The sequence below is a fragment of the Rhodnius prolixus genome, unplaced genomic scaffold (assembly GCF_049639745.1).
Source record: "Rhodnius prolixus isolate KJV_2025 unplaced genomic scaffold, Rpr scaffold_1, whole genome shotgun sequence".
Lineage (NCBI taxonomy): Eukaryota > Metazoa > Arthropoda > Insecta > Hemiptera > Reduviidae > Rhodnius > Rhodnius prolixus.
Window position 1 is genome coordinate 37237811 of NW_027411581.1, and position 1153433 is coordinate 38391243.

The window sequence follows — 1153433 nt, forward strand, 5'->3', positions numbered from 1 at the left end:
TTAAATACTTCCTAGAAATATGACATTTATGCTGGCAACTTGAATTTATATACTCTTTAGGAAGAAGTACATAATCTTCTTGTCCAATAATACATTTTAAACAAGCTGTTTTATTATACAAGGTATGTAAGCGTTCTAGACTGAGATTATTTAATAATAGATATTTTTGTTCAGTACTTATTCTCGTTTTGTCGGTTAGGTTTAACCAAGCAATACATACTAAACCTTGTATAGGATAAACCGTATTTATGTTTGAATCGTTTAGAAATTTATCTTCTCCATTCAACAATACAATCAATAATTTGTCTAACTGTTCTTTTTTCTTTGATGCATAATGTTTTCTTGTGGTGGTAATATAGAAGTCTATCCAACCTTTTTCTATAAATTTAAAATTCATATCATCTGGAAAATGACCAGCACTTAATTGATGAAAACAACCTATAAAATTAGCCACCAACTTAACAGAACACCAAGTCTTCCTTTCTGTATATATTGCACAATGAATGGATCTAGACACATTTTCCACATGAACCAACCAAGAAATCTGGACCTGCTTAAAGCAATCTTCAGGATCTATTAATAACTTATTTCTTTTTATAATTTTCCATGTCAAAAGAAATAGCAACGATAAGAAATAAGAAATAATTAATTTAAGTAATGTTACTGCTGAAATTACTTCTTCAATGTTCAAATATTTAATTATAGGCAATACACTTAATTCACACATAACTAAATAATAGGAAAAGTTGACAGATGCTTCAAAAGTCATGTGTTAAATAAACGCATTTTTCCTTAAATTTCATTAATTTATTTGATGTAACGTTCTTAGCAGCCCTCTTAGGCTGGAAACATAGTGGAGCGGCGGGCAAAGCGGCGATGATAGCGAAGAGCAAAGCGGCAAAAACAAAAACTAGAAATAGATAGAGTTGCTCTATCTTCGCTTTGCTCGGCACTATGCGCGGTCCCATATGTTTACTTGTGTTTGATTTCGCCGCTTCGCTCTTCGCTATCAGCGCCGCTTTGCTCGCCGCTCCACTATGTTTCCAGCCTTAGGCTCTTTTTTTTAAAAAAAATTAAAGCGTACCCACAACTGAAGTCGTAGAAGCTCGGAATTTTTCAGTGCACATCCGGCATTCGGAAATGGTTCTCTCCTACACTATCCATTTTCGGACATTAAACGGTGCGTGTTTCTATTCTTCTGACCCCTTCCATTTATTTTATTTATATTCATTGAAGTTACAGGATTATGGATTTAAAAAATATTTCTGTAATGTCGAACAATTGTAATGCAGTTTATTACCATAGTCAAACAATAAACATTGCCCACTTGTGAACTTCGTACATCTAAAAAAGCAAAACTCAATGTAGTTTATTTAACTATTTCCTGCAGATTTCAATATGGTGCTGCACCCTACTAACTAATTTGGGAACTAATTTCTTTTGCTTCTTATAATTATTAAGTAATTATAATAATCTAAAGATAAGATTTTAATCTTCACTTAATTTTTTTATGTTTTCCAGTACTACTCAGAGAAAGTATATTTTGTCTATTGTGGACAAATTCCTAATCCCCGTCTGAAATTTATCCTATCCGACTAGTATGGAGAATGAGTTTACAAAAGACAATGTTGGAGAATTTTAATATTTACTAAACAACAATCTAATAATTTTAGTGTGAGATGTAATATTTTTGTTATGCAAGATTATAAATGTGGGAGAAAAAGTAGAGGAGACTTGGGTTTATTTCCTGCGAAGCAGTGCATAAAACTCCTATTTAAAATCATTGCTCTCTTCGCTGGTTTATGTACTAACTATAGAGTACAATTATTTTTCATTCCACTTTATGAAGAGAAGAACCATTCGAATGTATTATTTGATAGAAATCTTAAATTTTCAGGGAAAAAGTAAATCATGATAACATCGAAAATCACTTCAGTAAAAATACCAAACCGTAAAAAAAAAAAAAAAAATACTAAACATTTCAATAACGCAGTCTACAATTTTATTTATTTATTCATCCAAAAAATTCGTGAAGGTGTTTTTAAGCACAAAAATGAAAATTGAAATTCAATTGCCCGGCTTGAGTCTATGTTTGAAGTAGGTTATAACCTGAACAATTCTGGTTCTGTAGTTTGATGGTTTGAGATTGGTGAATTTTACAGTGTAATAGCCATATAAAATTATGCTTACAACTCAGATTTATGCAAGATAATCCTCCAAACATCGTCTCATCGTTTTGTAAGTTTGAATGAATTATTTAACTTATTTCATCATTTACATATTTACATAATGAACTCTCTTTGTCATCAGTAATCATATTATTCACTTTATTGACGAATTTGTTACTGCTTTAATATTTATATATGAAAAACATTTCGGCATTTGCTGTGTTTACGAACAAAATTTTCTTTGTTTACTGCACTACAGCAGCTGTTTCAGTATGTCAGAAGGCCTCTTCTTTAATGTGATATTTCTTATTATGTTCAATGAAGAATGTATTTGAAGATCTAAAGAATGGCCAATGCGAGATATGCAGCTATGAATGAAGTAATTGGAGAACCAGAGCATGATGCTAATTCTGCTCTTACCGAATTAGATAAAGGTAAAGTTGATAGTTTTCAATCCAATTCGAAAATCTTGACAATGTCGTTATGTTTTATTTGTCTAGTATAAAAGTTACTCTGTAAATTTTTTTGTCTTTTGCAGGCTTACGATCTGGGAGAGTAGGCGAACAGTGTGAAGCAATTGTGAAGTTCCCAAGATTGTTTGAAAAATATCCTTTTCCCATTCTTATTAACTCATCTTTCTTGAAATTAGCTGATGTATTTCGAGTTGGGTACTGTCCTTTATTTGTTTTTGTTTCTGATTTACTTCACAGGAATTTGTATGTTATTAACAAGGGGAATTAGTAAAAACTAACAATTAGATTTTAAACCTTACAAACCTTATAAAGGTACTTTAATTATTTGATAGTGTTCGTTATTTCAGAAAGTTTCAAACTGAGATATTAAAAGCACAAAACATGTCTATTGATTTTATTGTGGTCTCTTTTTACAAGGAATTAATTACCTGTTTGATGATGTGATCGTAATGAGAATTCATTTTGAGTTTCAGCAATAATATATTTATTTCCCAGATAATGAGTTGAAATATTTTCCAAACCATTTCTAAAAGCTTCATAAATTTCCAGTTTATGTTGGAGAAAATATAATGTTTCCCAAAAAGTCACTTTTTCAGAGATCTTGTATATGCAGAACAACTCTTGTTTTGAATCCCCAACACTCGCACAACAAACGTAGGATCGGCGAAGGCAGTTGTTTGACAGCTACTTCCTAGGTTTAGCTCACCCGGGGCTCTTTATCACGCACACATATAGTTCTTTGTTCGCAAATACCTTGCATTGCAATATTACTTATTTCAAACTCTTATAAGCTAAGAACAAACACTGATACCTAAGATAGCCATGATAAATCTTTTAAATCGAAGGGATTTTATTTCCATCCACTGCATGTACAAATAGATCTAATATAATGCTGAAATTTGTTCAAGTCAGTTTCTACAAAAAATGTGAACGAAGAGTTTAATTCATGTATTACATTTACTAAGTTAGCCCATACAATAATTATTGCTTGGTAATTGATAAATGAAACTTTACATTAACTCTTCCTCTTTTGACTCGGCTGGGCTTCCAAAATATATACTACTATTAAAATATTTTTAATACGCAAATTTAATATTCAATTTTAGGAATAACTTCTTAAGACTGTGGGTATTAAGGGTATGCCAGCAAAGTGAAAAACATCTAGATAAGATTTTAAACGTCGAAGAATTTGTTAGAAGAATATTTAGCGTCTCACATTCCAATGATCCTGTAAGTTTTTTTTGGTTATTTATATTTTCAATGCATTTAGAGTACATTTATCTGCAGATTTTTTGAGAAAATTTACAGGTTAATTTGGTTAATAATATAAGTGATACTTCATGATACAAAAAAAGATTAAATTATTGTAAAACAAAAAATTCTATCGCAAAATTTAATAAATAATTATCTTCTTAAAAAAAAAAATTGCAAAATGGATATGTGAATGGCATTTTTAAATTTCAGGTGGCCAGAGCACTAACTCTCCAAACTTTAGGAAGTTTAGCGGGAGTTATACCAGAACGCCAACAAGTACATCATAGTATTAGAAGAAGTCTTGACTCTCATGACAGTGTTGAAGTTGAGGCTGCGATTTACGCAGCAATGCAATTTGCTGCGCAATCCAAGTAATTTGCCTTTTAAAATGTTTTGTTTTTACTTTTTAGTTGGTTATTCCTTGTATTATTTCTTTAGTAGTATTCGGGAAGAATTGCGAAAAGAGTAAAATAACTTTCTTTGAGTCCTTAATTCTCAATCGAGGCCGACTTTTGACTAATTTTTCATTCCTGTTAATAAAGTTGTGCAGATTTCTTCTTATTTAGTTAGTAATAATTTCTTAGATATTGTTCATTTTGGATTTAGATCAATTTATTGTTCTTAGAATACTACAGTTAGACAAAAAAGGCTCTATGCGCAGGGAGCTAACGTACTGTTATGTGAAGTTTCTAAATTTTTGAAACAATGCAATTCGATGGATCTACATTATTATCTTTCTAATCAAATTCGTTTAGCGATTCCTTCAGATACATTTTCACCATTACTTCCCGGGTACCCAACAGTAATCTGGGGTGCCTAAGATTCCTTTTTTTTTTATCTCGATAAAAAAATAAGAGAATTGAAAAAAAAGAAGCACTTTCTCGCCAAATTTTTACTTTCTCTTCCCTTTTTAATTATTGGAATTAATGTTTTTTTTTGTTTTGTTTTTTAAGGTCTTTTGCTTTGGGCATGTGTGACAAGATTTCAGATATGATCCGTGGTATAGCTACGCCAGCGCACATGAAGTTACTTTTGATACCTATTTTACAGCACATGCATCATGATACTTCAACTGCTGCAATGGTAAGCCTAAGCAGTCTTCTTGATCTAGCGAGAAGTTGTCCGTTTTCTTATCTTTTATAATATTAATTAAAATTATAATTTGTGTTTCTTAACACGTTCCATTTGATATTTTGACTAAAGGTTGATATATTATCATACAATCTTTCATTACATCATCAATCGATAAGTAGTCCTATTGTTTAGATCAGCTATCACATCGTGTACCACTTGCGGTATGTAAATAACTTGAAGATGTAAATAATTACTCGTCTTCAGAACCTGCGACAAACTCTAGAAGACGCCACGAAATTAAAAAGAAAGAGGGCAAAGCGAGATCAGCAAGACAACGTTGCATTTCTTGCTACAAACAAAATGGAAAAAAATTCGGTACTGTAGTAGCAAGAGAAAAACTATAAGAGTAACGACGTTTTGCAGCGATTGCCCTAAAAAGCCGACTTTATGCCTCCTTTGCTGAAACAAAAATTCATTATTATGTAATTATGAATTATTGTATATAAAACAATTAAATAAACTTATGTGTTTTGTTCTATACTCCATTTTGTATAATGCCCCATTTTTTTGGCAGAAATATATTTAACGCAACTACAGTTGTCATAAAATATATGTTTTCTGCTCACAAAATAAATATGACTGTGTGTACCACCGGTGGCACGGAACGTGTTAAACTTTATGAGAAATTGATGTATTACCTCCATCAACGGAAATATTATTCTCAATCAGAGAGAATTATGTATATAATATTAATGGTATATTAATTTTTACCTTCACTATTGTAGGTTAGAAAAGTTTGTACAGATTTACTTCCTAAGTATCCTGCGAAAGACTTTGTTGTTACTACACTCAATACACTGACGAAATTGGCAGCGGCAACCTTAGTTGATATTCCCAATCAGGTAATGTTTTTATCAGACAATTGTTGTAGAAATATCTATTTCATTAAAAAAATAGACTTATTGCCAAGGAAAAATTTGTTTATTGTTGAGCAATTAAGGCTAATAAATAAATACAGTGTAATCATTATAAAAAATAAAATATGTATTTTTATGCCTTAAAAATTATTTCACAACAACTATTAGATTGTGTTTGTTTGAACTGTTCGATTGAACTGATTGTTTAAGGTTGAATTGCTGTTACACTATTTAGTTAAAGATAAACGTTGGTCGGTGAAGAAAGCATCATTGATGGGTTTACATCAGCTTGCGAAAGTTGGCCCTCACCTATGGCCAATTAAGTGTGTGCACGAAACAATCAGAGTGGCTAGGTCGTCAAGAAATCAAGGAGTCATTAGTTTGGCCTTGGACGTTTTCATTGTTCTTACAAATTCTCCTATAATTTGTAAAGAATATGTTGAACCAGGTTAATTTTTTTTTTTTTTTTTTTTATGTTATACTTAAAATTTTGAATTGATATTATTAATTTTTATTTTTTTCAGATTCTGAATTAATGCAACTCTGCCAAGAAACTTGTTATTCTAGCAATTCAATGGTATCCGCGAAATCTGTAAAAATAATTACCCATATGGTTAATTTTTGGTATGTACAAAAACAATATTTCTTTTAATAATTATAATTGTTTTCCCATTTTCACATCCATACATATGTAATATTTGATACCAGTCATGAAATCTGGAATTTGAATATTCTATAAGTCAAAGCCGGATATCAAAGATCTAGCTTATTTAAAAAAATCTTTTTTCATAGTATTAATTATATTTTTAATTAATGAAAAATTGTCTACCAAATGAAAGAACTATGAGATAATCTTCTGGCGCTGAGAAATTTCGTGCTCAAAAAATTAATATATCTTTTAGTTTAGCGTGTCCTTTGATAAGTGAAAGTATTTTTGTCTGTATTAACATTCCCATCTTCTTGAAACCTTCCAATTACTAGTGTAAAAAGAACAGTAAGGTGCAAAGCCTGTAAAAAATGGAAGGTGTACGGCGCAGTTATTGCTCGGAAATCTCGTTTCTGCTGCAGAAAACTCTGTATCACTGGTACTCGTAATCGCATTAAATTCGAGCACAGTCCAATCCGTGAAATGTCTTTTACCTTTATTTCATTGTTTCATACATTATGCAGAGAGTAGGTAGAGAGTAAACAATTACGTGATACAAAAACTGCTCGGTACAGCCGATGCAGGGTTAGAATTGTCTACGGAAGAAGATCACGAGGGCAATGTCGTTTTAGGTGTCACGGTGAATTATCAAGATGGATTATAGACAGAAAAGTTCGAGCTGTTGAATTGGGATGGTAGCAGAAGGTTCTGCATTGTGCAAATTGAGAAATCATGAGTGAATAGATTCGGTGGCAAAGGGGATATTTAGATCTTTGTGAGATTAGAGTCGTAATAGGGAGCAATAATACAGTGGAGGACTTTGTTGAAAGGATTGGAGGGTTTAGTTGGGCCCTAAAGCTCTGATCCGTTTGTCCAGATGGATTTAACTAAGGTTTTATTGTTGGCACTTAGTGTAGATTTAGGTCCAATCATGAGTCTTACTTTTGATTAGTTGTTGTGTCTTAACTTTCGTTTGTGGGTTCCATTTATCTACAAATAGAAACCCAGGTAAAGTACTACGTTCGAGTTAGGGTGAGGATTGTTAAGTAAAAACACCTTTGGGCTCGTTTAACTCCGAGCGTGAAAGTTAAGTGGACACTTTTGTTTTCATTAATTTTTATGCACCAATGGTTTCACTAGTTTTCAATTAGAATGAGGTTCTCTTGAAGAGATTTGGAGGTTTCGGATGGTTCTGAGTGGGTAGAGAGAATAACGGTGTCGACAGCATAGATAGTGGTTAAGGAGTTTAGGTGTGTAGAAATATCAGCAGTATATTCGGTGTAAAGGATGACACCAAGGATGCTGCCTTTTGGAATTCTGGAGATAGGTTTAACTGGGAATATTCGAAGGATATTCGTACTTTAAATAGGAGACTTAGTTGCCAGTTATCTTATCAAAGACCTGTAAGATCTCCAGAAAAACCCCCGAACAGTTTTTTATTCTCTAAAACTGAGAAGATAATATCGACGAATCTGAAGCATTGAAATTAGTGGAAATACTAATTGTGTTGGTGTGGAATACTAATTGGTGTTTGGGAATAATATTATTGGAGTCAGGGATGGGCAGAATTCTTTTGAGAAGCAATTTTTTAAAGATTTTTGAAAGAATGTAAGTTAGGTTATAGGTTTGTGGGACACGGTCATTGGGAGACTTGTTGGGTTTAGGAATCATGGTTATGATGTAAAATTTCCATTTGATGGGGAAATGTATAGCCCAAAGAATTGAACTGAATGATAATGTAACGTACATTCTGAAGTAGGTGACGAAGTATGTTGCCGTTTACGAGGTCTAGCCTGGACTTTTTTGAAAGAGGAATGTTGGATAAGATATTTGACTCATATTTTCCCCCAATGCTGGTTGCTGATGAACCCTTAGATTTGAACCCTGACTTATCGCCCCAATGAGAATATGATCCTAGGTTAGATAATGTGTAACAGCGAACTTTTGTAATTTGTCTATAAACATATTTAAGAAAAATATATCATACCAAGAAAATAAAAGTTTTATTTAGGTTTAAAGAAAGGTTTTCATAGTTTGCTTGCCATTTTATGAAATTACGCGGTTTTTTTTTCATAACTTCCTAAATTCAGAAACATCAACATAGGATAAGAAAAATAAATTTTTCTGATAGTAAAGTAACAAAATTATTTCGCCCACCAAAGCAAGAATAACAATTGGAAATTCCTGTTACTATGTGCATTGCAGTTTTGAAGAAGGACTTCCTATATCTGATGTTGAAGAACATATATGTACGGTTGAATCATTACTTTTACTTCTCGTTAGTTGTAAAAGCGGAGAAGTTGGTGATTATGTGCTAAAAATATGTTTGCAATGTGCAATAACCTTATGCAAAGTGCATAAACCTTTATCAAATAGATTTGTTGATCTAATTGCAACTCAGTTAGCAAACGCTTCAGGTAAGTAATATTTTTTTCTTGTCTTTCAATTAATTCATCATAGAATTGATTCTGATTGATATTTATACTTTTTCTTGAATTTGGTAATACTACGCTATTTTTAATAAGTATATTTGTGAAAATGTTTCAGATAATTGTAGTTTAATTCTTTGCGAAGCGCTTGGAGGTATTGGTGGTTTGGAACCACACTGTTTAGACCCTTATATTCCTGAAATAATTGATAAATTAAACAAAATTGCCACATCATCATCATCGTACGATAAGAAAACTAAAGTAAATTTTGCTTTCAAATTATCTTTGTTTTATTCTCCTTAGAAAATGTAAGGTAGCCACTTTTCAGACATGTATACTTCACAAACGGCTACATCTGAACAAACACCTCGCATTTAAGAATACTCCTAAATCTTTTAGGGCTTCCAAGATTTGGCCTTACCTATATTCGTTATGCAAATGAATAACGAATAATAATTTAATAAGTCATTCTACATGCTTCTATTAGTTTAATTTAATTTTAAATAGTTCTATTAATTTAAACGTTAATTTCGCTTGTCCCTGCAATTTTTACTTAACATTTTAGTTGCTTGTCAACTCAGAGAAACTACCTTTTATCGTTTTTACTTCAGAGATAATAGCAGCTTTTAATCTTGATTTATAAAAAAAGAGATCTATTTTTATTTACTTTCAAATATTTATTTTATGTTTAGGTGATGTTATGTACACTTATTTTCCAAACAGTACAACCATCGGATTGGGATGATAATTTTCAGTTAGCCGTTGATTCAGTTATCAATAACTCAGATTTATGGGGAAATTACAAAATTGCAAGATCTGCGGCTAGGTAAGTAATGGTTTATTAAGGCACATCGTTTTCGTGATATTTGAGGATATTGTTGCCCAGAGCTTTTTTCAATGTACTGACGGTCTCTGGACTGTGTTGCGGTCAACACTGTCCGCTACCGGAAAGAAGCTCTAAGAGTGGGACTGGAGCCCGGCCCAGGATTGCCGCGTGGGAATCAAGTATGCTCAGAACTTAGCTTACCCCTTCTTTTGGTTAGTATTATTTTTCTAGTCCCAGGTGGTAAACACTAAAAAAAAATTTCAGTGACCAAAAGACGAGGAGATATGCAATTATTCGTACTACAGTGGTTGATAACCCACTGATAACTAATTATACATCTTTCATAGATTAGTACCTTATGTTAAATTTACGGCAGTACTTATTCCAGAAGGTACTTATTTCAGAAGGGCTTTGTGTTCTAACAGATCAAACTAGTGAATGGAGGCAGATAGCTAACTTAACCATAAATTTGTTTTGTATTAATTAATAATATTTAAGACCAAGACCGTGAATCGAAACTGTACATAATGCATCTTAGGTTTGAGGTCCGCGCACTAATTGCTCGACATTCATGGCGCCTTGAACAACTTCACAATATTTTTATATTTACTTTAATACAATGGTCGGCAGACAATCTAATCTAATGTTTTGATAAAATTATAAGTTAAAGGTCTTTTGACCATTTTTTTAAACTGTGTATAATGATGTTCTTGTAGACAAAGCTACAAAAGTGCTACGTGAAAGGTGTCTAGGAATAAAATGGCCCTTCAAAAAAAAAAAAAAAAAGGATCATTGTAAGTCTATTTAAAACTCATAATTATCAAATTTTCAGGTACGGACATTACAAAGTTTGTTCGTATATTATGGCAGAGTTGAAAGGTAAAGTTTCATCCGAACATTTACATTTTTGGCTTGTTGCCCTTGAACAGATTGGCAAAGCTGAAGCATCTCTCACTAGTGACCAGTCTCTTATAGATCGCATTGGAGCGGCAATCACATATTACAACACAGCCATTTCATCGTTAAAGGTATATATACAAATTTGTCCATAAATACTTGTTTTAACTTGGTTGTGATTTAGAAATCCATTTTATCTTTTTTAGGCTGGCAGTAACCCTGGAAGCAGTCTATCTTTTCAATGTGAATATTCATCCCTACGATGTGAACTGTTACAGTGTTTTTCACAACTTATTGCTAGTTGTAACAGTCTTTGTTCTTCTCCTCCTCCAGCCATAGCAACCACTATTATGAGTTCCACGAGGGATGACTTACAGAGATGTGGTCACATTACCGGCCAGGTTATTTGTGATTTTTACTACTACTCTATTTTAAGAAAACTGTGTCTCGTGATTTTAAATACTTGGTTTAGAAGTACTGATATAGCTAAGTTAGGATAAATCAAATGTCGCTCTGATTAGTAACTTTGAGTCAATTAAATTAAGTCAATAAATGTATTTAATTACCTAATTAAACGTATTGTACAAATAAAGTAAAGAGCAGAATACGCTCAAAAGAGGAATAAATTTAATACCTACCTTTGCAAATAGTGTATATTAATTTTAATTTCCACGTTTTCAGTTAAGAAAATGTGCCAAAGAGTTTAGAGCCTGTGGAGAGCTATATTGGAAATTGTATCAGTCTGCTTTTGACGCAGATCCAGTGTCTTTGACGAATATTCAAATGTATCCTTAATGATTTTAATACAAATTAATATGGTATATCTATTAATTAATTATGAATATGTGTATATAATTAAGCAAATTCTAATATATTTTGAATTACTAAAGCACAAAATAATTATCAAAAACTTGGCGGAGATCGCTTAGGATACGCTTAAATTATTATGTATAGTCACCAGCATTGTATCCAGGTGGCTGCTCTTACAGACAAACCCTCTTTCTGCTGTTCTAGGAGCCCTCCTCCAAAAATTGACGATAAGCTAATTTTTTCAAAAGTAACTTGACATTGTCTCATCAGTTGGATTAACGAAGTCACTATTTGGAATGTTTAAATCCATATTTAAAAGAATTAAGTTATTGACACCCAGAGCTTTTTTCAGTACACTGCCAGCCTCTGATGTTTAAGTGCCTTAAATTTTAAAAAACGTTTTTTATTTCAGTGCATTAATTAAAATTTCAATGATTGAAAATTTTTAATTAATTGATTTTTAAGATCTCGCTTCAAATGATTCACTAACCACACTAAATTCAATATCTGATCAATTAAACCTTCCTATTAATACCGTAGACTTCAGCATATGTGTATGCTTATGGCACACAGTATTGAGTCGGTTGCTCTTTTAAATTATCAAGGAGATGAACCTGCCCTAGGTTTCTCGTAAGTGTTCTGTGGAATAGTATAGTCATTATTCCCTGAAAACTGTTTGAATGTTAATGAATGTTTCTTTTTCATAGCTTACAAGATCATAGTTTAGAAACCCAAGAAATGCTGCAGTCGTGTAAAACAGCAGTAGAAATTATGAAGAAAATGGATCTTCGTAAGTGGACATTAAGAGCGATTACTCATCAACATGTACAGTGTCTCTTGGAACAGGTAGAAGTACTTGTAACTGGTCCTTTTTGCCTTCCTCGATATTTTTTCCAAATCTTACAGTCGACTAGTGTCAAAGTAAGTTAAAATTTTTAATACTTCTAAAGGTATTAAATAAGCTAATTTTAATGAGCTAAATTTGATTTGCAGACAGTTGAAAGTCACGTTAGAGTTTCAAACCAAATTTTAACTTTTAAGGAAGATTTTTTGACTAAATAAAGTTAATTATAAATATTTAACCAAAAAGTAGATACATCTTTGAGTATTTTTTCATCCAATAAAAACATACATTTCGACATATAGCATCTTTTTAACCAAATTGCTTTTTTCTATGATTTTTGCTAGCAAAAACGAAATGAAATTAACACAAATTTTTCCAATCAACCTGTTCTAAATAAGTTGACATATTTCTTCTTTTAAGTTGGCTGTATCTCCTCAACCTCGAGTGAATGGTGAATGGATAACGGTTATATCTGGCGCACAACTTGCTGTAAAGGTAGAGGGGGTTATACAGCATGGTTCAAGACCTGGACTCTTCAGATCAGTTGAAAAAGTTACAGTATCACTTGTCACACAACCAACTCCACGAGCAAATACAAATGAAAAGGTATTAAGTTTAAAATTGCTCTAAAATAAATTAGAATATAATTTCAAGATATAATAATGTCTACATTTTTTTCAGGTTGCATCAGATGTTTCTTTGAGCCTAACACAAACTGTAATTCCTGTTAGAGATTTTTTTTCTGCTCAGTTTCTTGTTTCATTAGGTTCTGGTAGTGCTCAAGCTACAGCTGTAGTAGAAGCAGCTGTTATTGACCAAACCGGTGCAACCTGGCAAACCGGACCTAAGATTACATTAACTCTAAAACAACATGACGACCCAACAAGGAGTCACTAATGTTTGTTTTTTAAGAGGTCGTCCTACCCATTCGGTATCAAAACTTTAGATGTTGGTGTAAAGTTTATTCTCAGAAGTGTAGAGAAAGAATGTGATAAAAGATAGACCCAAAATATGTATAATTTGTGAAAAATATTCTTTTTTATCGTAAACAGGTCAGGCGATTTTTATGGTTTATTGTTGTAATACGGTTTCCATGTAATATAGTTGATAAATATTCCTTAAACATAAATAAAATGTATTTTTCTTAAAACGTCTATACATGGAGAGAATTGTGGACACTAAAGTAACCTCTCCGAAGCCAAAAAGGCCTAAAATTGAATTTATCAAAAATTAATTGTAATCGTGATTAAAATGAAAAAAATTTAATTGCTCAAAAACAGTTGATTAAATATACTTTTAATTTATTGGATTTTAATCAATTAAAATTTTTAATATTTAAAAAATGTCAGTGTATTAATTTAATATCTTTTTCCTAGATAATAACTGCATGTTATTTTATTTTAGAGTTTCAAGTATGTATAAATAAACCAAATGTTTATTGAAATTATTAAAAATGATGTGAAACATCGCGGCACCTTTGAATTTAATATGCACTACTCCGTTTCGCTAAATGTTTCAACTCAATCAGTGGAGTTAAGTCAGTAAATATGAATGAATGGATAGAAGAATTGGAACAATACAAAAAACTGTCAAAGAAAAATAAAGTTTTAAAGTATATTTTTCTGGTGGAACTTAGCTAACTGCAAAACAGGTGTCGTTAAGGAATAGGATTGCTAAATTATATTTAACTCTAGATTTCTAATAATAACACATTAAATAAAATCCAAGGTCTAGAACGGAAATCAAATCATTATCTGAATGTATCTAAGATTTACGGTCCTCACTTCTAATGTGACGTTTAAATCTGTTTTCAAAAACCATAATGGAAAAGTAAGACAATAAAATAATAAAACAGCAAAAACTTTTGTTTCATGAAATTTACAAAAACAAAAGTAATAATTATGTATATAGTAATATCAAGATTAGTTCACTTAGCCAGTTGGTTGTAAGAAGGGTAAGGTATTCAGACGTGCTTGATCTGCCATGCAACAGTAACTCTGCAATAAGACTCACTAAGGTACAGGTAGGTGACAATGAGCTCAAATTTTCCAAGAGCTCTTGGCATAGGGGAATTAGGACCAAGACCCAATCTATTCTAGTAGCATCAAGGCAAGAGTAGCGCATTCCTTCACGTAGTTGCAGTATAAAAAACTTTTCTTTTTTTTTCGCAAGAGGTGCGAATTTAAGTTGGACGGTTGCATGAAGATAGTGACTCTTAGAAGACTCATCTTAGCCCTCTTCTGAAATATGATCTTATCAGTAATATATTATTTATTATAAGCGCATCAGGTGTTTTTCCAACCAGAAATTAACTTGAGGAGCTTTGCTGTCACCTTATGGAAGCCTAAACCGTAAAAAAAAATTCGCTCATAAAGATTAGCTTGCCCCTTCCTAAAAGAGAAAGTATTATTTAATTACGGTGACTATCTACTTTCCAAATTATTTTGTAATTGTTCTCATCTTTCCTCTCCCACTGAATCATTTGCAATTTAAGATGATGTAAGGAAAACTTAAGCCTCCAACTCTTTATACCATCTGAGCGGGGCAAACTTTTTTCCCCTACTGTTAACATTCTTTGTACCTGTTAATCGATAAATTACAGCAGGGTCTCCTGTGCTTCCTAGCAGGGTTAAGCAATCAAGATCGAGTTAACAGATAAAAACTGGAATAGCTTTTATTCACATATCAAATTTATAACAGAAAGATAAAACTAAAATATCAATGTGTGGTAATGTACAATCTTCTAGCTAAATTAAATACCCCAACCAAAACAAAAATTACTTACAGTAATAACTAATATTGCAAAGAAAAACAAAATATATGTCCTCTACTTATGCTTTCTACAATACTAAAAGTTCGTGAGTACATTACTTTTCATTTAATTAATTTTCTGCTGTTTGCGGTGGAAGATTAACTAACACGATCGATTAAAATTTTTCTACATTTTGAAACCCTGGCAACAATACAATCCATCACCCCAATCACCACTAGCCATTCAGCAAGTCCATTTCTTCTTCCTTTGTGCACTGCACCTTTTCTTTTAGCCACCGCACTCTGTTTTCTTTCAAAGCTGGTTGTTCTTCCAAATCGAGAAAGTTATACGAACTTTGGAAATTACATTAAGTGCAGACCTCTCTAGGTCTATATTGTAGGCTCTATATTTAAGCTCTAATGATTGGCATCTGGTGCCAGATTTGGAAAGTAACAGAAGTCATGGTTGTGCTAGCTTCAACTGAACATAGCAGAAGTTCACTTTATCCAATTTAACTCCGAATATAGTTCTCACTGAGTACATATACATCTAACTCTCACTTAATTGGTGTGGTGTATATGTATAATGATAGAATTGAAGCTCAAACACTTGGTTAGTTTAATATAAAAATTAGAGATTCAATCTTTATCACAATCAGATGCTTAACCAAGTAAGTTTTTTGTCAAAAAATAAAAAAGAAAATGTTACTTCTCATCAGATGTATCTAAATCATAAATTCCTTTATATCCACCACTTTTTTTAATCAATAAAATATTCTTAATAACCATTTTATGGGAAACTGATTTACACATATCATATACAGTCAATGCAGCTATACTAACCCCAGTGAGAGCTTCTATTTCTACACCCGTTTTACCTTTACACCGAACCGTGCAAGTAATAAAAATAGAGTGTTTTTCATTATCTAATTTTAAATTTATGTCTACATGATTCAGGATTATATTATGACATAATGGAATTAGTTCTGAAGCTTTTTTTGCACCCATAATTCCAGCTAATTGAGCTACAGTTAAAACATCTCCTTTCTTCATTAAATTATTCTCAATAAGTTTAAAAATTTCAGGACCAACAAGAATTTCTCCACTTGCAGTGGCACTTCGATCAGTTTCAATCTTATATCCAACGTCTACCATAGATGCTTTTCCTTCTCTATCAATATGAGTTAAACCTGAGGAACACATGCAACGTATTGTTTGATTCATTTCTAAGAATTTCCAATGAAGTGTGTTTAATGAAGTGATTGATCCTGGCTTTTTTGGCATGTACAAAGTATTGAAAATGCTGTTGGTAAAGGATCGGCCACTAACTCTCTCAGTAAATGTTCTATCACCTGAAAAGAAATTTATTTTTAATTCATTACAATTTACTGATAATTAATAATTAAATAATTCATGTAGACAAATGCCTAACAAACAAAATAATGATGAAGGAGATGACTGTTACGCTGCCGATCGCAATTCGCTCGAAAGAATTGTGGGTTCCTAACAACCCCAAAACAAAAATAAATCTGATGTGGGGGTTCACTTTAAACACCTACTTTGTGCTGCATTAGCGAACCGAAGGACAATAACATAAAATTCTCTGAATTTTTCTAAAGAATTTACGTTTATACTTAATGTCGTAGTTACCTTGCTGGTAACGCTCCTTACATATTTAACAATACTATGGTTCTATGATGTAAATAATTAATTTTGTAAATCATATTTTTGGAGCATAGACTAATAGCCTAGGCATAATATTTTTTATTTTTCCTTAAAACCGCAATTCTTTTGGTTGGTAGGTCGGATTTGAAGCTATCAGATTACAAACGAATTTTCTTAATGGAACTTTTAGGCGGTAATTTAAGCAAATTAATCCTAAAATCTCCATCATCTAAAATGGTTCTAGCTCAGCAGTGGGTTTCGCTTCAGGGAAGTTGAGTAGCTTAACTACGCACATACACAAACAAGCAAACCCAAACAGTCATACAAATACCTCATCTCTGCCATTCCAGGGAGCGTAAGCATCTACACCATCTCACCGTAGACATAAGTCAATTTTCACTATATTCTTTACTTAATTTCAACTGTATTTACTCGCATATTTTTCACCATGTCATAACTCGCACAATTTTTGTGAGCTATCTTTCTACCATTTTTATACCGTCCCTTCATCTTCACATGTTTCTTCCAGCGCTAACACTTCAATTAACATAAAAAAAAACATGCACAATTATACATTTATTTAATTTCCACAACCACTACCGTAATTAATAACAGTAATAAGGCTAATGCAATGTATATGTAAGTATCCCTGTGAACCCATCTAATCAAAAAAACTTCCAAATTGAAAATCCGCGATTCAAGAGCACATATACAAAACCAAATACTGGATCCTCATTAGATAACAAATGGACATGATAATCTTTCTTCCCACACTCTTAGGTGCTCAACTTGAAAACTGAAATGTTTAGTTGTCTAAATAGCTGATTACCTATTTCTTTTAATGATTAAATAATTTATCAACATCGACATAATGCGACAAGCTGTTAATTCAAAGCTCCGAGACGTATATATTTAAGTACACTTTCTTTTTAAACTTAATTAAAAGTCAAAGAAAATTGTTTGAAAATTATTTTGCAGAATTTTAAGGGTATTTAAAAGTAGTTCAATACAGATACAAAATAACTAGGGAAATATAAGTCTTTTTTCTTGTTATTTACCAAAGAATAATGAGAAACAGCTTACGTAAGTTAAAAAAGGAAGTGCTCAGAAAGAATATTAAAAACCTTAACAATGTTATAAACCATAAGTAAAAACATTTAACTTCTTTACGCACTTGTGTGTCATCCACCAATCAGTATCATTGGACGGTTAGGCATTTGCGCCAAATTCAGCATGCCTGTAATAAAGAGATAACTTTATGGAACGGTCGTTAGTGTAGATTCAAAGATATAATTAGTGCCATCGGAAAGAATGACATAACTCTGGGTTTTCTGATGAGAGAGGTAGCCTACTTATTTTCATTTCAAAATTAGTAACGTGCCAGACTGGTAAGATAGAGCCCTTTCTAGAGGGTCGTGTCTAGGATGCCCTGAGATTTTTTCATTTCAAAATGGTCTGCAGGCGCATTACCTTATGATCAAAAAATGTTGCCATTAACGGGAAAACATGACCGGTCTCCTCGAAGGATCCCGTGTTACAAGTTAGATTAGTGGTTGTGCCTTACAGTGCCAAAAAAAGAAGGAATTATCCTTCAATAAGTGAATAAAATGGGTAAAACATAAATTACCATAGTTTTCACGAACAGAAAATGTTTAGAGATTAAATAAAATTAGATGACACGTTCATGTTTAACCAATATTCAACTTTAGTGTAGCCAGTCTTTTAAACAGAAATGAATTATATGTTATTAATCTATAATATTAAAGGATATTTATCACATTTAATGTGAGTCTTCACCAACTTTTAATTGACCAAGCAAGATTATGATACAGTTATAAAAAAAAACAGTTGCTAGGGACATGAAATTGTGGGGGAGCCTAAAAAACTAATTAGTTAGACTCGTGAAGATGACATGGATGGATACAAGTTGTCAGGTATAGATTAGAAACATTCTATGAGAGAAATTCTCAGAAAATGGTGGACGATATAGGGAGAACCATTGTCACCCATCTTATTTAACTTAGTCTCCGAAATGGCGGCAAATGCTGTCTTGAATATAAATAGTAGTAAAACGGAATATAAGAAGATCTTGAGAACTCAAGGAAGTAGGGAAAATACAAGGCTGATTGACGGGCACAATTTCCAACGCTGCAAGAGTTTCTTGTACCTACGAGCTTTAGTGACGGAGGTGAATGATGTGAAAGCCGAAATTAAAGCAAGAATAATGATTGGCAGCAGACGCCTGTTTGCAATGAATAAAGTCTTGAGCTTCAGATAACTTTAGCGGGTAGCGAAAAATCATACGTTTATAAAACTATTTTAGACCCATCATCACGTGTGGTAGTGAGAGCTGGTGTTAACAAAAAAAGCGAGATGCTTCTTGCTGTTTAGAAAGGTATGTTCTGAGGAAGGTTTTTAGCCCGGTCAATGAAAATGGAAGATGGAGGATCTGCAGTATCAGATAAAAATCCGAGTTATTCGGTGAACCAATCCTAGAGACCAACGTTAAAAAAAAAGAAGATTGCGATGGCTTGGCCACCTGCAAAGAATGCCAGGTACCAAGCTGCCTAAAAGAATGATGCTAGATAAGCCAGAGGAAAAAAGATGAAGAGGAAGTTCGAGGTGAAGATGGTTGGAAAATGTTAAGGCCAATCTCAGGAAGAGCAGGTTAAGAGAATGAAGAAGAAAAGCTGAGAACAGACAGGAATAACAATTCATTCTGGAGGAGACCCAGGCTAAACTAGGGCTGTTGCGTAATTTAGTACAATAATATTAGTAAGGTAGTATAATAATAATAATAATAATAATATAAATAATAAGGGAAGGGATTAGCTATGAGGTTAGCATACTGGACTCCCACGCGGAGGTCCCGGGTTCGAATCCAGCAGCTGACCCTTAGATTTTCTCTTCCTAGGAGCTTCTTACAGCTCACTGTCCGGTGATGGACAGTGTTGTCTGTAACGAGAGAACACTGTCCGGAGGCCGGCAGTGCACTGGAAAAAGCTCCGGGCGCTAATGACCTCAGCTGTTGATGCGCCAAAAAAAAAAAAAAATTAAAAAAAAAAAATAAATAAATAAATAATATCAATAATAATAGTAATAGATAATTATAGTAGTGTTTACCAGCATGTTGTTTCTTCTTTCTCTGTACAGCAGCACCAATCATGCATAACAAATCATCTTCACTGCATCCACTTCGCAACGCATCTCTGTACAGGAGAATTATGTTAATAAAAAAAGTAGCTAATTATAAGCCAATTGGATTATCTTCATCTATTACTTATTTCTTATTTTTGGATGGTTTTTATTGTTAATTGGAGCTTATCTAAAATGAGAAGGCTACAGTATTCAAAAAAATTAGTAAAACATTACGACCTTAGGCAAGCATTATATTTTTAATCAATTACACTATGAGCAAACCGTCAGTTTAATTTTTCGCTTAATACCGATTCTCCAAAGATCGATTATCCCGGGAAGACGCCCCAGACAATTTTAGTCAATTGCAAAGAGTTATTCTTATGGAGCCTATCTTTGCGGCGTTTCTGAGCCTACTATCATATTATACGTATGTATAGTATGCGAGTATGGATTTCACTAACAACTAATAAGATGAAAAAACATTTATTACTACATTTACTAGACTAATAAAAATAAATAAAAACTCAGTGAAACATAAAAAATTGAAAAATATTTATGAAATTAACTTTACTTTATTCTAAGGCAAATCGTAAATTACGCAAAAAAAAGGACATTCTCAACTGGTGTATACGAGTATTTTAACTTCTCCCTTGTAAAACAAAATTTCAAGGAAATCTGTTCAAATTAAAACGTTTGAAATAATTCTAATGCAAGCAAAATACTTTATTCACTTGAAGAGTCTACAGAAACTTTAAGAATCAGCTCTGCGATATTTTAAATAACATCAAATGAAAAACTAAGAGAACAGTGAAAAATCTTAGAAAGGTTTCAAAATTCTCTCTGTGCATAAAAAATAAAATCATTGGCTAATCGTACATAAAGACGTTTCGAAACCAACATTATTGATCAGATACCTTTTGTAACCAATCAAATAGGATAAATGAAATTCTGAAGAAGAGAAAAGTTTCCTGTTTGCAAATGAAAAATCAATTACGACAAAAGTAGTTAATGAAAAGAGGTTGAATACGGGAATCTAAGATTTTCTACGTGAGAGGTCCCAGTTAGTTACAAAGTGGTACTTGGGAGTACCTCCTAATTACTTTTAAATAATTAATTTCTAAAAATTTTATTTTTCTTCTTTCCCAACAACATTGAAGTATTTTAAACCAAGGTTTGCAAATAATAATGTGAATGAGCGGTACCGGCTACATTTACCATGACGCATAATAGTGAATGTAAACTCATAATATGTATAAAGGAATTACATATTCCTTATAATTTAAATTAACACTATAATTAATAACAACTGTAATGGGCCAAACGATTTTATGGTTTTTAACTTTATTTTCGATCAGGCAATAATGTACTTTACTACTTATTAAATCAGTACTTAAATACATGCCTCTTTTTCCTAAACAAGAACGTATTTTTGAGGGAGAAGCTGCCACATGATTTTGAAATAAATTTTTTGGTTCATATCTAAGCTTTTCCAACGCACGGTAATCATTACATTTAAGTCTGGTCAGTTCTCATTATCTGCGGAAATTGTGGAAAATATTATTTTATGAAAGCTTTTTATTTTATTTTATTTTTTAACCTCTTTCTTAGAGTACATTCTAATTATCTGAGAACAACAGTGGAAGGTGCCTTGTAGTTGTAGAGAAGATTCTTAAAGTTTAATTTGACCTTATCAGCAACTGATAAACAACTACAAATTAAAAGCCATACTCTGTGAAACATCAAATGCTGCTTTTTTGCTTGAGAAGCTTTAACATTATTTGAGTTTCTAAAAAAGATCCTTCTCTAAACTGGCTATTACAATGTTAATTTTAACTTATGGACTGAAATGTGGAAGTATTATGCATCCTTCTTCTCCCAAAACTTACATAACGCACACAAGAGGCTGTGGAAGTTGATATTGCAAATATTTTGCTTTAACGACCCCACAGCAATCTAGGTTATCACCAAGAGACAAGACTTCTTCGATTCAACTCTCTTTCATTGGGCTCTCTATGAAAATATTATACCACGGAAAGATCTATTTTTTGAGATTTTAACTATTGACAGTTGTACTTTTTTACATTACAGAAAAAAAAACTTTTTCTTACAAGAGAAAATAGGGACCACAATCCACATGTCTAAAATCCCTTATGACTCTACAGTCTATGAATTCAACTTTGGAGATCTGCAACATTCAATAATAGACCAGATCTCGGCAAGGATATCTCAATGTATAGTTGGATTTCGTTTTGCTGGAAAAAAAATAATTTAAGATCTCAATCTCCTCATGTTATTTCTCATTTCCTTCTAAACCCATTCAAGTACAGCGCTTCTCCTCCCTCTAATAACTGACGCGTTTAGGACTTCTACAATTATTACCACTTTCTATCTTGTTCATTTCCTTCAGCAGATCTTTTAGACTAATCATAGTCTCTATTTAATCAGACGATTCTTCATTATAAGGAATACCCTGTAAAACATCAACTTTTCTTTCGTACATTACCATTTCGAACTTTTATATACTCCACTGTACACAAATATTTAATCGTTCCTCATTTCCGGCCTGCCAGTTCCTGACTTTCCCTCTCAGTTAGTACAAGGTCTAAACTTTCTCCATTTTCAGTTCTCCATTACCTCGATATTTCTATTAAATAAACTTTTAATGTTCCCAATTTCGATTTTAAGGTGTAGTCCTTCAGATCTATCCTATTTTTCTTTTTCTTGGCTTCTTTTTGTTTCTATTTTTACGTGGTTGGATGTGGCATTTGAGGCCTGTCTGTTCCTTATCCCCAAGAAGAGCACTATCTTAAAAGTGACATGACGGTGTTAACCCACCAATTTTTTTTTCTCTTATTTTTTCAACATCTACAATAGAAAAGTAATTGCCTATTTCTTCAGTCAGGGTTTATTAATGTCCAACTACCAATTAGATGTCGTGAAAGGTTCGGAAGCACATATTTACTGTTGGCCTATTGGAAACTGATTGGACAATTGAGAATTGTTCCGCCACTAATTTACTTTTTAGAAATTATCGCGTTAACAATTAAAGGTCCTTGACAAACCGCCTTTTGCGCTTGAACTCCCAAGATTCTGAGCAACACCATTAAGGGATTCTTCCAAGCGTTTCTATCATTTTTAAAATTTTATTAGTACTGATATTACTTTTTAAAAACAAAGTTTTATGAAAGCATTGTATTTGCATGAATATTATTTCAATCTTCTATGCTATTAAATTTCATCTTCCACCTACTAATCAATAAAACTGATGTATTTGATACGAATTGTTCGAATTGAAACAAATAACATCCAAACAAGTATTAACACAATTCTTATGCAAAACGAGCAATGAATTTCATATAAATTTGCAGTGTGCTAAAGACAGGACTGCTCTCCTTAGAATGAATGAGAAGCGTTTAGATATGAAGAAAACAAAAAGTCATTACATGGCAAATCAGAGCACCATTAGAACATTTACATAAGATAGTAAATAGTAGCGATATATTTTAGAACACAATCCAAAATGTCGATAATTATCAAGAGTACTGTCGTTAACGTTGAAAATAAATGTTGAAGTTAACTAAATTAATTTTATTCTTACCTAAGTGAAATCTCAGTGTTTCCAAAAAGGCAAACTTTTAAACTTCCATCTGCCATTAATCGTAACCTGTTACAACTGCCACAGAAATGCTCACTCATGGATGTAATAAAACCAATTTGCCCCTTGAAACTTGGTACCTTATACGCCTACCACAGTTGGGCAAATGATTAAACTTTTTTTTACAATGAACTTATATTTAGCATGATAATAGAACAGCATACCTTAGATGTATCATTTGGCGAATTTGGTAGCGTTACCAAATCTGGATATTTACATTTTATTATTTCTTTCATTTCTTTAAACGATACCATCTTTCCAGTTTCCCACTTATTTCCAGTAAATGGCATATATTCGATAAATCTAATATCAATCTTTCTATCTTTAGTGAAATTAACAAAATCCACAATTTCATCATCATTAACACCGCGCATGGTTACAACATTAACCTAAAGTAAATGAAAAACTTATTCTTTATTTGTTAAATTTACTTTTAAACAATATCTAGGCAATCATAATATACCTTAACTGGATCATAACCCAGTTGAATAGCTAAATCTATTCCAGCAATAACTCTGTGCCAACCTCTTCTCCTGGTGATCTTTTCAAATTTTTCTGGTTTTAATGTGTCTAAACTGATGTTGATAACATCTAATCCAGCTTTTTGCATACTTACTAGCTGCCTTAACAAAGTAAGTCCATTAGTTGTGATTCCAAGTGTCTCAAGACCGGGTATGCTTTTTAAAGTCTCTAAACATGATTTAAATTTTAAATAGATTTGAAATAAAAAATAGCGAATAAATAATCCTGAATTCGCCCACCAATTATTTTGATGATATCTTTATGAACGGTTGGTTCTCCACCTGTCAATCTTATCTTATTGACTCCTTGCTTAACGAATAGTTCGGCGAGTTTAATTATTTCATCTGCTGTAAGTAATTCTGTTTTTTTAGTTAAATTAACTCCTTCTTCAGGCATGCAATACTGACCTGTAACAAAAGTTTATAAAATTATTAATTTCATTTGTTGTAGCACGTATGTTTGTATTCCTGATCAGTTTCGGATTTTCATCCAACCTAAGAGATTGATTCATCGGTTTGGTCAGAAAATTTTAATTCCACCTTTAATCTTTCTTGATACATTATACAGATTGCCTGGTGTCTGCCTTTGAACGGAAACGTTATGAGACTTCTAACTCGCTTCATAATGGCTTCGACTTCGCACTTCGTATTAGCAGCATTAGAACTGGTTCAAATTGGATGTTATTTCCTTACTAAACTCTAAGTGTTAAGCTAGGTCTACCTGAGCTTCTTCGATTTGGCTAACTTGAATTCAATTTGCTGATAATACCGTCGACGAAAGCATTCAGAGCAAATTCCTCCAATAAATCACAGTCACGCTAGAGAATGTCGGTGTGGCTCAGCGGGTCATACAGGCACTAAATTATTGAAGCGTTTTACCTTCTAACAGTGTCCTAAACACTGTCCTGTACTTATCTCTGCCCATTCTCTCTCGATATCCGCTCTACATGCAAATTCTCTTGGTTATTTTCTGGGTCTCTGGAAAATGTACAGCCCTTCTTCCCAAAGTGATTGGTGATATCGCTTTTTCCATTTCGGTTAAACCATTTGGAAAGTGACAGCACCATCTGCCTCAAATAATTTACCCACGAAAATAAATTGTCCGTCATAGGCTAGTATCTTGACTTGTAATATGGCTCCGGGTGCCATTCTTAGCATTCATTTCCCGATGTCAGAGCCATTATTATCTCCGGCAAGCCAGCCTCTACACCTTCTAAGCTATAACTTTAGTATCAGAAGCGACTACAAAAACAGACGGCTGAAGATGCCGTCCATGGGAGTTCGGGTGGATATTTATTTCCCAGATTAGTTTCGATTCGCTGCAAGCCTTTGGGTTGCTATTACTTGTGGCATTGCCTTTAAAAAAGTATGAAAAAACTCTGCAATGGGAACAAGAGTAAGGGGATAACCAGTGCTGAAGGAAGTACTTGCAAATTTTTTGAAGATGTACTATCTCTTTCTCTATAATTGGTAACAAATAAATAAGTATTCAAGTGTTCTGGTCTGTTCTCTTAAGTTAAGTTAAAAGAAAATTGTAATATACTAAAAATCACGGTTTAATTTTTTGGGCACTACCTACCCTTTTGGAAATGGAATGTCTGGAATTCAAAATGCAAGTAGGCTTTCATTTACCGATCGACAGAAAAGTTAGTATGAGAGCTAATCAGCCAAAAGCATTCCAACATTTACCGACTCCAAACACTACAGTCACAAATTATACGCCGAATAACAAATGCTTCATTCTACAGAGGCATTTTCTCCGATCTAAAAATAGTTTACTTCAAGAAGTAAACTTTACCAGATACAAGAAGCTTCCCTCTCGGCTTCTCGCACATCCCAATCATCTAAGTGACGAGCTTTCATCTTTGACTCTTCCTGACAATCCCAACCGTCGATTGATATAGCGTTGTACTCGCGATTTATTTCAAGGTGACTCATTGGGGAGCGATCGATACTCCTCTCCTGTCATATGTCCAATCGTCTGTTGCAGAGGCAATTTCTCCTGCACTAATAAATTTCAATAAAGCTATTTAAAAAAGACGCTAGAAGTCCAAGAGGGAGAGAAAATTTAATGTCGTTGATTTTATCCGTCAAAGAACGCAGATTTATTGTATCACACTATATTTAATGTGATTAAAATATTTATTAAGCAAATAATTGCATAACATTTGTGAATTTTGGAAAATGCACTATGATTAAAAAGTCTTGGAAAAAAATTGTCCAGTACTTAATAAAGTATTTTATTTAATTACAGAAGTGCTCCTACAATTTTCTCTTCCAACTGAGATTATTAGAATGCAGATTCACGAATTTTCTAACCTTTAAAATGTAAGATTTTGAACTGGGATCATTATCAGATAAGCTAGAGCTTGAACTGGTGCAACATTCAAACGTAAATCGAACTCTTCAATTCCTCATAACTCCTCAAAATAAAGCTTTCAATAATAAAATTGTTCCAAATAAAAATTATGGATTGAAGATATGTTTATGTATAAGTAGCAGTACAGTTATGTAGAAAGTTACATTCAGAAATATTTTATTGTAAAAATCAACTATTTTATTCATATTATGTTCTATTAATTCTGAAAATGGGTCCTAATATGTGAAATATTTTTCATATGACATACATTGTTCTAATTGGTAATCTCGAGGAATACTGCTCATTTGAACTAGATTAATAATTGAAAACAGTAGTATTATCTTTGAAGTAATCAATCGGAGCTCGCCTGTTCCCCAGACCTGTTTCGGACTTATATCCATCATGAGAGGTATTAATTAGTTAATTATTAATCAGTTAGACGAAGAGATTTCTAATATAATAATAAAGTAATATAATAAACAAAGTAGTGTGATGGGGAAACATGTAAAGTCGAAATTGGTCAGGGATACATTATATGAGTGCTAAGACAGATAAAATCAAAGATATTATACAGCACTGCGAACCTTAATCGTATTTTCAATTGTAGGATATTTGTTTTATAGCAAGTACAAAAAAAGGAACACTAAATAAAATGTACTAGTAAGTGCACAATCGTACCTTTGTTTCCCTCTTTGTGTCATGTGGAGGTAATTCAAAGAATGAGGGCATTTTCAAATGGCAAATACTCTGTTCAAGTGCTGACACAAGAATATAAGCAAAATTTATAAGAGTCAGAGTCCAATTAAGAGATTCAATCAGAATAGTCAATTTCACTATCTTTGAAACTGATTCATTCAGAAGATGATCTTGAATCTTCAAAATGTTATTTCTGAAACGGCTTAAAGAAATTCTCAAAGGTCATTCCGTTTCGTGTGTGTTCAAGAATACTTTTATCACAACGAACAGTTTCGTTGTTTTCTAGTAAAGATATAGTTTATCAAAATCCAAGGGAACATTACGATGCCTTTCATATAGGAACAAAAATTAGTTCACTCAAATCCTAGAAAACATGATAAAAGGAGCGTTAATTTTGAAGAAATAATTGGTTTTAAATTTAAAGCAATCTTTTCTTCTTCGCTGTTAGTAACTTATTTCCAAAAAACGAAAATTTTAGTATACATACATCTTAAATTGCACCTTTCTGTAAGTGAAATGCGCAAATAATTGTGTTTCCGGCCGTATGTATCAGTCAAATAAGGTACCTCGTTCTGTTCCAACTTTTGATTAATTAATTTACTACTTTTCACCTGAACAAAATATAAAATAATGAAAACGTAACTTTGTTTTCAAAAACAATTGAATATATGCACACATTCACATTAGGTAAATCTAAACCTTTCACTCACGTTATAACTTGCTGAGCTTGTTTGCAACAGGTGAAGTTTGCTCATGAAATTAGATGAATTTCTCAGCATCTTTAGCTTACAACTCATAATTAAAACAGTACTTAACTAGAATCGTCGATACCTTACGAAGTAACAACTAACAGGTTATTGTCTTGTTTTTATTGTCTATTATCGGTAATCACAATCTAAGGTTTTGTTGTTGGAAAGTATCCTTGCCCTTGCTGTAACCTCCCTGCTCACTCTTCTACCATCCACCCCCCTACTGGCAATCTACACTGCCGCGCTGCTCTGCGTATTGGGTTGTGCTATTGGAGTTTTGTAATGGTAACAGTAGATTTGCCTTATCAGGATAAGTATCGATACATCGAATTGCATTATTTGCAAGTTTCCAGTTTCTACACCAGTCGGGGTATGTGGCTCAGAGTGAACAAGAGAATTTCGTATTATACTTACTCCTAGTGTCCTTACTCTAGATAATTGTGTACTAATTTATTATGATTTTTTTTATTTTGGAAGGGGGCATTTGATGAACAGTTTTCATATACCAGTTCCAAAATTACCTCTCTCCACCTTTTTCTAGTGTTCAAATTTCCCTCCTCCAATCCATGCCTTTCTCGCACGCCCTCTTCTTCTCTGTTCTTCCGGCTTGCAGTCCATTATTTGACTAAGCCACCTATTTGTTTCCATCTTCATAAGGTGGACTAACCATTGGAGGCTCCTTACCTCGATGTGTGGAGCAGATTGATTTCAGAGCCAACTTGTCGCCGAATTTCGACGTTAGTAACCCTCAGCAACCTAGACACCCCACAGCTCCGTCTTCAGAATTTCTTTACTGCTGCAAGCAATCTTTGCTTCAGTTCCAGAATTCAGAATGCTAATCATTCTTTTTCCTTGATTTATTTTCACGAAGACTTCTCTCTCAGTTGTTCCATTTTCTGAAAAACCACACTCGGAGGTATTTTATTTCTTCTCTTCTTAACAGGTTCCAATCATTTACATCGTGTGGGTTTACATGTGAATTTATCGCCAAGTATTCTGTCTTCTTCCTTTAACAACCAGGTTGCCTTCGAAATATGCTTCAAGGATACAAACTATAGTCTGAGTATATGTTTAATTCTATTATGTTTATATTTCACGTTAATATCATGTCTGGCTGTAAAGAGTTATGTCACTGTCTTGCAGTTTAGTAAAAAATGTGTGTGTGCTATTTCTAACTATGTCCTTGATGTAAAAAGAGTCGGTATTTTTGTGAAGCGTCTCGATATCAAGTGTACCTGGGTGAGTCGGTGGCTAGTCTTAAGAATTTGTTCTTTATGATTTGGAGCTTTTTTAACTTGGTTTTACAGATTAGGTTCCATGCAGGGCAGGCATATAGCAACATTGGTCTTACAATTACACGGTTAACTAATGAGCCGGCCCAGATACTTAAATTCAAGCTTAAATTTTGAGTTACCATTGTAAAATTAATGAAAAAATAAGGAATTCTCGTCTAGTTTCACCAAAAATATTGGGATTTCTGCTTTAGTATGTCAATAATTAAGCCAAAGGTGCAATGTATACACAGGGTAGACGAACATATGATTACATCTGAAAACTGAATGGAAAAATAAGAAGTCCTCTTCCAGAGAACAATGAAAGAGAAAGATTGCAAAAGAATGAAGAAAGAAATCTCAATCTTTCCAGTCAAACTAGACCAGAACTATTTATTTTTTCATTAATTTTGCAATCGTAACTTCAAATTCGGTCTACTCAGGGTGAATAATCCACAGTTGGATTAATTATTAATTCACAGAAGTTATAATCTAAGTCTTACCAATCAAACTAGAAGATAATTACCAATTTTGTCATTAATTTTGCAATCGTAATTTCAAATTCGGGCTACCCTGTGTGTACATTCCATCTCTGACTTAAAAATTAAATTTATAAAGCTGAAATCTCAATCTTCCCAGTAAAACTAGGCAAGAATCCCTTATTTTTTTCCATTAATTTTGCAATTGTAACTTCAAATTCTGGGCTATCCAGTGTGTAACCACCTCCGGCTTAGTATTTTTTATATTGCAGAAATCTTAATTGTGGCTGTCAAACTAGACGAGAATTCCTTATTTTTCCGTTAATTTTGCACTCATAACTTCAAATTCGGTCTAACCTATGTGTATAATCCGCCATTGGCTTAGTTTTTAATGCACTGTAGCAGAAATCTCAATCTTTCCAGTCAAACTATGGGAGAATTCCTTATTTTGTAATTTGTCTTGCGCTCTTAACTTCAAATTTGGGCTACCCTGTGTGAACAATCCACCTTTGGTTTACTTCTCGAAGCAGAAAGCTCAATTTTTGCAGTAAAACTAATCCATAATTCCTCATTTTCCATTCATTTTGCAATCATAACTTCAAATTAGTGCTACCCTAATTAGGGCTATGTGTACATTCCACCTATGGCTTAGTATATAATGTATAAAGCAGAAATCTCAATCTTTCAAGTAAAACAAGATGAAAATTTAATAATACTTTCGATACTTTTGCAATCGTAACTTCAAATTCGGACTACACTGTGTGTAAAACCATTAGCTTTGCTATTATCCACTGAAGCAGAAATATCTATCTTTGCAGTAAAAATAGAAAAGGTTTCAGTGTACTAATAATTAGACCAGTGGTGGAGGGTATACACAGCAGGCCCAACGTCAGCAGCACCGGCATACCCCGAGCAAGTTCCGGGGCCCACATCCCTTCTGGGAACCCCTCTAGAGTGGAAGACCCAGAAGGAGTGATTAAAGCGAATCAAGAAGGTGAATAACAAGGAACACTGTTTTAAACAGAATGACTGCCAAAGAAGACGACGGCTATTTTTCAGAATATCGACTGGGGGTGTGGGCTATTTATTAAGATCGTTTTATTTACCGAATAATTTTTAATCTTGTTACAGATTTTCTACACAAAGGGGCCAGCTGAGGCTCTGTCGCCCAAGGGTCCGCAAAAACCTGGAGCCGGCCCTGTTCTGAAATAATGGTACGTACCGCAAAGGGGCTTGTTTTCATCGAATAATTCTATTGAATACATTCTATAAACTGCCTTAAAATAAATTAAATTTTTATTTAGAATTTTGTGTTTAAAGATTGAAGTGAAGAGAAAAGGGACAAAATACAATTTTGGGGGGAAAATAATCAATAGTATTTTCCAACTAAATTAAAAGGTGAATTTTAACCTTAAACTTTGTATTAACCCTCCCCTTGGAAAATGCTGTAATTTGAAATAATGATTCAATTACATTAAAACTAAATGAATTGGTTCAATTGTAAAATTAGTTTAGAAAAATAGTAGTAATAAGTAATGTTGAAAGAAGTTGATGTTTTTGATCTGACTTATTTAGAAATTAAATTACATATTTAACAAAAGTTAAATACGTCTTCATTAGACAATATTGTATTAAAAAATCACAACAATTTGACTTGAACTTTTAACTTAAAAAGGTATAAAATCTGTGGGAAATATTGTTTTTGTCTTTCCCTTGATAAATTGATTGATGCTGCTATCGATGTGATGTTGGGCTATTAAGTAAATGAAATTCCTTACAAGAATAGTGTAAGAGGTTGTGGTTATTGAACTTTGGGTTGTTGATATTAACTGAATTGGAAGATGCAATGCTCCAGTTTCTCTTTTAATTTTATAAAAACTGATTATTGTGTTTAAAGATGTGCTCTTTAAAATTTTCATTTGCTTTGCACCAAATGTATTTGTGCTAAAAATTTAGTTACTGCTTTTCAGAAGGTAATGTTTCTTAGTCCCCCCTGATAATTTGTTTTTATGTCGTTTTGACTAAAATTAAACTTTCTGTTATTGTTTTGAATCTCTTTAAATGTGAACTATTTAAAATTATATCTGTGAAAAGGTAACCGTGCTTATGTGAAGTGTGATCATTTTTATTACGGCCTCAGATTTGATAGAAGTGCCTTTCGTAATTTTATTGTTTTTTATATTAATTTACATGCAATTTGAAGATACAGTTTTTGTAATTTTTTGTTTTAGAAAAGTAAGCTTGTGAAAGCTATGATTGCGAATTATGTATGGTCTTTCGGATTACGAAGTGAAGCCGGCGATGGAGACAGAATCAATGAAGTCAGCTTTAAGCGAGCATAGCTCCAGATCTAAACGTTCTCGAACTCATAGTCACAGAAATTCCACAAGGAATCAAACAAAAAATTTAAGGCAAGACTTTAGGAATAAATTGTAATTGTTTTAATGATAATTCGTGGTTTTTAACTAAGTGTAATTTATAACAGGAGTCATAGTCGTGACGAAGATAATATGGCTCCATTTCAAACTGCTGTGACTGTAGACGAATCTCGTAATGGGCAAGAAGTTATTGAAGTTCAAATTTTACCCCAGGTGACAAAACTTTACTTAAAGGTTTCAGCATCATTTAAGATTGTGTAGTATTTTGTACACTAATAGACCCTATGATATTATTTTTCTCAAACTGGATCAATTTTAAGAATTCATTTACAACAGAAAGAAACGCCTCCTACGCTTAGAAGCTAATAATACATTATAAAGGCCAATTAGCGAACTGGTTAACAAAAAAATAGTTTTTTAGTAATTGTTATTAATGCATTTTTTTTGTTACAAAATATAATCTAAAAAAGTTGATATTATCAGCATGAACTTTTAAAGCGTGGTAAGGTTCGCGCAGTGTTGGATAATTTTGCTGATTTTATCCATCGAAGCACGCATGTTTTTTGTTGCCCTAAATGTTTCGGATTATGTCAGCAAGTGTAATGTGATTCGGAAAAACTTGAAAATCAAGTTGGAGTTGATTAAACAACCTCTCTTGATGGATCAAAATCCAAAATCGGTCTGGAATATAAAAAAGATGCATGTTGCGACGATTAAAATCAGCGATAGCATGACTTGTTCTCATGAAAAAATTCTTTGTTTTAAAATGTGTAACCTAAGTAAAGTTAAGGCACAATAAGTGCCGTGGGGGCATAGGTCCGGTCCCTTTTCTAGTATAAAGTTGAGCTTGCAGCCAAATAATTTCGTTTTCTAATAATATAATTTCTATTTCTTCAGACCTTAATGTATTTTTCATTATAGAGAACATAGTTTGCAGATATGTAAATGTGTTTTATAAGTTATATTTCAATCTTTTTGTGTGTAGCGTTCAGATGATTTATATCTCCCTTTTTGATTTTTTTCCAAATAAACGAGACCATACATTCGAAACAGGGTATACTAAACATTAATGACCGAAATTGCAAAGAGGTAGTAATGTACATTTTGCCTTTTATCCTTTAGATAATTATCCTATTTCTTGATTTGACGTTTTCTTATTTACTGTTCACACGTATTTATTTTTTATTTTTCGTATGTTTCAATGTAAAATGGTGGATTCAGAAAAAAATTTCGCATCACTGAAGGTCTATCGCCCGAAACCAAAGAAGGAAACTGCCCGAGAGACAGTTCAGCAAGAAGTATTTTTGTTTACCTTGTCCAGCTATGTTCAATTGACAATCCAATCACATTATAAAATGTTACTACCATCGAGATTATTGATTAGCAACTACTTTTTGCTCCATGCTTAAGAGAAACAATGGAAACATCTACCACCTTTCATTTGTACTTCCTGTTTTACGTCAAGAATAGCAAAGGGTTTGCTGTTTTCTGTAAAGCCGAATCGTAGTTACCTTATCGTTAATACCACGATTTCACATGGAAGGATAATAGGCTAGTTTCTATTTACCGTGCCTTCTTTCTGTCGAATCTTCTCTGTTAACGATGGCAGCGATGTGATACATGTAAGTACTCAGTCTGCAAGAGTCAGAGGTGGTTTAGTGTTATCATTATGACAGTAGATTTGAAAATAGATGCAGAATGCTGAATCCAGATCTTACAGCTGAAAGAGGTCCATTGAGAGATCAATACATATCTATTGTCGTCAGTTTGTTTTTGCAAGTAGGAGTATTGTATCTAGGTTGGACATAATCACCTGAACAAAACTTTGCAATAGATTGTCTTGATTTGTCCTATTTGACTTGTATCATTACTGAAAGTAAAATAAAAGTTAGTAATTGCCTGTTTTTTCAGGCAAAGTTTAAGGTCTAGACCTGTAACCTATCAATATGGATGTCACGTTTTAATTTTTTTCCAGCTGATTAAAAATAGGTACATGTGGGACTCCACCTAGTACTCTCACTTACTGTCTGCTTTGCCAGTAACAATAACTAATACCCCAAAGCTGTCCCTATGTATCATAACTGTGTTGAATGAAACAGTAAGAGTTGTTTTTTTGACCAGTGTCATTGTTACCTGCAATTTTCAATAAAATATTAATAGTTTTAGAAGTAAGCAATTAGTAGAATCTGCTTATATGTTCATTCATTATTTCTTGAACAATTATGAACACATGCCACCTCGACGGTTATAAAATTATATTTTAGCTGACCATAGTAAAAACTTATTAGCAGACTTCAGTCTGTAGTGGTCTGTATAAAAAGTTCACAATATGAAAGAAGGAATCAGAGAGTTTTTGGAATATTTATTATAATCATTTTGGGTGCAATTTCTAAACAGTTTTCTACACTTTAAAAAGTTATTTCTGCTCAAGAGGGTTGGTACCAACCTTAGCTTTTCCAGCTTTCATTTCTGTTCAGAGGGTTTATAAATGAAGTTGATAAGAAAAAAAAATAACCATCATAATGTTCAGGGTGCTTGTGAGTCCACTAATATATACTTTTATTTTGTACATTTTAATTAACTCACTGCCAGTTCTCCCACCACTCCAAATTCAGACTACAAATGTATTTTAAACATCAAGCAATATTAATGCGAGAATAATCAAGACTACCAAAATAAAGCGAAATGTTGATATAATAAGGGTAATTACAGGAAAAATTCTGAAACCCTCTCTCGATGTATGTTTGCTCCCATTCTCCAAATTTTGACAAGATGTAGACAGACCGAACGTTTGGATCATCTTCCGTCCCTTCCTTTTAAGTTATATGTACTGTAAATCGAATTTTCATGAAAAATGTTTTAAGGAGCGATTTGCGCGGAAATTTCAAAATGCTGAAAAATTGTGATGACACTTCCGGTTCCCACTTTTTTTTAACTTTAAAAACTTAATGGGTTACTTCCGGTTGGCCGATTTTGAGAAAACCTTATTGTGGTGTACTCTGTTGGCATCTAGGCGAAATATCCAATTCTGCGAGTTTTCGTTTTTTGGTAACGAGGGTATACACACATACCAATTCGTAAAAACCATTTTTTCGGACTCAGACATCCTAAAAAAGGGTATTTCATTTTCAGTGAAAAGTCTAAATTGAAAATCTGTACGTTTACAATAGGTTTTACTTAAAAGAGTAAGAGAAAGTAAAAAGGAGAGGTATTTTGCTCTGGAAAGGCTGAATGGCTTACGCTCTGGATTACTTCCCCGAGATACTGGATTCGATTCTTGACGAAAGAACTGCCTTTAAGGCGGCAGTAGTGCACTGAACTAGGCTCCGGGCGCCAGTACCCGCAGATGTAGTCTCGCCTTAAAAAAAAAAAAGATTTTAATAATATGTAGTCATTATTAATAAACATAGTGATGAAAACATTACATGACAGTTTTCAATTGAAGTATTTAAATGACCGTTTATTTGTAAAGTGGCCCAAGTTTTTTTTTCTAATCTTTTATTGAAAATTACTAGTGTAACAAGCAAATGTGTTGCATGATAATAAAAATATCAGGGAATACGAGTGGAGAAGGCACCCTGTAGTGCCACTCCAACATCATGGCATATATTAGTCTGCTCTTATGATGAAAGTAGTTCGCGAGGCTATCTTCTCTTCAATGTTCTTAAAGGATCACCTGGTATTGCAGAAGAAGGCTGGTGAGCGATTAGAGGGTTGGGATGAGCTGCTGTAGAAGAATGAAATTTTAAGAAACGAGTATTCGCACGATCTATAATGAAAGAGATTTTGAGGTCATTATGAATGGTGAGGTTTGAAATATAGAATGGAGCGTTAAGTAGTTTTCGTAGTATTCTTGACTGTAACGTCTGGATGCGTAGAGAGTTGGATCGTTTAATCGATCTCCATACCTTCGATGTCGTATGACCAAATTGGTCGCTGTAACAGAAGAGCCTCTTGTTATGTAGGTTAAGTTTCGATCGTTTGTCAAGTAGTCTAGCGAGAAGTTTGGAGCGTTGGTTAGTTTCTTGTCTTTCCAGTCTAATATGGGGATCGTTTTAATAAATTTAAAAATATTGGTGACTGATAGCATAGTATAATGTTTTTGGGTTTCTAAGAGTTTACATCAATTAGCATAATTTTATGGTAACGGAATCGCGAGACATTAATGTCTGGATTTTAACTAGCTGCGCTTTATAAGTAAAGTTGTTTTTTCTAAAACAAATATATTCAATTACTCGTGTAGTATATTTTATTCGTACATTGCAAACACTAACAGGGAGGTGCTTTGAAGGTGCGCCATTGCTATAATTATATTAAAATTATATATTTAAAGAAGTCAAACATAAAGCTGTGATCTCGTAATAGACCACATCCGTAATAGACGAGCGGTTAAGAGGCGAGACCTGCAAAGCTAATATGTATTATGGTACTGGGTTCGATTCCCGGTCTGTAGGCCTTGGATTTTATTTAAAGGTTAATAAAAGAAATGTATAGTAAAGTATGTTTGCTAGTCGTCTCCGTTCACGACACCATATTGGAGGTTGGACGTAAAGCGCGTCTGAAAAAAATAGGCAATTACTTTACATTACTTTTTACTGTGATCTCATATTATTGTATTGCTTAATATTCGCCCTATACATTTGAAACTCTCAAAATGGGAGGGACTTAAGTCACTTTCAAAATAAACATTATTAATCATTTCATTAACCAGCAAAGTTTCGTTTTACAATATCTTAGTGATTCTAAATATATATTAACTACAATTTGCTTCATAATGAAAAGATGAGATCGAAATATAAACATTGAAACAGCGAGCTTTTTTTTCCGCTCAAATAAAACTAAGCAAAGCGAAAAATATTATTTTTTATTTATTTATCTTTACCATGCTATAACTAAAATTACAGGATGATAACTGGGGTGAGAATACCACAGCAGTCACTGGCAACACGTCTGATCAATCTGGTTCAGTAGAAGAGGTGAGCCTATGGCCAAGTGAGCCCGATACAGGTCTTTCATTTACTTGTACTCGTTATGTGGCCACAGTTATAGTGGGTCTGCTGTCAGCAGTAGCATTTATCAGCCCTATATTAATGCTTATACTACCGAAAATAGGTTTGTTGTTTTTAAATGTATTAGTTTTAGATTAGTATTAAAATAAATTAATACAGATTGAAATTTTAAACTAAAACTTTATTTTTAAATATAAACTTTCAAATTAAAAATGAAAGTATTATCATGGAAAGTGAATTATGAACAACTTTCTTGAAAAGTCTAAGAAATATTATATGTTGAGTTTAACCATGATGAAGTTTTCTTATACGAAATTTGTTGTTTGTTGTTGGCAGACGACAAGCATATATCCAAAACTACCTCTAAAGAGTATTCAAGCTCACCATCGCTAATGGTGATTTAATAATGTCATGATATTGAGTAGTTTTAGTTTTGGGTAGCTCGTATATATTTAAATAAAGAAATATTGAAATATATTTAAATATTGCTATTGTGAAATTAATATTAAATATTTGTGAATGAATCTTATGGAACAATAATCTTACAAGCTTACATTACAATAAGCTTACAAGTGAACCGTTATAGTATAGTTGATAGTAGCAGAATCCTTAATGCTTGCATGGATGTTGAGAGCGTTTTATTTTAACTAGGTTCATCTGCCAGCTTCATCAGTCGGATGCATGTGTTTTTTTATGATATTTTATTAGTAAATTAATGATAAATTGATCAACTAGAATATTAAATTTCAATAATTCTATAATATTTCAATAATTATTATATTATAACTATTTCAATAATTAATATATTATAACTATTTCAATAATTATTATATTATATTATAACTATTTCAATAATATTATTATCCGAAGGTAAATCATTAAAAAGTAGACCAGTTTTTAGGAGAGATCCAATAAAAAAAAATAAAAAAATAAAATTTAAAACCTATCGTTGTTGAGTCACAACAAGTACAAATTCCACAAGTATAAGTTTTTTAATTTTTTTTTTTTACAATAATTATTTTTGCATTTTATAGCAACTTATTAGATTAATATTTAAGAAGTTAATCTGCTGCCAATGACCTTAATCACATTTTATTCATTAAGATTATTTCCATTTTATGTAGACATTCAGTCCTTTTAAAATGTTTTTTTATTATTGGTAGTTGTAATATTTAATGTTATTTCATAATGAGAAAGAAGCTATATTTTTAAGAATAATCTAAATAAACTTTGAATTGCAGTTGCATAGTTGGTATATATTTTGAATAGGTAGTAGGTTCACTTCATAAATGAAATGATTTGAGATATTCATTTAAGTCTACTTCTTGTACTTGTTTCAGACATACTTCTGATTTTGACCGACCGGGTAGAAATACTCGTATTTCTGTACTATTTTAACTTCTCATCGAAAATTCTCGAATTGACTTGAAGAGAGAATTTACCCACAATTAATCCCGTTGGGAGGAAAAAAAGCACTAAAGGTGTCTTGGCGCCTCTGTGGGTATCTCTGCTTAACAACCCTTAACACTGTCTCATTTAACATTCATACACGAAATATAGGACCTACAGAGTAGTTGATAGTTACTTGGCTTTAGCGCTTCTATGGAAAACTTATTATCATCACACTCAGACACATAAATATACAATTACAATTCGTACTCTACAGACGTCTACATTCTAGAAAATACATTGACTCAAGGGAAATACATAGGTTTTTTTTAGGTTACTCTGTGTATTATGTTTTGCAGCCACAATCTTTCTGCCAATTAAACTATTTCTCTATTTGTAACCAAAATTGTTTAAGTAAAAAAAAAAAAATCTGAATTTGCTGAGTGCGTTAGAAGAACCTTTGTTGCTATTGGATCTCACAAAGTACCGAAAATTTGTGCTTATTTGACATTTGTTGTGAGCATGTTATTATCGATAAATTATCTTATGATTTTATAAGCAATGCTAATTAAACGGTATTATTTGTTCAAATTTGTTTTTCAGGTTTTTTCCCAAAATTGGGAGCAAGTTTAAGCGCGGTTGAAAGAGAACAGCTTCTGTCTTGTGGAGCTGAATGCAAAGGGCTATTGGTTTCCCTTTGTTTCAAACTATTTTTATTGGTAGCTGGAGGTTGGGCAGTGTTCATCAGGAAATCTCGAGCTACACTACCGTCTGTGTTTATGTTCAGAGCTGCAGTATTAATTCTAATATTTATTTGTTGCTTTACCTACTGGCTCTTTTATGTCATTCAGATTACTGAAGGTTCGTTGAATTTACATTATTATTATTAATAATTCTAACAAAATTCGTTATGAGTAATGTTTATCTTCAAAATAACTGTTGAAAATACAATTTTTTAGTCATTTTAATTATGAATTACGGTTTAATATATGAAAAAATTGTCAAGTAAATTATTTATTTTAGGGGCTCAGCAGTCCGCCACGGGTGAAGAGTTTTTGGAATACAGAGCATTGGTTGCATATGCTTCAAGTTTAACTGATACATTACTATTTATTCATTACTTGACAGTTATCTTAATTGAAATCAGACATTTACAACCTGTATACTATATAAAGGTATTTTTGTGTAGATTAGATTTGTGCATTTATTGTAGTTTAATTAGAACGAAATTTAAACCCACATTAACCGTTTTAGGTAGTTCGAAGCCCAGACGGTGAAAGTAAATCTTATGCTATTGGACAGCTTAGTATACAGAGAGCTGCTGTTTGGGTATTGGATAAATATTATACTGAATTTCCAATTTACAATCCATATCTAGAAAGAATTCCTGTATCAAAATCTCGAAAGCCAGCGTCAAGTTTTAAATATTACGAAGTTGATGGTATCAATAATTCAACTTTACAGGTACTTAAACTAATCAATCACATCTTTTTCCGTAATATTTAGCTACTATTTTTTTCGTGAAAGCTTTGAATTATATTTTTGCAAGAATTATGGAACATGATTTCATTATTTATTCACCAGAGTCAGACACGAGGGATTATGAATTCGCATTCAACAAGAAGAAGAGATTCAAGTCATAATGAACGATTTTATGAGGAACATGATTACGAACGAAGAGTTAAAAAGCGAAGAGCCAGATTGATAACAGCCACGGAAGAAGCTTTTACTCATATTAAGAGACTTCATTGTGAACCAGGTATCTACTACTTTTTGTAGGCATAAATATTAATTTCAATTTTAAAATTTTGTCTAAAAGAATTTGAATGAAATTAATTGAAAATCTTGTCTATTTAAATACTTCCTCCAATTTTGGGCACAAATTATTTAAAATGTTATTTTATTGTTATATTCTTTTACGACTTTGGTGCAGTGGTCGTGCGAATGGATTTAGCAAGTAGGTCTTTAGAGCGAGAACTGCGTACATAAATTTATTAGAAGGCATATGCTTTCACCCCTGTTCATTAAACCTACTTAATGCGGCGAGCCTCCTACTCACTTTTTCTTTGTGTGTGTGTGTGTGTGTGTGTGTGTGTGTGTGTGTGTGTGTGTGTGTGTGTGTGTGTGTGTGTGTGTGTGTGTGTGTGTGTGTTATCCAAAGAAGAAATACCAATATATTTGCATAGAGATATTTCTTTAGAATATAGTTTTTTTTCACATTACTAATAAATACCTTAAAATGCTTTTTTAATGGTTTTAAAACGAAATGCTACGTGTTGAAAACCAGTTTACTGCTATCTTGAGACTTCCTCCACGAATAACTATGCTTGAACACCTAATGTTTGGTTCATTATTGAAATACAATTATTTTCTCCAGCAATGTCTCACTTGATATGCAGGTGCCGATGTAACTTTCATTTGAATGCCGGCACACACATCTGATTACCTCAGGGTAGCCCCCCAAGATCTTAATCTCCTGTTAGCTGGGCGATTCATACTGTCAAAGATTTAATACCACTACCTTGTTATGTGCTGACTGCTCGACTCAACAGCGCTTATATCGCGTAGGTGAGTGTTAAAAAAGAGAGGCTAAAAGCCAGTTCTTACGACCTGCATCATCTATGATGTATACTTCCTGTTTTTAGTACTTCCATCAAATAAAAAAAAACAAATTTTAATAAGAAGAGATGTAGATATTCGATGGTACACTTAGGAAAAATATAATGGAAAATATCTGTCATTTAATATTGTATTATTTTTAATTTTTCAAATTTAATTCTGTACTCTAAAATATTTCCATTTATCACTAATTGTAGATGTCAAAACCAAACAAGGAGGATTGCCGATGGACTCTCATGAAGCTGCTCAAGCTGTATTTCCATCTCTTGCTAGAGCTTTGCAAAAGTACTTACGAGTAACCAGACAACAACCTAGACATAGTGTAGATTCCATTTTGCAACATTTAGCTCAATGCCTTGGTCATGATCTGTCACCTAGAGCTTTTCTTGAAAGATTTCTTCAACCGGCCCCAGTTCTGCAGGTATGTAATATTTTATTTAAAGGAGGACTTTTAAAGTTGTTTTGAAAGAGAAAACTGTTGACCACTATCTGTACTCTTGCTGGTCTCGCCCCTTAATAAAAGAGCCCCCTTTATAAAGAAAGCTGTATTTAGCGGTAAGAAGTTGTCAGGCTTTACACCAAGATATTTCAATAGACTTGAAAGATGAGGTTGTTCAGGAAAATACTTCATTGGAATTCTTGTTGTTGTACATGTTATTGTTTTGTTTGTAGTTTTATTTGTTAAGGAAGGAATAAAATAGCGGGGCGGGACGTGTGCCCCGTGGCGACGCAGCCAAAAGAGGTTTATTGTGCCCCCTTTGGATCTAGTAGACGTAACCTCCCCTTCTAAAGAGGTCTTTCCCTACTAGTTCTTTTTACGCTACTACTCCTTTGGTCTCAAAGATCCAAAGGTTTCATAGCGCAATCGGAACAACAAGTAAGAGGCCGTTTCCTCCTCTTGCTGACACAAACTGCACAATGGATCCGAGCTAATAAGCCCCATCTTAAACGCATGCTTCCTACCATGCCCTGTGAACAAGCCTATGACCAGAGTAATCTGATTTCTACCCAAGCACAGAGTCACACTTTGGCTCCTCTTTGTTTACGCAGCCAAGGCATCAAATTTTTGCTGTGTTGGACCCTTGTACATTTCACCAAGTTCTTTTCATATTCTCTCCAGATCCAGTCTTTGGGGGACACACGAATTGCACCCTTGGTGATTCCCAGGTACTAGGGGTCTTTAGCAGTCTAAAGACCCTCAAAATCAACAGACAGGCCAGTCTCTGCACTCTGGTAGAGCCTTGATGGCCACCTGTTGTTCAGTCTTCCGCCACCATACTACCTCACCGTAGGTGATAATAGGAATGACTAATCGTGTATAGAGCCAGTGAGGCGCCACGGTAGGCGAGCGGTTAGAGACGAGATCTGTAAAGCTAATATGTATAGCTTTTGATTTTATTTAATGGTTAATAAAAGAAATTCACAGTTAAGTTTGCTAGTCGCCTCCGTCTACGACACCTAATTGGTAGTTGAACATAAAGCCCGTCAGAAAAAATAGGCTATTATTTACTTTTATAGAGCAAGTGGCAATAACCAATTTTCTATGATCTGGAGTGCTTTCTGCATGAACTCAGCAACGATTATCTCGTGCCTGCCCTTGACCACAGAAATATCATGTGCGTATCCCAGGGCCGAGAACCCACGAAAGTCAAGCATCTAAAGATAGTCGTCTGCGAGCATGCGCCTCACGAGCGGAGATAGGAGGACCGCCCTGAGAGCATCCCCTGGCAGTCGTTTTTCCCATCGTGAGGGGGGATCAACGGTCAGTGGCAGACACAGGAAGGCTACATTACAATGGGGGGCGCCCGGTGCCCCAAGGTGATCTTTACCGCACTTACATTTTACTACCCTGAACGCATTCAGCCTCTGCACGAGTCCCCATCCCTGATTCCCTGATTCCGAGGGGGAATCAGGAAAGGATAGACAGGATCAAAAGAAGGATAGAAGCAAGGATTAGCAGTGAGGGTATACCACAACTGTGCCCTATATGTATTGGGGTGTTTCAGTGTAATGTTACTCATGTTAAAGTTGTTAGGCTGGGATACCCACAAGGACGCCAAGGATAATCCACTTCCCCCTACAGGGAGTTTTATATGTTAATTTCCTTTATATTTTAATTTACTTTTGCTCATTTAAATTGATATAATGAAGTGCATTTAAATTAACCACACGTGTACTATTTATAATGAAGCGTGTGGAAAATACACTCTCGTTAAGTAGAGGTATTATGAGGTGGAATGGACATATCTACAGATCATCTCGTAAAAGTCACTTGTATGGAGTCTCAGGGGACCCAAGCGGATATTTCCGATAAAAATCCAAAAATTTGATACCATCTCATTACTTCTTACCTAATATAACAATGCAATTGGATTTTTTTCGAAAATGCTCAAATAACTTTCATATAACTGGGCTAATCATAAAAATCACATTTTGGCTAGACGTATTTCTTGAAATTCTAAAGGTTTAAGGTATGATTGAATAATTGAAACCATATTTCTGACTTTAAAGGAGGCGCTGTTAACAATGTTGTGTTCACACTTTATTATCAAACTTTGTTAATTTATGGCAAGTCTTCTCCCTCTAGGTTAAAGGTCATTAAAACATTTTAGTTATTGCTATAAGTGGATTTCAAGGTTTTCAATCAGATTTTATTCAGTCGTTGATTTTATCCATGGATGTAGGCATATTTTCTTCAATTTTACCGTTTTGGATTAATTCTTTAGTTTGGAGTGGAGAACTTGATGTCCAATATCAAAGCCTTTGCCAACACTACACTTTTTGGCTCCCACATTTTTGTTATCATGTCCTAAAAGTGATGTTCATCCTAATCTACTTTATCACTTATTAAAAAATTAAAATGTTATTAAAAAAAAAAAATTGGTTAAACATATTTGGTGGTTTAATCCAAATGCTATATCGTGTATTTTTCGAACAATCTTTGATCGATAAGGTTAAATATCAATGTCATTGATATTTAAGGCTAAAATTTTGGACATAGTTAAATTTTATGAATTGTTTTCACTAGACTATTGTATGAAGTTGTTAAATTTACTGAGGCCTAAAGCTGATTAAAATAGATGTCTGTCTTGTTTAACATAATTGCAAAAAAAGAAAATTAAGAAAGTTCAAATTTGTGATTAATTAACATTTGTAATCGAAAGTTTCAGTTGATTAAACAGACTTATATTATTTTTGTGAGATTTTCTTAAAAACTAGCAAACTTTTTTTTTAATTTGTTAAAACTCACTTGCTTATTAAATAATAATAGTTCTTTATTTTTATTTATTCATTTTAATGTTAGTTATTTCAAATAATTCTAATGCAGAACGAAAAGGAGCAAAAAGAAGTGCAATCTTGGTCATTGATATGCGAAGATTTACTCTCTCGTCCATTAAGAACAGGTACAGTATTTCAATTACGTCAAAACGATGTGTCTTTATTGTGCACCATATATTCATTACCACATCTCAACGTTACCGAGGAAATTATCGATCAAAGCACCAATAGGTTTGTACTTCGCTTGAATTCAGAGACCTCAGTTTGACCCAACGATTTAACCAACTGTCATACAAGATTTATATGACAACCAATTTAATTTGTGTGATAAATCCCAATTCATTATATGTTACTTTATAATACTCATTAATTACCCAAATTAGTTTTTTTTTTTAAATACATAAAACTAAAATCTACTACCCTAAGTATTCGTAGTAATTGCCGATTAAAAGAAGTTTTTGCCCATTTTTTCTTAGGTCTGTCATAACCCTGTCCATTGATTTTAAAAATGGGATTTTAATGAGATGCTACTAAAATTTTAAAAGTTTTTTTTTTTAATTCCATACGTTAAATGAAAAAAATCAGTTGAAATAAAATTAATTACAACTTTTTGTGGAAAAATCCTACATTTTACTGAGATTTGATGCAGTTTCTTCTGCTCATAATATCGAAGGATTCAATATTAGTGATTTTTTATAAAAAAAAAACAAAAAAAAAACTAATTATCGTGTTAAACGAAGACTAGCTCTTTAATGGGGAAATTATACTTCCACATATTCTGTGACAACTGAATATGGAAGTTAGGGTTTTCTATCGGGTAAGTTAGAGACCCACCTCGTAGCTTGGCCCTTCCTATCTTAGGGCACTTGTCTCAAATATTAAATTATATTAACTTTGTTTTAATAATGGTTGTACCTTTATACATTTAAGAAAACTTTGTTGTAACAGAAAGGGTTTTGGCGATAGTTCATAGGAGAACTTGTTGTTTTTATTAAAGTTTCATCACTGGCTGTAGCAAATAACAGAAACATGCCTGTTTTTCAGGCATTGTTAAGAGTGGGATTTTGATTTGCCACTCCTTCAATATTTTTTTATCCTTATTACAAAGTAAACAAAATTATTGAGTAAGGTGTCAGATATTGAACATTAATTCAAATTTATTTTAATTGTAAAACCCTTTTATAATTTTAAATCTTTTTAGTAATTCTTAGCATGGCTAATAAAACAGATTTTTATGAAAGTAATTGCGAATACTAATACGGTTAATTTTATAAATAAAATTTTATTTTAAAAGTCCATGTATGGGACAGTCCCATTTATGTTTATGATAAATCTAATGGTATGTTTACGGACGTTTATATAAATATCTGTATTTTTGAACAGCTTTTGCATACTTTATTTTTATAATAAATTTTTTTAAAAAAATTGAATAATTCATTTTAAGTAATAGTTAAAACCAATCTAGATCAATTCAATTGTAGAAGAGTTTATTTGAAAAATTGATTAATAAATTTATTTATTTTTACACTCAATTATACATTATTAAAGTCACTTAGTAAAGAATTACTATTTTTTTTAAAGAGAAATTTATGTTCTAAATTCAGAAAAAAGCTGATTTCGAATACTAAATATTATCTTCTAGCAGCTTTTAATACTGGTTTAACAATGGTTGTTGTTCAGTCTATATTTATTTAAACTATATGATTCAGAAAACTCTCATCAATTATGAAAAATAAATAATATATTCGACATTAACAATAAATAAATAAGGGAAACAATACAAAATATAAAAGATAACAAATATTTTAAACTTGTGCCTGGGTTTGTAAATAATTCAATGTATATAGAGGTATTATATCTTGATTGCTATCGTTCGTGTTTTTTCTTGATCAAATAAAATTTTAAATAATGTGTGAAACTACGAATTTGTTTGTAAATATGTCTTTAAAAAAAATAAATAATTGCCTTGATTCATGTCAAACTAGGTTATTTATATAATTAAACATCAATCAAATAATCTTGATTTGGATAAAGTATATATAATAATTAAAATATGTTTGATAAAGGAGGGAAGTGTACAAAATTTATAGCATATCATCCAAAAGTGTAACTTAATGGATTTCACTTTATAATAAAAACTAGTTCTTTATGACTTTTAATACATTAAGAACATTCATTAAAAGCTCTAATATTAATCAATGACAATTATTGTTTTTTAAAACAAATCCCTTGAGATACTTTACTAATGAACATTTCTATTTTTTATAAGTATAGTTGTAAAATTTTAATTTTTGTTTCGAGATTTATTATACTTAATTGGGGCAATAGAGAAACTCTTGTAAGTTTCTTTTGTAGAATATTTCCAATATTATTATTATTACAGTTGAACACATGCTGTAACCAAAATGCTGGATAACCAATGATTTCATCCTTCATAAAATGTCGGCTTTTATAATTCTTACAAATTTCATCCTTTCAAAAATGATCATTCAATCTCTTAAAATGGATGAAAATCCCGAACAGATCAGAATTATAAAAACATACAAGCTATGTTGGATTAAATTAAATTACTGACGATTAGAGTCCATTATCGTCAAAATAATAGTATTACAATGAACTAATCTAAATCAATAAATGATTTCTAAGAGAAAACAAAAATCCAACGCTGTTCCTATGGTTTTTGTCCTAAAATGGAACTTATATACACCACAAAATTTAGATTTTGATTAGATTTTTTGAAAATTTACAAAATACACCAATTTTGGTTCAATAAAAAGTCCTAATCTTTGAAAATCTTACTTATACAAATTTTTATAAATAAATTGAAATGCTTATATAACAATTTATTTATTCATACTTATAATACACATGATTGCTGCATATATATACTCGATTTTCAGATTGTATCTTTCTTACACTTAAATCATATTTATTCTTAGATTAATGCATTAATATCTGCATCAGTTTTATATAGCATAAGCGTATCGACACAGCTCATTTTTATTCTTATGCAAAGACATATGGTCATCTCTAAAGCTACGCTTGGCCACTTACGATTCATGTCTAGAATTTCGAAACTTATTACTTTAATTACCGTCTAATTCCTCGATTGATCATAACTATGTTGCTACAAATCAAGGCCCTTTCTTGTTATTAGCCCATTTTTTTGTATCAGCTCATATCGTTAGACACGAAATTTATGTTAATTACGATGAGTTCTGAGGGTCCTTAAAATGGAAGACTAACCGAATTATAAATGCTTCTCCACCTTTCTTCTTCCACAGTTCCTTATTTTTTATTAAAAATATTCATTTCCAAACTCACCTGTCTATTGGTAATGTGTTTCTTCCGTCTCAGATATTAGTGCAGAAATTGGTCTATGAATAGATGCCACTGCACTTACTGTTAGTTATTAAAAGTGCCAACTTCAATGAACGGTAGAGAATCCTTAAGTACTGTTCCAAAGATAGTTTGCGATCTGTTTTTAACCACTTATCTTACCTTAGTTTTCAATTAATTGCTCATTTGAACCTCGCTGATGAGTGTTATCCTGAGAATTAACCTCTGTTGCTTAGCTTTTTTTTAAATTTAATTTAATTTTATTTTCTTCCTTAAATTTTATTTTAAATAATTATTATCAAAGTCCTGTTAGGAATCGCCTAGATCTTGCAATAAATATCATCAACATATCATATGTACCGAATTAAAAACAATGTTCTTAACATATTTCCGTGGCTGATCAAGGAAAGTTCGTGAATGCATTTCATGTGAAACTTCTTTGTAAACACTTAAGAGTATACAAAAAGATTCTTGCATTGTTCTTTTAAGGTAGAATTTAAGCCAACTAGGTCGTATCGTAGCCAAGCTATCTAGTGTTTCATATCAGACTGACAACACAAATAGAAAGTGCTTGTACTTGTGGCAGAACTGACCTTACCTAGAAGAAAAATGAGTCAAAAAATCTTTGGGTATCAAGTTTGTACCTTAGGAACAACTGAAATCGGGGCGGGTATTGCTGTAATGGTCATAAGCGTGGCTTCGTTAGTGGGAGATCCCCAGTTCGAATCCGCGTATGGCTAGTTTTTATCTGATAGACAAAATTATTTACAGTAAAACTTTCGCCCCCGTCTAAGACACCTAATTGGTAGTTGGACGTTAAACCCCGTCTGAAAAAATAGGCCATTACTTTACTTTTTTACAACTGAAATCTACTTACCAAAATTCTTAGAAAAAATAAACATTAAAAAATTGCACCTTCTTCTCTAGAACGCGTAGGGAAGGGGGCTGTCCACCCTCTAAAAATCTACTCTCTAGACGTATATCATTAAAAAATGCCAATGCATAAGCGAGAGAAAACTTTGGGATCACCTTACATTCCAAACCTTAGATTTTCTATGAGCACTCGCTCGTATTTCTCAAGTAGGTGAAACAGAATTTTGCCAATTGGCTATATTTCTCCAGTTATCCGTAGCTGATCTCATCTTTTGAAGGTGTTTCCTCAGGAGAGCAATCTGTTGCTTTTCTTTTCTTCTCCGAATGATAAATTGTTCGAATCTATACAGGAATCTCCAAGTGCTATTCTAATTTAGAGATTTCTTAGATGAGTAATTTTCCAATATTCTTCAAGAGTTTTGGGTAAAAAAATAAACAAAGGATTTGAACCAGATCTGTCCTTAAGATTCCTCTTAGCAATCGTTGACCTTTTTGTTATTTAGAATGCCTCTAGGTGCCCTGGTTAGCATCCATATTAACCATAGGATTTTATGGTTTGCTGGGAACAAAATCTCTTCTTGGCGAACCATAAATTCTACGCTTTAATTAATGTTCAACGTGAAAGAATGCTAAATAAAGCAGTTTGTAAAAATTACATAAAAATTCTATAAATGTTCATTAAAGTAAAGAAGTTTGTCTTTATTAAAAAAAAAGGTAAAAAAAAGGTATAATGGATTTTAAAATAGAAAAATAAAAATTTAATTTAATTGTTTATTGGCTAAAAGCAATTCTTATTTTTTTAAGTGTAAGTTACTTTTAATACGTGTAACAAGATCTTCAACTGATATTAAAGATAATTTTATACGCCATTTCTTAAATATTTATGACAGAACATTCCATTAAAAGACTTCATATTAAAGTGGTGCCATCAAGAAAAAGAAAAATGGCTCCCTATTTTTATTTATTATAATTTTTAGTTTTTATAATATTTTTATATAATTTTATAAGTTTTGTATTTTTTTATATATGTCTTTTCCTTCCTAATTTTAAATTAATACATGATATTATAAGTTATTCATCTCTATGTTCTAAAAGTTTACGCAATTATTATTGTACCTGATTCTACAGAAAATCTGAATGGATATTAATTTGTTAACTTGCATTCTAAAGATACTTTGTTTTCATAGAATTTTTTGTCTCATCGACTAAAATGTCATAAAATAAAAATTAAATAAATCAAAGACAATATGTCATAATTATTACAAATTCTGTTAATAATTTAAGTAATAGCTATAAAAAAAAACAATTAAACGGATAAGTTAATAACAAAATTGAATCAATTAGAGGAAATTTGGTTTTTACGATTCGGTGCCAAATAAAAGAAAAATATTACAACAATGTGCAATTAAAAATTAAAATTAAGCCAAAGAATTCAGAATGGGAGGAAGTTTGTTTTAAATTTCTTTTATATTATTATTTTGGTATATGTAAGAATAATTAAATAATTTTATTCAAAGAAATCAATACCTTGAGTAGTATTGCTAAACATCCCACCCACATATTTTCTGCAATTTTATGTATTGTTTGGAAGTCATTATTATGGGAATACTTATTTTAATGTAATTACATATTTGTGTGATTATTATTTTTACGTATTTAATTATAAGTTGTACTATTGATGTTTGCTGTTCGGTGTTCCTATTAATTTGTATATGTTTTCATTCATCTGATTTTAAAGACAAACAACAGAAATTTATATTAAGTGCCACAACATTTGTTATTTAAAATATTTAAACTGAATGCTGATCCTTTTGGATAAAGTATTAATATGGTTAGCACATATAATTTTGATGAGTTAGAATAAACTTCATCGTTTTTAAAGCAGCTGATAGAAGAATTAATCGTTAATAAGGTTTCATTCTCAACACAAATGTAATCGTGTGTAATTCGATAAAATTGTGTGAATAGAAAAGTGAAGTCTAAATCAGGAAGCCTTCTTATCTGCTAATTTTTTTATTGCTGAATAATTGCACAAATAAGCTAAAACAAAAAATAATTGTCTGAACTTCGATATTCCTCAGCCTAAGTATGCCTAGCAGATTACCTTCATTTCATCAGGCCCTTATGCATCATTTTACTTCATGATATGATACATTCCATCTAAGCTTAAACGGTTGGTGACTCTGTATCCGCAGTCAAAAGGGGGATGATCCACAATCAAAACAGATAGGAAAGTGAAACTTTGCAACCCGTAAGTTCCCTTCAAGGTTTACAATTCCAAATAAAAGGGGAATTTGAGACTAATTCTTGCAAAGCTGGGTGTACTCTAACATAAGTTATAAATGATCAACTAACATTAAATAATTTGTTAATAATGTAACTAGTCAGTTGATCTTCGACTAGGTTTGACATTCAATCTCTTTATTGGTTTGAGAATAATTTTGACAGATCATCTAACAATTCAAAATCAAACTAACATATTATTTGTTGATAAAATAATCTGTTATGTTTTTGTAGTATGCAGTCTTCTGTTGATGAGCAAATAGAAATTGAAAAGTTTATTTACAATTTAAAAACAGTTGTACAAATATATATATACGAAAGTAGGTTTCAGGCTGCAGCCCCCACGGGATAGCTGATTGGTTTAAAACTGTGGCCACTCAGCGATGTACATTTATGAGCAAATTGAAAAGCATTCGTAATGAACTTGAATTTGCTAAACCAAAAAGCTGTCAAAAAGCAACTAATAGAGTTGCTAGGGATTCGCATGCTCAGATGCAAAAACAGTTCGGGTCCTGGCCTCATTCCATTTGCAACTCGTCAGATGTGAAGTGAGCACCTTCGTGTGCATCAATGCATATTTTTGGTACATTGACAGACAAAGATGTATTTTACTTCCTCTTACTTTATTGATTACGAAATAAATCTTTTAAAATACTTCAAAATTTGTGTTTAAAAATTGTTTCATTCTTTTTTTTTTTTTTTTTTTCTAAGAAGTAACTAAAAGGTGGATATTTTAGAAGTAAAGAAAATTGACGTACCAAATTAAAAATATTAATTTTTGTAAAAAAGTTAGAACATTGAATTTATTTTTAAATACTAAGTACAAAGAACAATAATCAAACAAAAGAAGCTTAAAATAATTTTAACGTCTGATTAAAAAAAAGAAAAGAAGTTATTTGGAATCAAAAGTAGTTTAATGAAAGAACTAATAAACTAAAATTTCCTCCAAATAATGAAAATTATTTCATTTTATGTGCTATGATAGTTTATAAAATTGCAAATTGAATGAATAAAGCTTTGTAATTTCAATATTTTGCATAATTCTTTTCTATGGTTATTAGAGCTAGATTAGAGTCTGTTGTGCTATGTTAGTTGGAAGGTACATATAATGTTATTTACCTTAAACTGAGGATTTTTTCCGGCTGAAACGGGAATGATAAAAATATAAAGCGTAACGATTAAAACTAAAAAGTAAGTAGTGCAGTCTAAATCGAACCCGAAGGCCCTGGTGCATTGCATTTTACCCATTAAAACTCGGTACCTACGCCATGGCGTTAATCTTTGAGTGAGTGTAGATCCTGATAGTATATACTACTACTGTGTACTACTTCACTCTATTGAAGATGTTGATGTATTTGTTGGTTGATAGCCTTGCCCCATATGGGGTTGGGAGCTGATAATCTCCTTGTTTGCCAACGCTGAATGTGAGCGAACTCTCGAAATCACCTGTGTTTGTTACAAAATAAAGCATCTATGATGAAAATAAAATGACAGATGATTTTAGTACGGGATCTATCAGTCTATTAAATTATAGTAACAGAAAAACAAATAGTTAATAAATTATCAAATGATTCCATAGTAACTATCCATAGATATTCAAATAAACTATATCATATCCAAAGATAAAACGGCAAGAAAAAACTAATACTAGTATTTCTGAATCTGTCGGAGGCTAGTTAGTATGTATTTGGAAAATCAATGTTACAAAAGAAGCTTTTAATTTGGTGAAAAATTATGTAAGTTAAAAGTATTAAAAATACTTTATATATACATATATTTTTATATTCTGAAATATTCCTTTATATTATTTCTAAACTTTAAATAAATTTGCTTCACCGAATTTTAAATTTGCCGAATTCAAATCAGTTAAGGAATAGTAACATATCTTAGTCCTTTAGCCGGAAAAGCTTTCTCACGACCAAGTATATTCATAAAACTTTGACTTCTAAAAAAAAATATAAAGGTTTTTGTGAAAGAGTGTTACTGATATACGGAGATCGAAGTAAATGATCCTGTAAATTCGACGTTAGTTTAATATTTATTAATTGCATGCATTGCTAAACACAATAAGTTTTTCTCTACAAAATCAGCTTAAGAATTTTGTAAAGTAATTTACAGTTTCATTAAACCTTTATAATAAAAAAGACAGAACATTTGCGCTGAAATGGTTATTTAAAAAATTACTAAAATTGAAACCAAGCTTTCTTGCATACAACAAAATTTTTTGTCTATAACAAGTCTGAGACTGATATTATTAAGATTTACGCTTTTACTGCGCTATTGATGGTTTAAGATATATTTTTATTTTGGATTGAAATTCTTAATAGTCTCATAATTCATATAGTCATCTTCTAATATGACAAACCAATCACTCATCATTCTTCTTTCTGTTGAATATGTTGTAATATGAAATTTCTAACAGTTAATTGTAATCAAAAGATGAATGAAAAATTATTTACTTTAATTTTCTTTTTTGTAAGCGGTATTAAATTTAGGGTTTATCGAATGTTGTGGTACTGACAGTATAATAGGTTTTACTTCTTTTTTTAGCATTAGTAATTTCTGACTAATTCAACAAAATAAAATATGTACAGAAACTGTAATATAACATATACCCTTTATTTATTGTATATATATAAATATATATCATTAAAATTTCGTATCTTCTACAAACATAAAATTTAAATATCTAGGGGAAATAAAAATCTATTGTTTGTAAAGACCAGTTTGCTGTTCAATATTGGGTCTATATTTTTGCCATTAGCAATGTTGCTATTTAAAAATAAAGCTAAGAATCATTTTTAAATATTTAAAGACCAATTATGAGCTTATTTGCTCTACATACATACTTTTTTATTTTTACTACACATCACTTTGGTTTTTATGACTTAATTGTAATAGTTTGAAGTTCGTTGTATCCTGAACTATTTGTGTGATCGTGAACATGGACCTTTCTTTTAATTATCTTAGGTTTCCTGCTAAAATATGCCACTACGTGGTTGTGTGGTGCTGCTTTTTAGCGGTCAATAATTTGAAATAATCTCAAAAATCAAATAATGATATAACAAGATTCAATTATATAGTGTTCTATAAAGTTTATTTCTAGAAAATGATCATATTAGATACCATTTAATGTAACAATTAATAATAGGATCTTTATTTCAAATTGAAATAATATTCTATCTTGCCGTTTGAAGTGTATTTTTAAATTAATAAATAAATTAGTTTTCATAAGTAGACTGTAATTTTGTAAGTCTTCCAAGAAATTTTTATGTTTTCTTACATATAAACGAACAGTTGCGATTGGGCCAAATTTTCGAAATTCCATTTTTAACATAAGGTACTTTTTTGGAGTCCTTTATCTAAGGAAAAAGTCAGGTATGGCATTCAACCAGTTAAGCGTGTTTGACGTGTATATACGTCAAACCAAATCTCTATTACGGTGCTCGACGTGTATACTTGAAAAATATAAAACTGCCATTAACAATAAAAACTCGAAATTTTAAAAAATACAATAATAATATTATTTGGTGGGATGTTTCCTTAATCTTACCAATAGAACTGCTAAGTATGTTATTTTATACGGAGGGAGGTGGTGGGAGTCAGCCAAATGATAAGTGATTGGTACATGTTTGGTCTCCGCATTAGAGATTGGGAATTACACACACAAATAAAAGCTCTCAATTCTTGTGCAATGCCGTTTTTACCTTAGATAGAGGTTCAGACCTCAGTAAGAGCATGATTTCATTTTGCACAGAATTCAAAGCTCTTTTCTTCCTTGTAAAAGCTCTTGCGTCTCTAGTTAACTAGCCAATGCATATGTGAAGCAGTGCAAGATTTTGAAATGCACAGAATGCTCTGTAATCTCAAGCCCTGGGGCTCTGGAGATTGCAGAAAAAGTGCTTGCAGGGACTATTACGACGTTGTAAACTTTTGGTAGTTTTGCCCTGCGTTCGACGTGTATACACGTCATTGTCTGATTTTAATTCCGCACACTGTGGGGGGTTTTTTAAACTAAATTCCATGCTTAACTGGTTAAACGACTTTTTCCCAAGTAGACTTAGCTTATAACTTTTACATTCATTTCCAACTTTCATTTTCAGCAAAATTTATGCACTCATGTAACATTTTTTTACTTTTTATCCAAACATTGCACTGAAGGCGCAAATAAAAGTCGGTGTGCAACCCCCAAAAAATTCACTGAAATAACAGTTTAGAGAAGGCCTGTGCAACCTGTGGTGCGATATTGAATTACAAATCTAATAACGTACCAGAGTACTAACAATTTATTTTAACTTATAATCTTCTTTTAACTGAGTAATTCCTTTATAAATAAAAACAAATGTGTATTACAGCTTTAAGATAAATATTTTACTTATATCTATCATTACTTAAAACAGTATTAAACAATTTAAAAAATCTTATCCATTCGCATTATTGTATAATATCGGTAATATTCTGATATTTCCCATATTGTAAGCGACTGAAAATTGTTGCGTCGTGTCTCCGCTTTAGAGACAATACAGTATAGTGGACATTAAGCTTTTAAATTTTCAATTTAATCTCCTCTTAGGTAGGGATGCGCAATTCCTATAGAAGTATTGATACATAGCTACTGCAAGAAACAAAAATTATGTCAATACTAGCCACGAAAGTAATTATAGGAAGCAACAATGGAAGCACATATAATAATAATAAAAAAATACATAATACGCATGCGCATATATATATATATATGCCTTATACACAGGGTGATCCATTTAAAACGCACCAATCGCTAATAAATTTTTGGGAAAGCGGAAATCTGGAAAAACCTACGAAGTAAACTATGTTTTTTTGTCTAGTTTTCAAATTTTCCACCCCCGATGCTCCTCAATTCAGTTTGAGAGAAATTATACCTCTATTTACAAGACGTTTCCTCAAACATTGGGGGTCACCTGTCAGCGGAATTGTTGATTAACTGGAAATAATTTAACATCTATATGGAAAGTGATGATCTTTCACTGTCCTGTCCTCTTTTCGAATTCGTTGGCTCTCATCTGTATTAGTTGTTCATATTCCATGATTTAATCCGTGATGATATGCTCTGTATGAGCTGCATTTTATCTTCACACTTATTTTTAACATAATCATAACTTTCAGATTCATCTTAAAGAAGTGTAACCAGCAATTCAACTCAGTTGAGCAGCCGCGCCACGCTTTGATGACTATATTGGTACACGTCAACATCACACTTATCAAAAAATACCCAAGGAGCCTTTTCATTTCATTCAATAATCTTCAGTCAGTTCCCCAGCAATGTTCTCTCCTTACAGAGACTTGCCAATTCTTGTATTTTAGAGAGGAATAAAATTAAATCTGCCCTCTAAATTGAACCAGTTTTGAACACTAAAAAACGAATGATAAGGTTTTTCGGCCCAAATTAATTATAGATTATTCACTACTGTTAGAATTTAGTTTCTGCCAAAATTGTTTCGGTCGAATGTATGGATTTGCAATTCCAAAATTTGCAAGAGAAGTATCATTATTGATATTGCAACGATAATATTGGAACAAACCTACAGATATCATCAAAAAAATTACTGAACCATCACATGAGAAAACGCCATGTTCCTTTTTCTTAAAACTGATAGAAAATAGTGCGACTCATCTGTTGCTTCCAGAAATTTTTCTCCACAATGACGCGAAAGCTGCCTAACCACCACTCCTCTCCACAATTAGTGCCCTTAACTAAATGGAAAAATCTTAGGAGTATAAGTTGGGCATACGAGCGTTGCGTTTAGTAGATAAAACCGTTCTGAGCAATATGAAATTTAAAGAAAAAAAAAAAAGTCCTCTAGTCCTTTTGAAGTATTATTTCCGATTGAGATTTTCAACTCTTACGGTTTTCATTTCCAGTTCCGTGGTGGTAAACAACCGGTAAAAATGTCTGTGCCTTCTACGATTTTTTATTTTATTTTGTTCATACAAACACAGACATTTGCAAAAACTACTTCATTGCCATGATAGCAACACTATCCTTACCTTAATTAAATTGACCCCCCAAAAATTAATTAATTAAAAAATTAATTTTTTCCCCTATACCAGGGGTCGGCAACCTATTTCAAGTAGAGAGCCATTTCTCCTTAAATAATTTTAGTAAATCTTACCAAGAGCCGCAAGGATGATAGTGTAAAAATCTCTGTAGATCATTTGTGTTCACAAATTATAATTTGATATATTCAATTATTTGATGATATTCAATAACATTTAAATGTTTTATGTATTTATTTTCACATATTACAAAGTAAATAAACAAATAAATAATAACTAAACCTGTATTTGAATGAAAATGGCGGCACTCCTATATATTACGTACTGTATTTTAATATAATTCTATTCAATTTCAAACCTATCTCATTTAAAATTATTTTTGAAAAAATATCTTTACTTTAATAAATGAAATTTTCATTTGTTTCAATAAAATTGAAATATACAATTTATTTTGGACAGGCTGAAGAGCCACAAAATTTGGATGAAAGAGCCGCATGCGGCTCGCGAGCCGCGGGTTGCCGACCCCTGCCCTATACTATACAGGGTGTTTATTTTAAGACGGCTCAAATGCATTTCATGCTTAAACGGTTAATCTGAGCAAAAAATGGTAGAGGAAAAATTTGTTGCCCGTCACCTCTAGTTTCAGAATATGTGACTTAATTTTAGATTCCTGCTCGCGTACGCGGCTGACGCGCGACCAAAAGTGAGGGTAGGCAGTTGACCCCCATTTTCATATACACAGTTTTAAAGAGTATAAAAAGTAGTGAAAGAAACCGGAAACCGCAATTCGATATCTTCAAAATTACAGGTGCTAGGCCATTTCAAAATCTGTTATTTATTAATCATATTTCAATTTTTTAACTTGTTATCAAAGAGAAAGAAGATAGGTCATTTTTATGTATTTTTTCATCCCCTTTCTACTAAAAATATTGCCAAGGCGGTAATGCCAGTATTTTTCTTAATATCGGGAAATTAGTCGTTTTCCGAGTGATTTTTCTAGAAAAAATCAAATGTTAAGAGCTTTAGATGTTCTCAAGCATACATAAAATGGCTAAAAATTAATATTACATCTGTTACAAACAAGAAGGTTTAATAATTTTTTGGTAATTTTGGGAGAGTTGCGTTTAATTACCAAAAAAATTGGAAACCTCCTGCCACATATTTAAGTGATCTTTCAATATCTTTCATGTAAAGGATCAAACTTATTCCTTAATTTATCAAATAATGCACTTTACTCAACTTTTGAAGCATGTACTGTGTCTTAAAAGATGCCTCCTCTGGCTCGCAAGCCAGGTTAGCCAGGAGGTTATTATCTGAGGAGGCACCTTTGAAGGCCCATTAGATGCTTCACAAGAAAAATCACTCGGAAAACGACTAATTTCCCGATATTAAGAAAAATAATGGCATTACCGCCTTGGCAATATTTTTAGTAGAAAGGGGATGAAAAAATACATAAAAATGACCTATCTTCTTTCTCTTTGATAACAAGTTAAAAAATTGAAATATGATTAATAAATAACAGATTTTGAAATGGCCTAGCACCTTTAATTTTGAAGATATCGAATTGCGGTTTCCGGTTTCTTTCACTACTTTTAATACTCTTTAAAACTGTGTATTAAAACTATCCGGTAGGACAGTTGTATAAGGGTTGACCATCAAAAACTGCACGAAAAAGTGTAACGTTGAAAAACACCCAACTTTGACAATTTTTTTTCTATTTTTCTATAAAAGATAAAATTCCCAAACTTTCTTTAAATCTTACTCCGAACCCTCCTTTATAACTGTAATTTTTTTGCAACCACCCAGATCTAATAGGTTTCGAGAGAAAAGTTGCCGAAAATGAGCAAAAACGGCTTTTTCAAAAAATGTTCTTGTTCTTGTTCTTCTTGTTGTTGTTGTTGTTCTTGTTCTTGTTACCTTTTTTGTAAACAACGTAGCGCCTAAACGCGTGAACCGATTTTCATGAATGAGGTGTCATTCGATTGGGAATTTTATGTAGATGTGCCTTTTGGGGGTCTCGGCCCTGTACATCGAATGGGAGAGGAGTTAGCCCCCTTTATGTAAGGCCCCCTCCAAAATTATTATTACTGATTACTCTGTAAATCTTGGCCCGATTTTGATAAAATTTGGTAGGATGATAGGGTTAGGGCTCCCCTACCTAACAATAAAGCGACGATCTGCTCTTACACTTGTTAAGGGGAAGTATAGCAATCGTTTCAAATTATCGACACGTGAACCGATTTTCATGAATGAAGTGTCATTCGAATCGAAATTTTGTACAGATTTGTACTTTAAAAGTCTCGACGCTATGCCTCATAAGGAGGGGAGTTCGCCCCACCCAAATAAGGCCCTTTCTAAAACTATTATTACCAATATTTCTACAAAGCTTAACCCGATTTTGATAAAATTTAGCACGAAGAAGTGATTAAAGCTCCTCTACGTGGCTGTGAAGTGCCATCATGCTCTTACACCTACTAAGAGGAAGTACTGCAATCGTTAAAATTATCAATGAGTGAACCGATTTACATCAATGAATTGTCGTTCGATTCAAAATCTTTGCCTTTTAGGGAGAAGTACTGTAATCGCAGTTTATTTTTCTTGCTCCTCTTAAAAGGAAGTACTAAATCGCAGTTTAATTTTGCTATTTACGTACAAATACCTTCCTATTTTATTCAAAACGCTTTCTCAAAAAAATGGTTATTGAGGATGGTTTGGGGACCGCAACTATAACCATTCTTTAAAAAGATCTCTCCAGTGGTAGTTACGGTTCCGATTTAACACCTTATCAGGTTATAATGATAGAATAGCTTATTCCAAATTTTAAAAAAATCTGTAAAGCAGACGTAACTTAGCTAATAGACAAAAAGGAAAATCTATCCAAAAGGTACAAAAATCTCCTTAACAAAAACTTACAGTTTAAAAAGTTAAGTATAAGGGTTGATTAAACGCCAAAAGGTACACAAATCAGCAAGTACCCAACATTTCATTAATACTTCATTGATATTATTTAAGTAATTTTACCGCATTAATTTTCATTAATATTTTTTAAGAATTTATTAGATGTCACAGACCCTTATGCTGGCCAGTTCATTCATAATAGTTATAATTGTGATAAAATGTATATTATATCTTCGTATAAATAGGTACTTTATTTTAACTCTATTCCAAATTATTCTTCTGATTTCTCTTTAATGTGCCCTTTATTCTGAAGTTGTCACATATACATGCATGTTAAATTAGAAAAAGACAAATTTAGAGTCGGCTACTGTTTCAATTTGAATCACGGAGGATTTAAAACAATATTTCAGTCTTGAATTCGTCTTACCGAAATATTCGTGAGGACAAATAACACACAGTTAATAACAAGTAGATTATTCAACATTATTTATTCATTTCTCAATTGTAATTTAATTTAGTTCCCCTAATTTTACTTATAGTAAAATACTGGAATAATTAGCTGTCCTAAAAATATGCATATCTTATTTACTTTATATTACATATATACAACATTGTGGGAAGAACATCTAGATTGAGAATGTAATTGAAGAAAACTATATTATTTGCGATAAAGCCAGATAATTATTACCTATTATTATAAACGTTTGACTACTACATAAAATAACAATTACTTTAATAGAAGAATGAACTTAAACCGACGATTTTTATTTAAAAATAAAAATAAATAAATAAAATCATTGATGTATGTTGGTGTAAGCAATTTTTAAAAAAATTTATGAATTTTTTAGCCTCATATTTTTTTATTTATTATAACGTATTCTTTTTCACCTGTAATCAATAGTTTGATTATTATAGATAAATAGATATTTCAGTCAATCTAAGTTAAATGGTGTGCTACTTGAACAAATATTTTGTAGATGAAAATGGCCAGCATAAGGGTCTGTGACATCTAATAAATTCTTAAAAAATATTAATGAAAATTAATGCGGTAAAATTACTTAAATAATATCAATGAAGTATTAATGAAATGTTGGGTACTTGCTGATTTGTGTACCTTTTGGCGTTTAATCAACCCTTATACTTAACTTTTTAAACTGTAAGTTTTTGTTAAGGAGTATGAAAATGGGGGTCAACTGCGAACCCTCACTTTTGGTCGCGCGTCAGCCGCGTATGCGCGCTGGAATCTGAAATCAAGTCCCATATTCTGAAACTAGAGGTGACGGACAACAAATTTTTCCTCTACCATTTTTTGCTCAGATCAAACGTTTAAGCATGAAATGCATTTGAGCCGTCTTAAAATGAACAGTACGATATATGTATATAAAATATGATTGACTCTTGATCTTTCAAGTAAAACCTAAGATCATTTTGAACCATAAAAATAACGCACAAATCCGACAGGTCTTTAAAGGTCTAATAAGGTGGTAGTAGAAAAAAAAAAAAAAATTACACAAGAGATCATTTATGGTTTTCCTTCAAATTCAGAATTTCAGCTAAGATTTTATCACCAATTTTATACAGTGGTAAAATTATTGTTTACCACAGTCACCATTTCCAAGACCACAATAACAATAAATAAATAAATAGTCACCATTTGGTGATTGTGAAACTTCACTAACATAAAACAGGTACGATGATGAAAAGATTAGGCAGGATACTGGGTCAGGCTGGAAAAATTAAATAATGTGAGAACAATCGTGTTACTAGTGTTTTTTTACGACACTCTCTCTCACCCCAAAACGTAGGAAGTATGCGATCGTATATAATTTTTGATTTGAATCCCAGAAATACACGTTTTGAGTCCCTAAAGTCCAAAAGAATGGTATTTAAAACTACGGGTGTGAATGTGAACACCAGCTCAGGATAAAAAGTGCAAAAACTCCAATTTTATAATGCTAATGCGAATATCCTTGGTAAACTAAGATAGCGATGAAAATCCCTCAACCCAACATACCATTTACGGAATGAATATTTCTTAACATTCTTGAATTCGGCTCCAGGGAGAACGCACAATAAGTCTGAAACTTTTTTTTTTTTTTTTTAAAAAAAAAAACATTTCCAGGAAAATTTGATTGAGTGCCTTTTATGACTTCTAAAGAGTCTTATTATTTTATTTTTAGTGATTATGTTATCCTGTCGTTACTGACATAACCAGGTGTAAATGAATTGCTAAAATTCCACGTTTCGAGGAATTTGGTTTGATTCGAAGAATTTGTCGATTGTTTTAAAATTTTGTTTTCCCTGTTTTCCTTAAAAACCAATCGAGCTGATCTCTTTAAACTTTGTGATTAGAAAAATATTTTTAGAAAATACTTTTCTTGCAGTTGAATTTAGAACCCTTCGAAATTGGCGTCCAGTGCAGCCGCCCCCTTCCCATGGCTCTATTTTAAGTAAATATTAAATTTCAGTGATTGAACCACACATCTGAACAAAGAACTTGATTTAAGCGTTTTTCAATGATGTGAAAAACATTTTTAAAAACCTGCAGTCAACTAAACAAAGTTCAAAATACATTGCGTATAGTACGTTGGTCAATCTTTTAACACCTTCGCGAATATCTCTAAAAAATTATAAACACCTCTCAGGGGACATCACGTTTAACACACTTTTTGATCGTAATATCGAACCTCACCAAATCAAACTAAAAATAAAAAGAATTTATTTTTTTTAACATTAATAATGAATCCGCGCAGGATATTATCATAATTGTCGCTGGTAATGGTAGAGAATATGGAGAGTTAGTAAAGAATGTTCTATAAAAACTAAATTATCCATTTTTTATTGTTTTAGTCCTCCACGTATGTGGTGTACTGTGACAAATTATCGAAATCATGTTTTCATGAGAAATACATGTTTGCAAATGATACTTATCGCAAGATGCGATTGTTTCCTTTTGTATGATTCAAGGTGTGTAAATCTATATGTGGACCCGATTCCTAAAAATCGAAAAGGAGAGAAACTTAAATTAATTACTCCGTTTAATACTAATATTGCAGTTGGTACCAGGACGAAATCCCTCAACTGATTTTAGATGTACTAGTTTCTGGGAGTAAGGAGTGGAAAATCAATGAATATGGTTCTTTGATTAAGAGTGAGAAAGGTGAGAAGAAGCCTGCCATCTAACCCAATCATAAATATTAGCAATAAATTTTGAACTGTAATCCCCATTCTAGTGTGATATTCCTACCATTGTTTACACAATTAATTGCTGATTTACTTGTTGCTTACTTCTGGTCTTAATTTTATTAAAACCTGTATTTTAGAACTGCAGTAGGAGACAGGTTTTTTTAAGCGTTCCCAACCAGATTTTTTCTTAATTCTGAATAGTTAAGTTTGTAAGTACTATTGACAGTTTTTTTTTAAATATAGAATTTGAGGACTAGAACTATTATGTGATTAATTTTTAATCCAAATAAGTGCACAAATAAATTTACTTCTTATTTGTTACTATAGTAAGATTTCGATAATTTTAATTTAAAAGGGATGTTTACCTACCTACATAATACCTGTATGTGCTGTAACCACTAGGTAGGTTTTTGAAAGGAATTCTTTTCAGTTCAAGTAATTATCGCAAGATGCGATTGTTTCCTTTTGTATATTTTTCAAGTGATTTTTCATTATTTAAAAAACTAGAAAAACGTTAATTACTTAATTTTTGCGTGGGAAAAACAAATTCCGTAGAACGTCGATCTCAAACATTGTGGTAATTTTGTTTTTGTTTTATTTATCGATATTGTAATTTTGGCATCGATAAGTATTACAAGGCTATATCTCTACCTGCATCTAATGGTTCTTTACCCTGTGTCTACAATATCTGAACCCTAACCAGTTCGAAGTCCCTGTCCCTTCCTCCTCCTGCATCGGTGTGATTCTATTAGTATTCTAAATTACCATTGTAGGCTAAGTTGCTTACATTGGGCGTAGTAAATTTAGTGTTCACAAGTTCAGCCAGTAATTTCTTTAAACATCACATCATTTGAACATTTAGAGCTTATAATAATTTATAACTTAATTCATCTGATTACTCATTCAGATGACAATGGTTTCTACTACAGAAATATAGTGAGTCCATATTCGTAAAAGCTTTGATCTTAAATGGTTATGATTTGATATTGAGATTTTAACAGTTGCAGTAAAATATTTTTTTAACTTACATATTGCATAGGCAAAATTAAATGCTTTTTTTAAATTAATAAATTACTCAAACTTTCAATTAAAACATACACAAAAATGCCTGCTGAATAAGTTCATTTTTTGATTGTTAATCATTTGTATAATTTTGTTGACGTCGATGTCATAAAATTTTTTGGAAATTATGTAAGGCTTAATTAAACAGGTAGACTGAAGCTGAAGATTTTGCTGAGAGTGTCATGCCACGTACCAAGCGACGACTTGCTGCAGAAATGGGACCTGAGGATGATGATAGGCATTTCAGCAAGCGATTAAGGAATATTGCTTCGAGGTATGTTATTTAATTCTTGAGGAGTCTCGCCCTATAAAAGGAAGAAGTATTCATTATGGTTTTTAAAAGAAACAATCTGTAAATAAATTAGCTTAAATTTAGTTTGAATGTAAGACAGAAGCTAATTTTAAAAAAGTTTGCAGCAGTTTTTGGTTTACAGTTTGTATTATTACTTAAGTTGAATGCTCTATAAATATATATAGAGATTTTTTTCTTTTTTGTTTCAATTCTTGTGTGAATGTTGATATAATTTCAATTTGGATAAAAGTTACTTTAAATGTCTTGTAACCTAAACCGCTGCTTTATTTAGGCATATTTAGCTTGGTTGCAGCACATTTGTTCAATAGGAAATCTAATTTTTTTCTTTTTAATGTTCAGTCATTTTCAAAAATTTCAAATCTATTGAGTAGGTTGTTTTATAACGTTTTTCACAGATTGACGTAATTGATTGTAAAACTTACAAGTAAATATTACAGTTACTTAAGTATCTACAAGCTATTGAAGAGTTATCAATTCTCCCATGCTTTATGCAGAAGTAATATAATTTCAATCGAAAAACATGGAAATTCATGTTTCCTAAGAACTTAAGTGTATGTAGTGTGTGTTCCATTCTAATCTTGAGTCCGAGGATAAGTACTTCCTATCTACAAAATCATTGGGCCTTTTACTGTACGTAGTGTGTCGTAAAAAAAGGAGGAAAATGAATGACTTACATAAATTTATTGAAAAGTATGTTTTTTTTATATTAAAGGAAAATGTGAGATAGTTCTAGTTTCTCCACTGGATGATTGCTCTTACATGACTTTACAGATGAACTGAGCCAGTAAGATCAAATTTACTTGTTAAAACATTTGTGGTAGTTGTACATGTTACTACAATAATTAGGCGAAAAAAAAGAAGATTTTGTTATTCAATAGTTGCAACATCTGAGTAATTCTGCTTTAACAGATTCTTCAGGATGAATCCGAGTTTTTTTTAAGTTTTTTTTTTTTAATTAAGAAAATACATTCATTATTCAACAAGGCATTATATCTACAAAGATGTATTTCAAAATTCCTGATGAAATCTGAAAGATGGATTACTTCCGAATTAAAAAAGAATAATAAATACAATTTGAAGAAGTTTTTTATGACATAGGAGAGTTAATAAAGCAGAACTGGGCGGTTGGAGCTTTAAAATAAACTGAAATTACTAGTTACATAATTTGGCAAGCCATTTCTATTGTGAACAGATTCATATAGGCAAAATATAAAAAAAAATATTAAAATTAAAATGAACGTTTTAGGATTTGCGTAGTAAAGAAGGATACATATGTATCTACATGTCGCTGCGTTTGTCATACCTGAAAGTACCGTGCTTTCCTTGAACCGAACTCTGTAAAAGAAGAAGGATCTTCTGTGAAATTTAATTCTCCATTACGAAAACTGAATCACACTGATAAATACTAGTTTTGACGATTATTTTTTACAAGAGATACACCGCAAAGGTCGTTTGTAACCTTTTCCCAGCTATGGTTCTCTCTTTTCGATTTATCTATCTTCCTAATTACCATACTTTCTTCCCAAACCTCATCAATTCGCCTGAACCTTTGGTTTAGTGATCAGGTTTCTCTGCTAAAAATAACGTCAGGTCTCAGAGCAGTCTGTACATACGGATCTGAAAGCCTGATCGCTATACACTTCATAATTTTGTTTTATTCCCCCAAAACTGTCATTTTCTTCACTTTCACTTGTTTGCCTTCAACATCAACTGATAGAAAGCTTGGAGAAATTAGGAACCAAAACTATGAAAGTTGGAAACTGCATCAAATCTATAGCTTCCTAATCAAGGGTGGAAGCGCCAAACGTTTTCTTCAGAGCAATATTGTGTTAGTCTTATTTTTATTAACTCGAAGTCATTACCTCTCGCTTTAATATTCAATTTTTTTTTTTTTTTTAGCAATCAGCCATCTTCCTATGAAGTTTATATATTTTCTTCATACGCCATGATGTGGAATAGTTTCTAACTTCAACTTACAAATTTTTACATAGCAGACAAACAAAGCGGTTACATGCACCCGTTATCAGAATCAAAAGATATAATCCAATTGCAATTACGATCCCTTAGGAAGCTGCAATGCTTTTCTGTAAAGTTTGACTAGCTTTAGTGGGTATACATTTCTTTTATAGTCCTGGCCTAGAAATCGTACCTAAGGAGGTCTTAAAATATTAATCGTTAAATAGTACTTTCTCATTTTTCTTGCGTCTACCGGAAATAAATCTGTTACGGACTCTTAACTGAAATCTCCTAGATTTCTTTCTAAGTTGGGAGACTGACCATTCTACCGAACTTTTTAAGCAAACTCTTGCCTCTGTTTTAAAGGCTGATATGTAGCGCTTACTCATCAGCTTTCTGACATAACTTCTTCTGTCAGCACTTCTTTTATAGAGACATTCTCGCAATCCATGAATAATTCTGCTGGAATACCATCTAACTTTGTTCCAAACGTAAAATTTGCTGTGAATGATAAAACCAGTGTTATTATCTGAACCTAACCAGATGTTTAACCAAGTATTATTTTTATTAAATCTAAAGTCTTTAACTCTCGCTCTTTTTTCAGCAATCAACCATCTTCCTATGAAGTTTATATATTTTCCTCAGATGCCATGATGTGAAAGCTATTTAACAGTAACCAATTTTTCTAGTTACATATTGACTATAAAATAACAAAAGTAAACTATTTCACCACTGCTACACCACATCACTTATGATGATAATTTTAAGCTGCCTCCTCACCACCCGAAATCTCTGTTCGCGAGCAGTAGGACTTATAGGAAATTTTAGCAACAGACCACAGGATTTTATGCAAATTTTGGTTGTAAATTTTTCTTTACCTTTTTTCAACCAAATAACTGAAAATAATAATCGTATATTCATCAGCATTACATGAATATGTAGATTCGTTTTTCACAACTAATAATTTTGCTTACAATAGAATTTCACCTGTTTTTAGAATACTTTCGGAAATACTCAGAACACTTTCTTATAAATCGATTTATTTTCTTAAATTCTAAGCAAGACAGGCCGTCAATAACATTTACAAGTCACAACGGTACCGGCTCCTCTTTGAATCTGAAACTTAATTTGCCTAAAAAAAATTCAGGTGTTTAAAAAATAATACAAAATTTAAAAAATACGATTTTTTCAATAACTAATTACTCTAGCTATAATTTTTCACAGGTTTTCCTTGAGGAGTAGTTTAGAGTTTAATTACTTCCTTTTAGCATTATTTTTTTTCTTGGTGACTTTTTTTTCAACTTGCTCTTTAATTTTCGGTGATTTGGCTTCTTTTATATTTTAGAAAATTTTCACTGTTCTATTCTCTTGAAACTTTCATCATGTTTCTGCTTTCAATACCGAAAAGAATTAAATTTGCACATGAGTGTGTTAGAACGTCATGGAAAACAAATATTAAAAATAAGATGAAATTTGTGATTGTTGTTGAATTTATGAATAGAGTGAGAATTCAGAATGATGAGTGTGCGTTATAAGTTTAGTCCACATTTGTCCTTTTTTTCTTTTTTTTAAATGAGTTTAAACTTTTATTATAAAATTGACATACTATAGTTAGAAAACATAATGATGAAATGTAACAGTAAAGAAAAGTAACCTTGCTTAACCAAAGCCCACATAAACCCCAGTGAAGGAAATTCACTCAACAGTAATCATCTTGGTGATGACGAATCTCGCGAATATTATTGCAGAGTGGTAACGGTCCTATGAGATGCTACTCGTGATTTTTCCTACTCAAGTAGGGAGATGCCTCCTAATCTGTTGAATTGGTTTTTTTAAATTGATAATCCCTAATTCAGGAGGCTGAATACATATTCGTCAAATGCCTCTCAAGAGTAGTGGATTGGAGCCGGAGAATAAGACTAGAGATTATGTCAGGCAGCAGAGTTTATATCTTTTTAGAGAAAGAGTGCATATCTGAAGGAGCTCTTAGGGAAAAGTGATGTATACGTGATTAAGAAGGGACAACCTCAGTTTAGCCTTTTGCATAGAATAGAAAGGCAGCTTGAACAAAAAAAAAAAAAGAAAAAAGGCGTGCTAAGGTACCCTATTAGGAGGAGCTATCAAGATTTTGAAAACGGCAGTGCTCCGTACTCCCAAAACCTTAAGACATTGAAGAGCCTTTAATTTAAAAAAAGGAAATGACCAATAGTTCCCACGCGGAGATTTCAATTTAGCGTTCAATAGCCTGTCTTTAAATTTTCCAGAGCCTCTTATATCTCATTGAACGACGATAGATATTTATACTGGAAGAACACTGCCCAGAGGGACACAGTTCATGAAAAAAGTTAAATGTGCAAGAAATAAGGGAAATTTGTATAGCTTTCTTGAATGGGAAGATCGTTGGAGCTTTCTAAGGCCGAGCAATCGGATTGGTATTCTCAAGTAGACGAATTGGATGAAGAGTTTATGTTAGGATTACGATGATTTTTCATGGAGGAGGAGGTGGACTTAAGTGCACTGAGGAAGTTCGGTCTCAAGAATTTATTTCGAGCAGTCTAAAGTTTTTTTTTCAGGAAGGAACTATTGTCCTCCAGATTCTTATGATATTATATGAATATATAATTATATTATAATTATCGGTTTAATTCGTAGTCCATTTAAAGAAAATTTTTTAATGATTTAAAATATTGTATTTAATACATTAAAACTGTCCGGTAGGACAGTTGTATAAGGATTGATCGTCAAAAAGTGCACGAAAAAGCGTAACGTTAAAAAACACCCAACTTTGACAATTTTTTTCTCTTTTTCTATAAAAGATAAAATTCCCAAATTTTCTTTAAAATATAGGGCAAACCCTCCTTTATAACTGAAATTTTTTTGCAACCCCCCAGACCTAATAGATTTCGAGAAAAAAGTTGCCGAAAATGAGCAAAAACGGCATTTTCAGAAATTGTTGTTGTTGTTGTTGTTGTTGTTGTTGTTGTTGTTGTTGTTGTTGTTGTTGTTGTTGTTGTTCTTCTTCTTCTTCTTCTTGTTGTTGTTACCTTTTTTGTAAACTACGTAGCGCCTAAACGCGAGAACCGATTTTCATGAATGAGGTGACATTCGATTCGGAATTTTATGTAGATGTGCCTTTTGGGGGTCTCGACGCTGTACACCGAATTAGAGAGGAGTTAGCCCCCTTTATGTAAGGCCCCCTTCAAAATTATTATTACTAATTACTCTGTAAATCTTAGCCCGATTTTGATAAAATTTGGTAGGATGATAGAGTTAGGGCTCCCCTACGTAAAATTAAAGCGGCGATCTGCTCTTACACTAGTTAAGGGGAAGTATAGCAATCGTTTCAAATTATCGACAAGTTAACTGATTTTCATGAATGAAGTGTCATTCGAATCGAAATTTTGTACAGATTTGCACTTTAAAAGTCTCGTCGCTACGCCTCATATGGAGGGGAGTTTGCCCCACCCAAGTAAGGCCGTTTCTAAAACTATTATTACCAATATTTCTATAACGCTTTGTCCGATTTTGATAAAATTTAGCACGAAGAAGTGATTAAAGCTCCTCTACATGGCTGTGAAGTGCCATCATGCTCTTACACCTACTAAGAGGAAGTACTGAAATCGTTAAAATTATCAATGGGTGAACCTATTTACATTAATGAATTGTCGTTCGATTCAAAATCTTTGCCTCTTTGCCTTTTAGGGAGAAGTACTGTAATCGCCCGTTTATTTTTCTTACTCCTCTTAAAAGGAAGGTCTGAAATCGCAGTTTAAATTTGCTTTTTACGTACAAATACCTTCCTATTTTATATAAAAAGGCTTTCTCAAAAAAATTGTTATTGAGGATGGCTTGGGGACCGCAACTATAATCATTCTTTAAAAAGATCTCTCCAGTGGTAGTTACGGTTCCTACTTAACACCTTATCAGGTTATAATGTTAGAATTGCTTATTCCAAATTTAAAAAAAACAGTAAAGCAGATATGTAACTTAGCAAAATAGACAAAAATGAAAATCTATCCAAAAGGTACAAAAATCTCCTTAACAAAAACTTACAGTTTAAAAAGTTAAGTATAAGGGTTGATTAAACGCCAAAAGGTACACAAATCAGCAAGTACCCAACATTTCATTCAAGCTTAGTTGATATAATTTAAGTAATTTTGCTGCATTAACTTTTCCTTCACATTTTTTAGAATTTATTAGATATCACAGAACCTTATGCTGGCCATTTTCATCTACAAAAAATTTGTTCAAGTAGCACTGTAGATTGACTGTAATATCTATTAATCTATAATAATCAAACTATTAATTACAGGTTAAAAAGAAAACGTTATAAAAAATAAAAAAAATTACGAGGCTACAAAATTTAAAAACTTTTTTAAAAAAATGCTTACACCAACATACATCAATGATTTCGATTATTTTATTTTTAATAAAAATCGTCTGTTTAAGTTCATTCTTCGATTAAAGTAATTGTTACTTTATGTAGTAGTCAAACGTTTATAATAATAGGTAATAATTATCTGGCTTTATAGAAAATAATATAGTTTTCTTCAATCACACTCTCAATGTAGCTGTTCTTCTCACAATGTTATATATATGTTATGTATTATAAAATAAATAAGTATTGCATACTTTTAGGACAGCTAATTATTCCAGTATTTTACTGTAAGTAAAATTAAATTACAATTGAGAAATGAATAATTGTTGTTGAATAATCTACTTGTTATTAACTGTGTGTTATTTGTGCTCACGAATATTTCGGTTAGACGAATTCAAGTCTGAAATATTGTTTTAAATCCTCCGTGATTCAAATTTAAACAGTAGCCGACTCTAACTTTGTCTTTTTCTACTTTAACATGCATGTATAAGATGTGACAACTTCAGAATAAAGGGCATATTAAAGAGAAATCAGAAGAATAATAATTATTTGGAATAGAGTTAAAATAAAGTACCTATTTAAAAACGAAGATATAATATACATTTTATCATAAGTATAACCAAATAATATTATGAACGAACAGGCCAGCATAAGGGTCTGTGACATCTAATAAATTCTAAAAAATGTGAAGGAAAAGTTAATGCAGCAAAATTACTTAAATTATATCAACTAAGCTTGAATGAAATGTTGGGTACTTGCTGATTTGTGTACCTTTTGGCGTTTAATCAACCCTTATACTTAACTTTTTAAACTGTAAGTTTTTGTTAAGGAGATTTAAATATATGTTTTTTTTTTTCGTTTTACAGCAATACTTACTCTCCAATGTTGTCAATTAGCTCTAAATTTTATAAATTGTCCTTGATGTTTTTAATGCAACTTCAAGGTATTGATGATTTAGGATTGTAGGAACGCTGTTATTAATCTACATCTAATTTTTTTTCTCTTTCTCTCTTTATTGCATTGATAAATAAATCATGGTCTGCGTTTCTGAGTAACATGACGTATTATTTTAAAGATTTTGCAGAAGAAACTTAGTAGATCAGAAAGGGAAGTTGTAGGTTTGCAGGATTTGGTAGTTGAAACTTTACATCTAAAGGAAAGGGCTCAGAGACAGATTTCTCTTTAAAAAAAAAACATTTTTTTCAGCAGGTAATAAGTAATTTAACCGTCCGTCTCTTGTGTGAATGAGTTCAGTGCTGAGCTTTACTTTTGTTTAAAATAAACAACCCTGATGTTAGATTTATCGGGGTCCAAAAAGATGGTAATGAATTTTTTACATCCATGTTGTAATAAGAACTATTAAAATTAATTTTCAAAAAATAAAATATTGAGAGGGTATTCGAATTAGAGTGAGGTGTAGTAAATTTAAAGTGAAGCTTGTTATTGTATTGTTGTTTTCCTCTCCATATATCTTAAAAACTGCCTTAAGGGGGAAAAAATTGAGAATTTACGAACGTGACTTTTTATTTAGTAAATATTAATAGTTTGCTGTCAAAAAGCTCGGTAAATATTATGCTCTTTGTTGATGTATTAAGTAAAGTAAAGTAATCGCCTATTTTTTCAGGCGGGGCTTAACGTCCAACTACCATTTACTTGGTGTCGTGGACGGAGGCGACTAGCAAAAGTACTTTACTATTTCTCATTTAACCATTAAATAAAATCCAAGGCCTAAAGACTGGGAATCGAACCCAGTACCACAATTCATATTAGCTTTGCAGGTCTCGCCTCTTAACCCGCTCGGCTACCGTGGCGCCTCTTGTTGACGTATTATTATTATTATTATGTTGTAAGTTTTTTTTTTTAATACATACATTTCAAGTAGCACCGCTGCAATACTGAAGAGGCTAGGTAATATAGCAATTTAGTTTAATTAATTAATAGATGGAAGGGATTATCTGTGATAGATCAGCTGAGTGCAGGGACCCAGTATTTAGGGCCGTCGGGTTTGATTCGAATGGGTGCTTCTGAAATATGCTTTTCTCAGGGGCTTTTTCGAGCTTTTTGTCCAAAGGCCGACAGCGCATTGACTAGGTGATGCTTTAGTTATGAAAAAAAAAAATGGAAAAGTCAAGTCCAGTTCCGGTGCTCCCGAGATAACAGTGTGTACGTTACTACCAGCTTAAATGTTAACAAATTTTTATTTATTTGCTCCTGTAATACTTTATTCATTTATGTTTTTTAAAATAATTAATGTTACACACCCTAATATTCTTTCTTTTCTGAATACCATTTTTTTTTTATTAGAATTTATTGCCCTGGCATAGGCTGCAAAATAAGTTGGCATGTAAAACATTGCTCTAAAAATAAACATAAAATTAGGACAAGCTGCACTTAGTCTATGTTAATACGTGATGTGTTATTCAAAAATTCTATTCAAATTTTTATTTTGAATGAGTGAAATAAGGTGTTGTGTATTTAATGTTTTTTAAGAATATCATTATTATGTAGAAATTACTAGATGTGTGTACTTATTTCAAGTGAAATATTTTGTTCCCTACTTTTCAGTGGCCGTAGGTTTTCTAAAACAGAAGATATATCATCTTTTAGTCAGAAACGATGTATAGCTTGGTTCAGGGAATATACATCACCAGATGATCCAGAATTGTTAGGTAAACTTGTGTTAATTTTTAAATAGTTTAAATTTATAATTTTTAAAGTTAAATAATAATAAATTTAATTTGAAAAAGGCTGACTTTTTTTTCTAAATAAAAATGTTTCATTTTTGAACAGTAATATAGAATGTTTCTGTTTTTTAATTATGGAGTTAATGTTGCATTTCTCAATGAAAGTGATTTGAGTTTTACTAAATTTTTTGAAAATTAATATTTGATTTTTTTTTATTGGTTTACTCAGTATTTTCAGAATTTACCAAAAGATTTTACTTTGACCTTAATGTTACAATTTTGAAAGCTTCCTCATTTAGCTCTTAATGTGCCAATAAAATTTCTTAAGTGAAGTAACGGGAAGAAGGTGATGTATATGTCTATTAAGAGAGTTGGACATTTTATTTATAAAGTTTACTTCTTAAGCTCCCAACTCATTTATCGCAAATAAAGTGACAGGCAACAATGGATCCATTTGTTCTTGAGATTTGCCAGTATGTGTTTGAGACAAAATAAACTACGGATTTGACTGCATTTTTTTAGGCAGCTTCACTTCTTATTAGAAAATATTATTAGGAGAAAACGTACTTGAGATACATATAACATAACGGCGACAAAAGTGGTACCCGACTTCGGTTTTCTTATTTCTTGCCAGTAATGTTTTAAACCCACCAATGAGCTTTGGTTCTATAAGGATAAGCTCTAGAGAATTTAAATAGCTACAGGTATCTAGGGATTTGGCTAATTTCTCGTCTATCGCTGTAATCACATTTCTAAATAGAATTTCTTCAGCTAAGGCAAGCATTATACAGTTTAGCTTTGTTGCTCCAAATGAAGTTCCTCGTGGCGGTAAATTTCACTTTTTCTATGCTGTTTCTCGTGCTATTATGTCTTACATGGGGGATAAGAATTTGAAGTGCTCAAAAAGTTTCAAAAGTCCCTTTGCAGTACCTCCTTCTACTCCTAATTATTTTCTTCACATTAGATTAGATTAGATTAAATTTGGGTGGCCTCAGGGCCTACGCCACTGCGACCCCTTTGGGTCTATTGTGGCTCCCCTAACTTTAAAGCTCACCCTCCAGACCTGTCCTTTTAATTAGACTCTTAATGCTGGAGAGCGACTCTTGGGTAAAGCTCACAGGCCTTGGTTTTTCCTCCCCGAGAAGTAACATCCTTAGCCAAACAAGCCCCTCACACTGGCACAACACGTGCAGTGCTGTTTCCTCCTCTTCCTGACAGAACCTACAAAGGCTATCATCTGCCAGGCCCATGCGATGCATGTGTTTTCTGAGTCTGCAGTGGCCAGTTAATAGACCTACAATCATCCTGATAGCCCCTCGGCCTTGGCGGATTAATTCTGCAGTCAGCCTCGGCGAATAGCCTTTAATAAACTCCTTCGCCTGTCTCTGTCCAGTGGTGGCAGACCACCACTCCTGAGACCTACTCTGCACCCATAAGTTAATGGTCGCAGTCTTAATACACTTCGGAACCCCAAAACAGGGCTCCGGGCCAACGAAGTATCTCGCAGAGCCTTCCCGGGCCAATAAATCTGCCGCTTCGTTACCCTTATGTCCTGAATGACCAGGTACCCAGACCAGAAAGACCTTATTTTGGTCACTAATTTCCTTCAGGGCACCCAGACAGTCCCAAACCAGTTTTGAGTTAACCTGATAGGAACTAATTGCCCGTAGAGCAGCCTGACTATCCGAGAAAATTACGACTTTAGAATTAATAATTCCCCGCCCTTCAATCTCGGTAGCACAGAACCTAATTGCAGCCAGCTCAGCCTGAAAAACTGTATCTAGCTTCCCTAGGCTAACCGAAAAGCTACATTTCGGCTTCACCTCGTACACTCCCGCTCCCACTCCCTCCTCCATCTTGGAGCCATCAGTGTACCACATTGAATCTCCCACCACTGGGGGTCCACGTCTCCAAGCCTCCCGGTCTCCAATACAGACTTTGAACGGCTTGTCGAAGTTATATTTGGGAGTCAAAGAATCCGAAGGCAAGCCCAAAATAGAATCGGCCTCCAGCTCCTCATATAACTCTTGATATGCTCCTCCATGCCTGACGGTAATAGGAGCTTGTCCTTCCATAAGCCTAACGACAACGGCCCTTGCAACGCCTTGAATGTATATGTGCAGTGGGGGCAGATTTAACAAAACCTCCAAGGCCGCAGTAGGGGAGGTCCTCATGGCACCGGTGACACTCAGGCAAGCTAGCCTTTGAATACCACTGAGCGCCCGGACTCCACCCACCTGCAAGGTTTTTGCCCACCAAGCCACCGCCCCATTTTTTTTTTTTTTTTTTTTTTTTTTTTTTTTTTTTTCTTCACATAGAATCTGGGATTAATCCTGTGATTTTATTTACTTACACCTCTGTATTAAATACTATGTCCTAAAAATCCTCAAACAGCCAGCTTTCTGTTTTTTTACCATTTCAGCTCTTGAAACTATTGGGAGGAGCGCAGCAAATTTCGGACATTGATACAATTATTTGATACATCTTTTGCTGACCTGAATTTGTAGCCGTCACAGTTGACTACATTGGTGGATGAATTGCGAAATGTCTATCGGAAAGAGTTTATGAGAAGAGCCAGAAATAATGAGCATTTCCTTCTTTATAATTCGTGGAAGACAAAGTTGATCGTAGATCCCGTTACGGTCATTTTGTAAACACAAAATTAAATTTGAGAAACCTTAGTTGGTTCTTTAGAATTCGAGCGGAATTGTTAAGTTTAAATAGTGTCCCTTAGTTAGAGAGGCAAGGCAATGAAGGTTTGTGTTCCTGTGGACCCTTTTTTCCTTGCAATCTGTCAGACTTTAAGTGAACTCCAACTTCGGATCATGGTTTCCTTGTCTAGTCTTTCTGGCCATTTCATTGAAAATGTATTATCAACCTCAGATTATCTTTCGTTGATTGATTTCACTATGAACGCCTAGAATTTAAGATATGAAATTACTAACAGCAAGCTTAAAGCTTGAATTTATTTTTATTTTCTTTGTTTTCTCAATTTATTTTGTTGTTTTGTTAAAATTTTAAATGTTTTAATTGACACGTTTTCAAGTATTTACATTATAAATAGTTTTTTTTTTTATTATTATTAAGTAAAATTAGCTTTATTTATTTTTATTGATTATTCTATATAAATGTTTTTAATTTATATAGTCTTATGTAATTTTACATGTTTACTATTTGCATGATTCGTGTATACTTTGCAGGCCCTGAAGGAATGGAGAAATTTTGCGAAGATATTGGTGTGGAGCCCGAAAATGTAGTAATGTTAGTTCTTGCCTGGAAAATGAATGCCAGGCAAATGGGATTCTTCACTATGCAGGAATGGTTGAGGGGTTTATCAGAGATACAGTAAGCTTTTTCTTTATGTTAAACATTTGTTCTGTTTCAGAAATACAGGCATTAATTTTTTAAGTAAATATAAGTATCACACACTAGACGAACTCTTCAATTAATACAATTTTTTGGGCGCATCAATTGCTATGGTTATTAGCCCCGCAAACTGGACTGATCTTAACCTGTTTGGCTTCCACAACAATGCTTTGCTTAACATAGGAGCCCTAGGTTATGGAAATTCTATCTTCACAACCCCTATTTTTTTATCGTCCTGGTCGAGTTTGGAGTATATGCTGCCCCTTATTTTAAATAGCAATTTATCAAAGTATTGCGAGTTAATAAATATATAAAAATCTTGTTAAATAAGGTTACCTACTCAAAAAAGCAGGCTGTTTACTACACGAACTACTTGGGTGAGCAGTCCTTGAAAAACATTCCTGCATATTCTGCGATGGACTAAATCTAATGGGATTGAATACTTTTATAAACTTACTTTCAACTTCGAGATAAAAGTAAAAATCTTAGTCATCATACTAACATACACACGCAGAAATTCATGCGAATAAAGCCATTAGCTGTAATGAAATTTAAAATTTGATATAATAATAGTACTTTTTTCAATTTTAACCACAAAAAGTGATTTTTAAATCAATTCAATTAAAAATGAATTTAATTGTGTTACTTGATTCTCAGCTCTTAGATTATTGACAAATTTTGTTTGGTTTTTAACTCTATTTTTACAAAATGTACTTTTCGACTCCCATTACGTTAATTTTGGGCTGTTCATTGTAATTCATAACGATTTTTGCTTAAAATAATATGACTTTCCTTGCACAGCTTAGTTTATATTTAGATCAGAATTATTTTAATAGCAAGACAAAAACAAAATCCCTGCTTTTTTTTTTTTAAGTATAACATACAGTTGTAGCTCACGAAAGAAGAAAACGCTAGTTACAGTTTGATTTTATTATTTTTATTTAAAAATTATTATTGGGGTCTTATTATAAACTTTCATTTGTTTTGTAGGTGCGATACGATTGTAAAAATTCAAAGTAAACTAGAATACCTCAGGTCATTACTTAATGATCAGACTTCTTTTAAAAGTATATACCGATACGCTTATGATTTTGCCAGAGTAAGTAAATTTATATGTATTTAAATAATAATATCTGTTGAGTGAAAATAATAGCTTGAATCAGTAATGTTTATACTTTTACAAACCTCTAATTTGGCTGAAGCTTTAACTTTCTCTTTATTTTTTCCCCATGGCCTGTCAATGCTCATTTTATTTCTCGGACCCTTTTCTTGAAAATTGTTGGAGGTTCCACACCATCTTAAGTTTTGTTAGGAAGTTCATAGCTGCCTCTTTTGGACTAGTATTTTATTTTAGATTTTTTTTTCTTATTTCAATGTTATTCTTTTTGCTAATATTGGACTACTTTTTTTGCTTATTATCTCTATAATGTTGAAAATAACTCTTCACTCCAGAAATATTTAAACTGTTTGTTCGTCGGAGGGCAGATTCTAGTGCAAATTAAAATATTAAAAAATAAATAAGAGCTTGAAATTCTCTACAGCTCACATCAGGTTTCCTTGTATAATAAATTTTCTGTGTCTGCTTTGTATCAGTTTTGCCGAAATTTTTCCTAATTTGTATGCTCAGATTCTAATTTGGTCTTATGTCTTTGTAATTTCGAATGTGCTCAGAACAGTGTAAGTCTATTCCCGTGGCCAGTGCACAATTTGAGGTATTTCACTTAATTCTTAGATTCTGGAGTTGATCATAACTAAATCAGTGTTTATAGTTTCTTCTCTGTATGAGATAAAAGTAGGTTAGTAGGTTAGATAAAGACCAGATCTGTTTCTAAAGAATTTCCATGAATGCAGTTATACAAAACAAAATCACTTAAAAAAAACTTCTGTTGCTTAATCAGATGAAGTAATAATCATCATACACTTGGTATTCCAGCTTTTCCAATCGGCATCTTTCTTATCTGTACCAACTGAACGTTTGTCATCCTCACGCACTCTTAGAGTTCCGTTCATGTGATAATTATTTATTTTGCCATCTCTAAGAAGTACCTTACCTTTTCTATTTTAAGAAGACTCACTTCATTCATTGACAGTAATAGCCTATTATCATCCTGCCAGTTTGGTTTCCGTCCAAGGCATTCGACTACTGCCCAGTTAGCCAGAGTAACAGACTTGGTAGAGCACAACTTTAATCTGAACAAGCATACGGGGATGGCTTTGATTGATGTGGAAAAAGCCTTTGATTGTGTTTGGCACAATGGCCTTATCTATAAATTAATTGAGAATGGCTTTCCAAGATATTTAATTTACTTTGTTCAAAGCTATTTAACTAAAAGAAAATTCAGCGTTGCACTCGGTACCACAGTTTCAGGTGTGAGGTTAATTAAAGCTGGTGTTCCCCAAGGCTCAGTCCTGGGGCCTACACTTTTCAACATTTTTATTAATGACGTCACCAAGCTGAAACTCAAATCCAGTTGCTCCCTGTTTGCTGATGATACTGCCTTCTTTATTTCTTCCTTCAGAGTTGACACAATAGCCAGACAATTATCGATAGCCCTTGAAAAATGTTTCAAATACTTTGCAAAATGGAAAATAAGGCCAAACCATGCCAAGACACAAATTATTTTGTTTACACGCCGCCGACCGGCTGTGAATAGATTTGTCCAAATTAACGGCGACTCCCTTCCGTGGAGCAAGGAAGTTAAATACCTCGGGTTGGTGTTAGACTCCAAATTAACTTTCACCAAACACATAAACTCACTGTGCGATAAAGCGGTAGGAATTATGTGCAGTCTCTTTCCTCTTTTGAACCGCAACTCTAACTTAGATTTTCTTAATAAAAAACTTATCTACTATCTCTATATCCGCTCCGTACTACTATATGCAGCCCCTGTGTGGTCCAATACTTGTTGCACCAATTACGGGAAGTTACAAAGAGTCCAAAACAAATGCTTAAGGTTAGTTGGGTCATATCCCCGGTGGACACCCATAGATTACATGCATGCAGCACTTGATGTTGCCAGCGTATCCACATTTATCTACAACGCTACGGAAAACTTTGTAACTTCCTGTACACATAGTCCCTACCCGCATATTAAAAGTATTATGGACTATAACTTAAGCTCTCTTAATTATAGAAAATACAAACACAGAAGGCTAAAGCATATCTTGCTTTAATTAATCTTATGTAGTAAGGTTTTTTTTTTAATTTTTCGCCTTAGCATTAAGTTGGACTTGTACCCAATGTAAATGTTGATATGTTGTGGAGAGGATATAGGCATAAAGCCTGAAACCTCCTTTTATATATATTTGTATAAAAAAATTTAAATTGTAAATAAACATTTTCAAATTCAAAAAAAAAAACCTTTTCTAAACAGATTTTACGTTTCTTTGCACAAAAAAAAAATAAATGAATAAAATTATGTATTAATTTTTGTTAATTAGTTGTTTTTATTTTATAGAAATGCGATTTTATGTCTGGGTTCTAGGATAAAGACCAGAGAAGTATGGACATGGAAACGGCAAAAGCTATGTTGCAATTACTCCTCGGAAAACATTGGAGTCTATTTAGTCAGTTTAGTTCGTTCCTCGACCACTCAAAGTACAAAGTTATCAACAAAGATCAGTGGTGTAATATTCTTGAATTCTCTCGTACTATTAATGTCGATCTGACCAACTACGATGTGGACGGTGCATGTAAGTTTATTGACTTATTTAAATGTCTTATGGAGATAAAACTACTGCAGCAATTCAGTATGTATATGTACACTACCACAACTTTTCTTTAACCATTCTTCAAAAGTAGATTTATCAATAAAGAAATATTTAGCTTCAACTGTTTCTTTGATTCTTTGTAACAAAGAGACTTATTGAAGGAAGTGAGACATCCCTCTTCTTAAAATCAGTTGAATTCCCAACAAAAGGGATAAAAGGGATTCTTGATATTAGAAGACTTTAATCCATTTAAGTTCTTTTGGAAAAGCAGGTAGATTGATTTCTTAATGTTTTTGTCTCATGTGTAATGTTTAGGATTATTAAACGTGTGGCTAAAATTGGGTTTGAAGAAAACCTCAACGGGAAGATCTTTTCAATAAATAGATTATTTACTTTCTCGAAAGTAGGACTGTTAACCTTGTACTTATTACATTACATAACTTTTTTATATTTATAACTTTTTTTAAATTAATTTTAGGGCAATTCTAGAGGAGGGGTTGGGGTAGGTCATGTAAGGTTTACATTTCACTGTAATATACGGTTTTGCAAATTTAATGTGACTCCATTGTTAGGAGTTAGAACGTTGGAAATAGTAGCAAAAGAAAGAAAATCGTCGTTTACACCCGATATTTGCTGTTTAATTAGTTGCTGTTATCAAAAAAATCATAGTAGTTTTATCTCAATAAGCGTTAATAACTGTAATTGTAAAACATAATAGTAAAAATCTTTGTTATTGTACTCACAAGTATTGGGAACGTAGAAAAGGCTATCTTTGAATGCTGTTATATAACAGATTTACTTAAATACATCGCGATAGGTTCTCGTTCCTTAATGGTTTTGCATTAATATTTTTATTTGTACAAAAACAAAATGTTTTATTCAATGGAAATTTATATTTTGAATTATTGTTTAATTTCTCAAATATGACTGCCTAACGTGACAGGATTTTCATTTTAGGGCCAGTAATGCTGGACGAATTTGTTGAGTGGCTTAAAATGACCAAAGCAGGTGATCAAATTAGAAGCTGAGGTTAATACAAAGTGACAGTTGGTCACTCAACTACTAAAATCTTCAGTCTCAGCTTCCCTTCCGTTTAATTGTGTTTGGGATGTCAGTGAATACATACTTAACAAAATAAGCCATTTAAAAAAAATCAACTTTTTGTTCATTTATTTTATTTTATTTTTTGTTATTGTAAACTTCCAATAATTTTTAAAACAAAGTTTTCATTATTTTTCAATGTTTATATTTATGGTGCAATATTAATAAGACGACCGTATTTTACCAAGTTCCCGATCTTGCAGTTGCGATTAAATTGTTTATGTGTAGCATCAGACGGTTTGAACAGAAGGTGGTTTTCTTTTGATGCTTTTAGATTCATGAGATAAACTTATCTAGAGAACCAATATTTTGCGATGCTACATAAAAATAATTTCTAGATATTAATAATAGCTTGGGTTGATATTACTGAGCCAATAAGTCCTGACTGGAATAACGATTATATATAATAGTAGTTAAATATATAACCTATTGTACCAGTACTTATACAAGAACTGCGCAAAACAACTTGATTTAATGTATGTTTACTGCTGGTTACGAAAATGCTCACTCAAAGTAAAAATATAATTAAAAAATTAAGAAATCAACATCAAAATGATAGATGATGTATGCGAAGTAAAGTATGAAAAATGAAATTTCCACCAATATTTTTTTTTTCCTAAGTCAGTTTCAATTTTCGATTATTTTTATTTTGTCAGGAAATAAGAATTTAAATAAGCTGTATTTGCCTAGCTCTACTTTGTAAAGTTTGATCATTTCAAGAAAATAGGAGCTGTGGTCTGGTAAACGTAGATACGAGGTGTGTTCAAAAAGTAACGGGAATTCACGAACAAGCAATAAAGTGTGAGCAGGTGCATTATCGTGGTGCAAAATCCATGAATTGTTTTGCCACAAATCCGGGCGTTTTTTTCGTTTTTTGAAAAAAATATTTATTTATTCATCTACATTAATATTGTCGCCTTCAAAGTAGTCCCCTTCGCATACAATACACTTGTGCCAGCGCTTTTTCCAATCCTCGAAACACTTCTGAAACTCGATCTTTGTGATAGCTTTCAGCTCTTTCAGCGATTCGCTTTTAATGTCATCTATGCTTGTAAAACGACGGCCTTTTAATGTTCTCTTTATGTTTGGAAATAGAAAAAAGTCACATGGAGCCATGTCTGGCGAATATGGAGGCTGGGGCATCGTTAAAGTTTTGTTTTTGGCCAAAAATTCACGAACAAGCAATGAAGTGTGAGCAGGTGCATTATCGTGGTGCAAAATCCATGAATTGTTTTGCCACAAATCCGGGCGTTTTTTTCGGATTGCTTCACGCAAACGGCGTTGAACTTGTAGGTAGTACTCCTTATTGATTGTTTGACCTTGTGGCAAGAATTCATGATGCACTATGCCATTAAAATCGAAGAACACAGTGAGCATAACCTTCACATTCGACCGCACTTGTCGAGCCTTTTTCGGTCTTGGCGATCCAGAATGCCTCCACTGGGACGATTGAGCCTTAGTTTCGACATCATATCCGTAAACCCATGATTCGTCACCTGTTATAACACGTTTCAGTAGATCCGCATCGTTGTCGACTTCATTGAGTGACTCTTGAGCAACTTCCATTCTCCGCTGTTTTTGTTCGAAATTCAACAATTTTGGAACAAATTTTGCTGCCACACTTTTCATACCCAAAACATCCGAAAAAATTTCATGGCATGAGCCAATTGATATGGCAACATCATCAGCGACTTCTCTGATTGTGATTCGGCGATCGTTCATAACCATTTCTTTCACTTTTTTCACGTTTTCGCGGCCATCTTGGAAACGCTTATACCACTCGTAAATCCTTGTTTTACTCATAGCAGACTCACCATATGCCTTTATTAACATTTCACACACTTTATTTCATTTTTTACGCAAAATTTAATACAAATTCTTTGATCCATTTTTTTTAACAAACAAAAATCGCCAAGCTCGAAAAACACGTCTAACCTTAACGGCTGCCACTTAAGAAGTAAACAATGAATATTACTGAAAATTTTATCGTACTTCAGGGGCATGTGTACCAACATAATAAAAAAAAAAAATTTACAATCAGACTCTCCAAACCCGCGAAATTTAAAAATTCCCGTTACTTTTTGAACACACCTCGTACACCAGATGCAGGTAGGTGCGTTCAGGCACATTCACCTGAACGTGAAGGGTGCCATAAGGATGACCTTGAGTTTCTTCTGCTACCTCTCCACATTTATCCAAGGAATATCCTAAACCAAGAATCTCTGCTAACTGAAGAGCCCAACCCCTATTTGCTTTAGAAAAGTGGCGTAAATCATGGGCTATGGGAGGTGATAGACGCGGTTTTGGATCTACTCTTCGAAAGAATGGCTTCTAAATAGAGAATCGGATGCAAGCAAAATTTTCAAAGTTATATTCTAGTCAGAGTACCTTGATAGCCTGATCCGCCATTTTCAGACAACTATATGGTTCACGGAAGGCGCACGTGGCTAATCCAAGTTTCCATATTTTTGTAAGCCTAAAAAAGCTGACCACAGCCTTTTAGTTACCATAATTATGTATGTGATGAAGGGTGGACAAGACGGGGTATAACTAATTTCAGAGTCATTTCGGACTCTCAGGATGTAAAGTTGAACAAGTCAGTTCAAGGCTAGTGTGTGGGTAGCTGAAACAAGAACTGGTAAGGTAAGAAATGGTTCAGTATTTTCGTTTGGATGTTGGTCATTCAAGTCATAGGAATGATGGCTTTCAGCCTGCTACTCTGCCCGGGAGAAGCCCTAATGGCCCTGAATCTCTTTGTAACTTGGCACGTATGTCACTCAGGCATTGAAAATGGGCACACAAGTCATAAGAATGGTGGGCAGAAACCCGTGGTCGTCTAAAGCAGACAGAAACATTCAGCATATCGCTATTACTCCAACAAAGTAGAGCGGGCATTTAGAGCCTGACTGGTCTAGTTGAATGTGGACTAAAGAATCGCTAGGGCTGGAGAAGAATAGCCTGCACAAATTCCGTCAGGGAAAAGAGAGATCGCCAGTTGCAAGTATTGTGCTATATAAAAAATTTATGTGGCAGAGAATTCGACCTTTCGGAGCAGCAAAATTCACGCCTTTAAGCTTTATCTAGGAGCCCCTCTCCGGATTGCTAATTCAAATCGAGCAATCTGGAGACAGATGATGGCTTTAACTATGGTGGCACGATAAACTCTATGTGGCCAGCTTTAAGAATGGTGATGCTTGAAGAATGTACTTATTACATTTATTTGGAATTATCTTAAATACAACGTTACGACAGACTACTAAGAAGTAACTGAAAGATAATGATGTATTCCTACTTTTATAAGCAAGAGTACTGATATTCGAGATATACAGAAATATTTTAGCTAATTCTGATAAATTAATTTAACTAATTCTGTTTAAACGCATCTACATCTGAGCTTATTGGCATCCGCAGCCTTTTTCAATGCATTGCTGGTGTCCGGGCAGCAACATTTCTATAGTCAATATTGTCCAACGCCGAACAGTAAGTTGGAAGAAACTCGTAAGAAAAAAAAAATTTGAGCAAGCGCAGGATTCGAACCCGGATCTTCGCGTGGGGATAGTATTTATTTTAGCTATTTCATTCGTAACGACCTAAACTAGCCACTAATTAATGCAGAATACTTCGAATGTAGGCACATACAATATATTCAGTTAGATTCATTTATGAGACATTTTGGTAATTAATTGTTAAGCCCTCAAGAAAAAAATAAGTGTACTTTACTAATTACTTACTTTTAAGTGTAGTTACTTATTTTTCAGTGTAATACTGTTCAGTTAATGAAATAAGAGAAGAGTCCCGGTATCCGATGTACTATCCCGTTCCCGTAAGGATCTATTTATTGTAACTACCTTGAGTAAGTGAATTTAGCAACTCTAAGCTTATAAGCAAGCCCTAAACATTCTTACGAGTACCTACTTAAGTCAATATTAGATGAATCTCCTACTGAAGGATACAACAAGATTTGTATTAAAAAATCAACTCAATATTTATCAGAATGTTAAGAGTATTAAGTGTAAACACCTTTAAGACATTACTTTTTTACCCCATGATCCTCTTTTAGGATGGAGGTATGTGGGCAAGCTTACTTTGATTCAAGTCTTATCTTTCAGAATATGTGGGCCAAATTTTGTCGTAATCGGGGTCCAGTGTAGGGGAGAATAAAGGAAACAAATATACTTAGATTCACTGTTAATATATACATTTATATATATTACAAAAATAGCAATTTTTGTTTTTACAGTTTTGCAAACTGAAATATAATTTACAAATAATAATGCGCAAATGAATTGTACAGTAAATCCAAATAATTAGAATCTAAGAAAATTAATTGGATGAAATATAATAAAGGCTAAAAATAATTACAATTGTTAAGTAAATTACGTGCCAAAACTGAATTTATGCACAATATTTTTGCTGTTAACTTTTGTTACACCAATACATTAAGATTAATCAATGAACTAACCACCCTATTATCGATAGATTATTTTAAGGTTTATGAGCGCTATGTGACACCTAGATTTTAGGGCGTAATATTTGTTTTAAGTTATTTACTGAAATTAACAAATAAAGTATTCTTAAATTGCTAATTCAACATTCAACTGACTTAACTTAATAAAAAAATAAATGCAAAATTAAGTGATTCATTTGTGCAATGTAGGTAAAATTATATTGGTTAGAACCATTGTTTACCGTCTCTATGCGGCGCTCGTAATTCTGTTCCTTAATTTCTCTCTTTATTAACCAGTTTTTTTCTCGATGTATAATGCGGAATAAGATTTATTTGCGAAAATCGATGCTGCTTCTCACCTATGCTGACGTTAATGATAGGGATAGCAAGGGCTAATGCACTTAAATATTATCAGTTTAAAATTAATGCGGTTGTACAATATATAAGTACAATATACATACTTAAATATGTATAAGGAAATGCTATCAGGCCTTAAATTGGCAATAATTTTGGGACGTGTAACGAACCTGTTGAGGCAGTAATGTCTCCAATGCAGTTCACGTTTGAGTGAGTTAAAAAGTTTATCTACATTGGTTTATTTTAGAGTTGAAAAGGTCTCCATGTGACTGCAGCTCTTGAACAGTCAATGAGAACATGTGGGACCAACCTAAGAATATAACAACTTGTTGCTAGTCCCATCTAGCTAGATTGGTTCGAAACTAAGACAGAAATTAAGACGAAAAATAAGGTTTCTGCTGTGTTGAATAAATAATATTATTAGTTAACATTGACCAGAAACTCTAAATGATAACAAAAAAACGCTTATTATAGCCGGGGAAATAGTTTAGTTAGGGATGGTACTTAGTGCGGATGGCTGAGAATAAACACCTTACAAGCCGCCATACTAACGCAATCTGATTGAAAGAGCAGGCAAAGAAGGCATGAGTTAGACAAATCGCGTTAATTAGGGATACTGAACAGATAGTTCCTGCACAAACTGGAAAAATAATGTACTATGGTAAATATTACCGGAGAGAGCCTTTCTCACTGGAGAAGCGATTAGAAAGAAAGTCAAATTACATTGAAATTATTTCATTAACAAAAAAAAATATAATTCTCCTGTTTCTTTATTTTCGACAACAACAATCTTTCCACTTAATTCCGGAAAGGATATTTTTTTATCCATCTTGGCTGCTTCACCCAATAAAATAAATATTACTTGCACAATGTTAAAGCTAAGCAAGTATAAACAAATTTGAAAGATATTTGTTACATACATGGCAAATATACATTAATACTAAAGTGAAAATTTGATAACTCAAATATAATTTTGAGCCAAAACTGATATCTAAACTAATATAATTTAAATTGAAAACATGAGCTAAACAACGTTAATATAAGAAATTTTCAAACGAAAATATATATTTTCTGAAAAATTACTTTAATTAGAGGAAAGTAGGGGTTTTGTGATTATGATTTAATTTCGCTTACTACAGTATTTTACAAAATCGAATTTGAAACTACTAACTACTAAGAATCTAGCGAATGTCTAACCAAGTTTCACTAAGTTAACATCACCAGTTTCTATGCTCATTTTTTTTTCTCTAGTTTTTCTTAGTATCTACCACACCTCAACTGCTGCGGATTTCTTTTTAATTGTTCCGTTTACTTTTTACTATTAAAACATATATACTATACTCCACTTCCCTAATTATTACTTTTGTTTTTGTAGTAAGCTTTTTGGTAGGTTGGGATCCCATATGGTTTGATTAGGAAATGAAACTCACGAGAGCAATAAAGCCCGCAGCTGGCATTATCCAAAACTGAGCGTGTTACAAGATGAAGTTGTAATTTCCTTTAATTAGATCAGGAATCAATTTAACTCGCCCACAGAAATAAATTAAAATTATTATTTCTTCAGATGATAAGAGATTCTTAAGTAAGTCATTAAAAACAATTTTTTAAGCGAAAAAAAGCAAACTGAAAACACTATCTATATGTATTTCTTAAAAAAGATCATGGCCCTCACTAAGAACATAGATGATTGAAAAAGGCATTGGCTTTCAATGAAGAGGAGGTAGTGCTGTCAAATAAGGAAAATTTGTAAATCTATGAAACGGTAATTTTTTTCACTATCCGATTAATTTTGTCCTGTATCGGATGAAGATTTTTGGTTTGGATCATTTGTTTTCTTAATGTGCTGAAAAGTGCATATTGGATAAAAGTGAATGAATACTGAAGAATTCCCATTAAGTGAAATGCAGGAGTCAATAGCTGAAGCTGATATTCATCCTACAATTCAAAATTGTGCAAATTTATAACTGGGACAAATATACAGCACTCTCCAATACAAAAATTTTAATATCAACTCTAAAGAAGGAACAATTAGAAGCAGTAGAATAGCGAAAAAATGAAGAAGGGACCAAGTGCAGATCAAAAATAAAAAATAACTTTTGCGTTGATCTTAAAAAAAATCATAAAAAGAAAATTGTCCAAAGCAGCTTAGACGAATTTGTAGAAAATTGCAACTGTAAGATGACATTGAAAAAATAACTAATGTTCGAAAGGAGAGAAGAAAAAATTTATCTTTTACAAGGGATTCGGGAAAAACAAGGTTTTTCCGACATTACTCCTCACAGTGGATACAATTGTAATTCTAGGCATTTTTTGTTTTAAATTAATTAAAAAAATATATATGTATATTATTTTAAAAATCTGCAGTAATCTAGAACGTTAAATTTCGTCAAGTTTTAACGATTTTTTTTTAAGCGAATGAAGCTTGTTTATTTGCTCCGGTAAAGCAATTAACCCTACTTTCCCATAATGAAGCCTTTATTTTAATATAAGTGATGAAAACCTTAAAAGCCTTATTGGCAATAATTTGGTTCAATGTATAATCCTATTTAATCAGACTTAGACTTGTCTTTTTCCAATATATACAAGCAGTATTACAAAATTTACAAAGGAATGGTATGGTTTCGGTTGTCAAAAGCAACTGAGGAGAATAATAAATAGGTAATTACAATAAAAACACTTATAAATCACTACCGCTAAATGCATCGTACAAATTTGCGCCTAACGAATTAATATTGTCCATTATTAAAAACTGGTGAATCCAAGTTGAAAATTCATCGGTCTCTTCGCTCGGTTCTTTGTAAAGCCCGTGTATTACTGGTACGATTCTTGCAAATGGTATGGAGATTTTTGTAATGTTCTTAAAATTAGTATCTTCAAGGCTAGAAGATTTTCCAAAATAAGTTGAATTTACAGTCATTGAAGGCACAGTATAATATGATGAAGCTATCTTATCAACAACGTTTGAATACGCTCTTTTTATACATGAATCTGCAATTGATTTAACTTCTTCGCTATCTAAGATTTCAAAGGTTTCATCTACAATTAGCTTCATCTTTTCTGAATCAACTCCTCTATAACCTGCATTATTAAAAAGTGGTGGCAACAAATACTTAGGTAAATTTTTTAAAGGATCGCATGGATCATTACTTAAACTTGATTGGATAGCCCAAAATATATGTTCAACATCCTGCAATGATAACTTTTGTTTCAGCGAAATGTTTTCTACTACCAAGCGTGCATGAGTTTCCATGAGAGTGCAGATATCTCTAATTCCTTTGTTAAGAAAATAATGGCATAAAGATAGATAATATTCTTGAAATGTTGATGAAAATACATCATATGTTTGAGAGTCAATTTTTTCCTTGAACATATATCCCCCTATTACGTTCAATTGGATTCTCAGAACAACCACCAACATTAATCCTGAGTATAAAAGCGAAGAAAGTTGAGCGAAAACTTGTACTTTTAGGTCCTCCCAAAGGAGAACTTTATTTCCGTCACCATTACGTATTTGGATAAGTAAGTCATCTGTGTTTATTATTTTCCTAACAGTGTCTCTAAGAGTTTCGGCTAAAGAACAAATAGTTTGATTACACGTTCTTTTGGTGCTTTGATAGTGCTGTTCTTTTCTAGTTTTCATTAGAAACTCTTTTGCCTCTTTCTCCTGCCACTCTATTAGTTTTCTTTGAGTGTATTTTGAGGCCAAAATTGCCCCACTTATTAGCATTCCGCCGACCAGAACTTTCTTTTTATGGCGATTAACAAAATTTTTTATACCAGACCACATAGTCAGGTCACTACAAAATTAAAATAAGTTATTCTTGCTACTTACTCACATGCAAATCATAAAAATGTAAATGCCGTTCTTTGTAACAACTTATTTTTTGCTTTTTACACAAATGACAAGGCATTAGAATCACGTTGAGAATCAAATACAAAATGTATGAATAAATTTAAATGACAATTAACTGAAACCCTACTTACAAAACACTTCACATTTAACCGACTAAACAAACAAGTCACTGTTCTGCTGTTCCTATTCTCATATCAATATCAGTGACTGTAGACCTGTGGACCATGTTATCGATATTTGTAATTTCGATAGTAAATTATTCAAAGTGATAGTTTAATAATTCGTTTTTTTGCCTTTAATGTAATGATTTTATGTAGAAACAATTCTTTAATCAAATGTTTTTTGCGCCAAAGAACTGAGGGATAATTTACTTTCTTAGTTCAGTCAAACAAATAGGCAGACTGAGCATGCCAGTATCAGAGATACGTAGTTGTAACATTAAATGTAACTTCCAAGTACAACTTACCGGGAAGTCTCGCAACTTATGTGAACTGGCTAACTAAAATGCATGGCAGCCAGTGTTATTTAAGATAGGTGTATGCCGAAGCTTAAGCTAGTGTTAACTATCTATCTAGTGATTAAATGCCTGTTACATAGTAAACATTTGGAAAAAATGAAGAGATTTAAGTCTGACACAAAAGAGTTAGCCACACTGGAAAGAAGTAGAACAAAGGCTGAGCGTGATGAACTTATAGAATCTACTCGCAAAATATCTAGGGCAAAGAAAAAGACAGTAACGTATTGCGCTTTATTGTTTGGCTCAATATTGTATATTTTGACCTGTGACTTATGGCATGATGTATTAACTTGCGTTATAATTCAATGTGGAGGGCTGTTTTATTGTGTTTATTTGGTGTTTTATATTATTCTACACGTGTTTACTATTTTTAAACATGAAAGGATAATATGGAGGCAAAATATGGGTATAATGAGCAGGTTAAAACAAACCGTTTCACCTGAAAGTCCGAAAATATTTGGAGATCTTGTAACGTACGTGAAACGTGATATTATAAAGCAGGAACCATCCCCTAACTCTTCACAATCCAGGGATAAATATTGCTCTCCCAGAACGTCGAAGAAAACTCTTCTTAGTGTTGCTGATTTAGACAAATATTTGCACGATTACCATCAGGCTAAAAGAGATGATCTGGTTAAGGCAAGTGTTGATGAAAATTTCTTTTTTTCTAATAGATTTCTGGACGGATGTGAGGGATTAAATGTGATTGAAGTGCCTCCAGTTTTCAGAAGGACATTGTATCAGTCTTGTTGTACTAATGAAAGCCGTACTAATGATGGAAGAGGTAACTCTCCCAATCAGCAATTAATTAGGGAACTCTGGAGACGATATAATGTTGATTCAGTGTACTTTGTAGACGGTATTTCTAAATTACGTATGTGGATTTCTAAAACAATTCTGGAGCCAATTGTAAATGAAATTGATGAAGTCGATCATAAACTTAAATCTCAAGGTCAGGTGGGATGTACTATTGGGTCGATTTGTTTAGATACTCTCATCAGTACTGCCCAGAACCCTTATGTAGTACAACATATTCCTAATTTACCTTCATTGGTTCCATTCTTACAAATTTCACCACACCAGCAGTACGTCGTGCAGCGAATTAGAGAACTCGCAGTCGGAAATACAATGTCAGAGTTCAAGTGGAAGTCCGGCGGGAAGCATAACGACAAGCCTTGGGAACAAAACTTGCCTACAGATGCGGATTTGGTAATGCACTTGATTTGTACGTATCTGGATTCACAGTTACCTATGCTTTCCTGTCAGCCAGAATCCAGGCCGTTTACCTCTAGGTATTTCAGCAAAGCTCCGGATTTACCCTTGCAAGAAAATATAGGAATTTATGAAGAATCGTTGTATCCTCCTCATTATCAAATAGTAATAAATGGAGAATTACAAGATATCCCTTCTGGACACAACAATTTATTTTATGCTTTATTGCTTTTTCTACACTACATTAAACGACATGAGCATGGTATGCTAGGAACGATTAGTTTAGGGAGATCAGGTATCAATATTCTTTGGACCATCGAGAATAATGTTTAGAATCATTTGTGTTTTTGTAAAGGACTTAAAAAATAAATTTGGTTTTCTTGAATACTAAATGCGTAAAATAACTTTCTTGCTTCCTGCCAGAATCTTTTTCCGTCGATACTTCCTCTTTATTTTTGTTAAAGCTTCACTGCAAAACAGACTCAAATATTCGCTGGCATTGTTGCTCACACTATTTAAAATTCAGTCAACATTTAAGAACGCTGAACGCAGATAGCTTGACGGCAAGCGATAAACGGTGAACTGATCAGTTACTTTCCGTTTTCTTCTGCTTTACTTATTTGCGCTCTCTGAGCTGCTCTTTGCTACCGAAGATGTGTGATCATTTTAAGAAGCAAGACGTTGTTAACGTCTGACGCTGTAATGTCGGCACTCTGGAAAATCTGATTGTGCTCAGCTCATTTCTAAGAAATGTCCCATTGAATTTTTAAAACAGAGACTCATTTTTAAACACATTTTTTTTTTCTCGAGCAACCCTGCTTGTTTCTTCATTCCTTAGTTGAAAATTTAATGCCCTCGTCGATGCAGAAACTAAGTAAAGTAAATGATTTTATTTGTAATTTAATTTCAGTCAATTCTAGATTTTCATACAACACTTGCGTTATGACCACTTTGACAAGAGTATTTTTCTTGCATTATACGAAGTTTGTGAAATCCAAACATCGTCTACTTTGCAAATACAATGGATTTTTTTTCACCTGCTCTAGAAAAGCTTCATAATATTGACATTTATGAAGTAACAGAGATGCATTAAGTGTAATCCGCTACAGTTACTAACCTAAATACTCGAGTTCCATCGATCCAAACTATTTATTTTAATAGACATTGGAATTCAATTTTTAAAGTTTTACAGAACTCTTAGTAATGTACACTTTTGAAAATTTGGTGCTCATTAGATGACATTGGTTCTGTAATTTCTTTTACCTCTTTTACAATGTGCCATAACATTTCCAAATTAGACATTATTCTTCAAATCCTCAAGAAATACAAGGAACTAGTAATTTGCGAACAAATATTTGCTTGTCAACATCTAAGGTCTTGGCGCCTTGCTTTTTTCAGTGCACTTCCGAATTCGGGACAGTAGTATCTCGTTAAGGACAACACTGCCCATCACTGTAAGCTGTAAGAACCTCCTAGGAAGGGAACATCTAAGGGCCAGCAGCTGGATTCGAACATGGGATACCCGAGACCTGCGCGTAACAAAGATATTTTTTTTTTTTAAAAAAAATGATAATATTTAAATAAGATCTTCTTTTACCATTCACGACACCTAATTTGGTAGTTGGAAGTAAAAAGGCAATGACTTGAATTTCCTTTTAGTAATAAATTACTGAAGAAAGCTCAATGGTTAGAGCTCTGGACTCCCAAACAGAAATGCTGGGTTCTCATACGCTGCCTACCCTTAGAGTTTCTCTTTCTATAGACCTCTTATACTCAATACACGACAAGGGCAAGGGACTCTATAATGACAGAACAATGCCTAGAGGATGGGAACTAAACTCGTAAATAAATTGTGGTTACAGAGTACATTGGGATGTCTTCTCCGCAAACTGCCTCTCACTATTACGCTTTTATTTCTTTAATAAACTGATAAATAATTTTATTAACTAAAAAAATACAATTTTATTTTAACACTTTTTTGAGGGTTTACTGTTAAATGAAGAAAAAAAAATTGTGTTACATAAATAATTTAAAATTCCATTTATGAAATACATTACTGAATTAGAAGTAATGGCTTATTATTCTCTGAATGAAGAAAGTAGGAGAAATCTAACAACATGGCATCACACTGAAAAAAAAAGAAGTTCTTATTAGATTTCATATTCGTATAATAAATTAACCTAGTATTTAAACTAGTCTAACGTACAGACCAACCTGTCAAAATGTATAAACTTTCATGAAATTAGGTTTTATGTTTTGAGATGTTACGGTAATTGCAATGCATAATTTATAAACCGTGTTTTCCCACTCTAATTTTTATGGCGATTGTAACGTATAATTTGTAAATTTATAAACTGTGTTTATCCCACGTAAAATCTTCAATTCATTGGCGAAGAAAGGTAATCCTTATACCCAATTTTGCAAAATACGGTAATGTTATATAGCAAATAATATTGGCTTTTTATAACTCAAGCAATTTGTTCACTATTTTTGTTCTTTCAATGATCAAGAAATCTCAAAGAATATTTGAAAAGTAATTATTTTACTACCTACTAAAGGAGTCATCCTTTCATTTCATTTTTATTTTTTTTTTTAAGTTGTCAATAAGTTTTTTTGTTTTATTGTTCATTAACAATTTTTTTTTCTGATAATTTGATTAGAAGTGTTTCACAGTAAGTACCTTGGGAAGTCATTTTTTCGCTTAGCAAACATGTTTCTGACTAAATACGTAGCAAGGACTTCGGCAACTGCGTCTGGAATGTCCTCGTGTATAGCATGGCCACATCGTCCTCTACTTTGTTCAAATGCATGTATTTCAAACTTACCTAGAACAAACCTGTAATTACTATGGAAAACAAAAAGTAGAAGGATCAACTATTTCAATTTTTCAATGATGTTGCAAGCGCGGAGGAGATAAGGAAGTGTTTCAAGGATATCGGAGAATAGCTGGAGTCCTTAGGGAACATAAACCCCTTAAGCCAAAGAGGCGTACCGGGTAAGGATAGAGGCTGAGCGAATGTGAAAGAGATGCGGAAACGGAAGTGCGATATGGGCTGATCCAATCACGATCAGGATGAATGGCAGCCACTGGCGCGGAGGGAGGTTATCTCTACCTCCGGCAGTATGGGTCAGGTCTTCCAGAAGCGTAGGGCAATTGGAAGCCCACTTCTGCAGGTAAAAACCGCCCGCCATGAGAAGCCGATGGAGCTGCAGCGCAGTTCTTGCATGCAATCCACTGAAGGAACATCGGTGAGGAGGTCATCCAAATACACCACAAGAAGAAGGGCGCTCTTTGCTGGTGAGAACTTGTCCCCTTCATCAGAAGCGAGTTTTAGGATGGTATGAAGCGTGAGAAAAGACACAGAAGAGACTCCGTAGGTGACGGTGTTTAAGCGGAAGGACCGCAGGGGTTCCTGAATAATTAAATAAAAAAAACTGACTGTTATTAGACCTTAAAACGAATCCCACTCTAAGAGCCAGATTAGTCTGACGTAAAACCTGCGTGAAAAAGTAGCCGTTTGTTTGCTAAAAAAGTTCGCTGGTTACTTCCTGTTATGAAGACAGTAAAAAATAGAAACACAAATAAGTCGTAATTTACATTTTTTCCCAATTCAGCAAAAGAACAATTTTTTTTAGGTTCATAAACTTATATATCCTTAACAAAAACTTACAGTTTAAAATGTTAAGTATAAGGGTTGATTAAACGCCAAAAGGTACACAAATCAGCTAGTACCCAACATTTCATTCATGCTTAGTTGATATATTTAAGTAATTTTGCTGCATTAACTTTTCCTTCACATTTTTTAGAATTTATTAGATGTCACAGACCCTTGTGCTGGCCATTTTCATCTACAAAATATTTGTTCAAATATTACTGTAGATTGACTTTAATATCTAATAATAATAATGATACTTACAGGTGAAAAAGAAAACGTTATAAAAAAAATATATGAAGCTAAAAAAATCATAAACTTTTTTTAAAAAATGCTTACATCAACATACATCAATGATTTTGTTTATTTTATTTATTTTTAATTTTATAAAAATCGTCTGTTTATGTTCATTCTTCGATTAATGTAATTGTTATTTTATGTTGTAGTCAAACGTTTATAATAATAGGTAATAATTATCTGGCTTTATCGCAAATAATATAGTTTTCTTCATTTACACTCTCAATGTAGCTGTTCTTCTCACAACGTTGTAAATATGTAATATAAAATAAATAAGATATGCATACTTTTAGGAAAGCTAATTATTCCAGTATTTTACTATAAGCAAAATTAGGGGGCTTAATTAAATTACTATTGAGAAATGAATAATTGTTGTTGAATAATGTACTTGTTATTAACTGTGTTATTTGTGCTCACGAATATTTCGGTAAGACGAATTCAAGACTGAAATATTCTTTTAAATCCTTGATTCAAATTTAAACAGTAGCCGACTCTGACTTGGTCTTTTTCTACTTTAACATGCATGTATATATGACTACTCAGAATAAAGGGTATATTAAAGATAAATCCGAAGAATAATTTTGAATAGATTTAAAACAAAGTACCTATTTACAAACGAAGATATAACATACATTTTATCATAATTATAACAAAATAATACTATGAATGAACTGGCCAGCATAAGGGTCTGTGACATCTAATAAATTCTAAAAAATGTAAAGGAAAAGTTAATGCAGCAAAATTACTTAAATTATATCAACTAAGCATGAATGAAATGTTGGGTACTAGCTGATTTGTGTACCTTTTGGCGTTTAATCAACCCTTATACTTAACATTTTAAACTGTAAGTTTTTGTTAAGGAGATTTTTGTACTTTTTGGATAGATTTTCCTTTTTGTCTATTTTGCAATGTTACATATCTGCTTTACAGATGTTTTTTAAATTTGGAATAAGCAATTCTATCATTATAACCTGATAAGGTGTTAAGTTGAACCGTAACTACCACTGGAGAGATCTTTTTAAAGAATGATTATAGTTGCCATCCTCAATAACAATTTTTTTTGAGAAAGCGTTTCGAATAAAATAGGAAGTTATTTGTACGAAAAAGCAAAATTAACTGCGATTTTAGTACTTCCTTTTAAGAGAAGTAAGAAAAATAAACTGCGATTACAGTACTTCTCCCTAAAAGGCAAAGAAGCAAAGATTTTGAATCGAACGACAATTCATTAATAGGTACACCCATTGATAATTTTAACGATTGCAGTACTTCCTCTTTTAAGTGTAAGAGCTTGATGGCACTTCCCAGCCAAGTAGAGGAGCTTTAATCACTTCTTCATGCTAAATTTTATCAAAATCGGACTAAGCGTTAGAAATATTGGGTATAATAGTTTTAGAAAGGGCCTTACTTGGGTGGGGCAAACTCCCCTCCTTGTGAGGAGAGTTTTGCAGAAAGTGCAAATCTGTACAAAATTCCGAATCGAATGACACCTTATTCATGAAAATCGGTTTACGCGTTTAGGCGCTACGTAGTTTACAAAAAAGGTAACAACAACAACAATTTCTGAAAATGCCGTTTTTGCTCATTTTCGGCAACTTTTTTCTCGAAATCTATTAGATCTGGGTGGTTGCAAAAAAATTAGTTATAAAGGAGGATTTGCCCTGTTTTTTTTAAAGAAAATTTGGGAATTTTATCTTTTATAGAAAAAGAGAAAAAAATTGTCAAAGTTGGGTGTTTTTCAACGTTACGCTTTTTCAACGTTAGTTTTTGACGATCAACCCTTATACAACTGTCCAACCGGACAGTTTTAATTTATAGAATAAATACCTAGTTAGGTACTTAATCTGAAATAATAATATTTCATTGTTAATAACAATGTTATAATTTTTAGTTTGCTTATTTCTTTGTTTATCTTTAAATAAAACCACTTAGATGTCTTTAAAAAATTAAATCATTAATATAAAAACTTCAAATAGTGATTTAAAATTATTTACTAATCAATTACTCAAAAATGAAAACTACCTTGCATTTGGGCGACAGTAAGATCTGTATCTAGCCTGTCAAGACTAGCAAGAAGTAGCAACTTTTGTGCTTCACAGGAAACAAAAAGTTTTGATAAACCTTGAAACCATGCTGGCCAAAATATTTCAGTTGCTCGGAGATCAATCCTCCAACCATATTTGCCACGTACAGTACTCTGACGGTAACATATTAAAAATAAAGTTATTTCCTTCCAAAATACAAATTTAGTATTTAACTAATAAAATTTTGAATTAAAATTATTCAAGCTTTAATTAAAGTAACATACAGGTACTTTGAACTGCGCTTCTTCCTCCTCTGATATGCTTTCTACACCCACTAAGGGCACTCTAACCTTCGGTGCTTCCATTTCTTCAGATGTATCCACCATTATCTCCTCAGTAGCCAACTTATTAGTATTTACACTGAAAATTTTTCTATCACTTAAAGTTTATCTACAAAAAATATAAATTAAATGAGAAAAATATTACTTTTTTATCTGTCCTGGCATGGAGACTCTTGCAGAATCTATGTTCTTCAGCTGACCACTTTGAACACTAGAATACAAAACGAAAAAAAAGTAATATATATTTTTGTTATTACTTTCACTTGCTTTTTTCTCCCTTCCATGTTTAAAGAATTCATGAATAAAGGAAGAGGTATTTAGAAGAAAAAAATCTTAGCTAACTTCTAAATAATGCTACTCTAAAGTGTATAAAAAAAAAAGAAGAGAAAACTGAAATTTTATACCAAATTTAAATTATAGCTAACAAATAAAAAAAAATAAAAGAGGGGAAAAATACAAAAATAATGCAAACTTAAATGAAGGTTATATAGATGAAAAAGATTATAAATTTTATACATGAAAGAAACTCTGAATATTTAACCATATATTTCTTTATAATTTCCAAAAGCCAAGTATAGCATACCAAAAACTATTGTACAATTAGTATTATTCTGCGTGTTATACTAGTGTAATAAATAATATACTCATTTTAAAGAAAGACTGCGCTTCTTTCATGGTAGCTGGAAGGACGGGAACGAAGCAGGCGATCTTTAGAAGCTCATAAAAGTAAGTAATAGTTAATAAAAACCAGGCGTGAATACTTATACGATTTTCTTTTACCGCAATGTACCTAGTATACTTTTCTTGGGATTTAAACTTGAACTCAGAAGTCAGTTGTCTACATTATCTTTAGGAGTTATTAAAAAGGAAAACAACTGTAAAAACCGATTCGATGATGTAGCACTTAGTCAACAAATTTTCTCAAAATTTGAACATTTTGTTCTTATTAAAATTTTGCAAATATAATTCGTCCTTAAATTACCCTGAAATGGCATTTTAGAGGGATGCCCTCTTGACCAGAAGTGCCTTTAATCGAATTTTCACAGAAAATTCTATTCAATATGATTTGGATATTGTGTAGACTTTTATCATTCCATGTAACTTCTTGTTGGAATTATTTGAAGTGAGGTGTTTTCTTGAATAAAATAAAATAGTAAACGAAAATTCTTTAGTTTATAGTACAATTAAGGCACAATAAGCCTTTTTTGGTTGCAGAGCTGTAGGGCATAGGTCTCGTCCCGCTTTCTAACCTTATAGTACAATTTAAAATAAAGAACTTGAACTTGTCGGTACGATTAATTAGTAAATGTGTTTGGCTGAATAGAAAAGGTTTATGCAAGAATTTCTTATTTATATTGTTATTTGTGAGAAGGTTGAAGCTGGACAAAATTAAAGCAGCGCTCTCTAGTAATGACAAGAACGATTAGAAAGTTACGGAAATAAATTCTTGAAAAAGGAAAATTTGAATTCTATAATGAAATTTTTTTTATCGTTCAAATTAAGTTCTTCAGCGATATTTGTTTCACATAAAAAGTACCAGGAGGACCAATCATTCGTGGAACTTTTACTCAAATTAAAGGGTAGACAGAAAAATGTAAGTTTATTTAAAAGGACTCTATAATGAGAAATGCAATAATATTCGGCATTAAAGAACGAAGATTAAAAGAACGAAAAAAAATATTTTAAAAACGCATTAGAAAAAAAAAATGGCGTACAGATGGAAGCAACAGATACTAGATTGAGAATTATGAATGAGGACAACTAAGTGGTAATTAATGCTGTGAAGGCATCTTTGGAGGAAGATAAGACAAACTAAAAAAAAAAAGAATTACTAAGTTAGGAGAAGGAGCTGCCGCTGGAAGGACTGCCCCAAGAATGCAATAAACTATGGAGTTTTATAAAGCGTATAGATGGTGTGGAGGGCTTCATCAAATTGAAAAATGCAGGATGTGGTAAGAAAAATCATTTCCAAAGTGCTTACAAAAGTAAAACTATTAATAACAACTTTAGATCGGAAGTGCTTAAATGAAGCAATAAAACAAGAAAGGTCACAGAGCTCCAGCCAGACGATATCAAATACAGGTAAATTTATTTACATAGTTCTAGAAAAGAGAGATGAGATCAAGTACAGATGCATGGAGTATCATCATCAGTATTTAGCACGTTTTAAAAGGAGCCACAAGTTTAACCGTATGCCATTTAGAATATGTTCAACTCCAGAAGTCTTCCAGAAAAAGAGTTCTCTAGCATTTGAGAATAATGGAGATGCAACACTGTATTTTAACAGATAATAACAGCAAACAGCGAAAAGGTACACGAGATAGTATCCTGAATAGTTATTAAGAGAGCTTTGAAATATGGTATTCGATTTAATCCAGGGAAATTACAATACTCACAAAAGTAAATCATATTTGTGGGTATAGTATTTTCGGACAATGAGCCTCACCTGACCCAAGCAATAATAAACAAGCCAGAACATTCCAAAATTAGCAACGTTTTAGGACTAAAAAGTTATCGCCTCAGTTATGAGGTATCACCTCAATACCAGCCACATGCTAAAGAAGATTTTAAACTCAATAAAATGCTGCTCACTATGAATCATTAATTTAAGCATCGAAAATTGGGAAGTTAAATAGTTTTTTTTTAAAAAATAAAGAAACTACTTTATAACAGAGATTTCTATCTTAGTTTTACAGCTCCGCTTAAAATGCATGAACAAGTTTTTAAAGCTCTTGGAAAAAAGTAATGTAGTGTAATCACAGATGATTTCAGGTAGACTCATCTACTACCTGAAACTACTACTACTACCAATTTAGAGGGGCGGAAACCGACACTTTTGTCATTTTTGCAATCAATGAAGTAATCGAAGGCACGACTAAAACGACTTATTATGAATTAGTTGTCGTAGACGAGGTGTTAGCAAATACTTTACTATTAACTTTTTCTAACAAATAAAATGTAGCGGCACGCGGGATTCAAATTAAGGATCTCCCACTTGAAGTCCCAACTCCCTTAAATTTAGTTATTCGTGGGTTTCAAAGAGAGAACCTTCCACTTGATAGTCGACGTATACATCAACTAGGTTATACCAAGGTAAGTATTTGAATAGCCTATCTGTCCATAATGTGGCTCTTATTAATTTAAAGTGTGAATATTTACTTTCATTAAACTCACCTCCACCTAATTGCTTCTTCAACAGAATCAAAACTTTGAGGTCTTCCTCGGAGAATGCTTTGCATTGAGGAGAGAGCACTAAGAGCTGTTCCCTCAACAACGTCTATCACCACAAGGCCTATTAATGATTTAAGGTTGGGATGATGGCCTGCATGTACCGCAATACTTCCTCCTAAACTGTGCCCAACCAAGATAATTGGCGTACAGTCGTCATAAACTGCATTGATTACTTCTACCACATCACTATAACAAGAATATCAACATAATCAACCGAAGTATTGATGCAAAAATAAATTCTGTTTGTGAAAATCTCATCAACTCTAACAGATTTTTTTTGTTTTGTTTTTTTAATCGGCGCATGCATGAAGTTACATATATCGCATTTAATAGATAATAACTTCACATTCATTTCTACGAATAAAGCAAACATACTTTGCAAGAGTTTCAATGGACAAATCATCTTCACTTGTGGTGTAAGTGTTACCATGTCCTCTTAGATCTAGGGCTAAAAGTTGACATTCAACTAATTCCCATAATTTTGCCTGGAAAGAGAAAAAATCTTAAATTATGTTAAAAAATAAATAATTTGCGCGTAATCAATACTCTCTCTAGCTTAGCAGAGAAAAAGTATAAGTAGCATGAAAAGTATTTCTTTAGATTAGTAAAAAATAAGTATGACTTTTACGAAGCATGTTAGAAATACTGTTTTATTATTGAATTAAAGTCAACTAGTAAATATAAATTTTCATGGGAATACGTTTCAAATGGAAGTGGTGGGCACGTTGAAGATATATCATCGCTCATTTTGAGAAATCAGAATGAAATATAAAACTTTAATTTTGCAAGCTGGGACGCTATCCACGATTTATTTATATAGTTTTTAAAAAATGTTCATTTATTACATATACTAACTGCTTGCAAAGAATAGTATTAAAATATTAAAAGGCCATCGGTAACAATGTGAAAAAAATAGTAGATATTTCAACCGAATTATTAGAAAACGATTTACAAGTCAATTTAAAAGCGATAGCTATTTTCCGAAAAGTAAACGCTGTTTATAGTGTAATGAAAAAATTTCGTCGTAAAAAACCGAAATATATTTCTTATAAGAAAAACAATACTTGCTGGCAAGTCAAAAGAATGAAAGATTAATAATCTTCACATTCGTAAAACGGTAAACCTAAATATTAATAAATAAGTACACAATAGGCAGTTGAATCACAATGATATTCTCAACAAGGGCAAATGCAATGCTGCAGAAAATAAAGAAACGTTGATCTTTGTCACATTGCAAACTGTTCTAAATGGTAAAATAAGTTCCAAATTTTACACTAATAAAAAATGAACTCACATTTTTTAACTTTAAAAGCAAAATCTCTTGAAAATTAACGACTTTTATTAGTTGTAGTTAGTTGTACATGAAGCAAATTTTTAGACTGCCTGATAATTTTTTTTTTTATTATTAAAAGATAAAATTTAGAAATCTTTGACCCTCTAAAATTCAGGATATTATGGTAAAGTATTCGATTTCAAATGAACCACAACAAGATATTCGATACAAACTATGTTTCACTTTAAGGCTAATATGTGTTAAAACGGTATAAAAATTTACCAATTATTTGGCAATCATTTATGTCCATCCCTAAAGCCTCAAGTCTAATTGCGGGAATCGAAGAAGTACCTAATAGTATTATCATTTTTCATTCGAGAATAAGCCTAATTAAACCAATTAAAGTTTTTGTCAGTTTTTTTAAAACCTAAAAATGTTTGCTTTGTAGTATGATTTTTTTACGCTTAACTTATGGGTTGTCTAGAAGCCTTTTTTAGTCTTGTACTTCACTATAATTTATCTTAACTATCTTACTGATAAAAGTGACCAAGTTAGTGCAGAGTAACCTCCTCCATGTAACAATACTATGGCAGGTCCACTATCGCCGAGAGTGTAGATTCTAAAAGAAGATCCGTTAATTGAAACATCATTTTTTCCTGTGAAATATTTGTCCCAGGTTATAGGAGTGAATTCAGGTTTATGGCGCATATCTCTTCGTCGAGTACTGAAAGAACACACAGTATCAAATTAATGGTTGAATAAAAATTAAATTTAATAAATTGGTTAATAGCAAATACCTTTGCGCTTCGCCACTGGAATTTAAACCTGTTTTGGGGGGAAGTTTGGAGGTAAATAAATACTTTTGCATAGACATCTTTTCCGAACATCAGCCGCCTTCAATTCATGGTTGTCAAACAACCTGTCTTATTGCAACCTCTGACAGATTTGATGAAGTATAGTGATATTCAAACTAAACTTGTGTCTTACAGTTGAAAACATTACATTTGATAATTTCATTGACTAATTCAATTTTTAAAAAACAAAATTCTTTTCTAATTTGTTTTCTTATAGTGATTTAAATATAAGTTTTTTACTTAAGTCAGTAGCTTTTAAAATTCTGAACCGAAGTTAGAGGTTTTGATGATGCAGGTTCAGGTGCAAATTACTTTAATCACAACTTCAATAATGAGTAAATATTTTTAGCAAGAAATATGATATCTAGTTGGAAATTAGTACACAATATACGAAGTAGTATATTAAGAGGTACAATTCGGAATGCTTCTTTAAACTTCGTTAGTTTCGAGGAAACTACAACCGCAAGTTCCAAGAATGTTATGTCTAGCACTGAACAGTCTGTTAACAAGAAGAGAAGGAAGAAAAATACAGGGAATCAACTTGTTAAAAGACCTGATGTAATTATTATTAAATTTTCTAATATAGAACTTTTAAGTTTTGCTTGCTAGTGCAGCTCATTAATTCAACAAACAAATAATTATGAACCAAAGTTTTGTGTTCACAGCTTATTTGTGATATTTAATCTATTTTTATTATCTACCTTAAAAAAATATGTTAAACGGACATCTTGATTACATTTTTTTTAAACTTGGGTAAAAGATGCAAAAATTACAGTTGGGAAATAAATTTATATTGATTCCTCCTAAAGTGTAGTAAAGTGAAATCGTGCAATTATCACTTCTCAAACAAAAATCGTGGAACAAGTGGTTGTTAAGATCACCATGTGGGAAAAGTTATATGGTTTATAATTTTTTATTTGATAACAATATGCAGAATGCACAGTTTTTGTTTGATTAGTCTCGGTTTTTAATGATGAATTGGGGTATCCATTTATTTTGTAGTTGCGTCTTTAATTTAATAAAAGAGAAAAAAAGTGAACTCAAATAATTTTAATTTTTAGCACTGGAGAGTAGTGGCGTTCGCGACTGCGGAAGAATATGATTTATGTGGTCTTAAGGATGCCCTAATGTCCCAAGATTTGTACATCCCTAGTGAGCTTACAAGCAATGAAGTACTACATTCAAGTAAGTGTTAATTTTATTTTTTATTAATTTAAAACTTCTTTAAAGCGATTAATTCCCGAAAAAGAAAAAACATATCTATCTTCCTTGTATATCTCGATAATTGTAATTTTTGTAAACATAGTAATCATATATGTATGTGATTTGTAAATTACCAAGACTTTTAACTTGTTTATAATCTTTCTTTGTCGATTCATTATTGATTACGCATTTTTTATTTACTTGAAATGTCGAATAGAGAAAAATAATGAACTTTAATGAGATAGTCATCAAATCGAGTTTTTAAAATGGTATATTCAAATATTCTGTAGTTTTAGTTTAGAGAATATATATATATATATATATTTAACAAGTATGTATTACTTTTTTGTTTGAAGTTTCCAGGAGCGCAACTGTTTTTGAGAAATTTCTATATATATATATATAGTATTTTTTAAGATAATTTTTTTTCAAATAGTAGTTTTTGCACCTGCATTTCTTTTTTTTTTATTTGTCGTCGACTGAATTCGGGCCTTAGCCCTTTACACTGTTGTGAACATTAAGAGGTGTTCCTTACTGCTACATGAATAAACATTTGTGTCTTAGTTTATTTAGAACGACCAAAATAAACACTCTTTTCATTTACTCGACTACTACACAAACTTTAATTATTTGCATGCAAAATACAACTAAGAATTTGATCGTGTATGAAAAAGTGTTGATTTTATTTTGTCTTTATTCTTACCTATTTCTGTTTTTGCAACTTCAGAGTTTAATTCAGCTCAGTAGGTGAATGCTTTAAATCAGTATTTAAAGCATTTCCATTTCATTAAAAATGTCTGCTGGCTCAAGCTGCATTAAACATTATTCGTATCTTTTGCTACTTTCAGTTCTGAATTCTGGTTTTCTTGGTTTTGGCCTTGAAAATTCGTTTTTCTTTTCAAACATTTAAGCCTGAATGTGTTTCTTCATTAGGGCTGATAAGATTTTGAGGTGCGCTTTGTGGGAGGAGTATGTGTGGAAGTTGTACTTTATTGTGGTTACTATCAGCTAAATAAAAGGCTAAGCAATACTCGTCTAAATATACTGCTATTTAAATTAAGGCAAGGTGCATAGACTCACGCATGACGCTATTTATCGAAGCTCGCTTCTTTTTTTTTTGTGATCAAACTAATGAAACGTTCCTAATTACATTATCACGACACTGCACAGAGCGTCATGTAAGAAGACTAGGCAGACTGACTCTGCCAATTGGTGGATTTGTTTACTTTTTTGTTTGGGAATTCCGATGTAAGATGGCTTATTTATTTATTTACAATTAGTGCTATAATGTTATGGCTTTTTGTTGCGCATGGTATCTGGCAAAATACTATTTGTTGGAATAAGCACTAAAAGTAGAGCAAGTGCTTCCTCCCCCGCCCATGACACCCACTTTGATAAATTGGATTTCAGGCTCCGCCTGAAAAAGTTAGCGATTAATTCGATTTTACTTACCAAATTTTCTGTAAATCCATCATTTGTGGCTTGTTACTATTTCAGCCTCCTCCTTATGAACTCAATCAAAACTAATGTGCATTGAACTAAATCGGCTAACATCGTTAGTCAGATGATCGGCCTCTATCCGTAGCTCCTGAACTGCCATACATAGGAATATCATAAAAAAAGTAGTAACATGCAAAAACCTTGTTTTAGGCCTTTGGTAAGATGGTAGCATTAAACTGGTTCTCTGATTTCTTAGAACATTTTCCATACTATATCGAATATCTTCCTCTTTGAGGATTTTTCACTCTGATTCCCTGAAACATTATCTGGTTTTCTGTAAACCCAAGAAAAAGTCAAGTGTAATTCTTTTTTCTTTCTCTAAATTTTTCTACTTGTCTTAATATGAATAAATTATCCACTCAGGACTTCCCACAGTGAATCCATTCTGCTCGTAGCGTAATTATCCTCCAGCTTGACACTCTAAAATCCTATCCAGTATTTTTGAAGTAGAAGTTCGATTATAGTTTTATAATTTTCAACTGGTTTTTGTTTTCTTTTATGAAAATTGACGATATATTGCCCTGCCTGAGTGAATTAGCAAGATTCTTCAGTTTTTGATAGGAGGGGCGCTATATCCCCCTTTATGCTAAAACTGTTGGTACAATCAGCGACATGCTCCCCATTGAGAAGCTAAAGAAGGTGGAGGAAACTTAGCTAAGCTTTGGAGCTACTCTCCAGATCCTGACCTGGAGTAGATTTGCCTAGGCTTAATTACTGAAAACAACGTGAGGCTTGCTTGTCTCAGTATGAGTAAAAATATTCAGCATACGAGTATGTACGCAGGTTTCCTTGATGGGCTTGGCCTTTGGTAGGCACCTAAAAAAACTGGTTTTGGAACGACAATAGATTCTATGCGGGGATTTAGGAGACTCTAATTTATATCGTGGCGAACTGTTATTCAGAAAGAAATTTAGCTTCTACAGTAGTTTCAATGTACTGGAGAGGGATATCTGACTTGCCTGTCGTATAACCCAACTGTGACTTTCCTGGGGCAAACAAACTATTTGCATCAGAAATAACAGGGGTTACGAGGCATGTGTTAATAAAGTGCTAATATCTATAAAATCAATAAATCATACATCCAATGAAAAGTTACTAAATACAACAAAAAAAAGTATTAACAATGTCTACAAAAATAAACCTTTTAAGAAATAGTAAAATATATATAAAAAATAAAATGTCGCAAGAGTGAAGGGGTTCGTTGAATGGCAATACTAAGCTCCCACCTGTGCCCTTACATTTTTTTTCCTAGGAGCCTCTTTCATCTTATTGTTTAATGTTGGTCAATGTTATTTATAAAAAAAAAAAAAACTATCTGGAGGCGATAGTTCATTAAATAAGGAACATGTTTGATTTGACAAGCAAATTTAAAAAAATCAACAAGAGCAACAACCCTGCCCGCCCCTTGAATAAGTGCTTTTAATGTTTAAAAGATGGTGTCTCGCCACTGTTGCCAATCCATCATATGATATAGAAGTAAATCTCACCAACCCTCTAAAGTATGTGCCTACCCAAAACTTGGATAGATTGTTAACCATCCAACTACATTTTCCCTGTTATTTCTGTAAGTGTTTCATTTGCACTCTACGAAAGTAACAAAAAGAAGATAAGAAGATAGTCATTCTTCCAATTCTGTTTAATATTTTACTGCTCTACCCTAGTAGGTATTTCATAAATTATCCTCCAACAGTGTTTAATTTTGTAAACTTGTAACCATGCATAACTGAATAAGCACGATAAACTTTGAATAAAATTCACTTTAGAATATTTTTGAAAATAAAATTCAAAGCTGATTGTTTGTTTTTGAAAGGAATATTCTTACTTTATCTAAGGTAATTTTCATAAAATCAATAAAAATAACTGCAATAAAGAATTTGATTTTTTTTTATAGTATATCCAGAAATTGGGTTGGTATTAATGTGGTGGTTTAAGAGTGGATTTGTAAGTGGGAGATCCTCAGTTCGAATTGTGCGTTAGCTAATTTGTTGAAAATTTGTTTAAAATAAGATACATATTACTTCCTCCACGACACCTAATTTGGTAGTTGGATTTTCAGCCTTTTGTAAAATGGCGATTGTTTTTTTCTTTTCTTACATTCAGAACCAAAAATTGAGTTTTGTGCCACCACCTATTTGTGTATTTGTGTTCCCTAATCGTTACATTAACGGTTCCTTCCTATTTACAATTTATTCATTTTAAACATATTGGAGCAATGGGATCTCTATCTTTAGTTAGAAAATTGGGATTTGTTAGTTTGTTTTTGTTTCATCTTTTATTCATCATATTCATATTAATTTTATCATTTATTTTAAATCATAGAAAGTAGTAGAATATACTTTTATTTGCAGGAGTATTTTTGTCTTTTAGTAGATTAAAAGAACTTTTTTTTAAAAAAAATATGTCAACTTTAATTATGGACTTATTTTTCCTAAACTTCCTGACCGACCACCTTCTTCCGAATATGTTTAATTTTTGCTCGACTTTGCACTGAAAATAAACTTTTAAAAGTGGTATTTAAACGTTTGTGTGCGCGTATGAACAAAATATTTCAAAATATAAAAAATCGACGGAAGAAGAAACTATATTTCAATTTGTCTCTCCAAAATATCTGACTATATAAATTTTCACTTAGTTAAGCAAGTGGATTTTTCCTAATTCTGGGATTTATCGAAAATGGCTCTCTTTCGATTTTTTTTTTTTTCAAAACTTTGTATTTTCTTTGTATGTATTCATATATGAAGATCTATAAATTATATTTCAATATATTCCTAGGAAAATTCATTTATCGCATGTAGGTTAAAAGAGTCATTTCAGTGTAATAAGTGATTTTAATACCTGAAAAACGTTAGTAAGAATTTCATAGGTTTAAAAATTCAAAATTTAAATAAAATATAAAAGAACCTTAATGGAAAGTCTTTCCAGCGTTCAATCCACATTTTCAGGAATGAATTCAACTATTCATGAAAATTCATATTTGCTAGTTCTGTCAATATAAGAATGCATCTATTTTTACTATCTTCTTAGAAGTTATACCGAATTACTAGATTTATTTATTTTTACAGTAATTGCTTGTAGAAGGTTTTTAGTTATCTTTTATCTGGACTCGAATCTTAATATTTTCAGCGTTATATTTATAACCTTCAGCCATATACAATTAAAGGGATTTGGATCTATCCTTGATTATCCAATAATATGCAGTTAAATCCACCTCTATACCGTTATTGTTTCAGGTGTAAGTGGTGCTGTCCATGCTGTTGCTAAATACCAAGTGACACCTGAAAATCGTCATCTGTACTTTTTTTTAGAGGGTGCAGTGGTAATGTGGAACTGCACACAGATTGAATGCCGTTCTATTTTAGATTTAATCCGACCTTTTGAAATTCGTAGTTATGACTCTTGCATTGCTCTTGCAGAAATGGAAAAAATGTCTTATACTTATGTCTCAAGCAAGTAAATAGTTTGTCTATTCCTTTAATTGTTTGAATTATTAAAAATGCATAGCTTCTTTTTATTTTTTTTTATATATATTATTTCTGCAGTAAGCGCAGTTACATTGATGATGGGGTCATGTATATATCTAACCTTGATAAGAGCTCAGAAGATATATCATCTGATAGATATACTCTCTCGAATGCCATGGCCCTTACTGTGAAATTAGGAGTTTTAGAAGCAATCCTTGAATGTTATATTGATGATTTGGAATACATTACGGAGGTAAGAAGAATTAATCTTATATCAGCATGTTCTCTTTTCCGCTGATGTTTTGTTTTCTTGCCTTAACTGTTGTGGTTAAAGTTAACTGATATGGTTGTGTGGTCCATCTTGATGATCTTAGGATTTGAATTAGGCACATTAGAGCCAAACATTTAAGTTTTTATTGTTCAAACAGAGTAAAAATAATAATTATAAAATAAATAATAAGGGGTCGTGTACTCGTTTTAAAAGGAGAACATCGTGTCTGACAGTTCATTTTAAATAAGTAATTCAGATGTTCGTTTAAGTTAGTATTTTGTAAGGACAGTAACATAGCTTTTTGAACAAATTTAAAAAATTAGAAGAAAAACTGTCAAAGGATTGAATCATACACAATGACATCTCCTTGGTGGTCGAAAAAGACTAGTTGAGTATAGCTAACAGTAGCCCACTTCCTGGAAAAATGTCAGGCAATACAACTCTAAAATTGTTTTAAAGAGCAGGCCTGCCTCGTGACAAGTGCATTGTTGTTCAAGAGGGCTCTCAAGTTAACAATTATTAAATTACACATTATTTGTATTTATTTGTTTATATTATTATTATTTTGTGAATGAAATTATCGTTGCTTTTTATATTAATTCAACTCTCTTAAATAGAGTGTTGATGTGCTTTGTTTTTACTTCATTACTAAAAGATTTTATTATTTTCCTGATGAACCTCGAGTGTTTCAGCGTTCAGGTATTACACTGGTAAACTTGGTATTTAAGTAATCTTAATGGCTGTACCTAACACTTGTTGACTTTTCTTTGGTTTTTGATACATGATGACATGAAGTACGTTAGGTAAAGAGTTTTATTCCAGGGGTTCGGAAGATTTCGTGTCTTATCAGTACCATTTGTGTACAACTTTGGCCATTGTATTAAAACAGTTTTTCAAGGCCTAGAAAACGGAGTACTAAATAGTTAAGGCTTTCCGTTTACTATTCAAGGTTTGGCATGATATGCCTTGAAAGTAATGAAAATTTTTGTTCATTGTGGTTGATCTAACAATAACCTGTCTCAGAACTTGGTATCCTGTTCTTCCTGACTATAAGAATGCTCTATTCAAAGTTGAGCTTACCATTTTATTTTACTGTAAAAGAGATAAAAATTTGTTCATTATGCAGAATAATTTCTTCGAATGATTAATGTTTTATTTATTATTATTTGTTTTATTATTTTTTTTATTAATTAATTAATTTTTTATTTTTTGAGAGAAGTATGTTTTGGGACTGGTGACCGTTGATTCGGTCAGAATTGAGTTAAGACAGGCATTGTATTCATTACCAAATGCCTAAAATTCGAATTAAGTAATTAAAAAATTAGTAAACAATAATCTGTAGTTGAACGTGCTAATACTGCAATAAAAGGATGCTGCTTATAGGGAACGAGATCTACGAATGAAATATTATATACAGTGTTATTATGTTAACAGTGTCTAGAATTTTATTTAATTTAAAATATTAATTATTTTGAGCTTGAGGAAATTGAGATCAATCCTTCTTTTACGAATACATTCTAGTGTAACGAATTATATTACTAGGTTATTGTAAAGGAAAATATGGAAGGTAATAAGCTTTAATAATTTTTTTTTTTTCTTCTTAGGATTTAAAAGCAGGAAAACCTTTAAGAATAAGTCAGCGTGGAGTTTTAAAAAAGTCTGGGGAATTATTCGCATTAAGACATTCTATCAATCTTTCTACTGATCTTTTGGATGTCCCAGACTTCTATTGGGATCGCGAAAAATTAGAAGTGCTTTATCAAACATCTTGTACATATTTTAGCATTGCTAAAAGAACAAAGGTAGTATTCGTTTTTGTAAATAATTATTTACTTAGGTTTTATACTAAGAGCAAATGACATTTAGAAATTAAAAAACGTAAAAATTTGACAATAACATATGTAAAATTAAGCAGTTCTTCAGATTGAGTTTTCTTTAACCCCTAAGATTAGTAAAAAAATTGAAGTTTTACTCAAACTATGGCCATAGAAACCATTGCTGAGAGGAACTCCTGAATAAATGGATGAATGTCTACAAAGATGGATTTGTCATCTCATTTAATCACAAATGCACAATTGGGTGGGTGACCTTATGACAGAATTTCAGCTGCTTGAACCCATAGGAATGTACGATTCTTTGACTAGCACTAGGTGATTTATTAAGGAGAGAGTTGAGATTGACTACTCATAATCATTAGTACATATCTGTTGAACAAACTACACGTCACACAATCCAAAAAAAAACCCAAATTACCTTTATGGGAGAGACGGCCTTGGGCTATAATTCTAATTTTTGTTATCAATAGATTTGATTTTAGATATGTCTGTCCAATACCCCCGACACCATACTTCTATAGATATTGCTGTAATGAGTATTTAATACATTTTCAACTGCAACAATGGTTTGACCATTTCTTAGATAAATCTTTGCAAATATTTTGTGCTAGCTGAGAGTTACTAGAATTCCACAACTCTTCAGAGCTCTTAGAACGCAGCAGGTTTTTAATTTGTATCGCCAAATTGTAATTATCAAGGCCACACTCACTAAACTTGTCAAAACAATTATGAGGATCCTATTCGGACTAATTAGCAAAAACTTGATCCATCAAGAAAGGATACTTTTAAAAATAGTCACTTTAAGAGGTTTACATCCCCAGTTTCAACTTAAGCTGCTTAAGTTGGTGAACATTTGGTGAGGGCTCAGTGAATAGTGTAATCGCTTCATTTCAGCACTTCATCTGAAACCTATTTCTCTGCCTATAGTTTTTTTATTTGGAATTTCATATCTACTTTTGTGTCTGTTGAGAGTGTGGCAGATATTGTTTCATTATACATTATAGTTTTATAAGCCACGAGTGGTCAATGTACTTTCAAAGATTTGTTTTGCTATTATTATTAATAAAAAATAAAAGTATACTAATCGCCTATTTTTTCAGGCGGGGCTTAACGTCCAACTACCAATTAGATATCATGGACGAAAAAAAATGCTATCATTAATAATATTAATAATGCAAATAAATTAATTAATCAAAAAGAAATTTTACAGTAAACATGAATGTTTTAGGTGTTAAATGAGAAACTGAGTCATTGCTTTGCGCTGGTAGATTTAGTGTCATCACATTTAAGTGACCGACATCATACAAGATTAGAATGGATGATAATAATTCTTATTATGGTTGAAGTCATGTTTGAAATTTTGCATGCCTTCAGAGATTATTATGCTCTCTCGGAATTCAGTGTGGAAGAAAAACAGTAGAAACTTCTTTTATTTTCTTATTTTATATTTTGTTACTTTTGTTCACTGAATAAAAACTTAATTCCTTTTTGATATTAATTTTTAATTTAACTTTTTCCTTCGTCATTTATTTTGTGGCTTTGCTATTGCCCGGCATTTGTCCAACCGAATCGCTGTAAGAATAATGGAATAAATATTATTTCGAATTTTTAATTATTTTTTTCTTTGTTTTTAACAAATTTTATGTAATTTAAGGTAAACCCGCTGCAAGACAACATGGAGATTTACTTGTGAATATTCTTTCACTCATCTGGTCTTTTTTCATCCATCTAGTAGAGAGAGAGGGTAGAATTTTTTTGATATTACTTTCTGCGTTCTATTTTATTTTGAAAATTATTGTAAATTATCATAATCCATGGCAAATACGAACGTTAGCATTTAATAAAACTAAACATTTTTTTATCAGCTACGCATACCCGATTTTATTATTTTGGCTTTCATTTATTCAGACCAGAATATTAAATAAAAAAGAGAAATATCCAGAACATAACAACTAACAACTGTTTGTGATAGTAACAAGGAGGAAATTACAATCATTCTATAAACAGGAACTTCATTCTTAAATGAAAAGACAATATTTGAAAAATATTTGTTATTTTTACTTCATTTAAGTTCTTTGTATGACCTAGTAAACATATAACAGTTCTTTTTCGTTTTATTTTTTATTTTTTACCATGCTTGGTTTATTTGATATTTTTTTTTATAAATTAATCTTTACAAAATTCGCAGCCTTAGAGTAGGAACCCATTTCAAAATAGCAAGGCCAAGGACGGTGAGTTGGTGGACATCTTTAGCGACTAACCTCTGGCGAGTTGTTGCCCTCTGACTAGATTTACTTTCATTAATGACCATGGCAACTCGTTATACTCCTACTACCTTTCGCTTTAAAATTTGCAAAAGCTTAAATAAACAGTTTTTAACTTCCTTTTTTCTTGTTACCATAACCTGTACAATAACAGCCTCCCCATCATCAACTTATAGGCTGGATAATTTTTTTTTTTTTGAAGTCTAATTCTTAGGCCTCTCATCTGAAATTTTTGCACTAACCTCCTTTAGTTGATACCTTTACATTTTCAAAAACTAAAATAAGCCTCTTAAGTATACAGTATTCAGTGAAGCGTTTTTGGTGTTAAATTTTTCTTTTACAAATTAAGAAAGCTTTGATGTTTTCACTTGCGCGGATAAACTCCAACCACTGCATGTTTTCGAGAATTCTTATCTCAAGGCATGCATCAAGTGCTAATTAGATTGATGGTCAGGAAGTATATATCCTCCGCCCCCCAAAAAATTCTTTTCATAATTTATTTAATTCGTAGAAACGCAAAAGTTATTAAAATTTCTAAAAATAAATTTCTTCAATTCTTAATTATAAATTTAATTTAATTATTTTTTAATTAAATCTAAAGAAAAGTAAAAGTTTTAATTTCTATCTCGATGAGACTTTAAGATGCTTTCTTGGCTCTAAATAATTAGGATTTTTTTTATGAAGTTGTATTCTTAGAGGTGTATTTTTCAGATATTTCCTTTTCTTCAAAAATCTTTATTATTATCCTCTGCAAGTTTTATAAATAAACTTACAGAAGTTACGTTCCTTACCAATATCTACTTTCTCACTTAAAAAAAGAAGAAGCATTTGAAAAAGAGCTGTTACTTAGTTCGTGACTTTGCACCTTCCCTAAGAGTTTATATGACATTTTCAAGCCTTTAATTTACGCTTATTATTTTAGGTGCGTTTTACAGGTGACGTGGACTAGACCAGGAAGTGAACTGGCACTACAATACATCTTATTGTTAACTAAAGAGGCTTAATGGCCGGCGCATCCTCTCCTTTTTACTTCCCACCATTTTTACTTTCTCTTACTATGTTAGAAAAAAGAAATGTTGCGATCGTATTTTTTTTTTTTGTATTAATAATAAATATTTCTCAACTAAAGGAACGACATTTCTGAATAGATTTTAGGTCAGTTGCGGTAGTGGTTTTTCTAAGCCCTATCAGATTGGTGCTTCTTCGGAAGTTCCTCAAAGTTATGTAAAATTTTAGCTTCCCAGGATTTTATTAAGTGCTCATACATTTACGTACACACTTCATATTATATTTGCGGTATTGGTTACGGCTAAGAAAATTTTTTGCGTTATTAGGATAACTAGAAATAACATCAAAATATCCCTCTTTTTCGAATATTTTGAATATTCCCACAGAAAAACCAGACTATTATAATATGGTTATCTCAGTCAGTTGTACCACAAATTGTAAAAGACCTATTAATGTGAATGAAATGTTTATAACCCCTTTCAATACTATCGCTCTTAAAGTTTATAACCCTGTATTATTCTATTCAAAACCAGAGGCCCTAAAAGGGTAATTAAGGATGGGAAAGATAAGTTCATTGTTCTAAAATAAATCAAATATCGTTGATAACGTCGAAATTGAAGTAAGACATTATATTCATAGTGCCATTGTTTTAACACCTAATCACAGGAAGTGCCAAATATTAATATTCGCAAATAAATTTCATTTTCTTGGTCGCACTTCTTCACCTTACTCTATTCTCCCAGTGCTTTCATTTTTTACTTTTCCTTTGGCAAGACAAGTGACATTAAGATGCCCTTCCGCATTGTTTGAAACAATACTTTGAAATCAGCATAACCTTTTGATCTGAGGTGTAAGTTTTATGACAGAGAGGTTCATAGTTGATTTATTATTAGCACTCAGGGATTGTTACCCAATTCCCTGGATAAATTTCATCTCTTCCTTTGCTTATGTGCAAGTTGCTCACGCTGTAAATCTGCAGACTGCCATCATTAATAGTGTTCTACTCAGGAGCTAGAGTATCACTTTCAAAAATGGCTACAAGTTAGACTCGAACCTTTCTCAGATTTTAACTATTTACTCCTTCGCCCCATACTACCAGACATTTATCGGTGTTGTACCCAGTCTCAGTTTTAGACTACAGTCATATTAAAGCTCCTAGGTTGATAAGGCTCGCGGTTGAGCCATGATGTCCTTAAGTTTACTTCTTCTACCGAACACCACCATAGAAGATTTCTGTTTTATGTTTAATACAGCTTATAACATCTAAAAATATCGCGGTGTTCTTCAGATTTGAAAGGTACAGCTAATTCCTCGCTCTTCTTACTTAATAAAACACAAAAACTAGCATCAAAATAATTTCCTAAAAGATATCCTGGATTAATGTTTATTATTCTACCAAAGATATACTTCATACCATTCCAGATTTGGAGAGAATAGATCCTCCTAAGGAATTGATAAATAAAATTTCATTAGGATATTTAAATAGTTTTTTCATATCGTTATTAATCGCTAGCAAAGACCGTTGGTGTCGTGGTATCGTAGGCTGACATGCAACCCTCACTGAATCTAATTTAATAAAAACAGACGTATTTACACTTTTTCAACATTGAGAGACAACAGAGTAAAGAAAAAGAAAAGTGATGCCTATTTTTCAGAGCTTTGTCTCCAACAAGCAAATTAGGTATTGCAGACAGGGGTGACCTGCAAACATACTCAACTATAATTATTTTTTATTAAAAGCCAAGGCCTTGTTCGGAAAATGGAACCCAGTGCCTCACTAGGACCAGTGCCATACTAGCTTTGCGGGCGTCGCCTCTAACCGCTCGACTACCGTTCTTCCAATGAGGCGATGGAGTAAGTTCAATGGAAAAACATGCCAGCTAAATGGCCACACGAGGTTATATTTGACCCACAATTCAAGATACGTCAAATGTACAGGTTTGCATCCGTCTTCAAAGCCCAAGAAACCTCGAGAAACACTTCATTTAGGGGCTCTTTTTTTAACGAAGTACCTCAAAGTATCAGGAGAAGAAACAAAGTTGTTCAAAATGGAAACCGGCTAAAACACTATCAACCTAATGACTTATCTTATTAAACCACAGCAACTTCAAAAATCTCTGAATTCCCTGCCTTTTAAGAATCAACACGCCCAGGAACTCCGCCAAGTACCAGTAATGGACGCAGCTAAGCAAAAGTTACGAGACTTTCTGCGGTTCATCTGGTTCACTACTATATTCATGATCTCCCCCTACTTATTAATTTCTGAATACAAGTTTCTCATTACTCCTTTCGCGCTGTTGACTTCCCTAGTTTCAGAATCATTCCAAAATTATCCCAATGAATTTTAACTCTCCGCAATCACCCTTTGGAATGCCAACGGTTTGAACTAAACAGAGACCAGCTAGATATACTCTTTAAATCACCCTTGAATACGTTTATGCCAGTAGGAATCCATTCGGAAGACTTTGTTCTAGACCAGTGATAGGCAAAATTTTTTAGGAGCGGGCCAAAAACCAAAAGGAAAAATTTTGACGGACCATAATAATTTTTTTAATATTTTATATTAAATATTTGTTTTGTTAATATTTAAAAATTTACAGTAAGTGAGTAAGATACTTTTAAGTGTATCAAAATTAAACTAATGCGATGTACGTATGTAGCTGCAAGTGTTTTGATGATAGTTCGTCATAATTTGGTTCAAATTGCGACGTAGTTATTCTTAAAAGTGAACTGAGGGTTCTTCGCCAATCTATTTCTCACTCAGCTTTTACTAAGTTTCATTATTAAAAAAAGCTGCTAACAATATGAAGTGTAATTGTTATTTTTAATTATTATTGTAGGGAACGGATTAGCTATGAGGTTAGCGTACTGGACTCCCACGCGGAGGACCCAGGTTCGAATCCAGCTGCTGACCCTTAGATTTTCTCTTCCTAGGAGCTTCTTACAGCTCACTGTCCGGTGATGGACAGTGTTGTCTGTAACGGGAGAACACTGTCTGGAGGCCGGCAGTACACTGAAAAAAGCTCAAGCGCCAATAACCTTAGATGTTGACGCGCCTTAAATAATTAAAAAAAAAATTATTGTTAAATATGGACGGGCCGGATTGAACCTTCACTGGGCCAGAGTTAGCCCGCGGGCCGCAGTTTGCCCATCACTGCTATAGACTACCAACTATTTGGGTTCAGCATGAGTTTAGTACCTCAGTTAATAATCTATTCAGCAATGGGTTTCCAATTTCTTCATTCAGTTTCATTCTTCGAGACTATAGGATCTAATTTTCTTGCGAGAAAAGATTTGAATGCTTGGTATCCTCAGAGGGGATGTCGTACACCCATTCACTCAGAGGGACGAACAATGTTAGATGTTATTAATCAGTACAATATCCTCTCACCAGATCGGCCTAATATACACTGACAATAGTACAATAAAATTTACCTGACGTAGAGGACACTTTCAAGACTCCTATTCATTTAATGTCATATCCTCTGACATTACATTGTCCTTTAGATTGCGAATGGATAATAAATTGTATTCGACATATCCTATTTACCCTCAGTTTCTCTCAACATTTCATCATCTAACTCATCTGTTTATCTGTTTCCAATTCATTGAAACAATTGCAAGAAAAATGTAATATTGAACACTTGAGAGTAGACCTTACATTCCACATCCAATTGCCAGCCAACTCGCATACGCTTGTGTGGGCTTAACTGAACTCTTTGAGTGAAAATAAACTCACCATTTGATTATTAAATATCAATTTTTATAGTAGCTAAACCTTTTGTGGTCACCATACCCTTGGTTGAGGATGGAAGAAGGAAAAACAGAGGTTTCAGAACCTTGAAATTATCTGCACTCCAATAATCAGTAATTATATAAAAAAGGAAAAGGCACCAAAAAAATTATCTACGAAATTTTGTAACGTAAAGTATTACGTAGGAAAATATTGCTATTACGTTCTATTTCTTTTATTGGATTAGAAGCTTACGTTGGGAATGTCAAAGATTATTTGTAAATTTTTTTTATTGTTCGTTTGGATGATGAAAAGTCATTAGTAACTAGGACGGACAAAAGACACTTCATTCAAAAATAAACATATATACAGCTTTTCTTCTGGAGTTTAGTTTACACTATAACCTTCTAACAAGACTAGAAGAGGAAAAAAATTTCCAATTTAAGGAAAATATGTACATTTTTCTACTTTGTTCATTTTACAGATTCATGCGTCTTAAATCTTCTTATTCGGTGGCAAGTTCGTTTCCATGCAAAAACTTGCAGCCAGTTTAGACTCTGCAGAGTAGCGGGAATAGGGCTCGAAACGCTATGTTGCCTTTGTTAATACGATACTTTAAGGGAGGAATAAGTTTTCGGTTGAAAGTGACATCTTATCGGGCAGAACTTGACCATGTCATTGACTGTCCTCGGAATTTTACTTCTTTCCAAAGCATGGGTCCACGTTTGGAAAATAATATGGCTACATTTTTTTTTAAAATGATTTAAAGCGCGTCAACATCTGATTGGCGCCCGGAGCTTTTTTTTCAGTGCACTAACGGCCTCCGGACAGTGTTCTCTCGTTACAGACAACACTGTCCAACACCGGACAGTGAGCTGTAAGAAGTTCCTATGAAGAGAAATCTAAAGGCCAGCAGCTGAATTCAGACTCGAAATCTACGCGTGGAAATCCAATACGCTAACCATATATGTAGCTAAACCCCTCCCTCTCAAAACAGTTAGTTAATACTGGAAAAATGAGCGGCTGAACTTAAACATGGCCTTCCAAGAGAATTTTTAATAGATAAATAGAACATTTAAATACTTTTAATATATTTACTTTCAAGTACGTACGCACACACACACACCTACACAAATTGAAATAGAATACAGAATAGAGTCAACAACAATTTCACGAGTAATATTTACAGGAATAAACATCTTGCAATGACTGGTTTACTCAGGGAAGTAGAGACAGAATATTTATTGAAGTAGAAGGGTCAAAGCTAGTTCCTGAAAATATTTTTGCTTTAACTTTTAAAGATTTTATAAATGGCTTTAAGTAAGGATGCTGATATAAGTTTTACAATGGTGATGCACTTGGACTTAGAATAAAAGGAAGATTCAGAAAAAGATTCTGAAACGAAAACTTTATGCGCAGGGAACAACAACAGCAACAATAATAATAATAAAAAGATGATCATTATAGACGATGCCCCTAAAAAATTAAAGAAAAACTTCTAATTAGAAGTCTTAGTTGGGTAGAATAAGTGGCTAGGACATAGGAAGAAATGGATAGAAGAGACTTGATGAAGATTGCTACGCTGCATGAAGCAATTTTTTTTTGTGGAGTTCTTTGAGAACAGCAATTCTAAGCATTCTTTTCCAATATCTGTTCAGTGGTAGCTACAGTTCGGCCGCTACACAATATCAAGTTATAATTAAAGTATTTCGAACTGTATTAAAAGTGTTAAGAAAATCTGTAAACCAGATATTGAATTTTACAGAATAGACTTTTAAAGGTTGGAATTTTCTGGACAAAGGCATAATCGATTATGTTTAAGTTAGAATGATAATTAAAGAAATATTTATCAATTACTTTCATATTGAAGTATACAAAATGATTATTGGATTTATGATTCTGGGTAAATCCAAGAAAATGATGTAAATGTATGCGTAGGCGTCTTTACATATCAAGGAATATACGAGGGTCGTTTGAAAAGTCCGTGCAAAAATAAAAACTACTTAATTTTTTGGGGTAAACCTTTTTTATTTTTCTACATAGTCTCCTTTTAGGCTTATACACTTCGTCCAACGCTGCTCTAGTTTGTTGATCCCTTCCGAATAATAGGATTTGTCCAAGTCTGAAAAATAGCCATTCGTTTCTGCAATCACCTCCTCGTTTGAATAAAATCTTTTTCCCGCCAGCCATTTCTTCATATTGGGGAACAAATAGTAGTCCGAGGGAGCCAAGTCTGGAGAATAGGGGGGATGTGAAACGAGTTGGAACCCTATTTCCATTAATTTTGCGGCCACAACTGCTGAGGTGTGAGCTGGTGCGTTGTCGTGATGGAAAAGGACTTTTTTGTGAGCCAATCGTGGGCGTTTTTCTTGCAGCTCGGTTTTCAAACCGTCCAATAACGCTGAATAATATGCACCTGTAATAGTTTTACACTTTTCCAGATAGTCGATGAGGATTATTCCTTGCGAATCCCAAAAGACAGTCGCCATAATCTTTCCGGCCGAAGGAACGGTCTTCGCCTTTTTTGGCGCAGATTCCCCCTTGGTAACACATTGTTTAGATTGTTCTTTGGTCTCAGGAGTGTAGTGATGTATCCATGTTTCATCCACAGTGACGAAACGACGCTTAAAGTCCTGCGGATTCTTCTGGAACAGCTGCAAACCGTCCTTGCAACACTTCACACGATTTCGTTTTTGGTCAAGCGTGAGCAATCGCGGCACCCATCTTGCGGATAGCTTTGTCATGTCCAAATGTTGATGCAAAATATTATGTACCCGTTCATTCGAGATGCCCACAGCACTAGCAATCTCACGCACCTTCACTCTTCTGTCATCCATCACCATATCATGGATTTTATCAATGATTTCTGGAGTAGTAACCTCAACAGGGCGTCCAGAACGTTCAGCGTCACTTGTGTCCATATGGCCACTCCGAAAATTTTGAAACCACTTATAAACTGTTCTAATCGAAGGTGCACCATAATGTTTATCAAGCTTCTCTTTAGTCTCCTGAGGCGTTTTGCCTTTCATAAAGTAGTGTTTAATCAACACAGGAAATTCATTTTCGTCCATTTTTTGAAAATCACTCGACTTCCTCGATTCAAACGAATGCCAAACACAAAGAAATAGACCGATCTGACTGAAACTTGGTGTGTGTTCTTCCAAGAGATGCTACTAACTAAACATAACCTCGATACGCGCCAGTGGTGCTATCTCTCTGACTTTGCACGGACTTTTCAAACGACCCTCGTATACCCAGAATAAATCAGCCTAATTATTCCCGATATCGGAATACTTAGTTATCATCATAAAATTAGTTCAAATCACGGAACAAAAATAAAAATGTATCTAAATGATACACAAATAACCAAATTCCCAATATTTCATTCATCAGGTCGTAATTCCAGCCGTTTAAAGTCGTTCGAAAAAGGTTTTTATACAATTATTATAACAATTATGTCATTTAAGTAATTTGACTGCATTAAATTTTCAATAATATTGTTTAGAATTTTTTAGAAATCAACCCTATGTTGGCCATTTATAAAAAAAAAACAAAAAACAAAACACAAATAGAAAATTCATGGAGCTAAATAATTTAAAACACTTTTTACAAAAGTGCATATATCAACACACAGTAACGAAATTATTATAACAATTATTTTTTGACAGTGTTTAAAAATGCCCTTTGTGAGGTGGCTCGAATTTAATTTTTAAGTGTAAGTAAATAAAATTTTGAAATCCAATTTAAATGCAAGTTGAGTACAGCAGAAAATGAACATCGTCTATTTATGTTCATTCTCCGGTTAAATTGATCGGAACTTCACTTTAGTTAAAAACTTAGCTTCACTAATTGCAGAAATGTACTACAGTTGTGAAAATAAATAAAGTTAAAAAAAGAAAAGAAAAGTGAATTATTATTGCAACTAGTTATTGAGTTATTTTTAACTGTGTATAATGTGTGCTCTCAAATTCTTCTTTGATACTGAAATTTTGTTTTAACTCCGTGATTCAAATTATGACAAATTTTGTCTATTATTTGATATTAATAGACCAACTCTTTCTTTTTTCAATTTTAATTTGCGTATGATGTGATGATTATTCATAATAATGATAAATAAATAAAATTAATTTGAAGTAGAGTTGAAATATAGCGCCTATTAATTACTATTTGTAAAGATTTAATCAAAATTATTTTAACAAAAAGTTTATTAAATGGAAGTGGTCAGCATAAAGGGTCTGTGAATTTTAATAAATTCTAAACATATTTTTGAAAATTCATTTTTCAAAATGATATCAGTAGTTATCAAATTTGAATAAAACACATAAGCTTTTTCGAAAGTTTCTGATTGGCTGATAATACGAGTTGATGAATGAAATGTTGGGTACTTGGTAATTTGTGTACCTTTTGACGTTTGATCAACTCTTAAACTTAACTTTTTAAACTGTAAGTTTTTGTTAAGGAGATAAGCATAAGATTTCAAAGACTGTCACGATTATCCCACTACTTTTAAGCAAAACTCCTTCATTAAATGATGTTTATATCTTCAAATAATTAATTATTGCATCAATTATTAATAAATAAGAAAAAACATGATTGAGCCTCGTAGATGAGAGATTGAATTAAAAGTTAGTTTATTACTTATTGCTGAGCTTCAGCGGTGGCAGGTATAACATTGAATGTGACGTTCTTAAAGAGTGTATAAATATACTTGTAGAGCTAACTGAAACATTAGTTTGTTTTTTTTTCGTCGACTGGAAACATACCCATTTAATAGGTGAGTGTCATTGTAATACTATTGTTAAGTTCGCTTTATTTTTGAATGCGTTATCAACTTTTATGTTGCCTTTCGCTAGGTAAATGAATTTCTTATCAATATTATTTTTATAAATATTTCTTCTAAATACTAAAACTTATTATTATATCTAAGTAATGAAGAGAAAAAACAAAAATCAATTGATCAATCTTTACTTTCTCAACCATTTAGGCTGCAGTTAATAAATTAAATCATTTACTGAATTCCTGTACACTGAAATGACAAAATTAGCTTAAAACTAATTTTTATCTTGCATTCTTGTAGAATAGAATTTCATATTTTATTTTTGCAAAGGCATCCTTTCATGTCTACATCAATAAAATTATTGCTCGATCAAAATTTTCTCTATTTTATTAACAACAACAAAAATCGTACCTGTAACAACCCAAAGGCTTTCCGTGTTTATTATAAAGAAAAATAAATCCGGTGATCACTATAAAGTTACTTTTATCTTCATTAATATAGATAAAACAAAATAAAAGAAATTTAATGCCTATTTTTATTCAGGCGGGCTTTACGTCTAACTACCAATATTAGGTGTCTCGGACGGAGGCGACTAGCAAACCTACTTTTCTATAAATTTCTCATATTAAGCATTAAATAAAATCCATGGCCTAGACCAAGAATCGAACTCTGTACTAAGGTACATCTTAGCTTTGCTTATAAAATGATTCTATAGCTCCTCAGAATCTCTCTCTGGAATCATTGCCCTCTGACCAAAAATCTAAACAGCTCAGACTGGATGCTTCTTGGGGCTCTTATGCTTTCTAAGGGAACTTGGCTACAGTTTCGTATTTAAAAACTCAAAAATTGATATGGTAATTTTCCGTAGTTCCGCTCAATGGAAAAGAAGTTACTTTTACAGTAATGGGTGCGATAATGTAAACTTTTTGGTATCTGGTTTCAACCGGAACCTGTTTGAGACCTTTTTAATCTTTCACAGAAATCTTTCAACATTTAGATAGACCTTGTGTGATCATTCTGAGCTCAAAATAGAATAATTGCTGAAAGATAAGATTTAACATTTCATTTGAGTACTTTAATTGGATAACAGAATTTTAGGGAATGAAATCGCTTAACCCAAAGTACCGCATTACTAAATACATTTTTTACTTTTTTGAGATCTTATCTAAAAGGACTAAAAAGCTTTTTTTCACACAATGCACTCGCAGTCCTTATGTCAGTTTTAAAATAGTTTAACAGGAAAATTGGATTAGGAGCTTTAATAGTCGGGGTAGACTGCTTTTATAGGGATACAAAAATTCTTATTTTAAAGAAAATGGCTTTACCAAAAGTGCGATTTCCAAAAAGGTTTTTACAGTTTTCTTAGATTTTTCACTAAACCAGATTAACTGAACTCTAAACTGAAAATAATAAACTCATGTCTGGTGACTCGTTAGTCGAGCTGTTAGAGTCGATGATCGCAAAGGAAAGAAGTACTAAGGTAATGGGTTCGGTTCCCGGTCTAGGCCATGGATTTAACTTAAGGTGGAAGTCCATGACATCTGATCAGTTCTAGGAAGTAAAGCCCGCCTGCAATAATAGACATTAATAAACTCACGTAAGTAATTATCAGTTTTACTTACAAATTTTTATTTGGACAATTGATTTTAGAAGAGGTATCTGGGCTTTCCTGTAAAGTGATTTGCGTTTTCACTGGTCACTTATTTTACTATGTGTTAAAATTGTAGTTGTTAAAATACGCAGAAAATTGTCACTTAAACTGTGAGAATTTGAATAAAAGAAATTTTTTGAGCGTTTTAATCCAATTGTTTGAAGTAGTCGTAGAGATGTCAACAACACATTCAATCATGTTTGTACTAGTTAGCTAAACAAAACACCGGGCAAGCAAAGTTTCTTCTGACCTTAGTTTTACAGAGGTCATCTCATCGAATACTTCCGAATACAAACATCCAATGTCAGATTGTTGGTCTTTATGCATGGCAAAGCTTTAAATTCAGTGCAGTGTCAAGGACAGTTTTATATATATATATATATAGAAATAAAGGACAAACTCAATCTCTGTCCATACTAGTCTTGTAGTCGTTTTAAATAGGTATTTAACAATACTTCTCGTCAACTAGTAAACTGGCTTTGAAAAAGTAAAAATAATTGCTATTCAAAAATCCGTCAAAACATTTAACATAAGATGTGTGATAAAAAAGAAGAAACTAATTTATAACTTTCATAAATTATCATATTAGTTAAATAATTATTTTTAGTTTTCATTTAGTTTGTTTTTTAAACAATTACTAGCAAACTATGGCCGAAACTTTTATAATTTTACTTTCTATTACTCCTGGTAAAAAAAAGAAAGTATTTTAATCAAATATATTTTGAGTTTTTTGAGTGAAGGATTTGCAGTACTCGTTCAGATTTTATATTTTGCATTTTCTCCGGTAATATCCATTTAAGAATTACTGAGTTCTAAAAAGTCGTTTTTCCAAATTGACTTCTCTACCTGTATGGTTTAATATTAACTATCTTTTTGTTCGAAATGTAGGTTTCAAGTTTTGACTTGAATAAATTGGGGAAAGAGTAATCGTATGAGTGTTCAAACCAGATTTTTTAAAAATCTGGGCTGTACCAAAAAGAATTCCTTCATTTTGAAAATAAAAAAAACGAAAGATAAAATATGTATGTAGTTATGGTTTTATTGATGTAGTGTGGAAGATACTGATTATTTCTTGCAAATTTACTTATTTTATTGTTTTTTACTATTTTATTTCTTGTTGAGTTTTGTATAGCTGGACCTTGTTTTTTATTTAATTTATTAATAAATTTATCTATTCAATTTATTTTCTTCCATTGCTTGCTTATTTTTGAAGTTTTATGAATGTGTAAATTAAGTTTACACCTCAATCTGTATTTTATTGCGTCTTAATACTATTTTGATTTTTGACGTATTTTTAATGTTATGAACAATTTTCTTTTGTAAATACCGTATACATCGACCATATTTTATTACGTCAATTTCTCTGTTCTCTTATTTCTTTGATTTTTATTGTTTGTGCAATTCGTAAGAGTAACTTACATACTATGTAAGTTCTGAGGTAACTCGAATTTGTTTTAATTTGATTTATTTATTTTCTTCCATCTTATTTCTTTGCTTTTGATATGTTATGTATTTTTTTAAGTACTGTAATATCTCAATATGATTATTGTTTTTTTTTTACCTTATCTCCTTGTTACGTGCATTTTGTACCTTTGTACTCATAATTATTAAATGCTTAAATGCTATAATTACCTCCAGATAAGAACTTTTCATGAAATCTTTTCTTTCGTTTGCCTGTCTTTAGAAATAGAAGTAATAATATGGAAATAAATGGATTTTATCAGGAGGTTGAAAAAGGGTTATATTCTGTTTTTAGTAAATGCTTATTTCTACTTATTGGTGACTTTTTTTCACTTATTAATGGTAACTGCATGGAAAGAATAAAAAAAAAAAAAAATCAAGCATGCCTTGACAGACATAATTACTGAATTGCTTGGAACCAAATCAAGAACTTTGTATTCAAGCAATGTTCAGCAGAGTACATCAATAAAATGACTGATCTTTGACTTTAGATTGTTTTCAAATGCTTATGTTTGATTTTCAAGCCAAACGTTTTTCAATTAATTTTATTGTAAATGAGTGGCTATTCCTTTCCTCTAAGTTGCAAAAACAGAAATTTTGAATTTGAGTATTGCTAAATATGTCTTCCATGTAGTTATTTTCAGAACTTTAACTCCTTATAATCTGGTGTTTGCTGCTCAATTCCTCAAATTTATGTTTTATTTGGGGCAGTTAGGCAATTAGATTATATTCCAGGTTTGAATTTATCCGTTTACAATTATTGTTATGAATTACTGAATGAATTTGTTTATGATATTTCAACGATGCCTTAGAGATTACCAAACAAAAGGGAAACAAATAATCAATTTCTTAATTATAGATTCTAAATAGGCAGGTAGAGTATTTTATAGAAATAAATATCGAAAGGAACCTACCTACTGTTCTAATTTTAAAATGATTAGTTATGTAGATTCCAAAAATGATTCTATGATTCTATTCATTACAAGCTGCAATGGATGGCACAGGCCAAAAAGTAATTTTGTTTAGTGATATTTTGTATGTCTATGTCTTTAACAAAACAATTCATCATGACCTTAAACATTCTTTCTATTCATCAGAGATTTATTACAAAATTTCATTCGCTCTTTCCTGACCATTAATTTACCAGTTCTCATCTATTACACTCCCTGGCGACTTGAGGTGGCAATGGCCGCTAGAATTTCGTGGAAACTGTGGGAATCAATAATTAAATATTATTACTTTCGGAGTCATCATTACGTGATTCCTCCATCCATGTTTCTATTGTCTGATCATTTATTTGTTGATCTGTAGTTGTAAATTTTCAATACAAAAATTAAACTTCACATTGTCGAAAGTTACGTACTTCATGCAAGAGTTCTTGAAAATGGTATTAGCCGTTTAAAACGCAATCAACCTGATAATGACAGTGGCGCTAACGTGAACAAACTAGAGGGGGGGCTTAAAGTATCATATTAAGTTTAGAACCTAAAACTAAATAGTAACCAAACAGTAAAAATAGCAACTGCGCAATATGCTTAAGCTACAGCACAGCACTACATCAGCACTCAAACTTCTGCATCACAGAATCTAAGATGCCCAGAAGTAGAGGATGATAAGTCAAAATTAATATTGGTAGTTTTTGTTACTAAAAACTTCTTTTTTTTTTTTATTTGTTTCTTTCACCTCTAAAATAATTACAAGTATTTTTTACCAGAGTGCTTTACAGCTTCAGGTACCCTAAGTTGCATTAAAAGGAAAAATCCGAATTGATTAAATTAATCCAAACACTATATGTGTTAGAGGAAATAAAAAAATACCTTAGCAATAATCCTCTCGTTGAAACAGAAGAAAAAAACAGAAAAGAGTAATTCCAGAAGAAATGCTGCAAAAAGACACATAAATAAAGAAGGGCTAAGCAGTAAAAGAATAAATCAGTTAGAAAGAAAACAAAGAGAGGTCCATTTCAACAATAGCGAAGAGTTGTGTTTAATAATTGTTAATTTAATTTAATTGCAATAATTTATTACCCAATTATTTTTTTTATTGCCCATTGATTTTGGTGACAGATTCATTAATCCAGAGGGAAGAAAGAAAAATGCCAATTTCAGTCATTAATTAATTCAGTCATTTAGTAATTCAGTAATGACTGAAATTGGCTTTTTTCTTTCTTCCTTCTGGATTATTTTTTTAGTCTGTGCTTTAACAAAAAATAATTATTTGCCACAGGACAGGGCCCGCAAAGGTATGATGTATTTGGTACTTGGTTCGATTCTCGTTTTGCCTAGGATTTTATTTACTGGTTAATAAAACGAATTTATTGAAAAGTATTTTTGCTAATCGCCTCCGTCCACGACACGTAATTTGGTAATTGGACGTAAAGTCCCCCTGAAGAGATAGGCAGTATTTTACTTTTACAAATTAATATTACAACAAAAGAAAAACGTTAAATTGTAGAATATGTTTGCGAGGATTCGGTCGATAAAACTACTTTTAATTTTTCGTCGTTTCGAAAAATTTCTTGTCTTCCACAGGCTATTGTGTGAGCTGGTTGTGACTTTCAATACTATGATAATTCAAGTATTAATTATGTAAATTAAAACTACTGCAAAAATGTTAATGTTAAAATGTTCTCCGATGGCCTACTTCAAGAATTATTGTAACCATTATCACAATTTATATTTCCTTCAATTAAAGAAGAAGAAAAAAAGATTTATTTTTTTTTACTACGAAAATCAAATTAAAATATCAAAATTCAGATTAGCATCATTTAGAAGAAATTTTATTGTTTTAAAGTATTGTTTGTACTTGGAATTATGAATTAGTTTTTTTATGATCAGTACAAAAAATATTTCAAACATCTTCATAATTCCTCTTTTATGTCTTTCAAATATCTCTCCTTGATTCTGGCAAACTATTTAATTAATTAAGAATTATAAATAAGCAATAAAAGAATGTATCTTAATTTATCTCGTTTGTGCGTTGTTATGGTTTAACACTGTTTGATTAAAACTAAAAAAGGACAAACCTGATTTAATTAATTTTTGCTTTTGTTATTATTGCATTCTCGGTTCGTTTAATTAGGAAAACAAACCAATTTATTTATTTTTTGTAGTAGAAGAAGGAAGCATTGCTGAAAACTCAGGTTTGAAATTTTCTCTTCCTAGAAGCTTCTTGCAGCTATTGAAGTGTTTTCTGTAGCGAGAGTATACTGTCTGGAGGCCGGCAGTAAAGGTCCCTCAGTTGTTGATACGCCTTATTATAAAAAAATCTGGTTGAACAATCACTCGATTTACCTTTTTACTGTTCTCATAGTTCTAATTCATTAAAATTCTTAATATTCGAAACTTAATATTATTATTTGACCCTTTTTTATTCTCACCAACATTATAGTTTGTAAAAGCGTACATTAATATTTAAAATGTAACTTAACTGAGTATCCAACTTCAGCCACGAAGTTTTAAAGAATAATTTAAAAACTATTTTCAAGGAAGTAAACTATAGGGGACTCAAAATAAAAAAATCTGCCCAGTTACAGTACCTTCTTTTACTACACTAGAGTCAGTGAAAGTAATAACTGAGTTCAAGAAGTATTCAAAAACATACAAAATAATGCCAAACTTACAAGTACTTTTGTGCAAAAATTGTTAAGTGTTCAGAGCTTGAAGAGGAAGTAAAATTTTCTCTATTTTGAAACGTGTTATGAGCTCTTTAACCAGGTTGGATACTGAAGAAGAATCAGAACTATGCTATAATAATGATAGGGGCTAATGTCCAGTGCAGTCCAAGCACCCGCCACTAATAATGAGCGTTTATTTTAAAGAAATTCCCAAACAGAAAAACATGTACTCTTTCCAATTGCTACAGTCTGCTGCATAATGGACAATCAGCGTTTCAAACATGAAATAATCACATTCTATAAGAACACCCTAAGATCGTATAATAATAAATAAGTAAAAAAAAAGGTATAATAATGGTACAAATAATAATAAGGAAAAATAAAATCTAAATAATAACTTAATTGCTAAAACTTATTAAACTTAAACGCAAAAAGAGGAAAAATTAAATAAAAAGATAAATAAATTCCTCTCGAAAGTCATTATTCATAATTGGATGCAATCAATAGAAACTACAGGCGTTTTTCTTCCAGATGATAACAATAATTTTTAATTTTTTTCTGTATAAAAAAAATCAATCAAATCTAAAGAGAAAGGGTTTTCCCGGCTGTAAGAATTATTATTGCAGAATTATTAATTCTTTTAATGGCTGTAGAATGGGGCATCTCCTTTGTAATGTTTGTAATGGTGTTCAATATCTTCTATCTAATTTAGAATACATGAGCACACAGTCTAGTCTACAGTTTTGGCGCGCAGAACGCTGAAGTTCAAATTTAGCAGTGACCCAGTGCTATTGAAACATAACTAAATAAATAAGTAATAAATGCATTACTTTTTCATTTTAAAGCTATTCTTTCATTTAGGATGTAACACAATCACTTTATATGAATATTTCCAGGAATACATTTATGTTATGTAAAATAATTTTGGCAACGTAATCTTATTGAGCTATAAAATAGTAATCGACTGTCATAGATAATTAATAATTACTTTGAGCTGAAGCTGTAGGAAAGTGGCAAATAAGGTTTATGAAGTTAATCTAAGGAACAGAAAACTGGGTACAGTTTTTTAAAAAGATCTAGTAGCAATTATTTGTGCTGAGATTATTAGAACATAGATAATCAATTTCAGTGTCGCAACTTTCTCAGACTTTCAGGCAGCTTTTTTGTCTATCAAGACTCGTTTTTCTCTCGCCGTCCATCTCTTCCTAACAAACTTTCGACTACAATTGACTGTAAGGTTTCACGTCTCACAATATTTATGTTTATCATTACATTCAAGCTTTTGGAGGTCATAGTACATTAGCACTACATCATCTACATGCATAAGACATGTGTATTTGTTTATTAATTTAAGGCGCAACAACGTCTGAGGTCATTGGCGCCCAGAGCTTTTATTTAGTACACTGCCAGCATCACAGACAATACTAACTATCACCGGGCAGTGGAGAGGCCCCTAGAAAGAGAAAATCTAAGCAACAGGAGCCGGGTTAAATCCGGGACCTCCACGTGGGAAATCAATACTCTAACTACTCAGCTAATTTCTCCCAGTTAGTGTAGAGAAATTTATTTTAAGTAAGATTCCGTTTCACAATTTATTTATCTTTTTTATAAGTTGTGCAATAAATAAATACATGAAGGACTAATGAACAATACATTGTAACCTCTTCGTTATAATAGTACGGGGGAAAGCTTAAGATGTGAAGGATACAGAATGCAGCGAAAAGGAAGGAAAAACCTGCAGCTGGTTTAGAAAGTGAGAGAAGGATGTGTTTTATTCTTTTGTGTCTTATGTATGTGTTTTGTGGGAATAGAAGGATCGTAGGAGGCTATGTCGCGGCAGAGTGGATTTGAATGACAGTCTAGAATGTAAAGGAGTTTCAGATTTAGGATTACGGAGTGTGCAGGGATTATGGACGCAGTCTCGTGCAGTGTGTCAATTTTAGTGCGTCGAGGAAAGTCTGCGAAATTTGTCCTGTGTTGTCTGGAGTTTCTTGATGTTACTACAACAAATCAGGCTCCACCCGGAGCAGGTGTAGAGTAACATCACGTTAATCATTTGTAGAGGAGGAGTTTGTTGGGCACAGTCATTTTCGAGTCACGTGAGCCATTTCACGCTAAATTTGTTGACTTTTACGGTTAATCCAACTAGTTATTCAACTTATGATGATGGATGAAAGTCCGAAACCAGTCAGTTATACAAAAAAGAAGGTGATAAGGCGAGATTATTATTGAATTTCGTTATAAATATTGCGAACTTTTTGAATCGTAAATAAGGGTTCCTAATTTTAATCATCATTCATACAAAATATTTTAAATAAACCAAATTGAGGATGACGCGAGATGTTTGATGTTTGGGCTCTCGAATTTATCATTGGATGTGATATTTTGTAATAATAGATAATTCTTTGATAGTGATTCTCCTTCAACTTTGCCCAAATCCAATTCTGGGGGATAAACAAAATCAAAAAGCAGTCCTCACTACTTAATCCTCAAATAATTATTGCAATCTTAAGTGGAAATTTGTCTTCTAACATGATAAATTTTCTTCGTCGAAGCATGCTTGTTTTTCTTCTGCCTGACCGGTTTTGCAGTTTCATTTACTTTTAGAAATTAGTGCTTTAGGTTTGACAGAAATTCCACTTATAAACTTGCCTAATGGGTAGGTATGTAGATGCAATGTAACTAGATGGTGTTGCCAGATTTGGCGATACATGACAGTTGCTGGTAGTCGGGAAAGATCTGAAATCTGCTAGAATGGGGAGAAAACGTACCAAGGGGTGAAATCTTTTATTTTGTTCAGCACTGCGCGTCCAAACATGTACTCAGTGTTGTTTTACTGAACTACTGATCGGTAGGTCACAGCATTATATTCAGTTATTGTAATTTTACTTACTACTTTTTACTTACTAATATTTAAAATACAGGCCAAACTAATAGGGCCTCTAACTTCATATGTTTTTACTCCTAGGGGACAATAGTCCCAGAATTATAAATTTATTTTCTATTTCTATTTCTACTTTTTAATTCATGAAGTACTAACTGAATCTAACTACATGTAGAGCAGCGCTTTCTGTTGATATAATCCTCTTTTTAATATGAGTAGGTACGAGGTATCATTTTTCGAGATTTCATACTTAAAAATTACATTAGCAATATTTGGTTTGTAAATATTGGATTGGGATATTTAAATTAATTGCAATTTTTCGTTTTTAAAATATTAAATTTTAATAGTTCATCTTAAACAATTGAATTTAGGGTGCTTAAAGAAAGAACGTTTAGTTAAGATCAAGAACGAAAATTGCACAAGATCGCAAAAAATGGCTTTTTGTTACTTACTTACCATTTAATCTTCTTAATTAACTAACATTAATTTTTTATTTATAAATGTTGGTGAAATAACAATGAATTAGAAATTCCAAAGTTCAAGTACTTTGAATTAAACTGGAATTTAATTCATTTCATTCTTGAAGGACATTGCTTACACTTGAACTAAAACTTTTGGAGGTCATTTGTTATTAAATAGTATGTAAAAAATCTATAGTGAAGACTCACACGACTTTCTCTTACTGTGTTTTGATGGAAACCCAACAATCGGAACTACCAATTTGTTGAGTGGATTATTCACTTTTTTTGGTGATAATTTCAATGATAGCTCAGATGATTTACTGTAAACGTTTTTTCATCATTGCAACAGTGTTGATTTACACAAATTTCCTACTAAGTACTATTTCAGTGTTATGTACGTCTGTGTGTATTATACAATATATTATAAAGAGGGTTAAATGTTTTGATAAAATTATGAATTTGTTGAAAATTCCTAAAGTACCGCATATGCAACATTAATGAATTGATTTTTCAATTAATTTCTGAGACTTTTTCAAAAGTGCATTCTTCAATTTCTATAACTTTGTGTGTAGAAAAAAAATTTTTATTAGTATAATTTTTTTGGGGGAAAATTTTTGGTGCATTTTAAGGTGTTTAAACTGTTCCTTTAAGTAACAACTCGAAAACTAATGAGGGTTCACACCAGATTTTTTGGTTAAAAATGATAAAAATAAAATCAATGACATCATTCAAATTATTTTGCTTTAATTAATTCTCATTTAGAATTTATTAGCTTTCACATTCAGATCGTTTTTATTTACAATATATTTTTTGATAAAATATATTAATATGTTTATTTCAGTTTGAATACTTTATTCAAAATTGTTCTTCTTATTTATCTTTATCATACTTTTTATTTAATCATTCACCTCTAACCGCTAGGCTACTTTTATTGATGAGCTCAAGCCTATAAACTCTATCATGCCTTGTCTTTTTATATAACCAGCTAATTTTTTATTTATCGAACTTTACCTGGAACTAAATTATATTGCGAGTGCTATTCTTTATTGAAGAAAAATATTTTATGAAATTTAACGGTCATAGGGTTTTTTGACATTTAATCAATCCTAAATATTATTATTGAATAAGTAATGAAATAAAAATATGTTAATGACATTACTTTTAATTATTCCAAAAGTGCAATCGATTTTTTATTTAATGTTTCTATACCTTCTGGAAAGAAAAGTACTTAGAAAGACCCAGAAGCGGTGAAAGAGACCAATTCTCTTCAGAAAGTACTTCTAATTGCCCTCTGATACCCAACTTTTTTTTCCTGCAAGTTTTAATTAAATAGACCGTATGGTTGGACTCTTCAAGCTATGATATCAAGGTTTTTCTTTTTCGATTCATGGTATCACTTTAATGTCCAGATGAACAATAAGGAAATTAGGAACAGTTCTTTTTGGATTGCTACCTTGGCTGGGTCAGAGTGGCTACCCTTCCACTAGCAAAAGATATGTGACATCTTTATTCATGACCAGTTATTCTTCCTCATCTTAGAATACTAATTATTGCCCTCGATCTTCTTCATTGACCTTACTGATACCATATACTGGGAGGTCAGAATACAGATTTTTTTTTTATGAATGGATTTCCTATTGTTTTATTATCAGGTATATGTTCTTATTATCACTTCAGTACCAGTCAAAAAAGCCTCGTATCAGTACTAACCTATAAAGAGATTGAGAATTGAGAGATGATCAATGATGAGAACTAAAATAGATGATTCAATATGCTTGCATGTCATAACGCTCTTAATTGCTGTTAAATTGATGCATCTATCATAGCATTTATGCAAATACTATTATCAAATGTATTTAGTTGTATACGTGTAACATTATAAGAATGAAAGTGACATACTAATTTCACTTGCTGTGTTTCACATCCTCTAATTTATAAATGTTATTCATACTTGTATTAATGGTCCGATGGTGGAACTCAGACCTAATATCAAATTTAAACTTTCTACGATTATTTTTTTTTAGTTATGCTCACGAACTTACAAACACACACAAACCAAGTTGTATAGAAATTTCAGTTTTGGACTCATGGGACCCCAAAGCAAATATTTCCAGTGAAATCTCGAAATAAAATTGTAACCTGATAGCAATAATTCCTCCTACCTAACATTTATAGACGTAATAAAAAGCATTCTATTTATATATAAGTTCAGTTTAAATTTTAAAAATAATGGTTACATAAAATATTAGATATTATTATTTCATACACAAAATATTGTTTTTCTCTTTACTGTTTTCATTAAAATGTGTCAGTATTAATATTTATCCTTGGCGTTGAAATAAAAAAAAAACCTTCATTTTGTTTTAATTTTTTTATTGTATTTGATGCTTTTAGAATTCCATTAATTACTTTTAAAATTCCATTTTTCTCGACTATTACCCAAGTACTGATCTTGGTGTACGAGTATATGAAAACAATTTTGGAATAATTAATTATAATATAGTAATGTTTTTACAATAATGACTCGTGAAAAAAATGAGTAGGTAAAGTCTATCTACTTATGCAGGCGTTGAGTGGATCAACAAACTTTTAAGACGGAATCTAGCTGCCACGGGGAAACGCTCATAACAATTTTATTGTTTGGTTTAAGGTGACTCACGATACAAAACCACCATTATTGTCATTCCTCTTGCAATACCTGATTTTGAATACTACTATTACTGAATTGAAATCAAATTAATTGATCGGCACTTGAATATTGCGAACCAAACAATGAGCTAAGTACTAAGGATTATTTGGGAAAAGAAAGGTCCATGCGTTAATTTCGAGTAAGACGTAAGATGACCCATCATCCCCATAAAATAAAAAAATACTTATTTTTAAACTACTGAGGTGCTTCATCATTGCACTCAATAAGACTCAACTAAAAAAAAAAGTTAGGACCCTTTTTAGAGCATTACCGGCTCCTGAGAAGTGTTCCTTTTTAACAGCGTACTCTTGTACATTATCAAAATATTTAAGTACATATATTTAAAAAAAAAACTCAAAAAAAAGAAAAAAAATCAGTTGAAAGAATAAAAAATGAATCAGCATTCTGATTTGAAGCAATTCATTAACAACAAGGGAAAGGAGGAGGCCAAGACCCACATCATTGAGTTGTAGAGCCAGGAAAGAAGATGAAGAAGAAGACATTAACAACATAATTTAAAGTCATTGTCCAGATTCTTAACTGAGTATTAAAACTGTCCGGTAGGACAGTTGTATAAGGGTTGACCATCAAAAACTGCACGAAAAAGCGTAACGTTGAAAAACACCCAACTTTGACAATTTTTTTCTCTTTTTCTATAAAAGATAAAATTCCCAAATTTTCTTTAAATCTTACTCCAAACCCTCCTTTATAACTGTAATTTTTTTGCAACCACCCAGATCTAATAGGTTTCGAGAAAAAAGTTGCCGAAAATGAGCAAAAACGGCTTTTTCAAAAAATGTTCTTGTTCTTCTTGTTCTTCTTGTTGTTACCTTTTTTGTAAACAACGTAGCGCCTAAACGCGTGAACCGATTTTCATGAATGAGGTGTCATTCGATTCAATATTTTATGTAGATGTGCCTTTTGGGGGTCCCGACGCTGTACATCGAATGGGAGAGGAGTTAACCCCCTTTATGTAAGGCCCCCTCCAAAATTATTATTACTAATTACTCTGTAAATCTTGGCCCGATTTTGATAAAATTTGGTAGGATGATAGGGTTAGGGCTCCCCTACGTAACATTAAAGCGGCGATCAGCTCTTACACTTGTTAAGGGGATGTATAGCAATCGTTTCAAATTATCGACACGTGAACCGATTTTTAAAAATGAAGTGTCATTCGAATCGAAATTTTATACAGATCTGCACTTTAAAAGTCTCGACGGTATGCCTCATAAGGAGGGGAGTTTGCCCCACCCAAATAAGGCCCTTTCTAAAACTATTATTACCAATATTTCTATAACGCTTAGTCCGATTTTGATAAAATTTAGCACGAAGAAGTGATTAAAGCTCCTCTACGTGGCTGTGAAGTGCCATCATGCTCTTACACCTACTAAGAGGAAGTACTGCAATCGTTAAAATTATCAATGAGTGAACCGATTTACATCAATGAATTGTCGTTCGATTCAAAATCTTTGCCTTTTAGGGAGAATCACTGTAATCGCAGTTTATTTTTCTTGTTCCAATTAAAAGGAAGTACTGAAATCGCAGTTTAATTTTGCTATTTACATACAAATACCTTCCTATTTTATTCAAAACGCTTTCTAAAAAAAATTTGTTATTGAGGATGGTTTGGGGACCGCAACTATAATCATTCTTTAAAAAGATCTCTCCAGTGGTAGTTTCGGTTCCGACTTAACACCTTATCAGGTTATAATAATAGAATTTCTTATTCTAAATTTTAAAAAAATCTGTAAAGCAGATATGTAACTTTGTAAAATAGACAAAAAGGAAAATCTATCCAAAAGGTACAAAAATCTCCTTAACAAAAACTTACAGTTTAAAATGTTAAGTATAAGGGTTGATTAAACGCCAAAAGGTACACAAATCAGCAAGTACCCAACATTTCATGAATACTTCATTGATATTATTTAAGTAATTTTACTGCATTAATTTTCATTAATATTTCTTAGAATTTATTAGATGTCACAGACCCTTATGCTGGCCAGTTCATTCATAATATTTTTTTGTTATAATTATGATTAAATGTATATTATATCTTCGTTATTTAATAGGTACTTTATTTTAACTCTATTCCAAATTATTCTTCTGATTTATCTTTAATATGCCCTTTTTTCTGAGTAGTCATATATGCATGCATGTTGAAGTGGAAAAAGACAAAGTTAGAGTCGACTATTGTTTAAATTTGAATCACGGAGGATATAAAACAATGTTTCAGTCTTGAATTCGTCTTACCAAAATATTCGTGAGCACAAATAACACACAGTTAATAACAAGTAGAGTATTCAACAATAATTATTCATTTCTCAATAATTTAATTTAGTCCCCCTAATTTTACTTATAGTAAAATACTGGAATAATTAGCTGTCCTAAAAAATATGTATATTTTATTTATTTTATATTACATATATACAACATTGTGGGAAGAACTCCTAGATTGAGAATGTAATTGAAGAAAACTATATTATTTGCGATAAAGCCAGATTATTTATTACTTATTTTTACAAACGTTTGACTACTACATAAAATAACAATTACTTTAATCGAAGAATGAACTTAAACCGACGATTTTTATTTAAAAATAAATAAATAAAATAAAATCATTGATGAATGTTGGTTTAAGCAATTTTTAAAAAAGTTTTTGAATTTTTTAGCCTCATAATTTTTTTAATTTTTTTTTATAACGTTTTTCTTTTTAACCTTTAATTAATACTTTGATTATTATAGATAAATAGATATTATAGTCAATCTACAGTGCTACTTGAACAAATATTTGTAGATGAAAGTGGCCAGCATAAGGGTCTGTGACATCTAATAAATTCTAAGAAATATTAATGAAAATTAATGCAGTAAAATTACTTAAATAATATCAATGAAGTATTCATGAAATGTTGGGTACTGCTGATTTGTGTACCTTTTGGCGTTTAATCAACCCTTATACTTAACATTTTAAACTGTAAGTTTTTGTTAAGGATTTAATAAGCTACAATGAAAACTTTTAAAAATTTTACATTTTAATTCAGTATCAGTACAGAGTATACTCGTAGAGTATTCAATATCAGGTACTGCAAGAGGAATAACAATGGTGGTGTTGCATCGGGAGTATTACCCTGCACATTACGCGCATCATCAACAAAAAAATGTTTGCAACATCACATTGAGGAAACACCTCATTCCCTTTCTTTTGATCTACAGAAAATAGTGCGGCATATTTGTTGAATGCGAACATTTATCTCCAAAATGAAGCAATAGGTATAAAGGTGGCTCAATGGCGAAATAAATGGTAATCCATGTACGAGATATTTCCGGGAAAAATAACTCTTAGTTTCCGTGAAAATCCAATTTAGAGAAACTAAATTATTATTTTTGCAAAATGGAGGGGGAGTTTCGGAGTACTGTGGCGGACAGCCAGCATTTCAAAAAAATTTGCAAATTATTCTTCGGATTAAAAAGTGACAGTGCATAGAATTTGCAAAGTTTAAAGGGAAACAATTTTAACGAGAATTTATATCTTATATTTATTGGGTGAAATTTCAATATTTATTTAGATGCTTTGTTGGAAGAAATTTGTCAATTTTAACTGGAGAATATTTTCAATAAAAGAATTTATGTTGAATATTATGTCCGAAAAGTATTGAAAAAAACAAATGTTGAGATTTTTTGACTTTTGGTTTTCAACCAATCTTATAACAACAAGTGAGTTATTGTTTGTTTTTTAACCATAACTAACTTATGAGTAAATCGATTGCATAATATCACACTATTTTAACTTAAAAATTTAAACTATCTATCCAGGGGGAGTTTTGGCATTGAAAGTGTTCATGATAACAATAATGATAATGTTAAACATGTTTCCTTTACATTCTTATATTCTTTCAGTGTTATTTTGTCGTTAAATATTTTCAATTCTGGATATTCTATCGTTTGTGTTAAATCCAAGTAACGTACATTACTGGTTTTGAGCAATAATTTTATAAATTTTGTTTGATATTATCGGGAGTGCAAAAGGTATGGACAAAATATTTAGGGGTTTTCCTTTAATAATAATCTATGTTTTACTTATTTCAACATTTAAGAAATTATTTCGCCAGGTATTAATTACTAATAATAATAATAATAATAATGAGGGGAGGGATTAGCTATGAGGTTAGCATACTGGACTCCCACGCGGAGGTCCCGGGTTCGAATCCAGCAGCTGACCCGTAGATTTTCTCTTCCTAGGAGCTTCTTACAGCTCACTGTCCGGTGATGGACAGTGTTGTCTGTAACGAGAGAACACTGTCCGGAGGCCGGCAGTGCACTGAAAAAAGCTCCGGGCGCTAATGACCTCAGCTGTTGATGCGCCAAAAAAAAAAAAAAAAAAAAAAAATAATGTTTTATTTGAACAAAGAAAACAAAATGTACTTACATACTCTTTCTATAAACATCAATGACATGGTACATTACCGTCTGATAGAGTCTCATTTAAACAAAAATTATAAACTTTATAAAGTTTTTATTAAATATTTATTATAATAAATATTTAATGAATATGAAAGTGATAAAAAAATAAAACTATATTTATATAAGATTTCTAGTTTTTCGTGTAACTGTAGAAATTTGGTAATAATAATTAAAGTAGGAGAACAAAATATATAAAATTAATAGTTTAATTCGTTAACTAAATACCACCTATTACGCAGAGCATTTTTAACAAAATTAATTAGAGCTTTCCAACCACTACCATTTAATAAGCATTGAACTTCCTCTTTACGTGCTTTTTACCGTATCGAATCCTGAACTCTCTCATAATGAGGCATTCAGCGAAGAAATGAAAAGTACTTTCTATTGACCTGAGGTTGCACATTGAAAACAAATAATTAGGAGTGGTCCATGGATTATAATTTCCGTTTGCACTTTAAATATTATTTGCTTAGAAGGATGATCAATATTCAGTTCCATGTAATTTAGAGGCGTTTATAAAGTTCATGGAAATTGGCATTTCTAACGAGAAATTAAAATTCAGACCTCTCAGCTGATTTTATCTTATATAATGGTTATCATTTGCTGTTCCCAGTTAGGATTACGTATATGCTCGGTCTAGTACATGAAACCATGTAACTCAGACAAATGTAACCAATCTTGAAACCAGAAGCATTGCTTTTTAACGACCTGCTTCGCCAGCATGTGAGTTAATCTACTGTCTGGGGGTTCAGCAAAAATCTTAAGAATACATGAGAAGTGTGTTTTCATTGTGAAAGTAAAAGGAAGCAAGGTTACCTAAGCAGTTGGGACAGAAGACACACCAACCTTTAATGTTAAAAATTAAAAAATATTTATAAATGTTACATAAGCATAACCTCTGAAGTTAACTTAGCCCCTAGATCTAAAGCATGGCAAAAAATTAAGACTGAAATTGCCAATAATCTTTCTTCCTTCAAAAAATAATGATTGTTATATTATCATCAGAGATTAGTTTTGTTCACATAAATTTTCGAGTGGGTTACAAAAATTAAAATATTAAAAGTGTAATTACTGAATTATCTAACTCATTAATTTACAGAGTTTGTCAAAAGTGATTTATATCGAAATGAGTTTTATTTTTATTTAACTAGGTAGTAGCTACATTGTGCCTAGCCAAACCTTGTAGCACTAATAGTTTTATTTTATTAAAGTGAGTATTGGGCTAAGAAAAGATTCACAATTAAAGAAAAATTACAAAGACGACTTGATTATTTGGGTGTTCTCTTCTCGAAGTCGGGCCTCTTTATTGGGGCAGCAAGGCAGGCAATCTCAAAGGCTCGTATGGCGGCGGGTTCGGTTTTGAACATTTGTTTGAAATCTAGGCTCTCCTCCTGGGCCTCTAAGAAGAGACTTAATGAAGCTTTAATCTCTAGCGTGCTGCTTTATGGAGTTCAAATATGGGGTCTCCGATATATTAATGAATTAGAAAAAGAATCGCTATATTTGTACAAGCGGCATTTTCAACTTACAAAAAGTACCCCGAATTATATGATTCGTTCGGAAACGGGACAACTACATATAACTTACAGAATCTTGAAGCTAAGTCTAAATTGGTTGTTGAATATTTTGGAAATGAGCGATCAAAGATTACCCAGAATATGTTACCGGAAGTTATTGAGTATTTCGTTGTTTAGCTCAGACTCGCGATTCAACTGGGCAGCGCAGTTAAAAGATCTCCTGCAACCAATTAACCGATCTGGTATAGTATACATTGAAGATGCCTTTAATTTAAAAAAGAAAATCCCAGAAATTTTAAAGTTGTACCGAGAGTATTTAACTAATTTGGATAATACAAGTATTCAACAGTCAAGGTATAATAGCTACTATGTAAATGTTTTTAACCCCTCAAGTGAAACACAGTTGTACCTAACTTACAAAATGCCGTTTAATTATAGCAAATTATTATTCCAACTTAGGACAAGTGGAAAATACTCGATAAAGTTAACCCATGATAGATTAATAAGCAAAATAGATCCTCAGTTGGATTGTGGGTTATGTGGGTTACAAAAGAAAGAGGACCTGGTGCATATTCTTGTTGAATGCCCATTTTACAAACCTATTAGAGAGTATTATTACCATTCTGATAACGTAGGGGAACATATTGAAAAATTGTTGAACCCAGACACTGTTGATTCAGCTCAGGTTTTGTATAAATATGTGACATCCATTTTGAAATTAAGGCATTTTCTTTCAATATAAATATGAATGGTTGTATAAAAACTTATATGTAACTTTGGCCTGCATAGGATAATTCATTTATTAATTCTGTAATTATTAATTCTGTATTTGTAATTTTTGATTTTTGGTCTGTTTATAATTGTCTGCGATTAATCTGTATCTTAACACCACCATGCTCCTTTGTATGGGGACTACCCCAATAACAAATAAAAATTGAATTGAATTGAATTGATTAGTTTTGTTCACATAAATTTTCGAGTGGGTTACAAAAATTAAAATATTAAAAGTGTAATTACTGAATTATCTAACTCATTAATTTACAGAGTTTGTCAAAAGTGATTTATATCGAAATGAGTTTTATTTTTATTTAACTAGGTAGTAGCTACATTGTGCCTAGCCAAACCTTGTAGCACTAATAGTTTTATTTTATTAAAGTGAGTATTGGGCTAAGAAAAGATTCACAATTAAAGAAAAATTACAAAGACGACTCTTATAAAGCTGTAGACACTGTTAAATACTAAGTCAATCTGTAGATCTGTAAGTAATTTGATTTGTGGCTTTAATCGGCTTTCATCATACAGTTTGCAAAATACTAAAATGACTGGAGGGTTTAAATAAAATCGTTGGAACCATTTTTAAGAAAGGTACAAAAAATGAAAAATCCGTTCAGTTAATTTAATCCTTACTAATATTATATAAGCGATTAGATTCTTTTACTGAAGCATCATCTATGTATATTTATGTGATTAAAATGCGATATTTTCCAGTTCTTACCCTTTAAAAATTGGATCTCCCCTTTTTTAATAAATCTTTACTTACTATTTAATCCAGAATTCCTGCAGATTGGGACATTCTTTTATTGAATAATGAATTACGTCTTCTATCTTCCTCCTGTTACATAACGAACACAGATCTCTGGGCAGGAAAAAAATAAAGGACCAAATGGTCACTGAACATAAGAGTAAATATAGATCTCATAAAATTAAGGTTATAACAGTCCTTCGAGTATTGATTTGTTTCTAAATTCCTCTTCAGATCTTTATACAAGCAGTGAAAGTAAGAATTTCGGCCCATATTATTTGCAGTTTCCATATAATTAAATTCTAAGAGTTTTTAAATCTTTTCCTTGTTATTCTCTGATAAACCCCCACGACTGTGCACATAACAAAATAATTGAACTCATTACTTCATTAAACACCTCAAACTTTCAAGAAATTCGTCTCTATTGTTCTTTAAAAAAATTATTAGAAGGTGGAACTAAGTCAAATTTAGCGAAGCTTATTTAATGACTATCATAAACTTAAACTAACTGGTAAACATTCCGCATGTAGATCCTTCCTACAACAAGGTCTTGCAGGTCGTTTAGAAAAATAGTAAAAAAATGAAGTGAGGGTAAACATCCTAAGATCGACTTAAGTCTGGAAAGATGTGGTCAAGCCATTACTAATCCACACTGCAAACTGGATACAATATTATAAACCCTTGAGTACCTCAATAATCTAAGTAATAATAACGATTATGAGATGGTCGAATGATATTTAATTAGTGAAATATTTGTTTCTCAACTCTTTCACCCATCTCTTGCAAGTAGAGCTCAATGTACGTATTTGTACAACGAAATTGATGTTGCAGGTTTTCGTCCGTTAAGTTCGAGCATGATTTATGTTTGGTAAATTTCATTTTCGAAAAAACGAGTCGAAGGTGAAATTAGATCTAAATGCGTTCATAACTTTTTGTGCCAGATTTCTCAAATTAGGAAATTTTTCTTTTGCGACATAGGTGTTATAAAAAACTATTTTAGATTCGAATGTTTCAAAAATGTGTTCATTAATACATTGTAAGCCTATCAGTTCCTTTTGAGGATTATTTGCAAAATTAGGATGAATATCGTGGGGCATAGAATTATTCAAGGTGGGCCATCCCTAGTTTACAACAATAGACTATAATTGTCCCGATTTTCGGAGATATTTTACCAATAGGACAGAAGATACAGCAATTACTTGTTACTTGATCAACTTAGGCATTCAAGATGCCAATTCTACTTTAATTGGAACCATTGAGATGTGTACGTGTATACATAAAAGTTAAGTAAAGTAATCGCCTATTTTTTTCAGACAGGGCTTAACGTCCATCTACCAATTACTTATTATAACAATTTTTTTTTTTTATCATTAAAATTAACTAAATTGATTTTGTCTTTGTTAGATCTTTGAAAGAATCGGTTATTGTTACGTTGCTTTAATAACATTTAAAGCCCATTTCCATGTAATCGTCACCAATTTATATTGTGAAAGAAAGGGAACTCTAATCACTGGGGTTAGTCTTCTACAATCGCCTGTCCTTCAATAAACAGGCAGGAAGAAGACTATCTTCTAGTCAAATAACTAAACACTTGAATATTACCTTATCCATTTCATTATTTAAACATTTTTAATACTTTGAACAATTCTGTCACAGTTACAATAAGTATTCGATGTTTAAATAATAACTAATTGCTAATGCTACTATCCATCGCTTAAAGGCACATATTATGTATTACGTTTTATTTACATTATATAAATATAATCTATTCGAAACGTAATAACAAATATTTAAGACATTTTAAGCAATATTTCGGTACTTAATTTTAATTAATTGCGCTCTTTTTTGACCTAGTTGTTCTTATATATAATTTTAACTTCATATATATAATTTAATTTTTGATTAAAATGAATTGATAGTGAAACATTGCAGAAATAAATTTGACCCTAAGAAATAGATTTACTAAAAGAAAGAATGAGAAATTTTAGAAAAAATTTTCTTACATTTTTCTTTAAATAAATAATATGGATAAAGCCCTAATTTAAGTGCTGTGTGTTGAATTTTATTAACGATCCAAATTTTAAAATATTAATATCAATAAAATAATAATCAGAAATATGAACGAAAACATTATTTGAAATGTTATGCATTTAAACTGCGTGGGAAGGCGACAGATTATACAGTTGATCTCCAGTGCTCTAGGTACTCACAGCTCTCTTTAATACTGTCTTGGATATTGTTTCGCCAAATATTAATATAAATGAATATAATGTTCAGGATCTTGGCATATCAAGTTTCTAAATACTTTTATTTGTTTATTTGTTTATATTAAAATATTGAATTTGTTAAATTATAATGAGTACATCTGTATTTAAGTGGTTTTTAATAGTGTTTTTTATTTTATTATTTTTTTTTTTAGATTTTTCAACATTTTAAGAAAAAGTTAGAAATAAACAATGGATACTGACATAGTACTGAAAGAAATTGGTCATTTTGGAAAATATCAGATTTCTATATTTTTATTACTGTTACTAGGTGGAATATATACAACATTTCCTTCAATCAGTTATGTGTTCACAGGTGGAGACCTTGATTACCGGTAAACATTGTTTAAATATCTTAATATATCCTTTAATCAATTTAAATACTACAAAAACTTATTATTATAGGTGTTACATAGAACAATGTGATGGAAATAATACCTCACTTGAAAATAAAACTTGGCTTGAATATGCGGTTCCGTTTAGCAACCAAAAACCAAGTAAATGTTATAGATATCTTCCAATTAATATTACTGTAGCCAATGAATACGATTTAGAAACATGCCGAGAGGATATGTTTTTAAAAAATATGACTGAAAGATGTAACCATTTTGTTTATAGTACAGCGGAAAGAACAATACTTTCTGATGTAAGTGCAATAAATACATAAGTACTGAGTCTTTTCTTCATTATTAATAAAAAAAATTATTTTAGTTTAATTTGCAATGTAAAGAAAATGATTGGAAAAGAGCTGCAGTTGGTACGGCTAATAACATTGGTCAGTTTATTGGAATGCCATTAACAGGTCTCTACTCAGACAGGTAATGAAATTATTTGTAATTAATACAAGTATAAGCTTTGATGTTGATTGTTTAGTTATTTAAATCAACATGGCCGGACATCCTCCCCTCTCCTTTGTAACTTGCTACTTCTTTTAGTGATTGGTCCTGATTCATGGTCAGGGATCTTTTTGCTCTTTACTGGACAAGTCAGCTCCCTTATAAAATTAATTTAATACATTTTATTTAGAAAAGATTTTGTTTATGCACACTTTGCAATGCACGTAATTGTATGAGGGACATGATTTATCCATGAATTCGGACAAGAATATTACTGATGGGTCCACTACTAGATAGATGAAAACAGAAACTGCTTAGAAGGCCTTCCTCTTTGGAAAGGATTTGAGCTTATATAAAGAGGACAAATAACTAGGCTTTTTATCAATAATTATGTTATTGGTTGCATGGAATGCAAAAATCTTATCTTTATCTTTTTATCTTATCTTTTTTTTACTTGGGGTATGTTTGCGCGAAGTAACCTTCCTAGACTTATTGTGCCATCCTTACTGTTTCTAGGTAAGACTCCTACTACAACCTCTTCTAGAATCTGAATTTTTGGAGAGCTCTCAAAATCTGGGAATTGGTGGGATATATATGCCATCTTCTCAGACATCTAAATCTTCATTGAGTGATAGCATTATAGTCATTTAGAAGGTTTATTGGAATTTCTTTTAACTCCAGACAGAATTTCTCTTCCTTTCTAAGCCCATTCTGGAAAATTCTGATTCTATTAATTGGGTTCAGCACAGTCGGTCATCTTATTTTCTTCCTCGCGAACATGCCCTGCCACACAAAATAAGAGATTAATTTCTCTGCCTAGGTATTCCCAGATCCTTTTCGATCTAACATCATTAATGGTGGGTATCTTCCAAAATATCTTCTAATTGCAATATTTCCAATCATGTTCCAAATGAAGGAACTTTCCCATTGCTTTCATTTCATTCTAGAAGTGGAAATTGTTTCTTGACCTAACTATTCCAGCCCCTCTACCAATCCGGGCTTCATGCGACCACATGTTCTTTAATTCAACAAGAGCGGATTCGTCTCCCCTATTCCTTTTTCCTTTCTCCGAAGAAAAGTTTTTGATGAAGCTGTATGTTCTGAACATTTCATCTCTAAGAGATTCTGAAGCTAGAATATAAGAATAACCTTTCTCTGAAGCCATTGCTAGTCCGGACTGTCCTAAAAGAATAGAATGTGAAGTCGTTATATCCTGGGTGAATGCAGCTAAGAAAAGGGCGAAGCTTACTTTTGATCTTACCGCACCGTTCTTTAGTTATATGTCTTGATTACTCATCTTTCTCCACCCATGGCTCGTGCTCCAATCGTGCTGCACATCTATTAGAATATCCACTCGACATGTAGAGAAAGACGAGTTTAAGACCTACTTTCAATAAACAATACTCAAAACACAATTTTCTATCTAGTACAACAAATCATTGTACAATTCTTTTCAAAAAAAAATTTTTTAAAAATCTTATTACCTAATACTTGAATGGGTTTAAAATAAAACAAAATTAAGAAATGCAAAATTTTTCTTTTTAGATTTGGAAGGAAGAATATGTTTACTGTCTCAATTCTACTTTCAACATTTATGGGAATATTCAGGTCTTACACGACTTCCTACGAAACTTTTATAATATTTGAGGTTCTTGATGCTCTAGTTACCAGTGGAAGTTACTGCGCTTGTTTTATTTTAGGTAAGTTCATTTTTTATGTAAGCGAGCATATTTCAGTTGCAAAAACTGGCCTATTTGAAAAAAAACAATACTTTGTTAAAGTTAAGAAGACGCTGATTTAATTACAAGAAAAGTTTTAATACCACACATAGAGCCTTTAAAGCTGGGCCTGCCAATACATGAAAAAGATTCTAGACGCTAATATAATTGCTGTATTGCTTTCACTTTCATGAGGTGTGTGTGGTGATGGGAGCATCTGTTGCGTTCTAAGCGTTTCGAATTATTTTGACGATTTATTTCTAAAGTCACATGTGCACCTATACAGAAAATGATGCATGATAATTATAGCGAGATTGAGAGCGATTCCTTGAATTGATCTAATTCATGCAATAATAACAGCTGTATGAACTCAGCTGCTTGTAGCTCAAAGAGGGATAATTTCTTTAGGTCATTAGTCATAGCAATAGGAAAAGAAGAGAAAAAAAAGTAAAATATTGCAAAAAGAGAGGGATTTTTAAAAAATTTTACTTACCCACTACGTTTATCGAGCTTTTCACTAAAATGTAATATGGAGTTCTTTTATAATTGATTAATGTTTACTTTTTTTTAGGAGTAGAAATTCTTGCACCAAATCGAAGAGTTTTAGGAAGTGTAGTTATTGCTAGTTTTTACACATATGGAGAAGTTATTCTTGGATTGGTTGCTTGGGCCTTGCAGGACTGGAGGCTTTATTTAAGGGCCCTTTATGCACCTGGGATTATATTTATTTTCTATATTTGGTAAAAAACTTTATTAATCTGTCTGTAATATAATTACAATTAGATGAACCCTTCTGAGATGTTCAGAGAAAGTGTGAAAACGGTAAAGAGAAATAGGGAACAAAAGGTTTACCAATAAGGTCTAAATCTTTATTGAAAGGCAAATTTAATTCTGATTGTCAGATGAGAATGTAAAGTTATGCCTACTTTTTCAGGCGGCTGTACGTTTTATTAAAGATAAGATTTTTTGGACGGAGGTGGATAGCTAATGTACATTACAGTAAAGTCTCTACAAATTAAATATAATTAGGCGCTAATGACTGAGGCAGTCAATGCGCAAAAAATAAATAAATAAATACATAAAATAAAACAACAGGTTATTGAACCCATAAATGCAGTCAAAATTAGTTTCAAGAAAAAACGCATAATTTCGATTGTTTTTTACATTCATTTTGCCATTTCCACCGAAAAATAATAATTATAAAATATATATTACCAAGAGCTTTTTAGCATACAGATTGTTTACTGAAATTTGGTCTCCTGCCGTAGTCAAAATCCATTCATTTGTTTTGGAAGGCCGCCTTCTGAGATGAAATAAATAAATAGAAGAATTGTTTACTGAAGTACTTTGGCTATCAGTCTTCATCAACTAACTTGGGCAAAAGTTAAATGGTCTAAATACAAGATTTAAAAATATATATATATATTGAATTAAAGGCCTCAGCCTGGATCAATGGCCCTTTCTCTAAAAAACATTCTGGATTGAACTTTTTAATGGCTAGAAGCCTACTCTGAAGTGTGCTACTAGCGTCTCAGAAATAAAGTTACAGAAGTGGGTTCAAGCTTACTCAAAGGATAATTAAATAATCCTGCCAGCTCCAAAAGGTTAAATGAGGGTTCATAATCTTAACGCAGAATAATGCAATATAAATATTTTCATTTTCGAAAAAAGGGAAATAGTAAGAAAGGTTTGTTCAAAAATGATTTTGCAAAACTTATTCATTCCTCATCTTGTCACTCTGCCCTTTCATAAAATAAATTTTGAGAGGAACAAACATCTTAGCGTTAAAACTCATGAATTCGACGATATTCTTGGATGTTTCTGAAGTTTTTTAATTTCACAAGGTATGTATTTTTTTTCATTATTATTATTAAAGAACCATTTGGATCTCACAATTATTTCGTTTCGTTTAGATTATCTTTTATTATTTATTATATTTTTACTTTTTCTTACTCTTAAGTTTAACGATTGTGTAGATTTAGAAATTGAGTTTTGAATTGAATTGTTGAGAAATGCATGTTTTGAGGTCTTTGATTTCCTCAACTTCATTATCCTTTACTAAGAAGTAAAGCACCAGAGACACGCTTTATAATGCGCATCACCACTTACACGATAGAGAATTTGTTTCGAGCGAGGCTTTTTCTCAGCAGTCTCAGTTTGTGAACGGTCATATTTCACGCGTCTCTAGATCTTTATCGTTAATCAAATCCACACTCTCCTTTGCCCTCAATGAAGATATCAAGCACGATCTAGCATCTCGCCTGTTCAAGAAAAGGTTTTTAGTCATAGTTACTCGAAGCTAGTTGGTTGTCTATCTATTAGTAGGTTACTTCTATATCCGGATACCTTGCCTGGAAAATGTGGAATATCGCAGGAATTCTCTATAGCAGAAATTTTGGATTTCTGAATTTGCTTAATATATATCTTAGTAGGTACGCATGTTAGATTCGTTCCAAAGAGCTCACAAAGAGGTGCATGGCAACGAAATACTAGTTCCCACCAATCAGGTAGAAAACAGCACCACTTTCTATAAAATCAGTAGTAATTGTTGTGCTATTGATACCCACCTGTTCCTTGCCCTTCCACCGGCGCATCGCATATTATCAAATCCACTTGTGGCATCCGAAGCATACTCCAATCGGCGGCATTGATCTAAAAGCTTATAACATAAAGGAAAATCCGTAATTTATATTCTACGACCTGATACACTATCTTGGTGAAGTGATATAGTAAAAATGTTGCCTCTCTGGGGAACATTAAAGCTACTTCCCAGGGATCGTTCATTCGCCTGAGCTGGCTTTGGTATTTTCACGATCTCCTTGAGGCAAGGATTACCACCGTACTATTGTCGTCATTTGCAGTTTCCTTCTTTAAACTACTGAATTATCATAAAACATTTGGTTATGATTTCATGTAAAAAGAAAAACGAATAATAACGACAAATTATTGAAATTATAAGTTGATAAATGATTGTTTATTCAAGGTTAATTCCTGAGTCAATTCGATGGTTAATAACAAATAAGAAATATTTGGAAGCCAAGAAAATAATTGAAAGAATAGCGGTTATAAATAATATATCTCTATCCCAAGAATTGAAAAAACAACTTGATAATTTAGAAAGCAAAGATGATAAGGTAAGTTAAGAATAAAACTAATTTTTTAGCAACTCATACATTATTGCAAATAATAATAGTATAGGACACTTTACATATAATAGCAAATGGTGAAGAGGTAATGGCTAAATAAAAGTCTTTTATTAGAACTGTGAATTATATCTTTTACAGAAATCCAAAAGTGCTCAAAGGCGGCCCAGTTTAGTTGAAAAGCATAAAGGAGTGTTTAAAGAGATTATCACCTCTAAAATAATGATCCTAAGAATTGCTAACTGCTCATTTTCTTGGTCAGTAAAACTTATTTAATATGCTTGTAACAATATTTTGAATTATTTTCATGTTTAGTGACATATAAAAACAAGATTGAAAATAATTACTTCCATCCTTAGAAAACTATTTTTTTTTTTTTTTTTTATTTTGGCCTCGAGCTAGCAAATCAGCCATTTACCTTCTTCTTTCGAAGCTTCTTTAGTACCTATATTGAATGTTTACAGAGTTAACTTGTTGTAGTATAAGGTTATCTTTAATTTTATCCGTCGTAGCAAGCATGTTTATTGTATCCCTGATCGGTTTCTGACTTTCATCCATTTTCAGAGAAAGTTTCATCAGTTTGGTGTAGAGCAAATGTAGTGCGAGACAGAAACATAAGTCGAAATCTCTCTCCAAATTTATCGGTTTTCCTTTGATGATGGTTGGTAGTCTGGAACAGGTCAGAGATAAAATAAATCTACGAGCTCTGACGGATAAAATTAAAGATATTATCCAGCATTGCGGGTCAAACCACATTTTCAACAATGACTAGATTAGTTTAAAACTGGATTATCTTTCAATTTTTTATCCTTTTATTGAAATTTACACCTGTACCTACAGGGACAATAAGTAAATGAGATAAATGTATATAAATAACGTGACAGACGTGAATGACGGTCATCCAGTGATGGCCGCCATTAGTCACCTAGTTGGTCACGGAGCCAACGGCGCTTCAGCAGTCTTCGAGGATTGGAGGGTAGCGTAGTTGAAGACAAGTTTGCAGCTAAAGGGTTGGGATGAAATGAGAGTTTTTGATGAAAATTTTTATATCGGATTTTGGCAAGTTCGGAGATGAGTGGAATTTGGAGATCTGTATATTTGTGTGGTTGCTAACATAGAATGGAGGGTCTACTATGCGGCGGAGTATTTTGGATTGGAGTGTTTGCAGTCTATTGATGTTTGATTTTTTAGCTGTACCGTAAAGTTCGAGTCCGTAAGTCCATATTGGTGTGAGAAGAGCTGTATAGAGTCGTCGTTTGTTCTGTAGTGAGAGTTTTGAGTCTGGATTATCTAGTCACTTTATCATATTATCATGTGTACATCATTGGTACATAGGCTAAAATAAAATTTTAACTTTCTAAACATGAAAGAATATCTAATAACTAACAATAAAACAGTCCAGTTATTGTTAAATAACCGTTAACTATAACAGCTGTTATAGTTAAAACAGTGAGAATCATTTGAGTAACAGAATTTTTCTGAAATCTATTTTTTAAAAGTGGCTTGACCCTTTCATTTGAAAGAAAGTCAATCAGTTTCTTTTTTTGCACAAAAACAAAAATCGCCAGAGATATGGCTATTAAAGTCCTCAGGATCAAAAGTCTATTTTGGTTCTAAAATGTGTCATGTACATAGCAGCACAATGCCCGTAATATTCGTAAATAAATATATTTAAAAATACTTGGGAGATTTCGAAATTGTCGATTATTACATAAATTAACCTAACATTTTGTTATCTAGATTGTTTCCATACAGATAGCTCAACAGCCTCTAATTTATTCATCTCTTCCATTCGATGCAATACTAGATACTTAGTTGTTAGTTCCTTGTTTACGCCAACAACGATATCTGAGGCTATTTGGCTTCTTTTTAGGACGTACATATTGTATCCATTAATTGAATACTGCTGAAGGTTTTCAGCGCAAGCATGTCAACGATACCGAACACATCAGATGGATACTTTCTCATAATGTTTTTATTCACAGCAAATTTTGCCGCTGAGAGTCCGCCAGCGTTCCAAAAAGTTATAATTATTCTAGTCATTTTTAATCCTTATATGGGCTGTTTGCTATTATTCTTGATATTAATAGGCTAGGCTGTGGCGTGCTTTGCAGATCGTTTAGCCGTGGAATATCTCATAAGTAGGTAATAATTCCACGTACCAGGGGGCACTACGTGGAAGCGATCTGACATCACCCCTTATTTATATTTTATTATTTTTTAATGAGAACTATTTTTTTTTTTTCATCAACCTCATTTTACTATTATTAGATAATCAACTTCAAGGAAGTATTTTAAATGACAGAAGCGTTAGAAGTGTAAATCAAATTCTTTACACCAAGCGAATTGATCAATCTCTGATGATGGCTTAAAATTCGACATCCTAACGAGCATAGAATGTTCCTTGGAAAAAGAGTTTATTAGCAGAAAATGTGCATTGTTTTTGACATTTTTCAGCCTGATGGTATTTTTAGGGGAAATTGATAGTAATAATAAATGTCTAATTTTGGTAATTAAAAAAAAAAAAATGGTTGGAATAAAGTTTCTCCAGCAGATTCGTTCCAATGAAAACATGCCCAAACTGGTTTGTGTACATTCAACCTGCACTGCAATAAAAGATGATGTCGAGAGAATTGGTCCTCAATCCTCGTTTAGTTAGTTAATAAGTGCGAACGCACTTATTTTACATTGTTCTCTTAATAAAACTTATCAGATCAATTAGTTATTACTTTCCTTTTTCATTTGCCATTTTTAGATTTTGTTTCAATAGGGTGGAAGTGTCCGGTTTTACGCTGTGCCACCTATTGTTTTTGTCGTAAGCAACACTTTTCGGAATAAGTTTAAATTTTTAGGAAGTTCTCGCGCATTCCCCGTGCAAAACATAGGCACCTTCCTAAAAGTTTGAAAAGCTCTGGGCCTTTATTATAAAATAATATTAAACAGGTAATAGTTGTTTTTTGTACATGTCAATTTTCATTGAAGAATCCAGGTTTTTCCCTAGGCAACTGGACGAGGGAGTGAAAACAATTCCCTTCGTATGTTCAATATTTAATTCTGCAATCGTTTCAATAACTCAGAAGATAAACTCTACGTTTGGTCGAAAAGCCTACCCGCTGATCACAATACAGAATATTGAACTAACGCGAGGTTTAGAAAAATGTTAACATTAAAAAATACATTGTTATGTTTTAATTTTATAAAAAACATTAATTCTTAATAGGGTTTCTTTTCGAGCAAGAAATTAGAATTTCTTTGACCAAATTTGATGAAATGACGGGCATATTATTTAGCGATTCCAGAACTAATATATTAATTTGTTTGCTTATTCTAGGATGACAAATGCATTCGTGTTCTACGGTTTGGCATTAAGTTCAGTTAGTGTAGCTGGTAACAAATATATCAATTTCATTTTGGTGAGTTTGGCTGAACTTCCTGGATATGCTATGACTTGGATTATTCTGGATAGATTCGGCAGAAGACTATCTTTATTCTTAACCCTTACCATCAGTGGAGTGTCATGTATTGCGTTTTACTTCATCCCACAAGGTTTAAAATTACATTTTCTATTTTAATTAAAATGAAGAAGCTATTAATTATATTAATAATAACATATTACAAATATAAAATTATATTGTTTTTCAGAAATGATAATGTTAAGATTATTTTTGTTTTTAATTGGAAAGTGTGCGATTACGGTGTCATTCTCAGTGTTATATGTATTCAGTTCAGAAATATTTCCAACAAGTGCAAGACATTCATTGATGGGTACTTGTTCTATGTTTGGTCGAGTTGGATCAATGATGGCACCACTAACTCCTCTAGTGGTAACATGAAATCTCATTACTTATTTATATATCATTGTTCTGCAAAATATTCTTAAAAAACTAAAACATGAACTAAAGAACTAGTACTACTTTAATTGATCAGTCTTTCAAAAATTCACTTTAGGATTAAAATAGCTTTAACACCAGTGACCTTAAATTTGGTTGACAAGTCTTTACATTTGTGTAAGAATCTTATTTGGTCTCGATTTAAGATTGTACTCGGTGTAACAAGTATCCTATTATCAAAATTTTCTTTAGAGGTATCCGTTTTTCTTTTTAGTAAAAAGCTGGTTTGCTTATGTGATGAAAAATAAAGTTATATTTCACCAAGAATAACGCAAGGCTGTACTCGTTCACAAAATCACATGTTTATTCAGAACATAAAAAAGTCCTTTTTTATTACACACTTTTTTTTTTAAAGTAAAATGTGAAATTAATTTTAGGCATTCTACGTCGAACCTTCTCTGATATTTGGGGCAGCAGCTTTGACTGCCGGAATTTTAGGACTCCATTTTCCAGAAACATTACATCAATCACTTCCTGATACAGTAGCAGAAGCTGAAAACATAGGTAATTTACATTTAATGTGTGTACTAATCAAGTTTGATATTAATCTCTTTCATATTAGCTAATAGAATTAATAAGAACCAATAATATTCAATTATAGGAATGAAAAAGAACTCAAAAGAAAACACTGCTTAGCCTGATATTTAACAAGATGTGCAACTAATTTATTAGGAAGGTTTTTTCAAAAAAAACTTCTAAAGGAAACAAGTAAGGTAACAGAAGTAAATAAAACATTTTTTTATATCTAGATTGTATAAATTTTTCTTGCAATTTGTAAAAAAATTACATGTAAAGCTTCATTAATGAATGAATTAACAAAAAACAACTTTTACATTATTAACATAAATGTTCTTCTAAAGAAGCATATTCTCTAGATCATATTGTTTTAGACTATAACATATTGAAGACAGAGAAAATATTTATCTATTAAGAAAATTAAAGATTCAGTCTTTTTTTTTTTTGGTAGGTTTAAATTATGGTTAGGGAAAACAAAATGATAATAATAGTTACTCAAATAACAATTACTATTTTAGGTTTAATTTACACGAAGATACTTTCTTGAAGGCATAAACTAACTTCTCAATACTGTAAAATACTAGGAGAAACATTCCACATTATACCACCAATCACAAACTAGAAAGTCCTGATTGAATAAAGTTCCATTTGGACATAACATTGGCTCACCCACACCATAGTCAACGCAGATGTAGAAGATCTACAAGAAAATGTACATATTAAAAACAAATGTTCTGGGTAATTATTAGAACAATGAAAAGTCATAAATGTTAGTAAATATTAAAATTATATTTGTTTAATGTATTTTAAAGATTACTCAAAGAGTTATTTAATATTATAATAAAATGAATGTAGACTGAATAAACAGCAAAATTCCTAAATAAGTATAAGGTATACTGTAATTATTAACAGTCAATAGGATACCATTAACTTAGGTGATCGCTAAGGGAGAATTAACAATGAAATGTATAAATAAAATAGAAGGTTGCCAAAAACAAAAAAACGTTAACAAAAGACTGTGAAATAAAGTGTATAGTGTTTAGAAGATAGGATAATTGTGAGTTATAAATGTCAAAGATACTGTCCTCTTCATTGAGTAAAAATAGCTTATTTTTCGGACATTGAAGCAAATAAATGTTATCGGATGCTCAAAGAATTATCGCAATTAGGTGTGGAAAATGTGAAGTGCAAGGAAAAATGGTTTATTACTGCCTAGAAGTAGCAAAAAGGGATCTATGAATATATACGTTCCATTGTAAATAGATGCCAAAAAAGAAAAAAAAGATGAGTAACCTTGGGTGTGTGTTTACACGGTTGTACAAAAAACAAAATGTATTTTCTATCAAATTAATTATCCATTTCATAATGATGTTTTTCTTAAGCTAAGTTTACTATTACTGATATTATTTTAAAACAAAATAACTAGCAGAATCTCTCTCCTTATTTTCAAATTCCTATACACAGATTTTTAGTTTTTTTTCCTGCTTTCAAAAATTTATTTACTAGGTTAATATTTAGAAAATTTGTTGCATTCGGAATATTCTGTTTTGTCAATATTCTATTTTCTGGGAACCATAACAATCATTTATGATTAGAAAATTTAATATTTATGCTCTAACTGAGAGTTTCTTCCCAATCTTTTTGAACATTCAGGAGTTTTTAAAATGCCTATTTTTAGGCATGCACCATTATTTATTAGTGTAATTGTATAGCTAAAATAATTTTTCACAAAAGTAATTTCTAAAGATATTTATTTAAAAAGTAAAAGTAAAACATGTAAAAAGTAATTATTTATTTTATTGCCTAGAATAAGTTTTAAGCCAAATAATACTAGCAAATAAAAACACAGTTGATTTTAATTGAATTATTTTTCCACTTTATTTCCATTTAAGAAGGAATTTTTCATCAAAAGAAGGAATAAAAAGAATTAAAATTTACAGAAATTATTCAATTTCACCACTCGTCTACAAACTACAATTCTTCTCAAACGCGTCCCACGGGTCGACAATAGTTATTTATTTAACAAGTGTGGAAAGTAGTACTTTTCCTCACGCGAGGCAGGGTTTGCACGCACGAGCGAGCGAAGCGAGGAGAGTGCAGGTGCAAATTGCCGAGTGTGAGGAAAATACTTGACACTCGAGTTAAATATGATATTTTTTCTGCAACCATTAGATTTATTAACTAAAAAAATTAAAAATTTCATTCTTACAGTCTACAAAAAGTAATTTATTTATTATAAACATTTATTGTTATATTACAATTATTTACATTACTTACGTATTTACATTACTTATTACATTTTCTGCTGTTTCTTTTATTGATGGAGGAGTGTTTTCTAAACAGGAATCACTAGAATCCATTTTAAATTTCTATAAGGTAACACTATAACCTTTTTAACTGTTATCATTAAAAATATCTAATTATTTATTAAAGTATTATTTTTATTTCAATATTCCTTTCAATTTTTATTTTATTTTTTAATATTCGTTTTTTAATTATTTAGTTACGTTAAATAAGCTTATTAAAGTTTTACAGAAAATATTTATGTTAATAACAAAACTTCTTATATCAAGGAAGCACAATAAAGTTTTTCCACACACTAGTGAGGAAAGTGACACTAATGGGAATTTTCCCCCTCTAGTGTGGGAAGTTGGGCATTACACAGCTGATTTTAATTGAGTAATGAGAACTTCCCTACATGGTTGCAGAAAAAATAACTTTAATTTTAATTATTATTTCACTATTTCTTAAATAATGTATTGCACAGTTATAATTGTATCACTCTGGGCGAACACTTTCTATCGAATCTTATCTAACGAATCACAAGTAGCTGTTGAGGGAGGTAATAGGGCCAAACATGCAAGGAAAACTCGGAACTTGATTCCATCACTCGATAGCTTTTGACAAGCAGCGTTCACGTTTGCACGAATTAATTTAATTATTTCATAAAATGTGAAAATAAAATGTAACTAAGGAAAAATTTCCAACTAAAAACCAGATTTACAATTTAGAGCTTAAAATATTATAATTTAGCGATCTAATTTAAATAGAAATTAAATAAAAAAGAAACTTTACTTAAAGAAAGTAGAATAAATATGATACGCTGAATGGTTGAATGAGTTATGTAAATTACTTAATGAATTTCACGATTTAATTTCAATCACTTTCAAGTCAAGAAAGGTGAAAAGACGAGAAAAAAATATTTAAAAATAAAATTCATACCAAAGAAAGAACAAAGTGTACATTTTAAAGCTGAAAATAACTGTGAATACCTGGCAGCCAGATGAAGTATCAGCAACATAACCCATCTTATCTTTGCAAATTTTATGAGAATTTCTAATCAGCGGATAGCTTTGAGTAATTGGTTCTTCTGAAAAATGAAATTAAAAAATGTTTCAATTACCTTATATATGTATATTATTTTTTAAATTTTGGTATAAAACAAAAAAATCACTATTTACAAATCAACTCTCTAAATAAATCCAAACCCAAGTTCATGTTCCTTTTTACTTTCTGTTATGCCTAGTACGAGGTGTCATTATGTCAAATTTTTGGTATCGAATTTTCGCCAGTAATACAAATTTTAAGGCCTTCGAGTCAGAAAGTTCTTGATTTGTGTTTCTAAAAAAAAAAAAAATGTCTTCTGTGTGTAAAGTAAAGTAATCGCCTATTTTTTCAGGCGGGGTTTAACGTCCATCTACCGATTACGCGTGTCGTGAACGGTGCAAAAGCATTTACTGTTATTTTATTTTTGTCTAACAAATAAAGAACAGCCATACACGCGATTCGAACTGAGTATCTCCCACTTACAAATCCGCGTTCGTGACCATTACACTAACACCCGTCCCTTTCTGTTATGTATATGTGTTGGTATGAGTATACTAAGTTCACTGAAGACCAGAAGTGAAAAATCTCAGCAAGCATAATATTATATTTTGTGTAGGATACCACCATGGCAAGCGACCCCTAAGCATTAGAACCCAACGAATAATGAAACAAGATTTCATTTAGAGTTTTATTCCTTCTGAAAAAGCAGATTAGCCAATCATGAAATATGAATGAATTTAATTATAAAATATATATATTTTCTTTATCATATCAAAATTTATAGATAAATAGTAAGTGATTATTTAATTTACCGAAACTGAAGTTATTATTTTGATAAAATACAAAAAATTAATAACTAATTGTAGGGGAGCGTGAAAATGAAAAGTAATATCTGTTATTTTCCTTCAAACACTAACGTTTCAATCGCACAACTGAAATGTGTTTTAACTGGATATCTAATTTTTAATTCCTCTAGCTGCTGGTCAGAAATTTAGTGAATGTGTAAAATTTTCATTATTGCGCTACCAAAAATAAAAATTTTGATACACATTCTTCTAGATCAAAAAAAGTGATTTGTTGAAAATAGTTTTTAGAGCAAGTGTAAGAATGATAATGAGCTCAAAGTCGAAAAAAGGCAGCTCACATTAACATTTCGTCTGGTACCGAACAGATCAAAGGTAAACTTATCGTACTTACTATAATTAAAAAATAACCTTCACAAATAAATAGACAATATATAACTCTTAAATAAATAAATAAAATGAATCTTGCTGAGTTTAGTAAAAGGAAGAGAGTACGAAGATCAGAAGAGGTTAGTCATTATTGAGAGTATTTTCTTAATAACTGAGTATACGAAACAACTACATGAAAATACGGGAGATTAATTTAAAATTTATTTTTTGGAAAAGGAAATTTTCAAGCTTCCACCTATATTAAAACCAAATATTGACTCACCAGACACTGGTTCATTTTTATAGTTTCTCCAATAATCACCAGTTTCAGCAGTGGCTAAGTTAGAAATTAAAGAAATCTGATTATACGGAAAATTCTTTTCAGCAATCGCATTTGAATTTTCTACAATATGGAAATGCTTTAACATTTCTATTCCTTTTTCAGAAGTTGTTACTTTCATACCCATAGAGGCTACATCATTGGCTAGTAGATTAAAGTTGTTATCGCTTTCATTTGAAAAATCTTGCTTTGGTGTAATAGTTGATGTGAAGTCATTATCCTGTACATCTGAAATAACACTTACACTCGCGTTCACTATGTTATTTTCTGTTGTAGTATTGAAATATTGATCACTATAATTTAATGAATTGGTTAATGGTTTTATCACTGGAAGAATACTCATAGTCAATTCAATATTTTCAGTTGAAGTAGGCAATGCTGAGATATTAGAATAATAGCTTTCAGTAGTATACGCTTCAGAACTGGTCTGCCAATGAATGTTTCGAACAGAACTGTCATCATTAGTGTCTTCGTAAGGCGGAAGAAGGAACGCGGCTGGAGGTACAATATAATGAGAAAACATATTTATGCCATCACTAGATTTTACATCACCCTTTCTTTTTGTTGTAATGTTCCTAGATACAAGTACTTTTTTCCTTAAATTTTGTTGAATTTGATTTTTATTTGGATACATGATTTTAGGATATGTTTCAAAAGGTGGGAGTAAAATTGTAGCCGGTCTCATAGCTTGAACTCTAGTGCTGTGACGATGTCTTTCTCTTTTATAATTCCTTGATCTGCCTGCATATTGTCTTCCAATCTTATGCCTTTTCGGAAGTCTTGACGATGATTCAGATAAACGATCTTGAATATGATGTTTCCCTAATTTAGTTTCATTAGTGACATGAACTATGAATATTGCTTTGTTAGTTTGATTTGAAGAAAGTGTGGATGAGCTACTATCACTATAAGTTAACACGATCACATTTGAAATCATCACTTCCAAAACGAAGCAACAAAAAAGTGGCACACTTGGATTATTCATTTTTTTTTTTAAATCACTATTTTGAACTAATAAACACTACACCTTCTCTTTGGACACCACCTTAGAATACTAAAACATTGCGGCCGATTTCTTAAAAAAATTTACACATAATAATGGCTACAGAGATGAAGCAAGACTGACGTACAATAAAGTACTCTCTACAAAAGAAACATCTGATGATGAGATAGTATGGAATGTGGGTTAAGGCTGATACTAAATGAAGAAACAAATTCCTATAAAATTTTTACTGAAAAAGAGGAAGCAAGTAATTAGGCATTAAACCGAAAGGGTTTGAAGAGTTTGTTCTTTTTAAATCGTTGAATTAATGAATTACTTATTTAATATTAATAATTAAATAAAGCGAAAGAGTAGGATGAGTGACCGATGATCAATTGGCTAAAGAGGGAGTGTGGGAGAACTGCAGCCTGTAGGATGTCAAGCATGAAGCCCATCCATTGTTTAAGTTAGTTTCACAACGTAAGAACAAACAGTACTAGGTTACTATAATCTGCTGCTTACACAAATTTCATAGATTAAAAAAAAACTATCAAAAAATGAATAATTAAAAAAATAAGGTATTATCTTATTATGTAGTAGAAATTCTTTTAATATTTGGACTTGGAAACTATTATATTAATTAAAAAATTAAAAGATTTAGCCTTTAATAATTTAAAAACAGGAAAAAAAAACATTTCGAGAAGTTAGCAGTTACACATTTGAGTGTACCAATTCAAAATTCTTCGTCAATAAAATGAAAAAAATCTGATAAAAATTTCACAAGACCTTCTCGTACATCAATCATTGATGTTCTTGCATTTTTATTTACTTCAAACTTCTTTTCTTTTCTTTTTTAATTAGTTGGCTTCAATGTAGATTTACTAACAAAAATATTTTTGAGGGAAACGCGATATCCTAGCTGCATGTACCCAATCGACTTTCTAAATATTACCACAATTTTCTTCAAATTTAGAATTCAACTAAACGACTTTTTATGAATCAGGTCTAGTAAATGTTGTTGACTTCAACATTTTTCATGTTCGCAGCAAAATCATGAAATTGTTGAATTGATCCATAACGGAAATACCATCTTAAAAACCCATTTAAATCAATATTCTCGTAGAAAAAAAGCACAGTGATAGACAGACTTAACAAAAACTTTAGTTTAAATAAAACTGTTTTTTTTGGGGGGGGGGGGTCTACAAAAATTACAGACAAGCCGTTTTTTTTTTTTTAATTGTTGTTTCGGTACAGTCGCACTAATTATATTCTAAAAACTTGAAATTTTGGTTAGACGTTTCGTACGCATAACTGTATGCCCATTTGAATAGAGCATCGCCCCTTTCTAAGAATCCCGCTTATAAAATAAAGTCTTCACGAGAAATAACCCACATAAACGTAGTAGACCTACATGTATAAGGTGTGCACATAATTTTCAGAAAATCGTTGCGAGCCTATTCGAAAACAAATTGCTAAATGCTGCAGAACCTATTCTGTAAAGGGGCGCTTCTGATCCATTTTTTTTTTTTTTTAATTTAGAATTTCACTTACACATTCAATTATTTTTAATACTATAAATGAGAGGAAGAGGAATACCTGACCCTTTAGAGGAAAGCCTGCCATAAATTTTCTCCCTTATATAAATATTGCGGCGAAAATGTTTAAGTCAAAATTAAAGAAGTACAAAGGAGCCATTATATTCCAAGCTGTAGAGTAAGCAGGATGTAGATCGGCAGCAACATAGTTGATAATATATTAGCACTCACAAATGATGTCAAGGGTTTCGAAAGAATGTTTCTGTCGATTATAAAGCAGTATTTCACTCAGTTGCCACACCCTTCAAAATTTATCAGGGGAGAAGCGAATTGCATAGAGGTATTAAAATATCGCTGTGGGAAGTGCGAAACCTTTTTTGGAGATAGTGGAAAGGTATAAAGAATTTGTTCAAAAATGTTCTCAATAACTTGTTATTAGACGCAAAATTAACATATTAGCTTTCGCCAATACAGCCAGCATTGTCTAGGTGCTTATCACTAGAATATCACTCACTCTCCATTCTTACTTATAAATACATTCGCTTCTCACATTCATCCCTCTACTATATACAACTATTTACATAAACTACAGCTAATGGATGGATCAGTACTCTATATTCCTGCCATCCTTATAGCTTAACCGAAATTAAAATCACGTAATCCTTCTCTAATCATTTTCTTCCATTCATTCTAATCGGCTATAACTTTTAAATACATTCATATTTCTATGCTAGCTCTGCTGTAGATTTAAGCACATAGATGTTGGTGGAGAATATTTTGTCTTCGTAGCGAAATGGTGCATCTAAATACCTGTATATGTCGTCAAACATTCGTTTCCTTTCTACTACATCACGGGGACATATCATTATTATATGTTTGAAATCCTCCTCCTCATGGCAATCTACGCAAAGAGGAGACGACCTCTATATTACTTAATTTGCCAAAAACCTGTTAAAACTATGTATCAGGTTTTTTTTTTCTCCACCAAGAAATATGGAATTCCCAACTGAACTTTCTATGACAGCAGATGGTATGGTTTGAATGCCCTCATGCTCTACAAGTTACTGCCACCAAACCACCATCGCAAACATTAATCAAAATTTTATAAACGAACGAGGAAATTCATAACATCATCTTGGATGACATTCCTAAGTTTTACTTATTATTCTATGGCACCTCCAAAAAGATATTAATACCTTGAACACGTTCTGAGATTTGTCATTTGAATTCGCAGTCAAGAACTACTTCTAGCACCATCACGATTAGCTTAAATGTACAGAAATTCCATTACCCTAGGAAGCGTTAATCCGCCGATTATCTTCTTGTGAGTAAATAACATCACCAGAGAGTCTAGGGTTAACTGAAAGTCCTTAACTCAATAACCAACTTTTCTTAAGATGAAAGCAGTGCATTAAATTTAAAATAGATTCAGTCAGAACCCCATCTCTAACATATGATCATCAACGTACAACCTTTCACGTGAAATATCGATGTATTAATCCTTCCAAATACACTTAACTCAGTTCATCCAACATAACACATAAAAGCTTCCGGGCCAAGGTTTACCCTTGTCGGTTGTTCAACTACAGTAATTGTGTAGAGTTCTCGATGCTGGAGAATAAACTGACAAGCTGGTCATTTCTTTGTCAAACTTCTATTTTATAGAACTTGTGTGAAGCTGATACGAGTGTGGGCTTATAACTAGCGTGACGGTATCAACCACACAAGTACAGAATAGTGTGGAGGACCTAAAGTGTGCATTGTGAAGAGGATGAGAACACTCCACTTCGGTATTCCCCTACGATGGGAAGGATAGCTACAAACTTAGCTTAAAGTACCTTTCAGAGAGAAAGGCTACAGAAGAAGATAGTATGTAGAAACTTTTTTAATTAGATCAATAATTTAGGTTACCAAATGATCCTTATTTACATACAAAATTGCCCCCACATAGTATCTCCAGTACTTATGTAAGAACAAGAACTACTCGGTGTTATATTGTTGTGATGTCCCTTGAAGTCAAATAGTCGTTCTCGATAATACCAAATCTGCAAATATGGGGAACGCTGAAGTAACAGATTTTCGAGTACTTTTCCTAGAATCGGCATTAAGAGATTGGTCCATAGGAAAAAGGAAAATGAGCAGATTTATTATGTTTTGGGATCATTTTGACCAAAGTATACTTTCATGACAACGGAAAGTAGGTAATAAGAATGTCAGAGCTTATACATAAGTAAGGGAAGTGATATATGTAAGAGAAGTAGCAGAATTTCGGAAATGATGAGATCATCCGGAGACGTTTTGGAAGGAAGTTTCTTAATTATGTTGGATGTCTGAATATAAACAAACTTTTGGTGGTAGTGAGAAAGAAAAATGAAGGCCTAGTTTAGAGTTCAACTTCTTTAACGTAGGTCGTCTGTCCATATCTACGTGAGAGAATGGAAAAATGTGCCTCGTGTTGAGCAGAGTGTAACTTCGCTCTCGTCTGATTTTGCCCAAGTGCATTTCGTATTAATTGCATTGCTGCACATAAGGTTTAAGACTTGTAACTCCAAAAATTCTTCCTTATATTTTTTTTTAAAGTCAACTCAAAAATATAATTGATAATAAAGAAAACTAAAGTAAAAAACTATAAAACTGTGAAATTTACAATAAATAAAGAAAATAAATTGACAAACAAGAGCACCTATTCAACTAAGTCGACCTGTAAACCTCGAAACTGAGAGATGAGATTGATGTAGATAATGGCATCAGAATAATTACATTTAAATATATATATATTTAAAAGTAATCTACGTTCACCTTTTTACGCAAATATCAAAACTTGAGGGGGGCAATCTAGAATATAGCGGAATCTATTGCGATCTAAAAATTCTATTTGGTAAGGCTTAAGTTCATAATAACATAATTCACTCAAAACGAATGCACTAGTAGGATGTTAGTTCACCTGGTATTTGATCATGTTTAGGGGAGTTATTATAAAATTTCATTTTAAATAAATTACAGAAAAATAACTATTAAAAAAGTCATTATGTTGGAAAGATGCCTAAATAGATAAATAATCATCCTTTTTTTATTGCACAATATGACGATACTTTGAGTATTCCTGTGACGAGAATTTCGATAAGAACTTTTTTACTTCAACTTCTCTAACTAAAGTGTTCGTTTTTTAAAATCTTCAAACATAAGGCACTAAGTTCAGATATCCTAAAAACAGATGAATAAAATACAAATTTTACCTGAAATTATGTTCGTTTGACTGCATGAGCAGCGAAACAAACAGTCTTTTGAGGAATCCAGCACCAAACATTTCTGAACGGAATGTAGAGCATTCCATTAATTTGTAAGACCTTACAACCTGCTACAAAAAGAAAAAATTGTCTCTCACTAGAATAGCTAAAGAAACTGTTACTTTTATAAATAACTGTACATACTAGTTTTGAGATAATTTTTAAGTTCATCAGGAGTAATTAATTTAGTCCATTCATGAGTTCCTCTTGGCACGATATTTAATATGTTCTCCACACAAAAAATTGCTGTGAACCATGCCAAGTTCGTTCTATTTAGTGTTGTTATAAACACCGAACCTCCTGGCTGAAAAAGTTTAAAATACTGATGTTTATTTTAATGGGCCACAAATGCCTAGAAAGTATGTGCTAATTTAAACTAAATAACCTTCAAAGTATCAATGCAGTGCTGTAAAAATAGTTCTTTTAATGAAATATGTTCGATAACTTCAGATAAAATAAGAACATCGTATGTTTCTTTATGTGTTGCGGAATGTTCTTCTATGGTTGTGTTGACAAATTTCAGCTTAATGTCAGGTTTAAAGTTTGTAGTGAGATGATTATTGGCTATTTCTATCAACTCTGAGCTAGCATCAAGACCAATAACATCACCTCCCAATCTTGCCAAAGGCTAAAAAAGTTAACAAATTATAAATTAAAATTTATGGAGACAAACTCAATGCTTTAATGCTACAAATGTAAACTACTTTCAGTAACTTGTTGAAATATTCTGAGCTCTTACAAAAAATAGTCAGTTTAAGATTCTTACAACTGATAATATTCCACCTCCGCACCCTACATCCAATATTTTAAAATCCTTTAAGTAGTTTGCTTTTTCACAGTCTGTTTCGGATATCTTATTCACATTCATTAAGCCAGTACGTATGAACTGTATCCTGTAAATACTTCTATTAAGCCAAATGTACTTTTTGCAACAGGAGAAGAAATATTTGTAAAACTTACCTTAGATCATTCATTGCATGTAATGCTTTCATTGGACCGTTCTTTTTATCCCACCATTCTTTGGCGAACTGATTGTGATGTTTTATTTCTCCAGCATCTACTGTACTACTAGAATATCTGACAGCTATAGCATTCATGCACCTATAACAAAACCATTATTGAAATGCTTAATTGTATATACACTCACGCTATAAAACTCTGTTGAAATTGAAGATTTGACGCCGAGGAAAATTCATTCCAAATGGTTACCTTAAATAAAATTTATGTGATTTCGAAAACATATCAATGGTTTTCAATTTATATAGTGAATTTATACGTTCCTGTTTACTACCAAGACCACCAATGATGACAATTTGTTACCATCACTAAATGTAAACAAACATGGCTTCTTGTTTCTGGACAATAATTCCCTACTCCAAACTAATGTATTACTCATATCGAATACATACATATCGATAGGTTGATACTTTTTATCCAAGTAATCTGTTTGATTAGTGAAATCGATTGTTTGGCCGTTATATTTACCATAAAAATCTGCGGATTGGTGAAGGTTCAAAAAAGGGAAAAATAAGTCATTATTCAATCTGATGATTAGGACTCCTTTTATTTAGCCATGACTGTAGTAATTCATTCTATTTTATTTAATACTCTGATGGCAATTAATATCAGCCAGCATCCATTACAAGCTAAGTTCTATCCCAGTTGGCATTATTAAAGAAATATACGAGTAGGTATACTGGTTATTAAATATATGTACATATGTATAAAGTTTCTCAAGAATGCTGAGCAATTTACTGCAACCACTTAAAAACATTCCTCACACTTCGATATCTTAATAAAAACTATTCCACTATTTTGTTCATAAAAGAAACTATTCCACTGTTCTGTTCATAAAAAAAAACTATTAAACTGTTCTGTTCTGATGTATATTCATTTTAATATATCTTGTCAGATAACCACTAATACATGTGAATACTATATACATACATACGAGAACAAAGAATGTTCACTCAAGTAAAGAACAATTCATTACTTTATACGTTCTGTGGTTGAAACGTATATTTGCGGAGAACTTAAGGTTATCACTTATTTCGTTATGAATAGAAATGTTTTTTCTAATTTCTGTTTCCTTCCCTGCTAGCTTCAAACAATTTTAATCGACCTCTGGCTTGAAAGTAAGCGTATTCTTTAACACTCAGTCAAAAAATACTTGTACTCTTGAAAATGTGGTTAGGTCCGCAGTGAAGGATAATATCTTAGATTTTATCCCTCGTGGCATGCGTCTATTATATCGCAATCCGGTTTCGGAAATTCATCCATCATCAGAGATAGATTATTAGTTAGGTTGCCTCAGCAAGTGCAGTGTACAACGGAAACCTGAGTGAAGTCGAAGTCACCAAACCAATTTGATTAATCTACATCTGATAATGGATGGAAGTCTGAAACCATCCAGGGTAAATCTGAAACCATTAGGAATACGTAAATCTATTTTAGTCTCAGTGACAAGCTCCTCTTGATTTAAGACCTCACGTCTTAAGTGGAATCATTCCAGAAAACTTTTGCTCCAACTTTAGTGAGGAAATTAGTGAAGCGTAGATTCAGTTGGTATCTATCATCTAATTTTATTCCACAATAACCCACTGATAATTGAGAATACTTTTTACAAAATGCAGCTGGATAATTCTGTGACTAGGGGTATACGCAAGACAAGACTTGTATACGCACTTTATTGGGATAGTTCGGAAATATTTCATCCATGATTATTCTCGTCTCATTTTTGACGTTCTAATCGCTCTTCATCATTTGCAATTTATATCCAGGGTTTTGTTAAAGCTCTGTCGGCCGCCGAGCAGAGTTCATTTGTCTGGCGCTGAAAAAACCCTCAAGTCAAATTCACTATGTAAATACTGACTAAAATACACTGATTTCTGAAGATGATTTAACCAAAATTAAAGAAAACAAATTCGCTTTTAGGGATAAACATAAACTTATAGATATTAAATAATTTCTACTTCCAAAAAATATTTTATTTCCTGTATAATAATTTATAAATGTATAATAATTTATTTGTGTAAACATAAGTTTCTATTTTCTGTATAAGTCAAATTTACACATTAATTTTAAATTTTTAAAATCAACTTAATGATATCTTGAACGGCCTGACTATTAGAAAGTTTCTTTCCTCTTGATACTCTTATCTACCTTCTCACATCAGATTTACTTATTGTATGCAGATTTAAAAATCCTTTAAAAAATTATTCAAGATGTTCTTTTTTGTGGGTCCTTATGATTTACATTCGCTAATTTTGTCTACAATACTACGGTATGCTTTCCACAATAATTTATCTTCTAAGCACATGGTTCCTCCCCCTCTTTTTTCTTGATGCAACTGCGCACACAAAAGTCACTTTATATTTTTTACAGAATTTAACGAAAGAACATAATCATTCAATAATTTATTAAGAACTTACGGCTCTGTTTATATCTCCAATACAAACCCACGGTTTAGAAATGGATTTTGAAACAGCCCATTTTGAATGATCTTTGCTGGACGAAAACTGAAAAGGTTGTTCGTCAAATTTTATTGATTCTACATTCAGCACCCTGCAATCAGGAAGTTGTTTAAAATAATTTATCTGAAAAATTTAATTTAATTTGATATGTAAATCGTCATAAATCTCCTTAATCTACTATCTCTTGGGGTGGGTGATGGCGAAGTGGTCACGAACGTGGATTTTCAAGTGGGAGATCTCCAAATCAACTTGTATGAACATCACGATTTTTTTCTTACTTATGTTCTCGAGATTCTAGGGCTCTAACCACCAATTCAAATAGCTAGCATACTAACGGAAATTGGCTGGGCCAACTGCTATTTCAGGAGTGAGCATATAAAAAGTGGCGGGTGTTGGTCTAGTGGTCAAGAGCGTGACTTTGTAAGTGGGAGATCTCCAGTTTGAATCCCGCGTATGACCAATTTTTATTAGAAAAAATTGTTTATATATAAAATATGAGCATCCGCCCCCGTCCACGACACCTAATTGGTAATTGGAAGTTAAGCCCCGCCTGAAAAAATAGGCGATTACTTTACTTATAAAAAATTACATCCAAGTGACTCTAGACTTATTAAAAACTATTAAGGATACGAAACTATTAGAAATAAAGACCATCTCTATTCCGTTAACTAGCGCGGCGAGAAACCGTTGATGAAAGCAAATAACTAAAGTTTTACTCATTTTCTTAGTGGCGTTCGAATCACACCAGAATATCTATTTTTTTTTCACGCTCCAATTCTTTAGAATTTTCAAAATGCAACAATGCCTTATGAGGTATCAGCGACCACAACAATTTATGCTCATTTGCTCATTATAAATGTCAACAGAAATTATTTTATTTCTTAATAGAAATTTAGAAAAAAATACAAAATAGAAAATACGAGTTCAGAATAATCAAAAGTAGATGAGGACACGATTATTTGTGAAATAAATGAATCTTAGTGGCTAGCAGCCTAAAAGAATGGCTTCCTAAACTTTAGTCATAAATCTGTCCAACTAAAAATAATAAAAAAATAATAGTCTTTACGTAGTTGCTTTAAAACAGTGATCTAACTAGGATCTTTTTAATTCACCTGCTCACATATCTGAACGGCACCTTATGTCTAATATGAATAATACATTATTCATGGTGTTTCCAAATTAAATATTGGTAAAATGTCGTCAGTTAGTTTATTAATATCTGGATATAGATTAGTAAGCAATAAGAGTCACTTTTGAGATTTTTGGTCCCCGAGTTTTAAATCTGCTATGAAGCGGGTGATTATTTCAAAGCTTTATAGAATCCCATCCAACTGCAATCGGAATATCTAAGAATGTAAGCAACATTTCTAGTTAAGCAACATTTCCATTGCTGTAATTGTAACTATTCTAGCGATGTACCTGAATAATTATTTAATTTTCTTTCTTGTTTTAATACTTTTTGTTTTTAAAACAGATTTTTGATCATATTGTTTTTATGTATTATGGAAAAGATGTGTAAAGTCAGATAGGAGAAAAATTGAACTCATATAGTACAGAAGTTATGAAGTCCTGAAGATGATCTTAGTATCGAAAGGTTGGAGATAAACTTAAATACTTAAATAAAAACAAATATATAAAAATTGAACTAGTAAAAATAAAACAAAAGACTCTTATATCTACTGTTACTGCGACCTATTTGGTCATACGGCATTGAAGTATGGGAATCGACTAAGCGTTCCAACTCACTACGCCTCCAGGCATTACAGTCAAAAATATTTCGAAAACTTCTTAAATCTCCGTTCTACGAGTATGTATCTAACCTCACTAACCATAATGATCTCAAAATCCCTTTCATTACAGATCTTGCTAACACTCGTTTTCTCAAATTTCATTCCTCTACATCAGCTCAAGCTAACCCTCTCATAGAACACCTATCTTCCTCCACATTACACCAGGAAATCCTCTAAGGAGATTGAAAAGAAGATGGCCTCGTGATCTACTCTTATCGTGAGAGCAGTATAGCAAAGCCCGTTACTGGAGTGACACCACTGGGTGCCTTCTCCTCTCGTGATTTTCACGTATTTTCTTTTATTTTTCCATCAGGTACCATATTTGCTTATTGCAACAACCGTTGCAGTAGTAAATTCCAATAAAAGATTAAAAAAACAAAAAATTAAGTTTTAAATAAATTGTACTAATTTTTGTAGTAGAAAATGAATAAAATTTGTTCACTCCAGAATATTTAGTTTCAATTATTAATAATACTTACTCATAAATATTACACGTTGATGGAAGAGGATGCAGTTCATTTAACCAAGTTTCTGTAAGTATGCTTGTTTGGAATTGTTCTGCCACCCACTGATATAAATCTTAAAATCATTATATAGAATTCAGAGAAAATTACTTAACTTTATTAATTTTAAACTACAATAAGCTACAATTGCATCTAGTGCAATCTGTGATGAAATACCTTTATTAAATTTTCTTGCCTTTGCAAAATTACTAAAACTTCTTCCTCCTGCACTCTTTATAGAAGTAAACATTTGCCAAGGAGCTTTCTTTATTACCGCCCCTTCAGCAGCTGCAACCAACTGGGGATATACAGATCTTAGGTCTGCACTTATTCTCTTTCCCTTGATTAGTGGTTTATAGTACGTAAGTATCTGTCCTGACAGTAAAAAAAACTCAATTAATAATAATAATAATTAAAAAAAGTGAATATTAAACAAAAAATACATTTTAATTTGTGAAAATGGAGGATGTCGTATTTGAACTAGTGTCAACCTCTGGAGGGTAAAACGTTTTTATCCGCAATGACAATCCAAAGTACTTCTTTTGAAGGTTGGACATTTTGTAGATGCCCACTCTTTTCTATCACGTTCAAGATGGCAGACAGATTACAATAATAGTGATAAAGGTAGATTCTATAAAACTATGGCAGATCAGTTACCTAGACAACCATGGTTTAAGGGAACTGTCACTAATAAATGGGTTGTTACGACAATAAGCAGGCTGAGAGCGAACCACGCGGTGTGCGGATCGTATCTACACAGGATCAACAAAAGGTCCTCTCCTCTTTGCGTAGATTGCAATGAGGAGGAGGATTTCAAACATGTAATAATGATATGTCCACGTTATGTGGTAGAAAGGAAACGAATGTTTGACGATATATACAGGTATTTAGATGCACCATTTCGCTACGAAGACATTATATTCTCCACCAACATTTATGTGCTTAAGTCGATAGCAGAGCTAGCAATGAAATATGAATGTATTTAAAAGCTATAGCCGAATTAGAATGAATGGAAGAAAATGCTTAGAGAAGGATTACGTGATTTTAATTTTGGTTAAGCTATAAGGATGGCAGGAGCACAGAGTGCTGCTCCATCCATTAGCAGTAGTTTAGGTAAATAGTTGTATATAGTAGAATGATGAATGTGTGAAGCGAATGTATTTGTAGGTAAGAATGGAGAGTGAGTGATATTCTAGTGATAAGCACCTAGACGATGCTGGCTGTATGGCGGAAGCCAATGCCAAAAAAAAAGAAGATTGTTTTTCCTCGAACCAAATTTTAGGATCCAAGGCCAATGCCGCTTTACTTTCACCATCAAATGTTACTATGCGTCCGCATATCTAATCGAGCAATTTGTGCCACAGTACATACATCTTCTCAAAGCGAGTAAATCCTTTTTCCCTGAATTATGGACCTCTTAAAGTTACGGTGCCGGCTGGTTACAAGCAGCATGTTGCCGAAGCAGCTTCCAAGCACATTATTTGGGTTTTTTTCACTCGGTCGCATATACGTACTGTAAAGAGCCTCAAATCACTTCGAAAAGGTGGGTAATTGATGCTAAGTTTTACCGCGTTGATCATTTTTGTTATCGGTTAAAAAGAAAATAATAATAGTCTGGTGGGAGAGATGGAGGCAGTAAAGTTTGAACAAGCAAAACAAAAAACAAAAATTAAATAATAATAATTAAAAATTAAATAAAAATATTAATAATGATATTTATATTTTTTTTTTGGTTGAGGGGGTCAGTCATTTTTAAGGCACCTCTTAATGAAGTGAATGTAATTTTGTCTATTTAAAAAAAAGTAGGCTTAGCAGTATTGGGAAAAACATTTACACCCCTCTGTTCAGGGTAGAGTTTTATTAAAAACAAAAATATCTATATAGTCTTGAAGCTCAATAAATGCGCAACTTTTGTTGTAATTGGGTGACTCCTTGATTCATTAATCACTGAAAAAATACAGTTAAAAAGTTTATCCAAAATCATCGAGAAAGAATTTTTTAGGCATTAAAGTAAAACTTTCATGGTTAATAAGAAACGTTTTGAGGCTCTGAATTAAGCAGATTTATAGGAAATTTAACGCAATTTCGTTTGGAATAAGCATATTTGTTGTAGGATAAAGAATAGAAAAGTTAAGGCCCTTTTGTATGGTGGAAAACGCGAATATCGACGGAAAAGTTAAAAATGCAAATATCTTGGACACTATTGAGAATCGGGCCACAGTGAATAGAATATTTTTTGTTGCATTTGAACTGTTGAAACAACTCCCGAAGTTTCACTCCTCCGTATATACCCTGTATATGTATATTTTATTATTATTTTAACAAAAAAAAATACTCCAAATTAAAATACCTAACGTTAGAAACATCTAATAAATTTTAACAAATATTAAGAAAATACAGTAAAATTAATTAAATTAAATGATATCAATCGTTATAGTTTCCAAAAGTACTATGGATTTGTTTGAATATTTTGTATTGATAGATGAAAAAAAATGTGATCCTACCACTTTATTCCTGCGAAATTTTATCAGAATTAGGCTGAGATCTATGAAGTCATTGCTATTAATAGTATTCGAGCGGGCCTTACATACGTGGGACTAACTTCTTTCAAGTACATGTCGAGACCCTCAGAAAGCACATCTACTCTAAATTTCTAATCGAATCAATCTCATTCATGAAAGTCGGTGTTTTGTTTAGGCTCTAATTTGTTTACAATAAAAGTAACAATAAGAACCAAGACCAATTTCTGAAAACTCCTTGTTTGACGTCTTTTCGAAACCTACATGATCTTTATTGCTGTGAAATAAAATACCCTTTTAATGAGAATATTTACCTATGTAACCGAAAAATAGTCGTAGGTGGCAGGAGCTGCTGCATAATGTAAATTTGCCCTTGGACTGCCAGACCATGTGCTATTTACAGCCAAGATTCCAAAAAAAATAATAAGAGATTCATTCTCTAGAGTAGCCAGTGCCTACTTATGTTATCTATCGTCTATCGTCTGTGATTTTTATATTTTTATTATTATTTTGTATCTAGTATAAGTTTTCCTTTTTGTATGAATTTTTCCTTAAATAAAGGTATTTTGTCGTTTGGTTCATTAAGCACAAGAAAGAATTTTATTTTACTCCCTACCGCCCCGGGTGATTGTCTCCAGGACCCTCCCTCCTCTCACCAGTGAGCTATCCCGCCAGAGGCACCCTTAAGGGTATTTTTTCTATTTGAGGCTGGTTAGGGATCTCGTATCTGATAGCTTCGGCTATCTGGCGCCCGTAAGGATACCGCCCCTGACCGGTCACATCTAATTAAAAAAAATACTAAAGAGGGCATGATTTTCACTTAACTTACCTAAAATGTCGAGTTGATCTTTCAGAATCGAGATACAGAGCATACTTTGACCATTTCTCAGTCCAGTTTTTGGATAGGAATATTCATTTTCAACTGGTGGAAAGTGAGGTACACTATGAACCAACCAAAATCCACCATCTTTATTAGCGGCGACTACTCCTTTTGCGTGACCAAAACTTCCAAAACTTCCATCTAGGATATTCGTACCTTGATCATTATAAACCAACCATAACTCCTGCACATTAAGAATTAATGAAATTAGTTTCATACATAAACAAAAAAAAAATGCAATATTAAGTTTTTTTTCCCTCCATGGCCTTCTGTACTGATGTAGCAATATTAAGTAATAAATAGTTTTTTTAATTTATAACGTTTATCACGATCCCTTCCCTGCAAGTCTATATTCGAACGGGCCAATGCTTACTAACTGTTCCCAACTGATAAGCGATACATCCAGCTCCGAAAATTGGCCTAAAAATGCACTAAAAAAAAAGTATGTCATTTGTTAAACCCAATTACTGATCAGGTATCGTAAAAGGAAGAAGTTAATCTAAATTTATCATACAAACATATTGAATAAAACCAAGGCATTGACCAAGAAGAACCCAGTCCTATAAACCTATAATGCATCTTACCCTTACGGTTCTTCCCTCTTACGGCTAGGCTACCGTGGCACTAGCAAAATAGTTCATATGTATATTTGGCGTGTCTTAAAAAATGTCCTAATGGGTACCAAATCCAAATGCTTCAAAAGAAAAACTAAGTTTCGTTGTAAAATAAAGATATAAGAAACCCATTTATCCAGAATTTCGCAAAAAAAAAGAAATTTATTTCACAATCGGCTATGTTTCCAAACAATCCCGTCGATCAAATATATTCCTTGAACTCATTCTTTTTTTGTTATCCGAAAGAGGGCACACCGAACTACCTACAGGCCCACGAAATCCTTGAGGTATAACGGCATTTATCACTGGAATATACCAACGCTAAATTATTATATCATTGATTAATTTTCTCTTTGTATATTTTATATTATTTCTTTATTTATTAGTATAAAAAATATGCATCAAGTAAAGCTAATAATTTCAATGTAAAAATAGAGGAGAGTTGTCCATACACAACCCTCCAAGATATTTTGAAATAGTTGAGGATAAATGATGGTAAAAGTGATAAATTTCTTGAAAAGGCAGAAAAGAGAACAATTACTGTAGTATAACTTAGATGTATAAAAGTAAAGTACTCTAAAAGGTAAAAAATTACCTTATCCTGGTTTCTGTACAGAGGTTTCAGTGTTTTAGCTACAAGTGATTGTTGACTATGTATTGATTGATTTGACATAATCCATCCTTTTTTCAGAGTCTCAGAAGTAATATAGAGGTAAGAACTTCCTTCACTTTCTGAATAAGATTTATGTGCATTATTGGGTAATTTATAAACTACATACCTGAAACAGAAATCGAATGCAAAATTTCTATTACTGAACTTTCAATTTTATTTGGCTAATCAATTTAAACTCCACATGTTTTCTTTAATTTTATTGTCTTTAAGCTATAAAGTAATAAGGTCACTATCAAATGGCCTTTGGTAGCAAAATTTAATTCCACGTGCAAATTAATCAAAAAATAATTAAAACGTTTTGTATACAAATCGTATTTAATTCATTGTGTTTACTTGTATTGAGGCAAATATATTGAGTTTGGTGCCTTTCAACTCGCAAGTTTAATTTCTAATTTCACAAAAAGGGCCAAATGTAAATCTTTCTTAACCAGATTCAACAAATGATTAGCAAGTTCAGGAGTTGAAAAAAGTGATTTAAATTTACATAAAGGTAAAATTAGAGACAAAAAAATATTTGTAGGAGCAGTCTGAAGATGCGCAAACAGCAATAGAGTTAACCGACCTTAAAAATATGCAGAAATTTGATAAGTGGAACATGAGAAATAACTACATACATACGTAGTTTACAGGGCCAGGCCATTAAGTGCTCATAACTCAAAGAGTTCATTGCTCAAAATTTTAGCAGCAATTACGAGTTTTCTAGAGAATTAAAACAAGAAATCAGTTCATTGGTTGTTTCAAGATCTAATTTGACGTCATAAAAGAAATATAGCAACCTAGGAGGATTACTGAAGGGTGAGGCTACCTTCCATCAAGAAAGTAAAGGTTACAGTTAAGAACTATCCACTAATTGGGAAACATTAAGAGGACGAATTTACATCAGAAGAAAAATTATATCAACAATTTTAAGGTAATCTAATAGATAAGGCAACACCAAGCAAGTCGAAAACTCTTTTCTTTTCGGCACATATGAGACTCCTAAAATCCTTAAAATTTCCTATAGAACAATGGTATATTCTACAGTTTTAATTTTACAGGATGACTAGACTTTACACCAAAGAGAATATGGGGAAAAGAGTGCTCAAGAAATCATGTACTTGTTTAAATCAGTTTTTCATTTATACAGTGCAGAATAGATGTATTAGAAGAATGCAAGGGTCAAAATTAAATGGTAATTAAAAAAGTAATTTAATGCCAATTTTACTGTCGGACTTCACTTCGAACTACCCATCAATTATAGCTAACAACACATTCTTTAGTTAAATTTCTCATATTATCACATACACAACAAGAGTGCAAATACTATAAACCTAAATCACCATTCCATGCTAGAAACTCAGTGAGGTTAAAGTCTAAATGATAATTTGAAGGCTTCCTTTTAAAAGTAACGTAAGCTGCTTTATTTTAGAAAGTCCCATGCAATTAATTTTTTTCAGTTGGCTAAAAAACTCTCAGTAAAGAGTAGAATGCTGCAGGAATCTCGTTACAGACAACGCTGTCCATCACCAGACATTGAGCTGTGAGAAGTCCTAAGAAGAAAATGTGTATTAACTGTATTCCAAATTATTCTTCTTATTTATCTTTATTACGCTCATTATTCTGAATATTCATCACACACTCGCACATTAGAATAAAAAAAGAGAGAGTTAGAGTTGGTCTACTACTGACGTAATTTGAATCAAAGAGTTAAAACGAAATTTCAGTCTTAAATTCGTGATGGAGCAGATTAAGAGAGACAAAATTATACTTATATAATGAAAATATACAACTACTTGAAGTACTAATTCATTTCTAAATTATATTTTAATGCTATTTCTTCAAATGAGTACTTATAAAGAATTTCGATAATTAATTAATTATTAGTAAAGAACTTCAGTAATAATTGCCAGTTAAGTATGCATATTTTTATCTTTATCTATTTTAATAATAATAAAGTCTTTAGAAAAAAAGCAATAAATACAAAAGTAATTTCATTCTTGATCATAATAAATAAAAGACATACACTGGGTCCAAAAGACCATCCGTGGAATTGTTGCCTACAATAATATAGTTAAACATCACAAAAATTGCTTTAAACTTTGATTATAATTTAAAATCAAAAAAATATTACAGAATATATTGCATTGTACCATTATTTATTTTCTGATTGAATCCTTATCTATTTTATATTATACTATACATATATACAACATTGTGGGGAGAAGATTTAGAATAAATAATTTAAAAATATATAAAATTGCTGCATATATTTTTTATAGAGTTATTACACAGCAATTATAATAGATTATATATAATACATAATTAATTATTGCAATACATTATTAGATTCGTTATAAAATTTCCAAAAATACAATGGATTTTTATTTATTTTTAATATCTTTTATAAGAATTCACGAAAACATTGTTCATTGCCGTTCACAAAGTACTTAGAAAACCCCAATAGTATTAAGAAAAGCAGTTTAGGAAAGTAGGGAAAATATTAGTATCAAATTTAAATAAAACACATTAGCTGAAATTAAGAAAAGTCTATACTTCTTGGGTAGTTGCTGATTTGAGTGTCTTTTGTTGTTTAACCAACCCTTATACTTTACTTTTAAAACTTAAATTTTTGGCTAAGGAGTTTATTTTGACAAGAGAAGCCTAGAGTGGCAGAGAGATCTTCATTAAGCAAAAGGTACAGTTTAATCACAATAATCAGTCTGGGTCGAACTTGTTATAATGCTCTCTTTGAAGCAGTAGGAAATATAAGTCAGCTTAGACTAGCCTCTGAGAGGTGTATAACCGGGCAAGATTTATAATTAACCCTGAAGACATCTTAAATTGTGCAAATATACTTGAAATTCATGCCTTCATATTCGTAGACTGAGAAACTCTCAAAGATAAATACTTCACTATTATCTCTCCACAAAAAAGAAAAAGAAAAAACCACTTCTTAACAAATAAAATTCACTTATGTCAATCTAAAATTTTATTTCCGTGTAAATAATTGATTTTTTTCTTACAGTTTTTCTTGATTTGTATAAGTTTACTTTGTTTGCGAAATATGTAGCCTTCAGATCCTTATGACTATCGTGCAGTGATAACTGAAATGGATTACTACTCAAGTGCAAAAGGCTGCTAAAAGTGCCGTCTTTGGTATGTAATTCGAACATTCAGGCTTTTTATTTGTTGAGCACCTAATTCACAATTATTTTGTTATCAAAGCTGAATTTGTGAGGACATTAAATATTAGAAGAAGAAAATAAATTTATTATTTTGGGACTGTTGTCCCAAAATAATAAATACGTGTACAGTTGGAGGCCCGATTAGTTTGGCCTGTATAAATAAAAATAAATATTTACAAAAATTAAAATAAAAATTAGTGAAATAAAAGAATACAATTATCATTTCGGAGAAAGCTGGTTAGAAAGAAGATAATTGAACTGAAGGGATTTAAAGATGGAAAGGGCAGGAGCATGACGGGCAGATGAAGGTAAGGAGTTCCAGAAAGAGGTAGCTCGTACTAGGAAAGATTTTTCGAAGGATGAAGTACGGTGCGAGGGAATATTGAGATCGGAGGAACGAGATCTAGTATTACGGGAATGGATCGAGGATTTGAACTTGAGGAGTTAGAAAATATAAGATGGCCTTTGAGATTGGATGACTTGGAAAAGGAATGAAGCCAAAAAATACTGGCGGCGTTAGGCAGGAAAAAGCCACTTCAACTCATCGTAGTAGTGCGAAATGCGAGAATCTCTGGAAATGCTGAAAATAAATCTTATGAAGCAGTTCATGAGACGCTTGAGCTTATTTTCAATATCACCAGTAAGACCGCCATACAATTAGAAACCACAGTCGAAATGGGTGAAAATAAGAGAGGAAACTAGGAGTTGCCGGGTCTTAATCGGAAAAAGGTGACGGGAACTATTAAACTGCTTTAGGATGTGGATGGAGCGGCGAGAGACTTGGGAAACATGATTTTTCCAGGATAGGTTTTGGTCAAAAGTGATACTGAGGTTCTTCTTCACTGAGGAGCAATATTACATTGGGATATTATAGAGGAAAAGATTAGGAAGAGGAACCAATGTTTTAAGGAGTGAGTTGGAGCCAATAACAATTGCTTTGGTCTTTTCTACATTCAGGGTAAGCTTACTGTTCGTGGCCCAAGCTGAGATATTATTGAGGTTTTCTTGAAGTTTAAACACAGCTTCAAACAGATCCGAAGGGGAAAGGATAGGTAAATCTGAAAATAATCAGCATAGAGGTAGTACTGGGAATGGGAAATGGAAAGAAGAAGGTCATTGATGTAAATGGAGAAGAGGGTGGATAGAGAAGAACCCTGAGGTACACCGAGTGACAAAGGAAGGAGTGAAGAAGAATTACTATCGGGAGTGGCAACGAATTGGGAACGATTAGACAGAAAGGTTTGGAACCGCAGAGGGTGCTTTTGGAGAAAGAGAAGGATTGCAGTTTAGATAGCAGGATATGGTGGTGAACAGTCTCAAAGGCTTTGGAGAAGTCTAGGAGTATAAGGATTGTAAGTTTTTGGTCGTCAATAGCCGTCTGCAAGTCATGAGTAATTTTCAAGAGTGCAGATTGAATGGAATAAGATAGACGATAGCCAGATTGAAGTGGTTTAAGGAAATCGTTCTGTTCAAGGTAATTGGAGAGCTGGAATTGCACTAAGCGTCCGAAGGATTTAGAGAAATTCGATAAGATAGAAATAGGACGAAAATCAATAGGAGAGGTGGGATTTTATTTAGAGGACGGACTAGGGCTGTTTTCCAGCAGGATGGGAAAATAGAATTCTGAAGGGAGAAATTATAAATATGGTAAAGGACTGGCAATATCGCTGGGAGGCAGGCTTTAATTATTTTGACAGGAATGTTGTCAGGGCCATAGTCATTTGTACGGGATTTCAGAACTGAGGTTAGGAGATCTTCAGGAGTAATATGATGGAAAAAGAAATTGTTAGGATCAAAGGAGGGTAAAATGAGAGCAGGAACATTAGAAGAGGCATTGGTTAAGAAGGAAGTGAAGTGGATGTTCAGGTCCTCAGGAGATATTGAAATCATTGCAGGTTTAATGGGAGCGTGGGAGTCTAAGATATTAAAGAGGTTGATGTGTAAGGATTTCAACCTTGGTATCAATGGAATTCAATAGAAAATATAGTTAATTATAATAAAAGGCTATTAAAACTAGCGGTTATTTTTCGGGAGGAGAAACATTCTGTGTAGGCTCAGTGATGTAGCTCAAAGGGAACTACCACTGACTGGTTAAACTTTCATGCAGGATTAACACAAGACCCGCTGTTTTAAATAACTGATTTTCGAATTTTTGTTTATTAAAAATAAATGTTAATGTGTACCAAATAATAAAGTGCAAAAATTTTTTTTTTAATAAATTCTAGCTTGATGGTAAAATAATAATCTGCAAAGTGCTAAAATAGCAACTAAGAAGTCCTAAATTAGTGAAAAAAATAAAAAAAAATCATACCAGTCCACGGGTTTGCCACTCTCATCCAAACACTGCACTGAAGATCTAATAGCTCTAATATTCAATAAAATAACTACAAAGAATGCTATTAAAGTGATGTAGTTAGCCATGTTACTGGCTTCTGATTGACTACGTCCAGTAGATTGTTGACACTTATCTAACAAGATAAATAGTATTCTGGCGGTGACGTAACAGAGCTTATCATTTGCGCGAGGATACTTCAATTTGTCACAATGGTAAATTTCATTTATCTCATCATCTTAATGTAGCTTTTAAGTACCACTCGGGCCGAAGAAGTGGTTTTTATAAAATTTATATATCGTTTTATGTTATCTTTTTTATTTTATTATTATTATTATTTATTTTTTTTAAATAAAATGATAAGGTATTCTATAATTATGAATTCATTAAAATTACATAAGAGGATTTAGTAACAAAATTGCAACCTGACACACTGCTTCCTCACTTCACATGACCAAATATCCCTTTTAATTCTAACCACAATTTAATTTCCTGTTCTGGTTTTCCTTTGTGCATCCACATCCCTTCCGTCTTTAGTAGAATTAATTTCACAGATTCTTTTAACCCACTTCCTGAAGTATTCTCTTTCCGTTCTATCCATCGCTTCTACCTTAATTCGTCACCTTAATATCAGATACACTGCTCAGAGTTATAATTAAACATTCAGAAATTATGTCAAATTCTTAAATAGCTAATAATATTTTTTTTTATAATTTGTTTATTTATTTTGCATGTGCGCCAAGAGGCGTGAGTGGAGTGAACGACGACCATCCAGTGATGGAAGCCGTTAGTTCGCCAGATTGGCAAGCTTACACAGCAACCATCCTAGGAGATCGGCGTTGTGTTGAGATGATCGCGTGGCCACCACCGCTTTAGCCTGCGCTGTGGATTTGAAGGAAGTGTTCTGGTGGACATGTTGTGGATAAGAGGGTTGTAATGACTGTGTAGATTTGAGTCGAGTTTTGTGTAACGAGATTGGCCTATTTCAGGGACGAGAGGAATATTTAGATCAGAGTGTACGTATTGTGTGATTGGAGACGTAGAAAGGAGCGTTAACTATTGTTCTTAGAATTTTTGATCGTAAGGTTTGAAGTCTATTGATGTTCGATTTTTTGGCGCTTCCGTAGAGCTGTATTCCTTACGTCCATATTGGGGCAAGTAGAGCGGTGTATAGTGTTTAATAATTATAGGAATCAAAGTATATTAATAAAATTCCGAATTGGACGAAAATCGGTTGAGCGGAATCATTTATTTATTGAATTAATACGTATTCTGATTCCTCCCTAAATTTCCATACGAATTCAAAGTTTAAAGATAATTAAATTGCGTAAAAAGCGGTAAGAGAAAATAGTGTTTCCACTTGTTTGATCTTTGCAAACAAACGCGGTAAGTGGACTGTATAGAATAGGGTGTAGTTCTTAATGCGGGCAATCAAATGAAATTATACAAATAAAATGAAATAACAAAGCTTACCTTCCAAGATGTGGACACTGGCGTGACAAAGCTCTAAGGAAATGGAAACCCCAAAGGGAAAAGAGAGTCGACTCCCTTACCCCCTGGCCCCAGATACCTTTATGAGCGTAGATTATGTCCTCTTGACTAAAGGCGAGCTGATTGAAGGCCAAATAGGCGTTAATATTCTTTATAGCGGTGACCATGCGGTATAGCGAGAATAGCGGAAAACTGCGTACCCGTGAACATGCGGTGTAACGAATAGAAGTGAACACGGGATAACACTTGAAATTGCGGTGTAACAGAAGGAGTAGAAAACTGGACACTCGTACAGTTGCGGTGAACGTGCGGTGTAGCGAGAATAGCGGAAAACGGAAAACACTTCCGTACGAGTGCCAGAGAACAAACGTTACGAACAGACTGGCGGTAAACGACGAAGAGAGACTCCGAGAGGGGACTGCAGAGCAATGAGCAGTCGGAAGTTGTCGTAAGCACGACAACTGTCGAGGTCGATGCGTGCGATGCGGTTAGCATACATTGAGGGACAGAAAGGAGTTAGATTGAGCCGAAACACCACTAGTTTTTTAAAATTTGTTTTCAATGTGTGAGAGTGAGTAATCCCCGAATTGTTAACATATACTACTTATGTTACAGTGATGCCAGTGAGTCAGTCAAGTGTTGGTGATGTAAATATTTTCCTTTAAATAATTTCATAATCTAAGGTTACATCATCAATAAATTTGTAACAGACATATTTTTTTTTTGTCTGATCGCCTTACTTCCTTATGTAACCAAAATTGATATGTTTTTCTGAGATTTTATTACTGGTCACTACTAAGGTGGTACTGATTAGAAAACTTGAACTTTATTTTGGCGTCAAAAAAACTTAAAAACGTAAATTTTCGATGCAATCATTTTAATAACTTACAACAGTTACCTAGATAGTCCAAAATTTTAATAAAGGGACGAATGAATGAATATCAAACTTACGCTCATGAATTTAGAAAAGTAATGTTTTAGTCCGCGAAGTTGTAATAAATATAAATTTTTGAACAAATTGAATTGAATAATAATTGAGAAATATCGCCTAATATGTTGTACTATGAATGTGTGAGTGTAAATGAAGTTTTACGCAACATTCACTTTTCATGATTTGTTGTTATTTGTTTTTGTATAAGACTTGTATTAGCGTTAAGGTTTAAGGAAAATATAGTTTAGAAGTTGGCGCATTATATTACTGTTATAAAGTAAAATTTTCAATAAATTAATTTGATGACTTGAGATAATGCTGCGGAGAATCTCATTCCTAACAATTTAAAAAACTTAAAAAAATCATGTCCGTAATTACTTTTTTTTGACGATATTTTTAATAAAATTAGATAATTATCGAAGGAAGAGAACGCAAGCCTTAAAAAATATTATATGAACGCTCACAAGTTGTTTTTTAACGCAATTTACGTCATACAATTTTTCTATAAATAGAATGTATACTGTACCTCGGAGGGAAAAGGCACCATGTCAGAAAAAGTAAATTTTACAGGGGAGCCAAATGAAGATATTTTTCCAAATTCATTTTTTGTTCCACTTTTCCGGTTATACTCTTTCCTGTACTTCTCACCGTAATTATTATAGTTGGTATGGCCACTTTAACTCCCATATTTTAAAATATTTTATTTTGATCTCCATTGTGAAAAAAATTTATGCCCATGTAGTGCCTTTTACCCTTAAGCAATGAAGTATCATAGCGCTTTTTAAAAATACATAAATCGCTTAATAGTAAACATAGGAAATAGTGCTTTACACCTGTAGAAAGAGCAACAAAAAATTTGTAAAATGATGCCAAAATCTGAAAATCGAAAAAAATGGACATGGTGCCTTTTCCCTCCGAGGTACAGAATATATATATATACAAGTTCTTTTTATTAGAACTATTTGAGCAAAATCATTAAAAATAGAATTATCACGAAAACCGTCGAATCAATTCGATAAAGTGGCCTTGCTGATCAGGGGATTTTCACCGAAGTTGGGATTTTAGAAAGTATTCGATCTTTAGCAATTTTGAATAAATGAGAAGTTTTTACATTATTCTGAAGTGGACATTAGGGAGATGCCGACCACAAGCTTTACCCAGTGATGACCATAACAGGATTTTTTCTCGGAATGTTTCCATGTTTCATTACCATTTGTGCACAATACATATTCAAAGATAATCGTGGGTTTGACGTCGCCTAGTTGGGTCGTAAGTGAAATATTAAATTTGAGTTTTCAATGATATGATGTCGTTAATCAATGCCTCCGATGTCGTACGCTACCTTGTGGGCTGTTCATCGATAAAATACTAACTTGAAACCCCTCACACTCTACTTAAACGTCAAGAAATAAACACTCGATTCAGACAGTTCAAAAGACTTAATAAACAACAGATCAAGACTATCTATCACTAGTCTTAAACTTATTATTGTGCTCATAAATATATCTGATTTTATCAAGCGATTTTTATCGTGCGTTGGAAGTGCCATGTTTTACAGAGACTTAAATGTTATTGAGAAGCAGAAGTAATGTCCATATTGAAGAAATAAAAGCCAACAATCATATTCGATAGTAGCCTATTTTGTAGGCCCTCAACCGTCTGTGGATTTATCAGTACAGTTAGACAACTACTGTTTCTTAATCAGACAGCTTTACGGAACTATTGAAGCGTGATAGAAGAAGTTGCACGCTATTCACAAGAATTATAGGGCAGACACTGTAGAAAGCTAAATTTCTCTCGCGATACTAATTAATTTCAAAAGGGCTCTGGAGGAATAGGCTGCTGTTGTTGCTGTCGAGTATCTGCTGAAGAAATACGATGAGGATGGTTCTCCTGAATGAATTCTCTTTCTTAGCCTAAGTATTTGTATGTGAATAACGTCTCCTCAAATCTTCTAAAAAACAAGGTCTTCCACAAGGGTCTACGCCATCTCTTATTTTGTTCTACGTAATTACGAATGATCTGATTCAGATGCTTGAAATTTTACCCGATATATGCCTTGACATACAATTGAGCCGTTTACTACACAAATCGATTAACTCCACTTTTTGAAATATCTTATCAAGTGTAAAAGCACTAGGTTCAGTCATAGCTTCTTACATTTGTAATAAATTTCCCAAATAATAAAGATTAACATCATTAAACAACTTTTTTTGGCCTTTAAATGATAAATAATTTATTTCAGAAGCCATTTTGATTAACTCAGTGTTCTAATATAAATCGTTGCAATAATTCAACTCAAATTCAGTAGCAACTGCTAAATGGTAACGGTAAATTTATTTGAATTTATATCATAAACAGAATTTGAAAAAAACAATTAACATTATTTCATCGCATTTCTACACTTTTTGTTTTATGGAGTAAATCGATTTGTGCAATAAACGATTAACAATGATTGTTAATAAATATTTGGGACAACCTGTAGCAACGCTAGCGCTCTAGTGAGGTACTTATTTGAATTCCTCAAAAACTTACAGACTGATTGATTAAAAGAAATTGATTATGAGACAGACTCTCTAAAACAGAATTCCCTATCTGTGAACCCTATCTTCAAATCAGCATGAATAAAATTTCTTTTCAGTTCTAAGAGAAACGTGACATCTCATAACTCGCAAGGCAACCATCTTTTCCTTTATAAGTTCCCACAAAATTTAATTACGTTTAAATGCTGTGAACGTTCACTTCAGACTTTTCTTCAGACCAAAATAATAATTGTTTATAACGCTAGAGGGCATTTCTAGACTTTAATTTTACTGTATCACAGATCTGAATATTTCTGACATTGGTGACAACATATAATCTTCATCTTTATAAAAGTTGCATGATAGTAATTTCATTATATTTTTGGAATTTTTCTAAAACAACCAAGAGCCTTTACTCCAAAGCAATTTAATAGTCACAAAATTATGGTTATCAAACCAACCGTTATAATTTATATAATGATAAAATTTAAAGCTTTAGGGTAAAGCCAGGAAATGAATTATTTAGTAGGATAAAAGGGAATTGTGAAGAAGAGATCCGTTAGATGTATAACCCCGGGGGGCCCGTATAGTAGAAAAACAAAGAAACGTAATGACACATGTAAAATAGCTAACAAGATGTACAGACTCTGTTATTAGTGCTGTGCATGACTTTAACTTAAAACTTTCATGTTTTTAATTAAGTATAAGACTACCTGTTACCTCATCTGAGGGTGTATGAGCAACCAGTTCTCATTTAAAAATGGTTCTTCCACACCGTTCACTTCTTCTTCTATCCAATCAAGAAGAATTTTGTTCCTCATTATTGCTACAGCTGGAATTTTAATTACAACTTCTAACGACTTTCCAAATGTTAACGAAATAAGTATTCTAGAGTTTATGAAGATTTTGACAGTAAACCACAAGCACCTAGAGCGGTGAAGTGCTAGATGTTTAACCGACCAAATTTAAGCTCTGGTTCTCGTTTGCGAGCGTGGGTTCGGACCCCACATCTGACACCAGTTGTAACCGAACAAGCTAGCGGTTACGGAGCCGAGGGCTTTCAACTAAACAGTTCTTATATAACAGTTAGTTTATTTACAATATTTACAAATAATACCTTAACTTACAAGTTAATCAGTTACACACACACTGCCCTAACCGACAAACCGACAAACAGACACACATCCACAACCACGGCCGTAACTAACCTACGTACTTTTTACTTAACTAATATACTTAACTTGTATACTAACTAATAGATTTAATAACTAATACAGCTAATAGATTTAATTACATAACATAAATTTAATGCTAACTGAAAACCAATCTCTTAAAATATAACAATAACGAATACTAGAGCTGTACAGAAACACGCGAAAAGTCCAAGTCTTTCCCGCCAATCCTCCACCTCCACACAGAACTCACCCACCGCGGCCGATAACGCCTCCTCAAGTCGGATACCAGTGCGGGACTTCCTCTTAATCTCGCAACCTTTTTATTTTTTTATAGCGTCTAGAGACACATGGACATGTACCCGACTCTCTGGCCTAGGCCTTTCTGACCAGCACCTCGCTGTGCCCACTCTCTCGCCAAATGCATGTGCCCCCACTACTCCTCTATTCGCTACACCTAACCATTACAGATGAACGAAAATTTCGTCCTTCTAAGTTGGCCAGATATAATTTTATTCTATTTTGTTTAAAATTTATATAGTAGTAACTGAGACGCTATTTAGCCAAGCGATAAGATGCGAGGACCGCAAAACTAAGATAATTCTAGGTTCGATTCCCAATGTGGCTCCTAGTTTTTATTTAATCTGTAAATGTGAGAAATTTTATTGTTAACTTTCCGCCTCCGTCGACGACATCTGATCAGAGCAGTTAGAGTAAAGCGCGCCTGAAGGTTTTGCTTTCCTTGCTATACATTAACAATTGAATTCCTACACAAATAAATGCCATATTTTCAATTGGGTTTTTCGTTAAAATAATTTAGTAGTCAATAAAGGGAGTTCTGTTTGTAAAAATATGAAGTTGTAACCGATCCCACCGAATCAACCAAAAGTACATAAATATGGATGATACCTTTAGGGGAGAGTTTTGAGCAAGAAGATGGTAATTAGATTTCCTTGTAACCTAGAATTAAAATGGAAATTGGTTTCAATGTTATTCGCGTTCACTGTAAAAAGGCTATTGAAGGAACCCCTTTCATAAACCCTCATTGGAACCAATATTCCCTAAGAAATTTTAAACCAATAGGGCCCGTATTAAGCTGAAAAACATTATTGTCGTCTGATGGTCACTTTAAATATTTAATTGGAACTTTCTATGATTGTCCATGTTTAAGTTGCGCTGAGCATGTAATTATCTGTAATTTTTAAAAAACACCTTCACCCTCAGTGGAAAAACTCTTGTGTCTGACTACATCTATTTTAACAAAGTAACCTTTACACCCAAAATTTTAACTTAGGGGCTTTTCATTTGGAGTGTAGACGTATAATGGAAGAAAGTGTGCTGGTAAGGAATCCCTGGTTCTGTTAAGTAGGTAGTATAGGAAGCCGAGTAAGGTGATAAGATGGTAGAAAAGAAGTTGGTCCTTTTCCTTGGCAGGACGTTTTAACCAGATGTATCAGAAGAAGAACGCAGTAGAAGTAGTGGCGCTGCTACGGCACAGAGCTGGTGGCCAGGCCTCGCATAGCTCATGCAATATGCATGCACCGTCCTCCCCAGCCCTCTCGTCCAGCTCACGTGCCCTCTGCTACTCTATATGTTTATTATGAATTCAAAACGAATGGGACTTATTTTCGCTGTGTTATTCCATTTCCATTGCGAATAATTATTCACGGTCCAAAAGAACAGAGGATAACGCTCGACTAGCTTTGCCAAGATGTCTGCCGACAGAAAGGAATGTGAGAATAAAAGAAGAGCGAACTTCATTTGCTTACCCTTCACCCAAAGGTAAGAGTTAAAGAAAAACAAAAATCTACGTGACTAGATAGATAATAATAAATAATATAAATATTTCTCACTTTGATCAACGAAAATATCCCTATTTTCTAGATTTTTTGTTTCAACTATATCCGCAAATGCCAAGGTATGGGATGAATTGTAATTAATTGTGTATGTGACTTTAGATGTTAATAACTTCATTTAATGTATTTTCTTGGTATGAATTTGTAAAGACTGTCACAAACTTCTGGAATCTTTGACTAATAATTGTGTACGGCTTAGTTGGATTTCGCTGAAAAAAAAAAAAATTATTCATAGCAAAGATTTTCCCGTCAGATTTCCCACGTAAGATCTTCTTTGCTTATAAATTATTTTTTCAGTAGGAACTCGAAGGTAACAATGTAGCACATCTGGAGGAAGCACAAAGACATTCTGATACAACATATTTCTTGAAGGTATTGTTTAGAACAATCCCGCACTTCTGTGTGTTAATTAAGTAAGATTTTGGTTGTTTGTATAGAGAACGTTTTTGAATAAAATTTGTTTGTTTGTAAAGAGATGACTCTGTCCAGAGGCAGGCACTGCGCTGGAAAAATCTCCGGCTGGAAATCAACGTGTAAAATATATTAATAAATAAAAACTGAAATTAAATATCTTTTTAAAGTGAATTCTAAAATCGAGAAAATTAAATTATGTAACTGTGGTAAGAAAAAGTTGTTTAAACAATAGTTATTTATTTAACAAGTGTGGAAAGTAGTACTTTTCCTCACGCGAGGCAGGGTTTGCACGCACGAGCGAGCGAAGCGATGCGAGTGCAAGTGCAAATTGCCGAGTGTGAGGAAAATACTTTACACTAGAGTTAAATATTATATTTTTTCTGCAACCATTTATTAACTAAAAAAATTAAAAATTTCATTTTTACAGTCTACAAAAAGTAATTTATTTATTATAAACATTTATTGTTATATTACAATTATTTACATTACTTATTACATTTTCTGCTGTTTCTTTTATTGATGGAGGAGTGTTTTCTAAACAGGAATCACTAGAATCCATTTTAAATTTCTATAAGGTAACACTATAACCTTTTTAACTGTTTTAATTAAAAATATCTAATTATTTATTAAAGTATTATTTTTATTTCTATATTCCTTTCAATTTTTTTTTTTTAATATTCGTTTTTTAATTATTTAGTTACGTTAAATAAGCTTATTAAAGTTTTACAGAAAATATTTATGTTAATAACAAAACTTCTTATATCAAGGAAGCACAATAAAGTTTTTCCACACACTAGTGCGGAAAGTGACACTAATGGGAATTTCCCCCCACTAGTGTGGGAAGTTGGGCATTACACAGCTGATTTTAATTGAGTAATGAGAACTTCCCTACATGGTTGCAGAAAATAGATATTACTTTAACTTATAATGTTATTTCTGGTAAAAAAGAATAAGGTTTAGTATGTTCACATATTCTAAACAAAAACATTATGTTGTTAGATATACAGGGTGATCCATTTAAAACGCACCAATCGCAAATAACTTTTTAGGAAAGCGGAATTTCGAAAAAACCCACAAAGTAAACTATATGTTTTTATTGGTCTAGTTTTCAAAGTTTTCTCCCACGATGCTGTATCTTCATTTTTCACGGAGCTACGGCCAAAAACCCGATTGGGCTATCATAATGACCACTGATTTTGACAATAATTATGAAATCTGCATAAAAGACTGTGAAAAATGACGTTAACCCCCCGTTTCGATATCCCTAATATTTGTCAAGATATTTATGATCAAAGTTACGATTTTTTTTCTATTCGTGAACGGTTTTCAATATTAAATTTCCACCAGAAATACACGTTTTGCGAGGTCCTCTGACTGCAAAAAATGTTACTTGCGACGCAAAGAACAAAAATAATAATAATTGAAGATTTAAAAAAATGTAGTGTAATGTAATGGTTACGGGTGAGTCAGGATAAATTCGTTTTATCATCAAATAAAAGCAATCATCACATCATTTTAACGTACGCCTTATGCAAGACTTCTTGACCTAACATTACGGTAAGAATATCTTGCCAGAGTGTAGGTCTAGTGGTCAAGAGCGTGGCTTTGTAAGTGGGAGGTCCCTAGTTCGAATCCCGCGTACGACTGCACTTTATTTAAAAAAGTATTATGATTTTTTAAGCAATAAGAATGACTGCAAACGCGGGATTCGAACTGGGGATCTCCCACTTACAAAGCCACGCTCTTGACCACTAGATCAACACCCGTCCATCCTTGGTAACATATTCTTACCGTAATCATAGGTCAAGAAGTTTTGCATATTGGGTACATTATCAAGATGTGATGATTGCTTTTATTTGATGATAAAACAAATTTATCCTGATTCACCCATAACCATTACATTACACTACTACATGTTTTAAAATCTTCAATTACTATTATTTTTTTACTTTGCGTCACCATTAACATTTTTTGCAGTCAGAGGACCTCCCAAAACGTGTATTTCTGGTGGAAAATTATTATTGAAAACCGTTCACGAATAGATAAAATGGTAACTTTGATCTTAAATATCACAACCAATATTAAGGTATCAAAACGGGGTTAACGTCATTTTTCACAGTTTTTTATGTAGTTTTCATAATCATTGTCAAAACTAGTGGTCCTAATGTAACCCTTATGGGTTTTTAGCTGTAACTCCGCCAAAAATGAAGATACGGCATCGGGGTTGAAAAATTTGAAAACTAGACCGAAAAAACATATAGTTTACTTCGTGGGTTTTTTCGAAATTCCGCTTTCCTAAAAAGTTATTTGCGATTGGTGCGTTTTAAATGCATCGCCCTGTATATTATTTTTATTTATTAATTTTTTTAAAGATATGATTGTTATCTAATGAATGACTCTCTCAGTCATAAATAACCATCCACTTCATGAAATATTCACCGGATGAAATGTAATCAATTAAAAATGGATGACAATGAAAAAAGTTTTACTTTAATAATTTGCTCATGGTTTTAAAATAATGTAAACATGTCAAGGAATATTGATTTGAATGCTTGTATAGCCTTTATTATCACAAACTTATTAAATGTCTCTTTTGTGTTTCTAACTTTTCACATGTTCGGCAAAAACATTCTATTCCCACTAATTTTATGTTCAAAGCAGATTTCTTTCAAATTATTTTGGTTTTTGGCGTTCACGTGCATGTAGCTAGTTGGGTACAGTGTTAATGGCCTTGTTTAACAAAGATAATTTATTTATTGTTTTTTGTTTGAATTAAACCCTCGAAAATTCTATTTTAATAATTTTAATTAGATTTTTACGTTGAAGGCCATTATAAGTTGAAAAAGTAAAGCACTTAGGGTAGCAATACATTTCTTTCTTTTAAAAAAATTCAGCCTTCCTCTTATGGGCTATTGTTTTCAGCAAGCAATTGGTTTCACAATGCTAATAGAGGTTTGTAATGCATGCATTTAGGACTGTCTGATAGAAGAATAGAAGATCTGTAGTGACTGAAAGAGGTGAGTTGAAGGAAGCAAATATAAAGAAAAAAAAAGCCAGACTGTGTAGTTTTAAGTAGTCAATAAGAACTAGGTTCACTTGCAATATTTAATAGCGCTGGAGTCTGGTTATGCACTCAGAGAGAAAAGATTCCTTCTCCTCTTTTTTGGCCCAATGTCTCACCCGTATTCCCTTCATCTTACTCTCTTGGTACATTATGTAAAAGGAAGACCTGCTACCTTTTCAAATGGCCTCCATGGCAAGAATAAAACTTTTCTCTCTTCAATATCTAGTATCTAAGTACTAGAGAGAAGATAATTTTTTTTTAGTTTCACTGACTATATACACCTTGTAATCAATTTAACAGATTTTGCATCAGTTAAAATGTAATATTAAAACAATTTTTACAATTCTTCCCATGAATCTAGCGAGAATTTACCTATTTTTTTTGGCGCATCGACTGCCACAGCCATGAGCGCCGAGAAGAGCGCTATTTCGTCATCTTTCTTGCATTGATGATTATATCAGAGAGGTCGATAAATTACGCGGCCTCCTACAGGTTATGAAATTAGAAAGAATCTCTTAGAAAGCTGAAGAAGTCTCTCAGAAGCCTATTGGAATATAGGTCTTATGGATAACTATTTTTATAGGAGATAGTGATTCTACTGGTGTACCCTAAATTGAATTTCCTTGTTAGAAGACCAGATAAGTCAGAGATATAGACAGAGATATGGATACAGTGTATCGCTTTTCATGAATTTATACATAAAGTTAGTCTTGTATCACATCTACAGCACTTGTATTATGAATAGAAAGAGAAAACCTCATTTTAGTGAAATTTGTGATCCTGCCATTTAATATATATCACGGTTCGCCTAGAACAATTTTAATTGAAAAGTTCACCAACATGAAAAATTTTTCTTTCTCCTTATTATTTGGGTCAAAACTAACCAAAATCCACTGAAAACCAAATCGGTTTACGTTGCGGATTTTTTATTTTAATTTTTCAGGTAAAAAGCGGCTTTTTTTGCATTGTTAAGCCAAATAAATGGAAAAACAATACAGTTTTTTGCAAAACCAATGCATGCATTTTGAAGCTGAGGGAATTTCCGACAGATTGATGTATTTTATAAATGATAAAAATGAAATTTCGACATTCAAAATCAATAAAAAAGACATTTTTGAGCAAAATAAGGCAAAAACAAGGGTTTCTCGCATTTCAAAGCTTACTTAAGAAATAAATCATCGTTTTTTTGTGGAAGAGAATGGGACTTTTCAAAAATGAGAAAAATTCCTGCAAAATACAATATTTATACACTGGGAAAAGGGAAATTTTCCAAGTCAAATTCATTTAATGAAACTTTTTGGATTAAAAGAGCCCAAATAATTTTTTATCGCATTGCAGGGCTTAGTAATCCAAAAAGTTTCATTAAATGAATTTGACTTTGAAAATTTCACTATTTCCAGTGTATAAATATTATATTTTGCAGGAATTTTTCTCATTTTTGAAAAGTCCTATTCCCTTCCACAAAAAAAGTTGATTTATTTCTTAAGTAAGCTTTGAAATGCGAGAAACCCTTGATTTTGCCTTATTTTGCTCAAAAATGTCCCATTAAAAATAAAAGGGTCAAGTATCAATAAAAGTATATCAAGGCATAAAAAAGTATCTCGGGTTAATTTTCAAGCATCTGAAAAAAAAGATGTGAGCTGAGTTAACAGAATGAGTAGCAGACAGAACAAAATAAATTTTGCAATCTTTACTAATATTTGAGACCATTATATTATTATGTAATCTTTTTAAAACTGGCCGTGATACCACTTTATCACATGTTAACATTTTGCATTTGAAAATGTTAACTATGCATTTGATTTCAAATTAAATTGCAACTTATTCAAAAGTAATTAAGATATTTAAACATTTTGTAAGAATATTTGTTTTATTAAGATTATTTGTCTGTCTTAGGTTCGCACTATTTTGGTGGTGTTGATTTAATCATGAACTATGAGTATTAAATAAAGGGAATTTAATAATTTCGAAGAAAAGCATGGACATGAGCAATTTACATTTAAATATTTACTTGCCTTTGACACTTTAAGTTTTAAAGTCAAATAAAAATAAATGGAGCTAGTTAATGAGAGATTATGTCCGCAGGTAACTTTTAAATGTTTCACAAGTTTCCATACCTTAATTCTGTTTTTGGTTTACTTAAATCCATAATTACTATTATTGCTTCAATAGAATAATTAAATGTGAAATAACAAGATTATAATTAAAATTGAGAAGAATTTAATATATTGTAACGAAGTTGACCTGGGCGGAGAAGAAAGGCCTAGATTGTTCTAGAGGTTGAACGATCAAAGTCAGTAACAGGCCGCCACTGCATAAACAAAAGGGCGGTATCTACCTGTGGCAGAGAAGAAAGGCCTAGATTGTTCTAGGGGTTAAGCGACCAAAGTCGGTATCAGGCCACCACTGTGTAGACAAAAGGGCGGTATCTACCTGTGGAAGAGAAGAAAGGCCTAGATTGTTCTAGGGGTTAAGCGACCAAAGTCGGTATCAGGCCACCACTGTGTAGACAAAAGGGCCGGTCTCTATCTGAACTAGAAAGGAAAGGGCTAGATTGTTCAAGGAGTTAGTGACCTGTGTAAAAGCCAGCTAAGAGAAAGGCCTCAGTTGAGGTGGTGGCGTATGTGTTTTCCCAGCCAGTGATTGACAGGTAGGAGCGAGACAGAGAGTAGGAGGGCGGCCCCAGCTGAGGTGGTGGCAGTATGTTTTCTCCAGCCAATGAACATCAGGAGGGCGTGGAAACTTATGCTCGGAGTTGGAGGAGGGCAGTCCCAGTTGTAGGGAGGCACGCAGTTAAAAGGAGGCAGACACAGCTGGAGAAGTGAGTTCGCAATCAAGTTGTTAATGAGTTTTTAATCGAGTTCTAAGAGTTTTACAGTCTTGTAGTTGTACAGTCAGTGAGTTTTGGAGTTAGTCTTGGAGAGTCAGTGTTGAGACATAGTTAGAGAGAGTCAGTGTTGTGGAGTGCTTCAGTGGTAGCTAGTTGGGCAATTAGTCAGTTGATGAGTAGAGCTGTGTTAGTGCAGCTGAGACTAGTGCAATTCGGTGCAGTGCGGACCAGGGGTCAGTCGGGGAACAGTTTTGTGGCGTTACGTAGTGAGTAAGTAACAGTAAACTGTTGTGACTGTTGTAAATGGTGACTGTAATGAATAGCGTTAGTTGCTAGTAAATGTTAATGTGAGTAAAGGTAATGTGTTAATAAATCAGGTTTTTACTTACAACTTTAGCGAGTTTTATTATTTAATCAAACCCACATATTTAACGTAACTAGTGGCAGGCACTAGTTGTGTAAGTAAAGTTCTTTCTTAGTAAAAGGACAATAAAAACTTTACAATATTGATTAAATAGATGGAAGGATCAGAACAGCAACTCCCAAAAACATTTTGTAAATATACTAATTCATCGGAAATAGTTTTGATATATTATTATTGACACATTTTATTTTGATAACAAAACATGTGTAGCGATATAATATTTTGCGGGTGGTTCCTTGCAATATGAAAATAATGTAATCAAATGGTTACTGAAGAGACCTCTTCGAACGGATTTCGATAGATTTGTATACTTTTTTTTTGAATTGATGTGAAATAAATTAAAACAGCATATCTAAGATCAAATAAACATGAAATTAAAAATGAAAAATTATATACCTACAATCTAAAATTATAATTATTTTTGTCAATTAACAATTTTATCTATATTACATGAGGACATATTTTTTTATAAAACTCATACTTTCGTAGCTTATGGTTAAGTTCTTGGTGAGACTGAAGAACATATCACGAACTTAGAAACAACATTAAAGAAATTATAGTAAATTTTCTGACACAAATGTAAAAAGCATATTCAAAAATATACCTGGGTACTCGGAGCATTTTTTAGTGCACTACCAGCCTTCTGAAAGTGTTTTCTCGTTACAGACAATATTGTCCATCATCGGACAGTGTGTTTCTAGGAACAGAAAATTTTATACAAAGTAATTATTTCATTTTATAAGTTATAACCAAATATTAAAAAAAAATGCTTTTTAAAATTGTGTCAGAAAATTGATTATATTTTTTAAAATTTGGGGCAAAATAATGGAACAATTTGATTGTGGTCACATTCCTTGGGCTTTCTCCAGTTAAAGTTCCTATGTTCAACAATAAAGTAGCCCTCAATTAAGGGCTAGCCTTTCTATGGAGAGGAGATAAAGCTATGGAAGAGGAGTAAGCTGTTAGTTAAGTAAATGTTTGGATGTTATATCTAAGATATGCTCTTCGGACTGACCAAGAACCCAACCTTAAGCTACGAAAATATTTGGCTTTTGAGGAAATATGACCTAAAATGGAGAGAAAATTTTTAATTGATAAAAATAATTTATAATTCAAATTGTATAAAATTTTTCATTTTTAATTTCGTGTTTATATGTTCTCAGCTGCGCTCTATTTATTTTTTCGCTTCTCTCCAATAAAATGGAACTCAGACATCTGTATTACCTAAAAAAATTGATATACTTATTATTAAATCCAACGAGTGTTCATCTAGACATTTCAATTTATAAATTAATTTATTTATATTTATTTTGTTCATTATTTAATTTTATGTTTTATGTTATGAATATTAGGAAATATTTCGCTGTATTTTTTTTTACATAACCTTTTTTTTATTGTAGGCTTTTTGTTGTAGCTCTTAGGGAAGACAAATAAACGCTGTATTTATATTTCGAGAATGTACATTATTGAAGCAGATTCTGCATGAATAATTTATAGTCTGTTGACACTTAACCTATTTTTTGTGGCAGGTCACGTACTTTACAAGAAACAAGAAATATGGGCCCAATCACGGTCTGGACATTTAGCCAACTGGTTGCTGCTTGTTAAACTCCATATTTATCTGTCTGAGTACATAAAAAACATTTGTTATTTTGTAAGAAGTAGAAAATAATAATAAGTAAAATGGAAGAGGTCCTTACTTACCAATATAAGCCTCAATCTGAGCCCGAGTGTATCAGATACTGATTGTACGGCGACCGGACGGTGCTCACTGATAGAATAGTCTAATTCAAATTGACCTTACTTTCTGCTGTTGCTTAATAAGGATGGAAGTGTGGTAATGATAGTGGGAATTGCTGAAAAACAACCTTGTTCAAGTAGCAGAAGTAGAAAAACAAGTTGGCGGAGCTAGGGTTGGAAATAAAGATGCTGGTGGTAGGTAGGGACTGTCCGAGTAGGGCCTGAGTAACCACCGTCAGCTTCAGAGGAACTACCCACCAGTATTGCAGCCCTGGGATTGGATCGAAATATTCACTTAACATCCAACAGCAAAAAGCGAAATCCTGAATGCACCTACATGCCGCACTATCTGCAAATTTCTAGGTGACCAATAACAATATGCTTGGCTGGTAACCCGTACAAGGTTAACACACACCAGGACGTTTGAGATTAGAAAATAAATATTAATAAATATTAACAGCAATGTGTCTGGATTCCCAATCAGAACTCCCGGGTTCAAATCCAGTTGCTGGCTCTTAGATTTTTTTTTTTCCTCGAAGCTTCTTACAGTTCATTATAACGAGAGAACACTGATCGAAGACCGACTAACTGAAGTACAGTAGGACCATATGAACACATTTGAAGATTAATTGAACTACTACATACCTCCATATACTGCTAAAAGATAATCCTTTATAGAATTATCACACAAGTATTGAAGCAGTTTATCTGTACCATATAAAATTCTCTTCATTTCGTAAGATTGATGTTGAACAAATATTTGAATATTGATGACGCAAACATGATATGGAATTTAATTGTGTATTTGTTTTGGGAAAATTGTATAAGAACTTTAAACAGGACTTTTTCTTATTACAAGTTTCGAAGTTTTAACTTACATATTCTTTTTCTGCAACCATGTAGAAATGTTCTCATTACTCAATTAAAATCAGCTGTGTTATGCCCAACTTTACCTCACTAGTGGGGAAAAATTCCCATTAGTGTCACTTTCCTCACTAGTGAGTGAAAAAACTTTATTGTGCTTCCTTGATATAAGAGGTTTTGTTACTAAATATTTTCTGTAAAACTTTAATAAGCTTATTTAACGTAACTAAATAATTAAAAAACGAATATTAAAAAAATAAAATAAAAATTGAAAGAAATATAGAAATAAAAATAATATTTTAATAAATAATTAGATATTTTTAATTATAACAGTTAAAAAGGTTATAGTGTTACCTCATAGAAATTTAAAATGGATTCTAGTGATTCCTGTTTAGTTTTTTTTTTTTTTTTAGTTAATAACCCTAATGGTTGCAGAAAAAAATATAATATTTAACTCGAGTGTAAAGTATTTTCCTCACACTCGGCAATTTGCACTTGCACTCGCCTCGCTTCGCTCGCTCGTGCGTGCAAACCCTGCTACTTTCCACACTTGTTAAATAAATAACTATTTCAAACTCCGTACTTTAAGAGATACAAAATTTTATTTATGGAAATTTAAATCCGTCCTCGGATGCCATAAAACAAAAACAAACGAAAAACATCTCCTGAAAGAGTAAAATGTGGTTTGTTCCGCCTGCAGTGCTGGGTAATATCATTTTATTTGTCATAGCAGGATCGTTTAATTGTATTCCTGATCGGTTTCGGATTTTAATCCATTATCAGAGATAGATTAGGATTACGTAGTAGTGACGGTAACGGAAGTGAATTTGAAATTTCTACACCAATTGATTAATATACTAAAGATGGTGAATGAGAGTGCAAAACCGATCAGGAATACAATAAACATGCTGCTGCGACGGATAAAACCAAAGATAAAGGTGGTAGTTTTGGATTTTTACATACTAGGGAACTTTAGCCTCCAAGGATGGGTATATACCTGTATAATATGTAACACACAAGAACCTACACTGCACTTAAATGGAATTTAAGAGGAAATCTAATCAACCGTTATCGGCTTTTACCAAAAGCACTCTCTACAGAAATCGATGTTGATGATCTTCAGACCCCAAGTATTGCATTCTTTAAAGCCATTTCCAGAACATTTCAAAAAAGGAAAAAAAGAACAATCATAAATTGGATTGTGGAAATACCTTTTAGACTCAGCGTTTAAAGTACTCATTTAATTGTTTTTTGTAAGAGAGAAAATGTATCAAATTGCTGTTCTAGAGAACAATGCGTATTTGAAAGAACGGTGGAAACCCTTATTTCTTTGAGGATTGTTCAAGGATTTGAACATTTTGTAATCCTGCTTGCAGTGAAAAGATAAAACATTTAAATGTTTTTTAAAGAGAATTAAACGATATCTCGTCTGATATAATGAGCCTAGGTTTCAGGTGGCTCATTTCGGAGTTTTCTCTGTCTTTACAGATGATTCGAAGTAAGTTAGAAAAATTTTATTGCAACAAGGAATATTTCAGGATTCAAAGTGACTAGTTTTAGGGGCACTATTCTTCTGGATTAAAGGTGAAGACAATGCTTATTTTAGTTGCATTCTAAAACTGCGCTTGTTTTTTAGAAAATTCAGAATAAATTCTAACAGAATAATTTTAGATTCCACTGATTCATATGCTGTCTTAGCATCGAACTTAAATACATGAAATAATGGTGATGGTGAAAATGTAAAAGGTGAGGGAAGAGCAGGAGGAGAGAAACTATCCAGCGGTAGCACTTTCCACAAGAAATCGATGTCGAGGATGAGCTTCAGACTTCTAGGAAGTATCGGGGCCAGTGGAGATTCTGTTTGCAAGTGGATTGTTAGGAATAATAGTAGAGGCGAGAGACAATACGAAAAATTTAGAGCAATTATAAGGAGCTGTATGGGACTTGTGATACTTTATCTTGGCGAGTTGTCTGATTGGGATGTTGAAGCCGTTATGAAGTGTAAGGTTAGTCACGTAGAAAGGGCCGTCAACTATCTGCGTCGAAGAAGTTCTGATTGAAATGTCTGTATAGCCCATTTGTTAGTAAGTTTTGATGAACCGCACTGCTGTATACCGTAATTCCACTTTGGTTTGAGGATAGTATTATATATCAATCGTTTTAATTCTACGGGCAATTTGTAGAGTCGTCCAAGTGGTCTGTACAGGAGTTACGCACGTTTTGTTTGCTTAAATCTTGTGTATGTGTTTCAAGTAGAGGCATTGGTCTATGAAGGGCCCAATATAGCTTACCAAGCCTGTTTTACAAAATGAAGAAGAACAAGATTCCCAACCTTACTGTTAGAATTAAAATACAACAATAAAAGAGCACAAGTCATCTTTCGAAATTGATTTCACCATATATTTCCAAAAGTTGCAATTCTTTTATTTTGCAGAATGAAAAATACCCATGTTGCACAAACTGATGTTTAACTCAACAGGGAAAAAATAGGATGACAATTTAAAACAGATGAGTTATTTCCGCTAAAGAAAATGAGCCACCGGAAACGTAGCTCATTATATTAGACGAGTAGTCATTTAACTCTCCTTGCAAACAAGCTCAATATATTTCACCTGTAAACCAGAGGAAGGACAATTAAGTTTCTTTCTGTACATTCTTCTAACAAAACGGATAGTTGCGCTATAAAGTCATTAGTGAGAAAGAAGTCATGGCGCAACTAACTATTCTTTAACAGTTTGGAAGAAGAGACAAACAATGCACATTTTGTCAACCACAATCTCTTCTCACAGATTAAACAATACTATTTTATTCAACGCCAACGATCTTTCAAATTAGTTGTGCTGTGAATTAGGATCTCTTTATCTGTTGTAGAACTCCGATTACCAAAAGATATATTATATATCGTGTACCTTTGTATATAATATATAAATTATTTATTAAGAAAAAGAACTTACATTAAGAAAGAATAGAAAGCCAATCAACAATGTATAATAATAATAATAATAATAATAAGCGGTTTCTTTACATATTTACATACATACTCGTATTAACTGATTTATAAAATTTAACATAATTTATTTATTCTTTTTTCCAACAAAAAACAGAAAATACTTTTTACATAAAATAAAATAAAACATAATTCTTTCGATTATTTTGAAACCAGGCCCAATCATTGAGCATAGGCCTCTCCCATCTCGGTCCATTCGTCTCTATTTTGAACTCTTTTATACCACTTGTGTCCGGCTACCTTTACTATGTCATCCTGCCATCTCATTTTCTGCCTTCCTTTCTTCCTGCTGCCATAAAAGGGCGTCCATAAAGTTGCATGCCTAGACCATCTTCCATCATTACATCGCACAACATGGCCAGCCCACTTCCATTTCAGGGTCTTCACAGTCTTTTCTATATCTTTAACTTCCGTTTCTTGCCTAATTATTGAGCTTCTGATTCTGTCTTTTCTTTTTACACCTTTCATACTTCTTTCCATTGCCCTTTGCGTCACTTTTAACTTATTAATTAACTTCTTTGTTAAAGTCCATGTTTGACACCCATATGTTAAGCAAGGCATTACACAGCAATCTAATATTTTTCCTTTTTTCTTTATTGGCACTTTGCGGTTCTTCATTAGATGCTTCAGCGACCAATATTTTCTCCACGCTAATGCAATTCTTCTTTCTACTTCTCTTTCATTCCTATTTTCAAATCCTATTAACTGTTCCAGATATGCAGTGCTAACTACATAGTTCAATGTTTTGCCCGACAACTTTATATCTTCGTTTAACCCGTTTGTTATAATCATGGTCTTCTTTTCATTAATTTTTAGTCCGGCTATTCGGCCTTCAATATCCAATTCATTTAACATTTTTTCCATGATTTTTGCACTTTGGGCGAACAGTACCAGATCGTCGGCAAACCTAAGATGAGTCAACTTTCTCATATTGACATCAATTCCGTATTTGTTGATATCATTCCATTTTAACTTCTTAAACACCTCTTCGAGCACGCAGTTGAACAGTATAGGCGACAATGGATCCCCTTGTTTCACTCCTCTGCAGTTGTAAAAATACGGTCCATTTCTGTCCAACACTATTCTGGATTTACTATTGGAATACATCTGTTGTATTAGATTAATATATTTTGAGTGAACATCCTGTGCTTCCAATGCTTTATACAAAAACTGGTGTGATATGGAGTCAAACGCCTTCTCGTAGTCGATGAATGCTATATAGACAGTTTGTCGGAATTCGGCTGATTTCTCAATAATTTGGTTGAGCACATGCATATGATCGATCGTAGAAAAGCCAGAACGAAATCCACCTTGTCCAACTGGCTGATGCTTCTCCAGTACGGGCTTTAATTTTTCTGAAATGATCTTCATAAACAATCTGCTAACAGTAGAAGTAATATTCAAAGGCCTGTAATTAGCTATATCATTCCTGTCACCTTTTTTGTGCAACAATATTATATCTGAGACTGTCCAGGATGATGGTACTTCTTCAGTATTCAAGATCTTATTAAACAATTCCATCCATAACCCCTTAAGTTGCGGGAACGTTAACTTCAGCATTTCATTTGTGATCTTATCACTCCCTGGCATTTTTTCTTTTTTCAGCTTCGAAACCGCTTGCTCAATTTCAGACATAGTTATCTCGGAAATCGCCTGGGTGCTTCTTTCAAAGGGCACTTCTCGCAATTTAGTACAATCTGTTGCTAAGTAAATTGTGTTTAAAAAATTGTGTTGCTATATTTACAATGTTATCCCTTCTCGTATTCTTTTTTCCATACCTATCTGTAAGATCAGTTATCCATGATGTTCCAGTTGCCAAATATTTTCTAAGTTTTCTAGTACAATTAGAGTTTTCTATTGTCCATTCTATTAATTTATTAACTTTGTCATTTAGATCTTTTCTTATACTATATCTGACAGCTTTACAAATAATGTTGAATTCCACCCTATCCTCTTTGTATAACTAAACAAAATGACAGTAGGGTACATGGTCAAACAAGACAGCCAGCTTTGCGATTAGTACGTCTACGTAACTTTTTGGGCGGCTAACAATTTCGACCTACGCCCGCCTACATCAGATCTTCGGGCGTTAAACAGTAGTGATCCAAAAATTATTTAACGATGCAATTAATGATTACATCCAAATTAAAACAAAAACAATCTAATTCAGATAATTGTAATACTTACACATTGTAAACAATTTTACCATTTAGGTTAGGTACTGGGTAGTGGCTTGGCCTAACCTAAAAAAAATAGACTAGCGACTACATTTTCTTTCTGAGGCATAATAACCATCTAAGGTTTCTAACCTAATAAAATTTATAAAAGTAAATCTGATTAGAAAACATAAAACGCTGGAGCTGCTTGCAATGGAGGCGATTAGTATCAACCCATCCCTTTTATGATCTATTTATGAAGTTTCAGCTTTATAATCACCTGCATCAGTTTCGCTTCTTTTTTTTGTTTTGTTTCTACCTGTCTGTACAGTTCGTGTGTTTGTAGGTTTAGCTGTACCACACAACTGTAGTCAGTAAGTTCACTTAGGTTTGGGGATAGAATTCTATATCGTTTGACTTCTATAAGCAATTTGGAGCGTCTTCTAAGTAGTCTGTATGGAAGTTTCGCACGTTTTGTCATAACTTGTCTATTAAGTCTTGTGTGTGGTTCCAAGCGAGACGTTTGACACTTATAACATCAAAGCACAATTCTCAAGATTAGTACAAGTATTCCCAAGAGAACTGACTTATTGTTTGTTCTTAGTGTAATTATGGTTGTGATGCAATTTCAAAATCTACAATTTCTTTCTTGTATTGATCGAATACCAAATTGAAGGAATCTATGAATGAGTGTAAATGCATATCGAAATAACAACTAACTGAATAATGAAAAATATCTGAAATTGCAACGGTTATAGATACGGTGACCATTATTTTTGAATCAAAAAACAGGACAAGGAGCAAAAAAAATATTAATACGTTTAACACGAGATCGGTTATTACAAAACAATGGCCATATAATAGTAAAGGTTAGTTTAGTTATTAGTTTTTACATGACGTTTAGCGATCGATGTTTACACTAGTCGACTAGTCTACTCTATCGGTAAAAACAGGTTGTGTTTTACGCTAAAGGTTCGTCTTAAGTTAATGTACACAGAAATTTTTTTTTCTAAACGATTATTTGCGAACTTAATTATTATACATTATACATTTATACTATACTACCTGTACCCGTTCACACGTTGCTGTGTTTGAACAAAAAGGCAGTTTTGATACCTCAAACATAATTTTTATTAATGACCAAATGTATACAATACATCGAAATGAAAATTAACAATAAAATTACCCCTACTTCAGAGTACAGTAGTGTCCTTGCAAAGGTATCATTTCTACATAATGTGAAAAATTCAGTTAATGTTGTTGGCGGTGGTGACATTGCTCTTGCACGTATATTTTCTGATGTAAAATACACACGCTGTCCATTTTCAAGATGTACAGCTAAATGAACAACCGTTGAATATCGTTCATGAATGGAAAATGATATACAGGTAATACGCCATACAGCCTCATTGCTACTTATGAAGCGTCCCAGTTGATATTGGGTGACTTCATCGTTAGATGCAGTTGTATTTTCCACTCCAAACACTGCCATATCGCTTCCTTTGTTCACTTATTTGCAAATATATTTTCTAGCTTTCACTGAATTGCAGTACCCAACATTTATGTGTGCGTTATACGTTTTTAGTAGTAATGGAGAATATGGTACTACCCAACGATTATCAACATCAATAGTATTGTTGAGTACTTTTAGTTTAATGGATTTTCCACCATCTTCGGTATAATTTATTCTCGTATTAATAATTGCAAAAAACTGTTTTTCATGGTTTTCATGGTTACACTTTCAACAAATATTACTAATTAAATGTTATTTTGATATTTTTGGGATATTTGTTCGGGTGCACCTAGAACCCCAACTCTGATTTAAAAAAAAAATTCCAAAAACCTTCCCGGGGATATACCTAATAATTTCCCAAATTTTCACGGCGATTGGATGTGTGGTTTTTGAATCTATCGAGTACAAACAAACAGACACACATTCATTTTTATATATATAGATTTTTACATTAAAAAATTAAATTTGAGTATAATTTAAATTTCATTGAAAAACAGAACAAATAAATAAAAAACAGGACATTTATACTTAAAAAAAAGAAAAAAGGACAGCGTCTTAAAAAACAGTACTGTCCTGCTAAAAACAGTACGAATGGTCACCGTAGTTATAGAGCAATCTTGTCGCATGAATATTAGCATGTACCTACACTATGCATTAAATTGCTATATTTTTAACTCTTCTCAATAGTTTAAAAATGAGGTTATTGTAACCGTAAGAAGTGACTAAATTTAGCGAAGCATTGCCCAAGAAAAAAAGTTGTACTTAATTGATCCCTTCTAAAGAAAAGAAACTTCAAAAAGGAGAAAAAAGGAAAATAATTTTAAAGACAGTCTGTTATACAAATTAATTATTGTGACTAAATATTCTTGTCAAATCAAACTGATAAATATACAAATTTTAATTATATTATTTTTTATAATGTGTTGTACATGGAAAAAGGCAGACTAGCATTATTGCAATTTACTGGTCATTAAGGTTAGAAATTAGCATACTTTGCTCTGAGAATAAATTCCTAGAATGTGCGCAATGTAATTAACGCATAAATAACTAGAAAGTGTAATAATGCTTGTTTGCTGCATTGCCGGGGAGTTGTTTTACCACTGCTAACTATAACTCAGAGATCCCGATATTTCATTCGCAAATTATTATGGCCTCCTTAATGAAATGAGATGAAAAATAAAAAAACAGCTCGTGTTACACATTGTTATTTCTACAAATATATGGTTGAGAACGAGCCGAAGTCCTTTTTTAATTGGACTCTGTTTTCTGTTTTCTTGAAATTTTCTATTTCAAGTCGTTATTGGTATTTTTTTAATCAACTGGATTTCTATGCCATGATCTGATACTAATGATTTCTGTTGTAGCACTTTATTGGGAGAGAATATTTTGTGTGTATCAACTCTTGTTAATGAAAACAGTCTTCCAATTGGACAGCGAGCTATAAGAAGCTCCTAGGAAGTGAAAATTTAACGGGCAGCCGGATGAATTTGAACTCTGAACTCCTCTAGCCCCCTTGCCACGACTAAAAGTACTTAATATATTTATTCAAGGTCAGATAATTTACTTAACACTAAACCTACCGACATTTATGCATAACTATTCCTACCATGACCGGGCAAATGACCGCACTTTAAAATCACTTAAATTTCTTATTTTAGAATGAAGATAATAATTATTTAACAATGAAAAAGCAGGGCGCCACGGTAGCCGAGCGGTTAGAGGCGAGACCTGCAAAGCTAATATGTATTGTGGTACTGGGTTCGATTCCCGGTCTTTAGGCCTTGGATTTTATTTAATGGTTAATAAAAGAAATTTACAGTAAAGTATGTTTGCTAGTCGCCTCCGTCCACGACACCTAATTGGTAGATGGACGTTAAGCCTCGCCTGAAAAACTAGGCGATTACTTTACAATGAAAAAGCATAGTTTCTTTTGTTTAAAAATAAATCTCGTAGATTTTACTCTTTTTTGCATCATTTTTTATAATTGCAGGCTTCTCAATTGCAAATTTCCCGCATACTTACTTTTTACATTTTAGACAGCATTTTTTAGTCTTATTGCCTTTGCAGTATCTTATTTGGCTATTTTCCGACCATTTGTTCTTGTACTAGTATTTGTCATGCTTTTGCAATGGTAACACAAATTTTGCCTTGAAATTTCACTTCCGGTAGTTTTTGATACAAAATCCATGCATTTATCCCGGGGCTAAGTCTAGGATAATGAAAACTATTTGTTGAGGCCATCTCCGAGATTTTCCACGGTTATATTTCTTCCACGAGTTGTATACATTTCTCCTAATTTCAGAGCGTCCAACTCCCCAAGCGGAACTATAGGTTCTCTCGGCTTTCACGTTTTCCCAAAAATGGAAAGCCTTTTATTGCATCGAACGCTAGCCAAGATTTGATACCAAATTTATCCGGTTTATTTGGCATGTACCGAGTAAATCTGCATCTTGACTTTGTTGGGAACAAACGTCCTTGGAAGAGATATATGCTCTTTGTTGGAACAGTTTTGACTGTTCTCAACGAATTTGTTCCAAAATTTAGAAATCAAAGCCAATTTATCGGTTTGTAGACATATTTCTTTGATCCACTCGAATAAGCCTCGAAAATTTCCGTCTATACATTTCTGCTCATAGTGTTTGAGAAGAATGCTCGTCCCCATTTTTGTTCCAGTGAAAAGGGCAATATCGTACATTTTTCGCCTCATATACGAGTACACCACATGCAAACAATAATCCGATAAATGCATTATCAAATTGAGTTTTTGAGAGAATTCTGTTACAAAAATAAGTAAATAAATAAAATAAAATATTAAATAGAAAGTGAATAAAATGAAAATATTCAGCCGGTCAAATGACCGGTCGCGGTAGTTAAGAGGGACTACAAATTTTTCTCAAAAATCAAATATTAGGAAAAGAAGTGAATATTAAAAAAACAATTGTATACACATTTTAGGAAAAGTCGTGAAGTTTAATGGCGGTATGATGACGCTGTAATTAGAAAATTTAAATCAAATTTAAAAAACAGTCAATTGACCGGTCGTGGTAGGTTTAGTGTTAATCACAATATATCATGAAAAGAAATCGATTCAAGAAATCAGAATTTGAAAGTTAAATGCCAATAAAACTAAATTTAAATTCATTAAAAAACAAAAATTAGAAATTAATTTAATAAAAATGATGCAGTTGGGAAATAATTTATAACAATTATTTCACTTTGCACGTTGCAAATGTTGAATAAAATTAGACTAACGATTAAAACAGTTAACTATGTATTTGTTTTAGATTGTAATTCATATTTATCCTTCACTTCCTTAATTATACTATATTTCTTTTCTTTATATCTAATCCATTATTTTATTATACAGTTTAGTGCATCCATATTTTAATTTTATCTAATCTGCTTGTGCCTTCTCTACTTAGCTTCTATAAGTAGCCATTTCAACTCATTATCAGTTAGACTATAATACTCCAGAATTTATCTAACTTGATTCCTTTTTATGAGTGGTTATGACCTCTTTACTTTTATATTATCTCAAATTGGTGTTTATTAAAGAGTAGAACCACCTTATTCTTTATATAAAACCACCTTGAGACACCAAAATGAGTAATTAGATAATAGTCCTCAAATTTCAAACAACTTAGTGCCTCATTTTCAATAGTAAATACCACTTTAATTACAATCTATAATTTAGGTTAAGAGTTAACAGGCGATTTAGTGAGACAGAAAATGGGTCAAAACGGTGTGAAAGTAAGCTGGTTTTATACGAAGGCAAAGTGCAGGGCCGGATTTAGATGAAAAGAGGCCCTAGGCTATTCCACTTATGAGGAGGCCCTTCTACCTCCCATTTTTAAGTTTGTAAATTACATACATGAGAGATAAAAATACTATTGAGAAAAACTTCACTATTGTGATGTATATCAATATGTTAAATGAAACATGTTGTTATTGGTACTGCTTTTGGAATAGTGTAGTTTTAATTTTGCTAACAATTTGAATGTAGGCACCTCTTGATCTTGAGGCCCTAGGCTGAAGCCTAGTTAGCCTAGCCTATAGAATAGTGTTTTATATCATCGCTCAAAATGTGATCATCTCAAGTTGGTTAATTGTGTGAGCAAATAATTAATTTGGTATTTGAAAACGTTCTTAATGAGTTGCTTTATGTTGTTTATATAAATATAGTTTGGAGAACTTCAAAATCGTTGCTCAGTATTTTTGATTAATTTAAATTAATCATAGAATCCAAACTGAAAATTAATAGTTAAGGAATGTTTCAAGCAAGATAAAAGCAGTCCCAACTGCTCATAATTAATTCATTAATTCATGTTTAATTCCATTCAACTTTTTGATCTTAATTGTCTTCAGGATTATAATCTTAATGTAACTTCGTAAGTTAATAGTAATTTCAAAATTGTATTTAAAACAACTCAACTCGGAGGACCAAGGCTGTGAAAAGTCATTTCGGTGTGAAAGAACCGTTTATAATTTCAAATTATACTAAAAGTCGTTTGTTTAATTAATTATGAGAATATTTTTTATTTGTCAAAATAATCAAATATTAATGTCAAGTTACATTCTAAATTCTCAGACAGTCATGTGAAAACATAAATAATTTTAACACCATTAGTTAGCAAAGCAAGATTATTGGATAAGGTAATTGATTAAAGTTCTCAATTTTCATTACTTGTGAATGTGATAAGAGTTACAATGGAACATAATCGAGTACCAAAATATAAAAACAGCAATTACTATGATTGTTTTCAGAATTCAAACTAATAACTTCTAAATGAATTTACACCAAACATCTTTAAGTGTGGGTACTGTTAACGCTTAATTAGTCCATTGTTCTTTTCTTTATACCTTTTATATTATTTTTTTTAACATATGTATATAATATCTGAAATATACTTTATTTTTATCTAAACTGTACGTGCCTTTGCTTACTTGGCTATTCTGTACATAGACATTACAACTCATAATAAAAAATTAGTGCACATTTCTTTTACATTTAACCACCTTTGAACCTTTTTTTTTGAGTAATTATGATCATTTTTCTATAATACACAAGTGACTCAGGTCCTCATAATGAGTTACTAATTAGATCAACATTGCATTTAAATACGAGCTTGTAACTTGGTACCTCATTTTGAATAATAAAGGCCACTTTTCTGTTTCATATTACAAAATTTGTTCCCATTTATGTGGTTTATGAGTCAATAGATAATGCAGTTAAGACATAAAATAGTTAAAAATTGGTCTATTAAGGAACTAAATGGATATCTTGTTAGTGTGAAGTGGTTTAACATTGATCGTAAAGTGATCCTACTTCAATATTGACCAAATATTTAATTTGAATTTTTATCAAATATTGGGAAATAAAAATTAATTAATAATTTTAGCAAATAAAAGATTTTGTTTGTATTTCTTGATAAATTTCTTAGGTTGAGACATTACATTTTTATAAGTTTGGTTTGTTATCGCACACTCTAATAATATTATTCCCTGAAGGCTTACCTCCACTTCCAGAATTACTTTTAAAGTTAGAACAATCGTTTCTAAATAGGATACTCTTTCGGTAACAGCCTCATTAACATTAATATGTTTTTAATTAGCTTTAATAAGAAATCGTTTTAATTCCACGCATATATGCTTTAATACATACAAGACTTTCCATAGAATTTTAGTTATATTTAAGAGCGCTAATTTCAGTTCCTTTTTAAGTTCAGTTTTTAAATTTCAATTATCTTTAAAAATAATGTTTCTCTCCTACTTTGTCCAGCATAAATTGCTTCAAGTCTTGCAATTATTAATAACCTGTTTTGAAGAGAAGATACATAAAATTAATTTCATAGAAATTTAGATGCATCTCATTAAAAATAACAATAAGAACAAACAATAAGTCAGTTCTCTTCGGAATATGTTCTAATCTTGAGCATTGTGCATTTGATGTTGTAAGTGTCAAACCTCTCGCCTGGAACCACGCACAAGACTTAATAGACAAGTTATGACAAAACGTGCTAAACTTCCATAAAGACTACTTAGAAGACGCTTCAAATTGCCTTCAGAAGTCAAACAATATAGAATTCTATCCCCGAAGCTATGTGGGCTTACTGACTGCAGTTGTGTGGTACAGCCAAACCTACAAACACACGGACTGTACAGACAGGTAGAAACAAAATAAAAAAAGCGAAACAGATGAAGGCGATTATAAAGCTGAGACTTCATACATAGAGACGGTGACCATTCGTACTGTTTTTGGCAGGACAGTACTGTTTTTTAAGACGCTGTCCTTTTTTCTTTTTTTTAAGCATAAATGTCCTGTTTTTTTATTTATTTGTACTGTTTTTCAATGAAATTTAAATTATACTCAAATTTAATTTTTGAATGTAAAAATATAGTATAAATTTATAATAATTAAGTTCGCAAATAATCGTTTAGAAAAAAAAATTTTTGTGTACATTAACTTTGGACGAACCTTTAGCGTAAAACACAACCTGTTTTACCGATAGAGTAGACTAGTCGACTAGTGTAAACATCGATCGCTAAACGTCATGTAAAAACTAATAACTAAACTAACCTATACTATTATATGGCCATTGTTTTGTAATAACCGATCTCGTTTTAATAAACGTATTAATATTTTTTTTTGCTCCTTGTCCTGTTTTTTGATACAAAAATAATGGTCACCGTATACATAGATCATAGAAGATCATAGATCACCAAATAGATCATAAAAGGGATGGCGTTGATACTAATCGCCTCCATTGCAAGCAGCTCGAGCGTTACACGAATTAAGTTAAATTTTGCATATCAAATTTAAAAAGAATTAAAATCTGTGGTAATTCTTTTTTTTTACATATTGTAATTGTTATATTATGTTATTATTAAGGAATTGGGGTATTCACTGAGAAGGGTAAAGGTGTGTACACAATCAACTTTGTTTATTAACTGACTTACATTCGTAGTTAGAGTGGGGATTATATTAGTTCTAAATACAAACTATAAACAAAACTGTAATGAGATTAACTTTCAAAATTTTGTTAGATTAGAAGCGGATTAGATAGTTATTATGCCTCAGAACGAAATTGCGGTTTCCAGTCTATTTTCTTTAGAGTTGGCAAGGTATATAACCAGCATATAACCTACAATGGAGGTAAAATTATTAAACTCTCTTTCTCTCTCGCGCGCGCGTTTAGAGGTTATCGAATGTTGGAGATCCCGGGTTCGAATTCAGCTGCTGGCCCCTAGGTTTTCTTTTCCTACGCCTCCGGACAATGTCCTATCGTTAAAGACATCAAAAACCACCACATAGTGAGCAGTAAGTGGTTCCTCAAAAATGAAAAGTCAAGGATAAGTATTTGGACGATTTCGGCATCTCCGCGAGCGAATCAAAAGGTTCCAAACTACTTTTTAAATATTTTTGTTTCATTAACATTGGTGGGGGGGAAAAAAAACAAAGCAATAATTACACCTGTCTAAGTTTAAACGTTGTCTGCTTTTATGAATAGCAAGCAAGCTTTAATATTGGTTAGAAGGTTCCCTCTTTTTATGTAAATGGGTGTAATTTATGTTTGCAACGGTGATAAAGACCGGTTACAGTGGCGTTTGCTGGAGGTTGCATCCCTATATATAAATTGATGGTTTCATTTAAAAGCTATTAGAGAAGCTGCGCCTGGAAAAGAGTGGTTAACGAGTTCCTTGGACTAACCGTAAATATTAATCAGAAATACGTTAACGAGACAACAAGATTTCCTTCGCCAAATATCTATCAGTTGCATTTATAAACCATTTAACTTTTTTCTGCTTAATATCCACCCTACAAATTCCCTATTCCTTATAGTAAATGTCTTCGTCCCCGTAGGGCTGTTATCCCTTTTCTAAATATTGCTTACCCCTTCTTTACCCTTAAAAAGGCCGGCGTAATTATGTTACCCTTTCAATATCCATTCTCTACTTCACTTAGACTAATAGCTGGCCAAATTCTAAAGTATAAAGGGGTTTAAAAACTTCTTGCTTAGTTTTTTAATCAAATTTTTCTTGCATTACTTTTTTATAAATAAGTTATGCATTCTTTGACTAAATGCTTAATACATATTTCAATTAAAAGCACCGTAAAATGATAAAACTATTTAAATAAAAATGCAAAAATAATTCATGTCTAATTTCTCCCGAACAAAAATTACAGTTAAAAAATTTAAGTATAAGGGTTGACTAAACGATAATAGAACACAAATCAGCAAGTACCCATTATTTCATTCAAACTTCATTGATATCATTTAAATAATTTTACTGCTTAACTTTTCATTAATATTTTTTAAAATTTCTACAGAACACTTTCATCTACAAAATATTTGTCCAGTAAAAAAATATAGCAAATATTAAATGATTATTTTTATTGGATATACACATTTGTTCCAACCAAGGAACAAAAAGAAAAATCTGTCCAAAAGGTACAAAAATCTTCTTAACAAAAACTTATAGTTTAAAAAGTTAAGTATAAGGGTTGATTAAACGCCAAAAGGTACACAAATCAGCAAGTATACCCAACATTCAGTTATACTTTTAGAATCATATTTTTTAGGATTTATTAGATGTCACAGACATCTTGTGCTGGCCTTTTAACAACCATAAATATTTTTCTGTTAGAGTAATAAAAGATGTATCTCATCATCATAGTTAGCATTAAAAAGTCATTTTATTTTAACTCTATTCCAAATTATTCTTGTGATTTATCTTTATTCTAAATAATCATCACATTCACTCGCATATTAAAAAGAAAAATGGAAAGTCGGAGTTGGTCTTTTACTGTTGTAATTTGAGATAAGGAGTTAAAACGAAAGTGTTGAAATTTCACTTGATATATATTTTATTCGAAACATGTTTTTAGAAAAATACTTTTCTGAATAATTAACGGGGAGTGGATAAGGGAGTCTTTCGCCTTTTGTTAGTTAGGTGTAAGTTAGGTTAGGTTTGGTTTGGTTTGGTTTGGTTAGGTAAGGTTAGGTTTGGTTTGGTTAGGTAAGGTTAGGTTAGGTTAGATTAGGTTAAGTTAGGTTAGTAATTATACACATATGTAAACGATAAAGTAGTGTGAGTGTTCACATACGATGTTTTATTTTCTTCGTAATGTTATTAAATTAACAGATTAGTTAGAGGAAAAATAAATAACTGAAGTGTGTTGTCTAAAATCACTAGTAGATCAAAATGCATCAAGTTACAGTACGGAAAGTACTTGACTTACATTAAGTCAAGAGTACTCGACTGTTTGTTTATTGTTGTGAAATTGGATGACTCATTCAAGTGTTCCTTGAAACAACTTTAAGGATGTTTACACTTTTATTAAATGAAGAGTCTCAGGTGAAAGTGACAAACAAGCAACTGAGGATGACAGAATATGATATAAGTTTTAAAATTCATATAGATTAGTTTATTGCTTCTGTTATTGACAGTAAAATATTGATGAATAATCTTTCTCGATATTGGGGAGCGGTCATAAATAAAAACAATATGAGAAATTGAAAGTTGTTCTTATCAACATTTTAGTAAGTTTATTGCTTTCTTCAGGGTCGTAATGAAGGTATTAATAAACTTTTCTTAATGCGCAATGCGTAGATATACAGATAAATAAATATATTTAAAGAAGAGAAATCTTTTTTGATTATAGAAACCATGACATAAGGAAGTTTTGATTTACAAAATTGGTTTCTTCAGTGTTGACTTTTGAACTTCAACATCGTAGAATTTCTGGACTATAGGGTTAAATATACAGAACAATCTAAGGCAGAACTATAGGTTTGGAAAAACCAAAGGTATATTTAGAGTAACATAATTTAGTTCTGCTTCAAGAATGTTATTGACCTTTAAGAATTGACTTTAATAACGTTAACCATTGTATCAAACCTGCTCCTCTCTAGGTCTTAGTAAGGTAAAGAAAATCATTTTTTTTCACATTATATACATATATTTTTTTAGCATAGTTAATAGAAGTGTAGTGTATTTGACGGCCCTCTTCATTTCTTTCAGAACAGTAAATCGGGAGTTTAATAGTTAATGCGTGGCAGAAAGGGTGTGACGATGTGGGTTGATTAAGGAAGTAAGGGTGCAAACTAACGGCTACCTCCTGCTGTGATAGGAAATGGCCAAGTGTTGAATCGGACATAATAATTATAGGCGCTGTCAAAGACAGACGGTGTTTGTATGATTGAATTTGTTCACTGCTGCTTTTTTTTTAAAAAAAAGAAACCATTGTTTACCTTTCTCATCAAAAGATTGCTTATACGAATTACGATTGCTCGTAATTTTGGCTGGACCAATCAATTATGCCTCTTCTTATTTTATTTACCCGTTTTGTTCGTACTACTTTTAAATATGTGTTGCGTCAGGATTAAATGATTTGATGTCGTCCATGTTATCTAATTAATTATTCGTTCTGCTAGACACTTATTAGCCAAAAGCCATAAGCTAGAAAAGATTAACTTAAAGCTCAAAATGGCTGCCATTAAGATTAAATCTCTTCCCCAATACGAGGGTTGCCATTGATTTTTACAATTTAGAAAATTTAACTATTTTCAATTGGAATGTGATGATTATTCAGAATAAAGATAAATCACAAGAATAATTTGGAATAGAGTTAAAATGAAATGCCTTTTTAATACTAACTATGATGATGAGATACATCTTTTATTATTCTAACAGTAAAATATTTATGGGTGATAAAAGGCCAGCACAAGGGTCTGTGATATGTAATACATTCTAAAAAATATGATACTAACATAGAAGTATGAATGAAATGTTGGGTTTTGTCAAGGAGATATCAAATAGTTTTTACTGGTTCAATACGTCCGTAATTCTTGAGGAGTCTACCGCTTGCTGTGCTCCCCACACAAATTCTGAAAAGAGCTCCCTAAGAATTCTAGGTAGTATGGCCTAGTTACCAGTGATGGCGAACCTATGGACCCGCGCAAGCTTTTTTACTGACCCACAATTGCTAGGCAACCATTTGTTTGTTTACGCGGGTTGATTTAGATTTTCTAATTGTGTGGATAATTTATACACTCAAACCTGTTTTTGTGCGGTAGATAGGGACCGCATAAAAAAAATCTCACTTATAACATAACTCATAACCTTAACTAGCAATTGATTTTTTAAACGAAATCAAGACACGGGGCTTGGCAGCTACTTCGAACTTCGCAAAACCTTTTAGAGCCTGATTTAGAAAAAACACTGTCAGTTCAATAATTAAATTATGAGATCGCACAAAAGAAAACGCACAAATAAAAAATCGCATAAAAAAGGACCGCATAAAAACAGGTTTGAGTGTAATTCTATCTGTATTTTTTTTTCAATCACCCATTGACACAAAAGCAATTTTAAATGCTATCTATAACCTTTAGTTTGTTTATTACAGTTCTAAAACGCAAATGACGACAAATGCTTTTGTAGTATTTGAAATAAAGCAAAAGTGTTTACAAAATATCAAATAAAATGTATAATTTTACTTCTTATTTTGTTTGTTAAAAAAATGGACAACCCAAAGCAAATAACCATATTTAGATTTTTCTTCAGATAAAACACTTTTGTAAGGTTTTGTTCAGTTATGTTTGTAAAAATAAACTTCCACAGCACTTGTTTCGTCCTCTTTTACCCGTTAAGCCTACTGAATTTTAAAGGTGTTTAGTTTAGAAAATATTCAGTTTAAAATTTTTAAACTTAACTCTTGTGCAAATGGGCATTAGTGACCCAAGAAAAATGAATACTGAAAAATACTTAAATAAAAAAAATTTGACCCACATGTCAAAAAGGTTCGCCATCCGTGACTAGTAAATTCCAGGTGGTGAGTATGCCCCCACTTTGCTCTACAGTGTACAGAGAACTGTCAAGTTTGAATGAATGGTTGGTAGAAAAAAATTTCCAAAAACTTTTATTGAAAATATTTTTCCGGGAAAATCTATTTTTAGTTATGTTCAGGATGAGAATGAGAGATTACATCCCGGAAATGTAAAAAAAAATCAAAACAAAAACAACAAATAAAAATGGATATCAACTCTGAGAATTAAATTGAGTAGTTAATGTTGAGAATCCAATGTGTTTCTTAAAATTAAATATTGAAGGGTATTTCTGGCCGGAAATGAAATTAAGCGAGCAAACATATCTTATTATCGTGAGATCCATTAACACTAAGTCATGTTTCCGCCCCACTCCTCAAACACCTAGCCTAACTGAAAAAGTAGGTTTACTATAATGTTTACCACGAGATTTTACTTTAAAGAATTTTGCCAGATTAAAACTTTATGACATAAAAACTAGATAATATAAAATGCCGAGAAGTATTCTCGTGAATTTGAAACTTCCTTTGATTATTTGTTCCGTAGAAAGAAACTTTTCTTATACGAGGTGTGTTCAAAAAGTAACGGGAATTTTCGTTTTTTGAAAAAAATATTTATTTATTCATCTACATTAATATTGTCGCCTTCAAAGTAGTCCCCTTCGCATACAATACACTTGTGCCAGCGCTTTTTCCAATCCTCGAAACACTTCTGAAACTCGATCTTTGTGATAGCTTTCAGTTCTTTCAGCGATTCGCTTTTAATGTCATCTATGCTTGTAAAACGACGGCCTTTTAATGTTCTCTTTATGTTTGGAAATAGAAAAAAGTCACATGGAGCCATGTCTGGCGAATATGGAGGCTGGGGCATCGTTAAAGTTTTGTTTTTGGCCAAAAATTCACGAACAAGCAATGAAGTGTGAGCAGGTGCATTATCGTGGTGCAAAATCCATGAATTGTTTTGCCACAAATCCGGGCGTTTTTTTCGGATTGCTTCACGCAAACGGCGTTGAACTTGTAGGTAGTACTCCTTATTGATTGTTTGACCTTGTGGCAAGAATTCATGATGCACTATGCCATTAAAATCGAAGAACACAGTGAGCATAACCTTCACATTCGACCGCACTTGTCGAGCCTTTTTCGGTCTTGGCGATCCAGAATGCCTCCACTGGGACGATTGAGCCTTAGTTTCGACATCATATCCGTAAACCCATGTTTCGTCACCTGTTATAACACGTTTCAGTAGATCCGCATCGTTGTCGACTTCATTGAGTGACTCTTGAGCAACTTCCATTCTCCGCTGTTTTTGTTCGAAATTCAACAATTTTGGAACAAATTTTGCTGCCACACGTTTCATACCCAAAACATCCGAAAAAATTTCATGGCATGAGCCAATTGATATGGCAACATCATCAGCGACTTCTCTGATTGTGATTCGGCGATCGTTCATAACCATTTCTTTCACTTTTTTCACGTTTTCATCGGTTGTTGATGTGCTTGGACGTCCAGGTCGTTCGTCATCTTCAACGTTTTCGCGGCCATCTTGGAAACGCTTATACCACTCGTAAATCCTTGTTTTACTCATAGCAGACTCACCATATGCCTTTATTAACATTTCACACACTTTATTACACTTTATTTCATTTTTTACGCAAAATTTAATACAAATTCTTTGATCCATTTTTTTTAACAAACAAAAATCGCCAAGCTCGAAAAACACGTCTAACCTTAACGGCTGCCACTTAAGAAGTAAACAATGAATATTACTGAAAATTTTATCGTACTTCAGGGGCATGTGTACCAACATAATAAAAAAAAAATTTTACAATCAGACTCTCCAAACCCGCGAAATTTAAAAATTCCCGTTACTTTTTGAACACACCTCGTACATTTATTGTAAATATAAGTTATTTATCCACACTTTTGTGTGTACTTATGTTTCTTTTTCTATTCTTTCTGCTTATTTGTTTCAGTGAGTTTATGTACAGGACAAAAATGAAACTCTGTTGATTGCTAGAACTTACTGAAACCTTACTGAAAAAAAAAAAAAAAAAAATTAACTCTGAAATATTTGACAAAATGGAAAATATTTTAAACAAAAATTCATATAGTTGTATTTATTTACTCCAAATTACAATTTCACAATAAACATAAACTAAAAATAAACTTCATAATAATATACATTTTTTTTTTTTTTTTTTTTTTTTTTTTTTAAAGTGCGATTAGTAACCTTAGACTACCTTATTTTAAGACAATCTACTTTAAAAATTGACTACAGCTCCATCCACAAGAGTTTAATGAATTAAACAACACAATACAATATCACTGCTATATGCTCGTGAACACGTTTTCTTGCAAAACAAACGCAATTTCTCATACGAAGATAAAAGGAATCCTGGAAAATGATATACCGTTTGAAAGCCCATTAAACAAGGAAACTTTTACAAAAAGTGCCAGCACCTAGTTCGGATAATTATCACGTAAGAGCCGAATGAGTTTTCTTAAAAATTTCGATTACTTTTATTTTCCCAGTTTCCGGAGGAAGATTGAGGCTGTTTGGAGTATAGCTTATGCTTTGAAATGGTATCAATTTTTAGAAAATTTATCTGTCTTTCTAACCGTGTCATCAGAATCGAATTCGGACTAAAACTTTCTGAGTAATAACATTTTTATTGGAAAAAAGTAATGATTTTAGAAAAAAACTTTAAAGTGACGTCACTCAAGAACAGAGGAAAATATGAAGTTGGCCAATACGTCATTGAACTCCACTTTAGGTGTACTACACACAGTAGGCCTATGGACAATACTTACTGGTTCACCCTGTATACGATTAAATTTTTGTGAACTACTCGTATGTATCTTCTCATTCAACGAAAAGAAACTAAATAATACCTGAAAGAGTTCCAAATTATCTCCCAAGGAATCAATGTTATATTGTTATTTACTATCAAAGTTTGACGTCATAGCGAACAGAAGTGATAATGATTACTAGTTAAGCGTACAAAAAAATGAAAACTTCAAATCCTCAAATCAATGTTTCGCCTTGAACGGGAAACTATAAATACCCATTGTCTCGGGTTTGGATTTAGGTAGGTAAAACATCTCTCGCTTTATTAAAATTATTTCGACTGATTTAAATCGCAAAATCGGAATTTACCAAGAGAGCTAACTTGGAAAAATTTAGTTGAAAACAAAGTTTTTTGATAATGTCCACGTTATGTAGTAGAAAGGAAACGAATGTTTGGCGACTTATACAGGTATTTAGATGCACCATTTCGCTACGAAGACATTATATTCTCCACCAACATCTATGTGCTTAAGTCGATAGCAGAGCTAGCAAAGAAATATGAATGTACTTATTTAAAAGATATAGCCGATTAGAATGAATGGAAGAAAAGGATTAGAGAAGGATTACGTGATTTTAATTTAGGTTAAGGTATAAAGGATGGCAGGAATATAGAGTACTGATCCATCCATTAATTGTAAGTTTATATGTAAATAGTAGTATATAGTAGAGGGATGAATGTGTGAAGCGAATGTATTTATAAGTTAGAATGGAGAGTGAGTGATATTCTACTGATAAGCACCTAGACCAGGGGTGAGCAACCTTTTTAATCAATGGGCCAATTTAAATTTTAATTTTTTTTTTGCGGGCCGCACATAGATTAACTCTTACTAATAATTTACGAAACGTCCGTATTGCATGTTTGAACAAGTCACCGACAAGTGTGTATCTCGTCACAAAAAAATCGCGCAGACGCGGCGCGTTTGTATTGCATGTTTAAAAACGTCGTCGACAAGTAACTCGCCATAAAAAAATATTTCGGTTTAGTACGTACTACCATTTTATTATAATTAATTTTATAACAATATATTGATGGGAGAAAGTCGATAAAATAAATTCAATTTTAGAAATGCTTGGCGGGCCGCGTGTTGCTCATCCCTGACCTAGACAATGATGGCTGTATACTTAGACGATGCTGGCTGTAAGGCGAAAACCAATGCCAGAAAAGTTTTTTGATTTAATATATGTATATATACCTTCAAATTCATGATTAAAAGAAGCAATTAATACTAATAATTTAATGACATTTAATTCACAAATTCAAACCTCAGTTTACTGAGTTAACGGTGTTATTACGAGTGGACATCGTCACATCATTTCATACATCGCTAAATCCGGTTTCATTAACATTCCAAGATCTTCATGTTCAACATTGCAACTACTCTACTCATTACTTTCTCCTCTCACTTCTGTAGAGTTGAGGGTGGTTCTGGACGAGGTTAAAATAAAAACAGAAGGCTTTGGTTTGGATCGGATGCCTTATGGATTTTATAAGCATGCTTCTGACGACTTTTTGAGACAAAATTACCTATTCTGGTTAATAGCCTGTTTGTGTCAAGCCCGTTTTACTTTGGCGTATCGTTGCTTTTCGTGGCTTCTGATTTTTCGCCTTGAGTCTTTAGATGTCTTCTGAGTATGTCCGTCCGGTTTTCAAAGCCCGCTTGACAAAATAGCATTACTTTACTTTACTTTTTTTTTAGATATGAAAGTAGCTTTTTATTATCGCATTTGAATCTATTTCATCTAGGTGAAACTTCAAAAATTATTAATGCATTTATTCTTAACTTCGCAGACATAATAGGAAAATCGGCGTGTTTTTCTGGGTTAAAAACGCTCTTCGTCAGGGTTTTCTTTCAAGCCTTATCCTATTCTCGATAATTTGGACGATTCACTAAGTTGATGATTGGGTTTCTCAACAAAAGAACCGTTCTTATATTCAGCAAGAGTGGAAGGTTTGCTTCCAATGAATAGATTCTACTAAGGAATCCCTATAAAAAAAAAGTTGACACTCTCAGCTTCATTTATCTTCATCTTGTCATTTATCAGACAGAATATCTGTTGACAACAATGGAATGAATATGTTATACTCCGATTTAGTGAGAAATAGTAATTTCCGCTATCTATTAAGTATAACCTGTTTAACGCCATTGTTTTTTTTGTAGCACTGTTGAAATGAGGGGATATCAACAGGAAGATCAGTTTAAGAAGTTTCAGAAAAGCCGTTATTCAGTGAGCAGTAAGAAGCTCCTAGAAAGAGAAAATCTAAGGGCCAGCAGCAGGATTCGAACCCAAGAACTCCGCGTGAGAGTCCAGTGCACTAACCAATGTGCGTGCTATGGTCTTCTCTGGTTATTATTAATTTAAAGCGCTTCAACATCTGAATTCATTGGTGCTCGAAGCCTTCTCAGTGCACTGCCATTCTCTGAACAGTTTTCTCGAGTTACACATAACACTGATCAATGAGCGAATATCTTTATTATTATTATCTTTGATATGTATAATTTTTTCTGCAAATAATTTTCAAGGAGAAAATTGTTTTATGGCTGGCACTTTCCAGCTGGAAGGGCTGGAATATGGTTTCCAGAAGAGTTCTATTCCCCAGTAACGGTTTATCAAACTATTATGTTAGTAGGATTGAATATAATTAAATTTTAGCAGATAGGTGGGCATGTATGAGTTAAAACATTAAGAATAGTGTTGAGAGCAAATCTTTCGGTAGTCAGCTTTTTCTATAAAATTAAAATTTGCCTCGCTATATTTAAGAAACAGATGTTATGCTTCGCCCAGAATATAAAAGTTTTGAGAATATGATTTAATATTTAAATTAAATGAATAATCCATTTTATATTATTAAAGGAAATAAAATATTAATTCCAAATTTCTTGAGAATAACAATTGTTAAATACTTTCTCTCTCTAATAATTCAATTTGTTTAAATAAACTTTAATGTTATTTTTGCAACATCTTGTAAAAGTGAATTAGCAGATTCTATACTATAAAGAGTAAAAAGAAATTAAATATTTATGTGAACCTTAACAAAAACTTACAGTTTAAAATGTTAAGTATAAGGGTTGATTAAACGCCAAAAGGTACACAAATCAGCAAGTACCCAACATTTCATTAATACTTCATTAATATTTAAGTAATTCTACTGCATTAATTTTCATTAATAAGTTATTTTTTAGAATTTATTAGATGTCACAGACCCTTATGCTGGCCACTTCATTTGTATTATTTTTTTGTTATAATTATGATAAATCACATATACGTTCATGCATGTTAAAGTAGAAAAAGACAAAGTTAGAGTAGGCTACTGTCTTGAATTCGTCTTACCGAAATATTCGTGAGCACAAATAACACACAGTTAATAACAAGTAGATTATTCAACAACAATTATTCATTTCTCAATTGTAATTTAATTTAGTCCCCCTAATTTTACTTATAGTAAAATACTGGAATAATTAGCTGTCCTAAATATATGCATAACTTATTTACTTTATATTACATATATACAACATTGTGGGAAGAACACCTAGATGGAGAATGTAATTGAAGAAATCTATATTATACTTAACATTTTAAACTGTAAGTTTTTGTTAAGGAGATTTTTGTACCTTTTGGATAGATTTTCCTTTTTGTCTATTTTGCAAAGTTACATATCTGCTTTACAGATTTTTTTTAAAATTTGGAATAAGCAATTCTATCATTATAACCTGATAAGATGTTAACTACCACTGGAGAGATCTTTTTAAAGAATGATTGTAGTTGCGGCTCCCAAACCATCCTCAATAACAATTTTTTTGAGAAAGCGTTTTGAATAACATAGGAAGGTATTTGTACGTAAATAGCAAAATTAAACTGCGATTTCAGTACTTCCTTTTAAGAGGAGTAAGAAAAATAAACTAGGATTGTAGTACTTCTCCCTAAAATGCAAAGAGGCAAAGATTTTTTAATCGAACAATTCATTGATTTAAATCGGTTCACTCATTGATAATTTAAACGATTGCAGTACTTCCTCTTAGTAGGAGCAAGAGAATCAGCAACGTAGAGGAGCTTTAACCACTTATTCGAGCTGAATTTTATCAAAATCGGACTAAGCGTTATAGTAATATTGGTAATAATAGTTTTAGAAAGGGCCTTATTTGGGTGGGGCAAACTCCCCTCCTTATGAGGCACGGTGCCGAGACTTTTAAAGTGCAAATCTGTATAAAATTTCGATTCGAATGACACTTCATTCATAAAAATCGGTTCACGTGTCGATAATTTGAAACGATTGCTATACTTCCCCTTAACAAGTGTAAGAGCTGATCGCCGCTTTAATGTTACGTAGGGGAGCCCTAACCCTATCATCCTACCAAATTTTATCAAAATCGGGCCAAGATTTACAGAGTAATTAGTAATAATAATTTTGGAGGGGCCTTACATAAAGGGGGCTAACTCCTCTCCCATTCGATGTACAGCGTCGGGACCCCCAAAAGGCACATCTACATAAAATATTGAATCGAATGACACCTCATTCATGAAAATCGGTTCACGCGTTTAGGCGCTACGTTGTTTACAAAAAAGGTAACAACAAGAACAAGAAGAAGAACATTTTTTGAAAAAGCCGTTTTTGCTCATTTTCGGCAACTTTTTTCTCGAAACCTATTAGATCTGGGTGGTTGCAAAAAAATTACAGTTATAAAGGAGGATTTGCCCTGTATTTTAAAGAAAATTTGGGAATTTTATCTTTTATAGAAAAAGAGAAAAAAATTGTCAAAGTTGGGTGTTTTTCAACGTTATGCTTTTTCGTGCAGTTTTTGATGGTCAACCCTTATACAACTGTCCTGCCGGACAGTTTTAATTTCATTTCAAAACTGACTTTTCATTTGCATATAAAGTTCCATCTTTCCCTTTCTTCTTTACAAAAATACTTTAATTAGAAGACTACACACTTTATTAAATATTACTTAATCTTTAAAAAATAGGCATATTTATTTTCTCTTAAATCATAAGAAAATTAATGGTCTTAGTACATACTGTTGAGAAATTACACCATGTATTTAAATAATGTAATAAATTTATTATTGCAATATTATTTGAACTTTATGCGATGGACTTATTCTCACTTATTTCATTGATCACTTATTTTCACCTTATTTGTAATTATAAATACTGTTTAATCTAATTACCTTTCTCTGATCTAAAGTAAAGTATTACCTGATTATCAGGCGGGCTTTACGTTCAGCTACCGGTCAGGTATCGCGGACGGAGGCGGATAGCAAATATACTTTACTATTAAATTTCTCATATTAACTATTAAATAAAATCCAAGGCCTAAGACTGGGAATCGAACCCAGTACCACAATACATTTTAGCTTTGCGGGTCTAGTATTCTAACCGTTCGGCTACCGTGAAGCCTGTATTTATTTTTATTATCACCACTAGAAAGATAATGGAGTGATAGAGAAAGAGAGGGAAAAATGAAATTATTACTTCAAATGATTTAAAAGTTAATAAAACCCGGCAACTAAGGCTCTCTATTACGCACTTGTAATTCTCTATTCATTTGTCTCCTCCACCTCCCATACTTCAATATTATTCTTTTACTATTTATTGTAATAATTAATTTTTTTTAAACCTTATTGCATTGATAAAGTAATTAATTTAATGAAATTTGCACCTAAAAATTTAGTAACTTCTCCAACTTAATAAGACCAAAAAAACCACAAGGATGTTCGCCTACTGAAAGATAATAATTGAATTTTTGGATAAATGTTTCAGTCTAGCATTTTTTGAGTAGTAGTTCAGTCTTATTCAGCATGACGGCATAATGAAAGTTGACTAACATTTTCTTAAATTTAAGTTGTGACCGGCTAGGGGGCGAGAGAGGGGACGGTATCCTTACGGGCGCCAGATAGCCGAAGCTACCAGATACGAGATCCCTAACCAGCCCCAATCAGAAAAATACCCTTAAGGGCGCCACTGGCGGGATAGCTCACTGGTGAGAGGAGGGAGGGTCCTGCAGACAATCTCCTGGGGCGATAGGGAGCAAAATAAAATTCTCTCTTGTGCTGTACTTGAACAAACTAAAGAATACCTTTATTTAAGGAAATATTGTTACAAAGAAAGATTGAGAGATTTATTACAGAACAATTGTAGGTATGTTCTAAACTAAAGCAAGGTATAACAAAAAGTATGCAAAAAAAGAATAATTATGCCAAATACAACATAATAATAAGGACGCTGGCCAGGCCGAGCGTACGAGAAGGAATGAATTTCTTATTTTTAAAAATGTTAGTGGTAAACAGTATATCGCTCTTGCAGTCCAAGGGTCACTCCAAATTCATATTAATGCGGCAGCTACTGCCATCTATGACCATTTTTCGGTTACTAAGTTCTTGCAAATGCAACGATTCTATGATATTCACGATTTTAGGCAAAATATTGTTTCTTAATATTTATTAATTTTTTTTTTTCATTTATAAATCATCATTCAGCCATAATATTTACTGCGTAATCGTTGGAATTGACCAATTAAATACATCCAGAAACTTAACCTACTCAATATAAATGCACGCAAGCCAATAAAAAACACAAACAAAAATTGAAAGAAAACCTAAAGCGATTTATTAATTTCGAACTATCATACCAACATTGAGTCTGTCAGGGCGGAGTACTCGATATCCCTCGCACCGCTGCATGCTTAATGTAGTGTAAGGAGAAGCAGAGATTAATTTCCTGGAATTTATAAACTGGTGTTATGAAGAAGGTTTAGAAAAGGACTGAAAAAGACCCGCGACATTATCTCACTCAAATGGTTTTAAAAGAAGGGACTTTCTACATAACAGAAATTCTAGTTCGCTTTGAACGACATTTTTTAAAGAGTTGAGCACGGGTAGTTGTACCATTTTGCCATTCTCTTAATCTTGGACTGCATTAATTAGTTTTCTAGATCAGTTATTGCAATTATCCCTAGTTTTAATGTAGTGTTAATGGCTGCAATGAGCTATAAAACAATTCAAATCTATCGTTATTCCTATGAGCCCTCTCTATGAGTGCATTACTCAAAGATAATAAGATATTTCATGGAGTCTGCCATCTACCCGTTACACTCCAAGCAAGCAAACCATTGTTTCACACTTACCTAATACAAAAACCTAAGAGAGACACCTATGTATTTATGAATATTCACAAAGCTATATTTAACCCTCAAACCACAAGATGGGGGTCGGATCCGACTCGAGGCGAAAACATATTTCCATTGTTCCCTCCACAATTAACTCTTAGCGATTAAACTCGGTATATACCCTTTCTGTGAGTCCTTAGGAAGAGACCACACTGTTTCCGCCGATTCAGTAAGTGTCTCTCCGCTCTCTAGGTTTTAATTTGTTTCAATAAGTCAGATACTAGGTCGGATCCGACCCGACCTTGGTATTAACGTTATACGTTTTGGCCTGTTCAAGTGGAACAAAAATGAAGAAAGTTACTCTGGAGATGCACGTTCGACGTTTCTCAAGAACCTTGCGTTTTCCTTGACGCATCCTCTTGCAGAAAAAAGACTGAAAAACGAGCGTTTTCCAAAGGAATTACTCCTTACGATTGGAAAATATGTCCTACTTGTTCCCACTGATAATGGCGAACAATCAAATGATTTTTTTTCCATAACGATGCGATAATTTTGTTACCACACAACTATTTTACTTTAATTTTCATTCAAGCTTTTTGTAAACTGTTTTATTTTATTGGGACAAGGTTCCTTTTTCAAGTTCATTTCTTCATGTATTAGTCTATTCTAAGTTAATTGTGCCATAAAATTATACAATTTATTAAAAAAATTATACATTTTATATAGAAATAAATGTGTTATTTTGAGTTATATTTGAGGTTTTCACTGTAAGCAAGAAAATATAGTATCGGGTCGGATCCGACCCTAACTTAGTGTTCGTGTCAGGAAAATTCATTTTGTGGTTTGAGGGTTAAAAGGTGTGATGGAGTACTCGATATACCACCTTAACCTAAGGTACTTTTAACCTAACTCATTTACTCACCATTATTGCGCATTAACATTCACTGCAAACGCAATCAAGTTCTACCTGCTTGGTCAACATAGGCGTCGTTTAAAAAAACATGTCTTTATAAAGGATAGGAGGCTCCACGTAGAATGCACTGAAAAATATGGCTTCTTTAGCAATGCATTTCCGAAATTCTATTACTATATGACTCAAGTATTTTTTTGCTTACACTCGATGCAATTTGGGGTTTCTCTAGAATTAATTTTATATACACAAGCACGTCCCATAGACGAATAATATGATCTCATATTTTTTTAAAAATAAATATTTACTGCTATTCAAAAACTATTCGTAAATGAACATTATTTATTTCTTGCTATTTTTAAGTAGCTGTTTTGACTCTTACTATCTCTTCCACACTTTGAGTTTCGTTTAAAATTAGGAATGAGCCTTAAATTGATTTATATCTTCCTTTTTTCCCCTTGAATAATACGCTTATCGAAGGAGAATTTATTGTTTTAATATTGAAGGAGTCATTGAGTTGGTTGCAGAAATTCTTCAAATGAACAACACTCGATATCCTAGAGTCTGTTTCTAGAGACTCTTGTAACTTTAACTTCTTTAAATTTAGGTATCACGAATTTAAACTTTCTGAAAGCATCAATTATGATACTGTTTTAAATATTAATGACCTTAAATCATTTTTAGTAGAATCAAAATATATCTATAACGGATTATGATTATGTGGAACCAATTATCTTGAAGATCTTTACAGAGTAAAGGAGAAGAAACTGGGTGAATCTGTATGACCTATTTTTGAGAGAAACTTTTGTCAAGTGATTCCTAGATATTTTTATTGGGATAATAAATTAAATCTGCCAAATGCAAATGCTATGCAAATACTTTTGAAAGTAAGACAAGTGATTTTTAATAATGAATGTAGTTAATGCTATGGCAGATTTAATTTATTATCCCAATAAAAATATGTAGGAATCACTTGACAAAATTTTCGCTCAAAAATAGTACAAACAGATTCACTCAGTTTGATTCTTTTTTACTCTGTAAAGATCTTTAAGATAATTGGTTCCACATAATCATAATCCGTTGCTGCATCTTGCATTCATTAGATAGCTTTTGTTCCAGAATTGAACCATGTATCAATAGTTAAATTAATTATCGAGCTCCATTACTTACCAAATTATAAAACCGCATTAGGTAAATCTTTACAATAGCCCACGGAGGTGTGGCCTAATATCGAAGTGATTCTGATTCGCTGTTACCATATAACCCGCCAAATTCAAATGTAAATATAAAAATATTTCTTTATTTTATATTTACATTTAAATCTGGCGGGTTATATGGTAACGCGAATCAGAATCACTTCGAATTATTAATTCAAGATTGAAAATTTTATTTAAAAAATTTTATTTTACTAATCCACACACAAATCTAATTTGTAATTCAGACGCATGAAAAACAAAAGAAAAGAAGCCTACCTTATTCAATGCAATCCCTATCCTTCTGTTAATACAATTTATTTACTCCCTTAAATAATGCTCTCATTTGATCGCCCATGGAAGAATGACTCCTTTTCATACTTAACACACTTCGGACCTACATATCTATTACTAATGAAACCAACACCCATTCAAAATTTTGAAACTTTCATCTCTCCATCTTCACTCAGACTACATGCTTTAAATAAAAGAAAAACTGTAGATTTTAAACGTTCATTGGAAAGGAAGCAGTTACTAAGTGTGAGTGTACTGCGCATGCTCACTAAAAATAAATAGGTAAGAAATTCAAAAAAATTATATACAGCACATTAGCGGGAAGTTGAGAAATTTAAAAAGAATATATTGAACATTGGCGGGAAGTAGTTTAAAAAGTCAACGGTAAGTGTGCTGTACTGCGCATGCGCTTAAAATAAATAGGCCACACCTCCGTGGGCTATTGTAAAGATCAACCCCGCATTAATTTATATTAATGTCTCTTTTGTGTTTTTCATAAGTGATTACCTGAAAGAAATACCGATCGATTATTAGTTATCAATAATACAATTTTATTGTTATTTTTATTAATTGTAATTTAGATAATAACTAATTTAGCTAGAATAAATAGTTAAGTAATAAAAATAATAATGATTATGTTCTATAAATATGTATATACAAGTTTATTTCTATTACTTTGCCAAAAAATCCAGTGTTTATATTTTGGTGGTATACATATACATATGTATCCTGTTGTAACCACCAATATTTTTGATTAAGAAGGTGTAGCACAATTATTAAAGATTTCCAGAGTAGCCAAAAACAGAAATGTCTATTTAAAAGCACAAAAATACATTAATTTTATAAAAACACAAAATAAGTCCAGAACGTTCGGTGCTCAAGCGGGAAAAACTGTACAGTAACTCAGAAGGTTGATGTATGGTTATAAACCTGTAGCGTTGCCGCCGCAATATCATTCTCTAAAGTTCTGTAATTACGTATTAACATGAAAGTTTTTAGTTTTGTTTTATGTTTACTTCTTGTTTAAATCTAAAAAAATATTTTTTACGGTTGAAGCCTTACTGGATGCTTTTGATCGATTTGAGAAAATTGAAATACATATTAATAAATAAAACCATCTTGAATATGTTAAAATGTCGAATATCTTCATTCAAATGATTATTTTTTTTATCCAATAGGATTGATTGTATACAATTATTAATTATAATATATATATTAATAAAGTGAGATGTAAACCAGAAAAGATTTTTTTGTTGAGTGAGGGCCTTGTATAAAATTGTCAGTTTAGTGAAGCGTACAATGTTCTGTGATATTAACGCCCCATACCTTGCCTACCGCTTGACAAAAGCTAACCAAATTATTCCACTATCTTTAGCGTTATCTCAGCTATATCTAGGAGCTTCTATTCTCCAATTTTCCTGTCACACATATAATTTAAACAAATTGAAGTAAATTTTACCAGCATTTTGCTTAGAAATGCTGCTAATAAACAATTTATTGTTTAGATGAGTTTTTTTTCATATTATCTTAAGAAAAAATGAGTCAAAAAAGGCAGAGAACTTAACTTCTCTTACTGGTAAACTCAATTTACTGTTGAATAATGTTTTGCAAATTAAATAATTACTCTTCATAGATCTAATTGCACTCATTATGAGATATCGTTGAGATTAAATGTTAAGTTATGTAGGAATTAATTAATTCAGAGACTATTGTTATCCGTGTAGACGTAAGTGTTACTGAAATTCAAAATATTTCCCCCCGAACGTCAATTTTGAAGTGAATCTCATTCTCTTATCGACAAGTCGCTAGTCACTTAAGATAAAATTGTTATCGTTTGATGCTTACAAGTGAGGAAGTGGAGTGTATAACATTTTTCAATCAATCAAAGTTTTTATTGGAGGGGCGGATTCGAATAATGGCCAAACGTTTCTGACTAGTAAGTGGGAGAGTTCTCAGTTTGAGTCCAGCATGGAACTCATTTTTATTTGTTCGAAACATAGGGTATTAATAGCGCAGTATGAGGTGCCGTTCTCCGGCCACGATCTAATTTGATAATTCAAAAAATATAAAAAAAATAGGCGATTACTTTATTTTACAGTCCTTGGAACTGATTGTTCGAACTTTATTCGTTTGCTCTCAATGTTTCACCGTTCGCTGAAATGCTTTGAACAGCTATCCATCACAGCTTTAGTTATACAGTATTTTCTTCGAATTTTCATTACTGTTTTCGCCTTAGTTTCATGTACATTAATTTTCCTTTTAACATAAACTTAAGAAAAACTTCACCCACCTTCATATCTCTTTCTTTTTCATGCAATTCGTAATGAATTATGGTTAATTAAGTATCCAGCACAGTTCCAAGTCATATAGATCTTAGTTTCAGAAGTTGGAAGTCATTAGTTAGTTGTTAAAAGAAGTTTGTTTTTTACAGTTCCGTGTGCCACAAAGTTTCATGAGCATATACCTAAGGAAATGGCTGCCACACTCAGCATGCTACGGTAAATTAGGTCGACTCACTTATTAAGATGTACAAAAAGTTGTCGACTTGGAAGTAATTTACATAGAGAGCAACCAGGTCAGGACTGGAGCACGCGACAGATAATTGCCAGCAACATTTTTCTCCTCTTTCCCCGCCGCCTCCTAAATCTCTCTCTTCCCCTACCAGATTTCTTCCATTTTATAAAACCAAGTATTCTCTCTAATTATCTAGATTTTTACTTCATTTTTCCTCTTACTCCGTTCACTATAACTATAATTTTCTTTCCCTTCACAAACCAAGTTATTGTTCTTATTTTATGACGTTACTATTAAGGAGCAGCGATAAAAATGGAAGAGTCAAAGTTAACTTTATTTCTTCATATTATTAAGCGAATGCTTATATTTTATAATTTCTAGTCACCAAAAAGAGCAACGGTTTCTTCCATATCCGCGTAAAGGTATACCTTTCTCACATTTCATTCGGTACACTTTGACGAGCTTCAGGCTGTTCTATTCAACCTGTTCAATCTTCTTATTCACTAAAGCACTTGTCTAATGGACTAGCTATTGAAGGAATTGTATACTAGTCGGACCTGATCTATTTTTTTCGGATTCCTTACTGAAGCAAGTAAGGAATGTATCTAAGCAAGTGTTATCTATGTATTTAACTAATAATTGAACCATTTTCTCAGAATTCTCTGACACTGTTTCAGAAAATGATCGAACATATGGTCTAAAACAATGTTAGCCTGAATATTGTTAACAGAGAAAAGTGGTTGCAAAATCTTTTGTTGACAATTCCATAAGAAATACTACTTTTCTAAATAAGATTCTGAAATCTGAGTTTTGATGGTATTTGGACAGTATTATAGGCTTGGCTATAGTTACTGGAATGGAAGTAAACGGAAAGATAGTAGTACATCAGGAGAGCCCAAGGTGAGAGTTCTAATGTAATATTTTGGGGGGATGGTCTCTGACAGTGCCACAAGTAAAGAATGGAAAACAACTTCCTCAGAACTGTTCCGAGGCCGATATGTTTAGAGAAAATTTGCGCTTCTTTTTGCTGGATTTTTACTGAAACTCTCAGAACTTAACTTTTAGCTACCCAAACCAGTTTGCACAATAAAATGAACTTCAAAACATTTCTACAGGAAAGTTGTTTTGAAAATGTGACTCAATCAGGATACTTTCCATGCAGCAGGGTAAAAGTAAACATTAGACTTCTATCTCTATTAGGATAGAATGATAAACATTTTCCCTGAATTTTCTTTTTTTCAAGGGATTCTTTAGAGACATGTTTCTCTAAAATTGAATGCAATACTTCCAGGTTTTACTTTCAGGAACCTCAACGCTAACATGTGTTGAGGTTCTTTGTTGATACCTTAATGTTGTATAATATGTAATCTTAGTGATATCCAATTTTTAAAATATTTTCATTTTTTTTCTTTCTTACAATGATATCACCATCGAAGCCTGGTTGTTCACATTCTGCAATGAATTTTTTTGGAAACATCTTGATTATTGTTTGTAATGTAACAATAAAAAAAATTTGTCCTTATATGAAAAACATTTTTGCAACCCACTCACTACTTTATGCACGTGTTGAAAACTTTTTTAAAGTTATGAAATTAGTTAACATTAAAGAATACTTCATACTAGAAATCTCTCTTTCTCTCTGTCTCGCTTATTAACACAACAAACGCGCGCAGATACAGCAACACATCTGGTGACGTAATAAAAAGGAAATGGTTCGTGGGGTTTTCTTTGAAGTCTGATTATTCTTAATTAGGTTGTCACTGCAAATAAGGATGAGTAAGGAAATTGGATTTTAAACAAAGGCAGCTCGTTTTGTATATATATATATAGTCATTATAGAGGCAAACTTTGTTCAGCTTTAATAACATCGTTAATTATGTTAAATTTAAAAAATTAAGTAAATGCAAAAATTGACAAAAAATGCAAAAAACAAAATTCTAAAAATCATATTTAATTTTTGACGCCCTTTTACATTATATAAATTTTATATATTTATAATGTTATAATTAAAATAATGTTATTTTTTTAAATTATTACATTTTAAGCAGTAAAATGATACGTGTTAGAATGATTTGGAAAATATCAAAAACTTTTAGATAATTAAATTTTCTTTTGTTATATGTAATTAATTTGTTTTATCGCTTGCGTCAAATCGATGAAAAATGTTCTAAGGTGCCTAAGGGAAAGGAGCTACATTGTCTTCATTCAGTGACAGCGCTTTAGTAAAGTTAGGAGAGTGTTAAGTACAAATATTTAGCGGTGACAATGACAGTCAGGTTAGAAGTAAAGCTAAAAGACAAATTCAAAGCCAAGGCAAACGTTTAACGATAAAATAAAAGTCAAGAAAAAGAAGGCGTTGAACGAAAGAATAAATCCAGAGAAGAAATTAAGACAAAAATAATGTGAAATAGAGTAGAGATAACAAAGATGTAGCAATAAAGGAGAACAAGTAGAAAGGATTTTTCAAAGTAGATAGCATTTCTAATTTCAAAGAAGGTAACAAAAATGATGTAAACAAAGGTGCTAAAGTTTAAAAATTAGAAAAGGATGAAATTTAAGTCTATTGAGAATCTAAGGAGAATGTAGCAAAGACTAATAAATGGATGAAGTAGACGAAGGTAATGTCGAAACTAATTGGCAACTGAAAGTACAACGAGTTAAGTGGATAAATTTGGTTTAGAGCAGCGGTTCTCAACCTGTGGGTTGCAACCCCGGCGGGGTTCGAACGACCAAAACACAGGGGTCGCCTAAAGCCATCGGAAAATACATATTTCCGATGGCTTTAGCCGCTGAGAAGCCTCGCTACCGTCTGCAGCAGCGCTATTCAGCTGGAACGCACGCTGTTATGGCCGTTAATTTTTTTTACTGGAATTAGTAATAAATATTTCTCCATATACAGGGCGTCCCAAGCTATATGGATAACGACTTTTTCTCGGAAACTAAGATAGCTAGAAAAAAACTAAAAAATACGTGTTCCCTTAGTTTTTTGTTAGAAATTCAAATTTAATTTGTAAATTTTTTTCGGTGCTTCCAGAAGCAAGATACAGGCACCAACTTCATTTTTTCAAATAGGAAGATGGGGTTTTTATTTCAGAAATAGATTCCTCTATTTTTTTTTAAAGAAAAATTTACTTGAACGGTTTTTTTCTGTGAGCGATATTTTACAAGTTATGAATGAAAACATGATTCTTATAAGAAATGTCAAAATGATATTATAACGGTTTTTTGATTGAATAAGGAGAAAACTACTATTTTATTATAAATTTTGCTCCTCATTAATATTACAGATCATGCTCGAAATGGCCTTCACCATTAGAGATGCATTGACATGCTCTTTCCTGCCAATTGCCCCTTACTGCCAAAGAAATAGATTCGGCTTTAACCGACTAACAGGTATCTATTATTCTCTGCTTTAGTTCATCTACAGATGCAATTCCGGCTTGATTCTGATACACCTAGATTTAGAAATGCTTTTAGGTAAGCAGAAATAAGGAAAGAAAGAAAAAAGTTATGAATAATCACCTTGTTTTTCAGGTATCCCCAAAGGAAATAGTCCATAGGTGTCAAATCCGGTGAGAGGGGTGTCACTGAATCGCCCCCTGTGTCGATATAACACGTCCATCAAATTGCCTATCGAGAAATCTCTTTACATGCCTGATGGTGTTATATCGACACGGGGGGCTATTCAATGACCATCTCGTTTACCGGATTTGATCACCTATGGACTATTTCCTTTGGGGATACCTGAAAAACAAGGTGATTATTCATAACTTTTTTCTTTCTTTCCTTATTTCTGCTTACCTAAAAGCATTTATAAATCTAATGGTGAAGGCCATTTCGAGCATGATCTGTAATATTAATGAGGAGTAAAATTTATAATAAAATAGTACTTTTCTTCTTATTCTATAAAAAAACCGTTATAATATTATCATTTTGACATTTCTTATAAGAATCATGTTTTCATTCATAACTTGTAAAATATCGCTCACAGAAAAAAACCGTTCAAGTAAATTTTTCTTTAAATTCCTCTATTTCTGAAATAAAATCCGCACCTTCTTATTTGAAAAAATGAAGTTGGTGCCTGTATCTTGCTTCTGGAAGCACCGAAAAAAATTTACAAATTAAATTTGAATTTCTAACAAAAAACTAAGGGAACACGTATTTTTTAGTTTTTTTCTAGCTATCTTAGTTTCCGAGAAAAAGTTGTTATCCATATAGCTTGGGACACCCTGTATAATTTAAATATTGTTTTTGAGATTAATCTCTATGTTTAAATTATGTTTGATTTGTAGCAATGAGAATACATAATGCATATCAGGAATCTACATTCCGAATCATAATTGTAGCAAAATTACAGTTATGAAGTAGCCACCAAAATTATTTTTTGGTTTGGGGTCACCGCAACATGAGGAACTGTATTGCGGGGTCGCGACATTAGAAAGGTTGAGAACCACTGGTTTAGAGTATGGATAAAGATGGTACCATCTATGTCCACCTTCAAAGATGGGGCCAGAACCTTTGGGCCCGCGAGAAGATCTTTTGCTCTGGTGGAGTCCTAAGAACATAATGTTAGTTCATTATACTTAGTTCACATTGTTTGAAATTTTCTGAGCAGCAATTGATATTCCATGGTACATTTTAAAATGTTTTTGTTTTTGTACTTTTTTTTTTTTTTTAATTATCCTTTTAATGTAATTTACACCTGTACCCACAGGGTACAATAGGTAAATGCGATGAGTGTATAAACAATTAACGTGTCAAACGTGAATGACGGCTATCCAGTGATGGCCGCCATTAGTCACCCAGTTGGTCACGGGGCCAACGGCGCCTCAGCCGTCTTCGAGGATTGGAGGGTAGCGTAGTTGTAGACAGGTTGGGATGAAATGAGAGATTTTGATGAAAATTTTTATAACTGATTTTGGCAAGTTCAGAGATGAGTGGAATTTGGAGATCTGTATGGATTGTGTGGTTACTAACATAGAATGGAGCGTCTACTATGTGGCGGAGAATTTTAGATTGGAGTGTTTGCAGTCTATTGATGTTTGATTTTTTAGCTGTTCCGTAAAGTTCGAGTCCATAAGTCCATATTGGTGTGAGAAGAGCTGTATAGAGTCGTCGTTTGTTCTGCAGTGAGAGTTTTGAGCGTTTGTCGAGTAGTCTGGCTAGAAGTTTGTATCGTTTGTTTAGTTCGGTGCGTTTAAGTCTCGTATGGGGGTTCCAGGTAAGTCTCTTGTCTAGGTACATTCCAAGGTACCGCACATGGTCGGCTGGTGGGATAGGTGTATGATGTAAGTTTTTGTACTTAATGAAGTAAAAGATGTAGCGCCTAAAAGGAAGTGCTGCAGCTGACTTTGTAATGTCTGGGGTTTTACAGAGAAGTTGATATCCTATGTTAAAATTGTATTTTTAGTTCAGAAGTATTTAAGAGTTTATTTCTTGACAGAAAATAATTTAAGGAAAAAAACAAAAAAACTGGACTGAAGTTAAGCAGGACACAAGTGTTGTTGGGGAAGAAGGATGAAGGAGATGGCGTGAAAGGTAGTTGAAGCACGTGGTCTTGGGCACGAAGGGACAATTGCCCCTTCGTAATTGGAAACTGTGTTTCAGTTTGTTCAACACTTATTGTTCTCGTTTTACGCCAGGACAAGAATCCGTAACCAAGTGAATACAAAACTCATGCCACACAGAAAACGGGGAGGACTTGCAAAACATTTCAACTGTCTGTACACGTGTCTGCATACTAACGTACCCCTTTATTCATTTGGATTGGGCAAATAAACTGAGTACGTCCAAGTAAACAGTTTAAACCCGTTTGGAAAACAAACTGGATACTGGCTTTTACCCAAAACCATACATGCATATGCTTATCACAGCGAACAAGTTTAAAAAGAGTATTGTTAAACGAAAATAAATAAATGAAAATAAAATACCGAGAGCTATTCTATTTGCAATGGTCGTATATAGCTCTGGTAGCAGTTATATTTGTTGAAGGGGTGGTTCAATATTCAACTCTTCAAAATTCTGCTAACGTAGAAAAAATAATACTTTTACAAAGTAACAAACGTACGACTATGAGCTTTTAAAGCCAGAAATAAAAGAGGAATACAATGAAAAGTTCCTCCAAAATGTTATATTTCGTATTTTATATTTCGTATTCTTTTTTCTGGAATCTGTTCAAACTGGGCACAACCAACGGATAGGCAAGCCAAAACTCTGGACTCCCACGCTTTGATTGTAGCAGCACTTATGGTGGCAAAGTCAAAATCTAGGCAGGCTAGAGTTATTCGACGTTCAGGTTGTTTTTTCTACAAACGTTTGGTGTGGCGTTTTAGGAAATCAACTAATCGGCCCCATACTTCTACAGAGAGAACTTAACTGGTGCAAGGTATCTAACTTTTTTTAAGAGACATTTTGCTAGTTTTGCTTGAAGATGTTCATCTACAATGTCGGCTAGATATGTATTTTCAACAAGATGGTTGACCGGCACATAATGCGAGAGTGGTTCGAGGTTACCTGGACAGAAATTTCCATGAAAAGTGCTTATAGGGACTCATTGTTTCATCCAATGGCCACTTCGATCTCCGGACTTAACCCAAATGGACTATTTTTTGTGGGGATACCTACATAAATAAAGTGTAAAGTATCCTTAATCCCGTGGCTTCAGTCGATGATCTGAAACGTCGGATAACTCTAGCCTGCCTAGATTTTGACTTTGCCACCATAAGTGCTGCTACAAGCAAAGCGTGGGAGTCCAGAGTTTTGGCTTGCCTAGCCGTTGGTTGTGCCCAGTTTGAACAGATTCTTTTAAAAAAAATAACGTAATTTTGACAGTAAACTGAAATTTGTTTTTCATATTTTAAATTACCATAACTTTTGAAAGACTTAACCGATTTCAAAAATTTTTTTTTTGTTGTTTTTAGGAGCTCAAATACTACAAAAATATGCAACAAAAAATATAATGTTCCATTTGAAAAACGAAAGTTGGATGCTGTATCTCGAGATACAAGGGTTTAAAAAAATGGGTCAATCACTGAAAATAAACTAGACTAAAAATGATTTTTATTTTTTCGAAATTTCCCGCCGTTAAAAAAAAAGTGGGTGGAGCATATAACTCTGGTCACTCTGAATATCTTTTATATTTTCAGTAAAAATAATATTTTGATAAGTGAATTTCAAGCAAATCCAGCAAAAGATGTTCCATCAAACTATTCTACTACTCAGCTAGAGATGTTTAAATTGTAGTTGAAATCGATTTTGTTCTGCTACACGCCATTACAAAAAACTAAAACCTAATAACTGCTTTCAGTTGTTGTTTTTATATCTCTTTCTTAAAAAAAAACTGAACAATAACTTATTGCAATTGAAGTATCCATAATAATGTTGCATAGAGAGTATTGGACATCAAATTTTGGAAAAATGAAAATCATTTTCTCACAGGAAAAACTAGATTATTTTCCTCATAATAGTGGAAGTGTTGCAAATCGTGCAACATGTCTGTTGAATCCTAATATTTTTCTTCAGAACGAAGCGACAGGTTAGCTCAGTCATGAGCTAAAATGTTAATTTGTCCAGGAAATCTTTTCAGAGAACTATAACCATATACATTTCCTTACAAATATATTTCAGAAAAATTAACAAATAATTATTTGTTAAGGGAGGTTGCCTTGTGGTTATTTGATCCACCAATGGTGCTGCTAGCCAACGTTTTAAAGAATTTGCAAGTTCTTCTTTGGCTTCAAATAGTTGGAACAGGTCCTGTGAACTGGCACGTCTTGCAGTTATAGACCTGTTTAATTTCCTATTTCATAGTGCTTCTGATTGTCGTCTACTAATGAACTATTCTCATCATGCTTACACAATCTACTTTTACTAATTCATTTCTTTGAATATTAATAAAAGTTGCAATTTTGGAATTCAGTCCCCATTTTGATTAGTTACAGTTAAATTATTTTTTTTCATATTTTCAGCTGCACAAGTGAGATCATTCTATTACAAATATTAGTCTCCCTGTATGCGAATTTATACTGCTTTTTTTTTTTTGTTATAAAAATCCTTTGACGCCGACTCTTTTATTAAATCCATAAAGTCCATATAGGGAGACTGTGTAATATTGTTTGTGCGATCCCTTAATTTAGACTGACTAGTTCCATTATTCTAGGAAAATCTAGTTTTTGTGTACTCAATGAAGCGCGGAGCATTAAATTGAATTTCTTAGCACATAAAGATGATCCAAACCTACAAAATTTTTATCCTAACCAAGTTGAAATGTTTTATAAACTTTCTTTTTATCTCTAGATACAAAATCGAATCTAAAGCATTCTAAAAAGATTCCCGCTAACAAACACATTCACGCTAATGTTAAACCTTACGTTGGGCGTTCATTTAGGGGGGGAGTTCTTGATGGACCTTGTAAAGTAGTAACCAATCTAACTGAAGTACTACATTCTCCAATTACCTTCATTGTGCACACAGGTCTATTGTGTACTGTAATCAATACTTGGGTTACATAACATTTTAATTATTTAAGAATACATTTTAGTAGATTTTTTTTTTATATGAATACACCCAATTCTTTTTTTTTACACGGTAGATACGTTCCTTAGAAAACCGTGCAAAAAAATCGTGTAAAAAATACATGCGACTTATGGTAAATTTAGGGATATGTTCCACAAAACTTTAAAAAATCGTGTAAGATGGAAAAATGTTTTCCCAAAAAACCGTGTAAAATAATAATATTAATAATCCATATTACATATTTATAAAACAAAACAATTCATTTTTATTACAAAATAAAAATAAAAATTAGTGTACAGTGGAAAATTCAGTTCATAACTACATATACAAATTAAAATTGAAATTAGGAATAAAAATCAATCTCGCAACTATTCATCGCTACTTGATAACAAGCACGTGCACGTTTATGGCGAACTGGATCAAAAATGCTATGATCAGTAGATATGTCAGTATACGTATGCGATATACTGAACACTTTAACAAAGAATAACGAAATGCTGTATTCAAGTTGAAGTAGAACGAGATAAAGAAAAAAGTGATAATAACGTTCGGGTATTCCTCCATAACCTCCAGAATACAAGTCATGTGATGTCAACAAGTCCAAGTCACTAACACATGTGTGCATAAACCGACCGACTTCTGATCACACAGTCAAATTTACGAGGGTCATTCAATAAGTAACAAGACAAATTACTGCTGCTCAAAAACAGCTAAATTGATCCGTATGAAACTTTCAGGACATAAAGTTGGCGACCTTGCGATGACATCTGATCAGCTGTTCAATTATATTTTGTAAACATAACCTCAAATTTACTCAGTTAACGATGGCGAGTCCGCTCGAGAATTGCACCATGGAAGAACAACTTGCCGTGATCAGATTTTTTGTCGCGGAAGGTGAGAAAGGTAGTAAAATCCACAAAAGAATGTTAAAAGTGTACGGAGACAATTGTTTGAATCGTTCGAACGTTTACAAATGGGTAGAACAGTTTCAAAGTGGCCGTACACAAGTTTCTGACGAGCAACGCAGTGGACGACCGATCGAAGTTGGGACTTCCTCTCTCGAATCTCGGATTGACGCGTTAATTCGGGACAATAGGCGTATCACCGTTGAACTGACAAGTGAAAAAGTAAACGCGAGTGTTGGAACTGTCCATAACATTATTCACAAAAAGCTGCAGAACAAGAAAACCTGTGCGAGATGGGTGCCCAGACAACTCACGGACGCTCACAAAGAAACCAGGCTTCAAATCAGTCAACAGTTGAAAAATCGATATTCGACTGAAGGAGAAGGTTTTTTCAAAAGAATTGTAACGTGTGATGAAACATGGATCCACCACTATGAGCCAGAGACAAAACGACAGAGCCTTGAGTGGAAGCTTACGACTTCTCCCATTCGGAAAAAATTCAGGACCCAGCCATCTGCCGGTAAAGTCATGCTTACAGTATTGTGCGATTTTCAGGGGCCAATTTATTGTGATTTTCTTGAAGGCCAAAGAACAATCAACAGCCAGTACTACAGTGACATGCTGGAAAACAAGATAAGACCTGCAATTCGAACGAAACGCCGTGGGCTCTTGACTGAAGGCGGGATTTTGCTTCATGACAACGCCCGTCCACAAACGGCAAGCTGACGAAAGAAAAACTTCAGAAACTGGGATGGGAGAATTAAATTATTTTTAATTCTCGTAGAATTAAAAATTTTTTTGGGAGGATTCGTGCTAGAACAAGAAATTCGTGTAAAAAAGTGTATTTTTTCTTATTGGTGAACCGTGTTAGTTCAAAATCATGTAAAAAAAGAGTTGGGTGTACATACATTCTTAAATATTCATTTTATTCTTATATCATAAATATATCTTTTAGAAAATTTACAAACATTCGGTTAATCTATGTTCTATTGTTTCTATAAACAGAAACAATGAAAGCGAAGGAATAAAATGTTTGTGAGTAATTTCACGCTATTTTGAAGATCAAGAGAAATTCTTTAAATAGTAACTTGCCGTTGAGTTGGATTGTTCTCTCAACACTGAGTCTCTCTCTCTCTCTCTTGAAGGCGCTCCCTTCTCTGTCAAAGACAAGTTCGCACAAAAGGATCAAATTCTATTAGGCAGGGCGCGTTGCCAATGTTGGACCCCGATAATATCTTCTGGTAGAAATTCTAGCAAGGGTCTCATCCTATCTGTATTGATGTACTAAATTAGCTATAGGCTCCCTCCGTGTCGCTCATCTCTCACTCCCGCTCTAGCAAAGTGTTTTGTATTAACAGCGCGCCTATGCTTTTGCAGGCGTCACTACTCATTTATATATATATATATATATCTACAGGATTTTAACATTGGAAAAGCTTAGCCACAAGAAGAGCTTTCACAACATTTGCCTAACAAAGCTTCCTCCATATCTGCACTAACACGTACACACTTAGGAAACACATGTGTAGTTCTCTCTATCCCATTTGGGCTCTTTGTAAACGCTAACCACTTTCTAGAAATTCATTCCACTGTTTCTCACACATATAAAATTAGTATTGTTATCAAATATCACACATACACGCGGTCTAGTTATATGTAATTTCATATCACCCTTAAAACACTCCTCTTGTCACGTATCATTCACTTAATTTGTCTTGCCTACGTATAAATGTTGCCCTTGATGTCATTTAATAATAAACCATTCATAAATTTGCTTTTTATTGTAATAGGCTCAAAAACTAGCCTCCCTATGTGTTTTATTGTTTTTGATAGTTAAATTCAAAGTTTATGATAACCAATGTAAGAAACATGGGAGACAAGTGGTGTAAACTAGATTAGTGAATCTACGAAGGCAAAGAAGAAAAAAGACAGAGTCAAAGAAATTAAAATGTTAACTTTAAAAGTGGTTAGAACAAAAAAAATAATATATATATCTATCCATATTCACTGGTCCCTCTTTCGCAGCGTCAAAAAGTTACAGACACTAGTTAAGCAATTATAACTCATTTGCATCACTCTCAAGCAATTGTTTTTTGGTGTAATTTTGTGCTGATTGGGTCGTGGATAAAATGGATTTAGTGGTGCTCACAGAGACTGGGATACGACTGATTTTTTTTTTCGAAAATGGCTCTATTTAGTCTAGTTTAAACAAAAAACAAAAATAGTTTTGGGGCAGTTCGGTGGATGAGTCTTAAAAGACTCACTCGGTGTAATTTACGATTTAACAAATTAGATTGAGTTAATAAAAATTAATTGTGTTTTAAGAGTTAAAAATCGGAACAATGAGAATCGTAATAAAATTTTGCTTGGTTATTACCAGATTATTTTGGTTTTGTTTCCATTTTTGTGTATCTGAGAGAGTTAATATTTTGTTAATAATTTGATTGGTTACTTTTCTACCCTTGTACCAGTGTTAGTGATGTTGACGTGGGGAGGATTGGAGTATTTTATGGAGGAGTTTGCTCTTCGCCTTATCCAAACTATAAGTTCTCGTTTTCTGTTTTCTAAGTTCTCTTCTTGGTTTCGATGCCGTTAGTTTAGTTTTAGGCTATAAGAACGGCAAACCTCCAGCATGTAAAAATGCCCATTTTATCAAGGATTTATGTACTTCAAAATAACTTTATCGCCTTTTTCCTAGTTAATTTCTTTTAAAATGAAATAAATAGCTGAACAATATATAAAAATGTCTTTTGACGAAAAATTAAATTTATTTTGGCGAAGAAAAAAAAATAGTACTGTTGAATTAAATTTTTAATGAAGGATATAGAAGGTGTAATAAGAAACATTAAAAGAAAATACTCTGGCTGACGAAAAAGAAAAAGGATACTTAATGTTATTGCAGTTGGAGTCCATCATGGAACAGGTTCTAATTATTCTGAGAGCTATTGATTCTTAAAATAATAAGTAGAGTATTGACAATACCTAATGATTAAACACTAGGAGAGAAGGTAGCTAGCACTTGTATTTCAGAATTTATAAATTACGTAAAGAGTTACGCCTACTTTTTTCGTATACTACACTATAAACTCTGCATGTAACTGTTAAATAAGATCCAAAGCCTAGACCGGAAGTCGATCCCAGTACCACAATAGTTCTTAGCTTTGTGGGCGTCACTTCTATGCTTGGCTGCCGCTATTTTTTACTGAGTTAATAAACAAAAGTAGGTTTACCCTGAAACCTGTTGTAATTAAGGAAGATTTACCGCCTAATTAAGTTTAATTAGAAGATATTTATTAGTGAAAAAAAAATATTTTTGTACTTCTAAACAGATCACGGTAAAAACTCCAAATGGAAAGCTCACTATTACTATAGCAAAGCTTCTTTTATTTAGAAGGAACTATTTTATTAGAGAATAATATACAGTAAAAGTTACAATCAAAACACACGTTAAATAGCTTCACAGATATTGTAGTACACTGTACCCTGTGTTACATATCGCCGACGTTCTGTCAACGTAAGTTGACTCTCACCGTGAGCGGTATAATATCCCGGGGGTTAGTATACTTCATCCACTGCCATCTGAATACGAGAATGCTAACTTAATCTCTTTAACACAGTTTACTGGCACTCCAGAACGAGGTCGTTATCCTGCAACAGAAGACCTGGATCCAGAATTCCCATAATGCAAAGGATATAAGTTTAAAAAATGAATAATAATAATAATAAAAAAAAAATGAATATTAAATTTATTTTGTAATTTACAATCTGTATACATTGTATACAATAAGTAAATAGGAGGTGAATGAGATGAACTGGTGCGGGAGGAGAGTAGGAGGAGAGAAGCTACCCAGCGGTAGTACTCTCTATAGGAGAGAGGAGAGTGTGAGAAGGAGAGATAAGAGAATAATGGCGTTTAGGCCTTCAGACCTCAAGGAAGTCGCGGTGCCACTGGCGATTCAGTTGGCGAGGAGTATTAGGGATGTCAGAAGAAGCGAGAGACAGCACAGAGCTAGTCGAGAGAGTAGTGTGGAATTTTTGGTATTTAGTCTTGGCGAGTTGGTCTATAAAGGCAATGTTGAGATCGTTGTGAAGAGTGAGTTTAGTCACGTAGAAAGGAGCGTCACAGCTATCTGTCGGAGGAGTTTTGAATGAAATGTTTGTACTGTCCGTATGTTTGTAGGTTGGCTGAACCCCACAGTTCTAGTCCGTAAGTCCACATAGGTTTGAGAATAAGTACTGTAATTTAGTACTGCGTTTGAGTTCAATGGGTAATTTAGAGCGTCGTCCAAGAAGTCTGTAACTGCACGTTTCGTCATTGCTTGTCTTTTAAGTCTAGAGTGTGGGTTCCAAGTGAGTCGCTTGTCTATGTAGAGCCCGAGGTAGCGCACCAGATCTGTACAAGGAAGAGGATTGCTGTTGAAGAGGACAGGTGGACAGGAGCCCCGCCGGAGGGGCATGCTAGCATTTCTGTGAGTTCATTTTAATCCGCCACTTCTTGGCCCAGGATTCTATTTTGTGTGTGTCTTTGTATGAAGCTGATGAAGGATGTATACTTGAAGCTAATATGGCTGTGTCGTCTGTATATGTACAGAATAGTGTATATATACAGACGGTTGTACAGGTTGTACATAGAGGGTTGTACAGGTATGTCTGATGTGTATACTGTGTAGAGAACGGGGCCAAGTATACTCCCCTGCGGCACTCCCTCCCCCACTGTCGAGAAAGAAGAGATCGCTGAGCTTGATTCTCAACATGGAATGGCCTTAACTCGAAACAATTGGTGGGAGTTCACGATGCGAATAATAATTATTAAAGATGAAATATAAATAAAATCATCTTGACTTATAAAAAAGGAAAAGAAAAATAGAAATTCTTTAAGAATAAAGAAGCCTACAACAAAAATTACATTTCTGCCTGAAAACTAACATAACCTTGCAGATCTAAAAGTTAAACTGATAAGCAGAACTCACTCTTCCAAATTGTGATAATTTAGCGTCTACCCAGTAAACTATTGGAAACTGTTATCTATCGGATTTATTCTACTATCGGATCTATATTTTAAGGGTTTCCAGTCAGCAGAAATAAAACTTTCATCAATTGTGATAAGGAATAGAAAAACATAAAACTGTAAGGTGGCAAGATTTATTTTTCTAGGGAAGCCAACCACTCTTCTTCTGGAATGGACTCCCCAGGAAGAATTTTCTGTTTTACTTTTTTTTGGTGCTGTGTAAATTGTATTCAATGAGAAGATGTTCTAGGTTCAATCCACTTAAGAATGTGAATATTTTGTATAAAAATAGCGAAAGAAGAGAGAACATATTGCAGAAATCCAAGTGAGTGGCTAAGAGAGCGCCATCCTGGGAGCTTCAGAATCTTCAGCACTGTTTTTTTTCTTCTCTCCTCGTTTGGTTGTTCTTAATATTAGATACAAGAAAGGGAGGTGGAGATGCCACTGGTCCAGTTGAAGTGAGGCTGGATAGTCGCTACTTTCCCCTGAGACTTCTCACTCCTTGTGCGTCCTAAATAAACCATCTCTCCTGCGCAACCTCCCCCACTGGCCTCCACCAAATTATCTTACTTTATTTTCCATTCTTTCTTCTTCTTCTTCTTTTCATTCATTTACTAGATCCTTATTTTATTCATTCACTACCACCAACAATGTGAAAAGATAAAATTTTCATTTTATCTTCTATTGTCAACAGCGAATTAAATCAGTTTTTTTCTTTCGTTAGGATCTTCTTCTCTTTTTTCAGCCCAGTTCTACAGCCGTGAGGTTTGTTTATTTTGCTTGGATAATTTTGATGTTTAACAAACTTATAATTAATTAAAAGAAGATCAATTACTATTAATTAGAGAGAAAGAGAGAGAAGTCAGTTGCGTAAAAGCATTTTAAGGTTAGAATTAATTCTATAGATCGAATTTTATAGAATTCGAGCCGGAGATTTTTTTTATTCTTATGATTTTAAAGTGAAGAGGGAAAATTTAATTTGTGTGATAAAACTGCTAATTATAAAATATCTGTACAAAATTTAGAAAATCAATTGAATACCTGACAGGAGTGAGCAGTGAAAAAGATTAAAATTCAGATCAAATAATGCTTTTAAAATATTTATTGTACAACTGTATAATAACAAAGATTTCAGTCCCAATGTCCAAAATCACTCTTCGAGCAACGTATAAAGTATATGTGTATTCCTTAGTTACTTTTTTCTGTAATTTTTTATAATTTGGAAGATTAAATGGTCTAAACTTAGATCTTAACGCTCCGTTCTACGAGGTAGTTTGAAAAGTGCGTGCAAAAATAAAAACTACTTAATTTTTTGGGGTAAACCTTTTTTATTTTTCAAATAGTCTCCTTTTAGGCTTATAAACTTCGTCCAACGCTGCTCTAGTTTGTTGATCCCTTCCGAATAATAGGATTTGTCCAAGTCTGAAAAATAGCCATTCGTTTCTGCAATCACCTCCTCGTTTGAATAAAATCGTTTTCCCGCCAGCCATTTCTTCATATTGGGGAACAAATAGTAGTCCGATGGAGCCAAGCCTGGAGAATAGTGGGGATGTCAAACGAGTTGGAACCCTATTTCCATTAATTTTGCGACCACAACTGCTGAGGTGTGAGCTGGTGCGTTGTCGTGATGGAAAAGGACTTTTTTTGTGGGCCAATCGTGGGCGTTTTTCTTGCAGCTCGGTTTTCAAACGGTCCAATAACGATGAATAATATGCACCTGTAATAGTTTTACCCTTTTCCAGATAGTCGATGAGGATTATTCCTTGCGAATCCCAAAAGACAGTCGCCATAATCTTTCCGGCCGAAGGAACGGTCTTCGCCTTTTTTGGTGCAGATTCCCCCTTGGTAACCCATTGTTTAGATTGTTCTTTGGTCTCAGGAGTATAGTGATGTATCCATGTTTCATCCACAGTGACGAAACGATGCTTAAAGTTCTGCGGATTCTTCTGGAACAGCTGCAAACCGTCCTTGTAACACTTCACACGATTTCGTTTTTGGTCAAGCGTGAGCAATCGCGGCACCCATCTTGCGGATAGCTTTGTCATGTCCAAATGTTGATGCAAAATATTATGTACCCGTTCATTAGAGATGCCCACAGCACTAGCAATCTCACGCACCTTCACTCTTCTGTCATCCATCACCATATCATGGATTTTATCAATGATTTCTGGAGTAGTAACCTCAACAGGGCGTCCAGAACGTTCAGCGTCACTTGTGCCCATATGGCCACTCCGAAAATTTTGAAACCACTTATAAACTGTTCTAATCGAAGGTGCAGAGTCACCATAATGTTTATCAAGCTTCTCTTTAGTCTCCTGAGGCGTTTTCCCTTTCATAAAGTATTGTTTAATCAACACACGAAATTCTTTTTCGTCCATTTTTTGAAAATCACTCGACTTCCTCGATTCAAACGAATGCCAAACACAAAGAAATAGACCGATCTGGCTGAAACTTGTTGTGTGTTCTTCCAAGAGATGCTACTAACTAAACATAACCTCGATACGCGCCAGTAGTGCTATCTCTCTGACTTTGCACGGACTTTTCAAACGACCCTCACTATCCATAATGACCTCAAAATCCCTTTCATTACAGATCTTGCTAACACTCGTTCTCAAATTTCATTCCTCTACAGCAGCTCATCCGAACCCTCTCATAGAACACCTATCTTCCTCCACATTACACCAGGAAATCCTCTAAGGAGATTGAAAAGAAGATGGCCTCGTGATCTACTCTTATCGTGAGAGCAGTATAGCCAAGCCCGAGTATAGTGACACCACTCCTCTCGTGATTTTCACGTATTTTCTTTTATTTTTCCATCAGGTACCATATTTGCTTGTTGCAACAACCGTTGCAATAGTAAATTCCAATAAAAGATTAAAAAAACAAAAAAATTAAGTTTTAAATAAATTGTACTAATTTTTGTAGTAGAAAATGAATAAAATTTGTTCACTCCAGAATATTTAGTTTCAATTATTAACAATACTTACTCATAAATAAATATTACACGTTGATGGAAGAGGATGCAGTTCATTTAACCAAGTTTCTGTAAGTATGCTTGTTTTAAATTGTTCTGCCACCTAACGGAGAGCAAAGCTACAGGTAACTAGAACTTCTGTGTCTTCTCAGAATAAAAAAATAATAATAAAAAAAAAAAGACTACAACCATCTAGATTCTTCAATTACCGTGTTAACTCGAAAATCGGGTCGACCCCGAACTTAAGTTGTTCCTCCGTTTTAAACTTTGATTTTTTTTTCACTAAATAAAAGTTTCACTTCTATAAAATTTATTTCGAAATCAATTGATTCATAATTACGTAATTTAAACTGAGAGTTGACATCGAAAACCAAGATTATACCCAAATAACATTGCGAACTAACCAATAGAAAACCATAGAATAACTGAATTGAATATAGTAAAACGGGTTCCTCTGTTAAAAATAATTTCTAAATCGCTAGACAATAAGGAAAACATTTTAATACAGCCATTTTTCCTTTTCCAATCCTTTTTAGAAACCATTATTCTATGGAGGTAAAGCAGAATGCAGGGAGTTAAAGAGCTAAAATCCTTGGATGAATCACTAAATCAATGCAGAAAAGAAATTATTCCCAATAATAAATGTTTCAACTATTATTCCAAAAAATGAAAAAAATTAAAACTAAATAAGAAACATGTTTTACGTAAGAGGAAATGATAAAAAAAAGAATCAGTGGTGGATATTACAGCAGATATAAACTGTAAGTCCCCCCCCATTACGAACCTTGAAACATAAATAACTGTAAGTCCGGCTAGGCGATGAACTTTGGTCGCTCAAGAATTAGTGTTTTTAAATAATTTTACTAATCTGAACAAAAAAAATATACTCAAATCTCTGTAGGACAATAAATTTGATGGTTTTATGTGCTTCATAGATATTCAGATATAACAACAATATTTTATTACCTTAATTAAGAATTAGTCTTAGGTGTTCAAAATAATGATGCACAATATGAATAAAGCGTTCGTTCAGTAATACATGAGTTGCTTTAGTATTGTCTGTACCATTAGTGTAGCCCGCGGGAGAGCAGTGAACTCCTTCCACCGCTTTTCACGTAGAAAAATAACCATTTATGAAGTGTGCCAGTTATAAATGAAAAGGGTCGGCTTGGAAAGGGTCTATAAAGGGCTGGTTCTGCAGCATACTCACGCCTGGCCCTAAAGCTTGATTAATTATTGCTAAATTGCCGTAATAGTGACGTCATACAGCTCGCCCATTACAAAGAGAAGCATGCACTACCGCCCCATCCTTAATGCCCCTTACTTCCGGCTTCCCATAAGCCCAACTATATTTTCCATCTTCTTTTAGGCTGTAAAAAAAAAAAAAAAAAATATACGCAAACAATCTCACAAAGCTGAACTTTGTGAGATCATTTCTTACTTCCTAAACTACAAAGCACATCTCAATACATCACCCTGCTCTATAAAACTTACCCTCCTTTTCGACTGTTATTCTTACATTGTCAGTTATCCTTCCGCCGTACATCTATTGTAACAAAACAACTGTGAAGTTTTCAGAGCGGTCAACTGTAGTTCATATTTACGGCATTATACTCTATATCCCATTTATAACTTGGCCGTCCTTCCTGCTTCTTCTACCATCAAGAAAGCGATCAACATTGTTGGAACTTTGTTCGTCGCTCATTCTGTTCATTCTACTGTCATTACTTTAATCGTTTGGATTATATCACCCAGATTTCTATACATCCACAGTCCTTAATTGTACATCTGCACAAATTATTATTATTATTTCTTTCCAAACCAACTTGATAAGTATATTTTTCATTCATTCATTTTAGAAAATGTTCTTTAATTTGGTCATTGAAGATTCTGTATCTTAAAACAGTATCTTTAGACGTCCCAAGTATATCACTTGGGATCTTAAGATGACATTGTTGAAGAACTGGCCTCAACAGTTAGGACCAAAAACCCCAACCTTTAACGCAAGCATGCATAATGTGAAACATATAACAATTGTACATAAGCATTAGTCCTGAAGATGACCAAATCCTTGGCCGAAAGATTACCATTACATCTAAATAAATTAAATATTGTGGTCGAAATTGGCAATAATCTTTCTTCTCCTATTGTGTATAATAGTGCTGATTATTTCATTTATTAGTAAAACCACGCTTATCCTCTTGTTTCATGTTATCGAAGCGGATGTCATCCCTCGATAGTTAGATAGTTGGACGATGTCTGATAATAAGTTCCTGTAAGACTCTACGTTTCAATGATTTTGTCCTTTCAGCGGAAATAATTTGGGCTAACAAGTTAAGCTAACATGTAAACTTCTACTTTACAAACTCAAGTTTGCAAGAGTTCATAAGTAGACAGGACAGAAGATGCACATGAAGAAGAAGAATAACAAGGTGAAGATATTATATTGTCTGTAAGTTCTGAAGATGAGCTAGTCTCTAGGTCGAAAGCTCGGCCAAATAAAAAAATAATGACTGAACTTGGCAATATTCTTTCTTCCTAACAAGATAATACCAAAATATGGAATATTGTACGAATTTCTATTTTTTGTTTATTTATTAATTAAATGTTCTTTATTACAGTTGCAAAATAAATAAACAAATAAAAAAAAAAAGTTCAGTTGCAATAAATGAAAGTTGAGATTATATTAAGATACCAAATTCCTGAGACAAAGTTATAGTACAAATAAAACAGCTGAACAGCGAATCGTGCATTCACCGACGAGCAACATTCATAAGTATAATATTTCTGGATGGCCACCTTGACACCAGTCAAAGGATTACCTAAAGCTTTGTTATTAATTTCCGTTTTCTGGAGAACACTACTCTCACCCTAATTTTAGCCTAAATTAGAATTTTTTTTTTGCCACTAAACCTCTTCTTTCCTACTTAAGTATAGTGAAAAATGATTGCGTATACCATAATAAGATTAGTGGATTTGCATAACAATCGAAGGATAAAAAAAAGAAGGTAATATTTCTAAATCGCTAGGTAAACATTGTTACTATTAATTTTTAATACTAAACTTGTATAATTTAAACCGCACGATGTAGATAGTAAGCCTGGGGTTGTATAAAATAGGCGGTGGAGTAAAGCCGCTGTTATTTAGCGTTAATTCCGATTATTCAAAATCGATTTACTTCATTTGTATGCAGCAGCACGCAATCGTAAATATTTTAATGAAACCTACGAAGTGACTGTCAACTAACTGAAGAACCGGAGGGCTCCGACTTCAGGCAGTGTTGATGCTCTTCTACCTCCCGTCACAGATTTGTTAAATCCTATTTCAGCGGAATTTAATATGAGATAATACGATTTCTATTTCCAAACAAAGAATGATTTAGATGTTGTATGTGATCAAAATTGTTATTGAATAACATGATTGTTGTTTCTGATTTCATTCCCCTTTTAAGAACATTACAACGACCCTTCTAAGAAGGTTTCTTTAATTCTTTACGCCCAGCTTATTTTCTTACAATCGTAAGAGTGATAAATGAAATCGCAAGAGAGAAGGTTAAAGTAGTAGAACATTTTAGCTCATACTTGTTATATTAAGAACTTGACCACATTACACAGATATACTTGAATGTTTTTTAAAAAATTAGAAAAAACATTTCTCTCTAAATTCAATTCATTCGCAAAAAAAAAAGTAAAAGAAGTTCAGTATCTAATAGCGTTATTAGGGATCTGTGTGTTTCCACTGTTTTTGTGCACCGTAAGACGAAAACACAAAAACGGGTCATTTTTGGGTAACATACAGTCCTATCTTTTGAGTGCTGTTTAGGAGAGTTAAATGTGCTGCGAATATTCTGGGTTTGCTTGGCCAACCTCCCAGTACATCGTAGGAATCTGAAGAGTTCGCCTAACTTATCACACGCAATGTTCCATTGAGACAGGAGTCTAGTTCCTGTATGAGCGCATCAATCTTCTACAAAGTATGGTGTTCAGGATACTCATCACAGGCTAGAAATGTCACTGACGGATAAGGCCGAAATTGATTAGATGATATGCCAAAGTAAGGTGCCCACTCAATTACTGGACTAACTGGCAGAGATCCAAGACTTGCTGAAATTGAGTAGAACCTTCTTAGTTTCTCAGGCCAGTGTTAGACCTCCACCTCTTCTGGTGTCCTTTCAAAATCCACTAATCCACCTTCGTTGCTGCAAAGTCGCTAGTATACAGGTATATAAAGGTTGAGGAGTTATCGTAGCTATCGAGGCTTCCTAACGCGATGCGTAATCAGCTTATTAGTTTCACAGAATACAGCCGTGCCTAGGAGACCAAGATTTCGAGACAGTATTCACCGGTTCTAAGGAATTTGAGAGCAGACGGGCAAAAACTGTGGATAAAGTGAGAGTTGGTTCTTACGAAGGAGATCTCAGAGTCAACTAACTAGAACAGAGTATCAGCGTCAATAAATCTCCAACAGCAGCGTACAGTATTGTCATTTGTTTCATTGTTTTAGAATTCTCATTTTTGAGAAGTATTTGGAAATTCAAGTTTAAATTTGTATTTGTTAAGTGGGAGGAATAAAAACTGTGAATGGGAAAGGTTACAAAGCTCGTTCATAGTTTGACCGTCAAGCCAATCATAAATCAAGAAAATTGCAAATTCAATCCAAACCAGTTCCATTTGTGTAAAGTTCACTTTTATGTCAAGTTTCAAGTAAATTTGTTCCTTAGAATTTTAATAATTCTAGTAAGAGAAAATGTTCTGCACCAAATTGCTTAAAGATGAATTAATGATGAAGTTATAAATTTAGAATTTGTAAAATGGGGGTAGTACATGTTAATGTCAAAGTTAGCTTGATGGGAGTGAAACTAAGTTTTTTCCTTCGAACAAAGTAGACATAAAAGGAACGGAAGGTGTTTAAAAGATGTGATGAGTAACAAGTCTTTAAGAACGGGGTTGATGGCTCTCTTTATAAGAGATAGAGGCCAGAGAGGAGCTGTAAAACAAAAAGAACCTTGAAGAAAGATGGAGATCAGAATGAGTGTACAGAGTAGAAAATATAGGATAGTTAAAAAGTGGCCCGAAGCTGTTCTTCTTCGGAGAGCTACAGCAGGAAGGTGCCGAGTGATGGTTGAGAGGGTTCAGTCATTAAAGCCGCCGTACCATGCGCTGGCCTACAAGAAAGAAGTTCACATAAAAACTGTCAATAGCCTCTAGCCAGTTCGACTCAAACCAGCCACTCCCAATACTCTAGAGCTCTTACAGCTTCACCCATCTGAGCGGGAAAAAAGACTAGTCAGAGCTCCTCTACCAGTAACACTTTTAGGCTCCTCTTCATCTTTACTTAGAAGGACTACTCATAAAAACTAAGACGTGAGGAAAATATATATTAAAGCAGAATTTTTATTGCGATTATAATACCAGTGAAATTCGGATAAAGCAATATTATAGAGATTTCTTTATTACAAATGAATTCAGCATCCTTGTTATAGTTTCAACAAAAATACTAAATTCTGAAATATTTTAGTAATGAAACATAATAATGCAAAAGAAGAAGAAAAACAAATTATCGACAGAATATAATGGCTATATAAAGGAAACCTGTGGTTACGGGTTCAAATCCAGGCGCACTATCCTTGAATGTTTGCTTTCTAGGAGCACCCAATTGGTTTGGAGAACAGTGTTGTCTGTAGGAAGGAAGTTACGCTCTGGTAGTTTCGTGGTCGCTAATGGGCTTAGATCCTAACAAAAAATTTTGCATATAAAAATTGTACAACTTGTAGTTTGTCGTACAATCTGTGATTCAATTTATGAATCATTTGTATCAAAAAAACTTCGGTCAGTGAAATACGAGGGTCGTTTGAAAAGTCCGTGCAAAAATAAAAACTACTTAATTTTTTGGGGTAAACCTTTTTTATTTTTCAACATAGTCTCCTTTTAGGCTTATACACTTCGTCCAACGCTGCTCTAGTTTGTTGATCCCTTCCGAATAATAGGATTTGTCCAAGTCTGAAAAATAGCCATTCGTTTCTGCAATCACCTCCTCGTTTGAATAAAATCTTTTTCCCGCCAGCCATTTCTTCATATTGGGGAACAAATAGTAGTCCGAGGGAGCCAAGTCTGGAGAATAGGGGGGATGTGAAACGAGTTGGAACCCTATTTCCATTAATTTTGCGACCACAACTGCTGAGGTGTGAGCTGGTGCGTTGTCGTGATGAAAAAGGACTTTTTTCTGGGCCAATCGTGGGTGTTTTTCTTGCAGCTCGGTTTTCAAACGGTCCAATAACGATGAATAATATGCACCTGTAATAGTTTTACCCTTTTCCAGATAGACGATGAGGATTATTCCTTGCGAATCCCAAAAGACAGTCGCCATAATCTTTCCGGCCAAAGGAACGGTCTTCGTCTTTTTTGGTGCAGATTCCCCCTTGGTAACCCATTGTTTAGATTGTTCTTTGGTCTCAGGAGTGTAGTGATGTTTCATCCACAGTGACGAAACGACGCTAAAAGTCCTGCGGATTCTTCTGGAACAGCTGCAAACCGTCCTTGTAACACTTCACACGATTTCGTTTTTGGTCAAGCGTGAGCAATCGCGGCACCCATCTTGCGGATAGCTTTGTCATGTCCAAATGTTAATGCAAAATATTATGTACCCATTCATTCGAGATGCCCACAACACTAGCAATCTCACGCACCTTCACTCTTCTGTCATCCATCACCATATTATGGATTTTATCAATGATTTCTGGAGTAGTAACCTCAACAGGGCGTCCAGAACGTTCAGCGTCACTTGTGCCCATATGGCCACTCCGAAAATTTTGAAATCACTTATAAACTGTTCTAATCGAAGGTGCAGAGTCACCATAATGTTTATCAAGCTTCTCTTTAGTCTCCTGAGGCGTTTTGCCTTTCATATAATAGTGTTTAATCAACACACGAAATTCTTTTTCGTCCATTTTTTGAAAATCACTCGACTTCCTCGATTCAAACGAATGCCAAACACAAAGAAATAGACCGATCTGGCTGAAACTTGGTGTGTGTTCTTCCAAGAGATGCTACTAACTAAACATAACCTCGATACGCGCCAGTGGTGCTATCTCTCTGACTTTGCACGGACTTTTTAAATGACCCTCTTAACTTAACGAAGAATTCATAAATTTAAAAAAAAAAAAATCACATAAACGCATTTTTTTGGTTATTGTAGTATTACCTCGCAGATTCCTCACAGATGAAAGTGGGTAAAGAAGAGAATGAAGAGCAGATTACTTGTTAATTGCAACACATCCTAAATTTCACCCTCATTCTCTCTGGTACAAAAAATACATTTCCCATAAAGGCCAACTCTTATGTAGCAGTAAGCTCAGTACATAATTCCAATGCAATCTGCAACTAGTTTGTTCCACAAACTAACGCAAACTACAGTTAAAAACGCTCTTCTTTATTATTAATTTCCTTTTTAGCAAGCTTTCCACCAAACCTTTAACAGAAAACTGCCACGATCACTGCACATTGAAAACTTAATACTGTTTAATTCAGGGGTCGCTAAAGTGGTCTATGTAGACCCCCAGGGGTCTATTCAACAAAAGTAGGGGTCGATCTGAGCCAGGGGGTCGAAGGAAAAACAATTTCGAACTCAATATAGCGAACCTTACAAAGAAACACCAGGCACACCCTTCTCGTTGATTAAGAAGCAAAACAGTAGTTATTTTACTTATTATTTTTACTTATTTATAATTTTATTTATTATTTAATAGATATTAAGTTATTTAGATTTCAACATTAAGATATTTTTCATGAAACTATTGTTACACAATGTAAAATTACTTTAATAAATGTTTAAAATCATAAAATAAATGTACAAACACAGTACCTAAAAGATAGTTTTATTTTAATTAACTGAAAATTACTTTTATGGGGGAGTCTTGATGGAGATTTCGAAAAATTATATAGGGGTCCATGATCAAAAAAGTTTGGCGACCCCTGGTTTAATATTAGATTATACGGTCCATAATGCACTTTATTATTCATTCCATCAAATTCTTTATAAGCTGACAAGAATTTTAGCAGTGATAATTTGAAAAGGGTATGTAAGAACTCGTAGATTCATAGACTGAAAATTCTTGTTAAACTAGCTTTATGTTAATCCTTTATTTAAGCACGCAGCTTGCAGCTAGAAATAGTTAATATAGTTAAGATTGCAGACGGACAAATATTCTCTCTCTTAATCATATTATATGTTATCTTTCTACATTTATTTTTTACTAACTCACGAAATGTTGCATTCTGTGGCAACGCTAGATCGGTTCAAACTTATTTAATTCACTTCAGTCCACGAAGTAAGACTAAGTGGAAATCTTATTTGCGGCAAAACCCATTTTTGGAAGAGAGGTCTAAGGTGCTGTCCCATTTTATTCAAATAAGTGCCCGACCTTATTCCCCCAAGGGCTGTCCCTTCACCATTTTATTGTTTCCAATCTGAAGTAAAACGTGTCCTCCTTCTTTGTCTTCCGTCTTCGACATTCGTTCCTTTTCAATTCTACCTCTCTATCTGTTCCACTTGTTCCTTTTGTCCTCTTTACCACTTCAACTTCGTTTTCCCAAACGCTCTTGCGGGGAGTTAGTTATATCTTTTTGTCCAAGACTTAGAGTGGGAGACCCCACGGCCTACGCCGAACAGCCTCTAGGGTCCTCCAAAGTACTAATCATTCTTTATCCTACTTTTCAAAGACAGTAAGTCTTCTGCTGACTCGTAGTTTGTAGGGCACAGCTACTGGAATGTACTGGATTAGTTTGACTCTTTTCAAATGTTTTTACTTCATTGAAGTGATTGACTTTTCTATTTCACCAAGCATTTTTAATACATTTATTATTACATTTTTAGAAAAGGCACGAGCTATTCGTCGTTAAATAAGTAGTTTATTATTATTACTGTTATTATTTTGTTTTTGTTTTTTTTAACCCTATAAATGGAAGGAAAGTTAAACATAAAAAATATTGAAATATGGTTATTACAAATCTATAATTAGATCTATAAAATCAAATTAATTAGTAAAAACAAATGAATAAAACTACGTTGAGAAGTGAAGATAATGGAATTGTAGACAAACAAGACTACAAACAGTAACCAATTTTAAAAACTGATTTTCCAGGCCCACGGGAACAAGAGAGGGATAAAATTTGCATTCTCTTAAGATAGATAATAGTAATTAAGAACCCTAACAAATGCTATTTTTGAAATAAAATGAAAATTGCTAGGTTACATGGAAACAAACTGGCCGGTTGCTGAAAATTACTTTCGAACCAGTTTCCTGTATAATTTCCCAAAGTAGGATTTTGGTTAAACCACATTCAATTCAAACAACAAAGCCAATACTACATAAATCACTATCATGCTACTACCGGTGGCCGCTAGCACCCCTAATTTACAGTAAATTCTGTGCGACTTGAAGCTAGCGCGAACAATGGCTTCCACCTTAATCAATATTTGGCTTCTAGAGCGCTTTTATTTTGATATATCCATAAAAACTGTAGCCTTGTTATTTCTAGAAAGTATTTACAGTTTTATCTTTTTTTTTTATAAATAATGGGAGTGGCTAATGTAAATGCTGATACAGGCAGTTTGAACGACCCGACTAGTGATAGCCAGTGAATACATGCCAACATGAAGGGTTTGTGATGATTCTGTCAAAGCTCCTTTCTATTGTTTAATATATGTTTTTGAATTTCAAACTTTACTTGTAACTATATAATTTACACTTCTTAACAAAAACTTACCAGTTTAAAAAGTTGAGTATAAGGGTAGATTAAACTACAAAAGATTCACAAATCAGCAAGTACCCATTATTTCATTTATACTTAATTAATTTAACTGTTAATTTCAACCAGACTGAAACGTTTGAAAAAAGCTTATATATTTTATTGCACTTAAATTATTTTTAGGACTTTCTAAGTACTTTACCTACCGTTCCCCTTTGAGTGTTTTCATATTTACTTACAGAAGATATTAAAGTACATAAAAACCAATGTACTTTTGGAAAAGTTGTCAAAAGCCTTACAGGTAAACACTAAAACACCATTAAACTAAAAATTTGCACATTGCTAGTAAAAAAATAAAATAAAATAAATAAACAAAATAAAAATTATATCCATTATATAGGGATTTAAATTTCGATTTGGGCAAGCGACACTATTTGCAGAGCAATCACTCACTTTCTGTGAGGTGCGTTGGATTATAAAGTCACGGGCTTCAACATTAATTTTAGGTAAACTCCCTTATTTGCAAAATGGTGACGAAAATAATTATTGCCAACTATGTAATGAAGAAGTGCTAGACGGTAGTTACCATTTCATTGCAGTCTGTTCTAAACTTGCAGAAATTAGAATGAAATATTTTAATTAGCAACAAACTGTCCGGAGAGGAGATGATCGCTTTGTTGAATGGTGAAGCTTGGAGATTATTACAGATGTATTGTAAAGATGCTTACAACTGTATTTGCCCGAAATGATTTCATGTTTTTTGCCCAGCATTATTGTACAATTATTATGTATGTTTATTGTTGTAATTATTATAAATATTTTTATTTCATTTAATTTCATCTATGTTAAGGGAAACTGTTTTTTGAGTTTGTTCTTATTTTGTTTGCTTTATTGTTCAGAGATTTTGTTTTTAATTTTGTTCTAGAATTAATTATTTTCTTTTTTTTATGATTCGATTCCACCGACGGTAGTAACCATGGTGTAGTCTTCAATAAGCGATATTTTGTAGTAAATAAAAAAAATACTAAATTCAAAACAAGATGAAAGTGGAGTTCAAAGAAAAATATCAATACTTATTCAGCTCGGGAGATTGGAAAATTCACTGTTTTGGAGACTTTTTTAGCCACTTTAAACTCAAGACCGGAGTGTAAACCTGTTAGGCCAACACCATAAGCAGTAATAGAAAAGGTATGTAACAAATTAGGTAGGTTGGAGAACGAAAGAATAGCAGTATCTAAAATTACGTGCAGTGAAAGGAGAGACAGCGTTAGTGGCGGTGATAAGGAAGAACGGCGATATTCGATGTGTACCGACTGTGTAGCCTAACGGTCAATAAACGCTTCATAATGACGAGTTCTCTATACCGATATCTTAGGCTCAATGGCAGAGTATTTACGACACTTCTATTAGACAGGTCTAGCTGAATGGATGAAGAGAGTGAACAAATCCAAGCGATAAACACACTAAAAGTTGTGTACAACATAAACCGCTTAATGTTTGGAGATCTATCGTTAGGAGATGGCTACAGTTTGCTTACCTAACTTAACCAGTTTTTTTTTTTTTTTTTACAAATAAGCTTGTGTTAAGTAAGTATGGTTATCTCCCACGATTCAAACCGGCTCAAAAAGTCGTCAGTTTACTGATATTGTGTTGCTAATTGAGTGACTCGATCAGTGAAGGACTTGCCTTCTTAGCCAATCAAAAATGTAGTGTCCTCACTTAAACGTTTAGAGCTAAAAAATTTCATGTTTCAAGGACAGGTCTGGAGGGTGAGCTTTAGAGTGAGGGGAGCCACAATAGATCCAAAGGGGTCGCAGTGGCGTAGGCCTTGAGGCCGCCCTATTTTAATCTATCTACCTATCTAAAGGTCAGAAAATGATAAATATATTAATTATTAATTATCTAATTAAAATAACACCAATTTTTATTAGCTGGTAACAATATGTTATCTCCTCGACGTGAAATGTAAATTAATAGTCGTGTTCCTACAAAGTAAAGCTGGGGCTTGTTTATTTGGTTTCTGTAATAATATTATTAAAGTGTAACAATAAAGGCATTAATAATAATACACTTCCTAATAAATTAAATGGAATTGCGGCAACGTTATTAAATAAACAATTTGAAATTATTTCAATGAAAATAATCAATATTGAATAAATATAATAATTTAATGAAATAAGGAGGAAAATGCAGCTAGATTGTTTTATTTGGGAATGTATTTTTGCTGTGCTTGCTCGTTGGTGTACTTTTATAGAGAGAAGGAGCATAAAATTACCTTCAACATTAAGCTTAAAACTCCCAACTATTTTGCGAGTAAGCCTTTGGCCTGTATAGGTAAGCCTTCTTAGGTAATTCAACCGAAAACTTTTCCCAACGTCAGGAAAAGAGCTTTACAAAGGTTCCGTACTTTAAAGTTTTTAAAATTACCTAGGAATTGGGGATGAGTGTAAAAAAAAGAAAAGTAAAGAATTTAAAGTTTTATAAACCTCATAAGAATATTGGCTAGTAAATGAGGAATGAATTTTTTAATTAATAACATTAATAAAAACTTATTTCCTACAACAATCGTCACAGTATAAAACTGCAATCACTTAGAAAAAGTTGAAATATTCAACAGACTTTGCCATAAAAAGGTAGCACTAAAATTACAGACTACATATTTTGCTTGAGAAGCTCCAAGGAAGCTAACCCAAACTTGGCAATGAAAATCCTTCGTCTGGAAATTGAGGAGCAAAAGTTTTCTCTTTAAATTATTTTTCTGTAACTATAAAAAAATAAATACTGAATTAACAAATTATGTATATTCAACCTTATAAACTTATCTCTTTAAAAACATTATCTCTTGAGTTGATGTTAGTGCTCTCAGAAATTAGGCACTCGAGGCCGCTGCTACCTTTGTCCTTATCTTGATCTTTAACGATGTGTGTGTGTGTGTGTGTGTGGGTTAGGCCAAAATATATCAAACTTTAATCAACAGAAGTAGCTGAAAGTTCTACCTTTAGGTAGTATACCTATCTAGAAGCCGATGGAGAGGATTCAATTAAACTTTTTCTAATTGAAAAAGTGACTGCGCTGTTTGGGCTCTTTAGTATTTCTGGTTTTTTCTCTCTCCAAAAAATAGAAAGAGAGAAAACTCAATTAGAAACGAGGAGCGTTCATTACAGATTTCCTCCCGACCAACTTGCTGTGGACATAGAGCAATGAAACTTGGCATAATTATTAGTCCTTCTCTACATAGGTGCCACCTAGAGACAAACACTTTTCCGTTCTCTTTAAGCAACTGTAAAATCTCCCTTGTAAAGGCACAGGTTGTTCCAAGAGCCACATTTCAGTATCTTACATCATCTGGAAAAAGCTTGCCCTACAAAAATAACTTCAGAGGTGGAAGTCCAATGGTGCGAGATCGGGTGAATTAGGGGAACAGAAGCATGCTTCCGTTCGAGGCAATAGGTAAGTTGTGAATTTGGACATCTTTGGTGAGCATGCCACGACTCTAGGTTTTGACGGCCTCCCTACGCAACTTGTTAGGGGATTCATGACATCTGAAGGCAGGAAAATAGGGTTCCTCATATTGCTCCTGATATGCTCCTACATGCCTAATGATGATAGGAGCTTGTCCCCTCGTAAGCCTAGAGACAACGGCTCTTCCGAGGCCTTGAATGTATATGTGCATTGGGGCAAATTTAACAAAACCTCCAAGGCCGCAATAACGGAAGCCCTCATGGCACCAGTCACACTCAGGCATGCCAGCCTTTGAATGCCACTGAGTGCTCGGACTCCACCTGCCTGCAAGGTTTTCGCCCACCAAGCCACTGCCCCGTGAGACACCATGGATCTAATTACACTTGTATAGATCCAGAGTGTCATCTCAGGACCCAATCCTCATCGAAGGTAACTCCTAGATACTTGGCCTCCAAAGAGAAGGGTATACCTACTCATCCAATTGGCACGATACCTTTAGAGACTTATAACATTACAAATATGCAGTTTCAGCGTCTTGTGATAAGTACGAGCAGGTCAGGGGAAATCTTGTAGAAGCAGGTCAGGGGGAATCTTTAATGGACGCCCCACGTAAGATGTTAGATTTGTTCGGTACTGCAACCTAAATGATTTTAATTTTTGTTTATTATATTTAATTCGTATCAGGAAAAAAATAAATAAAATATTAAATGAGCTATATAAATATTAATTTTTAAAGCTATTACTGTAATAATTCATTTTGATAGTCATTAATAATTTAGGGCTCAATAACGAGCTAAATTTCAAAAGTAAAGTTAAATTTGCTAAGCATTATTGTGGAGCCTCTTTTATTTTAAAGTTAAAGCCCAATCTGACAGTTTTCTGTGAAAGCATTAATACTTACAGCGACAATGAGCAATTAGATGGTGAATCACTGTAGAGCGCATGCTCAATCTGCATCTATTATTATTTTGTTAGTATTATCAACTATTACTATTCTACTCTAAATTATTATTTGATTATTGATGTTAAATGTTATATATCAGCATGTATTATACATTGTATGGAGCATGCAGAAATAAAAGTTTAAAAAGAAACAAAAAAAACTGCATATTATACACGAATTCAGGAGAGCTGGTTTGACTCTTCTGATAGCCGATTGGCTCCTGACTAGAGATCAGAAAAGTTATTTTTATCTCGTTTTACTGCCACGCATTCATTTCAAAACACACTTTACGTTAATTTCAGTTCATCATTATTAAGATTTATTTTTTAAGAGTTGGAGGTCCCTAGATTAACTTGGTAGGGTCCTGATGAGAGTAAACACCCCTTCCTGGTTATTCAGGATATCTAGGATAATACCAGGGGAGCGGGGAACCTGCAGTGAGGTTTAACTCTTCTTGGTGCTAAACACCCATCTCGTCCCTAGGAGAGAGTATAACATCCTTCACTACATATTTTAACTACAAGGTATTCTGGCGAAGTTCATTTAGAAAAGGCTGCTCACTCCGAGGGATGGCCTGGTGCCCTAGAAACTTCGTTCTCTATTCACTCAAAGGCATCAATCATTCGTCACGGGAATAGGCTGAGCTAGAGTTAACATTTGGGTTTCCTTAAACCGAATTTTCTGCACTCACCCACTATCTATGCATTCAGTACCCAATATGAGTAATCGGGGAGTAAGTATTGAGTATACTAAATGTTGTATAATGGAGTATGTAGTGCTGTATGCAGGAAGCTGCTCCAGTAACGCCAGATGAAGTAGAGGATCCATTTTTCCCTGGTGATCCTCTCCTTAAATGCATGCACACTTCTGATCTCCTGTTTACATCCATCATAACTCAATTTGTGAACAAAAAGCATACTCTGTGGCCACAAGAGATAGCATCGTGACGATTATGTTGTACGAGTATACTGGACTCATTGAACAGTAGAAACTTTCTTTCGAAACTCACAGAATACAATAATTATGTTTAGTTATCTAGAGAATAATTAAAGATTCTTAATAACATTGTGAATTCTTTTGGGTTGCCAATGCAGTTTAATGGATTTGACGGATTAAGGAAGATCAACCATATGGAAGTTAGTACTGGACTAGCAGATTAGAATTCAATTATTAGAATTGACTGGAATTAGAACTGATGAACAATGGAACCAAAATATTCCATTTTGTGCTGCGGAACTAGAAGTAATTCCTTGGGCCTAAACATCATCTTTTGCCTCCTATAATGGTCGGGCAAAGCCATCATCATCTTTGATACTTCTTGCATAGTGTATGCTTTACTTGCTTCATGATGGAAATGAGAGAAGAGACCTTCCTGGTATTACTGTATAAAGGGTTGGTCCAGCAAGTTGGCTTGCTTTCTGCCATCACATCAAACAGGGCCATATGAAATAGAGAGATCTATGTTCAAACCAGTGAACTGAAATAACCAGAACAAAACTACACAAATCTGAAATAGAAAATCTATTAAATTAATGAATCAAGAAAAGCGTTGAGCAGAAAACGACCGATTTGAAGAAAACGCTCTTTAGAACGGCTTGATAGCGTCATTGCTCTAAATACCAACCTATTCCTAGACAAATATTAACATATTTTAGTCATATTTAAATAATTCCAAAGCTTGTGATTATATTGTAAAGTTTTTCCTATCTTTTACTAAAAACTTCACAACTATAACTAATGCCTGCCACTAGTTAATTTAATATGTGGGTTTAATTAAATAATAAAACTCGCTAAATTTGTATGTAATAACCTGATTTATTAACAAATTAACATTACTCACATTAACATTTACTAACAACTAACGCTATTCATTGCAGTTTCCATTTACAACAGTCCCAACAGTTTACTGTTACTTACTCACTACGTAACGCCACAAAACTGTTCCACGACTGACCACTGGTCCGCACTGCACCGAATTGCGCTTGACTCAACCGCACTAACAAAGCTCTACTCACTAACTGACTACCTGCCCAACTGGCTAACTCCGAAGCACTCCGCAACACTGACTCTCTCAAAAACCATCACTTCCAAAGTGTCTCTCCAAACTAATTTTCTAAGACTGACTTCCACGACTAACTCAAAACTTCCTCAAAGCTTACTCAACACTTCACTAAAAACTCTAATAACTCTAATAACTCACTTCTCCAGCTGTGTCTGCCTCCTTTTAACTGCGACTGCCTCCACTCCGTCTGTGTCACGCCCACCGGCTGGTCACTGGCTGAGGAAAACACATGCTGCCACCACCCCAACTGGGGCCGCCCTCCTCCAACCTTCTGTCATACTCAAACTCCGTCTGCCTTGCTCCCACCTGCCGCTCATTGGCTGGAAGACACATACTGCCACCACCCCAACTAGGGCCACCTCCTCCAATTCTCTGTCTCTCTCCAACTCCGTCTGTCTCACTCTCAGCTGTCAATCACTGGCTGGGAAAACACATACTGCCACCACCCCAACTGGAGCCTTTCTCTTAGCTGGCTTTTACACAGCAGTGGTCCGTTACAGGCTACGGTCACTAAACTCCTACAACAATCTAGCCCTTTCTCCTCTGGCTCAGGTAGAGACCGGCCTTTTGTTTACACAGTGTCGGCTTGTTACCGACTTTGGTCGCTTATCCCCTAGAACAATCTAGACCTTTCTTTTTCGGCTCAGGTGGAGACCGGCCTTTTGTTCACACAGTGGCGGCATGTTACCGACTTTGGTCGCTCAACCCCTAGAACAATCTACGCCTTTCTTCTCTGCCCAGGTCAACTTCGTTACAATATTTTACAAATTATACTTACTCAAAGTATGATTAAAACTTCAAAAATGTACGTTCTGTTATTGTTTAATACCACAAAAAAATAAAGTAAATAAAGAAAAATAAAAAAGAAAATAAGAAAATAATTTGTAAAATAAATCCAAAATGAACATGATCACCGTTTCAAACAATTGTGAATTCTAAAGTAGTAAAAACTCCAAAACTTACTTAATTAACTCTTTCCAATCCATTACGTTTGCTACTTAAAGCTCGGTTTGATTCATAAACTTTAACTAATACTATCCTTATCTGCAGGACAATTTAATTTTCCAATTAACTTATAAGTTCCGGCTTAGTGGCCTACTTTGCTACTTTCAATTATAAACTTTTTTAAATCATTCAATTTCATTTCTTGTTAAAAAAAAGGTTTTGTTCTGGCGTAATAAATATATTTTATAAGTTTCCAATTATTATCATTTTTTGGTAATTTTATTGACTTTTACAAAGAGTATTTTGATATGTAAAAAATTACAGTATAAACAGTTTCAGTTCAAAGTGTAAATGCTTTTTTCATTCGTGTCAAAGAATGCCTTTTATATGAATTAATTGGCTAAATTAGGATTAAGCTCAAAATTCATTACTGAAGTAATTGTTGAAGGTTTGACTTACAAAATAAACCAATGGAATTGTGCCCCATCTACAACAGACAAGAACCAGCAGCTTTCTCTACCTTGTACGTATTTCCCATCTGATGAATACTCCATTACGGGCTTTTCTATTGCTTTTATCAATTACAATTCTATACACACGTATATTACTTGGATTTTGTCCTCAATGTCCTCATTGTTTTATTATTTTATATAAATGTTAAACTCAAGAAAATTTTTATTAAACCAGTAATTGCATTTTTGTAAGCACTGTTAATAACAACTTTCTATTGCTTTTATAACCAGCGTTTTTTCTTTACTTTTTCTACATGTTTCTGTATTATGTCAGGCGGAACCCTTTTGCATTGCTCTAATAAGAAATAAAGTTATTATTTTTAATGGTAGTCGAAGCGATTAGGATGTTGGCCGTTCGAGTAAAGTAAGTAAAGTAAAGTAATCGCCTATTTTTTCAGGCGGGGCGTAACGTCCAGCTACCAATTAAGTGTCGTGGACGGAGGCGACTAGCAAAGGTACTTTACTGTAAATTTCTTTTATTAACTATTAAATAAAATCCAAGGCCTAAAGACCGGGAATCGAACCCAGTACCACAATGCATATTAGCTTTGCAGGTCTCGCCTCTAACCTCTCGGCTAACGTGGCGCCTGGCTGTTCGAGTATATTTGAACAGTGCGACAATTCATTCAATTATATCGCCACCTTTCTCAGATTCAAGTTCAAATATGGACTTTAAAAAATCTACTTATATAAATCTAGCTTTCTAATTTTACAACAATTTGATGATGCGCGCTTTAATGAATTAAGTATTAGACTTCTCCTGGGGTCCCCAAAGATTTTATTATAGTTAATTTTGTTTCCTTTTTTGTAACAGATTGTAAATATACAGATTAATCGTGAGCAATAATAAAATTAATAAACAATGCTTTTCTTAGCTAGTAAAAGTGAGTAAAAATTTGTCAAGGTGTGTTTGATCAATGGTTACTTTAGGCTAGCACTCCACTTTACAGTGTACCTCCTGTACTTCGCCAAAGTCGTGTGACTGCTCTCCGTCGATACCGGGACCTTGCCCAAGCTTCTTGGCGAGATCGATATGATCGGCTGCCTATTAATATTCAAAAATGCATGCTTACAAATATTTATTAATTAATTGCTTCCAAATCTCAAAATGACAGTAACTCTAGTATTGTTAATACTTCGAATGTATATAATTTGTTCTTTAATCTGATCCCCGTGTTAACCTGGATCTGAGAAACTAATTGTACCTTTCTTTCATCTGTACATACCTGCATATTGTTACATAATACGTCATCAATATATGTGAAGAAAATATAAAAGTAATAATAAAGATTGAAGAATGTATTTAACAATGCTATTTTATTTTCCTAATTCAGTTGATTGTTTTCGAACTTCTCCACAGTCAAAGAAAATGGACGTTGCTTACCGGTGGAAGTAGTGGGTAAAGAGTTGGATACAATATAATCTCTTAGTAGATTAGCCAACCGTAGCATTTAAATTTAAAGAACACTACGGTAAAGAGGAGATATATATAAATATATGGGTGCTCATATATTGTGTATGTCTGCAATATTGAACTTGGATATAGAGTTGGTGAGACAGCTGCCCTAAACGACTGGCCAACCGGTTCGCCATTCGGACCATAAACCTTTCCCTACAGTCAAGTAAAAACGGTATTTCTTTTTTAGGGCTAGCTTAGAAAACTACTTTAGATATAATAATAAATTGTATTAAAAGTTTAGAGACTAACTTCAAAACCGATGGTAGTTAATTCTAAATTTAATTCTAAGAAATAAAACTCTTATTTTACGGTTGAAACATGATGAAGGAGGTTCCTCTTTGAAGCGAAAAGAAGACCGAAGAAACTACCAAAAAGTTCGAGATTTGGCCCTTTTAATAAATTAACAACAGTTTGAATGTACAAAAACTTCCCTTTAAGGTATTTCCTCTCTTAGAAACCACCATCAAAGGCAAGAAAAATGAATAATTTGTTTTTTCTTTTTCCTACGCGCAGTATTGGCAGGGTTATGTAAAATCTTTTATAATTACATTTTCAAAGATAATGCTTGCTGAAAAAAAAGAAAGTCTAAGTTTTTAAGGAATAGATTGCAGAGTTTGAACAAAATCTCAAAAACTTAAAGTCACATAAGGCTCATACATCATAAGTGATATTAGTAATGGCCAAAATCTGCTATCCCGCAGAACGTCTTTACCGATGTAATTTTGACAAAAAAGTTTCGACTACTTTCTCAACTTCAGTCAATTCATATTTACTATCCTGGTTTCTCTTTTTTTGGATTATTATCCTAGAAAATTTGTCTTTGGGAAATGAAACATTTGCATTTGCCTGAATTACCACGGTAGAAACGTATAAATATCCCACCTAGATTATAATGCGCATCGTTCAGTTTGAAAATACCAGACAAGCCATATTCTTTGTTTAAAATAATTAATAATTTAAACTGATAGAGCACAATGCAAGCGACTGATAATATGCCTGGTCTCCGAATGGCCCAGACTGATGCTATAAGGAAGTATCATGTATGTTAAATGTCTACCTTTCAAGAAGTAATCACAGACTCATTGATGCATTGAGATTAACAGTTTTGTACAATGCAGCAGGCTTTCGATTGGATAATTTTTATTCAATTCAATACGATTAGAGTTTAGAAATAAATTGTAACATTCCTCGAAAGCTTTACTTCTTTTCTTTTATTTATGCCCAACTCGGTGCCGGAATATTCCATTCTCGCTTTGACCTGTTTCCTAGATCAGCTTTTTATCCTTAACTATCAATCCAAGGGGTGGACTGAAGCGGCGCTGGAGGTCCATAATTGACAGGATTTACAGGACAGCCACCAAATGGGTATTAACTTTTCGCATCTTACATGCAATCCATCTCATTTACCTATTGCAAGAGCCAATGCCAATTAAACCACACATTTTAATTTCAATAAAGTTAATTAACAAAAATTTTTTTTTGTAATCATTTATTTAGTTACAATCAACGCATTTTGCGTTATAAGCAACAATAATAGCAATAAATAACAGAATAACAGAGTGGAGAAGTTACCCAGCGGTAACACTCCAAAAACATTTTACTTTCTACTGACTCTCTTCATCAGAGAGGAGATCGCGAGGCCACTGTCTTTTTAGACGTCTGGAAGTGTTGTCTGGAAATGTTCTTGAAGATAGATGTTGTACCAGTGGATTGTGATGTGTTTGAATGTTAAGGTGGAAATTTCTGTAACGTGTTTTTGCAACTTGTGTGACGAAAGGAATGTTCAAGTCTGTGTGAATGGTTTGATTGATGACGTAGAAAGAATAGCGAAGAATAGTATACTTACATATATAAGTCTTTTGTTGTCCAGAGTGAGTTTTGATCTGTTGTCGAGTAGTCTTTTCAGTTGTCGGAAGCGTCTGTTGAGTTCTATTCTCTTAAGTCGAGTATGAGGGTTCCATGTGAGTCTTCTGTCAAGGTAAAGCCCAAGGTAGCGGACTGCGTTGACAGCTGGTAAAGGAATAAGATTATAAAAGACAGGAGGAAGAGTGATGCGTCGAAGAGTGATGCGTCGAAGAGTGAAGGTAATATTTTGAGATTTAGTTTCGTACAGTTTGATAGCCCATTTTTTTGAACCAATTTTCTAAGGAGGTGAGTTGAGACTGAAGGTTTCTATGAGCTATTATTGGGTCTTTGTCCGTAGGTAAAATGGCAGTATCGTCAGCATAGGTGAGAAGAGTAGTTTGAGGATGATCAGTAGGTATGTCTGAGGAGTAGATTGTGTACAGAATGGGGCCTAGTATGCTGCCTTGCGGAACTCCAGCGTCAGCATGGCTGAATGGAGAAACAATAGTTCCTACCTACACTCTAAAATGTCTGTCAGTCAAGTAAGATTTCAAAATGAGGAAATAGGTGGCTGGAAGGATGGAACAAAAATCAATAATTTTTTTTTTTAAATTGCCATTATTATTTCCTTTCTGATCTCAGTGAAATGAATTTCATTTTCTCTTTTCATATATTTAGCATTCTTGTGTACTGTTGTATGAGCTGTTCACTGCACAAATCAATTAACTCCACTTTTTGAAATATTTTAAATTTACGCGTCAAAGCACTTGGTTTCAGATATCGCTTTTTATATTTATAATAACTTTCCCAAATAATAAAGATTTACACCATCAAAGGACAAAAATTTTTTTTTGCCATTGAACAATAAATAATATCCAAAGCCATTTCGATTAACTCCGTGCTCTAATGTAAATCGTTGCAATAATTCAACTCAAATTCATGTAGCAGGCGCCGAATGAACATGGCAAATTTATTTGAATTTATATTATGAACGGAATTTTAGAAAACAATGCACATTATTTCATTGCATTTCTCCACTTTTTTGTTTTGTGCAGTTAATCGAGTTGTGCACTAAACGGCTCATATCTCCTTAGATACAGGTTATAAAATAATAATAATAATGCTGAAGGGATTAGCTTAGTGAATGGCATCCTATGTTTCACGCGTAAATCCCGGGATCGAATCCAGCTGCCGACTCTTAGATTTTCTCTTCCAATAAGCTTCTTACAATTCGCTATATCCGGTGATGGACTGTATTGTCTTTAAGTGAGAACTTAACCGAAGGCCGATAGTGCACGCACAAAAATCCCCGGCAACTATAACCTCAGATGTTAACACGTCTTAATTTTAATTAATAATAATGATTATAAAATTGGTTGTTTGAATTTTTTTTTTTTTAATAATCAGTTTGACTAATTAAATTTGTGCTAAAACGAAAGATTATGAATACCGTCTTAAGAAACTAGTTACTTTAGGTGTTGTTCCAATCTTTGGTGAGCAATATTCTCTTGATTGCCCCAATTGAAAGTAGAGGGGCTAAGTGAACGAACAGAAATCTAGGCATTTATATTAATTCAGCTTTATTTTAATTAAAATTTCAATTTGACTTTTACCAAAACTATTATAGCCCCAACCAATGGCAGTACATTTTCCTGCGCAATACTCGTATGACAAGGAAAAAGGTTATAAAACAGAGAATTGTAGCAGAATTTTGTAGATAACAATGGTGCTATTTGGCAAGCAAGGTGAGTGATAGAGACGAAGCAATTCCACCAATTCTGTAATGGAACACGTTGAGTGTGTAACGTCATGGAGGCCACCACCAGAGAGGAGATGAAAATTAAATCTCTGGCGTTATATACACAACTACATCCAACTTCAATCCTGGACACCATTTCATTTGGAGCAATCGGTGTCATTAACTAATTTGTTCTCTGTCTGTATGTACTGGGTGGCTTAGAGTGGCAAGTGTCTTGGTGTTGGCTATGTGCTAGAAATGTGGTATGTACACAGTTGGAGATTCACTGCCACTTCAATTATACTCATGTAGTTGCTTTTATCATTTCATCTCACTCTATATTAACAGGAAAAGTTTCACCTTCAATCGATAAATACATTTAATCACTTTTTTTGTTGTATGTTCCACCATCCATCCGTTTTACCTGGTTCAAAAATTAATTAACATTGAATAATACTCAGGTTCACAATTTTGTTCTTTGGTCGCAATGAAACTTAATAATTCTTGTTAGTATTAGATGGGCTTTTTTAGTTTAGATAAATCAATTACCTTTCGTTGGATTTCAATTTATAATTTTTGTTTTATATATTGTAATTTTTAATCAGATCCGTTTAACCAGTTAAGCGTGTTTGGCGTGTATTCTCATCAAACCAAATCTCTATTTCGGTGCATTTGACGTGTACGCTCGTCGTGAAAAATGTAAAATTGCCATTAAATATAAAAACTCGAAATTTTAATAAAATACAATAAGAATATTATTCGGTGGGATGTTTCCTTTATCTTACCAATAGAACCGCTTAGTATTGTTTACGCAGGGGGTGTGGAGGGAGTCAGCCAAATGATAAGTGGTTGGTACATGTTTGGTCTCCGCATTAGAGATTGGGAATTGCACACACAAATAGAAGCTCTCAACCCTTGTGCTTTGCCATTTTTACCTTAGAGGTTCAGACCTCAGTACGAACACTATTTCATTTTGCACAGAATTCAAAGCTCTTTTCTTCCTTGTAAAAGCTCTTGCGTCTCTAGTTAACTAGGCAATGCATGACGTGAAGCGGTGCAAGATTTTGAATGAGCACAGAATGCTCTGTAATCTCAAGCCCCAGAGATTGCAGAAAAATTGCTTGCAGTGACTATTACGACTATTGTAAACTTTTGGTTGTTTTGCCCTGCGTTCGACGGGTACTCGTATACAAGTCATTGTCTGATTTCAATTCCGAACACTGTGGGGGGTTTTTAAAATTAAATTCCACGCATAACTGGTTAATTCTTAGAAAATTAATCATCTTTTCCTTGACATTTCCAATTTAAAAATCCTGTCCGAAAAAATTACATTTTTTGCAGTAGTTTTTCTTTCTCTCTTTTTTTCACCTAGATTTCCTTTTGACACTCGCTGCCCAGTTTGAGTAGCCTCATTGACATTGTTTCCTGAACATTGACAACATTTACTTGACTAATTGATTACCGTACACGGTAAAAGTGATTTGGATCTAAAAACTGGTTCGTGGTATTGTGAGGTGCAAATATTTGTGCCAGTCAGAAATTTGGGATAGAGAGAAAGAAATTACCGGCTCAACTTTTTATGGATTCTCTAAATAAATTGTTGGCGTTTTTAAAGTCGACTTATTAAGACTGTTGCGTTTCTAAAGTTGACATTTAAATATTAAAGAAGACACCTCTGGGCATGACGCTATACATTTTACTCTCCTTCTCTTATCTGGAAGAGTTGACTATAAAAAAATTTAGATAAGCAAAGACGATAAGATTAATGTTCGAGAACATCTGAAAACAACGCCAACAATTAGACACTGAAATGAGAGCACTTACAAGAATAATTCAATGTGCCGTCAAATCCTCATTATTCCTACGTCACAAACAAATATCTCAATTCAACACTTAACTCACCAAACAAGGATACTGATAACATTAAAGTGAAGTTCTTGTAGACAATGACAAGTGCAACGCTCCTCGTCAAACAGTACTAAATTAAACCACTAACTTCTTTGTTGAAACAGGACTACAAACAACTGGACTATCCCGTAACTATTTAAACTCAATGTCGCCAGTTGTGAAATCACTTTGTCAAGTCACTGAAAATAAATTAAATTATCCTTCTTTTTCAACTACAATTCGCCAGGAAGATGGAAGTTGAGCAAAATCACATAAAGTAGAGCCGAAATGATTGCCTGACATCTGTACAATGATTGCCTCTGAATGAATCAAAAGAGTACTATTTTATAAACGAAATCTCTATGACTTTTGATGTTCCATTAAACTGAGTCGGCCATCTCCTTCTGACAATACGTGAGTTTTCTCTTTTGGTTTCGATCTTGACCAAAATCCTGTGTTTTCTTCCACGGAAATCATTTCTTATATTTTCACTGCAACACTACGAAAGGTTTAGATCCAGTAGACCGGAAATTCACCGAAATCATTCAATTTCTCTAACCCGAAAATTCCAAATATTTACAATCATATTACAGTCTCTTTAATCAGACTCTTAATTCTGGAGAGTGACTCCTGGGTAAAGCTCTCTGGCCTTGGTTTTTGCTCCCCGAGAAGTAACATCCTTAGCCATAAAAGCCCCTCACACTGACACAACACGTGCAGTGCAGTTACCTCTTCTTCCTGGCAGAACCTACAAAGGCTGTCACCATGCGAGGCCCTTGCGATGCATGTGTTTTCTGAGCCTGCAGTGGCCAGTTAATAAGCCTACAATTATCTTTACAGCCCCACGGCCTTGACGGATTAATTCTGCAGTCACCACTCCTGAGACCTACTCTGCACCCACAAATTAATGGCCGCAGTGTTAACACACTAAGTAGCTGAGAAGTTTTGAGATACGCCAAACCTACCACTCTCATCAGAATAGAATCCTTTTATCAAACCAATTCGCCACATTACCTTCGCATCAATTCTACGTTTCAAACTTTAAAGCATACTCTAATCTTAACATAATTAAAGTGGAAAGCATTGTTTAAAAAATAAGATTTTATTATTTCCTTAAACAGAGGTCTATATTATTGTTATAACCGTCCCTCTTTTTGTAAATATGCCAAACACTCCTGTGTTTATATATATATATATATAAAGGAACAGATTGTGCAAACAAAGAGAGTCTAAGCTTCGTCTATACAGGATATTGGACTTGAAACAAACCGAATTATATTGCGGAAGTTTCTCGGTAAATATTGTAAATGTAAACATTTGTTTCAGACGGCCGTTAATAATGTACAAAACTGTAGCAAGCGAAGGAGTAGAGGAAGTCAGAAGAAGAGGGTAGTCTTAAGGGTGTGAGGGTTGGTAGGAAGGCACTTCCTCCACTACGCGTCTTGCTACAATGTTAGCACGAGAACGGAAGGATAGAATCGATTTGCCTTGATTTTAATAAAACCATATAATATGAAACTGGGAGAGTAATTTAGCCCGAGCAATAAGATCTCTTGTTCTTGATTATAAAAGGGTATTAATCTTAGAAAGTACTTATTAAAGAAAAAGGCAAACAATATAGAGAAAAGTGAAAAGATTAGGATAGGCGAGCTGGTAGATTTAATAAAGACGGAATACAACACCGTCTAAGCTCACACAAAGGAAAAACTCAATTCCTTTAGTGTACCTTCTCTGATGGGAACTTGAACTATCGATAACTTTAGGCTCAGTGTCTGCTATAACACGTCACCTCTGCCCCTCATATATTCATGCAAACGAAATTATGTCCATACGAGGTGTGGCTATTAAATAACGAGGCTATTGCTGTAAAACATTTTATTTTAAATTTATACATATTTAGTTATGATCACCTTCAATATGCACCTCTCCCCTATCCCTACAACACTCCATGCGGATTTACCATTGTTCGCAACAGTGCTGGAAGTCTTTTTCTGTGAGCTCCTGCATGACGCGTGCCGCTTTTTCTTTCACAGCTTCAAAGGACTGAAATCGTGTTCCTTTTCATGCAGATTTGACTTTAGGGAACAGAAAAAATGACATATGGGATGGCCTAAAACTAGGATGTAGTACTTGGCTAGAAACGTCTAGTTGTCTTGATGAAGAACCCATGACTTGTTCTTCCACCCCAATCGGGACGTATTTCCTTACTCCTTCACGGAGTTAAGCAAGCACCTCACGGTAGTAATGTTGATTAATTGATATTTTCATCAGTTTTGGACTTGGAAGGGCGGCCCGGGCCGTCATCACCCCGACGTCTTCTCGGCCATCTTGGAAACGCTTGAACCACTCAAAAACTCGCGCACATGATTAAAATTCATCGCCATAAACTTCTTTTAATAAAAGATAAGTTTCAGGAGCGGTTTTACCAAGTATCATGTGAAATTTCACGACAATTCGTTGCTCTACTACATATGTTTTCGGCAAAAAGAAACTAACACCTCTTACACAAACAACAGTTCCGGTTAGACAGATTTCTCTACAAACACGTGAGACGCTGCAATCGAAAGAGAAGGCTTTTCGCTGCCCAGCTGTCGGTCGTAGGATTTGGCGCATGCATAGTTCTTCTGTAGCAGCATCAGTTTCGTTATTTAATAGCCACACCTCGTATATGCACTGAGATACATGAGTTGTTAATTCATAAAGCAGTTTATGATTCATTTTGTATTAATTTTTAACCAACGTGTATTCATATTTATTTAGACTTTTATAAATATTTGAGTTGGTACTTTACTCCTCTAACCAATATCAATCCTGGGAGAAGCTGAACCATCATCAAGGAAGGAATCTCAGTATAACCTTTTGACTCATTCAATTCCTAGAATTTCCTTAGAAAATAAGCGCAGAAGTCTGGAATGTATTTCAATAAATTCTTTTTGCAATAACTTTCATAAGTGCTATCGCTAACTTTTCCGTTTCTACCATTTTTTTTTAATGCCAAAATTTTTTCCGGAAAATTAGTTCGAGAGAACTGAAATCTTGATGTCTAGTTTGGTAAGGTTTGGCATTCCTGTGTTCGAAAAAGGATATCTGTTAGTGATATCCATTTCTATCGAAATTTTTAAGTGCAATTAATAACATTTATGGTGATGAACGCGTTTGTATTCATTAACAATGCCCCTCACGCAAAAGATATTTTTTTATTAATTTTGGAAGGTAATTTTTTATATTTCATTAGATTTTCATATTTTATTTTGCGCCACCCAACCAAGAAGCCCATGCGCAGAGTACACCCTACCCATCCTGCTCTGTTTTTGTACAATATATAACTTTATCGTCTGAAGTTAATTTATTTTGCTTAATAATCCAATTAGGTTCATAGGTCAGAACCCTTATTTGGGTTGATGTTATTAGATTAACAATGTATAACATTCCTAACAACGTATTTATAACAATAAATTATAATAATCAAGTTACATTATATCTCACACTGTATTAAATAACAATATATAAGCATCATTATCAGGCTCAATGGGACTCTTAACTTCATCTTACAACAACCACGCGGCATTGTAACACAAGATTACAGCAAGAGATAGTTTGGATAGCCCATTTCTGCTCCAAACCTTCTGCGTGACAAATGCAGTCCTTGGCAAAGGGACAAAACCACATGGCCACATAATGAGGGAGTTTCCTAAAAAGCCAGCGACAAATGCCACGGCAACGACCATCTTTGGCTGTGGGTTATCTAATGTATTCTGGAAACGAGAACTTCAAGAGGAAACGATTGTACTTCCCCTAGAAAACAGCGGTCTCATTTAAGTTTGCTAGCGATGAATTGGACCGCACTTAAGTTCCGCGTTGTAGGTACCAAACATAGAACAAAGTTTGGTCTCCTAGGCCACAATTCCTGTACAGCGGTTTCGCAGACAGTCCCATAAAAGGATTAGATGAATAAGGTAGCAAATACACAGTTTATTACTTCTTTCCTCATATTTACTCTCGTTCTCCTTGGATGTAGTTTGAGATCAGATACTTCCAGAAACAACTTGGAAAGCCTCATCTTCGCGTTGGCTATTTTTTCATGGCCGCACATTTGTTCGAAATAACGCAAAAAAAAAGATCTAGAGTCTTACGGTAGCTACAATGTCCCCCTCCTTGGCAAACTCGGCTCCTCATCTCTTCTAAACCTTTGTGTCCCGGCACCAACTTAGCCAAATGCTGCTGCGGTTTGCCAGAGCCCACAGTTTTCTGCGGCATTAATTGAAAATTTTCTACCTGAGGCAAAGCTTTTAGGTTAGCCTGACTGTGAGATAAGATGGCCATTCTTCTGTCTAGTCTCTTATCGATAAGATTTTATGCATTAAAATGGCGAAGATTTCAACCTAAAAGACTGACTGACAGCTTTCAACAGAATTGGCTATGCCATCGTCGCACCCTCTCTGAAGTTTTTTTTATTCGCTGCCACCCTTTCTAAAAACTTGGTTTTTCCAAGATACAGTGCCAGCTGACCAAGGCGACGAACCTCACTTAGCTATCGTTTTTTCTGGAAACAGAATAGACTCGGCTGAAATACTTGATGTACCTATACCTCGCATCGCATCCTCCTGTATAGGACATACTCGCTGGACTGCTTTACATGATGCCTAAGTAAACTGTCAGATGAACATTTAATTAGACAAGTTGTAATCATGTTTATTTTCTTACAAAGAAGTAATTACCAAAATAATACCTCCCTTTGATAAAAAAATGAAATAATACATTTTGTGGGAAAAGTAAATGATTCTTGAAATACGATTAAAGATTCTGCGCTCCCGCACTGTTTCCACAAACTTAAATTTTTCCTTTCATAAACTTGAATAAAAGTCGCCCTTAATTCTCTCATTCCTTTCTCTTCAATTTAATCACATTTCAAAACGTAAACATAAAATTTCGTTTCACTAACTCTTTGTCTCGCAAATAATTGTAAAATTGTTCACTGCTATTGTAAATCGTATTTCTCTAAATATCCCCAACCTCATAGTTGGAAACACCGTGGCAAACAAGTTCAGTAATATTTAGAGTAACTTTATGCAGTGCACAGCAATTTGTATTACACTCGACTGGTTGAGACGATCTCCCAAGAAGTACGAACTGTAATATCTCTAGTTAATATGTTCAAGAACAACATGGATGGATAATGATTAAATTTGTGGCTTTTGAAGTAACAATCTTAATTGTATCATTCTATTATTTCATTTCTACTCCTCACAAGATAGTGTTTTATTTTATTTTATTTATTTATTTAAGACACGTCAACATCTGAATTATTGACGCCCGGAGCTTTTTTCAGTGCACTGCCTTTCTCCGAACAGTGTTCTCCCGTTGCTACCACGCCCAATTTCACACAGTGAGCTGTAAGAAGTTCCGAGGAAGAGAATCATTACTTATTTCTTGTAGAAAGAATTGTAATCATCAATTTTGATGGCTGCAATATAATGTTCCATCAGGAGTAGGTAACAAATACTGTCTTTTTCCTTGTCGAAGATAAAATCAGAAAGATCCATATTTTTTTGAATTGCTTCAATCTGCGAGCAAGATCAAAGAATCATTACCGTCAAAGAATCAAACTTCTTTATGGTTGCCAGTTTAATTTTATGATAGACAACAGTTTTGGGCAATCCGCCAACAGCAGGATGACTTCGTAGGTATTGTGGGGCCGCGGTAGTCGAGCAGTTAGAAACCCGTGTGCGGGGAACCAGATCTTGCTGAATATAGTAATGGCTAAGAGACACAATTTGGAGGAAACCATATCCACATGACTTAATGACTAGAATCGCTCTCATATTAATTTTGAATAGAACTCAACAATATACAAGATTTGACTTTTTTAATATTTTAAAATCTTACTGTTTGTTATGAAATTTAAGATAACAAATTTCAAAAAATTCCACCATAAATTAGACAAATTCTGTACCGGTCCGTAAATCATCAAATATGCTGTGGTCAAAGCCGTTGCTATATGGCTGCTAAAAATGTAGGCACCCGTCTGTTCCAGTCAAAACAGAGAACCTTATAGGGTGTAGCGGTCACTCGGGAACCACTCCTCTTTTGAACCTCCTTGATAGTAAGTAAGTAAAGTAATTGCCTATTTTTTCAGGCGGGGCTTTACGTCCTACTACCAATCACCTCCTTGATAGATGTTACTGAAAACCTCTTGAACGCCTTGTAATCAGCAAATAATAGCAGCTTATTTTTTTAACTCAAGAATCATCTTATTTATTAATGTCTCGAAATGTTTGGAATTATTTTAGTTATTCAGGGTTTTCTCGCTTAGTTTTATAATAACTTTATTCTCTGTTTAATTACAATAAACTGCATGGTTTCAATGAGACTGTCCGTTCCCTATTTCTTATCTTAAGCACTTTAGATCCAACGAGATTTCAGAGATATATTGGGGTAACTGAGAGATAAGGTTACATAAGAGCGCCAGAATCGTTAATTGCCGTTTTTCGTAACTTGAATAGGTCTTTAAGAAATAATTTACACTCGTGATAATTTTTCGCAGTCCAATGACTTATTGCATTGTTACTTTAGGGGTTTCCTTAAAATATTAAAATGATTAATTTTCATTCCATAATTATTCACATGCATATTCATATTCATATTTCTCTAAAGGGGTCTCGTATAATCTGCTGTACTTCATTGTAGAGAGGGAAAGTGATTAAAAAAGCATGTTTATTTTTGGTTGCTATTTTTTCAGACGGGCTTTACGTCCAACTACCAATAAGGTGTCGTGGACGGAGGTGACTAACAAACATACTTTACTATAAAGTTCTCATATTAAACATTAAATAAAATCCAAGAACTAGACCGGGTATCGAACCCAGTACCACAACACACATTAGCGTTGCAAGCCTCGCTCACACAAGAACGCTTATATAAGTTAGAATCTGCAGATTGAGCTTTTGGACAGCCCGAAGAATCACATTTCGCAAAGCACTAAACCTAATAATATTTCTCAATTAAAAAAATACGATTTCATTTCGGGCAGCATAACTCTAACGGACTATCGTCGGGCAGCATAGCTCCTCTTCAGTACCTTGTGAATACTCTCTTTAGAAAGTCATACACCTTTTATATTGTTCATAACAATCATTACTCAACCTATCAGGTGCAAAAGAAATTGACCATCTCCTAACGGTCCCCTGATTCTGCATAATCTTCAAAAATTAAAATCGTTAACAAAAACATTTTTTTATATTATATTCAGAAAATGAAATAATTAACTAACGCCCTGGCACTACAGGTCTGTCCGACCCTTGGCCTGCCGAATTAATTCTCTCCATCTATCTCTATCCTGCGTCTCACGCTTCCAATTCCTTATTCCCAACTTCCTGGCGTCCCCATCAATTTCATCCTTCCATCTGCCTCTAGGTCTTCCTCTTCTTCTTTTCCCGCATAACTCCATTTCCAGTGCCCTACTTTACATTCTTTCCCTTTCCATTCGTGCCACATGACCAGCCCATCTCAATCTGCTTGTTTTTACAAAATTAATAATTGTTTCTTTTTTTAATAGGGCATCAATTTCTTCATTTGTTTTGCACTTCCATCGGCCATTCACAAACGTCGCACCACAGATTCTTCTTACTACTTTTCTTTCAAATACAGTCAACTTGCGGCAGTCGTTCTGTGATAAATACCATGTTTCTGCGCCGTACGTGACAACTGGCCTAATAAGGGATTTATAAAGCCTCAATTTTGTTGCCCTAGAGAGCAATTTTGACTTGAGTAGAATGAAATAATTACTTAAAATAAATTCTTACTTCGAACGAATGAACATTTATGCATTAAAGAAACTTGATTTGGACATCTTGGTTGCATTAAAGTCAGAGATTAAAAGAGGACATTAACTGATTTAGGTTTGATTAGTATTTTTTCCTTTTGTTTTAATCATTTTTAACAGTAGTCATGATGTAATATTCTTTTTTATTTTAAGAAATGGGTTTATTTTTTCTTTTTTAAATAATATTAATTTATCTTAATTTTAATTAATATTTAATTTATGTTCTATTCAACAATATGGTTAAAGTATTTGTTTTTGTTGTCTATTTATATTCACTTTTATAGAAGATTATTTTTTTTATCATTATTACTTCTACTTTTTGTGTGTGCAGATGCTGTATTCATTTGTATGGCTTATGCTTCACAAATTATCTAATAAATAAATAAAAGTGTTTTCCTTAGTTTGTTCGCACATTCGTAATTATTCTATATAAAAGAAATATAATTTTAGTACTTACTCATCTCACTTAGTACAAAGTCGTTAAATATTATGATGAACGTTATAAAATTATAATTATAAAAGTTTTAATAAACTTAGTATGAATACAGGAGGAAAAGTGTAGTTGATATTTTAGAATTTTAAACGTATCTTCTCTGAAACGAATCTACTTTTGACACTGGCTGTCCAAACAGAAGTTTTACACTCATCCTTGTCACTGCGAGCCTTTTTGCTCACTTAATTATTCCCTTTCTATTTGTAACGTTAGTAAATAGAACGCTTTGAAAATGAAAATCAGTGCTCATTCAGAGCGTGTGTATGTGTGTGTATGACGGAGGGAGTGTGAGAGAGTCAGGATAAAGAGCTTGTGCATACGTACACACGTAGAAGGATTTCTCGTTGGCAAAGGAAACGCGAGACTGCTCGTAAGGAGAGCGTTAAGTTTAAATGAAATTTCTTAAGATGCGCTCAGGTGCGTACTGGAGACTGGATACTGGTTTAGAGGGAGTGAGAGGGAATTAGCGAAATAGAACGAGTGCTTGGGGCTAAGAAGAGGGAAGTCCCTCTAACCATACTGGAACCTCTTTTCCCATTCCTTCTTTTTTTCACCACTTCCTCCGACTTCTTAAGAAGCTAACAATAACGATGGCACTAATTGGTGACACAGATTCTCTTCCATCTTTCCCTCTACATATCATTTACTATTGTCTTTCTCATTTTATTTGTTAAACATAATTAGTATTTCGTTATCTTGATTACTTATTTCATTTTAGAACATGGTTATGACTCAGTAGAGAATAGTTTTTTATAATTACGGATTTTTGTATAGAACATTTTTTTAAATTTGCCGGTCTGCGATCACTATGGGAAGTGGGAGAATAAGGGGCCAGGGGCGTGATCGCAGGTCTTCTCACATAAACTTAAGCGTAATAACAGGGAGTGTTGAGTTGGCTCCAGGAGAGCTGCTCCTAACTGCCGGTATTCCAGTTATCCCTAACTGAAAGCTCCCATTTCTTCTTCTCGAACTTTCTAAGAATATTAGGGTGAGTTGTTTCCTTACTTGGAGATGCTGTAGGATTCAACAATCTCAAATATCTTGCTAGCTTTCTGCTAACTTCTTATCTACTATTTCTGTAATAAATTAAAATGTTTTTGGTTTGAATATTTAATTAATTTTCATTATTAGTAGGCGCAACGAAATATTACGTTCAATAAAAATATCTATGCCTTACACAAATTCTACCTGAATTTGATATGTACCTGAATATTAAGAACTATACTTTGTTTTGTCTCCTTTTATAATCCCCAGGAAATCTAAAAGATCCGGACCCTGTGCTCAAGAGCAATGGAACATTATGAAATTCTTCAAATTTTCAAGCGATAATATTCTAGCATTACGTTTTTTACAATAGCGCATTCTGCTAGAACCATTTTAATAAGGTCCAACTTGTAGATAGTACTGATTTATTGTACAGCCTCCAACAGGTGTAATACAGATTCGGTACAAGTTTAATCAACCTCTCTTTACATGTTTGCAAATACTAAATTAGTAGTCAGTTACTGTGGAAACACTAGCAACTATAACAAAGCGTTTTTTGAAAATTCAAAAATATTAATAAAAATCTCAAATATGCCTACTAAGTCAGCTAAGAAGGTGGTGAACGTGGCTGGAAAGCGTAAAGGGACGGAGAGTGGATCGGTCCCTACCACTAGAAGCATGTTGCGCCAACCGGATGTGAAGGTAGCTATGAAACTGACTGAGGTAAGCACCAACCAAGAAGCAAACAAGGTAAGTGATGAACAAATTTACACCAAGGCGAACAAAAGTACAAATGGATACACAAATATGGCATATCAAAGTACGGATTTAGAACCCTTTTATGTTATAGTGGAAAGCACTAACAAGGACAAAAAGGGGCTTTCGAGGGTGCACCCAATGTCAGTTGGGAAACTATTATACGAAAAACACATAGACATTGCCAAAAGTATCGACGGAATTAAAAAGCTCGGCGTAAATAGAATGAGAGTTGAGATGAACAATGGGGTAGCGGCCAACAGATTAGTGAGTTCCGCAATTCTAAAGGAAAAGGGGTTCCGAGTATACATACCCAGATATTTATTGCAGAGAAGGGGAGTAATTAGGGATGTAGACACGGATCTGACAGAAGAGGAGATAAAGGAGGTTATGAGGGGCCCATTAGGGGCTGAATACCAGCTAATAGAAATCAGAAGATTAAAGCGAAAAGTGATAGACAGGGATACGAAAGAAACAAAATTCGTTCCCACTCGGTCGGTTTTGTTCTCGGTTAGGGGACAGCAGTTACCACAATACGTGTATATACATTACGTAAGATGCGAAGTGCACAATTACGTTCAAAATGTTATACAATGTAAACAGTGTTTACGATTTGGTCACTTTAAAGACCAATGTAAAGGGAATGTAAGATGTGGGAAATGTGGGGAGAATCATGAAGCATCTCAATGTAAAGATAACACACCTAAGTGTGTGAATTGCGGCAGTGCTAGCCATTTGGCAACTAACGTGAATATGTGTCCCCAATATAAGAAAGAGAAAACTCTAAAGCAATTAATGGGCGAGAAGAATATCTCATACCTGGACGCAAGAAGATTGCTATCCAGTAACTCGTTTGCCGCCTTAGCGGAAAAACAAGCCCCCACTTTAGATAGTCTAAAAGAATTCCCCTTACTAAATAAACTCGTAGGTAACGATAATAGGCCATTCGCGTCTACCATCTCTTATAAGAGGAAAACCAAAAGAAATAGGTTTGAGGTGTCCCCTAATTTCGATAAAAAATTGATTAACGACCTATTAATTCAACCGGGTACGAGTAAAAGTACACCAGGAGGATTAATTCCTCAAAACCCATACCGCCCCTCAGAGGTAATGAAAACTGCGAAATCCCTTCAACAGGATCCCCATTTAGATATATTATATGAAGCGGTATACTCCATTTTAAAGAGTATAAATGGAATAGAATTAAAAATACCTGACGACAAACTGAGATTACTAATCAAAGATAAAGTGATAAGTTTGAACGAGGCAATGTAAATTTCCAATTGGTTCTGTTATTAAGTAACAAATACTTTTTAACTGTACAGTGTATATAATATCTCATAGTTTTACTTAGTATACTTTCATTTACAACACATGAATAAAATAAAAATACTACAATGGAACGCAAGATCAGCCGTTTCCAACAAAGGCAGCTTGGAAATCTGTCTAGGCGATGAAAAAATAAATGTAGCTATATTAAGCGAAACTTGGTTTAAGCCAAAGTCAATTATAAAATTTACACATTTTAATATAGTGAGAAACGACAGAATGGACGGAAAGGGCGGAACAGCGATACTAATTAAAAATGATATCCCTTTTAAAGAAATTACCAATTTGTACAAAATAAATAAGCTGATGACTGTGGGCGTTAAAATTCCATTTTTTTAAGGATGAATTGTCGGTAATTTCGATATACAACAACCCGGAGAATAAAATAACATATCGCGAATGGAATTCACTCTTTCAGAGTATATCCCCTCCCTTTGTGGTTGCTGGTGACTTCAATGTACACAGCCAAGCGTTTGGCTCTAGTTACACTGAGTCTAAGGGTCGCTATCTATTAGAAGCAAAACAAGATAACAATTTAGTTTATTTGAATGACGGAGCGCCCACTTTATTGAATAATTTAAAACAAAAAAATAATTCGGCCTTAGATATTACGATTTGCACCGCACAAATTGCTTCAAAATTTTCCTGGTCCGTAATGGATGATACAATGGGCTCAAATCACTTTCCCATTATTATAGAAACGAATGAAAAATGCTTAGAATGTATTTGTCGACAGAATTTCCGGACATGGAATTTAAAGAAAGCCGATTGGCCGACGTTCCAAAATAGGTTAGATGAGGCTATTTCCAGTGTAGAAGATTATGACAGTTTCATAAATGTTTTAAATATTGTAAATGGAAAAGCTATACCTAAATTAAATCCACGGGTAACCTCGCGTAGTAAATGCTGGTGGGACGAGAAATGTAAAGCCAGTGTAACAAGTAGGAAAGATGCATTTAGAAAATATAAGTTGAATCCTAACTACGACAATTATATAGAATATAAAAAACAAACTGCTAAGACGAAATTAATTATTAAAGAAAGCAAAACGAAACATTGGAGGAATTTTTGTGAAAATTTGAACAAAAATCCTCCAATAAGGCTAATATGGAAAAAAATCAAATCTTTAATGACCCCACCAAATAGTTACATTCCAATAGTTAAAGGTGACTGGTCCAACGATTTTATAAACAAATTAGCTCCCCCTTTTACACAAAATAAAATAGAATTAATGGGCAATAATAATGATAAACATACGCTATTAAAACCGTTTACCATCAATGAGTTTAAAAGAGCTATCAAAAACCACACGAATACGGCCCCAGGAATGGATCAAATACATTACGCAATGATTTTTCACCTTCCCTTAGCGGCTAAATACAGGCTGTTACAATTGTATAACGAAATGTGGAGTAAAGGTGAATACCCACAACAGTGGAAAAATTATTTAATAAGTCCGATATTGAAGAGAAATAAAAATAGGGACCAATGTAAGTCATATCGACCAATTTCGCTGTCTTCTTGCGTCATGAAGACGTTCGAAAGGATGGTGAAAAACAGGTTGGAATGGTGGCTGGAGTCAAAAGGTTTACTTCCGAATAGCCAATGCGGGTTTAGGAAAGGCAGATCGGTACAGGATAGTCAGACTGAGCTCGTTACTGACATTCAGTTGGGTTTCACGACCAATAAAATAACATTAGCATTGTTTTTAGATTTTACCGCTGCTTATGACTCGGTTCAAATACCTATACTAGCAAAAAAGTTAGAAAAATTTAAATTGCCGGGTAAATTTATTAGGAATATTATCGAACTAATATCAAACAGACAGATCTTCTTAAAAATAAACAACCTTCTGGAAGGCCCCCAGCTGACCCAGATAGGCTTACCGCAAGGAAGCATTTTAAGCCCAATCCTGTACTCTATGTATGTAGCGGATATAGAGACAGTGTTGGTCGAAAATGTTAAAATGCTACAATACGCCGACGACGTGTGCATCTACACAACACAAAAAACTTCTGAGGATTGCAAAAAAGCGCTTGAAGAAGTTATGGTAAACCTAAAATCCTGGACACTTCTGAACGGGCTGTCGCTGTCAGAACCAAAATCACTTCTCTGCCCTTTTACTAGAAAGAGGAGATTGGGCCTCTCCGGTGAGATGGTACTGGCGAACTGGAAATTTCCATGCCAAATGTCCGCAAAATTCTTAGGGTTGACAATGGACAAAGTACTTAATTGGAAAAAACACATCGAAACCGTGGAAATAAAAATAGAAAAGTACTTCAACACACTACGAGCCTTTTCCCACAGGAAGTGGGGGGCGGACCCGGAGGTGTCCCTAATGTTCTACAGGGCCACAATAAGAGCGGTACTGGATTACGGGTGTTTTCTGTACGGTCAGGCCTGCAAGTATGTTATGCGACCCCTTCACGTAATACAAAATAAATGTATCAGATTGTGTCTCGGATTCTTGAACAGCACACCTGTGGACGTAATGTACGCAGAGGCTGGCGAATTACCGCTTGCTTATAGAATAGAAGTACTGTCCGATCGATATGTCTTAAAAAAATTAGCCACGAACCGAATAATTTATAACAAAATAAGCCAATTAAATACCGAAGTCCTCACTCACAAATATTGGACAAAAAAGAAAGGCCCCATTTACACAGAAAGTTTTATTAGAATCTCTACCTTTAGAGATAAGGTATATTCGAATAATAAGTTAGATGTGTACAACTTGAAATACGAACATTTATTGAGCGAATTAAGTGTTAACACTTCCTTCGACTTGATAAAGGTACCGGAAAAGATGAGAACTGCGGCCTTCGAAGATTACATTTCTTCCCATTATCCGGGCTCATATCGTTTATTTACAGATGGGTCCAAAATCAATAATAAAGTCGGAAGTGCTGTGTATGATCCGGTTCGGAACTATTTTACGACAATTAAATTAGAAGATGAGGCGTCCATCTATACAGCGGAGCTAATTGCTATTTTAACGGCTTTAAAATATATTTATTCGTTGTCGGAGAAAAAATATACCATTATTAGTGACAGCCAGAGTGCGTTGTGTAAATTATCACATATACACAACCAGTCTGCAGGAATGAATCACATTATCGCAGAGATTGTAGAAACTATTGCCATTTTTAAAGAGAAGGGAGTCTGCATTAATTTTTTGTGGGTAAGAGGTCATTGTGGTATAAAAGAGAATGAAATTGTTGATACACTTGCAAAGGAAGCCACCAATAGTGGGGAAATGGCTAATTATAAATTACCACACACCGATATCAAGCGTATAATTGCAAAAGCAGCACTACAAAAATGGCAGACAGATTACAATAATGGTGATAAAGGTAGATTCTATAAAACTATGGCAGATCAGTTACCTAGACAACCATGGTTTAAGGAAACTGGCACTAATAAATGGGTTGTTACGACAATAAGCAGGCTGAGAGCGAACCACGCGGTGTGCGGATCGTATCTACACAGGATCAACAAAAGGCCCTCTCCTCTTTGCGTAGATTGCAATGAGGAGGAAGATTTCAAACATGTAATAATGATATGTCCACGTTATGTGGTAGAAAGGAAACGAATGTTTGACGATATATACAGGTATTTAGATGCACCATTTCGCTACGAAGACATTATATTCTCCACCAACAGTTATGTGCCTAAGTCGATAGCAGAGCTAGCAATGAAATATGAATGTATTTAGAAGCTATAGCCGAATTAGAATGAATGGAACAAAATGCTTAGAGAAGGATTACATGATTTTAATTTTGGTTAAGCTCGTAGAAGGATGGCAGGAGCACAGAGTGCTGCTCCATCCATTAGCAGTAGTTTATGTAAATAGCGGTATATAGCAGAATAATGAATGTGTGAAGCGAATGTATTTGTAGGTAAGAACGGAGAGTAAGTGATATTCTAGTGATAAGCACCTAGACGATGCTGGCTGTATGGCGGAAGCCAATGCCAAAAAAAAAAAACAAAAAAAAAAAAATTAGTAGTGATTTCTAAATGTATTTACAATGTTAATAAAGGAAAGACTGAATGGTTTTGAGCACTGGATTCGCACGCAGAATTCTCGAGTTCGAATGCAGCCGCCAGATCTTCGGTTTTTTTCTTTCTCGAAACCTCTTACAATTCACTGTTATTTGTCTGTTACAAGTTCACTTCCGGAAGCCGGCAGTGCAGAGAAGGTGCCGGTAACCATTGACCTAAAGTAATGAAGTGCCTTAAATTAAAAAGTTCACTATCTTCCTAATGAAATATAAAAATGGTAATGCTACTACAGTTGTTTCGCAACATCGAACCACCCAAATAAGTACTTAACTATTGTACTTGTATTAACCTCGGTTATTCTTTTAGAGACATTAGAGATTAGATTGTATTAAAGGACGGTCCCACCAAAAAGAGGAAGGAACGCAGGCAATTCAAAACTCCTATTGTTCTCCTGAGAGGCGTTGGCGCTTGAAGGCCAACAAATCCGGCTAAAAATTGCCGGATAACAGTACAATGAACTAATAAAGTAGTGACAGGACACTAGAGATCATGGCACATCAATCGCCCAGTACACTGAATAAACCTAGAGAGTTTGTAAAGATTACCAGGTGCCACAACCTCCGGTAGGGGAACATTTAACCACTCGAAGAAGAGGATCTAGTTTTAGAATAAACGGGTCACTCCTCTACAAAATGCCGCACAGTCTCATTGGACTCACCACAGCCAGCATAGATTGGGGGAGTATTCTTTTAGAGACATACATGCCTAGTAAATCGGAGCTCTCTCGATGCCCATGGCTCCGCTAGCTTAAATTAGAAGAGCGAGTGAGGAAATCCAGATATATTCCAAATAATGAAGACCATGCTCCAACACATTTGATAGAAAAGGCTGTTTTTTCACCAAAATATCGTCGGAGACGATCTTGAACTTCGTTAGTTTCTGAATCTCATGGCTGATATATATTACATTCAGTTGCTCTAAAGCGTTGCCTAATTAATACTTACATCCTTGTGTTATGAATAGAATTTCACTGTTATCTCCCTTCTTACAACCTTAGCTCACTTTTCTTTCTCTGGACAGAGGATATTAACATCAATGTAACTTTCAGAAAACGTGTGAGACATTATTTTCAAGCAAAGGAAGCAATCAATAAAGAGATAAAGGTCAAAGCATTGTTCTGCCCCTTTTGTAGTCACTAAAGGGTCTTGCCCACAAGATGCATGGATTAGACTCCTGGTGGAACTCATTCTAGTACAGACCACGTTCTAGAACTGACCGTTTGATAAACAATGCTTCTTCAGATTGCTACCTTCTTCGACTGACCGTAGTTTAGTAACTATCATTACAAAATTTTAAGCAAATGATGTTCTTACCATCAAGAGGATAAACTTCGCACCCTGTTTAATGATTTCGGATTTTTTTTAATGGCATATGAATGTGAAGCCAAGAATAAGGTGATTGTAAACGTGAAATCATCGGCTCGAGATCTCCCAAACTCGGTGGTAAGGACTGCCGAATGTCTCAGTTAACGGAACCGGAACGGCACCTTAAAAGGCCATCACTTGCCCTCAACGTTCTACTAACCGTGTTCCTGGAGCCTGGACCACAGTTTACTCTTCCATCATGAGAGCTTGGTCTCTTTAGGCCTTAATGTAATACAACTCCCTTGAAAATGTAGCACAGATTTATCTATAGTACGAGATTATGAACACTTTGAAAACAGATAGAGCACACCTAGCAAAGTGGCAGCAATGCCTCTGAAGTGGCGACAGCCAAGTCTATCCAACTCTTTTCGAATTCTGACTAATGGGAGATTTTGGAAAAACTTTTACTGCCAGGAGCATAGAGAAAAATTTTTGACCAGTGTTCTCTTTCATTACATCCTAAAATTTGGTGGTAAACTCGGAATGGTTCTTCACTTAATGAAAATTCTTTTTACTACATTTTACCAAGAAATTTTCTACATTTTTGTGGAAATTTTGTTTTTTTTTTGTGTGGAAATTTATTTTGTAAGCCTGTTTAGGTCTTCACGTCTTCTTTGTTGGCTTTATATTCTTCTTTTAACTTGTTATCTTCAAAAAAGTCTGAAGCCTTATGAATTAATTGGAATCAGGGATGAACAATTTCACTAACAGATTCCAAATTCAAGACTAGAAATGGGTCTCTTTATATTATTAGTTTAGTACAATCTTTACGACGTTAGGCCTGTTATTTATAAAAAAATCGTACTTTGACATCCCTTTAGGAGTGAATTATGTCTTTAATTTAACGAAAATGTTTTACGCCGTGCACCACCATTAGTAGACGGTTCTTTCTTTTTGTGACATCTCCTTTCTCCACCTTAGGCTTGAATTTCGCCATGTAAAACATATGTAAAATTATTTATTTAGTTGATTCTTCACGCTGTGTCAGGTTAGGGAAATTTGCTTCGAATTAAAGATAAATTCATTGATAATAAGTAATCGACTGATTGAGTTTTAAAAAATCGATTTGAAAGAAATCTATTAGCAATATAAGACACTTGCACAATCTGTTACTCTTTTTTTTTATTTATTTTTCTTTCAAATTCGATTACGCCCGCCACTATTAAACCACACAGATAGATTAAACCTACACCAGTGTTACAAAAAGGTAAGAGAACCCCTGTTCTATATACGTACAACATTTTTTGACTCTGCTTAGAGAAACAGTCAGGAAGGGCACGGAACTTTACTCAAGTTTAGCTCTCACTTTTGAATGAAAAGTTATTGCTAGGTTTATTAATCATTCTATTACTAATTATTATAATTTTTTATTACTAATGGTCTACTAATTTTAATTTATCTTGTTTCCAATTTATCGAAGAGATTTTTTGTTCAATATAGTTAGATTCGCAGCGCTAGATAATATCTCCTTAACAAAAACTTACAGTTTAAAATGTTAAGTATAAGGGTTGATTAAACGCCAAAAGGTACACAAATCAGCGAGTAACCAACATTTCATTAATACCTCATTAATATTTAAGTAATTCTACTGCATTAATTTTCATTAATAAGTTATTTTTTAGATTTTATTAGATATCACAGACCCTTATGCTGGCCATTTTCGTCTACAAAATATATGTTCAAGTAGCACTGTAGATTGACTGTAATATCTAGTTATTTATAATAATCAAACTATTAATTACAGGTTAAAAAGAAAAACGTTATAAAAAATAAAATAAAAATATGAGGCTAAAAAATTCAAAACCTTGTTTAAAAAAATGCTTACACCAACAAACATCAATGATTTTGTTTATTTTATTTATTTATTTTTATTTCTTAAATAAAAATCGTCGGTTTAAGTTCATTCTTTGATTAAAGTAATTGTTATTTTATGAAGTAGTCAAACGTTTATAATAATAGGTAATAATTATCTGGCTTTATCGCAAATAATATAGTTTTCTTCAATTACATTCTCCATCTAGGTGTTCTTCCCACAATGTTGTATATATGTAATATAAAGTAAATAAGATATGCATATATTTAGGACAGCTAATTATTCCAGTATTTTACTATAAGTAAAATTAGGGGGACTAAATTAAATTACAATAGAGAAATGAATAATTATTGTTTAATAATCTGCTTGTTATTAACTGTGTGTTAATTGTGCTCACGAATATTTCGGTAAGACGAATTCAAGACAGTAGCCTACTCTAACTTTGTCTTTTTCTACTTTAACATGCATGTACGTATATGTGATTTATCATAATTATAACAAAAAAATAATATAAATGAAGTGGCCAGCATAAGGGTCTGTGATATCTAATAAAATCTAAAAAATAACTTATTAATGAAAATTAATGCAGTAGAATTACTTAAATATTAATGAGGTATTAATGAAATGTTGGTTACTCGCTGATTTGTGTACCTTTTGGCGTTTAATCAACCCTTATACTTAACATTTTAAACTGTAAGTTTTTGTTAAGGAGATTTTTGTACCTTTTGGATAGATTTTCCTTTTTGTCTATTTTACAAAGTTACATATCTGCTTTACAGATTTTTTTAAAATTTGGAATAAGCAATTCTATCATTATAACCTGATAAGGTGTTAACTACCACTGGAGAGATCTTTTTAAAAAATGATTGTAGTTGCGGCTCCCAAACCATCCTCAATAACAATTTTTTTGAGAAAGCGTTTTGAATAACATAGGAAGGTATTTGTACGTAAATAGCAAAATTAAACTGCGATTTCAGTACTTCCTTTTAAGAGGAGTAAGAAAAATAAACTAGGATTGCAGTACTTCTCCCTAAAAGGCAAAGGGGCAAAGATTTTTTAATCGAACAATTCATTGATTTAAATCGGTTCACTTATTGATAATTTAAACGATTGCAGTACTTCCTCTTAGTAGGAGCAAGAGAATCAGCAACGTAGAGGAACTTTAACCACTTATTCGAGCTGAATTTTATCAAAATCGGACTAAGCGTTATAGAAATATTGGTAATAATAGTTTTAAAAAGGGCCTTATTTGGGTGGGGCAAACTCCCCTCCTTATGAGGCTCGGTGCCGAGACTTTTAAAGTGCAAATCTGTAAAAAATTTCGATTCGAATGACACTTCATTCATAAAAATCGGTTCACGTGTCGATAATTTGAAACGATTGCTATACTTCCCCTTAACAAGTGTAAGAGCTGATCGCCGCTTTAATGTTACGTAGGGGAGCCCTAACCCTATCATCCTAACAAATTTTATCAAAATCGGGCTAAGATTTACAGAGTAATTAGTAATAATAATTTTGGAGGGGGCCTTACATAAAGGGGGCTAACTCCTCTCCCATTCGATGTACAGCGTCGGGACCCCCAAAAGGCACATCTACATAAAATATTGAATCGAATGACACCTCATTCATGAAAATCGGTTCACGCGTTTTGGCGGTACGTTGTTTACAAAAAAGGTAACAACAAGAACAACAACAACAAGAACAAGAACATTTTTTGAAAAAGCCGTTTTCGCTCATTTTCGGCAACTTTTTTCTCGAAACCTATTAGATCTGGGTGGTTGCAAAAAAATTACAGTTATAAAGGAGGGTTTGGAGTAAGATTTAAAGAAAATTTGGGAATTTTATCTTTTATAGAAAAAGTGAAAAAAATTGTCAAAGTTGGGTGTTTTTCAACGTTACGCTTTTTCGTGCAGTTTTTGATGGTCAACCCTTATACAACTGTCCTACCGGACAGTTTTAATCACGGATTTTATTCGTCATAGCAATCATGTTTATTGTATTGAGTCAGCAAGTGCAGTGTTGAGACTGAAACATAAGTGAAGCCGAATTCTCTACACCAAACTTATTAATCTACCTGATGAAGGATGAAATTCCAAAGCCGGTCAGGGATATAATAAACATGCGAGTAAAAATGGATAAAATCCGTGAGGTTATTTTCGTTTGAAATACGAGTATTATAACAAGAAATGAAGACAAAATTACATGAAATTAGTTTAATGACGCTTAATTTGTTTTGGATTATAAAAATGTAATGGAAGAGGATACGATTGTCACTTTTCGATAGAAGTTACGTTCCATGTAACATTAGATTTGTTTGTTGTAAGAAGTGAAAAATGTTCTTCAAAGTGGCTAACTGTGTTAATTAATAATAATTCCTTTCTATCAGGGTGAACGTGAAAATGGACGTAATTTGAGAATACATTAAAATATGGAATAGTGAAGCCTTGATTACATGGCAAAATAATATTTATAATACATTTTAGATAGCGCATGGTAATATTGGAGGGGAGCTCGGTTATTCAATCCTTTAAGAGGAGGTGTTTACAAGGCATTAATTACTAGGCAGGGCATGTTCGGAGTATGTCTTGTTTTCTACTGGCCCTGTAATTGTGAGAGATATAAATTAAGGGTAGTAAAGCTTCGATAATACAAGGCTTAATGTTTCAAAAGGCATTCTCCAGTTCTCCTTCAAAGCCTACCAGCCGCTACAAAATTAAGACTTTATTAAAAGTTGTTATAAATATGGAAAAGGGTTCTGTATCCATTATGTTTCTTCTTTAAGTTCATTGTTCGGTAATTTTTTTTAAATATTTAACAACCTTTTTAATTTTCCATGTCTCCATTTAAAGAAAGTTATCCGTTAAAGCAAATAATTTATAGCTGCAGATTCTATTATGACTAAGTTATTGCCCCAATCATTGTAATTTTCTTTTTAATAGCTGAGTTCTTTGGTGAGAGGAGCCTTCGTCGGTGCACTACTGATCTCCGGACAGAGTCTCGTTACAGATTATGTCAGGAAGAGGCAAAAATCGAAACAGGAATCTCTACTTGAAGGCCAGTGCACTAATCACTGAGATAATGTCCCTTCCATAATAACTACTATTATTTGAAATTCATAACTGCAATTAAGATTGTAATTATGAAGGTTTGAGACAATATAAATGTACCTCTTCCCTATTCAGTCACAATTAGGATCAAGGTTAAAAATAGCAAGACGTGGGGCGCATTAAAGGCATGTAATTAGCTGTCGACTTATAAACGAGAAGTAGCTATTAAATAACGAGACTGATGCTGCTACAGAAGAACTATGCATGCGCCAAATCCTAACGACTGACAGCTGTGCAGCGTAAAGCCTTCTCTTTCGATTGCAGCGTCTCACGAGTTTGTAGAGAAATCAGTCTGACCGGAACCGTCGTTTGTGTAAGAGGTGTTAGTTTCGTTTTGCCGAAAACATGATGCTACACATGTAGTAGAGCAACGAATTGTCGTGAAATTTCACATGAAACTGGGTAAGACCGCTACTGAAAGTTATCTTTTATTAAAAGAAGTTTATGGCGATGAATGTTTATCTTGATGAATGTTGGAAGGGTCCAACCTCACCGAAAGTTAAAAAAGCTCGAAAAAGGCTAATCGAAATTTTTTTTTTTCGACATTCGACACAGGCATTGTGTACCTTCACTGGGTTCCTGAAGGTCAAACTATTAATCAACATTACTACCGTGAGGTGCTTGCTCAATTTCGTGAAAGAGTTAGGAACCAGTTAGTTAGGACGACCCGATTTGTGGAAGAACAAGTCATGAGTTCTCCATCAAGGCAACGCGCCGGCTTACACTGCATTGTCTGTCAACATGTTTCTAGCCAAGTACAACATCCCAGTTTTAGGCCATCCGCCTTATTCGCCTGACGTGGCCTTTTCTTCTTCGCTAATTCTATTCTCTGTTTCCAACATAATCTTAATTTATTGCATTCTTGGACTCGTTTATCTATAACAAACTAATTGGTTGGTTTAGTTCTGAAACTAAATTCATGATATGAGTGGCAGTACCAAGACAAAGAGATAAGTTATTTGTTTATGTTGATCTAGACCGAAAAAAATCCAAGCAAAAAATTGTAATTTAACTAATTTTGTAAATCTGTAAATGAGAAGGAATGTGGGAAAGGAATATCCTTACCATTGTTCGCTGTTCGACTCACTACAGCATGATTCCCATTTACAAAATTAGTTGAATCAGGCACAGATAGCCAATGCCAAGAAATTGTTTTATTGCTAAAATAAACTGATTAACATTCAAATTCCAAAAGAATTCAGTCCTTCAATCCAAAACTCCGAAAAATAGCCAAAAAATCCTGGTATTTATTCAATTTAATCCTCCACTTTGTCCTGAATATTTCTTATATCATTAGATTTAGTTCGCACCCGTTACAAAAATTTTAGTATTCATTATCACTCCCACACAAATCCTTTTCTCGGGCAGCTAAACTCCTCTCACATCTCAAGAAATACTAGAAGGCGGCTGAAGCGACATGGCTTCTTCGAGATCTCCTTAAATTAATGATTTGGAAGAGACATCCTTGAATGGCTGGCTGATTGTACTTGAGGTACATGACTATTCATGCAGTTTTTTTCAACATACTCCATTGTATGTTACTTACATCAGTAAATATTAAAGAGAAATAAACTTGTAAAAGAAACAAAAACTCTCAATAAGCCACTTTAAAAAAATAGCTCATTGCACAATATTTTTGTTCCCAGTTTAGGAGGCCAATTGGATAGAAACCAAAGGCGTGGGCCAGGGGTCGGCAACCTAATTTAAGTAGAGAGCCATTTCTCCTTAAATAATTTTAATAAATCTTACCAAGAGCCGCAAGGATGATAGAGTAAAAAAATTCTGTAGATCATTTGTGTTCGCAAATTATTATTTTATGATATTCAATAACATTTAAATGTTTTATATATTTATTTTCACATAATGCAAAGTAAATAAACAAATAAATAAATAAATAATAACGAATGAAAAGGCGGCAGTCTTGCAATATAAATCATATACTTTATTTTGATATTGTATAATTCTATTCATTTGAACCTTTCGCATTTAAAATTATTTTTGAAAAAATACCTTCAATAAACGGAATTTTCATTTGTTTCAATAACTATACAATATATTTTGGGCAGGCTGAAGAGCCACACAATTTGGATAAAAGAGCCGCGGGTTGCCGACCCCTGGCGTGGGCTAATGATTTTCGATATAGAATTTCCTCCCTTAAAAACAATTGTAGTAGATAAACTTCGACATCGTGCCATTCCCTTGTATTATACAACCTCTCTAACACAATAATTGTTTTTTAAACTCTAATATAAATAAACATATAAATTTGAGTAGAGCAGAGGCTGTGCGAGAAAGTTTAATATAATCTCTCCTCCTCTCCCACATCTTGCAGATAAAGCGGGCCGAATTTAGTGAACCGAGTGAACACTAAGTAGAACGTCAATTTCTCTAGAGCAATTAATTTGGGTGAACCACGAGGCGGCGCACTCCATGGAAAGCTTCGGGCAAGAGATATGTTAATGTGCTTTGATAAGGCCTTCTCTGCCTCTTCACTTCTCTTCGCCAGTCTTAACTGGGACAGCGGATTCAACAACACCAGCCAGCTCTGTGTGTTAATTCAGGCAGCGTAAAACCTCCCCTACTTGGAAGCATTGGTTTGAATGTTCAGGAAAGGGTGTTAGAGCCCACTCTCTCAGTGTGTTCACCCATTCTAGCTCCCTCTTCCTAACACTCCTATACTCAAAATGTACTGGCCTCTTTGTATCTTTAGCCTCAACTTCTGAAAGTCAAGGTTTGTTTTTTTTTTTTTAAGGAAAAACGGAGATCTTAGGAGAGAAAGTGATGGTGGTTTTTGGTTGTCGAATAAAGAGCAGGGCGAAGTGAAGTTTGGCCCGGGGATTAGCGGCAGCATGTTACTTACATATCCCACTCACGTACACCACCAACTCGGCATGAATGTAGAGAGATGTCTGGCAAACTCATTCTACACTCTACATCGCTTCAAAACACTTCCATCACCACAGAAAACAGACAAACAAATAAAAATGGCCGTGCCGTTATGGAGATTTGTAAATATTACAACACCCAGTTTTTCTATAATTCTTGTCTACATATTTGCAATAAATGATTCTAGCGATGTAATACGTACTATAAATAAATGTTTGTAGCGAAATCTTCGGCAACATTCTTTTAGAGATCCAAACATGAACGTAATTCTGAGGGAAAAATAGTATTAACAATTGTGCCTTTAATTTTTTAACGTTTCATTGTTTATTTGCTCGAAATTTAGTATAGCTTTTCCCTCTTTTGACCTTTTAAAACACCACTTTAAAGCGACACATTTACTGAAGTTGCACAGCAATAGGTCATTTGTTTACAATGCAACATTTCTATTCAACGAAGAAATTCCCCAAGCTTGTAATAAACTACCCGAAACTAAATTTGGAGTTTCTCTTGACAATCTTTCAAAATTTCTGTGGATTTGTTCACCTAAACTCCTGTCGTAACTTTTTCTGAGACATAGCTACAAGAAACAGAAAGTCATAAATAAAATTCCAATTCTCTTCACTAAAATGTCGAATCAATTTCGGATGATTAAAAAATCCATAGAAAAACAAAACAAAAAACCAGCGTACTCTAGCGGATGTACAATACTAGCCAACTCTAGTTCTGCTGACCAAATTTCACTTTTAACAATATTTTAAATATTTGTAAATGTATTTTATTTCTCTTTGAGTGAATTGTGGAGTGCTCAATATATCTAAATTGGCCATATATCCTATTCACATAAAAAAGAATTACACGGAATTAGGTTTGAATCAAAAAGAGAATTCAAATTACTCCTCTTATTTTTTAGTGATTCCATTTTGTTTATTTATTTTTAATAATAAATTGTCGCGCCCTCCCATTTTTTAAATATACAAGGATAAAATCAGCGTTTTATCCAACCCTGCGGAACTAACCACATTTCAATCAATTATAAATACTATTTTGCATTACAATTAATTTAATGGATCATATTACCATTTTTATATAATTTGTGAGGGGTTTAAATATAGTCTTATTTATTTTAGAGTGTTAGTAAATTCAGGCGTGCTATTTTCTCAGAAAATACAATTTCCCTTATCTCTTGACGCCCCTTGCTTATTTTATAACCTGAATTTAATCTATGTACGTAGTATTTACAATTTACGTTGTAATATTTACAATATTGTGTGTCTGATGAAAGATAGATGCTTCACTTGTCTCCCTTATGGGCGCACCCTACAGTTGTCAAATGATGCTTTACGGCATAGATAAAAGTTTAGCCGGTACTGATTCCTTTTAATATTTTGTACAGGATACGGCATTTAAATACCCTGTGTTTGAAAGTAATCCAATAGATTTAGCAGTTATTTTGCGGACTATAGTAATATATATCTTCCTTAAATATTCTAATTTCCTAGTTTAGGAAATTAATTGCAGAGTTACATTGGCTATCTTCAGCTGTGATCCTACGTGGATGGAAGTAACCCCAACTTTTGGATGTAGAACAGAAGTAAAATCAGAAAATAGACAAAAAGATGTTTTAATTATTTTGTAATACAATGATTTCATTTACATGTAAATTAGTTTATAAAAAAATAAATTTATAAAAGGACAAAAATGTAATTTTTCTGGGTTTAGATTAATTTTATTATTCCTGTAAAAAGCGTAAGCTTCTTACCAAATTAATTTTTCTTTTGTTTCAGATAACAATGGACGTGCAATTAAATTCTCTTATTCTTTGCGACTAACAAAACTTCCACTAGTTACTTAATACAAAATTAATTTTCCAAATGGATTCCTACATTGTTTATTGTTTCATGCTCTTGTAGAATATTATGTTCAGAAAATTAAATGCAGTTTTATGTCACAGTTATTAAATTATTTCCATCAATTCTATCAATATTGGAAGTGGTAATTAACAGGCAGTAGGTAGGAGTTTTTTATTTTTTTTATTGAAGGCGCCTCAGCAACCTTATAATTATGTAGGAACTATTTTTCAGTTCACTGTCATCCTTCAGGATTGTTCTCTCGTCACAGATAATACTATTCATCACGGGACAGTGAAAGAGGGAGAGAAAATCTAAGATTAGGAAGCGGAACTTGAACCTGGCTTACCCGCGGGGAGATTACCTCAAGGGGATTAAGTTCAACCGCCTTACTACAGATGCAGATTAAAAAAAAAGGGACATCATTTTGGGAGAGTGTATTTAAGCTATCGGAAGGTAGTTATGACCAGAAACTGGAAATCTGCAAATGAAATACGCGTATCTGCAATTAGCTAATCATTGTACACGTTAAATAACACATCATTAGAATCTTCTTAGCAAAGTAGAGTTTATACAAGGTTATAAACAAAAAAAAATGTTAAGTCTTTATTTTAAGTAAAAGTAGTGGAAAGAACTGAGAACACCCAAACTGAAACATCTTATAAAATGTAACAGCTTAAACCAGCATCCTTGTTACTGCACGGCAAAACAAAGGTTTTGTTAAGAATTAGAAATTTGAATATAATCCTTTTAAAAGCGATTTAGAAAAGAACACTTACCATTATTTTGGGATTGTGTGCGCTTTGCTTTTGGTTTTTCCTTTACCAAAAATTGTTAATTACAATGTAAACATAAGAAGAAATTCACTTTCTCTTTGCAGATCTAATAAGTTATCCTAGATAATTCAAGTAGAAAGAAAGTAGAAAGTCTATTTTGGTTGACTAATGTGCAACATTGTGTGCAGTTTGAAATGCATTGAAGGATGTTTAAAAAAGACAACCACGAAAATTAACTGCATAATAAATTAGATGGCTCGGGAGCCTGGGATCGAAATAAGATCATTTTAATAAAGTCAGTTGTGTTAAATGAGAAATTACTATATGGTATTGATACTAGATTTCGATGTCTGAATTAACATAGCAGTTTTATTCTAACTTAACTATCTCAGTAAAAATCGAATGAAGAATGTTTAATTACATCGACTATTATTATTATTATATCGATAACTTCCGCAAATTATTTAATCGATAAACTTTGCTTTTCTTGAATTTTATGTTTGAAATGATACGTTTAAAATAAAGTGCCAAGTTTTATAATATCATTGAGCGATTAGAATAATGAAATTACCAACATTCTGATATGATCCGCTCACTGTTAGTATACCCCTTGAATAAGCATCCTCCTTAAGTGCTTCTTTCTCCTTCGATTTTCAGTTATCTTACTCATTTCCTATCTTTTTCTTAAAACTGAAATGCTTTTATCCAAATTAGAGTCTGGAACTTTTCTTGCGTATCAATTGAAAAGATTCTAAAGTTTCCGTTACCCCATCTTATCCACGTAGGCAGATCCTTTGAACCATGAGAATTTGGTAAGGTATCTACTTCTATTCTAATATCCACTTCTGCTTTCCTTATTTTAACGGTTTTTTTTAGAAGAAATAAAGGGGTTCATAGCTGGTTTGAAGGTATACTTTCAACACTATCTAGCACCAATCTTCATGCTGAGTTGTGACTCAGTAAAACTACTTTATTGTTTAGAAGCAATTATTATTTCATTTATGAACTGTCCAGTTGGTATTATTGTTTAAGACGGATGCTCCATTTGTGGGCGTCCTATCTACTCGACAGAAAACCTAAACCTCATCTCACTCACTCGCAGTTAATCTCCTCTCTGGCCACCTTTAAACCTGTCACTCTCGTTACAATATCTTTATACATTTATTTATAATTTTGCCCTTCTGAATAACATTCATTCTACAGATCATTAGACTGCAGTCAATGCAGCGCAGATATTCCCCAGGTTAGTGCTGCATTGACTCTGTAAACTTCTCAGTCTTATTGTTGTCACGTGCCTGGCGAGTTGCCTTCAAGTTGTACAAGTGAAGGACCAAGTCCGGAAGTCAGTCCCTCTAGATTTCTTCTTACTCGATTTAATAATCTCGAGAGAATCCTTAGCTTCTCATTCTGTATAAATCTCCCCCTTCAAGGGCAAAACTGGCTCTCAGTCTACGAAGGGTTAAAAGAAACCTGCAGATCAACTTCTTCTTCGAGTTCTTCACGTCCAGAAAAATCTTTATACTTTCTTTTGAACTAACTCATTGAGAATTGTTTCCGGGTTATTTTTTAGAAAGATAACAATTACAATATATCTGAAAGTAGCAGACAAATTCAGTCCTCCCAGTTTAATTACCACATTTTCCTCAATATTACAGTGATAATGTGATTTAATATGTTGCACGATACCAATTTGGCGTTTTGCAGAAGTCGCAGTTTTGAGGGTTCTTAAACTTGCAGCTCCCCTTCTCTAACCTTTACACCTCTAAAATTAATGTTCATAAGAAGTTTTGTTGAAATAAAGTGAAGGTTCGAAATTTTGTAGTAAACCAAGTTGAAAACCATTTCTTGTTGGTTGTTTTAGCGAAAAGTGGGTGAAAAAAACTATTGTTTTAATTATTAAGTAATAATTTATATATTTTTTTTAACTAATCAGGAACGGACAAAGGATGATTGCTGCGCGTGCCATGATGGTTGCTGAATTCATACCCACCGAGGTTCCAAAACCAGAGAGATTAACTTTTGACTTAATTAACAGCACTGACGAGGAAACATTCTTATAGAAGAAGGAGATTGTCGTACCCGTTAAAGCAAGATGAAAACCCACCAGTTATGAACAGCAACCGGACTGTTTCATTGGCTTTTGCTTTGTGCAAAGTGGTTGGAGTGAATGATTTCAGCGTTCCGAGAATAGCTGACCTCGTTTCTCCTTGCAGTAATTATTCTCCGTCAACTCAAGGAATTATATAAGGTTATTGTCTGTAATCTTAAAGTTGAGTGGCTAGTTGGTTGGATACATTGACGCAGTAAATATGAACAGTTCCTCTATTCACATCCAGTTACTTTCTCTGTTTTGTGCCTGTATCCTTTTTAAAATTGTTTTTTTTTCGCTTCAAGGAACTCGTCAGTCTCGGCTTATGGCATCGAACTGTGGGGTTCTACCAAACGCTTAAATCTGCAAAGGATCCAAGCCTTGCAGTCTAAAATTCTTCGCTCTACAGTTAAATGCTCCTTTCTACATCACCAATCAAACCATTCATACAGACTTGAACATTCCTTTCGTCACACAAGTTGCTAAAACACGTTACAGAAAATTCCATCTTATTCAATCACATCATAATCCACTTGTACAACATCTATCTTCAAGAACATTTCCAGACGTCTTAAAAGACAGTGGCCTCGCGATCTCCTCTCTGATGAAGAGAGTCAGTAGAATGTAGAATGTTATTAGAGTGTTACCGCTGGGTAACTTCTCCACTCTGATATATGTAATATGTTGCTTATTGTTGCTTATAACGCAATGCGTTGAATGTAACTAAATAAATGATTAAAAAAAAAGGACCTCGTTCATACTCACGGTTTGTTACGACTTGTAAGATGATTGGTTAATAACTAGTGTCTACTTTTTCCATTATGTTGAGCTGAAGAGCAAGCGGTTGGTACTGCCATTCTCTCCGTAGCTAAGATTCTGTAGGGTTATGCCAGAAAGTATACCAACTCGCGATCCAGAGGGTCTACCGAGATAGACTCAGTTGATAGAGAACCTCTTCCAGTCTTGTCTATTTAGAATTACGAGTATAGTAGAGGGCTCCTAGGCAAAGTACGAAGTCATAAATTTTGCTCTGTAAAACCGAATTAAGAGCTATACTTGTCCTTTGCATGACACACTACGTGCGCCTAAAAAGTATATTTCATAAAAAATTTACCATTCTATTTCCAGTTCTAGGACCATGCGATGAATAGGTTTCTCAGTCTATAGCGGCTTGTCAAGTGTCCCTCGGCTATCCATTTCACTTGCTGGAGCAATGCTGTCACCAATTTAGGCGAGTAGCCAGTAATAATTTTTTAACTGCTACTGGGCTGGGTCTGCACCCACCAATGCCAGCAACGTATGCATCCATTACTTGATAGGAACATTTAGGATGCCTCGGATTGGATCAAGGTCAAGAAAACCTTGTAGAACATACCTCAGGCTCTCACAGAACAGGCCATTTTATTGCATTTGTACATCGACAGTTCCTATCCACTTAGCAGACTTCAAAAGTCCTGTAAATCCGACTGGATGTGCAAGAAGATGGCAACTTTGAATTGCTTTTCCTAGTCCATTATGACATTTGCATATGAGACTATTTACAAATTACTATTTTTTGAAATAATTCATTTAAATATTTGTAACCAGAAATTTGAGTTAGGACATTGTGGCTACGAATGAGGAAATCTGTTAATATTTTTTAAAATCCTCTGAACCATCATTTAGATAAAATGCTTAATAGTAAAGGGAACTAACTTATTTTTTTAACTCACCAGAACATTGTTTCAGTCGTATCCCATTCTTTATTTATGGCAGACCATGGGTAGTCGTCTGAAGTTCTAAGTTCTTGGGGCACCAAAACACGTAACCACAATTTTCACCCCTTTTTTACAACTTCAAAACGATAATTCACCAATACCATTCAACTGTAATATCACTTAAATGTAATAATATTTCGTTGGCTTGCTGAGCCCACACGTGTGGGTACTTTACTACCCTCCCTCCACACGGCATGCACTGGAAATAGTCCATGGTGACAATGGTGTGTTAGTGTGAACGGGAGGGGGTCACCATGGAAAATGCTTTTTGTGAGTTTGTCAGTGACTTCGAAATTTCATTCCATTAATGATGGGCAGTCAGTCGCCCCAAGCACATTTCTCAATTTACTCCCTACAGTTCCAGATCGATTGGTACGCCGGGACATTACCCTGCTGAACTTTCACTCTGTTGTTTTTTTTTCTTTTTTTGAAATTATAAATTGTTGTTCGGTGTTTTATTCGCACATTACCGAACATTCAAAAACGTGCTTTCAAACTGATCGCCAAATAAGAGACAATTTATACATATTGTTATAGAAATACAGTTATACAATAACATCGCTTGGCTAACTTTGTCCAGTCAACCCTTTATCCAGATTATAATCTGGTTGGGCTTCAAGAGCGATGTTCATCCAGAAATAAATGGAGAGTTGATGATGGTAGCGTTTGTCACAGCATACTCGTACTTACTTCAATATAAATGATGATCGGCCGGGATTGGATGTAACCTCCTTACTGGTACACTGAGGGATATGTTCATATCCTAAATACATAGTTCGATCAATTTGTCAATAACCTAAATCCAACATTAATTGCATATTTCTTATTTATGCTCCATTAATTCAGTACAATGGCATCACTAATAAAGCTAACAATATTATTAATGGAACATTGTTATTAACAATGAAATTAAATTACCATGTATTAGGTTTAAATTTACGATTAATTTGCATATACAATTTAAAATTCAACAACATATAAAATTACAATTTTATACCTAAATAGATTTATAATTTCATTATGAGATTTATAATATTAAATATTGCAGATACAACTTAAAATTAACTTATATATAGAATGATTGACCGTACACTGCACAACTCGATTAACTCCGTAAAACAGAAAGTGGAGAAATGCGATGAAATAATGTGCATTATTTTTATAAATTCCGTTTATAATAAAAATTAAAATAAATTTGCCGTTATCATAGAGCGCCTGCTAGGGGATTTGAGTTGAATTATTGCAACGATTTACATTAGAGCACGGAGTTAATCAAAATGTCTTCTGAAATGAATTACTTATTATTCAATGGATAATTAAATTTCGGTCATTTAATAGTATTAATCTGTATTATTTGGGAAATTTATTGTAAATATAAAAAGCTATGACTAAACCAAGTGCCTTGGCACTTAGATTTAAGATATTTCAAAAAGTGGAATTAAACGTTTTTTTTTGCAGTTAACGGCTGAATTATTATGATTCGTCAGTAAGATCCAAAGCCCCTCTGGACCCCTGCAGCTATCCTAAAGAAAAATAACAGGTACAGATAGCGTCTTCGGTCGAAAGTCCTGTTCCGGACAGGAGCAACTGATGCCGAACAAGTCGAGCCTAAACTATTGCATACTCTCACCGATACTGAATTATGTGCGAAATTCTAGAACTAATTGTCAAGAAACTGTAGCCGCCCATTGCAGCTTAATCTAATTTTGTAAAGTTTCAATTTTGATATAAGTCAGAAGGCGAGTATCAGAAGATTATCTCTAATAATAGAATATATAACAAATAGTATCTCAGTAAAGTAATATTGATACCAGTCTCTAAGGTAATGACATAAAATAATCATTATTTCAGCTTTATCAGAAAAGTGCACTATAATTACGAAGTGCATCATCATTGTGTAGTTTAATGATAATTACATTTTCATCTGATTTTATTCGCTATTGAATACAGACAATTTTGCGATGATAACCTTTTATTTTGTCGCGTAAACATTAAAATAGCGCCGAATATTAATACCATATTTGCAATGTCTATTTGCTTTTTTGTGATTAAACTGGTGATTTGCTGATGGTTGAGTGCAATTATTTTGTATCTCTGACCAGCATTGGACTTTTACCCAACATCAATGATTAATCATATTTTCAATGATTAATAAGTAGCTGCAAGTTTCTGCAGCAGAGAGTCGAAAGATATTGCAAATCAATATGTAATGAATAGCCTAATAATTAAGCAGCAATGCAAATCAAATTTTACAAGTAAGCAAAATCAGTAAATCTAAGTAGATTTTAGATTAGATTTAGATTTTGAAAGGCGGGACGGGACCCATGCCCCACGGCACCGCAGCCACCAGAGGCTTATTGTGCCTTCCCTATAAGTCTAGTAGATGAAACCTCCCCTTCTATGAAGGTTGAGGGCTTTCCCTACCAGTACCTTCTGCGCTATAATCTCCTTTCGTCTCAAGGTACCAAAGATATCGTAGCGCAGTCTAGATCTAAGTAAGAAATTAATGTTTCCTACAATTGAGGGGATACAAGAATTCATGTAATTTGGATTGATTATTAAAAGAAAACGTATATTGCACTGTCTCAATACAGTTTTAAAGGACGAGCAAAATGTCAAATCCCAGACAACTGAAAGATCAGAGGCGGTTAATTTGATTCTTAAAAGAGGAATCTTATTGATAAAATATAGATACTTATTCGTGGCCTTCGATCTCGAACTCAGACTTTCACTTGAATCTTTTACATTGACAGTCGTGTACCTTGAGCTGCCTGCGAGTAATGCTGGTTCTTTGGTAGACACGAAGTAATTAAAGTTAACTAGGTGCCGATTTCAGTGCCCTGAGTGCACATATTAAATATATATTCATAAAGAAGTACTAGAATTATTAATTAAGTGATCAGTGGGATTCAGAAGCTTTCTTGTGATTGTTCTAATTCACTTCATTTCTAAATGAAAGTCTGTTCAAAATGAATACCTAATATTTATTCATTTATGTCGAATTGTGGTGAAACATTATGGTCTGGTTTATAAAATCAAAGAGTAACATTTATAATCCAGAGAATCAGAATGGAAAGGGGTGACATTTAGCTGCAGTTTTCAAGCGTTCTTCCTATCAAATGTTAGAAATGTTTACTTTTCCCCCTCTTTTACAATGGATACCTTCTCGGTTAAGAGTTCCAACATAATGGGAAACTAGAATTACAATGTTCTAGGGTAAGGCAGAACTCGGCAGTGATGATTCCTTTTGCTTTACCTTCCACTACATTAACCTCCAGTAAGTCTGAAGTTACACAGAATGTACGCTTCATTAGTGAACCCACCGCTATTGTGGTTCGTCCCGCCTTGTGTTCATTTCCTTCCTGACATTTCCATTACAAATACTAGACCTGGCATCCCTGCCGTTTTTTACTATTTATTTATTTATTATTTCCGCCTTAACGTTAGCAACTTCCTTAATATCTCCCAAGAACTTACTTATATTAAAATAACCACTTTACTAATACTGATTTCTAAATAATTAAGAATAAATAGCAAAAAGTGTGAGTTTTTGATCTTCTTGAAAGAAATCTCAGGGTCTGTGATCCTCGAGGAGGTTTTTGATGCAGTAAAGAGGATCGCTTTTCATTCCGACGGTTTGAAGTGACTGAATATTTCATTTTGTTTGAGTGAAGGCTGAACACCTCAAACCTGGTCCAAAAGTACTCTTAAGTTAGATAATTATTACATATATTTATTTCCGCAGGTAATTTAGTTCGTCTTCCGAGAAGTCTACAAATATTTGGACATTTATGATCACTGCTTGTTGAGGGCTCTACATCCGTCTAAGAAGGATTCAAAGAACCGTACTAAAACTGCTTCAGAAGTGCACATCATGGACGAATATTGACTCTCGAAACCATCCGAAACTTTAGAAAATTATTGAAAACAAAATTGTTCATGTGACTTTCACGCATAGACGACAAACGTTTAGCCTAAATGTGTTTAGCTTAACAATTTCTATCCTAACGTATAGTGATCTGGGTTTCTTCTTGGGCAGTAGACTCTCATGGAATCCATAATATGAGACTTCCACACACCACTGCACCTTGCATAATAATATTGCAATACTGGAGAATGCAAAGCGCTCTTCCACATTCTAGCCAAACTTTTTGGCTTCTCCTGGGCTCGAATGTCAACCTTCTCTCGCTGTTACTAGTGCATACTGAAGTTTTATTAGCTGCTATCATGAATATCATGAATTGATGCCATTTAGAGATTACCTACCACTAAATTCGGCTCATTAATTAATTTCTTCCTTTTTTTAGCACTCAGAAAGAATGCAAAGGCGTTCAGACTCCGGGCAATTCAATTGAAAGTGAAAATTATCCTTTAAAAAAATTCACTTTATCCTAGTATACACTTTCTCTTAGAATTACTTGTCCTGGATTCGGATTAAGGATGGAAAAAGCGAATATTACCATAGCCTTTATCATGCAATATCTCATTACTTGGTTCTTAAGATCACAATTTAAAATTCTTGAACAAAACTGCACATCAAAGATCCATCAAACTTAATAACGTTTTTACTTCTCTCATGTATGGTGTATTTTTTTTTTAAAAATCTTTTATTGCAATTTACCACTGCAACAGTTGTTGCAACAAGCAAATATGGTGAAAGAAAAAAGAAATAAAAGGAAATCATGAATGGAGAAGGCACCTAGAGGTGCCACTCCAGTAACGTGCTTAAGATAAGAGAAGATCACGAGGCCATCTTCTCTTCAATCTCCTTAGAGGATTACCTGGTAATGTGGAGGAAGATAGGTGTTCCTTGAGAGGGTTAGGATGAGCTGCTGTAGAGGAATGAAATTTGAAGAAATGAGTGTTAGCAAGATCCGTAATGAAAGGAATTTTGAGGTCATTATGGATAGTGAGGTTAGATACATAGAACGGAGCGTTAAGAAGTTTTCGAAGTATTTTTGACTGTAATGCCTGGAGGCGTAGTGAGTTGGAACGCTTAGTCGACCCCCATACTTCGATGCCGTATGACCAAATGGGTCGCAGTAACATTTTAGATATAAGAGTCTTTTGTTATGTAGGTTAAGTTTCGAACGTTTGTCAAGTAGTCTGGCGAGAAGTTTGTAGCGTTGGTTAGTTTCTTGTCTTTTCAGTCTAGTATGGGGATTCCATGTCAACCGTTTGTCCAGGTGCAGTCCAAGGTAGCGTACTTTGTCCGCAATTGGTATAGGAGTTTGGTCCAAGATGACAGGAGGTAGGATTTTCCTTCTGAGAGTAAGTACTATAAACTTAGACTTCATAACGTTGGTTTTGATTCTCCATTTGAAAAGCCAGTCCTGTAAGTGGTTGATGTATGTTTGTAGAGATCGTGTAGCGATAAGAGGATCGGAATGTGAAGATACTAAAGGATAAAGTCTTTTAAGAAGTAGCTTTTCGAGGATTTTGGAAAGAAGTGGTAGTAAGCAGATTGGTCGGTAGGAAGTAATACTAGTGAATATTTGACGCCAAAAAGTAAATTGAATAAGCGAAGGCGCACTCAGAGTTCTCCTGAAGTAGATAAAATCTGTCAAGTAGATTGCAAGATGGGTGAAGCAAGTCTTAATCTGCAAACATCCTGGATGAATGAGATGAAACTAATGTTAAAGAGTATGAGTGAGCAGATGTCACAGCTTGCAACTAAGGATGACCTCATCAAGATTGATGAGAAAATTAATTATGCAATTTCTGGATTTGAAAAGGTTAAAGAAGAGCTGGTTGTGATCAAAGCGGAGAATAAGCAGCTGAAGGAGAAGCTAGCGGACTTAGAAAATAAATCTAGAAGAAATAATCTCATATTCAGGGGTATACCTGAGAGCACAGACTACAGGAAAGTGGTTCATGAATTGTGCGGAAGCTTGCTGGGGCTTACGAGTGAAGTTAATATAGTTCAGGCATTTCCTATAGGCCGTTCAAGAACCGGAAGAAGAGTAGTATTAGTTGAGTTCGCCAGTTACAAGGACGTTCTTCTTATAATGTCCAGTATGCATAAAGCTAAAAATACGGACATTTTGATACAACAAGATTTGTCGTATGTGACACGAATTAGAAGAAACAATCTGCTGTTTTGGAGAAGAAGAATCATGCAAATTATACCTGGAGCCAGGTTGCGATTACGTACAGATGTACTAATATTAACTGTTAACAATCGAACTGTTAAGTTCAAGTGGGATGACGAGGATGGTCTCATAACAGAAGAAAGAGGAAATGGTCTTGCATTGCTGGCTGAGATAACAGGTGTTGACTTTCTTAATCTTCCTAATGAAGCAGGTAGTGGTGGAAGTGTTTCTGGTGTGACAACTGAAGGTACTCCACATTTAAAATGACAGCAACTAGGCGAGGCCCTATTTTATTTTATCTACATCATCACGGTCACGGCGTCGGATGAAATCTGCGTTAAGTATTTAGCCGATTGTAAATAATTTTTTATTAATTAAGATTTTGTCGTATAATAACAAGCAAAATAATACTGATTTTTTTGAGTTTATAACTAGTTTTGATATATTTCTATTAAGTGAAGCTTCTGTTTTGAAAAAGGACATAGCTAAGTTTGAGCACTCATTTAATGGTTTTGTTTTGTATTGGGATGTGGCTATAAAAGAGTGGTAAAGCAGGTAGAGCAATAGGTGGAATTTTAATGGGTGTTAGGAGTGATTTGTCTGAAAAAGTTATGTTTGTGAATATTAAGTTTTATTAAAGGTAAATGTGGGCACTCATCTGTTTTACTCTTCTGCCTGTATATATAAATTGTAGTTTTTGGGAGCAAAATTTTAATGATATTTGTAATTTTTGTATTGAGAATAGAATGCATGATTGTTTACATATTGGGGATTGTAATGCCAGACTGTCTGATTTACAAATATTACCTGATGACATTAAGACTAAAAATACACATGCTGTAAGGGAATCTAAAGACAAGATATTGAATAGAAAAGGAAATAAACTGTTGGGGATGTGTGAAGATAAAGATTTATGCGTATTGAACGGAAGAACAGCTGATGATCGTGAAGGCGAGTATACGTATGTCAGTACACGGGGCAGTTCACTCATAGATTATTGTTGTGTGCCTTATCCACTTCTCAACTATGTTAATAGTTTAATAATAATAAAAAAAAAAATTCTCTCAAATTTACTCAGATCACATGCCTCTTGAATTGTGTTTAAAATTAGATTTTTGTTTTTGTAATCATTAATTCAGAAAGAATTACTATTATAAATAATTATATAACTATTATAAAAATACTATTATTTAATGTTTGTTTTGTAGCGTAACAATTGACATCAAATTTGTTTAGTTTTGTACAATTACTCATTATTTTTCTTTTTGTATTAAGTGGCAACTCGCCTGACGGTCTATGACCAAGGCTATACATTTGGTTAAATTTTCAATGTAAATCAATAAATAAATAAAATAATGTTTAATAATAATAATAATAATAATAATAATAATACTAGTGATGGGTTTCGTCGGTTTGGGTATCATTTTGATGATTGAGAATTTCCACAGAGTAGGAAAGTGCGTCGTTCTGAGGACAGAGTTGTAAAGCAGTGTGAGGAATAGTATGGCTTTTTTTGGAAGTTCGTTTAAGATGGTTGAGGTTATGAGACCGTAGCCAGGTGATTTTTTAGGTAGTCGGTGAATTTCGTCCATTACGTCTGCAGGTGTAAAGGGTTTTGGTGGTAGGCTGAGTTGGAGGGGGACGTCCAGTCTGTTGTTAACGTCTGCGGCATGTCGCTGGTCTAGTATGTCGGTATGTGGCGAGAATATATTTGTAAGGTAGGTTGCAAATAAGTTGGCTTTCTCTTCATCGGACTTGGTCCAAGAGCCATTATCCTGACGAAGTGGAGATGATATTTGCTTATACTTCAATATTCTTCTAGTAACGGTCCATAGAGATTTATTTTCAGTTGTTAGTTGTTCAGTGAAGTCGGCGTACCTGTCATTGTAATATTTCTGTAACTCTAGTTTTAGTTGTCTGGTTAGTCTGTTCAAAGTTCGTTTGTTTGATGGGTACCTTTGATTTTGCCATTGGTTTCTAGCTCGTCTTTTGGCTGTGATTAGCGTGCGGATGTGAAGTGGTAGATTGTGAGTTGGTAGAGTAGTTGTAGAAGGTAGTATGTAGATTGTAGAATTCCAAATGCTCTGCTGTATTGCCACTGAGAAGTAGTTTACTTTGTCGTCCAGTTGTTGTGGTGTCTTCAGTGAAGTATGTTAGTCAAGTTTTTCTTCTAAGTTGGAACGGAAGAGGGCCCAGTCAATTGGTCCGTTAATCAGAGTGGGTCTATGTGGAATGGGTATAGGTCGCACGTCTATAGTAAGTAAGACAGGACCATGGTCAGATGAGAGATCGTTAATTCCTTGTATTTCTGTGTGGATATTTGTGAGTGAAGAACAGAAAAAAAAGTCAAGCAGATCAGGAAGTTTTCTGAGAGATGTTGGCCAGTAAGTCGGTTGGTTGGGTGAAAGAGTACTGAGTCTATTGGAAGATATAGTATTAGAGAGCGTCATACCTCGAGGATTTCTCACTCTGCTTCCCCATTGAGGATGCTTCGCGTTGTAATCGCCGCCAAAAAGAAATCGAGGTCCTAAGGATTGAAAGAATCGGTGGAATAGAGAACTGGAAAGATTACTGGGTAGAGTGGGAGTTGAATGCCTATTTTTGACTTCCTTTGAGATCAGAGTTACTCCAGCATCAATTTGCATTTGAACATTTGTACAAATATGTCAATAAATAGAGATTCCCCTCTGGCCTCTTTGCTCAGCATGTTTACTTTTAATTTTTCAGTTCTTCTCAAACATCTCTAAATAGAAAGAAACTGTTCTTATCGTTAATAGCTGTACCAAGTTCGTTTCTTGTTCAATATATCTTTCCATTGCCTTCCGTTTGCATTTTCCTTGATTAAGGATTTTCTGTGAAGGCGTTTTCAACATTAAAAAAAAATATATATGGGAACACACACGCTTTTCTCTTCCCTTTTCGAGCTTAAGTTAACAACTTTAGAAGTATTTTAACTTACACCTCACACTTTCCAAAACGAATCTACTCAGAAACTTTTAATATAAATATGAAGTTTGATAAAATTTAAAATGTATTTTCGAGAAAAAAAACTCTGAAAAGTACAAAATCCGATGAGTGAATTAGTACTTCAGGTATTATTAGAATTTTCTTTCAACTCGGATATTTTTATAAAATTTCTGCTATTTTCTCAAAAGTCAGTAATTCTTGACATTGCGTGAAAACAAAAAATTTGGAAAATTGATTTTGGATTGTTCTGGAAAAAAGTAACTTGGTAACATCCTTACCGCTTTCTTACTTTCGTTTCCCCGAACGACTCCTTGAAGGTGTTTATTACTTTATAATCTTGAAGGACATATATGGCTTAATCAAAATTCAGTCGGAAATAAATTCATCGTCAGCTTACAAGTCGAGGAAAGAGAAAGTTTGTTATATCTATTCAGAATGAATCCTTTAGAATCATATTTCCAGCGTAGGTTATATTTCAACCACGTTCTTTTTGGCTAATTTAATAACAATAAGTTACATAAATTTTACGTTATTCATAAGATAATTCATTTATAGAATTACTTTAGAAGGAACTTATTGGGTTAATATTTCTTTTAAAGAGATCAGCTGGATGATGAATAAGATTGGAGCAAGAATGGAGGAGAGTATTCGGGTCGTTTTTAGTAATTAAGAGTGGCTGTACTCATTCTCTAAGAGGGTAGCAATGATCCAGCATCCACGTGCTCTGGTCAGCTGACTAACATACGCACACAGAAGATTGGTTAGAAACGGAAAAACCTTTAATCGGATTACTCGGAGTAGGATTACAGAAAAGTCATTAGTAAAAATCCCTTTATCCACACACTTTATAAACTTTTTCCATTTTCACTAGATACTCTAAGGACTCTTCATTGCGTTGTGTGGAAATTTAAATAAAAAATAAAAACTTATTCCTTGATAGATGCTGATTGTAAAGTGAACATTTTCACTGCGTGAAACCCTATTGATTCCCATATTTTCCTTTATAAATGGTTCTCCTATTTGTAAATATAGAAAGTTCTTTTATCTTTCCAAATGGTTCCTTTGAAGATTTTATTTCAAATTTTTCCTCAGAATATTTCAAATTACTTCAGATATTGAGTAGTTTAATAAGACAATCTAGCAACCATTGCAATCCGCGAGGAAAGAGTAAAGATGTTGGAGTGATTATCAAGGAAGTTTTGTATCTTTAAAGACAGAAAAAGATTTCTCCTGCTGTCTAAACTTAACTCCAACTTACTATCACCTTCTTTAAGTTCGTTTGCGGCGCTATGTAGACGATAGCTGTACTTCCACTTCTAGTGTTGAGGACCACTTCTGTTTTTCTTTTAATGGTGTTTGCAAACAGACTGAAGTGAGGGCAGGGATCATTCTTACCCTAGTAAGTTTATATGCAAGATCCTTTTGACAAATAAATTATCTTCATTCACTCTCTTATATTATATCTCTTTAACAAAAACTTACAGTTTAAAAAGTTAAGTATAAGGGTTGATTAAACGCCAAAAGGTACACAAATCAGCAAGTACCCAACATTTCATTAATACTTCATTGATATTATTTAAGTAATTTTACTGCATTAATTTTCATTAATATTTTTTAGAATTCATTAGATGTCACAGACCCTTATGCTGGCCATTTTCACCTACAAAATATATGTTCAAGTAGCACTGTAGATTGATTGTAGTATCTATTTATCTATAATAATCAAACTATTAATCACAGGTTAAAAAAAAAATCATAAAAAATATGAGGCTAAAAATTCAAAAACTGTTTTTAAAAAATGCTTACACCAACATACATCAATGATTTTGCTTATTTTATTTATTTATTTTTATTTTTAAACAAAAATATATAAGTTCATTCTTCGATTAATGTAATTGTTACTTTATGTAGTAGTCAAACGTTTATAATAATAGGTAATAATTAATCTGGCTTTATCCGCAAATAATATAGTTTTCTTCAATTACATTCTCAATCTAGGTGTTCTTCTAGGTATATATGTAATATAAAATAAATAAAATATGCATAAATAAAATTAGGGGGACTAAATTAAATTACAATTGAGAAATGAATAATTATTGTTGCACAATCTACTTGTTATTAACTGTGTGTTATTTGTGCTCACGAATATTTCGGTAAGACGAATTCAATACTAAAATATTGTTTTAAATCCTCCGAGATTCAAATTTAATCAGTAGCCGACTCTAACTTTGTCTTTTTCTACTTTAACATGCATGTACATAATATGTGACAACTTCAGAATAAAGCATATTAAAGATAAATCAGAAGAATAATTTGGAATACAGTTAAAATAAAGTACCTATTTAATAACGAAGTTATAATATACATTTTATCATAATTATAACAAAAAAATATTATGAATGAACTGGCCAGCATAAGGGTCTGTGACATTTAATGAATTCTAAAAAATATTAATGAAAATTAATGCAGTAAAATTACTTAAATAATATCAATGAAGTATTAATGAAATGTTGGGTACTTGCTGATTTGTGTACCTTTTGGCGTTTAATCAACCCTTATACTTAACTTTTTAAACTGTAAGTTTTTGTTAAAGAGATTTTTGTACCTTTTGGATAGATTTTCCTTTTTGTCTATTTTACAAAGTTACTTATCTGCTTCACAGATTTTTTTAAAATTTAGAATAAGCAATTCTATCATTATAACCTGATAAGGTGTTAAGTCGGAACCATAACTACCATTGGAGAGATCTTTTTAAAGAATGATTATAGTTGCCATCCTCAATAACAACTTTTTTGAGAAAGCGTTTTGAATAAAATAGGAAGGTATTTGTACGTAAATAGCAAAATTAAATTGCGATTTAAGTACTTCCTTTTAAGAGGAGTAAGAAAAATAAACTGCGATTACAGTACTTCTCCCTAAAAGGCTGAGAAGCAAAGATTTTGAATCGAACGACAATTCATTGATGTAAATCGGTTCACTCAGTGATAATTTTATCGATTGCAATACTTCCTCTTAGTAGGTGTAAGAGCATAAAGGCACTTCACACCCACGTAGAGGAGCTTTAACCACTTCTTCGTGCTAAATTTTATCAAAATCGGCATAAGCGATATAGAAATATTGGTAATAATAGTTTTAGAATGGGCCTTATTTGGGTGGGGCGAACTCCCCTCCTTATGAGGCACGGCGTCGAGACTTTTAAAGTTCAAATCTGTACAAAATTTCGATTCGATTGACACTTCATTCATGAAAATCGGTTCACTTGTCGATAATTTGAAACGATTGCTATACTTCCCCTTAACAAGTGTAAGAGCAGATCGTCGCTTTAATGTTACGTAGGGGAGCCTTAACCCTGTCATCCTACCAAATTTTATCAAAATCGGGCTAAGATTTACAGAGTAATTAGTAATAATAATTTTGGAGGGGGCTTTACATAAAGGGGGCTAACTCCTCTCCCATTCAATGTACAGCATCGAGACCCCCAAAAGGCACATCTACATAAAATTCCAAATCGAATGACACCTCATTCATGAAAATCGGTTCACGCGTTTAGGCGCTACGCAGTTTACAAAAAAGGTAACAACAACAAGAACAAGAACAAGAACAAGAACAAGAACAACAACAATTTCTGAAAATGCCGTTTTTGCTCATTTTCGGCAACTTTTTTCTCGAAAACTATTAGATCTGGGTTGTTGCAAAAAAATTACAGTGATAAAGGAGGGTTTGCCCTATATTTTAAAGAAAATTTGGGAATTTTATCTTTTATAGAAAAAGAGAAAAAAATTGTCAAAGTTGGGTGTTTTTCAACGTTACGCTTTTTCGTGCAGTTTTTGACGATCAACCCTTATACAACTGTCCTACCGGACAGTTTTAATAATTGCACTTAAAGTAAAGTAATTGCCCATTTTTTCAGGCGGGCTTTACGTTCAACTACCAATTAGGTGTCGTGGGCAGAGGCGACTAGCAAACATATTTACAGTAATTTCTTTTATTAACCATTAAACAAAATCCAAAGCCTAAGACCGGGAATCGAATCCTGTACCATAAAACATATTAGCTATACAGGTCTCGCCTCTAACCGCTCGGCTACCGTGGCGCCTAATATTTGCATTTATTCAAAAGGGACTGGTTAATCGGTTGGTATAGATTTAGATAGTGAATTTTTATATTATTTTAGGTGATGCTTCTTTAATGGCTAATTAAAACGTTTTGTAGGAGGGCAGGCGTTGGTGGAGTGGTTAGGAGGCGTGGCACAGTAAGTGGAAGATTCCCAGTTTAAATATTGTGAGCAGCGACTTTTTATTTGTTAGAAAAAATGTTAATAGTAAAGTATGTGCATCCGACCACGAGAACCTAACTAATTGGTAGTTGGGCGTTAACCCATTTAAATAAAACAACTGAATGATGAAAATTCTCTTGTATAGAGCACCAATGAGCGTTGTCAAATAATGATTTTCATCAGTTACTAGATGGTCAGAGAAGGTTATAACTCTGTTAATAGTTTGGTTGCGAGTAGCGTTAAGAAAACTACAGTGAGAGATTGTTAGTGAAATAGAGTTTTTAAGCAATCGATTGGACCAGGACCCACGGGATGTGCACTTATGTGAATAGAATTAAGGACTATCTTTACAAGGAGGTTGAGTCACTAGAGAATTCGAAACATTCTTACTCCCCTTTTACTAACTTGTACAAACACAAACACTAAATTCGAAGCAATATGCAGATTTCTATTTTATCTGGCGCCGCCCGATTCAATTCTCTCGATCATACTATTTTGAAATTAGATTTGCACATCATTAGATCTAATATAGTTTTATTTTATTTTCAAATTGTGTGTTACCAGTTATATTCTTTATTTTATTTTCAACCATACTCTTATTGAAATCTTTGTGAAAAATATAACTATTATCATGGATGGTCAGACACAGAAATTGTTTCTAGCGGTCAGTTATTGCCTTGCCCATTTGTTCTTTATTAGGAATAAACCGTCAAGAAGTACCATATGGGAACCCTTATGTGCCAGCTGAACTGCTCTATACCAATCTAGCCGTTTTTTGCACGATGTTCCTCAGAATAGTGTTAAAACGATCCAATTTTTCTATTTCTGAATTTTGACTATAATGGACTATATGCAAACTAGACCACAAAAAACAATAAATAAATGAATTTTGACTCATGAAATCTGCATGAAAATAATCGTAACTTTTTAATTCAAACAATATTTGACTAATTATTACCCTCTTGGATTACTGATCGTGCAGATTTACTATTTTTTGAATTTCACGAAATATGGTTTTTCTTCTTTTTACTAAAATTAATTTTGCTGTGGTTTATACGTGAGATTTTGCCATTATGTGACAAAAAAAATTTTTTGATCGGTACGAATAATTTGTTTGGTGAATAGAAAGAAGAATTAACTATTGAAAGAAGAATTTTAGACGGCAACGACTGGATTCTTTAGAGGTTCAAATTGTTTGGTTGAAACCCAAAATTCGATGCCATAGTTCCATATGGACTTTTTAATACACTTTCAAAAAATTAGTCTTTTGTTGACAAGATAGAGTTTTGATCAGTTGTTCAGTAGTCTTGATTTGTTGGAAGCGACTGTTATGTTCTGTACTTTTAAGTTGGGCATGAGAATTTCTAGTTAGTATTTTGTCGAGAGAAAGCCCAAAGTAGCAGACTAAGTTGACTAGCGCTATTGGAATTAGATTGTAAATAACTGGAAGAAGAGTGATGCGTCTCGATCAGTTTTATGGCTCATTTTGTTGAATAGAGATATGTAAGACTACATTTTGATTTGAGCTACTACTGGGTATTGGAAGTTAGCTAATGACCGGCACAGGTAAAAAGAGTACAGAATATGGGAAGCCCAAGGGCCGCTTTGTAGGACTCAAGCGTCAGCAAGACTAAGGCTGGAAACATAGTGGAGCGACGAGCAAAGCGGCGAAAAGAAACACAAATTAACATAAGGGTCCGCGCATAGTGGGGAGCAAAGCGAAGATAGATCAACGCTACCAAGAGAGAGTAGAGCAACGCGTTGTGACACGATTGATTTCTTCGCTCTCATCGTGCTCAATTTCCTAGGTTAAAATGGATATTGCTGCATTTATTTGAGAAGTTTTTTTTTTAAAGAAACCTCTGTGGGACCAAAAGGATCTTCTACATCACAACCGATTTGTGTTTGATAAGAAATGGGACTGGATTAATGAGGGGTAACATTGAAATTCATCCTTTTCTTGATTAACATGCCTTCAACACGGGTTAGTATGTAGTTAAATGTTGAAATAGACATTCGAAAATACGCATGAAACTTGCCAGGATACTCCCGAAGTATCCTGGAATTCACCAAGTTCATGTCTAGTCAGTTTATATCGTGAACACTCCAGCTCCTGGCTTATAGGCTGCTGTAAATACCAAATTTTCAAGGAACAATTTTCGTATAGAAATAATTCCTCCATCATGTCTCGTCGAAAGGAGGAAACGCGACTAAACTCGTCACTATGTGCATGCGACTCTTTGCTCGCATGCTTGTTGGCCTCTTTGAGTTGAAGCAACTATCATCGGCGGTTTGCCCGCCGCTCCACTATGTTTCCAGCCTAAAGGGAGAAAGCATAGATTCGACTCGCATTCGAAAGTATCCGTAGGTATTACTTTGAAATGAGCAAAAAGGCGGCTGACAGGGTTCCCTTTAGCTTCAGGAAACTTCCAGATCACCACATTCAAGCGAAGGCTTGGAGGAAGTAAATGTAAAGTGAAATTCAAAAATAGAAAACAATTTATCAGAATTACAGTAATTGCAAGGAAGTAGAGGTGGTGTAAGAAGTAACGAGAATGTTTAATAAGAATTTTGTGAAGCGGCTTTCAATTAAATATTGTTTCATAAAAAAAATAAACTTTAATAAAAAAAAAATTGTCTTCCTTAAAAAAGAAAATTCATCTCTAAAAAAATTTTCTTTCGCTACCAAAAAAAGAAAAGTTACTAATTTTAACATCCGCTTTATTACTCAGGCAGGTTATAGCTTTGAAAGAAGCCGTTGGATGGGGATGTGGCAGGTGGCTGGAGGACTTGTCTCTAATATCGTTTCATTTTCTTTGGAAACTTTCCAACGGGAAATTATACTGAACAAGTTTTCATATAACCCACCTTGGCTCTTGTATTTGTCTGTGCTAGCGTTTTTTTTTGTGAGTGTGTAAGTAAATGTGTTTGCCAGTATGCGCATGTCTGTATTTTAAAATTTCGGTACAATTGTTCATCTCATTTTGTGCTACACTTAAACTCTTAATTTTATTATAATAACAATAAAACCTCAGTCGAAATTTTCTTTCAATTCCATGCTCCAACGATAAACGATTATTACTTAAACAATAGTTATTTATTTAACAAGTGTGGAAAGTAGTACTTTTCCTCACGCGAGGCAGGGTTTGCACGCACGAGCGAGCGAAGTGAGGCGAGTGCAAGTGCAAATTGCCGAGTGTGAGGAAAATACTTTACACTAGAGTTAAATATTATATTTTTTCTGCAACCATTAGATTTATTAACTAAAAAAATTAAAAATTTCATTTTTACAGTCTACAAAAAGTAATTTATAAACATTTATTGTTATATTACAATTATTTACATTACTTACGTATTTACATTACTTATTACATTTTCTGCTGTTTCTTTTATTGATGGAGGAGTGTTTTCTAAACAGGAATCACTAGAATCCATTTTAAATTTCTATAAGGTAACACTATAACCTTTTTAACTGTTATAATTAAAAATATCTAATTATTTATTAAAGTATTATTTTTATTTCTATATTCCTTTCAATTTTTATTTTATTTTTTAATATTCGTTTTTTAATTATTTAGTTACGTTAAATAAGCTTATTAAAGTTTTACAGAAAATATTTATGTTAATAACAAAACTTCTTATATCAAGGAAGCACAATAAAGTTTTTCCACTCACTTGTGCGGAAAGTGACACTAATGGGAATTTCCCCCCACTAGTGTGGGAAGTTGGGCATTACACAGCTGATTTTAATTGAGTAATGAGAACTTCCCTACATGGTTGCAGAAAAACTTCTTTTTTTATGAAGCAACATTTTGGCAAAATTAAATATACAGTAAGACATTTATTTGATCCAAAATATTAAAAATTAAATGTGTGGAAGCCGATTAAGTTTATGAAGATGTTTTGCCAGCCAGCTACCATATCTTGAAGAGGCAGTCCCTTTGGTGCGTCGGCTGAAAGAATGTAGTGATTTAATACAAGCAGAATTTAAATTTATAACCTCTTTTGATATGTAAACAGATTAAACAATAATTTATAAACTTCGCTGCCCCTGATGAAACCATTTATTAATCAAGTTTGGATAAAAGAACGGATGCAAAAAGGATTCAGAGATTAGAAATTGCCAAATATTTTAAAATAATATAAAATGCGAGTAATAATACGGAAGTTGGTACAGGATTTTTGGATTTTACCGACGACCTTAATGGTTTTTTCAAGGTGACTAAGACAAAGAAGTGTGAAGCAGCGTGTAGACTAGAAGTTCTCCAGTAAACTCTCTTAAGCTCTACAGTAAACTTAATCCTGTGGCTTCAGTCAAAGATCTGGAACGTCGAATAACTCAAGCCTGCCTAGATATTGACTTTGCCACCATAAGTGTTGCTACAAACAGAGCGTGGGAGTCCAGAGCTTTGGCTTGCATATCCGTTGATAGCGCTCAGTTTGAATAAATTCTTTAAAAAAAAATAAGGTAATTTTGACATCAAACTTGTTTCTCATATTTTAAATTATCATAACTTTTACAAAACCTAACCGATTAAAAAAAAAAAAATTCAGGAGCTCAGATACTATAAAAATATGCAAAAAAAATTTATATTACGTTCCACTTTAAAATAAAAAAAGTTGGATACTGTATCTCGGGATATCGGGGTTTAAAAAAAATGGGTCAATCACTGAAAATAAACTAGACTAATCTAGAAATTGCAAAATATTTCAAAATAATATAAAATGTAAGTAATAACACGGAAGTTGGTATAGGATTTTTGGATTTTACCTAAGACCTTATGGTTTTTTTCCTGATTAAATTACGTGTTTTCTATTTTTTCGAAATTTCCCGCCGTTTAAAAAAAAAGTGGGTGGAGCATATTACTCTGGTCACCCTGTATACTGTATATAAAGTCTATATATTCTTTAGTTAACGATTCTATTTCTTGAAATAAACTATCCGCTTAAGCCTGCTAGTTCTAAAATGCATCAAGCAATCATATTGCCACACTAAACTGGTAAATAAAATATCTCATCCTTCAAAAACTTCATTAACAAAAAAGTAATTATTAGAAATTAAATAAATGATAGAAATGTAATGAAATAAAAATGTTTACGGCACTGGGCATCAACAGAGACGTAATAGCTGAAGGTCACTTACGCACAACTTACGGCAAGAAGAGAAAGGCTCTTAAACCACATTACAGATGAATGAACTGTTTGAGAAATCTAGTCACCAGCAGCTAGTTCCTCAGTTTCAACTTGAAAATGGCCTAGTTTCTTTTTTTTGGGAGGAAGGGCGTATATTTGGGGTGGAATAATATTTAAACAAAATATTTTTATAATTTAAAGAAAGGGAGAAAAGAAAGCGGAAGTTTGAAAAGTTAATAATTTATTTAAAAAGGAGAAATGATGACAACGGAAAGGGCTTTTTAAAAATTCAAATGGATTAGTTGTTGCGGTCAATGTAATATTCAAACCTTATGAACAAACTGGCACTGCTGGGTCGCCTGCTGCAGCGCTCTACTTCCACAGCGCCATCTTTGCAATTTAACCTCAAAAGACTACAATTCCCAGTATTGTTACAAACCAAACTAAAATATTTATTTTTTAATAAAAACTAGCTCCTGTGGAAAATAGGAAACAGATAATTACCATCTATAAACAGCTTTAGGATATCATTATTTATTAATTAAATCTCCTTAACAAAAACTTACAGTTTAAAAAGTTAAGTATAAGGGTTGATTAAACGCCAAAAGGTACACAAATCAGCAAGTACCCAACATTTCATTAATACTTCATTGATATTATTTAAGTAATTTTACCGCATTAATTTTCATTAATATTTTTTAAGAATTTATTAGATGTCACATACCCTTATGCTGGCCATTTTCATCTACAAAATATTTGTTCAAGTAGCACACCATTTAACTTAGATTGACTGTAATATCTATTTATCTATAATAATCAAACTATTAATCACTGGTGAAAAAGAAAATGTTATAAAAAATAAAAAAATATGAGGCTAAAAAATTCATAAACTTTTTTAAAAAATGCTCACACCAACATACATCAATGATTTTATTTATTTATTTTTAAATAAAAATCGTCGGTTTAAGTTCATTCTGCGATTAAAGTAATTGTTATTTTATGAAGTAGTCAAACGTTTATAATAATAGGTAATAATTATCTGGCTTTATCGCAAATAATATAGTTTTCTTCAATTACATTCTCCATCTAGGTGTTCTTCCCACAATGTTGTGTATATGTAATATAAAATAAATAAGATATGCATATTTTTAGGGCAGCTAATTATTCCAGTATTTTACCATAAGTAAAATTAGGGGAACTAAATTAAATTACAATTGAGAAATGAATAAATAATGTTGAATAATCTACTTGTTATTAACTGTGTGTTATTTGTCCTCACGAATATTTCGGTAAGACGAATTCAAGACTGAAATATTGCTTTAAATCCTCCGTGATTCAAATTTAAACAGTGGCCGACTCTAAATTTGTCTTTTTCTAATTTAACATGCATGTATATGTGACAACTTCAGAATCAGAAGAATAATTTGGAATAGAGTTAAAATAAAGTACCTATTTATACGAAGATATAATATACATTTTATCACAATTATAACTATTATGAATGAACTGGCCAGCATAAGGGTATGTGACATCTAATAAATTCTTAAAAAATATTAATGAAAATTAATGCGGTAAAATTACTTAAATAATATCAATGAAGTATTAATGAAATGTTGGGTACTTGCTGATTTGTGTACCTTTTGGCGTTTAATCAACCCCTATACTTAACTTTTTAAACTGTAAGTTTTTGTTAAGGAGATTTTTGTACCTTTTGGACAGATTTTCCTTTTTGTCTATTAGCAAAGTTACATATCTGCTTTACAGATTGGATTTTTTTAAAATTTGGAATAAGCTATTCTATCATTATAACCTGATAAGGTGTTAAATCGGAACCGTAACTACCACTGGAGAGATCTTTTTAAAGAATGGTTATAGTTGCGGTTCCCAAACCATCCTCAATAACAATTTTTTTGAGAAAGCCTTTTTATATAAAATAGGAAGGTATTTGTACGTAAATAGCAAAATTAAACTGCGATTTCAGTACTTCCTTTTAAGAGGAGCAAGAAAAATAAACTGCGATTACAGTACTTCTTTCTAAAAGGCAAAGATTTTGAATCGAACGACAATTCATTGATGTAAATCGGTTCACTCATTGATAATTTTAACGATTGCAGTACTTCCTCTTAGTAGGTGTAAGAGCATGATGGCACTTCACAGCCACGTAGAAGAGCTTTAATCACTTCTTCGTGCTAAATTTTATCAAAATCGGGTTAAGCTTTGTAGAAATATTGGTAATAATAGTTTTAGAAAGGGCCTTATTTGGGTGGGGCAAACTCCCCTCCTTATGAGGCATAGCGTCGAGACTTTTAAAGTACAAATCTGTACAAAATTTCGATTCGATTGACACTCCATTCATGAAAATCGGTTCACGTGTCGATAATTTGAAACGATTGCTATACTTCCCCTTAACAAGTGTAAGAGCAGATCGTCGCTTTATTGTTAGGTAGGGGAGCCCTAACCCTATCATCCTACCAAATTTTATCAAAATAGGGCCAAGATTTACAGAGTAATTAGTAATAATAATTTTGGAGGGGGCCTTACATAAAGGGGGCTAACTCCTCTCCCATTCGATGTACAGGGCCGAGACCCCCAAAAGGCACATGTACATAAAGTTCCGAATCGAATGACACCTCATTCATGAAAATCGGTTCACGCGTTTAGGCGCTACGTTGTTTACAAAAAAGGTAACAACAAGAACAACAACAAGAAGAAGAAGAACAAGAACAAGAACATTTTTTGAAAAAGCCGTTTTTGCTCATTTTCGGCAACTTTTTTCTCGAAACCTATTAGATCTGGGTGGTTGCAAAAAAATTATAGTTATAAAGGAGAATTTGGAGTAAGATTTAAAGAAAATTTGGGAATTTTATCTTTTATAGAAAAATAGAAAAAAATTGTCAAAGTTGGGTGTTTTTCAACGTTACACTTTTTCGTGCAGTTTTTGATGGTCAACCCTTATACAACTGTCCTACCGGACAGTTTTAATAATTATTATTACAGTATAATTTCTTATAAAAGTTATAGTCTATTGCAATTGTATTAAAACTGTCCGGTAGGACAGTTGTATAAGGGTTGACCATCAAAAACTGCACGAAAAAGCGTAACGTTGAAAAACACCCAACTTTGACAATTTTTTTCTCTTTTTCTATAAAAGATAAAATTCCCAAATTTTCTTTAAATCTTACTCCAAACCCTCCTTTATAACTGTAATTTTTTTGCAACCACCCAGATCTAATAGGTTTTGAGAAAAAAGTTGCCGAAAATGAGCAAAAACGGCTTTTTCAAAAAATGTTCTTGTTCTTGTTCTTCTTGTTGTTGTTCTTCTTGTTGTTGTTCTTCTTGTTGTTGTTCTTCTTGTTCTTCTTGTTGTTACCTTTTTTGTAAACAACGTAGCGCCTAAACGCGAGAACCGATTTTCATGAATGAGGTGTCATTCGATTCGGAATTTTATGTAGATGTGCCTTTTGGTGGTCTCGGCGCTGTACATCGAATGGGAGAGGAGTTAGCCCCCTTTATGTAAGGCCCCCTCCAAAATTATTATTACTAATTACTCTGTAAATCTTGTCCCGAATTTGATAAAATTTGGTAGGATGATAGGATTAGGGCTCCCCTACGTAACAATAAAGCGACGATCTGCTCTTACACTTGTTAAGGGGAAGTATAGCAATCATTTCAAATTATCGACATGTGAACCGATTTTCATGAATGGTCATTCGAATCGAAATTTTGTACAGATTTTCACTTTAAAAGTCTCGACGCTTTGCCTCATAAGGAGGGGAGTTTGCCCCACCCAAATAAGGCCCTTTCTAAAACTATTATTACCAATATTTCTACAAAGCTTAGTCCGATTTTGATAAAATTTAGCACGAAGAAATGATTAAAGTTCCTCTACGTGGCTGTGAAGTGCCATCATGCTGTTACACCTACTAAGAGGAAGTACTACAATCGTTAAAATTAACAATGAGTGAACCGATTTACATCAATGAATTGTCGTTCGATTCAAAATCTTTGCGTTTTAGGGAGAAGTACTGTTTTTCTTGCTCCTCTTAAAAGGAAGTACTGAAATCGCAGTTTTATTTTGTTACTTAAGTACAAATACCTTCCTATTTTATTCAAAACGCTTTCTCAAAAAAAATTGTTATTGAGGATGGTTTGGGGACCGCAACTATAATCATTATTTAAAAAGATCTCTCCAGTGGTAGTTAGGTTCCGATTTAACACCTTATCAGGTTATAATGATAGAATTGCTTATCCCAAATTTTAAAAAAATCTGTAAAGCAGATATATAACTTTGCAAAATAGACAAAAAGAAAAATCTATCCAAAAGTTACAAAAATCTCCTTAACAAAAACTTACAGTTTAAAAAGTTAAGTATAAGGGTTGATTAAACGCCAAAAGGTACACAAATCAGCGAGTACCCAACATTTCATTAATACTTCATTAATAGTTAAGTAATTCTACTGCATTAATTTTCATTAATAAGTTATTTTTTAGAATTTATTAGATGTCACAGACCCTTATGCTGGCCACTTCATTTATAATATTTTTTTGTTATAATTATGATAAATCACATATATATATATACGTACATGCATGTTAAAGTAGAAAAAGACAAAGTTAGAGTAGGCTACTGCCTTGAATTCGTCTTACCGAAATATTCGTGAGCACAAATAATACACAGATAATAACAAGTAGATTATTCAACAACAATTATTCATTTCTCAATTGTAATTTAATTTAGTCCCCCTAATTTTACTTATAGTAAAATCCTGGAATAATTAGCTGTCCTAAAAATATGCATATCTTATTTACTTTATATTACATATATACAACATTGTGGTATGAATACCTAGATTGAGAATGTAATTGAAGAAAACTATATTATTTGCGATAAAGCCAGATAATTATTACCTATTATTATAAACGTTTGACTACTTCATACAATAACAATTACTTTAATCGAAGAATGAACTTAAACCGACGATTTTTATTTAAAAATAAAAATAAATAAATAAAATAAAATCATTAATGTAAGTTTTTTATAAAAAAAAGTTTTGAATTTTTTAGCCTCATATTTTTTTTTCTTTTTAACCTGTAATTAATAGTTTGATTATTATAAATAACTAGATATTACAGTCAATCTACAGTGCTACTTGAACATATATTTTGTAGACGAAAATGGCCAGCATAAGGGTCTGTGACATCTAATAAATTCTAAAAAATAACTTATTAATGAAAATTAATGCAGTAGAATTACTTAACTATTAATGAAGTATTAATGAAATGTTGGGTACTCGCTGATTTGTGTACCTTTTGGCGTTTAATCAACCCTTATACTTAACTTTTTAAACTGTAAGTTTTTGTTAAGGAGTAAAATTATCGTATTTGAATGTTTTATGAAATGCCTGTTTTAAAATGCGATGAAGATGAGAGATTTATAGCGCATGCTCTGATTGCAGGTGCATTTAGTGTATGATTGCAAGACTAAATAGGTGTGTATGTTTGTATGTGCTATTTATGTGAACAGAATTTGACAAAAAGAAAAGTTGCTGAGAAATCTAACTCCGAAATCGCTTAGGTTCTCGTTCATCCCGAACCTAAGATTTAGGCCGAGAACCTGTATCTGAATACAGGACTGCTGAACTGATTTTTTTTTTTGCGATTTTCTGATGAATGCAATGATTTTCTGATAGATCCAATGATTTTTATGATAGATCCAATGATTTTCTGATAGATCCAATGATTTTCTGATGGATCTAATGATTTTCTGCACTCTTCAGCAACTTGAAGGCCAATTGCTTTTATCTGAAAAAAATATTTTGGGTATAAACATACGTGGCCTTTCTCTAAAGAGTGACTCCCAACATTTTGATTTGAAATTTGATTTCTTCCGTTTTCTAAGAAATTTATGGATGTCGTATGTTTAATTTTTAATGGCGTTAGATGTTAAGCACTTTTTAAGACAATTTACATCGTCATAATTTCTACTCTTATTCGGACCAATTAATTAGTTCTGTAGTGCCAATTGAGCTTTTAAATTCATTACAATAGTAACGTAGGTAGTTAAAAAAATCATGCGCACCACTACTACGTTTAATCTGTATACTTCTACCTACACTGTTTCTCTCGTACAAGAATCCAACCGGCTTAGTTCTAGGATTGAATGAGCAGTTCAAGTTAAAGCAAGCTTAATTTAGCCAGGGAACGCAGAATTATTTGGGACCTAGGTGATTGCCTGCTTTTTATCTTGTCGCGCGATTTGGCTTTCATTTTAAGGACTTAATCGACTTTTGAACTCAAAAATTGTTCCTGAACTATTTTATCCAGCACTGTGGACTCAACTACATTTTCAATGATTATTTTAATTTAGGAAAAATCCGAGTCAAAATTAAAAGAATTTTGGAAAAGTAAGAGACTCGAGAATAGAAGATACTGAACAGATAGATTATGATGATAGGCCTATCAATGCATAGCCATTTTGACGATTACTGTCAGAAGCAATACAAGCTCAATGGTTGTCTGAGGTTTCCAGTGTCTGAAGATACTGTCCACATTCAAGAAAATTTATGATTTTTTTCGCCCCTGCCAGCTAATAAAGTTTGTATTGGAACAAGTATCTGTATTTTTCATCAGTTTGTATATATCCTATAGTGGTTAATTTTTTACAGTATCCATGAAGTATGGAGAAGGAATCGTTGCGGTCAGTCATCAGTCAGTTGAGCCTCCATAAGGATGTAGTGCGGTTGCAGAGGTCTACAGGTTAGCTGCCATCATTGGCGTTCAGGTAAGGTCGGATCCTTGTTGTAAAGTTTTTGTTCATATTAAAAAAAATAAATGCCAAGTTAAACAAGCCTAAAAAATTGTGCAAAATTTTTAAAAGAAAAATTCTTTAAAAGACTACCTTATTCATAATTTTGTATGAATTTTATTACTTTAATATTAACGTTTACAAGCTTATTTTTCTTCTGTTACCCTCTGTTTATTAAAAATAAAAAATATCTTGTTAAAAATTGTTATTTGATTAATAAAAGTGTTGAGATAATTAATGCAATAAACAGAAAAATATTTTTAATTTTACAATGTTGCTTCCATCAAAAATATATTTTTAAATAAAAATTCTATTTTTTCAAACAAATTACAACAAAAATAATTAAAAAAAATATATATTATTGGCTTACCTGGGAACGCATGATCCTCTAAAAAGTGCAAAACATTCGGAGAATCGAAGAAGAATTCTTTTGGAACTGTAAGAGAGGAAATTTCGAATTGCCCAAAATCAAATTTAGGAGCTGATTAGAAGAACAAATCTTCTTGATAGAACATTTACCGCATTAACCACTCTTTACTGCTACAGTTGCAAGTGGGTGTTCTTAACCTGGTCTACTGCAGTAAGGTCACTGATTTCCGGTGACGTTTAACCACACTTGAGATTATAAAAAGGGCACTTCTACTCCCTGTGCTGAACATCGTAAACTATTGATTTATCAAACTTGACTTCCTCTTTTCTTGAATGTAGCGAATTTCACTTGATTCCAAAACAAGAATAGAAATATTTGTGAGTTTCGAACTTGGAGCATGGTAGTAAGAGGTAGTCGTTCTACCACTCGCTGATACTGATATTAGGTTCTTCACGGATAGCCAGGCTGCAATTAAAGCTCTGGCCTCTCCTAGTAAGAACCAAATTTTGGTCAAATTCTTTCCATGCTGCTCTCAATTTTTTTGGAGCTTTGAATACTGTTTCGGTTGCTTGGTCCCCTGGTCATTCCGGGATTCCGGATAACGTACTTGATGATGAAACAGCAAAGGAAGGAGCTGCGTTGACAACAATGACTCCTCAGCCCATTATCTCTGTATCCTATCGACGTTGTAGAACAGAGGTGGAGCAGTGGATTTTGAAAGAACATCGGAAACGGTGGAGATCCCGAACTGACTGCCGCCAGGCTAAGGAAATCCTTGGCCGGTCAAGAACGGCTATAGTTGGTTTTAGCAGGTCCCGTATCCGCCAGTTGGTTCAGGTGTTGAGTGGACATGCGAATTTAGCGTATCATCTTTTCAAATGCGGCCTTACCCAGTCGCCAATTTGCGCTGGCTGTGGTGAATCCAATGAGACTGTGCGGCACTTTCTGGAGGTGTGTCCAGTTTATTCTAAAACAAGATTTCTCGTCTTCGGTAGGGTAAATGTTTCCCTACCGGAGATTGTGGCATCTGGTAATCTTAACGAACTTTCTAGGTTTATTCAGTGCACTGGGCGATTGAGTCGCCATGCTCCCTTGTGTTCTGTTGCTACTTTATCAGTTTATTGTATTGGCATCTGGCAACTTTCAGCCGGATTTGTTTTTAAACCCCGGTATCTCTTATGAGATGAGGGGTGGGCGAGGAACAATGGGCATTTTGGATTGCCTGCGTTCCTTCCCCTTTTTGGTGGAACCGCCCTTTGGTACAATCTACAATCTACAAGAGGAAGTCGTGACAGATTTGTTATTTTAGTGCGTATTAGAGAATTTTTCGGCTAAATAAAACTTGATTTGATTTTTTAATTAAAAAATAAAAATAAAGTTTAATCTTTAGAACGTTCCTCTGTTCAATAGTTACGAAAATAATGTTTACATTTTTAAACAATGTCAGATAGGGAGTGGCCACCAAAATAATCATCAATCAAAAAGGCCATTGATAGAAAAACGTCAAGAAACACTGTCTTAAACAATAAAACAGTTTTTATAGAAATCTATTGAATGACAATTTGAGATGAAGGAAAAGTACTCACAAAACGCCACGGTAGCTGAGCGGGTTAAGAGGCGAGACCTGCAAAGCATTGTGGTACTGGGTTTGATTCCTGGTCTTGGCCTTGGATTTTATTTAATGGTTAAATGAGAAATTGTAAAGTACGTTTGCTAGTCGCCTCCGTCCACGACACCTAGTAAATGGTAGTTGGACGTTAAGCCCCGCCTGAAAAAATAGGCGATTACTTTACTTTACTTTTTACTCACACAACCTTGGGCTACCGGAAAATTATTTTTCCAAAATGTAATACTCCAGCTTTTCCAGATGATCGGTCATTAGCCCAACTCTTTTTAATTTATTGATCAACGATGTGGTTGCTGTCTTAGAGAACACCCCGGGAATCCAGGCCTATGATTTGGTGATTTGGGCCTCTAGCAGCAATATTCATGCCCTTGAAGCGACCCTTAATGATGCCCTGAGTACTTTAAAGAAATGGGCTGAGGATAATGAGATGATGGTTAACCCTGAAAAGTCAGAATTCCAGTTATTTACCCTCTCAACTAAGCAGCACTCTTTGTCACTCAATTATAACGCACATCCACTGCCGAGATCTACCTGTACCACATATTTGGGAGTATTTCTTGATACAAAGCTGTTGTGGACAAAACACATAAACCAGCAAAAAACTAAAGGCGAAAAAAAATTAGGCTTACTCAGGAGATTGGCTGGTACGACTTGGGGTGCTACGCAGGATGTTCTGACACAGGCGTACACATCCTATGTACGACCAGTGAATATGGAGGAGAATTAACTATCACGGCCTCTGAGGCTAGCTTGAAACAAATAGAAAGGACTCAGAATCATGCGTTGAGGCTTATTACCCGTGGACGCCGTTCCACCCCTATAGCGGCAATGCAAATCCAGACTGGCGTGCTCCCGTTGTCTGTGAGAAGAGAGGAAGCTGCCATTGATCTTTATGAGAGAGTGAAACGTTTGGGAATAGTATACTGGGACGATTACAGGCCGGCCTGTCAGAGATTAAAGACACAGAAATGTTTCACCTTCAAAGCAGAGGAATTAATCACCAGGTCCTGTCTGGACTTCAAAGAAAGGCTTCACTTCCCCAAACAAACAACAAACACCTACTCTCTCTATAGAGCCAAGGGATATCTTCACCTCTTACATATGGTGCGCAAGAATGAAACAACAACATTGGAGCTGAAGGCCGCTGCTCTCGAAACGATACATACTCGTTTCCCAACACCACCCTGGAAGCACGTTTATACTGATGGCTCTGCCTTGGATGCACGTGGGAATGCTGGCGCAGGTGTTTTTACTTCTGACTTCCAGATCGCCGAACCGGTGGGATGTTTTTGTTCTAATTTTGACGGAGAAGTAAAAGCTGTTCTATTAGCACTAAGAACGCTCCAAAATGAGGCAGTAAAGAAAGCAGTTTTGTTCGTTGACTCACAAGCAGCCATTCAGGCTTTAACCAGCTTTGTGAGTAGTGAGTCGTACGATGTTTTAGAAGCACAAATGCTTATAGGAGAACTTTTGTCCTTGGGTTGGGAAATATGCCTGCAGTGGATACCCAGCCATTGTGGTATCCAGGGTAACGAAGAAGCAGACCGTCTTGCAAAAACTGGATCGCTAAAAGATCAACCGCTAGCTCCCCTGGATTACGCGACAACGAAAAGACTCCTACGTCATAAATTTAACTCCGAGGCGATAGAGAGTTTTGAAAGGCAGGCAGAAGGGAAAAAGTAGAGGGTTCTGCTTGAACAGGGAGGACGAATTCCCCATAACCTCCCCAGAAACGAATTAGTTGCCTGTTTCAGACTAGCCACTGGACACGATTACCTGCAGGCTCATCTTGCCCGAATTGGAGTCGTGAACAGCCCTACCTGTGTGTTGTGTGGCGTTGGGAGCATGACTGGCTCTCACCTAGATGAGTGCCAAGCTCTTTTAGACATTCAACAACTGCCAATTAGGCAGACTGATAACTATAAGTATCAATCTATTTTATATTGGACTGCTCGAAGTCGAATGGCTGAACGCCAATCATGACTTGACATTGGGAAAAAAAAAAAAAATAAAAAATAAAGCTTTTCCAGATGAAAAGGCATATTCTTGGCGCAATACAGGCAAATCACATTTTAAACATTACTGAAGAAATAGGGACTTGATAGAAAATTTTGATAATCAATAATGAGTAACAAGCAACGTTTAAATTCACTTTAAAGAAAATAGATTACTGAATTTAAACTTGAAAGGAAAATTTAAATTTTCATCTGGGTAATTTCATTAACAAGAATAATTTATTTAGAAGATTGATTTAGTTTAGGAATCTTTAAACTACGAAGCAAGCTAGGGAACATGTAGAAATTTAGTTCGCAGACTTATAGCGGAAATTATGGAAGTTGCAACTGGAGAACAGGTGAACCTCACTGTATTTCCTCACCCAGTCCTGCTTTCTAACATTTTACTCCAACTGTATCATTTCATTCGGTAATGGTTATTCCCAACAGAACTGCTTATATTCCGCCTTATATTCTCATTTGGGAATAATCTAGGACACTTGCTTTTAATCTCACTTTCATTTATCAAATTGCTTTAATTAAATTTGAATTTGTTCCAAGCTTAAGGATCGTATAGCGATGCCAGCTATATAAATAGTAAGTACTTACTAATACGCAGTTCATATTGATGAAGTGGGTCAAATCAGCTCTTTGGTTCATCCAATGTTGATAGAAGATCCATTCTATTGAAAAGACTATAAAATGAAAAGTTAGAATATTAACATTATGGATCCACAATTAGGTATGTGAAAGGCATTAAATATCTGGGGTCTACATTTGATAAGGATGGCCTCTCAGATAAAGATATAGAATACCGAATTCAAAGTGGGCGAAAAGCCATAAGAATGTTGAATTCCGCATTGTGGAATCCACAAATATCAGTTGGGATGAAAAAGCAAATTTATACGTCCATTGTGGAGAGTATATTGCTGTATGGGAGCGAGACCTGGACTCTCACGAAAAAACAAATGCAAAAGCTCAGAGCTGTCGAAATGGACTTCTGGAGAAGGTCGGCGCAATGCTCACGAGTCATGGAAGTGGACAACGACGTAATAGTCCGGATATACCAAAGGGGTTTAACTTGGTATGGTCACATGCAGAGAATGAGAGACGACGGATGGTCCGAAAGATTTTTAAGGTGGCAACCACCCTTTAATAGAACCAAAGGCCTACCGAGGCGGGACTGGCAGCAGTGCATCCAGGAGGTTATGGCCGGGTGGGGACTGCAGGACAGTGATTGTCAGGATAGAGTGGTTTGGAGGGATAAGATCCGTGCAGGCAACCTTCGGGAGACGCCTGAGTTAAGTAAGAGTAGAGTAAGTGGAATATTAAATACTTACAAAAACGCCATTAAAAAGTGTAGAAGTCCAAAAATTAGTGCGGCTATTCAGTTGTGGTACCCTGAGTGAAACCATGCGTCACTTTGTAGAGGATTCTCGCATCTATACTACAACTAGGTCTTAGAAGAGGTTCCCCTTCCGCAGATTGTGACGTCAGGTAAATCGAGCAAATTCTCCAAATCCCCCATTCAAGACCCTCAGAATCTGAGTCATCATGTCCCCTCGTTTCCACTTTTCTAGTTCCACTACTATCCGGATACTTGCGATTGTCCAGCATACTCTAGATGGATGGTTTCTTATCTGACGCTCCTGTACTGCTTTCATGGCGAGGGATGGCCGGTGAATAATAGGCTGTAAATTGCCCATGTTCCTTCCTTAACGAATGCTGTATTTTGGCGTTCAATCAATCAATTACAAAATATTTCTAGATTTGTTTTTTTTTCAGAAATGTTTGAACGATTTTGTTTAAACTTTGAATACTGTACACTTCTTCTTAATGTCAAATCAGCCATAATGCGTGAAAAATGACGGTTAAATTTCTTGATAATGCACCGCTTTGCAGTAATAACTATTTACTTGATGAATGAGAGAATCTAAATATTTTTTTTTTCTAGGAGCTCCTTACAGCTCACTGTCCGGTGATAGACAGTCTTATCTGTAACGAGAGAATACTGTCCGGAGGCCACTGAAAAAAGCTACGGGAGCCAATAACCTCATATGTTGACGCGCCTTTAAGAAAAAAAGAAACGAACTATTTCCTAAACCCTCAATTGCATAATATCACACAATTTCTATCTTTACGGAATACACGTGCAATTCCTTTCATCCTCGCCATATAACTGCAAATAAAAAAAACTTGAGAAAAGTAATACGCGATTCTTCTGCTTACTGCCAGTTACCAGTTAACTACTGCTGGGCTACGTGAATTAATCACGTAAGGCCATGAGCCTTCACCTACAATCATTGGGAAAGGCTAGATTACAGAATGAATGCCTGTCTAATTCACATGATATTAAACAGAACTACCTTCTGACTTTACAGGACAAGTGAACAGCACTTCTACTATCTCCATTTTTCAGTAATATTTTAAAACATCAGTTCTTCTCACCTGTTCATAACTTATTAACAATGACAACTGTAGCGAATAAAATTCGTTTATTTTCGAAATGTCACATTCATTTTTAATGAACTTACAGTGAGTTCCTAAATATGTTACCCTACAAAACGCATTCTAAAAATAATGATGGAATTTTGCGAATTTAGTTTTTTGTATTTCGTAAAAGATTTAATTGTATGATTTAGATCTGATAATGAGGAGTTTAGCAAGTATAAAGTACTTAATGTTGAATAATGTATTGTAAATTTAATTAATAACCTTTATTATATGAGCACAGTATAAGTGACAGTTGATTATTTTTTAAATACTGCATAATAAAACGAAGTACTGTATTTAGATACAGTCAGCTCTTATAGATTACCTTAGTAAATAACTTTTTATATAAAATTCAATCAACCATTGGTGCGCGAAAGTTAAGAATAGAACATTTTCACAGTTTTTGTCCTTCCACTTTTACGCCTCACTTTTATCTAATAATATTGTATGTGACCTAATTTTTAACGTTACATTCTCCTGTAGCTTACCTCTGTTGCTGAAGGATTTTTTTTTTTTTGCCTTGAAATAAAGAACTTGATACATGACCAGGCTGTTAACCAATAATATTAAATTGGTTTTATTATTTTTTTTTAATTTTTCTATGTACACAAATCTAGGAATGTATTAATATTTAGAAATAGTGCTGTCTGCAGTTTACTTTGTGCACTTTTATTAAAACGTAGATTTACTGCATAATTGCATAATACAGGTGTATCATATTACTTTTATAGTTACTGTTTTTTGTATTTATTAATTAATACTTGCAATTTACTATTTTTATTTTCATTTTTAATTAAAAAAATCTTTTAACCATCACGTTTTTATATATTTATAGAGAATTTTTGTAAACTATCATAGTGATCAGAAATATATGTTAGAGTATTCTTTTAATTTATTTGATTTAATGCTAAAGATAATAATTGTTTAAATTGCTTTGGAAACAAATTTGTTTGTTATACTAGTATATACGAATTGGCTAAATTTTAGTACAAATATTACCTTCATTAACAAATATAATAATTAATGTTTCGTAATGAACTATGGAATTAATTAATAGACTTTAATTAACGTTCCAAAGGTCTCGCTTGCAAACAAGTGTTTATAGTTTTACAATTCGAATTTTAATTGGTAATTTCAATAAATATCAATGTAATAACTATATTGTAACGAACTTGACCTGGGCGGAGAAGAAAGGCCTAGATTATTCTAGAGGTTGAACGACCAAAGTCAGTAACAGGCCGCCACTGCATAAACAAAAGGGGCGGTATCTACTTGTGGCAGAAAAGAAAGGCCTAGATTGTTCTAGGGGTTAAGCGACTAAAGCCGGTAACAGGCCACCACTGTGTAGACAAAAGGGCCAGTCTATACCTGAACTAGAAAGGAAAGGGCTAAATTGTTCAAGGAGTTAGTGACCTGTGTAAAAGCCAGCTAAGAGAAAGGCCTCAGTTGGGGTGGTGGCATATGTGTTTCCCAGCCAGTGATTGACAGGTGAGAGTGAGACAGACGGAGTTGGAGAGAGACAGAGAATGGGAGGAGGCGGCTCACAGCTGAGGTGGTGGCGGTATGTGTTTTCCAACCAATGAACGTCAGGAGGGCGTGGAAACTTATGCTCAGAGAGTTGGAGGAGGGCAGTCCCAGTTGGAGGGAGGCACGCAGTTAAAAGGAGGCCGACACAGCTGGAGAAGTCAGTGTTAATCAAGTTTCAAGCAAGTTTTAAGGAGTTATTAGAGTTTATAGTTTTTAATCAAGTTTTTAATCGAGTTTTTAAGAAGAGTTTTGAATCAAGTTTTTAAGCAGTTTTAAGGAGTTCTTAACGAGTGTTAATCAGTTAGTTTTGAGTGAGTCTTTGAGAGACAGTTTTGGGAGACACTTTGGAAGTGATAGTTTTGAGAGAGTCAGTGTTACGGAGTGCTTCAGTGTTAGCCAGTTGGGCAGGTAGTCAGTTCGTGAGTAGAGCTTTGCTAGTGCGGTTGAGTCTAGCGCAATTCGGTGCAGTGTGGACCAGGGGTCAGTCGTGGAACAGTTTTGTGGCGTTACGTAGTGAATAAGTAACAGTAAACTGTTGTGACTGTTGTAAATGGTGACTGTAATGAATAGCGTTAGTTGCTAGTAAATGTTAATGTGAGTAATGTTAACGTGTTAATAAATCAGGTTATTACTTACAACTTTAGCGAGTTTTATTATTTAAACAAACCCACATATTATTAAAATAACTAGTGGCAGGCACTAGTTGTGTAAGTAAAGTTTTTTTAGAAAAACTTTACAATATATATACATAACCAGATTTTAATAGGAGAAATGTTGAACGAATTTCCAAACTTTGCTCGTTCCGAGCACAGACTTTCCTTAAAAGAATAATTTATTGATCAAGGAAAGTTGATTTTCCACGAGAGTACGAGTGGGCGGCAATTGGATGAGTGTGTGCAAACATTTTTATCAACTTGAGTCTAAAAAAATTAACGAAACGCGTCAAAACTGCGAAAGTATAATTTAATTTTTTGCAAATAATTTTTTTTTGTATTGATGTTTATTGTACTATAAGTTTGTATTTTGTTTCTACAAACTGGCACTGATACAATCTTGCAGCTGACTAGTACCTGCAATTGTACTAATTAGGTTTTGAGTAAGTTATATAAGAGGGTCGTTTGAAAAGTCCGTGCAAAAATAAAAACTACTTAATTTTTTGGGGTAAACCTTTTTTATTTTTCAACATAGTCTCCTTTTAGGCTTATACACTTCGTCCAACGCTGCTCTAGTTTGTTGATCCCTTTCGAATAATAGGATTTGTCCAAGTCTGAAAAATAGCCATTCGTTTCTGCAATCACCTCCTCGTTTGAATAAAATCTTTTTCCCGCCAGACATTTCTTCATATTGGGGAACAAATAGTAGTCCGAGGAAGCCAAGTCTGGAGAATAGGGGGGATGTGAAACGAGTTGGAACCCTATTTCCATTAATTTTGCGACCACAACTGCTGAGGTGTGAGCTGGTGCGTTGTCGTGATGGAAAAGGACTTTTTTGTGAGCCAATCGTGGGCGTTTTTCTTGCAGCTCGGTTTTCAAACGGTCCAATAACGATGAATAATATGCACCTGTAATAGTTTTACCCTTTTCCAGATAGTCGATGAGGATTATTCCTTGCGAATCCCAAAAGACAGTCGCCATAATTTTTCCGGCCGAAGGAACGGTCTTCGCCTTTTTTGGCGCAGTTTCCCCCTTGGTAACCCATTGTTCTTTGGTCTCAGGAGTGTAGTGATGTATCCATGTTTCATCCACAGTGACGAAACGACGCTTAAAGTCCTGCGGATTCTTCTGGAACAGCTGCAAACCGTCCTTGCAACACTTCACACGATTTCGTTTTTGGTCAAGCGTGAGCAATCGCGGCACCCATCTTGCGGATAGCTTTGTCATGTCCAAATGTTGATGCAAAATATTATGTACCCGTTCATTCGAGATGCTCACAGCACTAGCAATCTCACGCACCTTCACTCTTCTGTCATCTATCACCATATCATGGATTTTATCAATGATTTCTGGAGTAGTAACCTCAACAGGGCGTCCAGAACGTTCAGCGTCACTTGTGCCCATATGGCCACTCCGAAAATTTTGAAACCACTTATAAACTGTTCTAATCGAAGGTGCAGAGTCACCATAATGTTTATCAAGCTTCTCTTTAGTCTCCTGAGGCGTTTTGCCTTTCATAAAGTAGTGTTTAATCAACACACGAAATTCTTTTTCGTCCATTTTTTGAAAATCACTCGACTTCCTCGATTCAAACGAATGCCGAACACAAAGAAATAGACCGATCTGGCTGGAACTTGGTGTGTATTCTTCTAAGAGATGCTACTAACTAAACATAACCTCGATACGCACCAGTAGTGCTATCTCTCTGACTTTGCACGGACTTTACAAACGACCCTCGTATGAGCTTCAAGCTTGTTTTAAACTATTTAGAGGATTTGAAAAACAAAACCTTTCGGTCATTCTTCGAAAAATTTTTTTGTTCTCTGTTTCTGCCAATTCATTTTAGTTCCACTAATTTTCACGGTCAGTTACGTCCAAAAGATGACGAAAGATGTGCCCATCTTCAGTCATCTAATTAATATTATAATAATTTTTCCGAAATAATGAGTGATTTGCAATTTACTTATGTATTTCTCATCAATTTTTTGTTTTTGTACAAAACTTTTATACACATTTTTTTTCTCAATACATATATGTACTTATTTTTTTGTTAGCCAAAATCTATTGTAATTTTAAGTTAAAGTTTAACAGCATACTTTTCGACAAACCATATAATTCTAGTTGATTGAATTGTTTAACCTTTTACATTTTTGAAGAAGCTACAGTTATTGAGACAAGGCTTTAAATCTTCTTTTTCAATCTGAATCATTTCACCAAAACAATTAAGGAGGAGAAAAATTTGCAGCGACCTTCTGTTAGTTAGCTGAAGGTACTAGAGCACGCTAACTGTTTTGAAAACTATAAGGCAAGTTTTTTACCGCAAAGAAAAAGCGATGGCCGTCAATGAAATTACTTTTCGAGCAGTTTAGTATCAGTACTGTGGTGGCAGACAGTTTTACAAAATATAGATTCTAATTAGAGTACATTTTGCTTTCAACATGCGATAACCGAGGTATTAATTTTTCTCTCTTTTGACAGACAATGACTGGCTTAACAGTAATGTTTGGGGTTTAAAAAATGCGAAATAATAAACACTAATTGAAAATTAAATATAAATTGCCAAAACAAAAGAAGAAATGACATTATTAAAAATGTTGTCAGTGATACAAACTGATAATTCGTACCTTTTAGCATCCAACTCAATGAAAAGGGCTCTTTCATACTATGATCGATTCCTTTCAGAGGCTTGGTGAATGTTCTTTTAACATGAAATCGTCTAGTTAAAACAAATAAAACTACAAAAGCTAGTTAAAGTGGATAACTGTTCTTTTAATATTTCGCGATTCAGTAGTTGATAGAAATTTAATTGCTGGCTGTTATTTTCTAATTACAGTTAATATAATAAAATTATAATGTTATAATTCCTTTATATTAACTTTGTTTTAATTAAAATAATTTAAAATTTAAATTAATTCAAAATTTCAGCAATTATGATTCAATTATTGAAAATTAAAACCTCTTTACCGAAAGTTTTAATAAAATAAGGAAATCCTATCAATTAAACAGCGATACTTCAACAAATCCTCCTTTACATTTAAAAAATACATTAGTCCGAATAACATTTCTATTCATATAGCGTAGTACTTCACTTGCTTTACCAACCATTGTTTTCAAATTATAATTGCCAGTTTTTGCGTACAAATTGGAAAATCAGAAGATAGCACAACTTTTTTCCCCCCATTGGATTGAACTTTAAAATTGGTTTATATTAATGAATTCGATTTCTTTCTCTCACCTCAAAATTATTTACGAACCCACAAAAGTAGGATGATAATCTGAGATTTTTTGGGGGGTTAAAATAAGAGGATTTATTTATTGATTCAAGCGATTTTAATATAAATTTACAAGATTAGTATACTAGTAAATATTTATAATGACACTACCACGTCTTTTTCTGCCCGCAATTCAATCTTCTTGAAAACAATTAGTGCGGTAAAATAGCTAAAAACCACAAAATCTGTTTATGTTAGTGTAGCAATATAATGGGTCTTTAACTGAAAATGTTTTTCCCCCAATCTGAAATTTTAATTAAATTTTAAATGCCTATCGGTAGTGTAACTGCAATGTTCATAATACTTTTAATAAAACGTTAGACTGAAAATTAGCCTTATCATTCTACCAGAGCTGCCTTAAGATGTGTTTTTCTAGAAAAATATTTCAAATAAAAGTGCAAAAAAGTGGAATTAAGCTAACTCGTTGTAGAGAGAAATCACAAAATCTGGAAATCGATTCAATAAAGCGGCTGGTTTCGCCCTAAAGCTTATTCCATGACGTCATGAATCATATATGAGTAACGCACTAATATCTAAAATTTATTGTTTTATAATTTAGGTTATCAGAACAAAATATTTATTTTATTTTATTTATTTATTGCTGAATAGCTATTTGCTTAAGCAATGGAGATGGCAGCCTGTTTACAGAAGTTATATAAGGAATTGAACTGTTCTTTAGAATGTATTGTGAGCAATTGCTCACACCTCGAGTTTGAACAAGAGGCTGGACAATAATATTTAGTGATAAAAAATGATCTAATCGGCGAATAGGTTTGACACTCAAACAAGAAGTGCAGAATGGAATCGCTGCCTAAAGTCTTACAAACTAAACATATATAATTGCTGTCAAAAATGTATGTATGGCCATTAATATAGAGTTTCGCTACTTTTACTCTGCAGAGACGGATCTGAGTTACAATTCTTAATTTAGTTATACTGCAGCCCAGATTTAGATAACATTCAGTATTTCCAAAATTAGAGATTAGTCTGTATAGATCATTGTACTTGCAGTTAATTACATTCTCTACATCTTCGGAAAGAAATTTATTTGTAAGCTTTGTTACTACAGATTTTCTTTCAGTTTTCAGAATATTAGGGTCTTCAGTTAAGAAAATATCAAGGCAATCAATAGAGGCCATTGTTTCTCTTATAAACGATATCCAATCATTAGGATTTTTCTTTTGAACTGATTTACACCTGGACAGAATACTGGTAGTCGCGAAGTGTCCATTTCAAGTAATTATCAGAACAAAATATAATAACAAGTAAAAATATGAAGGGTAAAGCCGTATGTACCCTTCAATGAGCTTTAAATCCAAAATAAAAAAAACATTCTGTACTCCCTCTGAATTTAACTATTCCCTGGGGCACCCTGGCTCTTGGTTAGGACCTTTTATTGCAGTCTTACAGAGTGAATCTTAACAAACAGTATTGTCTTAAGATACAGATAATATGTAATCGTAGGGAAGGGATTAGCTATGAGGTTAGCATACTGGACTCCCACGCGGAGGTCCCGGGTTCGAATCCAGCAGCTGACCCTTAGATTTTCTCTTCCTAGGAGCTTCTTACAGCTCACTGTCCGGTGATGGACAGTGTTGTCTGTAACGAGAGAACACTGTCCGGAGGCCGGCAGTGCACTGGAAAAAGCTCCGGGCGCTAATGACCAGAGCTGTTGATGCACAAAAAAAAAAAAAAAAAAAAAAAATATGTAATCGTCTTTTTGGTTCTTTGGATGCTTTTTTTAACACTACGCTTCCTAATTCTTGGCATAGTGAATGCTGGCTGGAATTCAAAAAGAGAAACAGCAAGCGATTCTTTAATGTATAATAGTAAGTTGAATTAGGAATATTTATTTCTGTAGTTAGTTTAATAATAATTTACTTTAGGATGTATATTACTTTAATTTCTTAAATTTTTTGCAATAATACACAAATGCTTATTTCAATCAGAACATTTTGGAAAAGTCTTTTCTATTTTTAATGTCACAAAAAGCCACATAACTTTGTCCGTGGTTTTATTTTATTTATTAGCGAAAACTAAGTTGGGAAATCAAACCGCTAAACTTTAAACATTTATCCACTTCATTTGCTTCATTTATCTCACAAATCTGTTCTGTTTAATTTGCTTATTTTAAAAGGATTGCCATAACTTAAGATATAAAAAAAATAAAGCTTGTAATCCGTTATATTACGTGCAGTAAAGGTAAATATGTCTTCCTTATTTAAATGAAATTGCTTTAAGGAAAACAAGCTATTATTCTGTTGCTACAAGCAATTTTCGTCTATTGTTTAACTTCCTTTGGAGAGTTAGAGAAACTCAAAGTAAGAATGTTTTAATTGAAGTGAATGAAAGAAGCAGGAGTTTTTCATTGAAGTAACCTGCGCTGGATTTCCTCTTTAACTACCTAAAGGAGCTTTCTCTGCTCTACTAACAACGTCGAATTCTTTTGTCCTAAATGTTTACTTACTTTGTACTTTGGTCTCTCTTTTTTTTTCTCCGTTCTCTGAAGTGAAGGCAAAATATTTTGTTTACTAATTGCCTAATTTCGTTTCAATAAACATTGTTTCAATTAATTTTCTAATCAATAACTTTGTTAAAAGTAAATGCTGTCTTTAAACAAAAAATAAATAAATAAATAAATAAATACAAATCAGTTTAAACATTTTTAATTCCTTGAAATTAAGAAAAGAGAAAAAGATTAATATGAAGTGATATTGAGCGCTGACCATCATCAGCGCTACGTAGTTCTTTCCTACTCCATTTGATGATTTTAAAGAATATATTATATTTTTAACATTCTCTGTTAATCTCTTCGATTGGTCGCAAGAGTTAAGTTTGCACCATCTCATCTCCAATTCTTGTAATTTCCACTTGCTGAACCTGGCAGCCCCAGTAACTGCCGGCAATTGTCTGTGTAATAGATCAAGTTTCCTTACTCAGTATCTGTAACATACTCAAATTCTCTGATTCTCTCAGGCTCTCAAGTCTGACCGGATAATTCTTAATCAGAGTATCACTCACCAAGTCTAATCGAGATAAAAGAACGGGATTTATTTTAATAATTGCTCTCTCTGTATGTTTGCCTGTAAAACGTTTAATCCTCTCACTTTTGCCATTCAGCTTCAAATATGGACTTCGTAACTCCAAAGCAAAGAACTCGCATCTATTTTTCGCTTCGGTAAAGCACCAAAGCATTCTATAATGAGGTTTTGGAGTCCAAAAGGAAGTATCATGTTTTTAAAATCAACTTTCCAGCTTTTAGAATGTTCACAAAAATGGCTCCAACAATTCTCTGTAAATAAAGTGCCACTACAGTTTATTGTTCTCCATCTTTTTTTTTTTTTTTTTAAATTCATTTATTTGCTACCTGTATAAACATAAATATACACCAGGCAAATTGTTAATAGTACAAGTACGGTATAGGATGCGAAAACTGCCCGGCAAAGCCGACGCACACCGCAACCGTAAGGACGCAGGAAGAGAGAAATCAGCCAGTGCTGACACTCTCAGGAATTTTAGTTGTGGAAGTATCATGTTTTTAAAATCAACTTTCCAGCTTTTAGAATGTTCACAAAAATGGCTCCAACAATTCTCTGTAAATAAAGTGCCACTACAGTTTATTGTTCTCCATCTTTTTTTTTTTTTTTAAATTCATTTATTTGCTACCTGTATAAACATAAATATACACCAGGCAAATTGTTAATAGTACAAGTACGGTATAGGATGCGAAAACTGCCCGGCAAAGCCGACGCACACCGCAACCGTAAGGACGCAGGAAGAGAGAAATCAGCCAGTGCTGACACTCTCAGGAATTTTAGTTGTGGAAAGGTCTAGGATAGGAGATCACGAGGCCAACGTCGTTTTAGACGTCGTGGGGGATTATCAGGATGGGATGATGAGGAAAGAGTTTGAGCTGTTGGATTGGGATGGCAGGATAGGCTTTTGTGGAAATTGAGGAATCGTGAATGGATTGTTTTAGTGACAAAAGGAATATTTAGGTCTTTGTGAAGAATGAGGTTAGTGACATAATCAGAAGCATTAACAATACGGCGGAGGACTTTTAATAGGAAGGATTGGATGCGGAAGATATAGCAGGGTTTAGTTGAGCCCCACAGCTCTGATCCGTAAGTCTAGATGGGTTGAAGTAACGTCTTGTAGAGAGTTAGTTTGTTAGGTGTGGTTAGTTTACATAGTCCGTACTTTTGGTTTAGTTGTAATCGTTTGAGTCTCGTGTGTGGATTCCACGTGAGCCTACTGTCCAAGTAGAAACCCAGGTAGCGTACTTCGTTCGAGGTAGGGATGGGATTATTGAGTATGAAGACACTGGGATCCGATGCAGAAAACAGATGTTGATGGGTTTAAGTAGAGTGTTAGAAGTATACAGCATTAATTTACAAAAATATACACTGACAAAATTATCGCCTATTTTTTCAGGCGGGGCTTAACGTCCAACTACCATTTACTAGGTGTCGTGGACGGAGGCGACTAGCAAACATACTTTACTGTAAATTTCTTTTATTAACCATTAAATAAAATCCAAGGTCTAAGACCGGGAATCGAACCCAGTACCACAATACATATTAGCTTCGCAGGTAACCGCTCGGCTACCGTGGCGCCCGACAAAATTAAGTGCTAAGTATCAAATAGGAAAAATGTAAATGTAAAATTTCACTAACTAAAAAATAAATTATTCTTTAAACGGTTCCTATGGTTTTATTAAACATTATAATATAATACATATTATGTTCTTTACAAAAAACTTAAATTAACAACTTTTACTCAAAATGGTTTTCCCCAAAATTCGATTAAATTTGTGAGGTGAATTTTGAGAAAAATAGTAAAAGAAAGTCGTGTGAGTGGTCAGGAAAAATTTATTTATTTTTTAAATTAAACAAAAATCGAGCTTGGGAAAGCTTTAGCTTAATTTGAAAGTTTAGAAAGGCAGAAAAAAAAGCACGGTAGCTCACCTTGCCTAACTATCAGCAGATGGCTTTTATGTCTTTTACATTACCTTTTTTTACATTGTTGTATAAAAAATAATAATTCTGAGACTCGAGGGAAGTTTTTTACAGTCTCGTTCAGTTGCCGACACGCATAAGCACATCTGGACAAAGCCTGGATTCGTGAGTGTAACTGAACTTCCATCTCCTGTTCAGTTAATAACGAAGGATAGACCCAGTAAACCTGGTTAATATCTAACTCTACAACTTGTTATCCTTACATGGTAACGTTCATCCCAGATCGCAAAGTCTTAGAAAAGAAAAGGAGTTACCACAAACTATTAGAGATTCATGGTGACGGATGATTTTCCTGCAATAGTGAAAACCAAATTCCTAGTCGCTTATCTTCTAAAACTTATGATAGTCCGATATAATTGGATTTCATTTACAGCGCCAAACCGTACTGAAGGCTAAAGAGCCGATTGCTCGTACTACCAGCAAGAGAAGAAGAAAGATTTTACCGGAAATGGCATCACACTTCAAATTCTTTACATCTTCCCGTTTAAAAAGAAATTTTGCGCAAGTTTCAAATTTTCTATTCTAAGTTTTTACCAAATTAGTTTCTAGCTTTTCATATTTGATCAAAGTAGCTAATTTTTTTTTTGTTACTAGATCCGTATCTTAGGATCTAGACGCTCAGAGATACGCAACGCACTACCGAACAGTATCGTAGAGAATGAGAAAGAACAAGAATAAAGTTATGTTTTGTGGGTAGTCTTCGCACCGCGAATAATTGCATTTACTGCAGTATTATCTAAGTAAAATTGCAAACAGCAAACCGTGCAGTTTCTTCAAGCTAAAAAAATGTCTCGATCTTAAAATCACTTGAGAAACTAACTAGCCCCATCCTCAAAAAAATCCCTTAATTGAATTTTAAAAAATAAATATATAGTTTGATAGGAAATCTCAAAAACTGAAAAAAAAATTATTTTGTAAAGTGGTATTACCGGATGACTGATTTTGACCAAATCCTTAATGTGACGTCCTCAATAGCGCATAACCGAAATATCAAATTTCATCTTTCTGCAATTTTTCGTATTTGAGTGGCGAACCGACACACTCATAGACCATTTAAAAATACTGTAAAAACTATTTCCTAGGACAGAGGGACCTTGAAGCGGGTAAACTCAAAATAAAAAACCTGACTGTAGCAATCCTTCTTTTAATGAAGTGGGGAACCAAAAACAAATTATAATTGCAAACGGATTCCCACGCGGAGATCCAGGGTTCGAATCCAGCTACTGACTCTTACTGTTTGTCTTCATTTGTTTAATAAACTAGTAGGTATATTATTCATTATTTGTTAGAATAGAAGTTTCTTACAGCTCACTTTCCGGTGATGTATAATGTTGTCTGTAACGAGAGAACACTGCCCGGAGGCCGGCAGTGCACTGAAAAAACCTCCGGGTGCCAGTGACCTCAAATGTTGACGTGCCTTAAATTAATTTAAAAAAAATTGCCAACGTTTTGACAAATGCGATCTTTTCCAATTTAATGAAATGCTTTTTTTTTTTATGAAATATTACAAAGAAACATTTTAATTTTTTCACCTTTTACCAATAACAATAGTGTTCTCTGAAACAACTTCAGTAAGATGTTAACAGCTAAGAAATGAATTTAGAGGTTATGTCACAATTTCATTAAACTAACTGCTTTTTTCAGTGCACTACCAGCCTCCGGATAGAGTTCTCTCATTACAGACAACACGGTCCATCACCGGACAGTGAGCTGTAAGAAGCTCCTAGGAAGAGAATGTCTAAGGAGTCAGCAGCTAGATTCGAACCAGGATCTCAGCGTGATAATCCAATACGCTAAACGCAAAGCTAATCCCTTTCCTGCTACCCTCTATTATTATTTTTTAAAGTTACTTTTTTCGACTTTTGGCTTTATTATTGATTTTTAAGTTACAAAGGAGTTTTAAGAACCAGTTTAAGAAGATTAAGCCCAGTCTTTGATCAATCAAAGTTTAATTTGACAACTGTTGAATTTCCAATCTCAGTTATCAGGATTTTCGATTTCCCGACTCTACAAACTAAAATGAATAATTGAAATCTCATTAGATGATTGATTTTAATAATTTTACGGATAATTCCTCTTTCAGCACGTAACATCTGAGATTATATTATTGTTATTATTTATACTGATAGGATGCAAAGGAATTAGGAATCAGCACTTATGGCGAAAATCGCTGCCTTGGAATTGAATAAAAGGACGAACTTACTTTTAGCATAACGGATCCCACAGCGAACTTTTGGCGTTTATTTCACCATCAAAATTGATAGCTTCTCCTCTGACCAGCATTTTGATCAAATTTTAAGTAGTTTCCCTTCTTGTGACTTAATTAAGTTTTGTATTTCAATATTTAATTACTCAGTTCTAAAACTAAGGTTTTTAATTTATATGTTGTCACTAAATAAACCCTTTGCTGTCACAAAAAGAAATTCTAAAACCCGAAATCTCTGCTTTGGAATCCAGTATTTGCTATCCACTCAGCTATCCCCCTTCTCTTTTAATTATTATATTATTATTCTTCATTTGCTTATTTATTTTGCAACTGAACATAATGTACAATAAGCAAAAAAGATGTAGATGCAGGAAATGGGACTTTAATTATTTGCATTTCTAAAGTGCAATTACTATTAAGTGCAGATTCGTGCTGTATAATGTTTGTTTGTTTTTTTCTCTCTATTTGTGCTACAATCAGTGCTATAAGTAACAATGTTGGTGAACAGAAGGAGTAAAAGAGTTGAAAAATTACCCATTTGAAACAATGATATTAGAAATCAAATTTTAAACTAAATTTCTAACATCAGGAAAATCGGCTGAGTGAAAGTGCCACTTTACCGAAAGTATTTTCCAGTAGTTCCTCAAGATTTCCTTAAGATTTCCTCAAAACAACCGCCTACGATTCCATTTAAACTCCATATTGTGACTAAATTCAACCAACTAATTTAATTACCAATATCTGTTAGTGATAAAGTGGTGCAGACATGCGCAAGTGATTAATTGTAGGAGAATGTTAATTCTAACAAAATGGTAAAGACTCTTAATTGTATACCGACGGTTATTTATGTGAATCGTGTGCTCACAGCTGCACGCAAACAGTCCTTAGTTTACATCGCTTCAGCTTAAATTTTCCTCTATAATTCTTTACCAAGCTAATTACTTTTTAAGACTTGATAGATTAACTTCCTTCATCGATTTTTTTTTTTTTGTTTTTTACTTTTCTAGTTTCTAGTAAGTTTACAAAAAAATACAATTATCATTAAATTATAAACTCTGGATGTGCATTTGAATTAAATTTTAAGGGGAAATCCATAAAAATATGCAAATCTACTGAGTCCGAAGAAGTTTACATTATATTCACAAAGTTTATTTGTTGGTCAAGTTCATATCAACTAAAAATTATGCGTCCGTTAAATAGCTTCCGAGATATGAGTCTCCCAGTTGTAGGGAACCAGGATAACAGTCGCCAGGCATCCGTGATGCCCATCAGTAAGTTACTTTCTTTTTATTTAACATGTATATTCAATGTTTACTATTTTCCTGGGAATATTGAGGAGCAGTCAATAATTATTGAAAAAATAGAAAAATCTAACAACAACGGTCAAATAATAATTCATTTAATGTTCGTAAAATTGTTTGTTGACTTAAGAATCTTTCGTTATTAAGTATCCCAGATTTTAAAGATTAGATTCCAACAGGTTGGGCAGAAAACCTCGCCACCGCGACTCAGAGGGTTGTGGCACAATACTTAGAGCACCTCTTCCTGATCTTTCTGTTGATACACTTAGGAAAGAAGCTTCTATCTAGTGAGGGGCTTCTGGAAAAATGGGGGGATTTGTTCCCCTTGAGAGCAGGACCCTGAACCAAACTAGCACTTCGCATGGACACAATACGGGCAGCCATATTTCACCTTCTTCCTCACAGAACCTACTTAGGTTGTCCTTCACTAGGCCCTTGCGAGGCGTGTGTTTGTTCAATCTACAATGGCCAGTGTCACAGTAAATTTGGGCAAGTAGCTGCTAATAAACTATTTTGCTCGTCTCTCTTTTTGACCTTGAATTCCCCCACTATTTCTGAAATGTTATTCACCATTCTTCGATGGCTGAGGGAACTGAGAAGGCCGTAAAAGGGTTAAGGCCCGATGAAACTGCGCAGGACCCTTCCCGAGCCAAGAGATCCACTACCTCACAGCCACTGAAACCTGCTAGATTATCCAATCGAGAAAGATCTCATTCTGATCCAATTCTCTTCAGGATTTTTCTAAATATCTGTAGAGGAAAATATTTAAGGCAAGGTTTTCTTTGCTGCTAGTATGTTGTAACAGAATAAGTACAGGGTGACTTCACCATGATGTTAGTACAAGTGGAGTGAGCTTTTATAATCAACCTTTTCCTCTTAAATGAGAAATCAATGAGGTGACGTCGACCAAATGAGATGCCATTACGTATTTCAATTTGAATACCGAGGAGGCAAAGAATTTTAATAACTTAGGCCTCCAGAAACACAACACAAAGCAGAGATCAAATTTCACGATTCTTTCCGAAAAGGAAAGAATAAAAAATGAAATTAAATATTTCAGAGTTTTATGAATTCCGCCTACCAATCTATTTACAAAGACCAATATAAATAATATACAGTTACAGTTAACTTCAAAAACAGGTTTGATAAATGATAATGGCAATCGCAATAAAGAGATTCAGCCCTTAATATAGCTTGAAAAGATTATAACAACCTTTTGGCCTTAGGCCAGTGTGCTCAATTTTTCATATTTTCTTTTAATATAATTCTGATTTCCACCTTATAATAATTTGCTTCCTTATTGAGTATTATATTTTTTCTTGTCCCTTGCCTATTTTCTTAAAAAGAAGCTAAAGTTTGGAAAAACGGTTCTTTACGGAATCTTCGCCACTAAGTGAACTATCGTGAAGTTTTATATGAGACAAATAGACAATTCTTTTCGTATCTAAAACGTGTCAACATCTGGGATTGTTTGAGCCCGAAACTTTTTTCAGTACACTTCTGGACTCCGGACAGTTCTCTCGTTACGGACATCAGTTACAGAGCTGTAAGAAGCTCTTAGGAAAAGATCTAAGGATTAGCAGCTGGATTCTTCTTCTTGGATCTTCTGGATCTTCTTTACGCTCGGTGACCTCAGAGTTGGAATCCAGTATTCGCTAATCCCTTCCCTGGTTCCTTATATTATTATTATTACTTATTAAAAAATAAGGCCCAACCATCAGGCAATGTAGTTAATTATTTCAAGTAGATTAAATTGGGATATTAAGGTCATTCTTGACTATTCTAACAGCCTTTTCTGGGTATCTGCAATCCTTGCGAGAGGAAGCCCAATTTCTTCCATCGCCTCCAAGGTAGAATTGGAGACCACAAGTCCGAGGAGACAATAAACGGTACTTTCTTCGCCCGACCAAGGTTGTATAACTGTTTCAGCTCCTCTGCCAGCTCCAGGTACTTCCGAATTTTCTCGGCTCTATTCCTAATTGACTCGGTAAATCTGGCCTATTGTGACTCGCCGTCAGTAATAGTGGGCTCATTCTAATATATCTTCACTCTATCCCCTTCCACCATTTGTGTATAAATTACATAGTAATCTAATTTTAAATAGGTTTTCAAAGTACGGTCGGAAATTGATTAATTTCTGTGCTAAAAGAAAGTTCATATCGCAAAGAATTACTTACCGCTCTCGTAAGTGGTAAAGACTGATTTTCTGCAGATAGCAGGAAAAATAATTATTATAACAGCAATACGTTAGACCAAGTTTGGAATAAATCGCTGACCAGTGTTAAATCTTAGTCAATTTATGAACGATGTTGAAATCTAAAGATGCAAACTGGATGAATAGAAAAGTTCCTTAGCCTGATTAAAGAAGGAGTCTGAGGCTTTCATCTTGATGATACGAGATCAATAAAGTTATGAATCCAGCATTAATTTGTAAGAATGCTCTTATTCAATAAACTTTATTAGCATCTACAATTATGGAAGTCTCTTTGTAGCGTGCTTTGAATATTGAATAGCAATCTCTAAACCTCCTATAGAATTGAGAACAGTAAATAAAACCACATTGTTTAAAAAAAATAAAATAAAATAAATAAATAAAAAATTCATCCGCGATTTGTCCTGCTGTAGAGAATCTAACAACTGATGGTGCACACGCTATGATGGTATTAACAACTGTAAGATTAAACGGGAAATCTGGAAACTAGGAGATTACCTACAGCGAGTAAGCTGCTTTACTATTATAGCCAGAGAAAATTAGTTACTACTGGAAAGAAGGATTCTTCTTTAAATTCCTGTAATCTCTTTGCACAATAGGGTTCCAGTAAACCATATTGTTTCCGGTCCGCTTGTTAGATAAAATTTAACTATTTGTAAATCCTAAAGTGATTATAAAGATATATTTTTGTTTTAATAAAGTATCTTATTTTCTTTTTTTTTTGTCATGAATATTGCTTTCTTTTGCTAAGCGTTGAAAATACTGCGGACATGCCAAATTTTCAATATGGAGACCGGAAAAGTAGTAGCCTCTACAGTGTTAACAAAATATATCAAATACTAACAAATCTCAGGAAGATGAAGCTTTGTATTTCGATTTGGTCTAATCAGAAGAGCTGTCGATAACTTAGAGATCGAACTCTCTCAACTGGAAGAACTAAAAACAAAATCAGGCGCCACAGAAGTCGAGCGGTTTGAGGATAATTTGGTAGTTGGACGCAAAGCCCTACTGAAATAGTAGGCATTATTTTACTTACTTTACAAAATATTTTTTTGTTTCTTTCAGTTTATCACGAAAATGGTTCAGACGTTTTTCTCAAATCTAGATATATTTATTGTACACTGTTAGATTTTACAACCTTGGTTTGGAATATTACCTCAGAAATATTTGATTAAATTCACTCTTATAGAAGAGATTGTAGACTAGCATTTCAATAAAGTGCGGTTTCAGTACATTTTACGCCCTTCTTATATATACTGTAAAGAGCATTAAATTGGGTGCTACAATTCCTATTTCGAATTGGGTTTCCCACTAGTTTTTCCACAGATTTTCCTCAAAATAGTTCTTGTGGATTACTTTGAATTACTTATACTAGTTGCTTACATGTAGAATTACTATTGTTTGGAACAATATTCCAAGAAAATTCTGTTTTAGTGCTGTAATGTGTGGGGACTACGAGGTACTCGTCCCAGTAAAGGGCCGCCTCTTCTTGATGTACGGTCTTATCATTTGTCCTGTTGCGGGTGCTTTGATGAGAAAGCTAATAATAATAATAATAATAATGAGGGAAGGGATTAGCTATGAGGTTAGCATACTGGACTCCCATGCGGAGGTCCCGGGTTCGAATCCAGCAGCTGACCCTTAGATTTTCTCTTCCTAGGAGCTTCTTACAGCTCACTGTCCGGTGATGGACAGTGTTGTCTGTAACGAGAGAACACTGTCCGGAGGCCGGCAGTGCACTGAAAAAAGCTCCGGGCGCTAATAACCTCAGATGTTGATGCGCCAAAAAAAAAAAAAAAAAAAAAAAAAAACTGATAATAATGTCTTTATTAAAAGGTTTTAGATAATTATAAACTTTGTAATACAAATACAAAAGCATAGACAGACATATTCATGGTCCTTAGACCGTCTGAAGAGTCGTCAAACAAAAAAAAATTATAATTAGCAACTCAGGCTTCAAAAAACACTTTATGTAAATAAATAAATAGATAGAAATAGACAGAACAGGGCAGATAGCAATCTGATATAGCAATAAAGTGGAACACAGTTTCTTTGTCTCTCAGATTACAGAGAGAGCACAATTTTTACTTCTTTAGTAAAAGAATAACCATTTAAATACATAAGCTCGCCTCTGGCCTTCACAATCCACCCTATAGACCGCGCATCAAGATCACTGCAAAAAATATTGATATTAGTATTTAAGTGTTTATAGAGGGTATGGTGCTGACTAGTTAACGATTTTAGTCTATAACTGTTAATAATGCTTGTTTTCACCTTATTGAGAATTTCATTTAGTTTAGTTTTGCCATAAAGGTAGTCATCTAGATTAATTTCGTATTCAGTGTTCAATTTACCCCATTCCTTATACCAAAAAAGTTTATTCTCTATAATTCTTTCTGACAGTACAAAGGGATACCTAGAAGCGGGCATGTTAATACACCTTTTTATATGCTTCAAGTGAAGTTTCAGAGTATATACAAAAGTCGGCGATAGATTACATTCTAAATAAATGATGAAATCTGGGGTATTATAGGGCAGACTGAAACACTTTTTAACAAAATATCTAAAGATTATTTCAACATTAGAATACAATTGGTAGCCCCAAATCTGTGCTCCATATGTTACCATTGACCTAGACAGTGCGTTAAAGACTTGAAGCTTGGAAGAGAAGGGGATATTTTTATTTAGTAATAGCTTGCTGACCGCATTTAACGCAAATTTGGCTTTTTCAGCTCTTTCTTTAAAATGCTTCTCTAATGGAAGATTAGAAGATAGTGTCAGACCAAGATATTTGTAGTTATTCACCATTTCAATTTGCTCATTTTTAAAAAAAAACATTTTTCACTTCTAGATGGCCGACCCCCATTTCTAAAAACGAGTACCTTTGATTTATCTAAGTTGATTGCCAAATTCCATTTAACCCAGTAATCTTCCAGAGACCGAATCATTTACTGCAAACGCGATGCTATCTGATGCCAACAAGACGAGATCATCTGCGTATGCTAAAACGTTTATAACAATGCGTCCGATTTGAATACCCCCATCCATACAATTTATGACATCATTTATAAAAAACGAGAATAACAGAGGACTCTATAGGCAGCCCTGTTTGACACCCATCTGCGTTTTAAAGCACTCAGTCTGTCCATTGTAACACCAAATTGAACTGTACGTATCGGAATACAGATTTTTTTTAAGGCCTTAATCATTTTAGTAGATACCCTTAATTCACTGAGTTTGTAAAATAAATCATACCTATCAATACGGTCAAATGCCGCACTTAAATCGACAAAAAAAAGCAAACACTTTACGTCTCTTAGCACTAAGTTTAATTTTTACAAGGCTCATTAGATTGGGGGAAAGCTAATATTCCGAGTGAAAAGAAAATTACTCCATCGAAATTAACAATGAATTTTTTACTCCATTAAATACTTTTCTGCAACTACCATGTGCACCGTTTCACTAAATTTAATACCTAAAATATATCCGGTAAATCCATAATTTGAATAATTTTTTTAGACTAATTCGCTTCAGAGCGGTTCTCAGAGAAGGGTTGAGGTGGGTTTTCCTTTTTCGGGTCTCTTAGAGAAATGTCGTGTTTTTTTTTTTTTTTTATCTTTTTAAACTCCGAGTTGAATTTGTGAGCTAGAACTTTAAGGATATCATTAAGAGAAAATAGTGTGAGGTTTACGCCAGATTTATTTAAAAAAAATCTATTTAAATGGAATATTTGTTCATAAATAATAAATACTTCTATTACTGATACATTATTTAACGTTGTTAAGTTTGTTACGACCTTAGCTTTCCTTCTTTTGGTAAAATTCTGAAGTTGTTTTCCATTTTTCACCAACTTTATGCTTTTTCTAAACGGACTTGTCAAATTTGTTTTGTACTTTGAAACATAAATGAAATTTCCTACCTTAGGTAAGGCTCTTCTTCCTTTCGGCTCAGTATTTTTACTAACATCAACTGAGCAATATGTTTGGACAAGATGGCAGCAAAAGTTTGTGGTAATATGAATGAAGGGGCCGGGGAAACGGTACTGGTTTTTCTCACTACCTTCTGTTCCTTTTTCAGATCTGACTGACTGAAGATCCTCCCTCCACCCTGCAACTACTGCGTTCCATCATCATCTACCACAAAATTATCCGCCACTGTGTGCTGGCTTGAACGGAACACTACTGTAAGCCATTTTTTAGATTGTCTTCCTAAATTTATCATACTCTCTTCATTGCTCACCCTCGACATATAGATTTCTTTTGCAAGGAAGATTTGTATGTTTATCTAACTGGATTAGGTTGAACCCTGCGTAATATTACAAGATGTTTTATCCAAAAATAAACGAACAAAGAGCCGTTTCCATTCAACTCCATTACACTAGATCAGTGTAATAATAAATAATAAATACCATCAGAGCACAGATCGTGCTCCTGTGGCATACAAAAGAGGAACTCTACCGTGGAAGTCCATTTTTTTTTAAATTGCGAACTATTCAGCAATTCACTGTCCAAACATTGTTTCTTTTCAAAAGCGAATTTACTTGAGCTAATTGTACTTATAAAGTATTAACAATGAAATGTGAACGAATGTACGACTGTAAAGTGCATATTACGATACATGCCCTCCTCTATGCATTTTTGTTTCTGGAAAAAATGTAACCTGTGGACTTGGCAATCACCACCATTCTCTGACTTCACAACAAGGCGACTCACTTCTAATTTCACCATCCAACAAACATGCTGAATATTGTGAAAAAGATTCTTCCACAAACCAGTCTCTGATTGTCTCCGGCCGCTTAAAGGCTTGTCTTAAGGCAATAAAATTACATTTAATATTTATTATAATAACAGGCTCCAATTGGTTACAGTTAGCAATATACTTTCCTCTCTAGTACCTCTTCATGTACGGTGTTTCAAACTGTATAACATCATAAAGTGCATTGTAAGTCCAGGTTTAAATAAAATATATAGGTTAGAAGTAGGCATCAGAGTAGCCGAGCGGTTAGAGGCGAGACCTGTAAAGCTAATGTGTACTGGGTTCGATTCCCGGTCTAGGCCTTGGATTTTATTTAATGGTTAATAAAAGAAATTTACAGTAATGTTTGCTAGTAGCCTCCGTCCAAGACACCTTATTGGTAGTTGGACGTAAAGCCCGCCTGAAAAAATAGGCAGTTACTCGTACTTTACTTTATCTTACTTTATAGGTTAGAAGTTTTGGTTAAAACAGTGGATGACAACAAAAATATTTTGGTTTAGTTAAAGAAAAGAAAATGATGATTTTATAAAACATATCCTTAAATTAACAATAGAAAGTGTTAAGGGTGTAGGGTGATCACAAAACTCTGCTGACGTACAATATTAATTATGACCTAGAAAAAAAAAGATGCAATTTGCATTAAAGTGGTACGTGTCTGCTATTATTGGGTGCATCACTTAATTCAAAGGAAGGTCGACAATGTGCGAGAGTAGAGCACGATTTCTGCCCCTGCATCCCCAGAAGGTTTGTAGTTTGCTGGCGAGTATTGTAGGCCGGAGAATGTATGTAAACGCGTAGTTAAAGGGAATAAAGGGTGAGGATGTTATATACAAGGAAGGGCTCTTTGTCCACTGGTAGAACTAAAAGGAGAACCATCTCTACAATTGTCAACTTCCTTTTTTCAAGTGCCGGACAAGAATATAACCTTAATAAAGAGAATTCTTATATTTATTTATTTTTTCTCTCCGTTTACAGTCACTATGAGAAAGGTATCGGGTCAAATCATCTAAATACAGTTTTGAATATAAATAATAAAAAATCTGTTATGAAAATTAACTGGAATTATCCTCCAGAATAGAACACCGAATCTTTTAGTAATATCTATTACCAAATCTCTGCTGCTTTTATCCATACATCACAACAAAATGTGACTTTAAAAAGTAGCGAAATCCAAACTCTCTTCAAATGTTCCATTTAATCTTTCTAGAAAAATAATAAATCTAAAATTATAAATCTACGTGATGAAATATTTACACAAGATATAGAGAAAAGTCAAGGAGCTATTTTGCAAGTGAAGCATCCATTGGGTAAAGAGGCATTTCCTGTAAAGGAATTTTGTTTAAACCGCATTTTAATAACACACCTTTAACAGAAAATGGCACCTTAAAGAGAATCTTCTCAAACCTTTTTTCATGAGTACTACGCTTCAGCCTAAGAGGAGGTTTTGACGAAAGAGTAGGGCGGGATAAGTTGCGGATTATGTAATTATAATAATAGAAAAGTTTGAAGTTGGAATTAGATATAGTCGTATAGGGCAAGGTCAGGAATAAACGGGATTCTTATGGTTTCTCATCAGTGTTGGGTTCAAAAGAGTTTTGAGAGGAGGATTTGGATCCTCTTTAGGTTTGAACTCTTTGCTCTTGTGAACAGTAAAAGTGTGCGTAAGTCCAGAATGGAGCGAGTAGGGCTCAGTAAAGTCTTTTCTTGTTAGTAAGAGTCAGTTTTGAACGTTTCTCGAGTACTTCTGTTGTTCGGTATCTCTAGTTGAGTTCTGAGTCCAGTATGTGGATTCCACGTGTGTCGCTTATCTAAGTAATGCTTTTTTTCTGGATTGACCAATTAAATTTTTGCTATTTTAAGCCACTAAAATGTTTAAAAGTTAAAGAAACGTCCACATCATTACAAGCGATCTTTTGTTGATTTTTTTATAATTGAATAATGTAAATAATTAACCTCTCTTAGTTATTTTTCTTTTCACTTTTAAGAATTATCTCCTTAACAAAAACTTACAGTTTAAAATGTTAAGTATAAGGGTTGATTAAACGCCAAAAGGTATACAAATCAGCAAGCACCCAAAATTTCATTTATTCTTCATTAATATTTAAGTAATTTTACTGCATTAATATTCATTAATATTTTTTAGAATTTATTAGATGTCACAGACCCTTATGCTGGCCATTTTCGTCTACAAAATATATGTTCAAGTAGCACTGTAGATTGACTGTAATATCTAGTTATTTATAATAATCAAACTGTTAATTACAGGTTAAAAAGAAAAACGTTATAAAAAATAAAAAAAAATTATGAGGCTAAAAAATTCAAAACCTTTTTTAAAAAATGCTTACACCAACATACATCAATGATTTTGTTTATTTTATTTATTTATTTTTATTTTTAAATAAAAATGGTCGGTTAAAGTTCATTCTTCGATTAAAGTAATTGTTATTTTATGTAGTAGTCAAACGTTTATAATAATAGGTAATAATTATCTGGCTTTATCGCAAATAATATAGTTTTCTTCAATTATATTCTCAATCTAGGTATTCATCCCAAAATGTTGTATATATGTAATATAAAATAAATAAGATATGCATATTTTTAGGACAGCTTATTATTCCAGTATTTTACTATAAGTAAAATTAGGGGGACTAAATTAAATTACAATTGAGAAACAATAATTGTTGAAAAATCTACTTGTTATAACTGTGTGTTATTTGTGCTCACGAATATTTCGGTAAGACGAATTCAAGACAGTAGCCGACTCTAACTTTGTCTTTTTCTACTTTAACATGCATGTACGTATATGTGATTTATCATAATTATAACAAAAAAATATTATAAATGAACTGGTCAGCATAAGGGTTTGTGACATCTAATAAATTCTAAAAAATATTAATGAATATTAATGCAGTAAAATTACTTAAATATTAATGAAGAATTAATGAAATGTTGGGTGCTTGCTGATTTGTGTACCTTTTGGCGTTTAATCAACCCTTATACTTAACATTTTAAACTGTAAGTTTTTGTTAAGGAGATTTTTGTACCTTTTGGATAGGTTTTCCTTTTTGTCTATTTGCAAAGTTACGTCTGATTTACAGATTTTTTAAAATTTGGAATAAGCTATTCTATCATTATAACCTGATAAGGTGTTAAATCGGAACCGTAACTACCACTGGAGAGATCTTTTTAAAGAATGATTATAGTTGCGGTCCCCAAACCATCCTCAATAACCATTTTTTTGAGAAAGCGTTTTGAATAAAATAGGAAGGTATTTGTACGTAAATAGCAAAATTAAACTGCGATTTCAGTACTTCCTTTTAAGAGGAGCAAGAAAAATAAACTGCGATTACAGTACTTCTCCCTAAAAGGCAAAGATTTTGAATCGAACGACAATTCATTGATGTAAATCGGTTCACTCATTGATAATTTTAACGATTGCAGTACTTCCTCTTAGTAGGTGTAAGAGCATGATGGCACTTCACAGCCACGTAGAGGAGCTTTAACCACTTATTCGAGCTGAATTTTATCAAAATCGGACTAAGCGTTATAGAAATATTGGTAATAATAGTTTTAGAAAGGGCCTTATTTGGGTGGGGCGAACTCCCCTCCTTATAAGGCATAGCATCGAGACTTTTAAAGTACAAATCTGTACAAAATTTCGATTCGAATGACACTTCATTCATGAAAATCGGTTCACGTGTCGATAATTTGAAACGATTGCTATACTTCCCCTTAACAAGTGCAAGAGCAGATCATCGCTTTATTGTTAGGTAGGGGAGCCCTAACCCTATCATCCTACCAAATTTTATCAAAATCGGGCCAAGATTTACAGAGTAATTAGTAATAATAATTTTGAAGAGGGCCTTACATAAAGGGGGCTAACTCCTCTCCCATTCGATGTACAGGGCCGAGACCCCCAAAAGGCACATCTACATAAAATTCCGAATCGAATGACACCTCATTCATGAAAATCGGTTCACGCGTTTAGGCGCTACGTTGTTTACAAAAAAGGTAACAAGAACAACAACAAGAAGAAGAAGAAGAAGAACAAGAACAAGAACATTTTTTGAAAAAGCCGTTTTTGCTCATTTTCGGCAACTTTTTTCTCGAAACCTATTAGATCTGGGTGGTTGCAAAAAAATTACAGTTATAAAGGAGGATTTGCCCTATATTACTTTAACAAAAACTTACAGTTTAAAATGTTAAGTATAAGGGTTGATTAAACGCCAAAAGGTACACAAATCAGCAAGCACCCAACATTTCATTAATTCTTCATTAATATTTAAGTAATTTTACTGCATTAATATTCATTAATATTTTTTAGAATTTATTAGATGTCACAGACCCTTATGCTGGCCATTTTCGTCTACAAAATATTTGTTCAAGTAGCACTGTAGATTGACTGTAATATCTAGTTATTTATAATAATCAAACTATTAATTACAGGTTAAAAAGAAAAACGTTATAAAAAATAAAAAAAAATTATGAGGCTAAAAAATTCAAAACTTTTTTTTATAAAAAAAAATGTAATATGTAATATAAAGTAAATAAGATATGTATATTTTTAGGACAGCTAATTATTCCAGTATTTTACTATAAGTAAAATTAAATTACAATAGAGAAATCAATAATTGTTGTTGAATAATCTACTTGTTATAACTGTGTGTTATTTGTGCTCTCGAATATTTTGGTAAGACGAATTCAAGACAGTAGCCGACTCTAACTTTGTCTTTTTCTACTTTAACATGCATGTACATATGTGTGATTTATCATAATTATAACAAAAAAATATTATAAGTGGCCAGCATAAGGGTCTGTGACATCTAATAAATTCTAAAAAATATTAATGAATATTAATGCAGTAAAATTACTTAAATATTAATGAAGAATTAATGAAATGTTGGGTGCTTGCTGATTTGTGTACCTTTTGGCGTTTAATCAACCCTTATACTTAACATTTTAAACTGTAAGTTTTTGTTAAAGAGATTTTTGTATCTTTTGGATAGATTTTCCTTTTTGTCTATTTTACAAAGTTACATATCTGCTTTACAGATTTTTTTAAATTTGGAATAAGCAATTCTATCATTATAACCTGATAAGATGGTAAGTCGGAACCGTAACTACCACTAGAGAGATCTTTTTAAAGAATGATTATCGTTAAGGTCCCTCAAACCATTCTCAGTAACAACTTTTTTTGAAAAAGCGTTTTGAATAACATAGGAAGGTATTTGTGCGTGAATAACAAAATTAAACTGCGATTTCATTACTTCCTTTTAAGAGGAGTAAAAAAAATAAACTGCGATTGCAGAACTTCTAGGCAAAGAGGCAAAGATTTTTTAATCGAACGACAATTCATTGATTTAAATCGGTTCACTCATTGATAATTTAAACGATTGCAGTACTTCCTCTTAGTAGGTGCAAGAGCATCAGCAATGTAGAGGAGCTTTAACCACTTATTCGAGCTGAATTTTATCAAAATCGGACTAAGCGTTATAGAAATATTGGTAATAATAATTTTAGAAAGGGCCTTATTTGGGTGGGGCAAACTCCCCTCCTTATGAGGCACGGCGTCGAGACTTTTAAAGTACAAATCTGTACAAAATTTCGATTCGAATGACATTTCATTCATGAAAATCGGTTCACGTGTCGATAATTTGAAACGATTCCTATATTTCCCCTTAACAAGTGTAAGAGCTGATAGCCGCTTTAATGTTACGTAGGGGAGCCCTAACCCTATCATCCTACCAAATTTTATCAAAATCGGGCCAAGATTTACAGAGTAATTAGTAATAATAATTTTGAAGGGGGCCTTACATAAAGGGAGCTAACTCCTCTCCCATTCGATGTACAGGGTCGAGACCCCCAAAAGGCACATCTACATAAAATTCCGAATCGAATGACACCTCATTCATGAAAATCGGTTCACGCGTTTAGGCGCTACGTTGTTTACAAAAAAGGTAACAAGAACAACAACAAGAAGAAGAAGAAGAACAAGAACAAGAACATTTTTTGAAAAAGCCGTTTTTGCTCATTTTCGGCAACTTTTTTCTCGAAACCTATTAGATCTGGGTGGTTGCAAAAAAATTACAGTTATAAAGGAGGATTTGCCCTATATTACTTTAACAAAAACTTACAGTTTAAAATGTTAAGTATAAGGGTTGATTAAACGCCAAAAGGTACACAAATCAGCAAGCACCCAACATTTCATTAATTCTTCATTAATATTTAAGTAATTTTACTGCATTAATATTCATTAATATTTTTTAGAATTTATTAGATGTCACAGACCCTTATGCTGGCCATTTTCGTCTACAAAATATTTGTTCAAGTAGCACTGTAGATTGACTGTAATATCTAGTTATTTATAATAATCAAACTATTAATTACAGGTTAAAAAGAAAAACGTTATAAAAAATAAAAAAAAATTATGAGGCTAAAAAATTCAAAACTTTTTTTTATAAAAAAAAATGTAATATGTAATATAAAGTAAATAAGATATGTATATTTTTAGGACAGCTAATTATTCCAGTATTTTACTATAAGTAAAATTAAATTACAATAGAGAAATCAATAATTGTTGTTGAATAATCTACTTGTTATAACTGTGTGTTATTTGTGCTCTCGAATATTTTGGTAAGACGAATTCAAGACAGTAGCCGACTCTAACTTTGTCTTTTTCTACTTTAACATGCATGTACATATGTGTGATTTATCATAATTATAACAAAAAAATATTATAAATGAAGTGGCCAGCATAAGGGTCTGTGACATCTAATAAATTCTAAAAAATATTAATGAATATTAATGCAGTAAAATTATTTAAATATTAATGAAGAATTAATGAAATGTTGGGTGCTTGCTGATTTGTGTACCTTTTGGCGTTTAATCAACCCTTATACTTAACATTTTAAACTGTAAGTTTTTGTTAAAGAGATTTTTGTATCTTTTGGATAGATTTTCCTTTTTGTCTATTTTACAAAGTTACATATCTGCTTTACAGATTTTTTTAAATTTGGAATAAGCAATTCTATCATTATAACCTGATAAGATGGTAAGTCGGAACCGTAACTACCACTAGAGAGATCTTTTTAAAGAATGATTATCGTTAAGGTCCCTCAAACCATTCTCAGTAACAACTTTTTTTGAAAAAGCGTTTTGAATAACATAGGAAGGTATTTGTGCGTGAATAACAAAATTAAACTGCGATTTCATTACTTCCCTTTAAGAGGAGTAAAAAAAATAAACTGCGATTGCAGAACTTCTAGGCAAAGAGGCAAAGATTTTTTAATCGAACGACAATTCATTGATTTAAATCGGTTCACTCATTGATAATTTAAACGATTGCAGTACTTCCTCTTAGTAGGTGCAAGAGCATCAGCAATGTAGAGGAGCTTTAACCACTTATTCGAGCTGAATTTTATCAAAATCGGACTAAGCGTTATAGAAATATTGGTAATAATAATTTTAGAAAGGGCCTTATTTGGGTGGGGCAAACTCCCCTCCTTATGAGGCACGGCGTCGAGACTGTTAAAGTGCAAATCTGTACAAAATTTCGATTCGAATGACATTTCATTCATGAAAATCGGTTCACGTGTCGATAATTTGAAACGATTCCTATATTTCCCCTTAACAAGTGTAAGAGCTGATCGCCGCTTTAATGTTACGTAGGGGAGCCCTAACCCTATCATCCTACCAAATTTTATCAAAATCGGGCCAAGATTTACAGAGTAATTAGTAATAATAATTTTGAAGGGGGCCTTACATAAAGGGGGCTAACTCCTCTCCCATTCGATGTACAGGGTCGAGACCCCCAAAAGGCACATCTACATAAAATTCCGAATCGAATGTCACCTCATTCATGAAAATCGGTTCGCGCGTTTAGGCTGTACGTTGTTTACAAAAAAGGGAACAACAACAACAACAACAACAACAACAACAACAACAAGAACAAGAACAAGAACATTTTTTGAAAAAGCCGTTTTTGCTCATTTTCGGCAACTTTTTTCGAAACCTATTAGATCTGGGTTGTTGCAAAAAAATTACAGCTATAAAGGAGGATTTGCCCTATATTACTTTAACAAAAACTTACAGTTTAAAATGTTAAGTATAAGGGTTGATTAAACGCCAAAAGGTACACAAATCAGCAAGCACCCAACATTTCATTAATTCTTCATTAATATTTAAGTAATTTTACTGCATTAATATTCATTAATATTTTTTAGAATTTATTAGATGTCACAGACCCTTATGCTGGCCATTTTCGTCTACAAAATATTTGTTCAAGTAGCACTGTAGATTGACTGTAATATCTAGTTATTTATAATAATCAAACTATTAATTACAGGTTAAAAAGAAAAACGTTATAAAAAATAAAAAAAAATTATGAGGCTAAAAAATTCAAAACTTTTTTTTATAAAAAAAAATGTAATATGTAATATAAAGTAAATAAGATATGTATATTTTTAGGACAGCTAATTATTCCAGTATTTTACTATAAGTAAAATTAAATTACAATAGAGAAATCAATAATTGTTGTTGAATAATCTACTTGTTATAACTGTGTGTTATTTGTGCTCTCGAATATTTTGGTAAGACGAATTCAAGACAGTAGCCGACTCTAACTTTGTCTTTTTCTACTTTAACATGCATGTACATATGTGTGATTTATCATAATTATAACAAAAAAATATTATAAATGAAGTGGCCAGCATAAGGGTCTGTGACATCTAATAAATTCTAAAAAATATTAATGAATATTAATGCAGTAAAATTATTTAAATATTAATGAAGAATTAATGAAATGTTGGGTGCTTGCTGATTTGTGTACCTTTTGGCGTTTAATCAACCCTTATACTTAACATTTTAAACTGTAAGTTTTTGTTAAAGAGATTTTTGTATCTTTTGGATAGATTTTCCTTTTTGTCTATTTTACAAAGTTACATATCTGCTTTACAGATTTTTTTAAATTTGGAATAAGCAATTCTATCATTATAACCTGATAAGATGGTAAGTCGGAACCGTAACTACCACTAGAGAGATCTTTTTAAAGAATGATTATCGTTAAGGTCCCTCAAACCATTCTCAGTAACAACTTTTTTTGAAAAAGCGTTTTGAATAACATAGGAAGGTATTTGTGCGTGAATAACAAAATTAAACTGCGATTTCATTACTTCCCTTTAAGAGGAGTAAAAAAAATAAACTGCGATTGCAGAACTTCTAGGCAAAGAGGCAAAGATTTTTTAATCGAACGACAATTCATTGATTTAAATCGGTTCACTCATTGATAATTTAAACGATTGCAGTACTTCCTCTTAGTAGGTGCAAGAGCATCAGCAATGTAGAGGAGCTTTAACCACTTATTCGAGCTGAATTTTATCAAAATCGGACTAAGCGTTATAGAAATATTGGTAATAATAATTTTAGAAAGGGCCTTATTTGGGTGGGGCAAACTCCCCTCCTTATGAGGCACGGCGTCGAGACTGTTAAAGTGCAAATCTGTACAAAATTTCGATTCGAATGACATTTCATTCATGAAAATCGGTTCACGTGTCGATAATTTGAAACGATTCCTATATTTCCCCTTAACAAGTGTAAGAGCTGATCGCCGCTTTAATGTTACGTAGGGGAGCCCTAACCCTATCATCCTACCAAATTTTATCAAAATCGGGCCAAGATTTACAGAGTAATTAGTAATAATAATTTTGAAGGGGGCCTTACATAAAGGGGGCTAACTCCTCTCCCATTCGATGTACAGGGTCGAGACCCCCAAAAGGCACATCTACATAAAATTCCGAATCGAATGTCACCTCATTCATGAAAATCGGTTCGCGCGTTTAGGCTGTACGTTGTTTACAAAAAAGGGAACAACAACAACAACAACAACAACAACAACAACAACAAGAACAAGAACAAGAACATTTTTTGAAAAAGCCGTTTTTGCTCATTTTCGGCAACTTTTTTCGAAACCTATTAGATCTGGGTTGTTGCAAAAAAATTACAGCTATAAAGGAGGATTTGCCCTATATTACTTTAACAAAAACTTACAGTTTAAAATGTTAAGTATAAGGGTTGATTAAACGCCAAAAGGTACACAAATCAGCAAGCACCCAACATTTCATTAATTCTTCATTAATATTTAAGTAATTTTACTGCATTAATATTCATTAATATTTTTTAGAATTTATTAGATGTCACAGACCCTTATGCTGGCCATTTTCGTCTACAAAATATTTGTTCAAGTAGCACTGTAGATTGACTGTAATATCTAGTTATTTATAATAATCAAACTATTAATTACAGGTTAAAAAGAAAAACGTTATAAAAAATAAAAAAAAATTATGAGGCTAAAAAATTCAAAACTTTTTTTTATAAAAAAAAATGTAATATGTAATATAAAGTAAATAAGATATGTATATTTTTAGGACAGCTAATTATTCCAGTATTTTACTATAAGTAAAATTAAATTACAATAGAGAAATCAATAATTGTTGTTGAATAATCTACTTGTTATAACTGTGTGTTATTTGTGCTCTCGAATATTTTGGTAAGACGAATTCAAGACAGTAGCCGACTCTAACTTTGTCTTTTTCTACTTTAACATGCATGTACATATGTGTGATTTATCATAATTATAACAAAAAAATATTATAAATGAAGTGGCCAGCATAAGGGTCTGTGACATCTAATAAATTCTAAAAAATATTAATGAATATTAATGCAGTAAAATTATTTAAATATTAATGAAGAATTAATGAAATGTTGGGTGCTTGCTGATTTGTGTACCTTTTGGCGTTTAATCAACCCTTATACTTAACATTTTAAACTGTAAGTTTTTGTTAAAGAGATTTTTGTATCTTTTGGATAGATTTTCCTTTTTGTCTATTTTACAAAGTTACATATCTGCTTTACAGATTTTTTTAAATTTGGAATAAGCAATTCTATCATTATAACCTGATAAGATGGTAAGTCGGAACCGTAACTACCACTAGAGAGATCTTTTTAAAGAATGATTATCGTTAAGGTCCCTCAAACCATTCTCAGTAACAACTTTTTTTGAAAAAGCGTTTTGAATAACATAGGAAGGTATTTGTGCGTGAATAACAAAATTAAACTGCGATTTCATTACTTCCTTTTAAGAGGAGTAAAAAAAATAAACTGCGATTGCAGAACTTCTAGGCAAAGAGGCAAAGATTTTTTAATCGAACGACAATTCATTGATTTAAATCGGTTCACTCATTGATAATTTAAACGATTGCAGTACTTCCTCTTAGTAGGTGCAAGAGCATCAGCAATGTAGAGGAGCTTTAACCACTTATTCGAGCTGAATTTTATCAAAATCGGACTAAGCGTTATAGAAATATTGGTAATAATAATTTTAGAAAGGGCCTTATTTGGGTGGGGCAAACTCCCCTCCTTATGAGGCACGGCGTCGAGACTTTTAAAGTGCAAATCTGTACAAAATTTCGATTCGAATGACATTTCATTCATGAAAATCGGTTCACGTGTCGATAATTTGAAACGATTCCTATATTTCCCCTTAACAAGTGTAAGAGCTGATCGCCGCTTTAATGTTACGTAGGGGAGCCCTAACCCTATCATCCTACCAAATTTTATCAAAATCGGGCCAAGATTTACAGAGTAATTAGTAATAATAATTTTGAAGGGGGCCTTACATAAAGGGGGCTAACTCCTCTCCCATTCGATGTACAGGGTCGAGACCCCCAAAAGGCACATCTACATAAAATTCCGAATCGAATGTCACCTCATTCATGAAAATCGGTTCGCGCGTTTAGGCTGTACGTTGTTTACAAAAAAGGTAACAACAACAACAACAACAACAACAAGAACAAGAACAAGAACAAGAACATTTTTTGAAAAAGCCGTTTTTGCTCATTTTCGGCAACTTTTTTCTCGAAACCTATTAGATCTGGGTTGTTGCAAAAAAATTACAGCTGTAAAGGAGGATTTGCCCCATATTTTAAAGAAAATTTGAGAATTTTATCTTTAGTAGAAAAAGAGAAAAAAATTGTCAAAGTTGGGTGTTTTTCAACGTTACGCTTTTTCGTGCACTTTTTGACGATCAACCCTTATACATAATCTCCTTAACAAAAACTTACAGTTTAAAAAGTTAAGTATAAGGGTTGATTAAACGCCAAAAGGTACACAAATCTGCATGTACCCAACATTTCATTCAAGCTTAGTTGATATAATTTAAGTAATTTTGCTGCATTAACTTTTCCTTCACATTTTTTAGAATTTATTAGATGTCACAGACCCTTATGCTGGCCAGTTCGTTCATAATATTATTTGGTTATAATTATGATAAAGTGTATATTGTATCTTCGTTTTTAAATAGGTACTTTATTTTAACTCTATTCCAAATTATTCTTCTGATTTATCTTTAATATGCCCTTTATTCTGAAGTTGTCACATCTTATACATGCATGTTAAAGTAGAAAAAGACAAAGTTAGAGTCGGCTACTGTTTAAATTTGAATCACGGAGGATTTAAAACAATATTTCAGACTTGAATTCGTCTTACCGAAATATTCGTGAGCACAAATAACACACAGTTAATAACAAGTAGATTATTCAACAACAATTATTCATTTCTCAATTGTAATTTAATTTTACTTATAGTAAAATACTGGAATAATTAGCTGTCCTAAAAGTATGCAATACTTATTTATTTTATATTACATAACATATATATAACATTGTGAGAAGAACAGCTACATTGAGAGTGTGATTGAAGAAAACTATATTATTTGCGATAGAGCCAGATAATTATTACCTATTATTATAAACGTTTGACTACTACATAAAATAACAATTACTTTAATCGAAGAATGAACTTAAACCGACGATTTTTATTAAAAATAAAATAATCGAAATCATTGATGTATGTTGGTGTAAGCATTTTTTTAAAAAAGTTTTTAAATTTTGTAGCCTCGTAATTTTTTTTATTTTTTATAACGTTTTCTTTTTAACCTGTAATTAATAGTTTGATTATTATAGATTAATAGATATTAAAGTCAATCTACAGTGCTACTTGAACAAATATTTTGTAGATGAAAATGGCCAGCATAAGGGTCTGTGACATCTAATAAATTCTAAAAAATGTGAAGGAAAAGTTAATGCAGCAAAATTACTTAAATTATATCAACTAAGCTTGAATGAAATGTTGGGTACATGCTGATTTGTGTACCTTTTGGCGTTTAATCAACCCTTATACTTAACTTTTTAAACTGTAAGTTTTTGTTAAGGAGATTTTTGTACCTTTTGGATAGATTTTCATTTTTGTCTATTTTGCTAAGTTACATATCTGCTTTACTGTTTTTTTTAAATTTGGAATAAGCTATTCTATCATTATAACCTGATAAGGTGTTAAGTAGGAACCGTAACTACCACTGGAGAGATCTTTTTAAAGAATGATTATAGTTGCGGTCCCCAAACCATCCTCAACAACAATTTTTTTGAGAAAGCCTTTTTATATAAAATAGGAAGGTATTTGTACGTAAAAAGCAAATTTAAACTGCGATTTCAGACCTTCCTTTTAAGAGGAGTAAGAAAAATAAACGGGCGATTACAGTACTTCTCCCTAAAAGGCAAAGAGGCAAAGATTTTGAATCGAACGACAATTCATTAATGTAAATAGGTTCACCCATTGATAATTTTAACGATTGCAGTACTTCCTCTTAGTAGGTGTAAGAGCATGATGGCACTTGACAGCCATGTAGAGGAGCTTTAATCACTTCTTCGTGCTAAATTTTATCAAAATCGGACAAAGCGTTATAGAAATATTGGTAATAATAGTTTTAGAAACGGCCTTACTTGGGTGGGGCAAACTCCCCTCCCATAGCATAGCGACGAGACTTTTAAAGTGCAAATCTGTACAAAATTTCGATTCGAATGACACTTCATTCATGAAAATCAGTTCACGTGTCGATAATTTGAAACGATTGCTATACTTCCCCTTAACTAGTGTAAGAGCAGATCGTCGCTTTAATGTTACATAGGGGAGCCCTAACCCTATCATCCTACCAAATTTTATCAAAATCGGGCTAAGATTTACAGAGTAATTAGTAATAATAATTTTGAAGGGGGCCTTACATAAAGGGGGCTAACTCCTCTCCCATTCGGTGTACAGCGTCGAGACCCCCAAAAGGCACATCTACATAAAATTCCGAATCGAATGACACCTCATTCATGAAAATCGGTTCACGCGTTTAGGCGCTACGTAGTTTACAAAAAAGGTAACAACAACAACAACAACAACAACAACAACAACAACAACAACAAGAAGAAGAACAAGAACAACAACAATTTCTGAAAATGCCGTTTTTGCTCATTTTCGGCAACTTTTTTCTCGAAATCTATTAGGTCTGGGTGGTTGCCAAAAAATTTCAGTTATAAAGGAGGGTTTGCTCTATATTTTAAAGAAAATTTGGGAATTTTATCTTTTATAGAAAAAGAGAAAAAAATTGTCAAAGTTGGGTGTTTTTTAATTAACATTACGCTTTTTCGTGCACTTTTTGACGATCAACCCTTATACAACTGTCCTACCGGACAGTTTTAATATATTATCTCTTTAACAAAAACTTTCAGTTTAAAATGTTAAGTATAAGGGTTGATTAAACGCCAAAAGGTACACAAATCAGCAGGTAACCAACATTTCATTAATATTTCATTGATATCATTAACCTAATTTTACTGTATTAACTTTTCATTAATATTTTTTAGAATTTATTACGTGTCCCAGACCCTTATGCTGGCCATTTTATTCATAATAATTTTTGTGCTGCGAGAAGGCTCGCTTCATCTAATTTAGATTGATTTTAAAAGGACGTATCTATCTATTAATGCACAGGTTTTTTAATGAAACGCAATTTAAAAAAAAATTATTAAATTAAATTAAATTATTAAAATACTTTTTAAAAAATGCATTCACCGAAATTATTACATCAGTATGAACCTAAAAATCATTGATTTAAGTTCATCCTTTGATTAAATTAGTTGGATACAATTTGCCAAGTACACTTCTTTAAAAATAACAGATAATTAATACTTAACATGGTTTATTAATATTAAATATTATTATAGTTATCTTTAATTACACTTTTAATTTGTTTACTTATATTTGTATATATATTATACTTATATTATAGATATAGATTTAAATATTGATATACTAGGTGCGGGCGTTGGTCTTGTAGTCAAGAGCGTGACAATGTAAGTGGTAGAACCCCAGTAAGACTACTTTTTATTTGTCAGAAAAAATTGTTTTTAGTAAATTATGAGCTTTCGCCCCTGTCCACGTCACCTAATTGGTAGATGGACGTTAAATACCGCCTGAAAAAATAGGCGATTACATTACTTTTCTTATTATACAGTATATACTAACTAAATAAATACAACGTAATTAAGGATATTTTTAAATTAATTTATCCCTAGATGGATTACTCTGAAGGTTATATACATATATGTAAAACAAAATAAAGATATTTATATTTTTCAGATGGCAATTATTATTTAAATAAATAAATAAATAAAAATTATTATTAAAGTGCTTTACTAATTATTTGATAACAAAACGTCTTTGATAAGTACTCAATTAAAGACTACATTCAATTAAAGTTTGCAAATGAATTATAATTACAAGTATTGTTTATTTGTTATTAACTGCATAATTTGTGCTCATATATTCTGCAGTAAGACTAATTCAAGATTCAATTTATTTTAAATCCGTGATTCAGATTTCAGCAGCAATAGACCAACTCCTACTTTCCCTTTTCCATTTGAATGTGAGAGTGTGATGATTATTCAGAATAAAGCGCCTAAAAAGAAAAATCGCAATAATAATTTAGATTACAGTTAAAGTAAAGTGCCTTTTTATAACTAATGATGATATTACTCACCTTTTATTATTATATCAAAAAAATTATTATGAATAAAATGGCCAGCATAAGGGTCTGGGACACGTAATAAATTCTAAAAAATATTAATGAAAAGTTAATACAGTAAAATTAGGTTAATGATATCAATGAAATATTAATGAAATGTTGGTTACCTGCTGATTTGTGTACCTTTTGGCGTTTAATCAACCCTTATACTTAACATTTTAAACTGAAAGTTTTTGTTAAAGAGATTTTTGTACCTTTTGGATAGATTTATTTATAGTTTTATAGAGGGTTGCAAACAATACCATATTTACACAGCATAAACATTTATGAATATATCCTCCCTCTCCTGGCTCTGCGTATAGTTAGCCTTTACATCCTGAAACATAAGTAACTCCGACGGACCCCTCATCCTTTCTCACCTGGGCTTGGGACCGGCTTGGCGGACTTAGTCCGTCAGTTAGTTTAGTCTCACATTTAAAATAAAAGTACAAAAATATGTAAATAAATAATAATATAATTATTTTTAAACAAATCTTTCACAGTGTGGACAATTTTTTTTATTTAATATAATAAATTGTTTCTTTTGAATTAGTTGTGCAAATCTTACAACTGCATCAAACATAAAATTAAATTCAGTTCATAAATAAAAGTTTCCTTCATAATTTAGAAGAAACAACGATCGTAATATTTAAAAAGTTACAAGAAGTTGAGTGCAATTCAATTCCATTATGTAATTAAATTAACTGCTTATAGGGCTGGAACTGTGAAAGGTTCATTTAAAGATAAGTAAAACATCAAAACCATATAATTAAGAATATTGAATTATTAAGTGATGACCTTTTGGCCATTCGGTATAAGAAAACTAATTCAAATGATATATACAAACTTAAAACATGCAATTAAATAAAATACAGAAATTAACTTATAAATATCGTACGATAAGACATAGAATTTGTTTTATTCGCAAATATAAATGTAAATTACAATTGAATAAATTGCGTCATCTTTTTTTTATATTATTATTGTTTGAAATATATTTGGCCTGATTAAATACAATAAATTACAAAATGGGAAATGACATCGAAAATGAAGCAATAATTTCTTTCAAGGCGAGTGATTGACTTGAGACATGGAACCTAAGGTATAGAATCGTACCATCAACTATTCAAGTTATTAAATAAAAACTAAAAACAAAAAATGAACACAGTTATTAGATCTTAAGTGAAATAGTATAAAAACTTAGGTGGGCATAATAAATTTGTTGTCACTTACTATTGTGATAGTATGTGAGGACCAAACAGAGGTATTCATTGCGAAAAACATATTCTATGTAAACAATTTTTTTACTTCAAAAAACAGAAACATGCACAAATAAATTAATAATATCAAATAGAATATTTTCAGTCAGTCCAAATGTCATCTGCTGGCTCTCCAACGGCTAAAATTCGATATAAAAATATTTTAAGTTTTACTAAAAATATAGATTTTTTTTTAAGCACGTTACGTTATTGATTTTAAAAATAAAATATACGCGTCTTTTAAACCCGGATCAAATTTAAAATTATAATTAATAAAGTCGTCATTTAACAAATTCCACGAATTATTTGGACTTTTTACCGCGCAAACGTAGTGGCCAGAATTAAGGTCCGAACCGTAATGGTAAATCACGGACGAAAGTGTGAAATTAAAACCGTCAATATTAATTTTATTTTCATCGAAAGAGTGGATTTCATTTAAAACACGATTTCCTTGATAACGCTTTAGTATAACTATTAGATAATCCGATACCGAGTATAATTTACTACGAATATAAATTTTATTTTCTCCGCATTCTGAACAAGTTATATCCGATAATTTATAGTCGAATAACGAGTGAAAGGTAACCGGCTCGTTATTTTGGAGAACCCCGAATTCTAAAAAGTACATTAACTCAAGATTAATGGGAACGTCATCCCAATAACTATTGCAATTGAAACACTTTCGAACGAATTTTACTGTACAATCAAATAACCTGCAAGGAATGTTATTTTCTGTTTTTAAAGCGGATATTAGAAATATTAGAAATTCTTGCGCGTCTTGTTGAACATTCGCGTTAAAATTTACGTCACTACCGTGAGCAATTAATTCGCGGAGTCTTTTGGTATTAGGTTTTTTGGCACCTCGAGTTATTCCGGATGTTAAAATATTAAATAATTCGAAAGTTACACTCACTTTTTGGTAGTTATCGCGAGTTTTTGGATCCGGAAAAGTTATGTTTATATTATTGACGAGGTTATTCGTTAGGTTAAATTTAACGGTATGTATATTAATCAAACACTGTGCAACGACATTCGCGTAACATGAAACGCCGTCAGAATTCGGTAAGCCAAATATTTCCGTTTTAGAAAAAAGTTCGCGATTAACATTTGATTGGAGAAGGGATTCTTCTTTTGTTAAATTGATGGTGGGGGAAACGCAAATATTATTATTCGCTGTTTGCAAACATGGTGATCGGATCATTTTATTTAAACGACGGTATTCACTTATCGCGTCCATATCTACTTTTATTTTTGCCGAATCGAAATCAATTAAATACAAACCGTTTAAATTAGTGACCCGCGAGAGAGCTACATAGTGCATGCCCGGTGCAAACACTTCTTTTCCTAAACTTGTGAATAAACAATCCAAGGTTAAGCCTTGAGATTTGTGGATGGTTACCGCGTACGAAAGAGTCACCGGAAATTGTTTCCTATGCACGTAAATATTTTTTAACAACAGAAATCGCGCTTTTACCCTTTCTAAAGAAAAGGGTTTGTTATTCACGATAATGATTAAAGAATCTACGACGTTTCCTTTATAAACAAACCGTTCCACTACACCAATTGTTCCGTTTACAATTCCGTTAGCAATATCGATATTTCGTTTAATCATTATTTTCGCGCCAACAAATAAATTTATTGTTTTAGATAAATTAGCAGTGCGGGAGACGTCTTCCGAAATTTTATTAATTAAAAAGTTCAAATCTTTTATTTTTTTATTCGTGAGTTTAAAATTATAATCAATTTCATCGATACTATCTATTGTGACTATTTCTTTCGCGAATTTATCTGAATAAATTTTATTAAAAGTTGTGCACTGAGCTTTAGTCGCGAAGAGACATAACGGATTTCTACCGCAATCGAGTAATACTTTATAATTTTCAATTACATTATTTAAATCATTATTAGGCAAAACACGTGAGTTTAATAGTGCGATGTCTTCTGCGCAGACATTACCCGACCGAATATTGAGCAAAGTGTTTATAAAACCGCTTTTATCATTTTTCTGTCTTACGTTAATTTTTAATTCGTCGTATTCGAACATCGACCAAAGATCAGCAGAACCGATAGACCCGAGTTTGGATTTGCATTCGATGCGAGTTAACTTTTTAAAAACTTGATTACCTTTAACGGGCTGCAATTGTAACAAATCACCGAAAAGTAAAATATTAAAATTACCGAAAGGTTCATTATTTTTAGCAATTTCCGTCAACCGAAGATGAATATAAGCGAAAACGAGACTCGAAACTAAACTAATTTCATCTATTACCAATAATTTCATATCTTTAAGTACGTGTCTAATCGCCCGACAACTTTCAACGTTTAATTTATTATATTCGGCGGTTTGTTGGTGCTCAACCGGGAGCGATAAAAGCCGGTAAATGGTGACGCCATTAACATTATATGCAGCCAGGCCGGTCGGAGCCGTTATAGCCACTGAAACAGTGTCTTTCTTGGGCGGAAATGTATTGTTAATCCAAACTTTTAACGCTTTTAAGAGATACGATTTACCCGTACCGCCTACACCAGAGACGAATAATTTTATTTGACTATTGCATTTATTATTACTTTGGTCGATAAGAGTTTTAGTTATTTTATTAAAAATCCGGCTTTGATCTTCGTTTAAATTAAATTTACTATCGCGATCGTCAATACTAGTATACATCGCCGCGCAAACTTCCAACATCGCCACGTCTGCATCCTGCACTTCTCGGATAATATTATCCTCTTCTAAATTAATGAAATTCTCTTCTTTGAATTCCGCAATTTTACTCTGAAGTTCTTTGATTCCTTCTTCAATCATAATTAATTTATCATGATAAGTCATGGCCTGTTTTAATTCCGCGGAATAATGGTCAAACGCTTCTTGGTACGTCCGAAAACCTTTTAAAATATCCGATTCATTACGCCACGGTTTAAAAAGAAGTAAAAGGGAGTGATAATACTTATTGCGGTCTTGTTCTGTATTTAACGTTTTGTAAATGGGGTGTTGAATCACGTAAGGTTTGCCGCGCTTTCTTAAAATAACATTATTTTTTAATTTTATTCGGTTTTCGGCTTCTAATTGATCGCGGGAAAGATCGTGATAACGACAGAAATCGTACAAGTTTAAAGTTTCTAGATTGTCGGGTCGATTCGGATAATAGTCGTTCAGCCATGACTTCAAATATATATCCGTGGAATTAGCCGGCATATTTTTTAGTTCATTATAAGGTTTTAGACATAGTTTTCTATTTTCGCGAAACGTGGTGCTGATATATCGCATATCTTCCGATTTACCGTACAAATGATGCCCGAGTAACCGGTCTATTGTTTCGTATAACCCGATCTGCCGATGCGTTAATTTTTTTAATCCTAAACTCCACAACGCTTTTTTATTCGATTCTTTACATATATCAGCCCATAGATCTTCTAATTCCGTTTTTTCATTTTTAGAAATGTAACTGGTTACGTAAATAACTAATCTCAAATCTCCGTCTTTAACAAATTGCACGTCAACGTTAAACCCGCCGGAAGCTAATAGAAGGACAGGGTTGTAGTCGTTAATGCGAACCTCACTTCTCTGTCTGGGCAAGTCATAAACACGTTTCGGACCGAAACCTTTAACTCTAGACGCGATTGTAGAAATAATGTCATTAATTATCAATTCGTCAGTAACTTTACGCGGAAATCCAAACCGACATTTAGTATACATTTTTTGTTTTACGCGATATTTTCGTTGGCAATACGAGTTACACTTATGCATTTGATATTTCCGGACAAACGAGTGCAAGACAGGTGACTCTAAAGGATCCGGTAACCGAGCACAAATATAAGTGTTAATAAAATCGGCAACCTTTCTAAAGCAATCGTTATTAATTTCCGGACTATCCCGAATCCACAATAACATGTGGTAATGCGGCGCCCCCCTTTCTTGATATTCTACGCGCCAAAAATAATGCTCCACGTAACCTAATACCGGATTTATTTTATCGTTTATTAAAAACTTGAACATATTTCGGATGAGGCGGTGATAATATCTACACACGCTAGTCGGATCTAACGCACATAACTCCCCGGCGGACATTTTCTCCACGTTAGGAACATCATTATTAATTTTAACAATATATTGCAATAATTCGGAATGATCATATTCTGCACATGACAAAGTTACAAAAAAAGTCGGCGCCCCAAAATCGCGTGTCATGGCATTGAGTTCTTGGCGACGACGTTGCCAATACTCCTTAGTACCCCGTAACGAACTAAATAGATTGATTAAATGCTGTTCCAACTGTTCATCGTTTACGGTAACTTTAGTTAAAATATCATTCACCGTGTACGGTTTGTACGCGCGAACGTTTAACAAGTGTGCTATGGCCCCGCCAAGGTATTTAAATTCACTGTCATTTAGCAAATGAAATAAATAACAAGGATCACGCCGAAATCGCCCGTCTTTATTTAATATCCGTGTTTTACGATACTCAGCGTCCGACAGAGGAACATTTCTATTTACATCAAATTTTCCGAACCTGCCTTTAGGAAATAGATGCGGGAATGTTAAATAATCTAAATTTTTATCAAAAACCGACACGTACTCTCCCTTCATTTGCTGCATTTGATACGATTCGATTTCGCTCGATTCAACCGCGCTCATATTTATCGGATGAAGGGAGTGAAAAGTATAAAATCCGGTTTTATAAAAAGTTGCACTATCTACTTTTTTTATGGATGCCCCGGATACATCCTTAAAAGTATATTTATTACCTATATTTTCGTTAATATTCGGTAACAATTTTACATTTAGATTAACGTTCGCGTATAACGGGTTAATTTCTTTTAAAGCGGCAATCGCTTTGTAAATTTTATTCGCGCTCACTAAATCTCGCCATATGACTCGGTTTTGTGTAGGTACGCCATTAACCAGTACAACCACTTCATGATTTTGGGGCAGTTCGTTCGGTAGCAAGTCCACGTTTTTCTGCAAAGGGAGGGGTAAATAAGTGACGCGACCCTTTAACCCTTTAAGTTTTTCACTGACCGCAATTTTCCCTTTTTTCGGCTGGAGACGAACTACACATTGGAACGATTTAACTAATTGGGTCAGCATTGTTTCGAAAATATTCAGCTTACCAACTTCTTCTGGCACTAGATCTACCTCTAAACAGTTATATGCGGCGCGTCCGGGAATACAATTTTGATTTAATTTTTGTGCACAGTATGTACAAATTTTAATATTATCCGAATGAACTTTATCATAATTTTTATTAATATAAATAATTATAGTTTGCCACGATTTATTATCTTTATTTTGAAATTTAATAAAATCTTTTAAATCCTCGTCATAAAATAAGATGTTGCAACATGCGCAAAAATTTTCCGGAAAAGAAGTTACTTTACTTTTTAACGAAGACAAGTTTTTCTTATATTTAGTCAAAATGTTTATTTCATTAGTGTCGCAACTAGTGGAAGGTACATATTTTTTAAATTTATTGGTGTCGATTTTAAGTGTTCTGAGAAACTTTTTTAAATCATTAACGGACCGTAAAATAGATTCGACATTATTCGCTTTATTTATACACGATGTTACACGATTTATTTTGAAAGACAGATTACGCATAGTGTAAATCTGTCTTTTTAAGTTCCTAAACGCGGTGTAATGTACCGATAATTCAGAAAGAATTTGCAAAAGTGTACTGCATTTAAATATACTGTTGTGTGAAGCGCAGTGTACGGTGTGTCCTTTTTTATTAAGATGTCTGTACCTACATGTGTTCGCAAGCTTTTTGATTGACATTTCATTCACATTGCTTTTTACTAATTCAACTAATTTATTTAAAATCGTGCTCATACTTTGGTCTGAAAATTTACAAGTGATACCGCAAGGCCATTCCACAATATTATTATCTTTAGTAATGTACTTTTTAAAATTGTGCCTATTCACGAAAACGGTGTGATTATCAGTGAGCAATATATGTCCGGGAGGAACCACGCTGTAGGAACTTTCGTAGAAATAAGGTTCAGAATGTGTCGTGTGTTTTTGTTTACCTCCGAATACTTTTACGATATTTTTAGACGTTAGTGTTTTAATTTTATTTACTTCGAACTTATTAACGGCCTCATCGACAACGGCTTTTAATTTATTATTTAGATACCTAAAGTAGGATCGGGCAATTCCGGTTAAATGTTTAGAATGTTTTATCAGGTAATAAGTCATTGTGCGATTAATTTTATTCCTTACACGGCGGTGTTTATTGAACTGACGATTCCGTTTTAAAGATAAACACAATTTATTTATTAGCGCGCATTCATCTCGAAATGTACAAATCTTTTTTCGAGTTTGAATCCGTTTCTTTAATAAAGATGCGAATGACGCCGAGGGTTTATTTACGTTTTGGCGAGTCAAAAAGTACCGAATATTTCTTTTTAAATTTATTACAGCGCGATTCTTTTCATTATACCTTTCTTGTCTTAAGTCAATTTCGTTTCTTTTTTTTTCATTGTACTTTCTTTGTGTTTCAGTTTTCTTTTCACTGTTTGTTCTGTCTTTTTGTTTCTGCTTCCTTGCTATGCCAACTTTATGGGCAACATTATACACTCTTTGCTGGTTTATTTTTTTATCTATATGCTCTCTATCATATTTCCTCTGTTTCTTCTGTATTTTCTCTCTATTAGTTAAATTATACTCTCTCTGTTTCTTCTGTATTTTCTCTCTATTAGTTAAATTATACTCTCTCTGCTTCTTCTGTATTTTCTCTCTATTAGTTAAATCATACTCTCTCTGCTTCTTCTGTATTTTCTCTCTATTAGTTAAATCATACTCTCTCTGTTTCTTCTGTATTTTCTCTCTATTAGTTAAATTATACTCTCTCTGCTTCTTCTGTATTTTCTCTCTATTAGTTAAATCATACTCTCTCTGCTTCTTCTGTATTTTCTCTCTATTAGTTAAATCATACTCTCTCTGCTTCTTCTGTATTTTCTCTCTATTAGTTAAATCATACTCTCTCTGCTTCTTCTGTATTTTCTCTCTATTAGTTAAATTATACTCTCTCTGCTTCTTCTGTATTTTCTCTCTATTAGTTAAATTATACTCTCTCTGCTTCTTCTGTATTTTCTCTCTATTAGTTAAATCATACTCTCTCTGCTTCTTCTGTATTTTCTCTCTATTAGTTAAATCATACTCTCTCTGCTTCTTCTGTATTTTCTCTCTATTAGTTAAATCATACTCTCTCTGCTTCTTCAGTATTTTCTCTCTATGAGATAAATCATACTCTTTCTGTTTCTTTTTTTTATCTTCTGTATGAACAAAATCATATTTCCTCTGTTTCTTCTGTATTTTCTCTCTATTAGTTAGATCATACTCTCTCTGTTTCCTTGCTATTGTTTCTTTGTGTTCCAAATTGTACACTTCCTGTTTTTCTTTTATTTCTATTTTTTTTCTTAAGTTATATTGTCGCTGTTTAGTTACTATTCCCTCGCGATTTTTAACGTAGTACCGCTGTTGCTTAGTTGCGGCGGGGGTCACAATAGTGTATAAACTACAGTTTTCGAGCTCAGCAGTGCTGTCAATTGTCTGTCTAATACCCGATACTAATTTTTTAATTGTTTGCTTTTTTTTCCGGTGTTTAGAAGGCATATCTATAATATAATTTAAAATCTTTAGTATTTAGAAATAAATAACTAATACTTAATATAAATACTTAACGTAATGTTTCCTTCGACTCTGGAAAAAAAAAATTTAGGTTCGAAAAATGAAGTAAATTTTGTTTTTTGCAATGAAACATAAAACTTTAAAGAGTAATTTTTTTAAATTGGAAATATTTTAATTTGATGTATTAACAAAAAAGAACTTTTAGAACAATAACTGATTATTGAGCAAGGGCGGAAATTTAGTTTATAGTTATCCAAATTCATTAATGTGCTATGGTATTATAAGATAGATTTGCAATTTACCAAAATAAATAAAAAAAAACTAAATAATAAATAAATAAATAAATAAATAAATAAATAAAAATCAATGAAAAACGAAGAAATTCTTCACTAATGCAGCAGAGTAGAGACTTCCGGTTTAGGGATTGTATTGTCTGTGGGCTTTGTCGAACCTGATTGAAATTAGTATCAGTTTAATCACTGATACGAGTATCAGCTTAATACGATTTTCGTTTTGAGATATTTTGACAACACATACAATGCTACATATACAGTATGTGCGCATATATACATTTCCGGTGGAAAGATGAAACGGAAAATTTTTACAAGGGCGCAATACTTGTCTAAGAGGAAGTGAAAAAGTAAAAAAATGTTTTATTTATTTTTTAAACAGGCACTTCCGGTTAAACAATTCTCTTCAAACTAAGAATTTAAGCGGAATATTGAATTCATTTGTTAGGACTTAAGTGGTACCTCCGATCACTAGAATGAAATGATTGTACTTTAGCCTGCCTACCTTCCTTCCTCCACCAGAATCGTTTGAAATTGAATTTTATCGGAAAAATGTTTCAAATAAAAGTAATAGACGTAAATATATGCAAACTATGTGCCGAGAAAATTACAGTAGAAAATTGTTTAGAGAAAATCTTGAAGAAGTGAAAACTGTTCATTAACATGATAATTTGGGTTACAAGTTTATTATCAGACAAAAGTAATGAAGCAAGTTGGTCTTAAAAGCGGGGAGATACGTTCAAAAAATGGATAAAAAAATAAAAATAAATTAGAGTATCTACATCACAACAAGAAGGTTTAAACTTTTAAATTTTTAAACTTTATTTTTCCGATCGAGCAACGAAAGTACTCTAAGCAATATTATTAACTTTTTGATAAAGGAAGTGAATTTTAACAATCAGTCAGAACTAGGATCACTTTTCATCTAGACAGACATCAGCAGTTAAGTACAATTAATCGGACTAAAATCAACCGCCAAATAAGAGTAATTTCTGAATTAAAATGTATTTAACTAAATTATTACAAAAAATGTACTTACCAAATTGAGAAGGATGTATGAAGTCTTCAATAAATAGTTTAATAGCTAATAAAATAGAAAAAATAACAAGCACTTCTTCTACGGATGTCAAAAGACGTTTGAATTAGATTAAATAATTATTTCCACTTTATAGTGCATTCAAAAGATAAAGGAGGGGGAAATCACGCCACTAAGTTAAGTTTAAATAAGTTTAAAGTTTATTAAATTAAAACCATATCATGTTTATTGTTTACTATTCAGGTGGAAAGAGTAAAGTCTAATGGCATTTATATTATCAAGTTAGGGATTAGTCATAGATATTATTTCTGAATGTTTTTATGTAGACATTATTCATAGTTTATTAAATTATAGAAAACATTATTATTATTGACTCTTTCTCATCGCAACAAATACAAATTAATATTACAAACAGTTTTAACTGATGAAGTTCTCTTATCGCAACTTTTGGAACAAGATTTTCTCAGAAATTATAATTTCTATGAACAAAATCTGGTAACAACACTCTCACGACTTCCTCTTAATATTATTCTTTAAATTATACTTACAAATATTCTACAAACTTGGGACGTTTGTTATATTTAATTCTAATAAGTTTAGAAATTTAGGATTAATCGGATTTCCTGTATAAGTTTCCCAAAAATTCCTGACAAACTGAAAAATCTCGTCATTAAAGTGATACTTCCGGTATACCGATTTTGACTAAAACTTTATCTCATCTAAGCTAAGACATTTAACGTTCTGCGATTTCTGGTATTTGATAATCACACACACTGAAACAGAGAGAGATAGAGGGAGAATTTTTTCAGGCCGCTCGTTACACTTTCATTATCTAAGCGAGGCTTAATCTACCGTGCAATAAAATGTCCATGTTTGAAGAAAGTAACACGCGGAAGTCTTTTCTGAGAAAATGTGCTCCCTTCATACACCCACAGCCAGACCATTTGATAATTTGAAACGATTGCAATACTTCCCCTTAATAGGTGTAAGAGCACACCTTCGCTTTACTGTTAAGCAGGGGAGCCCTAACCCCTTCATCCTCCCAAATTTTATCAATATCGGGCTGATTTACAGAGTTATCAGTAACAATAATATTGGAAGGGGCCTTACATACATTGGACGAACTCCCGTCCCAAATATGCGCAGCGTCAAGGCCTCTAAAATGCAAATCTACATAAAATTTTGAATAATATGACACTTCATTCACGAAAATCGGTTATTGCGAAGATGATTTGAAAAGATTGCAAAACTTCCCCTTATTAGGTGTAAGAACAGAACGTCGCTTTAATTTTAGATAGAGGAGCCCTATCCCTTTCACCCTACCAAATTTTATCAAAAACGTGCCAATATTTACAGAGTTATTAGTAAAACTAGTTATAGAGGGGGCCTTACATACATGGGGCTAACTCCTCTCCCATTTGAGGTACAGCATCGAGACCCCCAAAAGGCACATCTACATAAAATTCCGAATCGAATGACACCTCATTCATGAAAATCGGTTTGCGCGTTTAGGCGCTACGTTGTTTACAAAAAAGGTAACAACAACAAGAAGAAGAAGAACAACAACAAGAACAAGAACAACAACAATTTTTGAAAAAGCCGTTTTTGCTCATTTTCAGCAACTTTTTTCTCAAAACCTATTAGATCTGGGTTGTTGCAAAAAATTACAGTCATAAAGGAGGATTTGCCCTTTATTTTAAAGAAAATTTGGGAATTTTATCTTTTATAGAAAAAGAGAAAAAAATTGTCAAAGTTGGGTGTTTTTCAACGTTACGCTTTTTCGTGCAGTTTTTGACCATCAACCCTTATACAACTGTCCTACCGGACAGTTTTAATTATAAAGAAAATTTGGGAATTTTATCTTTTATAGAAAAATAGAAAAAAATTGTCAAAGTTGGGTGTTTTTCAACGTTACACTTTTTCGTGCAGTTTTTGATGGTCAACCCTTATACAACTGTCCTACCGGGCAGTTTTAATTTCTGCATCTTTTTCACTTTCTCTTACAACACTACGAAGAGACAGTAATGCGATCGTAGCCGATTTTTGGTTTCAAGTTTTCACCGTTTCATATTCCTTTTGAGATTCACTGCGTCCAAAAAACTGGTTCTTACAAATTGGTATATCTGTAGAGCGTTTGTCTAGCATTCTCAAAAATGAAAAAAATCGCAGCAAGCTCAAATTCGATATTTGGTTTCGGTGCCACCATCGGAACTGTCTCAATAAAATTTTTGGACAAAAGGTGACGTTATTGAATCGATGTTTAAATTTTTGGAAGTTTCTTGGCCCATACGATTTTCTTTTAACTTGGTGTATTTATTACCATAACCAGTTCTTCAACTTTTAATCATTACGTTTTTATTAGAGGAAATTCCATCAAAGGCACTTCTCTAAAGTGTCAACTCTACTTAACGGATGGATTTGTCATAAATATACTGATATCTAAATTGCCAAATACAAAGAAACTTGTCCAACTGCCGCTTTGGTAAATAAATTTCAAAATAGTAGCTTTAAATTGAATATGTATAATTTTGAAATTAACTTCTTTTTACTTCAAATTGTCGATTTAAACCAAAGTTATTTCTTTCTAAAAGCTGCTATTAAAACTGTCCGGTAGGGCAGTCGAATAAGGATTGATCGTCAAAAGGCGCTCGATAAAGCGTAACGTTGAAAAACACCCAACTTTGTCAAATTTTTCCTCTTGCTAAAATTCTCAAATTATCTCAAGGGCAAATCCTCCTTTATAATATTGGACAAATCTTTCTTTATAATATTGGGCAAATCCTTAGTTATAATATTGGGCAAATCCTTCTTTATAATATTGGGCAAATCCTCCTTTATAATATTGGGCAAATCCTTCTTTATAATATTGGGCAAATCCTCCTTTATAATATTGGGCAAATCTTATTTTTATTTTGAAAGTTTATTATTTATTTCGGGTATTTTAGGGCGTTGATTTTTCTCTTCTATTGTGTTTTTTGTTAAATCTTTTAAATATTAATGCACATTTTTAGAGCAAACACTTAAAACATGGAGAATTACTGCTCTGCACTAAAATATTCTTGCGAAATGAGTAAGACACTAAGAATTCAAGAACAATTTATTTTTCAAATAAAAAAGATAGGCCCTGCGTGCATCGGTACAAAGGTAAAGAAAATCATTGGAAATCTAACAAAAACTGCTTAATAGTTTTTCTTTTGGATGACAGATTCCGGCCGAAAATTTAGTATCAGAAGCGGTCGCAGATCCTTAATAGAGTATCGAGTTCCAGCGCTGCGACTTTTTTTTTGTAATTAATTCCTTTACAAACAAATAACACTTTCAGACCATGCTTTTAAAACAATTTGTATATTCTTTTTTCTTCATTTAGAGAATTTACTTATATTACTGGAGAAACGCATTTAAAAAAATTGGACACGATTGCATTCATTCTTAACTGGAAGTAAGAGAATGTAATAGCTGATCGATAAATAAAAGTAAATCCTGTACACAAACAAATTAACTTTCGGATTCTGTTTAATTACGTAAATCTTTGTACAAGCTTGTTCATCAAAACTCATTATATGTGTCTAAGAAAGTGAACTATTCTGAATACAAATCCAATTACCTTATAACAACAGCGTGCGAGGTATTTTTTCCCTGGTAATCGGATTAACGGTGCAGAATAAATTTTTCTTCTGCTTTAAGCTCCTTTTATTTGAGACCACTAATTTGCTGCTAACTCCTTCCGTGCTAAGTTTAAAGAGCTTGTAAATTGAAGTAGAAAGAATTTTTTTATACCACTTTTAATGGTTTTGCTTATCTGACCAGTGCAAACCTCTGCGATTAATTTTCACATCTCTAAAAGTAAGATAGTGCACGTTTACCATTCCGAATATTGTTAATTCATTGTTTGTAAAAATATATATATAGCGATGTTCATTAAGATGAAAAATTTCTTTTATTTCCTCAAATATGCATAATTTTGGAGTTAGTTTTAGTATTTTTGTAAATTATTGTTTGATGTACTCGAGGTGATACTAAAAAAAGGAACGTTTCTTCCTTTAAAAGATATTTATTTTCTCTTATTTCTGCAGTAGTGCACTTCCAGATTACCAAAGTACTATTTCGACAGGAGATCCTGTTTAAAGTTATTCTGAGGAAAAAAAGGAAAAACAAAAAACCCCATTTCCTGAATTTCCATCTATTTTGCTGATTGTAGATTGTATTCAGTTGCAAAATAAATAAGCAAATGAAGAATAATAATATAATAATTAAAAGAGAAGATTCTAATGAAAATAATTTAACTTATTATTCCATTGATTGAAAAAACGTAAACAAATGGCTCGATTTTATACAGAATATTGACGTTTCAACCAACATTTACATAAACAGTGATGATGTTGATCTATTATCTTCTAACATAACTAACACTCTTTATCTTTCACTAAACGAAGCGGGCATAATCAGGAAAATTCATAAAATAGGCTATGTTGGTAATAGTCCTTGGTTTTCATCTGCTTGTAAAAAATCAAAGGCTAATTTAAACCGTCTTTATAAACTATTTAAGAAAAATCATTCACAGCAATCTCTGTCAAATTATTTGTGTGCTAAGAAGAGCCATCAGACCCTTGTAAAACATTCCAAACAACTATATGAGGCAGAATTAAAAAATACATTTTCTAATGTTACTAATTCAGCTGAATTCTGGAGGGCAGTGAATAGGTATCGCGGTAATAAAAAACCTGTAAATTGCATCTCAGATAGTGAGTGGCATTCGTTTTTCCTTAATATCTACCCAAATAATATTGATTATAATTTTACCTTTTTTGGACACTTTCAGCCGGAATTAGATCAAGATATTAGTTTGGAAGTACTGCAACCAAGCATATATAAGAGCGGAAGTGGTAAGGCTCCTGGCGTTGACCTTATACCAAACGAGGCCTTTAAAATGTTGACCCCGTCCTGGGAACACCTTTTATTACAACTTTTCAATCTGATATTCAAACAGGAGAAGATCCCCCAATCTTGGTTCGCTGTGAAAATGAAAATGGTTCATAAAAAAAATGATCCTAAGGATCCACTCAACTATCGAGGAATCGCTCTTATTAACAACATTGTAAAGCTCTTTACGCAGATTTTATATGACCGCTTAATAACATGGTGTGATCAATTCTCTTTAATTCCGGAAGAACAAAATGGCTTTAGAGCAGGCAGGGGCTGCATTGATGCCACTTTCACTCTTTCTAGTATAATAAATCTTAATCTTAAATTCAACAAAAGACGGATTTACATAATTTTCGTCGACCTTAAACGAGCTTTCGATTCTGTTCCTCATGGATTGTTGCTGACTAAATTATATAAAATGGGAATTAGCTCAAAGATTATTCTCATTATTAAAGCCTTATATGAGCACTCGTATATAACCTTATCGGGTAATTATGATTCTGATGAAAATGTTAATATCACTCAAGGGGTGTTACAAGGGGAGAAGCTAAGCCCTCTGTTTTTCAATCTTTATATTTCTGACATCGTGGAATATTTCAGGGATAATGGAGCAAGGGGAATAAGAATTAATAGCTCTAATGAACTCCTAATGTTGCTATATGCTGACGATCTAGCGATCGCCGCATACTCCCCGAGAGATGTACAATTTAAACTTAATTTGCTTAAATCTTATGCGATGTTAATTTATTAGAAATCAACACGAGTAAAACTGTTATCATGCCTTTCTTTAAGGGTCGGCCACCGAAAAATATTCCAAATTTCTTCTGCAACAATAAACATATTGAAATAGTCCACACCTTTACTTATTTAGGAACCACATTCTCCACTTCCGGTAAATTCTTACAAGCTGCTCAATTTTTTAAAACTAAGAGTATGTTGGCTGTCTCTTCGGTTCTTTCTATTTTAGCCAAAATGAAATGTGACTCTTGGGAAGTTAAAAATTATTTATTTAACTCTCTAGTATCCAGTGTTCTCCTACATTCATCTGAACTGTGGGGATTCAAATATGCCGATATTGCCGAGAGAACACCTCTAAAATTTTTCAAAACTTTGTTAAAATTATTCAGGAATACCCCAGATGCATTTGTCAGGTTGGAGGTTGGCCATACTCATTTAATTTCAAAAAATTTTAAACGTACGGTCTTTTTATGGCAGAAAATCTTAGCCATGCCCGAAAATAGATTGCCTCGTATCTGTTATGCCGCGTTGCTTGACAGCATTGATATCCCTAGCATCCCTTTTAACTGGACCGCTGATTTGCGAAAGCAATTTCAGATTATTGGCTCCGACGATGTCTGGGAAAAACAGTACATACCCGAGGGTAAACTGACAGATATCTTGGCAAGATTCAACAATAATCTAATTAGTAAGGATGTCGAATCTCTGTTAAACGCCAAATTTAACACGTTCCTTAGGAATATTAGCAGTTTTGGTTTAGGTGAACAATACATTCACTTTAAATGTCACATCGATATGATCAGAGTTGCCAGTCAACTAAGATTAATGTCTGAGAAGAAGCCTCAACTGTATATCCTTGGTAGGGTTTATAAATTTAATACTGGTTCCCCCTGCCCGTTATGTGGAAAAGATCAAGATGATCTAATTCATTTCTTGATTATCTGCCCGATTTTGGATGTCCTAAGAGCCAAGTATCTACAGGCGCAACACATTAACTTTTCTCCCAGTATTCAGCCTAAAATTGTGTTGGAGAACCTTTTATCTTTTGACTCAGTAAACAAAGTTAAATATATGTATTTTTTTATAATTAACTCAATAAAAATTAGAAATTTGTTCTCATTAATTTAATGTTTTTTTTTTGTTTTTATTTTCTTTCTCTTTTCACGTATCTTTTGTATTTTATCCATGTAAAGGCACGGGTCAACCCCTTGCTACAATTTATTGTATTATAAGCAAGTAATAATAAAATAAATAAATAAAATTAAAAGAGAAGGGGGATAGCTGAGTGGATAGCGAATACTGGATTCCAAAGCGGGTTTTAGAATTTCTTTTTGTGACAGCAAAGGGTTTATTTAGTGACAACAAATAAATTAAAAACCTGAGTTTTAGAACGGAGTAATTAAATATTGAAATACAAAACTTTATTAAGTCACAAGAAGGGAATCTGCTTAAAATTTGATCAAAATCTTAGAAAAGATTTGCGTCACCCATAGAATGCTGGTCAGAAGAGAAGCTATCAATTTTGATGGTGAAATAAACGCCAAAAGTTGGCTGTGGGAACCGTTATGCCAAAAGTAAGTTCGTCCTTCTATTCTGTTCCAAGGCAGCGATTTTCGCCTTAAGTGCTGATTCCTAATTCCTTTGCATCCTATCAGTATGCATAATAATAATAATATAATCTCAGATGTGACGCGCTGAAAGTGGAATTATCCGTAAAATTATTAAAATCAATGATCTAATGAGATTTAAATTATTGATTTTAGTTTGAAGAGTCGGGAAATCGAAAATCCTGATAACTGAGATTGAAAATTCAACAGTTGTCAAATTAAACATTGAGATTGATCAAAGACTGGGCTTAATCTTCTTATACTGGCTCTTAAAACTTCTTTGTAACTTAAAAATCAATAATAAAGCCAAAATTCTAAAAAAATGACCTAAAAAAACGTTAATAGAGGGTGGCAAGGAAGGTATTAGCTTTGCGGTTAGCGTATTGGATTCCCATGCGGAGGTCCCGGGTTCGAACCCAGCTGCTGGCTCTTAGATTTTCTCTCCCTAGGAGCTTCTTACAGCTTACTGTCCGGTGATGGACAGTGTTGTCTGTAATGAGAGAAAACTGTTCGGAGGCCGGCAGTGTACTGAAACAGCTCTGAGCGCTAATAAATCGCCTTAAATCATTAAAAAATAAAATGAAAAATAGAGGGAAGGGGATCAACTCAGTATTTCTCGCATACTGGATTCCAACTCGGAGATATGGACCCTGAAAAAAAGATTAAGTGAAACTAATGATAATAAAATAATAAATAATAAAATAATTACTTCGTAAAAATAAGAAAAAAAAAATTCTGGAATTAAAAAAGGGATGTTAATTAAATGCGGGAGAGTCTTTTTGAGGGAAAAATCAAAACAATACATTTCACAAGTTGACAGAATGTTCTTGCTAATACCAGTCCGGAGATCGCCGAGCGAACATTCCAAAAATATTTTCTCAAATGCTCGAAGCTGGAATAGAAAGAAGCAACTGAGTGAGCATTCTTCGCAATTGTTCAGTGAGAGGGAAGAATGGTAAATCGGTTAGAACATGCTCGCTTAGTGTAGACACGTTTTTAAAGGAATACGCTTTTAACGCGTGCACATTATTACAATTAGATTGATGGAGAAAGATTTAATTTGTTTAAAACACTCTCTCACTTTTTATAAAAAAGTATCATTATAAATGTGTTATTTTGTGGTATTATAAACGTGGCGATAATACCTAGTTTTATAACCTTGCAGGTTGGTTGCCATGGGCAATGTTAAAGCAGATCCTTTCGTTGCAAATCCTATGTCTCTGTTGGTCTATAAATAAGGTCTGCAATTTTATAAATGCTACTGATGTAAACTACACACACAACGCACGAACACACATGTAAAAGCCAAGCCTGCCTCTCGCCCGTAGTAAATAAATGAAATGAAAAGTGTACCATGCCACCTGTCAGTCGGCCAATCAACACCGTCTCTTTGCCGCACTCCAACTAATGAAACAGTCCTACCTCCAACGTCCCAGATTAAACCAAAAAATAAAAATATATATATCTATATATTTATACACTTTTTATGAATGCCAAACCTCGACCAAGATTAAAACTTTTATTTCTCCTATGTTATTAACCCTCATGCTAACTTCTTTCTAAAGCAACATTCTGTTAGAATTTCTACAGCATCCAATTTCCCAGATCCCTGTTACAGCTACCTCCAGTCCTTTACGCTCTTATTTGGTAACTTGTTTTCTTTCTTTATTTGAAGATAAAAAAGTCCTAGACAAAAATTCTTCAATTATTTCTAGAAGAAAATAAATTGGGCACATAATGTAATTTGTTATGAGTTTATTTTATACATAATATTTACAGAGGAACCTCGCATAACGAGCTCCTCGCTTAACGAGTAATTCGCATAACGAGTAAAACAAATTGATTCTTATAGCGAGCGATGTTTCGCATAACGATAGTTTTCTAAAGACATTTCGCTGACTGTTTTCCTCAGCCAGTAAGCGGCCGGTGGGCGTGACCAGACGGAGTGGGGCAGTCGCAGTTAAAAGGGGCAGACACAGCTGGAGAAGTCAGTTTTTGAAGTCAGTTTTTAGTGAGTTTTTAGTCTTTGAGAGACGGTTTGGAAGTGATAGTTCGCGAGAGAATCAGTGTTACTGAGTGCTTCAGAAAAAACTTTACAAAATTATTGTGTTTATTTTGTTATCCCTCTAACAAAATGGCTTCGAAAAGAATTAAAATAACGTTAGAATTGAAACGTAAAATCATTGAGAAACGAGAAAATGGTGTAAGTGTGGCTGATCTAGCACGCACCTACAATCGATCAACATCAACGATTTGCACTATTCTCAAGAATAAAGACAAAATCAAACAGATAGATGCATCAAAGGGCGTTACAAGAATGTCTACGCAGCGGTTACGTATCCTTGATGATTTGGGAAGATTACTTCTCATTTGGATAAATGAAAAACAATTGCAAGGCGACACTATAACCGAACAAATAATCTGTCAGAAGTCAAAACTAATTTTCACTGATCTCCGTACGAAAACTCCAGGATCGTCAACAGACGAAAAAGAATTTAAAGCAAGCCGTGGGTGGTTTGAAAAATTCAAAAAAAGAACCGGCATTCACAGCGTTATGAGGCACGGTGAAGCAGCAAGTTCCGATAAGAAGGCAGCTGAGAACTACGTCAGCGACTTCAAAAAACTTTTGATTTCCGAGGGTTACTTGCCACAACAAATTTTTAACTGTGACGAGACAGGTCTCTTTTGGAAGAAAATGCCCAAGCGAACCTACATAACAGAAGAAGAAAAAGTATTACCCGGCCACAAGCCCATGAAAGATCGCCTCACGTTGCTGTTTTGTGCTAATGCAAGCGGTGACTTGAAAATTAAACCATTGCTGGTGTATCATTCGGAAACTCCACGAGCCTTTAAGAAATGCAACATCCACAAGAACAAACTAAATGTAATGTGGAAAGCCAATAACAAGGCTTGGGTGACACGTGACATTTTTGTTGAATGGATAAATGAAGTGTTTGGTCCTTCTGTGAAAAAATATTTATTGGAGATGAATCTGCCGCTCCATGCGTTGCTTGTACTGGACAATGCTCCCGCTCATCCTCCAAGTCTACAAAATGATCTTCTTGACGAATTTCAATTTATCAAAATTCAATATCTGCCTCCTAATACTACACCGTTACTTCAGCCTATGGATCAACAAGTAATTTCCAACTTTAAGAAACTGTACACCAAAGGTCTCTTCGAACATTGTTTTGAGGTGACTGAAGAGACAAACCTTACTTTGCGAGAATTTTGGAAATACCACTTCCATATTGTTACTTCCCTCAAGATAATCGACAAGGCGTGGGACGGGGTTACCAAAAAAACTCTAATTTCTGCATGGAAGAAGCTCTGGCCTGAAATCCTCGTCGAATCTGGTTTTGAGGCGATTGAATCCGAACCTGTGGAATCTCTAGATAATGAAATTGTGTCTTTAGCCACGGATATGGGATTGACAGTTGATAAAGATGATATTGATGAGCTTGTAGCAGATCATAGTCAAGAGCTATCCACAGAGGAACTTGTTGAGTTGCAACACATTTCACAACAAGAATTGGTGGAAGAGAATTTATTAGACAAAGAGGAGAAAATATCAGAGGAACAACAATCTTCCAGCGCAATAAGAGAAATGTTGAAAGCATGGGAAACTGTTGCAACACACGTAGAAAACTATCACCCGAATAAGGCTGTGGCTATGCGATCTATAAATTTATTTAATGATAATGCTGTGTCACATTTTGAAGCGACGGCAGAAACAAGGAACATTGGACAAATTTATAATTAAAAAGGATTAATTATGAATGTACATATTTATCTCAATTAATATATGTAATGTATATTATATTACATCATATGTACATATGTATATAATTTTTTCGAAATAAATGTTATAAAAAAAAATTTTATCAATATTTTTTTTGCATGGAACCAATTATCCCCTTTTATTTTAATTTAAATGAAAACAATTGTTTCGCTTAACGAGTATTTCGCTTAACGAGTAGGGTTCTGGAACGAATTATGCTCGTTAAGCGAGGTTCGACTGTATATATATTATATATTGAGATCCGGTCAAAAATTATTATTATTTCTTTTTTTTTGGCCAACATTTCGATAAATGTATTGCCTTCTTCAGGGATTGTTCAAAGTAATTAATACAAATTTAATAATATGCCGATCTAAATTCGCCCATGTATAAAATATTCACACAGTTAATCCAAAGATAAAAATTTGGAATGTGTAAAAATAAAAAAGATTTATAAAAAAAAAAAGTTTCTTCTTACAAATTTAAATTTACAAATAGATTTACAAATATAGTTGACTGTTTATATAAAACATGTACCTAACTGCGAGCGATCTTAGTTGAGTTGTACACAAGTGACTGGGTTTGCAACAACCAGAAGTAATAATGTGAACAGTAATTTCGTTAATATGAAGTATGTTATTGGGAAAATTGAAGTTGTTCGTGTTAGTTCGTAAAATTAATTAATCTTTTTTTTTTATTATTATTTCTTTATGTTTAACATCTCAAGTATGTTCGTTTGTTACTGTTGGTGTCCTCAAACAACAAATGTATCCGTTAGTCCCTAAATCCCTAATAGTTATGATGTAGTTCGACATCTAACCAATAAAGAAACCTATTGTTATTTTTTATTTCATAATATACTTATTTATTAATTGTATCTTTACTTATATAATAGCAAATTTAAATAAGCGTATTATTATTAGATTTGCCCAACAAATATAATAATAATTTGATAATTATTATTATTATTTATAGATTATTATTATTTATAGATTATTATTATTTATAGATTATTATTATTTATAGATTATTATTATTTATAGATTATTATTATTTATAGATTATTTATTATTAGATTCCTTTGTTATTAGATTATTTATTGATTCCTTTGTTAAGATGGCAATAAATTTGCCCAATTGTTGATATCAATAAAAAGATTTTGATGTACGATTGTTCTTCAATATCCTCCCAAAAAAATCAATAAATTCTTAGGGTCGATAACAGATCCATTAATTTTGTTAATTATTTTAAAGAAATTATGGGAAATTCTTTCTCCAAAAAAATCTCCTTAACCAAAACTAATAGTTTAAAAAGTTGAGTGAAAGGATTGATTAAACGACAAAACGTACACAATGATTTATCCACTACCAATCTCTTCAATTTCTTATGAGATATTGACTACCTAACACTTCCGATGCAGAAATGGGAGTAAAATTATTATCACATGTGAAAGAAGTGTATGCAACAAAACTTATCGAATGACGTAATCAAAAATATACATAAAAGAAACTGAAGGCACAAAAAGCAGATAAACAGAAACTATACACAGCAAATAACCTAAGGAATAATCTCATGTTAACTTAAACGGACAAAGACAAATCTACGGTTATTTAACACACTCAGACTATGTTTAAACACTTCAAAAACAAAAACGGACAAATCCAATTTAAGTACGACCCGACAACACGAGTTCAACAGCAAATCAAGACCGCTTTTAATACAGCCACCTTATCGTACCTAAACATGGTGTACTCAAATACTTATCGATGAATCCCAGAGCACCTAACCTGAGAACAGTTTCCTAAGTTTACATATAAAAAAATACACAACACATTATCCACTTATTGAAAAACACAGAACTAACAATCTCATCACGCCTCATTTTCCTTGACATTTCTACCCTGTCAGAGACACTTGAAATATTAATAAACAGAAACTAAAAGACGAAAACACACTTCAGAACATTTACCAACTAATAACTCTAACCGAACCCGAAACTAACTTCAAACAAAATTACTTTAGATTTAAAGAGTAATTTTTATCTTGCTTGTTTATAAATTAGGAATGGGGAACTCCCCCATCGGCAATATTGTCTGAAATATTAATGCAACATGAACGTTTGTTTCACAATTAAAGAAAGTATTCTTATCTTTTCTTTTAATTCGACTACATATAAGTTCAAAATTACCTTTCATATTTTTCCTAAATTGGTTTTTGCAATGGATTTCTAAAACTTTTTGAAGTATTAAACTCGTAAGTAACAAGTCGGGATGTAAATCACTTTAACTTTACAAGAATAAGTAACTACGAGTCCATCACTTCTAACCAAGAAACCAAATTTTATCAGTTCCTCACAAGTGTAATGGTTATTAAAATACAATTATATTGTTAGGAGACTTTTTTCATACAACTACATACTTTATGCACGATATGTTCAGTTACTCGCTTAACTCGATGTTATTGATAAATTCTTTGACCTGAACCCAATTTAGTGAGATAGTATTTTGTTTCGGATTTTTAATCCCAGCCAATTCAAAAATATGAACTTACAAGTAGGATATAAGTTATGCCTTATAACTCATAAATTACATATTTAAATAAAATTAAATAACTTTTAAATAATTATACTTTTTAGTAAGTATTGGTTATATTATCTCAGGTTCTAACTTGACGTAGGTACTCTGGTTGTGGTTTGTTGTTATGACGTTGGAATGTTTCCGCTCTCACTGCTGCAAGAGGTTACGGTTGCAACGTTAGTCTCCTCAGCCGATACTGCTTAAGAATTCGCGAAATTATTTGGGAATTCCTGGCCGTATAATATACTCGTAGTTCCGTTTGTATTATATTCAACAAATATGACTGGTATTTCTTCTCAACCTAAATACCACCATATTGAGCATTATCCCTTATGTTGTGCCCAGATATCACTGTAAGTGAATAATTGTATCTATAACTAAAATGATACATATTTTATTCCGCTAGAAAAACTGGTTTAGAGTTGAGTATAGAAAATGATTAAATATTTTCACTTTTGTAAAGAGGTAAGTAACCAATGATGTGCTAGCAAGGTTTCCAATCCGTTCTTCTGAACTGCCTTAGTAATTCTTTTTTTTTTTTTTTTTTTTTTTTTTTTTTTTTTTTTTTTTTTTTTTTTTTTGTTTGGGCGCATCAACAGCTGAGGTTATTAGCGCCCGGAGCTTTTTCCAGTGCACTGCCGGTCTCCGGACAGTGTTCTCTCGTTACAGACAACACTGTCCATCACCGGACAGTGAGCTGTAAGAAGCTCCTAGGAAGAGAAAATCTAAGGGTCAGCTGCTGGATTCGAACCCGGGACCTCCGCGTGGGAGTCCAGTATGCTAACCTCATAGCTAATCCCTTCCCTAATTCTATTATTATTTATTATTTAAACTAAAAATTATTGTAAAAAAAAAACTGAAAAGGGATTTGGATTTTCATTTATTCGATAAATAATAACAATAAAATTACGAGGTGTGGCTATTAAATAACGAGACTATTGCTGTAAAACATTTTATTTTAAATTTATGCATATTTAGTTATTATCACCTTCAATATAAACCCCTTCCCTATCCCTACAACGCTCCATGCGAATTTACCATTGTTCGAAACAGTGCTGGAAGTCTTTTTCTGTGAGCTCCTGCATGACGCGTGCCGCTTTTTCTTTCACAGCTTCAACGGACTGAAATCGTGTTCCTTTTAATGCAGATTTGACTTTAGGGAACAGATAAAAGTCACATGGGGCCAGGTCAGGCTAATAAGGCGGATGGCCTAAAACTGGGATGTTGTATTTGGCAAGAAACGTCTTGACAGAAAATGGAGAACCTATGACTTGTTCTTCCACAAATCCGGTCGTTACTTACTCTTTCACGGAATTAAGCAAGTACCACTTGGTAGTAATGTTAATTAATTATAATCGATATTTTCATCCGTTTTGGACGTGAAAGGGCGTCCCGGGCGGTTATCATCTCCGATGTCTTCCTCGGCCATCTTGGAAGCGCTTGAACCACTCAAAAACTTGAGCACGTGATAAACGTTCATCGCCATAAACTTCTTTTAATAAAAGATAAGTTTCAGTAGCGGTTTTACTAAGTTTCATGTGAAATTTCACGACAATTCGTTGCTGTACTACGAGTATATGTGTAGTATCATGTTTTCGGCAAATCGAAACTAACAGCTCTTACAGAAACGACGGTTCCGGTCAGACAGATTTCTCTACAGTGAGACGCTGAAATCGAAAGAGAAGGCTTTACGCTGCACAGCTATCAGTCGTTAGGATTTGGCGCATGCATAGTTCTTCTGTACCGGCATCAGTCTCGTTATTTAATAGCCACACTTCGTAAAATAAAATAAAAAAAATACTTACCGGTTTCGTCAGTGAGGTAATGAAGTTTAGTGTGAGACGGAAACGGTGGAATGCGGATACTCCAAACCAGACGGATTAATCATCCTCTGATCGAGGATAAAAGTCTAAAATCGTTCAGAGATACCAAAAAAATTCTGGCTATGACGGATAAAGTCAGCCATATTGTCCAGCATTGTGGGCACAAATATCACTTTCAACCATATGTAAATATTGTAAAGTTTTTGTCCTTTTACTAAAAACTTCACAACTTCAACTAGTGCCTGCCACTAGTTAATTTAAATATGTGGGTTTGATTAAATAATAAAACTCGCTAAATTGGTTAGTAATAACCTGATTTATTAACACATTACCTTTATTAACATTAACATTTACTAGCAACTAACGCTATTCATAACAGTCACCATTTACAACAGTCACAACAGTTTACTGTTACTTACTCACTTCGTAACGCCACAAAACTGTTCCCCGACTGGCCACTGGTCCGCACTGCACCGAACTGCGCTAGACTCAACCGCACTATTAAAGCACTACTCACTAACTAACTACCTGCCCAACTAGCTAACTTTGAAGCACTCCGCAACACTGACTCTCTCAAAAACTGTCACTTCCAAAGAGTCTCTCCAAACTAACTTTCCAAGACTAACTCAAAAACTATCTGCAAAGACTTCACTAAAAACTCAAATAACTAACTTCTCCAGCTGTGTCTGCCTCCTTTTAACTGCGTCTGCCCCACTCCGTCTGTGTCACGCCCACCGGCTGGTCACTGGCTGAGGAAAACACATACCGCCACCACCCCAACTGGGGCCGCCCTCTTCAAACTCTCTGTCTCACTCCAACTCCATCTGTTTCACTCCAACCTGCCGCTCATTGGCTGGAAAACACATACTGCCACCACCTAAGCTGTGGCCACCCTCCTCCAACTCTCTGTCTCTCTCCAACTCCGTCCGTCTCACTCCTACCTGTCAATCACTGGCTGGGAAAACACATATGCCACCATCCCAACTGAGGCCTTTCTCTTAGCTGGCTTTTACACTGCGGTGGACCGTTACAGGCTACGGTCACTAAACTCTTACAACAATCCAGCCCTTTCTCATCTGGCTCAGGTAGAGACCGGCCTTTTGATTACACAGTGTCGGCCTGTTACCGACTTTGGTCGCTTAACCCCTAGAACAATCTAGGCCTTTCTTTTCTGTTCAGGTCAACTTCGTTACAGTATTTTCCTAGTATATTTTAACTTTAATCAAACGTATTCTAGCGATTAATATTAACGATAATTAACGATGGTTTAAGAGGAATGAGGGGTGAGTTACGTTAACGTTTTAGCCACCAGTATGCAGTATTCCAGGCTAATTACTGTATGTTCTAATTATTGAGATATTATTCATTAAAGATTTATTTATTTATATATTTACAAAAAAATATAAGTGCAATGTGTACATTGATCTCCAGAAACGATTACATTGAAATTAGTGATTACATTACGACAATCACTTGAAAACGTTTCATTTTTTTGCCACTCAAGACAGAGAATTTTTTTTTTAAACCCCTGTAAAAAACTAAATGAGGTAGAATTGTTGAGAGCGCAAACTAAGTAAGATTAAACAGCATTATCGAACTGTAACCAACAATGAGAACATTTATTTAGTTAAAATAGAATTTGTGGTTAAAATTAAAAAAAAAAAGAAAAAAAAGTCTACTTCTAAACCTTGTGCTCTATATGTGTCGATTCGAAAATTTGGACTGCTTTCAAAGAAGTAACGCTATGTTCGAAATGATTTATGTTGCTCTTTTAACTTATACATTTATCATAAACTTTTATACAACGTAGATAAATGATCAAGTGCTTAAAAATAGAGAATAGTGCCCTTTATTGAAAGAGAAATAAACATCAATCAGAGAAAAAAAGGAAAAAAAAAAAATTATACTAAAAAATCTCTCATTTTTACAAATTTTGTTAATTCCAAAACTCGTTCTCTCTGGATGAATGTATGAACAATTAAAGATAACTAGAACTGCTTTCTAATAGCGTAGCACCATCATCAAGATTATATTAAAACGATATCTTTGTCTATTAATCTGCAAATGAAGAAAACAAAATAAAAATTAAATTGGTAAAACAAACTAAAAATCTAATTTTGATTAATTTATTTATTTATTAGTGAATTGGAAACTAATTTAAAGGAAGTTTCAGCGAAATAAAGAATCATTTGGTACAAAAAACGATCTTATTAATCATCTGCATCTAATTCAGATCAAATGATAAGTTTCATTATTTTCTAAGTAAGTTTTCACTCCTAAACTAATTGCTTTTAGGCTTTTTTTTTGACGCTTTTAGTAAAAAATTGAAGGAAGTTGGACTTGTTCATGTAAGAGAGAGGAAGAGCGATGGGAAAGTGAGCAGGATCTCAGCAGGATTGCCACCAGCCGCTGCTTGTCACAATATTTACAGGTTTCTTTATTCCGAGAAACATTTTACCATTATTGAAAATACAATGTTTTTTTTTTTTTTTTAGTTGTTTAATATATTTGTCGAAACGTTGGCGAAAAAGACGAGTTCTTGTTTTTATTTGACCGATTCCTCGCCAATTCTAAATCCTTAATTTAGTAATTTACGGTCACGAAACCAATATATTCAAAAAAATAAAAATAAAAAAGTAAAAATAATTGGCCATCTATCCCTACTGTTTGATGGCCATCTGTCCCGAATGCTAGAGAGAGAGAGATGGCCAATATGATAAACATAACTCAACGCGTACCAGGTCAACTCAAGGCTGGTCTGGGACTGTCTGGGTGCCCTGAAGGAAATTAGTGACCAAAATAAGGTCTTTCTGGTTTGGGTACCTGGTCATTCAGGATATAAAGGAAACGAAGTGGCAGATTTATTGGCCCGGGAAGGCTCTGCGGGACACTTCGTTGGCCCGGAGCCCTGTTTTGGGGTTTCGAAGTGTGTCAAGACTGCGGCCATTAATTTGTGGGTGCAGAGTAGGTCTCAGGAGTGGTGGCTCGCCACCACTGGACAGAGACAGGCGAAGGAGTTCATCAGAGGCTATTCGCCGAGGCTGACTGCAGAATTAATCCGTCAAGGCCGGGGGGCTATAAGGATAATTGTAGGCTTATTAACTGGCCACTGCAGACTCAGAAAACACATGCAAACGCATGGGCCTGGCAGATGGCAGCCTTTGTAGGTTCTGCCAGGAAGAAGAGGAAACTGCACTGCACGTGTTGTGTCAGTGTGAGGGGCTTGTATGGCTAAGGATGTTACTTCTCGGGGAGGAAAAACCAAGGCCTGAGAGCTTTACCCAGGAGTCACTCTCCAGAATTAAGAGTCTAATTAAACGGACGGGTCTGGAGGGTGAGCTCTAAAGTCGGGGAGCCACAATAGATCCAAAGGGGTCGCAGTGGCATAGGCCTTGAGGCCGCCCTAATTTAATCTAATATAATCTAACTCAACGCGTACTTTTTGACAGTTTTAGAAGTTAAGATTGATTAATGTATACTGCACTTTCCTAATATGTAAAAAACAACACTAAAATTTCGACACATACATTCGCTGCAGCACGCAATATGCAACTATCACAAAATTTTTTGTTGAGACGATAATGTTTTTATTCTCTGAGTTAATTAATAACGCTTTGAGGCAGACCAAAATAAGCTCACTGTAGTCAGACATGAAGGTTCATCACTGGAGAGGTCACGCAGCGCCGTCGGACGACATTTCGGTTAAATTTCGGCTGTTGGCCATCTCACCCGATTGGCCATCTCACCCGACTTTACCCTATATATATTCAAGTGAATTAAATCATGAATTATTGACCTGAAATGTATTTTTTTTTTTTTAATTATGTATTTCGTTCAGTGTAATTTTAACATCACATTTGCTATTATAATTGTTTTATTATTAATTGTTACATTACATTACTTTAATATTTTTTAAAAATTAATTTCCAATTAATTATTGAAGCAAATTTTATTTTATTTTATAAAGATTTTTACAAAGATATGTGCTGAAAATGATGTAATGAAGTCGAAACGTACGAATTACAACTATTTATGTAAAAAATTCCTGACGGTTCTAAATCTGGTAAAATAATAATTTTCGTAAAAACAAAGGTGTGGAATTAATTGAGCTGATGTAACTTTCATTCCTGATTTTTTTAAACATCTTTTTGGATTTATAAATAATATTTATGAAGTAAGAAACTCGTTAGAAAAGAAATGAAAAATTGTGAATTTGTACACTAGTGAACATTGGTTAGTTTCAGAAATGTGTCTGAAATATTCGAGCAAATGGTGGACACACATAAGGTTGTCCCCGGCCTCTAACTGCTGTCTCCTTCGTTCTCTCCAAATTGATTGATGGATAGTTCATTCTACCTGGAACTGGCATCCACTTGTCCGCAACTAACACCTGCACTTCTGTGTCCCCTGCACCCTCCTAGAAACTACCCTTCTCTCCCTCGTTTTTACATGAGTCTTTCTTGCAACATAACTCCCCTGATCTGACGCTCATACACATATTACACCATACCCCTTCACACAAACGCACAATACCCAGATGTACACATATATAGAAGCAACCCTTACGTCCACCTTATTTATGTGTTTACATCCGTTTTTGTGCTATAAGCTTGAAGTAGTGAGATGTTCCCATACTACCCGGCTACCGCTCACAATGTATTCATGGGCCCCTGTACTCCACTCAACCCTAAACCGTCCTCTAGCATATTTATTGCCAAAATGCGCTTCTCTACTAAACCCTTCCTAGCCACAAACCATCCAACTATTTTTTACTCAAGGTTTATCCCCCTCTTTTACTAATCTACTTTTAGTAAACATGACATTTCTCATGCTGCAGTTTGTAATTATTTATTAAGTCGTACCTTCAATTAAAAATTTATATATTGTAAACGGTTACAGTGCATTCACTACTATACATATGCATATAAACAGACCTGGTATAACCATCCTGATTTGTTCTTATTGCAATAACTAAATAACTAAAGTTCTATCAAATACAAACTGGGAATTCCAAAACATATTTAATACTCATAACGCTTTGTAAATCAATAACTTTGAAACAAGTTCAGTTTGTAAATCGTATATTAGGATGGTTTAACTTCAGAGGGAAATTAGTTTCTGAAAGGTTCCTAGTAACTGATCAACGGATAAGTACATTTATTTGTGGGACTAAAGTAAAGTACGTGCTGATGGTGCTAAATCGATAGTTGGACATTAAGGCCTCTGAAAAATTAATAAAAATATATTGAATTTCCGTGAGAAAAATTTTGTAAACATTTGTAATCATAAAAGCGAAAAGGGGTAAAGTTGTTATTTGTGTTAGTTTAGTAGTAGGAGGAGAGACAGGATGATTTCCTGATTTACGAGGAAGTTAACTACTCATTTTGCTAGGATTATGGCATCTTGTGGAAATCACTGCACCAATAACTATCCTACACTCCCAAAATTCATACTGGACCTGCACATTTGTTATTTATGTGAATCAACCATTTATTAGAGCTATTTGGATTTAATGCAGCCATTGACAAACTCTGGTTCACCACGACCACAAGCTCACATAAACACAATACACAATAATATTGTAGTCTAAACACATATTATGAGTAGTCAATAAGTTCACCATCAGTAGCGGAGTTAGAAAGGGGCTAGGATCTTACCTTAGACGATGAGTAACAAGTGAATGACAAGTCCAGCTTAGAAGTAGAATTTAGAACTTCCTCAGTTGATATTAAGAGCGATCAAATTTTTACTGAGGCCCAAATAATAAAAAAAAAATGATCTAATTATCAGTTTTAAAGTGATTACGAGGTGTGGCTATTAAATAACGAGGCTGATGCTGGTACAGAAGAACTACGAGTATGCATGCGCCAAATTCTAACGACCGACAGCTGTGCAGCGTAAAGCCTTCCCTTTCGATTGCAGCGTCACATGTGTTTGTAGAGAAATCGTCTGACCGGAACCGTCGTTTGTGTTAGAGCTGTTAGTTTCGTTTTGCCGAAAACATGATACTACACTTGTAGTAGAGCAACGAAATTTCGTGAAATTTCACATGAAACTTGGTAAAACAGCTACTGAAACTTATCTTTTATTAAAAGAAGTTTATGGCGATGAATGTTTATCACGTGCGCAAGTTTTTGAGTGGTTCAAGCGTTTCCAAGATGGCCGAGAAGACTTCGGAGATGATGACCGCCCTTCCACGTCCAAAACGGATGAAAATATCGACTACAATTAATCAACATTACTACCGTGAGGTACTTGCTTAACTCCGTAAAAGAGAAAGGAAAAAACGACCCGATTTGTGGAAGACAAGTCATGGGTTCTCCATCAAGACAACGCGCCGGCTCATACTGCATTTTCTGTCAAAACGTTTCTAGCCAAGCACAACATCCCAGTTTTAGGCCATCCGCCATATTCGCCTGACCTGGCCCAATGTGACTATTATCTGTTCCCCAAAGTCAAATCTTCATTAAAAGCAACACGATTTCAGTCCGTTGAAGCTGTGGAAGAAAAAGCGGCACGCGTCATGCAGGAGCTCACAGAAAAAGACTTCCAGCACTGTTTCGAACAACGGTTAATTCGCATGGAGCGTTGTAGGAATAGGGGAGAGGTGCATATTGAAGGTGATAATAACTAAATATGTATAAATTTAAAATAAAATGTTTTACAGCAATAGTCTCGTTATTTAATAGTCACACCTCGTTTTATATATTACATTCTTCGGATTGCGTGGAGAAGTGAGAAGTCTCGAGCTACAGTTTTGGAGAACACCTCTTTAACTGAATATTTGCTACAGTTTGCAATTCAATAGTTAACGCCTAAATATCTATTTCATAAGGAATTTTTTAAAATTGGAGAACTTTATGTAAACTTAAAAACACCTGTCATTCAGTTCTAAATATTAATTCAAGTAATCTAATGTTTCTATTAGTGATATGTGTACACTTAATTAACTCGAATAGAATATCTGAGTAACCCAGTTTAAATCATTCCGGCGTCAGGCCAACAATTTTTTTTGAATCAATAATTTTATAACACTACCCCAGCAATAACCGAATTGCCAAAGCAAGAACCAAGTTGCCATTGTTTACAGTCAGTAATTTGCTTCAATTTCAACAAAATTTTAATGGACCTACACGTTTACAGTTTTACACACGAATAAATTATTTGGTAAAGCACGAAATTTCATTAGATGTAGTTTAGATTTACATTGAGTTTACTGAAGCGGCAGCGTTTCCACTCTTTCATTTCTAAAATCAACAAATAATACAAAAAATTGAGGTAGACGAATGAATTTTTAACTTTATTTTTTTTTGTTTTGTTTTTTAACTACTTTGATGTGTAAACAATTTGAATATAAAATGAGACGCAACGGTAGCCGAGCGGTGAGAGGCGATTGTATCCTGCAAAGCTAATATGTATGGTACTGGGTTCGATTCACGGTCTAAGCCTTTGATTTTATTTAATGTTTAATATGAGAATTTTATAATAAAGTATATTACTAGTCGCCTCCTTCCAAATACCTGACTGATGGATGTAAAGCCTGCTTTTATTTTTTTAATATACAATATAATATTGTGCTAGATATTCTCAGAAGTAACAGAAAGTGGCGCAGCCACGGATTACGCTTGCAACTTTCTGCAGTTTTGTTTTTTAAAGTATGACTAATGCACTTTTCTAACATGAATAGGTCCATTGCTGATGAATGCTACTCAGAATCAGCCAGCTTTTTATATTAAGGGTTGTAGTATTGTTACTTTGGAACTCCAAAATTCTCTTTTTAAAAAAAAGCTGATATGGCGTGTTCAGACAGGCGGTTCTGAAGCATGGGTTATTCTAAAAGAAATGAGAGCACGCTACAAATGTTCGAGAAAAAAAAAAAAAATCTTAGGCGATCTTTATCTGTACGATCGAGGTAGGGAAAAGGAACAATTGCTAAGAATATTTAGAGTAATCAAAGTCTATCGAACAACTAACCAGAATGTCAAATGATGAGATATCCAGAATAATAAGCGAGGAAAGAGTGGACGCAGAAGTAGAGTTGGAAGCCTTGAATCCGCTTCCCCAATAAATAGAAGACTGACGGGCTCTACGGTTGCCCAAGAAGAAGAATTTGTTCCATGCAAATGTCTAATTGTCTCATGCTTCCAAAATATTTCTATTTTAGGGCTTATTTAAGGAAGGAACATTTTTTCAAAAGTGCACAAGATGAAAGAAAGAAGTCGTGAATAGATTGATTGGCTGGGTGAATAAAAATTAGAAGTTAAATTTGATTGTTATCGAAGAAGCTCGTGTTATTGTACGAGGATACTCTTTCCTCGCTTATCATTCTGGATACCTCATCATTTGGCATTCTGGTTAGTTGTTCGATAGACTTTGATTACTCTAAATATTCTTAGCAATTGTTCCTTTTCCCTACCTCGATCGTACAGATAAAGATCGCCTAAGATTTGTTTTTGCTCGAATAATTGTACTAATGGATTGTAGTCAAATTACAGAGTTTACTGCATTTGCATTTGGGAGATATTTGCAATTTATGCATTTATAAAAAAGTATATACATACAATTATTTCATGTGTTAAAGTGCCAAAGCAGGAAGGAACTCACCTAAAGATCAGGGCTGAAAGATAGGGTAAGAATAGAATATGTAAGATATATGTTTTTTAACATAAATAATTTTAAATACGAGTAATAACAGTAAGTAATAATACTTATACTATACGAGTAATAACAGTAAGAGAAATTAAAAAAAGGCGTATTACTAAGTCCTAAGTTATTTAAAAAAACTAAGTAACATAAACAATGAAAGAAATCTACTTTGGTTTCACGGGTCTGCCACAAGTCAAAAAACCAAACTGTCTTTTAAATGAAAGTTACCTTGCAAATTACTATTTCAGCCGTTCACTCGTAACTCGATTACCTACATAAAATAAAAAAAGGCGAGGAAATGCGATGAAATAATGTACATTTTGTTTTTTAAAATTCCGTTTATAATAAGAATTCAAATAAATTATCATCGGCTGCTACTGAATTTGATTTGAATTATTCCAACGATTTACATTACAGCACAGAGTTAATCAAAATGGCTTCTGAAATTAATTATTAATTATTTATTAGCCCAAATTATTTTTAGTAGACAAATTCGTTCAATGATGTTAATCTTTATTATTTGGGAAATTTATTATAAATATAAAAAAACTTGATTGAACCAAGTGCTTTGACACTTAAATTTAAGATATTTCATAAAGTGAAATTTATCGATTTGTGCAGTGAACGAACGGCTCATATATATATACTTAGTCAAAATAAAAAAATAAAAAATGCAAAACGATCTCTGCGTTACTAACGATTACTTGTTAACTCGATTTGCGACAGTTAAATATTATCATCATAAATTCTTATTGTTTAAATATAAGAACAAAAGGTATGGGTTCAACGGCATACTCGTATGCGACGAGTATGTATGCAGTAACAGAGAAATATGAACTTTACGTGACCGAGATTTATTAATCTAGCAAATGAAATTTTTATTACATATATGAAGAAATATGATGATACATACGCCACGACTTCCATACGAATACAAAATGCGCAAACAGTTCACGCATTTTAGAAAATTTTTGATTTTAAGACTATTTTATTGTTTGTAGTAGTGTGAATATGAATATCAACAGCACTGATATCAACACAATACGATATGCTGACCAATTTTATGAATTGGTAGAAATGCAAATTTAGTGAATCTAAAACATAAGATTGCAAGAAATTTGATATTTATTGGTTTGCAAATGTTTTAAATAACATAATTTAAGGTTTTTGGAAATATTAAAATGTATGGACCATTAGGAATGGCAAAGCTTTCTTATTGTATTTATCTGGGGTGTCTAGGAAAATTCATATTTCACAAGTACAACAGACAACTACGAACGTAAAGATGAATCTTTAGTGAAACTAATCTTTGGATTTGAAACAACTCCACGATCAAAATCGTTTCCAAAAACCTATTCACCGATTCCGTAAGGTTTAACCAAAATTCAAGTTTAAAAAGAGGATTTCATCAGTAGATTACAAAATTATACATATGCAGACGACACAGCCATATTAGCCACAAGTACACATCCTACATCAGCTTCATACAAGTTACAGACACACTTACACAAAATAGAATCCTAGGCAAATGGATTAAATTGAACCCACAGAAAAGCCAGCATGCCACGTTTACTCTCCGGCGGGGCTCCTGTCCACCTGTCCTCTTCAACAGCAATCCTCTTCCTTGTACAGATCTGGTGCGCTACCTTGGGCTCTTCTTAGACAAACGACTCACATGGAACCCACACACTAGACTTAAAAGACAAGCAATGACAAAACGTGCAAAACTTCTTTACAGACTACTTGGACGACGCTCCAAATTGCCCAAATGAACTCAAACGTTTAATACTCAGTTCTATCCTTAAACCTAATTGGACTTACGGACTAGAGTTGTGGGGTTTAGCCAAACCTACAAACATACGGACTGTACAGACATTTCAATTAAAACTACTCTGACAGATAGTTGACGCTCCTTTCTACGTGAATAACTTCACTCTTCACAACGACCTCAAAATCCCATTCGTACACCAACTCGCCAAGGCGAAATATCAAAGTTCCATACTGCTCTCTCTATTTGCTCTAATCCTCTTTTACTGTCTCTCACCAACTTTGACATCCCTAACAATCCTCCCGTTGACTGAACCGTCAATGGCCCCCGCGACTTCCTTGAATTCTGAAGATGATCTTCATTATTAATATCGATATCCTGTAGAGTGCTACCGCTGGGTAGTTACTCTCTTCCTCCCTTTCACGCACTAGTTCATCTAAAATACTCCTCATTACTTATTGAAAAAATTTTATACACATTGTAAATTATTAAACAAATTGAAAAAAAAACTTGCATTATTATTATTATTTTAAATTTAATACTCTCACTGTTTACTACCATCGAAAGAAATACTTTTCCTTAGAGGGGCGCGAGAAAATGGCAATTTTTATCATAAAAGCGCAGCTTCTATGGGAAGCATATGCTATTTTAAAAATCTTAAAATATTGCAACATGCTTCATTAGGTCATAATCTAATCTAGAGGCATTTTTATATATTTATTAGAGGTAATAATAAGTATAATCTGAGAAGTTAGCATATCTCAATTAACAATTAAATAATCATTCCAGTTAGTTCCTTTAATTAACAGGGTAAAATTAATTAATTATTAAAGGCTAAAAGAGAACTGACAGATGTCCCGCTGTTACATGTAGCACAACGGAGTTTTGGGCGATTCAGCTACAATAGATCTACAGAGATGATGCTAAAGAAAGTGATGGCTAGTGACGAGCTAGTGCTCTCGACGGGTCCGATGGGACTTGTTTCTCTAGGTCAAGAAGGACAGTCTCACGCTTGCTATCTCATTTCCTCGAGAAAAATTTCCTTGCTAATGGCGGTGACTATCCTCTTCAGCGCTTGTTACTGGTATAGGCTATTCAAGCTTCGGGATATAGCAGCTCCAATGCACGTCGAGCGGTCTCTCTGCATATCATCACATGGTCCCCACAATGTGTCGGAACCCACTTCATTGCTACATCTTTACCAGCTAGCTTCGGAATCTACTACTGTCTGGAATATTGCCAGTGATTGCGTTTAATGATGCAGTTGAGTCGAATAATACGGCTGTTCTTTTTTTGAAGTATATAAGAATAGTGTTTATAAAATTAAACTGTTAAAAAAATGCAGGAGGCGCTACAATTTCATTATGAAGAGTAAAGGGCGGCGTTAATAAAGAAGAGGTATTTTAACGAAATAGTTTCGACAGCGGATTCGATTCATTATACTAAATCTGCTTCCACAGCTCCTTCACAATCTAGAGTCTAGACTGTTGTCAGCGAAAAGCAGGGCCTACCCACTGGCATTAGCCTCCCAGATTGGATCTCACGTCTATAAGACTAGAGGACCATATTTCTGTGCGAAAAGTCATGAAAAAGAATTGACACTTAGATTTTCGATTTGCTAACCCAATTTTTGTTTTATTTACACCAAAGTTTTGCTTATATTTATTTTAGGAGTGGATTCATTGATCGAAAGATGATCGCTGTTTTTCGTTACCCTTACAGATAAACTTTGGCGTTAACTTTGGGCAATAAGATTTAGTCAGGATTGAAAGCGTAGACTCAACAGGAACTTGTTTAATAAAACAAATATTTTATTGACTTCATTGTCTGTTATCTCATACACCTTTAATTGGCCAGTCGTCCAATATCGAGCACCAATAGCTACTCGTTGTTTTAACCTTTCATTACAGTATTTTGCGGTAAATCATCTTCGAGAGAAGATCGTCTTCTGCTGGCCATTTCTTCTCTTTTAAAAATCAAAAGGGTCACTTTTCTTATAAGGTTTCAGAAAAATTGTATGAATTCTTTCTTTGGCAATGATCAGTCAAAAACGAACCAACTTATGGGGGCACGGTAATGTTTATCTATTTCTATGAAAAACCGTACCATGTCTATTTTAGATTCTTTACAATGCTCTATTAAGGGGGGGGCAACCTGCGGGATGCGAGCCACATGCGGCTCTTTGAAGGATTATTTGTGGCTCTCGATAAATGTACCCGAGTTCCTTTTTTATTTTTGTGTTATATTTTACAATACAAAATTATTATCGTTCCGTATGTGTTTCAATATGTCTTTTAAATTACTGACAACAAATATGAAAGACTAAGTTTCAAGACTTGAAATATTTTAAATCGTCTCTTGATTTTTTTCTGAATCCATTTGAAATTAACATAATTCAAGGTGAGTTTTCCATTTCCAATATAATTATGACCCAAAAAGCATCTGGAGAATTAGAATTAATAGAGATGCAAGAAGATCAAGCTGTACAATTAAAATTTAAGTCGACACCGATTACTGAATTTTGAAAATTTGTACCAGAATTGAAGTATCCTGAATTAAAAAAGGCTACTTTGTTGAATTATTTGTATATTCGGTACAACGTACTTGTGTGAATCATTTTATTCCACTTTAAAATTCGTGAAATCCCAACACCAATCAGTATTAACTAACCAGCATCTGAAAGAATCACTGAGAAGTGCTGTCACCGATTTTTAACCAAATTTTAAAGAATTATCAAGAGAAGTAAAATAAATGTGTTTAATTTTTAATATTTAAATTAAATGCACATATTTTGTACTTTTATTTATATGTTTTCAATAAATATAATTTCTGTAAAACAATTTTTTTTTTAATACCTTTTTTGCATACCTTTTAAATACGTATTTAATAGCGGCTCGCGAAAAATTTTAAATTTTGAAAAATGACTCGGACTATCAAGGAGCTTGGCCACCCCTGCGTCTATTATAATCAAGTGACGTGTGTTCCATACCAGTAAGTAGAGTACTTTTCTTTTTATAACACCTAAGATCTCAACAATTTAGCCCCAAATATTGTCAAATAATCAGAATCCCCCTAGATTTTCTAAGAAGAAGTTGAACGTCGTTACAGATATCTCAGCACACTTTATATCAAAGCCACGCAAGGTGCCCTTTACCTCGAAGTTTACAAACCAACCAGCTTACACCGTCTTACCTACTAATTAATTTATTGTAGCTTTCAATTAATTAATTTGAACTTGGGTAAAGTGGAGCCTTTCATTTGCTCTGGATTTCTACTTGTTTAGTAATCGATGAGAGAAGAAATAAAACAAAGAAATTCTAAGCATTAATTAATTATAAAATGGTTACACTATTTATTTTATGTAGCTAGCGACGAAAATTCGTTTTAAGATAACTTATTTAAATGTTTTGAATTTCTATTATATGCACAAATTTATTTTTTAAACAGACTTTTCTACTTCACAAATTTACTGTTACAAAATGGACCAACGCTCTCTAGATTAAGATGCACCTGTTTATCTAAGCAATTTTTTGAAAAAATAACAGACTTTACAATTAAAGCTCATCTGTTTGTACAGTTTGTAGATATTAAGTAGGAAATTACATTAAGTTTAAAGTGCAAATACTTCAGCGCGTTATTATCTGTAGGTATTTAAAAACCTTGTCAGAGAATATCATTTATTGATGGAGATTTGACGTAATCGCATTTTCTCTTCTAATGCTGTCAAATACAGAGCAGTTGATAATAAATTTAATTTCCCACCAAAATTATGTTACTTTCTCATTTTTTTTTTGAAAGGCTGGAGATGAGCGTGGCTTTGAAAGTTGAAGATCCCCCAGTTCGAATCCCGCGTGAAGCTACTTTTTACTTGTTAGAAAAAAAGATTAAATATTTTTTGTACTATTTAGTTTAAAATTTATTAATATTTGTAAATTAGTTTATTTTAAACTCAATAAATGTGAATACAAATGTATTCACTTGTTTCTTCATGCAGTTTTTGACGATCTACCCTTACACAACTGCTCTATTGGACAGTTTTAATAAAACACAGTTTATAAAGAAACACAACAACTTCATTGATACAGATCTAGTTTTAAAAATCTTCACAATAACTTTATTACATCTAAATATCTTATTGTGACTTTCAAATACTCATTCACCCAAAAGTCTTACCACTTTTATGCACAATAACCTTCTATGTCACTCAACCTACTAACCTCGATCAACTAGCGCAGCCCACATTTATTTTGCAACTAAATACCGTTTACCACCAGCAAAATTTTTGTTTACTTGATATCATACCAACGGTATTACGCTGCTTCCATATAATGAGGGTATTAAACAATAAATTAGCGGAGAAAACTCAATTTTTGCACGATCATATTTTCTTTTAGTAAAGGAAAGAAAATTTAAAAAGTTGAAATAGGTACATAAATAATTATTAAAAATAAACACTTTAAATCTCGTATTTATATATTTTTTATTCATAAAAATGATGGTAATAGTCACCCTAATGGTTGTTTTTCTCTAAAAACATCTCGCTTTTAATTTGCACCCAACGAACATTGCTAATTAGGACAAAACTGGTGTGTTTACCAAGCCTGAAATGCTTGCTCACAGTGTTTTTGCAAAATTGTTGACGTTAGTAGTAGACTTGTGATAAAGAGGACGGATTGTGTGTTTTTTTTTTTTTTTGGAGAACAGAGCGTACGGTGTAACGTTGCAGTAACATTCTCGCTTGCAGCAGGCGTGCACTCCAGCGGTATCACAACTTAATTGATGGCAGTTTTTAAACAGGCCCACTGGCTGACATTGCGACCCAGTCGCCCGTGGAGAATGGTTGCTGCGGGTACACCGCCCACAACAAGGCGCGTACACACGTCAAAATACCTCCTCCTATCCGCCACCATTCGTCTCCTTCCTGGTCACCCCTCATTCAATCACTTGCTCGCTCGCTTTCCTCTGTCGACCAACCCAGGAATAAATTACCGAACAACATTGAAACAACACCGTGCTCACTGTCTACAGGAGCGCAGTTTCCGATCACCGTGAAAACCGAATGAGTTGTGGGAACAGATTGCAAACGCTCTGCTGCATGTTTCTTTCTCGGGTGGAGTCAGAGGGTGGCATTTTAATTGGAGCCCTAACCTTCCCTCCATCAGTCCCTATTTTGAAATTATTTAAACGTCAAACTTTCCCAAACTGTCATTCTTCTCAGATCATTAGCATTAATTTTTGTTTTTATTTTTCACTTTTTTAAACGTATTTCAATCATTTGTCAGATAATTTACTCGGATTAGAGTAATAATTAGTTTTTCTCCTTAATAGAAATCCTACTTTTAACCCAATTTATCCGCTGAATGGAGAATCAGAAAAATACTTGATTGGAATATTTGCAGCAGACAACTGCGCTCGATTGGAAAGATGAAAAAAATTAAATAAATAAGATTTCTCAAAGAAAAAAAAATGAACCTGTTCCACGCCTAGTAATTTAATGTAGTATAATTAAAAGTGGTTAGTACATGAAACTAACATTAAATAAGGTAATTGAAAACTTTTGGCTAGATTGTGTGCAGCCACTTCACTGCAATATGCGGCGCTGATTAATGAGTTATTTCTGTGACTAGAGGTGTAAAGATACTATTTTCTAGCAAGTTCGAAATATTAAGATACGATTCGAAGACAGTCCGCATATCCGCACCAGTATGAAAACACTGCACTCTCGTTAAAAATCTATTCAAAATAAAACACCACAATTGGCCTAAGAAGTCTGTTAAAATTTCTATAATTATAATTATATTGTAAAGTTTTTCTCCAAATAAAAAACTTTACTTACACAACTAATGCCTGCCACTAGTTATTTTATATGTGGGTTTGATTAACTAATAAAACTCGCTAAAGTTTGTAAGTAATAACCTGATTTATTCACACATTAACATTAACTAACATTAACATTTACAAGCAACTAACGCTATTCATTACAGTCACCATTTACAACAGTCACAACAGTTTACTGTTACTTACTCACTTTGTAACGCCACAAAACTGTTCCACGACTGACCCCTGGTCCACACTGCACCGAATTGCGCTAGACTCAACCGCACTAGCAAAGCTCTACTCACGAACTGACTACCTGCCCAACTGGCTAACACTGATTAACAACTCGTTAAAACTCTTAAAAACTGATTAACACTTGATTGAAAACTAAACTGAAACTGACTTCTCCAGCTGTGTCGGCCTCCTTTTAACTGCGTGCCTCCCTCCAACTGGGACTGCCCTCCTCCAACTCTCTGAGCATAAGTTTCCACGCCCTCCTGACGTTCATTGGCTGGAGAAAACATACTGCCACCACCTCAGCTGTGAGACGCCTCCTCCCATTCTCCGTCTCTCTCCAACTCCGTCTGTCTCACTCTCACCTGTCAATCACTGGCTGGGAAACACATATGCCACCACCCCAACTGCGGCCTTTCTCTTAGCTGGCTTTTACACAGGTCACTAACTCCTTGAACAATCTAGCCCTTTTCTTTCTAGTTAAAGTAAAGACCGGCCCTTTTGTCTACACAGTGGTGGCCTGTTACCGGCTTTAGTCGCTTAACCCCTAGAACAATCTAGGCCTTTCTTTTCTGCCACAAGTAGATACCGCCTCTTTTGTTTATGCAGTGGCGGCCTGTTACTGACTTTGGTCGTTCAACCTCTAGAACAATCCAGGCCTTTCTTCTCCGCCCAGGTCAACTTCGTTACACTGCTCCCCTCTTAGAACTGTTCGTCCCGAACAGAAGTCTCCTTCGTGATGTAGGGCAGCAATCGGTCCAAGTGTACCACCTTCATCTTGGATCTGGGCGTGCGTTGAATCTCGAACACCAGGTCGTTGAGCAGTGAGACAGTGGTGTAAGATCCTACCCAGCAACTTAGGAGGTTTTCCCTTTTTGCGGACACGCTTGTACGACAAAACTTTCTCACCTCTCCGGAACGTTCTTCCAATGACCTGCCTGTCATACGATGTCCTCGTCCTGTCGCTGTCTAGTCTTTTCCTGCCGCGTGCCTTTCCACGTGCAGCTCTCCACTTACGGCGAAGTTCCCCAGCATAGCTGTCACCGTCCGATTCGTCCGTCTCTGGGCTGCCAAATAAAAGTTCACTGGGTAGGCGAAGCTCCCTACCGAACACAACGCTGGCAGGTGTTCGGCCCTCGGTCTCGGTCTCCTGAATTGCCGATCGGTACACCATCATTATGGGGGGTGTGTGTACGTCCCTATTCTCCTGTTGATCTTTCCCCAAAGTCCTCTGATGGCCTCCTAGAGTCTTGTTGAGTTGCTCCACCATGCCGTCAGAGTGAGGGTGTAGCGGCGTTGTCCTTTTCCTCCTGACGCCGAGGATCTGGTAGACCGCCGATGCCGGTGACGAGTCCTGACCTGCTAAGTCGTGGGCCTCTGCCCGCTTACTGAAGTGGTCCTTCACAACCGGAATGTTGCGTATCTCTCTTCTGGAATCAGGAGAAGGTCCTGCCATATCGAAGGCTATCCTCTTGAGCGGTAACCCAACCTTGTCCTGCCTCAGGGCGCCATTGGTTTTCCGGCTGGTTCCCTTTCTTGCTACCCACTCGGTGCTACGACTACCCCAGTCTACACCGTCCTCGTGGTAGCCTACCAAAGAGAACCGCTGCCTCCGCTTGGCCCATGCCCTCTTCACTCCAAGGTGACTCCCGGTGATACCTTCGTGAATTCCCGACAGCTCCTCTTCTTTCCTGTCCACACTTTTCCGGTCTCGCGACAAAATGCCCATTTCAATGGCGAGCGAATTCCGCTGGGCACAGTAGCTCGGTACGTCCCGACTGCTGGGTGCAATCTCGTTCCGGACCGCTTCCTCCTGACACTTGAGCACAGACCCCGTGTCCTCGCCCAGAAGTTGTTCCTCCCTGGTCGCTTCAGGGCTCCATTCCACTCCTGGTTGAACAATAATGGTACTCTTACCTCGGTCTTGCTCTTCCTGTCCGCTGCAGTTTTCCAGCGCTCCTATGCTTTCTTTTGACCACGCAGATTCTTGAACTTCTACAAGGCTATTTCTTCCTTTAACCTGGTCAAGTTTACCTCCAGTGTCCGACCTGATTCCTGCGTCGTCCTTGCTGCCTTCGTCTTCTTCTTGTATGTTGTCTGTTTCGGCCTTCCTTTCTCCTGGTATCTCGTTTTCCCTTTTTATTTCTCCATTTATTTCATCTTTGCCTGTTCTAATCTCGAACCGCCAGTTTTTCAAATCTTCAATCATCTCAATTTGGGTTTTTTCCATGTTTTTCAGACCTTCTATCATCTTATCCTGGCCCTTTTTAAACTCATCTTGGCCCTTTTTCATTTCTCTCACATCTTCTCTCATCTCCTTCGCCAGTGCTATTAACACCTCCATGTTTTACTTCTCTGCGTAATCACGGGCATACAACACTCGTCGGTTTTCCAAAACTTTCCGGCAATTCACCCGAACTAATAAAATCAACACTTACTCGTTTTAGCGGTTTTACTAGATCCCACTTCTGACACCAATGTAAAGTTTTTCTCTAAAATAAAAAACTTTACTTACACAACTAATGCCTGCCACTAGTTATTTTATATGTGGGTTTGATTAACTAATAAAACTCGCTAAAGTTTGTAAGTAATAACCTGATTTATTCACACATTAACATTAACTAACATTAACATTTACAAGCAACTAACGCTATTCATTACAGTCACCATTTACAACAGTCACAACAGTTTACTGTTACTTACTCACTTTGTAACGCCACAAAACTGTTCCACGACTGACCCCTGGTCCACACTGCACCGAATTGCGCTAGACTCAACCGCACTAGCAAAGCTCTACTCACGAACTGACTACCTGCCCAACTGGCTAACACTGATTAACAACTCGTTAAAACTCTTAAAAACTGATTAACACTTGATTGAAAACTAAACTGAAACTGACTTCTCCAGCTGTGTCGGCCTCCTTTTAACTGCGTGCCTCCCTCCAACTGGGACTGCCCTCCTCCAACTCTCTGAGCATAAGTTTCCACGCCCTCCTGACGTTCATTGGCTGGAGAAAACATACTGCCACCACCTCAGCTGTGAGACGCCTCCTCCCATTCTCCGTCTCTCTCCAACTCCGTCTGTCTCACTCTCACCTGTCAATCACTGGCTGGGAAACACATATGCCACCACCCCAACTGCGGCCTTTCTCTTAGCTGGCTTTTACACAGGTCACTAACTCCTTGAACAATCTAGCCCTTTTCTTTCTAGTTAAAGTAAAGACCGGCCCTTTTGTCTACACAGTGGTGGCCTGTTACCGGCTTTAGTCGCTTAACCCCTAGAACAATCTAGGCCTTTCTTTTCTGCCACAAGTAGATACCGCCTCTTTTGTTTATGCAGTGGCGGCCTGTTACTGACTTTGGTCGTTCAACCTCTAGAACAATCCAGGCCTTTCTTCTCCGCCCAGGTCAACTTCGTTACAATATATAATTTTTTTTCTTCTCTTACTTGGCCTTATGTTCCTTGCCAATCAGCCATATATAATTATTATACGATATTATTATTTTATTATATTATTATGTATATGTTTATTCTAAATGTATATATTAAATATTACTAATAGTCAATAATTATAATTAGTTATAATAAAGAAATAATAATTGTGTCGCATGTTTTTCATTTTTTGGGACTATTATTATTATTATTATTATTATTATTATTTTAATACTTCATTTGTAGCTTTATAACTCTTCTCGCACTTCTCAGTCCCCTTAAATCACCTTGAAATTCTTCCTAGGTATCATTTTGACTACACTACACTGATTCAAAACTATAGTTCGCATATCTCCGTCAACTTCTACCAATACGACCCTGATCTTCCCAATGCAGTAAATAAGTCTTACCTCCTGTCCAAATTCGAGAACAAATTCCCTCACTTTAATTATTTCTATACCGATGGCTCTAAAAGTAGTGACGGAGTTGGATGTGCAATTTATGATTCCCAGTTAGATTCCTGTTCTCAATATAAACTCAATAATTTAGCCTCAGTTTTTACTGCAGAATTAGTAGCCATCAATAAATCCTTAGCATATTTACTGTCATCGACGGTCCAGCACGCCATTATTTTGAGTGATAGCAAAGGTGTGCTCCAAAAATTACAAAACCCAGGCAGAGACCCCTCTTTCCTGATTATAGATTCCTTAAACTTGCTGAACCAACTGATTAGAAATGGTATGTCAGTATATCTGATATGGGTGAGAGGCCATTACGGGCTGGTCGGCAATGAGAAGGCTGACGCTGCGGCGAAAGAAGCCACTCGATTGCGGGAGCCTACCATTAACTCACTATCTCCCTCAGACATAAAAAGCTATTACAAGAGAATAAGTTATAAAAAATGGGAAGAAAGTTACTCCATATCAAAAAATCTGAAGGGTAAATTCTATTCATCCATTCAACCTTCCATTCCGGTCAAACCGTGGTTCCATCAATACACAGAAGTAGAGGATTTTACAGCACCATCTGCAGGCTAAGATTTAATCATAATTATTCACCACACCATTTGGCGCGTATCGGAATTCACATAAACTCTACATGTCCTTGTGATTCCGAGTCAATAGCTGATGCCAATCTTATAATCTTAGCCTGTGACAAATATACCAACGGCAGGGATCAGCTGTGGAAGGCAGTACTGAAGACAGACTGCCCTCTACCAGCCGATTTACATACTATACTGACGCACCAGACAGACAACATCTACCGCGAACTATACAACTACATCCGAACAAACAAAGTAACAATATAAAAGAAATAAATTATATCCCCTCGTAACATCTTTCAAGGTGTACGTTTCAACACAAATCCGACTGTTCAACTTTAAATTAATCGCAAGTACACGTTACCAATGGCTAATTTGCGTTGTACAATAATACTAATCTTTTAAAGATTCCCGTATTTGGTTTTTCACAGTATTTTTTTTTTGTAAGAGATCCTTTTATTTTATTGGCAACATGTACACAATATTTATATTTAGAGTATTCTCATAAGATTTTGTTTTTCTTAACTTAACCACTTACAGCATAAGCCATAACACATAATGCTTCTTTAAATTCGTTCACGCTGCTAGCTCTTCTGCAATACTGTAGCATTCTGGACAAGCATTAATTTTATGCTCGAATGGCTGATACACTTGTATCAGCTTCCGTTTTCTCTCTTGGGTTTCCTGCATTCTTTTGCTTCATGCCCAGTAATGCCACAGTTGAAACATTTCTGAACAAACTGTTGTTTTCTGACGAATTTCTTCTTCGTTTCCTCCTTCAATACATGTTCATCAATGACGTAAACGTCATCATCTTCACTCTCTTCATCTTCACCAGTTCTAGACTGCTGCAGAATAATAGCAGCCTTTAAACGGCTAACCAAATCATTCTTATTTCCTGTTCTTTTTAACTCTCCTTTTCTCAGTTCCTCTTCTAATAAAGGGATAGTTAGAGTACTGACGGTGTTCACATCAGTGATGTGATTCTCTTCATTCATTTTTTGGTCTCTTATCTTCAAAAAACTAACACTTAAACATTTTTATCTTTATTTTTTGTTCAAAACTGCAAACTTTGAGTGCGAATCCCACTTCTAAAAACTGTAGTAAATGGTTTATTGAGAGGGCAAATCACTTCTAACAAAATAATTGTTTTACTTGTCTGCTCACAAGTATAAATCAGCTTATTACCACTTAAAACATGTCGAACACATAATACTGCTAATAAATAAATTACTACGTAAATAAATAAATAATAATAATAATAAATAACTGAGCTAAAATTTGGTCAAGAAAGTAGCTTTCAATGTTACAAGCACATCATGAAACTGGGCTTCAGCCCTTTCCTCAAAGAATCTACATGCTGCATTAATAATTAACTCAGAGCAAAGTCAAATATCGGACAGATTGAAGAAGTACAACAGCCCTTGTAAATAACAGCGTCAGAGTTCAATGTTCGTTACCTATTTTACCGTTACTCAATCCTTAGCGGATAAATCATTTATCAATAACTCCTTACAAATTAATGACTGATGTCGTTAAGGATAACTGACTGATATTAATAATAATAATAATAGAGGGAAGGGATTAGCTATGCAGTTAGCATACTGGACTCCCATGCGGAGGTCCCTGGTTCGAACCCAGCTGCTGGCCCTTAGATTTTCTTTTATAATAATAATAATAATTTATTTGTGTAAACATAAGTTTTTACAAATAGAGTAAGATCAGTACAGACTATATTATACAAACTGATAATACATAGAGACAAAATAAGAAAGTAAGATAAAAATCAACTTTGATTACAAATAAAAACAAAATCAGACTTTAATTACATAATTTTAAGAACAAAAAAAAAACATTATCTTGGAAACAAAAACATAAATCAGATAATCCTAGGTAATAAAAAGAAAAAAGAAATTATGAAATAAACAAAAAGGAATACATAGAATGAATCTAATGAAACAGATCACGGAAAATATATTAATTAGTTTATAAGATTCCTTAGGGACATGGCGTGCAGAAAATATTTATATATATTGTTAATTTTATGAATGAGATGGAGATCGCTAAATAGTGAGCTGAGGGAGCATTCATAGTCGCTTAAATATATAGATCTTAAATGGTTTAAGGCTGGACAAGTAAATAAAATATGGTACAACGATTTTGTCGCTCTGCTACATAAAATACATATATCACTGGCCATAATCGAATAGTACCTACCTGCGATAGAGAACCTTAATAAGTTATCCGAAGACAAGCGAATTTGGCAAATAAATTTAATTTTTTTAAAATTAGATTTAAGTCGTAGATAACTCTCCGGCTCGCCAAGCAAACTCACAGTCCTGTACATTGTATTATACCGAGAATTAAGGGCACGATTAATATCCAATGAGATACAATGATTTCTCATTCTCAGCACCAAGTCAGAAAGATTAAGCTGAACGGTGCACAAATCTTGCTGCAACCATAAGTTATCAGCACCAACCATTATTAACAGTGATCTCAATTGTGAGGCCCAATTGTAACCCTTTGATCCCCCTTCCGTTCTAACCTCATTCAAAAAACAAATCCTAGGCAATCTAGAATCAGGCATATTGATTAACTTTACCCACCACTTAAGCATTGCCCTAAACAGCATCACTCTCAACCATTCGCATCCAGTTTCCAATCGAACCAAATAATGAGGCGTGTTAGCAGGCAAAGACAACATGCTCTTCAAGAAACGCGTTTGACATGCTTCAACCCGTTCACCATAAAGGCAACCCCAAAGCTCGGCACTGTACAGGAATGTTGCTCTTACAATTGCTCTGTACATAGTCATCATGGTGTCCCAACTATCCGCACGAGAACGCAACAAAATAGTACGGACCCTGTTAGTTGCAATGCTTGCTTTTCTTTCAAAATGGGATAATGCAAGCAAAAACTTCCCTGATGAACTAAATTTGACGCCCAAGTAAATGTAATTGTTTGTTATCTCTATTGACATATTTCCATAAAACAACTGACGCTGTTTTGGGATTCTGCCTTTCCCATGAAAAATAACAACTTTTGTCTTTTCTACATTAACAGCAAGACCAATAGATTCACAATAAGAATTGAGAATTCTCAGTTTACGTTGGGCATCCAACCAAGATTCCGCCAATATCACTACGTCATCGGCGAACATTAACATTAGGAGGTCGCAAGTCCTACATATAGGGAGACCTTCCACTCCTGATTGCCGGAAAAACGTAACAATATCCGAAATAAACAAACTGAACAGAAGTGGTGACATAGATTCTCCTTGTAAAACTCCTTCCGTGATCTCAATCTCACGTGAGTAAGCATTATTAAATGCTTTTCTTTTCCTAGGAGCTTCTTACAGCTCAGTCTCCGGTGATGGACAGTGTTGTCTGTAACGAGAGAACACTGTCCGGAGTGCACTGAAAAAAGCTCAGGGCGCCAATAACCTGAGATGTTGACGCGCCTTATATCATTAAAAAAATATAAACAAAATAATAATAACAAAAATATTCTGGAAACGCTGGTAAAAAACTTCGATTGTAAATCTGACGAGAATCATTTGCTCCAATTCAAGAATTTTCTTAAAATTCATCACATAATTGTCACCTTCCTCATCAATCCCAGCCACAACTTTCCATAACTTTATCAAGATAATTTTTCTCGATAAATGATTGAAATAAAAAAAACTAGTTTAAGTGAGAACTATTAGAAACAAAATGCCCAGATAAGCCGTTTTGGCCGCGTTCCAGCTGGATGAAAAAAAAAAAAAACAAGATGTTTAATATACTCGTATTTGAAATTCTACATTACTTTTAATTTTTCTAGACATTGTATAGATACATAACATTCATTGTCGTGAAGGGAAGCTTTAGAGAGAATCTTAAGATGGCAGTATGCAAAAAATCTCAAAGAAATTAATTTTCTACGAAAAAGCTTCAAATGAAAGTGATAAGCCTACAAATTATCAATGAAAGCAGTTAAAAAAAAAAATGTTGTGAAATTATTCATTTATTTAAGAAAAACTAAGAAAAATCGCATTTGAAAAGTTATAGTTTCTGAGTTCCCAAACTCACATACCCTTGCTAAGAAAGAAAAATGATTCGTTCTCAAGACACCTTAAATTTTCCTTCCTTTTAACATATACAATTTCCTCTTAAATTTGAAACTATTGAAATATTTACTTTTATTTGCAAGCTAGACATAAATTTTCTACACCTCTTGTTTGTAATGCGAGTTATGTGTATTACAACGTTGGACGTAAGAAATTTAGCTGCGGACCTGATTGCGTACAGCGCTTATCACAAAATATCTTAGCATTTACTTCTGGATCTAATTTTTTAGAATTAAAGTTATTATTTAAAAATATTTTGAAATGTGCAGCGGTTAATAAAGAATAAGGTTGCTATTAACTTTTAGGGTGGTGCGTCCGCTTTGGCCGGTGCGTTGGTACGGGTGGTGGTTGTTGAGTGGGTAGGGTTGCTGGAGGGGGCAACGCAGGCTCAGAGGAGTGACTCCCTTCAGTTCAGTACGAGCCTGGAATCGGTGTTAGCCGGTGGTTAGTGTTGTTTTGTCCTTCAACGCAACACCGGGCGCTCTCCGCCGTTTCATTCACTCAACCTGCATTTCCTGTAGTTTACGGTATACTTTGCGCGTGCGAACGGGTGTTTTATTTAGTGATGATAGAGTGATGTGTATGTTGTTGCTTGTGTTGTGGCTAATGGCCGCCACTCCTTGGTTTGGCCAAGCCTCAGACAACAACAGCACAACGTTGCGTTACGAAGCACCAGAAGACTGTCAATGGTGGATACGTGAACCACCTGGTGTTGAAGTTTCTTTGGCATGTACATTAAGGACAATAAATTCAGAATTAGATACAACAAATTTCAGTGTAATACCAACAGATCATACAGCTTCATTAATGATACGCTGTGACCCAACACTCATGTCACGAAGTACACTCGAGGAGAAAAGTTTTGCACATCTAATACGATTAAGAGAACTGGGGTTGGAGTATTGTAAATTAACAAAATTAGTATCTGGCGCTCTGTATGGTCTGGTGGATCTACGAAATTTAACCATACGTACGCATAATATAGACTGGTCAGCCTTAAGTTTAGAATTGGACACAGATTGTTTTCAACATGTTAAACAGTTGGAAAGACTTGATCTTGCGTTGAATAATATTTGGTCATTTCCAGAGAATATATTCTGTCCAATGGCAAATTTGATTAGTTTGAATGTGAGCGGCAATCGTCTTCAGGATATCAGCGAGCTTGGATTCAGAGAGAAAACCCCACCACCGCAACCCTTGATCAGCAGTCAGGATGATGAACATTTGGAACAAAAGGTGGCCACCACTCCTTGCAATATGGATATACAGATATTAGATGCTTCAGGTAACCATTTCGTATTATTACCCACAAATGGATTCAGTTCATTACGACGTCTAAGGCAACTATACATTCATGATAATGAAGTATCAATGGTGGCAGACAGGGCATTAGCCGGACTTAAACATTTAACACATTTTGATCTGTCAAACAATAAAGTTGTCGCATTACCTTCAGAACTGTTTCGCGATGCGGCTGATTCAATTCAAGAGATATATTTGCAAAATAATTCAATTAGCATACTCTCGCCGGGACTATTCGCCAATTTAAATCAACTACTGGATCTCGATATTTCACGTAATCAACTAACCAGCGCTTGGATAAACAGTGGCACATTTTCTGGATTAATAAGACTTGTTCTCTTAAATCTGTCCCATAACCGAATTACTAAATTGGATCCTACATTTTTTCACGATTTGTACACTTTGCAGATATTGAATTTAGAGCACAACTCAATTGATGCAATACCTCCGGACACATTCACACCAATGAATAATCTGCATACTCTGGTCTTAAGTTATAATAAAATTAGCTATATCGATGCGTACGCTTTGAATGGCCTCTATGTGCTAAGCTTATTATCTTTAGACAATAACTTATTAGAGCAAGTCCATTCTGATGCGTTTAGAAACTGTACGGGCTTGAGAGATTTGAATTTAAACGGCAATAAGTTAAGGAGTGTGCCAATCGCGCTGCGTGATATGAGGCTATTAAGGACGGTCGACCTGGGTGAGAACAACATCTCTAACCTTGATAATCCTCGCTTTGTCGGCATGACAAACTTGTACGGGCTACGTCTTATTGGCAATCAAATTAGTAATTTAACTAAAACAACATTCACTGATCTACCCTCTCTGGAAATATTAAACTTGTCTAAAAATAAAATTAATAAAATAGAAAGCGGCGCTTTTGAAGGAAATTCCAACCTTCAGGCTATACGCCTAGATGCCAACTTGTTAACAGATATTAACGGCTTATTCTCTGATGTACATAGTCTGCTCTGGCTAAATATTTCAGATAATAGATTAGAACGTTTTGACTACGCTTATTTACCTCAAGGCTTACAATGGTTAGATATTCATAAGAATGATATTACCGAATTAGATAACCGCTTTAATTTAGAGGCCGATCTTAAAATTCAAACATTAGATGTTAGTTTTAATAAATTAACCAAAGTAACTGGGACTTCGATTCCGGATAGTATCGAGCTACTCTTTATGAATGACAATCTGATAACTACAGTTGAAGCACATACATTTTTAAAGAAAACTAATTTGTCAAGAGTAGATTTGTATGCGAATCAAATAGAAGAAATGGAACTGAGTGCTCTACAGTTGACAACAGTGGAAGAAAATAGACCATTACCAGAGTTTTATATTGGCGGCAATCCATTTCAGTGTGATTGTACCATGGAATGGTTGCAAAGAATAAACATGTTGGATCATCTTCGCCAACATCCGAGAGTAATGGATCTGGATGGAATATATTGTAAATTATTATATAGCAGAGATCGATTATACGTTCCATTAGTGGATGCTGAGTCATCATTCTTTGTTTGCCCTTATAAAACCCATTGTTTTGCATTATGTACATGTTGTGATTTTGATGCATGCGATTGTGAAATGACTTGTCCACAAAATTGCACATGCTACCATGATCAATCTTGGGCAGCAAATATAGTTGATTGCTCAAACAGTGGCTATGTAGAAATGCCTGCTAATATACCAATGGACGCTACTGAGGTTTATTTAGATGGTAATAATTTTGGAGAACTTATAAGTCATTCGTTTATTGGCAGAAAAAATTTGAAAGTTTTGTACGCAAATAATTCAAACATTGCGGCCATCTACAATCATACATTCACTGGGCTACGGAGATTATCCATTTTACATTTAGAGAACAACCACATTAAAGAACTGCTTGGGTTTGAACTGGCAAGTTTGGCCAACTTGAGAGAAGTTTATCTCCAAGGCAACTTGTTACAGTTTATCGATAACCGAACTTTCTCTAGTTTGGGGTTACTAGAGGTTCTCCGATTAGACGACAACCGATTGTACAAGTTCCAAGTGTCCGTGTTTGAGGCTAACCCTTACTTAGTGGAAATTGGGCTTGCTGGTAACCAGTGGTCTTGTGATTGCAAGTATATGCATGAAATGAGCTCTTGGGTTAGAGCAAACTATGCTAAAATCATAGATAGTAAACATATTGCTTGTGTTATTGATAATAGAACACACATGTTAGGTCCTACTTTGAAAGAATTCAATTCAACTTGGTGTTCTTTGTATGCTGGAGGATCTCGAGGTATAGTAGACCGGCAGGTAATTCAAGATTATCTACCTTTATTGCTGCTCACTTTCATTGCATTTATTTTATGCATTGGTATAGTTTGTGGAATGTTCGCATATCGACGAGAATTAAGAGTCTGGGTGTATTCAAGATGTGGTCTGCGGATGTGCTATAAGGCTACGGGTTTTGACGAAGATCAAGATCGTCTTTTTGATGCTTACGTCAGTTATTGCGTTAAAGATGAAGGCTTTGTCACACAAGTATTAGCACCAAAATTGGAATCACAATTTAGATTATGCCTACATTATAGAGATTTCAATGTTAGCTCATATGTGGCAGATACAATTCTTGAAGCTGTAGAATCATCTAAACGTACAATCGTTGTGTTATCTAGAAATTTCCTCAACTCAGAATGGTGTAGATTTGAATTTAAATCCCCCTTACATGAGGTGTTAAAAGATCGTAGAAGGCTGTTAATTGTTGTACTAGTTGGAGACTTCGCGCCCAGGGAACTTGATCCCGATCTCAGACTGTATCTCAAAACGAATACTTGCCTACAATGGGGTGATTCATTATTTTGGCAGAAATTAAGGTTCGCCATGCCAGATCCATCACGCCAACCAGTATCCTTGTACACACCGCAAGATAGTAGACAGCCAAAATTGGTTACAAATTTTCTACAACCTCAACCACTTTGGGCATAGCGACGATCTTATTACAGGTATGTTATTATTAATTTTACTGTTAATTTTGAATTATATTTTAACAGAAAATAAATAGTAAAAATTTTTGCAATGACTTTTGGTTATAATAAATCTAATGAAGAGCATTTACTTAGAAATAAAATTTGCCATGTTCAAATTAAAGAATACGGACAGAAACAATGTGTTACGTTACAGTACCATTAGTGTAGGTAACGAATGGCATCCGTCTCAACAAAGTTTAATAGGTTTTCTTTTTTTCCTTTTGGCAATTACTGTTTGGTTAAATTTAGTACAGTTAGACAGAACATTGTTAAGTGTCCTTTACCAGAAAAAAAAGTGCTCGACAGTAAACTTTTTCATACGTACGTAGATATTACACTCTTACTGACAGATAATTCTCTGTTTGAGTTTCGTTTTACTTTTTTGATTTTTTAAGCAGATAGAAATTTGTAAAAACTGGTCTACTTCAGATTTTTTTTTTGCTATAAGCGTAAAAAATTAAAAAAAACAAATCTAATTAAACGTGGTAAACTAACCATGTGACTTTTTTCACACCTACAAAACACAGTCCTGAGCATTTGTAAATATTAAAACAAATCTTCTGTTATGCTTCGACTTCGGCGCATAATGTGGAAGCATGCTACGAAGCTTCCAAAGAGAGTGTCGATTTAGTTTTTTTATGAAGTTTTGGAAATGAGCAGACGAACTATGGGCTTCAATGATTTCCAAATTAATCTTTGCAGATTTTCAATTAGGTTTGAGAATGAATATTTTTTATTACTTATTAAAACGATTATAAAATTATTTAATAAGAGGTTGGAAGTAAACTTTTCTTACATGTTTAAAACCTATACATTGTAGTCCTTTAAAGTTCCTTTAGTAATATAATAAATTACACTTTTTAAAAAAATGGAAAATATTCCTCCTCAACTTCGAGACCTTCATTCATTGCTTTGGCGATCTCTTGAAAAAGTTTTAACAAATTTGGAATCAGGAAACAATTTCTAAACAACTTTGGCTAGTCTATGATGTGCAAGTGATTCCTCAATTTTTGTTTATAACTTAACCAAATATTGAGTTTTAAAATTCTTCTTTTCCATTTATTAAAAATCAGCAGGGGAAAAAAAGTTTTTACGTACTGAATACGAAATGAAGTCTTTAGATGCACGATTCTAACGGTTTCACTTCTTAGTTTTAATATGTGTAATACATTTTACGCAACTTACCAAAAAGTGGTATTCTCTTTCTAACTTACATCTACAACGCAGTTTTACGAACGACTTACTTTCCAATGCTCTGGAAATACTCCATAATGAAAATGATACTGAAACCCAATAAACCTTCACAGCAACCTAGCTCCTATCGTCCAATAAGCCTTTTACCTGTTTTAGGGAAAATACTGGAGAAGCTTCTGCTAAGGTGTCTAATCCCTATAATAGAGGAATTGCTGCCTGAACATCAATTTGGTTTCCGCGCATTTCATTCAACAACTCAACAGCTGCACCGTGTGGTAGATACCATATCCTCTTCCTTGGAGCGTAAACAGTACTGTTCGGGTGTCTTTCTCGATGTGGCTCAGGCCTTTGATCGAGTCTGGCATTCGGGCTTACTGTACAAACTTAAAAATCATCTTCCTTTCACCTACTACTTGATCTTAAAATCTTTTAACCGATCGCTACTGCCGCGTTCGTCAAGGGCAGGCCCTCTCATCCTTTATACCCATAAAAGCTGGAGTCCCTCAAGGAAGCGTTCTAGGCCCTTTTCTTTTTCTAATATACACTGCTGACTTACCTCTATCTCAAAATACAATAGTTTCAACATTCGCTGACGATACTGCCATACTTTCTTCCCACTCCGATCCGATACAAGCCAGTCAGAACAGTCAAATCCATTTAAATCTTCTTGAAACCTGGTTCCGAAAATGGAAAATAAAAATTAATGAACAAAAATCAGTGCACATTACTTTTACATTACGAAAATCTGCAAGTCCACCAGTTCTACTGAACGGTGTAACTATTCCTCCAGCTGACGTAGTACGATACTTAGGACTGTACATTGACAAGAGACTCACCTGGAACCCACATACTCGACTGAAACGACAAGACGTGAACAGACGCTACAAGCTACTTACTAGACTACTTGACCGCAGATCCAAACTCGACTTGAACCACAAACTGACAATTTACAAAACACTGTTAAGACCCATATGGACAAACGGAGCTGAAGTGTGGGGCTCAACCAAACCTTCTAACTCCAAACGCCTGCAGACACTACAGTCAAAAATCCTACGGAAAATCCTGAATGCTCCTTACTACATTTCTAACCTTACAATACACACCGACCTTCACATCCCTTTCGTCACTGACCTAATAAAGTCTCGCTACCGTAAATTTCACAGCCTCCTAGCTCTCCATCCTAATCCTCTTGTCCTACAACTCTCCTCTCTAAACCTTCCAGACAATCCTCCTCGTCGACTGAAGCGAAAATGGCCTAGAGATCTGTTGTGATTAAATCATTGTGAAGGAGTTTCGCCAGTGGGTGATTGCTCCAACCATGACTTTTCAAGAGAACTGAACCAATAAGATCAGATTTACTTGGTGCAACAATTGTTGCAGTTGTAAATTTATATTAATAGATATTAATTATCTGTATTAATAGCCTCTTTTTGGGGCTTTATTTATTTTTATAAATAAAGTGAAAAAAAAAAAAAAATATGTGTAATATAGACCATTATGAGAAATTATGACATAAGACAGATATAGTAACTTGCTACGTATTATTGTCTGCATATAAGCTATTAATAGCAGGGGAACTTGTGGTTTTAAGGCCCTTTCGAAATTATACAAGTATATAAGTACATATGTACAACTCATATGTTCTCGTGAGGCGGGCGGAAGGTGCGTGTTTAATCGGTGGTGAAATGAAATCGCAAAAAAAAAAAATCAATTACATTATAATTGCTGAAGAAAACAAGGCACAAAATAATCAAAAGTTTGAGTGCGAGTGATTCTGATAGTCAGACAACCGGCATCGCATGATGTCATCACTACATATGATGTCTTCAGAGGTGTAAGGAAAATCTTGTGCGAACTCTCGAACGACTTTTCTCTACGGAAATTTACGTTTTGAGAAATTCTTAAAATCTTCTGATGTAAAACTTAGACGTGTGTTATATGACATTTAGACGACTTTTTCTTTGCGCTTTTTTGCGTAATAAGAAGCAAAAAAGAAACATTCAATATGTTAGTACTCTTTCAATTAACCGAAGATCTAATTTGGTAGTTTCCTTAATTAGTTCATTCCATATAATATTACCCTCTGGCATTTTAGGACTTAACCTATCGCCGCTGGACTGTCTTAACCAGTTAACTATCTTGTTGGAAAATGTGTCCCCTACGCGCGTCGTACAAATTAAGCGATGACGAATATATTCGTCAAACCCAGAGTATGTTTGATATGAAATGGGTTTGCATTGAAATGACTTTTATATTTTTTTCGTTATTTATTTCATGTACATTTATTCCTTTATTTATATTAACATAAATAGGAACCAAAAACATTAAAGATAAATTTACGAATATATTTTAGTTTTAACTAAAATTGCAAAATTAACTGCCGATGGTCACTACAGAAAACGCATGGCGAATATACTCGTCATAACACAAAATTTTATACATTTTTCATGACGAATATCTTCGTCATGAAAGATATTACAAATGCAAATCTATGAGCAATTGCGCAATGAGTGAGAAATTTAAAAGAAAATCATAGAAATCGTTTTCGAGAAATTTCCAAAAAACTGGGGAAAATCCATTCAATTAATGGCACTTTCATTTGAACATTCTGCGATGTTGTTTTTTTGACTTATGCTGTTCATAAAATGCGCATACTAATTTTTGAAATCCTCTTTTTGGGGCTCAAGAGAATTTCTGGTGAACATAAAATCTAAAATTTGCATCATCACAATTCCTTCTCTTATTAGTAAAGTCGGACAAAATTAATATCGCTAAAAAGCCACAAATTTTACCAAAAAATGTATTACTAAAATGGTTCTTCAATTTAACCGATTTTCTGCAAAGTTAGAATTTTAATTAGATATTTTATCTTCTGTTATTATTACAGAGGCAGTGTTCTCATGCCCATCATCTCCACAACTTCCTTTAGAAGGATTTTATTTTTAACAAAAAAAAATTTTGCAAGTAATACTTGTAGATCTACATTTTTGCATTGACTGTGCAATTTATCGATAAAACTCAAAAGTCTTCTTTGCAAGGTGGCAAATCGGGCTTTCAGATTTGTAATTACCCACATCGCATTGCTTTTTTTTTAGTAAAACGTTATTTATTTTATCAATTTGTAGTTTGTTTAAGGATGATATAATAATAATAATAATAGACCCAGGCTCCACCCTACCTTGTCAAGCAAGGTGTAGTGATTGGAAGCTGTGGGTCTGCACACGTGTCATCCCAGCTCGTGTGGCACAAGGAACGAAGAAGAAACAAGATAGTGGGCGCTAATGACCAAGAAGTCAATGCGCCAAAAAAAAAAAATAATAATAATAATAATATATATAAGGAAGGGATTAGCTATGCGGTTTGCGAACTGGACTCCCACGCGGAGGTCCCGGGTTCCAATCCAGCTGCTGACCCTTAGATTTTCTCTTCCTAGGAGCTTCTTACAGCTCACTGTCCGGTGATGGACAGTGTTGTCTGTAACGAGAGAACACTGTCCGGAGGCCGGCAGTGCATTGAAAAATGCTCCGGGCGCCAATAACCTTAGATGTTGACGCGCCTTAAATCATTAAAGAAAAAAAATAATAATAATCGTAATAATAATAAACAGCAAGGGAGAGTGTAGGGGTCACATGTTAGTTGCCAATGGAACGTAGACCTACCGCTACCATTTTTCTTGTTCTCTACTTCTGACTTTATTTCTGGATTAGTTACCTGGATTAGTTCTGGATTAATTTGCAAATAAATTATGAAAGAACTTCCCTTGAAATGTACATTTCCAAATAAAGTTAAATGACAAATTAAATTAAGCATTTACTAGTTTGTTCTTGTCCTGATTTTAAATTTTTTCTTTCTCCGCAGAACTCTTTTCTACTTTTACACCAGTAATCTTAGTTTGTTAACTGCGATTACCCAAGCTGTCCCTAAAGGCACTGTTGATGTTTTATATTATTACACTCTTTTATTCTAAAGATATGACAATGAAATTTAAACATATTTGCTAACTAAATTGTCGACACATATTCACAGTGGGTGATAAATTGATCAAGGGAAAAAAATATTTCTGGTAGACATGAATCTGGAAATTAGTTCCGACAGCGATGATTTAACGCAAAAATTAATAATTTATAAAATGAATGAAGATAAATAATTCTAATCTTAATGCATAATTAAAATAAAATACTTATTGAGCTTTAAAGATTCATTGTTACTTTATATAAATTATAAGGCGAGTTATTATGAGACGTTTACATTATTGATAGATAAAGATGATGAATTTACCTTGACAAATTCCGGCATGTAATATAATCTTTGAGAATTGAAAAGCTGACAGTAAAAGTAGAAATGGCAACAATCTGGTACCCGGATGACAGTAACATTGACATTCTTTTGAATACTTTAATTAATAGCCTGAATGAAGCTAGAAATGTATTTACCTGGTATTCTAAATTCAGCTTTTAATCGTATCAGACGATGTATTTTAATCAGACAACATGTAAGTTTGTACATTAACAGTTTCAACAAATTCTAAATAATAAAGATTACAATTAAATGTAAACATTTGGTTTAATAATTCTGCATTGCTTGACATAAGCATGATAATTACAATCGTCCAGTATAGTGAGTAAAAAGGAGTGAATAGCGTTTAATTGTTTTGGAGTCTTGAATTTAAAACAGGATCCATTTCTATTCCCTTTACCATATTTCCCTTCTGATTACACTGATTGTAATGTTAGCCCGCAAACAATATATTAATATGAATTAATATAAATAGAAATATTATTTGGAAATGTACATTTCAAGGGAAGTTCTTTTTAATAGAAATATTTACACCAGAAATTTAAATAAAATTCAGGAACATGATGTGTAAAAATACGTAATAAAAAGGTAGAGATCGATGGAAACCTTTATACAGGGTGATCCATTTAAAACGCACCAATCGCTAATAACTTTTTAGGAAAGCGGAATTTCGAAAAAACCCACGAAGTAAACTATATGTTTTGTTTGGTCTAGTTTTCAAATTTTCCTCCCCCGATGCTGTATCTTCATTTTTTACGGAGCCAAAAACCCAATTGGGGTTTCATAAGGACCATTGGTTTAGACAATGATTATGCAAACTACATAAAACACTGTGAAAAATGACGTTGACCCCGTTTCGATATCCCTAATATTAGTCGAGATATTTAAGATCAAAGTTACAATTTTATCTATTCGTGAACGGTTTTCGATATTAATTTTCCACCAGAAATACACGTTCATAAATAGATCGTAGATCAAGAAGTCTTGCATACTGGGTGCATTAAAATGATGTGATGATTGCTTTTATTTGATGATAAAACCAATTTATCCTGATTCACCCACAACCATTACATTACACTACATGTTTTAAAATCTTCAATTATTATTACTTTTGTTCTTTGCGTCACAAATAACATTTTTTGCAGTCAGAGGACCTTCCAAAACGTGTATTTCTGGTGGAAAATTAATATTGAAAACCGTTCACGAATAGATAAAATTTTAACTTTGATCCTGAATATCTCGACTAATATTAGGGAGATCGAAACGGGGTTAACGTCATTTTTCATAGGTTTTTATGTAGTTTTCATAATCATTGTCAAAACCAGTGGTTCTTATGTAACCTCAATTGGGTTTTTGGCCGTAACTCCGTGAAAAATGAAGATACAGCATCGGGGGAGAAAAATTTGAAAACTAGACCAAACAAAACATATAGTTTACTTCGTGGGTTTTTTCGAAATTCCGTTTTCCTAAAAAGTTATAAGCGATTGGTGCGTTTTAAATGGATCACCCTGTAGAAAGGCTTTATATAAACAATTAAAATCGATTTGTTTATTGATGTTTTCATTTAGTGGCTGCCTTCTCTGGTATTATCTTAAGAAAGAAGAGATCCCTTGGAGAGTGAAGGAGGATAAAGGAATCTCAGGAAGTTTGGAGCGTACCCCCAACACGGTTTAGCGTATCCTTATTCCTTCAATGTTATAAAACATTCTTTAGAACGTTCTTTAAAGACTATAGACACTTAAAGAATACAACAAAGCGACTGCCAGTAGCTTGGGGGGACCAAAGGCTACTGATTACAGATTCCTGAGATGAAATTAGTAAAAATACCGATTATTCGCAAAAAAAAGAAAGTACTAGAAATATATATGAATCATTACCAAAAAAAGATGAATAGTACAATTTTATTTAAACAATATCTACATAACATGTTTTTTAGTCGTGCATCTTGTTAATTTAGTCGGGCCTTCTAAATGTCACTTCCTGCAATTAAATAATACAAAACAAAAAAAAACAAAATGAAAGAACATACATAAATCTTTTTACAGCTTACTGTCCGATGATGGCCGGAGTTGGCCGTAACTGGGGACCACTGCCCAGAGAGCCCATCACCTCGTTTAAAAAAGGTCCGGGAGCTAATGACTTCAGATGTTGTTCTACCATAATTTTTTTAAAAACAATATTAGCGCGTGCATACTAGAGAAAAAGTCGTAAACAAGTATTTAGTGTGTTTGATGATAGTTTAATCGTGGTAGACATTATTTGCCCTGTTCTGATTGTCAATTAATATCAAAGGGAAAGAATAATCCTGTGAGTTGTGAATAAATAACTTATTAAAAAAAAATAATTATATATATTTGACAACAAATTAATGAGAAATAATTTAGCCCATTTGCAGTACAGTATTCTCTGTTTAACTACGGTGATCATTATTTTTGTATCAAAAAAACAGGACAAGGAGCAAAAAAATCTATAAAAAATATTAATACGTTTATTAAAACGAGATCGGTTATTACAAAACAATGGCCATATAATAGTATAGGTTAGTTTAGTTATTAGTTTTTACATGATGTTTAGCGATCGATGTTTACACTAGTCGACTAGTCTACTCTATCGGTAAAACAGGTTGTTTTACGCTAAAGGTTCGTCCAAAGGTAGAATTTTTTTTTCTAAACGATTATTTGCGAACTTAATTATTATACATTATACATTTATACTATATTTTTACATTCAAAAATTAAATTTGAGTATAATTTAAATTTCATTAAAAAACAGTACAAATAAATAAAAAAACAGGACATTTATGCTTAAAAAAAAAAAGGACATCGTCTTAAAAAACAGTACTGTCCTGCCAAAAACAGTACGAATGGTCACCGTATGTATAACCCAAGTAGGTTACGGTTGCCATTAGCTCCTTCCAATACAATGATGACGCATGAAACAACGGAATTAGACGCAACATCAACAATAAAGGAGCGCTATTAGTTTTTATCCAATTCTGCGTTAATGATTTAACCAAACGTTAGTTTAAGTGATTAACTATTATGAACGTCTGTTTGAAGGCTATATCCTAGAATAGTTTCACTGAACATATGTTGGCTAGTTCTGTGCCTTTATCACTCTCCTAAAATCTCCCTAACATTTCATTCAGGACAGCTGTTAAATGCCAAATGGCATCACGATTGTTCAACTCGTTAATTTATTTTGGTATTAAATAATTTATGAAAGATTTATTCATCTTCGGTTAAATAAATAATAAATATGACGAAATTTTTGAAAATGAACTAATCAATCATTATTCCTTAATTGCATAAAACTTATTCTAAAGTAAGAATAAGAAAGAAATTTTAGTTTTACCTGGTGTAGGATCCCATTCGTCCTGTTTTTACCAGGACCATCCTGTTCTTTCATAAATAGTCCAGGTATTCTGTAATTTGTCCAGATTCCCCGTTTTTTACTTTTTATTTTGTAGTTACTAAATTAATTTAATAATATTTTTTAATGTAATAATACCTCACAATATTCGTTACATTTGTTCCCCTTATATTTGTTATTGTTAGAGACGTATTGCATATAGAATTCTGCTGAATAAAGTTCCAACTGAATAAGGTTACGCTGTATATGAACAAACGTAACCTTTAGCTAGTTAAGCTAGAAAGTGACATTTCCAGCGTTATATTTTTTATACAACTTTATAAACAAATATTCGTGTTTGCCTTTTTCACCCTTGTAGGCCATATCGTAGTTATTATTTTTTTGTTTATGTCCAAAGATTTATAATATTAAATGAATAAAACAATGTGTCCTGTTTGAAACTAAATGTCCCATTATTGCGTAAAAACATACTAATCTTATTATACTCCCTTCCAGCGGGCGTGCGTATCTTACAGATAAACTTTGGTATTTTTAATTTTTTCTATCAATAGAAGAAATGAAATTAATTAATTAACATCTGTAATTATTAATAATTGAAATAACTAATAAAAAATGCTCAGAAAACGTCAGCACTTTTTATTTTTTTCAAGTCAATAAGTGTTATAATTACAATCAGCATGTTCAGCCACTAGACTGTCTGAAAGCTTTCGCAGATATTTCCTCCTCGTATCTGATATATACTATGTCTTTTTCGGTCAGTAGAAAACAATATTCTTATAAACAATGTTGAAAATAGTTCAATTTGATGGACATGTAGAAGAAAAAATATAAATAATTGGTAAATCTGGAAACTTACTCGATTGGTCGCGAGTATATGTCAGGCACGGTTCGACAATTGCAAAGAAATGTACAACCCCAAACAAGATGAGATAAGCGGTGAAGGAAACCAGTCGTGACGGTGTAGCATTGCTTAAAGGACAGCACCCTCCGCCGCTCCGTCACTAAACTGCGATTATTTTAGTCTTAGTCTGTATCTGTGAGATACTCGGCTGGAAGGTTATACTCGGTATTTGTTCTGATACTGACTGAACAAACAAATCGGCACATAATTTCAAAAATTTTCATGAAAATGTTAACCTGCTACTACTATTCATCAGAGGCGCCACGGTAGCCGAGTGGTCAGAGACAAGGGCCGCAAATCGTAACATGTATTGTGGCCTTGGATTTTATTTAATGTTTTTAATATGAGAACTTTATAGTAAAGTATGTTGCTAGACGCCTCCGTCCACGATACCTAAATAGGTAGTTAACGCGGAGCCCGCCTGCAAAAAATAGGCATTAGTTTACTTACTGTCAATGACCAGAGTCATAGGTCTTCTGTGCTCCTGTTATACCCTAGGTAATGAATATCTAATTGGATGAAAAAAAAATCATGTTCAACCCTAAAGTCTCCTTAGAAATAGCTTGCGTTGAATTATAAGGCTGTTCCACAATGGATCTTTCCTCATGACCATTTGATAGAACTACAATAGTTCTCTTTTTTCTACTTTTAAATAATTTCTGAATTTAAACTGAGCTGTCGTGATTAATGTGCGAACTTGAGTCTTTCCTCCTTTACATTCTGAACTTACTGCCGATAGTAATTTTCTATGAAGCTTTTTTTATTTTTATTCAAAGAAAATTTCGTATTTACTGAAGTTCAACCATCTGCACTTTTCAATTGCTTGTGTTGATGCAGGTTTCAGCTGCACTATTGTCCCCTTCAGGACCTCCTGCTTTACCTGAGCATTGTCACACGATTTTTTGTTTGTTATTCTTTAAGTCAATTTTTCTTTTCTAGATGCTTTTTTTAGCTTAAAAAATAAATTGTAAAAGGAATAGGTTTTAGGGTATTTCCAAAACAAAACGTTCACAGATCCATTAACTGTTTTCTTTTTTAAATGCAAATTAAGAAAATTTGGATATGTGTAGCATGAGGACGAACATGTTGCCAATCCAGTGTAGCCACAAATTAGGATTTCAGCAGCTGAAAAAGAAGAAGAAGAAAATTACTGCTACGAATAAAAAACAAGTAAAGTAATCGCCTATTTTTTCAGGCGGGGCTTAACGTCCAACTACCAACACATAATTTACTGTAAACATTTTGTAATGAGTAAGTTAGATGTTTGGATGTTGTTTCCAAAATAAACTTCAATGACTGGCTGGGGAAAAAACAATTTTTAAAAAAATATTCTTTCCATTTTTTTTCCTAGCTCTACAAACCATTCCTAAAGAAGGAAACTAGAGTTGTCCGAAACGTCGAACACGTAAGAAAATCTTTGTAATTTTTTGGGCCCCGGCCAACCATGAAAATTTTTATGATGTAAATACGTTAATCAGAAACGAAATTTAATCTCTTCCTTTTTGGCGACGTGAATTCACAGCACGCTAATCGATAGCGTTAACTAACTTATTTTTTTATATAAATTTAATTGGTTCAATTCAGCTCATTTATTCCTAAAGAGATGACAGATAGATAGATAGGTAGATAGGGTTTTTATTTACAAATTACAAACTAAAATTCATATTCTCATGTACACTATAGACAATGAACATTTGTCCGTCTGCCAAGTTAACCTCATAAAACAAACTGAAAATATTTACTTCTAATTTTACTTTTTATTAATTAATTAAATAATAATTACACTTTCTTTTTCTTTTTACAACAAAAAATAATAAAAATGACGTATTTCAGTAGTAAAAAATTAGAGATAAAATAATTAGTGTGAGATTTAAGATACAAACAGAATGAAATTAAACAATTGAAGAATAAAATAAAATTATCCATTAAATTGTGAGATCGGAAAGCCCTATAAATGGAAGCGGTCTGTATGTACGAGGGTCGTTTAAAAAGTCCGTGCAATGTCAGAGAGATAGCACCACTGGCGCGTATCGAGGTTATGTTTAGTTAGTAGCATCTCTTGGAAGAACACACACCAAGTTTCAGCCAGATCGGTCTATTTCTTTGTGTTTGGCATTCGTTTGAATCGAGGAAGTCGAGTGATTTTCAAAAAATGGACGAAATAGAATTTCCTGTGTTGATTAAACACTACTTTATGAAAGGCAAAACGCCTCAGGAGACTATAGAGAAGCTTGATAAACATTATGGTGACTCTGCACCTTCGATTAGAACAGTTTATAAGTGGTTTCAAAATTTTCGGAGTGGCCATATGGGCACAAGTGACGCTGAACGTTCTGGACGCCCTGTTGAGGTTACTACTCCAGAAATCATTGATAAAATCCATGATATGGTGATGGATGACAGAAGAGTGAAGGTGCGTGAGATTGCTAGTGCTGTGGGCATCTCGAATGAACGGGTACATAATATTTTGCATCAACATTTGGACATGACAAAGCTATCTGCAAGATGGGTGCCGCGATTGCTCACGCTTGACCAAAAACGAAATCGTGTGAAGTGTTGCAAGGACGGTTTGCAGCTGTTCCAGAAGAATCCGCAGGACTTTAAGCGTCGTTTCGTCACTGTGGATGAAACATGGATACATCACTACACTCCTGAGACCAAAGAACAATCTAAACAATTGGTTACCAAGGGGGAATCTGCGCCAAAAAAGGCGAAGACCGTTCCTTCGGCCGGAAAGATTATGGCGACTGTCTTTTGGGATTCGCAAGGAATAATCCTCATCGACTATCTGGAAAAGGGTAAAACAATACACAGGTGCATATTATTCATCGTTATTGGACCGTTTGAAAACCGAGCTGCAAGAAAAACTCCCACGATTGGCCCACAAAAAAGTCCTTTTCCATCACGACAAAGCACCAGCTCACGCCTCAGCAGTTGTGGTCGCAAAATTAAGGGAAATAGGGTTCCAACTCGTTTCACATCCCCCCCTATTCTCCAGACTTGGCTCCCTCAGACTACTATTTGTTCCCCAATATGAAGAAATGGCTGTCGGGAAAAAGATTTTATTCAAACGAGGAGGTGATTGCAGAAACGAATGGCTATTTTTCAGACTTGGACAAATCCTATTATTCGGAAGGGATCAACAAACTAGAGCAGCGTTGGACGAAGTGTATAAGCCTAAAAGGAGACTATGTTGAAAAATAAAAAAGGTTTACCCCAAAAAATTAAGTAGTTTTTATTTTTGCACGGACTTTTAAACGACCCTCGTATGTACATAACGGGTACCAGTCGCCCTTTCTGTTTAAACAACTTATTGACTCCTCACTGGTCAACTCAACCTTGTTGAGCCATCTTACCCTGTACTCCCTCTGGGTACAGGACACACGGCAAGGAAGTGGGAAGCATACTCTTCAACACCCAAATTGCACATAGTGCAAAGTCGGGAATTTTCATTTGTCCATGGCTTAAAGTTCAGATCCAGTAGCTGGCAACTCGCCCGAAACACCAATCTCTTTAGATTCCTATAGAGATGAAAAAGTATGAAGTTAGTAAATCAATTTAACAAAAACAGCAATGCAACTTAAATCAACCAAACTTTCAAGTTGTGAAAATTAATATAAATAATTATAGCAAATAGTGCAGTTTTTTTTAAAGTTAATATTTAGGATAAAACTGTTTCCTGGTTTAGTAAGTGAAATTCTGTGGTATTTAATTTACTTTAAGTAGATGAAATACTTCAATTTGAAATTATCGTGTATTTAGTGCAGTTGCTCTCCATTATTTACTGCTTCTAATAACTGTTTACTTCAAAAGAATTTTATTTTTATTTATTTTAGTATTTTTTAAAATGTATTTATTGTTTATAGAAAAGATATTGGTTTCTCACTGGTGCGTTACAACACTTCGAATTACTTTTCGAACAAAAATAATTACTTTAAAATTTTGAAGCTCAAGACCATCCTTCCAGCCACCTATTTCCTCATTTTGAAATCGTACTTGACTGACAGACATTTTAGAGTGAAGGTAAGAACTATTCTTTCTCCATTCAGCCATACTGACGCTGGAGTTCCGCAAGGCCCCATTCTGTACACAATCTACTCCTCAGACATACCTACTCATCCTCAAACTACTCTTCTCACCTATGCTGACGATACTGCCATCTTATCTACTGACAAAGACCCAATAATAGCTCATAGAAACCTTCAGTCTCACCTCACCTCCTTAGAAAATTGGTTCAAAAAATGGGCTATCAAACTGAACGAAACTAAATCTCAAAATATTACCTTCACTCTTCGACGCATCACTCTTCCTCCTGTCTTTTATAATCTTATTCCTTTACCAGCTGTCAACGTAGTCCGCTACCTTGGGCTTTACCTTGACAGAAGACTCACATGGAACCCTCATACTCGACATTTAAGAGAACAGAACACAACAGACGCTTCCGACAACTGAAAAGACTACTCAACAACAGATTAAAACTCACTCTGGACAACAAAAGACTTATATTAAAGCCATTCTGCCATTAAAGTATATTAAAGCCAGTCGGGGCTTATGTCATCGAACTGTGGGGTTCAACCAAACGCTCAAATCTGCAAAGGATCCAGTCCTTGCAATCTAAAATTCTTCGCTCTATAGTAAACGCACCTTTCTACGTCACCAATCAAACCATTCACACAGACTTGAACATTCCTTTCGTCACACAAGTTGCAAAAACACGTTACAGAAATTTCCATCTTAACATTCAAACACATCGCAATCCACTGGTACAACATCTATCTTCAAGAACATTTTCAAGACAACACTTCTAGACGTCTTAAAAGACAGTGGCCTCGCGGTCTCCTCTCTGATGAAGAGAGTCAGTAGAATGTAGAATGTTATTGGAGTGTTACCGCTGGGTAACTTCTCCACTCTGATATGTGTACTCGTATGTTATTTATTGTTATCATTGTTGCTTATAACGCAAAATGCGTTGATTGTAACTAAATAAATGATTAAAAAAAAAAAAAAATTAGAACTCAGTTGCCAAGACAACGAATTTTATATAAATATACGTATAAAGTGTAACATCCTCATCTATTATCATCATCTATTTAATGTGCATCTCCTATTCATAGGAATATCATGGGAAACAATGATAAAAGCCGAGAGATCGAAGTGTTATCATCCTTAACCTTCTCGATAACAGACTATAGTAGTCGAGTTTATAAATAAATTGCCAACAGTTAGAGATATTCTTAAAGAATACAGAGTAGTAAATTTTGTTCAAAAGCTGAATAATTTTTCGCTTATATTATCATAAGTCAGAGTATATTAAATGGAAATTTACTTCATCTCACACTTAGCTTGGCGGATAATTCTTGTCATGTTTTATATGAAACTGCTCTCGCTGTTATACGCTCATATGTTATCTTAAGTGTGGTTAACTCAAGCGTTTTACATTAAATTACTTCCAGTATCTTAACTGCCCAATACATGGGTTACAAAACATTTTTACAAAACATAAAAATTAGTATACTGCAATAAAGTTTTTAATAATAAGGAAGTTTAATTTTTTTAAAATGATTTTTGTAAAGTTGTATTTTTGCAATATACAGTCGAACCTCGCTTAACGAGCATAATTCGTTCCAGAACCTTACTCGTTAAGCGAAATACTCGTTAAGCGAAATACTCGTTAAGCGAAACAATTTTTTTCATTTAAATTAAAATAAAAGGGGATAATTGGTTCCATGCAAAAAAAATATTGATAAAATTTTTTTTTATAACATTTATTTCGAAAAAATTATATACATATGATGTAATATAATATAAATTACATATATTAATTGAGATAAATATGTACATTCATAATTAATCCTTTTTAATTATAAATTTGTCCAATGTTCCTTGTTTCTGCCGTCGCTTCAAAATGTCTTCAAAATGTGACACAGCATTATCATTAAATAAATTTATAGATCGCATAGCCACAGCCTTATTCGGGTGATAGTTTTCTACGTGTGTTGCAACAGTTTCCCATGCTTTCAACATTTCTCTTATTGCGCTGGAAGATTGTTGTTCCTCTGATATTTTCTCCTCTTTGTCTAATAAATTCTCTTCCACCAATTCTTGTTGTGAAATGTGTTGCAACTCAACAAGTTCCTCTGTGGATAGCTCTGGACTATGATCGTTCAACCCCTAGAACAATCTAAGCCTTTCTTCTCTGCCCAGGTCAACTTCGTTACAATATTTAAACACAAATGTCACTATATGGACTTTCCCTATACACCACTCATTCGGTGAAGTTCGGTTTCGACTGTATCAGTGCATTAGATACGTGGAGAATATGAAACGCATATGCGTAAACAGGAATGACTAATCGAAGAATGCGCAGTTTTCGATGAGTCAGCGAAAACTGCGCAGTCAGCGAAATGTCATTAGAAAATTATCGTTATGCGAAACATCGCTCGCTATAAGAATCAATTTGTTTTACTCGTTATGCGAATTACTCGTTAAGCGAGGTGCTCGTTATGCGAGGTTCCACTGTACATTTATGAGCGGAGTGTTTTGTTATCTACGATTGCTCAGTTCACTGGGATGCGATCAGCCAAGTCTATGTCGGAAAGTTGTAAAATGTCTTGGTTTCTATTTCATTGAATGACTGAATATGGGACATGAGCAGAACAGAGTTTAACGTGAACTTGTTGGTATTGTGAGCAAAAATATTGTCTGAAAAAGTTTGGAGAAAAAATAGAAATGATGAATTGCTATTATTGGAAAAGTTTAAATTTCATCACAGGCGGCCAGCTCTAGAAGCTGTTTGATATCTTAATTTATACTTACAGCAAAATTTAGTCACAAACGATGTACATGCATTGGTTAGCTCTGAAGCTACTTTACGTCAGCAACTCTTAAGAAAAAAATGGGCGTGATTACAGGTACAGATAACATTGAGAATCTCTGTCCACAAATGTTGCAGCTGACATGCAGATAAATCGGCTGGGATCATTCCATCACCAGTGGCTGTGACACTAAAGCTGTATCGGCTTCTTATTCTCTTAATACTGAGGCAAATTTACACCCACTGGTACAGGAAGATTCGAAAATACTTTATATTAACGGAAACTCGGGCTTTAACCACAAGTTTGCGAGAAGAGCAGTTCTTTGCGACATGAACTTTCCACATGCATATTGATATTTCGTATCAATTTATTCAATAAATGCGTTATATTTATTTAGTTTAATTCGGTTTATTTATTTTTATAGAAATAGTAACAAAAATAAGGTTTTAAGGTTAGTTCATTATTTTAGTTAGTTAGTTAATTTAAAAATAGGAAAGTAACTTAACCTTTACGTTTGCGTAAATGGTAATAATAATTAGAAATTGAGAGAAATTTTTGTTTGTAAATATTTAGTACCGAATAGTTTTCTGTTTTATTAAGCGTATCTGTGTTGTTTTTATTTTTCTTTACTCTCGGCACACAAATAACTATATTTAGCAATATTCTGAGTTAAAAATCACACGATTCAAACTACAGCTGCGCCGACTGTATTGCTACAACTCTACATCTCATCAGTTGGTAAACTTGAAAAATATATTATAAAAGCCTATCTATCTAGGAACTAAAAAAGTCTGTAGAGGGTCCGATATGTTCACGTACACCTTTATATTAATGTCCTCAACCCTTGAGCTGCCACCTTATGTGAAGTGCCATAAGCCGTCACCTCGGGTCATATTGACCCAGCATTAAAAACTATTAAATAAAAAGGAAAAACTAACTAATATCATGTTATAGGGAATAGAAATCGAAGACAAAACATTTATTTATACTTTAATAAATCAGAAATACAAATTTAAAAAAAAATCAATAACATAAAGATGTAATTTCTAAATGAGGAGCTGCTTAGCATGTAATGAAAAACAGAGAAAATATTTACAGTTTACAATTAAAATTAAAACAGTTAATTAATTACAATTATTTCTACAGTTAGTGCAAATAGTTACTGAGTGTATCTTACATACGTAATTTTTACAGTTACTGCAAAAAGTAGGATATTTATTGTCCCTTGTACTAGGGCATATGTGGCATCTTCTTCGTTTTTTAGGGTTAGGAATGTCTTCTCCATTTGTTGCAATCGGAAGAATTGTTGCGCCTTCTTCTTGCAGATAAATATTGATCCTCACCTTCAAATCCCGCGAGATCACGGTGCTCAGCGACCTTCTGATAATGACGTTTCGCAATAATTGATGCCCCAAACGTTTGAGGAAGGTGCGTCGGTCCATTTTGAAATTTATATTTTTACGTTGAGCATTATTTTTATATGTGATATAAGCATTAAATCCTACCCTCACTCCCACTAGGGTCACTCCCTTAGCTTTTACACAGTGGTGGACCGCGATAGACTTCGGTCACTAAACTCCCAGAACAATCTCCACGGACAATAGCTACATCCCCCTCGGCGGCAAGGCCACTTTGATACTCGAACCTTTCTTCTCCGGCTCAGGTAAGCTGGCCTTTTGTTTATACAGTGGTGGACCGCGAAAGACTTCGGTCACTCAACTCCCAGAACGATCTCCACGGACAATAGCTACATCCCCCTCGGCGGTAAGGCAACTTCGATACTCGTACAATATTATTAATAGCAATAACAATAAAAAAAAATCCTTTTATAGAATAAAATTAAAGAATTACTTGCTTTGGAAACAGTTTTATTGGAGGAGAAAAATGTTACTCAAGGAATCACCTCGGGTCAAAACACTAAGAAATGAATGACACAAGCCGTCACCTCGGGTCAAAATTGCTGGTTACCTTACAACAGGAGGCGGGAAAAAATTCTATGCCATCTCAATCAAAATACGTCAAAAAGAGAAAAATAAAAATTTCGCGAACCCAGCCCTTATAGATATTAAAATAGAAGATTTGAAAGTATGAGCTGGGTCAATATGACCCGGCGTGACGGCTGAAGGGTTAATGGACGGAAACTGAAACTCTGGTATTCATTTGTACTTCTTGGGAAGCAAACACTAAATAATTCGTAATTATAGTAATTCATTCATTATGTCTGTAAAATTCTAAATTTAGAATAAATCGGAAGAACCAAAGTGCCAAAAAAATAGATTTTTTGGTTTATCTCATTAATTCTAAAATTTAAAATAATTTGTTATTTTTTAAATAACATCTTATTTACTAAGCTCCTTTGAAAGTTATTCTTAAATTGATTGTACAACAAAAATCTTGTCTTTCTCAATGTTAATGAGTTTTTTTCTAAAATTGTTTCAGTGCTAACAAACATATTTTAAGTTTCGTTTTTTTCCTTAAAGGTTGATGCTATTAAACGAAAGTTAAATTGTAATTGATTGTTGTGATGAACAACTGTGAAGGGCGAGTAAGTTGATTTTGACGCAGTTTATTGATGTTAAATTGAAGTGATTACATCCTTGGAGGTTTCTTTTCATTTAGATATGGTTACAATATTGTTTTTAGTGAGACCAATTACATTACTGATAATCAGCTCAGCTATTTTAGCTATAATGAATCTCGTAGCTTGTGTACGTTTTTTTTTTTTGGATGTAATTTACCCATAAAATCATTTCAACTGGAGGTTTGACGTGTGTGCTACGGGAGAGGAGCTAGTTGCAAACTCTTGCTGTGGGCTTTTTTATTAAATTTTTCTTTAAGTAACTTTTGGGTAACCTTTTAGTATTTAATTAAAATTAAAGCATCAATTTATCGCTTTTGCAGAAATGATAGTAGAGGGCAAGTCGATATAAATTTAGGAGGCAATGTGCGTTAGTGTATTCATTTACAGGAGTGTGTGCGAGCTATTGTCAGGCACTCCTGTTGGCAGCAGTTGCGTCCTTCACTGCTACCTCATTTAATTATTCAACTTTACCAAGTGGAAAAGCCCTGTAATACAGCATCGTAGTGTGTTGAAATGTTGATAGGGGTGGGAGAGAGAGTATGATAGTCTGGGCCAGCTAGTCCCATCCCCGCTGATAGAGTGGCCGTTGTGATAGTGACTGGTCTGTTTAGGTTAGTGGCACCAGCAGACGTTCAGCTCTGCACCAGTAGGTCTGGTGGCAAAGGCTGTAGTCAGAACCGACGAACATTTTGGAAGCTTACCGCCAGTGCTATAACAAGGTACTATTTAGAGTGAGGCAGCTGTCCGCAACAAACGCCCCCTAGTTAGCCTCCATTGTCTGCAGCTCCAACTTGCACAAATCACATCCACAGAACACACTCTCCAACACCTGCCATTTCCCCCAACTAGTACAAGCCACAAATTTCCTGAAAAACTGCATTAACACAGTTTACACTCGCATGCACAAACATTACAAACTTATTCAGCCGTTAAATTTAGTTATATTTTCTCTAAATTTATTACTTAATGCAATTTAATTCTGACAAATATACTTAGATATGAAATATTTTTTAGTTGACCTCACTTTTACAATAAATCTATTATTAGCTTGTATTTGTTGCTTGTAACAACATTAATTATCATTGTTCATTGTTTTTAGTGACTGATTCATTAATCCAGAAGAATAAAGAATATTGCAAATTTCAGTCATGATTTTTTTTTTAATTATTTTACCAAGCTTTCGACCCAGGGACTAGATCATTTTCAAGGCTGTAGAAAATATTTTACAGTACAGTTATAATAATTGTTTTATCATGAATTTGTTTAGTTTAACAGTTGTATGGTTTAGAAAGTGTTGAAATTGTGCAAATGAGCACAATTATAATTTGGACAGCACTTTCAGCAGTTGTGGACCGTATAAAGCAAAAGCAAGAATACCAGCAGAGAGTTTATTGTAGAGAGAATACAATCGCCTCCTTTGCAGAAATGTTCGTTCCTTTACTAATCTTTGTAGTTTGTCAGTAGTTTAGTATCAATTGAATTTATTAGGATCTTTTTCAAAATTAGAGATGAACTATTCCAATTAAACTAACAATCCTAGCAATCTATTAAAATTTCCCTTTGCTCATTTCGTAACATTAAAGAAAGAGAAGACTCTGTACAATGTACGCACCTTTATGTAGAGAAAACTTAGAGGAAATTACTGTAAAGAATGTGAAAAGCTAATGTGAAAGGTGCAAAATTGCAGTGGCATTTAGATGCACTTCATCATTTTAATGTTCTCGTACATAATGAACTCAAAATTCTTCCACCAGAATTCTAGAATTGCCTGAACTTAAGTTTCATTTATTTATATTGTAATTTTAGCTTTTTGATATTTCTGATTTAAAACAGCCGGAAGCATTGATGAAATTGAATATAAATTCGGCGATGAATGTTATGTTAAATTGCAGTAGCATTCTCCTTTTTGAAAAACGTGAAATTACATAAATTACAGGAATTAAATTATTAATTACAAAGTCATAAAATTAATTTACTTAAGTCCAATTCATTGCAATTCAGTACAAGTTCAGAGAGCAAAAGCTGAAATTATTTAGAGGTCACATGTTTTATAGTTTTAGAATTCTTTTAGAGTAATAATCACTAGATAAGCTGGTACTTGATGAAGTACTTGGTGCAGTTTAGTAATTTTGTTCCGTATTAAGAGATGGATAAGATGAATTCTTAAAATGAGTGGCACTGCCTTGGCAGTCCAAAATTAGTCGGTGTCATTTCATTTTCCTTCATAGATGAGAACTCTGGGCACTTTTTAATTGCGGAGAAGATTCGGAGAAACTCAGAGAAGAAATTTGTTGGTCCGGGCGGTTTAGTTTAGAGGAAGGTAATGGATGAAATCGCTCATTTCATTTTGTCAGATTTCTAGAGAAATAAAAAACGATTTTCCTCGGTAATCCCATCAAAATGAGCACCTTTTATTCGTAACATTCTGTGCTATTAAAAAAAATATATATATTAAATTTTTAAATTAAAATATTTTTATAAAATAAAAAGGACACACCCTCGTTTTCGACTGAAATTGACTCTGATCGCCCCACGACCATCACAATAATACCATTCCAAGGTTATCTGTTAAACAGATTCACTGCATTATATAATTACGGCGTCATAAAATTCTATTATTCCCTCAAATGGGAAACCATCATAATGCGGCCAAACTTGCAAACCAATCAAACAGTAATAAATAACGTTACTTCATTACTCGTTACTTCATACTGCCATGTTTGACGTCAGAATGAAGTGAAAAACTATTACGAGAGTATTTAGCACGGGAAATAAATATTATTTGAAGTGAGAGCTTTTAAAAATCACATTCCGCCCGGGTTGTTGTTTTTTTTTTTCTCACCAACTTTTTAGCCAAACGCTGATGTTTTTGACGCTGTTTTCATTTCAAGCAGATTACGCTTAACATTCAATATTTGTCAGTGTTCTAAGTGGGCCTCTGATATTGTTTTATGAATTAATAGCTCTCAAAAACATTCTAATTCATATGTTGAGTTGCATGAAGCTATAATCAACAGAGAAACAGCATTGTTGCCCTCTCCGCTTCATGCAAAAAGCAACATGGACAAATATAAAACAAACCTTTCTAAATGTTTTCTTTGTGAATAAATACAGCGTACCATTTTTTATTGCATTATATTTCTAAATTTATTTGCAGTCTCAAAATTGTACAACGTCGTTTGTAATATTTTGTACTGAATTGTTTGTATTTAGATTAATAGCAAACTTCTGATAGATATCAAGCTCCTAATCGACTTTTGATTTGCTTATTTCTATTTAATTTTATCTATTTATCAGTATTATTTTTCTTTTTCGTTTATTTAAGGCGGCTTTTAACTTTTGTTACTAGCTTTTATATCTGTTTCTTACATTTTCTATGCATTTTTTTCATTTACCGAGATTCTACTTCAAACAGTGTTTTATTCAATCTTTATTTCAAAATGTAAAGTAATCGTCTATTTTTCAGGCGGGGCTTAAAGTCCACTAATTATTAATTTTGGGCGGGAGCAGAAGCATATACTTCACAATTAACAATTATTCTATCGATTAAAACGTTGCTATAGCGTGGGATTCGAACCGGGGAGGATCTCCCACTCCAAATCTCGCATCATAGCCGTTGCATCTACACCCGCCACAATTTCAAGATGAATATTTAATAATTTTTATGTTGTACACTTTAACTGTGAATATCAATTAATAAATCTGTTTACAAGAGCTATAAGAGATTGCTCGAATGATAAAATGTAAAATTTAGTTGAGTTAAAGAGTTCTCGTAGAGACCAACACGATCTAGAATTACTCGTTATCGTTGGCCAATTAAATACTATTGCAAGTTACAGCAAAACGTTTTATTACTTTGCATATTTTTTATTATACCATTGGTATTAAATTAAATAATAAATTGTTGACATAAAACATGTGTCAACAGTGTTGGCCTTTACCGTCCCTCCGCTCAGTGACGTCACTTTCTTCTCTCATTACTCTGGGTTAGACGAATTGTCCGCCAATTGGTTCGATGTGCACATTTCTTTCTGCTCGCTCGTTGGCTGGTTTCTACCTATCAATAGCTTCTGATTTTTCGAATTCTGTGTTCCATACTTTGGCGAATGCACTCATAAAGATGTGAATTCAATTTTGAAATGCTTGTAAAAATGTTTGCAGTTCTATTTTGTTCGTTTCCTTATTATTATTCTTGTTTTGCTGGAGAGATGAACATGTTATACGTGTTGAATAGAACATGAAGTGGTCCTTGATATTCAGGTATCGCAGCGAAACAACGTTTTAAGGTGCCAAGTTCTAAGAGAACCGCCCCCTTTTGGTACAGTTCAGGATTATCATTTCCTTGGTCTCAAAATGCTGAAGATCTCATATTGCTATCTAGAAACTGAGACGCAATAAACACTATTAAAGAAGACACTTTCCTTCTTATAGCTCTGTTCCTTTCTGAACTACCATGCCCTTTAAAATTGCCAGTCTTCAAGCTAATCTGGTTCATTTATCGTTTAAGAGTCTCTCCTTTCTAGTTCACAATTTTTGAACTAGCCTCTTACTTTACTTGACTATTATTGTCACCTTCCATAGTTTTTGGTGCTCTCTTCAAAGCTACTCTTTAAGAAATGTACCAGTAGGTAACTGCTTTTCTTCCAGAAAAGGTTCTGGATCAAAGAATGGAAAGAGGCCCATCTCGTTGGACCGAGATATCAGGGAGAGATTCCCGAAAGATCTTCCTTAATCATATATAAGCCCAGCATTAAAAACTATTAAATAAAAAGGAAAACTAACTAATATCATGTTATAGGGAATAGAAATAAAAAGACAAAACTTTTTGACAGCAGGCCCTTAACAATTGGATCCATGCTAACCTGGGACGCAGAATCACCAGACTTCAATTTGGGTCTTTGCTGAGCGCCGCGAGGAATAGGGCAGTCACTGTTGGAAATGGCAACGTGGGATTTTCTGCTTGCGGATTTTATCCATACGATCCGCAAAAAATTCCAGAACATGCTTATACCATTTCTGACAATGTGAAAGAAAATTTGAATGCCACACAAGAAGTTAACGCACCTCTGGCAATAGCTTCAACCAGCAGCAGCGGTGCCATCACTTCTTTTGAAGAAATTAGTCCTATCCCCAGATTTCAGAAACCCAAGCAAACTCGAAGAAAGAAACAAACTGCTGAAGTCCTTACGACGGTGGAGAAACGGGAGGCATTGAGAAGAAAGGCTGCTCTGCCGACAAAAAAAGGGGGAAAAGTACAGCAAAAAAAGAAAAGGAAGGACAGTTCATCTTCAGCATCATCCGCTCCCGATAATTTGGTAATGACCAGTGGCGAGAATGACATTGAAGAGGAGGACGATGATTTTTGTATTGAGTGTAAAGGTTATTTTTATGATAGGAAGGGGCCAAAATGCGATTGGCTTCAATGCATAACATGCAAGAGATGGCTACATGAAATTTGCAGCAAAGACAATTTGCATTGCAAAAAATGAAACAAAAAATGTCTTTTGTTCGGTGTTCCTTCCCCTCAGTGTTTAATGAGAATATTTTGCTGTTTACCTGACATTAAATTTGTAATTTTTTCTTTCTCAATTTATATCTTAAGATATTGTTGCATCTTCCCCCGCATCAACTGGCATCTTCCCCACATGATGGGGGAAGATGCCAGTTTTGCCAAATTTCATTCAAATGCGTTTTTATCGGTTTTGCATTTAATTAAATATACTAATATATATATGTAATTAAAGAATAAAAAAACAACCTGGACGTTGATACATTTGGTGTTGTTTTTCGATAACCCAGTTTCCTACAAAACGGAAATAAGTGTTAAGTGTGGCATCTTCCCCCCCCACTTACCTTATCTAGTCGTTGACTGAGGTCATCATTTACTTCTTACCGTCCAGTCCTTTTAGTCAGCATGGATTCGAATCTACTGAGCCTTCTGCCATGGTTCTTAACCTCCCTTGAAATGGATGTTTTAAATTGTACTTTGGAAGATTATGGTCACCGTTCGTGTTAATGACATTTTTGAAATAAATTTATCAATTATATCCGTGTGTCTGTCCAAGAGAAGCATTCCAGTTTCATTTGTGTTCTAAAAGTTTGAAGATAAAGTGAAGTCGAGAAGTTTTAGTCAAAGAAGTGTTTCAACTTTTTATTATATTTTTGGAAAACATAAATTAGTAAGCGTAAATGATAGTAAAAGCTGAAACGCGACGAGTTGAGTGATAAATAAATTTGGACATTGATAAATGAAGTTGTAAGATTGTATAAAATAGATCCAGAAGATGACAGCATAAAAAGTGCTGCAGAGTTTTCTTCCTCGCTATAAAACAGACAAGAATTACACACCTTTATTGTTTCAGTTAGAGTTACAGAAACTGAGCATTATTATAAATGGATTTTCTTTCAAACATTGAACTTTAGTAGTTTTTTGTTATAACACCTTTTGTAATGATTCTTCTTTGTTTTCAATATTCTTATGTTTATCTTTCTCTATTTTTTGTTAGGTCTATTTTAATACTGCGATTATTATTAACTAAAAAAGGGAAGTTTTGTGATCAAATGAAATTTTCGAATTTGAGTTTTCAACGGATTTATTCAAATGTTTGAGTTCCCTCTTAGTCTGAAAAAAAATGGTTTTTAGAAAATATTATGTATGCGTTTGTGAGGAAAACGATTTTTGAAGCGAGTTTTTATAAGTAATTGCCGTTTTGAAATAAAAGAAAAAAACAAGTATACTTTTCTTAACAATTTTATTTTTACATTAAAGCCTGTACCTTAAGCTGCTTTTCTACATAATCGTCAGTTGAAGCTCTTATCGTACCGTACAACCAGCTTTTGGAATTCCATTCTCAGAGAAGTCTTCCGCTTGATTTATGGAACCCATCGTGAACAAAACTTTTGTTACTTTAAGCGTCCGGTCTCAATTTTATGGAAAACACTTCTTGACACTCATTTGATCGGTTCTCTTTCAATTTTCCGTCAACTTCCTGGACCATATCTTCAGTAAAGAAAGAAATTCGGCCAACATTAAAATTCGTGCCGTCATCTTTAAAAGCTTTAATTCATTTCCTTACCAATTCATTGCTCATAATGTGTTCTCCATAAACTGATCTCATGATTGAATCTCAGCCGCTTTCACACCTTTTGCAGTAAGAAAACTAATCTCAGGACATATTTAACAGTCTACGGGATCCTCAGCCTTTCGAGTCATTTGTAATACTCACGAAAAAACGTAAAAACGGTCGAATGTTTCCGTAACTTTACGATGAAAATCCCTATATCTGAAGTACCACTTTTCATAATGGATCTTTTATTTTATCTATTTCATTGAAAATGGTTGAATCATTTGTTTTTAACCAGGTACATTGTACTTATCCTGTTCTATTATTTGAAACATTCATTCAGAAAAGTTGGATTAAGAGCAGTGGATGGTTAGTTTTCCTTTAAGGTACCTCTTTAGTGTTTTTTAAAGTTCTGTTCCCTATATTTTATTAGATAGAGTTGAATGCGTTGCTAGGGAATCCTTATAACGGGAAGTATTCTTGTTTCCTAAACTTCATATGTACGTACTTCTTCTTTTTCATTAACCTTTGAGATTATTGGCACCAGGAGCTGTTTCAATGCACTGCCGGCTTCCGTAGAAGGTTTTCTCGTTGTTAAAGTCAACACTGTCCTTCACCGGAAGTGAGCTGCAAGAAGCAGCTGGATTCGAACCCGGGATCTTCGCATTGGAATCCTTTATACGCTAACCTTTTAGCTTTCATTCCCTTGTACATTAGTAACACTTATTTGAATAATTTACCAGGGATTTTCCTTTTAAAGCATTCTGAGGGCGAATTGAGGCTAGTTCTACCGTGTCATATCTGGTGTAACCTGCAGTTTTACTAGTTGGGTCACTTTGTAAAAATTAAATACGTTTCAGAATTCGTAATTCAGAAAAATGAAACACTTTGAGAGCTATAGTCAGAGAATGTTCGCTCTAGACCTTTACCCAGAATTAAGTTAATGTTTTTGTAAAGATCTAACAATAAAATGCGAAGCTTTTATTTAACAGAGTTACTAATACTGTAGTGTGAACAAAAGGCAAGCCATATCAATTCCAGTTAGTAACTTGGATATCTTGCAGAACTGCGCAGCACTGCTCCACACCCCAGCACCTGGTATTATTCTGCGGCCGTCTGCGTCGCCAGTGTGGGTAAGGTAATTGATGGTTTGTAAAGCCCCCGACAGTTGGTCCTCCACTATCTTTCTTAGTCATCCCCTCCACTGGGCCGCCTCAATGTCTCCTGTTTTCTATAGATACCTGTTCGCGCCCACCTCCAATTGCCATCGTTTATCATCTTATGTACTAGTTTCTAGTTTACTGTTTTTTCTATTTCTTAGTTTTGTAAGCCAAATAAAAATTAACTTCAAATTTGTTTACTTTCTTTATTGTTCGATTTTTTTACAATCTTGCTTTTATATTCAAATAATAGAAAGAAATTATAAAACTGAGCGTGGGAGTTTATTGTTAGAAAGGAGATGTGTTCACCAACTTTGGATATTAAAAAGTTGAGTTAGAAACACGATCTTCACTCTGCTAGCACGCCTTCCTCTGTTGCAGTTTCAATTAGTGAGCAGTTTTTGCTGTTTCATTCCCTGAACCTACTTCTTGTTAATTCTGAACCAACCCAACTCTTAATACGAGCACCAAACAAGTATCAACTATTTCGTTCTGAAAAAATACTTACTCTTTCATCGACTAAAATTAATTCTAATTCTGTGGACAGACATTTCTTTTAGTTTTGTTCATTTAATTTTATTTTTATCGAGGACAACAAACTATGGTTAAAATTGACACTATTGACATCATTTTGTAGTCCAATATCTCTTGCAGCTGTAGTTACTGAACACGTTTTAACTTCCTGTTTTGCAAAGATGTCATCAAGTAAAATAGTCCACTAGTCAATTTCATCTTTAAATGGAAACTTTTTTTGCGATTGTTGTGTCTATTGCAGAATTTCTTTTACCCCCTACTCCAGTTTTTTTTTTTTTTATATATATATAATTTAAAACGCGTCATCCTCCACGATTATTGGAGCCCGGGGCTCTCAATAAATATAATAAATTTTAACAATAAGCTGAGCATTACCGTGTAACTTTGCTAAATGAATTTAATTATGTTAAGTTAAACTATGTTAATCTTTTTATAATTTTGTAAAAATTAGTCTCTTCTTCTTCTACTTTTTTTTTTGTTTATTTATTTTGCAACTGTATCCAATTTAAGAAGCAAAAGAGATGAGGAGGATAGCGCAAATACACATGCACGTATATATATATGTACATTCTCATACATGCATGTGGGGCAAGGGCATGAGTGGAGTAAACGACGACCATCCAGTGATGGAAGCCGTTAGTTCGCCAGATTGGCAAGCTTACACAATAACCATCCTAGGAGATCGGCGTTATATGTTGAGATGATCGCGTGGCCACCGCCGCTTTAGTCTGCGCTGTGGATTTGAAGGAAGAGTTCTGGTGGACATTTTGTGAATCAAAAGGGTTGTAATGACTGTGTAGATTTGAGTGGAGTTTTGTGTATCGAGATTGGGGTATTTCAGAAACGAGAGGAATATTTAGATCAAAGTGTATTGTGTGATTGGAGTCGTAGAAAGGAGCATTCTTAGAATTTCAGACTGCAAGGTCTGAAGTCTGTTGATGTTCGATTTTTTGGCGCTTCCGTAGAGCTGTATTCTGTACGTCCATATTGGGGCAAGTAGAGCGGTAGTCTCCAATTAGGTTTTTTAATTTGATTTAAGATTTGCGTGTTGAGATTTATTTTTTATCGTAATTCCTTGCTTATTTTCTGAAAAAGTAACATATTTATTATTTTTGTTACTTTTTTTGTGAATTTTTCGTCTGTTCTGTTATTTATATCGAGGTTTTATTTGTTTGTGATTAATTTATATATACAAATAAGTAAAATGAAGTAGGCGCCACGGTAGCCGAGCGGTTAGAGGAGAGGCCCACACAGCTATGAAATATTGTGGTACTTGGTTCGATTCCCGGTCTAGGCCTTGGATTTTATTTAATGGTTAATATGAGAAATTTATAGTAATGTATGTTAGATAGTCGCGTCCGTTCTCAGCGCCCAATTTAGTAGTTGGACGTAAAGCCTGCCTATAAAAATATACGAGTAAATTACTATATAAAATGAAGCATTATTATTATTTTTTTTTTTTTTTTTTTTTTTTTTTTTTTTTTTTTTGGCGCATCAACAGCTGAGGTTATTAGCGCCTCTAATATCTGTTCTTTCTCGAACATATTACTCCACTACTTGGGATGGCGGTTGTTCTTCTAACCCATGCGCATCCGACGCTGAACCTTGACCAGCAAGGTTAGTGGAGCTCCAGGTAACGAACAATGCCTCCATACATCCCCTCTTACATCATCGACTCAGTCGACGAGGGGGAGGGTGGATACATAGTTGCCATCCCTTACATTTTCCTCATTTCAGGGTTATCTAAACCCTTAGGTATGCCTCTTATCAGTAAGATAAATTAAAATAATTGTAAGTAAATTATCGATGTGCTTCCCTACAGTATATCATGTAGACTCAACTCGTTTATTTCTTGGCCAAAAGGTTATTTGCTCTTGAAGGGAAGTACTTTTATAAATATTCCTTCCCCTGTTAATAGTCCTTAATTCTAACTGGGTGTAGTACTCTTATAAATATTCCTACACCCGCTACAATAGCTATACCTACAACTAAATACTATGCAGTTATACAATCATTCACGCCAATAAATACATTCACGCCAATAAATACATTCACGCTAATAAAAACAAACATGCTAATAAATACAAACATGCTAATAAATACATTTATACCAATAAAATTCTTTCACTCTACATTTATACTTTGGGAAGAGTACTCGATATTCCTCTTCCCTTTAACCTCTAAACCTAAACCTAATCTAATCTAAATTTGGTGATACATATTTATTCTCTTCAAGAAAGCAAATAACCTTTTTGTATATGAAGACCCTTCTTGCAACGTTGCGCGCAAATCATGTGGCAGGCCTGCTGCTTCTCTATCTTGACGAAGTGCCTGACACCCTTCCAACACATGCCAAACTGAAAGTCTCTCTCTGCACCGTGAGCACCTCGGTTTTCTAGCACCTAGAAGGAGGTATCCATGAGTGGTTCGTGTGTGCCCAATTCGTAGCCTCGTCAATATTACTGATTCTCGCCGCGGGAGGTTCTCAGCTGGTATGCATCGTACTAGTGGTTTAATTTCTTTCAATTTTTCTAAAATGGCGTCCCACTGATGCTGCCATTTCATAATTAATCTTTCTTTAATGTGGCATCGCAGGTCAGTGGGGCGAATAGGTATGGCAACGTGTGTATGTTTGCAGGCGGCACTCTTTGCTGCCTGGTCCGCTGTTTCGTTGCCAGTTATTCCTATGTGGCCTGGCACCCATGTAAATATAACTTCTTGTCCACCAGTACTTAATTGATGCAGTATCTCGTAAATTTTCTTTATCATTGGGTCAGCTGAGAATGGGTCCCGGAGAGCCGTTAGCGTGCTTAGTGAATCGGACAGCAGAAGCACTTTATTATAATTTTTCTCCAGTGTTAGTTTTAGGGCCTGGCATATTGCATACATCTCTGCTGTGTACACCGAACTATTTGGAGGGAGAGTCCACGTAAGTGTGACGTCCTCCGTGTACACAGCACATCCTACACCATTGTCTATCTTCGACCCGTCCGTAAAGATAGGTCGGTAGTCGTAGTAAACATTAAAAATTTCTAATAATCTTTGTCTGTAGACAATGGGAGGTGTTTCCTGTTTCTTGAATAATGCCAGGTCCATGCGAACACGAGCGCGGGGTAATTGCCAGGGTGGGGAAGTGCTAAACTTCCACGCCTCAACTGGACAAAACTCCAACCCCTCCGCTTCCATTAGACATTTAGCTCTTATTCCAAGGGGACGTGTCCGCGTTCTTTGCTGTCGAAATTCCTCATCAAAATGGCTCTCGAATATGGAGTTAAACAGAATATTATTCGGTTTCCCCCATATTCCGGCGACATAACATAATGTTAACTGCTCTCTTCTCAACTGAGGTGGCATGAAGCCTGATTCCACGTAGAGGCTTTGCAGAGGGCTTGTGCGGAAGGCGCCTGTTATAAGTCTTATTCCTTCGTTATATACTTTATCCAGTAACTTTAGGCGTGATTTGCGCGCTGAGCTGAACACAGGAGCTCCATATTCTAATTTTGAGCGCGTAATACAAATAAATATGCGTTTTAGGATTTCACGTTCTGTTCCCCATCGGTAGCTAGACAGAAATTTTAAAATGTCAAGGGTCTTCTTTGCTTTTAGGTGAGTTGAGTCTACATGTTCCTGCCAAGACAAGTGCGAATCAAAAATGAGGCCCAAAAACTTTGTACTTTCTTTGTATTGTATTGGGTTTCTTTCCAGGTATAAAATTGGAGGATCGTGTGCATGTCTTAATCTGCAAAAGTGTATGCACACCGTTTTCTCTCTGGAAAATTGAAACCCGTTTTTGAAGGCCTCATCGGCCACTCGGTTTATTGCCTGTTGCAGAGTCTCCCCAACCTCATTTATATTATTACCAGATAAATATATTGCAAGGTCGTCAACATATAGGGAAGTCTGCAAGGGGTCTCCCACAACTTCTGCAAGACAATTTACCGCCACTGTAAATAATGTTACACTTAATACCGATCCCTGGGGTATGCCATTTTCTAATATTTTTGGAGCCGAAAGGACCGACCCCAGACGTACTCGAATTCTACGTAGCTCTAAAAAGCTACGTATGAACTTTGGCAAATTTCCACGAAGTCCCCATTCGTGACACTTCCGCAGGATTGCATGTCGCCAAGTAGTGTCATACGCCTTTTCGAGGTCGAAGAACACGGCCAGTACGTGTTCTCTTCTCATAAAGGCGTTTTGGATATATATTTCTAGACGGCTCATTTGATCTAGCGTAGATCTGTACCTGCGGAATCCTGCCTGATTCTGGCTGTAAAGTCCTTTGGTCTCTAAGACATGAACCAACCTATAATTAACTATTCCTTCAAGGACTTTACTCAGACAGGAAGTCAACGATATGGGTCTATAGCTAGAGGGATTGCTGGGGGTTTTCCCCTCTTTAGGGATCGGTATTACGATTGATTCCCGCCAACTATCAGGATACTGACCATTCTCCCATATGCAGTTATATAATTCCAGAAGACGTTCCTTATCTAAGGAAGATAAGTTTTTGATCATCGCATAGGGAATCCCATCCAATCCTGGAGATGTATCCTTGGCTTTACTAAGGGCATGTTCTAATTCAGACATCGTTAAGGGGACATTATAGCTTTCTATTGTAGTGGTATCAAAATTTAGTGTCCGGAGCTCCTCGTCACCTTTTCGCCTAAGAAACTCGTCTGAGTACTGCTGGGAGCTTGAGACTTTTGCAAAGTGCCGTGCAAAATGCTGTACTACATCTGTTGGCTCAGTGACGACGACATTACCTTGAAGGAGGGCTGGCACTGAAGGAGTCTTTCGATTGCCAGAGAGGGCTTTTATTTTGTTCCATACCTCCCTCACAGGGGATGACGTAGATAATGTCGATACGTAGGAGGCTAAGGTTTCCTTTTTTGCACTTTTAATAATTCGTCTCTCTTTGGCTCTTAGTCTCTTGAAGTTTATCAGATTTCCTTCAGTTGGATGTCTTTTAAACCTGTTAAAGGCCCGCTTCTTTGCCCCATTGGCTTCCCTGCAAGCTGAGGTCCACCAAGGAACGGGAGGTCTTACGACTCTCCCACCGACTCTCGGCACCGAACCATCTGCTGCTCGCAGCAACGCTTCAGTGAATTTCTTCGCGTCAGTGGTGACATCCCCTGTCAAGCTTGGTGCCACCACGTTGGCTGAGTAAGCGGGCCAATCTGCCCTCCTTATGTCGAATCTCATAGGTGTGATAAAATCAGACCTGGAGATGGAGCTATTCACTTTAATCGGATAGTGGTCACTTTGGAAAAGTTCTTCTAGCGTGTTCCATTCCAGATGCACCGCTAAGGAAGGAGATGATATGCTTAAATCAATAGCGCTAAAAGTTCCAGAATACGCATTAAAATGAGTTGCGGCACCGTTATTCAGTAGCATTAAGTTTTGATTGTCAACAATCTCTTCTAAGATCCTGCCACGGGTATCGGTTGTGGCTGATCCCCACCAGGTATTATGAGAGTTAAAATCTCCCATAACCAATACCGGTGCGGGCAGCTGAGAAAACAGATCCTCCAGATCACCCCTCCTCCAGTGAATATCTGGCAGGTAAACACTGACTAGAGTGATCCTTAACGGTGTCGATAGACGCACGGCTACAGCTTGAAGGTTAGTATTTAGCGTGAGCAGTCTGCTGGGGATGTTGTCCCGTACACAGACAGCTACCCCGCCGTGCGCTCTTCCACCTGGGACAGGTTGCACCTCCTTAGAATAGGAAATATACCCAGGGATCCGTATAGAATGCCCCGGACGTAGTTTGGTTTCCTGAAGACACATGCCAAGGGGTCGGGATTCTGTCACTATTCGACGTAATCCTTCTAAATTGTTCCTGTAGCCCCGCATGTTCCATTGTATAATAGATTCCGTCATTTCGTAAACTTGAAGTAAACTACGTATTGCAGGAACGCCGTCAAAATCATTAAAGTGGTTTTGTAAGTATATTTCATATTTATAAAGTATATACTAGCAATAACTTTATACATTATTCTCATAAATAGTTTAATCCGATGCTGCATTCTTTCGGGATTTACCTTTCGGTAATCCCTTCTTTTTCACAGTTCTTGGCGGGCGGTCCGAAATGTTTCCGCCCTCCGATTCGGAAGCTTCTAAATCTGTTCCCAAAAGCTGATATTGTTGGCGTGGGGAACAGATATTTTGGCTGGGAGATCGCTGACTTCCCATAATCTTCTTTGCTCTACAGCCCCGTCCAAGGATCGGTGAACGGGGTAGAGCTATCACTTTCTCTGGCTGCTTCCTCCGAGAAGTTCGGCGTGGTGTATTTACCACCCGCCAAGCATCCTGCGAGGAAGCAGATGTAGGTGAGTTCGACCCCACCTTAGATTGTTGACCCCCTAAGAAGGTAGGGGGTGGGGTGGCTAACCGAATGGTTAGCGGGGCCCCTTCTGGGGCAGTTAATTTTGGTGATGGGATTTCTCCCACCTGGATGATTGTACTTTTTAAGGCCGGAGAGAGGCCCTTTATTGATTGAAAGATTGGCGCTGGTGTTTTTAGCTTTTGTGAATAAGTCACATCTGGAAGAACATAGGATTTACTTTCGACTATAGTTCTTGCTTCCAGATAGGACAATTGTTGAACAGTTTTAATCCTCTGAATTTCTTTTTCTTTTTTCAAAACAGGGCACTCAGCCGCACGAGCGTTGTGCTCACCTCCACAATTGACACACTTAATTGGAGGGACGCATTCCGTCCCTTCATGGACAGGCTTTCCGCACGCACAAATTGGTTCTAAAACGCTGCAGCGTTGGGCCGTGTGTCCAAATTTCTGGCACTTGAAACAACGCATTGGCGAAGGAATGTACGGTCTCACTTTTAATTTGTAAAAAGCGGCATCAATTGATGTGGGTGGCTTTGGCTTGTCGAAAGTCAATACTAAGGAGGCAGAGTCAACTAGATTTCCCCCCAGCCTTCTCTTGATCCTTCTGACGTCCAAGACACCCTCATGCGCTAAACCTTCTTTTATGTCTTCTAACGAGCTATTAAGGAAATCTTTACAGCTAATAACTCCCTGCGAGGAATTCAGTCGCCTATGGGGGCTTGATTCCACCTCAACATCCAATAGCCTATTTAACCCTAGGATCGCTGCAACTTGGGCACGGTTTTCGGCTTCGATACAAATCGAGCCGTCCCCCTGCTTCCTGATACTTTTAGTTTTCCCCAGGGCATTTTTTATTTCTTTGCTTAGCTTGAATGAACAGGTGTTAGTGAAGTTACCTTCCTTCCTCTTGATAACAAAGTATCTTGCCCAATTATCCTCGTCTAAATTGAGGTAAGGTACATTTTGAGCACTTCTCTTGACATTCTGATGGCCACCCCTGGCTTTCTTCCGTGGCGGGGAAGAGGGGGCAAAAGGTTGCAATGTGATTGCACTCGCTTTCGTTACAGTAGTCGCATTACCAGTTGATATGTCCATGTTCGCGCGTTTGTCAGTAACTAGTGATCCAAATTGAAAATTGGAGGTAGATGGGAGAGGCTGTGGAGGGAAGGAAGGAACAATGGGGGTTAAAGGGACAGGATTAGGAAGGGAAGGGGAGACGTCCATATTTAAAGAGTTGGACTCCTCTTTTAGGTTTTTGATTGTTTGTGAAGACATTTCGTTCCCACGAGAAACCAAGGTAAAAAAGTCACCCACAGCAGAGCCTGGATGCCATGGAAAGGCTACATTACAACCGGAGGTCGCCTGGTGTCCGGAGGGCACCGTTAGTGACGGCCAGGAATCCCGCCGCCAACCAACTCCTCAGCACGGTAGCTAACACCTTGAGTTAGGTCCCTAACTGTGTACCCTGTATGCACCACCGTATCTAAATGTATGTGTGTGTGTGTGTGTGTGTGTGTGTGCGTGTGTGTGTGTAGGAGTGTGTGCATTGTATGTCAAAGTGAAAATATTCATGTTCAGTGTACCCCCCTGTCAGGCTGGGCTCGTAGGGAGAGCCGACCTCCCTAAGAAGTGCTAGTCACTTCCCCCATATCCTGTTAGTCGCCTCTTACGACATCCCGGATAAAGGAGCAGGCCTATTCTGTCCCCGGACCTGCAGGGGCTAAAGCATTATTATTATTATTATTATTATTATTTAAGACACGTTAACCCGTTGAGGTCATTGAAACCCGTACCATTTTTCATTGACTCTGTTCAATGTTCATGCAAGAAGCTGTAAATACAGTGACCTATAAGAAGCTCCTAGGAAGAGAAAATCTAAGGGACAGCTACTTGATTCGAACCCGGGACCTCCGCGTAGGAATCAAATACGCTAACCACCGTGCTAATCCCTTTTCTTGGAATTCATATTAACATTTAATTAAAATTCATTTAGATTAACTGAATTTCTCTTATTTTCATTAAAACGAAAATTGACAAAAAAATAAACTAAAAAAAAAAATCTTTAATTAACAATAAGCTTAGTGGTACATTTGTGGCTAACCCGGAAGTAATAAAAGTAGGTTGGGTTGGAATAGTGTGGATTTTTCTTAATTACTTTCTAGTAGTGAGTGGTGGTAGAATGGGGTCCTGAGAGGGACTCTTTGCATTGGATGCGGAGGATTACAACTGGGAAGCTGGCTTACTCTGAAGGTATTGGTGTAATTCCTTTGTGATAGTGGATGTGAAGACTAAAGCGGCCATTGCCATTACCGGGCCGGAGACGGAGCTACTGTGTCTCTTCTTCCTTAATTCTGCTCCCCTTTCCTCTAGCAACTCCTTCCTTTTTAAGCAATTCTATGTATGCAATTTCAGCTGGAAAACTTCATTAATTACATTTCCTAACTTTAAATAATTCTCTAATTTATCATTAATGCTCTTGATCTCATTCATCTTACTATGCACGCTTTTTATATTCTTGACCGGTTTCGCATTTTCATGTATCATTAGAGGCCTTGGTGTGGAGAATCTTACCGTTCCCATTTGACATTATTTTACTGTTTATTATCACTTTAAATTACACACACCATGTACGAGATGTGGCTATTAAATAACGAGACTATTGCTGTAAAACATTTTATTTTAAATTTATACATATTTAGTTATTATCACCTTCAATACACCCCTCTCCTATCCCTACAACGCTCCATGCGAATTTACCATTGTTCGAAACAGTGCTGGAAGTCTTTTTCTGTGAGCTCCTGCATGACGCGTGCCGCTTTTTCTTTCACAGCTTCAACGGACTGAAATCGTGTTCCTTTTAATGCAGATTTGACTTTAGGGCACAGGCAATTGTCATATGAGGTCAGGACAGGCGAATAAAGCGGATGGCCTAAAAACGGTATGTTGTGCTTGGCTAGAAACGACTTGACAGACAATGCAGTGTCTTGATGGAGAACCCATGACTTGTTCTTCCACAAATCGGGCCGTTTTTCTTTACTCTTTCACAGAGTTGAGCAAGCACCTCACGGTAGTAATGTTAATTAATTATAATCGATATTTTCATCCGTTTTTGACGTGGTAGGGCGACCAGGGCAGTCATCATCTCCGACTTCTTCTCGGCCATCTTGGAAACGCTTGAACCACTCAAAAACTCGCACACGTGATTAACATTAATCGCCATAAGATAAGTTTCAGTAGCGGTTTTACCGTTTCATGTGAAATTTCACGACAATTCGTTGCTCTACTACATATGTAGTATCATGTTTACGGCAAAACGAAACTAACACCTCTTACCCAAACGACGGTTCCGGTCAGACAGATTTCTCTACAAACACGTGAGACGCTGCAATCCAAAGAGAAGGCTATACGCTGCACAGCTGTCGGTCGTTAGGATTTGGCGCTTGCAGACTTCTTCTGTAGCAGCATCAGTCTCGTTATTTAATTGCCACACCATGTAACCTCACTCAATCAGCAAGTGTAGAGTTAGGTTGAGTTAAGGTTCTCTACAGCCAGCTGATTATTCTGCTTCTGGTAATGGATGAAAACCCGAAACCGCCCCTGGGCGGTATAAAAAAATCGTGCGTGTTATTGTGGGAAAAAAATCAGCGATATGTGTATACCTAACTATGTTTACAATAATTTATTTTTAATTTGTAATGATAGTTATTTTTAGTACTAGTGTGGAAATATAAATTTCAAACACCATGTTCAAGTAATGCCTACACATGCGTAGCGAGTCCTTCCGAATTATTTGGTTTTAGAGGAAGAAGTATTCTTGAAGAAGTGTGGTCTGAGGAAATAAGATGACCTATCTAATCCAATTCTTACTGCGATTAAAATCTCCAGTTAAAAGGGTTTGGCTTGGCATCACTTCAAATAAGATCACTATTTTTTACAACGGGCCAACCTATTTTTCAGCAACAAGAAACTGTTGGTTTATAGAGACTTACCAAAGAAGGGATTTACAATGATTTGCACCGATTAAAAAGTATTCTCCATTTATGCCTAAGTGACCAATATTTATGCGTGACAAAAAAGGTTATACTGTTTAATAAACATTCTGTACAGACTGGAATCACCAAACGGTATTTGGTTCCATTTTATACTTACTTGGCACAAAGCCTATCATTTTCATCCATTGGTCGAAAAAGTCGTTAAACTTTTTGAAAAAGTTTTTAATGAACTTATTAAGAAATTTTTTCCTACCTTAAAGTTTTTCAAACAGTCTTATGTTAAAAGTTTTTCTTCAGAAAGTTCGAGGTTCACTAGGTGCTTTTTAAAAATAAAAATTAATGTACAAGTTAAACAAATAATTTATACCTTTGTATGTAATTATAAAAGTTTCAGACATTACAGAGAAAACTCAGAATACGCAGCTGGATTCGAATTTGCCCGAAACCTATTTAAATCTTTTATAATAGGAAAAGATTTCCTAAGTATAAGTTTAATTTTATGCCTTAATTAAGCTTAATTTATGCCTTAATTAACCTTATACCTTAATTTTTGCGTTTCTCATTTTTTGTCCATAAAAATAGAATAAGTTTTAGGATAAACGTCTGTATTGCACTTTTACGATGATAAAACTTTAAAAAATACTTTTTCAAAATTGTTCATTCTTTTTGGTGACTGGTTCCACAGCCCTGAAGATGACCTAGTCCCTAGGTCGAAAGCTCGGCAGAAAAAATGTATCACGACTGAAATGGCAAATAATTTTTCATCCTATCTTTTTCAAAATGTTTTCTTTGCTTAAAAGTTTTATTTGTTTATTTATTTTGCGACTGTAATTGAAGTTAGATTAAAGTAAAAAGTATGAATTAAATCTTAAGTTTTATATTAATAAAAGTTACTTCTAATTGCGATGCTCTAGTTTCACCACTTACTCGTGAACGCGACATTTTGGGAGTACGCTGCCACTCTATCAAGACATTACTGCACATGTTACAGCAACTATCACTTGTTGACACTTTTCATAGTGAATTTGACCAATATGAATGCCAGAATTAGCTGAAATCAATAGCCAAAATTTTACTAACACGAAATTCATGTGACGTACATCTACAACTCATTTAACAAACGCCAGTCTCCTTTAATGATAGGTCGCTGTCACAGAAACCTGGTTACGGACTTTCTGTAGATCTCATGATGAACTTAAAAGAGAAATAGAATTTCTGTTGACAATAGAATGCAGGCATTCCAATCCGAACTAGATTGTACGTTATTGACTGACGTTTCTTATTATATTTGATACCAAACAAACGTTACAAACAGAACTTTAAATTTGTAAGTGACATCATCAAAACAAAACATAAAAAGTTCCACTAGTAGCTATTTAAAATTAAGCACATCTTCAATGCCTTAGAATACTGCAAAAAAGAGGCTTGTCATATTTTATTTTTTTTGCCCAGATGTATTCTAAATTTAGAATGTTAATATAGATGTATTTTCTGCAGATGTATCTTCTAAAAAAAGTCTTAACAAAAGTTGAAGAATGAATTTTGTCAATTATTCTGAGGACCTTAGTGTACGAAATTAAGGATTTATTCAGTTACACACATTATAGTGCTGGGGTTCTCCCTGGCGAAATATTTCCATTTACTCAAACCATCAGGAAGTTCTGATTTCGATGTTGAAAAGGATTATTGTTTGTTCATTCTTCGTTTGCATGGTCTTTTATGTGAGGGACTACTTAGTTGTATTGGAATCAGTCTTATTTTGAAATTGATAGGACTTATTTAGAAATAGACAAAATTTACTTTCTTTCTCAGCGGAGTGGAGTTTTCTGTAACCGGAAACACGCGGCAGTTATTGAGTCGTTTTGCTTATTTCATTCTTCAGTTATCATCTTCATTAAATTTAATTCAAATAGGCTTTTCAATTATTTTTTTATTGATAGTTGAACATCGGAAGATGCTTTTATTTATTTGTTGCTTATAAAGGACTATGCCCTATAGATTTGGTTATGGAGCTTACACATTTAAATATAAACAAAATTTACATCTCTTTAAAAAGCCAATTTACAGAAAATATAATAGCTTGGCTCTTGGAAAATAAGGAAGAAATAATAATAGCAACTGTGAGATTACACCTAACTTAGATTTAGTAATTTTAATGACGTACCATTATACATTATAGATGAAGAAATTTATTATTTTTTTATATTTAACTGCGTTCGGACCAAAACTCCTACAACTTGTCAAAGTTGGGTGTTTTTCAACGTTACGCTTTTTTGTGCAGTTTTTGACGATCAACCCTCATACAACTGTCTTACCGGGCAGTTTTAATACGAATAGTTACCGTTTAAAACATGGGTTGAACAGAAATGTGTCGTTCTATCATAATATTAACGTTTGAAATGAGATGATCAAATCAGAATGAAGTTCTTAAAAGAGTAGAGTTAAGATGTAAACGTAATACAATTTAATTTGCTGCTTTGATTTGGGGTCTAGCATAAAGTAACGGCCTCTGCTCTTTTATACGATGAACTTCAAAATGTTGTCTAACTGACTGGTAGAAAGGGCAGATGTTCTAACATGGTAGTTTTAAGTGTGAAGCATAAGAAATCTCCTAAAAGCAGTTCTTCCTATCAGACATTTCAGCAATTTCCATATTTCTTTTTGGCTGAAATGTTTGAGCAGCCCAGTGGTGTATTAGAAGCGCCGTGGGTACCTTGAAGAGAGTTTGAAACTGAAGCTGCCAAAACTTTCTTTACAAGCTCACAGATTAACCTTGAATTCTTTAGCCTTACAGCTAGATCAAAGATTAGCCTTCAACAACCTCTGGGACGAACCCCCCTCTTCTCCATCACCAATAGAATGTCACAGATAGGTCCCAAATGTACTATGCCGTTTTATAAGATTATTTCATGCCATTACCTACAGTGGTAACGAAATACGGAGGAGTACGCCCTTCTTTGAACGTGAGTCAAACTTGATATTGTGAGAAGTCTGTATTTCAATGAAATGACTAAAATGCCGGTCCCAAGCATCCTAATTAGGCAGACTGTTCTGAACCCATCCCGTCTTCTTTTCCTGTAGTTTAGAGTTTTAAAAAATTATCATTTTTTCCCTAGTTTTTGAATTAATTTTATTTATTTAAGTTGCTGTTTTGCTTGTTTTTTTGTATATTATTTTAAAAAATATATATATTTTTTTTTTTACCCTAAATTATTTTCTGTTATTAGGTATGGACTGAGCAGGGCTACGCTACAATTCACTTACATACGAAGATGCCATGTAATTGTGAGACATTCTGTGATATAAGGCACTATATAGTATAATTATTTAAAATATCGTCATCATTATTACTATATTTACATATTCCATCTTCACTGTTTTTTTGTACGATGTTTTCTGAGATACAAAATTTTCTAGTCATTTTATTCGTTTATTTTTATTTATTTTTTTACTTTATAAATTTCAAAAATAATTCATTGTATTTATTTAATTATTGTAAATAATACTTGTATATATATGAAATATTTATAAATATATAAATAATTGTACAGTTAATTAAATATACTTGGTCATTTTAAAGCAATTTTTAACTTTTAATTAACCATTATAATTTGTTCTAAGTAAGTAGTTGGAGTAATAGAAGTAGTCTCGGACCGGATCAGGTAGATTGTCGAATTTAGAATTTTAGCTGAACTTAAGCTTTATAAGCGCTTAAATTAAGAAACAATGTACTCGCTTCGGCGAGTATATATACTAAAATTGGAACGATACAGAGAAGATTTGCATGGCCACTGCGCAAGAATGACACGCAAAATCGTGAAGCGTTCCACATTTTTAATTTTTTAAGCGCCACGGTAGCCGAGCGGTTAGAGGCGAGACCTGCAAAGCTAATATGCATTGTGGTACTGGGTTCGATTCCCGGTCTTAAGCCTTGGATTTTATTTAATGGTTAAATAAAAGAAATTTACAGTAAAGTATGTTTGCTAGTCGCCTCCGTCCACGATACCTAATTGGTAGTTGGACGTTAAGCCCCGCCTGAAAAAATAGGCGATTACTTTACTTTACTTAAGAAACAAATTTTCTTTTATATTGACGTTTGTTACACTTAAAGCAATAGTTTCCCCCCAAACTAGCAGTGGTAATCTTGCTATTGATTAATTGCAACTATTATATTAAGAAAGTTTATAAGGAAACTACCTGTTAGTTTTCTGGAATTGATTTTAAGAAAATTGATCAAAGAAAAATATACATACATCATTTTCTGTGAAATTGGTTACTACAACTTGAAGTTAGCCCTGAATACAAGATTTCTTGGGTTGTAGAAAAGAGATAACTGTTTTCTTATAATATTTTGAAAGATTTTGCTAAATTATTTTTATTTTTTCTTATAGCGTATTAGCTGCCAAGACTATTTGCGCTTACTTTAATATTAGTACCAAATACGCTAATATTTTATTAACTCATTTTAATTTTAAAATTTTATTCATTATTAGTACTGTAATTTATCAAATTTGTAATCTATCCCATTTTTTTTAAAAAAATTGATTTATGCACCAACTCTACCAACAGCGTACAAATAGTGGCCGAAAAAAATTCAAACTCGTGATTGAAATATGAACGCCCTTTACTTTAATTTAGTGCAGTGATGTACAGACTATTTAGCGATTCCAGAAAAAATAATTTTGAGTGAATGTTGCTGCTATTGCAACTGTACGATTTTAACCTTTATTGAACGGTTTGAAGTATTTGTTACAAGTTGCTGAAAAATTATTGTTTTTCAACAATATTTGCTATAGAATCCAGATTATTTTATAAATAAGTTCAAATAATTTAAATTTTTCATTAAAATAAGTTAATTCTCCTAAAAAGTTTTTATTATTACTGTTCGCTTCATTGAAATAGAAAGAAGCGCCCGCCCTTTCGCAATGATTTATCTTGGCTTACTGAGTAGTTAGTCTTCGTTTTTCTTCAGCTCAGGAAAATACAAAGCTTGTTCAGAAATTTCTTTAAATACTAAACAAAGATCTGTTTTTAAGTGTAAAAAGTAAAGCTAAACTAAATTCCTAGGACGTTTCACGTGTAATGTGATGATGTGTACACCGAGAACAAGAGTGAATAAGTGAACCCTACCTGAACCTAGAAATATTCTAACTTTACAGTGACTTCTAGGAGTATCATTTAGCACCATTCGATTTCTTTTGCGAAATCTAGCAGTAAGAATTAAAGATCGGCCGTTGGTTTTCAAATCATCAATTCTAAATGAATGGCATCTTCCAATTTAAAGCATTTGAAACGAAAAGAGAAAGTGACTAGATTTCGTTTTAAATAAATTTAGTTTTCTTACTAAATTGCGTTCCAGCGAATGGCATGATTTAATTTATTTTAAAGCCTTCTCAACTGTTATAAATAAATAACATAAATAAATAATGTTAAAATAATAAATAAATATAAAAAAAAAATTTTATACATAATAAATAATGTTATAAATCTGTTAGTTTTATTTTTTCTCCTTTTAAATTGTATTTATATTTATATTCAGCTGTTAATCAGATAATATATACTAGGTTCGCTTCAAATCCCATCTGGAAGTGCATAATAACTAATATGTAATGTTTGATGATTATGGCCAATGAACGTTCCGCTAAAATCAAAACATATATGGCAAAAACTGCCGTCTGATGCTGTTAAAAACCAATTAGAACCCTTTGTTTCGAAAATACCCGCTATGTTTAAACGCCCAATACCAGTGTTTGGATTTTTCACATAATGAATGATAAGAGGCTACTTTTATGTTTTCAGGACGAATTCAAATGTAAACAAAATTGTTCATTCGTCTTTAAGTGCTTAGGCATTACAAAATTATTAGTGAATTAGATGCAGTATCCTGTTCCTCGTCCAGTGGCAGAGTACTATAGAGCGGAAAAGAAACAGTTTTTGGACAAAACATCCGACTATTGGTCATGTTTCAAAAATATATAACCGCTGGAAATGAAGTGGGGGGAACTTTTTGATAGGTTTTTTGCATGAAAGCATGATTTGCAAAAGAGTTAGATAAAACTATTACGAAATGAATAAAAAGCTCCAGGGTGTGACGTAAATGGTGAGAATGAGTGTATGCAGAGATAGGCGAGCTGCTCGGGATAAACTAAACTAAGGCAGGGTTTATTTGTATAATATTAGCGTGTACAACCAATTTATAAGCCATCTTAAGTCCTGTTAGGATCTGTCTTACCAAAGAAAGGATAAAATAGAAAATTCCAGGCTGCTAGAATTATGTGTTATGGATTTCGCGACAACAATTTCATTACTGGGCCCTATGCTGTAATTCCATTAGTACTATAACATGCACTGGGTTCTTTGCTGCAATCCCATGACCTCCATAACATGTATATACAGGGTGACCAAAGTTATATGCTCCACCCACTTTTTTTTTTAACGGCGGGAAATTTCGAAAAAATAAAAAACACATATTTAATCATTTTTAGTCTAGTATATTTTCAGTGATTGACCCATTTTTTTAAACCCCTGTATCTCGAGATACAGCATCCAACTTTTGTTTTTCAAATGGAACGTTATATTTTTTGTTGCATATTTTTGTAGTATTTGAGCTCCTAAAAACAACAAAAATTTTTTTTTTTAAATCGGTTAGGTTTTTCAAAAGTTATGGTAATTTAAAATATGAAAAACAAATTTCAGTTTACTGTCAAAATTACGTTATTTTTTTTAAAGAATCTATTCAAACTGGACACAAACAACGGATAGGCAAGCCAAAACTCTGGACTCCCACGCTTTGCTTGTAGCAGCACTTATGGTGGCGAAGTCAAGATCTAGGCAGGCTAGAGTTATTCGACGTTTCAGATCATCGACTGAAGCCACGGGATTAAGGATACTTTACACTTTATTTTTTTAGGTATCCCCACAAAATATAGTCCATTTGGGTTAAGTCCGGAGATCGAGGTGGCCATTGGATCGGACAATGAGTCCCTAAGCACTTTTCATGGAAATTTCTGTCCCGGTAACCTCGAACAACTCTCGCATTATGTGCCGGGCAACCATCTTGCTGAAAATACATATCTAGCCGACGTTGTAGATGAACATCTTCAAGCGGAACTGGCAAAATGTCTCTGAAAAAAAAGTTGGATACCTTTTACCAGTTAAGTTCTCTCTGCAGAAGTATGGGCCGATTAGTTGATTTCCTATAACTCCACCCAAACGTTTGTAGGAAAAACAACCTGAACGACAAATAACTCTAGCCTGACTAGATCTTGACTTCGCCACCATAAGTGCTGCTGCAAGCAAAGAGAGGGAGTCCAGAGTTTTGGCTTGCCTATCCGTTGATTGTGCCCAGTTTGAACAGATTCTTTAAAAAAAATAACGTAATTTTGACAGTAAACTGAAATTTGTTTTTCATATTTTAAATTACCATAACTTTTGAAAAACTTAACCGATTTCAAAAAATTTTTTTTTGTTGTTTTTAGGAGCTCAAATACTACAAAAATATGCAACAAAAAATATAACGTTCTATTTGAAAAACAAAAGTTGGATGCTGTATCTCGAGATACAGGAGTTTAAAAAAATGGGTCAATCACTGAAAATAAACTAGACTAAAAATGATTAAATACGTGTTTTTTATTTTTTCGAAATTTCCCGCCGTTAAAAAAAAAGTGGGTGGAGCATATAACTCTGGTCACCCTGTATGTGAAGAACTATTCTATCAGAGCAAATAGTGTATTTTACTCATTCAAACCATTCCAAAGTTAAGCTGAAAAACTGGGAATGACCTGACAAAATGGCCAAGCAGATTCATACAGAAGATTAAGATTAGAAAACGGGACGGGACCCATGCCCCACGGCACCGCAGCCACTAGAGGCTTATTGTGCCTTCCCCTTTTGAGTCTAGTACTTGAAACCTCCCCTTCTAAAAAGGTTAAGGACTTTCCCTACTAGTTCTTTTTGCGCTACTATCTCCTTTGGTCTCAACGTTCCAAAGATTTCGTAGCGCAACCGCTCGATTGCAACACAATCGAACAACAGGTGAGAGGCCGTTTTCTCCTCTTCCTGGCACAGTCTGCACAGCGGTTCCCACCTAGTGCAGATGCTTGCTTCCTGAACCTACCATGCCCCGTAAATAGGTCCTGCAATCATAGTAATCTAATTTCTGCCCAAACACAGGGTCTCTTTGGCTCTTTGCATGAACAACCAAGGCATAATAGTCTTGCTGGGTTTAAACCCAGGATACATCACCCAGCTCTTCTCGTGCTCCCTCTAGATCCATTCTCTGAGAGCCGCACAAGCTGAACCCTTGGTGATCCCCAGGACAGGCTCCGGGCCAATGAAAGGAGTGTTAGCGCCATTCCTGAAAGTTGAAGAAACCTTTTATGACAGAACGAATGGGTACCAGTAAAAATCAACTCCCATAGTTGGATTTTTTTTTTAAAACTTCTAGTTTTTGGAGAATATCAAGAGTGGTACATCCAGCGAACAGATTTCCGAAAACAGAGATCGTGGTGCTTAATACCTCAAAGAATTAACCATGTTTTTTTCATTTTTATTCTTTGCAGCACGCGTGCTTGTTTTTAATTACTGGCCGGCTGTAGTCAATCATGGAGAGGTTGATTCATTAGTATGGTGCACAGAATTTAACTCTGAAACACAGTTTTTAAATATATATGTTGAAACATTAAAATTTCGATTCCAAATTAATGGACAACAGTCCGAAACTGGTCAGAAAAAAAAAAATGAAAACAAGCGAGCCAGGACGGTTAAAATCAATGATGATATCCAGCAATGCGGCGGACCTAACCACATTTTCAATATTAACCATCTATCTCTGTACCCGTTATAGATTAAAGAGCATAGTTAAGATTAATCTCCTTCCAGGAGATAACAGCCACTAAGAAGGGTAGATGGCAGATGGTTTCCGTTGAGTTATTTGTATTTTAGATTTATCTGAAAGGATTGTTCTAGTAAATTCCAGGACAATTGTTGGCTAATTGCCGGTATTTTATACCATTATTTCGTTTGCGGAGAATTGAAAAAATTGGAGAAATAAAAATATTTAATCAACAGACAGAGGCTAATGAATTTCCAGGTAATAAGGTAGGTGGTTTTTTAGGTACTGGCTTTTACTTGAAATAAAATTTATTATGATGTCGAGATTGTGGACTGTTTTTATTACAATAAGATCATGAAAAGATAAGAGTAAAGCCTTGTTAGTTTTTATTCATTTTTAACTTACTCTGGGATCGCATCGAACTACGTAGGAGTTCTTCATCATTCTATTTAAAAAAATAGGAAGGAAGCAAAGCCAGAAAAATTCTCAAGATTGGTTTTTGTAATGGAAAACTATTTTTAAATATAGAACAAACATTAGTTATTATCAAACCGAAAAATTAATTTGTTTAAAGACCTTTTATGATTGGAATGATTAAAGAAAAAGTTTTAATAATACGTGCGATTTAAGCAACCCCGGATGTCGACCAAAGATTTTTTTTGAATATTTAATTTCCAAGCAAAATATTTTCCCCAAAACTACGTAATTTAGTTATAATAAAAAGAAGGAAAAGATTACCTGAGTTCAGGACTATTATTCTAAAAAATATTAGAGGATGATTAAATGCCAACATTAATCTTGGCCATGTGCTGGGTGATCTTGAAATTAGTTTTAAGTTACAATTAGTTATTAGAGTGAGAGATGGTTCTTTTCTCAATGAATAATCGTTAGTAATGCAATAATTCAAATATATGTTCATAAAAAAACTGGATTGACAATGATTATTTAAAACAATGGTAAGCAAACGAGAACACCCGTCACTCGGTAAACTAGGTCAAAATTTTCAATTTTTAAAATATCTAATACTAAAGTAATATGTCAAAAAATTTAATCTATTTGTTACATTACTTCCGCTACAATCTTAGTTCGTTCAATAAATAAAAATTCTTTCATTTATTTTGAGAGTTAATTAGATAGAAAATTTGTAATTTAGAAAACTGAACGAATAAGAGAGGGGCGAACGATTTACGTCATCAAATAGCTCTCTTTCTTGATGGCGTGGAAAGATAAATTTGGAAATGTCACAACAATATTTGTCGGAAGATGAGTTTAATTTTCTATGGCGTCTGTTAGGGCAGAAAATCACTCTTCGAAAGCCGTGAATGAAAACTGTATGAATTTAGATTTAGAGAATATTTCGGAGAAAATCTACGAAGTTTTATTTTTTGTTATCATTATCTAAAGAAATCTGGTTCTTAATAAATTTAAAAAAAAAATCTGTTAATTTTTAACAATTTTACTAAATCAGAAATAATTAAATGTAGTTTGTCACTACATAAAATTAAAAAAAAAAAAAAAAATGGTATCTTTGTATTAGTAAAGTAGGTTAAATGAGAATCTTCGGTAATGAGGAGTGGATCAATATGAAGCTCGCAACGAGTTGGTGGGGCAGCATACAGTCTGGTCGTTCCTCCTAAAACCTTTGGTGTGTAGTCACTCTGAACTACTTTAAGGATGAACCTGTCTAGCTTCTACTTGCAGATGATGCGTTATTCCTTCTATCATGAAGACTAAATTCAAGTATTTGGGTCAATGTAACCATCCATTTAAAACTAACCAAATGTTTCAAAATAAGAGCGGGATACAGGCTCTCGGTATACAATATCCCAAATGTTGATCCTAGTTAATCAGGCGCCACGGTAGCCGAGCGGTTTGAGAGGAGTGACCTGCAAAGCTAATATGTATTGTGGTCCTGGGTTCGATTCCCGGTCTTGGCCTTGGATTTTATTTAATGGTTAATATGAGAAATAGTAAAGTACGTTTGCTATTAGCCTCCGTCCACGACACTTAGTAAATGGTAGATGGAATTTAAGCCCCGCCTGAAAAAATAGGCGATTACTTTACTTTACTTTTTACTTTCCTAGTTAATCACAGGCAATTCAAAACGTAGGTCCACTTCATGTCTTGGTTCACTGGAGCAAAATTTTATCATGACCTTCTTTTAATTCTTACAGCCATGGTCCAATTTCCACCAATTTAGTCAAAAATAATTAAGGATTAATTAATTTTTTTTTAATTCGGACAAATTAACCAATTAAAGAAGATTTTTGGGTTATTATTCAGATTTTTACAATTGAATAGAAAAAAATACAACATGTAAAACAGATAACATTTAGTCAGTCCAGAAGTGAAGGCGCTGGATGGCTAAAGACCAGCAAGCATTCACTGACATGTCTTACATGGACGACGTTCATTCAGTGAAACAGTCGCAATGTACCAACATAGCAAGTATACTCAACTGGTTCACTAGACTGCCGACTTAGTTCAGGGCATGTCTTTGTTCATCTGGAGGCTATGGACGCCTCGATCGCCTGAAGGATTAGTAGGAAAAGTGGAGTTTGAGAGGACTTGGACTTGGATTTGTGTAAGAGGAATTTCAAGTTACAGGATTTGGCGATGACAGGGACAAAGGGAAGTTTAAGGACCATGAGAATGGTGTAGTTAGTGTCCTAGAAAGGAGCATTGGGTGCGTAAAATTTTGGATTGAAGAGATTCGATGTGATAAAGGTTGAAATGTTCCTTTCCGTCTGTCCATATTGGAGCTAGTAGTGCGTAGTACAGCTACTTCTCGTTAAGTAACGTCATTTTCGAACGTATAGTATCACGTATTACTAGTTCTTTTGATAATTCGACCCTGTTCAGATAATGTCTTATTTAAAGAATTCGTTGTCAGTCGCTTCTTGAAATGTAGTCCAACCTAACTTTTGAAACTATAAGACTAATCAGGTGTAAATGTATGAGAGGCAGGATTTTCCGGTTTTGTGTGAAAACTTTATGATTGGATTTGTGTTGATCAATTTCCATTTTTCCACTACTGGAGCCAGGATTCGAGGATATTAGATGGAATTGAAAGTGGCAAGTTGATATGATGGGATCATTAGCAGGAGATAGGATGGCCGTACCGTCAGTGAGAGTGAGGAGGAGAAGGTATTACGATGTGTGAGGTCAGCCGTGAATATCGTGCAAAGAGAGGAGCGAAAGTATGAGAAAAGTGATACCCAGCGATATCATAAAGTATCGATAAACAAGGTAGGATACAATAAGGGTAAAGAATAATAATGAGGCTAAAATGAAAAATATTAAGAGGTTGGGAGGATACCTTCCAGTTTCCGCACCAGACCCAAAATGGACATCAAATTAATGTAATTAAAAAGGGATGTACTTGTAAAAATAGAACAAGAAATCTTGACACAATTGCAAAACTTCGATTGTCGGCCATTTCAACACTAATAATAAATTGTAAATATGTAAATATATTATATATATCGCATGGACTACTGGGGTCATTGTATTATATAAAATATATTTAAGAAACAGTTGTAATAAATTACTAACAAAACTCATTAAAAGGCTACAAAATGTTTTATTTTATTCTAAGTGCATTTTATGGTTTTGTATTGCATTCTAACAAGTTTTATTAGTAATTTACTACAACTGTTTCTTACAGCTATTATAACACCTTAACAAAATCTTACAGTATAAAATGTTAAGTATAAGGGTTGATTAAACGATAAAAGGGACACAAATCAGCACGCACCCCGACATTTCATTCATATTTCAGCCTATAAATTCAGCCATTTAGAAACGTAAGAAAAAGATTTACAGTAAAGAGGTTTGGAAATCAACTCCAAAACTCAATTTATAGAAATCAAAAATGTTAATTTTGAACTTTGGCTAAAAAAAGAAAATATTAAAGAATACATTAAAAAGGATTGAAAACGATCCAAAAAACATCTGTGGGAATCAAAAATGCAAATTTTGAAGTTATATTGATAAAAAGATAAGAATCACATATTCATCAATATTTAATTTAAAAACAATTATTTCCCAGTACAAATGAACTAGGTATGATTCAGTTTTTCCTGCTTACGTTCTCACAGCTTCCATTTTACAATTCTAAAACATTACCTACGCACAAAACATGCATATCCCTTAAATACCTACTAGGATTCTTTAATTTCATTTCAGCATTTTAGAAAAAAAAGAAGACGTTCACATAGAAATATTCTTACCAACTACATCAGACATGTTCAAATACCAGAAATTATTTCTGGTAAATAAAAAATGTGCAAGATTATAGTACTTCCACATAGGAAGGGAGAGACAGAGTAAAAGAAATTGAAAATGTCACAGTAATGTAACCGTCATCAAGTGCTCCTCTCGACTATCACTTGTAACCCAAACATTGTGTAAATTTAGAATAATAATAATATTATTATTATTATACTAAACTTATTGCAGATTCGACATTCATACTGAAGATTTATAGTTTGATTCTCATTAGAAGCTGATATTTTAGTAAGCCACCTGGTAGTGCCCTAATTGAAGTTGAAATTATAATTTTCTGCCTAAAAAACTAAAACTTTGAATATACGTATAATAGCTACAAATAGATACATACATATTTGATTTTATCAAAGTATGTTTAACGCATGTTTATTATAGTGTAGATGTTGAGGTATCGACTTCGATTACGATACTGTCTCGCAAAATTCTTGCTGACTCCACTATACTTGCTGACTACTAGACTAGCGTGGTGCTACGTCGGCTAAAATCAAAGATATTATTCACCACTGCGAACCTAACTCTATATACATATATAATATTTAACATATTAAAATCCAGGGGATAGAATAGAAAGTATTCGCGTAAATTATTTCCAAAAATAACATATTACACCCAACATATCTAGTCTTTTAAAAAAAGCTTTAGAAATCTTTTATATTTCACTTTGTCATGGTTTGTGTGATGCTGCCTAATTCTTTAGAATTATGTACTGATGATGATGCTAAAGACATGAAAACGTCCAATGTATTAATAAAATTAATACATTTCAAAAAATTTTAGAGGCTTATTACCTCATACTCAGCTCTTATCTTTCTGACAGATTCTTTCAAGTTCTTCAAGGCACTACTCACTCTTCCATCTATCCTGTCCTTGCTGGTGTGCCACAGGGAAGTGTCTTAGCTCCTCTTCGTTACACAATCTATAGTGCCGACTTACCTTCTAACCTTAGTACCTCTATTTACACCTTTGCTGACGACACTGCCATTCTCTCCACACACTCTGACCCTATCCTCGCAGTACGCTCACAACAGTCCCACCTTCACTCAATAGAACCTTGGTTAGAAAACTGGCGTATAAAAATTAACCCAACCAAGTCTTCACACTCAAACGACAAACTCCATCACATGTCTTCTTACATCATACACCTATCCCACCAGCCGACAATGTGCGGTACCTTGGAATGTACCTAGACAAGAGACTTACCTGGAAACCCCATACGAGACTTAAACGTACCGAACTAAACAAACGATACAAACTTCTAGACCAGACTACTCGACAAACGCTCAAAACTCTCACTACAGAACAAGCGACGACTCTATACAGCTCTTCACACCACCAATATGGACTTATGGACTCGAACTTTACGGAACAGCTAAAAAAATCCAACATCAATAGACTGTGCAAACACTCCAATCCAAAATACTCCGCCGCATAGTAGACGCTCCATTCTATGTTAGCAACCACACTATACATACAGATCTCCAAATTCCACTCATCTCCGAACTTACCAAAATCCGATATAAAAATTTTCATCAAAAACTCTCATTTCATCCCAACCTCTTTAACTGCAAACTTGTCTTCAACTACGCTACCCTCCAATCCTCGAAAACGGCTAAGGCGCCGTTGGCCCCGTGACCAACTGGGTGACTGATGGCGGCCATCACTGGATGACCGTCATTCACGTCTACCACGTTACTGTATACATACATTTATCTCATTTACTTATTGTGCTCTGTGGGTACAGGTGTAAATCTCAATAAAAGGATAATAATAAAAAATTAATGAAAAAAAAAACAACTATAAAATAAAAAACAGTTCAATAATATTTTTCTGTCAAATTTTAATAAAAATATTGCGTGCTATCCTATATTACTTCAATTGAGTACTGCATAAAATATTTGACTATACGAGTACTATCCAAACAAAATGAGAGAGTTCAATTAATTTTCATAATTTTTGTTAATAGTATTTGAAAATTTTAAGAGTAATTTTTCTTTTAATATTTATCTAAACTAAGCCAAAAATCAGAGTTCAAAATTTTTAAAGAAGCCGCTACAAATTACCGAGATAATGTTGCACACAGCCTCTGTGATAATTGCTCCATTTCTCTCATGTAATTTGTAAAAAAGAGAAAAAAAAAACGAGAAAAATAGAGAGGAAAAAGAGAAGAAAGAGTTGGGTAGAATGTACGTTAGAAGAAGTTAGAGTATTAGAGACAGAGCTGTGGGTTGATGTTTCACGATTTTGGTAACTAGGTGTAGAATGTGAGGTAGTTAGAGAGCCGTGAGAGGCTGTGGAGGGCTGGCGGTGATTTGTGGCCAGGTCGAGCCTGGTTAGAGGGCAATTAGCCGCCAGTATGTCTAACAACCGGCGCGCATCGGCCGCATTCGTTCACCTATTTTCATTACCTTCTTCACAATATCATCAACTTCTTCCTCCTTTAACTAACAAATACATTGTCTTAGAAAATAACAATTTATCCTTAAAGATATACGGTTTATATACAAATAATTAATTAAAGAAGAATCTTTAACGATATTTGCATGCAGTGTGCCATAAACTCAAGTAATGCCACAGAAAGTTGGTCTTTTACTGAAAATAAACCACTGACTAATCGATATATTCCGAGTATAAAGTTACAATATCAATCACTCGTGATTGAAAGCATTGACAGGAATTTTTGTTCAGTATTTTGTACCCTGCTATTGTTATGTGAGCTTAATTCAGTAAGTTTTCATCTTTACATTAACCATACAAAACATAATGTAACATTATCAATTTAATTGACTTTTTTTTTGAAATTTTTAGCAACTTGGGTGACAAAAGGAACGTTAAGGTCAGTGTGAATAGTCAGATAGGATACATAAAATGGAGCGTTTACAATAGTTCGAAGTATTTTAGATTTTAGCGATTGAATCCTTTGGAGATTGGAGCGTTTGGTTGAACCCCACAGCTCTGTTCCCCAGATGGGTTTTAAAATAGAAGTATAAATTAGTCTTTTGTTGTCCAGAGAGAGTTTTGATCTATCGACCTAAGAGTCTTTTAAGTAGTCGATAGCGTCCGTTCAGTTCTGTTCTTTTAAGTCTAGTGTGGGGGTAGTGTGTGGTTAGTAAAAATTACTTTATGAACCTCAAAACTTATATTTTACATGAAAACATAGAAAATCGACATGATTATTATTAGTGAATTATTTATTACAGGAGCAAAAGAACTTATAACAGTTAATTGCTTACAACTTATATTTTAAAGAAAGGAATACATTAGTAGAATAGGAGCGCTAACTTGGAAACAGTTTTGTCATGGAAATTTATACCCATGATTAATGTTTGCATGACCCTGAAAGTAAGAGTTTGTGGGGCCGTTTCATTATTCACCACCACCAACATATGGATGTCATCTAATCGAGAAGGGAATAACCAGCAGACCGGAAAAAAATCCCAGTGGGCTATGGAGAGCAAGCTATTAGGAGAAGGAAAAGTGACAAAACAAGGGCGTCCAACATTGGTATCAAGAATGTGCTCCAGTTCAAATGGAGCTGGGCAAGTCATTGCGATAGAATGGAACCAAATAGGTGGGTGAAAACAAATTGTAGATTGGTATCCAATGTATCAAAACAGGACAAGAGGGAGACCAAAGATGGAAGCACGATCAGTGTTGGCAACATAGAGCAGCACACAATCGATCTGTTCGTATAGGTTTAAAGTTCTGCTCTGAGAACTGATTGAATCCTTTGGAGATTGGAGCGTTTGGTTGAACCTCACGGCTCTGTTCCATACGCCCAGACGGGTTTCAAAATAGAAGTATAAATCAGTCTTTTGTTGTCCGGAGAGAGTTTTGATCTATTGTCTAAGAGTCTTTTAAGTCGTTGATAGCGTCTGTACAGTTCTGTTCTTTTAAGTCTAGTGTGGGGGTTCCAAGAAAGTCTTCGGTCTAAGTAAAGCCCAAGGTAGCGGGCAACGTTTACTACTGGTATAGGTATTAGGTTATAGAAGACTGGAGGAAGAGTAATGCGACGAGGTGAGAAGGTGATGTTTTGCGTTCTTAGTTTCATTAAGCTTAATAGCCCATCTCTTGAACCACTGTTCTAATGAGGAGAGATGTGACTGCTGATTTCTGTGAGCTATTACTGGATCATGATTAGTAGACAGTAAGACGGTGTCGTCTGCGTATGTGAGAAGTATAGTGTTAGGATCAGTTGGTATGCCTGAAGTGTAAATGGAACAAAGAATAGGACCCAGAATGCCGCCCTGTGGACTTTTACCTTGACTTTTAAATTCATTTTTAATAAACACTACTTTAAATTTAAAGTGTACTACCTAGGGTTACTGCTATATTTCAAGCTAGCATTAACTAAACATAACTCAGTCTGCGATAGATCGTATCTGCATCCTTTTCCCACATCTGAATGGAAACTCACATCTCAGGTGCTACACCTGTATTGAGCAAAATTTGCACTACCAACTTCCAAAAACTGAATACGAAATAAATGTTTACGGTTTCCCGCCAATTGTCCATCGTTCTGCGCTAAATGTTGCAAGTGTGTCTGTCACAATTTATAACTCAACAGAAAGGTTGAGTGTAAATAGTGATATTGCCAAAATCGTGCAATATAACAAAGACACAATGTTGTACAAAAGATATAAACATAAAAGACTGAAGCTCCTCTTGCTATAAAGTAACTTTACGTTAAGGGTTTGTTTTTAATTATTTTTTTACTCAACTTGTAAATGTGTCTAACCCAAGACCAATTCTGTTATTTTGTTTTGTTTATTGTTTAAAAACAGCCGGCCTGGATACACTTCTAGATACTCTTAATGTATTTGTATAATATTTGAAAATAACTAAATATTAATTTGGTCGATTTCCGGTCTAAGCTTTGGTCTTTATTTAACGATAACTTATTTAAAACTTTTTGAAATAGTTGGGACCATTTCATCAGCAAGATTTCCTTCCATAAGTGAACAATTATAGTTTAGAGTTTATCTTCTAAATTATTGAAATAAATGCTACACAACACGTGAATGTCTTTTCAATTTCTTTACCAGCCGCTCCTCGTTACGCTAGTATGGGCAAATCCTAGACTCGTTCAGTATCCCACATTTGTACAATAAATAACTATTTCTCAGGAGAACGATTTTTCTTCATATTATTCAGATAGTAAACCGAAGATCACAAGGAAATGGTAGTTTAGAGCTATGCCGAGCACCTTCTGCATCTCTTCAAATTGAAGTGTGAGTAAAGTATAGTTTGCTAATTGGTCTCAACTTGTCTTAAACTAAATGGATTTATCTGAAAGTAATCTTATTAATTAAATAAGCATATATTTATTAGAATATACAACGAATTATAAAAGAAATATACTCAATTTAAAACAAAAAATACAACTTCAATATAAAAAACAAAGATTGTATCAGTTCTCGGAGCGGAACTTCCAACCTATACGAACAGATCGATTGTGTGCTGCTCTATGTTGCCAACACTGATCGTGCTTCCATCTTTGGTCTCCCTCTTCTCCTGTTTTGATACATTGGATACCAATCTACAATTTGTTTTCACCCACCTATTTGGTTCCATTCTATCGCAATGACTTGCCCAGCTCCATTTGAACTGGAGCACATTCTTGATACCAATGTTGGACGCCCTTGTTTTGTCACTTTTCCTTCTCCTAATAGCTTGCTCTCCATAGCCCACTGTTTTTTTTTTTTTCAGTCTGCTGGTTATTCCCTTCTTGATTAGATGACATCCGTATGTTGGTGGTGGTGAATAATGAAACGGCCGCAAACTCTTACTTTCAGGGTCATGCAAACATCACTCATGAGTATAAATTTCCATGACAAAACTGTATCCAAGTTAGCGCTCCTTTTCTACTAATGTATTCCATGTAAAATATCCGTTTTGAGGTTGATAAAGTAATTTTTACTAACCACACACTACCCCCACACTAGACTTAAAAGAACAGAACTGAACAGACGCTATCGACTACTTAAAAGACTCTTAGACGATAGATCAAAACTCTCTCTGGACAACAAAAGACTGATTTATACTTCTATTTTGAAACCCATCTGGGCGTATGGAATGGAGCTGTGGGGTTCAACCAAACGCTCCAATCTCCAAAGGATTCAATCGCTACAATCTAAAATACTTCGAACTATTGTAAACGCTCCATTTTCTCCAACCTGACTATATGTTACACACTGACCTTAACATTCTTTTTGTCACCCAAGTTGCTAAAACACGATACAGAAAACTCCACTTCAGCCTGTAATCTCATATAAATCCTCTAGCTCAAAATCTTTCTTCTAGAACTCTTCCTGACAACCCGACAAGACGCCTTAAGAGACAGTGGCCTCGTGATCTCCTCTCTAGTGAAGAGAGTGACTAACCATATAATGTTTTGGAGGGTTACCACTGGGTAACTTCTCCACTCGTTACCTTATCATTTATTACTCTATTGCAGCGGTTCCCAACCTGGGGTACGCAAAAAAAAGTTATTTTGGCGGAAGATATAAAAATTATACAGATATATTATAATGAGAAAAGAATTACATAATAAATGATTGCTACGACTTAATTACAAAATTACTGTAATAAAACTGAATAACATATAAATTGACAAGAATTAAGAACTCATTCGATACTGCTGTATATTTTTTAAAAGTAAATATATATTTGTATATCAAAAATTATTAAATGATTTCTTGAAAATGTAAAAATTAGAAAAAATGTTGCTTCAGTTTTGACTAATATTACACATGGCCCGCATATAATTTACTTCTCCTTTATTAACGCTTTGCTGTTTCAATTTACCACCCCTGCAATTGGTTTGAAATGTTTACCTATTCATAAATGATTTTTTTTAATAGAACATATCATATGTACATATAATGTTTTTTACAAGACCCATTATATTCAGATTGTTTTGCTGTTAATTTAAAGTTACAATACGTAAAATCAAGAATACTAATATTTATTTATTTTTTATTTATATTAGGGGTACACACTAAGGAAACAATCAGGTAAAGGGGTACACTAATGAAAAAAGATTGGGAACCGCTGCTCTACTGCAAAAAAACAAAAACAAAACTAACAGAATTATGTGAATGCATTTATCAACTCGTAAACTTTAAAAAAGGTACAGTTACAGAATGTTCAAATTTGATAATTCTCTTAGATGATACCAGAGAATGTCACAATGAAGTTTTGGTCAAAATGGGTCAGACCAGAAGTAATAAATTGGTTTGTTCTTTATGGTTTTCTCCAAAACGAACCAACGATTTCCTGTAACTTGTACCATTTGTAAATATGTAGATAGATAACTTTTATTTATAACATTTGTTCTGAAAAAAATCGATTAGGGTACTTATGGGAAAGGGAATTGGTAGATACCGCCCTTATAAGTACCATGTTTCTATAATGTACCGTCCCATCTCTTGGGAACTGTAAATGGCGGGTCTAAATGTTTTACTCAAATTAGTTTAAAGAAGTTCCACAATCTGAAGTATCTTTTCATTAATGGATTGTTCAATTTTGCAAAAATGGCTCCTAAGTATTTCTGTATAGTTCATATTTGCATTAAAAATGTGTAGATTGATAATTTTCCTGAACCTTATTTCTAGCAAAATTCCCCATCGAATGTTGGGGTAAGGCTGGAACAAAAGGTTACATTTCAATGGATAATAAGAGTAAGGTATTAATCAAATCTTCGGAGAAAAGGAAATTTGTTAGCTTGTTCATTGTTTTTGGTGACTGGTTCATTAATCCGGTAGAAAGAAAAGAATATGTAATGCCAATTTCAGTCATTTTTTTTTTATTTTATGCCAAGCTTTCGACCTTGGGACTAGGTCATCTTCTGGTAGAACCATATTTTACAATAACCGAAAGATAGTAGAGCGGCGAGCAAAGCGGCGATGATAGCGAAGAGCTCCAACTCCAACCAAAAATTGGTTTCCCGGTGTGAAACGCTCTCTTTTTCTTACCCCAATTTATGAAATAAAATTTTTGGGTGAAATAAATTTATAAAAATCATAAATTTTATTAAATTAAGTGGCAATTTCGGTCAACGGTTTTTCTTTATGTTTGATTCTCAGTATCCTTTACTTACATTTTTAATTGCTGTAGACGTTACGCAGGGATGGATGAGGCCGTTCCCACTCTTTCCAGGAACTGCAATGATAATTAAAGGAAAATGTTTTCAGAAAATTTCAAAAATCGGATAATTAAAATGGCTTTTTCGGTTGGTTAATTTTGTTTAAAGGAAATGGCTAATTTATTCTCTTTACGGGAAAAAGAAGGCTTTTCTAACAATTTTTTCCAGATTTTGGCAATTCCTCAGAAATGGCTCCAACAAATTATTTACTTAAAAATTTACGTTGCAGATGTAGTACATAAATTTACAGTTTTATTTCAGTGAAGTTGAGTAATATTGAAATCAACTCATTCGTCAAAATGTACAAGGTTTGTGAAAAAATGTGTAAACATTAGAAGTGAATAAGATGAACAGTTAGTTCTCTAGCTAGCAGAGAAGAAATCACAATGTTCATGTACCCAGAGGAGAAGTATTATATCAGAAATGAACATAATGCAGTGTGAAGGTGTTGAAGATGTTAACATCTGATTATAAGGTTTATGGAAGAGAAGATGGTAGGGTATGAATACAGTTGTGTGTCCTACAGCACGCAGGTACAGCCTAAACGGCCCCTTTTAAGGACTAGTTCTTGGAATAGAGTGAGTCTTATAGAAAACGTGATCTTTTAGCTGCGCCAGAATAAGAGAGCTGAATATATGGTTAGTGAAGTCTTCCGCTCTTCTTTATGATCTAAAAAAGACCAACCTAGCAATCCGTAAGATTTATTTTTATCCTTTCCTTTAGAGCCTTGAACACACCCTTTGGAGCTCTATGTAAGGGCCAACCTTTTCTAATTCCTTCTTTTCAACCAGCCTCGCACTTAATAAGAAGACCCAATTTCATCAATTTCCATACTTATTTTCTAAGACTTTTCCTCATAATTTCTCTCCTTTACCTAACCTTCACTAATTTAGATTTAATGTGATTACGTCTTTCAATGAAATTCCACTTCTCTCTTGCTGGAAGAAATGGAAATTTCTTAAAGTAGTTATCAAGATTTATTAATTCATTAGCCTTTCACAAAGTTATTAAATATGGAGTATCGATCAATGGCTTCTTTCGCTTTCTATTATTGAACAATTTCAATAAATTTATAATTTAGCAAATTTGAATAGCAATTAGCTTTCTTTATTTTAAAATACTGACAAAAATGTATTCTATTTTTTTTTTTAATTAATTTTTATTAGAGTTAAATCAAAATTACTGACTAATTAATAAACCAGATTTGTAGAGAATTTTATGTTCTACAACTTTTTTAATAACAGAATGATAATTAGAGCAAAGAAAACAAGATATTTATTTATAAAAAAACAAATTTTCGTGACCTTTGACCACTGATTTCCGGTGACGTGTACACGAGATTCTGTGAGACTCTTGAGCCAACTAATAAAATGCCAAAACAAAGATTTATACAAGTTTATAGCTTATTATCTTCCATTCCGACCTTTACCCCTTTTTTTTACCCAATTTGACTGGACTAAAAGATTTTAAATTCTTCCGCGCGTTTACATGAACTTTTAACCAGAATTAGCCTCATTATTTTATTTTCAATCTTGTTAAAGCTTGCAAGCTTAAGCGGAAGCATATTGTTTAAGTATAATTGTACAGGAGAGGAAGAATGAATTGTAATATTGGTATGCTGTCGGTTTTTGTAAATAAAATTCGCTTATGAATGCGTCTCTAACGAACTGTACGTGATATGCAATGTGGGATCAGATTCCAACAAGCAATTTCTTTGTTTTTGCTAAGTTCTACAAATTTTGAGAGAATAAATAGTTCAGCAGTTTTATATTATGCTCACTCATTCACAGAGAGGTTTGAAGCTCTATTATAGAATCCATTCAAGACATCAATAAGTCAATTACAACTATTCAAGCAAGAAGCTATGATGAAAAGTTTTGTACCCGGTAAATAGACTGGCATACCTTGGATATCAATACAGGGTATTACCTAGTCTTTCATAGTCTTTCTGTTGGACTAAAGTCCAGAAAGATGCAATCTTTACATGCACAAGCACTTCTATTTATAATTTTAATCGGAAATTTCATTTTCTATGTTTTGTTTATTTTGTTCTGATTCTTTTCATTTCGACGCAATCTAGAGAGGAAATATTTTCATTGGAGTAATTTCCTCAGCGCTTGTTTATAATTTCCTTGTGATGTTAATTGCCTTCAGAGCATTTATCCAGCTTTTGCAGCAGATGATCAATGGCTGTTCTCTTCTGTTTGAATTCTATTATTTCCTTTTCTACTTTGTTCTCATGCATAGAGATAATATTTTGTAAACAACAGAGCAATACTTTTGCTTGCTTCATGCGATAATTTGGATGCTGCAAATCTCTCATATTAACTAATAAGTAATCTTCTTTGCCAAGTCAAAATAGTTGCACGTAGTCTTTAGGGATTTCTTTGTCTTAAATACTTATTTCTCCTACATTTTTTATTTCTGATAGTTCCTTAAAGGCTGTGTGATCTTTATCTTCTAATTTCTGTTCAAAGTATTCATTACAACGGTTGAACATTTCCTTGAATGACACTCCTAAACTTACAAGACATCTTCAATAACGCCTATCAATATTTCCATGCAATACTCAACTATGACTTTATACCAGCTTAGTAAAGGATTAAAGAAACTTGTCTATAAGACTTCCTGTTTCTAAAGACTTCTTTCTGCCTTCTTAAAATTCATCTCACTTTCCTTTTCATTTAATTTCAGTTAATTATTGTCACTGTTATATTTGTGCAAACAAACAGTCACAGCGTAACACCAGTAACCACCAGACAGTGTCTTTGATTATTTCAAATAGACTAAATTGTTATTTTGATGACTTTCTTGACTATTCTAACTGTCCCCCAGAAATGCAGTTTTCTGAGCTTCTGCAATTCTTTGCGAGTGGAAGCCTCTATCTCTTCCAACGCCTCCGATATAATTTTTGAGGTAGACCATTCGAGGGGACCCTTCAAGATCGTATAGCTGTTTCAGCTCTTGAAATTTGATAACTCCTAGTTTTCTCAGCTCCCGAAGGGCTCATGTTTCGTTTACTAGGCCCTGCTGTGCCGATTGTATTCGTTTTCTTTGCTTCTTTGTCAGTTACCTTGTATATCTGGCCTATTGTGACTCACAGTAAAGTCAGTAATAGTGGGCTCGTCAAAATATATTTTCACTTCCCTCAGTCTGGGCGGATAACACACAACTAGAAACTTTAGCTAGGAACAAAAAGCTTGATTTAGTACCTTAGCAACATTATTGCGCCGGTAAAGTTGTTTTGTGCCTACCAACGTTCACATCCATTAGAAATGTTCCAGATGGATCGAGAGACTTCGCCTAAAAGTGGCACTTATCGGTCACACTCTAGTATGTTTTTGTTCCGATCACTTGGTCTTGATTAGCCGACACAAAACCGTCACAGTCAGCAAACAAGCCTGATCTAGATCATCCGACTTATCCTCGGTCCTCCATTTTTATCATTGAGGAGGACAATAAATTTCCCATAGTGTTCTTTAGCCCACTATTCATCCAAAAAATCCAGCTGCCCTCTTGCCTCTTGTACATTCCAGTTTAAAAAAATTAACGCCTGTAATTTATTAAGATTTCATTTAAGATTTGTTCATAACTCCATCTTAAAACCATCTAGTTCTACAGAATAGAACTGCGAGTAAAGTTTGTGATCTCTCGTCAACACAAGATGATAGTTCTTCCACTTCATTAGTGTTTCCTGTTTATATTTTTCATTCAGATTTGCATATGCTAATTACCCAGTTATAAATGTACAGTAATAACAAAAATTTTCTTAATAAAAACTTACAATTTAAAAAGTGTAGGTAATAAGGGTTGATTAAAGGACAAAAGTTACACAAATCAACTTGAAAGTACTTTCAAGTATTAGTAAAAGCTAGTGAATGTTCGGCTATGAAGATAAGACTCTACATTACGTTTTGAAAGGTTTAGGCTCATATCACTTACACCACACCAAACCTTCAGACTACAAAAGACCTGTTTGGGGCAAAGTAAAAACTTGTGCTGAATCAAAGGCAGCAAAAATCTAGGACGACAGCAAAAAGTAGAAAATGTTCAGAATTAGGGCATGTAGATATGTCGTTGATAAAAATTTTTGAATGAAAAGGGCCAAGAAAGGAGCCTAGTATATTCCAGGCGATGCATGAAATTCTACTCACATTATTCACTTGTATTTTTACGCTTTGATATTGTAAAGTTTTTCTATCTTTTACTAAAAACTTTACTTACATACAACTAATGCCTGCCTCTAGTTATTAAATAATATGTGGGTTTGATAAATAATAAAACTCGCTAAACTTATAAGTAGTCTGATTTATTAATACATTAACATTACTCACATTAACATTTACTAGCAACTAACGCTATTCATTGCAGTTACCATTCACAACAGTTTACTGTTACTTACTCACTAAGTAACGCCACAAAACTGTTCCACGACTGACCACTGGTCCGCACTGCACCGAATTGCGCTAGAATCAGCCGCAATAACGAAACTCTACTCACTAACTGACTAACCGCCTAACTGGCTAACTCTGAAGCACTCCGCAACACTGACTCTCTCAAAAACTGTCACTTCCAAAGTGTCTCTCCAAACTAACTTTCCAAGACTGACTCTCAAAGACTGACTGCAAAGACTGACTTCTCCAGCTGTGTCTGCCTCCCTTTAACTGCGACTGCCCCACTCCGTCTGTCTCACGCCCACCTGCCGCTCACTGGCTGAGGAAAACACATACTGCCACCACCCCAACTGGGGCCGCCCTCTTCCAGCTCTCTGTCTCGCTCCAATTCCGTCTGTCTCACTCCAACCTGCCGCTCATTGGCTGGAAAACACATACTGCCACCACCTCAGCTGGGGCCGCCCTCCTCCTCCTACTCTCTGTCTCACTCCTACTCCGTCTGTCTCACTCCCACCTGTCAATCACTGGCTGGGGAAAACATATACTGCCACCACCCCAACTGGGGCCGCTCCCTTAGCTGGCTTTTACACAGCGGTGGACCGTTACAGGCTACGGTCACTAAACTCCTAGAACAATCTAGCCCTTTCTTCTCCGGCTCAGATAGAGACCGGCCTTTTGTTTACACTGTGGTAGCCTGTTACCGACTTTGGTCGCTTAACTCCTAGAACAATCTAGGCCTTTCTTCTCTGCCCAGGTCAACTTCGTTACAATATCTTTTAGTGAGATACGAATACAATCAGTCAATTTTTTGGAAGACAGACACAGTGAAATGCTTTGGCAAATTCTAGATATACGGCAACAACTTAGTTGATAGTAACTAATGTTCTCTGTAGATAGCCCACAAGAATAGTAAATTGGTGTTAGGCACACTACACGCGGATCAATTAAAAAACTTAATTTTTTGTTTATGGAATCTGGAGACTTAAAAAACGGATATTTCTGGGAAATATTGATATTCGAAATTTGAAACTTTTGCTATAGTTTTTCTTCTCTAATACAAAAAGTAAACAAATTATTGTCGATTACAATAAAGCAGAATATATTTGCAATTTCAGACCTTTCTGTATTATTTATATCGTAAAAGCCACATTTTATGAACGTGTGATGGCCCCAGGGAGAAGTAAAAGATTGGTGTACCACAGTAACAAAAATAAACCAACCAATTTAACCTTCAGTTGAATAAGTAGCCTGGAATAACTGGGAATTTTACCTGACAGAGCAGTTACTGACAGGGCGGAGTAACTGCTCCGTCCTATCTACATTTAACTGCGTCGTCCATTTCTTCCCCTCGCGATTCTTATACACAATTAAGTAACCGTAAAATCGTGGTAGAATAGAGATTTCTTTTCTCTACTCAAAGCGCCTATTATCCAGTCTCCTTTGGCAAGAAGGAGAGCGTTGTGGTAAGGTCCCTTCACTTCACCCGTGATCCCTAAACAAATAATTCTGACGGCTCTTGCCCATTCAAGACGCACACAATGGGGCCAAAGAAAAGACCCCATCCAAGGGAACTTCACCCATACCAACTACCAATAACTAACTCTACTTTCCATTAGTGTCCTTCGTATTTCTTTAATTGGATAATAATATTCCGTTTTTATTTTCCTTACTCAATTATAGTTTATTAACTATTCGCAGTTTTATTTTATTATTATTATTATTATTATTATTATTGATAATTATACCTTATTTCGCATAACGTTTCTTAAGAATCTAATCTTTTAATATCAGCGAGCAAAAACCACATTATTTTATTTTTAAAATAATACTTAATGTTTCCAGTCCTTTGAAAATGGCCACATTTTTAGTATAAGATGGTAAGTTTTGAAAAATGTATTTACATCTTTTTTTTGGGGGGGGGGGGACACATTCACCTCCCAAAGAGAAGAAAAATAATTATCATTTTTAGTCTTGTTTTTATTTATTTTTGCTAATTTTTTAACCTAGGGACTAGTGATCTTCAGAGCTTGTGTTGATTAATTAACGGGCACGTTAGATTTGATAACATTATTTTGTTTAGTATGTTTAAAAACTGTTAACTTCAATGGTTAACTGTTGCTTTTTTATAAAATTGTGATTGTTTCAAAATCAATGCAACATCAATTACTCAACGTAAGGCCTAAAGATAACCTAGTCTTTTGGTAGAAAGCATTACAAAAACAAACAAGAAATAAGACTGTAATTAGTTGTAATTTCTTTTCTCTTTTGGCAAAAAGGAGGTTACTTGTACAAAACGCAGAAATAAACTGGGCCTCCAGTCTTCACTTGAACAGCGAGTAACAGCAAATATTCTGTGACCCTTACTGTATTTTGGTGAACCTTGCTGCTCAGAACTCCAGAAATAACCAATCAGCGTCTCCGAGCGCATTCATCACGCCTACCGAGAATATGATTTCCTTTACAAAGCTTATTGTTTATAAAATGATTTAATAAATAATAAGTTATTATAATAATAAATTAATTTAAATAGAAATCTTTGAATCGTTTAAAAAATATGTACTATATAGAACCGTTTTATAGTTTATTAATTAATTAATTAATAGTTACATCTTTACTTACTTACATACATCATACATACATCATTCAAAATTGTCTACGGGGACAATCCCCATACAATTTTTAGAATGTGTGAAGTCCTGTTATAATAATTAGAAGAATAAAAATAAATTAAAGATCAACTTAAAATAAAATAACAAATAAAAGGAACCTAAATCTTATTTGTAATGAAAAATAATAATAAAAATAATAGTTTACCCTTTGGTATTATAAACAATATTAATTTAAATTATATAAATTTGTTGAAATTTTGCCTTTTCCGAGAATAGATTTAGAGCTTAGAAGAGAAAAGATTTAAAGATACATAACTATTTTTGAGTTAATTATTTAAGTTAATTACTATTTTCCAAGTTTGATTTTAATTATTTTATACATAAATATTTATTATTATTTTCATTATCAGTAATTTTGTTGATCTATGAATTATTAAGGCTCTTAATTTGAGTACATTACTCACATAGGTACAAATTAATTTTAGAACAGGTACAGTTTTAGGATTAAGTAATTTGTCCGTCCAGTTCTCCTCGTTGTTATAGTTATAAAGTTCTCTGATTGGCTGATACATGGGGCATTTGAGAAAAATATGATACAAGTCTTCACTTTCCTTTAATTTGCAAAGTTTACATTGAAATTGTGGATTAATATTATGTACAGTATCCTGGTCAGTAATTTTAATAAAGTATTTGCTAGAAGTGCGGAGTTGTGCTATTAATCTGGTGTAGGAGATAGGTTGGTTGAGAGCTAGGTAAGGTTGAAATGTCAGGTTGGAGTTAAAAATTGAACGATAATATGGACTAAAAGTGGAATTGAATAAATAATTTTGGTCTATTGCAGTTAAGTAGTTCTGGTATCTGTCTAAAATTTGGGGTATGATAGTTTTTAAATGAACCCAATCCTCAACAAACATTATCTCGGCAAAATCTACTTTATTTAACAATTCTTTTAATTGAAGAACCCAATTGTATTTTGAATTTGAACAACTAACTATTGAAGACCTTAATTTTTGTAAACAGATTTTAGGGTACCTATAATTTTCCATTTGTAAGATATTTAAGAGCCAGCTCAAACTTAATTTTAAAATATAATAGCTAATATGAAGTTGGCCAGTTTCTAATCTAATAACAAAATTCGGAGTACCCCTAGAAAGTTGGAGGTGTCGTTTATAAAAATTTAAATTGGCTTTTTCTAGAGTTTCAGCATACCTAAGACCCCAGACTTGAATGCAATACATTAATGTGCTCGACACTATGGCCTCATTCAATCTCTTTTTTGATTCCCATGACACAAGTTTAGATTTGGCACATATATCTAACACTTTACCTCCGGCTAACTCTATATGTACTAAATATCTAGTTTTTCCGTAAATGTGGAAATATAGCTGAAGAGTGTAGCCTATTTGTATTCAAAGTTATATTTTTGAATTTAAAGAAGCGAGATATAATTTCTAACTCCAGTAAATAATTAATAAATTAATTTGCAAACCAAATTAATGTAAATACCTAAGTGAAGCCTGCAATGATGTAGACAATCGATGTTGAAAACGTGGAGAGTATACATTTTAGAGACAGATAAGTTGATGAATTGTAAGAAACACAACTTTTATATATTTTTGTTTACGAAAATTTTGCCTTCATAAATTATTTCTATATCTTAGTCAATCTTAGATGAGTAGACGAATGATTTATTTATTTCCAGACGATTGCCAATTGTATACTTTACAAATCTAAACGTGGTTCAAATGTCCCATTGTAAATGAAATTATAATAGGTTATAAGCTAAAGAAGAATTAAAAATGGATTTTTTTTCCTTATTATTACTTTATTATATTATATACTATTTACTTAAGGATAAGTAAAAAAATAAAAGAAAATTAACAAAAGAAAAAAGGATTAAATGTATAGGAAGAATATAAGAAAACTAGAATGTTAACGTATAAAATTCTAATAAATAATGGTGATTCCTGCTCACTTGGCTATTCAGAAAATGTAATTAATAGGAAATATGAAAATTAAAAACTCTGGTAGTACTGCTCAGGAGTTTTCCTGGACATTGCCCAGGCCTTCGATAAGGTATGGCACTTAGGTCTCCTCTACAAACTTAAAAAATTCCTTCCAAGCACTTATTATTTAATTTTACGCTCCTACTTGGCTGATCGACATTTTAAAGTTCGAATGGGCTCCGAATATTCTCCTGTTAAACCTATTTACGCCGGAGTTCCTCAAGCCAGCATCCTTGGTCCCATCCTTTACACTGTATACACTGCTGATATTCCTACTCACCCAAACACCTTAATCACTACTTATGCTGACGATACTGCCATCCTCTCTACCCACTCAGAACCATCCGAAACCTCAAAATTCCTTCAAGAGCACCTCAACCTAATTGAAAGCTGGTGCACCCATTGGCGCATAAAAATTAATGAAAGCAAGAGCGTTCAAGTAACTTTCACGCTCAGGCGTCAAACGTGCCCCAGTGTTTTCATCCTCAACAATCCCATCCCTACCTCGAATGTAGTACGCTACCTGGGTTTCTACTTGGACAGTAGACTCACGTGGAATCCACACACGAGACTGAAACGACTACAACTAAACCAAAGGTACGGACAACTAAGACGCATGATGGGACCTAAATCTAAACTAACCACACCTAATAAACTAACTCTCTACAAGACGTTACTTAAACCCATCTGGACTTACGGATCAGAGCTGTGGGGCTCAACTAAACCTTCCAATATCTCCCGCATCCAATCCTTCCAATCAAAAGTCCTCCGCCGAATTGTAAATGCTCCCTATTATGTCACTAACATCATCCTTCACAAAGACCTAAATATTCCTTTTGTCACTGAAACAATTCATTCACGATTCCTCAATTTCCACAAAAACCTATCCTGTCATCCCAATCCAACAGCTCAATCTCTTTCCTCATCATCCCATTCTGATAATCCCCCACGACGTCTGAAACGACGTTGGCCTCGTGATCTCCTAACCTAGACCTTTCCACAACTAGAATTCCCGAGAGTGTCAGCACTGGCTGATTTCTCTCTTCCTGCGTCCTTACGGTTGCGGTGTGCGTCGGCTATGCCGGGCAGTTTTCGCATCCTATACTGCACTTCTACTATTAACAATTTGCCTGGTGTATATTTATTTTTTATACAGGTAGCAAATAAATAAATAAATAAATAAATAAAAAACTCTGGTAAACGCCTATATGAGCAGATCTCCACTTTTTGAAATGTCTTAAATTTACGTGTCAAAGCACTTGGTTCAGTCGTAGCACATCCCAAATAATAAAAATTAATACAATTAAACGTAATAATTTTTTGGCCATTGAATTATAAATAATTTATTACAGAAGCCATTTCGATTAACTACATGCTCTAATTTAAATCGTTTCAATAATTCGATTCAAATTCAGTTGCAGCCGCTGAATGATAATGGTAAATTTATTTGAATTTATATTATAAACGGAATTTTAGAAAACTGTCATCATTTCTGCACTTTTTGTTTTATGGAATGAAACTCATATATAAATAATATAAGATTATTATTAATAGAGCAATAAATAAATAAGTATATTCAGAAAGAGAATCGAGAGGGCAGAGAGAACAGAAAGGAACTTTTACTTTGCCCCGAGGCAATTTCCCTTGAGGATAAAAAAAAATACATCAAGGGAAATAAATTGAACAAGATCTCTTTGCTGAAGTGAGTAACCTTCTTAAATATTACTTTACTAAGGCGCCACGGTAGCCAAGTGGTTAGAGATGAGTCCTGTAAAGCTGAAGTTTATTGTGTAGTGGATTCGCTTCCCGTTCTTGGTTTTAGTTTTTTTTTTTAAAGTTTAATATGAGAACATTCCTGTTAAGTATGTTTGCTAATCGCCTCCGTCCACGACACCTTGTTGGAAGAAAAACCCACCTGAAAAAATAGACATTACTTTATTGTTTTCAATAAATATAAATAAACTTATTAATTGGCGTCTTCTTTGAATAGCTGCATTAAATAATTTTACAATTCAATCTTAAATGTTTCAATCGCAGAAAGTTGTTGAGAGAAAAAAGAAGAATAACAAAATAAATATTTAAAATACACATACATAAATGAAAATATAAAAATGTTCACTTATATTGTTGTCGATTTTCACGATTTGGAAATATCTTTATAACAAATGATAATTTCTCTTCAAATTTGTAAAGCCAATAATTCAGCAAAGGTTAAGAATTGCTTATTATTTTTTGTCTTTAGATATATAACTGTAGTCCACATTATCAGTTACCCTGTTTGCCGAGGTTCATTATTTTAATAGCTGGATAATAAAATTACTTAAAAGTGTTCGTAAAAGTGTCTGTACATTGCACAAATGGATGGGGCAATGAAATTAAAGAAGGGTAATAATTCTGAAAAGTCGTTATTATTGAAAACTCCATTAATGACCATAGAATGATGCTGATGTTGAAGTATACACATTATAGATTAACTATTTGTAAATACTTACTCCTATTTCTTCTGCAGTTGATAAAAATATATTCTCTAGTAAGATAACCTTTGGTTACTTCTCACGGCTCATTTACTTAATTTTTTGGTTTTAATAATTGATTCAATCTTCACATGCGTGTAAACAGTTTACAGGCAGGCGTAAACCTTTTTTTTTCTGTAGTAGTTTTCGGGTAACTTCATTTAAGCGCGATTCTAAGAGGGGTGGCTCCGCAAACACGAAATAATTAAGAGAAAAAATGAATCTGTCCAAACAACTTTGTCTTTAAATTAAAGAGTTAATTTAAATTTTCAAAGAGTATAATTTGTTTATATAACTAAGAAGAAAGAAAAAAAGATAAGATTATATAAGAAAATATTGTCATTATTTGTATTTCTTCTAATTCAATGTTAAAAATAAAAATCAGCGTCCTCATTTCAGAAAATTGCCAGAATTCTTTTTTACTTTCTTATTTATTATTTGTTTTACTTCAATCTATTGGTTAAAGAAAAGTAAGATTTTTTTTTTCTTAAAGGAATACAAAAAGTAAGGAATCTGATAGTATTAACCCACCAACGTTATCTAGGAAAAAAATCGAAGAGGCATTTGTAAAGGATGGGAGCTAAGAGATAGAAACTAAAGGTAGCTTTGAAATATAAGCCAAATGGGACGAAAGATCAGTAGAGACCTAAAAGGAGATGAAGCTAAACCCATATAAAGTAGGGACAGGGTTTTTCTTAATCCTTTAGAGAAGTTGCAGATGATGACGTTAGATAGTGATTTTCTCTAACGATTTTTTTTTTCGCTGCGTAAACAACGAAATGTGTTTGCGGAAATAAATTCCAATTCAGTGAGCGTTTCTTAAAAGGTTTTCATTTTATAATGCTTAAAGAAAATTAATTTTATTTGGCAACATTTATTCGCTTCGCCAACTCTGGCTAAAATTATTCTTGCTCTCATGACTGCTTTATTCTGTACATTTAGTTGCTCGAATGAAGTTTATATACTATTTACAAATATATATATGCCTTTTTTGGGACTTGCTTTTATTGTTATAATTTTACTTTATTTGTTTATTTAACATATGCAGTGAATTTTTATGTTTACAGTAAAGTGTTTTTTGTCTTGATGTATCTGTTAAGTTTGATGTGTTGCCTCTGTTGAGGGCCAAAATCGTGTGTAAATCGGCAGGATGGCGATATTTAGTTTGGACTAATGTCTTCCGCAGTTGATCACTGCCCAGTGCATTTTTTGTGATGGCTAATAGTAGATGGTTAAAGTTGAATTACAATATTATTTCTTCTTCTTGCTCGGCTCTACTGCTCATCAATGGGCCTTGGCCTCCTCGATCCGCTTCCGCCAGTCGTCACTGTTTAATGCGACAGCTTTCCGCTTGCGGGTGTTCAGCATGTTCTAGGAATCCTTGCTAACACCATCGTTGACCTAGGGCGTCCAACACTTCTTGTGCGCGAGGGTCTTGTAGAGGGTTACTCTTGTATTCCAAGATACAAGTTTGCTCTTAATGTGTAGGCCGATCCCAAAAGAAAATTTGTTTGCCTGGGCCACTCTCTTCTTTACCACTACGGATACATTGTTATCTACTGTAACGATGGTGCTAAAGTAGAAAAAGGAGTTCACTTTTTCAATACTAAAGCCTCCAGACGATCAGTAAACTCTTCTGTTCCTCCTGCATGTATATATTTTGTTTTGGCCTCATTCACTCCCAATCCTACCTTCTCAGCAACTCAGACCCAGGTTAAGCAATGCGATTTCTATTTCATTTGCTCGTGCAAGAGAATATCTCCGCTGAATTTAGTGCTAACAAGGGTTTGTGGCAAGGAGGTGCACTGTCTTGCAAACTTTTCAAACTAATTCTGGAGCATGGGATACGCAAAGCTGGCATTCAGCGATCGGGCCCAATATTTCACAAGTCGATGCAGATTTTGGCCTATGCAGATGATGTCGATATCATAGGAAGGTCCTTCAGTGAATTATATTAAGTAAGATTAAAAATATAATTACAGTTCTATCGATTTATGAATTATGAGTTATTTTACTTGTGAATAACAACTTTCCTTAAGAGTTCAATGTCAAAATCTTTCTGCATTCGTTTCAATTATTTAGAAGACAAACTCTAAACTCTGACGAAAAAGCTATCCTCTGAAGGTTAGTTAGGTAATTGAGTTTTCCCAACCAAGAAGTACCAAATAAAAGTGTTAAAATTCAACTCTAGAAAGGTATGTATTCAAGAAAATTTATGATGTTTAATATTTCAGTTCTCAGCATTCTTGACGAACGTCCATCATTCTCTTCATACGATATTCTAATTCAGTCGTGAGTTATTAGAACAAAAAATTAAGCTAAGCTTTAGATATGTGCAGGAAGTTACAGGCTTTCTAGGGGATCCTATCATATAAGTGAGATTCACTCTGGTCGGAATCGCATCTTTTTCTATTTTATTTTATTTTTTTGCCCATAAAAGTAGTCGGAAGTAACCCCAAGGGGCTAAGAGAATAAAAATGCAGTATCCCCCATAAAAAGAGTTTATGGCCACAAATTTTGTAGGAAACATTCGTACAGTATTTCTGGTTTTTATTATTAAATAACACACCCCTGATGTTTACATTTACATAATTTGAATTACGAAGTCACAGTTGGCAGCTGCAGGAAGTCTAAATAGCTAAAGTGGTTCCCCATGTTTAGCAACATTTCACTCCTTTGCCCACAGTAATATACTCAAACCGAGTGAATCAAAGTTACATTTAGAGATAGGGGATAAAAAGCCTCCCTACGCCATGTTTATAAGCATGGTTATATAAAAGCTGTAGCAGGTAAGTTCCTACAATTGGTCTTTTTTCTCCCTTCAACAACCCTCTCGTTCGACTGCTTTCCCTCTACTCCACTCTGCCCACTTCAAACTATTGCGAAAGAGTTTTTTTTTGTTTATTTTTTTGTTCTTTCCATTGGGACAGGGTTCCCAATCAGCTACCAATAAATCAACAAACTACGATAAAGTGCATGCAGAAAAATAAATATAACTTGATTGGAAATGTTTGGATGAAGTTTATGAAATTTAGCTGGGAATCATTTTTGCATAACTGTGGATTTAGTAGTTTGTTGTATTGGCGCCAGTAGATGTGAACATGGAAAATAGCAATAAAAACAGTTTGCGAACTTTTCTGTTATAAAAACTACTTCAACTTGGGACCCTTTGATTAAACACATTTTGCATTTTAATTTTTGCCTTAACAATACCTACAGAATTTTGCCTTAACAATACCTACAGAATTTTGCTCAGAAAAAAAGCCTTTCTTTTAACTTATTCTTTTCTTTTTTTGAGCGCTGTACCTAATCAGCTGCATATTTCCATTCTATTGGTCAAATGTTGTCTTTATCAAAGACTTTCTACAAATTTATTATAAATTTCGTGGGTGTAAACTTCTGTTTTTCTTCTTTATATTTTCTCAGATTTTATTTCACAACTTCATTAATGTTCCCAATCGTTTCCAACCTCAAGCTTCATGCAGATCTAAAAATCCCCTTCATCATTTAATCTATTCATATCTGATTTCTCAATTTCGACAGAAGCCTATCCTGCCATCCAAATTCAACAGCTCGAACTCTTTTCTCTATTATTCATCCTGACTATCCACCACGATCTCTAAAACAACGTTGGCCTCGAGATCTCCTATACTAGACAATTCCAATCATTAAATTTCCCGTGAGTGACAGTACTGGCTGGTTTCTCTCTTGAAGTGTCGCTATGGTTGTGTTATGAATCGGTTATGCCAGCCAGCTTTTGAATTATGTAATTGTAATCACTCTCTATCTACACTTTGCCAGATACATCATACATTTATTTACATGTAGCAATAAATAAACAATAATAAAATGAATTTCCCAACCTGTTTAACATTAATATTATTGTTTTTATTCTCTCTTATTCTGTTGCAATCTGGCAGATTTTTATTTTGAGGTTCCACCAGAAATACACTGCTGCACAAAAAAAGTGGCGCACTTTAAAAATGCGTTATTTTTTTTTCTCTGTAACTTTTTTGTTCTACATTTTATTTTAGTTAGTAAATATAAGAAGTATAAAGTTACGGGAGGGCTAAAATTAAATAAAAAATGATCTAAAAGAAATAGAAACCTTTAGTTTAACAAAAAAGTACTTCTCAGCAAAAAATGAATTTGAAAAAAAAGTATTTCTTCCGATTAAAAAAAGAGAAAAAGAATTTTAGTGACGTGTATTGCTCGCATTACTGCTTCCAATCTCCTCGGCATACTCCTTATTAAATCTCTCACGAAATCTTGTGTTAATTCCTCCCATATCCACCTCGCAACTCTTCTAAGCTCCTGGGAGGATTATTTCTCCATCTTAATTGCCTACCGAGCTCATCCCATAGATGTTCAATTGGATTTAAATCCGGGCTGTGTGCTGGTCACCTCAGAACACGAATGCCAGTATCGTGGAGATATTGAACAACACAGACGGCAGTGTGTGATCGGGCATTATCTTGCATAAAAATAAAATTTTCCCCAATAAATGGTGCATAGGGTATCACATATTGCTGCAAAATTTCCCTCACATACAAATCTGCATTCAAGATTGCCCTGTTGAACATGTGGAGCTCAGTTTAAGCCCCCATAGAAAGCCCAGCCCACACCATCACTGAACCACCTCCGAATGGTAGTCTACCAGAAATATTGCACGGAGCGTAGCGCTCCCCAGGCCTTCGGTAAACTCGTCGCCTCCCATCAGGTGCGTAGAGAGCAAAACGGGACTCGTCTGAAAAGAGAACGTTTCTACAATCGTTCTCAGACAGTTGCGGTATCCCTAGCGAACTCTAGACGGGCTCTCCGATGGTCTACGTTGAGCAATGGTCCTGTGGCTTGCTTCCTAGGGCGTAAATTCATTTCAGCGAACCATCTTCGTACAGTTTCGGCACTGACTGAAACTCCACAAACAGTAAGCAGTGTTTGAGCTGTTTCAGAAGCAGTTGATGTACGATTTCTTTGATGTGGATTCTAATAAATCGGTCATCAAGTGCTTCTGTGGCTCTTGGTCGACCCGAACCTTGTCTGCGAGTGCAGAGGCCTGTCTCCTGGTAACGATGGATGGCTCTACGGACGGTGGTCTCAGGCAACCCTAACGTTCGTGCTGCGTACTGCTGACTCAGTCCATCCTCAACTAATGCAATAATACAGGCCACTTGCTCTGCAGTAATCACCATTTTCTGAGAATTTGCAATGCTTTCAGCTTGAAAAAAGTCGAAACGCAACTGTAGAGGTCAATAAATTTATTTACTGTTGAGGTAAAGTTCATGTTGTTGTTTACACAAAAAGACCGAAGGGGATTAAACGAGGAATTGCTTCTCTATTTACAAGAAACTTTGGGCCTTGATTCGATTAATTGTTCCCTGACAGTTTATGAAAATAATTAAAACTAATAATCTTTCCCCAAAATGTAATTAACAAAAAATAAACGCTTTTTTCAAAGTGCGCCACTTTTTTTGTGGAGCAGTTTATTTGAGGCCGGTCCTCTGAATATGAGAATTCAGATTTTACAAATTGATGTGAGTGAACCGTTCAACTCAAAAATAGAAAATTAAAGGAAGTTATTTCGATTTGATATTTTTAATAGGTGCCGTCATAGGATCTAGTAATAACTTTTTTAAATAATCGGAAGTGCCATTTCGCTGGTTTTTAATTTAATTAATTTTTTTACTAAAATTGACTGTTTCCATGAACATTTAATGTTTCCAGAAATCAACTAACACTATTTCTAGGAGAGCTAGCTATGAAATATGAATGTATTTAAAAGTTACAGCCGATTAGAATGAATGGAAGAAAATGACCAAAGAAGGATTACGTGATTTCGGTTAAGCTATAAGGATGGCAGGAATATAGAGTGCTGATCCATCCATTAGTTGTAAGGTTTATGTAAATAGTTGTATATAGTAGAGGGATAAATGTGTGAAGCGAATGTATTTATAAGTAAGAATGGAGAGTGAGTGATATTTTAGTGATAAGCACCTAGACGATGCTGGCTGTATACATAGACGAGGCTGGCTGTATGGCGGAAGCCAATGCCAAAAAATAGGCAAAAAACAAAAAAAAACAACAAACACTATTGCTATTTAATGCTGTGGATTTTAGACCTTAATCACTTATTTTCCCTTATATTAAACATATTGTAAAGTTTTTCTTGTCCTTTTACTAAGAAAGAACTTTACTTACACAACTAATGCCTGCCACTAGTTACATTAAATATGTGGGTTTGATTAAACAAAACTCGCTAAATTTGTAAGTAATAACCTGATTTATTAACACACTACCTTTACTCACATTAACATTTACTAGCAACTAACGCTATTCATTACAGCTACCATTTACAACAGTCACAACAGTTCGCTGTTACTTACTCACTTCGTAACGCCACAAAACTGTTCCCCGACTGACCACTGGTCCGCACTGTACCGAATTTCGCTAGACTCAACCGCACTAACAAAGCTCTACTCACTAACTGACTACCTGCCCAACTGGCTAACACTGAAGCACTCAGTAACACTGACTCTCTCAAACTATCACTTCCAAAGTGTCTCTCCAAACTGACTTCCCAAGACTCACTCAAAACTAACTGATTAAAACTGATTAACAACTCTAATAACTCGTTAAGAACTGACTTCTCCAGCTGTGTCTGCCTCCTTTTAACTGCGTGCCTCCCTCCAACTGGGACTGCCCTCCTCCAACTCTCTGAGCATAAGTTTCCACGCCCTCCTGACGTTCATTGGCTGGAGAAAACATACTGCCACCACCTCAGCTGTGAGCCGCCTCCTCCCATTCTCATTCTCTCTCCAACTCCGTCTGTCTCACTCTCACCTGTCAATCACTGGCTGGGAAACACATATGCCACCACCCCAACTGAGGCCTTTCTCTTAGCTGGCTTTTACACAGTTCACTAACTCCTTGAACAATCTAGCCCTTTCCTTTCTAGTTCAGGTAGAGACCGGCCCTTTTGTCTACACAGTGGTGGCCTGTTACCGGCTTTGGTCGCTTAACCTCTAGAACAATCTAGGCCTTTCTTTTCTCCTCAGGTAGAGACCGCCCTTTTGTTCACACAGTGGTGGCCTGTTACCGACTTTGGTCGCTCAACCCCTAGAACAATCTAGGCCTTTCTTCTCTGCCCAGGTCAACTTCGTTACAATATTTTTAAGAAGTAAACAAGTTCCTTATTGTCTATTGCTTGTGCGATGACGTGATTAAGCAGGAAGAAAGACAAAAGTTGACTTCTGTATTTAAAATTCTATAGGTGCTTTACGTAGCACATAAAGCAACAATAAGTCATAATGTAATGGAGCCCTTTTTTAGGCGAAATAAGCGAAAAATTAAGAATGTTTTATGACTATGAAATATCTGAGGTGGTGTTTGTCTATTCCATGTATACTTTAACCACGAATCTCTTAGAATCTGTACACCAATTACAAGATGTCCGTGATGGTGCATCCTGAAAAGGTGGAATGCTATTATTAAAGTAGATATGTAGATGTTAATATAGATGTAAGATGGTAACCTATCTTTTAAAATCCGTACAGTATTTAAAGTAACTGTATATTTATATCAATAATTAAAGTAGGAACTAAAATAAATATAAATTATTTTAAAAATACGAGTAATATTAAGGCATTTGATTTTGCAGAGTTTAAAATTTTGTTTTTCCCGAAATTATCCGATTCGAGAGTCTGTGTGTCAGAAAAGGTGATTTTAATGGTTATCACTGCGTGTTTATATCTGGCTGGCAGTCTGCTTGTGATTAGTGCAGAAAATTGCGCAATGTTGAAATTTAATATGAAACTCGATGCCTACTGAAAGTAAAATGTTGCCCAAGTCCTGCTCGTGTATCAATTTTCACTTTTTTATTGTTTAGCTAGCAGTGGTACGAGCTATAATCGAAGAGAACAATAATTTTTGGTTGAAGTTTTCTTTTTTTTATGATAAAACGAGTTGTTAATTTATTGATTCGTTGCTTAATAATAACAGTGGGACTCGGCAATAATGTTTTATGAAATCGGTACACCGGAGAAGCCACTTATTTGATCGGATTTTCAGTTTTCTTTTTCATTCCGATTTTCTGGAAACGGTTGAACGATTTCCTTTAAGCTTTCCACGCTAATCACTACAAAAGGCGAGTTTTATTAAATAATTTTTTATTTTAAACATTTTCTAGGAAATGGCGTCTTAACGCCGTTTTGGCCGATATAGGAGTTAAACTCAAATGGGTAAATTTGAGGCCTCATTACCTGCTTAAGACCATGAGGAATTCTTTAAGTACGTAAAATTGAAGAAAGTCAGATTACCGGAAGCGCCTCTGTTTAGAATAGACGAATTTTAACGATTTTTGTTTTCAAATGCTTGACGGCAAATTGCATTAAGGGAGTCGTGTGAGATTGTTTATTATAATGCAAAGAAAAACTGAGAAAATAGGTCAATGCTTTTTCGTTTTTTGTTTAGTTTAGAATTGTGAAGTGCTAGTGATTTTCGAATCGGTTCGAGGTGGTCGATCTGTCACATCTGAGGAGTATTTTACATGATTGGATAGGATTCTTTCTGTCAAACTAACCTTCATAGATAATAGAAATGATACACAACAAGATCACACACCTCTTAAAGCACTTCTAGTTGATGAGGAGTTCGTAGATCTTATTCATGTGGATTACCACTTATTCCAATCCATGGCTAATTTTTTGTGGAGCAAAAATTTTACTATTGAAGAGGAGGGTAAAAGAAGGTAACTTCCAAAGAATTCCTTGATACCAAAGAGGAATAGAATTATTGGTACAAAGTAGGTTATAATTTGAAAAATAACATGATAAGTAAGATAGCCCAGAATTATTACATTCCAATATTATTTATTAAATAAGCGAATAACATAATAAAAAATTCTTTGAGAGTATTAATTTTGTACGCCTAATATCTGATATCGGCAAGCCTTAGACACGATTTCTTTTCTCCTTGTACTCCTCTGAAGTCCAATTGGGAATATAGGGACTTGAATCTCAGTAGAAAAGAAATGTCTATACCGTATTTTAATGACTGGTTAGCCAACAATGGACCAATAATTTCTGCTGAAAGAGAAATGAACACAACTCCAAAAACATCTACATGCCTGCACGGAAATTATAATGTAAAACAGAACCGTGTTATTAATAAGGACAAAGTAAACATTGTTTTCTAAAGTATTAATAAGTATTTTTTTTTTGCAGTTGATCAATTATCTGCTCACTATTTTAGCGTCATTATTGGTTGTAAATAATGTTTACTTTGATCGCAATTTTGGAACATTTCAATGGTCTATGAATTAAGTAGGAATGATACCATATTTGTTCGATTAAAGTAGCACCAGAAATAGAAAAAGAATATTGTATCCAAAATTAAATCGAATAAATAAATTACACTGAGAAAATTAATAATAGGTTTGAGCAAATGTGGTCAAGGAATTTCTGAAATTCTAAGAAATCTGTTTCAGTAAAAAACTTAAGTATTGTTCATTGTTTTTGTTGACCCATTCGCTTATCCAAATGGATAGAAAGACTGACTGAATTTGGCAATATTCATTCTTCCTTTTGTAAAAGTTTGAATCAGAATCGCAACCTATTTATGCATATTTATAGATTACTCTATGCAGACTCATTTTCAGTCATAACCTGTCCATAAACCTCAGAAATGATTATTTGGCATATTTGAAAGATACATAATTGTCAATACCATTTTAAAAAGCATTAGAGAAAGGTAACGCCACAGGTCCTTTCCTAAGTATTGTCCGTAGCATTTTTAAAAGCATTAGAGAAAGGTAACGCCACAGGTAATTTCCTAAGCATTGTCCGTAGCATTTTTAAAAGCATTAGAGAACGCTAACGCCACAGGTCATTTCCTAAGCATTGTCCACAGCATTTTTAAAGGCATTAGAGAAAGGTAACGCCACAGGTCCTTTCCTAAGCATTGTCCGTAGCATTTTTAAAAGCGTTAGAGAAAGATAACGCCACTGGTCATTTCCTAAGCATTGTCCCTACAATTTTTCAAGTTTTAAATTCCTGAATTTATTTCTTATTTTCCAGATTCCATCGAATCTTTCTTGTGGTATTGAAATCTTTAAATATCAATTTTCTAATATCCAAATTCGAATTTCTTTGCAAGTTATTTTAGTAATTATTGAAAACCAATATATATTCAAAATTAACCCACTTATTTTCAACTTATGTTTATAATTGAAATATAATTTGAAGTTGTAGTCGTCTTTAGATAAGATTTACTTCATTTCCTTTTAATGATCAGAGATTCTCTCCGACCATTCCAGTAGCAATTACCCTTCAACATTGAACAGCTAATCTCGCCCCTGCTGGAAATTGTGATAGTATTAAGAGGCTTGGTACTTCCATTTATCTGGAAAATAATCCCATCACTTCTTTGCCGCCATTCCCCTTGGAGAAGTGCCGCGGCTCGTTGACGTTTAAGACAAGCTCATCTTTGACAACTTTTATTGAAACCTGATATTGATTATACCATTAACCACTAGATTGAGGAAGAAAGAGAAGAGAGTCTGGAGGAAGTACGCCATCTCGTACAGGCGCAAACTGCTCTATTTCCTTTTATAGTCAGCACTGTGTTGTTTATATTGGCACGCGCGCACGTCCGTCCGTCAGGTTGTCCTGGGATCAGGAATTGGAATACCATTATAATGGTTGCATTACATACCTCACCTTCTGCGAGATATTATCGCAGCACCCTACTTCTTCTAGTGCTTATCCCCTCGACGTCTCTGCTTACTTCCGGCATTTCTATCGCCTTTGTGTCAGAGTTTAATGCAATATAGGTTCTTCTTGAATTAAATTCAATTTTAAGAGTAAAAGAATATTGTACGGTTGTGCTTTCAAGTTAAAGTATTGACATTCTGAAAGTGGAAATATTCACAGATGTATATTATTCCAGCAGCACAGAGATGCGCAAATGTTAGAACTTTTATATCTTTAAACAATTTTATTTTCTACCTGTGATCTTTGAATAAAAGATAGAAAGTTGAAAACATTAATAATAAGGAATATTTCCTCTGTCAGTTTGAGAGAAATATATTGACGGGCGTTATTTGAGTTGATAAAGGATAATTCACCTTGCACGATAAGAAGACAAATTGTAGCTACTGAAGCAATATATTAAGTGTAATACTGTATCTAAAACAGTGCCAATATTTCTACGGTAAAACTTTATTCAAACATTTAAAATAAGACTGCAGGAAAAGTAAGAGAGGGAAATCGTTATTGTTTTAGTTTTTCTTTGCTTTTAGAAAAGTGACATTTTTCAATAAATTTGAATCCAAACGAACTACTTACAACCTGTTTTCAAAAATTTTGGGCACACCAAGCAAGGTGGGCAGATTCTTGCGCTTTTCTTGTAGAAGCCCTTCTTAATGAAGTAACTAGGTTTATCAAATGAAATATTGGTAGAAAAAAGTGTTAAGCAAAAATTGCTTTTCGTTGACGTTTGATGTGGTGCGCTTATCTCGCTCTAGCAGCTCCAGATATTTAATTGCACTTGTCTACCTTCTAGATTAGCTCCGCCCCCTTGAATCTGCTTTCCGCACAATTTCCTGCCGCCACTTGACTGTACTTTTGGCCTCAGACCTTAACACTTCGTTTGACAGCTCAGATAACGTAACTCACTCTCACGTAAAAAAAAGAATGTAAATTATTTTATGATTAAATTCTTTCTTGACTAGTTTAATAATAAAAAAAAATAACTTTTTTTTATACTAATGTACACAATTGTGAAAAATATAACATGCAGACAATGTTAAATGCCATCCGCCAGGGTTTACTGAACATCTAAACAAACAGAAAATGTATTCAGATCCGTTACAACGAGTGTAGTGTGAGTCGGAAATATAGTTGAATTAGAATTCTGTCCATCTTCTGTCATACTGATTTAATCAAAAAACTTGCATGCTAAGACTGATAAAACCAGCGATACGAACGAACAACCTAAATGAAACAAAAACTATTATAAATTACAAGTAAATTGTGAGAGGAAAAAATTAGAAAATGGCATAAATTAAAATTTCACTTATAAGTTTTCAATTGATTTGTTTAACATTGAAATGTTTGAGTTTTGTATTGGGCTTCGACTTTGTCTTTAGACGTGCAAAACTTCTTTACAGATTACTTGGACGACGCTCTAAATTGCCCTTAGAACTCAAACGTTTAACATACAACACTATCCTCAAACCTATGTGGACCTACGGACTAGAGCTGTGGGGTTCATCTAAACCTACAAACATACGGACTGTTCAGACATTTCAGTCAAAACTCCTCCGACAGATAGCTGACGCTCCTTTCTACGGTGACTAACCTCACTCTTCACACCGACCTCAACATTCCCTTCATAGACCAACTCGCCAAGACAAAATACCAAAAATTCCACACTACTCTCTCGACTAGCTCTAATCCTCTTGTACTGTCTCTCACTTCTTCTGACATCCCTAATACTCCTCGACGACTGAATCGCCAGTGGCCCCGCGACTTCCTTGAAGGCTGAAGACCTAAATTATTACTCTCCTCTCTCCTCCTTGTATTCTCCTTCTCCGATTCTCCTCCTCACATTCTCCTCTCTCCTATAGAGAGTGCTACCGCTGGGTAGCTTCTCTCCTCCTGCTCTCCTCCCGCACCAGTTCACCATATTCATTCTTCATATTTACTTATTGTATACTGTATACAGACTGTAAATAACAAAATAAAATAAAAACTTATAAGTTTATAAAAACTAGAATTATCTTCAATTTAAAATTTTAATTCCTTAATAAAGTCAATAAAGTAAAAACCATACCTTCGAGCAAAGCCTTGCAGAGGTTAGGACAAAAACCCAATGATCTCCCTCGAGAGAGTAGTATCTCAAAAAAATAAAAAAAATAAAAAAAAATAACTCTGACGAACCTCTAACTAGAAGAAGGCATTCCCGTCTAGAAAGTGATGAATCTCTCTTCACGGACTTTATAGTTGCAAAGAGAACATTTTTCATCATCAAATACTCTATCTGACCAGAGCCTACGGTTTAGGAACAAGAAGTTCCGTTTAGAGTTAATACCAACACAATTTATCATAAAGAGAGATGGTAGCGCAATCTCTGTGTTCACTCACAAAGTGGCTATATAAAGCAAACCGTACTGACGTGACCGCCCGACGTAACTGCCTACCACTCTACTAGAGATTCCCTAATTGATCGTACAAGAAAAGAGAGTTGTCTGGGCTAATTTGGAAGATCAACAAGGCAACGCCGAAAATCGTGGGAATAAGCCATAGTTTAAACCAAAATAGTTTTCTATTGTTGATTTGAATAGCTATGGTATTCAAATATATGATATTTGAATATCTGTTATCAGATAGTGAGAGATGTTTTCGAAAACGGTTCCAATATTTTTCTTTAAGTAAATAAATTTCTTTATCATTTTCATTTAATTCTGATATAGTAGCTGTTTCTTTGAAACATTATTACAAGACACTTTATCAAGCAGGTTTAGATTAGGATGTGCTGAAGTTAAGCTGTCCTCTACAGTATCTTTCCGTCTTATTGGGTTGTATAATACCTCTGGATTTCTAGTGTTTAACCAAAAAAAAATCCGGCAAGAATATCAGTCAATCTAAAGTGCAACGAACAAAACGGCTATTTCGGATTTTCAGTAATTTTCTGAAAAGCCACCTAAGTGTTACATTTGAACTTACAACAAAACGTATGAGCCCATTAATTTGGCTTAAAACTTTTCTTAGAGGAATTTACAGAGGCGCAACTCTGGGAGGGCTGGAATCTCACACTTCCTTCCAGAATATCACTTATTATGGAGAGCAAAAAGAAAATTTTGTTACGTAATTTGCAGTAAGTGACAGGCGTGAGCGTGTTAACACCAAATTTTGTAAAGGTATTTTTAAAAAATTGATCCAAGTACCAAATATTACGCTGAAGAGCCAGTTTAACCCTCCACAGGGCGCAACTAAGCTGTGAGATTAATGACCCAATAGCTGTTAATTTCATCAAAAATGTTTTGGAAACGTATGAAAAATTTCAGTATACTTCATTGGCATGGTATCTCTGATAGGATCCCTCAACATATATCCCCACTACTTGCTGAACGTTCGCGGGTTACCGAATTAAACAAAAAAAAACAAAAAAAAAAAAAAAAAAAATAGAACGCTTGTTACTAAAATGTTAATAAGGGAATTAATTTATCAGATCACAATATGTTTCCGCGACCCCCAAAAATTCTCTCACGACCCCCCGAGGGGGTTTCCGTGACCCATAGCTTAAGAAGCACTGTTCTAATGTTCTAAAAGAATGATCTTAATTTTCAGGGATTTATTTTGGCTTTAAAAATATTTTGATCTCAAAGCAGATGATTTTCGGATCCAAATTAATAAACTATTAGAAACGTAGAGTACTTTATTTGATTAAAATTCGGCATCTCTGTTGATACAAACAATATGTGAACTATAGTTGCTTAATAAATTAAAAAAATTTGATAATAGATCATGGCAGCGGGATCAGAAAAGCGTCTATCTTTGGGCCAAAGAAGCCGGAGAGATACGTTTAAGGCTCATAGATCAAATCAGACACGACTCCGCTAGTTCCTCGGGCTATGTTCTCACTATCCGATATCTCTATGCTTTGTAAAAAAATATATATATTTAGATGTATTCGGTCATCATGGAATTTATTACATCTTTAATTTTTACAATTATATATTTACTAAACTATCGTTTCGCTAGTTTTTTAAGTTAATTTATAGAGAAAGGTCACAGATAAAACAGTTGCTTTTTCTTCAGGCTGACAACTTAATTCCACTTTAGGGTTTAATGAAATTTATTATGGTTTAATTAATTAATTATTTGTTTAATTTAATGCGTGTCAACATCTAAGGTCAATGGAGCCAGGCGCCTTCTCAGGGTGCTGCCGATCTCTGTAACATCACCGAAGATCTTTAATCAGTGAGCTGCAGCCCATCTGGTCTTAAACCTGGGACCTTCAGTTTGCTAGTCCAAAACGCTACTAACAGAGTTCCCTCGCTAATTTCTATTATTCTGCTATTTAAAATAATCTAACAGTTTCAAAAGTTTATCTGAGTCAGTACACTTAATCAATTTATTTATATCGTAAACTAGTCTCATTTTAAAGTCATACTTAGCACTAAAAGAAGAAGCTCCTTCTTGCAAGCTCTAAATCTTTAGTGGCAAGGCTGTTTTTATCACTTTCTTAACTAGTAGCAATAAGGGAAGTCCATTTTAGAAAAAAGAGAAAAAAATTGTCAAAGTTAGGTGTTTTTCAACGTTACGCTTTTTCGTGCAGTTTTTGACGATCAACCCTTATACAACTATCCCTCCGGACAGTTTTAATAATGGGTAAAGTTGATTAGTTTTAAATATTCTTTCTATACTAAGTAAGAGAAAGAATTGCGATCGAGTGAGATTTTTGGTTTCGAGTTAACACCCACCGGCGATTCTCTTTTGTGGTCTTTGTTTTTACAAATTGGTATGTCTTTCAGCGAATTTCAGCTTAACACAAAAACAAAGAATCGCGAAAAGGAACAGTTCTGTCGATAATGTGCACAATAAATGTTTCAAAATTGTGTTAATAATTTGAATTTTACAGAAATGTTTTCAATTTGTAAAAAATAAAATAAAATATAGCATTAAGTTGAACAATTTTTTTTTAATAAGGGGAAAATCGCACGCATTTTCCGCACACGTTGGAGCGTTAACGACAGTGTGGAAAGTTTTAGACTGAAGAGATTGAAATTACAACGTTTCGTTGAACCATTCAGAACGCTCGTTGCGTTCATCCAGTATGCATTCTCAGAACGTATAGAAGTGTACATAAATCGATTGTTATTAAGTGGAAGATTAGATTGTTGGTCTAGTAGTTTTTCAAGTAATCGATAGCGCCTGTTAACTGCAGTTCGTTTAAATCGAGTCAATTCCGAGTCAATCTTTTGTCTAAATACTGCCCAGGATTACAGGGCAGGAGGAATAGGAAATGAGTTATCACAGTAGATCGGAGGAAGAATGATGCGGCGGAGATTGAAAATAACGTTTTAAGATTCGGTTTCATTTTTACTTAAATTTCCATTTCCCTCAAGAGAAGGGAGATGGAATTGGAGGTTTCTGAGTTTAAAGTAAAGTAATCGCCTATTTTCAATATTTAAATACAAGTTACAGTCTAGCTCTTATAACATAAATAAATATATTTGATTAAAAGAAAATGGTAGGATCTATTTACGATATTAGCTGAAAACAGTTAAAAATTCATTTAGTAAACCGATTAAGATATTTAGATCGCTAGGCTGGAGTTCAGGTTCCCTGGGGAAGCACAAAATTAATATACAGTTTCAGTTAGCTGAAATATTTAGTTGTTGAGATATTTCTTCGGATTCGGGGCATTCCAAAACTTTCCAGTTTGGGAACAATGGACATTTTGGATTGCCTGCGTTCCTTCGCCCCTCGTGGGTGAGCCGCCATTTGCTACAATCGATGAAACTCGAGCTCCTAAAATGTGCAATAGTTACCTCTCTTACCTAGTGAGGGAAAGTACAGTTAGAGCAAAAAAGAAATATTAACAAAGTTTTAGGTGACAGATTTTGACCTGTCTATCGTTTCAAATATTACCTCAAACAATAGTCAGAGCTAACTGATACTTTAAAGTTTTGGCATATTCTGGTTCATTTTAAGGAGCAGTATGGGAATGTTCAAAATATTTAAAATCAATTCAGTAATGGTGATTAAAAAACTTAAAATCGCGAATCAACTTTTCAAAGGGGTTCTTCACTAGTCCTTTATTGTGAGAGCACGATATAAGGCAGTGATGGCGAACCTATGACCCGCGGGTCAGACACTGACCCGTGCAAGCTTTTTCACTGACTCAGAATTTCTAGGCAACGATTTGTTTGTTTACGCGGGTTGATTTAGATTTTCTAATTGTGTGGATAATTTATATGCTATCTGTATTTTTTTCAATCACGCATAGACACAAAAGCAATTTAAATGCTATCTATACCCTTTAGTTTGATCATTACAGTTCTAAAACGCAAATGACTACAAATGCTTTAGTAGTATTTGAAATAAAGCAAAAGTGTTCACACAAGATGAAATAAAATGTATAATTTTACTCATATTTTGTTTGTTAAAAAAAATCGACAACCCAAAGCAAATAACCATATTTAGATTTTTCTTCAGATAAAACACACTTGTGTAAGGTTTTGTTCAGTTACGTTTGTAAAAAGAGACTTCCATAGCACTTGTTTCGTCCCGTTTTACCCAGTTAAGCCAACTGAATTTTAAAGATGTTTAGTTTTGAAAATATTCAGTTTAAAATTTTTAAACTTAACTCTTTTGCAAATGGGCATTAGTGACCCAAGAGCTAGTACCTACTAAAAAAAAATGAACAAAATTTGACCCACGTCTCAAAAAGGTTCACCATCCCTGATGTAAGGTGATCAGATTATTCAACAAAACTAAATTATAAAAAAGAGATTTTTAAAGTAGATTAATAAGTTATGAGCTAGCTACATACCACCGCAAAATTTTAGATAGCGAAATTAAAAAGCGTAGAACGAATATCACGCGTATTTTATATAATTATAATTTTTTAAAAGCTCATTTGCGCTATTAGGAATCTCGCAAGGATCTACTGCAAGGTTGGTACATATTGCGACTTATTCTCTGCTTCCTCAACAGACATGTAATTCAGGAGTGTCACTAAAGCATGAGAGTCACGTCCACATGAAATAGGTTGGATCAGGAATATCGAGTATCTCAGGCTTGGATCGTATTAAATTTTTATTTTTATATTCGATGCTCAACACATAAAACTGAAAATAAGTTCAAGAAATAAGTAAATCCCAGATAGATCCAAATATCGGAAAATTAAGAAAAAAAAAATAAAGGTTTCGAAACTGAAGGAGTTGATCCACTAAGAGAAATAAGAACAACCACTATGATCATGAATTCTTATTATTTTATTTTATTCTCAACAACATGGGTTAAGGCAGTCAAAAAAAAACACAACGCTATATGAATATAAAACAAAAACCTCTAGCTTCAATATTTTTTTACATTCAATATATCACACATATGTTTTATCATCTGTTCGTATTATTATAATTATTTAATAATTAATATGATTTTAACCAATTAAAATATTCGCCCCCAAAACTGAAGGAGTCCTGAAACATTAAGACCATTTGATTATTAATTCTCGAAAGTAATAAATTCTTTTTCTTTTTTTTAATTCTCTTCATAAGTTCCACTTAAAAAAAACTTTCCTCTTCCTCAAGTCTGGAGAATTGACATTTTTGGAATTGGTTTTATCAGAAACAATGTGTTAAAGCGCCTTTGGTGAGAGCATAACTTGCTTTTAATAATTTGCTTTTATTAAACCATATCTTCAATTTTGCAGCCTTAACTAAGACAGGGAAAGTGCGGTGAGGGGATTTCCAGAAGTCGGCACCGTAGAGAATTGTGTTTACTGCATCAATTTCCAGCTACTGGATGAACGCAACGAGCGTTCTGAATGGTTCAACAAAACGTTGTAATTTCAATCTCTTCAGTCTAAAACTTTCCACACTATCGTTAACGCTCCATGTTTCAAATCTAACCATCCACACATACTTAGCCCGAACTTGCGTAAAAACTTTCATCAAAACTTACAGTCTCTTTCAAATCTTCTTATTCGCCATTTATCATTTCGGTGCGATCCAGTTCATCCTACCAGGCGATTAAAATACCGGAGGCCCCACAGTTTTCTACCTTCTGAAGAGAGTAGTAAATCCTGTGTCGATGATTTTATTGTTACTAATATTGCAGAATAGGCTTTCTTCCAAGGAGCTGTTTCATCAATCCTTACACTTACACATTATTCAGGAGGTAGCCGAGAGGCCAGAGACAAAGCTAAGATCGTATGTTGAGGTACTGGGTTTGATTACCCGTTTGGATTTTAGTGGTTTATATAAGAAATTTATAAATAAATTAGATAAGCTGTTCCACCACCTGAAGAAGTAAACTTACTTTTTTTTACTGTACTTATTGAGGAGGAACAAATGAGATACCCAAATCTCTAAACTGGAAGTACTATTTCACTTCATGGAGTTCTATACATTTTTTAGATTTTATTCGAAACTGGCTTTTACGATTTTCTTTTGGCTAATTTCTCACTTTTAGATCTACATTCTTTGAACAACATTCAATTTTCAGACTTGCGATGACTAAGGGACCCTCTAAAATACGAGGGTCATTTCGTGCTTATTTATTGAAAAATTTACAACTGAAATTTAATGAGAGCAAAAGCTGGATGCAAGAGTGGAACCGCTATCCACTGACAACCCTCCGGAATATTTACGAGTAGAGAGAAATATGCAGATAGATAGTGAATGAGGTAAAGGTATTTACAAGAAGTGGAGTTGACGAAGATGAGATTAATTAGCAGAATAATAGCGGTTAGAGTTTGACTGTATGAGAAGAGCGATATTTTACATGCTCACAAAGAATTATAGATCACTTTTATTATTATTATTTGAGGCGCGTCAAGGACATCTGTGGTTATTGGCTCCTTTGCTCTCTTTAGTGCACTGCCGGCCTCCGGAAAGTATTATAGTCATATCACTGGGACAGTGAACTGTAAGAAGCTCCTAGAAAGAGAAAATCTATGAGCCAGCAACTGGATTCCAACAATAGATCACTTTTATTGCATCAGTAGATTTCTTGGCCACCGGCGTACAAGACTTCTTTTGGGATATCCAGGAATGGACTGGACAGTGACAAAGAGGACTTGAAAATTTTCCGTGTAAAGCTAATTGTATAGAAGAGGACTCGAAATGCTTTCTCACCAAAGAATTGACCAGCTTGGACAATAGTAGAAATACCTTGGAATTATTATTATTATTGAGCCCAAAGGTCGACATGTACGAGTATAACAACATCGGAAAATAATATTAATTCTTGAAAGATCATTAACCCAATCCAGGCTATAACCTTCACCTCTTTCCTAACGCGGCAGAGCTCCTTCCACCAAAATGGAAGTTTAAGTTATTTTAACTTGAAGCCAATCTGAATTAATGAGCATGATTAATTTCCGTTCTGTTAATTTTATATTATGTAATAACACGATGTTAAGTATATATTTATGCCAGAATTTCTTATTTTTATTTATTTTTAAATCAAGTCTCTAACATTATTCGTGTTATTCGATTAAAGAACAAAGAAGACACGGAATGGCCATTAAATACCTCACTGTCTTCCTCCTCCTGGCCCATTACTTATAACATGTTTTTTACTGGATTTTATTATATAAAAAAGGCATCTCTTTTATATATTCTTATATTCCTTCCACAGAATTTTCTATAGCATTGAAAATGTTTTTATAAAATGTAGTACATTGTTGTTTAAGATAAAATGTAAAAAAAGTTCTGCCTTCTAAGATTGATTTATTATGTTGCCAATCTCAGAGATAAAATTATTTAATAAAAGGTTAGGTTTGATCTGATGTATAAATTGTGATAAAAAAGGATATTTAAATACCTAGTGGCTAAATGAATTTGAAATCACCAGTTTCCTAGAGGCTCTTGTACAATTTTAATTATTTTCCAAAATAAATTTTTTTTAATGAACAATGATGGATTCGAAACTAGTTCATTTGTTCAGTTGTTCATTCTATGGTTGGTTTCTTCGGGCAAAGTCCTCGCATTTTTTTGAACAAATACATTCCTATTCCAGAAATGGATACAGACTTCATAACATCAATTTAGATCGCCAAAATCATAATGCCTGTATGATGATTGCTCGTGTTCCAATTATCCCTTCTTAAAGTTAAAGCATTGGAGAGAATCAACTAACTCCAGGACAAATTTGGGCAGTTTTTGTTTTTAGACATAGAAAATAACAATTGTTATACTATGAACATTTTTAACTTCAACGTTAACTTTTTTTCTCTTTCCGTTTTAAGAAAAACTGCAATCTTGACAATTTTCCTAAAAAGAATTGTTATTTGAAACACAACTTTCTGAAGATCCCCAAAAACGAACAAAGTGTTATTTGGTGAAAGATACATGTGTTTGCTTGTGTATGGTAAACTATGCCGAAAGAGAAACCCCTTCAGGAACTATGAACTTGATTAGATACTACCATCGCATCCGATCTGTAAAGATCTCCACTGAAAGTGTTATTTATAACTAGAAATCTTCTTACCAAAAATTTTCATTGGTAAAGATTGAGTAAAAGGGTTTATTAAACGATAAAAAGTTACTGGCTGATTTTTGTAATAATTTTAATTTTTGTCAGTTCTAATTTCAGCCGAATCAAAATTTGAAAAACTTAAGTATTTTATTTAAATTTATTTCCATTTTTCTTCTCCATTCTTCTGTACTTATTTTTCTCAGTTTTACGGGGGCTTCCTAAGTACATGCGTTTGCCATACTATTAAGCCATAAACTAAGTTTGTAAGAAGTTTTACTTAAGATTTTTAAGAACATTCAAAACTACTGAACTTTTGGAAATCTAATTATACCATTAGGCATCTTAATAAATTTAATAATGCCATTCGTACAATAATTTTTCTGCGGTAATTTCGAGTAAATTAAACAACCGTTTAATTTAAAGGTATCATGGAAACCAAGGAAAGCGTTAATCTATCCACTTAAAATCATCGGAGAAAAATTATTTCAACAATGTGGTACATGATTAAAAAAATATCGCGTGAAAATATACAAGTGGAGAAGGCATCCAGCAGTCACTCCATTATCTTGGACAATGCTCTTATGATAGTAGATCGCAAGGCCATCTACTCTTCAATCTTCTTGGAGGATCACCTGGTATTGCAGAAGAAGACAGTTTTTCGATTAAAGGGTTAGGATGAGTAGAGGAATGAAATTTGAGCAAACGAGTTTCAGGCAAGATCTTTAATGAAAAAGATTTTGAGGTCATTATGGATAGTGAGATTAGATACATAGAACGGAGCATTAAGAAGTTTTCGTAGTATTTTTGACTGTAAAGTCTGAAAGCGTAGAGAGTTGTAAGCTTAGTCAATCCCCATACTTAAATGCCGTATGACCAAATAGGTCGCAGTAGCAGAATGTATAGGTTGTAGGTTGAGGTTTGTCAAGTAGTCTGGCGAGAAGTTTGCAGCGTTGGCTAGTTTCTAATATTAGTAATTAAAATATTTACAATTAAATCTTCAGTTATTATTATAACCTACATCTGAAATATTGGTATTGTTACGTAACATTAATGCAATAGTATGAAACTAGAGAGCGTAGATTTAAGTTCATTTGTATTGTAGCTAGCTTATTTAAAGTTACCATTATCCAAACTTATTGAAGATGTAGAACAGTAGATGCATCCTCACTTGGAAAAGAAGTAAATTTATTTAAATTTAAAATACCAAAGTCTTGTTAGTAATTAAAAAAAAATTACAATTTCCTTGATCAAACTTTTGGACAACATACTAAAAGCACTAGTCCATTTGTTATACTTAAAACAAACTTTATTCTACTTCCACATTTAGGAGTCTTTTAACATTATTAGGTAATTTTGCAATTTCCATGGCTGTTATTTTATTAGCATAAATTTTAAGTAATCTTTTTCTTTTTTGTTATTCCAAATAAATTAAAATAAAACAAGTAAAATTCCTTTCTAACTTAACGGCCAGAATTGTAGAATGGTGAAATTAATTTATGCCCCTAGGAACATGACTACATTGCCGTTAATGGACTAAACAGGCTAAATAGGTTTTAGTTCATAGTTTGGCTATATGCATCTACTATGAAGCTATACAGTGATATTTATGACATACCCAATTGAATACCTAATTAGCAATAATACGCAAATTTATTGCAGTTTCGTTTATTAATCAATTACTGTATATGGGCAAGAGATCTACCGTAGATGTAATATTTTCAATTTAATATCAGCTTTGAACTAGGAGTACTGTTTAAATTCATTAGGATTTTTTAAAATAGATGTACGTACGTGAATATTGAACTTAAGTTTAGATATACGAACATAATTATTAATGTAAATTTTCATTTAATTTTACGTATGTGATGCCGGTTATATATCATAACAGTTTATATAAATTTGCCTCTATATTAAGATTTTTAAATTAACCTAAATAATTTCTTATTAATAACCAAACAGTGGATTGTAGGGCTAAAATAATCTTGATTCTCCACAGACTCAATTTATTTGTACACATTTGGGGTTACTCAAATTGGGAAACCGCATTGCGGTCAAACTTGTTATTTCGATTTGGTACTAACAATGCCAAAACATTTTGGTTACAAACGATCAATCAAAACTTTACCCATTTCAGTTTTTAGAATTGGCTCAAATTTGGCTGCTTCAATTTTCTTTAAACTTGTACTCGCTGCAAGAAGATCTAGAACTATTAAAGCTATGTTTCAAGAAAATTTGATTGGAAGCACTACTGAGAGAGTGGAACTAACCTCTGCTAGGCAAATCTCTAAAGAGCAATTACTGTTAATTGTACTGTCTTGCCATTAATACTTATGTATGATGATGAGAAACAAATTTGAGACTAAATTCCTAAATTTGAAGAAAACTCGCTGACTGAATTTTCCTCTTTGCCGAACAGATTTTTCAGTTTTCTAAAAATTCTCGGCTCCTACAGTTTTATTGAAACATCGTTTAGTGAATAAAAACTTTTAAATGCATTTCTTTTATTTGAATTTATTTTTCTTCGGAAACTGCGATTGAAGGCACTTTTGAGAGAATGAGTTGGGTAGAATTCCTCAAAAGTGTCAGTTTTGAGGAATATATGGCCCTATCTCTTGCACACTAATAAGGAGAGTTGAATGTCACGCTGAAGAAAGGAAATTCATCAATCCATCGTCTTTTACTCAATGATTGGTTTCCGTTTATCTCGAAAATGGTTGCTAGCATTTTCCGCAAACTTTTTATTCTCGCATACATTTATTTATCATTTTTCTGGAAAAATTTGTTGAATGGTGCTTCCTGAGGAGAGGCTGAAGCTCCCTTGAAGTTTACATTCAATGTATTGGACGGTTCTGCGACCTTTATAATTCTGGTATAAATATAATTTAATTCAACAAATGATAGGAATTTGAAGAAAATTAGGAAGTTGAATGCTTGAGAAGAGCAGTTAGAGGAATTCGTGTAGAAAGATCGCTTTTTGTTTTTTAATTTTTTGGTACTTTATGCAAGCGGTGTTGAAAGAGAAGTGTAAAGTATAGTATGCCTCTAAAGTGCCGAAATCTTTATTCCACGCCTAAGAACTGTTAGAGAACTAATTCTTTAGAATAATGGTAAATTAATTGGGCTTTAACTACTTAAATGTTTAACCTCCATTTTCTAGTCGGCAGAAACTTTAATCTTATGCAAGTGGCGGTTTCATCTCTTGTCGAGTCGGCGGCTGTTGTTACAGGGGGTTCTCGTGCGATCTATTCTCGAAAAAATAATTCTATGAATACTTTAGTTCAGGTGATGGCTAAAACAAATCGTGACACAACTATTCAGAATTAACTGCAATCAATAAAGAATTTACTAGGAGACAGAAAGCAGGATGAACTTGGACCGAGAATACTGCTATGGGATTGCATTCTCATTGAGGAGCAAAGTTTGAACACGCAAACTCGATCCTGGCTGCCTCGGCACGAAGGACCTGTGGGTAAGAAGAAGGCGAACTAACTCTGGCCAGGCTAGTTTCTAGGAAACCTTTTTCAGGTCTGAAACCTCTTTTGCTGAATAACTAAATCCTGGGTTCGCAGCAACTCTGGGGCCTAGTGGCATAATATCACGGGTCAAAGACAAGCTAAGGAATTCTTTTTTTAAAAAAAATTCTCTCTAAAATTTACGGCAGACTTATTGAGTTTTGCGATTAGAAATAGTTAGTATTGTAGTAAGTAAAGTAATGCTTATTTTTTCAAGCGGGCTTAACGTCCAACTAACAAATTGGGTGTCGTAGGCGAAGGGGACATGCAAATCATACTTTACTGCAAATTCCTTTTATTAACCATTAAATCAAATCCAAGGCTTAGACTGGGAATCGAACCCATGACTACAATTCATCTTAGCTTTGCGGGCTTCGCCTCTAACTGCTCGGCTACCGTGACGTCTAAGTGTTGCCAATAAAATATTGCTATTCAAGTTCGTTGTTAGAGACCTGTGTTGACTTATGCAGCTCCATGTTGGAATGTAACCTTCGAGACTAAACTTAAAAGAATTGCAAAGGATGCAAAACAAGTTCTTAATGCTTACCATTGATGCTCCAAGACACACACCTATTGCTAACTTGCAGATTACTAACTTAAATTACAGACGCGCAATATGTGGGAAACTTATTGAAGGAAATTTGTTTCAAAATGCCACAAATTAACAAACAAATTTCCCTAATTAGTAATATTGATGACATAAACGAATTGAACTGTTTTATTCAGCAACATAATTTTTCAATTAGAGCTAGGTTATTATCTGGTCCCCCTGTAGCATAACTAAAACCTCTACAAAAATGTTATTAAGAGCCAGCTGGAAGTGGAATAGATGAAATAATCTGGACCTCATACTACCAATATGTATGTTTTTATGTGAAATCTGAAGATAAACAAATTTTATTATATTTATCAGGTCCAGCTTAAAATAATCAAGTCCGTTTACTTGGGCTATGAATGCAGTTCAAGCTCAATATACTCTCTAATATAGTTGCGTTGGCCTGTCAATTTTGTACCTTCCTGTTTCAATCTAAATTATAGAAGTAACTATGTCTTAGCAATTATACTTTGTTAGCATTAAGCTTTGTTAGCAAAGTTCTTACTTTTCTGTTCGGAACATATATGTGTGGAAGCAATTATGGTTTTCCGTTGAAGAGCCTCTGAAAGGAAAACGTGATCCATGTTCAGGTAACAGAATCAGCACCATTCACCGTTGCTCATTCACTCTTTCAATGTTCTTCCACTTTCAGCGTCTACACCTACCCTACAGTCATTCACGTGACCAATAACCATGTACATAAGAGAAAGGTTTTTCTTGGCAAATGCTGCAAGAATTTTCTCCTGTGAAAAATCAGCTCGATCTCAGTGCATTCTCTACTATGAGGAGTGGAAGAAAGTAAATCTAATTGAATGTATTGGTGAACTAAAAAATTAGCTACCCTTTAAGCACAAACCAAAATTGATTCTAGGACCAAAAGTGGGCTCTAGGAATAATTAACCTTCCTTAATTACTAACTTAAGAAAGTAATTCTAAATAAAATTCTAATGGGATGGAAGATTATTGCCAATTTCTGTAATAATTTTTGTTTTTGTTTTAGGAAGTTTTCGATCTATTTAATTATCGATTTATTCATCTTCAAGGCTTATACTTATTAAAAATTATTATCTATTTTACAGTGTTAAGAATAAAGGTTTTTTTGCGTCTTCTGTCCTGACGGTCTAGGTACTTTAATGTAAACAATCTACAACAAACTTACCGTATAAAATTACCAACAAAAATGTCTGACTATCCACATTCCCTTTCCCCAGAAATCTATGGATTATCCAAAATTTACGAAAGAATAGTTTTCCCTTTACGCCTCATCTTATAAATACTCTCACCATCAATCTATACTAATTCCTTATATAACACATAACACCATTATGAAACTATCAATATAATATCAAAAAATAATTTGAATTTAAAGTTTTCTTAGACTAAATTACCGCATCTTCAGGCCTCCACTATGACTGACATTGACGACAATATTCATTCTTCCTTTCAAGTATACGAGGGTCGTTTGAAAAGCCCGTGCAAAGTCAGGGAGATAGCACCACTGGCGCGTATCGAGGTTATGTTTAGTTAGTAGCATCTCTTGGAAGAACACACACCAAGTTTCAGCCAGATCGGTCTATTTCTTTGTGTTTGGCATTCGTTTGAATCGAGGAAGTCGAGTGATTTTCGTGTGTTGATTAAACACTACTTTATGAAAGGCAAAACGCCTCAGGAGACTAAAGAGAAGCTTGATAAACATTATGGTGACTCTGCACCTTCGATTAGAACAGTTTATAAGTGGTTTCAAAATTTTCGGAGTGGCCATATGGGCACAAGTGACGCTGAACGTTCTGGACGCCCTGTTGAGGTTACTACTCCAGAAATCATTGATAAAATCCATGATATGGTGATGGATGACAGAAGAGTGAAGGTGCGTGAGATTGCTAGTGCTGTGGGCATTTCGAATGAACGGGTACATAATATTTTGCATCAACATTTGGACATGACAAAGCTATCCGCAAGATGGGTGCCGCGATTGCTCACGCTTGACCAAAAACGAAATCGTGTGAAGTGTTGCAAGGACGGTTTGCAGCTGTTCCAGAAGAATCCGCAGGACTTTAAGCGTCGTTTCGTCACTGTGGATGAAACATGGATACATCACTACACTCCTGAGACCAAAGAACAATCTAAACAATGGGTTACCAAGGGGGAATCTGCGCCAAAAAAGGCGAAGACCGTTCCTTCGGCCGGAAAGATTATGGCGACTGTCTTTTGGGATTCGCAAGGAATAATCCTCATCGACTATCTGGAAAAGGGTAAAACTGTTACAGGTGCATATTATTCATTGTTATTGGACCGTTTGAAAACCGAGCTGCAAGAAAAACGCCCACGATTGGCCCACAAAAAAGTCCTTTTCCATCACGACAACGCACCAGCTCACACCTCAGCAGTTGTGGTCGCAAAATTAATGGAAATAGGGTTCCAACTCGTTTCACATCCCCCCTATTCTCCAGACTTGGCTCCCTCGGACTACTATTTGTTCCCCAATATGAAGAAATGGCTGGCGGGAAAAAGATTTTATTCAAACGAGGAGGTGATTGCAGAAACGAATGGCTATTTTTCAGACTTGGACAAATCCTATTATTCGGAAGGGATCAACAAACTAGAGCAGCGTTGGACGAAGTGTATAAGCCTTAAAAGGAGACTATGTTGAAAAATAAAAAAGGTTTACCCAAAAAAATTAAGTAGTTTTTATTTTTGCACGGACTTTTCAAACGACCCTCGTAGCCCGGAAGAAAGATGACCTAGTCCCTAGGTCGACAGCAAGGGCAAGACAATTCAATAAAAAAGTTATGACTCAAATTGTTTAATTTTTCCTTCGATTACTGAAACAGTCACAAAAAAAGAAAAAGATCTCTCTCTAATACTGTATTATTGATAAGTCGTCTAATGTCGATATTCATTATAAACTTTTGAAAAAGCAAAATAAATATATTTCATATCTCGAATCTTTACTCACTTCAAATGGATGTGAATTAAAAATGATATTCTGAAAATTGTTTCATTTCATTTGAACAGTGCTGAGTGATGATATTCAAAGATAATGGTGATCCATTAACTGACAGGATTTAATGGTATTTCACATGTTTTCATCTCTGCATAATTTATTCACTGTCAGCTGGATTATATTAATTCGTAACCATTTAGGACTTTCAAATTGAAATTTAAGAAAAAATTCAAATGTTAAGTAATCCTTAATGAAAACTGACGCGAAATGCCAACTTAATAAACATCAGCTTATATCTAGAGCTTAGTGGCTGCCATTCAACCTGCAGTAGGTAATGTCGTTGATTTTTGTTCCTTATATCTCGCTTGTCTATTTTCTATTGCGTTTAACGAGTAAGAAAAACATGAATTTAAGCAAATTCTACACACCGAACTGATGGAATCAATTTCGATATGGTTAAAAACTCAAAAACAGATCGATTAGAAACAGAAAAAAAAATTTGCGGCTGATGGCAAAAAATTAATGGTTAAATTACCAGCTTTGGGATCGACCTCCAACAATTTAATATCGATCTCTCTCTCTCTGGTAACCCTAGTACCCTCATCGACATAAACGCGACTCCCTGATTTTGGGTAAACATTCACTGAGAGTTCCCGGCAATTTGAATTTATATTGTTCTTATTTAGCCGCAGCTTTTGATATGATTCAAATTATTTTTTCTTGTTCTTCTATTTGTACTTTTATTTGTCTAATTCGACAGCTAGAGCTGTTAAGTCGTATCCAAATCTATGAGTTTGATGAGTACGATTAATCCTCGTAAAGGTACAGTATCAGAGTAAAAGCTGAAATTCGAAAGAGGAATTTAAAAATAGAAAATAGTTATAAAAATTCAAGTTAGGCGGAGTAATTGAGATCAAAGGACGGATGAGATTTGCTTAACAAACGTAGTGTTTTTCTCAAACCTAGGTAAACTGCACGAAATGAAAGAAAGAGCCGGTATTTGAGAAGATTCTAAATTCAGCTATTAACCGCGCAGTTACATTTTGTTCAGCTAGCTGTTTGTAATCGTTATCATTTTTTATGTTCTATATTTTGTGAATCGATCTTATTATTCCAGTCATTAAATTAGTTATTTCAAGGAGTTCTCTTGAAGGTTATTGCACAAGTTCTTAGTTTCTTATTCTAATTCTTCTATAAATAATCTATCCCATTCTACCATTCCTTACAATGCGGCCGTGTAATGATTGATGTATTTTAGATCAGCCACTTTGCTTGGCATGAACGGATCAATTATTTAATGAATTAGAAGCAGAAACTAATTACTTCAGGTATATAATCATTCACAAATACTTAATACTAAGCGCGCCTATTTACGAGGGTCGTTTGAAAAGTCCGTGCAAAGTCAGAGAGATAGCACCACTGGCGCGTATCGAGATTATGTTTAGTTAGTAGCATCTCTTGGAAGAACACACACCAAGTTTCAGCCAGATCGGTCTATTTCTTTGTGTTTGGCATTCGTTTGAATCGAGGAAGTCGAGTGATTTTCAAAAAATGGACGAAAAAGAATTTCGTGTGTTGATTAAACACTACTTTATGAAAGGCAAAACGCCTCAGGAGACTAAAGAGAAGCTTGATAAACATTATGGTGGCTCTGCACCTTCGATTAGAACAGTTTATAAGTGGTTTCAAAATTTTCGGAGTGGCCATATGGGCACAAGTGACGCTGAACGTTCTGGACGCCCTGTTGAGGTTACTACTCCAGAAATCATTGATAAAATCCATGATATGGTGATGGATGACAGAAGAGTGAAGGTGCGTGAGATTGCTAGTGCTGTGGGCATCTCGAATGAACGGGTACATAATATTTTGCATTAACATTTGGACATGACAAAGCTATCCGCAAGATGGGTGCCGCGATTGCTCACGCTTGACCAAAAACGAAATCGTGTGAAGTGTTGCAAGGACGGTTTGCAGCTGTTCCAGAAGAATCCGCAGGACTTTAAGCGTCGTTTCGTCACTGTGGATGAAACATGGATACATCACTACACTCCTGAGACCAAAGAACAATCTAAACAATGGGTTACCAAGGGGGAATCTGCGCCAAAAAAGGCGAAGACCGTTCCTTCGGCCGGAAAGATTATGGCGACTGTCTTTTGGGATTCGCAAGGAATAATCCTCATCGACTATCTGGAAAAGGGTAAAACTATTACAGGTGCATATTATTCATTGTTATTGGACCGTTTGAAAACCGAGCTGCAAGAAAAACGCCCACGATTGGCCCACAAAAAAGTCCTTTTCCTTCACGACAACGCACCAGCTCACACCTCAGCAGTTGTGGTCGCAAAATTAATGGAAATAGGGTTCCAACTCGTTTCACATCCCTCCTATTCTCCAGACTTGGCTCCCTCGGACTACTATTTGTTCCCCAATATGAAGAAATGGCTGGCGGGAAAAAGATTTTATTCAAACGAGGAGGTGATTGCAGAAACGAATGGCTATTTTTCAGACTTGGACAAATCCTATTATTCGGAAGAGATCAATAAACTAGAGCAGCGTTGGACGAAGTGTATAAGCCTAAAAGGAGACTATGTTGAAAAATAAAAAAGGTTTACCCCAAAAAATTAAGTAGTTTTTATTTTTGCACGGACTTTTCAAACGACCCTCGTACATAATAAGTATGTCTAAAATGAGATGCTAATGCTCTAATTAGAGCTGAACAAATGTTATGCTTATTCATCACAAAAAATGAAATACAAATTGGTGAAAATCCTTAATACCTAAATGTATATTTTCTATGTAATGCAACACTTTGAGTAAGTTTCTATGAGTAAAGTTTGTGTGGGGACAATATTGTTCAAAGGTTGTTAGCAGAATATTCAGATGATGGGTTATTACACAGTGTTACAACCATAAATCTCTTTAGATATCTGACCCAAGATTAATTAGACAAAGATATTTAAATCCCATCTCCTTGCAGCTCTATTACTTACGACATCAGCAAGATTTATTTACATCCTTACCCAGCAGCAAAATGAATGGATGAAATTATAGGATTTTCCTAACTTCAAGCGGCTTAAATATCTGTATAAATAAGTTATGCTACATAAGTAACCTAAATAATTAATACATGTTTGTGTCAGCGATTTCTACACAAACTAACATGTAGTTGTGTTCCAGTTGATTTTCGTATTAATTATATCTAACAAACGGAGTAATTCGGAGTAAGATTTCAGAGCGTAAGGGGACATTCATCAAAAATTAACTAGTTCATCTTTTAAAATATTGAGATATATGGAACATATGTTCTTAAAGAACAATAGTTTTTGTCTACAGTCGTTTGCTGTATTAGGTAAATTAATAAATTCGCTAAAATGTGAATACAGTTTTTTATGTTTACATTTAAATTGGACTCGTCTACTGATTTATTAAGTTGAATTATGATTTCTTTATTTTGTTTTAAGTACATGGTATACTTAAATTTGAATGTATAGCTTAGTTATTGCAATGTTAGCACAGGCTAACACAGGTTACGCTCGCAACCATTCTTTACCAATTTCTAAGTTATGAATGTAATTTAAATTTTTGAATTTATTTTTTTCTGGTTTTATTTTTTGTCCCTAGGCGAAAGTTGCGGGTAACCAGTGCGGAAGTTTTCGCGTGCGGTTACAGCACTCGTCTCAATATCCCAAACCTATTATTCTCTATTACTCCCTATTGGCTACCTAACTGTCATGATCCCATAATTTTCTCCTTTCTCCCACATCTATCCATTATACTTTGAGTTGATCACACAAATAACTATTAGGTTCTCTATTCATCTCGTAGAAACAATAATTTATTCACATCCGTCTTATTTAGTTGACCGCCACATTATGTAAATTTCTTTTCTTTATAGTCACCATAATGTAAATATGAAGTAGAAATGTTGATAGCGGCTTAGGTAAATAAGAATACGTAGATCATGTTAATCATGCTGTGACCAGTATAAAGCCTTGTGACGCCAGAGCAACTGTCGGTTTGTTCTTTCTCCCTTGCCTCTACGGCGGTAGAACCAGACCATTTATTAATTAAAACCAACTCCGCCCCGTTTCTGGCCAATTATGCCCAATTATGTACAATTAAAGACCATTAACTCTTACTGATAACAGGCTGTATGTAAATTACTCCCAATGGAAGTCAGGGCCTACCTAACTGTTGTGATCCCTGCTCTTTCTATCCTATTCTCCTTTTTTTTTCCACATCTATCCTTTGTACTAAAAGGGTCCTATCGTGTAACAGTCCTTTGTATTTTAAGTGAAGTCGCCTCACCGACACGCATTTTACAATCACTTAACCAAGTGTCATTCTAAACTACAGCGGTCACTGTATAGACCTATCGATTCGAAATTAAATAAAGAAGAGTACAGTAGTTATGTCCGATGGTGCCGCTATAGATATTAAATGTACACATAGTAGATTATATTATATTCTACATATGTTTATTATTATTATTATTATTATTATTATAATATTATGTTACCCCTGTGGTTCCGGCGTGTTAGAATAGGGCCACAGTCTCCTCTGCTTGACGTAAGAGGCGTCTAAAGGAGCAACTGACCCTTGACCCAATATCTGTTCTAATTCCTTTTCCACTTTCTTTGCCCATCCTATTACAACGGGCTAGACGCCGGCCGGATGCATCCACCCGTTTAACGGAATACAAGACCGCTAAGCGGGAATTTGAGATGTGTAATCTCCAGGAGTGAGGCACGCTGCTGGTAAAATCTGAGGGATATGGTTGTTATGTGTCCATGGAGTCTTGGATATAAGATAATGTCTCAGAAACTAGGAGCGTTTAAAAAACTAAAGGTGATGGATGCGCCAAAGAAGAAATGCAAAGAAATGGAAAAAAAACTAAAAATCTGAGGATTTAAAACGTTATATTTAGGATCGTACTCTACCAGGGAACGGGTCGCAATAAGCGATTGAAATCCCACTTTACTTAGGGGATTTTTCTCTTTGATAAGATTTGTACTATTTAGGATCCGGTCACAGTGAGTTTCAAGTTTAGTTTTCTGGCGTATGTGTTGAAATATATTTTCAATAACTGTGGGGCTAGCTAGGTAGGTAAACACACCGTCTTCCGTTCTTTTTCTGAATCACTTAAGTGGGATGTAAGCCTAATCAATTTGCTAAGAACAAATGCTGGCAAAACAATTAAACAAAGTACCGTTTCGGAGTTATTGGGTAAAGTATACCTAAACTCTGTTCGTACGGCTTTAAATCTACAGGATTGTGGTCATGTAATAGACATTTCTTACGGGATGAAGACTTCTCTGCTTCAATGATAAATGATGAGGACTCATTGCCCAAACCAACTCCAGCAGAGAATATTGAAACTAAAGAAACTGAAAGTACGACACACTTCCATCGACTCTAGGACAACACCTAAAACACTTGCTGTTGATATTGTCTCAGAATCAGTCACCAACTTATCACGTCAGACTTCGAAAGAAATAAGGGCAAATTTGATTATGCTTCCTCCAGTTTCACGTTCAAATTTATTTAAATAAGGACTAAAGAACTGGTTTCCTTAGTCTTGCCGATTTCAGTTTTCCTAATTTTGGGATTTTAAGGAAAGGACTATTCAATTTTTGTGCAATAAATAAAAGCAGGCATTACTTAGGTTTCCGATGATACCCATAACTGTGTATTTACTAATATATTCTCTGATTTCTGGGGATTTGAAAAGGTATTTCTTTTTACCTTTTCAATTCACCAGATTGTTTGCTCAAGTCAGGACTTCCGGTAAATACGTCATAAAAATTTCCTCCAGATCCACGAAATACAAAATTAATCCTCAATTGAATTGCAAACTCTGTCCGTTAAATATATTAGAAGACATCGACCACATTCGATGTGTATATGTAAGTGTATATGTATATAAATAAATTTCAATAATAGAATTCAAAATTTAGTCAACTATAACATTTGGCATGTCAGTAAAATAATTAAACCTAAGTTACAGTTCCTATTACTATTTGTATTATATCTCATTAAAGTGTATTTTCTGTTTTTGTTATTATTTTGTTATTATTTTTCAAGAGCAAAAAGCGATTATATTTTGTGTAAATTGATTTGTTAACGAGATGATCATTTTTCTTTTTTTGTATAATTTTATTTGTGTATTAAAATGTGTAACCAAACCCTTGCTATGGGACATTGTCCTTTATAAGCAAGAAATAAATAAAATATTCTCTGATTTCTGAGAACGTTTTTTAAAGGGGTACGATCTGAGCAACCTTATTCTATGTTTCTTTAAGTTGAAACTCGAGAAATACAGTTAGAGAAAGTCGTATGCGTGTTCTCTCTCTATATTAAATTCTATGAAAGCTAATTTGTCAGTCACACACAGTAGCAGAGGAAACGTCACGGCACTGTCAGTATTTTTTTTGTTTTTATTACTATAAAAAAGTAAATCTTTTTAAAAAAATATATATCATTAGAATTGTATATTTTGCGATGACCCAGTTTATTTTACTGACAGCATGAAAATATAAGTTATTGGTAGGGAACAGTGCCGTGGAACGCATATTATTCAGATCCTACAGGGCTACGTATATACATATATTCTGGGTGTTTGTAGGATACGGAAACTCTAGAGTTGGAGTCCTGTTGGCCCATGGTGACTAAATTAGAGGTTGGCACAATTCCAACCATTTTTCCAGATAATTGTAGGATGGTGCGGGCGAATGTGGGCTCTCATGTTTGACCAGCGCTGGGACAGTAAGAGAATCAGCCCTGACTCTCTCACTGTGATAAACAGTAGACCGGGTATGCGGTGAGGAAAGGTGGGCCAGCTGCCGGGGTGAGCTCAACCCTCCATTCTCTCGCGCACAACTCTTGAAAGCTTTCTCTTTTTTAGAAGCCCACATGAATTTACAGAAAACTGTGAAACAGTGAGTGCAAAGGAAAAGAATGTTTTGAACGGCTCTCTAACTGTTAAAATTATTTGTATCCTTCCTCATATCTAAAGAGTGCCCTACTATCTAACTAAAACCAAAATTAATAAAATACACCGAACTGCTGAAGTATTCGGTGAATTGTAAAATTGTCAATGAAATCATATTGAAAAGTTTTAAGACATTCGACTATATTCATTTTTAGAATTTGGGATTTTAACAAATATACAATTTTTGAGTGCCTAGGTTCTGTGCTGCCGAGATTAACGGGCGAGGAGGAATTATTGATTCTAAGATCGTAATTTTCTCGGATAGTCAGGCAGCTCTACGAGCTATTAGTTCCTACCAGGTCAATTCAAGGCTGATTTGGGACTGTCTAGATGCCCTGAAGGAAATAATGACCAAAATAAGGTCTTTCTGGTTTGGGTACCTGGACAATTCAGGACATAAGGGAAACGAAGTGGCAGATTTATTGGCCCGGGAAGGCTCTGCGGGACACTTCGTTGGCCCGGAGCCCTGCTTTGGGGTTCCGAAGTATGTGAAGACTGCGGCCATTAACTTATGGGTGCAGAGTAGGTCTCAAGAGTGGTGGCTTGCTATTAAAGGCTATTCGCCGAGGCTGACTGCAGAATTAATCCGTTAAGGCCGTGGGGCTATAAGGATGATTGTAGGCCTATTAACTGGCCACTGCAGGCACACGAAACACATGCATCGCATGGGCCTGGCAGATGTTAGCCTTTGCAGGTTCTGTCAGGAAGAGCAGGAAACGGCACTGCACGTGTTGTGTCAGTGCGAGGGGCTTGTATGGCTAAGGATGTTACTTCTCGTGGAGGAAAAACCAAGGCCTGTAAGCTTTACCCAAAAGTCGCTCTCCAGAATTAAGAGTCTGATTAAACGGACGGGTATGGAGGGCGAGCTCTAGAGAAAGGGAGCCACAATAGATCCAAAAGGGTCGCAGTGGCATAGGCCTTGAGGCCGCTCTGGTTTAATCTATCTATCTATATTTTGAGGGCCCCGGGTTCACTTTAATTAGCTTCTCGGTTTAATATTTTGAAAGCTGAAACAGAATTTCGGTAAAGCGTCTATTCAAAATCAAGATCAAATTCTAATCTCCTATTTTACTTTCTTTCACTCTCCTGAAGCAGTAAAGGCGGCAGAATTTGGGTTTTTAGGGTTTACCGGAAATATTCTTCACAGTCAAAAAAGTTTTTTTTTAAACCCTAATTGGTGTGTGTTTAGGTTTTGTACGACTTATGACTCCGCTGTAATTCAAAACGAAAAATTTCAAAAAATTCAAATGTGATATTTCACATATAAGTACTATAAGAGGATACCGGAAGTGACAGTTTAATGAGTCAATTTTGCAGTATTTAATCTTAGCGTAGTTTTACATCTATACAATTCTATAACTTCAATTAAAACCATTTTCCTATGAATATGCATTTCTGTAATGGTTAGGCTCCCCTCTTACGTGCCATTAATGTTTACAGTAATTTATTTAGGGAAGACAAATATCTGATAAGGTGAAGCTGACTTCAGAGAAAAGAAATCATACATGTTGTTAAAATAATCTTCATTTTCAAAAACGATTTTAGTTTGTTAGTATTTCGATTTCTTATTGCAATGGATGCTATGAACAATGGGCTGACAACGGTGGGCAGACTTGAATAAAAAAAAGATAGAGAATTAACTAAAAATTATACCACTATGCCTGCAGATCAATATAATCGTAGCAGTGATTTTTAGATTCTATAAAACTTAACCAAAAAGTGTGCGTGATATTTATTTTTAAACGGCCATTTGCATGAATATTATATTAGTTCCAAAAAAAAAAAAAAACCTCATTTGAAAACTATTAAATTATTTAAAAACTGTTTTTTTAATTATAGTTTTCAAAAACCATTTTAATTAATTTATTCTTATCGTGCAAGTTAGGAAGACAAATATCGTGTTTTAATGCATTCAGTTAGGTTATGAACACGCAGTTCATATTAAAAGCCCTTGGAGTTAATTATTGAGTTATGAATTCTTTTTTTTTGGTTCTGAGATTTTGGTTAAAAAGCTCGAATTATCCATGTTTTTCCTTTTCATTTCAGTTTACAGTAGATATCTTTTTTATTTTAGAATCGACCGTTGGAATCTACTAATCTGTAATCTACCAACATTTCAACAATATATTTCATCAACACCTGTATTTGATGCTACCTCCACATCAACAAATCAGATTTTTTTGTTTGTTTTTAAATAGAGCATTTTGCATTTTTTATTTTTTCGTAAAAATCATATTGAATTCTTTTAATCTGGTTAAATTAATTCACTTTTTTGTGTCAGAAGATGTGAATCCATATAAAAATTGCTTTACTTCAGAAATTTATTTGATTTACCTAAAAAATCAAACAACTGCTAACTTTTATTTTTTTGTTGCAGTCTTTTTAACAGGTCCATACATCAATATTTTCATTTCAAACTAATTACAGGCATCATTTTTTTAATTTCCATTTTCATCTGCCAAAAATTGTAATTTAACTAATTTAGTAAATTATGAAGGGAAAATTACTGGATTAAGAAATATGCAAATCCAATACTATACTAACAGTGGCCCTTTTCATTGGTGAATATAGTTTTCGCACATTCCATAATCCAGTAAATCTCTTTCGAGATTTAAAAATTATTTTCCAATACCTACGTGTACTTTTGTGCGCAGAGAAATTGTCTTTTTGCCAAACATTTTAATTTTTTAAGTTTAAGCTTGTAAAAAATGACTCAATAATTATTTAAAAACATCTTTTTACGACTTTTAATTAATTTTTCAGAAATAAAAATTATTTTTAATATACCCGTATATATTTATTTGCATTTATCAAGGAAGAGTGATGAATTTGAAGTATTACGTTATTATGGTGCTAACAAAACCAAAAATCAATCAATCAGTAAGTAATTATTGATGGAAAAAGAAGCAAATAATAATTGACGAAACAGTTAAAATACGGCTAATGTACAACTAAATTATTTTTTGAGGTGACAATTTTGACGGCACATTGCCAAATCGGTGACCCCCAAAACAGAGCACCTTTCTTGTGATTTGTGCTGAAAACATTCACTGCGAAGTAAATTTCGCGACTGTAAGGAAAATTCCATTCCGAACGTCAGCAACTTCAGTTAGTTTCATGAAGAGGAAATAAAAAGTGTCAACAAGGCGAAAAATGACCAAGATGTCTTACAGTATGAGAGGTGCGCCTGCTATTCTAAATTAAAATTGGGTATTAAATGGTGAAAGCTAGCTGCCGTCACAATTCTTTAAAGTTTATTTAATTATTGATAAAGAGAATCTGAAATCATCTAATTTTTTATCAAACGAATTTTTTAAATAACATTTTCGTAAATTTAAACTATTCATTGAAAAGCTTTCATTTTTTATTAATGCTAAGGGACAATTTTATTAATCGTTATTTTGTGTGCAACGAGGAAAATCTGCAACCAAAGGTATTACATTAGGGCTGTTCATCATCTAAAAGTACCTTAAAAGGAATAATTAATTGAGGCTGAAAGTGCTCGTCCATTAACTGTCTACATGAACCTATAGCTTTGACAAATGTGCCAGGATTTCAGCGTCCGCTTAAAGCTTCCATCTCACTCTAAGCTCTGAGCTAACTTTGAATGAAAAAAAATTCTGGTGTTGCGTTGAAGAAATGGTGGATGTACCACCAATGAATAATGCTTTGAAGAAACAATTTGTATAAAGCATACTTAGATACATATATACAATTCTTCGTATCAGTAACACACAATCATCATTTCCTTTATTTTCAACTAAAATTGACGGTACAAGAGGCTGTATAATTTCCTGCACAATTTTTTGAAGGATGAGATCGTTTTTTTACTTCACAATGAAAAGATTAGATCATGTTACCACCCTTCTTTCTTTTATTACGTCTGATAATAACAATGTAAGCATTCTCCGCAGGCTTAACATCACTCTATACTGGTTAATCCTATTTTAAGGGGATATGCTTCCCTATACGGATTGTATCGAATGCTGGGGAGAAACAGTACGCACACTTTACTGTAAAATCTCCTCCGAGTAAAATACAGATCTTTTTTTATATAATTTTTTTATGGAATAAACATTTTTGTTTATTAGTTTGAAGTATTTTATCATATTTGAGATAAATATTGTTTTTTATTTCTGTTTTTGTATAAAAAATTACATTTGGATCAATTTTGAGTTTGCACTGATCGGATTTTTTGCACAATGTATTTTTTAATATATCTATATATTATATGTAAATATATACTTATATATTTTATATATTATTATTATACATATATTCATATATTTTTATGAATCATTGTTTCAATGTTTCTTTCGAAACTAGTCCCTTAAAACCTACGATTCTTGGACAACGCTCCGAATTGCCCATAGAACTTGAAACGTTTAATACACAGTATTATCCTGAAACCTATGTGGACTTACGGACTAGAGCTGTGAGGTTCAGCCAAACCTACAAAACATACGGACTGTACAGACATTTCTGTCACAACTCCTCCGACAGTTAGTTGACGCCCCTTTCTCGTGACTAACCTTACTCTTCACCACGACCTCAACATCCCTATTCCTACACCAACTCGCCAAGAAAGACTAAATACAAAAAGTTCCATACTGCTCTCTCTATTTGCTCTAATCCTCTTGTGTAGCTTCTCGCCTACTCTGACATCTCTAACAATCCTCCTCGCCGGCTGAATCGCCAGTGGCCCCGTGATTTCCTTGCAGTCTGAAGGCCTAAACATCATTCACATTTTGTAGAGTGTGCTACCGCTGGGTAGTTTCTCTCCTCCTGCCTTGCACGCATTCGTCTATTTTATCTATTCCTATTTACTTATTAAATATACATAGATATGTCTATACAGATTGTAAGTAACTAAAAAAGAAACAAGAAACACTGTTTCACCTTCTAGAAAATTGTCAAAGAATTAATTTATTTACTGTTTGAGTGGCCAAAAGTCGTATGAGAGCTGCACCTACCTTCTTTCTTTATAAAAATTCTTAAAAGATGTTAATCCGGATGTCAGAGGAATAATTAAAAAGTAACTGTCTAATTTAATGACAGATCTATCTAGTTCATCATCGTATCCCTTCGATATGCAACAAACTAAATATATGACCATAGATATCCTAAAAGCTTTTTAAAACTAGAATCTTTCTTGACCAGTAAAATAAATTTCGTTCTTTCTCCTTTAGTTAATAATTTAGTTATTCATCTTTCCTTTTAGGAGAAAAAAATCACGTTATCTCATAATCTCAAAGTTATCTCATAATATATATATTCAGTTCATAATATATTCAGTTCAACCATGGAGTCTGAAGTATTAAAAGAGACCAAAATGTTTTCCTTCTACACGAATTTAAATCCAATATCACTTGTTTCCGAACGATATTGCCAAATGTTCTCTCAGTTAGAAAGTGAGTTCGTTCGTAGAAGGAACACTAAATAATAAATGAATCTGCCGCAGTCGGAAGAATGAGGTAACTCTAAATAGATCTTTTCATCCTGCACAGGTTGGCGATGTATTTATCCATTATTTTCATGTAGGAGCCGTTGTTTTAGTAAAAATTGTCTCTATACTCTTGTATAGAGGCTTTATTAGATTTTGAGTTTAGGCTTTCGTACGAAGATTAGAGAAGGACAATGGAAACTTAGGTCCCTAACCAAAATTCCTACTAAATCATTTTTTAATCAAGTGAGGCACTTAGTTCCTAAATTTCTTCCTGCAGGATTTTCGGTTTTGGTCTAGACGAAAATTTATTTATTTATTTAGAGATGTAACCCATTTTCAATAATATTTTAAGATGATTGCAAGACTACCATCCATAGTAACAAACTAAAGACTAAATTCAAGTATATCTTGAATACATGCCAGAAACAGTCCATCAGGATGTAAGATTTAGTATACCAATTAAATTGCGGAGAGTGTGTTATGTTAGTTTTGGCATAGAAGCGTCTTGTTCACTTCCTGTAAGATCCAGTCTTCCATTCTCTCTCGCTCCCAAGACCTCCCTTCGGCTCCCGCTAACCGAACCCTCCCTTTGGCCTTATCCGTAGAATCTCTGCTTACCTCTGGATTGCCATGGTTTGCCGCTTCCTCTAAATTGGCACTTCTCCAATTTTATTAAGTGCACCCCATTGTTATTAAACGCTAATTGAGTTGGCTGGCTGACCTATATTACAATTCATAATGACTTTACCCATCTTTAATCTAAAGCTCCAGGAAATAGACCGATGCCAGAAAGAAACGTCTGAACAGTTAATGTCCTTTATTGTTTGTGATCTTAATGTTTCTTCTTTATTATTTTGCAGACTGCGACATCCCATCAAACTACTGTTAGGCTTGCAATTAATTTATAAACAGATGTAATTTCTTAGGTTACAACAATTTTTTAAGTAATTTAAAATCAAAACTATAAGGCATTTTTAGATGTTATTTAAATAAGCAATTTACTTCATATTCTATCCTCAAGGACTATTTCGTTTATTGTAGAAACTAATTGACGGCGGGCAGTATATTTAACAATTTAATGCTCTCGCATTACAAAATATAGTAACATTAAAAATTCTAACCTAACAAGCGAATTTACGCTTATTTAAGCGTATTTATTTAAGTATTTACTTAAACCAACCAGTCCTTTAAAATATCTCTTTAATAGCTGATTGCACAAAACATATAAGTTAGTAGATATTTGTAATAGAAAATAGTATTTGCCAAAAGAACAATTTAATGACGGAAGACTAAAAGATTTTCTTGATGGAACTAATTCTCAGACCCAATAATAAAGAAATATTTCCCGTTAAGAAATCCGGATTGAGAGATTTTCCGAAAATACATCTTAATTGAGGGTAGTAACCATTTTATATTTACAGAGCCTAAGAGGATTACAGGCTTTCTTTAATAACCTTCCGTTTAATTAAGCAATTAAGCCCATATTACTCCCTCTTTATTTTCAATTATATTTACATATATTATTTTTACTATAAATTACAGAATTGTGTCAGTTTTTTTTTTTTTTTTTTCTTAATGAAAGAAGTGAATAGCATTAGACAAAAATCCAGTCCGAACCTACAAATCGGACAATTCCTTTTCTGCAAATATCGAATGACTTCAAACATATTTTTTTCGGTTTCTTGTAGGTGTGAAAGTGGACCACTAATTTTAAGACCTCTTGTGTACCTCTTAACTGTGCCAGGCTGAACCCTACAGCACCCATTCTAGTCCCAAACAGCCATAAAATCCCAAGACCTGTGAAGATCCCATTGGAGATATCCTCACCCAGCAATCAATAACTGGTAAGTTCTCTTAGAATCTGTAAGTCTTTTAGAAAATGAAAGATGCCAAAGTGGTTTGTAGACCCACTTTCTTTAAGCGCCCTCAAATTTGAAAATAACCCGCGAGGAAACCGTCATGCTGAGGAATTCATCTTTCTACAGGACGGTGCTAGCCTTGGTTCCTGGTTATTATTGCTCAGATAAACCATAAGCCTTAAGCCAGGAAGCTGACCTCAAACGTACCTCTGCAAATTTCCTCTGCAGAGTAAACCTTTAAACCTGACCTACTGCATGCAATAAAATACATAAGTGGTCGCCAGCTAGCTTACTTAGATAAAAGGAGGAGTAACCTATTCTGCCCTCATTCTGCACAAATCAATGTAACTTGAATCCCAACACCACTAATGTCCTTCCTACGATTCTATAAGGAGACCAATTCGGGAAAAACGAGAAATCATTAAAAGCACCGAAATAAATAAACCTAAATATTTTTACTGAACATCAGTTTGTTCGTGAGGAAAGGTTTCAAATAAAGGTTATATAGCTCTACAGCTACAGGCATGCAATGGGTAAAAGCTTTACAAAAAAGTCTTTTAAGCCATTTTCGAGGAATTCCAAAAAAACTGAAAAACGATTGAGTTAATCAGTTAAATAGCGCTTCCGGAAGGTAGATTTGGTTTAAGAGCTTAACTTGACACCGATTCGCAATATCAGTTTTTGAGTTCTGCTAGACAGATCAACTGAGCAGCAGAACTCAAAATGGTTATTTCAGGTAAAAACTCAAAATCGAAAATGAGCACGATCGCTAAATCTTCTTACTCCAGTCGAAGAAAAGAAAATAAAATAACTCAGCGAGAATGTACTAATAATTTATTAATACTATTAACGTGTGGTAACTTTATTAGTGTCTCAGAGCTGCCACAAAACTCTCGAAGAGTTTATATTAACGATCATCGATTTTCGTTCTAGCACAGGCGCTAATAAACATCGCTGTCGCATCACTCTTTGCTTGGCTCTTAACCTGGTGTAATAATCTAAGTGTCAGGACCTATTCGCTAACCATACAGCGTATCTACAGTTTAGCAGGGAATTATCATTTTCAACACCACTAAACTACTCACTCTTGCCGACCGACACCCGTCAGTCTGATACTATTATAGTTTAAAAAACAGCCTAATTCTGTAGAAGGGTTTTGATTGTAGGTTTTTTTCCTGCTAACGTAGGAAGAGTTTGGTTTAACAGGTACTTAGTAAAGGAGCTAAGGGCACTCCCAGCATCCTTTTCGGGCAGGAGGAAAGTTTTGGAACCAACGTTTTACATTTTCATTTTAAACCCCTGCATCATTCAAGACAATCATTTTCTCTGGTTTAAATTGTTTGTAAGAGTAAATTTTCAAAACAATTTAGGCAACATGATCTCTTTAAGCTATAAAACAAACATTACTAATTGACTTCTCTTTATTAATTAAGTAATTTTACTTTGCTAATGACTCTGTTAAGTTCAAGGTAAGTGGTGGAAGCCGAGAGCTCGACGCTGATTCGACGACTTTTAAATAGAGTTAGTAACAATTTATTTGTGCCGCTAAAGTTATAGCAGAAGGATAATCAATACCTCTGATAACCGATAACCCATTAAGTCTCCAAAGAAATATTAATATCTTACTAGAAAATTACTGTGACCAATGGAATTTACATATCAAAGATAATGATTTTTCGTAAGAGAGGCAGACTTGCGGCATCTGAGAAGTATAAAGGCGAAAGAATTGAGATAGCAAACCGGTACAAGTTCCTGGGTGTAACGTTAACTCCCTGTCACTCCTTTATCCCCCATCTTGAAGAGAGAGTCTCCTCAGCTAAACTCGGTTTAAACAGGGTCTAATCCAAATTCATTACAAATTACAATATCCCATAAAACGCTAAAATTCAAGTTTTCAACAGTGTCTCTCGCACAGTTGTCTGCTATGGTTCCCAAGTTTGGGGAAGAGAAAATCTAAGAGTCAGCAGCCGGATTCGAACCCGTGACCTCCACGTGGGAATCCAATATTATTATTATAATATTATTATTTTTTTTTTTGGCGCATCAACAGCTGAGGTTATTAGCGCCCGGAGCTTTTTCCAGTGCTCTGCCGGCCTCCGGACAGTGTTCTCTCGTTACAGACAACACTGTCCATCACCGGACAGTGAGCTGTAAGAATCTCCTAGGAAGAGAAAATCTAAGGGTCAGCTGCTGGATTCGAACCCGGGACCTCCGCTATTATTATTATTATTATTATTATTATTATTATTATTAATACCTCTGTCGTAATGGCCATACAAGCGGTTCTACTTACTATCTGGGTCTAATAAATTAATACAAGTCAATGTGAGATTATCCGGTTCTGGAGAGTATTGCTACATATTGTCTGGATATTCAGGGCTAAAGCGTAATAAGTCCTTCATGATAAGCATTTTTTGATAACCTTAAATGGCCTGAGCATTTAAAGCTAAATACTGCAGTCCATAAAGTGTAGATCCAGTTATGGGTGAATAATTTTGGCGAAATTCCATTTCAAGTCACTCTTTTAGAATAACACTACTGCAACAATCCTTCGACCATAGGCTTCTTGACTAACCATTGCTGAACAACTAAAAAAATATACCGCTTGGGCCTATCAACAATGAAGAAAATAGTCACTGGATCTGATAGAAAGAAGCGAAAAGGGTAATATGTACGTAATTTTGAGTATTTTTCGTCAGTGACCAGAATTGTCTACAGCATGAGAGTATGACCCTTTAGAACAAACAACACATATCTTCGAGCTTTACCTGGAGTAAAAAGTAAAGTAATCGCCTATATTTCTGGCTGGGCTTAACTTCCGACTACCGTGCGGGGACGGCAACACATACTTCACTTTTACATTTTATTTAAACAAATAAAAAGTAGCTAAACGCGGGATTCGAACTGTAAATCTCCCACTTACAAATCCACGCTTGTTAACCACTATGTGTTGGCCCTATCAAAACCAGAGTACCTCTTTAGATTAATGCCTTGTGAAACATAAGAACTGGAAGGGTGCTCGATCTAAAGGGTGCCACAAAGAAGACGTAGTAGCAAAGGATCACTGGACCCGAAATGTTATCTAATTTAAAATGGCATTCAATTATTGGAGAATTATTTTTAGAATGCATGAAGCAGATGGGTTCATGTTTCTATTACAAATGTAGGAAATTGAAGCCATTTTATCTGATCTTAGAGCTGGAATTTCTTAAATAATGTACATATATAATTGCATTTTTATATAGCATCTTATTAGAAAATTTGTATTTTTCCCAAATTCCGGTGGGAGCAGTTCAACCTCTGATATCCACCTTCTTGGTACGTCTGCGGGCGTCAAGTTGATTGTAACTTATAACCACAACACTTGGAGCGTGTTGACCTCATCACATTGCCTTACAGCAACTCTCATTGTTGAAAATAAATAAGTTTACCAATGATTGATTACTAAATATTTAGTTGAGGTATTATCGTTTCGTAGGCTTGTTTCTACTAGATAACATCCTCCTTGCAATTTCCGAAAACTGCAATTAGGTAGTGCTGTGTAATTAGAAGATGATAAGCAGAATATAACTCACGGTCATTTTAACTTAATATTATTTGTTTTTCTGCCATTCAAATCATATTAACATCCGCCTCCTACATATTCCAAACATGTTAGGATAGATTAAAGATAGTTTAGAACATTTTTACGTCGGTCACACGTTTCATTTTTGTAGATACATTATTATCATGATAATTTATTTGGGATTAACCTTTATTGAAAGGTTTTTCAGTGAAACTGAATGAAAAAAGTTATATTATAATACAATATTAACAGTAAAATTCTTCTTTAATAAATAATAATGCATATAGTCTGGCATATAAGAAAAAAAGAAGGCTATTACTGTAGGAGGATAGTCTAAGTGAATCCTGAAATGAGGAGAGCCCTTAAAGGGCAAAAGTTCATGAGTATAGAGGCATTCCTTACAAATGACCATCAGATAAAAATTGAGCAACCCTGTACTCTACCTTTTGACCCTTCAGCGTCCCCAAACAGTCCTTATCTCTTCCGCCCTCTTTCTCCTTTTAACCTCTTCTTCAAGTATTAGCGCTCCTCAGATACTTCTTTCTTGAATACCACTCAAAAGATCTTGCCTGTCCACCATTTTCTATCTGACTACCTCTTCTTACTGATTTCTATTGCATTTATTTACTCTTCTTTTGACTAAAAATAAAGGAAATTGTTCTGTAAACAAGATTCAGTAAAATGGTAAATTTAATTTATGAAAAGAAACTGTGTGCTAAAATATGATAACATTAGATTTTTATTTTATTTAATGTATTTTAATGTACACTAACAATGATTTGAAAATATTTAGAATTTTTTCAAAAGTATTTTTTAAGAAACACAGCGTTCCAGACTACTAGATTCTGTTCTTGAAGTTAACTTGAGAATGGTCCGATTCCTCACTGGAAACACGTTTTTTAAATAAAAGTATGCGATTTTTTTTTTTTTTAACCATTTTTCAAAATTTAAAATAAAATTCAACTCAGACAAAATGTAATACATTTATTTAAACGGTAATCCTACTTTTTTAAATTTTATTTGAGATCTCTTCATAGTTTACAAGTCACATTATTAAAAGTTCAGTTTAACATTCAAATTAATCATAGTTACTTGATTATACATTCCCATTATCAAGATTATGACCAGCCCCATTTGAAAAATGTTAACAAGTGTTTCCTCAAGATAAATAACTTAATGCAGAAAACATGATAAAAATCTTAATTAGAAGCTCAATTACTTTGCCCTAGGAGACAATACTAAATAAGTATTATACCAGCGCTAGATGCTCTACGTATTAGTAATAATGACAATACTGACACTACTATAACATACTTTACACCCACTAACTGAGGGGAGAAGTTACCCAGCGGTAACATTCCCTAATCGCGAGGCCACTTGCAACTGAATCTGTTAAATTTATGAAATTTATAAATTTATGTCTAATCGAAACGAAAAAGTTTTCCCTTTTTGTTGAGTGTTTTTTAATGTTGAAAACGGAGGGAAAATCTGATGTGTATACTCACATGATTTTCTCTTAGTAGTTGACTTTAATGTGGTTCGTTCGCTGTAAAGTAGTAAAAAGTAAAGTAATTGCCTATTTTTTCAGGCAGGGCTTAACGTCCAACTACCAATTAGGTGTCGTGGACGGAGGCAACTAGCAAACATAAATTTCTTTTATTAACCATTAAATAAAATCCAAGGCCTAAGACCGGTAATCGAACCCAGTACCACAATACACATTAGCTTCGCAGGTCTCGCCTCTACCCGCTCGGCTACCGTGGCGCCTAAAAAATGCAATATATTTAGCGTATTGGAAATCCAGATCGCCAAATTTAGTTAAATTTGAACAATCTGATGTGTATACTCACATGACTTTCTCTTAGTAGTTGACTTTAATGTGGTTCGTTCGCTGTAAAGTAGTAAAAAGTAAAGTAATTGCCTATTTTTTCAGGCAGGGCTTAACGTCCAACTACCAATTAGGTGTCGTGGACGGAGGCAACTAGCAAACATAAATTTCTTTTATTAACCATTAAATAAAATCCAAGGCCTAAGACCGGTAATCGAACCCAGTACCACAATACACATTAGCTTCGCAGGTCTCGCCTCTACCCGCTCGGCTACCGTGGCGCCTAAAAAATGCAATATATTTAGCGTATTGGAAATCCAGATCGCCAAATTTAGTTAAATTTGAACAATCTGATGTGTATACTCACATGACTTTCTCTTAGTAGTTGACTTTAATGTGGTACGTTCGCTTTAAAGATACCATATTTGAAAAAAAAAAAGAAAATACTAAAAAATACAAAGTAAAGTAAAGTAATTGCGTATTTTTTCAGGCGAGCTTTACTTCCAACTACCAATTAGTTGTCGTGGACGGAGGCGACTAGCAAACGTACTTTACTGTAAATTTCTGTTATTAATCATTAAATAAAATCCAACAGCTAGACCAGGGGAATCGAACCCACTAAACCAACAATACATGTAAGCATTGCGGGTTTAGACTATATCCGCCTAACATACTTTTACGGTTTTCTTTTATAAACTAAATAAAATCCAAGGCCTAAGACCGGGAATCGAACCCAGTACAGCAATGCATATTAGCTTTTCAGGTCTCGCCTCTTAACCTCTCGGCTACCGTGGCGCCTAAAAAATGCAATATATTTAGCGTAATGGAAATCCAGATCGCCAAATTTAGTTAAATTTATAAATTCAGGTTACATACTTGTGCACTTCAGTAAAAAGCTCTACCTCCTCCTCTCCTAGAAGTATACATTTTTGCATTCTTCCAGGATTATGTAACCCTTTCATTTGGCTAATTTTGGACTAATGCTTACTGTAACGTCCGTTAATGGCAGTTACATCAAATAACAAATTTGAACTTCCCTCAATTTTATTTTTTAAAGTTATTCTGACCATGCACTCTTCAGATAGACAGTAAACAAACCTGCATACCTCATGAATCCAGACCAATTTATCCAGACCAATTTATCCAGACCAATTTATCCAGACCCCTTTTTGGGATTCCGGGGGGGACCTCAATGACGAATGGCTTTTCTGTGAAAACTTGCAGTCGAAAATTGAATACCATCGCAATGTTTTTTTCTTACATTGTATATTTAGAAGAAGAATAAAGTATTAGCTTGCGATTTACTCTTAAACACCATTTCCGTTTTCCGGATGATTTACTGAGGACAGAACGGATGCTAATCTCAACTTCTCAGTTTGGACTTTAATGTAAACGCGCCAGCATTTTAATTATACATCTGTTTTTCAGGTAAAATTGGCTGCCATTGAAATGATATTACTGCTCTCCTTTAGGTTGGAAATAGGGGCGATGATAGCATCATAGCAACGCGGCGATGATAGCGAACAGTAAAACAAACACAAGTTAACATATGGGACCGCCCATAGTGTGGAGCAAAGCGAAGATAGAGCAACGCTACAAAGAGAGAGTAGAGCAACGCGTTATGACATGTTTTATTTCTTCGCTCTCATCGCGCTCAATTTTCCAGATTAAAATGGATATTGCTGCATTTATTGGTGAAGTTTTTTTTAAATAAACCTCTGTGAATCCAAAAGGATCTTCTACATCACAACCGATTTGTTTTGGATAAGAAATGGGACTGGATTAATAGGGTTAACATTGAAATTCGTCATTTTCTTGATAAACATGCTTTCAACACTGGTTAGTATGTAATTTAATATTGAAATAGAGATTCGAAAATACGCATGAAGCTTGCCAGGATGCTGCCGAAGTTGTTGGTACAAGTGACGGAATTCACCATGTTCATGTAGTAGTCCTGATTATATCATGAACACTGCAGCTCCTACTACTAAGCTGCTGTAAACACCAAATTTTCAAGGAAGAATTTTCGTATAGAAATAATTCCTCCATCATGTCTCGTCGAAAGGAGAACGCGACTAAACTCGTCACTATGTGCATGCGACTCTTTGCTCGCTTCTAGTCGCTCTCTTTGATCTGAAGCAGCTATCATCGCCTTTTGCTCGCCGCTCCACTATGTTTCCAGCCTTAGAAGGTTTCTTCATATTGATATTCGGTTTTTCACAGACTGTCTCCTAGTAACTTATCAGCGCTGCAATGACTATTACACCGAACGTTTGTTCGGCAATTAGCTATGACAGTAAATAATTTGGTAGGAAGACAAAAGATCCATTAAAACTCACAACATTGGAAGTAAGGTAAACAAACGGCTAATCAATTCTACTCAAGCTCGGTCTAATCTAAACAGACAAGTTTAGACTGTGCACCAGTCAAACAATTTGCTTTTAATATTCTCAAAGATTGAAAATATTGCCTCACCTTAGCACTCTGTTTTATCTCGTTTAGATCACGGCCGAAGAACTCAGTATTTTTACTTTATCTGATGGTCTTACTAGGCAAGGAATTGCGATCTTATCAAATTTCGATTTCCAGTTTTTACAAAAAAAAAAAATGTGTTTTTAAGTTCCCTGAGTTCGCAAAAGAGGTTTTAGAAAGTGGTGTATGGGGGTGTGAAATCAAAATAACTCGAGAAAAAAAGAAAAAAAAAGCTAAAAATTTAGATTTCGATTTTTTTACACAGAGGACCCGATTGTGACGAAATGGCCAATATTTGTAACCTGAAGTATACTTGTGTGTTTTTTTTTATTTTTCTGATATTTTTTCGAAAGTGCTTCGAATAATGTTATCTTAATTTTGTATATGTGTTTCATAAATTTAGAACTGTTTCTTGAAAATTTTTCTTTGATATTTATTATAGTCAGTTTATTATAGTTTGATATTTCTTTGATATCTTATAGTCAGCACAACACAAAATAAATAAATCACAGCAAGTTTAATTTTATAATAATAATAAAAGTAACAATTTATTGATTCTTTTTATGTAAACGTATTAAATGCTCAGATAGCATAAAAGTAATGTTTAAAAAAATGTTAGGACACACAGTAAAATGCCTCCATTCACATACAGTTCGTTTACACAATTTAGTATTTTCTTGCGGGTTACGTTCAGTATGGCTGTGGAATTTGGTTTTAAGTATATACCGGCATAATACCAGCATTCTTTTTGGATTTTTCCATTCTATGCGGTATAACGACTACTATGTTAGGATTCCCAGTCCATGGCATTCCCTCCTGTCCAACTTAACCAAACAACCTCTGTTTTATCGGACAGTGTTTTACATTTCCAACATAAAGAGCGATGGTAATGTTAGCATTCTCATGCTCTGTACCACTGCAAGTAAACCCTCTTGGGCATTGTCCGAATTTCTTTAACTCATATGATAAATGTGCTTGAAACGAACCAAAGCCGATTGTACGTAAAACATTCATATCAAGTAGCTTTTTGATGAATAAAAACATTAATTGGTGCTTGCTTTTTGATTACTTTCTCAAAATGGCCGCTCTAGAAAAGTTGGCTGACCACGAGGTTACCTAGCTTGCTACTGCTTGATGAATTTTTAATCCAATTCACGTTTCGAAAAATTCGTACTGCGAGGATAGTTTTAATTTCAGAGTAATGTTGGTCCTCTTTTTTACAGGTCATACCTGTCAAACATAGATTGCATAACTTTTCCTTCTTGATTTCATAATAATTAATAATAATAATAATAATAATAATAATAATAAATTTATTGCTTTCAAGTTTTCTCCATAGCAAGGGGATGAGCATACAAAGCTGATAACATATAAACATTACAAAATATTAATTTGACACTAGTGCTGGGTTCTTTAAAATCCTGTAAAATAGTGAAATTTACATAAAAAATACGTATGGGTATAAAAAACCTTATTTATACAATATAATGGAAATCTTCAGCATCTTAACATATAGATAAATGACAATAATTATAATGATATTTTTTAAGAAATGAATGTTATGCCAGAGAATAATTCAAACACAAAAGTACAAAAGAGAGTACAATAGAACATGTTTAAGCCCTACAATAAGTACAGTAAAGTAAAGTAATCGCCTATTTTTTTCAGGTGGGCTTAACGTTAAACTACCACTTAAGCCCTACAATAATATTGATCTTACTCTTAATCCCTCGATAGTAAATTTACAAATATTGTTTGCTTTGATATCATCTAAGCACAATAATTTTTCAAATTGGACTAAGTTAGATACCTGCTCCTCTTGAAAATGAAATAGTAAGAATTTATTTCTAAGGCAATCTAAAATTTTACATTCTGTAAAGAAATGACAAAGATCGTCCTTAGAACTAACCTCATTACACAATTTAACTTCTTAATCTATTGCCCTCTTTACTCTCCTATTAGAAATCACTACCTAGAACGATATGTAACGGGTAGTGTAAATGAAGGCCAAGGATTGGTTAGCTTGTTGACCGTTGCCTCTGAGAAACAGTTGGATCATCTCTACTACTACGTTACTGGCGCTCTAAAACTTAGAGCATTTGTGATAAATGAGTGAAACATGATGGGTTTGATGGGTAGTTGTAGATGCCTAGGATAACATTAAATATTATATAATAAAAATAAATTTAAGATAATCATTATATATACATATTATACGGATATTATTATATTGGCATATTAAGTATAATTTTCTCCATTTTCATTTTTAAAAGTTCATTTTAGTTTTGTTTACAGTTTGTTTCATAGCAGTATCAATTTTTTGTTTTTGTTTTGTATAAATATGTTCTGTTCTTTTATTTCTGTTATTACAGAACCCCTGTAATGTTTTTGTATAAAAAAACTAAATACAGTATTTTTCTATCTATCTATCTATCATTACACAATTTACATTGGCTTTCAGAAAAAAATGTGTTTCAGTCCATTAATAAATAATCGTATAGATTTTTTAGAAGCTAGTTTAATCTGAGAAATAATTCTGATTCGAGGAATTGAATTCAGGTACGTTTCTTGGCCACCCAATAAACTAATATTTCTGAAGAACAAATTGAAAGTTGATTTACCAAGTGGCAGTCAGAGAGACCCGCATTGGACATATGTTTCCTACCCTTCAATATGTATTTTGAATTCACCACTTCTAGGCTGCGCGTTTGAAATATAGTAAACTTTTTTTTTATGAAATTCGATTAACCGCATTTCAGGTATCGGGTACGAGTAGGAAACCCACAGAAATTGATTCGGCACACGAAATGCATGATTTGAAGCATAAGTCTCATAAATAAATGAGCGCTGGTAATAAGTAATAGTTATTGGTATACAGGAAGTTGAGTTGTCACTCACGAGTCCATACGATCGTATAGTATAGTGGGAAACTGGACGAGAAAGTGAAAACTCTTCCATCTAGTTTGAAATAATTGGATCTTTGATTTTTTCAATCTTGTCAATAATTTGGAAGAAAAACTTTAATCTTAGTCGAAAAGGCTACTCTAAAGGCTAACTTACTGCCTGAGAGAGTGCGTGCTTGCGTTACATGTGCGTAAATGTGTGTTGTGCGTGCAACAGATAGTATAGAAATAGTAAATAGTATAGAAGTATACCACAGCTGAGTGAAAATGTTTTAAATACAAAAGTCATTTTTTTATTAGTGGTATTTTCGTTGTAAAATTAATCTCTAGTTGAGAGATCAAGTTTTAAGGCCATCCAGAGGAAGTGTAAAGTTTAGATGGCGGAAGTAATAGGCTGGCAGTGGGAGACTGTTGAAGTGAAATATTTAAAGGACAATCTTTGCCAGAAAGTTTGTTTAAAGCAAAGTTAGTGAATGTTTTGAAAGGCGTGCTCAGTGGTCGCTGGTTAAGGAGTTGATGACTTGGTGGTGTTACTAACTAGTGAGTGGCTGGTTAGCAGCATGTCGGGCGCCCAGGACTCTCCTCCAACTCGTCTCATAGTTTTCCTATTTATACTGTCACAATTTCTCAATTCAAAACTCATTAAATCAAAACTCTTTCTTCAATTAAAGATTATTACTTTAATTGGGCTTTTAATATTAGAGAGGAGAATTTGTTTTTTATTTCTTTGAGTTATTAGGAAATGTTTTCCCTTTATCAAAATTAAATGCTATTAATTTTAATTGCTTATTAAATTGATTTAGAAAATTAGTTAGTAAAACCAATGATTGACGAGATTACTGGAGAGGTTTGTAAGTAACGCATTTCCCGAAACGGCAGAAAACTTGGTCTCATTAACTGCTCGAACTGTACACTTAATTGGACACCAAATTCATAAGTACTCGCTGAAGTGTTTGTACGTATGTGCAATTATTATGGTTTAGTGCAGCGATATCCCAACCTTTTTTTGGCTCGCGTACCACTTGGTAGTACATCATGCTACACTGTACCACTTCGTAAAAATGATTGTATTTCGTGAAATTTGCTATTCCGAGTGTGTTATTTTATTATTATCTTTATTTGTATAAAGATACAACGTATCTGTTACAGTTCGAGTTCAAGTTCACTTTATAAACTTTGTAAAGTGTAAGATCTTAGTTTTAAAACTTTTTTTAAATAATTAAAAATTGCGTACATATTTTTCTCTTCAAAATTATTAGTTAATTTACAAAGTTCTTCTTTAGGATTATTACATTTGTGCCCAAATCTTCTAAATTAATTTCTTTTACGCATTCAACTACCTGTAAGTACCAATGAAATTTAAAGTTGCTTGGATAGAGCTACCTCATTACAAACAGTCTCTTTAAGCAGATTTTTACATAGTTATCATATAGGTTCTGTCACATGATAATTCTATCAAATTTTCTTTATCATTTATTGATAATGATGTAGCTTTTCCTAAATTTCCTTAATAGCACCATATATCTCATCAGTACCATATATCTCATTCGCCTTTCAAATCGTCTTCATGTTCAAACAAAATCTTACAGAAAGTTGCAAGATATGTTTTCAGAAATGAAGTACTTTTGAAGCCATCCGGTCTAGTAACCGCAACTAATTTACTACACAACTAGGTCTACCGGGAAGGGATTAGCTATACGGTTAGCGTACTGAACTCCCACGCTGAGGTCCCGGGTTTGAATCCAGCTGCTGACCCTTAGATTTTTCTCTTCCTAGGAGCTTCTTACAGCTCACTGTCCGGTGATGGACAGTGTTGTCTGTAACGAGAGAACACTGTCCGGAGGCTTTTTCATTATTTTGTAATTCGAATATTTCAATTTGTAACTGACTGAAGAAGGTAAAGCATAAATAAATAAACTATTCATTTCATCAATGTATTTGCATCTTTCTGAATGTTTTGATGTAGTATCATATAACAGTATATAATGAAACCACAGAGTCATCTGGCATCCAAGATATAAATTCCAACATGGTACTATAGTATTAAAAGTTTTACCAACAAATGTCCACTTATAAACGGAAATAGAATACTTTATTCTTACAAAAGTAAAGAAAAGCTAATCCCCTCTCTGCCAGCCACAGTCTGCGAATGTCGCTAAGTCACGAGAACAATTGTCGTCATATTAGAATAAGTCCTTAGACCTTCACAGACGATAAGAAATCTTTCGATATGGCTAATACACTTCAATATTGCAGCGCTTAACATTGCATTGCCAATGCTCGAACTTAGTCAGTAATTGCCAATGTGCCGTCATATAACTCCATAATTTATTTTTATCTTTTTTTTATATTTAGTTCAATTTCAATAATAAAATTATCATTAAAGGATGATAAAGAATAGGAATTAAGAACGAAAAAATAAAAAAAGATAGCAAATCTATGACCCGAAAAATTTCCAGCGGCTCAAGATACTAAGATCTTACTCTTACCTTGATTCTCCAGTCACAAAAAATAAATTTTCACTCCTCCTCGGCCAGACCAGGTGAGGAAGGGGGTAGGTGTACACCAAAACCACTTCAATTTTCACAAAAGATAGTTATATTGAATTTTTAAGATAGCTATTATAAGATAATCTGTACTAGTAACACTAATAAAAGAGACCTATAGAATGTGAGAGCTGGTAGCGGAGTGCCTCCTCGCTCTCCGCCGGTAGCGTCATAATACTCTGGTGGACTTTACCCTTTCGGGCAGCGGCCCTGGTTACAAAGATAGCAAATCTAAGAGCATTTCGGGATAGCTATGGTGGGGAAACAGAGACCATTCCTATTTTTTTTTTTGGAGTCAAATTGACTTCGGATTGGCAATGCAGTGTTAAGGTAATTTAAGTAAGAATATTGTTGAAACATTTTCGTAAGCTTATTATTTTTATTATTAATTTTAATAATTGCTTTGTTAATACTTGGAAATAAATTTCTGCAGTTCTGTTTAGCCGAGAACCAGGCTATAAAATAAAACCGTCCCGCAGGAGTGTCTGTTTATTCACATGCAAATATATTCATTTTTCAGCTGTCCCAGTATTATCTCGGCTTCTCACAAAAGTGTAATTTTGTTTTAGGTTTTACACACAAATCACTATATTCTTCTTTTATTTCTGTTTGCCCTTTCTGCCCTGGCTTTTTATTTTTTTTATTTTTAACTCCCGCATCGCCGACCAGCTCTGAACTCAGTACTATTTTGTTAAACTAATTAAAAACATAAATATGAAGAACAATTATCGCGGTTTTATGCGTCTTTTCTTTTTCTTCTTTTTTCCCATTTGTTTTTGCTTTAATCTAAATTTACTTTTTCAAATTTTGAATATTAAACTTGTAATCATAACAAAAAAGGAGCGTGACAAGTAAAGTTACTTTATATGAATGCTTACATGGGCTTGAAAAAGGGCAACGAAAAGCACTCCTGTACAGTACCCTTCTGTACAGGACTTACATTGTTATCTGTAACGAGAGCAGTGCTCTGGCAAGACCCCGGATGCTAATGGCAGGTTTTCATGATGTTGACACTTATCTTAATTTTAGTAATGAAAAACCTTAACACATTACCTAATATCGAGGCTCCCTAAACCACTGGTTTTTTGAATAAACACAGTATTCAGTAAAGAGTTGAATGCAATTAATATGAGTGAATTGGTGCAACGATGAGCTGAAGTTTGCCTGTGAGTTAATCATTGCACGACTCAACTATTTCTGCGTGCACAATGTATATTCTAAAACAGTGTACACATGGTTTTCTCAAACTGGAAGCCCGAAGAGGCGCCAAAAGCCTTGAAGAAGTGTCTAGCGTAACTAACTTTAATGAACTGCATTCTTAGATAATGTCTTTGTTGTGCACTTAAGTCTGGAAAATAAGTGATAAGAAAAAAACTAGTGCACACAATGTAATTGACTTAACTATAAAAATCATGGATGGCTCCATTCCAATGGTAATCTATAGAATGATTTAACTCTAAACTATATAATCTACAAATAACAAGCTTCTTTTACTCATTAATACAAATTTGCATTACGTTCTTTAACTTCATTTGCTTCTATTTCTCTCATTTACTTTTCAGAAGCTCATTAACTAAATGAGAAAGAAAAATCTCTCAAGTTCTTCTCCTTGTCGCACTTACTTTTGATTTTTTTTTGTGTTTGTTGTGTTATTTTTGTTTAAAAGAAATTATATTAACTATTTATCCTTCCTAACCTGCATTGTTCGTCCTAGTAAAGTTATGGGCTTGTAAATTGTGCTATTTTGCTATTGTGCTATTGTGCTATTGTGCTATTTAATCAATCTTTTAAAAATATTTGCACACGCAAAAACATATATTTTATCTTATGATGCATCTCCTTCATGTTCTTGCTTCAATTCGTGCAAATTCTGTGCCCTGATAAAATCATCTTATCCATATTTATGGAACAAGCTTTTACATATGTCTTTATTCGCTGAAAATTGACTCAATCTACCGTGGTGAGAGGCCATATGCTGTAGATTTACTCTAAATAATCTATTCTTTATACTACAAACTTCAAATGCAGATGATATATCCACGGTATGTAGTAGAAAGGAAACGAATGTTTGACGACATATACAGGTATTTAGATGCACCATTTTGCTTCGAAGACATAATATTCTCCACCAACATCTATGTGTTTAAGTCTATAGCAGAGCTAGCAATGAAATATGAATGTACTTATTTAAAAGGTATAGCCGATTAGAATGAATGCAAGAAAATGATTAGAGAAAGATTACGTGATTTTAATTTCGGTTAAGCTATAAGGGTGGCAGGAATATAGAGTACTGATCCATCCATTAGCTGTAGTTTACGTAAATAGTTGTATATAGTAGAGGGATGAATGTGTGAAGCGAATGTATTTATAAGTAAGAATGGAGAGAGTGATATTCTAGTGATAAGAGCCTGGCAGTATGGCGAAAGCCAATGCCAAAAAAAAGCCCCCCCCCAAAAAAAATACTACAAACAATGCCTGTGCTTGAGAGCAGTTAAGCACTTGGTGTATAGACTTTTATGTAATATAAAGTACCCGGTTAACGGGAGCCTTTTTTTAATAAAGTAAAAAGAAATGCTCACAAAAATATTTTTAACAATGGAGAAAGTTTACTTAGTACGCTGCCACAAGGAATAACCTTGAACAATATACTGCGGAATTATTAATATCATATTCTGAAGAGTAAATCCTTCTTATTGAGGGTCTATTTTGTAGTTGTTCAGCGTTTTTGGAAAATTCCGCAAAGATTGTTTTCATATCGTACTTCATTTTGGGAAGGTAATTAATTTCTGAAGATGGTAAATATTACAAATATGGGTTTTGCTTAGAATTTTAGTGCAGTATCTATACTATATAAGCACATTAAGGAGTAGTTTTGTGCAAAACTAAGTAGGAGGAAATTAAATTAAAGAGAAAAGGCCGAAGGTGTTGCGATGAAAGAGACGCCTAAAGTGAGAGAGCAATTTTTGGCGAGGTGAACAAAATATCACCCAGTGAGATGGAAGAAATTTTTTGGGAGACTGGAATTTTTTTATTAATTGGACATCTCCCTCTGTAATATACAAATAAAAAAGGCGCATGCGCATATACAAACACAAGCACACAAATTCCACGCCAAAAATAAAAAAAAAATGTTGAAAACATGTTTCTGATAACTGACAGCAATAATCAATATTGAGGTAATTCTGCAATGCTAGCTCTGTTCTGTGATTACCAGATTCTAGCTTCTGCGATTAAATGGGTTTCAATAAAAATACGTTCTTTGTTGTGGAATCCATTTCATCTGAGCTAGTTTTCTATTCCATGAAATATAGTCCGATAATTTTCAAAGTTGAAAGAGTTACATTGAATAGAAGTATATATATAAAATATACAGAAATAATTTCGATGTATAGTGATCGGATATTCGAATGTATATTTTTTTAAAGTAAGGATCCAGATCATTGGTACTAGAAGCCTTCTCAGAGCACTGCCGGTCTCAGAACAGTGTTCTCTTGTTAACCCTCCAGCAGGCGTGCAATTGGAGTTAAACAAACAGGTTTTTGGTGGACTCAGATCATTATGTTGCCACCATTTTATGAATTTTACGCATAATAGTGCTTTTTTTAAAAATAAAATAAGTTATAAAAACCCATTCACACTATTTAGGCTTTAAAAACCAAAAACCAAAAATTCAAAATGGTAATTAAAATAGTTTTTACCTTCAATAAATCTGAAAAGAATTTAATATCTATTTAGAAAGCATCATCAAAAATTTCGTCATCAGGAACTCCTACCTCTTCCCGAATCGGTATAGTAATCTAAGCAGTGAACCTTTCCTCAATAACTTCATAGTTTGGTTAAAAGGGTATAATTTATAATCTGCTTATAATTTGTTATTATTAGGGATTATTTATGATTACGTTATTTATATTTATGTATAATTAGGGCATGGAATATCTACGATATGTGGACTCCCACGCGGAGATGCCTGATTATAATCCAGCTGCAAGCCGTTAGATTTTTCTATTCTTAAGAGCTTCTTACAGCAATGCTAAGAAAGTCAGTGTTGTTTTTAACGAGAAATCACTGTCAAGAGCTTACAAAACACTCCGGATGCCAACGATCTCAAATGTTGACGTGCCTTAAATAAAATAAATAATAAAATTATCTGGGACATTCGCTAACACCGACCCTGACTGTAATAAAACATTTAAGTCAAAAATTAATAAAAGCAAAATAATGTTTGAATGTATTCTGATATCAATTTTGTAGACAATCCAAACATAACGTTTGGATAACAAAAAACAAAAAATTTTAGTTTATGCTGCTCAGGTCTGGAGTTAGCAGAAATTCGATGTTGTGGAAAAATTGTTATACATTTTTTATTAACAATTTATGTAGAGTTCTAACATATACCATTCCAGTTTTTAATTAATTTTGAGACAAGGTTGAGCTCATATTTTTTTCCCACGCTTAAATTTCGTTTTGTCTACCTCTAAAAATTGTGTCTAAGTGAGCGCTATTGGTTGAAGAAAAAAAGAAAATTAATTATTATTACATGACATTCAGGTGGATTTATATACTGAAAACTGTAACAAACATTACTGTATTGGAATGTCGCGATTCTTTTGCAGTGTTTTTTATGTTGGTAAACCTTTAAAATATAGAATGCAATAAATGTTGTTAATAAATATTTTAAGATTTCATGGAAATTTGACTGATAAGTTGCGTTTAGAGGAAGACGTGAGTGCATCTAAACAAGAACCAAACTTTTATTATTTATATATATTCTTATGTAATGGTAATCGTACTTAAAATCTGAGAAGGCAAGATTGGTTTGGAACACTTGAACTTCAATCTATGTCTTGAAAGTTGAAGTAAGAAGATGAAAGAAATATGGTGGTAAAGAGAGACGAGGAAGAAGAAGGCAATAGGAAATAGTGCTGAACTTGTTTGAGTCACGTTGCTCATGTTCAACTATCAGTTGATAATGATACACCTTCTACAAAAATACCAGAATATTACTGGCCGTGCTGATCTGTAATTCAGATACTTACAGCTTCATATTTCAATTCTTTTATTGCTATTTGACACGTGGCACTAACAAATGTTAACAATATACTCTCCTGTTGTATTACAATAATGTCAATCTAAGAATTGTGTTTATTGTTATACTTTACAGATAACAGCAATGTTTTAATGATAATCGGAATAAACAGTATCGGCCACTCAGTTATTTAATTAAATAAACACTACCTTCTGATAGTTAAAATACAAAATATTAAACAGTATCTTCCTAGACCACGAATTAGCATTTAAAGATCTGTTGATCTCTACCTAACCTCATCCGTCAGTTCATAATAACACTTCCTCGAAACCAGTTGACATCTTTGCTAGTTTTTCACAAGTGAATAACATGTAGTATTTTTTACGCTATCGCTAAATTTAGCGAATAACTCAATATTTCTAACAACAGAAAAAAAAAACCTTCCATCACTGGTTTGTGGACTTATTCTTTGTGTGCTTAGCAAATTGCCATTTTTACATTATCCAACGTACAAAATATTTAATATTATAAATTTAATGACGTTCCGCGGTAGCCGAGAGGTTAGAGGCGAGAACCATAAAGCTAAGATGAATTCTGGTACTTGTTCAATTCCCATTTTTGGCCTTGGATTTTATTTAATGGTTAGCAAGAAGACTTTTTATTAAATTTACTAGGCGCCTGCGCCCTTTTCACCTAATTTGGTAGATATACTAGAGCGTGCCTAAAAAAATAGGCATTACTTTTTATTTATTATTACTTTATCAATTTACAAAGAATTTAATAGATACTTAATATTATTATTTTAATATTTCTTGTCCAAACTCAGATATCCTGGAATAAAATAGCAATGTACGGGTTACCAGCCAAGCATATTTTTATTGGTCACCTAGAAATTTGCAGATAGTGCGATTTGTACGTGCATTCAAGATTTCGCTTTTTGCTGTTGGATATTTAGTGAATATTTCGATCCATTCCCAGGGCTGCAATACTGGTAGGTAGTTCCTCTGAAGCTACGGTAGTTGCCGAAGGCCCGGACGGTGCCTACCTACCACCAGCTTCTTTATTTCCAACCCTAGCTCCACATACCTTTGTTTTTCCTCTTCTGAAACTTGAACAAGGTTGTTAGTTCAGCAATTTCCACCATCATTACCGTCCTCCCGTCCTCATTATGCTTATGCAGCACAACTTCAGTTCGATTGGGATGATCTGTCGCACGAAAGTAGTAGTAGTACAATCTGTATCCGTCACTCTCAAGCACAGATAGGTTCATATTAGTATTAAAATACAGTTCAATTATTATTATTTACTATTCACAACCACCGGAAAATATTTGTAAAGGGAATCTGTGGATATGATATTGGCTGGATCAGCTGGAGGAGAGAAGCTGCTTAATGGATCTCGCAAGATCACCGCTTAAATTTCGATCCAATCCCAGGGCTGAAATACTGGTGGATAGGTGATTGATAATGAGGCCAACATGGGAGATAATCTGGGATTGAGGAGGGATTTGAAAAGGAAAGAAGTGACTTGAAGATTTTTCTATACTTAGTTGCGCTGATCCAGTTGCGAAGGGAATTTTAAGATCAATATTAGAAGAGTAATATTAGTAAGAGAGAGAAAAGTAAATAATTTTTGTCTGAATGAGAGAGTTTGATTGAACCCCATTGTTCAAGTCCATTAGTCCATATCGATAAGAGTATGCTGTTGATGTAACATATATTAGTCGTTTTTGTTGCAGTGCTAATTACGATCGTCTGTACAATGTTTAGAAGTGGTCCTAGTATACTCGAACTTAAAGTACACCAACCTGTGCCTGCGAGTTGTCATGGCTGGCTGATCCACAACTGATGTGAAAGGGCATATTTTATGATTAGATAAGTCGAAGGGAGGTTTGTTTAACTGCCACAATAGTTCTGGGTGCCAGACTCTACCGAAACCTGAACCAAGTGAAGAACTGTCCATAGCAATAATTTTTCCGTCCATAGAAGAGGCTATGTGACGTTGGTGAACAAAGCTCTGTTGTTGACAAAACCAAAATATTGCTATGAAATTAAAGTCTCTGATTCCATGATAAGGATAGATTGGTTAACTCACTACCAACATATATAATATATATATTAATTAAAATTATTTAGCAATTACCTTCTAAATATTAAGAGAAAGTTAAGTCACCGCTGTTCTGTAACCTAAGAAAAACCTTCCTCATTCTGGTCCGAAGTCATAATGATATAACGAATTTCACGCGATAGTGATGAATATCCTTCCTAAAATGTTTCCTAAATTATATCAGTTGTAGAAAACTTATAGATAATTTACTCAAAACTATAATACTAACAACTAATCAACAGCGAGATTGCTACGCCAGTTATGGAAAGAATTGCAAGCGCTATAAACTTCAACATAAAAAAATAATTATGTTTTTATATCCTCCTTCAAGAAAGCCTACTTCCCTCTCTTGTTCATTAAGAAACTATTTAGAATACTTTTTTCACGTCGTAACATTCTTAGCACAAATCCTTAAATTAAATACATCAATCTGTTCACTGTTTTACTGATCTCATCTTCGCATTGTTCTGTCATACTTCACTATCGTCCTCTTTCACATCTATTTCGCAGCCTCTTTAATCCGTACGAAGTTTAAAAACGGGGCGTAAATGACTGAAGCATCAGAGGGAAAAACAGCCGTCCAAAACAATTAGAAATAGCATCAACAGTGCTGAGGAGTCCATAAAAAAAATTCTTATTTACTGAATTATAAAAATCCTCTTAAAAATTTTATATTTAATCATCTCATCGTGAATGAATGATTTACATTATTTTTGAACGAAATGAATCGCCCAAGTGGCTCAACAACTTCTTTGAGGCAACTAATTCCTTCGAATAAAATAAATATCAAGGATAAAGAAAAAATGAAATTGTGTGTTGCTGTCAAATGTAGAAGAACAGTTGGAGGTAAGTGCTTAAAGGAGTGAAATTCCATTGGGAGGATATGGGATAGTCCACTTTAGAAGGCCTTCTCCTTTGATCCTCTCATAAAAGTCATGACCGTCAAAAAGATTTGAGAATTCACTTGTAGCTAGCAAACAAGTCTATACATCAAATATACGTGAAATATTATGTTTTTTATATACCGACATGCCAGACCACTTCCGTTTAGATGTATGCATATTTCCATGTTTGTATTTTTTGACGGTTAAACCTTTGACGCTATTATATTAGATAATTTTTTGTCTTTGTTAATACCAACAAACTCTTTTCAATTCAATAAAATACGAGTATAAATGAAGGTTTTACTCCTAAATATAAACTCTGATGTCCTGTATTTCCACTGAGTCAATCCGATCAGTGTACTACGCAAGGTACAGACTCAATGCCCTTAGCTCCTTAATGCCTTAATTGTATTATTGAAAATTTTATTAGGCTAAAATATAATCTTCAGACCAACATTATTATCTTTTTTTTAAAAAAAAGTGTTTAATTTAAAGCAGTTTATTTATAACAACAATTCCCTACTAATTCCTGAGATAAGTAAATGAACAAGCACTAACTGTTGTAGAAAAACGTGATCTGATAGTTAGATCACATTCAATGCTTCTAGTAATATGTGAAACATTGTCTCTCCAAATAATAATGTAGAATGTGTAGAGAAGAGTCTCAATGAGAGCGAACTGTATGGTTTTGTCATTAATGAGCACTTCAAATCATTGGCGTCTACTCACAAATTTACTTTCCGGGAACCGGCAATATTATATGATACCGTAGTATATTTAGGAGGGTATGATCATGTTGGTGTTTGTATTGTACAACTGTACCACCGGATAGTACATTTATTAAGAGAAATTTATTTTTCGAAATTGAGGAATCAAATGTAAGTTCAATAAAATATCTTCAAAGATTGGTATTAATGTTAATGTTCTTTTACAGTTTATAAGAAAAAAATAATTCTAAATATTTTGTTAAACTGCCCTAAATAAAAAGAGTTTAACGAAAACAGTCATCATGAGTAACGATATGTTTTTAGTTTATTGTATGGATATTGTTTACGTTGGCTGATAAGCCGGGAGATTTTCTGTTTGTTGTACAGGATATTCCGAAATATTCTTTACGTTTCTGATATTTTATTAGAAATAACAGAATATCCTAAGGAAAAACCAATTGCAAGTCATTTATTGAAATAAGAACAATATGTTTATAATAAAAGTAATATTTTTCCAAACTTCGACAACACAATCAATGAATAATAATAGTTACAGATGTAACGCTTTCGAATATATTCAAATGCATTTTGAATAAGTTCAAAAAAAATCATCTCCGTCCTCTTCTCAACCTCCTAAATTCATCTCAGTACTGCATCTTTTCTAATTTCCAGATGTATAGTTCGTCATACTCGTATTCGATTGTTACTGCCTTCCGGTACATCTTATGTCTGAAATATAGTTACATTTTTTATCAAATCCTCTCTTCTTCTTTGAAGTCTTTAACTTTGTTTAAAGAGCTGAAATACTGGTTCGTGTATTTTCAAAATTTAGTCTCACTGGAAGTGCACGATTTGAAGTCTCTGAATGCGGGAGAAAGGGTTCTAGAAATGGCCTATTTGGGAATTTTAAAATAGACAGGTTTAAACTTCATTGCAAAATATGTACATTACTTTCAGCGATAATGAAGTATGAAAGCATTTAGTACTTTATATTCTTCATTACAGAATTTAGGGAACGTTTAGGACGCGACAATGTTATCATTTGCAGGGAAAAGAATCCAAAAATTCGTAAATAGAGGAGAAATTGAGAGTAGTTTTTAAGGAATGGAAAAAAGATCGTAGGTGGCTATTTCACGGCAGAGTGTGTTAGGGTGACTATCTAGAATGGAGAAGACTTTCAGCTGGTTTTGGGTAAAGAAGTGCACGAGGATATCTCATGAAGGGGGTTGATTCTAGTGCGTCAACGACAGTCAGTCAAATGTCCAAGAAAATTGTTCTGTGTAGCCGGGGGAGTTTATTGATTTGTTGATTGAGACTTTACAGTAACGTTGCTATGATGACCATTTAGTAGACGAGGAAATTGTTCTGAACAGTCATCGTCGAGTCCCGTGAGAGTAAAGGGAAAAGTAGTCTTGTATTCAGATTACCGGAGTTCACTTTGTCCTTAACGCAAGTAGAGGACAGTTTGTTGTCTAAAGTTAAGCCGAGTATACTTAGTATGGTTAGACCAGTGATGGCGAACCTTTGGAGCTCGGTGTGGCAAAATTTTGAAAAATCGAAACATAATTTTCGTGGCGTGTCACACATCACAAAAGTAGACTAAAAAAAAATAGAAATATTTATAATTTTTTTAAGTTAATTATTTATTTAATGCCATTTAAAATAATAAAAAAAAAAATTATGAAACTATAATTTACATATTTCACTGATATTATTATTAATCACCAACTCTGGCCGTTATGAGAGACAAATATTTGAATTATGAAATTTTTTATCTTTGAAGATGCGTGTCACAAAAAATGAGCTCGCGTGTCATAGGTTTACCATTACTGGGTTAGACCATGCGATCATTATACTGTGAGCCTTTTGTGGAAGGGTCTACATTTAGTAAAGATTATCGCGTTAGTCTTCTTATGATTTATTTTAATTTGCCATTTATTGCAGTATTGGTTTTGTCTGTAGCTAAAGTAAGTCTGATAATAATAGTGTTGATTCTTCCTGATTTATATTAAGACACTTTGTCAATGTAAGAGGCAAGATAAATATGAGGAGATTTACGGAGAAGATGATGAGGTGAGTGATGAACATGATGGGATCGTATTACCTTGGGGAACGCCTGCTGATTGGTTAGGATTATGGAAAGACAGAGTTTAGATGACTTTCTATTGGAGAGGAGTGATTATCTGAGTTTTATGAGGTATAGAGGAAAGTTATATTTGACTAGACGGAAGGAAAGTCCAGTATGCCAAGACGGTGTCTTTGACTTTTTCAATGTCGAACAGAATCATCAGTGGAAGTTTTGTGTGACTTTGTCGAAAATTCGTGTTAATAGAAGTTGAGTAGGGAGCCCTAGCCTAAAGCAAAACTGTTCGTTAGTTAGTACGATGTTTACGTCGATATGTTCTGAGTATGAGAGGCAGCTAGCAAGTGAAGGACGGCATTACTAAAAATGCGAATAATCGTAGGATTTTCAAGAGAGACATCGCCGCTACAGGCTGCTAACCCGACGATAAGAAGATCTTTCAACTACAAGCATCACTTTTATTTATTAATTTACCCTTTTGTTCATTCAAAATTTCTTTTAGGACAGGGTCCTATTCAAAGAGGAAACATTTATTAAAAAATTAGTTTGGAGCTTAAAAAATCATTTAGGTATATTATTCTTAATAATAGTTATAAAACCTTCACAAAAAAAATAAATATATATAAAAGCCAATTATCCAATGTAAAACAGAACTTTTCATGTAATAAAAAGAGCAATTAAAGTATTGAAGTAAACAAAAACACCGTTAAAACTATGTAAAATGTTTCTATTTTTATTAACAACATATAAATTTAGCTCTAAAACGTGATCTAGAAATCTGTATTAAAACATATTTTCTCTTTTTCTTTTTAGATAGCTAGCGAGACTCAGGCAGAAGTTCTGAATTCTCTAAATATTCATTCATATTGAGACGAACATGGCTCAAAAATTATTTCGTCTCTTCCATCAAGAAAATTCTCTGTGGCTATTGAGCGTGAATTAAAATACGGTCAGATGATGCCATAAGTAGGTGATGTCTTTACCTTCGCCTATGGAACGGAAAGATAAAGTCACCCTGGGTGGTTGTGTTGCTTGTTTGAGTGAATAGATATTGATGGCACCAGAGAATCTCAATCGAAAGTCTTAGCATAGCGATTGGATTGTTGTTCAATAAGAATATCTGTACCTGAAGTGAAAACAAGATGATGGCCGGAACATAAAAGAAATGAAGGGTTATTTAAGGTGTCTATATCTTGACCGCTCGTCTAAAAAGACTTCTCGCCCTTTTGGCTGAAATCAAAGTTCTTGTAAGTTTCATCTCTGGAAGTATCACTTTACTAAATGTATTATTCAGCTATGTGGGCCCAGAAGGGCTTATTTGAACGAATAATAATGATACTGCAACAAATGAAAGCGATGCCAAGTTTTTAAGTCCTTTTGACATACCGCCCTCAGGAACATTGTATAACTGTTTGCTTTTAGTAAAGAGACATCCTGCGAAAGAAGTGTACACAATAATTTGTGATACTCTGTACAAAAGTCTGCCATTTTACTGTCAGTTTAATGATAAAAATAAACAGAAATAAGTTCAAATTTAATTTGGAGAAGTGTGGCTATTTTTTAAACGAAAGAAAAAAGAATTAAAATAAAAAATAGAAAGGTGAAACGCAGCCAGGGATGAATAGTTGGCGAAGCGTAAAACTGATTTGTTAGAAGTTACGCAGCATGCGGGTGGTTTATAAAGACAGGGTGAACGGTGGCAACGTCGCTTGACGAGTAGGGACCTGCTTGGGCTGTTGTGGAGTAGATGTTCTATTGTCTGTGCTCTGTCGGCTGGCTGTCACTCACAATTACATCTAATCATCTCTGCTATACCCTGAGCGTACCACCCTTTACTTCATTAACTAGCATTAGCTAACAGTATTAGCTCCTGATCGCGCGCCTGCATCACTGATCATCTTCAACTAAAGTGACAACAAATTGTACACTCATCTCACATATTCCACATCAGTATCACGAGCACAAACTCGTCCAACAAACAGAATCTCTGTTAACCAAACAAGATAAGCCGAAATACCAGAATGTCCAATCGACCAAAATGCTTGTTTCTAAGTTTATCATTTTAATCAATATCTGTGAGAAATTCTCAATTTTTAGATTAACCGTTTTCTTTAAAATTGGATTTCAATATTTTAAATATTTATTATGCAAGTATAGTTTTCACCAGATTCAGTGCCAAGAGGGCAGCTCGTCGAAGGATTTAAAACACTTACCTTAAGAGGATCTTAAGGGATGTAATCTTTTCAATAATTATGAAGGTAAAATAAATTGGCGTAATAGGTTACCCGATGAAGGTTATTGAATTTAGAATATTGGATTAACTATTGCTTTTTTATTAAATAAATTAAAAATCCCTTTTAATTTAACTTTTTGTATTGATGTTTATTGGGCAGGTTAGTGGTTATGAGAGGAGAGTAGTGATTGGGAGAGAGAGTCTGTTCGATCCCGCGTGAGACGCTTTTTATTTGTTGGCAAAATATTAATTGTAGAATATAAGCTTCCGCTTTTCCCTTTCCATGACACCGGAAAGTAAAGCCCCGCCTGAAAAATAGGCAATTAATTTTTCATTTTAGGCAAAGTATTTTTGAGAAAAATGTTCAATTCTAAATTATTATTTTGAAGGGATTGCCAATACCCTATTTCCAGCAGGAAGACTATATTGGGCACAACCAAGAAGACAAACTTAAAAAAGATCCCGCTGAAAATGGTTAGCATCCAAATGGAAGTAACTCTACTTCAACATTTCACTTACAAACAGCAACACTTACTCAAAAACTGAATTTCACCTGAAAACGAAAATCATTTCAATAGAATTTCACTCGATTCTTTTCCTGCACTCGACATTCACAACATTCTGCTCGCAACAACATTCTGCTCGCAACAACATTCTGCTCGCAACAACATTCTGCTCGCAACAACATTCTGCTCGCAACAACATTCTGCTCGCAACAACATTCTGCTCGCAACAACACTCTGCTCGCAACAACACTCTGCTCGCAACAACATTCTGCTCGCAACAACATTCTGCTCGCAACAACATTCTGCTCGCAACAACATTCTGCTCGCAACAACACTCTGCTCGCAACAACATTCTGCTCGCAACAACATTCTGTTCGCAACAACATTCTGCTCGCAACAACATTCTGCTCGCAACAACATTCTGCTCGCAACAACATTCTGCTCGCAACAACATTCTGCTCGCAACAACATGCTTCAGTCAGCATGAGGCAAGCTTTCCATAAACAAAAATTATAAATAGAATAATATTCTAATATTGCTTTTAAGTTTAATAGAATAATATGCTTTTAAGTTGGAGCAAGAAAACCCTACCATCCTTTATTATAAAACATCCTATAAAGATGAGGAGTACAAGCAAATAGATCTATACAGAATAAAAAATACCATTCCAAATACTTTACAACAGGCCTACAAAAGTGTACTTAGCATTAAGGAGAAAAAAGATCTTATGAATCTGTTAGAGAATCATCATATTCCTAGTTGTTATTCAGCATTTTACTACTCTTTGTAATAGTAAATAATAAGTTTCAGTTTTTTTTTTAATATTCTACCAGCCTGATTTGTAACATGATAATATCTTGTTCTAAAAAAGTGTCACAAAGCCTTTTTTGTTTTTTGTTTTTACTAAAAAAGAAAAAATCGAATTTTCTGAGAAAATTACTGCTGAATTTTCTCAGAAAGCTCCGCCTGAAAAATAGTCGAATATTTTTTGCTTTTTTTTTTGGTACCTACATGGATACTCCAAATTTTAAAAACAAAATTTTCCCTTTATTCAAGGCACCTTCGTTTAGTATAAATTTATCTTCGAAGTAGACAGATAACGTTCTGCTCCTTGTTAGACTAACTTGAAAGAGAAAACTAGAATAGGCAAATCACGTCTCAGCGACAGGAAAACAAGGAAATATACCGGTTAATAAGAGAAAATAAAAAAATGGGCAGTACTGACCGCGCCGACGGTAAAAGGAAGTGGTTTAGAGATGAAAACAGGCCAATAAATTTCCTAGCTTGAAGTATATTTCAGCATAGCGCAAGTTTAGACAGCACAACTTCCTCCTGCAGGTGAAAATCAGAAATGAAAATCATGTGGGAAGTACTCAGTCTGAATTTATTACGATACCAATTCCTCCTTGGTTTTCTCCACTCGTGTGGTTGCCCGAATATACTATTTAATCAAACTTTTATCCTTTATTTGACAATTAACTGAAAATAAACTATTTTGACTCAAATAAATAACTTTTTTCTGCAACCATGTCGGGAAGTTCTCATTACTCAATTAAAATCAGCTGTGTAATGCCCAACTTCCCACACTAGTGGGGAATAATTCCCATTAGTGTCACTTTCCGCACTAGTGTGTGGAAAAACTTTATTGTGCTTCCTTGATGTAAGAAGTTTTGTTATTAACATAAATATTTTCTGTAAAACTTTAATAAGCTTATTTAACGTAACTAAATAATTAAAAAACGAATATTAAACAATAAAATAAAAATTGAAAGGAATATAGAAATAAAAATAATACTTTAATAAATAATTAGATATTTTTAATTATAACAGTTAAAAAGGTTATAGTGTTACCTTATAGAAATTTAAAATGGATTCTAGTGATTCCTGTTTAGAAAACACTCCTCCATCAATAAAAGAAACAGCAGAAAATGTAATAAGTAATGTAAATAATTGTAATATAACAATAAATGTTTATAATAAATAAATTACTTTTTGTAGACTGTAAAAATGAAATTTTTAATTTTTTTAGTTAATAAATGGTTGCAGAAAAAATATAATATTTAACTCTAGTGTAAAGTATTTTCCTCACACTCGGCAATTTGCACTTGCACTCGCCTCGCTTCGCTCGCTCGTGCGTGCAAACCCTGCCTCGCGTGAGGAAAAGTACTACTTTCCACACTTGTTAAATAAATAACTATTGTTAGTTTTTCTGTAATTATAATTTAATTATAATAATCTATCATTAGCAGTTAAATGTACTGTTTTAACAAAACAAAAAAAAAAAGTTTTGAATTAGGTGATGTTTAACGAATATTAAAGGCCTGAATATTCAAGAATTAAAAATGAAAGACCAGCGCTTTTTTCAGCCTTTTACACTTGCGCAGTTGTTCGCTCCTTTCTTGATTATTGCTTGATTGCTTTGAGAATCAGAAAGCTGACTAATCTTTCGGCTGCTTCTGGTAGTTATCGGTTATCGGAGAGATGAGGGGTGTTTTTATTCTTACTTAACTTTGAACTTATAAACTTGATCAAATGCTCTGATAATGTCCAATTAGGAAATATGTTTGTTATTTCCTGACAATGCTTTTCTTCAGCAGTACTTTATAATTTGCATTTATCTTGAGTTTCAAATTAATATTGTGGTTAGTTTTAACCAGGTAGAAAATGAAAATTAGTTCTTTTTGAATTATTATTTGTGCTTGATGTTCCCTGGCTAAAATTGACCCCCCCCCCGAAATGTAACAGTTACTTTGACCAAATCTTTGTCCTTCTTTACCCATTTCAAACTGCAAGATCTACTCGAAATCTCTCTTGATCAAACGTTTGGTACATATTTCTGCTAGCAAAATGAGAAGAGAATCATCTCACAGCATATTCTCATATTTTATGACCAGGATACAGAATTTTCTTTTGAATTAAATTGAAAACAATCGTCAGGTTGTAAATTTTAATGCCAGACCTAGAAGCATGAACCCAGAAAAGATGATGCCTGTCTTTCTCAAAATTCAGGATTTCTCCTTAAATACTGCAAAAGTCGATCATTTGAACACTTATTTTCATAACTATCATCTATTTTAGAAGACGTACTCGCATAGAAGCACATATAGGTGTACGGGAACATATCGGACCCTCTTTTAATTATTGAAGTAAGCTTTAATTCAGAAGAATTCGTCCCATTTTATTGTTATTTTAATTTTTTGTATTCAGGGAGACTTTTGTTTTAATATTAGCAACATCTCGGCAGACGGACTGATATCCATGCCTATATTGTTTGTAATGACATACAATAATATTATTTTATGTACATAGAATTATTAATAAACTTTATTATTATTACTGCAAAATTCAAACTTGCAAAACAAACTTACACATTTCCTGAATTAGTAATTAACGCCAGCAAGCAAAGAAACACGGCACGATCTAGCCAAATAAATTAGTGATTTTTTTCAATGTTTATATTTTTTTCAGGTAGTTTACAATGTGGACACTATGTGTAAATTGGAGTTTATGGTTAACCGAGCTAAGTTGAAAGAAAGAATTGATTACCACATTCCCTAGTGAACTGGAATTCAATAACAGATTGTTTTCGAGTAAGCTTGACCATAATTCTACCTATAACTTTTGCCAAAAAACTTAAAGAAGGTTAAAGGAGTTTGTAAGTTTTAAAACACGTAAAACTTGAGGTGTTATCGCTAGATAATGTGTTAGGAATCCTAAACTAGGTACTAGAAATCTTCAAAAACATATACACACGAACCTACGCAAAAAAAAATAGGTGAAAAATTATACTTCTTTGGTAAGGAGAAGAGTTACTTGTTGCGATCACGGCAGGCCATTTAATATCCAGTGGGTAACTGCTAAATTTATATTGGTGAAAAATTTGAGAGGAAAATTTGTCTCGACATCTAATTTAGTGAAAGGAATACGCCGCAAATTGCCTAATTTATTTTACTTATTTTTTGTCATTTCATTATTAAACTCTCCAAAGTCTCTGAACTATTGCTCTCAATCCCTTTTATGGTATTCTAAATATGTCTGAGAACTCTGTTATTTAATAGCATTAATTTTACTGTTACAGGTGAGTATTCAAGATCTTCTTTCTTAGTTTGTATTGGTGAGTAAATTTGTACCTGTTACCATTGAAGTATAAATTTAAGCCAATATCTATGTGCATTCATACAGTTAATTAGTAATGCAAGTCATGAAGAGCCTTGACCTTCTCCCTAATTGATTTCTATTCCTTCCAATCTTCCTACGTCATGCTTTTGTAATGAGGACGAGAATACAATGTAATAGGGTTGATTATACGTATAATAGATAGACAAGGGCGTAGGCAATAGTGCAATTAATGTTAGAGATATGTAAATAAAGACATAATTAGGCTAAACTAAGGTAATAGGACACATTAATTATAGACTATTTTGCCTTTTTACACCATCCGAGCTGATTAAAATGATTATTTATGAGAATGATTTCGTCGATGGTGTGGTAAGACTAAATATTGGTGAGGAGGTACTTTTGACGTGCGGTTATAGATTGAATTGCGCTGGTTAATAGAATGGTTGTAGAAGATTGATGTTGTTACCAAGGTATGGTATTTTTTATAACAGAAATGGTTTGCTTATTTAATTACTTCTTGAGTATTATACAGGGACTACTTTCAAGCAAATTGCGCCGGTGTTAATAATACTGGATTAGGGACAAGCCTCAGTTTACCACTATTTCAGATATAATTAAGAGATATTTCTGTTTTTCAGGGTTTAAGGCTAGCCGAACAGGCAAATTGTATTTTTTCTCCCTAAGATGTGAACAGGTGAAGTAACTAATATATAAATCTCCGGAGAACAACTTTTCTAATGGCTACCGTTGAACAACTATTCACCTGAATCTTATTTGTCATGATGCTGTATTGTTCTAATTTGAAGACTCTATTTGCTTGCCCTTTTATGTATTTATATTTATATTATTTTTTTGGCATCCTGCGCTCTGAGTTTTCGGCTGATGAAGAAAGAGCACTCCCATTGTAGATTGAAGGTAAAAGAGGATATTCTGCTTCTTGAATACTGCTTCTATTTCTCAGTTTCAGTTTTCTTATAGTGAAAATTGACGATGTTAACTTGTCATCTTGTTTCTTCCACTAGGTATAATCTCCCTTTCAGGGTTTTCAGAGCGAACCATTGGGCTCTTCTTCGGACGCCCATTCTTTACCTCATTAATTCTCTTTTCTCTTCACTTAATATTTCCAAATACTCAGAAAGAGGATTAGATTAATGTGGTAGTGCCTGCAGGTCCTTATTTTGAGTCCAGGCTATAAATGATCTCTCACAGCTCACAGTCTGGTGATATATATGGTTTCCAGTAACAAGGAAAGCACTATCGGTTGGCACAAAGATGCACTCTGAAGATGACACAGTGACCTCACATTAATTAAAAAATACAAATTAATATTGTTCTTTCCATCGTTTCACTTAATGCCTGCAGCCGTATCAATTATGTAACGATCTTAAATTGTTTTTATTTTTTCACATACTATTTAGAGTTGGGCAGTCGACAAACATTCGTCTTTTCCATTCATGAAACTGTTTCTCTTTTGATGGATAGGTTTCCAATTCACGTTCGAATTCCGAATTCGCGTTTTTGATAGGTTTTAGGATTATGGTAAACGATAAGTTACATCTGTTTTTGTCAATCAATTTTTCCTTGTTTCACTATTAATCTTTCTATTCTTTGAATCCTAACAAACGCCAACAAATTCAGAAAGTGTCCATTCCAATTTGGGATCATTTATGCCACTACACACATACATCCTTACAAATGGTTTTCATTTCATTTTTTTCATTAAAAAAGTTGTCCAGTTATTTAAAAATACTATTAGACCAAGAGAAGGGAAAACAATAAAATAATCGCCTCTATTTCAGGCGGGGCTTAACGTACACGATCAAATTGGGTGATTTGGACATTTAATTAACATTTCTCTTATTATTCATTTTTACTAATACCCGTGGGACTGGGAGAGACCTCTTCTTTTAGCGGTCCACGCTCATAATTACGACAATAGACCAACCCTAATGAGGGAAGACAATGAAGAGTTTAAATGTGTATTAAAAAGCCGTTTTGTTTCTGCGTCTTAATAGCCAAACTGATCCAGAGAGGGATGCTGCAGTTGGATAATCCTTTTTGAATACATTTTCAATAAAATCAATTCCGGCCGTTTTACTGACCCGATCAACAGGATTCATTCACAGAACCCTTTCCAGTATTTGTGATCAATAATTTAATTACTCAATTTATCAGCATCCAGCAATTAAAATCGGTGTTTAAATTACAATCAAAAAACAAAGATGTCAGCATGGTTTGCCGGATATTACACTTAATTGTGTTTGATCAATTAGCTGAATGAGCTCAATTTAGTAAAAAAGAAAAAAAAATCTGCCAAATCTTTAGTCAATTTATTAATTTCTCTTAAAAAAACTTTGTATCCAAAAATAATTTTAGATTATATTTTTATTTACATAAAATTTGCGGAGGATGAGCTTGATTGATTTGATTGTGATAAAAGCTCAACGATTTTGGCCGTTGATTCTAGTGTTCTTACGTTTTTCTTCAATTGTAAGAGAAGGTATTTTGATAGTGCAATTTTTTTATAATAGGAATTTTTACCGCAAATATCCGGGACCTTCTGGATTAAAAAAAAGGAAAGTTTTTAAAAGAAATTAGTCTGTATGTAGCCGAACTGTTAGAGACGAAGCCGGTAAAGCTAAGATGTATTGTTGGTTAGTTGATTCCTGGTCTAGAGACCTTGGCTTTTATTTAATGGTTAATATGAGAACTTTATAGTACATATAGTATGGTTGCTAGTCGCCTCCGTTACAGCACCTGCTTTGCTAGTTGGACGTAAAGCCTGCCTGAAAAAAATTGGCATTACTTAACTTTTCCCACCGTAACTGAAAATACGAGAAAAATTGCAGAAAGTTCAAATTTGAGATTTCCTTTAGATGCCATCAGTGGTTGCAACAAAGTACCACTTTCCTGGATAGATTTCCCACTTGGGGATTTTTTCAGGTACGGTTCGTTCGATTTACTTTGAACTTGTACGAGTAAATGTAATTAATACTCGTAAATGTAAACGGACACTTTTAATTGAAACTCTTTTCCTGAAAACTTTAATTAAGGTACAAAGGATATATAGGCTTCCTCTAAAGTACCATCATTGTGTAACTATCTCTTGTCTATTATTAAGGAAGGTTAAACTTGTCGCTAAAATTCTGAGATGAAACAAAATTTCTCACCCAAAAAACCATGTTTGTTTAAGAATTTCTCAAAAAACATTACATTTCAGTGTAATGTACAGTTTTACAAACAGTATAATATTTGTGATGAATGAAATACTATCTGAGCTGGAAGGAAATACGTAAGAACATAATTAGAACTTAAGAACAGCGGTAAGAGTCGTGTGAGTGGTTCAGATTATTCTTATGCAGCAGATTTTTGCGTCTGCAGTTTCTTTTCTGCCAAAAGTTGGCTTAATTCTTATTAATCCCATGATCTCGTACCAGCCGGCACCGGTAACCCCAGAATAGGTAAAGAGGAGGCCACTACTCGTAGCCCCAGTGATAAAAGGCTTACCCTACTTAAAGGGGGGTTACTAGCCAACTTTCTACTGACAAGTAGCGCGCTGACGGGCACTAGCGAAGCTTGTATTTAGGCATTAAAATGTTCCTCATTTATTTAAGCATTAGTCACTTCTTTGAGTCTAGATTTAATTAGTTGAACATCTACCTAGCGCATCATTGGTGTGCCAGTCTTCTAAGAGCGAATTCTACTTAGCGATAGTTTTCTATTCCAGTAACTGGTAAAAATTGTCAGCAGTAACATTCAAAACTATGGCGATGTCCTGTAACGCACTAGCGAACTAAATTTCATTATATGTTCGTTGACTAACTGTTATTAAGTGATGTATTTTAATAAGCTATAATATTTCTGCATTGAGAAAGTGATAAGAGTTCTTATTTCTTCGTGGCTAAAGTATCACGCTCTGTGATTAGTTTGAATGTCGTTTTGGATTCTTTGACCAAAAAAAAATCAGTCATCAAACAGTAAAAGAGAGCAGCCTGCTTGATATCTATCTTATTATATATTTTATATAAATATTTATTATTATATATATGTCTGTACAATACCTTAAAAGTTAAAATACCAAGCTTGTCCATTGAAAGAAAATAAAAATTACAACTCAACCTCATATAAACATGAGATTTAAATAATGGAGAGTATACTTACAAATTCTGAGCGAATTTAACATTTAAGTCTAAGCTTTTTCATCACTAACTTAGAGAAAGATTATTCATTAAAATCAGATCGACTCTGAAAAATGATCTCTATGGAAGAAGTTATGATGACAGACATTATATTCATTTCGTAAATAACTAGACGCTGGACACTTTAAATCAGTGGCTCCCAACCATTTTATGACCAGGGACCTTTTAATATTTTTGTTGTCAGCACAGGGACCACAGGTTCAATATCACAGTCAACTACTTTTAGATTTTAAAAATAAACTATAATTAACATTGTGATTATGTTTTCATTTACTTTAATGTGCATTTTGAGCTTGAATTTTCTTAACAAGATGGGTAATCCTGGGATTGATGAGATTGTTTAAAGCGACACGCACATCATCATTTGCTTTTAGTCGATTCCTGGACTTGTTTTTAGGCCCTCTAAGCTCGCTCGACGTCTCACTCACCGCGCCGCGTGTCAAATAAATATATTATTATTTTAAAAATGTTAAGTGTTTCGCGGACCAAATTTTAGTTCTTGCGGACCACTGGTTGGGAACTAGTTACTATTTAGAGAAGTAGTAATTAGAAAAATCATTTTTTTTTTTTTTAGTTTTGAAGCCATCTCTTACATGGCCTTCTTATTCGTCGCATATTTGGCTGAAGGAAGTCACATGTAATTAGGCAAGGTTTGAAATTCCTCTTTTATTCAATTAGATTCTGTGTCTCGAACTCGAAAGTATTCTTAAATTCACCGAAAATATTTATTTCGTGACCTAAAGGCGTTAATATGACTGATTGAAAAATTAGATGCTTTCTATTTCCATGATGAGAGAAAAAGAAATGGAATATCCTGGAAGACAACGTCATTGTTCAACACTGCACACCAGACACACTTTATTACTATCATCAAATGCTGACAAACACAAAATTAAATAAAATAATTTTGCAAACTGCTATAATCATTTGTTTGCAAAATGAGTTTTTTTCATAAATAGATTAACCTTATGCCAACTTCATTCAATCGTAAAAAATTCTAACAGACTTAACGCAGTCAAATACTGCAATTAATGTCCCATAGGGAGATGTCAGTTATGGGCTGGTAATGACGCTTGGTTCAATGTCGGTTTAGGTGACAGAAGGAAAATGTTAAACAAAAAAATCCCTAAAATGGGGTGAATGAGATTCATTCAATTATTTTATTCATGAAATAAACTGTACATTAATATTCATATTCAATGTAGATACTTTGCAAATATCAGCGTGGTTATTTTCGTCTGGGGTGAAGTAAATGCATTTTTAATTTTGGATATTATCCCCACTTCTGAACATTAACCCTCATTTTTTTATTATTATTATAGCTTTAAATGACTAAGGAAGATTGTTTATGATTACCTACTACCTCAGAGCGATTACACTTTCGCCATTAAATTTTGTGGCTAGCTGAAATGAATGAAAAGAATGGGAGGATGCGTTGATGAATACGGAAGTATTAATAATTAACTCTTTTAAGGGAACAACACAGCATTCTAATATGAAAACGCAAATACCAAATTTATAAGTATCTTAATTGTGGATGTATGATTAAGTAATGGTAAAGCAAGTGCTAGTCGTGGCGTGATGTTCGATTGGATGTGTAGAAGACATTCGCGAAGTGATGCTTGAGTTGGTGAAGTGATTATTGATGTGTCTGTATGATGATGTCACGGATGAGAGTGGTGATGGCGGCCAATAGTGTTCCTCAACTTCTTCCCCTCTATATTGTTGTTCTCTCATAATCGTAATTATTTCGTGCAGTATATCTACTATACCACACATGGCTTTTAAGACAAAATACTTATAAAAGGTACATTTCTCTACCGTTATGAATTAGATTATTCATATCTTTAGAGATCATAGCGTACTGCAGAAAGTCTAAACTGAAAACGGCAGAGTGCAACCATTTGGGACAAGCGAACCGTTCGCTGTACTTGCTTATCCATTATATGTTATATATTTTATTTTCCTTTTTCCCATTATTAATATTCTATTTCACTTCTAGATTGGCTAATGTTATTTTAGTTCACTTCTTTATTTTATAGAGTGTCTTTTTATTTATTTTTCATGGGCAAAGCCCTGCACAAACAAATTAGTTTGTTACATTTAATTTAAATAAGTTATCAAATAAGACAGTACATCAAAATCCCTTTTTTTTTTTTTTTTTTTTTGGCACAATAATACGTAGAACAACTGAGCGACATTCCGCTATCTAAATTAAGGGGAGAAGGAGTGTCTGTTCGCCAGCTCTGACATGGAAGTCTTGGTCCAGGTAAATTTGTGCACTCTTTACCTGGTTTATGTCAGAGAGGAACGAAATTAAGTGCCAGGTAGTAATAAAAAAAATAAAAAATAAAAATAAGCCTTTATTCTTTTCCTGGATTTACATCCTTCGTACAAAAATAATTTTTTTTTATATTTTCTATTACTTCAATGCAAAATAAAATGTACATTATATTACCAATCCTTTACAAATAATTAAATAAAAATTTTTAAAAAAGTCAATTCTTTGTATAAATAAAATAAACTTGTTATCTTCTTTTGTATTCCATAAACAATTCTTGGAATTAGGCCCATTTCTGGGCAAAGGCCTCTCCCATTTTATTCCAGTCTTCGCGACATCTTGCTATTTTGGCATAATTACTTCCTGTTACTTGGGTTATCTCGTCCCTCCATCTGCGAAACTGTCTTCCTTTCTTCCTCTTCCGGTTCGCCGGGCACCACTCAGTACAGACTTTGGTCCACCTGTCACCTTCTAACCTAGAAATATGACCTGCCCAGTTCCACTTGAGTTTCTTAGCTGCTACTACCAGATCCGTAAACAGAGTCTTCTTCCTGATTTCTGTGGCTTGAATCCTGTCTTTCTTCTTTACCCCCAACATACTCCTCTCCATCGCTCTTTGAGTGGTACGCAACCGTTTCTCATTCTTTTTAGTCAGCGACCAAGTCTGGGCTCCATAAAGGAGACACGGAAGTACACATGCGTCAAATACCCACTTTTTAATACTAACATTTAATGGAGCTTTAAAAATATGCTTTAGAGACCAGTACTTCTTCCAACCAATGGAGATTCTTCTGTTTATTTCTTGCGTGGTCCTATTTTTGGATGATATGGTTTGCCCCAAATACACTGCTTCCGTTACCCACTCAATTTTTTCATCATTCAATGTAATAATACTTTCAGCACCATTGGTCATAAGTTTGGTCTTTTTAACATTTATATTCAGCCCAGCTTCAGAGGAATGGATCATTAGGTCTTGTATCATACCTGACAGTTCTTCTACAGATGTGGCAAACAAAATAACGTCGTCAGCAAACCTTAAATTATTTAATTTTTTCCCATTTACCGTTATACCTCTATCTTCCCAGTTCAAACTCCTGAACACCTGTTCCAGCAGTGCGTTAAAAATATTAGGCGACAGGGGATCCCCCTGTCTTACCCCTCTCTCCATATTGAATCCTGCTCCAGTTCTATCCATCTTCACTTGTAACTGCACATGGGAATATATATACTTCAATAGTCTAATATAGCCTGCAGTAATACTTCCTATTTATTGGTTAACTTGTCCAGCTCCTAACTTTTTACCAGTTGACGCTTTCAGCATCAGTTCATGCAGCCAAATGTATCCGGTACTTCACTCACTATTTCACTTAGTACCCTTTTTTTTTGCAAAATTTAAGCTTAAAAAAACAATAAATAAACCATTATTAATCTTTTTTTTTTTTTAAAAAAAAAAAATAAATCTTGCGTAAAAACTGACTTGACTTTGTACTCGCAGCAATTTTTGCAAAGAATTATTTAAAAACTATTTCGTGAGGAAAAACTATAAAATTGATAAATTTTATTTAACTTGGAATTTCTCCTAGATGTTGGATTTCTAATAGAACAATGAAAATAATGAGTCTATAAATGACATTTAACTGACGTTTTAGAGGTTAACTTCAATTCGCCTCTCTTCCAGAACTGTTTTAATAAATTTTTCGCAATGTTTCCTATAATATTTACAAAAGGCAAAAATCAATTCCGTTATGTAGTGGCAATTCTTCAGAGCCGATTTCGACCAAGAGCTAAACAGTTGGATCTATGGTAGCACCGATTCTAATTACCAAAATTTGACTTGTTTTCATTTTTTTCATTGTTTTGTTTTGTGTGTGTGTTGTGACCTCACTAGTAAAGACTTACAATCACTAGAGGCCATATAAATCTAGGAAATTTAATTGCACAAATCGAATGAATATTATATTTTAGAATTATTTTGCTAGTATTTGAGATGAGGGGGTGTGATGAAGTTTTTACAGATTTCGAAAATTACGACGTTTGTTCAATTTTAACATCACAAATAATTGGCAGCAAAATTACATCATCTTAATATTGAAAATTTAATTTAAATAAAAAAGTAAATAAAACGCTGAACAGTAACTGAACTCTCAATCGAAAGAAAGCTACAGAAAACTTTAATCGTCAAAATGAAGTTAGTTAATCGGATAAATAACGATAATTGTTTACCTAAAAATGATAGATTGAAGAGTGTGTAAGGAACATGTGTGACTAGATAGCAAACTTCTTAAACAGGAAGAACACCTAGGTATGAGACACCTTCCTAAGAAGGTAAGTGTACTGGTGTAAGGGAGTGTACTTGGAAGTATTTGTAACAAGAGTGATGTTTAATTCCCGGACCGTCTGACGAAGTATTTACTTACTAAGTTAAAATGTTGTCGTGGTAAGAAGATTGTTTTGAGGTGCCGACGTTCTAAAGTTGTCTCTGTTCTCTCGTTCACAATTACTTGTAAACATTTCCTACCATTTGCTTAGCAGACTTCAATCACAACAGGCAACCTGACGTTTTTAAACAATCTATTGTAATCGGGTTCATTTAATTTTCAAATTCCCCAGAGTTTATTTGAGAGCAGGTTATTGGGAAGACTACTACTCCTGGTAGGACGAATATTGTAATCAAGTAAAATTTCCAAAATTAAGTATTCATAAAAAAAGCTCATGGCGTATTTCATGAGCATACTACTCGTATACATACGTTTATTATCTAGGAATACAAAAGTTTTTTTTTTATTAATTTATTTTTAAAGATAAACCAGCGCGTGAGGCACTTTAATAACATTGACAACAGTATTGACTTTTACAAACTGAGGGGAGAAGTTATCAAGCGGTAAAAGTTAATAAGTCGTTTCCAGGATTAACTATCCTCCTCAGAAGAGAGAAAATCGTGAGGCCACAGGCGTTTTAATTGCCTAGGTTGATCTGGAATGTGATGAGATGAAAAAATGGCGGACAAGAGGACTGGAATGATGCTGCAAGTTCTGATGGAAGTTTTTACAGCGTGTTCGAGCAACCTACAAAGTGGAATTTCGAAGTCTGTGTAGTTGGTTAGATTTGAGACATAAAATGAAACATTAACCATAGTGCGGAGAATTTTTGACTGAAGTGGTTTGAATTCTTTGAAGATTGGAGCGTTTCGTGGCATTGTCTATTAGCAAATGAACAAAATATCAAATTTTAGCTTTGCTACGTCTATTTGTTTTGTGATATGGTGGATAAATATATACCCGAACTGGTGAAAACCATTTTTTCGAACCTTGGGGACCTCAAAGCGGATATTTCAAAATTCTGCAAGATTACAATTTCTCCATTTAGTAGTAAGAGAAAATTATGTAACATTAAAAAAGTTAGAATTTCAAATGAGTTTTAGAATAGTTTTAAATGAATTAAATTAATGAAAATACGAGAAATATTCAATTAAATATGAATGAGAAAATCAGTCGACAAATATTTACAAATTACTTTATTTATAATTTAAGTAATATGCATACACATTTTTGAAATAAATATTTTATCTTAATAAAATTTAATAAATAATGTTTAAATTCTGATGTTGAAATTCGGAAATTGTCGCACTCCAGCCCATTCCTTAATTCCATTAATATGAGTAAGTGGCTGAAGCTTGGATTGTCGTCAACACTGACAACTTATAATAAGTTATGCATCGAAAAGATTGAATTAGCGTTTAAAAAATAAATTAAGAGTTGTAACTAAAACTACTTCCATTGACAATTTGATTCATGTAAAGTTTCTTTTTACCAAATTTGCTTCTCAATCTACAATAGTTCAAAATGTGTTAACGCTGGGATTAAATAATTTTATTCTCCAAAAAACTGAATATTACAAATTGGTTTTATCAAAAGTTAATCATGAATGAGCCAATAATTTTAATTCTAAAGCGTTTTTTTTTTTTTTTACTTCGGTCACTTGTAGTTTAGCGAATGCAGAAAGAACAAATCAATCACTTGGTTTTACGGAGGAGCTCTTTATAACAATGGCCGGTTGTCCACCGTGTGATTAATCCACCAAATACTCCAACGAGATCTTTTTCTACCCTAATACGGCCAGGCTTTTAATTAAAAATACCTGTTTATTCATTCATTTTACTCAGTTTAAATGGGCCACATTACTTTTTAATTTTATTATCAAAATATTATTACTTAAAAAGGCAAAGTTTAAAATTAAAAAATAAACTATTCTTTAAATAACTATGATTATTCCCATTCTGTACATTATTAGAGGTCTGTTGTTCAAAACTTGGGCCTGAAAAGTTGAATAATTTAGTAATTACTAATTTGAATTTTGAGTAAAAAAAGTAAAATAAAAAATTACATGGAATTTGTTTTGGCAACCTTTTCAAGCATTATATTTTATTTAAAACAGGATCCTCCGTTAAAAAATTAAATATTTATCAAAGTACTTCTAGATCTCTAAGAACATAAAATAGATGTATGCGTGAGAGTGTGTATACACACACACACACACTGGTACATACAGCCTGCGGATTTATTTCCCAATGATTATATTTACTCGGATGTTAGTGATTTAACTTCTTTCTTTGGTGTTGTTATTATTTTATATTATAGGTATGATGTTGTTGAGCAAAGTATAGACAGGAGTGATGCTGTTGTTGAAGTGTCTGTGGTTTAAAGGATGGTGGCTAGAACATGGAGGATGTACAGAGCTGTTATTTGTTAAATTGTTGTACGGACCGTGCCGGCCACAGGCTACTAACAGCCGGCCCTAACAAGCAGCTTCACAGCCTCTTTGTGCCCAGTTCGCCTACTATTACCTTCAGCACTTCACTTCAACCACATCACCTACTCAACCATCTACCAACTAAATATCAAACGCTTGAAAAGGAAAGAGAGGTAGAACGCATTTTGAACTTAGAATCTGATCTATTTTAGGTGTGATATAGAGTTACTTTAGCAAATTATCTTTCATTTTAATCTTTTAAAAGAAATTATATTCGTAACGCCCGTAATATGAAATCTGTTATGAACTATTTCCAGGGTCAAATCTTTGAAGAATAGTTAAAGAAACTGATGCGATAACAATAGTTTTTATATATTGATTGCGTCGCTTTCAACCATTTATCCAGCGACATCTACTTGTTCCTGCAAACATTCCCTAAAATTAGGCTTACCATAATTACGAAGAGCCAAACCGGGACGCAGAGGAGGAAGAGGCTCATTTTCGTTTTGCTTTTTGCTTAGTTTGTGTTTTTCATATTTGAAATGCAATCAAAATTATTAAGAACTGAAAACATATTAATAACTGGGCGCGGGAGAACGATCGGCTGGGGTGTCGGTGTTGTTTAAGTTTGACCGGGACGCCGGGACAGGGATCTCAAACCGGGACCATCCCGGTCAAACCGGTACGTATGGTAAGCCTACCTAAAATGAATAGAATAATCTAAATTTTAACACTTACGTTACTTGCATGTGAAAATCAACTACTACAATTAACCTATTACGATTCCATCTAACCTCTCCTAGGATGGATTCGATCTTTTTGCTTTCATAACATCTTGCCGCCCTGGACTCTACTTATGTGTTACCCTATTTTAGTACACTCGTATTTATAAGTAAAGCCTACCACGGTTTGTAGAACATAAATTTTGGAGAAGACCGTCGTACCGAAAACATGTCTCAAAGTAATTATATGAAGTATCGAGCATTCTTTCTTTTTCTTTAAGTGTGGGCATAACCTTATTATATGTTTGAATTATTCTTCTTCCTTTCACTTTGTTCGTGGCGATAAAAATCACTGATTGATTTTGTGTAGATAAGTGCCAAAAGCTGGGTGGTCAGATCTCACCCTAATTGCAGTACAGCTCTTTTTAACTCATTGCATGTCCTTTTAAATTGGTCTTTAAGATTAAAAAATATCCTACACTAACTTCCTACACTAGCTGCAGGTTTTTCCTCCTTTTTCCCTGCATTCCAATCCTCCTCACCTAACTTTTCTCTTTCTTCACTTTGTTAAGAAGGTTGAAATGTTTTTTTTTTTTTATACATTTATACTTCTTTATTTATTTTATGTATTGTATATATTTTTTATAATAAATATTTATTCTTCTAAAAAAAATTGGTCTTTTTGGTTTCATGGTCTCATAAATATCTATTTTTGCCTTTATTATTGTTTGCCATTTCTGCAAGGCTTGTTTTGCAATCTAAGTACCTACATTTAGTAAAAGATCATTAATCCATTCAGCGTTTCCATTTTCATATTACAATGTTTCAATTTGGCTATTCTTGGCGGCCTCTTTTGCTAGAGAACTGATAACAAAGGAAGTTTTCGCTGGATTACAGAGATTATCATGTCTTCTACTAAAATAAGACAAAATCTTTAATACTAAATACTATTATATCTTAAAAAAAAAATGCATTATCTGATATACGAAATGCTACAGTGACACTATCCTCAGCATCTTTTATATAGAAGTATCAAGGGCACACATCTGAAGATAGAAATTTGGAAGGTTAAAAAGTGTGAAAGATTTATTTTAGGTTTTCCAAAGCAATAATTTTTTGAAGGATATCTTTGCTGAAATGCCCGAGAATAATTTACTGAGAAGTTATTTTTTTATTCTAATCAGGACGATAGAAACAGTTTCAAATTAATATTTAATGGTATCATACTTAAAAATTTAATTTCTCGTACACCGGACATCAGTATTTATTAGTATTTATTGAAAGAGTTGACTGTATTAAGAGAAATAAAGCAAACATTTTTTATCATCATTTAGAAATTATGCACAAATGTAAAATTCATTTGAATTCTTCGTATTATTCATTTTTCGCATATTTGTCTTGTTTTTGTCCTCAAGGAAAGCTTAAATAGCATTTTAATTCTATTTTGAGGAACACGCCTTCTGAATCAGTTACGAGTGTGTAATGACGCTACAATTTTTAGAATAATCCTCAAAACTCTAATAACAACCACTCCATATCATCTCCAAACTCCAATTTTGTTCCGCAGTAGTCGCTGTACCATCCATTTACCACACAGTGTGGTAGGGGTTCCTCCCTTGAGCAGGAGTTCTTTCGGTACTGCGTCTTTTCTTGCCATTTCTTTAAACCAGGATTAACCTCTGGTGTAACCTGGGGTTACAGTTGAACATAAGGGCATCCTTCCTTCCAATAGCTATGTTATCCTTAATTTAAATCTTACTGATCTCTACCTTCTAGATGAACAAGGTACTTCCTTTTCTCCTGTATTTCTCACCCTTATCCTTCTTTCCCATTCTTCCCTCTTCTATCCCATCCTTCTATCTCATTCTTATCCCTCTAGTAATGATCCTGTCGTGCCACCTTCAAGCTATCAACAAAAATCCAACCACATTGACTTCACCTTAAAACTGTAGATCATCCCTGCTCTATATTTCAATCAAACTTCCCTTCTAGAACACCATCTTGACAAGCGATTAACATGGAACCTACTCACAAGACTCAATCGAACTTTGAATCACAAAATGTTAAAGAAACTATTAAACAAACGCTCCAAACTCACTTTGCTCAACAAGCGACAAATTTACATTACACTACTTCCTCCAATGTAGAGTTTTCTTTGTAATCTCAGGATAATTTTCTATTTTAATTGTGAAAAAAAAGAATGAATCTTCTTTAATAACAAATTGATTGATTGAAATATTCATTTTAAAGATTCTTTAGGGTTGCTGATGTCATGCTTGTCTTAAGGAGGGAACCCGCCATCCGTATAGTTAAATTTTCTTCTAAATTAAATGCAAGCTAATGAGCCGAATGTGCGAACTCCCCAAAGTGATTTTCTTAATACACTTAGTTCTCAGAGATTGAAGAAACTATGAATTTCTTCGAGGGTAACTAATCATTCTAAATAAAATGAACTCAGAAATATATTATTTAAAAATTAATTTATTTTTAGAATTTCAAGAGATGGAATTAGAGAATCAAATCAGTAATGTATTTAGTAATCTTGCTGATAAATTTTAAATCATACTGTTGGAGGCAAGGTAAAATGTTTAGCAGATCCTAACCTTGGCCAACTTGTTTTAATAACCAAAACTTCCGTAAACTAAGTCTCATAGTTATTACTAAGTGGACTTTGGTGGTTGGTATATCCCTTAATAGCTTCATCAGAGTTGAAAGTCCAGCATGTCTAAACAAATGCTCACCACCTGATTGGCTAGTTTCGAAGTTAATAAATTTAGTTACTTTTAATATTTGACTCACAAAATAATTAAATATAGTTTTCTGTTAAAAAAAAACTTAATTTTAAAAATTTAGGAATAATGATTTTAACTGCTTAACCAGTTAAGCGCGTTTGACGTGTATACAAGTCAAACCAAATCTCTGTTACGGTGTGTTTGACGTATATACACGTTGTGAAAAATATAAAATTGCCATTAACTATAAAAACTCGTAATTTTAATAAAATACAATAAGAATATTATTTGGCGGGATGTTTCCTTTATCTTACCCATAGAACTGCCAAGTATCTTATACGGAGGGCGTGGAGGGAGTAAGCCAAATGATAAGGGGTTGGTACATGTTTGGTCTCCCCATTAGAGATTGGGAATTACGCACACAAATAGAAGCTCTCAACCCTTGTGCAGAGGTTCAGACCTCAGTACGAGCGTGATTTCATTTTGCACAGAATTCAAAGCTCTTTTCTTCCTTGTAAAAGCTCTTGCGTCTCTAGTTAACTAGACAATGCATATGTGAAGATTTTGAATAATGAGCACAGAATGCTCTGGTAATCTCAAGCCCCAGAAATTGCAGAAAAAGTCGCTTGCAGTGACTATTATGACGTTGTAAACTTTTGGTTGTTTTGCCCTGCGTTCGACGTGTATACACGTCATTGTCTGATTTTAATTCCGCACACTGTGAGGGTTTTTTTAAAATAAAATTCCGCGCTTAACTGGTTAACCCTAGAAACTGCAACTATACTCGGTAATAGGGTACATTGGGATTGGGTCAGATTTTGGATTCAGAAAAAAGAAAAGAAAAAAGAAGAAGGTTTTCACGATTGGTCTGTCTAACGGTGCAGTTGTGGACAACATAAAGCGAAAACGATAAATCGCAGGGTTATTGAGAAGCTTTTGACGTCGTGATGCTGTTAATTAATGAAGAGGTAAAAATGGTCCAGTTACTTTGTTCTAAAATGGATTTGCAAGAATGAATAAAGTGTTTCCTTTACCTTTAGTTGTTATTTGTGCACGACTTTGAATGGTTCCCTTCTGTCCGAAAGGGTGCCAAAAGAGGCTAGTTTGATTTCTCTGTCAATCACATCTACGGGCGATTCACTTGTGAAGGACAAATAGGCCCTCACTAAAAATACAGCATGTACAAACCAGTCTAAACGGAGGAAATGAATAATTATTTAAACATACTAAAATGTAACCATAATTACTAATAACAAGCACTTATAAAGGGAAGAGGTAAGTTCAGTGGTTAGTGAATTGGAGACCCAGGTTCAAGACCAGCATGCCCCTAGGTTTTCCTCGCCCTAGAAATCTCTTGCAGCCCCTAGTACGATGGACAATTTTATAACTGTTCGAGGCATTGAAAAAGTTTCTGGGCTTCAACGACACATCATAATAATATAGAGACAAATTCTTATTGACATATAACGTAATTGGATCAATCAGTCTCGGGTTTGAGTACACTTGGAGCTTTTATTGCCTCACCTTAGAAGCCTCTACCCGACCCAGTATCCTGTAAATGCCGGTGCGTGCGGTTCGGGGACTGGATGCGGTTTTTTTTTAAAAAATATCTTTTTCTACTTACTCTTAATTTACTACATTGTGAGAGAAAGGATAATAAACGTACAGATTTTCGAATTTGAATATTTAACGGAAATATCCCCTTTGAGGTTGTTCCGAAAAAATGTTTTTTTTACGAAATGATCTCTCAGAAAGTTCAAATTCGACTCAATCGGGTTTTGCCCAAAACGGTTAACCAAAATCACACTTAACAAAATCAATTTTTTTCTGTTTTTCTAGATTTTTTCAAAAATGGCTCTTACGAGGGAGGTTCTTTAAACTTAGATTAGAACGTATTAGAACTTAGTACTGTATAATTACTAATTGTATACGCAAAGTATATATAAGTTTCGTTTGAACTGTTTTGAGGCCATTGTGGAAGAGGGGTGGTAGGCTAGAGTTTCATTATTATACAATATTATTATTGTTTTATTTTACTGTCTTGACACCTATACAATAGTGACGTTCAACTATAGAAGTGAAATACTAAAAAATAATGACTCACCGCAAGTAGCAATTTATTAAATAGATTTTTCTGTGATTTTCCTCCCAAGCACTTTTAGGTTTTTACTGAAACTTAGTTGCAAAACTTATAAATCTACAACTTTGATTCAAAAAACTTTCTCGGTAAGTTCGATTAAGGGTATATTTGAGAGAGAGAGAAGGAATAAACATGCTCTTTGTACATTTTTGTGTAATATACGTCCTTTTTGTGTATGTTAAGAAGGTTTTTTTTGGCGTCTATTTTTGCTACAATCAGCGCGTTGGCGCTACAAGTAACAGTGATAACAGTAACAATAAATAACAGAAGTATACGAGTGGAGAAGTTACCCAGTGGTAACACTCCAAAACATTAGGCTATTAGTCGCTCTCTTTACTTAGGAGGTCATTGTCTCTTAAAGCGTCTTTTCGGGTTGTCAGGAAGAGTTCTTGAGGAAAGATTTTTAGCTAGAGGATTTATATGAGATTGTTGAAGTGGAGTTTTCTGTATCTTGTTTTAGCAACTTGTGTGACAAAAGGAATGTTAAGGTCAGTCAGTATAGTCAAGTTGGAGACATAAAATGGAGCGTTTACAATAGTTTGAAGTATTTTAGATTGAAGGGACTGACTCCTTTGGTGATTTGTGGAGAAAATTTTTGAAGAATAGTTAAAGAAACTGTTGCGATAATAATAGTTTTTATTTATTGATTGCGTCGCTTTCAACCATCTATCCAGCGACATCTATGTTATTTATTCCTACAAACATTCCCTAAAATGAATAGAATAATCTAAATTTTAACACTTACGTTACTTGTAAGTGGGAATCAACTACTACAACTAACCTATTACAATTTCATCTTCGTAACCTCACCTAGGCTAGACTTGATCTTTTTGCCTTCATAACATCTTCTTGTATTTTTGGTTGAATCCCATAGCTCTATTCCATACGCCCAGATGGGTTTAAAAATAGAAGTATAAATTAACCTTTTGTTGTCCAGAGAGAGTTTTGATCTTTCGTCTAAAAGTCTTATAAGTAGTCGATAGCGTCTGTTTAGTTCTGTTCTTTTAAGTCTAGTGTGGGGGTTCCAAAAGAAGGGGAAAACTGCTCAACCGGATGTACCCCTCTACTTAATAAATTATTCACTTTTTTGAGTTTATTTAGAAAATAGCTCCTAGCTTCCGGTGAATACAATACATACGAGTACATAAATATTGAAATATTGATTAAAACTTTTACTCAAGTATTTTTTTTTTAATAGAAAATTTAGTTTAAGAATTGTTTTTGTGGAAAGCGTTTAGGGGTGGGCATTCCTCTTGGGTTAAAATAAGTAATAATGTGAAAAATTCTTAGTTTCGTGAAAATATACCTTGTGCTAACATTACTAGGAGATAGTCGAGCGAATGTTCACTTAACTTTTTTTTTAAGCTTCTAGAGAAATAGCACGTGTATTTCCCTAAACGTGCCTAACAAAGAGTGAATTGCAATTGAAGTGCATTGAAGTGAATTACGATTTAGTACCACCAAACCAGTCCTGTTTACTAAGGTAGCGACTATATGCTTAGATAATGGCGAGTTTATAAACAACATTAATAATTCAAATTTTATTTTTAAAATAAAATAATCAATATTTTCTCTAGGGAAGGGATTAGCTATGCGGTTAGCATACTGGACTCCCACGCGGAGGTCCCGGGTTCGAATCCAGCAGCTGACCCTTAGATTTTCTCTTCCTAGGAGCTTCTTACAGCTCACTGTCCGGTGATGGACAATGTTGTCTGTAACGAGAGAACACTGTCCGGAGGCCGGCAGTGCACTGGAAAAAGCTCCGGGCGCTAATAACTCAGCTGTTGATGCGCAAAAAAAAAAAAACAATATTTTCTAACTTTTCCATTTCCGCTTGCATTGGTATCAAACTCATATAATTTACGTAAAAAATAATATTGATTTTGAGGCGAATTATTTATTTTTGTTTAAATAATAAATTCTAGAATTATCTTTAGTTAACTTAAATTTTTTAAAATTTTTTGAGTCAATAGTAAATCTACAAAATAAACAAATTTAAAAAAATGGTAAAGGTTGGTCTACAAATTTGAAACTAAAATTGAAATAATAAACGTTTTTCTGTTGAATATTAAGATCGAATGAGATCTAACAGAAATGTTCTAGAACAGTGATTCCGAAAGTGTGCGCCGCGGCTCCCCGGAGCCATAAATAAAATAAATTAAACACGAATTTTAAATTCTTGTTTGTGAATTTAAAATTCGTGTTTAATTTATTTTCCAACTAACCTAACCGCATGGTGGTTGTCCCGTCTCCATATGGATATTACCGAAACACTTGAAATTAGATATTTTATATTATCCCAAGGGAAATAGTATCTGTTTTTAATTTTCCGCTTTTGAAAAGGAAAGTTTTCCAATTTTTCAAAAAAGTCAAAAATTTAGAAAAAATCTCATGTATATTAAGGGCGCCGCGGAAAAAATCCGACTATTTAGGGAACCACAAACCGAAAAAGATTGGGAACCTCTGCTCCAGAATCTTTCCTAAAAATGAATAAAGTAGAGCTGGTGGAAATAATAGTAACTTGGTTTAATCCAAGATTTTTTAATTATTTTATTTTTTAAATATCACGACTTATATCCAAATTTAGCAAAAAAGAAAAATGAAATATATGCTTATGTAACTATTATTTCAATAATTTGTTTTTAAAAAAATATTTCTGTTGTTGAATTGGTGTAGACTAACTTTAAATATCAATTCGATGAAATGTACGGATTACAAACTAATGTTATTACGCATTTTAAATGTAATATGTTTCAAAATTTGGACTTTGAAGAAAACGCGTTAGAACCATGAGAACCCTAGTATGAAAAGGTCATGGGGGGGAGTTCATCCTAGAATCTTATGCCCTACAAAGGTCGGCTAATGGATTACTACTATAAAATCGAAAAACATATTTCCAAGTAGAATATAACAATTTGATTAGAAAAAGTTTAACTCTAAATTTTATTTCTATTTTCTGTTAGTCGGAGAATTGGGGAAAAAAACATCATTTTCTCAGTGAAAATACACACAGACGAAATTCCCCTTCTGAACAGCTGACGGCCAGCTGGTTACTGTCCATTATCCCCCAACTTTCCACCATTTTACACTTTTAACAGCAAAGAAATTCTGTTAGAGATAAAACCTATCAGAACAGAAAAACAACTTTACAGACTTTACTCTCTAAATTTGGGATCAACTGTGATGGGGATTTCCTCTGAATAACTAACTTTTATACTTAGCAGGATAATTGGTTGAAAATAAAAAGACAAATAGGGTGAGTAAATCTACATAAATAAAATTGTAAAATACATGACTTGCAATAAACATTGTCAATGTCCCAACAAAATATCTAAAAAAATAATGACCGAAACATAAAATATCTACATACATAAAATGTGCAAAAAGAAATATGGCTACTCACTTAGGAGAATAATAAAGATGATCAGCTGAAGAATGTTCACATACATCACCCCTTCCACAATGCGGATCAAACACCAAAATAGGAAAATCAGATAGAAATACAACGATTTAATAATTAAATTCCGGTTATTCTGGAAAAGAAGAAAAGAATACAAATATTTTTAGAAATCATGCTTTTAGTTAAGAAGGGTTGTTTCGAAATTATCATTATTATTTTGAAAACCGGTTGTGTTAGGATACGCTACCATCAAGGACTGTGACAGAAATGGACTGAAACGAACACTTACAATATTAGAGCTTGCAGAAGTAAGGTGCGTGTGGTCAGCAAGCAAATCGGGTTTTTGAAATCTTCATGCAAACTGTAGCTCACCTCAAGTACTATTCAATCTTTATTTTATTTTTTGCAGTGTTGTAGATGATATTCAGAAAGGCAATTTAGATTTACATACGAGCAGCCTAAGATAAGAGATAAGATTCTAATATGGCGGCCCTTAAGGCCTACGCCACTGCGACCCCATTGGATCTATTGTCCTCTAATCTAGAGCTCGCCCACCAGACCCGTCCGTTTAATCAGACTGGAGAGCGACTCTTGGGTAAAGCTCACAGGCCTTGGTTTTTCCTCCCCAAGAAGTAACATCCTTAGCCAGACAAGCCCCTCACACTAACATAACACGTGCAGTGCCGTTTCCTCTTCTTCCTGACAGAAACTACAAAGGCTATCATCTGCCAGACCCATGCGATACATGTGTTTTCTGAGCCTATAGTGGCCTGTTAATAGGCCTACAATTATCCTTGACGGATTAATTCTTCAGTCAGCCTTGGCGAATAGCCCGTTATGAACTCCATCGCCTGTCTCTGCCCTATGGTGACAAGCCTCCACTTCTGAGACCTAGTCTACACCCATAGTTTAATGGCCGCAGTCTTAAGACACTTGGAGACCCCAAATAGGAAACGAAGTGTCCCTCAGAGCCTTCCCTGGCCAATAAATCTGCCGCTTCGTTTCCCTTGTGTCCTGAATGACCAGGCAACCACACTAGAAAAGACCTTATTTTGGTCATTAATTTCCTTCAGGGCACCCAGACAGTCCCATTGATAGCTCGCAGAGCCGCCAGGCTGTCCGAGAAAATCACGACCTTAGAATTAGTTATTCCTCGTCCGACAATCTCGGCAGCACAGAACCTAATTACAGCTAACTCAGCCTGAAAAATGGTAGCCAGTTTTCCTAGGCTAACCGAAAACCTACATTTCGGCTTCACCCCGTACACTCCCGCTCCTACCCCTTCTTCTTTTCTGGAGCCGTCCGTGTACCACATTGAGTTCCCCTTAACTGGAGGACCGCGTCTCCAAGCCTCCCGGTCCCAAATACAGACTTTGAAAGGCTTGTCGAAGCTATATCTGGAAGATCATAACTTCCGAAGGCAGGCCCAAAATAGGGTCGGCCTACAGCTCCTGATACGCTCCAAGTGCAGCCTAGAAGAAAGAGTTACTTTGGATTAGATTTTACTTTTCTTGAAGGCTTCAATTAGGTGTCTTGTTTGAAGTCCATCCTTAAGAGAGTCGTATAAACTTCCTTTATCCTTTGTTCATGTAGATAGATGTATTGTCTAGTTGGGAGATGAATTTGAATCCTTTTCCACTGGTTAAAAGGAAATTACATGTATTTCCGTTTCTTTTCCTCGGGCAAATTTAGCACTGCTGCTAAGTGCACCTCACTAAATTTAAGGCCGCCAATTCTTCTGTTTTAGATCTCCTGAATTCTGATAATTGGGAGGCTAAATGTCTGCTTTACGAGTCAATAGCAGAGAGTGTGTTGCTAAATTGTTCGGATATTTGGGGCTACCCACACTCCGACGATTTGGAACGTGCGCAGATGGCTTTTTATAAAGCAGTTTTGAGGCTACCTCCATAAACCCCAAGTGCGTTCATCAGACTGGAAATAGGTTGGAGACAAATAAAGCTTGAAGTCCTCAAACGTATGCTAAGTTGGTATGGCACCCTCCTGAATATGGCGGTGATAGGTTACCAGTAAAATGTTTACTGAGATTAATCCAAATTGAAAAAAAAAATTCGTCCTGCCATTTAAGTAGTTCTCAGTTTTTTTTATGACCCCATCTGCTTCAGATTAAAGCACACAGAAGCAGTCATTTGCTATTGAGATTGTTATATGTGCAAAGTTGCCACCTTGTAAATAAATGGTCAATATCTGAGTGGTTCAGCGTTAGTAGCACTTTAAACTGGTAATATATTAGGCGAAATAGGAAACACTTTGAGAATAAAGTAGCAGCCTCATCCATGTTAGTTGTTGGTGGTTGTTCTAAGAAGGCAGGGGTCCCAATGTCCATATTTTTGCATAGACAAAGCTGTAAATAAACATCTAAATTAGATCTAATCTAATATCTAATTAAAAACTAAATTTTGTTTACCGAATATATGCCCATGTTCATTAATCCTGACATAAACACCACCAAGGTGTGGTATGCAGTCGTCAAGAATATTCTTACTGATGCTGAAACAAGATGGGTATGTTGTTCGCTTGTGAAATCTGACATTATTTTAAACTAAAATTAAGCCTGGCATCTCTTATAAGATAGATTCATCAGATCTGAAGTTTTGTTGGATGGAAGTTTGCAGAGATCTAAAATTGTCTCAATTTTGGTGAAGAGAGATTTAAAAATGGTATTGATACTAACAATGCATAGTTTTGGTGAATAGCCATCAATCGTCCTAGAGTGGTTCCGTACACTTATCAGACAATAAAAGCTCATAGGTGGCCTCTGTAAGAAGAGTATCCATCCATTCCAGGTTGTTTAATTAGTTTTTATAGGCTATAGACTATAGTCTTGAGTGCAAGGCTTTGGGTTTTACTTTTCTGAAGAGGAAAGATAGCCATTATATCCTGCTCAGTGAGTTGTGGGTTTTATTCCTTCTCCATCCGATAAAGCTCTTTCTGCCAATCATGTGCTATTGGTTGCATTATTTCCTCCGCCTGCGGTGGAGATCTTCGATATTTCTTTGATTAATTTTATAGCAAGTTTGAAGGATGCCTACTTTTTCTATATCTAAGACCTGCTTTTTCTGTTTTCATTCTTGCTATTTAGGGCATCTATCAATGCAGATTAATCCACATTTTGCTGTGCAAAAAGCGGTCAGTTCATAGGGGGTTCCAACGAAACGCAGATAAATACTTACTAGCGTCGCCTTCGCTTCGAAGACTAGCTTCCTTACTCAGGCATTTTGGATAAAAAAGTACCAAGCGTTTAGGACTATCTGCTGGACTCCCTCGCTCCCATCTGACTCAGGAAGCAACAGCATTATCAACCAGAAATTCTGTGCTGTTTTAGGAGATAGGTTAGAGTGAGGCAAATAAGAAAGAAGTGTAAAGGTTGAGATCACTTTTCTAATAAAACTTGTAAGAATTTTTTCAGTAAGCTACTGATTTTCTGACTTACGGGCGGGAACGTTTGCACCAAGGAGCTTAATTTCTATAAGAGCATAAGCAATCATCATAATCGGATATACAATCTGAAACATATTTTTGGTTAAGTTTAATATTAAATTAAAAAATAAATAGTAAAGGAGAAATATTTATATTTTGTTTTTTTGTAATCTAGAGTTCCTGGTCACAATAAAGCCCATGAAAGGCTTTTACAACAAACCGAAAATTTGAAATGCAACTACGTAATTAGTTTACGATGATTTTTTTTTTTTTGCTCAGATTAATAGAGTATAATAGCGCTAAATTTGAATTTAGGTCCTAATAAGATATCTCCAAGTGTACTAAATTTAATGAAAAATAAAATTTTCAGCTTAATTAGTGCTGGGCACCTTCAACAGAGGCGCACTCTTTTTGCAACTTATTCACATCCTCCGGAAGTTTTTGACTTATCTTGAGTTTCAGTACTTATTGTTTACAAAAAAAAAAAAGAAAAGAAAAAGCTATATAGATGAATTGTATTTACGAGAGTCCTTTCATATTTCATATTAGGGTGTTAAGCATTTATTCGAAGTCCACTCTCATTAAATATTGCGGTCCTTGTAAGGGAGTGTACTGAAAGTGTATTTCATGTAAGAAATAAACTCCTTGCTTGACCTTGTACACTAAAGTTTTGCGTTTCTACCTCATTCATGTAAAATGTAATTTTGTTCTTTACATCTTCACGATTATGAATTGTATTTAGTGGCAGATGGTCCTGGAAAGTCTGGAGGTTGCAGACTAAAATTAGTTTTTACCCGTTTTACACCGAAATTAACTTTTTATTAGATACGCATAGATGCAATATTGTAACGGAAAACTTAAGCAGTTACGGTTATTAGCTAACAAAACATTTGTTTCTTTCGAATCTTCTTTTTTTCGTAGTAAATTTCTGATAAAAATAGCATATTTTTAAGATGATATTTTGTTTCGATATAAATCATTGTAATGAGGAATCATTTCTTTTGAGATAAGACTTTAAAAGGCTTTCAACAAATAAAAGTAACAAAAATAAATATTGGATGTAGGTAAGTAATCTTCGCTGTGTTTGCTTAAATTCTTAGCTGGGTTCCAAAATCACTTGGGATGCAAGAAGTGACAATAGAGTGCACTGAGTAAAAATATAACTTTACCTTAACCGAATCATATTTCTGTGACTGTTTGTTTAGCCTAAAACAAGTTATCTACATATTCCAGACAGATATAACTATTTTATTAAACATAAATTAAAAAATCAGCAAACAAATATTTTGAGCACAATCTTCAATCCTTTCTTTAAACAATCACAACTTGCTATCTAAACTTAAAACCAAACCTCAATTCAGTTACTTCTTTCTACGCAGACGGTTCTAAAAATAAGAATGGTGTTGGGTGTTCCATCTATGATTCCCAATCTGACACCTGTTTCCAATTTAAAGCTCATAACTTACATTCAATATTTACAGCCGAACTCACAGCCATTAATAAACGCCTAGCCCACATCTGGTTAGCGAATATTCAGCACTCTGTCATTATGATCGACAGTATGAGCGCTCTACAAAAATTAAAACGATCCTGAAGTGACACATTCTTTTTGATCCTAGACACGTCAATTCTCCTATATAAGGTAAATTCTAACGGTAGAATATTGTATCTGCTTAGTACGGGTAGGAGCATACTGCGGATTGGGTGGCAATGAGAAGGCCGATATCGGCGCTAAACTGGCCACCCGTCTCCAAGAAACACCTACAGAGCTACTAACTGCCGCATATCTAAAGAACTTTCAAAAACAAATCTGTTACAGAAAATGGTCTGACATTTACTCATCCTCTAAAACAGTTAAAGGAAAATTCTACTCCTTAATACAACCTTCCGTACCAGTTAAACCATGGTTCGCAGTATTTACGGAAAACAGAGGATTTTACTGCACCATGAGCAGACTGAGATTCAATCACAACTATTCTCCTCATCATCATTTGGCACGTATTGGTATAGAAATAAATCCCATATGCTCCTGTGACAGGGAATCAACAGCCGAAGCCAATCTTGGCCTTTAGCAAAAACAAGAACGGTAGGGATCAGCTGTGGAGGGCCATATTACAGATGAACGGCCCACTTCCGGCTAACTTAAACACTATACTTACCCAAACATTTACCAGTAAAGAAAATTAAAATATAACTCTGACACAACCATACGGACAGTGACTTTAAAACCATACATACTAATAGACAAACCACCGACTACATAAAAACAGTCCTCTGTGAGATGGCCAATGCGAAATCATCATAAGGCCATCAAGAAAGAAGAAGAAGAAGGAAAATCTTCAATCCAAATTTGGAATAAAGTTCAGACCAGTTTAACCCAAGTAAAATAATGATAATCCAAACGTTATGCATTTTATTTCATCTTAACCAATTTTGGAGGAATTATTAAAAAATTCATAAAGCGAATTGCAACGAAATATTGCGAGGATGGTTGCAACAGTAATGTGCACCAAAAAATTTGAAAATTTATGAATAAAAGTCATGGCGTCAGTAGTCTCGAAGTGATTCAAATTTAGGCATTAAAATTTAGCTTTGCAACCATGCAAGCTAAGCACGAGCCGCCACTGGCTGAATATAATCTTGGCGTATTTAGCTCCATTCGCTTCTTTCATTTCTTCTGCTAATTCTTGGATATCTCTTAGTAACTCATTTTCAGCAACTTCTTTCTCAAAATCTAATAGATCTGAGTTGTTGCAAAAAAATTATAGTCATAAAGGAGGGTTTGCCCTTTATTTTAAAGAAAATTTGGGAATTTTATCTTTTATAGAAAAAGAGAAAAAAAATTGTCAAAGTTGGGTGTTTTTCAACGTTAGGCTTTTTCGTGCAGTTTTTGACGATCAACCCTTATACAACTGTCCTACCGGACAGTTTTAATTTCTTCTGCTAATTCTTGGATATCTCTTAGTAATAACACTTCCTTCCTTTGTTAGACCCCATTAGTCATTATCCATGTTGAGCAATCTCTGTAATCGTATCGAGAAGGAGCAAAACAACCTTTAGAAAAGCAAAGTGGGCGTGCAATACTCTAGGATTCCTGAATGTAAATGTCAAGTTTACTAAACACAGCCTAAAGTAGTCAATGATTTGATGAAACTTATTGTATGGCTAGCGCACAGGAAATTAGTACTTACCAAGCCAGCGTAACCAATTAGTAAGCAAGCAGTTCTTAAAGTTAAACAATAATATCTCGCTTTTAGGTTGTCGTCCATTAATAATCTCTAAAATTAAACATACAATGAACAATGAGTAGGGTATTTGCGAAGAATGCTCAGGTTTTGTTATTTCTAAGTTTATTTTGTTTAATTAAAAAAAATACAAAAAATAGATACAATTTCGCGCTTAATAAATCCTCAGATTATTCAAAAGTTGCATAATTAGATACAGACCATACAAGAACCCAACTTCTGGAATCGTTTTTCTGGGTTAAAAACAAGCCTGAAAGTGGGCGGAAACACTTCGTTAATGGAAAATCCAGATGTTTTCCCTACCATTTCACATTTTTCTTATTAAAAAAAAAATCAGTTCTATCTAGTACATACACTTCAATAATCTTTGCAGAAGTAAGAACTCTGAACCTAACCAGGTCAAATAAGAAAAGTAAATCTGTTGTACATCTAAACTCATAATACTAGCACTGACTACTATACTCTAACTAACCTATTTTCTTCGAAAACCGTAAATTTTGAATCATACATAATTCTAATTCATAATGATACAGTTTTTAAAAACGTAATTACACTGAGATTTTCTTTCAAAAATCCCTCTTCGATTTGTATTTACATACGCACTAATTTTTTGGACTATTTGTTATTTTATTTAATTTATTATTTATTTGGATTGGGATCAGAGTCATTTCGATTAGGGTACATTTTACAATGTGGATAATATTAGTGAGAATAAAAGATGTTTCAAAATTTGATTTTAGGAAATAGTACCTCTATTAGATCCTACAGAATTGAAAACTCTGTACGATTACTGGCCTTTTCTCTTACTCAAGAAAAAATGAAGACGGTAGGGCGTTCCTGTGGCATCTTACTGCTCGCTATCTGGCGACGAACAGTGTTGTCACCGGAGAACAATGTATAGAGGTAGCATTCAGGCAGCTCTAGAAACTACGATTCTTTAACATTTATTGCTATTTTTGTACACATACTTTTAGTCCAAATACTTGAATCCTGTGGGCATTTCCGGTTATATTTGAAATTACGGTATTAGCTATTTGCCCTTAATGTTTTATTTAATTAACTTTTTTCCCTCAAATTACCATAGATTTAAAGATGCTTACATATGCTAATTACTTATTTAATTATATTTGTTTCTACAATAAATTCTGTTAACAATCTGATTACATGGCGTCCAAATATTTCAGTAAAAAACTACTATTGAAAAACTCGGTTCCTGTCACTTTTGCAAATCTAAGTGCAAGTAGTAATTGCTATTTCTAAAATATGTTTCGCTTGTTATTCTAATTTTTAAGCTATTTTAGAGAAGTCACAAGCCTCCTTTTATTGATTTTACTTTTGGGAAAATATTAGAATTGTCGAAATGGAATCATTGAAACTCAGAATACCTTTTTGGTTACTGAACTTTTCAACTATCTTCTTAATAATTTCCAGAGACTTGCATAATCTAGGTTTCCAATTTTCCCTTCATAAGTTTTAAAATCATCTGTTTAAGGTTTTCTCTGAAACTGTAAGTAATTGCGATTGAAAGAGCAACTGTAATTGTTATTGTTCTTTTATTTCAGTTAAATATTGTAGTGAAAATGGTTTCATATTTCTTTTTATCACGTGCACTAAGTGCGCATATTGCATTTATTTAAATCTTCTGATATTTTTAGTTGATTTCTGATCTATATTTATCATTTATTAACTTATTGGCAGAATTTATCTAAATAGTTTTATCTTAATTATAAATAATAAGGTATGTCCCTATGGTATAGAAATACGACAATTTAATCGTACAATTTAATTTCATATTATAAGTTGTAATCATTGTAATTTTCAGCTAAAAAAAATAGATACATTGTATATTTATTACTTATAAAGACAGTTTGACAAAACATTATTTGACCATGGTTCATGGTTTAGACAATACAGAAAATAAAACACAGAAATAAACTATACAAGTTCATATATTTACATTATCTAATTAAATAAAACTACAGTTTAACATTTAATAGAGTATAAGTCAACAAATTCACTGCCAAGTTATCGGCAATCAAGTAATCGTGGTCTAAAACCAGAAAATTTGCATTAAATTGCGTTTTAAGGCAGCTTTGGTGAAGAAATAGGATGCCTTTTAATTGTTCAGGTTTACAAAAATTTAATTGAATTTACAGTCTGACATTGAAATGTCAGCTAGAGTTAGATGCGTTTCACACATGTCAGACAGAATCTTGAAAATCGTATCTGGCTAGTATCGTGTGTTTCACAACCAAATGTTTAAATTAAATAAGTCCTTATCTCGCCAGATAGATAAGTGGTAAAAATAGTTTTTAATGTGATATAGTATAAAACTTAAAATACAATAACGATTTAGAAAATTTCAATGTAAAAAATATTTTTGGTAAATTATTGTAACATTGTTCTCGAATTTAGTAAAATTATTGTACTTACTCCCCATTCTAGTAAACCTAAAAGAGAACCGTTTATTCTGTATGTCCACAGAAGCATACATACAATTATTAAACATAAGATGTACAAGTACAAAAGAAATATAAAATGAAATATACATTACATACAATATAGATCAATAAAATGTAAGACAATATAAAATAAAATACGTACGATAGATACAATAAAATAGATACAAGTAGTTACAGAAAATAGATACAGTAAAATATATAGTAACATACTACAATATATACACTAAACATACAAATAATATACATTACTATTTTTTTTTTTTTTTTTTTTTTCAAAAAGTTAACATAATTACACGGACAAATATACAAAAGCGAAATTCCTAGGATTGATGGTTAATAATTTTGCGGTGGAATACTGCGAATGAATTTCTTAAAAACCTCGTAGCAGTCTCTGCTTACTAAAGTACTGCGTTCGGCTGGCCATCTACCTCCTTCTAGAAATATCTTCCTAATGATTGTACTGTAATACAGATTTATGTTGAAATTTTCGTTTTCAGTGACAGCTACAGTATTATTATGCAAATAATTCAAGAATGAGCTGCGTTTTTATTGCATTGCATTGTACAACAGATACTACGTCCATTCTTTAAGCTCACTCAAATAGCCCGCTTTTTCGAAAATAATATAGGAACTTCTGTCCCAGGATATTGCATTCTAACAAATTCTTTTTCTCTTGGAAAGCTGAAAGTGTATTTTCTTCAGATCTATGTTGGAAAAGCGCTGCTCATTCCGAAATCTATTCACTCCTCTATCCATTTGCACACCTGCATAAGATATATTTTATATTCATACAAGAGAATGTATCATGTTCATTTTTGAATGTTTGCTCTTTGTTCCTTTATTGCTGCACCTTTTTTTGATTTTTACTCTCTCTTACCCTTGTGAGAGTAAGTATGGCGATGAAGCAGATTTTTAATTTTGAGTTTCATTGGAAAGTATATATTATATACAGGGTGACCAAACTTATATGCTCCACCCACTTTTTTTTTTTAACGGCGGGAAATTTCGAAAAAATAAAAAACACGTATTTAATCATTTTTGGTCTAGTTTATTTTCCGTGATTGGCCCATTTTTTGAAACCCCTGTATCTCGAGATACAGCATCCAACTTTTGTTTTTCAAATGGAACGTTATATTTTTTGTTGCATATTTTTATAGTATTTGAGCTCCTAAAAAAAACAAAAAAAAATTTTTTGAAATCGGTTAGGTTTTTCAAAAGTTATGATAATTTAAAATATGAAAAACAAATTTCAGTTTATTGTCAAAATTACGTTATTTTTTTTAAAGAATCTGTTCAAACTGGGCACAATTAACGGATAGGCAAGCCAAAACTCTGGACTCCCACGCTTTGCTTATAACAGCACTTATGGTGGGCCAATTAGTTGATTTCCTAAAACTCCTCACCAAACGTTTGTAGAAAAAACAACCTGAACGTCGAATAACCCTAGCCTGCCTAGATCTTGGTCTTCGCCACCATAAGTGCTGTTATAAGCAAAGCGTGGGAGTCCAGAGTTTTGGCTTGCCTATCCGTTAATTGTGCCCAGTTTGAACAGATTCTTTAAAAAAAATAACGTAATTTTGACAATAAACTGAAATTTGTTTTTCATATTTTAAATTATCATAACTTTTGAAAAACCTAACCGATTTCAAAAAATTTTTTTTTGTTTTTTTTAGGAGCTCAAATACTATAAAAATATGCAACAAAAAATATAACGTTCCATTTGAAAAACAAAAGTTGGATGCTGTATCTCGAGATACAGGGGTTTCAAAAAATGGGCCAATCACGGAAAATAAAATAGACCAAAAATGATTAAATACGTGTTTTTTATTTTTTCGAAATTTCCCGCCGTTAAAAAAAAAAGTGGGTGGAGCATATAAGTTTGGTCACCCTGTATATAATAATATATTCTTTCCAATGAAACTCAAAATTAAAAATCTGCTTCATCGCCATACTTACTCTCACAAGGGTAAGAGAGAGAGGTTGCCAAAATTCCTGGTTGACCGAAATTTCTTTACCTGTATTTAAATGAATGGATTTTTGTACTTTTTTTGAAGTTTTCTCGAAAATGGGCTTCAATGCTTTTCTTTGCATTTAGATTATAATTATGTACATGTAGATCAATATCTTATATGTCAATAGTATTCCTACCAGAACTTTATTTAAGGTACTCTGAGGTTAGATGTAGGTTTCTTTTAGATTTGCTATAGTGAGCGACTTGTACATCCAGGGACATTTGGGCCATTGACAATATATAAAATATAAAAGTAAATCAGATTTTTTTTATTTTATGTAAGGCGTGTCAACATCTGAGGTCATTGGCGCTCTTATCTTTTTTCAGTGCACTTCCGGCATCCGGTCAGTGTTCTTTCGTCACAGGTAACATTGTCTATTACCGAACAGTGTGCCGCGATCTCCACGTTGGCATCCAGTATTCGCAAACCACTCAGCTAATCCCTTCCCTAATAAGAGGTATTTTAAAACATTAGGTGGAAGATGCAATCAAATCACTATTTTATAGGAAGTTCAATCAGCCAATCAGAACCTGGGCCTTTCATAACGGTAATATCCACAGCTACGCCTCTCCTTTTAGATTGCGATAGCTTCCAGTTGAAAGATGTAATCATTGTAGTTTATAAATCGATATAATTCTAAAAGAAAAAACTATACAAAGGTAAGTGAACAAAAAAATTAGTTTTTTAAACAATATGTGGAAAATAGCTCCAAATAATATTTTTTGCATAACTTAGCTTCCATTAGCACCCACACAGGTTCATTAAGATCATTTGATACTTTGGCTGGAAAAATTGTTTTTCGAAACTCCTTTTGAATGTTTTTCACAAGCCTCTGAAGAAGGAGAGCACACAAGAAAGAGAGATTATGTTAGAGTATCGACAATGGTGATTTATTTCACAAGGATCTTGTGGTCATTTCTTCTATTGACTCTTCTTTTATACCCAAATGTAAAAATCTATTAATAGAACTAGAAGAATTCATTCAATTTTAGTAATAAATGAATAATGAATACAAAATATTTGATCAGTTTGTTTACCAAGAATTCATCCTCAATATCAAGCTAGTTGCCCAGATTGTAGGGCCACATTGTACCAAAATGATCTCAGATAATTTCTGGAGAATTTGGATTCTTGAGTTGTATTGCTAACGGCCGTTTAGAATCAGTCAGAAGAAATTTTAATAATAACTAAAACCAGAACTTTTAAGTAACTTAATTTTTTTGGCTATTAAAGTTTCCATGTAATAAAGACTTGCATGCAGATTGCTGCGAAATAACTATCTACATTCCCTCTCAGAATGTGAGAGGATATATATGTATATCAGGCGCACGGTTATGTTTCAAGGGGTGTGACTTTGAGTGTAGAAACTCATTTAGAGAAGCTGAGAGTTGGTTTTACCCTCCGGGATATCGTACATCGTCTAAGTGAAGCAATGCGTAAAGTAAGGGACAGACAATTATGCGATAAAGGACTCCACGTGGACAAAACTGACTTAACTTTGAATTTACTTGGCAAGTTACATCAGATTATATTTGGTTAGAAAATAGAATTGTTAACACTCAAGTTGTGTAATACTCACGATTTTCTCTTTCCAATATTCTCAAAGTTTATTCAAACAACAAATTTTTACGGAAATGTAGTTGACTTGATGTTGGTTCTCGATAAACAATTGAAGCTGGTGTGATTGCAGAGAACCGCACCAAAAAGTCCTGTAATTTTTTTTTTTTTTTGCGATTCTTTTCATGAAAAAATCTAAAGATCTTTGATTAAGGTAAATTACCGTGAGACGGAATAGGAATGCTAAAATGAAATCGCTCTGCAGTTGGTGACAATTCCGAGTAAGCGATTTTTTCGAATTCAGCATTTTAGCCACCCATTTAAATCCTCTTTATGATAACTTTTGAGTACCATATGTTCTATTAAAAAGGAGTTTGAGATGGAACGGTAACCATTCCTCTATCCTCGTGTGTTCAAAAAGCCAGAACCACCATTTAATTGGAACATAGTACAAGTTAAAAAAAACTACCCTGAAAACTAACAAAGTTAGATTCACCCACTAATTGCTGCCATAGATGTTCAGAGGTGGCGAGGGAAGGATGGAAGACTGTAGTGGCTGAGGCTCAGGCCCTTCAAAGGCTATGATATTCTGAAAGTAAGTGTAATTATAGATGTCAGACGGAAGACTGTAGGGGCTGAGGCTCAGGCCTTTTAAGGGCTGTGGTAGTCTGACAGTAACAGTAAGTAATTATGTATAGATGTTCAGAGGGGAAGGATGTTCAGAAGAGGCTGATGCTAAGGTCTTTCAAGGGTTGTGACAGTCTGAATAGTAAGAGTTATTATAGATGTTCAGGGGTGGTGAGGGAAGGTTGGAAGACTGTAGGGACTGAGGCTCAGGCCCTTCAAAGGCTATGATAGTCTGAAATAAGTGTAAGTATAGATGTACAGACGGTAGCGAGGGAAGGATGGAAGACTGTAGGGGCTGAGGCTCAGGCCTTTTAAGGGCTGTGGTAGTCTGACAGTAACAGTAAGTAATTATGTATAGATGTTCAGAGGGGAAGGATGTTCAGAAGAGGCTGAGGCTGAGGACCTTCAAAGGCTGTGACAATAAGAGTAAGTATAGATGTACAGAATAGATTTAAATGATTACCAGTTTATGAACATGTTGAAATCGAATCGTTATTGCAAAGTTTTTCTATTGGCCTTAAATTTTTAGAAAAAGGATAAAAGGTGCCCCACTAGTTGTCCATTAAAAAGTAAATACCAAAATAAACTCCTATTTCATGGGCGATTACAATAAGCCTATTGTATGTGGGCACAAAAGGAATTTGTGTTATAGGCTAACGGCCATCCGTTTTTTCCTTTCCCTTGCTATCTCCAACATTTCTCTTTTGATTCCCTAAAGAATACATCCTACATACACACACATACATATGTATATATATATATATATATATATATATATATATATATATATATATATAAAATGTACGCTCCATTGCTTCATATGAATCTCTGGGATCCATTTCATTTTTCACGAGTACGCTCAATTAACTGTATGTAGCAGCCTATGCTTGCCATGTAATATATGAGCGTTTTTTTTCAAATGCTGACCTAGATTTTCATTTGTGTTTGCTTTTATCTTGCTCCTCGCTCGTCTGCAACTGTGCAAGGTCATTAAAAGTAATAAATTAATACATTTTGTATCATCACGTTTGTATTGTTTAATACAGACAGTTTAGGTTGGTAGTAAAGTTTTTATTTAAATAAAAAACTAATAACTTTAAAAGTAATTGCAAAAAAAAAAAAATTATATTTTTCGTTTAAATTGCAGCAGTGCAAATGGACATGGTCGTTCATAAATTGCGTCGGAAATCATGGTCTTCGGAAGATTCGTGCCAGGATTGGCTAATGTATTCACAGTGCGCAATGTCAGTTGTAGCAATGCAGATGTTTGTTCAATAAATAAATAATGATCCGGGTATTGCACTCCCATGACTTGCACTTACTGCCATTCTCAACGTTCTAGCTCACAAATTTTCTTAAAACTCCAAAAATTTGGGTGCAATGAAATTCTTACAAACACTATACAGTTTGTAAGTAAACATTAAAGTAAAATGTAACCTTACAGGGTAGCCCTAAACCAAGTCTCTCCAGGAGCATGGCTCTAAAACGAGTTTTTTAAAAAGTAAAAATAATAGAAATAAACTTAATTAATTTGTGTATATGAAATATTCACATGGAGTAATCAAGAAATCCTAGGAGCAATTTTCGTTGAAAATCCAATTAGTAAAGAGGTTCTTCTGGTAAAAGAATTTTCTTTAAATTCAATTTTAACCTCAAAATTTACTCCCTTTAACACTAACAATAAAATAACACCTTAGAGGGAATTTACCCAACCCGTCACCCAGTATCCTGAATCAAATTTCCTGAATGCTATTAATAAAAATTATAGATCCACATCGGAGCAGTTTTCAAGAAAATCTATATGAAAAAAAAAGTCTGTGATGGGAAATGGGAAAAAAGGAGTCTGTGACTCGCAGCAGAACGGTTTTGACCAAAACTTACACACACGAACTAATTTGTAAAAACCAAATTGAAAACATAATTGGGTGAAAGTACAGAATCGTAAATCAGCACATATTCAATCACTTCTCTTAGTATTGTAGAGTGAGAAAAATTAAAAATACCTTTTCAAATGTATTTATCTAGGATACAAAATTGAATACAAGTTGCATTGGGAGCGAAATATCCTTCTCAACTCCACTTGATTAAATTTTTTAATTTTCTCTCAAAAAAACAATTAGTTTTGCTTTTTATTGAAATAAAAAACTTGTTTTTAATTTATTGTGAACTTAAACATAAAGTTTTTTTGCAAAATAATCGTAAATTTTCAACAATTATTTGCGACAAATTCGTATTATCTATTCTCAAGATACAGGTGCGACGGTAGCCGAGCGGTTTGAAGCGAGACCTATTAGCGAAAGTACGAGTATGTTTGCTAGTCGGCTCTGTCCACGACACCTGATTGGTAGTTGGACGTAAAGCCCGCCTGAAAAAAAAAAAAAAACAGGCATTGCTTAACTTACTTTACTGTTTCTTATTCAACAGATATCGTTACAAATTAAAAAAAAAAAATTATGAAGTTTTTTCGACCAAGACCTTGAGAATGAGGGATTTATCACTCACTTCCTCTACTTTTTGCAAGAGACGAACGCTCGAGTGTCGAGTGTTGCACTTTATCAGCAGGTTACCTTGACTTGATTCGCAGTTTTTAAGTTCTTAACTCTCCTATTCACTCGCACATACATGTGCATATCACTCAAATCTCGCATATAAATAGTACATCCTGTACGTAATGCTAATTTAGATCATCACTTCCGGATTTATCATTGTCTACGGAAAGGATTAAGCCCTACGATTTCAAAAGTTTCTTTAGGCCGTTATCAGACCTAGTTACTCCTTAAGTAATCTTTATATTTTGTCTTTTCAAACGAATTGTGGATTCTATATCAATTCTTATCAAAAATAGTTAAAGGTATTTTTTTTATTGATAAAATCAATGAATTTTGGTTTATAAAAGATGTTGAGCAGATACTTCTTAAAATGATGGTTTAAAACATAATAATAAAGAATAGTAAAGTTAACTAATTTTATTGTGGTGGACGGAAGCAACCAGCACTAATTTACTATTAATTTCTCATATTAACTATTAAATAGAACCCAAGGCCTAGACTGGGAATCGAACCTAGTACCACAATACTTCTTGGCATGGCGCGGGGCTCGTCTTTAACCGCTCGGCTAACGTGACACCAATAAAATTTTAATACAAATATTTTTCTATTATTATTATTATTATTATTATTAAATATTTAATATACTGGTAGAGAACTAATTGCAGTATCAGAATCTTGGTGTTGGAAAGATTAGCAACGTGTAGCGGATAGGGTCTTCAAAATGTATTGAAAGCAAAAATAATACATAAGCTAAATACTACAAATGAATAAATAAAATACAAATTGTCTAATATGATTAATAGTATAATAATAAATAGAATGAAAATAAAAGTGGATGATGGCATGAAGCACGAATATAAGTAATAAATCATTTTGACTACAGGTTGTAATCAAAAGCGAATTGATGATTTATATGTGAGTGGTGGACAAAGGATTTCCACATGAAAGGGCTGTACCTAGTAGTGAAGTAAAACGGGCGGGTGTGAAGTTCATTCGAGTTAATGACTCAGTAGAAATTGTCATAACAACCCTTTTGTCGCCATAGAAATGGGGATTAATCCAATAGATTGTTTTAAAATCCATCTTATTTCCCATTTTATATTGTTCACAAATTAACTATTACAATAATATTGAATTCGGTGAATTAAGTATATATTATATTGAAAACTCTCACGACGTTTTCTTATCGTTATTCAGTTATAAAATCAATTATCAAAATCATTACGAAATCGTGATTTAATTTCAAAATCATTACAAAATCGTGATTTAATTTCAAAATCATTACAAAATCGTGATTTAATTTCAAAATCATTACAAAATCGTGATTTAATTTCAAAATCATTACAAAATCGTGATTTAATTTCAAAATCATTACAAAATCGTGATTTTATTTCAAAATCATTACAAAATCGTGATTTAATTTTTTTCAAATCTATAATTTTTACTAAAAATATAGCGCCAACATTAAATCTTCTAAACATAAACCTTCAGAGTAAAAAGTTAAGTAAAAGTGTTGATTAAACGACTCAACGTAATTGCAAGTTCTCTAGTTCATTACGTCCATACTTCAGCTCGTAATTTTAGCCGTTACAAAACAAACTTACTTAGTAAAAAAGTTTGCTGAGGCCTATATGGAGGTAAGTACTGAAAGCTGTGGGATCCCGTGAAGCACTCCAATCTTTACCGAATCTAGTCCTTACAATCTAAAAATCTTTCGAAAAGACAACTCTCTTTACTATGTCTCCATTAAAACTCTACCTAATGGTCTATCCACTCCCTTCGTGTCTGATCTGATAAAATTCCTCTATCAAAGATTTCACAACTGCTTATCCTATCACAATCTCCAGCTTTCAAACCCAACCTCATCTTATACTCCTGTTAATTCTAACTGAGCATCTTCTTCAAATGTCACCCATATCATTTTACTTGAGTGTGATCCTATTTTTCCCTTCAGCCATATGAACTGATCTCTCTTATTACTGTTAGGGATTTCTAAGTGCTTTAACATTCACACTTAAAATTGCAATATTTAATATTTATTCTTTGATTAATAACATAATCTTGAATTCTAATACACCTTTGTAACATGTAAAAGCAGAAAGGACACTATTAGAGACTAATATTTCTCAATAAACCGCCAGCGATTCAATTGCAACGCATGATGCCTCTGGAATAGATTAGGCTTACTGACAAGAGTGGTAGTCTAATCCTTGAAATTAATTTATTTGCATTATCACTATCCCCATTTGGTAAAGCGTATCGCTAATGTAAATGTCAGAGAAGAGATTCTAAATATATGGACGCGGTTTTTGTATGTGATTTTGTTTTATGTAACTACTCGTATAACCTATATATTTTCCAGTTGGTTTATCCAGCGCACATTTTTACCATACAGTAGAGCACAACATGGTAAGTTGTGTTTGCGAAGTTTTTGAGAACAGTTATACGAAGCAAGTGGTACGGATAATTTCTAGTACTTTCTGTTGAATAAACAGGAAACAGATGGCTGTTCGGATTGTGTCAAAAAGTAGTAGAGCTATTCTCAGACTCACGCGCACATTCTGTGGCTGTTATCGCCACCAAAAAATACCACGTGCTTGGCCCACTTTTACGACCTACCAGCCAAAATAGTACCATTAGATTCTAATTTTATCTTAATCTCATTAAAAAAAACCTTCCTGTAATAATGTAATACAATAGCTATTAAATATTTTTTTGTTACTTATCTGCAACCTTAATAAGATAGATGGATTTGATTTGATTAGGTACGATAGATAGAATAGAGATAGATAGAATAGAGATAGCTAGAATAGAGATAGCTAGAATAGAGATAGATAGAATAGAGATAGATAGAATAGAGATAGATAGAATAGAGATAGATAGAATAGAGATAGATAGAATAGAGATAGATAGAATAGAGATAGATAGAATAGAGATAGATAGAATAGAGATAGATAGAATAGAGATAGATAGAATAGAGATAGATAGAATAGAGATAGATAGAATAGAGATAGATAGAATAGAGATAGATAGAATAGAGATAGATAGAATAGAGATAGATAGAATAGAGATAGATAGAATAGAGATAGATAGAATAGAGATAGATAGAATAGAGATAGATAGAATAGAGATAGATAGAATAGAGATAGATAGAATAGAGATAGATAGAATAGAGATAGATGGAATAGAGATCTGTATTCTGTATTCACACGAATTTGCAGATTGTACAATATTTGTTTTTTGATGGAGTGCAGCTTAAGGATTCAGCATTTAACTTCCAACTATTTAAAATAATTAATACGTATTTTTTTTTATAATAGTTAAGCTCTGCTCGCGTGGGAATCAAATACGCTAACCACTTGGCTAATCCCAACCCTGTTATTTTTTTTTTTTAAATATTCTCAAAATCGGCATAAACAATTTTCTATAAACTCGATGCACTTATGTGGATCTTCTACTTTTATTAGTAATTAGTAATTGGTGATTAGGCAATCTGGCCTTAAATTTCCAAATCGACAGGAAATAGGCTGATCGGAAGTGCCATTGAACCGAATAGATATTCTAGCATTCTTGATACTTTCTCAAAAACGACTCCTACAGTTTTATTGAATCATTGTAAGGTTGCTTACATATGGTCAACTTCTATTTGTAACATTTTTCCGGGCTAATTTGCTTAAAGGCGTCTATGAGGAAGATTTGTTCTAAAGAGGTATTTTTGTATAAACTACAATCCAATCTCTTGTGTGCTATTAAAGATGGTTAAATTTGTCTCTAAAATACTGCAACCTGAAGTAAGTTCACTTTTTGAAATTCTCTCCGAAATACGAGCTCATAGAATTGCTAAACTTGTACTAATTGTTACTTGTACTTGTTTTACTAATTGTAAACTTCTTATATACACAAATATTAACTTTTATCTAAAAGTTCGTTTTAGAGTAGTTCCAGGGGAGGAGGCTGGGATATTTTTTCCAGTAAATTTACATTCCAGTGTATGGATTAACAAACATGTAAGTGGATTAATTTAATGTGACTGCAATGCCAGAAATGTGAAGAAAATTTGTAAGTTGGAATTTGAGAAAATAAGAGAAAATCGAGTGAGCCAACAGTCTGGATCCTTTCAGAAGGCCAAACTTCCTGTTTATAAGGATATCCTGGGAAATCCTTAAGCCCTTTCCGCCGGAATTCAGGATTCGGCTTGAATATTTAAACTACTCTGGTTTCTCTTATGTAGATTATAAAGAAACGGGAACTTTTTTTTTTAAAAAAAGTTTAAATGAAATTGTTTCATTTCATTCGTAAGTGTTTATTAGTTTCGTAAGCTTAGCACTAGATCAAATTACTGCTTGCAGAATAATGCCTTTGAATCCTACAGTCAAATTGTATACATACCTACATCAAATACTGCCTTGAGTTAAAGTGAGACTAACGAACTAAATGGTTACAAATGCACAAATCATGGCCAAATCGAACTTTGATGAATTCAGCGTTTTCCGGAGCGGATATTATAAAAATAATTATTGTTACAAAAAAAAACAAACTCTTTTTTAAAATCATTAAGAATAAATAACTGAACTGACTGAATAAATTACAAACTGTAAATTATAGCTTTTCCGACGTCAGTTGTATGTTGGACACACATTGATGTACGTTGTAGGCAAAATTGTTCTGGTGAAATCCAGCGTGCATTGGAGGGGTTGTTGAATTAATGCGAGAGGATCTGGCTGGGGTGTGAACCAAGTGATAATCTTCCAATCGTTTAACTTTCCAAACTGAAAGCCGCTCCCGAGTGATGACCAGTTAAATGTAACATCCTTCTCCAATCCGCCCCCATTAATGTTCTAGATTACGTCTAACGGTAGCATCCACCGGCTGCAATCCCAACCTTCCTCCACCACTTTTGGAATTGGCTTTGATTTATTGACTTCATAAACATATTATTGGGGTTGGTTTCATCTTTTTCTGTTTCATGTTTATCCATAATTTTTAAGGATAGAGAATGCCATTAAACTGTATGTATTTTACAAATCCGAATCTAAACTTGTTCCTAATGCAGCTGATCTGATACATGTAAATATTTAAAAGTCTTCCCTTTGTAATTACCATCGTTAATTTGTTTCATCTGAAGTAAATAAAGAATTGTGATCATGTTGTTTATTATGCAATTAGATAAAAGATTTTTGTTTGTGGGAACGGACATTTATTTTTTATCAAAATGACTTCAACGTTTCAAACATTTTTCGTTATTTCATAAAATAAAAACCTTTTTGTGCTTAAGTTTTTAAAAGATTTAATGAAAATTTAAATAACTATTAATCAGGATAATTTAACTAGATAACTTACTATAATGCTCAACTAATAAATCATACGGTCATGCCAAAAAAAGTTTGTAACGCAGTTGAGTGGCGCCATCTCTGGAAAAGGGCTGTCAGTTGTCCTTTAATCCTCTAGGCACAAATCTACGGATTTAACTTCCTTATAAAAGATATCAATGTTCGATGCATCACAGGTTATTGAGTAATTTGTCACATATCAGCTTTAACTGGTGCTTTACCTTTAGCTCTTCATGGATAGATGATTAACGTACAACCCACACACTAGACTTCAAAGACTTTACCACCTTATACGGAGAAGATCCAAAACAAAAAGAATAATATATAACTCTGTAATGAAACCTGTGTGGACCTGCGGTCTAGAAGTCTGGGGTTCAAAGAAACAGACATACGAACATAACTGACTTTTAAATCTAAGATTTTACAGAAAATCCACCAGCTCTGCACACCGATCTCGACAATCCTTTTGTAAAGCAGCTGGCCAAGGTCAAATTACCTGGAACACCATATTACGCCTTCTAATTGCTCTAATCCTTTCATACAGTCTCTCTTCTCTCCTTCCATTCCTGGCAACCCTCAATGTCGACTGAAGCGCCAAAGGACTCAAGATATCCTTCCAGACTAACCATCAAAATGGGTATCACGTCGGAATCTTCTCTGCAGTGGATCTTCTCTCTTCACTGCTATTCACAACTGATAGATTCCACTGTTCGCTTATTATCCTATTGAGTTCTCAACTAAACAGGATGCAACTTTTTCAAAAAATAAATAAAAATCAGTTGCATTCGGGTAATTTGGTTATTTACACTTTGTAATGAAGTGGCTGAATAACCTGATTGTTCTCGTCGTTTTCTTTGATTTTTAGTACAAATTTTTGCTTTCACTTTAAAACCTCATGAATTTATCCAACATTCCCCTTTGTAAGAAAAAAAAATTTAAATTAAGTAAAATTTATTGAGAAAAGTATTGCACTTTCCCTAAAAGTACGATGCGTTAAATCATTGGAACCTTTTTCAAAAAAGTTGCCCTTCTTGATTTCTTTAACTAACTTTGACAGAAACTTTCTATCGAGTCGATGGTTACCTGAACACATAGAATTTGATTTCGTCTTTACTACAAAAAAAGAAAGAAGTTATTCCTTTCAGAAAATTAACCTGAAACCATTTATTTTCGCAATATATCAATTTCAAATTTGATTTAATAACAATGATTCGTAAAAAACTTTTAAATAAAGAATTTAACAATCCTTTAGGAAGGGATGTTAAATAAATTCAAAATTCAGAAACTGGGCAATAACCTGTTGACATTTATTCACAGTTGTTTACAGCTCTATTTGTATGAATTTAGAAACATGCTGAACAGACAAATAACTGCAAGATACACGTGTCAAGTATTATACTTCATCTTCTTCCGGCAAGCAATTTTAACTTGAACTGAATAAATGACTACTCCATTAACAAACAACTGCATTGAACCAACTACTAGAATGGCGGCTGACAGAGGGCTTAACTGTTAAAAGAATTTATTTTCACAAACTCATACGCACACTCATTATAAAAGAACGCATAAATGTATGGTTTTTCTCTGTCCTCTAAATTAGCTCTCTTTACACGGTTGAGGCACCACTACTAGCACATTTTCTTACAGTAAAATTAATGACAGAATCCGTCCGTTTACTTCATAAAGTCATACCAAAAATTCTTCGCTTCATTACACTTCGTATTCTTCGTAAATACCATATTGTATGTATCTCCATAGTGTGTATGCTCTAGTTAGCAACCAGGGTTCGAACTGGTAGATTCACACTTTTAGTTCAATATTAATGCTCAAGTGATTTAATAAATTTGAGATTTTGATTAGATTTTTATCAAACAATTTGATGACTTTTACAATAGTTCGACGTTGAGGTAAAAATAATAATGAAAATAGTGTCAGGTCTCAGACTTTAATTTTTATTCAATTTCAAAAATAAATGTAACAATAAATGTCTTAAAAAAGCAAAATATACCTAACCATTTTAATTTTAAGTTACAAAATGAGATTTGCATGTTGTACACCTTGAAAAAATTGCGCTTTCCCTAAAGGAAATGGTCTCTCACAATGGCGAATCCTTAGCAGAAAGTAGGTTGCTAATCATCAAAACACTAGTGAATAGCATCGTGTCTTTCATCAAAAAAACGCAATACTTGATTTGAACTTAAGCGTTTACATTCAGGAATTTATTTCTTGATCTCCAACAAAGGTTAGGCTATAGTTTCCGGTCATCCACATTATATCTTACAACTTCTGCTGCACTCTAGACCTATCTTCTCATACCATCTCCCTTAAGTCTCTGAATATGCTCCAGCCTCTGTATCCAAAACTATGAATCCTTTTTTTTTTTACAAATGATTCAGTTGTTCTCTGGTTTAGTTTGATTTTTCACAATCATACATCTTTGAGGCGTCCTTATCTTAATATACTAATGAACTTAACCAAGTTATTACCCAGGGGCAAGATCAGAGCCTACTTTCGAATAAGGAAATGAGAGTTCATTTTTAATTTCCTTAAAAAGAACGATTCCTATCCTCAATTACTCCATCTCTATCTGCTATTGAAAATCAAATTTCGAATGTTGTATTTTTAAAGGGTGATTTAAAAGTAAGGGCGTAAATAAAAAATAGTTGAGGAATTCTTCTTCTTTTACTTCGATGATATCGTCTAAAATACTAGAGAAGTTAAGAACAATGTTCCCCCTACGACCCAATCAAACCTCCGTTCCTTTTAATAGGTTGAGAATGATTATTTTTGCTGCCTTTCATGTTAAAAGATGAACTACTGTAATTAGTTTAAATTTCTTAAAGCCGATAATCTAGGCTTTAGCTCTTTGGGCCGAGAAGTCTTTAGTAAGTTATCCGCGCGCGACATGCGTGAAGTTAAGCGTAAACATAATTGAATTAAGTTTCTTTGTAATTCATGTTATTAAAGATTTTAAGTTCTTCAAGTATTATAATTTAACTGAAAAATTTATTTTTGAATGTATAAATTATTTACTATTTTCATTTTAATTGCTGTCAAGAACTTAGCTTCTGTAAATGATTAAGTTCCAAACATTCAGAGCATTGTTACAGTAGTTACAAAATGTCTAATAGTATAATCATCCTTAATACCTACAGATAATTTTAAAAAAAGAAAAAGAGCACCCTCTACTTTCCAGGCCGGTCTATCTTCCAACTACCCATTATTTATTTATTATTAGTTGTTGACTTTGAACAACGGTTGAGCTTACATTCAATAGTGTTGGACACTTTTACAGTTACAAGAAAATTGACACGTCCCTATTGCTACATTCAACTATATTGATTACTTCTGCAACGTTAATTGACTGACATTTCAATCACTCTTCTATTGTTAACATTTCTATATTTACTCATTTAACCTCGTATATATACATTTATATATTAAATTTTCCAAATTATGTTGCTAATGCTTAATTATAAATCATTCTGTATTTCTTTATTAGGCACACAGTTCATATTTTCATAGTCCTCCTTGAAAAATCTACTTAATGTTAAAATATTCGTTGTATTTCCTCCTTAATTTGTTGGGCCGCCATTTTACAGGTACCTTTTCTTTTCGTTAACTTCACGTTCAAAACATTATGTAACTCACCTCGCCACCACACAGCATACATGTACGCTTGGGACAGCCCTTCCAGTATTATGCCATTCCCCAAGTCTGAACCACCTTTAACTTCATTTAACTTAGTTTCCTTAATTTGTCCCTAGCATATTCACGTATGGCTCTGTCTCATAAAATATTTTTGGTTTTCTTTTCTAGCGATATTTTGTTCGCCATATGTGCGGAAACCTATTTCCTTGAAATTTATATAAATGAACCTTTCTGAGACCAGGCATTACTGTCAAAAATACTTCGAAAACTTCTTCATCGCTCCGTTCTATGTATCACTATCCATAATGACCTCAAAATCCCTTTCATTACAGATCTTGCTAACACTCGTTTCTTCAAATTTCATTCCTCTACAGCAGCTCATCCTAACCCTCTCATAGAACACCTATCTTCCTCCACATTACCAGGTAATCCTCTAAGAAGATTGAAGAGAAGATGGTCACGTGATCTTCTCTTATCGTGAGAGCAAAGCACGTTACCGGAGTGGCACCACTGGGTGCCTTCTCCACTCATGATTTTTTTCTATTTCTTTTTTCTTTTACCATATTTACTTGTTGCAACAACTGTTGCAGTGGTAAATTACGAGTACAATAAGAGATTTAAAGAAAAAACCTATCTGAGTTGTTAATTTAATTTTTACTTTTAAAATTTTTGTTCTATCCAGTTTTTCATCTATGTGTTATTAACGGAACAATCGCTAAGCATTCTAGATGTTGAAAAATGATTTGTGATAACTAGGGAACGGATTCGTATGTATTTACATATTTTTTTCTAGGCAATTTACAGACGTTTTTCAACTAGAAGTATTCATACTGACACTTTTTTAGCCGTTTGAGTCTACTTTTATTTCACAAATTTCCACATATTTGGATGTTATCGCATATTTATACATATTTGATTAAAATAAATAAATATTTCTACATATTTAATCAAAATATGTACATATTTTTTCACATTTTTCATTTTGGGCATATTTTCATAATTGGGAGGTGGTTGACAGGAACTGTGAACCACAGATTGTAGGGCTGTGAATCACAGTGGTTACAATGGTTATTTTAATTTACACAGAATGCTGCTAAACAGTGATGGGCACTTGTTAGTTCTTTGAAGTTGTCTGACGTTGTCTGTTCTTTCAGCTCGTTCGTTGAAGTGACCAATTCATTTCGTTCGGTCACTTAGTGTATTCTTTTTTGGGTGAAATGCCACGAACGCCTCAAACAAACAACTGGTTGCTAAATATCTTCGCGAGTTTCCAGCAGAACTTTTTCGAAGTGATGGAGACATTTTGTACTGCACAGCTTGTGACAAGCGCGTTTCTTGCTCTCAACGTTCCCATGTCACCCAACATATTGCCACCGGATCGCACATAGAGAATAAAAACAGAAAGAAAGAGAGGACGTCCTATCAAGCCTTCCTTACATCTCCATCATCAAGTAAGTCTACTCTGAGTACAGATCTGTGTCGGGCTTTGGTTAGAGCAGATATCCCTTTCCACAAACTTAAAAATCCTCATTTCAAAGGATTTTAGTCGTTACAAGTCCATCTTACGCCCAGATCGTCGTCACTTTACGTTCCAACATTTGAAATTTCATGTGGTTGCAAACATTTTCGAAGAGTGAAGTTTTCAAAATTGAAAATTTAACATATCTTTTTATAAATAGTAAAAATGTTCTCTGTTGTATAAATCATTATAACTTGTAAAAACAAATTATTTTGTTCCTAATAAATTATTATAAATTGTAAAAATGTTCTTTTCTTGTATAAATAATTATAACTTGCCCCCCCCCAAAAAAAATTCCATTTTCATAAAAAAAAATGTCCATTTTACTTAAATATTCCAGAAAATATTTTAAGAAAATCACATATTTTCCACATAATTGACGAAAATAAATGCATATTTTAATTAAATATTTGGCATTTTTAAATACATAAAAATCCGTTCCTTAGTGATAACTATAGCTAACAATAAACATTTTTGTAAATTAATAAATAAGTGATTTGGAGCATTGAAAGAAAGGAGTGTATTTGCATTATTCCTTCTTTTTAAGATGTGAATATCCGTTAAGAAAGTGCCTGTACTTTAGAGCACACTACTTAAAGGTTGTTTTATGGGACAAAAGAGAGGTATTTTTTCCTTATTCCTCTCTGGCCGATTATTCAGAGATAAGACCTCCTCACGTTATGCCCCAGGCCTACGCAAATAACGAGGAAAAAAAAAAAAAAAAAAAACTTATTGTGCTGGTCTATGTCGCGCACAGCTGCCTCCTAACTCCCCCTGCTCACCTATTGTGAAATATCTCTTTTCTATTTTCTTTTATTTTTTACTTTAATGTGGGCCTTTAAATTTTTATTTTTATTTTACATTGAACTTTTTTATATGTCCACATTGTGCTCTTTTTAATTATGGTGTTTTAAAAAAATGGCTTCATCAAAAAATGCGCAACTGTTATGCAAACAGTTATTGTAGATTTTTGTACAATTCTTAATTTATTTCAACTTCAGACTTTTTAGAAATTTTAAAAGACGATTTAAAAAAAAAATCTTAATTTAACCACTAAAAATACAGAGTGCAACCAAGAAAAGGAAAGTATGTAAATGTTGTCCATCTATGCTGAGAGCAACATCTCTCGATTGGCAGTCCAAAACTCGAATCCAGACAAGACTTTTGTTTGGTAGTGATAATCTAATTTGGAACTTTAATGATTTAAAAAGTTGGTTAATAATAATTATTTCGTAATTTTATTCCTCTCTGAGACAGTCACATGTTGCTTTGCCTTTAGAATTACAGGAATTTGATGACGTCGTCTGTCCTACAGTTGAGAGGAACGTTAAGGGTGGCCTAGGAGTGTTAGTAATCAAAAATGCATTAAATTTGCCATTCTTGATGCTTTATTTGCATTTTTCATTCTATATGACTGTTATATTATTGGTCTTGTCATATTTTAGTCCGAATTGTGATATTTTCCAAAGCCTCTGAAATGTTAATTAAAAATCGCCAATACCAGTGAATGACCCTGTTATTTTAAGGATGCGATTTTAACTGTATAGGATAGGTGATCGGAATCAGGGTCTGTCAAAAGGCAAGAAGTTATCAGCACATTTCAAACTAAATTCTTTGTAATAAATGGTACATCAAGAACGGACAGAGACGGAAGTTATTCCCAATTAGGGTTCCAGATAGATGTCAAATTATCAAAGGATTAATTATTAAATAGTAAAAATTATTATGAAATTATTTAAAGGACGTACTGTCAACCGCTTCCTCCAATGTACGAGTAGATCCTATTGAAAGTGATTAGCATTTTATCTCAATAAAAAGGATTTTTAATTGAAAAAACAAAAACCATGGATTACTGTGAAAACTGCTCAGATTTCAGTGCTTTCTCTGTGGATTAACTCTGAGCACTTGGTAGTACTATTCACGAGCTTTCTTGAACACTTATGTACAAAATCACTCTTCTCCAACAGTCAAATGTTTACTGCATCAAATAACTCGTGAAGTGACCAACTGTCACCGTATCCGAGGCAAGAAGAGCATCATAAATCAGTATACAAAAATTAATTTCGCTGAAAAGCTTATATCCTATTTTTTATCCAAAATGGTACATTTAGCACTAAATTTACGATATCACACATAAAGAATATTTGGGACTTGCTAAAGCCATTTAGTACAAAACTTTTCCTAAAATACCATCGTTGAATCTGAATGGGGAAACGAATTACTTCTTTCTGCTCAACAAGAATCCCTGACCAATTCCTTTTCTCTTGTTAGATGGCCACAATTCTCTAGCGGGGATAGAGCTTGCGAGATTCTAGAAAATCTTTTAGATGGGCTGGTTTATATCTAAGAATTTTATTTGCGTTTCTACGCTATCGGATAATGCACTCTTTAATACAATTGACAGCAACTAATTCTGTTCTTGCTGACGACGGAATTTTTAAATATTTTGCTTCTTAAAAAGGGGATAAAATGTTGCCTAAATAGTAGTAACCTGTACTCCTTGCAAATACTCTAGAGGCCAAAAAGTGGTTCACTAAACATATATTTATTTCACACTTTTAAAGATTTTAAAGGGAGAATGAGAATGAAATTGTTGATACACTTGCAAAGGAAGCCACCAATAGTGGGGAAATAGCTAATTATAAATTACCACACACCGATATCAAGGGTATAATTGCAAAAGCAGTACTACAAAAATGGCAGACAGATTACAATAATGGTGATAAAGGTAGATTCTATAAAACTATGGCAGATCAATTACCTAGACAACCATGGTTTAAGGGAACTGTCACTAATAAATGGGTTGTTACGACAATAAGCAGGCTGAGAGCGAACCACGCGGTGTGCGGATCGTATCTACACAGGATCAACAAAAGGTCCTCTCCTCTTTGCGTAGATTGCAATGAGGAGGAGGATTTCAAACATGTAATAATGATATGTCCACGTTATGTGGTAGAAAGGAAACGAATGTTTGACGACATATACAGGTATTTAGATGCACCATTTCGCTACGACGACATTATATTCTCCACCAACATTTATGTGCTTAAGTCGATAGCAGAGCTAGCAATGAAATATGAATGTATTTAAAAGCTATAGCCGAATTAGAATGAATGGAAGAAAATGCTTAGAGAAGGATTACGTGATTTTAATTTTGGTTAAGCTATAAGGATGGCAGGAGCACAGAGTGCTGCTCCATCCATTAGCAGTAGTTTATGTAAGTAGCAGTATATAGTAGAATGATGAATGTGTGAAGCGAATGTATTTGTAGGTAAGAATGGAGAGTGAGTGATATTCTAGTGATAAGCACCTAGACGATACTGGCTGTATGGCGGAAGCCAATGCCAAAAAAAAAAAAAAAAAATCTCTAATTATACATTAATTCTGGTAGATTTTAAATGGAAAAAACACAAAATCAAAATCAAACAAAAGTTGGTCGCACTATTTAGAAATCTTCTTTTACCAGCTGATCTTCCTGGCCAGTTACCGGCGACCATCTTTAACTCATTAGTAATGGCTCTCTATTAACGTGATATTTTAAGTGAATATAAGTGCGTGTTAAAGAGAAGTCCTATTTATAAATTGTGTTTAAATTATACTTAGTGCGTGATATACAGTTATAGTGTAGTGAATTATTTTAATAAGTGTCAAGTGCTATTGGACTGGTGATTTACTGAGATGAGATGGACATACTTTAAACAAAGTCTTTACTATCAATTATTATTTTAAATTTTAATTATATATTTATTAATCTTGCATGTAAAATAATAATTTATCATTTAATTATTACTTACAAATTAATATTAACGCTCCGTCTTTACTGCGTTCAGTGTTGGTTAATTCTTCATTATTTCTTTTTATTCAACTATAAATCCAAAATTAGCATTCATTGAATCCCCAAATTGTTTTGTGGAATTGTCATCTCCACCTTTTTAAAGTAATCTTTAATCTTTTCTCACTAATCGACTTTAAGTTCAAAATTAGCATTCTTGGTTGGTTTCTTTGGCACTGATTTCTAAACTGTTTTAATGTATTCTTGAATCTTTACTTTTTAATCAATTTATAAGTTCCAAATTAGATTTCTTGGTTCCCATGTTGTTTCCTTAAATTGTTTTCAAAGCCTTTTTGAAGTATTCTTTTATTTTTATTTTTTTAATTGACCATAAATTCCAATTTGGCATTCTTAGTTTCCCCATGTTGTTTTTGGAATGGGTTTTTTATCTTTTTTAATAATTCTTTTATCTTTTCTTTTTGATCGACTATGAGGTCAAAATTAGCATTCTTGGTTTCCCCCTGTTGTTTTTCACTATTGATTTTAAACTTTTTTATTGTTTTTTTTTTATCCTTTCTATTTAATCGATTATAAGTTCCAAGTAAGTATCCTTGGTTTTCCCCATGTTGTTTTTTTTGGAATTGATCTCCGAACCTTTTTAATGTAACTTTAATTTTTACTTTTTAATCTACTTCATTTCTAAATTATCGTTTTTGTTTCCCTAAATTTTTTTCTAAGCCCTTTTTGATGTATTCTTATATGCTTTCTTTTTAATCACCTATAAGTACAAAATTAGCATAATTGGTTTCCCAAAATGTTTTTTTGGTATGAATTTCTTAAACTTTTTCTTCTATTCTTCAATTTTTTCTTTTTAATCGAGGAAAATTCCAAACTAAGTTTTTTTTTTTTTGTAATTAATTTCAAATTTTTTTGGATGTATTCTTTAACTTCTCTTTTTAATCAAATTTAAGTACAGAATTATAATTGTTGGTTTTTCCAAAGTGTTATTTGAATTATTTTGTAAAGCTTTTTGATGTAATTTTTGATATTTTCTTTTTAATCTACTATAAGTGCAAAATTAGCGTTCTCCGTGTTTTTCTAGTGTTTTTTGGAATTGATTTCTTATCGTTTTGATGTATTAAAGTCATTAATGGCAAGGCGACAAATCTTATTCAGTGAATCACTTTAAACTTCAGAAGTATAAGTAACCCTATCCGGCAACAATCATGTCAGTCACTTCTATCCAAGTTACTAAATTATATCAGTTCTCTCAGTAGAATTAAAGTGCCACAATGCTCTAACACCTACAAAAATAAAGTAATGCAATCGTGCGTACTTGAAGTATATTGCAATGTTTTAGTGGTAATAGTTAATGAGATATAGAAGGTTCAATTTTAGTGGTTTATAAATTCCTCCAATTTCAAACCTGTGTATTTCTATCTTCTTACTGTTCAGATTGTAATGAATTCTTTACCGCACTGTAGAGAAAAGTTTGCTTTATAACTGGTATAGATGGCAAAGTTCTAGGTAATTAGATATAGAGGATTAAATTTTGGTGGTTTATAAATTCCTCCAATTTCAAACCTGTGTATTTCTATCTTCTTACTGTTCAGATTGTAATGAATTCTTTACCGCACTGTAGAGAAAAGTTTGCTTTATAACTGGTATAGATGGCAAAGTTCTAGGTAATTAGATATAGAGGATTAAATTTTGGTGGTTTATAAATTCCTCAAATTTCAAACCTTTATATCTCTCTCCGTATTGTCCAGATTTTAATGAATTCTTTACGTAATTGTAGAGAAATGTTAACTATATAACTCGTTTAAATTTCAGGATACAAATTTATGTTATGAGTAGAAGGTTACATTTTAAATAGAAGATATGGCTGTAGTCGGTCTCAACGCTCAACACAGTTAAGGAGAGGCGTTAGCCCCAAGTATGTAAGGCCCCTTCTAAAACTTAATAGTATTAAGTTTATAGTATTAATATACTAATTACTCCGTAAATCTTTGCCCGATTTTGATAAAGTTGGACAACATGTTATGACTTCTGTAAGTGGCATTCAAGTGTTATCCTGCTCTTCCACCTCCATCGTTCAAATTATCGTTGATTTACAAAATTATTATTTATTTACTTAAATGAATTGACATTCGGTTCGAAATTCTATGTGGAGATAGCTTTTGTGGATCTTAATGTCTAGACTCTAGAACATTAGAAAGGGAGTTTGCCCTATTTAAGTAAGGCTCCTTTTAAACCATTAACAATAATCATCGCCTGGTTTTGATTAAATTCTCCGGAAGAAGTGGTTCGAGTTTTACTGCTTGACATTAAAGCGCCATCCTATGCTTACAGCTATTAAAGGGAAGTATTGCAGTCGTGTGTATTTGATGTTTAATTTCTTTTTGCCCTTTTAGTGAAAAATACTATAATCGCAGTTTAATTTTGCTATTCATGTACAAAATACCTTTTTATTTTATTCGTAACGTTTTCCCAAGTAAATTTTTTTGTAGATTCTTTGGGGAAACTAAAAGCATTCTTTTAAAAGATCTCTCCAGTGGTAGTTACGGTTCCAACTTAATACCATATCAGGATATATGAAAGCATTGTTTATTCCAAATGTTAAGGAAATCTGTAAAGCAGATATGTAACTTTGCAATTTAGAAAAAAAAAGGAAAATCTATCCAAAAGGTACAAAAATCTCTTGAACAATTGATATCAAGGAAGTAATATGATACCTCCTGATTTGTGTACCTTTAAGCGTTTAATCAACCCTTAAATTATTATTATTTTAATGATTTAAGGCACGTCAACATCTGAGGTTACTGGCGCCCGGAGCTTTATCAGTGCAATGCCGGCCTCCGGGCAGTATTCTTTCGTTACAGACACATCAACTCTTATACTTTACTTTTTTAACTGTAACTTTTTGTTGAAGAGTTTGGGTGGAAAATAATTGTTAAATTAAATATTGATGAATATGTGATTCATATTCATATGATAGTAATTTATTAATAATGTTGGTATTATAACTGTTATTTGTGGCCAGTGTGTGAATGATGTTGAGTTCTCTCTGATAGTTGGTCAGCACAAGAGGTTTAGTTTTCAATCTGTCAGGTTTCTGAGAGCGACTAGTTTACGTTGAATAGGATGGTAGGAACTGCTATGTATAATAGTGTCAGTGGACACTCTGAATATTTCGAATTCCAAGTTGTTGTCTCTTACAGGAAGTGTGATATCCAAGAATTTAAGAGTTTTGTCGATCTATATTCATGCGCGAAATTTGGGTTGCGATTAAGGCTGTTTAGGTAAGGCAATAATTTGCTTATAAAATCAATATATGTTTGATTAGGAGTAGTGAATCATCTACATAACGTGTTTAAAATGTTACACCGAATTCTTTCTTCAATTGTGGAACACACGTATTTGTTGCATAAACATTTCAGACAACATTGCCGATGGGGACTATCCCATTCCTAATTTGTCATTAGGACAAAGTTATTTAAGTTATTCAGTTCCGTGATTATTTCTTTATGTTTTGGAGACTTGGGGGGTTCATAATTACAGACTTCATGGAGAAAATGCCTATCAATTATTACAGAAGACTTTTATTTAAAAGTATTTGATTAGGTTAGAAACTGACACCGTGCATACAAAGTGACACAAAAGCTCTCAGTTGGCTGCTGAAGAGCCGTTCTATGAGTGTTTGCAGGTATCCACGAGCGTGTCAAGAGCAGATCTCAAAAAGGGCCATAGTTAGTAGTGACGTCAGGTTCAGATGGTTATCCCATTTTATAGCTTTGTTGGAGGGAATCGTTGACACAGAATTATTGTTGACTTAACATCCTATTTTGCTCAAAAAATATGCCCTTTTCATTGCATGAACTTTTTCTCAGAAAACCTAGGTAATGATGTTCCAATTAATTCACCCTTTATTAGCCCTTTTTATTACTATTTTTACAATCGCAAATACTTATTGAATAGTATTTCTCTAGCTATTTTGAATTTTTCGCTCAATTACCTCGTTGTAGCACCTTACCTCAGTAAATGTAAATAAACTTCGTTACACACTCCATATTCCCCAATCGGTCGTTTGTGTAATCTCAACCATTTGAATATTTTCACATATTTTTGTCAGTTGCCTGCAGTATATTGATATCTGACAGAAATATCTAAGTTTAGGCTTTTTAACCATAGAAAATCTGTTGCTTGCTAACGATCATGAAAATGCTTTTCTTTATATGAGGAAACGTTTAAAAGCTAGAAAATATTACAAAATAACTTTAATATTAATTTGTTATGCAGATTGATCCATTTAAAATGCACCAAATGCTAATAACTTTTTAGGGAAGCGGAAATCCGGAAAAAACTCTTTAAACAAACTATATGGTTTTTTTTAGGTCTAGTTTTCAAATTTTCCACCCCGATGCTGTATCTTCATTCTTGGCAGAGTTCGGCCATAAACCAGATCGGGGTTTCATAAGGACCACTGGTGAGAAAGAATAGTTTTGTGTTTCCACAGTAAGACCGGATGCCATACCCGATCGAATGAAATTAAAATGTGAAAATCGAAAAATGACTGCTTCTAAAACTAAATAATAAATATATTATAATTATATATTAAATGCCAATAATCAGATATCACACCAAATTTATGAATTAATTGCTTCTTGATGAACTAATAATCCAACAGGATAGAAAAATAATGATAGAATGCATCAGCTAGTTTTAAGTACCTTAGATTTTAAAAACAACTGTTTATTTCAGCAGGAAAATAAAGTTGGAATTAAGATTTGAGAGACTCTTCTATCTAATAGTTCTTGAGTAGCAAGTTACTTTATATTTATGGTATTATACGACTATTTATTTGGGTAGAATGGTTCCATATATTGTAGACTGAATTTGAAAAGCAAATGAAACTCTATGTGGAAATTCAGCAGCAGCAATGAAACACGTCAGACTCGAAAGGAAAATGGAACCTGAAAAATATAGTAATGTATAAAGAAATATGTATAAATATATTTATTTATTTTTGAGATTGTAGAACAATAAAAAAAGTGAAGAATCTGAAATTTTATAGAAATGATTAGCTCAAACCCGAGATTGGTATGTCTAAGATGTACTTGGGTCAAACTTTACGATGGGAACCTAACACTTAAAGTGCAATGCTTCTTTGTAAAGTTTCCAATGTTAAGGCGCTGTTAACAAGACCCCTCTCTTAATAATATTTATTCTCTCTTTTAAAACTAATTTTCTGTTTATTTACCTCCCTTTTGGTGGAGCCGCTTGATGTTGCCCAAAGTAAATGAACTAATGAAAATTAGTTTGAAGCAGAAAAGGGAAGGTTTCTATTTAACTACTTCTATAACAGAAAGGAGAAGTTATTGTAGATGCGCGGATTCTAGATTTTAAGTTTTCATTGAAAATACCCATTTTGAGTACCCTGAATCTGAGAAAGGTTTTTTTTAACTCAAAAACAAAATTAGCAGAAATTTCAAATTTGTTATTTAGTTTAGGCGCCAACAATGAACACTGCAGTAAACCTTTGGTCAAAATCGGTCATCCACTTAACTGAATTAATTTTTTAGTTTTTAGAAAATGTTCTAACGTGTCATTTTTGTATAAAGTGCGGTCTTACCACTTATGCACATAATAAGCGTAAAAAGGGAAGGGATTAGCTATGAGGTTAGCATACTGGACTCCCACGCGGAGGTCCCGGGTTCGAATCCAGCTGCTGACCCTTAGATTTTCTCTTCCTAGGAGCTTCTTACTGCTCACTGTCCGGTGATGGACAGTGTTGTCTGTAATGAGAGAACACTGTCCGGAGGCCGGCAGTGCACTAAAAAAAGCTCCGGGCGCCAATAACCTTAGATGTTGACGCGCCTTAAATCATAAAAAAAAAAAAAAAAAAAAAATAAGCGTAAAATGTATTATTGACATTCCTTCAGCAGAAGTAGGTATTTTCTCAATGGGTTGATCAATTTTTTTGAGATTAACTCAAAAATGACTTCTAAATTTGTCTTTAATCTTCGAATATTGCGGAGTGCAGACCCTACCGACTCCACTAATTCCCATCCGCATCTGTGGACTCCGCCCTCTAGCTTCCAGCGCCCTCACAGGGTTTGGTTCGCAACAAAACTAACCAAACCTTCTATAATGGAACTCGCTTACCATCGAATAACTGTTATTCGACTGTTTCGCGCTATACTGGCCCTCATTCTCATTAGAAAACAGAAATAAGAAAGAACTTATTGCGAGCCATTAAGATCGTAAAATATCTTCACTTCTATTCCTTTATCGCATTCTCCATTCCTTTTCCCTGTAGCAATGAAGCCCACTTTTATGCACCAATCCCTCCTCTCTTACAACACTTATAAGAAGTATCATTGGTCCTCATATTGTTAAAGTTGAAGACCTTTAGGTTCAAGTTGAGTCTCATAAAATACAAAGACAGTATCAACAGAGAATTAAAAGGGCTTGAGTTATGGGGTTGGTATGACTGGATAGATTAGTGCGGAATGCAAGAAAACGAGAGCGGATTAGTCCGGAAGTAAAAAGTGCCTTTTCGGAGGGTGTAATTAGGAACGTAGGAAGGCGGCCATGCGTAATTGACCAATGAGAACTTTAAACTAACCAGTAAATAAAAGGTGCTTTTTTAGTTTCCCTTTTCTTGCAGATCCGATAAAAATGGTCGTGTTTAGTTTTAAAAAATATTAGGAAATTAAGTGGACATAATATTTATTGTGATGGTGGCTTAGCATGCTTAGCAAGATTTATTTACCTCTATTTACTTCATATTTACTTTTACCAGGTCCAGGTTGAACTGATGTAGTAAATAATAACTTTTAAATGAAAATGAGAATTTGTTGCATCCTGGACGGCGCTTTTGAAGTCGTTTTACACTCGCAATAGAACATCTCATAATGCCAATATGTTTCAGATCACTCGTTACAGACGAGACTGCCCATCAATGTCCATATTGAGCTGTAAGATGCTCTCTGAATGAGAAAATCTAATGGCTAGCAGCTGGATTCGAATCCGGAATCTCCGTGAGGGAATAAAGCTAATCCCTTCGCTGCCAACATAGTTTTTTTTATTAAAATATACTATTTTTGTCTATGAGCCTGTATTATTTATTGATTAAACCACATTGTTTTAGAACCAGCGGACCTGAAGGATAATTTATTTACAAAATTCACTTCCGAAGAAGAGTAGGTAGCCGAGAAATTGTTCAAAGCACTCTTCTCTTATCACCACCTAGCATATTACCAATCCACAAACAAAGTAATTTCTTACTTTTAATTATTTATGTATTTATCACATTACAGTCGTACAGGTTTTGTAAATTCACTGATGAATAAAATAATTTTTAGTAAATACCAACTTTTCGAACCATTAATCCATTTTAATTTAATTTGACATTAATAGAAGTGTAAAATTGTGTTTGGACTTTATTTCTAAAGAATTCAATTACATTTTCATTAAATCTGATGGCTTTAAAAATGATAATAACAATAGAATTGAGTATATTAAAACAATTTGTGGAAATGAAATTACATTGCTAGTACTTAACCAGTGGACCGTTAGCTAAAAGGAATTAATTGAAGTACGCGCTGGGGATGCGCGGTAGGTCCGGAAGACTAGGCCCCCCGCGGTTGTCTTGTTTAGTCTAGTTTCTCATTAACTGTCCATCCAGGCGAGTGAGAGAGAGCTTACACAGTGACATATTGGACTGATTTAACTAGTAAACTTTGGTCACTATCCAGGGTTTGTAGTCATCCTATTTACAAAGATTGGATTTCATAATAAATTATTGCATCGCCCGTAACTTTACAGTGAATTTGTATATACCTATACGAGGGTCGTTTAAAAAGTCCGTGCAAAAATAAAAACTACTTAATTTTTTGGGGTAAACCTTTTTTATTTTTCAACATAGTCTCCTTTTAGGCTTATACACTTCGTCCAACGCTGCTCTAGTTTGTTGATCCCTCCCGAATAATAGGATTTGTCCAAGTCTGAAAAATAGCCATTCGTTTCTGCAATCACCTCCTCGTTTGAATAAAATCTTTTTCCCGCCAGCCATTTCTTCATATTGTGGAACAAATAGTAGTCCGAGGGAGCCAAGTCTTGAGAATAGGGGGGATGTGAAACGAGTTGGAACCCTATTTCCATTAATTTTGCGACCACAACTGCTGAGGTGTGAGCTGGTGCGTTGTCGTGATGGAAAAGGACTTTTTTGTGGGCCAATCGTGGGCGTTTTTCTTGCAGCTCGGTTTTCAAACGGTCCAATAACGATGAATAATATGCACCTGTAATAGTTTTACCCTTTTCCAGATAGTCGATGAGGATTATTTCTTGCGAATTCCAAAAGACAGTCGCCATAATCTTTCCGGCCGAAGGAACGGTCTTCGTCTTTTTTGGCGCAGATTCCCCCTTGGTAACCCATTGTTTAGATTGTTCTTTGGTCTCAGGAGTGTAGTGATGTATCCATGTTTCATCCACAGTGACGAAACGACGCTTAAAGTCCTGCGGATTCTTCTGGAACAGCTGCAAACCGTCCTTGCAACACTTCACACGATTTCGTTTTTGGTCAAGCGTGAGCAATCGCGGCACCCATCTTGCGGATAGCTTTGTCATGTCCAAATGTTGATGCAAAATATTATGTACCCGTTCATTCGAGATGCCCACAGCACTAGCAATCTCACGCACCTTCACTCTTCTGTCATCCATCACCATATCATGGATTTCATCAATGATTTCTGGAGTAGCGTCACTTGTGCCCATATGGCCACTCCGAAAATTTTGAAACCACTTATAAACTGTTCTAATCGAAGGTGCAGAGTCACCATAATGTTTATCAAGCTTCTCTTTAGTCTCCTGAGGCGTTTTGCCTTTCATAAAGTAGTGTTTAATCAACACACGAAATTCTTTTTCGTCCATTTTTTGAAAATCACCCGACTTCCTCGATTCAAACGAATGCCAAACACAAAGAAATAGACCGATCTGGCTGAAACTTGGTGTGTGTTCTTCCAAGAGATGCTACTAACTAAACATAACCTCGATACGCGCCAGTAGTGCTATCTCTCTGACTTTGCACGGACTTTTCAAACGACCCTCGTAGTATACAATAAGTAAATAGGAAGTATAAAAAATAAGTGGATGCGTGAAAGGCAGGAGGTGAGAAACTACCCGGTGGTAGCACTCTCTACAGAATATTGTAAAGTTTTTCTATCTTTTTAACTAAAAACTTCGCAACTACAACTAGTGCCTGCCACTAGTTAACACTAGTTAATTTAATATGTGGGTTTAATTAAATAATAAAACTCGCTAAATTGGTAAGTAATAACCTGATTTATTCACACACTAACATTAACATTTACTAACAACTAACGCTATTCATTGCAGTTACCATTTACAACAGTCACAACAGTTTACTGTTACTTACTCACTACGTAACGCCACAAAACTGTTCCACGACTGACCACTGGTCCGCACTGCCCCGAATTGCGCTAGACTCACTAACAAAGCTCTACTCACTAACTGACTACCTGCCCAACTGGCTAACACTGAAGCACTCCGTAACACTGACTCTCTCAAAAACTGTCACTTCCAAAGTGTCTCTCCAAACTAACTTTCCAAGACTGACTTCCACTACTAACTCAAAGCTTACTCAACACTTCACTAAAAACTCTGTCTAAAAACTGACTTCTCCAGCTGTGTCTGCCTCCCTTTAACTGCGACTGCCCCACTCCGTCTGTCTAACCCCCTCCGGCCGCTCATTGGCTGAGGAAAACACATACTGCCACCACCCCAACTGGGGCCGCCTCCTCCAATTGTCTGTCTCACTCCTACCTGTCAATCACTGGCTGGGAAAACACATACTGCCGCCACCCCAACTGGAGCCTTTCTCTTAGCTGGCTTTTACACAGCTGTGTAGCCTGTGGTCCGTTACAGGCTACGGTCACTAAACTCCTACAACAATCTAGCCCTTTCTCCTCTGGCTCAGGTAGAGACCGGCCTTTTGTTTACACAGTGTCGGCTTGTTACCGACTTTGGTCGCTTAACTCCTAGAACAATCTAGGCCTTTCTTTTTCGGCTCAGGTACAGACCGGCCTTTTGTTCACACAGTGGCGGCATGTTACCGACTTTGGTCGCTCAACCCCTAGAACAATCTAGGCCTTTCTTCTCTGCCCAGGTCAACTTCGTTACAATATAATGATCCTCAGATCTTTAGGTTGCGAGGAAGTCGCGGGGCCACTGTATTTTAGAAATTCCGTTTTAGAAATTATAACAAAATACATATTTCAGATTGTATCTTCAAATTTTAGTAAATAAATAATTGGTACATCTGAAAGTGGGGCAGAATAATGGAACGGTTAGGTAATCGTTAAATTCCTTTGCCGCCCTTTAGCAAGAACGTAGATCCATTGATCTTAAGATTATGTAGAGCTACGTTTTGAAGTCAAAATTTAAGTTAATTTTTTTATAAAGATGGTGCTGCTCAAAATGAGTTACGTTTAAGTATTACACTGTTAACTGAGTATGAAATGAGTTAAGGCGAGTGACGATAAAGGGAAAAGTTGCTGCCGGAAATGAATGCAAACTAAAGTAATGTGAAATAGCAATGTTTCTTAAGCGAGTTAAATACCATAGACCTGTTACTTCTTGGGGCCCTGTTCCCTAGGCTAAATGAGGGTGACTGGGTACTGAATGCGGTCCTCGCAAGACCATGTAATTGCGTTCGCCGCACCTAAGTAGATTTTCAATTAATCCAAAAACGTTTTTCTCCTTGTTAATGAACAATGGCGTCGAACTTTTTACTGATGGTCAAAATTCCAGATAAATTGCAATTTTTTTGATGATTAAGGGGCGTCAACATCTGAGGTTATTGGCGTCCGGAGCTTTTTTCAGTGCACTGCCGGCCTCCGGACAGTGATCTCTGGTTACAGACAACACTATCCATCACCGGACAGTGAGCTGTAAGGAGCTCCTAGGAAGAGAAAATCTAAGGGCCAGCAGCTGGATTCGAACCCGGGACCTCCGCGTGGGAATCCAATACGCTAATCGCATAGCTAATCTATTCCCTGGTAAATTGCAATTATTAAGGAGAGATACTTATAGTTCGATATATTTTACACAGAATACAATTTAGAGGTTTTTCTTTTCAAAATGTAGAGGCTCGGTCAAATGAAAAGACTTTTTTGTACAATTTATAATTGCCTTCTGATGTATGAATTGGATGTTTGGCTGTTTTTACAGCATGCTTGAAATGACCCACCCACCATTAGCACGTATATATATAATTGCCAACTTTTTGTCAAAAATAATATTTTTTTTTCAAGGCAATTAGAGAATGTTTTTTCTTATAAAAGATTGCAAACAAAAATTTTATTCCCTTTTCAAAACTTCTCTGTATTTCTTTAAAACAACAAGAAATAAATTTAAGTATGGATTTAACGACTATTAAATACATTTTCAGATTAAGTGACAATTTAAATAATTTAACAGTTGTCAATAACATTTAACTACATATTAAATATAACAAGTTGTGTCGTTTTATGAACATCTCATCCCAATTTATTTATTTTTCGAATGAATTTGTTAATTTTAATAGCTAAAAAAGTATTTTCAAATTCCGCACATTCACCTGAGAATTGTATTTCAAATTGCCACGTATCTTTGTAAAAAAAAAAATCATTTAGAAACATAAAACATATTTTTATTATAATTTATTATTTATTTATTTTAGATTATTTAAGGCGCGTGAACATCTGAGCTTATTGGCGCCCGGAGCTTTTTTTTTTTACACTAAGGACATTAACTGCTCATTTTCTTGTCAAGGTACTTTTGTAATTTTTATTCCATTAAATCGTGCAAATTAATCTGTTATTACGAATTGTTTTTTCAGGGAATTTCTTCCTTAAATTTGGTATTTTTTATGTCAAAATCATATTTTTTTTTTTAAATTGTCAATAAATTTTCTTGTCGACAGCAATAAGATCCTAGCTTAAAAGTAATATTTCATTAGTTAGACTTTTGAATTGTTTAATTAGAACATGTTCAAAGAATCTACTACATTGTTTCCATGCCCCATTCTAACTGCATTCATCAACACTGCGTTGCACTGCACTGTTAACTTATTTGTAAAACTTTATATATTTAATTATTTAAACAATTATAATGCCGTTATTATTAAACCAATTTTTATAACATATTCACTTTAATAAAGAGCATATAAAGCTGAATAAGCATATATTAGAAAGAAGTTCTTAAAACAGTTTAAAACAAGATAAAAATAGTAAAATACAGAGCACAAAAAGTTTGACTTACTACCAATACTTGTTTTAAAAGAACTGAGATCTTAACAGGATGCATCGTATTTTCCGCATTCAGCTGGATCATGCGGTAAATGTAGCAACATTTGGTTTTTTACAAATTTCCTGCTTACTTGTCCACCGCGTCATCGTCTGGAGCTAACCTTTTCACTTTTGCCATGTTATAAATGTTTGTGTAAGAAACAAAGGTTTGAAACCTAAAGGTTGTTTCTAACCCCATAGCAGTGCCCGGTGAGCAATTCCCTTTAAAGCTTTACCATTGCTTGTAATTCTAATACTTTTTTTAATGAAATTTTGCCCATCTGGATAAAGTAGGTGAGAAAAATCAGCCGCTGATAATGTATAGATTTTTAGCTCTTTATTTATTTATTTTTTTAATCTTTTATTGGAATTTACCACTGCCACGGTTGTTGCAACAAGCAAATATGGTAAAAAAAAATAAAAGAAAATCATGAGTGGTGTCACTCCAGTAACGGGCTTTGCTCTCACATAAGAGAAGATCACGAGGCCATTTTCTCTTCAATCTCCTTAGAGGATTACCTGGTAATGTGGAGTAAAATAGGTGTTCTATGAGAGGGTTAGAGGAATGAAATTTGAGAAAACGAGTGTTAGCAAGATCTGTAATGAAAGGGATTTTGAGGCCATTATGGATAGTGAGATTAGATTCATAGAATGGAGCGTTAAGAAGTTTTCTAAGTATTATTTTGACTGTAATGTCTGGAGGCGTAGTGAGTTGGAACGCTTAGTCGATGCCCATACTTCGATGCCGTATGATCAAATAGGTCGCAGTGACAGTAGATATAAGAGTCTTTTGTTAGGTAGGTTAAGTTTAGATCGTTTGTCAAGTAGTCTGACGAGACGTTTGTAGCGTTGGTTAGTTTCTTGTCTTTTCAGTCTGGGGTATTTATTTATTATTTATTTTTTTTTTTTAATTTGTTTATTTATTTTGCAACTGTAATAGATACAACAAGCAAAAGGGATGAGAGTAAGGAAATGGCGCAAATACACGGGCACGCACATATATGCACTTACATACACGTGCGCCAAGAGGCGTGAGTGGAGTGAACGACGACCATCCAGTGATGGAAGCCGTTAGTTCGCCTGATTGGCAAGCTTACATAGCAACCAATTTTTTTTTGAAAAAATTGCTCCAAAAGAAGGATTGATGGTAGGACTGCTAGAGTCGGTCATATAACCACACACATACTGTTATTAACTGAATAACTTAAAGGAGATGCAAACCTTCAAGTTACGTAGTACAGATCAGCTAAACTTTGATAAAATTCCATGTTGTAATAAAATATGCCAATTAAATTTAATTTTGAAAGAAAAGAGAGGGATGTTTGAGAGTTTGAACCTGATTTATTTTTTAAATACCCGCCTTTTTTTGCAAGCTCGCCACGAAGCTTTAAGGCTCAGGTTGCACTGGTAGTAAAAATGAAATATGTTCCTTAAGGCGAAAGAACGGTAAGGAAAAGGCGGAAACATTTCTCTTTTAAGATAGAATGTAGGCCAAATGGACGGTAGAAGCAGTGCTGAGCCAGTTGAAGGCCGTCATATTTTAAACAGAAGAAAGTAAGAGTTAAAGTGTGAGATGGTGGGAGAGAGCTAAGTTTAGAGAGAACCTTATTAGTGGCGGGGCCTTCCTGTAATAGTCAGATGCTATTCGCTATTTTGCCTTTATCTATGGATCAGGGGCGCCAACTGTGACTGCCCATGAATAAAAGTAAATAAAGAAATGTTTGTCATGATTTATGGCAAGGTGTGAATCAATATCTCTCTCTGCTATAGAACCAGTCTCGAGTCCATTCCTGATTGATTTTCTGTTCAACAGCCACCCTTCCCTTCTTCGCCAGTTATTTTCAATCAGTTTTGTCAACTTTACACAGTTTTTTTATTAATCATACTAGGAGGACATGATAAGTGTAAGTTGCGGATGATTGATTGTTGTATTTATGTATAATGTATTATTTATTTCCATTCTTTTTCAATTTGTTACATTCTTTTGATATTGACAATCCTGGTCAGAGAATAGTCTACTAATAATGTGACCTTCAGCTGAGTTTCGTGTGTCAGGTATTTTAAATTCTATTCCATTTATACTCTTTAAGATGGAGTAGACCGCTTCATATAATATACTTATCTAAATTGGGATCCTGTTGAAGAGATTTCGCAGTTTTCGTGACCTCTGAGAGGCGGTATGGGTTTTGAGGAATTAATCCTCCTAGTGTACTTTTACTCGTACTCGGTTGAATTAATAGCTCGTTAATTAATTTTTTTCGAAATTAGGCACCTCAATCCTATTTCTTTTGGTTTTTTTCTTATAAGTAATGGTAGACGCGAATGGCCTATTATCGTTAACTACGGGTTTATTTAGTAAGGGGAATTCTTTTAGACTGTCTGAAGTGGGGGCTTGTTTTTCCGCTAAGGCGGCAAACGAGTTACTGGATAGAAATCTTTTGGCGTCCAGGTAAGAGATATTCTTCTCGCCCATTAATTGTTTTAAAGTTTTCTCTATTGGGGACACATATTCACGTTTGTTGCCAAGTGGCTAGCACTGCCACAATTCACACATTTAGGTGTCTTATCTTTACATTGAGATGCTTCATGATTATTCCCACATTTTCCACATCTTGCATTCCCTTTACATTGGTCTTTAAAGTGACCAAATCGTAAACACTGTTTGCATTGTGTTGGAACCCCAACTTCACTTTGCTGCATAATTGAACAGCTACATAATTTTTGTAAATAGGAAGGATATAATTTTTTATATGTATATAGAATTGTTTATTAAAGAAAAATAAAAAAGGAAAAGAGGCAAATAGCCCATTTTAAAAAGTCTTTCTCAAGACTCTGGAATGGCAATGTGGTTCTTTAGACGGTACAGAGATAGCGACGCAGTCGCGACGCCAGGGCGCGGCACGGTCGACTTCGCTATAAAAAGGGCAGAATCGGCCGTGTCTGCATCAGTCTAAGAAAATTTTTCAACTGGAAGACATCCACAATAGCTACCTTAGCTGGAAGATTGCTGACTGGACCTTGCTCTCAAAACCTGGATCTCTGTACCGGCCAAAGGACCTCACTGTCCGGACCAGAACAAAAATCGATCACTTAACCCCTGTATTTTGAAGAAAGAAGAAAGAAGGAAGTGCAGCACACGAGTCGCCCAGTTCACCAGCTACGAAGGCAAGCCGAATCACCAGCGCTGCCACAGTGTGAGATACGAGCGAGGACCAGGCCAATTGGTACCGGGGTTTATCGGGGTGCTGGCCACACTGCCGGGGCTCCCAAAGCCGGTTGACTGGTATTAGCGAACGGCCCTTTTCAGGGCCTCTCACATCACTTTTGCTGTGGCCTCGCGCTGGGAGCAAGCCATTCCCGGAGCGGCGCAGTCACTTCAACCAACAGTGTGAACGGCCCTTTTCAGGGCCACCCAACTGTACGGCTACCCCGCTGGGGAGCGCCATAGGCGAGTCAAGCGCCGACGTATTTTTTGGGAACGGTCCTTTTCAGGGCCATCCAGTCACTTGTACCTGCGAGCGGTGAGAAGAAGAGCTTGCATACTGGACTTCATCCCTTGGCCGCTTTAGTATACAACACATTTTTTTTTTTTTTTTGGCGCATCAACAGCTGAGGTCATTAGCGCCCGGAGCTTTTTCCAGTGCACTGCCGGCCTCCGGACAGTGTTCTCTCGTTACAGACAACACTGTCCATCACCGAACAGTGAGCTGTAAGAAGCTCCTAGGAAGAGAAAATCTAAGGGTCAGCTGCTGGATTCGAACCCGGGACCTCCGCGTGGGAGTCCAGTATGCTAACCTCATAGCTAATCCCTTCCCTCTTACAACACATTGTATGACATTTTGAATGTAATGGTGAACTTCGCATCTTACGTAATGTATATAAACGTATTGCGGTAACTGCTGCCTCCTATCCGAGAACAAAGCCGACTGAGTGGGTACGAATTTTGTCTCTTTCGTATTCCTGTCTATAACTTTTCGTTTCAATCTTCTGATTTCTATTATCTGGTTTTCAACCCCTAATGGACCCCTCATAACCTCCTTTATTTCCTCTTCTGTCAGATCCGTGTCTACATCCCTAATTACACCCCTTCTCTGCAATAAATATCGGTATGTAAACTTTAAAACCCTTTTCCTTTAGAATTACGGAGTTCAATAATCTGTTGGCAGATGCACCATTGTTCATATCTACTCTCAACCTGTTTATGCCAAGCTTTTTAATTCAGTTGATGTTTTTGGAAATGTCTACGTGTTTTTCGTGTAGTAATTTCCCAAATGACATTGGGTGCACCCTCGAAATTCCCTTTTTGTCCTTATTATTGCTTTCCACAGTAACGTAAAAGGGTCCCAATTCCGTACTTTGGTATTCCATATTTAAATGGTACAAATTTCTACTTTTGTTCGGCACATTTCTGAATCAATTTCCAAACAACAGTATGATCATCAATCAACAAAAATCAACATTTTACTAGATTTAAATAATTTAATAAAATGACTGAAATTCACTATAAATAAAGTAACTTTTTTTTCGCCACGATTTTTTATTAGAAATTATTAAATACTCGTATATGACTTCAGTTCGTTCAAACACTATCACATTTTTAATACGCTTGTTGAAAAAATAAATTATTGTAATTTAGTGAGCACATTGCCCTGAGATTGTAAAAAAAATGAGCTTGAATGAGTTATTGCACTCTGAATTCTTCTTTGATGTTTTATTCTGCTTTATAAAAGAATTTAAAATTCAAATTTGTAAGCTTTAAAAAAGGAATGACGAGAATTGAAGAATCAGCTGTAAATATAATGGCTAACAATAGCAAACCAGTCAACAGTAAATTGTTCCTCTAGCTTCTATAGAATAGCGTGTTCTATGGCAGCCAGCCTGGTTGGAACTCACAGCTGTTTCCTGGTGGCGAACCACAGGCCACCACCAAGCGTCCGTATGAACACAAAGTAGCTTAGTAGACTAAGTATTGAGTATGTTGGACTCTTTTAACATTAATTTAACAGAACTCCTCGCATCTTAAAAAAAAAAGAAAACATTTTATTAAGTTATCACTATAGACCATAGCTGGGTAGAACCCTTGGGGAAAATTAATATTTATTGTTGAAACGAAGAATTTATCGCTGCAAAAATGTGGTAGGAGAGGAAACGAGAAAGATCCATATAGCAGCCAACTGTATCCAGGCCAGGAAGTACCCAATGAGGGTAGAAATATCAATAATCGATCGCCGGAACTCATTAGGGGCGCCCTTTCGATAAACTAGCCTTAATAAATTGAAATATAAAATATAAATAATTTGTTCCAACTAATTAACTGTAATGTGCCTTCAAGTTGCCATCGTTAAATCTAGAAATTGCAGCCGCCTTTTTTTTTAAGCTAATAAATATTATTAATTAGAATAATTAATCTTACTTCATTCAATGAGTAAAAAATATAGTTAGCTCTAGTATTTAACCAAAGTATTTATTTAGTGCGAGTTGTCAGGCTGCTCTTTGTGATCAATGCACTCATTATATTTCGTTGTTTCACGTTTAATATTTCACTTTTTAAGATAATTAATTACACTATAACTTATTAAACAAAGCAATTAATTTGTTCATCCATTTTGTTAGAAAAAAAAGTAGAGGTTTGTGAAATTGAATGTAATGTGTACTCTTTTAATAGAAGATGTAAGTAATTCTTTATTTTGATCAAATTATTTAATACTTACACATTTACAGAAATTTGACAGTTGTTTTTTGGAAGTTATTATTTATAGTTCACATAATTTGGTGTTTGTACTTAAGCCTGCCTGAAAAAATAAGCGACTATTATACTTAGATGTATAGGTTATATTATATAGATTTATGAGAGAACAACAACCAACCGTATTTTATCCTTTTACTAATTTTGCGATAAACTACCAATATTCAAAACATTTCTGCTCCTATTCGGTTCACCGCCGTTACAAGTAGATATACAGGGAATTCTAATAGAAAATAAAATTAAAACTGTCCGGTAGGACAGTTGTATAAGGGTTGACCATCAAAAACTGCACGAAAAAGCGTAACGTTGAAAAACACCCAACTTTGACAATTTTTTTCTCTTTTTCTATAAAAGATAAAATTCCCAAATTTTCTTTATAATATAGGGCAAACCCTCCTTTATGACTGTAATTTTTTTGCAACAACCCAGATCTAATAGGTTTCGAGAAAAAAGTTGCCGAAAATGAGCAAAAACGGCTTTTTCAAAAAATGTTCTTGTTCTTGTTCTTCTTCTTCTTCTTCTTCTTCTTGTTACCTTTTTTGTAAACATCGTAGCGCCTAAACGCGTGAACCGATTTTCATGAATGAGGTGTCATTCGATTCGGAATTTTATGTAGATGTGCCTTTTGGGGGTCTCGATCCTGTACATTGAATGGGAGAGGAGTTAGCCCCCTTTATGTAAGGCCCCCTCCAAAATTATTATTACTAATTACTCTGTAAATCTTGGCCCGATTTTGATAAAATTTGGTAGGATGATAGGGTTAGGGCTCCCCTACGTAACATTAAAGCGACGATCTGCTCTTACACTTGTTAAGGGGAAGTATAGCAATCGTTGCAAATTATCGACACGTGAACCGATTTGCATGAATGAAGGGTCATTCGAATCGTAATTTTGTACAGATTTGCACTTTAAAAGTCTCGACGCCGTGCCACATAAGGAGGGGAGTTTGCCCCACCCAAATAAGGCCCTTTCTAAAACTATTATTACCAATATTTCTATAACGCTTAGTCCGATTGTGATAAAATTCAGCTCGAATAAGTGGTTAAAGCTCCTCTACGTTGCTGATGCTCTTGCACCTACTAAGAGGAAGTACTGCAATCATTTAAATTATCAATGAGTGAACCGATTTAAATCAATGAATTGTCGTTCGATTAAAAGATCTTTGCCTCTTTGCCTTTTAGGAAGAAGTACTGCAATCGTAGTTTATTTTTCTTACTTCTCTTAAAAGGAAGTACTGAAATCGCAGTTTAATTTTGCTATTTACGTACAAATACCTTCCTATGTTATTCAAAACGCTTTTTCAAAAAATTGTTATTGAGGATGGTTTGGGAGACCGCAACTATAATCATTCTTTAAAAAGATCTCTCCATTGGTAGTTACGGTTTCGACTTAACACCTTATCAGATTATAATGGTAGAATTGTTTATTCCAAATTTTAAAAAAATCTGTAAAGAACATATGTAACTTTGTAAAATAAACAAAAAGGAAAATCTACCCAAAAGGTACAAAAATCTCCTTAACAAAAACTTACAGTTTAAAATGTTAAGTATAAGGGTTGATTAAACGCCAAAAGGTACACAAATCAGCGAGTACTCAACATTTCATTAATTCTTCATTAATAGTTAAGTAATTCTACTGCATTAATTTTCATTAATAAGTTATTTTTTAGAATTTATTAGATGTCACAGACCCTTATGCTGGCCACTTCATTTATAATATTTTTTTGTTATAATTATGATAAATCACATATATACGTACATGCATGTTAAAGTAGAAAAAGACAAAGAGTAGGCTACTGTCTTGAATTCGTCTTACCGAAATATTCGTGAGCACAATTAACACACAGTTATAACAAGTAGATTATTAAACAATAATTATTCATTTCTCTATTGTAATTTAATTTAGTCCCCCTAATTTTACTTATAGTAAAATACTGGAATAATTAGCTGTCCTAAAAATATGCATATCTTATTTACTTTATATTACATATATACAACATTGTGGGAAGAACACCTAGATTGAGAATGTAATTGAAGAAAACTGTATTATTTGTGATAAAGCCAGATAATTATTACCTATTATTATAAACGTTTGACTACTACATAAAATAACAATTACTTTAATCAAAGAATGAACTTAAACCGACGATTTTTATTTAAAAATAAAAATAAATAAATAAATAAAATAAACAAAATCATTGATGTAAGTTTTTTATAAAAAAAAGTTTTGAATTTTTAGCCTCATAATTTTTTTATATTTTTTATAACGTTTTTCTTTTTAACCTGTAATTAATAGTTTCATTATTATAGATAACTAGATATTACAGTCAATCTACAGTGCTACTTGAACATATATTTTGTAGACGAAAATGGCCAGCATAAGGGTCTGTGACATCTAATAAATTCTAAAAAATAACTTATTAATGAAAATTAATGCAGTAGAATTACTTAACTATTAATGAAGAATTAATGAAATGTTGAGTACTCGCTGATTTGTGTACCTTTTGGCGTTTAATCAACCCTTATACTTAACATTTTAAACTGTAAGTTTTTGTTAAGGTTTTAAGTGGGTGCTGTATTTATTGGTGAAGGTATTTTGGTGAACGTCATTGTTGGACAGCGCCTCCTTTATCGCTCCTTTACTTAGTATACTTGATGTCACAAAAGAAACTTAGATCTAACTTATAGATGGGCCTTTAGGTTTCGCTCTAAAGTATCATTAAGGGGTAATTTACTTTTCTTTTTTTTTTTTTACAAAGTCTATAATAGACAAGCAAAGCAATGTCTTAAATTAAATGGCATGTTTCCAAGACTTACCCTTACCTGGTGAATTATGGGAATTGTGAATCTATGTTATGTAGACTACAGAATATTATTAATCACCTAGCTGTGTACACTATCTTTACAACATGAGCAGATTAAAAAAAAAAATAATAATCAAATAAAGATTTGGAGATCAGACCGAGAAGATTAGGTAGTTAATACAACGTTTCGAACTATTTTTCGTACTCTTCAACAATAAAGAAAAATTTCGATAAAATGTAAAGTAAAAATGTAAAGTGGTAAGAGGCGAGTCCCATTTTTGTTATTGGGTTTGATTACCGGGCTAGACCTTAGAGTTTTTTTTATAATGATTAATATGAAAAATTTAAAGTAAAATACGGAGTTGCAGGTTTTTGAACATTATTCTTATTTTGCTTTACAAAATTTGGTCTGACACTTTCTTGACTATTCCTCAAGTTCTAATTCCAATTATCTCTGGACCTATTAAATTCTAAATGAATATTTATTTGCTTTCGCTGCAGGATAAAATGATACCCGAACTAATTTTTGAGGCTGCATGACATTATAGCGGCAATTTTATTGAATACTCTAGAAATCTTTGACTTAAAAGTTGTAGTTATAGTTAAAAACCAAATGGTAAGTGAACTCTAATAGAGCTTTCGTTTTGAAATTAATGAAACAAGATCAGCCCGATTTAAACGGAACTGTCAAAACACAAACTAGAAGTTGGAAAGCTTCCCCTATCTGTTTGTATAACGATATGTCATTACCCCCTTCCAGTATCAGTTCCCCCAACTGCTATTTTATCCACGTACTGAATTTCCCTGCATGGAGCTTGCAGTTGGTACTGGTGTGAAGTTTTTCCCCTCCAATTCCATTTTGTACCGGATATAAAGGCACGATTTGACAAGCTCTCTTTAGATTAGACCACGCCCTGTAGCTGAGCACCATGAACTAGTCGTAATATAAATTTTGTTATTGTTAACTTCACTTTTCAAGCTGTCACTTGACTTTGGCGTGATTGGCCTTTTGTCTTTCACTTCCTGGATTTTCTGTTTCGGGCGCAATTGTCGATATTCCCAGAGTGCCACCCTCTTATACTGTGAAGGTGGAATTGCATAGAGAGCATTACGTTAACCATCACATGTACAATACAGAAATACTTCGAACCAATGAAAATTCAGCATTTGGTGTCTGAAACATTCAGGAATTTTGTGCTGTTATTAGGTGTAATATTAGGTAATGAAATGATGGATAGAAAGGGATAATTATTTAACTATATCCAATAATTACACCATATTTTACGTAAATTACTTAAGTAAAGCTACAAAATGAAACACTAATAGCGAAATAAGGTAAGTAATTTATAATTATACTCTCATTCTGCAAGTCAGACACCTGGCAGTCTATTAGACTCTTTATTACAGTATTATTTCTGCCATTCTCCTGTATGCTTCTGAACTTTGGGCGGTGAAGTACTTTACGTTAGTTGAGCGCGTACAACTCAAATTCTTAAAATTATTGTTACATTTACCGCGCAATACACCCAACAGTTATGTTCGCCTTGAACCTGAATGCCCGCAGATTAAAACTAAGATCTTTAACAAAACTATAAAATTTTGGCTGAAGCTATTACAAATGGATAATAGTTCAATTTTGAAGATATGTTACAGGAGACTTGTTAGACATGAGCATGTCAGATAATCCAGGCATCCCTAATAACTGGGTGGTTTTCATTAAAGATATGCTTTATTCTATAGGGGCAGAGGATGTCTGGGAGCTACAGAGTGCTGAATTTATATTTACTAACCTGAATATTCTGAGATTTGCATTAAAACGCTTTCGACAATTTACTTAATACTTGGCATACTAAATGCATTTACTTAGATCTATAAGATTTATTTAAACATTTTTGCCTTGGAAAATTCTTATAGGAATATGGCTCCTAGGAGTAGAACCCAAAGAAAAGGCACTACCTCGAAAATGGCTCCTAGGAGAAGAACCCAAAGAAAAGACACTGCCTCGAAAAATGGCTCCTAGGAGTAGAACCCAAAGAGAAGCCATAGAAAAAGTCGTTGCGTGTTCACAACAGAATGTTTGGCGCCATCATCTTTGACGTACTTCAAATCAGGACAATAAACTAGATCATGATTGCTGATATGTAAAACCATTTGGATTGCACTATAAACCAGTGTACCTTAAGCTTGGAACTATTTTTTTGTTAGTTTGAAAATTAAAAGAGTTACGTCCAATTTGGTCTATATTCTAGCAAGATTACTACACTGAGGGACAACCGCCTCACTTCCAACCTACCCATGCAATCTGGGGTATCTTTAAGTCAACACAATTAGTTTTAGAAGAATCTATCTTAACTTCTTTTAGCTACGTTTAAATAATTCATAACCCAAACTTCTATCCAAACAGTGAGCCGGCGTAACTACTGTAACTAAAGGTTTAATTCTTGTTCTTGAACAGTTACATTTCCTTTTCACCGTACTTGTGTTACTTTTTCACTTTCTAAACTGATTAGTCTAAAAAATATTGAGTTGCATTTCCAAAATTTATTTCTTTATTAATTTTTACATATTTTCGAACTTTACCAGTCAGAAAACATTCTTACGTTTTTATTTTATTTTTTATTTAATTATTATTTAAATTAGATAACATTTTATTGAGCGACATTTTGTAGTCACATAAGGAAACAATACTGTATCGAATATTAACGGAATATAATGCGCCAATAAACTCTGAAATTAATTAGTTTCCTGCAACGATTGCATTTTATTTGATGAAGCTTGCGTAGCAGGTAATTTAATTAATTCTCAATTATCGTTAAATAAATTTGCCTGTGCGCTTTTCAAAATTAAAGTTTTAATTAGGTAAATAAATGGAGTATAAATAAAAAATTGTGGAACTAAGACCGTTGGGACCCATTGTCAAACCGCTGTTAACCAACGCTACCCCCAAAGCTGCCAGCGAGGGTGAGACCCAACAGAGCAGCTTGCAGTTGCTACAAAGAAGACAAAGTCAGAAGGCCTGCTCAGGTCTGCTAAGTTAATAATTTCCATTTTATTTCTACAAAATTAACTGTCCTAATACAGTATTGTGATCCAGCTTAGAGTATTAATTCTGGTTGAGATAAATGGGTTGGTATTCTCCGTTTGTTGGTATTGGTTATTTTAGGAGACTCATAAAACTGAAAATATATTTGTTTTGTACCAAGATATAAAGTTTCTTGATTTATATTCTTTATACGATTAGTGAGTACATTTTTGTTATAGCCTTGTGAAATACTGCCTAAACTACATTCGCATTGATGTGGTTAGTGTACAAAACTAAACCCACTTTTATTATGGCCGTCCTTTTAGGCCGTCTAAATTATATTGTCTTCTTAAACTATAATTTCTACTAGCTTCATTCACATGTAATGTTGTAAAGATTCTATTCCAGCTTGACCGTAGAATTAATATTTTTAATATTATTTGAAGTTCTAACTTAGTGAGATCAAATATAACTTCAAACAGGTCAGACTAAGTCTATTGCTATAACTTTTGTCGACGATTCTTTTTAATAAAAGAAAATGAGTGGAAATTGTAGATATTCAAATTTAATGCACGATTGCTTAATTCCAATAAAAAATTCTTTAGCAATAATTGCTAATGTTAGTTATATAAAAAATTTACATCAACTTGATCTTAGTTCATTCCTTTAATAATTGGAATTTAAGTACGATAGCACACAATTGTCTTTAGGGATATTACCATAACAGCCAATTGAATAAATAGAAATTTTACAGGATTTTGGTTTTACACAATAAGTCGCACCTCTGGATTCTTGTTTTGTATTTGGTCCTCCCATTGTAGCCTAAAGTCTTCGAACTTGAATACCCTCTGATCCATTCATTAGGGCTTGTGTCTCTTCTTAATTTCTCGTTGAAAGTTATTTTCCATATTTTAATCCAGACTGTAAATGAATTGGTATTGTTGGAAATTATGTGTTATACTTTGTCCGCCAGAACATGACGTTAAGATTGTTGCATCGATTGCGGAATTCGAAGTTCCAGAGAATACACTTGAAGATCCGTCTGTTTGGTGCATGATATGTTGACATATCGGAAAACACCTCCAATATAATGAAAATACACCCTTAGTACTAACTGTGAAAATGAATTAAATTCTGTGTAATTACTAGACTGAGAAATAGCATTTAAAAAAAAATCTGTAGAATGACTGGTACGGAAAGTTTTGGTTAATTTTATCTACTTCTACTTAGTATAGTGAAAGTATGCTGAATATGCAGTAAGCAGTAGATGAAATAAGTCGTAGCAATGGTTAATGGTGGCTGATAGCAATATTTTACTTGAATCGAGGATAAAAGTGGTAGCATAAAATGTAGCAAGCTTAAAGTAAATACGTATATAGTTTGGAAACAAAACTACATAGAATCTTTCTATATAGAAAATTATGTAGGCGTCATGACAGCCGAGCGGTTAGAGGCGAGGCCCGAAAAGTTAGTATATAATGTGGTACTGGGTTAGATTCCCAGTCTAGGCCTTGGATTATATCTAATGGTTAATATTAGGACTTTATGGTAAAGTGTATTCGCTAGTGACCTCCGTCCGTTGGTAGTTGAACGTAAAGCCCACCTGAAAAAGAGGCAATTGCTTTACTTTATATAGAATCTTTAGTCTAGGAACTTCTGTTATCGCGAGTAAATCTGTATTGGAATGTTCATGGATGTATAGGAAATTGTCTCCTCGGAGTCCTTAAATGTTAGTAAGCCGCAGTTTCTGATAATCTAGTAAGAGAAGGATAAGAGAGGTCATTTGGGTTGCCCATTTTGTTTTGAAAACATCTTCTATCTCTTTTTTGTTCGTCTCCTGTTATGCTACAAAAATATTGAATTACGATACCTTAGCTACAAATTTAAGAAAGCTCGCGATGTAAAGTAATACCAATTTCTTCATGCGGGCTTCACCACTTTTTTTTTTTAGCCATCGACATTCAGGAGGCGCCTGACCCTTTGCTCACATCCATCGCACTTTGTCCCATGTAAGTTGATACGTCCATTACTTAGCTGCTAATAATTTTAGGCTATTCCTGACGTACCAGCAGTAATTTATGAATTAATGTAATTAATATTTTTTTTTTTTTTTTTTTTTTTTTTTTTATTATCCTTTTAATGAAATTTACACCTGTACCTACAGGTACAATAGGTAAATGCGATGAAAGTATGTCAATAGCGTGGCATACGTGAATGACGGTCATCCATTGATGGCCGCCGTTAGTCACCCAGTTGGTCACGGGGCCAACGGCGCCTCAGCCGTCTTCGAGGATTGGAGGGTAGCGTAGTTGTAGACAGGTTTGCAGCTAAAGGGTTGGGATGCAGTGAGAGTTTTTGGTGAAAATTTTTGTATCGAATTTTGGCAAGTTCGGAGATAAGTGGAATTTGGAGATCTGTATGTATAGTGTGGTTGCTTACATAGAATGGAGCGTCTAGTATGCGGCGGAGAATTTTGGATTGCAGTGTTTGTAGTCTATTGAGGTTGGATTTTTTAGCTGTACCGTAAAGTTCGAGTCCGTAAGTCCATATTGGTGTGAGAAGGGCTGTATAGAGTCGTCGTTTGTTCTGTAGTGAGAGTTTTGAGCGTTTGTCGAGTAGCCTGGCTAGAAGTTTGTATCGTTTGTTTAGTTCGGTACGTTTAAGTCTCGTATGGGGGTTCCAGGTAAGTCTCTTGTCTAGGTACATTCCAAGGTACCGCACATGGTCGGCTGGTGGGATAGGTGTGTGATGTAAGAAGACAGGTGGCGGAGTTTGACGTTTGAGTGTGAAGACTATGTATTTAGATTTAGTTGGGTTAATTTTTATACGCCAGTTTTCTAACCAAGGTTCTATTGAGTGAAGGTGGGACTGCAGTGAGCGTACTGCGAGGATAGGGTCAGAGTGTGTGGAGAGAATGGCAGTGTCGTCAGCGAAGGTGTAAATAGAGGTATTAAGGTTAGAAGGTAAGTCGGCAGTGTAGATTGTGTAAAGAAGAGGAGCTAAGACACTTCCCTGTGGCACACCAGCAAGGACGGGATAGATGGAAGAGTGAGTAGTGCCTTGAAGAACTTGAAAGAATCTGTCAGAGAGGTAAGAGCTGAGTATGAGGTAATAAGTGCTAGGAAGGATGTGTTTTAGTTTCCACAGTAGACCTTCGTGCCAGACTCGGTCAAAGGCTTGCGAAACATCGAGGAATACTCCAGCGCAGTACTGTTTTCGCTCGAGTGAAGAAGCGATGGTGTCTACAACACGATGGGCCTGCTGGATCGTCGAGTGGCAGCTTCTGAAACCAAACTGATGGTCCGGTATAATTTCGAGAGATTCTGTAATTTCGTAGAGGCGTGGTAACAGAAGTCTCTCGAATATTTTGCCCAAGAGAGGCAGTAGGCTTATCGGTCGATAGGAAGAAGGTAGTTGAGTCGGTTTGTTGGGCTTGGGTATCATTCGAACTGTAGAAAATTTCCAGAGTATAGGGTAGTAAGTAGTTCTGAGAATAGAGTTGTAAATGGTAGTGAGGAAGACTATTGCTTTTTTGGGTAGTTGGAGTAGGATGTTGGCAGTAATTAGATCGTAACCAGGGCTCTTTTTTTTATTGAGATTAATAATGACTTGCTTGACTTGGGAGGGTGTGAACGGTTTTGGAGGCATAGAAAGAGGTAAAGGTATGTCTAAGTCCCTAATAACGTCTTGAGTATGTTGTGAGTTGAGAACGTCAGGATGCGGAATGAAGACAGTTGAAAGGTGCGTTGCAAATAGCTCAGCTTTTTCCGAGTCACATTTAGCCCAGGAACCGTCAGTAGTACGAAGAGGAGAGGAGGTAGGTTGAAATTTTAGAATACGTCTAGTGGCAGCCCAAAGGGAGTTGTCTTCAGTAGTCAGAGATTTGGTATATTCGGTGTATTGTCTGTTGTAGTATTTACGGAGTTCTTTTTTAAGTTGGTTTGTCAGGTGATTAAGTTGTTGTTTATGAGATGGGTATTTTGTACGTTGCCAGAGAGATCTCGTTCGTCGTTTGTTAGTTATGAGTGTGCGCAAATAGAGGGGTAAGTTATAAGGTATGCGAGCAGGTTTTTTAGCGGTGCAGTTAGTCGTCGCTTGCCAGATACTCTGCTGGATGGCGGCAGTGAAGTGATCAACGGTATTGTCTAATTCTTGGGGTGTTTTGAGAGGTATTTTGAGGTCAATTTTCTTCTCAAGTAAGTCTCTGAAGAAGTCCCAGTCTAAAGGTCCGTTTATTAGCGTTGGTTTTGGTGGTCTAAGTTTGTGGTGGATGTCTATTGTGAGGATGACTGGACTATGATCAGAGGAGAGTTCATTTAAGGTGAATGAGTGAGTATGAAATGATGAGATGTTAGAGCAGATGAAAAAGTCAAGCAAGTCAGGGAGTTTATTGGGAGCAGTCGGCCAGTAAGTTGGTTGAGAAGGTGATATGTATGAGTAGCTAGTTAGAGAGAGTGCATTGTAGAGTAGGCGTCCTCTTGGGTTTGCCACCCGACTACCCCAGCGAGGATGCTTCGCATTGTAGTCCCCACCGCTTATGAACCTGGGACCCAGAGACTGGAAGAAGGATAGAAATTGGTTTTGAAGGATTGTGTGATTAGGTGGACAGTACACTGAAGCAATGTTGTAGTGGAAGGGTTCACTTTGGAGAGAGATCACAGTAGGTTGTATGTAGTTTGAGGCATTGTATGGAATGGGAAAGTGAGATAATGAATTTTTTATGAGAATAGCAGAACCGCCATGTGCAGTACCATCAGGATGGTCAGTTCTGTAGGTTTGGTAGCCATTGATGTAGAAGCGTGTTTTCTCAGTGAAGTGGGTCTCTGTTATAAAGGCAATGTCTATCCGTCTGTCGTGTAGGAGGATGTCCAGCTCTTGTCTGTGGTTAGTTAGTCCGTTTGCATTCCATAATAATATAGTAAGAGAGAACTGAGTTAGAGGCATTAAGGAGCGAGACGGGGAAGTAAGGTGTTGACAACGGTGGTGAGAAGAGTGACGAGAGGAGTAAGGAGCGATTTGAAGTCAGAAAGGAAAGAATTTAGCAAAGTGGTAATGTCGGAAGGAGAGGCTGACTGCTGAGGCGGCGGCGGACCCGCGACCACTCGGGCATAAGATGAACAATCGTTGACGTTGGCTGAAATGTTGTTCCGTGGGAGGTTCCCTGATGAGGCCGAAGCAGCAGGTTGCTGAACAGACGCAGCTACTCTGTTGAGGGCTGAGGGATGGTCGTAAACTGGCGGTCTTCTTCTTGAGCGTTGAAGTTCCCGGTGGACTATGCATCCTTTATAGTTCGCAGGATGTTCTCCATCACAAAGAGCGCATTTAGGACGTTCTATGGTGAGCTTGCCACATTCTTGAGTGAAGTGCTCGCCAGCGCACTTGACGCACCTTGGTCGATGCTGGCAATAACTTTTGGTGTGACCATATTCTTGGCAACGTTTACATTGCACAATAAGCCGCTGTTTGTGAGGTTCCTCAACTGTTATTCTCGTGTAGCAAAGTAATTCTAGGTCAAAAATATCCTTGTTATTATTATTTGGCTCGAGGTCAACGAAAAAAAGTGGTAATGTTTGCTTTGTAACAGGATGAATAACTGGAGTGATACTGCGGACAATATGCCCATGTTCCGCTAGTTCCTCTTTTATTAAATCGGGAGGTGTGCTTTGATGCAGATACCTTATTACTACCCGATATGCTTTCTCCTGTTCAAGTTGGTAGGTATGAAATTCTGCTTTTTTCTCCCTGAGGTAGTGGATTATTTGTCTGTAGCCGTCAACTGTTTTCGCCTGTATAATTAAATCAGTTGCTCGGGCTTTGCATGTAAAACAGTTTGGACCAATTAACTGTGTCAGTGCTTTACAAAGATCAGCGTACTTGGTTACGTTTTTTAAATATATTGGCGGTGGTTTCGGTATTTTCTGAGACTGAGTAGGCACAGATGCAGGCATTTCATCTGGAGTAGCTAGGGGAGTGAACGGGTTGTAGGTGAGTATTCCTGGAGCTACTATTGTGTCTGGCATGGAATTTGCAGTTGCACTGCTAGGCTCTGGATTCAGCTCGGGGAACAGAGTGGGTTTGCTTGCTAGGCTTGTTTTCGTAGTTGCTGCAGGCGGAGCATTTTTCTTTTTGTCTTTGGGGGGAGAGCTGTGAGGTGAGATTGTTCTTTTTTTAGTTGTTTTTGAACTTACAGAGGAAGTAGATAAGCTGGCGGGAGATGATTTGGAGTTAGATGTGTTGCTGAGACTCATCTTTAGAGTTGAGAATGGAGAATTGGAAGATAAATAAAGAGGGGTGAGAAATTGTCTTAGCACTTGGTTTTACACTCGGAAAGTCAAATACTTACAGAACTGAAGGTTAGAGGTCACTATGAATGTTTTGCACAAAAAAACTAACAAAAAAAAAAAAAAATTATATTTACATTGTTCTTGCACACCGTTAAACTGGTTGTAAGTACTTTACAATCATCTATTAACACAACTTAAACTCTTTTAAACTGATTATTTAAGAGAGCAAAATAAAATAATTTTACTATCCAAAACGATCATATCTATTAATATTTAATAGTATATTTATTCAGAAAAATTAATTAAAATGCGCAAAATAAATAATTTATTTCTTTAAAGTTACGGTTTGTTAAACATCAATTCAGTAAGTAATTTCCTTACTTTAATCATTTCAGGGTTTGCTCGTAAAAAAATGCCCAATTAAAAACAAAACGTAGTATAATTTTTACTAGATTATAAACTCTTGTCTCGATTACTAGATTATAAACTCTTGTCTCGATTACTAGATTATAAACTCTTGTCTCGATTACTAGATTATAAACTCTTGTCTCGATTACTAGATTATAAACTCTTGTCTCGATTACTAGATTATAAACTCTTGTCTCGATTACTAGATTATAAACTCTTGTCTCGATTACTAGTTTATAAACTCTTGTCTCGATTAAAAGATTATAAACTCTTGTCTCGATTACTAGATTATAAACTCTTGTCTCGATTCCATTAGAAAATCACTGTTTATTTTACGAAAGATTATCAGCACTTTTACTGTTGCTGTTGAAAATAACTTATCCAAAGAATGAATAAATAAATTAATACGATTATAAAATAAATAGATAATTCGACGTGCCCTAAGACCTTCTACACCCCTACTTTTTAACCAGTGCATACATACATCGGGAGTACAAGAACAACAAATTTTAAGAACACATTAATGGAATGTATAAACATCAGTGAGGTAACATAACAATATAACTAAGAGGTATTCAAGTATTAAGTTTAAATATAAAAATAAATAATCATGTACCATAATATGGAAAGAAACTATTTTGTACATTAGTACACTTACTTCTTCCTCTTCAATACATCTAATGTCCTAAACGCACACTTTCTCTTAGAAATGTGGGCAGCGAATTGTTGAATTGGGCTAGTCAGATACAACCATCCTAATGATCTGATTGTAGCCTTCAATTTCAGTTTTGGAACTTCATAAAATTGGCACTTGAAGAATATATGTTTCCTAATTTTTATCTCATCACAATAGTCGTCATCTAGAAGCGCAAAGCTTTTCAATACGATGGCAAAGGAGCCACGGCCAGCTAGAGTGTAGCAAAAAAATAGATTTGTTATGAATCACTCGGCTCTTTTATCGGTGACCTAAGGCTGGAAACATAGTGGAGCGGCGAGCAAAGCGGCAATGATAGCTGCTTCAAATCAAAGAGAGCGATGAGCAGCGAGCAAAGATTCGCATGCACATAGTGACGAGTTTAGTCGCGTTCTCCTTTTGACAAAACAAGATGGAGGAACTATTTTTATATGAAAATTCTTCGTTGAAACTTTGGTATTTGCAGCAGTTTAGTAGTAGGAGCTGCAGTGTACATGATATAAATAAGTCTAGAAATGAACTTGGTGAATTTCATTACTTGTACCAACAACTTCGGGAGCATCCTGGCAAGTTTCATGCGTATTTTCGAATGTCTATATCAACATTTAATTACATACTAGCTCAGTGTAACCCGATTAATCAAAATCAAATTTTATTGTTTTTGAATAATACAACTCACAACAAAAGTTAGGCACAATATAGAAAAATTAACTAAATTATTAACTAAATACAAATCTGTGTAACCCCGTTAATCCTAGCAGTTACTTTAAGGTTAGAAAAAATAAATAAAAAAATAGAAATATATACAGATTAAAAGAAATTAGTCAATTAAAAAAAAAAAATTATTAAATCACTACACCATGATTTGTCGTAAATTACTGTAGTTCATCTGAAAAACTGGAGTAGTACGACGCTACGGAAGAAGGATTGGAGAATTCGTTCTGATCAGAAGTAGTAGGACGTGAAAATGTAATTTAATTTTGCCTAGTATTTAGATGAAAGTTAGCATTAAGGGATTGAGAACCAAATTAAATGTAGCAAAAATTACCTGAATTCTCCATTAACTACTAATTGTTAATTAATTTTAACTATTAATTATTAATTGTTAAAAACTATTGTAGCTTCGCAAATATTATGGTCCCACAGAGGTTTCTTTAAACAAACTAAACCAATAAATGTATCAATATCCATAACCTTTGAAAAATAACCTTTACAAATTGAGCGCGATAAGAGCGAAGAAATCAAACATGTTATAACGCTTTGCTCTACTCTCTATAGATAGCGATGCTCTATCTTCGCTTTGCTCGCCACTATGCGCGGTCCCATATCTTAACTTGTGTTTGATTTCGCCGCTTTGCTCTTCGCTATCATCGCCGCTTTGCTCGCCGCTCCACTATGTTTCCAGCCTAAGGCAAAATGTAATTCTTGCTTTCTTACTATCTTGCCAATTCTTCTGCCAACAATCAGTTTATGCTGTTAACGCACCTGAACGATAGTTGGTTATAAGCCCCGGCAGAAGAAATAGGCGATTACTTTACTTAACTAAATTTCTTAAAGTATATTAATATAAAATAAAATTCTTTTTTTTTTTTAATCATTTATTTGTTACAATCAACGCATCAATCTGTTGACGAGTAGACAATCAACGCATTGCTTTATAAGCAACAAGGGTAACAATAAGCAACATTCACACATATCAGAGTGGAGAAGTTACCCAGCGGTAACACTCCAAAAAACATTCTAAATTCTACTGACTCTCTTCAATAGAGAGGAGATCGCGAGGCTCTTGAAGATAGATGTTGTACAAGTGGATTGTGATGTGTTTGAATGTTAAGATGGAATTTTCTGTAACGTGTTTTAGCAAATTGTGTGACGAAAGGAATGTTCAAGTCTGTGTGAATGGTATGATTGGTGACGTAGAAAGGAGCGTTTACTATAGAGCGAAGAATTTTAGATTGCAAGGACTGGATCCTTTGCAGATTTGAGCGTTTGGTTGAACCCCACAGTTCTGTGTCTTAAGCCCAGGACTGGCTTTAATATACTTACATAAATAAGTCTTTTTTTTTTGTCTAGAGTGAGTTTTGATCTGTTGTCGAGTAGTCTTTTCAGTTGTCTGAAGCGTCTGTTGAGTTCTGTCCTACTTAAGTCGAGTATGAGGGTTCCATGTAAGTCTTCTGTCAAGGTAAAGCCCAAAGTAGCGGACTACGTTGACTACTGGTAAAGGAATTAAATTGTAAAAGACATGAGGAAGAGTGATGCGTCGAAGAGTGAAGGTAATATTTTGAGATTTGGTGTCGTTCAGTTTGATAGCCCATTTTTTGAACCATTTTTCTAAGGAGGTGAAGTGAGACTGAACGTTTCTACGAGCTATTAATGGATCTTTGTTAGTAACTGTTCAATCAAATTCTACATAGATTTATTGATGTCAAATTTAAAAATTTGTAAAATAAATGAATAAAAGTGTAAATCATAATTCTGGTTAATAGATTCGTCTTCTTTTATTTTTAAAAAAATATTCAATAGACAAACAGAAGCATATAAATAAGGTATCACATAAAATAAGTTAGGTTTGAGTAAACGTTAGCAACCAATCTAATGGTTTTTTTTAGCTAGAGGCAAAAGGTATTGTTAGAGCGGTAGACGAAGTGGGTAGAAGCATGATCGGAACTTGTGGAAATGATGGAGTCAGCAAATAATCTGGGGTCTCAGTCGTTCGATAGGTCCAAGGGGACCTCTTGAGTAAACTAAAACTTGTGCAACATTTATGTTTCCTTTATTCCTGTTATAACTTCTCCTACTTTATTATTATAACATTTGCAAATATACCTGCAGGCGAGATTTATTTGTACAGGAAATTCGGCTACGTAATACTTCTTTTTGTTAATCTTGTTGGTTTCAAGATGGAGCATTTGGCTAAACACTAAATTTGGAACCAACTTCTCCTTTTCTCAGCCCCTGCAGCGCAGCATATCTTGTGGCTTCAAGGCTGAGCCTACCCAAAATATTCTTTTAATGAAACACTTTATTTTAACTTTTTTTAGCTACTTATATTTCAACGTAGAAATGCACCTTTGTTCAAAAATTAACTTTTAGTAACGTGTTATACCTGCGTAGTTGTCCACTCCAGTAAGTGGCTACACTGCTTTACAGTTTTAAGGGTCCGAAGGTTAGCTTGCGGCTACTTCCGGAGGATTGAGCGCGTTTTATTTACACCCATTTTTTACTGGAAAACTTCCTTAATTTATGTTACTATCACGCGTTTAGGCGCTACGCAGTTTACAAAAAAGGTAACAAGAAGAAGAAAAAGAACAATTTTTGAAAATGCCGTTTTTGCTCATTTTCGGCAACTTTTTTCTCAAAATCTATCAGATCTGGGTTGTTGAAAAAAAATTACGGTTATAAAGGAGGGTTTGCCCAATATTTAAAAAAAAATTGGGAATTTTATCTTTTATAGAAAAAGAGAAAAAAAATTAATAAATTTGGGTATTTTTCAACATTACGCTTTTTCGTGCACTTTTTGACGATCAACCCTTATACAACTGTCCTACTGGACAGTTTTAAATCTGCCTTCAGTCGGAAAATTCTTTCATAAATCAAATCATTGTTACTCGTACTATCTTTTTTAAAATTTTATTTGTTGTTGTCCAGAAATCTTGGCTTTCCTTAAAATCAAAAATTTAGCGGACAGTTTTAGTAGTTTTATTTAATTTATTTTTTCACTAGCGAAAAAGAATTGGTACTAAAAGATCTAATTGTAATTTCTTTTTATGGATGTCCTTGGAAAATTTATTAAACAGTTCCAAAAAGAAGTTTTGAATTTAACTCTTTCCGGGACTTCTGCCAAAAGCAATTTAAAAATGTTATTTATTTAGGTATCTCAAAATAAAAATTTTACGGGGAGTCCTTTTACCTGAGCTCATTTTGCCACATGTTGTCATGATTTTAATAACCCAATTTTGGAAAATGTTGGACAATTTTAATAACATTATTCGAAAGTTTTTGGAAGAAAATTCATTTTAGAGAATTGCAGAGGGAGGAAAGAGCTTTGCTTGAAGCGTAACGACCAGATCTAGCGCCCTTAAAACTTTTTGTAGAGCGAAAAATATCTTCTCTTTCTCATCTTTTTTAGTTCTCTGAAACAGAGATATTGTTTCTGTAATTTACATATACATCATGATTTCTTTAAAGATAATTAAAGGATAGTTACAGCTGAATTACTGTTATAAACAATATTGGTTATGAGTTCATTTAATATAGAAAAGTTGATTTATTTGAGTTATTTTCGTTTTCATGTGCCTATTGTTATGTTACGTTATTCAATGCTTACATTCTTTATTTATCCGCAGCAGTTAGTTACGAAAAATACCAACCGTGAGTTGAACAGTGAAATATGGCGAGCGAACCCTCGTACTTTTAGAAATTACTTTAGTTGTACTTTTATTAAAGCCCAGAGTATAAAAAAGCAAAATTACACAACCCTAACCTCTTCTAAACTCTCCACGGTATGAAAGTGAATTGGTCTATTCATCGCTTCTCAGAATACACAATGATCACGGAGCTACATAATGGTACTCTTTTCTCATATTAACCTCGGCCACAACCAATACCTTTTCTCACAAGCATTTTGTACCCTCTAACGGTTAACTGAAGCATCTAAGTCGTACAGTTCTTAGTACTTCCATTGCTCTTAAAATTCTTTGACAATAGAGGAAAAAAACAAAACATTTAAAACCTAATGAATCTGATAAAACTACTATGAGGTTATCTTTGTGACCTTACAAGCTGCATTTTTTTTTGTAGATATAATTTTTATACAATTTCATCTTTACATACAGGAGATTTGATCTATTTCAGCATTCTTGATCCTTTTCCTTGGCTGCACCGTTTAATGGTGTGCCAAGTCTGCTTGTTAATCCATTGAACTTTTCTTGTGATGCCATTCGCAGAATTGATGCTCTTGATGTCCTCCTTTTGTGTCTAGGCTCTTTCTTTGTCAAGTAAATTGGACTTACACTGGACCAAACACTTAGTTGGGTACCACATATTCGCCAATCAACAACAGTTCTTTGGACTTGAAAGAGATGTTTTGATAAATCGTAGAGTCTCAAAACCTAAGATAGTTATATATTTATGTATGTAGGATATGTATATAGGGTATACATTGCAGTGGTAAGTTCCAATTACTCCACTTTAATCTAGGGGCTCTGCAGTTTTATATTTGTCAGTTTCAGAGCCATATGGGTTCCACCTTACGGCTGGCTGGCTACCTTCGAAAAGTTCCTGAGACTTACACCATGGCGTATTTGTGTTAGAGCGAAGCCCTTGAAGACAGGCTATGTGTAATTAACATCCTTAGCCTAATTCCAACTCAAAGATAGTAGGAACTTGGAAAAATGTATGTGTGGAAGTAAATCTAATAAACTCGATTTGTCGAATCAAGATTCAGGACTTGGATTTTGTCATTAAAAATCAAGGACTTGGATTTCGATTACCACGCTAACTTTCAACAAAATTGAGATCGTATGTATGCACATAGATGGCTCCAAAGTCGCAGTCAAGGCAGGCGATTTTATGTTCTCCGTTAGTCTTTTAACTTGAAATCTTACTAATTTCAAGTTGTGCCCAATATCTGAACGCTAAGAGCACTGTAGGCAGAAGAATTGCCGTCTTCCATAATAGTCAGGCTTCCCTAAAAGTTACGGAAAGTACTATGTCAAATCGAGATAGAAGAACGAATGTCGTGGAAAATTCGAGTCCCTGGCAAGCCAATATAGCTTAAGTGGAGTGCTAACGACCGGAGGTAAAGAAGGCAACGAGAGGGTTTTATCCTGACTAAGAAGAATATTATGTGGATACCTTACGGCTTCTAATTTTTTAATGGAATTTAAAAAATAAATATTTTGGATTAATATTATTGTTTTATTTAAGGCACTTCAACACCTGAGGTCGTTGGCGCCCAGAGCTTTTCGACCTCGTTTTAGACAATACTATCTGTCACCAGATGGATTCAAACCCCGAAATTTCCAGTGGGAATCTAGTACGCTAACCACTCCGCTAATCCTTTTCCTAACAGTATTATTATTATTATTCTTTTTTTATTTGAGGCGCGTCAACATCTAAGGTTATTGGCGCCCGGAGCTTTTTCAGTGCACTGCCGGCCTCCGGTCAGTGTTCTCTCGTTACAGACAACACGGTCCATCACCGGACAATGAGCTTTAAGAAGCCCCTAGGAAGAGAAAATCTAAGGGCCAGCAGCTGGATTCGAACCCAGGACCTCCGCGTGAAACAGTATTATTACTACTATTATCGCTAGGGTCGAAAAAACGCGAAAGATCTGGGCCGCCAAAGGCTTTTTGAAACAATTAATCACCTTCTTTGCTTCTATTAACCAAAAATTAAGATTCTCTTCGTCGTATCTTTGAAACGTGAAATTTTTCCATTTCCATAATCTGGTCATATTAAATTTCGAACTACCTTTTATAATGCAAGGATGATGTTAGCTGTTTTCTATGTGGACACAATGGATCTATGCGTGGCTTAAGTCGAATATACTTCCTTATGGAGACTCCAGTTCCAGATTCGATTGAATCCACCGCTCCAGAATAGTTGCAAGAGGGTAGCTATTGCAAGAAAACGTAAATACCATCGCTACTAGTTATGAGACGATATAAGAAGGTTTAGCCCATTTCGATCGCCTGAAACTCTTGTGCGTTTCCCTGTCAATCTGGCAGAAGACTGGCGCGCGCACCCCCAGACACATACAAAATCGTCTCCGAAATCCATTCAGTGTTATTCTATCAGAGGACCTTGCTCTCATTATAAACGTAAAACTTATGTGTATATTACGTACTTCCTGACCAACTGTAAAACATGGAACAATAATCAATAAAAAACATTAAATTGGAAGTAAAAACTGATTCGCAATAAACAAATTCGGAGACGCACATTATGGGCAAACCCTGAGATGAATGGAAGGAGTAATAGTGTGTAAGAGAGAGGGGATGACTTCGAGGAGAAGGATGTTACTATTATAGTGATTAGTGGAAACATTTGTGTCGCTCGATTACTCACTAATTGTCAGGCTCTACAACCCCACATTCGCTCCCAGCAACATGGTGGCGTCTTCCATCTGCCCATATATCATTCTACGCGCTCGTTATTAGACTCCACAAAATATTCATGGAATGCCCAGGCTCCTATACAATCTCTGTAAAATTAACTTAGCAAAATTAATTATTTAACCACGAAATATGCTTCTATGCAAGTTTAATTTCAAAAATGTGTATTTTATGAACAATGAGAAATTGGAAACTAAATGAATGAATGGCTGTGACCATATTGTTGGTCAGTGATTTCACAGACTCTATTTCAGGTAAATCACGAAGTAATTTTAAACTCTTTTTAGGAATTTTATTCAAGGAGACAGCAAGGGGACAGATAATTTTTTTACAGATGTATAGCACGATTTCTGTTTATTTTTATCCTAAGGCAAGTTGAAATTCTAACTTTGCGACTCTTACTTATTTGTTACAATAACACCAGTTTTTGAAATTAACTTCTTTTAAGCGAATCAAGATTCGGGTTTCCCTGGTGTATGTTGTTTGTGAGTGGTGATCATCCTCCATTGAACCGGAAGTAATTACCAAAGAAATTAAAATAATTTAATCATTATTTTTTAATTTTGGTCCAAATACTACCTTTTCTGTATTGGTATGAAGTTAGTTTCACAGTGACAATTTCTGCTAATGTCCTTGTCAGCATTGTGGCTAATTGATTGGCGGGTTGCGGGGCTGTAATAATGCTCAGAAGTAACGCTTATTGGTTATCTAAGGCTTATTCATTTACAGCTTCTAACTGTAACAATTATTTAATTTTTTTTTAAATTTATTTTATAATTTACGATCTGCATACATTGTATGCAATAAGTAAATAGGAGGTGAATGAGATGAACTGGTGCGGGAGGAGAGCACGAGGAGAGACCTACCCAGCGGTAGCACTCTCTATAGGAGAGAGGAGATTGTGTGGAGGAGAGTGTGAGGAGGAGAAAGGAGAGATAGGAGAATAATGGCGTTTAGTTCTTCAGACCTCAAGGAAGTCGCGGGGCCACTGGCGATTCAGTCGGCGAGGAGTATTAGGAATGTCAGAGGAAGCGAGAGACAGTACAAGAGGACTGGAGCTAGTCTAGAGAGTAGTATGGAATTTTTGGTATTTAGTCTTGGCGAGTTGGTATATGAAGGGAATGTTGAGGTCGGCGTGAAGAGTGAGGTTAGTCACGTAGAAAGGAGCGTCAGCTATCGAAGTAGTTTTGACTGAAATGTTTGTATTGTCCGTATGTTTGTAGGTTTGGCGGAACCGCAGAGCTCCAGTCCGTAAGTCCACATAGGTTTGAGAATAGTTTTGGTTTTTTCGACCGTTGTTGATAGATGAATTTTGGTGAATATCGAGGTGCGGTCTTAAATCAAAACAACAATTTTTATAATAAATAATTATTAATATAATAATTTTTTAAATAATCTTTATTTATTTAATTTTATATAATTCTCTATTAGTGTAATATTCCTTTTGTACAGACCCTGAAGAAGGTCGTAAAAAATAACCGAAACGTTGGTATAACGCAAAAAAGTTGTTTTTATTTAAGACCGCACCTCGATATTCACCAAAAATCATTTGAGAATAGTGTTGCATATTAAGCGTTTGAGTTCAATGGGTAATTTGGAGCGTCGTCCAAGAAGTCTGTAAAGCAGTTTCGCACGTTTTGTCATTGCTTATCTTTTAAGTCTAGTGTGTGGGTTCCACGTGAGTCGTTAGTCTATGTAGAGCCCTTAGTAGCGCACCAGATCTGTACAAGGAAGAGGATTGCTGCAATTATTTAACTTAATTATTTAATTTTAAATATGAACTTCATTGACTTGAACATTCCATTCGTCAGAGACAGAACAACTTTACAAAAGATTACAAACTTAGCGTATTCAACAGCCACATTACCAAATTTCCTTACTGAATTGAAATACTTCCAGACGATTGGAACGCCTGGAGGCTTTCTGTCAGGGGATGAGGTGTTCCTAATCCTGGAAGGTGGCACGTGTCACTTCCTCCCAATCTAAATCAAGTCAATTTGTACAAGTGAGCTTATTTACTTGTTACACTAGTTTGCAGATTGTAAATAAATGTACAAAAAAAAATTGCTATTTATTCTTTTTTTTGTTTGTATTTGCTATTTATAGTTCTACCTAATATAGTGCGTACTCGGCCATTTTTTTCCCCCCCAAATTATACAAACATAATTAAGGAGGCAGGGTTCTATTTATAAAATTAGGACTAAGTAAATCCCCGGGGCCGTGCGGGCCATGTGCTCGGACTTGTTGTCAGATGGGCTAAGCCGTTGTATCGATCAGCTCTTACTTCGTGCTCTTTCGTTCGTTCGCTTTCTCATCCTCATTCCATCCCCGCTTCACTCTCCCTCATCCTCTCTGTCGCTTTATCTTTATTACGTTTAATTTAGAAGCGCTTTAGCGCAGCAAATGTTGAGTGCAGTCCTGGATAAAATATCAAAGGCACTCATTTATGGATTCCTTGAGTAAAGTTCATTTGGTAGTTGTGTTTGGATGTGTTATAGTGAGTGGGTTGAATGTATAAAGGGCAGCAAAGGTTCTAAGTGCGAGCGAATAGAGCCGGAGTAGTATAGATTACAGCTTAAAAGAGATAATGTGCGCAGGATACGATAGTCGTTAACTACTGGACACACAAAGCACGCGATAGTACTATGAGTTGGTCGCTTATGAACTGCACGCCATTGTCTCCGTCACATTCATATAAATACGTGTCCAACCAACACAATCACACCAAAAAGGATAAGTTTAAGCATAATCCAAAATGACTTAGCGTCTTATGTACATTATAGAAGGTACGGGTGACTAAATAGTATTGTTATAGTAGTAGCCAAATAAATTGGCGGCACAATGTCACACCAACCCTCTCATAGTTACTGTGGTTTATTTTCTTACTGGTTATTTTTGTGTTTCAAATAATTATATTTTGAACATTTTTTAAATGTTTGACCTTAATATTGTGAAAAAAATCACTCTCCACTCTATCCCGAACTATGATTGTTTAGAAATCTATTAAAAAATACCCACTACATTTAAAATAAATATAGTTTTGGACATTTCATTTTGAGACATTTTTTATTTCTGATAAAACGTTAAAAATAGTAAATGATAGTTCCCCATGAATTATTACGCAATTTCCAACCAAACAGAAACAAACAGCAAATACTTTAAGAAAAAGGACAGATCCATGCAAACGTAACTTCTGTTCGCTGTAGCTGTTTTTAACTTAGGAAATCTTAAAACAAACATTACCGACAAAAGCCAAAGAAGTAAAAGGCACGATAACAATACTTCCCCTAGCTACTGTAATAAGAAAAAAATTTGTTGTAATTTCTTAAGTTCTTAATTTTGGACAAAACAAAAGTTAGAATTTCAAAAATGAAATCCATTACTTGTTTGTTAGTTATTAACAAAGACGACTGAAGTTAAGAATACTTAACCGGAGGGGTGCCCCATTCATTTTTAGCGCATGCGCAATACAATAACGTAAATGTTTACTTTTTAATCAGTCATTATTAGCGCATCTCGCCAGAGTACCGTGCCTTTTTTTTGGTGTGAATCTTTTGAACTTTATTTGTCATGACGTCATGAGTGACATTAATCTGCAGCTTTTATTTTATTTTTTTAAGCATGAATGTCCTGAGCGAGGATGTTGAGATGAAAGTTACGAGATTTTGGGTGGTTGTTGGTTTGATTAGTAATAGATATGTGTGTCCGACGTGTGAAAGGGAAATGAAATTGCCAAAACAAAGCGTTGCGATAGATAAGTATGGGGGTGCCGAGTTTGTTCGACCCCCCTCTCATGATGGGAAAAGAAGGGTGCGCAAGGGTTCCTAGTTTGCTATCATAGGTGTCTTAGTTTTGTGGACTACATGGTTGCTATCTAGGCCACGAGGGTGTGGGGGCGAAATACCCCAAATTAATTGAAAAAAATTGAAATTTATATTTTATATTTATATTTAAAAATGGCGGGTTACATTGTAACAGCGATTCAAAATCACTTCATACATATAAATACATTCATCCAAATAAATACAATCACACACATTAAATCTAATCGCGATTTGTGATGGAGTACTTGATATTCCTCGCATCACATTAATAACCTAATCTATGCACGATATAAATAATAAAAATAAATATACTTGCAGATTTTCCATAATGGACATAAACTGAAAATAAATAAAAAATTAAGTAAAAAAAAAAAATGGCAGAAGTAGAATTTAATCAGTTAATGCCACAGAGTTAACCACCTGTAGGTCAGAAATGAATTTGAGGAATTTGTCATAAACTTTAAATGCATTGCGTTTGTTGTGTGTACATATGTTTGTTTTAAAGTATTAACAAGAGTTTTGGTTGAATATTCCAGTTTCAAACGTGATCTTTTTAAGACGCTCAATTGTAACGCAATTATTTATTTACATGAAATGTATCTTCCACTGCGGTCACCAATTATTAAAGTTAATTGTCAAATAATTTTAAAATAGGAAAAAATAGTTTTTTGCACCCTGTTACTCTGTAATATCTCTAAATTTTTTCATTCGTATTTAATTGCATTTTTGAAAAGTTAGTTTCAAAGTTATTTGAATAAATGGAACTAACGTTATTCTCGCCAAAAACATTTCATTGACTTTTACGTTGTTAGTTAAATAGAACATATAACGGATTTCACAGCTTTGGAAAAAAAATGTATTGAGACAAAGATAAATAATTTAATTAGTTACATCTAAAAAAATAAATTTTTGGGATGTTTGCAATAAAATAGGTACTTAGATTTTTAAAAATGGTTGGAAATGTTAAGAGTTTAGAATCATGATTTGCCGCGGAAATAAAATTTCATAACGTTCTGCAGGCTGTTTGAATGACTTTCATTTCTCGCTTGTATTTCCGCTTCTCATTCACACATTCACAGAAAGTTACGCTGATGAGCCGACATAAAATTTTATTGCTCAAACCGCCATTATCGAATGTGCAGTTTGGCACCATTTTTTGTTTGTTTGTTTTAAACAAAGTTTAATTTTTTGATATACGGTATTTTATTGGTTTATTCAATTTTCTTTCAAAATTTTAATAGAAATTTAGATTTTTTATTAGTATATTATTAATGACGGTAAATTATTTTTTATTTACTATAGTATTTAGAGAATTCAATGATTATTATAAAACTTTGGTTTTAATCATCGAAATTCTTTGAACTCTAAATCTAAAGTTATTTCTACAGATTGGTAAGAAAAATTTAAGGAGGTGGTAAGATTGTAAAGGAATCTATAGAAGTTCTAACTCAATGGTTTTCCTAGGAATGGATTGGACAAAGTTATAAAACCACTATTTCCTGAGATCCAGGCAGGCTCTCTCTTATTCTTAATGGTGACGTAACTTGGAGTTAATGAAACTTTGTTAATTTACTTGTGAGAAAGTGTTTCGCAACAGGCTTATGTTATTTTGCAATAACTTCATTGCTCTAGCAAGTGTCGTAACACAAAGCGAAGCACACAGATTTGATGAGAAAATAGAAATCCTAAGTTACAAAAATTAGAATTCATTAATTACATAATCTAAGAAAATAGACATACTAAGTTACAATACATTAGAATATATTAATTACATAATCTAAGAAAATAGACATACTAAGTTACAATACATTAGAATACATTAATTACATAATCAATATTTTCATGAATACATAATCATATGTTTGACACAAGCAATGAAATGTATGTCGCAAAAAAAGCAAAATTTAATATCTGCTCTTAGAAAACTTTCCTTTGCTTTGCTGGACGTGTGCTCAATAGAAAACAAGGAACCCAAAGACCAGAGCTGGTTGTCCGGGGTAGATGATAGATGTACGTCGCTGCAAGGTTGCCGGAGATACCCTGTGCTTTACTCCATCTAAGCTAGTGTAATACACACTGTAATAGTGGCACCGCTAAGTGAAGGCGCCGGCAAAAACCGAACGTGGGACATGCCCTAAGTATTCTTCAACAATTGATTAAGACTGAAATGGACTTGGTTTTCTTCTCCAAAACTTTAGAAGTTCGCCTAACGTTTTGGGAGATCTATACCATCTTTCTTAAAAAGGCGTCAATTTCATTATTGTTAAACGCCCTACCGCGCAGATTATTGAACTGTGAGCTGAAGTAGAATTAGTCAGAGGAGCCTCTTAACGATAGATTAGAATCTTCGTGAATATATTAAATAGCTAATTAATCGCGTTTGTACTATCGTACCGGAGGATATTCCATGAATTTGATTTGGGAATTTCTCTTAAAAATACAGTGTAGCATTCATGGTCTGATTTCTCAGCAGCCTAAACCAATAAATGAACCCGTCTGACTCATAATATGATCTCTACAGAGTGTGGAGAGATATTGTGGACAACCTGTCTTTTCAGCGCCGGTCAGATCGCTTCAATTGCCCTCAGACGTCCTTCACAAATATTTCAGAAAAAATTGTAGAATGGCCTCTACTGCTGATTATATGTTTTTGTAAATATTTATAGAAATGGTCAAAGGTTAAACGTTTACTTGACACTTCAGATCTGCTTGGCATACCACACTTCAGGCCTGCGAAGAAGTATCATTTAAGACATTATAACAGAACCTAATATTCATAGTTCTAGCACATTTTCGCCAAAAATTATAATCTGCATCTTCAATTATTTCGTGCAAAAAATATATCTCCAATTCAAGATGAATGGATGGTATTTATGAATCTCACAAAAAAATTTGCATGAATTTCTATTAGCTGTTTGGCATAACTTTACAATGTATTAAAACTGTCCGGTAGGACAGTTGTATAAGGGTTGATCGACAAAAAGTGCACGAAAAAGCGTAACGTTGAAAAACACCCAACTTTGACAATTTTTTTCTCTTTTTCTACAAAAGATAAAATTCCCAAATTTTCTTTAAAATAAAGGGCAAACCCTCCTTTATAGATGTAATTTTTTTGCAACAACCCAGATCTAATAGTTTTCGAGAAAAAAGTTGCCGAAAATGAGCAAAAACGGCTTTTTCAAAAAATGTTCTTGTTCTTGTTCTTGTTCTTGTTCTTGTTCTTGTTCTTGTTACCTTTTTTGTAAACAACGTAGCGCCTAAACGCGGGAACCGCTTTTCATGAATGAGGCGGAATTTTATGTAGATGTGCCTTTTGGGGGTCTCGACCCTGTACATCGAATGGGAGAGGAGTTAGCCCCCTTAATGTAAGGCCCCCTCCAAAATTATTATTACTAATTACTCTGTAAATCTTGGCCCGATTTTGATAAAATTTGGTAGGATGATAGAGTTAGGGCTCCCTTACGTAACATTAAAGCGGCGGTCAGCTCTTACACTTTTTAAGGGGAAGTATAGCAATCGTTTCAAATTATCGACACGTGAACCGATTTTCATGAATGAAGTGTGATTCGAATTGAAATTTTGTACAGATTTACACTTTAAAAGTCTCGACGCAGTGTCTCATAAGGAGGGGAGTTCGCCCCACGCAAATAAGGCCCTTTCTAAAACTATTATTACCAATATTTCTATAACGGTTAGCCCGATTTTGATAAAATTCAGCTCGAATAAGTGGTTAAAGCTCCTCTACGTTGCTGTGAAGTGCTATCATGCTCTTGCATCTACTAAGAGGAAGTACTGCAATCGTTTAAATTATCAATGAGTGAACCGATTTAAATCAATGAATTGTCGATTAAAAAATCTTTGCCTCTTTGCCTTTTAAGGAGAAGTACTGCAATCGCAATTTATTTTTCTTACTCCTCTTAAAAGGAAGTACTGAAATCGCAGTTTAATTTTGCTATTTACGTACAAATACCTTCCTATATTATTCAAAACGCTTTTTCAAAAAAATTGTTATTGAGGATGGTTTGGGGCACCGCAACTATAATCAATCTTTAAAAAGATCTCTCCAGTGGTAGTTATGGTTCCGACTTAACACCTTATCAGGTTATAATGATGGAATTGCTTATTCCAAATTTTAAAAAAATCTGTAAAGCAGATATGTAACATTCCAAATAGACAAAAAGGAAAATCTATCCAAAAGGTACAAAAATCTCCTTAACAAAAACTTACAGTTTAAAATGTTAAGTATAAGGGTTGATTAAACGCCAAAAGGTACACAAATCAGCGAGTACCCAACATTTCATTAATATTTAAGTAATTCTACTGCATTAATTTTCATTAATAAGTTATTTTTTAGAATTTATTAGATGTCACAGACCCTTATGCTGGCCATTTTCGTCTACAAAATATATGTTCAAGTAGCACTGTAGATTGACTGTAATATCTAGTTATTTATAATAATCAAACTACTAATTACAGGTTTAAAAGAAAAACGTTATAAAAAATATAAAAAAAAATATATGAGGCTAAAAAATTCAAAACCTTTTTTAGAAAATGCTTACACCAACATACATCAATGATTTTGTTTATTTTATTTATTTATTTTTATTTTTAAATAAAAATCGTCGGTTTAAGTTCATTCTTCGATTAAAGTAATTGTTATTTTATGAAGTAGTCAAACGTTTATAATAATAGGTAAACAAACGTTTACAATAATTATTGTTGAATAATCTACTTGTTATAACTGTGTGTTATTTGTGCTCACGAATATTTCGGTAAGACGAATTCAAGACAGTAGCCTACTTTAACTTTGTCTTTTTCTACTTTAACATGCATGTACGTATATGTGATTTATCATAATTATAACAAAAAAATATTATGAATGAAGTGGCCAGCATAAGGCCACTGTCTGTGACATCTAATAAATTCTAAAAAATAACTTATTAATGAAAATTAATGCAGTAGAATTACTTAAATATTAATGAAATGTTGGGTACTCGTTGATTTGTGTACCTTTTGGCGTTTAATCAACCCTTATACTTAACATTTTAAACTGTAAGTTTTTGTTAAGGAGTTTATTTGCAGCAATCAAGCTCATCGATGGTATAAACCTAATGGCGAACCTTATTTGGCTGAGAAACCTTCGCCAATAATTTGGACATCATTTACGCAAACGAAAACTTTAATCAAACTTCTAAAACTTTTATTTTTAAATGATTTTCCCGAATTTCGTTTAAAATAAATGCAAATATAAATGTATATAGCGGTTGTAAAGTTTTCTGACCCGTATAGCATTGGAAATGAAAATGGTATTTCTGGCGAAATATTACATCTACCATTGTTTAGCAGCTTCTCACTAAAGCAAGCAAAATAAATAAAATAAAATTACGAATATAGCAGTCGGCCTCTCTTTTGTCCGGTTGGATAGAATGGTGAACGTACGTGTATGCCGTCTACTGGGCGACCGACACGTTCGCTTGCATTTCATCAGCCAGCCGTTGGAGGACAGCCTGTTAGTACATGCCCAACTTTTACTCTAATATAAATGTTTAATCTGTTTCCACCAATAGGTTTTTTTTTTTTACTTTTTTAAAAATAAATTTACAGGAGGTTGAAAAAGAATTTGACTTGCAACTTTTGATGAGTTGCGATGATTAGCAAATAAAGAGACCATATTTTGTTTAAAAGTATTTATTTCAAAGTTATATTTGCTCGCACATCTCCAGCAATGACTATCATCGACAACATGCTCTGAAGCTTGTTCTCCAAATAATAACAAAAATGTGACCTTCCCTAAAAACAACTCTCCTTGTTTTAACAAAATTATTTTATGATTTTTCGTTTCGGTTAATGGGTCGACCCACACACTATTCATTTATGCAACACATTTTTTGTACTCGAGTGATTTATAAACGTCATTTCCTCTTAGTTTCGAACATTTGGTAATACTGAAAGATTTCCTTTTCCAAACTCGCTACCAGTGTAGACCATATTTCTATTTTATTTCATTCAGTACTCAATCTACCAAAAATAAAAAATAAGAATTAAAAGTAAATAAAGGGATGTTGTAAGCGCGTGAGGCTTACACCCAGATGCGGAGAGGGGAAGATGACGTAAACGTAATTTAAATCGATACGTGCTTGGGGGAGGGATAAATAAATACAAAAGAAAATATTTAGTAATGAAAATGGTCAAGAAAACACTTACCTTTAACGCACCGGAAGCGAGCGCACACAGTATCCGCCAGGCGGTGAAGGATCTCTAATTAAGCGGTAGAAGGGAATAGGAACTATTAAAGAGCTTAGGTAAACAAGTGTGTAAAGAAGTGTGTGTGTAATGTGTAGCTGAGCTCCTAGAAGCGTAAGGAATATTGGGGTTCAAGCCCAAAGAGGCGTATTAGAATTGGAAGTGAGGTAAGCGGAAGAGGGAAGGGTAATAGTGCACCAAGCGAAGTGCTAGATATCAGTGGAAGTGTCTCTTAGCAGGCTGAGATGCAGTAAGAAGTACACCAGCAGGCAGACTCGAGTGACGTAGGGCCGAAAGCAGCCGATGATGAAGCGTTGCGGAAGTACGAAAAGCTGTACTTGAAGCGTTGGTCCAGCGGACGCGTACTATATCTGATGCAGAGCAGGGCCAGACGTCGACTCGTTATGAAGCGGTATGGAATTGAGGAGCACTAACTTATATGCACAGAGTCAGCGGCGTACTGAACTACAGCAGACGGAAAAACCCCACGGGTAAGAGAGGATAGAGAAGGGGAAGGTTGAAACCATGGGAACTGAGAAATAAACAAAACTACAAAATAGCAGAAAAATAAGATATTGGCGGCGACAGCAAAGGAAAAGATTAACGAAAATTAACGCATACTACGAGAATTGGAATAAGGAGAGAGAGTGAGAAATAGAAAAAGGCGAGATGGAGAACTGTCAAACGGTACCGCCGAGAAAGGACGGTACGCGGCTTAACAGATGTAATGCCTATTTTTTTCAGACGGGATTCAAATTAGGTGTCGTGGACGGAGATGACAAGCGAACCTACTTAACTACTAAATTAAATTCTAATATTAACCATTAAATAAAATCCATGCCTAGACCAAGAGTCGGCAACCCGCGGCTCGCGAGCCGCATGCGGCTCTTTTATCCAAATTTTGTGACTCTTCTGCCTGTCCAAAATACATTTTATATTTCAATTTTATTGAAACAAATGAAAATTTCATTTATTAAAGATATTTTTTCAAAAAGATTTTTCAATGTGATAGGTTAGAAATTGAATAGAATTATATTAAAATACAGTACGTAATTATACAGGGTGATCCATTTAAAACGCACCAATCGCTAATAACTTTTTAGGAAAGCGAAATTTCGAAAAAACCCACGAAGTAAACTATATGTTTTTTTTGGTCTAGTTTTCAAATTTTTCAACCCCGATGCTGTATCTTTATTTTTGGCGGAGTTACGGTCAAAAACCCGATTGGGGTTTCATAAGGACCACTGGTTTAGACAATGATTATGAAAACTACATAAAAAACTGTGATAAATGACGTTAACCCCGTTTCGATCTCCCTAATATAAGTCTTGCATACTGGGTGCATTAAAATAATGTGATGATTGCTTTTATGTGATGATAAAACAAATTTATCCTGACACTCCCACAACCATTACATTACACTACTACATGTTTTAAAATATTCAATTATTATTATTTTTTTTACTTTGCGTCACCATTAACATTTTTTGCAGTCAGAGGACCTCCCAAAACGTGTATTTCTGGTGGAAAATTAATACTGAAAACCGTTCACGAATAGATAAAATGGTAACTTTGATCTTATACATCTCCACTAATATTAGGGATATCGAAACGGGGTTGACGTCATTTATCACAGTTATTTATGTAGTTTTCATAATCATTGTCTAAACCAGTGGTCCTTATGAAACCCCAATCGGGTTTTTGACCGTAACTCCGCTAAAAGTAAAGATACAGCATCGGGGTTGAAAAATTTGAAAACTAGACCGTAAAAAACATATAGTTTACTTCGTGGGTTTTTTTTTCGAAATTCCGCTTTTCTAAAAAGTTATTAGCGATTGGTGCGTTTTAAATGGATCACCCTGTATAGGACTGCCGCCATTTTCATTCAAACACAGGTTTAGTTATTATTTATTTGTTTATTTACTTTGCAATTTGTGAAAATAAATATATAAAACATTTAAATGTTATTGAATATCATAAAATAATAATTTGTGAATACAAATGATCTACAGAGTTGTTCACTCTATCATCCTTGCGGCTCTTGGTAAGATTTATTAAAATTATTTAAGGAGAAATGGCTCTCTTCTTAAAATAGGTTGCCGACCCCTGGCCTAGACCGGTAATTGAACCCAGTACGACAATACATCTTAGCATTGCGGGGCTTATTTATTAATACTTAATAAATGAATCAGAAGTTAAAAGTCTTTTTTGGTTCTAGAGGAGAGAAGCTGGCCGCTGTCAACACTGTTGGAGGTGGTCACGAGGCCAATAGTGTCTCATCCAAGCCAAGAATTGTCTGGAATAGAAGTTGAGGCTAGATTTATTAACGGATACAAAGAATTTTCTTTATTTAGTTTGTGCTGCTTCAATTACTCAAGGAATTTTGAGATCATTATGATGGTTAGAATTTGAGACATAAAATGAAGATTTTTAATTTGACGAAGAATTTTTGGTTGAAAAGACTAGAAATTTATTTAAAATTGAGTTAGGTGTACCTCACAACCAAAGTAATTCCGGAAGTCCACAAAGGTTTGAGTATGCTGTTGTGTAATAGTCGTTAGTTTTTTCCTGTAGTAGCTTCGATCGTCTGCCTGTCAGGCGCAGTAGTAATTTGTTCCGTCTGTTAAGCTCCAGCCGTTTCTATCCAGTATGTGTGCTATCCACTTGAGTTGTTTGTCGATGTACATTCCAAGCTAGCAAACCAAGTTAGCAGGAGGAAGAGGAATTGCAAATAGTCTGTCGGTGGCAAGATGCGCGCCGCTTGGTGGAAGTAATTTGTTGGCATTTCTTAGGGTTAAATTTGAATCGCCACTTTCTGGCCGAAGGTTCTATTTTGTTTGAGTGTCTGTGACTGAGTGAAAGCTGCTGTAAGGTCAGAAGGCAAAAAAGAATGGTAGTAAGTCAGCTGAAGAACAGATTATGTGTTCAAGTCAGATGTGAACACAACGTAGAAAAGTGAAACACCATTTGGTACTTCTGCCGAGATAGTGCATAGATTTCTTTTTGTTTACTTACTTATTGATTTTTAATAACGCACACAAACGTAGTAATTTGGAATAACCACTTTTTTGCACTTAAGGGATTCTCAATTAATTCTATTTCTGGCGAAAAGTCCTCTTGCCTAATGGATAACTATTATATTAAAATTTTAAATTAATAAATCTGAAAGAAGCTTTAATTAATTAGAACTTTATTACATAGTAAAGAAATGTAATTTAAAACTGAAAGATGCAAACTTCTTTAATTATTGAATGCTTGGACGAAAAGTTTTACTTATTGAAGCAGTTTTGTTTTTATTTAGTACCTTTGCTATAAGTTCTTGAAATTACTAAGATGTTTTACTAGAAACTTTTTAAATTTATTTTCAAACGCTCGAAATTCACAACTTGTAATATCACTTTGTTTGGAGAAATTGTTACATATAAATTCAATTTACTTGGCTTGTTCAGATCAGTAATATAAGAAATAATACAAATATTGGATGGATTCGTCCATTTCAATTAGCTAGGTAGTTGCACTTCTCGAATCTCTTTGAGTTTGTTGTATGATTCTTTAAGAACTGTCCGAAACATCTAAAATGAATGAATGAAGAATCTATTTATTAAATGATTAAATATATTACATTAGTTAGCGTTCAGTATTTCCAGGGGAGTGAATCCAGTTCAACATTTATTTCTCACTTTTCATTTAGACAAAAATTTGTAAAAAATCTTTCTAACAACTGCCACAGTTATACTTTATAATTATTACTCTTGTTTTGTCTAATGTTTTTCAGTAGAAACAAATATTATAAATTATAAACAGAATGTATATGTTACGGTAAAAGTAGATATTGCGGCAAATGTACACATTTTCCGCTAAATGTGCACATTTTCCTCCTCGTTTGAGTAATGTGCATTCAACTAACATTTACAATTTCAAAGAAGGGAAATGTACATTGAATTCACAATGACCATGTCGTTTTGGTAAATGTGAGCATACAAAATACGAAATCGCAAGTGAAACTTTTTCATTATGAAATTTCTTATGTTCCTTTATAGTTTTTTAAAATGTAACTGTTATTGTCCTGAGAAGTAGGCAGCAAGCCATACTTCAGGAACTTACAATAAAATGATCTTGTTTTACATTCTTTATCTAATGTTTTGCTCTTCACTTCTTTCTTAATCTCTACTTTCTTAAGGGGAATTTTCAAAAAACTTATAAACTTTTACCCCTGGCAAATATTTAACAAAATTTTGTTATACTCCCGATAAATATTTGCACAGTTATAATAAAGAAAAGTATGTTATTATTATTATTTGTTTGCTTCCCATCGTATTGGTCCTGAAAAACTAGGACGAAAATTGTATTTATGAATATTGGGATCATAACCTACGACATATTATATAATATGCAAAGAAAAGTATGTTTTGTTTGTCATTTACATTTTTTAATTAAAATAATTTTCGTTATTAAAGCCTTTTTTATTATGTTTATTTAAATAAATATTTTTTTACTGCAACAACATTTTTGATTTATTTGTATTCCAACTTTTCTTAAAACATGAAGGTAAGAGTATACATTTACCAAAACGTGAAGGCAAGAGTACACATTTGCCGGGAAATGTACATATACATTATATTCAGTTCACATATACCTAACTTTTTAGGAAATGTACACATTTTACGGTAAAAGTGTACATTTCCCAAGAGTGTACATTTACCGTAACAGATACACGTGATAACAGCACACTTTTTCTTTTTTATTGAAACTTACAACTGCAACAATTGTTACTGCAAGCAAATGTGTTACACGATAAAAAAATACGATATATTCAGGGCATACGAGTGGAGAAGGCACCCAGTAGTGTCACTCCATAATCGTGAACATGTAGGTCCTATTAGTCTGCTCTTATGATGGAAGTAGTTCGCGAGGCCTTCTTCTCTTCAATCTTCTTGGAGGTTCACCTGGAACACTCAATGAAATCTAAAATGTGAACATACTGATAAGTGCACTCCATATTTTAAAATTGTATTGTTTGACTTATTAATGGCCATTTAGTTGGTTTGAACCAACTTTTTTTTTTTATTGGATAGACTTATTGTTGTTGCCTGTTCCATATTAAAAATATGCATGATAAAAGTTAGGCAGCAATCGTCGAATAACTTAGGAGTTGGCTGTTAAATATGCCCCTAAAGTGAGTTAACCATACAGATGGAAACATCACTCTTTTTTTTACTTACTTTAACAGAGAAGAGTTAAGAGTAATTGTCAACTAATAGGCCATAAAATAAATTAAATTTGAGAAATGGAACATTCACTGAGGCATCTAAGCCCTTCATAAAGAATAGCAGGCAAGCATGGATTTGATTGATACTTTAGCAGACAATCTTCTCCTTGATTAATTCAGGGGAGATTGTGGTCGGTTTTTCGCCTCTCTCATCATAGTAATGTGGTGAAAGTGCTGGCATGAGATTTGGATGATGAAGAGGGTTGGTATTGAGTGGAGGGGTCGACAGGCATTTGTCATCATCAAGCTGGCTGTGGCAGTTCGTCTGTATTTCTCCAGCTCATTCCTCTTTCAGGAATTACTGCTATCTCTCGCTCCTTCATTCTTGAATCGCTTGCAAATGGAACTGTACTCCTCAATGCGCGCTCTGTCTATGCCGATTTTTGGTACAGCAATTCGGACGCCATATCCAACAGCAATGCCATTTTCTCCGCAACTTCTAAAAGTCCCAGTTTTGATACATTTCTCAGTAAAATTATTCATTATTATTTAGTAAAAGGGGTGTGGTAAGATAATGGTTGCGGAAGATGTGCAGCCATCTCCAGATCGATCCAATTTTTAGTATGTTGCAATTGGATTTGTATTGGTGGTACCAAATCATGGATTGTTTGCTAAATTAGTTACTAAATATTATTTACAAAATCTAGCTTCTAAATATGCTTAGCCATAGTAATTGTCATAGCTCCTTACGCGAGATCTTAATTGCACCAAACACTTTGCAACAGAGCTATGTTTCAACGGATTCAATTTACTAGCTCTCCATTTGGTTAATATAACAATATGGTTAAAGAAAATAAAAGAATAGCTAATAGCAAAAATGTAAACCAATGTTTGCAACCTAGCAGAAAGTAATGACTGAGAATTCAGTTCTAAAATGAATCTTTTGGTCCCAATTTGAATAAAGTAGGGTTCATAAGATATCACTAGGGAATATTATTATATGAAATGAGTAAAGTAGCCTGGTAGACTGCAGATTTGTTTTACTGCCAATCACACATTTATCGTTCGGAATGAACGGACAAAACAGCTAAAAAAGAAATTGTTTATTTCTACGCTACTTAATTTGTGAAAAGTTTCTGAATATTTTCATGCAAAAAAGAAAACAACCATGTCTAAGTAATAAAAGGCGTTGGTGGAGAACAGCTATCCAGTGAAGAGTTCTCTGTTTTGAGATTATTAGAATTTTTCGAAAAAAAACTGAATGCGCTGTAATTAAGATAAGATTATTTTTAACGTTAATATGTGTAAAAGTACCATCAGAGGGGGCTGACGCGACACAACCTGAATGTGAGGTTACAGCCTAGGAAGGTTCAGCGTCATTTGAGTGTTTACGTTAGATTGAGTGTTTACATAGAGTGTTTAAAGACGGTTACTTATAAACTTAATAATTTAATTATTCTTTTCAGGTATTTTATTTGTTTTAATTATTTATTTATGTACGATTAATGTTTTGTATTAATGTTTATTTATAAAAATATAATTCTTTTCAGAATAATAAAATCTGTTTTAAAAACCGTCTTACATAATATGTAAGACCAAAATTATACTGTTTTCGAAACCGTACAATTACACTGAAATAAAACTTAACTGGAAACCCCTCTACCCGAGTATTGCCCTAAAAATACGATTTTCTCTTAGAGAAAAACTGATCGAAGTAAAAGCTGTGTAAAAACTATGTATGAGTATGTACGAGTATAAAGTATATAAGAAGTTCGTAAGTACGGGTAATCGCTAATTTTTTTCAGGCGGGGCTTAACGTCCAACTACCAATTAGGTGTCGTAGACGTGGGCGGAAGCTCATACTTTACTTTAAACAATTTTTTTTTGACAAATAAAAAGTAGTCTTACGCGGGATTCGAACCGGCGATCTCCTTCACACAAAGCCACGCTTTTGACCACTAGACCAACACTACATATTACGTATTTTGAAATGCGAAAGAAGCTTCTATCGTTTCTAACATGATTTTATTAATTGCATTTAAAAGAAATTCAACAATCTTTATCAATAAAATAAAATGAAAATGAAAATAAAAACAGCAGAATTTGTTGCAATGGGTTCAAACTCATTTATATGGGCAATATTTAGAAATTTAAACTAAATTTTGCTTTAAAATGGACAAAGTTTTCGTTTACCAATATTTTAAAGTCAGAGACTTACGCCATTGTCTTAGAAGTTTGTCTGTAACGTCGTGCAGGGTTGACATTAGGTGTATGCCCATAAATTGTGGGTTTATTTTCGTATTGATTATTTATCATTTTTCTACTACTAGATGCGGATTTCTTTCCTTAGAGATTTCGAAATCATTTTTCAGTTAACCTTTATCTACATGTGCCAAGATCTCACTTAATTTGATCAGGTAATCTACGCAGTTTTGAAATTAGTCGCATACTGGCATGTGTCATCAGCATATTCGATTAATGTAGTCCCTTGCTGGATATACGTACTTTCTAATTCAGCAAGAAACTTAAAACTGCATTTTGAAGAACACCTGACTACGATTGGCCATAATATCGCTTCCCGCAAGGCATCAAGTATTCAAGTTGTTCTAGGATGCTCTTAGATTATTTTTTTCTTATGCTAAAACTGGAATCTATATTATCATTGTGTTTCTTTTATTTATTATCTTTAAGTGTATCTTTTATTTGCTATGCCAACTTTAGCGACTGTGAACTTGCGACAAAGTGCATAGTTAATTTACCTTTTCGAAAACCTCACTGATCGGAGCTAACTTGTTTTTCATTTCGAGAAACCATTCTAAAGGGCGTTTAAATATTCCTTCAAAATTCTTTATCATTTACGAGGACTGAGGTGCTTGAGATCGGAATCTCAAATATTCGGCTGTTTGTTTATGGGCTTCAAAGTGGAAGTAATCTTTTCTCTGCTTTAAAAAAAAAATCCCCGTAGGGGGAAGTGGATTAGCCACTTCTTCAGGGTACTTGGCGTCCCTACGGGTATCCCATCCCTACAACATGAACATGAGCAACATATACTGTTACATTGACACAGTACACATGGCATAGTCAAATGTATAAGGAGCGGCTTATTAGCTCGGAACCGTTGTGCAGATTGTGTCAGGATTAGGAGGAAACGGCCTCTCACTGGCTGTTCATGGATCTCCTCTCATGGAGCTGCTCACTGGATCTTTGAGACCAAAGGAGATAGTAGCGCAAAAAGAAGTAGGGAAAGTCCTCAACCTTTTTGGTAGGGGAGATTTCGTCTACTAGATCCAGATGGGGAGGGCACAATAAGCCTTTTTTTGGCTATTTTGGAGCCGTGGGGCTTAGGTCCCATCCCTTTAATCTAATCTAATCTAATCTTTAAAAAATTACCCTCTTCCAAAATCTATTAAATAAATAAATTTAATCAACAGTCCAGTAAAGTTTTAATAATTAGGGGTAAACTATTCCATCTTTACCTGGAGGACAATCCACCTGGACTATTAGCTTCCGGCTAGATCGCCCACCTTAGGTTGAGAATGCATCACCCTTCTGTAGATTACGCTAATGCGTAAAATAGTGTAGCTTATTGCGCTAATAATTTCAATTTTATCCCCAAATGATCTTTTACTACTTCTTTTATCACATCCAGCATCAATACCGTATTCACTCTCCCTTATATCTTTGCGTTAAAGCAGATGACATAATTGGACATTGTAAGAGCTTTCTCTAACAATATCTTTAAGTTTATTAATTTGTTGGTTGATGTTGCATTGTTGACTCTATTAACCCCAACTTTATTCATTTTGGTCGCAATAACTGTCTGCTCCTTTACATAACACTTTGCCCAGCAAAATAGGATTCCCACATTATCACTGACCGTGCGTTCCATCTCTACCTGGTAAGGTCCGTGGGTTCTCATTTCTGAAATCTCTCATGTTCTTTTTCAGGATGGCTTCACTCTCTTTTGACCCGTACCCCCTATTATTATTCGCTTGTCTGTTGTACACACCAGGTGAGTAAATTTAATTATACAGTATGCTAAATTAAGACTGAAAGATTTTTAGTTAACTTTTTAGTGTTGGTTACTCAATGGTTGCTTCTAATGACCTCATAACAAAAGTTTAGATGTTTTGGAAGGCTTAATCTACTCAAAAGGTAGGTTTTCCTTAGAGAATACTGTTTGGTATTTTGTCTATTATTGTTGAGATATAGAAGAATAATGAAGGAAGAAGAATATGTGTATGAAAATATTTTTAGAAATGAACACATACGGCAAAAATAGAGAGGAGAAACCATCTGTTAAGAAATCTTTTCCTTTTCTCAAATTGAGGAGAAAATGCAGAAATAACTCAATAGCTATCTAGAGGTGAGTGTGTTGGGAGGAAGGAGAGGAATGAAGTAGTAAGTATAGTGGGAACATCAGGAGCTAAAGAGATTAGTGTCTCTGGATAGAGTTGTGAGAAAGATATTCTGAGAATACTAACTCATTGTGTGCATATGCGTGTGAGTTTATATACTGAAACAAAGAGGGAGCGATCTGGGCGAGAGAAGGACCATTGTGAGAGCATTATGAAAGTGATAGAGCAAGAGCATAGAATGGAAGCTAGGGACACACAACTGGAGCCTATCCAAAGGGCCCGTGTAAGGCCCAGTCGAGCGTTTAATGTCCTTTGTTTCATGGGCTACTAACCCACCGTGCCCAGCCAAATATGCTCCAACCAACTCACTCCTAAATCATAATGGTAGCCAGTTTCCATACAGCTTTTATCACTGGCTGCAAACTTCACTGTATACAGTGAACAACTACAAAACAACGTAGACTAATTGTCATCACAGTTGTTAATATTATATTATAGAAATATATATGGTAGTTATACTTGCTCTTGTAATGTACTGACTCTGAAACTGGTGATGAGAACTTTATTAATAATTGACTTAACTACAACTACTGTTACAAATATCTACTACATCATAATCATACAGTTGGAATTATAATACAATAAATGATTAATTTCAAACCCCCTCTATTTATAACTTCGTAGTCGTCTTTTCTAAAGTAAAAAAGTGTTATATAACTTATTTTAGATTACCATTAATTATTCTACTCTAAAGTATTAAAGCACTTAGTTTAGTCATAGCTTTTTATATTTATGTAATGATGCTAGCCTCCTCGATCTTAAGGGGTTTCAATTAGAAAAAAGAACACCTGGTCGACACTTTAAAACTTTATTATCTTACATAGAAATCCTTGACTAATAATTAACTAATTACCGTAAATTGTATATATGTAACTTAACTAATAATACACGTAAATTGTAAATAGGTAAATGAACTAAAAAGGTGACAAAAAATGTAAAAAGTAATTAAAAACCCTTGACTAATCATTATACAAAAAACAACCACTACAACAGGAGTTCCCCCTTACCGCCCGTCGCCCTGCCTACCGGGACCAGAGAGTGGCGACCCCAAAGATCTCAAGACAAATTTGGCTTACCCGCCGCCAGCACATGCAGCTTGACCATTCCTCGCCAAAATCTTCTCTGATATATTGTCAGGGTTTTTCGCACTCAGCATCAGCCACTCCGTTCGGTCACACACACTGTTCTGTTTTTCTTTCCTTCCTTGCTCTCATACTATCACTCACACAGACTCACATTGACACACCCTACACACACACACACACCACTCTCTAGGCCCCTACCATTCCGTCGGCAGCGCGCACAATGCTCCTATTCTATGCATTCCTGACTATGCATTCTAAGACTACCTTATCGGCCTCGTGTTACATTCTCTATGTATAGCAATTGAATTCTAAAAGAAAATATAATTACAATTCACCAAAACCACAATTCCGTCCCCTACATTTATAATAAATTTCCTAAATAATAAAGATTAACACCATTAAACGACTAAAATACTCTGTCCATTGAACAATAAATTATTTAAGAAGCCATTTTGATTAAAACCGAGCTCTAATGTAAATCGTAGCAATAATTCAACTCAAATTCAGTAGCAACTGCTAAATGATAACGTTAAATTTATATTATAAAAAAATAATGTACATTATTTCATTGCATTTCTCCATTTTTATGGAGTTAATCAAGTTGTGCAGAGAACGGCTCAATAATGCATGTAATATATGCAATTCCTGCATTGCTTACAAAAAACATTGCTTACAAAAAACATTGCTTACAAAAAAAAAAAAATGAAACAGATGAGTTGTGTGTGTTCATGCCAGATATTTTTTTAAAATCATGATTGTTATTAATAAATGTGCAGTCGTGTACACTATCGTTTCCTAATGGTTTGACCCAAATTGGAATATTTTACAAATTGAGCGATTAATCTTAACTTTTAGAAGTTAACAGAGAGTTTCGATTAGTTGTTATCTAATTTGGCAAGCTGCTAGGGTAACTCGGTTATCACCAATTAGTATAACAACTTTAATTGAACTATTCATTATGCTTTCTTCGATGTACCGATTATCATCTGGATTATTCTTCAATTTCCTTCAAATTAACATTATCTATCGTATTAACAAAATTTTCCGTGTTCAGCATTTTATTTTTATTTTGTCCTCAAGTGTGAATTTCTGCTTTGCTGTATATAGTGACCTTTAAATATGTAACTCCTAATGTAATGTCAGATAGAAAGGTTTTGTTTTAATTAAACATGACATTTTAACTTCCAACACATTCTTCATTAGACAATTCGTTTAATTTGAATAATATTCGAAAGATCATATAGAAGTCTAGCGTTATTTCTAACGGGTTAAGGTAAAGTTTATTCAAAAAATGTTCACAAAAAAAATTAACATCCATTATTTAATATCGAGCTCAGAATTAATATATTTCATTGTAATTATTAAAATATTTTATGAATTTACCTTGAATATAAGTAAAAGAAGTAATATTTCAACTTAACCTCCCGGCAGGCGCCCCTAATTTGCGACCCAATCAAAATAGATATTTCAGACGACCCCACAACTCATTTATCTTTTTAAAGAAATAATACAACAGTAATGAATATTGAAGTTAATGAAGTAAAGTAATTGCCTATTTATTAGGCGGGCTTGACGTCCAACTACCAATTAGGAGGCGACTAACAAACGTACTTTACTATTATTGAAGTTATATATATATTATATATAAAATTTAAATAAAAATACCACGCATAATTTTCTTTGGCAGACATAATGCAAAAATGTCACATAAAATATTACTTGTCAAATTTCGCTTTATTGTGTGTTTCTACATTATTCACAAGCTACAAATGGCATTTTAATTTAAAAAAAAAGAAAAGAAATTGCATTTTAATACAAAGAATGCGCAATAGTTCTTTACCTCCACATTATTTTCTTTTTTACTTTACATTTTAGTTTAACATAATAATTGAAAAAATTATCAATAACAATCATTCAAGCGAACACCTCTCATTAGCATAATTGTAAATGAAACGAAAATAAGCTCTAAAAATAGTGAACAGAGAAGATAGATAGTACGTCTCTTTCTGACCCAATTACGTTGAACATTTAAAGTAAAAAAGTGTCGGAAAAATGACGAAATAAAGTCGGTATTCGATCGAGTATCTTAGAGTATCTAAATATCGTGGTTAATCACTATTACCTTCGAATGGTAATCTATATTATATTTTTTAAACAATTTGAATTTTTTATTGATTTATTTTTTGCAGATCGCACTGTAACTCGGTGTACGAGGGTCGTTTGAAAAGTCCGTGCAAAGTCAGAGAGATAGCACCACTGGCGCGTATCGAGGTTATGTTTAGTTAGTAGCATCTCTTGGAAGAACACACACCAAGTTTCAGCCAGATCGGTCTATTTCTTTGTGTTTGGCATTCGTTTGAATCGAGGAAGTCGAGTGATTTTCAAAAAATGGACGACAAAGAATTTCGTGTGTTGATTAAACACTACTTTATGAAAGGCAAAACGCCTCAGGAGACTAAAGAGAAGCTTGATAAACATTATGGTGACTCTGCACCTTCGATTAGAACAGTTTATAAGTGGTTTCAAAATTTTCGGAGTGGCCATATGGGCACAAGTGACGCTGAACGTTCTGGACGCCCTGTTGAGGTTACTACTCCAGAAATCATTGATAAAATCCATGATATGGTGATGGATGACAGAAGAGTGAAGGTGCGTGAGATTGCTAGTGCTGTGGGCATCTCGAATGAACGGGTACATAATATTTTGCATCAACATTTGGACATGACAAAGCTATCCGCAAGATGGGTGCCGCGATTGTTCACGCTTGACCAAAAACGAAATGGTGTGAAGTGTTGCAAGGACGGTTTGCAGCTGTTCCAGAAGAATCCGCAGGACTTTAAGCGTCGTTTCGTCACTGTGGATGAAACATGGATACATCACTACACTCCTGAGACCAAAGAACAATCTAAACAATGGGTTACCAAGGGGGAATCTGCGCCAAAAAAGGCGAAGACCGTTCCTTCGGCCGGAAAGATTATGGCGACTGTCTTTTGGGATTCGCAAGGAGTAATCCTCATCGACTATCTGGAAAAGGGTAAAACTATTACGGGTGCATATTATTCATCGTTATTGGACCGTTTGAAAACCGAACTGCAAGAAAAACGCCCACGATTGGCCCACAAAAAAGTCCTTTTCCATCACGACAAAGCACCAGCACATACCTCAGCAGTTATGGTCGCAAAATTAATGGAAATAGGGTTCCAACTCGTTTCACATTCCCCCTATTCTCCAGACTTGGCTCCCTCGGACTACTATTTGTTCCCCAATATGAAGAAATGGCTGGCGGGAAAAAGATTTTATTCAAACGAGGAGGTGATTGCAGAAACGAATGGCTATTTTTCAGACTTGGACAAATCCTATTATTCGAAAGGGATCAACAAACTAGAGCAGCGTTGGACTAACTATGAGGTCCCAAAATACTTCTCTACCACTGGAATATTTTTCGCAGACCAGAATTATATGTACAGGTGAACACGGACATTTGGAATCAATCGTGATTCCAATACGATCCAGGTGAGGCACAGTGGAGATGTGACGCCATAAACTGTACCTTCAACGCTCGTCAGTCTCTCGTATTAATTACTCCGTCCCTTATAATATTGGGCTTTTGCTGAATTTTTTTAATGTCCACAGGTAATAACATTTCAACTGGGAATCGAGCTAAAGAGACCTCATCTCTCGCCCTTAAGATCCTCCATTTTGTTGCTTCTGAACCTGGAGTGACCCCTTAACCCCGATTAAAAGGACTATCTTCCTTTTTAACTGAAGTTTTTAAGTACTTGTCCTGTTTCCAGCAATATGAAGCATGGATTTTCGCTTATTCAAATTTGGAGAAGACGCTTTGATTGTCATACACGTTAACAATTGCAAGACTCTGAAGTGACATTGCCAGATGGTGAGAGTTATTTATTGCTTTTAATTCTTCAGTAAAAACGGAGCCTGTAAGAGAGTCCAAGATCGCACATCTCACCCGCTTCGTCTCTTAGAGTCATCTGTGTAGAGCTCGGAATAATATTGCTCTATTTTCGAAAGAAGGTTGACATTATTAATTGATTGTTAATAGAATTATCATATCCTTAAAATTCTGATAGAATGTGGTCCTGAGAGCCCAATGATTTTTGAAAGTTTAAAATTTAACTGTGCAATATAATTGTTATACATTCTACGTAATAACGAATCAATTTAGTTACCTTTTACGAAGGCCTTCTATATTACCTACTTCAAGTGGAAACCAATACTTTCTGACTGCAATTAGCTTTTAAGAAGCACCAAATATTTATTCTTAGAAATTGTAGCTTTATTTTTATTTCTCTACTCTTTGTAAGAAAAGTTATTGCAAAAAAGTAGATTTTTTTTTTCAGTTTCACCGTGATTACACATTTTGAAGTCGCCTGAGTTCAAAAAGAGTTAGTTAAAATTGAGAAACAACCAAAAATATAGAAAATTAGAATTGAATTTTGGTTTTAAGTTCAAGTCAAAATCAAAAATACACTTTCTAAAAGAATTTCTTTTGCCAGAAATGTCTCTGATCATACTTCTTGGAATATTATTTTGAAAAGGTTTTTTGTAATCCTTAGAATACGCTTTTAGTGTTGTACCATTACATTAACTTTATCGAGTTCTTGAATGTTTAAAACCTGGTCTGGTTAATCATTATGAGTGTGTAGAAGATGGGATTAGTAATAAGAAGTATTTGGCTCAGATCAGTGAATGGTTCTTTACCTTAGCGAGTCGTTCTTTATTATTATTATAAAATTTTTCCATTAGAATTCCTTCCTCCTCATGAAACTGAGACTCAGTTCACAGAACTCTTCAAAAATTAAAATCTACAGGTTTTTCCAGGTCATTAGTAATAAATGAAGAAAAAAAAGAGTTCACCCTCTTTCAACCACTCAAAAAATGCGCAGATAATAAAAGATTTCCCACAAACCTGTAATTCTAGCAATGCTCTTCATCTCTGTAGATATTTTCCAGAATTAGTACAGTAAATTGGTATAAATAATTGGTAAAATAATAAATTATAAACCTTGGTATCACTTTCGATCAAAACCTATCCTGGAAAAACCATGTTTCCCAAATCTCTCGTCGTTCCATCCATATCCTTAAGCAGTTTAATAGTTCCCGTCACCTCTTTCCAATTAAGACCCGGCAACTCCTAGTTTCCTCTCTTATATTCCCCCATTTCGACTATGGTTGTTTAGTGTATGGCGGTCTTTCTGGTGATATTGAAGCTAAGCTTAAGCGCCTCATGAACTTCTTCATAAGATTTATTTTCAGCATTTCCAGAGACTCTCGCATTTCGCACTGCTACGATGAGTTGAAGTGGCTTTTTCCTGTCTATCGCCGCCAATATTTTTTGGCTTCTTTCCTTTTTCAAGTCATCCAGTCTCAAAGGCCTTCCTATATTTTTCAACTCCTTAAGTTTAAATCCTCCATCCATTCCCGTAACACTAGATCTCGCTCATCTGATCTCTATATTCCCTCTCACCGTACCTCATCCTTTGACAAGTCCTTCCTAATACGTGCTACCTCTCTCTGGAACTCCTTGTTTTCATCTGTCCGCCATGCTCCTACCCTATCTATCTTCAAATCCCGTCTATTTAGTTATCTACTTTCTATTCAGCTTCCTCCGAAATTCTAATTGTTTTAATTTATTTCCTTAATTTCTGCTGTTTTATTATTTTATTTTAACTTTCATTTTCACTTATTATATTTTCACTTTTTGTAAATACTTATTTATTTATTTAATTTCTGTATAATCACAGGCCAAACTGTTAAGGCCTCTATTTGTTCCTGTATTTATTCTTAGGGGACAATTGTCCCAGAATAATAAATTTCTTTTCTATTTCTTTCTATTTCTAAATTTTTCAGAAGGGTCTCTAGAGAGAGAAGCATAAGCTTATGACTAATCCTCTTCAAAACATAGGATTTCCATTGAAGTCTTAATGCTCGTTTACTTTTTCGTACTAAAAAAATATAGTTTAGAAATAATAAAGTAAGTAGTATAGTAATCATGCTATATGGCACTCCAAGGGGTCGACGTCATCGAGGGAGGCCTCGTATGAGGTGGCTGGATGATGTGGAGGCAGACCTGAGGAGCGTGGGCGAGCAAAGATGGCGATCTTGAGCCCACGATCGAGAGGAATGGAGGAGGCTGGTTGAGGAGGCCCGGGTCCTTTCAGGACTGTAGCGCCCTTGAAGAAGAAGAAGTATAGTAATCGCTTGTTTTATCGTACTAGTCTTAGCGTCCAACAGTAAATTGGTAAATTAGGTGTTTGGGCGGAGGGCGGAAACACATATTTTACTATAAAGATTTCTTCTTAACGCTAAGTGAGATCTTCCACAGTCTTCTAACCACTAGGCAAAACTCCGAAACTAATATCTCTTGATTTAAACTACGATATATATGGCAATACTTGGGCAAGGAAAATGTAGCGGCTTCTGAATCGCGGGACTGAGACCTGTGCACAGCTGTACGAAATCTTATAATAATCAAAATGTGAATATGAAAATTAATCGGGAAACATTAAAATAATAATGTAGACGCTATGGCGTTGCAGTCGATGAACGCAAATAATAATGATAATTGTGCCCAACGAGAGGTAGGATTTTGCCAACCATCAGCCATCTTGGCTCAGTAATCAATTTATTGCTACACTGTAATTACTTAGCTTTATTAAAGTTAACCTTCTAAGTGCTCTTTTAGCAGTTCGCAAATAAATTCCAGCTACCTGCTGAACAGTAAAGCCACTTTGCACTGTACAAAGCCTTTTAATGACTTGCAAACATTAATCACATTTTAATGCTATCTTTTATTACATTAATTAAGAATAATTGTGTTAGTAAGAATCCCAAGTTTAGAGAAAAATGTTCTAACTTTGAGTAAAATAGTAAAAAAAAGTATGTTCTTCACCATTTTCTTTAATCTAACATAGTAAGTAACACTTTTGCAGAGCATTCCTGCTTGCTTTATCAGGTTTATTTGTACCAGCTTAGTGGTTTTTAAAATTTTATTTATGCCGAACTTAGATGCTGTAAGATTAGCAAGATCTTTGTATGTAAATTTCTGCCAGAAGTATATGTTTTTAGACACCAGAATTTAGAATTTTAGTTGAAAGAAGTCTAAAAAAATGAAAAAGACATATGATTAATACAACTTGATATTCTGGTAGCAATAGTATTTTTTTAAATCATTCATATAGTCATCACTTTTTTCTAGCTATTCATTAAAATGGTTTTTTTGACAGCCATTCAGTAACTACTCGTATTTCATCTTTTAGAACTTAACTCTTCACTCCAAACTGGCCAGGTGGAAGCGTAGGAAGAAGGTCCTAGAAAGTTGAGGAGGTATTCAGAGAACATTTAAAGAAGAGGCTCTCTTTAAACCACGACTATGATAAAGCGAGAAGAATTACCGCATTCCCCATTACAGGGAGAGACTGGTAACTCGAAAGAACGACTTTGTAAGCGAATAGATTCAAGAAGTCCTCTATAACTGATATTAAAGAATAAATAATAACAAAGTAATAATAATAATAATAAGCTATTGGAAGAACAAATATCACTTTTAAAAGTCAATAAAATCTGCAATATCTCCACCTACAAAAATGGTGATTAATTACCAACTGGGTTTTATAAAAAAAGACTTCGTCATTGATAATTGCTGACCTTGTCAAAGTACTGTAGTTCACATAAGGATGATATCTAGCCGATCACGATGTTTTAAAACATTGTCGCTGTAGAAGACAATGCAGTTGATGCAGCCAGCTTTTTTCGACTGTCTATCTTATTGGCTTGTTCAATTTATAAGCTTAGAGGCGCATCGCGGGACAACTATCAGTGTCTTTTTATCTCTTTAACATCAGCGCTCTAATCTGTACTATGAACTATCCGCTCTATACTTTTGAAAGTTTTAGTGAGGAGATCAAGGATTGCTTCCTAGGAGCATCAAAATAATCCTTGACCATGCTTGCGAGGTTTGCATTAAGCATTGCTAGAACATTTTCTAACGAAGATATCAGCAACCGAGGACTGCACAGTTTACAAAGTGTAAGTGAGAAGCAGAAATACACACTGGTCCATCACCTCTCGTACGTTCAACTGGTTTCGGTGCGCTTTCAAAAGATGTGAATTTGGTAATTCGTTCGGATTTAGTTTAACGATGACAGCGCTGAATAAAAGTAAACCAGAAAAACTGCATCCCATGTTTTTAATTAGGTTCAATGCAGTTTTGGATGGGGAGAAGATCATTTTAGGGAACAAGATCTGTTGTTTATGCCAGAAAGGGATGAATTGAGTGAACATCTTGCCAATACGGGACACCTGCGGCTGATGCAGTGAAGTGCGTTGATCATTTGGAAAAGTGCACCTTAAAAAACAATACCAAGATTCTGGGTTTATTTTTGAAAGTTCAGTTCTAACTTTTTCTATGTTTTCCACCCTAAGAACGCCTTTGGAAAGACCGAAATATAACTGTGCAGTATATGATAATTTCTATTTTTAAAAATCATCTTTAATTTTGTTAATGCTTGCCCTGGAGTTTCCTTGGACCTAAATCCACTCTGATGATGCAAAATAAACTCTCACTTTACGAAACATAACTTTAACCAACATGGTCTCTGGAGTAGTATTGTTGAGCCTACCAAACCATTCTGATCTCGTACATTCGGAACTATTGCATCCTTCCAGGCCAGATTGTAAGCACACCTTAGCGTGAATGTATTTATTGGCATGAATGTATTTATTTGAGTAAAAGTATTTATTAGCAAGAATGTTGTATGAATGTTTAGGATAGATCACAGTCCGGGGTTGAAAGAAATTTTATAAAAGTATTTCAACCCCTCTAGGTTAATTTTAGACTAAGTTTATTTTAGAATGTGCAGGAAAATTTGTTAAAAGTACTGCACATTATCATAGTTCTAAGGAAATAGCCTCCTTATGGTAGATTAGGTCTAGTAATTAGTTACATTTGTTAATAAAACACTTTTGGTCTTGCTTTAATATCTTTAGTTTGTGTAGATAAGGGAAGGCACGAATGTGTCCCACTCTCCCCCTCGTCGACTGGATCGATGGACAAGAGGGGATGGGTGGGATATATACTCCAACATACCCGGGCTCCACCCTACCTTGCTATGCAAGGTGCAGTATGTGGAAGCCCGAAGGTGACGCGTGCCGACCCAGCTCGAGTGGATAAAAGTAAAGAGAAGCTAAAAACGATTAGGGGCGCTAATGACCTTAGCAGTCGATGCGCCAAAAAAAAAAAAAAAAAAAAAAAAGTAGCCTACATCATCTTAAAGTTAATGAAGCCAACAATAATGAAGCACATACCATTCCGACATTTCAACCACTTTCTATTGAATCATCCAATCCTCTCGACCAATCTCCATCCACAAACTCCCGTGGCCATAGGCCACAGAGTGGCAATTGTGGCGCTTAGCTAGCTCGGGGGCAAAGTCTGAATTATATCATTTTTTTTTTGTATTGTTTACAAAATGATGATTCCCGATTCCAAATTTATAAATAAAAGAACTTTATTTTTAATCCACTACATACTTTTATACCTTAGTTCAAAAATAATTTAAAGAATATAAAACACTAGATAGTAAAATAGTGTAGTTAGGGTGGAGCCAACAAATAGTAGACCCGGAGGTTGCGATAAATATATACGTATATGAAATGGTTTTTGAAATGAAGCATTCTACAAGAGATAAAAGAGACGTGTTACCAAAAATATATATACATATCTAATAGGCTTTGCGTTTACTCGTAATATATTTTCTGTATTGTTTTTCTCTGCCAGTTATAACAGGCCTTCACTCGCATACTAACTCTCGCGGTTTGCGAGTTGAGTGAGATAACAAATTCTTTCGTTGCCAACATATTCACAAGTGATGTTATTTATATATAATGTTAATATTTTATAAATAACATTCTCTTTATCTGCTTTCCATATTTTATTGTTGAATGCTCTCTACTTTGCTTTTTTTTTCTGGCGATGAATTAAAAATATTAACGTGTTCATCGCATTTTGTTTTGATGAAAAATGTTTCGATTTATTTTTTAATAATTTGTTAAATAGATTCTAAACGTTTAAATTTAAAACGTCAACGTTTTCTTGTAGAGCCTTTTAAGTCGGTTTCATATTTGGTAATGTTCCCTCTTTTCCTCAGCAGGTGGAAACTCCGTGATAATTTCAAGAAGTAAAATTAAGCCTTATTATAGAGAAAACCCCTGCAATCTTCTACAAACGAAAATCCTCTTTCATTGGCGCTCCCTCTGTAACCATCTCTGCTCTGTGTTTATACTGACAAACTTAACAATAAAATTAGCGTAGAATCTCATCAAACATGATATTTGGGTCGGTACTGAAGCTGAATTGGCTACTCGTAGAGCCAAAATGTGGGTGGGTAATTTAAGAATATTATGTAATAAAATGAGGATTTCTGAGAAACAATTAGTGAATTACTTCAGAAGTGATTTCATTTCATTTTTTCGTGATAACTGTATTTTAAAGATAAGTGGTTGAGCATCTGAACAATAGAAAACAAATTAGGCTTAAGATGCAACAAAAATACTAATTATGCAACGCTCTTCTTCATTTTGGTCCTGAACCTGTTATTGCCGTGACTTCATTTACACATTGCTCTGACTAGCTTCAAGAAGTAGAGGACTTCTCGACAAAAAAAAAAAAAAAATCCTTAGAAATTAGCTACTAGGTTTTCTGGTTCAGCCAAATGGGGCTCAAACCCATATTTCAGAGTTTGTGAGGTAGAGAAGAACAGACTCTTTCATCTCATGAAGGTTTGTTTGGGGTGTCAAGAACACTCAGGCCTCTTTGTAAATTAATTTTTTTCTTGCTTAGCTCAAAATGATTATTTCTGAATACACCTTTTTTTTTATTTTTTTGTATTGCCACTCACAACCTCCAGAAAAGTGAAATCAGTAAATATTTTTTGCTGGTTCAATTGGGAGAGAGAAGTTGCCACTGACAGTACTCTTGCTGGAATTAGTCCCTCATGGGGTCGAAGCCGTCTCAAACGACGAGTTGCAAGGTAGAGACAAGGTTTTAAACCAGAGGGTTCGTGCTAAAAAGAAGAGAGTTGAAAACAGTTACATATGAAATTTAAAAACGTTGTGGCGAGTAGCGTTAGAGACATAAAATGGAGTTTCCGTAAATTGAGAATTGGATTTTTTTTATTCAAAAGACTGGAATTTTTTGTAAATTTCAAAGTTCAGTTTAACTCCACAATTCAAGACCATAGATCTAGAGTTCGTTTGTGTTCTAGTGGTAACTTCGATGAACTACCTGTTAGTGGTAGCAATAATTTGTTCTGTCCGTAAACATTAAGTAACTAAATGAAGTGAAACATAATAAAAATGGACTAAGAGAAGTAAAGTAAAATGAAGTAATGCTTATTATTTTAGGAAAGCTTTACATCCAACTACTGATCATATGTCCTGGAGATAACCAACTAGATTTATTTATCATTTCTTTTTATAGTTACTTTATCGCTTGAATGAAGTCAAAGACAGGAACGGGAATCGAACACAATACCACATACAGCTCATTGCTTTGCAGCTGCGGCTCTCTTTACAGATGGAGTAAAAGAAAGTACGAGAAAACGTTTCCTAAGATTTGTGCCAGACAGTTTGATTTAATGCAAAACAGTTTAATCCACTAGATCCAATTTCTTGATTGCTGAACAGAACTAATGCTTCGACAAAAAAAGTTTATTTGTAGAAGAAGAAAGATTTCAGTACTTCGACTGCATCTTCATAGTTGCATTAGGCTAAAAAAAGGTGTAAAAGAAGTATTCAACTTTATAATAAAAGGCCATTTATTATCAGAGAGTTTTAAAGTAAGTATAATTAATACTACTGACGCAACATCAGCCGAACAACCGCGAGCGCTCCTAGAAACATGGTGGTATGAAAGCGAAGAACCGCTATAATTTAGACCAGGTTTACCTTCAAGACTTGCTCAAAATTTATTTCGTAAAATAAAATTAGTAAAGAAATGCGTACTTTTTCTGAAGGGCTTTAGGTTTAACTACCATATTAGGTATCGCAGACAGAAGCAAGTATACTTTTAGTCGTACCAGTATTAAATTCCCATTATTAACCATTAAATAGTCCAATACCTAGACCAGGATTCAAACCAAGACCAAATTACATCTCAGCTAAGCGGGCCTCGCCTCTAACCGCTCGGCTATGTGGGCCCTAATTTGATTATTATCCTTGAGATTAAATGTTGCCAAAGTATAAAGTTCTCGAAATTGTATCAAAGGCGTTTGAAATCACTTACGATCAACAATTTGAATAATAATACCGCTTTCTATAGCATTCTGAAAGTACTAACTTACTAATTTGCGCTAATGAAATATACTAAATATTTATATTATCTAAGCTTTACGAGGTCTGTAAATTAAGTAATGTGACTGATTTTTTAATTTTTTTTTTTATTCAAAAAGAATTACAATTCTATATTGTCACCTTCAAAATAACTTCCTTCTGAAGCCACACAGCTTCACACTTCATAGCAGTGCTCGAACTCCGATACTGGAATAGCCTTCTGCAGGTAGGTTGCAGCCGTTTGTATGTTTTCGGCTGTCCCAAAATGAGTTCCCTTGAGGTGATTTTTCAACTTCGGGAAGAGAAAAAAGTCACAAGGACTCAAGTCAGGCGAATAAGGAGGCTGAGGAGCCACAGGAATGTATATAAATAGAATATCAATGTTTAAGGAAACGCGCAAGTGTTCGCGGCGAATCTACAGCAGAACTGCCATTGAAATCAGTGTCCTACAAAAACTAGTTGCACAGGAAAGCCTAAAAAAGTAGCACTTCCGGCCACTTTTCTTCAATTGCAGAATATTGTGAATACAAAATTGATTCTTTTAAGTGAGAGAACGAGTTTGACCCTTCATTCCTCTGAAACTTAGCATTTTTCACCTTTTTCTCATTAAAAAACATTCCTGAAAAAATATTTTTTTTTTATAAAAGCGAGCATGACCTATTGACTATAAAGGAACTCATTGATGCTGTTCTTAAGTAAATCGCTGAAAATTGATTCAAAGATGACACGCTTCCGATAGATTTTTTATTTTTTTTATTTTCCGTTTTCGAGTAATGCAGTACTCTTACACTTGTACACTCTTAAGAGGATCAATTTAAAAAAAAAAAAAACATTAATGGGGCGGGTGGTGGTGTAGTGGTCATGAACGTGAACTTGTAAGTGGGAGATCCTCAGTTCAAATTCTGTGTGCAGCTTTCTTTTTGTTTGCTAGGAAAACAAAGTTAGAAGTAAAGAATGTGTTTCCGCCCCGACCACGACACCTAATCGGAAGTTGGATGTTAAGACCCGCCTGAAAAAATAGGCAATTAGTTTTTTTTTTTTTTTTTTTTACTTTTAAAAAACAATTAAAGTACTCAGACGATCTCAAAACGTACATTCCCCCAATGAAAACTCGAGTGAGAAAATCCGAATGATTGAAATAATTTCCTTTATGAGCGCTAGAAGAAAGTGAAAAGCCGTCAAACTTGTTCTACTGAAACACAAATTTATAATTTATGTTATCAATTTTTGTTTTGGATCAATTTATTTTTTACGATTACTAAATTTATTTTATTTATGAAAAAACTCCTTACTTTTTTCTTCTTTTGAGAATTTCCTTATCCCAACAGGAGGGAACAACATCAATGATGGAAGTTGGATTGAAGTCAGTTTTGCCTTAACAGAAAGAGACCCAATTCCGGTACAGAGTTCTCATTTTACGGGCGGCTTACTCGATAAGGTTTGGTTTACCTTCTGTAGCAGACCATTTCAACCATCCACCCTTACACGATCTTTGAGATGCCAATAGACCTACCTTTGAATTCACGCGTGGTTAACATCACTTCTGTTAAGATTTTAGTTTTACTACAGTTCACATGTCCACCCAGTGTCCTTCACTAATTGGTATGTTAACTATTTATTTTTCAACTTTTCGTCAACTAAACTTACATCGTTTTCGGTTAACTCAATCATGTGGAAATTCTCAATCATCAAAATGATACCAAAACCGACGAAACCCATCACTAGTATTACTTCCTACCGACCAATCTGCTTACTACCACTTCTTTCCAAAATCCTCGAAAAACTACTGCTTAAAAGACTTTATCCTTTAATGTCAGAACAAAATATGATTCCGGATCATCAATTCGGATTTCGGAGACATCACTCAACTTCTCACCAGGTGCTTCGCGTTGTAGACACTATAGTTACCTCCCTCGAGCGAAAGCAGTATTGCCCGAGTGTTTTCCTTGACGTCGCTCAGGCGTTCGACAGGGTGTGGCACGAGGGACTACTGTTTAAGCTGAGGGAGATTCTTCCTCATACTTACTACCTCATTCTCAAAACTTACCTAAAAGATCGATATTTCAGAGTCAACTGTGGAGCAGCAGACTCTGATATCCGTCTAGCTCGAGCTGGTATTCCTCAGGGCAGTGTCCTAGGTCCTATTCTTTACTCCTTGTATACAGCAGACATACCTGAACATTTAAATACTATCCTCTCCACCTTTGCTGACGATACTGCTATCTTATCTTCACATTCCGATCCCCTTATCGCTACACGAACTCTACAAACACACATCAACCACTTACAGGACTGGCTTTTCAAATGGAGAATCAAAACCAACGTTACGAAGTCTAAGTTTATAGTATTTACTCTCAGACGGAAAATCCTACCTCCTGTCATCTTGAACCAAACTCCTATACCAGCTGTGGACAAAGTACGCTACCTTGGACTGTTGGACTGCACCTAGACAAACGGTTGACATGGAATCCCCATACTAGACTGAAAAGACAAGAAACTAACCAACGCTACAAACTTCTCGCCAGACTACTTAACAAACGTTCGAAACTTAACCTACATAACAAAAGACTCATATCTAATGTTACTGCGACCCATTTGGTCATACGGCATCGAAGTATGGGGATCGACTAAGCGTTCCAACTCACTACGCCTCCAGGCATTACAGTCAAAAATACTTCGAAAACTTCTTAACGCTCCGTTCTATGTATCTAACCTCACTATCCATAATGACCTCAAAATTCCATTCATTACAGATCTTGCTAACACTCGTTTCTTCAAATTTCATTCCTCTACAGCAGCTCATCCTAACCCTCTCATAGAACACCAATCTTCCTCCACATTACCAGGTAATCCTCTAAGGAGATTGAAGAGAAGATGGCCTCGTGATCTTCTCTTATCTTAAGCACGTTACTGGAGTGGCACCACTGAGTGCCTTCTCCATTCATGATTTCCTTTTATTTCTTTTCTCTTTCACCGTATTTGCTTGTTGCAACAACTATTGCAGTGGTAAATTGCAATAAAAGATTTAAAAAAATAATAATAATAATTAGGGAAGGGATTAGCTATGAGGTTAGCATACTGGACTCCCATGCGGAGGTCCCGGGTTCGAATCCAGCTGCTGACCCTTAGATTTTCTCTTCCTAGGAGCTTCTTACAGCTCACTGTCCGGTGATGGACAGTGTTGTCTGTAACGAGAGAACACTGTCCGGAGGCCGGCAGTGCACTGGAAAAAGCTCCGGGCGCCAATAACCTTAGATGTTGACGCGCCTTAAATCACAAAAAAAAAAAAAAAAAAAAAATAATAATAATTAAAAAACGAATATTAAAAAAATAAAATAAAAATTGAAAGGAATATAGAAATAAAAATAATATTTTAATAAAGTAGGGAAGGGATTAGCTATGAGGTTAGCATACTGGACTCCCACGCGGTGGTCCCGGGTTCGAATCCAGCAGCTGACCCTTAGATTTTCTCTTCCTAGGAGCTTCTTACAGCTCACTATCCGGTGATGGACAGTGTTGTCTGTAACGAGAGAACACTGTCCGGAGGCCGGCAGTGCACTGAAAAAAGCTCCGGGCGCCAATAACCTTAGATGTTGACGCGCCTTAAATCATAAAAAAAAAAAAAAAATAATATTTTAATAAATAATTAGATATTTTTAATTATAACAGTTAAAAAGGTTATAGTGTTACCTTATAGAAATTTAAAATGGATTCTAGTGATTCCTGTTTAGTTTTTTTTTTAGTTAATAACCCTAATGGTTGCAGAAAAAATATAATATTTAACTCGAGTGTAAAGTATTTTCCTCACACTCGGCAATTTGCACTTGCACTCGCCTCGCTTCGCTCGCTCGTGCGTGCAAACCCTGCCTCGTGTGAGGAAAAGTACTACTTTCCACACTTGTTAAATAAATAACTATTTATTTTATTTTTTCACATACATATAGGATAATAAAATTTTTCCGAAGTGTACTGCTTACATATTAAAGAGGATCTATTGAGCGAGCCATGTCAGGAAACTTAGCTCCATTCCTGTAAAGAAGCTTGTCACAGTTACTCTGTGATTGATCTTAACGCATCCGTGGGAAATAAGGCCAAACCGATCACGAACATTGATTTAGTACATCATTATCGATTACTAAGAATGTACGCTGTTCAATGATTCTGCAATCAGCTAATAATTTGAATAAATAAAAAGCTTCATCAAAAAAGTTTTGAAAAAATGAGACAAATCTTCGAGGTCTTGGGTAAATAGCTTAATTTCGTATAAGATGAAAGAAGAAATGTCCTTAAAGGGCTGTTTTTTAGCTTCTGTTTGGTTGTGGTCTTAGTCTAAGTAATTGAATTTGGAAAAAAAAATAATTAACTTTTAAAAACTTAACTTTAGTAAACATTAAACATGGGAATAAACGAATATTTACTGTAAGAGGTTGCGAATGGCTCCTGGTTAGTGTTGCGGCTAGAATCTGCGATTGATTTCTGTGACAATAAATTTATTATGTTTTCCAGAAAGAGCTAACCATATTTTAGTTCATTTTGCAACCTTAAGCTGATATCTGTCAAAAATGCAGACGTGCATCCTTCATTGTAGTGTAGGAAACCCCAAGAAACTCCACTTAAAAGTGCTCTAAGCCTTAAGGCACCCTCAGGCAACTGTAGAAGGTGTATTATTCATGAAGAAATACAACGTCTAATAAAGAAGAAATAATTTGGACAAAAATGGAATATGGCTAGATCGTTAACTAAATGGCGCATCTTACCAAGTTGCATCAGGATGAAAAAACTTTGAATTTCCATTACTTTCTTTTGAAAAACAGCACTCCAAGGAGCTTCACTCCTTCATCAGTTCTCCTTTACAAAAAGTACAGGGTGCTCTGCGGCTCTAGTATCCTCGTCCTTTCTCTCATGAACTCACGCTCTCCTCACCATAGTCAACTCTGGATTCCACTCGTTCGACACACTATACACTTCTCTGATTGCAGAACTCATTCCTAATCTTACAGTAGATCTTAACTCTCAGTAATGATTCGCTATTCTCCTTTGGAACGCGAACGGTTCGTGAGTAACGAATTGACCGAGACCCACTTTACAGAACAATGTAACTTTTACATAGATGGATCAAAATTATATAGGACTGGATTACTCGTACGTTGATCTCACGGTGACGCTTCTATTATCATTTCCATTTTGACCCTTCATAAAAATCTCAAAATTGCAACTGTAACTGAAACAGCACGACTAAAAATGTTGTCAGTAAAGTATAAGCCCTATTCACGATACTTTATTTGGCCGTTAGATGTTAATCTGCTCCAGAAAAAATGGGTAATTACGATACTTACTTTACTTCAAGACTAAAGAGGCAAAATTTATATTTGTTACTGTTTCTGGAAAGTTGACGAAACCTTCCAGCATTAGGTTGTCATTGTCTTAAGAAGGTGTCTCCAAGTAACTTAACCAAGAAAAAACTTCTTTATACCTATCTTAATCTAAACATTAATAATTTTTTTTTATTACTGGGACTGAATCTATAAAGTCTGTGAAAACATCATTGCTCTTATAATTATCTCTTCGTGCATTATTGCTCAAGAAATTTATTTTTAGAACACTTGTAGAAGAAGTGGTTTGGTCTCTGATTTCCGTAACAATATTATTAAATCTTCCTCCAGTTTCTTTCAAAACAAAGATACTCAGAAGTGTGAACAGCAAAATCCAATTTTTGTCAAAATTGAATATGTATGTAGCACGCAGCGGTCAAATTTTCTCGTGTGATTTCAAAATGTTTTAGTAATGTTCGGCTAAGTACTGTAGCGCTAGTTCGGTTTTAGACAATGAACTGTAAAACCTCTTGTATTACCTATTTTGGTAGATAAATAATTAACTAGTGCACTACCTTCGCTAATGTGACAGTGGATTGACATAGCCCAATTTGGCGTACATAATGTGTACCTGATCTACCACAAAAGCTCTCTAATTAGCCAACTTTTAATGTCATAACCAAATTTGTAATTTGTAAGAAAGCAAAGATCTATATTAGATTTTTAGTAAAGGTGCAAAATTATATTTTGAATTCATTAATTATTTGAATTATCTATTAAATTTGTTTTCTCTAACATCTTCAATTAATAGACAATTATTGAAACTATTTAATATCTATTTATTTGTAGGCCGATGTCAGACCTAGTTTGAAACTCCAAAACAACTTGGTGAATTTATTTTTGAGGGACATTTTTTAGGTAGTGGAGGCATTTCGTCGGTTTATATCCAAGACACATTTAAATTCAAAGGACATTTTTAAAAAGAAATAATATAGACAATATCAAAATAATTCTTGGAAAAAGGTCCACTTGTAAAGGTTCAGATAAAACTGGAAAATGTTTCTAAAAACCATTTTGTTTAAACCAGAAAATTCTAAACGTTTAGGAGTAACCTACGATACTTCTAACATTAAGCGTTTCTTTGGATTCATCTTTAACCTTCCATCTGTAATAAGTGAGCCTAGGTTAAACCATGACTAGGTTCTATTTCAAACTATTTTATTAGAAAGATTAAGAGACTTTTAGTCAATGAATTTTTATTTGCCCCAGATAAAAGCACAACGTAATACGTATCATGCCATAACAATATTAGTTTTTCTGATAACAAGCCCCACAAGCAGAACAATGGGTTCATTAACCTGGAGCTCCTTGCAGATAAAGGTGAAACTGGCCTTCTAAATTTTGTGGGATGCATTCGTTAGGCTGCAGTATGAGATCTCTGGCATGTTGAGACCATTTGAGATTAACTCACTATACTACTAGCATGTAGAACTTTGGACCCCGCGAAGATGGGAGGCTATATCTCCCAGATTTCTGAGGGAATGGTACAATAAGCCCCTATAACTACTATTTCTTGTGATGCAGGTCCCGCTCCATGAGCTAGTTAATAATAATAATTGATCCATTCACTGCACAACTCGATCAACTCCATAACACAAAAACTGGAGAAATGCGATGAAATAATGTACATTGTTTTTAAAATTCCGTTTATAAATTTAAATAAATTTACTGTTATCATTCAGCGTCTGCTACTGAATTTGAGTAGAATTATTGCAACGATTTACATAAGAGCACGGAGTTAATCAAAATGGCTTCTGAAATGAATTATTTATTTTTCAATGGCCAAAAAAAGTTTTGACATTTAATGTTGATAATCTTTATTATTTGGAAAATTGATTGTAAATATAAAAAGCAATGACTGAACCAAGTGCTTTGGCACTTAAATTTAAGATATTTCAAGAAGTGGAGTCCATCGATTTGTGCAGCGAACGGCACAATTAAGGGTTATAATGATAGGCGGTCTATGTATCCTTTTTAGATTTCAAGAGCGAAATATTATTTTTCTCAGGGATATTTCATGTAAGTAGTCCATAAGTTTTTCTTTGAAAACTTGTTTTTAAACGAAATTGGGAAAACTGGTCTGGAAAGAAGTAAAGAAGAGGTTAAGTTATGCTGATAAGTCCCTTTGATAGGATGGCAGAGGAGTGTGGCCTGGTTCTTTAAGAAAGGATGCCTAAAGGATCATACGCCTCTCTACCTCCAACAGCGGCCTCTATATCCTTCCCAAACTCTCCTAGCAACTCCATCCATTCTCATACCTCCTCCTCCTACACACCCTTCGCGCACAACTAACCCATACACAGCATAACAACCTTCAAATCCACTTTACTAGCAGTTCAAACTTTATAAGGAGGCGCAAGGTAGTTTCGTCCTCGGTTGTCGTCATTGGAATGGAATTTTAAGCTTGTGTCCGTGATTCGTGCGTACGTATGCGGAAGTGTGTTCTGTCGTCGATGTGTTTTGACGTACCTTATATCGTACTCTGAAAAGATCTTCCACTTTCCAAATGTGAATATCTGTGTATCGTCACAACTTTTTACTCAACATAAGCTTAAGTAGAGGCATGTATGTAAGCGTGTGTGACGTATAACACAGACACATGCATCACTACCACGATAATGCCCTCAGACGTCATCACTCCACGGAGTGGTACTTTACAAGTCTCTCCCAGGCACTCCCGGACTCTTATTCTCACACCAATCTCTCTGCTTCCAACTTTTTCCATCCATAAATCAATAATAACTTTATACAAATAAATTGAAAGCTCTAAAGAAATTCGGAGCATTTTTTTTTTTTTTTTGTGAGGAAGTTGATAATATTGAAGTTGATTTTAATTTTTGAAGCTGAAAAGTATTGGAAAGTACAAAGTACGAGTATATTAAGATTTGTGATGACTATAATCTTCTAGATTCAATTCTATATTAATATTGAAATTTTATCAAGTATTTTGTGGTCCTCACATTGAAGGGAAAAATCAAGTACTTAATTCAAAAGTAACTAGTGATGAATCAAACGTCAGAACCTTTCATCATTCAAACTCATCATTTTAAGCGGCTTGTTTGCTCAGCCAAGCTGCAGCTCAAAGACACTGTTTACGGACAAATTGGGTAGAACATTGATTAGAGCTGTTCTAGTTCATCTACATGTTTCTGTCTTTTAAAGAAATCAGTATTAATAGGTGTGATTTGTTGCATTCTAAATGTAGATCGCCATCTATCGTTCACGTAGGTATTCATCGAAACAACATCAATCCTCGTTCAGTATAATAATTTAGTCACACTGCACTGTAGAGGGTATTAAGTATTATGTTCTGAACAATACTTGGCAAATCTTACATAAACTGGGTTCTGTTCAAAGTTTACGATTATCTTAACAAAATCTTTCATGGCCTTTAAATTGAATTTTTTTTTTTAATTTGAAGTTAAATCTTTTCAAATTTATTATTGATCGGCCATTTGAACTAAAAAAATGAAAATTATTTAAAATCTTTCGGTTCTACCAAAATAGTTTCTGTTCTCTTTGTCCATGTGTATGAATTTTGATACCTAGAGACCAACATAAGCTCGATTTAATTTTATTTGTGTGTTTTTTTAACAAACTTGTGTACAGTACCATGTAATATGCGAACAAAGCATGGTTAGATAAATTAACAATAAATACAAGGCGCACTTCATTCGACTGGGATAAACAAATTCGTGATGCAGGGATACACTGGACCAATGCAATAAATAAGAGTAAACTTTCCAGACTTACTGAACTTTTGGAGGCAGTCACAAGAACTTTGAAGAAATTTGTCCCCACGAGGACCAAACTATAAATGTATGTAAATTTCTACTCTGTAATCGATTTCTACTGTAATCGATGCATAAAAAAGTCTAGATTTAGGTTGCAATAGTGAGAAAGAAGAAGTCTCTGAGACTGGTAAGTTCACCTGATTTAGGTTATCGAATTGATGATCATCGACCATAGAATGCATCTTATCATCATCGTTAGTTTATATCTATCTATCTGATGAACAAGCAAGATATGTGCATACAATGGTACAGAAAGATTCGGTGCATGATTCTGAATCAGTCTCTTGTGGGTTTTTATTGTACTTGACACTAACTAAGGAATCTCCATCAAAAGCAAAATTAGAATTGAATATTTAGCATTTTAAGGAGAGGATTAGCTAAGTTGTTAGCGAATACTGTATTCCAACGCGGAGATCACGGGTTCGAGTCCAGCTAATGGCCCTTAGATTTTTTTCTTCCTAGGAGCTTCTTACAGCACACTGTCCGGTGATGGAGAGTTTAATCTGTAACTCTACCCGGAAGCCAGCATTGGAAAAAACTCCGGGTGCCAATAACCTCAGATGTTGACTCGCCTTAAATAAATAAAATAAAAATAAGCATTTTGAACTAGGTAATGCCAACCAGAAATCAAGAAAGTTAGATCAGGAAACAGATAAAAAATTCTCAAACTGAGATTGAATTAGCCATTAAGTGATTCGGCGATAGAAAGTGCGCGCAACTGTTGTACTTACATTGAAAAATTAACAAATATTTGGCATACTCCGAATACATTTTGCATATGTTGTATAATGGTTGCAAATTAAGGCCATGCGAACCATAGGTAAAAAAAAACAGGATCAGTTTGTTGGTAGACTTTGAGATTTGTGAAGAAATGAGGATTGCGTAGTTACGAAGTAGGTTATATAACATAGATATTTCTCTAGCTTTATGTTTTTGTACGGTTTAAGGTGAAAATTAATGAAGCAATAACACCATTTGAAGTAATTTCGGGCCTGGTAAAAAATAAAAGCAGTGAATTTACCCTTTTTGATACATTTTTACTGTACAAATAAAATGATCAAGTTGAATAGCATTTGTGTTCAACTATGACTACCTTAACTAAAATAAATTTAACCCAATAGTGATAGAGGCTAGTGCTAGAAGTAAAATTCTGCCAGAGTCTATAACGAAATTTCATCAACAAAAAAGTAATAATTTTGTGTTTAATTTAAATTAAATTAAGCCTTAAGAGGCGAACGGTTCGAGGCAAGGCCCATAAAGCCAAGATGTGTTGTGGTATTGGTTCGATTTTCGGTCCAGGACCCAGTTTTTATTTAATGGTTAATTCTCGTATGAGCTAATTCTTGGAGTATAGAAAGAGATGAAAATTACAATGACATTTCAAGAAATTGCAAATTCTTGCACGCAAGAATTGGAAAATAGAGTAAGGAAACATTGAAAAAGTAAAACATTCTTAAAGAAAATGTAAAAAAAAAAAAAAAGACTAAAATGAAAAGCATTACTGAAGCATGTTATTTAAGGCGTATTCTAAGAAAGAGCAGTAATTTAAGGAAGATGGAGAAATAGAGAACTGAGAGAAACGAAAGATTAAGCGAATGAAGAGTGAATGAGAATGAGAATTATATGGGTGCATGAAAGTCTATAAAAATAAGAGTCACGAGAAAAGTTTGTCGGTGCGAAATGAGGGTATTACAATTAAGGGCGACATTAGGGAGAAGAAATTACATCAACACAAGTAATTGCGATTCGCATACAAAAGAAGAGAGTGTTCAATTCTATATTCTCAAATTTCCTCCTCGTGCAGCAATAGGCCACTTTTTATGGAATAGTTATTGGTCCTTTCGATTGATGTAATTAAATTTACTGTAGCTGTGCTATTGAGAGCCGTAAATAACTTCGCGTAAGAGTTGAGGTCACTATTATGGGGAAAAGGTAGTAAAGCCTTTAAACAGTACAAAATGGCCGTTAGCCCATTAACGGATGATAATCTGTCCATAATTCAAACTTTTTTGTTGCGAATGAGCCTTTCCTCATTTTCTAAGGGTTAAAAAAAGAAGAAATTCTGTGCCTATCATAACAATAATTAACACAAAGAAATTACTTAGTCTAATTCAAAACCAGTATATTGTATTGAATGGCATATGTAAACAGAAGCGAAGAAAGTGATTAGTTCAGAGTTAGCAAACTGTATTCCCTAGTTCGAATCCAGCTGCTGGCCCTTAGATATTAGGAGCTCTTTACAGAACACTGTCCGGTAATGGGCAGTGTTATTTGTAATACCAGACAGTTTTAATGAGAGAAAACTACCCGGAGACTGGCTGTGCACTGTCAATGATCTCAGATGTTGACGCACCTTAATTTGAAAAATAATAATACTAATAATAACTAGTGTTCATGGAAACAGACTGAATTATTCTACAAAAAGGGTGAGTGCATTAAATAATATCTCAGTAGGTCTCTGAACATTAAAGAACCATTACTGCACACTAAAAACAAATAAAGTTTCAAACTGCTTTTTGAAAAATTGTCACGTATGTAGTTAATCACCACAAACGTGGGTCTTATAGGAAAAGTTATTGTACATTAACCGCCATAGTGTGACTTTATGAGAAGAAATCAATCATCAGTGCGTACTAAATAATCGGACATGTATGGAAGTCAATTTAAATTCAATTTATGAAAGCGAAATTAATCTTCATCATTTCTATTCCGCCAAAGTTTTTTGAATTTTTTATTGTTATTTTATTTAAGACTTTTCAAAAATCTAAAGTCACTGGGTCACTGGAGCCAGGAGCCATTTCATTGCACTGCTGGATTCAAGACAGTGTTCGTTCGCTACCCACAACCCACACATCCTTCACAGAGTGCGCTTTTAAGGAGAAGATCCTTCTTAAGAGAACTAAGACTTGAACAGATCTTGTAATCTCCGGCTTACTAGTCCAACCTGCTCGTAACTTTGCTATCTCCCTTTCCATGCTTTTAAAAGTAGTATTTCATTCGTCACGATTTAGGATTACAAATTTTTATCAGAGTTACACGTTATAATGTCCATTAGATGAGTAAAAATCATATTTAAAAAATAAATGTGTATCAACCTGTGAATTTTCTTACCGAATTTAGATGGTAATGCATCTAAAAGCTTACTTCTAATTTCTTCTAATGTTACAAGGTTAAGTGTGTTGTTCCGGTACTTTTTCTACTGCACAATAGAGCCTACATACATTTTCTTCATCCTGAAAGAACAGTTAACTATTGTATTACCTACATGTAAATCTGTAACCCAATTTGAAACATTCTTTCGGGAAACTTCATTTTATAGTATTTCTGGAAAATGGGGATGGTTGGGCTTTCATGTGCCATTTCAGTGTAATGTACGATCACAGTACCTGTATAGTATTCGTTGGAATGAAATATGTAAACAAAATCCCAATCTTTAGGATAATTCGTTTAAAAAATATATATGTAAGATAGATAGCCCAGTTTCGTAAAGATCACCACTTCGCGAGAGTAGATTTGAGGTTACGGAAATTGTGAGTCTAATAAATCATGGACCCCCGCATATACCAACAGCACTTAACATATTCATGAGATTTTTTTAATTAAATTTAAGTGAAAATGCTTATAAATCTAAATACTATTTTTCCCCCTGAACAGAACTAATAAATATTCAATGCAATTTAACCAATTTCTATTCAATTTAAACTGGTCCATTAAGCATATATTTATTGTCCTACGGATAATACCCATTTTGATAAATCCACTACAATATAGTGCCGTAACGAGGCTGTTACTGGATTTAAAATGTAATTATTTCTCCTTATCATTAATACAAAATTTCTCAATTCAAAATTGGCTTAAGCATAATGCTTGTGTCAGTTTCAGGTTGCCCAGGACTCTATTCATCGAAGTTTCATTAAAATTATATTGTTCGTATTTCGAAGAATCTATGTTCCAAATTTGAAAACAAATTAATCATTAATAGTAAACATGGAGTTTTCATGATGTGGCAAATTAATTAATTATTCTTATTAACAACAAAAATATCAGCCTGTAAGAAAAGTGGCTCCGAAGGAACGTCAAAGTGCAACTGCGTTAGGAGCGCTCAGAGCTTGCAATTTTATTTGAGTGGAAGTTCCGCCTACAATTTTCACTTCACTAAGTAATGAAAGCAAAACCATATTACAATAAAAGATGTAAATTCGAAATGGGACTTCAAAATTGAAGATAACAGTAAAATGTGGTAAACTCAAATAAGATGATTTGGAAGGCAGGTAATGGTAATTGAGGCCAAAAAAACTAGAAATTTACCCAAGAACCTAAGGGTTTACACGAGAGGGTAAAATAAACAATAGAGGATCGTGCAATCATGTCGTACACAAATGCGGGACGTTGTCAGTAATCGTAACAGTCAACTTTCAATCTTAACCACACGCCTCGCCTTCCCGTTCCTTTAGCCATTTGTAATTATTATTTAGTTCTATATTTTAAATGGTAATCGGCAATTCTAGTTCTAATAATTAAATTAATTATTTCAATTCGATATTGCTAAGATCTTAGTTTTTAAATCTATTTCGTTAAATAACTTATTCGCTAGTTCCAAAATAAACACCCGTTCTAAAATAAATCAAGAATTGTATAGCCATGCTGCAACTACCGGATCTGCTCTCATCTTTTTCTCAAGCTGCTGGTTGAACACCATTTGAGCACTTCACAGGATTCTGAATTTTGACGCAAAACGTGCCTGCGCTAGATACTGGACCACGCGTATGGTCGATGAGGTTTCCATACTTACACTTATATGTAAAAACTTAAACAAATACTGCATTTCATTGCTATCATGTTATAGAAAAAGAAGAGATCTCCGTTCAAATCAATAACATTGGAAAAATATTGTTAAACAAGTTAGTAGCAAAAAAAGCTACATATTTTTGAAGATTATTAGTCGTGTTTTAGAACTAGTTGAAATCAAATTTTAAATTTCAATGATTACTAAAATCAAAGATGAATAAAAAGATATTTCAAAAGCATTACACTTTTTTTTTTATTTGTACAAGCAATTGCCGTTTTTTTAAGCAAAAATAAATAAAAAAATAATCGCATAATAAATGGATACCACTTCTTAGTAATTTAGAAAGAATGTTCTTGCAGTTGTTTTGTTAGAGCAGAATTTCAACAAAGCTATTCTGCTACGCGAGGTACTGGTGAACAAGAAATATAGAGTAGAATTATTGGCTTTTATTGTTACCTTTATTGTATGGCATAAAACGGTGCAAAGATCTCAGTAGTTTCTTATTATTATTTTTATGTACTTGGCAAGAAAAGAACATGATGTGAATTTGAATAACACATGACTTGCTCTTGCTGTAATTCTAAAATTTAGGGAACAAATTTTCTACCATTTTTTTTCTTTTTTGAGTTATTTAAATCCAAATTCTTGCGCAGAGGTGTTGCGTTATTATTGTTTGGCTGGGGTAGGTACTGGGGTGTTAAATGACTTCAAGAGATTAATCATATAATCTCTCAAACAATGTACTCAGAATATTGTAATGGATAACTCCAAAGAGGGATTACGCTACGTGCTATTTTTTTTTTTTTGCAATTTCTAATTTTACATGTATAAAATAACACTTTTAATTATTCTTACTATTATTACATTATTTATTACACTCATCGCTAGGCTTTGGAACATTTATTGTCCAGTGACGGAAGTGGTGTGCTTTTTACAAACGAGTTAAGTAACGCACGTTCAAACGGTGAGAGCGTGGAAACTTGAACTAACGAGGCTCATCGCTGGTCACGAATGCAACTCAGTCGTCACCGGCGGTTGGAGGGAAGTATAATTTTGGATTGATTCTTGTGTGTTGTCAAAAAGAAGTAAACTATTCAGAATAGCTGTTGAGAAAAATCTAAATTCGTCGAAATAGGATTCTTGTCCAATGTAAAAGCTTACATTTACTGGAAACTGTAGTTGTTTAAAAAAAAAAATTACGTCAACGTTAGTAATGAAGTTGTTCATCTTATTTATATTGTTTAATGAAATTTAAAGAAGCAAGGAAAATTACAAACCTGACAAGGTTAATTAGAATCGTGTGTCAAGGAAGCATGCTGACAAGGAAATACTAAAATGCTTAACTTTTTTTTTATGTAATTAAACGCTCTCAAAGTAAGAAGGAAACTAAAGAAAAACAGGAAAGGTGACTCTAGAAGGAGAATTGCTACCTTTCCTCTAACGCCCCTTTTTTTGAGCAGAAAGCTTGTGCTTGTTAGGTTAGGTCGGCTGGATAGGAGCAGTGTAGGGCGGGTGAAATAATTAAAAGGGGTTGTACTATGGGAATGTTGTAAAGAGCAGACGGGAATGGACTTCAGGTTGGCTAGGAGCACGTTAAGGCCTGTGAAGGGTGTACAGTGGGAGAGAGCTCTTGTCGATAACTAGAGCCAGTGAAGGAGGTTAGGAACTTGAGACTGGGGTGTGAATCTCAGTTTGACATGATCCTGGAAACTCAATTACTTTGCGAAGAGTGGGACTTGCAATCGGTTATCTATTGGATCTCCTCTTGAAGCTCTCTTCAGTGCTGGAGTGCCACTAAACCAGCATTGTTTTCTTTTCTAATGTTAATATCTTACGTCATCGAATAAATGCTTTCGACTTACCCGGATAATTTTAGTGATTCAGTAAAATCAGTGTATGTCTTAACGCGTCACAGCGATACGTGGATCTCTCAGTATTAAAAGAAGTTTTGAACATCACACTACTGTTAGTATAACCCTCAAAGGCGTAGCGCAATCGTGGCACGGTTTATTCTCTACTGCGCAAGGCTAGATTAAAGCTAAATATTACAAAATAAATTAGTATTACGTAATAATAATCTGCTTTAAATTACTTATATTGAAATTGGATGTGTTCTTCGGTAAAATTGGGCAGCGTAACTCTTCTTTTTCTTCAATAAAAGTAATTTCCGATTGTCTTTCATAACAATTCAGATATAAATTTAGAAGCCTGTAGTTTCCAGAAAAAAAAAAATGTTAAGAAATGTACTTACTTAGGTAAGTACGAATTGAAATTAGTTACTAAGAAATTCACAGTTAGTCACAATTTGGGACACCCAAAGTAGTGAATTTGTGAGTCTTGCTCATAGCAACATAATTGAATTGCGGTATGTTTCTTTAATGTGTGTTCTCTGTAACAATTTGGACCCAGACAACTGTGAGAGTAATAATTTTATGTAATAAACAGTAGATTAGGATTGTGCCCGCAGAGCAAGGAGTGAATTTGGGTGGTTTAAAGTAGATTATTTGCTTGTCGTGCCGTTACTATCAAAATAAAGTATCTGTTAATATATTATTTAAAAGATATTGTTAAAAAGCTATTTATTTATTATCATAAGACAATTTTATCATAAATATTATGACAGCAGCAAATTTTTAGTGGTTTTTCTCTGTTGACTATATTTATGCGTTATTTGTTTAATACTTTCTTACATTGTTCAGAAGCAAGAAAATTGTGACACAGTTTACCCAGTGATGGTATCGCTCAGAACTTCTTAATCGGCAGGCGTAAGGCTAGCTTATTATTAAGCCGCTTTAAATGCGATTACGTGCGAAACAAGTTGAGCAGAAAAATCCGGATTACAGTAAATAGCATTAAATATTTGACCAGGTCTTAACGGTTTTAGATCCAGATCTGGACGCTAGATTAATGTGGTGTTGACTCCACCCATTTCAAATGCGATTTCCGGTTTTCAAACAACATGAACACAAAAATCCTGTTTAGGGCTAATTAGCACATAAATTGCACCAAGTTTTTCACCAGGAATGAACTGTTTTTAAAGTTTTGATGATAATTTTATATATTTAGAAATTTATCTTCAAAATTTTTAAAACAATTAGATTATATTAAACACTTGGGAGAAGTGTTATCACTTCCTCGTTCAGTTGCCCACTTGCGACGCCCATGAGTGCAAAGTCTGGTCTCGGTGAGCGAAAACTTCCGTACAATAAATAACTGCTGCCAGATTAGTTGAATTGTGACTTTTTTCCGGTCAACAGACAATTGCGGTTTTAACAAATTTTACACGAATGAAAGCAATCTCTGTGGCCACACTGATGAGTAAATAACGAGTGGATGAGTGGAAATTGCCACTAAGTACTCTGCTTGATAGAACAAGTTTCCAGTTCGATGGCACATAGTTCTGGCAGACCTGGAGATCTTAAGTAAAAAGGCGTCTTACCTTGCGTCAGTATGGAAACAACAATTCACACTTGTATTATCCTAAAAGATATCCTGATGTTACACTAAATTACAAGATGACTGTTCAGAGGTTACTAAGTGTAAGGCTACCAACAAATGTTCAAAAATTCACTTATAGCCTCCCATTTCTTAAAACCAGCAAATTTTAGATTGAAAAGAAAGTTAATTGTTTCTTTTAGAATTGCCAGAAAATAACTAGAAGTTGTAACATATTGTATAGTCTCAAAAAGTCAGGTTTGGATTTTATATTTGCATGCTTTTAAGAAGGGGGTCTGCTGTTGCAATAAAAAGTACCGCTACAAATGAGTTCACACCCTGTAGAGACTATGACAAGAGAAGAAGAAATGTCTTTAAAACCCTTTCAGATTGTACCACCATAGACAGCTGGTGATATGAAGTTTCTGGCACTTGGATACCAGAAAAATTAATCCGCAAAGACGACTGGTGTAAAACCATGTAAAAAAGCGTTTCTTGCTAGAACTGTAAGGGGACTGATATAACAAGCCTCTTTTTCTTTTTACGATTAGGGGTTGATAAATCCAGTACCAACTGTAAAGACTGTGTCAGGAAGAGGTCTTCTTAATTGCCGGAGATGCAATCGCTAGGTTGCGGTATGAGATATGTGACATGTTGTGGCTAGAGGAGATTATATCGTAAAGAGAGAAGAAATGTAAAACTGTAGGATAATGAAACTCGTAAAAAGGGGTGATTATATCTGCCAGAGGATACAAGTTGATGGTAGTATATGCTCCAATGGCTGCAGCAGTTTAGGAATAAAGACCCGTATCCTATACTTCTAATAATAATAAAAGTGTGCAGGGGAATCCAAGAGTTAGGATAAGATCGGAGGAGAAAAGTGAGCTACCTTAATCAATTAAGCGCGTTTGACGTGTATACAAGTCAAACCAAATCTCTGTTACGGTGCGTTCGACGTGTATACTCGTTGTGGAAAATATAAAATTGCCATTAACTATAAAAACTCGAAATAATAAGAATAAGAATATTATTTGGTGGGATGTTCCCTTTATCTTACCAATAGAACTGCCAAGTATTTTATACGGAGGGGAGTTGTAGGAATCAGCTAAATGATAAGTGGTTGGTACATGTTTGGTCTCCGCATTAGAGATTGGGAATTACGCAGCTCTCAACCCTTGTGCAATGCCGTTTTTACCTTAGATAGAGGTTCAGACCTCAGTACGAGCATGATTTCATTTTGCACAGAATTCAAAGCTCTTTTCTTCCTTGTAAAAGCTCTTGCGTCTCTAGTTAACTAGGCCATGCATATGTGAAGCGGTGCAAGATTTTGAATGAGCACAGAATGCTCTGTAATCTCAAGCGCCACAAATTGCAAAAAAAAAAAAGTGCTTGCAGTGACTATTATGACGTTGTAAACGTTTGGTGGTTTTGCCCTGCGTTCGGCGTGTATTCACGTCATTGTCTGATTTTAATTCCGCACAATGTGGGGGGTTTTTTAAATTAAATTCCGCGCTTAACTGGTAAAGCGTGGACGGATTTTTGGGTAGAGATTTGGGCTGTTTTGAGATGGTAGCTGTTGTAAGTGTAGCAACTAATTGAAGTTAAGCTAAGAAAATCTGAAAATTATAAAATTATCGAGGGCAAGAAAGGTTGGAAGAGTTGATGATTTAAACGAAGAGTTTAATACAGGGCAATTCTCGCAGAAATATAAATGTACGGAAATGATTAATACACAAGCTACCTACAAATACGAATACTAATACAGCGCATTTGTCTGCTCGCAATGCGGAAATAATCCGCAGAGGCTTTTTCCATTTTCGTCGCTATTCACTGAGAATTTTCTCAAACTTTTTTTTTTTCTTCTGCTTTTTTCGGTTGATTTAGAGCCGAGATAATAATTCGGGGAAAATTAAAGTTGGCGCGTGAAAATTCATTTTCTTTCCTCTCCTTCTTTTTTCACAGAGAGAGAGAGACTGGTTACACGGTGCTTTAGTATTAGTAAAAAAAAAAAGAATGGGAACACCGCTAGAAATGTTTGAAGAGCTCACAGAACGATGGAGATGAGGTTCATAATTTCCAACGAAGAGAAACACTTTCACACAGCCAGTTCTCTTACTCTCACATATACTACAATGTCTGCCGCCCCATGCCTCAGCGGCTTTCAGCAAGTCTTCAACGGCCCATTCCTCGTCTCCATACAACAGTAAAGACGTCTTGAAAAGCTTATATGCAGCACGAAACTCACTTCCAATACCCTCGTGTACTAGGCAAATTGAATTTGAGTCGATCGTTGTCTTCCTCAACTGGATTATCGTCAGACAATTCATCCTTAACGTTTCCCATGGTACTACAGCATCCTTACATAATCTTGCATGTTTAATACCATACAGTATTTATATTCATGAAGTGAGTACAACAAAAAAACTTATAAACATAAATTATTCAACTATCTAAATATTTTGTTAAAAATTAATGTTTGAATAAATTACCAAACAATTTTTGTACTTAACCATAAATAATATTGGGAAATGTAATAATAAATATTATTGTATAACGCTGAAAGATTTTAACCCTCAAACCACAAGATGCGGGTCGGATCCGACCCGAGGCGAAAACTAATTTCCATTGTTCCCCCCACAATTAACTCTTAGCGATTAGACTCGGTATACCCTTTCTGTGAGTTCTTAGGAAGAGGCCACACTGTTTCCGCCGATTCGGTAAGGGTCTCTCCGCTCTCTAGGTTTGTATTTCTTTCAGTAAGTCAGATTCTGGGTCGGATCCGACCCGACCTTGGTATTAACGTTATACATTTTGTCCTGCACAAGTGGAACAAAAATGAAGAAAGTTACTCTGGAGATGCACGTTCAACGTTTCTCAAGAATCTTGCGTTTGCCATGACGCTTCCTCTAGAAGAAAAAAGACTGAAAAGAGCGTTTTCCAAAGGAATTACTCCTTACGATTGGAAAATATGTCCTACTTGTTCCCACTGATAATGGCGAACAATCAAATGATTTTTTTCCATAACAATGTGATAATTTTGTTACCACACCACTATTTTACTTTAATTTTCATTCAACCTTTTTTTAAACTGTTTTGTTTTTATTGAAACAAAGTTCCTTTTTCAAGTTCATTTCTTCACTTATTAGTCCATTCTAAATAGACTAATGCCATAAAATTACACAATTTATTAAAAAATTTATACATTTTATATAGAAATAAATGAGTTATTTTGAGTTATATTTGAGTTTTTCACTGTAAGCAAGAAAATATAGTATCGGGTCGGATCCGACCCTACCTTAGTGTTCGTGTCAAGAAAATTCATCTTGTGGTTTGAGGGTTAATTGCACATTTAGCTTAATTTTTATCATGAAGAATCAACAAAAACAAGTATAATCGTACAGTAGCGAACAAAATATTAACTTTTTTAGCGTGGCATCGGCTGTGATAGTAACTAACGCCCTAAATCATTTTTCTTTTTCTTGTTTCCATGGCCACTGGAGATGACAAGAACCTTCCAGCTTCCTCACTCGACACTTTGCGCAGCAGAGAACTTTGGAGATCTTTGAAATTGTTCCGCAACAAGGATTCAGTAATGTGTTCATATTATATAATAATGACGGACAGTGGTCACAATCTACTATTTGTGATAGGGCACTTTTACTCGTATTTAGTCCCACTAAAATTAGGTGCGCCACAAGTCGTGATTGGCCCATTGTGGACAAAGTGGTATCCACTACTTTGATTCTACTGCAAAACGTATAAATAAAATTCTATGCTATAAATTAGCCACGGTATTCAGTCATTAGCGTAGAGAATATAATTGAGGATCAAGACCAATAAATGGACCGCTGGTGCCATTACAAAAATGAAAGTCGTCCGCATTATTAAAAAAAAATTAAACTCACATTGGGTTCATAATTACGCGACACTAATTTTCACAAATAGATTTTAGATCTGTACTTGTGAAGGTGCAGATCTAAATGAACGACTTAACAAAGTGTTCCTAAAATTAACGTATGATCGGAGGGGTTGAAATATCAGGGAAGTCCATCGCTGTTGCACTCTCTTTTGACAGTTTCCAGACAATTCTAGCAGTCAGTGCCGGTGGTGAGTGTTGGTCGTTGAGAAATGGTAACTGGTCAAGCTTCTCAGTACTAACTTCCACCTAATATTGTATTAAATTTGGCTTACCAAAAGGAAGCGAACTGTATTGGCAACTTCTCAGCTATAAGTAGTAAGGAAAAATTTCTGAAAACTACTTATGTGCCTGCAGCTGTCCAGTTGAAAACGCTAGATAATGTGCTGCTAGATACGCTTTACTGCAGGACAGCTGTGGAAATGAGCAGTAAGGTAAACCGATTAAAGAGAGCCCTTTTAACAAATTTTTTAACTTTACAAATCAAAACATAATTTTTTTTAAAGAAGAAATTTTTTTTGCAGTGAGGGGTTAAACCTCTCACGTTAATTCATAAGAAAAGAAAACGAAGAAATTATCACGTTAGAGCGGTCAGACAACAATCAATCACCAGCAAAGTCCCTTTTTTGTACTCTTTTACACTTTAAATAAGAGAAATTGGCAAACTAGTTCTTCAGCTTTATATCTGCGACGAGCACCGGACTGAATTTTAACAAACACTGTAATTTAATAGGCTTCAACAGTAATCAATTTCCGCCAGCAGCAGTCGACCAGTGATTCCGCTAACGTTAATACCAATTACCATTAAATTATGTATTATCATTTACCTGGTAGCTCCAAAATTAATTCATACCATTACTCCAATTTAACACTCCATTTACTTTAGTTTTTATGCATGAATTTATTTTGGCTGGGTTAAATATAAATACTTCGAACATTACAAAACAAAGTGTATTTATTTTTATGTATAAATAAACCCCATAATTTTATTAAGATAGTCATTTAGTATTCGAGGATAAAATTTTGAGTCTCGATGTTCTGAGTTCTCGAATCAAGATAATTAGATATACAACCGAAACGTTGGCTTGCTCAAATTGCAGGAGAAGCAATTAGCACTTTATCATTTCGTTCGCTTTTTAACAGCATGCTCCCTTATCAGTTCAATGCACATAAACTCGAGAACAATGGATGGGTAATCGGTTCCCAGCTTTTGCTGCACAGAATAGTTCGCAAAAAAAAACGCAAGGACGCCGGAGGTACAAGTGCATTACAATATCTGAAGTAATAGTAACCGAATGCCCTAGCTAAATGCCAGTTTGTGCGATGTAATAATTAGTTTACTACAGAGATTATCTCATATCTACAGCGACTATCTTACATCTACAGCACTTATCTTATAGTAAAGTATTAATTTTAGTTAATTTGTAAATCGAATAAAACAAAGTGGCTAATTGGACTAAAAATTGATTAAAAAATACATCATTCTCTGTGTAAAGATGGCAGTAAAATACGACGTACTTCAGCTGAATAAATAATAAAAGTGAATAAATTTGGAGATTTTAAAAAAATAGAGGAACGCCCGGCGAGCTATGGGGTGACTAAAGCTCATTTGGAGATCAGTTAGCCTTCAGGAATAGTCACTTCTGCCGCATTGTTGCTCTAAGTTTCTTTTACTTTTGAAAATCGTGAAGAAAATTCGTGGTTGTTATTTTATTTACTACATTAATGAATGGAGTTGAGTTTATGGTAAAATTTTTGCAGTGAGGGGTTAAACCTCTCACGTTAATTCATAAGAAAAGGAAACGAAGAAATTATCACGCTAGAGCGGTCAGACAACAATCAATCACCAGCAAAGTTCAGGGAAGCTTTATTCGGTTCTGCACCCCGAAGAGAAGAGGCGCAGTGATATTCTAAATACATAAAAAGCACAATTTTAGGTTACCAAATAAAATATACAAGTAACCAGGGCATAACGGTAAGTTTTTCTGTTTGTTTTTTGAGTTAAAAAATATTTCATAGGTTTCTGCATGTCGAAAAAAAATTGCTGAAATGGTTTGAAGATATTTTTCTTGTATAAAAATGGAATATATGAAGTTTAAGTTATAATTGTGTTTTTAATTTTTTTCTGGGAGATGAGTTTTGGAAGTTCTCAGTGATCATTTTTGTTTATTTTTTTGTTTTTTGTTTCATTATCAGTATTTCTATTTAAATAGATTATTAATTTTATATCATTTTTACTCATTATTATTTATTTTTATTTATTAAACTTTATTTTTTGGTGGTTATATGGAAGCTTTTGTCTTTTATTGTTTTATTATTATTATTATTATTATTTTTTTTGGCGCATCAACAGCTGAGGTTATTAGCGCCCGGAGCTTTTTTCAGTGCACTGCTGGCCTCCGGACAGTGTTCTCTCGTTACAGAGAACAACACTGTCCGTCGCCGGACAGTGAGCTGTAAGAGAAAATCTAAGGGTCAGCTGCTGGATTCGAACCCGGGACCTCCGCGTGGGAGTCCAGTATGCTAACCTCATAACTAATCCCTTCCCTTTATTATTATTATTATTATTATTATTAATAAGCACCATTAATAAAACATTACTGAATTCATTAAATAATTATTTTCTGAAATACAATAGGTTTACATTTGCAATCTGTGTCTTTTTAGAAACTGCATAAATTAAACGACAAATTTATTATTGTATTTCTTTTGTGCATATTTTTCTTTGATTTAGAAAATATTTAATTAAATCTATAAATGAAAATTCGCACTTTTCCTCCTTTTTTCAAACAAAGTTTTCATCTATTTTCAGATATTTAAATAAGTTTGCGCTTTCTCTCCTACCCCTCTTCTTTAAGCAAGTTCGCTATTCACTACAGGTCTTATACTACATCGTGTTGCTCAAGTATACATCTGTAATTTGATTAATTTTTTTAATTATATTTTTATCCTTTTCTTTCCCACATTTTGGATAACCCTCGTCTCATCAGCATCAACTTCTGGGACGAGGATATGTAAGTCTCAATAGACTTATTTTTTTTTTAATTTGTAATTTACTTAACAATTAGTTATTGAGGAACAAGTAATAATCATTCGTAGACAAAGTTTACTTTTAAATAGTTTATACTCATCAATTTCTCTTTTATCAAGATGTATGTATGTTGTAATGATGACTATCTTGAGTCAATATTGTGTAGAGGCAAGTGTCAGAGACAAAAGTCACCAACCCAACACCCCCTATAAACTGCTCATCTGTTCAGGAACACCAACAAAATGGCAGACAGACAGACAAATTGAAAGGAACCTCCCTTTAACTAAATTACAAACGGCATTACGCAGTACAGGCGTCCATATTCTTTAAACTTCTCTCTCGCTGCAGTAACCATGGCAACGCTCTATCATTCTTATTAGTCTTTTTCTTCTTTTTTCCTTTACATTTAAGGTCGAATTTCCTAGCACATTTCTTGCATAAATATTTTCTCTAATTTATAATTAATTATGTCTGTTCGGCATTGATAATGAACGGTAACTACTGCAGTATATTTGTTTATATGGATTAAGGGACTTAAAGTCAGCTAGACTAAGGATCCCAAAGAAAGTAAAAAAATAGCGCATCGGTGTTTGAAGCCGAAACATCCGGCTTGCTAGTTAACCGTTTTACCAACTGAACTAATCCCTTCCCTTATTAATTTTGTTTTTATTGTAATTATGGTGTGCATTTGAAGGTTGAAGAAGCAGTTTGGCAGACTAGTACATAGTTCATGTTTTTCAGTAGAAGTCGTTAGGAGATTTTGGCGATGGTGATCGAAAACGGTGCTTCAAGTAAGTGCTAGATTTGCGCATCTCTTAAAATAGAGGCAGTTTGTGAAGAGCAGATGCTGAAAGGTACCACTCTGGTGTAATTTGGTAAGTGTAGGTTTTTCTTGCCATAAGTAGAAGAGGTGGTATTTAGTGGGCATGTACTATGTCCTAATATGTCCTAAAGGTGCCTAATAATGAGTATTCCCAGATCAAATTGTCAACATTATGGCAAGATTGATAGTCAAATTCTCAAGCAGCCAAGATAAAACTAATGCGATTTGCAAATTAGGTGAAACGAAGCTTAATTAAGCTCTAATCCAGTTAAGAGTTGTTTTAGTGTCTGGCCTCACACAAAGTTTGATTTTGTGGAATCCATTATAACTGGTGCACTCTAAGCGAAATTTGGAATTACTGAATTTTCGTAATTATTTGCAAGAATGTTATATAACTCCCCATGCAATCACATTAGTCCCCATACAGTTGTTCAAAATTATTTATATAATTTGCGGAAAATTAACAATCAAATTTTATGTTTATTATACATTAACCACAATGTTAATAGAATCGTAACTACTGAAAATTATCTTTCTTTCTATTGCAGCTTATTGGTTAAACAGTAAATTATTATTTGTTTTATTGGTTTTGTTATATTTCTATGCTCGTTATGGCGAGAAAATAAAATCATTTATTATACGCTCACTTATATGATGTTTATTTTTATGGTTATGACGAAGGGATTTATTGAAGTTCTAAAGTTGGAATAGTTTGGTAGTTAACGTTTGCCCCCGATACTTATTCAGCCTTTATGAGTTTTTTGTCTCTTCCTGCCATTAATACAATTTGTTTAGTTTTATCGATAAGCAACCTATTTATTTTAACAATTTCGATTCATCGAGATGCTGTATATCCTTGAATGAATGAGAACAATACTACTGGATTAGGCAATCCTGCGTTAAGTACGAAAATAGTTAGCGCAAGCGCATTTTATGATTTTAGTTAAGTGAAATATTTCGGTTGAGAATGTTGTATCAAATCATGTAACAAAATGAACATACAAGTAGTTGCGGTTAAACCAAGTTGTATGTTCACAAAATATAAACGAACTAAATTAGAATGAAATCTGGTTTGCTGATTTTTATCGACCTGTTTCATAATATTTTTTAAGAGGGAAGAGATTAGCTATGCGGTTAGCTTATTGGATTTCCATGCGGAGATCCCGGGTTCGAATCCAGCTGCTGGCCCTTAGATTTTCTCTTCCTAGGAGCTTCTTCTTCTGTCCAGTGATGGACAGTGTTGTCTGTAACGAGAGTACACTGTCCGGAGGACTGCACTGCACTGAAAAAAGCTCCGGGCGCCAATAACCTCAGCTGTTGACGCGCCTTAAATATTAAATAAATAAATAAAAATAACCAGATATTAATATCTTAGAATTACAATGAGTATGAATATGGCCGATCGTTCTTACTTCTTGTTTTCACCTATTGAGCTTTTTATAGGAACATTCGAAACTGTAGTGCCAAGCTCTTGTGTTTAGAAAGGTTGTAAAGGAGGTGCCAAACTAAATACACAAAAGCTTAGAACGACTTTGAGCAATATTTTAAGAAAAACTGTATGGTTGAACAATTCCTGTCATAATCGCTGTAATCATTTAACAGCAAAAGTGATTCGAGCTTTTACGAGTTGGATAGAAGGGAAACGTTTTACATTGTGTAGAAATGCTTAGATAAAATTTTTGGATTAAAAAAAGGCTCTGACGATTTAAATTTAATCACACTGACCTAATTGTCCATAGATCTCTTGTGTAAGTCTAAGATAGGGAAGGGCTCTAGCACTCTGGAATAGGAAGTCATCATTGGTAGATATTTCTTAAAATTGGAAAATCAATGAAAATGTAGTATTTTATTGTTTTAAAAAACCTAACTCAATTCTGAGCGTATTTTTCTAAAACACTAGCAAACTTTACTTACGAATTATTCTATTTTCGCAGCAAGTCAATGTCATCTTGGCACTGTAACAATGTCGTTTTCATCGTTATGTTGTAAACAACCATGGTGAATTATCAGCTGGTAAGTGCTGTTCGAGTAAGCGTTCTTTCCTAATAAAGTTGGCAGTTCCTGACCAGTTGATTAGATATTTGTTGAGGGACCTTGAACTTTGATCAGTTTAGAGATCTACGTAAACGTTTCGAACTCTATTTAATATCAGGGCTTAGATTTGTTAATAATATGCACATGTTCTATAAAAGTTATTGTATATATCAATAACAATATCACTTGTTCCTCTAAATACTATTGGATATCCTTTTAACGGAGTGTTACTCAAAAAGCTATGAAAGTGTTTCAAATCTCTGTTTAAAAAAATTGTCAACAGGTTTTAATTCAATAAATTTTACAAAAAATGTACATACAATTTTTCATTAACCAGAAATTTAAGTCGTCATGATGAGTTCGTAGCTGTTGGCGTGAAGATTTATTATTTCTAACTGGCCAAAACTCCTCAAAAATAATATCTTATTTTGGTCATTAATCAGAAAATGTAGGAAAACAGACTGATCGTGCCAATTAAAACTAGAATTGTAGAAAAGTAGTAGATAAGGGCTTGATAGAAAAACTGCAAGAAAAAGGGTTATGTTCAAAATTTAAGGTAAAAGTAAATTTGTTGCAGAACAAATAGTGTATTTAAGCAATATGTTGCAGAGTCAACTAATCAAAGCAACTATAATTTCTGGGGGGTGAAATAGATCGCGTCCCTGTCGTGTTCGCTGGAAACGCAAATTTTGGGGCTAAATGATCTGCGCTGAAGCCCACTAAAAATATTGGGCTGCCACATAAAAATGGCTTTAAAAAAAACAACCTATAATCTTTTGTTTTTGTAAAATTATTTAAAATATTTTTTGATCAGATGTAAAGTTGGTATCACAAAATCACTTAAATTGCAATAAAATTTGGTATTAGACAGAAGTAGAAGTAGCCGGAGATACTGCGTTACAATATATGGGCCAAATAAACAGGTGGTAGCTCGCAAGAATACCACTTGCGCCACCGATCAATACAACCACATACACCCTCTACATTCATTTACTTCTTTCTTTCAAACAGTTCAGCGTGTCACATGGAAGTCACTGAGATAACAATTATTCAAGACGTGAACAAATTTAATAGCAAAGTGATGAGCAAAACTGGACCCGCCTCTTAATCGAGGAAAATGTTACAGATCTGTGTATGAACAAATTAGCTCAGTTTGTTTAAAGAACATCGTTGGAGCCTTTTTTATTAATCCTAAAAAAACTGAAAAATCATTTCGGTAAAATCATACTTCCGGTAGCCTGAGTTCGACCAAAACCTTCCTCTGTTCGCACCCAAACTATCATATTTGAACTTCCTTGGAATCGTTCATTTTTACGATACTGTGAAAATACACTGACCAATTTGTATAAGCAATCTTTCGGACTTTGGTGACCTTAAAATGGAAACTTCCGGTCCAACCGGAACATTGAAAATAAGTGAAATTCCTTCTTTTACTTAGAAGAACAAGAGTTAGTAAAAACAAAAAATGTGTAGCTCATGCTACATAGTCGTTTAATGATTTTTGGCCAAAATAAGCGTGATTTTAAACAGACAAATAGAATTCTTTAAAAAATGATTTGGTACGCAGAGCTGGATAACATCGCTGATTTTATTAATGGCCGATAAATTCCCCCCCTCCACAAACTGAAAAATCAATTCTAATAAAAAAATATGAGCACTACCGGTTGACTAATTTTGTCTAAAAACTTATTGCTAGACCCCATTGAGGCTCCTATTCGAAATATTAACTTTGAATTTTTGTGGCGTGAATTGGTCTAGTGGTTAAGAACCTGCCTTTGCAAGTGGGGGATCCCCAGTTCGAATCCTACGTATAGCCACTTTTTATTTGTTAGAAAAATTTTTTTACTAGTACATGCTTCCGCTACGTCCACGACAACTAATTGGTAGTTGGACGTTAAGCCCCGCCTTAGAACTTCTTGCAAGTTTTTAGGTTAGTTTTTTAGGTAACAATTTTTCCTTATCAACTATATCAATGATCTTTGAGGGCTTTCTGACATTGTATTAATATGAAATATAGTTTAAATAATAGTTTGTTTACGTATTGTTGTATAGATTTAAAAATAATACAATCTTATCTACTGAGTTTATACTTTTTCACAGGACTGAAGTTTGGAAAAAATAAAGCATTTTAAAGCTCGATTTAGTTTCACACATCTCACATTAAAGTCTTAACACTGTACCACATAACAAACTGCACTTAGATTGATTGACCCATTGATTTCCTTTCCGAGCTTGGAATTGTTATTGGCTGGTGTTATTAATATTGCTGGACAGTTTGCAATTCAGTTAGAATTGTAGAAATTGTTATTTGTCATAGTTTAAAGTTCAGAGGATGACAGCAAAGAACCAACAAATAATGCAATGACAGAAACATACATTGAGTGACATCTCTGATACTGAAGGCACTCAGAGTTTATACACAGTACAATGTTTAAATTAATTGATCGCAAACAATTCACATGCGGATGTTCAAATATATAAAACAGGCTCGCAACGTTAATATGTAATGTGGTACTTAGTTCGATATCCGATAAAGCCAGCCTAAAAATAGATAATAATCATGCCACAAAATTTTTGCCGGTATTTTAATATCTTTTCGTTTATTTCGTTGATTTTTCACGATTACCTCATTTTTCTGGCATCATTATTTATTTTATTTTATTTTCTATTTGAAAGGTGCGCAACATCGAAGGTCCTTTGCACCTGAATTATACCGGAGAATAGACACTTTACTATTTTACTTGGTTTACTTTAAGTTAAAGTCTTTAACATCTAATCTTGTTGAAACTAACCTATTGGTTGCTCTAACCCTTCTTTCCTTCTAACCTAACTTAGAAGTTAGAAGTTGGGGTGGTGTACTCGATATTCCTCGCACCCCATAGAGGTCTAACCTAAATTTTAAAATCACCTATTTACAACAAGGTACACTCTCATAGCTACATTCATTACACTCACCCTAATGAGTACATTCGTCCTAATAAATACATACATACTAATAAAAACACTTATCCTAGTGAATATATTTTTGTACACTGATTGGAGTATTGAATATAGAGGATTATATCTATTTACCAGTAATTTTAGATATAAATTTCGATAAAAGTCGCGATTATATCAGCAACGGTCACCTAACGTGCAACTGGCTGCTGACCAGCACTTGAAACATCTAAGTGGGTTTGCGATGTAATGACGTACCGGCAGGGATAGAAAACCAGCGACTGTCCTTTCCGGAGGTTGGGATCCCTCAAAAGTTAAGATAAGTGAGGGAGTAGGCTTCATCTCTCCGAATGTTCTCTTAGGCTGGAAACATAGTGGAGCGGCGCTGATAGCGAAGAGCGAAGCGGCAAAAACAAAAACTAGAAATAGATAGAGTTGCTCTATCTTCGCTTTGCTCGCCACTATGCGCGGTCCCATATGTTAACTTGTGTTTGATTTCGCCGCTTCGCTCTTCGCTATCAGCGCCGCTTTGCTCGCCGCTCCACTATGTTTCCAGCCTTATACAAACGTTTTGCCTCGACTACTCCTTGCGACATTGATTCATTTCGGGATCTCTTCTTCCGTGCAGTGAAACAGATCATAGCTTGAGACTACCCCTTTAGAGTACGTAGTTCAAACTTCTATGGTATTCCACTTTTTCTTTCATTTCTTCATACTTTTCTAAACTAAGTAATCATTTGGCCCTTTCATTATCTGTAGTTATGATTAATAAAGAACTATATCTCAGTTTTTTCGTCTTTGTTCCAAGGCAAACTTTCTTTAGAAAACTAAAGACTTTATAGGACCAAAAAAGTTCAAACCTCTTGCCTTCTTCAAGACATCTCATAATCAAGAAAACACTAGTTTCGGATCCATTCCTTTCCTTTATCTATTTTCTTAAAAGAAGCTGATGCTTCATTCTGTTCTATAACGCCTAATGAAATATTTTTTGTGGTAGGTAACATGTAGTTCCCACGAGATGGGATGATCTAGACATCTCCCTAAGGTAGTGCACCCTTACTGCAGGGCAGACCAAATTACGCACTGAGTTTGGCCTAGTACTCAGCGGGGCCGATACTCCCGCCCACAAACCTGCCAGCTCGGGACCTAACACCGTGATTTAGGGGCTATCTGTAAAGTGTCAGTGTACATGAAAGATGTATTTTTTGTTTACATGTGCGTGCGTGGAATTGAGCTCGGGTTCTATGTGTGCGCTGGACCATCGTGGCTGTAAACCAGCCGCCCTTGCATAGTCCTTTAGTTGCCTCTTACGACATCCTGAACGGGAGCAGGCCTATTCTGTCCCCGGGCCTGTAGGGGCGCATCATTATTTTAAAGCCGGGAAACAAACATTAGTTCTACATGAATGTGTTACTGATTAATAAGCTTTTGACTATTTAATCAAAAAATTTTGACTCAAAAAAAAGAAGTAACATTTATAGCTAAATTTGGGGAAAAAAATGTGACCATAATAGAAAACTATTGACCGACAATAAAACGACTGCTGTCGTGGTAATGATATTTACATTTGAATGTAAAATCGCTTAACTTGAATGTTTTAGAATGGAAATATATATTTTTTCTTTTTTCTTTTTTTTTTTTTAGCTCCCTTCTCCCCTGCTAACAACAGTTACGTATTACACAGCCAGTTCTCATCACGCACGTCGATCCAGAGCTGTCAACATCACCCATCATCCAGATCTTTTGTTTGCACAAACACCCTACTGTCAGTATTCACCTCCTCTTCGTTCTTTACTGTGAGGGCTGTAGGCCTCCACGCTAACGGGTTTAACACTTCTATTGTGCGCACACTTTTCCTCTCCAGTACTGATGCTTCATAACCATCTTCACACTCTTCATCCTCTTCATCCGAGTCTACCTCTAGTCCAACATCCACTGTCGGATGATTCATGATTTCGCCTTGAACCATCACTTCTCTCAGACAAATTAGAACTTAATTTACTTAATTTTTATGCAAATATAATTACTTAATCATTGAATATTTTTAAATATTTATTTCTTTCCGTTCAGTTTTTAAAAAATAAAATATCCTCTTGTTAACAACTATTCTCATGGTTTTAAATCACAATTCTTTTAGAACTCCAAACACTTGTCATTTTAAGTTCTTACCAAACTGCTACATTGTTTGTAACCTTAAATTACACTAAAATGAAACCTTACAGAGAACCTACCCCCATCGCACTTCGAGAACAAGACCTATACCAAATTTTGTTTAGAAAAATGTTTTAAAAAAAGTTACATGTCAACATATTAAAGAAATTATCAATTACATTATCATCAATTATTACCAATTACATTATCATCAATTATTACCAATTACATTATCATCAATTATTACCAATTACATTATCATCAATTATTACCAATTACATTATCATCAATTATTATCAATTACATTATCATCAATTATTACCAATTACATTATCATCAATTATTACCAATTACATTATCATCAATTATTACCAATTACATTATCATCAATTATTACCAATTACATTATCATCAATTATTATCAATTACATTATCATCAATTATTACCAATTACATTATCATCAATTATTACCAATTACATTATTTAACAAATTATTACAATTTGTTCCGAGAAAATCTTGAAAAAAAGTTGTGAAAATGATCAGTAAAGTGTTTTTTTTTTCCCTCGTTGGGCTGGAAATAGAATTTGGCCGAAAACTTACTGTGCCGTCCTCTGGTGGCACCTAAGCGATTATTTTAAGCGAAATCTCAAATTGTAAAATTCTGCCATTTTTTGTTTGAGAGTTACGGAGGATACACACAGACTAATATGTGCAATTGATTTTTTCGAATCAGAGGAACACGAAGCGAGAATTCAAACGCAATACTGGAATCTTAATAATTACTGTTAAAATACTTCAATATTACGCCACTCTTAGTAGATTAAAAAGAATTCAGAAGGGAACACGCGCTATCTGACAGCCCGATCAATAAGTCTAGGTAAAATATCCACCAATCCACAATCCTTTTGTTTTCCCATAAATATTTGCTTTACCTAAAGAGATTCTTCTGCGCTTTTTTTTTGAAATTCCCTGGCATTATTATTAATATTAAATCCTTTTTGTATTTTTAACCAACTTGTATTAGGATTCTAACGTTTACTTTGGAAAATTAAAGAGCAGACTGGAGGAAAATTGAGTAGATGGAGTCCAAGAAAGCCTCCACGGTTACGGGCTGAGAGCTATCAGGGACAGATCCAGTTGGAAGCTGAAATTAAAAGAAATATTTGGTTGACGAAAACTTCAATATTGAGGACTTTAAAGAAACAAAAAATACAATTATACAGTACAACCTGAATTAACCGGGATGACCTCCTGCTATATCCACCCCGGAAAACTGAAATCCCGGTTAAACCGAATACACACAGTATTACATAGTACATTTGTACCTATGAATCTACACATGTATATAAGTATATATGTATTATACGGGTGCATAGGTAGACTCATCAGTAAGATGCCTATGTGAAAATATGTAAATTAAAAAGCCGTTTCGTCCCAGAGAAAAAAAACTCAATCAATTCAGCAACTGAATTCGATGCTGCATCTGGGGATATTCCTGGGTGATCATTCTCTTCTTCGTCGATTTCATTTTCTTAATACGTACATAATGACCCTTCAAGAAAATCAGGTATAAAAGTGTTGCTGCCACGCCTACAATTATGTTACATCGGAAGACAAAAAGTTTTCCTGTCGCCACCGAAAATTAACTTTTGTTTCGGCGCCGATCCAGGTGTTCTTATGATGACTCAACATGATTCCGGTTAACCGAGGTTGTACTGTATTTCTTTTAATTACCATCATTAAACAGCATCAATGAAGTGACTGTGAGCTTGCTAGCCTGCAGTCAACATTGCAACCATTTAGATTCAATTGTGTTTATATTAGGTTAACAATTACTTAGTAGAGTCAGAACAAGAAATATCCACTGAAACATACGAGATAGATAGCAAACACAAAAAACTATAAAAAGATATACTTATATATTATATATATTGAAAATAATGAATCTATTAGATAAGACGATAATTTCTTGTGAGATGCAATTTTGCATAATGGTATTGAGTGAATGAATTAATATATAAGCGATAGATGATTTACTTCTATTCCATTAATAAGCGCATTTCTATTCAGAAATAACGCTGCAGATTGACCGCAAACAAAAAAAAAATGTTTATAAACATTCAATGCATGGGACATAATGTACAAGTTCTTAATCTCACACTACACACCATATTGTGGCAAAGAGAAAGTATGTCCATAAATAAGAGAATTAAAAGGAAAACTTTTAATCAACTTTTAAGAGGGAGGAAAAGTACATTGTTGGGATTGTTATGAACGTTCTAAATAATGTGAATAGTCGTCAAAGTGTAAGGGTCGGCGAAAAATATTGTATCCGTTTGTTTTCTTTAAAAATATTGCAATAACTATCTAAAAGATAATCTTTCTTGAAACGCAGTGGCCTATGGTTATTATTTTATTGTACAAATAAAATATATTTTGCGAGAAGCTGTATTGCAACGCGTGTAGAGAAATATAAATTGTTTATTAAATATCTATTCCTCAATTTAGTAGCAGTACGTATTTGGTATCTTGATGCTCTCTTGGTGCTGCAGGGGAAGTATTGCGATAGTGTCCATAACGTGACAGTCCGGGACTTCGCTAGACGTCTCTGACCGTTTAGATTTAATAATATATATAATATGATTGGACTTAGTTGTGTAAATCGTAAATCTTCTAAATGCCAGCTTCACTCTTCCCCAAAATTTACAGGTTCACAGTTAACTAAGGAGCCTCTAAAGCGATTTGTAAAGGTTGCCAAATCTGAAGTTAAAATTAGGACTCCATCCACTTGCTTTACGCTCTGAAACTAAAAACTTATAACGGATCATATTACCTTTCATCACCGGAGTACACTCTAGTTCTCGGAAGCTTTTTGCATGAACTTATAACAAGCAGTAGGTATTGTAACAGAACGCTACCAAACTTCCGTCTACTATCTGTAAAGGGTGAGTCATTTAGGTGGTCAACATATGCGGTAATTGGCGCTTGGAACTTTTTTGAGTGCACTGCCGACCTACTGACAGTGTTCTCTTATAGTGTTAAAGACAATACTGTCTAGAGCATCGTTTCCCAACCAGTGGTACGCGTACCATTGGAGGTACTCGAGTTGCTGGTTGGTGGTAAAAAATTTAAAAAAAAATAATAGAAACGTTTTTCGTATAATTCATAAAAAATATTTTAATGTATAATAAGAACGAGCCGGAAACATTAATAAATGGGTAGCAGCCTCAGTCCTATTCTTGCAGATATATTTCTAAATAACTTAATTGAACAGTCCTTAGAAAAATTACCTTTTACAACCCCCTTCTTTTTTAAATATGTAGATGATTGTCTTACAGCAATCCCCAAAGACAACATACCTCTTATCTTAAAGACATTCAATTCTTACCATCCAAGAATACAATTTACACATGAAACAGAAATAGATAAACAATTTAACTTTTTAGTCATTTCAATAATCAGAAAAAATGACTCTTCACTCATAACTAATTGGCATAAGAAAGCAATTCGTTCTTACAGATTCTTACACTTTCTTTCGGAACACCCATACAACCAAAAAATTAATTTCATTCGCTCCTTCTCAAAAAGAGTTCTCCTCCTTAGGCTGGAACCATAGTGGAGCGGCGAGCAAAGCGGCGAAATCAAACACAAGTAAACATATGGGACCGCGCATAGTGGAGAGCAAAGCGAAGATAGAGCAACGCTATCTATAGAGAGTAGAGCGAAGCGTTATGACATGTTTGATTTCTTCGCTCTCATCGCGCTCAATTTGTAAAGGTTATTTTTCAAAGGTAATGGATATTGAAACATTATTGGTTTAGTTTGTTTAAAGAAACCTCTGTGGGGCCATAGTATTTGTGAAGCTACAATAGTTTTTAATAATTATTAGTTTAAATTAATTAACAATTAGTAGTTAATGGAGAATTCAGGTAATTTTTGCTACATTTAATTTGGTTCTCAACCCCTTAATGCTAACTTTCATCTAAATACTAGGCAAAATTAAATTACATTTTCACGTCCTACTACTTCTGATCAGAACGAATTCTCCAATCCTTCTTCTGTAGCGTCGTACTACTCCAGTTTTTCAGATGAACAACATTAATTTACGACAAATCATGGTGTAGTGATTTAATAAAATTATTGTGTTTTTTTAATTGACTAATTTCTTTTTATCTGCATATATTTCTATTTTATTTTTATTTATTTTGATTTTCTTATCTTAAAGTAACTGCTAGGATTAATGGGGTTACACAGATTTGTATTTAGTAAATAACCTACATAGTTAATTTTTCTATATTAATTCTAACAATAAAATTTGATTTTGATTAATGGGGTTACACTGGGCTAGTATGTAATCAAATGTTGATATAGACATTCGAAAATACGCATGAAACTTGCCAGGATGCTCCCGAAGTTGTTGGTACAAGTGATGAAATTCACCATGTTCATTTCTAGACTTATTTATGTCATGTACACTGCAGCTCCTGCTTCTAAGCTGCTGAAAATACCAAAGTTTCAACGAAGAATTTTCATATAAAAATAGTTCCTCCATCTTGTTTTGTCAAAAGGAGAACGCGACTAAGCTTGTCACTATGTGCATGCGAATCTTTGTTCGCTGCTCGTCGCTCTCTTTGATCTGAAGCAGCTATCATCGCCGCTTTGCCCGCCGCTCCACTATGTTTCCAGCCTTAGCCATTCTTCATTTCATGACCAAAACAAAAATTTACTTTTTAACATTTTGAAAAATAATAGTTATCCTCCGCACTTAATTGAAAAAATACATACATACATACATACAAAAATACATTGAAAAATACTTCTTACAGCTCACTGGGTGATGGACAGTGTTGTCTGTAATGAGAGAACACTGTCGGCAGTGCACTGAAAAAAGCTCCGGGCGCCAATAACCTTAGATGTTGACGCGCCTTAAATCATTAAAAAAAATAAAAATAAAAAAAAATAATAATATTTCGACAGCTTTTAAGGACACCAACACCTTACATACCTTATTCACAAAACTAAAAGACCCTACACCACAATTGTTCCGTTTAGATGTAATTTATAAAATCAATTGCAAAAATTGTGATGCCACATACGTCGGACAAACATCACTATATCTAAACAAGAGGCTATACCAACATCAACGCGACTGCAAAACTAAAAAACCTAATGATACCTTATCTGTTCTAACTAAACACCATCTAGACTTACAACACGAATTTGACTTTGACAACACTTCCATACTTGCAACTAACACCAACAGAAACAAACGGAACATGTTAGAAATGATACTCATTAAAAAACAACAAAAATCTATCAACTTTAGGACAGACACGAACAATCTTTCAAATTTTTACAATAACATTCTTCAAACAGTAACTTAACAAATTACTCACCACATACCTTAGGTTTTCCAGCCCTATTGTTTTCACCCCCCCTCCCTTAACTCTTTATAAACCCGCTTTTCCGTGAATTCCTTAACAGTTATGATGATATACGATACTCGTAGCTCTACATTGAACTTCACAAACTTTTTTATAATGTAAGTTTTTCCAAATTATATTTGTCTATCTATTTAATTTTGTGTTTTAGAAATAATTTTTATTTATTTAATTTTATATAATTCTATATTAGTGTAATATTCCTTTTGTACAGACCCTGAAGAAGGTAGTAAAAATTACCGAAACGTTGGTATAAAGCAAAAAAGTTGTTTTTATTCAAGACCGCACCTCGATATTCACCAAAAATTATATTGGCTATTTACATATATTATATAAAAAAATTCTCTAATGATGTAACTTTGTATTAGCCACTAATTATGGCTCAAGTTAGCCGAAACTTGGGGCAAAAAATAAAGAAAAAACGGGATTATAAACAAGTGGCTACGATCTACGAATACCCTAACTGTAAAAACATTCAAATTAGTCTAAAACAAGAAAATGCTGATTTTATCATGATTTAGATCGCATTTACAAGCGTTTTCTTGATGATTTACTCCGGCACTGTGCACCTAACTATATTTTAATCAATTGTTTGTTCATTAGTTTGTAAATTGTTTCAAAGTTATAATATTCGTTTTAAGGCTCTTCTTATCGGCGAGATCCTTGAGCATCTTTTTCAGTGCTTAGTCTCGACTTTCTTTGAGAGCCTTCCAAGATCAAAAATCTCTAGTCTGGCAGCCTATCTCCTCCGATTGGCAGACTCCTATTGAAATAACCACTGAGCTATAGCATTTCTCTCTTGTTAAACTCGCCAATTGTTACTAATTATTATACTTTAAGGCTAAATAGGAACTTTTACCAAAATTATGCTAAAAAACTACTGGAATGAGTATTAATGTTTCATAACAATCAAAATTATTGATGTTTATGTAAGGGTATCTCAATTTACAAAACGGATTAAAATAATTTAATACATCTGACTTATTTCAATAATTAATATTTATGACCTAATTTATGTTTATTTTTTGAATTTCAGGTAATTATTTGTACACGTTAATTGCGGCAGATTGTAATGGGTAAGCCTTAATTTATTTATGTATTTATTTAATTTTATTATTATTTTTTTTTTCATTCAACAAAAATCATTTAAACTACTTTTGATGAACAGTCATAGTTTTTAGTCACCCTAAAATCATGAACTCATTTTCACACATTCAACCCTCATTGATTTTGGAATTGGTTTGAAACCATGTGATTGATGACCCTGGACACTCTTCTCTCGTCTCGTGGCCATTCAGCAGAAACAATCGTAAAGCCTGGTGGAAAACGTCTGAATTACTCTAAATAAAGATTAGCAGAAGGAAAAGGTTTCAAAATTAGAAATATTCTCTTCAAGAACAGAGGGCAGAACCCTCTAAGAACCTCACTAAACTGATTCCTACTGGAAAAAAAAAAGTTATCCGAAATGATTGCAAATGAAATCTTCTAAGAAAATTACAATAAATTTGAAAAGTCATTCGTTATGTCACAACTATTAGCTCTTACAGAGCTAAAGAAATGTGATATTTATTATTTTCTGAATTATACAGATTTATTTTGTAAGCAACGGAATCTGTAACGAATTGGCCCATGTGTTATACGTGTATAATACAAAGTAACTTATGTATCTTAAAATATGTCTGAAAAATCAGTAATATCGGCAATAATTTAATGACTGCAGACAATTGTTAATTTATTACTACCCTTGTAATGATGATTATTTTATATTATTATTTCGAGTAGAAAAAGGAAAGGATTTATTCTGAAAAACAGAAAAAGAAAATACCAGAAATTTATAAGGGAGAGTTGTTTTTTGTTCTACAGTGGATTTCAATAAATTAGAGAACATCAAGCAGAAGTTTGTGTTTTTGTACTGATGCAGACAATGCGACAGCGCTTTCCATTAGTGTTTGAATTAATCAGACATGAATCAATCAATAAATTTCTCCATTTGCATTCAACTACACTCCTGAAGAAATATTGGTTGCATTTGTCTATTCTTTAAACTACTGGTAATTTTTTAAATTTTCATGAATGTTTTAAGCAGTTGCTAATCAATGTCTTTCAATAAAGTTTTGGCCTTGAAATGGAGTTCACCACAGCAATAAATTAATGAGTAAAATGCATACATTTGTTATGATTCTGCACAGTTTTATTCTGTATACCTGGTTTGTGCGGCAGGCTCAGCCAGTTATGGGTATCCCTAGTAAATAGTGGAATAACTAATAACTATTTATTTTCTCTTTTCGTAGGTTGAATTCAAGAAATAGTTGTACGTTATTTATTAATCATTTATTTAGAATATTGACGAACTATGACATGCTTGATTTTGGTGCGGAAATAAAGAACCGATTTGGTCGATAGCATTTAGAGTGACTCTTCTTTGACTCCCTGGGACAAGCGCTTCTAAAAGTTTAATTTGGTCGCGCGTCTATCTGTGAACATTATGTCCACGATATCAAGCAGTTTCAAGGATTACTTAGGGGATTGCAAGCATACACTCGACTGAAACAGTTATACCGTTAATTAATTAACACAAAACACACCGTTGTACTGCTTTAAATGACGCTCCTTACACCTCTTTTAACATGCGCCTGCCCTGTACAGCGAGTATTTGGAGTACAGCTAGCAAAACTCTGAAGAAACGTCTACAGACTTTTCGAAATAAAGTACTTGCGAATTGCACAGAACGCCTCATGGTCTACTTGGTACTTGCAAATACACAGAGAACTGGACATTCAAGCCATTCACACTCACATGACCAGACTAACAGTTTTTTTCCTCCCCTTTCACACACTGCCATCCAAATCACATTACCACCTTGGCGATCTTACTGCTTCAAGAATACTGAAACTAAGACTATGTCAAGATCTTTGAAGAACTGAACTCCATTTGGAAGCTGTATTACAATGATGTGCTCTTTGAGAGCTGGCTCATATTTAATTTGTAAATATAATAAAAATGAAAATTTGTATTATTGAATTTAGAAATTATGTTTGTACAAAGTCAAATTAACATTTTGCATCACTGAGTTATTAATTTCTACTTCAGGCTTTAGTGTTATTAAATATTGATGTCTAAGGAAGTGACACGAGTTGCGCTATGTTCTATTAGCATTTTCAGTTTATCTTTGCATTAAGAAATACGCTTTTATGTTTTCGTAATCAGGCAAAGGCTTTTATTCCAATCAGCACCAGTGCGGTACAATCGTTTTCGGAAAGTTTTCTCAAATTCCTACCTTTCTTCTAAATCTTCCTCATCAATTGTTTCTTATACTCCTTAACAAAAACTTACAGTTTAAAATGTTAAGTATAAGGGTTGATTAAACGCCAAAAGGTACACAAATCAGCGAGTACCCAACATTTCATTAATACTTCATTAATATTTAAGTAATTCTACTGCATTAATTTTCATTAATAAGTTATTTTTTAGAATTTATTAGATATCACAGACCCTTATGCTGGCCATTTTCGTCTACAAAATATATGTTCAAGTAGCACTGTAGATTGACTGTAATATCTAGTTATTTATAATAATCAAACTATTAATTACAGGTTAAAAAGAAAAACGTTATAAAAAATAAAATAAAAATATGAGGCTAAAAAATTCAAAACCTTGTTTAAAAAAATGCTTACACCAACTTACATCAATGATTTTGTTTATTTTATTTATTTATTTTTATTTCTTAAATAAAAATCGTCGGTTTAAGTTCATTCTTCGATTAAAGTAATTGTTATTGTATGAAGTAGTCAAACGTTTATAATAATAGGTAATAATTATCTGGCTTTATCGCAAATAATATAGTTTTCTTCAATTACATTCTCCATCTAAGTGTTCTTCCCACAATGTTGTATATATGTAATATAAAGTAAATAAGATATGCATATATTTAGGACAGCTAATTATTCCAGTATTTTACTATAAGTAAAATTAGGGGGACTAAATTAAATTACAATAGAGAAATGAATAATTATTGTTTAATAATCTACTTGTTATTAACTGTGTGTTAATTGTGCTCACGAATATTTCGGTAAGACGAATTCAAGACAGTAGCCTACTCTAACTTTATCTTTACTTTAACATGCATGTACGTATATGTGATTTATCATAATTATAACAAAAAAATAATATAAATGAAGTGGCCAGCATAAGGGTCTGTGATATCTAATAAATTCTAAAAAATAACTTATTAATGAAAATTAATGCAGTAGAATTACTTAAATATTAATGAAGTATTAATGAAATGTTGGGTACTCGCTGATTTGTGTACCTTTTGGCGTTTAATCAACCCTTATACTTAACATTTTACACTGTAAGTTTTTGTTAAGATTTTTGTACCTTTTGGATAGATTTTCCTTTTTGTCTATTTTACAAAGTTACATATCTGCTTTACAGATTTTTTTAAAATTTGGAATAAGCAATTCTATCATTATAACCTGATAAGGTGTTAACTACCACTGGAGAGATCTTTTTAAAGAATGATTGTAGTTGCGGCTCCCAAACCATCCTCAATAACAATTTTTTTGAGAAAGCGTTTTGAATAACATAGGAAGGTATTTGTACGTAAATAGCAAAATTAAACTGCGATTTCAGTACTTCCTTTTAAGAGGAGTAAGAAAAATAAACTAGGATTGCAGTACTTCTCCCTAAAAGGCAAAGAGGCAAAGATTTTTTAATCGAACAATTCATTGATTTAAATCGGTTCACTCATTGATAATTTAAACGATTGCAGTACTTCCTCTTAGTAGGAGCAAAAGAATCAGCAACGTAGAGGAGCTATAACCACTTATTCGAGCTGAATTTTATCAAAATCGGCCTAAGCGTTATAGAAATATTGGTAATAATAGTTTTAGAAAGGGCCTTATTTGGGTGGGGCAAACTCCCCTCCTTATGAGGCACGGTGCCGAGACTTTTAAAGTGCAAATCTGTATAAAATTTCGATTCGAATGACACTTCATTCATAAAAATCGGTTCACGTGTCGATAATTTGAAACGATTGCTATACTTCCCCTTAACAAGTGTAAGAGCTGATCGCCGCATTAATGTTACGTAGGGGAGCCCTAACCCTATCATCCTACTAAATTTTATCAAAATCGGGCCAAGATTTACAGAGTAATTAGTAATAATAATTTTGGAGGGGGCCTTACATAAAGGGGGCTAACTCCTCTCCCATTCGATGTACAGGGCCGCGACCCCCAAAAGGCACATCTACATAAAATACTGAATCGAATGACACCTCATTCATGAAAATCGGTTCACGCGTTTAGGCGCTACGTTGTTTACAAAAAAGGTAACAACAAGAACAAGAACAACAACAACAACAACAACAACAAGAACAAGAACAAGAACATTTTTTGAAAAAGCCGTTTTTGCTCATTTTCGGCAACTTTTTTCTCGAAACCTATTAGATCTGGGTGGTTGCAAAAAAATTACAGTTATAAAGGAGGGTTTGGAGTAAGATTTAAAGAAAATTTGGGAATTTTATCTTTTATAGAAAAAGAGAAAAAAATTGTCAAAGTTGGGTGTTTTTCAACGTTACGCTTTTTCGTGCAGTTTTTGATGGTCAACCCTTATACAACTGTCCTACCGGACAGTTTTAATCTCCTTTCACTGTGTTCATTTTTACTGCCATTAAATACTTCAACAACTATTTCTATCTATCTACATCTTTTTCATAATGTTTGAAGAGTGTAATAAGTGTGATATATCTAAACTATTTGAGAGTGACGAAATTTGCTTCCCGTTCGAGTACGGTCCATTTTATCTACTTTCAAAAATGGATTCAATTATTTTTTAATTTAATAAAAGAATTAAAACAGAATGTTACTTCTGCTTCCGAAGAATTTCACTGGTACGAATTGCTGTTTGCAACCGAAACTCTCCGATTACTATGTGGCCAAGAAGTGATAGGAGTCAGCATGTACGATGCAAGTAGCTATTGAGCTGCATACCGAACGCTTCCTGGGTATTAGTTTCTGATAGTTAAATTTTGCATATTCATCGGCTTGTAAACTAGCTAGAAAACTGGCCGATATTCTAGATTTGGAAGAGATGTGATGCTTGCTCAGTTCAAGAATAGAGAATCTAATAACAGTCACGACTATCGAGAATCGATAGTACAATAAAAACGGCTACGTGTCAGTCGCTGAAACGCTTATAAAAATAAATAATTTAAATAAAATAATTCAACAGCGAAACAAAGAATGTATTCACAATAGGTGAGCTTGTGAATGGATACTATGCTTTAGATGAGATGTTGCTCTTTCAATCAAACATCTATTATGCTCAAAGAAATAACTGTTAAAAAATATTTTCCAACAAATTTAAAAACTTTGATCTTTTAATTTTCGAAAATGGTTGAAAATAAAATAAATAACATATTCATTTAAAGTATTTGTTAGGTACGATTAAAAAACATAAAATAAATTAAATGATATCTGAATAGAAAATATGGACTTTGTCGATACACAAATAAAGGATTATGTTGAACAATCAACTAAAGTTTTTACTGGTAATTTGTGTTTTTACTAACTGTTGAACAAAAATGAGTTCAATTAATTTGATTGAGAGTAAATTTTCGTTTTATATTCATTTTTGTAAGTGATTTTCTATTTGTTTTTTTTATTATTCCCTCTGTTTAATCAGAAACAGCCGTTTGTTTGAAAACCATTAACTAAAATAAATCAGTACTTTATTAATAATTTCCAAAATATTTCAATTAATAATTTAAAGTTGCTAAAGAAGTCTTTAAGCGAACTCTAACATCATGTTAAAATGTAACAATTAAGTTGAGAACAATTACAAGGGTCGTTTGAAAAGTCCGTGCAAAAATAAAAACTAAATTTTTTGGGGTAAACCTTTTTTATTTTTCAACATAGTCTCCTTTTAGGCTTATACACTTCGTCCAACGCTGCACTAGTTTGTTGATCCCTTCCGAATAATAGGATTTATCCAAGTCTGAGAAATAGCCATTCGTTTCTGCAATCACCTCCTCGTTTGAATAAAATCTTTTTCCCGCCAGCCATTTCTTCATATTGGGGAACAAATAGTAGTCCGACGGAGCCAAGTCTGGAGAATAGGGGGGATGTGAAACGAGTTGGAACCCTATTTCCATTAATTTTGCGACCACAACTGCTGAGGTGTGAGCTGGTGCGTTGTCGTGATGGAAAAGGACTTTTTTGTGGGCCAATCGTGGGCGTTTTTCTTGCAGCTCGGTTTTCAAACGGTCCAATAACGATGAATAATATGCACCTGTAATAGTTTTACCCTTTTCCAGATAGTCGATGAGGATTATTCCTTGCGAATCCCAAAAGACAGTCGCCATAATCTTTCCGGCTGAAGGAACGGTCTTTGCCTTTTTTGGCTCAGATTCCCCCTTGGTAACCAATTGTTTAGATTGTTCTTTGTTCTCAGGAGTGTAGTGATGTATCCATGTTTCATCCACAGTGACGAAACGACGCTTAAAGTCCTGCGGATTCTTCTGGAACAGCTGCAAACCGTCCTTACAACACTTCACACGATTTCGTTTTTGGTCAAGCGTGAGCAATCGCGGCACCCATCTTGCGGATAGCTTTGTCATGTCCAAATGTTGATGCAAAATATTATGTACCCGTTCATTCGAGATGCCCACAGCACTAGCAATCTCACGCACCTTCACTCTTCTGTCATCCATCACCATATCATGGATTTTATCAATGATTTCTGGAGTAGTAACCTCAACAGGGCGTCCAGAACGTTCAGCGTCACTTGTGCCCATATGGCCACTCCGAAAATTTTGAAACCACTTATAAACTGTTCTAATCGAAGGTGCAGAGTCACCATAATGTTTATCAAGCTTTTCTTTAGTCTCCTCAGGCGTTTTGCCTTTCATAAAGTAGTGTTTAATCAACACACGAAATTCTTTTTCGTCCATTTTTTGAAAATCACTCGACTTCCTCGATTCAAACGAATGCCAAACACAAAGAAATAGACCGATCTGGCTGAAACTTGGTGTGTGTTCTTCCAAGAGATGCTACTAACTAAACATAACCTCGATACGCGCCAGTAGTGCTATCTCTCTTTTGCACGGACTTTTCAAACGACCCTCGTAGGTCGAGACAAAAATGAATTATTCAAAATAAGGTAATAAATAGTAATTGTAATAATAAGTTGATTAGTAATTAAAGTAAACTTAATTAATTGAACTAAAATGAATTATTGTCTAACGATTGGATAGGTACTCGTGAAGATATAATTTGATTAAAATAAATATAAAATTATTCAGGAAAGGTGCATTTAATTGATTCACTGATAGTAAACTATCAAAAAGTAAATTGATTGTAGAAAAATTAAATTAATTAAATTAAAAAGGTTGATTTTATTTTAAATAGCTAAAAACGAAATATTAAAAAATAGTACCATATATCTCTATTTTATGTACATCATCTGAATGAAAGTACGAGTACAGAAACTCCAGACACTTCTCACGACAGAATTAGAGCTTTGAACCCGTAACACTTTCTTTTAGAATATACAAATAAAGCTACTGAGGACTGTTGCTTTATTATACCATATTACTGGTCACAGCAAATCTGCCACTCATGTTTTGTACCTAACATATCTTAATCATTAATTTGTTCAGTACACAGTTTCATCATTAGTCGTCAGACAATTCGTGTTAACCATTCTATGTAGACTTGTGTTTCTAACATATTCAGATTTCATCCGTAATCATTAAGCTCTAGTTAGATTAGATTTTGATCCAGAATATCGTTGATGGCCATTTAATTATGCATTTCAAAAGTTGAAAGGGAATTGAAATGATCCGAATCAAAGATGAAAGAAGGCATTACTACTGCAGAATCGATTGTTACACTTGTTTCCTTCAAATAATAACAAACAAAATAATATCTGTAAATTTTGTTTATTCTAATATTGATAGCTGACAGAGCATATTCCCTATCTTACCAGAAAGTACCCTTCAAAGAAAAATTTTTATATAAAGTACCATCTCAAAGTTGTTCTCTTAAAATAGAATTCCGAAGAAAAAAACATTCCAAATGGAATATAAATACAATATTGTTATTGCGGAGATAGAATTTATCTTTGTAGTAAATACAACATAGATTCATGTGTATTGCTTTATTATATTTATTTCTTCAAAACATCATTGGATAAGTATGTAGGCAAAGAAGAGTTGTGCGGTATGTTAGAAAAATCAAAGAAATGATATAGTAAAATGTCATGCCAACAACAATTTCACAAACAACTAACCCAAAGGGGTTTTTATCTTAGTTATTTGTGTTTCTGTTTACATATTTTCTTTCTCCTTATAGTTTTCTATGCTTTTTAACTTTTCCATTTGCTGCATGAATCTCCCTGATACGTTTATTATTTTTTTGTTTTTTCAAAAATGGTAAATTGAATAAGGTTAAAGTATTCTGATAAATGGAAAAGGCCAAAATAAGGGCAGGTCGTTGGGCCACTGAATTTTTACTTCTAAGAGAATCACTTCATTACTCTGAGTGAACGCCTTAAAAATTCTCTCAAAATTAATTAATCATTAACATTATTTAAACCAATGTCGGTAATGAAAATCTGGTTTTGTAAATAAGTTAAATACATCAGCTTCTTGTAAATCGTTTCTATTAAATTGAAAAATATCTTCTATTAATTTGGCTTTAGAAAATCGTGAAGCATAATTAGTCAATTCTATTTATTTTCTCTGTCAACGAACTGGAAAGTATTGAGATAATGTCAAATTTTCTGTTTCAAGTATTCAACGAAATGTCCGTTATAAGTTTCCCCAAATCCGAGAAAATGATGAACAGAATATCTCAAAAATGAAAAATCGATGGAGCAGAATCTTGATACTTAAATTGGTTCTCACCAGAAACCTGGCCATAAAAATCACCCACATCCAGAATTAATAATTCACAGAATGGTTTTCCATTTGTAAGAGTTTTGAAAATGGCTCAGAGATTTTCTCACTTTATGCGCAGATTGAATTCATGTTGGTGTAAAAGTTTTATTTCAAACTTTCAATTGCAGGAAAATTTTACTAAGTATTTTTCTTTAATACTTATTGTGTAATATTTATCAAGAAAATTCTTTGACACACTCCTCAGATTTACTAAATGCTTAGATCTAGATTAGACTTACACGGCGGGACGGGACCCATGCCCCAAGGCACTGCAGCCACCAAGAGGCTTATTGTGCCTTCCCTATAAGTCTAGTAGATGAAACCTCCCCTTCTAAGAAGGTAGAGGGCTTTCCCTATCAGTTCCTTCTGCGCTACAATCTCCTCTGGTCTCAAGGTTCCAAAGATTTCGTAGCACAGTCTCTCGATTGCAAAGCAATCGAATAACAGGTGAGAGGCTGTTTCTTCCTCTTCCTGGCCACAATCTGCACAGCGGTTCCGAGCTAATAAGCCCTAATTTGTGCAGGTGCTTTCTGAACCTACCGTGCCCTGTGAATAGGCCTGTGATCAGAGTAATCTGATTCCTGCCCAAACCTAGAGTCACTTTAGTTCTTTGTTTACACAGCAAGGGCATAACACTCTTGCTGTGTTGGTCCCCAGGAAGCATCACCCAGTACTTTTCATGTTCTCTCCAAATCCAATCTCTGAGAGCCTCACGAACTGCACCCCTAGTGATCCCCAGAACTGGTTCTGGGCCAATGAAGGGAGTACTAGCTCCATTCCTGGCCAACTGATCAGCTATTTCATTCCCCTCAATCCCCACATGGCCCGGCATCCACTCAAGTCGGACTTTATTGTGCCGAGCCAGTTGATCTAGAGCCTTTTTACACTCCCAGACCAGTGAAGAGGTAGTTCTGAAGAAAGAGAGAGCCTTCAGTGCCGCTTGAGTGTCCGAAAAAAATGCTAATCTCCCTATTTCTAAATACTAAATACTAAATGCTTAAATACAGGTGCATAAATTTTTGCGGTTATGGTAAGCGAGGCATTCTCAGTATAGTACTTGGCTCCAGTCACTAATTTCTCATTATCTCCGTAATTAAGTAGTCTGCGCTCCTAAGAAAAGAGAAGCTATTGTAAATGTTACAGACTGGATTCAAATCCGGGTTGTTTGTGTTTTGAGTTCGTACATTGTCACTCATCCAAACCTGTTTTCATTGTTCCAAAATTATTTGAGTTCTACAATGCTGCTAGCCCTTGACCTCTTATACTTTCTACTTACTGAACATCATCTGAAAATATTTGTTTATTTAGCACATTGCAGCTTATCCAATGACATTATAATATCGAAACCATGTCATACATGTTATCCTCGACTACAGTGCACTTTGTTATTGATTTTTCTATGGGAAAATTTCGACCCTAAGTTATCTAAATCCGTTAATGTCCCACAACCTCCTCGTAAAAGCGTACTGAGTGTGAGATGAAGGATTTGCGTATTGCTGCACTAATCGTAATGCAACTGAGATCAGCTACCTCTTGCAGGAGCACTTTATAATTGTATGAGATTAGATTGTAACTTCTTTTTTTTTGCAACGTAGGTTGGGAATCTCAAAGAACGAAATCTTTAGAAAAGCTCTAGTATCGTTACTTCCTTGGGGAGATATTTATACGTATGATAATTTTTTGGACAATTATATACCCACACACAAAACTTTCTGAAAAGAACCAATGAGCGCGCAATTTTCACAATTACCCAATCTATCGAACCATTTTACAATTATCTTGCAAACTTAACCTTTTAATTACTCATATGTTAATTATCACATATGCCTTAATATAAGAATCCTGAAGCTCTATGCGTGTAATCTGACACCAAATTTTTAATTATTTTAATCAAAAGGGACAAACAAACCTTTTTCAATAATTAATTTTGGCTATAAAACGGAAACGCACTGCTGTCTCTTTGTTTACAGCAGCAACGTTCGGTTTTTAGTATCCTAAAATAAAATTATTTTTTCTGTTTCATTTATACAAATTGTATAAATTTCAATTATGAATCTTTACCAGAGTTGCAATTATTCTCGTATTTTGCTTAAAAATATTTCATCGCCATGGAAAATATTGTTCTAATACAAATTTTATAATTACAACGTGGGATAATTGTTTAAGACTACACAATGGTTTAACTTTTAACTGCATTTTATATTTTCGTCCAATTTACAAAACAATAATTTGTTATTTTAACACAAAACTTTCTGAAAAGAACCAATGAGCGCGCAATTTTCACAGCTAGATCGAGCTAGGTGGGCAGTGATTTCGAAAAGCTAGATTAAAGTCTTAGCGGACGGACAAAGCGTGAGAGAGTTTAGCGATGGAACAACCAACAAATACTGTGAACAATGTTCTACAGTAGATTAATGCCTGGCGAACTTAAAGCTTGTAAAGGGATAATGGGCTATTTAACGTTTCGCCTTGTTTTAGTTGAACGGCCTTCGTCACGATATACTTCCTCAGCCTTTCTACCCGTTGTTTCCCTTGCTTGTTTAAGCTATCTTCTATGTTTCTTTAATCTTTCAGTTATCTTTACCGCTACGTTAGAATCGAAATCACTTCTCCAATCACTATTTATTCTTGGTTTAAACTAATTTAACTGAATATTTTTTTTAACTTAAATCCTTGATTTCTTGATAGAGTCTTGGCGTTGTTTAGTAAGAAGTAGCTCTCCAAAAATACTGTTAACTTTATGAATCTTCACAAACTTTTTAGATAAAAAACATTTTGGGGAATTCCCCACACGATTTTATCTTGTTCAAGTTCTAACTTATAAATTTTCATCAGACTCCGAAAGTTTAGGTCATATTTAATTCGTATCGCTTTAAGGAAATCTACCGATTTCACTTTAACGAAGTATCCTTAATCGAAATTTCAGGAAAAATATTTCTCTTATGTATATAAATCGCTATTAATTATTTTTACTTTTACAAAAAATCGGATTTACAACATAAAGGAATTGGAAAAAAGAATTAATTTCGCGGATTAAGAATTTTAACTAAAATATTTAGGAGTAGGTTTCTTCTGTTAATTGTTGTTAAGCTTTGTCATAATGTTAAAATGCAACGCAATCTATATTTTAAAAATTAAATTTTAATTGGTTTTTAAATTTATAATTAAGCGATCTAATTTTCCAGTTAGTTTTACTTACTTACTTACTTACTTCGATGGCTCTACAACTCGTGGTGAGTCCTGGCCTCCCCTATGAGCGTCCGCCAACCAGCTCTGTCCTGTGCTGCCGCCCTCCACTCAGAGACTCGCAACAGGCTCCCAGTGTCCGCCCTCACACCGTCTGCCAACCTCAGCCTCGGCCTGCCAACTCTCCGATTTCGGAACAAGATCTCATCCAGAGTTTTCCTAGGCATCTCGGACTCGTCCATTCTTGCTAGGTGGCCCGCCCAGCTAAGCCTACTTAATTTAATTATTTTTATTACATCTGCCTCCGCATATAGCTCGCTAAGCTCTCTATTTTATCGGATCCTCCAGACCTCTCCATCTTTGACTGGTCCAAATATCCTGCGGAGAATCTTTCTTTCGCAGATTAGTAGCTCCCTCTCATCCTGCTTGCTTATTGTCCAGGTCTGTGATGCATATGATAATACTGGACGTATAAGAATCTTATAAAGCCTGGATTTGGTCTGACGAGATAGAAGTTTGCTTCTCATGTACTTAGCGAGTCCGAAATAGCACCTATTAGCTGCTGCTATTCGTTTCCGTATTTAAGCGGATGCGCCGTTAGCTGAGCTAACTAAGGATCCGAGGTACGTAAACTCTTTCACCTTCTCAATCCTAGATGCGCCCACGCAGACATCCGTACCAGGGGGCCCTCCGCCATCTCCAGCAAACATGTAATTTGTTTTTGCCTCGTTTATTACAAGGCCCATGCGAGACGCAGCTCTTTGCAAATTCTGGAAAGCTTCCATCAACGAATTAAGAGATCTTGCTTTAATATCGATATCATCCACATATCCCTAACAGCTGTACGGAATTGGTAAATATAAAATTGGTAGTCTGAATGCCTGAGTCTCTTATTACTTTTTCCAGGGCCAAGTTGAATAGAAAATATTTACAAGGAGCAGGTTTCTTCTGTTAATTGTTGTTAAGCTTTGTCATGTTAAACTGCAACGCAATCTATATTTTTCGCGTGAAATTTTAATCAGATTTTAAATGGTTTTTAAATTTATAATTAAGCGATTTAATTTTCCAGTTAGTTTTAGATTCTAAGGTATACTTAAAAAGAAGTAGAACTCTTGCTCAGTGGCAGGGGAAGCAAAGTTAGTTTAAGGGTTTGAATAGTCTCCATTGTACACGATTAATCTTAACTGTAATTCTCCTTTTGTTCAAGTTTGCTAACCGGTTGCCATGACTCGTTATATGCTTAGGGCACACAATTCATACTAGATAGTTACTATTGACCCTAAAGGGAATGCTGCCAAATTTAAAGAAGGAAGAAGGAGAATTACAATAAGGTATAAGGGTAAGCGGGACAGTGAAAAAGATTGTTATAAAGAGGTAGCCTGGAGTTAAAGGAAGAAATTGTGTGTTTCTGACAATGGCGAGCAGAACGAATGAATCAATTTTGGTTTCTCTTTCTTCTCCATTATTTTTGTCATTCTATTTTCCTAAGGAGGTTAGCATTGAGTGAATCGCGCGCTTTTTCCTTTTTCAACTAATCAGACTCTTTCTTATTACGTGTGATTACTTAGCTAAGAGAAGAATTTGAATTGGTACAATTCATTTATCTAGAATTGTGATCTCAAAATATAGTGGATATCAATGATTTTAGCTGTCAGTTCTTAAATTGCCCTCAAAGCTAGCACCAATTGCATTTTTTGTGCGTCAATTGTGATGGTCATTAGCGCCCAGCATTATTCGTTAAAACGGACGGAACCCTAAGATATGCAAAACACTCTGGGTCTATATAACTACCCCTATAACAATAATAGATGAAAATCCTTCCTCAGGAATAAACCATTTTAATATTCAGCAGAAACAGCCAAAGCTTCTCTCTTCACCTTCAACCTTTGCGGGACCACAACTTAGCCACTTTCTACTGACCCTAAACAATCCTTAACAAGATGGATGGATGCTTCCTACATCGTCACCCAAACTCTACAGAAAACGCCATTGGACAAGAGCCGCATTTTATAGTTAGTCTCCTTTAACGGTACGAAAAGATTTTATCCGTAGTTGTAAATGAGTTGCTGTAAAATCTGGCCATTAATTGCATACAATTCTACACCTTTTATCTTTGAAAACAAGTGAAAAGACCACCTGAAAAAATGAATATAATACAATGGTTTTTAAAAATACCACCAGTATCTTTAACAAAACAAAGCAATATGACGAGTTGTTGACATCGAACTGTAGCTGAGATTACAGGAAAAAATAAAGCTGTCAAAGTTACAAGGAATCACATCTCTGTTCCAAAATTCCACACCCAACTTTTATTGATTACCTCTGAACAGTTAATTGACACGCCCTATTTACACTTTTTTAAAGAGTCCATATTTACACACTTAACTTATATTTCTTTTTAGACAGTCTATTTCCTTTTCTCTCTTTTAATTTGAAGTAACTGTTATGTTTTATTAGTTATAATATTGTATAAATTGTAAATAATTCAGGCAAATGGTGATTAGATCAGTCGAATAACTCTGTTACGAACTGCACCAGGTAACTAGCTTCCCTGATAATAGACTGCACCACACGTGCGGCAGACGGAGAAGCACCACCAATTATTCTGTCTCTCTCACGCATTGTTTCCACTACAGTCGACGCTATGTCCACTATCTGCTACATCCGGACATAATTACTCGTTAATACTTCACAAAATATGCAACAAACTCCAATGTAAAACACGCAATACGATACAGTTGTAGTATCTATAGTATAAACTAGACTGTAACTGTTTCTAAAACTAGAAACAGTTTTAGAACTGCTACTTCTGGTACTTCTTTTCGACTTGTTCGACCAAAAAAAAAAAACAGTTAATGCTACCTCTTCTAAAATCGTAGAGTATTACTATCGTGAAAATTTCAGCTTGGGAGGTTTCCTTTAAAAATCGGAATTTTACCAACTCATTAATTCCACCATAATTACGTAAAAGTTAGGACCTAATATCAATATTGCTTTAGTGACCGCAAAATATTAAATTAAGGATTCAATATTGGCGAGGAATCGGTCCAAATAAAAACAACAACAACTCGTTTTTGGTCTTTTTGTCAACGTTTCGACGACTAATGTATTGCCTTCTTCAGGGCGTGGCTATGCGGGTTGGTTAAGCTACAGAAAACTGTAATCTGTTGATTACAGACTATAAACTGTTACAGTTTTCTGTAACTCAACCAACACGCACAGCCACGCCCTGAAGAAGGCAATATATTTGTCGAAACGTTTTTATTTGGACCGATTCCTCGACAATTTTGAATCCTTAAGTTAGGACCTAACTTACTATTGAAACACCAGTTCAGAGAGAAGCCTTCCTCCCTCTTAGAAGTGCCATTAATAGAATTTTGCTAGGAAAGTTGTTCAAAGTCATGTTCCTGCCAGTACTCACCTAATACAGTTCAAAGATGCTGTCATTTTTATGAAAATCTCATAAAAGGGAATAATCCCAACAGTGAAGCACAATTTGATCGCGAAGTTGAATTACGAAGATATAACAGCTCAAAGACCATTGCCAAAAAACCTCTTTTCCTGATGTGAAGCAAGACTCGAAACAGATATTTATTTATTTTTTGTAAAAACTCAAAAATTTGGAACGATTTCAACACTTCCCTTACTTTGTGAGAGAAAGGACAGATTTGGTGAGATTACTCACACGACTTTTTCATACAACTCCTTTTTTTTAATTGTATCTTCGAATATGTTGCATTTTCAAACAATTAAAGGAATTATAAGGAAAGAAATTAGCTCAGTGGAGAACCCAAGTTCGAATCCAGCTGTTGGCCCCTTAGATTTTCACTTCACAAGAAGTTTATTACAGTCCTCTGGGCTTAAATGAATAATGTTGACAGTAACGAAAGAACACTGTTCCGAGGCTAGCAGAGCACTGGAAAAAGGTCCGGGCTAATGTTGTCGCGTCTTAATAATAAAAAAAAAAATATATATATCCTGAATTTTACCTGCTCTCCTCTGTGGCTAGAACTTCTATGTAAAGTTTGGGTCCTTTTTCTTTATCCTTAAAAGATCAGAGGAGCATGTGAATGGACGAATAGCCTCAAGCATGCTGGACACACGCTGGTTATTACCAATTGTTAGAGAGGAATTTGCCCTATCTAAAATCCTCGGGGGTAGATTTTCTTAGAATATATAGAGAGAGACTAGCAGTAGTCGGGGTAGATTGGCTTCAGGAAGTAGTTATAGTGGTAAGGGGTAGTCCCACTTCTCTTCCCGGCAACTTCACTGAGAGTACCTGGGTGAGTTAGTTCATAACTTGGAGGTTCTGCAGAGACCCACCTGCACTAGAAGAGGGCACAATAGATCTAATTTAAGGCCGCAGGGCCCACAAAATATTTTGTAAAAAAAGGAGAAAAAGATAAGGTTGAATTTGAAAAGAAGTGATTTTATTAGAGAATCTATTGAAAGGGCTACGTTAATAGTAGTGGACGATTAACGTAAAATATAGTCTAAAAACTCCAAAAATTGAAATACAAAATAATAAATAAACCCCCAAAAAATATACATAAAGTTCAATTTACAAAAAAATTGGGACTCCTATAAAATATTTTCTCTATTAAATATGGCGAAATATTGCTTTTATTTTAATTATTTTTTTTTTTTTATTTACTTGAACCAATCACTAGCGTTGTCACTTGCACATCTTGTCGAAGTAATGGAGGGGGATTGATGGAAATGATCCTTAATTTTGATGGACAGCTATTGATGGTTCGTAGCTTCATTGTTTTCCATGAAAAGCCTATTTTCTCTCGAACTGTCCCTTCCACATTCAAACACAATTTATAGAGAGAGATCTGCTTTGTCATCCACACTCATTCTGCTCTTACAACAATAGTGAAATCATTCATAAAAATAAAAATAAAAATAATAAAAAACAAAGAATATATCTTGAAAAATCCTAATAATAATAAATCTATCATGAAAAGCACTTATGACATTAAAAAATTGTGAAAATCTATGCTCCAAATATTTTCCACGATAAGTAGTTTGAAGTTAGGAACTGACCAGCTTAGTAAGTTCTTGAAGCCAATGTAATACCTGAAACTGAAGCGATCAACCTGCTCTATCCTTAACAAATCATTTCCTTACCAAAGGGAAGCGTTAAACGGTATGAAGAGTGAGTATTCAGGATGCTGCAAATTAGGCCCAATACTGAGTTAATGACGTGAAAGTTTATTATGATAGAAGCATTGAAATTTTAACTAAATTCTTATTTCTTTAATTTGTTTGTTACTAAAGATATATCTCACGTACCATTTACACCTAATTAGATAGATAAATTAAATTATGATATTGGTTTATTTCGACCGTTGTTGATGGATGATTTTTGGGGAATATCGAGGTGCGGTCATCAATAAATACAACTTTTGAATCGTAACAACAGTTATGATGATATAGCTCTACATTAAACTTCACAAACTTTTTTATAATACCCTGAAGAAGGTAGTAAAAATTACCGTAACGTTGGTATAAAGCAAAAAAGTTATATTTATTGATGACCGCACCTCGATATTCCCCAAAAATCATAAATTAAATTGCTTTATTCGGACAAAAAAAAATATTTACAATTATTTTACAAATAAACTGAAACATACTTTAAACAAAAAACAAAATAACAACTTCTGTACACTAATTAAAAAAATAAAAAAATCAAATAACTAATGCAAATATTGACATGCCTTGAGTTCAAATATAATTATATATTATATTTATATAATAAATAAATGTATGTTATAACATTTTACGTCTTATTTTATAAGTTATAAGTGGGTAAAATGTTATACAGAATAAGAAAGCTTCAATTGTGGAAACCAAGTTTGTGTTGTATAAATATTTCAGACAATATTGCCGATGGGAAGTGTCCCATTGCTAATTTGTCAGCAAGGAAAAAGTAATATCTTAAAATTTAGATTTTTCTAATTTAATTTAATTTATTATTTTGTTTGAAGGTAGTTTTGGTTTCGGTTAGAGCTATTAGTTCGTCAATGTTCTGAAGTGTGTTTTCGTCTTTTAGTTTCTGTTTTATAATGTGTAGTGTCTCTGACAGGGTAGAGGTGTAAAGGAATATGAGGCATTTTGAGAAGGTTAGTTCTGTGTCTTTCAATAAATGGATAATGTATTGTGTATTTTTTTATATGTAAACTTTGGGAACTGTTCTCAGGTTAGGTGCTCTGGGATTCTTGGATAAGTATTTGAGTACTCCATTTTTAGGTACGATAAGGTGGCTGTTTTTAAAGCGGTTTTGATTTGCTGTTGGGCTCGTGTGGTCGAGTTGTCCTTAAGTTGGGTTTGTCTCTTTTTGTTTATCAAGTCGTTTTGTTAACGTAGTCTAAGTGTGTTAAAATAACCTTAGAGTAGCCTTTGCCCGCAAAAGCCCGTTAATATAAGGTTAGTCTTTTTTAGTTTCTGTCTTACGCTATTTGCTGAGCGTAGTTCCTGATTATCTGTTTCGTTCTGTGTCTGCAATTTTTTAGGTCGCTAAGTGTCCTTGCCTATACTTCTTCAACATGTAATAGTAAGTAATGTAAAGCTATTTCTGCGTCGATCGTAAGGTGTTAATTATCTAGGTCTCAAAACCGCGTTTAGGAAAGGAAATAGAATAAGTGAACAAACTGAAACTCTTATGGCATCTTTATGACTTTAAAAACTAGTTTGTTGCATATGAGAGGTCGTTTATATCATTTCTATACATACGCCATACCATTCTATACAGCAATTTCATTGAAGTCAGTGTAGAAATGACATGGTGTATCGAACTGCAAGAATCGTATCCCCAGAATGGCGGAACTGAAAAAAGAAGATTTATTTTGAAAAAAATGTATAAATTATGTAACAGTTAATTGCCAATAAGTCGCAGAATTAGGGCTTTTCTCTTTTGTTAAGGTGCATTGTACAAGAATCGTATATGCTCATTTTTAATTCTGTGATATTTTTACCTGGATACAAAGTTACGTAGGCATCCGAATGCTTTTCTTTGGAGAGGAGTTCGTATCAACTACTGGGTGATTAGTGCCAATATTTTTCTATTATCTCTAAATTCTGTCGTATTTAGGCGAGATTAATAAATTTGGAAATTTTGTATTGGTAATGTTATTAATATTAAAATATAAACGGAAAGATTCACAACTTTCTTTTGACATTGTATAATGTTCATCTATCTTCAACGTTTACATTTTGTCAGTTTATAGGCGCGCATTTCTTTGAAAGCCACCAGGCCGAATAAAATGGACAGTCTCATTTCTCTTCTTACAACACAGTTGAACAATGCGAAGAAGTTTGCGAGTTTAAACTCTTAATGTATCACAAACAGACGCCCTTTCCCAGACACTGGAGAAGTTCTCTAGCCGTTCCGACGTTTACTCACACTTCGCTATCCATTTTACCATTTTGGCTTTTAGTAATTAGGGCAAAATGAAAAATTACTGAAGCTTTATAATTTTGTTGCTTCTAACTTTGTTTATGTAAAAAAAAAAAAAGAAAATATTACTGGCGTGCATAATTTGTTCTGAATACAGTTGAGTGATAGCCAAGCAAATTGATGTAGATCTTACAATCAATAGTTTCTGGCGTACAGTCTAGTTCATTTAAGCACTGTTCAGTTTTACTTTTCTCAGCAGTCTTGTATGACTCGTGGAGCATCTATATTATATACTTCAATTTAAATCCAATGTTTTGCTTTTCTGTGATGGCTAACATTAATTTCATTGTCTGCGAATACTGACACAGAAGGATTCATTAAATAAGAACTCCTAAAAACCATCAAATAACGCGTGCAGCTGTTAAAGTTCTATCACAGTTTTTAAATCATGAAAGGTCTTTCAGGCTGAATGCTTTCATCACAACTCCTGTTTTGTGATTACACCAGATTGCAATCAACTCAATCTTCTCCCAATCAAATTAAACCTTTTTTTTTATACCTAAATTAAACCTTTCATTAAATCTCATTATCATTTTTATTACTCAAAACGAAGCTCTTGAAAGCAAATAAACCTTTTTCCCTTACTCTTTAATAAAAGATATTGATCTAATGTTTAATTTGTTTAAAAAAAAAAATTGTTCGGTGAACCGAGTTAATTGGATTGAAATACAGATTAATATGACTAAATAAAAATTTTCTAATTTGGTTATCAACAATCTCGGCGAACTGGTTTCAAAGAAGGTTAACTTTTTCTGCGCCCATTATCTGAGGAGGAAATTTTTTCATCGGGACGTATCGCTCTGTGACAGCAAAAAATATTTATAGCATTTCTATTTAGTTACTGAGTGAAACATCGTTTGCAACATACGAGGTGTGGCTATTAAATAACGAGACTATTGCTATAAAGCATTTTATTTTAAATTTATACATATTAAATTATTATCACCTTCAATATACACCCCTCCTCTATCCCTACAACGCTCCACGCGAATTTACCTTTGTTCGAAACAGTGCTAGAAGTCTTTCTCTGTGAGCTTCTGCATGACGCGTGCCGCTTTTTCTTTCACAGCTTCAACGGACTGAAATCGTGTTCCTTTTAATGCAGATTTCACTTTGGGGAACAGGTAAAAGTCATATGGGGTCAGGTCAGGCGAATAAGGCGGATGGCCTAAAACTGGGATGTTGAACTTGGCTAGAAACTACTTGACAGACAATGCAGTGTGAGCCGGCGCGTTGCCTTGGTGGAGAAACCATGACTTGTTCTTCCACAAATCGGGTCGTTTTTTTCCTTACTCTTTCACGGAGTTAAGCAAGTACATACCTCACGGTAGTAATTTTGTTTAATTATAATCGATATTTTCATTCGTTTTGGACGTGGACGTCTTCTCGGCCATCTTGGAACCGCTTGAACCACTCAAAAACTCGCGCAAGTGATAAACATTCATTGCCTAAAACGTTTTTTAATAACAGATAAGTTGCAGTATCGGTTTTACCCAGTTTCATGTGAAATTTCAAGACAATTCGTTGCACTACTACATGTGTAGCATAATGTTTTCGGCAAAACGAAACTAACTCCTCTTACACAAACGACAGTTCCGGTCAGACAGATTTCTCTACAAACACGTGAGACGCTGCAATCGAAAGAGAAGGCTTTGCGCTGCACAGCTATAGGTCGTTAAGATTTGGCGCATGCATTGTTCTTCTGTAGCAGCATCAGTCTCGTTATATAATAGCCACACCTCGTTTGTAGACCAGGCTTGTGCAACCTTTTTGACCCAAAGAATTAGATGTAATTTTTTTAAAAATTTTTACAGACCTCCAACATTTATATAATCGCCACCGACCCCTATCCATCTTATTAAAAATTAATTTTTCGTTTCTCTGTAATATAAACATATATTAAAGTAAAATTTATTGTGATTTTTGGAAGTGGTATTCTAGAAAATACGAGGGGGTACCCAAAAAAAACCGGAATCATTTTTTAAAAGCTATTTATTTACAAATTTTTTACAGAACAACCTTATCCCCTTCAAAATACTCTCCATTACAACTAATACATTTGTCCCACCGGTGCTTCCACTGTTCGAAACATTTTTTGTAGTCATCTTTAGAAATGGCTGACAGCTCCTTCTTCGTTTTTTTCTTGACCTCTTCAATGTTGTCAAATCGGTGACCTTTCATGCCCTTTTTCATGCGTGGAAATAAGAAAAAGTCGCACGGAGCCAGGTCAGGCGAGTAAGGTGCGTGGGGCAGCGGAACCATGCCATTTTTTAGCCAAAAACTGTGTAACAGAGATGGCTGTGTGTGCAGGTGCATTGTCGTGGTGGAAGAACCAGTCTCCTGTTTGCCACAAATCGGTCTTTTTTGGCGAACACTGTTGCGCAATCTTTTCAAAACTTCCAAATACAAGGTTTGATTGACGGTCTGACCTGGGGGGACAAACTCTGAATGGACTACGCCTTTGGCATCAAAAAAGCAAATCAGCATTGTTTTGATGTTTGACTTGACTTGACGACATTTTTTTGGTCGGGGTGAAGATGACGTCTTCCATTGGCTCGACTGTTGCTTTGTTTCTGGGTCATAACCATAGCACCATGACTCATCACCAGTAAATGACCTTTGACAGAAAGTCTGGATCAGTTTCAAGCTGTTGTTTCAAAGCACGACATGTTTCAACTCGATATTCTTTTTGATTGTCAGTCAGAACTCGAGGAACAAACTTGGCAGCAACCCTTTTCATCCCCAAATCTTCCGTTAAAATTCGCTGAACCGAGCTCCAAGATAACCCACTACTCTCTGACAGTTGATCAATTGTCTGTCGACGGTCTGTGAACACCAGCTCTCGAATTTTTTCAACATTTTCGTCGATTCGGGCAGTTGATGGACGTCCAGAACGAGGTTTGTCATCAATCAACATGTCGCCATTTTTAAACCGAGTAAACCACTCGTATACTTGAGTTTTTCCCATAGCGTCATCTTTGTAAGCTGATTTCAACATTAAAACACTTTCAGCAGCATTTTTGCCGAGTACAAAACAAAATTTCAGAGCTGCACGTTGTTCACTTAAACTTGCCATCATAAAAAACGAAAAAAGAACAAAACAGCGCTGGTAAAAACAATCACTGCAGATGAACAGAACAAGCCAGGCAGACAACACAGGCAGGACTAAACTGGCAAGGAATTGCGCTATACACGTCTAGCGGCAGAAATGCGTACTACATAAGCTCCATGCGCGGCAACGCAATTCCGGTTATTTTTGGGTACCCCCTCGTACATATTTCCACGGCGATTAATATTAATGAATGTAGTTCACCATTGAGCCGACCCTACCTGTCGCTTTATTCTTTGGATAAATGTTTGGATTAAGAAATTTCCGCCAAGAAATGTTGCCCTTTTTGCTATCGGTTGTAAAAAAAAAAAGTGGTAATTTGAGGTTTCCAAGATTTTTTCGGTACTCTTGACAGAATCCACCATTTTTATTCATTAATTTTTTTTAATGTTTTCAAATTAGAAAGCAGATTCATTTTTATTTCTCTGAGCACTTTACGTGAAAAAATAAACACTCAAATTTCGTCCGTAAAGAAAGAACACAAATGGTTTAACTAACAGAAACCGCGGTGACTGTGGGCCGTTCGACATATTCTATTTTACATATATTATTCTAAAACATATATTCGTTAATAACTAAAAAGAAATTCAATTATCAGTTATTATCAGCGGCCTAAGATGGGAATTTTTATTTGGAGTTGCGAGATGGCACTGTGATTTCATGTGAAGGAATACATAACATACATGGTACTAAATCAAATAGCCCAAAAGATGCAAATTGTATAAGCTGTAGCAAAATGCATTATTATATTCCATTTTTAGGAAATCCATAATTTTAATTACTGCTTTTTAATAATTCTTTCTAAATGGTTGTGTTTATTAAATCCGATATACTTTTTTTCCAAATAAATGATATCAGGAGAATTCGTGCATTAAAAGAGAAAAAATGAAGGAACTATTTCAAGAGAGCACATTTGTATGTAGAATAAAGTTGCGATGGTCCCAGAGTCCTGGAGGTGACCAGCTGGTCTACCTAGCACTGTTCTTCAAGTTTACTCTACTGCGAAACTTATGTCCATTCTCTTTTCTCCAAGCTCCTACTTTATCTCTTCTTCTTCTTCTTCTTCTTCTTCTATATACATATATAGTCTTGCAACATTTTACATTGTCTTTCTTTAGTCTTCTCTCACTACTTCGCCTCTCTCCTATTCTTTCATCCTCTCAGCAACTCTTTCGTCCACCATTTTATTTTTTTATTTTTTCCTTCAAATCTACATTCATTTTTTTCTATACTTTTTCACGCTAACTTTACAATTTCAACTTTTAATGACCTTTACGGACTGCCTGTTTGCCAACTCGATGTTAATAAACTAGGTCTAACACTTGCCTCATTTTATTTTTCCTCTCTCTCTCAAGACAACTCCACTATTCTTTCATCTGTTTTAATGAATGAGTACTCCAAACAAACTTTTGTTTTTCTTGCTATTTTTAACTCTTTTTTTTCCTACTTTGACATAGCAAATAAATTTAGGATGGTTCGCATTTAAGTACCGGTGAGATTGTTGAAATAATTAATTACAGCAATAGAGTTTCATCTTGTATTTATTTCTTTTTCATTATTTATTTGACAGCATTTGCTCAACTAGATGCTACACTAGCGCAAAGTGAAAAGTTCTCAACCTATTACAGAGATGGCTTTACTAAATATGAAAATTTGTTTTAATCATTTTGCTACTCAGATTACAACCAAAAGTTTCGCCAAATTTAAAGCAAACATAACATATATTTGTAAGATATTCTCTGTGATTCTACAAATATTTTGAGGGTACCTAAATACCAATGTTGTTAATGGGCCCAACTTAAACCACAAGTTTTAATCTACAATTACTTGTATTTCAATTGGTATTTATGGATTCAACGTTGTGCTCAATTAAGCTGCGTAACATCCACTGCCTCCACCTCCTTATTTTTGAGAGAAAGATCTTAAGAAGAATATTTGGACCAATTCGGGATGGCCCGATTTGGCAAAAACGCATTGACACGGAAATCTACTCTCTGTATAAAGAACCGGACATCAGTAAAATGATAAGGATAGGCAGACTAAGATGGGCGCCGGACATGTGGCTAGAATGTGTGATGATGACGTGCCGAAGAGGCTTATGCAAATGATAGTACACGGCGGTAGGAAAAGAGGCAGGCCAAAGCTACGTTGGCTGGACGGAGTTGCTGGGCGTACGTGACTGGAAAGTGGCTGCCCAAAATAGGGAAAACTGGCGGAAGCATTTGACGGAGGCCAAGGTTCGCTAGACGGACTGTCGCGCCAAATAAGAAGAAGAAGAGAGAACATCCACTGCCTCCATAGTCTTCATTCCAAAATATGCTGATTTCTTTTTCTCTGACTACATTTTACTGATTTAGCTATCCTGCTAGTATAAATTTAAACAAAAATTAAGCAGATATCACTGAACACATTGGCAGACTGTGAATGCACTGAGTCGACCTGAGGATTTGGGTTTTGGTTCTCCTGAACTCTGCATCTTTACTATGGTGTAATATTTCAGATTTATACTGTAGGTGTTAGGGTGGGAAACCCTCCTCTTCTTAAAGAAACGAATCCCAGAAGAACTAGCTAGCAATAATTATGGATAAAGTGTTCTTGAGTATATCCTTAAAAAATGAAAGTGGATAAATATCTTTAAAAAAAAAAAATTAAGCCTTATTTCGGTTCTTAAACAAAAATTCATTAGACCCACCAGGTAACTACCACAAAAATGTTGAAGAAAGGCACTTAGTTTCCATTAATTACAAAACACTATTATTTGTATGTGTTCTGTAGATTAGTAGTAAGGAGATTTATCCGTATTAATGAAATTAAAATCCATTAATAACATTTAAATGCAGGTAGAAGTTAGCACAGGTTGCTGTAAATATTGCTGTAGGAGATAATACGCTTCAAAGTGGGGAAGCAACGTAAAGCCCTCGTTTAATCTTGCGGATTAAGTGGAAGCTCACGTTCGAGAATCACTTGGTCCGTGTTCTGCTCTCCTCAACAGCAGACACTGGTAGAACACTTCGTTGTACATTACTGTCCTCATGTTTTACATACTAATATTTCACTTTTATTTTTTGTTGTTGTTTTGTTTCGTGGCCATTCGTACCAGAAGTTTTCTCATTGGACTGCTGACCATTGGCCACGATACCTTCATTACAAACAATAATCTACATAACCGGAAGTGGGTTTCTGAATTACTTCGAAGAAAATAAAAAAAACTGAAGGTACCCAGACAAGACTCGAACCTATCACCTCTGCGTTCATAACCAAGTGCTCTACCACTCAGTTAATCCCTTCCCCCTTTGAGTAAATTACTCGCAATATTTTTATCACAATGTTCTTTTTCCAAGTAGCATTCACTAAAAGGCCATAGGATAAGAATTACCTGAATATTTTTATTTTGTGACATTGTAGAAGTTGTTTAGCTATTTATTTTGGTTTCTAGTCAAAGTCTGTTAACAATATTGAACATTAGGAACAAAGAATATTGCCAACTTCAGACATATTTTTTTATCATTTCTTGTCAAGCCTTCAACCTAGCGACTAGGTCACCTTCAAGGCTTATGCTTATTAACAATTATATTTTTTACGTTGTTACTTCTAATGTTTTGTAGGTCTTACATCTTAAATGTTTAAGTACTCTGTTTAGGTATAAACGGCTTCTACAATTTTACTTGACTTAATGTAGTGATGTAGATTACACATTATTATAAGTAAATCATCACATTATAAACAAACATGGAACAAGGACAAATCTTTTCACAAATTCTAATTTAGAATTAACTAATATATAACAATTAAAGTTTTATCTGATTGAATTGTCTTTTAATAAGGGAGTATTAAAAATAAATCCACCAACATACGAGGTGTGGCTATTAAATGACGAGACTGATGCTGCTACAGAAGAACTATGCATGCGCTAAATCCTAACGACCGATAGCTGTGCAGCATAAAGCCTTCTCTTTCGATTGCAGCATCTCACGTGTTTGTAGAGAAATCAGTCTGACCAGAACCGTCGTTTTTGCAAGAGGGGTTAGTTTCGTTTTGCCGAAAACATTGTACAACACATGTAGTAGAGCAACGAATTGTCGTGAAATTTCACATGAAACTGAGTAAAACAGCTACTGAAACTTATCTGTTATTAAAAAACGTTTTAGGCAATGAATGTTTATCACGTGCGCGAGTTTTTGAGTGGTTCAAGCGGTTCCAAGATGGCCGAGAAGACGTTGGAGATGATAACCGCCCGGGACGCCCTTCCACGTCCAAAAATGGATGAAAATATCCATTATAATTAATCAACATTATTACCGTGAGTTGCTTGCTCAACTCCGTGAAAGTGTAAGAAAAAACGACCCGATTTGTGGAAGAACAAGTCATGGGTTCTCCACCATGACAACGCGCCGGCTCACACTGCATTGTCTGTCAACACGTTTCTAGCCAAGTACAGCATCCCAGTATTAGGCCATCCACCTTATTCGTCTGACCTGGCCCCATGTGACTTTTATCTGTTCCCTAAAGTCAAATCTGCATTAAAAGGAACACGAATTCAGTCTGTTGAAGCTGTGAAAGAAAAAGCGGTACGCGTCATGCAGGAGCTCACAGAAAAAGTCTTCCTGCACTGTTTCGAATAATGATAAATTCGCTTGGAGCGTTGTAGGGATAGGGAAGGGGTGTATATTGAAGGTGATAATAACTAAATATGTGTAAATTTAAAATAAAATGTTTTACAGCAATAGTCTCGTTATTTAATAGCCACACCTCGTACTTATGACTATGCCAGTTACAATAATGCGTTGTTAAGGTACAGCTAAATAAAATATTCCCACTTTGTCGAGGTCCATGTATACAAGCATATTGTAAAATCGAACATGTTGCTAAAGTGTACATGGTTTTTTGTGAGGTTGTTTTACAATATTCGGTATATGCCACAGGTATGAATATAGAGATGACCTAACTAAAATTTTAACCACTACATACATAGTCATTCTATCTTGTAAATAGATTTTAAGTTCGTCTTACTCTATTAATAAGAGAGGTTATCGTAATCGTGCTGAGTTTAGATTTGGAAATTCCACTGGAAAGTTTGATGTCATCCGCATTGATAGTACGAAAATTGATTTTTGAAAATTGATTGATTGTATAATTGTGTGTGTGTGTGCGTCTATAGTTATAACTCAGAAACGAAAAGTCACAGAAAAATTGATATCTCACATTTCGCGTAGCTACCACTAGAAGATGCTACCATCAAGATTTGGTAATTCTATTTAAATAATTGGTAAATTTGACAACCATACATAGGTAATGCCAGGTGGAAGAGCTCTTTTTTTTGTATCTTTTAATTTTTATATAATTTTCAATTGCCTGGGTTCAGGTGTGAAGAGAAGTCCAAGTAGTTATAAATTAGCCAACTCAGTGGTAAAGCGTCTATTTTTAACGTATGCAAGAAAGAAATAATTACATAATATACAAGTAAAATATGTATAGGGTAATATTTACAAGCAGTATATATTCATGGCAATGTAAATACAGCAAGAAGGCATAAATAGAGAATTATAAAACAAAGCTAGCAAAAAACACAGCACAGATTCTAGCACAGGTTGTAATATAATACCGCTACTAAGTACTAAGCAATGATGCACTGTACCCAATTGAACGGCCGCTTGGCTTTACAAATAAATTAGTTAATTAAATAAAATATGATAAGTTCGTTGTAATAACCTCAAAAAGCTGAAGTAGACAAGAAATGCTAACTTTTAGAAACCGTAAACTCAAACTTTACTAATATAACTTGAAACTTAGAAAACCACAACACTTCTGGAAATTCATAAATGCCCTCTTTGGAACTGATCCACAAAAGGTTCCATTATACCCTAGAATGTTTTAAACTATCCAGAAAATTCGATAAATGTTTGATCAGATATAGCCACATCTAGTAGAGTATTTTCTTCCAATCTTGAAATGTTAAAATTGTCCTAAAAGTTATTTTAAACTTACACGACTTCCTGTGACGTGCCAGATTCTCTTAAATGCTTTCTCCTTTGTGTTTGCAAATAGTTCACCATGAGTTACCTCTGCAGAAAGCAAAACCTGTGAGATTTTTTTGTCTTGTGAGAGACTTGTGTAATAATCCTTTTTAGTAATGGTTCTAGTAGTTAATAGAAACCTTTTTGTTTGGCTAAGATTGCTCAAAGGTTCGTCAAGAACTCTAAAAATGTGGTAGTTCACTTCCTTCTAAGGGAAATATGCCTCCTTTTAAAACCTCAGGAGCCATTTTCTGGATTTAAAAATAAAATAAATAAGTTTTACTACAGTTCTAAGGTTTATCTTAGTTAGAACCTTGGAATGATTGATATTTACCTCATAATGTTGGTTATTATGGCAGTGGGTAACGCAGGTGGAAGCAAAACGCGGCCCATAGAAGCAACAAAACAGACCCGCCGCAATAACTCGAAACATACTGTTTCAAGCCCAACGTCCCAACTTAAACAACGATAAAATTTCGATAAAAGTCGATCAATCGGAAATAATATACTACGTTCGATATTTCAGTTTTTAGGGATTTCCTGGGGGAAAAAACTATGATTTTCTCTAAGCTTGGTCCACTTATTGCGCTCATGTAGTTCGATAACTTTTGTTAGAAACATTTTCTCAGGAAAATTCGATTAGGGGCCCAGTTTGGGTCCTGACATCTAGGCACTGCAGCCAACCTTATTACGCCGTTGTATAGACTTAAGTATCTAGCTAGTTAAGTTCGTTTAGAGTGGTTATAAGTAAGTAAAAACTTTCTTGTTACTGCTAGATTTTCTAAAGAAGGAAAATAAGAACTTTAAATTCTACGCTGCAAACTTAAGGTGTCAGTCTTGTAAATTGAATAGAAAAAGCAAACTTTCTGCTGTTCTTGAGGTCTTTTGTAAGGAGGTGGATGGTTCCAATGCAAGGCCATGACTTTGGGGAAGACCATTAAATATTCTACCTTCGGTTAATAATTTCTATAAATATTTATCCATTTTTAAAAAAAATTTACTTAATTAACGAATTGTAACTTGCTGCTGATCTTGAGGGCCGTACTTAATTTTTTTTATCACGAAATATATCAAGAACTACTCAGAATTTTCTTAGTAACAATAATAAAGCCTTTTATTTTAGAAAAACAACAACAATTTTTAAATTTCATTCTTTAAACATGATAAATGAATGAAAGACTGGGGTCCAAAAGACCATACGTGGGATTGTTGCCTACAATAATACAGTTAATCATCTCAAAAAATTGCTTTAATTTAGGTAATTAAAATTTAAAAATCACAAATATATTACCGAATATATTGTATATACAGGTTACAGGATGACCAGAGTTACAAGCTCCACCCACTTTTTTTTTAACGGCGGGAAATTTCGAAATAATAAAAAACACGTATTTACTCATTTTTAGTCTAGTTTATTTTTAGTGATTGACCCATTTTTTTAAACCCCTGTATCTCGAGATGCAGCACCCAACTTTTGTTTTTCAAATGGAACGTTATATTTTTTGTTGCATATTTTTTAGTATTTGAGCTCCTAAAAAGACAAAAAAAATTTTTTTGAAATCGGTTAGGTTTATCAAAAGTTATGGTAATTTAAAATATGAAAAACAAATTTCAGTTTACTGTCAAAATTACGTTATTTTTTTTTAAAGAATCTGTTCAAACTGGGCACAATCAACGGATAGGCAAGCCAAAACTCTGGACTCCCACGCTTTGCTTGTAGCAGCACTTATGGTGGCGAAGTCAAGATTAAGGCAGGCTAGAGTTATTCGACTTTTCAGATCATCGACTGAAGTCACGGGATTAAGTTTACTGTACACTTTATTTTTTAGGTATCCCCACAAAAAAATAGTCCATTAGGCTTAAGTCCGGAGATCGAGGCGGCCATTGGATGGGTCAATGAGTCCCTAAGCCCTTTTCATGAAAATTTCTGTCAAGGTAACCTCGAACCACTCTCGCATATATGCCGGGCAACCATCTTGTTGAAAATACATATCTAGCCGACGTTGTAGATGAACATCTTCAAGCAGAACTGGCAAAATGTCTCTTAAAAAAAAAGTTAGATACCTTTCACCAGTTAAGTTCTCTCTGTAGAAATATGGGCCGATTAGTTGATTTCTTATAACTCCACACCAAACGTTTTTAGAAAAGACAACCTGAACGTCGAATAACTCTAGCCTGCCTAGATCTTGACTTCGCCACCGCAAGTGCTTCTACAAGCAAAGCGTGGGAGTCCAGAGTTTTGGCTTGCCTATCCGTTGATTGTGCCCAGTTTGAACAGATTCTTTAAAAAAAATAACGTAATTTGACAGTAAACTGAAATTTGTTTTTCATATTTTAAATTACCATAACTTTTGAAAAACCTAACCGATTTCAAAATTTTTTTTTTGTTTTTTTTAGGAGCTCAAATTCTATGAAAATATGCAAGAATAAATATAACGTTCCATTTGAAAAACAAATTTGGATGCTGTATTTCGAGATACAGACGTTTAAAAAAATTGGTCAATCACTGAAAATAAACTAGACTAAAAATGATTAAATACGTGTTTTTTATTTTTTCGAAATTTTCCGCCGTTTTAAAAAAAAGTGGGTGGAGCATATAACTCTGGTCTCCCTGTATATTCTGAATGATACCATTATTTATTGGAATTTGATTGAATTAGGTAATTATGACGGAAATTCCAAGCGTATTTAAAAAAATTTATAATTGGTTTCCATTTACGATAACCATTTAGATATGTTATTAGCTGCTCTTTTGTGAGACTCTCCCTTTTCAAAAAAGCGAATGCGAAACTCTGTAAGTGCCGGACACTTAGCGAGAAAATGGAATTTTCTCAGTATTCAGTATGAAATTCAGATTTTCTAATAAACAAATTATGTATTGAATTTTTCTGCTGTTTAACAGTAATGAATGCCCATAATCTAGAAACAAAAAAGTAGAAAAAACACAGGTCAAAAAAGTGTTTTCAAGTAAATGAACCCACACAGAAATGATTATTAAACATAGCCAAAACGAAGTTATAGGCTGCATGGACGACAATGCTCCTATGTACGGTTATTAAACTTTGATTTCGCCCGTTTAATTTTTTTTTTGTAACTATTCTGCCAAAGTTTGAAATAAGTGCAAAATATTTTAGAATAACATTTAAAGTAACCCAAACTAAAACAACTTTACAATACCCAAAAGAATGATTCACCTCCTGAATGCTGCAATTGTTTTGAGATTTAACCTACTTTAAAAAGAGATGCACATTAAGCGATATTAATGCTCAGCAAGAGTTTCACTTTATTCAATATGTTAATGCAACATAAAAGTTTAAACGACATAATGTTAGTTTTATACGATGGTTGTATAGTAGAAACGAAAGCCATCAAGATAGTTGGTGGATATAATATAATGGCAGCAAAAAAAGCCACAGATCTTTACTCGTTGAATAAAACTGTTTGAATAGATGCGCTGTTTGTTGAGTTTGTTTCCATTGATGCGCGCTACTTACATAAATCTCTTTAACAAAAACTTACAGTTTAAAATGTTAAGTATAAGGGTTGATTAAACGCCAAAAGGTACACAAATCAGCTAGTACCCAACATTTCATTGATATTATTTTAAGTAATTTTAATACATTAATTTTCATTAATATTTTTTTGAATTTATTAGATGTTTCACAGACCCTTATGCTGGCCATTTTAATCTACAAAATATTTGTTCAAGTAGAACACCATTTAACTTAGAATGACTGTAATAAGATAAATAAGATATGCATATTTTTATGACAGCTAACATAATTATTCCAGTATTTTACTATAAGTAAAATTAGAGGGACTACATTAAATTACAATTGAGAAATGAATAATTATTGTTGAATAATTTACTTGATATTACCTACGCGTTATTTGTGCTCACAAATACTTCGGAAAGACGAATTCTAGACTGAAATATTGTTTTAAATCCGTGATTCAAATTTAAATAGTAGCCGACTCTGCCTTTGTCTTTTTTTACTTTAACGTGCATGTACATACATACGATATATGTGACTATTCAGAATAAAGAGCATAATAAAGATAAATCAGAAGAATAATTTGGAATAAAGCTAAAATAAAGTACCTATTTAATTACGAAAATATAATATACATTTTATCATAATTATAACAAAAAAATAAAATATTATGAATGAACGAAGGGAAGGGATTAGCTATGCGGTTAGCATATTGGATTCCCACGTGGAGGTTCCGGATTCGAATCCAGCTGCTGACCCTTAGATTTTCTCTTTCTAAGAGCTTCTTACAGCTCACTGTCCGGGTGATGGACAGAGTTGTCTGTAACGAGAGAACACTGTCCGGAGGCCGGCAGTGCACTGAAAAAAGCTCCGGGCGCCAATAACCTTGATGTTGACGCGACTTAAATCATAAAAGAAAAGAAAAAGAAAATGAATGAACTGGCCAGCATAAGGGTCTGTGAAACATCTAATAAATTCAAAAAAATATTAATGAAAATTAATGTAGTAAAATTACTTAAAATAATATCAATGAAATGTTGGGTACTAGCTGATTTGTGTACCTTTTGGCGTTTAATCAACCCTTATACTTAACATTTTAAACTGTAAGTTTTTGTTAAAGAGATTTTTGTACCTTTTGGATAGATTTTCTTTTTTGTATGTTTTGCAAAGTTACATATCTGCTTTTCAGATTTTATTAAAATTGGGAATAATAAATTTAATTTTATCATTATAACCTGAAAAGGTGTTAAGTCGGAGTTACTACCACTGGACAGATCTTTTTAAAGAATGATTATATTTGCGGTCCCCAAACCATCCTCAATAACAATTTTTTTGAGAAAGCGTTTTGAATAAAATAGGAAGGTAATTTGTACGTAAATAGCAAAATTAAACTGCGATTTCAGTACTTCCCTTTAAGAGGAGTAAGAAAAATAAACTGCGATTACAGTACTTCTCCCTAAAAGGCAAAGAGGCAAAGATTTTGAATCGAACTACAATTCATTGATGAAAATCGGTTCACTCATTGAAAATTTTAACGATTGCAATACTTCCTCTTAGTAGGTGTAAGAGCATGATGGCACTTCACAGCCACGTAGAGGAGCTTTAACCACTTCTTCTTACTAAATTTTATCAAAATCGGACTAACCGTTATAGAAATATTGGTAATAATAGTTTTAGAAAGGGCCTTACTTGGGTGGGGCAAACTCCCCTCCTTATGAGGCACAGCGTCGAGACTTTTAAAGTGCAAATCTGTACAAAATTTCGATTCGAATGACACTTTATTCATGAAAATCGGTTTACGTTTCGATAATTTGAAACGATTGCTATACTTCCCCTTAACAAGTGTAAGAGCAGATCGTCGCTTTAATGTTAGGTAGGGGAGCCCAAACCCTGTCATCCTACCAAATTTTATCAAAATCGGGCTAAGATTTACAGAGTAATTAATGATAATAATTTTGGAGGGGGCCTTACATAAAAGGGGCTAACTCCTCTCCCATTCCATGTACAGCGTCGCGACCCCCAAAAGGCACATCTACATAAAATTCCGAATCGAATGACATCTCATTCATGAAAATCGGTTCACGCGTTTAGGCGCTACGTTGTTTACAAAAAAGGTAACAACAACAAGAAGAACAAGAAGAACAAGAACAAGAACATTTTTTGAAAATGCCGTTTTTGCTCATTTTGAGCATCTTTTTTCTCATTATCTATCAAATCTAGCTTGTTGCAAAAAAATTACAGTCATAAAGGAGGATTTGCCCTATATTTTAAAGAAAATTTGGGAATTTTATCTTTTATAGAAAAAGAGAAAAAAATTGTCAAAGTTGGGTGTTTTTAAACCTAACGCTTTTTCGTGCAGTTTTTGATGATCAACCCTTATACAACTGTCCTACCGGACAGTTTTAATACACAAACTTGCCCCTCGCATTTAGTTTGATTTATGAATGTTTCATACCGAGCCCACTAGGATGTACGTCTCGTATTGCTTTGGTTTTTTAAACTTGTTTCCAGTTGTCTGTTCACTTCTATTCGCATCCGATACAAACTAATCTGGTGGTGCACACTCACACGACCTTCTCTCGCTACTATTCTCCATGCTCTAACTCACAAAAACCTAGGATGTGGGCGCGCCCAAAATCATAAAATAAAATATTCGGCATACTAGTACATTTATGACTTCTATATTATGCGTACTAGTACATCCATGAGGTGATGCTGCTACAGAAGAACTATGCATGCGCCAAATCCTAACGACCGACGATAGCTGTGCAGCATAAAGCCTTCTCTTTCGATTGCAGCGTCTCACGTGTTTGTAGAGAAATCTGTCAGACCGGCACCGTCGTTTGTGTAAGAGGTGTAACTTTCGTTTTGCCGAAAACATGATAGTACACATGTAGTAGAACAAAGAATTGTCGTGAAATTTCAAATGAAACAGGGTAAAACCGCTACTGAAACTTAACTTTTAATAAAAGAAGTTTATGGCGCAAGTTTTTGAGTGGTTCAAGCAATTCCAAGATGGCCGAGAAGACGTCGGAGATGATGATCGCCCGGGTCGCCCTTCCACGTCCAAAACATATGAAAATATCTATTATAATTAATCAACATTACTACCGTGAGGTGCTTGCTCAACTCCGTGAAAGAGTTGGGGAAGAACAAGTCATGGGTTCTCCATCAAGACAACGCGCCGGCTCACACTGCATTGTCTGTCAAGTCGTTTCTAGTCAAGAATAACATCCCAGTTTTAGGCCATCCGCCTTATTCGCCTGACCTGGCCCCATGTGACTTTTATCTGTTCCCTAAAGTCAAATCTGCAATAAAAGGAACACGATTTCGGTCCGTTGGAGCTGTGAAAGAGAAAGCGGCACGCGTCAAGCAGGAGCTCACAGAAAAGGACTTCCAGCACTGTTTCGAACAATGGTAAATCCGCATGGAGCGTTGTAGGGATAGGGGAGTGGTGTATATTGAAGGTGATAATAACTATGTATAAATTTAAAATAAAATGTTTTACAGCAATAGTCTCGTTATTTAATAGCCACACCTCGTATAACTTTTATTAAGTCTGTTTGTTTTAAGGCATTCTGAACAGAAAAGCATTGATTGTGAATTAATATTTGAAGTTACAAAAAATGTAAGCAAGAGAGAGTTGGGTGAGTTCACAACTCCAATTCTACACCGCTCAACTCCTATGTTGGAATAGTCGAGCGATTTTTCGTTTCTGAGTTAAGCTGACCACAGGCTTTTCACTCTCTTGAAACGAATCTTCCGAGTAAAAACTCCTAATCTAAATTTCGACACGATCGCAATGCTTTCCTTAACCTTTTACTTAAGGTTAGCTGTGAGAGCAAATAAAAATAGCTAGATATTATCTTCCTTCCTGAGAGCATCTTTGTCGCTCCTTAAAAATTTTCATGCGTTATTCATCAGGAAAAAAAAAATTGAAAGCAAAGGTATAATTTTTACCAGTCTGCCACCTTTTTAAGTCCCTTTAGCTAACTAGTCTAATTAACTTGTAGATTGTAATAGGAGTTTGGTTTATTTGAACATTCGGTATGTTATTTGTTTGCTCGTTTAATGAATGCTTGACCTGATGAAGCTGATTGCATTATGGATGAAACATTGATTTCAACAAAATGAACTGTACCTACCAGAATTCTAGCAAAATTCAACCAAATATTCTACGGCAATTAAAAGTGTATTTGCTTATGGGTTCCTTTTTTCGTTTTATTTTCATCAGCTATTTTCAATTATTCATGAAGTTGCAATTTATAATTTAAATAATAATTTTTGTAGTATGTTTTTTAAAAGCTGCTTTTCTGTAACAACCCACTCAGTAACTATTTTTGCAAATGTTCAAGAATGTTGCAGGTGATACGTTTATGTAATAACAGTTGGAGAAATTATCCAGTGAATCAAAAAGTGTAGATTATCGTTTCGTTCCTTAGATAAAGCTGCTGCATTCGCTGAATACGAGGTCTGGCTATTAAATATCGAGAATGCGCGCGCAGAATGCGTGCTAGAGGGTTAGGGTGGGAAACGCATGCTGCGTTGGATAGCTGGAAGTGTCTACTATTCCAGTATGAAAACACGTTTTTGTCCCTATAGTGTTATTTTTTACTATAGAGGTTAAAAACGAACGTGTTTTTTTCTCGTGCCGATAACAATGTGTGATGAAAAACACGAGCAACGGATCAATGTGAAATTTCGCGTTAAATTAAAAAAAACTCCGACTGAGTGCTATAAGTTGTTGAAAGAGGCCTATGGTAAGAATTCTCTATCTAGTTCGCGTGTTTTCGAATGGTATAAACGGTTTTCTGAAGGCTGAGAGAGCACCAAAGATGACCAACGTCCAGGTCGACCTGTCTCTGTTTCAACTCCTCAAACAGTGACAAAAATCAATGAAATTGTGCGCGGAGATCGTCGTATGAGCATTCGGATGAATGCTGAGACTGTAAACGGCAACATTGGCAACACTGCGAGAGCGAGTTCGTAAGAAACGGCCGGAATTGTGGGAAAACAAGTCGTGGATCTTGCACCAGGACAACGCACCTGCCCATAACGCGCTGTCTGTGAAGCGTTATTTAGCTGCTAGAGGCACTCCAGTGCTCGAACACGCGCCATACTCGCCTGATTTAGCACCCTGTGACTTTTTCCTGGTCCGGTTCGAGTCGAAACCCGGTTCGAGTCGATGGAAGAGTTGAAGCGAAAATCGGCGGAGCTCCTAAATACTCTTACAAAAGAAGACTTCCAGCATTGCTTTAACCAATCGAAAAAACGATGGAACGGTGTGTGGCGTAAGATCTGTACAAACTGAGTAATTTCGTCACGCAAGCCTTTAAGAAGCTACTTAAATGTACCAACCTGTCAAAAAGGGGGTACAGTGAGGATGTTTAGTTGTGATGTTCTTTGTGCTGGATTTATTCGTTTAAGTTGAAGTAGCTTAAATGTTTGAAGTATCGACATGATGATAGCCAAACCTGTGATGAAACAATAGTAATCATTATTTTTCAATTTTAAGTACGTCAGCATCTTACGTCATTAGCACTCTGAGCTTTTTTCAGTGCATGGTGATCTCTGGACAGTATTTTCTCGATGCTGAAACAACTTCTATCACCAATTATTTATAAATCTGTGTATTAATTAATTTTTGAGTAAGATTATTAGTTTATGAGTAGAAACACAGAAGTTCGAAGGTTAGGCATCACAGTTTCTTTTTTTTAATAGGGACTTTTGAAAAAAATTACAACTCTACTAAGTGGCCAAATCTTGAAATACAAGCAAGGTTCGCAGAAAAGTAGAAGCCGCTAATCACCCAAATCTACAGTAATATTCCTCCTGCAAGGCAGGGCAGCCAATAGTTCAATTGTAGGCTCCTTCAAACGCCTTCTTACTTTGGCCAGTAATCTCTCACCAAATTCTTTGACTAGGTAAAAGGAAAGGATTTGACAGGTTGATCTAATAGTGGGTGTGTTTTATAGCCTCTGGGTCGCAATGGTGCAGAATTTCTGGCCATCTTCATAGCATTCCTTTTCGGATTTTACTGATTAATTTGGCTAAAATATCAGAATTTTCTGTCAGTATTTCCCATGAACCAAACTTTTCAGGTTATAAGGGCTTGCGTAACAAAAATTAAAGATTAAGTCTGGCGCTTAGGAGTGGCCAAAGAAATGTCTTTAAGCACTTAGAAGTAATAAGAATATCAATTCCGCGCTTTTCATTAATTATAGTCAATAAAAGAAGATAACAAGAAGCAGATCTAAGTCACTTTTCAATACAATTACACTTTAGTTTGATTAATGTGACTAGAAATGGTGATTTCTTATCGTTCTTCAAAATGTGCAATTTCTTAGATAAGTTATTGATTTAAAGGGTGGCACTGACAGCCAATGGTCTGAATGTGTGTTTCGATATGCGGTGTTCGGAGGGAGAATAAAAGAGATTGCTGAGACAAGGAGGGTTGAGGAGGGCAGGAAAAGAGATACTATACATGCCCTTTAAGCCTTCAATCATTCGTCCGAGACGTGCACACAAATACCTTCATTTCGGCGGCCATTCAACTCGCCCACTTCCTTTACATTCCACGCACACACTTCCGTTTAGTAAATGTGATCTGTGCTCAGCACATTGCAGACAAACTCTAAGCCAATTCTTCAAAACTACGCCATTATCTAGACGGAAGAGAGGAAGCGTAGATCAAGTAATGGTCCACAGATTTAGAGGTCTGAGGGTTTTGAGCCGCACGGGATATTAACAACTACGATATAATAAAGTAACAATTAGGAAAACTTTAAAATCTACTATCTAATTAGCCCACTAAATGATATAAATTTCCCGTAGTTCCATTTGCAGTTTATAAAAGAGGGATGGACATGCTCTGAGGGCCATCGAGACCCTTGGCTTCTCTCACAACACCAGAGCATATTACATGAACCGAGGCCCCGAACATCTATCATATTTAAATGTAAAGGAGAGAAAACTCTTTACTTGAGGCATTTTGCGTTTCGTTTATAAAAAACTTAATTTGTTATTCTACCGAAATTTTTTTAGGTTTGCAATTTGCAGTTTGTTGTGCTTGAAGAGATATTAAGTATAAAGAAGGACTGGCATCTTTACATCTGCTTTTCACTCCCGAACCTCATCCATAATTTAAAGTAAAGAAACGCCTATTTTTTTTTCAGACAGGCTTTACGTCCAAACTACCAGCATACTTTACAATGAATTCTTTTATTGGCCATTAAATAAAATCCAAGGCCTAGGCCGGGAAGCGAACCCAGTAGCACAATACATATTAACCTCGCCTTGCGAGCCTCTTAGTAATAATTTAAGGTAACTAATATTATTAATAATTTAGTATTAATATGATTATCAATTATAATAGTAATAACTATATATTTGGCTTTGACGAGATATGTACATAATTTACAAATGTATTGTGATTGCAAATGTATTTTATGCAGCAATATACGGCTAAGGACCCATTTAAAATACTTAAAGCTAATATTATTAACATATCATTGGAATATATTACAAATTAAACAATAAGTAAAGAAGCAAAATATATCATAAATATAAAGTTGCGACTAAAATGTAAATATAAAACATAATAAATAGAATAATAATATTAAATAATAGTAAATGGAGATGAAGAAAACCGATCTTAAGAAAGGAGTTTGCTTGATTCATAATTATTGAAGTAGAAACATTTTGAATAATTATAATAATCCCAAACCAGACTCAAAAGGCAAGACGCTACAAACTATCACAACGTTTATTAAAAAACACTCCATACTAACACTTAAATACAAAGGACTGATTTACTTGACATTTATTCGACCTATATGGACTTACGGAGCTGAACTATGAGGTCCAACCGAGCCTTCAAAGTCTCGTCGCAACTTGCCATGCCAATCTTGGACACTGACCTTCCCATCTCCAACCTTAACCCCCATAATGACCTCGATATCACATTCGTTTCCGATTTTGTTACATCTTGATATAGTAACTTCTATTCCAGCCTTCTTGCTCGTACCAATTCCCTAGTATCCTCATTATCGCTCTTCCTGTAAGCCCTAGGCTTCGCCTGAAGCCATCCTAGAGACCATCCTGTTTAATAATGCATATCTTTAGTTAGGAAGGCACTTCAACAGGAGTACTTGTATACTTCGTCAAGAGTTTCATGTGGCTATTATTTTTACCTTTCTTATCTATTTTACTTATGTACACTGCTCGGTTGTTAATAAATAAACAAGAAAAAAAGATATACATATTTATGATACTGAGGAATGGAGTAGTGAATGCGGTAAGGAGGTACTCGGAGATCTGAAACAGAGAGAGAGATGTTCTGGACAGATTATATTATTATGACTGCGGGCATTTTGGAAGTTGCACGACATGCCAAACAAACAGAATAGCAATAAACTTTAGAAATGCCAAGTAAAATTATTATTATTTAGGATGCCCATTCCAAGCAAACATTTTGTCCAAGCCAACATTATTATTTCAACCATACAATCCGAATGGTACCTAGTTACCTACTTCATATTTATGGTAATCTCTTAAAAAATTTGTCTGATCGATGCTTCGTCAGAAAAAAATTGAAATTGTCGAGAAGTTGATTTTCTGGCAAAATTTTGGACAGGTGACCTTCAGACGGCATTTTCGGCCAGCGCAAGAAAGCAATTAATATAGAACATTTTCTGGGCTTTTAAGAATAATTCATAACGAATCCTTCAGATGAATATTGCATGAACTGGTTACAATTAGATAAAATGTTCGCCATAAAGAGCCCAGTTATTCAGCTTGGTTTAGTTGCTACCTAAGTTTACTTCTACGTAGAATATTATTTTATTGCTTTTAAACTTACATTTTTACAGCTAAAGTTCTGTTCATTTCGACCTTACAAACATAACTTATCTATCACAACTGTAATCTGCAATTGAAAACTAAAGGAATATTTATCATAAAACATGTAACAGAAATAAACGGGAGAATTAACATAAACATAAAAAAAAAACTTAAAATGGTTATTATCGTCTGGTTTTGTTGATAATTAATTAATAATTTTGAGTTTAATAATTTTAATTTGAGTTTTTAGTTATCAATAATTTTTTGTTTACGTAATAAAAGTTTTTAACAAAATTATAGAAGATAAGTGAGGTGGTACAGTTTAAAATATTTTTTAAAATATCAAGTTCTGATTGTTAATGAAACTGGATGAAATATTTTGTTCGGCATATTTCAGAGATTCTAAAATTGAATAAGTGTACAATGAAATCCCAAGCATTATCGCTTCGTAGTGCTTCTAGTTTTTCCGGGCCGAATCTGCACTTTCTATTTTTATGATTCTGAAAACTAGTGTCATGCAAAATGGATGTTAGTTATTATTCTGTAGTATTTGATTGGAACAAGTGTTTAGAATTAAACCTGTTTAGAATTCTATTTGCTTATATAACTAATCTGATTGTGTTCAGTATTGGGAGTTTTATCAATCATATTTCTGACAAAAAAAAAAAAAAAATAGTAGTTAAAAGTTATTTTTACTTACTTTAGATTTTTAGTGTAATCTTGAGACCTCCACAAACTCATTTTTAAAGAGATGCGCAGATCTAATGAGGATTTATTAACTTTCTTAGTCTATTAAAGCTCCGTTTTGGGATTCGATCGTTTTACGAGGGTCATTTGAAAAGTCCGTGCAAAGTCAGAGAGATAGCACTACTGGCGCGTATCGAGGTTATGTTTAGTTAGTAGCATCTCTTGGAAGAACACACACCAAGTTTCAGCTAGATCGGTCTATTTCTTTCTGTTTGGCATTCGTCTGAATCGAGGAAGTCGAGTGATTTTCAAATCGTGTGAAGTGTTGCAAGGACGGTTTGCAGCTGTTCCAGAAGAATCCGCAGGACTTTAAGCGTCGTTTCGTCACTGTGGATGAAACATGGATACATCACTACACTCCTGAGACAAAAGAACAATCTAAACAATGGGTTACCAAGGGGGAATCTGCGCCAAAAAAGGCGTTCCTTAGGCCGGAAAGATTATGGCGACTGTCTTTTGGGATTCGCAAGGAATAATCCTCATCGACTATCTGGAAAAGGGTAAAACTATTACAGGTGCATATTATTCATCGTTATTGGACCGTTTGAAAACCGAGCTGCAAGAAAAACGCCCACGATTGGCCCACAAAAAAGTCCTTTTCCATCACGACAACGCACCAGCTCACACCTCAGCAGTTGTGGTTGCAAAATTAATGGAAATAGGGTTCCAACTCGTTTCACATCCCCCCTATTCTCCAGACTTGGCTCCCTCGGACTACTATTTGTTCCCCAATATAAAGAAATGGCTGGTGGGAAAAAGATTTTATTTAAACGAAGAGGTGATTGCAGAAACGAATGGCTATTTTGCAGACTTGGACAAATCCTATTAGGAAGGGATCAACAAACTATAGCAGCTTTGGACGAAGTGTATAAGCCTAAAAGGAGACTATGTTGAAAAATAAAAAAGGTTTACCCCCAAAAATTAAGTAGTTTTTATTTTTGCACGGACTTTTCAAACGACCCTCGTACATCCTAAGCAGAATAATATACACCATCACTTTTTAGGTAGGTACTTGGAATTTCACTATGTATGTTCTACTGATCCTATATCGCAGCAAGGCATCCGGAGTAAATTTTGGAAGTTGGTCATACGGCATTTGCGGAGACAGTGTAAGAAAAAATTTTGAGAAAACATGATACTGAGTACTTTCAAAAATTGTTCGATGGACCTTCCAAGTATAACAAACAGCCTTTAAATAGATAAATAATACACTAAAATGGCCAAGGCATATCCAACTTAGTTCCGTTGCTAACAGGTTTTGATCCAACAATATTTATTTAGTTAAACATAATAAAAATAAAATGCTTAAACCACACATTCTTACTTCACTTTTCTCTCTAGTTTGATTATTATTATCGTTTTTAGTAATTTGTTATATTGAAATACACTTTTAAATTTATTCTTTGTTTAAATTTGTAGCAATAAATATTATTTGATCCAACAATATAAAGTTTAGCTGGCTGTACTCCCTTCAGACTCGCAGCAAAGAAAATTTGATGACGCCAAAATAGTTTCGATTGCTTTCATTTATTTTTACTTTAATGACGAGAGAAATTAATTTAAAAATCACCGTTCTCTGCAACTAAACTCCAGACATCACAAATAGGCTTAACGGCTTAATCCATAAATAGTTAACGAAATTTTGAGCAAAGAGATGTTAACCAATTACCATAGAATGTCTTTTCAAAAAATTTTTTATTGCTACTCAACGTTTCGGGTACATTGGGGTTCTCCATTAGGAGCTTGCTTGAGATTTGAAGAGTTATGTAGTTGTGGTTATAATGTACCCTTTGAATTAAATTTTGTTTTACGATTGAATAACTATTTCCTCCTTTCTCCTGTACACAAAATTTGAAGAACAAATTTATCTCTGCGACCAAAGTATTACATTATTTGAGATTGTTCATTTCTTTTTCTAAACAATAGATTAATCATTTCCTATTATATTTGTATTTATTTAGCTGAAATGAACGTTTCGAGGGCAGCAATGTGCTGCAGTTACTGTGTGCTTTAATGATTTAGTATGTCTAGTCGCAGTTATTGTTGTACCCACATAATGTGGACACATAGTATCTGTTGAGTCTGTATTTTAAACAAGATGACAAATTGTTTTTGCTTGTGACACTGAAATATAATTTAATACATTAATTTCTAGCACATGCTAATAAGGGCATTAATTTAGGATACAGAAAAATATAAAATTATAATTTATCAACATATTTTGAATTCTGTATTCCAATTTACATTATTACCTCATTAATCTTATGAAAATAGGCCAAACCAACAAACTTATTTGATTTATGCCATTTTTGACAAATGTGCCGAACTCTTTTCCTTTGTTATCCTGATTTTGAAACATTCCACTTCAATTTAATTTTGTTGTCAGTTGTAGATTGTTTATTTTTTTTTTTTATTTGCGCATCAACAGCTGAGGTTATTAGCGCCCGGAGCTTTTTCCAGTGCACTGCCGGCCTCCGGACAGTGTTCTCTCGTTACAGACAACACTGTCCATCACCGGACAGTGAGCTGTAAGAAGCTCCTAGGAAGAGAAAATCTAAGGGTCAGCAGCTGGATTCGAACCCGGGAGTTCCGCGTGGGAGTCCAGTGTGCTAACCTCATAGCTAATCCCTTCCCTAGAGTACTATTGTTATTTTTGTTTTAGTTGCTGTTATGCTTTATGTTTTCATTCTTATTTTCAAAGATTGATTTTGTTTTTGGTAATGAATTGGAAAATAGCCAGATACGTTTCGAATATTGGTTCTGTGAGGATGGCATGCAGGTTGGCAGGAAGTGGACATTTCGCTTTGATGACTGCATTCCACAGTTTGTCCCTATCATCCTGGTGACTATTGCAATCAAGGATCAGGTGGTTGGCGTCTATAATTGTATCAGAAGGGCAAGAGCAAATTGGAGGGACTGAAATTCCTATACGGCCTGAGATGGTGGGGCGAGAAGTTATGGTTGAAGCGCAGTCGTATCAAAGTAGTAGTGAACTTTCTACCTTCTGCGAAGTCAGAGTACCACGGTTTTTTTTAGGTATTGTCAGCTGCAGTGAAGTGTAAAATTTACCTTTGGCATATTTTGATTTTTCGTAATCTATAGACCATGCCCTGTAGTAGGAACGTTTAGAGAAGTTCTTTAGATCTGAAGGTAACAGTTTTTCGAGCTTTAGATTCTCCAGGCGTATTGCCTCTTTTGCCTTAGAGTCTGCAATTTCATTGCCAATTATCCCTGAGTGGCCCCTAATTGTTATTGTTAATATCAATTTTATTATTTCTGTGCAGTAGACATGGTTACCACGTTTGTTTCTTAATGGTAAAGAAAGAGAAGTGCACCTAGTTTGGTGCATTTTTACACAGAAATAATTATCAAAATAAAGCGAATTATTATTATTCCTTTGATCAAATCAGTTATTCTTTAATAGATAATAGTTCATCTTTGACTATATGATCATTCCAGTTTTGCGAGGATAAACTAGTGCTTCACTTTCTGGTGGGACTTATTAAATCCTTTCTTCAAATCTTGTGTACAGGAGAAAGGAGAAAATGGTTATTCAATCAATAAACAAAAACTAATTCAAGGGGTAAGCTATAACCACACCTAAATAACTCTTCAAACTTCAAGCAAGCTCCTGATACACCCGAAACGTTGAGAAGCAATAAAAGATTTTTGAAAAGACATTCTATAGTAATTGGTTAACATCTCTTTGTTAAAAATTTCTTTAACCATTTATAGATTTTTTTATAACCTATTTGTGGTTGATGTGTTGGGAGTTTAAAAAACAGAAAAATGTTGTTGATGTTTTGAACTCTGGTTTGTTAGAGTCTTAACTATGCGCCTTTTCTATCTACCAAAATTTTTGACACTCCCATCAGTGGCTGATGTTTAACGGCATTGTTTTGGAGGCGAGAGATCTCATTCATGGCTGAACCCTAAAGTTCCGAGGGTAAGTCTAAACTGGTTTCACTGGTGCACTTAATATCAGTAATTTATATCCCAATGTGTTTTGATTGTCTGACCAAAAGTCTTGCATGTATGTAAAAAAAAAACGCTTTTTAAGCTCCTACCGTTTAAGAGCAGTGAAAGTAAGTATAAATTGTTGAAACAGAATTGCTGATTTATCTCTGAATGTAAAGCCCCCAAAAAGTGTGAATTGATCGGACATTTAACTATAAGAATACAAAATTTCCCTCTGATTATTGCTGGGAATCCCTCCAGAGGTTGGATATGCCTTTTTGGCCAAGAGATATTCGAATGAGGAAGAGGAGTGACTTGGTCAGCAAGTGGCCACTTCAAAACTAATTTCTCCAAACAAATTTACTTAGTATACCAATGTGTGCTGCTTTTAAATAACAATAGTCAGTCGCATTGAAACAAGTTGTTAATAAATAAATGAAATAGACGGTATATAATTAATACTAATGTAGTGGCGAAGAAGCGGAAAAGAAAAAGCCATTTATATCAAGTGTCTGATTAGAATTGGTGATGTAGAAATAAAGCCGTTATTTTGCGGTGTGTGTTTATGAAGACGGAAGTAGGGAGAGTGTTGTTTGCGGATGTTAGAATGCTCTCTCTGGCTTGCCAACATGTCAACAAGAAACAACCCACCCATGTCAAATAAGGTTACAAATTAGCAATGAGCTTGTTACTTTATTAATTAAATCATATATTTTCCACCATCTTGTTGTCATTAAATATTTACCCTCATAACACTAGACATGTATAAATGTACAATTATTCTTATCAAGTTAATTTTGTTAACGATATGATGAATTAACATTTCAGTAGGTTTTTCTTATTCAACACTCCTTTCATAATGTGGTTATAAACAAGTCATTTTGTCATTTCTGCGTCAATTAAGTTCACCATTTATTTATTGAACAAAAATGAAACTGAAATTACAACTAAAATACAGTTAACTGATTAAATTGAATTCTCAAGAAAATCTTTAAACAAAAGATTGAGGAATTCGCTTAAGATCTGGAATTCGTAAAACCCTCCTTGTCAGCACCAAATGAAAGCACTGAATTACACAAAAATGACACTTCAAAGGGAGTCAATCATCCCCTTTCTAGAAGCACCCGTAATCTAATTTTCTTGGAAACGTTTCTTAACTGTAGGAATACAAAATTTTCTTAAATTTATTCGTCATTTCAACACAATTTTAGGAGTCGTTTTTAAAGAAATCTATTGAACTCTAAAAATTTGAAAATTAAGCCCCAAATTTGGTTTTATTATAAAAAAACAGGCGCCGTCACAATACAGTTTCATTAATGGCGCTTTAGTGGAATGTCTGTAGTTATTTTCTGTTTCATTATATGTATTGTAACGAAGTTGACCTGGGCAGAGAAGAAAGGCCTAGATTGTTCTAGGGGTTAAGCGACCAAAGCCGGTAACAGGTCACCACTGTGCAGACAAAAGGGCCGGTCTCTACCTGAACTAGAAAGGAAAGGGCTAGATTGTTCAAGGAGTTAGTGACCGGTGTAAAAGCCAGCCAAGAGAAAGGCCTCAGTTGGGGTGGTGGCATATGTGTTTCCCAGCCAGTGATTGACAGGTGAGAGTGAGACAGACGGAGTTGGAGAGAGACAGAGAATGGGAGGAGGCGGCTCACAGCTGAGGTGGTGGCAGTATGTTTTCTCCAGCCAATGAACGTCAGGAGAGCGTGGAAACTTATGCTCAGAGAGTTGGAGGAGGGCAGTCCCAGTTGGAGGGAGGCACGCAATTAAAAGGAGGCAGACACAGCTGGAGAAGTCAGTTTTTAAGGAGTTCTTAATGAGTTGTTAATCAGTTTTAAAAAGAGTTATTAGTCAAGTTTATGAGTTAGTTTTGAGAGAGTCAGTGTTGCGGAGTGCTTCAAAGTTAGCTAGTCAGGCGGTTTATCAGTTAGTGAATAGAGCTTTGTTTGTGTAGCAGAGACTAGTGCAATTCGGTGCAGTGCGGACCAGTGGTCAGTCGGGGAACAGTTTTGTGGCGTTACGTAGTGAGTAAGTAACAGAAAACTGTTGTGACTGTTGTAAATGGTAACTGTAATGAATAGCATTACTTGCTAGTAAATGTTAATGTGAGTAAAGGTAATGTGTTAATAAATCAGGTTATTACTTACAAATTTAGCGAGTTTTATTATTTTATCAAACCCACATATTATTTAATAACTTATGGCAGGCATTAGTTGTGTAAGCAAAGTTCTTTCTTAGTAAAAGGACAAGAAAAACTTTACAGTATTTTACTTGTATACCTAGCCGCCATCTATATGTTCATAGTATAATATACTATTAAACAATAAATAGAATAATACAAATATAAATTCTTCTAATCATTATTGAAAATTTTGCACTTGGTTTCGCTGAACTTCTTTTATTGTTTAAATAAAAGAAATATGCAAATTTATCTTTTATTTAACTTTAGCCATTTCTTTTCCATGATTCACTACATAAATCGATTAATACCACATTTTAAAATATCTTATACGAGGGTCGTTTGAAAAGTCCGTGCAAAAATAAAAACTACTTAATTTTTTGGGGTAAACCTTTTTTATAGTCTCCTTTTAGGCTTATACACTTCGTCCAACGCTGCTCTAGTTTGTTGATCCCTTCCGAATAATAGGATTTCTCCAAGTCTGAAAAAGTAGCCATTCGTTTCTGCAATCATCTCCTCGTTTGAATAAAATCTTTTTCCCGCCAGCCATTTCTTCATATTGGGGAACAAATAGTAGTCCGAGGGAGCCAAGTCTGGAGAATAGGGGGGATGTGAAACGAGTTGGAACCCTATTTCCATTAATTTTGCGACCACAACTGCTGAGGTGTGAGCTGGTGCGTTGTCGTGATGGAAAAGGACTTTTTTTGTGGGCCAATCGTGGGCGTTTTTCTTGCACCTCGGTTTTCAAACGGTCCAATAACGATGAATAATATGCACCTGTAATAGTTTTACCCTTTTCCAGATATTCGATGAGGATTATTCCTTGCGAATCCCAAAAGACAGTCGCCATAATCTTTCCGGCCGAAGGAACGGTCTTCGCCTTTTTTGGCGCAGATTCCCCCTTGGTAACCCATTGTTTAGATTGTTCTTTGGTCTCAGCAGTGTAGTGATGTATCCATGTTTCATCCACAGTGACGAAACGACGCTTAAAGTCCTGCGGATTCTTCTGGAACAGCTGCAAACCGTTCTTGCAACACTTCACACGATTTCGTTTTTGGTCAAGCGTGAGCAATCGCGGCACCCATCTTGCGGATAGCTTTGTCATGTTTAAATGTTGATGCAAAATATTATGTACCCGTTCATTCGAGATGCCCACAGCATTAGCAATCTCACGCACCTTCACTCTTCTGTCATCCATCACCATATCATGGATTTTATCAATGATTTCTGGAGTAGTAACCTCAACAGGGCGTCCAGAACGTTCAGCGCCCATATGGCCACTCCGAAAATTTTGAAACCACTTATAAACTGTTCTAATCGAAGGTGCTGAGTCACCATAATGTTTATCAAGCTTCTCTTTAGTCTCCTGAGGCGTTTTGCCTTTCATAAAGTAGTGTTTAATCAACACACGAAATTCTTTTTCGTCCATTTTTTGAAAATCACTCGACTTCCTCGATTCAAACGAATGCCAAACACAAAGAAATAGACCGATCTGGCTGAAACTTGGTGTGTGTTCTTCCAAGAGATGCTACTAACTAAACATAACCTCGATACGCGCCAGTGGTGCTGTCTCTCTGATTTTGCACGGACTTTTCATACGACCCTCGTATTTCTCTAATTCAAACGAAATAAATATAAAGAAATATGTTCGGCTGAATCAAGTGCAAAATAAATTTCAATAATGATTAGAAGAATTTATATTTTTATTATTCCTTTGAATGATTTTTCCACTGAATAATTTATTTCAAAAGCTATTTTTATTAACTCCGAGTTCTCATGTAAATCGTCGCAATAATTCAACTCAAATTCAGTAGCAGGCGCTGAATGATAACGGCCAATTTTTTTGAATTTATATTGTAAACGGAATTATAAAAAACAAAAAACAATGCTCATTATTTCATCGCATTTCCCAATTTTTTGTTTTATGGAGTTCAGTTGTGGAGCGAACGGTCTCATATTTTACTATTCCAATTTTACTTGAATTGAAACTTAAGAGAATTACGTTTTGTCGATTATTCTTCATTGTTAAATCAATTTGCGAATATTATTAGTGTGTCAGCATTATTGTACAATTAGTGGGATAAGAAAACAGCGCAAATGTTATTATAGTTGACTACCTCTGGAAAGTGGTGCCCTCTAGACGAACGATTCCAAACTATGTGAAAGGTCTGGCTAAATTTAATAGAGCAACTATTCGTACAGTCGAGAAACTAGCCAGAAAACATTCTTCCTCCACCAGCTAACGGTGGAGTTGTTATTGTTCGCTCTTGACAAATTGATATGAGGACAAACACAGCAGCATTGTGTGTTCAAGAAGATAAATGGTTACCAGTGATCAAAGGGAAATTGTCTCGCTACTGGGTTCAGTTTGAAGTCCATGTTCAATGTTTTCAGAACAAGTAAATTGAAAAATATAATTGTTATTTGTACTTTATAGAGTTTTATTTAACAAACCATCACAGTAGCAAATTATTTTCATTGTTTTGTGACTAAATTTCCCAATAACTCGTTAATACACTGTTCAGTGATCTCTGTGTAGATTATTTTGTGTTTTTAATGGTTTGACAGAAGCGGTGACTACTGTCTTTAGAAGTGTATTTTATATTGTATGTTGGATTTAAATTCTTCGTGACGAATCTATAGATTAAGCTCGATTATTTGAATTGTTGATCATTTATTTAGATTGTTTTTGTTAGATATGTTTTCAAATTCAGGGTTGTTGGAATTGAAACACACTCGTTTGTGATGTTAAAAGTTAATACAGAATTTTTTTTTAAATTGAATCTCTCTAATGTTACTCTACGCTGTTTGTCAATAATTGAGGAGTTTGTCAGTTTGAAGCTGTTGAAGTTGTTACTTAATGAATTAGAATTAGTGTGTGTGTTGAGGAGGTTATAGTGATTATTGGAGGCATTGCCTTCCTTAGCGCTATTTCAGCAGGGAATTTGGTGCCCAGATATTGTCTAAAAAAGTATTTACTTCTTTCAAATTCATTTCGTTGTTTGCTAGTTAAAAAGTGACGTTTTTCAACTATTTTTTGCACAGATTTTAATTAACAATTTTGAAACATTTTGGTGAAATTTTACACAATTCTATCGGGCAGTTTTTTTAGTTATAAGTGAGTGAAACTATGCAACAATCATTTTAGGTTAGTTGTCTTATTTGAATCAAAAACTTAACGTGGCAAAACTTTGAACTAAATCGAACATTATCGAATTGAAATCGAACTACATAAAGATCGTTATTGTCGATAGTATATAATATTAAGTGATGGTTAATATCATTTTTATTGAAGTACTGGTTGGGGTGTGTTACTGGTTCACGTTTACGAAACTGAAAGGGATAAACCAGGAGTGTACCTGGTCAACGGGAGACACACACAAAAAAAATATTTACAGAAAACGTTCATACGTAGATTTATAAAACTGTAAACAGCATCATGGGCAGATTATGAGGAATTCAGCAAGACTTTGTTATGAGGCTAAGATGCAGAATCAAAGCAGGGGCAGACCGCGCACAACATGGGAAGGGATAGTGAGGGAGGACTTCGGAAGGAAAAACTTGGATTGGAGAAGAAGGAGAAATTTAACTGAGGATAGGGATAGCTGGAAAGTTTTAGTGAAGGCACCTCGACACTGAAAGGTAGACGAGGATTGACTAAGAAGAAGAAGAAGAAGTAAACAGCAGCTTAAGTATTGCAGATACTGTTACTTTGAAAAATCGTATCTCTGTCGCCTAGCAGAAGCTGCAAAATTTAAAGAAGTTTAAACAATTATGCCTAAAGATGTGAGAAAAATGAATAAAATGCCTTTTGAAAAACATAACATACAAATACGTCTTATAAATTCTACAACTAACTCAATTTCTACAAACATTTACAAAAGTATTTACGCGAGTATGCAATTGAGCGAGAGAGTGACTGTCAGGGCACTTAAAACAAATTTTGAAACAGTCAGTCTGACTGACAGCTGCTTGCATATAATTGCGCATTACAAGGTGAGTCACGTCACTCTCAAAGCCACATACCCCTGACTGACTAGTGAGGCAGTAGGCGTCCTGAGGCTTCCACTCAGTCACCTACTACCTAACAATCACCTCAGCACTATCCCCAGCTGGCACACCCCTGTCTCACAGGTGCGTGAAGTGTTTGTACCAACTGTAGAGTAACGTTTCCGCCGCTTTGATGTTTTAGTGATTTTATTGTTGGGGTAGGTTTTATTTATTTTTTTTTTTTGTTTAATTTAAGGCGTGTTTTTAACTAATTGGTGGCCCAAGGAGCTCTTTTCAGTGCAATGCCGGTCTCAGGAAAATGTTCTCTCGTTATAGACATCTAACACTATCATCGGACGGTGAGCTGTAAGAAGTTTATAGAATGAGCCAGTAGCTGGATTCGAACCTGTGATCTCCACGTTGAGAAATCCAGTATCCGCTAACCACTTAGCTAATCCCTTCCCTGGTAGATTTGATTTGATTCTTTTAAGATCACGGGTAATTTTCATTCTTTTAAGATTTGATTCTTTTAAATGTGTGTTTATGATTCTATTTTTTCCCCCCATTCAGACATCAGGCGATGTGTTGCTCATTGAATGAAGGTTTATGTTACGAATTTGCTCCCAGGGAGCAAACTACTTTAAGGGAAAGGCTAATGAGAAAGCCACAATGTCAACTTGATACATATAATGTCATTAAAACAATAAAACAGTATAAAATCTTGCAACAGACTTATAAAAAAAAAAATAGGCTGTACTAACACCGCCTACTGATACCGATGATGAGCTATTTGAGCGTACTGAGGCAACTGAAATGAATCCAGTAATTGAACAAATTGATTCAAATCTCTATTTAATAAAAAAAAAAAGTGATTCCATCCAATAATAGGCAGTTAAAACTATTTAGCCATTTTTAACCATCCGGAGGATGTAACGGAAGAATCACTGACACATTCTAATTATATCCTCAATACACCACTTGAAAAAGTTGGAAATTTTAAAATTGCTGGGGATAAATTCCAAGAGTTCTTATCTGGCTGTCAATTGTTTCATAATTAAGCAATAATGACAATAATTTTTATTATATTTAATTCTGTGGCTTAGTGCAAGAAGTGCCAAAGTCAATATTTCTGGTTTTGAGAAATTTGGAGTTGAAAATAGCCGTTAGAATTCACTTGTATATAACAAATAGTACAAAAATCCTAGTCACTCCTAGTTATGTACCTATTGAAATAATTTCGAATGCAAACTATTGACATTGTTTTGCGGGAAAATGTTGGATAATAATGGAAAATCTCCTGACATTGGCACCTTTACTAGAAATTTTTATTTTTTATTTTTTAGACATTGACTATGAAGCAAACTTTTTTTTTTTATATACGAGCATGAATTGATTTTTTATTATTTGTCCAAACATAAAACGATGTTATTGTTACATTTAAATGATCATTTTATTTAAATTCTTCCGTCACTTCTTTCACCAGGTAAAATATCTTCTTCAGTTTCTTCGCTATTAGCTAACGACTGATAAAATGTCTTGCTAGTGTCGCTCAGAAATGTTGATAAAAATTTCAGATCTGAAACTTTTTTCCGAGGCAAAGGAATGGGAAACTTATTAATAGGGGTCAATTGTGTGATGGAAGATTTGGATGGAAATGGTTTGCTTCGGGGTGTCCTGCTTAATTGTAGAACGTGGAAGGGCTCTTCTTTTTTAAAGGTATTCTTGTAAAACATTTTACCCAATGAATCAGCTTTATATTTAATCCATTTTACTTTCGCCCACTCCACCCATTGTCCAGAAGTGTTAATTTTGCGATGGATATAATCCATTATTTAACAGAACATCAATTGGCATATTTGGATTCTGTTTCCATTATTGTCAGATAAGAAGTACTTCTTCGTAAAATTTCGACGACTCTTTGATTTGCCAGGCTTCCTAATCCTTTGCACCACTTTATCTACTTCTTCAATTCTCTGCGCAATAAATTGATTCTGTGAATTGCCCGATAATTTGTAAAATTCTTGAAAAATTTTATTTCTTTGTTCTTCAATAATCTTCATAGAACAATTGCGCCAACAAGAGCAGGGTGGTTTCAACGCTTAGGCAGGAACAGTTTCGCCTGCAGTAGATGTGTATTCCAAACCTTGAATTTTTGCTGACTTTCGAACATTTCTTTCCCATTGTGAACTATCGCGCCTCCGTTTTCGAGTAATTTCTTCTACTTTCTGCTTTTTCTTTCCGCTACATAATTTTTTTGCTTTCTCTCCTTTCCCAGTTCTTTGCTTTTTTGTGAGCGCCGATATTTGTTTTTCCTTATTATTTTTTTCAAATATATCAGAATCTGATGAAATATCCCTTTGCTGTGGTATACATTCTTTTTCTTTAATCGAAGTTGAAGAGCTCTTTCGTGTCCTGTTTAAATTAAAAAAAAAAAAATTACTTTTGGCAAAAACTACAAATAGTTAAGATTTATTAATTAGAAAAATTAATAAAGCAAAATTTCTAAATAAGTTACAAGTAATTTCAATAAAAGATTAAAAACAAAAAAGTTACAAGTAAATTAATTCAGTAAAATGGTATAAGAAAAAGAAGCATACTTATTTCATTCCTTTCTTGGCGTAGCGATAAAATCTTCTTGCTTCTTGAATACATATCACTAATAATAATAACCACTACTAAAAAGAAATTAAATGAAAGTTAAAATTCCAAACTTGCAAGCGAAATTTTGGAGCACTAAACTGATGAAGTGCTTGAGGTTACGAAAATCAGCTTTGGTAGGCGGGAAAAAGAATAAAAAAGCGGTAAAACATATCATTGCAGTGCAGCCAACATAGATTAGACGGAAAAAATTTTAATTCAATAAGCGCCAATGTTGACATTGGTACTTTTATCTCAAATATTACTTTAGGATTACGAGTCTATGTCCTATTTGGTTTTTCTGACAAAAAAAGATATTGATGCTAAATTTTGTCATTGGCACTAGTAACTTTCAATATCTCAGTTACTTCTTTGAATTTGACTTTGACACTTCTTACAAGAAAAATTCTGATGGTTTATATATCAAAACAGACTTTAACTCATCTTTGCCAAAATCTGACATTGGTACTTCTTGCACTAAGCCACAGAATTAATACCTTTAATTATGTCATTTATTTCATTCTACTATGTGCAATTAGCTGTATATGAGCTGCACTGTTATGTTAATTTGAATGAAATACAAAAATATATCTGTGACGGTAACCAGGTTGGAGTAACGACTTCATATGTATAACACCAGATTGCTCTGCATTTTTACATACATTTATTTTTTTTAAACATTCTTCGTAATTTTTACTATACATCGTGACAAAGAAAAAAATTAAATTTATCTTAAAAAGTGTTAATTTTTATTTATGCTCATGGCGCGACCATTTTATTAGATTTTATTTTATTAAAAAAGATTTTCATTAGACGAATGTTTATGAAATAGTTAATAAGAGTTGGAGGGGAACTGCTGTAAGTAAGTTGGTTGGTTGATACATTTGTTTGGCTCTGTTTTGCTCTGGCCCAAGCCAGTTTAATTTCTTGACTTGTACTAGTAGTTGTAGTGACGTGCAAGTGAGGGGATGAGAGGGCTTCAGCCAATGATAAATAAGTCTAAAGCGAATTTGTTTTGCAGAATTTTGAAGAATATTTTCAAATCCTAATATTTTTATTAATTATTGGAGTATTTGTAAATGTAGTAACATTTGCCAATTTTTTGTTAGGGAAATTTGAAAATAATACAAGTGCTGTGGAATTTTGAATAATTTTAATGCAATTCTATCAAAGCTAATTGCCGGTATTGCCTTGGAATCTTCAGCAATATATGTGGGACCACCAGTAATTTGTTCAGGTGTGTGAAGTGAAGTCATCCTTTATAATTCAATTAGAGAAAGAACTCTAATTGAGTTCTTTTACTTTACTCTAATGAGTAAAGTACTGAAGACATTCCTTCTGAAAAATTTATTAATTTTCTGTAGATTTCAAAGTTTAAACTAGTTTCTCAGTACTAGTTTTGCTTCCATACTTTCAGAAGATTCAGAAGATTTAACCCCTCTACATGTGCCCTCAATGCTCCGGTTACACAGAAAGTGTCGTAACTAATTTCGTAGTTGTAAGTGAACAATTGCATAGCGGTAAATGCAAGGTAATTGATGAACATTTGCTGAAAACGATTGTGAAAGAGTGTCCATCCTTTTAGTATTGTTGAATATCAAGAGTTTAAAAAATTAATTAAATTACTTGGCTCCAGATATTATGAATAATTTTATATTACTTTGATATAAAATTTTTAAAAGAAGTTCTTGTTCTTTGACCCAGTTCACAACACACACCCATGGGTTTTGCCAAAATTAAAATTTAATCTGGACTTTCCAACGCGACGGAACATTACATACATTTTGAAAACAAAATAGCTATTATCGAGACTACAGCAACACTACATTCAGCAATTTAAACATTCTAACAATTCTAACAAAAATTCTGAAGATTCCAAACAATTTTGTGCTACAGCAATTTAAACATTCAGGGAGAACAGAACCTTACAACAATCGCCTGAGAGATATTAGAGAGTGCGGCTTATTTACGAGAGATTAACAAATTACCGAAGAGTTAAGCTCGGAAAGTCATGTAGCAAAATTTCCAAAATGATGCGTGCGTTTTATGACTGATCAAGTCACAAAAGTTTTGCATAACCTCATTAACTTACTTACTTACTACCTGGTGAATCAGTCCTTAGAAGGGTCTGGACCTCCTCAGTAAATTTTCCCCTTTCGATCCGGTCTGCAGCCTTGAGTCGCCATCTACTCAGTCTAACCCGATGGAGGTCTTCCTCTTTGCCGTCCAGCTATCTAAGTCTAGGTTCCCCCATAACCATAATTGGCCGGAAATAGATCCAATGGCGCGGCTATTTGCACAAATATTTGAAATCTGTTTTCAAATTTAAAATCTACCGAAAGTATAGGTTTTTGGGATGATAAATTCAAGAAAACGCTCCATTCTCTTGCAAATAAATTATCATTTATCATATACCAGAAGTTTCATTGTCTAAATCTGTTTATCCATATCTACTACTTCACGTCCATCAAGTTGGACTGGCTGCCACCAAATTTTTCGAAGATTTTATACACATCGTTTGTGCCGTCGATCTGCAAAATTTCATCGTTTGGTGCCGCGAAATTAGAAAAGTTATAAAAAAAAAAGTATGTGGCCAGTCGTTTCTACTTCTTGTCTGGAAAGAAGTTGAGGAAAAAAATAAATAAAGGCCTAGTAATACTACGAATTCGCAGAATCTTTTTTAAAAAGGCAAGCTAATCCTTTGGGATAGTGGTGAGAGAGGAAGGACTGTTGTTGAAAGATGTTAGTGTTAAGAAGATCGTAAACTCCCAGCCTCTTCAGTTCCTGATGATAAGGATTTTCTCTAAGCTGGTCAAGTATTAGTTGACAGAAGAAGTCAATAAATTAAAGTTTCTGTAGTTCTTTTTCTGTATAAGAACTTAATTAGTTAATTCCAACTGAATTAAATGTTAATCCTTCTGCTTAGTCAATAATCATGTGGTAATTAGTCATTTTATAGTGTTCAGTTTTTGTTTTTATTTGTCTACTTTTAAATACAATTTATTTAAAACGTGTTACTTCGTTAATTTTTCGTTCATCCCTTAGTTGTTTTACTTATACAAATATGTAGTTTGTAGCCATAAACGTTACAATTAACATCATGCCACTCATTAACAACCATAAGTCCTTCCCAGTTCCTTTCCTTTCCTGGCAGGGTAGTAACTTCAACCTATATTTTTTTTAATTTTTATTTATAATCAAAATATTTCAAATTACTAATTAATGCTTCTCATGCTTTTTACTAATTAATGCGCGTAAGTGTAGCAGTTTTGTTACTAACTGGTGAAATTAACTATTTGTAAGCAAGCAAAGGATATGGAATGGATCAACGAGTTTTTGAATCAATTTAGGACAAAGGAATTTGTTCGGATCCAATCCACCTACTGACTGTAGGTGCATCTCTTTCCACACCGTTAGATTATACTTGCCTACTAACTTTCTGTAAATACATTTGGCAATTATTCACATCACAAGTCGATAATAATTGAAATGAAGGCTACAGCTACATGACGTTGATTGGCCACATAATTATTAGGGAAATATATACTTAATAAACTTTCAACACACTTAAATAAAACAATTCTACAGTAAAAACTAATTGCATAATACAATAAACTAAATATAACCTTTAAAGAAACAATAATTTCCATTTGAACGACTTGAGGTTCCATCCCTGCTTGTAGATATCGCTGGTGGGAACCAAAATTCACTAAATTGCAGGTGTTCTTAGCTAGTATCTCCCATTTTTAATGAAATTGATTACCTGATTGATTCTGCATAATAAGTGTTCTGAAACCATGGGAATTTGCATCGCCATGCAACACTGGCAACGTGAATGAATAAATTATTAATTTGGGTTCTACAGTCAATAAACCATTAAGTTGCTCGAAGCAGTTATATTCTTCTTCGGATTACACAAAATCAGATTTAGATTTGAGTAAATTGTAATACAAAAAACTATGGAATGAGTTTTCTAAAATGAGAGATTCATTGTAAATGAAGTTCTATGGAGTTGGTCAACAATTTTCGGCGGATATGTCAGACTAGAAAGAAGGATTTTTTAACGCCAGACAATATTTTGAAGTTTTTTCTTCGTTTCCGTATTTAAAAGAATTTTATCTGATTAGAAGAGAATTTTACACGAATCTAACAATACTCTAAAAGCTGTTTAAACAATCAATGCATGAAAATTGAATCATAAAAGTTGCAAAAGAAGTAAATAATACACGAGGAGCCACCTTGATCTTTGGTGAAATATGGCTTTAAAATCTAAAAGAAAAAAATAAAATTAATTTTTTGAACAATGCGATCATCTTTACGTGGCAAAGGGTAATGTTCTTTCAATGTTATTTAAAGCGCGATAATCTACCGCCGTTTTGATAGTTCCATCTTTTTTACGCACTAATATAATAGGGCTAGCGCAATGAAAATTCCTTGGACTTATAATTTAACTAACAGATTATAATCATTAATTATATCAGAAACTGAAGTTTACTCGTCATAGGACAATCTTCGAGGATTGCGGAAGAAAGGCTCATGTTAAATTATTATTAATCTCTAGATCAATGGTTCCCAACCTTTTTTTCGTTTTCGCCCCATACCCCTAAAGAAATTTCACTCGAACCTCACAGCCTCAGAAATTTATATTTTGCCCAAGGATAAATAAGTTCATTGGGCTGTTCTTCATCAACCAGGCCAATAATAATACCTTAGCCTCCTTGAAGCAATCTTTCTTCTCATGATCCAGGAATCCACAATTATTAAAAGAGTGCCTCTGCCTCCTTGGTGCGCCAAATTGTGGAGCAGATTTTACAAGCAAATTTTTACAAGAGATTTCATTGACGAACTATCGCAATTTAGAGAATTATATTTCCCAGGGAATCCGACTCTAACTTAGCGAATAAAATCTCTGAACTGGAAGTACAATTTTATGATCATTTTCTCTTTTCTTTTTTTTCAGGTTTTCTCGAAAATGAATCCAACGGTTTTCTTGAAACTTTGTACAGCCATTGGACTCATAGTACATTATTTTATTATTCATAATTTATTGTACATTTAAATGTTTTTAGGCAAAAAGTCCACTTTATTGTTGTTATAAGTCATTAATTTTTTAGGCAATAAATATTATTAATTATTATAAAATATTCATTCTATTACTTTTCATTCTACGGACGCAGGAACAAAAACCATTTGGCGTATAGCTGCCCTGCAAAGATTAACAATACAGCGCTTTTTACTACAAGTTACAAGTCGTTTAAAGTTATTGCGGCGAAGAAAAGCCTGCTGCGTTTTAGGCTGTTGTGTGGTAGATGTATTGGCCAGCAATTGGCGAGAAAACTAGGTGATATTTTTCCCTCGTCGCTTGCTTCTTCTGGATATCTCTCCCAGCAATGTCGCCAACATTCTCCTTTTGAAAAGAATTCAATCGGAAGTACAAAAATAGTGTGGCGCTTGTTATCCTATACAATTCCTAAAAATGTCGCCAGATTTTGAAAAGTCCTTAACAGTTAATCTTTTCCTAATTGTTGTGAAATCTTCGGTTACTAATTGCTTACCACTTAACAAATAAATAAATAACGTATACAGTTTATTTGTGTGCGTTAAAATAATATGTTGATATAAAAAAATTAATGTTTAATGATGTAAAAAATATAATGTTGATTATAAAACATATCCAATTGGATCTTTGGTAGACTACTGTATTTAGTGTTACAATATACACATTACAGGGGTTCTGTGCTTTACAATTTTTACAAAACAATGAAATAAAAATCAATGTAAACTGAATGCTGGCTATATAAGCAAACTTAATTGAACTAAAAAAATATAGGTATATATATATATTTTAATAATAATGACGTGCATAAATAAAATACTAATATTTAATACTAGAAAGTGGTATTTATTCATTAAGTTAAAAAGATCTTAATTTTATAGCTTCTATTGTAAAAAAAAATATATTCTATTTAAGTGGTTCTTATAGATGGCTCACAACCCTAATTTTGTCGATCGCACAATTGAATTAATGTATTCTATCACACCTAGCCCACGAATGTGCCTATAGACAGAACTATAACTCGAGTTGATTGCTCTTTGAATATAAATAGACATTACTTGATTTGTCCACTTTTCTATCAGATCAGAAATATTTTTTCTTAATCACTTTGTTCTTTGTTGATTGTCGAAAACTGCCGATTGTATTGTTGAAAAACACCCAAAAAGTAGAATTCCCAAATTTTCTTTAAAAATAAGGTATGATCCTTATTAATAGGCGTATTTTATTACATAAACGCAAATAAAATAGATTTATTGGTAGCGATACGATTCTCTTATGTGCAGCGTATTGTATCACTGCATATTGTCTCGGAATCTCCTACCGATCATCGCAGTCAGAATAATATTTCCGACCTCTTAAAGAACGCTTTGAAAAATGATTCCTCTACTCTAGGTCAGTTCAATTGAATTTTTAAAAGACATCCAAAACTACAGTAAAATTTTGATGCCAAATTCATGGTTTTGTTTTCTATTTATTTAAATATTATTACTTTAAGATTTATGTTTTGAAGAATATAAAAGATTCAAACCCGATTAATTCTTGGATATCAATTGCCAATGAATGTATTCAGATTTGATATTCAGAATGATTGACCAATGTGAATGTAATCTTTTGAAATGCGAGTACTTTATTGGCATTTTGTGAGCCTGCTTAAGAGCTTTGTAATCTCGAAAGCAAGGATCGCATTGCCAGAGCATAGTAACTGCCAGGTTGATTGCTTTCAAAAAAACAAAAATCTGTAGAGTACATTTGTCGTTAAACGAACTCTTACGCCCAACTTTTTGTTGAAACAGTATGAAAGTATTTATAAAGAAGATTATCCATTATCTTTACTAAAACAGTATGTATTAACAATCAATTATACATACACCATAAAAATAATAATCGCTTCTGACTGTTGCGATACGACAAACAAAAATTAAATGAAATATTTTGTTGGATGAATATATCACTTCATTGATGCTAAGTATGTTCTCTGGATTGTGGGGGATATATATGTGTACCGCAAGGAATGAGTTCGTTTGTGCGATAAATTGACAAATAGGCTAAGTAAAATTTGAAGGCACAAACTACCAGTTTATTAATTAAAAAAAAAAATTCTTAAATTTAAAATTCAAATAGATAATAAACAGTATACAAATTATAAATTATTGGTAATCTAAAATAGGCGGAGTCTAGCAATAATTCAATTCAATTTAAAGGTGCACAAAGGTAAACTGGTGTTCCCTCTCCGTTATCCCCTAGCTATGAGCCATACACATGCACAACACGTGTGACTGAAGTTTTCTTATGAATATTCAAAAATTTAAATTTGTTAGAGAATCCAAAATTTTAAATATTCATTCACATTTACTACTAGAATTTACTTTGGGGTGGAAGTTGTAAAGTATATGAACATGGAGACAGTTACGAACTTTATGTTGATTTGTCAATTTTTTTTTATTTTTATGCCATTGCTGCCGTTAGGTGTGTTTAGTTCGCAATAAAAATAGTTTTGGGGCTGCTTTTAATAGTTATCGTCTTCTAACAGCAGAGATATCTATAATTTTTGTTGTTTTTTTTTCAAAAAAGTCAATATTCACTCATTAATTTTCTATAAACTTCAGTTCCCTAGCACAGTAACTTGTGTTTTTGTTTTGTATTTAGGGCGCGTAAACATCTGAGGTTATAAAGAGCCCAGAGATTTTCTCTCACTAAAAATCCTAAACACCTGAATCCATCCAGAAGTGCCCTACATTTCGCTGGTAAGATATTTTAAATAAAATTCCGTAATAAATCCATATTTTGCACTGGCCTCCGAACTTGAACCATCTCGCCAACTTACCAAAATAAATTTCTTTTGTTTTCTAACGATTTAGTCTACAACACTTTCTTAAAAGTTTTTCATTTAAGGTTCTTTTTTCTTCTGCTTCTTTTAGAATTAATAACCGTTAAAACTTTCTCTAATTTTCTGGTTCATTTATGAAGAAACAGTGAACATTTCACTGATCATAATATTGTAGTGTTGGTTGTAGGGGTTGCATTGAAGGAATGAGGACTGAGAAGCGGTGATATCACTGTGCTATGGAAAGCGTTGACTAAAAGACTATTTGCTAGGCGAAAACGCCGGCATGATGTGTTATCAATAATACCAGTTAAAAATAATTTATTTATACCTTAGGATGGAAGATTTGCGAGGAATCGGTCAAATAAAACAACTCGTCTTTTTGCCAACGTTTCGACAAATATATTGTCCTCTTCAGGGCCTGGATATTACAAATACAAAACAATTTACAGAGTCAGTAACATAGAAAAAACAGTAAAAATCAGTAATACAAAAATAAACAATAAAATACAATAAATTCTTTATAATTATTGAAACTTACGTGGCTATGCGGGTTGGTTGAGTTACAGAAACTAAGAGCCAGAAATGGAGAAGCAGGTATATACAGGGTGAACCAGTAAGTATTGTCCATAGGCCTACTGTGTGTAGTACATCTAAAGTGGAGTTCAATGACGTATTGGACAACTTCATATTTTCCTCTGTTCTTGAGTGACATCACTTTAAAGTTTTTTTCTAAAATCATTACTTTTTTCCAATAAAAATGTTATTACTCAGAAAGTTTTAGTCCGAATTCGATTCTGTTGACATGGTTAGAAAGACAGATAAATTTCCTAAACATTGACACCATTTTGAAGCATAAATTATTCTCCAAACTGCCTTAATCTTCCGCCGGAACCTAGGAAAATAAAAGTAATCGGCCCTGAAGAGGACAATATATTTGTCGAAACGTTGGCAAAAAGACGAGTTGTTTTATTTGACCGATTCCTCGCAAATCTTCCATCCTAAGATTAACAATTTGCGGTCACGAAAACTATATATTTATTTATTCCTAAATTATTAATTGCCTTCAAATTTATTGCTGATTTAATAATGAGCCATTTTATTGAGCATTGCGAACGCTAAGAACAAAAGAAGGAAATGTTAAAAAGAAATATGAAACGAATTTAATTCAAATGAAATAGAACTTTTTGTGAAGGTTGAAAAATTCTTCGGAGTGTAATGGAGACGAAGTAAAAGTAAATGAGAAGTTAGATATATATATATATATATATATAAAGATGTCCAACATCCCTGGAGGGTAGTGTGTAAACAGCTGGGAATGATTCAGGTTGGACAATTATATCCTTGTCCCTCGACTAGTGCACAACAGACACAAATTTCAGTCTCCCTTTAACCACAAGGGATTGTCATCAACTCACTATCTCTTACTAAATTGCTTCTTGTCTTTTACACACTCTTCTCTGTAAATAGGAACTTTATTATATCAATGTTTAATTCCTACTCTCAATATTTGCCCAAAGTAAGGAATTTTGTAATCACTTTTTTATTATTTCTTAGTTTAGATCATTTATCTTCCAGGGTCTTTTGCAAGATGTCAGCTGCAACTGAGTGAACGCAATTTTTCTTTGTCAGATTTTGTAAGTTAACAAAATATGTTCATATGTCCTCTTCTAATGTTATTTTAATGAGGATATTTTTATTCATTTACTTGTTATCTTTATAAATAATCACTTGATATTTTACCTTTTGATTAAGTGAGTTTTCAGGGGTGGGTGTTGGTCTAGTCGTCAAGTGCTTGGCTTTGTAAGTGGGAGAACCCCAGTTCGAATCCCGCGTATGGCTGCTTTTTATTTGGTTGAAAAGAATTGTTTATAGTAAAGTATGAGCTTCCGCCCCCGTCCAAAGCTTCGACAAGCCTTTCAAAGTCTGTATTTGGGACCAGGAAGCATGGAGATGCGGTCCTCCAGTTGTGGGGGACTCAATGTGGTACACGGACGGCTCCAGAACTGAGAAAGGAGTGGGAGCGGGAGTGTACGGGATGAAGCCGAAATGTGGGTTTTCGGTTAGTCTGGTAAAACTAGCTACAGTTTTTCAGGCTGAGCTAGTTGCGATAAGGTTCTGTGCTGCCGAGATTGTCGGACGAGGAATTATTAATTCTAAGGTCGTGATTTTCTCGGACGGTCAGGCTGCTCTACGAGCTATTAGTTCCTACCAGGTCAATTCAAGGCTGGTTTGGGACTGTCTGGGTGCGCCGAAGAAAATCAGTGACCACAATAGGGTCTTTCTGGTTTGGGTACCTGGTCATTCAGGACATAAAGGAAACGAAGTGGCAGATTTATTGGCCAGGGAAGGCTCTGCGGGGCACTTCCTTGGCCCGGAGCTCTATTTTGGGGTCTCCAAGTGTCTTATGACTGCGGCCATTAAACTATGGGTGCAGACTAGGAGGAGTGGTGGCTTGCCACCACAGAGCAGAGACAGGCGAAGGAGTTCATTAAGGGCTATTCGCCAAGGCTGTCTGCAATTTAAACCGTCAAGGCCGTGGGGCTATAAGGATAATTGTAGGCCTATTAACCGGCCACTGCAGGCTCAGAAAACACATGCATCGCATGGGCCTGGCAGATGATAGCCTCTGTAGGTTCGGTCAGGAGGAGGAGGAAACGGTACTGCACGTGTTGTGTCAGTGTGAGGGGCTTGTCCGGGCTAAGGGTGTTACTTCTCGGGGAGGAAAAACCAAGGCCTGTGAGCTTTACCCAAGAGTCCAGTCTGATTAAAAGGACGGGTCTGGAGGGCGATCTCTAGAGAAGGGGAGCCACAATAGATTCAAAGGGGTCGCAGTGGCGTAGGCCTTAAAAGCCGCCTTATTAGGATCTTATCTTTCGCCCCCGTCCACGACACCTTATTGGTAGTTGGACGTTAAGCCCCTCCTGAAAAAATAGGCCTTTACTTTACTTTTACTTTTTATTTAGTGAGGTTCCAGTTGATGAAAGAACGGGAGCGAAAATAGTTCACGAATATTGTCATATAAGGATATAAAACAGGTTGATTCAGCCGAAACTGTTTAACTGGAATCAGTATGAGAAACATTATTTGAATTGATATGAGATTATGCTACTTTGCAGGCACACAAAACTTGATTAAATTTCTCTTCTTGAAATTTAATAATTTATGAAAAATACTCAATTAATTTGAGATTGATTAGTCAGCTAGTGTGATCACAATTTGAGGTGCTTTGTAGGTGGAAGTTAAATCTCTCGACACAAAATCTAATAGTTCAATCTTTGTCATTGAAAATTTGAAAGCAGCTAGAATGAAGGAAACAAGCTGCTGAAACGGATGATGAAGTTAAAAAAAAATTAAAAGAATTAACTTGATGAAGTCATTGAAATTACAGGACACCGCTGAGAATTTTTAACATTTTCTTGCTCTACTTTTAAGAGCAAATGTTGCGATCGTTTAGATTTGATACTTCTTAGTCTGAATAAGTGATTTTTACAAATTCATTTACGTGTGTGTGTGAGTTACTATTAACTTTCTAGCAGATGCATGACCTAAGATTGTCACTTCTTCATTGGTCTAACGTATTGGATTGGATTATAGGTTTACAAATGTTTAAAACTCATATCTTTATTGGGATTAAAAAAATGAAATATAAAAAGAGATATTTGCGTGAATTGTTCAGTTGAAGAAGCGATTGTACCGTAATGAACTACCAGCTAGTTCTGGCGGAGAGACCACGTTAAACTTTGCAGAAACTTCCCTCCGTATGGCATTCTGAATATTAATATCACAAACGAAATCCACACTTCGCTAATTAGTTTGTTAGTAGCAGAAAGCACGGCTTCATGAGCTGAATAATATATTTTATCTATTATGTAAATAAATTATACTTTTTTTACTTAATGTATTATTAACTATTCTGTAAGCAAGTTTGGATGAAAATCCATTTTAATTAAATAAGCCTCTGAATTGAAATCGTGACAGTGTGTTCCAATTTCCCATTATTAGTCTTGTATACATATATGAATGCGCAATCCATAATATTTAGGATCAATATATTGAGGATTCGGACAAAATAATGAAAACTAACAACTCTGTCTTATCGCCAATGTTTCGACAAATTTATTGTTTTCTTCAGGGCGTTTATATGTGAGTTGTTTCCTTGCTATTTCAATCCTATACACGGTCACTAACACAGGTTCTAACAGTAAAAATAATCATCATTTTAAGTCGTTCAACTTTTAGAGTTAGGTGGGGCAGTTGAGTTGAGTTAATTTAATTTAATGATATTTTGTGACGAGCTGGGCGAGAAATTCGTTATTCAGAATCCATTAGTTTAGTCAAACTAAGATGTAGGGAGTGCAACGTCTCTCTATTCCGCCACATAGTCAGTCTGAAAAAGAGTCTGTTCAAGCGATGACAGTTCAGATTAGATAGTCAAAAAACAATTCCCCATTATTTTTACCCAGCTAACCAATCAAATCATTCATCAAATCGTCGCGTAAGGAACTTTATACTTTCAGACACTGAATATCTGTAAATGTTGAAGGTTTTGTAGTTGATTATTGAATCACATGAGTTGTAATTTCACATTACCTTCACGATAATCTGTTACAATAATCTCTCACTCGCATACACACACAGCCAGCTAAATCCGATGTTCAGGGAACTGAGAGTCCCAGTCAATATCAGGCCCAGACAATCTGTCAACAAGCTACTAAGGTGGTGCCAGGCTTACCAATATTGCATATCACTTCTTATGGAAGTCTACTTCTATCCATCTGAAAACACCTCTATCAAAACCACATAGATAATTCATTTTTCACAAATTTACCACTTCATGCTGGATCTAATAGCAAATCATATTGGCATTCATTTTGTAAATGATCTGTTGTCGTGATATGGCAAATTCTAATTTCAATGCAATGAATTCTCTAAAATTTTATTACATTTATTGAACACCATTTCTTCCATTACTTATGCAGTTCACTCAAGGGTACCTTAATTACCGCTCAGTGATAAAGGATTTCAAAAGGATAATTCTAAGAAAGATCTTACAATCCCACGGTGGCGCCTGTGAATAACAGGATTACTTAATTGTCCAGTTCAATGTATTCCTCCTTCCAATTGGTTTCAGACGTCCAGTGTGTCATGAAGATCCCATCGAATTGATGAGTGGAAATTAAAGCCAGTGGTGCTGAGCGACTTGTAGTGAGAGGAAAGAAATCACAAAATTCTAAAAAATTTATTCATCAAGTGGGCCATTCGACTTTCTTTAAATTCAGCAATTTAACTCCAAATTTGATTCTAATTATTATGCGGGTGGCAAAGTAGTGCAATTTAGAAGTGTCACATTAAGTTTACCTGCTAAAATGTTTTGGTCTGTACAATTGTTATACAAAGTTAGAAGGAATTCGTTGAAGTCAAAAAACGTAAAAAAAAATGAAAAAAATTTCAGTGACGTAGCACTTTCGGTTGAACAATTAACTTAAAACACTGTGGAATCCTCTGGTGTACCAAGTGAAATATCTAATTTTAACTTCTACTTACGAATAAAAGGTTTTACGAAATGATATTGGAAACGTCTCGAATAGTAAATTAATGACGTTGGGTTTGTAGTGATTGGGAAAGACTGAGATGATAATGAAGTAGTTTTAGAAAGATGAGTAAGCTAATGCTCGGTGGGCGATACTCTAAGAGCACCAACGAACATGAAATCATTAGTCAAATGAGGTTATATCAGCCTAGTTCTTCACAAATAACTTCTGGTTTTCATTGTTCATTTTTTTTGGTGACTGATTCATAGTTTCAATAGGATGAAAAAATAATTGCCATTTCAGTCGGGTAAAATTTATTTTGCCGAGAGATTTCGACCTAGGGACTAGGTCATCTTCAGGGCTAGTTTAGAAAGTAATACTTTTACATTTCAGGGTTGGTGTGTTTTCCGTCTTGTCTGTTCATGGACTGAGTGTGATCGGTCTATGTGTGGAGAAGTGGATTAGCCACTTCCCTGCGGATATCCCAGCCTAACACCATGAACATGAGTAATGATTACACATAGTCCATGAACAGACAAGACGGAAGACCCACCAACCCTGAAATGTAAAAGTATTACTTTCTAAACTAGCCCTGAAAATGACCTAGTCCCTAGGTCGAAAGCTCTCGGCAAAATAAATTTTACCCGACTGAAATGGCAATTATTTTTTCATCCTATTCTGGTTTTCAGTTTTCAGTGAAATTTCGCCAATTTTTCTATTTGCAGCATTCCCGAAAAAGAGGTGAATCACTTCTTGTTAAAATTTTTAAGGTTAAAAACATATTGAGATATAAGTACTTGAATAAGTACAGATCTAATATTTCTGATGTAGATAAATGTTCAAAAGTTAAAGTTCAAATTCTATTAGATATATATTTGATATAAATAAATTAAACGATTTATTTCATCTGAATATATGTACATAGACACTTTAATATTCTAGATCTACGAGTACATATTATGTATTGACTTCTAACTTTTTTTCTCCAAAAAAATAAAATAAAAAATTAAATAAAATCCAATCTAATAATGAGAAGTTGTGAAGTTGATACAGACAATAAATATTTAATAAAGGTATCGGCCCCCGTAGGGAGAAGTGGATTAGCCACTTCCCTGCGGGTATCCCAGCCTAACAACATGAACATGAGTAACATTACACTAACACCACAACACATTTACACAGTACACATGGGGCGTAGTGGTGGTATACCCCCTCTGCTAATCCTTGCTTCTATCTCTCCTTTGATCTTCTCTATCCCTTTCCTGATCCCCACCCAAGCTGAGATGGAGACTCGTGTAGAGGCTGAATGCGTAAAAAATATAAGTGTGGTAACGACCACCTTCAGGCACCGGGTGAAACCCCATTGTAATGTTACCTTCCTGTGGTAGTGGGGGTTTGCTACTGGTGACCGTTGATCCTCCCCTAGAATTCTGCTAGGGAGTGCCCTCAGGGGGTTCTTATCTCCGCTCCTGTGGTGTTATTCCCAAGTCAAGTCAAGTCACTTACTTGAGATGCTAGACCTTCGTGGGTTCTCGGCCCCGGGATACGCAGATGATATTTCTGTGGTGGTCAGGTGCAGGCACGAGACAATCGTTGCTGAGCTCATGCAGGAAGCACTCAAGATCATAGAAAATTGGTATAGAAGGGTAGATCTTATTGTGAACCCTTCTAAGATTACTCTGGTCCCCTTTACTAGGAGAAGGGACATAAAGAACTACAAAAATCTCAGAATTTTTGACAAAACTCTGGTTGGAGAGAGGTCAAGTATCTGGACGATGTCCTGGACTCCAGACTTGCTTGGAAAGCACATCTATATAGAGTAAGGTAAAACAGGTTCTTTGTGGTATTACTAGAACCTGTGGGAAGATATGGGGTTTTCGCCTCAAAATGACCCACTGGCTCTATACACGATCAGTCAGTCCAATTATCATCTACGGAGCGGTAGTCTGGTGAAGGAAGACTGAACAACTGGCTGAGTGTCCCTTAACAGTGCCCCTACTGCCTGGGAATCACCAAGGGTGCAGTTCTTGTGGAGAGACTGGATCTGGAGAGAAAATTTAAAGAACTGCTTGATGTGTCCTTGGGTCAAACACAGACACACTAAAATGTCTAGTTGTGTAAACAAATAGCCAAAGTGTCTCTGTGCTTGGGCACAAATCAGATTACTCTGATCACAGGCCTATTCACAAAATCTAGTAGTTTCAAGAAGCATCTGTACCAGGTGGGGCTTATTAGCTTGGAACCGTTGAGCAGTTTGAGTAAGGAAGAGGAGGAAACGGTCTCTACCTGTTGTTCGATTGCGTTGCAATCGAGTGATTGCGCTATAAAACCTTTGGATCTTTGAGACCAAAGGAGATACTAGCGCAAAAAGAATTAGTAGGGAAAATTCTTAACCTCTTTACAGCGGTGCCGTAGGTCCCGTCCCGCTATCTTTAATCTTAAGGCATCGGTCACTATATTGCATTTTAATACATTAATGCAAAACCGAGCGAACGTAATTTAAGACAAGCAATGAATTAAGGAAAAACATGGGTATTGTGGCGTCCTCATCCGAAGTGAAATGGATGAACGTTTTTTGGTGTTACATTTTGAATCTTGGGCCACGATGGCCTTATGATTCATAACTCTCTCTGCTGAGTCTCCAAAATCTCCTCCTCAAAGGTGGGGAATGACAGAAAATAACGTACACCTCACTCCCATTCTAGGCTGAGACAACCGTCTGTACTAACACAACGTTAATAGTTTAATGGTGAAGAACTTTAATTCCTTTATTGCTCGAAATATTATTGAATAAACCTTGCTTTTATAAAAGTACATCTAAAAAGCCGTCTTCAGTGGCGGGTTAGATGAAGTAGAGTGGAGGTAATAGTGGACCCACTGGCGACATACCCTCTCCAATATTGGCCGACTTGCACAGACTCCCCTAATCTTCACTCACTGTACCTACGTGAGAAGAATACATTCAGGCATATAGCGAAGGGAAATATAAATTTTAGAGGGTGAAAGGGGACATGAACTTCTCAGAGTCTACAATAGAGAATATTCCGGTGGCCACTTGTAATCTTACACTTAGTTTATGAGCCCTTCAAAACTAACTGACCCGAACACTCATTTATAAATAACAATCTCCTTAACAAAAACTTACAGTTTAAAATGTTAAGTATAAGGGTTGATTAAACGCCAAAAGGTACACAAATCAGCGAGTACCCAACATTTCATTAACACTTCATTAATAGTTAAGTAATTCTACTGCATTAATTTTCATTAATAAGTTATTTTTTAGAATATATTAGATGTCACAGACCCTTATGCTGGCCATTTTCATCTACAAAATATATGTTCAAGTAGCACTGTAGATTGACTATAATATCTAGTTATTTAAAATAATCAAACTATTAATTACAGGTTAAAAAGAAAAACCTTATAAAAAATAAAAAAAAATGATGAGGCTAAAAAATTCAAAACCTTTTTTAAAAAAAACTTACACCAGCATACATCAATGATTTTATTTTATTTATTTATTTTTATTTTGAAATAAAAATCGTCGGTTTAAGTTCATTCTTCGATTAAAGTAATTGTTATTTTATGTTGTAGTCAAACGTTTGTAATAATAAGTAATAATTATCTGGCTTTATCGCAAATAATATAGTTTTCTTCAATTACATTCTCAATCTAGGTGTTCTTCCCACAATGTTGTATATATGTAATATAAAGTAAATAAGATATGCATATTTTTAGGGCAGCTAATTATTCCAGTATTTTTCTATATGTAAAATTAGGGGAACTAAATTAAATTACAATTGAGAAATGAATAATTGTTGTTGAATAATCTACTTGTTGTTAACTGTGTGTTATTTGTGCTCACAAATATTTCGGTAAGACGAATTCAAGACAGTAGCCTACTCTGACTGTGTCTTTTTCTACTTTAACATGCATGTACATATTTATGTGATTTATCATAATTATAACAAAAAAATATTATAAATGAAGAGGCCAGCATAAGGGTCTGTGACATCTAATAAATTCTAAAAAATAACTTATTAATGAAAATTAATGCAGTAGAATTACTTAACTATTAATGAAATGTTGGGTACTCGCTGATTTGTGTACCTTTTGGCGTTTAATCAACCCTTATACTTAACATTTTAAACTGTAAGTTTTTGTTAAGGAGATTTTTGTACCTTTTGGATAGATTTTCCTTTTTGTTTATTTTACAAAGTTACATATCTTCTTTACAGATTTTTTTAAAATTTGGAATAAACAATTCTATCATTATAATCTGATAAGGTGTTAAGTCGGAACCGTAACTACCAATGGTGAGATCTTTTTAAAGAATGATTATAGTTGCGTTCCCCCAAACCATCCTCAATAACAATTTTTTTGAAAAAGCGTTTCGAATAACATAGGAAGGTATTTGTACGTAAATAGCAAAATTAAACTGCGATTTCAGTACTTCCTTTTAAGAGGAGTAAGAAAAATAAACTACGATTGCAGTACTTCTTCCTAAAAGGCAAAGAGGCAAAGATCTTTTAATCGAACGACAATTCATTGATTTAAATCGGTTCACTCATTGATAATTTAAATGATTGCAGTACTTCCTCTTAGTAGGTGCAAGAGCATCAGCAACGTAGAGGAGCTTTAACCACTTATTCGAGCTGAATTTTATCAAAATCGGACTAAGCGTTATAGAAATATTGTTAATAATAGTTTTAGAAAGGGCCTTATTTGGGTGGGGCAAACTCCCCTCCTTATGAGGCACGGCGTCGAGACTTTTAAAGTGCAAATCTGTACAAAATTTCGATTCGAATGACCCTTCATTCATGCAAATCGGTTCACGTGTCGATAATTTGCAACGATTGCTATACTTCCCCTTAACAAGTGTAAGAGCAGATTGTCGCTTTATTGTTACGTAGGGTAGCCCTAACCCTATCATCCTACCAAATTTTATCAAAATCGGGCCAAGATTTACAGAGTAATTAGTAATAATAATTTTGGAGGGGGCCTTACATAAAGGGGGCTAACTCCTCCCCCATTCGATGTACAGCGTCGAGACCCCAAAAGGCACATCTACATAAAATTCCGAATCGAATGACACCTCATTCATGAAAATCGGTTCATGCGTTTAGGCGCTACGTTGTTTACAAAAAAGGTAACAAGAAGAAGAAGAAGAAGAACAACAACAACAACAACAACAACAACAACAACAACAAGAACATTTTTTGAAAAAGCCGTTTTTGCTCATTTTTGGCAACTTTTTTCTCGAAACCTATTAGATCTTGGTTGTTGCAAAAAAATTACAGTTATAAAGGAGGGTTTGCCCTATAATTTAAAGAAAATTTGGGAATTTTATCTTTTATAGAAAAAGAGAAAAAAATTGTCAAAGTTGGGTGTTTTTCAACGTTACGCTTTTTCGTGCAGTTTTTGATCATCAACCCTTATACAACTGTCCTACCGGACAGTTTTAATAAAAAAAATTATTTATTCTCTACACTCTTTTTGGACTATCGGAAAAAGAACATTAATTTTTCTGTTAAAGTTCTAAGTACGCATGCATGCCCCAGGATCTGTATACAACACAGATAAACAGCTACTCTTTATGGCAATTGCGGACAATCTCTTCGCAGCTGCTATTGGGATGGCGGAGATTTCATCAAAGATGACTAACCGCCAAGAATTTCGCTGAACTTCATAATCGAACACCAATTTTACATCATTTAAAATAAATCCGTTTTGTGGGTGAGATTGAAGATAAAATCCCTGTGATTATTAAATAAGAGAGGGAGGTTCAAGAAAAATATTCAAGATGGGCCCTCAGCTAATCTAATGCCTTCTACAAGTATCTAACATCACGAAGAAGCAAGTAATAGTACCCAAGCAAGTGGTGTAAAGTTGAACTCATATTAATTGAAACAGTCGTACCTTTAGCTATTAATAGAGAAGACAAATTGGACTTCTGCCTCCTCGTGCCCACCCTCTACGAGCTGGCCAACAGAAACGGTTGTTGATGAATTTCTCAATCTAAAAACTCTACAACTTGAAGAGGAATGGGAAAAATAGGGTCATCCTCAAAACGTCCAGGGAGGCTGTTTGGGAACAGGAAGAGGAGCAAATGAAGCTAGAGACCAAGATATCTCTGACTGCTGCTCTTCTAGAACTTGCCTTGAGAGTTTGGTTCTCTTTTGGATCTTGGGAAGCCATCATTAGGTTTTCTCAAGGGGCATTCTCGACTCAGGAGGCACCAGAAATAGCCGGGTCTAAAAGCTGAAGGCATTTCAGATTTTGTAAGGAGATTGAGAAAACTCTCTTACACGTTTTAACTATTCCGTTACACGTTTTATAAGGAATATTATGACATCTGCGAAATTATCAGGAGCTGGAAGAGTACTATTCTCTTTGGAATCCTTTCAGATTCTGTGATTTTCAGACATCTGGGCTGCAAAGAGTGCTGTAAGGATTCACTTGGCACTCTTAAAAACTGTTATTTCTCGGGAGGGGAACTGTTATTAGAAATTAACCAGTTTTACCATGCTTTTTTGGGATTGCGGAAGCTTCTAAAGCATCGCATCTCATAGAGGATCTGAGTGGGAGTACAATAATTTTTGGCCTGATTGAGGTTTGAATAGATGAAATAAAAATCTTAGTTTTAGCATTAGTGATGGTTGTCTACTAGTAGGTTAGTTAAGGATGTCAGATAGAAGTCTGATGGATTGTGAGTAACATATTGTCTGAATAAGGGATGAAGAAAGATGTTCTTTGATTCATTCTTTATTATCGTTCAGTTTTTGACTGGTAATGGCCTCTCAGATGTAAGGAATACTGGGACGAGTAAGACTTAGTCTAGCCAATCATTTTTCGGGTGACAAGTAAGGTGGCGTGATACTTCTCACTGGAAATTAGGTGGAACATAAGAATAAACTTTACTTCTTTTTTGGGTTCTGCTCTTACAAAGAAGTTGTGTTTACAAAAGTCAGAACTAATGACAGTGGAAGATATTGGAATACAAACAGTAAAAACTCTTTACTTAACCTAAATTTAAAAAAATGAAATTAACAAAAAAAATTCTTAAAATATATCTAAACCATATTTTCTTAGTCGAGCAGTTAGAGGCGAAACCTGCAAAATTAATATGCATTGATTACTGATCTAGGCCTTGGATTATACCTAATGGTTAATATGAGAACTTAATGGTAAAGTATGTTTGGTAGTTGCCTCCGTCCACGACACCAAATTGGTAGTTGGACGTAAAGCTCGTCTGAAAAAATAGGCATTACCTACTTTACGTACTTTTACTATTTTACTATGCATATATTTTACCTTCTATAGTTTATTAAAACTGTCCGGTAGGACAGTTGTATAAGGGTTGATGATCAAAAACTGCACGAAAAAGCGTAACGTTGAAAAACACCCAACTTTGACAATTTTTTTCTCTTTTTCTATAAAAGATAAAATTCCCAAATTTTCTTTAAATTATAGGGCAAACCCTCCTTTATAACTGTAATTTTTTTGCAACAACCAAGATCTAATAGGTTTCGAGAAAAAAGTTGCCAAAAATGAGCAAAAACGGCTTTTTCAAAAAATGTTCTTGTTGTTGTTGTTGTTGTTGTTGTTGTTGTTGTTGTTCTTCTTCTTCTTCTTGTTACCTTTTTTGTAAACAACGTAGCGCCTAAACGCATGAACCGATTTTCATGAATGAGGTGTCATTCGATTCGGAATTTTATGTAGATGTGCGTTTTGGGGGTCTCGACGCTGTACATCGAATGGGGGAGGAGTAAGCCCCCTTTATGTAAGGCCCCCTCCAAAATTATTATTACTAATTACTCTGTAAATCTTGGCCCGATTTTGATAAAATTTGGTAGGATGATAGGGTTAGGGCTACCCTACGTAACAATAAAGCGACAATCTGCTCTTACACTTGTTAAGGGGAAGTATAGCAATCGTTGCAAATTATCGACACGTGAACCGATTTGCATGAATGAAGGGTCATTCGAATCGAAATTTTGTACAGATTTGCACTTTAAAAGTCTCGACGCCGTGCCTCATAAGGAGGGGAGTTTGCCCCACCCAAATAAGGCCCTTTCTAAAACTATTATTAACAATATTTCTATAACGCTTAGTCCGATTTTGATAAAATTCAGCTCGAATAAGTGGTTAAAGCTCCTCTACGTTGCTGATGCTCTTGCACCTACTAAGAGGAAGTACTGCAATCATTTAAATTATCAATGAGTGAACCGATTTAAATCAATAAATTGTCGTTCGATTAAAAGATCTTTGCCTCTTTGCCTTTTAGGAAGAAGTACTGCAATCGTAGTTTAATTTTGCTATTTACGTACAAATACCTTCCTATGTTATTCAAAACGCTTTTTCGAAAAAATTGTTATTGAGGATGGTTTGGGGGAACGCAACTATAATCATTCTTTAAAAAGATCTCTCCAGTGGTAGTTACGGTTCCGACTTAACACCTTATCAGATTATAATGATAGAATTTTTTATTCCAAATTTTAAAAAAATCTGTAAAGAAGATATGTAACTTTGTAAAATAAACAAAAAGGAAAATCTATCCAAAAGGTACAAAAATCTCCTTAACAAAAACTTACAGTTTAAAATGTTAAGTATAAGGGTTGATTAAACGCCAAAAGGTACACAAATCAGCGAGTACCCAACATTTCATTAATAGTTAAGTAATTCTACTGCATTAATTTTCATTAATAAGTTATTTTTTAGAATTTATTAGATGTCACAGACCCTTATGCTGGCCACTTCATTTATAATATTTTTTTGTTATAATTATGATAAATCACATAAATATGTACGTGCATGTTAAAGTAGAAAAAAACAGTTAGAGTAGGCTACTGTCTTGAATTCGTCTTACCGAAATATTCGTGAGCACAAATAACACACAGTTAATAACAAGTAGATTATTCAACAACAATTATTCATTTCTCAATTGTAATTTAATTTAGTCCCCCTAATTTTACTTATAGTAAAATACTGGAATAATTAGCTGCCCTAAAAATATGCATATCTTATTTACTTTATATTACATATATACAACATTGTGGGATGAATACCTAGATTGAGAGTGTAATTGAAGAAAACTATATTATTTGCGATAAAGCCAGATAATTATTACCTATTATTATAAACGTTTGACTACTACATAAAGTAACAATTACTTTAATCGAAGAATGAACTTAAACCGACGATTTTTATTTTTAAATAAAAATCAATAAATAAAATAAACAAAATCATTGATGTAAGTTTTTTATTAAAAAAAGTTTTGAATTTTTAGCCTCATAATTTTTTTTTATTTTTTATAACGTTTTTCTTTTCCACCTGTAATTAATAGTTTCATTGTTATAGATAACTAGATATTTCAGTCAATCTACAGTGCTACTTGAACATATATTTTGTAGACGAAAATGGCCAGCATAAGGGTCTGTGACATCTAATAAATTCTAAAAAATAACTTATTAATGAAAATTAATGCAGTAGAATTACTTAACTATTAATGAAATGTTGGGTACTCGCTGATTTGTGTACCTTTTGGCGTTTAATCAACCCTTATACTTAACATTTTAAACTGTAAGTTTTTGTTAAGGAGAATAAAAAAATATGTAAGTTAGACCCTTGGGCAATGAAATTTCAGTTAGTTTGGCTGTTATATTTATACTGAGATTCGGGCTACTTAACCCTGTAACCCTTTAACACTAGCTGTATCTAGTTCTATAGCTGGATAGAAAAGAATAATTATGAAATGCACATCCTTGAATTTCTATAGATTGAAGAATTGAGAAACAGAAACTTATTGACAGAACTGATAAAGTTGACTTGTAATAATAGTCTGAGGCAGGAATTAAAAAAAAACAAAACAAAAACGAAATCATTGTACCAATATTTTCGCCTAACATTGTATTAGTGAATCTTTGTTCTCTGTGATGGACTTAGTTTAAAGTCTTTTAACAAGAGCAAGATGACGGACTAAAGTGGCAGTGCATGCGTATCTCTCAAAATTACTAAATAAGCTATTTTTAAAATCTCTGTCATCAATGATGCCGCAGCAAGAATGATAAAATATTTAAAAAGTTATCAAGTTTTCTGTCTGTAGTTTTTGTTTGTTTATTTTTGAAAGTGGCAAAGGTTCAGGGCTTTTAAATGTAGCTTTAAAGGTAAAAAGTATATTTTCTTTTTTATACATAATTTATGAGTAGACTTCCCATAGTATTTTTTCTCTAACCAGTGCTGTTTCTAGCTAGTAAGTTCAAAACAAAGTATGACTTTTTTATTCATAAGCAAGTAAAACTCCGACTCCCAATGTTTTTAATTGAAAAGTCAAATAGTGGTCTAGTTATCAATAAGCAACAATTTGTAGCAATAATTTTAAGTTACTTCTAAACTCTTTGGGGTCTCCAAGAGTCTTAAGACTGCGGCTATTAAACTATGGGTGCAGACTAGGTCTCAGGAGTGGTGGCTTGCCACCACAGGGTAGAGACAGGCGAAGGAGTTCATTAAGGGCTATTCTCCAATGCTGACTGCAGATTTAATCCGTCAAGGCCGTGGGGCTATAAGGATAATAGTAGGCCTATTAACCGGCCACAGCAGGCTCAGAAAACACATGCATCGCATGGGCCTGGCAGATGATAGCCTCTGTAGGTTCGGTCAGAAGGAGGAGGAAACGGACACTGCACGTGTTGTGTAAGTGTGATGGGCTTGTCTGGCTAAGGGTGTTACTTCTCGGGGAGGAAAAACTAAGGCCTGTGAGCTTTACCCATAAGTCGCTCTCCAGAATTAAGATTCTGATTAAACGGACAGGTCTGGAGGGCGATCTCTAGAGAAGGGTAGCCACAATAAATCCAAAGGGGTCGCAGTGGCGTAGGCCTTAAGCCTTAAAGGCCGCCCTATTATAATCTTATCTTACTCCTAATCGCGATACAAGGACTAACCAGGACTTCATACGGTATTCAGAGATTAAAATAGATTTACCAAAACTCTAAGACCAGCTCTATTCTTTATTCACCACATTGTCATATCATATCTGAAACCACATTGCTTTAGACTCTTGTACGCATCTATGCTCAGACCATTGCTGATTTAAGCTTGCACCTATGTGCATGGACGTTACTTAACTTTGCGATAATTATGCTGCAAGTTTTCCAAAACATAGTGCTACTAAGAACACTGTGTTTGCAAAGAATGAACAAATTACAAGGGCGCTAGAATTACTCACAATAAAAGGACTTCATGCACTGGACAGCTCATACATATTTTTAGTGAACCTACTTGCTGCTGAGGCTGGACAGTGCCACTTCCTCAAAAACGGACTGACGACGGCTAAAACTTAAACAACTGCCGGAAGTAGCTAACTACCAAACTTAGAATGCAGCCAGTGATAATTTCAAGGATACATTCTTCCATGTCTGCTTTGTGTTCTATTTTGAAAGTTAACTTTGACCTTCTGGAATATTAAATGTTAGTCTTCATGAAAAAAAGTTGTTCTTCGGGTTTATTGCAATAAAAATTTGTAGTCTTATAGCAGCACCTGCATGAAATTTTCTGTAAAAATTCTTTATTTTTAATTGCGTTGAAAAATTCAGTACAATTTAGTTCACAGTTGAGTTTGCAACGCGATAAAACTTTTGCTGTTGATTCCTCAGTCTTCGTTTGAAGAATATCCTTTCCTTAGATGTACCTGGCTGGCTGGGAGATGCCCTCTACTTTATATTTTATAAAACATTGCACTTATTTAAGATTTTTACAAAAGAACTGGGACAAAATGATACACTAACCGTGTTCCGGGAAGGAACCTGAGGTAAAAACCTACTTGAAAGGTATTTGAAATCAACTAAAAATTATCTGTATTAACTTTTTACCTTGTTTTAGTCCCATTAAAATAAATGCAGAACGTAAATATTTAGCAGAAAGCCGCGTTTCATAGATCTGTAGTACCTTTAGTTCCTTTTTATTAGAATTCTCCATTGAATTATATTTGCTTGTTAAGGACTTTAAATAAAGTAGTGACATGCCTTTAAATTAATTTCTAAAATTTTATGGAAAACCTCGTTTATTTAAATGATAAGCCCCATCAGTCATTAAGTAATTTCAAAACCTTTTTTTCGTATTTCAAATAAAATTTCTGTTCAACGTAAACCTGGATGTTATTCATTACTAGCAATAAATACTAAAATTTTTCATTTATCTTCTTTTTCAAGCATTGTCGTGTTATTATGATGCTCCAATCTAATTTTATGTTTTATTAAATCTTCCCGTTTTTATGAAGTGAATAAAATGTACTCTGCTAATGATTTTAATTTAATTTTTAAGTTGTCCTTCGTTTTTACTCTCAACTGCCTCTTATTTCCATCAGCGTTATTAAGCCCTTGACTAAATTCTTTTGGTAGAAGATACGATTCCAGATTGGCAGTTCTCAAGTATAACGTGAAATCTCGCTGTATACATTAATAATTACATATTTGTTAATACCTGATTAACCCAAAGCTTCCCAAAGGACAGTATCTTAAGCTTTCTATAGTTCTACGAATGCCAAAATAAACTTCAACAGTAAACTTCGCGATTATGTGCTTTTTACTTCTGCAGCAACAGAGGACCATCCTGCTGGAAAGCCAGTCAATTAAGAGTAGCTAGGACTTTTAGCCGCCTATCTGCAGGAAGAATTTTTGAACCATTTTCTTTTAGTTGAGATTGAGTGACGGGCTAGCACCTCGCCATTATAAAAATTTACGAAGTTTTCAGTTCCAATAAAGAAGATTTTGATGGTTCCAAATAGCAAGACTAAAGGACTAGAAACGGACCTTCTTATTTGGAACAAGGATCATCGAAGGGTTCAATGACGAGAACTCATTAAAATAATTCGGGAACTTCAGAACTAGCAACAATATTGAATTCAAACAGGAACAGGATACTTGCAGCATTTGACGCCATTTCTCTCTTATATTCCTTTGTTTTTAATGAAGCTTAATACGGATGTAAACAAAATTTAGTATTCGGAAAATAAGTAAATTATTTTTCCAAACTCGTCCAGTCGTGTAACTCGAGTGTAACAGGTTGTTACTTTATTTGCAGTTTAATTATTTTCTTTAGAATATGAGTTATCTATGAGGGTTGTTTGAAAAGTCCGTGCAAAGTCAGAGAGATAGCACCACTGGCGCGTATCGAGGTTATGTTTAGTTAGTAGCATCTCTTGGAAGAACACACACCAAGTTTCAGCCAGATCGGTCTATTTCTTTGTGTTTGGCATTCGTTTGAATCGAGGAAGTCGAGTGATTTTCAAAAAATGGACGAAAAAGAATTTTGTGTGTTTATTAAACACTATGAAAGGCAAAACGCCTCAGGAGACTAAAGAGAAGCTTGATAAACATTATGGTGACTCTGCACCTTCGATTAGAACAGTTTATAAGTGGTTTCAAAATTTTCGGAGTGGCCATATGGGCACAAGTGACGCTGAACGTTCTGGACGCCCTGTTGAGGTTACTACTCCAGAAATCATTGATAAAATCCATGATATGGTGATGGATGACAGAAGAGTGAAGGTGCGTGAGATTGCTAGTGCTGTGGGCATCTCGAATGAACGGGTACATAATATTTTGCATCAACATTTGGACATGACAAAGCTATCTTGTGGTGCTTGCTACTACCACCAAGATCTGCACCAGCGACGGCTCCAGGCGGGCTCTCGCCCAGACCCTTCTGCGCTCATCGCCGCGGCCCTCTTACTCATCAAGACATAATGATGATATAGTAATAAACTTTGTAATTAACAATACTGCAGTCAAGACTACAACATTAATTAACACACAGCTTATTAATCATCTTTGTCATTGACGGCAGAGTATAGGGTACCGCGATTGCTCACGCTTGACCAAAAACGAAATCGTGTGAAGTGTTGCAAGGACGGTTTGCAGCTGTTCCAGAAGAATCCGCAGGACTTTAAGCGTCGTTTCGTCACTTTGGATGAAACATGGATACATCACTACACTCCTGAGAGCAAAGAACAATCTCAACAATGGGTTACCAAGGGGGAATCTGCGCCAAAAAAGGCGAAGACCGTTCCTTCGGCCGGAAAGATTATGGCGACTGTCTTTTGGGATTCGCAAGGAATAATCCTCATCGACTATCTGGAAAAGGGTAAAACTAATACAGGTGCATATTATTCATCGTTATTGGACCGTTTGAAAACCGAGCTGCAAGAAAAACGCCCACGATTGGCCCACAAAAAAGTCCTTTTCCATCACGACAACGCACCAGCTCACACCTCAGCAGTTGTGGTTGCAAAATTAATGGAAATAGGGTTCCAACTCGTTTCACATCCCCCCTATTCTCCAGACTTGGCTCCCTCGGACTACTATTTGTTCCCCAATATGAAGAAATGGCTGGTGGGAAAAAGATTTTATTCAAACGAGGAGGTGATTGCAGAAACATGGCTATTTTTCAGACTTGGACAAATCCTATTATTCGGAAGGGATCAACAAACTAGAGCAGCGTTGGACGAAGTGTATAAGCCTAAAAGGAGACCATGTTGAAAAATAAAAAAGGTTTACCCCAAAAAATTAAGTAGTTTTTATTTTTGCACGGACTTTTCAAACGACCCTCGTATGATTGCGGCAATGTTATCTGATGGAGGTGCTACGGATTTCTTTGAGGAATGATGTGGTGTGTACGGATGATTTGAGGAACTTTTTGGTTACAACATTTGTTCAATTCTCGTTTTTCCTGATTCAATATTCAGTTTGAAAAGATAAACATCATCTTCTTTCATGGTTTTGTTTTCTAAAATCCTTTTCATTCTTTAAACCAATTCAAACGAAGAATTCAGGAAACAAAATTTATTAATTTTAAGACAAATGAATCAATTTCCAGCATACATACCAGAAACTGGTATTGTATAAATCCCACCTTGGTATGGACTGATTGTTATTACATAAACTACCTTGTTCTTAGTCCTGCCCCTCTTCATCGATCTCTTTTCTCCTTACTTTTGATATATAGACCAAATATAATATTTACTTCACGTTCTTACACTACGTATCTTTCTGATTACTTCATCAACAGTTTCATAGCGCTAAACCTTCTTAACGTTCAGCCTGGCACCGCCAAAATACACCTTTCCTCTTAACTCACTCTTTACCATCATAATGCAAGATATTGCTACTTTTCCTTTATGTTATAGGTCAGGTATTGTAACAGATATCATTGGTACGTGTCTTGTTTCATAAAATACTTTTAAGCACATATAATATTATTTGTCCTTTTTTTTTTTTTATTTTTTATATATACTGACCAGAGTTATATGCTCCACCCACTTTTTTTTTTAAAGGCGGGAAATTTAGAAGAAATAAAAAACACGTGTTTAATCATTTTTAGTCTAGTTTATTTTCTGTGATTGACACATTTTTTTAAATTCCTGTATCTCGAGATTCAGCATCCAACTTTGTTTTTTCAAATGGAACGTTATATTTTTTTGCGTATTTTTATAGTATTTGAGCTCCTAAAAAAAACAAAAAAATTTTTTTTGAACTCGGTTAGGTTTTTCAAAAGTTATGGTAATTTAAAATATGAAAAACAAATTTCAGTTTAATGTCAAAATTACCTTATTTTTTTATTCTAAAGAAGCCGTCCCTGGTTTATACCAATAGTACAGAAGATGTGGCAATTCGAAATGTAAAGGAAATGTAAAGCTCCCAAATTTTATCATCTTATATCTCCTTCAAAAATCGAGCTAGAAAGCAGCAGTTCTGCTCAATTGAAGAGAGATGAAAAGTATAATTGTCCATCTTTTCGCAAAGTCTATTGTAGAGGTAAATAAATACTATGAAGTAAATATTTTCGGAATATTTACAGTGTAACTTTTTTATGTTTGGTTAGTTTCATTTTCGAAAAAATCGGTTCGCAGGTGAAAGTTGATCCAAATGAGGACCCAGATTTCTCAATTAGAATTTTTTTTTTTTGACATGAGCTTTATAAAAATCTATGTTTGATTGTGATGTTTCAAAAATGTGTTTTAGTTCATTATTATATTGTAAGTCAATCAGTTCCTTTTGAAGATAATAAATTTTTTTTGTAAAATTACGATGAATCTTGCGGGCCATAAAATTATTCAAGGCTGGCCACAAGCGACATCTGGTATAAATCTTTTAAATTTTGTGTTTTTATAAAGACGTTCGGGCCACCTCGGATTCTTCCTCATCAGTATGGATGAAGTTTATTGTCATTTACAACCATGTTCTTAACAAATAAGAAGTCGTTCATCTTACTTTAAAGAAGAATATGTAGAAGAAAAAAACTACCATTATAGTTAAGTTACTTCATTAGCTATTTTGTATCTTATGTTTTAAAGAGGTTTTCCGGCACCAGGTGCTTCTTTAGACATTACTTTTGCTATTATATAATTAATTTTTTACATCGTTAAATTTTTTGTTGTTTCATTTTGTCGGTGATGACTTAAAATTTTCTTTTCTACAGTTGTTTTCATGTTTTCTTATTTTTTCGTATGTTATGGCTTTCCCACTTCTTCAATCTTCAATTGAAGTGATGATAACGATATTAAAACTGTCCGGTAGGACAGTTGTACGAGTATAAGGGTTGATCGTCAAAAAGTGCACGAAAAAGCGTAACGTTGAAAAACACCCAACTTTGAATTTTTTTTTCTCTTTTTCTACAAAAGATAAAATTCCCAAATTTTCTTTAAAATCTAAGGCAAACCTTTCTTTATAACATTAATTTTTTTGCAACAACCCAGATCTAATAGGTTTCGAGAAAAAAGTTGCCGAAATAGAGCAAAAACGGCTTTTTCAAAAAATGTTCTTGTTCTTCTTCTTGTTGTTGTTCTTGTTACCTTTTTTGTAAACAACGTAGCGCCTAAACGCGTGAACCGATTTTCATGAATGAGGTGTCATTCGATTTGAAATTTTATGAAGATGTGCCTTTTGGGGGTCTCGGCGCTGTAAATCGAATGGGAGAGGAGTTAGCCCCCTTTATGTAAGGCCCCCACCAAAATTATTATTACTAATTACTCTGTAAATCATGGCCCGATTTTGATAAACTTTGGTAGGATGATATGGTATACTTGTTAAGGGGAAGTATAGCAATCGTTTCAAATTATCGACACGTGAACCGATTTTCATGAATGAAGTGTCATTCGAATCAAAATTTTGTACAGATTTGCACTTTAAAAGTCTCGACGCTGTGCCTCATAAGGAGAGGAGTTCGCCCCACCCAAACAAGGCCCTTTCTAAAACTATTATTACCAATATTTCTATAACGCTTAGTCCGATTTTGCTAAAATTCAGCTCGAATAAGTGGTTAAAGCTCCTCTACGTGGCTGTGAAGTGCTACCATGCTCTAGCTCCTGCTAAGAGGAAGTACTGCAATCGTTTAAATTATCAATGAGTTTACCGATTTAAATCAATGAATTGTCGTTCGATTAAAAATCTTTGCCTCAGCCTTTTAGGGAGAAGTACTCAATCGCAGTTTATTTTTCTTACTCCTCTTAAAAGGAAGTACTGAAATCGCAGTTTAATTTTGCTATTTACGTACAAATACCTTCCTATTTTATTCAAAACGCTTTTTCAAAAAATTGATATTGAGGATGGTTTGGGGGACTGCAACTATAATCATTCTTTAAAAAGATCTCTCTAGTGGTAGTTACGGTTCCGATTTAACACCTTATCAGGTTATAATGATAGAATTGCTCCTTCCAAATTTTAAAAAAATCTGTAAAGCTGATATGTAACTTTGCAAAATGAAAGAAAATCTATCCAAAAGGTACAAAAATCTCTTTAACAAAAACTTACAGTTTAAAATGTTAAGTATAAGGGTTGATTAAACGCCAAAAGGTACACAAATCAGCAAGTACCCAACATTTCATTAATATTTAAGTAATTTTACTGCTTTAATTTTCATTAATATTTTTTAGAATTTATTAGATGTCACAGACCTTTATGCTGGCCACTTCATTTATAATATTTTTTTGTTATATTTATGATAAATCACATATACGTTAAAGTAAATACATGCATGTTAAAGTAGAAAAAGACAAAGTTAGAGTCGGCCATAGCCGACATAGACATATCTTGAATTCGTCTTACCGAAATATTCGTGAGCACAAATAACACACAGTTATAACAAGTAGATTATTCAACAACAATTATTGATTTCTCAATTGTAATTTAATTTAGTCCCCCTAATTTTACTTACAGTAAAATACTGGAATAATTAGCTATCCTAAAAATATGCATATCTTATTTATTTTATATTACATATATACAACATTGTGGGAAGAACATCTAGATTGAGAATGTAATTGAAGAAAACTATATTATTTGCGATAAAGCCAGATAATTATTACCTATTATTATAAACGTTTGACTACTTCATACAATAACAATTACTTTAATCGAAGAATGAACTTAAACCGACGATTTTTATTTAAAAATAAAAATAAATAAATAAAATAAAGAAAATCATTGATGTATGTTTTTTATAAAAAAAAAGTTTTGAATTTTTTAGCCTCATAATTTTTTTTTATTTTTTATAACGATTTTCTTTTTAACCTTTAAGTAATAGTTTGATTATTATAAATAACTAGATATTACAGTCAATCTGCAGTGCTACTTGAACATATATTTTGTAGATGAAAATGGCCAGCATAAGGGTCTGTGACATCTAATAAATTCTAAAAAATATTAATGAAAATTAAAGCAGTAAAATTACTTAAGTATTAATGAAATGTTGGGTACTTGCTGATTTGTGTATCTTTTGGCGTTTAATCAACCCTTATACTTAACATTTTAAACTGTAAGTTTTTGTTAAATAAAAGATATAATTATATGCCAGGAAAACATTAAGTGCCAAGAATCGAATATGGTCTCGGAAAACCGTTTAAAAAAAGATTAGAAATAGCTAACGAAGCAGTCTAAAATGGTAGTTTTTCGAGAAACGACATTAATTTTAGAAACATGGTTGTAAATTGGACCAAGTGTGGGCTGAGCTTCAAGGATTTGTACTAAAAAAAAAAGTGGCTTTGGCACAATAAATGGAGTTTAATTTAAAAATCAGCATATAATAATCATCTTAAGATTCGCTGATGTTTTCAATCAATGTAAGCTCAGCTAGTATACATTGAGAATTACTTCGCCAAATATGTTGACGTAAATAACCTATTGACAAGATTATCTTGGGCGGAATATTGAGTTGTAACAGGAAGGAGTGATGGATAGTCCCAGACTACTTGGCCCTGGGACAATGATGGAGTACAACCCTTACACTCAAGATGTTAGCAAGTATTCCTAAATCGACCAGAATCACCACCTTCTAACACTTCTTCTCTTTACCTTTCCTATGTACAGGCCATACTGATTAATTGTAGAATGATCAACAAAGAAAATAATTAACGGTGAGATTGCTCTTTTTGTGATGCCCGCTTCTGTCTGATGATAATGACGCTTTTTGTTGCCTGGCTTTGTAATTGAAAATCTTTAGGCATTTCTGGCTTAGTTGGCAAAATGTTGCCACAAATTGAAGCTAGAATAAAAATTGAATTTTTAAAACACCTAATTTCACTACGGCGTTGGGATTTATAGTAAATTCTTGGTCTTTAAGTCGTATTTCCGGATGGTTTTATTGCTAAAATGTTTATTGGAGAATGTAGATTACAATTACGCCGACATATTTGTTTATCATTTTTAAATTCGTTATAATTTTTCCTTTTCCTTTTCTTTTTGTATCCTTTTCATTTATTTATTTAATATAGAATTTGTAAGGATAAGAAAAAGGAAGGTACAGCCTTTCTAAAAATACTTTCTATCAAACTACAAATACTGTCCTTTGATAGGCCAAGCGATGCACGTCTGCCATTGCACTTTTAAAAGTCCTATGATTGTCCGAGTGGCTCATTACTAGGGAACGGATTCGTATGTATTTACATATTTTTTTCTAGGCAATTTACAGACGTTTTTCAACTAGAAGTATTCATACTGACACTCTTTAAGCCGTTTGAGCATACTTTTATTTCACATATTTCTACATATTTGGATGTTATCGCATATTTATACATATTTGATTAAAATAAATAAATATTTCTACATATTTAATCAAAATATGTACATATTTTTCATTTTGGGCATATTTTCAAAATTGGGAGGTGGTTGACAGGAACTGTGAACCATAGACTGTGAATCACAGTGGTTAAAAAAGTGTTTTTAAAAGCACCAAGTCGCATTAAAATGCTAAAAGATCTCTATCCAGACTTGTGCCTTCCACCAGAACCAATATTGACAAGATGGGGTACTTGGCTGGAAGCAGCTCAGTATTACTATGAAAACTACAATAAAATCAAGAATGTCCTTTCACATCTCGAAGACGAAGCAGTAGCGATAAATACAGCCAAGTCTTTATTCGAGAAACCTAATTTAAGGAATGACCTTGCATTCATTTCTGACAATTGCGTATTTCTTGCACAAGCCATTACCCAACTTGAGTCCCAAAATGTCCGACTGACAGAAAACGTGTCCAACGTTAAAAAAGTCATCGAAAAGGTGGAAGGAATACCTGGGAGTAAAGGAGATCTGATCAGATCAAAACTGGTAGAAGTACTGAGCAAGAACAAAGGGTGGGAGACCATCTGCCAGATTTCTGATGTTATCAGTGGAACAGAAGTCACCTCAGAACATCGTGTACCTTATATAACCAACGAGATAACTTCTTTCAGCAAGGCACCCATAACATCTGTAGATGTTGAACGATCTTTTAGTCGTTACAAGTCCATCTTACGCCCAGATCGTCGTCACTTTACGTTCCAACATTTGAAATTTCATGTGGTTGCAAACAATTTCGAAGAGTGAAGTTTTCAAAATTGAAAATTTAACACATCTTTTTATAAATAGTAAAAATGTTCTTTGTTTTTTTTTTTTTTTTTTTTTTTTTTTTTTTTTTTTTTTTTTTTGCGCTTCAACAGCTGAGGTCATTAGCGCCCGGAGCTTTTTCCAGTGCACTGCCGGCCTCCGGACAGTGTTCTCTCGTTACAGACAACACTGTCCATCACCGGACAGTGAGCTGTAAGAAGCTCCTAGGAAGAGAAAATCTAAGGGTCAGCTTTGTTCTTTGTTGTATAAATCATTATAACTTGTACAAACAAATTATTTTGTTCCTAATAAATTATTATAAATTGTAAAAATGTTCTTTTCTTGCCCCCCCCCAAAAAAAATTCCATTTTTATAAAAAAAAAATGTCCATTTTACTTAAATATTCCAGAAAATATTTTAAGAAAATCACATATTTTCCACATAATTGACGAAAATAAATGCATATTTTAGTTAAATATTTGGCATTTTTAAATACATAAAAATCCGTTCCTTACTCATTACACAGAATGTTTATGCGAATCACTGATAATGAACTTTTTCGACTGAGGTTTTCACCCACCGATTGCTAACAGTTTTGTCTTTCTTTCAAAGCTATGTTGGATGTATTACTAAGCCCGTAATAATGGCTGAGATGCCTTAATTAAATATTTTAAGAAAGAAAAACAATTATCATTACCAAACTATTTCTTTCCTTATTCCGGTAAATATTAATTTTTTTCCGCAGCTTACTGGGATAGACGTCTTCAATATTGTTTGAACCATAACCATTAAGTCTTATTCCAGATGTTCTACGTGGAATTGAACAGAATGAAATTGGTACCTGCTCTTCAATCAACATCATAATGATAGACACCTAACAGGAGAATAGAATTACCGTCGATTAATTTACCTATTACGCCGTTAATGGTGTAACTTGAGTTGTACACCGCACTATTCAGGATTACGTGTTATGGAAATGCGTAAACTTTGTATGACACTTGAAACTCTGTTGTATTTCGTGGAGAGGATATTTCAATTTATCTATCTTGCCGGATAACAAGAAGGTAATACAATTATTCTTGTGCGGGACGCTATCTCGTCGGAGTGCGCCAAAGTGTTCATAATAATATCAATTTCTAAATCGATGTGGTAGACGTGGCAACAGTACTGGAGCCTTCCATTTTCATATTGTTGATCTGTTTACTTTAGGTAGCATTTTCTTTTGTGACTTTCCAATTCTGAGGTCACATTTCAATGTTGGCATTGCCAGCTTCTCTGACGCTCGTTTCATAAGATGTTTTGAGCTTGATACGAATAGTGTAGAAGTGATTTAAATATATATATATATATATATATATATATATATATATATATTTAGAATAATCCCCATTAATTGTAGAAGGAAGGAAGATCGGAGTCCGTGAGAATTAGGCGTGGAGAATAGCGAGGTATCACTGGCAGAAGATAGGGCGGTCACTCCCTAAACTTCACCAGAATCCGTGCTAACAGTAACTGGGAGTGCAATGGTTGCAATTTCTTTCATTTTTATGTTCACAGACAATTTTATTGTAGGGAGCGGTTTTGCACTTTAGCTTCATAAGCTGAATACACTTGTTCTTTTAATGAGAATGCACCACTCAATGGTTATCGCACCCACATTGTGTTATCGTGTTCGAATACAGCTGCAGGCAGATTTCAACATTTCTTTATTAAAAAATTATTTTCTCTCCCAGCTAAGACACCTAATTTTATGTTGTATTTAGAGACTGGAGTCAATCCGTTAGAACTTTTTACCTTGAAGCTACACTTCGAGTACTGCATAAAAGTAAAAACTGGCCGCCAAATCGCCCGGAGGAAGTAATCAACAAAAAGACTTTTTGGTTCAAATCTTGGCTCAACCTTTTCCAAAAATACGATTCTCCTTTTGACTGTAGCCTGGAAAGTCTCTGTAAATGGAATGATCAGATGATAGAATTGATAAGTAGCGTGAGTTCGTCTATTCGGGAGGAGTTCAAAGGGCGAGCCTCTTCCTTTTCGCGATTTCCTTTATGTGGCCTCCTAGATAGCAACTTTAGTGTATGTAGCCTGGTAACCGATCATTCAAGTGGACTGACTCTTAACCAGCTTGGTTGGATATTTAGGATGAGGGGACAGTTGTTGTAACTGAGTCACACCCCCTGGCTGGAGAGTGGATACGGAAAGTTGCCCACTATGTGGTGCTTTGGAACAGGAAGATTTATTCCATTTTTTGGTGAAATGTTTGGCTTTGTCTGAGCTCCGTCTGACATATTTCGGTCCCCCCACGGTTGCTGCACTTTATCTTTTAGTACTCCTTGATAGCCCTACTCAATGCCGTACATTGATTAATTTCGCTAGCCTTGCGTGGACCCATAGATATTGCGCACTTCATCAGGTGGACCTTATTTGAGATAATTATTTCTGTTACGTGTATTAATAGTGAATCCTCTGTTTTGTATTTATCAGTTTTATTTATCAGATGTTAATCGTCTGCCGTTCAGTTTAAAAAAAGAAAGAATGTGTTTAGTTTCTTGTTATTTTCTTTTATTATATTCTGTTCGAACCTTATATTGTAAACACTTATTTATTTCTTATCTTTTATTTATGTTAAAATTTAATTTTTCACCAGCGTGTATCCTGATTCAGTTATGTACATTTGTATCGACCCCAGCAGACGGACCCAAGCAGTACAGCATTGTTTTCTTTTTGTATTCCGTATTTTGTACAATACATAAATGTATTAATAAAATGCTAATAAAAAAAAAACAAAACAAAAATACAGTTGCAGGCTCTTAGGTTTTCACTGCCCAGGAGCTTCTTACAGCTCACATTCCGGAGATGATTGGAGAGGTTCGGAGGACGGTAGAATATTGGAAAAGGCTCCGGGGCACATGACTTCTGAATTGAAGCACCTTAAATTAAAAAATGCACATCTTTCTATTTTATAATCAGTACCTTTGACTCAGTCAGTAATATTATTGTTGCCCAAGAGGGCTTTCTTAATGGCCCACAAATGCTTAAATAATTTATTATAGGTTATACAAATTTTATACAATTAAAATATTTAAGAATTATATGTATGTATTTAGGTAAATTTGTCTAATTATCCCAAATTTGATTCAGGCAAGCAGCGTCTTTTCACATTTAAAATGTTAACTGAAATTTTGAGCAAAAGTTTGCTCTCAAGATAACAAAAAGAGACAAATTTTAAATTCTTACTTTACAATATACTCATAATACCAACCACAATTTTTAATTTACATACAACTGTAGCCCACAAAACTTACAAATACGAGGGTCGTTTGAAAAGTCCGTGCAAAGTCAAAGAGATAGCACTACTGGCGCGTATCAAGGTTATGTTTAGTTAGTAGCATCTCTTGGAAGAACACACACCAAGTTTCAGCCAGATCGGTCTATTTCTTTGTGTTTGGCATTCGTTTGAATCGAGGAAGTCGAGTGATTTTCAAAAAAATGGACGAAAAAAAATTTCGTGTGCTGATTAAACACTACTTTATGAAAGACAAAACGCCTTAGGAGACTAAAGAGAAGCTTGATAAACATTATGGTGACTCTGCACCTTCGATTAGAACAGTTTATAAGTGGTTTCAAAATTTTCAGAATGGCCATATGGGCACAAGTGACGCTGAACGTTCTGGACGCCCTGTTGAGGTTACTACTCCAGAAATCATTGATAAAATCCATGATATGGTGATGGATGACAGAAGAGTGAAGGTGCGTGGGATTGCTAGTGCTGTGGGCATCTCGAATGAACGGGTACATAATATTTTGCATCAACATTTGGACATGACAAAGCTATCCGCAAGATGGGTGCCGCGACTGCTCACGCTTGACCAAAAACGAAATCGTGTGAAGTGTTGCAAGGACGGTTTGCAGCTGTTCCAGAAGAATCCGCAGGACTTTAAGCGTCGTTTCGTCACTGTGGATGAAACATGGATACATCACTACACTCCTGAGACCAAAGAACAATCTAAACAATAGGTTACCAAGGGGGAATCTGCGCCAAAAAAGGCGAAGACCGTTCCTTCGGCCGGAAAGATTATGGCGACTATCTTTTGGGATTCGCAAGGAATAATCCTCATGGACTATCTGGAAAAGGGTAAAACTATTACAGGTGCATATTATTCATCGTTATTGGACCGTTTGAAAACCGAGCTGCAAGAAAAACGCCCACGATTGGCCCACAAAAAAGTCCTTTTCCATCACGACAACGCACCAGCTCACACCTCAGCAGTTGTGGTCGCAAAATTAATGGAAATAGGGTTCCAACTCATTTCACATACCCCCTCCCTCGGACTACTATTTGTTCCCCAATATGAAGAAATGGCTGGCGGGTAAAAGATTTTATTCAAACGAGGAGGTGATTGCAGAAACGAATGGCTATTTTTCAGATTTGGACAAATCCTATGTTGAAAAATAAAAAAGGTTTACCCCAAAAAATTAAGTAGTTTTTATTTTTGCACGGACTTTTCAAACGACCCTCGTAGTTCTGAAAAACTTTAATTTTACATCAGCTAAAAACTTAAGCTTCTTGTTTACACAATTGCTATCAGCTGATAAAAAAAGAAGAAGTTTTAATGCATAAAATTATAAGTAGGAAGTTATTAGATTTTTGGTTTGTTTATTATTTGAATTTCATTTTATCTTCAGCAAAGTTTTTAAAAAAAATAGTAGGAAATTATTGGACAGCGGTTGAATATACAGGGATGGAACCAATTTAGCGTACCTTAGGAGGCTATTTAATTTAAATTTCATTCTCAGGACGGGGTCGTAAATAAGAGACCTTCATAAAATTGGGAAATGGAAATGTGTGTATAAGTTTGGGCTGGGCGCTTTCCCAGCCAGTTTTACCTAGCTGTACCACATTTTATTACAAAGAGACCGACACCGGGCCAAACACGTGACACTTGTGTATATGTGGATTTCATTAAAATAAATACATTTAACCGTCCCGCTGAAAAAATGTATCCTATAAATAATCCGTTTAATCAGCTGACTTTGTAACCTTTAAATAATTTTTAAATTATTATTATTCAGTAAATAAGTAGATGAGAAGGTGGTAATATGGGACAGTCTTGTTTTACCTTGCGTATTTTGAACACAAGAATTTAAAATCTACTCTGAAGTAAAATCTTATACATACATTATTCACATTATTTGTCTTTGTAAATTTGGCGTCCTGAGTGGATCACAGCAAGGAGTCTGGAGTTACTCTGAAAAGTCTGTCGTGGTTGCCATATTGGGTTTTCAGAAAGTGTGGTCGTAATATGGGACACACATAATAATTATAGTTAATGTTCTCGTTTCTCCATGAATTGTAAAAATAAGCCTTAAATATGCCACAAAACTATATTTTACACAATTCTCGTACATTAAGGATAAAAATTAGGGTGTAATCAGTTTTCTTAGAGAAATGTCAAGAAATCTTTGAAATGATCTTTTTAGGCCCTTTATAGTACCCTGTAGAAAATATATATTTGGTCCTCAGTGCCACTTTTGACACTTGTTCAGCAGACGATTAACGAGTTTGTTATGTGGGACAACGCTGTCCCATAATACCACCATACACCGCGTACAATAGGTCATTGTTAGTCAACTCTCTACTTTCTATAATTTTAATGTCTAAAGGAAATTATTCTAACTTTCCTTGGTGTTAATCAAAAGCAGAGGAAAATCAACCTTAAGAACACTTTTTAGCATTGACAAAATCAACACGGTCTTCTCTTGGACAAAGCTGCCACTCGATTGACGCGCTGCCTTCTGCAGCAGACAAAGCCTACCCCAAAGAGTAGTAAGGTACCAAAAACTACTGGTTTCACAAAAACAGGGGTTTCCCAAATTCCAATCTCTTTCCATATTACCACCTTCTCCTCCACAAGGGAGGGATTCAAAATCATAGTAATATCTGGTGCGAACTCTAGAACAAGACTTCCTTTCACTCTTATGGTTCTAACTCAAAATTTTTCTACAATCTTAAATTTAATTCTTCATTCAACACTAAAAGTTTGTAAAACATTATCTACACTTAAGATTACTTGGAATTTTGCTCGCAGTACAACTTATTATTCTGTATTGTATGGAATGTAAAGCAAGTAATGCCTATTTTTTCAGGCGGGCTTAACGTCTTAACGCCTAACTACCAATTAGGTGGTTACACTTTACTATAGACAATTTTTTTCCGACAAATAAAAAGTATTCATACGCGGGATTCGAACTGCAGATCTCTCACTTACAAAGCCTCGCTCTTAACCACTAGACCATCATCCGCCTCGTTATGTAAAGTAAGTAATGCCTATTTTATTCAGGCGGGCTGTAGGTCTATTTACCAAATTAGGTGCCGCGGACGGAGGCCAATAACCATTAAATAAAATCAAAGGCCTAGACCGAGAACCCTCGCCTTGCCTCTAACCGCTCGGCTATCGTGGCGCCTGTATATAATGTACAGCATCTAATTTTTGCGTACAAATTGAAAAAAAGTACAATTTAAGGCGTAAAGTCTATTTCAGATTAAGGAAGTACTTAAGTAATAATAAGAAAGCAATTCAAAATGTTAATAAGAAATATAGCCATCCTAATTAGAACCAAGAGAAATGGTTTTATTTCGCCGATAGAGCCACTACCTCCTAGCAGTTCTCACTATGTCTTCGTGATAGCTGTTTAGTTATTTTGGATCAAGATTTCTCGCACTCTACATAAATGATTATAGGTTCGATGATTGCTTTGTTTGGCAATATCTGTTTTGTACTTCATTGATGAAGATGGAATAATTACAAATATGTATTTAACTAAAAGTAGGAATTAATTTAAAATTCAACTTATGTACATTTGTAAAAGTTAATACTTTTATCTACAATTATAGGAGAACTTAAAAACTCTTTATGACTTAAAACATTACATAACCTTAAAAAACTCATATAACTTTGTGGCTGAAGATTGGTTACAAGAAGTAATATTTTTTTTATTCAGAGAGTATTAAAGCATTTAGAAAGAAATGCAGCAGCATCTCCTCTACAATACTAAATATCATCTCCGTTTGACAGCATAGCTCCATCTACAGTAACTAATCTAAGGTCTATCTCATCTTAGAAAGGCTAGCCTTATCGAATAATAGAATCTTTTTTTCTGAATAATGACCAGAGAGTTCTGAACCATGTTCCATTATTTTCTCCCAAACTTAATATTTTACCAACTTAAATTTAAAATACTTAAAATACAATATTTAAAATGCCTAAAATTATTTAAATATATTACTAAGTACAACAAGGTACTAAAAAAAACATTTTATATTTAGGCACGTAAATAAAGTAACCCAGTGGTGTGCTAAGAAATTCATTGCTGGCCAGTAGATCAGCATTCTTACAACATACCATTTTATTGTAGGGAATTACTTTTTTAAAATAAAGATATAATCCTAAGCGATAATTGGAAAAAAATGCAGCTGGGTCCAAGTACTTAATCTCAGGATAAAGGATGTCTGACAATGGAAACCTGCCTTTATTGGAGGAATTAGATGTTAGTTAGGGTGTGGGTTGACTGGAATGGGTCTTGGAAAACGTCGCCGAACTTTTAATTCAAAAGCATTCAAATTAAATCGAAACCCCCATCTACCCCGGGAGCAGAACAAGATGAAGTAAGGAAAGAGCAGAGTAGTAGCTGAACCGAGAGGAGCGATATAACCCTCCTTGGACGCACTTATTCCACTCCGTGACTACTATTTCACAACCCCTCTTCGGTCTCACTCTGCTTCTCTCTGCCTCTTCTTCTTCTGGTGTCTGCTTCACCAGCCTTTTTGTGCGAGAAACTGCTAAAGTGCAATTAGTGGTCCTAGTAATATAAAGGGATTCTGCTCTGAATGGCTAAAGTATTGACTACTGACTCTAAAGGCGTATGGAGCAATAACTGGCAGTCGGTTGTAGAAGTTTCACTAGCCGTCCGCCTGACTTGGAGCTATCTACCATCTTTAAGTAAGAAGTCATGAAATGGTCGCACTGAACACCTAACTTCTTCAAGCATTTCCACCTAAATGCTTCTATATTCCTGATGAATCAGTTTTAATCGCAGATATTTAATCAATAACATGCTACTAAATACGAACCAAAGCTGCGATGAGCGTTCCCATTTCTGGCAATTTAGTGTGGACAGTTGTTCGGTCCAATTTTCACCTCATGCCTCTTAGAAATCATTCTGTTACAAGTACCAATGAAACATTAGTATTGGACAATGAGAAATTCATAAATATTTACATTGTAATTTAAAATTTTAGTTAATAATTTTCATTCCACATTGTTTCTGATTTTGGGACTCCTCAGTAAATTGGGCTACTGTTCCCATCAGTGCACCTTACTTGGGTTGGAGGCAGGGAGAATTGGGCTCCAAGGTATATTATTTAAGGGTTTTGGAGTCCTGGTGGATTTCTGTGTAACCACAGTATTTATGCGAAAGTACAGTGCATTTGTGTGCTCAACTATTTGTAGTTAGGGCTGCTACAATCCCTAGCTCAACACCACATGTGTACTCATTCACAATTCAATTTCATTCATACCTACATTATCACAGTCTATTTCATACCTAGAGAGCTTTGCTTTTTCTTCTTATCAGCTACTTGAACCTTTATTTCGCTGCTGGATCTCTTCTTACGTACTCACTGATTTCAACAATTATAATAACCAACTTCCCAATACGGCAAACAATATTCAATCCCTACAATTTGTATTTTAAAGTACCCGTTTCATACTTTCGCTAAAGACTTCCATCGAGTTGGATATTTGGAATAAAACCTACTAACTAGTACCATCGAGTTATGCAATCTGTAGTACAAAGAAGTATTACAGTTTTTGCAGTCGACTAGTGACAATTAGAAAAGATCTGGAGTACTTTCTCTACAAGGATCAGACACCGCGGAATATCGTAAATTTGCAGCTGGTAAAGTAAAGTGGGTATAAATAAATAAATAAACAGTTGCCTTTTAATACTGCATATTATTGTACATTTGCTTCTTTTACAACTATTTTTAGAGGGAAGGGATTAGCTATGAGGTTAGCATACTGGACTCCCACGCGGAGGTCCCGGGTTCGAATCCAGCTGCTGACCCTTAGATTTTTTCTTCCTAGGAGCTTCTTACAGCTCACTGTCCGGTGATGGACAGTGTTGTTTGTAACGAGAGAACACTGCCCGGAGGCCGGCAGTGCACTGAAAAAAGCTCCGGGCGCCAATAACCTTAGATGTTGACGCGCCTTAAATCACAAAAAAAAGAAAAAAAAACTATTTTTAGTGTAGGTATGCAAAACTACGGTATCCCGAAACACCACAGTATCTCCCATCCCGATAAAAATTCCATGCTATGCATTGTACTCGTAAATTACGCTTTGTTTTGGAACATATCCTTTGCGGTAAATTAGAATGGTGAAAATGAAGGGGATGAAAGAATCTGAAAATTGGTCATCAGAATCGAAAACCTAGATGTTTCGTAACTTGCTACTCATTTTATGGCAGAAAACGTTTTTAACAAAGTTAGTGCTGCTTCTAAACAAGCAGCGAAAGCGTTTTGCAGCTGTTTTTCTTACAAATGTCATATAATTTATCATTTAGGGATAAAGTGGACAACCATTTTTTTGGGTCGAGCTTACATTACTCTTGCTGCTCTACTAGGATTTCCGCTTGTACAAAGTGAGGAGTTTTACAGAAGGTTAAGGGTTCAGATGGCCAGTTTTAGATGTACATGCGGATGTCAGAAGTTGGCGAGTGACAAGCAGCTTCTTCTTCTTCTTCTCACTGTGGGTGGTTTTGTTGGTAAACTGGTGGCTATACAAATACCGGGGTACCAGAAGGAACCAGGAGTTACCTCCATACCAACACTTCCCCTAACTTCAACGTGCGCTCTCTCGGCAACCTTGTTATAAACTACTGCTGGATTATGCTATACAAAGTTCATGCATCACGGACAGCTTTAACCTCACACTCTGCACTTACACACACAAGCGTACCAATGCACTATTATTACTAATACTGCTACTTCCGAATACTAACACAGCCTACACATACCCTATCATGCCCTAACAAACTTCACACAGTTTAATGCGATACTAACTTAATTGTATTTATTATACTTCCGGGAGTTGAACATCAGAACTAGACGTGCATGGAGTAAGAGAGGACGGTCTAACTCCTGCCTTAGTAGCAAATTAAAGCGTATATATTCCGGGACTTACACAACTTTCTTAGTAAAGTTTATTGCATAATGTAAGATTCCCAATAGAATATTGAATTTCTTCATCATTTCATAACTGGTATTTACACAGAGTATGGCAAAAACCCACTGTGTTACCCCACCTTGCATTTATGAAAGAATACGTGACATTAATTATTAAAACAGTAGCGAAGTCAGAGGCCGATAGAGAGAACTTTTTGATCGTCAAATGCATTAGATATTGGCTCGCCATAAAGTGAACAAAAAATCGATAATAATCACAATTCAAAGGTTAAAATTTTTGAAACTTATTAAATTTCTGTTAACATTTTAAAACCATACATCATACGGAAAAGACATTAGAAGGAGTCTTCACCCATACAGGTTTGCTCTAAAACTTAATTACCTGAAAAGCCTCCACTTCCTAGAAGTGCCCTTTATAGATTTCCCCCGGGAAAGTGTTCAAAATAAAGTTTTAGATCTACTTGAGTGCAACTCTTAAGTCAAGATTAAAGACTATTGTAGCAGCCATTTTCCAGAAATGTTTAGAAAACTGAAAAATCCATTTAATAAATTGTTACTCTTGGTAAGTTGATTGTGTCTAAAAACTATTGTATTGGTGCATCTAAACTAAATATCAATTTTGAAGTTTCTTTGATTACTATTTTTTTAGTTCTGCTTGCTCCACTTCAAGGACAAACAGACACAATCACACATTTACACCCATGGATCATTTTGTAAAAAAACACTTCTTTGGTCTCCGAGAACTTCAAAACAAGTATCCGGTGTAAACAGGAAATCAAAAATTAGACTTCGTCTTACCAGTTTAGGGAAAGAAAAGAATAGTAAGGGAAGGGGTTAGTGATAAAGGTTCTGGATTCCCTCAGAGGAGGTCCCGGGTTCGAGTCTAGTCCTCAGATTTTTTCTTCATAGGAGCTTCTTACAGCTGATTCTCTAATGAATCTGTATTGCCTTAAGGTGAACCTCTGTCTGGTGAATCTCCGTTAAGAAGAAAATGTGCTTGCCGGGAGAGGCTTGCAGTCACTGAAAAATACTTTGGGCGCCAATGACCTTAAATGCTAAAGCGCCTTAAATTTTCAAAGAAATGAAAATATAAATTTTTAATTAGGAACGTTATATTTCTCTCCGTGTTTTGGGCAACCATCTAGACTTCCAAATCACATCGCATTCCGTTAGGATGCGTGATGGTGTTTCCTTCATATTCTCACAGAATCTGCTGGCGCCATCACGTTCTAAATCTAGCTTGCCCAAACCTCCTGAAGACATTTGGTACATCAGTACACAAAGCCTATTTTTTCCTAACAAGGCTTATTCTACGCACGATTGGTTCTTCTTATTTTCTCCAATTTTATGACTATGATTAATAATAATAATATTATTATTGTTATTATTTTATAAATATTGTTATGATGATCTTCTTTGAATATCCTCACAAAATATCCTTCTTTGAATACTCGGTGTAAGCGAGCATAGAGCCGGCACGCAACAATAAGTACTTCTACAAAGATGATAATGGCGCATAAAAAGAAATGGCAGACCCTCCTTATGATAACATTGCTGTAATAAGCAGGCAGGCAGGCAGGACAGTGCGCCAGAGGATTGTTGCGATAGTCAAGCACATTATGTACGTTTACCGTGCTACAGAGAAAGGTAATTTCTGGCAACCTCCTCAACACCAAACCAACACACATCTAGAAGACCTTTCACCATCATCACACGTTCAGCTCCTTAATATGTGCACTGTGGCCCAAGCGCCAAGGTATAGAATAAAATAACGGGTAATTTAGTCGGCGATCTAGGGATTATATTGTTTGTATGGACACGAGTTAGTATAATAATTCTACGAAATAGCTATGGCCTTATAATGCTAGAACAATTCGCGTCTTCATGAAAGTTTCACAAACACATTGCACACTATGTATTCATAAATAAATCTCTTAAACAACTAAAACCTATTGTTACTTTGCATCTTTGACAAAGAAAAGCCAAATAAATTGCTATGTTTAAAATGATTGAATGAATCTTTTACAGATATCAATTTATCCTAACTAAGGCCGACAAGGAATTTCTAATTATTTCTATGAAACGAGCTATTAAAATTTGTTCTTACAAGATTAAGGAGCGCTCCTTAAATTTATATGTGTATTTACTTAACAATATAGGCAATCACCCAGTCGATTGGTTATTTTGATATACACTGAGCGGCAAAAAAAGGTGGCCACCCTTAATAAAATGTAATTAACCATTCGTTATTGCAAAAATAAAATATTTTTAGCCTGCATTGTTGTTAAACGTATACGGAAGCTTAAAGAAATGATAAGGAAGTTCAAAATAGGGAAATAAAGAAATTTGGAAAAAACAAAAGAAATAACACAAACAAATCACTAGTACACCGTTTGTTTTTGTAAACTTTGATCTTTAATCCTTAAAATTCAAAGAGATATGGTTTGGCCCAGGATTAATTTGAAGCTCTGACTGAATTAATTTTTATAGAGGGTTCTCTATCATCTGCTGGTTACATAGACCGACATTCTTTCGGAGGCTGTTGTCCCATTCGTACCATAGTTTGGCGATGAATTTTCGTTTATGCATGGCCCCATACAGCAAAGATTATTTTATAAGATTAAAACGCTTCAATCCGATGTTTAGATTGGCCAGCAAGTAGTCCAGATCTAAAGCCTATAGAAAATCTATGGAATGAGTTGTCAAGACGAATTAAAAGACGTCCAACATTATCAGATTCGCTTCAGGAGTTAAGGATTGCACTAGCGGAAGAATATGAAAATATCCCTCAGGAAATTATTCAAAATCTTATCAGGTCAATGCCCCGTCGAATAAACAAATAATTGCAAGCCGTAATAAACGCAATTATGCCGTGTAATTTAGAGTATATTTGATAAGCAGCACATTATTATTTTTTTGAATTAAGATACGTCAACATCTATGGCTATTGCCACCCGAGCATTTGTTTTTTTAGTGTTCTGCGTTACTGACATTGCCCAAGGAACATTAGGTCGCTGCTAGGTGAAGAGAAATTCCTATAGGTCCTGTAAGTTAATTTGCTTATTACCGAGTTTATTTTCAAACTTTTATGGATGTAAAAATAAAAATTATTTTTACATCCTAGTATCCTGAGAAATGTTGTACAATATCGGCCTTTGAACAATGCCTGGGTATCCAAATTTTCGAATACAACTTACTCCTAAAGTCAATTAAAGCATCTGATAATTAGTTTGATTAGAGGAGGGAGCTTAAAACAGTTAAAATAAGAAATTTAATTCAAATTTGAGGGATTTTCCAGGATAAATGTCTCTAGAATATTTTGCTATTTACAATATCTTGTGTGTTTTCCGCCATGTAAGTGAAGTGTAGTAGCATTGATATTCTAGTCAGAAGAAATATTCCTATACAATCCGACTCCAAAAGCTATCTCACAAAATCTGAGCCTTGTTATATGTCAAAACAAATCATTTTTAACAAGGTCACTAAAGCTGGCTTTTACTCCTTACGATTTACGATCAACTCTGTTCCATTTTAACTCGATATATCATCATTCCCTTGTGGATCTAACCTTGATAACAATAGTTTTCTCTACATTTATAATAAGGAGTGGCTTAATAGTTTCCGTCATATTTATTTTAGAAAATTGACTTGTCACGCTTTATTTGACAAAACCTTGCAAAATTTACATTTTTTTTTTTTAAATTTAGTTAAGACTCGTCAACATCAGAGGTAATTTGCGCCGAGGACAATTTTTCAGTGTGAGTGGCTCCTCGATCAAGTCCTCGCCTTGCGGAAAACTCCAGCATCGAACTGTTTGGTACGCCATAAAGTAAACAGGTAGCGCGAAGTTAGCTCAAAGAAAAGCACTAATTGCAATCATTAACTTTAAAAATTAATAAATTAAAAAAAAAAGGAAAAGAAAAAATACGGAACCCACTTTAAAATTTGAGCCGAGCTACTAAGGTTAAGTGTCCCATGGTTGGAGCGGCAAGGTGATGAATCTGCTCTCTGTGCTCCTTAGAGATACAGGAGGATCTCTATCACTTCCCAGCTGTATATCCGATTCTAGGTGAGCTCCGACTCCGAATCACGTGGGTAGTCTTTCTGGCCATTATATTGTTAATTTGCTGTCTACCTCGGATTATCTTCCACTGATTACTTTTGCCAGGAGTGCCTGTAATTTAAGATACAAAATTTTAAATGGAGAGTCTAAAATTTAAATATATTTTTTTATATTTATATATTTTTATATATATTTATATTTTTATATATATTTTTATTATATTTATATATATATTAGTAGAGAGGATTTGCCGATTCTGGCGCACCTAAAATACAAAATGGCGGCCATCCCACCCCCCTCCCCCAACCCTACCCCCACCCCTCCTTATTGACCAATCATCGATTTCGACGAGGGTTTAAGCCACGCCCCCTACCCCCACCCCACCTTATTGACCAATCATCGAACTCGACGAGGGCTTTAGGCCACGCCCCTTCCCCCACCCCACCCTTTTAATCGACCAATCAGCGAATTCGATGACACCCCTTTTACCCCCACTCCTTCCCCCACCCTTATTAATTGACCAATCAGCGAATTCGACGACACCTCATTACCCCCACCCTAGCCCTACTCCTATTACATGACACCTACCTTTACCCCCACCACCTCTAGGTCGTCGTATTCGTTGGCCTCTTAAGCTCCTCCTACAAGATGGCGGCTCTCCTAACAGCTGTAGTACACAAGATGGCCGACCTCGTACCAGCTGATGACCACAAGATGGCGGACCTCATACCTCCACCCCCCTCGCCCATTGATAGACAGGAGGGGATTTTTTTTTTTAATTATTTTTACTTACCTGGGATTCGATCCTACAACCTTCGTACTGATAGACACGTCATCTGCACCAGTCGGCCACAGTGGTAGTCTCGCTTACTCTAGTTTTGAATGTTCTCTTATGTTTTAACTTGGAATTATTTTTTAAAAAATCTAACCCCCCTCACCAAGAATTTTTTTTTTTTTTATTTAAATTACCCCCACTATCACAAAAATATTCAACTTAAATAAAAATGGATAACCTCACTTTAGGTAATAGAAAAAATTATTTACTTACCCCCTCCACCTGGCTGCTTCCGCTGCTGATGACGCGACCTACACTCACTGAAAACTAAACCCGAACTGACACTTGGACTGCGATACTAGCATTAACCCCCCACCACAAATACGTCACACTCTAACTAGCCAATAGAATTGCATCTTTTTTTCCAACTGATTGCCTCTCTGGACAGGTCTCTGTAGCAAGCCACCCCCTTTCCCTTCCACATCTTGTTAATTTATATATATGCCAACATAGCTGAACATGCTCCAACAAGTCTGGACATGTAGCCAGCTGTTTGAACAGGCAAGTAAAAATAATGATGACTCATACCATTGTCATATCCTCAACGAGCACAAACATGCTCCAACAAGTCTGGACATGTAGCCAGCTGCCTCTTTCGCTTTAACCGTTTTTTTTTTTTTTGTTATTATGAAGTTAAAAGTAAATTGAACTTTGAACTTTCATATATCTTATTATTATTTCCGTTTACCAACTATACAAACCTGTATGAACATGCTCCAACAAGTCTGGACATGTAGCCAGCTGCCTCATTCGCTTTAACCGTTTTTTTGTTATGTGTGATTACCTGAACATGCTCCAACAAGTCCGGACATGTAGCCAGCTGCCTCATTCGCTTTAACCGTTTTTTGTTATTATGAAGTTAAAAGTAAATTGAACTTTGAACTTATTAATAAAATATAAATAAGTTTTAATTAACTTTTCTTTATTTATAAGTGTATAAAGTAAAAATAAGAATGAACAAACATTAATTAAAACATTTTATTTTTATTTAACGGAAGTATACAAGTAAAATAATAACATTTATTTCACAGTATAAATTTTATTTAAATTCTATGTCATATCTTCCATTATTAAAGCCTTTGTACATTATTAACAGTTTTTTCTTTGATTGTTGGTAATCTTCCACCATTTCATCAGTTATCACTGCCGCAAATCTGCGTGGAAGGAAGATCCTCGTTGGGTAGTCCATTGTCGGGCCAATATAATGTAAATGGGCAACGATGGCATCTCCAAATTTAGTGTTGATTCTTTCGAATTGCTTCACTTCGTATGAGTATCCGGTTCTTAGATCTGATAATTTGCCAATGCCCACAGACCTTGTATTCACATCATTCAAAAAGCTTGCCAACTTAGACATCTGAAAGAAGAATATTATATGAAAGTATCACATCATTATCAAAATATTGTTTCAATAAAAAAAAAGTATTATTACTTACCTTTGAAGTATGAAGTTAACCTCTCGAGCTGTGGGCAACGAATGACGAATTACCTTACAAGCTTCACTACTCTACCGTTACGGATGTCCCCCCCCCACTCTATGACGTCACTTATAGTTAGCCAATAGAATTGCGTGCTTGTCTTCCCTCTCTCTCTCTTGCAAGTGTCTTTCTCTCTAAGGTGAATCATACCTCCCACCTTTGATGCAGGACTCAACCTGTCCGTTAACTTCATATATGTTTCTTAGAAAAAACAATATTTTTAAAACTGAACTTTGCCCTTATTAGCTTTTATTGCTTTATAAATAATAAAACTTTGAATGTTTGTAGACTTAATAACTTACTTTTTAAAAAATGTTAACACGCTTGCACAACATGTTTGAACAGGCACTTAATAACTTACTTTTTAAAAAAAATGTTAACACGCTTGCACAACATGTTTGAACAGGCAAGTAAAAATAATGATGACTCATACCATTGTCATATCCTCAACGAGCACAAACATGCTCCAACAAGTCTGGACATGTAGCCAGCTGCCTCTTTCGCTTTAACCGTTTTTTTTTTGTTATTATGAAGTTAAAAGTAAATTGAACTTTGAACTTTTTAATAAAATATAAATGTTTTAATTTACTTTTCTTTATTTATCACATAATTTGTATATGGCTTAATATTGCTCAACTTGCATGTCTGAGCTTGCCCTGTTTGAATTGGTCAGTAACTAACTGATGTCTCCCACCCTTGGGCATGACGTCACTTATTGTTAGCCAATAGCATTTCGTGTTTTTATGAAAATGTATTAATTTTCAAATTATCTTCAAGAGAAAAAAAAGTTAAATTACCTGTAAAAAATATAAGTAAATCTATCTTCGTATTATTTATATTCTTATTTGTTTTTTATTTTTAGTATCTATATTGTATATCAAATATGTATATGTAATTGTTTGTGCAATATATATAACTTGATATATTTTGAAATATCGGAGCTCCGAACGCTAAGGAGTCAAGATTAAAAATGAACTATATTGTGCCTAGCAAGAGATTAACATGCCTGCACATGCCAGGCAAAACATGCAAGCGCAGGTCTGATAAGTTTTGTGTCTGTGCTCCACTAAAAAAAGGCCTGCTCTGACATGCCGTTTTCAGACTTTTCTTTTTAAATATCATTATTCTTTTTAATAATTTATTTTATTTCATTATAATGTATTTATTCAAATATTTTATTATTTTATTTTCATGTTATTCATTTTTTTTTTTCAATGTATATTTTTTTTATATAAATTATTTTATTTTATTATTTATTATTTTATTATCATTAGCAAGAAAACAGGGGAAGAAAAAATGAAATAAAAATTTTCTAAATGCAATTTTTTTTTTATTATTAAAAAAAAGAAATTAGAGATATTCACAATTTTTTTTTTAATATAATCATTTACATTATCAGTTTAACCATTACTTATATACAAACATCTTTTATACAAATACAATACATATATTAAAATTAAATTTTTCTTAATACATTTGAAATTAATATCCAATGTGAAAGAGCATATACATGAAAATGGGTACACATCGTCGGAGTCTTGTTATGAAGAAGACACTGAGTGCCATCGTTTAATGGTCTTAATTGAGAAATTTGAGGGCAATCGAATTCTTCTAGGTTGATTACGTTTCCACAATAATGATTTAAAAATTGTTTTTTCTGGAGTCCTTTTACAAAGATTTTGTTGTAATGGGTAAGATGTTTGTGTAGAATAGCATCTAATTCCACATAGTCCACCTCTCCTTCTTCCCATTTAATTTGATGAAAATTTCTAGTTAACCATGAATTTACTCGATAACTGAATGCATTTAATGACAGATTTTCTGGCGGTTTAAACAACCAGTGTCCACTTGAAAGATTCTCCATGTCTAAAATAGACAATTCTTTCACGATATACAGTTTTGAGTTGTCTATGAAGCACTGCATGTCTACGACACACGCACCCGACGAGGTCATGATTGCAATTGATACAACTGAATGAAATTTTTAATCGAACTGGCTTGTCTTAACATGTCCCAACGTGCACAAACATGGTATTGCAATTGATACTTCTGAATGAAATTTATAAGTAACTGGCTTGTCTTAACATGTCCCAACGTGCACAGACATGGAATTTATTACATTTTCCTCTAAATAATTAAAATATTTTTTTTTTTATAAACTTAATTTTTCTTTCTTTTTTTTTTAACTAAATTATTTTTTTAATAATTTTATAACAGAAATCTTGCACTAAAAGTATTATTTAAAAAAAATATATATCTTCCAGTTTTACATAAATTAATTTCTTCCATTTTTTTAAACTAAATTATTTTTTCTTTTTTAATTTTATAACAGAAATCTTGTTTTAAGAGTATTATTTAAAAAAAAAAAAATATATCTTCCAATTTTACATAATTTCTTTCATTTTTTTTTTTTTTTTTTTTTTTTTTTTATATATCACATAAAAATAAAAATAACTTAAATAAAAATAAAATTAAAATAACACTTAAAAGAATTCCAAATCATATCGGCGATTTTTTATTCCTTTATAGAGCAAAGCTATTTTTCTGTTTGTAACATCATACTCGTCGATAATTTCTTTCGTAAACATGTCGGTGAATCTATTTGGCAGGAAAACTATATTTGGTTCGTCCTCAAACTGTGTAGGTCCAACATACGATCTGATGTGTGCTATTATGGCTTTTCCATATTTAGTGTTAATCTTATCAAATTTAACTATTTCATAGCTAACTCCTACGCGAAGGTCGGCAAGCCTACCAATCTGTGAGGAGCTTTGGTTAGCATCGTTGAGGTACGCTGCCAAAGTCGACATCTGAAGGGAATTTTGAAAAAAGTACATATGTAATTAGAAAAATAATATTTTAATTCAATCACTGTGAAGTGTATAAAGATTTATGTAAGTATAAAATAGTAGTATAAATACTTACTTTTAAGTATTGATAAAATTTAATTTAATCCACCTGGGTCGAGTTCTAGAGAAGAAATGATGTTGAATCCTTTATCCTATACCCCCACTACCAGTCACAAAGCCGACATGTCAGTGCAAGTCTAATAACTAGTTCAAAATTCAATTGCTAATAGAGTTGTGCATAAACATGTTTACACCTGCATAGACCTGATTAGCTTCAGTAATCATTTAATGCATGGATTTTGTAAATTGTACGGAATACAAAAGTAATGATAGTAGTTTTAAGCACTCATTGTACATAATTTATTTTGTCTCTCAATTAAGATTACAAAGTAGAATATAAATATAATTACCATTAAAACTTGAAGTTGCTCAAAGAACAAAATAATGTTATTATCCAGAATATGGTCAAATATTATGGAATTTTGTACAGATTCTTAAGATTTAGCAATAAATGCAAGTGCTTATCATCGTCGTTGAAGGTTAATACTACTTTTTTCATGTCTCACCAGATTTTATTATAGGTGCTTGGAAAAAATTATGATTATGAGTTTTTTAAAAGAGGGTAGGCATGAATGAATACATAACTCAAAAGGTAGCGTACTATTTTTTCATATCTTAGGAAAAAACTGTCACTAAATATTTTCTTATTCTTTTTTCTGGTGTTCGTGTCGTTTATGGCGAATGAAGAAGGATGGATGGATGAGATCTAGCAGTTGTTGCCTAAAGGTTGGAAATGATTCACTCTTAAGAGGACTCCATCGAACTTTTTGATTGTCCATCCACTTTCCTTAAGTGAGGATTCCTCCATTTCGGAAATCATCTTATCAAAGCCTTCTCTTAGAGACTTTTCAATAGAGGAGTCTTTGCAAATTATCTTGTTTTTTTGTCTTGAATGCGCAATTAGTTGTTTCCTCTTTCATATTTTCAAATGTAGCCTCCAAAACCAAATTATATTTTATTGCGGTTTTATCGCCATCCATGGCACTTTCAATCAGTCGATGCAATGTTTCTTGCTTACCTGCTAGAAACTCCATTACATCAACTTCTCCAGAGCACGGTATGAAGAAGGTTCTCAGAGTTCCACCAAACGACGATTCCACTTCGTATAATTGTCCTTGTGCGGCGTCCAATCGTGCTTTTTTGGTTAAGTTGGCCGGCGCTTTCTGTCCACAGCTACGAATGTGACAGTTTAAAGTTTTCTTAGTAGAATAAAACTCGCCGCATGCCACACATTGGAAACGAGTCTGACGCTTCAGATATGTTTTTTCATGGCGTTTTTTTTTTTTTTGGAAAATGCTCTTGAAAATATTTTATTGCAATGGCTGCATTCAAAAGACATAATGATAGAATTATTTGAACAAAGTTTAAAAATTAAGAAACAAATCTGTAACAAATTGTATGCTCAACTTAAGAATGTATGAATGCTGTAGCTTAGTAGATATAATTGCGGTTCTTGAAATCAAAGGGTTTAAGTGTACAAGTGTCTAACGAATTAACAGCTTGCGCACAGTCATAGAACTAATAAAAAATGCATACTTCGCAACACTTTTATCGTGCAAGGGATTAAAATCGATATTAGCGTTTCTGTCGGCAAAAAATAATAAATAAATCTAAGATCTGAACTGGTCGTAACATGCATGTTATAGCCCCCCCCCCCAACCACTAACTTAGGTTAGGTTATGATAGTGTAAGTTGCATTTGATTAGGTTGGGTTAGGTTAGGTTAGGTTAGGTTAGGCTACGTTATCGAATTTACAATTAAATACAAATTTAGCCTATTTAATTGTAAATTGTATTAAATTCGATAACTTAGCCTAACCCTAACCTAACCTAACCCAACCTAATCGAATTTAACAGTACTAAATTGTATTTAATTGTAAATTCGATAACGTAGCCTAACCTAACCTAACCTAACCTAACCCAACCTAATCAAATGCAACTTACACTATCATAACCTAACCTAAGTTAGTGGTTGGGGGGGGGGGCTATAACATGCATGTTACGACCAGTTCAGATCTTAGATTTATTTATTATTTTTTGCCGACAGAAACGCTAATATCGATTTTAATCCCTTGCACGATAAAAGTGTTGCGAAGTATGCATTTTTTATTAGTTCTATGACTGTGCGCAAGCTGTTAATTCGTTAGACACTTGTACACTTAAACCCTTTGATTTCAAGAACCGCAATTATATCTACTAAGCTACAGCATTCATACATTCTTAAGTTGAGCATACAATTTGTTACAGATTTGTTTCTTAATTTTTAAACTTTGTTCAAATAATTCTATCATTATGTCTTTTGAATGCAGCCATTGCAATAAAATATTTTCAAGAGCATTTTCCAAAAAAAAAAAAAACGCCATGAAAAAACATATCTGAAGCGTCAGACTCGTTTCCAATGTGTGGCATGCGGCGAGTTTTATTCTACTAAGAAAACTTTAAACTGTCACATTCGTAGCTGTGGACAGAAAGCGCCGGCCAACTTAACCAAAAAAGCACGATTGGACGCCGCACAAGGACAATTATACGAAGTGGAATCGTCGTTTGGTGGAACTCTGAGAACCTTCTTCATACCGTGCTCTGGAGAAGTTGATGTAATGGAGTTTCTAGCAGGTAAGCAAGAAACATTGCATCGACTGATTGAAAGTGCCATGGATGGCGATAAAACCGCAATAAAATATAATTTGGTTTTGGAGGCTACATTTGAAAATATGAAAGAGGAAACAACTAATTGCGCATTCAAGACAAAAAAACAAGATAATTTGCAAAGACTCCTCTATTGAAAAGTCTCTAAGAGAAGGCTTTGATAAGATGATTTCCGAAATGGAGGAATCCTCACTTAAGGAAAGTGGATGGACAATCAAAAAGTTCGATGGAGTCCTCTTAAGAGTGAATCATTTCCAACCTTTAGGCAACAACTGCTAGATCTCATCCATCCATCCTTCTTCATTCGCCATAAACGACACGAACACCAGAAAAAAGAATAAGAAAATATTTAGTGACAGTTTTTTCCTAAGATATGAAAAAATAGTACGCTACCTTTTGAGTTATGTATTCATTCATGCCTACCCTCTTTTAAAAAACTCATAATCATAATTTTTTCCAAGCACCTATAATAAAATCTGGTGAGACATGAAAAAAGTAGTATTAACCTTCAACGACGATGATAAGCACTTGCATTTATTGCTAAATCTTAAGAATCTGTACAAAATTCCATAATATTTGACCATATTCTGGATAATAACATTATTTTGTTCTTTGAGCAACTTCAAGTTTTAATGGTAATTATATTTATATTCTACTTTGTAATCTTAATTGAGAGACAAAATAAATTATGTACAATGAGTGCTTAAAACTACTATCATTACTTTTGTATTCCGTACAATTTACAAAATCCATGCATTAAATGATTACTGAAGCTAATCAGGTCTATGCAGGTGTAAACATGTTTATGCACAACTCTATTAGCAATTGAATTTTGAACTAGTTATTAGACTTGCACTGACATGTCGGCTTTGTGACTGGTAGTGGGGGTATAGGATAAAGGATTCAACATCATTTCTTCTCTAGAACTCGACCCAGGTGGATTAAATTAAATTTTATCAATACTTAAAAGTAAGTATTTATACTACTATTTTATACTTACATAAATCTTTATACACTTCACAGTGATTGAATTAAAATATTATTTTTCTAATTACATATGTACTTTTTTCAAAATTCCCTTCAGATGTCGACTTTGGCAGCGTACCTCAACGATGCTAACCAAAGCTCCTCACAGATTGGTAGGCTTGCCGACCTTCGCGTAGGAGTTAGCTATGAAATAGTTAAATTTGATAAGATTAACACTAAATATGGAAAAGCCATAATAGCACACATCAGATCGTATGTTGGACCTACACAGTTTGAGGACGAACCAAATATAGTTTTCCTGCCAAATAGATTCACCGACATGTTTACGAAAGAAATTATCGACGAGTATGATGTTACAAACAGAAAAATAGCTTTGCTCTATAAAGGAATAAAAAATCGCCGATATGATTTGGAATTCTTTTAAGTGTTATTTTAATTTTATTTTTATTTAAGTTATTTTTATTTTTATGTGATATATAAAAAAAAAAAAAAAAAAAAAAAAAAAAAAAATGAAAGAAATTATGTAAAATTGGAAGATATATTTTTTTTTTTTTAAATAATACTCTTAAAACAAGATTTCTGTTATAAAATTAAAAAAGAAAAAATAATTTAGTTTAAAAAAATGGAAGAAATTAATTTATGTAAAACTGGAAGATATATATTTTTTTTAAATAATACTTTTAGTGCAAGATTTCTGTTATAAAATTATTAAAAAAATAATTTAGTTAAAAAAAAAAAAGAAAGAAAAATTAAGTTTATAAAAAAAAAAATATTTTAATTATTTAGAGGAAAATGTAATAAATTCCATGTCTGTGCACGTTGGGACATGTTAAGACAAGCCAGTTACTTATAAATTTCATTCAGAAGTATCAATTGCAATACCATGTTTGTGCACGTTGGGACATGTTAAGACAAGCCAGTTCGATTAAAAATTTCATTCAGTTGTATCAATTGCAATCATGACCTCGTCGGGTGCGTGTGTCGTAGACATGCAGTGCTTCATAGACAACTCAAAACTGTATATCGTGAAAGAATTGTCTATTTTAGACATGGAGAATCTTTCAAGTGGACACTGGTTGTTTAAACCGCCAGAAAATCTGTCATTAAATGCATTCAGTTATCGAGTAAATTCATGGTTAACTAGAAATTTTCATCAAATTAAATGGGAAGAAGGAGAGGTGGACTATGTGGAATTAGATGCTATTCTACACAAACATCTTACCCATTACAACAAAATCTTTGTAAAAGGACTCCAGAAAAAACAATTTTTAAATCATTATTGTGGAAACGTAATCAACCTAGAAGAATTCGATTGCCCTCAAATTTCTCAATTAAGACCATTAAACGATGGCACTCAGTGTCTTCTTCATAACAAGACTCCGACGATGTGTACCCATTTTCATGTATATGCTCTTTCACATTGGATATTAATTTCAAATGTATTAAGAAAAATTTAATTTTAATATATGTATTGTATTTGTATAAAAGATGTTTGTATATAAGTAATGGTTAAACTGATAATGTAAATGATTATATTAAAAAAAAAATTGTGAATATCTCTAATTTCTTTTTTTTAATAATAAAAAAAAAATTGCATTTAGAAAATTTTTATTTCATTTTTTCTTCCCCTGTTTTCTTGCTAATGATAATAAAATAATAAATAATAAAATAAAATAATTTATATAAAAAAAATATACATTGAAAAAAAAAAATGAATAACATGAAAATAAAATAATAAAATATTTGAATAAATACATTATAATGAAATAAAATAAATTATTAAAAAGAATAATGATATTTAAAAAGAAAAGTCTGAAAACGGCATGTCAGAGCAGGCCTTTTTTTAGTGGAGCACAGACACAAAACTTATCAGACCTGCGCTTGCATGTTTTGCCTGGCATGTGCAGGCATGTTAATCTCTTGCTAGGCACAATATAGTTCATTTTTAATCTTGACTCCTTAGCGTTCGGAGCTCCGATATTTCAAAATATATCAAGTTATATATATTGCACAAACAATTACATATACATATTTGATATACAATATAGATACTAAAAATAAAAAACAAATAAGAATATAAATAATACGAAGATAGATTTACTTATATTTTTTACAGGTAATTTAACTTTTTTTTCTCTTGAAGATAATTTGAAAATTAATACATTTTCATAAAAACACGAAATGCTATTGGCTAACAATAAGTGACGTCATGCCCAAGGGTGGGAGACATCAGTTAGTTACTGACCAATTCAAACAGGGCAAGCTCAGACATGCAAGTTGAGCAATATTAAGCCATATACAAATTATGTGATAAATAAAGAAAAGTAAATTAAAACATTTATATTTTATTAAAAAGTTCAAAGTTCAATTTACTTTTAACTTCATAATAACAAAAAAAAAAACGGTTAAAGCGAAAGAGGCAGCTGGCTACATGTCCAGACTTGTTGGAGCATGTTTGTGCTCGTTGAGGATATGACAATGGTATGAGTCATCATTATTTTTACTTGCCTGTTCAAACATGTTGTGCAAGCGTGTTAACATTTTTTTTAAAAAGTAAGTTATTAAGTGCCTGTTCAAACATGTTGTGCAAGCGTGTTAACATTTTTTAAAAAGTAAGTTATTAAGTCTACAAACATTCAAAGTTTTATTATTTATAAAGCAATAAAAGCTAATAAGGGCAAAGTTCAGTTTTAAAAATATTGTTTTTTCTAAGAAACATATATGAAGTTAACGGACAGGTTGAGTCCTGCATCAAAGGTGGGAGGTATGATTCACCTTAGAGAGAAAGACACTTGCAAGAGAGAGAGAGGGAAGACAAGCACGCAATTCTATTGGCTAACTATAAGTGACGTCATAGAGTGGGGGGGGGACATCCGTAACGGTAGAGTAGTGAAGCTTGTAAGGTAATTCGTCATTCGTTGCCCACAGCTCGAGAGGTTAACTTCATACTTCAAAGGTAAGTAATAATACTTTTTTTTTATTGAAACAATATTTTGATAATGATGTGATACTTTCATATAATATTCTTCTTTCAGATGTCTAAGTTGGCAAGCTTTTTGAATGATGTGAATACAAGGTCTGTGGGCATTGGCAAATTATCAGATCTAAGAACCGGATACTCATACGAAGTGAAGCAATTCGAAAGAATCAACACTAAATTTGGAGATGCCATCGTTGCCCATTTACATTATATTGGCCCGACAATGGACTACCCAACGAGGATCTTCCTTCCACGCAGATTTGCGGCAGTGATAACTGATGAAATGGTGGAAGATTACCAACAATCAAAGAAAAAACTGTTAATAATGTACAAAGGCTTTAATAATGGAAGATATGACATAGAATTTAAATAAAATTTATACTGTGAAATAAATGTTATTATTTTACTTGTATACTTCCGTTAAATAAAAATAAAATGTTTTAATTAATGTTTGTTCATTCTTATTTTTACTTTATACACTTATAAATAAAGAAAAGTTAATTAAAACTTATTTATATTTTATTAATAAGTTCAAAGTTCAATTTACTTTTAACTTCATAATAACAAAAAACGGTTAAAGCGAATGAGGCAGCTGGCTACATGTCCGGACTTGTTGGAGCATGTTCAGGTAATCACACATAACAAAAAAACGGTTAAAGCGAATGAGGCAGCTGGCTACATGTCCAGACTTGTTGGAGCATGTTCATACAGGTTTGTATAGTTGGTAAACGGAAATAATAATAAGATATATGAAAGTTCAAAGTTCAATTTACTTTTAACTTCATAATAACAAAAAAAAAAAAACGGTTAAAGCGAAAGAGGCAGCTGGCTACATGTCCAGACTTGTTGGAGCATGTTTGTGCTCGTTGAGGATATGACAATGGTATGAGTCATCATTATTTTTACTTGCCTGTTCAAACAGCTGGCTACATGTCCAGACTTGTTGGAGCATGTTCAGCTATGTTGGCATATATATAAATTAACAAGATGTGGAAGGGAAAGGGGGTGGCTTGCTACAGAGACCTGTCCAGAGAGGCAATCAGTTGGAAAAAAAGATGCAATTCTATTGGCTAGTTAGAGTGTGACGTATTTGTGGTGGGGGGTTAATGCTAGTATCGCAGTCCAAGTGTCAGTTCGGGTTTAGTTTTCAGTGAGTGTAGGTCGCGTCATCAGCAGCGGAAGCAGCCAGGTGGAGGGGGTAAGTAAATAATTTTTTCTATTACCTAAAGTGAGGTTATCCATTTTTATTTAAGTTGAATATTTTTGTGATAGTGGGGGTAATTTAAATAAAAAAAAAAAAAATTCTTGGTGAGGGGGGTTAGATTTTTTAAAAAATAATTCCAAGTTAAAACATAAGAGAACATTCAAAACTAGAGTAAGCGAGACTACCACTGTGGCCGACTGGTGCAGATGACGTGTCTATCAGTACGAAGGTTGTAGGATCGAATCCCAGGTAAGTAAAAATAATTAAAAAAAAAAATCCCCTCCTGTCTATCAATGGGCGAGGGGGGTGGAGGTATGAGGTCCGCCATCTTGTGGTCATCAGCTGGTACGAGGTCGGCCATCTTGTGTACTACAGCTGTTAGGAGAGCCGCCATCTTGTAGGAGGAGCTTAAGAGGCCAACGAATACGACGACCTAGAGGTGGTGGGGGTAAAGGTAGGTGTCATGTAATAGGAGTAGGGCTAGGGTGGGGGTAATGAGGTGTCGTCGAATTCGCTGATTGGTCAATTAATAAGGGTGGGGGAAGGAGTGGGGGTAAAAGGGGTGTCATCGAATTCGCTGATTGGTCGATTAAAAGGGTGGGGTGGGGGAAGGGGCGTGGCCTAAAGCCCTCGTCGAGTTCGATGATTGGTCAATAAGGTGGGGTGGGGGTAGGGGGCGTGGCTTAAACCCTCGTCGAAATCGATGATTGGTCAATAAGGAGGGGTGGGGGTAGGGTTGGGGGAGGGGGGTGGGATGGCCGCCATTTTGTATTTTAGGTGCGCCAGAATCGGCAAATCCTCTCTACTTATATTTTTTTTTTCAAGAAGTTTAATGTTTTATTTTGTTCTTTGGTAATAGCTTCACAACTTGGTTTGCAGCTCTTCCTTTGACTCTCTATTACTCTTCAACCCTCATCTTGTTCTGATTCTTGTTCTTTCTTTATTTTGATTTTATTTATTTATTTGTTTTTTCCTTACTTTACTAAAAGCTAACTCCTGCAGACGGCTATAAGACATGCAATTTCCTATTATTATAAATTTTGTATTACTTTTTTATTATAAAAATAAAGGATTATTATTAATACGGAGCCCACAAACCGAACATAAATATTTAAAAGACTGTTTTTATTACTAAAGTTGGACGATGTAAAAATGAAAGTGACTCGTATTGATCGCATTTATTTCGCTAGAATGTACTTGTTAAGGAACAGTGCCGGGCCTCACATCTACTTCGCTTGCTGGCCTATTCAAACTGACTCTAAAAGTCTGTTTCAATGAATCTCATCTGTCATTTTTTTTTTCTATCCGAATTCCAGCAGGAATTCTCAATTAGCAGTCCAGAATCATAATAATTGCATCAAACCCGCCGTCTTTTGTTGGGAAAAGTGTTGAAAATATATTGTACGTAACCATAAACGTCATGGAGTAGGGTTCATCGTTTTTGATGGGCCAAAAATAAAATAAATAAAATCCAGAAGCTAATACAGTATATTGCCAATTACAGTCATTATTTTTAATTTTTGTCAATCTTTCATCCTAGAGTCTAGATCAGCTTCAGGTCTTTGTCTACAAGCACAATCCCTGAAGATGACCTAGAGTCCCTAGGTCGAAAACTTGGCAAAAATAAAAAATAATAACTGTAATTGGCAATATTCTTTCTTCCTTCCAAATAAACTTGGTATTACCATAAGTTCAAAATTTGTTGAAAACGTGACAAATTTGAGAGTGATTATTACTGCTACAATACCAAGTTTATAAATGTAACGAGTGTTAGTGGGTGTGTGTTACGTCATGAGTGTGAGAAGCATGTGATATGTTTGTAAAGAGGATGTAGGACTCGGGAGGCGGCTGCAGTTGTAATGGAAGTATTGGCGTGTAGAAGGGCAGACCAGCCACCTTCACCGCCTCTGGCGCACTCCCATTTCCATCACTTCCTACCAAGACCTGCTTGATATTTGCTAACCAACTATTCTCTCCCTTCCGCTGCTCAGCCTCTCAGTTTGTTAGAAGCTGGATGTTTTGTATTCCGTACACTTGGAATTCTGGCAATATCGCATCTTCGTTTTACTCAAACAACCTCTTGTAAATTCCTTCTCTATTCCCTCTCTAAAACCAGTACATGCGCTAGTAACTGCTACAGTTTACTACTCCATGGCGATATTCTATCAATATTTCAAAAGTATTCTACTTTCAATTTAAGTTTATAAAAAACATATAGTCACAATGATTAAGGCACCACGGTAGCCGAGCGGTTAGAGGCGAGACCTGCGAAGCTAATATGTATTGTGGTACTGGGTTCAATTCCCGGTCTTAGGCCTTGGATTTTATTTAATATTTAATAAAAGAAATTTACAGTAAAGTATGTTTGCTAGCCGCCTCTGCCAACGACACCTAATTGGTAGTTGGACGTTAAGCCCCGTCTGAAAAAATAGGCAATTACTTTACTTTACTTAAAAAAATAAATTTTGAAAAAATGGACTTAGTGTTGTATTCATCCGAGGTATATATTACCCTTACACGTACTTACATATATAGTACACTTAAGTCTGAGACCATTCACCGAAAACAAGAAGAGGTTGTTCATTTTTCTTAACGTTAGAGCGTTCAATAAATTTTCAATTTTTTCAGTTGCGGTCATAGATTCACTTATGGAAGAGGAAATGTATTATAGGCAATTAATTAGTCACAATGACTAGCTATCGTTTGGTTGTAATAAATTATGAAAACGAAATTGGGACGGGTGATGCTGTGGTGCTTATAAGGCGTTGGTTTGAAAGTCGATCCCCAGTTCGATTTTCCGAGTGTGCTTCTTTTTATTCACAAGAAAAACCTAATATTAACACCTCCGTTCACGACACCTAATTGGTAGCTGGACGTTAAGCCCCCTCTGAAAAAATAGGCGAATACTTTTTTGTTACTGAAGTGACTTCTATCCAAGCTAAAACAACTCTTTTCCAGTCCCTTCTACCTCATCCTTAAATTTGACTTCTCCGGCTGCTACTCATCCAAATTCAATATGTCCCGGCGGACTGCAGCTAAAAGGCTCCTTTCCCTCCAATTCACATCCAATACTTTGTAATGACGGCTTTTGAGACCCAACCCGAAGGAAAAAATCCGAAAGTTTAGCCAGATACGTAGCAAAATGATTCAAACCCCACCAATTTGCTTCGAATTTTTTCCTCATATCTTCAGTCAGCTACTCCTTGTCACCTCCACTATCTTTACCTTCATGTCCTAAAGCCTTTAATCTCTAATGTAAATTTTGCCATTGCGAAACTTCCAATGAATGAGACTCCTGATTTTTTACCTTTTCACTCCTTTGATCCTTAAACATTCTTACAAAAGCAATCCTGTGATAATATATTTGTCGCAGTTCTTTTTATCATTAGCATTTCTTTCAGTCTTTCACAAAGACAAAAATCCTATGCTCTGAACGTCTCATAGGTCTCTTGGTACTGCATCATACTAGAAAAACCTCTGAAACAACTTCTTCCAGTAACATACTTCACAACCATCAAGCTGTTCCTGATCACAGTTTGGTTCCTGGAAGATTCTTGGTCTGTTCAACTGTGTCATTGGATGTTTGATCCTGGCGCCACCTCACTTAAGTCTGGCAATATTCTCTTTAGAAGAGCCTATCTAGATATGGCTTAGTCCATTACACATTTTACATAACTGATTTTCCCATTTCTTGAAAAGTTCTATCCACTGCGCTAATAAAACAGAGATCCTCTCTTAAAATGTCGATCCGGACGTTGCTAAAAGACAACCAAGATCATCTAACTAATCTTAAAGAAGGTTTTACTTAAGAGGAAAAAGAAAGTGAATTCAGCCCAAAACAACTATCCTTTCTTTACCTCCTTGGCCTACCTACTTTTCCTACTTTAAATAAATGCGGAAATGAAAGAGACCCGAGATTATATTTATTATTATTATTTTTTATTTATTACATAATGACTTTGGGGCTTATCCCCTTAGCACGGAGTTTGACATATAATGATTTGACAAATAATATAATAAATAAATGGCAGATATAAAAATACGCAAAATAAATTTAAATTCGTGACAACAAAATTACATGAACTTCCCAAGAGCTTTTCTTCTCCTTTCTGCCTTACGTCAGACCTTAGCTTTCATTAGCTTTCTTACCTTTTTTAAAAGTTACCACTCATTGAGTAAAAAACTTCTTATTTGTAAAGATAATTTAACATAATCACATATAGCATTGATTTGATGTACAGAGTTAATAGAAAATAGGTTCACATAGTTTTCTGAGTCTGGCAAAGCTGTTAAAATAAAGTTGTTTAATTTATGTGATTGGAAAGGCTCAAAAACCTGGCAAAAGAAAAGGAAGTGGAGCAAGGAGTTTGACCTGAGATTATATTTGGTTCATCGGCTCACGTGAATTCCACATACAAATTGCTATAAAAATTGTGTAGGAAAATACTCTAAACAATCAACAAAAGACTGATAGGGAAAGCATTTGTAGGACCTACCTTACATGAAGCTGAATTGGGAGTTCAATTAAGTCGTTCAATTCACATTATCCAATCATCCCAACACAAAATCCTTTGGCAAAACTCTAAAATTCATTTCAATTCTTATTTGGTAACTACTCGATGTATAAAACTTCCTGAAAATGAAGGCGTCGCCTGAAGCAAGTGGCGTCAAGAATAGAGTCGAGGATTGATTCTAAATAAGAAAGCCAAACTCTTGCATTTGTAAAGCACTAAACTTACAAATTGATTGGTTTTATAAATTTTTTTTAAACTATTAAAATGTTTTATGAAAAATTTACAAATGCTGGAAAATAACATAAGAAAATGAGGGCTACATTCGTGCTGAAATGTAACAAGTTTTTGGATCTTTATGCAGATTTATCAATCATTCCTAATGCTGGAAAATTCCAAAATTAACATCTTTGCCAACGCGTCTTTCTCTGCAGTAGACAATATCTTATCACTGGAGAAATGTTGCCCCTAAAATTGTCAATATTTATTTATTATTTTGGTAGATTTACAACCACTTCAAAAGAAGGTTAATGAATAATAAAAAATCAATACGAAATTTGAATATATAACGAAGGATATTTATTTTTATTGGAAGAAGATAAATTCAAAATTGAAAAATAAAAACTGTCTCTGTTCAGACAGTTAGTGCACACAGTGGTAACTCTAATGTTCCCGGCAGGGGAAAAAAACGAATGAGATAGTCCTGCCCTGAATTTATTACAAAAAGATAGGTCCTACGTGGGTCGAACGAAAAATAATATTTTTCGAACGGGGGGAAAAAAATTGAATGTACTGTGGAAGCGAGTGTAGTATAGGTAAACAGAGATCAGTTAGAGGATGAGTTAGTTACAACCTGGGAGCTGGGACTGGGAAGCTCAAGTTATAGTAATTTGCATGAAACAAGCTGCAGAAGAAGAGTGGGGGTGAAGGTTTCCATCAGCGTCCTGTTTCTTCTCTTGTCAGATCGTGTATTGTCAAGAAATGGACATCTTGACAGCTATCGACAACCTGGAAACATCAACTTTGCAACTTTTCTCTCTTTCAACAGAGATGCTATAGATTTTTCTACATTCAATGCAAATTAAAGCTTTTCAGAGTATACCGTAATTCTCTAGCGTCATCAGGTTTCATTTGAACTTAGACATAAAGATGTCTACGTTATGTCTACTATTTTGGTTCGAAATTTGGACACAGGATAATTATTATTTAGGTGGTGTTCTAGTAAGGTGTGATATTACAATTATTTAACTATTACTTTATTATTTTGAAATGAACATGAACACTAATTAATTTAATCATCTTTTGAGAATAAGTACATGTTTCAAGAAAATGAAATCAGCCTAAACTATGATAGGACAAAGTCATGTGCGTTCTCACCAGAATTTGTATTGTATAGTTTTTTAACTTTTTGGAGGTAGCTTTAATTATGGGGCAATGATCTTTTTTTGATGATCACAATTTCTATTGGAGAACAAGGGAATGTCCTACCGACTTGTAATCTGCCAATAATCAGTTTTAATGGCAACGAAATTTGTTGATAGTAAACTTTACATTAGCTACGCGATTAGCATATTGGATTCCCAAGCGGAGAACCAGAGTTCGAATCCAGCTGCTAGCACTTAGATTTTCTCTGCATACAGCTCACTTTCTGGTGATGGACAAGTTGTCTGTTAACACTGTCCGGTGGCCGGCAGTGCACTGAAAAAGCTCCAGGCGCCAATGACCTCAGATGTTGACGCGCCCTAAATCATAAAATAAAATTTAAAAAAATGTAATAACAAACACGAAGATAACCTCCGCTCATAACGTTGCATTGTGATCCACTGACCACTCAGGTTTCTCTTAAAAAGAATTGATATTAGAACGGGAATAGATTAGATAAAAGAACAGGCTTGCTTGTGACAAGTTTGTTTATTTAAAAAAAAAGATTCTTTGAACCAAATAGGTGATTTCGAAAATTTGGAAGTAACTATGATATTAACTATTACTTTTTTCTGGTTGTTGTAGTACTACCGCGAGGGAGATAGCAATACTGACTCTGATAGGTTTTCAGTAATGAGACCGAGCTATTTATGCTTTATTCGGAAAATCCCGAATGGGCATCTGTAATATTGTCGCCTTGAAGAATAACAAATAAGTTAGGAATAATGAATTTTCTAGTAAAAATAATTTAAAACCGTTCAAAGAACTACAAGTATTTAGTTTCAATAAGAGTTTTTCTATTATTTTACACTTTAGGCTCCGTAGCAAAATATTTAATTGGTTTTAGGCGCCACGGTAGCCGAGCGGTTAGAGGCGAGACCTGTAAAGCTAATATGTATTGTGGTACTGGGTTCAATTCCCCGGTCTTAGGCTTTGGATGTCATTTAATATTTTATAAGAGAAATTTATAGTAAAGGAAGTTAGCAAATTTCCTCCGTTTAAGATACCCAATTTGATAGCTGGGCCTGAATGCCGGCCTGAAAAAATAGGCATTACTTTACTTTTTTAAAATTAAAAATCATCATAACCTTTAGTAACATTCTATCCTCAATTCTTGTTATCATTTTACACCCTTGTTGACGTATATCCAAAACTGTCCTATAGAAAGAAAATAAGGTGGACTTAAGTAAAGGAATATTTAAAGACCTGGAAAGTAACCAGCGTTAGAAGTGGATATCCTCCTTAAAACGTTAATGGCGTTGTTTCAAGATCTTGTCTGTCACTTTGCACCATTAAGGGTGACACAATAAGCTTGACGATCGCAGTGCATCGTTGAACACCGGGAAACCCCGTTTAAACCATCAGAAGATGTGATTAATTTAAATCATAAGAAGCTTTTTTTTTTATTTTATATTTTTAAATATTGAGGTTGTAGTGTCCAACTATGTTTATCTTCCGTTCTGTGTTGTTTTCGCGTGTCCATGCATGTTCATTGTATTTGTATAAAACCTTAGAGAATTACTGAGCTGTAAGCATTCATTCCATAGCGATAATAATTGGATTTACGAATCCCCACCTTCAATTATAACCGAAGAATGTACATTTTGAATCAAGTCAACATCAGAAACGCAATATTGTTTTCTAGCTTGTGAACAGCCTGAGAATTGATTTTTGACGTCCATTTTAATAATATTCAATTAAATAAGTTCATCCTCTTCATTCTGTATCTATTGAAGAAACACTGTATTACTGTAAACCACATTAAAACTTCATGTTTCCAAACATACGAGTATTTAGCAAACTAATAATACATTATACATCTGTATTTGAACTCTGCTAAGTTATTAATACCATTCCTGACCTAACATATTTATTTCAACAATGCCTCTTCGTTGCCTACATACTCATGTACATCCAGAATTACTACAGCAAGGAATAATTAATAAATCAATTCTGTTCACTGTACTGTTGCATAGTTAAAATATTACTACAATTAAATTAATAAGTATATTAGTTATTTACTGCACAATAGTGAACTATAGTAATATAGCTGGAAGCTGTAGAAATATTATTGTTATTTATTTTCCGGTTTTATATCTTCATTGATTTTGTTTTTGGGTGGGATAATGGTAATCTCTTTTTATTGGTCTCACTTTTTTATTTAATTTAGTATTACTTTACTTTTGGCTTACCTCGGACATCCTTTGGGGCTTTTTATTGGAAAGTTATGACTTTAAAGATATTTATTTCTATTTTTAAGTATCTTCATTTAAATGCCTTTTTTTTCCAATAAAACATTTTGTTCTTTCGATTCTTTATTTTATGTGGTTTTCTGAACCATTAAGTCGTTTCCTTATTGAGTGATAGCTCTGCATATATAGCCATAGATTTGTCGTCTGATAAATAACACTTTTAAACGTATCACCCTAGACTATATTATTATATTAGAATATAGTCTAGGGTGATACGTTTAAAAGTAAACCAAACTACTAAAAGTAAACTACCAAATAACGAGCTAACTAAATTAAGAGTCATTAGTTAATGTAAGATGAATAAACAGAATAAAGGATTAAAAAATTGTAAGGAGGCGTAGAATGAATGAAGGAGTTATTGGCGATGGTGACTCCTGCAGGAACCTTGCTCGTAAAGCTGTTCATATCTTCTCCAAGTCTCCCAAGTCTTTTCCTTATGGATGGAAGATGAGAGGAAATGGTATCCCCAGTCACTTACCCACTCTAGAATGTGAACAGCTGCTTTTGTCTCTACAGCAAGATATTAAAAAAAAAAAATATATATCTTTTGAACAATTTCACTACTTTTCTCATACTACTTAATCTATACTCATCATTTCAACTCACCAGTTTTCTTCAAAATCCGAACATTTGAATCATAGTCTATTTTTACGAGGGTGGTTTGAAAAGTTCTCGGAATGTACTAGAAACAAGTGTCTTACCTCGGTGGTACTGCTTTTATTTTTCAACATAGTCTCCCTGTAGACTAATGCATTTGGTCCAGCGATGTTCCAATGCCTTGATCCCATCTCGAAAATGAGATTCCTCCAGGCCTGCAAAATACCTCTCGAATTCGGCTGTCAGTTCTTCTGTTGTAGGAAATCTCCGTCCACCGAGGAAAATTTTCAGCTTGGGGAAGAGATGAAAGTCTGATGGTGCCAAATCAGGTGAATAAGGTGGATGTGGCAACAATTCGTACCTCAGTTCATGAAGTTTTGCCATGGCAATAACATTTGTGTGTGGGCAGGCGTTGTCCTGATGAAAGATGACTTTTTTTCTTGCCAAACCAGGCCTTTTTTCGCGTATAACTTTAGAAGGTAAAATTCCCACAGAAGAATCCGTAAGCGAAAATCCGGCTAAAATATTTCCAATAAAAGTTATAGATTTATGTGTTCATAATCACTATACATAGTTAAAATTAAAATCGTTGGAGTCTTTAGCGAGAATTTATTTTAATAAGGAAATTTTATATTCAGTAAACTGGCAATTTTTATCTGCATATTTTCATTAATTCGAAAATTCAGTTTTTCAATTTATTGCTATTAATGTAATGCAGGTGGCAAGTCAGTAAAATAAACAGTATTGGCACTTTAGAGGTAAGGCAAACTGCACCTCACTCTCACTCCAGAAGTGTCCTTAATTTCCTTGGAAAATGTCGCAATTGAAAGTCGTAGACGAGCAATTAGTGCAGTAACTTTAAGGGAAATCGTGCTGTTTTTGGGAAAATGTAAAAAACTGAAAAATCTATTCGGCAATAATTCCGGTGACCAATTTTGACCGAAAACTGATTGTGGACATCCACTGTTGGCACTTAGGCTGTACCAGATTTGAACTTTTGTTTTTTAATAGGCGATTACTTTACTCATTCACTATTTTGAGCCAAATTAAATAAACTCTGATTGGCAGTTTGGCTTTAAGAGAACTGAGAGGCAATTCTAGAAGCGATGAAGCTTGCTCAGGCTGACCTCCGGCTATACCCACCCCGGAAAACTGAAATCCCGGTTAAACCGAATACACAGTATTACATAGCAGTACATTACTGTTTCGTCCCAGAGATCAACTCCTTTCTTAGACGGCAATCCTTTCTTTTATTTTTTACATACAATTTTTTTTTTTTTGTCATCCCATGGTCTTTTGTTAAATCCCAAGAAATTCAGTACTAATTGCACCATATTTTGGGTTTTTACATACGTACATACAAACATATATAATGAATCTTCAGGAAAATCAGATATACAAGCTTGCTGCCACGCCTACAATTATGTTACATCGGAAGACAAAAAATTTTCCTGTCGCCACCGAAAATTAACTTTTGTTTCGGCGCCGATCCAGGTGTTTTTATGATGACTCAACATGATCCTGGTTAATCCGAATCCCGGTTAACCAAGGGCCGGTTAATGTTAAAAGTGTCGCATTTACAGATGTGTGTGTGTGTGTGTGTAGAGAGAGAGAGAGAGTTTTTAAAGACAGCACAAAATACAAGGCTTTTCCACAAGAGCTAAGGCGTACCTGAAGAGTCTGCACTTTCTGCAGTCTCCTGATTGTGTAAGCTGAAGACTAGACTTTGATAATAAGGCTGTCAAAGAAGAAGCAAAAAGACTTCAAATTGAATGACAACTTGTAACTAAAGTTGAAACTTGGTTTGCAAATCATACAATGAAATCAGAAAAATTAGTGGATGGATAAAATAGAAAGATTAGTGTTTGATGTGAGTGATAATCCGACGGGTTCTTCCTAACTATCATAAACTGCTAAGTCTATACACCAGCGAGAGTATTTCAACAATTTTTCCATATGAAGATTCTTTATTAAAATGGAATGGATATTGGCTTGAGAATCCAGTTTTACAAAGAACTGTTTTCCTAATATTTCTGAGCACTTTTGGCCTCTATTAAAAGTACTAAATATGGAAATACTTCTGTTTTTCAGTCCAGTTTTCTCACATAAAACCAGGATTATGTATTGATGCTTACATAATAGTATTATATAAGCTAAGTGCTCTCGTTATTTTGATAGAAATCAATCACTATTCGGTAAGATTTTTGCAAACAATATCATGTTGCCCAATATATAATACAATTTATTTGTTTTCAACCTCTTATATAACTGATATTACATCATTCCCATTCTTAGAGAAACTTTTGGGATGAAATATTACTTAAAGAATATTAAGTATAAGAGAAATAAACTTTATGGTTGAATTTCTCAGCTGAAGGTCGAGGTTTTTTCCCAGAATCTTTACCAACTTTTATTAAGAGATGAGTTCGCTAGGATTGAATTGGAAATTTTCAGAAAATGTGATAAGAATATATTTGTTCTGTTAAAGTTCTGTTTGTTCTGTTCTGTTAATGACGCGAGCCATTCATTATATTGAATTTAAACATTTATTTCTTTCAAAAAAATGAATGATCATTATCGATAATCGAAGAGCATAGATTTACATTTCACACATATTGTAGTAAGGGTGATAACTTCACAGAAATGTATTTCTGAACTATTCAGTACCTTTCAAAGTGATGCTTTCCGTAAGCAAATAGAAAGATATTTAAGTTTCCGATCTCCTTGGATCAACAAAACTTCTTGCATTATCAGAATGATGTAGAGATGGTGACGTCAACTTTCTGAATTTCTGATTCTGAAAAAAAGTTAAGTAATGCCTCTTTGTTCAGGCGGCTTTACATCCAACTGCCCAATTTCGGGTTCCTAGTAGAATTTCATTTATTTAAAAATTAATTTCCGTTATTTCAATTATCTTTTGTGATAACGTAGCTTTGGCTATTACTTATTGCCGTAAAATTAACTTTTTTTCTGATGTAGAAAATACTTCTTATGTATTAAAGAGCAGAAATCATTGCCATTGTCTCGGCAATATAGAATGCCCAAGTGAGACTAACTTGGGCTCATGTATTCTGCCTCACATCTTGAGCTACTAATTATTGCACGGTTAAGCAGAGCCAAGCAGTCACGGGGCTGTGCTAGTTTGTAATTCCTGTTTAAGTGATAGTTGATCTCTTGTTATAGTGATACAGCCAGCTAGTCTCTGCTGCAATGCGTACGAAGATTCATTCACAAAGCTCTTTATGGTCAAGATGGCATCAAGGTAGGACCAGCTTCAACTCCTTATATTTGGCAAAGTTCTCTAAAATATTGTGGCGCAATTTAGATTCCTTGTAAGCAAACATTCTAAGTAAGAACCGCTTTTTTTACAAACACATCCCTTGTCCTCGTAATGATAGTTTGTAAAATAAAGAAGAAATTTACACTTTCTTGCTTTGCCAATAGATTAAAGAAGAGTAATAAAAAGCTGTTGGGAAAGGCGACATCTTCTGGTAATGTCAACGTCACTCTAACCACTAACCAGAGCCATTTTCGGAGAGTATATTGATGTGGCTCTAAAGAGTGCACTAGTTGTGGTCATGTGACGTAGCAGGCCGACAACTCTCACTGGCAGCCTGTAATACCGGTCATTTGTACCGCAGCCTGTATGTACACGCCAAGACTAATGTCTTGTCCGGCGGTAATCGTCCGCTTAATCGTAGTCACTGCTGACCCCCTGTATTCCCTTCAATTTACTAACTAGGTTAATGCTATGAACTTGCAATTGCTCTAAAAGAGAGTAGAGCACTTTCTCTTTCTAGTAACAGAAAGTAACGTAATACTTAATTTTTATATGCCCTATTCTTGATGTTGAGTTCTGATCAGGAATACACGTTTTGAGTCAGAAAATGGTTAATGGAGGATGATACATTGGGTTTCTTTTTTTGAATTATTACTACTGTTTAAGGCGCCCTAACATTTCTCAATTCACTGCCTCTGGCAGAATTCTAATGATACAATAAATACCAGATAAAAGCAATGCTATGGCGGGTGAAACCACTGAAATGTTATATTTATGGTAATTAGCAAACAGAAAAATCTCTTGCAAATCACTTAAGAACTACTGTAAAGAACGTAACTAATTGGATTTTAAATTGAAATGTGGCTTATTTATTTTGACTCTTTATGAGCTAATTGATTTCATTGAATGCTTTAACTAGTGAAAACTTACTTGCCTGCTTTTAATTTAAAGTACATCCAATAGAACAGTAGTGGGGGTTTTGAAAGGAGATTGAAAAAAGTCTTTCATTGAATGTTGTAAAAAAAGAAGAAAGATACATACAAGACGGCTTGGTGGAGGGCTTAGAAGGTACAGAGGTGGGGTAGTTAGTTCTAGACTTGAGGATGGTTTAAAGCAATCAAGTATTTGCAAGTCTAATGGTCTTCAATTAGAGCCACTTCCATCTCTGGCGTGCGCGGAGCCAGTGCTGTGTGCCGCCGACGTGAGGGAGGTCTGAATGCTATTGAGCACTTTCTCCGCTGCCCACAAAATTTGCTTTAATCAAATAATAATAATGCTAAATAAATTCTACTGCCATTCAAACTGAAAATTAAACTAATTATCTAATCTACACCCTAATCGGATATCATCACCAACCCTGGTTTATATTGGTTAATATTTAGAGAAATGCAATTATCAATAATGATTGCTTAATGTGAGCTCCCCCGTTAAACTTCTCAGCATAAGCAAAAAAAAAATTTAACTGTTACTTAAACATTTGCAAAATTTTTACTTGCATCATGATTACGGCATAAATGATAACGTTTTGTTAATCAAATGAAAATGGCTAGTTTACAAGTTGAGCTAAAGGTGTACATCAGTCTGCCTTTTTGATCGTTTGGGTGAATGGGAGGATTCTAGAAAATGGTAACGAACTGCTCAAGAACGTAGTTATAAGAGAGAAAACACATTTAGGCACTAATGAAGCCTTCCTTCCGATATGAAAGTTCCATTGAACTTTGAAGGCGGATTAGTGGAATACTGTGGCTTTCAAAAGTTAGATGAGATTTCCTCGCTACCGCAATGTCACATAATGGCGCGCTTGATTTGAGCTTGTATGCTAGTCTGGATGGCAGACCATGTCTAGAAAAGTCCCCAGAAAATATTAACCCAAGCTCAAGTGAGTTCAGCAATCAGAAAATGTATATGATGCTTAAATATGCGTTGTAGGTCTAGATAAGGAACAATGTTGGTTTCGTGGGAAGTTGTTGAAGATTAAAGTCTTGATTGAAGGTTTGAGTGATAAAGATAAGGGCAGAGAAGCTGACAAGGAGGGAATTACTGGAGATATGAGTGATGGAACTAGGATAACAGGTAAGGTTTGAATTCTGTTGGTAAGTAGTTGGCCAAAATTTAGGATTTTTTTTTCTGTCGGATTTGGCTTAGGTGCCGGCATGTCAAATAATAGAAACAGAGGTCGAGCTACAGGGAGAATGAACAGAGCTTTTTGGTGGCCGTCCACTGGGACTTATTGGATTTACACAAGGAAAAGAAAAGAGATTGTTCCAATCAGTTCTGAACTGTTCTTCCTTTAATTTGTTTGTTTTCAATCCGACTTCACTGCCACCTGGTGCGTGCATTAAGGTTTGCTGTAATAACGGAGCGGACGTATAAAAGAAGCTGCTGGCAATAATGAAAATCGGGTATCGAGTGTTTTTATTTGTGTGAAGGCGGTTTTGAAATTTTCAATCGTTCGATCTGAAACGTTTGTTAGAATTAATCAAAAATCGGAATCTATAAGAAGGAAATTATAATTTAAAATAGGTATACAGGGTGACCAGAGTTATATGCTCCACCCACTTTTTTTGTAAACGGCGGGAAATTTCGAAAAAATAAAAAACACGTATTTAATCATTTTTAGTCTAGTTTATTTTCAGTGAATGACCCATTTTTTTAAACCCTTGTATCTCGAGATATAGCATCCAACTTTTGTTTTTCAAATGGAACGTTATATTTTTGTTGCATATTTTTGTAGTATTTGAGCTCCTAAAAACAACAAAAAAATTTTTTTTGAAATCGGTTAGCTTTTTCAAAAGTTATGGTAATTTAAAATATGAAAAACAAATTTCAGTTTACTGTCAAAATTACGTTATTTTTTTTTAAAGAATCTATTCAAACTGGACACAACCACGGATAGGCAAGCCAAAACTCTGGACTCCCACGCTTTGCTTGTAGCAGCACTTATGGTGGCGAAGTCAAGATCTAGGCAGGCTAGAGTTATTCCACGTTCAGGTTGTTTTTTCTACAAACGTTTGGTGTGCAGTTATAGGAAATCAACTAATCGGCCCATACTTCTACAGAGAGAACTTAACTGGTGAAAGGTATCCAACTATTTTTTAAGAGACATTTTGCCAGTTCTGCTTGAAGATGTTCCTAGAGGAACATCCTTGTAGACAACGTCGGTTAGATATGAATTTTCAACAAAATGGTTGCCCGGCACATAATGCGAGAGTTGTTCGAAGCTACCTGGACAGAAATTTCCATGAAAAGTGCTTAGGGTCTCATTGTCCCATCCAGTGTCCACCTCGATCTCTGGATTTAACCCCAATGGAATATTTTTTGTGGGGATTTCTAAAAAATAACGTGTACAGTAACCTTAATCCCGTGGCTTCAGTCGAAGATCTGGAACGTTGAATAACTCTAGCCTGCCTAGATCTTGACTTTGCCACTATAAGTTCATATCGGGGTTTAAAAAAAGGGTCAATCACTGAAAATAAACTAGACTAAAGATGATTAAATAAATGTTTTTTATTTTTTCGAAATTTCCTGCCTTAAAAAAAAAATGGGTGGAGCATATAACTCTGGTCACCCTGTATTATATGAATTTCACCAAGCTTTAAGAGATTTTTGAGCGACTTATACTGAATTAGGCAGTTTTTGGTTTAGAAAAATTAATTCTTAGGCAATTTAGGGGGATGAATGGGGCCGACATTCCTCTAAACTTTGCATATGGCTGCAATTCATACCAATCAAATTTCTAATTGTAAAAATTAGGGAGGAGCGGCATCTCTCTTAAATGAGGTCCAGGTCCTCTATAGGACTGTAGTACCATGGGAAGAAGAAGAAGAAAAATTTAATAATTAATAAAATATTAAATTGTGCCAATGAAGAGATCAAGCATTCTGTGAATGATGAAAACTTAAGAACCCACCGAAGGACAAAGGACAATCTGAAAACAAGCATGGCTTTGGTTCCTCTGCAACTTATTTATTCGGAACACATTTTTAAGGTTTTAATTTATGTTTAATCTCGTTTTTCATTTTACAATCATTAAATAGTGTATAAAAGATTGCCAGACACATAAATATACCAGGCAATAGTCTTAACGAGTGTAATACTGAGATAAATGAAAATTCGTTTAAAATGGCTGCGGCCCGAAGATCGAAGATGGTGTTGTGAGGGAGCTCCATTAGAGATAAATTGCCTAGAGACTATCAACTCAGTGTCTGTTCAGTCACTAAAGGCTAACATTTACCGCCGTCGACCACCTTTCTTCATCATTGATATCAACTTCTCCTCCATTTACCTTCAGGCTGGTCGATAATTTAATGTTGCTGGATCATTACTTGAATTACAAGAGGGTACATTTCCAACAATAATATAACATTTCAAGGTACATCCTGTGTATTGCTCGCAATTAGAGTTTATTCAGTATTGCAATTTGTAAATTTAATTTTCTAATTTGTATTTTGGTGAAATATCGAGATGTTGTGCTTGGTGAACTGGAGTGGGTAAAGTTTAACCAAATCATGATGGTAAATCAGCTACAAAGGCTCAATGATTCTGACGCATTCAAGGTCTTGGAATGCCCCCACGTAGCGTTCCAATCGTTTAGCGCATCTGACTGAATAACAGGGTTTGCTTGCTGTTGAAACTACAATCCTTGGAAGGCATGCTAGACTAATGCTTTGCGGAGTCCGAGCCCTTATATTATACTGACCTGGGTGTTTGTGTGAGTTAGTGAGAGAAAGCAAAATGGCGAGTTGATTCTGCCCTTGCACGCTTTTCCAATTTGTAAAATCTTTCGAATTTATTTCATTTTTTTCTGGATACTGCATCTTTTCCTTAATTATGTGAACGGTGGCAGTTGTATGAACTTCCGACTTTTATTAAAATATTTAAAGTTTTTTTTAATTATTATTTTTTAATGATATAAGGCGCGGCAACATCTAAGGTTATTGGCGCCCGGGGCTTTTTTCAGTGCACTGGCGGCCTCCGGACAGTGTTCTCTCGTTACAGACAACACTGTTCATCACCGGACAGTGAGCTGTAAGAAGCTCCTAGGAAGAGAAAATCTAAGGGTCAGCAGCTGGATTCGAACCCGGGACCTCCCCGTGGGAATCCAATTTGTTAACCGCATAGCTAATCCCTTCCCTCTTTAAAGAAGGTTTATTCTCAAATAATTGTTTTAGTGAATAGAAGAAAATACTAATTTAACAGTTCCTTTTATGATTGCTGGCATTACGTTAGGCAAGTCTTAGCGTTAAAAATTACACTAAATTCATATGCTTTAATCACTCATTGCAATTATTTAAAATGAAAGAATCGATTATATTTCAATCCATCTCTAACTCGGTTCATAAATTGTGAATAATGCCGATATTTCTATCACGCCCCACAATCTCGCTCGCATGGAAATGGGCCGAAAGCGAATAAATTCTAAAACATCATCTCAGCTTAAGAATCGCCAAAATGGAATAAATTACTAGAAATTCTGTCGTTTATTCTGGTTTAAACTTGTGCTCATCAGCTGTTACCGTTCTTCTGATAGCAATTCAACTGCTTCTGCTGTAATATTAAATAACAACTTAAAGCCTTGCTTCTGAATTAAATAAAGGAATCTTTTCCTTTATGTATGTATATAAATACGAGGTGTGTTTAAAAAATAAGGTGAATTTTCATTTTTCTCAAAAAATATTTATTTATTCATCGATTTTTATTTGGTCTCCTTCAAAGTAGTCCCCCTCAGATATAATACATTTGTGCCAGCGTTTTTTCCAATCCTCGAAACAGTTCTGATATGCACTTTTTGGTATGTCCTTGAGCTCTCTCAGCGATTCGGTTTTTATCTCCTCAATCGTCGCAAAACGCCGTCCTTTCATGGGTCTCTTCAATCTTGGGAACAGGAAAAAGTCACAGGGCGCCAAATCTGGTGAATACGGTGGCTGAGGCATGATAATGTCATTCAACAATTCCTGAGCGATGCTCATGCGACGGTTTTTTTTTTATCAAAATTCAGCAATTTTGGAACGAACTTCGCTGCCACACGCTTCATGCCCAAAATTTCAGAAAAAATTGCATGACATGTGCCAACCGATATGCGGACATCCTCAGCAACTTCTCTAATTGTGATTCGACGAGTCTTCATAACAATTTTCTTTACTTTCTTAACATTTTCATCGGTTGTTGATGTGCTGGGGCGTCCAGGGCGAGCGTCGTCATTCGCATCTTCTCGACCTTCTGTGAAAAGCTTGTACCACTTGTAAACATTTTTTTGACACAGAGTACTCTCACCGTACGCCACTCTCAACATTTCAAGTGTTTTTTAACACTTAATTCCATTTTTTACACAAAATTTGATGCAAATTCGTTGATCCATTTTTTTCGACAGAAGAAAATCGCCGAACTCGCAAAACACTTGTCTTATTTATGCCTCTAACATACAAACTAAACATGCTATATAGCTACAACTTTGAAAATATGTTCGAGACAAGTGTACCAACATAAAAAAAAAGACAATCAAAATTCGAATGTACGTAGCCCGCGAAATTTGAAAATTCACCTTATTTTTTGAACATACCTCGTATATGTATAAAATTTACATAATTTGATTTGCACATCCCTGTGGTTTGTACTTATCGAAATTTGTAATCTTAAGAAGAACTTCTGAATGAAAGATAAACCAAACAGAGTCTAGGAAATGGTATTGCTGTACTAGAGAGATATTTCATAGAAAGTATTAATCCCAGATTGACGTGAAATCTCACACTACGAGCAGAAGCATGGTTAGTCGTGATGAACTCATGTCAAATTTACTGGCAGCGCCAGAAATGGTGCATTCCAATGTCAAAATTGGTCATTCAATGTAGTAAACATGGGAAATATTTATTTTTTCAAGATTTTATTCTCTCCACATCACATCACATCCCCGGAGGTACACAACACTATGTCCAATTTTAAATTTTTTTACAGGAGAGCTTGAAAGAGTTTTTCGCGGTTTTTTCTTACTTATAAGCCCCCGGGAGTTATTTTGCTTAAATCTTTGGTGGATAATAAGTAACATAGATGTACCATAAGTGATGGTTGGGTAATAAAAAAAGAAATATTGTATTATTAAACATTAATAAAATAAATTTTGAAAAAATGGACTGAGTGTTGAGTACCTCCGAGGGACTGATTTATATTTGTATATACACAACGTTATTCACTTAATTGGTAGTTGGACGTTAAGCCCCGCTTAAAAAAATAGGCGATTACTTTACTCCACGTTTTTCCGTAAAAATAAAATCAAAATGTTACGTTTCATTTCATATAAAAAAAATACCAATATTGCAAACTTGATCAATCGGAATGTACTGTCTCACTAGGAGTTGGCCCCTGCACCTAATTGGTGCATCTCAAGGTAGGGTCCTTAGAGAAAAGTGTAGCCACAGGAATGAGTGTTAAAACCTTCGCCACACTTTTTGAAATTGAATTATCAGTGGTAAACTCATGCTCCAAGTATTTCCAAATACTAAAAAGTGATTTAAGAGAATGCTATTACAATATTTGCACTAAGCTCTGCCACATTTTAAGCAATGTGTCAAGATGTTATTATAACTAGTGAGGAGATGCTTGTTAGTGTGGAGGAATTCCATGTCAAACCTAATTTATGGTGAATGAATTCTTAAAGGATGATGGTTACGATGTTTCAGTCGCCTAGGAGGATTATTTGGGATTGTCAGAGAGGATAGTCTGTGAATGAGCTGGTTTAGGATAGTTGGACTTGGAGTAATCGAATTTCCATTTCTTTGAGTAAACAGTTTTGAGCGTCTATCAAGTATTCCAGAAAGAATGTTGTACCGTCCGTTAGGTTCCATCTTTTTCGAAGTTCTTTTTTTTTTCTTTTAACTGAGTACTTTGTTTACATTTTCTATCTTTTTACTTTTCAATTTTTTTTATAATCTGTTTAGTACATGAGTTTATGAAAGTACTCTGCTGTTTATTAATGGTACAAGTTATGCTGATAAGCTAGCATAACTGATTCAGCTAGCAAAAGTTACAGCTATACTCGTAGATCCTTAAAATGATATCTATCATAGAGTCAAAAGATGAATAGAAACATTAATTAGGTAAACTAAAGTGGTGTATTTCAAGGAGGATACCTAGGAAGTCATTTGTTTGTGTCTTTTATCATACTGATTGTCGTTGCTACTTTTAAGTGACAAACTTCAAAATATAAGTACGTACTCGTACTTAACAATTAAATTAAAAAAATAAAGAAAAATGAAGGGGGAATCCAGTGTCTACTGAATATTGGATTAAAAAGTAACAGTGAATTCAGCATTGCCTGGAATTGATGAGACATAATTGTTAAGGGATCTAAATTTCTAAAGGACGGATAAGAGAATGGGCCAGTTTTACTAAGCGGTCGTTCGCCTGGGGACATGAAGGGACACGATGCGTTCCCCAAGGAAGTGAAGCTAATAACCCGTGATGTGTTTAATGAAAATTCTCCTGCTCTGTTCTTAATGAAACCCTTTCAGATCCTCTTTAATTCCGTCATATCTCTGCTTCCTTGAATATCAGGAAGAGAGGCGACAACAATTCTCATTAAAAAAAACGAAGGTTTAATGAGGCAATATTTAATATTGTATTTTTGATTAGTGCTGAATTTTCTTTTCAACTCCTCTTTTCAGTTATGCGAGATCAAAGAGCAAGTTTGGTGCAGTGGTTATGAGTGTAGATTTGTAAATGGGATGTCGCTAGTTCAAAAACCACTTGTTAATAGTGAGCATTTGATGTCACAATATTGCTCCCAAAATCAACCTGTTACTCTCTTTGAGCATATCGATCTTCTTTATTAATGTACTACTAAATTTCAGTAAAAAAATAATATTATATGTTGTCTAGTAATTGATGGAACAAAGGCTCGGTATAACTTAATTGAGTTAATTGTTTCAAAACCTTTACAAATAAATTTAACACAGGGCTGTTCTACGATTTCATAACTGCATTGGATTAAGAAAACTGGTAGCTAGATTCTCCCCTTCAAGTGCATCTGCCTTTTTTACGATTTTGCTAAGAATTTCACGAAAACTATATTATATCAAGCATTTATGAATTTCTAGGTATTAAATGCCAAACATTTCAGTTTGGTTGAAAAATAAAAAAATTTTGACATGGAAGTCAGGTTTTATCTAAGCTGCCAAAAGTAGATTTGTGCATTCAGAAGCAGTGTTTCAACAAATCGTTGAAGTTACTAGAAGTGTACTTGACAGTACGAAACAGCTCCTACAGCCAGTTTGCTATCTGCAGCACTTTTTTATGATTCGCCATGCCGAGCAATAACAGCATCTATTGTCAGGCTTCCGACGATCAACCAGCTACACTTTTGGCAGGCTACAGCCGAGTCAAACAACAACACAAGTAATTTAGAAACACATGGCTCCGCTTGGATGTTACCTGCGCCCTCCCTAACCAGCATCCATTGTCACCAATTTTAAGGCACACATAATCACAGCTCGGAATCCCCGCTGCTACTATGGAGTAGAATGCACTCAAGACATCCTTGCACTTTCCTAGCTAATGAAGATTGGGCCAGACCATACTCGACCGCTGGCTTACTCATTCACTCAGACTGACTCTTAGTCACAAAGTACAATCGCATAACGAAATGCCTGCTCCTGAAACAAATTTATTTAAACAATTTTCCTTAATATCTTATATTCCATTGTTTAAAAATTCTAGTTTCAACTAGGTTTAAACAAAAAATGGTTCCATCACACGTCATCATTTTGAAATAGCCAACCAATTCTTGTAATACAACATTAAAACCCAATTTCAAAATACAAAACTCAAATTTAAATGCAACTCTTTAGGACATTTGGAAATACACCAAACTTAAACCACCAAATAAGTTCTCTGCTAAAAAGTATTACTTTCTGAGTTAACTCCTACTCTTCAATGTGCAGTACCAACTCTCTGTGACAACTTGCTCACTCAAGTATGCACTCCTCAGTAAGGCTGGAAACATAGTGGAGCGGCGAGCAAAGCGGCGATGATAGCGAAGAGCAAAGCGGCGAAATCAAACACAAGTAAACAAATGGGATCGCGCATAGTGGCGAGCAAAGCGAAGATAGAGCAACGCTATCTATAAAGAGTGGAGCAAAGCGTTATGACATGTTTGATTTCTTCGCTCTCATCGCGCTCAATTTGTAAAGGTTATTTTTCAAAGGTTATGGATATTGATACATTTATTGGTTTAGTTTGTTTAAAGAAACCTCTGTGGGACCGTAATATTTGTGAAGCTACAACAGTTTTTAACAATTAATAATTAATCGTTAAAATTAATTAACAATTAGTAGTTAATAGAGAATTCAGGTAATTTTTGCTACATTTAATTTGGTTCTCAATCCCTTAATGCTAACTTTCATCTAAATACTAGGCAAAATTAAATTACATTTTCACGTCCTACTACTTCTGATCAGGACAAATTCTCCCAATCCTTCTTCTGTAGCGTCGTACTACTCCAGTTTTTCAGATGAACAACATTAATTTACGACTGATTTAATAATTATTAGTAATAATAAAGTGATTTAATAAAATTATTTTTTTTTTTAATTGACTAATTTCTTTTTATCTGCATATATTTCTATTTTGTTTTTATTTATTCTTTTCTAACCTTAAAGTAACTGCTAGGATTAATGGGGTTACACAGATTTGTATTTAGTTAATTTTTCCATATTGTGCCTAACTTTTGTTGTGAGTTGTATTATTCAAAAACAATAAAATTTGATTTTGATTAATGGGGTTACACTGGGCTAGTATATAATCAAATGTTGATAAGACATTCGAAAATACGCATGAAACCTGCCAGGATGCTCCCGAAGTTGATGGTACAAGTGATGAAATTCACCAAGTTCATTTCTAGACTTATTTATGTCATGTACACTGCAGCTCCTACTACTAAGCTGCTGCAAATACCAAAGTTTCAACGAAGAATTTTCATATAAAAATAGTTCCTCCATCTTGTTTTATCAAAAGGAGAACGCGACTAAACTCGTCACTATGTGCATGCGACTCTTTGCTCGCTGCTCGTCGCTCTCTTTGATTTGAAGCAGCTATCATCGCCGCCTTGCTCGCCGCTCCACTATGTTTCCAGCCTAATGCTCCCTAACTCTGATTAATGAATTAGATAAAAACGTGTATTTTTATTTGTTTACTTAGTTTTAGATTTATTGAGGTTCTGTCAAATAAATTTCTCCGTCTTCAGAAAGAACATTTTATCTTAAGATGGTAAGGATATAGGCATGTGTAAATATTGTGTCAAATATATTACATTGATTACTAAGAATGTATCTAATTTTTGTATGATCGCTAAGTAACGAGCCCCTGCTGGTTTTAAAGAAACTTCAAATTTCAATCGAAAGAAGTGTTTAGAAATTTTTTCAAATGCACTATTGCCATATGCTTAATTTGTAAGTTTTCATTACATAAATATTTAAATTCAACACAAGTAAAGTAAGGACTATTTTTTCAGTTAGGCTTTACGTACATCCAACTACAAATTAGATATCGTGGACGGAGGCAATTAGCAAACGAACTCGTACTTTACTATAAAGTTCTCATATTAACCCACCATCGGGCGCAATAGGTTTGTAACACCATAGGGCGCAACTAATCTGTGAGATTAATGACCCAATAGCTGTTAATTTCATCAAAAATGTTTTGGAAACGTATGAAAAATTTCAGTTTAAGTTTTTATTTAAAAAAAAAAAAACAAAAAGCTCGTAAAGTGGAACAGAACATTAATGTGAATAGAGAAATCACATTCATCCCTAAATTTTGAGGTGCACATTTATGAATGAATGTGTGAGATGGTTTATTAGCATTATCCAAGAAATTTTGTACGCATTGATGCCCGCTATGTTCAGAAAAGCGAAAGAATGACCATGAACCATCTCCGAACGTTTCTGTCGACGTTGTCACCAACTATACCAGGCAAACGCCATAGAATATTATGGCTCCCTCGTCTAACACTAGAACTAGGGTTTTTATCCGACAATAGTGTTACTTTATCTGTACATACGCACTCAAAATCATCCGCATCTTGATCTTCTAAAAATTTAAAAAAAAAAGCTTGTTTAGTGTCCGAAACCCCTTCTCTTCTTCTATTCAATATTATTCAACAAAAGACACTCGTTGCAAAAATAGTCTATAAGTAGAAAACTGTCTTTTAAATTATAATATGTACTTTGTAACAGTTTTTTGATAAGAAAACTTGAAAAATTTCAATACCCAAAGTATAAGACTATCGGGAGCAACTAATCTGACAGATTACGCGGACGCTAAGTAACACCACATAACTCAGAGTAAATCACCGACAGGCCGTTTGGTTAGAAGAAGGTAAAAGAGGAAGCTACTGAGGGCCATGGCTCATTCAAAGAAATACCTGAGTTGCTATCAATAAGAAAATGCCCTCTTCATCTCACAGATTAAATGCGCCCGATGGAGGGTTAAACATTAAATAAAATCCAAGGTCTAGACCTGGAATTGAACCCAGTACCACAGTACATAATATTAGCTTTGCGGGCCACGCCTCTAACCGATCGGCTACCGTGGCGCCTAATAATAATTCATAAATAAATTCAGCCCAATAATTAGATATTAAATGACTTTAAATTTGAAGTTGTAATATTTTTATTACCTAGTTATTAATACCTTTTAAAACTGTATGAATCTTTAGAGACCTTGGTTTTTCTGAAAGCTGAGCTCTCTACAAAAGGGCTGATTCAGTTTAGCATACTAGAAGTAGCTACTTATTACCTAAAATAAAGGAATGAACAAAACTTAATTTTGGGGAATTGGCCTCTCCTCTCGGGCAGGAGGAGCACGTACACATTAATTCTTTATTATTACATTAAAAGTACCCCCATAATAAAGATTAATATTATGTAATAAAGGTAAGGAGATACTAGCCTACAGGTGCCTGGTAAATATAAAAGATTTACTAAAAAGTATATGCATTTACGAGCGGCTTTAAAACAGGTCTAAGTGCGGAAAGTGCTGTTTTTTCTAGTCTACACTTTCCTCGTCATAGATCCAGGTTTTACGATTATATCTGTGGCATTGGCCGACAGGCTGATGTCAGAAAGTATATCTCCCTCATAAAGATCCCACCGCGGACGGAAAACAGAGTGCAGACTTCTTTACACTGTCGCCTGCTGAGTTCCACTGAACGCGACTCCACCCCTTTACCACTCTTTCTCCTCTATTACTATAATATGCTCGCATTGTGTTACTCAAGTCGTCTTGTAAGCCTAGATAGTGCCCAACATCCTGACCTATATAATTTTCGTGTTTAATACGCCTTTTTCCCCCTCCTCTCTTAGTTTCTTTGTTTTTGGTTAACCCCTGGAAATTTTTCTTACTTTATGGGTTTACTTTTATAATTTATTATCCAAGTGCATGTGAGGCAAGATGTAAAGCGAGCCCATAGAGTTTATGATACCCTTTCTCAGCACCACACTTATTTCGGATCATTTCCCTGTTTTTCAACACATACTTCTGTTATAGATTACTATTTTATCATCAAATGAGGGTTTGTTTATGCAGCTGTATGTATGGATTTTTTTTTGCCTTTTTTTTGGCATTGGCTTTTGCCATACATCCAACATTGTCTATGTATACAGCCAGCATCGTCTAGAATATCACTCACTCTCCATTCTTACTTATAAATACATTCGCTTCACACATTCATCCCACCACTATATACAACTATTTACATAAACTACAACTAATGAATGGATCAGTACTCTGTGCTCCTGCCATCCTTATAGCTTAACCGAAATTAAAATCACGTAATCCTTCTGTAATCATTTTCTTGCATTCATTCTAATCGGCTATAACTTTTAAATACATTCATATTTCATTGCTAGCTCTGCTATAGATTTAAGCACACAGATGTTGGTGGAGAATATTATGTCTTCGTAGCGAAATGCTTCATCTAATTACACCTGTAACTATACGTCGTCAAACATTCGTTTCCTTTCCACCACATAACGTGGACATATCAATATTATATGTTTGAAATCCTCCTCCACATTGCAATCTACGCAACGATGAGAGGACCTTTTGTTGATCCTGTGAAGATACGATCCGCACACCGCGTAGTTTGCTCTCAGCCTGCTTATTGTCGTAACAACCCATTTATTAGTGACAGTTCCCTTAAACCATGGTTGTCCAGGTAACTGATCTGCCATAGTTTTATAGAATCTCCCTTTATTACCATTACTGTAATCTGTCTGCCATTTTTGTAGTGCTGCTTTTGCAATTATACACTTGATATCGATGTGTGGTAATTTATAATTAGCCATTTCCCCACTATTTGTGCCTTCCTTTGCAAGTTTGTCAACAATTTCATTTTCTTTTATACCACAATATATAGATCAGTAACTAGGAAGTCTCCAGTCTCGAGTTTTCAGTATGATTGAAAAATTAAAATCTATCGATGATTTTATCCATCTTAGCAGGCACGTTTTTTTATCCCTGACTGGTTTCGAACTTTGATCCAACATCAAAAGCTGATTAATCAGTTTGGTGCAGAGTATTTGATATCAACTAAAAGTTTCCAAGTAAAATTGTGTGTGTGTGAATGAGATGGTCCAAAACGGTCAGAGACACAGCAGGACATGTGTGTAACGTTGGATGAAATCAGCGATATTACCCATCATCGCGGACCAAACCACATTTCCAACTTAATAAGCAGTTTCTGTCTCTTACTTTGTGATGTATGTTTGTGTTTGTGTTTACAAAAATCTAAAAAAAAGAAATACCTCCGGAGGATGGAACTTTGTTTTTCGATTTCGCCTGAGCAGGAAACCCGACTGTTTCTTGCTACAATTTCTTGCTGTTGCTTGTTTAAGGATTACAATTCCTTAAATGGAAGTACAAAATGGTAGATTTTTTCCAGAAATATTCTATCGATTTCTCTTCAATTTATCCAGCAGGCATTGCACTTATTTTGGCCCACAACATTTATTCGAAACCTTTTAGAATCTTTTTCCCTAGGAAGATGACTAAGAGGAACTCTATGAGGTTTTTTTTTTACCCACAAGCGAGTGGGTAAACCCATAATGTACTACTTAAGTAGTTTGCCCGGCTAGTTCTAATTAGCAAAGGCAAGGGAGGTTCACTCCCCTCGTCATTCCGTCCGCTATGCATGCTGGATACGGTAGGGAAGCTCTTTGAAAAACTTATTAAGCTAAGGCTTACGGAAGAAATTTGGGAAGCAGGCGGTCTATCACCCAGGCAGTATGGCTTTAGACCAGCTAGGTCTACATTGCAAGCAGTAGAGGAGGTTGTAAAGGCGGTTCAAAGAGCAGAAAGTCGAAGTCAACGTACGCGGAAGATAGTTTTGCTAGTCACGCTAGATGTCAAGAACGCGTTTAATTCCCTCAAGTGGTCCGACGCCCTGCAGGCATTGGAGAGGAATTTCCATATTTCGCCATATTTATTAAGGGTTCTCGACGACTACTTCAGAGATAGGTCGCTAGTCTATCAAACAGAGGCAGGTCCTAAAATCATGACTGTCACTGCGGGAGTTGCGCAGGGGTCGATTCTAGGCCCCGATATCTGGAACGTCACTTACGACGGATTACTGCGGTTAGAAATGCCTGAAGATACGGAATTAATCGCTTACGCTGATGATGTTGCAGCGCTGATATCGGTGCGTAATTTAGAAAAAGCGCAAACTAAGTTACACCAGGTTATGCGAAGAGTGAATGGTTGGATGGTGGAACATGGACTGGAGTTAGCTTTGGCTAAGACGGAGGTCGTCATATTGACAAAGAGAAGGATTAACCCGTGCATCCCGTTCTATGTTGGTAGGGAAGTGGTGTCTTCGGCTAGAGCGGTTAAGTACTTGGGTGTAACCATGGACGTTAAGCTCAGCTTTGGAAGACATATCCAAGAGGCTGCCGATAAAGCTGCGAGTGCAGTAGCGCGCCTGTCAAGGTTGATGACTAACGTGCGAGGTCCCAGGGCGAGTACTCGCAAAATATTGATGAGTGTTTCCCACTCTGTGATGTTGTACGGCGCAGAGATTTGGGCAAGAGCCTTGCGAAAGAAAATGTATAGAAAAAGGCTCGCGCGGGTGCAGAGACTCGGCGCACTCCGGATTGCCTCTGCTTACCGCACCGTGTCGGAGCCGGCCGTCTTGGTAATAGCCGGGGTTATACCTATAGCCCTCCTAGCTCAGGAGCGTGCAAGAATCTATGCTAGACGGGGCGAGAATAATCGCGTGGATATAGCTAGGGAAGAGCGAGAGCGTACCATGGCAGCGTGGCAGGAAGAGTGGGATGCGGAGCACCGAGGCCGCTGGACCGCTATCTTAATTCCAAACATCAAAAGCTGGGTTGGTAGAAGCCATGGTGAGGTAAATTATCCCTTGACCCAAGTCCTTTCTGGACACGGATTCTTCAGAGATTATCTGAAAAAGGTAGGTAAAGAAGAGGTATCGGCCTGCTTGTATTGCCAAGCTCCACGCGACGATGCTCGGCACACGGTTTTTGAATGTGAAAGGTGGGCTCGACCCAGAAGTAACCTTGAGCAGGAGGTCGGGGAACTGGTGCCTGGAAGATTTGTCCAGACTCTGTTGAGCAGTCGAAACAACTGGACAAAGGTTACTTCCTTTGTCCGGGAGATAATGTTAACCAAACGTGCAGAGGTGAATATGGGAGAAGGGGGCCGTTAGGGCTAGGTTAAGGAGCCTAGCCTGATGCAGTGCTGAGAAAGCGAATCCAGGCTAGGCTCAGGTGTATGGGGGGGGTTTTTAGCCGGTAGGCATATTTATATGGAGTCCGGCCTATTGATGTGCGTAAGTAGCATTTCCCCCCTCTGTAAAAAAAAAAAAAAAAAAAAAAAAAAAAAAACTACTTAAGTAATATCTTAGGTACTGTGTCTTATTTATATTTTAGAAGACACAATTTTTTTTACTGAAGTTCTGAGTTTAATGGAAATTCCCTAAGAGGAATTTTCACTTTACTGAAAAAGTTTTTCTTTTTCACTTTTTATGTGATTCTAGAACAAAATATTTGCCGAGAAGATATGGCCAATGTTGAATTCTCAAAATAATACGCATATTCCCTTATAAAAAGTTTCAAGAAATTTAGATTTGATTCTTTCCGATCATTTCTAAGTGGTATTTGCATTAGTAATGATTATATTTACATTTCGAAATATTATTGATAACAGAGAAGTTAATAAATATAAAAGCGAAAATCAATCATCTGCACGATTACAAAAAACGTATTATCTGCACATATCTCTTGTTAACTTAATTTCATGTAAATGGAGAACTGCACTTCTGCTTCATTTTTCCATGCATTGTTTAAATAAATTAACTTTATTAACAGCCACTGTTGGAAATGGCAGCGTGAGTTTTTCTGCATGCGGAATTTATCCATACGATCCTCGAAAATTTCCAGAACATGCTTGTACCATTTCTGACAATATGAAAGAAAATTTGAATGACAACCAAGAAGTTAACGCACCTCTGGCAATAGCTTCAACAAGCAGCAGCGGTGCCATCACTTCTTTTGATAGAAATTAGTCCTATCCCCAGACTTCAGAAAACCAAGCAAACTCGAAGAAAGAAACAAACTGCTGAAGTCCTTACGACGGTGGAGAAACGGGAGGCATTGAGAAGAAAGGCTACTCTGCCGACAAAAAAAAAAGAGGGAAAAGTACAGCAGAAAAAGAAAAGGAAGGACAGTTCATCTTCAGCATCCTCCGCTCTCGATAATTTGGTAATGACCAGTGGTGAGAGTGACATTGAAGAGAAGGACAATGATTTTTGTATTGAGTGTAAAGGATATTTTTATGATAGGAAGGGCGCAAAATGCGATTGGCTTCAATGCATAACATGCAAGAGATGGCTACATGAAATTTGCAGCAAAGACAATTTGCATTGCAAAAAATGTTAAAAATTAAACAAAAAATGTCTTTTGTTCGGTGTTCCTTCCCCTCAGTGTTTAATGAGAATATTTTGCTGTTTACCTAACATTAAATTTGTAATTTTTTCTTTCACAATTTATATCTTAAGATACTGTTGCACCTTCCCCCACATCAACTAGCATCTTCCCCACATGATGGGGGAAGATGCCAGTTTTGTCAAATTTCATTCAAATGCGTTTTTAACGGTTTTGCATTTAATCAAATATACTCATATATATATATATATATATATATATATATATATATATATGTGTGTGTGTGTGTGTGTGTGTGTGTGTGTGTGTGTGTGTAATTAAAAAATAAAAAAGCAACCAGGGCGTTGATACATTCGGTATTTTTTATTCCGTTCCTACAGAACGGAAATAAGTGTTAAGTGTGGCATCTTCACCCACTTACCTTATTTATGTAAATAGATCATAATATTAACTGAACTTGTATTAACTTTGGTTGTCACTAATTTGGAAATATGTTACTGAAGTCAGATTTATTATTTTTCCTATTTTTCTGCAGACTTCAGACTTGAAGTATTTATTTCTTTTGTTCTACTTTATTTGCTTGCGAACAACTATCTAAGAGATAAGGTTTGTGTTTGGTTTACTCCCTCATTCCATTGGGTTTTACTTATTTAGTTATTCTTAATTTTTCTCATGTTGATTTAGATTTTTTTGATTCTTTTGACCAAATCCTTTGTAACAAACTTATTTGTTTAGCAGAAATAATTAATAGTATTTAAGCTATATTATTTGGGCTTAAGATGGTTCTGCTTTACAAATTCATATAACTTAAAGTAATTGGGTAAATGTGCAATGAAGATTTGCTGTCTGTTCTAACAAGGAACTTGCCATAGATAATGTGTTTATCCTTCTACCAGTAGTTGGCATTCCCCTAGGACTCTCTCTTTGGGAATTGCTTTAGGAAAGGGCGTCTCTTCGGAAGTAATCTACCCAAGGGAGGATGAGAAATAACCCCACTTTCTCATTCTCTCTCCGCATTTGATCCCTTTTCTTGCAGTCCCTTCAGGCAATAATTGGCCGCGAAATAAGAACCTCCTTACCAATTCGCCCCAATTTAACAGATTACAATTACAACTCACGTCTGTAATAGACCCGACGGTATTACACAAAGACAATGAACGAAGCCCCAGTCACCATCTTCGTGTCCTTTCTCTACTTCCTGTGACTCACCGTCTACACATTTAGCCCCAATCTTTATCTAATCAAATAATTTCAAGAAAATTGTTCTCCACGTAGATTTACCAAAGAAATTGTATTGCTACTTATCTGATTTTTACAATTTATCACTTTTTATGAGGTATGTTTTCGTAACAAACGTTGTTAAAATTGTGCGGTAGGACAATAGTATAAGGATTGATCGTCAAAAACCGCATGAAAAAGTGAAATGTTGGAAACACCCAATGTAGACTATTCTTTCCCCTTTTATTATAAAAAATTAGTTATTTATTTAACAAGTGTGGAAAGTAGTACTTTTCCTCACACGAGGCACGGTTTGCACGCACGAGCGAGCGAAGCGAGGCGAGTGCAAGTGCAAATTGCCGAGTGTGAGGAAAATACTTTACACTCGAGTTAAATATTATATTTTTTCTGCAACCATTAGGGTTATTAACTAAAAAGAAAAAACAAACAGGAATCACTAGAATCCATTTTAAATTTCTATAAGGTAACACTATAACCTTTGTATCTTTACTCGACGGCCTTTACTCGACAACCTCATCCTCAGTGACAGCATGGCTTCCATTCTGGTAGATCGACGATCACTAATTTGTTACTATTTGAGGACTATCTGCGGAGAGCCTTAGTTACTGCCAAGCAGGTCGTTGCTGTATATCTCGATTTCGCCAAAGCTTTTGATCGTGTCAGTCATTCCAAACTAATTCAGAAACTATCCCATTGTGGAATTCATGGATCACTACTGGCCTGGTTTTACTCCTACCTCACCGCAAGACATCAATCTGTTAAATACAAATCACTAATGTCAGAAGAATTTCTTGTATCATCTGGTGTACCTCAAGGTTCTACTCTTGGCCCTTTTTTATTCAAAATTTTTATCAATGATATATCTACCTGTCTCCTCAATTCAGTAAACTTTCTGCTTTTTGCTGACGATTTAAAGATTTATACTGCCATTAACTCTGCGGATGACTTTCTCCTCCTCCAAAACTCTCTTCATAGACTCAGTGTTTGGTGTGATGAAAATGATATGAGCCTAAACATCTCTAAATGTAAGGTAGTATCCTATCATCGTAGTCGGACGTGTACAAACTTCGATTATTCTCTTCATGCTTCAACTCTAAGTAGATCTAATGTAGTGAAGGACCTTGGTGTTACGTTCTGTGCTAACCTTTCATTCAACCTCCACATGAACTCCATAGTCACAAAGGCAAATAAAATGCTTGTAAAGTACTAATTATCGTAAGTTCAGTTATTTTCCAAGAGTTGCGGATCAAGTTAATCATCTACCCGCTGATTTTGATATATTCAACACCAACATGATCGAGTTGAAAAATTTGTTAAATAACTGATTTTGCGGTGATTGGTACTGGGGAAAACTTACCGGTTATTTGTGATATTATTAAGATTTATTAATTGAGTAAAGTTTCTATTTTTAAAGTATATTTTATAGTACATATTTTGAAGTATTTTTTATCTATTAAGTAAATTATGTGTATATATTATTTCTATTTTATTTTTATTTCTATTCTACGATATATATATGTATAAATGTATGATATATGTATATTCTATAATTATTATATATTGAGTTATTATTAAATGTTATTTTAAATTATATTTCTTTGTAACTGGGTGATTGCCCGTCTTGTGAATAAATAAATAAATAAATAACTGTTATAATTAAAAATATCTAATTATTTATTAAAATATTATTTTTATTTCTATATTCCTTTCAATTGTTATTTTAATATTCGTTTTTTAATTATTTAAATAAAATAAATTTAAATAAGCTTATTAAAGTTTTACAGAAAATATTTAATTTCAAAACTTCTTATATCAAGGAAGCACAATAAAGTTTTTTCACTCACTAGTGAGGAAAGTGACACGAATGGGAATTTTTCCCCACTAGTGAGGTAAAGTTGGGCACTACACAGCTGATTTTAATTGAGTAATGAGAACATTCCTACATGGTTGCACAAAATAATACTTTTTCAAATTTTCTTTCAAATAAGAGTACTTTTTTGCAACAACAGAGGACAAATAAATTTTGAGGTAAACGTTGCCTAAAATGGACAAAACGGCATTACCTGAAATTGTTCTTGTTATTGCCATTGTTACCTTTTTTTATAAACAACGTAGCCTAAATTCAAGAACCAATTTTCATGAATAAAATGTCATTTGATTCGAAATTTCATGTACGTGTGTCTTTTGAGGACTTGACATGCTTCAACAGGAGAGTTTTCCTCACTTATGCATGCATTATTAATAGGGTTATTCTTTCTAGAAGGTAGAAGAAAGCATTTGAAATTTTTAGGATTTTTCATTTTGAAATTTTTGTAGAAATAAACGTTTTTGAAGTTCCTTGAGTCAGAAAAAGAGGTTTTTATAGGATAGCTGAACTTTGCGAATATGTGCCAGTATGAGAAAAATAACTTACATGATCACTGACACGACTTTCTCTGTCTGTAATTTTCAAGGTAAATTTATTTTTTAGTCTGAATTTAAAAGAAAAATAAAATAATTTTGAAGGTAAGGCATTTTTCTGATGCGATGATTCTTTGATCCGCGGTCAAGGGTTCGCCGTTAAACTGAATTTCAATAAACTTTATAATAATAAAAAAAAAACAATAAAAAAATTATTTGGTTTTCGCCTCACATATTTATGCAAAAAGACTTACAGTTACCTTGTAAAAACAAACATGGAAATGGATAGATACGAGTATATATATTTTTTTCATGTTTACAATATTCAAATTTGATTGGAGGTCGAAACAGATAAATGATACACGTTTCCAACATTGAACCAGAGAAATTCCTTTAGGATTAGCATCCATCCCAATAACCTCCGAATACTGTTACTAATAGCAAAAAACATCATTCCATGCTAAATCTTTTTTTAATTTTCTTGTATAATTTTATATTGCGTGTGAACCTAGTTTACATTAATAAACTTAAGTTTGAATTGTGAAAAATAATTGGCTCTTATATTCGAAATATATTATATTCTATTAATGAAGTAGTTAAGGCACTGATAAAAACAATAGGGTCTTTGAAAATCACGAGTCACGACCAACTTATGGGAATTAAATAGAATATTTTTTCAGAACCACGTTTTCAGGGGTCGTTTTTTTAATGGTTTTAGCCTTAGTTTTAGTTGTATAGTTCCTCTTCAAAACTATTTAGAGTTTAGTGGCAATACGACTTTTTGGCTTTGCGCAGTTTTGAGAGAAGCCTAACGATAAAATAGTAAATTTTAACCCAGATCTAAGTTAAATTTGGCCAATACTCTGTCAGCTCGCTTTAAAAAAATCAGAAATTGTGACGTCAGCAGCTTCTCACTTTTCTTTAAATTCAAGGCGAACTCATCGAATAATTTCAAGTCTGATTTAAGAGTCTAAAAAGAGAAGGCGGTGAATGCCCTTAGCCCTACACTTTAATCATTATATCTAACTATATTTTCATTAACAATATTGATGTTTTAAATCACTTGCAATTTGAGTTTTGTGAGTGATTATTAATAATTTTAACGAATCTTATATTTACTTCTTTTTGTCCCAAAAGAAAAGTGTATTCTTAAAAGCAATTTGCTTTGTTATGTTCAAAAAAGATTGAAAGGAGAAAAGCAAAACCTATGATGAAGTAATTTAATGTCATAAGACTGATGTTTTTAAAACAATCAGCGAGCTAATTTCTTTTTCTGCAAATAATTAATGGGATAAAAAAAACCCCAAAAATATAAAATACTCTTTTATTTATTTAGTAATTTACAATCTGTACAAATGAGAGATATGATGGACTGGTGCGGGAAGAGCAGGAGGAGAGAAACTGCCCAACGGTAGCACTCTCTTTAGGAGAATAAAATACTAATTTTTCAAGCATTAATATAATTCATATCATTTCTTTGTTCGTGTTTTATTATTATTTTACTTTTCATTATTATTTTTGTAAATAAAAACAAAGGAGGTTTTTACTATAAGAGACTAGAAGAGGTTTGAGTGGATTCCAACAGGAAGGAAGTCTGGAGAGGGTCTTAAGAAGAAAAATAATTAAAGTGGAAGCAACCTAGCGTAATATCCACAAAGTCCGGGAATAAAAGAGGAGAACAAAGCGAGTAAGAAGGAGTTTTTAATCTTTTGCAAGCTTCAAGTTGCGCTACAAGTGAGTAAGAAGAGTTTGGTACTATGGAGGTTGGTAAACTGTGCCAGCGCCACAGGGAGAGCATTGTTGGAACTAATAAGGAAGATCGGCAGCACAGGCTGGCTGGCTGGCTGGTTAGAAGACAGAGAGGTCTAATGATTACCACAAAGTCTGGCCAACTTGTTCGTCAAATTGATTAAGTTGGCTGTAAAGGAGTTGCTGCTTAACAGGGATATGTAATTAGGCACACCTTTGACGCCATTATTAGGCGCACCTCTCTGCTACGCCATTGCAAAATTTGATACTTATCACAGTGCCAGTTACTTCCTGTGCCGCAGCTGTAACTTTTTTTATACTTAACATTTATTTATACTAATTATAAACAGATTTTATTTATTTAATAATTTATTAGAAATTCGGGGCAATCACCTTATTTCAACATATAGAAGAAAAATGAAACGTATTGTTTGTACTGCGTCGTGATCTCAGTAGTGAAACACTAGCTTCTCGACCAAAATAACCAAAAATACTTGTAGGCGCGCGAATACGCCTACACCCAGATGCGGGGGCTAGTAAATACGCGCGATAGGTGCCCAAAGGGGTGCTGTAAGAAATAATATTAAACAAGGACAATGAAAGAATGAATAAGTGTAGAAAAGAAAAGAGGAAGGTACTTACCCTCTGGTGCAAGAAGCGGTGTGCGTGAGGTATGTTGACCAGACGCCTGAGAAGCGATGAGAGGGAAAGGAAGCTGTGGAGCGGAAGCGTGTGTATATGTTTGTGTGAGTGTGTGTGCGTTGAACTCTGAGAAAGGTAGGCAATATTTGGGCTTAGGCCCCAAAGAGGCGTAATGGAAATGGATAGCGGGATAAGAGTGAAGAGGAATAGTGCAATAAGTGCACCAGATGCAGATGAGGGACGGGTAATAGTGCAATCAATGCACTAGATGAGGATGACGGAAAGATAATAGTGCAATAGATGCACTAGATGCGGATGAATATGCGTGAAGCGATCATTTGGAGATGCGGATGATGCGAACTGCTAGGTGTCAGCGGAAGTGAAGCGTAGCGGGCTGAGATGCTGTAAAGCGTGATTAGCAGAAAAGCGTCTGAAGCAAGCCTAGCTGCAAACTGACAATTTAGTTATAAGGCAAAAAGAAATAGCAAGATGGAAATTAGCGAAGATGCGTACGTTAGTACGCGCGCGGGCGAGGGGCTGTCCCACGTGAAGCGGAAGCTAGCCAAACTGGCCGAGGGTCCCCGGCCACGACCGAACAATACTTCTGAAAACAAATCGAGAAAGTGAAGGAAACCGTTGTTTGGAAAATTCCAATTTAGAATTAATTACAACTCCTTAGTAGTGGAAACCCTCAGGTTGAATTGATTTTTTGTTTAGTATGAATTACAACTTTTGAGAAATGAAAAATCCAAGTTATACTTAACCTATTGTACATTTGATTAAAACAAACTTCTTAATAGTATAGATTTTAGGCGAACTTTTCGGCTGTTTTCCAGAGATTAAAAATTGTAATTAAAAAAAAAAGCATTATTAACACCCGCATTTTAAGGCCATATTTTTTTCTAACATTATACAAATTGAAGAACCGTAAAATACACTAAGAATTAGAATTAGAAAGCAGGACGGGATGTCCCAGGGCACCGCAGCCACAAGAGGCTTATTGTGCCAGCCCCCTTTTTGGATCTAGTAGACGAATTCTCCCCTAAATTGCACTAAAATAACCAACCTTAGTCTCCCTTAATGAATTGCCCTTAAGCAACTTCTCATAAAACAATTATTCTCATAAAATTTATAGAACTTCCTGTGTGTAACACATAAGAAGTTTAGAGAACATCGTGGAAGCCGTTTTTTTGGTCAGGAAAGTGACGGTACTGCGGCACTTTTATTTGAGGAACTTTCCCCAAAATGGAATTTCAGCAATGAATATAAACTTCTTAACCTCTTGCGCTATTAATTAATCAGCAAAAATGTGTGCCCATCCCACTGCTATCAATATAGCATTGACTACTTGTAAAGGTGTAACATTTTGTCCCATAACTTCAATCGTTGATTTCTCTATTCCGGAAATTCTCGAGAAATGCCATACTTTATTGGTTCAATTTTCCACACCCAAACAGTTCCATCTTCTTCGTCTAAAATTCTAGATTTTTTTCCGAAATGAACGAACAATATCGCTAGATTCACTACCAGTCTCCTCATCCTCGCTTTCTTTTTGAGAGTGATCGAATAATATCACTACCTTCACTATCATTACCCATTTTAGAGACCTGAATAAGGATAATAATTACTAAAAATAACAATGAAACTATTATTGTACTGACCAGGTTTTAATTTATTATACCGTTATAAATCTAATATGTACAACTAAATAAAAAAAGGCAGTTCTGTGTAATTGCACTAATTTCACATTTGAATAACGGTGTTTAGTTAAGAGTTAAGTACAGTGTTACCAACTCGAAAAATAATAAAATGTAGTAAGTAGTACAGTATCGCAGAAAATTTAGTAGACGTGCGATGCACGTTGTTTTCAGTATAGGAGAAAATGATCAAAGACGTACATTGCACGCCAAAATAGCACAAGAGGTTAAACAGCAACAAAAGTAACATAAGAGTTCTTATCTATGAAGTGACACTAATTGGAAAAGTGTAGCGACGTTTCTGGCCCAAAAAGTGCCATTAATTTTCTTGAAGAATGTTTCAAATAAAAATTGTAAAGCTACGCATGTGTAATACGTGACCGTTTTTAAAAGAACAATATATGAGCCATTACGAGAAAATATTATAAAAATAGGGGAAAATCAGTTAATTGTTACTTCTGATTAAGGGATTTTTATGGAGAATCATTGTGATCTTTCACTGAGGCTGTATGAGGTACCCGAACATAATATAAATTTTGGATTTCTATTTTTCGTTTTTAAGTTAAAGATTTGACATATACCATTTTCTTGAAACCACTTTTTCGAACTTAAAGAATCTCAAAAAAGATATTTCTGGCACAAACTTGACATCAAAAGTTAGACACCATCTCTATACGTTCTTTACTTAATAGTACAAAAAAATCTGTATCTATCACAAAATTGCATAATATTTAACCTAGGTAATTTGGGTAATGTAAGTAATTAGGGGTATGTTGGGAATTCGGAGAATATAGGTAAACATTTGCAAGTGGCTCTCTAATCTTAAAAACTCGAAACGCTTGCTTAGCTCTTGCACAAGAAACACTTGCAAAATGGGAGGTGGCCAAAGTCAAGAAGTAATATAATTAATGTGACAATTTGTTTTTATTAAAATAATTACTTTACTTAATATTAAAGCTGGAGCTAGTCAGTTTCCTATTGCGGGTGCTACAACTAAGGTGATACAAGTTCCTTCAAGTTTTCTCCGAACTTCTAGCTCCTATTTGGAGCTTTAATCTTGGTATTTATTAATGAAAGAAAGTTTATGTGGGTAGATTAAAATAAAAGGAGTGTGGCTTTACATACGATGGTAATACTTATAGAATTAATTATGAATTAAACATTAATGAGGTGAGATCAAAATAGCATTTAATCAAAGAGGAAAAGATATCCCTTACGTTAAAGCAACTCACTAACTACATTCTGTTAATAACAAAAGTTAACCGAGTGCATTATGTGTAAAAGATGTGAGAAAATGGTTAAATTATTTCGTTAGACAAGTGTGAGGTTGGAGCTAGAAATAAGTTTGTCATTAATTACGACTGAAGAATGATTACGAGTAACTCACTTGAAGAATGCTGTGAAATCCTTTTCTTTTCTAGCGGTGAATTCTACATTGTGAATGCCTCCTCTTGGTTGTAGTTGCTTTACACCGTTCTTGAATGTGAAAATCTCGTTCCTCACAGTCGTAAGCACGATCTGACAATCGTAAGAACATTGCCAATTCTGCCCCCACTTAATAGTTAAGCTTATCCCTATTATTCTGTTCAACCTACTTCTCCAACAAATATCCCAAAGATCTTTTAACTCATACCACAGCCTTTCAATTATTACTTTCTATGAGAAGTGCACGGGTGATTTAAGCTGCCATCTGCCCATCTCAATTTAGGTCTTCCACTCTATACATCCCTTGCAGTGTTTCATCATCTAGAAGTTTGGTTTTGCTGCATTCTTGCCAAATGTCCAACCCCGCAAAGTCTACTTAATTTAGAATTAAATAGATCATGGAAATTAAATTATTCTATTTAATATTAATTTACAACATTCTTCTCTCTACACAGGCACTTGGCTTATTATTCGCCTTCAAGCTTGATCCTCATTGATCTTAAAGAGTGCGTATATTTCTAAATTTGGTAAGAGGAGCTCGGTACTTTTTTTGGGTTTTGTTTTAATAATGTTTAGCATTCAGTACTGCGCGCCAGGACAGGTCACATTAGCGTCCTATACTTAATTATTTACGTATATGGTTTTGGACAGATTCCAGCTCATCAGATTTAAGTAGAGATGTTTTAAGATGGACTGACGTAGACTAGTTCATCTCTTATCCAATCCTAATTCCCTGACAGATTTCTCCAAATGTCATTATGTATTGGTCATCACCTGTAAAGATTTAGCAATTAGCGCTCCACTTTAAACGTGTTCTCTATCACAACTTCTTTGCATTCGAAGTCCCGATACAAAACAACTTAACCGGCTTAAACAGGCCAGAAGATGAGGAATAATTAATATGATTTACCAGCTAAAGAGCATTTTTAATAGTTTCCTTTCTTCACTATAGGTGAATTAGTTATTAATTATTAGTTATAACCCCTTTTAAATAAAATTTATTGGGAAGATATTAGGTAAGAGGTAAGAGTACTGAATTCTTATATGAAGATCCCAGATTCGAATCTAGCTGCTTAACCTTAGATGTTCTTTTTCTAGGCGTCTTTCACTGCTTAATGTACATTGAAGGACATTGTAACGAGACAACTCGGTCCGGAGGCAAGGCAGTGTATTATTGACCTCGATGTTTGAATAATCAAGGAATAAGCCTATTTATTTGTAGAGGTAGGAAAAGAAAAAAAAAGGTTCGAAATTATTATTAGCTTGCATAAGCGTTTAAGGCGATGGCTCAGGTACGAGAAGGAAGACAGTTAAGAAGATAAGTCAGACAAAGATAGCTAACCAGCGATTGCGCTCTCTCTCACTGGTCACTTGGACGGGGCTACGCATCTTCGGAGTACTTAGTTCATCATTTTCGTAAACCATTTAGTTATTTCTTAATGTGATTTGTATTGTGTTAATACTAGTTACTAACATTAATTAATGTTAATTAATGCTAATTAATTATTAATAATATAAAGCCATTTTATATTATTTCTACTTGCCCTTCCTACCATCGTTCTTATTAATATAAGTACATCCGCTCAGTGTTTAATCAAGCTATTTAATGCTTCTGATTGTATCTTCATCAACGTAATTGCAACATCATTCCCAGCGTTATAGATATAATTAGAAATTAAAGTTATTTATTAGAAACGATTCAACATTTTTTATACATTCATGTTGATAGAAGATTATACTTAATGTAATATGAAAAACTGTTTGTCGAGGAAGTGCGATTTACAATATTATTTATATTAAAGTAAGGATGGTATCTGCTATATTTCTTTTTGTTGCTTGGCTGATGAAGAAGGCCTACTACAGCAACATGTTCGCCATGTAGCCTCACAGCTTCCAGGGTTTGGCTGCATGCATTATTCTATGTACGACAGTATTTTCTCGTGACTCCTTGTGCTTCCAGCTCCATGTAGGGCCACTAGACATGTGACACCTCATAAATACAGATAGAGGGCTGTTCCTCCAGCTAGCGCCAGTTATTTATCTAATTTTGGAGTAAAATACACCCAGCGAGTTCTCTCGACTTGTCGCACTGTCACACCCAGCCACTCCTACACCCAATAAATATTGGAACTTACTTCTTTGCCTTTTCCTGTCCTCTATATAGGAATGCTAACCTCCTACACAGTCTCTGGTTCGCTGTAAAATATAACTTTCTCTTCAAGTTGTTTTATTAAATTTATTAAATGAAAATTTAAATTGTTTCCCTAAATTAACCATAACATTTAACTGAATTTTAGAATTTTACTTTAGTATAACACATATTGTGCTCAGACTCTGCTCTCCTCAATCCCCCTTAAAAATCAAAAATTTCAAAATATTCGTGATTATAAAATTACCTCTCGGTGATTTGAGTTCGAATCTACCATCCGTCCCTTAGAGTTTCTATTAAGAGCTTCTTAAAGCATTGGAAAGTGCTGTAACTGAGAGCGCTTCCGAAGGCTGGCAGTGACCTGAAAAAAATCAGATGTTGACGCTTCTTCAAAATAATAATAGTAGCACACTCCTGGCGCTTCATGCTACTCATTACAACAATATTTTGCTCCATCTATATACAGCTCATCAAACGTTGCAAAAGATCTAGACAACACAACTGTAATCCTATCCTTAAAGAGTATATTGATGATGATACATTTTTGCGTTACAAATATTAGCATATAATATAATAGTATACTCCAAAAAAAGAGATTTAAATTTTGCTATCAAAATTATTGGTCCCTGCACTAATTTAAATATCAAATAATCTGCTTGAATTGTAAATAAGAGCCTTTATAATCAGTATTTGAACAAACAAAAGGTTCATGGATGTATAAATGATGTTGAGTTTCTCCAATCGCGAGCTTCTACCAATACCTAATTTTGTAGTACAATAAAATGGAGCATTTAATTATAAGCACCTAGCTTTCATTATTAACTAGTTAGCTGAAGTAGGATGCTGTTTCATTCAAGCATTAAACTTATCGAACCCATTGATTTAGACGTTCTACATCTACTCTTGCAGCCTGAATTTCCCCTTCTCATTATGTGCCCCATTTATGGTATAATTTAGGTGTAGGCTGAGAGTTTTTTTTTTTTTTTAATGATAAATAAAACGATGAAATGATAGTTTTATAAATCTACATTAGTCATCAATGATATGGCAGTTATAAACATATTTGGATTAAATCAATTTTAAGTTATTGTACATGAAAAAAGTTAGATGGAAATTTACATATTTTAAAAATTCATATTCGTATTTAATTAGTTTTCGACTTTGGACGTGTAATGCGTCCAACCTCCTCCCAGACTTTAGGGGTTTCAATTAGAAAATTAGAACACCTGGTCGACACTTTAAAACCTTTTTCTCTTACATAAAAACCCTTGACTAATAATTAACTAATTAACGTAAATTGTAAATATGTAACTTATCTAATAATACACGTAAATTGTAAATATGTAACTCAACTAATAATACACGTAAATTGTAAATATGTAAATTAACTAAAAAGGATAAAAAACAACTACTAAAACAGGAGTTCCCCCTTATCGCCCGTCGCCCTGCCAACCGGGACCAGAGAGTGGCACCCCAAAGACCATAGACAGATTTGGCTTACCCGCCGCCAGCACATGCAGCTTGACCATTCCTCGCCAAAATCTTCTCTGATATTGTCAGGGTTTTTCGCACTCAGCACCAGCCACTCCGTTCGGTCACACTCACTGTTCTGTTTTTCTTTCCTTCCTTTCTCTCATACTATCACTCACACAGACTCACATTGACACACCCTACACAACACACACACACCACTCTCTAGGCCCCCACCATTCCGTCGGCAGCGCGCACAATGCTCCCATCAACTTCCTGACTATGCATTCTAAGACTACCTTATCGGCCTCGTGTTACATTCTCTATGTATAGCAATTTAATTCTAAAAGAAAATATAATTACAATTCACCAAAACCACAATTCCGTCCCCTACAGACGCTTTAGTTTGACCTTAAAAAGAGATCTCAGGAGGGATAAGCGGTGAAACAAGTAATTATGTTAATTCTTCCTCCTTTCTTATGCAAAACTACTAATGCTATTGTTTGTAGCCTTCCAATCTTATACGACTAATAATATTCCTCTTTTTTTCAATTTATTTAGAAATTTACAATGCGTATAAATATGTAAAATAATTAAATAAGAAGTATTTAAGATGAACTGGTGTGTGAAAGACAGGAGGAGAGAAACTACACCAACGGTAGCACTCTTTATAGGATATCGATATTAATTTATGAAGATCACCTCAAGGAAGTCGCGGGGCCATTGTCGGAGGGAGGATTGTCAAAGTTGGTGAGAAACAATATGAGAGGATTAGAGCAAATAGTGGGAGCAGCATGGAACTTTTGATGGCGAGTTGGTGTACGAATGGGATGTTGAGGTCGTTGAGAAGAGTCACGTAGAAAGGAGCGTCAACTATCTGTCGAAGTAGTTTTGACTGAAATTTCTGTTCAGTCCGTATGTTTGTAGGTTTGTCCGAACACCACAGCTACAGTCCGTAAGTCTACATAGATTTGAGAATAGTGTTGTATATTAAGCGTTTGAGTTCTATGGGCAATTTGGAGCGTCATCCAAGTAGTCTGTAAACATGTTTCGCACGCTTTGTCATTGCTTGTCTCTTAAAGGTGTGTGTATTCCACGTGAGTCGTTTGTCTATGAAGAGCCGCCCAAGGTAGCGCACTAGATCTGTGGAAGGAAAAGGATTGCTGTCAAAGAAGACTGAAGCCCCGCCGGAGAGTAAACGTGGCATGCTGACATTTCTGTGGGTTCATTTTAATCCGCCACTCTTTGCCCAGGATTCTATTTTATGTAAGTGTGTCTGTAAGATGTAGGAAGCTGATGAAGGATGTGTACTTGAAGCTAGTATGGCTGGGTCGTCTGCATATGTACAGAGTAGCGTAGAGGGTTGTACAGGTATGTCTGATGGGTACTGTGTAGAGAACGGGGCCAAGTATACTCCCCTGCGGCACTCCCGCCCCCACTGTCGAGAAAGAAGAGATTGAGGTGCCAGTACTCACTTGAAAGAATCTATCTGAGAAATAGGATCGCAGAATGAGGTAGTATGTTGAAGGAAAGATCTTTCTTAATTTGAACAGTAATCCAGGATGCCAAACACGATCGAAGGCCTGGCTTACGTATAAGAAGGATAATAATATTCTTGCTAAAAATTAATATACACTATTATGCTGTAAGATTTTTTTTTTTGTTATTAGAACCTTGCAATAATTTTCTTTAACGTCCTAATATTCGCGACAAGAGCAACGTAGTATACAGGAAACTTCTGGACGTAGGCTTAATTTTTAACTGCCTTACTTATCCTGGTGTTGCACTTAGCTTCCCAGTAGAAATGTAGGGATTCTCTGAACAAAATCGCCGTAAAGAATCTGCAGAAATACTACACTAATGCGTCTAACTTGAGTCTAACGAGCTTATTGTTAGATAGATGAGAATTTTATTTTTGTTTATTTTTTCTTTAAATTTCATGAAAAGCAGAAGTTTTCAAATTGACGATTCTCAATGAAAAGTCCTTATTATTGAACATTAGAAAACATTGTATACTGGATTATTTAAAATATGTTATTGAAAACCTTAAAATTAAATTAAGATAGATATTGTAGAAATGGACATTTATTGGTTGAAAAAAAGGATATTTTATTTTAGTGTAATTGCCTCTTGATTAAGAACTACCTAAATGGTTTGCTGCATTTGAAAAATGTAGTATCAAAGTGATAAGTTACTTGTAGATGGTTCGTCCTGCGGGAGACGTTAAGCTGTGTCCTGAGAATAAACTGATGGCCACGGTTCATCTATATCCACCAACTGTGGCAGAAACTCTTTAGATCGATTGGAAAACTTTTCAACTCTATCTCTCTCAATAAAATAAAAATAATAAATATGTTTAAGATAAAGATAATTATTTATTAGAGTACTATTTATGTTTAAATACAAAAGCCTGTGCTTACGTAGTTGCTCGTACACTCAAAGAGATAAATATTCTTTATATCTCAAACTTTTATGCATTAAATTAACATTATTAATAATAAGTGTACATACAAATTGCAATATGTTAATTAATAGAATATATAGTGTGGTAACTGCAGTATAAAAACGCTATTTGTTTCTATTCATAATAATGTCCATGTGGGAGGGAAGGGATTAGCTATGAGGTTAGCATACTGGACTCCCACGCGGAGGTCCCGGGTTCGAATCCAGCAGCTGACCCATAGATTTTCTCTTCCTAGGAGCTTCTTACAGCTCACTGTCCGGTGATGGACAGTGTTGTCTGTAACGAGAGAACACTGTCCGGAGGCCGGCAATGCACTGGAAAAAGCTCCGGGCGCTAATAACCTCAGCTGTTAATGCGCAAAAAAAAAAAAAAAAAAAAAAAATGTCCATGTGGGATGCAATTGGAAATGGGAAGGTCACATTGATATTATTACTACTGCCCACAATGTTAGGTACTGCCACATTCATAAAGCTCTTTACAGAAGGCATTATATTGGTTTACGGAAATGAAATTCGCCTTGATTGAAAAAATTATACCCTTCCTCATGACAAATGCGGTAAATGCCAAAGTAAAGTTTCTTGCGCGACATTAGATATTAGATAAGAAGGAATATCTTCTTATGGGCGGAGCTGAGCACACTTTCTTTGAAAGAAATTGAAGAAGAAGGTTTGCCTAGAAAAATGAGTACAAGTTATAGAAAGATGTCGCAAGCAGAAGTTTTTCAAATAGACGATTCTCAAACTTACTAAAGAATCTAAGATTTGTATAAACTAGTGAGGGTTTCACAGTCAGTTTTCTAAAGTTAATTTGCAGCCATATTCAGCTTAACTTAGAAAATGGAAGGGAGCAGTAGATGAACATAATCACAATCTTCTTTTACCTAGTTCTTAATGAAATAACTGTTATTCTTAAGTTTTCCAATTACCCCTTACATTGTGAAAAACAAGATATTACGAGAGAAAAATATTTTATTTAAAGGTAGGTCTACACGGAGACACTTAAGGTAGGTCTACACGTAGACACTTAGAGCAGCTAGAGCGTCTAGCTAGAGCAGGTGTCGCAATTTGGACGGTTCCTAGAGCACTCTCCTAGACCGAGTTGCATCCCCAGCACCAGTTGTGGGAAGTGTCAGCTTTTCTCTAGAGTACACGCGAGTAGACAGTGACCAGTAAGTGTCTGAGATTAGTGTCTCCTAGTTTCACTCAGGTGAAACTTTTCCCTAGAGCAGTTTGAAATTATTCAAACAAAAATGCCACCACCAGCATCAATTTCGATCCGGCAGTGGACGAAAGAGGAATCAGAGCTTTTCATCTCGTTGCTTGAAGTCCTACCAGAGTTGTGGGATGCGACTGGTGATTTGTACAAGGACCGCAACTGAAAAGCTAATGTTGATGCCTAACTTGCAACGAATTGAGGAAAATTAGAAAAAAGAGGAAGAACGGAAATGGCGCTGACCAAATCTTTCCCAAAGTGATATAGAACACCTTTACAATGTTTTCTTTTTGGACCAATGATGCCACGTATTTGCAGAAGTTCTTGAAAATTAGAGGTTGGCATCCGAAGAAAATATTCAGCTGATCTGTTGTCAGAATCCGCCATTTTTTTATTTTATTTTATTTTATTTTTAAGTCACGACAGTTCTGCCTTCCACAAGTACACACATGATTTTGGTCCGATATAAGAGAATTTCTTATGTCTTCGATGGAAGGACACACGCCAAGATGTTCGGAGGACATATCCTCTCTTCCACACAGAGTGCAGGTCGCCGCTAATGCAATGCGATATAGGTAGGCCTGCAAATAATCGTGTGGCCCGTGAGCAGTAGAACCGTAGGTAGGTGGGGGTAAACCATACTCAATTACACCCCCACATACCACTTTCACATTCCACTATTAAGACCACCAACAACTATGGTTTATGAATGATTACAGAATATGTTTTATTTCAATTATGATATGCCTAATTTTGATTTGATTAAAGAATTTCGTCGGAATAAAGCAGTAAATTTAAGAATTACATTAATTTTTTTCGTAATAATTTTTATTGCTTAAACTGATTCTTTATGAAATACCTTCGGAGGGAAAAATGTTAAAAAAATTCTAAACTGTTGTTTTAATACAAATAAATATAAATAATAATCCTAATGGCGGAACGAACAGTGGTCTAGTGGGCGTGTATACTGGCCAATAGAACTGTAGGTGGGTGGGGGTAAACCACGCTCAATTACACGCCCTCATACCTCGTACATTAAGACATTTTAGACCGAAAATTCTTAACAAAAATGTACTCCAAAATTTTTTTACTATTTTTGCCTCCATAGGTATTTAATAAAGAATGAAATTATGCAAAAACAAAAGTAAATTATTTTCAACATTTATTTTACGTTTCACCAAGTTCACCAGGTTCAACCAATATTTGCCATCGTTTTCTATCCGCTTTTGCTTTATGCCTGCACTTCACTTTTGAACGGAGACATGCAGCAGTTACCCTTTTGAAAGCATGCATGGAGATTGGTTGCTCATGTTGATCCATTTGTGCACCACTCTTTGCCAAAACGAGAAGGCGGATGTTCTCGTTTCCAAGCAGCCCCCATTGCCGGAATCCATTGGAGCGTAATTATTAATTTCATTGGCAGCCTCAATTGCTGCTCTTCATTTCGCTATGACTTCCGACTCTGCATAGCCCGCACCAGCTATTGCTAGAATCGCCGCACGCGAGTCTACAAAGACCACAATACGGCACCAAGTCCCCGTTTCACTTTATCAGGTGCTAGTGATATTCCGGCAAGCTCGCCATCATAATTTTTTTGGATATTTTCCCCACAGGTGCTAATATTTGAAAGGCTTCGAAATACACATCGGCTCTCGCATTAGGTCTTGCTTCTACGGGTGAACCGTCTGTGTAGACATGGAACCAATCTGGTGAAGGGTATCGATTGTTAATGGTTTCTAGATCTATTGTCTTTAACTCCCACTCAGGCGTTATTCCTTTCTTAACAGCTCTAGTTAACTGAAGATTACATTGTACCTGCGCTAATCTTAGGAGGCTTTTCGTGTATATAAATGCCTTTCGGTTTGTGTAGTCTAGCTGCAGGCGCTCCATTACTTCTTTGACATTGGTTAGGAAAGTCTTTTGGTTCTTCAGTCTTTGTGTTGGTGCCTGATATTGAGACCAATCGTTGTCTTCGTGTAACCCACACTCGCGTTTTTTTCTTTCTCTGTGCCCGTTTTCTTTTAATAAGCACATCTATAGCAATAACCGCACGAGCTTTTGACACGAGGTTACTCAGGCGAACAACTAAACTGCACTACAGCAGTACAGGGCGTAGAGAGAGACCATGCCCATGTAGGCAGATCTGACATTACTCTCGCAACTTGACACAAGGCGTTACATCTAGAGCACTCTAGCAACTTAGTCTAGCTCTTTTTAACTCTCACGTCTGGACAGAACTGCGACACAGCTCTAGCAAACAGAAATAGTCTAGCTACTCTAAGGCAGGTCTGTGTGGACCTGCCTTTAACTAATGCAAATAATGCAAACTGTAAATTTTTAAACATATTTACCAAAATTTCCTGTTTAGAATTGTAATTCTATCTTGTATAAAACTATAATTTTTAATTTTAATTTTCCCTTTTCTCTCATAATGCATTCGTGTAGATTGTGATATAGACTCTGTTAGTTGCACCATGTGCGTGAGCGCCTTGACTCGTTGATTGGAAAACTTGTTTAAGCGATGTTTTTACGGAACAGTGAAGATAAGATTTTCTTTAAAGTGACGTTTTAGTGAGCTTTTTTTAACGAAGTTATTAAAATATTACTGGACAATAATAAAAATAATGTTGCGAAGTTTTCATTTTTTCATAAATTATGAAGCCAACTAGTCTGTAGTAGAAACCGCCGAGCCTGTATGTTTTTTTTTTTAACATTGAAACTTTTAGAATGAATGATTGGTGTTCGAGGTGATGTAGCTAAACTAGGTTAGGGTAAATGAAGGGTTCAGAAACTTGATGAGTAATGAAATCCTCTCTCGCCAAACTACCAGACATGTAAAGTTCATTAAGTCCTTCAACCTATTCATGGATTTAAAAAAAAAAAATAAAATAAAAAATGAAAAATGTATATTAAGGGTAGATGTAATTTGCTCCATCCATAACTTCCATTTCCATGTTCATGTTATTTATAACTTTTAATCATTTGAAAATAACTTTATTTCCTCTCTTAATTAATGGAAATACTAACTTCAGGTTCTTTTTTTTTAAATTAATCTTTCTAAACAAAATATAGTAAGTTGTAGATTAAATTCTTCTTTACGCTCTCTAGAGAATTATTTATGTTAGATCCAGTTGTTAATAGTAAAGCAGTTACATTTTGCCTCGTTTTTTGACGAAAATTTTTGCCAATTACGTTATATGTGTCTCTGGATATTTTCATTTATTATACACATTATCCGTTCCAAAATATTTAATTTTGACCTTTAAATAAATATATATGTGTTTCATTTGTTTTTAAAAATTTTACGTATTGAAATCCATAAATTTTGCAATTGTTTTACGTATTTCTCAATAAACATGTTCTCTAAACTTTATAAAAACTAGAAATTTTTTCAACTATTATCTTCTAACTCCGGTAAATTAAATTATTTTTCCTCAGCCTTCAGTGTAACGTTCTATTCTAAAGTTTCTCAGATGTCGTCACACGCTCTAGTCCAAACAAGAAACAATGATTTAAATCCTAAAAGTAATGTAAATAAGTCAAACGCAAAAAAAAAAAAATGGTACCTGCTTCAGAACCTGTGGTTTAAATTAAAATTTGTATGTGCAGAAAAGAACAATCTGGTTTACTCACTTGGAGTTTGGAATGAAGAACTGTTATTTAGAGGTATTTCCCAGCATGATTTCTAAAAATAAAACTAATTTCAGATATAACAGCATACAGTGTACCTGGCTTTTCGTAGCTTATCCAAAATGAAATGGTTATGTGTCACGTCCCAATTATAGATATGTGAAAAGTCTCCTCCATTAATGATATTTGTCCGACTTAAATATAATTTTAGTGAAATGTGAATTTTTAGAGTTAAACTTATAATTATTAAATACCTAGATTAATTAGTCACTTCTTTACTGCAATGCCATATGGATAATATCCGTTATTCATAGATGAATCGAATAAGGACCTATTATTCTCTGCCTGTGATAAAATCAATAGGAAAACATGGCACGTATCCCCATGATTGTGGTACGCCAAAGAAATTGATTTATACGGTAAGAGTCATCATGTGAATTTAATTTAAGTCTATTAAGCAAGAATACCAAATCAAATAAACAAAACTACTCAGTACAAAACCAAGTATGGGGTTAGTACTAAAGAGGGCAATGAATGCTGACTGCTTTCTAAAGCAGATCAGCACCGAAGTTTCCATATTTGTAAAGAAAGTGCTGTAAAGGATATATGAATCGTTAAAGAATACTAATAATAATCCAATTTGGAGAGAAACGCACGCATGATAGTTTTACTAAAAATATATACAATTTATTCAAGGTAATCGACTCCGTTGGGCACGCGTGCAATGGATGTTGCAATAGAGTCTCAAGGAAAATTATGAATAACAGGCGAGTGAGAAAAAGGAAGAAATGGCTGACCTAGGCCAAAATGACTTTCTTTGGGCCAGGTCGGCTAAGAAAAGGCGCGGCCGCTTTTGCACAGAAGGGTCGATTTCTTTTTGGGAAGCAAGACCATACATACGAGCAAGCCTGTTTTATATTTTTTACCACCTTGAAAGATTAGTATATCAGTTTCGATAAGAAAATGTTGTCCTCTAATAACGAAATTTTTGTCACCAGTCACTTTACAGCTTCAGCCAGAACCAAAATAACGCATACGGACGATTCTTTGTTTTTGTTTTTAGAATAAAACTTTTCAGACCTTTGAAGAAGCAAGTTGTCCGTACTTTGCTTTTGTATTTCATTTTATTTTTTCTTTAACCGAAATACTGAACTGATGGAAGATTTATGAATGATTTACATGAATGTTCATCAACACATAGTTAGTGACATTCCTCTTTCGCCTTCAGGCCGCGAAGTAGCTGCGAGTAACCTGTTATAATAGCTGAGGAGAAACTAAAAAATTTATTTTTTATTTTTGTTATTTATTTTGCAACTGTATCCTGGTACAAGAGGCAAAAGTGTTGAGAGATAAGGGATGGCGCAAATACACATGCACGCATCTATATGTGTGTACATACAAACACGCGCACATGCATGTGCGCCAAGTGCGTGAGTGTAGTGAACGACGATCCATCCAGTGATGGAAGCCGTTAGTTTGCCAGATTGGCAAGCTTACTCAGCAACCATCCTAGGAGGTCGGCGTTAAATGTTGAGATGGACGCGTGGCCACTCGCCGCTTCAGTCTGCGCTGTGGATTTGATGGAAGTGTTGTAGTAGACATGTTGTGGATCAGAGGATTGTAATGATTGTGTAGATTTGAGTGGAGTTTTGTGTCTTGAGATTGGGCTACTTCAGAAACGAGAGGAATATTTAAATCAGAGTGTATAGTATGATTGGAGACGTAGAAGGGAGCGTTAACTATTGTAAGGTCTGAAGTCGGTTGATGCTCTATTTTTTAGCGCTTCCGTAGAGTTGTATTCCGTACGTCCATATTGGGGCAAGTAGAGCGGTATATAGTGTTCTTTTGTTCGTCAGGGTCAGTTTTGAACGTTTGTCGGGTCAATTCGTATGAGTTTCGTGTGAGGGTTCCATGTTAGTTGTTTGTCAAGAAGTAGTCCGAGATATCGTACTTGGTTAGTAATTGGTACAGAATAAAAAATAAATAATTACAACAATAACAATAATCGCAATTGAATATTCGTTATTGATGAGATGTTTCCATGCACAAGTGGAGTCGCAATCTTTTTTGCAATGTTTCTTATCATTGGCATTTCGCCAAACAGCGAATTGCCACATTATTAATACCAACATTTCATTCATTATGCATTCCAAAAGTTAATATACAAAGCAAACGAGGCTAAGAAGTAAGAATCTATTATTTATAAACTTACCATTATTTTTTTTTTTTTTTTTTTTTTTTTTTTTTTTTTTTTTTTTTGCGCATCAACAGCTGAGGTCATTAGCACCCGGAGCTTTTTCCAGTGCACTGCCGGCATCCGGACAGTGTTCTCTCGTTACAGACAACACTGTCCATCACCGGACAGTGAGCTGTAAGAAGTTCCTAGGAAGAGAAAATCTAAGGGTCAGCTGCTGGACTCGAACCCGGGATCTCCGCGTTTATTTTTATTATTATTTTGGGCGCATCGACTGCCTTGGTCATTAGCGCCCACTATCAAGATTCTTCCTCCTTCTTTCTACCACTTGAGCTGGGATGACACGTGCAGACCCATAGCTTCAAATCACTAGACCTTGCTTAACAAGGTAGGGTGGAGCCTGGGTCTGCAAGAGTGTCTTCACACATCCCCTCTTATTTCATCGACATTGTCGACGAGTGGAAGTGTGGAATATGATTGTGTCATCCCTTTAATACGCTAACTTTCATTACAAATATCTATATTTGATTTATAATTTTAATTCTATTCTATTATATAAATTTCAGGCATAACCAAAAGTATTACTGGGTCTTTCTACTTTTACTGTTTGCTTGGACTTTTATATATTTCATTCACTACTCTACTAATAGCTGGATGCGCAGTACTTTGAACTAATATTCCTGAACACCCTGAAATAAACTAGAACTAAATAAAATTAACCTAATGGGGTTGAAATACTCGTATAAAATTTCTTTCAACCCCGAGATAAAAAACCTAACCTAAACATACGACTTTCTCGCCAATAAATACGTTCATGCCAAACTTACTGTTATTAAACACAAAAATTAGGGTGAACTTACACGACTTGCTCTTACTGATTCAAATTCTAACTAAAAATTTTGTTTACCCTCTAAAACAGGGGTGGCCTTGAATAATGTTATGGCCAGCGGTGTTCGTCCAAATGTTACAAAATTCGTTTATTATCACAAAATAGAACTGATTGGCTTACAATGTAATAATGAATTAATACACATTTTTGAAATATCAGAATCAAAACAGATTTTGAGAACACTTATGCCACAAAATAAAAATTTACTAATTTGAGAAATCTGGCACAAAAAGTTGTTGGAGCTTTTGGATCTACTTTCACCAGCGAATCGTTTTTTCGAAAATGAAATTTACCAAACATAAATCGAGCTCGAACTTAACGAATGTAAACCTGCAACATCAATCACGTAGCACAAGTACGCTTATTGAGATCATTCTCGCAAGAGATGAGTGAAAGAGTTAAGAAACAAATATCTCACTAATTAAATATTATTAGAGTATCTCATAATCATCGTTATTATATTATCTATGTTTATATGTATGGATAATAATAAAAACAATAATAATAATTAATTCTGTCTTGATTTTTCACTGCAAAAACTTTGTGTAGTGGGTATGTATATCTAATAGATGTACAAATAATTTTATAAGCGGCCCGAAGGCTTATAATGAATTTCCAAATTGACCCACAAGATAATTTGGGTTGGCCACGCCTGCTCCTGAAGTTTAAGGAGCTTTAGAAGGAATCCCTTTCTCTGAAGTACCTATCCTTAATCGTATTTCTGAGAGACAATTTTTAATGAAAGTTCTAAATTTTTGGGTTAGTAATCACTATAAGATGTTTAAATGAAATCTTGAGAGCCGCTTGCCAGAAAATCCCAAATGCGGGAATATGAATTCTTTAAGTTTTGAGCGAAACCGTATTATGGCGCCCCCTCAATTTATATCCATTTAGTCCAAATTTGTTTGAACATTCTGGGATTTTTTTATTTTTTTCAAATTTGAGTTATGGAGGGATAAATTCATATAATATATGAAATAAAAAGTAAAGTACTGTCTATTTTTTGGCAGGTATTGCTACCAAATTAGGTAGTAACATATAACTATAATGTCATCATATTTTTACATTAAATAAAATCCAAGGCCTAGACCGGGAATCGAACCCAGTACCACAATACATTTTAGCTTTACGGATATCGCGTCTAACCACTCGGCTACCGTGGCGCCTTATATGTACATACATATAAATATAGTGGGAAGGGGTGAGCGAGAGAGGGAACCATAAAAACCGCTTTTCCGAATCATGGGATCTCAAAAAGGATTTTTCGTGAATATTTTCTAGATTAAGAAAGTAGATTAAGAGAGAGTACTAAGTGGTAGATAACCTAGTAACAAAAAAATTAAAAAAAAAATAAAAAGGTTAAATATAATGTAATAAATAATTTTACCCAGACTTATCGATAGAATTTACCCAAGAAATGAACAATTTTGCAGTATGAAAGGAAAATGTTTTGTAACTTTTTTTGGTAATTGCTTTTTGACATAAATCAAAGCACGTGAGGGTTTTGTTGCCCTCCCAGCTGCAGTATCAAGATGCGAGTGGAATAAGTGAGTCCGCCAGTTTTCAACGCCCTTACCACACTTTCCATCGTGATAAAGTTCCGAATATCGCCTAAAACCATTTTTCTGGGATGCTTTTATTGTAGTAGCCCTTCTCGAAAACCTCTCTATGTTAGCCCCTTATCTCGGATATAAAGATGTGTGTGTGCGCGCGTGTGTATGTAAGGGAGAGACTTATAAAATATATCACCCTAACAGAGTTAGATGTTTTGTAACTCTACATTGGATTGTTCGGTAAAGATATTGGGGTAGTCAACTGTTCTGTCTGATAAAAGCGTTACGCCATTTATGTAGGAAACGCAGTAATAATCGAATAGAATTTAAAAATTTTGTATTGGCAAATGGAATCAAAGGTAAAGCGAATTATTCAGTATTCAGTGGCCACAGTGGAGTCTAGCAGACAGTCAGCCCGAATACTGCAATTCACTGACACGCGAAAATTCTCGCTACGCAAAAAAACTAAAGCAGCCTTTACCCGAAATGTCTGAAGTGGGCGTTCTGCCAAAATTTACGGTTTGCTTTAAATGATAGAAGCATACAATGCAGGACAAACTATATCAAACTGCAGGGGATGCCAGAATCTAATGCACCCTATCCCTACAGGAACCTATCTCGCCAACAAAGAGAAATCAGACCATCATTAAGATCACCCACTCAAATCATCTCTCTAGAGCAGCAACAACCTTCTTTCTCAACCACAGGACAAAAAACACAAAAACAAGTCGGTAAAACTGAGAAAAATTCAGCAATGTAAAATATCTCCTCGTTTGGGTATTACCTCCACAACTAAAACATCTTAACTCAAGCCTTATTCAGAGCTTCATACATTTGATGCTTTTAGTAATTCATAATATAAAAGACCAGATCCCATAGATAGACAAAGCAATCTCCTTCGACGGATTCTTTAACTAATCCATAAAGTGGACGTGGCAAAGATCAAGAAATTATTCAGACAGAACTAACTTGAACCGACTAACAAGTCAAAGGTAAATGGTAACTTGACAACTATAAAATCTCTAAGTTCAGTTCCTTTTTAGACGGGATGATTCCTGCCTTTTTAAATAAACCAAAAGTCTTTCGAGCGAGTGTTCCATTCAACCCTCACTGCGGACAAAAAGTAGCCTGGCATCAAGTGAAATGTGCGATGTAATTGCTACCAAACTGGAGAACAAATTAATTTTACTTGGACCAGAGGGGCCAAGAAAGTGAAACAACTGAACTCCGATTGAACTTCCTAACTCATATTCATCTCTCCTCGCGAAATTTCCTCTGTAATCCAAGCACCTCCTAATGGGAAGAATATCTTCTTATGCTTGCCTTTGAATGGGATTCTACCAAAGCATTCACCGATACATCGATCTTATGAGAGTTTCCGAACACATAAAATAAGACAGTACGAGGACAAAAAGTACTTGGCAGCCATAGTTCTTGATGTAGCTGTTGCATTTAACCCAGTTTGACATACTAGACACGCTCATGAGTACTTTACACAAATTATTAGATCCTTTCTAAAACCAAGAACGTTTTAAGTACAATTCAGAAAGTACTAGACAACATAATCCCGCAGGACTGTCTTAATAATGAGTCCTAAACTGTTGAACTTATACTGCGAAATACGCGAACAATATGTTTGTTGCCTCATCCAACTTAAACACCAACGAAGGTATCACTGATTTACAGTCATCAATTGAAGTTTCAAACTGGTTCCAAAAATTGAAGCTAATTTTAATGGCGGACGCTAGAATGTTTGCTGTTGTGGGAAGGTTTAGAAATGAAGATCTTCCTTTTCTTCTAATCAGCGATCGAGAAAACCCTTGTAAGCAAAGGTAACAAAGTGTGCATTATCTTGCAGTAATCCTTCATACAAGACTCGCCTGGAGACTTTACATCAACACTAAACTGCAACAAGCGAACATCCAGCTTTTCAAGCGAAACACTCCTGCTCGTACTGTTTTACTCCTTAGACCTGTCCTGACCTACACCTTCCCCAGTTAAAACTGGATTACAGCTAAGTTACCCATGAAACGGTTTCAGACATTTCAAAATAAAGTATTTCATATGCTCTAAACTGTCCTAGGTTCTCGAATTCATAGAAGAGTTCGATATTTCAGATATTCACACATACGAGTCCAAACTAACTGATAACTTCTTATTATTCCTTCGTATCCTCAGCTACTCAAGTACCTTGTCAGCGATCCCACTTCTTTAATATCTTCTTTATATGGTTAAGGACCAGATTTTCTTATTATCATACATTTTCAGCATTTATTTTTATAGTAAAAAGAACAAGAAAAGTAAAAATCGCCTATTTTTTCAGGCGGGGCTTAACGTCCAACTACCAATACGTTAAACAATCACCTTCATCACAAAAAAGTTATTTATTCACTTACTATAAGAATAAGGTTTTTTTTAATTAGTTAGAATACACAAACATGTTAGTTATAATAATAGATCGGCACGTAGATAGATTCAATTATCTCTATGTAATCACAATCTATATTATAGACTAGGTATAAATGTTATCGTAGTAAATGCACAATCGCTAAGCCACATAAAGACGGTGATACAGTAATAACTTGCATTGAACGCAATACACACCAGTATCGACTAAGAAGCATAAATTACGACCATAATTCAAACACAAATCAAGCTTAGTTTAACTTGTAATAATGACCTATATAATTTAATTACAATCAAAGTCCATAATTGCTTAATAATTCTGAAAATAATTACAAATATGCAGAATTTATTCTAATTTATATCCATGTTTAGAATATACTGTTAATTTGTATGAGCTTCTATAATAGTAGATATGTACAACTAAAATTTCCATCTCTGATTTGCTGGGACAATAATCTCAGATGTTCATATGTTTTAAATTAAATAGTAATAAGTATCGAATATTTTTAAGAATCAACTTCACAACAACGCATTTTTTTTATATTACTTGTAATCATTCGATGGATCTGTTTCAAAGCCATCGCGACCAAAAAATATTAATGTACCTTCTTCTACAGGCCTTGTATACAACTTCCTGAAACTTTTGGTCTGCAAAATTTTACTAGCGGAAGAGAAAAGTGAGAAAAAAAGCTTTTTTAAAAAAATTAACGATTTTTTTTTTTAGAGCCTCCTTCAATATTAATTTTTTTTTTTTCAAAATACTTAAAATGATTCAAATTGCGAATGTTAGAACTACCAATAGCATGCAGAAGAAAGAAAGAATAATGCCAATTTCAGTCATGATTTTTTATTTTGTCGAGCCATAGACCCTAGGGATTAGGCCATCTTTAGGTCTGTGGAACATGTTTTACAGTAGAGTTTTGCCTAGTCCCTAGGTCGAAAGCTTGGGAAAATAATAAGAAAATTATCACTGAAATTGTCATTATTCTTTCTGTCTTTTAGATCAATGAATCAGTCACCAAAAGCAATGAACAATGCTGCCAATAGCATGCAGTCTACAATAAAACAATGCATCATTTGTTTTATAAATAAGTGTTTTTTTTTAATCACTTTTTTAAGCTTAATTTATTCTCTCTTCCACCGACTCACAAACCTGTTGCTGCTTATAGGTTACTTACAGATGTACAGCCGTAAGTAGATTTGACCCTAGCCAATGTTTCCACTAAGTAACTAGGACTTAGTGCTTACGTAGTTACGAACGCATTCAGTTTCATTATTGTCACATGCTTGACGAACTTACTGTTCGTCGGCCTTTACTCTGGTAGTTAGCAACTCCATATCGGAGACAATTACTACGCTATCATCTGTCGGCTACTTAGTTATCTTCAATGCAAGTCATGTCTAGCAAGCAGTGCGCTGTGTCAGGTTTCCAGCATACTGTTCTCTTCTATTTTCACGTTTCTTCTAACGTGCGGAACCTTGATTTCATTCTGGGATAGAAACTTCCATAACCATAGTTACGACTTTTGAACGAATCCGCCACTCAGGAATATTGGCACTAGAGTTTTCATTTTACATTTAAGCCCTAATTTAGAGAACTTATATCTATTTAAAGAACTTATATCTGAAGTTATCTAATTTTTTTGTTAAACAAAAGATGTTATACAGAATAATATTATTAACGATAACTAAAGTACAAAAACAAAGTAGCAACAGATTTGTGAAATGAATTTCTGAGGTTCTTTAATTTTGAGAGTTGGAATCTCTTATGTTGAGTGTAAGCCTCCTCATCATTTTTGACCGCTTTCCTTCACAAGCAATCTTAGAAACTTTTTTCTTTATTTCTTCTCTTACTACCAAAGTTATAGGGGAGTTGAGTACATCCTCAGTAATGGCGAACAGACCATCCGTTTTACGAACTGCAAGCTCTTAATGTGAACACCAGACCACTGGACATTAACGAGAAAGACTTTCTTCGACTTAACAACCACCATTATAAATCCTGTAAAGGTAATGTGGCGTCTGATTACTCCCTAAAGATGATAATATTAGCAATAAACGCTTTTATTATGGAAAAAAGATATGAGTGACTTGGCTGTCATTGTAAGAATTGTTTTTGGTGTTAAGATGGATCTAAGGGCTAGCCTCTTCGAGGAGGGAGAGCCGTAAGCTTCGAAATTGCCCTTGAAGAACAAAAAAAAAGTGTTAAATTTGAAGAAGATCAACCCTTAAAACATCAATTTACTGGCAAAAAATATAAATAACATAAATTGGAAATGAAATTGAATCTTCAAAACACTATTAATAAGTAGGTGAATAGAATGTATTCAATATCCAAGCTACTCATGAATAGATCTGCGTGTTACATTGAGTCATTAATATATACTATATTGAATTCTCGTAAACAGGAGTTAAATGTTTGTAAAATCAATTCAGACTACAATTTCAGACCCCCTTCCCTCTAACCGTTGTAGTCCATTTAGACAGCATTTACTCAAGCGCACATCAATATACAGGGATACAAACCTATTCATTCAAGGTTTAAACCATATTGACCTGCAATTAATCCAATATACACTCTCAAACATTTGAACAACAGGCAAATTTTCAACATTTCTCTTATGTTATAGTTGAACTTTGCTGGTATTTAAGTTTTCCTTTTTTTTTTGTGACTCCTAAACTTAAATTTTATAAAATGACTCGGAATTTCTTAGCAGACTCCTAACTCTAGATAAGCAGAAAGGACTGGAGAGCGTGCCATACTAGACTTATGGGTCAAAAGTCAAATTATTGGAAAATAATCTTCTCAGACAAATATGTTTCACAGCTTTGGAAAAGTCTTAGAAGTTAGGCAAAGATAAATAATTCATCTTTTTTCTTTATTGTTTGCAACATCGAATGACCATTAGACAATACCTTGGCCTCTTCTCTAGGCATTGTTGATTGTATAGGGTAAAGTAGGGTGAGATGGCCACCATTTTATTTGGAGGATGCCTGCAAATTTTTGGTAAGGGCTAGGCTTACTTTATTATTATTTTTGGAAACCTCATACGCTCACAAACATAAGATAAGGAAACACTTTCAGAAAACATGCTGAGGGAAACATTTTTTTATTCTTACAAAAAAAAATAGCAATTGGCCATCTATCCCCGCTGGGTTGGGTGAGTTGGCCAGTGCAACTTGGGAGAGATGGCCACTTATTGTAAATGAAATTGCACCAGTAAAACGTAAAAAATAACAGAAAACAATAAGTGGTTACTTAATATTTACTTTTTTTAATATTTTCAATAATACTCGTATAATATATTTTGTATTTATTTTATTAATTTTTTTCAGTATTTCGGTAATGACTATAAAGAGACGGGACAGATACAATAGACTAATTACAATGTTAAACTTTGACAAAAGAGTAAATACAGTAGATATCGGGAAATTTCTTTTACCTAATACAAAAACGTTAAACACAAACCATCGGAAAAACCAAAAACCCTTACGAACCCTTATATACGAGTAGATACAGAATTAGTAAACATAATTGCCCAAAAAATGGAACACTATAAAACAATACACACAGATACCGCCACAGAAGATAGGTTTTCCCGATGTTTTGTGTTTAACGTTTTTGTTAATTGTTAATTTTGTTAACTGATTTTCTACATTACTCATTCTCTAAATTGTTTGTATTTGTAATATCCAGGCCCCCTGAAGAAGGCAATATATTTGTCGAAACGTTGGCGAAAAAGACGATTCTTGTTTTTATTTGACCGATTCCTCGCCAATTTTAAATCCTTAATTTAATAATTTACGGTCACGAAACCAATATATTCAAAAAAGCAAAAAATAATTGGCCATCTATCCCTATTGTTTGATGGACATCTGTCCCGATGCTAGAGAGAGATGGCCAACATGATAAATATAATTCAATGCATACTTTTTGGCAGTTTTAGAAGTTAGGATTCATTAATGTATACTGTACTTTCCTAATATGTAAAAAACAACACTAAAATTTCGACACATACATTCACTGCAGCACGCAATATGCAACTATTTTTTGTTGAAACGATAATGTTTTTATTCTCTGAGTTAATTAATAACGCTTTGACGCAGACCAAAATAAACTCACTTTAGTCAAACATGAACGTTCCTCACTTGAGAGGTCATGCAGCACCGTCGGACGACATTTCGGTTAAATTTCGGCTGTTCATCTCTCCTGATTGGCCATCTCACCCGACTTTACCCTAAATATGCGTCACAGAGGAAATCTTAAGTAGGTTCTGTCAGCCGGAAGTGAACACTGCGGTGCACGAATTCTTCAGAGCAATGGGCTGGTATGGCCCAGAGAAGAAAAATCAACGCCCCCATACTTTGCCCATCAGTCTCTAATAAGTATAGCTACCCAGAGAGGACTGGATAGAACTCTATACTCTGAATCGCCGTCACTTAGGGTATCTTTCCTAACCTAGAAAAATTTATCTCTTTTTTTTAATGAATCACTCACCCAAATAAAATGAATGCTGTTTCAATAGTAGACTGTTACAATTCGTCCTTTACCACATATTGTACATTTTTACTTCATACCTCATTTAATACTCCTTTTTATTTTAACCTACTGATGTTCGATGGATTTCGTAAAACTGTGTAAAAGACCGTTCCGAGGAAGAGCATTTTGTATTTAATATTTCAAGAATAACAACCAAACAAAGTTCTGAATAAAAACTGAAAGAATGTCATAGATGTTTGAAAACTTGAAACTTAAGGGCTTTTAAAAAAGTTTTAACAACCAAAACTTTGTCTCATTCAACAGTATTTCCTATTGGCATGCTTAAATAATGAACCAATTACTTCCTTAGCAACGAAACTTAGCTGCAATTTATTTATTCCTCGAGAAATATATTTCCAATGAACCTTAAAAAAAAGTTAGTTTTACCAATTTATTAGAATATACGAACTGTGATACTAACTTCAGAATTTACTTGATTTTACTATTCTTTTCTCAAGTTTTAAAGTTGCCGTGAAGGCAAAATTGAACTTCGTAACATGTGGGATACAAGTTTCCTGTATAGACCGAACTGATGAATCCACCTCTGTTGGTGGGTAAATGTAATTGTGTAACCGGACAGAAATAAAAACAGCGGGCTATGTTGGAGAAAATCAACGATATATATTTTTTTTAACACAATCTAACGCTTAATTTGGCTATTCACTTGGAAGCTTATCTTTTATACAGCTAGCGACCAATTTGGAATAATTTAGTTACAAACAAATGTACAAAATTATTTGTTTATTTCATTTTTAGAGGCCATAAATGCTTATGATTCTTTGAAAATTCAGCTTGTTAATAACTCAATTTACTAGGTGGCTTGGAAAAGCAAAAGAATTACCAGTTTTAAAAATATCAAGATTAGAATTTGAAGAGAAGAAGCAACTATAAGCTTGTTACAAGTTTCCTTCACAAGGACAGTTGGTAGTACTGCCATTGCCCAACGACAGAAGTTAAGTTATCGCTATCTTAGGGATAGTTCGCGTACAACTTACTACGGAAACTACTTATGTTCTAGAACAGTCCGCGTTACAGGATCGTCTTCTCGTGACGAGATAATCAAAGAGTCTAAAATTTAGCCTTTAAAGTGATGTACGAGAGAATACAAGCTTACAGCAAAATTATCAAGAACACTCTAAAGATACAGTTTGGAAAGCTAGTTAATGGCCAGTAATTCTACAAGATACTTCGGCCAAAGTCTCGTGAGGTAGACAGAGATACACCAAGACTACCTCCTTGCAGAATGTTCGGGTAAAAATGTAAAGATGCGTATTTCTTTCTTCAGAAACAAATTTATACAAACTACCTTTATCTAAATTATAGTAGCATCCATTGTTTTGCTTGGATAAATCTCTAATTTAAATTAAATAAAATTATAATCTTGTAAAAATTAATTACAAATTTAATACTCGTAATTAATTTATTGATATTTATATAAAGTAATTATTGAAATTTTAAAATTAAAATTGAAAAATTAATAACAAAGAAATTAGCAACCCCCTTTATAAGTTTATGAATTTTTTCCTCTCGCTATTTGCATAAAGAATGGAGGATTTCTTAGTGGAAAATATCTTCTGAAAATCCTTCATATAAATTATGCAAAGTAAAATGGCTTCTCAACTGTAGGTAGAAAAATGCTAAAAAAAAAAATCTGATAATAACGTTAATTTTCTGGCTTAAATTTAAATGAATTGGTTGAAATATGTTAAATTCGTATCCAAATTGAAAACCTGCGGTGACAATTCACTAATTTTACTTCCTGTAAGGCACTAGAATTATAATTGAAATTTCCTTCAACGGTGGAATTTTCATTGAACGTTAGTTTTGATTACATGAAATGAAAATATGGCCAGTCCGTTTCATGTATCTGTTATGCTCCAGCAATCTAAGTCTTTTATGGCGTATAAATGGACATAAGTATTCTATTGGTGGCAAAAGTGGGTACCTTACGGTACTAATTTGTCAGTCCCCTGTTTGAATTAAGATTAGATGTGATCTATTTAATTTGCTGATTTACTTGGCCAGTGTGATGCGACTAAATTGCATTGGCACATATGTATTTAAAAAGGTAAAATTTTTCTACTGCGTCCAGCTAAGGTGTCAATTTTTTCACTCTTAGCGTTCGTCTGGTTCCTAATGTTTTTGAACAAATCTCTTTGGTATAAACCATGTTAGTGGTCCATGTAGGACTGCCTAGCGCCAGTACACTTGAGTAGCAATGGGATTTGCTCGTATTTATTAGGGAGTTTTATTGACATCCTCGCAAAGAAACGCCGAATCCACTTCATCGCTGGTCGTGCTGCAGTGTAAATCGGATGGTCTAGTTGAAGATGGAATCTGAAAAAAAATCACCCTGGATGAACGGGCAAGAGCAAATATTTATTCTTTGAATCCTTATTTAATCTTGAGCTGCTACGTTCCTCCGCCCGATATTTTCAAACTACAGAATAATTAAGTTGAATAATTGCAACGGCCTTTGATTTGTAAACAATTTAAATTATTATTCTTTTCTTTAAATTGTTCGTCTTTCTGGTTAGTGTCTAATCGACATACTTCCTAAACCCGATCACTCTAACAATATAAACGGCATTGTTTACTTGTAGAAAGTTATGTGTAAGAATGTTATACTTCAAAGCAGCTTTCGAATAATTATTGTGTCTAATGCACACATGTAACCTTGTCATAAGTCACATTGCAGCCTCTGTTTTCAGTAATTAAATTAGATTACAAATACAATGTTAATCTTTCACTCATAAGAGAGGTTACCATAACTACGGCAATTAAAACAGTACAATTCAGAAGTATGATTTCTAGCCCTACATAGATTGGTCATTAACTTTTTGCCTGAATCCTTGTCTAGCCTTCGGTATAATTTTAACATGTGAGCTGAATTGGAAATTTAAAGAAAATGGGCTGACTAGATATGTCTCTTGACCCATTTTGTTGCTTTTTTTTGAAAACAGCTCCTAAGACTATTTATGAAAAAATACATAAATCTGCAAATTTTACTGGAAATTCCATTAAAAGTACTTCTGAGAGTGTGCAGTGCACACTGTGCAGGGTAGATTAAAAAAGTGACAAGAACTACATCTAACAAAAATGTTCAGAGTTTGACGGAAATTTGTAAGTTAGATCCCTAAGTGGAAGGAGAAGGTCATGTGAGTGTGCGTCCCAGATTCTTTTTAAAAATTTTATTTATTTTTACAAGTCCAGTACTTTTTTAAAGCAAATTATACATGATACACTCAACATACACTAGTAGCATGAGGGGAGATGAATCTTCCAAACATTCACTGTACCCTGGCACATACTTCCTTAAGAAGAAGATCACGTGGTTCCCGGCGCTTAAAGAGTTTTAGAAGATTTCCTGGCAATGGAACGAGTTGGATAATTTGAGAGTTAGGATGTGAAGAAACTGAAGCAAAACAGCAGGAGCTCGCTGCTTCAGAAGAGGGAGATAGGTAATATCTCCTAGATAATATTAGAAACAGGAGCATTAGTGATGCAGCGAAGTGATCCTGGCAGAGAAGATTGGATTCTGTGGATATTGAAAGCTTTGACTGAACCCAATAATTCTGTACGCCCGACAGGTTTGAGTATCGTTGTACCGATATGTTGCTTGGTGGAATTGTTATCAAGAAGCGTAGCATGGAGTTTGTATTGTCTGTTTAGTCCTTACGCTCTTTCCACTGTCTGTAGAGCGGAAGTAAACAAACAAATGACCTATTTAGAAATTATTTAGTTCACATTCCATAAACTGAAAACAAATATTTCCGCTGAAACGCTCTTTCGAACACATGATGAGGTATTTATGGTAGAAAGGAAGTGTTACAGTGAAATAATGTCCCTAGGATATACGAAATGTGTTATTCGATGTCCTTCTTTATTTGCTTACTTTCTGTGAAAAATAATATCGCTTGCTTTAGTTAAATCTAAGATTTGTAATGCCATATACTACTTAAATGTAGAAATAAAAGTGATTCTAACATATCGATTTGGAAGCTCATTCGGATGGTCTAGGCTGGGCATAGATATTCTTCTCAGATGTAAACAAAACTATTTACTATATCTGTAACGTACTTGGAGGGCCTTAGGATTTCCGCTAAAGTAAGTTGCGTCTCCTTCCGTTTAGCATAATGTATGGTCTGAGGAACATGGCCAAACTGCTATTCAACAACACCATCTGCTCAATATTCTTCAAGCCATACTTATCCATACTTTCTTCTCATTTTCTGCATAATATATTGTTTTTCTTCTGGATTTTTCTTTAAAATTTAATTATAACATTTCTTAACTTCTCTTTCTCTTTCTATCCATAGTCTCTTTTTTTGTTGATGACTATATTTGTGGCCCTTCCTCCTGAAAATAGCAAAGTAAAGGCGGGTTTTATGTACAACTACCAAATCAAGTGTTGTGAACGCAGACGACTAGCAAACATGCTTTACTAATAAAATCCAAAGGCTAGACCGGAAATCGAACCCAGTACCACAATACTTGGCGCCACCTCTACTGCTCGGCTATAATCATAGTTTTCAAATATAACCTCCTGATGGCCTTTAAAAAATATTATACACTTAAATATAAATAAAAACTACAAAATTTGTAACTGAAACAGAATAAATGAATGAAAAATTAATGTTTGTTGCAGGCGGAGCAATGGATGGCGCGGTGCAGAAAATGCAGCATGCAGTTTGGGCAGACGGTCACTGGCAGTGCCTTCCGCTCTAGGCTCTGCAACTTCCAGGCCTCCACAGCACCCCTTCTGTCAAGACCATTTCATGTCGACTGCGTAAACGGAAATATAAAATGCAAATAAAATAAAGAAAGCAAAGAAGATAGCAATATGATGGAGACAAAAGTAATTACGGCCATAGAGACTAAAATATATTTTTATATATTATATAAAAAGTAAACAGAAAAGACTTTTTGTGTCATAAAATGAATTTTATTTATTATTTAATTTTATGTCTAAGTACGTCCTATTTAATCGTAAATAAGTAAATAACATTTAAAATGAAAGTTACATAGAATCCAATCTTTTTTTAATTTATTTATTAGAAGTAATCAGTAGTAATATTTAAAAATTTTGAAGCACTTCAAATTTAAACTTTCTTAAAAGTTAAAAATAATTAGAAATTAAAACATTAATAAATTTCGTTTCTTAACTTATTTGTTTAGTCTTTTTTTGTTAATTTTAGATTTTTAAAAAATTGTAGGACTGTATATGTAATTTTTCAACCTCCGCCGACTTAATTGATTTACTACTCGCATGAATATAACTATAAATAAATATATGCACTTATACATAAATATATTTTAAGATAATCTGATGTATATAGTATTTAAATGTAAATATAAACGTACTTTATTATGTTCGATGTACAGGTATTTGAAAATTCGAGCTTCATGGTTAAGGGATTCCCATTTATTTTCTATAAAATAAAATTGAGAATACAAATACAAAAGGAACTAAAAGTAAGAGTAAAATGCTTTTTGTAAATTGTGTAATAATGTAAATAAGGTGTAGTTGGCATGTTAGATCCGTCAGTACTGAATTTATTTAAACCTATACATTGTTTTTGGTTTGTTTTTTACTCTTTTTTTTAGAGGGAAATGTAAAAAGAAAAGTTTTCTTCCGCGACTGTTATATTCTTAGACTTGTGCTCTGCTCTTTAGGCAATCATTGTTGGCCAGTATGTTGAATTCGACTGATAATGTTTCTCTAGAAAATTGGAGCCTCCAAAATGAGATATTAATAGATATTAGCGTTACCCCGAATTGCTCATACAAAATGAAAATTAAAGAAACATTTATGTGAATTTCGTAAACATAAAGTGAGATTGGATATTAAAAAGTATTTTTTTTAATTTAATGCGTGTCAATATCTGAGGTCCATTAGCACCCGGTGCTTTTTAATTCAGTGTACTGCCTCTGAACAGTGTTCTCTCGTTACAAACTGTTAAAACAGTTAGCTATTGGGAAGTGAAAGAATATAAAGCTAAGAAAAGCACAGCCAGATAAGCACTGAAAAGCGGAAAGCTTGAACCTTACAGATTCCATTGTAGCATCTATTTGCCGTAACCTTTATTTCCACCGGCACTTATTTCTAGGCTGCAGAAGATTAAGGAATGTGTGAGTAACCTTCTTGCGAAAGGTTGGACAATAGAGTACCAATGGATTCTCGGCCACTCAAAATCCAGGGTGATGCCAGAAATACTAACTGAGGAAGGTAGCTTGTGTTTAAACCTGACGTGCCTGTGACCTACATTGAGGCTAATAGAGGCATTCTTGCTTCGTGTGAAAGAAACGCAGATTTAGGCCAAGAAAGTGGAGCAACTGACAGGACCTGGAATACTTTACTGAAGGAGAAAATGTCTTTCATGCTTATTTCCTCCAGACGTACCTGTTACCAGTTTCCTCCTAGCAACGGGCGTGACTCTTTGCGAAGATATTTAAATTGTCTAAAACTCTGTCCCAAAATTTGTGCTGTACACGAAAATAGTGTGCAGTTGTACTTTTTATAAATATTAGTAAAGGGCCGTAAGGAATATTGGACTGTTCTAACAAACTTCCGATCCTAAAAGAGTCATTTCTTCGCCACTTCATTAGTTCATCAGCTTCTTTTAGTCCACCTCAATCTAGATTTCTTTACCACGCCCTTCTCCTTTCAGGAAGAAGCCCATCGTACACTTTATTGCACTCTCCATTTATTCCATGCAAATGTCCACAAATTATGGATCTAGTGGTGAATGAAGGAGAGAACCTTTATCGACGAGATACCATGATAATTAATAAAATTTAGCCTTTCCTTTCGCTAAATCCAGCGCATATTGCTCTACCTGCTGAAAAAAACCTTCAAATTTAGAAAAATCTAAGATCCAATCGGAGTACTCACATAGTTTGTAGAATTAGAGCATATTCGCACATAATAATATCTAAAATTTCGAAACAGTCATTTTTAGTAATACAATGCCTGTTTATCTCAAAGTTATATTGTTCTTGGGCCATCTGTTTCATGTTTAACAAAAAACAATGAGAAATTTCTTTTAGAACTGAGTATTAATTGGGCATATTACAACAAAAGTACTCTCCAAACGGTCAATTTATTCTGTGGCTGTTGTTTCAATGTCTGCTTTAGAAGGAAAAAGGAGATATTGGAAAGATAAGCAGCTTCTTTGTGGGTTAAAACGTGCGGAGGTAGCGCTTCGGTAAGGCCAGTTGTAGACCATCTAGCTGTAACAATGTGCTCTAGTAAAAGTAGGTGGAAACTAACTGGGGAGTGACTGGCTTCGCGTATACACCAACGGCTCCGTCGATCAACCAAAGACAATGAATTAGGTGCTAGTTTCTTCTGCAGTGGACTTTTTTTGTGAAGGAAGGGTTGACACATTTTGACGGGAAACTTATAGGAAATTTACTTAAATAGAAATAATTTCTAAAATGTCCTTAATTCCAAAGTAAACCCTCTTTGATGAGAGAATTTAAATTGTACAATATCAAAGGATTTCTTACATTTTACTTATTTTTATTGGATGTATTATGATAAAATGATAAATGAAAAACCAAAAAATGTTACATTTTCAACTTCTTTGTAATATTAAATTATGGGTCTCACATTTTATTAAGTCTGGAAAAGAATCTGTTTGTTTATATTGTTTATATTATTACTATTATTATTTTTTAACGTCAAAAGGCTTTAGCTGTTTTACTTAGTATAATAATACTAAATTAATTATATAAATATAGTAATTTAATATTTCTCGGTGTGATTGTTAGAGAAATTTACTGTAATGGTGGACATCACTGTTTGAATAGTCAAAATTACAATTAAAATACTTTCAACTTTCAACTTTTCTTAATTTTTAATTACCCCTTTCTTTAAAGTAAGTATTGCAACCTATATAGATTACACCTTCCAACCTATGCAGAATACAAAAGAATACAAATGTTTCAATCACCATCACAGCGATTCATTACTGACTCCATTCTACACTCCAACCTGACCATACACAATTACCTGAATATAACATTCTTGACCTACATAAACAAAACCAAATGCAGGAAGTCCACAATACCGCAATTTTCCGATCAAACTTAAGCACACTTTCATAGCCACCAATAACACCTCAAGGAGACGGAAAAGGAAGTGGCCCAAGGATAACCAAGAAGAGTAAATTATACTTGACCATTGCAGGAGTGTCATCAAAGAAGTATCATGTCGATCAAGTCTACAGATTCATTAGTTCTCAATGGCATATTTATTTTATTGTGGTTACAGATGTTGTTTACACGTTAAGCAGTTAAGATGGTCCGCCCAAAGCGGAAAATTCCTTTTCCCTGTTGCAGGATGAACCTTATATTTGTTGCATTTTTATAGTAGTAATTTCGTGCACTTTTTGACGATCAACCCTTATACAACTGTCCTACCGGACAGTTTTAATATTTCACCAAGCATATTGGATTTCCTATTTCTCCTTGCTCGTCTGGATATGATTTTTTAGTAATCCATGATTGGCTGTTTGGTGTTTTAAGAAAATCATCTGTATTATCCTGAGATGGCCAATAATTCTTTAAACATAAGACTGTAAAGACCTGCAAAACTAATATGCATTAGGATGAAAAAATAAATGCCAGTTTGCAGTCGTGATACATTTATTCTGCCGAGCTTTCGACCTAGGGACTAGGTCATCTTCAGGGCTAGTTTACAAAGTAATATTTTACATTACAGGGTTGGTGTGTCTTCTGTCTTGTCTGTTCATGGACTGTCAGGACAGTCAGTCACCAAAAATAATGAACAGCAACTAATATGCATTGTGGTACTGGGTTCGATTCCCGATCTTGGATTTTATTTAAAGGTTTGTAAAAGAAATTTACAGTAAAGTACGTTTGCTAGTCGCCTCTGTCCATGTCACCTAATTGGTAGTTGGACGTAAAGCCCGCCTGAAAAAATAGGCGGTTACTTTACTTTGCTTTATAAGACTGTAAAGGCGCCACAAAAGCCGAGCGATTAGATGCAAGGCCCGCATAGCTAAGATATATTGTGGAACTGGGTTCTATTCCTGGTCTAGGGCTAGGATTTTATTTAATGGTTTACAAGACAAAGTTGTAGTAAAGTATGTTTGCTAGCCGTCTCTGTCCGCGACATCTAATCGGTAGTTGGGCGTAAAGCCCGTCTGAAAAAATAGGCATTACTTTACTCTAAACATTTTTTGAGATATTGTGCCTTCGCTTGGCTTTTATGCGCGGACTTTTTAGCGGTGAACAGAAAAATTGACAAGATCCCCAAGTTTTGGTCGTTTTGGATGAGGGCGATGCTTGTAAATCGCCGACAAAAGGAGTATTAGCACAACCTCACTATTCTTTTTTAATTTCAATTTAAAAAATTGTTTTCAATTTCTTTTTTTACTTTCCCTATTAAGGTAAAATTCATGTTTTACTCAGCTAGAATTTCATGAAATAAGGAAGCTGGTGGTATTGAGGACACTCCCTTGGATGGTTGAAGAATCGATAAATAAACAATATTTTGTGTTCGAGTTGTTTTTGATCAAAATGATCGACCAGAGGATGGAAAGCACAACCAAAAAGCCCCAACATCTTTGTAAGCTTTCATGTTTAAATAAATACGTTCTTTTTCTTTTATTTCTGTCTTGGCATTGCAGCGCATGAAGGGCCATAGCCTCCTCAATTAATTAATTTTCCAATTAATAAATACTTTTTCATAATATGATTAACACAAACAAACTGGGACATTGTCATTATTTTTGTAAAAAATAAATTAATATCATTCCAACCTTGGCTACCTTTCAGGTTCCTTGCAGTTGGTGAGCTAGAAAGAATGTCTTGCTCTATTTATACAGAAGAGCGTCTCTTGATGTGGCGCCGTCCTCTTAAAAGAACTTTTTCTTTTCTCATAATTATTCATGATTGAATTAAACACTTTAGAATTGCTATTGAATTAGGGGAGTTAATATTAAAAGGCAAGCAGAGATGCACAGGGAGCAGAATGGGTAAGTTAGTTCCATTAGTCGAACTGATGCGATGATAGATCTCCGGTGAGTGTTGTAGTAGTAGTGAAGCTGCTATTGTAAAGGACAGCCAGAGAGTCGGATAAACAGTGAACTCTAAGAAAAACACACAAAAACCAAAGACAACGCTTAGGATAAACAGAGAGAAAAGGATTCTAAGGAAATCTAATTTCAAAGTAAAACAGAGAAGGACTGACGTCTGGATGGGAAAAGGCAGAGTAAGGATTAGTGAGGACATTTCTCCCGCTCACTCTAGAAAAACAGTCTGTCTGAGACGAGAAGGCTGAATTCTCAAGCAGCCAAACCATCTTTATATATTTTATTTAAACAATGTCTCTTTTGTTAATGAATACTCATTATTTACTCTCTTTCTCTAATTTAAAACATTAACTTAGTTTATCAATGATTGGATTGTAAGTAAAACAAAATCTGTTGAGAACCACACATGGCTTTATCTTGCCGCGGTTAATGTGATTAGACTTTCTGGAACCTGACTCTTTGTGCTAAAAAGTATTTGACTTAAAAATTAAACAAGTTCGCTTTAAAGGATCTAATTTCGAAAAAAAAAAAAAATGCTAAAAATTACACAAATCATTTCAGTGAAAGGCTGTGAAATTTAAATTTCAGTTTAATCTTTATTCATTAATTATTAAACGAAACCCTCTGGTTTGAAATCTTGCCTCTACCTCGCTTCCAGATTGTCCAGCACGTCGACTGATACGCCGTTGACCTCGAGACTATTAACAACTGCAAAGTAATTTCAGCGAAGAGGGTTGCCAATGGGCAGCTTCTTTCCTCTCTAGTTGATGCAGCCAAGAAAACTACTTACACCACATTCACTGATTATATTCTCTGCAGATTATGGATGGCGAATAAGTGAATCAATCAATAAAAAATAATTGATGTCTAAACAGTAAACTGAAATGAAATTTTAGAGGAAACCCTAACATCCCCCTTGACCAAAAACGCCCTTACTCGAATTTTCTCTGGAAAATGTTACAAATAAAAAATTGTAAACTATTTATGCACAATAAGCATTGACAGTGGACAATGTAGAGTCAGTGAAACAGAAAATCGCGAACGGTTCTATTTGATACATACTCGGCATCGCTTGGAACAGGTTTTGGATAAAATTTACTAAACGCAACTTGCAACGCACTTGACTCATCGACCTTTTTTAAATTTTGGAATTTTCTCGAAAGCTTAAACGATTGTATTTAAACTTTTGTAAGCACATTCACGTTAGATCTATTCATAACATCGATTCAAAACATTTCTCTGGGAAAATGTTGTTAAGGCTGCTCTGGGGGAGAGGCGGGTTTCCCTCTTAAAGTGTATTGTCGCTTTTGCCCGCCAGCTTGCTGCGTACTCTTTTTAGCTAATTTAACTGCGAATGGACTAAATTAACAACGAACAAATTTACAAAGGTCAAACAAAGAAATAGCACAATGGTAAAAATAACATAAAACACGCAAAGCTATAGCAATCATGGCGTGAGTATGTTATAGTGTTGCGATTACATTCTTCTTTGAAGCGAACCGGATACCTCGTTTGGTAAGGAATTAGTCTTTTGTAATTTGTTATAATACTAATAATATAAGTTATTTAGTTTTTGTCTTATTTGAGATAGGATTTTGATTTAGTAAAGCAACATGAAGCCAGGAAAGTACTGCTCCTGTCACCGGATGTCTCTCGGGAAACTTATTATCGAGCTAGTCAACTCGATATTACACAAAACATGGTTGCAATCAAAAAATTAGGGAATAACAGCATTACTGTTGAATATAAAATAATAATCTAGCGATGTAAAAGAACAGACAAATTCAAAGCGTACATGCCTCACTATTTGTTTTAAAGATGGGATGCAATTAGGGGTGCAGACTACAGACCTGTCCGAGAATGAGAACAATCACGTTATGACTTTCCCACAGAAGGCGTCACAAAGATACTACAGGTCTGGCGCTGGAAGAAAGAAAAATATACCAAAAGGATGCAGTGCATGAATAGACAATTTGTTTGAGCCCCTTACGTGCGTTATGAAGTCCATCAATACACACAAAATGTTGTCCTGAGTAGAATGTGCTAACGATATGGTCATTTTCAGGACGAGAGAGTGGCAAGGGGCGATAAATGAGGTGGCTCGCATGAGATTAGCGTCCGTCAAAGCACACAACCTAAATTAATTACATTGTGGAAAAAAAATTTCATAACGCTACAAACCGCGCGCTCTGTCCACAGTGGGAAAAAGAGGTCACTACAAAATAAATTTCGGCGCTAATTACGTATCTTACACGAATCGAAACAGTTTTGTTAGTTCTTATGCTTTTGAGTTGATCTTTGAAGCTACAGGCGCCTTTTCCAGGATATTCTCACGATAACGTCAGCCCCGAAAGCCAAACAGATCTATACTATTATGGTTGGTAGATTCAGTTTTAGATAAGTTCTTCAAGCAGATGGAACAAAACTGAAAATATTAAATTGTGAGTGCGTTGGATTGTGATTAAAAGAATTTTTTTACACGCTGAAAAAATAGACGTTACTGCATAAAAGAAAAGTGGCCGGAATAAACAGAACAGTAACAACAATTAGCAAAAAACCATACTTATGAAACACTGTATTTTCTTTCTTCCAGCTTAGAAGCAATTATAATCACATTTGTCTGAGTTTTGTTTGGAAGAACATCAGTTTTGGATACGAGGAAATGTGACAATGTTGAAACACGAGTCTATCCTCAACTTTGTTCCAGTATCTTACATAAGAACTATATTTAAATAGATTTTTTAGATTTTAGATTTTGAAAAGGCGGGACGGGACGCATGCCCCATGGCACCGCAGCAATAAGAGGCTTATTGTGCCTTCCCCTTTAAGTCTAGTAGATAAAACCTCCCCTTCTAAAAAGGTTGAGGACTTTCCCTACCAGTTCCTTCTGCGCTACTATCTCCTTTTGCCTCAAAGTTCCGAAGATATCGTAGCGCAGTCTCTCGATTGCAACGCAATCGAATAACAGGTGAGGGGCCGTTTTCTCCTCTTCCTGGCACAGGTGCACTACGGTTCCGAGCTAATAAGCCCTTTCTGAACCTGCCGTGCCCTGTGAACATCCTGTAATCAGAGTAATCTGATTTCTGCCCAAGCCCAGAGTCTCTTTGGTTCTTTGTTTGCACAGCATGGGCATGACACTCTTGCCGTGTTTTACCCCAGGAAGCATCACCCAGTTCTTTTCATGTTCTCTCCAGATCCAATCTCTGAAGATCCTCACGAACTGAACGCTTGGTGATCCCCAGGGCTGGTTCTGGGCCAATGAATGGAGTACCAGCTCCATTCCTAGCCAGTTGATCTGCTAATTCATTCCCCTTAATCCCCACATGACCCGGCACCAATTCTAGCCGAACTTTATTGTGTGGAGCCAAGTTGTTCTAAGGCATTTTTACATTCCCAAACCAGAAAAGAGGTCGTTCTGATTGAATTAAGGGCCTTCAGTGCAGATTGACTGACCGCAAAAATGCAAATCTCCCTATTTCTAAGATTTATATTTTAATAAGTAACTGTTTACATATACCTGATGAGGATGTATACAATGAACTTCTCACATATTTTTACTCAAAGTTAGTATAATTAGAAATGGGAATCATCATTAGTGAACATCATGATGAGTTTTAGAACAAGTGATTGTTATGTTGGAAATGAGAGGTTATATTGTTCTTTTTATAACTCACCATAAATCATAACTCCTTTACACAGAGCGATAGAAGCATTTTAAGCGCAAGTCCTACAAAAACCTGATAACGAATATTTAAAGACTGATGAAAATCCGAAATCGATTAGAATCAAAGAGCACCCTTAAAAAATTATTTATATATGTATTAATTAATACGTGTACGTATTTATGAAATAATTTATAAATATGTGACATTCCTCTAATTCATGTGTTTAAACAACTACTATATAATAAATATAGTGCCCTTGAGATTATAGAGGAATATGATGTTTAAACATTTTAGTAATAAACACTAACCTGTGATAATAATTAATCAATAAAATGAAATGAATGAGGATTTAATTTTATAAATGTCCATTTATGATTGATGTGCTTAACAATCACCTTGTTTCACCAATCAACCATCAATTAAATCCATGTTTTGCCTCTTGTAAGCCAACTGTAGGGTATGACACTCAACAAGCAGAGCACTGTTATATAGGTAGTCAATGCCACGTATAATATATGATAATACACGCGTATTGCTAACAACATAGTGCCACTGCAGCCTGTTATTCGACGTTGCTATAGTTACAGTCGCCCAGTTTGGCCCTGATAACATTCTGCTTAATACAAGGCCCGCTAAACCAATCACACTATGAATGCAAATGCTAAGTAATCAATGTAAACGGAAAAATAATTAATTACAGAATTGTCGTGAAATTTATTTTTAGTAATTATTATATAGACAAATTCTAAATTAATAAATGAATACAAGTGGAAAAGGTCGTTTAGCTGACCTGATTAGAGTAAATCCAGTTTGGACAATCTAAAATGGGATGAACTTCTACTCACCCCAAAACGTGTAGCCGCGAAAATAGGAGAGTAATCAACAGTTGGACAAACATGTGAGGCCCCAAAAAAAGAGAGAAATGAGCAGTGGAAACAACAAATTACGGAGCTTTTAATTGAACCTACACATGATCAGCGAATAGAATTTGAATTTTTGGTATTTGACCGACATCAATATTTGCATTTTAATCCAAGTTGTAGGTATGACTGGAAATTTCATTCTGGACTTTCGCAAAATTAAGAGAGAAAATTGCTAAATCATAACTGTTGTGTTTCTGAAAATAAATTGTTTACTGGATTTATAAATTTAACACATCTGAAAATGCTTTGTATATTTTTATTTTAATATTTTAATTGGCACACCTCAAAAGGGCAACCTTAAAAAATTTTAATATTTTAATTGGCACACCTCAAAAGGGCAACCTTAAAAAATTTTAATATTTTAATTGGCACACCTCAAAAGGGCAACCTTAAAAAATTATTTATATATTTATTAATTAATACGTGTACGTATTTATGAAATAATTTATAAATATGTGACATTCCTCTAATTCATGTGTTTAAACAACTACTATATAATAAATATAGTGCCCTTGAGATTATAGAGGAATATGATGTTTAAACATTTTAGTAATAAACACTAACCTGTGATAATAATTAATCAATAAAATGAAATGAATGAGGATTTAATTTTATAAATGTCCATTTATGATTGTTTCACCAATCAACCATCAATTAAATCCATATTTTGCCCCTTGTAAGCCAACTGAGCTCCAACTGAATTTCAAGAGCAAATAACCTTTGGCTAAGAGAGAAACAAGTTGAATCTACATGATATACGAGGGTCGTTTGAAAAGTCCGTGCAAAAATAAAAACTACTTAATTTTTGGGGGTAAACCTTTTTTATTTTTTAACATAGTTTCCTTTTAGGCTTATACACTTCGTCCAACGCTGCTCTAGTTTGTTGATCCCTTCCGAATAATAGGATTTGTACAAGTCTGAAAAATAGCCATTCGTTTCTGCAATCACCTCCTCGTTTGAATAAAATCTTTTTCCCGCCAGCCATTTCTTCATATTGGGGAACAAATAGTAGTCCGAGGGAGCCAAGTCTGGAGAATAGGGGGGATGTGAAACGAGTTGGAACCCTATTTCCATTAATTTTGCGACCACAACTGCTGAGGTGTGAGCTGGTGCGTTGTCGTGATGGAAAAGGACTTTTTTGTGGGCCAATCGTGGGCGTTTTTCTTGCAGCTCGGTTTTCAAACGGTCCAATAACGATGAATAAAATGCACCTGTATTAGTTTTACCCTTTTCCAGATAGTCGATGAGGATTATTCCTTGCGAATCCCAAAAGACAGTCGCCATAATCTTTCCGGCCGAAGGAACGGTCTTCGCCTTTTTTGGCGCAGATTCCCCCTTGGTAACCCATTGTTTAGATTGTTTTTTGGTCTCAGGAGTATCCTGTTTCAACCACAGTGACGAAACGACGCTTAAAGTCCTGCGGATTCTTCTGGAACAGCTGCAAACCGTCCTTGCAACACTTCACACAATTTCGTTTTTGGTCAAGCGTGAGCAATCGCGGCACTCATCTTGCGGATAGCTTTGTCATGTCCAAATGTTGATGCAAAATATTATGTACCCGTTCATTCGAGATGCCCACAGCACTAGCAATCTCACGCACCTTCACTCTTCTGTCATCCATCACCATATCATGGATTTTATCAATGATTTCTGGAATAGTAACCTCAACAGGGCGTCCAGAACGTTCAGCGTCACTTGTGCCCATATGGCCACTCCGAAAATTTTGAAACCACTTATAAACTGTTCTAATCGAAGGTGCAGAGTCACCATAATGCTTATCAAGCTTCTCTTTAGTCTCCTGAGGCGTTTTGCCTTTCATAAAGTAGTGTTTAATCAACACACGAAATTCTTTTTCGTCCATTTTTTGAAAATCACTCGACTTCCTCGATTCAAACGAATGCCAAACACAAAGAAATAGACCGACCTGGCTGAAACTTGGTGTGTTCTTCCAAGAGATGCTACTAACTAAACATAACCTCGATACGCGCCAGTGGTGCTATCTCTCTGACTTTGCACGGACTTTTCAAACGACCCACGTACTATAGGGAAGCACATCGATAATTTACTTATAATTATTTTAATTTATATTACTGATAAGAGGCATGCCTAAGGGTTTGGATAATCTCGAAATGAGGAAAATATAAGGGATGGCAACTATGTATCCACCCTCCCCCTCGTCAACTGAGTCGATGATTTAAGAGGGGATGTATGGAGGCATTATTCGTAACCTGGAGCTCCACTAACCTTGCTGGTCAAGGTTCAGCGATGGATGCGCATGGGTGACAAGAACAACTGCCATCCCAAGTAGTGGAGAAATATGTTTGAGAAGAACAGATATTAGAGGCGCTAATAACCTCAGCTGTTGATGCGCCGAAAAAAAAGAAAAAAAAAAGTATGTTGGTACGTGAGTTTCCTTGATTCTTAATATTTTGATATCTGATAATTTTGTAAGTTAAAACATAATAGAAATTGTTAACTACCTAAATCAGGGGTCGGCAACCTATTTTGAGAGCCATTCCTCCTTAAATAATTTTAATAAATCTTACCAAGAGCCGCAAGGATGATAGAGTAAACAAACTCTGTAGATCATTTGTATTCACAAATTATTATTTTATGATATTCAATAACATTTAAATGTTTTATATATTTATTTTCACATAATGCAAAGTAAATAAACAAATAAATAATAAATAAACCTGTTAAAATGAAAAGGCGGCATTCTTATTCAATTACGTACTTTATTTTAATATAATTCTATTCAATTTCTAACCTATCACATTTAAATTTCTTATTGAAAAAATGTCTTTACTTTAATAAATGAACATTTTCATTTGTTTCAATAAAATGAAAGCATACAATATATTTTGGACAGACTGAAGAGCCACACAATTTGGATAAAAGAGCCGCATTTGCCGACCTCTCACCTAAGTAAATGTCCTAAGATCAAATTACGTATTTACTAACACTTTATTAGGTTTATCAAAATAAAACCTTCCAATACTCGCTGGAGTTCCTTAAGGAAGCATTCTAGCCCCCTTACTTTATATTCTCTATACTGCCGACTTACCAACTCACCCGACTACAATTACTTTCACATTCGCCGACGACACTGCAATTCTTTCTCCTCACCTAGATCCTGTAATAGCAAGCCGTGCACTCCAATAACACCTAAATCTTCTCGAGCCTTGGCTGCAAAAGTGGAGATCAAAGTGAACGAATTGAAATCTAAATACATAGTATTCACTCTAAATAAGAAAACTCTCCCTCCTCTCTCCTTCCACAATACTTCTATACCAATTACTAACCAAGTACGATGTCTCGGACTACATCTTGACAAACGACTGACGTGGAACCCACACACGAGACTCAAACGAATTGACCTCAATCTGAGGTACAAAATGTTGAAAAGGCTACTCGACAAACGATCAAAACCGACCCTGACGAACAAACGATCACTATATACCGCTCTACTTGCCCCAATATGGACCTACGGAATACAGATCTACGGAAACGCCAAAAAATCGAACATCAACCGACTTCAGACCTTACAATCAAAAATTCAAGAACAATAGTTATCGCAATCATACTATACACTCTGATCTAAATATTCCTCTCGTCTCTGAAATAGCACAATCTCGCTACACAAAACTCCACTCAAATCTACACAATCACTACAACCCTCTTATCCACAACATGTCTACAACAACACTTCCTTCAAATCCTCAGCGCAGACTAAAGCGACGGTGGCCACGCGACCATCTCGATACAACGCCGACCTCCTAGTATGGTTGCTGTGTAAGCTCGCCAACGTGGCGAACTAACGGCTTCCATCACTGGATGGTCGTCGTTCACTCCACTCATTTCCTTACTCTCATCCCTTTTGCTTGTTATATCTATTATAGTTGCAAAATAAATAAACAAATAAGAAAAAAAAAAAATAAGAATATGTATTTATTATTTCCAACATAAATCATGTATTTAAAGAAGATAAATAATTATGGAGAAGAGAGAAGCAAAAGAATGAACTTTAAACAGTTTTATTTATTCTACATCCAGGAGAGAATTGTTTACGTCAGATCCTAAAACAAGATTTGATCTCTTTATTTCTTGATTGTTGTTTTCTTTAAATGAAAGTAATTTTCTGTACTCAAAGCAAAGAGTTTGCCCAAGTGGCTATTCATAAATTTAAATAGTTTAAAGCTGCATTATTAGAAGAACGTTCCCTCTTTCTTTTTAAAGGCAAAAAACTGCCCCAATTATCTTCCTCTAAATTTAGAAATAATTTATTATTAGTAGTACTTACCACAATGTTGGCTCTCTTCGCTTTCTTCCTCGGCAGAGAAGAAGGGTTGTAGGGTTGCAGAGATAGACTAGTTTGTGTTCCGGTCGAGATGTCCTGTTCCGTGTCTTGTCCACTGCCCGTCCAAACCAAAGAAGGATAGGGTAGTGTGTGTTGGAGTAGTTTTAGGACTGGGATCGGGAAAGGAAGAAGGAGTGGAATTATTGGGTGCTGGTGTAGTATGGGTTGTAGGTAGAGAAAAATTGGCGCGCAGAGATATTTAAATGATTATCCATACTGACCAATAGAGATTCATCCAAGCACGTGGTCCCGCTTCCTCGGGCGCTCAAATGGACCCGGTTACCGTCCGGGTAGACCATCACACTTCAACCCAGTGCCTGAAGCGGTATCCCCTTGCAGATTCCTTGAAGTAGGGCTTTCTTTCAGGTAGAGCTCTCGGGTGAGGCCAAAGACATGAGTGTTGGGATACGATCCCTCTCAGGTGGTCGAGGTCTCCCTCAATGCCCAGAATTCTCTTTTTCATCCTAGCCCCAAAGCCTCGCCAAGGCAAGCGAAGGAGATATATTTATACTCCATCTCTTGACAAGTGCGTGCCCATGTTCGAGTAGTGTGTGTGATCGTCTGTAAAGTGTGAATGTTAAGGTATAAGTGGTGGGGAGCTCGAGTTTACCTGTGGGTTCGCTAACCCCAAGTAGCTGCACCCATCAACTACCTCTGTAGGCTCTAATCACTATTGTTTTCCAAACCATTGTTAATTTTGTACACTTTGTGTCTTTCACATCTTTTGCAGAAAATTCCTTTTAAAAGTATTCATTATTTTTGCGTTATTTATAAAGCTGTGGGTAATAGCTTGTGCGATAAAAATGTAGCGCCTTCTAGTTAACATGGCTATTCCTTTAAAAAGAGATTTAATTATGTAAAGAAATATGTTCAAGAAATTCAAGTGTTATAAAGCATTTTCGTTCACGCACATCTGAGAAACCTCAGATACTACAGTAATCATAGACAATGACAGGGAAAGCTCTTAGGAGGTTATCCAGAAGATATTGCAGGTTACGTTTTTAAACTGGAAAACCTAATAAGCCGAAGGTAGTCAAAACTTTTAGCTAAGTAGTTACAAAATAAATTATGTATGAGGTCCTCCCGAACGAGGGATTGTTCCGGAGAACAGGTAGTCTCCTCGTTTTTGTTTACTGCCGGCGATTAGGAGCAGGAGTCACTGTCCTACTTTCTTTCACACTGATAATTTGAATCAATTATGCTCGAATCATAAGAAGAATTTAAAAGTTCAGTGATTTATTAGTTATTCAGTGGCAATCTCATTTAAACCTCCGTGATTGAGCTAATTATCAGATTTAATGCATACATTTTCTCCTTTATTATTAGTAGTAATTTTAATGATTGCTAATAAAAAAAAAGTGGGTACACATACGAAAAGTACATAGGTGCGTGCCCTAAAGGGAGGGGCGATGTGGTCCCTTGTTCCCCTTGGCTTTTAAACCAATTAAAACTACAAAAAACTAGCTTTTAATTTTTAGTAAATTTAAAAATGTTTCAAGAAAACCTGGATTAGGTTTTTTCTAATTATAAAACGATTTAGTTTAACATTTTCAATTTTTAACTTTTATCAGTGATACCAACTTAATTGAGATTTTTTTTTTAAATTTGTTTTCCTTTTAGAAAAAAGTTTAAAAATCTAGTGGCATCAAGTTTATCTCCTTTAAAACTAGGAGAAAGATCGGAAAGGCAGGTGGCATACGGAAAATGCCATACCTTAAGGAAAAGAAAAATAATAATAAGTATTTGTTTACATCAAGGGTTCAAATCGAGCAGCTGTCCTTTTGGTTTTCTCTTCCTAGGAGCTCCTTAAATTCTGTAATGAGAAAATACGGTGAAGAGGCCGGCAGTGGACTAGAAAACGCTCCGGGCGCCTACAAACTCAGATGCTGACGCGCCTTTAAAAATAAACCCTTTGTTAATTTATACATGCAATACAATCGTTTATTTCTAAGAAATTAGTTCTTTTACGTAATTGAGCAAACGTTTACAACATTGCTCTATATGGTACAACCATTGGAAAATGTAATATATATGCAAATCCAAAACCAACAGATCCAAACAAACATAATTACTCAAGAGTGATGTAATGTTTGCATTTTCGCATACAGTTCGCGTATTTCTCCTCCAGATATATATACCAACTACAAACCAATTACATTGTTTAAATATAGTATGAACAATTTGGAACTATGAAATCAATAAAATGTATAATCACATCCAAACTCCAGACATTACACATTTATCCAATAGATATTGTTATAAAATTAATAGAAATTTTTCAAAACAGGACTTGATTGATTACTGTACAAATACAGCAGAAAGAATTTTCACGATCTACCCACATAATTTTTAATTTTAAGGGAAAAGAAAGAGGACGAACTTAAGACACTTAAAGAAAAAGGAGTCGACACTAAGAGGGTGTTCAACCTATACAAGGAAAATAAGAATGTCCTTCGGACTGCACAGCATTGGTTAAGAGTTTTCCAAACCAATATCAGTATCCATCCAGAGGATGTAGTCTGAGCGCTTTGCGATTTGTGATTCTGATGGACAAGATTAGTTATGGCCTAATCTCGGCATTTTGAGCTTTACCGTACGATTGTTTGCTTTCAAGTGCTGTAACAGTTGTTAGGGAGTAAATTCAATTTCTTTCTTTGGAGAATCAGCAATAATCAATAAGGCTTCGGCATTCTTTTCTTTATTTATATCCAGTGTACTTAAACTGAACATTTAGTACACTAATGCCGACGAAGATAAATTAATGCCAGAAGCATGAGCTCATTGAAAAATTCACCCAGATCTAAATTAATTTCATGATTTATATTTATTTGAATTTTTAATACTTATTAGCAAAGCACACCTTTTTATTTAAGCTGTTTAATCCAAACAGATGTTCTGGAGGCTATAGCCTCTATTACTATAAACTTCTCAACACATTGCATTGATCGAGAAGGAATCGCTTTAAATCCATAGCGATCTAAAAGATCTATTTTCTATTCCTTAAATTTCATTGATGTATGCATGACGTTTTTAAAAAAATCCAGCGTATCAATGTCAAAAAGTTACATGCCTCTGGGTTTGCTGACCCCAGGTACACCCAGGATATCTGGATAAATGGCTAATTCACTACGTGGTCAGTTCTTATTTATCAGCTTAAAGTCCAGGAAAATGCTAAAAATAGTGAATTACTTTTATATATTTTAAAACAGAATTTAAAGAATTAATTGACTCTTTAGTGAAATTTATGAAAGTTTGGCCAATAAAAAGAGCAGTAAAGAAGTGTGTCTATATAACTAGATAGTAAATGTGTGCAAAGTGTATGTAAGTAGGGTACATTTACCTATGAAACGTTTTCGCCAGTCTACTGCAATTGAATAAATAAGTTAAAGGGAAAGAAAGATACCATTTTAGATCTGTTGCGGGGGACAGTCACCTTCACCCGGCCATCTTATCCATATCCGTGCTCTTCCTCTTCCTGCTACATCCACTACTTTTTATTACCTGAATTGGATTACGCAGTAGTAAGCTAGAAAAGTTTACTTTTTTTTTTATTAAGTAGACTTTTTTTTTTATTCTTAACATCTTTCGTAGTGCGCTAATATCCAATAAAACTATCTCTTTCATTTCTGGACATTTAAATTTACCTACCTTCTAATAAACAGTAAAATTTAAGGGATATAGATTTTCCATTAAACCCATTAATACGAGGTGTGTTCAAAAAATAAGGTGAATTTTCATTTTTCTCAAAAAATATTTATTTATTCATCGATTTTTATTTGGTCACCTTCAAAGTAGTCCCCCTCAGATATAATACATTTGTGCCAGCGTTTTTTCCAATCCTCGAAACAGTTCTGATATGCACTTTTTGGTATGTCCTTGAGCTCTCTCAGCGATTCGGTTTTTTGTCTCCTCAATCGTCGCAAAACGCCGTCCTTTCATGGGTCTCTTCAATCTTGGGAACAAGAAAAAGTCACAGGGCGCCAAATCTGGTGAATACGGTGGCTGAGGCATGATAATGTCATTCAACAATTCCTGAGCGATGCTCATGCGACGGTTTTTTTTTTTTTTTATCAAAATTCAGCAATTTTGGAACGAACTTCGCTGCCACACGCTTCATGCCCAAAATTTCAGAAAAAATTGCATGACATGTGCCAACCGATATGCCGACATCCTCAGCAACTTCTCTGATTCGACGAGTCTTCACAACAATTTTCTTTACTTTCTTAACATTTTCATCGGTTGTTGATGTACTGGGGCGTCCAGGGCGAGCGTCGTCATTCGCATCTTCTCGACCTTCTGTGAAAAGCTTGTAACACTTGTAAACCTTTTTTAGACCCAGAGTACTCTCACCGTACGCCACTGTCAACATTTCAAGTGTTTTTGAGCACTTAATTCCATTTTTTACACAAAATTTGATGCAAATTCGTTGATCCATTTTTGTCGACAGAAGAAAATCGCCGAACTCGCAAAACACTTGCCTTATTTATGCCTCTCACAAACAAACTAAACATGCTATATAGCTATAACTTTGAAAATATGTTCGAGACAAGTGTACCAACATAAAAAAAAAAAAACATTCGTAATTCGAATGTACGTAGCCCGCGAAATTTGAAAATTCACCTTATTTATTGAACACACCTCGTATATTTACGTACAGTCACTAAATAATCATTACGCTAAAAAAAAGAAAAAGTAATGCCTATTATTTTTATTTTTCAGAGGGGAATCGGATTTTCTAGTGAAAACACAAATTTCAAATCTGATTCCAGTACCTTCGCTTACTAAAGCAGAAAGTGAGAGGGTATATAAGTACCGGGTTAGCAAAACTTCTTAAGTAAAAGATTAAGTAAATAACGTAATTATGTTTAAAAATTTCAGATATTTCACGATACTTTACATTAACTAATTTTTTATTCTTATTTTTGTCTATCATTAATAAAATATTGTTAATTAAAAATGACAAGAAATTAAGATAACATTCCAATAACTTTGTCAAATAAAACATAAAACAATAAAACAAAGAATGACATAATTAATAAATTACAACTTAATTGTAAATTGAATATATTATTCAATCACAAAACTCAATTAATGTTTACTACTGGAATGTAACGAGATTGAATTAAAAAGAGAAAATAATTAATTATATAATTATATTAAAAGCGGATTGCAGTTTCATCATGGTTGGTCGTTGCCTAAAGGGCATTGCTTTCTTCTTTTACTTTTAATTGCAGTTTTAATTGATGTAAAGACTACTTGTACAATTATTTTGAAATTAATTTATAAATTTCCACCAGATATTCAAGCTTGGAACTGTGGCATGACCAAATGAATCGTTTCTTTTTAAAAATAAATATTTTAAATACATATACAATTATTTTAAGAAATAAACTAGAAGTAACCAACATCCAAAATTACCAGTGGCATGCTATGAATTTATTTTGAGACAAAAATTATTTGCGGTTTTGTAGCCAAATTGATTTCACATGTTGATGACGAGAAACAGCCTGGGCCCCTTTTTTAAAATATTTTTTTTTTAATCAACTGCGTTGATTATTTACATCTGCATGTTAACATGCACAATAGGTAGATGTAATGAATGAATGGAACATAACAGGAGAAGCTTTGTGGAGGTCATCTAACAATGGTCACCATTAGTCTTCCAGTTGGTCGCGAGGATTGACAGAAATGTACTTTTGAATAGAATTACGAGAGAATTAGGGTTGAGAACATTTTTTGGTGGGATTTGTAGCAGAAATATTTAGAAAAGTCAGGTATGAATGGAATGATGAGTTGTTTACAAATAGTTTGGTTGCTGGCATATAAAGGTGCGTACGCCATTCGACATAGATGTCGCCTGTCACGTTTTTAATCTATTTATGATGGATTTTTTTTAGTTGTAGTCCATAAGGAAATATCGGAGCATGAAGGACGTGCTACAAAAAATTTTTATTTGAAATGTCATTTTAGAGCGTTTGTCAATTATTTCCTCGATTAGTTGTACACAAGCTACGTTCTTGTCGACAAAACCTGGATACGGTGAATGGAAACTCAACTTTACACACTTGTGGAACAATCTACAGTTTTCGCCGAATACGTGGAATAAACTGTAGTTTTTTTCGATTCTGGAAGATTGGTCAGGAAATTTTTAAAGGCCAGAAAACCTTTCCGTCACTAAGCTGGGTTTGCGATTGCGTATTCAATACTATCTTCGAGTTAGCAAGAAAATATAAATAATAATAAATGCACAACTAGAGATTGTAGAATTTGTAGAAAAATGCCTGCAAAAAAGAGGATTTATGAAATTAATGGTGGAAATACGTAACGATCCAAGTGTGCGAGTGAAGTGTATACGAGGGTCGTTTGAAAAGTCCGTGCAAAAATAAAAACTACTTAATTTTTTGGGGTAAACCTTTTTCATTTTTCAACATAGTCTCCTTTTAGGCTTATACACTTCGTCCAACGCTGCTCTAGTTTGTTGATCCCTTCCGAATAATAGGATTTGTCCAAGTCTGAAAAATAGCCATTCGTTTCTGCAATCACCTCCTCGTTTGAATAAAATCTTTTTCCCGCCAGCCATTTCTTCATATTGGGGAACAAATAGTAGTCCGAGGGAGCCAAGTCTGGAGAATAGGGGGGATGTGAAACGAGTTGGAACCCTATTTCCATTAATTTTGCGACCACAACTGCTGAAGTGTGAGCTGGTGCGTTGTCATGATGGAAAAGGACTTTATTGTGGGCCAATCGTGGGCGTTTTTCTTGCAGCTCGGTTTTCAAACGGTCCAATAACGATGAATAATATGCACCTGTAATAGTTTTACCCTTTTCCAGATAGTCGATGAGGATTATTCCTTGCGAATCCCAAAAAAAAGTCGCCATAATCTTTCCGGCCGAAGGAACGGTCTTCGCCTTTTTTGGCGCAGATTCCCCCTTGGTAACCCATTGTTTAGATTGTTCTTTGGTCTCAGGAGTGTAGTGATGTATCCATGTTTCATCCACAGTGACGAAACGACGCTTAAAGTCCTGCGGATTCTTCTGGAACAGCTGCAAACCGTCCTTGCAACACTTCACACGATTTCGTTTTTGGTCAAGCGTGAGCAATCGCGGCACCCATCTTGCGGATAGCTTTGTCATGTCCAAATGTTGATGCAAAATATTATGTACCCGTTCATTCGAGATGCCCGCAGCATTAGCAATCTCACGCACCTTCACTCTTCTGTCATCCATCACCATATCATGGATTTTATCAATGATTTCTGGAGTAGTAACCTCAACAGGGCGTCCAGAACGTTCAGCGTCACTTGTGCCCATATGGCCACTCCGAAAATTTTGAAACCACTTATAAACTGTTCTAATCGAAGGTGCAGAGTCACCATAATGTTTATCAAGCTTCTCTTTAGTCTCCTGAGGCGTTTTGCCTTTCATAAAGTAGTGTTTAATCAACACACGAAATTCTTTTTCGTCCATTTCTTGAAAATCACTCGACTTCCTCGATTCAAACGAATGCCAAACACAAAGAAATAGACCGATCTGGCTGAAACTTGGTGTGTGTTCTTCCAAGAGATGCTACTAACTAAACATAACCTCGATACGCGCCAGTGGTGCTATCTCTCTGACTTTGCACGGACTTTTCAAACGACCCTCGTAGATTCTCTGTTTTAAGACTTTTTGTATCGTTCAAACCCTCTAGAATCAGAACACCACCGTAAGTAACTAAGTAATATAATACAATATTACTAAAATAATACATTTGCACGCAGGATGAACGTTACGGAATGTCTAATGAAATTAATTACAGTAGTAAGTAAAATCTGTGCAAACAAGAATCAGCCGAGAGTTATACCGTCCTATATTGTAACCCATAATCCCCTATAATCCTAGATTTAAGTCACCGCGGGATACCAAGTAACGAGGGTGATGACAAATGGTAGAGTTAGTAAGAGATATGGATAAAATCCTAATCACTTCTAACCCACAATACAATGTAGGGAGATCAACTCTGTCGCTGGTTCGCGCTAAATTAATGTTACGCTTTCCATCCAATCGTCTCTGTATTTTTCACTATTCTAGCCTGCACCATTTTCTTACCCATTATCTAGTATCAGGTTTTCATCAATGGCGATTTCAAAACCTTGGCTTATTTTTTATTGTTATTTATTTATATGTGTGAAGCTGATTGTTTACTTAATTTATTTATTCATTTTAATTAAATTAATTTTCTTCGTCAGCATTTTGGGGTGGAAGTTTATTTTGACTTTCTGTGAAGAGTTTTTTGGTAGTACATTTTATTTCTCTTACTATAGCAGTAAGAAAAACATTGGGTTTATTGAGAATTTCGATGTTTTGTTTGTATAGAAAATATCTGTCTTGGGATTGAAAATGGAATCACAGCTTAGGATAAGAAACCTATACACCGAACACTAAGTAAAATTGACACCATTCCAACACTATGTTAGGAATCAAGCTGAAGAAATAAATTGAAAATGATTCACTTTCTAGTGGTGTGTATTTTAAATTAGATTGCATGTTCAATGTATGCAAATTAATTAAATGTGTAAAAAAAATTCATACGTTATTTAGTACTTAAACTGAGGGGAAAATTATTTTCCCAACCGGGACTTGGGGCCCAGCAGATGTTAGCTTAAGGAGTTGCCATTCCAAATGGGTTTTGTGCAATTTAGTGCCGGAGACTTATTATAGGGCACTAATATAATTATAATAATTTTTACAAACAATACAGTCGAATCGGCTCCCACGATCAAGAATCTGGGATTCACCCTGGACAGATCTCTTACATTCACTTCCCATATTGACGCGATAGTACAAAATTGTAACGATCCAATAGTTCATTTCCAATCTCATCCAACAAAAACTCGTCAATAAAAGATTGCTATTCAAGTTCGTGGGTAGACCTGTATGGACTTATGCAGCTCCATGTTGGAATGTAACCTGCGCGACTGACTTAAAGTAATTGCAATGGATGGAAAACAAGTTCTTAATGCTTACCATAGTTGCTCCAAAATGGACACCTATTGCAAACGTATTAAATTACAGGCGTGCAATGTGTGAGAGACATGTTGAAGGAAGTTTGTCAATTTCTTTCAAAATGCTGCACGGCATAATAATATATAGCTAATTGTGTTATTTATGTAAATGACGATTGACGAAATGATGATTCTAAATGTAAATGTAAATTAATTGGGTGCAACTGATTGGGACCATCGTACTGGGATGATAAGTGATGTTAAGTTTGCTGTAGTCTTCAAGAGAGAACACAGAAGCGGGAATTGACCTTAGATGTTGCTGCTCTTAAATTACATACATGATGTTGACAAAAGGGTGGCCGCCCACTATTCATTTAGCGGTTCAACAACTTATTACAACATATTCCTGGAAATGTATATTTTTTAATACTCATTTTTCAGGATTCTCTCCCATTTAGAGAAGAGTTCAATGTTTGGAACTATTGCCTGCTGCAGCCATTTCAGATCTCTGCGAGGATTTCTTTGCAATGTAGTTTCTTAATTGATAATTAAAAGAACATTAAAATTTTAATTAAAGAAAATTGTTAATTTCTAAGAAAAACTACTTTATAAGATGAGTAAGGAAGAGAGGGGCACATTTGAACCGAATTTACATTTTCCGTTACAGAGTGCACAGAATCGTATTATTGTACCTTTTTATTTTGTTTTCTACAACTTTCAAGTCTTCTTAACAGATCTATATCAATAAACAGTTGGTTCTTTACATACATATCTATATTTTTTTTAATTTAAAATTTTTGTGTCAAATGTTAATATCTGCCCCACTGGTGGGGTAGCTTTGAACACAATATAAAATAGAAAGAAATGATATTACTTTACTCTGAATCTACCTTCTATCAGTTATTTCTCTCACTACTACACAACTTTCTCTTTTAAACCACTGAAATCTAGTTCAAAAATCAAGAATGACTCAGTTCGGGATGTTGTACCCGAAGTGATGGGTTTAGGAAGTTTTAACAAAATATTCGGTTTGTTGCGCTTCTTAATGTAGGTTCGGACTACTTTCTCCTTCTCTGCGATTAAACAAAAAAAAAAAGTCACAAACTTGCAGGTGTCGGAAGGGCACATTTTAACTGTGATGTTGAAATGTGCCCCCTCTCCTTCCATAAAATAAAATCTAATATCCAACACTTTTTGCAAGCAAATAGACATTTGTAAATACTAGATTTAAAAATACGAATTCCAAATGGTAATAAGTAAAGTAAAGTAATCGCCTAGTTTTTCAGGCAGGCTTTACGTCCAACTACCAATTAGGTGTCGTGGACGGAGGCGACTAGCAAACATACTTTACTGTGAATTTCTTTTATTAACCATTAAATAAAATCCAAGGCCTAAGACCGGGGAATCGAACCCAGTACCACAATACACATTAGCTTTGCAGGTCTCGCCTCTAACTGCTCGGCTACCGTGGCGCCCCCCTTTTTTTTAGCTTCTCGGCCTTTTGGCTAAGATCAAAGTGTAGTATCTGTTCTTATCATCTTAATCCAAAAGTTAATAATAATAATAATAATAATAATAAATAAAGCCTTTATTAATTCCTTCAAAAAAACACAAAATCAAATATAAAATACAAATAAAATTCATAAAATTCAGATAAAATTTCTATTTAAAACTGTTTTGGAAACTAGGCCCAATGTTAGGCAAAGGCCTCTCCCAGGTGCGCCCATTTCTCCCTATCCTCAGCTATCCTCATCCAGTTCTCACCTGAAACCTTTACAACGTCTTCTTTCCATCTCATCTTTTGTCGTCCTACTTTTCTTACTCCCCATCTTGGAACCCACTTTGTTAAGGTTTTTGTCCATCTTCCATCTTCCATCTTTTAGTCTTGCAATGTGACCCGTCCATTTCCATTTTAATTCTTTAATTATCTTCATTACATCAACTAATCTTGTTGTGCCTCTTATTATTTTATTCTTTATTTTTTGAAGTCTACTTATATTAAGTAGATTTCTCTCTATTGCAGACTGGGTAGAAGTTATTTTCTTTACTATTTTTTGTGTGATGGACCAAGTTTGGGAACCATAGGTTAGCGCTGGAAAAACACAACTCGACAATTTTTATTTTATTCGCCAAACTCACCTTATTATTTTTTAAAATAAACTTTAATGACCAGTACTTCTTCCAGGCGACAGCACATCTTCTTTTTGCTTCCTTTTCGCTTCTTTCTTTAAATGAGATAAGCTGCCCCAGGTAGATAACATCTTGGTTCCAGTTCAATTTGCGGCCTTCTACCTGAATATCCACTTCTTTTCTATTAGTCAAGAGGTGTGTCTTTCCAGGGTTTATGCTGAGACCAGCTTTCTTGCTCATATCTGTAAGGCTGTGTAACATAAATTGTAATTCTTCAGAGGTCTTAGAAATTAGTAAAATATCATAAGCAAAGCGTAGATGGTTTATATATCAAAAGTTAATATGGACTAACAATTCTTACACCTTGTCCACTACAATCTTCAAAAAACACTTCCAAAGCTGTAACAAAAATTTTACTTCCACCTTACAAAATATAACATTCCTCAATTCTGACTTTACAAACAATGAAAACGAAGGGAAACTCTGTCAATTTACAATCATAAATGTTTTAAATATTTGGTGAGAAATTAAAACTGTTCAAAGGCGCCCCCTCACCACTACTACTGAATAAATAAATAAGAAAAAACTAGTGAATTTCAATGTATTAACCAACATTAACAATTTGGATAATTTAATGTGCGGTTAGAAATACTGCTGATTCTGCAAACGTATTTCTTGCCGACAGAGACAATGGTTTTCTCTTTAGAAACAAAGTAAAAAAAAAGAAAATGAAATACAAACACAAAACAGTATGGCCTTTAGAAAGCCATTAGTAACAGAGGGGACCTTTATCTTAGTATTCTGGACAGAGCATGTTCTGTCCTCTAAGGCTGGTCTTCCACGTTACGTCATTTCATCCTTTTCCTTTGGTACTACAATTCTTTACGACCACTTTGTCTAAACAGCCCACGAGATGATATTCAAAACACTATGTGACAAACACATAACTTCATTTTCTTCTTAATAGCCCAACATGTCAGGTGTTTGGATTACATCATAAATTGCTAACGTTAAATTTTACATGAAATCATTTTGTGATATTAATATCATGCAAGTTTTTGATGAAAAATACCATTTCTAATCTTCATGGAATATTTCAAATCCTAATGATAAATAAAATATGAAATATTTCCTTAATTTAATAAGCACTTCTTTACTTTCATTTTTTGTAAAATCATTTTCATTATTTTAAAAGTGTGTACGACCGAGGTTCGTGGCCAAGTTTCTACTTAAACTGTTTCAGTTAATAATTCAAGTCTGTACATCTGTAGATATTATTGCGCATTTTTTCCTTTCGACTTAAAAGTAAGAAAAACTCAATCCGCTGTCAATTAAGTAAAATTGAATAGTTAAAAACTGGTGCTTTTAGTCAATTTAAAAATTACCTAGTTTAGGATGAAATCCATTTTTGACATTAGCACTTAATTCCTCCCTAGTTACGGCTAGCGCGGCTTCCGTCGGGAAGTAGTATGAAGCCAAAGGATGCTGAAAGCAAACCTGGCTCCTCTTTTTCCATTTAACCATCGAATCCAGTCGACGTAGAGATGTGAGCTAAAAGTGACTTGCTGATGCCTACCTTTTCCTTCTTCTAATGTTAGGGTGTGTTCTTAGATAACAACATTATCGGCACCCTGTCTTCGCTTTATATTAGCTACAATTCAGTATTTCTGGTTAACCAATAAATTTCTAATGTTTCTGAGCATAGTCCAAATGCATGATCACTATGTTTATTGTTGCAAGACAAATATGTGTCAAATGGCTATTTGAGATTGGTGGGTTACATTTTGGGTAAATCTGTAAAACTCTTTTAAAAATCCTAACCAAAAGGCGAGTCGCATCCAGTAACTTGATGATTCAATCCGTCGCAGCATACATGTTTACTGTTTTCTTGACTAGTTTCACTATCATGATGAAGGAATACTCGAAATTATTAAGAGAAGGCCCGCCATCACCAGTACAACTCTGATACTGTTGAGAGATAAAATGTACAACATTTCCCGCTGCATTTTAATGAACTTATACATTTCAATTTTAAATACGCAATACTAATTGAAATTAAATAGTAATCTTAGAATTAACTTCCATATTTCTCATTATTTGATGCCGTTTCACCTTTAGTTAGGCCGAAATCCAAGTCTTGAGCGTTCTTTCTGATTTACGCACATTTTAAAAGACTTGACAGTCTGCAAAGAAGGTTGCAGGAGGCCCACATAAAATAATGTTAGAAAAAAGTTTAACACACTTTATGTAGGACTGAAAAATGCTTAAAATATTGAGTGTTTTATAGGGATAAAATAAAATGTAGATAAATAAGTAAAGATCTTATTGATAAGAGAGGTTCGTGTTTATAGATAGATGAGAGTTTATAGATGTAGCGTTAACGACCTCCTTCTTAAGCTTGGGGTAGGCTAGAATCGAAGAAGGCGACGAAGAATAAAACCAATAATGGGCAATGAAGCGACGATAGCCCGAGTGATATTATGTACACCTTATCATTGGGTCGCCGTACACACTCTTTTACACCTTGTTCCACTTGTCGCCAGTACCTTAGCGAACACTAACTTTACACCTCCTAGCCAGTGTTTCTACAGCTTCTTACCACTAAGCCGCCAACGTTATCTCTAATGTGCCAGTAACAACTTTATTAGAGCACATACACTTTGTCACTAGATTAAGAGATAGTTTTTACTGTAAGAAGCTTAAATGCAATATTACTTTAGTACTTTTCAGGAAGGTAGAGAAATACTGTTTCTGAAAATTGCACTTACTAATCGCAGAATTATTATGTAGCAATATTGTTATACAAATTATACGTTTATTCGCAATGTTACTGCTTACAGTTGTTTTTAAAGGACAAATGCCCACTATGTGACGAAGAATCAAATTAGATATTGATGAAGAAAATAAATGCATGCTTCCGTTGGCGATGCTTGTGTTGATTGCAATTGCGTTTGCTTTTAGAATAATATGTATTACACAGATCGTAGCGAGATAGACAAAGCGCCTCCAAATCGTACAATCATATGAAGATATATTTTCTGTTCTCCTAACATTAAAATGATGGCGGATGTACACTAGTCATTAGTGGACTGCAATCTATTCATGCGATAGATGCCAATATTTTTAAGTGATAAATTAAATTCATTGGATATTGTCAACATAATTAGTGCACATTTTATGAAATTACGTCCTCGAAGTAATTACATGTACCAAAACAAAAATAATAATAGTAATAATAACAATTTAAAAATAGGGGAGGGATTAGCTTTGCGGTTAGCGCACTGGACTCCCACGCGGAGGTCCCGGGTTCGAATCCAGCTGCTGACCCATAGATTTTCTCTTCCTAGGAGCTTCTTACAGCTCACTGTCCGTTGATGGATAGTGTTGCCTGTAACGAGAGAACATTGTCCGGAGGCCGGCAGTGCACTGAAAAAAGCTCCGGGCGCTAATAACCTCAGCTGTTGATTCGCCTTAAATCATTAAACAAAAAACAATTTAAAATAGATCGTAGAATTTTATTTTAGATTTTATATCGCAAGTCTATGACTACTATTCGCAATCTTCAGTTAGTAGAGAAGTAGACATGGGATACACTGAAAAGAACCTAAACGCATCCATGGCCCTAAGTGATTCAATATCACATTCATTTAAAATTTTTATTACATTGTTTTATTATAAAGAATTGAAATATTTTTATAAGTTCAGGAGTAGATAAAACAATAATAATAATAATAATAAATACCATCAACATTTTAGAAATAGAGGATGAATTTCGTGAAATTTCCGAGATTACTGTACTCCGGTTTTAACATAATATAATGTGATTAAAAAATCCAAAGTAAATACATTTTGAATATATTGAAAATTATGTTCATTATGTAAAATATTTAAAACGATTTGGTGAGCGATAATAATGGAATAAAATATAACCATAGATAATATAATGGAACATGGATGTTATGGAATTACAGTGTTTATCTGATAACAAAATGGACACAATAAACCCGCTTTATATAATTATTAACACTCTAATTTATTGGATATTTTTAAAATATTACATTAAATATTAAATTGCTATGGTCGCTCAACAACTAAATAACTAAATTTTTTGATTAGTGTGCCTAGCGCTGGTGTAACTTAGCATATAAATTAAACAAAAATTTTTGAATAAATTACTGTGAAAATAAATAATTATTTTAGGGCAAATAAAATAGCATAAAACTGTGTACGAAGAATGGTATTAACATATTATATTCTGAAATGGTGCTCTATCAACCGGCTGTAACTACTGAAGGTCAAGAGAATTTCCTGAGGCTCCTGATACTATTTTGGAGAATAAAGCATAAGTGAATTTATTGGAGTCATTTCATTTGCTGCATTTGTTTTTTAATTATAATTAATTGTTAGATCAAGAACTGAAAATGAACATATTTTTATGCCAAAAAAGGTCGTAAGTTATTCCATTTTACTGGATGCAGTAATCTTGGCTAGTGGTATTGTTAGGCAGCTGACAGTTCCACTCAGTGGCTCTATTTATAAACTAAGCGGGTACTTTGTAAGAATAAAGTGTTAGAAAGGGCTAGGAGAAGTAGGTGAACTTGGATAGGCACAGAATGTCTGAGACATTTCATTTCATTTAGAATAATTTTCAATTTGTTCTGGATTATGGATTGGAGAAAGAAAATGTAATTATTATAAATGTTGTATTGTTAAAACACTCAAAAAAGAGAGGAATGAAAACTGGTTAGATTGGAAAGCTGAAGACATATTTGTTTTTTTACAATACTTTGTAATGTTTGTTCTGTTTTCCTCAGGGCATGTTCTGCATTTCATTTTTGTTGATTCAATACTGCCTAAATCCAAATAAACTTGTTTTTGGTGTACGATTTCAACATATTTTACATTCAGCTGATATTTGAAAAAAAAAAAAAAACGCAAGTTTCTTTTGTGATTATTCTTTCAGCAAACTGACATCATGGACCAATCAGCAGATACAATTACATTCCTTTATACAGATTTACAGATTCTTTTTTTTTTTTTTTTACCGCAACAAGAAAAATGTAATGTTAGCAAATGGTCCTCAGGATGTGTTTGAGCGTGAATCTCCAAATTATAAGAACAATACGGTCTAGAATCTGGATTACATTTTTATCCCGTACTTTCTTTTCTTGGAGGGAACGTGTTGTACAAATCAGATCTCCCACGAAATCCAGCCAATGATTCAGCACTTGTTACATTTTCACCGAGAGATTCAACATTTTTGGCAGATATTTTTACAAAACTTCCAAAAAAAAATTTGTAGCAGCAGCTGAGCTAATTGTTCTTCTCTCGTTTCCTTAACATCAAATCTCGTATATCACATTTAAGAAATTTAAGTTTTAGACAGACATTACAATTCTAAAGTTTCCTACGTATTCCCTTAAAATCAAAAATATTTAATCTATTAGCGCTAAAAACTGACAATAAGTCATTTAGGCCAATAAAAGCTTTGATTTCAACCACATCAGTGAGATGTGCTTTCCGAGATGGAGAAAATTTCCTGCTATTAAAGAGATATATTGATTAGTATAAGGTACAATTGCTCCAACATTGTTTTGTCTACCAAACAAGTCCAAATTTACTCAATTAATAACTTCAATATTATTTGCTATCCAAACTGCTCCTGAAAGATTGTCAAGAATGGTTTGTTTGGCCCGTCTTCTATTCACAGTTTTTTTTTCCCCCTGTACTAATTTTAAACTGCAGTGAAATAATGCAACACTTGCATTTTTACAGCTATCATCACTAAAATGTTTTTCTCTAGCATTAATTTCTTCATCGAGAAGCAATTCGTGAACATATTTAAAATTGTTCAAATCATAAATTTATTTGGTATTTTCCATTTCTGATTTGATTTGATTTTGAATATAAGACAGATAGATGTGCTTAACATCCAAGCACGAAACAATGGCCTACCATAGTACTATATCTGATATGTATTTAAAAAAATAAATAAATAATAATAATAATAATGTTTTAACATTGATTGTATTTAGTCAAAAACTAAAAACAACTCCTACCGTTTTAGTAAAGAAACTTCTTAGCCATCAATCTAATTTAAATCAAAATCTTGTAACTAGCCTATGAAGTACTTTTAGCTACCTTCTTCATGATCAATTTAGTTGTTTCAGTTCAACAGTAAAAAAATCTTGATATTGAAGTAGAAGGCAATAATATTGAAGAAAAGTCAAATATTAAATTACCTGTGGATAGTGCACTAGCAATATTTTACTTACAAAAGTTGCACTGTTTGTTACATTTATTTAATTCTGATTTATTGATATTAAATATGTATGCCTGTAGAATATAAATAACTACTTAACAAGTAAAATAAATCATGTCCAGATACAAAGTGGAAGGTACACCAACTGCATAAACAACCTCACTCCGACCGAAGCTTTAGAAAAAAACTCAATTCAAAAGTTTTATGGATAAGTTGAGAGTAAAGTGTGGAAGGGATGTTGCTTCCATAAATTATTGCATTCTCCTGTCTAACCACAAACAACAGGAAATAAATATTCTTATAAATATGTATACACGAGCGTGTGTGTGTGGACATGTTCTGGGTTTTGCTTTTGGGTAAAAACCCATTCAACTGCCCCCCCAACAACTGTCTATGTGTCTACTGTCTTTTTTGGGGGTGCATTATAAAAAGATGAGTTTGGGAAGTGGATACAAACTGCGCCAAGTAAATACCAAATATTTCAATTATACTTAATATTGATAATAGTTATTGCACTTTATTTACACAAATTATGAACTTAAAAATAAAAAAGGAATGATAAAGCAGTGGTTAACAATAGTTATTTATTTAACAAGTGTGGAAAGTAGTACTTTTCCTCACACGAGGCAGGTTTGCACGCACGAGCGAGCGAAGCGAGGCGTGTGCAAGCGCTAATAGCCGAGTGTGAGGAAAATACTTTACACTCGAGTTAAATATTATATTTTTTCTGCAACCATTAGGGTTATTAACTAAACAAAAAACTAAACAGGAATCACTAGAATCCATTTTAAATTTCTATAAGGTAACACTATAACCTTTTTAACTGTTATAATTAAAAATATCTGATTATTTATTAAAGTATTATTTTTATTTCGATATTCCTTTCAATTTTTATTTTATTTTTTAATATTCGTTTTTTAATTATTTAAATAAAATAAATTTAAATAAGCTTATTAGAGTTTTACAGAAAATATTTATGTTAATAACAAAACTTCTTATATCAAGGAAGCACAATAAAGTTTTTCCACTCACTAGTGAGGAAAGTGACACTAATGGGAATTTTTCCCCAATAGTGAGGTAAAGTTGGGCATTACACAGCTGATTTTAATTGAGAAATGAGTACATTCCTACATGGTTGCAGAAAAATGTATGTACATACAGTAATGTAATTTCTTTGGGTGTTATTGTCCTACAATATGAAAATAATAATTATTTTTTATTATTTATATTATAACATTAATGGAGACTTCTCCTTTTGGAGCCTCGTGAGGTCTCTGTTACATTTCATTGGAGTGAGGTGAAATAATTAAAGAAATCGTATTTGAAAACAAACATAATTCTAAAAGAGAAAATATTTAATTTAATTAGGCAGCTGAAATTATAATCTTTTTTGCCAAAAAATAATGTTTATCATAATTAAAGGAGGACATATTTCCGTATAAAAACCCATAATAAACTTGTAGCTGAAGGCGTATTCTTACTCAGTCCGATGAGAAATACTTGATTTGGCACTAAAGCATTATAACTCACTTAGCAGTATTACTTAAATTTGATCTCATTTCGGATAGCCCAGCTCCCTTCTACATAAATAACTTAATGTCTTCGGGCGACATAACTCCCCTACAATACTTAAAGTTTCCGACAGCATCGCTTAGCCCTTAACCGCAGCTAACTTTGAGTGACTCTGTCCAGCATAACTTCTATACAATCCTTGAACTTGAACTTGTGCCTCTCTTTGGAAAACCTTGGTCTATTGGTCCTAAGGAATAATGGAACTATTGTTTCTCCCCAGAGGAAGGCCAGAGAGGTTGACCACCATCTTAACGGCTCTATTATTTGGTCAAACCTTAAGAAATACTAGTTATTTATCAACATAAATTAAAAACTTTATTGAATATTTATGAAATATTTTGTTGTAATTAATATTCAGATGAAGCTGTGCAATCAGCCAAAAGATTGAATGTATTCTCACTGAGTCGATAATTACATAAAGCGCATAATTCATTTCAGATTGCAGCGAAGGACTAGCATCTAGCTGAAACAGCTTCCAGCTGATTTTAAAGAACCAGCTCATTTTTTTAATTTTTTTTATTTCAACGATATCACTGTTCTGATTAAACCTCTTACTCTTTACTCAGGCGTCTCCCGAAGGTTGCCTGCACGGATCTTATCCCTCCAAACCACTCTATCCTGTAGGGTACATACTGTCCCGCCTCGGTCGGCCTCTGGTTCTATTAAAGGGTGGTTGCCACCTTAATCATCTTCCGGGCCATCCGTCGTCTCCCATTCTCTGTATGTGAGCATACCAAGTTAAACCTCTTTGGAACAACCGGACGTAATAGTTTACGTCGTTGTCCACTTCCATGAGTCTTCTTATTGTTTTTGACTTTACCCGTTGTGCTCTTGAGCCTTAACCTAAAAAACAAAATCAAGATTTAACATCTTAAATAGCAAAAATTTGAAGTAGAGATTGGAAGAACTATTTTCTTCATTTTCAGCAAAGGAAAAACGCGGAGTATACTAAACTTTTTGTGGGAAGTATTTGAGATTTTCAAACAAAAAAAAAGCTCGCATTTGAGAGTAATTAAGCAGTATTGGAATGCTTTAATGCTGTAATTAGTATGCTTGCCCCTACTCCGGTCCATCCCATAAACACCCATTTAACCCAACATTTACTGACAAACATGGCGGGAGGAAGATAATACGAAGAGATCTTTAATATTATTGCTGATAATACGCTCTGCATATTAAATACATATTTGTAGCAGAAGACTACCAATGGACTGCAACATGTAGACAACATTTTGCAGTTATATGCCAATATCACTAGGCAATCAACCTTTGTTGCGAGATTGGTTTGTTAAATGGTTGAATGGTACATCAAAATAAGTATATTTATAAACTCAACCTTTGTAGTACGCTGTACTTACCGCTTAAGAAACCAGAGAAAAATAAATAAATAAAAGAAAAACTAAAAATAAGTTTAATAATTTAAAGAAACAATGAGATAATTTAAGTTTTCAATTACTGCGCCTTGAGCTCCATACATTTAGGTTTCCTTGGGTATGTAATTTTTACTTTTTCGTAAACTAAAGATGTAAATGGATCAGTATTCTCACCATAAACATCATCTCTCTGAAGACCCATTGGATATCTACAAGAAAATTAAAAAAATGAATTTATTGTAACTAAAACCCAGGAAAGGTAGGCCTCATTTTTTTTTTTTTAATTAATATTCTTTATTTTTTTAAAGTAAGAATTAGTGAACAGCGTAAAATGTTCATGTTACGCAGGACACAAGTATCGCCACACTACAACTGGCAAGCACAGATTTTAACATTGCGTCTGTATGTATTACACACACTCTGCACTTGTGAAAGAAGCTAAATGTCTTCTATTTTAATTAAATTAGTTGTAAAGTTAGCGAAATGTACCGTACACTTCGCTACACTTCAACTATGGTCTGTGCACTTTATGAAAATTAACATAACAAAATAACATAATTTTTTTAAGAAAACACTTAACATATTAAGAATTAATAGGAGAAGTTATTACAGGTTGGTAGTTGATATCTTCTAATTATTAATTACATTTAGTTAATTAAAAATCATAATTTAATTTGTGCTGCCAAAAGTAACAATAATGGTAACCAAAAAAAAAAGTTAATTTAAATTTCTCTTAATTAAAAATTTTCCATTTACCTAGTTATCTCGTTAACTTAGTCGGTTTAAGAATTTTTAATTCTAACCAGGTTAAGCACTGCCTAGAAGAACTGTTAGATCTGTTAAGGCATTGCTATATGAAAAGCAAATAGTCTGGAATTGAACTCCAAGTAAGATCCTGGATGTGTGCATAGCTCGAAGAGTCAAAAACTGAACGCTGTACTTATGGCCGTACAAATGCAAATGTAGTCTTAAATTTAGTTAGTTCAATGTTAAACCATCATTAAATGAAATTCTTTCTCATTCTTGAAAGCAATATCTTTAAGAAAAACATAATTTAGTGTTTGGCTTTCTTTGCGAAAGGATCACGTGATCATTGATTTGAATAATTTATTAAATACATCTTTTCTACATCTAACGTACAATGCAATACACATTATAAAAACAAAAGACACTGATGTACGGAGAGTAGTTGACCACAAGATCTCCAAACATGGGTTGCTAAAGAGTTGAAATGGTTTGTAGTTGACAAGTTAGACCAAGTCAGTTATATAATTGTTAAAATATAATTTTAAAAGAGGCAAATATCGCCGACCTAAGGCGCCACGGTTACAAAGCGGTCAGAGGCAAGGGCCGCAAAGCTTATACGTAATGTGGTACTGGGTTCGATTTCTGGTCTAGGCCTTGGATTTTATTTAACGGATGATATGAAAAATTTATAGTAAAGTAAGTTCGCTGCGTGCCTCCGTCTAAGACACCTAATTGGTAGTTGGATGTAAAAAAAAAATAGGCATTACTTTACTGACGTATATCGCCGTCATAATTGACTGAAGATAGCCTCAAAGTGGTCCGAAACGTTTGAAATAAAAATAATACTTCTTTTTTCTTAGTAGTGTACAATAATAAAAGCAAACAGAATTTGAGATGAAAAACTCGGTTTTCAGTCTATAAGTTTAATTTTTTCCAAAAAAACATAAATCTAACGAAGCCTAGAAAATGTGATTAGGCTTGAGTTGATGATGTTCAGTTGTAAAATAGTTCTCTAATCTTAGAGAAAGACAAACTACAATTATTTGATTGGTATACAACCGTGGGTTGAAACTGTGATTTGATTAAGTTTGAGCAAAGAGGTAAATATGAAAAGCTAAATATTATTGGTTGATGTGTTTAGGGCTTTGCAAAATTAATTTCAGTTCTTTTGCTGGCTTTTACAATCTTAAGAGAAGAATTTAACGCAAATTGATTGGATCTTCAATTTGAATTTAAGTCAGTTTCCCGTAAATTTTAATGCACCAGTTATCTTATTGTAATCTAATAAAATTTCTCTTTCAATATTAATTATTAACAGTAGATAGATTAGCTTAAGAGAGCAGATTATTTAAAGACCCGTAAGTTAAATGAGAAGGTTAGGTTAACAAACAGATACCCGTATAATATACCTATCTCTTGGGTATTATGAATAAATAATAGAGCCATCAATTTAGCTGGCTGGTATAGTTAGAAGAAGAGGGTCTGCCACATCTATTAGTAGCCGTAACAACGCCGGAAGTACGGAAGTAAAGCAGTAGGAAGTGATTTTCTTGTAGGGTGGTAGGATTGAATTAAGGCTGTGTAAAAGGTAAAACCCATCAGTAAAAGAAAAAGAGGGTTTGCAGGATCAATACTAAGAGGTTCATTACTAAAAGGTTAGTAATGACTTGTCTGATCGTCTTTTGCAGGTAACTCTTGACTCTGAACAAACATCAGATTTATTTGAATTTCTTGCCAACTTCTATATCTTGTTTAGGGATATGTTAGCCTAGAGTGTGAAGACATCAAAACTAAACTAAGTTAACCGCGGAACACTGCTACAGGATGGCGCGATGATTTCCCAAAGGTACGTTAGCCACATAGGAACCAAATAGCTTTGGAGTGGCACGCACTTCTTGTAGATTATGCACATAGTTCAGAGTAATGAAACCGGATAACATACCTCAAAATGTATGTTACTTACCTTGAAATTGTATTGTTATTTACGACCTAAGCACATCCAAGTAGAACTTAAGTACAAAGTTCTACAACTTGGCATACCACAGATAATTGACAACTAAACTTATCTGCCTAACTTTAAAACTTTGCTCTAAATTCTATACCAAGATTTTGCCCTTTTCTTTCCCAAAATGGGTATACTTAAATATTTATTAAAAATGTTTACTTAGGTTAGAGCCATGTAAATAGTCATTAGACTTTAAATCTAATCTTTACTTTTCACATTCTCTTCTTTACCTAATTTAAAATTTGTAAAGTGATCACGAATGCATAGATCTTCATTGAAATTTGGTTAAGCGAACTTCAGTGAGAGAGGAGTTGGGTCTATTACTTCTTAAATGATTAGAGTTGAACATGATTTCGGAGCTTGAAGTGAATTTGAGAGTTATAACTGTAAGAATAGTGTAAGTAGTAAGAGAAAGTCGTGCGAGTGTTCACAACAGATTTTTTCATATCTGAATGTGAACAGGATCAAAATATAATACACAGGTATTTCATACGTGAATCCGAAAGCTGAAATTATAATTCTGCATTCATTTTAATAATTGTTGACACATTTTTTTTTTTTTGTTAATGTTAATTTTCACTAAAAATTGCTCAAAAAAATTTGAAGCGGTTCGGAGAGATTTTCTCAATTGGTTGAGAGATTATTTATGCAAATTAATTAAGATAGAAACACTAAATTACACAGGGTGATCCATTTAAAACGCACCAATCGCTATAACTTTTTAGGAAAGCGTAATTTCGAAAAAACCCACGACGTAAACTATATGTTCTTTTTGGTCTAGTTTTCAAATTTTCCACCCCTGATGCTTTTTTTTTTTTTTTTTTGACGGAGTTACGGCCAAAAACTTGATTGAGGTTTCATAAAGACCACTGTTTTTGACGATGATTATAAAAACTAAATAAAAAACTGTGAAAAATGAAGTTAACCCCGTTTTGATATCCCTAATATTAGTTGAGATATTTAAGATCAAAGTTACAATTTTTTCTATTCGTGATCGGTTTTCAAAAGTTTTCATAATCATTGTCAAAACCAGTGGTCCTTATGAAACCCTAATCAGGTTTTTTGGCTACAACTCCGCCAAAAAATAAGATACAGCATCGGGGGTGGAAAATTTAAAAACTAGACCAAAAAGAACATATAGTTTACTTTGTGTGTTTTTTTTTTTAAATTCCGCATTCCTAAAAAGTTATTAGCGATTGGTGCGTTTTAAATGGAACACCCTGTAGATTAAATCCCAAAAAACAATTGAAATTTCTCTTGTTTAATAGATAACCAGATTTAAATTAACTCTTTACACTTTGCATCCTAAAAATAGCAATAGGACCGAGTATTGCAGATGAAGAAAAAGAGTTTACCCTAACTGATGTAAAACACAAGCAAATTGAAGCTCTTTGAAGTTAAAAAGCAAAATAGCTTTTAAATAGGAAGTTAATTATTGAACAGATGTTAAATATTTGTAACAAGGAAATAATTATGTTTGTTACAAATGGCCGAAGATGTGTGGTGAATGTAAACAGTGAAATGACGCAAACTTAAAATTTTCTAAATTGTCAAAGTTTACAATATAACTTGAATTAACTTTGTTTAATCTAGTATTTAGTATATAGTATTTAATAGTACATAGGAAGAAGCGTCGCCTTAACTAGAAAGACCTAAATAGACGAGACATGGAGGCGAATAGATAATATAAATCTAGGTCTAGCTGAATAGTTTCTTTCGGACTTCGCAGTAATGATCAGGAAATTATCATTCAAATATCAATGTGTGGGTGTTTGCAAGTGGGCGGTTGCCAAACAACAGGCAGCAATTATTTGCAATAGAGTAATATTAAAAGCGATTCTTTGCTAGTAGTTTATCTTTGTAAAGATATATTTTAGTGAGTAAAAGTATGTTTGAAAAAAGAGACTAAAAGAAGTGGTGAATGGCTTGAATTGTGGAGACACCAGTGTAGAGGGGGGGCGGAGGTATCAAGAGTTTGCCCCATATGTAAGGAATCGCTAAGAGTCAGAGGATAGGGCGGAGGCAGCAGGAGTTTGCCCCATATGCAAGGAATCGCTTAGAGTTGGGACCGGTCCAACCTACTTCTGGCACGTCAACATATCCTACAAACAACTTTCATTAGTATTCTATTGTTTTTCCTTAGAAAGAAATATTCTTCTAGTAAAGCATGTTTTCTTCTTTTTTTTATTTCCTCTTCTAAAAAGATATAGTTACATCCTGAGTATGCCAAAATACAGAAAAGTAGTACCACTACAACCGGGGAAAAATAAAAAAAATTTCCCCATCTTTATTTGTAATATTGTCTTTTATTTGTTTTGCAAACGTTTATTTAAACATAGAGAAAGAATTTTTATAGAAAAAACCAGAATAAATGTAGAAAGATTACTAGAAACATTGTCTAGAGCAGGGGTGATCAACCCGCGGCCCGCGCGCCGCATGTGGCCAGCATTGAATAATTTTGTGGCACGCGAAATTCATCCTAATTTTACAAAATCTATTTATTGTTCCCAAATGGATCTGATTGATTTAAAATATAATAATGAACTAAAAAACATTTTTGAAACATCAGAATCAAACATAGATATTTATAAGTATAACGCTTATCACAAAAAAAAAAAAAAATCTCATTGAGAAATCTGAGACCATTTTGGATCAACTTTCACCTGCGAACCGTTTTTTTCGAAAATGAAACTAACCAAACATTAAGTTACGCTGTACATTTTCCGAAAATATGTACTCATTGAAATTGCTTAGCGGTCCACATGAGTTGAAAGGACGCGACGAGGTAATTGGATATCACTTAGTTCGTTTTAATATAATATCTCTTTAACAAAAACTTACAGTTTAAAAAGTTAAGTATAAGGGTTGATTAAACGCCAAAAGGTACACAAATCAGCAAGTACCCAACATTTCATTCAAGCTTAGTTGATATAATTTAAGTAATTTTGCTGCATTAACTTTTCCTTCACATTTTTTAGAATTTATTAGATGCCACACATGCTGGCCAGTTCGTTCATAATATTATTTGGTTATAATTATGATAAAATGTATATTATATCTTCGTTTTTAAATAGGTACTTTATTTTAACTCTATTCCAAATTATTCTTCTGATTTATCTTTAATATGCCCTTTATTCTGAAGTTGTCACATCTTATACTTGCATGTTAAAGTAGAAAAAGACAAAGTTAGAGTCGGCTACTGTTTAAATTTGAATCACGGAGGATTTAAAACAATATTTCAGACTTGAATTCGTCTTACCGAAATATTTGACAATTTTAACGATTGCAGTACTTCTTCTTAGTAGGTGTAAGAGCATGATGGCACTTCACAGCCATATAGAGGAGCTTTAATCACTTCTTCGTGCTAAATTTTATCAAAATCGGACAAAGCGTTATAGAAATATTGGTAATAATAGTTTTAGAAACGGCCTTACTTGGGTGGGGCAAACTCCCCTCCATATGAGGAATAGCGACGAGACTTTTAAAGTGCAAATCTGTACAAAATTTCGATTCGAATGACACTTCATTCATGAAAATCAGTTCACTTGTCGATAATTTGAAACGATTGCTATACTTCCCCTTAACTAGTGTAAGAGCAGATCGCCGCTTTAATGTTACGTAGGGGAGCCCTAACTCTATCATCCTACCAAATTTTATCAAAATCGGGCTAAGATTTACAGAGTAATTAGTAATAATAATTTTGAAGGGGCCTTACATAAAGGGGGCTAACTCCTCTCTAATTCGGTGTACAGCGTCGAAACCCCCAAAAGGCACATCTACATAAAATTCCGAATCGAATGTCACCTCATTCATGAAAATCGGTTCTCGCGTTTAGGCGCTACGTAGTTTACAAAAAAGGTAACAACAACAACAAGAAGAAGAAGAAGAACAACAACAATTTCTGAAAATGCCGTTTTTGCTCATTTTCGGCAACTTTTTTCTCGAAATCTATTAGGTCTGGGGGGTTGCAAAAAAATTACAGTTATAAAGGAGGGTTTGCCCTATATTTTAAAGAAAATTTGGGAATTTTATCTTTTATAGAAAAAGAGAAAAAAATTGTCAAAGTTGGGTGTTTTTTAACGTTACGCTTTTTCGTGCACTTTTTGACGATCAACCCTTATACAACTGTCCTACCGGACAGTTTTAATCGAGAGGGAAGGGATTAGCTATGCGGTTAGCGTATTGGATTCCCACGCGGAGGTCCCGGGTTCGAATCCAGCTGCTGACCCTTAGATTTTCTCTTCCTAGGAGCTTCTTACAGCTCACTGACCGGTGATGGACAGTGTTGTCTTAAACGAGAGAACACTATCTGGAGGCCGGCAGTGCTCTGAAAAAAACTCCGGGCGCCAATAACCTTAGATGTTGACGCGCCTTAAATCATTAAGGGGAAAAATATATAATATCGGAAAGTTGGAAGTGATATTCGGAGAAACAGACGCTGTGACTCGCTTCGGAGTTATTGTAATTAGTGAGACTATGAGCTTTTTGACTACATTGCGCAGAATTGCAGCTTCCTAGCTGTATTTTTGTCAGAGATGTGAGGTGATAAAGTTTGGAAGCTTTATATTTCCTTCATTTTTCGAATTGCTGTATCTCCTGTCCTATTAGTGTAATCTTTGCGAAAATATTGACAATTTTAGTACTCATCTATCTCTTGATTTATGAGCTCAAAACGGTCAGGCGACCAGCCGCGTTCATGAACGGCTGCAAGCGCGTCAATAACTCAGGCATTCACCAAGTCTGAGAATGAAAATAGTTAACTTGAGAATCGGGAAAAAGCCCGTAGTCTGACTAATTAACTCTGAAGCGATTCACAGTCTCCATTTCTCGAAAATCACTTCCAACCTTCCGATATTATATTAAAACGAACTAAGTCTTATCCAATTACCGCGTCGCGTCCTTTTTTCATGTGGACCGCTAATCAATTTCAAATTCTCTGCATAATTTATTGTTTCACAATAGAAAAGTGATTCCCAATTAATACTCGGAAGAGATGTCCTAACACACAATAAAGCCATCATCAACTTGTGTTCACATACACTCATGCCAAATCAATTCAACATTCCATTTGCAGCCAGCTCTCTAACATACCAAATCAACACCATGTAACAAGTCGACCAACCACAAACTATGCAACTAGGCCATAAAATAACTATCCCTCCCACTTTGTATAATACCTGTGCTCGATAATCCCTCTAAACACACAAATTATTCTAGACGGTTGTTCATCTTTTTTTGGTGAATCATCCATTAATCCATAGGGTCATAATCATTATGACTGAAATTGGCAATGATCTTTCTTCTCTTCGCATACTGTTTTGTTCCTATCTAACTCTTTGGTACACATCATCCCAAAATAAATTCAACATTTAATAAATTCAAACATTTAGACAATAGAAGTATTCACTTGTGCGAGTGTGAGTGAGAAGCTTAGTGTGGGACAGAAGTGTGTTTGTGCTGTTTTGTCCGTTTTCTGTCTGCTCTGCTCTCATTGGATGCTCTAATTTTGACTTAAGACTCAATTAATTTACTGAACAACGAAACAGTTTAATCAACCACGGAAAAATCATTGACAAAGTTCAAAAACATTGACAGCTACTGTACTTATCGTGTTCAGCATAGAGACTGACTTGCAATCCAAATCTTAATCTGGTCCATGCAACAAACAGTTACCTTAACGTGAAAATTACTTTATAGCAAGATCTGCTTCAGTCACTAGTCACAAAAACTTCCGCGTATTTGGCAATATACACTGTTCGAACAAGACTGAATAAAGCTTTCTATTGAGTTATAAACAGTGGTAGACACAATGGCAACATCTAGCGCAGTATATGGTCAATCTGAGACCACCTAGGAAAGGACCGGACTAACCGCAAAATGTGCGACAAAAAAGTGAACAATTAATTCATAAAGCGGTGTTTCCGTTTACATAGGGTGACTGAGAAATACACAGCGGCGTTTCCTTTTTAGGATTTTCTAACCACCCTGGAATCTTCAGCAACACTTTTAATTTCCCTGTTATCAATAGAAATTGGGAACATTAAAATCATTTTTAAGTTTTAAATAAAATAAATTTCAATTTAGTAAATGGCAATGAACGTCTAAGAAGTAATGTTTCAATATAAATGTTAAAAAATTAGTAAATGTCAGTAAAATTGTATTTCAGACGATTAAATAATAAATTCAAACATTTAGACAATAGAAGTATTCACTTGTGCGAGTGTGAGTGAGAAGCTTAGTGTGGGACAGAAGTGTGTTTGTGCTGTTTTGTCCGTTTTCTGTCTGCTCTGCTCTCATTGGATGCTCTAATTTTCCTTTCATTTTTAGGAAATTGAGAAAATTCGTAGAGGAGTTCGTGGTAATATTTCTACCACGGATTTAACTCTAAGAAAATACAAAAGAAACGGAAAGAAAGCAGTGCACGGGAAGGTAGCCGACAATCATCGGGAAAACTCTGGAAAACTACAATTAGGGGCTCCGAAGAGAGAAGACGACTCTTCTGTATCCAAGCCTACGGAGTTTCATCCACCACCAGAAGTTGATTTATCAGTTTGATGCTGAGAATTAAGTATTTTTTGTATTCCTTTTCCCTTATTCTTTTTTTAAATGCGACCAACTACCAATCAGGAGGCGTTTAACAAACATACTTTACGACAAAGTTTATATATTGTATAAATTACAATAACTCCTATTACGTAAACAGAAATCGTTTCTTTCTTTTCTTAAGGCATTACTGTTTCGCTTGCAGCAAACATCGAGACCACCTATTGAGACCATTACTTAAGTAAGAGATTAGTTTGGACGAAGTAATCGTAGATGGCTGGTCTAATTTGTAGAGAAAAGTAAGTTGAGTTGATTAAGCACAACCACACTTCCATACTAAACAGTCCTTTAGGCAAGGCTAGGAGTGATAACCATGTTGGATGTTAACAAATCGATGAACGATTTGTTGCGACTATCTGGATCCACTAGGAGCTTTTATTTGTGAATAATGTGAAATCTAGGGACTTTCCTCACGGTGGTTTAATTCGATTTAATAAAATATATGCAATCATATTTCATTTGAATTGATTAATGCAAACAAATAAAAAGATTGTATTTAATTTACTGAATGGAACGAAAACTAAAAGTATTCAGAAATAAATACGAATCGTACTTGTCGAATACTGGAGTAATGGTATTCATACAACTTTACGTTAAATTTTCCGCTGAGTCGTGCTGAAAGTTTTGCGCTAACTGTTTACTTTCATGTTCTAGTTTATTGGTTTATCTTTCTCTGTATATGCTAATTTAATTGAAAACTGTGTTTAAACGAGATTTCTAGATACATCTAGTTAAATAACTTGCAAACTAATATATTTGAATTTTTGTTATAAAATGCTATGTACTCGTATAAACTTCATTCCCTTAAATCTGTTGAGGGTAATTGCTCACAAGGACACCTCTGCAATATTAGCGATGTGTATGTTAAAAGCTGCTTTACGAAAGAAATGTTCGGAGTGTAGTGTCAGGATGTTCTATTGAAGAATGGGGCACTAACTATTTGTTGCAGAATCTTAGTTTGAAATGTTTGATATGTTTGTCTCAGACCCAGAGTACTAGTTGCAAGTCCACATTGGTTTGATTACAGAGTTGTAAATTAGTCTTTTTAAATCAACAGTTGTTTACATCTTCATCCAAGTAGACGGTGAAGAGGTTTGGCACATTTAGTCTTGGCTTAACTTTTGAGTCTAAAGTGAGGTTTCTATGTTGGTCGCTGATCTAAGATAATACCGCCAGAGAGGGAACGTGGCCTGTTGACATCTTTGAGGTATCTTTTTTATCTCCATTTTAGTCCAAGATTCTATGATGTCAAGGTGTGTGTAGTGTGTAATACTAGGGAAGCTGATAAAGTGTTTGTAGTCATCGCAAATAAGATCATCAGCATGTAGTTAAGTTCAACCTCTAAGATTTGCTACGCGACAACCACATTGCGGATGTTTAGCGTTCAGTCTTTCCTTGCCAGGAATTTGGGCCCTAGCTTTCAATAGAATTCACAAAGCTCTGAGACGATATTGCTTTGTTTGGCGGGCAGAAAACACTTAACCGTAACACTTACAGATTGGAGTGTTTTGTGATGTGTCGTACAGGATCTGTAAGTGGTGTAGGCTGTTGAGTTGCAGTAGGAACATTCAGTAAAGTGGGATTCTGATTCTGTTGTCAGTGCTACGTCAACGAGTTTGTCTTGTAATTTGCTTTGTTCGTTTTTGTGAGTATTTAATCTATTGGCTTTAAAGAGGAAGGATTTAACTGAATGCGGATGGAGAGGACGTGAAAGTGTATTCATTTTGAAAGTCTGAGGAGGATATCTTCTACAAATGTGGTAAGAAGAGAAATGATGGGTAATGACTAATTCAAGTTCAGAAATGAAGTAAGTATTACAGTGGTCATGTCAGTATAGTTGTGTAAATAGCTTTGTGAGTGACCCCGAAAGAGCCTAAAAAGGCCAGCGGTTGATACCAAGGCTGAGCGCGTTGCTACTCTATCTATAGTAGTAGAGGAAAGTCAGAAGAACAATGCGTTGGCATTTCTTGCTAAAGTGGTCCTGAATGTAAATCGTTCTCATTTTGAGGGTCTCGCAGACTCCTTGGCAAAGTGCACAAGTTGCAGACATGTACCCTGGCTTCACAGATCTTGGAACTGTTATGTGTGCCCGCGCTGCTTGCATCGCTAGCATTGGAGAATTTGGGTTCTTCTATAAGGCTCTTCTACCTTTACTTTTATAAAGACAAACAATACAATGTTGAATATGTCTTTATTATTTGTCTTATGGCATACGACCCAAGAAGAAGAAGAAATGTATACTTGAGGGTACTGTTGAGGGTAGCATGGCATTAATAAAGCTCAGTGCAAAGTACATTTCCCTCACTAGTACTATAAATGAATATTTACTGTATAACAGTCAGATTTCTACATACCCTATTAATAAAAGCTAATTAATGCTCTGAGGTAATTTATTTCTAAGCTTTGTCTATTAAGAGAATTGTAATACAGTTTGTTAATATATTTAGTAGTATATGAGGTAGAACAGAGTTAAGAAGTAAAAGAATGGACTCTAGTATATAAATAAAATGTTAAAGTGAGCTGTAAATCTTGCGGCTAGTGGATGTTCACGAGATGGTCTGCCGCGGGTGGCCAACCTCTATAGAACGGCAGTGGAACTGAGAGGTCGGCAAGAGGTCCAGTTTCTCCCTTACATTGTATAACCAAACTAAGCCAGAGACAGTGTTCGCCTTTACTGTAATAGTGAAAGAATTTACGATGGTTTTGGAGTGCTAGGTTGAGGGGTCCGCTCGGCTTCCTTGTTGGAAGTCCTTAATGTGGGACCGCTTCTACTCTAGTTTAATACAGCTCGCAAACTGCTCTCGGCCAATTTCTCTGATATATATATAAAGCCTGAATTAATCTTGAATGGGTCTTTAAATAATAGTAAAACTTGAATAACTGCGAACAAATAAATAATGTCCAAATATTTGTTTTTTATATTATCCCAAATATTAGCATAATCTGGGATAGTTATCTAGTGTTTTCAAATTAGGTTTCTGTCCCTGCAAACCTTCGTGTTGGTGATTCACTTAATCATATATGGGTTCATCAGCATCCTTCGATATCTCACTTCAGTTCTGTACAAGTCAGAAGTCCCAGCTAAGCTGAAGGTAACTTAAATGCCTCAGCATTTCAAGGTGAATTCAACCTGGTAGAAGAAATAGAGACAATTGAAACAATTGAGAAAAGTCTAGAAACCTTATTCCTATAATTTCATTAGCATCTGAGGAACGACACCAAATCATTGAAATGAGAATGATTTCAATTTTTCACTATTATTTTACTAGGAAAGGGAAATTATTGCGAACGAGTTAAATTTTCAAAAATTTAGTTTCCCGGAAGTATTCGTTTGTTTTATGCTCCCCTGTTTTAATTATCTTCATTAATTTGTAATTATTGAAGAAAACCTTTGATTATCTTCAATATAGATGTATTATGCATTATTTACAGAAGCGGATTTTATTTTGGTCAGCTTTGCCAAGGTTGTCCATTTATTTTAAATGAATGAAACTTCTCCCGAACTGCTCCAAATACCTAACTTAACTGTGTCAAGTAATAAATTTCCAGTCTTTAGAACAAGATGGGATTCGGATCTCAGGATCTGTCTGAAAATTGTATTAATATATTAATACGAGTTTTTAATTATTAATACGAATTAGTTAATTATTATGATTATTTAGTAAATCTTTTTCTATTTCCTGGTAGTAATAAGTACAAAACTGCTTTTGGCAATATCGCGTGAATTACCCTTAAATATTCCTTATTTAGCACATTTCTTTAAGTACATCTTAAGTTTTAATAATTTCTTGTAAGCCAAGAAAGATGGAGATTTTATTGGCTACTAGTAAATTTTTGTTTTGAATTAAAGCCTTAACAAAATAATAGAGCAACAATAACTAATTTTCATTTTGTAATTTTCTACCAGATTTTATCTTTTAAATTCAAATCTCATTCGTATATTAAATTTACACTCTAACGTTATCTAGTCGGAAATCGATGGAAAAATTCGACAGAGCATTTAATAAAGTATTTTGGTTTCAAATAACCTTGTGATTATTCTAGTAAGAACCAAATCTGGTCAATTCTTGTCATGTTGCTTTCAATTTGTTAGGAGCTCTGAATACTGTTTCGGTTGCTTGGTCCCCTGGTCATTCTGGGATTCCAGGTAACGAACTTGCTGGTGAAAAAGCAAAGGAAGGAGCTGCGTTGATAACAATGACACCTCAGCCCATTATCCCTGTGTATCCTATCGACGTTGTAGAACAGAGGTGGAACAGTGGATTTTGAAGGAACATCGGAAACGGTAGAGATCCCGAGCTAACTGCCGTCAGGCTAAGGAAATCCTAGGCCTGTCAAAAACGGATATGGTTGGTTTTAGCAGGTCCCGGATCCGCCAGTTGGTTCAGGTGTTGAGTGGACATGCGAATTTAGCGTATCATCTTTTCAAATGCGGCCTTATCCAGTCACCAAATTGCTGTGCTGGCTGTGGTGAGTCCGATGAAACTGTGCGGCACTTCGTTGAGGTGTGTCCCGTTTATTCTAAAACTAGATTCCTCGTCTTCGGTAGGATAAATGTTTCCCTACCGGAGATTGTGGCATCTGGTAATCTTAACAAACTTTCTAGGTTTATTCAGTGCACTGGGCGATTGAGTCGTCATGTTCCCTAGTGTCCTGTTACTACTTTATCAGTTTATTGTATTAGCATCTGGCAACTTTTAGCCGGATTTGTTTTTAAACCCCGGTATCTCTTATGAGATGAGGGGTGGGCGGGGGACAATGGGCATTTTGGATTGCCTGCGTTCCTTCCCCTTTTTGGTGGAGCCGCCCTTCTAATACAATCTAATCTAATCTATCCTTTTGATTAAACTTATTGCTCACCTTTCTTTATGACGATTCCTGGAGGTAGCTGAAAGGCTATTCTTCGGGATGTCACAACTATGATAATCGCATCCCATGGGTTGTCCTTGCATATTCGGGAGCGGGCAGGTTAAAGCAGCGGCCCCCTAATATATGAAATTATAAATATTCTTCCTTAAACTTTTTTATTTTAATTGCTCGGATGTTATTAATATATGAAGCGATTTTTTTTTGACATTAATACTCAATATTAAAAACTTTGGGCTTTTAATCAGTAAACAGTCCATTCTGAGGTAAACCTAGATCTGCCCTATCATCTACTGAATGTTTTATTGGAGAGAAAAGAATAGGCTAGAAGCACCACAACACAAATAGGGTATAAAAACAAAAAAGCAATATTGCACTCAACAATAAAATATCACACATTCGACTTCAATTATACGACCAACGTAATTAAGAGAGAAAAAACGCAATTTTGTTTTATTAATTTGAAAATGTTACACTTCAACAAAAATAGATCCTCCATTAATTCTAGAACCGACTGATGTACAGAAAGTATCCAATCAACTCGCTGTAATGAATTCTTTTTTAAATTTTATTTTATTTTGCTATGTAAAACGAGAATGATATGATGCCCTCGCCAAAACCTCAAATTGACTGTTGCAGTTAATTAGTAACTAAACAACTCCCCAGTTTAGAAACCCACATTTCTCGGAAGAAAAATAACAATTAAAAAATAACAAACATTTAAAATGAGCAATAATATTTTGAAAAATGCAAATATTTATTGAAAATAACCTTAAAATCATTTGGAAGTGTAACTCTGGTATTGAATCGAGCATTAAACGTATTGACGTATTTTGATAGTGAATTATTTTATATTGAAGATAATCCTAATATTTTAATGATGAACCATCACTCGTTTGTATAAAATTCCGGTTCAAAAATACCAGCCACCGGATATTGAGCAGTAAGAAGCTGATTAGGAAGAGAAAATCTATGGACCAGCAGTTGGATTCGAACCCAGGAATTTCCGAGTGGAAATTCAGCTCACTAACAACCGAGCTATACACTTCTCTGATAATGTAGTATTTATAAAATAAAAGTGGGAACTATTAATGGTTTTCTTTAAACTAAAAAATACATTGGAGACCCTAAAGTCATTTAAAAATAGTCCATAAACAATAATAACAGGAATCAATACTTTTAACTTAGTTCTCTGATTTCCATTTGCGTTGCATGATATAAGAGAAATAGCCAGGAAAATCAGTAATTTGTATAAGAAACAGAAGATTGATTTTGAACTCTGATTTACTATAAATAGAAAATTAAACAATGAAAATAATTGTTACTAACATATTAAAACCTTCGCAACTTGCATATTGATTGCGACAATTTAGTTGAAATGAGTAGTCTGATTTAGATTCAGTATTATGCAGCTAATTAAGGGCGGATATCCTGCTGTGGACAAGCTTATCTAAAATTTAAATGCATGAGATACATACAAGTGTCAATCATGGCGACATCCTTTACCAACTAATAATATTTATGTCATGGAACCTTGTTCTGGTTCTCATTGCATTACATAGCTTTTCTCTAAATAAATAGTGTAATATTTTGTGGGTAGTCCCTTTAAATAATAAAACAATTAATTTAATTTAAAACTATTTGTGGTAATAATTTGAAAAAATTCCATTAATTAATTCAAAAGAAGCTGAATTTTAGGCTCTGGATCATTACGTGATGTAAAAATTCACAACTTGCGCATACTTTACACTCCTCAAGGATTTAGAGCAGCGTTTCCCAATCTTTTTTGACCGCGGCCCGGTACGAGATTTTAAATTTTTTCGCCACCCACCTTATAAAAAAAACATTTATTTACAAAACAAATTTTATTTTTTAATAAAAATCAAAATTCAAGTTATTTGTTTGTTTATTTCATACACAAAAATTGCAAAATAATTATATAACAAAAACGCAAGTAATTAAAGACAATCCATTATCTTCATTTAAAACTTAAAGTAAATAAAGTAAATTTTGTTTTACATATTTTGAGTGCGAAGGATGATGTTGTTTTTCATCAAATAGTAATTAAAACTGTCCGGTAGGACAGTTGTATAAGGGTTGACCATCAAAAACTGCACGAAAAAGCGTAACGTTGAAAAACACCCAACTTTGACAATTTTTTTCTCTTTTTCTATAAAAGATAAAATTCCCAAATTTTCTTTAAATTATAGGGCAAACCCTCCTTTATCACTGTATTTGTTTTGTAACGACCCAGATTTAATAGGTTTCGAGAAAAAAGTTGCCGAAAATGAGCAAAAACGGCTTTTTCAAAAAATGTTCTTGTTCTTGTTCTTGTTCTTCTTGTTCTTCTTGTTCTTCTTGTTCTTCTTGTTACCTTTTTTGTAAACAACGTAGCGCCTAAACGCGCGAACCGATTTTCATGAATGAGGTGTCATTCGATTCGGAATTTTATGTAGATGTGCCTTTTGGGGGTCTCGACCCTGTACATCGAATGGGAGAGGAGTTAGCCCCCTTTATGTAAGGCCCCCTCCAAAATTATTATTACTAATTACTCTGTAAATCTTGGCCCGATTTTGATAAAATTTGGTAGGATGATAGGGTTAGGGCTCCCCTACGTAACATTAAAGCGGCGATCAGCTCTTACACTTGTTAAGGGGAAGTATAGGAATCGTTTCAAATTATCGACACGTGAACCGATTTTCATGAATGAAATGTCATTCGAATCGAAATTTTGTACAGATTTGCACTTTAAAAGTCTCGACGCCGTGCCTCATAAGGAGGGGAGTTTGCCCCACCCAAATAAGGCCCTTTCTAAAACTATTATTACCAATATTTCTATAACGCTTAGTCCGATTTTGATAAAATTCAGCTCGAATAAGTGGTTAAAGCTCCTCTACATTGCTGATGCTCTTGCACCTACTAAGAGGAAGTACTGCAATCGTTTAAATTATCAATGAGTGAACCGATTTAAATCAATGAATTGTCGTTCGATTAAAAAATCTTTGCCTCTTTGCCTAGAAGTTCTGCAATCGCAGTTTATTTTTCTTACTCCTCTTAAAAGGAAGTAATGAAATCGCAGTTTAATTTTGTTATTCACGCACAAATACCTTCCTATGTTATTCAAAGCGCTTTTTCAAAAAAAGTTGTTACTGAGGATGGTTTGGGGGACTTTTCTTTAAATTATAGGGCAAACCCTCCTTTATCACTGTATTTGTTTTGTAACAACCCAGATTTAATAGGTTTCGAGAAAAAAGTTGCCGAAAATGAGCAAAAACGGCTTTTTCAAAAAATGTTCTTGTTCTTGTTCTTGTTCTTCTTGTTCTTGTTACCTTTTTTGTAAACAACGTAGCGCCTAAACGCGTGAACCGATTTTCATGAATGAGGTGTCATTCGATTCGGAATTTTATGTAGATGTGCCTTTTGGGGGTCTCGATCCTATACATCGAATGGGAGAGGAGTTAGCCCCCATTATGTAAGGCCCTCTCCAAAATTATTATTACTAATTACTCTGTAAATCTTGGCCCGATTTTGATAAAATTTGGTAGGATGATAGGGTTAGGGCTCCCCTACGTAACATTAAAGCGGCGATCAGCTCTTACACTTGTTAAGGGGAAGTATAGCAATCGTTTCAAATTATCGACACGTGAACCGATTTACATGAATGAAGTGTCATTCGAATCGAAATTTTGTACAGATTTGAAGTCTCGACGCTATGTCTCATCAGGAGGGGAGTTCGCCCCACCCAAGTAAGGCCCTTTCTAAAACTATTATTACCAATATTTCTATAACGCTTAGTCCGATTTTGATAAAATTCAGCTCGAATAAGTGGTTAAAGTTCCTCAACGTTGCTGTGAAGTGCTGTCATGCTCTTGCACCTACTAAGAGGAAGTACTGCAATCGTTTAAATTATCAATGAGTGAACCGATTTAAATCAATGAATTGTCGTTCGATTAAAAAATCTTTGCCTCTTTGCCTAGAAGTTCTGCAATCGCAGTTTATTTTTCTTACTCCTCTTAAAAGGAAGTACTGAAATCGCAGTTTAATTTTGCTATTTACGTACAAATAACTTCCTATGTTATTCAAAACGCTTTTTCAAAACAATTGTTATTGAGGATGGTTTGGGGGACCGCAACTATAATCATTCTTTAAAAAGATCTCTCCAGAGGTAGTTACGGTTTCGACTTAACACCTTATCAGGTTATAATGATAGAATTGCTTATTCCAAATTTTAAAAAAAATCTGTAAAGCAGATATGTAACTTTGCAAAATAGACAAAAAGGAAAATCTATCCAAAAGGTACAAAAATCTCTTTAACAAAAACTTACAGTTTAAAATGTTAAGTATAAGGGTTGATTAAACGCCAAAAGGTACACAAATCAGCAAGTACCAAACATTTCATTAATACTTCATTAATATTTAAGTAATTCTTCTGCATTAATTTTCATTAATACGTTATTTTTTAGAATTTATTAGATGTCACAGACCCTTATGCTGGCCACTTCATTTATAATATTTTTTTGTTATAATTATGATAAATCACACATACGTACATGCATGTTAAAGTAGAAAAAGACAAAGTTAGAGTAGGCTACTGTCTTGAATTCGTCTTACCGAAATATTCGAGAGCACAAATAACACACAGTTATAACAAGTAGGTTATTCAACAACAATTATTGATTTCTCGATTGTAATTTAATTTAGTCCCCCTAATTTTACTTATAGTAAAATACTGGAATAATTAGCTGTCCTAAAAATATGCATATCTTATTTACTTTATATTACATATATACAACATTGTGGGATGAATACCTACATTGAGAATGTAATTGAAGAAAACTATGTTACTTGCGATAAAGCCAGATAATTATTATAAACGTTTGACTACTTCATAAAATAACAATTACTTTAATCGAAGAATGAACTCAAACCGACGATTTTTGAAAATCATTGATGTATGTTGGTGAAGTTTCTTTTAAAAGAAAGTTTTGAATTTTTTAGCCTCATAATTTTTTTTTATTTTTTGTAACGTTTTTCTTTTTAACCTGTGATTAATAGTTTCATTATTATAGATAACTAGATATTACAGTCAATCTACAGTGCTACTTGAACATATATTTTGTAGACGAAAATGGCCAGCATAAGGGTCTGTGACATCTAATAAATTCTAAAAAATAACGTATTAATGAAAATTAATGCAGAAGAATTACTTAAATATTAATGAAGTATTAATGAAATGTTTGGTACTTGCTGATTTGTGTACCTTTTGGCGTTTAATCAACCCTTATACTTAACATTTTAAACTGTAAGTTTTTGTTAAAGTTCCAAATTAGGACTTAATGATGTTAATTTTATTCTCAAATTAGGTTCGACATCCAATCTGTTTCGATACTTATTTTTTAAGTACACCAAGGCTGAGAACGCAGTTTCACACGTATAAGTGATGACACTGAATGAAGAATCGAAATCAGCCAATCAAAGCATCCGAATTTAAATGGTCCGGTAGGAAACGGTGGTAAAGGGTTGCCACCTGCAGTACTTGAAAAAGTTTCGAAAAATATTAAATTTAGAGCAAAATGTTATAGATTTTTTGTGTTTTTACAATTTTTGCCACGACCCAGCTGAATTTTTCTGCGACCCGGTGCCAGGTCGCGACCCACACTTTGGGAAACGCTGATTTAGAGGTTATTGAACAACTTTGACGGCATTACTAGCTTGTTGTGATTTGGGCAAAATAGCTTTCTTCGCAGAAGAAACTAAGTAATTTCTTCCTCTCCTTAGAAAAGCTCTAGCCCTAATGCATCCAGTAGATCAATAAAATTTTGGTTTCTGAATAAATGACAAAGAATTCTACCCAACAATTAGTTGATCCAGTAATTTATCCTATAAATGGCAAACATTCTATATTTCATATCTTTTTCAAAACATGAAGATCAGAGTTGTAGAATATAAATTAAATGGGGCGTCTCAAGTTGATTGACCAATAATTAATAATGTGAGGGGATTCCGAAAATTAGGAATAAAAATAAAAAAAAAAAAATAGTGGGTCATGTTTCATGTTCATCTATTGTTCCCCGAAATTCTGAATTTTTATTTGCATAGGTTGCTATTTAACGTTTTTTTAAAGATTTAGTGATTAATAGTTTAATACCACCTATTACAACCAATCAAAGTTAAATGGGTGCTACACCTTACTGAACAAATATTTTGTATATGAAGATGGCCTAGCATAAGGGTCTGTGACGTCCATTAAAATTCTAAACCATATTAATGAAAATTTGATATGGTAAAATTACTTAAATGTTATTGTTATAAAATTTGAATAAAACACAAGCTTTTTTGTACGTTTCTAAATGGCTGAAATTAAGAGCTGAAATATGAATGAAATATTGGCTACTTGCTGATTTGTGTATCTTTTGTTCTTTAATCGACCCTTGAACTGTTTTTGTTAAGGAGCTAAATATATAGTTCTCGTATAAAATCTGAACTGTATTTGCAATTTGTAACTTGAACAATATGCATGTATGATGGGACAGAATGGAGGAGAAACCAATAGGTAGTTCCCCTACAAGTAATGCGGTGAATATTGCAGGAAAACTGGAGAATTATCTGTTTGAAACACGTCAATATATGAGACTTGCCATTTCTCTCCCTCAATTCCGACATCTGAAGAAATATTATCGAAGGAAACAATGATCTACCAACTGGAAAACAAGACGATGCCGTCTCTCTTTTCCACTTTATTCTACTGTCACAAGAAAGAAGAATAAAAAAGGTTTGAAGGTGAAGAATGTATGAGCGCTAGCTACTTTTTTTCCATTTTAAAACTTTATCTCATTGCTGGCGATTTTTTAAAAATCGATTATAATTTTACTTTGGATTATTCTTAAGGTATAAATATGCTTGGTTCTCATCGAGTTGTAATGTTAAAATCTGTTCTAATGGTTTGCAGTTTTGGTTCATTTTATGTTTTATTTATATATTATCGACAAAGGGGCAATAGCGGTGTTGTGTTTTGGTTGCTCTAATCAAAAATTAAATGCAAAATATATAAAGTTTCATTTTAAACTGAATATGACCATAGTTTTTAACTATTTTTTAAGAATCATTTAAGCATCCTAATAAACTAATCATGAATTTTGAAATTAGAGGCAGTTACTTAGTATTAGCTATCGGTGTCAGCAGACAAACAAGAAAATTAAAATAGAATGCGTAGTTTTGCGGAAACTTTATTACTTATTTATTTTTACTGTCTTTTAACAAGGTTAAGCCTATCAAATTTGAATGTACATAATGAGATGTACTTTACGGTAGATGACGAGTGTTAGAGACTCCACTGATCAGGGAAACAAGTAATATTTTATTTGATTTCACTAAATGAGGTTACATGAAATTCCGCTATAATTATTTGTGTCAAAAATGGGATTCAAAAGCAGTCTGCTTGGATTGGATTTGTTGCTGAAATAATATACCGTAGAGTCTATATAGAAAGTCTATATTATAGACTATTTCACATTTGTATTTAATTTTCATAATGGGTTTACGATTACTACTCCCATGGATGGAATTTGTAAACATAGAAGTAATAGTGTACGATGGAAATAAAATGATCATGTTAAACATAGTTTATGGCAAACATGTAAGGTAATTAAGGGTGTTTTCTTATGATTTTAGAGAAACTGTGAATAAAAAATATAAATTGCTGTTGTAAAACTTTAGTAAAAATAATAATGATAAAGAGTAGTTACAAAAATGAAACAATACTTACTTCGAGAATGCATATTTTATATTTTATTTATTAACCAAGATATGGACCAATTTGAGAATATGAATTTAAAACAAATAATTACCATTCATTCAATAAGAATGCTTCTTATTCTTAAGAGTTAATAGTGTTACAATAAAAGTTAATTGAATTATTTATTTCCAAAAAAAAGTAATGAATCTGCTCACCAGGCTACAAAATTTGAAATGCAAACTTGTATTTGTGGTGGATATTTAGGGACTTCCAATTGAAGAGAAAGGATGTGGCAATGCTTAGTTTAGGAAAAAGCAAGAGAAAAAAAAAACGTATGTATTTTTCTTTTTTAAGCAAGAGTGCTTTGAAAAAATTCGATTGAGTCTTAAAACTTCAACTTAATAATATTAGAAGTGTAAAAAACTTATTTTTTATCCAACAGCCACTAAAATAGGCTAAACTCTCATCAGTGATCTTGAGATTTAGTAGCTCATTAAACTGGCAGTCTCTACGCTCATTATTATTAGTAATATTTTATTACTATATATATACTATTATTATTACCCAGGAAACTAAAGATATTAGTAACCCAAGGCTTGCTCAAGTTAGCAACCTAATTTTGGAATTATTGAGTATTAGATTGAAACTTTTTCCTAGGATAATCCACTTTCGATAAATAATTGTCCAAAATAATTATTTATGTAGGCGCCACGGTTGCCGAGCGGTTAGAGGCGAGAGCTGCGAAGCTAATATGTATTGTGGTACTGGGTTCGATTCCCGGTCTAGGCCTTGTATTTTATTTAATGGTTAATAAAAGAAATTTTCAGTCATGTTTGCTAGTAGCATCCGTGCACGTCACCTAATTGGTAGTTGGACGTAAAGCCCGCCTGAAAAAATAGGCATTTACATAATACTTTACTTTTGTAGGTAAATTTAAATGTATGGTGTGTGAGTGACAAAACTGTTGAGAGTGTATGAGAAGGGATGGCCGTTTTGGGGTGGCAAGATTGTTTGAAGAAGTAAGTGACATTCCTTATGTTATGTACGTTATGTTGTGTTGTGATATGTTATGCCTTATGTATTAAGTGAATAAACTAAACTTATGTTAGATTGGCGTTTATTTCAACCCTTAAGTATTAAGTATATAATTTTGTTTTTGTTTTAGTTTTGTTTTCTCTCATTTTTTTTTACACTTAACTGCTTAATTATTTATGTATTCTGAAAGAAAAAGTAAGTATGCATTGAATTGATAATTCTGTGATAATTTAAGAGCGAATAATAATGATAGGATTGTTTACGTTGTCAACTAAAACGATGGTAGCCCCTCTCCTGAGAGCCATTCACCGACCTGCAACCTAAATAAATTAAGCTTTCTTTCCTATATTTAGATTTCTCTTTGAAATCTTATTATTTTTTAAGGAAAGTTTAATGGAATTCATTATTAAACAATATTTAATTTTTTCTCCCCTTCTTTTGGAAGTTGTACGTGATTGAAATATGAAAGATGTTAAATTCTCAGCTAAAGCTTCTCCATTAACTTTGCTAACATTATGGGGGAAAAGAGATGAAGGACGAACAAGCTGTCCTGGGAGACTCCATCACTTCTCGTCACCTCCACGCTAATCAAGGTAGCTATTCATTTCTTCGTCTGCAATGGGAAGGTAAAAAAGTAATCTCTTGGAAAGCTGAAGCAAAACTGCGCTGTACTCAAATTATTTAGTTTAATTATTTATCGCCATCTATGTGATATGGTTTTATACAAAAAGAAAATATTCTATTTAATACAAAATAATAGAATTATGTAGCTATTGTTTCGAGACTCTACATATATTGTTGGAATAGCGCCTGGAGCGGAACACAATGATGTTTTCCTAGTGATTCCATTTATTCCAATGATTAGAGGCAAAATTCTCAATTACTTTTTTTACTGAACTATTTATGAAATAAAAATTGAGAAATTGTAACCGCGCAGTTACAGCATAAGTCTAGATGCTTAAAAGATTGTACACTGTAGAATATTCATTTTTATTCTGAAGTTCTCTCTTTTTTGCCATGAGATATCTAAGGACTATTATCAGCCATTTTAAGCTCTATCTACACAGGAATACCCTATTTGCAGCAGTAACTAAGTGAAAATGTACAAAGTGAATTTCCTTTCATCTTTTCATAAATTAGATTTCATGAAATTAAATGGATATAGTAACTTTTTACTCTCTCGAAATACTTTTAGATAAAGTGTTGTTAAAGTCTCCAATCTAAGCATTGATGATTTTTTTTTTTTTTAATTTTTAAATGCGTTGAGTTAGGAAAACATTCTGTGACTACACATCTTATTGCATGTCACAACGTCCTGATGAATGTTCCTGTAGTTTCAAAAGCCTATTTTTGATTAGTTGTATTCTTTATTTGTTAAAAGACGTAACTTTTACAAAACTTTTAGACCTCTCTACTGACGAATGTTGATGCAGTTCAATGCGCAGAAATGGCAGTAAAGAAGCGAAGTCTACGCCTCTGCAACCATTAAAACTCTTTAAAGTCAGGAATTCCACAAATATGACAGGATTTCCATTTGTAACAGAATATTTTTCTATTGGTAATAATGGCACCTCAGGAAGTTTTCATTGGCTTCCATATTGCTACTGTTCACTTGCAAGACAATCGCCAGATCCCCTGTAATAGGCCTGAAGCTTTTTTGGGGGAATAGTTGATTGTCCAAGAAAAAGATAAAGGCGTTTGGAGAGGTATACTTAGCTCCATTTTTCTTAGACTCCAAGATAGGCAAAGATATGACAGTTACTGACCGAAAAGATCTGAGGATATCCTCATAGGGCATTGGTCCACTGTGAGATCTTTTGAAGAAGCAGGATGGCAGATTATGTGGGTAGAGGAAACTCCAATACATTTTCTAATTGTTACTTGCAATGCTTCAAGGAAGAATGGGTTGGAAATTACCAACTACAAGAAATGGCAATATTCAAAGAACATCGTTCGATACGTTTTTTCAAAGGAATGTACCTAATTCTGCATAATAATAAAATAATTAAACACCTTTAAAAATATCAAAATATCAAATTTATTGAAATGAATCATTAATTCTCTGAAAGGGAATAGGTTTTAGAGCTTCTAGGCAATTTTTCTACAAAAAACTGTAAAGATTGTTCTCAAAATTAAGCGCTACGATAGCCAAGCGGTTAGAGGCGAGGTCCGCCAGTTAATTTATGTAGTGGTACTGAGTTCGATTCCCGGTCTTAGGCCTTGGATTTTATTTAATGGTTAATAAAACAAATTAACTTAAAAGTACGTTTGTTAATCACCTCCTCCACGACACCTAATTTGGTAGTGGGACGTAAAGCACACCTGAAAGGCATTTTACTTTTTTAACTTTTTTTTTTTTAGTGGCCTTTGTATCAAATTCTTTTTTATATTTCTTTAAAAGCTCTTTCCGATATAGATGAAGTTTGAGGCTTTCCTAACCATGCGAAGCCTGATTCCTCCTCAAGTTAACAATTAGTAAAATCTTCAAATTTAAAAAAAAAATTACCTAGTCTTTTATCAATTTTGTTGTTAGAATTGTGGGATTTGCCTCAATTGAAATTTGCATGAGTTTAATGATGATTTAGATTAGGGAAGATCTGGCGGAGTGCTATTTATTATTGCAGCAATTTTCCTGCTCCTATCACGGATGATGCCGAGTGTTGCGGTGTGCATCGTTGAGCCCTCACAGGAATGAATCTTGAGTTTCAGACCAGAGGACATAGCAGTAGACTTTGCCTAGAAACTAAATCCATTAACAGAGTAAAATTTAATCACAGATAATTAAGTCAACACGAAATAAATTTGAATTTATAAAAGAGAAAGGCTTATTAAAAACTCTCCGAATTTAAGGCGCAATAACAAGGGATGGGTCTGGGTATGATTATAGTCACAGAGCACTCATACTGTAATGTGACAATTTTATTAAAACTTTAGTTGCCTGAGGTAATGGAACCTGCGTAATAGTTTCTAACTAGTTTGGAACTTAGAGGGAAGTAAAAACTTTCAGATCTCTAGAGTTTATTTACAGCTGGAAAATTTGTCAAGGTAATTGTATTAGGCACTTTTACATTTGATTTATATATAATATCTGGTTCCACAAAATGTTCAGTAAAAGGAAAATCCCAGGAAATAGTGTGCAATAAGGAAGTGGTCGGTAACCGATATCACCGACAATAAAGAGAATCGTTTTTCTTGAGAAAATTATGAAAACCTAAATAAAACATTAAAGTAGGAATTACTTTCTCCTTTAAGTATCGAACTCAGATTGAACATGTTTAAAGAAAGAATACTGATACCTCTTCTGTTTAAAATAGACTACTACGAAAAGGAGCGTTACCTACAAAATGAGGCCGGTTTAAAAGGAGATAAAGAAAAATATCTAACCGTTTAATTTGTAAAAATCTCTTTTCTGATTAAAGGCATATCCAATTTAATGTTTCCGGAGATATGCACGATCACGATTTTTTCTTTTGCTGATAGCGTTTTTTGGCAAACTGTACTAGCGGCTTTTGCGTGATAAAATAGACGAGTTCAGGAGTACTGTCAATGAATCGAGAAATTTTGACCAAATGTTTGATTACTAAATGTAGACATCTTAAGCATAAAACAAGCATTAATGTATAAATAATATTAGTAAGCTAATTTTATTATCAAAAACACAAGTGAAGCCATCCATGCCAGTTTCAGTCATGATATATTTTTATTATGCCGAGCTATCGACCTAGGGACTAGGTAATCTTCACGACTAATTGACAATGTAATATTTTACATCATTAAAGGGTTGGTGTGTCTTCAGTCTTGTCTAGTCATGGATTGAATGTGCATGGATTCTGTCACAACTCAAAACCATGCAAATCAATCAGCTGATAAATTAATTACAATGAAGAAATAAAGAATTTATAAATGTTAAAAGTAAATGTTACATCACAAAGGGTCTTAAGTTTTATAACTACAGACGCATGCTGCGATTAGTCGCAATCTTAAGTTAAAAAGAAGATGTACCAATCACACTAGCAACAGATCCAGTTTTCCGTTGATCGTCACGAAATCAAGTCCCGATATCTTAAGTAAAATTCCTTAAATCATGGCCGAAATCTCTGACTGCCTGGGTTTTGATGTTTTGATTTTACTTAAATATTATATTTAAGTATTATACACTATTTTATTATTCCATTTTTTGGATTTCATAAACTCTGACCTCTAGAAAATTTAAATTTTAAAAATAAATGATAAAAAGTTAACAAATTTAAAATTGCACAAACGTTTGTTTGTCGTTTGAAAATCCTTTTTCTTTTTCTTTTTTTTTTTTTACTTTTCTTACTTTTTGTACAATTTTATTTCGCTGCATAAAAAAATAAAACTTAACTAAATTGTAAACCATAAGTTACAGTATCATTCATATCTTAAAGATTATCTGTTGCAGAAACTTGAGACTGTCTATGAAATTCTTTTGGTATTGAATACAGCAACAAAATGAGTGGATTTCACAAGGCCCTTGAAACCTCATCACAACATAACTGGGCTCGTCTTCCACTTTTAACCAATTTAAGACAAAATATTAAAAAGACAAACTGTAACAAATAGTGGCCAAAAATCCCTAATGAAGTAAACAAAAAATCTAATTCTCTTCGATTCACTCATTATTTTGACTTAACTAATTATAAAATCTGAAGAAGTCCAAGAAGTGCAAAGTATACACTCAAAGAATAACTTAAGAATTAATATTATAAAAATGAATTCCATGAGATATTTATTTTTAAAGAAAATATTAATTTTAAAGGAGAGAGAATGGAATGTTGGAAAGTTTTGGTAGAACCCAGTTTATGTCTCAATAAAGATATATAATGTGAGAAGAGCATGCGAAGTAGGGATAGAGGAGCGCGTATAAAGTTGCAAATTCCTATATTGGATACACTCCGTATAGTAGCAAGTCTGAATAGCAAGAGAGTTGTTAGAATAATATTAAATCTTTTTATGTGGCTGATGGTCTCTTTCTACGTTATCCTTTCCATTCTGACGTAATACCACAGTTTTGTGACGCATGGTTCGGGTCAAAGTGATAAGTCATTTTCAACGCTCAGTGTCTCCATCAGAAAAGTTAGATTGATTTCGTTTAGTACATATAAGTTGCGTTTTTATCGGTCCACAGACTGCCAGTTGGCGATAGCTGTTTGTTCATCTCACTATGATGTGTATGATAAGAATGTATGTGCGGGTGTGTATTTGCAGAATTGTGTTCTAGGGTGGTTTCCAGGTGATGTCAGATAAGCTCAGTAAATCATAGGTGCTTGATATCTAAGTTCTCTACTCAGATAACGCTTCATTCTCCATCACAAACACAGGCGTAGAGTTTTACTTATTTGCCCCAAGGCCTTACTTGCAAAGTTTTATTCGCTCTTTGCCTGAATCTCTCTCATTTTTTTCACTTATTGTTCTAAGATCAAGTTTTTCTCTCTCTATATTATTGCCGCCATTTTTTGAAACTAAAAGTGCTTTGCTTTTTAGGAGGAGGAAAATTTGTAAAAATGTGAAAACTACTATGATAAAGTGACGTATCTTTTTTCCAATTATGAATAAAACCTTGTAAAGTGTAAAAAAAGTAACATCGTAGCTTCCATATTAATTTTAACTTAATCGTTACGTAATGAATGTGCTCCAAAAAGATTCAAGTATGCACATTCTGGATGCCCAGTGACTGATATTTGACTTTCAGGATGTTATTTCTGGTGATTCAACAATACTTACATAATTGTTGATTTTTGATGTTATGTAAATAATAGAAAAAAGTAACAAATGTTTCAATAACAAATTCTCCTTCAAGCAGAAAACTGCTTTTGGTTTATTGACAATCCTTTTAAATGAGATATAATAAAGCAATTGAAAACTTTTCCAATATCGGTAGAAACAATGTGAAAATCCAATCCGTTCTTCCACAGATGTAAATACATACAAAAGGAATAAGAGTATAATAGATAAATAAAACTGTTTGCACAGTTAGATATGTATGAGCCACCTTGCAGTAAGCACTTATTGAATAGAAATTGTCGTCGGCCATTTGAAGAAATATTTACTTTCATGAGGCACTTTTCTAGTCCTATGTTAATGTAATAATATGAAAAAAAAAAGGTCATATCATTATTTCAGAAATTGAACACTTATTTAGATTACTCAGTGTTATTGGGTTGTCCTCGAATTTGAATTAATAATATGGTGAAGTGTTTTTGTATTATTAATTTAAAAATATTTAATGATTGAATTTAATCATAAGTTTTCGAGCTGCAAAGCTAATATGCATTGTGGTACTCGGTTCGATTCCCGGTCTTGGCCTTGGATTTTATTTAATGGTTAAATGAGAATTAGTAGATAGATAGATAGATAGATAGATAGATAAATATTCTGTATTTATGAAAACATATTACAGTGAGAGGTACAAAATAAACGAAAAAAATAATTCACTGGTGCATAACTGAATACAATTTTCCTCTACTTACCAATCAAAACAAGTAAACACAAATTTTTTGAATTTTAAAACAGATAAAAAATAATTATAAACGTTATTAAGTTGTTGACAGTTTGCAACATCTAATATATCTGCTACATCACTATTTATTACATTTATATTTTTAAACAAAGATTTTCTATAATTGTTATAAGAAGGGCAATATTTTAAGATATGAGCGAGCGTTTCCTTTGCATTTAGATTACAAGTTTGACAATTAATTGTTGTATCTATGACATACTGTTCTCCATTTAAATATATTCTAATTAGATTTATATTACTTAGCCTAAGCTGAATTAATAATCTTTGCTGTTTTATGTTTGAATTACCAATAAAATAAAAAGGAACACAGTCTGTTTGTACAAAAAATCTAAAATCTGGGTTATATTTTGAATTATACACTCTCTCCAGATCCAGGGATTTTAAGTGGTTCGACCATTTCTCTAAAATGTCTTTTTTACACTGTCGGAGCAGATCCGAACTACTAAATCTTACGTCATAATAACCAATTGTATGCAATACTTTGGCAAGATAAGAAAACCAGTGTTTTTGTATTGTATTGTCTTGCTTATATACTTCGAAAAGGCAAATCTTTGGTAGCTCGGAAGAAGACATAGCGAGTACTTTAATCCACCAGTTAAGAGTACGCTCCAGTATTACCACGCGAATATGAGAATTAGTAAAGTACGTTTGCTAGTCGCCTCCATCCACGACACCTAGTAAATGGTAGTTGGACGTTAAGCCCCGCCTGAATAAATAGGCGATTACTTTACTTTACTTACTTAATCATAAGTTGTAAAAATACCAGCACGCATGCGCTAAATAAACTGGAAATACTGTTTTTTTTTTTTTTTTTTTTTTTTTTGCGCATGAACAGCTGAGGTTATTAGCGCCCGGAGCTTTTTCCAGTGTACTGCCGGCCTCCGGACAGTGTTCTCTCGTTACAGACATTATTTAAATAAATTATGTTTTTTGAATATTTGACAGACAATTCCTCCGCGAACTATTTTAAAAAAACTTCGCCATACTTAATTTGAGTGTTGCATGTGTACTCGGGTTAATTGTACATTAAGTGATAATAAACTCGAGATTTGACCACTTGTAATTGTTGAGCGAAGAGTATGGCTGTGTGTACATCAATAATGATTGTTTGATTGCGGATGATTTGCCATGATGATGATTGACCTAGAGATTGCTTACTAAACCTAAGTAATTTCTCACAATAAACTATCCGTTACCAGTCTTGTATCTGTTGTATCAGTGTTAAGAAGACAGCTGAGTTTGTTTGTATGAGTTGGCTGGGATACCATGGGTGTCAAGATCCTTAGAGAATCGAATTCGCTAGTTTACTGCTTTGTTCGCTTTGGCCTTTAATTTTTCAGTCACCGCTTGATTTGAAGCAGCAGCACAGTTTAAGGCTTAAAATTATATTCTAAAAAATAAACGGAAACTGCTATAGCCATAATGATATTTTCCGCTTATCTCTGACATATTTTAGTAGAACTCGAATTGTTTGCTATTCGCTTTTATAAAATTTATGTATACTGCGTTTGAAGAATAAATGATAACTCCATCCTCTCCGTTTCCGCAATCGCAATTAATGCTGACGGTTTGCTTTATTTAAGGTGTGAATTCTTAAGGTTATGGTTAGATCTGAGTTCACTATTGTTGTTTGCGTAATTTAAAATGATTGTTTTCTTAGAAGGACGCCAATTCTCACATTGTTCAGACTTGATTTCTCCACTTGGAGTATTGGTTAGAGGGATATTACATTTTGGTATTTATGTGGTTTACAATTGTTATATAACTTCTACTACCGTAAAGGGACACAACATTAATGTCTTGTTTATGCATAACACTAAGTGAAAGCTAAAAGGGCCTGGAAGGAAATACTTTTATAATATGAAAGGACATCGTTAAAAAGTTACTCTAAGTTCGTGAAGTTCTGTCCTCCACCTTTCATGACATACTACCAAAAAAAAAGGTTGAATATGAATAAGTTCTTACAAAATTTATAACTTTCTTTTAAGATTTATAATGCTTAATGGGCCACTTATTATTTATAAGCTTCTTTTTTTTTTTAATTTTCTTTGAAATAGAAAATACTTTAAGAAGTTTAGCAGTAACTAGAAAGAAATATGAGTATATTTTATCCTAAATATAAGTCAGTAGAATTCCAACATTCCGTCTTATTTATTTATTTATTTCAAATATGTAATTTTTTAGAAAATATTTTTTTTTTATATACAAATATTTTCTGAATTATAAGTTGTTGCAATAAATAGAAATAACGATGTTATTTACTTCTTGAATATTGTATTTTCATATCCCTGGTTGAAAGTTTTTAAGAATATTTAAGGACTTTGCTTCAAAGTTCTCAGTTCCAAAGTTAAGATACTCGCTCAGATTACAGCTTCTTGTGAGTAGCAAAGTATGTTTATGAATATTTTGCTCATCAAATGTTGAGATGTCTTTAAGAAAGCTTACACTTCCTTAGCACTGGGGGCAACCATCTTCAAAAGTAGAAGAGCTACTCCGTGAACTCTAAGATGCTCTTTTTTTTTAGTTTGACAGAATCTAAGTTTTGAAGGCTTAAACTGCCGTAACTTTAAGGTGAATCTTGGGGACAGAAAACTGCAGAAATTCTTTGGGCATGGGGATGGTTTTGACTGAGACATTGTTCACACCATAAATAACTTGAGAATAACATAACCCTGATAAAAAGGATTCCGCAAGCGCAAAATGGCACTTCGTGGTCATGGATCAAATAACCTGGACGATCATAGCTACATCATTTCGTTGTTTTTGAAGATTCAGGCACCAGCATATCCGAAGGCTGAGAGAGTTGGTTGAATGGTTCTGTTCTGTTATTGAATGAAGCAGATATGGCCTCTAATTGCTGTTTTCTTTTAACATTTTCTCATCTTGTACAATTAGTTTCCTGCCTGGAGAAGTTGCCACTAAGAAGGCAGCGTTTCCGAATTATTAATAATTTGGCAGCATGTGTTTAATGAATGTTCACCCTTCCTCCGCATATTAGATATTTCTTTCTCAAGACGTTTTCACGCAAGAGTTCCAGAGCAAGATAATGTCAACGCACTTACCAGCCCTATTCTGGACGCAGATTATCGTGATTTGTGCTGTTGATATATCTATTATTCCACCATTGGTACCACAGTGGCTGAATGGCTCCAGCGTAGCCCACAAATAAAACGTATTGCAGAATAATCTTGTTTTCTGGTCTTGCTCTTCAATTTTATTTAATTTCTGTCATTGACACGTCTGAAGAAATTGACGTTTCATTGTTTTAGGTTTACGTTACAATTTTCGAAAACGCCGTCAGTTCTACCAAAGTGTCTAAAAAAATTTCTTTCTTAAACTTTCTGTTTTTTTAGCACAATTATATTGTACAGCTTTGCTCGGTCAGAAAGAAATATTATAAATCTCTTTCAAGATTTCTTTTAATAATTGATACATTGTTAGCACTGACTATCTCAACAATCGCATCTTAGCTGGCGTCATTTTTCGCATGATAAACATAAGAAGCTTTATTTAACGTTTAGATTCGGCAGATATCTGTACAAACAGCAAACATTATCCATGGTTACATCTTAAACTGCGCTCATAACGGTCGGATGTGGGAGTATGTGTAAAAAAATGTCTGCATGCCCAGCGCTTTGGAAAACTAGCGGGCACACCGTTCACTTTGTCTAGACTATTAGCGATCTAAATCCATAGTTTCTCCTCTATATTCAATTACTCTTTGCTGCTATGGATGGCTCCTGATGAAGAGAAGATTAGTGTAGGCGCGCGAAACGCCTACACCGAAATGCTGAGGTGCCCAATTGGGCGTTGGACGAAATAAGAGTAAACAAAGAAGAATATAAAAAAAATAAAAAAGAAATAGAAGAAAAAGGGGAAGGTACTTACCCTTTGAGGTATGTTGACTAGATGCCTGAGAAGCGATGAGTGGAAAGGAAGCTGTGGTGCGGAAGCGTATATATGTTTATGTAAGTGTGTGCGTGTGTTGAGCTCTGAGAAACGTATCGGAAGGGGAAATGAGGTAAGCGGAAGAGTAAAGGAGGAATAGTGCAATAAATGCGATGGATGCGGTGGAATATGCGGGCTATATGCGTTGAGAAGAACACCAGAAGCAGGCAGCAGAAGCGTGTGAAGCAGTGCCCCACAGAGAACTACTAGGCGTCAGCGGAAGTGATGCGTAGCGGATTGAGAGGCGTTAAGTTGCTAAAAGCGTGAGCAGAGAAGCGTCTTAAACAAGGACTAGCAGGGAACTGCCCAGACTAGAAAGGTGACCACATGGTTCAAAGGAAGTAGTTGGGCAAAGGGTTTAGAATATAGAAAAACAAATAAAGGAAATAGAAGCGGAAACAACAAGTTAATATAGAAAGTTTGAGAGGATAAAAAAGGTGTAAAATAATAACATAATAATGAGCGATAAGAAATATGTAGAAAGAAGGAAATTAAGGCGGATGTGTACATTAGTACGCGCGCGGGCGCGAGGCTGACTCGCGAGAGTCGGAAGTTAGCCAAACTGGCCGAGGGTCCTCGGCCACGACCGAACAATTAGGTTTCGTTTAACTTCCTTAAGACATTTCAATGAGAACATCTCGTTACTCATAATTCATGAGAGAGAGACTTAACCAATTCAAATGTGAAACTAGAGGCACTTTTAAGACTGGAATAAAATATTTAAAAACAAATGACGAACAAAAAGTATAATAACATTAAATTGAAATCATCTTGAGTTGTGGAAAATCTCAATTTGAGGTTAGGAACGGGCGAAGTTTAATTTGTGGAGCAAGCTGGGCGGTCTTCAAAGAGAGACCCAAATAGCGGCTTGCTTTCCTTGTCACTTCGCCGTTACCTTCTTCCTCCGTTCGTTTAGAGCTTAAACTTAGGCCTTCTTGGGACGAAGCAACTTCATTCTCCACAACATACCGTCTTATTAATATTACCAAAAGGAAATCTCCTACATATGTGTTCAATCTTAAACATCCTTGCACATATTTGTTAGTCAAATAGCTTCCGCTCTACAATTTCACGCACACATACCGCCAAGCGCCAACTTCCTGCTAAGATCTATTTAAATGTAATAACAAAATTATTTGACGTGTAACGTTTGGTGTGTTTTGGTGTAAAGTCTTATTCTTGCGTCCTAAAACGAATAATAAAATTGCCATCCAAAAGAATATCCTTAATTTTTAATAAATTTCATTTCTACTTAAATTTGGTTCTTTAAATGCATAAAGTTGTTCTGAAATAAAAAATATAAAATACAATTTTATTTTTTTTTACCTATTCTTACTGTGTAATAGGAAAGAGAAAATATTGTGGTTGGGTCAAATTTTAGATTTCTAGTTTACATCGAAAATATTTTTTTAATCCCCCTGAGACCAAAAAAGTGGTCAATACATATTGATTTTTTTTTTTTTTGGTGCATAAATTGCTAAGATCATTAGCGCCTGTAAATTGATTATCTATATAACAATAATCGCCTATTTTTTTTTAACGTCTAACTACCAATTAGGTGCCGTGGACGGAGGGGACTAGCAAACATACTTTACTGTAAATTTCTCATATTAACCATTAAATAAAATCCAAGGCCTAAGACCGGGAATCGAACCCAGTACCACAATACATATTAGCTTCGCAGGTCTATTAAAACAAAGAAAAATGATCTTTTTCACCACGTAGCGAAAATTTATGAAATTCTTTTCCCTTTGTCATTGTAAAAGATTATCTCGTAGATATGTGTGTGTCTGTCTTTTTGTGAAGTATGTGATCAGCATAACTTAAAATTAATAGGATGTATTTGGCTACCATCTAACACCAATTAGTTTAAGTTGTAAACTGAAAGAAAAAATTTGGGCTACAATTAGCGCATTTGCATTTGCAACAGAGAATTTGACGCTTTAAATAAAAATGGTATGTGGAACAGAAGTGAACTAATAGAGAAGTGGTAACACTCCATAATATTAGACTATTAGGAGTAGTCAGTCTCTTCACCAGAGAGGAGATCACGAGGCCTTTGAAGCAAGTCTTTTAAGACGTCTTGTTAGTCTGTCAGGAAGAGTTCTAGAAGGAAGATTTTAAGCTAGAGGATTTGCGTGTAATTGCAGTTTGAAATGAAGTTTTCTGTATCGTGTTTTAGCGACTAGTTCGATAAAAGGAATGTAGCGTGTATAGTCACTTTGCGTAGATTGCAATGAGGAGGAGGATTTCAAACATATAATAATGATACGTCCACGTTATGTGGTGGAAAGGAAACGAATGTTTGACGAATTACACAGGTATTTAGATGCACCATTTCGCTACGAAGACATAATATTCTCCACCAACATCTATGTGCTTAAATCTGTAGCAGAGCTAGCAAAGAAATATGAATGTATTTAAAAGTTATAGCCGATTAGAATGAATGGAAGAAAATGATTAGAGAAGGATTACGTGATTTTAATTTAGGTTAAGCTAAAAGGATGACAGGAATATAGAGTACTGATCCATCCATTAGGTGTAAGGTTTATGTAAATAGTTGTATATAGTAGAGGGATGAATGTGTGAAGCGAATGTATTTATAAGTAAGAATGGAGAGTGGAGTGATATTCTAGTAATAAGCACCTAGACGATGCTGGCTGTATACATAGACGATGCTGGCTGAATGGCGAAAGCCAATGCCAAAAACAAAGTGTATAGTCAGGTTGGAGACATAAAATGGAGCGTTTACTTTAGTTCGAAGTACAGATCCTGGAGTACAGAAGAATGGAGGAAGAGTGAAGGTAAAGTTCTGAGACTTACTTTCAATAAACTTAGTCCAGTCTCGAACCACTGTTCTAATGAGGTGAGGTATGATTGCAGAGATCTGTTAGCAGAGATCATGATTAGTGAACAGAGATAGCAATTCTTTGACTTTTTTTTAACGCTAGTTTATAAAATAAATGGTCCGTAACATGAACGTATAAAATAATATAAGGAAATGACGACAAAACATAATTTTGAAAATTTACTTGTATAATAATTTTCGCAAATTATGTGCTTTTGATCTTTGCAAACTGAATATTTCCAAACGCAACAGTTCGTTTTCGTTTTCGGCATTTCGTTTCTTTGTTCAGTACCATCATTTTATTTTCATCGGTACCTGTGGATAATACCTGTTCCGAAATGCTGGAAAAATCAGCACATCTTTAACATTAGCTTGGAAAATTTTTGTTTATTATTATTTTCTTTTTCATTTCAATGTCAGCTAGGTAAAGGTTGACAATTTCAGAAAAATGTTTACGATTTGCCCTCCCACCTTTTGATTTTGGCCGCGAATGGTCATTCAACTTTTGTTTGTCCAACATTGGCCTTATTAGAGAGGCTCTGGTAGCGGCAGAACGAAAAATAAATCTGAATTAACAGCCATATTTTTGTTTCAGTTTTCGAAAATCACGAAACGATATTGTGCAAAATAAAGTTTTATTAAAAAAAAAAAATGGAGATTAGGAAGAAAGCCGCCTACATTAAATAAGCGGATTTAGATCAAGAGCTGCGTTACGATTCTCTCTTCAATAGCAAACGACGTAGCGTCGCTCATCTACAATTCAAATGTGCGACTAACTGTGTGACAACCACGTGACAGGTTTATACATAACACACTTATATCCGTTCTCCTGCATCTCACAGCGAAGAGAAAAGACCGTGTTCAGTTCCAAGAAACTACCCTGGTGAATGCCTTCAAGTTAACATCTTGTTTTCGGCTGTGTGAGCAACCAGCTCCGCATGCTTCTATCTTCTCTTGGCTGAGTGAAGAACGTGCGGGATTGAGGGTAGTGATGCTGGGGATATATGGGCGTGGTTATTCTAACCGCCACATCTTCTTGAAGTGTTCCTTCAAGTGTGAAATTTCTGAATTAATCTTGCCGATGTGCTTCAACCACACAGGTTCGTCTGCTCGTTTGAGATTCCCTCAAAAGTTTTATTTATTTCGCAGTTCTTGTATTATCCTAGACCTGCTTTTAGCAGATATTCTTATAAACTTTAACTGCACTTACTTTAGACAGGCAGTAGAACATGTTAACAAAATAATTTTTAATAATAAAACTAGCTTAGCAGCTTCTCCAGAGTCTCTGAACACTACGTCATGAAGTACTTCATGATCCATGGATCAAATCTTTCAAATAACAGTTCGCAGAAGGAGTGTATTGTTTCAATGTTTACCTTATGAGATTCCCACGAGGAGATGTCAGGTTCGAATCCGGCTGCTGGCTCTTAGATTTTCTTTTCTTGCAAGATTGTTCTCACTGTTCGATTGTCGATTGAGAAGACTGTCCGGAGACCTGCAGTGCACTAAAAAATAGTCCGAGCTCCAATAACCTCAGAGGCTCCAAAAACCTCAGTTTTTCTTTTTAATTTGTATTTTAAGAGAAATATAGATTTTTATTTTAAAAAATTATTTTTCTTAATTTTTTTGTCATTGAGGAAGTCCGATTGTGACTGCTTTTTCTTTTATCTTACCGAATAATTTATTGTTTTTCGTTACTAACACCAAAAATAAGGTGCGTGGATGGCCCAAGATGATTATTACAGCCTGCCAGTATATTGCTCTTGGACCCAGTCCCACGTTTTGCCTAACTGCCTTTCGAGACTTCCAAAACGTTCTAACTGCCTTGGTGGCTTACATATATTTTCATTTTTGTATTTATTTATATTATTTTATTTTTATTTATTTATTTTAAGGAGGATGCATCGACACCTAAGGCCATTAGTGCCTCTAATTCAAATTCTCTCTCGAACGCGAAACGCAAGCTCTAGGATGGCACATATTCCACCTTTGTGACATCCACTTTGTGACATCCAACACTATGCCCAAGATTTCTATCTGTTCTCTCCCATTAAGTTTCTATTTCTTAAAATATCGAGAAACATTAATTCTTTCCTCATTTCAGAACTATGTACTCCTAAAATTGACTCTCTCCTCTTTTCTTTAGGTTAGTAATTGAGCAAGAGAGAGTTTCTTCTTTGCGCGACAATCCCTTCTCATTTAGCAGATGTAACAACTGCCCCCCCCCTGCAGAGACTTTGCTTCTTCTTTGAAGGAAACAGTGAATAACTGGTACTTCAAGCTCAGTCTTCCTAATCTTAGAACAATTAAGGCTAAAGGTATTAATTATCAACATTTTAGCATTGTTTTATCCATTAACATTTTTAAACATTTAGAGTTTTATTTTTTATCACTGTAATCCTAACTTTAACAGAATAATGGAGAATTTCGAAACAATGCAGTTGAAGAATATGCTTCTTGGTTATTTTAGATAGGTTAGGAATTGCATTTAAATTGAGTTCAAGGTAGAATGCGAAGAGAATAGACCAAAGTAGATAACTAGAAAAGGAAGAAGGAAGGTGTACGTGAAAAACTGGGAACGTGAAGGCATAAAAGATTAAAGCACGAGGAAGATGGCAGACAAATGTGCATTTGGTAATGGGTAAAAATTAGAGCCGACCGTGCTTGAATACGAAATGAGTTAGCGATTGGGTGAAGAGATGCCTGTTACTGATGGGAACTGATCGTTAGAAATAGAGGATGCTTTGGGATGCCATTATCTCTGTCTCGCAAGCGATGACTATTCTCTTGTAAGCAAACGTTTTCAAACGCCGTACAGCGATGCGACTAGCAGAAAAGTTAGCCAGACTACACGGGCCCCCTGATCGAACATTTCAGCTAATAAGCATTCAAACAACAATCCTCCGATAGGAACAGTTAGATCAGTAATTAATCATTGGTTAGTATTGTCCGCTACGTACTGCCTTTAGATCTATCGGTTGTTACGCTGCTCAGGTTTGGAGGTTTGTGCAATATTGAGAGAAATTATTGCGTTTTTTTTATTAAGAAATTATACTCCCTGCCTTCAAATACTCCAAACTTTATGCAGTACCTTGTAACTGGTGTAGATTTGTTGTTTACGTTTACTTTAAGGCTCCAATTCAGATATGTTTTGAAAATCCTTGAATTACCGGCTTACAGACTTCCTATCGTAGTTGTACTAGAAATCGTGAAACACAAGACTTTTAGTTTGACAGATGGATAAACGTGTCTGAAAAATATAGTCTTAATTTAAGTTTGTCCTATAATAACGTGACATTGTAGAAGAATAGATACCTTTTTTATAGAGAGCTTAATGTTAATGCTTGTCTATTTTCTTTCTCAACTCAGTCTACAGCATTAAATTTAAAACAAATTATTATTATTATTACTATTAATATTATTATTGTCCGCTACTGGCCCTTGCAGTTTGTAAATATGTTAATAATTGAAACCACTTTAATTAGGGTAGGGTGTACCTGAACTGGCATTGGCTGATGTACTATAATTATGAGTCCAACCAATATGTAGAAAAATAAGTTTAAACTATGAAAATGCGAGGAATTAGAATGAATAGAATTAATAGAAAAGGAGCAGACCAAACGGGCCACAGACACTTCGTCTCCCAAACGTATCTGTCGTCCAAGTTAATCGAAGCTAACTAATGGTTCATAGCTCACAGGCAAGCCTTACTTGCAAGCTGCTTGAGAAGCTCTTCCGTATGCACAAACCGGCTGGCGCTTCTATGTCCAGCTAGCGGAATGCAACTTTCCAGGGAAGCTTACCCCGACCCCTCCCTTAGAAGCTTACCCCGACCCATCCCCTACAAATATTCTAAAATTAATTTCCCCTAGAAAAATGTTGGAAGAAAAATTTACAAATTTAATTTTTTGTAATGTGTACGAATTCTAGAGAAAAGCCTAGAAGCTATTTTGAAGAATATGAATGATTGCACTTTCGAGAGGATCTAACCTACTTCCTTTTTTAGAAGCACCCTCAAAAGAATGATGTTTAAGCACAAAAATCTTAAAAGCACTCAAAATTGATAATGTAAAGTGATACTTTCCGCTGACTGACTTTGTCTAAAACTATTGTGGCTTCCTCTATTGGATTCTAGAGAAATATCGGATCTGAAGTTCTATTTTGTTTTTCATTTTGGAAGATTCACACATTGAACAATTTATAAATACCGTTTTTCCTGTTCTGGAGACCTTAAATCGGATATTTATGGTGAAATCTCTAAAAAGAAAATGTATACGATTACAATACTTCGCTTACTAAGTAGAGAAAAAGGATAATAAAATGTCTGATATCTAAGTCAATCAACTGAAGAAGGAAATTGGAAAAGAAAATAAGATGCAAATTACCCAAAAAGGGATCAGTATAATGCAGTTCACTACTGATAAGGCAGAATACTTCTATCTATAAATTCTACCGACAAAGACTACTTAATGTTAAATATTATAAATTAACATTGGATTGACCAACATACATTAAGGAAAGCCTCAATTAACACAGCTTTATAATTACAAAGTATTGTTTGGCGGTTAAAGCTGCTCTAGTATTATGCAGAACTTACATTGTTAACTTTATATTGTAGAAGTTAGTTTGTAAGATTTAGGGCATCATTGTTCATCGTGGGTAGTTTGGAAATTAGTAAATTAATCTTAGCTACGGCGGTTACATTATTGTATACAAAGCAGATATCATATTACATTATAATAACTTTTACAATATTATATCACGTCTTACAGTAGTACTACCTCTCTAATAACATTGTAAACCACATTACAATGAATAATTACAGTATTAGTAAGTCAAGTAAAGTAATCATCTGCTTCCTTAATAGAGCCAGTTTAATAGATTAAGGTCAATTTAGCGCAATATCTTTAATAAAAGATTTGTTATTTTTGAAGTTCACTGCCTATTTCGCTACATGAAAACAGGTAAATGAGGTTCATTATAATACGCACTACAGTTCAATAATGAAGTAGAAAACAAATAGATTGTTTTAATAATGTTTGAATACCGAATTTAGTCAACATTCTGTCAGAGATTCGATCGCTCCCTAATACCATTACTTGGTTTTTAAATAACAATCTTAATAAAAACTTCACCCAACTAATTGTAACTATGGTGAAATTATTAAATTCTCTCCTGCAAAAATATTGTGTCCACACAATTAATTAATGGCCATTCCCAAGTTTAGGTTAGAGATTAACTAAGTGGGAAACGTACTGGATCCAACGTGAAGTTCCTGAGTTCGAATCCATCTTCTGGCCATTAGATTTTCTCTTTCTAGAAGCTTCTACACCTGGTGATGACACTGTATCAGTAACGAGCAAACCAATCAATTGTGGAATTTAACTGCCTCAAATCATGGAGACTGTTTCATCCTCTCACTTCAACTCTTACCGGAGAAAACTACCACCTACCCCGCCTAAAGTTTCAGTCCCCCTCCCCAAAAAAGAGCACTACCCCGGCACTTTATTGCCCCTGCCAAGGTCGTTGCTCTGCATTTCCAGAAAGTTCTCCAACGGCTAACATAAGAGTTCGGCGATTTGATGGCAGCGTGGCTACTGGAGGAAAAAACAATCCTTTCTTCCTTAAAGATGCCTGGAAAATATCTGGGTTAGAAAATAACTGATTTTTCTCCCAATCCTTTAACCCCAATTACCTCAGGTGTCAATGCGTACCTTGTTCTATACAACTGCATGTTTTTCAACACCAGATTCCAGATTTGGGTTGAACTTATGTACGTGAATTGGTAAGCGTGTCTAAAAATAGAAATAAAACAAATATAAAAAATTTTTCAGCTGGAGAACCCTTCGAAAAATAAATTTTAGGTTAGTTGTCAGTACATGGACGGAATATACAAGAAATAGGCATTATATGGTCGGCCAGAGAAGGTTGGAATGGCATTAAAAAATGGCCACTCCAAGAGTTCATTATAAAACTCAACTTAGTTAAAAGATAAAGTTTAACAGGATTTAGTGACAGTTAGGTTAACATTGTTAATGTCTATTGCAGCGAACTTTATACCTAGCTATCGAACATTTTCTTGTCAAAGCCGCCTCATCAGTTTGGAGGCGTTAAACAATAGACGAGTGAAGATCAGGTTGCGGTGGCCCAACTAATTAGACATTTAACATGCACTGCAACGGGTCTCCGCCATAATTAAAGTTGAGAACCGACCGCAGTATAATTTATGCAATTCTGGCGAGCACCCTTCTTAGCAGCCTCACACTATCTCAGTACTCTGCAGCAAACACCCAACCATCAGAGTCTTCAATCCCTAAACAGCAACTGCAACCCCCTAACAAACTCCATCAACATTCGCCGTACAGCACCTTCACTCTCTCAAACTTTGTGCTGACTAGTTTCCCTCACATTATTACTTTTTAATGTTTGCAGATCAAGCTGGCAAACTGAGGTCACTGTTTGGTAAACAATTATTAATATTATTTCTTCTGGTTTTGGAAAACTGCTCTAAACACTATTTTTGTCAATACTTAACGAAATCAAATCACCTTCTCTTTTATCATACATTATATTTCTTCCATAAATGTTCTTAGGTTTTATATCAGTTTAGAAGTTTCTACTCTCTTGAAAAATATCTCCTAACTAACCTGTTAACATGGGCTTATCATTTTTTTATATTTCTCTGTTGATTCCTGATTGCACTTATAACATTGTCTTTTGGCCATTTTGTGGGATTAACAAATTAAGAAGAGCCTGGCTGGCCCGTTTCCAACAAAGATGGGATTGTAATTTCCTGAGTTTGTTAGGTTTTATAGCTGTAAATTACAGGCATTTTTTGGTTTCCCACTTGATTTTTAACTAATAATATAATGTTATTTTATCTATTTTGTATATCCGATTTGACATTAGGTATCTACAGAAGTTTCTTTTATTCCTTTTGTCTCCCTAATTAAATGTAGTATTGGAGCACACCTGGCATAGGGCACAAGTCAGGCCAGTTTTGGTGCTTACTGTATCTTTTTATCTATTTATTTGACTCAATTATAAAATAAAATACTTTCATTCATCCTCATATTTTCAATATTTTAACTACTATTTCGAATTTTCATTTATTCATTTTATTAATCGGGCTTCTGCTTCCATTATAAAAACAACGCTAACTTCTTTAACGAACTCAGTCCCTTTTTGGCACTAGAACTTACATAAGACTATGTTTACAAATACATCTACGAGATTGTAGACTTTCCTAAATTATTTCTTTCTCTGTACCTCTAGCATTTCTCCTTAAATCATTTTTCTAATTTCAATGTGTTGGCAGCTAATCGGTTAAAAACGATTTTCCCACTAGATGTTTCAGCATAACATGAAGACATCTCCATGGAAACCTCTTTCAGGAATCAAGACTTTTAACTTCAAACAAAATAATAACTAAAAACAGGGAAAAAGATATTGTTAATAACTGAAAATTGTAAAAAGAAAATTTATTTCCTTTGTTTGGTGGGGAAAGCGAATGATGAGCAGAAAAATAGCTTGATTGGCCGGTGAACATTCATATCAAAAGGGAACATTCTGTTTTATCCTAAGGGCATGGGGTGTGCGGCTGGCGTAACAATTATTGTCGTGTGCAACACTAAAAACAATTGGGGACAAAAGCTGTGTTCATTACTCTTTGATCTTGATTTTTGTGTTTTTTTTTTCTGTTTCGACGTTAAGGTTATATAACTCCATGAAATATGAAAAAAGAAAATCTTGTTTTATATTTATCTAATTACGTCTGATAACGATGAGCCCTTTGTACGGAGTTAACCAGAATTTTTCTCCTTCCTTGTAATTGTTGCAAACATAAAAATGTTGGCCATGTATACAATCAACAGAGACGTAGAAAGACAATATTTAATCTGCTATGTATTCTGCGTTATTATCTAATAATCGTTTGAAGATAGAAGTTGGAAGGCTGAAGCTGGTACGGCCGTTTAAAAATAATGAAAGATTGCCCTTGGCTAAAGAGACTACCGTAGCCCAAAGAACGGTATACCCTGAGAAGGCTTTGTTAGAAAGGCGGAATATTAACCTCGAGAAAAATCAAAGCTACGCAACTTAATTAGAATATTCACAATTATACTCAGTAGTTCTCTGAAAAAATGTACGCCAGTGACCTCAAATACGGCCCAAATTAAAGAAGAAGAAGAAGCAGAAGTATAAAATATATAAATACTCAGATAAGGTCGGCTTTGTAAGCTTCTTGTCACTAATTATCTGATTTAAAAACTGTAAATTATTTTTGCTAAAAATTTTACTCTTCACAGTTTCGTTTGACACTTGAATTTAAGTGAATCAAATAATTATCCTTAAAATACCAACATCTGGAAAAATGATTATTTGGAAGAGAATATAAAGTAGATCCTCAGGCGCCCGAAAATGCCCGCCAAAAGGACGTTTAGTTCTTACATCTACCCTAGCGTCTTCATCGGTAATAGTTGCTACGTATATAAACAAAGTTAAAAGTGTGGCAATGAACTATTCTTGCAACCCAAATTTTGTAACATCAGCGACCCTCGACAAGTCCTATGTGAGACAGCTATATTTATTTATTTTTTAATGATTTAAGGCGCGTCAACATCTGACTGAGATTATTGCCGCCCGGAGCTTTTTTCAGTGCACTGCTGGCCTCCATTACCGTATAGTGAGCTGTAAGAAGCTCCTAGGAAGAGAAAATCTAAGGGCCAGCAGCTGGATTTCTTTTTTACTAATTTCTAACTTTAACATGATTTTTCACTTCCCTTTTCCTGGTTGTTTTTTATTAACCATCTGTTCTTCATGTTCTTTATAACTATAAGAATGGTTAATTAATCTCTTAATTTTTGAGGACACCAGCCTTTCTTATTTATTTTTAAGAAAATAATAAATACAATGTTCATATGTGAGATAGTGAAGTAAGTTTTGATCTTGAAACGCGAAAAGTTCTGGCGTGAACTCACACTCGACTTTCTCTTACTTCTATTCTCTAGGTCTAGGTACTACCTAAATAATTCACACCAAACTGCAAAGGTTTAAATCCTCTATTATTCTTATCATTTTAGAATAAATCTGCCCATTTCTTCTCACAAAAGTACCCTTTGTAGAATTCTTGGCAAAAATGTGTTTATTCGTCCTACTAAACACTCTTTGTATTTCTCGCTCTGCCCCACAAACTCCAACCCGTTATCAGAAAAAATATTGCTTTCATTATATCTACGCACATAAAACCTCTTTAACGCAACAACAAAACAGGCTGAAGATAAGTAGCGGATATGAATAATATGTCTTTCTTAGATATAGTGCTCAATTCTGTAACTACAGGCCCGCAATGTTCAACAATTCTGTTCAAAAGAGCTCGAATAGAACATATACCACAATTTCGGTGTAACTCGCTCAAGATATTTGCCACTTAGAAGCTAATATCTTTGCATTCCAGCGTGCCTGTATCTAACTTCATGGTAACTCCATTGGTCATTCTGAAAATACCCAAATGGCCCTTCCCACCAAAGTGTATCCACTAATTGTTCTCTCACATAGTTACTGCAACAAGTAATCGAATTTTTATTATTTACTGTATTGTTGCCAAAACGTTTCAATTAAGTTCCTCAAGTATCCGAAGCAATTAGTTGTTTGTTGAAGGGGGATCGTTGAGCGTTCTCTCTGAAGTTAAGGAATCGCTGATTTGTTTCACTCAAAATTTTTTTGATCAAAGTTATTGATCGAAAACACATTATTCAATGTGCCAATTCGAGAACCTGTACGAAACAAGACATTCACTTAATTACGAGCGAAAGAGAAAGTTAAAAAATAAACATATGACATAAATCATACCTGAAAAAGCAAACATGCCTCAACTATTTTAGAACTACTTATGCGCAATGAGAATAACCACTTTAAAGAAAATCATAAGGAGCCGTTTTAGAGAAAATTTAAAAAAGCTGAAAAATAAAATCAGCGAAGTGATTTTTTTCGGTTGGCTGATTACAATATCTGATTGTCCAGTCTGATAATGGCGCCTAAACCAAATATTAAATTGGAACTAGCTGCAATTATTTGTTTTTGCGTAAAACTGACCACACAGATTGCACAGACAAACGTAAAATACTTACTTAATCCGGACTTACCCTCTACGGCTTTCCGTCCGGTCATCTCCTGTCTTCAAAAACTCTACATCCACCAGTCATCAACTCTAACACCTCGATCCGCCATTGGCTTGCCGATTTCCTCCTCCCATCTCGTTGGCGTCTTTCACTTCCTCTGTTCCTCGAAGGATTTCACTTCCTTACTTCATGTGGCTATCTCTCAGTTTGTAAAAACTCTTTTTCAACACGAATATTTCCGTTAAGAACTGCAAATCTAAATGTTGACGCAATACTTCCACTTGTTAGTGCAGTGTTAGAAATTATCTTAATTATAACAACTCTTCATTAAAGAATATGTTTGTCTATTTTTTATTTAAAAAATACATTTTTGAAAAATATTTTAGTTCGGTTCCGGAGAACTGCTTAGGTTTCTTCCCTCTAAACTGCCATTTCCTGAAATTCTGTGAAGTAATGCGACTAAGTAATCAAGAGGCCATTGACTTATATGCAGCTGTGGTAAATGAAGATAAATTTAGAATCAGAATCGGTCGTTTAGTGAGATCTTTATAATTAGACTATAAAGGGTAATAATCAAATTTTAAAAGTCTCAAATTTATTGCTAAGCAATTGGAAAATAATCCGTATAAGGAATAGAAGTGGAAATTAACTTAGAAATATTGTTTTGTAGTGTTAGCGTAACGGGATTACCAGGTAAATGCATTATGCTAATTGTAAAGACAATAAAACAAAGAACGGGACCGTTGGTTTAAGAAGTGAGATTGTAATCCTTTTCTGCATAATGGCGAGTAATTTCATTGAGTTAGATTTATTTTGTGCCACAATAGTCTTAAATTGGTTGACATTGAATTAGTGGCCTTGTTTCCAATGAAAGTTTTGCCGGCAGAGCTAATACCGAAAACTACCAACCTTTCCCTTGGTTTCTCGCCTTAACCTCCCTCTCTTCAACTCTTTGGGGACCTGTGGCAGCATAGCATACTCTCGTACTAAAAAAGTATTCCTCACTAAGCAGGAAAAAGACGGAGAGAAGAGCAAAAACGTTCCTTCAGTGAAGTAGTAAGTAGTTTTGGCTGGGGCGACCAACTCTTAGTCGGGGGCGGCAAGACATTTAGCATTTAGATGAGCCTCCTTTCCTCTCTCCATCTAGCCAGTGCTGCTTCTTCTGGTCCACTCTTTGCATTCTGATGAGCGACACAGTCTGCATTGAGTTTAGGAGGAAAAGCGACGAATGAACTGATTGCGTCTTATTATGTAGAATATAGAGTACCTTCAAGTATCTTGTACAATACAAGTCTCCGCACAAAAGATTTCCAGCATCAAACGTCTCAAAAATATTTTGTGTTGGTAAAGTGCACCCCAAAGGTCTTACAGGATTAGGGGTAATATTATCCTTAAAATATATATTGCTCGAAAATATATTAAAATGTATTTCAAGGATAAACAACAGGAACCTTTGGACCATTTCCATCCAAAAAATAAATTAACGAAAATATGAATATATAAAATTTGGCTACATTTTTTATCAATAGAACTAATAAAACAATTTCTTCTGACTCTGCAAATACATTTTTATAATCGCTTCAACAGAAATGTACAGTTTAAAAAGTTAAGTATGAGGGTTGATCCAACGACAAAAGGTACACAAATCAGCAAGTACCTAGCATTTCATTGCCACTTCATCTCGTAATATCAGCGAGTTAGAAACGTTCGAAAAATCTTGTTTTTTCCCCCTATTTCTCTTTATGAGTACTTTCGGTGATCGATAAAATGCAGTTTTCCTACTTCATTTTGTGGTCACAAAAAACATTGAGATCAAGGAGCCTCTTATCAGTGTTGGGGCATAAAATTTAGATGTTGGTTGCTGAAAATTGTAAATTTGATGAATATACAATATAAGTAATATATGTAAAAGACAATCTACTGCATATTTTTATCTACTGATCATCTTATACAACTGTAGTTGGGCTACATTCAATTTAAATTGAAATCCTCGTGTCTGTTATTTTTAGGATCTTCTCGTCAGCTAATAAAAGGATCTTATACGAGGAGTATGAGGAACTGTACTAAGCCAATCTTTAGCGATCTTAGGGTCCCTGTAGGAATCCCACTCTAATAACACAAACGACGGTTACAGTTGCATTCTTAACTCTCACATCTACACTTCACAATACACCAAGACCTCGTTTAAATGTAACTAGTGTAAAACTTCAGTAAGAACTAAAATGTTCATTTTCCATAGACTATAACTGACTCATCAGTGAGACGCTGGTGTGGAATTAACGAGTTGACTGCCACAATGTCCACAGATATGGTCGGATAGCCTGGGCGTTTACCAGGTTTCAATTAATTTGAGGTGTTATATTTGTAAAACCTAGAGGGGACGTTGCGGGAAGAGATACAAACGAGTACACTAGGGAGTGATTATCTCCTACCAACTGGCTCATCTTTCTTCCCAGAACTCATCTGGATCGTTTGGTTCTCTTTATCAGAGAAGACTATTCACAAAACTTCTAGCAAGCGTCGAAAGATAGAGAGAGTTGAAAGAGGGAGAACTTATCCCTAACTGAGGTAATCCCCAGCTAACTGAGGCTTCCTAGAGAACCTGGTTAGTGTTACCAATTGTTGTAGGGCAATATACCCTACCTAGAATGGGGAGCTTTATTTAGAACATTTAGAGTCGGCGTTAGCTTCAGGGAGAGCTTATTCCTATTGGTTGTCACTTCTCCTTCTAGAGTTTTACTAAAGAATCTGTCTAGATGAGTTATTTTTTATTTTATTTTTTTATTTATTTATTTATTTACAACCTGTATACATATAACATACATCAAGTAAATGCGTTCATCAATTTGTTAGGCACAGGTTGTAGGCTGAACCCGAGGATCCAGCGCCACAATCGGGAAGGCATGGTGAGAGGGGCCAGCCAATGCTGGAACTCTCTAGGGGTTGGAAGGAAGTTTAGGAAATAGGTAAAAGGTCACGGGGCCAACGTCGTTTCAGGCGTCGTGGAGGACTGTCGGGATGGGTTGTTGTGGATAAGGCTTGTGCTGTGGGATTAGGATGTATGGTTAGGCTATTATGGAAATTAAGGAAGCGAGAATGGATTAGGTCATTGACAAAAGGGATATTGAGGTCTGTGTGGAGGGTTAAATTGGATACATAATAAGGAGCGTTGACGATATGCCGAAGGACTTTAGATTGAAAGGATTGGATTCTTTGAATGTTGGATGGTTTCGCAGAACCCCACAGTTCAGCTCCGTAGGTCCAGAGGGGTCTTAGTAGTGTCTTGTATAGAGACAGTTTGTTATGTACGTTCATGGTTGATCTCCGCCCTAGCAGTCTTCGTAGTTGTCCGTATCTTCTATTGAGTTCGTCTTTTCAGTCTAGTGTGCGGGTTCCATGTAAGTCGACTGTCTAAATACAGTCCTAGGTAGCGTACTTGTGTGGAGGTCGGTATTTCTCTGTTGTGTATGAGTAGTGGGGGGCAAGTTTGTCTACGTAAGGTGAATGTTATCTGTTGGCATTTGTCTTCGTTCAGTCTCATTTTCCATTTTTTGCACCAAGAGGAAATGAGATCAATAGATGAGTTATTTATTTATTTATTTATTTATTTATTTATTTTTTTTTTTTTTTTTCCTACAACAGTACTGTAGTGTGGGTGATCTCTCCTAGAACCCAAAACGATAGATTTACTTGGCCACTGTGTAGAATACCACGTTAACAAAAAAAAAAATGAGCGTAAAAAACTCTAAGATTCTAATAAATAAATAAACCCCAAATTACGTCAAACCAGATTTTTTTTATTTAACGAATAAAATAGATAACTATTTTGTTAAGGAGTAGATAACTAAACTTATTTCAAGTAAACAAAGTATCTCCCCAAAAGCGCGAACATGTGGTTGACGTTAACTGTCTTTCCGGTAATAACTCCATATTGCTGCAACGGAAGGTTTACATTCCTGTGGTAAATGAAATTGTCAGGAACAGAGTAGTAACTTCCATTAGAAATGTGGAAAGGTTAACTTCCCATACTACTAGTTTTCAGCTCTTATAATTTACCCTCTTGTGAAATTACATTGTTCGGTACATGTTCGCATATATATTAATATAGTAATATATATTTTTATTTCTAATTCTTCTTCTTTCGCCAATACGCTGTAGATAAGATCTGCTTCCGTTGGTGTACATTATTAAATAAAATGAAAAAATATTACTCACAGGTTTTCCTCTTAATACTATCCTTATTCGTTTATCATATTGGTTTCCTACACGGAGATCCTGGGTTCGAATCCAGCTGCTGTACCTAAAATTTTCTCTTCCAAGGATCTTATTACAGCTCACTGTCCGGTGATGGACAGACTTTTAAAGAAAGTGGGACGATACATCTTCCCTAGAATCTACAAAATTAATACTCTCTTAAAACTGACCGACTAAAATGCCAGACCTCTAGCATCAGGCTTAATATCAAAACGCTTTCACAGAAAGTTACAAAAAACTATTTAAAAAATATTATTATTATTATGCAGTTCATTATTCAAAACAGAATTAATTAAAATCAAACAAATCATTAGCCTTTGTTAATTCGGTCTATAAAAAAAAAAAAAAAAAAAAAATGCTTTCACAATACGTCATTTGATTCTCTCAATGATTAGAAAACAAGCTTAGAATATTAAAACTGCCCCGGTAGGACAGTTGTATAAGGGTTGATCGTCAAAAACTGCACGAAAAACCGTAACGTTGAAAAACACCCAACTTCGGCAATTAAAATTCCCAAATTTTCTTTAAAATATAGGGTAAACCCTCCTTTATAACTGTAATTTTTTTGCAATCACCTAGACCTAATAGATTTTGAGAAAAAAGTTGCTGAAAATGAGCAAAAACGGCTTTTTCAAAAATTGTTCTTCTTCTTGTTGCCATTTTGTAAACAACGTAGAGCCTAAACACGTGAACCGATTTTCATGAATGAGGTGTAAATCTATTCGAGATTTACTCAGAAACAGTCACTACGATTTTCTTGCACTTGGTATACTTATTGCTCATACGCATTTTATTTATTTATTTACAAGACGGGCAATCACCCAGTTACAAAGAAATATAATTTAAAATAACATTTAATAATAACTCAATATATAATAATTATAGAATATACATATATCATACATTTATACATATATATATATCGTAGAATAGAAATAAAAATAAAATGGAAATAATATATACACATAATTTACTTAATAGATAAAAAATACTTCAAAATATGTACTATAAAATATACTTTAAGAATAGAAACTTTACTCAATTAATAAATCTTAATGATATCACAAATGACCGGTAAGTTTTCCCCAGTACCAATCACCGCAAAATCAGCTATTTAACAAATGTTTCAACTCGATCATGTTGGTGTTGAATATATCAAAATCAGCGGGTAGATGATTAACTTGATCCGCAACTCTTGGAAAATAACTGAACTTACGATAATTAGTACTATGGCATACTTTAGAAAACACTTGTTTTTGTCTAGTACTGTTTGTTGGCACGTGAAAATTTAACAATGATAAAAGTTCAGGGCAGTTAATATTATTATTTAAAATTTTGAAAATAAAATTTAAGTCTGTGGCTTGTCTACGAAACTGTAAAGTACTCAAACCAGTAAATTCCATTACGTCATCGTACGGTACCTCCGTCATGGCTTTTGTCTCTCGATACCAGAGCAATCTTAGGAATCTTCTTTGAAGTGATTCAAGTTTGTTAACGTAAATTTTCTGATAAGGAGACCATAAAGCAGAGCAGTACTCAAGAATAGGTCGCACCATTACTTTGTAAAGGATAATTATGGTTCTGACATCTTTAAAGTTTCGAGTAGATCTAGATATAAAGCCAAGCATTTTATTTGCCTTTGTGACTATGGAGTTCATGTGGAGGTTGAATGAAAGGTTAGCACAGAACGTAACACCAAGGTCCTTCACTACATTAGATCTACTTAGAGTTGAAGCATGAAGAGAATAATCGAAGTTTGTACACGTCCGACTACGATGATAGGATACTACCTTACATTTAGAGATGTTGAGGCTCATATCATTTTCATCACACCAAACACTGAGTCTATGAAGAGAGTTTTGGAGGAGGAGAAAGTCATCCGCAGAGTTAATGGCAGTATAAATCTTTAAGTCGTCCGCAAAAAGCAGAAAGTTTACTGAATTGAGATATGTAGATATATCATTGATAAAAATCTTGAATAAAAAAGGGCCAAGAATAGAACCTTGAGGTACACCAGGTGATACAAGAAATTCTTCTGACATTAGTGATTTGTATTTAACTGATTGATAACAAATTTCTACAACTAATCAGAAACATTTTCCCAGATAAACTCGATTAAAGGTAATTTTGGGCGAGAGAGATATATTTAGTCCTTTCTTTGAAGTAACATTTTTAGGGGAAGTTACAGGCTAATCACTATTTAAGGCTTAATTGCATTCATAACCGAAATTCCAAATTTGACCGACAGAGTGTGCCATTTCACTGAATTGATTTTTTGAAAATGTTAGCGTTTTTTTTTTCGAAAATACTTCTTTTAAACTGAACTTTTATTTAATACAAATTGTGATTTTCAAGAAAATTTGAATACTTCAAATGCTTTAATAGAAGTCCTTTGAGTGTTAATACCAGATTTTAGTATTTTAGATTATTTGACAGCAGATATTAGTGTTAATAATTTGGCAACTAAATAGTTTGCAAGCTTCAAGATCGATTATAATCTTAGAGACTTGTGCACAGTTCTGGTGAAGTGCTTGAACAGGAGCGACGGTTGTGTTTATTTAAGTGCTGCCATTAATTTCTATAAACGATTTCCCTTCCATCGCAACTACACTCTGTTTACTAAACAGTGGTGGTACTAAAACCGACCCACTTGATTGAACACCGACTTCTGATTTATATTAATGATTTCTACATGATTGTTCAACTACCAGACTGTTACATTACTATTAAATGCTTAATTACTACTAATTAATTGGACAATAGTTTTGAAGGTTCAATTAAATTGATTTTGTACTTTAAATATAATATATAGTTATTAAGAATACACTTAAAGGCTTGATAAAGGTATCGTATTCGAAGTGTTGGTATTTATAAATTATAAAGTGTGTCTGGGTGAACGTATTATAAAACTGCAATGTATTGTAACGAAGTTGACCTGAACAGAAAAGAAAGGCCTAGATTGTTCTAGGGGTTAAGCGACCAAAGTCGGTAACAGGCCGACACTGTGTAATCAAAAGGCCGGTCTCTACCTGAGCCAGATGAGAAAGGCCTAGATTGTTCTAGGGGTTAAGCGACCAAAGTCGGTAACAGGCCGACACTGTGTAATCAAAAGGCCGGTCTCTACCTGAGCCAGATGAGAAAGGCCTAGATTAATCTAGGGGTTAAGCGACCAAAGTAGCCTGTAACGGTCCACCGCTAATACTTTTGAATAATTTTTAATTTCTGAATTCTTATTTTACTTTCGTGTGGTTTTGTTGCTAGTAAATTAAAAAAAAATAATAAAAAAATCATTGTATATATGTTCATTAATTGATATTATACCGCTACATTACCTACATTACATCTTTAAAAAATATTAAAACTGTTCGATAGATCAGAGTTGACTGTTCTTTAAATTGATTTATATATTATAATATAATGCAGATTTTTTTTTTTTTTTTTTTTTTTTTTTAAATTGAAATATATGAGCTGTTATTTTTGAAAGTGGTATAAGTCCAATTTTCCATGTATCGAGATATTTAAGGTTTTGCATTTGAATTAATTTAAAAATATTCGTAAACCTTAATCTATTCAAGTGATGTTATTAACACTATACACCTTTTAAACGAAAATCGCCTCTATTTGATAAATAAACGCTCAGACCGCACTAAATGACCAACGTTAGATGTATCAGCTTTTTATTACGTTTCTATTACTTCCTGCTGAAAGAGGAGATGTAAAATTCAACATCATCCTTATCAAAATAAAATCTTGCATTAATTGTTTCAAGTATTGAAGCTGGATTTGAGATTTTTTAATGTGAAAAATGTTGTTTAATTCTTAGCAATGTCTCATAAACTATCATAAAAATGGCAGAATGCTCAAAGTTAGTATCTTTATGTCACTTCTGACTTATCTAATTAGCTGATATCAGTACAACGAAACTTAAAAGTGAATTTCAATTTTTATGGATTATGATGTAAATGACTTCAACGATTTCTTTTATTCTCCGCACACTATGTACTGATATAACTAGCCATCGCTTGTGAGCGGAAAATTCCTTGGGAAAGTGTTTTTTTCTGAAGTTTTATTGAAGTACTGTGACTTTAAATTACTCCTTCACAACTATTCAATATTTCTTCAACTGTACGATAATGAATATTAAAATTATTGCTAGACTTTTAATTTTTAGTAAAGATCGGCTACCCAGAAGGGTCACCTCCGACTTTTTTTCAAACTCAGAGTGAAAATTGTCCACATCAGTATCTATATCTGGAACAATTAGTTTGGGTAAATCTGAGAGCGCGATGTTTTGTATGACTGCCGCAAAAGTGCAAGAATTGGGAAATTAAGGCGCTCTTTCTTCAAGCCAACATAACACCTCAGATGCCTGTAGTTAAAATCCCCATCATATCCTTTACATAGTGGCATTTGAGGTATTTTTGTTTTGTCACTATATAGGTACAGTAAAGTAACTTATAAGTTACAATAAGTCTTCCAATTACTGTCGCGTCAGTCTTTTAATTCCAAAATCCTCCGGCGATTCACTGACTTTATTAAGTTTCCAATCTTATTACTTCAGATTCAGGTGATTCCACGCCAGCCCAAGTTAGTTACCAACCTTCCTGAAAACTCAAGGCATCGCCTGAACCGCAAGTGTCTAGAATGCCATCAGGTGCCACATGTGTTTTTTCGTCTTTGTACTTAGTTTTACTTCTATTGGAAAGTTGTAAAATAAAAAATGGAATGTGTAAGTTACAAGATCGATTCACAGACCTAGGATAAACGCAAATTACAACTTAAATAGTGGGTTTTTATAAGGTTTATACTTTATCAGGTAGATTTTTATATGTATTAAACTTTATATGGTCATATTTTATATGGCAAAAGTAGTACTATTTTATGTGGTGCTGTTTTATATGGTGAAAGTGGTGGCATTTTGTATGGTAAATGTTGTGGTATTTTATATGGTGAGCGTGATGGTCTTTTGTACGGTATAAGTTTAGAATTTTGTAATTATATTACAATAAGAAAACGCAGTATAAATGTTTGTTATGATATTTATTGTTGGGGTTTCAAAGATATCACTCAAAGATCACTTTGAAAGTTCATTTACTGATTTTACTCTCAATATTCTACCACACTTTATACTAAAGTATAAATCAATTACATCAAAGAGTAATTTCTGGCAAAAAATATTTTCCTTTAATTATGTCAGTAGATTATTTGATAAGAATTTGCATAAATCTACATGTTGTGTAGGAGCTTGCACAACTGCACCAATATTTGTTTAAGAGCTGTAAATCAAGCGCAAACTTCAGGCAATAAGCACATGTCTCTACCGCCCCCGTTGCTTGGTACATCCTGGTGTAAATTGACTTGCGATGAAGTGCGGTTGGAGACAGTAAGAGAAGTGCGATGAGTTAGCGCATGTAGTATTTGCAGCTAAGAATAACAGTGCATTTCAAGTAAGTAGAAAGCAAACAACCGTGCGGCCAATGTTTTGAAGGGCTAGGAGGTAGTCCCAGAGGTCTGCGCCTTGCTGTTGCCATAGTGAGTAGTATATTTTGTATCTAACTGGAAGGGTAAACTTTTCATCGTTTATGATCCTCTACCAACCAAGTAGATACACATAAAACTTCGCTTCAAAACTTAAGTTTTAAAAAATTCAATTTGAATTTACTTTTTAGTTTTCTAGTTGCGGTAGATACAAATATAGACCCAGAATCACACATGCCAATTAATAAAAAAAACACTTTTTCGACTTAGAGAACCGCAAAACGGTATACTTCGGTGGAATATCAAAATCGAAATTTTGCGCGATTACAATACTTTCTCTGACTAGAGTAGGAGAAAGTGAACAAACTTGATCAGATGCGTTTTTGTGTGTAGATTCTATTCATTGACAACGTTACCAACTACATAGATGTAGATTTGTAGGTAAGAAAAACTATTTTTAGTAAGTCTAACTGAAGATAAAAATCCTCTCCGATTACTTGCCTTGAGTAGAATTTCTATTTTGGAAAGTAAGATTATTTCATCTATTCGTACTACATGTTGGAGTGGTGTGCTCCTATAGTGGACAATAAGCATCAGACTGGCGAAGACTTACTAGTGGAAAGACTAGAAAGCCAATCTCCAATCTATTGTAGAGAAAGACATAAAGGTTGGATTGTTCCGGCCAGAACACAGTAATCAATTGTAAATCTTGAATCCTTTTTCAGCCAGGATATCCTACACAATCCAAGAATTAGTGCCTCCCGCCAGTTCTATAAACTCCTTCTTTCAACACAGATTAGCGGGTGAATTACACCAGCAGCTATTGCTCACGAAATTATAGGACATTAAACCTAATTTTGGTTCTGATTCTTTCAATTCTTGGTTAATCACCACCTTTAATATAATGAAGTGTAACCCAGTTAATTTCCCAATAATCTAGTCCGCTGTAAAAACATTTATTAAAATTGAAAAAATAAAAAAGAGGTAAGAAAAGTATTCATGATTATTATCTTTTCGGTTACAGTCAATGCCTCTGTAACTGTAAGCAAATTTTTTACATTATCGAAAAGCTTACAGCAGCAGTGCGTTCTATAAGAAATCATCTCTTCCACAGAAGATTAATCCAAGTAATAGATTCCTCGAGAAAAAGTTGATACTCCAAAGAACTCACAATTTTCTTGCGGTTTTAGATTAGTTGAGTTTACACTTTTCTTTCCATCTTCTGATGGAGCCAATTTCTCGACTGTGAAGAATGGTGCGCAAGACTAATGCGGATTTTTTGTCAATTCTTAATCAGCTTAACTTATCGGCAGAAATATTTTGTTACAAATAGAAATTTCATTACAAAGAATCTCATTATTTCTATCTTGCAAAATTTAAAAAACCGAAAAGTGTTGAAACTCATTGAAAAAAATGTATTCACGTTCAAATTCGAAACTCGAAGGCAGCTTTATTGCGTTCTTCAACTGTGCACATTTATTGAAAATTTCCTTCATATTTTTGAAAATGTTCGATTTTAGCATTTAAGTTTGCTTTCTAAATCATTATTATTTGCTAGCTCTGTAATCTCAAATAATTTCCGGAATATCTTTTTATTTTCCCTATTAGTTAGATTTTAAACGGGCGGGACGGGACCTATACCCCACGGCACCGCAGCCACAAGAGGCTTATTGTGCCTTCCCTCTAAGTCTAGTAGGTGAAACCTCCCCTTTTAAGAAGGTTGAGGGCTTTCCCTACCAGTTCCTTCAGCGCTATAATCTCCTTTGGTCTCAATGTCCCAAAGATGTTGTAGCGCAGTCTCTCGATTGCAACGCAATCGAATAACAGGTGAGAGGCCGTTTCTTCCTCTTCCTGGCACAATCTGCACAACGGTTCCGAGCTAATAAGCCCTAATTTGTGCAGGTGCTTTCTGAACCTACCGTGCTCTGTGAATAGGCCCGTGATCAGAGTGATCTGATTCCTGCCCAAGCCCAAAGTCTCTTTGGTTTTGTGTTTACACAGCAAGGGCATAACACTCTTGCTGTGTTTGACCCCAGGAAGCATCACCCAGTTCTTTTCGTGTTCTCTCCAGATCCAATCTCTGAGAGTCTCACAAACTGCACCCGTGGTGATCCCCAGGACAGACTCCGGGCCAATGAAAGGAGTGTTGGCTCCATTCCTGGCCAGTAGATTGGCTGTCTCATTCCCTTTAATCCCCACATGACCCGGCACCCATTCTAACCGAACTTTATTGTGCCGAGCCAGTAGTTCAAGAGCCTTTCTGCATTCCCAGACTAGGGAAGAGGTAGTTCTGAAGAAGACAATGGCCTTCAGCGCGGCCTGGCTGTCCGAAAAGATGCGAACCTCCCCATCCCTAAGATTCATTCACAGATTTCCCTCAGCACAGGTTTTAATAGCAAAGACTTCGGCCTGTAAGACGGTGGCATATCTCCCAAGAGCGCTCTCAATAAGTACCTCAGGTTTAGCCCCATACACGCCAGCTCCGGTCCCATAGGCCATCTTGGAGCCATCCGTAAACCACATGGCTTCCTTTTGGCACTGTTCTGTCCAGTTTACCCTCCATTCAGTCCTCGATCTAAGGATCACCTGAAATGGAGTCTCAAAATTGTATTTATGGCAGACATTGTCCCCAACCATGTATATGTCCGGCATTGAGTCGACCTTGTCTGTGATATTCATATGTCCAATAGAGAAGCTAATGCGCCTCCATTGTCCATTTCTCGCTAGTCTGTACGCGCCAGCCCTATCAGTTAGTTCTTAATGATTTGGTTTCTTAATTCTTTAACACTCAGTGCTTTTTGTTTATCTGGCTCTTTTTAGCTACCCTAGATACCCTGAGGATCCCAGTTTAAATTCTGCGTAAAGCATTTGTACGCGTATACTTTTTGTTTATTAGGAAAAAATAATTTAGTTGCAAAATATGAGCGCCTCCGACCACGATGCCTAATTGGTGGTTGAAAGTTAACCCCAGTACAAAAAATTGGCGATTACTAGACGTTCGATTAATTTTTCCAATAGCCACAACAGAGTCTGTCATGGAGAATAGCAGTCAGAGATACATACTATTTAACCCCAACATATCATGATGTCCCTTTTGTAATTCGCACTTATTCCAGAAGAGTCCAAACAATTCTAAATTATAGTATCAAAACAAATTCGATTACAACTGTCCTGTAATTCAAATCAACGTATTACAACAATTATTCAATTTCATCAAAGCATTCCTGTCGACTTTCATTATTTTGTAGACAATTCCATGATTAGAGATTACTTTACAAATGAATAAGAAAAATCTGATTGATGCACCTCCAATGCATGATGCAACATATTCAGTTTCATCTTATTTTATTTTTGTTAACTTACGGAATGGGAAGAAAGCAGGTACTTTATGTATGTTACATGAGTGTTGGGCAGGCGAACACAGGTCTGCTTGCAACTGCTGTGTTATTTATGACTTCAACCTCGGAGTAAATCCCTGAGGTAAATCTTTTAGAGTAGGGAGAAGGGATGGAACTGAGAGCAAAGAGTGAATAAGTCCTTTAAAAAATTTATTGGCGCAATTGAGTAATCCTTTTTATTCGTTCCGGCGATAATCCCAACACTTTACTCCTGAAAATGGATTGGAGATTTTGAAAAGATTACGTTCCATCTTTTATTTATTATTATCAAAACTTGTTAATTTTCTGTTTAAGGACAGATTTATAGCAAAGGAAAAAAAAAATAGACATTTTTTAAATCAGTGCATTATTACACATTTTATGTTTAATTTAAGACTCCAGTGTGTTTACTATAGGTAATATAATGTATTAGCAGCTTACATCCTGTGTACCTTGGGACGCTGTAATTGTACCAAAATAAGGTTCAATTTTGTATTCTATGCACCGCACAATACCTAATGTTATTGATTCTGCAAACTTTATTAAAACTGTAAAGTAGGACCTATACATATGGTTTGATCGTCAAAAACTGGACGAAATAGAGTCACTAACTTTAACAGTGTTTTTTTTTTCTTTTTCTACAATATATAAAATTCCCAAATTTTCTTTAAAATATACGGCAAATCCTCGAATATATATATTACGTGTAGTAAGTTTTGGTGCCGATGTTACTACTTCGAATTATTTAGGCAAGTGATTGGGCCAATTAATACGGCAGGCGCAGGGTCAACGATGTAAGATTGGAAATGTCTATTGTACACATGATTTCGGGGATGCCTGTGCTTTGTAACTTGTAGACTGAGGATCTTTGGATTGGGGAAGGACGATATAATATGCCTGCTTTTAACGGATTTGAAAATTACTGTAACAAGACAGGTAGGTTTAAAGGAAACCAGGATGAAGATTGAATGTAGGAGTTGGTTGAGAGTTAAGGTATTCTAATAGGTAAGCGGAGGGACCCATTAGTGGCTTGGATGTTGTGGCTTAGGGTACCCACCTTGAAATAAGTAAATATTAAAAAAAAAAAAAGTATATAGGAAAAATCGTGGAATTGGATTCAGTTTAAAGTTATTCTCGGCAGGTTCTGGATCCATCAGAGCATCCAAAAGACTTCGTTAAATTGCTTTGTCGAGCTGATCAAAAAATAGAGCAAAAAAGTTTCTGAAACCACATAACAAGATTGTCTTGAATATTGTTTATATCTTGCTTTCAGATAGTGTACAAAGTAACGATATTTGGCGATAAGGATCGGCAAGAACAGACTTTGTTTACGTGATTACAATGAGCTGGAACATGTGAGGTGATGTTTACGAATATAAATTAGTTGATTGGCTGTTTGTAGTGATAGGATTGAATATCCATGATTGAAATAGTGTGGGAGGATTTGTATAACTTAATCAAAGTATGGGTGGAGGATGTGATGATGTTGAGAGGAGATGGTGTTACCAATCCGGCGACAATCTGTGCACTACTCCATCAATCCTGGTATAGTAAGCCGCGCGCCCTTACTCTCTATATACATCAACAGGCCTCTTCAGTACACTCTCGGCAAAGCATTCAGTCTCCAATACCATCCTGCTGCACATCTATATGTTTCCCCCCCTCTACCACCAATCTCCGTCAAGCTTATTGGATCAGTCTCTACGTGGATTTATTTTAAACAAGACGTATATGTATTCTGTAGGTGCAAAGTTCAATTTATTTGGAGAAAATTTATGTAAGTCGCAAGTATGAAAGTGTAGCAGAGCTGTAGTGTCCGCGAACACAGATTTGTAATGTACAATACTATTTCTACTTCACACATTATTTGTAAGATGAAAGAGAGAGATAAGTCAGAAGGGATTAGCTATGAGGTTAGCATACTGGACTCCCACGCGGAGGTCCCGGGTTCGAATCCAGCAGCTGACCCTTAGATTTTCTCTTCCTAGGAGCTTCTTACAGCTCACTGTCCGGTGATGGACAGTGTTGTCTGTAACGAGAGAACACTGTCCGGAGGCCGGCAGTGCACTGGAAAAAGCTCCGGGCGCTAATGACCTCAGCTGTTGATGCGCAAAAAAAAAAAAAAAAAAAAAAAAGAGATAAGTCATGTTGGGAGTCATGCATATAAAATATTTGTAAAGAAATTATTTTCACTTTTCCGTTTGTTAGTACTTAGCAACATTGTACAATCCCTAATTTTTCTATTGCAACCACATATTTGGAAATATGTAGGCCTTATACAATTTCTAAATGGGATGTTGAATGCGATCTTGAAATGCGCTTCTCTCAGCGGCGAGGCTTCTAACCAGTACTTAGAATGGGCCGCCGTCCTTATTTACGTATATTTTCTTATTCTTCTCACAGTCTTATCCTTCAGGCCGACCCCTCAGGAAGCGAGCACCTACGTCTTAAGCTCGTGATGCATTAATCTAATAATGCCTTCCAGTTTAGCGAGGATACTGAATACTTAATTCGTGGAGCAAATTTTTAAATTACACAAACGATTCCTTCCATTGACCAAAGCAAAAATCTGTTTTTTATTGGGCCTGTATGCTTTGTCGGATATGAGCTTTACACTGTGCTTAAATACTGAGAATTGGTTAGTTAATACGTAGCTCTCTAATCATTTTGTGTAAGTTTGTTAAGTCATAAAGATTTTTAATCGTTTTTGGTAACTGACTGATTAATCCAAAAGGGTGAATTTCAGTTATAATTTTGTATTTAGTTTTTGCCAAGCTTTCGACCTAGGTCATTTTCAGGGCTTATGCTTATTGCAATATATTTTGCATATTTATCACCAAAGTTTAGTGTCTTCGGTCCTGACTGTTTAGGTACTGATTGTGGTCAGTTCTGGTGGTGAACAGGTCACTGTTGTCTGTATGTAGGTTACTATGTACGTATAATGCAGAGGTTTCTAAAAGCTAGGTACGTTCCTTACTTTCTAGTCTGATATTGTTACTATGTTCTTTTCTGAGCAAAATTAATTTTTTGGCAGATTTCATATTTAAATTAGTCTGCCGTAGGCCCTTTCTTTGAAAGAGTTAGTCTCAAAGTGTTTTAACAAAAAACTGTTCATATATTTTCTCATGGCACTGTTTAGATCTGCAGAAACGTAGACTGTCTTTAGGAGATTGAATAGTACCTAAAAAATTCAAAAATGGAACTCTTGAAAACGAACTTTGAAATGGAGAAAATAAGGAATATATTAAATGTACAGGCTGCAAAGAAAAAATTTAAATGGTATTAATCTTAGAAGGATAGTTCCCATTAGGTGGCCTTGTAGAATATATAAATGGTTCCCCAACATCCAAGAAGAATTGGCTGGAAATTATCAGTTGGGTGATGATTTGTAGGACAGAGAGAAATAGAATGTATCTTGACTTGAATGGCTTCATTCACTAATAGAATAAAGAAGCCTAAAATTATTTTGATCAGAAACTAGCGGAGTTCTATAAGCTTCTGACTGTCGATAAATTTGGGATAAGATTGGTCACTGAAAAATGATTCGGTTAGTTTAGACACTGACAGAGAGACCAGAATGGGAATTTAACAAAAAAAAGGGAATGGGAACCAGAGTTTTGGAGAAAGAAAGGAAGTCTAAGAGTGCTTGGAAGAATTTGTTAAAGGAATGATTGCATTAAGATCACCATCCTGAAGTTAAGGAGCGCCTCAATAGTATAATTGGAGAGATTCTTTGATTCAAATATTCTCTCAAGAAAACTTAGTTCTTACGAAAATCAATATATCGCAAGTAAAAGGATCTGGAAAACTCTATAAGTCCCATCAGTTAGATCTTAATTCGATAAGCAGCGCATACTCTAACTGCAATACAGCTTTTCCGAAACATCTGCAACTCCGATAGTTATGCAGCGTATTTTGGCCGCAATTAAAATCACCTAATTCAGCGTTTAGAGCTACAATAATGCCTAATGGAGGTCACCAAATTGGCTTCCAACCTTTTTTTTGTCCGCTATTTGAAACTGAGAGGTTTGTTGGGGATATATTGAGATCACAGTTCTGAATACTGAACGTTTAGAGTTGGGTTTCTCCAATCTTTTTCGGATATTACTTCTTAGCCTAATATATCCTATTAAAGACACGATTTCTACTTCACTCGAGCTTTCACCTGGAACTTTATAGTCAGAAGCATGTAACGGATGCCTTAAAAGACTAAACTCTCTATTTACAAAAAAATGCTAATTTATAATAATAATATAATTAATAACTAGGCGTATTGAATAGAGCTGTGAAGTTCCAGAAATCTCCAAAAATTCCATCTCGGCAATCTAAAATTCTTAGATCCATAGTACAGCTCCTTTTTATGTTTCTAATCGTGCTTTATTACAAATCTTAATATATAATTAGTCTCTCGAGTCATCAAAATTCGATAATATTCACTACATTTGAACTTTCAGTCACACACAAATCTTTAATCCAAAATCTGTCTTCCAGAACTCTTGCTGTCAACTCGAGGTATCTTAACAGTTAGAGCCCTCATGATCTCCTGTCTGGCGAAAGGAATGACAAATGGTTCAGAATACAACACTGGGTAACGTCTCCATTTGTTTGTTATTAAATTGATACTCGTAAGTAACAACGCGCTGATTGAAGCAAAAATAAAAGAGGGAAAATGAGATTGCATGCCAGCGTGGTAAAATACTTGGCTTGTAAATGATATATATATGCGAACTCATCATGGCTGGTATGGGAAAAGAAAAAAATATATTTGGTATAAAGTCGAGGCAAGAAGTAGAGACAGGCTGAATGTCCATGCTATAAGTACCAAGGGAAGAGCAATATCGTCTCTACAAACTAAGTGAGATATGCGGTGCGGTGCGCAAGTATGTGTACAGACTGAAGAAGTGGGTAACAAGGATGGGAGGTTGTACTGTTCTTCTTTTCTCCAGCAATACTGATAGCAACTCCCTGGTGAACTTCAATAGTTCGGCGAACTAGTCTGGACGATTCTTATAAATTGTTTATCCCTTGCGGCCAATCCTATTGGACCTATGGGAGCACGTATATTGTGATTGTGTGCGCGTACGTACACTGTAAGTATGTTTTTGAACAAGTAGATAACTGGGCGCTAGAAGTGTTGGTGAAACCCCATCCATCTCAAGCTAACAACACATCCAAACTACCAATACCAAGCTACAAGTGCCAGAACCCATTGTCGCCGGTCCACCAGTACGTCATATGGTGCATATTACCCAAACCCTGACGTTCATTATCGCTACTAGTAAATCATGGTGATTCATGCTCTCTACCACTACTCTGTATCACTCCTCTTCATATTTCATCATTCACTTTAGTTATCTTCCAACATTATAAACCAAAACTTACACTAAAAATATTTGATCCACACAAAATTAACAAATAGCAACAGATTTCAAAACATTTTCTTTTGTGGCCATTCATTTGAGCAAATTTTTGCTGCTGAAACATAGAAGACCAGCTGATTCATCAGAAATGATTCATTATACTCAATCACTTATTCATCAGAAAGCCCCGAAGTTCTTGCCTAACAATGTTCATGTTGAGCAGTTTCTCTTAAATCATTCTAAAATTAAGAATTGTGTCTGCATTGTATTATACTTATAAATTAAAACAATATTTATTATTATTTTTGTTTGTTTTTAAGGCACGTCAACCTCTGAGGTTGTTGAATTGTTGCGCCCGGAACATGTTCTCTCGTTACAGACAACACTGTCCATCACCAGACAACCGGTACTATAAAGGCATCTTCAAGTTCATTATTTACAGGAGAACTTTCTTATATTCATTTAAATTCAAAATATTAATTTTTGCTAAACGTATTGTTATTAACACTTATTTTACAAGCCCTTCTATTTAACACATTAATTTATACTGTAAAATATTCTGTAATTTGCAGCAGGTGCAAGTCCATTTTACGTATTGGTTATCTTGATTTCAATCAGTATATGCGCTTATAAATTATGTTTGAAAAAACTGAGGAACATTTCTTAGGGAATCCAATAAAAACTGACTTTTCAGTTACAACTCTCCTCTTCTTTCTTATTTAAAATTAGAGTACATCTAATATAAGAAAAGACATTGGAGTCCCATTGAGAGAATGCGTATAACTGCAATTTCCCTTCAATATATTCCGCTGGAAAAAGTATCAAATTAGAAATTGAGGCGCATAATTTAATTAAAGTGAATTACGAATTGCTGTTCCAAATCCACTGATCCATTATGAAGTAAAAGTTTTTGGAAAAAATTGGAAACTTGCTATTTCTTATGTTTGGGCCACAAAGTAATACTTATTATTATTATTTTTAAATATAAATTAGCTCATTTAAAAGGAAATTTAACCTTCTTTCTAATGAGTTTATTGAAATTGCTATAGCTTTAGTAGTTTGAGAAATATAGACAACTGTTTGCTAAAAAGTAGTGATAACTTGAAAAAACATAAAATTAAAAATATCTATAAAACGGAGCCGAATCGAGCCATAGTTTATATGGAATTTTTTGTTGCAAATGATGCCCAGAATCACCTCCCGAAGTAACGGTAGTCTTATGCTGAACACCCTGTATAACATTTTAACATTCTTTGCATTATAATTAAAAATTGTTTTATACTAATTTATTTAGTATTTATTTTGGTGAGTTTTATATTCTAGCGAATAGTTTCTTGGACCTTCTTAAACGAATTTTTGTTTTTGTGATGAACACCATCTTTAATAACCTACAATTGGGTTTACTTTTGTGTAAAACATTGTTAATATTGAATTAATTTGTATCTCCGGGATGGAAGAAAAAATACATCCGGGAAGAATGTTAATTTTTCTAAAATGTTTCTTTAATTTTGAATGTTTTATTTATTTATTTTTTAGCTTTATTTTCGCGGCAGCAGAACATTTCAACAACGAGTGAAGCTGCTCCATCATGACGCTTCACCCATTGGTGAAACTCTGAAATGTAGAGCATTATACTGGCCACCGGTGCTTCCATTGTAGTATTTCCTGGTAATACAGTAATTTGTGAAACTTGTGGGATGGGATTTGATGAAATTGGAAGCGTGGAATTTAACATAGCAGGGTCTTGCAGCTTCAGAAACATCGGAAACCAGGAGATAGTGGAAGGAAGTGTTAGAAACAAATTAAGAAACATTAGCGATTCCACGGAGTGTTTTTGATTGAAAACATTGGATTTTGTAGATATTGGAAGCTTTGGCTGAGCCCCAAAGTACCATTCAGTACATCCAGGCAGGTTTGAGAATCATTTTGTGGATTTGTCGTTTGTTGTTTAATGAAGGTTTCGATCGTTTGTCAAGAATTCTTGAGAGAAGTTTGAATCGTCTGTTTAGTTCTTTCCGTTTGAGTCCATGAAGAGTTGTACATGAAAATGGATGGAAGTATACTTCGCCTTGGCGAGAATAGAATGTAATTTCATTTGATTTTATTTATTTAAATTTTTAAGAGGTATGTTGAAATACGACTGAAATTGTTAATTGTGTTTAGACTGTTTTCTATTGCGCACAAATGAGTAAAACATATTACACATTCCGTGCTCGATAACATTTCCTTCATACTTGGAGAGTCGCAAGTTTAATTTCTGGTTGGAAATTTCTCTTAAATATGAGAAATAGAAAATAATAGAGTTATTTACTTTGGAAATAAATGTAAATTCCTTAAAAAAACATTTTTGATGCATTAAAGAGAATTGGTAAAACATTAAATCTTAGTTATTGTCACCTGCACATAGAACACAAATTACCTTTAAATTAATTACGATAGTTTATGATGGTTACAATGCTGCAATAATGGTAAGTAACGTAATGTTTTTGTACAATGCATTCATTGGTATCAAAATGAAACTGCTATCGTAAATGCTGCTGGCTGTCGTAAAAGTGCATTGGTGTTTATGAAGATTTAACAGTCCATTATCCACAGTCTGTTATTTATCTATTGATGCATCTAAAGCTGCTAGAGCTTGTTACTAAAGCTGTTCTTTCAAGAAATATTTGAATATTAATTCCTTAATTTGAAATTAATTAATTATTAATTACTTTTTTAAAGTTTTTCAAAGAATTTTAATTGTTACGATACATTTCTAACGACTTGTATAAGCAATATCTTAGGTTAAAATCTTTTTCAGTGAATAGCCAACCTACATGATCTTTAATCTGATTATTTGCTTTCGCGTTTTTAAGAAATGATTTTCAGTGCCCTAGCATTGTAAGCAAATGCTGCTAAGTGAGCTTGACAATGGTTACAAAAGGCCTGTGTAGGTCTCTTCAGGTCTGTAACATGTAACTAATTTAAACAAAGGAAGTCTCCAAGGGCTAGTTTCTTATAGTTTTGTCTTTTTTGTCTGCAAGATTTTAAAGAAATTGAAACTAACGTTTTAATTTAATTGTAGCTTTAAATAGCTTTTAAATTTCACCCAATAAACTGAATTAATAGGTATTTCGAGGGAGGTAAAAGATAGCTCATCATTTAGAAACGGCACTGATAGTGATAAGCATAAACGAACTAGTTAATTAGTGTTGCCAGTTCAAGTTGGCGCATCCTCTACGCATAAAGTGCAATCCCAAACATTAGTTATGCACTAAGTATGCAGTACACTTTAATACTCAATACTTTTCATTTGCTTTATTTTTCCCAGTAAAAAAACAATCAAGGTCATAGGTTCCTCTACAATCAAGGTCATTCATACGCAACAACTCTCACCCTATGTAGTGACAGCCAGGTACGTAGCGGAAGTCTAATTCTCTACGCCAGACTGATAAATTAACCTCTAACGATGGATGAAAATCGGAAACCAGACAGAAAAAGAGAAAAAAAAAATGCTATGATGGGTAAACTCAACGAGGTTATCCATCAGTTCGGCTTGATACTGATCCTGAGTAAACGCAGAGTGAATATTTAGAGGGATTTCGGATGAGCTATGACGTCAATCTTCCTTCAACAGCATACTTCTTTTGCTTTTAGCATGTTTACTAAAGAAATCAACATAATTTTTGCGGAAATCCCAAGTCTACAGAAACTTAATTACGTAAATTATTTAATAAAAATAGAATGTTCACGCCAGAAATTTATTAATGGGATGTTGAAAATGTACATATTTGATAATGGACAATTAGTGGATCATGCGTTGCAAGGTTATTGTGCAGTTATAAGGACTGCAATCAACGTATCATAAATTATGGATACTGTACGTTAATAGAAGAGGAGATGAATGATTACGAATTACCTTTAAGCCCTATAATATTGGACTAATGGTCAATGCAAATATCATTTATCAACCTATCGGAAATTTACATGTTTGTTCCTCAACAGTGTTAAACTGCTGCATTATAATCACTCTCAATCAAGCTGCCATTTTTGAATTTAAAGTAAAATTAAAAATTATCAGTACTCTGAAAACAACACAACAGGCACAAATCAATCATTGCATCTGTTTAAATAGTAATAATTTCATTTGCTTATTTTAAGGAAAGGATTAGCTGAGTGTTGAGCGAATACTGACTTTCAACGCTGAAATCACAGGTTCGAATCCAGCTGATGGCCCTTAGGCTTTCTCTTCCTAGAAGCTTCTTACAGCTCACTGTCTGGTGATGGATAGTGTTGTCTGTAACGAGAGAACTATCCAGAGACGGTAGTACACTGAAAAAAAGCTCCAGGCGCCAATAACCGCAGATGCTATCACGCCTTGTTTACAAATAATAATAATAATTTTATTTATAAATATAATTATATATTTTATGTGGAATTTTTTGTCTGTTCTGCGTGGCCTTCTGGATTCCAGTGACAAAAAAGACGGCGGATCGTTTGGCGCGGGTGAAGCCTTGTGGGGTTTTGAGGGTCTGAACCCTTTTACAGTAACGCAAAAAGCTTTGCATTGCAGCCATCAAAGTTTGGATAGACATTGCTTCGCAGAAAAGAGAGGGCCTAGGCAAATGGGCGGCAAAAATGTTCATCAACAGCTACTACTCCAGATTAATTGGCAACCGTTAGATTGTTCGTGCACCTCTTTGCGAGCCGTTGTACGTTAAAGGAACACATTAGTCACAAAAACCTGGCAGAGGTTTGCCTATGTAGATTCTGCCTACAAGGAAGAGGAAACTGCGGTGTACGAATTCTGTCAGAGCAAAAGGTTGGTATGGCTCACAGTTCACTTTTTTGGGGAAGAATACTTTGTCCTGCTTTAATATTGTAGACTTCAAATTCTCTAATTCCCTGTTATACGATTTTAACCTTTATAAGCATTGGTAAATAAACAATAATTATTTAGAAAAATAACATTCGGAATGTTCTAAGGGAAAACATAGTCTCAGGAAACTAAATAAATACAAATAAATATAATAAAACAAATATTAATGGTACTGAATATTCAGCAAAAATACCAACTGTTAAGGATTCCATCCATCCAGCGATAAAAATTACATCATCATCATCATTATTATTATTATTTATTATTATTACTGTTTTTCTCAATAACGCATCAGATGCCAAGGCAATTACCGCTTCACAGAGCGTGGCTTTTTAAGTGGGAGATCCCCAGATCGAATCCTGCGAATGGCTACTTTTTATTTATTAGAAAAAATTGTTTATAGTAGAGTATGAGCTTCCACTCCTGGCAAAGACATCTAATTGGTAGTAGTTGGACGATAAGTCCCGCCTAAAAAAGTAGGCGATTACTTTACCTTTTTTTACTATTAATACCTTCAGTGATTTTTATTACTTCTTTTAGTTCAGGGATGATTTTTTATTATTGAACTTCGGAGATTCTCTTTGTTTATGATTTCTTCCTCTCCATTTAGTCTGTATTTCCTTTATAACGGCCATAAATTGTGACAGAACCAAAGCAAATCAAAGTTATGATAAAAGAAAGTTCCAAGAGTATGTCGAAACCCGGGTAACAGTAAATAAAAGAGAGTTAGAGAAAGGTGAAGAATATGTTTTCCAACATGTATCCCAAGTGAAATGTGAAATTTCCAGCTGAGTCAGTTGTATTACAGAGTGCGGCTCTCTAGCATGACGAGGGCAAAAAGTTGCTTGGACCTACATACAAACAGACACATGCACAAACAACTCTTCAATTTATTACCACCTTTTTTGCATACGCTTACACTTTCTGCTAAACTGTACCTCCTCACCCCCTCACCCACTTACAGTAACTATAAATAATGCTGCGCCAAGTGTTCATAATTACTTTTAAATTCAGTCATTGCCTAATGAATTATAGGCTAGATACGAAAAAAGTTTGAAATTTAATAAAAAGTAAAAGGAATTTATTAAAAAATACTTCTTTTAAAAACTCAACAAACTTTCATGGTTGAAGTTTAGCAACGTCACGGTTTGTTGATGGTGAAGATGAGACAATGGCATTCTACTGGTTTTTTGTTTTAAATTTTTCATTTATATTTTGATTTACAGCAGGAGTTGAAACTAGCCATCTAGTGCTAGTACTGCAGCATTGCAGCTGAAAAGTAGTTGCCCTCCAAAGTCCACAGTTTGAAGTTCACCAGCTCCTCTAACATCACCAATCCAAAGACAACTGCCAAAGTGTATGCTGATATCCTATTCCAACAGTATAATGCACGGTCTAGTGTTCGCATTCAGCTTTGAATTCTCGAAAATGTGATTAGGTTCATCAAATGGATTAAGTTTAAAAGTACGATTAATTTAGTAGATTAAAATTACCAAAAATTTATCAATTAAAAAATTTAATCAACTGATTTTAAGAGATTAAACTTATTTAATCAGCGCCAATCTCTAGCTGCATTAACGCTGAAATAAGCACCCCATTGATTAAAATCATTAGACTGGAGCAAATCGATTGGCGATTGGTTTTGTGAGAGAAATTATCAAATATATTTTATATTATTTTCGTATTCTATTAGATAACCATCGAGATAACAATGATGCTCACTTTTAAGCTGAACATTGAGCTACAGAAACTGCGAGGAATGATGATCTAAGGCCATAATACACTAGAATGATCAGCAATGTTTCTTACAGCTGGATCATTTTTCATTTCTTTTCACAAAAATTGTTGCTGGTGGGTCACATTATTTCTATTTTAGTTTTTATATTATCTCAGAGAGTAGAAAATAAAAAAATTTGTACAGTTGGGATAATCCAATATACCTTAAATAGATAATTACATATTTATATCTTCAAATCCTTCTTTATAACTTGCAAAAAATCGTAAAATATTAGCAGATAAGTAAAAACCACTCAGTTAAGAAAATTTAATCTTTTTAATGACTTCCTTAATGCTGTTTCATTATCCCTGTAAGCTGTGGGATACTTGGCTGATGGCTGGTTTTTAAAAGTAAACATGATTGTGAATCATCGTCAGTTAACCTGCTTTGCGATGAACTGTAAATGAATTTCATTTTGTTCAAATGAGTAGCTGGCCCCAAAAGCTGTTCGTAAAAAGAAACAATCATTCTTTACCTAAGAAAATTTTGAAGGAAATGATTCCCAACATGTAGCAATCTTGCTTAAGAGATTTACATCACTTGTTGCAAGTGTCTTCTTAAAGAATACGAAACGGTCGTCATAATTAAGAATCGTTTACTGGGTCACTAAAATTTCCGCAGAGAGCCACTAGGTGGCCCATGGGTCATAGGTCGCCGACCACTGCCTAGATACTATTTTTATTTTGTATTCTTTATTCAAGTACGTAAAGAAAGTTTAGCTGTGTGGTATGAGGTCCGAGTTTGTTCAAGATATTACGTCACAACCCACTTCTGCAACTGGTCATTGTTACTAAACACTGGCAGCGCATTTTATCGAGCCAATTATTAATGAATATTTTGTGTTCAATGATAACTTTCAATTACAACTTTGTCAGTCTACTACATTATCACTTTCTAATTTGAATATTGTCCAAGTATAAAAGGATATATCGTAAATTATTGTAATCTAACTAATTGATAATGAGCTGTTAAACACAATGGGCGAGGCGATTCCATTCTATTGAGAGATAAATAAAGAACCATCTAATTCTTGAATAATGGCCAACAAATCAGGCTTAGATGCCTCATATATCATCTGTTTGTGAGTCCACCAAGTTCATGTGACAAATTCCGTTATCAGTGTTTTTGGGGTTTTATTTTTTTTTATTTTCTGACGGATCCATATTTAATTGCACAGTAAGTAGAGACATGTTACCTTCATATAATCTCTCCTATCTCTGCGGGGGAACAATTCAGCGAGTGTTCAAGTTTTTCGAAAATAATTTTATTGAAAATCTTTGTCTTCTGAGTAAAATCGAGAGAAGTCTGAGAAACTCCTTGTTTCTGCTGTTTGTTCTGTGAACCAATCGAGGAAGTTCCTAAGATTTCGTTCAAAGTCACTCAGCCACTTTTATAGAGCATGAAGTCAGGCCATTTTTATTTAAAATCTAGCTGCTTCATAAAATTCAACAAATTGCCAAACAAATTTAATATTAGGTCTATATTCCTTTAAAATTAAACATAAGGTTGGTAATTATTTTTATTATGCTTAGGGGTCTTATAAAATGTTAAGAAGGAGAATATTCTATTTGTTAAACATTTTGAAATACATTTTTTGAATTTCAATATTGCTAAACTTAAAAAAGAAATTTGAAATTAATTTGCGAGAGCCTGATATGCTAAGATTGCAAAATGCATACACTAATCTTTATCATCTTAATTTTTTTTAAAGCCAATCTTGTCTAATTCTTAACGTAAATTTCCAAATATTAGTCAATTTCACATTTTTTCTATACAACATATTTTGACAAAACTAAATTTCAGTGAAAAATGTAAGTCATGTAACTTTGTAAATCATGTTACTGGAGATTCTTGTTTAAAACTTCAGAACATGTACTTTTGTTTGTCGAATGTGCAATTTGTCTATGGAACATTGTCTAAGAGACTATCATAGAAATTTAAATCTTATCTTGACTAAATGGAATAAGGAACACTTGAATTGTATACAGTAATTAGGTTCAATAATTAATTATCATAAAATTATGGTTAGATTATAATTATAATCAATTAGGATTAGTTATTTTTTTAAATCATCTAAGTTTTCTGTTTTAAGTTCATTTATTCTGTTTTTATTAATTACTATATTTACACAAATATAGTTTCTGAACAGTTAATGTTTTTGGTTAAACTCTTCCCATGTGTATACGATTGTATTGAATAGTTATTACAGATAAGAAATCTATATTTCTAATAACACTATTATAACAGTATTGTTACAATTAATTAATATAGGTATACGTATGTATGAAGAAAGTGAACGAAGTTTGTGGTTTTTACAGTAAAATTTCTCATATATTGAACATCGGTAAGTCCAAGTGCAAGCCTTGATTGAAAATTAAATTTGGTTACACGTAAAAATGTTCTGTGACTGTTCAAGAACCTTAATGCACTAGTGTCGAGCTTAATTAAAGTAGAAACGCTTTTTGTAGTCACAAGCAGGAGGACATGCAAGATTTTGAGACCCAGTTGGTCAAATTTTAGTGAACTCACGGGTTTTTACTAACAACCCTTGGTGATCACAATCTATTGAGACTTTAGAGAGCCATGTAGGTTTGCTGCAGAGTCTCATTTATCAGATGAACGTGTGAACCGTTTTATTCTTTATTTCGGACTTAAGAGGTTTTGTAGATATTCCGCCGAATTATGTTCGTGATGTGCCACGGTAGTTAGAGGCGCGTAATGTAAAACTAAGTTACTCGTATATTGCTGGGTCCCGGTTCTTGGCGTGGACTTTAACTAAATGTAATCATATAAAAAATTGAAAATATAAATGTGTTTGTAAGCTACCCATCTCCTTCTTCGACTCCTGATTGGTGTTTCGGCATAAAAGCTGACTGGTTTTAGAATGCCAGAAAAGCTTGGTGAATTGCTAAAAACCAGCGATTTCCTTGATTTTCTCGAGATAGTGGAAAGTCTCACTCATTACTTAAATTGTAACAATGATACTATAAAGAATAACAACGGATGTAGGTTAGCTAAGCGGTTAGCGGTTAGTTGGGTTCCCACAAGGAGATCTCGGGTTCTAATCCAGCTGCTAGCCCTTAGATTTTCTCTTCCTAGGAGCTTCTTACAGCTCCGGTGATGGACAGTGTTGTCTGTAACGAGATAACACTCCGGAGGCTGGCAGTGCACTGAAAAAAACTCCGGGCGCCAATAAGCTCAGATTTTGACGCGCCTTAAATCATAAATATATTATATTAACTATAAATGGTTTTTTGCAAACTATTTGCTGTAAATTTGTTGGCAGTAAAGGCATGAACGTGTAATTCAGAATTATGAAATGACCAAAACTATCTTTCAGGAAAATTCCAGCGGACATATTAATGGAAGATAATAGCGAAGATAGTCTCCGAGTAGATATTGTCGGCCTACTGCCTCCAGAACTAGGACAAATGGTTTTGAGTTACCTGAGCGCCAAGAATCTAGCAGTATGTTCTGGTGTATGCCGTAAATGGAGAGATCTAACCAACTGTAATCCCATTTGGCGACGACATTGTATCAAGGAAACGTGGTGTACTCTGGATATGGTTGAAAACTACAGAACACATTTCTCCAAGAAACTCACAAAGAAAGGTGATGGTATAACCTATGTTATCAGATAGTGGGTAATAATGTTATGGTACATTCGTTTTAAGAGACTCCTTCGGGATTGGGTTTTTAAGGGCTAATAGCTTAGCAGTTCATCCAATTCACCGCCCAAAGAAACGTCTAGGTCCGTGGTCAGATTCACATGCTGTTTCACAGCTAGATTCAAAGAGCTGCTGTAGCACATTTATTCCATTCCTTATTTAGCAGCACAACCGGAAGTAATTGTAGATATGTATATGATTCGATTTAACTATAAAATTAAGTTATTGCACTGTTATTCATTTATCTATCTGCTAAAGTTTAATAATAAACAAAATTAAAAAAAAATAATAATAATAATAGAAATACCAAAATCGAAAATGAAGAACACCAATTAGAGTGTAACTGTTGCAAAAGTTATTCGCTCCGGAAATGAATTGAAAAAGGCTCCAGGCTCCATTGACTTCGCCATAATTAAACAAAAAAAGTAAGTTTAATGGTCTTCATTACTCTACAAACTTGTGGCGGCTTCTGTTGGCTAATTATTCGCTTAAATCAATATATTCAAACCAAAATTAATTTAAAGATTTTCTTTACAAATAGAATCTTGTTTCCGGTTTTTCCACAAATTTGCGAAAGAAAGAGATTTTGTTGCTCAAAATGTGCCAAACGTCTTTATAATGCCACTTTCTAACTTTGGCTCATTGTTCTACCAAGAATTTAATTAATTCATATTAGCTATTATTAATAATAAGCGACACATAATTGTTTGTTTCATAATAATCAGGGAAATGGTTGAATGGCTCCTGCAGAATGTAAACTTACTTCGCTCACCAAGAGTGCGCCACGGTGAGATTAATTACCATTCCAAATGAATTCCATTAATTATGTATTTATTCAACCTCTACGCTATCCTCTCTGCTTCCAGCATCCTCTCCACTATTCCTACCGTCTTGATTATTTTCTAGTGAGATTTTAATAAAATCTCTATTATTTCCAGAAATATAACTTTTTAAATTTTATTTTTCTCTAATGTGCTAAATTTTGTAATCAATTTTTTAAGTTTCTCTTACAGGGCAAATAAAAGATGGTATTGTGACCGCTGAAAGTTTCTATTCTTAGTTTTCTCACCAGAAATATTGAGGTTTTGAGATCCCATCAGGAAGGGAGGATTTCACAAAATGGTTTGAGTCTGTCTTTATGTGAGTGGTCAGCGTAAATAAAAAAAGATTAAAATCGCGGAGAGTTCTAGATTGGATATTTCGGAACGATGCTCCACCGAGAGGTTTTTCGCAAATCAGCTGGCCGGAAGTACCCCTCTTTTACTCCATTTTACATAAGCCATCATGCACGGATTGTTTTTATGTAGAGGGTGGTTTGTCTGTACAGTTAATTTATTTATTTTTTTAAATAATTTTTTCCAAATCTAGCTTCGCCTCTTTCGTACGTTCATTTCTCTCATCTAGACCAACAATTTTCCAATGAAAAAGGTTTTTAAGGCAGTAATGGTAGAGAGGTAGGTTAAGCTTCTAAATGCATCAAACTGCCTCATTAACTGCCAATATTAAAAGGAATTAAATATGTTTATTAAATATTAAATTTTAAATTCGTTGAGCGTTAGTGCCACATTAATGAATGTTTAATCTGTAATTTTTTAATGTTCTTTTCGCATGAAATAATTTCAACTTATATTATGTAATTTACCATAAGAGAGAGACCTTGAGTGTTTCATACCAGTCATCTAGCTGGTTCATTGGCTTCTCGCAAAATATGTCTGTAACTTTATTTGTGTACAAATTGTAAACTTTTTTCTTAGTTACTTGCTAAATTTTTGTCAATTTCCTTGCGGAAGATAATTTCTTTGTTTTCTAGGTCTACTTCGACAGTATTACGCCAATTATGGCGATTATCTTTATCTTTCCTCCTCCTTCATAGCTCCGTCACGGATTGTAATCCGAATTAACAATAGGAACTTCTACTGATGCAGACTTACAACATAATAGAGTACACTTCATGTATAAAGTTGATATAAAAGAAATCCATAACAGTTTTTTTAGATCACAGAAGTTTGTGGCTTAAGAAACCGTAGTTTGAACTCTAAATCTAATACCCTACTGGGAAAGTCTGAATTTCAGGATGCTCAGGAAAACGTAGTCATCAATTGTGATCATAAAAAAAGTTTCCCCGGTCGGTGTATGGTTTAATAAAGAGTGGTGAAAAAGTGGTACTGAGTGCCAGAAGGGTGAATTGATTAAGGGTGAACGACAGAAAAGTAAATTACGAGCAGTGGAGTCGTGCCCATGCAGAAGAGGTAGATGTAATGACAAAGTGAGGAAAATGATGAACTCAGAGGTGTTATTGTCTGTGGGATTGTAAACAAAAGCTTGTAATTGAACTACCAAGAGAAAAGGGCGGCGAAAGAGAGAAAGGTTGTTAAAGACTTTGAATGGACGCTCCCATGTATGAAGAAAGGAGACGACCAAGAGCACTGTGGAGAACAAAGGTAGCGCTATTAAAAAAGGCACGAGATAGCGAGCTAAATTTTTGGGTTGATCAAACAAATAGAGAAAGAAAGAAAACGAAAATATATGACCGAACGAGTGCGAAAAGTGTAAATAAATACCCAAAATTCCTTTGCGAGAGAAACCTGAGAGATGGGTATCTTAAATGGCTGTTGCAAGCTTTGCTGGAAGGCTCACAAAGTAGCGCGCCGGATTTCGTTCATTGTAATCACCTTCTTAATAGTAATTACCTGCGAACATTCACTTACAATGGATTCGATCAGAAGAGCATCACAATGCAGCCTTCCACTTCGGTTATGTTATAACACTCGAATATATTTTTGGTATTACTAGAAGAAGCGGACAAACTTCTGGGGGATATCCTTGAAACTATCACTTGCACAGACTCAATTCTCAGATCTGTAGAGAATGCGTTAAGCATAGGGGTGCTTAACGATAAATCCTGAATGGCCATCCAAGAATAGAACACTGTGAAAAGGTTATACCCGATCTGTGTAAAATTAAAACTGAGGAGATTAGGTATGAACCAGATTATATGGACTGACATCCTCACAGGATAGGTAGTTCAGGAAAAATCTCCACAGAGTGGGGTTATTTAACCGAAACCTCTAGGTAGGTTTTGTCCGCAGAAGGAAGAAACTGCTTCTCACAGCCTGTCTGATTACCATGCTGTGGCGAGGTATTACATATTAGATTACGGAAACTTGGAGGGTTTACTTATTCGACCATGTAGGAATGGTATAGTGAGCCTTCAGGCTGTGGTGCTGTGGGGAACCGAACCTACTCTGAGAGTCAATAATTATAGCAGGTTAATTGTTTTATAAATTTTTAGTCGTTCCCAGCGTTACATGTCGGTCCTTTAAGTAGACTCAACCTATTGCGGGGTTAACAATCTTCATCTAATGCCATCTGAGGACCAGTATGTTAACTAAATCTTTAGTATTAACGCAAGAATAAGAATAAATATTTATTATAATAAATATATGCAATACATAAAATAAATATAGAAGTATAAATGTATAAAAACCTTTCAACCTTCTTAACAAAGTGAAGTAAGAGAAAAGTTAGGTGAGGAGGATTGAGATGCAGGGAAAAAGGAGGAAAAATCTGCAGCTAGTGTAAAGAGTTAGAGTAGGATATGTTTTAGTCTTCTGTGTCTGTATGTTGTAGAAGGATCGTAGGAGGCTATGTCACGGCATAGTGGGGATTGGGATGACAGACTAGGATGGAAAGGAGTTTCAGCAGAAGATTTTGGATAAAGGAGTGTACGGGAGTAATGGACATAGTCTCGTGGCGTGAGTAAATTCTAGTGCGTCATGGAGAGTCTGTGGCGAGTCTGAGGAATTTGTTCTGGGTTATCTGAAGTTTCTTGATGTTGCTACTACAAGACAGGCTCCAGGCGGAGCAGGCGTAGAGCAACATCGGCCTAATGACTATTTTGTAAAGGAGTAGTTTGTTAGTCACAGTCATTTTGGAGTCACGTGAGAAGTATTAACCCAGTTTACTGGCACTCCAGAAGGGGTCGTTAGCCTCCAACTGTAAGACTTGGTAGACAGTAAAATTTCACTACAAAAAATCAAGAAGGCAGTATCTTTATCTAACAATGATTTTAATAATACTTTTTAAGAAAATATAGAGAGAACTTAAGAATTTGATTATTCGTGAAAATTAAAGTAGAGCAAATAATAGCCCGGGTTACACAGTCTTAGCAGTAGCTCGTTACACCTCCAACTTTCTGATCAGAATCTTTAGAAGACCGAGTTCTCCTTAGCACGTAAGAAACACTCTTAGCAAGTGTGGTAAGAGTCGCCGGCGTTATGATCTTAAATTTGTATTTATTTAAAAAAAAAAGAGCATCAATTTTATTTTAAAAAATTTTATAAACAAAATGAAATAAATTTCTTTCTTTCGCAAATAAGTAATTTTCGTACTTTACAATTCCAAATCATTACCCATGCACTGAACTTACAGATCCCTTAAGCCAATTAGGTTTCATTAATTTTTATCTCACTATTTTTACAAAATGTTTTACGATTCATTAACATTTTTAGAATAACGCACATACACATACTCCCTCACATAGTCAGCAAGAGCAGTGAGAGACAGCAACGTAAGTGAAGTCGAAATCTCTACACTTAACCTCTGCTGATGGATAAAAATCCAAAACCAGTCGGGGATACAAGAAGTATGCATGCCTCGACGGATAGAATCAATTAGTCAAACTGTATTTTATATTTAAATTTCATAGACTCCCTTATTCATGTTATTATAACTGTTTTTGTTGCAGAAAACAATGAAAATTTGCTAAATCTTTGCTCTTGGAGGATAAACTACGAACGTCATTATGAACTTCCTTTAAATTGGGAGAGGAATAGGTCATGCCAGTACAGACTGGTTGATAGACCTCCAGTCACCTGTTTGCATTGTGATAGCATCCGTCTTGCAACTGGTTGTGAGGATGGCAGTGTTATTGTGCTCAACGTCAACAAAGTACCATATTTAGAATACCGGTTTGAAGGTTTACTCAATTCAAAAATTATATCGCTAAAAATCTTTGGAAAATACTGCATCGTACAACAATGTATGCTGTTACAAATATTTGAAGATGAATATTTCGTAGATGCAAAATCGTTTGATTTAGGTTTATCAATGATCGAAGTCTTACCAAGATCTGGTGTCTCACCAGAAGAATTAAATACTTGGTACAAACCTGGTAAATATAAAGATGTATTCTTCGAGATATATTTAGGGAATTTATACGCTACGCATCGTGACGCACAATGTATATATGTTTGGTCTTTAAGAAATGGTAAAAGAATCACAGCAATACATGTAACAAATCATATGTGCAAAATGCGTGATATGTGCTTTAAAAAAGACCGCATTTACATTATTTTCGCAGCTTCTAGAAGTGTAAGACATATATCTGTTTATGATATTACGATAGAAAAGTGGATATTCGAAGTGACGACACCTTTGTGTAAGACACAGAAGATCATGTGTGCGGACAGTCTGCTGGTGGGCGTGGCCGTGGCTGGACCGGCACTCACCTGTACGGGAGTTATAAATGTGTGGGACATCAGCAATGGCAAGTTGGTGTCGGAGAGACACACGCAGGAGTTCCTGTCTCGCTCCAGTGTCAGCACCGCCTACGACGTCATCATCTACTCAACCACTACCACTGTAAATATATGGGAACCGCGTACAGACACACTTATCCGAAGATTAACTACTGACGGTAATCCACTATTTCTAAAAACTCTGCCATTTATCTATGTGGCCGTATTTACTGATAAGACTGCCTACGTATGGGATTGGTTTAATGGTAGCAAACGTTTCAGACTTTTTTCGAAATATAACGCTGAAATGCCTGAATTTATGTTTGCTGATGAGACCATGATCTTACTGTTAGATGAAAGAAGTTCGGTTCAAATGATTGGATTTTGTTAATTTAATTAGTATTTTAAGTCTTTTCTTTGTAACTTATTGTATTATTTAATATTTTACTTTCTTATAAATAGAACATTTTTAACTATAGTGTTCATTTTTTTGCAAAGCATACGACAAACCTAACAAATAAATGCCTATTAAAGCTTTAATAGTTTCTGATTAGCGGTAACATTACAAAAAGTAGCCGCTAGCTGAAAAGGCAACTTTAAGAAATAAATGGATAATGAATTCCCGTTTTCATTTTAAAGTAACTATCTCAGTTACCTATTTTGTGAAAAACAGTATTAGTTTTTGTCTATTTTTGCTACTTTAGTTTTAACCAAAAAAGTGATAGATAACTTCAACCAATGCGAGTAGTTGACCTTTTTTTATAATGCTTGCATATCATACGTAATCATAAAGAAGTGACTGAAATGTTCAACCTTCTTTCATTATTTTTTTAGGGTTGTTTAAGATTGAGCTAGAAGGTTATATGCTGGAAAAAAAGAAAGACAACCTGCAGCTAGCGAAGACTGTATAAGGAGGATATTGTGTAAAAGTACTTCATGTCTGTAAGGAATAGAAGGATCGTTGGTGGTTATTTCACGGCAGAATGGGTAGGATGATAATCTTGTGTGGAGACGGTTTTGGTTAAAAGAATGTCCTTGGATTATGAAAGACATTTCATGAAGGTAGTGAGATTCTATTGTGTCGTGGAGAATCAGTCGCAAGTCTGAGAAATTTTTATCTCGAGATGTTACTAACACAGGTCAGGTTTCGGGCGTAGCAGGTGTAGAGTAACATCGGTCTGATGGCCACTTCGTTGAAGAGGAATTTGTTCTGAACGGTCATCTTCGAGTCCCTAGAGCAGGGATGGCTAACCTTTTTTGAGACGTGGGCCAAATTTTGTTCATTTTTTTTAGTACTATCTCTTGGGCCACTAACGCCCATTTGCACAAGAGTTAAGATTAAAATTTTAAACTTAATATTTTCAAAACTAAACATATTTAAAATTCAGTTGACTTAACGGGTAAAACGGGACGAAACAAGTGCTATGGAAGTCTTTTGTTACAAACTTAACTGAACAAAACCTTACAAAAGTGTGTTTTATCTGAAGAAAAATCTAAATATGGTTATTTGCTTAGGGTTGTCGATTTTTTTTAACAAACACAATATGAGTGAAATTATACATTTTATTTGATATTTTGTAAACACTTTTGCTTTATTTCAAATACTACAAAAGCATTTGTCGTCATTTGCGTTTTAGAACTGTAATGATCAAAATAAAGGTTATAGATAGCATTTAAATTGCAGCTTTGATACAGATAGAGTATAAATTATCCACAGAATTAGAAAATCTAAATCAACCCGCGTAAGAAAACAAATGGTTACTTAGCAATTGTGGATCTGTGAAAAAGCTTGCGCGGGTCAGTGTCTGACCCGCGGGTCATAGGTTCACCATCACTACTCTAGAGTCTAATAAGGAAAGTGATCTTGTAGCTTGTGTAGTTATTTTGCTGGAGTTCGATACATTGATAGAGGCTAAAGTCTGTATTTCTGCAGTATTTGACGTGTTTAGAGCAATGATCAAAGTATTGCCGTATCCAATACTATCTCTTAAGGATAAGTGTATGTTTATTTTACAAATATGGCGTTAGTTTTATCGCGATTCATTAAAATTTTCCATTTAGCGCAACATTTAGTCATTTCTAAAGTAAGTTTGTTTGTAATAAAGTTGATTCTCCGGGATGTTGATTTGTTTAAGGCTACGTTAAGCCTACGCATGTAGGGCAAGGTTTGATATAAGGAGGATTGGTGAAGGGATTAATGTAAACGATGGGTAAGATAGAACCTTGAAAGACGCCCACTGCTATTGGATAAGAGTTAGAAAAAGCGGTGATGCGTGTTATTCAAGCAGAATTTTTAATAGCAAACATGGTCATCAATTTCTATAAAAACAAAAGTGCCTGAGGTTAGCGCTTAAAGCCTACAATAATCATGAGAGCTGTCTGGATCAAAGTTTCAAGACTGGAGCAGGGCGAAAAGTTCAAATTCTTACTTTGGAACGGCAGACGTTCATTCCGTGAATGTTTGCTCAGTAAATGAGAAGTGAGCAAGCAAGAGCCCTCTCTTGGAAAAAATGAAAACCTGACACAAGATCGTGACTGATGTCCAAGCCTCTAACAGTTCTAAGATACGAAGAGGTGAGGATGTACGTTTGTGGGCTTTACCTTTAACGAGTTTAAGCTGAAGATTATCAATGTCATTAGAATATAATCAGCGAAGTTTAAAAAATAATTGGCTTTTAGGACTGAGTTAATTCTGACCTAGACAATGAACTGCCACTGAGGAAGTAAAGAGGGGACAAATCAGTACCCTTCATGGAGGTTAAGCTTCAACAGCCTTTTTAAAATTAAGTGAAATGATGTATGTTTAGAGAATTATTTAGATGACTAGCAATATTCAGCAAAATTAGATTTGTCACTTGAAATTTGAAATCATGCAAGAGTAAGATGCTTGAAAGTTCTATCAGTGCCGATAGTAACACTCCTCAGCAGCTACGAGTATATGACTCTCATAGAAGAAGTATAGTGATCGTGTCAAATTAGTTACCTCCAGTTTTTACAGGAAATATCGGCTCCGAGAGCCTCAAAAGAGAAATTTTCATAAATCGCTGTGTAAGGTGGGTGGCCAGCATAAATAAAAAAAATTATAAATCTAAGAAACTTAAAATTTCATGTTTAGTTAAGGAACCACCATCCACCATGTTTTTGGACAAAATATTTAAAACGAAAAACCAAATATTCTAAATAGATTTTGCAGGCTTTTTTTTTTTTTTTTTAATTTTCTTAAAGGATTCCAACTTTTTCCTCAAAACTTTAAACAATAATTTCAAACATTTAGATCTAAAACATTTATTTGAAATATTTTCCCAAGAAATGTTTGATTTAAGGTCACTTTGGGGTGAAAAGTTTAAGGTTAATTTCTCTATGGAGCCATTCCAGTGCAATGTATGGCCTCACTGCCTAGAAGATATGCGATAAGAACAAAGCAACTACTAGATCTCTCTTTTATTGCATTTACTTATTAAATTTAGTTCAGATACGTTTTGAAAATCTTAAAGCCATCTCAGATTTCCCTTGAAATTTATTCGTCTTGAATATTTTAAGTGAAGGAAATTAAAGACTGAAACTTGCTTTGAAATGCTGTAAAAATTTGATAGTCTATTATAATATAACTGTCTAATATTGTAATATCCCAAATTATGAGTTGGAAATATCAAGGTGTGACTTTAAAGTAAGGCTTTTTTGTTTTCTGTAATATTCTAGGCTAAAGGATTCATTTGATCGCAAATAAAACGTGTAACAGGCCTGTCTATCAGTTTCTTTTGAAGCCTTTTACTAACGGCATGCGATTTCGTTCAACATTAATATTTTGTTTCAGTGAATAAGTGTGGTATTGAAGCCTATTCAGAATAAATTACATGTTTCAAGACGATTTATAATCAGTTATGGTAAGAGAAACGGTGTGTTAGCGATCACAACAGATATTCCCTAGTAAGAATTCAAAAGCATCTAAGATATGTAGGCCTTAAAAGCTGAAAAATTAATCTAGAACCCAGTTATACTTTCCAAAACAAAAGTATCAAAAATAATTTTTCATAAAAGTAACTTAAACTTAACTTTGATGAAGTTGTAAACTAAACAAAGGTATGTTAGAACAGCTAAGCTTTCCTGCAGGATGTTCTCTCAGCCGTCCACAGGATGTTCCCTTGAAGTAAAATGTGGAAGCAAAAGTTTGAGAGCTATGTTTATGTGTTAGTGTTGTGTTTGTGAATAGAAGGGGTGAGTCTGTTGTGTGGTCACACAACTCTGGCATGACTTGCCGACTCCAGCGGGGGTCAATGTCCTGGCCAAGCACCAGCCAGCAGTAACCTATTAGCCAGTTTGTCTGACCGTGTCTGTCACATGAGGTTAGGGGAAAGATACATCCCCTAACTTTTACCCCCTACCTATGCACTACGGTTTCCATTTATCCCAGATCTAATTCAGACAACTCACAACCCTCTTCAGTTTGCCTAAATACTTCAGTATCAGTATAAGCATTAACTATGAAAAAAACATATATATACAAAAAAAAAAGTTAGTAATTAATGGGAAAAGAGTAGAAAGGGATGTTTGTGACGAATGTAAACACACTCTGTGTGACATGTATAAATTGACATGAGGGTTAGAGAGGTGGTCCACGAGTATCTGTGAGATTCAGCAACAAGCTGGCAGGCTGAGGACCACTCCTCCACTCCTTTCAGTCTAACTAAGCAAAGGGGATTTTGAGGATGATGAAGCTAAGATTCTTTTGATTACATTCGGCTTCGTTTTTCTAGCTTATCCTTTTTCATCTTTTTTTCTCATGTTACATAATTACTGAGGTCTGAATATTGTTCAAGCGTGTAGATCTGGGCTTAGAGAACTTTAGAAGATTTTTACTGACTTGAAAAGCAACCATTTTTAAAGAGAAATGCTGACATTTTAAGCACCTATTAAAAGTTCAAGCTAACTTTAGTATAATGAGTAGATTAAAAACTTTAGTTTGCAAACTGCATTTTTTCACCGGGGTACTACAGTGCGATGCGAGCTTTAAGATCTACTGTGCCCTCTATCGTGTGCCAGGCCTTCTCTCGTTCCTGAGATCAAAAACTCCCTGGATCTGAGGGGGTTCCAGAAATGGAATATCCACTCGAACTGGTGAATCCCCAGGTGTTCTAACCTTCCTTAAATAATGGCATCGCATTCGATCAGGAGGTGTGCTGGCGTTTCCACCATCTCCCCACTAAACCTGTCCCCAGCTTGTTCAGGCTACAGTGCCTAGGAAGAAAAGCTCTTAGTTTATGCAATTTAGAATTATTCAGATCGAGGCATACCTCAGACAGCTATAACTAACTACCATGCAGATCTTTGCCTCAGATCCGAAAGGCTGGTCCTCTGCTGACTTTTTCCTCCATCTTTAGCTCTTTTTCAGAGAAAACTATCACTAAAGACTACAGGACTCGACATGTTCTTTTTAAGCCGCCATGCCCCGGTATCCTTAACAGCAAATTGTGTTGCCACTGCTTATTTCACTGTGTTTGCTGAGAAATTCTCAGACCGTTATTTGGGCTGATAACACAGGATTTGAGCGCTCTGATGGCAGCAGGAGAAGATGACAATCACTCGATTTCAATAGCCTACGGCGAAGTTAAACCGACCAATTCCTATTTTGAATAGTTTGGTTCTTAGCCCATAAACTTCAGCTCTAATCGCCTGCGGTGTTCTCTATTTCATTTACTTTAAAGCAGATATGTTTTCTAAAATATTTGTTTACCAACTAAGAAATAAAACAATTTATAATAATAAAATTTAACTAAATAATTAAGTACGCTCTTCCACACTCCATAACGATTCAGTTTTTAACAAACATATTTAATCCTTCGAGTGTCCGCTGTATTTATGATATACGCACATTTTTTCCCTCTTGCAATGGCATAAACATAATGAAGATAAAAACAAATTCTTATTTATCTGTGCAAAACTGAAAGAATTCAATACAAATAACAGGCTTACTAGAATTATATTTCATGTTGATTTGGTCCTTAGTTTGGTAACACTTGAGAGATTGCATCGTTATGGTCGTTAGCCAACTTCGGACGTCTCTTCTTTTCATGATGTGATAAACAGGGTATCAAGAACACGTATATAGCTTAGTCAATATCTACCTTTACCAATTGCAAATGTATTGTATGCTATAGAAATATGATCAAGACTGTTTATCAGCACTTATCAGCACTGATCCACTGTTTATCAGCACATAATTTAGGGCAAACGCCGTTGTTTTATTTGATCAATAAAGTATTGACTGGCCTTAATGGTAGATTAGATCCACGGACTTGATTTGGGTTTCAGCATGTTTTAAAGAAAGCTTGCTGAGTTTACTTTTCCAAAAAGAATATAAGAATTTAGATTTCCGAATTTAATAGTTCAAAACTCCATAATTATAATAATTATTATTATAATATACAGTGTGATCCATTTAAAACGCACCAATCGCTAATAACTTTTTAGGAAAGTGGAATTTCGAAAAAACTCGAAACTTTACTTCGAACGAAGCAAACTATATCTTTTTTTTTTTTTGGTCTAGTTTTCAAATTTCTGCTGAAAAATAATATTGAAAACCGTTCACGAATAGATGAAATTGTAACTTTCATACATTATTGTAATCTTAAATATCTCAACCAATATTAGGGATATCAAAACGGGATTAAAGTAATTTTTCACAGTTTTTATGTAGTTTTCATAATCATTGTCAAAACCAGTGGTCCTTATGAAACCCCGATCAGGTTTTTGGTTATAACTCCTCCAAAAATGAAGATACAGCATCGGGGTGGAAAATTTGAAAACTAGACCAAAAAAAAAAACATATAGTTTACTTCGTAGGGTTTTTTTTGGAATTCCGCTTTCCTAAAAAGTTATTAGCGGATTGGTGCGTTTTAAATGGTTCACCCTGCATAATGATATTATTAATAATAATATTACTGTCATAATTACCATCTCTTCGGAATGAATACATCTTTTCTATTTAACAACTCCACAAAAATCTATTAAACTAAATCGAAATATATAAAATAACGTGACCTAAGACACACTAAGTTCTCTGGTCATGTGATTTGACGCTCAACGGACTCCAGAGTAACTAATGACAAACAAATCCCAAAACAATTTAAAAACCACAAACACACCCAAATAGCAATAATAAAATGTAACATAACTTTCTTGAGAATTACTTGAAGAAGTATTTGTTCTGACAGATCGTGGATATACATCAAAACAAGGCATATTACTGTGCATTATTACAACTAATCCAATATCATGCTGTTTAAATTGAAGTTCGCAGTAATTGACAATTTGGCACCAAATAGTGGGAGATAAGGATGTTGAGGATGAAAGGTCCCCGTTCAAGATGAATGACACGTGGCAAGTCTCCAACAACAAAATACTCATGACCCAGTTCTTACTACTTTATTTAATGAAAGAAAAAATAAATAATAAAGAACGCTATCCATATTGATTTTCAACCAATATATGAAGTATATTTACTAATGGTAGGGTCAAATATTCGTGAATCGCACCTGATCGAGTAAAATGTTGCTTAATTTTCTTGGTTCTGTTTAGAACTGAATTCAGATTCGAATAATTAGTTGTGAACCAAAATTAGTTATGGCTGTCTTAATTTTTATGACTCAATTAATTGGATGTTTAGTCATATAATTTTGAATACTAAATAAACTAAATGGCTGAATATAATAACAAGTAATAAGTAACTACTAAATTGTACTGCTGAACCACTCCATTCCTTAGTCGTAACCGGTATATCACTAACTTATTCATAAGATTTTGTGATGACTAAATTTTGCCCCACACTGTTGTGAATTCTGATTTTCAAAAGGAGAAGGGAGATCAAGATGTTATTAAATTTATCAAGCAGTGTGACTGCGATTAAATAATTAGTTCAACATTGGAACACTTTTTTAAAAAAGTATTACAATTCTATCTGAAAGGATGCGTTGCAATTCTAACTGAAGGAGTTCGGTACAATTCTAATGCTAACAAAGCAATATACTAATATTCTAATTCTAACTAAAAGAATAAAATTCAATCCTAATTCTAACTGATGGAATGAATCCGATTTGTTTCTGTCCCTACCCTGTTCCACTGTATCAAATTCAACTCCATACTCTCCCTACAACAGAATCACTTACTCCGCAAATGGATCCAGTACTACCCTTCTGTCAAATCCTTTTAGCAGGCTGAGGTGAGATGGCCTCGCGACCACCTGGTCGAATGATGAACAAGGCATCCTTCGAATTCAATTCATTCGGTTCTTTGAATTTACTGACTTACTGCTGGCCATCGTTGGATGTCCTTCATTCTAGTCCTTCGAGTGATTTTGTACTTCATAATTTTGTTTTGTTTTGCCGATTGGATGTTTATGCTGTATTTGTACATTTATTATTTGACAATGTAATGCGCAAATTTAAATACATTAACAAAGAGGAAAAAAGGATTACCGAGCAATAATTCTACCACAACTGACAGAATACAATACAATTCTAATACAAACTAAGGGATAAAATATAATTCTAACTCTAACTGAAAGAATCAAATTCAATTTTAATTTTAACTGTAGGAATTCAGTGCATTTTTTTTTAACTGAAGGAACGTAGTACATCTCTACTTCTAATTGACCAATTCCAATTGGAGGAATTGTTCAGAAAAGTTCAATAAGATTCTCTACTAAACGGGGTATAGAAGTTTCTATTTCACTGCATCAACTTTGTGAAAGACAATTAACTCACGCAATAACAAGATTTAATGAAGCATTTGTAAAAATATTTTTTTAATTATTCCCCTTTATTCCTAATAAATTATATATAATAATTATTATAATCAATATTGTAATAACTAATATAGTTATACAGATCCAGGTCTGTCAGACATTCAATTTAACAAAACTATAGAGAAAAATTAGAGTTGTGTTTAAAAACTATAAAGCTATGGCCCTTATCAATTACAAATTTCTTATGTGTACTCTAGATTGTAGGTGTTCGAGACTCTTAAAACTTCTTTCTTGTAATGTTACACTAGTAGCTAGTGTTACAGTAATAGAGCAGCCATCAGAGCTACAGGAAATAGTAGCACTTTTGGAACAGCGTGGAGTGTGGTTCTGCGAAATAACTTATCAAAATCTTCACTTTGTGCTTCTTCAAGTTTTTGAGATCTTTTAGCTATAAGAATTCGCATATCTACAAAACACGTAAATTCCCTCTTTCTCTTGTAGTATTTGTCTTTCGTTCAATATACCTTTGTTTATGTAAGGGGTGTAATGTTGGTAACAGTGATTTGTAACAAATGATAAGCTTACCCTTCATTGTGCATACAAATTACCTCTTTAATCTTCAAGGAAATCTCCCGCAAACTTGGCTATCATTAATACTAATTAAGTGGATTATTCAAAGAAAAATAGCTGGCTCTCGTCGGCCCTCTATTCATGTTGCCTTTAATATTATGGTGTAACGGGAAACTCTAATAAGGGCTCAAGTTGAATTTTTGCTATTTTAAAAGTGAACGTACTTTGAAATTTCCCTTAGCAACGAAAAGAGTTGATGTATTGTAGAGTGCTTTCGTTCAAAACGGTTTAGATGAATATTTCTCTTCAAGCAGGATGCCAGCGAGAAGGGAAGAAGAAATTGTCACCAAATTCTCGTGCAGAAGGCTAAAAAGAGGTTGTCCTACGGAATCCAATCTTTCCATCTGTTTTACTTCCAATTTTCCCATGTATCCAGTTTTATTTAAGTTATTTTCTACATATCAGGCTGACCAAAGAACTGATCAATAACAATTTGACACAATCCCACAAAGGTGAAAGCAGAAACGTCCATCAATTGAATAGTAGTTTCATTGCTACCATGTTACAATGGTACCATTTTTTGAAGAACACACTTGAAGCGTTGGAGACTGTGGGCGTTAGTAGATAGGGCAGATCTATCTTAGCGGCTACCAAGCAAGAGGCTAACAATTTTACCTGTCAATCTTTCTGTTGATAAGCACACTTAAGAAGCCCCTTTCACCAAGTCACTGAGGGACACTCGGAGGGGTCAATGCCAGAATGTCCAGGGGCATAAAGAAGCCCAACAGAGATCGCTTCCCCCAGACAAAGCATCAATATTAATGTTGATATCTTGAAGATAGGCGAACATCTAGAGAAAAGCTAGCAAAGAGAAATATTTCCAGAAGGTCTAGAGTTTCAGAAGTTTTCAGAATCTAGCTAATGTTGACATTTCCGAGCTAAAATATCGAAAATGGACTTAAAAATAATGAACATACTTATATTTTTTATTTGTGAAGCCTCAGCCATACAAATGAGTACAGTATTTATACACAAAAAATTAAAAGTAATAATAATCTTATAATAAACAACAAAAGGAATTACTTAACTCATATGTTGAAAAAAGAAATAGAAAGAACATAAATTAGATACTATTCAAATTAAAATAAATGAGTATTATAAAATGAAAGGAATAAACCCACTTCTTAAAATAAAGATGAATATTAAGTCAGTATAACTACTGTCAAAAATAATTAAAAATATAAACAACAAAAATGAAAAACACTAACTATACATTAACTATTCATACAAAATGGAGAACCTCAATTTTGAGCATATCTACAGTAATTAGAAATAAATTATCTAATTGATCTTTATCTGCTATTGAAAGACATAAAAGTAAAATTAGCGGGCGAGTCAGAAGGACTGTCCATTGCAGATCCTGTCAAAAGACTTCCTATTACCTGTTAGATTACTATCGTAAATTCAAAATCGTCACATTCTTATTGATTCAATTCACCCACCCTACAGTTAGAATCCCCCAAAACAATTATTCTTGTATCAAAATAACAGTGAAATTGCATCTCTGCTATAAATTATTCAAGATATTCAGTACAAAAAACTAGTCTACAAGTAAGCTTAAAATACACTAAACAATAATATATTCCATATCGAACAATCTAATTCTAACAGCGAACTACCAATTTGGCTTAGAAATCAGCTTAATTTGAAAATAAGTTTCCCACTTAACTGAAATGGCCAGTCCACCGCTAGCCCTAGTCATAGTTGACTCTCGAATTCCCTCGCTTAAGAAAACATTAAATGGATCAAAAAAGAAGCCGAGGCTATGCCAGCAGAGGAAGATCATTATTCACAAAACACAAAATATCACAATTAATTAAGAAATGTTGATTAATCGAATCAGCATCAAATAAATTTTTAATACCACCAATGTTTCACATAAATAACTTGATAACCGTGAGAAGAGCAGAAATCGTTAACGCCAGCTTGGGAAGATAGAAGGCCTCGTTAACTGCTATACAGAGCCAGCAGCATTACATTGAACACTCAATCCAGGGGAACCGCCAGAAAGATAAGAAGTTCCATCGGATGGGTGTGCATTCTTCGCATCACAATTAGCTACATTCTTCTTCTTTTTAGAGTTTCTTCTTTTCGTTGGCGGGGATTTCATGTATGAGGCCGAAGACTGACCTCTATCTGAATGTAGTGAAGAGTGAACTTGCTGGTAAGGAACTATCTCAGGGACACCCTTGCCTACTCCAAGCTCGGATGAAATGGTGGAGTGGTGAGCACAACCCGTGGTACCAGCTAAAGACGCACTCAAATCGGATTCTCCAGATAAAGTCACAGGAGCCACAAAGTTGTCAGGAATAGATATAATTTCAGGCTTTTTGTTAACGACCGGCAAGTGTATTTCGGTGGAATTCTTCCCCTCACATATGGTTCCTCGTCTCTCTCTCTTTCCTTCACACTTCTCGTCTCTTCATCCCAATAGTAGAATTTCTTGTCCATCATCAGAATATCATCCCTAATTAATACCATTTTATTGCTGTTTCTTTGAAGAATACTTCTTTTAAACTCGTGAAGCATCTTTCGTCTATTTCTGACAGCTAAAGAATAATCTCTACTTACAGAGTACATCGTGCCTTTCAATTTTTTTGAATTTTTAATAATATTTAAAACCACATTTCTCGTATTAAATGTAACTTTAACCATATATTTCTCATTTTTAAAATTTTTAATCTGAACCACTTCATCTATATCGGATTTAGCAAATCCCACTCCTAAAATATCGTTACAAAATTTAACAACTGTTTCTTCATTTTTATCATTACAAGCATCTAACCCTCGAAAAATTAAATTGTTTCTACGATTAAAATTATCTGGTATATCTAAACGTTTTTCGTAATATTTATTCTTATTTTCTAGAACTTCAATCGTTTGCTTTAATTTTGTACATTGTTCATTCAATTCAACTACATGAGTCATCAACTGAATAATATCAGCCTTTTGAGCTAATTGTTTTGCATCAATAACTTGACTTAGAGCTTGTAATAAATCGTCTTTACTTAAATTTGAAGATTTCTCCATACCTTCAACTGAATAACAAAGCTCCAGTAAATTAGTAAACAAATGAATGCGCACGCAGTCCAATACAGACCAACAAAATGTACTTCACTAACACAGACACACTATGAAATTAACTTCACATAAGGAGGAAAAAATTAACTATTTCACCATAGAATTTCTCAAAAGTGGATCGATGAAATTTTATGAAAATTTGAGAAACGAGTAAATAATAGAAAAACTAGCCACACACCAAGTTTCATCAAAATCCAAGCACAAAATACCGAAAAAAAACAGAACTAAATACACTCGTATAGACACGATGTTACTCGGTCAAAAGCTCATACCGCACTCCAACATACTTATATATTTTTAAATATAATATTATATTTTATTTTATATTATATTTTAAAAAAAAGTAAAAAAATCGCCTATATATTCAGGCGGGTCTGAACTTTCAACTACCAATTAGTGTCGTGGATGGAGGCGGTAGTGCATAGTTTACTTTAAATTATTTTTTTTAGCGAACATGGGATCCGACCTGTAACCACTTTAGTTAAAACCTACCCCAACTTCATAAGTCCTATCAGTCTTTTTGTATTCCTAATCTAGCAAAATCAATCATCTGCAAGAAGCGTTCACCCTTTCAAACGCTCTACTTAGAACAGCTTCCAATTAAAGATGTGTCTAATTAAAAAATGAACTTTATCTGGAGTTCAAAAGTTAAATTACTCATCTGTGAAAATGGAAATCACAACAAAAAGACATACGTCCAAAACAGTGACAGGAATTCGTGAAATATTCAAAAATTATTTCTGAAAACGACAAATTGATCTGATCAAATGAATATTAAAAATAAAAGCAATAAAATAATGGGATGTCCTCATTATAGATAATTATGGCGTATAATTATGATCGTTCTCTTCTTCAGTGATCATAGTCGCTGGTGGCCAATATTTTTGAGATGCATTAAAAAGATTTTGGATTTAGATGATAATCGTTGAATTAAACAATTGGCACTGGAAATTAGAAAACAAATTTTGTGGTCTAAAGATTTGGCCAATTGGCTTCAAAAGTTGGAATGTGATGTTAGTTTAGATTCCAGTCTCCTGACAGGTTTGGTTAAATCAGTACTATATTAACTTTAACATTTCTAAAGCTCTTAATAATACGTAACATAAAATTTATAGTAAGTTGTTTTTCAAAGTAAATTCCACTTATATTGGTTTGGATGCCTACAGCGAGGGTCTAATTATGAAAATTAGAGAGGAGCTACTTGACCTAAACTATAAGCCATATAATTCAAGGAAGAAACTACACATGCAGTATGTGCAATATGGGCCTCAATGAAGATGTATTTCACTTTCTTGGTCATTGTAGAATATTGGGTTTTATAAGAAAGAAATTCTTTGACAAGGTGACCTTAAAAGAAAGTGAAATGAGTCTGCTGTTGTCTGGCTCTAATTGGCTGCCATTAATTGCCTATATTAAAGAATCTATGGCATATAGAATGTTTCTAGTGGCAAATTTCAATTATTAAATATTATTACCAACCCATGTCTCGGATGTAGTTTTGATTATTACTATTTTGATTATTATTAATATTATTGTTATTATTATTAACTAGTTCTTTCCTTTGGAGCCCGATTTCCGCTCCTTAAATTGAAAATATTTCTATTTATTCATATTATTATAAGTTTTGAAAATGTTTTTACTTTAAAATGTTAGCCACAATTTCCTGACAGACGATTGTATTCGTGTCAGTATTCATACAACTCAAATGTGTAATTTTTTTTTGTAAATATGATAATAAAGTATGTTTTCTATCTATCTAGTCGCTGGTGGCTGGACTTCAAAACAAGTGATTTTATTTCGACACATCTTATTTTTAGTAATGTACATATTGTAACGAAGTTGACCTGGACATAAAAGAAAGGCCTAGATTGTTCTAGGGGTTGAGCGATCAAAGTCAGTAACAGGCCGCCACTGCATAAACAAAAGGGCGGTATCTACCTGTGGCAGAGAAGAAAGGCCTAGATTGTTCTAGGGGTTAAGCGACAAAAGTCGGTATCAGGCCACCACTGTGTAGACAAAAGGGCCGGTCTCTACCTGAACTAGAAAGGAAAGGGCTAGATTGTTCAAGGAGTTAGTGACCTGTGTAAAAGCCAGCTAAGAGAAAGGCCTCAGTTGGGGTGGTGGCATATGTGTTTTCCCAGCCAGTGATTGACAGGTAGGAGCGAGACAGAGAGTAGGAGGAGGGCGGCCCCAGCTGAGGTGGTGGCAGTATGTGTTTTCCAGCCAATGAGCGGCAGGTGGGAGCAAGACAGGCGGAGTTGGAGTGGGACAGAGAATTGGAGGAGGCGGCTCCACAGCTGAGGTGGTGGCAGTATGTTTTCTCCAGCCAATGAACGTCAGGAGGGCGTGGAAACTTATGCTCAGAGAGTTGGTGGAGGGCAGTCCCAGTTGGAGGGAGGCACGCAGTTAAAAGGAGGCAGACACAGCTGGAGTGGTTAGTTTTAAGGAGTTATTAGAGTTGTTAATCAGTTTTAATCAATCAAGTTTTGAGTGAGTCTTGGAGAGACACTTTGGAAGTGACAGTTTGAGAGAGTCGGTGTTGCGAAGTGCTTCAGAGATAGCTAGTCAGGCGGTTAGTCAGTTAGTGAGTAGAGCTTTGTTTGTGTAGCAGAGACTAGTGCAATTCGGTGCAGTGCGGACCAGTGGTCAGTCGGGGAACAGTTTTGTGGCGTTACGTAGCGAGTAAGTAACAGTAAACTGTTGTGACTTGTAAATGGTGACTGTAATGAATAGCGTTAGTTGCTAGTAAATGTTAATGTGAGTAAAGGTAATGTGTTAATAAATCAGGTTATTACTTACAAATTTAGCGAGTTTTATTATTTAATCAAACCCACATATTTAACGTAACTAGTGGCAGGCATTAGTTATAGGTAAAGTTTCTAGATAAAAGGTAGAAAAACTTTACAATATATTTCAGGCTTATTTCTTCTCTAACCACAGAGAGTTTTCTTAAACGAATAACATTCAAATTGAAATTGTATTGCTTATTTTATATGGGGGCACAGGGCACAGTTACTCTGAAATGTACGCTACCGTAGGAGCTCTGTTTAAACTATCAAATGTATCTTAACTCTCAGAAGGCCCTCCAACAATTATTAGCGCCCTACAGGTAGATTAACTCTAGACACAATCTTTTGGTTTCTCTATCTTTAGTTTAAGCTTAACCACGAATAACAAGGGCGGATAGCAACTTTAATATGGCCATTGATGAATAGTAAAACAAATCAAACGCACAATCTGATGGGACATTCATTTGACTTTGATCGGGTTCCTTCCCATCATCGGAGGGCATCGCAACTTCCCATTCCCAGGAAGTTGTCAAAAATAAAATGATTCAAATAAAAGAAGTCTGTCCATATCTAGAACCGTATACATCAGAGGTGGCCAACAAGTCGATCGCGATCGACCGGTCGATCGCAAGGCCAGTTTTGGTCGATCGTCGAGCCCAGTATCACCAAAAGTAGCGAATATAACTATTCTTGTTTCCGATCTACATATTTATGCGAATCGGCATTTTCATACTTGAAGCTAACGAAGACAGAACAACGTTCTGTCCTGACTGATTCCCATACTGAAGACTCATTATTATTATCTTTGTCAGGATATACACCTAATTATGATTCTTTGGTTAGAAACGTGCAACTCAGCCTTCCCATTAATGTTAAGGCAACAAAGTAAATTCTAAATCTGTCTTTATCTGTAACTACTTTGAATTAATAAATATTCTTAATAATTATCCATGTTCTTTTAATTCCCCTGGATGTGAGTTTTTTGACCCTTTAAATAATTATTGTTGTTGTTTTTTACGTACATAGATAAACCTCGCTGGAATGCACCTTATACTGAAACACAGTGAATAAACAGTATGCATTTCACACCCCTTCTTCCCCCTTAGACTAGGCCTATGACAACAAGTCGATCGCGACACACTTTTAAGCTAAAAAGTAGATCTTATATACAGAAAAGTTGGCCACCCCTGGTATACATAAACCAAATTCAATGAAAATTATAAACAAAATTCAATAAAATTGCTAAATATGGTAAATCAATTCCGGAAAGTGGCATTTGCGATGAATCGATTCTTACTAAAACCTATTCACAGGGTCACCTGGTTTAAACTAAATGAAATAATAATTTGAATTATTTCCGGAGCCAATTCAAGATGGAAAATCTGTTAAGGAGAAAGTGAAAAATAAATTGAATAATCTTTCACTGAATACAAAACTAAAATACGAATGAAAGCAAAATTGCGTATAAAACATGGAATTTTAATTGGTTACAAGAAAGCTGTGAAACATTTAATAGACTAATTAGCTTTTTTACAGATGTCGCAATTATAAATTGTATATAATAGTATAAAGAAGGCTGTGCAAACAGAAGTATAAAAAGTTTTTATTTAATTTAACTCGACAAAATGTTTATTTTGTGAATGAATAAGAATAATTTAGGTCATTTATGTTATTCTTAATTATTGTTTTTTTTATTGCAGTTTTAAATAAATATTGTACTGTACAATATTACTACACTTACTTTAATTACAATATTATTACATTTAATTACTTTTAATAAGAATTAAATTTATTCTCTCCGGCCCTTGGGCGAATGACTAAATTTTAAATTTACATGTATACCTAGAGGGAAATTGTTATTAGTTATTTGCTTAGAACTGTACAAAGGAATAACCAGTCCGAGACCAGAGTGGAACTACTAAAATTTTGTTGAAAAATTCACGTCAAGTTGTTCGGTAGCTTAACGTTAAGCCTGAAAGAAACAGGATCACTATTTCTAGGTACGTTTTAGCGCAATTTTTCTACTCAAAATATTAACAAAAAGCGCATTTAGCAGAATTCAGGCCTGCTTGCTTGGATTTTTTTTTTTTGCACTATTTGCTGTTGTTAACCTTTGTTAAGTTTAGCTTTTTGTCTGTCATTGGGCGTTTATATTTTTTTATTTATTGTAGTTTCGTTTCTTTTGTACCGAGTAATTTATATCTAATCTAAACGTACTTGAATCGTGAAGGCAGTGCACATTATTGTAACCCTTTAGACCGCTTGAACTCTAAGTCCTCGCTTATTTAACTGTCTAACTTCTGTATCTTTATCTTGGTCCATTTCAAAATCATTTTTCTGATCAGAGATCATTTGTAACCAACTCACCAACCTTTTGTCATAATTTTTCTGAATAGAAAGAAAATCAGATTTAGTGTTTAGTGTTTTGAGGGCTTTCAATTTCTGGCAAGTACCTTCCTATGGTCAAGATTATTTCAGAAGTTTATCTCTCTGTTTGAAGAACTCAAGTGTTAACTTTTGGTTTCAGCAATTCCAAACAAGCAAACTCAGCGATTCTACAGTTTAATAAGCTTCTACTGAGTATTTGCTGGACACTAGGAAAACTGGGAGTTTAGGTGGTTCAAACCCTCTTCATTTTCTCTTGCTCTAGCTCTCTAGACTTTGATATGCTGCTTAAGTAAACTTTTGGTCAAAAGTAATTTGTCAATCCCACTTCACTGAATAAATTTGTCAGTTTTTTAAGGCTTTCTTCTAGAGTGCTATTGCTGTTTATTGTACTTCATTACCCTTTTGATTGTATTAATATGAACCAAAAGTGAGAAAAATTTCCTACCTACCCGGAGGCACTACAGCAATCCTGCAAGGACCCCACAGTCACTATTTTTTGCCACTCCGATCTCTCGCGGGCTTTTCTTCTCCAATTTCTGATTTCCTTTTCCTTTACAATGTACTCCCATCTATTCACCTCTTTCTTGGGGGCCCGCTTCTAAGCCTTCCGTTCTGGTTTGCCCTCTGGGAGTTTTTTTGGGGGGAGATTCGCTGATCAGGCATCCTCACGACGTGTACCACCCACCTTATCTGGTTATTCTTTTTTTTATTATTAATTTTTTTAAGCTTTTATTGGAATGTACTACTGCAACGATTGTTGCAACAAGCAAATGTAGTACCTGATTAAAAAGTAAAAAAAAAATACGTCAAAATCACGAGTGGAGAAGGCACCCATTGGTGTCACTCCAGTAACGTGCTATACTGCTCTCACGATAAGAGAAGATCACGAGGCCATCTTCTCTTCAATCTCCTTAGAGGATTACCTGGTAATGTGGAGGAAGATAGGTGTTCTATGAGAGGGTTAGGATAAGCTGCTGTAGAGGAATGAAATTTGAGAAAACGAGTGTTAGCAAGATCTGTAATGAAAGGGATTTTGAGGGCATTAAGGATAGTGAGGTTATTCTTAATGAATAAAAGTAGATCTGGTTTCTGAATCATTTCACGGAGTTCTTCGTTTTTCCTTATTTTCTAAACTTCTTTTTCATATACAGGTCCATATACGAGGGTCGTTTGAAAAGTCCGTGCAAAAATAAAAACTACTTAATTTTTTGGGGTAAACCTTTTCCATTTTTCAACATAGTCTCCTTTTAGGCTTATACACTTCGTCCAACGCTGCTCTAGTTTGTTGATCCCTTCCGAATAATAGGATTTGTCCAAGTCTGAAAAATAGCCATTCGTTTCTGCAATCACCTCCTCGTTTGAATAAAATCTTTTTCCCGCCAGCCATTTCTTCATATTGGGGAACAAATAGTAGTCCGAGGGAGCCAAGTCTGGAGAATAGGGGGGATGTGAAACGAGTTGGAACCCTATTTCCATTAATTTTGCGACCACAACTGCTGAGGTGTGAGCTGGTGCGTTGTCGTGATGGAAAAGGACTTTTATGTGGGCCAATCGTGGGCGTTTTTCTTGCAGCTCGGTTTTCAAACGGTCCAATAACGATGAATAATATGCACCTGTAATAGTTTTACCCTTTTCCAGATAGTCGATGAGGATTATTCCTTGCGAATCCCAAAAGACAGTCGCCATAATCTTTCCGGCCGAAGGAACGGTCTTCGCCTTTTTTGGCGCAGATTCCCCCTTGGTAACCCATTGTTTAGATTGTTCTTTGACCTCAGGAGTGTAGTGATGTATCCATGTTTCATCCACAGTGACGAAACGACGCTTAAAGTCCTGCGGATTCTTCTGGAACAGCTGCAAACCGTCCTTGCAACACTTCACACGATTTCGTTTTTGGTCAAGCGTGAGCAATCGCGGCACCCATCTTGCGGATAGCTTTGTCATGTCCAAATGTTGATGCAAAATATTATGTACCCGTTCATTCGAGAAGCCCACAGCACTAGCAATCTCACGCACCTTCACTCTTCTGTCATCCATCACCAATTATCAATGATTTCTGGAGTACTAACCTCAACAGGGCGTCCAGAACGTTCAGCGTCACTAGTGCCCATTTGGCCACTCCGAAAATTTTGAAACCACTTATAAACTGTTCTAATCGAAGGTGCAGAGTCACCATAATGTTTATCAAGCTTCTCTTTAGTCTCCTGAGGCGTTTTGTCTTTCATAAAGTAGTGTTTAATCAGCACACGAAATTTTTTTTCGTCCATTTTTTTGAAAATCACTCGACTTCCTCGATTCAAACGAATGCCAAACACAAAGAAATAGACCGATCTGGCTGAAACTTGGTGTGTGTTCTTCCAAGAGATGCTACTAACTAAACATAACCTCGATACGCGCCAGTGGTGCTATCTCTCTGACTTTGCACGGACTTGTCAAACGACCCTCGTATGTAAACTTCTGAGGACCTTCCTTTCCCAAACATTGAGCAATTGTTCACTTTCCTTTGAAGGTAATCAGGTTTTCCCAACCATATCTGACCACTGGTCTAATAATTTTTTTGTATAATACGACCTTAATTCTGTGCCTTAAGCTTCTAAATTTCATTGGTTTCTGGAGAGCGAAAAACCATTTATTGCCAGGGAACACCCTTGCTTTTATTTATTCAGTTAAATCACTGTTCTTGGCGGAGCAGTATACCCTGGTACTTGATCTGGCTTACAATTCTGAAGATGTGTTCGGCTAATTCTACTGGCCATAGAGGACGCTAGTCCTACCTACTATGAAGTCTTCATGTACACCTTCTTTTCACTATTAATACGAAGACCAAACTTCCGAAACCTTTCGCATGCGCGCCATGACGGACAAAATCAGCAATATTATTCAGCATTGTGTACTTAACAACATTTCCAGCTTAAGAATAAAGTATTGTTAAGTTATGGGGGAGTCCGAAATGTCCAAACGTTTCACTCTGCATAATATAGGCGCCTATATGAGCACTCTCTAAAGGAGGTTACTTGATTGTATTGTTAAGTTACTATTATTATAAAAGACAATCTATGTTTACAAATTTATGAACTAATTAAAAAACTTTGAACAAAATTTCTTAGAGAAATGATCAATGAATGAATAAAGTTGTAATAACATAATTCATATTTAATTTTGTGGAACACTTCCATTGAATTCTTGTCTTAGAACCCAAATAGGGTGCGTTAAGATATTAAATTCTAAACGAAAGGCAAATTCTGGTGGATGTTTTAGCTTCTATTGTTCTAATGTTCATATTGTAGAAATCATTCTGGAGACAGAGCGCTCTTCTCCACTTCATTCATCGTTAGGAGGCTGAGAGAAATAATTAATTGAACTTTATTAGTCTAAGGCAGCCGCCTTAGTATTAGTCCAATTCAATGGCGTACTGCTTAGAATCCCATAGGATAAATTAGATCATTTAGTTGGATAATCAGATTGTACTAAATACATTTTGCTAACTGAAGAGTTAAGAACATTTTAGACGCTATCCCTCAATGTATTCAGAATTGTAATGACAATATTATAATCTTGCTGATTTGCCAATTGCAGGTATCTGGAATTGCACGCTTTGAGTGATCTTTGTGAGGGTATCAACACACCCTCGCAAAACTCAAAACAGAAACTAGGAGAATACACAATACTGGTCTGTCTTTTAGGTGACATTTATTCAGTTCTCATATCTACAAATCATGCAACATGCAACAACCTTGAAGAAGTCCTTTGCTTGTGGGAAAGTCTTCAGAGATCCTCGAGCCTACTCTTACCGCATGTCACCGGTCCTGTTCAAGATTTACCTCGACATGAGTTTGAAAGAGAGGACCAGGAAGTGTAGCCAAATGGGAATCCAAATCGGAGAAGGATTATACCTCTCTAACCTGCTCTTCGCTGACGATCAGGTTCTGATTGCTCAAGATGAGGAAGACATTAATTACATGCTGAGAAAGCTGATGAAAGAATATGCAAAGTGGGGTCTAGAAATCAATTTTGACAAAACAGAATATATGACGGCAGACCCTGATGAGTGTATGATCGATGGCCACAGATTGAAAAAAGTACTGAACTTCAAGTACCTTGGTTCTTATCTCCAATTGGATGGCGCGTCGGATCTGGATATAGAAAGACGGGTGACTAGTGCAAGAAAAGCTATTGGAATGTTAAACCCTATCTTATGTAGCAGCAATATCCAGATGAAGACCAAGCATCTAATATATGATGCAATCGTCCAGAACATACTGCTCTATGCTGCGGAGACCTGGACGATTAGCAAGAAGTTACAGAAAAAAATAGCTGCGACAGAAATGGATTTCTGGAGGCGGTCGGCCAGGAAATCTCGCACTGAAAGAAGAAGAAATTCTGAAATAAGAAGAATTGCAGAGAGAGAAAAATCTGTGCTAGAAGAAATTGATCGCAGGAAACTTGCTTGGTTCGGCCATCTGAAGAGAATGCCAGAGAGCAGAGTACCCAAAGCAGTCCTAGAATGGAACCCTCCAGGCCGCCGGAAAAGGGGTAGACCCAGAAATAACTGGAGGAATGGTGTGGAAGAGATGATGATTGGTAAGGGACTCTGTGAGGAGGATGCAATTAATAGGGACCAATGGAGACACGCTATTCGGATAACTATTCGGCTAACAATGATTGGTCCGGTATAGTTGGTTATTTGTTGGATGGATGATCCTTGTTTTTTTTTTTTTTTTTTTTTTTTTTTTTCGATCCGAATGAGCTACCCAAAATGATTGTTTATAAAAACAATAACGACAGTTTCAAGTCTATAGAAAGAGAATGCGGGTGAAACGGGATTAAGATAGGTTTATAGTTGTGACTCAGTTCGCTAAGCTGCTCGCACTGCTAGAGAACATAGTGTGTATCTAAACTGGCCCTCTGCCGCCCTCGAGCGCCGCCTCCTGATATAATACACTGCACACTCTTCGCCGCCACATTCAGATCACCTTCCCCACCAACAACTGAGTTGATTACACAAATCTAATTTGAGTAGGAACGTGTGCTAATGTAGAGATTATTATAGTACTACCCCATTGCAACCAAACAGAGACATCCCATTACTATAGAAATTCCCCCAACCTTAGTACGCTCCCTATTTCTGCTAATATTCAATATTTATTATAGACTACATAAAGGGGTAACCCGGCAGCTCGCTAGTAGCTCTAGAGTTCCATTTAAGAGAGGGTTTGTAATTAAATCAACCTTACACCGTTCATTTATGATTCACAATAAAGAATGTAAATTGAGATACTAGGTATATTCAGAAAATTATTACAAAATTGATCGATAATTTCAGTGGGTAATCACGTTAGTATTGCACCAAAAATATTTATATTTGATCGATAGTCGATCGTGACCAAATTGCAAAATAGGCATTACTCAACTTTTTAGGTAGGTAACACAAATCTCTCTGAAATAATAATTATAATTGCGTTTATTTAAAAAGTAATCAATAAATATTTACAAATTCACATTATTTACAAACACATCTACACAGACTGTGACTGTCTACAGAGTTGTTCTGAATTTAGAATATAATTAGAAAAGTTTCGATTTGTTAAACCTTACTAATAATCAGTGTTGTCCATAGGAATGTTATTCCCATGGGAAACGTCCCATGGGATGGGACAGCACACATTTGTATTTCCCATGTTAGTCGATACTTGATATTGTAAAATAAATTCAGGCTGAAATTTGCAGTTGCGTAAGTGCAACAAAATATAATTCATTCATCATCTATGTAACTGCATGACTGAGAAGGATTTCGAGTCTAAATAATAATTCAGGTTTTCCTAGATTTTTTATAGGCTCTGTCTAGGTATTAATATTATAATAGGAATCCTGTGGGATGGGATGGTTTGGGACAGGCATAAATTGCCATGGGATGGGATGGGATGGGACAGAAAAATATGTCCCATGGACAAGCCTGCTAGTAATTACCTGTCTCCAATCACTATTCGTGAGATTAACATTGATGGTGAAATTATCCAATTGATTTCACCTAATATATTTCTTCAGTTTATAGTGGATTATTTTATATTGCCTTGTTTCATTAGGCAATATCATGGAATCAAGGAACTCACTTAATCTACCTAAAATTACCGGAAAAATTACCAGCGTTAGATTTTGCAATTAGTTAAGGGTTTTTATTTACAAAATATATTATACGAGGGTCGTTTGAAAAGTCCGTGCAAAAATAAAAACTACCTAATTTTTTGGGGTAAACCTTTTTTATTTTTCAACATAGTCTCCTTTTAGGCTTATACACTTCGTCCAACGCTGCTCTAGTTTGTTGATCCCTTCCGAATAATAGGATTTGTCCAAGTCTGAAAAATAGCCATTCGTTTCTGCAATCACCTCCTCGTTTGAATAAAATCTTTTTCCCGCCAGCCATTTCTTCATACCCGGGAACAAATAGTAGTCCCTATTTCCATTAATTTTGCGACCACAGCTGCTGAGGTGTGAGCTGGTGCGTTGTCGTGATGGAAAAGGACTTTTTTGTGGACCAATCGTGGGCGTTTTTCTTGCAGCTCGGTTTTCAAACGGTCCAATAACGATGAATAATTTGCACCTGTAATAGTTTTACCCTTTTCCAGATAGTCGATGAGGATTATTCCTTGCGAATCCCAAAAGACAGTCGCCATAATCTTTCCGGCCGAAGGAACGGTCTTCGCCTTTTATGGCGCAGATTCCCCCTTGGCAACCCATTGTTTAGATTGTTCTTTGGTCTCAGGAGTGTAGTGATGTAACCATGTTTCATCCACAGTGACGAAACGACGCTTAAAGTCCTGCGGATTCTTCTGGAACAGCTGCAAACCGTCCTTGCAACACTTCACACGATTTCGTTTTTGGTCAAGCGTGAGCAATCGCGGCACCCATCTTGCGGATAGCTTTGTTATGTCCAAATGTTGATGCAAAATATTATGTACCCGTTCATTCGAGATGCCCACAGCACTAGCAATCTCACGCACCTTCACTCTTCTGTCATCCATCACCATATCATGGATTTTATCAATGATTTCTGGAGTAGTAACCTCAACAGGGCGTCCAGAACGTTCAGCGTCACTTGTGCCCATATGGCCACTCCGAAAATTTTGAAACCACTTATAAACTGTTCTAATCGAAGGTGCAGAGTCACCATAATGTTTATCAAGGTTCTCTTTAGTCTCCTGAGGCGTTTTGTCTTTCATAAAGTAGTGTTTAATCAACACACGAAATTCTTTGTCGTCCATTTTTTGAAAATTACTCGACTTCCTCGATTCAAACGAATGCCAAACACAAAGAAATAGACCGATCTGGCTGAAACTTGGTGTGTGTTCTTCCAAGAGATGCTACTAACTAAACATAACCTCGATACGCGCCAGTGGTGCTATCTCTCTGACTTTGCACGGACTTTTCAAACGACCCTCGTAAGTGGCCATCCGGAAAAGTGGAAAGCTCCTTTTTGATTACAACAGTTAAAATATGTTTATCTACGTTAATACGAGAAGGGAGCTAAATTTGGTTCTGGGTACCTTAACTTAGTTTCTTTGAATTTTCTAATAAATAACCTGCCCAGAATTAGATTTTCTTGAATAAAACTGTTATTAATTTTTTATTGCTCTTAGTTCCTTAGATAAAGCTTATTTTACAAATAATGGCAGAGATATCCCCACATTTGGAGATTGCAGAAATGGAGGAATGGCGTTAGGCGCTCTCAGATTGTCATCTCGAATATCGTAAAGTTGAATCGAAGGATTGGTTGAAATGTTCCACTGTTCTCTCCTTTAAGTTCGTTGGTTACCATTTCCTTACCTAAATGAAAATACCAAAATATCCCATGTCCAATTTTACAACACCGCCGATCTTCACACATATCTCAATATCCGAATGAGATTGCCCTTAGTCTCCATTTCCGTATCTCATAAATTCACTATTCTATCCAATCAGAGTAAATTTATTTTCAATTGCTTTAGATTTTATTTTTGTTATTCCAGTGAATAATAAATATTTCTAATAAATTCATCACACTTTTCTTATAAATTAAAATTCCTCAGAACTGGAGAACTGAGGAGGATAAAATTGTGTTGAACTGCAGTTAATCTTCTGTTGCTGACATGTAGCAGGAAATTGAATGATGAATCGGAATAAATTTTATCAAAATTGAGCATTCATTCAGAAAATAAGTTAAAATAAGAGAGCAATATATGAAATAGCTTTCAATTTATGATTATGGTTGCAGTTTTTTTTTTATTTTTTTTTTAATTTATTTATTTTCACAACTGCAGAATAATTCTGCATCAAGTGAAGCTGATACAACATGATAATGGAATAGATACATGAATACATGAGGGGAGAATTCACCCATTGGTGAAACTCCCAAAGTGGTACAGTTCACTATTGTACATTGGCTCTTACTTCATTTAGAAGATCGCGTGGCCACCTGCGCTTCAACCGCCTGGGAGGATTTCCTGGTAGAGTGGTAAGTTGAGCTACTAGAGGATTGGGATGTGAGGTGATTGATGTGTGGAATTTAAAGTAACGGGATCTTACAGCTTCAGAAACATAGGGAACAAGGAAATCTCGGTGCAAGGTATGATTGGAAACAAAGTAAGGAGCATTAGCGATTCTACGGAGAGTTTTTGACTGGAAGGATTGGATTCTGTAGATATTGGAAGCTTTGGCTGAGCCCCAAAGTTCCATTCCGTAAGTCCAGGCAGGTTTTAGTATCATAGTATAGATAGGTCGTTTATTCTGTAGAGAGAGTTTAGATCGCTTGTCAAGAAGTCTAGAGAGAAGTTTGTATCGTCTGTTCAATTCTTTCCGTTTGAGTCTAGTATGTGGATCTCCTTAACAAAAACTTACAGTTTAAAATGTTAAGTATAAGGATTGATTAAACGCCAAAAGGTACACAAATCAGCGAGTACCCAACATTTCATTAATAGTTAAGCAATTCTACTGCATTAATTTTCATTAATAAGTTATTTCTTAGAATTTATTAGATGTCACAGACCCTTATGCTGGCCATTTTCGTCTACAAAATATATGTTCAAGTAGCACTGTAGATTGACTGTAATATCTAGTTATCTATAATAATCAAACTATTAATTACAGGTTAAAAAGAAAAACGTTATAAAAAATTTAAAAAAAAAAATATTAGGCTAAAAAATTCAAAACTTTTTTTTATAAAAAACTTACATCAATGATTTTGTTTATATTATTTATTTATTTTTATTTTTAAATAAAAATCGTCGGTTTAAGTTCATTCTTCGATTAAAGCAATTGTTATTTTATGCAGTAGTCAAACGTTTATAATAATAGGTAATAATTATCTGGCTTTATCGCAAATAATATAGTTTTCTTCAATTACATTCTCAATCTAGGTATTCATCCCACAATGTTGTATATATGTAATATAAAGTAAATAAGATATGCATATTTTTAGGGCAGCTAATTATTCCAGTATTTTACTATAAGTAAAATTAGGGGGACTAAATTAAATTACAATTGAGAAATGAATAATTGTTGTTGAATAATCTACTTGTTATTAACTGTGTGTTATTTGTGCTCACGAATATTTCGGTAAGACGAATTCAAGACAGTAGCCTACTCTAACTTTGTCTTTTTCTACTTTAACATGCATGCACATATTTATGTGATTTATCATAATTATAACAAAAAAATATTATAAATGAAGTGGCCAGCATAAGGGTCTGTGACATCTAATAAATTCTAAAAAATAACTTATTAATGAAAATTAATGCAGTAGAATTGCTTAACTATTAATGAAATGTTGGGTACTCGCTGATTTGTGTACCTTTTGGCGTTTAATCAACCCTTATACTTAACATTTTAAACTGTAAGTTTTTGTTAAGGAGATTTTTGTACCTTTTGGATAGATTTTCCTTTTTGTCTATTAGCAAAGTTACGTCTGCTTTACAGATTTTTTTAAAATTTGGAATAAGCTATTCTATCATTATAACCTGATATGGTGTTAAATCGGAACCGTAACTACCACTGGAGAGATCTTTTTAAAGAATGGTTATAGTTGCGGTCCCCAAACCATCCTCAATAACCATTTTTTTTTGAGAAAGCGTTTTGAATAAAATAGGAAGGTATTTTTACGTAAATAGCAAAATTAAACTGCGATTTCAGTACTTCCTTTTAAGAGGAGCAAGAAAAATAAACTGCGATTACAGTACTTCTCCCTAAAAGGCAAAGATTTTGAATCGAACGACAATTCATTAATGTAAATCGGTTCACTCATTGATAATTTTAACGATTGCAGTACTTCCTCTTAGTAGGTGTAAGAGCATGATGGCACTTCACAGCCATGTAGAGCAGCTTTAATCACTTCTTCGTGCTAAATTTTATCAAAATCGGACTAAGGTTTGTAGAAATATTAGTAATAATAGTTTTAGAAAGGGCCTTATTTGGGTGGGGCAAACTTCCCTTCTTATGAGGCATAGCGTCGAGACTTTTAAAGTACAAATCTGTACAAAATTTTGATTCGAATGACACTTCATTCATGAAAATCGGTTCACGTGTCGATAATTTGAAACGATTGCTATACTTCCCCTTAACAAGTGTAAGAGCAGATCGTCGCTTTATTGTTATGTAGGGGAGCCCTAACCCTATCATCCTATCAAATTTTATCAAAATCGGGCCAAGATTTACAGAGTAATTAGTAATAATAATTTTGGAGGGGGCCTTACATAAAGGGGGCTAACTCCTCTCCCATTCGATGTACAGGGCCGAGACCCCCAAAAGGCACATCTACATAAAATTCCGAATCGAATGACACCTCATTCATGAAAATCGGTTCACGCGTTTAGGCGCTACGTTGTTTACAAAAAAGGTAACAAGAAGAAGAAGAAGAAGAAGAACAACAACAACAACAACAACAACAACAAGAACATTTTTTGAAAAAGCCGTTTTTGCTCAATTTTGGCAACTTTTTTCTCGAAACCTATTAGATCTGGGTTGTTGCAAAAAAATTACAGTTATAAAGGAGGGTTTGCCCTATAATTTAAAGAAAATTTGGGAATTTTATCTTTTATAGAAAAAGAGAAAAAAATTGTCAAAGTTGGGTGTTTTTCAACGTTACGCTTTTTCGTGCAGTTTTTGATGATCAACCCTTATACAACTGTCCTACCGGACAGTTTTAATTCCAGGTTAGGCGTTTGTCCATGAAGAGTCCTAGATACTTAACACAATCTGTTGTGGGAAGAGGAGTGAGGTTTAGGTAAACGGGTGGAAGGATAGTTCGCCTTAGGGAGAATGTAATGTAATTACATTTATTTTCATTAATTTTAATTCTCCATTTCTTTAGCCAAGGCTCAAGAGATTCTATATGGGATTGGAGGAAGCGGTAGGCAAGGACCGGGTCTTTATGAGGAGAGAGGATGGCCGTATCATCGGCATAAGTAAAAAGGAAGGTACGAGGATTGGTAGGAATATCAGCAGTGTATATGGTGTAGAGTACAGGCCCAAGGACACTTCCCTGGGGAACACCTGCTTGAACTGGGTAACAAGGAGAGTAGGAATTTCCACAGACGACACTAAATAAGCGTCCAGTAAGGTAAGATTGAAGGATGAGAAAATATGTAGTTGGGTGGATGCTCTTGAGTTTGGCAAGCAATCCCCGGTGCCAATGGTTGCAGTTAAATTAATAATTTGCAACAATTTGTAACGTCTACTTCTTTTATTAAACGGCATTTTACAAATACAAGCTGTTTATACGTATGATGTAAGACGATTATTAATTAAAAAAAACAAACACTATGTTAGATATTACGTCATGAAAATGATAAACACGCCCCTAAATGTACACTTGTAGAATTTCTAGTAAAAGTAAGTAAAATTCCTGATGTGCAACTTTTTGATTGAACGAAGGAAGAAGTAGAATTGAGACATTAAGGTTTGTAAGGGTAGTATCACTGACAGTATCCTGTACACCCTCTGGATCCTGATTGGTTTGAATGATTTAGAAGGCGTACAAGGAAAGTCCCCTTTTCTTGATACCTGACACCGGAAGGAGGCCACGTGACCTCAAACATGAAGCCACTGAAATACTATTCCAGTCGTCCTATTCCTGATTCCCTCACGTTCTTTCTCAAACCAGCCAATCACAGACTTTGAAATTATTTAGAGATTTATTTTCTTTTTTATTTTTACTTGCGCCAAACTGTTTACCTGCATTTTATTTTATGTTCTCAAATGTTTGTATTTTTCTCCAATGTTACATTAATTCACATAACGAAGGGAACCAATCAGAAAGCCGGAACTATTTCCATGTATAGTTTCATATAGTTTTCCACGTATCCATCTACTCTATGACACCTAGTGGTAGTACAGAAAAGTACCACAGAAAGTTAGGTTTATTTTTACCTATAAAGGAAGTCCCCTCCAATGTACAATCGCAGGCAGTTGCTGAAACCTGTTTTTCTTACTGAGAGATATTCAAAATGCTGTACCTCAGAAAAACACTCAATCTCTTTATTAAAAAAACGAAGAAAATATAAAAATCGTTTTCGACTTGTTCCTAATTAATTTTCAAGTATTTATAAATTTATTGTGAGTTATTCGATTTGTAGTCATATTTATTTAGATTAGCGGTTTAAATAACAATGTTACTATTGTAACAACGGTTTGTAAGATATTTGATTTCATTGTGGGAGGATATGCTGCAAATAGCAGAGGGAAATCACTCTTTGAATTAAGTTAATCAGATAGCTTATCTCCAAGGGAACGCCATCAAAGTCGCTTTAGAAGTCCTGTGGTGCACTACAGCTAATTATAACAAAATAACTCGATTAGCGCCATCCAACTGAAGCATTACAATCCCAGCCTCACCACTCTCTTTCTAAAACTGTTCACACGGGTTACCGGGTTAAGACCAAAAAGAGCGGTTTGACTAATGTCATTAAACCAGGCTAAAGACCTTAAGCTATTAGCAATTTAAAACAGGATTTAGGTACCCGTACAGACCTTAAGGTAAAATAAATCCCCCCGTTTAACAATTCACTATCAGTGCATTTTATTTAATTCTTAACCATTTATTTAAACCTCTTTCAGTGCTCTAAACTTTATTTATCCAGAACAATTAAAGAAAGAATCAAAATAATGTGGCTCCTTACAGCTTGTATCCGTCATAACCAGCTGGTTTCTTCTTGCACTGGTTTTTCTTTTCGAATTTTTATCCATTATCAGAAATTTAACATAGTTCGGCGTAGAAATTTGTCTTCCATTAGTATTAATATTTCTGTTAATTTTTCTGACATTCGATACAATTGCTGAGTTGAGTTAAAAATGGTTAGAGCAGGGTGCAATAGAAAATTTGGATTTTGTTTAAAGCAATTAGGTTCATGTTAAGTTCACATTAAGACTGTAAATTAATTAATGGTAAATTCAATCATTTGTTTCAATTTAATGCCTGTATTAAAACTGTCCGGTAGGACAGTTGTATAAGGGTTGACCATCAAAAACTGCACGAAAAAGTGTAACGTTGAAAAACACCCAACTTTGACAATTTTTTTCTATTTTTCTATAAAAGATAAAATTCCCAAATTTACTTTATAATATAGGGCAAATCCTCCTTTATAACTGTAATTTTTTTGCAACCACCTAGATCTAATAGGTTTCGAGAAAAAAGTTGCCGAAAATGAGCAAAAACGGCTTTTTCAAAAAATGTTCTTGTTCTTGTTCTTCTTCTTCTTCTTGTTGTTCTTGTTGTTACCTTTTTTGTAAACAACGTAGCGCCTAAACGCATGAACCGATTTTCATGAATGAGGTGTCATTCGATTCGGAATTTTATGTAGATGTGCCTTTTGGGGGTCTCGGCCCTGTACATCGAATGGGAGAGGAGTTAGCCCCCTTTATGTAAGGCCCCCTCCAAAATTATTATTACTAATTACTCTGTAAATCTTGGCCCGATTTTGATAAAATTTGGTAGGATGATAGGGTTACGGCTCCCCTACCTAACAATAAAGCGACGATCTGCTCTTACACTTGTTAAGGGGAAGTATAGCAATCGTTTCAAATTATCGACACGTGAACCGATTTTCATGAATGAAGTGTCATTCGAATCGAAATTTTGTACAGATTTGTACTTTAAAAGTCTCGACGCTATGCCTCATAAGGAGGGGAGTTCGCCCCACCCAAATTAGGCCCTTTCTAAAACTATTATTACCAATATTTCTACAAAGCTTAGTCCGATTTTGATAAAATTTAGCTCAAATAAAGTGGTTAAAGCTCCTCTACGTGGCTGTGAAGTGCCATCATGCTCTTACACCTACTAAGAGGAAGTACTGCAATCGTTAAAATTATCAATGAGTGAACCGATTTACATCAATGAATTGTCTTTCGATTCAAAATCTTTGCCTTTTAGGGAGAAGTACTGTAATCGCAGTTTATTTTTCTTGCTCCTCTTAAAAGGAAGTACTGAAATCGCAGTTTAATTTTGCTATTTACGTACAAATACCTTCCTATTTTATTCAAAACGCTTTCTCAAAAAAATGGTTATTGAGGATGGTTTGGGGACCGCAACTATAATCATTCTTTAAAAAGATCTCTCCAGTGGTAGTTACGGTTCCGATTTAACACCTTATAATGATAGAATAGCTTATTCCAAATTTTAAAAAATCTGTAAAGCAGACGTAACTTTGCAAATAGACAAAAAGGAAAATCTATCCAAAAAGTACAAAAATCTCCTTAACAAAAACTTACAGTTTTAAAAGTTAAGTATAAGGGTTGATTAAACGCCAAAAGGTACACAAATCAGCAGTTCCCAACATTTCATTAATACTTCATTGATATAATTTAAGTAATTTTACTGCATTAACTTTTCCTTCACATTTTTTAGAATTTATTAGATGTCACAGACCCTTATGCTGGCCAGTTCATTCATAATATTTTTTTATTATAATTATGATAAAATGAGTGATGAATTATTCTGAGTAGTCACATATACATGCATGTTAAAGTAGAAAAAAACAAAGTTAGAGTCGGCCACTTTTTAAATTTCAATCACGGAGGATTCAAAACAATATTTCAGTCTTAAATTCGTCTTACCGAAATATTCGTGAGCACAAATAACATACATTTAATAACAAGTAGATTATTCAACAATATTTACTCATTTCTCAATTGTAATTTAATTTAGTCCCACTAATTTTACTTATGGTAAAATACTGGAATAATTAGCTGTCCTAAAAATATGCATATCTTTATTTTCTTTATTTTATATTACATATATATAACATTGTGGGAAGAACACCTAGATTGAGAATGTAATTGAAGAAAACTATATTATTTGCGATAAAGCCAGATTATTTATTACTTATTATTACAAACGTTTGACTACAACATAAAATAACAATTACTTTAATCGAAGAATGAACTTAAACCAATGATTTTTATTTAAAAATAAAAATAAATGCATAAAATCATTGATGTAAAAAAAGTTTATGAATTTTTTAGCCTCTTATTTTTTTTATATTTTTTATAACGTTTTTTTTTTTTCACCTGTGATTAATAGTTTGATTATTATAGATAAATAGATATTGCAGTCAATCTAAGTTAAATGGTGTGCTACTTGAGTAAATATTTTGTAGACGAAAATGGCCAGCATAAGGGTCTGTGACATCTAATAAATTCTAAAAAATGTGAAGGAAAAGTTAATGCAGTAAAATTACTTAAATTATATCAATGAAGTATTAATGAAATGTTGGGAACTGCTGATTTGTGTACCTTTTGGCGTTTAATCAACCCTTATACTTAACTTTTAAAACTGTAAGTTTTTGTTAAGGAGTAATAATAATAATCATATAATAGGCTGTACCTGGCATTGAAAAGATCTTGCTGGTGGAGGATTGTGCAAGAAAATGCACTGGATTTGGTGATTCTGAAAATTATTATAAGTTCGGTGCAATTTAAAGCAATTGGTAAATTTTGAGTTATGCCTGACAAGTGCGGTCTGAGACAACCTCAACCTTGAAGATTATCTTGTGCTTTAAATAACTAAATATTCTTTTAGGGCGATAATGTTTAATATTGATAGGTATCTGTTTTGTTGGGCTATTCCTATAATAATTTATACAAACATACCTTCAAGACTAAAAAATAGAATTTAAATAACTGAAACATAATTGAAATAAAAAAAAAGTTAATTATTCGTCAATACTATAGAATCTTATTTGCTTATTGCAATTAGTACAAAATGTTGGTAAATGATCTTTAACTAGTGCATATTTGTAACTTTTCCCCTCGATCCTTAACTAAGGAAATCTGTACCGTTTTCTGCGATTGTGTGGAGAGTAAAGTATGTGGCCAGAGTTGTAACCAGCCCTGCAGTTGTACATTAGGGAAGTAGAATCAAGTTACCGGCGCGAAACACCATCACAAATTACCCATTACCAACAAAATTTCCAACTCGGCTCCTAAGATCAAGTATCAGGCTCCATAAATGTTTTCCCATTGAACCCTTATGATCCATTAGAGAGCATTTTATGGCGAAAGTTAAATAAGTACAATTGCGAAAAAGGAAAATACAAAGTAATTAGTAAGCATTGCTGCACATAGCAAAGTTATCACATAAAGAGCAATGTGAAGGATTCACTTTAATGGCGCCCAAATTACTTCAACCACTACTAATATCCACAACATTACTTTCTCAAGTCCACCACTGAATCCTGCTCTACAACTTCTCCCCTTGAATCTTTAAATATATTATTCATCGTCTTTGTTTCAATTTCTCTCTTTTAATAATTAACTCATTACTAAATCAAGGAAGTCTGGTTGTTCAAAAATATTCTTAAATTTGTGGAATTAGATAGTCTAAATTCAATTTATTTGCATCGTGCCTTCCAGTAATGTACATTGAAACCAAAATAATGCACTAAGTTCTTACCCTTATCAGAGTCCACTTCATGTCCTCTTTGAAACTGCCCGGTAGGACAGTTGTGTAAGGGTTGATCGTCAAATTTGCACGAAAATGCGTGACGTAGTAAATCATCCAACTTTGATCAGTTTTATCTTTTTCTATGAAAGATAAAATTCTCAAACTTTCTTTAAAGTATAGGGAAAATTCTCCTTTGTGACTGTATTTTCTTTCTTTTTTTTTTTTTTTCTTTTTTTGCAACAGCCGAGAAAAAAAGATGCTGACAACAAAAAAAACAGCATTTTCAAAAATTTTTTGTTGGTAAACTTTAAACAACGTAGCCTAGTGACGTAGTGACTGAGGTGTCGTTGGATTCGGAATATCATGTAGATAAGCATAACTGGAATAAATAGCATGGTTTTCGAGATAATCGTTAACGTGATATAATAGAAGGTTAAATTTTGGTCGTTTAACAATTCGTTCAAATTTCAAACCTTTGTAACTGATTCCGCATTGTTCAGATTTTAATGAATTCTTTACCGAATTGTAGAGAAAAGTAAGTTCTTCAACTGAAATTAATAGGAATGTTATAGTGATAATAGTTAATGTCATACAGAAGGGTAAATTTTGGAGGTTTTGTGAATCGTTCAAATTTAAAACCTTTGTATCTCTCTTCGTGTTTATCAGATTTGAATGAATTCCTTAGCGATCTGAAATTTTACTTTCTGTATCACATGAATTTTAATCACTTAAACATTGCAATTTATACCAGTTATATAGCAAACTTTTCTCTACAATACGGTAAAGAATGTATTACAGCCTGAACTACACGAAAAGACATATGTATAAAGGTTGGAAATTTGAAGGAATTTAAAAATCTCCCAAATTTAACCTTCCATATCTCAATAATAATATTAATCATTAAAACAGTGCATTTTATACCAATTATTGAGCAAACAAATAACAGATAAAACAAATAATTCGAGTTTTTAGCTTATCTTGGAATTTAATGATCGCATTCATCTCAAATTTCTGCTGGGTTTCTTATTTGCTGAATAGATAACAGAAATTTACTTCGCAAATGGTTATAAAATGGACACAGCTAACCCAACTTCGAAAACAATACGATCATATGAACAAAAATCTCTTGGCAACAATTCTCAGCTAGCAAGCCATTCTAACCAATTCTAGAGGAAGTCTCAGTTGCAATTAGTGATCACTGCCAACCAACTTACTGTATGCTGATATTAAGGGAAGTTGGCTAATCTATAGGTCCAAGGGTGGTTGGAAGGATTGGACAATCTTTTCATCAGTGCATTACTTTTTAAAATAAAAGCATCCTGGGTAGCCCAAATGTTTTGAGCACCTAATAGATACGTTATCTCTTATAGATGAGTGACTCAATTAAAGGGACCTTACTATTTAAGTACCATGCTAAAAGAGCTTCATAATAAGCTCGAGGGAGTCTTGAAATGGGTTTCGCCATATCTTTATCTACCAAGATATAATGTATGAATGTGACAATAGATTTAAAGAAGGGAAGTAGTAACTAATTGTAACACTCCGAGGGGATCTTTTCCAGATATTGGGTCCGCGAGGCAGTCAAATGGATGGAGTAGGCATCCCAGTTTAACGCAATGGGCTCGATTGCAACAAGACAAACAGTTTTGTTGATAGAATGAGTAGAAGCTACGAATAGCTAATTGACTACATTGCGAAAGATTTTTGGAGAATTCGTTAGAGTTAAGGCATGTGCAGATCCACTCTGTTCATGTGTAGATCAATCTCTAGTAGTGAAAGATAATCAATGCTTTAAGTACTGAATTATTCGGTTGGAGCAAATTATTTATTACACCATCCTCATTCTTCCGTAAACTTGGAACTTACTGTTGTAAGAAAAAGTTCTATCCTTACAACTCATCAACTCTAGCCGCTAGCCAAGATTTAGTGGCACAGCTTCAACCCTGCCACTGTCCTCTTACTGTGTGGGGAAAGAATACCCAACTATAAAACTTGACAATTATTCGGGCACTTCTCTTTTTAGTTCAGACCGCAGCCGGAAGCATCTTTAGCGCTCGAGTTTAACATTAACATTAGGAGCCACTAAACTACCATCAACAACTGAAATCTTCGGTCAGCTTAGCCAGCTTTTACCTCCAACACTCAATATCTTTATCTTTTTTTTATCTTCAGAGAAAATACCTGACTTTTATCTAAAGAGAAAAAGACTAACTAATAAAATGATGGTCACATGACAATCAACAACAGTCTTTTCCAAATTTTCCGAGTAAACAATCAGTAGACCAAAATGTCAAAATTTCATTCAGGAACTTTAGTTTTTTATTTCCTACAGAAAAGACTGAATTTAATATCTAAAAATGACTTCCATTTACATTTATAAAACTAGAAAGAATTTAGAGGCTCCTTCCCGGCTTACACAACTAAAATTCTAGGTTTAGTGCCACAATACCTCCTTTGATCCTTCAAAATAAAATAACTCGGTCACGCTGTATGTACGTATTCTAAATATAAATTCTTGTATGTTCTCTGGAATGTAGGATGTATGTAGTTAATAGTCTTCACAACTTGGTTTTCTCTCTTTACAAACGATTAAATTGTAGAACTGGAGCTACGAGAGCAGACAGTTGAGGATACAATTTGCCTCCGATCCAAATCTAATTAAAAGGATACCACTTTGATGTTCTCCCCCCACTCTAATTGGCGTAACATACTTTGCTTGTAATATTGTCATAGCCGGAGGGTAACTGATACTTCAAAAAATTTCAATAACAAAACTTTTTTATTCAAAACCATTAAAACTAATTAATTATTAACTTCAAATAAAACTTTAATAGAAAATTAAAATTTCAATGTAAACGTATAAAATGACACATAGCAGCCTATATTATCGTTATAAATGTGGTTAGGTATGCAGTGCAACGGTCAGACTCAGCAAGTGGTGTGGCGATAACATAAGTGAAAGCTCTACATTGAACTAATTAATCTATCTCTGCTGATGGATGAAAGTACGACACCGGCCAGAAATTCAATCAACATTCGTCTTACTACGGACAAAATCAAAGATATTGACGTTATATATGAAAATTGTTTTCCTGTGACAATAAACAAGTTTCTTGGGATTCCTAAACTATGGGTCAAAAAAACTGTTTTAAAAAGATCTTTAAAAAAACTGCCACTCGACGATCCAGCAGGCCCATCGTGTTGTAGACACCATCGCTTCTTCACTCGAACGAAAACAGTACTGCGCTGGAGTATTCCTCGATGTTTCGCAAGCCTTCGACCGAGTCTGGCATGAAGGTCTACTGTGGAAACTAAAACGCATCCTTCCTAGCACTTATTACCTCATACTCAGCTCTTATCTCTCGGTCAGATTCTTCCAAGTTCTTCAAGGCACTACTCACTCTTCCATTTATCCTGTCCTTGCTGGTGTTCCACAGGGAAGTGTCTTAGCTCCTCTTCTTTACACAATCTACACTGCCGACTTACCTTCTAACCGTAATATCTCTATTTACACCTTTGCTGACGTCACTGCCATTCTCTCCACACACTCTGACCCTATCCTTGCAGTACGCTCACTACAGTCCCATGAAGGTAAATAGAACCTTGGTTAAAAAACTGGCGTATAAAAATTAACCCAACTAAATCTAAATACATAATACACTCAAACGTCAAACTCCACCACCTGTCTTCTTACATCATATACCTATCCCACCAGCCGACCATGTGCGGTACCTTGGAATGTACCTAGACAAGAGACTTACCTGGAACCTCCATACAAGATTTAAACGTACCGAACTAAACAAACAATACAAACTTCTAGCCAGACTACTCGACAAACGCTCAAAACTCTCACTACAGAACAAACGACGACTCTATATAGCTCTTCTCACACCAATATGGATTACGGACTCGAACTTTACGGAACAGCTAAAAAATCCAACAACAATAGACTGCAAACACTCCAATCCAAAATACTCCGCCGCATAGTAGACGCTCCATTCTATATTAGAAACCACACAATACATACAGATCTCCAAATTCCACTCATCTCCGAACTTGCCAAAATCCGATATAAAAATTTTCATCAAAAACTCTCATTTCACCCCAAAGCATTAGCTGAAAACTTGCCTTCAACTACGCTACCCTCCAATCCTCGAAGACGGCTGAGGCACTGTTGGCCCCGTGACCAACTGGGTGACTATGGCGGCCATCACTGGATGACCGTCATTCACGTCTGCCACGTTATTTATACACATTCATCACATTTACTTATTGTACCCAGTAGGTGTAGATGTAAATTTCAATAAAAGGATAAATAATAATAATAATAATTAAAAAAAAGATCTTTAACACATAGATTAAGCTCGAAAATTTTAACTATTTCCGATTTTAAAGTCACGCTTGTACGGATTATAACTTGATCAACTACATCCTGTAAACTGTAAAACTTAGTGTGTGGTCTTCACCAAGTTCATTAGATAAAAATGTACAACTAAATAAAATTATTGAATATTAAAAAGAAAAATAATTATCAAATAGTTGTATAATATTGCCGCGTAGGGTAATAACTGTCGAGTAGTTGTCTAATTGTCGGGTAAGTGATAATTATTGTCAGTTAGAGAAAGTCCTGATAATGTGTCTTTCCGAAATTTGTTGGCCACTTGCAGGAACTAATAGTGACCACCGAATGTCTTTCTTTTGTCTCTTCAAGATTTATACTTTAAGTTCAGGCAATTTTGATACTGGAAATGCTTAATCATTTTAAACAATTGGATGAACGGATTAAAACACATCAACCTTAAATTCGATTGTTGATTTTGCGGGAAGTGCAATCAATTTTAGTTTAACTCAGTTTTATGTGCATCAGTTGGCATTATGGCCAACCAATTTTTAAGCTTTCATTTGTCATGGTTTAATTTCTAATTAATCATAATTTTTGGGAAATGATAATTACTAACTCCACAGTCACAATCAAAGATCAGTAAACTAATCTAAATCCACGACATTGTAACTTCTATTATTGTGGCAAGCAATCAGAAAAGAAGATTCACTACCTATTGGGGGAGGAAGTGCACGGCAGGAAGAAGATTAGCTGATAATGAAGAAAAATGATTTCGTCAGTAAATCTGTCGATTCGGGATAAACCCGTTAAGTAGATTTTTCACTGTTTGCCCAATATAGGATATCAATTAATAATCATTATACTGTAATTTGTTTGTTTTTATATGTTTTATTTTTTAGTTCATGTTACTTACAGAGGGGCTGTTGAAGAGGGTAAAAACCGCATGAGTGTTCCTGACACAATTGACGGATGTAATAATGCATTACCACTGCTGTTCTCGACAATGCACATTTGCACTGTGTTAATTCCAATAATACAAAACAGCCCCATAATTCTTTATCCAGGAAATGCTATTTCTCTTATTTGTAGTTAATGGCACGAAGAATTCAAAGGTATGTGGAGGGGAAAGTCCCTCTATAGAATAGAAAAATAGAAGCTCAAAAGAAAATCTGCAATAAACTCAAAAAAATAAAAATCTTTCTGCCCAAAGCGATTTGACCTAGCATGCTATAAATCTTTTTTTTTTTTTTTTTTTTTGCTCGTAGCTGCTATTTGCATTTGTTTCATTCGATTCCGGATATCCTAGTTGAAATTATTTTACGTTTCTGTGTAAGGTTTTCACTTACATATTTGTTAAACTATGTACGTTATAAATAAGGTACTATCTTTCAAACAGAGGCAACTTAAAATTTGAAACCACATTTTGCAATTCTTTCAACAAGAAAAGATTTTTTTAATTCTGGAATGTTTGTGGCAGGGAATTGAATAGTTTAATTGAATTGAATTGAATAATAACAAATGTCCGCACTTCATATCAGTGTTAGTTAATTGTCTGGAGAAGTGGATTTCAGAAAGAAATCTATGAAACGCAGTCTAAACTTGAATGAATGATTTTATTTTTCAGTTTTATGTTACAAACACGAAGGCAGCTTTACTGTGTTTTTCAACTGGAAACTCGAAGGCAGCTCTACTGTGTTCTTCAACTGGAAACTCGAAGCAACTTTACTACGTTCTTCATCTGGGAACTGGAAGGCAGCTTTACTGTGTTCTTCAACTGGAAACTCGAAGGCAGCTTTACTACGTTCTTCAATGTAAACTCGAAGGCAGCTTTACTGAGTTCTTCAACTGGAAATTCGAAGGCAGTTTTACTGTGTTTTCAACTAGAAACTCGAAGGCAGCTTTACTGAGTTCTTCAACTGGGAACTCGAAGACAGCTTTACTGTATTCTTCAACTGTGCACATTTACTGAAAAATATTTTCATATTTTTGAAAATGATGGATACTAGCATTTAAGTTTGCTTTACCAAAGCACTAGTTTAGTATTAGTAAATGCATCGAATTTGGACCTACGGAAATATAGTAGGTGAAGTTAAATTTTCTACAACAAACTGATTTATCAAATTCTGATTATGGATGAAAATGCGAGACTGTCCAGGGAGATGCGTGCTAACACGGATAGAATCGGCGTTTTTTTGGGGGAATGCGTTGATACTTTAAAGTTCAAGTAGAAACATTTGGTCCTCATTTTATAAGTACTTCCTGGCAACTGTCTTAAATGGAAAGATCATAAGTTTACTGAAACTCTTTGCTTTTCAACAGGTTCTCAAAGAGGAAGTCTTTTAAAACTAGCCTAAACCCCTATGATGTTAATCTCCGGCCGAAAAATTTGGTACAGGAATATAAACAATCTTTAAGAACTATAATCCAGAAAACAAAGTTCTAATTACTAAAGAGAAAATGAAAAGATCCGTAAAAAAACAGCCGTTACCATTTAACTCAATGTTCTACGAAAAACTATTTAAAGTAATATACTAAAATTAACTGTTTCCATTTTGAGAAATAATTATGCAGTTAAAGTGTATGAAATTTTTGCAAATGGTGCTATTATGGTTTACTATTCTGAAACCATGACCAATTAGATATGACAATTATTTAAAATGTTCATATAATCAGAACACTGGTACATGCCTCACCCTCCACTTTTGTATGCGCGTGAGCTACAAATTTATTGTAGTCAAGCATTCTTGCTGCAATCAGTTCCGATCCTGGTACTGTCCATTCAATCATGAAAGGCTCCCAATTCCAATATTAGCTGTGGGGACATTTGAAATGAAAGCGGTTGACTATTAGTTGGCAGAGGAGGGCGAGAATAGAATGCGTCCTGTTGGTTGTCACTACAGAGAGAGTTGGTAATTGGTGTAGCCATCTGCCCCAGGAGGCAGCAGTGTGGTCACATACGGTGCATATAACCAGACCATGCAGCCCTGGACTGTTACTGACAATTCAGCCAGATTGAGGGGCGCTCTGTTACTGAGGGATCTCCCCTACTTCGCCACCCTAACATATTCTACAATCTCTCTCTCTCTCCCAATAGTTTCACGCCTATTACTTCTCCACTTAAATTGTAACAATCCTCTAAAACTATTGTTGTACAAGAGAGAAATGTTTTATAACAAAATTACTAAATTAGTACAATGACAACACAGAATTTAATGGAGCATAAGTTTTTATATTCATTCGCATTATTTTTTTTAATTTTCTTACTGACAGGAAGTAGCTTATTTTCGAAATTGATTTTGTACCAAATATACATGTGCTCCCTTGAATTCGAAAAAATGTTTGTAGGGGGAACGTCTGTAAGTGTGAATGAGTGAGATGAGCATGAAAGAGATGGTGAAGGAAAGACTATTAATGGAAGTAGATTGCCATGAGACAACAAGTATGCATGTAAAAATAGTGCTCAGGGTACTTCACAACACAAAATTTGAAAGACTAAAATAATAAATGAAAAAAAAAATTAAAAAGGATACAAAACCTTTTAATGAAAATTCAAAAATATTGTATAAACTAAATAAATGCTTACATAATTTTCATTTAAAATCCGCTAAAGTTTTAGATCTTACTTTTACGGGAAGTGAGTTCTAGAATCTACTGCCCACAACAGTGAACGACTTTGTAGAGGTGGTTGTACTGAGTACCAGTAACGATAGATCAGTTAATCAGTGAATGCACGTCAAACCAAATCTCGGTTACGGTGCGTTCGACGTGTATACTCGTGAAAAATATAAAATTGCCATTAACTATAAAAACTCGAAATTTTAATAAAATACAATGAGAATATTATTTGGTGGGATGTTTCCTTTATCTTACCAATAAAACTGCCAAGTATTTTATACGGAGGGTGGTGGAGGGTTTCAGCCAAATGATAAGTGGTTGGTACATGTTTGGTCTCCGCATTAGAGATTGGGATTACGCACACAAATAAAAGCTCTCAACCCTTGTGCAATGCTGTTATTACCTTAGATAGAGGTTCAGAGACCTCAGTACGAGCATGATTTCATTTTGTACAGAATTCAAAGCTCTTTTCTTCCTTATAAAAGCTCTTGCGTCCCTAGTTAATGCATACGTAAAGCGGTGCAAGATTTTGAATGAGCACAGAATGCTTTGTACACAGAACTTTAGCGGATTTTAAATGAAAATTATGTAAGCATTTATTTAGTTTACAATATTTTTGAATTTTCATTAAAAGGTTTTGTATCCTTTTTAATTTTTTTTTCATTTATTATTTTAGTCTTTCAAATTTTGTGTTGTGAAGTACCCTGAGCACTATTTTTACATGCATACTTGTTGTCTCATGGCAATCTACTTCTATTAATAGTCTTTCCTCTGGGAAGTCCTAGAGATTGCAGAAAAAGTGCTTGCAGTGACTATTATGATGTTGTAAACTTTTGGTTGTTTTGCCCTGTGTTCAACATATACACGTCATTGTCTGATTTTAATTCCGCACACTGTGAAGGGGTTTCTAAAATTAAATTCCGCGCTTAACTGGTTAAGTCAGTTCCCAATTTAATAAGTGATGAAGTCCGTACATTAAATGAAATGGGACTTTAGAAAGACTTCCTTATAAAGACCAATGCGGTGATCGAACTCAGATCTTTGTTTGGCTCTTTTCACCACCAGCCAGCAATTATTTCTGAAATTAGGCCCGAAGTGGTTTGGTTTATGATTTAGGTTTATTTGCAACTTTATAAATAATTAGTTTAATAACGGGGTACAGTAAATTTGTTCATTTTTTCTTTCCTTCTTTTAAGATATATATGTCGACTTAAGTCTAGCCGTGAAGAAGTAAGATAATCTTATGGTTTTTAATCAATAATCCTTTATTTTATAATACAAAAACAATAATACAAAATATAAAATTTATCGTACAATGAAGAGTCAAAGAAGAGCAGCAAACCAAATTCTAAAGCTTTTACAAAAGTACTAAATAAATCATTAAACTTCTTTTAAAAAAATAAAAGATATTTAAATTTTATGCTCTCCATTTATAGATTTATAGATTTTGTATCATAAATTTCAAGCACTCCAGGCAAAAGTAATCCGTGGAAGATAATCCGAGATAGACAGCAAATTAACATTATAATGGCCAGAAAGACTAGAACTACCCCAGTGATTCGGAGTTGGAGCTCACCTAGAATCGGACATACAGCTAAGAAATGATAGAGATCCTCCTGTACCCCTAAAGGAGCACAGAGAGCAGGTTCATCACCTTGCCGTTCCAACCAAGGGACACTATTATGGTTTTTCAATAATAGGTAGATAGGAAAGCTAACTATCTTCGCTCCCAGAAGGGCCTTTTTAACGAATTTTTACAACGGTGAATTAAAAATTAAGTTGTAAAACTGCTAATGTACATTAAGTATAAAAAGTCAAATGAAAATTGAAAGAGCCGTTTTTAGGAAAAATTTAAAAAATTGAAAAACCGATTTACTGTCAGCTGCTTGCTGCCTGTCGTTTGACCATTTCTTTTCCGAAAGCTTATAGCCTGCCAAAAGTATCGTATCAAATTAACTTTGAGCGTTTAAAAAATAAAAACTTTATTTTGGATTCAGGGTAACAAAAAAAAGGGGATTTCCAGTGAAGACGATATTGAGAATTTGGCAAATTTGATCAAATTGAAAATAAAATATACGATCAATGTATTGCAAAAAAATAAATAAATAAAATTCAGTTTGTAAATTGGTAAAGGCGAATCTTCTAATAGGTATTGTCATAGAACAACTGTAATTGCACATTCATTGAACCGTGACTTATGCGATGCATTGTTACATCAAAGATCAGGAAACATAAAATGTAAGCTCACACCAATACACTCGTGATGCATTAAGATTGGGTATATGTGTGCGGATATATTGTTCATAACCGTATCCAACGGCAGAACTATCTTTACTACCCATCGCACAGCAATTGCTCTTTACAGACTCCATTCGTGATATCATATCTAGCCTATAAGCGAGAACAATGCACCTACTATCATCCCCTCTGGTTTAATGTAGAATTACCCGAACAGTCGAACAGTCCTGTATCGCTGCATCAGACACAATTATTACTACTGCCAATGTTGTTCCTTGCAAACATTATTATACTCGTATGTCTCTGAGAACCAGTCAAAAATTTTAAAAAACCATAAGATTATCTTATTTTTTTCACGGCTAGACTTAATGTCGACATATTTATCTTTTAAGAAGGAAAGAAAAAAATGAACAAATTTACTTTACCCCGTTATTAAACAAATTATAAAGTTACAAATTAATCTAAATCAGAAACCATCCACTTCAGCCGATGTTGATGACGAAATGTCCGAGATGGAAGAGGAAAGGGGTGCTTCTTCGTACGGCTGGAAACAATTGGCAAATTGGGTTGGTGGGAAATCTTAACAACCCTGACCTTGCCCCTTAGGTTTTTTATCTGTTTGATCCGATGAATAAAGCTTTGCATGACAGCAAGTCCAACGGCAAGTAAGAGCTAAAGAAAAAAGTAGAAACAGGTTTCAAAATCAAGAAAAAGAATTCTGCTGTTGAAAAGAAGTGCTGCAATTGTGTCAAATTGTGAAAAATTCAAAATTGCTATTGACATGCGCCAAATCCATGTTTTTGTGGTCTTCCGGTTACGCAAAACACTGTTTTCGCGCATTTGTGGATATGTTCGACTTTTTTACTTATTGTACAATTTCTATTGGCAAGTTTTCTCCAAACTTAAGATTTGAGTTAAAAGGGATGTATTCAAACTTCCAATAGGTAAATTGATCTCATTCCAAAATAAGACAAATTATTGAACTTCAAAATTTATTATTGACTGTTCAGTCTTCCGAAGGAAGGTTTCAAAAGATATCTATCTCCCTGTCAACTTTAGGGAATATGGTTTCCAGTTTTCCTCATTTTTTTCGAAGATAACCTAACGATTTTTCTGTAACTACGTGGTCTACGATCTGTAACTACGTAGTAAATATAGTCAAGAACTATCTCTTTTATTTGAAGTGTTTTCTCATGGAAAAGCAACTATAACCATTTCCCTGGAGCTTTTACTGTTTATGTCCGTATTAACCCATTTCTATTTGAAACATGTTTCTGAAATGAGCTGCGAGAAGAGTTGACAGGGAAGAAGCGTTTACATAGTCGTCCTGCGCCGCCAGGTCTTGCAGCCAGCTTATTTTTAAGTCTCTTCTCAACATTTATATTTATTGGGCAACTAAACTTTATTAGAGAGGATGGGAAAAGCTAAAACCATGCGGAAAAGCCAATGAAAACTGCCAAATATCGTTGCAATAAATGCAGCAAGAGAAACTCTTGTACATGTTTTGCACATTTTTCTAAACACAATTCGCTATTAGCTAGTTTTGTAGAAATTATTTCGCAGCAAGGCAAACCGCTATTGTTGATGAAAGTAAAGATTCTTCTTTTCCTTCGATTGGTTTCATCAATTTTAAATCTCTTTGGAGAAAAAGGCCTACAGAATTAGTTCTCTTTAGGAACTAATGTCACCAAGGTGTCCGCCCTATCACGCTAACCATTTACTACATTTTCTACCACAAAAACGGCCCTTGGCCTTTTAGACGAATTAAAACCGATTTCCATCTTTAAGAATGCTAAAGCTATGCTGTACTTTCAATGCTTTTTCAAATTACTGCTAGACCATGTTAAGTCAAATTTTTTATTCATAGTTATAATTGTATTCCCATATTGGCACATTAATCCATTTCACTGATAACCTAATTAGAGCAGCGCTACTATTCTCTAGTTATTGACTTCAGGAACATTTTACCTACCTCTCAAAATGTTAAAAACAAATTTTACTTAAAAAAATTAATAAATAAATTTTTTTTCTAATTATGATAAGAAACATTTTAGAGAAAAAAATCTAAGGAAAGTAAAAAATCCATTTAGTACACTTCCGATACTTTTAGGGATTCATTTGGAATTCCGCAAACTAATAATTTTATAAAAACTTTAACTCTCATTTATTGTATGAAACATGCAGAACCGTACAAGAAACTGAATTGGTACTTTAGAAGGTACAAAAACCATTCCCCCACCACCTAGAGTCCTCTTTTTCCAAAATTCCCAAGTAGAAGTTTTAGTCCAAACTAGTGCATTGAAGATATAAAAGTACGGTGACCATTATTTTTGTATCAAAAAACAGGACAAGGAGCAAAAAAAAATATTAATACGTTTATTAACTCGAGATCGGTTATTACAAAACAATGGCCATATAATTTGGCCCATGTTCAACCGAAACTGAGCGACTACTTGCACTATACACTTATTAATTAGTAACAAAATGTAAATAGTAACTCTTGTAAATAGAAAAAATAGTCAGTCTTTTAAAATCACAACAAATTTTGTTTTAATGTCACATTCTTTAAAACAATACTAACGACAATAATATACAAATATATCTAATTTTCACAATATGAAGGTCAGATCTTAACAAAATCATACATAAATCTTCGAAAAAATATTCATATTTTCATTAATTTCATTGAGTACAATTAAAATTTCATTGAAAAACAGTACAAAACAGTACAAATGAATAAAAAACAGGACATTTATGCTTAAAAAAAAAAAAGAAGGACAGCGTCTTAAAAAACAGTACTGTCCTGCCAAAAACAGTACGAATGGTCACCGTATATACAATAAAAGCCAAAAGTAAATCGTTGTAGCCAAATTTTTAGAAAATCCTGCTTCTAGTTAAAAGATTTGGCTGCTAGATGGCCAGGTCCCAGATAAGACGAGACGTGTTTTTTTTTTAAGTATATCGCTTTGAAATTCGGGCACTGCAGTGATGCGGTCGGCATTTGACGCATGCGCTCTGTATACCTACATCAGTCAGGAAGAAACCAGACGCTACTATGGAAACATTCGATTGTGTTTGCGTTTGTTTTTGAGAGTTTAAAAAGCTTCCACCGATTAAGAATCCCTCCGACTGAGAAATATGCGCTGTGATTCGTTTTCTTAGTGCTAAAGGTGTGAAAATGGCTGAAATTCATCGAGAGATCAGTGAAATTTATGGAGAAAACATTGTGAGCATTGGAATATTAAAGAAATAGGTTAGAGCTGTTAAAGTTGGCCGCACGAATGTTCATGATGTGGATCGAATCGGGCAATCTTCACTCATTACTGAAGCTTTGGTGCAGAAAGTTGATAATGATTGGTCTATCACCTTTTTCTGCAATTGAAGATGCATCTGGGTGGTCAGCGCCACGACGACGATAATGAGGTCAAAACATCCGTGATGCAGCGGATGCCAAATCAGGCGGTAGACTGACTAAAAGGATGGGATGTACGATACGATATGTGCCTTAATATTATTGGCAGTTATGTAGAAAAATAGATTAAGGTGCAGGCTTACATGTAAAAATAAAATTGTTAAGAAAAGTATACTTTTTCTTTTATTTCTCAACGGTACTTAAAAAATGTCTTGTATAAAGTTTTAGCTTATTGATTTTTAATGTCCGATTTACTTAACAATAAAGAAAACAATCACTATGAACTATTGGGTTCAACCAAGCCATCAAATACCCGTCTAAGCCAATCTTTTTAACCAAAATCCCTAAGAACCATTGCTAATGCTTTCTTCCATGCTTCAAATCTGCACCAAGACTTCAATACCCATTAACTTATCGAAGTAGTTAAAATAAATATGAAAGTCTGACAAGATACAAGACTCATGGAATTCCACCAACTTGGTTTCTCTAACTGTGCTCAGAATCCACTTGAACAACTAAAACGTGGCTGGCTTCGTGACCGCCCAATGAGTAACTGAAAAGTTACCATATGTTAAATTAAATAGACCCTTGCCAGCGAGTGGGGCGAATTCTCTACATAATGGATCATCTCATTCATTATCATCCTTTCTGACACTACTAGTTTTAATTACTTTGTTTTTATTAATTACTGATGTAACAAAATAAAAAGAAGTAATATGAATTTTGATTACATCGTATTGGTAAGTGTTAACAAAAAAAATAAATATTTAAAACATATTCAAAAAAGTTTAAATTAAATGCAGGAGCAAGCTTGTAAGAAACAAGAGGTTGTTGGAGTCTACGAGTGTAATATTCTAAAACTGGAGTTCCTATACAGAGATAACAAGTATTATATAATTTAGGGGAAATGTACGACCCCCTTGGGCTATTACATATGTTACATTTAAAATATTCCTGAGAATAGGCTAAGAGAGCAAGGGACTTTCCTCGCTTCGTTTGTTACCTAGCAACTACTTACTATCCAGGTAAAAATATCTATCATCCGGCTTGATGAGAGGCGAGGCGTAGAATAGGATGTCATCTTAAGAATAATTCCGCCCTTACGACTACCCTTCATGCTGTCTGACTTCGCTTAAAAGGATAATAACATTTTTTACAGACGGAAAATTGAACCCTCCCTTCCCAATCTTGTTTTACAGAAACTGCCAGCCACTTTCATTATGATTATCTCATTTTTTTCTTTTTTAACGTTTTTTTTTTTTAAAAAAAAAAAGAGGTCAGAATTGTAAAGTAAATTATGCCCAGAAAAAATGTTTTCACAATGGTTCTTTAGTTCAGTAAAAGGATTGTCCAAATTAGTTTTTAAAAATAATAATCCAAAAGGGAAGAGAGAATATTGTCAATTTCAGACATTATTTTTTATTTTATGCCGAGCTTTCGACCTAGGGACTAGATCATCTTCAAGGCTATGCAACATATTGTGCTCTAGCCGAATTTTAATGTACATTAATTTGATATGAAAAATAGTTCCCAAAAAATGGATTAATTTTTAAAATTACTCATTATTTTTACTAATTTAGTGGTGTTACTGCAATATGTTCTAGAACCACACCAACTGAAACGGTTTGAGTACTTGCCATGCCTGGGATTCAGGGATGTTGCTGATTGGCGCGCAAAGAGAGTAATCTGATAATCTGAGAAAGATATTTGAAGGTAAAGGAAAGCGCATATGGAGGACGCTAGAGCCTGGGTAACATGTGTTGGCTCAGAATATGTCAACCCTAAGAAATTGGAGGAGTGGTCTGAATCTTGAAAATTAGAAGTGTTTATCTTAACCTGCCGGCTCTCTAATCACTGAGATTCCCAAAAGAGTCTATGAAGGATTGGAGGAGCATGTAAACTCCTTAAAAAAAAAACTCCCAATCTATTGTTGAAGGCCAATTTGGGGACCCCAAGCCTCTTCCGGCACAGTCCACCTAGCACTTCCTTCTTCCTTTCTACTGTTTACTCGTACCGTATTATCCCCACAAAGGGAAATATTACCCTAGCAATATCCCCGTCACTGGTAACTCACTACGTCTACGAAGTTTTCCTAATTCCGTAAGGAAAATTAGAATACTATATCCGGCCAAGCCGAAGAGAAGAGAATACTGAGCTCAACTTCTCAGGAGCGCTCTCTGTATCTAACTGTTCACTGTAGCAAGCTCCGCTTACTCACATACGCGCCGCTCTCTTTACTTCTTTTGTTCGTAACTCCGAACTCCTTGCTTCTTTGTTAACAATCCGAAGTAAAATTTTTCTCTTTTAGATTTATAGGTACTTATTTTATATATAGATATATGTATATTTCATTCCAGGCCTACATTTGCTTTAAAATTCTCTTATTTAAAATTAAAATTGTCCAAAATTTTTGTTGCCCCATTTTAATCGGTAACATTAAAAGGAGTACATTGAATATGGAATAGCAACTAATGGCTGCCCTTTCATTCCAGATGTACCAATAGCCCTTTCAGGAAACTTGGAAAGTCTACAGGGTCATACCTACCACTAGTAGAGGCCACAATAGATTTAAGTAAAAGTGCAAAATGCAAGAGTGAAGGAACAAATAACTTGTTCTAAGTTGTGATTCTTGTTGCAAAATGTATCCTATTCTCTCTGGGCACCACGCCATCAATATCAACGCCGTCTGTAATTGCTGGGTACCAAATAAAGTATTGATTCACATTCTTATCATTTGTTACAGGAGTTTTAGGCCATTATTCACGCGGAAGCAGCACTGATTTTGTACATTTGAAAATGAAGGAGCAGACTCATTATATTCTTCACCATATTTGGATGGATTTCCGTTTGTGGTAAGCTTCTAAAGCCAGGAAATTTATGCCGGGACGATATTCTAGTTTATATGCAAAAAAGGATATACGCTCTACTCATTAAATTTAAGTACCCGTACAAAAAAAGAAATTGACAGACAGATCAATGCTATCTCTGGGCTCGGTTGAGAACTGTTATCGTGCCTTGAAGTTATGAACCTTGAATATAATGTCATCTTTATTTATTTATAAAAGTACCTCTCCTTAATTCATTATTTGAGGAAATATGCGTCCGGTGAATAATGAAATAAATAAATAAATTATGTATATATATATATTTTAAAGAATTATTTAAAGAAAAATGTTTAAAGTCAAAATAAGTAAAGAAGAGATATCTCGCTGGAAACTTTTTCAAAGATATTAACTCACAGACTCTATCTTCTTTCTTTTCATTTGTCTGGTGAAGTTCTTTTGAGGAATTGCTGCCTGGGGACAAATAGCATTCTGAACGCCCGATCTAGTCTCCAGTTTTAATAACAAAAGGGAACTAAAAGCAGCAGATAGTCTAATATTCTTTGCTAAGATAGTGCGCTGGATGGCGCCTACTTCTCATTTCTGCTTCAGTTTCTTTTTTTACTTTTATTTCAATTTTTTTTCTTTTTTCTGTTTGCAGAGAGTGTAGACAAGATTTAATAAAAGTCTATATTGTAACACACTTGCAAAATATCTTGTATTTTATGTATTTCATTATTTATTCCAGACATTCTGCTCGTCAACTTTAACAAGCTGGCAACTTTTATTTAAGTAACTCATTATTTAGACCTACTTACGATATTTTCTACTTTTAATTTATTCGGATTTTTTGTTATACATTTAAAATAATAATGGAAGTTGAGGAAATATTTATTTAATTTTGTTTATTCTGAATTTATCAAGACTTTTCTTCTTGATTTCCACCAAATTTTGATAGATTAAATTTAAACCTGGATTATATTCCATTACCACAAATACCCTAGTTGCAAGGTTGCAGTCAAGAAGAAGGAACTTGGGTAATGCTCCATCAATCTTGGTGTAGGCGTGTGAAGGCGCCTGCACCCATATTTGGATAGGGTTAGTCTCTATGCGGGAAAACGCATAAAGACGATGGCGGGAAAGATAAAAGAACCGCCAAGTGAAAGCTTTGTACACCTGAACACCTGGAAAATTGCCAACAATTAAAAAAAGGTGAAAATGCCCTAATTAATATGATCTAAAATTCATTAAACTATATTGTTCATTGCTATGCGGGTTGGTTGAGTTCAACTCGCCACGCCCTGAAGAGGACAATATATTTGTCGAAACGTTGGCAAAAAGACGAGTTTGTTTTTTATTTGACCGATTCCTCTCCAATCTTGAATCCTTAGTTCAATAATTTACGGTCACGAAGCCTATATATTCATAGTTAAAATTATTCATTGTAAGAATATCACTTACGGATTATTTCTAAGTACTACCTGAAACTATAGATTTCCACATCGCAATTCACTGTTGCTGTTAGGTACAAAGATAGCCAGCGACCATTATTTCTCCATTCGAGGCATTATTAACAAATTAAATCTCATTTCTAACAATGATTTCGTCTAGCACAATCAAAAGACTTGCTTTAAATTTAGTTTTTGGTTCTCTTGTTGGTTCTATTATTTTGATCTAAAGATAAGTTTAGGAGTTCACAGTAGTTCTTAAACTCCTCTAAAAACTAACTTTTGGAATTTGTTATTTTAATAACGAGAGAGAAGCGTTCAAAGAATTCTACTCAAACTTTAAGAAGAAGTTTTCAACTAAATAACTGTTATTAATTTATAGCTGTTAATGAAGTAAAACGTTCCTTTAAATTTTCAATAATTAATCGCTGATCATAATCTAGAAATAAATTTTGACAGACTTAATTTCAAAACTTTTCTGACGTTTCACTCAGCTTTAGTGCTTACATTTCAGAAGTTTGCCTATTGTAATAAGTAGTACATTGTTAAAGTTATTCATTTCATGCAACTGTTTTCTTTGGGCACGGAAGAGAACAGAATAAGCACTCGATAAACTTTTACTCAAATCGAAAAAAGATAATTTTACAAAGGAACTGTTTTGATAGGAGTTTGGTCACATTGGAATATTATGCAGCAGTTTCCGTTTAAAACCATTGGTTAAGGTGGTGGATGGAAGAATGGTCTAGAGCTTCAGATTAGATGGAAGGTGAGGAAAGGTCAGTGGATTACTTCAAAATTATGAGGTAGATTAGGGTTTTTTTATGAAGGGAAACATTAGAAATGATTCCTCAACTTTAGATTGGTATTCTCTGGCTGGACGGATTCAAGTAGCCATTTCAGTTGACTGTATTTTCTCTTCACTTAGTTCTTTATTGCCTTTCAGTCGGGTGTGTGTGGTCCAAATAAGTCTACTATCCAGGAAAACTTCTGCGTCAGATTTGATTGAGTATTTATCTGTAGAGTCAGGCAGTTTTATGGTTTTAGTGCAAATGTAATCTATGCGGATTTATTTGCTAGCGTGAGCACCATTCAGTTATGATGGTCCAGCAAATTTTGAGAGGCTAAAAATAATATAACGTTATCATCAGAATAAGTTCGTTATACCAGGATGGGTAAGGATCAACAAGAAGTGTAGGATAGGACCTAGGATGCTGCATTACATGTCAACGTTTGCTTCGAAAGCTGTCATGAATTAGACTTTTAAAAAAAATAATTATTGTAAATATAGCGTCCTAACGTCTCGGTCCATTGTTGGTTTTAGTATAGTGTTCTTTCTCTTCGTAGAACACCGCCCAATGAGCTGTAGATGCTACCATGAACGTGACTGAGGAACATGAACCAAAACCCACGGGAAAGTTAGCGCTATCTTGAACCAATCACTGCCCACGATCTCCAAAATTTAATAAACAATTTGAGTGACGTTATTTTGTCAATTTTATCGGTTTAGAATACAAATAGTTAAAAAAATAATTATTTTTAGAAAATAGATTGTTTAAAAGATAATAATTTTATCAAATTAGATTTCTTGAAAAGTATTTGCTAGATTTATTGTTAATTTGATTTGCTAATTTTATTACGTAGATCATTCATTGTTTAAACAATGTTTTTAACATGAAATGACCCACCTTGTTTACACTTGATTCCAACGCGGAGACTCCGGATTCTAATTCAGCTGCTGGCCCCTAGATTTATTCATTCTAAGAGGTACTTATATCTCATTGTCCGGTGATGGGCAGTGTTGTGTGCAACGAGAGAACGAGAGGAAATCTGTAGGCCGGCAGTGCACTGAAACAAGCTCCAGGCGCCAATAACCTTTAGATGTTGATGCTCCTTAAAACAAAAGTCGAAAGACGTTCCAAAATTTCGGTTGGAGATATTCAAAGTTCTTTCGAATACATTATAGATTCTTTACTGGACTAGAGATAGTCAGAAAACAGACGCACAGGTTTTACAAGACGGAAAAAGAAGTTGATAGATTGATTTTTTTCAATTGAAAAGGACTAATATGCACCTAATATCCCATTTTTGTATTAAGAAATTTTAGGGGGCATATTTATAGCGTATTAAGAATAAATGACATTTTAAAAGGTAATAACGAAGTTCCCAAGAATATTAAAATTTATTAATCAAGCGTTAGCCATGTTTACTTTTAATAAGTCACACATTAACTTCCTATAATTAAAATTTATTTAGAAAGATAAAATATCAGTTGGCGTGACAATTGAGCATAGTTAATATTCCACACGTACATTCAGATAAATTGAACATCATTATATTTTTGATCGCGTTTGTAAACGTCATAATAAGGCTCCATTGTTACAAAAATGATAAAGCCGACGTATATTTCAATTTTTATCGGCCACTACAGAACACTGGAGTCATTAACTAGCCGCCATTGAGTTGATTAAATATCAAAATGTCGTGCGTTAGGCTAGAATATTATCTTATATTTCTGTCCGGGCAATAAGTGTCGTAGGGTGGAATTGGTTTATGTTACCGGGGTGTTCGTGATAACCTGTCAGCGGAAAATTACAAGGGACATAATTTTTTGGTGGAAGAATGAAGGGTAGATAGTGAGACGGAAGCAAAGCAAGATGTGGAAGGTAATTGAGAGAGGGCCAAACTTAGGCACAATGGCTTCCTGTTTAGAAGGGAAGTGAAATGCTGTAGATCTGGGACAGCCTGGAAGAAACATGTGTGTGTGTAAATATATGTGCGTAGGGAAGCGTGTGTTTGTGAAGAATGGAAAAAAAGGGAATGAAGGGGGTGGGCAAATTGAATTGTGTTTGGAGGCTGTGGGGCCCTCTAGTGAAAGAGCCGGTGGAGGACCAAGTGGTGCGAAGTGGCGACCACTCTCCTTGATAGCCACCAGCAGCCAATAACTTGCCGGCCAGTGGCACACAATCTTCGATGTCACGGCCTCTCATTCTCCTTCCATAATCACTAGCAAGGGCTCTTTATTAAAGAGATATTATCTAATATCTTTAGATTATTAAAAAATAAATAAAAATATTGTGGTACGTTCTATTACTATTAACAAGTTTATATTTTATTAGAAATTGATAAATAAAAATATTTGTCTGTAATCGCTTAACAGTAGGCCCAAAATTTATAAAAGCTGAGTGAAAGAATTTAACATTTCAAGCACTAGTGACTGAATTATTTTCAGTGCATCGTTAGATAGATAGATAGATTTAACTAGGGCGGCCTCAAGGTCTACGCCACTGCGACCCCTTTGGATCTAATCAGTGCTCTGTTGCAAAGTGCGATTGATTGGTAATTTATCAGTTTTAAATCATTACAAACAGAATAATGTAATATAAATTTATTGTTAAAATAAATAAATATATTTTTAGTTTTGAATTACATGTTAGCAATACCCTTTAAACAATAAATGAAATAGTCTGATTCATCACGAAGCGATAAATAGTTTTTACGCGATATTGAATATATTTCCGAAAATTCATCTCAAGAATCAAATTGTTTATATAATACTACTTGCATAATAGTAGCAACTAATCATCAACAAGATTACGTACCACCGATAGTTAAGAAAATCATGATACGATTTAAAATATGATTTACAATAAATCTAAGCAATTTTAGTTAGTTTTTTAATTTAATTTATTTTACTTTTTATAAAAGTTTAAAATTAATGGGCGCCACCGAGCGGTTAGAGCGGCCCGCAAAGCTAAGATTCTCGTTCTAGGCCTTGGATTTTATTTAATGTTTATTACATATGAGAACTTTGTAGTAAAGAATTGTATATTACTAGTTGCCTCCGTCCAAGATACCTACTTAGGGAGTTGGACTTAAAGCCCGTCTGAAATTATAGGTGATTGATTACTCTACTTTTTAATTTAAGTTGATTTCTTCTTCTTAAGTTGATTTTAAATTGATTTATAGGGAGAGAGGGCCCAATTACTTCCTCCTCTTTGAATTGATACTTCTCAATTTGTAGGAATTTAGAATATTATTCTAAATTTAGCCAACTTATTTAATTAGAAGTACCGGCGATAATGTACGTACTTAAAGATGATTTAGAGAGTAACCCAAAAATTCGTCTTTTTCAATAACTATAATAAACTGAACTAAGGACCCTCAAAAAAAAGTAAGCGCAAATCCGATAGGAGAACCAATGTGCAGTTATGGAGAGTTCATCCCTTATTGTTGCACTATCTAGTGTTCTCAGTAGAAGGATACTAGTTTTAGGTTCTTGTTGTATTTACCAGTTCCTGATGGTAAAAAAAAAAAGTTTTAAAATTACAGTTCTTTCATAGAGTAATTTCATAAATCAGTAGAGGTCTCAGAATTATCTTTCTAGCAAGCACAGGCGAAAACATTTTAGAATGGACAAATTCGATCAGGAAATGAATTTCATCGAATAAAAAAATAATAATATCAGTGCGATGTGTATTGGCCAAGTTTGCTACAGCGGAATCGACAATGTAACAGCATTTCTATTTAAACTGCCTCCTTCGGGTTAGGGGGCGGTCATAGTTTAAAAGTGAGCTGGAGGAGCCAATAAAATTCATGCGCCATGAAGGCAACATGTCGCCTTTAAACTCCTTTACATTGATAATAATGCAGCAGGCTCCTGCTCTCTCCAGTTGGTGCAACTTTCCTTCCATGTATAGTTTGTCGTCCCCTCAGTCTATCACACAGTATCCTCTTTCTCTACTTTAGATCCTTTATGCAAACACAGAAAACATAGCTTATTCCCCAGAGCGTGATTTTGCACTCATACTATTATCCCATAGGACTACACTCTGTCCTATATAATGACTATAAAGGCGAATGGCTATAATACCCCTCCACTTCGCTTTGCCCAACAGCGCTAACTCAGATTACGGAATACAGTTTTATTTATGACTCTATTTCCTTCTCCTATTATAATAAAACTTAAGCGATATCGAAATAAATTGCTATGTAGTAAACATAAGCAATCATTATTTTTACTGTACAAGTCAAAATTGTTAATTTTATTACTCGATGGGAAATTGTTTTTTATTTTTATAGTTTCGCATAGTTTTTCAATTGAAATTGATCAAAATATTGTAAATCTTGGTAATTAATTAAAATTGCAAAATCTGCAAGTACCTGAAAGTCTTTCATATTACAGCTCATAATTTCATCTTTTAGGCTAAAACATTCGAAAAAGCTTATGCAGTTTATTTAAATGTGTTTCAATTTTTTCCCCATTCCTTTAGAACTTATTTATCTCACCACTACTGCAGCTTTCTTTCACTAGTTGAACAATGTTTCCATTTCTTAAAAATTCATGCAGCAATAATTTAACAATTATAGTTGTGGGGAAAAAAAATTACTTCTTCCAAGAACAAGTGAACTAGATGATTCAGTACTACATCGTTCTTACAGTTAATATCAGCTGATTAGCGAAAATACAGGACAATCTTATATTAACGCTGTAGTAGGCACTTGGCTGGTTGAAATAATCAAAACTGCGCTGTCTGATTGCTCGTTCAGTTTAAGAAAACCATTAACATTGTTCCACACAAAACGGCATCAGCAGCTGCAAAAATTTAGTTATCGTCTCGTATTCTGAAATTTGATTCATAACTTTCGCTTAATTTAGCTACACTGAAGGCCCTTACTTCCTTTAGAACTACCACTTCCCTGGTTTGGGAATGAAAAAAGACCCTGGAACAACTGGCTCGGCACAATAAAGTTCGGCTGGAATGGGTGCCGGTTCATGTGGGAACGGAGCTAACACTACTTTCATTGGCCCGGAACCTATCCTGAGGATCACCATGGGTGCAGAGACTGGATCTGGAGAGAGCATGAAAAGAACTGGGTGATGTTTCCTGGGGTCAAATATGGCAAGAGTATAATGATCTTGTTGGGTAAACAAAGAACCAAAGGGACTCTGGGCTTGGGTAGAAATCAGATTACTCTGATTACAGGCCTATTCACGGGGTGCGGCAGGATCAGAAAGTACTTGTTCTTGGTGGGGAGGGGGACTCATTAGCTCGGAACCGTGTGCCAGGAAGAGGAAGAAACGGCCTCTCACTTGTTCGATTGCGTTACAATCGAGTGGTTGCGCTAAGAAACCTTTGGATCTTTGAGACCAAAGGAGATAGTAGCGCAAAAAGAACTAGTAGGGAAAGTCCTCAACCTCCTTAGGGTACGTTCACAACGGAGCTGTGAGCATAGATGATAGCGGAGATGATAGCAGTGATGCATCAGCGCTTATAGAATAACCTAGTACATTCTTATGTGAGCGTGCACAACGAAGCTTCGACTAGTGACTCATACTCGCTGCTATAAACGAGCATAGATGATCGAATTGAATTTTTCATTTTTCTGCTAGCTGAACTCCAGTATCGGAGCTTCAAAATGGACGTCGAAAAATTATTTATTTAGTGCTGTCTTTACTCATTATTATTTTATTATTTACTTTTAAACAATATTTAGTTTTTTAAATCGTGCTTACATTTATTTTCATGTGTATTTATTTGTTGTTTTTTTTCAATAAAATCATTACTAACCTAAGAGTAATCACTAGTTTTCCTTCTATGGTTATAGGATTTCCATGACAATTTTTCCAAAGTTTTCTTAATTTTGACCTTATTTTTTCTAAAATATAGTCGAATGTGGGTGGACTCATCCTCACATATTCAAAAAAACGATCCGGATAATTTCTAAGTTCTATATATAAATAGTGAAATTCGCCCAAAGTACTTCGTTTTTTATTTATGGTATGTACATGATATTTTCTAAAGCGTTTTTTCTTTAAAATATACGTTTTTGTTGCTGCTGAACATAAAAACTCTTCTTCACTTCTCGGACATGTTGCATGTATCACAGCTCCGTTGTAAACGTACCCTTAGTTGGGGAGGTTTCGTCTACTAGATCCAAAGGGAATGGCACAATAAGCCTCTTGTGGCTGCGGTGCCGTGGAGTGTAGGTCCTATCCCGATAATCTAATCTAACCTAAACTATTCTTTTATTTTTTGATGGTAGAAGTTAATGTTGGCTCGCTAAAATTAATTTTCTTTTCTTTTATTTTTTTTTTAATTTTGCAAATAAATTTAATTCTAGCTGGCCATTGAAGATTTTTGGCCAATTTTTAGCAAAAAAAAAATGAGTGGGTTCAGAGCATGACGAGCACCTGACAGTTTTCAATTTCGAAAAGTAGATTCTTAAATAAGTATAAAAAAAAAAAAAAATTTTGAATAGTTAATTCAGCAGGGAGGAAGTGTAAAGTTTAACATTTCCGCATTGCTTCCGTAAATGGGGGAGAAAGTGGGATGAAGAGACATTTCAATTAGTTGATGGCCACCATGTTGCAGGAAGGGAAAAAGGCATCATACTTTTTTCTATCAGTAAATTGAGGAAAGATGGTCAAAAGTCTAAAGCACCAAGTTTTTTGTTCATAATAAAAAAGTAGAATCGCATCGACTTTTTGAAGCCGACCTGTAGTCCAGTTATTGATTTATATATATAATATTTTACTAGTTACTTTTACAGGGACGGGTCTAGTGGTCAAGAGGTGGCTTTGTAAGTGGGAGATCCCCAGTTCGAATCCCGCGTACGACTACTTTTTATTTCTTAGGAAAAATTGTTTATAGTAAAGAATGAGCTTCCGCTCCCGACCACGACACCTAATTGGTAGTTGGACGTTAAGCCCCGCCTGAAAATAATTTCTTTACTTACTTTTTCCCACAAATAATACAAATTTTGTTGCATTTTACGCAGATCTTACATTGGGAATCTCCGAGACAGAATTAATGCTCACAATTTCTGTACCAAAATCTTCCCTCTAAAAATAAATTGACTAAATAAATTTATGAAATGTGAAAATGAATACTGCACAAGTAAGAAAACGCTTCCTCCGGGCCGAAAAAAAAAGTAGAAATTTAAAAAAAAAAAAACTACGTGAAATTCAAACACAAACTGGAATAAAGTAAAAAATGATTGCTAGGGTGGTCTTCGTACAGAGTTTTTAGTGATATGACTAAAAATGGCAATCAATTGCAATAACAAAGCCAAATTTCAAATTGCAATATTACATCTACTGAAAGTAAGAAAATGAAATCCCAATTGGATTTCATAAGTTAGGAAACGAGTCTTTTAAATATGAAATATTTAAATTTTTATTAATCCAGTTTTATCAGTATTATTAATTTACACAATCAGCAAGCGATAAGTTGACCAAAATTACTTCACTTTCATTGATAAAAAAAAATTATTTTTACGCCATTTTTATGTTGATATCCACAAGCTGATAGATCGGAAACAAGTTTCTCGCCGCGCTCCTATCCTTGCGGTAAACCCTGACTTTCTGCACGATCTTAGCAAAATACCATTTAAAATTACGATTGATTGTATGATTGTAAAAATAATAATTTCTAGATAATGAAACAAAATTTAAATTATCAATCCGCTTGCTATTGGTTAAACATATCGGCTGTACTTCTCAGTTTCCCGCATTGAATAATGATGGGTTGACACATCTATTATTAAGATCTATTACTTTCAGCTGATGATGGATTACGTGTTTGGTAACCTTTTTGAATCTGTTTGGGGTTCTCTCTTCAATTATTTACAATCATCAATCTTCCAATCCAAGATCCATACTTTTATGATATTCTTGTTCAGATTTCATGCACTTTAATATTTATTTATCTTCATTTTCAATTTATTTAAAAAAAAAAAAAAACTGTAGACATAGTTTGTAGACAATTTATCAAAACTAAGATAATAATTCATTTTTAAACTTAATCTGTAAGAATGTTTCATGATTGGCGCTAGTGTTTGAAAATCGTTCCTGTGCTATCTGGAATTATTTTAGGTGCGAAGAAATAGAAAAATTCTTTTTTTTGGAAATAAATATATTTATTTTTCATTCTAAGTTACAGGGTTTCTAGACTGCCTTAGCCTTGAGCAATGCTAGAACAGCACTAACTTTCTTATGCCCACGAATTTCACTTACACTTAGGGAGGTTTGTACTTGGTTTTAGGGACAGAGATCAGTAAATGTAAAAATTAAAAGACAAAAATAATAATCAATTTTAACCAAATACACATTATGAAAAATTTTAGTAAAGGACCTACTGTTACTTTATCGGCTAAGGGTACGTTCACAACGGAGCTGTGAGCATAGATGATAGCGGAGATGATAGCAGTGATGCATCAGCGCTTATAGAATAACCTAGGACATTCTTATGTGAGCGTGCACAACGAAGCTTCGACTAGTGACACATACGCGCTGCTATAAACGAGCATAGATGATAGAATTGAATTTTTCATTTTTCTGCTAGCTGAACCCCAGTATCGGAGCTTCAAAATGGAGGTAGAAAAATTAATTAGTGCTTCTTTACTCATTATTTTTGGTTATTATTTTATTATTTACTTTTAAACAATATTTTGTTTTTTAAATCGTGCTTACATTTATTTTTATGTGTATTTATTTGTTTTTTTCTCAATATAACCTTACCTCAGAGTTATCACTAGTTTTTCTTCTATAGTTATAGGATTTCCATGACAATTTTTCCTACGTTTTCTTAATTTTGACCTTATTTTTTCTAAAATTTAGTCAAATGTGGTTGGACCCATCCTCACATATTCAAAAAAACGATCCGGATAATTTCTAAGTTCCTTATATAAATAGTGAAATTCGCCCAAAGTACTTCGTTTTTTTATTTATGGTATGTACATGATATTTTCTACATCTTTTTTTTTTAAATATACCATTTCGTTGCTGGTGAACATAAAAACTCTTCTTCACTACTCGACATGTGCATGTATCACAGCTCCGTTGTGCACACTAATCAGCGATTATATTTTACTCTATCAGTTATCATCTCTGCTATCATCTATACTCACAGCTCCGTTGTAAACGTACCCTAAGTTAGTGATTCCCAAAGTGTGCGCCTCGGCTCCCCGGAGCGCCGTCATAAGGGCCCCGCGAAATATTCAATTAAATAATTCGGCAATTTTCTTGGAATTTCCAATTCTTGAATTTTTGCGCTGACAAAATTCCAAGAAATTAGCAACTTTCGAGTCTTTCATTGTTTTCTTTCCAATCCGCATCTTTTGAAGTGCGGCTAGTGCGCAAGCACGGCTTCCCCACCCAAGCTTTGACTAAATATCGCTCGAAAATTAACGTTGAACAAGAAATGAGGGTAGCCATATCCAATTTTATTCCGAGATTTGAGAAGTTGTGTAGTGAACATCAAGCCCATCCATTCCATTGATAATTTTAATAATGTTAATCATCAATGGACGTTCAACAAATTGTTTGTGAATTTAAAATTCGTGTTTAATTTATTTTTCAACTAACCTAACCACATGGTGGTTGTCCCGTCTCCATATGGATATTACCGAAACAGTTGAAATTAGATATTTTATATTATCCCAAGGGAAACAGTATCTGTTTTTAATTTTCCGCTTTTGAAAAGGAAAGTTTTCCAATTTTTCAAGAAAGTCAAAAATTTAGGAAAAATCTCATGTATATTAAGGGCGCCGCGGAAAAAATCCGATTATTTAGGGAACCAGAAACCGAAAAAGATTGGGAAACTCTGCTCTAAGCATTTATGATAATAATTACTAAAGTAAATTTAGATTTTGGGAAGTTCACTCCATGAAACTACTTCGTACTATCTTCAACTCTTCTGTTTGATATCTCAGCCGACAACAATACCTGTTGCAAACATCTCTATTGCTCAGGACACACATTTGATAAACTAGCTCTGTTGTTAGCGTATTGATATTGATCTCGAGTTTGAGTCCAGCTGCCGGATTTTAGATTTTTACCTAGAAACCTCTTACAGCTTACTGCCCGGTGATTTACACATATTTCCAGGCAGCCTACTGAAAAATACTTGCAAGCTCCAGTGAGCTCAGGTACTGACACGCCTTAAATAAAGAAACAAGTGCTAAAGAGCCGTACAGTCTTCCAAACATATATAACGTTTTCACCAACTAATTTAGATGATTTTTGATTTGTACCAACTTTTCAAAATTTAGTTTTCAGCGGAAGAAGGTTCCTGATATCCTTTATAAAATATTAACTATTAAACTCTCTGTAATTATTATAAATTACAGCTGTGAAGGTAATATTATGATTAGCTGAATTGTGGAAGTACTGATTATGCTGAATTATTTCTGATTGGTTTAATACCTGATTGAAGGCGCACCTGATTGGTTTAAATAATTGAAATGGTATAAGTTGATTGGCGGTTGAGTTTGAGAGAGAAATTATCCTTATAATGATAATAATCTCAGGATTTTTTATTATAAACATTCAAAGTAAGAAGTAAACTGCGTCTTTGATCATTCCAATTTGCACAGTATACCTTATATGTACTTTTTCTACTTGAAAGGGAAGCCATCCGTTGAAATAAATATTTCTCTGAATTAAAAATAAAATACCTTTTCCAAAAAAGAAATGTACATAAATAGGGTACTTGGACTGGGATAAAAGAGAGGTTGTTTTACCCAACACACCGCCGCGCCATGGGACATGGTTTCAGTGGATCGGGGACCCTTTTATCGAAAACGAAGAGAATTCTGTAGAAATTTATTTTAATTAGGTTTCCCTTCTTCCTGACTCTGAGAAAGAAAATAAAATAAATTAAAAGGTTTTTCCTTGAGGGCAGAGTTTTTTTTTTTCACTATATCCTTATTCAACAATTTGGTGAATTGGTAAAATGGACGGAACTTAAATTTTAATTAGAGGGGTGATAATAAAATAATGCAAAACCTTGCTTACAGAGTTACGATTCAAAGAAAATCATCGGAAAAATCAGTTTTCCTTTCACTTGGTCCTAGTAAGAAAGAGCTAAATATCGCTAAATTGATTTTCCATTGGAAACAAAAGTTTACGGGCTCGCCTCAGTCTGGAAAAGTAGTTTTTAGATAATATACGCAAATAGTAACTAACATTGTACACTATAAAATTTGTAACAGAAATTTAAAATAAATCTTTTAATTATTTTTCCAAATCACTAAAACTTTGACAAAAAACGAGAAATTACAATTAGACTCCAATATTAAAGCAGATTAACTAAAAAGAACAAGTTATTCTGCAAAATTTTTAATCACTTTTAATTTAATCAAAATTTTCAATCAATTAAAAAAAAAAAGTCTACAGAATTTAAGGATAATTTTTGGAAAGATTCCTACTAATGCGGCGGGGAGCGTTTTTTGGTTTAGTGGAAATTCCAGCCTGCTCAAGGTACTAAGATTTTTCTCTTACCTGGCTTTTCCAGTCAAAAATTTTTAATTTTTTTCTCCTCGGCCAGACCAGGTGAGAAAGGGAGGAATCCGTATATGTGCACCAAAAATCACTCTAATTTTTCCATAAGCTCTGTAAGGGTAGTGAAACCCCACCACTCATCCACTCTAGCGTAGGGGTAGTGAAACCCCACCACTCACCCACTCTAGCCAGAGAGAGAGAGACAGCCCCCTCGGCACACAGAGAAGGGAGGCTCGGCGAATGTATATAAGAACGAGAGGAAAGTCAAAAAAGGGATTCTGATATTCTGTTCAAAGTCTTACACTTGAGTTGTACACATCGTTTAGCCACGTCAGTCAGTCTGTTCTGTTCTTGTAGTGTAAAGTATACAGTCCTTGGCAGTCAGTCATATAAATATACAAAGTCTTATACCGATACTAAAAGTGTTATTTATCCATCAACATCTACAACCAACATCTCCTCAAACACTATTACAGCTCTATATAGTGAAGGCAATTCCAAAGATATATAATACAGTATGTACAATAGTTTGCTATAAGAGATAATAATAGTAGAGACAATAATTTGCTATACTAACAGAGGAGATACGTACACAGGGAGCACTGGTAGCGGAGTGCTTCACTTCGCTCTCCAGTAGCGTACCAATATTTTGGTGTACTTTGCCCTGACAGGTTATCTCTACCAATATACCCGGTGATGATAATATTTTTCAGTATATTTAAGCGGCCCTGATTACAATGAAATAATTATTTTTGTTCTGCTACTGCTCAGAGTGGCCACCAATTGACTAATTATTTGAATTATTGTTTATTTTGCTGAGTTTTAGCATACCCTGAGCGGAGAGCGGCTTAAGATTGGAGCAATATCTGCTACAAAAAGATTCCAATAAAATAAGCAATGAGCATTGATAGTAACTCTTTTCAGTAGCAGATGTTCGCACTCCTTACTGAGCTAAATTGGATCTATGCTAAAATTCTACTAAAAATTTTTTATTGTTGATTTTAATGTAGAAAGATTCCGAAATTTGAAGAAATTTAGTGGAAGGAAGGTATTGGGAGCAAAATTTGTTTAGTTGGCAAGGCAAACAGAAATTTATGTAACTTTTGAAATGAAAGTGCTCTAATAATTTCTTATCTTCCATACAAAACAAAAAAACGAGAGCTAGAACAAACAAATCTTCTATGAGAGCTGGCTGTCGAATATAATAAGAGTTAATAAACTGCAATCTTTACTAAAAGTAGAACGTGAGCCACCAGTACACCTACCTGATGGACCACGTTAGAGGATCATTAATGTTCATTAACTTATACAGGAGATGTAACATAATTAGTAGCTTGTTGGCGGGCGAATCTTGTTCTCCCGCAAAATAGATAAACTAAAAAAATTAAAATACATTAAGTAACTAAATTCAATTGGATTTCGGCTGGATTAATTAACAACCTTCCCTGAATTATTCAGGCGGGGCTTAACGTCCAACTACCAATTAGGTGTCGTGGACGGAGGCGTCTAGCAAACATACTTTACTATTTCTCATTTTTAAACATTAAATAAAATCCAAGGCCTATGACCGGGAATCGAACCCAGTACCACAATACATTTTAGCTTCGCAGGTCTCGCCTCTAACCGCTCGGCTACCGTGGCGCCTACCTTCCCTGAATTAACGAGCTGGTCAATAATATCAGATCATTAATTTTTTGCACCTAAAATTAAGATAATTAATTTTTTAACAATGTAATTTCATTTTTTCGAACCCAATTGAGCAATACTTTTGGATATCTTCGAAAGTTGTAGTATTGAAAAAACTTGTTCATTTTAGCAAATGCAACTATATTTCATTAATAATGCTGGTTCGATTAGATTTTCTGCCTTAATACTGACGGCATCCATATGTTTTTCAAACAAGTATACAGCACAGGGTTCAAATTTGTGTCCCAATTATTTAAGTATTCCTTATTTTATTGCCAAGAATATTAAATTGATAATATTAATTAGGAAATAAACATTTGGGAGGATTATGTTCTGAACGAACGTATTCATTGAGTCTTTAGTTTTCATTTTGATTTTTATCAACCAGCAGGTTTCCTTCTACCTAACTCTTGAATAATTTAGCTAACACAATTCACTTAAGAAAACTCAAAAAGAAAAGTAGTCCATCTCTTTTCAAAAATGGAAACACTCGACTTTCTATTTCTGCAATTTATTCTAAGAATTTATTTTGATACTATTTTGTTTGTAAAAGCGGATAAAAAACATAACATATATTCTAAACTATTACCTACTTATCCGATTTTCTAAATTTAGAATTTTAAAAAACACATTGAATTTCTATTAATACTTTAGAGGTAATTGATAAACTTAATGCAACTTAGGAGGTAAGCTTCAGTTCAATCGATACACTACTCTTCGATGCACTTCGTGAACCACTGCCCCGAATCTTTTTAAAACGTTATGAAACATTCCCGGTTTATTTAGAGTTACTAATGTTTAGAGAAATAACGCCATACAATTTTCCACAATTCAGAGCTCTAAGATTTCTTTGATATTCAGATACTTGTAAAGTCAGGAAATCGTGAAGGAGATTAACATCCAACATTCTGTACGGTAGACATTCATTCTCTCTCGTAGCAGTATTGTTGATCTAAAGAAGTAAATGTAACTTGACTCAACAGAGAAGACTGCACCCTCTGCATTCAGCCATCACCATTACTACAATTATGTCTGCTAAGTTTGTGATTACTTGTAGGAAATTATATTGGATTCCAACAAAATCTTGCATTGCCATAGTAGCTAATGTGGCAGAACTACTCTTGTAAGGCCCGCTGGAGCGCCATATTCGGCCTTATGAAGATCTTTCTTGACCAAAGTGCTGGGGCAAATTATCGTCGATATAAGCATTTAGAATTGTAATAATATGTGCAATTATTATTGATTATGGAGTACTTAAGACCCGGCTAAAATTCAACATTATTAAATCAAAGTTTGCAACTTATTTAAATAAGTTAATTTAAATTTTACTAATATTTTTAAAATTAGAGCAACGCTTTGGTGATAATATAGAAAATAGGCTATTCTTCTGTTCATAAAACCGGCATCCAATGCTTTTACGTCATAAAACTAGACTCTGCTCTCAATGCAGTTTGATGGCACATTAGATAAAATGGACAGTTTACACCGAATGTATCTGAATTCTCGTTTAAGCAATCTACAAAGAAAATTTTATTATTTTGTTAATTTCAGGTAATTTTGAGTGAATAGATTTCCAAACCAGCTGAAACGCCACTATTTTACTTTCTCTCACTCCATTCAGTGAGGAGAAGATACTGGACAGATTTTCGATGTTGACTTTTCATAAGAAATATCCATTCTTTTCCTTGACAATTGCCTTTCCTTCACTACGGCAATGGGAAGTGTCCTTGCTATGTAACCACTACTACACAGTGATACCTAAGGTAACTAATTACAGTAGATCTAAGAGCAATGGGTGTCCTGTGTACCCATTAGTAATTCTTTATTAACTAAACCAATAAAATAATGGGATTTGTGACCTTAAGAACTCTGTTTGATGACACATTAAAGTATAACTTTTTTGGTGCGGGTTTGTACACTGAAATGATGGCGGGCTTACTTTTTATTTTTTTACAAAGGGTATTCGAATAGTTATGTAGAAGGTTACTTTGACAATTTAAAGTACTATCTACAGGGAGAGTGTGTTCTTATAAAATTCTCTTTGACATTTTTTGTCTAGCCGACAAAGTTGAGCATCTTATTCCCTATAGACTGATGCATTCTTTTGAGTAGTTTACGCACTAGTCACTAAATTGAATCAAGTGCGGCACTGTAGAAGGGTAAGGATCTTGCAGCGTGGCAAATTTAATAAGTTCTGTTGAAAACAAAGTTTAACGTGGGTGACCGGCTGCAAGATAAGAGAATTGGTTCTATCTAGGTAACGGACCCTTATTCCAAACCACAACCTTATCCTGCATCTTTTTTTTTTATTTTTCTCTCCTAGACGACTGGGAACCCTCTTCAAATGTCTGCATTTCACCCGAGGTCACCCTAAACTCTTATACATAATCTCTTCGGTTATATAAAGTGACAGGAGCTTATTTAATAGCGAAAGTGAGTGAATTATTTTTCACTCCGTTGTCTAATAGGATTATTTCTTGGAATAATCTGCAATAAATCAACTCTTTCATTTTTTTCCCCCCCCAAAGTTAAGTCTAATTTAGTGGAACCGAAGTTTAAAAAATGGAAAGTGGATCTGCGGAAAAGAGATTTTAATATGGCTGAACGACAAACTTCCGTGAATTTCCTAGCTAACAAAGATTTTAGAAAAGACAGCGTAATAACGTATGTTCATATTAATTGTCATGGCTCTTCTGAACCCATAAGGATAGCAATGTTAATTATTTGGCCTGAAGATATCGCTACTGTTTTTATTAGAAGTTTTGCTTAGATAAATTTACCTAGTAGGATATTTCGAAACGCTAAACAAAAAACCTCAATTCAACGAAGTCACAACTCATTAATGACCTATTCCCGGAGAGTGATATTCTAAAAGAAATAAATGCCATTAAAATTGGCAAACCGGTTAGATTGGATTTTTTTTTAATTTCTTAAAATGTAAGGCCTTCTCAAAAACAAAACAAAAAACAATAAAAAAACTCAAAATCATAAATCTGACAGGATTGCAGCATTCAAGGAGAAAGTGACAAGTCATTCATATTCAAGAAAGGAAATCCCAGGATTAATGTGATAGTATCATAAATCTAGTCAAGTGCAGATTCCGAATTCATAGATAAAAAGGTAGCTAAATATTATTTTCTAGTCAATGCGGCGAAATCTGCCAAAAAAAAAAGGAGAGTCGTATTGAGAAGGGACAGTTTAGAGGAGAGCGCAGCTTCAGATGTGCTGAATTAAAACCTATATTAGGCTGGTATTCAAATATGGAATGCTAAGGTTTGCCTTAAATATCTAGCTGCATGGTAGCCGAGCGGTTAAAGAAGAGACTCGCAAAGTTAATATGTACTAGTTTCGATACCAAGGATAGGATTTAAATTTTATTTAATGGTAACAAATAATTTATTTTAAAGTATGTTTGCTATCCGCCTCCGTCCACGACATCTAATCGGTAGCAGGACATAAAAGCCAGCCTGAAAAAATGGGCATTCCTTCACTATTTCGTGTTCTATCTAAATTAAATTTTGTCTAAGATATTACTATCAGCTTCAATCTTTGCATGGATATATATTTCGAAATCCAACCTCTGAAAATAGGAGAAACAAAAGGGCCCTTGCTTTAATAAAAGAATACTTCGCGAAAGGAATAACCTGTGAACAGCATACTTAGAGGCATTACGGAGTCTAAACACTTAACAATCTTTTCTTGTCGTACGTGCAAGAAACGGGTCTAAACTGGAACAAGGCGAATCTACAACTTTGGAGAGTACAGTCAAATTTGATCTTCTTCGAATGAGTAAGAAATGCCACCATCTGTTTTAGGAATAGAAGTATGCGGTTTTGGAAAGCATTTAAAAAATTGAATAGTGAGGAAGAATAGAACTAGCCCATTCGTAACTAGAGACTGCTGGCCCAGCCAGTTAGCAATTTGGTTTGAGAAACCAAAGCACTAAACGCTGGTCCAGCTAAATGTAACCAAGGTATGTTAGTAATTGCATTGATTCAAATGCTGACTTTATTTTGTTCAGGGCAGATCTGTTACGCTGCATGAAAAAGTTGAAAAACAAGTTTATCATTCTCCGCAAAAAATTGAAGAAATGTGGCTGCCAGCACATCGCGGGTAAAACGTCGGACAATCTGAGTCTCTGATGGAGTCTCTGAGCATCAGCTGCAAATTATATTGTCGCTTACTAGAGCAAAAAGGGCTATTCTGGCTGAATTTAAACTCGAGTTCATGGCTGACTGCTTAAAAACAGATCTCTCAGAGCGACTACGGCATGTTTTGGGCTTATAAATACGAATTAAAGCCATTTATTTGCAAATTGTCACATTTCAACATATAAAATATAATAAAGAAGAATAGCACATACTTTGGAAAACCTTGCATCTGCAGTCTGTTCGCCATTTTATCGAAGATACTGGTATCTCATGTTTATTATCCTAGTAGGTACCAACTATAGTTATTCTCATTAGAAGCACTGAGAGTCTCCCTCTCAAGAGATTGCCATAAAAATAAATTTGTACGTGAATAATGTTCCCATTTGGTTTACTTCCGCGATTCACAAGTTACTCTCTCAATTAGGGATTCTTTCCAGCAGCTGATCTGAGCATAACTAAAAAGCCTCATCCAGTCTTTACATGTCTAAAGTCTCTAACTTGGCTTAAACTATCTCTAATCCATTCACTTGTCAAATAAAGATTTTTCCCCGGCTGCCTTCAAAAAATAGTAATATTCCAATCAATAGTTTCAAAACGTTCCATTAAAGTAAGACAATTTTAAAACCCGTAATAAAGGACGAACTTTCTACGATGGCGTTTTGAGAGTACGGCCTGGAAATATAAAACGTAACTGAAACAACAGAAGCGAAATTATATTTCAATTTACTTTAAATGTATTAAGGAAAAGGAGGCCAGGTAGGAGGAATATGCTGAACTCAGGGTGAAAGTGATGTAGTAGGTCACTTCAAGAAAAGGGTAAGGGAGAAAACAAAGGTCCGCAGGACCCCAAGTAAGAATGCTGACTGTCTTCTTTTATTGCGTTAGAGATTAGGGGACGCCCGCAAACTTGCGATGGAGGTGGAAGTCCCGGTGGTTCGCCTCTAGTTCGCCACTCTCGCCAGCATAAAACTGATACTTGGTGTGTGCGTTTTTATATGGGCGTCCAAACACAACCACTTTCGTCCGCTAAAACCGTTCTCTTCCGTTCTCCCAGTAGACCCAGAACAGAAATAAAAAAGAAAAGAAAGAAAATACCTGAGATTTGTAGTGCTGTCAGGAACTCGGTTTATACTTGGTCCTGCACCTGTAACCAGTTACCACTACTTAGTAATGGCTCCAACTTTTTACAGACCAGAAAAATGAGTACAACTTTGTTTTCATTCGAAATCCAAGGATTCCATTTAAGTAATATTTATTTGATGAAAATAAACTTTTCAATTATACGATTTATGGGAATTAAATTAAAATTAGTCTACAGTATTATACTATTTTATACTATAATATATAAAAATTTTGATTTTTGCATGCTCACGCAACTTTTATTTCTTGCCACAAGTTTAGTATTTTTTTTTTTTTTTTTTTGTTGAAGTTGGGATTCCAAATCACTGCAAGAAAATTAAAGTATGCAATGATGCGTGACTCCGCAGTTCACCTTGTACCGAAGTAAGATTTCCTGAGAAAAAGTGGCAAAGCACTGAGTTTGGAGTAAATCTCTTTAACAAAAACTTACAGTTTAAAATGTTAAGTATAAGGGTTTATTAAATGCCAAAAGATACACAAATCAGCAAGTACCCAACATTTCATTAATACTTCATTGATATTATTTTAAGTAATTTTACTACATTAATTTTCATTAATATTTTTTTGAATTTATTAGATGTTTCACAGACCCTTATGCTGGCCATTTTAATCTACAAAATCTTTGTTCAAGTAGAACACCATTTAACTTAGATTGACTGTAATATCTAATCAACAAACTATTAATCACAAGTTAAAATAAAAACTTTATTTAAAAAATCAAAAATAATTATGAGGCTAAAAAATTCAAAAACTTTTTAAAAAAAATGCTTACACCAACATTCATCAATGATTTAATTTATTTATTTTTATTTTTAAATAAAAATCGTCGGTTTAAGTTCATTCTTCGATTAAAGTAATTGTTACTTTATGAAGTAGTCAAACGTTTATAATAATAGGTAATAATTATCTGGCTTTATCGCAAATAATATAGTTTTCTTCAATTACATTCTCAATCTAGGTATTCATCCCACAATGTTGTATGTATGTAATATAAAGTAAATAAGATATGCATATATTTAGGACAGCTAACATAATTATTCCAGTATTTTACTACAAGTAAAATTAGAGGGACTACATTAAATTACAATTGAGAAATGAATAATTAGGGTGAAGGGACCAGTAATTGACTGCTTAAGAAAAAATTCGAGTTTAAGATAGAATAACTTTCGTTATTTTGGCTCCAGGTGTAGGCTGTAAAGTTGTACCGCTCCAGTAGGATGTATTCTATTTTATTAATATTTTAAAAGCAGTAAATTCGATCTTTATGTCAACCAAAAATGATTTTTTTTGGAAATATGTCAATGACCCAGTAATTGACATACCGAATTTTCGGTGGAACCAGTGTTTGACATGGGGTGGGACCAGTAATTGACATACAAATATATTCATGAAACGACATAAGGTATGCATTCAAAATCACTTTTAAATCTAAATAAATCACTTATATCACCTAAATCACTTTTTCAATTGGATTTATAACAAAAATTAGTCTTATTCATAATTAATTACAATCAGTTTTTAAATAGGCAAACCTAAATAATCTAATATTTTTTCAACTTTACCCTTTTTTATGCAGTTTTTGACGATCAATTCTTACACAACTGTCCTACCAAGACAGGTAATTTGAAGAACAGCCCTTACTTTCAATAGTACCAAGGAGATATTAGCTAACATGCTTGTTAGATCGTACACAATGTCTGTCGGCTCGCTTTTATCTCTTTCTCTTAATTCTTCCGCTCTCTTATACTTTCAAGTTACCGCTAAATATTTTGTTACTTAAACCTTTTTTTGGGAACTTTTTTGGTTCTCACTTTACCAAACTACCCTCTCTACTTCCGATTAGACTATGTGGCCACATCCTTGTTTCATTCAATCCGCCTATAACGCTGCTACCGATGGCATCTACGTGTCTTTGGGTTCGAGTTGTTGGTGCTTTCTAGTGAACCAAATTTCTCCTACACTTCCTTTCTTTTGGAGCGCTTCGCTAATATTTTCCACAATCTGTGCTGCCAGTGTCATTTGCTTCGAAACCAAACTATCTGAATGTAATTCATTCTTACTTTCTGCATCTATTCAGTATTTTATTGTTTATTATTACTGAGTTACCTCTTGGGCACATGTATATATACATTGTGTGCACGTTCATCGCGTCCCGCCACAGGTTGTAAGCATTCGCACTTATAACAGTAATAAATAAATGAATCGTCAATGAAAAAAAAACTAGATTAAAAAATATATATCTGTTATTGACTCTTTAACTTGGAAAAGATAGGTATTAATATACACATACCTACAAATAAACCACTGATATTCACATAACTAGGTAACCAATTGACAAAAATATGTGTTATTAAAATAGGCGCACCATAAAAGAAAAAATGAATGAAAAAACAAAATATTCTTTCGGAATACATAGGAAATGAACATCATAATATATCTTATGTAATTGATAATTAGACACTTGAAATCACAAGCCATTTGAAAACCTCACACATCAACGGTTTTATTAAATTGGTAACGTTCTCCATAAAGTAGAACAGGGCGATCCAACCTTCACGACTTTGGGGATTAAAAATGGTTTTCATACCGATTTCATTTTTTTTAAATACAGATTAGCCTATTTAGCCTATGGGATGCTATATATTCGTCTTCCGTCAACATGTCTGTCAATTGGTAAATACAATATATCTTACAATCTTTTTTATGTTATTAATGTGTAACATCACTAAGTCACCAACTCTCCACGTATGTTTGATTTCGCACCTGGTACTTCTCTTGAGGGAGCTTCATTTTTCCCCTGGCCGTTTTATTTGATGGAATTCTATGGTTCAGCCATTTCCTCCCTTTCTTCTTTGTCATGTGGCTAGGACCCAAAACTGAGGGAGAATGAGAGATTTTCCAACTCCGATAAGTGGGCGTCGTTTTTATCAATCACGTAGGCCTCGGAAGCTGTTCGGCGATCACGACTGTTCCAGTTTGTTGTTCATACATTGTTGTTCTCTACAGAATAATCATTCTGCATGTCCTCTTGGAATAAGGCGTACATTTGCTAATTCATTAATTTAAACACATTTTGTTGGAAGTTTTACTATTTATTTTATGTTTATAATAAAATTTACCAACCTATCTTATCATTTTCCCAGGAAGTCAATCACTGGTCTCAAACAAAAAAGCTGTAGGACTAGTAATTGACATACATGTCAATTACTGGGCAGATTGCCGTTTCAAGGACCAGTGATTGACAGCCCCATTTTAATCCTCAATGCTTCTTATAATTAAAAAAAAAACTACATAAATGAAATCTACAAGCAATACTAATTATAACAGAACATTGATAACCACACGAATATATGAACAAATAAACGAAAAATAAGAAAAAAGGAAAATTATTTTCTTATCAATCCTCCTTAGCAACGGCTTGTTTTTTCCTTGATTTTGAACTTTTAACACAAATAACCTTCCACTGATACCAAGGAACCTTCCAATAATTAATATTTTTCTGGAACTCCTACCCAAAGACTTCTCAATATCGAAATTGAAAGAATCACCACTAAAAACGGCTCATATTCCTTATAATACCAGTTTATTTCTGGTATGTCAATTACTGGTGCCCAGTCAATTACTGGTCCCTTCACCCTATTGTTGAATAATTTACTTGATATTTATTACCTACGCGTTATTTGTGCTCACAAATACTTCGGAAAGACGAATTCTAGACTGAAATATTATTTTAAATCCGTGATTCAAATTTAAATAGTAGCCGACTCTGCCTTTGCCTTTTTCTACTTTAACGTGCTTGTACATACATACGAGTATATGTGACTTCTAAGAATAAAGAGCATAATAAAGATAAATCAGAAGAATAATTTGGAATAAAACTAAAATAAAGTACCTATTTAATTACAAAGATATAATATACATTTTATCATAATTATAACAAAAAAATAAAATATTATGAATAAACAAAGGGAAGGGATTAGCTATGCGGTTAGCGTATTGGATTCCCACGTGGAGGTTCCGGGTTTGAATCCAGCTGCAAACCCTTAGATTTTCTCTTTCTAAGAGCTTCTTACAGCTCACTGTCCGGGTGATGGACAGTGTTGTCTGTAACGAGAGAACACTGTCCGGAGGCCGGCAGTGCACTGAAAAAAGCTCCGGGCGCCAATAACCTTAGATGTTGACGCGACTTAAATGATAAAAAAAAAGAAAAAGAAAATTAATGAACTGGCCAGCATAAGGGTCTGTGAAACATCTAATAAATTCAAAAAAATATTAATGAAAATTAATGTAGTAAAATTACTTAAAATAATATCAATGAAGTATTAATGAAATGTTGGGTACTTGTACATTTTAAACTGTAAGTTTTTGTTAAAGAGATTTTTGTACCTTTTGGATAGATTTTCCAATTAATGAAAGGAGTCACATATACTCCTTTTTGTATGTTTTGCAAAGTTACATATTTGCTTTACAGATTTTATTAAAATTGGGAATAGAAAATTTTAATTTTATCATTATAACCTGAAAAGGTGTTAAGTTGGAGTTACTACACTGGAGAGATCTTTTTAAAGAATGATTACAGTTGCGGTCCCCAAACCATCCTCAATAACAATTTTTTTGAGAAAGCGTTTTGAATAAAATAGGAAGGTAATTTGTATGTAAATAGCAAAATTAAACTGCGATTTCAGTCCTTCCCTTTAAGAGGAGTAAGAAAAATAAACTCTGATTACAGTACTTCTCCCTAAAAGGCAAAGATTTTGAATCGAACGACAATTCATTGATGAAAATCGGTTCACTCATTGAAAATTTTAACGATTGCAGTACTTCCTCTTAGTAGGTGTAAGAGCATGATGACACTTCTCAGCCACGTAGAGGAGCTTTAACCGCTTCTTCTTGCTAAATTTTATCAAAATCGGACTAAGCGTTATAGAAATATTCGTAATAATAGTTTTAGAAAGGGTCTTATTTGGGTGGGGCAAACTCCCCTCCTTATGAGACTTTTAAAGTGCAAATCTGTACAAAATTTCGATTCGAATGACACTTCATTCATGAAAATCGGTTCACGTGTCGATAATTTGAAACGATTGCTATACTTCCCCTTAAAAAGTGTAAGAGCTGATCGTCGCTTTAATGTTACGTAGGGGAGCCCTAACCCTATCACCCTACTAAACTTTATCAAAATCGGGCCAAGATTTACAGAGTAATTAGTAATAATAATTTTGGAGGGGGCCTTACATAAAGGGGGCTAACTCCTCTCCCGTTCAATGTACAGCATCGAGACCCCCAAAAGGCACATCTACATAAAATTCCGAATCGAATGACACGTCATTCATGAAAATCGGTTCGCGCGTTTAGGCGCTACGTTGTTTACAAAAAAGGTAACAACAACAACAACAACAAGAAGAAGAAGAACAAGAAGAACAAGAACAAGAACAATTTTTGAAAAAGCCGTTTTTGCTCATTTTCAGCATCTTTTTTTCTCAAAATCTATCAAATCTAGGTTGTTGCAAAAAAATTACAGCTATTAAGGAGGATTTGCCCTTTATTTTAAAGAAAATTTGGGAATTTTATCTTTTATAGAAAAAGAGAAAAAAATTGTCAAAGTTGGGTGTTTTTTAACGTTACGCTTTTTCGTGCAGTTTTTGATCATCAACCCTTATACAACTGTCCTACCGGACAGTTTTAATAATACCTTTTTTTTTCTAGTCAAATGAATAAGTTCTTTACTTTGTACATTTGGTGAACTGAAATTCTTTTCAATTTTGGTTAAAAAATTCATACTCATACTCAAGTATTAAACAGATTTTAGAGCTCATTTGGAGCTTCTTTCTGCCAGCAGTCGCTAAATAATGAGCACCTTATTGATCTAAACTTAATGAAGGAAGTTCAAATTTCAGTTTCAGGGTATGATGAGTTCTTTCAATTAAGAAAATGTCCCATTTAAATAAATTAACAGACTGGTTTTTCTTCCCTATAGTTGATTGTTTTATATTAATATTTCACGATTAATTATTGCTTTACTGGCTTGAAGCGAAATAAGTTACAATCTATTAGGCAGTACTATCAACTGTTTCTCACTCTTCCATTGTACTACCACCACTACTGCTAATTTCTTTTTCTTTTTCTTTTTACTGATTCAGGGCGCGTCAACATCTTAGGTTATTGGCGCCCGGAGCTTTTTTTCAGTGCACTGCCGGCCTCCGTTACAGACAACACTGTCCATCACCGGACAGTGAGCTGTAAGAAGCTTCTAGGAAGAGAAAATCTAAGGGTCAGCTGCTGGATTCGAACCCGGGACCTCCGCGTGGGAGTCCAGTACGCTAACCGCATAGCTAATCCCTTCCCTCACTACTGATAATCTTATCTATTTTATTTACTCTCTAGTAAAATAAATATTCAGAATAATTATATATTGTAAATTATAAAAATATACATAATACAAAGTGTGGTAACTTTTTAATATATGTAATCATGTACTTAAATTTAAAATTTGAATGTTTGACCTCTTGTCCGCCATTTATCATCTCATCGCCATCTAGATCATCCTCCCAGACGATTGAAACGCCAGTGGCCTCGCGATTTTCTCTCTTCTGAAGAGAGTAGCTAATTCTAGAGACGACTTGGGGAGTGTTATCACGAGGTTTTTTCCCCTCAATTAGTGAGTGTGTAGTAGTGGTGTCAGTTATCTTCATTGTTACTTAAAGTGTATCTAGCGCTGGTGTAACTTAACAAATAAATTAAAAAAAAAAATGTTCGATATTATTATTTTTTTCTTTCTTTTGGCGCATCAACAGCTGAGGTTATTAGCGCCCGGAGCTTTTTCCAGTGCACTGCCGGCCTCCGGACAGTGTTCTCTCGTTACAGACAACACTATCCATCACGGACAGTGATCTGTAAGAAGCTCCTAGGAAGAGAAAATCTAAGGGTCAGCTGCTGGATTCGAATCCCTAATCACTAATCCCTTCCCTCACTACTGATAATCTTATCTATTTTATTTACTCTCTAGTAAAATAAATATTCAGAATAATTATATATTGTAAATTATAAAACTATTATTTCTATGTAATTTAGTTTGAAATTCAATTATATACTTCATAATTGCGTACTTCTTCGCAGACTGTGAGCCAATTTACTTTTCCGATTATGGAAAAACCCACAGTTGAATGCCATAGGCGCACAAACTTACAAACTAAGTCTTTTGTTGTCCAGAGTTTTGATCTGTTGTCTTTTCAGTTGTGGGAAGCGTCTGTTGTTTTCTGTTATTTTAAGCCGTTTATGAGGCTTCCAAGTAAGTCTTCAGTGAAGATAAAGGGCAATGTCTACGTTAACTACTGGTGAAAGAAGTAGATTGTAAAAGACAGGAGGAAGAGTGATGCGTCGAAGAGTGAAGGTATTATTTTGAGATTTTGTCTCGTTCAGTATTATAGCCCATTTTTGAACAATTTTTCTAAAGAGGTGAGCCGGCACTGTAGGTACTATTGGTGGATCTTTGTTTGTAGATAAGATGGCAGTATCATCAGCGTATGTAAGAAGAGTAGCCTCAGGATGAGTTGGTATGCCTGAAGAATAGGTTGTGTACTGAATTGGAACTACAATAGAATGCTAATTTGTGAAAATGTAGCATCAACATTGCTGAATGGAGAAAGAATAGTTCCTACATTAACTGGAAAATATCTATTACTCCAGATGTCCGAAGACATAAAGTTATTTATGTAAAAGGGTGCTGTGCTACCCGAAATGAGTTCAAATTTAAGGATTGTGTGATAAATGAGTAATATCAAATGTTTCTCATCGGACTGAACAAGAACCTAACCTTCAGCTATAAATGTATGTTTCTTTTTAATGGAAGAAATATGTCCTCTTTTAATAGTTATAAATTTATTCTTCGAAGGAAATGATTATAATTTGAGCTCTATATTGCGATTTATCATCATCATCATAATCATTCCCCCCCCCCCCAGTTTACCGCCTAAGCAGTGTTGGGAGTTTTTTGTAGAGTGCGGTCCAACACTGTCTGTCCTCCGCCAGCTCCTTTCTCTTCTGCCAATCTATTCCTCTCCTCTGACAGGCCTCTCTAACACCTTCCTCCCATTTCCATCTGGGTCTACCTCTCTCTCTCTTTTCCCTTCCACCTGTGTGCCGTATGCAATCTTTGCAACTCGGCTAGGATCCATGCGTAGCAGGTGTCTCAGCCATCTTAACCTGTTTTCTTCTATCTTTTCTACAGCTGGTCTGGTTTCGAGCTTTGCCCTGATCGTTGTGTTGCGGATCCTATCTCTTCTCGTTTTACCTTCCACTTTCCTCAAGAACCTCATTTCGGTGGCTTGTATTTTTGATTTATTTTTAGAGGTTAGGGTCCAGGACTCGCTCGAGTATGTTAGGATAGGAAGGAATGTTGATTTATAAACAGCCATTTTTGTAGCCTTAGTCACCTCTCTGTGATTCAGGAAGCCTCTCTTGGTCGCCTCGAACATCCTGCTTTCCGCGCTGACTCTTTCGGTTATTTTCCGATCAAAAAAGCCATTCTCCTGCAGGTGTGCGCCTAGATATTTGAAGGTCTCCACTCTCTCAATCACCTTTCCATTTAATCTGATGGGGTCATGAGGGTTCATTGGTTTCCTGGATTTTTTGCCTATCTTCATGACCTTTGTTTTTTCCGGATTAATACTCATGTTTATTCTAGTTAATTCTTCTTGGAGAATCTTCAGGTTATCCTGAAGATCTCTGTCATTTTCCGCGAGTATTACCAAATCAATCGGCAAACGCCAGTACGGATAGGCTAACTGGTCTCAGGTTTAAGTAACCAAGATTAAATTTCTTCATCCTTTCCTTAGCATTTTTTATGGCTGTGTCCAATACCAAAATAAATAGTAGCGGACTTAGACTGCATCCCTGTCTTATACCCACTGACGTTTCAAATTCTGGGGATACATGACCGGCAAATCTCACCACACTTCTTGTCTTTGAATAGAGACTTCTAACTGCAAATACCAATCCTTTGGGTACTCCTTTCTCTCTTAGGGCTTTATATATGTTTTCCTTTCTCACCCTGTCGAACGCCTTAATTAGGTCAATGTAACAGACCGATACTCCCTTGCCTTTTTCGATTACTTTTTCCATGACCTGTCTCATAGTAAATATAAGGTTATAAATTTATTCTTCGAAGGAAATGATTATAATTTGAGCTCTATATTGTGATTTATATTTTCTCTTTTGGAATTTTTCATGTACAACACAGACCTCACAAAACCCTTTTGGAGATGTTTCTAAAACCTCTATAATTAAATATTGAACATTAATTTCCTAAATATTATAAGAAACAACCACTACTAGCTCAAAATATTAAATTACACAATGTTTATATAATAATGTTAAGTATAATTATGTTTACAAAATGAGGAGCTAGTGTAGCTTCCTGTGTAATTAAATGTTGAAATCTGAGTATGTGGCTTTTGATTTGGTAGTGCTGGTGATGATGTGGTCAAGATGATCAATATGATGATGCTCTAAGCGTACTGTCTTGAGTCTTCCTCTGCTCACATATTTTCCACAGCCTCCTAGCCACCAATACAGGGTGGGAAATAGAGGGTGTTTTCCCTTTTCTTCTGTTAAACTTCTGTTGTGATGGTGGCTTTATATATTGAATTACTGCGGTAATTTTCCTCTTCCTTCCTTCTAGTCCCAAACTCTAGAAGTAAGCATAAACTGCTGCTAGATACAACCCCTTTAAAATCAATGTTTCTCTTAAATGTTTCAAATGGGAATTACAGAGAGACACATGTGTAGAGTGACGCTTGTTGGGCATCAAGCCGTAAAAACAAAAAAAACCCTTCGAGAAGCTTTATTTATGCGCATATTTAATTAAAACGTCCCCATATCCTTTATGCGTAAAGTAAGTCGCCCTGAGCTAAAAGACGTTCCCTTCCTTAATGAGCTAGGTATAGAGTGGACAGTATAGAGCAAGTTCAGATACACGACCTTCCCGGGAATTGGGTCGGGTTTATGAAAACGTAAAAGTAGGTACCAAACCTATTACTGCATCTATTTGTTAAATTATTGCGAAATGCATTAAACTAATTATGTGATGCTGAAATTCATTCTGTTTGCATCTTCAGCTAAATTTGTCTTTGTCAAGAGCAAACCCCCGTTGATCACTTCTTAATCACTTCATATCGTTTAGTCTACATTATAAATTCCATTCTATTCATTTATTGTACTGCCGCTAGTGAAACACTTGAACCACAAATTCTGTACATAGCCCTTGTCAAAATTTATCTATTCAGGGCAACACGCATCTATTTCCGTGCATACTCCCCACGATTCCGGATATCCACATAATCTGCCTCTTCGCATTTTGCCTCCCACTTACCTGTATAAAACTATCTTCGGAATTCTTTCTTCCTTCATTCTCCATAAATGGCCGTACCATCCCAGAGTTTTTTATGTGTATTTAAGAATATTGGCCTTAGCTTGCTTTCTTTCTTTTAGTCCTGTTTTTTGTTTTGTTTTTTTAATTTTAATTTTTAGATTTTGGGTGTGGTAACAGATTTCCATATTCCATTTCTGGCGATAACAATGTGTTCTTCACGCCATCTTTTAGCGTCTCCGCTGCAATATTATTTTGCCTTATACAATAATATTACATTATTATTTTTTTTTTTTTACTAACTATTATTTTTAATGTGATCAATAATAACCTTAATGATCTAGTGGAAACACACGATTTTTTTCGGATTTCTATTTTGTTTTTGTTTTAAATGCCATTACCCTCTTGTCCTAAAATATATTTTTGCTAAATTTTGACAAATAGGTGCTTTTGGTGTACAAGACTAAAAAATAAAATAAAATTCATATACATACAGAAATACATTCATTGATTGTTATATTTTATACAATAAAATTAAAGCGAAGTTTTTGGAGTTTGAAGAGAACAACTGATACTCTTACTCCGGCAAGAGAAACATTTACGGCTGTCACAAATCAGTTCTTGAAGAGAAAGAAGAGTAAGAATTGGGGGAAGGCTAAAGGATGCTGGCGATTGATGCTCCAAGATACATGAAATTATAGGCCTACAATATTGAGGGACTTATTGAAGGAAATTTTTCACGATGCCACCCTAAACCACCTAATTTTTAAAAAAGCTAATAATGATGTAAATAAGCTCCAAAAACATAAGCGAATTAAATATTTAATTTGTTGACCAACTTAATTTGGTAAAATTAGTACACTTACTCTCCCAACATAACGTGTACCTCAAGAAAAATGTATTTAAGTGCCAACTGGAAAAGGAATGAGTGAATGTAATTGGGGACTTTTAAAGCAATACATTAATTTGATGATAAATAAATTATATTAGTATTATTATCATATAGTTCAGGGGTATTCATCTTGATTAGTGTTATCTATAAAATTCCGAATCGAATGACACCTCATTCATGAAATTCGGTTCTCGCGTTTAGGCGCTATGCAGTATACAAAAAAGGTAACAACAATAACAAAAAGAAGAACAAGAACAAGAACAATTTTTGGAAATGCCGTTCATCCTCATTTTCAGTAAGTTTTTTCTTAAAATTTATATGTTATGGGTTGTTGCCAAAAATTACAGTTACAAAGAAAGACCTACCCTATAATTTAAAGAAAATTTGGAAATTTTATCTTTTATAGAAAAAGAGAAAAAAAATTGTCAAAGTTGGGTGTTTTTTAACGTTACGCTTTTCCGTACAGTTTTTGACGATCAACCCTTATACCCTACCGGACAGTTTTAATTTTACCTTAAATTTGTAAAGTGTTACTGCTAATGTTGGATACATGTTTTTTTTTAAAAAAAAATAATTTAAGGCGCTTCAACATCTGAGGTTATTGTCGCCTGTAGCTTTTTTCAGTGCCGTCGGACCGTGTTCTCTGGTCACAAATAACACTAACTCCAGAAAGTGAGCTATAAGGAGCTCCTAGAAAGAGAGAGAAAAAACAATTGGATACATGTTGTTGACAGTTGCACTTACTGAGTGAACAAATATATGTATTAATAAGATATGCGAAGAAAAAATAAACAATATAACACTAATACAACTTTTAATAACTAGCATTAATTAAACTGAACGAGAGATTTACACTAACTCAACGAGGGAACACTATCCTGTTGAATAGTTAAGAGCGATGGCGGAGGGAATATTAGTTATGATGTACAGTAAACTTGTGGTGCTCCTTATATAAGGTTAGGTGTGTACAAACCGGTTGATCTATGCCTGGTTGTTGCTCGCACTAATTAACCTGTACTTCAGCCTTTACCAAGCAGTTACAGTATTACATTTGTATATTTTATTAGTTTCAGCTACACCACTGCCAAGTTACCTTCCATCACGTTTTATCGCATTACTTCATCGTCTCCAACCATATATTAACTCATTCACCTCGCCGTTTTTGGGGTTCATTTTTTGCAATATTCGCATATAGTTTGTGGCTTTCAGTCATTCAGTCAATTTTACCATTTCCATGCTAGAAATTGGCAGCAATTAAATTTCTGGTTATTCCCAGAAACATGCCTAATTTACTCATACCCTATTTTATATCCAACTGTATTTAGCATTTTTACTTGGGCCTAGCTACCCACCATGATGTCGTCTTTTTTAGTTTCCTCATTCAAGAACTTCATCCTTTAATAGTTATCGTCACTTCCTCTGACGGAGTTTCCAACTATGTTTCGAATTGAGGGAGCTGTTCAAATACATTTTCACATATTTTTTGGAAGGTAGAAAGCGTAAACGTATCTTAAAAACGTAAGTATTGCTGATATGATTTCAAAAATTTGGTGCCATTCTCTTAGTCCATATTGTAGTGAAGAGTTTTTTTTGCGATTTTTAAGTATATACATGTAATACATAATAAAATAAATAATTTATGATTGCAAAAGATAACATAAAGACAAAAATGATAATAATTTATCAAGACTAACGCCATTTTTAATTTAGGGTTAATAAGTGTGCTATTTATAAATAATATTGTTCATTACGTACTTTAAGTTCTACTTCTATTACTTTGAAGTTCATTTTAGCACGTTTAAACACAAAAAGAGAAGATTTATTTATAAAGGGACGAAAATTAAACCTCTTCTAATACAGAAAATTTAACTCACTGGTCGTTATAGTAAATTTTCGTTCCGTCTAGAAACTTCTTATAATATAGACTGGAACAGAGAACAGTAATCAAAGTTTGGAAACACTAAGTTTACTTACCCCTTGGAAACAAGTTTAATTTTAATGGAAACAGATAGTAGTAAGTCGGATGTTGTAGAACTTACGATCTCTTTAACCTTGTATTAACTTATAAAACTCTGGAGACCGCAATAAAGCGCCTCTAAACACCAAAACCCCAACTTCGCTCAACGACAAATTTATTAATTAATGAACTTTATCGCTAATAACTTTCATTTTTATTTGCAATTAAGAATCTTTATAAAAGTTATATTAACGAAGGATTTGTTATTTGGGTTGTGAACGGCCAATAGTAACACGGAATAGAAATTAAATAAATTAAACCGCGGAAAGAGGTCCATTGTATGCGCTTGATGTCACCTCCATCTAAAACATGTAAACTGAGCCTTCTTTTAGGCGCTGGCAAGTATCATTCAAATCTATTTTGAAGTATGCACACAATCAATTAATTATAAACTTCAATCTATGATTGGTTGAAAAAGTTTATTACACATTTTTGCTATCGTAACTAGAACCAATAGACCACAAAAAAGAGCACAATGGCGCTCTTTATTCAAACATATACGGCGGATCTGATCCACTAATTGGGAATTACACCGCACTTGGGCGCTAAAATATTTTAACTATAGTCTACCACCAGTTTCAAAGAGGTTATCAACGATGTGGCCATGTTAAATACAAAAAAAAATAAAAAATATGTACGTCACTTGAAACTTTAAAAGCGAATTACGAGTGGGTAATTCTATGCCGACGAAAGGGTTAACTAATTAAAACTTGTTATAAAAATTCTCTTTAGAGGATTTTATTTTTTATTTTGTTGGTAATCCTGCAGCGTACTCTAAACAACCCTTTCCTTTTTTCCTTTAATTCAGGAATTCTTATCCTGCTGATTTTCGATTTCGGGTTTTTACCGAATTTATCCGGTTTGAGGTGTGCCCAGTCCGAAAAAGTAGTTTTTACAAATTTGTAAATTGCAGACCGCGGGAAATTTCGAATGTGATAGTTTGCAAAGGAGCCGTCAGGAAATCGATCAATCGGAACTAACCATTTACTAAAAGTCAATTTTCCTAGTTTTTTTAAAAATATTTTTCTAAAAAAAAAAACGCTTCTATCATTTTGCTTAAATTTGGTGCCGTGGAGAGGGGGCACATTTGAACAGAATTTACATTTTCTGTTACAGAGTGCACAGAATCGTATTATTGAACCTTTTTATTTTGTTTTCTACAACTTTCAAGTCTTCTTAACAGATCTATATCAATAAACAGTTGGTACTTTACATACATATCTATATTTTTTTAATTTAAAAAATTGGTATCAAATTTTAATATCTACACCACTGGTGGGGTACCTTTGAACACAATACAAAATAGTAAGAAATGCTATTACTTTACTCTGAATCTACCTTCTATCAGTTATTTCTCTCACTACTACATTACTTTCTCTTTTAAACCACTGAAATCTAGTTCAAAAATCAAGAATGTCTCAGTTCGGGATGTTGTACCCGAAGTGATGGGTTTAGGAAGTTTGAACAAAATATTCGGTTTATTGCGCTTCTTAATGTAGGTTCGGACTACTTTCTCCTTCTCTGCGATTAAACAAAAAAAAAAGTCACAAACTTGCAGGTCGGTAGGGCACATTTTAACCGAGATGTTGTAATGTGCCCCCTCTCCTTCCATAAAAGAAAATATAATATCCAACACTTTTTGCAAGCAAATAGCAAATTTTGTAAATACTAGAATTAAAAATACGAATTCTAAATAGTAATGTGGACTAACAATAGTTACACCTTGTCCACTACAATCTTCGCAATACACTTCCAAAGCTGCAACCAAATTTTAACTTCCACCTTACAAAATAAAACATTCCTCAATTCTGACTTTACAAATAATGAAAACGAAGGGAAAATCTGTTAATTATACAACAGGGCTAGCACAAAATATGGAGAAAATTGCCAATCATAAATGTTTTAAATATTTGGCGAGAAATTAAAACTGTTCAAAGGTGCCCCCTGATCAAATGTGCCCCCTCTCCCATACTAATAATATAAGTAGATCTAAAACAATAATTTGCAAATATTTCCTTGAAAATTCGATTTAGAGCCCTCCTGGTAGAGGGAAGGTTAGACTTTTCTCTAAAGAGCTATTTTTACATATTGTACTGCCTTTTTCACGAAAACGCTACTCAAGTTTTGTTTAAACTTCGTGAAATGTAAATTAACAACTTATATTTGTAACATCTTTTCCCTTGAAACTCAATTAATAATATCCAAAGATATTGCCAACTGTCATTGGGTGAAAGGAGATAATGAGGCCATTGACGCTTGAAACGACCGTATGGGTTGTTCGGAACGGTTAAAACTTTATGAGTAATGGATTTGTGCGAGTTCTTAGGGTTTTATGGTGTTTATTGACTAGTAGGGTTCCATTTTTTTGAGATAGTACGCTAATCTGAACCTCCAAGTTCTACTCCGTACACCCAGATGTTTTTTTAGGACTGAGTTATAAATCAATTGTTTATTTATTGAGTAACCAGAATGGTAGATTCCTGCGAGAGAATAAGAAGACACGGTATCTTTTATATATTCAGAAATTCAAGACACGTTATTCAATTTCGTTGATTGCGAATGAAAATAACGATACTTCATATCCTTGAGCGAACAATCCTTATCTTATTCTGCCGTCAACAATTTAACAATCAACAGTATTGTGCAGTTAATACTGCATGGTCAAATAAGCGATCGACTAAACGTATCTAAAGCTTAAGTTCAAGTAGGCTTTTAAGAACTATGTTCGGCACAATTCTAAACAAGTGCGAATTAAATTTAACTATTTTAACCGAAATACAGAGACTTATCAGTAACACTTGGGGTATGTTCTTTAAAATAACGCAAGTGAAAACGCCAAAAAATTACTACTGTTAAAACAATAAATAACGTTGATGGATTGTCTGTCATAATAACATAAAGTATTTAAAAAAAAAAAATTAATTTGTTTAAAAGAGTTTTCTAAACTTTAAATTCTCTTTTACATTATTTATAGTGTGAAGCTCAACAGGTAAAACTAAAATTGGATGCTCACAAATCCAAGTTGCCAAAACTTCGACACTCATCCACCCCGCACGTCCTCGCAACTCCCTCATTATTTTGCTTTACACCAACTTTTCAAACTTAATTCCTACTAACTTGGAACTAAGCTCAAAGAAATACCATTACCGTGAAGCTTTTTCCCCAGCCTTTCAGTTCACTATAATGGACCGAATTCTGACCACACACTACAAGCCATTTCTTCACCAGCATTAACTTAATAAAAGCATATTCGCTTCTTATTTTTTAACTAATCGTAGAAAAAAAAGTCTTTCTATTTTATGTTACTGATGCTTTGAATTCAAAAATTATAAAACTGAGCTTCATGTAATAGCACAGCCAATCTATGGACAAAGTGAGTCTAATTTAAAGTTGATTACGCTCTTATCCTGCCAGTTTGTTTAGCTGCTTATCAATTTTTATATTTTACGTATTTTGGTAAACTGATCTTTTATTTATTCTAATGCTTAAATTAGTTATTTTAAATTGTTTGAAAACTTTGAATTCCTAAATCTGTAGGTATAGTTTCTATTCTAAATTTACATTCGCCGCTCGCACCTTTGTGGATAAAGCAATGCCTATTTTTTCAGGCCAGCTTTACGTCCATCTACCAAATTAGGTGTCGTGGGCGGAAGCGATTAGCAAACATACTTTACTGTAAATTTCTTTCACTAACCGTTAAATAAAAACCAAGGTCTAAACCGGGAATTGAACCCAGTACCACAACACATATTAGCTTTGAAGGACCCGCCTCTAACCGCTCGGCTACCTTGGCGGCTGGCTAATACAAAACACATCACCGCGTCACTCACAGTGTGTGATGGTCTATCACTCTAATAGAAGCAGCCCGAACATTTCTAATATTTTAATTTGGAATAAGATTGTTCAAAATTAATATTACAAAATAATAATAACAATAAAATAATGAGTTATCTTATTTTTCATGTGATAGCCGTCTCTTCTTCTTTGAATTTGAATTTCTAACAAACGTGTAATTTTTATTTAATTTTATTTAGCCGTCTATTTTCCGAGAAATTCTCCATTCCATATACAGGGTGACCAGAGTTATATGCTCCACCCACTTTTTTTTAAAGGCGGGAAATTTCGAAAAAATAAAAAACACGTATTTAATCATTTTTAGTCTAGTTTATTTTTAGTGATTGACCCATTTTTTTAAACCCCTGAATCTCGAGATACAGCATCCATCTTTGTTTTTTCAAATGGAACGTTATATTTTTTTGTGCATATTTTTAAAGTATTTGAGGTCCTAAAAAAAACAAAAAAACATTTTTTGAAATCGGTTAGGTTTTTCAAAAGTTATGGCAATTTAAAATATGAAAAACAAATTTCAGTTTATTGTCAAAATTACGTTATTTTTATTAAAGAATCTGTTCAAACTGGGCACAATCAACGGATAGGCAAGCCAAAACTCTGGACTCCAACGCTCTGTTTGTAGCAGCAGTTATGGTGGCAAAGTCCAAGATCTAGGCAGGCTAGAGTTATTCGACGTTTCTGATCATCGACTGAAGCCATTAAGAATTAAGGTTACTGTACACTTTATTTTTTAGATATCCCCACAAAAAATAGTCCATTGGGTTTAAGTTCAGAGATCGAGGTGGCCATTGCATGGGATAATGAGTCCCTAGGCACTTTTCATGGAAATTTCTGTCCAGGTAACCTCGAACAACTCTCGCATTATGTGCCGGGCAACCATCTTGTTGAAAATACATATCTAGCCGACGTTGTAGAGGAACATCTTCAAGCAGAACTGGCAAAATGTCTCTTAAAAAAAGTTAGATACCTTGCACCAGTTAAGTTCTCTCTGTAGAAGTATGGGCCGATTACTTGATTTCCTAAAACTCCACACCAAACTTTTGTAGAAAAAACAACCTGAACGTCGAATAATTCTAGCCTGCCTAGATCTTGGACTTTGCCACCATAACTGCTGCTACAAACAGAGCGTGGGAGTCCAGAGTTTTGGCTTGCCTATCCGTTGATTGTGCCCAGTTTGAACAGATTCTTTAATAAAAATAACGTAATTTTGACAATAAACTGAAATTTGTTTTTCATATTTTAAATTACCATAACTTTTGAAAAACCTAACCGATTTCAAAAATTTTTGTTTTGTTTTTTTTAGGAGCTCAAATACTATAAAAATATGCGACAAAAAATATAACGTTCCATTCAAAAAACAAAAGTTGGATACTGTATCTCGAGATACAGGGGTTTAAAAAAATGGGTCAATCACTGAAAATAAACTAGACTAAAAATTATTAAATACGTGTTTTTTATTTTTTCGAAATTTCCCGCCATTAAAAAAAAAAGTGGGTGGAGCACATAACTCTGGTCACCCTGTATATTGGAACACCCCAATAATAATAATAGTTTGTTTATTACGAGCAGATGCTAACACAAATCCAAAGGAAAAACCCAGGAATAATAACTCAATACATGGACATTATGACCGAAACTTAGGTCCGTCTCATGATTCGTTTTGTAATTTTCATTTCTTATTTTGCAAACGATCGAATTTTTCAATAATTCATTTTTAGTCTAAAAAAATTAAGAGAAGTCAGATGCATCATAGTACAAATAATATAGGTAATTATTCGTTTATATATATTCAAAAATTATTTATAGTTAGGATGATTGAATGAAAGGGCCTAATACATCGTATGGAATTCAAACCTCATAGATTGACTGAATAGAAGGTTTCTTTTGGCAATGTGATATAAAACAGTCTAGATACCCACCATCATAAAAGATCATTTGCTTTTATTTTTTGAAATTTATCGCATTCAGCGGGTAAAGTGATAAGGTTGGAGAACGTTTTAATCATTCTACAACTAGTAAAATAACGTAACAATGATTCTGTACTAAAATTCTAAGTTGAGTGGTGTACAAAAAGATATTGATAAAGTGAAGGTAGAATTGCTTTCCAATTTGCTTGCAGTCTGGATTCATGAGTTGGGATAACAATTCTTTTATTGTAGTAAAAGTTATTTGGAAAAAGGATTAAATATGGAAGATAGTGGAGTAGAGCTGGAGTAAGGAGGTACGTGTACAGAAAAGGAACTGAATTTGGCAGATGTTGGTTTAATTTTTCACCGCCTCCAACTGCCTCCACCTCGCAGAGTAGCACACAAATGTTCTTCAGCTGCTATCAGCGAGCTTATCCTTCTACTTCTTCGTTTACTTCTTTCTCCTCTCTTCTACGTGTGTGAAGGTTTGTCTGGGTAATCTCCCTTTTCATCTCTCTGCCTCTGACATGGTCTAACTGCGTAGATCCCAGACTGAATCAATTGCACATTAGTGTTCTCCCTGTTCCTATTTGTAAGTGGTGTGGCGGGAGTGGAATGGTTGAATACACATAGCGATTCCTCTCGTCTTTCTTAGAAAATGGAACCATCTTGGTATTATCAACATGCCGAGAATAGAACTACAATAAGCAGGAGGTTGACAGTTCTCGGTGAGAGAGAGGGAGACAAGTGAAAAGAGAAGTTGAAAGGAAAATGAAGGTAGAATAAAGTAGAGAAGGGTATGTGAGGAATATTGGAGCGGTTGGAGATAAGTTATTCAACGTAATCAATAATTGAGGGGGATTTCTTTTAAAAGGAAGCTACCTACTTTAATGTTTTAAATTTTAAGGGAGATCATGTCTCTGGGTACACATGCATGTATATACTACATGTGCATATGCGCGTGTGCTGTATTTGTACAATTTCCTTATCTCTCATCTCTTTCGCTTGTTGTACACTATATCCAGCTGCAAAATAAATTAACAAGTGAAAAAGAAGGGAAATTCAATTACTATGGAAACGTTCCCTTGACATTTAAAACTTTTTAGACCATAAAAATTAACAAATTGAACATTAAGTGTGGACATTTTTTAGTTATTCTTAAGAGCCACATCAGAATCTTTCATTAAAAAACAAAGGACTTATCTACACCATTATACTCAAACCTGTCTGGACATGCGGAATGGGATTTTAGGGCTCAGCCAAAGCTTCCTATGTCAACAGAATTAAAAAAAACTAATCAAATCACTTTAGTCCATTAATTCGTTTCTTATACAACCTTGCATGGAGATCAAGTTGTGTCCGAAGTGCAAGAACTCGTTCTTCAGTAGTTTACATTCTAACCCTCTAGAGACACCACTCGCTGTATACCAGGAACTCCATGAAGGACCGGTAGGACGATGAAGCGCCGGTGGTCATCGCCATACTTATGTTCTGTGAATAAGCATGAGCCAGTACACAGTGACTGCAGTGCTTCTTATTCTTTTTTTTGGGGGGGGGGGGAGTTCACCGTTGGGTGAATTCACCCCTTATGCAACTCATTTATTGATAAGCATCATAAATTAGCTTCTTTGTTGCAGAAATGTTACAGAAAATTGCACTTATGAAAATAAACAGTTTTAATTTAAAGGCATTAATTAGTGGTTTGATTTATGTAATTGATTATAGTTGTGTTTGGAATTAATACTCCAGACCATTCATTTTATTATGCATCTATTTAATTTAACTAATGTTAGTAGCAAACGAAAATATAGCGAGATCTGCGCAGTGTTTAATCAGAATCGATGGTAAAATTAGCTGGGTAGGATGCGTTAGGCTTACAAAGGAAGACAGCCACTTTCCATCCGCAATGAGACCAGTGCAGTGTTTGCGTTGCGCAGAACACAATGCAGCCAGCCAGCCATGCAAGCAAAGAGATAGGAAAGCACTCATTTGGATTGAACAATACTCGTAAGCGCAATTCTAGTTACGGAAATAGAACAGATAATGCCATGCAGAGCAGTTATTAGATCAACCTCAGTTCCCTTCTGTTTGCAATGGTATATTCCACCATACAAACATGCATGATCGATATTGTATGTATTAATACGTATAGAATCAACATCTATTTCGTTAATTAGAATGCGAATACTATGATGTTTGCTATTTAGGTTTTACTTTATAAACAAAATTCTTTCACCACATCAAATACCCAACAAACCAGCCACATCCTCAGGGAGCTTACCTCCATACCAGTTTTCCATCGAATCCATAAGAATGATAGAGCTATGAGTTACGTATCCCCTACTCACCATTCTAGGGGTCTTTAAAGGTAATAGATGTTTGCAGCGGAATCTTTAATGGGTGATAATATGCTCATTAAAGGGAGATAGCAGATACTGGCCCTTTATCTACCTGATCCTTCACCTTTTCTTCGCGTCTTGCTTCCTTTATCTATATTAATTAATCCTAGTAAATTTATCTCTGTATTTACTAACACTAACATTCCAGAATCCTTACACCGTTGTGTAAGTCGTTACCTATCTATCCATTTTCCTTTGTATTAGATCTGATAAAATTCCGCTATCAAAGATTACAGACTCCACATGCTGCCATCGCAATTTTCTGGTAAAATCAACTTTTAAGCCTAACTTTACCCAATATCCCATTCACACAACTAAAGTGCCAGTGTATGGCAATCATTTGCACTGATCCAACGCCATGATGAAAGTGGCATTACCGGTATCTCCTTCGCATGTTGCTCAGGTTTTACTGTAGTACCACCGCATCGGCTATTTGTAAATTTTATAGTCATATACGTACAGGGTGATCCATTTAAAACGCACCAATTGCTAATAACTTGATAGGAAAGCGGAATTCCGAAAAAACCCACGAAGTAAACTATATGGTTTTTTTGGTCTAGTTTTCAAATTTTTTACCCCCGATGCTGTATCTTTGCTGTACCCCCGTATGCAAGACTTCTTAACCTATGATTAGGGTAAGAATATCTTGCCAGGGTGTTGGTCTATTGATCAAGAGCGTGGCTTTGTAAGTGGGAGGTTCCCAGTTTGAATCCCACGTATGACTACATTTTATTTAAAAAAGTGTTATGATCTATTACGTATTGTGAATGACTGCACCAGCGGGATTCATAGGTCAAGAAGTCTTGCATACGGGGTACATTAAAATTATGGGATGGTTGCTTTTATTTGATGATTAAACAAATTTATCCTGATTCTCCCTCAACCATTACTTTACACTACATTCATTAAAATCTTCAATTATTATTATTTTTGTTCTTTGCATCAAAAATAACATTTTTTGAAAACAGAAGACCTCCCAAAACGTGTATTTCTGGTGGAAAATTAATATCGAAAACCGTTCACGAATAGATAAAATTGTAACTTTGATCATTGCTTTTGTCTAGTATTAGGAATATCGAAACGGGGTTAACGTCCTTTTTCACAGTTTTTTATGTAATGTTCATAATCATTGTCAAAACCAGTGGCCCTTTTGAAACCTTAACCAGGTTTTGGCCGCAACTCCGCCAAAAATAAAGATACAGCAACGGGAGAGAAAAATTTGAAAATTAGACTAAAAAAAAACATATAGTTTACTTCGTTGATTTTTTCGGAATTCCGCTTTCCTATAAAGTTATTAGCAATTGGTGCGTTTTAAATGGATCACCCTGTATATGTCGCGCTCTTATTTCATCATTATTAAATCAAACTGATCCAAAATAAGAAAGATAACGTGACGCCATGATTTCTAACAAAAACTATGTAATACAAGACAGTGGCGGGTAAATATTAAATCATACACTAGTTATTGCCCTTGTCGTTACGATCTATTTCATGTTTTTTCTAATTAATCTTTATTAGTCTTTGCCGTGGATTTTTTATTGCTTTTTAAAACTAAAGTTAGTTATCCATAAAACATTTAGATTGGTAATTTTTCTCTTATCATTGTGGAATTTTCTGGAAATTAAGAAAAGAAATTAAAGAACTGAACGACTGGATTGTTGCACCAACGTAGTCTAACGTTTTGCTTACTATTTCCTCTGGACTAGAAGAGGCAACCAATGTTTGTAACGCAGGATTTAAGAGACTTTCCTGCCCACAGTCAGTGCAAAGAACCATACTATTGTGCAGAAGTGTTATTTACTCAGCTTATAAATTCAATTTAAGAGAGCACGGGGACTCGGTCTCGAGTTATTTACTGTTTAACTTCACATGATTGTCCAGTCTTATAGTAGCTCTATAATATCCCAGAAGTCTTTAGAAAGTTACCTTTACTTACCAAAAGTATTGCTTACTGTGGCTTATTTTCCATTTTACACTCTGGTATCAAATGAAGTCGGAGAGAACGAGGTGCTGGTAAAGTAGGAACGTCAGTTGAAATTCCAAATTCAAAACACAAAATTCATTTATAATTAAAAATGCTTGTGTAACTCGAAAATAAAATAGTTAAATAATAATATTTATTTTATAGTATAATTTGTTGAACTTTCCCTCTATTATTAAAGATTTACCGTGGGCCTGAATATGGAATTATTGATTATACAACTTATGTATCACAGTGAAGGCACTGTCCAATGTTGTTACTTAGCCCATCCCTCCTGCTCCATTTCTTCATGAATAAATTAATAATGATAATGCACAAAATGTTGGAAAACTTGTTTCCTAACTTTTCCCATTAGTATAGAATTAAGTTTCAGTTATTACATTGTAAGAGCTACTTAAGGATCAGAATGGAAGTAAACTTACAACATTGTAAGAATATAAGTGCTTGGAGAGCATACATTTTCTAAAAAGTACAACATGAACATTTTAGAGAAAAAACTTTAATTTAAATAAATCGAAATCAAAAAGGCGCAATATCTATAATATAATTTTTAATATGTCTGATGCTGACTTATGGATGAATCACTTTTGATGATAAACTTTTTACTGATTTATTAACTCAGGCAAACTCAAAATATCTAATAGAAAGGTTTTTGTAAAAATTTTATACACCAGATTTCGGGATAGTTAAATGGAGGTTTCCATCTTGGAAATACGCAACAAAACAAGGTGCTAAATCGGCAGGCGAAATACTTTGGGTCCTTTTTTAAATGATGAGTCGGAATCGGAGGATATATCCAAATGACAATCCCGGTGGAAGAAGAAGTATATCCGGAAAAAAAAAATATCCTAGCCTTTAGCTACTAGAGGAAATACTTCATGTTCCTTGATCTGCCTCCAGAATTGTTTAAGCAAAAAGGATGAAATGTCGAGAGAATTGTGGGAAACGATTTGAAAGTTCGGATGAACGGGACTGTGCCTGACAAATGAGTGAAGGCCGACGAGTATCCTAAAAAGGGAGACCAGATTGTCAGTGATGGCTACCTATCTCAATAGTTCACATAAATTTTATCCAATTACCACACTCTTGCCTCACTTAATACTGATGGGAATCAAGAAGAATAAATCCACCACTGATCAGATGTATTGCACCCTGTATGACCTAGAAAAGCTTAGGGAGGGAATTAGACTTGAAGATACAACATTTATTTGTTGTCGTCATCTGCACCTATGTCAGCATTAAACGCGAAGTACTTTTTGAAGCGCAGCTAGAGATGGCTATACACCTAAACTAGGGCGATTGGTTAGAATAGTAATGATGGGGAATCGTGATATGAAAGTGGTGGACTCTCGACGAAATTTTATTTAAATGAGCCAATTAGTTTGTTACTAGCCTCTTAGGCTCCATTATTTAGATTTAAAACTTATATTAAAAATTATAAAAACTAACGGTAGCCGAGTGGTTGGAGGCGAGACCTGCGAAGCTAATGTGTATTGTGGTACTGGGTTCGATTCCCGGTCTCAGGCCAGGGATTTTATTTAATAGTTAATAAAAGAAATTTATAGTAAAGTATGTTTGCTAGTCGCCTCCGTCCACGACACCTAATTGGTAGTTGGACGTCAAGCCCCGCCTGAAAAATAATCAATTTGTCGTCCACTTGCGTCCGGTGCTGAGTTAGTTTACTATAGATGTGTGGTGCTCTTAGTTTTTTGAGGATTTCATTTGAAACATATTGAAAATGGAAGCGGAAAAGTTAAGTTGAGTTAGTGTAAGCTTAGTAAAAAGGTAGACTAAATCTCCTATAAGACCAACATACCCTTACCCAACTTCTTACGTGAAGATCAAATTGTAGACGGAATTAGATTGGGATAAATTTCAACATGTTTGGAGCAAGCTCAGGTTATATTATAAATTTTTTTTTTTCAATTTAAGGCGCCTCTATCCTGGGTCAAGTGACGCGCGAAGTTTTTTTACAGTGTCGACTTCTGTACTGTGTTCTCTCTGTTACAGACAAAATTGTACAACACGGACGGTGATCTGCATGTACAAAGTTCCTTGCAGCTAGATTTGAACCCGGAATCTCCTCATGGAAGTGCAGTGTTCTTACCACTGAGCTAGCCTCTTTCCTTCTGTACTATTTATTGGCAATGCGAAGTAAAATAGAATGAAATGAAGACAAGGACATCATATTATTAGTCTTTTTTATAGTAAAAAGGAAGTAATTCCGTGAAGTTGTATTAATGGAAGATGTTCACAGGATAGAATTGTCAGTACAAATGGACTTTAGCGGTATCCACAGTAGTTTTAGTTCACAAGTTAAATGGCATCGTTGACTTGCTATCAAGCCCTTCACATATATGTGCGGTTTTACACAAGTGTGAGTTCGTAGTGTACATCTAGTGTGGAAGGTGTACTGTGCCAGAAGATCTTAAAGTTGTAAACCTCGACTACCGAAAGAACCTTATTGTACCTTAGGGAGGTATACTAGAAGCACGTCTAACTTCAGTCCTCTACTTTAAGGCTGTATCGTGCGGTTTTAAAAGACTAAGGGCACAAGGTAAGATTAAACTTGCGTACCTTTATCTCTTTTAGTTTTTGTAATTAAAGACTCTCTGCTAAAATGGTACCTTCAGCTACCTACATCCTATCAAAAAATATCTGGTGAGAACCCTGATTTGACTTCCTTATTGCCATTGCCTGGTACTAATTGCCAATCTATGAATTTTTGAAAAGTATTTATTTCTCACTAGTCACTACCATTTGTGTAACGTGACCTAAGGAAATCTAACTTCGTTCTCACGAAGCCCAAAAATGAGTTTTCTAGATCAACTATTCATATAAAATAAACTCTCACCTACATTTGAGTTCACTTAAAACACAAAGTTTTAAAAAGTCGTAGAGGATTTTTGAAAAATTTCAGGAAAGTGGAAAAATCTTTTTGTAAAATTCTGATTGTGGAATTCTCTTGAAAACTCGAGATTTTAGCTTCTCATTTATCCCGGATTATCCAACACATATGACACAAGCGGTGGACATACTGAAATGGTGATTTATAGGGAAACAAACCAGCTCTTCTCTCATTAAGAAATCTACTCCATCGAATTTTCTTAATCAAAATTATTACTACCATAAATGCGAGTATACTAAGTTTTAGAAAATAATTTCAATTATTTTAGAAAAAAACTCAAAATAATGAAAAATGTAGCTGATTTTATTTATTAGTCGTAGCAAGTATTTTATTCTTTCACTGACCGGTTTCGTAAATTCATCCATCTTTCAGAGGTACATTAATCTGTTTATTGCAGAGAATTTGACTTGAATAATGCTGAACTGATTAATCTACTTCTTATGAATCTGGAACTGATCAGGGTGGATAAACTGGCGAATTTGTTGACTAGTTCGATGCTGAACATTAACATACTTGTTTGATCTTTCATGAATATATTTTTTATGTATTTTTTAAATAAATTAATATTATTTATTATATTTAATCTCCTTAACAAAAACTTACCAGTATAAAAAGTTAAGTATTTTTGACGATCAACCCTTATACAACCCTTAATAAACTTGCGTGGTACGACGGATAAAGATCAGCGACATTGCCCAGTACTATGGACCTAACCACATTAAAGAGATGCTCCTGTTCAGAGATTATGATGGCTAACTTACGAGGGTCGTTTGAAAAGTCCGTGCAAAAATAAAAACTACTTAATTTTTTGGGGTAAACCTTTTTTATTTTTCAACATAGTCTCCTTTTAGGCTTATACACTTCGTCCAACGCTGCTCTAGTTTGTTGATCCCTTCCGAATAATAGGATTTGTCCAAGTCTGAAAAATAGCCATTCGTTTCTGCAATCACCTCCTCCTTTGAATAAAATCTTTTTCCCGCCAGCCATTTCTTCATATTGGGGAACAAATAGTAGTCCGAGGGAGCCAAGTCTGGAGAATAGGGGGGATGTGAAACGAGTTGGAACCCTATTTCCATTAATTTTGCGACCACAACTGCAGAGGTGTGAGCTGGTGCGTTGTCGTGATGAAAAAGGACTTTTTGTGGGCCAATCGTGGGCGTTTTTCTTGCAGCTCGGTTTTCAAACGGTCCAATAACGATGAATAATATGCACCTGTAATAGTTTTACCCTTTTCCAGATAGTCGATGAGGATTATTCCTTGCGAATCCCAAAAGACAGTCGCCATAATCTTTCCGGCTGAAGGAACGGTCTTCGCCTTTTTTGGCGCAGATTCCCCCTTGGTAGTGTAGTGCTCAGGAGTGTAGTGATGTATCCATGTTTCATCCACAGTGACGAAACGACGCTTAAAGTCCTGCGGATTCTTCTGGAACAGCTGCAAACCGTCCTTGCAACACTTCACACGATTTCGTTTTTGGTCAAGCGTGAGCAATCGCGGCACCCATCTTGAGGATAGCTTTGTCATGTCCAAATGTTGATGCAAAATATTATGTACCCGTTCATTCGAGATGCCCACAGCACTAGCAATCTCACGCACCTTCACTCTTCTGTCATCCATCACCATATCATGGATTTTATCAATGATTTCTGGAGTAGTAACCTCAACAGGGCGTCCAGAACGTTCAGCGTCACTTGTGCCCATATGGCCACTCTGAAAATTTTGAAACCACTTATAAACTGTTCTAATCGAAGGTGCAGAGTCACCATAATGTTTATCAAGCTTCTCTTTAGTCTCCTGAGGCGTTTTGCCTTTCATAAAGTAGTGTTTAATCAACACACGAAATTCTTTTTCGTCCATTTTTTGAAAATCACTCGACTTCCTCGATTCAAACGAATGCCAAACACAAAGAAATAGACCGATCTGGCTGAAACTTGGTGTGTGTTCTTCCAAGAGATGCTACTAACTAAACATAACCTCGATACGCACCAGTAGTGCTATCTCTCTGACTTTGCACGGACTTTTCAAACGACCCTCCTAAAGTTGGATTTCCTGGAAGGGGTATGAGATTTTTCAGTTTCAACTTTCTGCGTTTCTTGTTTTTGAGATATTTTGTTCGTACGATTTCTTATCTAAAACTTTGGCATTCTAAATTACATTTAATTCTCATTAACATGTACTTTTAATGCTGCTTATTACAATGAAATGCCCTTTAGAGTGAACCTATATCCGTTCTCATAATGCCCTAAAAAGAATTTATTGCAAACAATTAGATCATTTTATAGAAATCACTTTTTGGGCCCACAGCACCTCAGAATGGAAATTTCTGGTACAAATTGGTAAATAAGAAAATCAATTTGATTACAATACTTCTTCTTACGAATAAAAGAGAAAGTTAATAAAATCATTAAATAAATAGAAAGTGACCAAGATTATAATTTTGCCAGACAAAATTGGTCCTTTTTGTGTGCATGTGTGTGATTTGTATAGAACGCAACTCATATCCCAAAATGGCAGATAGTTATAATTTGACATTTCCCCATGAGCCAAAAACGGCTTCTTCTATTTTCTCTGAACTTGTACCATTTGTTGGTAAGTTCTTTAACAAGTAGTTGCTGAAGAAAAGTCTAGTTAAAATCACTCATTAAAGTGCCTGAAATTATTAAAAAAAGTTAAATAAAGCAACAGTGTCCTCAATTTCTGTCGCTATTAAAATATAACGTTACTCTTTGCTTACTTACTTCTATTTAAATAATATTCTTAAATTATTATTTCTAAGAGTTGTGTATTTTAATTATATAATGTCTTATAATGTCTGAGGTCATTGGCGCCCGGAGCTTGGGCCGTGAGCTGTAAGAAGCTTCCAGGATTCGAACCTGGGATCCAATACTCGTTCCACTCAGCTTATTGTAAACTGTACATTTTATCTAATCATTTAACAATACATTATGATTTAATATACAATATAAATTAGTTTCGTAGGTATGTTCAGCCTGAACACGTATTAAAAACGGTTATTTTATCTGTTTGAAAAATATTTTTAATTTCTTTACTAGAAGTTGAAGTAACAAATCAGCGCCTTTGCTTTACTGAACCGGGGTTACAAGATAGTAATGCATGTTGCATATCTACACATCAAGGGGCTTAAAGCAGTGAGTCTACCAAGTTGAACCATAACGAATAGAAATTGTAGCGCTAGTATCGTTCAAATTTGATTTCTGTAAAGTGTTTACTGAGTGAAGAAACACAGTCATTGTAACTTAGTAGTCATATATTGAGCTGCAACCCTGAGGTGGCCGAAATCATCAGCAGGGTTTCTATTTAAGTAAAAATAAAACTTTTTGACCCTATGAGCAATTCCTGTACAGACTGATTTTGTTTTGTTTTATTTTATGTTTTAATTATTATTATCATTATTTTCTTTTTGGACGTTTAGTTCTCTTCTTGAATCTGCACACTTCTTATAGAGGTAATAAGTCAATTTAGAGGCTGAATCACAGAGAATCCTTTCTTGCACATTGACTGTCACTTCGAGCAGGTTTTTAATGTATTCAGAAAATGAATATCGCATTTTCTACTTTAAAAAGAAAAACTTTACGAAGGATAGCTTCTTACTTACTCTAAGATGTCAATTTTCATATCTGTTTTTATCATAAAGACGGAGGCGATTTCGACTGTAAAAATTACCATTTAATATTTTTTTTTTTTTAAATTCTACCAACGGCAGTGTTAATCCGCAAGGTACGAGGGTCGTTTGAAAAGTCCGTGCAAAAATAAAAACTACTTAATTTTTTGGGGTAAACCTTTTTTATTTTTCAACATAGTCTCCTTTTAGGCTTATACACTTCGTCCAACGCTGCTCTAGTTTGTTGATCCCTTCCGAATAATAGGATTTGTCCAAGTCTGAAAAATAGCCATTCGTTTCTGCAATCACCTCCTCGTTTGAATAAAATCTTTTTCCCGCCAGCCATTTCTTCATATTGGGGAACAAATAGTAGTCCGAGGGAGCCAAGTCTGGAGAATAGAGGGGATGTGAAACGAGTTGGAACCCTATTTCCATTAATTTTGCGACCACAACTGCTGAGGTGTGAGCTGGTGCGTTGTCGTGATGGAAAAGGACTTTTTTGTGGGCCAATCGTGGGCGTTTTTCTTGCAGCTCGGTTTTCAAACGGTCCAATAACGATGAATAATATGCACCTGTAATAGTTTTACCCTTTTCCAGATAGTCGATGAGGATTATTCCTTGCGAATCCCAAAAGACAGTCGCCATAATCTTTCCGGCTGAAGGAACGGTCTTCGCCTTTTTTGGCGCAGATTCCCCCTTGGTAACCCATTGTTTAGATTGTTCTTTGGTCTCAGGAGTGTAGTGATGTATCCATGTTTCATCCACAGTGACGAAACGACGCTTAAAGTCATGCGGATTCTTCTGGAACAGCTGCAAACCGTCCTTGCAACACTTCACACGATTTCGTTTTTGGTCAAGCGTGAGCAATCGCGGCACCCATCTTGCGGATAGCTTTGTCATGTCCAAATGTTGATGCAAAATATTATGTACCCGTTCATTCCAGATGCCCACAGCACTAGCAATCTCACGCACCTTCACTCTTCTGTCATCCATCACCATATCATGGATTTTATCAATGATTTCTGGAGTAGTAACCTCAACAGGGCATCCAGAACGTTCAGCGCCCATATGGCCACTCCGAAAATTTTGAAACCACTTATCAGCTGTTCTAATCGAAGGTGCAGAGTCACCATAATGTTTATCAAGCTTCTCTTTAGTCTCCTGAGGCGTTTTGCCTTTCATAAAGTAGTGTTTAATCAACACACGAAATTCTTTTTCGTCCATTTTTTGAAAATCACTCGACTTCCTCGATTCAAACGAATGCCAAACACAAAGAAATAGACCGATCTGGCTGAAACTTGGTGTGTGTTCTTCCAAGAGATGCTACTAACTAAACATAACCTCGATACGCGCCAGTGGTGCTATCTCTCTGACTTTGCACGGACTTTTCAAACGACCCTCGTATTTATTACCAAGAATACTAATATAAGTCACAGCATACTTAAACCTATTAGTTGTTATACATTACAAGGGAAGAAATTTCTTGAATATCATTCTGGTATTTCTTGAATACCAGAATAGGGAAGGTACTGGAAAACGAACTAAAAGACAAATTAAAATCTCCAGTTTATTAAAAAATACAAATACAAAGTGTAAATATCAGGGAAAAAAGGCTAGCACACTAGTAGAAGGATATAAACTCAAACATAAATTATTGCTGTTGAGGTTGAGCAGAATTCGGGTCCAGTGCGTAAGGACAGCCGAGGAACTGGTCAGCAATTCGTCCGCCTTCGCGCAAACCGCTCAAGAATGCACCGTGCACCGTTGCTGGATAATTGCGAATTGTATGCTCGCCTGAAATTGTATCAAAACACACAAATCACATATTAGATTGATTACCCTATTTATATTAAGAAATAAGCAGAAGTATAAAATGCGATGAATTAAGTTAATAATCAATTTGAATGAGGTTCAAAATTATAATTTATGGTCTACTAGTGTAACATAATGCTAGCACAGGCTATTTCTCTCTCTCGTTGTAGAACAGACACTGTGAGGTTTCAGGGATGAAAAAATCTAAGGGTGCTTGCTGCCCTAACTCAAACTCGGTAAACCACTTTGCCAAAAAAAAAATACTGCAGTTAAACAAAAATAAATAAAAAGTTTAATTATTACTTTTATTTGTGAACAATACAAACCAAAAAGCTGATGTAATGATGCCTACACCACCTTCTTCTCTAACTGCAATTTCAAAAATTTTGCAAAAAAAACATTCCTCTAACTTCAAATATTTGTTTGCTAAATTAAATGTTACTGTTATAGTAAATTAAAAAAAATAATAAAATCACACGGGAAAAGCGAGTAATGTCCATTCGTTCGAAATCCTGAATTAGTTTTCCTGTCAAAAGGTTTAGAATAAAAGTTTGTCTCTTTCATGTATTTATTATACAATAACAGTCTTCAAAGAACAAGTATGGAGTCGTTTACAAAAAATCTTAGAAAAGTGAAATGCAATTAAAGCAGCACACTTGGCTACAAATTAATTCTTATTAATTTCTTGATCGAATCAGAACCGTTCAATAAACTGAAATGGTTGTTTAGACTATCATCAACCTCTCAGAAGTAGCCTAAAAATTAATAAGTTGAATTTGGCTGTGATTAGATTCCAACTATTTGTACTTACACCGCCGATTTTACCACTTATTTATACTTTACTTTTATGTGTACAATAAATCAGCTGGAAATTATCAAAATTTGTATTTTTATATTATTCTCTGAATATTAAAAAAAAACCATTATTTTTAGATAATATAAAAATGGAAGATTTTTTGATTCGCTGTGTTTTTGTTTTGATAAAAATGAATAAAGCATATATATTTTCTTAACATTAGAGTTTAAATGAATCGAACAAAGCGGAATAAAGTAAATATGGAGGGAAAACAAAACATGTGTGCTATAAATGTAAAGGAAGTTGAGAAGGTTTGTCTAGCATTGAAAGGCAGCCAGCACATGTGTGATGTCCCACGATGGTGGTAGCTGTAGCAAAGAAAGAGGACAACGTCAAATAGAATCATTGTTTTTAGAAGGCGCGTCTGCTCACAGCCGGCTGAGCTCCACCACTGTATCAGCAGTCGGCCGGCTTTAGAACTTCCTCCTTGTATTCTCTTTCCTAACCTTCTTATCATCCTCCCGGCTATTATATTAAATTTTTCTACTTTTTTAGTTTTGTTTTCTACAAATACTTTTCCATCGCAGTGTGTGGTGTGCCGATGTCACGTGGTCTGTACCCAGGGCCATCAAAAATACCCAAGTGGCGCCACTTTAGGTCGTCGTGTAAATATAGTGGCTGCTTCTTCTATAGAACTAACACAATTCTTTATTCTTCAACTTCTTTTCTTCTTGTTTACCTTGTAACTTCTTTGTTCTCAATGTTTGCACACGAAGAGAAATGAGAAAATAACATTCCTTTAACTTTGCTCCTTTGCTCCACACTTACTCCTCCAGGAGAGTTTCGCTTCATCAATGCTAATTTTAAAGATAGATTGCAATATATCGAGTATTTACAATTTATCTAAGCACATCCAGCTTTCAACATTTTTTTCGTTCAAAAGTTCAGCTGCGTTAATGTCACTTTCAACTATTATTTTCACAAACAAGAGTATTGTGGAAACCAAACTTTAAGGCATATTCTATTCAATGTTGGTTACCATTGTATAATCTATTTTTAAAATTAAAAAATAAAATAAAATGTTTTCTTTTTTTTTATTTATTAAGATATCTACAATACATACAAATATATACAATAAATAAATCAGGAAGTACAAGATTAATTAGTACGTGAAGAGCAGGAGGAGAGAAACTACCCAGTGGTAGCACTCTCTACAGGATATAAGTTTTCAGACCTCAAGGAAGTCGCGGGGCCACTGGCGATTCAGTCTGCGAGGTGGATTGTTAGGAGGATAGTCAGAGGAGGCGAGAGACAGTACAAGAGGATTGGAGCAAGTGGAGAGAGCAGTATGGAATTTTTGTTATTTAATCTTGGCGAGTTGATGTACGAAGGGGATGTTGAGGTCGTTGTGAAGAGTAAGGTTAGTCACCGTAGAAAGGAGCGTCAGCTATCTGTCGGAGTAGTTTTGATTGAAACGTTTGTACTATCCGTATGTTTGTAGGTTTGGCTGAACTCCACAGCTGCAGTCTGTAAGTCCACATAGGTTTGAGGATGGTACTGTATATTAAGCATTTGAGTTCAATGGGTAATTTGGAGCGTCGTTCAAGAAGTCTGTAAAGCAGTTTAACACGTTTCGTCCTTGCTTATCTAGGATTTCTATTATAGTAAAAATGTTTCCAAAAATTTCTATAAATAATTTGCGGATTTCCAAAGTAAGGAGTAAAGAATACAGAGTTGGGAACACAATGAAATAACTAATTTAATGACTAGACTTAATTAAAAAAACGATCTACAAATATAAAAATATAGAACTGGATAGACATTTACAGCACCCCGACAAACAGGTATGGGGACAAAGCACAGTTGGAAATTAGACTGCTCTTGGTGGCACTAACGCAGCAGTATACACAAAAATTCTTAATTCTTAAGATTCAGCGTTAATGCCAAAAAACTAAACTTTATTTTGCAGCCTATTTTGTTTTTTCAGCAGACCCTGAGTAAGGGGTGATGTATGCAGTCTGAAAGAACTAATGAAATTTGTGAATGGTGAAATTTGTTCCCTTTAAAAATGAAAATTTGATAACGAAAAACAAAAAAAAGAGAACATATTTAGTGTATTAACTGAAAAACAAAAGAAATTACTAACAATGTTGCTGGTAAAAGAAAAGTTTTTGACATTAATGTTGCAGTTTCAGGAGATAATGAAAAGGGAGTACTGTAAACTCAGCACTGTTTCGAAGAGAACAAGGGACAAATACGAAACGTAAAAAAAAACAACAAAAGAAATTTGAAGTAGCAGAAGTAATGAAAGAGAAATGATACAAAAAAAGGAGGGTGTTTTTTATGATGGAGAACGATTTGAAGTGAAGTAGTTGAGGAGTAAAGTGATAGTCAAGAAGTACAATACTGGCTGTGTACATAGGGGTTGAAGAGGAGGTCTTGCAAACTCATTTTGACATTCAGTACTGGTAGCAGGATGTGATCGAGGAAGCAGAGGCTGGTAAGAGGGAAATGTTGATATCAGTGGAACTTTGGAAAATGGGCGGGAAGGGCATATAATCAATAAGTCCTTATTTCTTGTCGATTGTGAGTGATGTGGTCAAATAAAGAAAGGAATGAAGGAGGATATTTGGGGATGTGTTGTCGTGCAAGTGTAATAATGGAAAACAAAAAAAAGGGAAGAACAAATACAAGAAAAGGGAGGTTCACAACGTACATAGTATAGACAAAGATGGAAACAGAAATGAGAAGAAACTGATGAAATAGGATGAAGGCGATGAGACCAAGTGGTAACGATTGGGTAGTATTGTCAAAGGATAGTAGAGAGAAATAGTGAACAAGCATGTGTGTAAGACGCTGATGTCCATGTATCCAAGTGTTCGTAGCTGAAGAATTCATGAGAGGGTAAGAATGTGTAGTAAGAGAAGTCTGTGTTGTAACGAATGGGGCGTTAGGAGTTGCAAAGAGAGTTGCACACTCTACAGGAGGGTGGTGATCAAAGCCGGAGACGATCTTGGAATACAGATACGCTGAGATACAGAGGGAAAGCAGTGTCGAGAAGTATCTGCTGAGAGGGAATAACCCGGACCACCTTCTTCAGGCTTCCTCTTGCTTATATCTTTAGTTAGACACTAATGGAGCCTAGCGGCTACCAATTCACGTCACTCTTCTTCTAACCTTCTCTGTAAACTACAAGTGTAGCCTCTTTTGTCTCTCAAGATTTGTCTTATACAATTTAGTTAGACAGCCAACAATTATATTCACAATCTTTCTTGTATCGCAATGCGTACCTAGATATTCTCTTTCTCGTTTAGAGTTCAAATTCGCTGCAGTTGTTGTTTGCAAAGTATGACATTGTTTTGGAAGCATACAATTTCGGGATGCAGTAGCTGGCCCAGTTCTTACACGTGAGATTTATGTACAAAATTAAGTATAAAAACTTGGTACCGAACTGCTGTATATATATAAAATACAAAAACAAAACCAAAATCCACCAATGTCAAAAATCTCAAACTTGTTAGGAAAAAATTAAACTCTTATTCAATTTAAAAAAAATATTTATAAAAAGCATTATTTCACTTTTGTTAAATTACGTAAATTTATTAGTTATTTTTTTGAACAACGGATTTCGTTTTCAATAATTGTTCTCCATCTGGTTTTTAATGCTTGCCTGGTTCATTACAAGATATCCTTCCAAACATTTTTATCAAAGGATTTATACATCATTTCTTGTACTAAGATGCTTGATGTGTTTGGGTACAGCTACAATGCGAATCGTTTATATAAAGAGATAGGATAATCAACTAAGGACTTAATGAAATAGAATTTAAAAACAGTTTTAATAACTTTACAAATATAGAACCTAGAACTAGATAAAAAATAAAGGCTAGACCAGTGGTTCCCAAACTTTTTTGACCCATGGACCCCTTTTTATAGTCAAAACTTGCCCATGGACCCCCAAGTGAAAAAGCTACATAAATGCATAGTCCAAAAATTACAAATTTAAAAAAACATTTTGTTGAAGAAGTATTTATTGAAATTATAACTTTTGTTTAAAATAAAATTAAAAAAATTAATAATTTTGATGAACGTGATGAGATGCTATGAGTGAATTTATATCCGGCTCAATGTTTGTGAGTATCTACCGCAAATCCCCACGAGTAATCTTTGGTTCAGGTCTGCATGAAGAAACTGTTGACATTGAGCAAGCAAATCTTCATCTCTATTTTGCAATTTCGAAAGATCTGGAAACTGAGAACGATCTCCTCTTCCCAAGTTTTGTTTTCACAGAAAACGTTTTGCAACAAACACAAATATTACGCTTTCAGTTTTGATTAAATTTAATTGGTCACCTTGTTAGTTTATAATTTCCATAATAATAAAAATGGATCACAGTTCTATTATTTTATATTGAACCTTGCGCGGACCCCTTGATGTTGTTCAGGGACCCCCAAATCAATTTTAATTTTCCACTGACCCCCTGAATGATACCGGGGACCCCTGGGGGTCCGTAGGGACCACTTTGGGAACCACTGGGCTAGACAATCTGGCAACGTGGTTACCGTGATTACTCGCAAAACAAAATTTATTTGATTTTATTTAATTTTCGCAATTTATGTTTGCAAGGTGGTTGGATTAATCACTTTGTCTTTTAGCCTCAATACTTGTCTGCCGCGCAAATTCACCAAATGGCTTTCAACATCTGAATTTCTGATTTGAATTCACAGATTTTCGTATGATTCTGCTGCCATTACTAAAATATGATGTCTATTATGTTTTCAACTTTCAACGGTATCATACCAAAACAAGTATAGTTGCAATATTTCAGCGCTTCCCTTACAAATCATTGTGAATATTTAAATAAACTCTCTAATACACACAGGCCATCTAGATCTTGGATAAAAATAAATAAATAAACTTGAACAGGTTATATATGGAAATTCAATAAGAGTAATGGATTTTTATACTCAATCGTTGTTCACTTCTCAGATTCCTCTACTGATAAGAAGTTCTTGTTGTGTGCCATAGAGGGGAAGGAAGTAAGTCTGAGAGGAGATTCTATCTATTTGAGAAGATGAATTCGCAAAGCAAGAATAAGACTTTGAATCCAAATAAAGGAAAGAATAAAAATAAGCTCTTAAAAAAAGGAGAAAAACTAATGCACTCGAACAGCTCCTTCAGAAATACAGAAAGTTGTTACTTCTGTCTTAATGGAATATGGAAATTTAAAATCAACATCACTTTAATCGAAGCTTTGTTGTCTGTTTATTTTTACTTATCCATATAGTCGCTTTATATTGTTTATTTTACTGTCCGACCAATCCTCTTAGCAAAAACCGCGATCTTATTACAAACTGACACCGGTAGAGCGCGGTGAGCCCTTTGGTAATTTTGTGAAAATATTTGCTGGTTATACTAGACTTTGATCTGGTTAGATCGACTCCTTTGCAGCACTTAGATGGCTAGAATAAAATATTGAACTTTAGTCCTAACCTCAAGTTGGTTTTTACATGTTTTTAGATGAAACATTCTTTTTTAAAGAACCAATTTCTTTTAAAATACTTAATTTTTTTAGAAATCCGTGGCCGTCAGCAAACTGCGTGGCACAAACAATTCAGGTAAAATGGCAAGAGAGAGAAACACTATTTTATAACAGTTTTAATTTGTTTGCAAATGTTAAAAAAGGATAGTAGAATGCATCAGCTCGACATGACATCGATCAGTCTGTAAAATCATCACAGTTTCGGTATCCAGGATGATTTATTATGGATTAGCCTATAAAGTTTTCAAGATGGTGTAGTCCCCTGATGATGTTGGTGCCGCGATGACATTTTGTTTGGAGTTCCTCCAATCAATCGTGTTTCAATAAGTAGCCTCCATGATGTTTCCCATAGATCAGAGTAATTTCGAATAAATTAGTCGATTAATTGATGGATTTGTCTAGCCTACTAAAACCGTAAAGTGTAGTTGTACTAGACTGATTAACTCGCTCGTAAATAACACAAATAATTATATTTATATGATAAATTTTATAATAAAATGTAAATAAATGGATATTTCATGCAACAACTCCACAAACAGTGTCATATTCGAGGAAAAAAACTGTTAAACTTCATCTAAAAACTTGTAAAAACAAATTTGACATTAGGCTACATTTTAAATCAACATCACTTTAATCGAAGCTTTGTTGTCTGTTTATTTTTACTTATCCATATAGTCGCTTTATATTGTTCCTGAGGTTAATTTCGAAAAACGTTTATACGCTTGTCTCATACTTTTTTCACATTAGAAATACCCCTAAAACTTCCATTAAGTTGGGTTCTGATATGTAGGAGCTGCTGCTGTGTGAATTTATATTATTATTAATTTTTCGATCATTTTTGTCTATTTATACGAAAGTGTAAAATTATTTACGACGTAGAATAACTAGTACAAATTTGAACAAAATTGGAAGGAAACTAACCATTGGTGTACCCTATATAATATAGAGTTAGACCATCATTTTATAACAAAATATAAAATTAGTACTTAAAATAACAAAGTGGACCGAAGACACACCAACCTTAGATACAACAATGCAAAAAATATTATTACTATCAATAGCATTAGCCCTGAAGATGATCTAGTCCCTTAGATCGAAAGCATGGCAAAATAAAAAAATCATAACTGTAATTGGCAATATTTTTTCTTCCTTCCAATCGTAGCCACATTAACACTGGCAAACAATGGCAATATGAAAGCGATCATTCCAAATAGATATAATATATCTCAGCTACTTAAAATACGAGGGTCGTTTGAAAAGTCCGTGCAAAGTCAGAGAGATAGCACCACTGGCGCGTATCGAGGTTATGTTTAGTTAGTAGCATCTCTTGGAAGAACACACACCAAGTTTCAGCCAGATCGGTCTATTTCTTTGTGTTTGGCATTCGTTTGAATCGAGGAAATCAAGTATTTTCAAAAAATGGACGAAAAAGAATTTCGTGTGTTGATTAAACACTACTTTATGAAAGGCAAAACGCCTCAGGAGACTAAAGAGAAGCTTGATAAACATTATGGTGACTCTGCACCTTCGATTAGAACAGTTTATAAGTGGTTTCAAAATTTTCGGAGTGGCCATATGGGCGCTGAACGTTCTGGACGCCCTGTTGAGGTTACTACTCCAGAAATCATTGATAAAATCCATGATATGGTGATGGATGACAGAAGAGTGAAGGTGCGTGAGATTGCTAGTGCTGTGGGCATCTCGAATGAACGGGTACATAATATTTTGCATCAACATTTGTACATGACAAAGCTATCCGCAAGATGGGTGCCGCGATTGCTCACGCTTGACCAAAAACGAAATCGTGTGAAGTGTTGCAAGGACGGTTTGCAGCTGTTCCAGAAGAATCCGCAGGACTTTAAGCGTCGTTTCGTCACTGTGGATGAAACATGGATACATCACTACACTCCTGAGACCAAAGAACAATCTAAACAATGGGTTACCAAGGGGGAATCTGCGCCAAAAAAGGCGAAGACCGTTCCTTCGGCCGGAAAGATTATGGCGACTGTCTTTTGGGATTCGCAAGGAATAATCCTCATCGACTATCTGGAAAAGGGTAAAACTATTACAGGTGCATATTATTCATCGTTATTGGACCGTTTGAAAACCGAGCTGCAAGAAAAACGCCCACGATTGGCCCACAAAAAAGTCCTTTTCCATCACGACAACGCACCAGCTCACACCTCAGCAGTTGTGGTCGCAAAATTAATGGAAATAGGGTTCCAACTCGTTTCACATCCCCTCTATTCTCCAGACTTGGCTCCCTCGGACTACTATTTGTTCCCCAATATGAAGAAATGGCTGGCGGGAAAATGATTTTATTCAAAGGAGGAGGTGATTGCAGAAACGAATGGCTATTTTTCAGACTTGGACAAATCCTATTATTCGGAAGGGATCAACAAACTAGAGCAGCGTTGGACGAAGTGTATAAGCCTAAAAGGAGACTATGTTGAAAAATAAAAAAGGTTTACCCCAAAAAATTAAGTAGTTTTTATTTTTGCACGGACTTTTCAAACGACCCTCGTAAAAGAGAGAAAAAATATAATTAAACTTAATGAATCAGGAATAAAGTGAGTTTTAAATATTAGAACACAAAATTCATCCAAGTTTTTTAGATTGATTATTAAAATGAATGAATTAAAAAACCATTTCAAATTTTCGAAGAAATAAATAAGCTGTAATGAACTCAACAAATAAATATAAAATATCAATTTGGTAACTTAATTTTAAACGTGATTTCAGTTAGTAAGCGAATGGACTCTAGGCGTTTCTGGAATTCTATTAGTAATTTATAATGCGTTACTTGAATTTGTAAAATTTTAATTGACTTACCAGCGAAAAAAAGTCTTGGCAGAACAGGAGGATTGTCTTGTGGGGACGGTGTTTGCGGGTGTACCGGAGCTGCGAGGACATCATAGTCTGACCCGGATGCACCAACAGCCACAAAAGAATATGATCCTCGAGACCATTGATCCACTCTCCAGCGCGTAACCACAGTCTCTTTAGGCTAAATATTATTTCATCAAAAAATAAATTTTCTATTTTTCAAAATAATAATAAAAGGTTGTTTTATAATATGAACTACTTTTTTAACTACCTGAGGAACATTGTTGTTGCCAAATATTCCTTTTAAGACGGCTAGACACCGACCAACAATCACATCATCGCTAACATTCTCCATTATAGCCGCAGCTTCACCGGCCACTAGAGCTAACAATACTGGCGCTTTGTAGATGTTCCAAAACAGAAAGAGTTCACCTGGAAATTGGTAATGAATCTGGTCAGTCCATGCGGAAAGGTCAGACTTCCTATCTCTAATTTTGTCAGTTGTTTTTAATACGGAAAATGAGTCATTTGAACTTCGGTAATTTGTTGATAAACCAGGAAATAAACTATTAATTTACAGAACTGCCAACTAAGATTTATCTATAACTTTTAATAAAAAAAAAAGTCTGAAATAATTTTTGCTTTCATTATTTTATTTTATGGATTTTCTAATTTATGGATGAACAGATATGGATATAGAACAGAGATAGAACGAGTACAATTTTATGTGCGCCAAATAAACTAATTTGATTTGCTTTGGTTTTTAAGGTTTACAATGTTCCATAGATTTTAAATAATTTCACAGTGAATTTGATATGATTACCTTTAGCTTAGAAAGATAGTTGCATCTTTTAATTTGTTTCCGTTTTATTGAATTGCAATTTGAACGTAACTTGTAACTAACTATTGCACTATTGTTTTGTAAGCAGGCTGGTCAAAACTATTGATACAATGACATGGCAAACTGTAATTTCAGCATGATTTGTTCTATGTGCAATAATTGTTTTTGAAATTATTAATTTTTTTCTATCACTTTTTTTTTTTTGGTGAACAGAAAACCAGTCTTATTTTTTACTTAATTTTAATGATATGAATATTTTGAAATTAGTTGACTGCTACTTCATAATTCTCTAAACAATTTAAAGAATCTAACAATGGCTTTCAAGTTAAAATTTAAATTTGCATCAAAAGAAAGCTTAGTTATTGCTACAATTTTTTGTTTACCTGAAGGGAGGAAATTGCATTCTGAATTTTTTGTTTTTTGAACAGCTGATGAGAAAATAATGAGATATTTGGGATGGGAGCTATGGACACTGCAGCAAATAGCTTGTCTTGGTCAAATATTACAATCTGGATTTTGTTCTTTCAATTGAAAAATCAGGTTTTAAATGAATTTATGGATATAAGAAAATTTGAAGTAAAACGATTGCTGTTTTTAAATAGTAAAAGGTACTTGATCTATTGCATTGATAAAAAGACAATTTCATTCTATCCGGAAGAGAGCAACTAAATATGAACCAGAATTAAAACAATTTAAATGATCAAACATACCAGTGTAATTGAGTTGAATTTCTTTTTCCTATTTATTGAATTTCTATTTAATGGCAAACTAATTGCTAGTGAGATATTCCCAAAAAGACTTGCAGATTAATAATTGCCTTGTAGAAGATAGCGATTAGTTACTGTCAAATCTGTCATTATTCATTGTATTTCATAAATCAAATGCTTTAAATTTGTTCTTGTATTGACGGCATAAATGGAGACAAAAAATATCATACAGATATTAAATTATTATTCGACTAATTTGCGTTCTCTTAATTTTTATTTTTATTTTTGAGATTTGATTAACTGGTTTTTAATTATGTTTAATTATTATATATTTAGTTTTCCTTTTGTTCACACCATATTGAATTTTAAACGTGATATGAAGAACTTCAGCTTTTTTTTTCTTGCTGGTCAGCAAAATTTCCAATAACTGTTTTTTAAAAGTCTGCAAAATGATATTCTCTAACTTTTATATTTAAGTTTAATAAAGTATAAACTGTACTATTAATTTAAATAAATGAAACATGTGAACTAGCACACTCTAGTGAAAGAATACTTTTTAACTTTATGAAAGAATCTTAACTAATAAAAAAAAAAAACGGGGTAACATCATGTCCAAACTGAGTTTAAAAAGGAAACTAAAAACCAATTTGCATTATTAAATAATTTGTTTTACTATTTATAGAAAAATATTTAAAAATAGAACCAAAAATCAATTTTGGAAACCAGTAAATGCTTGGTTAAAGTAATATTATTGAATTCAGGCGAGCTTCAAGTCCAACTACCGATTAGGTGTCGTGGACGAAGGCGGACAGTAAACATGTTTTTTCTACAAATTTCACATATTAGCAATAAAAAGGAACGCCTCTAACCTTCAAGCTACCACCGAGGCGACTATGGTAGGAATTTGAATTACTGAGTTTCATATACAAAAGGGAACTTTGTTCTAATTTGGTTTGAAGTTGTTTTTAGCTATTTTTTCATGCGTTCATAATTACGGGTTCGGTTTTTTACAGAAGTTTTTACTGAGATGCAGTAGGTCAGTTTAGATGAACTATGAGAGATTACCAGCTGAATTTATAATCGATAAAAGGTGTGTTATAGTAGATTTACAAAATGTACAGCAACTATTGTAAAGTAGCCTTTATGTTTATTTTGGAAATTTCTTTTAAAATGGATTCCCTCTGGTGCGCCAATTAATTTTTGTAATTTTATATAATATGACTTTTGATTTATTTTCTTGAATATCGGAGTTTGTATTTAGTGTATCAGTACTTTGTGGTTGTAACAGACATGGCATTTTTTTTTTTTTTGTAGTTACTACTCAATTTTATGATTAACCAATTCCAGTAAGTTAAGATTTTGAAAATAAATAAGAATTCCTTCCTTTATTTTTTTTATTTTTTTCTATTTTAATAAATTATTATTTTTCTTAATGATTATGTTATTGCAAACTGTTGATATGAGGGAATAGATACCAAAAAAATGTAGAAACAATAATTAACTAAATTTTAGCGAAATTGGGGAAAAAAATAGAATTAAGGAAATAGATGCACATTCGCACAAAACGCTCTCTGAAAAATGCATTCACACTTCCAATATTCAGTCAGAAATTTGCGAGGCTTTGAGTCTTATTAAAGGGTAAATAAAATACACTGAAAGTACTAACAGAACTGAATAGTTTAAATATGTAATTTGGGTTTGAGCTCAAGGTTTTATTTATTATTTGTGAATAAATTGTTTTAAAGCTAAGTATGAAGAACTGAGAGGTATTAAAATTTGAATTTATCAGCAACATAAATTTTCAACAAAAAAATCTGGAGAATTAAAAGAAAATTGTAACAGGCAGGAAAATTGCATGAGGGAGATGTAATTTAATCATGTAGCATTGTGAATAAATAAACAATAAAGCCAGTAAGACGTTTGATTAAAAACAATTAATTAATTAGACTAAGTTTTGATTTAAAATTTATCAAATTGCCTGAACTACTTTAGAAATTGGTCTTAAAAGCAGTGGTACCAAAAAAAAATATTTGAAATTAAATGGATTATAATCTGGAAAGAAATCTGAATGGAATTTCAACTGAGAGAAATTGAAAATTGGTAAAAAACTGTGATCTGATTCGATAGCCAGAAAAAAAGAAATCGCAAAAGAGAGGAAAAGCAGAGAAAATACTGAACTGAACGGAATTTAAACATAAAAGATTATTTGAGTGAACTTTTAAATTATCGTAAAGCAAAAATATTAGTGAACTAGAACAATTTATGAGAAAAATAAATCTAAAAAAAGTATGATGCAAATATTATTTCTGAATACTGATCTGAAGAATGGCCGAAGAAGATTAAAAGCAAAAAAACTGAATTATTCCTGAAGTCTAAAAGAAATGCCATGGATTTGGTTATCCTGTTATTGTAATTTATTTTCTGGAATGTTGAAACATGGAATTTGTCTAGTTAATATGGAATACTGTTTAGTTCTATTGTTCGATTGTTCTTTGATAAATGCTAGTGGATGAAATTATCACTGCAGTTTTCTAATAGATATTGTGAACGTAATTTTATGATAAGTTTGACTTAAGGATTGATCTTTTAAGTTAGTGCTTTTTTAGCAATGAATTTTCTCATTGTTTGAAATTGAAACAAATTATCTGGGGTAAGTTTTTTTCTAAAATAATGAAATAGTCGAAAAAGCAATTAATAAAATAACATTAAATGTTCTGAATAATTTTGGATAGGCAAAATTTATTAGTTATAAATATAATACTTGTGGCAGAAAATCAAATTTGACTGGAAACTTTGATATAAGTTAAATTTTATAGCAGGGGTGTGGAGAGTTGATTTTGAATGTTAAAAATTTGATAATTTATTGCATTTTATTGCTCGGTTTATGTTGGTTTATTGCTGCAAGTAAAGTAAATAAAGAAATGACTAAAAGAAAATAAATCTAATAAAATGGATTTTGGTCGGAGTAAATTCGTTTTGGAATTGCGGAATGAACAACTAAAATCAATGCAGGCCTGAGGAAAATATGTCAATTTTAGTGGAAGCAAATGAAATGTAATGTTTAGAACCAACAATCTGAGAATATTTTGGTCTAAAAAAGTAATTTTTACTTAGATAACTGATTTATTTATGAACCATTATTTTATTATTGTTTTGTGTAAAATATAAAAATGCATGAGCAATGATTAACACTGGGAAATTTTAAATGAGAACATTTTTCTTTTCTCTAGTTTAGGTAAGCAAAATTCAAACAAATAGTCCAAAATAAATAAAAACTCCAACCCAACTGTAATTCTTAAAAGTAATAAAAACTATTGTCAAAAATGGTTATTGAAAAATAAAGAAAATCAAGAGCAAGAAGGCTGACCTCTACTGGCAGTTGTTGATCCAACATGTCCAAATAAGTTTGAAGCTGGATCCCAAAACTGTTTGTCAAAACATAAAACTACTTTGTTCAAGTTGCCAAAACCAAGGCGTTGAATCGCTGAAATTTTCCAATCAGGTAATGGAGGCATAAATTGTACCACGTTTGGTACAGGCTGATTGGCGCTTGAGGCTGACTGTTTGAGAACGCCCAGCGGCAATGTGCACAGTACAACGTCACCTATCATAAAATAAAAATATAATAATCATTATTTACTGTAATGAGAATTTATAGAAGACATAAAATTATGATGAACTATTAAATGCATTTGTAGACGGAGGGGCATGAATTCATTAAGCTTTATTATTTTAAATTAGTAAGTCCAAATTAAGTAACTCTCATTTAATAATTAAAATTCTTACTCATCTAATTGCTAGATTTACTACACGATAATGGCGGTGGATTAGGCTATATCCGGGGCAAATCTATAGTAAAGTTAATATTATAATAAACTGACCTGTATAAGTAACCAATGAGCCGTTGTTTCTGCCTTTAGCGGCCACCACTTCCACGCCTTTGTTGTCATAACGAATCTGTTTTACGGCAGTATTTAACTTGATGTTCAATCCTTCAGAGAGAGCCAATGGTACGCAGGAGTATCCATTACGAACTGTAACAAACATTTATTGTTATACGTCAGTACGTTCATTTGATTGATATTTTTTATTTTTTAATTTAAGACGCACAAACATTTGAAGACATTGGTATTCGAACTTTGTTTCAGTGTTCTCCCGGTTTATACTCAAAGCCCACTGTCCGTTAAGGGTGATAAAAGCTGTAAGAGGCTCATGTGAAGGGAAAATATAAGGGCCCACCCCTGGACTCCACTTTGAGTTCCTCGCAAGGAGAGCAATGTTCTTACCACTGAGATAATCAAAGACTTTAAACATGATTTAATATCCGCTCAAACAAAATTAATTTGGAGTTGAGAAACAGTAATTTATCTAATATAAGAAACCTTTGTAAATATGAGTAAATAATAAAATATACATAGAGTTGCTAATGGGTTACATTTCATTCCACAATCAGAGCGCAAACCATTTTTCATGAGCGGATTGGAATTATTAACAAAGTAGATATTGCGGAATTCAACTCATTTGCAATTAATGGCATAATTAGCTAGATTAGATTACAGCGCATAGGATACAGCCTGCACTAGTAGTGACATTAAGGGCAGAGCAAATATATGCATACATTAACTGAAAACAAATACATTACTTATTATTAGTGACAGCCAGTAGGTAATACATAAATTGGCATGCACTTTCTAATGGCATAAATCACATTTCTATCAGCAGAAATTGTAGAAATGGTAGCAATGGTAGAAGTCATTACAGGATTAAAGTAAATAAAGGTGAGACATGCTTGCCTGGGTGGCCATCTATTATAATAAGGAAATGGATGATTTTTAGAAGCAATATTAGCAGACAGAGTATACAGTAAGAGCAATAAAGGTAACTTCTTTAAAACACTAATACAAAATGCAAGAATTTCCAAAGAGATCATGGCTTCGGGCTCCTGTTCTAACAAAAACGTAGACCAGTCTACACAGTGAGAGTTAATCGCGTAGTTTGAGGATGTCACGCAGCCAGGAGACCTTCATCTATTTGTGGAAATTGTAATGAAGACGAAGATTTCAAACATATGGGCATGTTTGTTTCAGGCAAGAAAAGAGATTATTGCCGATTTACCAATATTAATTAGGATTATTTACCATAACTTGTAAGATTCCTTTTGGAAAGAGAATACTGTATCCTCCACCAACAGTTCGCAGATTCCTAATAGCACTGACCAATGAATATAAGGTTGGTTTAAGGCTAACTTTTATAATAATAAGAAAAAAGGTTTATAAAGTTAAGTTTTGTCAATTTTTCAAGCAAGAAATAAGTCCAAATAACAAACAGGAGTGGTGACTGAGGTGGATAGAGAACATTACAAAGTCCAAGACCATTTATATAATGTATAGATATAATATTAAAATATATATTATAATATTAAATATAATATATATACATATATATATAAATACAACATACAATATATATTAAAAGAACAGAATCGACCCTTTCGACGACTTAAACAACCGAAAACTTTTGACAACTTCAACTGCTTAAAACTTCCGCCAGCTTAAAAGACTCTTAGAAGATGGACCTCTCTCTCTCTTGATAGCGAAAGATTAATTTAATATTAATAATAATGTTTGTTCGTCCATGAAAATATACGATTATTAAAAAATGGAAATAAAAGAAAAACATTCTTTGCACTGGATTTTTCCAAAGATTAATTTATACATAGTTTTCAAAAACCCAGCTGGGTGTAGAGGGACTGAGTTTGTTCAATCAAACGCTCCCATAACTAATGAATTAAATTTTAAAAATCTAAAATACATTGATTCAAGTAAACGAATATTTTCAATTCAGCGAAATATTTACCATTTTAGTTGAATAACTGTTTGCACTAGAATTGAAGCAAACACTATGGATAACATTTACG

The 1153433-nt window shown here is 34.2% G+C and overlaps 16 protein-coding genes, 5 long non-coding RNA genes, 1 other non-coding gene and 1 pseudogene across 47 annotated transcripts; 11 read left to right on the forward strand and 12 right to left on the reverse strand.

Moving 5' to 3' along the window:
* The first annotated feature begins 2097 nt into the window (after positions 1–2097).
* defl (Integrator complex subunit 7) lies at positions 2098–13681 on the forward strand. 3 transcript variants are annotated; one of them, XM_074138742.1, is made up of 19 exons: positions 2098–2238; positions 2428–2602; positions 2707–2836; positions 3748–3871; positions 4106–4266; positions 4849–4978; positions 5755–5871; positions 6097–6334; positions 6411–6510; positions 8738–8949; positions 9080–9222; positions 9654–9787; positions 10620–10815; positions 10891–11085; positions 11366–11469; positions 12035–12124; positions 12202–12415; positions 12759–12944; positions 13020–13681. In XM_074138742.1, the coding sequence occupies exons 2-19, from the start codon at positions 2515–2517 to the stop codon at positions 13233–13235; spliced, it is 2778 nt and encodes a 925-aa protein (XP_073994843.1). In that variant the 5' UTR covers positions 2098–2238; positions 2428–2514; the 3' UTR covers positions 13236–13681. The 3 variants fall into 3 exon arrangements, with proteins under 3 accessions (XP_073994843.1, XP_073994852.1, XP_073994861.1); XM_074138751.1 differs by having other exon boundaries at positions 2102–2238; positions 2493–2602; XM_074138760.1 differs by having other exon boundaries at positions 2106–2238; positions 2431–2602.
* Positions 13682–14986: 1305 nt separating this feature from the next.
* Mocs1 (Molybdenum cofactor synthesis 1) lies at positions 14987–28129 on the reverse strand. 5 transcript variants are annotated; one of them, XM_074138779.1, is made up of 9 exons: positions 27834–28052; positions 27611–27734; positions 27106–27487; positions 24309–24476; positions 24011–24237; positions 23712–23936; positions 23491–23636; positions 19878–19963; positions 14987–16441 (listed from the first exon to the last, which is right to left on the reverse strand). In XM_074138779.1, exons 4-9 carry the CDS (start codon positions 24463–24465, stop codon positions 15795–15797), a joined length of 1488 nt encoding a protein of 495 aa, XP_073994880.1. In that variant the 5' UTR covers positions 24466–24476; positions 27106–27487; positions 27611–27734; positions 27834–28052; the 3' UTR covers positions 14987–15794. The 5 variants fall into 5 exon arrangements, with proteins under 5 accessions (XP_073994880.1, XP_073994873.1, XP_073994888.1 ...); XM_074138787.1 differs by lacking the exon at positions 27106–27487 and adding an exon at positions 17929–17991 and having other exon boundaries at positions 15315–16441; positions 27834–28129; XM_074138796.1 differs by lacking the exons at positions 14987–16441; positions 27106–27487 and adding exons at positions 17163–17291; positions 17929–17991 and having other exon boundaries at positions 27834–28129.
* Positions 28130–31342: 3213 nt separating this feature from the next.
* Vang (Strabismus domain-containing protein Vang) lies at positions 31343–48432 on the forward strand. The gene is made up of 10 exons (XM_074138836.1): positions 31343–31595; positions 31854–32033; positions 32108–32213; positions 36905–37112; positions 39002–39259; positions 39422–39573; positions 39653–39862; positions 39983–40157; positions 41215–41438; positions 44346–48432. The coding sequence occupies exons 2-10, from the start codon at positions 31888–31890 to the stop codon at positions 44562–44564; spliced, it is 1698 nt and encodes a 565-aa protein (XP_073994937.1). The 5' UTR covers positions 31343–31595; positions 31854–31887; the 3' UTR covers positions 44565–48432.
* Positions 48433–51522: 3090 nt separating this feature from the next.
* Positions 51523–81624, forward strand: SCCRO4 (DCN1-like protein SCCRO4). Of its 5 annotated transcripts, none has more exons than XM_074138980.1 (7): positions 51523–52527; positions 64119–64244; positions 73183–73286; positions 76502–76646; positions 77658–77766; positions 80153–80360; positions 81336–81624. In XM_074138980.1, the coding sequence occupies exons 2-7, from the start codon at positions 64153–64155 to the stop codon at positions 81404–81406; spliced, it is 729 nt and encodes a 242-aa protein (XP_073995081.1). In that variant the 5' UTR covers positions 51523–52527; positions 64119–64152; the 3' UTR covers positions 81407–81624. The 5 variants fall into 5 exon arrangements, with proteins under 5 accessions (XP_073995081.1, XP_073995103.1, XP_073995092.1 ...); XM_074139002.1 differs by lacking the exon at positions 51523–52527 and adding an exon at positions 62838–62882; XM_074138991.1 differs by lacking the exon at positions 51523–52527 and adding an exon at positions 63601–63844 and having other exon boundaries at positions 64123–64244.
* LOC141459673 (uncharacterized) lies at positions 53390–63500 on the reverse strand. The gene is made up of 2 exons (XR_012461573.1): positions 63278–63500; positions 53390–55406 (listed from the first exon to the last, which is right to left on the reverse strand). It is a non-coding gene; the product is annotated as an uncharacterized lncRNA (long non-coding RNA).
* A 4629-nt stretch (positions 81625–86253) lies between the features above and the next one.
* Positions 86254–90479, reverse strand: Pex3 (peroxisomal biogenesis factor 3). Its single transcript, XM_074138945.1, has one exon. It carries the CDS (start codon positions 90068–90070, stop codon positions 88961–88963), a length of 1110 nt encoding a protein of 369 aa, XP_073995046.1. The 5' UTR covers positions 90071–90479; the 3' UTR covers positions 86254–88960.
* A 61-nt stretch (positions 90480–90540) lies between these two features.
* LOC141459630 (transmembrane protein 209-like) lies at positions 90541–92257 on the forward strand. The gene has a single exon (XM_074138895.1). The coding sequence runs from the start codon at positions 90675–90677 to the stop codon at positions 92196–92198; it is 1524 nt and encodes a 507-aa protein (XP_073994996.1). The 5' UTR covers positions 90541–90674; the 3' UTR covers positions 92199–92257.
* Positions 92258–93773: 1516 nt separating this feature from the next.
* LOC141459633 (protein phosphatase methylesterase 1) lies at positions 93774–125409 on the reverse strand. Of its 2 annotated transcripts, none has more exons than XM_074138920.1 (9): positions 125210–125409; positions 103216–103405; positions 101784–101893; positions 101352–101594; positions 98323–98388; positions 98121–98256; positions 97835–98009; positions 94546–94690; positions 93774–93993 (listed from the first exon to the last, which is right to left on the reverse strand). In XM_074138920.1, the coding sequence occupies exons 2-9, from the start codon at positions 103387–103389 to the stop codon at positions 93975–93977; spliced, it is 1068 nt and encodes a 355-aa protein (XP_073995021.1). In that variant the 5' UTR covers positions 103390–103405; positions 125210–125409; the 3' UTR covers positions 93774–93974. The 2 variants fall into 2 exon arrangements, with proteins under 2 accessions (XP_073995021.1, XP_073995011.1); XM_074138910.1 differs by lacking the exon at positions 125210–125409 and adding an exon at positions 103479–103620.
* Positions 103893–113297, forward strand: LOC141459638 (required for meiotic nuclear division protein 1 homolog). Its single transcript, XM_074138931.1, has 6 exons — positions 103893–104093; positions 104597–104720; positions 109469–109688; positions 109778–109952; positions 111575–111772; positions 113034–113297. The coding sequence occupies exons 1-6, from the start codon at positions 103893–103895 to the stop codon at positions 113223–113225; spliced, it is 1110 nt and encodes a 369-aa protein (XP_073995032.1). The 3' UTR covers positions 113226–113297.
* LOC141459608 (organic cation transporter protein-like) lies at positions 123439–158077 on the forward strand. 6 transcript variants are annotated; one of them, XM_074138858.1, is made up of 13 exons: positions 123439–123584; positions 146266–146445; positions 146516–146756; positions 146822–146928; positions 148492–148646; positions 149236–149404; positions 151648–151798; positions 151949–152064; positions 155139–155353; positions 155450–155631; positions 156075–156201; positions 156299–156410; positions 156732–158077. In XM_074138858.1, the coding sequence occupies exons 2-12, from the start codon at positions 146303–146305 to the stop codon at positions 156331–156333; spliced, it is 1641 nt and encodes a 546-aa protein (XP_073994959.1). In that variant the 5' UTR covers positions 123439–123584; positions 146266–146302; the 3' UTR covers positions 156334–156410; positions 156732–158077. The 6 variants fall into 6 exon arrangements, with proteins under 6 accessions (XP_073994959.1, XP_073994973.1, XP_073994984.1 ...); XM_074138872.1 differs by lacking the exon at positions 123439–123584 and adding an exon at positions 123642–123663; XM_074138883.1 differs by lacking the exon at positions 123439–123584 and adding an exon at positions 140231–140372 and having other exon boundaries at positions 156299–156419.
* On the reverse strand, positions 155978–166791 carry LOC141448369 (uncharacterized). Its single transcript, XM_074116714.1, has 3 exons — positions 160939–166791; positions 159486–159583; positions 155978–156913 (listed from the first exon to the last, which is right to left on the reverse strand). The coding sequence occupies exons 1-3, from the start codon at positions 162035–162037 to the stop codon at positions 156794–156796; spliced, it is 1317 nt and encodes a 438-aa protein (XP_073972815.1). The 5' UTR covers positions 162038–166791; the 3' UTR covers positions 155978–156793.
* On the reverse strand, positions 159535–168230 carry Coq3 (ubiquinone biosynthesis protein COQ3, mitochondrial). Of its 2 annotated transcripts, none has more exons than XM_074138958.1 (7): positions 168066–168230; positions 167817–167957; positions 167623–167749; positions 167242–167484; positions 167001–167160; positions 166806–166924; positions 159535–159583 (listed from the first exon to the last, which is right to left on the reverse strand). In XM_074138958.1, the coding sequence occupies exons 1-6, from the start codon at positions 168095–168097 to the stop codon at positions 166812–166814; spliced, it is 816 nt and encodes a 271-aa protein (XP_073995059.1). In that variant the 5' UTR covers positions 168098–168230; the 3' UTR covers positions 159535–159583; positions 166806–166811. The 2 variants fall into 2 exon arrangements, with proteins under 2 accessions (XP_073995059.1, XP_073995055.1); XM_074138954.1 differs by having other exon boundaries at positions 166806–166927.
* Positions 168231–169821: 1591 nt separating this feature from the next.
* On the reverse strand, positions 169822–184706 carry DNaseII (deoxyribonuclease II). 2 transcript variants are annotated; one of them, XM_074138823.1, is made up of 7 exons: positions 184278–184706; positions 177231–177414; positions 175971–176205; positions 172800–172997; positions 172599–172698; positions 170288–170420; positions 169822–170205 (listed from the first exon to the last, which is right to left on the reverse strand). In XM_074138823.1, the coding sequence occupies exons 1-7, from the start codon at positions 184460–184462 to the stop codon at positions 170101–170103; spliced, it is 1140 nt and encodes a 379-aa protein (XP_073994924.1). In that variant the 5' UTR covers positions 184463–184706; the 3' UTR covers positions 169822–170100. The 2 variants fall into 2 exon arrangements, with proteins under 2 accessions (XP_073994924.1, XP_073994917.1); XM_074138816.1 differs by lacking the exon at positions 184278–184706 and adding an exon at positions 182784–182939.
* LOC141459590 (uncharacterized) lies at positions 178078–178883 on the forward strand. Its single transcript, XR_012461521.1, has 3 exons — positions 178078–178218; positions 178346–178479; positions 178745–178883. It is a non-coding gene; the product is annotated as an uncharacterized lncRNA (long non-coding RNA).
* Positions 184707–374981: 190275 nt separating the features above from the next.
* On the reverse strand, positions 374982–375596 carry LOC141459683 (uncharacterized). Its single transcript, XR_012461575.1, has 2 exons — positions 375179–375596; positions 374982–375097 (listed from the first exon to the last, which is right to left on the reverse strand). It is a non-coding gene; the product is annotated as an uncharacterized lncRNA (long non-coding RNA).
* Positions 375597–381614: 6018 nt separating this feature from the next.
* LOC141459680 (uncharacterized) lies at positions 381615–387247 on the reverse strand. The gene is made up of 2 exons (XR_012461574.1): positions 385418–387247; positions 381615–384160 (listed from the first exon to the last, which is right to left on the reverse strand). It is a non-coding gene; the product is annotated as an uncharacterized lncRNA (long non-coding RNA).
* Positions 387248–426331: 39084 nt separating this feature from the next.
* Positions 426332–919674, forward strand: Toll-6 (Toll-like receptor 6). 2 transcript variants are annotated; one of them, XM_074139096.1, is made up of 2 exons: positions 426332–430198; positions 917964–919674. In XM_074139096.1, the coding sequence occupies exon 1, from the start codon at positions 426489–426491 to the stop codon at positions 430179–430181; it is 3693 nt and encodes a 1230-aa protein (XP_073995197.1). In that variant the 5' UTR covers positions 426332–426488; the 3' UTR covers positions 430182–430198; positions 917964–919674. The 2 variants fall into 2 exon arrangements, with proteins under 2 accessions (XP_073995197.1, XP_073995187.1); XM_074139086.1 differs by lacking the exon at positions 917964–919674 and adding an exon at positions 471710–473859.
* Positions 472213–472318, forward strand: LOC141446355 (U6 spliceosomal RNA). The gene has a single exon (XR_012453658.1). It is a non-coding gene; the product is annotated as a U6 spliceosomal RNA (small nuclear RNA).
* On the reverse strand, positions 566343–603823 carry LOC141459688 (uncharacterized). Of its 6 annotated transcripts, none has more exons than XM_074139046.1 (7): positions 602685–603822; positions 601663–601749; positions 598485–598557; positions 597459–597541; positions 595037–595166; positions 590528–590685; positions 566343–566598 (listed from the first exon to the last, which is right to left on the reverse strand). In XM_074139046.1, exons 2-6 carry the CDS (start codon positions 601738–601740, stop codon positions 590537–590539), a joined length of 513 nt encoding a protein of 170 aa, XP_073995147.1. In that variant the 5' UTR covers positions 601741–601749; positions 602685–603822; the 3' UTR covers positions 566343–566598; positions 590528–590536. The 6 variants fall into 6 exon arrangements, with proteins under 6 accessions (XP_073995147.1, XP_073995180.1, XP_073995173.1 ...); XM_074139072.1 differs by lacking the exon at positions 566343–566598 and adding an exon at positions 582552–582687; XM_074139063.1 differs by lacking the exon at positions 566343–566598 and adding an exon at positions 587232–587625 and having other exon boundaries at positions 602467–603822.
* LOC141459731 (uncharacterized) lies at positions 890155–895115 on the reverse strand. 2 transcript variants are annotated; one of them, XR_012461607.1, is made up of 3 exons: positions 894459–895115; positions 893205–893318; positions 890155–891582 (listed from the first exon to the last, which is right to left on the reverse strand). It is a non-coding gene; the product is annotated as an uncharacterized lncRNA (long non-coding RNA). The 2 variants fall into 2 exon arrangements; XR_012461606.1 differs by lacking the exon at positions 890155–891582 and adding an exon at positions 891604–893004.
* A 23122-nt stretch (positions 919675–942796) lies between the features above and the next one.
* On the forward strand, positions 942797–942901 carry LOC141446410 (U2 spliceosomal RNA; annotated as a pseudogene).
* An 84649-nt stretch (positions 942902–1027550) lies between these two features.
* On the forward strand, positions 1027551–1033776 carry LOC141448392 (uncharacterized). Its single transcript, XM_074116748.1, has 2 exons — positions 1027551–1027810; positions 1032614–1033776. Exons 1-2 carry the CDS (start codon positions 1027561–1027563, stop codon positions 1033774–1033776), a joined length of 1413 nt encoding a protein of 470 aa, XP_073972849.1. The 5' UTR covers positions 1027551–1027560.
* A 102769-nt stretch (positions 1033777–1136545) lies between these two features.
* LOC141459738 (lysine-specific histone demethylase 1A-like) lies at positions 1136546–1151579 on the reverse strand. The gene is made up of 5 exons (XM_074139121.1): positions 1151398–1151579; positions 1150884–1151120; positions 1146240–1146400; positions 1145975–1146149; positions 1136546–1136786 (listed from the first exon to the last, which is right to left on the reverse strand). The coding sequence occupies exons 1-5, from the start codon at positions 1151561–1151563 to the stop codon at positions 1136644–1136646; spliced, it is 882 nt and encodes a 293-aa protein (XP_073995222.1). The 5' UTR covers positions 1151564–1151579; the 3' UTR covers positions 1136546–1136643.
* Positions 1151580–1153433: the final 1854 nt, after the last annotated feature.

Coding starts and splice junctions, on each gene's coding strand:
- defl (XM_074138742.1), top strand. CDS start 2,515: ATGGCCAATGCGAGATATGCAGCTATGAATGAAGTAATTGGAGAACCA. Junction 2,603..2,706: donor TCTTACCGAATTAGATAAAG/GTAAAGTTGATA, acceptor TGTCTTTTGCAG/GCTTACGATCTGGGAGAGTA. Junction 12,945..13,019: donor GAGCAAATACAAATGAAAAG/GTATTAAGTTTA, acceptor CATTTTTTTCAG/GTTGCATCAGATGTTTCTTT.
- Mocs1 (XM_074138772.1), bottom strand. CDS start 27,920: ATGAGTTGTAAGCTAAAGATGCTGAGAAATTCATCTAATTTCATGAGC. Junction 23,937..24,010: donor TGGGTTATGATCCAGTTAAG/GTATATTATGAT, acceptor CATTTACTTTAG/GTTAATGTTGTAACCATGCG. Junction 19,964..23,490: donor AACACTGAGATTTCACTTAG/GTAAGAATAAAA, acceptor TCTCCTGTACAG/AGATGCGTTGCGAAGTGGAT.
- Vang (XM_074138836.1), top strand. CDS start 31,888: ATGTATGGTCTTTCGGATTACGAAGTGAAGCCGGCGATGGAGACAGAA. Junction 32,034..32,107: donor AATCAAACAAAAAATTTAAG/GCAAGACTTTAG, acceptor AATTTATAACAG/GAGTCATAGTCGTGACGAAG. Junction 32,214..36,904: donor AAGTTCAAATTTTACCCCAG/GTGACAAAACTT, acceptor CTAAAATTACAG/GATGATAACTGGGGTGAGAA.
- SCCRO4 (XM_074138980.1), top strand. CDS start 64,153: ATGCCACGTACCAAGCGACGACTTGCTGCAGAAATGGGACCTGAGGAT. Junction 64,245..73,182: donor TTAAGGAATATTGCTTCGAG/GTATGTTATTTA, acceptor CCTACTTTTCAG/TGGCCGTAGGTTTTCTAAAA. Junction 77,767..80,152: donor ACGCTTATGATTTTGCCAGA/GTAAGTAAATTT, acceptor TCTGGGTTCTAG/GATAAAGACCAGAGAAGTAT.
- Pex3 (XM_074138945.1), bottom strand. CDS start 90,070: ATGTGGTCTGGTATAAAAAATTTTGTTAATCGCCATAAAAAGAAAGTT.
- LOC141459630 (XM_074138895.1), top strand. CDS start 90,675: ATGCCGAAGCTTAAGCTAGTGTTAACTATCTATCTAGTGATTAAATGC.
- LOC141459633 (XM_074138910.1), bottom strand. CDS start 103,555: ATGTCTATGCAAAAGTATTTATTTACCTCCAAACTTCCCCCCAAAACA. Junction 101,894..103,215: donor TAACTTGGTCACTTTTATCA/GTAAGATAGTTA, acceptor TTCTCTTTCCAG/GCAAAATTATGGGAATTAGT. Junction 101,595..101,783: donor TCCATTGAAACTCTTGCAAA/GTATGTTTGCTT, acceptor TTCTTGTTATAG/TGATGTGGTAGAAGTAATCA.
- LOC141459638 (XM_074138931.1), top strand. CDS start 103,893: ATGATATCTAGTTGGAAATTAGTACACAATATACGAAGTAGTATATTA. Junction 104,721..109,468: donor CAATGAAGTACTACATTCAA/GTAAGTGTTAAT, acceptor TTATTGTTTCAG/GTGTAAGTGGTGCTGTCCAT. Junction 111,773..113,033: donor GCATTGCTAAAAGAACAAAG/GTAGTATTCGTT, acceptor TGAATGTTTTAG/GTGTTAAATGAGAAACTGAG.
- LOC141459608 (XM_074138858.1), top strand. CDS start 146,303: ATGGATACTGACATAGTACTGAAAGAAATTGGTCATTTTGGAAAATAT. Junction 149,405..151,647: donor ATATTTATTTTCTATATTTG/GTAAAAAACTTT, acceptor TGTTTATTCAAG/GTTAATTCCTGAGTCAATTC. Junction 152,065..155,138: donor GCTAACTGCTCATTTTCTTG/GTCAGTAAAACT, acceptor TGCTTATTCTAG/GATGACAAATGCATTCGTGT.
- LOC141448369 (XM_074116714.1), bottom strand. CDS start 162,037: ATGAATAATCCAAGTGTGCCACTTTTTTGTTGCTTCGTTTTGGAAGTG. Junction 159,584..160,938: donor GAAAATTTCCTTTTCCAAAA/AATAAATTTTAA, acceptor TTCATTTTTCAG/AAGAACCAATTACTCAAAGC. Junction 156,914..159,485: donor ATACTTCATCTGGCTGCCAG/GTATTCACAGTT, acceptor ATTTTCTTGTAG/ATCTTCTACATCTGCGTTGA.
- Coq3 (XM_074138954.1), bottom strand. CDS start 168,097: ATGTTTTCGAAATCACATAAATTTTATTTAAG. Junction 167,958..168,065: donor TCACATAAATTTTATTTAAG/GTAACCATTTGG, acceptor GTTTTGTTATAG/GTGCATGAATGCTATAGCTG. Junction 167,485..167,622: donor GAGGTGGAATATTATCAGTT/GTAAGAATCTTA, acceptor TAACTTTTTTAG/CCTTTGGCAAGATTGGGAGG.
- DNaseII (XM_074138823.1), bottom strand. CDS start 184,462: ATGGTCACCGCTATAAAGAATATTAACGCCTATTTGGCCTTCAATCAG. Junction 172,699..172,799: donor GGCAAGAAAATTTAATAAAG/GTATTTCATCAC, acceptor AATGATTTTAAG/ATTTATATCAGTGGGTGGCA. Junction 170,421..172,598: donor TCAACGTGTAATATTTATGA/GTAAGTATTATT, acceptor TCCTGATTGCAG/GGTGCTGAATGTAGAATCAA.
- Toll-6 (XM_074139096.1), top strand. CDS start 426,489: ATGTGTATGTTGTTGCTTGTGTTGTGGCTAATGGCCGCCACTCCTTGG.
- LOC141459688 (XM_074139046.1), bottom strand. CDS start 601,740: ATGGACGACAACCTAAAAGCGAGATATTATTGTTTAACTTTAAGAACT. Junction 598,558..601,662: donor TAATTGGTTACGCTGGCTTG/GTAAGTACTAAT, acceptor AATATGTTTCAG/ATTGTATATCCGATTATGAT. Junction 595,167..597,458: donor TGAACATGGGCATATATTCG/GTAAACAAAATT, acceptor CTTCTTTTCCAG/AATAACCGGAATTTAATTAT.
- LOC141448392 (XM_074116748.1), top strand. CDS start 1,027,561: ATGGAAGATAATAGCGAAGATAGTCTCCGAGTAGATATTGTCGGCCTA. Junction 1,027,811..1,032,613: donor CAAGAAACTCACAAAGAAAG/GTGATGGTATAA, acceptor TTTTTGTTGCAG/AAAACAATGAAAATTTGCTA.
- LOC141459738 (XM_074139121.1), bottom strand. CDS start 1,151,563: ATGTTTGTTACAGTTCGTAATGGATACTCCTGCGTACCATTGGCTCTC. Junction 1,146,401..1,150,883: donor ATCAACAACTGCCAGTAGAG/GTCAGCCTTCTT, acceptor ACCAATTTCCAG/GTGAACTCTTTCTGTTTTGG. Junction 1,146,150..1,146,239: donor GCAACAACAATGTTCCTCAG/GTAGTTAAAAAA, acceptor AATAATATTTAG/CCTAAAGAGACTGTGGTTAC.